The sequence below is a fragment of the Catharus ustulatus genome, chromosome 3 (assembly GCF_009819885.2).
Source record: "Catharus ustulatus isolate bCatUst1 chromosome 3, bCatUst1.pri.v2, whole genome shotgun sequence".
Taxonomy (NCBI): Eukaryota; Metazoa; Chordata; class Aves; order Passeriformes; family Turdidae; genus Catharus; species Catharus ustulatus.
In genome coordinates this window covers 57,696,687-58,637,151 of record NC_046223.1, presented here as the reverse complement: position 1 = coordinate 58,637,151, position 940,465 = coordinate 57,696,687, and the positions used below count along the sequence as shown (strand labels likewise).

The 940,465-nt window shown below is 38.9% G+C and overlaps 12 protein-coding genes and 1 long non-coding RNA gene across 40 annotated transcripts; 7 read left to right on the top strand and 6 right to left on the bottom strand.

Moving 5' to 3' along the window:
- Nucleotides 1–34,190: 34,190 nt before the first annotated feature.
- AKAP12 (A-kinase anchoring protein 12) lies at nt 34,191–63,962 on the top strand. 3 transcript variants are annotated; one of them, XM_033054934.2, is made up of 5 exons: nt 34,191–34,328; nt 43,528–43,714; nt 54,460–58,187; nt 58,957–60,848; nt 61,348–63,962. In XM_033054934.2, the coding sequence occupies exons 1-4, from the start codon at nt 34,191–34,193 to the stop codon at nt 60,844–60,846; spliced, it is 5,943 nt and encodes a 1,980-aa protein (XP_032910825.1). In that variant the 3' UTR covers nt 60,847–60,848; nt 61,348–63,962. The 3 variants fall into 3 exon arrangements, with proteins under 3 accessions (XP_032910825.1, XP_032910826.1, XP_032910827.1); XM_033054935.2 differs by lacking the exons at nt 34,191–34,328; nt 43,528–43,714 and adding an exon at nt 46,399–46,516; XM_033054936.2 differs by lacking the exons at nt 34,191–34,328; nt 43,528–43,714 and adding an exon at nt 50,912–51,001.
- Nucleotides 63,963–77,780: 13,818 nt separating this feature from the next.
- ZBTB2 (zinc finger and BTB domain containing 2) lies at nt 77,781–88,326 on the bottom strand. Of its 3 annotated transcripts, none has more exons than XM_033056234.2 (3): nt 87,881–88,326; nt 84,041–84,224; nt 77,781–82,053 (listed from the first exon to the last, which is right to left on the bottom strand). In XM_033056234.2, exons 2-3 carry the CDS (start codon nt 84,211–84,213, stop codon nt 80,691–80,693), a joined length of 1,536 nt encoding a protein of 511 aa, XP_032912125.1. In that variant the 5' UTR covers nt 84,214–84,224; nt 87,881–88,326; the 3' UTR covers nt 77,781–80,690. The 3 variants fall into 3 exon arrangements, with proteins under 3 accessions (XP_032912125.1, XP_032912126.1, XP_042635078.1); XM_033056235.2 differs by lacking the exon at nt 87,881–88,326 and adding an exon at nt 86,586–86,817; XM_042779144.1 differs by lacking the exon at nt 87,881–88,326 and having other exon boundaries at nt 84,041–85,134.
- Nucleotides 88,327–95,039: 6,713 nt separating this feature from the next.
- Nucleotides 95,040–115,817, bottom strand: RMND1 (required for meiotic nuclear division 1 homolog). 2 transcript variants are annotated; one of them, XM_033053822.2, is made up of 12 exons: nt 115,713–115,817; nt 112,294–112,802; nt 108,083–108,191; nt 105,299–105,374; nt 104,930–104,969; nt 101,819–101,919; nt 100,460–100,566; nt 98,435–98,499; nt 97,472–97,548; nt 96,238–96,358; nt 95,440–95,556; nt 95,040–95,211 (listed from the first exon to the last, which is right to left on the bottom strand). In XM_033053822.2, the coding sequence occupies exons 1-12, from the start codon at nt 115,792–115,794 to the stop codon at nt 95,179–95,181; spliced, it is 1,437 nt and encodes a 478-aa protein (XP_032909713.1). In that variant the 5' UTR covers nt 115,795–115,817; the 3' UTR covers nt 95,040–95,178. The 2 variants fall into 2 exon arrangements, with proteins under 2 accessions (XP_032909713.1, XP_032909714.1); XM_033053823.2 differs by lacking the exon at nt 115,713–115,817 and adding an exon at nt 115,417–115,467.
- Nucleotides 115,615–124,905, top strand: ARMT1 (acidic residue methyltransferase 1). The gene is made up of 5 exons (XM_033053824.1): nt 115,615–115,684; nt 117,023–117,128; nt 117,644–117,885; nt 119,339–119,504; nt 120,486–124,905. Exons 1-5 carry the CDS (start codon nt 115,635–115,637, stop codon nt 121,251–121,253), a joined length of 1,332 nt encoding a protein of 443 aa, XP_032909715.1. The 5' UTR covers nt 115,615–115,634; the 3' UTR covers nt 121,254–124,905.
- Nucleotides 124,906–129,350: 4,445 nt separating this feature from the next.
- Nucleotides 129,351–164,277, top strand: CCDC170 (coiled-coil domain containing 170). The gene is given in 13 exon segments (XM_033056284.1): nt 129,351–129,403; nt 132,752–132,800; nt 136,123–136,254; nt 139,178–139,434; nt 143,713–143,857; nt 145,590–145,775; nt 152,689–153,006; nt 155,730–155,930; nt 157,230–157,403; nt 158,994–159,236; nt 160,085–160,321; nt 162,858–163,009; nt 163,011–164,277. Coding segments are annotated over 12 exon segments (2,241 nt in total). The 5' UTR covers nt 129,351–129,403; nt 132,752–132,764; the 3' UTR covers nt 163,171–164,277.
- A 34,389-nt stretch (nt 164,278–198,666) lies between these two features.
- On the top strand, nt 198,667–363,189 carry ESR1 (estrogen receptor 1). The gene is given in 10 exon segments (XM_033056279.1): nt 198,667–198,706; nt 251,884–252,388; nt 285,593–285,783; nt 298,478–298,594; nt 310,544–310,879; nt 337,046–337,184; nt 350,512–350,645; nt 356,926–357,109; nt 358,942–359,153; nt 359,156–363,189. Coding segments are annotated over 10 exon segments (1,965 nt in total). The 5' UTR covers nt 198,667–198,681; the 3' UTR covers nt 359,278–363,189.
- Nucleotides 363,190–371,195: 8,006 nt separating this feature from the next.
- SYNE1 (spectrin repeat containing nuclear envelope protein 1) lies at nt 371,196–661,076 on the bottom strand. Of its 21 annotated transcripts, none has more exons than XM_033056260.2 (145): nt 660,813–661,076; nt 617,731–617,792; nt 606,266–606,361; nt 604,383–604,466; nt 601,544–601,564; nt 601,161–601,253; nt 598,488–598,666; nt 596,310–596,506; nt 596,057–596,166; nt 587,294–587,401; nt 586,417–586,554; nt 585,069–585,233; nt 581,990–582,102; nt 581,285–581,453; nt 577,727–577,823; nt 576,248–576,450; nt 572,518–572,682; nt 570,869–571,021; nt 570,303–570,446; nt 569,773–569,946; nt 568,585–568,743; nt 566,564–566,728; nt 565,875–566,009; nt 564,891–565,049; nt 564,443–564,651; nt 564,093–564,201; nt 562,644–562,808; nt 560,517–560,684; nt 558,866–559,042; nt 557,475–557,615; nt 556,302–556,462; nt 553,414–553,564; nt 549,871–550,098; nt 549,231–549,329; nt 546,922–547,109; nt 546,693–546,816; nt 545,527–545,693; nt 544,142–544,295; nt 543,224–543,852; nt 542,400–542,579; nt 540,795–540,945; nt 539,205–539,363; nt 538,412–538,594; nt 536,592–536,693; nt 535,047–535,250; nt 533,903–534,110; nt 533,088–533,200; nt 532,091–532,296; nt 530,896–531,051; nt 529,431–529,722; nt 528,558–528,730; nt 526,854–527,163; nt 522,391–522,555; nt 520,533–520,889; nt 517,181–517,317; nt 516,047–516,224; nt 513,914–514,096; nt 512,269–512,412; nt 511,784–511,939; nt 509,962–510,126; nt 507,695–507,867; nt 506,737–506,890; nt 506,455–506,598; nt 504,268–504,432; nt 503,239–503,556; nt 502,353–502,508; nt 501,509–501,679; nt 500,451–500,777; nt 499,103–499,255; nt 497,656–497,823; nt 496,389–496,565; nt 495,421–495,564; nt 494,263–494,388; nt 492,592–492,768; nt 490,650–490,915; nt 487,721–489,881; nt 487,207–487,544; nt 486,404–486,548; nt 485,230–485,448; nt 484,084–484,346; nt 482,399–482,564; nt 482,010–482,165; nt 481,658–481,810; nt 479,132–479,314; nt 477,764–477,901; nt 476,293–476,478; nt 475,466–475,588; nt 473,179–473,361; nt 471,818–471,961; nt 468,268–468,462; nt 467,103–467,243; nt 462,479–462,646; nt 461,554–461,715; nt 460,141–460,335; nt 457,568–457,741; nt 455,624–455,815; nt 450,180–450,314; nt 449,451–449,557; nt 448,282–448,432; nt 447,318–447,452; nt 447,001–447,156; nt 445,999–446,208; nt 444,624–444,725; nt 442,776–442,895; nt 441,095–441,295; nt 440,155–440,328; nt 439,588–439,719; nt 436,736–436,932; nt 435,979–436,111; nt 435,436–435,618; nt 434,885–435,034; nt 433,281–433,457; nt 432,533–432,688; nt 429,613–429,768; nt 428,704–428,874; nt 426,691–426,824; nt 425,092–425,296; nt 423,701–423,883; nt 422,550–422,696; nt 421,358–421,512; nt 420,908–421,055; nt 417,142–417,236; nt 415,919–416,153; nt 415,021–415,215; nt 413,126–413,251; nt 412,237–412,392; nt 410,186–410,344; nt 409,568–409,734; nt 402,510–402,672; nt 398,690–398,877; nt 397,309–397,459; nt 393,981–394,163; nt 393,432–393,569; nt 392,501–392,692; nt 391,281–391,611; nt 390,370–390,438; nt 388,337–388,479; nt 387,390–387,516; nt 386,022–386,233; nt 384,371–384,571; nt 383,898–384,026; nt 383,311–383,523; nt 381,305–381,394; nt 379,409–379,467; nt 371,196–373,432 (listed from the first exon to the last, which is right to left on the bottom strand). In XM_033056260.2, exons 1-145 carry the CDS (start codon nt 660,874–660,876, stop codon nt 373,192–373,194), a joined length of 26,430 nt encoding a protein of 8,809 aa, XP_032912151.1. In that variant the 5' UTR covers nt 660,877–661,076; the 3' UTR covers nt 371,196–373,191. The 21 variants fall into 21 exon arrangements, with proteins under 21 accessions (XP_032912151.1, XP_032912159.1, XP_032912148.1 ...); XM_033056268.2 differs by lacking the exon at nt 660,813–661,076 and adding an exon at nt 620,326–620,678 and having other exon boundaries at nt 391,281–391,464; XM_033056257.2 differs by lacking the exon at nt 660,813–661,076 and adding an exon at nt 620,326–620,677.
- Nucleotides 661,077–669,720: 8,644 nt separating this feature from the next.
- LOC116994508 lies at nt 669,721–676,605 on the top strand. The gene is made up of 3 exons (XR_004417504.2): nt 669,721–669,811; nt 671,684–671,793; nt 673,123–676,605. It is a non-coding gene; the product is annotated as an uncharacterized LOC116994508 (long non-coding RNA).
- Nucleotides 676,606–685,735: 9,130 nt separating this feature from the next.
- On the top strand, nt 685,736–709,614 carry MYCT1 (MYC target 1). Its single transcript, XM_033056777.2, has 2 exons — nt 685,736–686,005; nt 706,562–709,614. The coding sequence occupies exons 1-2, from the start codon at nt 685,756–685,758 to the stop codon at nt 707,092–707,094; spliced, it is 783 nt and encodes a 260-aa protein (XP_032912668.1). The 5' UTR covers nt 685,736–685,755; the 3' UTR covers nt 707,095–709,614.
- Nucleotides 709,615–723,166: 13,552 nt separating this feature from the next.
- LOC116994417 (vasoactive intestinal peptide) lies at nt 723,167–730,142 on the top strand. The gene is made up of 6 exons (XM_033056097.2): nt 723,167–723,377; nt 723,804–723,925; nt 725,324–725,464; nt 727,445–727,564; nt 728,214–728,322; nt 729,854–730,142. Exons 2-6 carry the CDS (start codon nt 723,813–723,815, stop codon nt 729,860–729,862), a joined length of 492 nt encoding a protein of 163 aa, XP_032911988.1. The 5' UTR covers nt 723,167–723,377; nt 723,804–723,812; the 3' UTR covers nt 729,863–730,142.
- A 113,434-nt stretch (nt 730,143–843,576) lies between these two features.
- On the bottom strand, nt 843,577–847,645 carry FBXO5 (F-box protein 5). Its single transcript, XM_033056451.1, has 4 exons — nt 846,912–847,645; nt 846,537–846,627; nt 845,210–845,371; nt 843,577–844,136 (listed from the first exon to the last, which is right to left on the bottom strand). Exons 1-4 carry the CDS (start codon nt 847,631–847,633, stop codon nt 843,885–843,887), a joined length of 1,227 nt encoding a protein of 408 aa, XP_032912342.1. The 5' UTR covers nt 847,634–847,645; the 3' UTR covers nt 843,577–843,884.
- Nucleotides 847,646–851,379: 3,734 nt separating this feature from the next.
- Nucleotides 851,380–862,514, bottom strand: MTRF1L (mitochondrial translation release factor 1 like). Its single transcript, XM_033056452.1, has 7 exons — nt 862,407–862,514; nt 861,265–861,344; nt 859,916–860,099; nt 855,592–855,755; nt 854,576–854,693; nt 852,662–852,798; nt 851,380–852,057 (listed from the first exon to the last, which is right to left on the bottom strand). Exons 3-7 carry the CDS (start codon nt 860,046–860,048, stop codon nt 851,842–851,844), a joined length of 768 nt encoding a protein of 255 aa, XP_032912343.1. The 5' UTR covers nt 860,049–860,099; nt 861,265–861,344; nt 862,407–862,514; the 3' UTR covers nt 851,380–851,841.
- Nucleotides 862,515–866,193: 3,679 nt separating this feature from the next.
- On the bottom strand, nt 866,194–937,537 carry RGS17 (regulator of G protein signaling 17). 3 transcript variants are annotated; one of them, XM_033055113.1, is made up of 6 exons: nt 937,353–937,435; nt 898,914–899,002; nt 897,051–897,194; nt 874,819–874,908; nt 872,811–873,045; nt 866,194–869,722 (listed from the first exon to the last, which is right to left on the bottom strand). In XM_033055113.1, the coding sequence occupies exons 2-6, from the start codon at nt 898,946–898,948 to the stop codon at nt 869,534–869,536; spliced, it is 693 nt and encodes a 230-aa protein (XP_032911004.1). In that variant the 5' UTR covers nt 898,949–899,002; nt 937,353–937,435; the 3' UTR covers nt 866,194–869,533. The 3 variants fall into 3 exon arrangements, with proteins under 3 accessions (XP_032911004.1, XP_032911005.1, XP_032911007.1); XM_033055114.1 differs by having other exon boundaries at nt 874,819–874,896; XM_033055116.1 differs by lacking the exon at nt 898,914–899,002 and having other exon boundaries at nt 937,353–937,537.
- Between the last annotated feature and the right edge of the window lie 2,928 nt (nt 937,538–940,465).

The window sequence follows — 940,465 nt, the reverse complement described above, 5'->3', positions numbered from 1 at the left end:
GCACAAAGGGCCATGCAATAGAGAGTTGTCCATGAGCTCTTCTCCCATCAGCACAGTCCTTTTGAAGCTGGTTTGTGCCTGGGGAAGGACACACTAGGCTAACATCCTGTCCTGGTCCCAACACATCCTGCTGTTGCCTTTGGTTCTTGACATGAAGTGCTGGGTCAGATGCAAGGGTCAGCTGGACACTTCCCACTTCTCAGTTATCAGCTGGATTTGTGTGAAGCAGTGACACTTAAAGGAATATTATTTATAGGCTTCTCAAGGTGGCATTCAAACACAAGCAATGCAAAAGCTTCAGGAATTATTTGTGCTAAATCATCACGCCATAACAGAGCAGAAAGCATCCCGGGAGCACGAATTAATAAAATGGGGAAGGTGGGGGAAGAAGCCAAGCATTGCAGGCACATAGTGGACAGTGCTCCTGTTTTCTAAATAGCTAATTGAAGTCCCAGCCATGTGGTTTGCATTAGTACTGGGTTTTTAACATACTTCTCATGGCTGGATTTCCAAACAGCTTCTCAGCTTCTCTGCAATGTTTCAGCCAGGACCTTACCCATATGGAACAGGTCTCAAGCACTAGTTTGTTCTTGGTAGCCCCTGGGTTTGCCCTGCTGACAGCCACCCAATCAGCCAGGAGTGAGTGTGGGAGGCATATGCAAACTCCCCCCTCCACTGAATCACTAGGGTGGTGAGGGAGGGTGTTACCCCTTTAAACATGCAGGTTTTGATAAAATTTTCCTTGGAGAAAATATTTTAGAGAAAAATGTTAAGGCCAAGGTATGACCCCCTGAGAGTGTTGGAATGGAAACACTGAAAGCCCCTTCAAGCATTTGTCCTTAAGGCCAGAGTGTTTACGTAAAGTAAGCTAGATTCAAATATTTTCACAAGTGTGGTCATAATAATAGTTCCCTACTCCATGCGGTTGAGTGTAATGTATTACATACACACAAGCAGGAGCAAGAAACAATTTGTGCAAGCAGCTTTTATGCAAAATTTTCAAAATTTGCTCCCCCAGTAAAATTTTTAACTTAAACCTTTTGAGAAATGATTGGGAGGAGCTAAACTGCTACATACCAACATAGGCTCAGCTGGGCAAGACCCTGGCAAACCTTTTTAAGTCAACCCTGCACTGGGTGATCTCCAGGTCCTTTCCAAGGTAAACTGTTCTATGCTCCTAGGACGTGGGATGTTAACAGAAAAGTTAGCACGAGGAAGCCCAGAGCTGGAATACACCCCCCCACACATGCCACAGGCACCTTAAGAACTTCACTTTGCAGAGTACTAATAAAAAAGAGGATGTATCAAATACAGGTCATGCCCACTTCTATGCAATACACTAAATCAAGGTGTAAGTTATGACATTTTAAAAGTTAAATTGTTTCCCACTGGGCAATTTCCATCATGCTCTTTCAACTCAATTACCATCAACATCTGGTCAAAGTTACATTCTTAATGCCAAGTAAGAGGTTCAGCTTTTCAGGATACAGCCTGTTAGTTAGTGGCCTGTATAATGCAGCCCCTGCATGTTCTTATCACACACAGAGCTTATATTTATTCTACAGAAAAATACAATTATGGCTGTATTTGTACAAAATGTGTATTATGTACATGACAGCTACACCACTATATGAACTCCAGGAAATTTCCTTCCCTTTTATTTTTTGAGGAAAGGCTGAAGGGGAAAACAGAGAGGAGCATGTCTAATTTGGGACAGCAGACCAGGCCCTACACAGCTTTCAGACAGACAGAATCTCTGCAAGGACACAAAGTCCCTTTATTTGCTGGTTCTGTGCTTGGGGACTACACCTATTTCCACATGGCTCCAGCTCATCTCGATCAGCTCGGTGTCTCCTTTGCAGTTTAAAAAAGTTATATTTGCCAACCTGTTGGTTTTTTTCAAGTGTTTGAGATAAGTGAACTCTCCCTGAGAGAGGTCACTGGGGAGAGCAACAAAACCAACATCTAAATCCAGTCTGGTCTTTATGGCATTAGCTTGAGGTGGCAGTTTAATGAACTGAGCCCTTCACATCAGCACCAAACAGAGGTTGATTTCCCCCTGTGTTTAGAATGTTCAACCATTGTCATTCAGTATCAGACATCAATACCTGGCAAAAGCTTGTTCTGTATCAACAGATAAAAACCTGTATCTATCTCTGCATCTTGAACTACTGAAAAGTTAGGAAGACTTTAAATCTCGGTCAGCAATAACCAAGTATCAAAGCAATTTAATTCTCAATAGTATGGGGAAAATGAAAAATAAAAAAAAAAGAAGAAAAACTATGAAGGAACAAAGCATAGGAATCAAGTTCACTCTTTTGGGACAGATTTGTATGAAAGCAGTTGTAAATCAAGGTGAGTCTGAGAAGTAATTTCACTAAATCTCACATTAAAAAATTCCTTTAAGTGGAGCAGTATATAACTTAGCACCAACAGTTCTGAAGAAGGCTATATATAAAACCAAAGTACACTTAACTGTAAATTGCTGCTGAAAAGGGAACTTTTAATACTAATTTGATATTAAAGAGATACACTAAATCAGCACAATGTATTGAAGTGTAACTAAGAAACAGTAGATAAAGAGATCACCAGCAAGTGAAAAATATCACCAGTTAAAAAAAAAAAAAAGCTTCTGAGATAATAATACTCTTGGAAAGTTAACACTGCTGGAGATGACCAAGAGCCGATTCATAGCAAGGTGCTGTAAGCTGTTCCCCACAAATTCTTCCTCACAGTATGGATTACCAGATCTCCAGAGACAGGAAGATCTTGCATTGAGCTTGTGCCTGGCATCACCTATAGCAACTGCAGGTGATCAGAAGGGTGGCAGCAATTGCTGTAGAGCCCAGAGAGGGGGGAAGCTCCAGGCTCAGATTCCTGTATTTACTGAGTCCTCCTCATACGTGCCTCCTCTGTGGCAGGTCAGTGCAACAGATAACTTCACCTTGGCTAAATTTGAACATCTTTACCCCACAACTGCAGCAACAAACAAACCACACACCAGCCTGGAAGCAGAAATGGAAGAGTTATACCCAGTATGATTTAAACACGTCTGGGAGCTGTGCAGACAACCTGCAATTATCAAACCAAGAGTTTCATGAACTGTTTAAAAGACAGATGGTTTATTTTTCTAACCCTTCAGAAAGGACCAACAGCATCCTCATCCAACACCGTGCCTGGGGAAGGAGCACTTGAGTGCAAAAATCACTCCTTAAAATGTTGCTTTTCTGCTGGAATTCCAGTTTTGTCCCTTAAGCTCTGACAAAAGAAAAAAGTCCAAAAACCTCACTTTCTCCCAGTGTGTATCTGCAAATGGATTCTTACCCCAAACATCTCTAATGCTCAGGTTTTTCCACTGTTTGAAGACAAGTGGTAGGAACAAACTGACAGGAAAATACGCTGTTTAATCCTGTATAAGGGATGATGAAGTGAACCTACAGAGCCAAATCCAAACATTTAGAGAGACAAGCCTGGATGCACAGGAGCAATTTAGGCTTACACACTTAGGGAAACATGTTTGGGGAGGACGTTTTTCATAACTCCTGTGAAGTTGCTGTGATACCCAGCTGTGGCAGGGCAACATGCTGGGAGAGCCATACCTTACTTAGTGCAACTGAAATGGAAACACTCCAAGTAACCATTTACTCATCTACATAAACTTGAACCTTAAATTTAGCAGCATTTCACCTTTTGACCTAGAATTTCACATTACCTCAACCAGCTTGACTTGAGCATGAACAGCTACAGAAATGTTTACAGCCATCTGTTGCAGCAGGATAGAAGAAAACCTTGCCTGGATCTTGAAATCAATGTCTGGGGACTGTTCAGACAGACAATCAGCACTGGATCCAGTTGGACTCACTGCAGACATTTGCCATCATGCCACCAAGCCCAAGGGCTGGCCAGAACACCCCACTCTGCAAAGAGGAAAAATCCTGCTTCCTGCAGCCCACTACCAGGTAAAGATGTAGGTGTTTACTATGTGGAAAGATGTGCATGACAGATGTAAAAAAAAAAAAAACCTCTCCCACTCTCCCAACATTCAATATTTATAAACTTAAATGCTGGATTCAAAAAATTTAAGCACATGCTTAAAATTCTACATGATTTATTTAAATGCCAGTGCCCAGCAGGCAAATAGATGATTTTTTTTTTTTTTTTTTATATTTTCAGTAGAGGTGTGGACTCCAGTACAGAGTCAGTAGGTTATAAGTCTACATTTTTCTAATAAAAATATTTTAGAATTTAAATATTCACTTAAACCATCCAGTCAGGTCACACACTGTAAGATTGCTCAGGAGCTGTAAAGTGAAGGGCTTGCTCCCTCAAGCAAGGTGCTGAAAAGCCAAAGGCTTGCTGCAAAGGTAGGATGGCCAGAATCAGGCATTCCCCTGGACTGTGGAAGCACAGCACAGCTATTCCCCTATGACCCCACAAAGGGGCCATGTTAAGGCCACTAACCTGCTGATTCTTTGGGATGAGTTGTTGTAGTCCAAGTCACATCCTGCAGACTTTCTGAGCACTGGCCTAATCTTCTATTTCCAAGGGGAAAAACAAGAAGAAAAAACCTGAACACCCAAAGGAAACAACTCTCACTCTGCCCCTCCCAACCCTCAGGTGTTTCAAGTTTCTCTGTAACAACGAGGTCTGGCAGGTGCAGGTGCTCCTGAGGAGGTGGATAGTACCTGGGACTCTGGATGGCATTCAGGAATGGGTGTCAGACCTTAGAAATCAGCACCCAACCACAAAATACCATGACCTGGCACATAGGTGTTTGTGACTCCCCAGCAGCAGAACTCACACACCACCTGCCTGGTTTGCAAGCACAGCCAGTGCTGCTATTTCTGTCCTGTTTGCTGGATAAGCCAGTAGTGCTGTCACCAGTCCATGATAAGCTTTCCTCAGGGCTCTCAAACTAAGGAAAAGGAGCAAGGAAAGGGGAAGAAAACTGCAATTTACTGACAGTAGTGTGCTTTTCCTCTGGAATTGTTATCCTGCTGGAAAATCCCTTGGCATTCAGAAAGTATCTGTGTTTAATCCGTAATCTTGTTCAAAATGCGAAGTACCTTGCTTTGAGACTGATAATTTAATCTCCTTTGGATAATTGCTACCAACTAGACTAAGAGCTGACAAAGGTCAAGTCATTGGTTATTCAAAGCAGGATTTCCCCCATTTTACAAAAAAACTTCTACTTGATCTTTGACTTGTCAGCTGCAGCATGTGATTGCTTTCAGCACTGGTAATCACTGCCAGGGCTATGTGCACATCTGTGCATCTGTGTGCACACACACATTTCACACACAAATGCAAACTGGAAATGGTCTGCTCACTCAAACCTCTGTGTGCTACCATAGATCACTTCCAATTAATGTCCAATAAAATTTATATTCTCCATGGCACTTTGTATGCATTTGCATATATTAAATTGTCCCAAGGCTTACTAAGTAGTGAAGGGAGATTCTTAGCCTTGTTTTTATTGTTTCTCAAGAAGATTGATTTTATGTGATGGCGATATTTTTGCATGTTTGTCCATCCCCTAATACTGCATCAGTCTCTAAGCAGTAAATTGACAGACAAGTAAATGACTATAGATTTCATGAAAGCAGGGAGCCAGTGGGAGATAAAGAAGTGAAATAGATACAGGAGAGATATATTATCTTTTCCTTGGTGATATAGAAATTTATGAGGAACAGACTTTCCAATTTCACTTCTTGCCAGGCTATGCTTTTATTACATGTAATACTGTAACTAACTCAATTCTGGTTGCAATTCAGTGGCCGTGTTTTAGAATCAGGAGTAATTTTGCAGTTTGTAAATCTGTTGCAAGGCAATATAATGTTCATAAAATCCTAAATTGCTACAATCTCACATGTGAGAGCCCTACTCTGCCCTGAAAATGGGTCTATGAACAGGAGATACACCCAGTGCTCTTCATTGCATCTTATCAATAGGAAATCCTCAAAACAGGGCAAACTGACTTTACTTATTGTTTTCCAAACTGGACAGATTGAGAGTCAGTAAAAATTGAGTTTAGGCGAGAAAATAAGCTCAGGACCTCAATGCTGCTCTGATACTCAAATCCCATCAACTTTATTTAAGCAAGGAAAGTTCTCCATCTAAGTTTCAACAGCGTATGGCAAAAGTCTCCATTTCCAGCTATTCACTGCCCATACTGACAGGAGAAATTCAGAACGTCTCTTGAAAGTCCTTGGAGAGACATTAAAAAACTACGGTTTCCTGGAACAATAAGAAAAATTAATCTTGGCATAATTCTTCAAACAGCTATTTTCCCCACCACTGTTGGGAGCCTGCCAAAGCCCAGCCACGGAGATGTGACTCTCACCTTCCCAGACCTGCAGCCCTGTGCTGTACCCAGGGCTGGTCCCTCTCGCGTGCCCCAGCAAGGGGACCTCGCTGTGTCCCTATGGTTTCTTCTTCCCCCAGGACCACGGGCTTCTGGGCCATGCTTTACTCAACAGGAGCTGGTCATCACATCTAGACTTTCACTCCTGGTCACTGCCTTCTCTTTGTGGCCAGGATGAGACTTCTACAGTATTTCGGTGGTGCAAGGCAGCTGCAACGGGAAAGGCATAAAATCAAAGGGATAATTCACACACTGAATGTGTTATAGAAGTAAAATACCAAATAAATCACCCCTTGTCCTCTCTGAGGAAATGAGGTTAATAATTACATTACTTTTCTTGGCACGTAAGAGAAGATCCATCCTTGTTTATCTGCTCTGTGGTGCAGGAAAGCAAAGCCGGTGTTATTGCTTGCTGGCCTCTGCAGTGTCCCAGCCATGCCCTGTGTGTTCCCTGTGCACCTGGAGGAACTGGGCAGCTCCAGGGACACATACCCCTGCAGGACCCATGGATCCTGCTTTCTGGGGAGGGAGTAACAGGAAAGAGCTTCATGGGAATGTGTGTAATTAGCGATCTTTAACCCTTGATCAACACATTAGGACAGTATTAGGGCATAACACAGTAGTTTCTTAGAGCTCTGGGTAAATGCTGCCCAGCAGTTCGAGAGCTGCAGGGTGAGAAACACCTCGGCTGCCTCTGGTGAAAGGCTCTGAAGGTGTTTTTTAAGGAGGCCAGATTGCCTCTGCACCTGTGGGTGTGCAAACATTGGCAGCTCTCCAGTGCATACTTGTGTCTTTCACTCAAACCATCCGATATCTTCATTACTGCTACTGCTGCTGCTACTACAGAAAAATGTTGCTGTATACAAAGAAAGGCAGGAAAATACAGATCCATCACAGAATTTCGAGCTTGGAAAATCCTGTTTGTATGGTTGGCTCAGGTGTGCTGTGTAGCTCTACACTGACCTACAGCATTGTTATTAGTTTACTGAGGACACAGAGGAGGGAAAATATTTTCATCTTAATCACGATCCTGATGTTTATTGCAGAACCATTTAGTGACTGTAAAAGCCAGCTTGACAAACACTTACTGTTCACAGGATTGAGGGACTGAGGAGACAAAAGAGCTAAAAATTAGGCCCAGGGGAATTGCTAGAGGAGAAAAAATGCAGCAGCTACTTCTATGTGATGGGAAGATGAGAGGCACAGTAGGGACAGGTTGATGTCTCTGTGAGTACCAAGCCATGCCAGCAGAGGAATGGCTCATTTCAGTTACCTGTTGAAATTGCTGAGTGTAAGGGAAATTTGAAAATCACTTTCCCGTAGTTCTGTGTCTTTGTTGGAGCACAGTTTGAGAGATGAGAGAAAAATTAAAATAATGACATTAAATTTGAAAAATTCTTCAGAGGTGAAGCAGGATAGCAGTGTGGAAAGAGACAGCAGGCTAAATGAGATGTGCACCATCATCAGCAGTGGAAATAGATACATTCAGATTACAGAAGTTTACACATCTGATTTTTCAGTTAAAAAAAAATTAGGCAATACTTCTAATTGGTTCAATGCTGTTTAAAATAGTTTGAACTACATAAAATACTCTGGTGAATTTAAAAAATGTATGTGCAAAGTAAATATTTGAAATGAAACCTTTTAAAAATATTTTAAATTTTAAAAGTACACTTCAAAACCATGCACTGTAGGATAAAACACAGCTGTATCTCAAATACTGAAATACAGAGGTAAAAGGGAGTTTTGGCTAACATTTTCAGACAGAAATTAAAATACAAAAGGGTAAATTATGTGTATCTTTATCCTATTTGCCCAGTCTTGGAAGAAAGCTAGCTCAAACACACCCTAGATGTTACCTAAAATCTTTTAGTACAGCCCTGTAATCACCTATAGCCTAATCCAAAGTCTATTGATCCATTTGGAGCCCTTCCCTTGACACCCACCCAGCCCTGCTGGGATCAGAGGAAGAAAGGAAAGTGGGACTACAGACAAGGTGCGTAAAGATATTATCAATGGCAAGGTTACCAGGAATGAGGTCTTTTGTTTGAATATAGAGTTTGTTGGCAGGGGTAGACATGTCACAACTCATGGTGTTTCATCCTTCTGCTTAGATTTTGACCCAAATCCCTTTTCAGTTCTTGATCAGCGCTTTGATAAAATGTATAGGCTTGATAAAAGACTTATGTCGATTTTATACTATTGATCCAAGACTCTAAGATAAGATAAAAAATATATTGTTCTTGAAAGATGGGAATGATTCCTTTCCAAGAGATTCCTCAGTCACTGTTGGTAGGTAAGAGGTCTTTATTATCAAAGGCATGTAAGAAGCACTGCTGCATACACAGGATGTGTCAAATGTTTGAGGGGGTTTTATTTAGACAAAATGTGTGACTCAAGCAAAAGCATCTGGCAGGCAGGACAAACATTTCAGAAATTTATTTTTCAAGATGAAAAATGGAAATAAATAGATCTTCAAATGTTCATTTCAGAACAGGGAAGGATTTATTTTCTCAGCTTTTCATGTTTTCCACAGGGAAATGATAGGAAATGGTTGGATTTCTATCACTTTTTGAATACTCTTAAAAACATTCTCCTGCCAGGCATTAATGGACAAATAATTGAACAAGATAAAAAAACCCTAAAATTCACAATGAAGCGGAATTTTCTGTCAGGAATAAAGCACTTAGATTTTAATTTTTACATCAAAATCGGGAAGGATTAAAATATTCATGGTGTAGCAAGAGCCAAACCTTTTCCTCAGAAAAGGCATGACAAGAGTTCCTATCAACAGCAGTGGGTGGCAGGACATGGGGGTGAGGGCAGCTCTGTGGAGGAGCACAGCTCAAGCCAGAGACTAAATCCCACATGCTAAATCCTAAATCCTGCTGCATTGCCACATCCAGACACCCAGTGAGCCCACAACACGGGAAACATGATAAAGGCAAAGCAATTTTCACTGAGCTCAGCAGTCCTGGAAAGGGCCTTGGTGCAGATCTGTTCTGCTCTCTTTACATCCTCAAAGTTTGTAAAAAGAGAGGTCAAGAAGATCCTCCCTCCCCTGCCATGCTTGGTGAGACCTTATCCCCTGCCAAATCAATAGCGAAGGTCCTGTCACTCTCAGCAGAGGCAGATTTTCACTCAGAAATATTATTGAACTTCAATTTGAGAGCAAGCCCCAGTGACTCCCAAAGCACTGCTGTTCACTGATCACAAGTACGGAAATTTTTAGAAGAAAACCATCCCTTGGGATGTTCAATGAATGTGATCCACCTACTTCATCCTTCAGCCCTGAAGGCCACAGAAGGGTTCTTTCTGCCTTATTATGGCAATGGCTGCAATGCTTCTGCTTTCCATCACTAAAAACTCCACTCTTTGAATTTACAGGTTCCTGCTATTTATAGTCCCTAAAAGTCCTTGACCAACTGCTCCTTTCGTAAGTAATGCCGTCATATGAAGCTTAATTGGCTGAATATGATGTTTCCTTTCCTCTGTCATATTGAATTACCAGCAATTATGGCTTTAGTCTAACGTAATATGAAACTAAGGCCACATAATAATTTACCCAATGAGCTGCACCAACACTGTATGAGCTGTATCTGCAGTACCACATCCAAAGCTTAAGTCAGTCTGAGGCTTCCTAAAAACATAAGTAACAAGAAGGTACTATATGTGATGGAAAAGCAGATTTAAAGGTCACAATTTGAATAAGCAACTAAAAACAGGGATTATGAAAAATTTAACTAATGGGAGTTTGAAAAATGTAAGACAATGGGAATATAAATAAGCAAGCCAAACTTTAGTTAATTGTGAGTGCTACCTTTTAGTTCCAGCCTAATATTATAGAGATATTCCTAAGGAGATTCTCAAAAATACTGAATAAAAACCTTGAAATCTTCCTGAACAAGCGACTCCAAACATCTGGTATCACATTTGAAATACCACTTGTTTTTCCAATCACTGAGTGAGCAGGAAAAAAAGATAAATGGATTATTATTCTTGCTCACAATAAATACCCCAAGTGAAGAGTCACTCAGCATTATTCTCTCTCTGGTATTTTCCCCCACCCATTTCTTTGCTACCACTAAAAATTGTTCAGAACAGTGTAAGGGAAGAGGCAGATCCACAGGACCTGTGGCTGCAGCATCCTCCAGAGCTGGCCTGGGACCCGTGTTGGTACACAGCCTCCACAAGACCCAAAGAGCCTGGCAAGCTGCTAATGGAACCACTGCTCCAGTTGCTACATCCTGGGGGTGAATTATTATTTCTATCTTGAAAATAGCTTGCACTTTGGCTTAATGTTCTCTGACAGAGTGACAGCACACATTCCAGTTCTGGCAAGCTTCTAAACGCCCAGGAGGTTGACTGAGGACATGAAATTTTAAATACCTATACAAACTTCTTCCAAAAGCAGAGGGCTCTAAGCACATTCCAGTTTTTTCCTATGTCAAAAATATCCCATGAGCAACCTCTCACACCGAGTTCCCTTAAATTTGGGCCAAATTTCCAAAGTGCCAAGACCCACAAATAAATGATGGCAGCTAAACATTATAGTTTTGAGCCTTTTTGCAAGTTTGGGTAAAGATTTAGAATTTCTTGCCCATTCATTCTGCCCCACTCAGGTAACAGAGAGCACATTGCTGCAGGGAAAGAAATAGGCAAATAAAAATGATGTATCAGTTGTCTCTAGACAGAAGGGAATTAATATCACAAATGCTTGTTCCCTTTTTGCACAGATACTGATTTGATACTTGAGTGAACATTGTGAACTTGAGCTTTTCAGGGCTGAAGCAAGTCAGTTTCTCAGCAAGATGTGCCAAGAAGCCCAATTACAAAAGGACAAATGATTCATTTACCAGGAGTTTTCATCAAGTAGCCACACCGCCTGACCTCCAAACGTGCCAAGATGCTACAGTATCATTTAAACTGAGAAAGAATGCTTCTGTATTATTATGCATGAGATTCACGAGGGTCCCATTATAGCTGTAATGTTAAAAACCCCCAACCAATACATAAAATAACAGTCTAACTTGACGAGCCATTATGGTCAATCAAATAAACACAGCATTTAAAGACAAAACAAAGTACACGCCCATATGAAAAATTATTACAGTTCATAAGGAAAAAAAATGGGTTCAGAAATCAAGAGTAAAGCCTAGTTGTGTAAATGCAAGAGTGATGGGATGCAGAAGGGAGAATGATATCACCCATTCTAGGTCCACATCACCACAGCCCTCCAAACTGAAGTAGTTATTTGCTGTGTTAAATTTAACCTAAATCATGTTCTCCCCTCAGTGCAGGATCACTCCTGCTGGAAAGGGTGGCCCTGCCCACTCCTTCTCCACAGCATCTCTCATTTTCCCTCAACTGCACCTCTTGCTGCCGTCTGTCTGGTGCTCTTGTCCATAAACCATTGCTTCTCAGAAGCAGTAAACTGTCAACCAGAAGAAAGAAGTATTTACTGTTTTATTTTTTTCCCAAGGTTAGCTTTCCTTGGGAGGGTGAAATAAATCTCAGTGAGGCAGTGAACTCCAGCTCCATCCTTTACCATTTAACTGCTGCTCTTGGGTGACTGGCTTTGTTTCTCAGCTGCTGTGTCACTGGATGAGATTTGTGCACTAAAACCATTTGTTGTGGCCTGCCTTTCATTTCTTTTCCCATTTAAATTAAATATTAACTAATCCCAGGGGTGCTACCATTTTTAAACAAAGCCTAAAGAATAAGAAAAGCCAGACCCACAGCAAAGATATTTTTTACCTGATCAGCTCAGCTACAACATCTGAAAATGAAAGGATTCTCAGCTCAGTAATTCAGCCTCATCCTCATCTGCATCAGTGGGGGAACAAACCTTCAAACCTTGCTCCTGTCTAAAGAGCTGTGCACTGAGTCACCTCAGCTATGCACTGTCCAGTGCAAAAGCTATGGCTCGGTTTTACAGTCTGCAGAGTATCTAACAATTCCCACAGGGCAGGCTGGCAGGATCGGGATGCTTCTTATCTCACGAGAAACAAAGGGAGGAAGGACCTTTTCTTCTGAAGACAGTTAATCAGTATTGATCACAGGGACTTTATGCAAAGATGCTCGGGCAGGGAGCAAGAACAAAGCGTAGGCAGCACTCTCACATCCTGCCTTAAAACAGGCAGAAATGGGTAAAGTTCCCCCCCCCCCCCCCCCATTTCTCTCCAGGCCAACTGGAGTTTGATACCTGACTGTTCCACTTCGGCCCTTGAGGAGGAATGGCAGGAGAGGGTCTGCCAGCAGGCAGCAGCTCTGTCTCCTGCTCTGTTTGGGCTTTCAGCACCAGCCTCACCGTGATTTAATCCTTCACAAGTCCACAGAACCAAGCTCACCGTTCAAGCTGAGGGGGTAAACCCCAAATGCTGGGATGGTATCTAATTTCCACTGAAGCCTTCACAATGAAGTTTTAAATCCTCCCAGCCAGGAAGACCTCGTCCTTAGACAATCCTTTAACAACACTGGCAGTCCTGAAGCACTTTATATGTTATCCTCTCAGAGCATCTCACATGCAGTTTTGTTTAACAGTGCATCTAAGACCAGAAAAATTCCCATATTCCCTTTTTGCTGTGGCAACAAGCAAGAACAAAAGGGTAAATGCTTTGCTTAAGGCTGTACAGCAAATCCTTACCAGCTGAGAATCAATCACCACCTCTCACTTAGCTTTATGACCAAATCTCCTGTCTCAGCACAGCAAAGGTAGGCAACCATCTCACCTCAGTGAGAAAAAGTCACCACCGTGTAATCTCTTTTCCTTTTCAAGCCAGCATTGCTTGCTTGCTTGCTTCCTGCATCATGTGATCAGCTTGCCATACATCATCCCAGGACATGAAAAAGATGATTAGTTTACTGCTCAGTTACCTAATGGTTGCTATGCTGGCCATACAGACTGACAGCATCCCCATCTCCAGCTGCTAGTGGCACAGATCTCTGCACCACAGCCTCTATAAAATACACACAATAGCCTAATAAAACACAGGCGTAGCTGTAAGTAGACACAAAGGACCATATCTGCAAAATGGAGTAATCTTGGTTTGTACCAATAAAAGCCACAGGATGCTGCATTTACAGGGAAAGGTACATGTGTACTTCACAGCACGGCATGGGAAGGGATGCCTGCAGATGGATGTATGTACCTGTCTGCATGTGACCCCACTAATATGCTGGAGTAATCACTTGTCTGTAAGGCATATGCATCTTTAGATACGAGATTAAAAACTACTGTGTGTCTACCTACATTCTGTTTTTTCTGTCTGCTCTTACCATAATGCCTTATAAGAAGTCTTAATAAATCTCCACCTTTCTGCTGCCTTCTTTCTTTCCACTGCTCTTTTTATAACCAGACTCACAGGTCTTTATTATTCTTTGTGGCATTTCTAACACCAGTTTCTGCAGAGTGACCTCAGACTTTGCTATTTTTAAATAAGTGTAGATGTGATTATCACTTAACCTGCTGATCCTGAGCCATATTTTGGCCACCTTCTGCTATGCCACTGGGACAAACCACCCCCACACTTGGTGCCTACAGCTCCTACAGAGCCTTTCTAGTCTCAGACACCTTGGGTTTCAGTAACACAGTAACAGTGTCCTTAGGTCTGCAGGAGTAGTAGTGTCACTTTTGTGATGCCTTCTCTCTATTCATCTCCGGTCACAGACAGAGATACATTATTTCATACATCCTTTAACATTAATTTCTGCTTGCTTTCAAATGCAAAAAGTAAAAATATAAACATGTTTTTTAATCTCATTATTGAAAAAAAAAAAATTGATTAGTGTAATGATCTATATTTCCATAGAAATGTAGCCAACTACAGAATAGGAATCTGTTTAGCACTTTCTCAGCTTGGCTCTGTATTTCATTTAGCAGGACATTTTCAAACCTCAAGTAGTTATAAACAACATGAGCAGGCTGATAAAAGTGCTGCAGACCCATAATACCCCAGGCAGTAAGTGGGAGTGGGTGTGTCAGTCACTGCTCCAGAGCGTTCCCAAGGGGTGAAGGACTCAGTATGATGGCTATCATCCCTTTAATCTGCATATTGCAGACTCAGGGTAAGTATTGCCAGGGAGGCTGTGGATGCAATCCTGTTTTGCCAAGAGCTGAGTGAAGGAAGGCATCGACCACCACTCCCCTGCTCCCAGACTTCTATGGGGTCCCTGACCAGTGACATCTGTGGCCCGTGTTTGTGAAGCAGGTCAGAACATGGGTCCACTGTGGTCCAGTCATTACCTCCCTGCACCGAGGGCACACCTGGATGTACAGACTTTATTGGCATTGTATTTCTGTCGCATTAGTCAGAGCACATTGTGTTTATGCTGGGTTTGGCTCTCCGTCAGCTGCTGGAGGCAATGCACCATCCAGCAAAAAGCCTGCCCACCACCCCCTGGAGAAAGCTTTTGAAGAAGGCTGAGCTGGCAGCACCAACACGATACTGACCCAGTACCAGCTGTTCTACAATCAAAGGAGCCACCTGATGAAGCTGTGGCAGGAGGCCTCTGCCACAGCCCCTTTGGAGAGAAGCAGGCAGAGGGGTGTCCGGAGCTGGCCAGCCTTGGCAAACCTCCCATCAGGGGAGGGCACTGGGGGATGCATCCTCCTACTTCAGATTTTAGTCTCCGCTCTTAGTGCACGTGTGTTCATGTGGATAAAGGCAGAGAAGGAACAGCAACAGCAGGGAAGAAGGCAGAATGGTGTTCAATCCTTGCGTGTATCCTTATGCAGCAGTATTTGGAACTGACTCCGCTGGACAAAGAGTTTAAAGGAAGTTTTTGCACAGCATACTGCATCTGCAGTGGTGGGTGGCTGAGATACAGGCTGAGGGAAACAAGGAAATCCTCTGGTCTCTAGTACAGATGCTGAGGAATGTGTACTTAAACTAAATCCAGATGGGCTGAATGATGAGTAAATGCTATCTTTACCTCTTATCTCTCTGTTGTGTTTCACCATCATGCTAAATGGCCCCTACCCTTGCAAGTAGCCTAATGATTACTTTCTCCAAAGGGTTAGGTGTGATTCAGAAACAGAAAGGTGACTCCTTACATCAGATTGAGTTACTGGTCTGAGTCTCTCTCTCTCACACACACACAGACACACACACACTCAGAGTTGCCCAGCTGCCAGCACTGCTAGCACAGGGTGACCCCCTGGACCTGTCTAGGGATGGGTGCACTCCAGAGGCATTGCGGCCACTGACACCCCACCACAACCTGTGTGTGCCCACTGACCCTGCAGATAAAAAGATGTCACTGACAAGCATGGTAATGACTTGAAATTGTTTTCCTCTCAGAACTACAGTTTTGTGGATTTTATTTTTTTAATATATAAAAGTATGTGTCACTTTGAAATGCCATAAAAGTGTAATGCTTTCATGTAGAAATGTTAGACATCTCCACTACATGCATTAAAAAGCAGTTTCATGTCAAAGCCAAGCAGGTTGTGCAGAGAGCCATTAAGTGCCACCATTTCATGTGTGGATGACTTAGCCAAGAGCAAGAAATTGGAGCTGTCAGTAGGGATGCTGGCACCCAGCAGAACCACAGCCACAGCTGTGGCATGGTGTGGGGAGGAGAGGAATGTTTGCCACCCATTTATCTCTGCTAATTTAATCCCCATGATGAATGCAGAATGAGAAGAAAAAAAATAACATATTTTTGAATCAGGACAATACCTTGGCTTCCAGAGCATAGGGTAGAAAAGCTTCAGCATAGCTCATATCTGTGAAATCTTTCAAAGCTGTGAACAAGATGCTAAATAGATTTAATAGCACTACCCCCTCAGGATGCAATAACTTATCTGCTCACAGGTTTTATCACTCACATACACACTGCTGAGAGGCCAATCCCTTCCATGGCAGCACTGTTGCCCTGCCAAGGGCCCAACATGCCCCCAGGAAAAAGGGAGGTACATGCTCACAGTACCTGGGTGGACCCTCCCTCTGCTAGCAGACCTTGATTCTGCCCAGACAAGCCCACTAAGCCTCAGAGGGTGCTTCTGCTGGTGTCTGGATTCAGGGCTTTGTCACTGGAAGTCCCCAATGGCCATGATACATGTGGATGTGGCCCTCCTGTCCTGTGAGCAGAGGAATCTGTAATCTTCCCATCAGCAACAGCTCCATGACAGCTGAGGCATCTACATATGGATGCCATGGAGCTGCCAGAAATTCATGCCTCTGTGGCATGAGGTCATGCAGCCACAACTCTTCTTGGGGATACTGCATATGGTGGGACAAGCCAAATACATGGTTAATTATTAGGAACATTTTCCAGCTACTTTATTTGAAAAATGTTAACTTACCTCTCTCATGTATGCACACACACACATGTGCATTTACACTCCCATGTTCTTTCCAGAAGAGGGAAGAAAATAGGCCAGGCAACATGAATAATGAAAATGATGGCACTCCCTGAGGCCATATTCTCATACAGCTGTGATCCTTGCAGCTCCATTGTGAAAGTATCACCTTCTGAAATCAGACACGTTGAAACTCTTTGTAATTGAACTGCAGATTTATGTTTAAATCAAATGCCACTGCTCTTTCAATTGTGAAAATAGTGTTGTGTCATTAGGTTGGACTTTCATTTCCCATTTTGGGGGATCCCCGTGTCATCTGTAAGGCAGACTGCTGATTCTGCAGCACTCTCCTGACACTTTCTCCTCTTGCTATGCTCTAGCCCAGGATCCTGTTCTGCTGCCAAAATGAGACCAAAGAGACCAAGAGGCAGGCACGCCACATGGCCCCTACTCTAGATGAAGAAAAATTCAGCTGAAGAAATATTTTATAAAGCTTCTCCTTTTTCTCATTTCCAGTGGGGAGTACTGGCTGGCGTGGCAGCAGGGTTGCTCTGAGGTCAAGATGGAGAGATCAAAGGCAGGCACTCTGGTCTGCAGCGCCTGGGTCTTTGGGATGCTGCCAGGAACAGGGCAGGCCCTTGGGAAAGCTCCCGTGGGAGAACAAGGGTGTGCTTGCCTTCCCCCCTCCTCTTAGATGCTGTACCAAATGGGCTGTCCCTTTCCACCACTTGGTTGCAATGAGAAGGGAGGAGGGAAATGGATGTCACACGGGAATTTCACGTTTTTCCCGTGGTAGGGAATTAACCTTGCTTATTTGCATGACAAAGAGTGAGATTTCGTTTCTTTAATGTGGTAGGCAGTACTTGCAGCTGCTGGGAGGGACACTGCTCCTCTGAGCTGGGCCACCTTCGTCCTGGGCATTGCTGCAGGGAACACTGATTGCTGCAAAGGCTGCGTACAAAGAGCAGGAGTAGCAATGCATGGCAGCACAAGCTAACAAACGTGTATGTCTCACTTTGGGAACGAACTGCATCCAGCCTGGAGAGACCAGACTCCTCCTCACTAAGAGTTCATGCTGCCAGTGATGCTCTTAAGAGGAGAGTGATTATGGCTCTGATGTCTCAGCCGTGGCACAGCTATGAGTGAGCTAAAATCACATGCTAAATCAATTTAAGTAGATCAATGTTAACTTGTGTGAGCACATGCACAGGACTCCTCCATATACTGATATGTTTCCAATTGGAGTGCTTTTCCAGCACAGGAATGTTTTAAATCCTTGGCAGCTTCACAACCAAGCTGCTTTAGCTTTGAACATTTTCTTAAATCATGCATGACACTGTGGGTAAATCTACCAGTCCTTCCCCAAGATGAAGAAAGTACCCCAGTAAATACGATGATCTGGCAGCGTGGTCTGTGTGAGATGCTTCTGCTGACACAGGGATGTTGATGTGGGTTCACAGCTCCTCACACCCCTTGGCTGCCACAGCCATCATCCCCCATGTCTGCAGGGCAGATGCAGCTTTCATAGGGCCAGACACGACTGAAAGTGAATGCTGGGGATGAGGCTGCTCCTTCACCAGTTTCAGTCTCAAAGGCAGCTGCTGGTAAGAAGACTGAGGGTAGTGGCACCTCCCCTTCACCTCCTCCTGAGTCAGTAAATCCCAGTCTGGCCACTGCATCTGCACAGAGCAGGTCAGTGCCAGGGACAGAACTGGCAGGTGTAGAGGAGTGCTGGGTTAGCACAGCCACCATCACGAGCACATCACACTAAACATGCTTACTTCTGCAAGAAAGCTTGTATGAAAACGGGTATCTTAGCAAAAGGGAGATCAAACTCCAAGACTCACTGACCAAAGCAGTTACATTGTTAGGAAGCCCATGTGAAATCAAATGAGAGTGACTTACTTCACTTCAGCAGCTTAAACCAACATCTACCTGAACCTGTCCAAATCAAGTAAGTCCATTTCAAAAGAGGAATCACTACAATTTTGCACTGGCTTAATTAAGTAGTTTCAGGTCAAACTGACAATTGAATCAGTGCAAGATGTAAAATAGGCATGAGACTATTATAACCATAAACATGTAAGAAACAGAAGCAAATATTTTATCTTGTCAACATGGGTCATATAAAAATTACTAGAGCTGAAGAGAAACATTTAACTGCAAATAGTGTTTTAATTTAAAAAATAATGTAGCTCTGAAGAGAAGCTTATATGATGAAAGACCTGCTTAGTCTAATGAAATTGTACTTCAACCCATAGTTTGCTTAAACTCTTAAATTAACATGGCTATAACATAAAAACCACTACACAGCATACAAGAATATAACAATGTATGTGGAGTAATAGCACAAGAATTAATATTTATCTGGGCGAGCTAATAAAAGTAAACTGACCCATAAGACAGATACTTATGGAAAGACAGGGCTGAAGGATATCTGCAAAATCATACAATAATCCTCCTCATACATCTCAAAGTGCTTTCTGAAACTAGCTGTAGAAACACCCATGCCCCCTTCTGTCCCTATAGCTGTCCCTCTGTTCATCTTCTCAGAAGATTTTTTTCCTAGTTCATTTTTTGTGAACCACAAGTGATTTTATTTAAGTTTGTTAAAAGGTAGCTCTCTCAGACCAAGATGTAAGACCTAAAATTTCCAGCTTCACAAGATCATCATGCTTTGCCTGGAATGCCAGATTGATCTAATGTAATTAATATTTCAGATATCTTCAAATATCTTCCCTGATTTGGTTAAACTATTGACACATGTAATGCTTTTTTCTGTTTCTGGAATGTAGCAGTATATTCCTGAATAGAGAAGGTGCCAGATTAAAGACTCTGTTAAAAAACTTTATATTATTGGACTATTAAAAGTGAATTAATCTGACAGTTTAATTGCTATTTCATAATACTCTGTGCTTACTTTTTGTATTTTGCCTAGATTCTGTAAACAGACATCAGGTTAATTTTTATTTGCAGCTGAACTTTTTTGCAGTCCCTGCCAATTCTGTCTCCCTTGGCCCAACAGAGTATTTCAGTGCAAGCATTTGCAAGCACAACAAAGCTTGTCGAAACCTAAACAAATCGAACTAAATTAAACAAACAAAAAAAAACAACCAACAAAACAAACAAAAAGAAAGCCCTTTTATTTTTATTAATCATACTGACATTAAATTTTATGTGGCACTCCCTTACCGTGTTTGTTTATACAAGACAGAAAAATTAGTAAGAAAATCTCCAGAAATTAATGGTCACTCAAGAAAAGTTACACAGAACAATATTTATTCTGTGCATTCAGAGTTTAATTTTCCACTTTGGTTTCTGTAACAATTGGGTCAGAGCTTATGAAAGGTTTTTTGTCTGAAAAATAGACAACATTATAAAATCAGAGCTCTTAGAGGCACTAATCAAATTCTTACACTGAAAACTAACAGCATCTGTAGTAACCCCACATTATCTCATGTCTCTACCGTCTCCACAGATCCTACCCCACAACACTGGAAATACTCAAAAAAGAAAAATTATGAAGTTTATAATGACCAGGATGAATAGGTATCAAGAGCCCAAAAATGTAAGAGGATTAAGATTGCTATTGCAGAGACCCTCCTGAACAATGCCTTTCATTCATATTACATATCTGCAGCACAGCATTACCATTTGCTGGAAGTCTTCTTGACTGCATATTTTTATCTAATGAAATGCTCCAAAGTATTTCCTCCCTGGATAGATACCACAGAACGTTACACTGGGACATCACACTGTATCTGAGGATGCCCCATGAAAAACACGGTAATCAGCTGTTTGTTTTCTCACCTTTTTACTCACATCTTGCATCAGGTTTCAATAGCCAACAACTAAATTATTCATCTGCTTCATATGCTCAAGCACAGAGCCATGGATACTCCTATCCATGACATACATTCCTAGACACACCAGAAAAAATGGTGGAAACTGAGAAAACATTTGCTGGATTCACCCTGATTTCCACTTATATAACCCAATGGCTGAAGGGATATAAAAAGAAACATTTGTATTAACCCATCCATTAGCTTCTCTCACCTGTGCAACTCCTCTAGCTATGCTGCAGTTTTTAATCAGAAGAGCAGGGACACGCCTAATGCATGTGAAGCATCTTGGAATATTTCCATTTGAGCAGAAAAATTGTATGGTATTAAAAAAAATCTTTATTGTTTTGATAATCTCTGACTAAACCCATTTGTTTCTGGTCAGGGATAGCCAAATGTCTCCCATCCAGGATACCTGGAAAACTAGCAAGACAGACATTGTAGAACATTGCTCAGACCTGGAACATGTTGGCATTGAAAGTAAAACCAGCAAAGGAAAAATAAGTTTTACTTCACAATTTGAGGTGACCTTGTGTACTGCATTAGCAACATGATGTTCCCTCAGTTTGGATAAGAAAATTATGTGTGATTCACAAAGAAACATTTTGAGCACAGTTGTGCTTGTTAGTCTCTGTATTTATGGATCTGGCAGCTCTTCCCCTGTAAACATCAATGCTGAGGATCAGATCTCTGCTGTGAAATGCTCCTACAGAACAAAACATCACCAGAAAGCACCACAGGCAGGGTTTGAGGGCTGTACTTTTTCTAAATTTCCTAAAACTAAGTTAGTTCTGCTTTTTGCAAAGTTCAATAGAAAGAGAAAAAATAGCAAGTTTGAGTACTCAGAAATACCTCAATGATTTTGAGTTGCTAGGATCAAAGTTATTTTAAGGTATTTTTAAAATGGGTTGCTTTATGACACAGACTAACATCCTTTGTAAAAGGGATCTGAAGGGATCCCCTTTTTAAAAGGAATCAAGGCTGAGGCTCAGGCTGATCCTTGTATACATGAATGGAGAAGGAGTCCATGAAGTACAAGTGTAGGGGCTTCTTTGAAGACTGGATGAAGAGTAACAATATCTCTGGAATTTTCCAATTTACACCAGTGCTCTTAGTCACCTAGTGAGAAATGTTAAGAGTCCCTTCCATGACCATTTGCCCTGGCTGCAAACACAGTGAAACTACTCCAAACATCCTTCTCCGGACACCATTCCCTTCCCTTGCCACTGGCCAGGGCAATTGTGGGTGTTTTCCTTATGCAGCTGATCCCAGGGATTCAATTCACATCACAGTCATGGCAGGAAGCTGAGGGGGAGCTATACCTCATCTTGTGGGGGTCTGGCAGAAGAGATCAGGAGAAAGATGAGAGTGAAAGCTATGAACAAGAGTGGTGGTGCTGTCTTGTAGCACAGTCCAAGAGCAGAAAACCTTTTTACTCTCTTTCTCTAAAGCTGCCCACAGAGTCTGAGGTGAATCCCTGGCTTCCCACAAAAGTGCAAGGAGTGCTGTGCAAGTTCCAGGCTCCACTGCTGAGTGTGGAGAGATTATTTAAGGAAACTCAAATGTTTCCATCTCTTTGAGAACTAGATGGATGAGCAGCAGTCAAGAATAGCTCAGTTACAGCTGATCCTCCCTTGGGCCAGAGAGGCAAACTTGGTGATTTTCTGAGTTTTTCCACTCCTATGATTCCATGGTTAAAGCAGGGCCATGATTCAACAGGGCACCATAGTTAACTAACATCTCAGAACCATCACTACAGGCAGTTACCATATGCATCTCTGAGTTGGTGGCTTGCATTTGCTCTTTCATGCAGCATTACCCTACATCTACAAGTTATCAAATAACCAAGCTTCTCTTTCATAGTCAAAAAACAGTTCTTACAAAAGCTAGGGGCATTGCTTCCCCCACAGAGAAACTTCCAGAACTAAAAAAATATGCTTCCAAGCCTTACAAGGACAATGCAAGAGAATTAACACATTTATATGAGAATATATACTGAAAGTGTCACTGATGCTGTAGGTACTTACTTCTGTCATGGAGAGTGGAAACATGAGAGAAGGGAATCCTTCTGCCAGCACTATCCTACTTGCAGGGAATTTCTGCCTGTGCACCACCATCCATCCCTGGAAAACATATTCCTATTGCTGATGGATGGGAAGCCTGCAGCATCCATATAAAGTCAATTAACTCCTGCAGCATTTCTGGTCCTCAGAGGGGAAAATCATTCTTGCCTGTGCCTTTTAGAGAATCTGCAGAAATATGGCTCTGGTCAGCTTTACATTGCCTTTGGGACTGATGCACACACCCAGTTTGATTGAAAGGAACCAGATAATCATGGGGAAAACCCCTTGGGACAGAGGAGTAATCTGAGTATCTGTCTGATACTGCAGTATGGATGTTCAGACAGAAAAAAATATTGCTTATACCCCTGTTTCACATTACTTTTGGGGTATCACAGGCAGTGCTTTGGGGTAATGATCAATTGACTTGAAATTAAAATAATGTTCAGAATAGTTTAATCAGACATAGCAGTCACTGAAATAGGGATTAAATGGAAAAAAAAAAAACCAACATAGTGTTAGGTGGAGGGTGGTTAAAACCTTAGAAAATATTATCATTTTTTCCACTGCCAGGTTTATTTCCAGACACCACAAAGACACAATCTGGGGTAGTTTCCCAACATATTTATTGTTTCTGGAAATCAGATTTAAAATACACAGTAAGAGAGATAAAAAATAAAAGCAGTGATTCTGTCAGCCGCTACATAACAGCACTTAGGAAAACCATACCCTATGAAATAGAAAGCGATTTCATAAACATTCTTTAAGAGATCTTTTCCCCTGTAATAATCTGGTATTGAACAGTATCGGTGTCACACTGTGGACCTCAAGAGACTTTAGTCTGATCCAAGCAGGTCTACTCTCATCACTCCTGACCTCACAGTCACAAGTTGACAGAGGGGCTGGATTTAACCTGTAATTTTCATCACACTATTTGATCCCTGTCCATAGCTCCATGGGCAACACACAGCAACACTGAGGCTCACAGGCATAATTTAAATGCAAGGCTCAGCTCCTGTGGCATGGTGTGAGAACCCAGCTTGGTACTGAAAAGATGAACAAAAATAAAAAACCCAGGTGAAGCACAACTTATCTCTGATTTTCTGGTGTGTCCAGCACTTTCAGACCTGAAAGAAAAATAATTGTAAGTTTTAATAATATCTTATTTCAATATCGGTTGGGTAACTTTAGCACTGAGAAGGGAGGGAATGAAGAAAGGAGGCTCTAAATTCCCAGCCTCCAGCCAGAAGGACAACTTGGACCTGTGCTGGTGCGGGTGGAGATGGGACCTTCCCAGGTGACAGGGACAGCTCTGCCCACGCAGGGAATGGACTTGAGGAGACCCACTGCCCCATTGACGGGCTTCCATGTCATGTGTGCACCCATTTGTGAAGAGCTTGTGCTAAGAAACATCTGCCAGGCACAGACCATGTCTCTAATGCAGCTGAGAATCCTCTGGGAATGCTCCAGTCCCACACTTTTCTGGGAAGGAATTCAGTTCAGGACTGGATGCTTTTGAGAGTAAACTCTGGTAAAATCCATTGGAGTTTTGTTTTCATGTAGAGTCCATGTTAACTGCTCATACTGAAAGTAGCAGTTTGCAGGTTGTTGGATAGAGTGGCCAAAGGGATTTACTGAGCTTCTACATGATGCCACTTAAATCTGAGGACAGGTCTGAAAACAAGGAGGAGAATCATACAAAAGGACTGCTTTTAAGTTTTGAAAGAGGGTTCATATTTTGCTGGCAAGAATTTTTTTCTTTTTTTAATGCTACCATCACAGGATGAGACTCAAACTAGAACTGATAATTAAAGCAGTGATTTTACAATTTCTAATTCAATGAGAAACAAGCTACAGGCAAGCACCCATGCTGGTGCCTAGTCTGGCATTTCCCAGAGGCTGCTGCCACACTTGGAACACGCAGCACTTCTATGCAAAAGTATTTATCTGAGACATCTCTGGTCCTCAGGTCATGGCCTCTGCAGCATCAGATGGAAGTTATGAAACACCAGAAGGACAAAGCCCCCTTCTACCTCTGAGTCTTGGCTTTTACCAGCACCCAGTCCCCCATGGCACCAGAGGAACAGAGCTGATGCTCCTCCCCACAGTCTGACAGATGTGCCTGCTTTTGAGCTCTATGTGTTTTGAGAGACTGACTCCTTATAGGATAAACCAACCCTCATGCTCTGAATTGTCATGCTGGCTCCTGGAAGGGCATCTTGAAGTTGTTAATTGTGTTTTGTGAAGACCTATCACCTTTAAGGAGTATTTTCAGCTTGTTTAGTCTTGCAGCCAGAGCCAGGCCAGATAAAGAGAGACTCATTTCCGTCAGCATTATCTCCATCCCTCCCCACCACCACACATGGGCAGGCACAGAGAGAGCAGTCAGCCCACCGACCCAGCAAAGGGTTATGGCCACACTGATGAGGCAATAATAACTCCTGATTTTGTGCAAAAAGTGGTTATTGATATGATATCATCTTAGGTTACAACTCCTGGGACTATTCTGCATTCAGTTTTCAACCAAACACTATATTTTTGAAAACATTTGTTTCCTTTGCCCTCATTCCTTTATCCTCCCTGCTCTGTCCGGGTCTCACTGATTTTCATTGCTTCCCCCTATCTTCCCTGTCCATAACCATCATCTTTGTGTCTCTTTTGATTTCTACCACTCCTGACTTCTTTGCTTCTCCTTCCTCCTTGCTTTCTCTTTACCTTCTCTTTCTTAATTTCCCCTTCCTTCCTGGTTGTGAGATGTACAAAAATTGATTTCCAGTCAACTGAGGCATCTCACACAGGGAAAGTAAACCAGGAAAATATTTATTTGAATTATTCTGAGCATCTCCTCTCACTGCTGTAAACTATCATTGAGGCAGAGAAAAAAAGGGGTGCAAGCTCAGTCTGTGACATGTAAAATGACATAGGGGAAGCCAAGTGGCCAAATAGAAAACTCTGGTTAACACTGATCTTCAGTGATTTGTGGTCACCTGCTGACTACTACAGCCTCCTTCCTTTTCTGCTACTGAAATCTTCTCCAGACATTTTCCTCAGCAACCCTCTTACTTTGCCAGTCTTCTCTAAAGACTTTATAAAACTGTCACACTTTTGTTTTCACATTGTGTTTTCTCAGCACTGTGTTCTTTAGTTCTTTACTGGAAAAAAAAACAAAAAAACAAAAAAACTTTAGCATTCTGGCATCCAATTACTAATTCTGGTGGAGCTAGACATTTTTGTAAACATGGCTGAATGATGCATGTTGTTCTTTGTTCAGGCTCCTTTATGACCTCTGGCAAGCTGCTCATCCAGTGTGCCTTGGTGTCATCACATAAGGACTTTGAGATTTTCTTACTCTTTATTTGGGGGAACTGAAGTTTTAAAAGACAAGGGGGTAATACAGTATTATTTTTATCCTTTGCCTGCCCCTGTGTTTTTCCTGCTGCTTAGCTTCCATGCAGCTGTTGAACATTTAAGAAAAACATGTCTCCCACTGAGCAAGTTCCCCAAAAATGTGAATTGAGCTTTAGGCAAGAGGAAATGTCAGTCCTGAGGTCACTCCTGAAATCAAACTCTTGCCTGGCTGCACATAATTCTGCTGTTGTGTTTTAAGGGTGATGTAGAAAAAAGTAGTATATATTTCCCACAAAGAGCATAAAAAGAAACAAATATTGGTGATCATGAGATGATCATATGATCATATGATCCTTCAAATCTCACTGTTTTTCTGGTATTTTCAGTTGTTCTTTTTGAGTCTGCAGCTCAGATCCAAGCAGAGAGGGGGAGAATGTGGGATTACAGAGGGAAGATGACCCACTGGTGCTGACCAGAGTTAATATTGGGAGGCCCCTGTGCACTCCACGCTGATGACGGGAGAAGATGGAACTTTTCTTTCCACTTAAAGATGCTGGAGCTACACCCCCCTTGTTCACCGGGGAGTAGTATTTCTGTCAGATATGAAAGCAGCTTCTAATCTGCTCTGACCTTGGCAAGAAATTCAAGTCCAAATGTAGTAACATAGAAGCTGACAGGTCAGCCTGAAGAATTTGTAGTGGGGGAGGCTTCCTTGCTTTCTTTCTTTCTGTCTTTCCCTTCTTTCACTTGAAATCTTATCAAGGATCACTTCAAGTGCAGTGGCAGCCTGACCAGCCCTATAAATGACACCAGCTGGGTCATTGTCCCTCCTGTTACAGCAGAGGTGCAGAGATCATTTACTGGCTGGGCTGAATCTGTGTTACTATTGTTATAAATTCATAAAGGTGAAGATCCATCGAGAAAAGCATTTTACCTTTTTATGTGTATAAATTGGAAAAGTTGATCTACATTTTACATCTGTACATGATGCCTTACTGAAAGACTCCTATCTTCATGCCAGAGGCTCTCTACTTCTTCTTTTCCAAGACACAGACCCACACAGAGGTTGAAGATGGTTCTCACTTGTTCTCACTGCTGCTGAAGATTACTGCCTGTCAGGTGTGCTAGTGTTTTCTTCTACAAACTAAGACAAAACCAGGTCTATAGAAATGACCTATGCTTGCTTTACTTCTTGCATTCTTTCTGTATCTGTAAGATTTTTCTATGTGCCTCAACTACAAAGGGGCTAAAAATGGTTTGAGCTCAAATACCAGTTTGGGTATTATTTAGAAATCTGAATGACGATGTTTATCTTTCTGGTTATCTTTCTTCTGGTTATTTTTCTGGGATTGATCTTATTTTTGATCATGTTGGCAGACAGTTTAAAACTTCTGCTAAAAGTTTAGGTGCCGCTTTGTACTTTGTCAGTCAAGTGATCAGACTAGAATTTCTATGGATTGCTCACAACAAAAATTATAGATTATGAATCACCAAGGCATATTTACTGTTTGTATTACTTCAGAAACAGGTTTTTTGAGCCTCACCAGACCCACCCCCCCTTATATTTGGCATTATATTGGCCAGAACAAAAGCACTTTCCTCGTATCTGAAAATTTACAGTCCCATTACAAAGTAGTGTAAACAACACATCTTGTGGCTTCCCTCAATTCAGTGGCCGTGTGTACTAGTCCAGGAAAGGGAGGAGGCATTGCTCAGCAGGGGACCACCCGATGGCTCTGCCCCCCTGGACATGGGGAGCTCACCAGTGAAACCTCTCCACTGACAGGGACACTGGACCTCTCTGTGCCTGGACACCCCCTGACAGCCTGGGCTAACAGACACCATGGAGGTGAGGGGTTAAGGGAAAAGGGCTGACTCTCAGAGGTGAAACCTAATGTATCTGCAATAGATAGGGATGGGCCCATGAAGGGATATGGGAAAATAAGAAAATAATATTGCTGAGTAATCACTAGTCATAGATCAGCCACACTGCTACCTATCTGCTGTCCCATTTTCTGCAGATGACCTGTCAAAGGCATGATTTAATGAAGATTCTGAAGGACGTTGCCTCCAGGCATCAGGAGCAACATAGAGCATAGCACAGATGCTTCTGCTTGAAAATCTCAAAAGCAAATGAAGGAAGTGGGTAGTCATGACCACTGCCAGTACTGAAAGATAATTTACAAATATGATGGGCTTAGATGGGAAAGCCAAAGATAAGTAAATCATGCTTAGTGGAGATCCAGAGGCAAGCTGCAAAGAGACAAGTCAAGAGGTAACAAGCTACTGAAATTATTCTGGGTGGGTAGAGCAGGACAGTGCTTGCTCAGGCCAGAGGAAGAATGTGACCGTACTAAGACACAACCTCAGTGGTCTGTGTTTCTTTTCAAACATTTTGCCATTTCCTACCTGCAGCTATAAGGGTCCCCAGGCGGATTGACCCTGCTTAGGGTAGGAGGGAGGAAGAATTTCATGGCTTATGCAGTTTCACACTGTAAATGTCTCCTGGCTCAGCTAGGAGCTACAAAACATGATGAGAAACTGCCAGAGGGGCAGGTAGTCTGGAGAGCGCACAGAGCACCTTCACATCCTGGTTCCTATTTATGGGACAGGGCTCCTGAGGGAAATGTGTCTGTCCAAGTGGGTAGAGCTGGGTGCCTTTTGGATGTGGCTGTGGGTGTCTCCCCTTGGGGAGATACAGCCTGCTTGTGTCACCAAGCCTTTGGGAGAGCAGATGGGGATACGAAAGCTTGGCAGAGACTGCAGGCAAAGGGTGGGCATCTCAGGGTGGCAGCCAAACTTGTGAGGGATGGGGATCCCTCAGCAGCAGTGACTGGAAGCATATTGCTGCTGGTGACAGAGAGAAGGTGAATTCTTTACCTACTGATGTGCATATGTGGGGCAGGTGCTGGGCAGTAGGGGAGCAGGAACAAGAACTCACTTGAACAAAGTCCTAAGCAACCTCATCTAAGTCTGAAGCTCAACCTGTTTTGAGCAAAAGATTGGACTAGATGACCTGTGGAGGATCCCCTCCAATCTAAATTACTCTCTAAGTCCACTCAAGATTCCAGTCTAATTTTCAGGGTGGTGTTTTAGGACCTGCTGATGCTGAACCCTGCCATTCTTGATAACATCAGTAGTGCCAAGGCATTTCTAAACAGTCACTGGGCTTAGTCCCAAGCCACAGGGGTTTCCTCCTGAAGACAAAAGAGCCTCACTCACCTGCTGCTGGGACAATGGGCTAATGGCATTAGGAGGACCTTCTATGCCTCTTTATCTCTCTCCTCTGGGCATTCCTCCCTTGATGAGTTATTTCCTCAGAGCCTGAGGAGGCTGAAAGTCTTCTTGGGTGAGATGCATTTATCTGTGCAGCAGATAAAACACTGTAGTGGAGGTCACATTCTTCCATCTTTGCCACTGTGACTAAGCTTGCCTGTAAGCTGGTGTTCCCTTGCATATTTGTATAACATTATTTATTCTCCTATTACACTGCATGACTATTATACTGATAGCATGAAACTAAACTACAGCCTGACTGCATTTTTACCCTCCTCAGCTGGAAAGTGGACCACTTGGCATTAGAGGGAAATGATGAAACACAGTCCTTTGAGCTTATTCCTTCTTTTCTTATGGAAAGTGAACTCATATAGAGTACTTTTTCCCCTTTCTTTATAAAGCCAAATTTTAGTTTTTTTCCTCATTTAAGAAAAAATTTTCATCCACTGTCACCTTCAAGCTTGAACATCCAAACACTGCCTCCTGGAAACACCAATATATTTATAAGGACAGATCAGAGCCTGTCCAAAAACCAGAACTCTTACAGGTTTGAGATGAGACCATTTGGGCTGTGCCCAGGACATGTGCTGTGCTGTGAATCTCTTCAGCCAAACTCCCAATGGGATGAACTTTTGCAGTCTCTTGCCCTGTCCCATGCCCCTGTGAAGAACTGTGATGGACACATGACAAACAGACTCCTGAAACATATCTGTCCAACACCTCCTGGGAAGAACAGGACAAGTGAAGAACGGGTGAGGAGACAAACCACAGGGAAACTACAGAGAAACCACAGGTTGCATAGTAGAGAGAGTAGCAAAGAGGTAGAGAGAAAGACTGATACTAGAGAAAACTACAGGCTGGGTCTCTCTTTCCTGAAACAGCTCTGGAATGTCCAACAAGGGTCTCTGGGTGCTGCAGTAATGTGCAGCTACTCACTGAATTACACACTACACAAATATATGGCCTTTACTGAAATAACCATCAAATTCAGCACTGAAGTCCATTTCTGATACTAACATTATTTCTAAATTGCACAGTGTGAGGAGCGAATTTAGTTTTGTTATGTGCAACACACAGATGTGTATCTTTATCCATTAATAGGTCTTTTCTGACACAGACCACCTCTGTGATGTGAACCTATTAGATGTAAAGACTCTGCTTATCTCTCACTGTGAATTTTCTGGGATATGTGAGCTCCTGGGAAGTAAAGAAAGTCTTCTACCAGCAAAATTTATTCCTTTTTCATTATTTCTTACATTATCAATGCTGCTTGCAAGACAACTATTTTTACACAATTATTTTTAACATTTTCTTCTTTTAACACTCATCAGTATTTCATTTGGCTGATACATATCCATGTATTTCTAACAGCATCCTAGAATTTCCTATCATAACTGGACAAGAGAGGGGGAAAAAGCTGAACATTACAGTAAATACAGCTGAGGTGAAGTCAGAGCACTATTCTCCATCCAGATCTAAGGTATGTTTTTGAGAGCTTCCCATTTTGAGAACATTTACACGATATGCTTCCACTTAGCTTTTATGCCAAAAATATCCCAATGCAGCTCTGCCACTGATAAAAGAAGCAAAAGCCTTCATGTAAACAGGGCTCCAAGCAGCTGCTCCCAGCCACTGTTTCACACAAATCTGCGAACATCTCAGCCAGCCTGGATGGGATATGGAGGAGCCCCTGGCATGCTGGTTGGGCAAGCAGCCCTGTTCCCCATCATGGATGCTGGGGACTAGCCCTCCCATCTCCACCTTGTTGCTGACTTCCCATTCACCCTGCCACTCCTCAGGATCAGCCAGAGCAGCCAACAGCCTCAAAGCTTGTGGCCAGTTGCAGGGGCCACCACAGTCAAGGCTGGAAGGAGTGCATGGGGAAAATCATGGATGAGGCAGAAGACTGCAGGAAAATATTTCATCAGCACAGGCTCACAGACTGAGACACGTTCATCTCTTCAGTACAAAAGCATCAGCAGCGGTTACATCCATCATAAATGCTTCAGGAAAGGAAGCAATTTTAAAAGTAAGTACATTAAGCACAGACTCTGCATTATAAATATCATTATGAAAGTCATTCAGGTTTTAGGGGAATTTTAAAACAGTCATGTGCTAGTTGCAATGCTGAAAGATTGTCCTGCCATTTGGAAGGTCTGTGCTTGCACCTCTTAGTAGGAGTTTCCTCAAAGATGTTTCACTGGAAATAGTTCTAGATAACATGCCAGTAGAGTTTTAATCACTCTCTTTCTTGATTCCTTGGATTCTTCCTAAAAAGTGTGCATGCATATTTCTATCAACAGTTCGAATATTCTTACCTCAGCGCCTACACTTGGTGACTTTGGAAGAGGACTAGTGGAAGCTTATGTAACTGCACTTCACTGGAATGGCTGTCAAGAGAAACAGACATAGCTCTGAACAACACTTCGATACAGCAAGAGGCATTTGCAGCATTAAGGGTAAAGGTCTGGGGAAAACCCCACCCCAGCACATGGGCAGAAGACAGGGAAACAGTCTGGCAAATGCCAGAGTCAGACTGTCATTCATCGTGATTCCATCTATCCAGGCAAGGTACAAGGCCACCAAGAATGGCAAATTGGGAACTCTGGACAAGATTGGAGATGTTGGATATCTCTCTTAGAAGTTGCTATGCTAGTTGTACTCCAGGAAAGAAAAAAATCCTCAAATATAAATGCAAGAGGAAAGGAGACAGAACTGTGCCCATATCAAGGATTATACAGGGATAGACAACAGGTTGTCTGCATCACAGGTTTGAAAAAATGTGGTGGTTCAGAGTGGGGAGAAGTTACAAGTGTGCACACAAGCCATCCTGTGCTGCTCGATCTTATCACCAGAAAGCCATCCCCAACACATTTTATTTCACTGAATACATGCAGCCAAAGACTTCCAACCAAAAGAAAGTAATCTGTGTTCAGAAAATGGCCAGTGAATGGGCATTGAGGGGTGTCTCTCTCAGCTGCAGTGCTTGCAGCATCTTTGCTCTGAGACTGCTGGGCACAGAGCTGGTGCTGTTGGGCACAAGCAAAAGGACTAATGAACAAGTTTAGATGAGAGAAAGGAGGCAGTGCTCCAGCTGCTTGCAGAGAAAGCATTTTGTGGTCAACGAGCAGTGAAAAGAGAAATGATGTGGCACGGACCTTGAATTATGTCACATCTCACTTCTTGAGAAACTCCCTGGCAAAATCCTGACCTCCCTGTGGCACACGCCGTTCCCAACTTCTGTGTGCCACTGAGCCCCGCGGCTGGCCCTCCCCTCTCCAAAGCCCAGGAACCCTGTGTGTCTATGCCCAGGGTCCACGGCTGAAGGGAAACCCAAGACAGGCCTGCAGCAGTTGGGCTGGCCTCTGTTCTCAGCTGCGCCTGCAGAGGAGTAGCTGAAGGCAGGGAGAAAATTTGGCGGGGAATGGAGGTGGTGCTGGCTCTTTCTCCACCAGAGACACGGACATCAAAGGATGACAGCCAGGAAAGGCTGGGAACAGGCTCCTTACTCTCTGTTGTGGGTAGCTATGGGTAAGTTCTACTACAGGGACTCAGGCAATACTTAAAGCTCGTACCTGCATCTCCTTGCTCTTCTGAAAATGAGTAAGACTAATCAGAAACGGGGAGATGTTGATCCCTGTGATCCCACAACCAGTTTTGCTCTGCTGAACACAAACAATTCCAGTAGGTTCTAGTGTTAGCTAAGGGGAGACAATGACAGTGCTTTTTCAGTCATTGACTTGATGTGTGTTGATTTTTTTAGGGAAAAAGAACTGACCAGTATGTAAAGATTAGGCCATTTGTAGAATGGAATTTTAACAGAACTTTTACTGAATGAAACAGTGCTTTGGTGGGTGGGGACCGGTTTAAACGTTCTAAAGGAAATTGTGTATGTACTGTGAATTCTTCAGACCATTCCTGATTTTAACCATGAAATCTGCAGAGGACAGGTACGTATGCATATGTTCAGACAAAAATTTATACTTATGGTGAAGAACATTAATGGATCTGTTTGCCATCTGTTTGGCACACTGTGTTTAGTTTCTAATTTATTGTGTGCTATTTCACTGCTGATACCTTTGACAGTACCAGGTAAGAGTGTGCCTACATACACACTGGTCCTGCTTCTGTGGTACGGGAAAGATGCTTTGTGTGTTCTGGGCTAGGAGAGAAACTACACTGTTCTTGGCTTTGCTTGCTTATGCCACGATCTGGCATGAATTAATAATAGGGAACCCATCCTGCATGACAATACAAAAAAAAAAAAAAAAGAACCAACAGACAAACCAAAAAACAAACAGGCGGCTTGATTCTTTTGTTTCTTCAAAGTTGCCTAAGACATGGGACCTTACATTTCTGCATCAGCTGAAACCTGGACGTCCTTCCCTGAGGCAGTCAGGCCCAGCATGGCTGAGGTCCGGAGCGCGGGCCTGAGGGCTGGAGCAGGAGGCGGCAGGAGCCCCGCGGGGGGCGAGGGGCAGCACGGCCGGGCGGGGGGCGCGGCCCCTGGGCCGGAGTCCCGAGGGTGCGGGCGGGCGGCTGCTGGTCCCGGTCCCGGTCCCGGGAGAGCGGCGAGGGGCCCGAAGCGCTGAGTCAGCGCCGCGGTGCCACCGCGGAGGGCCGGGGGCCGCGCGTCCCCCCCGCGCCGGCGGTGCCCGGGAGGGGCGGGGAGAGGCGGCGGCGGCGGGCAGGGCGCTGCCCCCCTTGGCCGCTCCTTATCAGCCCGGTTTGATGCTGCAAGGCGTGTCCGGGGATTTGCTCATGTGATGGAGCAAGAGGCAGGCGGGCGGGGGGACCAGGGGAGGAGGTGATTTTCCTTGCTGCTCTCGCTCGCGTTTTTTTTTTCCCTTTCCCCATTTTTTGTTTTTTTAATTTCCCCCTTCTCGCGCCCTAAAGGAGTTTGAGGAGAGCCGGGATCCTTCATTCCCGGCTTTGCAGCCACCGCCGCCCACCGCCAGCCCCCGCCCGCGGCTCCGCACGGCCGGGGCAGCGCCATGGGCGCCGGCAGCTCCACCGAGCCGGCCGCCCCGCAGGACGGGGCCGGGGCCACCGCCGAGACCCCCAGCACCCCCCCGGAGCCGCTGCCGGCAGAAGACGCGGCGGAGCCCCAGCCGCCGGCGGAGCCCGCCAAGGTAAGGCAGGGGCGGCGGGGAGGCGGGGGGGAACGCGGGGCGGCGGCTCCCGCCGCGCCCCCGGGCCGGGGAAACTTTCCCGCCGCGGCTGCGGCCACCTGCCGCAGCGCTGGGCACCCGCCGGGCCGGGCGCGGAGCCGGGGCGCGGCGGGGCCGGGACTGCGCCACGGCCGGCGCCGCAGTCATAAAACTCCCGCCGGCGGCAGCAGCGTTGGGGCGGGGGGCGAGGGCGGCCGCGGGGGCGCCGCCGCTTTTGTGTGCGGCCGGGGCGAGAGGAGCCGCACCCACCCGCGGCGAGGTTTGCGCCAAGCAGCCTCCTGACTGCGGTCCTGCGGCCGGATCGCCGCGGCTCTGCGCAGCCCCCCCGCTCCATCCTCTCCCCTCCCGAGGGAGCAGGTGGGAGGCGCGTCGGGGCGCGGCCGGGCGGGCGGCTCGGCGGTGCCTTGGGCTGGGCGCCAGCCGCGCTGTGCCCCCTTTCCCGCCCCGTGCCGCACCCCCGGGCCCGGGCTCACCTGAGCCGCCGCCGCGGGGAAGGGGCGGCGGGGGCTGGAGCCGGGGTTTTGGTGCGGCCCGCTGCCGTACCGCATAGGGGGCAAGGGGGAGGGACTCCCGAACTCCCAGCCCGTGGGGAGCGAAGGAGCTCTAGGTATGTGTGATTTAAAATAAAGACGTTGAAGAATTGAAAGAAATTCTTTTAAAGCATGTCTGGCGTTTAAAAATAGATTATGAATGAACCCATTTATCCCCCTGGAATAGGCGCGTTTAGGGGATTTTGGGACTGAAAGGGAGGTTATGTGCATCTGTGTGTTTACATAGCGTGGCTTTGGGGAGTTTGTGAGGGGTGAAATAATACCACGTTCTACCGAGATCCCCTTCTTCGAGCTCTTCAGAGTTTGGGTGCTAGGAGCAGGGATACTCCGAAGTTTCTGTGACTGATGCGTGGGTGTATTAGAGCTTGAGAACCGGTTATGACTTTGTTTCTTTGACCTTGTGGTTCAGATTTAACTTTCAAGTTGAATTTCCCATAGTTCCTGGCTGCCACTAGACCTCCTTGTGCGTGTTTTGACAGATTTGAAAACCACATTGAGAATGAACTTTAAATTAACTAAGATTTATTTTATTTTCTTTTTAACCAAATAAGCTTTAGGGATTGGTGTTGGTTAACAAAATATTTAGCAGTTGTGTTGGGCAATTTTAGAATTCAGATGCTGATGGTCAGAAAAGAGGGAATTTATAACGGGCAAGCATTTGGCTATTGCAGTTGTTTAAAATTTAAGATAATGCGACTTTGAAGAAGGGATGTAATATTCATGACTGTGTTTATCCAGTCATGGGAACTAAGACCCTCTTAAAAAAGAGAATCACATTAATACAGTTCTCAAGTACAGAGTATTAATATTGTGTTTTATGTCTTCTAAGCTTTAGGGAAAATGTTTACTAGTAGATTTTTGCCTGATTATTCAAGTAGAATTGTTTAAAATTGGGGAAGTTCTATTGCCATTTTGCTGCTGTAAGAAGTTGTATTACTGCTGTTCTCCTAAAACAGCTGGTTTTGCCTTCCATTACATTACATAAAAAGAAAAATAAGTTTTAATGAACTTTAGTTGTACTTTTTTTGGTGTTTCATTTAGTCTGTCTTACTAAAGTAACTTCATGCAGATTTGTGACACAGTTTTTCATCATTATTCCTTCCAGCTCTTTGAATTTGAAAATTACCAGGTCTTGCAATGCCCCTGGAGAAATCTGGCAGCTAATTTGTTTGTGAAAGATACAATGGGAATCTTTTGTAGGGTGGTCTTCTTTCTTGTTTTCCGAATTAAAATACGTATTACAACCCTTTTAGAAGAAAAACTTTGGAAACTGACCTCAGTGGAATCCAGCTTGAGTGAGCCTTGGCAAGGCAATTACAAATAAACTGTCTAAGCAACTAGTCTTATACAGGCTATAAAATCTCAGAGAAATTGTGCTTTCTTTTGTGATGTGAAATCCTTGGGAAGATTTAATTAAATTTCTTTCATGACGTAGTTGCATTTTTTACAAGCTGAAAACCTCTTTGCCTTCTAGAAAGGAACGAATTTATAGTCATTAAGCTGTTTTGTTATTCACACGTGACTCTTTGGCCAGATACCAGCTTTTGGGTGTCCTGGTTACTGAAAGGGAGAGTATGGTTTTTGGTGTTGCTCACTTCTACAGCCCAGGGACACTGGGAAGCACTTGGTCTACAGAGCAAGGGGTATTTAGTGGCCTTTGGGTACTGGCTTTTACAGGTTAAATGTGGGCTCATGAGAGTGTCTCAGCTGTTGGCCCCATCTTCTCAGTTGTTCCTGGTTCCATAGAAAGCAGCTCCAGAGTTTCCAGCCTACTTCAGTACTAGGACTCAAACGGGTGGATTTCTTTACTGTAGCAGACAAAACTTGAACTCTGGCTGTGTAGGAGCTGCTCCTTATCTTGCATAGACACCTCTGCAGAGAAGTGTGAGAGATCCTGGTGGTACTAATCCATTCAGCTGCCTGAACTGAATTAGTCAGATCTGTGAATTGACACCCAAGGTCCTGTTGAAACCGAGGCACAGGGTATGGTTCTTACAGACTACAACAACAGGAGACTGATTTTTGTGGTGGAGTTACCTCCTTGCTGTTTGAGCAGCAGTGCTCTTTTCCCCCTCCTTTGCTTCCTTGTTTTGCCTCAGTTGGCACAGTCTCACTTGGGTGTGTTGTGTCCTAACCTTGCGTTTCTGTAAGCGGGTTAAATTCACTAACCCTTCAGGAGACTGAAATTTATTCTTGCTGGACCATTTTCCTGATCTGCTTGTGATTTCATTTGACTCCTACATTGTGGAGGTGAGACCAAGAGCCGGGAAAACGGAAGCATTTCCAGCAGGACAGGAGGGGAAATGAAAAAAAAACCACACCTGTTCATAGCAGTGAGCTGGTGAAAACTTACTGAAACCTCATGGGCAGACTGTCCTGAGCAGCACGGAGGCCTGAAACTTGGCCTGAGAAGGATTTACCAGATTTCAGTAGTGCTTCTAGAAGTAGGAGCAAGGTATTTTTGGTGTTGAAGAAGTCCAGACAATTCTTTGCTGTCATGAACTGACAAAAGCCATTGAGATGTCTGGTGAGGTGGTTCATGTGCTCCTGCCTCCTCCCCAGAGCACCTGCAGCTTGTCCTTTATTGCATCTGGCACTGTGTGAGCTTGTTCAAGGTGCTAAGCCCCTGGAAAACTCTTCCAGTTCTTTGGCAAGGTCATTCTCCACTGATGGAGCGAGATGTCTTGGCTTCTGGGACTCAGCAGAAGCTGCAGGTACAGGGGAGCAGGCAGGATCTTGTGTCCAAAGCTGGACAAGAAGCTGTGTGACACTTCTGTTGGTGGCAGCATGTGACTGGATTGGTTTGGGCATCTCCATTTTTGTGAGCACCCTCTCTTTCATAGCAGTGATGTGGATCTCACCCAACTTCCAATTTTGATGCTAAGCATTGGAGATAGAGAAAAAATTCCAGCATGGTGGCCTCCCATGGGGCAGAATGTAGCTTCAAGCCATGTGGGCAACGCCAGGATAGCTGTGTCATCCTACAGCATTGCAGAGAGCCATGACAATCGCACATGCGCCACTTTTATCTAGAAGTTCGAGGTGCCAGCTTTAATACAGGTTTCTTTTTGTGGCCCTGTGGAAGGAGCCAAGCTTTGTTGGAACAGCTACCTGAAACAGTGTAGGGAAACTTCCAGAGAGAGAATTTGGAAAAATACGGGTATGCTAATAAGGTATTCTTGTACCAAAATCTAGGTTTGTCAGATAGTATTTTAATGGGGATTGATGGCTTGAAAATGTGGTGTGGTGGATTCCTGGCTTGCTGGCATGCAAGGGCCCCCACTTGAGCAGCTAGTCATTCAAACAGTGTTTTCGGGATGGTTCCCATTTCTGAGTAGTAACTTGATTACGTTACCTGTGTTGTAATGAGAGCAAGTGTGTGCTAGACAGTAAATATTTGGACCTGTCTCTTCTAAAGAGGTTACCAGCTGAGATGTCAGTGTCTTATTGTCCGAGTGCCTGACAAATAACAGCTGGGGCAGACTTACATCTGCTGTTTAAACAACTGCGTTCTGGTGAGGGAGCTGAGTCAGCCTGAAAACACTACGTTGGCAGTGGTGAAACTAAGCTTATTCAAGGGAAGTCCCTAGACTGTGTCTTTGGGAGCCCCAGTTGGAGACGTTTGGTCTGAGGCTGCAGGGTTCCCCTGGTTCAGCGGATCCTGATTCCCATTAGATACTCATCTTCCAAGGAGGAAGAGACTGGTGCAATTCAGTGGTAAGTGGTAACTTTCAGTGGTAAGGTTTGGAGGGCTGGCCATGTCTGTGGAGTGGATGGGGTGGAAGCATAAAAATGTGTAATTGAAAAAATGCGCAATTGAAATTGGTGTCATAGCGGCACCAAAAGCGTGAAATAACCCCTAATCATATAGGAGATAAGAGGGAGGTGGTAAAGGGAGTGGCCGGGCACTTAGAAAGCCGAGGCAATTAGCTTGTGTTTGATGTGGTAGAGGCTAAAGAGATGCAAAGAGAAGCGTCGGGACTTTGAAAGTCCTCCAGGTGGGAAATGCAAACCTGGGTGTGGTTGCTGAGAGGAGGGGAACGTGCTTTGTGCTCAGCCCGTGTTCTGACTGGTCCTTAGAGCCTGGGTGAGCTGTACCTGCGAAATGCTTCCATAAGGTGGTGTCTGAAAGAAAGGTGTGAGATCTGGGAAGGAGCTCAGTTTGGACCAGGCTTCAGACTGGGCGTAGTGCTTCTTTCACAGGTTGCAAAAAGATCGCAGAGATGAACTGGGTGTAGAAACTTTTTGGTGTTTCGATGTTTTGTCCATTTGGATTTCGAGGGTAGTCATCCATAAGGAGGTGTCACAGCCAAGTCAGGCTGAAAACTGGGAGAGAAGAGGGTGGATGAAATGAAAGGTGAGGAGAAAGTTCTTGTCTTTGTCTGCAGGAGACAGAAATAAGGTGATGAAATTAAGTGTGCTGTTATGTGCCTTACAGAGGAAGGGCCTTGTGTTTTCTTCACCTGGGACCTGCAGTGTCCCACAGATCTCTAATGTTTAGCTAATGCAAAACAAGACGAACTGCTGTGAACAAAGAGTTGGAATGATCCTATTTCTTTTATTTTCCCAAGTGTTGGTATTTGAAGTTCTTTTTAATGAAGCAGCATGTGCTAAGAGCAGACTCCCTGAACACACCAACAGTTTTTCCCAGAGTTTCAAAATCAAACTTTAGGAAAAATATTAGAGACCATTATGTTAGTTTGCTCAGTTGTTCAGACAGCTGGATCTGGCTATTTTAGTAATCTAGTGTAGAATCAGTGTAGCAGGATTAACAGAACGAGGCAAAATTAACTCTGGTACGTTTGGGCCTGGTGTGAGGAATCCCCGGAATGATTTGGGTCTGGAACAAGGAATGTTGGGAATGATGGTGAGCACTGGTGGGGGAAGAGGCTGGGTGCTTCAAACCCCTCAGGAACGGTGCCTGAAGGAAGTGTCCATTACGTACAGTGAGATCAGGACCTGCAGTTCATCCACATCTCATGCAACTTGTCATGTTAATTTATCCATTTTCAACTTTGTGTGCTTTTAATGGGGTCTAACAGTTGGACCCACTGCTGGATGCAAGATGGAGCAGAAGCTGCTCTTGTTTAGAGTGATGTGGGCAACAAGCTCTGTGCATTTCAGTCTCATCAGCTGGGTGTCTGCCCTATGCTTCCATCTTCGTGGTGAATCTGAAGCAAATATTAAAAAAATACATCCAAGATGTATAGTAAAGGAGTGACACAAACTGGAGTGTTGCTTTGCTAATAGCCCTTTGTTTTGGGAATGGAGAAGCTGAAAGATCAGTGAACTGGATAACCAGTTCTCCTTGGTTTCTCCCATGTTTGAGACGACACATTCATAAATTAATAATCAAAGGAGTGTAATGAATGTGTGCCACAAAAAACTGAGAAATGTTGGTAAATCTGTCTAATGTAATGTCTCATTACTTGCAGATAAATGAAAAAAGATGAACAGAGAGATTTCTAATGCCGTTAATTTTTGTCTTTTAAAATTTTTTCACCCATCTCTCTGAACTCTGATGTATTTGTCTGAGCTTTACAACTATTCTCAATGGAACTAAGAACAGTGCTCACCAAATTAGATGTAATTGGACTAAAGTGCAGTTTAGATCCCTTCAGAGAAATGAAGCAGTTAATGTGAAGGAAAACTGAAATTAGTTTCTTTTGAGGACTAATGCAGTGGGACAGACTGCACTGACCCTCATAAAAAGAGCCTGAGCAACTTTTTTTAGAACACAAAACTTTTTTTCTTTTTTTAAACTAGTGATGCTGTTATGTCTCCTTTGACTTTACAAACTGCCCAAAGGTTTCTTCTCCTTTGCACACATTTTAATTTGGAAGAAGTGCTATTGTTTTATTAGTTTTGATTATTCAGTTATTTAAAGCAGAACACTTGATGTGAAAATCTAAGTTTGCCTTTGCAAGGCCAAGAATCACATCAAACTTCTTCGCAAGAGACTGGGGTAGGAAGGTAGGATTATACTGCAGGTCTGGTCAGATTTGAAAATACTGAGGTTTTCCACGTATTTACATTTTTTACTCAGATGTGACTGATGGATCCTGCTTCCAAAACTGAATTTATGTACAGAGTGAACAGGGATTATAATTATACTGGCAGGTTGTAAAAACTGCTTATAGTCTTTCATTTAGTGATGTTTTATATTTAATTCTGTTTTTCATACTGGAAGGTATTGCAGATTTAACAGATCCAAAGAGTTGTCTGCTAGACACAGTGACTTCTGAATCTTGGTCTGATCTTTAGGATTATATAAAGCCACTGTTTTCCTGAATGCACTGCAGAATAAATTCAGAGCTGGGGTAATAGTAAGTACTACCATTGTTAATATTTTATCATAACAGTCTGTGCTCAGTTTAGAAAGGAGACAAGGTGTGCTGCGTTGAGGTACCAAGTACCTTTGTACTCTGGTTCTTTGCAGAGTCCGCTGGTGCATGTTAGGCAAATGGTTGACTGTGTCTATACATTGAACTAGCTTTAAAATGGTATGTTGTCCAGGGGGAGGTTTGGAGAGAAAGGCAGAGAAGTCTTTGAATAACTAAGGAATGCTGAAATATTCAGTGCTGTTGCCTTTCTTGTGGCTTGAAAGAATTGTTGGTGCTAATTCTGAAAGTGTCATCTTGCAATAGTCATCCTTGGCTTTTTCTTCAGATAGCCAAGTTCCCCGAGAGCTAGTTGAGTTAAGGTTGTTCTTCTGTTTGCAGGATTCACAGTTTCTTTCAAGAATGAATCAGTAAAACTTAATATTAAAAAAATAGTAATTGTCCTTGACTAAATTTGTACTGAAGAATCTTAAAGCCCTTTCAGAATTAGGTTGTTGTTTTCTACATTTGATTTTTCTTGTTTGTCTTTAATCAGTTACTGCCATTCACCTAATACTGTGTGCAACTGCAGAGGAGCTTCCCAGGCTTTACGTGCCTTTGTTCAGTAGTGTGGTGACTTTATCCCTCCTGAGTTCCCGTGTTTTAGATTTATGGGAAGGATGATGTGAGAAGCAGGAATGTAATCTGAGTGTTGAGCCATTCCATATTTCTTCCATTTAATATCTGGTCTCAGCATGTGAAAACTGTGAAGCCAAATTATTCCATCTGTGGTATTGGCAGTGAAGCAGAATAGGATCCTTTTTTGTGAGGTGGATTATGTGGCTGTGAAAGGCAGCTTTGAGGAGCACAGCAACTCCGGGTGGAAACAATTTGGCTTAATTAAGGGCTTCTGAACTGAAAATTTGGAGGCTGAATGCACACACTTGGTTGCTTGTGGAAGTGGGGTAGGGCGCTTCTCCCATTTCTCACCCAGTGTGTGAAAAGAGTCTGATGATTAAGAGGAAAGCCCTTTTCCTGGCACTCTTGATTTGTCTCTTGACTTGAAATTCTGTTGCAGCAGGCTAATTACTAATAAAAATAAATAAATAGATTTCCCCATTCTGAAGATTTATGTGGGGGAGGTTTGGAAGAGAATTGTCAGGAATGTGGTGTCTTCCTGATCCCAGTTTGGTGCTTCAGGTGTGTGTTTGTTAGATCCCATCTTTCAGTGTAATGTATCTGTGATACCTTTGAGTAATTAACAGGGCTTCAGTGGCAGTATTTTGGGAGTACAGACAAGTGGTAAGACAATATTTAATTAAGGTTTGCTGTTCCACCAGAGGAGCTTCAAACCTTCGCTTCAGGAATAATGGTTAATTAGTTGAAATGGCTTCTGTTGGAAGGTAATAGAATCGGTTGGAGAGCTAGTTCATTAAATAAAAGGTAATCAATAAATTAAAGGGTAATTAAGTATCTTATAATGACCAGAATACATTCCATACTTTAAAAAAATGCTTGTGAAAGTATATTTCTTCTTATAGAGCAAGCCAATACAATTTCTCAAAATAATTAAAATGTATCTAAAGTGTGGAAGCTAAAAAACAGATTCTTCTTTTTGCACATATTAGCAAATCTAGAAAAAATATTTCAAATGCTGAAGGGCAGAGTCCCAAAGAATTGCAGAGCTCTTTTGTGCTGTAAGAATAGCTTCTGCCTAATAAGAGGTCCAAAAATTCTAGTTTTAATCCATTTCACTGCATTTCCTCATGGGATATCCATATGTATTCTTCTTTCTGTCCTGAATAGTTACATTTCTTTGTAGTTGTATTGTTGATGATGCTAATATAAGCACATCAGTAGAGGAGCAATACCAAAGGCTGTATTGTAGAGAGTATTCATTCATACATCAGAGCAGTTGTGCCAAACACTTTGAATGGAGAATTTCTTTCCATCAGCTAGATTCACCTTATCCTGGAGTTTTCCTTCATGGAAGAAACCAATTTCAAGGTTATAGGCCATTGTCTGTAAGACCTGCTTCTTCTGTGTATTTCATGTGGGAGAGCAGAAAGGTAAATAGTCCTAGTTATATATTTTGGTTTTTCTTCCTCACAGAAGTACTTTTATTTAGTAAAGTTAAAATTGCTTGCATGTATATATTCAAAATGAGAATGAAAGACTGTTCTGTGTGGGCTGGGGGGTAATCCAGCCTAATACTGATGTTTTCTTTTTCTTTCCTTCTCTCTTTGTCTTTCCCTGCTGCCATCCTTCAATCAATACTTGACCACGCAGGCTTTAAATGCAAGTTTACCAGTACCTGATGTTAGTGAAGACAATGTGAAGCACGATGCTTCACCACAGGAACAGCTACAGCTGGGAGCTGCTACAGCATCTAAAGAACTGGATGGGCAGCAGTCAGAGGCGGCTTCACCACTCCAAGAACCATCCGGAGAGCAAACGGAGTCTGCTGGAACAGAAGGTGAGTGAAAACATGTGTTCAGTGGATGTATCATAAAGGCCTGTGTGCTAAATGGGATGAGAAGTAGAAATGGGGCTCAACTCACTGTCTGCTACTGAACAGGTATTACTCAAGTGATCTGTTGTTGCTCAAGAACTTCTAGAGCACTGTTTGGGGGAGATGTTTTCTCTGTAGAAGAGAGTTCAGATCACCAGTGGCTTCTGGACTGAAGGTGTTGGTGTCAGTGGTGGAGGTGCCCATCTGTTCCCCCTTAGAGTTCACTCTCAGCTCTGAGTGCCTCTGCTTGTCTGCTGCCCATCTCCTGACCATCCTGTTAGGAGCAGCTCAGTTTCCACTCAATGTTAATTCCTGCTGCATATGCCTGTCCCTTCCTTCATAAAGCAGAAATCCTTTTATGTTAATTCATTAGTGATAATAATAAATTATTTTGAACTCCTAGGAAGGGGCAGTCTGTTAATCCATTGGTTTTACCTTGATTAACGTTCCCTTTCCTACAGCTTTTAATCAGATTTGCATTTGGACCACAAAACCTTTCTCATCATAGGCATCCCAGTATGTTCTGTTTTGGGAACATCTCCCTTGCCTTGCTGCACAGTCAGGAATGTGCTGTTCTTTCTCCTGTGTGATCTGGCAGCCCACCTTTCCTGCTCTCACCAGCCTCTTGTAGCTTCCCTCTGTTCCTGTTGACAGGCATGCATTGAGAGATCTGCTTCAGCAGTCCTGCTGCCTGCTGGCTTCTTTGGCAGGATGGCAAGAGAGAGGGCTGGTTTTCAGCCAGGACAGGCATCTAATGCTGGTGGTGGAGAGCAGGGAAGGGATGGGGAAGGGAGAAGGGTAGATGATGCAGTATCTTCAGCATCACGCTGTAGAGTAGCTAAGGCGTTTGTGTAACCTTTGGTGTACTCTAGGGTTTGAATCCTGGTAAAAGCAATTTTTCATCACATCTTTAGATTAATTGCCATAATGCTTTTATCTCAATAGAAGGCTACCATATTTTTATCCTGAGCTTTTGCACCTTTTTTTTATGAAACTCGGCTTCTCTAAAATTTTACTCTTAAATTGACAGGGATGGGGGGAGGATACTTGCTAAACAAAGTCATAAAGAAAGAGAAAATACCTTAAGCAGTGTCAGAAGAACTCATGTTGGTATTCAGCTTCTGGATCAGGCTGTTAAAAGGGCATGAATTTCAAGTTAATAGTCAAAGATTATAATTATTTTTGAATAATCTTGGGTTGTAGTTTCAGTTGTACAGAAATCACATTCCTAGGATATGTAATGAAGAGGTGAGAAGCTCCCTCTGAGTGCAGGTAATTATGTGTAACCACTTGCACAGCATGACATGAACATACACAGCATTAGGAATTCGGATTTGAGTAGACTTCCTGAAAAACCTTGAGAATCATCTCTGCTGTGGTTGTCTGATATTCCTATTGTAATCCTGTCTTGTAAGACAAAAACTTGTCATTTTGTCACTGTTGTCAGTGGAGCCAAGTCTACATGGTAGCATTATTTATGTGAAAGGGGAAACAGTTCTGTGTTTGCTCTTGAAGTGAGATGCAGCATGTATTTGCTGGTAATAATAGCTGAAAATGGCATCATCTGTAGAGACAAATAAAACTTGCCCAGTTGAGCACTGGAAAGAGTTCTTCAAGTAAAAGTTTTCTGTTTGTTTGTGTCCTCTCCTCTGGACCTTAGAGTCTGGTCTACCCCATCTGTCCTTAGGCAGTTGAATAAAGAGAAGAGGTATCTCTTAGTTGCTTCTTGCAGAGAAATCTTTCCACATAGAAAAATGTTCCATTTTAGTGCTCCACTTCATGTTCTCCCTTTATTGTTTATTTCACCTTGCTTGCGAGTCTAAACTCAGAAGTGTTGTGGCACCAAGCACTGAAACAATACAAGTTTGCCTACAGTGAAGGAGTGTTTATGATTAAAGATTTTTTTGGGTTGGTTGGTTCTCATCATCATAATTTGACGTCTGTATTAGATACTGAGCCTTTACATTTTATTTTATAATACTACATCCCTTTTTCACTATCAGAAGGAGCATTAAATTATTATACTACAAGTATCTGGAGTAACTTGTTTATAAAACTCTTGAAAGAGAATTTGAGGCAATTTATAAGTAATAGGTTGCAAAGAATTCTAATTAAAAAAACCCTCCAGACAAATGAAGACAGAACAAAAAAACCCAAACCAACTCCACAGTAACAGGCAAAGGAGCAAATATTTCAGTGTGGAAAACTGAAATAAACACAGAAGCGTTTTGTATAGTTTTGTTTAGGAGGGACAAAATCCGTGAGGTTTTTAAGCAGCATCTCTTGAGATTGCGTGTGGATGCTTTGTGGGAAGCTGCGTGGGGAAGGTATTACGGCAGCGGGAACTGAAGCAGGCACCTGGTTCGAGGGCGGCAGCCGGGGCAGAGGAGATGAGGGCTGGAAGCGGCAGCTCCGAGACGGGGACCCTGTGAGGCACCACGCTTGTGCCGGCCTGCGGTGGGAAGAGCCGGGCGGGCGGGGGGCGGTCCCGGGCGGGGCGCGGGGCTGTCCGGGACGGGGGGAGCGGCCGTGGGGCTCGGGGGAGAGCGCAGCCCTCCGACAGGCGGACTTCCATCAGGCAGCCTCTCCGGCAGCCGTGCCTCCGTGCCGCCAGCGGGTGCCGAGGGTGGAAGCGCCGCTGCCGCCCGGCCGCCTCCCTCTCGCTGCCGTCGGCTGGGGCTGCCCCGCGGCCCTGGGAGGAACCTCGGAGCGGGTTTCGTGGTGCCGCTGTGGCTTCAGCCATGCTGGGGACAGTGACCATGGCGGGTAAGGCAGTGTGGCACTGCCGGGTGCCGGCACGCGCGGTTTGCTGCCCGGGCTCGGCGGTCCCGGGGCTGCGGCGCTGCCGGAGAGCCTCGGAGCGCCGAGCCCCCGGGATTAGCCACTCTGCGTTCCTGGCAGGGCGACAGGAGTTAAAAGGTCTGCCTGCCTTAAGTGCTTTTATCTCGGTGAGAACCGCTTCCAAGCCAAGCTTGCTGGAGCTTCAGGAAGTGTCGTATCGCCTCAATCGGTGTGGTGCCCGTGATACGAGGCTTTATGAATGTGGAGGTGCTAACTGGGTGTTCTGCGGGACGGGGCTATGACCTGGTATCTGAAATTGGGGAATAGAAAGAAAAGGTAGTGACCGCGCTGATGGTGCTATTTCGCATCAATCAAACAATAAGGCAGTAAAATGCCTTCAGAGCTCACCTTGGTGAAATTGGAGGAAATACGGAAATTGGCATCGTTTGTATGTTGAAAAATATTTGCACGAGAGAAATGAAGCTGTTACTCTATTGCTGTTTTATCTTAACGAAGCAAAATTCGGAGGACATTAGCACCGTGGCAAGGATGTGTGTGTGTATGGGAGGCAGCGGGATCCCAGCCTGCAGTACCAAAAACCCGGTGCTGTGCGCGCTGAACTCCGCACATCTCACGGGAGGAATTAGCACACAAGCCGCTGAAGCAGAGAGGTAACACCGTAAACTAGTTGGGCTTTCTGAAAAGATGAGTTTTGGGAGAGTAAAGAATTAAAAGAAAAAACTAAGAAAAAAAAATTATCACACTACTGGGTTTGTGTCTTTCTCTGAGAGACAAAGTGCTATTATGAAGTTTAAATAAACAAACCCCGGGGTTTTTTGTGGTGGTTTTTTTTTTCTTTTTCCTTAAAGATAGCTAATTTGCATCGGAATTTCTCTCAGATTGATGATGTATGGCTCTAGCTATCTAGGAAATCTTTATTTCATTGTATTAATTATTACTCTCTTTTAATGTTGTTTGCTAGAGCCAGTGAATGAATTCAACAAATAGGGGGGGTTTATTCATGCAAAATACTTTAACTTTACAATACATATGGACAACAAAGCCTGTGGAAGTGCGGCTCCATTTGGAGCGGGCCCTGGGGAGGACTGTACGTGATTTGAATCAGTGAGTAGTGGAGGAGATATCCTACTGCTGTTTACAATAGGGTTTTCATTAAACTCGATGTTTAATGAGCTTATCACATGCTGAGTCTTTTTCCTCAAGGGTTCTCTATTTTTTTTATTTCCTTTTATTGTTAGCAATTAAAGGTTAAACTGTTTTTCAAAAGCAATGTCTTTATAGGTTTGCACAGTTTTGATCATTTGAGGTTTTCCTTATTTAATAATTCCTGTGGAAGAACCTTGGATTTTCACTGCAGCACAGCTGCTTCTGTAGTACATTTTGCAAGAACTGCATTTAGCTTGAAGTATGTGTTACCATTTCTTGGAAGGGACAGAGGACCTCTGCTTATTGGTATGAAGGAGTGTATTAAGCTGTCATGTGTCTAATTAATGCAGATGCAGCTTCATCTCCTTTGTGGTGAGTTTTTGATGTTTACATTAGTCTTTATGTGGTCGTTTTGATAAAGAAAAATTTTTCAATCTGCTCTTCATTGTTCATTAATCATTAGGGGTTCTCAAAAATGTCCTAGCATTTACTGGCCTGTGTTGCTTATCCCATCTTTGTTGCTAATGGAGTCATTAATTTTTTTTCCCCTCAAATACCCAAGTGCTAGAGTTGCTTCTATCTTACGCTTGGTGAATAGATTTTATTTTAAGAAGCAGAACCATGTCACTGAATGTGAGATGTGGACAGCATGTCTAACCATGAAATTTCATAAATATTTGTAGCATGCTGGTTTGGTTCCCAAACAGAACAGCTGTGCTGGTCTAAGAGCAGTTTATTATTGTGAGTGTATTTAATGATGAATTTTTAACTACAGCAACTATATCCAAGTCCTAGATAACAACCCTTCTGGCTTTAAAAGTAATCTATTCATTTTTAAAGAAGAACTGTACTGTTTTCTGATGTTTTGGGCTGTTTCTTGAAACACTGAAATGAAAAAAGAAATATCTTAATCTTGAATAAATGAAATACATAACTTTTCCCGCTGGAATTTGAGAAGCTGGGCTCAGAATTGGAATTTGAGAAGTGCTGGGTTGGAGCAGACGAGTACAGCTAAATCAAAATCTTCTAAAAATAAAGATTTTTTAGGAATGTTAGGCTGTTACAGCATCACAGCGGAAATGATTGTGTGTTTAGGGAGGTTTTTTTTGCTTGTTTTTTCAGTTACTTTTCTATGATAGCATTTTCTGGGGAAGTTGCTTTTGCTTTCTAAAGCCATGAAAAATAATAGTTATTTTGCAGCTTGTTTCTTTTTTCTGTTTTTGAAACGATCACAAAGTATATGAGATTTTTTTTTTAAACCTTCAGTTGCCACCCAAGTACTAGAGAACTGAAGACTAAATAGTACTTGTTTCAAAAGCTTTGAAATAACAACATGGTTGAAAAGCTAATGAATTGCATGGATGCATGGTGTGATTTAGCATGCAAAAATCTTTTTAAATCCTCCCTCATTATTTAATTAATCTGAAAGAACTTGCTCCCTGCAATGAACATGGCAAGTCAGTTGTTAGAAAATTGAGTGAATAGAAGGGAGAAGGACGTAGTGTGTGCTTTCTATGGAAGAATTGTTTGTATATTGAAGTGGAAATAAATATGGTGTGTAGTAGGCAAAGGAAGGAAGAATATTTTAAAAATACATTGTCAAGAAGCAGCAATGTCGCAGGTGTAGTTAAAATTTAAATTTTTAGAAGGATAACACATAATCGTATTTCCGTGTTACTGAAAAGTAAGTAGTGTGTTTGATTTATTAAACATAACCTTCTAAAACTCATGATTAAAAGAATCAGAATTTGTGGTGTAATGCCGAGTTTGTACACTCTGCAGTGGAAACTTAAGAGCACAGATTGGGGTGGGTTTTTTGTTTTGTTTGTTTGTTTGTTTTAAATGCTGAAGTGCTCAATTTCACAAATAATTCCAAACAGCTACTTTATTAATAAATCTGTTCAGGATAGGTTTTTCATAGATACTGTAATTTCAAGCTGTCTTTTGGTTTTTAATTACTCTTTTCAATTTTTATGCTTACTTTATATTGGCATTAATGTTTCTAATGATAATTAGAAGAATTGTGCAGTTGAGAGAACTGCATTTGACAAATACAAGCTTGGTTCAGATTTTTTTTAACTGCCTTCTGTTTGTGTCCTATGAGTTTTAGAGCAGTAGCTGGTGGTTTGTTGTTTGTTTGTGGGGGGTCTTTTTGTTTGTTTGTTTCACAAGTTGTATTTGTAGCAAATCTAGACACAATGGAGGCAAATGATTGTAAAATACATCTCATGACTGCAGCATTTGTTCTTGCTCATGCGAACCTAGCGAGAGAGTTGTATATGTGACCAAAAGCACGACTTGGCCCTAAACACTGAGTAAATGGAAACAGCACAAAGTCCTCTGGAGCCTTGCAGTGTCCGGAGGAGTTTGCGAGGTGGGCGCTGGGTGTGTGTCACATCCATCTGAGAGATTGAGAATGTAGGGAATTCATGGAAAAAATCCAGCGCCGTGCTGCAAATCCTTAGGGGGAAAAGTCAACCAACTCCAGATGTTGACATGGTTGACTTGGAGCATATGAAGTGCTGTGGATTTAACTCTTGCAGTCAGAGTGCTTTTTTTTAACTCTTTGGCAGCTACCAGGGGAGAAACACATTTTCACTTCTGGAGAGAGATGAGAGCTGGGAGCAGTTACGTTGCACTGCCAACAGTGTCTGTCAGTCTGCAGAAAGAAGAGTTTAATTATTCATTTTATTTTTAATGGGATAAGACAGGAATTCAGTCATTCTGAAAATACTGATTCTCCAACAACTGATCAGCTTGCTCCTGATAAAATAGAAATAAATTCTTACAATGGACTAAGTATGAAATTGTGAGTCAAGTGCCTCTGAGTCCTGAAGACTGTCAATTTTTACAGTTTCTTTCAGAATAAAACTTGCAGTTATTAAAACATGAGCAGCACCTTGATTAAATTAAAAATAGTTGAAAGGTTAACTACTATGTAAGCAGTTAAACTAGAATTTCAGTGTTGGTCCTTTGCCACAGTAGATGTAAACAGCAAAGTGTATCAATTTTGTGATATCACCCTTGATCTTTTTCACCTCCTCTTGCTGTATTCTATTCATTGGCTTGCACATAGCTGGTAAAGTACAGCCCTACTGAGGAGAGACCTAGGGAAATGTTATTCATTTCAGTATTTTACTGTATTTGTTTTGTTTTGTTTTCTGGTAGCTGTTTGGATGAGCCTGTCTGGTGTTTCTTAAAGGTGCTTTCAAAACCACTGAATTAATTCAGAAAGTGCTGGTTGTCTTGCCAGAAAGCCTGTGATAGTGACATGCTACAGAACTCTGACCAGCAATGCCTTGTGTAAGTAACTTCCAAACCTTTCTGCATTCAGAATTGCACTAACAGTGTTTGGGCACTGAAGTGTCATTAATAAAAACATCACTGTAGAATCCAACTGCTAATATAAAGTTCTGGGTGTATACATTGTGAAAGTACAGCTTGGATATTCCCGGCGCTGGAGCTTTGTCACACAACAGTGGCAGCCTCCTGGCAACATGCAGACAAATTTCCTGAATGGCACCTCTTTCCTCAAACGCTGAGGAAAGGCATCAGAAATTCAGTTTTAAAGACTTTTCCAGGATTTTTAAAGTGTTAAAGGAGGAGACAAAGTAGAGACTGGGTGCAACAGCAGCAGGTCACTTACCAGCTGACACTGGAATGTTGTCTTGGGGATGAAATACCTTCCTTTGGTGAAATGGAAGGGGTAGTGCTTGGGCTAGGTCTGTAAGTGTATCATCTCTGCACCATGAAGGAGAGATGGAAGTGTGATTTGTTGTACCACAGCTGTGACTTTTCAGACTGGTATTAGTATGTGTGTATTCAGTCAGTCAATGTTTCTGTTAGTTTTTCTTTTATCACTGTGTTTAGTGAAGTATTGTGAGGTGATGTGTCTGCTGGACGGACTCACAAGGAAGACCTAATGACTGTCAGCTTGATTTAACAGTTTTGAGAGCTTATCACTGCCTCTAAACTCCGTGTTCTCTATTTTTATGATTGCTTTTGCTATCTTAATGCATATCCATACCTGCAGATTTTGTGATAGTCACAGCTCTTTTCACTTGCAAAACATTTTACAGAGACGTGGTCTTTATCTTAAGGTGTTATAGACACATCATTTTATGAACAGAATAAGCAAAAACCCTCTGAATGTGTATCTTAAATATGAAGAGATGCCTTTACATACTGGTTTTGCATTTTATCTCTCTTTAAGAAATGCAATGCCTCATTTATTCATGTTCTTTTATCATTCCGCTCTTACAGTAACCCCATTTATCTGTAATACCTGAAACTCATCGTACACTGAATTTACACTAACACCTGTGCTAGTATGGGACAAAATTGAAAGGGGACTTCCAAAGGGATGTTTCCTTAAGGGAATTAAGAAAAATTTAGGAATAAATAAAAAAGAAATGTCACCTTTTTTTGAAAGTTATTTTGAAAGCTGAGTATTTTCAGTGATGATGGGCATGCATTCCCAGGGAGTGTTTGCAGGAGGAAAGGTGAGCCTATAGAGCTCCATGGCTGTGCAATCCAAAGTGCCTTCAGACTTCTCCACTCCTTTCTGCCTTCCTTCACTCCTGGTCATTCCCACTTAGACACAGCATTTCCCACTGGCTCTCAACCCTGTATTTCAGTCTACCTTCAACTCATGTCAGATGGACGTTTCCATGTGCCTAAGAGTAAGCAGATTGGCATTACTGCAGGGCTGGGACAAACAGAAAGACTCTATAGACCTTGTTTTCAGCAGAGCCATTTCTGTTGAGCCTTTGACAATTTTCTGCAAAATTGCATAATTTTATGGAAATGACAAGGACTTTATTTCCAGACTTAGGAATAAATGAACACAGACACAAAAATGGTTCCTTGACTTTACCCTTGTATAATCTCAACATACAACTAAATAAACAAAATGTAATGTTTGATTGATATGAGTTATTTTGCCTGTGGATTGTTCTGGTGTTTGCAAGAGGTACATTACAATGGGCTAAAAATTCTGGCTGCTTCTTCATAATGTCTCTTGTTTTACCCTTCTCCTTCACAAATGGCTCAGTTAAAACATCTCTGGTCTAAAATGTTCAAGGAGCTGGCATGTTAGCAGAGGTCAGGCTTTTAATTGAATTAGGAGTTAACAATTGAGGTAAATAAAATTTAACTGTTAGATAAAGGAAAAACGAAATGCTTTGCTTATTTTGACTTAGAAACAACAACCAGTAGTAGGCTGCTGATAGTGAAACCTAATTTGCCTACTACATAGCAGTAAGAAGGCAGTATCCTTGTAGATTTTGGTTTTTGCTTATTGTGTAGTTAGTTTCAGCCTTACCTGGACTGTGTTGTCTGTGAGTTTCTGAAGAAGCAGCCCTTAATAAAGGGGGAACCAGCAAAAGGCTGTGAGGGACCTCTGGAGATCAGGTGTTCCAGTAATGCAGGGCCAGCTGCAAAGTCAGACAACTTTGACGTGGTTAAAATAAAAACCGCATCACTTCAAGTAAGTTGATGATTACATGCTTTGTAAAGCTGTCTCATCCTGCCTCTGGACATTGAAGTAAAGTAGCACATATACAGCTTAAAAGAAAAGGACCATGCCTTCTTCTAGGGTGTTGCTGTTCAACATCGAATATTTAAAAATAATTTTATTTTTTCATCTTGGCACTCTAATAGGTTTGGTCAGAGAGAAGAGTATGTTCCTTCATGGCCTGGCACTTTCACCTGTTGAACAAAACCTAGGGTCAAGAACAATGTTAAACTGAAATCCTGGCAGCATCCAAGCACAAGAATCTTTTGATATCTTGAATATGCCATAGATTTAATTTACATGCCAGTCTCTGAACTTGAGTTGACCAGAGGAGCAATAATACTTAAATTATCCCCGCAAGTCTGAGAGGGGGGTTACCAGTGATCTGAAGGAAAAACACAAACTGTCCTCAAAGAAAAGATAGTGCAAATAGACATGTGAGCAGTGGAGGATTTTACCTGCTTGCATAGTAACAACCTCATTCATTTTAAGCAGCATGGAATTGCTGTAGATGGTGATGCTATGTATGTATTGCATACATACAGATATTTTATGGGACAGTTCCAAAGATCTGTGATCTTCAAAGCAATATATTATTAAATAGCTGTTTTGTAGGGCTTACAAGTTTTCAGAAAAACAGGTTTCCCATGGGTGTTTTCACATCTTACTATTCTTTTGGGACAGAGCTGTAAAATAAGCTTTCTTTTTTGTCATAATTTTAGGTCAACAGGCTTTTTAAAAATTTTGCTTTGTTTTGTTTATTTGCAGAGGTGGTTTTTTTTGTTGTTGTTGTTGGGTTTCCTCAGATATCTGTCTGCATGGAGATATTTATTGAACTTTGTTTCAGGGATAATTGCATATATTATTCTGTATAGTTTGTGATAGAATTACTTTTTTCTTAAGTTTAAGTTAAAGTAAAAAAAAAAACAAACCACAAACCAAACAAACCACACAAAAATAACTGCAAAATCAGGGTGTAGAATAAGAGAATATGAGCTTGAAAGGTGCATTTGCAAATAAACTGTGGAAAGAATTGTACAATTATGCAAAGAAGGAAAATAATTACAGTAATGATAGAACAGACTAATTCTTAAAAATGTACTAGTAGCATATATAAAAGGTACACAGATAATAATAGAACAAGTATGTTTATGAAAATTGGTAATAATAAAAATATACATAAAGGTATAATATAAGGTTAAATTTTGAAGGAGATTAACTGGGGTTTTTTTTGTTGTTTAAACAGTTGGACAAACAGAACATTCCAGTGTAACCTTGAAGGAAGACACTGAAACTATGGAGACAAATCCATCTGACTCGGGCACCAAAGACAGTGTAGATGCTGAGAAGGAGGATTCAATTAAGCAGTTGCCAGCTTTGGAAGAAGTTGCAGAAGATCAGGTGGCAGAGCCACAGTCTTATGATCTGGGTTTTAAAAAGGTTTTTAAATTTGTTGGGTTCAGATTCACAGTGAAGAAGGAAAAGACAGGAAAATCAGAACCGGTTCAGCTGCTTACTGTAAAAAAGGAAACACAGGTCCCTGAAGGAGCTGATGATCAAAAAGAAGTCAACTCAGAAGAAGCAGCAGTGCCTGAGGATGTACTCTCTGCAGAAGACAATACCAAAGAGACATTGAAAAATGAAAAAACAGAAGATGAACCTCCTAAAATACCAGAAGCAAATGAGACTTGTTCTCAGGCAACTGCTTTGGCCACTGAAACTGCATCACCATTAAGAAAACTTTTTACTCAAGGATGGACTGGATTTAGAAAAAAGAAGAGTTTCAGGAAACCTAAGGAAGATGAGCAACAGTCTCCTGTGAAAGAAGAGGAGAAAGAAAAAGAGGGGACAACATTAACAACAGAAATCAGTGAAAAGGAGGAGCAACCTGAGTCTGAGAAGCAAGATGAAGAGAGGAATGTGACAGCAGTAACTGTTGAAGCGCATGAAAAGGAGCACGCTGAAGGTGAAACACAGGAGTCAGAAAAGACTTCAGCAGCCATAGGAGTAGAAGCAAGTGAAAAGAAAGAGGTAGTCAAGCATGATGAGCAGGGACAAAAAGAGGACCTGGCAGCAGCAGCTGTAAAAGAAAGTGCAGAGGGGAAAAAAGATGAAGATGATCAAGAAAGGAAACTAGTGGAAGTCTCGGAAAGTCTTGGTAGAGAGGAAGAAGAAACTGAAGAAGGAGAGAAAGAAAGTGAGGTGACAGAGAAACCACTAAAACCAAAGTCAGTGGTACCTCTTGTCACTGAGAGTGTGAATGGAGAATTGAAAACATCCTCAGAAGTCCTACCTGTAGGAGAAAAACTGGAGTCAATAGAGAAGTGTGAAATAGATCACAGAACTGAAATAGCCTCTGAAGAGACATTTGAAATAGGATCTGTGGCAGAGGAAGTTTCTAGTGATCAACTTAAACCTGAAGGAAGTGAAGAAAGCAAATCCGTTCTACTTGGGAAAGAGACGTCAGATGAAAAAACAGAGGAAGCAGAATTGAAAACATCACCCACAGCAGGTGATGTTGCACAGGGAGAAGCTCTGGATAGAACCACAGAGAAGAAAGAAAGTGAAGAACATGAAACAAAGTCACCTCTGAGTGCTCCTGAATCAAAGTCCTTTTCCACTTCTGAACATTCAGTCGACACAGAGGATAATCAACAGTCAATCAAACCCACTGATGAAGGACTACAGGGAAAACCTGACACAGATACAACTGATACTGTCAAATCAGATGAAGCAACCGTGGAAATAACTTCTGAAGAGGCAGCTGGAAAGAGGCCTCCAGAAAGTATCACAAATGAAGCAGAACTCCTGTCTTCTCAAGAAAAGGCTAAACTACAAGGCAGCCCTTTAAAGAAACTCTTTACAGGTACTGGATTGAAAAAACTGTCTGGAAAGAAGCAAAAAGGTAAAAGAGAAGAATCTAAGTTAGGGGAACAGGGTGAACCAATTCAACACTTATCAGATTCCCCAGATAGCCCGGAGGAACAAAAGGGGGAGAGTTCTGCTTCTTCTCCTGAGGAGGTGAATGAAGTTCCCTCTTTGGAAAAATCTGCAGAAGGAATGCAGGTCACTGAAAGTGAAGATGCCACAATTCCAGATGTGGAGCGAAAAAGAGAAACTGTTACACCTTGGGCATCATTTAAAAAGATGGTGACTCCCAAGAAACGCGTCAGAAGGCCTTCTGAAAGCGATAAAGAAGAAGAAATTGATAAGACAAAGAGTGTAGCAGTATCTGCAACTGAAAATGTTGTTGATGAAAACCAGGGAGAAATAAAGGAAAACGGGATTGACCAGAAACCAGAGAAAATTACAGAAGAGCCCAAAAGAAAAGTTGACACCTCTGTGTCTTGGGAAACTTTTATATGTGTAGGCTCTTCAAAGAAAAGAGCCAGAAAGTCATCATCATCTGATGAAGAAAGCCAAAAAGTAGAAGAGTCTGGACAGAGCAAAGAAACAGCAACAGATGGAGTTCTTACTAGCTCTCAGGAGAGTGATCAAGGACAAGGGAATTCTTCCCCAGAACAAGCTGGAAGCCCATCTGAAAGTGAAGGCATTTCAACATGGGAATCATTTAAAAGGTTAGTTACTCCAAGAAGGAGATCCAAAACCAGAATGGAAGAAAAAAGTGAAGACTCTGTTGTGGGATCTAGCCTGGAGCATTCAACATCGGATGGTGAGCCTGGAAAAGATGAATCTTGGGTTCCTTTTAGAAAACTGATGCCTGGGCGTAGGAAGAAAAAGTCAGATGGAAAACCAGAACCAGCTCATCTTAAACAAGCAAGAGAAGACATGGCAGAAACAGCTGAAGAAGATTCTGATATTCCAGCTGTTGTTCCTTTATCTGAGTATGAAGCAGCAGAACAGGAAAAGATGGAAGCCCAACGAGTGAAGGATGCTGAAGCAATGAGAGAACAAACCTCAGAGGAAAACAGAGCAGAAAAGTTAGAGGAGACTCTGAGGATGGAGCAAGGATCTGAAGGGCTGGTACATGCAGTTGCTGTTACTGTTGTGGAAGAAGAAAGGGTGGTGAGCAGCATTGAGGAGAGATCACCATCATGGATATCTGCTGCTCTGACAGAGTGCATTGAGCAGGCAAGAGAAGAGGAAGAGAAAGAAATTCAGAAAGCAGCTGAACTGGGTGTTACTGTGGAGGATGCAGTGGTAGCTGCTAAGACAGTGCCAGAGACCAGAAAGGATGTAAGTGATGATGCCACAGCAAGTGAACTGGAGCTAACCTCTGAAGCAGTGACTGCTCTGGAGACAGCAGAAGCTTCCTGTGCTGAAGAAACAATGGAAGCATCCCTTGCTGAAGAGACAACTGAGATGGTTTCTGCTGTTTCACAGTTGTTAGAAACCCCAGATACTACAGAGGAAGCTACACCAGTTCAAGAAGTAGAGGCCACTGAACAAAATTTGAAAGAATTGGACAAACAGACACAAAAAGTTCTTCATGAAGTTGCTGAAAGAGTCAAGTCAGATGTAACACAGCTGGTTAGTGAAAGAGCTGTAGCAGAAACTGTAATTACAACAGCACAGGGACTTGAGTCAGAAGTGAAAGGTGGTGCTAAAGATGGGAGCATTGTAGACCAGGAAACTGTTCTGCTTGAACAGTCCTTGGAAAATGAACACAAAGAAGATGGCCCCCAGCAAAGTGCAGAGAGCATTCAGGGCCAAAACAGAGTTGAAGATACTGTTTTACCTACAGGATCAGAGAAAAGTGAAATACCTTCTGTGATGGAAAAAAGCACGGAAAGACATCAAGAATATGTTGAAGATCATAAAGAAGTAAATGAAGTGCAGAGGAGAGGAGAGGAAACTTTATCACATGCCGAAGAGTTTAACAGCATCGAAGCCATCATTCCCAAGGAAGAGCTGTCTGCAAAGCGGAAGCCTTCAGAACAAGAGAAACTGCCTGTAACAGAGTTGACACTGAATGGGACAAGAGATGAATGTGCTCTAGAAGGAAAACCTACAGTAAGTATTGCATATAACACAAAGGTTGATTTGTCAAAGAAAAAATCAGCAAGTGTTAGATACTATACCTTGTTTAGAACCAGGTTGTGGGTATATTATTGTTAAGGACCTTCCTTGTGAAGCATGAGACAACTGAAGTTCATTTCCAGTGAGAGACGCACAGATGTCTAGAAGAAGCAGGCACTGAAGCTTGTGTGCAGGGTGGGGTGCATGCAGTGCCTACAGAAATTGAGTGGGAGATGCTGTGCATAGATGCAGAGGTACTGAAATGATTGCCATTAGGGTTCCTGCATTGCACAAAGTAAGTTAAGATTATCTATGAACACCTGAGATACAGATGTGATCCATTGAGACCATACGCAGTGTATGGTGTCTTCAGTTGTAGGCAGAAATACGAGTGAAGCTGAGGTACCTCTGCAAAGGGAGGACATAAAACAACACCACTATCCAGTTTTAAATGCTGTAGTTACTGTGGCTGGCACATTCTTGTCTTCTTCCTTACCTCCTCATCTTCTGGCTTACTCTTTGTTTCAAATGCTGCCAGCTGTCCCTTCCTTTAATTAATTTTAAGGCTGCACTTTGTTTAATGAGCTACACATCCTCAGAAACCACACAAGCTGAGATTTTGGTGAGCTGCTAATCCCCGTGTTATCACCTTGTGCTCTTCCCATAACTCTTGTCCTTTTGGTGTTGTGGTTTTTCACCTAGAACATTGCTGGTCATTCTCTGCTTGTACCCATTCTCACAGAGCTGTTGCAATTCTCCACAGGTTCAGGACAAGACAGAGGATGAAACCTCATCCTTGGGGCTAACAGCTGAAAAGCCTGTGCAGCTTGGAGGAGAGGGCAGAACGCTTACTGTGGGACCAGAGTATACTGTGGTCCCTGTTAAAACTGAAAAACAAGATGGAATTCCTGACTCAGAAGAGCAGGTTTGTACTAAAGGAGGGCCTAGCAGGACACCTGTCCTGAGAGAGGAAGATGATGCTGTGCTCAACGGAATAAAAAGCACAGAAGTCACTGTGCCTGAGGTTCTACTGCAGAGCAAGGAAAAAACTTCTGCCATTCCTTCAAAAACAGATGACTCAGAAGCAGATGCTGAGCAGAGTGTGAGCAATGGGTCTGACAGAGACTTTGCAGCAAAACATTCTGTGGCCATCACAGAGCCACAATGCAGGGACAAAACAACTGAAACTCCCTCCAAGAGTGACGAAGCAAAAGGTGGCAAAGCGGAAAGTGCTGTGCTCAAATCTGAAACACAGCTGGAGAGCACTTCTGTTGTTACTGAGGCTCCTATGCAGATTGAAGCACATGGGGCATCTAATTTAGCATCAACATGCCCAGAGATTGTTGAAAATGGAAGTGCTGTTATCACTGATATAAGTCCTAAGAAATGCGAAACACCCAGCAGCTTGGCTGGAGAAGAGACTGTGGGAAAAGGACAAGAACTCGTAGAAACCTTGAACTGTCAAGGCTTTCAGAAAGAAGATAAGAAAAATGAGCAATTGCTGGAAGGAGCCAAAGAAGCATTTGCATGTGGAAAACAGGAAGCTGTGAGGCATGATGAATGTTCAACTGCTGTCCAGCAAGAGGAAGGCTCTGACTCAGCCTTTGCACAGGCTGAAAGCTTAGGGGCTCTGAAAACACCTGTGGCTGTAGCAGCTGCAGCAGGTGGAGAGCATGTCGTGGCAGAAACTGCGACACACACAGACGTGACAGCCAAAACTGCACAGCCCTTGGCAACCACACCAGAGCAAATGGTTTCTCAAGAGGTCCCAGTTTCTAATATTGACTGTTCAGGCTGTGGGACTGCAGAGCTTGGTGGTGTGGAGGCAACCAAGCCTGGAGTAACTTGTGCTTCTATGAATGGAGTATCAGAAGAGCAAGAGCAGCCCCAGAGCACAGAGCAAGCCGAACACAATGGTATTCCTTCCAGTCACAGTCTGTCTCCCAGCCACCCAGAATTTCAGAAGCATGTCGTTCAGTCTGTGATCATAGAGTCCCAGAGCACAGAAATTGTATTGAATGCCATCCAGTCAGCTGTTCACAAACTTGCAGAAACAGAAGAATTGGCTGCCCTTGAGTCAGAGCAGAGCATTAAGTCCATAGGGAAAAGCCCATCAGATACAATTGTACCTGAACTTCTGGGAAGTACGCAGGTAGATCAACAGCTTCCAGTAAAAGGGGAAGAGATGCAAAGTAAAGAACAAGAGCTCAAGCAACCAGGAATAGTGAAAACTACTACCTTAACTGAGTCTGCAGAAATTCATGCAACTGTGGAAAAAACAAAGGACATGCCTTTAACTTCTATGATCTTGAAAGATAGACAGAGTCAGAATTCTTTAACAGTCATAGCAAGCCCTGAAGACATTTCAAGGGGAAGTGTGACACTTCAGAAATCAATCCTAGAACAAAGTACTTCAGAAGATTCAACCAAAGACACCCTAGACATACACACACCACAATTAAGGGAGAAAGAGGTTGGGTACATTATGGAAATCTCAGACCAACATACAGGACAGCAAACATGCAGAGAAAGTGAACAACCATATCATCCACCAGTGGAGGACGGGAAAATGCAAATGTGGGAAGATGACAGTTGTCAAGAAGGAACATCTTGCGATAGACAAAGTCAGAACTCAGTGGCTCTGACGCCTTGAATGTAAGTAGCATTTTTAGCCAGTAATTTATTTATTTTTCTAAGATAGTTGTGAGGATCTCTGAACTGTTCTCTCCAATGTGGTGGTTTTGTTTTGTTTTTAATTATTTTACTGAAGGGCTGCCCTCACTTCAGTGGCCTTGGTCTGTATGTTTTGGTGTGTATTTCTGGAAGGTAGTAAACAGTTTTCCTTGGTAGGAACTCACATCACATTTAATGTATGTAATTTAATATTCAAACACAGTCTCTAACAAAACTCTTTTTAAAATCCTAAATGATGTGAGAACATGGTAAACCTGGAGTGCCCCATGTACAAAGCTCTCTGCACTTCAGAGGAATTTGAATCAGAAATTACAAGTATAATCTCTCCATAGGATATATACTGCACTTACTTCACTAAGTCATAAGACCTTTATCTCTGGGAACTGCTTGGGAAAATAACATATTCTTGAGAAAGTAAGTTGCCATTACTAAAGCTTTTTTACTGTCACCTTTCTTTCAGATATGCTAAGCATCCATGTGGCATTTGGAGAGATGCCAGTCCTAGAGAACAACTGACAATCCTGCCACAGAACCGGGAGCTTTATTCACTACCCTTTATTCTTGGATGTTAACATCTGTTCTTTTGAAGACCTCACCTTGCCATTTTTGTTTAAAAAACAAAACCTTTAATATTGGCTGTATCCATACCTGTGTTCCATTTGAAGGTTATTTGTCTCTGCCCAAAATAATCCATTAAGACTGGAGATGCATCACTGAGTGACTGGGCAGACCACTAGAATTTTTGCCATGGTTATTGCTGTCCCCTCATTTAATGTGTGTCCTGTATGTCCAATCTCCTTGAATCCCTTCACTTGTCCCTGAGTCTCCCTCCCTTCTTTAGCAGTCTCCCTTCCCCCTCACATCTTTCCTAGCTGCCTTGATCTGACCTGTGAGTGGCCATAGGTGCTGCTCAGCTTGTGTGTGAGGGGGAGGAGGAGGGCTGACTGATGAGAACACATGAGACTTCTGGATACGTCTGTCAAACAGCAGGAACTGGATCACGCACAAATCATTGAGCAAGGTGCTCAAGTTTGCTGCCTTTCAGTCCCATTCAGGTATCTCTGTCCATCTTTCAGTTGCAGGCCTGATTTAGTCAGAAATTATTTCTACAGTGTAGCTTGAAAGGAGATGGAAAATACCCTTCCTCTCTTGCTCCAGACTTCAGGTCTCAGGACTGGACTGTAATGTATTGAATATTTATATGTATGTCTTAAACCCAGTTCTGATTTTAATGTAGAACAATGATACTTCTGTACTGTTTAGGCATTCCCTTAAATGAATATTGTAGCGTAGCCTGGAGAGGAAATTGATACTATTGGAGCAGAAATTGATAACATATAGTTGCCTATTTATTGTTCCAGGTTTTTCCCCCGTAAAATCTCTCAAAAAATTTGGCTGTCTTGCTTTGAATATTTATATGTATATCCTGTACCCAGTTCTGATTTTAATGTAGAACTATGATATTTCTAATGACAAAAGGAGAGCCCTGACCTGACCCACTGCTCACTTCTACTTGCAGCCCACCCTGGTTTCTGAGGACCCTCCAGACACCATCATTTTCGCTGTCAACTTGTTCTTGTTTTACTACCTTTATATCTCGCTCCTCTCGTTCTGCTAATTTCTGGTCGCTGCCCCATCCAACCCAAAGCCTTTCCCTGCTTTATAATGTCGAACATCTTTCCTGCATACACACTTCCTCCTTTTCCAACCCCTGCCTGAACTGTTCTCCCACCACACCATTTTCTGAAATTCTCCCCACTCCTGGCAATTCTGTCTTTTCTGAGGCAGGAGTAGGAAAGAGGAAGGAAATTACTTGGTAATGAGTTCTGCCTAAAATTGCAAAGAGCTGATGAGATCTTTGGGGTACTGAGGACATTAAAAGCTTTATGAAAGGTGGATTGGATTGACAACAGCTGAGACTAGAATGGGCAGGGTGATATAAAGATACTTAGAAGCCCCAAGACTGAAAGTCCTGGGATGTCTGTCCCCTACAGGAATTGGTCCTCTCCTTTGTCGTTTACATTAAAATCGAACGAGGGGTACAAGTCAGTACTTTCAGCTCTGATTTCCAAAGTGAAGGTTACAGATCACACATTGTGAAACCAATGCCCATCAAGTTGAACAATAGCTCACTCTCATACCTGTATAGTAATTTATTTTAAAATCAACTTTAGTGTACAAATGCTCTTGTTAGGGCAGGTGCTGGCCTCTCCTTGAGGCTGCTCGTCCAGCAAGCGATGTGACTGATTGCACTGGTGTCATTGCACCATCTGGTGCTGCCCTGTGTGGAAGCATCAAAAGATTTTTCTTTACCTCAGAGCGAATTATATAAATATTTAAAGCCAAACAATGTGGTTTCAAACAATCCAGTCTATCTCTGTCAATTGTTAGCGGCAGCTTCCCCCTTAGCTTTGGGCAATTCCAAAAACCTCGGTTGATTTCCACACGTTTAGGTTGGCTTGCAAGGTAATGATGCTCTTAATAACACCTCACAAGTGCAAACTTGGCTGAATTTGTACAAATTGTATACCTATGTACCTTAAGCCATATTGCAATAACTGCAGCAGGTAAAATAACAAAAGCATGACCTGTGTAATCCTGATTCTTACATTTGTAGCTCCAAAGCTGTTAATAATATGTAAAGTTACTTCTTGTCTGAACCTCATTTAAATAAAGCTAGCTTTACCACAATGTAAATTGTCTGTTGGTAGTAATTGAGCAGGCAAGGGCTTTTAACTTGCCTGTTTTCTCCATTAATCCAGGGCCTAGGTAAGCAATGCAACAAACCTATCTATAAAAGAAATACAAAAGCTTCTTTTTATAACTGACAGCTAAAACACTTGCTGCACCCAAAACCACGCTAATGGTGCAGGGTCCGTGTATCCACAAAAAGTTCCTACTTTGTTCCAGTGTATTGCTTTGGCCTCTGAAACTCCTTGAGACTGTGACTTCTGGCTTGTGCTTAAAAGCTTGAAGCTTTCTGTAATCCAATGTATTGGGTTACCAAATTTGATTTTGTGTTTTTAAGGTAGATTTTCATTGATTAAATAAAATGCAACTACAAATTTGTTCTAACCTGTGTATGTGGTGGGTTTTTTTTTTCACCTTGCTTTAGTGTAAGTCATTTTCTGATGGTTGCTTCATCTTCAGGGAGTTAGATTTGCTCCTGGGAATTCACATTCAGCTTTTGATGTGAATTAAATAAGCTATTTACAGAATTAAACTATGATTTGGCTCTAAGTTTCAATAAAATACACATATTTCAGAAGAAGTAAGAATAGGGTATTCCAGAAGACTGAAATGCTTTTATCGAATTCAAGATAAAAAACAGTATTCAGTGATCCAGAATGAAAAATTAGTGTATCATATGCCTTGCTGGTGTGACTAAAGTATAGAAAACTCCAACAAAGCAACAGCATAAATGTCTGCAAAATTTTTCTTCTAGATTAGCAGATTGAGGGTCTTAGGCCCATAACTAGTATCTTCTAGGCTTCCCCACTTTTGCTGAGTGAGGGTATACTCACGGCAGCAAAAACCTGGGTGTGCTGATTATTTATGTTAGCAGACCTTGTACTTCAGACATGAAGTTTTTCCAGCTGTTCATATTCTGTGGCTGAGGCTCATGAACAGTGTTTGTATCTCAAGACAGATTGACAGCTGAACTAGTTTTGTAATAATTGGTGCCTTCCCATCCTCAGGTGAAATGCTAAATCTAGTAGGTGCAAATACTTTGCAGCACATGCAAGGACATGGGAACACTGCACACAGCCTGTCCCTTGTCTTGCTTTGGCAGGGTGTCAGTGGGCTCACACTGCAGGGGACTGATCTCACTGTCCACCTTTGGCACCTGGAGGTACAAACTGAACCAGCATCTCCTGCCAGACATTGTGCTCCAGGTGTACACAGCCTCTGCTGCCCTGTTTGTGCATTTATACTGGTTAGTGAAATCCCTGAACAAGCATCTAGCTAGGAATTGTAGTCCAAGCCTCTTGCATCCCAAGGAAGTTTTTCTGCTGTTTCCTCTTGTAGGGCTGTTTTATTGGCAATACCTCAAGTATCCTGCTTGTTAGCTCAGGCTATGGAAGTGGGCCTGGCTTTCCCATGCAATCCAGAGCATATGGGAGGCAGCTGTGCTCATTGACGAACCTGCACAGCTTGGATACAGCAAGTGCTTGGGGATGGGCAGGAGGCTTGCCAAAAGCATAGAGGATTCCTGAGATGTTCGTGTTTGGATGCTGAACGCTGGATGTTTGTCATTCGCAGCTGCCACATGGGAAGGGAGCAGGCCTGAGGAGGCTGATGGCCTCGCAAAAAAGGATGTGGCTTGGAAAGAGGAGCAAGGTGGAGGGGAAGGCCAGTGGAATTGACAGCACAGGGTTTGGAGTTCTAATTTGGCAGGGGGATGAATGCTGTGAGAAAGGAGGGTGACTTAGTTCTGTGAGCATTTTGAGATACTCCCAACAGGGTGGAAACAGCCACCACAGTGCCAACACCTGGTGTAGGGCTGGTGTCTTTACAAAAGTAAGAATTCAAGATAGAGGTCTAGTAAAGGCATGTGTCTCTCCTGCTTCAACATCCTCTTGAAAAAATACTGTCAAAACAGAACAGTTTTAAGAGAGCATCTCCAATTCCCCCTTGAAAATGACATCCACTGCCTGAGGATATTGCAAAGGCTGTGTATAATCACAGAATGATTTGGGATGGATGGGACCTTGAAGACCGTGTGGTTCCAAACCCCCTGCAATGGGCAGGGCAAGGAGTGATGATAGGATGAAATGAGAGCAGAAGTCTGATATGCCACAGGAGCTGTGCCCTGGGGATGGTCTCTGTGTCAGCTTGACCCTGTCCTCATCATCTGTTCTGCAGATAGGCCTCTGTCCCTCCTACAAGGGCACCAGACTGGGAAGGATAACCAGCATGACACCTTTTCTCTAAGCAGCAAGGCAAGAGGGAATTGTGGATCCCTGCGAGGCATTTGCATGCCAGTTGCTGTCCTGGAAGGCAGACATCCCAGGAAGCCCTCAAGGCAGCAGCCTGGGAGCAATCCCTGCCTTGTCCCCGGTGCAACTGTTCCCTGGGGGGGTTCTCCTAGATCCCCTCAGCCTTGCAGTACTGTGGTCTCACCTCCCCTGCTTGAGCTAGCTGTCTGCCTTGTAAGCAGGTTCCTTGTGAATTTTCAAGTACATTTCTGGGATATTGTCATTAGACAGTCCCAGAGGCAGCGTGACAGTCAGTGGTGCCTGCAATTTCCCATAAAAGCAGCTGTATGAAGCAGAAATCCTGACACACAACCGCCTGTACTAACATGTCTCCCCTTTCAGCATTCCAGGAGAGCCATGAGAGTAACAAAAGGACAGAGAGAGGTGATGCTCAGCCAATGTTTGAGGGTAGTGCATGCCCAGGGCCAAAAAGGAGTAAAGTTTTCAAGACTGGCTCACTAATGTAGGGGAGGCTGGGAGATTACAGCTCCAAGGAAAGTTTGCTAGGGGAGGATGGAGCAAGAGGGAAACATTATTTATTCAGAGGAAGTTTTCTTAGCCCAATTACATTTATTTCTCAATCTCCCAGATAATGTCTTCATTGTAATTTCATGACCATGATTAAGAATTACAAGGACAAATATGACCTGACTATTATTCTGGAGCTGACATGAACTCTTCTAAACTAGAACATTTGCTGAATAATCTTGAAAATAGCATTATTTTCTTTGGCATAAGTCTCCCTGCTGGGGAAACGCTTTTATTGGATTTTTGCATAATCTGTCTTGATCCTGCAATTGGATTCCAGCTTATACATCCTCTCTCCTCCCCACAGTAGAGCCAGTTAATGCCTCACAGATGCAAAGGGGGAACCTGCATCAGAGAGAATGATGTGGCAAAGGCTGGGCATATTGCTTACAATTCCTCATAGAAAAGCATATTTCATTTTAAAAATTCAAGCAGACAAACCCCTTGAGCCATTATTGGCACCAGTCAGTAGAAGCAGGCTCATATTCATTATGGGCTCATATTAATCATGACAGTATATTGACTATGTTGAAATTACTATTTTGGTTTTTTTCACTCATAGGCAATAGTTGCTCATGAAGAGAATATGCTCATAAAGATACAATACTTCTTTCTGTAAATATTCTGTAATGTGTCTCAAGGCTCTGGATATTCTTGTTATTAGTTATTTATTTTTCCAACAGAAGAGGCATCACATTTTGTTCTCTTTCCAATTGAGAGCTTGGATCACTTGGGCAGTATCAAAGCTTTCAATCTAAGTAGATGAGATGATTTTGCTTAAAATTTCTCAAAATCCTACATTTAGTTTTGACTAATGTACGGGCACACAGTGATGATGTGCTATGACAGAGCAACCTGCTGCATTTCTATATTATACCACAGAAACCAGGAACTTTGGCATATCACTGAAAAGATAATACTTGAATTTTGGATTTTTAAACTAGGAAAGGTAACAATTTTTCTCAATTTTTCCCGTTGAGAGACAAAGTAAAAGTAGCAAGAAAGTAGCAATGGGTGGCACTTACAACAAGCAAGGAAGCAGAGGAGCACAGCTGGAGACTGCAGGAGCAGAGACCAACATGCATCAAATGATGTAAGATTGCTGCTACTGGGAACAGAATGTTTATTATGACAAACTTGGCATTTGGGAAAAAAAAAATCAGAGAGGCTCCACAATCTGCAAATCCAGAAAAAGATTGAAATGAGTTGAAAAACAATGAGTGCTTTTATGGAACATGAATTTGTGACCTGTTAGCAGGAATGCAGATAATAGGGCTACTGTGGCTTCTTGAGGATGGGATACTTTTTAAAGAATATCTTCATACATATAAATGAACATTTGAAGCAAAATTATGTTAACTTTAAAGATAAGCTCATAGCTTTAAAATAACACTAATGAACCAAAGATAGTGTGAAGCTAGTGCTTTCCTTACTGCAAGAGGAAAGACAAGTAAGAGGGCATTAAAAAATTTGCTAGAAACAACATGAAAGTGAATGGTTAACTAATAATGATCTTTCAAGTGTAAAGCTCAATTTTCCTGTTAATTACCTATTTTCTTAAGGGAGACACCAAAACCCTCTACCTGGCCCCAACTCTAAGTATAGCACACAGACCAAAGTTTAGAAGGTTATGTTTGAATTTTAAATGGGCTAGACTGAAATATTAATGATTCTTCAGCTTAGAAGAGCCTAAAATAGACCGTCAAGTGAGCAGGGCTGAGGTTAGACTGTTTTAGTGTTCCAGGGAAAAATCTGCATTCTAATTCTGTTGTGGTCTCAAAATGTAACCAAACGATGAGAACAGAATGTCCCTAAAGTGCTAAGGTTTTTAAGCAGAGAGGAGGAAGACCAAACAGAGGGAGCATTACTGGTGATGCCGGGAGAATTAATATTTTTCAGCCCTTCCTAAGTCAGCGCTCTGTGCTGGAGGACAGGTGGACATTTGTGTACTTCGTGTATTCCCTCCGGCACGGACGTGCTCGGGCTCTGTCCCCTCTCTGGACCTGGGGACAGGGAACCTCAGCAGCTGCCCTGAAGCTCAAACAATCGCTTCCCCTTGGCCTCGCACTTCCCTGGCGCAGCTGGAACATGCTGTGCAGGGACGTGCCGCTGTTTCCGCCGCGCTGGGATTTCTCTGCCAGCTGCTGATCAGCTCACGGCTCTCTCCTGGCAGCGCTGCAGCTGGGTGGGACACGCACTAAGTCTCCTCTCGGGGCATGTTTTCCCCGCTGTACCTGCCCCCGCCAGCCTGGGGACTTGGTGCTCGGGGTGCTCTGCAGCGCAGGGCGCGAAGGGCTCGGCGCTCCGGGACAATCCCGCAGCGGGACAGCGCTACCGGGGCCGCTGCTGCCGCTTCCTTGGCTCTGCGGTGCCGCTGGGTGCGGGGATGCTGCCGGCGATGATGCTCTTTGGGCTGTCCCTGCCCAACCCGGGTGGTTTGCGCTGGAGTCACGGCACCATCTAGTGAGTGCTGTCCCTGCACACACACCGCCAGGGCTGGGGCTTCTCCCGAAAACTCGCCAAAAGGAAAAATCAACCCAGGCTGCACCTTCGGTACCGTATCTCCTGCTTCATAACCCTCCCAAAGGTGGAGAAATTGATGTGGCAGTGGCAGAGATTTCTAGCTGTTGTCCTCCCAGCTAGCTGAAATTCCATCCAGCTCGGGCAGCTGTCAAAGAGTAAAATGCAGGACGAAGTGTCAGCTTGCATTAGTGATGTATGTGCACAAAACACACGAGTGAAATGATGGGCTGCTTTAGTGGGCTCTGAAGGGAAAACGCAAGTTCAGTTCTAGATTGCTGCTGTATTTGGAGCCTAAAAGCCTTCACAGTGAGCTGCAAGCCATGGCAAAGGTGTAGACCAGGCTTCTGAGCCGGGTGGCAGGGTTATATCAGCTTACCCCAAAAACCTTTGGCAGCAGATCCAGCAGAAACTGGGCTGCTGAGGCTCTCCTGGTTCCTGGGGTGATGGAGGGGACACCTGCAGGGTGATGCCAAGGAAGCTGAACAAGCACTGGAGTCATTAACCAAGGTTACATAAGTGGCAGTGCCTTCCAAGAGGTTCTTCAGCCTGTTTTCAGATGCATCCAGTACATGCCACAAATGGTAAAAACCAGAGGAGAACCTCAATGGAAATAAAGGTAATGGGAAAGAAATAGAGCCAGCCCATCTCTATGTGAAAAGGAGAAAGCAAAATGGGGAAATAGAGAAGAACCACCTGAGTGTTAGTGGCTGTGAAAAATGCACTTACACAAAGAGCAAACTCTGTCAGTTAAATGTACAGACAACACCTGTTTTGCATCAATTAGCTGAGTTTCTCCCTTCAAAATAATCCTCTGGGATCCATACCCAGGGATGGTGGTGGCAAAGTACAACTTCGAAAAAAGTAAGCAAGGCAGAGGGTTTTAGGGATGTGGTCTCTTAGGCACCCACATGGCAAGTAGCAACTAACAACAGATTATGGAGGCCTGACAGCTGCTACCAACCACTCACTGCATCTGTTCCCAGTATAGCTGATACAGTCAGTCCTCTTAATGATGCATGGCAGCTACCAACGTGAAAGAAATGTTTTTCACGACCCCAGCACAAGGGGCAGATCAGATGAGGTTTGCTTTCATCTGTCAGGGACTTCACTATACATTTACTGTCTATTCCAAAGCTTAAACCGTAGTCCTTAGCATATGTGTAGCTCATGCTACTTTGCCTGAAGAGCTGGAAATGTTAAAATTTCCACAAGAGGTCACTGTGAGGCAGTGCATCAGTGATAGAGGAGGCTGCTTCGCAAATCCTGTAAAGGCTATGGACACTTGCAACAACACAGCCACAGTCATCTTAGGTAGAGATACCAGCAGAACAGGAACAAGGGCCCTCCCTCTTTTGGGGAGTCAGATGGACAGGTGGGAGAAAAACGGGTGCTACAAGAAAACTGAAGCTTATCTCTGTCCCAGAATAAGAAATTAGTTATGTGCTGTGCCAGAGACATGTATCTCTGTTGTTGTCATGAATCTTGGAGGGGCATATTCCAGGATTAAGTATAATAATCTGACTACTCCCTAATTTACTAAAGAAAAATGCAATCTGGGAGTGGAGCCCACAACATAAGAAGGCCCTAGAGCAGTTAAAGAACACCATAAATGTGTTTCAGTCACTGGGACTCATCTGCCCTACATGGCCCCTCTCACTATACATCCAGGTGGGAGAGAAGGGATTTGGCTGGGGGCTAGAGCAAGAGTGAGTGCCTGGACCCATACAACATCAAGTCACTTTGGGTTCCAAATAGAATGTAAGAATGAAGTAATGTGTAACAACAAGATTGCTATAAAACAATTATGAAAAGAAAAATTATTTTTAATAAGAAGCCAGAGATTATGACTTTAGAGGAAGGTCATGAAGATGGGCAGTGGGGTCAGCATGAAGGCAAGTGCACTTCCCCTCTAACAAAGCTTTTTGAAAAGCAAAGAGCCTAAGTGTTTATTTCTGTGGTAAGCATGGACTGCCTCACTCCCAAAGCTTTTCACACTCCAGTGAGGTCTGCATCAGAAAAAATGGTAATCGAAGCCTCTCCCTAGACCATTTTCTACATTTGCTTAACCGAGACCTTTTTATCTCCATCTCAAAGAACTCTTGGGAAAACAAGATAATCTTGAGAGAGTAAGTTGTCATTAATAAAACTTTCATAATTCTCTTTTTTCTGTCAGATACACTGGGCATCCCTGGGCCATTTGAAGAGATGCTAGTCTTAGAGAGCAACTGGGAAGGCTGTGGCAGAGTCAGGAGCTTTATCCATGAGGCCTAATTCAGGGATGCTGACAGTTACTCTTTGAAGACCTCACCTTTTTGTCACAGTCATAAAAAGTAATGCCTCTAATGTTCAGTGTAGCTACATGTGTGCTCCATGCCAAGGTCTGCACAATAGAGCCAAGATCATGGAACCCTCAACCCACTCGCCTTGTGGAGGACATCAAGAATTCCTCTGCCTCCTTGTCCCTTTTCCTGTCATGAGACAGGGAGAGAAACTGGGATGTGTCCTGCACATGCTCTCAAGTGAAAGGGAAAACTGAAGGTGAAATTAGGGAAGACTGAGTGAGAAGGGGAAAAATTCACATTCTGCTCAGTGGCTGCAGTGGTTGAAATACTTGTTTGGTGTTATTCCATCTGAACAGGCAGTATTCCCTGCCCTGGCCTCTCCACCAGTTTTTACACTGACTTTCTACAGCCTCCTTCTTCCTTCTGCAGCTCTTTTGCAGCCCCATTCTGGCAAGAGGTTGCCACTCTGTTTTTCTCCCAATCCTAACCCTAATCCTTGAATCCAAGTTCTGGCTGGGATGGAGTTAATTGCCTCCCTAGCAGCTGGTCCAGTGCCATGTGCTGATTCTCAGTGTGAGAATAATGTTGGTAACACAGTGATGATGCAGTTGTTGCTGCATAGCTTTAGCCCAAGCCAAGGACACTCCAGTTTCCCTTGCTTTGCTGGTGAGGAGGAGCACGAGGAGCTGAGGGAGAGCATGGTCAGGACATGACCTGGTCTGTGAGTGCTGGGGCTGTGGCTTGCTGACAGCCCCAGCACGGCTCTTGCAGTGAGTGACTTTGCCACCAAAGTCCTGTCAGAGGCAGTGCCATTCCTGGACCTACACAGTGCTTCAGCAGGTGCTTGAATTCCCTGGGATCTTCTTTGTGTTTCACCTGAGTACTCTTAACACATTTCTTGCTGCAGGATGATACCAAGAAATGCATCTTATTGGTCCCATCTGACACTGAAGAAGAATTGTGCCACCCAGCTGTTAGGTTTTAAAAATGGACTGAGGAACTGCCCTTGTCTGTAGCACTTTCCAAGCTGGCAGTTCTGCAAAAATGCCTGCTTCACTTCAGGCAGAGCAGCTCAGCTCAGTCCAGGAGGCCTCTTGAAGCCTGGAGTGTTACTGCTTTGGAAACCTTGGTTGTGCTCAGTGGCAGAGACATCAGTGGTAAGTGCCACTGTCATTGTATCTCTATTTCCCAGCTCTCAGAGCCATGTTTAATCAAGTTCCTTGACAGCAATAGGAAATAGATGTGCTCATTCCTCATGTAAGAATCACCACAGAGGTGTGGCTCTGCAAGGGAGTACTGCTACTGGCAGCTGCACGACAGAGCAAATAAATCCTCTTGGCAGCAGCCAGCTGCGCTTTTTTCCTCTCACCATGCAAAACCTCAGCTCCTGTAAGCACTTTGAGGAAGCCCACCAGCATGGCCAGATGTAGAGTAAACCATCGGCTCACACTCCCTTGCAGTAGTATCAGAAGCAGGAAAATGTTTTCTATGACATTGCAACAGTGGATGACTTTCTCATGAGTCTACCAAGGATACAGGAATTGATGACTTTTAATTTCTTACGTCAGCTTCTCTTTAGAGCACAGAAGGTCTCCTTTAGGAGAAAGAGGATCTATCTATGGTGTGGGAAAGGCAGGAAAAAACATTAATACAGCCATAGTTTCCAAATTCCTAGTATGCTCTTCTCTTTTAAGACACAGATGCAAATTCCAAACTAAGAGATTTCTGACCCTTGAGCTAATGAGAACTGAAGGTAGTGCTCCCATTCCCTAGGACAAGTGTACCACTCTTCTAAGACGAAATAGTTAATATAATGTAAAACATCCCAAAGCAAAACAAAAAAAAAATCCCAAACCCCACCCCAAAACAGGAAAGGTGGTGTCCTTACAGGCATGATCACAGATTCACAGCTTAAGTAGCTGCTTCCTGAGTGTCTGCTCAATTCTTTCAGACTCTCCCCATTTAGCTTGAGCTGCTATTTCACCACGTTAGCTTTCCACACTGTGTGGCACAACTCTGCACACAGATGAAAGCTGATCCATACTTAGCTGAATCTTCTGCTGAATTTTTGCTTTTGCATCACTTGCAGTAGACAGAAAAAACTGGTGACATTGTGGCCCTTTGCTCTGAGATATTTTCTATATGACAGGAGAGTGGTGCATAGCAACACTCCTACATCCTTGAAGTCTTGCCTCTAGTATGGTTTTAAAAAAATTAATATCATACTACAGTTTTATTAAAAAGGGCAATAAAATTTTGAACATTAATAAACTTAGTGAAAAAGGATAAAGTTCCTACAGATTTCTTTTTCAGTTCTTGTGCACAAATCATGACTTGTTCTGGGTCCCATTCTGTTATTAGTATTGCAAAGGTGCCTCAAAATGAGATGAAAAAAATTTAATTCTGTGTAAGAATGCAATAATATAAAAGAATAAGATTATTATTACTGAACAATTATTACTCTGTATTCTGTGTATATGTCTGTCTGCAGACAACTGTGTACCAGCAGCTGGAGTGGTGCTGGTTTGGCAATAGGCCATCACTCTCCTTTTCTCATCAGCTGCCAACCATATGCTTTGAGTGACTATTTCCATTCTAATGAGCCTGAAAGTCATCAGAGTGAGCCACAGGAAAGGTGTAGGTTGGGTTTCCGAGCTGGGTGGCAGGGTTACACCAGCTCACCCCAAAAGCCTTTGGCAGCAGATCCAGCAGAAACTGGGCTGTTGAGGCACTCCTGCTTCCTGGGGTGATGGAGGGGACACCTGCAGGGTGATACAAAAGAAGGACGAGCACCCTCAGCCAGGCAACTCTCCTGCTCATAAGCATGTGCTTTAGTCAACTCCTGAGTTAATGAAGGTGTGAATTGTTGAAAGATCAGATTAATTCGTCAAAAGTGGATTGAACCCTGGTTTGATTTTTATCCAATAGGCTCATGAAATAAAGCTTGATTGACAGAGTACATTGCGCTGTGAATTTGAAACAAACAATGGCAATATATAAAATAATTCACTGCTGAAACTGGAATTGCACAATACAGTAGTAACAAGATAGAAAATGCTTCAACCACATGGTTGAGAGATTAAGGACAGAAAAAACAATAGATTGGTCAGGGAGCTCCCTTAGAAAGTGTATAAACTGCTTCAAAATGAGTCCTGACACAGTCAGCAGATTGGATACAGGCTGTGGGTCTGTGCTGAGGCATGCTGGAGTGCTGGATACCTCCTCCACACTCCACAGAGCAGTACAGTAAGTGAACATTTGTGTACTTTCATTTTGTTGTTCTGCTTCTCTCCTCCCTGAGCAGATTTCCTAAGGTTCCAGGAAGGCTTCAGTTTTTGCCAAGGCAATAGGCATGGACTGACTATGAGGAAGTCCTGTTGGCAGCTCCTTTGGCACAAGGGCTAAAACACTGGCACCTCAAGGAATGACAGCAGTCACTGACAGCTGCTCCAAGGCCATGCTGAGCTCTTGCATCTTAGCACACGTGACCTATTCAAAACCATGGATGCACCAACATCACAGCACCAGGGCTGTACTACAGAGGAAATGTGTTAATGTGGTTTTGGTTAAATTTCTAAATATGTCCTTCTTAACGGCAGGTTTGATAGAAGCCCATATTTAAGGACAATGAACTTCTCTTATTTCTAGAGCTGATCACAGATAATTGACAAATACACAATAATGAAAGGTGCTGCAAAATATTTCTTGCTTCTCTGTTTTGTTCTACCTTTGGTATGAGTAGGATTTCATTATCCAGTGACAACGGGCATTTTTACAAACAAAAACAAGTGAACAAAACAAGAGCTGTAGATTAACAGCCGGGCTGTTTGAACAGTCAGCCTCCATCAGCACTGGCAGTCTGTCACCTAGATTTCATTAACCAAAGTATGCTGCTGGAATTAACAGTGTAACTGCAGTGTTGAAGTAGAAATCTATTTGGTAATACATTTTATTTGTTTTTTAAGTAATCCAATTACAGTAATTTCATGACTATAAGGCACACCCTTTTGACTAAAATTTTCCCCTGAAACCGAAGTGCGCCTTATAGTCCGGTGCGCCTTATCTGATGGACAAAGTTAAAAAAATTTTTCTACCCGGAAGTGAGAGCTGCGAGCTGCGGGGGGAGCCGGCAGGGCCATGGCTGCCAGGTGGAGGCAGGGCAGAGTGGCGGCGGGCACACCCTGGCCCCGTGGAGGTGGAGCCACCCCTCCAGAGGCACCCCTCAGCCCCGTGGAGGCGGCACGGCCCCTACACAGGCACCCCCCGGCCCCGTGGAGGGGGCACGGAGGGGCAGCGGGCATGCCCCGGCCCCGCCGGATACAGGTGGGCCTGGGGGCCAGCGGCGCCCCTCCTGCCGGGTACAGGGGGGCCTGGGGGCCAATGGCTGTCGGGTTGAGGCGGGACCTTGGCCAGCAATCGCGTGGAGGGAGCTGGGGGCGGAGCCTCGCTGCAAAAAAAAACGTGCACCTTATAGTCCGGTGCGCCTTATATGATCTACAAAGTTGCGAATTTTGCCGCCTCCCGGGGGGTGCGCCTTATAGTCCGGTGCACCTTATGGTTGTGAAATTACTGTACTCCTAATCATTCATAACTATGAAGTATCTTTAAACATTTGTTGACTTTAGGAAGCAATAAATAAGAGAATCAGTGACAGAACTCTAAAATTAACTTCCCTTATATGTGTTTACATTTTAAGATTAAAAGATGTGGAAATACAATCAAGGAAAATTACTTTAACTTTGTTAAGAATTACAGTAATTTCACAATTATAAGACGCACCATTTTGACTAAAATTTTAATCCCACCCCGGAAATGTGGCTTACACTCAGGAGAGGCTACTATGTGAAAAATTTTCTGAAATTTCCAACCCCAGAAGTGCAGCCGAGGTGCCGAGCCGAGCACCCGCCAGTAAAACCCAGGATTTCGCGATTGTTACAAATTGGTTACTCTGTTGCGCGGCGGGTGGGGCCGGCTCCATGCTGGCAGTGCGGGGTGGGGAGGGAGGTGGGGGCTTCCTCCTTCAGGCAGTGCAGGCTGAGGGAGAGGTGGGAGGCTCCGTGCTGACATCCCCACAGCCCGGGGGGAGGCGGGGGCTCCCACCCCCGCCTGCCGCCACAGGAGCAGTCAGGCTCCTTCCCCTCCTGTTGCCGCCGCCACGGGTGCCGGCGGGCTCCGTCCCCACCTGCCACTGCGGGGCAGCGCCAGGCCGGGGCAAGCGAGCCTGGCGGCAGCAGCGGCCAGCCCCAAGTGGCCCTGCCGAGCTGGGCCACCCGGCCCCGTTGGCAGCCCTGAGCAGGCTGAGCCTGCACAGCCCGAGCCGAGCCAGTAAACCCTGCCATGCCACGATTCTGTTACTATTTGGCAACTTTGTTGCACGCAGGTCCTCGCTGCGAACGACAGAGCGGCTTATATTCAGGTGCGACTTATGTGTGGACAAAGAATGAAACGTTGCCAACACCCAGAGATGCAGCTTATAGTCAGTGTGGCTTGTAATCATGAAATTACTGTAATCAGTTTGATCTTTAAGTGCTTGGGATAATGCTATCTAAAGAACTGTATTACCCTCCAAAAAGGCAAAATATACCCAAACAAGGTAATCCTCCTGTTAAGCAGATTGGGAAAGAAACACTCTGATGCCACCAGGTACCAGGTATCATAGCACCTGCTCGAGTCTAACTGGGCCTCCTTCAACTAATGCAAAATATGTTGCAGTGCCAAAGAAATTATTTAAAGTAAACAGAATGAAATCCATTCAGTTCATTCAGTTCTTTTTTTTTTTTTCTCTTGCAACTGACAGCTTTTTGTGACTGAGGCTGTTATTTTATGGGATTTGGAGCTGAAAAGCCAGCCAGATTTTCCAAACATCAGGACAGCAACTGAAGGCTCTGCAGTGTAAACAGGAGCACAATTTCAAGTATTCAATGTTTGTAACACAAACATCTTCTGATAAATTCTCTCCCTGTTGAAGCAGAATGATTATCAGATCAGTGATGGTCTGATAGAAAAATAATGACTGCCATGGACTGCAAACCATTTTCAGAAGTGATGATCCTCTGTTGGAGCAGAGAGATTTATAGGTGTTTGGTACTTTTGAAGCCAAGGCAGAGATAACAAGTCATATGCCTAGCAAATTAACTTCGAAGATACTCCTTTGGAAAAACATGGGGCTGAAGTTCCGGCCCACAGCCTTGAATGATGGCAGATTTCACCGACTTCTCAGCAGTTCCTGCCAAGATGTCTGCTTTCATTTGGTAGGAAATTCACAACTTCAGCAGGTGAGCAGACTGAATGAGCAATGAGCAACTCAGTCACAAATCTCCAAGTCAAATATTGAAAACTAAATCCCGGAGTTATGTCTAACTAATAATAATTGAGAAGGTTTAAACAAAGAAGCTTGAACAAAACTGCATTTGTGCTGCCATTTCCCAAATTCTCGATGCAGGTGTTAATAGCCAGAATACACTGTTTCTAATTTGTTTTAAAGGAACAAAACTGCTCATGAAGTTGAAAGACAATGATTTAAACATCCCTATGGAGCATCAAACAAAGGGTGTTTAAAAGAAACCAGTATCATAGCTCAACACATATTAAAAGTCTCTTTATTGTGTTTTTTTTCTCTTTACTCGACAGTGTTATTTCTTAAGAATAAATATTAACAGGTGAAAGGATCCCTGCTGAGCCTGCAATTTCACGTTCCTTGTAGCAGTAGGACCGTCATAACCAACTCCTTTCACGGTTGCTTGTTCCCTGCCCTACCCTGCTGCTTCTTGCTGGGCAGCACATCAGCCTGCAAGGCCACACTGCCCTCCAGCGGAGCTACCTGCCCGAGTGGGAATCACCACTTCCCATCTTCTACATCCTGGATGTTGCCAGCAGCAACATTGGCTTCAGTGAGGCTCTTCCTGGCTCATCTCCATCTCTGCACAATCTGTGAGCTGTTCAAAACTCTCTGCAGAGCTAAAATAAGGAACAGTTTGACAGAAAAATAGCATTTTTTAGGACTGGTTGGTTTTCACTTGAGTCCATTCAACATGTAACTTAGCAAACATCATGATGTCCAAATAGTGGAGGAGAGGTGAGAGCAGGAATAATGTCTCACAATAAATGGTGTGTCCATGTGCACCCTGACACAACCAGCCACCTGGGGAGCTGAGCTGAACTGTTGTACTCTGTCTCGGAGCAGAACTGAAGCTCTGGAATTTAAAAAAAAAAAAAAAAAAGTAGAAAAAAAAGAGCATCAAAGCAGTAACTAACATCTGAGGTGGTAGCACCTTTAGCAGCTTCAGTCATTTTGGAAATGAACTAGTGACTATACCCTAAACCACAGATACCTCAAAAACAGACATTACCCTGAACTAGGAAAGGTTTGCTCTTTTGTTTTTCTCTACTCTGAGAACATTCTGGACTAAGGAAGATTAAATAAAACCCACATTTAAGGAAATTATACTGGTAGATGAAGATCCTAAAGAAGCTTTAAAATGGGCATCACTAAATTCTGTAAGATTTTTTTTTACCTCAAAAGACTTCTATACTTTGAAGTAAATTGATTTTAAATCTATTACTCTTATACAAGAGAATAACAAAATCAATATCACTTACAATAAGCTTTACAATAATAGTCACATTATAATAAACTGGGAAAAAAATCCAGTACGTAGAGACTTTTTGTGCTAAATCCACCTTAAGTTTTATTAAGCTCATTGTTCACCTGTGTGATGGATGTTTTAGTCTGATAAACGGAATACATTGCTTGGTTTTTAAACTGATTCGGCAAGAGCTCATCCAGGAAGACCAAACACCAACAACCTTTCACCTTCAACTCAATAAATCATATCCCATTTAATTCAGTTTTTATTCAATGAAATGATGTATAAAAACTTACAAATCTGAGAACTTAACTATACACAAAAAGATGATATTCAGTTTAAACGTATACACAGAGAAGAGCTGTGATTTGTGACTTGCCCTCTCCCACCCCTCCCCCCAAACACACACCGTCTCCATTTATGATGGGGTACTTTTTCTGTCCACTTACACCTTCTGTTGGCCCAGTAATTGCTCAGTGGGCTTCACTGCTGCTGTCAGTTTAGGTTTTTAGGCTACCAGCAAAAAATCTGGGCATCTATATAAAATAATAAAAATCAACAACTTGATTTTTAACACAAAGATGCAGTACTACCATCAGCAGTAACTAAAACTACAGAATTCACCCTTTCAGTTTTTGCAGGCTTTGTTTTGGCTTTCAAAATAACAGGACTCTCATAGAGCAGAATTTCCCAGCCAGCACTACAGATTCATTTTAAAACAACCATGATCCCCTGTTGCTAGAACAGCACTTTTCTTCCCTCTTAACTCATGCCATTAGACGAAGTGAAATCACAGACATTCCTTGCCTGAGTAAGGGAATAAAGCTTTTCTCTCTCCTTTCATCCAGAATGACTCAAACCTCTGTATAGCTAACAACACACACGTGTGCTGCACTAATGATGGTGCAGTGCTCACCAGTACGCCACTTCTCTAGTTTCCTTGGTAGCTTGGGTGACAACACTTACCTATTGGCTTCTCTTCAACAGGTCAATAAAAATGCACACAGCTCAGGACTTTTCAAATTTGGTTAAAAGCAACCTGTGCAATGACCAGATTTGTCAAACAACTAGAAGACATTCCAGGCTGAATCTGAGAGTAGACGGCCAGTTACTTAAAAAGGATGTGTGCATTTATTTACCTGTACCAAATATACACAGACACTTTATATATATATAAATCTTTATACATATACAGTATTTATATATATATATATAAAGATTGCCATCACATTACTATTACAGCTACTTAAGTCAAAATTTGACTAAGTAACGACTTTGCTTGACTCTGAAACAGATACCCAAAGGCATACTTGAAGGAAAACATACGGCTAAAAGAAAACCAACACCCTCAGTTCTTTATAACTCAATGAGCAGAGTTTTCTGCATTACTTGAGAAAAGTTCTGAGGGCTTAGGTTATAACCTTAACTTGCATGCAGACTTGTAAAGAGCACGGTGTTTAATCTGCCAGATCTCAAAATGCCTTCTACCAGGGAAACTAAAACACATATATCCTTTGCTTACCAAACTGATACTCTGTTTCTCATTACACTCATCATTGTATCTAAATACACTTTAAAGCAATCTAAATTTTGTTTAAAATCTATTAAATTTGGAATAACTAATACTATCAACATAGTTAGCTGGATTGTTTTTTCACATGTTCCTTTGTATTAAAATCAATTTTGTTGTGGTTTGATGCAAGAGCTTTTTGTTTGTTTTGGTGGGAGAGGCAAAGTCCAATTTCCTAATGTGCCAGTACAGTTCTGGTTGCTGAAGACAAAGGGTGGGAAGGAGGTTGCTGGAAAAGATGGTAGGGGTAAGTGAGGTAAGAGGTAGGGGGAGGAAAAAATTGATTTAATAAAAAATGAGTAAAGAAACTTAAAAAATTGATATAGGTTTCACATTCAGTCTAACAACACTGCTTCCTGCTCCTTTTTGATGGAGGCTAACACTGCATTATCAGTCTCTGTGGCTTCTGTGTCCCCACCACCTAACAGAATGGAGCGATCTTCTTCTAGTGTAAAGACAGAGTTCTGATTTTGGCACGAATGTTTGACTACTTCATTGGGAGTTGAAAAAGTTTTGTCACACAAGTTACATTTGTAGGGCTTGTTGGTCTGTACTAACATGTTGTCCATTTGACTGCCTTCCTCAAAAGTACAGAGCTCCAGAGTCTGTTTATCCACCATCGTGTATGTGTCCATGCTCTGGTTTAGGCACACGTGTCTGGCAGCCTGGTTAGCCCTACAAAAGCTTTTGTCACAAGTGCTGCACTTGAAGGGCTTGCCCGTGTGAATGTACATGTGCTCCCTCCAGTGGCTTTTCTGAATAAATTTGCGACCACAGATGGAACATTCGTATTTCCGTCTCTTTACCTCCCTCTCTTGATCTGCCTGCTCCAGGTTGTCAATGTCTGCGATGTCGGAGGGGGGAGGTGTCTCTGACTGCTGCTGCCCATCAATTATTGGGGAGTCTGAGATCTGCTGCAGCTCGCTGTCACTAATCATCCCCGCTTCAGGCACTTCCATGGCATCTTTATCAGCTGTGTTGTTACAGAGAGACAAAGAGATATTACTTTCTCCCTGCTGGCTAGATGCAAAGGGAACTCCCGTGTGGATCTGCAGGTGCTCCCGCAAACTGCTGCGCAGGTTGAACCGGCGACCACAGAGGTGACAGGCATAGTATTTTGGGAAGCTTCCATTCCTTTTCATGATGCTTGGCTTGACATGTGCTATTGTGAGAGAGGCAGGCTGCTCATCTGAAGAAGATGCTTCCATATTGGCCTCTTCTCCCGAAGGTGAATTATTACCAGCAGCAGATACCAATTCTGGAGATAGAGAAGATGGCAATGGGTCAGAAGTAGACATATTTGTCCGGGTCACTTGTGGCAGATTTGAACCCAACTGCGAGAGCTGTGAGCCTTCAGAAGCCTGCTCTTGGCTCATCCGTGATGTCTGAGGCCGTGGTTCTCGCCCAAGTTTGTCAGTTGCTGACGTAACCTTAGTGGGATGTCTTATCTGGTGATCTGCAATCTGAATGCCATACAATGAAGATGCTAATGGAAAGACTTGATCCGGGTGAGAAAAAGTTCCCTGACTTGCAAGGCTGGCCTCTTGAATTAGTGGATATGCATGCAGAAACTTTATTCCCTGTTCTAGTCGAACTGGGTCAATGAGTTGTGGTGCCATCTTCCCAGTGTACATCAAATGCAAAAGATAACTGAAGATATCTGGCTGTATGTCGGTCGCTTTCAAACGGACACATTCACTGAAAGGTGAAACAAAATTATATATGTAAGACATAAGGAAAATATTTTTTCCAGTTCTAGGTTATTCAAGCCTTGATAAAAATAGGTGGTTTCTACTTAAATTCAAAAGACAGAACCTGCAATAAATATTAAGGGAAACACTTTAAAAGAGTTAATCTTAGGACCTACTTGAAAGATGACTTCTTTTCTCGGTGAAGTACGTTGCTTGAAAGAAAAGCTGTCCCATTGCAATCTATACTATTTTAAACTGCTGTTATGTTGCAAATATGTTGTCACATATTAGCATATTTTGTAAACTGCAAAGACATTTTCCCCCTTTTCTTGGCTGGATTAAAACACATCTGTAGCTAAATTAAAGCCTGCTAGCACAGGACTCTAAATTCACAGTCCAATAAATTCCTCTCAGTATTTAGCCCTGAAAACACCTAAAATTTATTCTTGCCTGCTGGGCTTCTATGTCCTACTAGGGTTTAGAGCTACAGTTCTGCAAATGTGTGATATTGCGTTGTCCCAAATGCATTATGATCCAGAAACCATGCAGGACAGGGTGTGAATCCCCCCAGGGATCTGATGCAACAGGTGTAACCAGGTGGAGTCCAGGTTCCCTACACAGCAGAACAGCAGCTTTTTTCCTTGAACAGGGAGGGAGAAACAGCAGCACCAGTGGACTGTGTGGTCAGCCTAGCAGTCCCTGGATTACAGCACTCAAAGGGAGATGCTTTAGCTGTGATGCCCTCTTCAGCCCAACAGGACTGAAACCAACATCACCCTCCAGCTCACAGTGTGCCCTATGCATCAAATCTTTATGATGCTCTGGACTGAGACAGCTATCACTGCACTAGCTAAAGCTGTATCTCTGTGCAGAAAGTAAGGCAAGGTTCATAGCAGAAAGAATACCGGGAACATTTTTGCGAGGTCAGCTAACTAACAGGACAGGAACTGAGATTCTAATTATTTTTCATAATTATTTGTAGCTCCTCTGTTAAAAACAAACACAAATAAACCACAGAAATTCAGAAATGGACATGATTGTGTGCTGTGGTCTGAATGCTCTAACTAAGTATGCTACCAAGCTGAGGAGGAAATGATAACCAACTCTTCCATTTCTTGAGGTGCACCCTTCTTGAGCTCTCTCTGTGACTGCTTCTGAATTCAGACATATGACTCAAAAGTAAACTTTGCAATGCTGTCTTCCGAAGATGACTGTGTGCTCTTGATGGAGCATTAAGGATGATAACATCTGCCTGCAGTCCTGTTTCAGAAGTGCAAATGCACTTCTGTCCTAGCAGTTCACTTCTGGCTAAGAACTCTTGGCCAAAGAGTTAAGTGTGCATTACTTAACATAAACCTTTTGAGTTAGTTCAAGTATTTTGGAAAAATACCAAAAAATCTTTAAAGTGATCTTACATTTTGGTGATCTTTTCAATCCCCTCAATGTAAGTCTGTGGTACAAAAATTAAAAAAAAACAACAATAACAACAAAAAAAAAACGACTGAAAGAAAAGTACCACGAAACCCCTTATTTTCCACCATTACGTAGTACTCTATTATTTAACTGACAATAAACTGCAAAGAAATGAAATACATGCACCTTTTTTGTAAGTTTATTTCTCAAAACCTCCCAGCAAGTACTTACTGGACTGTATATAACATTACACAAATGTCAAGAACAGTGTCAAGACAGAGTAGAGGATAGTGAGTGGGGGAAGAAAAGTGCAGGAGAGAAGACAGGATCCTTGAAGTATTCAACTGTAGAAATTAAATTTTCTATGCCTTTTTAAGGATAAAGAATTTGTGCTAAAATATAAAATTAGCATTAATGAATCACAGTTCAACTTCAACATGTTTTAAAGTAAGGTTCAAGTTTGTAGTTAAGACTGGATTCCACTTTATGTTGTAACAAGAGGCAAAAAGAACTTCTGTTGCTAGACTTCCTTAGCTTAGTCAACTGAAAAACATTTAAATGGTGAACCTTTTTAGCGTTACCTGGTTTGATGAACAAACAACATCTTGAAGTAGTTGGAGAAAGAAGCGAGGACAGATTTGTGTGCCTTGAAGTAGACATCCCCAATGGCAACTGTGCAGTCACACAGGAAACCGAACTCTCTCTGAGCATTTAGCTGCTGCAGCAGTATAAGTCCATGGTTGGCCAAATCCATTTTTTTACACTCTGAAAAGCAAATGACTTGCATGTAAAATTTAACAGTAGATGCACAGATGCAACAGTAGCTGTCTCTTAACAGATATTTTCTACAATATCCAGATGCCATACTTTAGCAACAGGTCTTAATCCCAAGTTACTGTATAAAAGATACCTTACACATAGGCAAGGATTTCTCTTTCATGATGGCCGATGTGATTCACAAAGGGGTGAGTGATTTGCCAAGGCTTAAAGAGCAAAGGAGAATCAGGACCTTAGTGTTCTGAAAAGGCATGGTGTGGGTACTTGGATACAGAAATACAAATAGCTAAGGAAGAGAAAGATATATTAACAAGTAGTAGAATCACCTATACAGAGTAGGAAAAAGAAAGCGTTTCGGTTGCCACTTGTCTGCTCAAAATAGGAAAATGGTATTTCCTTTCTGATGTCAGTCCCTCTCACCTACACTGGTGGGAGTGACACAACCCTTTTACCCTGGGTTTTCAGTGTGTCTGTTTACCTTTTACCTAAAAGTTATGGGTCCATCCAGCTGAATCCAAGCCCTGCATTTAATAACTGAACATTTGTGATGGTTATGCCCCCTCCTAGGAAACACCAGTTGCATACCAGATACTTAAACAGTGAATTCATTCTAGGTATTGGCAAGCCCCCTGGACTATCAACACAGGAGCGGCCAATCTTTTCATCTAATAACTATTCATCTATTTATTGAGATCTGCAACAACAGCATTTTTAAGAATGCCTCATGCCTGCCTAGCCAATCAAGAAACTCAAAGGGTGAGAGGCGCAGCTCTGTCCATGGCTGGCCATCAGCACCAGGTAGGATAAGAACAGTGAAATGTGGCACTGACCCTAGGCCAGGATTTCCACAGCCCCTCACCCTCCTGGGCACCTCCCTGTATCAGCTGCTGGAGGTTGCCCACAAAGAGCTAAGAGCTATAAACTTTTCCTCAAGGACTCAAGGGCAGTCTTGGAAGCAAAAATTTGTAACTTTGGGGGAAAAAATAGACATGAAAACACATTAGGACAGTTACCCATGGTTGGATGGATGGATGGATGGATGGATGGATGGATGGATGGATGGACGGAAAAACACAGGGCTTAACAAACTTAATCAAAGCAAATAGAGCTTTGGGCAAAAAAAAAATGGTAAGTATGAAGCAATATAAATCTGTACATAAACATATAATACAGCAAGAGAAGCCAACAAAATTCCTGGCCATGTAATGCCTAGAACAGAAACAGAAGAGAACAGAAAGAGAAGGTGAAACTAGAAGTGGACCAAAAGGTTTATAAAAAGTCTTGGGTGTTTTCCCCTCTAAACTTATCGAAATTTTAAGTCAGGTTCAAGCAGCTAGTTTCTTTTATACAGTAAGAGCATGGCTTTTTGGGAAAGAGAACAGATGTGTATTCCACATATGCCAGTATTTAGTCACTGGAGAAGCAAGTATTTCTACTTGCTGGACAGGGAAGAATTCCCTTGTATTTAAAGCAATAACGAGGCTGACCAAATGCATTCCTTTGCATTCACACGAGATCAGAACTCACTGCAGACAAGGGTGTAAAGACAAAGAAAGAAATACAGAGTAAGATACAGCTGATTATTTTCTTATAGTTAATAAGAGAAAAAGAAGTTAGGTTTCAGCTCTCTTTAGATACATATTCTCCTCCCTAAGCTAATGTTTGGATAACTAAATTCGTACAGACAATATGCTAAGATTCTATCCCTCCCTCCACAAGAGGGAATACTTGCTGTCAGCAGGAACAAAATGCATGCTTGGTGTTATTTAATCCTGCAAGATGCTTCATGCAGGTGATGTTACAGAAAACATACTTGATTCTTTCCCCCTTTAATTTGGATTATTAATGTGCTTTACATTTTTTAAATTCAGTCTGGTTTGTACTTGGACAACAAAACTTGCCAAGCAGAGCAAACCACCGATGTGAGGGCACTCCAAGCCAGACAAGCATTCTTTCTAGTTATTACCGTCCTAAGAGTGTTTAGTTTGGAGCGTCACTCTTACCCCAAACAGCAAGCCCTTCCTTAGAGACCTGAACTGATCTTTTAAAGAAAAGATACATGTGCACAACATTATGTTTTGCATGTATCTGGATGATATTTAAATGTTCCAGCTAAAAGCACTACACTAATTACACTCTGAGGAAATGACAGGGCGGGGAAATGAAAAGAGCGAGGATCAGGTATGCGTGTGCTCAGGAATTTTACCCTTAGCTAAGTAAAATGGTGATTAACGCCGGCAAGGCCGTATTTCAGTGCTGACCGATTCAACAAGTGTGTGAAACACTTGCTGTGCGCTGAAACCCCGTGGGGGCAGTCCTCCCCCGGCCCAGCCCGGCTTTGGAAATTACCTAATCTGTTCGGCGCTGGGTGAGAAGCCACGCGGGGGCGAGCCCGTTCGGGAAGGGCGCTCGCCTCGGAGACCCGGCAGGGAAAAGGGGGCGGCACAAGCCCAGGACGGCACCGGGGAAGCGCCGGTACCCCAGGAGTGCGTGGGGCACGAGCGGCCAACCGGGCTGCCAGGGAACAGCTGGGGCACGGCGCTTCCCGATCTGCTCTGGCACGCCGGGCACCGAGCCCGCGGCGCTGCTCCCGCTCCGACAGCAGAGGGCACCGGCCAGGCCCCGGCCGCTCACAGCCGCGCCGCACCTCCCGCAGCGGCGGCAGCCGCCCGCTCGGCCTTCGCCCTCAGCCCGGGCGGCGGGCGGGGACCCGCCACGGGCCCGGCCGGCGCCGCGCGCCGCTTCCCGGCCTCCCACCCCCGGGGCGCTCCCGCCTCGCCCGGGCCGGGGGCGTGTCCGGCCGCGCGCCCGCTCCATGCCCGGAGCACGCTCGGCCCCAGTGCGGGAGCGGACGGCGCGCTCCCATTGGCCGCCGGGGCGGAAGGCCGGGCCGCCGCGCGCCGTTCTCACTGGCTGCGCCCCGCCCCTCCCTCCTCCCGCTGGCACCGCCCACCTCCCCCCCGCGCACGCCACGCGCGCACGGACGGGACGGAGACGGCGCGCGAGACGCAGCGCGAGCGGAGCCGCCAGGGCGCGCGAGACGGGAAGAGCCGCCGCCGCCGCCGCCAGGGCCGGCCCATCCCAACCCGCCGGGGGGGGGGGGGACGGGGGACAGGCGGGGCGGCCCCGCCCCGCGCCGGATCCCGCTGCTGCTGCCGCCGCCGCCACCGCCGCCGAAGGGGGCGGGAGGGAGGAGGGAGCGCGGGCCTCAACCGGCCGAGCCGAGCCCCGCGCCGGGCGGCACCGGCCCCCCCGGCCCCCTCCCTCTCTCCCTCCCTCTCCGCTACCCACCCACTCCCCTCCGACTCGGCCCGGCCCTCCCCTCGGTGCGCACCCATCCCCCCCCCCGTACCGTGTCCCGGATGGAGCCACCCGGCCCGGTCCGGCCCGACCCGGCCCGGCGGGGATTCACCGGGCAGTTCCACCTCCCGCCCCGCGCCCCCTCGGCCCGCTCGGACCCGGCGGGGCCCGGGGCGCCGCTCGCACACAATGCGGAGGTAGGGCCGAGCAGGCCCCGCCGCGCCCCCGCCGCCGCCGCCGCCTCAGCCCGGGCCGCGGCCGGCGCGACGGGGCCGGGCGCACGTGCGGGCGGCGGGGCCGGGCTGCCCCGCGGGGCGGGCTCGGCGCGGCCGGTGCTCGCTCACCTGGGGGGCGTGGGGGCCGCCGGGTGGCGCCGCGCGGGGGCCGCCGCCGTCTCCGCGCCCGGCAGCAGCAACAACGGAGTCAGCGCGGCGGCGGCGGCGGCGGCTTTTCCTGTCCGGTTACGTTCGGGTCACATGACCGGGAGCGGAGCACAGAGGCTGCGGCGAGGAGCCCCCGCCGTGGGGGAGGGGAGGCGGCGAGCGCTGTGGCGGCAGCGGGAGACACCCAGCCCCCGCCCCTCCCTCCGCGCCCGCCCCACCACCGGGAACGGGAGCGGCCCTCCCGCCCTCCGGGCACCCCCGGAGCAAAGCCGCTGCTCCCGTCCCAGCGAGACGCGCTGTCCCTTTAAAACTCCCGGGCGGCGGAGGCCGGTGTGGCCCCCCTACACCCCTGTCCGCCTCCAGCGCTGCGGGATAACGGGGATCGTGACAGCGTGCGGGGCTGGGATGGGATGAGATGGGATGCGATGGGGCGGTGCTGTGCCGCGCCCGCCGCCGCCTTCCCGGCGCCCGTCCGGCCTCGCCGTGGCGGCAGAGGCTGCTCGGTGCCGCCGCCGGGGGGCCCGAGCGGCTCCCGCCGGGCGGCGCTTGGCGGTGGGTGTGGGATGGAGGGATGGATGTCGCCGGGTGCTGCCCCCGCGCTCGCTGCCGGGCAGGAGTGGCGGGCGCAGGTGCGTCCCTGCGCTTCCCGCGGAGTCGCCGGGGATGTGGGACGGGCGGGTCGCGGTGTCCCGGGCCTATCGGGCGGGAGCTCTGAGAGCCGGTGCCGTCCTCCGTGTCACCCCGGCTGCTCTCCAGGTGTCGTTTATAGCAAGTCTCGGTCCGGTGCGCCGGGAAGGGGCGGCGTGGGACTAGTCTCTGTGGAACTGCCCTGGGCACGCTGTAGCTGAGCTGTCAGATGGGAGGTTACAAGTTCAGTTGTCAAAAAGAGTGATTCAGAGTACAGAAGTGGAAAGGTTGGGTCTGCTTGTGGTCTGTTCAGCTGGACGCATGTTATTTGAAGCAGGTATTCTTAACTTGCCTTTTTTAGGGATTATATGTAAAAATCAATATATAAAAATCACATCTTCAGCTTCCCACAGCAGCAGGCTTGTGGTGGAGTGCAGAGAAGGTTGCTGTAGCAAGGCCTCGTTTTATCCAAATCCAGGGCATGCTGTAGAGTAATCCATGGATGCTTATAAAGCTGCATAAGGAAATGCACCAACAGATACACCTGGAAATATATATATGTCCACGATACATGGAAAATATTGTCGGTCTTGAAGAAGTTAAGTCAGCTGTTAGCGTGGAGCAGGGATGCTGTCTTCTACGAGAGACTGGGAGGACCTTGGATGTGATTTCCTCAGGCAGGCAATCAGTCCAGGGGGAGAGCCCAGATACATCTGCTAAGTGGAGCAGTGGTGTGGACAGAACCATTTTCAGAGAGAAACTTTGTCCTTGTTGAAGACCTTGTGGGAAGATGTTTGGCCAGTAGTAGTTCAGTAGTTAAAGGGGGTTCCTCTGCATCCCCTGTCCTGCAGCCCTGCTCCTGCTGTCCTCCAGTGTGTCCCCCAGTTGTTCATGGGGAAGAGCATGTGCCACAATGCCAATTGTCTGAATTAGTTCCAGATGATTATTACCTTTTTTAAGGTACTTATTTAAGCAAGCATTTAGGGGCCTAGCTATACCTGGGATGTTGTTTCCATGGTAATTAAATAGATATGCTATGGAAAAAAGGCCCAGACTTTGAACTTTGCATCTTGATAGCAGGTGTGCTGATGGGGAGGAGGAGTGTTGTATCATGTCTGGTTTGTAGGTCCCCAGATGATTGCAGCCATCCTAGGCTATTGTTAATTTTACAGGATCTAAATTGATAAAGAATTAGACCAGTTTTATGTGAGTCTGACTAAGCCATCTCCCACGGAAATTAATGGATATCCTGATAGGCACAGCTTGAGTCTTTGCATCAAATAGCTCATGAATATTAATTTATTTACCCAAGTTAAACTGCATCTGAAAAGTGCAGGTTTTTAAGACTAGTGAAGTCTTTAAAAAAACCAACAAACTAACCCCAAAACCCAACAGCTTTTAATTTTTATGGAGCTGAAGGCTGTCTGCTGCTGTTTCGGTACTTAGAATAAAGCAGTTGAACAGAACTTGAAGACCCTTGAATAGCTGAGATCTTAAAAACATGTCCGTTGTAGTTCAGCACAACTCTCTGGGTTCTGCTATGTGAGCATGTGGCAGAAAGTTTATAGAGTGTATTTAACCAGTCTACTTGGCAATTTTTTCCCCTGAATGGTTCCCCTTGCATTTCAGTTTTGCAAACTGAATACAAAGTAAAGAGACTAGATGGGTATTTGAACTCAATCACTTAGCCTTTCATTATCCGTCTTTTTCTCCTGAAGATACTGAAAAAGTGATATAGTTTTTAATTTAATTGAGTGGGCTACTTAGGAAAACCAGTGTGTTTCTGGCAGGTATCTGGCAGGCTTTTTGGCCTCTTTTTCTCTTTTATGCTGCACTTGCTTACTTGTGTGTTGGCATTCATGTGGGATTCTCCTCTGTGCTGTCTTTGAAACTGGAGAAAAAGGAGCTGTGGTTTATTATTAACAGCTCATAATTCAGCTTTAAATCACCTTTATTTGGACTGCTGTACTTGAATCCAGCAATAATGCAGTTTCTAATCTTGTCAGATTCAAGGCCTGTTGGAATCAGTAGAAAGATGGCTGTATTGAGTGTAATGTTGCTAAAACTTCAGACCTTCAATACTGTCTGACACCTGAGACATGTCACCTGTGTCACAGGGAGTGATAAACATTTACCTGATGCATTTGGGACACCCAGTTTATCATGTGAATCTAAAATATCACTTCTATCTCTTCTTTGGAGTTTTGGGTTTGTTTTTTTAGGTGCATTTTTATCCATGCATCTAAAACTGTAATAAAAATTTATCCATGTCTCATTAAGTGGCATTAATGTGCTTTTAGTTTTTCTGTGCTGGTTTTTCCTCCTGAGTTTCTAGAGATACCTGATTAGGATTTCTTTCCCACTTTTATGACTTTTTGAAAAGACTGTTCAGACTGTTTGAGATAGTACTACACACATCTGAGCACATTCTTAGTTAGGTATGATGCTGTTGATGACAGGATCAGTCCCTAGGTTTTGGTTTTACTTCGGTCTGCATGTACTTGGATTAGAGGCAGCATTTTGTCTGGTAAGATCATATTTTACATTGTAAATGAGCATACTGCTGATGATATAAGTGTTAATAGGATGATGGAAGCATCTGCTAATCCAAGTAAAAAGTCACTTGAGCAGTGGGAGGAACTTGATCCAGTCTCAAGTCCTGTAAGTGTGACTTCTTGGATGAGTTCAGTTGAAATCTGGAGTGGAATAGTGGATTTTTTTTATTGCTATAGTCAAAACCTCAACAGCTCTAGTGAAGATAATTAGGCTCACAGAGCTAAGATTTTTTGTGAGTTTTCAAATTTCTCAGCATTTTTGAAAAGTAAGAGAGCAGAGTCACTGTTCTGAAGAGCTCTTTGCTCTCTGCTCCCTGCAACACTGCTGATGCATTCCCAGAGGAGTGGAAGCCATGGGGATCTGGAAGTTGCATGTCCTAGGCAATGCATGGGAATTTTTCCCAGAAGGTGTGGGACCCTTCTTCACATGGGTACAACTGTAGTAAAACATGAATTTATGTCAATGCTGTAAATCTGTTTTATTAGCACAATTGCCATTTCTAACACTTCCACTTTTGATTTATGCTGGTAAGAAGGCTTGGTGACAAGTGTGACAGCTGCAGTAGCTTCTTGCTAGAACATTGTACCTCTGAGAGTCACCAAGCTTTTAATCCAGGGCTCTGCCCTCCCTCTGTTAGAATTGTGCACATAGTTTGCCCAAGTCTCACCTGTCTTTCAGACAGCATTGTAGGAATGTAAAAGTGATCCTTGGGAAAACTGATGTAAGGGCCCAGCAGCAATAGTGGAATAGCTCTGCTCTTTCTTGCCTTGGCTTCCGTGCTCTTGCTTGCCTTGCTGTTGGAGTACATTCGTGATAGGTGAGTGGCCATCCCCAAGGAGATCTGAGCTTTCAAGTTTTTGTTGCCAGTAGGTCTGGTGGTCTGAGAGGTGAAGGAGATCCCTGGTGTGTGAGCCACCTTTTGTGTAGGTTGTATGAGGTGAAAAGATGAAGAAATGGATCTTTGTTGTTCTGTACGCTAAGGTGGTTTTCTGGTATAGGGATATTAGGAATTGTTTTTACACCTAGTGTACAAAACTAGTTGAGTAGCTGCAGTTTAGACCGGGGAAATAACTTTAACCATCCTTTTCTCAGTACAATATAGGTCATTTGAGGAAATGGTTTAACTGTATGTATAGTTTTTCTTGTTAGGAGACTCATCTCTGTCAGGAATTTTCAGTGTAACCCAACTAACACAGTTCTTGCAGTGCCGATTGGCACTGTTTTCTGCCTTTGGCTTAGTCCAAAATTAGCCTTTTACATGGGCCCTGCCCACTTTTAACAGGTAAAGTTCAAATGTGACAATGTCCTCTTGGCTGAAGCGACGTTTTTAGTGGAGCTTGACTATGAAGTTACAGCAATATATGTACTTGCATGTGTTGTTTTCCTTAGGAAAAAAGGATTCAAACTGCAGTGGTTCCCAAGTGCATTTGTAATACCCATGCTGGTGAGGAATTCCAGAGGAAGCAGCTCTCAGTGCCAGAGCTCCAGGGAGGTGTGTATATGCATCCAGCAGGCAGAGCTGATGTGAACAGTGCAGCAGAGAGAGGGGATTGACTCTGTACTCATGAGTGCTGCCACCCCAGAAAAACAAACAGGTCTGGAATTGAGTCACAGCTCTCAGCATTCCTTGCTGTTTTACAAATAGCTACTCTTGTGACAACTTCCCAGCAAATCTGCCAAAGAAAATCATGTGTAAGTTATCCTTTACCTTATCTGACATAAAAAGCACATTTAGAAGCAGTTTGCACAGTTGGGATCCTTATAAAGAATGGTCTATCAAGGCTCCATATGAAGATTTTTACTGTTCAGTCTTGATTTTGTTAAAAATTCAGAGTTCTGGGTATTTTAGGATTCCTCTCTGATTTTCCTTGCATATTCTGTATTTATTGCTATTGCATCTTTCTTTTCTTTTCCCTCAAGTAACCCTTACTGGTTAGAGCAGACCCATTTTGATGAAGACTCAAACTCTGCAAACTGTAGTAATGTGTTGTTTTCAGTTACACTGGGAGAGCATGTGGTGGGTGAGGCAGGCAAAAGATGGGTGTGTTCTTACAAATAAGGCAGTTTTGTGTTGCTTCTAGAGCTTGAGTCTCATCCTGGCTCTGCCATAAAGCTTCCTCCTGCTCAGGCCATGTGTACATGTGCGCAGGCTCCCCAAGGGATCTCTGGCTTGAAGCAGAAACAGGGACTGCAGGCAGGGAAAGTTTCCCACGTGCTGTGTGGTCACAGAGGGCTCTACTCCCTGCTATATTATGCTGTGAAAGCTCAAGTTACATTCTTGGTGCACTCAATTCCCAGCTTGGTTCTCTGCAGGGAATATAGCAAAGGGATTCTCTATGGAGTTAGCTGCTGAAACAAAACCCCCTCATGCGTGGATACAGCTGCCAGTGTGTACACCATGAGAAACATGGATACATAGTTGTAAAGGTCTGTTAAGACTTAACTGAAGCTTTTGGGTTTTTGCAAACTGTGACTAGCCACTCAATAGAGTAAGCAGGGCTGGGGGCTTGGCAAGAAGCACAGTATGACTTTATGCCTGTGATTTTATCTGCCAAGAGAAACCGATTGACAGTTTCAAAAGTAACTGTGCTACTTTTGTTTTGAGGTGTTGGTAACTCTTACAGTCCTGAGACAGAATACTTAAGATAATCAAGAGACACTTTATGCTTTTAAAGAGCATTTACGAGTCCTCCAATGACTTTGTTAAAACCGCTTTTCTTAGTGGTGCAGTTGGTCTGCATATTTACATTTTAGCAATTTAGTTGAAATACTGAAACATTAAATGTGAGATGAATGGCAACTAATGCTCTTGAGTGTAAGTATTTCCTCAAAGTGGGGGAGGGAGAGCCTGAAAAATATTTGCTGGAAAAATTAGAATTAAAATGTAACCTAATGCTCTGTTATTGGAATTATGTGGTAAGTGGAATTGTAAGTTTTCCTGCTGTATAAAAGATGTAATGTTCTGTTTCTTTAAAACGTTGTGTAAGTGTGCAGTCAGATGTTTTTGCTAGCTGTGCCTTTTATTTTTTTCTCCATTATGTCTGTTTCATGTATTCAACAGGAGTCCAGTATTGCACTCAGAAATAACGCTCTCAGGTGAAGAGAACAGTAAGCTACTGCAACCATACTTGCATTTTTAGCCAGAATTTAGTTATCATGGCTTGTTTAATGACGTTCCAGGAACTTTTAACAGACTCTTTAGGTTCTGTTCCTTATCTGATATACTGGACTAAAGTGAATTTGAAACAGGTGGTAAAACAGCAGTTGTCTACCAGTTTCTGAAAATACATTTAAAAAAAGAAGTTGCTAGGAAAAAATCTGTTCATCTTCTCAGGAGTAAGTAACACTCTGTGGACTAGGAATAGATTAAGAATAAAAAAGAAGAAACTTTTACTTAAGACATCTTACCCTATGCTCACTCCTTGCAACTTATACTGATGAAAATCAAATAGCATGATAAGGTGGACAGAAAAATTCTGTGAATCTTTTTTTAGTTTACTGCGTTGCTACAGGTCCCTGTGACCTCTGTGATCAACTAATTCCTCTTCTATATGAATACTAAATGTAAAAAAATATTGTAAATAGTACTACATCTCAATAAATGTGTTCCCATACAAGTATATAAACACCACTTTCTGATGGGATGGAACATAACAAGAAATATATCTGCCACGTGTAACAAAATCATGCCAGGAGAACAAACAGTCATGCCATCTCCAAGCTTGGGACAATGTTGCAGCTCTCCAAGAGTGAGCTGGTAAACATGAAGGAATACATCATCAATCAAAAATACACAAAGTAGTAAAGTATTCAGCATCATTTTAACTGTTAGGGGAGAAAGCAGTAGAGTCCTTCACCAAATAGAGTCAGCGGATGAGACTCATCCATAGGTTAAGCCCTCTCTAACAGTACAGTGATTGGGAATAATGTTCACAGATGGATTTAAAATTTTTATTTGAGTAGAAGATTTAGAGACAATTTCATGATTCTCCAGAAGCATATTTTCCAAGGAATTTTTCAAGCCTTGTGTTCTCTATTGTTTTGTCTGTTTTCTTCTTCCTGGGTTTGTTCTGTCCTCAGAAAACTACCCTTGCAAGTTCAAACAGAACCTGTGGAACAGCAAACACACTGACATGAATTTTTATTTTATTTAAAAGTCTTTAAACCTATTTATACTATAAATCAGATAATCTGAAAAAGTACCTGTACCTGCAATTTTAAAGTTGCAAAGAACAAATACTAATCCCTGTGTACATCACATTAATACAGTAATCTTAATTCTCAAATTATGAAGTATAGAAATTGCACTTGTTATTATGTTCTTAAGCCTCACCAACCTCTATGGTGATTAGTATTACTATCATCCATTCAAGGCGCAGCGCGTGCTTTTCATTCAGGTGATTTCGCATTAGGTCTGTCAGCTCCATGCAGTGCTGCAGCTTTTCATTCATTACCTGCAAGCAACTACAAACATCACAAATCTGGACTCCAGAAAAGGGATCAGACCACTAAATAAGGAAAGACACTCCACAGAACTAGAAAGAGATTAACACCTCTGCAAAATAGAACAGAAAATTAATAGAACTAAAAGTTCTGTAAGACAAGCAACAGAAGCAGCAGTATAGATGAACCTATTATTTCAATAGGTTCCCCAAAAGAATATAAATTTAGGATATGCATCTACAGGTATTGAAGGGTTTCTGGGTGATACCTGCTCATGAAAACAGTCACAAACAAGATGTAACTTTCTGGAATGCCTCAAAATTAAGTATGTATGATTACTGTACCACCAGGAGAGGTAGTTTTCGTGCTTCTTATTCTGGTTTAGCATTAAACATTATGTCACCCTTCAAGAACTGATGTGAATGATCATGCCAGTAAAAAGAATCCACTTCTCAGTTCTAACTATTTAAAACCTAAGGAAGTAAACAAGTCATTCATGTGAGGCAGGTTAACCTAAAATAGGTAAAGGTGTGAGTGGGCTAATAACAGCTGGAAGAGGGGAGAGTGTGTAGTATCTTATTATTTATTCCCTTTCTGCAATTAAAGCACATTAATGGAGCAATTTGTGACCCTGCTGAGCCAAAGACAACTGATCTGAGCATGGAAGATTCTAACAACTGTAAGGCACTCACCTTAACTCTGCGATTAATGTTGAGAAACTGGCAAGTTTTGTCATAAAGCTCTTCTAGTTTTTCTCTATCCCAGTAGAAGTCTGGTGTTATTAGCAGGTCTGAGCTCAGATTTATACGGTGTCTAAAAAGAATGGGTACTACTGTAGTTCAGGCTTCCTCTTGGTGAATATAGGAGCAAATATTTACATGCAGTTAAATGAAATAAGAAAATTTTCCTGTAATTCTACATAGAATATGAAAAGAATCTTCTTTCATAGTAAAAATACAATTGGAGTGATTATTTAAAATTGTTCACATCTCTGGAAACTTTTCTGGGAATACTCTGTTGTGGAACTGTTTTGAACATAAATGACTTTTGCCTTATGCCAACACTGCCTCCTCAATCTGTCACCTTCCTTAATTTTTGATACCTGCAGGAGGTCCTTGAGTATGCTGGCTGCTCACTGAAGTACACAAAATAACAATACAGAACTCCTAAATATAACTGGGACTGTGTGCTGAATGTGTGAGTACAGCACACTCCTCAGCATCACGCTATGGTCTAAGCATCATAAAGTCTAAAAGCTAAAATCTCCTACTCTCAGGATATTGATAACATAAACCTTTGGACACTTGGAACATCATTATTGATTACTGATCAGTCGTTCCAGCATTTGAAATGGGAATTGTTTTTTAATTTTACCTTGGAGATTTTGGTGGGATTTTTTTCCCTTTTTTTTTTATTTTCTTCTTTTTTTTTTTGAGTGTAAGGGTCTGTATTGTCAAAGGCCAGATTTCACTTGAGGGAGGAAAGAACATTAAATGCAATAACTTAGCAGTGGTTTCTGAGTAAGTCAAGGGAAGAACAGAACTCGCAGAAGATTTTTATCAACTCTAGACTGTAGTTAGCAGTTCTACCTACCCTTGTTTTTCCTGGTATCCTTTACATGCTGTAGTATTTATTGTAATTACTAGTTAGGAGACATGTTGCTGGACTCAGGAAAGGAAAAGGGTGTGGTATTTGGTCATTTATGATAGACTGCCTGCTTAATGACTGCAGCTGAAATGCCAGTGTGAGTGGTGAGCCAGTGGGTCCCCTTACTAATGTAAATAGCACACAGACTCCAGTCAAAAAAAAAGAATTCTCTCACCCCATCTCATCCTGCTCTATTTATTGTGTATTCTGCTCTGTGTATCATGCACAATGCAATTTTTACATTCTGTGTAATGTCTTGGGTGTAACCAAAAAAATTACCTTAGTGCAAAGAGTTCTCCAATTTTCTGCATCACATCTGCATGAGAGAGTTTTACCTTCCTTCGTGACTTTAGAATCTGAAAAGTAGGAAGTTCTTCACTGCTTGATCAAGTACCATGTACTAGTAGTTAAGAAGTCCAGAGTTTTACAGCCTAAAGCACGTTAGAATCTTAGAACACATACTGTACTTACTAACATTTTAGTTTTGTTTGCTTAGTGCCTTGCTTCTCTAGCTTTCTAAGAATATCACCGTGCAACTGGTTCCTCCAGGCTTCTCAATAAATCACTGAGTACGTCATCAGTAGCTACAGAAATACTGGGGCATTTTCTATAAATTATTTCCTAAACAAGAGATCATTTGTATTTCCTTCCTGTTGTTTTTATTTTAAAGTCATGACAGTTCTTTTAACTTGCCACTCCTTAGCCTTTTTACAGACTTTCTTCTTACAATAATCAATGTATTACCATTTATTTCCTTCATATTAAAGTAATAAACCCAACGTTTTCTCTTGAACACTGCAAATCTCATTTTTAAATACAACATCATATGGGCTTTGTACTGTAATTAAGTTTCATGAAAAACTTCCAAGTAATTCACTCAAACTCTTCATTATATTCGAGTCAAAGCACATTATTTTCAGCCCAAGTTAGTACACACTGTATTTGGCCAGGTTTTTAAATGCTGCTTGTCCTGTTACACATAGGTTTCACCAGTAGCAAGTGACAGTGGGACAACATGGGAAACATTATTACAATGCAGAACCCCACTCCCAGTCCTTTAAAGGCTAATGATTTCTTGTCCGACCACTGTGCAGGTGTTCTGAGCTTCTCTGCACTGATGCATTTACCATCAAATGTGTTGAACATTCAAATTGCTTTTTTCCAATCCTCAGCTACAGACCTGGACTGATCTTTTACAAAACACAGGTGAAAAGGAGGGGAGAGTTACAATCAAGACCTCACCTCAGGAATTGACTGGATAGATTCCACAAAGTTATCCAGTAATGATTCCCAAATAGCCAGCTTTACTGCAACAGAGAGATGACAAAGCAGAAAACTGTGAGAGGTACATATGCTTTCAAGTAATTGTAACTTTAAATCTGCTGACAGGGCTGCTTCAGGACATGTTGATGCTTACAGATATTATTTGCAGCAAGTTACAGTTTGTACTATACAATCACTGTTCATGTACCAGTGGACAGATGTGGCACTGACACAGCTCTGCACATAGAATCAGCTTCACCATGAGTGCAGCTTTCTTCTCCAAGTGACCAGCTCAGATCCTGGAGAGTTTTTGCTTCAGCTCAGAAGTTGTGTGTCCAAGTGCTCTACTGCATGTGTGAGCCCTCTGCAAATTACATTCCAAGGAGGCTGGAGATAATGAGCTATGCTGGCATCAGGCTGACTTCATGTGGTACCTCAAGAGCCTTCAGTGCATTTCCAGTGTCCTGCACAGCTCTCACTCTCCATTTGTGCAGTATTGATGCACTGTGCTCCAACCACAGAGAGGTAGCTTGTATGGACACATCACCTGCTCCCATTGAAGCGCAATTCAAACTTGAGCAATCTCCTCTTTTGATTTTGGTGAGTGTACTCTTACTGAAGATACTAACTTCTGTTCTATGGAGGCTTTGAGTTCAGCACTGACAACACAAATTCTGCTATGTCTCAGCTTGAACCTAGAAAAATGTTTCTACAAGATCATAATATAACTTGAGCCTTGTTCTTTAGTCCACAGATTCCCAGACAAGAATGAAGTAGTAACAGATCAAAAATTAACCCCATTAAATCAGAAAAAATTAATTGGGGAAGATTTAATTGTGAAAATGAACTCTTCTGTGGTAGTAATCACTAGTATCATCTCGTTAGGACACTGCCAGTAAACCCAATGCTGAGCATTTTGCACACTCATCTTTTGAATACAGAGGCACTGACTTAAATGACTTTAAATTTAGCCCCTGAAAAAAAAAACTAGACAGTAAGCATTTCATCTGTCACCCATTATTTGACAGAGGTTGGTTTCTGCTGTTCATAAATTTGACTAGGGGCTATACTTGCATCCTTTATTTTTACTGAACATTATCTCCTGGGAATACAGTGGCTCTATAAATAAGAAAAAGAACAATATTATTTTTTCTTAACAGCTCTTCCTTCAACAGTCAGAAACCATTTAGTTACAGCGCACTCGTTGATTAAATGGTGTAGCACTTCAAAAATGTGCATTCTGTTTCTCTCCTGTGTAAAGGAGAAAAAACTGCCTCAAAGTACTACTGGAATCCTGACATTTACCCTAAAGGCAGAGGAGGTGGACAGACCAGACTTCCCTTAAAGGCCTTTTCGAGGACAGCCTCTCTGCTACTAGTTCCCAACTCCTACTTCCTACATCATTCAAGGTCTGAAGCAGCAGACAGGTGTTATTTACTCAAGCAGCAGCACAACTGGCGAGCATGACTTCTTCACAGTACCTCCCACTGTCTGCTACCATGGCTAATAAGCCTGCAAAACATCATCTGTGCCTCTGGTCCACATATGTGACACTGATACATCTCCCCAGCTGGGAATAGCTACCCTGCATCACTTCTTTGGCTTTCTCTGTCAGAGGAAATGATGTCAGTATGAACTAATTACCCAAGATTACTGAGAGGTTTCTAATACTGAGCTCTACACTCATTGTTTTCCTAGGATAGTTCTCAAGGGTAGGGAACAGGATGCTCAGTAGAATGCGTATCTTTTGCAAAGCATGTTTGTTAATGCGCTTTGTTCAGCTTTAAAATGGTTTACATTGAATAAGGCAATTCCATTTTACAGAAAACACAGTAAAAGCATTGAAAACAAATCCTCTCAATCTGAAGCACAATCACTCTTTACACAGTTTGTCTAAACCAGATCCCAAGTCTTTTCCAGCCCATCACTGTACAACTCCCATTTACAGTGACATTTCACAAAATTTGTAGCACAGACTACGTAGTACAAACAATATTAACTTACCAGAAAGACAAAGAGCATTTGAAAAGGCAAACTTCTGCAGAATAACTTCATCACTATCCAGCTCAGAATTTAACAAGATTTGTCCTTTATGGAGCTTTGACTGACCTCTGTTAAAACAAGATTGAAGCATCTTCATTGACTGAGCCACCAGCATAGGAACACCAAAGAATAATCGACAAGGCAAGAAAGGCTGGTAGTTTATTTAGATAAGCCATGTCATATCTGTATGGATATTCATCCCCATCCTTGCATTTCACTCATGTTCAGCTTGATGATATTCACAACAAATCACTGAAAATTAGTTCCTCAGTCTAAGACAAATATTATGGCCAAATTTTCCAGGTGCAAATGCAAGTGCAACAAGCTGTTATGGTAATGATAGCATTGCTGCATACACACAGATAATTCAGGGTAAGAAACCTGCTGGCCTCTCTCCTGCTCATTAGCTCCTCTGTTATCTTTCTGTTTTCATTTTCTAATGTCACTCTTATCAACCTTACTTCCTTTCCACTATGATATTACTTTCCCTAAAACCTCTATTGCATGGGGGGCAAGGAGCAAAGAAAAGGGGACAAAAGACTTGTTCAATTTTTCATGTCAATCTCACTATGAAACATGCACAAGCAAAGTGGAGCATGTCAAGAATCACAAATTACACAACTAAATAGTACATGCAGTTTTTGAAATGGTCAGGAAAAACCAAACACCTGTCTCCTTAAGTAAGGTAACCTCATTCATTCAGTTCCTAGTATTAACAGTGTCCTGTCTAGGGGTTGCTTTTTGGTGCTGTTGGAAAATTACAGGTAATTTATATAATAATTTTCATTGTGAAATATTTCTGTAGAGATAATTTTCTTTACATGATAAAAAAACGTTATTTAACAAGGAAAGACAATCTGCCAGGTTTATCACTACACAAAAGTCAAGCTGTAGCTTTTCTAGGAAATGAAGTATATGTAGAAATTACATCTTTGTATATGAACCTCAAGGATACATAGAGAAAGCTTATAGAGAGCATCCTCTTTAAAATCAGATTGTCTCAATAATGCTCATTAGGTTTTTTTTGCTGTGACGTACATAGTTTGTGTTTGGAATTGCTGAAGAGTTGTGTGAGAAGGGAGCTTCTTATTTACAAGATCTATTGTATAAGCAAATCACAAAGGCCACTACCTGCAAGTTTACCAAGACAGAAACATTTGTCAACTCTGATTTACTGTTTTCTTTCTTTGTTTTATTCATTTGGAAAAAAAAAGTAAGGACAACTATATTTCTACTAGCTGAATTATGTTTGCTTGAATTTGGTTCAGGTGCTTGAATTTTGGTTTAACTTTTATATACAGAACGCCTGAAGATACTTACTCTCCTATTCTATAGTTCAGCTCTTCATTCTCCCAATGGACCAGTGCAACTTCATATGGCTGAATTTCATGCTGCTCTAGCACTCGCATGATATTCTTCATCTAAGGAGACAATTGCAGCAATGATTACCATGCAGTAAATTATCACTCTCCAAAGAACTTGCATAGGGCAGGCTGATGAATGCAGCCTACATGCTGAAGTTATTTATCTAACAATGAAGAGGTGTGCTAAATAATGAAGTTATTATTAACATAGTTTACTTCTGAAACTAGTTGTGGTTTGAGAAGAATTTGTAGCTATGAACAACTTCAATGAATCTGGGAAAAGTGAAATGTCATTTTATATGTACACACATGGAATAGGGTAAGGATTAACCACAGCAGCAGTAAGGACAACATGGATGTATTCAGTATTATAACAATGAGCTGTACTAGATTTTGGCAGTGTCTGAGTGTGGGGATGAATTTTTAGGAGAAGTACGTTAGGTGGTTGTTTCTGATAAAATTACTAGCTTGCTGCTAAATCAGCAGTTTTGTTTTTGATTGCTGCTGAAATCAGTAGTCTTGTTTCAGCTACCAGAGGTCAGTTATATTACAGAAACCCTTTACCACTATAAAATTCTGGAAAAATTGTTTCAGCTGCCACATTCATCCCTGTAAATAGTTAAATATGCAATTTTACTTGGACAAGTAATCTCACTGCTCCTTTATTCTCCAGCACACTAAAACCTGATGCAGGAAGAAAGAGCCCTTTTCTCTCACAAAACTTTGTCCTTTGACACTTGACTTAGGATCTCTCATTCTTGTTCCTTTTTTATATGCTACAAGGCCCCCTCAAAAAAATAATCTGTAATTAGAACAAATTCTGAACTAAAAAAAGCACTCACCTACAAGTTTTCAAAAGGCATTTAACTACACAACAGCCAATAAAAAACCAAACCACAAAACCACAATACACTTTTGATACCTAAATTCTTTAGAGTTCAATCTTCTAAGTCATACTTTAAAAGCACTCTCTTTTTAAAATAAAAGATCTTAGTTAATATTTTATCACAAAACTGTACTCTATAAATTTTTCATAAAGCATATTCTCCGGGTTAAGTACTCTAAAAAGATCTGCTGGATCACCTGCAAGAGGGATTTTCTTTGCACTGCAGGGTTCTTCATTGCTTTCAAAAATTGTGGTGATACTATCTATGTAACACAGTAACATTTTTCAATTAAAAAACCCCCTCAACCCTACAGCTGAAATTGCTCTTTTCATAATCCTGAATTCAATATTGGCATGACTAAGACTTGCCATATAATTCAAGTCTTGTGATAAAAAAGGGTATGAAAACATAGGAAGTGTCTGCTCTGAGGCCAGTCACCTCAGCCACACAGCAGTGTCCAGGGGCTGTTCAGCAGGCAAACCTTGCATTGCTTCTAGGCCCAGCCTAATTTTAGAGAAGGAACTAGCTGTGACACAGTAAAATTAATTAGAAGAGATGTTCTGGAGTCGCTAGCTGCAAACTCTTGCTATTACGGGCACTTACGTCACACAACTTTTTAAAAAAACCTCAAAGCTGGTTTTTCTTTTTGCCCTTGCTATTTTGGGAGGGAAGCTCCTGTACAACCTTCCTACTCAGGTATTTGAAACTGGTACTTTGTATTTTAAATTTCTTTTTGTGATCAGTCTGTATTTGTTACTTCTCCTGTTAAGTGTCTGGTAATTTAAAATAGTTTTTTTTTTTCTCTTCCTAGTCATTCTGAGATACTTTTGTTCATTTGCACTGATACTCTATATTCTGTTTTACTGAATTACTTTCAGTTTCTGTTCTACAGACCAGTTTGGGGTTTTTCTCCTTTCATTTCAGTTCATTAAAGTATGTCCATAAAAATACTTCCTCTATTTGAGCAAGTAGTTTGGCAGGTACAGCTTTGACTATGATTTCAATATGCAGAAAGAGGCATTTTTCCTCCTCTTTCATAAATAAAGCTACCAAGGGACCAACTACTGATATGAGTATTGACCAGGAAAACAAGTTATCAAATTTTCAAAGGTATTTAAGCATGTAAAACAAAAGGAGAATTTTCAGAGTACTCTGGTGGGCTGAGGTGTCCAACTCAAAGATCATAAGGAGTTAAGTCAGCTGATCTTCAGTTATACTTGTGAATCAGTAGTGTAGTTACAGCCGTAGCACTCTAAGTGTGCTACAGGCAAGGTTTGAAGGGAAAACTGGTATCTTTTTGTAGGACACCTGACATCCCCCAAAACAGGCAGGAAATCAGAAACATTCTAATTTGGAAACAAAAAGAGTGAACTTGAATCTAGAAATTGATCACAACTGCTCTGTGTTTTCATTTACCCTAATGAAAATCCTCCTGTGAACTTCTATGCATCTCGGTATCATCTATTTAGTACACCATTTAATTTCACATACTCTGTCTACAGATAAGGTCAATACTTTTTGTATCTAGAATCCAGTTTAACCACAGTAGTAAAAATACTTTCAAAATATTAAGTAGCTATAAATACATTCATTAAAATAGATATGCCTCTAACATACCCTTCTAGGTCAGCAAATATCACCAAAATATAGTATGTCAGCAACATATTAAATAATTATAAACTTCCTTCAGGAAAATTGCTGGCTGGTAAAAACACAGAACAGTATTAAAAAGTTGCTTATAATTATTTTTTCCTCTTTTAAAGTTATACAAATGTAAGTCTTTAATAGTTCTAACTTATAAAGGAATAGAATGGAATGATCCTTTTCTTCTAACACATTTTCTGTTATACTAATGCTTTTCAAACAATCATTCACAGGTAGATTTCTCTGATGTACTTTTTCAGGATGTAGAACTGCAAGAATTTTCTTTTTGTCAGTCTCACTAGATTAAGGTCTCAGATTTTTGTTTTAAGTAGATGAGTTTCAAAGGTGATGTATCAGCAGCCCACACACTTGAGGGCAGTAGCAGGCAAGAACCTGCACTCTTTGGAGAAGAATCAATCAGGTTGTTTTCCTTCATAGAAAGATCAATCTCCCAAACAAACTTTTGGCATGCTGAGCTTCGTGAGACTGACAAAACACCTGCTTAAGCAGTTTTAGCCAAGTTTCACTTTACTTACACTTTTCTCTTCCACATTCCAAAATACAACAGCCCCTTCCCTGTGAATTCAAGGAAAAACTGAGTGTAATCATACTGTTTTAAATGTATTTTAATGGAATACTCAAATTGTACAGTGGCAATTTTTGTCATTGTGAATCAAGAAACTTAAAACTATTTTCACAGAAATTATATACTAGTTGCTTTTTAACCACACTTCACTGAAAAATCATGAGAAGGTGTTTTTTAACTATTTAAATGATTCTGATTTTTTTTTAATCATTCTGACTGGACAGTTATTCCTTGAGTTTCATGAGGTAATACGATAGAATGAACTAACAAGCTACAATACTTCCTTCACACTATTACTGACATTATGTTTTGAGCTTACCTGAAGAAAAAAATCATGCCAGGATCATCTTCTTTTGCAGATTTCTCAGTACTGACCACTAAAACATTTGCAGCATCTGGTTTGAAATAAGTGAAAAAATTGCGTAATTAGTCAAACTTCTAAACATGACGGCTGACAGCTGTAAGCATGTAATTCAACAGTTGCATACTAACACATCGGCCAGTCCCACATTTTACTTTTCTGATCAAAATGCTTGCCAGGGACCAACTACAATATCAAACTACACTGATTGTCTGAACTGTCACACTCTAGACCAACTGGGCCTCTATTGGGAACTTCATCAGAATTTTCACTTAATGAAAGGTAGCAACCTTGAAGAAAAAAAGACTTAGGAGAAAACCGATGCAGACATTGTAAAGAACCAGAAACAGAATATAGAAGTCGACATGCAATGTGAGAGAACTGTGGAAGTTGTGCACAGTTGCAGAGAAATTACCATTCAAATCTGCTTTCCCGGAAACTCTTCTTTTCTATACACTAAGGGATTAATCTGCACTGAAATTGTGCTGACTTTGCTTTGCCAGTCAGAAACTTAAAAGACAGCAGAACCTACACTTGCATTTCCCTGCACATTGGAAGTGTGCTTTTGAAACAAATCTGAAACCAGAGCTAGTTTAAGTAGAATACCCTCAAACTTACAAAATGTGGTTGCTGGGTTCTCAAAACAGGGCTTTGATTTTTCTTTTATGATGAATCTCCACTGTGCCACTCACAAATACAGATAAAGTTTTGGAAGTCCTAAGGTGGTTTCAAACCAGTGTGACTTGTTTTGTTGCAGCACTAATGGAAGCTAGACCAAAAAAGCCCCCTACTTCTTTTTACAATGAGACTTCATAAAGATTTTGCAGGGTCTAACAGCTAAGCCTTAAAAATTTAAACGCCTTTGCAGGAAAACCACAAATCAAGTGACAGAGTATCAAATGTTGTTACTTCTGCCTGTGTACAAATTCTACCTTCTGCATTACTGCTCAGGCCTTAGACTAGGCAGCAGGGAGAGATGACCAAGTATCAGATACACTTCTGCTAGTATCTGTATTGGGACCAGACAGTAGGTCTGAATAAGCCCTTAAAGACTTTTCTTCCACTTGCTATTCCAGTTCGGAAACATACAATTGGATAAATAACTAGAGCAGTTTTAGGTGTGAAGTTTGAGTTCTTCATGTAATATTTGTCTACATTTTCTCATTTGCCTTTTCAAATACCAGCCATATCTTTATTTATCCACTTCAGCCAAAACACACACAATTGAAGAGAATTTGGTCTACTTTAAGTGGAGGTGCAGGATCTGCTTCTAAAATGTTTTTAAAGAGGTCAAAACCAAGAATAATGCTTTGGAAAACACTACAAAACAACATTCAAACAGCACCTGCTGTTTTAGATTTCTATGTGGTAATATTTTTAAAAATTATTTTCCCAGATTCAGTGTTTGGCTTGGTAACCAACCACTGCTACATGCACATGCCAACCGTCACAACACTTCAGATCTGCTGGCACAATCCAATATCCTTTCATCATTACTTCCCTCAATATCCTTTCATCATTACTTCCTCAAAACCTTTGATAAACAGTGCTTATAATTATGAGTTAAAAACACCATGAAGAAATAAAAGGAACTGGCAAAACCGACACTCCCAGGGTAAAATAACATCAACAGTAACATTTAATTCAAGGTCATTCTGGGGTTGTACAAAGTTTCTATCCCAAAGCTGTGATACCAGGGTTAGTTTTAATACAAAGAAACTACAAAGAAACATGAAGCCTATATTCCACTGAGTATTGTCTTTCATGTTCATCTCTCTTAACAAGACAATCATTAGTAAATCTTGTGCTTGAAAGAGACCCACTGGAGTATTACTGCACTTAGATTATTATTTGAGAGGCAGCCAGGCTTTTGATAAGCCCTACTAAAATGCCCATGAACTAACTGCCTGTCCTCCTAGTTTCATATAATCTGTTCTTTCAAAGGAAGAAGAAAAGCCATTCTACTACTGACATATGAAAATCACAGCTGTTCAGGGCATAAGGTTCCTTAAGCTATAATAAGATCTATTTGTTTTTCTTTTGTAGTATACTGAAACTATTTCCAAGCCATACTTTCCCAAGTCTTCACACATACTTTATATGGAAACCAGAATCAATTATTTTGCTGAAGCCTACCTAAGTGAAACATTCAACAATTGCTAGGATATACTTGGCCCAATAAAGAAGAAGTATCAACAGCCTTTTCTTTACTAGAACTAAACATTTATGCATGTATATTTTCCATTTCACTTAGTCAACAAAATTCTCTCTTGCATACCTTGCTCTCCAGCTCTGTGATTTACATTAATAGAAATCTGGGTACAGAAAGAAGATGCAACACTTCAAATTACAAAACTGTTTTGACAGCTGATGTACTGCACTACCTCACTATTGAAAGATTAATTAAAATAAAACATTCAAAAACTAACACTTAGTGAATGTCTATAGAAATTCTCTGTATCGGTCAATTTCCAAAGTTATTTCTCATGTACACATGTAATTTTTCTATACTTCTAGTGTAATTGTAATGTTGGGAAAAATTATCAGAGGGTAAGAGCAAGAGCTGGTCATATTGCTATTCTGAAAGGTTTTGTTGTGGGGATTTTTAGGCAAATAGAACCTTTAGGCAAAGTAATAAGGATATTATCAGAACAAGAAAACAAAGTTATAAAAATTATATCCCTCACCCATATTTTATTTCCCACAATATAACATTGCATTTAATATATTTCAAAAATCTACCTCTAGGCAAACTTGTTATTTCAACATATCCATGTGAAGTCAGGTCATGACACAGATTACCAAGATGATATTCATCTGCTGTTGCAAAGGCTGTGCACTGCATCAGATTCTGTGCCAAAGGAATAGAGATTTGAGTTAGGGCAAGGCTGAAGCAAGATGGTAATAAGACAACTGTTTACTTCAAAATTATTAATAGAGTGACAATTTTATTTTATGCACTGTTCTGTGGTATCATTGCATGATGTCAACCTGGTGTACATATACTAACAAGAGTACTTGTTCCTTGTTAAGAGGGAAAGCAAATCACACACTGAGAAAAAGTCAGGTGGCATGAGTGAGATCACAACAAAAAACTCTGTGACAGAGCCACAAAGACAACCCTTCTTTCCCTGAATACCAATCAAATACTTGAACAGTAGACCTGCACTTGCTGCTTCTCTCCTGTCCCACAGCTTATGACATTCTTGGCTGACCACTGAAACCAGAGGCAAGACACCCCTGATAGCAGTTTTAACATCCATGTTTTAGAGATAAATGGAGGTTGACTACCCCAGTCTGTTTATCAAGCAGAAGCTCCAACCACAAACATCATGCTCTGTCATGCAGCAAGCTACTGCCAGGGCTGAGGCACTGCAGCACAGAAAGTCACCGACCTTCCTTCCGGGCCAGCTGCAGGTGCTGCACATCGACAGCGTCCCTGCCCCGCCCTGAGCTGCATCCTGCACTAGCAGCGTGGTCTCCAATGAGACCACAATCGAACAGTACACCATGGCCAGCTTGTCCCAACATCCCACAATTCAACAACTAAAATGACATATTCGAAGAAATAACTGGAAAAATGATTGACTTGCAAGGAGTTGTGAGATTTTCTTGATTAATCAAACAAGTCACAATAAACTGATTTGCAAATTCTGCTACTCATTTGAAGTGTATTTCTTTGTTCTGATACCACGCATGACCTACAAAATTGTTTTTCAGTACAATGTAGTGGAAACTATCCAGAAAGCAGTGTTTCACTGTGGATCAGTCACTTCCCAGCTTTTTGTAACTAATACAAATGGGGATGTAACTAACAATAAATGAACAAAAGAACTGTACTCATCTGTAGGCATTTAGGCCCACAATACACTTCAACCTAAAATCTAAGTTACATCATTTCAGCACTCATGCACTGCCAAATAGCAAGTCTTCAAGAGTGGTTCTGATCCCTGTGGGGGGCCTGTCACCAATCATTAGAATCACCACCTCACATTTGAACTTTTATTTTTTAATGTCAACATTCTACTATCACATCCAAAGCTTTGCTTACCCATCCTCTTAATTCAGCAACCACTAGCAGAAAATAAGCTTTCAAAGTAATTGTAATATTCAGAGAGTAATTTTGTAGGCATATTTCCACAACTGTGCTAGAAGGCTAAATTAACAGTGGAACAGAACTGTGTTTTCAGTTCCCTTGAAGTATCAAGTTTCATTATCACGATTTCAACTGTAGAAATCCATTCTCAATCGCTAAATCATCAGTGCCAATTATACTGAATCTGAAGATTCTTCCAAAAATTCTTGGTTATTGTAAGTACACTTGCTCTACCATGAAACTCTTCTGTCAAGAGTTAAGGGAGCAAATTCTCATCTTGTAGTCAGTACAATCCGGAAATCTCTATCCTGCTCTGTGGTTCCCACACTTTATTACTTGGGCTATTCTTCATTTCAAGGCAAATGCACTACAGGATTGACTTTGTCTTACAGCTGCAACTTTAGTTTTAATGGCTACATTTCTCATTTAATTACTACCAGAGGTTTTCCATTAAGCTACACACCTGAAATAGCATTTTGAGTATGAACTACTTTCTGGTTTGGAGGTTTTTTTGGTTACAATGTACTGTTTCACTTACATATTTACACAAATCTTGTCTGCTAGAGAACATTCGGCTTAGGCATAATTTGTAATTAAGACAGCTAAAATATGCCCATGGGTGCTGGTAGAGATACAGCCAAAAAAACCTACTCAAATTAGTGACTCAGCTAATCCTAAAATAGATGTGTTAAATGGCTGATCAATCTTAATGTTTTCTGCTACATCACTTTCACTTGCAATCTTCAAAAACCCCAGTAGCACCTGTACTGGTGCTGGAAAGAAACTCGAGCTACTCACCCCCTCCTCCTTTCTGCCTACAGCATTACTGAGATTCTATTCAGAGCAGCATACAGGATGGCTGCTCCAGAGGACAGCTAAGTACATTGACAACTCATTTTCTGTATTATCATGCCCCCACAACTGTACAGGCTCATGGAATCCTAACTCCCCTTAGTCCATCCCTTCCACTTCTAGCATACAAAAAATTTTAAGAAAGAAAACCAGTAGGATGAATTTTAGACCTCTTATCACCACAGGAATCAGTCTATATCTGAAGTGCAGTAAATACTGTATCTTTGCCTGAATTTCAAGCTATTTCTATGCTAGATGGCTGTAGCATTAATAATTAGCTCAGAGGCTTTTCCCTCCATCAGATCGTACCTGGTTATCCATGTAGTGGTACCACTCACTGATGGACTGACTGAACCACTTAACTGCTTTCAAGGAACTCCTCTATCCATCCTGAAAAACTGGCTGCACAACCACTTATCACTGCTGGTGCCCACCACTCTGCCTGTAAAAATACATGAAGACCAGAGCTGGGGAGGATGGGAACGACCTGATTCACCAAGTGCTCTACAGAAGAAAGCTATCAGCTGTCAGACCCCTCCAGACAGGAAACATCACAGATCCTCAGGGTTCTCTAACTGAAAACTCAGGAGTGGGCCTGCAACTGCTGTCTCCAGAAGCAGAAGATGGGAAGATGTCCCAAAGGCAACTTGTGTTAGGGCCTGCAATACTAGAGGTAATTTCTGGCCCAGTATTTTGCCATTCAAAAGCTTCCTCAGGAAGTATATTATTATTTCAGTGTATCAGGCAGTATTTTCTCCTGTTCTTCACAATGGAAAAAATTAAAAATAGCACTGCATGTTACTTGCACTTATATATTAAAATGTCAAACAAAGAAACTGCATTCTATGCCGTCATTTAAAAGCCTCAAAAATGTTGTCACTTCACCCAAAACCAAGAAGAATCAAACTCTGAATGTAACGTCATAGCATGACTAAAAAGCTGGAAACATTACATAGTGTTTCAGGTCTAGTATTTTTCACTTTCCTCTTCCAAAGCAACATGAAAGTACAAGTGGGAAGTAAATTGTCTATAACTACCTCTTTATGTTATACTAAGGCATACACCTGCTTATCACACAAAATACTACTCAGAAGCTTAGCTATGAGAAGGCAAGCACTGAAACTTTTCTCTGCTCACATTCAGTAGAACACGAGACAGATATATTTCACAACATGGAAGCCATTTCTGAAGGCACAGTGCTTGTTTAATCTCACCTATCACATTATTTTACTAAGAACACCCTGGAACTTGGTTGTTTTAGACAACAGGAGGAGGAGAACAATAACGCATCTGACACCTGGATTCACCATATAAGAAATACTATATTCAAGTGTACTTAAGGCCTGGCTTGGCTAAGAGCCATCTTAAGGAGATATGGCTACAAACATGCACTGTTCTTCCTCATCACACCTCACTGTATCTAAAACAATGTGTGTTGCATTTCCTCTGTAGACCTCAGAGTTTGATAATCAAGATGCTATTTCTAAACATGGAATGATCTTTCTCCGGTAACCCAGGCTACATTTGCACATTCATTTCCCATCTGAAACTTAATCTGAATATAAACTTTATACTGCTTACTTTCACTTTTATGTCTGAGTGAAACCTTAAAACTGGGTAGATCTGGATAAGCAAGGAAATGTAGAGAGTTACATTATTCTGAAGGCTAGATATTGTTTCTCAATAGAAAATGTGATTCAAAAGCACTGGTCAAAACTATTTTTAATGCACTTCACCTTTCCACTTTATAATTACCACTCATCTTTCCTCCACTTTTGTTAACACACTGCAAGTAAACTTCCATTTTATCTTCAAAATACTAGACATGCCAATTTATATCAAGCTTGCTTCTATTTGCAAAGCTCCAACACTAGTGTAAATAATGAAGCCCTTCTCACCAAATAATATAAATTTCATTAAAATGTTAATCTAAACTCAAATCTGAATGTAAATTAAATTGATGCACGCCCTTAGTGTCATATAGACTGTAAATGTTCTACTTCACCTCCATGGCTGAGAGTGGCAGGTTCGTTCTGGATGGCTGCTTGGTCCTCGGTGCCTTTGGTGGCCTCTTAACTGGCTGGTTATTGGGTTTGGGGACAATTTTGCCAGCTGATACAACTGCATAAAATCTTGATGATGTGCTCCTAAGCTTTTTGATCCACTCTGTATTGAGCCTGTAGTTATCCATCATTGTCACATGCAAACGTTTCCAGGATGAGAAAAAACCCTCCCCACTCTGATAATAAACATTTCTTCCTAAAGAGGACAGAAATCCTTGGAGAAATTGCCAATTCCTGACTTGCACACATTGACTTGTCAACCAAGGGAATGCAGGCTTCAGTGCATACAAATTCCAAGACTTTGCTGTTCTGTGCGCTGTTCTTTCAACTTCGTTATCCAGCTTTAATAGTAGACATCCAGTTTTGTTAAAGCTTTGGCATACTGTTGTTAAAGCGTGGAAAGATCTCGTCTGAAGGTGCAGAAGTTTCAGTCTCATTTCTTCCCTCCGAACTGTATTTAAAACAAACAAACAAAATCATCCATCAACATTCTGGAAAAAAAATTATTATTTCTCTCTTATCTAAAAGGTGGTCCATACTACTCTTGCATGTGTTAGTACTCCTCAGTACGACATTGGTGGGAATAAAAAGATTTTTTTGATCCTATGAAAACACTCTAAGATCAAAACACATCTGTGTGCCTGCAACAAGTGGTGAAAAAATAGAACTGGTTGCTGTGTCAATATGCAAGTGGGCATCTTCTCATTTGGCTGCTCATTCTGTGCAGCAGCCTGCACTTTCAGTAACACCCCTGCTTTTGAGCAAGCAAGCATACACGTTAAAGAGGACATCAGATGCTGTGAATCATTGTGATATGTAATAAAACCAACAATTAGATTACTATGTGGTTGTATGGGAACATGGTTGTATGTACAGAATACACACACTGCTCAGCATCAGCTCCAGCTGCTGTGCCACGAACAGCCAAGCACAGATCCAGCCCGAGGCATGTGTCCTACCACCACAGCTAGAATAGAGCCGACTCACAGCCTTGCTCCTGCCAGTACATCCTGGTGCTATATGGACCACTAGGCCTGCCTGCAGAGCCACCATGCAGCCTGAAACACAACAGTGTCCTTATGCTGGCAGCTCAGACTAAGCAACCCTACTATATTTACACTACATTGTGTGAGCTAATAAAATAAAAATATTCACAGACTCAATACCTCAGTGTGTGTATTTGCTGAAAAAATTCAGTGACAAGTCCCTGCCCTCATCTAGTTTTCTTAATCAAGAACATTTCCCTTATTACACTAAATTCATCATCAGCAAATTATTAACAAAAAGTCATTAAGCTGCCTAGTTCAAAAACCTCCCCATTTCAGAAAACATTTCAAAAACTAAAGGAAGCTCTTCAATACTAAAAACATATTTAACATAATAGTTCAAATAAACATTTTAAGAACAAATAATGCTGTGTGCTGAGGAACAAGCCCTCCATTCTGACAAAGACACCTAGAAAAAATGAGATTGGGTTTGACTTTATATCTTTACATGCTCTGCACTTGTACATTTTTGCCCAATTTACAAGCCTGTTATTAGCATACTTACTGGGATAAACTATTATTTTCATCTTAAACTTGTTTTGCATTTAAAAAGCGACCCTGTACAGGACAAGGCATATTAACCTTTTTAAAGGCCTCCTGGATAAAAAAAGAGCTGCAGAACTAAAAAAAGAACTGCAGCTCAGGTGGTGGAGAGCTGGGGCAAGGGGTAAAGTCTCCAGGAGTGTGTGGTAAGTGGCAGAAAGAGACTCAAAATTGTTTTGTTTTCCTGGCCAACTAAACCTCATCCCGGATCGGTAATGCCAGGAATGATTTTTCAACTGTACAGGCTTACAATAAGTTGCAAGGAGAGAGCGATCACACAGACAGAATTCCACCGAGGGGCCTGAGCGTCAGACCTGCGGCACCAGAGGCACCGAGCCAGAGCGAGCGGAACTCAGCAATCCAAGAAGAAAGCGGGACGAAGGGCGACCACAACAGGGCAGGAGGCGCCACCTCCGAGCAGCAGGCACGGAAGTGCGATTTATTTTCCAACGTCCCTTCAGCATGCAGCACACTTTAGCCACGCCCGCTGCCTCCCTGGCTGGGAGGCCCGGCTAGCTGCGGCACAGCCACCGACCGGCATGTACAGTTAGGGCGGACCGGACCGGCACAGACCAGCCTGCAAGCTCCGCCCGGCCCACGCAGGCCGGACACCTCCGGATTGCCGGCGGGGCGCGCCAGCCCCGGGTGCCAGGGCACTCCGCCCCTTCCCTGCCCCCGCATTGCCGTCCTTTGCTCCAAGGAAAACAGCGGCAGCGCCGCTGCGGCAAGAGCGGGGGGCAGGGGAGCGAGGGCTCCGCTCCTATTGGCTGCGTGCCGGGAGGGCGGGCACAGCGGGCCGCCAGCCGACCAATCGGAAGGCGGGAATGCCCCGCCCGCGCAGGCAGAGCGACACCGCCCTCTTCCTGCGCGACTCAGGGGCGCCCCTGGCGGGCGCGGACGGCAGCGCCGCCAGCGCGCGGGGAGCCGAGCCCCCCCAGCCCCGGCCTGCGGCCTGCGCCGCTGCTGCGTCACCCCCGGGCAGCGACACCTGAACACCGGGGGTGGCGGGGGAGCCGCCGGCAGCTGCCCCGCTCCGGCCGCCACAGGGGCATCCTGGGGTGGGGGCAGGCACGGGGCTGGGAATCACCCCTCACACCCACAGGCAGGGCTCCTGCTCGCCCCGAAACTGCGCCCTCCTCGCGAGGAACATCGCGGGGCCCTGTCGCTCGCGGCACGATAGGAGCTGGCGGCAATGGCGGGCGAGGCCGCCTCGGCTCGCCCACACCCCTCCCGCGGGCGCTGCGGCAGGCCATGGCGCCCCGGGATTGTCCCAGGAGGGGCTGCGCACCCCTCCCCTGCTGCAGCGCGGGCTCCGCCGCAGCTCCGGCCGGCGCGCGGCGCCGCCAAGGGCACCCGCTGCGCCGCCGGCCCGGCCCTCCTTCCCCTCCCTTCCCCCGCCCCGCGCGCGCGCCCGCCGTCGCCGCCGCGGCGGGAGGGGCGAGGCGGTTCCCGCCGCCGCCGCGCGCCAGCACTGACCTGGGGGAGGGGGCGCGCCGCTCTCCGCCGCGCGAGCCGCGGCCCCGCCCACCGCCCGCCGGGCCCCGCCAGGGCGCGCGGGCCGACACGCCCCGCCCGTCCGTCGCCGCGCGGCGGGGCGCGGCCCGCGCGCCAATAACGTCCGGCTGCCGCTCGGGCCCGCTTCCGGGAGGGGGCGGGGGGAGGGCGGCGCGCCGGCTCTGGGGGGGCGGAGCAAGATGGCGGCGGTACCGGCGTTCCCGGTGTCCCTCTCGGGCAGGTTTAAGGGGTCCGTCACGGCCTGGCGCGCTCCTTACCGGCAGCGAGGCGGTGTGCGGGAGGGAGCTGAGGGGCTGTCGGGCGCCCCGCCACCGAGGAGCGGAGGTTTTTGGGCGCCATGCGGGGCCGGGGGGCGGCTCTTGGCCCGGGGCGGCGGGCGAGGACAGCAGCGCCGGCGGCGCGCGGGGCCCGTAGGCGGCGCTGTGGGCGCGGCGCTGCCGCCACCGCTGGCACCGGCCCGGCCTGGCGGTGGCGCGGTGCCGGCGCCGGTGCCGGGCTCCTGGTGCATCTGCTCGGCTCCGGGGCTCCAACCCACAGGGTAGAAATCTCACAGGAAGAATCGTTCTCCAGGACGGGTGTGCGCTCTCTGTGGAGCGTTCTGCTCGTTTGGAGAAAATGCAAATCAAGTATCAAGTATATATTGGAGAGCTTGTTTCATGTTGATATGAGATACGTGATGAATTTCGAGGATATATCTGTGCTTTTAGTTTTACATTTCCCAAGTTTTGCATCTGGGTATCTTAGCAATAGAGCTCTCGTTTTAGCCTAGAATTAGCTGCAGTTTTTCACTGTTTTGCCAGGGCTAGTCATTTAGCTTTTTCTTTCTTGAAAAGGCCACTGTTTTTAATCCTCTGCAAGAGTAGGCACGAGAACCTGACCAGTTTGAATGTTTTTTCCTTTGGTTTTGGTTTTTATTGCTGTCCACTGCTTCAAGGGCTACTTTTAATACTGTTGTGTTAAAACCCCAGCTGGCAGCAAAGCACCACACAGCTCAGTGTGGTGGGGAGAAGCGAATGAGAAAGGTAAAAATGAGAAAACATGTGGACTGAGATAAGAGCAGTTTAATAATTGGAATGATGATAAATCGTAGTGAAAAGAGCAAAGAGAAACAGAACGCAAGGAAATCAAGTAAAGCAAATGAAAGCGATTGCTCACCACGAACTGACTGATGCCCAGGCAGTGGCTCCCTGCCAACTTTTCCTCCTGGTTTGCACCCTTGAGCATGACACCATATGGTCTGGAATAGCCTCTGGGTCACTTAGGGTCAGCTGTCCTGGCTCTGTCCCTTCCCAACACCCTGTGCACCCTCAGCCTCCTCACTGGTGGGGTGAGGCAGAAAAGGCCTTGACTCTGTGCAAGCCTTGCTAAGCAGTAAGGAAAACATCCCTGTGTTGTCAGACTGTCTCCAGCACAGATCTAAAACACAACCACTTTTCTTCACAGCTACTGTGAAGAAAATTAACTGTACCCCAGCCCAAACCAACACAAAGACCTTGCATTTGTTGTTAGAAATTGAAAACATTTCCTAATTTGCTAACAATAATAAAATATTGATCCTTTCTTTTAGATCCTTTGCGTATTTTACAATTAAAGACAGACTTCCCCAGATCCTCACGAGAGTTATTGATACTTTGCATCGACATAAAAATGAATTTTTTGAAGAACATGGTGAGGTAAGAGTAAGGGCCCTATTTCCCCTGATGTTTATTCCCCTCTAGCCCTTGAGACCCTTTCTCTGCCTTGTTTTTACTTGTTTGTCTCAATCCTTTTGTCTGATTTAAAAAAAAAAAAATTCTTTTTAGTAGCTATTTTTGAGTAGTTCTGTAACAGACCTTTCTGTCTAACCATTTCCTTCTGATCTGTCACTTCTGCAAGACTGCTTAGGCTTTTGTGTTGATGCAGTGTTTGATAGACAGTAACACTTTCTGAACATGACTGTTACAACACTCTCATCACCTCTAATAAGCAAAAAGTCCAGTCCAAAAATAAGTTCCATATGGAATTCATTTTAGGATCTTGGATCTGAAGTGAGCTTTATTCACCAAAATATATTTTGTCAAATCAAGCTGTGATTTGTCAGGGACACCTATAGGGCAATTAAAACATCACACATTCCATGAACAGTTGATCTGTGTCTCTACAGGAATAAACACACAGAATAGGAGCTTTTGTTCTCCACTTTTTTCAGAAGGGTGTTGAAGCAGAGAAGAGAGCTATATCTTTCCTCTCCAAACTGCGGAATGAGCTGCAAACAGACAAGCCGGTGACCCCTTTGGAAGATGAGTTGCCTGATGCTGCGCTGTGGAACCAATACCTGGACTACCAACGAAATTTACCCAATGGAAATGGAGAACCAAGTTGGTTTCAGTCCCCTTGGCTGTATGTAGAGTGTTATATGTATCGAAGAATCCATGCAGCATTAGCACAGAAGTAAGTATTTACTGGCTTGATATATTACTTCACAAAACATCGCTCTTTCCCATTTTTATTTTGGGAAAAAGAAAGACAGCGAGGAGTAAGATAAAAGAAGATCTTAGGCTTTGACCATGTTCCTTTTTCCTCATCTTGTACCTCAGATTTAAAATGAATACCTTTACTTCTTATATTCAGCAGAATTTGAATCTTATTAATTTTTTTGTGCTTCAGTTTTGGTGAGTTGATTTACATTAAAATTCTTGAGCTTGACTGTATAGCTTGACCTTGCAGACAAATGTGAATTGAGATATGGAAATCATGTAGCATTTCTACAAGGTTTGTTGGTCTAGAATTGTCTCTTAAGCCTTAAACACAAAATATGTGCCCTATAAATCTGTTGGGAATTGTTTTGCTGCTTGCAGTCTGAAGTTACCATTTGAGAACTGTTTCTTACAGCAGTAGACCCATCTTAAGCAGCCCCTGTTGTTCATTCTACACCAACTTCTTAGTTACAGCAGTGCTTGCAGACCACGTGTTGCATCAAACTTTGGGAGCTGATACCGGTTAAAAATAACTGGGCATGAAAAACTTTTTGTGCTGGTACCATGGAGGTGTGCCAATACAACGTCATGGGGTAGGAATGAACAGTTTAAGATCCCCTTGCTGCCAAAAAAATTTGAAAGCTCCACAAGTACTGGATTTAACCTTAGTGTTGTGGGGATGCAAACACAGCAATGGGACTCAGTTTCTACTGGTATGCTGTGTAATTTGAGCTCTTGTACCAAAAGCTTCAAATATGAGGCTGATCCATTGGATTGTGCTTTAAAAGCTGAGCAGATACTTTCCATTATTAGCTTTTAAGTTTCTTCATTGCCATTAGTTAGTTGCTCTTAAGCATATGCTTGGATGGAAGTTCAGTCATTTGTTGAAAGGTCATCGTGCAAACTTGTTTCATAATAGATTGGTCTATAATTTTTATATGTTACAGCATTTTTATTTGCCATGGTAATTTTCCAAAATCCTAGTAAAGACTTTCATAGCAATAACTTCCTATAACTGGAAGAGAATTTGGTATGGGAAGTACACTCCAGAACACGCAAACACATTTAAAATCAGGCCAACTTTTCTTGACTTTAGTTCACTTGTATGTTACAGTTTTAATTCTCATGTCTGAAGATTGGAGTTCAAAATGCTTCAATGTGCAGATCCCAGAGTTGCTGTGATTGAATACTTTTCCCTTTCAGAATATATTGCTATATAAAGATGCCTTGCATAGTGTCTGTTTTAGCAAGGTGCAATATTAAGCTGTTACGGAGATGTGTGAAAATCTAGTGTGACAAATTAGAAGTGGAGAATCTAACTAGGGCCTGTAGTACAGTCTAAAAAAGCTGAGCTTTGAGCTTCCTTTACGTATGCTGTAATGAACAATGTGGGAGGTTTGTCAACATATTTGTTCTTCTCTTTTTAGCCCACCTATTGACAACTTTGACGTATTTAAGGAAGGAAAGGCTCAAAATTTCTTTGAATCCCAAGAAGCTATTATTGCCTTATGCACTTACTTTCAGGAACTTCTTAAGAACATCAAGGATCTAGATGAAAAGCAACTTCAGGAGGAATTTTTTAAGCTATTGCAGGTAAACTGGTAGTGCTTAACACAAGAATTTAAAATATCTCTCCTATGAAACAAGCAGGAACTTGAGGTTATAAAGAATCTGAACTTCATATGGAAATTAAAATATAGATCTATGGTTTCTAAAAGTGTGAAGTTCTGATTGGCCTACTGTATTGCTGCTATTATGGAAATATTTATGTTTTGGGTATTTGTATTGAATGTGACACTTTTTTATTAACTGCTGGTCTTCATTATGTATATGAAAACCCAGCAATTCTTCATTCAAAGCCAGTGTCTCAAACATTTTAAGTCAAATTCCACATGAACTTTTTGATATTTATCTATAATTTCTTAAAACAATTAATTTTAGTTGGCACTTTAAATGTTTTTAGACTTTTTGGAGAAAAAATTAGAAGACAGTCTGAGTCAGAAGTGGTTTAAAAGCTTTATAACAGTCTTATTCTTGGAATATAGGAGGGTAGAAACACCAAAGTATCATAGGATTACAAGTAAGTCCATTAGCTGGCAACAGTGTACACCAAGTATTTGATGAATCTTTACAAAGGGCTCATTAGCGAGTACTTAAAATACATATAACTAAAGTACTTACTTGGCTGCACGTAATAAAAAAAATAAATCTGTTTTTCTTATTTCTTTTTCTATGTTACCACTGCTATTTTTTGGAATTGCAGTGTGAAGAATATTTCTATTTTGAGCTTTGTAATCAGTGTGTTTATGTTGATCTAAATCTTCCATCTTTGTGACTTCTGACGCCTGTGTAAAAAAAAACTTTGTTTGATTTCTTCCACAAAATTTTATCTATGTTGAGATACCTGCAAAAGAAGTTGAGTTTTATTAAAGCTTGGAAGAATATGTGGAGTTAGAACCTCTATTACCTAAAACAAAAACAAGGGAGCAAAATCTTCAGTGTACGTGAAGTTGAGAATGTAACTACAGTAAGACTCAGAAAACCTTTTGGTTTTTTTTTTCTTTTTCCTTCTAGGTGTCATTGTGGGGCAATAAGTGTGACCTTTCTTTTTCAGCTGGTGAAGACAGCTCTCAGAAATCTAGTCCCTTGCAATCCCTGGAAAACATGATACCTTACATCTTAGTGAATGATATGGAAAAAGCTTGGTCACTACTTGTAAATGCCAAAAAAAATAGAAAAGAAGGAAGTAATGTTAGAGTTGACATAATCCTGGATAATGCTGGATTTGAACTTGTAAGTGATCTTGTGTTGGCTGATTTCTTGTTATCGTCAAAGCTAGCTGATGAAGTCCATTTTCATGGAAAAAGTATTCCATGGTATGTATCAGATACCACAAAGCATGATTTTAACTGGACTATTAAACAACTGGGGTCAGCTAATCATATGTGGATGTCTAGATGTGGGATAAACTGGGAGGGGAATTTGAAAAAGGGAGTTTGGGTTTTCCGTGACCACATGTTTTGGACTTTACCACATGATTTTTCCAGTATGAGTGAAGTTGCTCCTGACTTGTATGCTGAGCTACAAAAGTCAAACTTGCTTCTTTTCAAAGGTGATCTAAACTATAGAAAATTGACAGGAGATAGAAAATGGGAATGCAGTGTCCCGTTTCATCAAGCCTTGAATAAGTTTCATCCTGCGCCTCTCTGTAGTTTGAGAACCCTTAAATCTGACACTCAGGTTGGCCTGAAACCTGGACAAGGTGAGCAAATTCAGGCTTCTGAACCTGAGTGGATGGTAAGTGGAAAATATGGGGTAGTTCAGTTTGATGCTGGTCTCTAGTTAAGAGAGAAAGTGAAAGAGAGATTAAGTTTGACTTTAATTTCTCTGTTCCATGCTTGGCTTCAGTAAAGATTCTTTTTTGTTTGTGCTTTTTCCTCTCAAGTTTTGTTGTTTTTGTCCCATGAAAGACTTAAATGTTGTGCAAAAATTTGTAAACTGTCTTCATATATGTAAATCAATCTGCATTTCAATGCATTTTGTTTTCATAATGTCCAATGTCAGCAGCCCATTAAGATGAATATTTAGTTGTCCATAATATTTTTTCCTCATCAGTGGGTATGAGTTTAATGATTGAAAGCTTAACAAGTGAAAAATTTGCTTCAGAAACAATTTCCCCAATGGCACATTAGCATTAATTTACTTATTTCAGAATAATTTGTGCTCCACGTCATTTCATGCATTGCATGAAAGTTAGTATTTTAAAGAACTCAGAAATTAATTGCAGACAGATTCTTTTGACGTTTTGAGTATAGTATAGTGTTACATTAAGTGATAAATTATGGGGTGACAGCTTGTAAATACTCATGTAGAGTTAAAAATTGAATTTCAGTTTTAAAGCACAAGTGAATGTTGCTAGCCAGTTTGCTTGTGGGAGAGTTGTCCCATCTGGTTGGAAAATTGGTGGGAGAAAAGACAATCTCATGTTAAAACTGTTGAAGATATTTTCAAAGCTCTTCCAAAAAAGAAGCACACAGAAAACCCTCTCTAAACAAAAGAAATTAATGAAACCCAAGCAGTTACATTAACTGGATTTTAGATTTAATGCAGACTTGATCTTCAGGTAACCTGTCAGCAGTGTATGTATGAGGTTCAAGCACTGCTGTTTCCTTCTTTTGTGGTAATTCTCTTTATTTTTCAAATGTATTTATTTGGGGGATTTTGGTTGGTTGGTTTCTTTTTAAGAAGGATGCCTTAATTTTCAAGGAGGATACACAACCCCGTTTGCACTGAGAAGTACAGGGTAAAGAAGCATATACCATACAGGTTCCTGTTAACTGGAGTTGTTAGATGTCCATTTCTACTTTTCTTCCCAGTCTCAAAAGTTGCTGCATGTTATGTTCATGCAACAAAGATCTATACAATGGATAAATGCTCCAAAATGCTGATGACTTTGATTATTTGTGTTTAGTTTCTTCTTCTTAAATTTGAAAGGGTATTTTGAGGTTCCAAGGTCAAGTACACAAAAACAAAGATGCGAGGAATTTAATGAGGCTGCTGTAGGGAGGGTTACAGTTTTGAGATCTGGGTTTACTGCTCTCATCCCCTTTATATCTTTGGCTTAGTACTCCTATAGGGTGAATTCATCCTCATCTTTAGGCACCTGATTGAACTGCAGAAATTAGAAATCCGGTCAAGAAAGCTGAAAGTTTCTGTCTGGAGAGAGCTCAGCAGCACTCCAACTTTAGAGCTATGATCAAATATGTTAATGACACGATGAATCTGTGTACTGGAACCTCAGTGTCTCATCTTTGAAAATGCTAACTTGTTTTAAGTGCATTTTGAAGCAGCAACTTTGGGTCAAGAACAGAGAAATGGAAGTTGTGGAATATGTGAAATGAGAACATCATACCTTGCTGAGAGAGACAAAATGAATTGGGGACGAAATCTGCTTTACCTGTGCTCAGATTGTTTGTAAGGTGCTGACTTAATTTGCTGGAGAGGTTTAAAAGTGTATAATGGACAAGAAGAGGAAGTCACTGTTGAGGCTACTTTTGACAAATAGATTTGCCTCTTACACAATCCTTACACATGCTGAGAAACTTGATTTAGTTTTTGACTGGTTGTTAATGTGTCCCGTGCCGAGGTTGCTTTCAGGCTGTTATTTCTGGGAACTCACAATGCAGATTGGGGAAAATTAGTAGTATGAAGTTATGATAAATAAAGTCCTACAAAATCCAAAATCAATTAGGAGATGCAGCAGCATTTGCTAAGTATTACTGAATTACGAAGATTACTACAAGATATGTAATTCTTAGCTTAGCACGTGAATGCTAATGTATGACAAGATGTCATGCTGAAAAAAAATAGTTCTATTCTCCAGTTGATTAAAAGTGCACTTTCCATCTTTTGCCCCTCACAAAGAGACGTTTATGTGGTAATACACAGTGTGACTGTGTGGCTGTGTAAGGAATGCACAACAATAACTTGCAAATGCTTGACTTCTATAGCTGTAATTGCAAAGTACTATCTCTAGGCAGAACTGAATAAGCAGCATACTTTTATGTTTGTTGACTGGCTATATTTTTGTAACATTTTGATTGATTGTATGAAAAAAAGAAAAAATAACATCAGTGTTACAGTCTCCCATGACACAACAAAGTTGTGAAGACATATTCCAATGAGGTATGGTGCTCTGCTGATGGGTTTGATGCAGTTCCCTTAAAAATAGGAAATGCTTTTGTAGCTATTCTGTGTTAATTACTTTTTGTAATATAACGTAATGAAATGGCAGCATGAACCTATTGCTTTTAGGTGGAATTAAAAAACATAACCTGAAGCATGTGTTAGACCAATAGCATGTGCTGCAATACAACATTTTTTTACTTGAGTATTTAAGAAAGTTCCTTCAATACATCTATTACAACTGTATTACAACTGATTGCCCAAAATGCTTCTACAGTATAACTCAGGAACTACTGATTTGTACATCCAAAATTTGAGATTTTAATTTCATGTGCCATTTGAATATTTATTGCAAAAGCCAAAGGCATTTTCAGTAATTCTGAGGACGGACCACAACAAAAAACCAGTTTTTAGTTTTGTTTTTTACCTTTTAAAGAACTGTATTTGTAAGTCAGTTTTTGATGATGGCTTTCATTGTTGATGAAATAGGGGGAAATTTATGTCAGGCACAATGAAAAGCAGTACACACCTGTCTGAATACTTGATAAGTTATGTAAGATACCTACAGTAATTTCTTATGTATATAAGGTTTCTTAAAATAAATTGTTTGATGTGGAAAATAAGTTGATTGTATGACTAGAAGCTTGTAAGAATATTGAAATAAATTATATAATTTTGTGCAAGTCAGACATTATTATACTATTTCAGTGTCTGGGGAAACCAACTTAAAATAATTCAGGTCTTAGTTCCTGATTTTTTTTTCTTTGAAACAGTTTTTATGCATAAACCTGTAAAGCATATTTATTCAATGAGTTCTTGAAAGATACATCATAAAATGTTCTTCTGTAACAAGACAGGGCAAAAGTAAGGAATTTTCTAATTTTTACTCTACTTATACTCCTTAAAAATAATTGAAAATCTCTTAAATGTATCTGGTAATTACTTACTAAGGTTGGTGTAGCTGATGGTGTCATTTCCAGAATCACTTCTAAAACTGATAGGTTGTCCATGTGTTCTCAGCAAAAATGGAAATATTTTGGTGTTACTCTTACTGTAACTAAAATATTTCAAAAATAGTTTGGTTTGCACACCTTGCTGATGTCCCATAATCCCTAACTGTTGTTTTTGAAATAGTTTCTTTAAAGTTCATAGTATTATTTGCATTTACGGTTAACGACTTTTTCTGTGCTGTCAGACAGCATGGGAAAAAAGTTTACTTTGTTGCATGAAAATTACTCTATGAAATGGTTTTAATCTAAAAAGAAACCCTTAATTGTGTCTAAAATAAAAATTCCAAAGTGGAATCTTATACAGAACTGTTGGGTTTTTTTTCACTAAAGTTTGTTTGCTTACCAGCTTTCTGTTTACCCAAAATTACAGAACAAAAGCTTGTAATTATTTTTATTTAAAGCAAAATGTAAGTTGAAATTCACCTAACACTTATCTAAGTTTTTTTAAACAAAAATGTGCTGGTTGAAGTTGTCCTTTTCTTTCTTTTCCATATACTAGTGGCAGAACATGTGAGGAAAAACATCCTATAACATGGACTGTTTATGTTTATTGTTTGCTTCTATTTTGGTGGTTTTTTTTCCTAAAAAAGGTTTTGAAAATTTCTATACATTTTTATTCTTGCTGATATACTTCTATTTCTAACAGCCTGCAAATAAGAAGTGCACTTACATGTATTTTTACAATTAGTTTATGGATTAATCTACATTCTGCCTCAGCTTTGCAGTTGTGAATTCTGCAGACATGCTGTGAGAAGGGCTTTTATTTACAGTGCTTTTTTGAGATTTGGCTCATCTGGCTTTGTTTCCACTGTGAAAAAAAGATAAAATATCCTCTTATGATAACTCAGAGTGAATAAACATATTCAGTACTTGTGTGCTGCTTCTGTTGTATCACTTTTCAGTGAGTGACATAATCATAATCTTTCAAACTCCCAGTGAAGAAAAATTTTCATCCTTGTAGAAATTTATTTTTCCTGGGATTCAACTTACTTCTTCCAGGTCTAGTGAAGTAAAAGATTAAAAAGTAAGGTAAAATACACCAAGATATGTACTATTGGCTTTTAAAATTTGGTTTTTTAATGTTAACTAATTGATTAGTCTCACACTACCATGGTAAGGCTGATGCTTTCCAAGTGACTCTGATTGCTGAGAGGCCTGATGATGCATTTCATGTAGTTGCATTTGGAATAGATTTCATCTCTTATCTCCCACTTCCCAAAAAAAAAACTATTACAGTAATTTCACGATTATAAGCTGCACCATTTTGACTAAAATTTTGGTCCAAACCTGAAGTGCGGCTTATAATCAGGTGCGGCATATATATGGACAGATAATGAAAAGTTGCTGTTTTAGTTTGGAGGACAGGTGTCTGCTGAGAAAAGCAGGAGCTTCTCTTTGAAATGGAGAATGTAAACCCCCTCCCTCCAAATTATTAGAATTTTGAAATCAAGGGACTTTCAGGCAAAGATATGGGAATTAGGAATAACATTTCTTTTCTAGGGAAATTAAAATAGAAATACAGTACTACAAAGAGACAAACTCCAAACCCTGACAAAGTCAGAGTACAACCTGACACCCTGTCAGGCAGGGTGTTGGTAGCAGTCCCATTAAATGGTGGCTGCATCCTCCTGCAGAAGATTCAGTTGGAGCAGTGCTCCTGCAGAAGGTGCAGTTTCCCTCTAAAGGTCCAGTGGTGATGTGGAGAAATCCAGTTTTCCTCCAGAGTCCAGTGGAGAAAGGGGCTCCCTTAGTGTCCCAAAACCTCTGTTTTATCTTGGTAAGAAATGTTGGGCTCTTCCCCCTGGCTGGAGCAACTTCCAATGGGATGCAGTAATTTTATCAGTTACACACTGGGACTCAATGGGCCATTAGCAGAAAATGACTGGCTGGAGGAAGGATGGATTGTGAAAAGATAAAGAACACTGCCCCACCTGGTTTCAATGGATGGCCCATTAGCAGAATATCTCCCACGGAGATAAGGATCACTGCCCCCACCCTCAACAGACGGTGGTAGAATAGATACCTTTTATCACACTCTGTATTGTAACGTGCGGCTTATAATGAGGTGCGGCTTATGTATGGACAAAGAATGAAAAGTTGCTGGCACCCGGAAGTGCAGCTTATACTCAGTGCGGCTTGTAATTGTGAAATTGTAATAGGTCAGGAAGTGCACTGAGTTCTGGACCTAGATGGTTTATATACGATCATAATTGTTACTTTTAGTCTGGGATCTGTGTAAAAGGCAGAACTGTTCAGGAAAAAATGGTTAGGGTCCAGGAATGCTCCCTCAAGCTAGTTGAAGGGTCTTTCTACCTACTTTTCCTTCTGTCCAATGACTCTTGTGCATAGTGGTCCTATTTCCACTCAATGAGTATGTGTGTCCCTGTTAGGGAATTAGGAGACAGGTCAGTTCCTCCAGACAGGAGGGCCTATAACCTGCAGTGAGGGCTTGAGTATCTTTATGCAAACAAAGAGCATTCCCGTTTTTCCACAGTTGGTTGTATTCTTGTTTTCAGGTAATCCTGAATTAGTGCTACACTTGAGTGCCTTTGTCATGTATCGGGTACACAGCTTTGACTGCATCTGTGGTGTTAGATTGGCCCTTGGAAGTTTTGCTGCTATTTTGCTGGATTGTGATGGAAGCATTAGGAACTAGTTGCTTGGGGAAAATCAGGGAGTTTTCACACATGTGGAAACCTAAGATCCACATACAGAGGATTTGTGAAATAGCTGCATGGGTTGAGTTTAGACTTTCAAGGACTCTGTGTCTCATTTAAGTTCCTCAAACTGAAAACGACCTAATAGGTCAGCATCAGCAGATTTCACTTACACAGATTACACTGCTTTCACAAGCCTGATTATGTAGTTCCCCCATGTGCATATTGCATTTTCACCACCCCCTTTGTCCAGGGGAGATCTCCAGGGTTGTAAAACCAGGTTATTTCCTTCAGGAAATTGCTGACCTCTCCTTATCATAGGGACATCATCGCATGACTTTTGGCTTTGAAATTATTTTTACACATTCATTCTCATTTAGACACCTACAGAATATTGCTGGTATGTTTTTGAGTGTACCGGGTACTGGAATTGGGGTTTCATAACGCAAATCAATTTTAGCATCTTTTCTCAACACCGAGCATTTTAATAGAAGAGAAAGTTTGTAGTAATTTATAAATTATTTTTTATTTTAAAAATTAGTGTGGCTTTGTTAGGTGCCTACATTCAGGAGATTTGCATCATTCTTTGCTCAGGCTGAGAACACTCTTTTCATGTATTTTATGAAGTAAGCATGAAGAATTTGAGTAATGAAAATGACTCCTTGAAATTATTTAGAATTAAAAATCCCAAGTTATCCCTTTCTAAATTATTTCCTGTCAAGGAAAAAGAAACATGAAATTCTTTTGAGAACTCTACTTTTAAATACTAACAAGGGTAAAGCATTTTAAAGCGTGTGCATTGTGTAATAACGTAGTTTTTTCTCAGTCAAATGGCTTGAAGAGTCGTATTGCATTTGTTCTTTTTACATGACATTTCTGCTTTTCTTCATACTTCTTTTTTTTTTTTCGTTTTTGTTGTAACTCTTGTTACAGTTCATCAGAATAAAGTGCATTTTTTTAGGGGCAAATAACTCCATAGAGCTGCGGTGAGATAGAGCTGTATAAGCACTCTCTCCCCATCACCAAGGGTGCAGAGGCAGCTGCAGTGTAACTCCCGAACCAGCTGTGGCACTGCAGGACTAGCGATGGGGAAGCGTGCTCGAGCACATGTTCAGGGAAGTTAGGACAGATTTTCACAATCGTTTAATCCTGCATCTGCACGCCGCTCCAATAATAGGACGGATTAGGCTGTAGTCGAATGCTGGACAAATCCACGATGATGTTTTTGTTCAAATTTGCGTTGGGTAGTAAAACATGTGCCACGTTTCCTCCGGGTTTATTTGCCGGTACAAATTGAACCCATCAAAAACACTTCACAGATTGGGACTGTAGAATGAGGTTACCCTGGAGCAGCGTGAGCCACGCCGGCAAAACCCTCTGCTTGGGGGCTTCTGTGTCCTCGGCAGCAGCAGTGAAACGGTACCAGGCACACAGGGACATGGACAAAAAAAAATAGAACTATCCCTAGCTTCTTCATTTTCTCCTGTGGAAAACGTGATTAAGTCAGCCTGCCTGAGAAAGATTAAGTACTTGTTGACTTTTGACTACAGAAACGGTGCGCGATGGCACTGTGCCCAGAGGCTGATAAAAGCTCACAGGGTCGTCAGAGAAAATGATGTGCAGCCCCCATACACCTGCAGGTCTGACTTGCTTTTACTGCAGCTTTCAGTTCCTCTGTTCCCATGTTTATCCCCATTATTTGGATGAAAGGTGAGGTGGAAGAGGAGGGGCAGCTCAGCAGCCATCAAGGAAGGCTGCTTTTGGGGGGATGATCCTGTGGCAGGTTCTAGGGGGAGAAGGAAAGCCTGTCTGGCTGACAGGAGCCGCCGCTCAAGTGCCCTCTGCTCCGCCCGCCTCTTCTGACTTTTTTTTTTTTTTGAGGGAAAACATGAGCCATTTTTCCCAGGTAAATGTTTATTTGAAGTGAAAACAAACAAGCAAACCCAACAAACCCGGCGTCTCTATGAGCTTTCCCTGGTGGTGACTGTCCGCTCGTAGCTGCCGGGCGATGTCCCCGTCCCTGCCCGGGCCCCGCTCCGTCCCTGCCCGGGCCCCGCTCCGTCCCTGCCTGGACGCGTTGCCAGGGGCGCGGCTGTGCCAGGAGCGGCTCCAGGGCTGGCGGGGCAGCGCCGGAACTGCGGTAACCAAGGGACGGGGCAGAAAGGGCTAGGGGGCTGCTTCGGGTAGGGATTGGGGTGTTCTGGCAGTTCCCCTGTTAGGGAACAAGCCCCGATTTTGGAAATATGCCCCCTTTCCCTCCCCCTTCTCTGTCGGTGTTGCTGTAGAGGCTGACACAGGATGGCTGTAACCCCCTCTTTGCAAATCATTTTTGCAATATCCAATTTAATCTCGCCTTTAAACACTCCCCCAAAAAACCCAAAATCCCCAAAAAACCAACCAACCAAAATAAAAACCAACCAACCAAGCCCCAAAACAAACAAAAACCCAAGCCCAAAGCAGAGCTCCTGCAGGTGCAGAGCTGTACCCGGAGGTCCGTGCCTGGTGCACTTGAAGCCCCATGAAGTTCAGCTGATCATTATAGCTTATCTTTGCAAGTTCAAGGCCAGAAAGATTTTCTTTACTAAGTGCTGCAGAAGGGAGTAGCTTTCACAGAGCAGGAATTTATAGTTATCTAAGAATTTCTTCTTAGCATCTTTTCCTCCTTTGAAACTAGTTTGCTGGCTTTGATGTGAATTTAAGGGAGACACTAGAGGATATTGCTTAGCAGGACCAAACCCTTGTACTAAAGATATAATAGGAACCTTGTAACAGTTTTGTGTTCCAAAGGATAAAAAAATTAATTTGTATGAGCAGTTCATTGTCTCCTGAATAGTTGAACATCAATTTTGTAATGCAGCTGTACTGGTCTGAGACAAAGAAATACAGAATTTTGGTAGTTTGTGGCAGCAAAACCAATTGCTATTATATTACATACAATTGCTTTGACTCAATTACAAACTTTTTTTCTAGCGCTGCTTAGTTGACAGCAACCTGCTCCACATTTTAACCAACCTGAAGTTAAATAGTTTGCGAATGTTGATTTTGGGACTTGAAAACACGCTAGAAATTACATGCTTCTAAAATGAAAGTTGCAACTGGTAAATCAGACTACAGCACTAATGAGTTTTTAGCTGTGTATAGACACCAATATACTCAAGTATTTCTAAAATATTTGCATTTTGTTGGCTGCAGTAAAGTATAGTAGGCATAGGAAAATTGCAGCTGTTGGCATTGCATGATGGTCTGTTTTTTAAATCTATCATTTAAGTGGTTCTGTTACAGAAGTTGTTTAACTCTATTTAGCACTGATGAAGTAAAAACAGTAGAAAAGATTGCACAAATCCCTGCATGAGCACTTAATTTTTCTTTATCAATTACCCTTTTTATTGTTTAGGGAATAAACAGCAGCTCCTTGTTTATTATTTTGGAAAAACTGTGAGAGAAAGTTTCAGGGGAGCTCCAAATTTCTTAATTTGTCCATACAGACAAAGGATGAACTCAACCAGAAAGCATGTTAAGTAATGTTTAGAGTAGGTGATTTGTCTCTCTAATTGCCTTCTGATGACTGCTGTCTTTCATCACATTAAATGCATTTATAATATTTAGATGCAAAGTCACCTCATACTAAGAGAAAAACAAAAGAGGAAAATGCTTTAACTGCTTATTGTAGTAGTAGCAGTGGGTAAGATTAAAATTTTGCTTGTAATGAAGCTTTTATTTGGGTCCATTAATCAAGCTTGAAATTGGCCTCTTCAGCAGATAAACAGCAGGAGTGATTTTTGTCTTTTCAGTAATACCTTTCAGTGATTACTGCAAAGGGAGGAGGGTAGAGCTGAGCAGTACCCTTCTGAAAGGAATTTAGAAAATCTCTTTGGTAATTTATTTGAGCTGCTGAGAACACTTAAGTTAGTTTTACATGTTTCTGAAACATCACACTAATGCAGAAAAACTCCATAGATATATAATAATAACCAAAAAAAGCACTGCAAGCAGTGAGTTGGGCCTAGTTACAAGAAGGAATCAGCAAGGGGAAAGAGGACTTTACTGAGTGGATAGGGATCAAAAGTATTTGGGTGTTTCTGGCACTTTATAATGTGCAAGAGCAAGTGACAGAACTTAAATAGTTGTGAAATATTACTTGCAAATTTTGATTTATGTTAATATGTAGTTATCAATACATTTTGAGATCCTTGACAGGCAAACTGGGGAAAGTATTATCTGTAAATAAGACCCAAAATATGCATATAAGATGGTTAATTTGTGAACCCTTTTTTTCCCCACCCACTGAAGTGACTCCAATCGGGGAGTCAGCCTATTCCAACTAACCAGTGACAGGACAAGAGGACACAGTCTTAAACTCTGCCAGGGAAGGTTTTAGGTTGGGCATCAGGAGGAATTTCTTTACAGAAAGGTTGATTAGACATTGGAATGGACTGCCCAGGGAGGTGGTGAAGTCACCATCCGTGGAAGTATTTAAGGAAAGACTGGATGTGACACTCAGTGCTGTGATCTGTTTGACATGGTGGTGTTTGGTCATAGGTTGGACTTGATGTTCTCAGGAGTTCTTTCCAACCTTATCGATTGCGTGATTCATTTTAGTCTGTTTTCGTATGTGTTAACAAAATCTGAGTCACTGTGGAACAGTGTCTGAACCTTCTCGTGCTCATTGTTGTGTTTTCTGAGGTGATGTGAGTGCTGGCTGGCTGGCTGGCTGCTGCTACCAAGAAAAATCTCCAGATTTTTCAATTACCCATTCTTTCTGGTTGAAGCAAATAATAGTGATCATGATAATGATAATAATAATAATAATATATGCTGCAGCATTGTATTTTCAGAAGTTAGAACAATTTTATGCACGCATGAATATTTATTTGTCTGAAGAAAAAAATTGCAGATTTGGGATATCTCATTTTGTTTGATTTCAGAATATGCACACTTATGACACTGGGATTTATAGAAATCATTGAACTGAGTCCAACAACTGTACCAAGTCCTGTGCAAATATGTAGGTAAAAAGGGCCCACTGATTACCTTAACATCTGAGGGGGAAAGAAAAGATGTATTTCAGTTAAGATAGATCCTGTGTTATCACTCAGATCCTTTTAAAATAGATCAGTATAGAAGAAATGCAGGACAAAAGGAGAGGTGAAATAAAAACTTGGAGCACCTGAAAAGCAGTGGCAAAGGAAGCAATCACTGCATGAAGGCTGACTGTGTAGCTGAACTGGTGAATGTATCCCGGACAAGTCAATGGGAAGGTGCCTGTTTTGGTTAGATGTGTGTTTGAATACTGTGGGGACAATCAGAGCTCATAGGCTGCTAGAGAAACTTTCCCATGGTGTTCTGCTTTCATGCCCAACTTTGCTGATGGTAACCTATGATACAGTTTAGTAAAGCATATCTGTGAAAAAACAATGTCATGTGCCATCATATTACAAATCTATTTAATTTTCAACCTTTTTCCCTCTTTCCCCCATTTGTTCCATAGAAGCAAAGGAAGAATGAAGTCAACAAAGATTCGTGAGTCATCATTTTTGGTATGTCAAACCCAATTGTTTAGGTGCTTTGGGAATGGGAAGAGGAAATCCCTGCCCTGAGTACAGTCTACGGCAGTGCATTGACAAGTCGCTCAGGGTGATGATGGGTGCTTAAATGTCTATTGGGGGCTTTCTGTTTAAAAAAAAGATTTTTTTAAAATTATGTGTTTTTGGAAAGGGTCTGGGCTGTGTGCAGGCAATGGCAGTGGTATTTGGAAGCACTGAAATAAGAAACACAGCAGGAAATAAAAGAGAAGCTGCCAAAAGCAGAATGGGAGTGAGTGACTCTAACAGTTGGCTGATTTCAAAGTACATGGATAGGTATAAAACTACTGAATGTTGTTGTAGTTCTGTTGTTTCTGTATCAAATGAAGTTTTCCAACTAAAGGCTGGATTCCAGGGAGATAAAGGCAATTATTTGGTAAAAAAAGTCAAAACAAAAATGGTCAACAATAACAAAAACACTATGTATTGTTGATCTTCTGAAGAACACCTATTGCTAATAAAACTGAAGGTCCAAGTAAATATTTCTCTTAAGTATTGTAAATATAGGCTTAGCTTATATTTAGCATATGAAGTTAGAGGAAGCTTCTTTTTCTTGCAGGTAAGTGGAAAGAGATCAAAAAAGTTAGTAATGTGAGAGAAACACCCAAAACCTAGGTTATTTAGAGCTGATTGAGTGTTAATATATTAAGATTTCTTCTATCTACTCTCTCTAATTCTTTTAACACTTCATTAATTCTATTTTCCTTACAAAAAATCAGTATAGATTACATAGTACTCACAAAACATTAAAAATCTGAGTTTTTCCACAGATAGAGAAGTGCCATGTCTGCATTACAAATCTTTCCCCTATAGTAAAGTCATGCCAATTTAATTGGGTTGTCTGAAAGGTCTGATTAAAGATCAGACTTGTGACTGGCTGATGGCAACTCACAGAAATATAGAAAACTACGAATTTTAGAGCATGCATGTTTCCTGCTATAAGTATGACAATAATACCAACTTTCCTAGTGTTGTGCCACTAGGATTAGTTTTATATTTGCTAAGGCACTGGAGGATCCAGAGATCTGCCTCTGTAAGTCTCATTAAGACTATAGATGAGTTGAACAGTAATTCCCATTGACACTTGACTTCATTTAAACGTCTTTTAAATCCTTCTGGATGTGTAGCTGCATCTTTAACGTGCTCATAATTTAAAAATCTGATTTGTATGAAAAACACAGATTTTGGAAGTTTTAGGTCTAAAGCTGTTACATTGATTATTGCTGCTGAATAGGGACTTCCTTTCTTCAGCTATACTCTGAAATGTATTTAATTCGCCTGTTCTGAGGCATACTCCTTCTTTCTGTGGAGTCATAAGTTGTGGTTCTTTAGGAAAGAAAAGGAAAAAACAGTACTATAGATGTAATAACATATATAACCAGCGTACCCAGTGTTACTGTTTGCAATCTCCATCCATGGTTTTGTAGCCCTGGTGTACTACAGAATTAGAAAAGTACCCTCTACATTAAAGAATTTCATGTGGTTGTACATGTGAAACAAGCGGAGTGAAGCATAAGTAAGACAAAAGCAGTGAGGAGATTGCTTTCCCTCACTCCCTCAGAACTGTGATAAAGTTTTGAGAAAATTAGCAGCCCTTTTATCTCCAAGATTATGTGTTGTGTTTTATGTGGCCCTGAGTTCTCTGCATGTGTCGGTCTGGCTTGATGAGAGTGGCAACTCCTTTGTGGAAGAGCACAGCTGAGTGTCTTTGAAGGAGATGAATGCAATTAAACTTGATGGGTCTAATCCAGTGTCAACTAGCATAGGGAAAAAAGATTAGAGTTGGTGATATTATAGCAACTAATCCAAGGTGATTTATCTTCTGCTGCAGTCTAAACCAGTAGTTTTTCCTTATTCCTCAGGGATTTCTTTATGTGTTGCATGATAAATACTTATTTTACTTGTTGTTCATGTATCTGGAAAGCTCTTCAGTTTTTTTTTCCCCTATTTGGAATTGGTGGGGGCTGAACTTCTAATATTTCTTGGCCTGGAAATTGATGCTGATGTAGAAAAGCATGAAGAGAAGATATCTCTGTCTCCACTGCAATACCTTTTTCCAACACCAATCATTATCTCGGGGTGGCATGCATTTTGTAATTCATACCCAAATGTACCAGGATTGCAGTTTTGTTTCAGTCCTGTATGAGAGCTGATGGAGAACAAATCTCATGTTCCGTTCTCTGCCAAGTGTGCTCCCAACATAACCTAAACTTAGTTCTGTTTTGAAGAGGTTACATTTAATCATTCTTAGTTACTATCGATTGAAAAAAGAAAAAAATGAGTTCTGTCTAATGAAACTTTACCAGGACTTCGGGTTTGACTTTTCATCTTGAAAGACTTTGGTAATAAAGGCCAAGAAATCCAGCACATTCCTGCTCTACTGCAGAAGAGCAGAACACCACAAAAAGGAGAAAGCCTACTATCTAAATCCAAAGGGCACAGCTAAAAGGGTTGTACAAATGGTGTGAAGGAGACTGTACTAGAAAGACAGAGGCAGTGCTTGCCATGGAATCAGGACTTGAAAAAGAATGAAAAGAAGTCATTATGGTTATGGCTGAGGATGAGAAAGCATCAGTCAGGAAGCTGAAGTTGTGTCCAAGTGATCAAGTTCAAAAGGACCTCTAACCTTGAAAGGTTAGAAGTAAAAAAGCAAATGGCAAGCCAAAAAGTGACTGGAGGAGCAGATACAAATGTCTGAGTAGGCATGGACTCTTCAACCTGGTAGAGAGTCTGTGGAGGTGAGATATGATAGAAATCTGAAAAATCATGAGTGGCACAGAGAAGATGGATAGCCATTGCTTTTGTTCAACATTTCTTCTGAACGAAAAATGAGAGGATGTGCAGTATAACTGCAGTCTAAAAACCAAAGTGATTCTTTGCATAAGAGACCCCTGAGGACTCCCTTTGGGTTAAAGTTTATACAGGTTGAAAGAGTGACTGGATAAATTTGTAGAAAAGGGACATTTGAATGTTACTAAATATGTAGAAACTGCTGAAATAGCCAGAGCTGAAAACAATGGGAGGTCATGGGATTGTTGAGGGGGACTATCTTACTTTAGCACTGGTGTTGGTGGCTGAATTTGGAGATGGAAGTGGTGACTTGTAGAAAAGTGACTGTTTAACCTATTTTTCAGTATGTGTGTGTTACTCTGGGAATAATACTCTGGAATATTTGGAGTAATGCCCCTGAGCAGCTAAATCAAACAAAAAAGCACTGAAGCAAAAATGTTCAAAAAATGTGATGTCTAATGGTTTTGCCGTCATTCTGTCTTCACAGGAATCTCATGAACACCTTCTTTTGGATATTCCTGTCACTAGAGAGCAGATGAATCATTATCGAGCTGCAGCTGAAACTGCTCAAAGTGAACTTGCAGCACTTTCAGTGAAGTATGACTGTGCCCAGTCAGAGGTACATCTAAAAATAATTTCAAATCCTTCTCCAAACATGAGGATATTTTGTAGTAACCTTATGTAGAGAATAGAAAGCTTGCAGAAAGTCCAAAATTTGCTCTTGCTTTAGAACTTTTGGGTTTTTCTTTTTAGAATGTCTGTGTGATTTTTACTTTTCTTCCTTCTGTAATAAAAAACTGATTATAAGTTTGTGTTTGGACGATTTGAAGGAGTGCAGCTTTCTGTCATCATCAAAGTGCAGTATTTTTATGTTAAACCTGAAATTAATTTAATTGTGGCTGTATAAACGTTCAGATATATATCCTCCTCTTCTTCCTGGCAAGTTAAGATCTAGCTGCTCATCTTTACTAATTTCTCTCTTTTATTCAAGCTTTTTATTCAAGACATTGTGTTTGTGCTAAGGTTGAGGTTCCTTGTAGCTAGAGAGGCTGCAGAACATATACGCATACTTTTTCTACTCTTCCTGCTGTGTAGGTGGTGTTTCTCAGGAGAGGATTTATTATAGCATAATTTTTAGAGCTGCCTTATTTCCACAAGTATTTTTTTTTAACATATAACTGGTTAAAGTTGATTTGATTGAAGTCAGCAATGTGGGCAGTGGTCAGTTTTAAAGTGGAGTAAAATTTGCCTTTGGAAGACATGAAATGCTTACATTTGTTCACATATGGAGCTACAGGCATAAATGTGCATTGGCTGAAGTTTAATTTGATCAGTTGATCCTGAAGTTACTGCAGGGTTCCCCTACACTTAAAATTTATCCAGAACTGGTACTTAAAATTTAAATTTTAAGAAGCCATACAGAATCTAATGTTCTCATACAAAGAATTTATTACTGGAAATGTTGAATGACTTTATTGCCAGAACATCTGACTGATTTATAGTTTTTTCAAGGCAGTGCTTGCAAAAGCATAGTCAAAAAAGCAGCTGTTCATGCTCTTGTTAATAAAGACCTTCATGACCTAGCTGAGGTCAGAGCCTTGTTCTGCTGAGTGCTCTGTAAAACGCATGATACGGGATTATTCTTGCTTTTTCTGCTGTTGGAACTGACCACAAAGACAATGGACAAACAAAAAAATATCACATGGGGAGTTGAACCACAGGGAAATGTTAAGGTTATGAACATTCTAAGATACCATAGTTTGGTCCAGCTGCCAAGCAAAGCAATGCTATTGTTCCTTCAGCTACTCATTTCCTTCCCCACGCTGCCCCACCCCTTGTGCCGGCACAGGCGCATGTGTAGTTTTTACCTGTTGTGTCAATGCAATTGAAAAATTATTCCTTTCCAAGTTGCTCTTTAACCAGATCAGTTTCCCAATCTTATTTCACCTTGTAGCCATATAAATATTTCTTCTAGCGTGAAGAGGAGGGTGAAGTATGGAAATGCAGCCCATGAACCCAAACAAAAGCCAAGCTGCTTTTTTTGAACTCAGTGCTGCTCCAGAGTCTCTGATAAACCAGTGCTTGCATGTGAAGCACAAGCTTGTTGAAGGCTATGCTGCTGCTGCTGCTGCTGCAAGGGTGATCCTCCTTCCTGATTTCTCAGCATTAGCTTTTGCTCTGTGATTCTCCCTCTTCTCTGTGAGAGAAGAAGTGAACCATTTTCTATCAGTTGTTATTTGTTTGTGGAGGAGACAGACAAACACAGAGCTGGTGTGAGGGAGAGGACAGGCGTACGTGGCTGGAAAGAGGACAAGCAGGACCTCCCTTTTCCAAGGCAGTTGCTGCTCTGTTGGCTCACTGGCCTCTCAAATTTTTCTGAGTATCTTGGGTTTGGTCATACTGAAAGACTCCAATAGAGACGTGATTTTCCCATTGTCCTGGATTAGTTTAATGTCTTCAATTTTTTTGCCTTAAAATGTTTGCCACAATTTAGAAGTTCTGTCACTGACCATAAAGAGCAGTTAACTTGGCTAAATTATTTGCCTCTAAATTTTATGTTATAGGACAGAAGTGCTTCAGATTCCATTTTGCTGCTTTTATTTGGAATTAACTGGAATGCTGAAATATGCCTTAATATATTTTGAGACAAAAAAGTCCACTTTAAATTACTTGTTCTTAATAACAAAAAAACACATTAAAATTTTGTTTGCCTGGTGAGTCTCCCTCAAGTGCAATCTCCTAGAGAAGCTAGGAGAAGTAATTCAGAAGAATTACTAGCAGCAGTAATTCAATGGAAAATAGTATTTTTAATAAAAAGAGGAAAATCTGCTGAACTCCATGAACTCTTGGAAAGCTCTAACATCATCCCTGTAAGAGTTCTTTAACATTCGAGGGAGATTTTCCCTCCTCCTACCCTTCCTTAAAAGGCTCTGTTGCTGTTTCTGTGTAAATACAGCTATATTTAATTGGATTATCATACCCAAAAATAACTATTTGCACTAGATGAGAAGAGGATGCCTACCACACAATGCTCCAAAAATTTACTTGCTTCTGAACATGCCTCAAACCATCAGAAGGCTCCACACTCATACAGCAGGATACTTTCTGTTACAACTCCCTGCAGCTCTAGATTATCTGTGGAATTGAGCACCAGATTTGGAAGCAGGCAGACAGCAGGCAAAAAAGAGGGAATAGTGATGTTAATAACTTTGCTGTAATGTAGATACATAGGAGACATGAGCTAAGGTTGTGCAGCAGAACTTAAGTTAGACTTTTCCTAAATTCTGAATTAGTAAATAAACTTATCTTCCTGTAAGATGTTATCTTGAATAGTTGTTAAATTGAAAAGTTACCCAACAGTAGCTTTTTGTTTTCACAAACTTCTTCCATTGCTTTTTCCTAGTTGAAAGAAAGTAAAGTTGTGTCCCTCTACTCAGTCTTGTAGTGATGGAAACGTGTTTCTTGTCATTTCTAGGATTGTAATACAGTCATGTTTTCAGGCTGGGAAAACTATTCTTTATTCATTTTCTCCTTTTCTATAGCTTCTTAAACTCAGGTCGAGCATGATCTCTAAAGAAGCTGCTTTTCAAGAGCTGAAGGCTGAAGCTGAAAGCTATAAGGAAAACAATGCTAGACTGATGTCTCGCCTCCTGTCTTTGCAAACACGAATCCAGGAGATGGAAGAAGAGCTGTGTGTGCTTACTGCTTCTAAAAACCAGGCTGAGCTGACAGCTCAGGTGGCATATAAGGAAAATTCAGAGCTGAAGGAAGAGCTTCATGAGAAAAGTGCCAAACTTAAGTAAGAGTCCCGAGATAAGAAACAGCTATTTTGGTGGTGATGACAGAATGGTACAGTTGTCAATATAGAAAAATAAGTTGGTGGATAGACTTTATTGCAGTTCTGAATTGTTACAGTGCCTGAGTCGGTGGAAAGTGTTGAAATTTGAGTTTTGTTTTGAGTTGTTAGTCCAAACATGGAGGTTTGAATGTTTTGTGCTTTGAAGGTGAAATGCATTAAACTTATAAAAGATAGTATCCTTTAACTGTACTGTTTTTAGCATAGGGTATCAGAGCACTGATCTGCCAGTTCTACATAATTGCTCAGTTTCAGGTCTGTAGGATGGAGAAATTGATTGGTATGAAAATATTCTTAAATTCCAAAATCAGTGTCAGACGTATTAATAGATACCAAGACTTTTATAATGGGTTTTTCTGCCCATTATCAGGCTGATATTTGTGACTCTATCAATACTGTCTACTCAAGAGCAAGGTGAGTGTTTACCAGATATCTGTATTTCCCAAATCAGTATTTTACACAGCTCTGCCAGGTTTTATGCATTAAAAGTGAATAATTAAGTAACTTTATAACTTAGAGAAAAAACACTGCAGTCCACTTGTTTATTACCAGCTGATTTGCCAAAAGCCCTGCCTGGAGAGTGCAGTCTTGTATAATGGCTGTTAAGATTCTTTAAAATGCTATTTCTGGTAGGAAAAAAAAAGGGGAAGAGGAAAGAAAAACCTCCTATCCTGTTTGCTTGCCTAACTCACTGGGAAAAAACTTCTGGAGTAATGTGTTTCATACTCACCTGCCATTATAGTGATACAATCAATTTTATCTCTGCTGTCACTCCCAGAGGAGTCCTGGCTGCTCTCTTTGGTGTACAACACCTGTGTAATCAGTTCTGTTTGTGTGGATGTGTGGTGATCAGGACCAGAGGACTGCTCCAAGAGGGAAGTGAGCAAAATAAAAAGCTCCCTTTCCACTTCTACAAATCCCAACTCTGGTTCACTGCGCACCTGGCACGTGCCACTGGACTTCCAGCAAAAGGGAAGTGATACTGGGATAGTGAAACTGCTCATTTGCAAGGAGCAAACATGTTGGATTGCCCATGAATGTTCAGTGTCTGCTTGCAAAGCTTTTTGCTGTCCTCAACCAATGGTTACATGTGTCACTTCATACTAACCAATGTGTTGACTCAGTGAACTTCAGTCACTTATTCTAGCCACCCCGGTAGCACTTGGCCCATGACTAGTCCTAATTAGGTGTTCAAAAAGATTTTCACTGAAAACCACTAATGAAAGGGGAGAGCAAGCCAGCACTCATGAAGTGGGTATTTACATTCTGTACCTTGGGGATGTAGTAAGAAATGTTTGGTGAATTCTATGATTGGCTTCCAGGATGTGCACCTCTCCTATTGAAAATGGTGCTTTTCTACTCGACATGTCTATTGCCATGGTATTTTTAGAGTGTGAACTGTCAAAAGCTTTTTTCTTCTTCTTTTTCCTTTCCTTCTTTTGGCTCATTAGTTCTGAAGAGCTAGCAAAACTGTGAAAAAGCTATGTTCTACTTTCTTGTACCTGACTGTCTATTTTCTAGGTGCTCACACCCTACTGCTGGTAATTAGATTATTTGTGAAGTTATCAAGTGAGTGCTTTGTACTTCAGATTTCTTGATTTCTTTCAGGCATGGTTTTGTGAGTGGATACCTCAATTTTTAGAGCCACAGAACAGTTGTGGGGTGGTCAATCTTATATAATATTCTGACATATAGCATGCACATATGGCATGTCTGAGCCTAATACCTTTTCACTTCTGTCATATCCCTCCTCACAACAACAGTTTAGCAATCATCTCATGGTTTAGTTTTGTTGGGGCTACAGAGGAAAGGAAGGTGCCCAGAGGTGAGGAAGCTGTGAGGGTGCTTTTGTTCTGAGGGACAGTGTCTGCTTCAAAAGGCAGAGCTCTTTTGGCTCATGGTGTGTGCTGTGCAGTTGTACGTGGAACTGCCCTCACAGTGCCCAGAGCAGTAATGAATGTTCTCCATTCCTCTCTGTTATTATGCCACTCTCTTTCACTTTGCAGCATTTTCAGCAGCTGTGCTGATCTCTCTCCTACGGTTATGTATTAAATCTTTTCATGGACTGTTTTGCTTACTGATTTATAAGTATTCAGTGTGCTGTGTTTGCACTCACTGTGCACCTCCTGCTGGAGTCTCAGGCGGCTCTGTGGCTATGGAATTATGCCCTGTTTGATTGCCAGCCTAGAGAGAAAAAATCAGATATGGAAAAGAATGAGTCCAGCAATAACTACCGTGCCCACCTTGAAAACAGAATAGTGCTATGCTCTGATAGGCAAATGAGTTTCAATAAAATATTTGCTCTAGACACGCATTTGGTTACACCTCAGGTCTTGATTTATTATAGAGTGAAGAACTTGCTTTAGAAAGAACTTTGTTTTTCAAATGGAAGCACAATAGCTTGTCTTGCAAATTTACCACTACCAAATCTACCATGTCTTGCACTCTGCCACTGAGTACCTCACCCATGGGTGTTACTAAGAGGTGTTGGAGTTGACATTTGGATTACACTAGTGTAGTTTTGAGCTCTGGTTGGTTGGCCGGTTTTGCTAACCTGTTTCTTTGTAGTTTTTCATAAGTTATGTGTGTTTCACCATTAAAAACAAGATTTTTTTCTGTTTCCTGCCGAATCACACTTGTTTTCTGGACCCATCCTTGCCCCTGGCAAGAGAAGGAATGTACAGTAAATTCACGAATACAAGCTGCACTGAGTATAAGCCGCATGGCCGGGTGTTGGCAAATATTCTGTTTTTTGTCCATAAATAAGCCGCACCCGAGTATAAGCCGCTCTGTCGTTCGCAGTGAGGACCTGCGTGCAACAAAGTTGCCAAATAGTAACAGAACGGCGGCAGGGCGGGGTTTACTGGCTGGGCTTGGGCTGTGAGGACTCGGGGCTGCCGACAGGGCTGGGTGGCCCAGCCCGGCGCTGCCACTCGGTGGCAGGGGGGGCACAGAGCCCGCCGGCACCTGCGGCGGCGATGGGAGCCGGGGATGTAGCCTGCCTGCTCCTGCGGCGGTGGCACGCGGGGACGGGAGCACCCCGAGCCACGGGGCCAAGCAGGAGAGAGCCCCTGCTTCCCCCAAGCTGCAAGGCTAAGCAGGAGAGAGCTGCCCCGCCTTCCCCCCCGAGCTGCAGGGCTAAGCAGGAGAGAGCTGCCCCGCCTTGCCCACCCCGTGTGCTGCCTGCACAGAGCAGCTCCACCCGCCGCGAAACAAAGTAACCAGTTTGTAACAACCATGTAAATACCGGGTTTTACTGGCAGGAGCTCGACTTTGCAGTTTGCACTGACTTGGTTTGCACTCCCAGGGTTGAAAATGTCAGAAAATTATTCACATATTGGCCGCACCTGAATATTAGCCGCTTTCACGGTATGAGAGCAAAATTTTGGTCAAAACAGTGCGGCTTGTATTCATGAAATTACTGTAACCACATTTTACTAATGAGTTAACTCACTGTTAGTTTATTTGGTTGGTTGTTCTTGTACATTACAAACTGACACCTGCTCTTAAAGCTGGAAACACATTTCATTTGGGATATGCATCTGCAAGATGGGCACCTGTTGAGTGGTGAAATTGCTGACAGAAAGCTCCCTTTTCTTCATATCTTTGATAGCCCCTAGATGCTGTCTTTTTAAATGCATCCCTTTCATGAGTAGTGCTTCAGAATACTGTACAACAAAGTGTGTCTCCCATCTCTGCTTTTGCTGATAAACTTCCCGTCACAGGTACTCTGGGTGTCTTACACTTCCATTGGTCCAGAAAGGCTTCTCTTTACTTAAAATTTGTTAATCATCTCTGTCAGCTTCTTCAGAGAGGGGATGTGAAGTGCTTTTCACATATTTTTGCTAAGAGTTGATCACTCTTTCCCCTTCACTTTTTCTAAACTTTTGCTTGCACTTTCCACTTGTAGTATCTTGAGGGCACTATTTATTCATGTCACTTAGTTCTTGTGTTTTGTTCAAATTTTGTACTGAGAATAAGATTGGGATAATAGATTTTTTAAAGTGTTAATCAAAAGCAAAGATTAAGAAATGCTTACACATAAGGCAACAGCAAAAGTTATATGTATTAAATAACAGATATGGAGAATTAAATGCAACTTTTAAAATTAATTTGGTGGTATGCAGAAACTAGCAATAGTCTCGGGACAATGTGTTTTACCTAGAATTATTTTTCAGGGAACTTTCATCCTGATGTGTATATTTTTTTCTGTCTGATTAGTAAACATTTGAATGAATGTGAAGAAAACGTGACTCAGGCTTCTAAAATCAGCCAAAACTATGAAGAGCTCCTTACACATCTTTCTGGATTCTTGGACATAGACATCAGAGAAAAAGAGAAACCACAGGAACATTTAGCATCAAAGGTGATTGTGTAGGCAAATGTTTCTCTACAGCAATTTACTAGAAAAATATTTAGGTGTCACAGTAGTAAAGCAAATTATAGAGATCTTCATATTTAATTATGATTTGCAGACAATGCTGTCATTTAACGACAGTTTTTTTTTCATACTGGGCTAATTTTCAAATGTGCTGAACACCAATAGGCCTCAGTGAACTTGGTCTGCTCTTATCTGCATAAGTAATTTATCAGCATGTAGTTCCCACATACAGCCCTGATAGGATACTTGGTTAAAAGCTTTCCTTAAAACATTAACATGGGGGTCAACAGGTGATGTATAAACTGTAGCATTAGATCTTAACTCTTATCTTGAGCTGACATACCATTAAATACAAACATCTGAAATGGCATTTCCTATAACAACCCTTACTGAGTCCTGCAGTAAAATGCTGTAAATAACTTTGTGTTGTTTCTGAGACTTAATAATAAAAATTTACTATTTCTCTGCGGAATACTTCTGAGGTTCCAAAAACTAAGCTTCAATTTAGGAAAATTGTTTTTATATTCTTTGAACATCTATCAATGCTGCTGAAAGACATTTTATTCTAATTTTATGCTTTTTAACTTATCTTCTGGCTACTCTTTGATCTCTATTTTTGTTCACTTTGGAGCACAATAGGTATTTGGGGAGATTCTATTTCATTATGTTCATGTCATTATAAGATTACAGTCTTAATAAATCAATATTATCTAGGTATGTATCACAGTGAGTGTATGCCCTCATAATATTTTACAATATTGCAAGCACATTGAAATTTTAAGAGATGCTCTAAAAAAATTGTCACACAAGATGCACTCTTGCATGCTTTAATAATTAATAAGGTAATAATTAGAGCTTTAAAAAACATATCTTCATGTCTTTTAACAAGGTAGTAATAAATCTAGTTGAGAAATCTAATTTGTGCTGAAAGCTGTGCCTTAGGAAACTGTAGCAACTATTTTTCCTGGGGTCTTGGCACATCTGTTTAGCTTCTTTTCCACATTATGGTTTTATTTATGACAGAATTGATCTGTTTTAGTCTTAACAAATGTCTTGCCAGTAGAAATCAGGGTGCATTTTTTGCTCAGTCTTTGAATTGCCCACATTCCACTGATGAGGAATAGCACAGCGTACCAAAACAGCCCTAGAATCCTCCTGGAAGGGACTCCTTTTTCCAAGGTGTTGGCTGCTCATAATGGCAGCGCACCAGGTATTTGGCCCTGCCCTTGAATGTTCTTATGAAATATCTGTTACTAACTCAAACCTCTCGTGCTTAAAAAACTTTGAGCATGAATTGCAGCTCTCTTGTTCCAAATGAAAGGCACACATCTTAAAAAGCCAGGCTGGAATGGTTTGCTTTTCTCATGAAGTAGCTGCATGATCTGTTTTCTGACCTGCTTCATGTCAAGCATGGATATGCAGCAGAAATAGCTCTCCACCTGTGTAATACATCGTAAAGTCTGTGTGGGAGTAAATCTGAATCACATTATGCTAGGGTGGGGGTTTATAGATAGAATACGATTCTGTGACTTTAACTGTCTTTCTACTCCTTTCCTAAAGGAACAGTAGAGTGCAGTTATAAGTGTGGCCTTGGGGTGACCAGGAACTCTGAGTCTTTATTGGCATGATTAGGAGCAGGTATACATGTAACTGGGATGGATATTTTTAATTATTAAGAGCTTCTAAGAAGCTACTAACGTTTGATTTATTTCTCAAGGTCTCTGAAATATGTAAAGAAAACATGACACTAAAAGACCAGGTTGCTGCTCTTCAAGAAGATGTGAATGTCCATGAGATTGAGTCTAAAGCTAACAGAGAAACTATCATGAGACTGGTTTCAGAAGTGGCCAAGGAGCAGGAAAAGGCAGCAGGATACTACCAAGACATGGAAAAAATTAGTAAGGTACATAATTGCATGGCTTGTGTGCTTGTCTGGTTTTCAAATGTTTTCTTGAAATTTCAAATTGATTTTCAAAAGGAATTACATGAGAAAAAATGCTTCTGAAAAAATTATGTTGATTAGGATCTTTCCTAAAGAGGAAATGTCCTGAAAAGGACATTTTCCTAAGGTTATTTGCAACTTCTTGAAAGTGAAATATGAAGATTAAACAATAAAATTTTGTAAAATAGATCTGAAGGAGATGTAATGTCTTTCAATGCTATTTACAGATTTCTATTTTTGCTTTCTTAGTATTGTAGCCTTTGTCCTTGCACAATCATGTAAATAAATGAATGTGTATATTGTTAATATCTCAGGCACAAGCAGGCAGTGATGAAAAAATGCTCTTTCAAATAACGTTTTTTTGGTACTGCAAGCTTCCTGAGAATTTTTCTACTCAGTTTTTCAAAAATTCTAATGAGAAATTGAAAGGAATTGATAGGACACTGTTCTTTCTCTTAAGGCACTGGACAGTAAAGTGTCTTGGCTTGCATACACCCTTAGATTATCTTTTCACTGCATTATAAATTTATATTTCACGACCATTGGCTCATACCCAAAAAGTTGTAGGCAGAAGGATGGCTTTTGCAGGAAAGCACTGTTTCACTGTTGGGAAGCCTTGGAGAAAATCTGTGCAGCAGGAAGGATGGTCAGATGAGAAATGTAAGTTAAGTTTTAAGTCAAGTATTCACCAAATTCACCTAGCTATGATTTGTGAAGGAAAAGGATTTAAGGATTGAATCATGCTTAAAGATGATTTAAGGATTGAATTGCTCCAGGAGAACTCCCCATTAAGAGTTCACACATTTCAAAGGACGGATGAACAAAGTGCATTTCTGTAGCAATTTTTCTTACTGCTTTGCACTTTGAGTGATGTCTGTGGAAGGGAAGCAGTTTAATGAAGCCAGAATGAAGATTTCCTGCAGGGAAACTGTGTGGTTAAAGCTGATAGCTGGAACGTGAGAAAATAAGAGAAGAAACTTAGACTGCCAAATATGTGTCTGAGTTGTGTGTGGTTGAGTTTGTAGGAATTTTTAACATAAAGGCAACCTGTGCAAGTGAGTTTTCCGAAGTAATACTGCATTTTCCCCACCCCTGGCATTCCTCTTTTCCTGAAGAAGAGCCACCCACCATACACTTTAAAGGATAGAGTGTTCTGATTCAATTGTAAGCAAAATAGTTAGGAGATGAGAAATAGCTGGCAGCATGCTCTGGAGAAGAAAGAATTTGTTGGGAAGATAAATGTAAGTACCACAAGGGTAATAAATTTTACTTACTGCTGAAAATAGTTCTTACCAAGCTGCATACAATTTTCTGTCTCAATGAAACTGAGAGAGAATCTGCACCAAAAACGTACAGAGAGCCTTTTTGAGAACATTTTGTTTTCATGCTTCACTTCAAACACAGGTGTGTGAGGAAGAGCAGAGTGTAGTTTACTCAGTAAACCAGAATCAGGAGATGTTTTAAACCAAGATCAGGGCTCCATTTGTTACTTGTTTTTCAAGTTTGCTCTAACTGCCAAAACATGTAACAAGTTGAGCTAGTTTTCTGAAAAATATTTTCCTATCATTATTTTCCATGTGCCAAATACATAATTTATTTAAACAATTTTACAGAAATGTCTTTCTAAATTATTAGCATTACCTTTCAAAAGGATTGCCTCTGAAGAGCCCCATCTGCATAGAGGCTGCAGATTCCTCCAGTGCAATTTCAGTTTAGTGACTTACATTTGCAGACACTGAGTAAATCTGTTGAGAAGGTTTCGTGTTCACAAAAGTGTATGAGGAAGTTCAGTACTGAAAAAGAAAGAAAAAAAACAAAAAATGCTTTAAGTCCACACATGCAAAGTGTGAAGTGTGGGATCCCCTGTTCCCTTGATGGGTCTGACTTGGTTACCGGAGGGGTCCCAGTTGCATAAAGTCAGTCTGGCTTTGCCAGGTACTGCATGTTGCACAGTTTAAGCACATGAACAGAGCTGCATGTGTTGTGACACGTTCCTCTGTCAAGGTGAGAAGCAGAAATCCATACTGTTCCTGTGTCAGAAGACTCATACTTGGCTGTGTGTTTCTGGGCTGTTTTCTGGACTTAAGTAATGAAATTGCCTGTAGCTGAATTTACCCAGCAAAAGCTGAGTACAAGTAACTCCTGCCTGTGTGTGCCTACAGCTCTCAGGGCCAAACATTTTGGCCATCTTCAGGGTTACAGATTGAGATGGCAGCCCATTCCCACCATTTTTCTCTTAAAATTCTTCCTAAGTGTGTAGAGACCATCGCACAGTTCTGTCAGTCATCTCCGCAAAGATCTGGCCACCACACTGTTCCCTGCCACTCCTCTGAATAATTGCCTGTTTTAATTGCCAGGTAGTTCTCCACTCCCATTCCTTAGGACTTCTGTGAATTCCTTCTCTTGATTGGGGTGCTTTTTTCTTATGTCCAGGGAGGAGGTAGCTGCCTGTATTCAAAAATTCTTACTGACTAAAATGAAAGCTAGTCAATCACATTTTAAGGCTAATATACAGTAATTTCGTGATTATAAACCACACTGGATTATAAGCCGCGCTTCCGGGTGTCGGCAACTTTTTGTTCTTTGTCCATATATAAGCAGCACCGGATTATAAACCGCACTTTCGTTCACAGTGAGGATCCACGTGCAACTTTCACAAAGTTGCCAATTAGTAACAGAATCGCGGGATCACGGGGTTTACTGGCTCGGCTTGGGGCCAGGCGGGCTCCGGCTCAGCGCAGGGCTGCTACAGCTCGCACTTCTGTGTTGGCAAATTTCCGAACTTTGTTCATATATAAACCGCTCCGGAGTATAAGCCACTCTCCCGGGTTCGGACCAAAATTTAAGTCAAAATGGTGCAGCTTATAATCGTGAAATTACTGTATTTAAGATATTCTTTAGCATGTTTAATACTTCAGCATTTGTTGCAGTCAGCTGGGCTTCATTTCAGGAAGTGAACAATAATTTTATCTCTTCCCCTCTCAGTTTTGCTGCATGACAATATCAACCAGCAAAGAATAAAAATGAATAATTCTTGAAACTAATAAAAGTTTAAAAAGCAATTCAAGAAGTTGGGTTTTTTCTAATCTATTATTTTTATTTATTTCTGAATTTCTCATATTTCTGATAGAATATTGCAAGATTTTGCTTCTGGAAATCTGTAAATATTGTGCATATTTTTATTATGACTGCATTTGATATCAAATTTGCATTTGATGAAAAAAACCTTTTAAATCCAGATTTCTAGACTGAGAATCAGAATACTCTAACTTTCTTTCTGTATTTCCAGAGAGTGATTACTGATTATGATAATCATAATTCTCTAATTATAACATTCTTTGAGAGCATCTGTAGGTCCTCTAAAATGTCCTACTTACTCTAACCGGGATTCTTTTTAATATTTAATAAATTCCTTTATGGTATTTAGGATAAGAGGATGCATATATTCCTCCAGATCAATTTAAATACAGCATTGCCACAGATGAACCACAAGAACTAGTAAACTGTCTTACTCTGTTTCACATATCTGCTGATGATTCAACCTGGAAATATTTGTGATTTCCCTCTGAAGTGTTATTTTAAGCATCTGTTCTGCACAGATGTGCACTGTACAAAATCTTTAAAGAACATTCTTGAAGTGTAAGCAAGCAATTTTAATTAATACAAATATATCTGAAAATACTACTGATGCATACAAAATTAACCAAGAAAATACTCTTCAGTATTCAATATTGGCTTATATTATTATGTTAGTGAACAAAATAGATCTAAGTAGTTTCTAATCAATATAAATTTATTAAAATAAATCAATTGTGTGAAAAGAGTTAATTAAAATATGAAAACATTATTAAAGGAATTTGATTGAACTAGAAAACGTGGCTACATTTTGAATATTCCCAAATACTTAGATTGTAGGAAAGAGAGCCAAATGATTTTAGGTTTTTCCTGTTCCAACAGATAAGTACAGGAATGAGTTTCTCAGAACCTGGATTGGGTGGGGGTTTTTTTTGTTTTTGTTTATAAGATGTCATTAAGAAAATACATATTAGAGACAGGTTTCAACAGGAATCACAGGCATTTCCAGATTGAGTCATTAGAGAAGAGAGGAGATAAGAGCAAGCTAGTTTACAATCTTATGGTACAACAATAGTAACTGGAAGTGCAGCTGGTTTAAGCTGGAAAATACCTGTATTCTTTTCAATACCTTCTTATTACTGTTAATGTAATGTGGACTCTTTTTTGTATATGTGTGTGTAGTTGACTTTAGTCTATTGAGACCATGCTGCTGATTGGGGTTTCAGTATTAATAGACTTATGGATTTTTTTAGGTTGGGAGAGACCTGTAAGTTCATGGAGTCCAACAGTTAATCCAGCACTGCCAAGTCCACCATTGAACTATGTCCCTAAATACCCAATCTACAAGTCTTTCAGATCCTTCTAGGGATGGTCACTTCACCAATTCTCTGGGCAGCCTGTTCCAGTGCTTCATAGCCCTTTTGATGAACAATTTTTTCCCAATATAAAATCTAAACCTCCCCTGCCACAATTCAAGGCCATTTCCTATTGTTTGTTAATTGGGAGAAGAAGCTGACTCCCACCTGGCTATAACCTCCTTTCAGGCAGCTGTAGAGAGTGGTAAGGTTTCCCTTGAATCTCTTCTACAGGTCAAACACCCCCAGCTCCTTCAGATGCTCCTCATCAGACTTGGGCTCCAGACTCTTCAGCACCAGAGCACCTCAGTGTCCTTCCTGAACTGAGGGGCCCAAAACTGGACACAGGACTTGAGGTGCAGCCTCACCAGTGCTGAGTACAGAGTGACAATCACTGCCCTGCTCCTGCTGGCCACTCTATTGCTGATCCAGGCCAGGATGCCACTGGCCTTCTTGGCTACCTGGGCACAGCTGGCTCATGTTCAGCTGCTGTTGACCAGCACCCACAGGTCCTTTGCTGTCAGGCAGTTTCCCAGCCACTGTTTGATGGCTTGGACTTCCTTATTTTATACCTTGACATTTTGAATAAACAGTGTTTGTTTTCAGATGTTCACAATTTAACAAGGTGGTGATTAGGTAAGCTCCCTGGTACTGGCAAACCATTTTAGCACTGCTTTGCTGAAAGGAAAAGTAGGCACTGTTGAAAATTGTAATTGAAATAAATGACTCTATTCTTTGCTGTAATTACCATAATATAGTTCTGAGAACAGGTGGGAATTTTCTAGTTTCTATTAATAGGACTTGTCTAGAATAAAAAAGAGAAATTGGCAAGGAATCATAGAAACAACATTTGATTCTAAAACAATTCTGAAATTACTTCGGAAGGGTGTAATAACAAATAATTTCCTAAATGACGGGTTGTTTTTATTTGTGTTTTTGCATGTTTGCCTTTTCACAGATATTAAAAATTTTAGTAATTTTAGTATCCTATTTTTGTATTTTATTTTCTAAACATGCCCTGCAAACTCCTTTCTTTTGGCCACCCTCCCTTCTGATCTACAGAAATGCTCCCAGATTTAACTGCTTGATTGGCAGGTATTCCATTAATACAAATGACATACTGTGCTCCACAGCAAGCACACACAGACCCTGAGAGACCCTTGAGTAATCTCCATATTCATAACTGCTCCAGGAACAGTTCTTTAACTCCACTGTGCACAATCTTAACTCATATTCAGTCCACTTACTGAGCATCTAATTACCACTGAGACCTTCAGAAGAATCCAATCCCTCTCTGTAAATATTCCATCTTCAGTGGTAATTTTGTCTTTCCTTTTGTGTCATGTATGGAGTAATATTCTTTCCCATTTGTTCTTACCAATCAAGAAATGCCCTGGGAAATGACGACTTAGTCTTTGCTGTACTTTTAGTTGGCCTTGCTGCAAATATTTTTCTTGTATATGTATGTGTTAGCACTCAATATTGGTATTGTGGGGAAAGGAGAGACTCACAGTACTTTATTTCTTTCTGTTTAGATGTTGTTTTTATTTCTTCTGTCATCATTTGTTTTGCTGTCATGGGTCAGAATGCACAATTCCTTCTGGCTGTTCTGACCTGTTGGATCAATATTTATATACAACTGAGATAGATACATATGTATTGGCTGTATTTTATTCCTTCCCAGCCAAGCCCTTGCTTTGTCTCTTCCCTCACTTCTCATTTCTGTGAGTAAATATTCCCAGGAATTTTTGTCACAGTCAGGTAAACTGAGCTCAGAGATCACCTCTTAACACTATATTCAGGGAGATTGTGTCTATTGTTATAGTCAGTTCTGAATTGTCAGGCAGTTGGAGTTGATCATCACTGCAGGTCCCTTCCAGTTGAAATTATCCTATCCTATCCTATCCTATCCTATCCTATCCTATCCTATCCTATCCTATCCTATCCTATCCTATCCTATCCTATCCTATCCTATCCTATCCTATCCTATCCTATCCTATCCTGTCCTGTCCTGTCCTGTCCTGTCCTGTCCTGTCCTGTCCTGTCCTGTCCTGTCCTGTCCCGTCCTTTCCCCTCTCAGTTGCAGTACTTTGGCTTTATTTATGATACATGTTTTTCACTGCTTGTTTTTCAGGTCATATTATCTAGATGGAAAGGTAAGATTTCAATAGTGTTACAATAAAAATTTTGGTTTCATTCACCTGAAAATTTTATTTATGTATTCCTTTTTGCAAACCAATATAAGAGGTTAGTCCTTAGTTCACTTCAAGTTTTCATCAATTTCAGTGGCAGTTCCCCTATGAGACCCTGATGTTGAGCAAATATGAGGAATATGGCTTTCTCTGTCTGCAGTACCTGCTCCTGCGTCATTCCTTCATTTGTGTGGGGGTGGGGAGGGTTTATAACTGATTTTAAAAATCTTGTTTAATTTTTCTACACTTTAGGATCTTCACAGTACTATAATAAAGAGACAGAGTTTAGAGATTGAGATCAGAAACCTCCAAAAGAAACTGACTGTTAACCAGAAGGCTTTGGACACCTCAAAGCAGGAACTGCACAATCTGAAGAAATCTTCCAGGGAGTTAGATGCAAGCTTGAAGAATAGCAGAGAAGAGTCCAGGACTGCTCAGAGCTCTTTAGAGGCTTTTAAAGAAGAAATTGCTACCCTGCTCAGCTGTGGATCTGCAGTAGTTAAACCTTCTGAGAAGGCCATTTTGGAGAGGATCCAAGAAATAAAGCACAAAGAGGAGAATAAAGAAAAAGTAAGTCAGCAACTACTGCACTTGTCCAATGTGTGCGTTTATTCTCTTTGGGTTCTGCTTCATTTTATTCATTTGGTATTGAGTGTTGATTCTTTCTGCTTAGTTTTTGGAATTACAGAAACCTTTAATTTTGTTATCTATTGATTTATTGATCTATGTTTTACTAAGAAGTAGGAGCTCAGAAATTAAATTAGAAATAGATGCTGTTAAGAAGAAAAGACTTGGAGTGTTCTTTCAGTTACACCATTGAAATTTGGTTTCTGTGCCAGCAGACATCAAAGGTGGCTGTTGGTTGCTATGATTTAGTGAAACCCGTGAACAAGTATGGATTTGCTGCTACAATGGTGACTTCAAGAACTGACTTCTTTCTCAAAGCAGATATAATTGATGATTTGCCACAGGCAACTTCTTTCCCTCCAATCCTCAAAACCTGCGCCTAAAAAGATGTGTTTTTACACTTACAGCTAAACATTATTCAGCATCCAAAGAAGGTAAAAGGAAGGCTCTGGCTTGAGGCATTTGGGCTGGTACTGTTTGCAAAGGTGTCTTTGAATGCATAGATAAAGAAGGAACAGCTCAGGAGGAAGGTGAATCAGAATGTAGCCTGACCAATGTCAGTATCCTGACACTGCACTGAAATTTCTTGCTTGCATACGATTTATTAATTTTGTCAGTGAAGACTATTTATATAACTTAAAATTACACACTAAATCAAAAGCTGCCTTCAGTGAACCACTGAAAACCAGTTTTAATATTCTTGCCGGATTTTGAAATTTTAGCATCTCCTGCTGATGTGATAGATGGTTTTGTATCAAGCCTGGAAATAATTGTTGAGAATATCCTGTGCATTTTGGTGAAGTATTTTAAAAAAACCAAACTAAACCCCATGCCATTGTCCTTCTTGACTACCTGGGCGCACTGTTGGCTCAGTTTCAGGCATCTGTTGGCCAGCACCCCCCCATCCTTTTTCACCACACAGTTTCCCAGCCACTCTGCTCAGCCTGTAGCAATGTTGTTACCCAAGGGCAGGACCTGACACTTGGGCCTGGCACTTTGTCTTGGTGAACTTCATACATTGACATCAACCCATTGATCCAACCTGCCCAGATCCCTCTGCAAGCTTTCCTACCCTCCTGCAGACCTACACTCCAACCCTACTTTGTGTCATGTGTACAGTGGTTGTAGTTTGAAATTATCCAGTAGCCACATCAAAACAAAAAGCAGGAAGGGGCTTTTTGTTTTGCAGGCTGGCTGATTAAGCTGGATGAGTCACAGAAATGAGAAGTTGTGGAGGTCAGAACTACAGGACCAAAAACGTAGCCTCTGTAAGATGATGGATCAAGCATGGGTGGGTAACAAGGGTGCAACCTTGTTTTAGGAAATGCCTAACTTGTGGGTTGTCCCTAAGCCAAGGATGAAAGTTACACCAGGATGCCCCAGGTTGATAAAATGGCATCTTCTGCTCTGCTTCTGTGGTATAGCCCTTCACTTCCTCATATTTATGGATCTTTGAAGCCTCTAAAACCCCCTTGCAGCCACTCTGCAGCCTGATAAAGGGGCTCTAGTTCTCTGGCAGCAGCGTGTCTCTGGGGGAGCAAGTTGCTGCAACTCTTGTTATTGCTGGGTGATGTGAGATGCAAAAAGCATAAAATATGTTTGTGGGTTCTTGCAGATTTATTATTGTTTAGTGTTGTCTACTGTATGAGCAGCAGTAATTTCTCAATGGTTTTAGGCAAGTTGGGGGGCAAACTGTTTGTGTTTAATTGCAGTTTGAGTTGGAAACCTTTCAGTGCCATTAGAATTAATGAGAGCACCATGTACTTACTGTTCATTTTATTAACTGGAACCAACAAGATGCTTAAAATGAAGAGGCTGCTTGGAGATGAGTGTCTGAACACTGAGTTACAAATGCAATGTAATGAATTATGTAAACAAATAATTACGTGACAGTAAGAAGAAGACAGAGGGAAACAAGCAACTTTGTGTATTGAACTGCCTTGCAGCATCTGGCAGTAGTGTAACCAGATACTTTCAAAGCATTTAATTTATAAATAGTTTACAACTTAAAATCCATTACATTATATGCTGGTGTTGTAAAGTTAACAGTGAAGAATTAGAATTTTTTTCAAAGTTGTTCTAGTCATTTGTTTTGAGATTTTATCCATTTATCCTTGGGCCTTGGTTAGATTACAGAAATTATTCTTAGTATTTATTTTTTAAACACAACCTTTTAAACACTGCTTCATAGTTGCCAATTTGGAAACATTCCTCTGAGACTTAATTATCCACATCGACATTCTCCCCTACATGCTGAATGTATTTTCTCAATAACTTACATGCTTTTTCTAATCAACTCCTCAATAGAATAGCGACTTCTTTGCCTTATATTAAGGAATGATAGCTGACTGCCAGGTATTGCTTCTGTGTCCACATCTTTGGAAATTTTGTGTCTGAATTAATTTGTATTGATTTTTGAATATATAGCAGTACCTTTTAGTCATTTGACTTGTCTTATTTATAATATCTGCTGTTCACTTTTGGGTGTCTTGACTTCTGCAATTTTTTGCTGGTGTTTGCAGATTTTTCTTTTTGACTTTTTAAATGCACATATTTTACAGATAGATATTTTGCCCTATTTTTAGTAATTTGTTGATTTATCTTTCCTGTCTTTCTGGCATTTCCCACCTAATCCCATATGCTTTGTTGGTTTGCTTGCTCCCTAGATGGTATCTCAGCTTGAAACACAAATAGCTAAATTGAGTAAAACTTTGGAAAATCAGACCAGATTGTACCGTGAAGCACTGGAGAGGAGCAGGAAAGCTGAAAAATGTTCTGAGAATTTCCACGATCAACTGAAGCACTTGGAAGAGGAATTATTAACTGGAGACCTGATGCAAGATGGTTTGAAGCTTGAGAAACAAAAAGTAGTTGCACACATTATTTACTTTTGAATAGAAGTCACTAAAGGCAGAGACACAACTCATTGTATTGATTTGGTCACCTAGAGCACTTCAAGTAATGAGAATTAGCGAAGTCAGACATCATGTAGGGAGTAATAATTTAATACCTTTTCTTTGACCAACAATTGCAGCTGGAAGATGTAGCTAAGATTTTGAGTTCCAAGTCCATTACTGTGAATCAAAACAAACAAAAAACCACCAACCCCCCCCACAAAAACTACCAAGCAAAAACTCCCCAAAACCAAACTATATCCCAAAACCAGCGTAAAAGAAGTCCCTGTCAATACCCCATCAGAAGTCCTTCAATTATCTCTGATCTCAAAATTTATCTCATCTTTATGTCGTTCTCTAAAATATCATCTGGTCTGAAATCTCTCAAGATCTTGTAGTCTTTGATTCTTTTATATTATTAGACAATCATGGTTACTAGGATTTTTGTCTAATTTTATGAATGAATACACTGTTAGCCTAACTCAATCATGTACCAAAGAGTTTGAAAATGACATAGTACCTGGAAAGCAAAACACTACAGCTAACAAAAGCAAAGTTGTAGCATTTTGCCATGGCAGGATTAATGCTTAGAGGAATCAACAATGTTATGCTATTTGTTTTGCCTTAGACAATGATAAAGTAACTTTTTTTGCATGAAGCATCCATCACATTGGGAGAAAAGCAGAAAAAGGAGCTGTTTCTTCTGCTCTGCTTCCTCTGTGAATATCATGTGGCCCTATATTCTTAAATTATTCTCTAGATTTTGAAGAGATATTTTTTTGCGATTTTTTTTTCTGTCAGTGAATAACCCCAGTGCTTACTTCTTCTGGTACCAGTTCCATCTGTTTGAGACTTCACAGTATGGGGCAATCACAGCACTTTCAGTCCTAGTTAGGACACAGCTCATCATTCTGACTTCTCCCTGCCAGTGCATAGCCGTGCAAAACAGCAGAGCTCCAGAAAGGAACTGGAGTCAGAAGCAGGGGCATACCTATTGCTGCAGAGAGGCAAACCCGAATTTTTTTTTGCTAAGATAAATGCAGTAGATCTAGGGATATATAGACAAAGTAAGTGTTGTCTTAAAAAAGGGCATATGGAGAATTTGCAGTTGAGTCAGGAGAGTGCCTAATTACTCCCTTTTAGTACATTATTTCTTGTAGTGTACTTGGCTAGATGTTATTGGCTGCAGCTATAGTGGGGATTGCTTTTAAATTGTACTTCATGACTTTTAATAAAGTTTTTTATTCTTCTGCCCACTTTTCCACATCTTAGTATCTGAAATTTCTGGAGCAACTTAATGAGAAGATGAAGCTGGATAGTCTAGCAGCAGAGGTTGGATTTGATATGACTATGGATGCGATTCTGGCCCGGGTAGAGCAGTTGGTGAAACTGGAAGGTGATGCGGTGGTTGAGAGCAAGACTGTGGCATACAGTCTCAGAAGGAAGGTATGCAAAAAAGACAAACATAGGGCTGAGTTTCTGCAGTGGCTTGCTAGAGGCAGCAGACTGTATATGTGCAAGGAATTTCAAAGATGTCCATGACATAAAAAGAAGATAGTGAGTGTTTGCAAACTGTGCAAAAAGACTGCATATTGAAATACAGTAATTTCACGATTATAAGCCACACCTGAGTATAAACCGCACTTCTGGGTGTCAGAAACTTCTTCTTTCTCCATACATAAGCCACACCTGATTATAAGCCGCACGTTACAATACAGGGTGTGATAAAAGGTATCTATTTTATCACCATCTGTTGAGGGTGGGGGCAGTGATCCTTATCTCAACGGCAGATATTCTGCTAATGGGCCATCCATTGAAACCAGGTGGGGCATTGTTCTTTATCTTTTCACAACCCATCCTTCCTCCAGTGAGTCATTTTCTGCTAATGGCCCATTGAGTCCCACTGTGTGACTGATAAAATTACTGCATCCCATTGGAAGTTGCTCCAGCCAGGGGGAAGAGCCCAACATTTCTTACCAAGATAAAAACAGAGGTTTTGGGACACTAAGGGAGCCCCTTTCTCCACTGGACTCCAGAGGAAAACCGGATTTCTCCACATCACCACTGGACCTTTAGAGGGAAACTGCACCTTCTACAGGAGCACTGCTCCAACTGAATCACATCTGTCACTGCAGGAGGATGCAGCCACCATTTAATGGGACTGCTACCAACAGCCTGCCTGACGGGGTGTCAGGTTGTACTCTGACTTTGTCAGGGTTTGGAGTTTGTTTCTTTGTAGTACTGTATTTCTATTTTAATTTCCCTAGAAAAGAACTGTTATTCCTAATTCCCTTATCTTTGCCTGAAAGCCCCTTGATTTCAAAATTCTAATAATTTGGAGGGTGTTTACATTCTCCATTTCAAAGAGAAGTTCCTGCCTTTCTCAGCAGACATCTGTCCTCCAAACTAAAACAGCAACTTTTCGTTCTTTGTTTGTATATAAGCTGCACCTGATTATAAGCCACACTTTGGGTTCCGACCAAAATTTTAGTCAAAATGGTGTGGCTTATAATTGTGAAATTACTGTAACCAAACTCACCAGCTGGTTGAACACGATACTGCTTTTCACAGCTTTTTAAAAAAAACCAATGAAATTATGGATGTTTATATCTGTATATTTTTCTATGTTTAAATACACATTTATAGTTCAGTAAACAACTGCCATTAATATTTAAATCTAAAGGGATCTGCCAAGGAGGCAGGCATGTTACACAAACTTCTCTCGAAACTACCTGTTCAAATTTGGTCAAACAGCCCTCTGTCATCCTCTTATGACATAGGGAAATCTTTTGGCTTTAGACTGGTATAGAGCTGGGAATTAGGTCTGTTTAAGGTTTGAAACAATAGCGAAGCACAATGAATTGGCAATATGAGGAGTATCAAGTTAGGGTATATGTGTTGATACTTCTTCGCAAAGTTTTCAAGAGAGAAAAGGAGTTCAGGTTATAGATGCAACCTGAGAATTAAATTTGCAATTATGTAATACCACAGTCTTTCACATTTATTTTTTCAAATGTCCTGTGTTTGGAAATCAAGTTGAAGGCTCAGAAAGAAAAACTTGAAAGCACGGAGCTGCACATGAACCTTCTGCGGCAGAAAATAACCCAGCTGGAAGAAGAGAAGCAAGTAAGGGCTGCCTTAGCTGTGGAAAGGGATGAGGCCAATCTCACTGTCAAAAAGTTACATAAGATGATAGAGAGGCTACAGAAGCAGCTTGATCTGGCAAGGGAAACAAATACTGATCTCAAAGCCAAGCTATCTGAAACCAGTGAACTTAAGGTGAGTTAAAAGATTACATTTATACTTCTATCCATTTTTCTATTCCATTTGAATGGAGCTGGACTTCATTTAAAATAAATCTGTTCATGGAGAACTGCTCAAATCTTGGTGACAAAAGCAAATATAATATTAAAATGTTTTGGATACTTTACAATTTGTCTTGATATGCTAAGTAGCATTTGCAAAGCACAATTTAAATTTTCAGGCTAGTGTAAGAAAAATGCAATATATGCATCCCTTTCTCTCCTGTTGGTATGAATGTCATGTATTTTCTCATGTATGGGGGAATATAACAGGCAAGATTCTAAATTTTAATTGTTTCTATGTTTCATTCCATTGCAATAGTAATACATTATTTTCTTTTACTTAGGTGAATACAAGTGGTTTGCAGCCATTGGTAGCTTGCTACCACTAAGAGAAAGGAAGACTGATTTTATGTGACTTTGTGTCTTGTGGCTGATGGAGTGAAACAGACAACTCTGCACATGTTCCCACTGAACCATTTTTACCAGCAAAACCTTTAGCAACTATTTTTCCTACTATTTTTCCAGGGGTTGGAAGAGAGTGAACCCTCACTGGGGATTTTCTTTTCTGTCCAGATACCTCTTTTCACAAAACCTGTAGAGAATTAACTGTCCTTGAAGGAAAAACATTTTTGTTCATTGGGTTGAAATAGGCCAGTCTCCTTTAATAACTTTTCAGTTCACATGTACATGTGTTGATTTAATGAAGAACCCAAAAGAAACCACACTAAAGTGCTTATTAATGATCAGTCCTGATGCTTTTATTATTTGCTCAAGTTAGATAAAAAAGTATGAAAAATTTAACACTTCCTCATCTTATTGCAGATCAAAACTTTGGAGCAGAACAGAACAATAGAGGAACTCAGTAAGTCTCAAGGCAAATTGGAAAGAATGAAAGAAAAAGCTGAGAAACAACTTAGATCTGCCAAATCCGAACTTCTTTTAAAGGAGCACAAAGCTAGTGAAGACAAAGAAAAAACCAAAAATATGTTAGAAGCAGTTACCAGTGAGATGAAAGTGCTTAAAACAACCCTTGCAGAACTAGCAAAAAGAGAGAGACAGGTAGGTGTATAGGTATTCTACAAGTGCTAGATGTCCCTGAGAGTGTAGGAAAAAGGTATGGGTGGAGCAGCTATCCAGCTGTGCTTAAAATTGCTCCAAACATTATCAAACAAGGAAATTTTAGCTGACACTTGTGAGCCACAGTGACAGTTGTGATTGCAAAGCTATTCTGTAAGTTAAGTTTTGCAAGAGAATAATAAATACAGGCATTATTTTCTGTGCTCATCACAAAATATTGCATCACCTTTTAGAGAAGTGTTAAAGTGCTGCAAAATCCTAGTATCTCTCTTAAGGTATATCTTTTTTCCAAATATCTTAGGTACAAAACTTACCAACTTCTCATCTGCTTCCTTTTGTTTCCATATTGTGTTTTTTTTAGCAATGATATAGATGGCACAATTATTGAAAGCAAATGGATGTTTCTTTAAAGTAAAAAATTTGTAATTTTAAATTTATTTCAGCTGCCTAGAACTTTATTAGATTTCCCAGCTAAGAGTCTTATGGTATGTGTTGACCTTAACAATGACTCTGGATGAAATTTAAGAATGCTATTTTGGAAAATTAGTCTAGAAAAATTATTTTTTATTTACATAGAGCGAAGACTAACAATTTTTTTTTTCCCCTGGAAATCTTTAGTGCTGTTTTCTTTTATAACAAAGGTTAAAAATTTGGCAGGAAGATTTAATTTCTTTATTCATCTCATGAGGAAACAAAGCAACCAGCATAGAGAAGAAGTTATTAATTATATGCAGGAAATTATTCCATGGAGTCATACATTCAGTATTTTGCTAAAGCACAAACACAAATGTTGACTTTTTACCATCTCTGAATCCAAGGGATTTCCAACCACTTGAATATTGTCACAATGTTCTTTGGACTTTTCTTTTTGTTTTCTTTCTGTTGGAATAAGACCCCAGATTGTTCAAAACCCCATTAACCAGGCCTTTTTCCAGGGATGGGACAGCACAAGCTCCCTGGGCAAACCTGTTCCAGTGTCTCACCACCATCCCAGTAAAGAATTTCTTCCTAATATCTAATCCAAATCTCTCCTCTTTTAGTTTAAAACCCTTCTCCCATTTCCTATCATTATATGCCTGTGTAAAGTGTTGCTCTCCCTTTTTTTTCCTTAATTTTGTAAGCCCCCTTTAAGTACTGGAAGGTGATATAAGATCTTCCTGGAGCTTTCTCTTCTCCAGGCTGAACAACCCCAGCTGTCTCAGCCTGACTTCATAGAAGTTCTTCAGCCTTCTGATCATCTCTGTAGCTCTCCTTGGGAACTGTTCTAACTGGTCCATGTTCTGTCTCATGCTGAGGACTCCAGACCTCAGCTCTGCTCTGTATTGGTTTCCATGTTTGTGTTTCGGAATTGATGGCAGCTCCTCAGGGTTTGAAACAAACGGCCTTTGACAAAGTCTTGGAAACGGAGACCTTGTTTTCTGGAAAGTTGCAAACCCCTTTCCCCACAGACTTAACCACTTTAGAATTCTGCACACTGTTCTTGGGGTTGGAGACATTTCAGGACTGTCAATCTCCTCCTTATCCTTAGCTCTTGGCATGATTGGTGGAGTGAGGATACTGCCACATCACATCATGAGTTCAGTTTCTTGATGGTTTTGATGATTTTGTGGCATTTTGAGTCTCTTTCATGCTTGGGATGGGGATCTTGGCATTCAAATAGAGAGCAAGAAAAGCATATGTCCTCAAATAGGAACATTTTCCTGCTTTATTGTGTTGATGATAAGGGGTATTAAGTAAGGCATTTGCCATTTTCGCTGTGTAATTTATTGTCTGTTCAAGAGGCCTTGAAGTTTGACTGACAGTAATACATATTGTGAGTTGAGAAGAGTAAATCAGCAGTGATGACAACTACTTGTGGATGTCTGTCCATGTGGAACTGCAGAGAGAAAGCTGATGTCTTTAATTAATTACTTTACCAAATACTATTTCTATGACGTTTTCAGCAGCTATGCACAGAAGAAAAACAAGCATTTTCTTAAGCTGCATCTTGAATTTGGGCTGTATCCTGATTCAAATCAAAGTCAGACTGCAGGATGTGCCAAAAATGTCCACCTTTCTTCTAACTTCCTCCTTTGTTTTTTCTCAAGAAAGTGCAGGGTGGAGGGAAGAGGGGGCAGATAGTGGTCAAGGATGAGCACCTTAGCCTGTGCTCTGGGATGTGCCCACTAGAGTTTCCAGTTTGTATAGTTTGTGGTCATCTGGATCAAGTAAAAGTGTGTTTTCCTCTGTTTTTGGAGTTGAGTCAGCAGGGAAGATATGCCTATAAAAGATGCTAAAGAAACACTTGAAAACTGTTTTGTGTTTGAGACACTTAACTCAGCTGTTTGTGATTTGATGTATGCCCCAAAGGGCTGTTTCTGTCCTCTTCTGCTCTCTGTATTGAGCAACAGCTGATATGCCTATATTTAGCACTGATAATACAAGTGCTTGTGTTTGTATGCATGCCTATATGCACATGTTTTCCCTGACCTCTCCTTTGGTTCCTATTTAATTTATTCCCTTCTGTTTGCTCCCACAGCTGGCAGATTTCCGAGAGGTGGTCTCGCGGATGCTGGGCCTCGACATTGCCAGCCTGGCTCTTCCTGACTATGAAATCATTGCACGCCTTGAGGGGCTGATTCACTCCCATCAGCACCACTTCTTCCCCTGTGTCTGCCTCAAAGATGTGGCTCCCAGAGGAGCAGCAAACAAACATCCAGCCTCTTCGCTGGACGGATATGGAATCAAGTAAAATTCTCTGTTTGCTTCCTCACCTGCTGGACCTCCGCAGAAAACAGATCCTTTTTTTTCTGTTCCCTACTTTAGAGACATCAACTAGGGTTGATTTTTAGAACTTCAACAGACAGACTTATTGGAATGGGTAAAGCCAGCAGCCTGGAGATGACAAACAGAAAATCTCTGGATTAATACTTCAGTCATGAAAGTGATAGAAACACATTACAATGCTCTCAAGTTTCAGTGCAGAGGCATTGAGGTCATGGGTCACCCAAGTTTTGATAAGTTACTGGATGTCTGCTTCAGTGGCACTCCTTGTGTTTTACCTCTAGGTGACAAGGAGGAAATCAAGTAGGAGTTGTCCTGCTACTGTTCTTCCTGTCCCCTGGGACATCTCTGCAGTTTTTACACATAAGAACTTTAGCTTCAAGAAAATTGTCTGCAAGTTAGAGGGTGATCTCAGTTTTGAGATATTTTTGTTTTCTTCTGTTGGTTTCTTTTTTCTGCTTGTATGGCAAAACAAAAAAATTCATTTTTGCAACAAAGGCTTTCTCCCAGGGGCCCGTCAGATGCCTCATATAGATATGTTTGGTAAAATTGAATGTGCGCCTTGGTCACAATGTCTTGAAAACATTGCTTCCAACTTGTATTCCTTGGGTAATTAATCCACCGTGGCAATTCTTCTGAATTAATGAAAAATTATTTTAGAATTCCTGCTCACTACAGAAAATAGTTGAACTACTAAAGTGTTTATTTTCAGAGAAGTGATGATGAGTTGTAAAAAACTATCTCTTAAAATCATAAAAACTGCTTTCTGAGTGTTGTTCAAATTAATGTTTTTTTAAAAAGAAGTATGGACAATAAATCTTTTTTAATAGCACATTCAAACTTGATTCAGTGGTTTTAGTTTTCCCATTATATGTTTTGTATGGTTGTGTAGAATAGTAAAGATGACTTACCTAATTATGTCTGACCATTTGTGGGCTTTTTACAGTATCTCAGCAAATGATGACCCACTCAGTAAAAATGAACACACCATTTTAAGAAAAATTACACTTTTCCAAGTAAGAGTGGTAATTTCAGTATCTGGCTGGGGACTCAAAATATGTTTTTATTTCATTTTCTTCTGAAGAACTGCTTCTCGGTGACTTGCTGTAAAATATAAAAATAAACACTTGAGCTTTTGTAAAATCAGTCATTTGAGAAGATAGAAATAAATCTTGTGTAAATTCTTATACTCCTGTGGCTAACTGGATTAAAATCCATTTAATTTTTTGTTTTATAATGTAACATTGTTTTGGGGAGGAATGACTTAAAACTGAAAGAGAGCAGGTTTAGATTAGATATTAGTAAAAAATTCTTTTTTGTGGGGGTAGTAAGGCACAGGTTGCACAGAGAAGTTGTGGGTGCTCCATCACTGCAGGTGTTCAAGGCTGGATGACATGTAATTTAGGCATGATATGTTGATTGAAGATTTAGAGGATGAAAGGATGCAATAATTTTCTAATTCTCTGCGAGATAATACAAGTAGTTTTACTTTGTGTTCTGTTGGTTTTATAGGCACTTACTTTTATTTATTACTAAAGAACAAAACCCATTTTCTTCATCCACAATAATAAATATCATACAAAACATGATTTACCATATTTTAAAAGCTAAGTAAATTGCATTACAAATTACAAATCCACTCACCCCTGTTAATACATTCATAACATTAAGAAATAGTCTCTGAGAGAGACTAAAGTAAGTAAAGTTGCATTGTGAAATGATTTTCTGATGTCTGCCAGGAGACTTGAAGCCTCCTGTCAGGCTCATTAGCCCTGTCCCCTGCCACCCAGTGACCAGCCCTGGCATCAGCAGTGAACTTCTAGCCCACAGAAGCCACCTGCATGGGTCTCTAAATTATTTCAAAGGAGGCAGATTTTCACATGAAGTTCACAGCAATGCTTGATTAGTGGCTTGCATGTTAAGCCAGAAGAAAGACTAAAGGTTTTCTAATTTATTTATTTATTTATTTATTTTTTTAGCATAGCAGATCGGTATTTTCTGAAGTATTAAAGCTCACCATGTTCACAAATGAATATGACCTATTATCTGAATACTAATATTCCCTGTATTTGCTTTGCTTTTGGAAGAGTACTGACATATTTCTCCATTTACCAAAGCAAGCAAGCAAGCAAGCAAACAAACAAACAAACATATCAGAATCAATTTGTTTCAAACGAAGTTTGGGTGATTTTTGACCTATTTAATTTAAGTAAGCCCTGAAAAAACTGGCTCTCAATTGTTTCATACAGCATTGAAGTAAGTCTTTCTTTTGGGAGAAAAATTAGAAGAGGCTTATGAATGTTTTCAAAGTTTGTTTCCAATCTTTTCTTCTTTTTTAAACCAAGATGCATTCAACACAAGACAGGCATTGCAAGTGTGTGCTGTTTTTGTCAGCAGACACCCCTCTTCCCATAGGTTATTTTTACTAGATTTGTCTGTATTTAAAAAGGCATGCAATTAAGAGTTTGCTATCTGTTCATAATTACTCTTTCATTGTGGTAAAGGATTCTTGATTTATCAGTAGAATGCATACTAAAATAATGTGAAGAAGTAATGATGTGTTAACTCACAGAACAGTACAGCTACATATATACATTTTTTCTCCAAATAACAGCTGAACCAACTCCAGTAAATACAACTTTACAAAGTGTAAAGCAAAACTCAACAAATTAAAATGTTGCAATTGTAGATACTAACAAGAAATTATTTACATGCTATAAACACTGTAATAATAAAATCACAAAGTAGATAGAAAAATGAGTGTTATAGTGTTATAAGTGCATAAAAGTACATGGAACTGAATTTTTGCCTATGCATCATATTATTGATAATACACTATTTGCAACACAGCAGAACCATGCACGAGAATAGTAATGTAGTAGAACCATGATTCCTCAAAGAAAATAAGTGCAAAAGTATTCAAGTACTTTGCTAAATAAGAATTAAGATGCATTAAGACCGATCACATTACTCTTTGACTTCTGTTGCTCTATAGATTATTATTATTATTGCATAAAGCAGTTTGCTTGCTTTTTCAGATTTTCTGTGGATGCCTATCATCTGCAATTTCCTACATCTGTTCTGTTACTGGATTATTTTGCACATTATGATGGTGCAGGAGAGGGAAAATATAAATGACAGAAGTTCATAATAGATTTTAATTTAAAAAATAACAGGTGAGGAATCAGGTACATCTAGAGAGAAAAAGTAATGTATTCTCCCAAATTTTTCTTGTGAAATAGAATTATTTGGTAAGACTACAGATTCTGACCTTTTATCTTGACCATCTAAAAGAAAAAGAGTGAGGAATGAAACAAAATGAAGTGAAACTGTCTAGGAAGTTAGAGAAAAGGGATTTCTGATATCACTGAAGCATACAAAATGAAATTAGTTAACTGTGTGTAAAATAAAAAAAAAAAATGATAGCTTGCCAGAATAGAAACTTGAAAGAATGTTCAAAGATAATCCTTTTCAAGTGAAAGACTTCAAATATTTTTTTTGGTCAAAATAAGTAAAACTCCTCTATGGCAATACTTCTTCTTTTTCTAGAAGGAGGATGAATTTATTAGGTTGCACTCATAAATAGTGAGGAATAGCTGAGTCAGAAAAGAAAAATCTACAAAACATAACAATGTGTTTGAACAAAATAGTTTACTTTTCTGTCAGTTTTAAAGTCAGCTAAAGAGGTCTGAGACAACAAAGAACACTTATTTTCACAGGAGAACAAATAAAAGAGTTGAGATGTATTATTTCATTTTTCCCCTGTGACTACTTACTCTTTGGATAAGTAGGAGAAACAATACAAAGAAGATTACAAAGTATGAGCCAATGGGCTCCAAACAGGTGCCAGGCAGAGAAATCAAGTGTCAGATGGCTTCTGGTAATGCTGGGATGGGACTGGAGAGCAGGAAGTCTCACCAAACTGGGAGCTGGATAGGTTTTGGCCCCAGGTTATGCATGTCTTTTATAAATTTTGTTATAAATGAAAATGATGTTATGAAATCATTTGTGCTTTTAAAATTTTTTTTGGGAATGTTAATATGTTGGGTGGGGAGGTTGAGTGCGCTTGGTTTAAACAAAACATTCAATTTTGCTATTAATAGTTTTTAAATAGGCCAATGGATGCAATTTAATCTGACAAAAAAAAAAAAAAAAAAAAAAGAAAAAAGAAAAAAGAAAGAAAAAAAAAGAACCTTGCCCACAAAACACTGGAAGCTCTGATTACAAAATGAACACGATGGTACCCGTGGCATGCTGGAAGACCTTCCCCAGAGCTGGCAGCAACACGCCAGCAGAGCTGACTCAGCCCTTTCCCCTCCTGTCGTGTTTTTCTACTGGGAGGAAGAGCACGGCCACAGCAGCCCTGGGGGCTGTGGCAGGGCATTCGGGGGAGCCTTGCCAATGGGGATGGAAATCCGGGCACCAAGAGGCACCTCTGGTCCCTACAGGGAGTGTCTGCAGCCTGAACACGTTGCTTTGACCGATGCCCTGGGCTTAAGCTGGCATGAAGTAAGGAACAGTAAGAGTATTTCTAGTGCTATTTCACTGAGTATTTTGAAGTATTTCCCCTGTGCACCCTTCATACTGCAGGATGATGTAAAAATATGCGGTATGAATTACAAAGGAATGTTATGAATTGATATGGTCAGCCACTCTGGCTGACTACTTGCCCTTAGAGGAGGTCAGAGACTTGTGATTAAACCAACAGGAGTCCCAAAGGACTAGCAGAACAACACAACTAGCAACAACTCTCAGACCTTTATCAGAAGACATTTTTTTTCTTAGTCTGTACATGCTGCGTTGGATTTGCTGTCGTTTGCAGCAAATATCTTTCTGATCTTTCCACAGATCACTCGCCTGCAGCAAAGTCTCTGTGGTCACCCTGCTCTTCATCCAGCAAGGTTTCACATCTGTGCCTTGCAAGGAGCCCCAGCATCAGCTGGATTGTGTGGGCTTGCTGGAGGAATCTGTCCAGACTTTTGCTCTGCTGCCACTTTCCATCCCTCAGACCTGGAAGCCTCCTCCCGCACTTTATCTCCAGCAGGGTGTGGTCAGATCTTTGCAAGTTTTGTGGCACCAGCAGTTGTCGAGACACAGTCGAATTTATCGTGTAAGATGCAGTGCCTTTTAGATGCTTCCCACCCCTTTGAAGCAGTTTTCTGGAGCTGCTGGGGCAGGGACAGTCAGTCCACACTTGTGTGGGTGGGAGAAAGAGCTGAAAGGTTTTGGTCAGCCTAAAGGATCCTACGAAGCAGCAAGGCTGTGTCAGGCATACGGCCACAAGGGGACAGATATGTACTGTGGGTTCTGCAGGGGAGGTGGAGCTGCGAGAAGGAGAAATAACACGAGGGTAAAGTGATGGCAGGAGACAAGCAGGGACAGGTGCAGATTCTTGTGGAGCAGACTGCAATGATTTTTATAGCAGAAGTACTATGGCCATCAGTGTGGATGGAATTCTGCAGATTATGGAGCAAAAGTCCCTAAGAGCTTTCCTTAGAGATCAGTCCAAACCAGGCTGTGCAGAAAAGTGCTAGGTTAGTGCTGAGATTATCATAGTGATATCGATATTTAATATTTTTGGTATTGTTTGGTATTAGAGACATTTAGAATAATACTTCCATGGTATTACTCCAGCATACAACACCACTATGTGGTCCTGGCTGCCTTTGAAAACATGGATTGGGAACAGTGGAACAGAGGACAGACAACAGCACTGGGGTGTGTCCAGCAGGAGTGGAGAAGTAACGTGGCTCATTTAACACATAGGGATCCAGATGGATCTCAGTGTGTATTGTGACTGCCTGAGGGTTTGTGGAACGAGGTGGGAGCAGAGGGTATCTGAGACACATCTCACAAAGTCATGGAGCTAAATTGCATTGATTCAAGTGGCTAAAAATATGCCTGAAGACATTTTTCTGCATTTACTATTAGGAGCTATTCATTTCAATAGTTTGAGACAGGAGGCTGTAGAGAGCGTAGGAATCAAAAAGAATAAATATTTGAAAAAGCAACCAGTAAACAGACAGGGATTTAGACTAATGACCTAAACAGAAAATAATGTCATGGGTTCAGAGCTGCACAGACTAATCCTCTGGTGATAAATCTTAACTGCAAGGCTTTATAAACTTCTCCTGGCTTGTGGGTGAACTTCAGGATAGAAACAAGAGGATCTAGTTGCCCTTGGAAGTCTGCCTGTGATGTAGAGGGAAAAAAAAGAAGGTGGAATGGGAGGAAAGGCTGGCTAAGTGCCTGAAGACTGCTGCCCAGCTGGTTTTTGAATCAAGATAGGTAAGCTTCCTTTCAGTCTCATGAAGCTCTACAAACGACAATGTCTGCACCAGTAAGTGACAGAGATCCAAAAGCCCCCCGATTAGGATAAGTTTTTCACAACCGCTCTTTTATTCTTAAGTAATGTGTGTTCAAATAGTTCATAGTTCTTTATAGTGACCTCCCAGCCTAGTCAAAGAAGAGGTTGTATTTCTCAAAAAAATGTTCTCTCTGTAGTTTTCCTAAGAAATTCTTGACTGGGCTGGTTTAGGAGTTCAGTTTTTACATGTATCTGTAGCAGCAGTATCATTGCCTGTAATGCAATGTGATGCTTTGCTTTCATTTACAGGAGGAGGGAAGTCTTCCTTGCCAAATGGCAGAATTTATTTATTTGAAAATTCAAGCCAAAATGATTCAGTCTTTCCTAAGAATAAGACTATTGAAAAACCTATGATTTTTCTATATCTATAAACAAAAATGTGGCAATTTGGATAACTCAAACCAGAGTCAAAACTAAGTTTCTTTGTAACAAGTGTTCCTGGCTCGCTCTGGACCAGAGCAAATGTTGACACACCTTGATTCTCCCCGTGTTTTTTTCATTAGAAGTAAACAGGAGTGGAAGAAGGGATCCATCTCCAGGCCACAAGGAAAAGGGGCAGACTCAGGAAGGAGCTGGTTATGGCAGGTTTCACAGGGAAGGGAAGAGAAAGGAAGCTCAGTGGAAGAGATACAGTAAAGGTGACCCATAAGATAAAAAAGGGAGAGACGTGAGTAGCTGAGTAGGAATTTGGAAACAAGTGTTTGGGAGACCTGATTATTGGGAAGCAAGCAGCAGGTAATGGTGAGAATGGGAGCATTTCAGAGCTTCCTAGTCAGACCAGGATGAAGGACAGGGGAGAAGCCAAGCGCAAGAGACTGAGGTTGAGGCTGTTGGGTGCAGTATGGGAAACCCAGGAGCAGCATGAGAAATCAGCACTTGGATCTCCAAATGAAGTAGGAAGAGTGGGAGGAAGCAAGGTAACGCAGGATGGAATCAATTGTACAGAATGTTCCCAGCATTTCATGCCAGCAGGAGATGGGACATCTCAGCAGTCCCACAATGAAGTAACTTGCTGAAAAATGCAACAAAGTGCAAGGTAGAGGGATCACTGTATCCTCTCATTCTGCCCCGGTGCCGAGCTGCACATCTGTGTTGCAGCTGGACCTGATACTTCCCTGCTTTCTCTGGGATCATTTCTCAGCTGCATTTCCTGACAAAATATGGATCTTCCTGTAGCATACTAAACCCTCCAATTTAACAGTTGCTAAAGGAAAAAGCATTTCAGCTCACCTGCAGCTTGAATGCCCTCACTTAAACTCCAGGCTGTTTGATAGACCGTATAGAAAGTGGGTTGGAATCATGCAGGAATCACATTTAGTGGTTTTAAGATTGCTTTCATACTCTCTCATAAAATGTCTGAATATCATTGCCATAAATATTTCTAAATTGTCAAAAATATAGGGTGCTTTTCAGCATTAAACAGGAAGTGACAGCAAAGAGAAAACTCCTCTGTGTGGAGTGATCCTTTCTGGAGCAACCTGTTATAACTTACACCAGGGGACTTTGAAGTTATAATTAGGAGTAGTCAAAATATCAGAATCCCAGATCTTCTAATTACCACTGAATAAATCTGGGTTTGCCTCTCCTGGAAGCTCACTGCAATTTTTCAGATGGGCATGTTTGTTTTAGTTCCCCATGATAAACAGCAGGAGATCTAAAAAAAAGTTGCAAAACTTTCAGCTTCAATTTAAAGAAGAGGATACTTCTTTCACATCAAAATATGCCTATAGACAAAAGGAAGAGTTGCAAAAACCCCAAAGTATCAGCCAGCAGGAGCCAAGTGCTGTGAGGGGGTGGGAATGACTGATCTCAAGGGTCAGGATGCTGGTGGCACAGAGGTGTGCAATGAGGGAATGGAACCAGATTGCAAACTGGTAAAGAGCTTCTGGTGTAGAAGAATCACCCAAATTACTGAAGTCTCCATGTAGGTATAACGTATATTCCTGATATACATCCAGACACATGATGTTTTCTACTATGTAGCAACTCCCAGTCAGGAGTCTGTGGAGTACATTCATCAAATAAAATAAAGTAATGTTTACTATTTGCATTGCCTCAGTTATAGGTAGTTCTCAGGTAGTTACATGGTGTTTGATTATTCTTGAAATCCAGCTAAAATGCCTGCTTGAAACAAATGACATTTTTTCAATGTATTCTGGTGTCTTGTATTGCTTCATCCTTCCACTGAAGGCAATTCATTTAATAAGTGTCAATTCCTGTTTCTCTAGTAATGGAGCAGTGGTAATAGTTTGTAAAACAGATTGGTAAAGAGCCTAAATGGGTAGGTCAGCAACACACAGGCAGAAAAGGAGGGGCTTATTTGCTGAAATAAGGTAAATATGTGTGGGAAAATCTGACAAACTCATGGCAGTACCTGTGATCAAGGTTTGACAGAACTATCAGTGGGACAATCACATGTGCACAAGTCTGGAGACAGTCTGATCACTCCTGCAACAAGAAAGGGACTGGAATAGATGGATTTCAGGGGTTTTTTTCCCATTCAGAAATACACAATTACATATCAGAGATCTGTCTAAGGTTGGTAATACTTTTTAACAGCATAAATAGCTATAGCAGTATTTTGCCATCCTGTTTCTATCCTCAGCTTTGCAATTAGATGCCATAGTTAAGTGCTTATTTATATTTGTTTTTAAACCCTTATTCATAACAGAGTAACACTGTAGCTTTTTAAAGAGTAACAGAGAAGACTGACAATTTAAAATTTAAGGAAATCGTATTCTATGAAAAAGTTAAATACTTTGGCTACTGTGGATTTTCATATTTAATTGTTTCTAAGCGTCCTTTCCTATGCTCAGAAACCTAGGTAGTCCAAATTAGGTGGTACTTTAAGTTTTCAGGAACAGTTTTTTAAACATATTGCATTATATGTGACCTTGTATGTTTTAGTCTGTTACTAAATACCAGCAGGAAACTAAAATGGGTACTTACTGCAGATGTTGTATTTTACTGGCTAGGCTAGTGAAATGTTATGGTGAAGTAGGGAAACATATTGCAAAGGTAAGAAATAATGAAGAAAGGTGAATGCCAGTGCATAATATAATTTAGGATTTGGCTTTGTAGGAAAATGCCTGAGAATCCTTACTCGCTATGTTTTCAGAGACATTTGTGACAATTTGCAACTAAAAAAATCAGCATAATGCTTTTATTTGTGAGTCAGGCAGAAATTGCCAGCAATAGAATGCAAATTCAGAAAAAATGATGGAAAAATATTGACTGTGTAAACACATAATAGTCAAAAGAATTGGGAGACAAAATGCCACCAGTGCTGTTGCTGTCAGTCAGCGAGACTTGGAGCCTGCTGCCGAACAGTCTTGTGTCAGTACTCACGAGGATGCTTTGTCAGGGCTTCAAAAGGTTGACAAACTAATTCAATCAGTTGGTCACTATCACAGAACTAAAGAATCAACATATTTCACATGTATCAAGTAGTTGCCTTTTCTGATGTGATTTGGTTATGTCATCTGTCAGATGCAAAGAAATGAGTCCAGCATCACTAGCCAGCAGCTGCTGCCCGCTCAGTGCAAGAGCCTCTGGAAAGCAATATCCTGAAGAGCTGAACACATCCAAACCCAAGAGGATTAGAATTTGCCCTGTTAAGGCCAGGTGGATTTAACCTATTAAAAATATTATACTATGTTAGGTATCAATGTAGGCATCAAAAAGAGTCCTGTTGTAGAATCTTGTTCCTTATGCTAAGAAAATATGGCTGTTTATAAGAACAACCAGTTATTAATGGAGTAGAAATTTTCTTTGTATACCCTGCAAGCTTTAGTCCCTATTGGAAGCAGCTCGGTCTATTTATAGCTTTAGTACAAATTTTCTGAACACAGTTATTGATTCAAATTTTCTTTCATTTTATTGCTAGTGATTTAGCTAAATAGCAAGATAAAGATACTTGAACCAAACAACAACACAACAACAAAAGAATACAGAACTGAAATAGGGCTTGATATTCTCTTAATCAATTAACATTTTTATTCTGGGGCCAAAAAATACACATTTGCCTTTAACAGAATGACCGACCAAATTGCTGTCAGTCAGCCAATCTGATAAAGGTCAACTACTGAAAACCCAGTCTGTCAGTACACAAACTAAGTGACCTGGGCAGTCAGAAGTTCATTTGTTGTTTTGAAAGAAAAGTACACTATTTTCATAGATGCATCTGCTCTGCATCAATTGCAAATCCTTTAATGAAATTTTATGGTGGAAAAAATACTATCAGCTTTCCTAATTATACTCCTTGTTCACTGGGGCCTCTTTGTGTATGTTGACAACACAAGCTTGGTTTAAATAAAACTGCTTATTTTAAGTCCTTTAAAATGTTGTTTACTTTTATTTTAGTCAGACAACTCTTCCCAACAGTTAAACTGGCTGAATAAAAGTGGCAGGGGTGGAAAAGAGGAATACGACCACTATTCCTAAGCTGGACAATTATTTTGTGTTGATATTCACATTTTAGATTGTAGAATAAAACTTTAATTGTTATTTACCTATTGCCAAGTTACCTAACTATGAAAAGATTTTAGCAGGTTTTACTCTCTGTAGGGTGCTAGGCTGGCAAACCTGGCAGTGGAGCTGACTGATGCTCACCGAAGGAAAGGGCCAGGACTGGGCACCACAGAAACTTGTAGAGTAATCTTCTTACCCAAAGAAGTTTGCACAGGAATAGTTTATCATTACTACCACGAAATTCCCTTATGTTTCTCGGTTAGGAGTTGATTTATTTATTGCAGTCTTGTTTATATCCCTTCTAAGAAAAGAATTTTAAAAAAGATGTCATCTTCTAAATGTGGTTGCCTGCAAGACCATTGGCTGTACATGTTTAACTTTGGAGTTGCATCACCATACTGATCTAAATCTCTCCCTGCTGTGTCTGCCCAGAGGGACTATTTTGAATGTTGCAGCATTCCTCATGCCACGAACAAATAGCGTTTCAAGGTGTAGGTACCTTTTGCTTTTGTAGAAATTTGAGGACCTCACATCTGCCAGTCAAACTATCATGCAAATTAGATGTTCTGTCTTAATAGGTAAATTATATACTTATTCTTTTAACATCCCCTTTTCTTTTAGAAAGTGGCAGCCATGTACATTTTTTATTTGAAAGAGGGAAGCTGCTCCCCCTGCTATGATGCAGGTGTCTTAGCCACTTAGCTCTTTTGTCCTCTCACTTGCCTCCGTTCTGGTGTCTGTTATCTGCAGTCACTTCTTTCATAAGGGTGATGTTTTTTACATCTGTGTTCTACCTTTCAATAAAAATGAAGCTTAAAGAATTTAAGATTTACTCTGACTTGAATGTAGGGTATAATAATTTCTTAATAGAGATGGGAATAGCTTGCTACAGAATAAATTACATAAATGCTATGTGAAAACACTGCACAGAAATCCTCAATCTTGATGCTGAATATATCTGCTTACATGATTCCAGTAAATAAGTGATTACTGAGAATGGCTGCTAATTCTTCTGTTGCTCAGATGGTGCCAGTTTCAGAAGCTAGAAAATGCAAATTTATTGTTGTTTGTTAAATCCTGATTTTATCCTTGTATTATTGTGTACTTCTGTTCCCTTATTAGGCTGGAGACAAGCAGAATGATTTCTGGTTTATGTGTCTCTTTGAGCAGAATCATCACTAGTATCAGCATTACTGTGGAGAAGAAGTTGATACCCATAGGCTGTCACACAAGCAATGGGGTATTTTCCCCCAGTTTATACAATGCTACTGTGCTGTGAGTGCAGAATTATGAGTGCAATATGCTTCAGTTCTTTCTTTCAATGTGCCTGGAGAATGTTTGTCTGGCAGCTTGCCCTCTCCCAGCTTTCCACTGTCTAGCAGACCTCTGGGGTTTTTTTGCCATCATTCTTTTTTCCCCATCTTTGTCCTTGGTGTCCCCAGAAGGATATGGGGAGAGAAGTTAAATGTTGCACCCTGATTCCTTCCCAAGAGGACTCACCCCAAGTGGCTGTGGAGGAAGGGCTCATTCACCTTGATCCCTCTAGAAGTTGCTTCCTCCGGCTAATACATCTTTCCAATTGCAAGTTATCTCCCTCCACAAACCCGGAGGTTCAGGAGCACACAGCCTTTCCAAAAAATTCTGAAGTGAGAAAGGAAAACCAGCAACCATACAGAAGCTCCTGATGATGCAATTTTTTAGCCTGATTTCTGATTTCCTTCAGAGTAAGAATGCTTAAGAGTGATGATGGTTGTTGCACTAAACTATAGATTTTCAATCATAATCTTGGAGTGCTGGGCCTAGTCTAAATAGTTTTCAAGAAAGAGTTAAGAAAAGAGGACACTTTAGCTTTTCTTCCTCACCCCCTTCTGAACTTACCTTGCACTAAGCAGACATCAGATACCATTCTGATGAGGTGGAATAGCTATTTCTTGCTCTTTGTTTTTCACAGAACTGAATCTATTTTTTTTTTTCAAAAAGGAGGAACAAACCACAGTAAGGAATTAAACATATCACTTTAAGAACTTTGTGTAAGGGACAAATATTAGGTCATTTGGCCCAACAGTAATGTCCTGATAACAGAAAAGTTTATCAACATGGAAGTGCAATAGAAATGTTTCTATTAAATCTATAAAAAATAGTAATTGTAGAGCTATTTTTCTTGCACAGTAAAGAATTTCTTCTCCACAGAGTTTTTCGTTGAAACTGTGGAGAGTGTAATACATCCATTTTTATTAATTGATTTGATCATTGCCATTTGTACCATCTGCATCTGTTGCTCAAGAGGAGTAAAATGAAACTAGCAGACAGCAGAGAAGCCAAAAGAAAATTAGATTTTAAAAGTCTATCTGAATCTCATTTACACTTAGCAATGCAGGTGTTGACATCTATTTCTTAACCAGTATATTCTTAAATCAAACTTCACTCCTTTGAATTGTTTAAATAAGATTCGTGCTACTTTTCTGCTTCACAGACCTCCTCTTTCTTAGAAGCAAACTTAAATTGCTTCAGGAAACAGGAGGCTTCAGAAATGGAGATACCATGTGACAGTGGGGAAGGGCCAGGCTGGCCGAGGAGAGCTCATCTTTTCCAGGGTCACTTTGCAGAAACTTCATATTTCTTAGTGTTGGGATGAAAAGGGGAAACAATAAAATATGCGTTTTCAAGGGGGAAAGAAATTGTGCTAAACTGTCTCAATCTCTGCCAGCCACTTTATGTTCCCTTTCAATAGGGTTAGCTCTCAATTATATTTTTGTTTCACTCAAATTGCTAAAATAACCCCTTGTTTGAAACTGTTTCCACATATAAAGATTTATAGTGCTGGGAATAAAAATCATCATCTGGATTTCATTAAGATTTTCTTGGCAAGTAATTAATGCTGAAAGCATTCTTTTATCAAGCATCTCCAATAGCAGCAATGGTAAATGAGTTAAAAGCAGCTTGCATTATAGAAATAGGTCTACATGGGCTCTGAAAGTTTTTGCTAGTTTTCCCAGCCCTCAGCAAACGGTGGTGCTAGTACCTTATTTTTCATTCTCTGTGTTTCCTCATTTCATGGTCATATCAGCCTCTTGGTGACTGCCAATGAGCGGATCTCATCATAGCTGAAAATTCAGGAACATGTGCAAAGAAGCCACCCAAATGGACAAGAAATTTGAATATTCTCTCTCCTGGCTTTTTGCTTTAGAATGAGAAGACTGCAGGTATGAATCTGTCAAAGTAGGTAATTTATATTTTTTTTTTTGTTTATTTCTGTTTTGATTTATATCTGTTGTGACTTAATTGCATGTCTCTATTTACATGTACAATAAGTCAATGTAGGTTTTTCTGTGTTATACCTGTTGTACATTTTGTGCTCTAGACTACGAGAGCAGGACTCTGTCTCAGCCTGCTTTTGGGAGAATTGGCTTTTGGAGCTATAATCAGTAAGATGTGGGATGCCCTTTTCTCAAATCAGAAATGACAGTTTATCTCCTGTACTCCAAGTAAAATTCATTGTGTACAGCTCCCTGTGAAGTTCCATGTTGCAGAAATGCAGAAATACCCATTGGCACCAAAACAGTGTTTTGCATTGTGCACTGGGCTGGGGAGGCACATGCGAGATAACCTTACCCTTAGTAATATGTAATAACTCCTGTCTATATTCGGTGGGGTTATTGATTATATTGGAAACTATCAGCTACAGGTGTACATTGGGAGAAATTTCCAGAAAGTACTGATAACTTAGAACATATTGTGTAGCAGCAAGTGTACAACTCCTGCTAATTGCACCCATTGAAAATTACAAGCTGGAAAAGCCGTTATGAGTTGTTTTGAGAAGTCCATGTTTTATCATCAGCTTGAAATTGTGCTTCTGGCTGTTAGTCATTGGGCTGCCAAAATTCAAGTGGCTTGAAGTGTGAGAGCTACTGGACCTGTAGGGCAATAACGGGAAGGAGGTTATTGTACGGCTGATCTCCCTGCATGTGTCGTGTGTTTCCCTGTGATAAGGTGGCTGTATCAGCCCCACCTATTAAAGTTGTCTGACACTTCCCATGACAGACTTTGTTTTCAGATGATTATAATGTAGCTGAACTATAACTGTCTGAGTTGAAATCTGACTTCTTGTACTGGTGTGCTGAAGTGCTTCATGTGAAAATTAATAAAAAAAAGTTCCCCAGGTTTGAGGTTTCTTATAATAAGGCTAGAGAATTTTTTTTTCACAGTGAAGATAATCTCCTCTTTGAGGAACTCTAAATATAGTTGTATGATCTTTGATCTTCAGGTCATGATTTTGTGATCTCATTAGTGTGAGGAGTCAGTGTAGGCTCTGTATTAATGTAGAAAATGTGGAAAATGGACTTTTTCACATACACTGTGTGGGCTGCCAAAGGTATTTTCAAGTCCTTTTTGGCTCTCATTTCTTGCCTGAGTGCATCTGTGTTTTCTGAGTGGAGACTTGACACTTGGAAGAGAAGTGGCTATTGGCTAAAGGACAGCTTTTATCTCTGTGAAATCAGACCAAATCTGGCAAAGCTGTAAGCTGCTTAAAGAACACGTAATTCCAATATCATTATGCTTGCTGGATGTTTTCAGCCTTATTCCCTATAGTTTATCTCTGTGTGCCCAGGCTGGGACAGTTCAGGCTGAGCAGATGTCTCCTGTAACCGAAGTTCTCAAACTGTTGCTGGCTACACTGGCCCTGGACATCATTACAAGGATCAGGGGCTCTTTCTCTTCATTGTCAATGCTTTATAAAATTATAGTATAAAATTATAAAATTTAAAAGAATAATAGAGGTCCAGGGACCTTAATAATTTGGTCCAGGGACCAAAACAAGTGACTAGGAAAGGAATCTGGCTGTAGAAGACCGTAGAATACAGGGACTGGGGCTTATGGGGCAGTGAAAACAATGTTTGGATTACTCTGCTGGGTAAAAATAACCAGGATTTAGAGGTTTGGATGAGACGGACAAAAAGATTAGGGCAACAAATGAAGAAGGGAGTTAAGGCATAGCCAGAGGTTGTTTTACCAGCCTTGAACAGAAGAAATGGGGTTGGTGGGCCATATAGCCAAAGTAGGTATTTCCTGCAGGAGGGATTGGAATGCAAAAAAATAAAGTTCCACTGTAGTGTCTATGATAAGACGAACTTCAATCAGAAGGCTAAGGTGTAAACACTAAAATCGGCTCTGAAAGACAAAATGGGAAGATTTATGTATGAGGAAGCACCAGCCTAAGAAAGGAGAAAATAAGAGAATGGACAGAAGATGGTTTTGTGCATTTAGTGGTTCTAGTTATTCACATGAATCGAGGGATCAGAGCAATGTACATAACTGAAAGAATGTTACTCTGTTTTTCAGACCAAAACAACTGTGCACAACACCTATTCTAAGCGCGTTTGCAATTCTGCAGTGCCAAAAACTCAGAAAGAGTGGATTCTGGAGATAAAATATCCTATGCAACCTTAATTTTGTCCTTGCTTATTTACATCCAGAAAATGTTTCCCTTTGCCTAACACATGCACAAAATGGGGGGATTGAACAGTCTGTGAAAGTTCATGCCACAGTTATTTTAACAGCAAAGGATTTTAATAAATATATTACATTAGCTGGCACAAAGACCTCTCTCAGCTAAGCAGTATGTGATATTTTAGAACAAATTATGGAAGAAATAATTTTTAAACCTGAGCTATTCTGTTGTAACCAAGAGGAAAATGAACCCTGTGTTAAAGTGTATGCAGCAAAGTGGCAATGGAAATCTCCAAACAAAAACAATAATGATAACTAGGCTAAGTTTGATGTTCCTTTACTTTGAATGCCCAAGTTTGCAACTTTGCTCTTCTAACGTTCTTCTAATTCTTGTCTTGGAGGAAATTACTTGGTTTTCTCCACAAGACAATCCAACATTGTTACTATATTTATGCAGATCAGATGAAACTGGATCAGGACCCAAGAATGAAAAGAGGAGTCACTAAACTGCCCCTGTAGGCACTACCTCAAGTTGTGAAAAGGCTGTGCATAGCTTCCATGTGAATTTGAATTACTGCCATGAAGTTTGATGAGTACTTTTTCATCACATGATCAGTGTTTAATTAAAATTATGTGCATTAAAATATTATGCTTTTCCTCTCCATCACAATATTGGTCATGATATTTATTTTACTTTGAATATGCTTGGAAGAATGAAGTGTTTTGTGTCTCTAACCTTTCACAGATTTGTTTCGGTTTGGAGATTTTGGCTGTTTAATGAGCAGTAAATGAGCTTCCTGACAGAACAAATCCCCCACATATTCCAATATTCTTTATTTAGCAGATGCTGTCAGCTTGCACCCAGAGAAAGGTGAGCACCTAAATCAGGCGCCTGTTAGGAATGGTCTCTGGTGATCTGCTCAATGGAAGGGTTTAATTTGTGATTTAGGACCCACCTCTTTTCACTAGTTACATGTAAAGTTAAACTGAGATGTGCATATCGGGAATAAAGTCACATTGTCAAATTAAAGTTCAGCAGTGTGATGTCTTTCGGTTGTCATCTGTTACTGCCTAGAGTGGTTCTTGTTCACACTCACTAGGGCAGAGCTGCCACAAGAAGCTTTTAATGATGAACCCTCCCTTCATCAGATGCAACGGAGGGCCCACATGCTTCTTCTTGCAAAATCAGAGCAAATTCTACCACAAGTGGGTGGAAAGTGTGTGATTTCATAATTTACAAAGTGGATGGCTGTGATTTAGGAGAATAAGCTCAAGCTTGACTTCCCATTAGATCATGACAATTGGTAATGGGGAGAGGGGAGAGATAGCAGTGGAAAAATATCCTTTAATTGGAACAAAGTTGTGATTATGCCTGTTCCCAAGAACAAATTCTGTTTTCCCTGTGCTGATAGCACCTAGAAATTTGGAAATTTTGAATTTAGAATAAGAGCTTTGCAAGAATCAGCAAGAAGTGAATAGGCAAGATTTAACCTTCTTCAGCCAAGTAACATACAAATGAAACCATATGACTACAAACAATAGCTCTTAGTGTCCTATTCCTGCTATTTGTAGGTCCATATATTGCTCCCTTGGCTAGCTACCAGAACTTATAAAATGCTTTTAAGCAGCTGTGTCCCATTAAAGCCACATGTTACATTACATCAATAAAGAACCATAGAAGTGCAGAGCTGACAGGGATTTTAGAAGACTGCTTTTTAGACTGGGAAAGGATCAAGCATGCCACCCTGGAAGATATTAAAAGCCCTCAGAGGAGCAGATTCCAGAACTCTTCAGACTATTTTGGCATTTCTCTTCTCTGACTGTTAGATAACTCTTTGTAATATCAAGCCTCACTATTTTGCATTTTTTTTTTCTCCTGCTGGACACTGTAAGCTGTTGATTACTGTCCTTTTATAAAGCTCTATTACTTATTGTAAGATCACTGATGTACCTGCTCCCAGCCTCCACTTCAGAGAAAAGAAACCCAATTAGTACAGTCTTTTTTTATCTTTTCATCACCTTTTCTGTTTAAATCCTCTAATACTGTCACAGTTCTCTGGATACTGACTTGTTTAATTTTTTCTTGGGAATGGATGAAATTAATTCTTCATCTGAAGACCCATCAGTGAACAATGTAGCAATTAATGGCTTCTGTGGGTACATGTGATGTATTTGCTGCCTAGTCAAAATTCTTTCTCTTGTGCTTGTGCATTTAATTATATTCTATAATATTTCTATAATGTGAAATTAATATAAAACATAGAAATTAATATCTGCCCCTTGGCTATGGCCTAAACAGAAAAACACATGAGTCTGAGTATTAAAAGAATAATCTTTTTTTTACAGTATTTTTTGTAAAAACAAATTACGCAATTGCAAGGAGGACTTTTGTTAGCAGTGTCTCTTAAGTCACCCATTTCTGAGTTTTGTTCATATACTGAGATTAAATGGGGAACAGTTTAAAAGGTTAAGCCTCATCACACTAAAAAGAGATGAATTAGAGGGTATTTGATAGAAATATTCAAAGTTATGTGTGGTGTTAACAGTTAATAATTTCTTTCAGTACATGAAAGATAACAGAAGCCAGGTTCAAAACAACCAGAAGATGGGTTTATGTTTAATGCAACAGTCATGCAGCAAGAGCAAGTAAATATTAAAGCATGTTATGGCTAATTTACATGTGTGATAGTTTACATGTGTTCAAGGACGTGTGGATAAGTTTGCCGAAAAGATTATATACATGGTTAGTAAATGGATATATCAGGATCAGTAAATGGACAAACCAGATCCATTTCACAGACTACTCAGAGGGAGAATAGCTGGAGTAAAGTACTCAGTAAAGCACTCAGAAATATCATATGTACTTGTTCCCTGAGCAACTGCTTCTCTTCAGCTATGAAGATGCGACACTAGAAGAATTGCCTAGTCTGTGCACCTGTCTGCACCAATGGACCAGTTCCAACACTGTCATGCTACCAGAAACCAAGGCAGTTTCCTAAGAGTGTTTCCTTTTCACCACAGTTTGAAAGTTAGTAGGTTTTTTCCCTTGAGAGGAGAAATACTATCTCCCTACCTCTGAACATTATTTCTTTAAGGAGGTGTTCATAGCGGAATGTGTTTGGGCAATATATGAGTGGCATAGAATGAAAGAAAATATATAAAATACCATTATGATTTAGCAGAAAGGGAAAGAAAACAGACTCTCCTTCATTAATCATGATTTAAGAAGTTAAAGAAAGTATACATTAAAAATTAAGATAAACTGAAGAGGACAAAACCTAACCCTTCCATTCTGTGCAAGCTTTATTCTAACAAAGGACAGCACCTCAGAATTAGGTATAGCTGTGATATACATATCATACAGGTAGGTTCTAATATGTTTTTCCAAATTTTCTTTGCAAAATATAGATACAATGGCAAAGGAAGGGAAGGGGAGAAGAAGGGAAGGAAAATGAAGATGCTTCTTGAGTCAAAAAATTTTGAAAGATTGAAAACTGAAAAGAGATTCTAATTTTGTATTTCCTTCTTCACTAGTTAAGCTCCTTCACAATCCAACAAGTGGCTATACTTTTGTGTCTAAATTACTTGTTGAAAACTAAAACAACATTTAGGTAAACTCTAAATGAAGGCTGGAAGGAAACAAGCTTCTAAAAAACACCCTCACAAAATCCAGCCCCTTTACCTAACAAATCATGTCTGGCTGGTGCACCAATGGAAGACATCAAATCTGCAGTAAGGTCAATGGCATGCAGCATTACCAAAAAGAGACATCTGTGTTTCAGACCTTGGAAAACAGATAGCATTTTAAAGCATTTGTCTGCACTCCTTAAGCTTGTTCACGGGCATGGAGGAGTTGCACACAAACATTCTTTGAAAAAATACAGACAAAGTAATTTTTGTGTCAGTGCAGACTCAGAGAGGGCAGTAAATCATTCAGAGGAGCAGCCTTTTTTTCTGTCTAGCATAAAGGACTAACAGATTGGGCTTGCCATATTGCACAAGGTAGAATGCTTGGACAGAATTTGTGGAAAAGAGTTTATTTTTAAATTCAGGACAAAAGGCAGAGCTCAGGATGGTTATTCTTTGGCAATCAGATAAGAGGAAGATTGATCATCATTATATGGAGGTTGTGGAAGCTTGCTAATTTAGAAATCAAGATACTAGAAATAGCAATGTTGCTCTTCAGATTTAAGTACAAGTTGTGTTTTAATCCTCCCTGTGTTTTAATACTCCCAGAATTCTTTAGTTAAGGAGTAATGTAGTATTTTTGTGAACAAAACAAAAAGTAAACAGATGAAAAACTACTTCAGACGGTATATTTTCCATAAGTTTGATTTAAAGTTTCTTTTTCTCTCTTTTTTTTTCTTCCTTGTAAATATCTTCATGACAAAGAATGGTTCCCCCAAATTCATATAATGCCTCCATGTCCCAAAGCCCTTAAGAGAATATTGCCCCATTGTAGAAGTCCATGCAGCATTTTTTCAATTTGTTGCTACACATTTCGAAAATCCAATCATCCCCCCACAAAGCTCACAGCTCCTCAGCAGAGCAGTGCTGGAACTGTAGAAAAGCCAGCTCAGACCATGCAGTGAAAACATCTCTTTACCATCCACCTCTTCATTGGTGATTCTTGGGCTAACAAATTTCTGAAAGCGGTCACAATAGCATGGATTTTCAGCTGTTCCAAAAGATACACTCTCCACATGGTGTTCCCTTTATACCTCAGTGGCTGGCCCCTCCCTCCTCCCGTCCCTCCATGTGCCAGGGTGCCCTATGCAGGGTGCAGCCAGTGCTGTCAGGAACATGCTGTCCCCTCTAGACATAGTATGGGATCCTGTCCTGCTTTTTGCTTCTTTTCCTTCTTTCTTTTCTCCCCTATTGTTTACTACAGGGAACATTGACAGAGTTCGTGGTGAGTCAGTGGTAACCATGGACAAGCTGGCCTGAATTATCTATAAACTAAAGACAAATGGAAGGTTACTGGAGAATTAAATAGACTTTTTCCAGCAAGAGGTTGGAATGTCAAAAGGTTAGTGCACAGCTCATGGGGTCCAAGGAGGGAGCATCATTATGCAGTGGGAGAACTGCAGTGTTCAATTTACTTATGTCCATTGACACAGGGCTTAAAGAATTTTTTTTAATAGTGTTGGAGGGCATTAATGCAATAACTAAACAAGCATGCTGTATCTTCTCTCTTATGGATATTAAGTAAGACATGTCTAAAAACTTACCTTATTATATTTTTATTGAACTCTCTGTTCTTTGCGAATGTTAAATGGTCATAGCAGTGTAACTATAGATAACTTCACTGAATTTGGCAATGTTGCTATCCAGGTCAGCTGGAATTAATTTTTAAGTTATGATTTTTATAAGAAATCTAGTGCTGTTCTTACTGTCACATGGTAATTCACTTCTTTCACTAATTTGATAATTTTTTTTTTTTTTGGAAAGGGCTGTAGATTTCTGGTGAGCTTTTTCTTCTATAATTTAATATTCTTTGATTCACATAAACCTATTGCTAGCCAGTAAATAATTTTTTAGCATTTGTTCCATTTGTTGTTTAACAATGAAGATAAATTTACAGGAACATCACCAGGAATGCCCTCTTGCCTTTTTTCTTTTCTTTTTTTTTTTTTGAAAAAAGCGATTTACTTCTCTTTATCCAGTATATCCCTAAATACTAATAATTTTTTAAAAGATTGGTAGCTCTTCTCTACAAGATGATGCTCAGAATTTGCTATGGGATTCACTGTCTGCACTTATGTACAGATGCACAATTCCACTTCCCTCCTACTCTCCTGCAGGCTTTATGAGAACGAAAGCATCTGTAACCTTGTGGAAAAAACAATGACCCTGGCTCTTGGGGAAGCTGAGATCCAGTGTGAGCTTTAGGATGGGTTGATGCACCCAAGTTCTGCAGTTTCAGCTGCCTTGCTGGTAGCAGTCATTATCCCAGGGTCAGTAGCTAAAAGGCCAGAAGCATGCATAGGAAATCCATGCTGCTCAGATGGGTGAGTTGGAGAGCAAGCTTGACTGTGAAACCGGACTCTGTAACACCAGGTGCTCAAGCACAGCTGGTGACAGAAATCACACAGGGTGGCTTGAACATTTTCGTCACAACTGGATGGGATAAAGTCCTGTCTTCAACCACAGTTGACCTACATTCCTAGATACTTTGCCCTGGTCTTCAGTAATAACATCTGAGAAGTGCTCCAAATATGTTTAATGACCAACCTTTAAATGCTCTGCAAATGTTATCCTCTGAGATTTTACTTCTCCACCTCTGACTGATAGTGTGATCAGATCAGTGCAAAGTGCCCGGATCACTGTGGAAATTTTATGAGAAGTGCCAAGAAGTGCCAAGTGTCTTTTGGAACCGCTCTGCTGCTAGATTAGCAAGCCAAAGATTGCTTTAGCTGCCTGAAATAGTCCCCTAGGGTACAATCTATAAAGTCTTTATCTCTAATAGGTGTTGTTTAATGTTATCCTCAATGAATAATAGATTTGGAAATTATTTGTTGTTTTCAGTTATGCAAGCATTGCACTTTGCTTTTTCTCTAGGCTGTTCTTTTCTTCATAATTATAAATTTTATCATCTCCAATTACATTTGGAAAGTAAGCAAAAGTAAATGTTCTTAAATCTGGCAATAATCCGTTAGATTTCCCCTGAGATTTTAATGTTTTTGCACTTCTCTGCATTCCCCTCCTTGTGCAATTAATTTTTTCCTCTTTGTTACTATTTTCTAGTGCTCCTGGGAAGAGTGGAAGGAAAGGGAGGAGCGCAGAACAAGCACCAAGTTTTTTTCTATTTCAGCTCATTCCCCTTTCTGCTTAGTCTAAAATCCTGTTGCATCTCTCACAGATGTTTGGCCATTAGCTTAAAGTAAACAGAATTCTTTTCATCGCTTTCATTCCTCTTCCTTTTCCTCTTCCTTGTCCCTGTGTCACCCTTACTACTTTTTTTTGACACAGTGGAGAAAACACTAATCCTTCCTGTTGCTCAGGCCTGGTTTTCAGCTTTGCTTTGGACATCTTTGCTGTATGAAGTTCAATGCTGAATCACTAATTAAAAATAAGCCCTTTAAGTAAAATTGAAATTAATAAAAAATAATTAAGTAAATTTAAATTAATCTCCAAGTTAATTCAGGCTCTTTTATTAGATGGTACTGCACACATAGTAAATTTTCAAGCAGCTCATATTTTGTGTTTTCTCCCCACTGAGGGCTTCACTCCCATGCAGGAATAATTCCTTGTTCCCAGTGAAGTCCAGAAAAGCTCTCAACTACAGTGCTTTGGGATCTGTCTTGAAATGTCCAGCCTCTGGGATGTTAGCCCAAATGTGACAGCAAGCAAGGGCAGAATCACTGTCTGCACAGTCCAGGAATTAGAAGGCAGAACTTCTGGGTTTGGGCATCAGAGGTTCAAGAGGTCTGGACTATCTGCCTTGCCAAGTGGGTATGATCATAAAATCATTTAAGTTGGAACAGACCTTTGAGTCCAAACATTAACCCAACACTTTCCAGTCCACCACTAACCACATCCCTAAGGGCCAGATCTATGTGTTTTCAAAATATCTCAGGGATAGTGACTTCCCTGGGCTGCCTGTTGCAAAGCTTTTTTAATTAAGAAATTTTTCCTGATATCCATTTCAAACCTCCCCTGATGCAACTTGAGGCCATTTCCTCTTGTCCTATCACTCATTACTTGGGAGAAGAGACTCACCATGTACCTGGCTACAATCTCCTTTCAGGTACTGTAGAGCCCTCAACCTCAGGCTCCTTTTCTCCATGTTAAACAACCCCAGTTCCTGCAGCTGCTTCTCATGAGACTTGGGTTCCACATCTTTTGCCAGCTCCAGTACCCTTCTCAGGACTTGCTCCAGCACTTCAATGTCATTCTGGAAGTGAGGGGCTCAGAAATGAACATGAACTTGAGGTGTGGATGAGAACAGATGTGGAGGAACTGAAAGGAAGACAGGACTTCTGGGAAGTGTCAGATTTGGAGCGTACGCCTTGTAGTCAGCTACCTCAGGCTTTTATTGTGGTTTACACAGTAGGGGAACTTTGTTAATTTAAAAAAAGGGGAAGTCATATAAATACATTATGTTTCTCTTCACTTAAAGATGAGCGTCTATTCTTCACAAATGCACTGATCAGTTATAAAATTTTGTCTAAAAGGTAAAAAAAGAAGAGATGCCCTTCCTCTAAAAAAATCCCCAAAACTAAACCCACCAGAAACCCTAAGTCACAACTTCCCTGAAACAAGAAAGGACTTTTGGATATATAGGATTGGCAGCCATGTGGAATCACAATTCTGGGGGACAAACAAACACCCAAAGATTGGGAACATGGAAGGCTAAGGATTTTGTTTTAAGGTAAGAAATATGCTTGAAGGAAATGAAAACAGGGCACAAGGACAGAATTACATCACCAAACACTGCTTGCTGAGGTGCACATCTTGCTCTTCATTTAGCTCTTTGGCCCCACTGACATAGAAATATGGTAGTATTGGAGAAAGAGTTTATTGCTACTACATTAATTAAGATTGCAAAGACAGTATTTCTGAATTCTGTGTGAGTTAGATCATAAAACTAGGAGGCTTACTGATACATGAAGTAACAGTTTGTCTAGATAAATAAGTCATAACCTCTGAGATTATGTCCCTGCAGCCTGTCTGAACTCTGACTTTAATAGGTAAGGTCACACAAGGGCTAGATTAACAGTTCCATTTTCTCTTTTTTTTTGTTTTTCCCCCTCAGATTTCCTGTAAGTGTGAGTTTTAGGCCTTTCCTACCTTTAAATTAGAATTTAGCCATAGATTTCTGTGTTGTTTTGCCAGCACCAGAGCCCTTCAAAGGCTGCTACAGCTGCCACAGCCACCGGCAGGGGAGGGAATACCTTACTGGGCCAAGGCTGCTGGAGGAAGATCTTGCAGCTGGTGCTGATCAGGCTCACCTGGCTCTTTTGGCAGCCAAGGAGCAGCAAGGCTGGCTAATTAGGGCTCTCCATCAGCCCATCTTCTTGCTTTATCCTTTCTTTTCCTCTCTTTTGCTGAGCTTCTGGCTGCACACTTATCCACCTTGCAGAGCTCTCTTGCCTGTGTTTCTGAGAAGCCTTCAGGCAATTTTGTACAAGGTTAGTGGTGAAAAACAGGTAACTGGATCTCAGGGAGATTGATGTGAAAGGGCAGTTTTATGGTTGAAGTGCCAATAAAGTGTACACTCTCTCTGACAGAGTCCTGCAAAAAAAAGTTTGTCAGTGGTGCTATAGATTAAGTTTGCCTGAGCTGGACTTCCTTGAATCTGTTTATCCCTCAGCAACCTGGTGGGATGGCTGCATGGATAGAAACACATAACAAACTCTGAGCAAGGGTGGATATTACGTTCATGCAGTGTGAATTAACTTATTGGTATTTAATAAGCTTAATACATTGTTTTCTCCTCTCCAATTCACCTTTATTCCAGAGAATTACAAATAAAGAAAAAGGTTTTTAAAATTTTCCATCAGCAGCGACTTAGTAGGGTACAAGATTCAAGGAATGTTCTTGGTTTGTGTGCTAAAGAAGCATTCATTTCTTCATGCTGGTTAAAGAACACCAGTCCCACAAATTTAGAAATCAGTTTGCATGTCCTTGTAAATTTGTCAGTATGTTTCTTTTTATTTGTTTGAAGTCTCAAAATAATTATTCTTTGATATTTTTAAGGAATCCGAAAACAAGAAGGTGGTAATATTTTTGGTCCTTTAAAAAAAAAGTTATGTTAAAAACTAAAAGCGGTAATTTTCTTATATCCTGTTTTATAAACAGAGGTGTGCAAGATTTTTTCTTCATTTTTGATTAAAAATAAGTTTTAAATATGCATTTAAATATAGAGTGCTTTAAAGGATGAATTTGCTGATAGTTTCTGCCAAAGTGTTCTGCAAAGGGGGATTGAGAACAGGACAGAAGGTCCTGGTTTTATTTATCTTCCTGGTTTTTCTGTTAAGTTTAGGCTTTTTGTAGACTTTTTTCAAGAGTGTGTTTACTGAAAACATAGCATCTTAAGCTGGAGGTAAAAGGGGAGTATTTGGGTTCCTCTGACTTGAATAATTTCCCAAAAACATGCATGGATTCTGGTTTCTGGAAGCTGCATCTGGCTCAGGAAGCCACCTCCACAGATGGAAATAGCTGGGGATGGCTAAGTGTGGGGGGAATTGCCATGGACCCCTCCCTGCTCCTCCAAGACACCTGCTTGTATCTGGTGTTGGGCACTTGCTGCTGGGCAGCTGCCTGACCCAGCCCCATCCACAGCCTGGATTGCCCTGAATGAGGAGGTCAGGCTTTGCTCTCCAGCACTGCTCCCTCAGGGGACTCGTGGGCAAGGGCTGCTGCAATGGCACATCCCTGGAAAGCCACTTCCTTGAGACCCATCCACTAAGGTGGGGGTGTTTAAGGCCCAGTTGTTGGTAATTAATTTGCCCAATCTTCAAAGGGGAAAATGAATTGAGTCACTTATGTAGCTTCAGTCTATCAAGAGAAAAGATGTGACAGAAGCATCTCATGGCACATTCCACTGCCAGTATACTCTGCAAATCTGATCATTACAAATAGGGTTTGACTCAAGCACTGAGAGAATATTTTTACGAGCTTGGCCTGCAACCTTGAAATGTCAACAGAGAAGCTTGAACTCTTGTGCTTTTAGTTTTTCTCATCTGTGTCTTGAAGGTTTCAGACTGTTTCATACTTAAGGCATGGAGTGCTGGGCCTGTGGAGGATACAGGCTGAGACTGAGATGTCTTTTTGGTTACCTGTGCTGGCAAACAGATGTGGTGCAGATCAAACTGCCAGTGCTGAGCTGCCTGAAGATTCACAAATGTGAATGTTTGCAGGCTCCCGGCTACCTGTGTGCGTTTGTTTCCTCATCCTACTTATGAGTGGACTCAGCTGTGTTTCTGGCTGATAGAATATGTTTCCTATTTTTCCTCACAGAAGTCACTGTGTTCAGTGGTGGGGTGGTGGCTGTTTTGCTTGGCAAGTTACAGATTAACCTGTGTACTGCACACATGGATGCAAGTGTGCGTCACAGCTCATCCCCTCCTTTTGAAGAGAACAGAAGTGAGTAGCGAGAGGTAACATAAATTTGTTGGCTGGTAAAATTCCGATTCAGTGAATATGACCAAAGTTTTTGAAGCAGAACAGTGAGCTTTCCTTTTTCACAGTTTTCTCTGTTCCTCTGTTGAAAACTCAGGCACAACATCTTTTTTCCATGAATCCTCTTACTATTCCCTATCTGCAGACCCTCTCTTCTCCTTTAACACCTGACTCTGTAGCATAAAAGTAGTAGGTCTGGAAAAGGATGTGGATCAGAAGTGGAAGAGGCAGTACATGCCTCATGACAATGGAAGGAGGCACAGGTTTCTGTAGAACTCAGCCTGCCCAGGAAGAGAGAAAGTGTCCAGGCAGGTGAGGTGTCCATCCTGCTGATTTTCCTGGCTGCTGCACCCAACCTGTCCTGGTCTAAGGACAGAAGAACAGGCAGCACTACCAGTAATGCTGGGAAAGAAATAGGAGTTTGGGAGCTCCAGTACAACTCATAAGCAGGTAAATAAATGCTCCAAAGTGCTTGTAGTTCCATTACAATCAAAATAATTAGATTTTTTTTTTTTCTGCTATGTGCTGGTGGTTATGCTATGTGCTTGAAGTTGTACCATTTATTGTTGTATTTATCTTCATCATATTATTTTCCAATCTCAACCTATTCTTAATTTTAAACAGATTCTTCCCTCTAAATATTGATCCTATGAAGGCTAAGTTAAGTAATGACAACAGTATTAGAAATTTCTTTTGACCTGACTCTTGACATTAATGACTGATGACAGTTTCCTTTTCCTATATGTGCCATTTTGGTCAAATGAGCCTTCCTATTAATGTGCAGCTGCATTTCTGGAGTAATTTGAATTTATTTTCTAAATCTGCAACATGGGGAGCTTCTGCAAGGATCATCTTGCTGCACATTGTTCCAGGTTAACGTTGTTCTTGGAATAGTGTGCATGCAGTACTAAATGCTTTAATTCTGTGCCTGATTTACATTCATATTGTCCCCAGAGTTAGCTGGCTGGTACATTTACAGAGGGATGAAATTCATGCTAAAAACCCACTGTCAATCTGAAGATGTATTTGTAAAATTCATTCCAGTCCCATTATTTTTTTCCAGTTAAAACTTTATTATGAAAAAAGCATTATGAAACATCATTAACTTCCTGGATCTCTACATTAATGATTAAAACATTTTATATTTTGTTAGAAAATCAGCTTTCATTTTGAAATTTCTTGAATGATATTTGATATTAAATACTTTTCCTTTTCCAATATTTTTTGTAACCACTTCCCTTCTGTCAAAATATTTTTGAAAATCAATCAATAGCCTCTTCTTGTACTCTAACATTTCAACATTTCCATGTGATGTTCATATTTAAGTAAAAAGTTGGAAGAGTGAGGGCAGAAGAGAAAAGAGATGCTGCTTTTACTTTTCCTTAAATTCCTCTTACTAAATCTATAGTCCATACCTTTTGCATTTTCTCGATCTTTCTTTTTACACCTCCATCCCACACCAAATAATAAAACATGTAATTGTACAGGTCTGTTTTCCCTTGACTTCAGTAAGCCTTTTTTCAAGAAGTAGCTACAAAATTGGAGCAAATCTGTGGTTAAAACTTGCTACTAATGTAAAAAGGCAGGTAATTAAATGTGATCATTAAATTTCAGCTGAAAAACTTGGGTTTTTGTTTTCACTTGTGTGAGGTACTATTCTTATAGTTTAATTGTGAATTTCAATGCCTAATGTAGTTAAGATATTTTTATTATATATTTTATAATCTCCTTTTATGATTTTCTTATCCCTTTAGGCTATAATTTCTTCTGTTTTATAGTTAAGAAGAGATGACTTTATTTTCTTTCTTCTCCTTTCTTGTTCAAAAATTAGAGGAAAAGCATAGTTGTTAATAATATTTTGTTATATTAACAAAAAACCCCTATACTTAGTACCTTAGTCATAATAAATAGTCCCATATTAACTTGGAGGTGTTGAATAAGCTGAGACCTCACTATATAACCAGTCTGTCACTCATAACAACATCTGTTTTTGGCAGGAGTTCAACAGTGCAGGTTTGAGTTTCACGACTTCAGACAGTTCCTAATATTAGAAAGACAGACGTACACAAAGATAGAAGAGAAGTCAGTGAAGGTGGATCATCTTTATCTACAATTTTACAGTTTTCCTGCAATGGTATGCAGGTTTTTAATTAACACATTCTCTATTATTTTTAATGCTTTTTGGAAATGGAGGAATTCCCTGTTAAATCCTATATTCTGTAAATGTTAATGAAACCCTAATTTTATTCTGTAATATATGTTTCCAGAGTAAGATTTTGCCTGCTCAGCTTTGCAGACTTTCTTTCCTGTGTCCATTCATGGATTGTATGCTCATAACTGTATGAAAACGAGATCTATTTAATCCATACCTGAATCTAGTACACACTCAGATTCTGAAGTACTAAAAAAAATCACTAAGTGCCTAGTGACTAATTAGGTAAGCCTTGGGGATTTGTCCATTAGTGGCAAGGTGATTTCTAGATTTCATAAATCAAATAGGGCTTCCTTTCCTGGGACATCAGTTTAGTGTTAGGAAAAGTTTTGAATTAAAACTGGTTTGAATTAAAGTTTTGGCACTTTAGGGGAAAAGGAATACTGTCTTACTGGACACTTAAGAAGTAAAACCCAGGTGATATAAATCATGTGGATTCACCTTCTTAGATTCTCTGCTCAAACCAATACATATTTCTGATTTTCTATTAGGCACTAAGGATCTTGGTGTTGGGCGACAGAAAAAGTGCATAGAGATCTTTTGGGTACTCTTGGGGCTGTTGAAGAGGGTTGGGAGGAAAAGGAAAGCTGGCTTTGTCTCCCCTAATGCCCAACAGCCATAGCAAGGAAAGTAATTTGTTCAACCTTTTGAAACTGATTTCTTTTAAACCATTTATAATATTATGTTTCTAAGACTTAATATGTTCATTTAAATCCTGACCTTTCTTGAACAGATGGTGATAATGATGGCAATGAGAACACTATTGAATGGCATATGGGAAATATGAGGCCTAAGTAATATGTCTGATTACTGATGATCAAGCAGCAATTGAGTTTATCACAAGGGTACCTTTTTTGAATAAATCTGTTCCAAGTTTTCCATAAAAGTTTTGATGCTTTTACCCTGATCAGGTGCTTGACATGTAGTTGTTTGGTGCATACACTTTTGATAATATTTTTTTAAATTAAATTTTTGTCCTGCATTAAAGGCTAAATTCCAATTGTATTACTCCAAATTATTTGCTGATTTTAAGTGACAGAAATGAAGTAAGGACCTTTCTTATTAAATAGATTGAATTTACAGAAGTTACTATGGTAAAATAGTTGCTCAAATTGCATTACATCAAAATAACCTGAAGTTAATTACATTTCAAACATTGCATATAAATATTTTTACTTTGTTTAAACTGAAAAAGAACCTGATAGACTTCTTTAAAAAAAAGTAAAAAAGAAATGTATATCTCTGGTCTTTGCAACAATTTGGTAGAATAGGTTGTAGTTGTGACATACTGATGGCTGACACAGCAGGCAGTGGATAATGCTGTGTACCCTGACATTTCTCCATTTTGTTTTATTTCTCTCAGCAGAAATAGGGGCTGTATAAAACTGGCTACTGTCTTCTATGTGTGAAGTCTCATTATATATGTAAGCATATTAAGAAATATCTGTTATTTACAGTCTCCCCTTAAAGCAGAAAATTAGTCTTTAATTGTTTACATTTCTCTTAAGGATTGTTTTATCTGCTAGGGAGAAAAAAGTCTTCAGCAGAAACAGTAATAATGGGGGTAGGAGGGTTATGTTTTATTATTACATTAGAACATACTGGAAATTTTTTCCCCTGGTTATAGGGGATATGATATTTTAGGTTTAAATCACCACTTGGAATCTTCAATCATAGAAGGTCACTAAAGGAGTTTAAATATCTTGCATGAGGATGGAGTTTTCCAGGAGAATAGTTCATGAGCAACATATATATGTTAGCGTATAGATCAGGTGTGTCACCACACAGTTGTAAATTTGCAAAGATGTGTGTTGTGAATTTCAGTAAATTGGGGCCCTAAAGGGTCAACTGTAGCATTGAGATTACTACACTGTCCAAATGACTATGGGTTATACACAAGAGGAATTACGGAAGCAATATTATTTATTCCATGTTTGCATGTTAAGACTGAAACATACATTTTTGCTCTAAACAGAGGGCATAAGGAAGGGTGAACATATTATTAGTCTATTTCTGTTTATTTATACTAAGAATTCCCAGTAACTTTATGCAAACTGTTCTTTTAGAACATACGGAAACTCAGTGATAGCAGTCCCAATTAAATTCTTGGGGAGAGGTGAAGAAAACTATTTTGAGGGTGCATTAGTATTGTGAATAAAAAGGGGTCCAAATACTGAGTTATTCCATGGATGTGGAATAACTTGCAGGCCCTGCTATTTCTCTTGTTAAGTATTCTATTAATATGTAAAGAGACTATCTCAGAAAATTGGTTTAATCTAGTCCTACTCTGAGATATATGTGAGCCCACAGCTTGAAAAGATTGACTTGGTTTCTTCTGGATCAAGAATTAAGCTACCTACTAAGAAGGTAAAATACATGTTTCTAGCAATTAAAATTGATTAAACTGTTCTGCACACTACTTTAAATAGTGTTCTTTAACAATCAATGAATTGACTTTTTTAGGAAATCATAATGCACTACCAGGGCAGGTCAACTTATTAGTGGTTGTCCTAAATATGCTTTCAATAGAAAGTTCATAAACGAATATATATTGGACAGTATCTAAAAGAATGGGTAGAATGTTGAAATGCAGTATTTGTCAAACTACTCATTTGATAAATGCCCATTTAAGCAGTTCACTACCAAGTACCAGGTCCTGCCCTTGGGTCACAACAACCCCCTGCAGTGCTACAGGATGGGGACAGAGTGGCTGAGAAACTGCCCGGCAGAAAAGGACCTGGGGGTGCTGGTCAACAGCAGCTGGACATGAGCCAGCTGTGCCCAGGTGCCAGGAAGACCAATGGCATCCTGGCCAGCAGAACCAGGGCAGTGGCTGTCCCCCTGTGCTTGGCACTGGAGAGGCTGCCAAGTTTTGGACCCCTCACTACAAGAAGGACATTGAGGTGCTGGAACGAGTCCAGAGAAGGGCGATGGAGCTGGGGAAGGGTCTGGAGCACAAGTCTTATGACTGAGGGTGTTGGGGGTGTTTCATCTGGAGAAAGAGACACTGAACTACCACAACTACCTGAAAGGCAGTCAGTCTGTTCTCCCATGTAAAAAAAAAAACAGGGTGAGAGGAAATGGCCTCCAGTTGTACCAGGGGAGGTTCAGGTTGAATATTAGAATACACTTCTTCACCAAAAGAATTTCCAAATATTGAGACAGGCTATTCAGGGAAGTGGTTGAGTCCCCATGCCGGGGGTACTTAAAAGTGTGTACCTGTAACACTTAGGGACTTGGTTTAGTGGTGAACTTGGCAGTGCTCAGTTAACAGCTGGACTTGATGATTGTAAAGATATTCTCTTGGCAGTGCTCAGTTAACAGCTGGACTTGATGATTGTAAAGATATTCTCCAATGTAAATGATTTTATGATTCTGTGTATATTAGTGTTAAGAAAACTGGGGAAAGCAGGCATGTAGAATAACACCAATACCCTGATTCCAACTGTGTAAAGAGATGTTCTACTCTGTTTCAAGTCTTCCTCGCTCTGCATTAAGCTCCAGGACACATAGATGCTCTTTCTGTTTCTATCCAAGGCTTTGTACTCTGTCTTTTAGATGGTGTACAACCTCCTTGCTGTGCTTTTATCCCACATGGGTGCATTTCTTTCCCTAAATTGGCATTCCTCTAGCGATTTATTTCACTGTTTTTGCCTTTAGGTTTTTCCCTTGTATGTTTACATTTCCAGCCCACTGACTTGTCTATGATGGAATACTGTAGCATAGCCCCCACCCTCCCTGTGTGTTTTGCAGCTTTCATAGGTCCCAATTGATGAATGAAACAGAGGAGAGTATAACAGAAAGCAAATAAAATAAATGATGTGTTTGACCACAGAGGGGTTCCTGAGATGATTTGCACTGTTTGGGATGTACAGTGAAAATACCCTGAGAGAAATGTTACCACTTAGCTAGGCTTTGTCTGAAATATGGTAAAGCATGCCACTGTTGCATTTAAAATTGATGCAGGGGATGATTTTTCATACACATTTCTGAAATCAATAAACAAGAGGTAGCTGAAGCCAATTTTCTGTAGTAATTTTAAGAGCTATGTCAGAATCTACTGTTTTGTGTATTTTGTGTACTTATATCAGTGCCCTGGTTTGTCTCTCACCATGATGGCAGGCTCCTGTCCACTTCAGTTCTGCCATATTTACCTGCAAAAGGGCAAATTTCAGTAACGCAAAGCTTCTCCTAAAACCACAGTGACAGAAGTTATGTACCTGGTAGAATACTTGGAAGCATGTATGTAGTAATATGCTGTTCAAAGTGTACTTTTTTTTTTTTTTATCCCAGAACTCCTCTGCCAAATAGTTCAGAATTTGTAGTTTTAGAAAGGTTTCCTTTATATTTAAATAACCAATGGCAACACCTCTGGCATGTCTTCTGTACTACTACTGCTTTGAATCAATGCTCAAGTTTTCTTTCACACTTGTTAATAAGAACAGGGAAGATACAAGGAGCCTTTTTATGCTACTATGTTTATGTGGACTTGTACCTTATTTTATGAAAAATTGTTTTAGTGTTGGCATATCCTGCAGAATAAAACAGGTCTTTTTTTAAAATACCAAGTTATCTGTCTTGATTGAAAATATTCTCTAATGTTGCATATATTTTGATACAAGTGTACATTTCCTTCTGGGAAATTTCATCTGAGATTTTATTAAGAAATTTTTGTGTGTGGAGGGGTTTTTCCTTAATTTATTTATATATTTATTTATTTTTCTTAATGAAAGGAGAACAATTTGGTTTCTTAACTCATGTTCATATAATTTTCAATTTTTTTCTAACAGAGTTGGGAGTCTGCTTTGTAAGATTTTGAATTGCATTCTCTTCTCCTGTGTTTATCCAGAAGGTCTTGTAAGCCAGTTGCATTGAAAGGGTGGGATTTTCAATAGTTTTGCCTTATGGCTGTAAGGTGAGAGGGATTGCATTTAAAGGTTAGAACACTGAATTCTTTCCTGTCCTTGTCCTGTTAAGATATGCAGCATATTTCCCTTTCCTTGATCACAGATTCTCTGCTGCTGTTTGCATTTTTCAGCAAAGCCTTTTTCTGCAATAACTGTACTGACATTCACTGGAAACAAGGAAATCTTGACATTTTATAGAATGAAAAATTGTAACAATTTAATTTTGAATGACTCGGAAATGATGAAAACGTTAGCTGTTACAGAAACTAACTTGTATTTCCTGTAATCCCAAGAATAGTATTTTGCTGGAATTTTTTTTTTACAAGATTTACAAAATTGAAGAGTTAATCTTCTGACAGGGATAACTAAACAGCAGCCTTAAAATCAGAGGATATTTTATCATTGCATGTGTCACTAACTCATCTTTTCAGCTTTTGACTCAGATTCTTTGCATTTTTGTTTATATCTTTATGGTTAAAATATTAGATTTATAGATTTACAGTGATATTTTACAAACATGTAGGTCTGCAACCATATTTTTCACTCGTGAAAGAATTGAAAACAATCTTCCAAATGTGTTTACAGTTCACCCAATTATCTTAATAGCATATCCTTTTAAAAAAATTGCTTCCTCCCTACAAAGTAGTAGAAACCCTAGCCTTAAGATGAAAATGTTTCCGACGGTGGGAGGCTATTTTTAAACGTCAATAGATTTAAAATTTGATAGATCTTATTTTCTTTTAAGGTTTGGTGATTTACTACAGCAGTTAGCAGGTTTAGTTACATACAGACACACACTGAGATTTATGAACATTTCCCTTGTATTGGACTGCCGGGTTGCAAAGCTCAAGGCTTTACCCATTTTTCAACACAGTCTAGGTTCCTGTCTAAATTTACCACCTTCTGCTCCTAAGGGTGTGTTATCATGCCCACGATACGTCTTTTCTTGAAAATGTGTTTCTGGTACAGCTTCCTTGCCCCGAGACTTTTCTATTTTGGTTCCCAGTGTCATGTGATCCCCCTGGCCAGTGAGAGCCCCGCGCAGGGAATGGCAACAGCCTGCTGGGAGCAATGTAAGTCAGAAAAAAACTCTTGGTTTTTGCAGTTTCTCTCCCTCACACTCAATTTTTAACGCTGCTTTTATCCTGAACCTTTGCTGGGCACGCCCAGTTATACCTATGGAAATGCTTAGAAGTTGGGTGTTTTGGTTTGGAGTTAGTTTTTACTCTTTCCAATGTTACTTTTCTTACTATGTTCCTTTTTTCCTGTATTCTGCAGTGTTGCTGAGAAGCCTAAAAAAGCAACAGAAAACAAGCCAAAGGCATTGCAAAAGTTGCCTAAAGAATGTTTTAAGGTGAATATTTCAGGTGTAGTAATACTTTGTTTAATGTGTGCTGTCGACGGTGCCATAAATCCTGTGCTGCAGTAGAAAGAACGATGTGACCCCCCTGTCCCGTCCTCCAACGCTCAGTCAAAATCCTTCATGTAGGTAGAAAGACTATTGTAAATAAAATAATCTGAAATCTCATGCTGGTGCCTTTGCCAATTGGCTGAGACATAATGGGGAAAGGACTTACTTGAATTAGAGGGAAGTCACACCAAGGCAGAGTATCGTTTTTCTGGTGTGAATGAAGTGAAATACTGTATTTTGATTTCGGCTGATACTGAGCAATACTTACTGCACATGGTATCGAAACCATGCATTTAGTGAGATTTGTCATCTGGATGCTTCCTGGTACAAAGTAAGAGTCTGATCTTTCTATTTTTTAACACAGACTCTAAACTCAGTTGGTAAAATTGACTTGACCAATTACTGAGTAATGATTTTCTCTAACTGCATTTTTTTTTCCTTGGATAAACATGAGTTTCCAAAAATCATTCTCCCCCATAGCTGAATATATAAATTTTACTTATTTTCTGGTTTTGGGGTTTTGGCTTTGATTTAATTTGGTTTTCTTTTATTTTTCTTTCTTCCAAATTACTTGTGCTTTCTTTGGAGTTTTGATGTTAGTGTTTAAGTATTGCTAAGCTTATTTTAAACTTGGATCCCTAAGTGATATGCCTTGATATCATACAAAAGTTGGAGAATGTGTTTGGAAAAAGGTGCAATGAAATAAGCTGGAATCTTACCCTTCATGGCCTGTAACCTGGACCTCCTATCTCATCACTTGGAGGTGCAGAGGCCATTACTGAACATTGCTTTATTTTCTTTGTGTTTCTGATCTATACCCTAACAACCAGATAATAAATGAAGGATTGTTGGAAGACTTTCTTCTCTTTCCCCTTTCCCCAAATTAATTCTGATCAGAGAAATTTCATGCAATGATTACACTGAGGTAGAAAGAACACATTAGATTTTCAGTTCAGTTCTCATTATCATAGGCACTGGGGAAAAAAAGTCCCAAATTCTGGGTTAGTTGAATTATTTCGCTGTCAGAAGAGCAACAGCATCTCTGTGTAAATATCTGACTCAGAAACTGAAAGCAATTAGAAAAAGTCACACTCATTGTGCAAACTAGATGAAATTTAGCAGCCAGTCTCATAGAACTTTTGTTTAAGGGTTTGTGTTGCTGGTTTTCATGATAAAATGAAGCATGTGCGGGACTGAAGATTGTTTACAATTATTTTAAGAAAAATGTTTGTCCATTAGATTATAAACCAAGTTTTAACCCAGTGTTGCTTATTTGACTTCACTTGAGTTTGCATGGTACTTAATTGAGTTTGCAATGTGCAAATAATGGGAATTTTGAGATTACAACTCAGAGTTGGATTTCCTGTTGCTCCCTGCAACATAATGCTTGGGCTTGTGAACACAAGCCTAAGAATTGTGCCAATCTTGTGGTAGCCAGAGAAATTGCAATAGGTAAAATATAATGAGTTAAATTAGAAGATCTGTGTTAGCACTTATTTTCTTTTTCTTCTTTTTCTTTTTCTCCCCTACTGATTTATTTACTTAATTTGTGCTCATCAGTTGCCTTTGTTTCTGTAAAGGAACATAAGAACATACCAAAAAAAAAAAGAAAAAAAAAAGGGGAGGGGGTGTGGACAGTAAAAAGCTTGGCTACGAGGATAGTCAGATAGTTGCACATGATTCCCAGAGAGGTTGTGGAGTCTCCGTCCTTGGAGATATTCCCAAGCAAACCCCACCCTGACCCCAAGTAAGCTACTGTGGGTGACCCTGCTTGAGCAGGGGGTTGTGCTGCATGACAGGGACTCTGAGGTTCTTCCAAGCCACAGTGATCCCATTAGTCTCAGAATTCCCCTTTGCCACTCTGAGCCGTAGACAGCCCTGCTACTCCGGGGAGAGATCAGAAGTCATGTGTAGACTTTAATCTTCGACTGTCACTCTCATAGTTTAGAGCTCGTCGTTTTGCTGCCTCAGTTTTGTCATTAATCATTCATTTGGTGTGATGGCCATGTTTGTCTTGCTGGCATTGCCCAACACACCCTGCCTGAAATGTCACTGCCCAGCAAGGGATGGCACGCTGTGAGCAGCTGCTCCAAGGCACCTCAAGCAGCATCTCTAATCCCACGTCTTTTGTCTGCCATCTCCTCAGGCACTGAGGAGATGAAAAGTGAATGAGAAAAGAGTAAAATTAATGGGAATGCTGTGGGAAAAGGGTAGGTAGAAAGTAAAGGGACTGAGCCGGCACGGACTGAGTTCTTACACCATCTTGCTGCTCTACTTGAATCTTGCTGTGGCATCTCCAGAAGCACAGGAGGGGATTGCACAGGCTGTGCCAGGGTTTGTGGAAGGAGGGGAGGAAGAAGCGGATCTCACAGGAGCCCTTGGAGGCTAATGAAAAACATCAAGCTGCAGTCCCATGTACTGTATCAGAGTTGTACTCTAGAGACCTGATGAGTGGTAGGTACAAGGGAACATGAGATCATTGGGTAGGAAATGGAAGTACAAGAGCAGAAAAAAGAGAAAAAAACTGTTAATTTTTTATATATAGAAAAAACAACATAAAATGAACATGAAAGTTCAAGTAATACCTGTCCATTAATATATGGATATAATTTAAATAAAAATGGCAAAAACTAGTAGCTTGACTTACGTTTTGGAAAGATTACTTTAAATCTCTTTCTGCTGTAATGCTGTAGGTGGTGATTTTACTTAAGCACTATTTATCTTGATGAGATTTGGAACACTTGTCCTGAAAGCAATTGCCAACATAAATCCAAACAGGTGACTGTGAATAAATTCAGACTGGAGCTGAAAAAGTAGATGGGTTCAGCCTCCTGTCAGAGGGATAGGCTAGGACATGTCACTGTTTACGACAGGCTCAGGGAGCTGACTACAGGAGGTGAAGATTTGGTAGCAAGGATTACACTCAGTGACTCAGATGTCTATTTCCATTTCTGGCTAAATAGTGTAATTGGAATTTAGATAGTATTTTTTTTCCTTTTCAAAATGTGACAATTAATTTTCTTAATATATTATTCACTTTTATTTTTCTTCCTTTTTGGAGAATAATGCTACAGATAAATGGTAAATAAATTTGTGCAATGCCTTCTTGCAGATGGATATGAGCAAGGATGAAATACTCCTTTTTATGAATTCTAAGCAAAAATACCTCACATTTGAAGGAGCCAGAAGCAGTGCAGTCTGGAAGCATTAATTTGATGCTTGCAAACTACTCTAAGAAAGAAGACAAATCTGGAGGAAAATATTTTGAAATAATTACTTGATATTGAAAAATTTGCTAGATCTACAAACTGTATTTTTTTGTAGCTAGAATTGGTATATTTGCATATTTCTGTAGTCTGTAAAAAGACCTTTTCTATATTGCGTGCTAAAAGTAATTTTATTTATAACGTCACTAACCTACAATTTGGGTTGTCAATATTTGCTTTTACTTTTTAAATTTTTGTTGTTACAATTGCTTACTGCAGACGAAGGAACAGAATCTTTTTGCTTAAGTATGTTCTAAAATCTAAATGGTAAAACTTGGTTCATTTTTTAAAGTGGCAAAAGTATTTGATTTTGAAAAAAATATTTTTGGTGAGATTTTTCTATATTTTTATTAATGCTCAAATAAAAATAATAATTTTATTTAAAAGTCCTTCAAGTACTAAAAATACCATTTGTCTTGTGTTTGGCTATATTGAAAAATTGAATAGTTAAAGGAGAATAATCTGCAACGAAACAAGGCTGGAGTTATGTGTTTATGTTTCAGATATTTTGTTTTTTAAAGAGTCCAATTGCAGTTCCATATAGAGATACTAATTTTGTATCTGTTCAGTTCTAAATAACTTTCATTGATGATTTTTATGGCTTTCGATAGCACAGTAATTATGGGTTAGATCTGCCAAGATGCCTTGTGAATTATCATAACTGTTGATTCAATCTCTGTATCATCTCTGGTAGCTAAACATAAACGCCATAAAGCCAGAATTGGTCAGATATTAATTTTGGCAATTTTGTCAAATCACTTGATTTGAAATCCAAACCAACACAAAACTAAAATCTTTATTTTTTGTTCTTTGAAACTTCTTGGGTAACTTCAGTGTAACTGACTATAGTTTTGCCTTCTGTGATCTTCAAGTGGAGGTAAAGTGATTGGGTCTTCACAAATTAAGATCATTGAGATTTTATTTTGCAATTATACTGCTCATTTTATTGGCTTCTCAAATTTTGAGGTAGTGGACTTGAATGGCATTTCCAAAATGATATTAATCTCAGACTGTGCTGAGGCAAGTCTGTCAGCAGCTCTTGTCTGGTTGAAGGATTTCTTGGGATGGTGGGAACACAATTGCTGCTGGTATTGTCTTCCTCTGGCTTTTTCTGAAAGGCACTTTCTATATAGGCATTGATACCTTACTCAGACACATTTGGGTGTAAAAGCAACCCCGAATTCTTAATTCCATGTGCTCATTAGCAAACTGGGAGCATTTCATAATATTTTTGTCCCAGCTAGTGTGATTGCTCTCCCTTGTCAACCTGATCTCTCTAATTTAAACTGGACATATTTAATGTGGAATTGTTCCTTGCACTGTCACGTTTCTATCCAGCTAACTGCTGCTTTGCACCAAACAGGAGAGCATTCCAATGGTGTTTCTGTATTTGCTGGTGTACCAGTGCAAATGACCACTGGTGGGGTCGCGATGCTTATTGTAACTTCTTGTCAGGCTGAGCAAGACTCTGGGCCCTGTGTCAGGCTTTTCTGTAGTCCCCTAAACTCTGGCAAGCAGCCCACTGTTTACACTCAGAAGGTGTTGGCTAAAAAGCTCTTAAATTCTAACAGTACGCTTTCTCAAAACTTAGATTTTGTTTAAAGTTCTCATCTCCCACAGAAAACTTCTCAAAGATGCTGGCTAACAAGCCTCAACACATAACCAAAAGTGCTGGTTAGCAAGTCACAACAGCACTGCTCAGAGGTGTTGGCTAAAAAGCCACAACACCCTTCCACAGGCTTCCCCCTCCCACAGCAAACTTTAGTACTGAGTAGAATATAACAGCCATGCTTTGCCCATGGCAAAGCAGGGGAGGAGAGAGATAAAGACAGAAAAAGGAGAGAACAAAGAGTGTCAGCAGTCCTTAGATCCTGTGCTGTTCTGCCACATGGATAGTCTGGAGCTGGGAAAAACAATGCAAGTTAAGGAGAGAGGAAAAGGAGAGTGAGGGGGCCTGATCCCCTTATGTTTATTGTTAAACTGGTGCACACCTCTTAGCTTAAAATAGAGTTTTCAGCCCTTTAAGCCCTCCTACAGGAGGTGAGTTGAGAGGACTGAGCTCCAGTGTCAAGGTGAGCAGGAAGCTGGCTCAGCCCAGTGATGCTCCACCTCTGCAGGACCCTCTCCTGATCACATATTTCCTCTCTCTCGACAGTGTCACGTTTGAGACAAAACAAGCCAGTGCCTGGTCCTGTACTCCTAGACTCACTCTTGCTTGTGCATGCATGGACTGTAAAGCAAGAGGGCTTTAATGGCACCATCTGAATGAAATTTTGTCATTACACGCATCATGGAAGTTCATAATTATTTCCTTAACACCTTATTTTTTGTGAGGTGGTCTTTTTCTTACTAAAGTGCTTGCCCTTGGTCCCTGGCACAGTTTGTGTGCAAAGTGTCCATTGCAAACAATGAGAAAGCAAATTTAGGTAAAAAGGGAGGTTGATATAATTAACAGAAGATGACTTTCATAATTCCTTTTGGACTTTTGACAAAAGAAAGTCCTAAATATTGATTTGTTTTCTTCTTTTATTTATTTTCTCTTGAAACCTAGCAACGTAAAGGATGCACTTGTAGAAATACCTTTAAAAATAAAAGAGAGAAAGTCGAGTCAAGAGAGACTCGTGAAACTTCATGAACTAGATGTCAAGTCAATTATGGTATTTTTTGTTTCTAAATAAGAACTAGACATAAGCGACTAATCTTTTTCCCTTCAGGGATTAAACTGAGGCAAGTAAGACAAACTGTTCAGCAAATTTGATCTTTGGTAACTTAAAGGATTGAAAACTAGACAAAACATTGTACAACTCATTATGTTCAAGGTAAAATTTTCTTGTTGGGAAATGTATACTTTTTGTCTCAAACCCACATCAGCTGCTCTGGTGTTGCCAGTCCTTCAACCCAACCCGTTACCACTGTAAAACAAACAGTTCTAGTAAGTATTCAGGCAGTTTAGGTCCTCCCACTTGGATATCTGGCCTGGGGTAGGACCATGCCTGTTTTGTGCTGCTCTCCTGGCATGGCCTTCCTGATGGGTTTCCAGACATTGGTGCCCATCCATGTGTATGTGTGGCAAAGTTGTGATGTGACAGTGAGGACCTGCTGTCCTGGTTAGCTTTCAGTGCCAGCCATACGCCACGAGTCACCCTAAAGAACCAGTCTTGTGTCTCTGTGAGGAGTCAGTCTGTGTTTGGTACACTTTTGGAACAGAATTTTCTGTTTAGTTCACCCCAAATGGAATTTTTTCTTTTGCACATTCCAGCTGCTCTGTAATCCAAGCCAATTAGGAAATCACTTTAAAACCCCACTACTGCTGTGAACAAAACCAGTAGAATAGACACCGATTATATTTATTAACCAATTTCCTTCCCTATTCTGGCTAACTAACCTGTCACTAATTTGTCTCAGCCCTGGATCTGCTCTGACAAGACAAATAACTTCTTATTAAAGGCTGGACCTTCATGCTTTAAAGTTACCTCTGCTCTTATCAAAACATAATCCAAGGCAAACCCAGATATTTTAGATAGAAGTGGAACATTATTTCTCTTAAGAACACTCTTTGAAACTCAATCTCTCTTTTGAAGTCTAGTGCATTTGACTCCAAGGCTTTTTGCATACAAAGCAATTCATCTCTCTTGCTCTAAAGAGGAACAGAAACATTCTGCATTTAAGCAGAAACTTATTTCTGCATAGGTGAGGCACTATGACTTGCTTCTGCATAAGCAAAAATCATAGTGCATCTGATTCATGCTGGTACATTTTTGCTTTAGTACCATTTGTTGAATCCAGCCTAAGTTAGATGGCTAACCCAGTACTGAGCTGTCATAGCAACCAGATCATGTAATTTGTTCATGGTGCTTATCCACATTTATCTTAAAGCCCAGTTAGGCTGTTTTTCCTCTCATGGACAGCCTCATCTGGAGCTTCACTGTTCTGTCAGCTGAGAGGCTTGTAATTTCCATAGTAAATTTACTTGCAGTGCCAGCTTTCTTTCTCCTAAATATCTTATAGGTATTGATGTTTATGCCTACTGTATTTATAGGGAGTAATCAGTCTGATCTTTGGTGTTTTTAGTCTAAGTAAGTTGAGTTTTTAGTCATTGTTCATTTAGTATTCTCTTTAGCCCTCAGATCTTTATTGGATTCTAGATGCCCATTCATCCCATATTTTATATTGTGAAATCCTTTTCCAACTCATTGCAGTTGGCCCTCACTCTTAACTACCCTAACATAAAAAAAGCCCTTGCAAGTTATTTGTCAAGCTGGTTTTGGCTTGGCTTATTGGATTTTTACATTCAGTGTGCCAGAATTTTATTTGGCCTTTTATTGTCCTCATTAAGACAACTTCAGAGGTTTTTTTGAAGGGCTGCTTCAAATATATCAATGTCTTGCATTGGTAGTTAGCTGTTTTGGTTTTCTTTATGTTTCCTCTGCATCACTCAATATGTTCCATGTGCTACCTACAAATATTTTGCCTTTCTGTTTGTCTGCGTGGAAGTTCCTTTATTGCAACTTCTTTATTTCCTATTTTTTCCAATCAAGCAGTATTTTAGGAGATTTGTTGGCTTTGCTTTCTCCTGCATGAATGCTTAATTTAAGGGCTTTATGACTGCTGTTAAAAACTGGCTCTTTGCTAGGAAAATTCCAAATTATGAGGCCCTGTCAAATTAGTATTTGCATATCTTGTGGGTTATGTGTTCATCTGCTCTCTGAAGAATTTAATAGTGGCTAAAGGTTTTATTTTGCAATCATGTACAACTTTGATATTTACTTGATTGTATGGGACAATTTTCTTTCTGCTGACATAGTTTGTCTCATCTTTAGCAAATACATATTTACCAAATAGATATTCTGTATCACCAGTCACCAGGTACAGCATAGTTAGAGAAAACAGGAATAGTAAAACTGTAGTCGGTGTTCCCTTCCATGTTCTGCTCAGGGTAGATACCTTTGAATTTTCTAGTTTTTTAAGAGTACCATTAGTAAGTCTCTCTTCTTTCCCCCACTCTCTTCTGCTGAAAACACTCTCATGCAGCTGAATATCTTCTGCTGATAAGGATATTTTCGGATGGCTACATTTTGTTTCCTGCTATTCATTCTAAATGTCTGAAGTTGTATTGTATCATGCATCTCCTGTGCTATTTTCTTTTTGGTATGTTATATTCTGAAATATGCCAGCTAAATATGCCCTAGTGTGTTTATCAATTGCTGGCAAGTTCCTAGACTAGCTTAGATATTTTACTTTCTGACCCTCCAATCTGACAGTATCTTTCTCATTGGTGCGGTGACCAAGTGACTGAATTTCATATGTTGGGATGGAGATTCTGCACATGTAGTTAAAATAGCGCCACCACCTTCTTGCACTTACGTGAAGGAAGAAGGCAGTGCTGGAAAAGCTTCAGCAGAGGTAGGAAGTCCTGAGTGGCAGTGCTGCTTAGGCTTCTCACATCGCTGTTTCTTGCAGTCCAGCATGCTGTTCTCCTCTTGTCCCTGCTCTTGGCACCTGGTTGCTGTGAGGCTTTTGAGACAGACCTTGGGAAACATCTCTGCTGCAGAGTTTGCCTCGCAGATAATTCCCACAGAATGAGCACAGTCCTGTTTTCAGAGCTGGTGTGACTGAAAACACCTGCTTTGACCATCCGTGCTGACTTGTTTTGTAGCACAGCCCATAGGACGTCTCCAAATGTTTTTGAAATACAGCTGGTTGAGAAAAACAGCTCTATTACAGTACTTGATATCAGCCTGATACCAGCAGGTTTCTGATGGGTACAGTAATTTCACGACCATAAGGCGCACCGGACTATAAGGCACATCCCCCGGGAGTCGGCAAATTTCGCAACTTTGTAGATCATATAAGGCGCACCGGACTATAAGGCGCACTTTTTTTTGCAGCGAGGCTCCGCCCCCAGCTCCCCCCGTGTGGTTGCTGGACGAGGCCCCGCCTCAACCCGGCAGCCATCAGCCCCTGGGCCCGCCTGTACCTGGTAGGGGCGGTGCCGCGGGCCTCCAGGCCCACCTGTATCCGGCGGGGCTGGGGCATGGCCGCCGCCCCTCCGTGCCGCCTGCACGGGGCCGGGGGGTGCCTGTGTAGGGGCCGTGCCGCCTCCATGGGGCTGGGCTCCACCTCCACGGGGCAGGGACGTGCCCGCCCCTGCTCCGCCCCGCCTCCACCTGGCAGCTGCGGCCCTGCCGGCTTCCCCCGTGGCTCGCAGCTCTCACTTCCAGGTAGGAAATCTTTTGAACTTTGTTCATCAGATAAGGCGCACTGGACTATAAGGTGCACTTCCGGGTTCCGGGGAAAATTTTAGTAAAAAGGGTGCGCTTTATAGTCGTGAAATTACTATAATTATCTATGCAGTTAAAAAGTGCTGCTCATTTCTAGTCTTTATGCGTGTATTCCCAATGGAGGTGTGTCAGTGACAAGCACAGGCAAATGTGAGTCTATCTGCTATTCTGTATCTCCCTCCTGAGCTGTATTAAACCGGGATTATCAAACTCTGTGTGCATAGGGTAACATTGACAGCTCCTGTTTGGCTGTCTGCTAGTGCTGAAAATCTTTGTGAGTCGCTTCTCCTCAGGACAGAGTAGTGTATCTATCACATGACTTGTTTCACAGGCCTTCCTGTTCCCGTACACGCTTTTATGTTTAGTTGTAATGGAAATTAATTGCTTTCCTGTAGGAAGGTTATAAAGCATTCCATGTTGTGTCTCTTGATTAAAGGCAGTATTTATGTATTTATTATTCCAAGTACTGTATTTTTCTGCACATCTGGTTAGTAATGCTGTCATTCTTGCATTCATGATCCTGAGTAAAATATGAAAAATCCTGTGAATTGCACTAGAGAATGCTTGGTTGTTGATTCTTCTTCGTACACTGTTGCATTTTTAAAGTATAGTAAACAGATTTCTTTCATTTTATAATGTGGCAATTTGTTTTGTTTCACACTTTTACAATTGTTGGAATGTTGTATCACATACCTTATAGCAGGCAAAACATATTACACAATGCTGTTTTTCTTATCAGCCAAGAATCTTAAATTAAGATTTATTTGGTGAATTTAGGAAGAATCACTTTATACTTATACATAATGGACTTACATAATGCTATTGGTTGATGTTATTTTATTAGTCTCTAATTCTAAATTAAAACCTTGATTTTCTGAAGCAGAACAGACTTACTGAATGCTACTGTGGGTTTTTTGCATTACTATTATTGAGAATATAATTTTAATTTTAAAATTTGTCTGATGCCAATATTAGGATTTCTTTTGTAGTTTCCTAAATATTTTAGCCTTCCTTGCCTGAATGGCTGCCTTATTTTTGTGTCCCTGTGTTTTAGTTATTAATTATTATTTAGAATTATTATAATTTTTTAGAATTCCTGAAATACTACCTTTATATATGTTTTCACTCTATGGATATATGTTCAATCTTACCATTATTGTCTAAATTTTATTATCCCAAAACTATTACTAAATTTATAATTTTTCATTTTTTCATCTTTTAAACCAAAGGTGAACCAAGTTTCAATTTTACTTTTGTATTTTTCTGAACTCTGATATTTTTACGAATTATAGCTTTTCCCAAGAGCCAATAAAATATGCTCAAAAATTTTTCAAATACCACTTGTTTTCTGTAGGCAAATGTTTGCTTTCAATTGATTTTAATCCTAGTCACTTTCATGCCTGTGAAATCATTCCATTAAAATGAGAAAAGTTTTGTGTGTGTTCATGTGTCTGTGTATAGATATGGAGATATAAATATGATTTGATGATAGATATTGCAACTTCATGCAGTTTAGTTGCTACCAATTGCATCCCTGTGATTGTAAACTTTTTTTGTCCAATTATTATGTCTTCTTTTGTCAAATGATATGTGATTTCCCCAAGCTGGATCCAGCAATTTTTGATTTGAGAAATTACTGTTTTACCAAGATTTTTAGGGTATCCAAAGGTTCTTTAACACTGAAAATTCAGAAGAAAGTGCCATGTGACAAGGATGGCTCACAATCTATATTTAGTTTTGCTCTAGACTTCTGTTGAACTATTTTATTCTTTCTTTGGCTATTATTGTTTGATCTGTTTCTTTTCTTTCCTTGATTGTAAATTCCCATCTTTCAACATATATCACCAACTTTATTTCTAGTGTGCTTCAAATATTTAATAATATACTTAACATTAAGAACATAAGAGCTTTTCTGGATCTACGCCCTAGTTTCTGCTGCCTTCCTTTTTTTATGACCACTTTTATCTTGTGTTTCGCTTTCATATCATTCATTCTTCTTTTTATGCTGTTTCCTTGCCTTGTCTACACATCCCACAACTCTCATGCAATTTTCTTTCTTGGCTTCTCTTTTTTTCCAGTCCTCCTTTTTCAGTCTTTTGCATCTTTACTCATAGTTAATAGCGCTAAAGAATGATTTACATTATCAAGGTTACTGTTCTTGACTCTGTGTTCATTTAGTGTCATAGTAGTATCAAAACAGCCTACCTTGATAAAGTATCTGTTCTGTTGAGCATATGTGTACCACTGGAATCATCAGGAATACAGTCAGTAACACTCTTTCTCCACACTTTGTTTTTATTCCAACTTCTGGATTACAGTGTTGGAATTAAGTAAACTGTGACTACGGTGACTGGTCACATTTTCCAGCCTGTCCCCTTTGCCTTCAGGGAAGTGCTGATACTGTTGTCTTAGAAAAAGCAGTCAGTGGTGACATGAAGAAATACTACAAATTAAATTAAGCACTAATACAAAATACTTCCATTGTTCTCCACTGTCTGTGTTCATAGATACTTGCAAAACCATTGACACTTGTGAACTTGAAAGCGTGAACCTCGCCCTGTCTAGTAAATGAAAACACTGGCATTACTTCCTACTTGATGAAAACTTGCTTTGCTTCTATTCCTTCTCTCCTTCCTCCCATCCTCATAATAGAGCTGTTCTGTTCATACTGAAATGACTGTTGAAATTGCGGAATAACTTATCTCTAAGTTGCTTTCTAACTCTGAAGCATATTGGCCTGTTCTGAGTGCACATGAGAGATGGTTTCAGCAATTTGCTTCATTATTGCTTGGTAACCAGAACAGGCAAGTTGATTTTCCATTCTGTTGATGGTATGTCTTTGAAGGAACAACTCTCTTAGTTGACCCAGATGTGTCAGCCTGTGAGGTAAAGTAACCTCCCCTGTATGTGTGATGTTTTATGTTTGATCTGTGGGTCAGTTTATAAGGCAACGTGAAAACTAAAGATGACACACTCCACCTAGGTGAAGGATTTCTTGGTTAAGTGGCAAGCCCACAGAATGTTAACATAGCAAATGCTTATGAAGAATTCTTGAAGCAATGTTGCTTGTCTTTGGAACCTTCTTTGTCCTGGAAGCAGGGGAAATGAAGGAAGAGTTCAACAGTGGCTGAGTTGAACTGCTCCCAGCGCTGCTGTAAGGATGCTCTGGTGGTACGTGCCATGGTTTGGCTCAGGCTGGAAGGCACATTCAGCTGTGCTGCTGCAAGATGTAATCCACAGGCTCCATAGGTTGAGACATTGCTAGTTGTGTGTTTCCACACCATTTCCCTTCATGAAGACATCACTTGGTTACCAGGAAGTTGCAGATACCACTTGATGCTTGGTTCACAAGGAAACTCTTTAGTCCCTTTGCTGGTGGACTTACTACTGGCTGACAGTCACCACATTTTTTCCCTTGCTTATTTCCATCTCATTGTTGTTATTTGTTTTACTTTTTGCTCTCTCTTCTTTCTTTCAGGCCTTACCTTCTTCACTGTCCCTCCATGTTTCATGTACCATCTCAGGTGGTGACAGTCCTGACCAACCTGCACTGTCCGTCCTGTGTGGCAGCTCCTTGAATGTGTGCTGCTCCCTGATTCCTTCATGGATAACCCTCATCCCTCTTGCCGACAGGGTCCGCTGAAGGCAGAGACTGTTGGGAGGTCTCCTCAGATCCTGCAGATACCAGCTCTATCACACCCACAACTCTTGTGAGTGGCAGGAAGGTTTGCCCATGCTGTCTTGAGAAGGGAGGAGAAGCATAACCAGAACAGTGACATCTTCAGATGTTGCAGAAGTCTCTGACTACTTTCTCTGTGTTGGATGGTTTAGGAAACTTTGATTAATTTCATGAGTCCAATAATTGTTTTTGTTCCAAAAGTGCTTTCAGAGAGTACAAAAGTCAAAAGCATAATTCAGATAAATTTGACAGCTTTCAATTTCTGCAGCTTATTCTCACTTCAAAGTAAGTCAAACTGCCATGAAAACTGTGAGGAAGAGGTGAATCACAAAGCTGCAGTTTTTGTAATTACCTTTGAAGTATCTTGGGTTTTTTTTCCCTTTAGAGAGAACTGTTGATTTCTTTGAGTCTGAAAAAATACCATGAAAAATTTAGGCTTCATTCTTTCACAAATATATTAATACGTGTGTGTGTGTGTGTATATATATGTACCCACACACATGTGCATACCTATAAACATGCATATATGCCTGTGTGTGTGCATACATACAGACACACACATGCATATTTAAATGTTCTTGTCCGTAATGATGATGCCATTAGCATAAACTGATACCATATATATCAAGAAGTTAATTTTGGAGCGGTGCTACTTGTTTCTGTCATAGTTTGGGGATGGTACTCCCCAGTTTAATGCTCCCACTGAGACTCTCCAAAACCATGTGCTGCTTGTTCTCTTCCCTCTCCCCTTTCCCTGTGGCCGGCTGGAGATGAGAATTGGGGATACAAAAGGTAAAGATCACAGGCTGAGATAGGAAAAATTTACTGGAAACAGCAATGAGATGAGACAGCAAACAGTAACAGCAACAATACTAATGACAGAGGGTACAAGAAATGAATGATTCACACGAACCCCTTAGAATAGTACCTCACTGCTCCTTCTGCTGTGCTGTGTTAATCCCAGAAGGGAGCCCTTCCCTATCTCTGGAAAATGATGAGAGGTCATATAGAATACCCCTGTGTCTTAGTCATGTCACCTCCTGGCTACTGCAGGAATTTACCCAGTCCTGGTTGGGACCAGGAAAGGCTCTTTCTCTCTTGCTCTCCTCTCAGCATCTTTCCTTTCAGACCTGAAACTCTGTTTTGGTTTTCCTCTGAAAAGTATTGCTATACTCAAATTAAGGTGTTTCTCAAATTGGCATTTAGTATCTATTTTTTTTTTAAGGTTATTAAAGGGCTTCCCTGCCACCTTTTAATAGAATTTTTCCCTCGTGTGAGTTACAAAAACAATAAAGACACTCATGCACACATAGGCTTTTTCAGATTATTCTCACATGGGTAGAGAAGATGGTGTCATCTTATACCTGAATGGCTTTTTAAAAATTCCGTAATAGCTTGTTTCTTGTAAAGGTAGCTGAGGGCTGAATGTTGTTGGATATGAAGACCTGAAGTATTTAGAAAATCTGTCAAAAGAGACACACGTTTTCTTTATATTTCTTACTTCTAAGTGAGCCTGCCACAAGTGAAAAAGTAGAAATAACAAGAAATAAACCAACCCTTAAGTTACAGGAGAGCTCCAGGAGAACATCTGGCTTAGCCTAAACCAAAGAAAATCAGCCTTATAAATGCTGGTGATTTATTAATTTCTATATATGAATAATAGTTTCATAATAGGAATGTCCTTGAGATAGCAGGTGAGAACATATTAAGGTCAGAAGCTTGCAAAAAAGATGCAAGTATTTAAGAAGGGGATATTTAAAAATTGGAAAAGATGTAATTCTCTAGGTAACTTTCAAGGAAGAGATTTCCTGTTTAGGGTATAGTTTATGAAAGGGAGCAGTGTTTAGGAAGAAGATAAATTGTCTGACTAAAGTACAGGACTAGGAAATGAATTTTCCTGGAAAATTTTCACATGCACAGGTGAAAAAGCTTTGCATAGCTCTTGTTCTCTTCTACTTGTTCTCTGCTGCTTTTGACCCATTGTTTGCTCACTCTAATTCTGACTGCTGATAATTGTGGGATTCCTAGGAGCTTTTCTCATTGTGATTTCTTACGTAGATGGGGTTGTGTCACATGTCTGTGCTTTGAAATTTATTAATGAATATTGACATATTTTTTTAAATTTTCAAGCTGCTATTACTATTGTAATGTGAAGCCTTCTTTTAGGAGTATTACGGGCACATCTCTTCTATTAATAGATGCATCCTTTAGTCTTTTAACATTGTTTTCAGTTTATTGTTAGCTTTTAAAGTCTGTCTACTTTTAAAAAGATTTCTAGTTCTTTGCAAAACAGCTTCTGCATCAATCTTATCAGATTAAAGCAACTTGTAGACACTTTTGATTTTTTTTTATTTCCAGATGTTCTTGCTTGGGGGTTTTTTTGTCTTCTCCTCTCTTGCCTGTTTGTTTGTCTGGGTACCCTTAGCAACATCTTTTACTAAAGGAAAAAAGCACATTGCTTTCTGTAGTGTCACTGTGATTGAATCAGAAACAGAATTTTCTTGCAAAGGATTTTAGGTTTTTAGTTTCACTGTTCCTATTATTATCCTGAATTTATTATCTGCTATTTAAGAGTGTGTATCAGACGGATCTACAGATTTCTAATCTGTTTTTTCCAATGCTGGTATTGCAACCTAACCTGGAATTAGGAAGTGGGATTTTCAGCTGTGTGTAGTAGGATCTCTGGGTCTGGATTGGATGAAGAAAATACTCCTATTTATATTTTGTATAATTGCATATTATGGACTTCAATCTTCAGAGAAGATTTTCAGAATTCCTGTGAAAATTAATTGTGTTCTCAATACGCTACTTAGGAATTCTAAGAATTACAGGTTTAATTTTGGAATCAACTCCCTTAATTCTGGAGGCCAGGGGGTGCTATAGCTGTATGCATTATAATCTGTGTAGGTTTACTAGTCAATATGATGCCTGTTGGGTTTTTACAATTCTGTTGCAGTTCTGAATTCTGAGTGTGATATTTCTTAAAGAATTATTCTAGTGGCATGTGTACGTGTGCCTGCACTGATTTCTAGTATAACTTGGGTGTATATGAATCTTACCTGAATGAGGCAATGCAAAAGTGAGGCTCAGGCCTGGAAGTTTGGCTCTGGGAGATGATGGACCTTATACTATAATAATATGATTTCTTTTCTTAGGAGAAAGAACTTTCAGCATGGAATGAAATGGAGGAGGCCACCACCCCCTTGCTGATCTTACTCAATGGTGTTGACAACAAAGGCAAAGAATGCAGATAAACCCCACATTTAAAGATATGTGTAAATAAAATATATGTATACCCTTATGTACACTTTGATGTTCTTTTCACAGTTTTGAACGAATTTTGAAAGATTTTCAAGATTTTGAAAGAATAATTTTCTTAATCAAATCTTTACTATTTGAAAAGAAATTTTATTACATTTAAATATTAGGCAAGGTGAAATTATTTGAACTATGTCTTCTCAGAATCAGTTAGTTAGTAAAACACCTGTGACCCCTTTCCTCCTGCTCTAACCATTCACATGTGTAGGCAGCTAGGAAGTGTGTGAGCCTAATCAGTTTTTCATGAAGTAATAACATAGCATACACAAATGTTCACATAGCTTGAGTGCAGAGGAGACATCAGTAAGCTCACATAGAGCATGTCATATCTGTTTTTATTTGTGTGTTAGAATCTTTGATGAACTAATAATTAATTAATAGATGATTTGTAGGTGGCAAGACCTGGGCCAAGTTTGTTGTTTTTTTTTTTTTTTTCAAAACCCCATTTCCCCAGAAGTGGTTGTTTGAGATTACAAAAATTAAATCCTGGTCCTCTGGGTTTTAAGCAACTTTTCATCATGATTTCCAATTTCCTTTTCTAGTATGCCACATTATTTTACTGACTATTGAAATGGAATACAATTGATTTTAAAAGGAGGTCATTAAAATAATAATTTCTTTATTTCCCACTGCTAACAGTGATGGACTAAATCTATATATCATTATTGTCTTTAAGGCAGCTTATGAACATGTTCTGCAGACATGTAATGCCTGCTAGCTTTGTGTGTATACAATTGTGCATGTAGGTATTTACCCAGAGACTTTCACAATTGTTTTTCTTCCTAAGGGGACTTTGTTAGACTTGTATGTCTTTTTTCGTGCATTTGAAAATCATTTCGAGTGTGAAAGAGTTTGGAGCTGACTTGCTCCAATAAAAAGAAAAATTAATGGCTAATACCTGTTTAAAAATGAGTGTACTACAGCCACAAAAGACTGTGGGCATGGTTTGTGATTGTCAACATTGCATGAAAATAAGTGAGGCACTTATTTCACATTATGAATAGTCTATTAGCAATGTTGACTTGAGACATTCTTGCTGATTCTCACAGAATTACTGTCACCCCTTCTGTAGAGCAGACCCTCTTGCTCTTGATCTGTACTGCAATCTAGATCAGGGAACAGATCTAAAAAACCTTAATAACTGTGAGAGCTGAGCTGTGTGTATGTGTGCATTTTAATCTTGGATCAGAAAAGAGTGCAACCTGCCGGCAGTACTTCTGATCCATTGAAGTAGTGGCTTAGGTTTAGGAAGGAGCTACTGGAAAATGGATGGCAAAAAACCCTGTAAGTCAGAGAAGAAGCATTGTGGAAAGGAAATATATTATCAAAATTCCTCTTTTTTTTTTGCTCCCATTGAAAACCATGTGCCCGAGAGTCACATGGTGTCCAAACACCTCCTGAACTCTGTCACACTGGTGCTGTCACCATGTCCCTGGGGAGCCTGTCAGTGCTGAACCACCCTCTGGGTGACGAATCTTTTTCTAATATCCAACTTAAACCTCTCCTGACACAACTTCAGGCCATTCCCTCGGGTCTGGTCACTAAAGAGCAGAGCTCCATGCCTGCCCCTTCTCCTCCCCTCACAAGGAAGCAGTGACTGCAGTGAGGTCTCCTCTGGGTCTCCTCAGGCTGAACAGACCAAGTGACCTGGGCTGGCTTCTCAAGGCCCTTCACCAGCTGGAGCCAGTTCCAGGGTTGACAGGGAGTTGATAAATCTCACAGAAATGGTCCTGCAGCTCAGGGCACTGAGACTCTCCTTGGTGGTTTCAGTCATTTGTGTTGACAACAGAGGCAAAGAATGCCTTTAACATTTCTGCCTTGTCCCTGTTTGTGAGGTGACCATGCTCATCCTGTAATGGACCAATGCTATTTTTACACCACCTGTTGGCATTAATACATTTGAAAACAGTCTTTCTATTGTCCTCCACAGTTCTGTTCAGATGAACTTTGGTGGCATGAATTTCCTCATTACAGCATCAAGCACCATCTTTGTATTCTTCCAATGTCACCTGACCTTGCTTCCGCTGGGCATACACCTTTTTTGTTCTTATTTTCAAGAGAAGATTCCTGGTCAGCCAAGCTGGGCTTCTGCCCTCACCTGCTTGAATTCTCACATTTGGGAATTGGCTGCTCCTCCATAGGAGGTGATGTTTAAAATGTGATGAACTGATGGATCACAGCACTTGCAAAAAACGTTTTCCAGGGGCTCTTCCCACCAGGTTTCACTTATACTACTGATGTCAAATCTTTGGGACTGAGCCAAAGCCTAGCTGCTCTTGTTTGTTCCTCATGCTGCCTGCATCAGTGTAGAAACATTTCAGGTGTGGTACATGGTAGCTGACGCCTCCTGAAGCAGATTGAGCATTAGTGCTCATTTCCTCAAGTTTGGCACACCATAAAGGCATCATACTTCTGTAAGTACAGTCCTAGAGAGATGACTTTAGTAGTGATGGCAAAAATGGTTATGGAAGTATTTTGACTTGGACCCGTTACCTAAGATTAAGGAGATTTTCTCTGATGATCTATCTAGAAATTGTATGCGTCTGACTTCATTGGTCATATTGGTGTAAAAGGGGTTCCCAGTGGCCAGACTCTGACCTGTGATGTTTGTGCATGTCCTTTTCCCCAGAAGGCAATCAGTATTAATGTAACTGTCTTTAGTCTGACTTATATCCAAAATGATTTTTTTTCTTTTGAGGGTCAACTTCAAGTCATCATCAATTTATATAAAATCTGTTGTCTACTATTGTTTGCTGCCATATGTATTTGAACACAGCACATTATAAATGCAGTCCTTTCCTGGAGAACTGACCTTCATCATCTGTCTATGTCAGCATTTTGAAGGCTTATTTTTTTTTCCCCATCGTATTTTGATTCAGGAAGAGTAGTGGGAAACCAGACAGAGCAGTTTAAATAAATACTTGGTGAGCATAGGCTTTTTCACCTCAAGTCAAGAGGAAGTTCTGAAAACATTTTAAGAAGGCAGCTGTGTTTGTTGTGGTTTTCCTAAAAGTTTTGCTTGCCTTCCTTTTCCCTCTTGATATTTATTTTTGGAATGCTGTTTTTATGAGACTAAGGAAGAGGGTTTTTTTGTCAGGAAATTTGATACTTTATGGCAGATATCACAACATTCCTTGTTGTGTTAGACAATGTCTATGGCACGTGTTCAGCATGCTGCCTGAGAAACAATGGGTTTTCTTAATTGACATTAAAGTATTATTCCAGCAGTGAGACTGTATGTTAGTAAAACAAAGTATGTATAGATACTTGATTCCTTAATGCTAATGAGAAAAATGCTTTTAGTTACTTTTTCAGTATTGTGTTCATCAGATAAATACTGAACATCAAAACAGAAATATGAATATTGCAAAATTACAAGAACTGCTAATGCAGTTAGTTCAGCCTTATTGTTTATGGAGAGTATAGCATGAAATTTAATGACATGAGTGCATGATATTTCTTGTAAAATTTATTTTTCTGGCACAAAATACAAGAAGCATAACTGATAAACATCTATTCCGAGTTTCATCATCATTGTGTAATACATGGTTAAGTCCTTATTTTAAATATTGTTGTTAAAACATTATGGAGATTAATAATTTTATTAATTTCCTTTAAGTATTTTTGTGGTTTAATGGAAGAAATAATATAATATTTCAAAATCACTGGGGACAAGAGAGCAGTATTATTTCTATTTTAAAGATTATGGATGGGATAAAAATTAGAGTAGTAGAATTTAGTCTTTTGAGACCTTATTTTTCTCAGGACTTAGCATTATAGAACACTGTAAATATTAATATTTAACTCTGAGGCTTAAGTGTCAATCTTAAATTCACCTGTGATTTACATAGGAAGTTAAAACTTACAGTTGAGTGTATATAAAGTAAGATGATGAAATAATTTGAGCCATATTACTCTTGAGATTCCAAGGCTGATGTTTTTATCATCTCTCAAGTTGTAAATATTTTGATTTTATACTGACAAAGACTGTATCTGTTATTTGCAAAAAAAAAAAAAAAAAAAAGAGGGAAAGGAGGCATTATAAACCAGATGATAAAGAAAAAATGAGTTAAAATAGAACCAAAAGTTTATTGTGTTCAGTCATTTGATTATTTCTTTGCTAATGTACTTTCCAGACTAAGAAAACTCAACTGGTTTGATCAACATTAGTTGAACCATTTGGGGAAAAAAATCACAGGAAAAAGTATTGACTAGACCGGTGAAGATAAAAATCTCTAAAGCATAAGGTCTGAAATAACTGAACTGTACAGTTTACTGAGTAGTAAAACAGAATTGTAACGCTATAAAATGAAAGGCAATTTATTCTATCAATTGTCCCTATAAAATGAGATCTCCCTGCCTGAAGACAGCTAAAGAATACTTCAAGTAGATATACCTAGGTATGTTTAGGTATTCGTAGGCATACATCAGTGTACTAGTGTTAATTGAGTGTTTATGATTGGATACCATTGTGCAGCAGTAATCAAGTAAATATGCTCAGGTGTTTCAGTGGATATTTCAGAGTACAAAAAATATGGATATACTGGAGTTGGTCCAGAAAAGGGCTACAGAGGTGATTCAGAGACTGGGGCACCTAAGGGGCAGAAGAAACTTTGTTCAGCCTGGAGTGAAGTGTGAGGAGTTCTCCTCAATGTGTGAGTACGTGGTGGGAGGCAGTTCTCTATACACATATTATACAGACAGAAAAAGGTGGAGCCAGATTCTTCTCAGTGGTGCCCAAGGACAGGAGGTGATGGGCACAAACTGAAACATGAGAAATTCTGCATAAATATAGGAAAAAAAAATTTTCTTACAGTAAGGGGGGAGTCAAGCATTTCAATGGGATGCCCAGAGAGGTGGTGGAGTCTCCACCTGTGTAGATATTAAAAATCTGGCTCTGCATAGCATAAACAACATGCTCTGGCTGCCCCTGCTTGAGAGGAGGGTTGAACTAATGAATCTCTCAAGGTCTCTTCCCCTTAGTGACTCTCATATCCTTGGATGTAGAAAAATATCTGTTCAACTGTATAACGTTCTGTATTATATTTTATATAATTTTTGGTCAGGTCACACATGTGCTAGAAAATTGATTTGAGCTAGAAGATGAGCAAAAAAATGTATAAACTGTAATTTGAAAGGAAGAAATCTGGAGGAGGCATGAGAGTTATGACAGAATGCTCTGAATCAAGGACTGCAATCTTCAGGTAATGGATAGTGCTATTTAATCTAAAAGGCAGTGCAATATGTGGAATGAGATTCAAGAATAATTTTCCTCTTAGACTGAGAGATTTTAGCTGGTAAGAACTATCTAATTTGATCAAAATGAAGTAAAACTTCACAGAAAAGCTGAAGATCCTTCTAACTTACAACTCAAACTCCACTATTTTGAGCTCTGCTTGAGAATACAGAAGCATTTGAAATGGTCAGTAAAAGGAAAATGAATGTACTTTTCTCAGTGTTGTCCTTGGGAACATCACAGATTATCCATGGAAAAGTTTATCCTGTGTACAGCACAGCAAATCACTGCAATAAATTTTATCCCCCAGTGTTGTAAGAAGCTGAAATATGAAAAGAGCTGTTGCACAACCTTAATTACTGGCAGTGTCACTAGGCTTTCTATAATGCAGTTCTATAATGCTTCTTAAATCAAACAATAATATTTTATTAGAGCCAGATGCATAACTGTACGAAATGGTAAGAATTGCAGTATGCAGCAGGATAGAACTATTTTATCTGTATCACTACTGTTCAGGACACTTGAGGAAAATAATTAGGTTTATTAGAAGGACTTTTGGTTAGCTAAACATTTGTGCTTGACGGGATTTGCATAAACAGATATGAACTTAGAATGATTCTCTGCACGTGATGATATTTGCCTGTTAACATTCCAAGACAATGTACTGAATCTAGGGTCAGCTCTGATGCACTCCAACCAAGTGCTGTTGAAAAGAAAAAGTCCCTTTTAGGCTTTTTCCCCTTTCTTGATTTGTACTGAGACTGTGCAGCCTCTGGACAGACGTTGGCTGTTTGCACATTATGAGCAGCACTAGTTGGAGACACAGCAGTAGTTGGAAGCCTCTGGGATAAGACACACTGACTGAATAGGTTGGCTGTATTGTGACTTCTTTCTACACATGTGCTGGAGCCTCTGCTACTGAAAAAACTCAAAGATAATCATTCACTCTCCCTTCCCTTAAGCACAGCTCTTCCTATCCGGGAGAAGGGTAAGAAACATGAGAGAAGGAAAAGCAAATGCATGTGCTCTCTCTAATATTCTCCCTGCCTTCAGTTAATCTAGGGATCTAAGGAGGTAGATTGGGCTTTTGAGTATTTAGTGAACTTTAGTGGATTGATCTTCTCAGCTTTCTCTGTGTCCCTCAGAATCCAAGAAAATTTAGAAGATCTGGAAAATAATTTAACAGTGAACTCTCTGTTATATGAAAAAGTAATCACTGGTTGTTTTGTGGTTCTTATACTGGTAAAGAGTTAGAATTCACCCATTTTCTCCATGTCATTCATGATGTGTCTAATCTCTGTCATACTTCCTCTAATGTACCTCTTTTAATTTAAGAGTGCAATCCCAGTTTACTTTATCCTTCATCCCTCATACAAAGGAGACATTCTGCATGTTCTCCAGACCTTTTGCCATCCTTGGTTATCTTAAACCTTTTGTCCTTTCATATAGGACATATATGCTTAGGAGGAAGGGACAAAACCTGCAACCGGTATTCCAGGTACAGAAAAACCATAGATTTATGGCAGAATTCTTTGTTGGACATTTGCCAATCATAATGTATGACGTTAGATTTGAGAGTGTACCACTCATTATTAAAACTTAATTACTTCATTCCGAAGTTTTTTAGCTGTCCTGAGTGGAGATAATCTGACTCTGGCAATTTTTTTTTTTGTATTTGCTGTTTCATATCTTTCTATAGTCTGTTCTGGAGTCAGCAGCACTTCAGACAGATCTTTTCCTGAGTTTGTGCTTCCTTTAAAAGCTGTCTAGTTATTCCATCTACTTCTACAAAGGACTACTCTTCTTGCTCTACTTGCTGTTTTTTGTGCCCTGATCTTCAGATAGCCCTTGGCAGGGGTCTGCTCTGGTTGTGTCTCAAGAACAATGTAGTGCTAGATTTGCTTTAGTTGTTTCTCAATCACTTTTTTGGCCTGCCTTACAGTGTGCTTGCACCTAATCTTCCACACCTCTTCAGACTTTCTGTTTTCTTCCTTTAGACACGACTTCAACCTTTGGAAGTTTGTTTTCTTGCATATAATCTACTCCCTTTCATTCCTAGCTTCTCTCTGCCCTTTTTCAAGCCTTTCCTTAAGTGGCTTGGTTCCTGTGATGGTATCCTCAAGTAGCCACTTCTAAGGATTTAGTTATTTCAACTCTCCCTGTGTGTTTATTAACTCTATTTTTATGTCCTATGTCCTCTTGGATCTGAGGGCACTGTGGTGGGTATTTAGAATTTCATGCCTCTGCAGAGATGCTATCTGTAGGCATGTAATGGTTGCTGCTCTGCATGGGCTTTTTAAGCGTGCGAGATTTTTGAACCAAGTCAGGCACTGCATCTTTTATTGAGGGCCATGAAAAAATAATTAAAGGTGTCCTTTAATTGAGAATTGTATTATAGCCTATATTATAGATTTTCTGTAGCTACATAGAGATAGATATTTTATAGATACATTATTGTCGTATTTTCTGCATGCACTGCCTCACACCCCCAAACACATCAGAGACTGTCACCACTCCAGCAGCAGACTCCCAGGCTCCCATTCATCCTTTGTGCGTAGGCTTGATTTTTCAAGCCCTAGTGTCTGTGCAACTTTTTGAGGTACTTAGAACATCTATTTCTTTTCATTAGGTTTTCTTTAACCTACAGAAGTACCCTCTCTGCTTCTGATAAGGCTTTACTTTTCCCTGTGTATTCTGTTTGCTAGCATTAGGAGTTATTCACTAGTTTCCAATATGCCCAGGATGTCTGTGCCTTAATTTTGGGCTGGATATAGCAGTGCTATTGTCATATTTCCTATGCCTTCCAGTATTCACATGGAGGCATGTGTACCAACTGTTTTGTTCTTTTGACATGCTGTTTAAAGTGCCATTTTGTTTTCTTTTTGCCTGTTTGACAACTCCGGTCCTCTGATACTGATTGTGCTGAATTTTCTCTTCATCATCTGTAACAGAGATGTTACCTTATATGGTGTGGTGTCTTTTCCCACACTGGTATTTTCTTACTTTTTTTTGTTTAAAGGCTTTCTCATAATCTTTTTTTTAGTTATAAGCACCAGTTGGTTGGTTCTTGCTTTATTCAGCTGGAGGTTCCTTTATTTTGATTAAGCAACCTCAATTTTAATGATTCTGAACCTTGGTTCTTTGTTTCTGCCATATTCTGAAATGACTGTAAATCTTGGTCCGCTTCTCATTCTGATTCTGAGCAGAATACTATGAGCATTCAGAGAACGCAACTTCTGAAATCCTGGTCCTCTACTGGTTTCATAGCAACCTATATTTTTGTCTCTCTCAATTCAGCTATTCCTTAGGATAATGCATTTTATGGCCTGGATCAGGACCCGTGTGGCCAGCAGGAGCAGGGAGGTCATTCTTCCACCTGTACTCAGCACTGGTGAGGCCACACCTTGAGTGCCGTGTCCAGTTCTGGCCCCTCAGTTTGGGAAGGACCTTGAGATGCTTGAGCATGTCCAGAGGAGGGAAACAAGGCTGGTAAGGGGCTTGGAACACAAGCCCTGTGAGGAGCGGCTGAGGGAGCTGGGGTTGTTTAGCCTGGAGAAAAGGAGACTCAGGGGTGACCTCACCACTCTCTAGAACTTCCTGAAAGGTGTTTGTAGCCAGGTGGGGTTGGTCTCTTTCTCCAAGCAGCAACTGACAGAACAAGAGGACACAGTCTTAAGCTGTGCCAAGGAAAATGTAGGCTGGATGTTGGGAGAAAGTTTTTTATGGAAAGAATAATAAAGTACTGGAATGGTCTGCCTGGGGAGGTGGTTGAGTCACCATCTCTGGATGTGTTTAAAAAAAGATTGGAAGTGGCACTTGGTGCCATGGTTTTGTTCGAGGTGTTAGGCATGGGTTGGGCTCGATGGTCTTGGAGGTCTCTTCCAACCTAGTGATTCTGTGATTCTGTGTGTGATCTGCATAACAATATACATGAGTGTTTTCTAATCACCTTCTATCTCAGAAATACTCCTCTGAATTTCCATGGATCCCTGACTTAGGAGAGATGTTTAAAAAAGAACAGAACAAAACAATCTTTGTTCTTCCCCATGATTCTCTCATATGCACAGACAGGAAATGTGCACTCACCTTTCAGCGTCTTGCAGGAGAGTGACAGCATGCTTTTCAGCATGGGTGTTCCCATTCTGAGTGCTCTCTTTTCCTACAAGCTTACTGCCAGAATCCTGTTGGTAGTAAAATTATCTTATCGCTGCATGAATATCTCAGATTTTACCACAGTTTACAGAGGATTATGCTAATTTAGGAAATAAGAAGCTGGCAAAGGGCCTGAAGAATAAAATGAAAGTTTTGTACTTAGGCGGACAAGGTCAGAAGAAAACCTACAGAGAGAAAATGGAATTATATCACCAAAAGCTAACTTGATTAATATTTAACTATTCCTAGGGATCTAATTAATCTTGATCCATTTAAAAGCTAGAAGTAAAAATACAACCATCTCTTTCTTTTAACCTTTAGTAGCCAAATAGAAAACAGTAACCAGGTTTCTTTCCAGTATTATCAATATCTCGTTTTTTCAGTACTGCCTGATATATAGCAACTGTCATCTTTTTTCATGACTCTTCAGTGAAAATAGTTTGCCAAAGATTCTTTCTGAATTCTAGGTAATTATACAACTAGATATTCAGCACTGACAAATGAAAAAATATAGTAGGTATAGTAGGTATATTTTTAATTTAATTTCCACCACTCTTACTCATGCAAATAACTTGCATTCCTGATGTAGTGACGAATAGGAAGAAATCTACGTGGATCCCTCTTGTAAGAACCTGTGGGATAATGGGAAGTTTGCTGCGTGCTGCTGAGTGTCCTGAAGAGTTATCTGTGGGAAGAGTATCTCTGGTCTGACATTTTTCTCAATCCATTTTGTCTTGTTCATTTTCATTTATACAATGCAGTAACTTCCTATTTTCCAGGGAGAAGGTATAACTCTTGTAGTAACTCTCCTGTCTTACTCTCTTCCCCCTTGTTATTAAGGGTGAGGAATATACTGCTTGGGAAAAACTAAACAGAGTTATCAGACTCTAGAAGAGAAATTTAGCGCAGAAAGTATGTGAGAGAGAAGTAAAATATGGTTAGAACAGCATACATGTCCAGAAATCATGGTAATGAATATAATATAAAAACTTATTTAGATAACTGCAGCACGAGAAGTAGGTGTGGACTTGGTAAGAGCTTTTTCCCGGTTAGATTAGTCCTTTCAGTTGTAAAGTGCTTGTGCTCCTGTCCCATGGCTGAGCAGACCCCAGTTTGGATCTGTCTCTGTCCCATTACGCTGTACAAAGGGAACTCTTGTGACAGGTTGCCATTTTGCTTTTCTTGCTCGAGGGCTCAGATAACTGAGTATTGTTATGCCCCTGCTTTCATTTCTCTTAACACTTGCCCTTGTTTAATTTTAATCATAGTGTTCAACACTGTTTGCAAACATGAAGCCGTTATGTCTTCTGTCCTCTTGAATGTGAGAATGTCATTATGACCGTGGGTCATGTTGGGCTACCTGTCACCTGTGGCTGTGGAAATGAGTTACTGTAATCCCAGCCAGGTTCAACTGTGCCCTCAGAAGCTGTGTCTGTACTGAGCCATGCTCTGGCTTTTGTGGCATTGTTTCTGCCCTTTATGTTTGCCCACAAGTCTTGAGAGACTTTTTAGGTTCTGTTATCGATCACTTGAAACTAGTTTTTAGGTTTTGAGGTTTCCAGAAGAATTAATTTACACTTCATTTAGAGAGGATTCCTTTTAGGAAATGGCTCAGGATCTCATGTGAACATGTTTCTACAATATGAGAAGCTAGAGGACAACTCCCCCTGTGCTCCGAGGAGAGCAGTGTTCACAAGGTATATCGGCAAGGGTGGATTCTGTGGATGATACAGAGCCATTATGGCATGATCCCCTCCAGTCTGAGATTTCTTTAGTTTTGAGAAACTAGTAAAAATACATCACATAGGCTTGCTAATTCTTGCCCATGTATCCAGCTTTTTTTTAAAAAAAGCTTTTTTCCTATGTGTTTTCATCAATGGGTGTGGAACAAGTCTAAAAAGCTTTTCTCACATAGATGAGATGCAATCTGCTTATAACCTGCTGCTCTCTTATCTATGAGATCAGAGTGATTTTATTTAATCTCCAAAAAAAGAGAGAAATAGTCTATAAAGCTTAGCAGTTTCGTTAGAATGAACTCCAGGAACAAAAGAAAGGCCATGCTGGGTCAGATTACTTATTTATGTAGCACAGAGTCCTGTCTCCAGCAATGGTAAAAGGGGATGCATATTTAAATATATAAGAATGTAGTTAATTTATTGTTATATTTTCAAAGAATGTGTCTTCTCTACCCAGCAGTTTGCAACTTAGAGGCTTCCTGAGTTAACATCAGTATCTTTCTTTTCCAATGTATTATCAGCAGTGTGAATAAGGGGTGGCCTGAAAGACCAATAAGGAATGAGAAGCTGAATGCCAAGTTCAGTGATTGGTAATCAAGAAAAATGGCAGAACTCTCCAATTTTGAAATGAAGGAAAAGATTCAGTGCATGATGCTGGCCAAATTACAGTACCAGGAGAAACAAGGTGCACTGTCAGACTAGGCTTCTTTCTATGTAGGCTTCTGAGAACTGTTCTTTAAATAATCTGAAATGCTGGAGCTTTGCAAAGAAGAGTAGTGGTATTGTGCAAAGGGTGCTGTATGCAGACATCTGTGAGTGGAGTTCATATTTTGTATTTTTTCTTCTGTGTGAATGACTCCACTCATGAACTGTGAGAATGAAGGTGACATCTTTCAGAGAAGGGAAGTTCTGGGGGTCTCCTATGGCAATTTGTCCTTGAGAGACTTTGTTTGTAGGAAGCCAGTTAGACTAATGCACTTGTGCCAGTTATCTTAGGAACTATGGATATGTAGGAACTACCTTACATTCCTCCAGCCCATAAGGCCAACATTTCCCCTAACAACTGCCAGCACTACTGTGCTCCAGAATTCTGAGGTTTATTTCCATTAAATGGGCAATTTTGAAATTGTGTTCACTGGTAAAAGACAGTCTATAGCTGATATTATACATGAGGATGATTCAACATTGTCATTGGGCAGAAGTATCTTCCAAAACCCACTGGGAGTGCTGAATGAGAAAAAAGCATAGGCGTCAGCCATTTGCAGAACAATGATCATCTAGAACAGAAAATGTGACGCTTTCTAATTTCATTGCTCACTCAGCAGTTCTAAATCTGTAAAACTTCATGCTCTTTATCCCTTTTTCATTCCAGATTCTTGGCACATATCTAGATATGTTGATTTACTACCCACCTCTAGGAAGTTTGTGTTTCTATGTTTGCTCTGTATTCTTCTGTAAGCTCTGGAAAAAGGATATGTAGTATAATGTATTCATGAAAGTTTCTTACTTCAAATTTGATGTCACTTCAGACCAATATTTTTAAGTGGTCAAAATTTATTTATTCTCTGTGTAGGAGGTTCCTTTTGCATATCAGACTTGTGGTTAATAAGTGATTATCTATCACTTAGCCCCTCCCTGCCCTGTCCAGAAGAATGCTGACATCCATTGTTGCTTGAATACACAGCTGGTAGAGCCACAGCACCTAGAGTTTGATATCTAAGTCCTGAAATGATTTTTCAAATTTTATAACATTTTTTTGAGTTTATAATAATTTTAAAATACATCTTTATGACATTCAAGTTTACTGCAATACTCTGTGGTAAGAATATTCTAAAAGTAAATACTTTAAGACAGCTTTTCCAGTGGTGAAATCAAAGGTAAGTGCAAGTAATTCACATTTACTTATTCCTGATTTGGACAGTTGCCCATTTTCCTATACGACATAGCTCAGCATATTGCCTTTTAAAAATTTATAACCTTGCTGCTCCAGGGCATACCACTTTCTGCTTCATTGCTTTCCACAGTAGATCCCAAAGAGAACATTCTACTATGTTGTATTTTCTACAAATTTGGATAGACTAGGAAATCTAACTGAAAGAGTTGTCTTCAGTAATTTCATTAAAACTTTTAAATTAGTGATATTCCCCACTTAATTTCTCTTCACCCTAGAAAATGTACCTTATTCTGATGTGGCTGAAATAACATGGGATTTTATCATAGAACAACTGTTACAATGTTATTGTGAGTAGTTAATTAAATGTGTCTGAGGTTTTTTTTAATAGTTTGGTTTTTTTCTGGTTTGATTTTTTTTTTACCCACAGAATTTGTGTTTCAAATGGTAGTGATTATGATTTATATTCAGTCAGTGCCAGTTTTTATCTGCTTCATACAAATGCCTCCCTTTTGCAATTTTTCTAGAGACTGTTCCTTTTCTAATTCAAATGGATTTCTTTTATAACCAACATTACTCGCTCCAGACTTGTTTCCCAGTTTTCATTTTTAAGGTCTTAAAATGTCTTAATTTAAGTTTGAAACCAAATTACCAATGTCTTCAACCAAATTAGAATGAATCATCTTAAACCAATGCACCGTTTCACATATTCTTTCCATCATCAACAGCGAATCTTCTTGCTAGTCATAATGCTTTGTCATAAATGCTGGTTGTATGGGCATTGTAGCAGTGATGAACTACTTTGTCTCCTGGAAGTATTAATTCTGGGCAAATTTGTGCATATTTCAGTTAATTCTCTCTAGTCATTGAGGTGTCATTGTGACATGAATTCTTTAGTATTTTCTTTATAAAAATACTTATAGTGTTTTTATTTAATATTTTCTTTAAAGCAAACTCTTCAGAGATGTAGTGAGTTAAGCTAGGAAAGTATGAGAATGAATGTGCCTAGCTACAGTGGCAAGTAGAGGCAAACTTATTTCTAGAGAGCTTTTTTCAGTCCTATGACAAATACTGTTTTTATCACCTTTTCCAATAGAACTTAGTTTGCCTGCAAGAAAATTTTCGTTCATCTGGATGTTTTGGAGCAGTATCACTCCATCTAAATATATTCTGGACTTTACATGATATCACTGCTTCAAAATAAATAAATCCTTATGTTGTTCTTACCTTATCTTTGTGGGCCACACCCATGAACTACTCCAGAGTCCTCACTACGGTGAATGTTTGCATCCATACCACAGTGCTGGGACTCATCACCCATGCAGCACCAAGACACAATTCTTAACACATTTCATGTTATCCTGGATAGTGAAAGGGTTGTACATGTGTACCTGGGTGATAAGATGTACATTTTTGTGCCTGGCTGCAAACAAAGAAGGTGAAAGGTTCAGGGGAATACGAATACCCTGTAAGGGCAAAACTAAACTGAGAATGTATGCACTGTCTGTCTGAAGAGAACCCAACAGCAAATGGGACTGAGAGCTGTGCTTGTGTCAAATTTTCAGTCCTTGCTCTGAGCTAGTTGAATCACTCCAGCAGTGATCCCAGGATTGACATTAGAAGTTTAGCAATACAGTGAGTCAGGAAAGCAGGACTTGAACTGAATCATAAAATGAACTGAGCAACTGTTATATTTGCACATTTGTTATTATCTTATTCCATGTTTCAGAGAACAATGGTTCTGGAAAGATTATTGAGGGAACCAAGCAATCGTGGTCTGCCTGTGCAATATTGTGACAAGAAGACCTAATGTAATCCTCAGATATTGAAACAGGGAAACACCATGCAGGACTGAGAGGAGCGCTTGATGAATACCAGAACAGAAAATACTAATTCATCTATCATTTTAGAAAAATGTTGAAAAATTGAAAAACAGAAAAAAAATTGCCTGCAATTCAGGAAGTCTAACAGAGCATGATCTCTGTTTAATCAAAGTTTCGAACTGTGATAACAACTTTAAGGAATTTATGAACTCTGTTCATAGTTGTTGCACAATAACAATGCAACTTTGTTTTTCTGCATCTTCTATTGTATTAATCAGATACCCATCTTTACAGGACATGATTTACTCTTGTGGCTATGAATATTCCAACCAATCTCCCAACAGGGTAAGGGAGGAAGAGAGAACAGATGGGATTGAAATAGTACATCCAAATTTTAATTAGCACCTGAGTAACCACAATGCCACTAAATTATAATAAACTGGCAATAGATTTGGTCTTGCAATAGGTATATTCTGATGATGAAACAGTATGATCAGGTTAACCTTTGTGTAGGTTAAGACTTTTAAACATTTAATTTAGTTCTCAAAATAGTATTCCTGCTGGAATCTAGACACACTGGGGAAGGCAAGCATTCAGCATTTTTGACGTTGAGTCTCCTAATGGAACTAGCATCATAGAAAATATTATCTGAAATGGTTTCATCAGCATCATTGAACTGCATGATGGCTCCCATTGTAGCTGAAAACTGTGGCAATAGACTTATGTCAGTGATTTGCATACCTTTAGATATTCTTTTATATACTGAGAAAAGACAATTATAGTTAAAAATCGAAATTTTTTCCTGGAATATAGGAAAAATATATTTTTTAACAATTTTCAAACAATAAAGTGTTATTTTGAACTAAGAGATTTTTTTTCTTTTTTTCTTTTTTTTTTTTTCCCCTTGTGCATTCAGAATAATGAATATTGATTTGGTAGCTATCCTGGGACTCTTCTAGTATACTGGGAGGATTCCTACATGGAAAATGATTGCTCTTGCTACATACCTAGAAGAAGAATGTAATACAATTGTAAAAGATGTCTGAGGCTAAAATATTTTTTAAATTAATTAAACCACTTAGAGTGGCTCTATTTTTCCGAACCCTACCCTCTCTCCACGCAGTTTCATATGGTTCAGCTACAGATGCTCCTGTGAAATGCTGAGACAGATGCCTGGAGCTGCAGTGTGCACTAGTACTTTCTCCCATGCCTTCATCTCTGTTTAACAGGAAACTTTTCCCTTTATACTGACTGCCTCTGAACACCAAACACATGATTGCACAGTTGGCTGCAAGGATTATCAGTGTAATAATTTCTAGTTTTCAAAGGTGGCCTTATTTAGGTTTCAGATTTCTTAGAATTTTGGACCTTGCAAAATTATATTATGTGTAGTAGTAACCTTTGAGTCATACACTGTTGATGGATGATATTCAATGAGAAAACACGTGTAGATCAAGAAAGTGGAAAACATCTGTTTTCTGGGTTTCCTCCTGCTCTATTGCTAAAGTGTAACCCTGCCACATACCTGTGTTGTCTAAGGAAAAATATTAATGACGTTTAATGTTTATAACTGTTCCGAGAACACTGCCTGGTGCTAGCATATAAATCATACTGTGAGACTGTGTTATGAGGTGGTATGAAATTACAGGATATATATGAAATTAAAACATAGGGAAGTGAAATATTTTGGATGTGTCAGACAGTGAAGGGTCATGGATAAATGTTTTTTTACTAATTTCTGCAGCCTTCTTTAGTGAGGATAACTAAATAAACTAGGAGCAATCAAACCATTGCTTTTCATGGCTTACAGCACCAGAGTACTTCTGCAATCACAGGTATGTATGTAAACCTAAGCTAGGGCTGAGTGATGTGCAGATTCACTTGAAAATTTGTTTCCATCACTCACCAAACGATTAAAACTATCTTGGTAGTTCTAGGCATAAAAATAACTTATAGTTTAAAATTTGGCAGGAAGCTAATCCTTAGAGGATAAATACTCTGGTGAGAAGTAGTTTCTGTTTTCTGGTTGGAAAACAAACCCTTATGAAAAAGTTATACCTTGATTTCACTAACCAGAAAATAAGGCAACACTTTGTAATTGTCTTTCTATGTTTTGCATGTGTTATTATCATTGTCCTCTAGGACCATAATGAGAATATGGGAACTTGGTTTCTTTGACCTCATACTTAACTATATGTCCAATGAAGGATCAGTTCAGAGAGAGGATTATCAGAATAGAAATAAATCTTTTTTTTGAGTTTAACAAATTCTGACTAGTGATCTACTGAGCATTTTTTCCAGACTCTGTCTCTTTCACAGGCAGAAACTTTGCCTTAATGCTGGCAAGGGATGGCTATATATCTTGCCCTAGTAGTTTCTGAGCCTGCTGTTCTCTCAGTGCTGTGGACCATCCTAGCACATGTACTTTGCACAAAATTTTTTTTGTTAGGGCTTTAATAGACCCCCCAGAGAAATCATTAGTCTTCCTGTATTGTTTAGCTTGGTGAAACCAGGGTAGTTGTGCATTCAGTCTTCATCTAAAGCTTATTTTGTGAGTTTGATAAGAAAGCTTTGAATAAGTCTCAAATAGTTCTGGGAGCAGGACCAAAATGCAAGTTTTCATTTTCCCCAGTGAAATTTCTAACCATCAGGCTGCAGTCTTGCTTCTCTTCATACTTTCATCACCTAAAATAAAATAAAACAAAACAAGTAACTAACTTGTGCTAAGCTTTCTTTTTGTGTATTGTTGTGTTAGATGTATTAAGAGCACTCCTTTCAAATCGTCCAGAGAGAATTTTAATGCTATTTTTCCTCTTCTATGTATCCCACCTTGCCCGAGTCAGGAAACTGGGAACTCAACTGCTAAGAGAGAATTACTTCAGTGCTGTACCAAAGGAGAAAAAGCAGTAATTTTTCAGATAAACCAGGTAGATTTTTAGTGACTTCAGGTTCCTCTGAGGGTCTTCAGAATTGGTTTGATGTGTATTTTTGGGTTCCAGTTTTGAAGAGAATGGATAGGGACCAAGTGTTAAGATGTAATTCTGAAAGGAGAATGATGCCTAGACCACTCAGTGAAACTTCAAGAAACCTTGTTCAGAACAAGCAAAAGGAAGTAATTTCCTACATAGCAGGCATTTGTAAGATTCTCTGATGAAGGTTGTTATGGATAGAAACAGTTTGTGCAAGTTGAAGGGAAAATGAAAACAACTTGGAAGATAGTTCCATTGAGGATTGTTGAATAGATAACTGGATTAGGCTCAGCATTTCTTGAGAGCAGAAAATAGAAGCTAGGAGAATATATAGGAGAAATATCACATACACTGTTCTTTCCATTCCCTGAACATCCATTTGTAGCTGCCGTTGCTGAAGAAAATATTACATGGCTGCAGGGAGTCTGCATCTGCACCGCTATATCTTCACTTCTCATCCAGTTAACTTTCAGTCTGTTCTGCTTCTATCTATCTCTGTTTCTAACACCAATTTAAACAACTTTATTGAGTAAAGATTTCAAATATACGCATCTGTTTTCAACCAACCAATGATTTAATTTCCCACAAAGTACAGTAATTTCATGACTATAAGGTGCACCCTTTTGACTAAAATTTTCCCTTGAACACGGAAGTGCGCCTTATAGTCCAGTGCGCCTTATCTGATGTACAAAGTTGCAAAATTTGTCAAACCGAAAGTGTGAGCTGTGAGCGTGGGGGGAGCCGGCAGTGCCACGGCAGCCGGCTGGAGGTGGGCCCAGGGGCCCACGGCACCGCCCCTGCTGAGTGGAGGCGGGCCCAGGGGCCCATGACTGCCGGGTTGAGGCGGGGCCTCGGCCAGCAACCGTGCGGGGGGAGCTGGGGGCGGAGCCTCGCTGCAAAGAAAAATGTGCCTTATAGTCCAGTGCACCTTATCTGATCTACAAAGTTGCGAATTTTACCGACTCCAGGGGAGTGCGCCTTATAGTCCGGTGCGCCTTATGGTCATGAAATTACTGTACTAGCTTTGTCTGTCATCTTTTTTCATGCCTTCATATAGTGCATTTGAGTTATGCAAGGTCAGCAGATCTGAGCCTCCTTGGTGTCCCCAAAACAGTGCTTTTTTTTCATTTTGGAAAACTGGTAGAGTGATTAAATTTTCTTGTAGTTTGTTTTGGATAAGTTTTTCAGTCAGCTGTAGATGATCAGTAAGTCTCCAAATAAAACATGACTTGGTGAATAATAGAATGCAAAACACTGACAGTAGATTTGAAAAGGAAAATTAATGATTTTATTTGCTTTTGATTTATTAATATGCAATGCCATAGAAAAGGACTCCATGTCAAATTTCAATTTTAATATTATTAGAATTTGCTTTTTTAAAAATAAGTTGTGTTGATAATGCAAGAAGAAAACAATTTCTGTTTGGAAAGCTAATAACAGATACATCTATTCCAGAAACCATAGCATTTTTAAAAATACTTGTGTTACTATAGATATATTTTTTAAAAAATGCAGATAGATGTTATGATGACTTCATCTTTACTAAATCTGATTTTAATTCATATGAGGTAGAAGTTATATAGAAGTGATGGATTTGAATTTTTTTGTTTTGTTTTGGTTTGGTTTTTTGTGTGCATCTGAAGGAATTTCTGTAGTCCCAAAAACAAGGACTGCTGACCTGACCTGCATAATATTTGGAAATTTTTTCAAGAATATGTGGAAGTGAATAAAATAAAATTTTTACAGATTGGCTTAACTGTTGCTCTAACACATGCTGATTAAGACATTTGTGCAGTCTGGCTCTCCTCACTTATTCCTTCACATTTCTTGTCAGTATAAGACACTGATGTAGCAAAGCCAAAAGATTCAGAAGTTTCTCTTTGATAATTTAAACTGATTCAGAATTGAAGAAAATATAAATTTTGTTTGCATATATTTAGATGTGGAAAATTTAATTCTATCGAACAATATTTTCATATGTTCAAAGTGCTCTAGATATCTTAAACATACAAAAATGGTGTGTTGTTTTGTGACTCTTTGTTCACATCTAATAATTCTGACCTCTGGTGTTCCTTAAAATGAAAGTTATACAATTGATTAATTTTTCTGTAGGCGTAATATGTAAGTAAGTAGGGCCAGTCTGTAAATAGAGCAAGATCTGAGTACATAGGTAGAATTAGGAAAGGAATTCATGTGGAATTCAAAGATTCTGGAAAGTAAATGAGATGATGCAGTCACAAGCATTGCCAACCACTTAGCTGCAGATATGCATCTTGCTGTTTATTTGAAGAGATGATGACCTTGGCAGGATTTTCAAGCCTTCAGCTTCTGGGAGGCCTCAATTTTTATGAACATTCTTGTTACATTTTTGCCTGGAAGGAATTTACCTCTTCTTCTAGAGGGTGGCTTCAGTGATGTTACAGGCACTTCCATTTCTTTGAGATAAGATTATAGTATCTGAATTTTCATACTTGGATTGTTCACGGTGATCTCTTTTGATTGCTTCTTTAGAACTTACATTTTTAAGCAACATGAGCTTATGAAACTTTACTTAAGAATATTCTTCAAGTCTGTGGTGTTGTAGTTTCAGTCAGGAAGGATGTTTTAATGGAGCTACTTTGGATTAGGAGAAAGGAAGCTGGTGATGTGAAGCTATTAAGTAACATATCTAAAATATGAAGTAGATAGCTCCACTGCTTGTGTCCCATATCTTGTGTAGGTCAGATATTTTCTTTTGAAAATGCTACTGCAAGATCAGTATATCTGGGATGTTTTAGAAAAATATTATTATGTTTGAAGGCTTTGCCCAAAATCAGTATTTTTACAGAGTGCTAACTGTGTTTCAGATCCTGGTTTATTTATTACAGTGTTTGCAGCTGTAATTTTTTTAAGGCAAACTCCATGTTAATGCTTTTTAACATATTTAGATAGAAATAAATAAAATTATATAGGATGAGGTACTTCTTGCCTCTAAATATTTTCTTGAAATTGGATGGTTTTTGATAGAAAGCCTGGTTATTGCTAAATATGGTTGTGAAGTTGCTGTATCTATTAAAGGAAGAGAGCATGAAGTGCAGGTGAATACATTTTGTTGCTGCTCTGTAAAATGAGCAAAAATACCAAGAATGTGTTTTAAATGGTTAAGATTATTCTTAATGGACTTCCATCTATGAGAGTGAAAGGTATCAGATAGAAGTGTTATGGCATCAGTGGTTACTGACAATGTCTGGGAGTTTAAAATAAATGACAGTTTAACCCTTCAAAGCAGAAACTGTGCACCTGACAAAATAAAAACTGTTCAACTTTGCTGGAGTTCAAACATTGCTGCTACAGTGTCTTTTATGGTGTTTTTTTCCCTTGAATTCAGAATGCAAGTAATCAGTGAGTTAAAAATCAACTGCTAATTCTGTCAGTGAGGCTGTGTAAGAGCATTTACTCCTGTATTTCCTCAGAATCAACATTTCAAAGCAGATACAGGGCGAAGTAATACAACCTTGCACTGGATTCCCTAACCCCTCCACACCTTTTTTAATGAGAATATTATGTTTATATAGCATTGTTGAAAATAATTTTGTATGGATTATTTATTCACTGATTTAAGTGAGGATGCAGTCATGCTCATCATGCAGGTTTGTGAGTTACTTTTCAAGTATTGACAAATTTCACTCAGTTTTATCAAGGGAGGTTTTATGCAGTCTGGACACCTCAGCCAAAATAAGCAGCCATCTGCATTCAACATATATTTGTTTTGCCACAGAGAAGGTCTAGATTTTTAATAGGGCTTTTATTTTTTACATAAGAGTATTTTTTATGTTATTTGATAATGAACAATGAACAGCAAGTTAAGAATACTTTATAGGGAAAGTGGGCTGAAATGCCTGGGAAAATAAGCTGTGTCTGAAATCATTAAACAAGAATTCCCACTGGTAAAATTGGATGCTGGAAATGAAGTTGGAGATATATTTACAAGTCATCAGTGCTCAACGTACATTGTGGACTGATAAACAACCATTTTTATACATTTCCCAAAATACTTCCTGACAAGCCAGTGCAGTCTTTAAACACACATGACATCTACACTTGACTTGAAACTGCAGCAGTGTTGTTAAGTATAGTCAAATTACACAATAGGAATGAATTTAACTACTGTTTCGATTCTAAAACTGATTTACGGTATGAGAGAAATACCTATCCAATATTTGCCCTCAGTTGCTTTTTTCAGTAAATATATTTCACAACCATACACAGATATTCAGTGGAGATCAGTCTTTCAAAATTGACTCTCTGAAATATTTGTAAGACACAAATTTTTATCTCAACTAGAACTATGAATATTGAAAGATAAAATTTTGAATGGAAATAGTAACTTCTGCCTCCAAATATTTTGCTGAGGTATACTAGGAGTCAGCATACAGATTACATAAGTGGATACATCCCAGTGCTTTTTAATATCTGAAGATTGAAATGTGGAGGGATTTGTGATTAGTCATGGGTACTAAGTATGTGCTTTCTGTACAGTGCAGATTTTGCAGGCTGAAGTTCATATTACAGCTATAGAACTCTTCTGGTTAATGAGCAGTAACCACATGAGGGTGGAAAGCAAGGACAAGCATTTTTATTCTTCAGTAGCAGATGTAGGCTTTCAATGATAGTATGAATAATAGTAGGTATTCTTGTAATTTGATCTACTCATATCCAACTTCCTCTGACAAAAGGAAACATAGGCATCCAGGGATTGCTGCCATAGTGAAGCAAAGTGCTGAACTACTAACCCTAGTATTTTGTCTCCAGCAATCTGTTAAAACCTACATGAAATCACCTTTAAGAAAAATTCTTAATATTAATATTATGGATAAACAGTTTTTGATCTGTCACAGGTATTGAAATTAACTTAAAATAATTATATAATAAATATTTCTCTTCTATTAAAAGAAATCAGGACTCAGTGTTATTGTGAAATAGAGCCGTAATTTTAGTAGTACTTATTTATATTATTTTTCGACATTGGCTAATCACTAATATGCAGAAGTTCCTCATAAGTAGCTCATTTTTACATTTTTTTTTGCATAAAAATGTGTAAAAAAGTGAACTGAACCTTCTCGCAAAAACTTTTGAAAAGCAAAATACTGCTTCATATTAAGCCTTTTGCAAACAATTAATCTTTAGATAAAACAAAATTATCAATTAAGGACAGACAGCGTAGTATAATATTGGTAATAGAATATAAATAAATTGTGTAAAAGGTATATGTCGCCCATGGTGTATTTGATTCAGTTTGTGTGAATGTGGGGTGTACACATCCCTTTGAGAGTTTAAAATCTTTCTGCTTTGGCTCATCGAGTGCACTGTTAAATTAATCTAAGGGCTTCCTGCTACTGAACAAGGTGGTCTCCCTCTTCATTTTCCATGTGCTCCTGCAGTTTCTCCTAATTCAGCTCAAGAGCTGCACCAGTGTGATACCTTTCAAAAACAACAGGAACATTTTGCTAACGTCAGTCTCCAGACTGGAAGCATGAAAGATGCAGGAATGAAAAGGCAGGAGGAATGATATGACCACTTTTGACAAACAGTTCACTGCTAAATCACTTGAGCTGTATGGCAAAATTATTTTTTTAAAACCCTAGAAGCATGAAAGACTGACTGTCTTTCAGGAAGGTGAATTCCCTGAACACTGAAGCAGGCATGTGTTTCCTATGTGCCTTCCAAATGCTCCCCTGATCATTTCAGGTCAGAAGTGCCCAACAACTCCCTGTGTATAATCAAGTCATGCTGAAGCTGCTGGGAGTGAGGCATGCCCAGGCTCCAGCAGTCTGCATTGCTCTTGAACTTTGTCATCTAACAAGCAGATTGCAAACCAGTCTTTTGGATCAAACCTAAACCCCAGGACCTTTAGCTATAAACATAAATCATATGCACCCAAGATGATTCCTAGGGAGCTGGACCAATTGTCCTGGAGTAGCTTGCATCTGTGCTAATACTTTCCACAAAGCAGTGGATAGATGCAAACTAAATAGTAGTAATGGTTCTGTAATTTTTTAATGTCTCCAGCTCAGGAATATTTTGGGGTAGTGCTGTTTGACACATGCCAAACTTATCTCATGAAATATTACAACAGTTTATAGTACAATTGCAGAGAATCTGCAGGTCCTTCCTATTTTCACTAGGTTAAAAACAACCTTGAGCTTTACTGACCCGTTGCTCATTAAAGGCAGTACTTCACTGAGGAAGATGCTTTCAACATCTTCATTGTCACCTCTTCATTTCTCAGCCACCCCTGATGAAGGTGGGTGGTGCTGGCGTCTGCATGCTAACTTCCTGGGGTAACGATGTCCCCACATCGATTCTGTAGTGTGTCACCAGTCCCTGCAGCTCTAATGATGCCAGGACTATTTGTACTCAAAGGAGATGAATCAATAGAGTCTACCCTACAGAGTATTTCTAATTTTTATCAAGAGGGCTTTCTAAGCATACCCATGCTATTTGAAGGAGTGTGGTAGAAAGAATTGTGCAACATCACTACCTGAATTAGTTGTTGGCAATTACAGTAATTTCACGAATACAAGCCGCACCAATTTGACTAAGATTTTGCTCCTAAACCGGAAATGTGGCTAATACTCAGGAGTGGCTAATATGTGAATAATTTTCTGACATTTACAACCTCAGAAGTGCCAGCCAGAGTGCCGAGGCGAGCTGCTGCAAAGTCGGCATTTTGCGATTGTTACAAATTGCTACTCTGTTGCACCGCGGGTGGAACCTGGCTCCCTGCAGGCAGCACGGGGGGCGGGGAGAGAGGTGGGAGAGCTCTTTCCTTCCCTCCTCTGCCGCAGCCCGGGGAAGAGATGGGGGGGCCCCGCGCCACCATTGCCGCGGCTCTGGGAGGCGGCGGGGTGCTCCGTCCCTGCCTGCCACCACAGGGCAGCGCCGGGCCGTGGTGACCGAGCCCAGTGGCAGCGGTGGCTCGCCCCCAGTGGCCCCGCTGAGCGGCAGCGCCGGGCTGGGCTACCTGGCCCCATCAGCAACCCCTAGCGGGCCGAGCCTGCACAGCCTTAGCTGAGCCAGTAAACCCTGCCCTGCCACCATTCTGTTACTATTTGGCAACTTTGTTGCACGCGGGTCCTCGCTGCGAACGACAGAGCGGCTTATATTCAGGTGCGGCTTATTTATGGACAAAAAACTAAATATTTGCCAACACCCAGAGATACGGCTTATACTCAGTGCGGCTTGTATTCATGAATTTACTGTAGTAACGTGGTGTAGAAGGCAGTGTAACTGTACTAGCAATATGCTGTCTTGTGAGACAGGGGTTAATAATCCAGAGCATGGCACCTTCCTAGCAGCAGTGTTTCTTCACATTTCAGTGCTGAGTCAGGTAAAGATGGCATGGAAGTCTCTGTATCAGTTGTCTCTCCACAGTACAGATCTGCCCTTTCTCTCTATCATGTTGCACAAGTGATGCATTGCTGAGGTTCTGACTGTGGAAGATCTATTTTAGAATTACTAGGAATGACTCTTTCTCCTAGTTGCCCAGTAAGAATTAGATTTATTAGTATTTCTCCAGGGACAAAAAAGTTGCTGAAAAACTCAATTTACCACAGGTGTAGGAGGTCCCTGGACAGCAGTGTTTGCTGCTCTTAAGGCTTTTGCAACTGTAACCCCAATTCCCTGGAAAAATGACTACTAGTTAATATTAACTCTGGTTTTCCTATAATTTGACATCAAATCAAATATCCATATTCCTAAATTTGGTATTTCTAATGCCAATGATTTTTGTTCCTTCTTTTTGGCTTTGTAATTAATAAATAATAATTTCTGTGGCTTGTAGACCATTGTGCTAAATGAGTATGTGGAACTGACTATTTCCCTCACCCCTTATGGATAGGAAATCTGTTGATCTGATGGACTTCTGAACTTATAGAAGAGCCTGTATTGCAAAAGAACCATTTCATTAAATTACTGATGGCTGTGTTTCAGAAAGACCTCCATCTTGTTACACAAAACAATGAAAATGGTGGAAGAACAAATAAAGATAGGGGAATGCTGAAATAATAAATAACTTTGACCTTTTTTTCCCCGTCTGTTGGCATCTAGTTACTTTCTTTGATCTTCCCTGCCTTAAACAAGCTAATATCTGCCAAGAGAGTGCAACTGTTACTGAATCACTAAGGTCCTATTTGTTCCGCTTGACAGATGACAATGCATTTTTGTCTTTCTACAGAAGCATAGATTTAGAAAGTTTTCTCCAACAAGAGACCTAGTTTTCTCCAATACTAGATTTATTTTTATTTTAATTTTTATTTATTTATTTATTTATTTATTTATTTATTTATTTATTTATTTATTTATTTATTTTTTATTTATTTATTTATTGGTGAAGTTTGCTGTTGCTCATGATTGTTCTGGCAAGAACAGGACACTTAAACAGCTGTAGCTGTGTTGAGGCTTCAGTTGCATTATGCTTACTTTGTGAGTGTCATTTGTGATTGCTCTCTTTGTTGCTCCCTGATTATTTTTTTAACAATTGTTGCTAGTGCTAATTCATCAGTTCTGTACAGGTTTCTTGTATTTTCAAACGTTGAATTGTTTGATAGCTTGATCAAATGATTTTATATTCGGAGTTTAGAAAACAGACCTGTGTTATTAAACAATGTGACTTCAAAACAGAAGCAGGTCCATTTGATTTTATGGAGAAATGGAGACATTTGTTCTTTAAGTGTGCTGCATTTAGTCACAGATATATTTAAATCTGGGCTATTGAGTAAACATTCTTTGTTCTAAGCATACCTTGTACTTAGCACAATGAGAACCTAATTTCTGATGGTGATCTTAGGTGCTCCTGAGTACAACTAACAATCACAATAGAACTGAATGTTTTGCGTTGGTTTTTTGTTCAGATTCCATTGACCGTTCTTTTAGGCTTGTTAGGCTGTTTCAAAATTTCTTCTCTGGAGTAAGGAGAATATGTTATATCACAGAACCGGAATTATATAAAGCTTGCAAGACATTCCCAAAAAATGAGATATATCCTCTGCTGATTTTGAATTTCTCTGATAGCTGAAGATGATGTCTATGTGAGGATCAGACTTAGGCCTTGATCCAGGAAAGCACTTAAACTCATAATTTAGCTCATCATGATCAGTTTCCCTGGAGTCAACAACTGATTCAAATGACAATGGATGATACATAGCACAGACTTACTTAGGACTATATATTTAATACAGTCCCTATCAGTTAAAAAAAAAAAAGTAAACGTATCAGAAAATACTTTATAAGGATTCATTTCAAGATCTTTCTGGTCGTGCCATGTCTTTGCTATGTCTGTTGTGGAAGAAGCCACAAATTAGCTTCAAAATACATCTTCTAATATAGATGATACATTTCTGCTATTTAAATGGAATTGTGTCTTCTGAGGGAACCTCTTATTGAGACTTCTTTTGTACAAGGTCTGAATTTTTGTTAGAATTGAGAAATATTTTCTTAACTGGTGATAGAAAATGTTGAGAAGTAGACCAGAGCAGACAACACATGTTCAGGCTACAGAGGCTTGTTGAATTAACTCATTCCATTTTCCCCTACAACATCTACCATACTTTTATCTCTATAATATTGGATTTGCTGCTTTGCTTGTGGTCTTCACAGGACCATTGCAGCCAGTACCTTCCCTGCTAGACATGGCAATTTTTAATGAGCACTTGCTGTCTGACTGTGTTTTTCTACAGTATGGTCCAGAGAGATGACTAATGGCAGCAATGAACCACTCAGGTGTGGCAGTAGCTGTGTCTGGTCTGGTAGGGGCAATAACAAGTCTGTTTTTGACATCAAGGAGAGAATACAGAAACATGTATAGCAGCATGGATTAGTTCAACAACTGATACTCCTTGTGGACTTTTCCTCTTGGACTTTAGATCTGTGAGAACAGGCCCAAAGGTAAACTGAGATACCTTCCTTGTGTGGCATTGGCAACCATCCAGGGCCTCTGTGATAATCTCTAAGTAGACAGGGAGAACTTGAGACATACAAGAGGACTTGATGTGCTGTCTGCAGATTATTTCCAGGTACATGTAGGCATGCTGCAATAGCAGAGATTGATTGACAGTGATTAGGGGAGTAAATAAAGTAAATCCATTTACCAGGAGATGCCCAGAAAGTGAGGAACTTTTGCTACCAATGTCTGGTAGATAAAAATGGGATGCTGAAAACAACAAACTTTTCCAAGTAATTTGGGTGAAGAGTATTCTTGGCCTCAGGGTCACAATAAGTGAAACTGCTTGAGGTGACAAGGTTAGCCTCATCACAAGGAACCTCATCACCTTTCGACTGGAAGTGCTGCTTCTAGGGAGGAAATGTGACTGTGTAAATGTTAAAGTCAGATTTAGTGTATTTGAATACCATTACTGAAGAGAAAAGAGTGAAGAAACTAATGACACTTCAGAACAAGTCTTTTGGTGGAGATAGTTATCTGCATCAAAAAAGGCAGCTGGTTTTGTTTTGTGGAAACCACAAAAGACGGCTGATTATTTATCTCCAATGTTCTTAGTGAGTGTTCAAACATAAGTCTGCTATTGACTACTGAGAACAGGGCCTGTTGTTAAGGCAGTGGGCAGCTAAGATGTTTTGGATAGTGACTGGAGTAGGTTACAGAAATGCTGAGAAGATACAGTGAGACCAGTAGAATTTTTTTCCTTTATAACTCATGAATCATGCAAGACCTAGAAATGAGGTGTATGTGGAAAATGGGGAAATAGACCATCATCACCAAGGTAATTAATCTCTTGTGAGTATTTTGGTGCAGATCTGTGTATTAGACACATAGAATCATGGAACTAATTTTGAAGGGATATCAGAGTACCGTCTAGTCCAAACCCCTGCTCAAAGAAGGCCTAAATCAGGCTACTCAGGGACTTGTCCATTTGAGCCTTGAACTCAAAGTTGAGTCTCATCCTCAGAGGAGTTCCAGCATCTCTGGATAGTACATTCCAGTATTATATAATTTCTAATGGGAAAAGTCATAGTTAATATTGAATCAGAATTTCCCATAGTCCACATTGTGTCCTGTTGCCCCTTGGACTGTCGCGCCTCCAAGACATGTTTGTCTCTCTATTTTCTCTGTATCCTCTACTCAGATGGTTGTAGATAGCAGTAAAGTATTACTGTGTCTTTGTTGCTTACAAGACAAGAAGGCCCTGCTGCCTGAGCCCATCCTTATATATCCTGACCATATTGGGATCTCTGGAGCTTAGGAGGACTACGCGGATGTCATGAGGGTATACAGGGAGGAAATTGGAAGGGTCGAAGCCCAAGCAGAGTTTTGTCTACTGACATAAATGAGAGTTAAAGATATTTCTATAAATACAGCCACACCCAGCTGCTACAGCTCACAAGTGCTGCTCCTCAACATTCAGTATTGGTGCTGGTCCTGTTCAACATCCTTATTGTTGATCTGGACAAACTTATTGCCCTCTCAGTCAGTTTGCAGATGACACCAGTCTGGGTGGGAATGTTGATATGCTTAAGGAGACGAAGGCTCAACAGGGGAATCTGGACCCGCTTTCATTTCTTTAATCTCATAAACAAAACTTGTGAGTTTTGTTTATGAGGTTCACCACATAAATGAATTTAAGCAGGTATCTTATTTCTGACTGTGTTTAGGAGCTCAGGCATGGGGATATTTGATCATTTTGAAGATGCCTCTCCCTTAAGCCAATTGCAAGACATCCAAAAAATAGTTTTCTTGCTAGACTAACGCTAGTGATCATGGTGGTCAGTCAGTCCGTTCCATTTTTCTCTAAACGTGGGATACTAAGCTAACACTTTGCTTTTCCCAGCTCATTCTGGTTTTTACATAAAGCTAGATCTATGAGAAATATACTTTTAGGATGTTGTGTTTGTTATTAAGCATAGAATTTTACTTAATCTTAAATCAAGGTATCATTGCTTTTCTACCAATGAACATCCTTGTTCACAAGTAGTTAACATTTTGTGTAGGAAAGCAGAGAAATGTTCTTTTTTGCTTCTGTCTTTCTGCACCCATGAAAACATCTACTAAATCTTTGAAATATCAGTATTTGCTAGTATCTTTTGAGTTTGTCCAGAGTACTCAGGTATTTTGGCCCATTTTACAGATGTAGTAAGCCATTTATTTGGTATGAGTCAAGCAGAATTATTTAATTTTGTACTCTCCCATCTTTGAGGTACAAAAAACAAAAAAAATGCATAAGCTAGTTATAGTACAGGATGTCTTCTACTCATTTAGAAAAGGGTATGTTTTAAGATGTTGTTTTCTAGTGCTGAATTGAAAAGGGTTATGGTGCTTCATTTTGGTTTCAGGAAATTCAGTCTGTACATCTGGGGACTGAAATTCCGTCTTGAAACTGACACAATAATCTGCACCTAATCCCAGACTATTACTCTGCCCCAGAAGAGTAATGACAGGGGAAAACATTCTGTGTTTATACTAGTTTGGACTCTAGCATGTCATTCATTCTTTTGGTGAATTTCATGCCCAGTAGAGTCAGGACTAAGATCTGAAAGAGGGGAGAGCAGACTCAGCCAGGAAGGAGCTTTTAGAAATCATCACTCTTAAAAACTTGCAATTTTTTCCAAGGGTAGAAAAATTGGCCAAAGGTGGAAGGAGTTTCAGAGGAATAGCAAAAGGCAACTCTGTAATACACAGTTTCAGCTCCCTGCCAGATTCGGAGATCCTGCTCCAGACTCCTTATTTGCTGCAGCAAAAGGGTTTCTTGTTTTAAAAAAGGGTTTCTAGAAATCTCTAAGGAGGGAAAAGCAAATAATTTCCTTCCAATTGACTCAGATATTTCCAAATTAGTATCACTGAGCTCATCACTGACACACAAAATTTCCAGTTGAATGGCGAAAATCTTACAGTGTCATAAATAGATGTAAACAAAATCTTAACATTTGAAATGTCAGAATACTTAACCAAAAAGATATGCTGATATCCTACCCTAATATTTCTTGTCTTTGCACAGATAATTTCTGAGTATGTAATAAGTCATTCATACAAATTACAGGTAAAATTGAAGGCATATTTAAATGCTGTAAACTAATAAACAGATGTGTGGAAAAATTGCATTCCCCATTTGCAATAAGAACTATTTGGACCAATTTTTTTTCAAAGCCTTTACCTACATTTGACATGTGAAAGCAGAAACTCCCCTTTTGTCAGGAAGACCAACCTAAATCAAAAATTTAAGGTTAGGAATCTTAGGTGTAGCACTTTGGTGCCATGGCTAGTTATAGTGAGTTTTTTGGAGTAGGGGAAAAAAGAAGTATACATCTTTGTATCAACTTATAAAACTTTAAATGTTTGAAGCCTCCTCTAACAGCATGAAGCACTTATCTCTCCTTAGACCATAAGGAGTTTTTAAGCATGCCTCATTTGCCTAGTGGTATCAAGAGCTTTAATTTTTTTATATTTCTTTTTCCCCAGAGAAGATTTATAAGGCAGTGGGATAGATGGTGCTGTTCTCCAGCTGTCTGTCTTGAGGAGTTTCCTCACTGGACTAAACACAACATAATTTCTCTGTAATGTTACTGTGGAATCTTGGAAAAACATAATGTTCCTCCTGTTGTGTACAATAGATTCTTCTTTAATTGCAGCAGCTAAAAAAAGCTTCTATCTTTATAGCTGTGGAACCAAAGCGACAAACTTTATGGTCTTTCACTGTCAGCAGGTTTACAGAAAATTTATAGTATATGCTCTGAGTTTGCCATTTTTTGTTGCAATACTTACTAAAACCAGCACTGAAAAATGTCTGTTATAGAATGGAGTTTTGCTTTGTCTTTCAATTTTTCTGTAATTTTAATAGCCTTTGTGTATATTTATATATTTAATTTATACATATATATGCATGTATATACTTTGAGTATATGTTTTTGCACACTATACTTTATATAGTATTTTTTAGTTTATCTCCTTTTCCCTCAAACTTCTGTTTTATCTTGTCCAAAATGCAAAATATGTCCAGACTGTTCCTTTTTCCTTTATTTTTTTTTCTTTTTAATCATATAAAATGAACTTATTTTGCTACCATTCTCTGACTGCCTTTCAGGACTTGTAGTCAATAGAAAATTATTGATGTTAATGGCATTGAAATCCCCAAACTTCCTTCCAGTTATTTAGAGAAGTTAAAATAGTATCCTCTATATTTTTAAATTATCTGTTTTCTTTTTTTCTGTTTCTGAGATCACTGGTTCCACAATATTTGGCATCAGGGGCAGAAGGCTACTTTTATGTTTCTTTTTAAGCTGTGTTCCTGTTTTGAAGTGTTGGACCCATGATCCAGTTGAGCCAAACAGTATGCATAGTCTGCTAACTTCATCTGATCATGGTTGCCATTTGTCAACAAATTAAAAAAAAAAATTAGATGCAAACTATTCATCAGTCAATCAAAGTAAGTAGAATTTGCATTTAGAAACATACCTAAATATTTTTCAGTTGTAAATGATGACAGTTTAACCACAGAGCAACAGAAATGTGATTTAATGTTGCTGCATTTGATATTTTGTTAGTGTAATCAGAGTAAATTCCCCACTCTGGAAAATCCAGACCACTGGAACTCTGGTCTGTCTAGAAAAGAAAAACAGAAAGCTTGAAATTTTTAAAAGGGGAACACAGGATTTAATCAGTCACTTTCATTTATCTAAACTATTAATTTCTCATTTCCATGAGAAGAGTAGTGCCTGAGTCCTCACTGTTTCATCCCAACTAATCTCATTAAAAATCCCTATGTGTGAAGATGCAGTTTCTGCTTTGATCTTCTTTGCTAATATGTCTGTAGTGCTCAGTGTGAGCTGAGTGCTCCCTCACAGGAGGGACTGGTCCCTTCTACTTCTTCAGTATTCATTAAATGCTGTTTTCTTTCCTTCCTGTGCAGGCATAAATCTGGATGGATCAAAGCCAAATTTTATTTGTATACTCCCAAACTTCAGAAATACAGCAAAACCCCCAATCTATACCCCATCTCAAGTTAGCAAATCTTCAGATTTTGTAGTACCAGTTCCTCTCCATTTTTATGTATCTATGCATATCCTGTAGTATGTGCTCAGCAACTCCAAAACAGTATTAGATCTTCATGAAGGTGAGAGAAATACATAGAGCAGCTTGGCTGCAGCTGAATACACGATAGTTGAGAAATAACTAGATCTGAGAATGCACATTTCCCCATTTTGAGCACATCTGTCTAGAAAGGAAGGTGCTGCAGCCAATTAATGTTTTTATTTACTCTCTCTTGTTACTACATGTAGCAAAAAACCCAAAAACCAGAGTGAATGAGGCAAGCCCTTCTGTATGAGGTCTGCACAGTTTTAAAGGCATACATGAAGTGGGATTTAGAAAAACCAAGTCTTTGCATAAACTTCTTGCTAAATAGCACTAAATATCATTGCTCTATCCTGTAGCCATTCCCATACTGTAATATTTCCATATTGTAGAGCACGTAAAATCTGACATGTAATAGATCAAAGCGAGTGGTGAAGTAAGTCCTGACCTTTAAGCAGGCTTTAGAAATCTAGATCTCATTTTTCTGAGAAGTGAGTCCACAGATGGGTGCACCTAATGCCATCTCTAAAGCAGTGAAGTGGCAGTGTTTGTTATCTTGGAGCAAGTAGCACAGTCTTTACCATGCAGGACAAGAAAGAAAACAACCCTCTGATAATTTGTTGCATTTCATAGTTTCTTTATATCTAAAAATTCCATATATAGTAAACAGAATCAAAGCCTGATTTTTTTTCAGTATACAAAAATCAAAAATTCAACTTCAATTCAATGGGAATTGTCTTGACATACCCCCCACCACCTCACCCTTGCCCTTTCTTGCTCTCTTGCTTTTCTTCCACAGGAAAAGTAAGTCAGACATTACAGGATGCTGTCAGAGAGGTTCTCAGCCAATCCCCAAGATCTTGTTTGTGGCACTCACTTTTTTTTTCTCAAGATGTGTACAAGGCTGTGTGCTGCATGGATACTGCAGTTGCCTATTGCTGAGCCCTTTCAGTGGCAGGACTGCGGCTTGTGGAGACCTGCTCTTAGGGCCCCTAGTTTAAATGGTACACAGCAGAAGTGATAGTGGTTCAAGTTAGCCCTACAGTATGTTTAATGCTATTTGCATCTGATAAAAAATTTTTATGTTTGACTCCCTGGAAACATACCACCTCCCAAAAATAATTAATGAGGTTCTTAAAAATTGCATGTAAGAAGCACAGGGCACACTCAGAAATCAACTCTGTTTGCTTACTTCTGTTTTCCATCTTCTGCATAGCTATTACACTGGAGCATTTTATTTCATGTCAATATATTAGTTTTAGCAGAGCATACATGCTGGAGAATGCTTTAGATAAAAATTCAAAGTCCATTCTGTAGCACACTATAGAAGTGGATACTTTTTGTGGCAGGTAGATTCACATTAATTCTCAGATTATGCAGTTTTCTAAGAGATAATGCCTTTTTTATGCATTTCAAAGCACAAAATGAAATGTGTAAGGGCGACTGGCTTAAACTTGTGACTGCCATTCATTTCAGCCCGTGCAGCCCTGCAGCCTGGCTGCTGAGAGCTGTGCTTACTTGCTGTTTTGTGAGTCTCTGCACATGCACGGTCGCCCACTCTAAAAGAACATGCACACACTCTCTTTATTTTCTCTCACACTGTCTGGCATACTTTCAGCATAACTCTTCGAAGACTTTCTGAACTGCTGGGTATGGTTGTCTGATTATTATTTTTTTAACTGGGAACATGTTTAGTCCAGTGTTATTTAAACAAGCTTATCTCTTTGATCAAAGTCTACAATCTGAAATTTGAACAGGGTAGGGAGGGTGGCTGGGTGGGTGAGGAAATATATCAAGTGCATAGTTATGCGTGTGTTGATGTCTCAGCTTTGTGCCTGCGAAGGTAAAAACATATATTGCTTCACAATATTCTTGCAAATATAAAAAACTTTGGTTATTTTAGTCGAAGTTCTGAAAGCAGAGTATTATTTCTAAAATAAAACTGGTTTTAGAAAACTTTTCTTTACACTTCTAGTGACCTGCGTATTCCGTTTTTAATTTTCTTGGGTTTTTTGAAGGTTGAGCCAAATAACTGTGGAGTTGTTTAAGTATAGCATAGGCTTTGCTAGTATTCAAAGCACACTAACTGGAGCCCATATATTAATGCATTTAGGGTTGACATTAGCCTATTTCATTGACTGAACCACAGACCACAGCAATGAAGCTGAAGAGCTTGAAACAGCTTCTGGAGGTTTTAGTTTAGCTCGTTCAGGAGAACTGGTTTGTGCAAAGTTAAAATTATATGGAATGAGATTGCAAGAAGAAGCATGCATGCCACACCTTTTCATTATGTTATTTCTTTTCCTTTTTTTTTTTTTTTTTCCTAAATATAACTTTGAGAAGCATGTCAGGTTTTTTTGAAGCCGGTTCCATTTGATTATTTTAGACTACTTGATTTCATAGTCTCATTTCAAAATTCAAGTTTGCTAAACTTTTGTTCACAAGACTAGGAAAAAGAATTTCCTGTATTCAATTTATGTATCATGCAATCAAATAACCATCTCCTAACTGTGGCAAAATGTGAATGATATTTAGCTCATCATTTTACAGAATAAAAAGAAGCAGGCATAATTTTCTAGGTTAGTCTAAAGCTTTTCCTTGTTTTTTAATGTTATTATAGTACTCTAGTAACCGCAAGTTGCTGTTGCTGATGAAAGTATATTATAAACCTTCTCTTCTGAATGTGTATCATTCACACTTAAATTTTGTGAGCTGGCTTTATGGACTGGGGCTTGCTCCCCACACACCCAGACACACAACACACAGACACATACAGACACACAGACAGGCACTTGTGCACATACACACACACACACGCGTGCACACACATACCCACACACACACATTTTGCTTTGCCCTATCTCTGTTACAGCACAGTCCTGCCCAGGGTCAGTACAATGTACACATTACATATTTCTAGCAAACATGAAAATGAATCAAACAGGAGAGATAAGCACAGATAGATTGGAGTCTGCTGAGGAAATAAAAGGCAGTAATCTGACTGACCACTGGACTAGTCTTCCTGGTTGGATTTAAGTGTTCTTTCCCGTTAGTTGCTGCAAAGCACTGTACCCTGAAGTGAAAAATTAAACTATTAGTAAGAATGAAGTAACATTTAGATGGACAATTCTTTGGTATAACTCCAAAACTAATTGTTTCTGAAGTGATGTTTAAACCAGCGGCGGCACAAGGCAAAGGCTGCTGGCTTGCAGCCAGCACCTTGTAATGCATATTAGTGCAGATGAGGAGTTCCTAAAAGTTAGAGAGAGGGAGAGGGAGGGAAGAAGAGAGAGAGAGAATGTGCGTTTTCAGTGCTCACTCTGCGTTTGTTTGTATCCTCCTCCTTGATGAGATTAGAGGAATACCTGTGTAGTGCTGCTTTATTATGATTTCTGCTGAGCCTCAGAATAGACTCTGGTATTTTTTTTAGGTGGACTGCCAGCTGCCGATCTCGCTGTTGACAGTAAAAGCAGATATGCTCCTTGCTCACTGCCATTAGTACTGACCATGACCCTTCACACCAAAACCTCTGGAGTTACCCTGCTGCACCAGATTCAAGGCACTGAACTGGAGACACTGAGCAGACCTCAGCTGAAGATTCCCCTGGAAAGATCGCTCAGCGACATGTATGTGGAGACCAACAAGACAGGAGTTTTCAACTACCCAGAAGGAGCCGCCTATGATTTTGGTACTACGGCTCCTGTCTACAGTTCTACTACACTCAGCTATGCTCCTACTTCTGAATCTTTTGGGTCCAGCAGTCTGGCAGGATTTCACTCACTGAACAGTGTCCCACCAAGCCCAGTGGTGTTCTTGCAAACGGCACCCCAGCTCTCGCCGTTCATCCATCATCACAGCCAACAGGTACCCTATTACCTTGAAAATGATCAGGGCAGCTTTGGGATGAGGGAAGCTGCTCCTCCAGCCTTTTACAGGTAAATGCTACAGACATTTTTCTTTCTTATTTAAGCAGATGATCTGACAAAATTAGAATGCAGAAATCCATTATGCCCTAAGATTTGCTTTTTGTGTAAAGGAGGATGTGATTTAACTGAATCATCAGTGATATCTAGACCATAAGAAATAGCGTAGAATAAAACAAACTGTAATTCACAGCCCACCGTGACTGCAAGATGTAAATTTTGAAAACCTGTGAAAAAAACTAATCAGATAATAGCTATAAACATTTCCTGGGAAAACATAAAACTGTACTTGATTAAAGAATGGCAAATGAACTCGGTGTTATAATGCATTATAATACTGTCCGAAGTATACTAAAATGACTTCCACCATCACACATTTTTCAGTGAGTGGTTGTTTGTTCAGCTCTTAGCTGGTAGTGAGGGTATTTTTCCTCCTCTATCTTTCTTTGCACTGTGAGAAGTGGCTTGCATAGGAAGTTGTTCAGAAACACTATATCCTTCTAAATCAAAGTGTTAGAGCTGACTCAGTGACAGTATTTCGGCCAGTAACCTCCTTCCTGAGCTATCCAAAGAGCTCTGTGAATATTAACATGCATTTTTCATTGGAGAGTGATATATATTAACTGTAAACCTGGCATGCTGCTTTTCAAAAGAGGCTCGTTCCGTGGAAATTTTAATATTTTTGTCCCTCAATAGGAGGTTGGTTCTTGTTTTCTCTTTTTGTTTTGGAATAGAAAGATAAAAGTATCATTGAAAAGGGGAAATAAATTTCCTTGGTTTAAATATTTATTGTCAATTGTGAAAAAAATTGCATCTCTTCTTGAAGTAAGTGGCAGAAACGGATAGAATTATGGCTTAAAAAAAAATAAATCGTCATATGTACCTATACCCATGCTTTTAATATTTTTTGCAGTGGTTATAGCATGGTTTTGTGTCAGCTTGTTATACTAGGCTTCAGTGAATCAAAGTGGACAGTTAGATCTACTTTTTTCCTGAACTCTGTCATTCTCTGTTGATTTGAGAGATATAGGTGAGTTTGTTAGAAGTGTAACAACTGAAAAAATAAAAGCAAATAATATTTCCCATGTTGAGGGCCAAACTCTGCTAGACTTATTTGCACAATATAGCATATTACCATAAACAGCAACATATGTTCTTAACTCTAACTCAGCCTGACTAAGAGTCTGGTAGCAAAATCCAGTCCCAGAAAACAAAATGATTGCACTATTTTGCATTGGGTTAGGCAGTTTAGGGGAGCAGACAGAATAAAGATTGGTGAAATGATAGCTAATGGTTATGTTAAATTGTCCAATACAGTGATCTGTAAACTGAATTGATTCAAACAGCATTCATTTTAGTGCAACCAAGTACGATACTTCCTGGAAGAATGAGTACATGTCAGAGCATAGTGATCTTGACTGATTACCAGTGACTTGAAAGTTAAACTGCACTTTGTGCTTGATTGAAAGCCTTTTGGTCTTTTAATTGTGAGTGTCCTGTGCAAACCTATGATGAAAACTGTGTAAGCAACTTTATGTATGCAAACAGTGGAATAGTGAGTTTATGAAATTGAAATACAGAGTCAGAAAATGTTCTATAGTCAGGCATTGTACTGCAGGAGGATTCAAACCTAAAAACCACCTGGACATAGAAGTTGCTATGGAAATAGTGTTCTTTTAATTTTTAAGCAGTGAATGGAGGTGAGCCCCTTCAAAATAAAATTAAGGTACTTTTTTAAATTAACAACTCAAGCAAACGTGTAAGACCAGCGCTGTATTCCCCTTTTCCTGACATTTCTGATCAAGGTTGTGTGTCACCCTTGGAGATGTGTATTAGCCATTTGAAATTGCTGAGGCTTAATGCAGCAGTAATTAGATGAATTTATGATCTTGGATATGCCAGAAGGTTTATCTGCATACAGTGTTATACAAATGATTTAATGGCCCCTTCCAGCCATAACTCTGTGGAACGCATCTTATGTGGTAATAAGAAATGTGTTTCAAAGTGCTTGTTATGGTTTTCTTTTGTTAACAGGCAGGATCTTGTTGAAACTAAATTATTTAAAAACTTTGCTTTTTCTACTTTTCATTTTTGTGAGGTTGTATTTACTAAGTTTTCACCCTCACAGTATTACACATTAGGTCTTTATTCTTGTGTTTTGACATGAGCCCAATCACCAGTAGTCTGTCAAAAAAAATTTGAATAGGTGTTCACTGCTGGGGAAATATTTAAATGCCTACCCGTTGAGTTTAAGAAAATTTCTTAAAAAAAATCCAATTTGCTTTATTGATTTGGCTAGTCTCATTGGTTTCAGTTGGATTATGGTAGAAAAGAGAGCATAGGGCAGTGAAATCTGGCAATAAATAAATTGATGCTGGAGATTGAAAGGTGTCTAACTACCAAATAGTGAGTTTCTAGAACAAGGAGTGGTAAAGGCAAAAAATCTTAAAACAGGAGCCCTAAAAAAAGTTATAATGATTCATGATTAGTTTATGATATGGCTGCCTGCTTCTATAAAAAGTTATGTAACCTAAGACTCAGGGAGAGTCCTCTGCAATTCTCATTTACTTTTCATTGTACTGTTTGGCTTAGGGCTGAAATATTTGCATTGTATCACCCTATTCTACTCTGAATTTGACATGCAAGTGCTGCATTTAGTGATACAAGTATCTACGACAATAAATAAACATTATAGGTTGGAGCTGAGATGATATTCTGTTCATACTTGGACAAAATGTTAAAAATCTTCAGTTGTAAAAGTAAAAAAATACTGCGTGTGGGAAGGAAAACTTTTAAAATCTTTTGGTTTTGTTAATAAGTGTTAAAAATCATACTGCCTATAGACAGATACGTGTTTATAGCTTTATAACTATATGTCTGCTAGTTCTGAAGATATACTTTATCTTTCAAATAGTTACTCTTTTTCCAAAAGAGTTAGTCTCTTGTGAGATAATGATAGGCTTCTATATCTGGCTGAAGATCATAATGATACATGAGAAGAATGATTTTTAAAGAATGCAATACATATATTAATGTCTCTTCTGGAATCTCTAAATCATGAGGCACCAGAATTTGAGAAGCAGAAAAAAAAGGGCTTCATTAACTCAAATTGTGCTGTCTATGCCTAGATCCCTTTATGTCTGATCTTGTGGCTGTTTTTATAGGTAGCCAAAATAAAATACCTTTTTCTTATCTGACAATATCAAATTTTATTTTAAAAATTTTATAGATAATTTTTAGTAGTGGGTTTTGTATTATTAACAGTTGACTAGTGGTTGATAATTATTACAGGAAATCTTGTATTCAAGACTATTACAGTAAATTAACGGAAATATTTATTTTGTTCCTAACTATTGAATTTGAGTTCAGGTAATTTCTACTTACTTCCTCTCACTTTTCGGCAAGTTTTGATCCTCAGGGAAAAACCAAATCTTTCAGTAGCTGATTTACCTCAGTGGATTCCTACAAGCAACAGCAGAACATCCTTTTTACTCTGCCAGCGTGTGATATTCTTGTGTCATCCCACTGAGTCTGCACTCCTCAGATCTCAAGTAAAATCATGCATATACTTAGGGCCCTTTGTAAAAAAAAAATTAAAAAAGACTGCACCTTCCAGCTCTCTGATCAGAAAGCTGTCTGTCAGTCTGTAGTGAGGGACAGAGGCTGGGCAAATTCATGTACAAACAGAGTAACAGATGAATTGGTCCCTCACTTTTAGTGGCTAGTTTGTATGTTCTAATACTTCAGGCAATATGTTTAGATTAATGTAATAAAGTATTTGTTTAGCATTAGCCACAATTATCAAACTGCAATTGAGTCTGCTGTTCTAATCAATATGACCACAGCTTTAATTTTAATGCTTGCTAAAATTGAGAAAGATTACAAATGTGATTGATCCCTCTTCTGTTGTAATTCATAAATCCATCTGTTCTCAAAAATAGTTATGTAATCAAATACATAAACTTCGCTAACCTTGTCTGATAAAATTATGAATTTCTCTAGCTGGTCATGTTGAATTCTAAACACAGAAGATTTTTTCCAAATTTTAAAATTAAAAGTGTTAAAATGAATGCAAAGTTCAAAGATTATTTTTCTTTTCTTATTTTTTTAAATATAGCATGAAGTATTTCATAACATGGAGTGTGATGTAACGTAGTGTTTTGCTTTCCTTTTTTGTTTATTCTCTAAAACGTCAATCTGCTCAGAGGTTCTCTGTTGAACAGTTCAAGTGTTCAGGCATTTTCTTGAACACTTGGAGTGTTCCTGTTTTCAGGCCTTGTGCTGGTATCTCTGACAATTTTGCAGCAATAGATGACTGTAATAAAAGAGGCAGGGAAACATGGAGTCGTCTCATGGATAGTTTTTTATCTCATGGAAATGTCATGAAGATAAACCCATTAAATGTTCTGAGATGCTCACACATGACAGTTATGAGGGACTTGTACAAACCAACTTTGGTGTTTCTGCAGCCCTTCTTGGAGCACATGCTGTTCTGGATCCTGCTGCAAGTGTGCTTGCGCCATAAAATCACCAGTCTGCATTACTGAGGAGCACATGTGATCTGTGCCTCCTTGTGTACCTGAATAAGTGCACACAGTGGTCAAAAGGGGTAAAAGAACTATTATGCTTCCTCATTACCTTCCTTTCTGCCAAGGCAGATAGATGGATCTCACTTGCTCTCTTCTCATTGAAGAAAACTTTCTTCATTTCTGCAGCAGTTATGTTGTTTGCATAAACCACAGACACAGGAAGTGCTCCATATACCAAGTCCTTCCCAACAGGACTTGAAATTTGTGTCTAAACTCATGGTTGTTCAGACAGACCATGTGAATGGGGTTCATCTGATCAAATGTAGACACCTAGGTCTGTGTTCATTTTCCTGTTACTTAGGCTTCTGCTGCTGTTTGGGGGGCCAGAAGGTCAGATGGGTCTAGCAGAGATGCACAGGACCTGCTGGGTAACTATACTTTTTGGAGTAGGAGCAGGGTGTCAGTGAGGGTCACCACCTAGAACACCTCAGATGGCATTGACAGCAGCATCAAACCTGCACATGGACCCCCTTCTTACTCTGAGACACAGAAAGAGACACTGACAATGCACATTGTCTTTTTCTAGGGTACCTGATTAAAGTAGACCAAGTGCATTAGGCTCAAAAAAGGCAAGTTCATCTTCCTGTATTATATAAGATGGCTACATTTTATTTTATTCTAGATAGCTTCTGGATGAAGATGGATATCCAGTGATATCCAAAGTGACTTGAAATTAATCCCACCCACACATCTCCTGTAAAGAACCAAAAAAAAAAAAAAAAAAGGCTCTGTAATATTCCTTGATATAGACACGGCATTATGTCCCTGGAGAGGGAGACGGGGAGTTGACTCTGTGTCACTGGCCTTGATCACTCTTGCTCTGAGGCTATTGAAACAACAAACACTGCTGGCCATATCTGCTCTGATATGGAAAGCATTAGTTGCTGGCATCAGTTCCTTCAGCAATTGCAAAGCGAACATCAGATGCCAGCATTTTTTATTAAACCAACAAGATAGGCTGACCAGATCTAAGGCATTGCTCCAAAAAACCACAAGAGAAGAGTCCTACAACAGAAGTGCATCCACATTTCCTAACAAATTGAGATTTTGAAAATTTTTGTAATTTGATATTGTTGACAATGAAACACTGAAATTAATCATGAGCTCCCTGGTCTGTCTGCAGGCAGTTTTCTATTATCTATTCAGGCATCAGAACAGGGATTAAAGCAGAGATGCTGTCCTTCAACATTCTCATTTGAAGTGCTGCTTTCATTGCATTCATTGCAGGGACTGTTTGTAAAATTTGCTGTACAGGGAGAAGTCACATCTGAGGCTGAGTGGCCTTTCCCAGTGACTTGCAAATGTTATAATTTACCACAGCTCATTAGGAACCTTCTGCTTTTCTGCCAAGCTCAGATTCCAGTTGCTGGGAAGCATCTTACTTCATGTCACTCAAGATATTCTTGTACAAGACTATGAATGCATGAGTGATACCTGTTAGACACAATAAATCCATGAATCTGCAGGATAACATTTTTCCTTGGTAAGATATTGATTACAAGATTGGATTCAGGAGTGACTTAGTAAGTGTTTTATTTTAACCCTTTACTAGAAAATGGGAATATGGTCCTCAGAAGATAGAGAGCTTAAATATGATTATCCTAAATGTAAATCCTATTTGATACATGTACATAACAATTGCAGTGGTCTTCCAACCATTGCAGTCTTAACTAATGACAACAGCCAGCACCTATATAAATAAGAAAAGGTGGCTCACTGCATGGAAACCAATGGTAAAAGTGAAAAATACCAGTAAAGGCTGAAAGCTGCAAGTAACCCAGAGGACTTCATAAAAAAAAGCAGTTGATGACTAACAATGAACAGCTGTGCATGCAACCACCTCACATCCAGTGACTTTTCTACCACTCTTCAAGGGTGCAGTTCCCCTTGTGTTAGATGACATGGGTGAAATGTGTCACATTCTGGTCCCATGTGCTCTGTCCCACAATGATGTCAGCTGCCAGAACCAACCTCTCCAGGAGCCAGGCAGCAGAATAAGTGCAAGGTGACTGTTGGGTGCTACAGGGGAGAACCTTCACTCCCTCTGAGGATGACAGAGCAGTGAGCATCAAGGCAGCACCAGGCTGCATTTTCACCTTGCATTCGTAAGCTATGTGAGTAAGCAGTGTGGTTTTTCTTTTTTCACCTTGATCATACTATTTAAGGAAATTATTTTTAATTGATTATATAGGGAAAAGCTGTATTCTTCCATTGAGGATTTTCTCCAGCTTCTCAGCAATCTGCAGTGCAAATTTCATTGCTACTTCCAGTCTTTTCTCCTCCTTTTAGTACTTGCTGTCATGAAGTGCTTTGATCTCTCAGTATACTTCAGTACTGATTTGTGCTGCTAAAAGATGGTTATATAAAACTTTCTAGGATACTACAAAGGGGACATCAAAGCTGGAAGAAGAGGGAAGGGAAATTTACTGCAATACAGGAAAAGGCTCAACTCATGACAAATAAAAATCATTAGGAAGATGCTGTGCAGAAGGCAGCAGCTGTAGAAGAAAATGCAGCATAAGATTTAGGCCCCAAATCTTAAATCACAAGGATGGGAAACTCATAAAAGCTTTCCAAATAGCCTTCACTGTGGTTTTTGCATGTATTTCTGCTAGAATTGGAATATGTAAAACCTACTTCTTTCTTTTTATTACCCTTCTATTTTTCCTTTCTTTTTTTCATTTTAAATGTAATTCAGGCTTGTCAGATAAAATCTATTAATTCAAAAATCAGTGAAAGATCATACAATTGTGAAAGCTTGGGTTGAAAGGGAAGACTAGTTCTAAGTCACCTGGCATGGGCAGGGACACCTTTCACTAAACCAGGTTGCTCAGAGCTCCATCCAAACTTGACTTGAACACTTCCAGGGATGCAGCATTCACAACTTGTCTGGGCAACCTGTTCCAGTGCCTCATCAGTGTCATAGCAAAGAATTTCTTCCTAATACCCTGTCTAAACTGATGCTCTTTCAGTTTAAGATCATTCCCCCTTGTCCTGTCACTACATGCCCTTGTAAAAAGTTCCTCTCTGACTTTCTTGTAGGCCCCCTCTAGGTACTGTAATGTTACTATAAGAGCTCTTCTCCAGGCTGCACAGCCTGAGCTCTCTCAGCCTGTTTTCAAAGGAGGGGTGCTCCATTCCTCTGTTTGTCCTTATGGTCCTCCTCTGGGCCTTCTTGATAAGGTGGCCTGTAGCAGACCTCCACTATAATGTCACCTGTCCCTGTCCTCCCTTTAATCCTGACCTGTAAGCTCTCAATTGGCTCCACATCCATCCCCAGGCAGAGCTTCGTGCATTCCAGCTCTTCATTGACATATTCTGGTTTCTGGTTTAAAATTTACTCTTTTTCCTTATTCAAGTTGATCTGTAAACAGATGGAAGTTTGGAAGGTGCTAACTCTAAAAAAAAATATAATTTAATTTTACTGTTGAAGACAAGTAGTATAAAACCTGATCTTTGGCAAAAATAAAATGTTGCATAATACCCTGCCATCTCTGTTTTCAGTTTATAAAGCCACTAAACATTCTTAAATAATTTTGTTTGCTAAGCCAACTTGATTAAGCAGTATCTAGTTATTACTGAATAACTTGTATCAGTTGGTGTCTAAAAGAAATTAATTCAAAAAAGTGTTCCCTGCTTTCATTATTAGTTACAGCTTGGACTTGACAGTGAGGTCCCTGTTTCAAATTACATACAATTACATACAGAATCCTTGTCTTCAGGAAACTTAGCTGTGGCAAAGAATACTCTGAGAGTGCACAGCAAATCCAGTTGCCTTTGGGGAGCTAATATGTCAGAGGACAGCTTTGTCTGTTTGCTTCCATTCTGCAGTAAGATGATACTTCTCCTTCAGCCATATTGATAACCACAAGCAAGGAAAAATAAGTATGTTGCCAACATATGAGCCACTGTAGCAGATTTATTACCTTGAAATACCTTTTTGTGGTTTGGATTATTTAGAATTTATGGCTTGAAAAGTATTTTAGTTTATTCTTGCCATGATATGAGAAATATAATCCTAATTTTAATCTACAGAAATATCAATTAGAGATAAAGCATGCAAACCCTGGAAGTGATGAGAGTATTCTAGTTATGTTCATGGAGAAAGGTGGTGAGATAGAAACCCATATAAAATAATGAAGCTGAGTGTTTAATGAACCAGTTAAGATATTAGAATATCTGCCAGATGTATGCCATTTTAAAGAGGCAAATATTTTAAAGCAGGTTGAGTATCAATAAGTTGTTACTGATTTTCCTTGATTCAAGCCATAAAAAATGCCAAACAAAGTGGAAGTAAATCTGATTTTACAGAGAAATTTTCAAACATCCCAGAATAAAACTCAACTGTATTTACTGGCAGTTCAAGTAATGCTGTTTATTGTCAAGTCTGACTAGGTTCCTCTCTTTTTTGATTACTTGTATTCTTTAGCTTTGACTTATATTTTCCATGTTAGATAATTGTCTCAGGTAAATTTTTTAAAACGCATTTTGACAAAAATGGCTCAAATTTCTAAGTATCATGAAGGGAAAAGAAAATTTTGCTTTATTCATGGCAAAGATTCTGTAACCTTTTTACTGAACATCCTAGACATTATTGTATTATAAGCATACATTCACCTAATACTTGGTAGTGGGGGAATGCTGTCAAATCAGGATTATTTTTCTTTAATTTTTCCCCAGAAATTTTGCTCAAAAAACTCTTGAGACACCTCACTATTCACAGTGGGAATTTGTTTGCATTTGATAGCTAAATTATATGACAATTTATCGACCATACATGCTCCATCCTTTGTCAGTGATTGCATATTGGCCTGATTGCAAGAGCATCCTTCTCTGACAAAATGTGTGGTTGCTTCATTGCACAGCTGCATGACATTTCAAAAGGATTTTCTCTCAAATATTACTGTGGGCAGGGGCAGTTTACTGAGAGATGAGAATCACAGAGAAATGTAAGTTCAAATGGGTGAGTAAGTTCAAAGATTATCTGACCAACATCTTGCTCAAAGCCAGGCTTACTTCAAAGTTAGATGAGGTTTCTCAGGCCCTTATCCAGTTGAGCTTTGTAGAAACCCAGGAATGGAGACTCCACATCCACTCAGGGCAATCTGTTACAGTGCTGAAATACTCTCATTGTGAAAAAGTTTTTCCTAATATATATTTAGAATATTCTTCACCCAAAGATGTGTCGGATGTCTCTCATCCTTTCATGGTATGCTCCAAGAAGAGCTTGGCTCTGTTCCCTTTGGAGTGTCCCATTATACTGCTGAAGACAGCAATAAATCCTGCCTTAGCCTTCTCTTTGGAAAACTGAACAAATCCAGTTCCCTCAGCATCTCCTCATCTGCCATTGTTCCAGGCCCCTCCTCATTTTAGTGGCTGTCCCTGGACTTGCTCCAGTTTGTCAAAGGCTGGCTTCAGCTTGGAAGCCCCAAATTGGAAGCAGTTTTGCAACTGCGAAGGACAGGGGAAACAGCTCTGTTCTCAGCCTCTTGTAGATGTTCATATGAGTACAGCCCAGCCCCTGCTATTCCAGGTGCATTACTGTTTTCCAGTGCTGAAATTAATGAGATTTCTCCAGCCATTGAGGTCAGGACCATTTCTCCAGACTGTTGAGGTCTACCTCACTGGGAGCATTGTTCTGCAGTAAATCCTCCACTCTGCATGTTCCCTGTCTCCCAGCTCGATATCTGTCATTACCTTCCTAGGGCTGCAGTTTCTCCCTTCATCTCTATTGTTATTAAAATATTCACCTCAATATTGATTCCCCATGAATACTATTGCAAGCTTGCCAAAGTTCAACTGCTGATAAAAGTCTGTTTAGACTAGCAGTCATTTTCCATCCACCTTACAGTTCATCTGTGCAGCCCATGTCACAGTTCACTGGGATTGAGAAAATTGGCTGTCTTGTGCTTTTAGTGCCTTTTTTCTGTGTGTGGCAGAAGTCACATCAGCAAAATGCAGTAAAAAACTGAGCTTTCAGTATGGAAAGATGGGCTGAGAAGGAAATAAAGGTGGTCTCAATGAAGAATAGGATGGGTCCAGCGCAGAAATATGATGGGTCTGGTGAGGTAGAAACTTTGAATCTCTGGTGAGGTGCTGTAGCAGGCTGTATAAAGCTGTGAGACAGAACATGGAGGAGGAGAGGATGCTCTAGTAGTAGAAAATAGATGATGTATAAGTTCCTGGAAGAGTTTGAGATGAACTGCAAAAGTAAGATGAAAGAGAACCTCCAGAATTGAAAAAGCTGAAGAAGAAACTCCAGAAGTCTGAACTGGACATAAATAGTGGAATTTAAATATTCTTGGGCAATGTGACTTGGACTGGGAGTGGGCTGTAAACACTGAAACAGGGCAAGTGTGTGTTTGCAAAGCATGGAGAAATAAAAAAGCCCACAGGGAGAAACAGGCAGTATGGAGCTGGCCCGTGTAGAACAATCTTCCTCCCAAAAAATACGTGTCACTCTTGCATTTTGTTGCTGTCTGTTACAGATTTAACCACAAGGAAATGGATTAACCCAGCTGTTGGTTTGATCAAAGACCCAATGTGGCTGATGTTGGTACACATGAGCTTCCATCACTCCTGAAACAACTTCCACTCACAAAGACTGATTGGGTTTTGATTATTTTAATTGCGAAAAGCTTTGGTATTTCTCATATGCATAGAGAAAATAAAGTTATGAGTGAGATCATAACAACAGCCTTCCTAAAGCTGAAACATGCCGGACTCCCGTGAACATTTACAGTAATTTCACGACCATAAGGTGCACTGGACTATAGGGCGCACTTTTTTTTTGCAGCGAGGATCCACCCCCAGCTCCCCCCGCGCAGTTGCTGGCCGAGGTCCCGCCTCAACCCGGCGGCCATGGGCCACCAGGCCCGCCTGTACCCAGCAGGGCCGGGCTATGCCCGCCGCCGCTGCATGCAGCATCCCTGGGGCCCTGCTGCTCCGGGAGTCCCCTGGCTCTCTGGGTGTCACGTGCCCCCCGCCCTCTGGGAACCCCATGCTGCCCATGTGCTCTGGGAGTCCTTGGCGCTCCGGGTGCCCCAATGCCGGCGGGCTTGCCCCGTGCCGCCACTGCCCCGATTCCGGCGGCTTTCCCCACCCTGCGCAGCCACCACCTCGATGTCGGCGGGCCGGCCCCGCACGGTGACCGTCCCGATGCCGGTGGGCTCACCCTGCGCCGCCGCTGCCCTGATGCCGGTGGCTTTCCCCATCCCGCGCAGCGGCCGCCCCGATGCCAGCAGGCTGGCCCCATGGGGCCACCTCCCCGATGCCAGCGGGCCCGCGCTGGGCCGCTGCTGCCCCGATGTGGGTGGCTTTGCCCCCGACCCGGGCTGTGCCGCTGCGCTTTCCACCCTCCATGCGGCTGCCACCCCGATGCCGCCGGGCTCACCCCAGCCCAGCCCCGGCCTGATGCCGCAGCCAGGCAGGCTCTGCTCGGCTGTGGACTGTTGCGGGCTTGCACTTCTGGGGTGACAAATGTCGCAACTTTGTCCATCATATAAGGTGCACTAGACTATAAGGCACACTTCTGGGTTCGGGGGAAAGTTTTAGTCAAAAGGGTGTGCCTTATAGTCGTGAAATTACTGTACTGTACTGGTGTCTGTAAAGTGTCCATCTGTAATAATGAACTGAAAATCACGTGCAAAAAATCAACAGCACTGTTTTCATAGCAGGCTTATAAGAAAGAAGACATGAGGCTGCATATGAGTAAGGGTGAAAAGAACTAAAATATTGAGTAGGTTCTCAGTCAGTGAGTATGGCTTTGGAAACTAGCAATGGTCTTGCTAAATACAGTATCTGAAATGGAACAAAAATTGTTTACAAGCTTGCTAAACACACATACCCAGCATATTTCTCAGAAAGAATGGAGCATCAATATATTTCCACTTCAGTCCTTATAAGGAATTGTATGTTCAGCTACCTTGCATTTATTTATTCTATAGGTAGATAAGGGATGACTGCACAGAATCAAGGAGTTAATTTTCTTTTGGCATGAACTCTCGGATATGACCTCCAGTTCATTGTATTCTTTATTCAAGATGAAGGATTTTGCTGGTTTTATTTCAGCAGAGCACTGGAGATCTTACTCTTCAGAGAGAGGGTGTGCATTTTGATACAAAAATCAGTACATAAGCAAATAAAAAATGCTATCTGTAAAACCTGACCCCCCCCCCCTTTTTTTTTTTCCCTGAAAGCATATAAGAGTATCACTTAGGATGAAGACTGCCTTTTCATTGTATGGATAGCACCAGCTTTTTGATAGTTTTTAAAATGGCAACTTTAGGTATTAACAGCTTCAAGCTGTTTTCATGTATGATCCATTTTCTGACTCATAAATGCTTTGTTTCCTCTCTCTCTAATTCACTTTATTGTCAACAAATGTGGATCTGTCTGGAAATGATAAGCAACCTGAAAGCTGCATTGCCTAAGAGACGGACCCCACTTCTGCACAGTCCTTCTAGGTTGTTCCAGAACCAAAAACCAGAGGAGAAGAGCAAAATGATTTGTCTTGTTTATTACAGGGAAGACAGGGTAAGAGATAAATGAGAACAGGTCCCCAAGACCACCATTTCATGAATTCAGATGTGAGCCATGTTTGTGTCATGTAGAGCCTAAAATGGATGAAGTCTGGAGGTACTCTTTGTTACAGTCAATTTGCTTCCAGATTACTTGGGGAAGTTCTCCTTGTCCCAGAGAAATTCCTCAGGTATGTGCTTGCCAACTACATGATCCTTTTCTGATGACATCAGAGGACAAATTTTAAAAAATAAGGACAAGACTTCTGTCCTGTGGCCAATCCTGTAGCCCAGATTCAAAATCAGAGTTTTCATTGCAACATTCCCTCTCCAAGTGTAAGAGATATTAAAGACTGTTTTTGTGAGAACTGAGACTCCTTGAAAAGTGTAATGTCAGATGTTAGTCCCACGAAAATAGGCTAAGTAGAAATAAAAAAAAAGAAATACGCATCTAATGGAAATGTAGTAAAGTATTTCAGTGCTCAATAAATCTGAAATCACTATCTTTATTGTAAACCTCAGTTGTCCCAGCATAGTCAAGGAATGGAATGGAAGTTTCATTTACTGCATACTATGAATCATTACTTTAGAATCCCTGCAGAAAGGTTTAGAAATGGTATTTCTGCAACTGGGAAGTGGTTGCTGCATGCTGTCCAATTGCATGGTTGTTTTTTGGCCTTTTTTTTGTTTGGTGTTTTTTTGTTTGTTTGTTTGTTTGTTTTGTCTGTGTTAGGCTTTGCACTAAAATTGTCATGGGGAAAAACTAATTGAAGAGCTACTTTTATTCTTTAGAATTCTATTTTGTGACTCTCAGCACTTTTAAGCTATTTTCTTTGTCTATTTAATCCTTGGATGTTCTGAAGATGTGAGGTGCTGCTTCTACCGTTAGACATATGCACAGATGCTCTCTAGAAGGAGTAGGCTGTAAAAGATGTAGTAAAAATTACTTTGTCCTTTCAATCAGAGGTCCTGAGATAGGCTTGAATTCAGTACAAATGCAGATACTCAGATGATATTAATCCTCATGCTGTTAGCTGAAGTCTAATACTGAATGGAATTATCACTGCACTAGAGTAATTACTATTAAATATTATTTTTCATAGATCTAATCTATAGGCCCATTTCAACTGTATTTTTGACCAAATGAATTTGTGATGGTGAGAGCATCCGTAACAGAAGGCTGAACTATTGCGATTCATCAATTTAGCAAGGCTACCTTGTAGTTACAGAGTTTTTTTGAGGAGAATTGATGAATTTTAAAACAGAAGTAGATACTGCATTAGAAATCTTGCTGCTGAACTTGAAATTGCCATTTAAATTTTTTTTTTATTTTTTATTTCAAAATAAAGGTCAAGGTCTTAGAAAAAAAGTTTGTGCCAGTTCAGTTTCTTTTCTGAGAATATGATTGTTTGCTTTTTGCGTTTGAACACATATATCAAAGAGTTTAAGTGAACTTTATCTGACATGTTCAGAAAAATATCTCCTGTCTCTTTAGGCAAAAAAGAATCCAAATAATTTTTAGAAAGTGCTTTGAATATTAATCAAATTAAATAAACCAAAACCTACTTGCAATCATACATTAAAAGTTCAGCTAAAAATTGGTGTTGGCTGTTTTAGGGGATTTTTCTGCATTTGTAGAGCTACCCCTTATCAACAAGGCATACTCTTTCTCTCTCCTTCCGTACACCTTTCTCATCTTTGACTCACTAGCATGTGTAGTAGCAAGCCTTCTCTTTGCCCCAATGCATAATTATGTGTTCTTACCTTTCCGAGCCTTCTTCTTTGTGTACACTTGCACCACTGTTCAGTTCTTGAGGAATGTGTGATCCAGAGACTGCAGCTGGAAGGGAGCTGAGCTCTTATGTAGGAATGCAGAGGGTTCTCCAGCAAGGTTACCAGGGTTATCAGCGAGTAAAAACAGGAATCAAGAATGTCTTATATGGCAGTTCCCATTGTGGTTTGTGGAGCTGTGCTGAGGCTGCAGAATGAAGAAACAGTTAAGATGTATTCATTGAGAATCTCTGCACTGTTGGCTTATCTTTCCATTTTATGTGTTATACTTTTCAAAATGATTGAAATTACCTGATTGAATGATCTGGTTTTGGATTCTGGATTGGCAATAGACAAGAATTATTTAACTTTGTGATCTGTAAATTCACATAAATATGTATGCGAAATGAAGTGACTATGGTGCTAGATGGAACTAATGAAGAAAGACAGTACAATTTTAGATCTTACTGATATTTCAAAATATTTTTATTAATTAGAACTAAATTAAAAGCAAACCAGAATAAATCAAAGAACAGAAGCTTATGGGCAATAATTGAAATCTCTTCCTTTTTGTCTTATAGAACACTTTTGATATCACAGATTCACAGAATGATCAAGGTTGGAAGAGATCTTCAAGATCATCTAGTCCAACCATCTAACCAGTACTACCATGATCATCTCAACACCCTATCCCCAAGTGTCGCATCCAGACACCTCTTGAACACTTGAGACAGTGACTCCACCACTTCTTTGGGCAACTTATTCCAATGCCTAACCACTTTTTCAGTGATTTATTTTTTAAAATCTTTTTGGAACCTCACCTTAGGGTCACTTCCTCTTGTCCTTTCACTTGAGACAGGGCAGGAGAGACTGACCCCTGCTTAACTTCAGCCTTCTCCAGGCAACTGTAGAGTCTTCTTAGAATAAATAACCCTATTTCCCTCAGCTGCTCCTCATGAGATTTACGCCCTTTCTTGGATTTGCTCCAGCACACTCCTTTTTGAAATGAGTGGCTCATAACTGGACACAGCATTAGAGGTGTGGCCTCACTGGTGTTGAGTACAAGGGCAGAATCATTGCCCTGGTCGTGCTGGCCACACTATTGCTGATCCAGGCCAAGATACCATTGGTCTTCTTGGCCATCTGAGCTCACGTTCAGCTGCTGTCAACCAGCACTCCCAAGTTCCTCACCACTGAGCAGCTCTTGAGCCACTCTGTCCCAAGCCTGTAGTGATGCATGGGATTATTGTGACCCAAGTGCAGCCCTCAGTACTTCACCATATGCAGATATATTTTTGAATACATGGAATAATTGAAAATCAAGCATTAATTTTGGTCGTATTTGTACCACAGTAAGCTTAGATGACAGCCTGGTGTTTTCTCCTAACTTGCTGCTTGTTCAGGTAATTTTCTGAAAGACTAATGTCTGAAACAGAGTGTTGGAAGCTCTGAGACCATTTAGGTGTGAGGAAATGCAAAATGTTTTAGGTGAAAGTTGTCATAGCTGCTGGCTCTTGCAGGCCTAGTTACATGAGAGGCTGTGGGGCTGTGATGGGATCCTGCTGATCTTCCCAGAACAGATTTGATGAGGGATGTGCTGCTGTCAGCTGCCAGCTTCAGCTCCAGTGAGCTGCTGCTTTCCTGTGGAGGAGCGGACTGGACCATGGTGGGTTAATAGGTTTACTGTTATAAGTGTAGTGCAACATCCACTTCCAACATTCAGCTGTATGCAACTAAGATAGAAATGAGTAAATAGATGAGTTTTCTGCAGTAGTTAGCCATTAAAGAGTATTATGCAACAAACAGAAATTCAAACCTGGACAGATTATTTTCTCCTTCATTTACAAGAGGTATGAATATCTGGAAAATCAATATTCAGCAGGAGGTCCTGGTGTCTAGTAGTCTGGTATTAGGTGTCTCCCATGTGAATGGGTAATATATTTTTAAACGTCATGACGGAAGTGTGGCTCTTGTGTCCATAATACTGTACATTTAATTCTACATTAATTTGTCTAATAGACCTTTTCCTTCCTTTGTAATTTGAAGGGCAGGGAGCAATTACTGTCTAGCAACAATAAAAAGTGTGAAGATTAACGAGGTGTTATATTGTGGCACCTGTGAAGAACTTGAACTTATTCTGTGTTGCTGTGAGGAATAAGAAATGCCAGGAGTAGATGATACGGATTTGCCAAAGTGGATTTACCAACTCTCTAATGTATTGAAACAAAGTTATCACCAGCACCAGGCAAGTTTATGTATTTCTCATGGACCTAATTTCTCACACACCGTTGCACAAGTTACCCAAAAAATACATCAACAAGCTGTGTTGCAACCATATATTATGTGCAGGTGGCTACATGACTGTATTTCCTACCTTCCATTAGCCATGTTCTCTTTGCTCTTTCTTGATTGCATTGTCATCATATGCAAATTAATCTATGAAAATTATCTGAATAAATAATTTAACTACTTTGGGATAATTTAGAGAATTTGGATACGTAAAACTTACTATTTACTGCTCAGTTAGTACTGATGACTGAGACACCTGCACATGAAGAAAGATCTGCAGAAAAGAGATCTAGAGGAATGAGGAAATGAACATGGTCCAGTTTTCAATCTGCTCTTTATTCTGTTGTAATGTAACCATTAGTCTGATCAACTAAAAGCTGCCAGTGAAGGAGTATTTTTTCTCCTGTCACATTACTGGTCACAATTCCTGTGGCTGGATTAGCAAACCAGTGTGACCACACAGTTGAGATCCTTCCTTCCTCACTCTGCATTTTCTGGCCTCCTCCCATCTCAAGTTTTGTGACTATGTTGAACAGCATTAATTTTCTACTCTGGGCCTCAACATCTATATATTCAGAAATGAAAGGAGAGCTAGACTGCCTGTCTGGCAGCAGTTTACAGTTTCTATGCTTTGGGCATAAAGAAAAATTACAACCTTTGTAGCCTTTAACACTAAATTTTCAGAGGTGATGTTCAAGAGCTACTTAGAGAGATGCTGAATGTTTATGACTGTCCTTGTTTGAAAGAAGAGCTGTAGAATCTGAGAAATCAAATAATTTTGAGAATCACTTTCGTGGGGCTGTCCCAAATTGTGGCCTTTACATAACAATCTGTTCAGGTTCTGTTTCTTACTATTTCTTACATGAACTCCCCATCCCTGGAGGTGTTCAAGACCAGGCTGGAAAGGGGTCTGAGTAACCTGGTTAATGAAAGGTGTCCCTGTCCATGGATGGAGGGTTGGAAACAGATGATCTTTAAGTTTCCTTCCAACCCAAATTCTGTGATTCTGTGATATTTCTAGCATATGTAATTTTCTGGAGAACCTCTATGACATACATAATCGTTAATTATATTTTATGTCATTGTGTGTTAATAGGGTCTGGCCTTAAAAAGCTAGGACACACCTTAGAACTAGAGTACATGGTTTTGACAGACTCTACTGCTTGTGTCAAACTCCAGCATGTTTATCTCATGGTTTTCTTCTCATTATTATTCACAGAATGACTTGGCATGCAAAATTGAATTCAGCTATTTCCAGAGGACAAGTTTAAGTCAAATACCTCAGCTGGATCAAGGTTTCCTCACAAACTACCATGATTTTGTGAGGCATCTTATTTCTGTGCATCCATCTTGCCTCCACTTCGACTGAAAAGACAGATTAATTCATGCTTCTGGAAGGTGTGCATTTCCCCTACTAGGGTCCAGGCTGTCCAAGGCTGAAACTTGACATAATTTGTTAGTAACTTTTATTAATGGAGGAATAGAAGTGTATGTATATATCTATGTATGTATATAATAAGCAATCGAGCACAGGCATTCTGTTAGCCTGACAGTCCTTGAGTACTGTGACTATTTTTGCAGCTCATCTCTGCAGGTGAAATGCAGTCCTTGTATGCAGTGACTGGACAGTAGGATGTACTTTCAGACTGGTTGTTTGTTTTCCTTCTTTCAGGCTTTTTTCGCCTGTCCTTCTATTGGTTACACTTGGCCATGGGATTTTTTCCCATTGTTAACCTTTGTTACACTTTCAAGCATATGACTTTCAAGTCATATTTACATGTCTGGGAGGAATATTCCTTATATCTGCACCAGTAGAATCATAGAACAATAGATTATCCTGGGTTGGAAGGGGCCCACAAGGATCATCAAACTCCCAGCCCTGCACAGGATACCCCAAGAGTCACACCATGTGCCTAAGGGCATTGTCCAAACACTTCTTGACCTCTGTCTGGCTTAATGCTGAAGCGACCACTTCTCTGGGAAGTCTGTTCCAGTGCCCAGCCACCCTCTGGGTCAAGAGCCTTTTCCTAAAATCTAATCTAAATCACCCCTGAAACAACTTCAGGCCATTCCCTCGGGTCCTGTCATTGGTCACCCCAGAGAAGAGATCAGTGCCTGCTCCTTCTCTTCCCCTCATGAGGAAATTGTAACTGCAGTGAGGTCTCCCCTCAGTCTCCTCTTCTTCAGGCTGAACAGACCAAGTGACCTCAGCTGCTCCTCATTGAGCTTCCCCTCGAGGCTCTTCACCATCTTGGTCATCCTTCTTTGGATGCTAATAGCTTTATATCCTTTTTCTATTGTGGCACCCAAAATCGCCCCCAGCACTGGAGGTGAGGCTGCCCCAGCTCAGAGCAGAGCAGGACAATCCCCTCCCTTGCCCAGCTGTGATGCTGTGCCTGATGCCCCCAGAACAGGGTTGGCCCTCCTGGCTGCCAGGGCACTGATGACTCGTGTTCAACTTGCCAGGGACCAGGACCCCCAGGTCCCTTTCCATGGCACTGCTCTCCAGCCTCTCATTCCTCAGTCTGTCTGTACAGACAGAGTTGTCCCATGTTGATTGCCCAGCCCTGTGGAACCCCACCAGTGACAGGTCACCAGTCTGATGTCACCCCACTCACTAAAACCATCTGTGCCTGACGCATGAGCCAGCTGCTCACCCATCGCATGATGAGTTTATCCAACCATGAGCTGGCCATTGCGTCCAGAAGGACACCATGAGAAACAGTATCTAAAGCTTTATTAAAATCTGAAAAGATTATGTCAACTGGCTTCTCTTGATCTAGGTGCGTTACCTTGTCACAAGAGTAGATTAAGTTTGAAAGGCAGGATTTTCCTCTCATGAAGTTGTGCTGTCTGTGACTGGTGACTCTGTTGTCCTTCAGGGGTTTTACAATAACTCCCAAAATAATCTTCCCAACAATTTTACCCTAAATGTGTGTGTTTATTAGTTTGGTTTGATGAAATTGGCTTAAACACAAATGGGTCTGTATGTTCAGGGGCTCTTTTTTTTCTTTTACTGGGCCCTCAACTGTGCACAGTTAGTCCAAAGGACTGCAGAGGCTCTGTCCCTAGGGATTTCTGTTTTGGTACAAAAATAAGGAGCTTCAGATAAACCTTATTTGCTGGGATAAGTACTCAAGAATTTTTACAAGCAGGTGTCAGATTTCCCCAAGTGTCTCCTTCCTTCTCTACTGCCCATCGTGTTTTTGGGTTTGGCACCCTTGCCTAGCCTTTTTTTTTCTGTATTCTTACAAGCAGCTGGCACGGAGTTTCTTGGAGATAGCCTGGTAGTAATCTGGGAAAATGTTTTTGTCTCTTCACTTGCTGGTTCAAGAGGTCTGCATGCACTTTGATGAACTTAAAAGCACTACTTTAAATAGTCTTTTATTTCACCAGGATTTATTTTCCTGTGGCCTAGAGCCCTCAGATTTCTTTGTTGTCACCACACGTGACTGTATCAATGTTTTGTTTCAAAAGTTTATTTTGAAATGCAGTATTAAAAAGTAAAAAGTAACATTAAAGTAACATTTTAAGATTTCATTCTAAAGAAATGTAATTTGAAACGATTGGTTTTGGTTGGAATTTTTGAAGCAATGGCATCTAAATTATAACATTGCATTTTGTAATTGGCATTCCTAGTTAATAATTTTTTGAGTGTGATGTAAATGAGGAAATTGAAATATTTCAAGCATTTTTCTTAAAAATGTCTTGTTTAATGTTGGTCATTGAAAGTTTTTGCAAGGAATTTAATAAACCTTTAGATAATTGGTTAAAAAATGTGTGCATCCTAAATATTTGGAAAGAGGGCTTGCCCAAGAATAAAGGGTTCACATGAGCACTTAGAAGTCCTATAAAGGCAGAATAAAGAAAGATTTATGAGCAATTCCTGTGTTTTTGTTGGCACTTACCTTTGAAATAGTTTGCAAGTAAGTGTAAGAATCTGACAGCACTTCCTGAAATACCTTTTTCCAATCTATTGAGTGCACTTAACCTTTTCCTTTCAGATGGTTGGATTGTGCTAGTTTATCTGAGCATTTAAAAAAGAAAAAAAAATATGCAGTCTAGTGTCTGGGTAATTTTGGAAAAGGTTTACTAGAGTGAAACCTGGAGAAAATACTGCTGGATGTGTAATGAAATGATTAACTTCAGCCTTTTCACAAAAGCCATATTATAGTTCTAAGACTCTTATAGGAAATGCAGGAGTACAATTTCTAGCCAAGTCTTTGAGGGATAGAATAACTTCAATAGAGACAAGGATGACTGGGAATTTCTGAAAGAATGAAAGCTGCACGGGATGTACATGAGATTGTTAGCTGTAGCTGGCCTTCAATGCTTTCAGCTTTTCAAACCTTTTATTCTTCAGATTGTTTACACTCAAGTGAGATATGCTTAAGTGCATGCTTCCAGAGTTTGCTTGCTGAGCACTCCACTTTGGCACACTTGTGGGCACAGCTGATTGCCATGCTCAGAGCCCTGCTGCTGCTGTCTCCAGAGCCACAGAGCCACCCAGCAACTGGGCTCTGCTGCCAGAAAATCATATCTTATGCAGCGCCCAGGGACACTTTGTCAGCAGCTTTTTCATCCAATTCGGCATGCTATAAGACAGCAGAATGAGGTTCCTCAGATTACGTGACTCTTCACGCAGGAGTGTCTGGGACTGAGAGATGGTGTCAGGGACAGATCGTGCCCAGGCAAAACTGCTCTTGGCAGGAGGTAGAAATGGGCAGAAAAACCCTAAGCAATTTGACCAGTCATTATTTTATATCCTAGGGAATTGGATCAAATTTTTTTTCCACTGGTGCTGTTCCTTAAAGAGTAGAGGAGTCATCCGATGAAGGATTCAAAAGACACACAAAAACAATGTTTTGCAGAGATTTTACTCCACAGATGTCCACACACTACCATTAATTTTTAAATAACCAGAAGTTATCTTCCAGTTGTTATAGGTAGCAGAGGTCTGTAAATGGGTCACTTGAAATTTAAATATGCAAGAAAACATTTTTCTAGGGTTGCTTACCACAACAGAATCTGAAGCATTAAATATTTCTCAAATTCTACAGATCAGTGCAGTATCTGGACTTCAGGAAGGAGAAAACTAATGAATAAGTACAATAACTGGAGAATTACTAAGTAGGGAAAAGGACATCAGAATAAGAAATAGTCTAAGTGAAAGAGAAGATCATGATTGAAATACAAGTCAACAGAGTAGTCTTTTGCAGAAAAGGCAGATTTTATTCTGCAAAAAGAAAAACACATGAACAGGTCAATATACTGTTTTAAGAGGGACTGGCAAGGCATCTTTCAGATTTTTATGCTCACTAAGGGGCAAGCAAAGTTCTTATGAGAGCAGGAGAATTAGAAAGGAGACTCTGAAAGAAAGGATGGAGGCGGAGTGGGTGATGTGACAGGAAAGGGAAGGGAAAATGTACAACAAAAGAGATGCATCTGAATTGTTCTCCAGGCTAACTGGAAACAGCTGAGGGAAAATTAGCTTTATTTCCAGCAGAGGACTTGGGCTAGCCACGAGGTAGTGAAGCAGCAAACAGTTCACAGAGAGAGGCTTAATAATTGGAAATATAGTAAGGGCAAGTTGAAACAAGTTCCTGTGGGGCAGGTCTAGATATAAAGTCTTTTAAGTGATGTTCTGCTTGTGCTTTACTGGATGCTACTATACAGTGAGTGCAGACTACAAAAATTCTGTGGGTTTGCTGATGTTTCTTATGTCACATCAAGAGGGCAGTTTGGCTGCTGGTAGAGATCTCAGCAATTTCTCCTCCTGCTTAACAAGGCAGAATAGTACCTATGGATGTATCTTTTATTCTTTGTGCTAATTATATCCTTTTTTTTTTTCTCTTTGTAAATATACATTGCATGAAAAGAAAAGTTTTGGTGTTTGAATATATTTCTTTCAAATCTTTTAAAAATCAATATTTATGCAATATGGAAATCCTACTAAATACTTTTTCCTTGAAAATTGAAGGAGAGACATTTTCTTGTCTGAACTTTTTCTTTGGAGAAACTAGATTTCTATGGTGATTTAAATAGTCTTCAAAATATTAATAGGAGAATAATGTTTTCTCATATTTCAGTTAAATTCTGGTATAAAATAGTATGGCCTTTATCACACGTTATGGTTTGCATGGTGCCTCTTAATTGGTTCTTCATTTAATCCCATGGGCAAATGGGATTACCATTTTGAGGAAAACCTCAGGCTATGGGGAGTGGTTACTCTGAAGACTTGTCTTCTAAGAGAAGCAGTCCCACTCCAGAGGAGAAAAGACAAATTACAAATCACATAAGGTGAGTCCCTATATATAAATGACATTTCATAGCTTTACAGGTATTACCAAAAAATATTTGTGGGTTTTTTTAAATCTGTATTTTTTAATTCTAGTACAGCAGACTTGAAAAACTCCATAGTTTGTCTTGTTGACAGTTGATAGCACTTGTAAAGAGCTGCCACAAGATTGCAAAAATTTTAAATTCAGCCTTGGTAAAAAACATAGAGTTATGTCCTGTTATGATTAACAAGTTATATGTGGTGAAGAGATGGCAATGCTGAGGTCCCTCAACTCTTCTTTAGATACAAATCTCAGTATGTGCTTGTGCAACTAGTGGGTCAGGTCACAGGGAAAAGAAGGGGTATGTGTAAATATTACAGAAGCTAAATAATCATGGCAGACTGGCTTGCTGGGGTACAGAGGGAGGCAGAAGAGTGGAGCCATCCTGCCCAGTGCATAAGGAAAATGAGTAGTGAGAGAGAGGAGAGCTTTGGATGAAATGCCTGCAGGGAGTCTGGGCATGAGGGAAGCCAGGAACCAGAGGAGGGAAGTTTGTCCTTTCTGGACAGGGAGATGAGGCTGAAAAGGAGAGCCCAAAGATGAAGGTGGGTGTAAGAATGTGACAAGTCGGGCTGGATGGGCCAAATGAGATCAGTAGACACAGATCTGCAGGAAGACAGAGCAGGAGTTCCCACTGGCAGCAGAGTCAAAGAGCTTTTACTTCTACTAAAACAGAGTAGAAGAAAGGACTTGTAGTGACTTGTAGTGTCACTCCATACAAGTTAGTGGGTGTCACTGGTACCCCTCCTCTGCTGCTGAATAGTGATCTGTCATCCCATGCTGCATCAACACAAGTGAGGGCTCCACCAACATGGCCGTGCTCTTCTGTCTGTGACTCTGTGAGGCAGAAAGGTAACATTTTTTTTCCCTAGATGTCCTCTTTAGAAGGTGAGATGTTACATGCCAAAAAGCTATTATTTGCAAGCTTGTAATTTTATTAAGCCCGAGATAAGGTGACCTGTGCAAATCTTATTTGGTCCCTTTATGATTATTATTATAATTATTTCCATATTTGTAAGGTAATTATTAGTGGGCTGCTGTTCCAATATATGAAAAAGATCATCTGTGAAATGTGTCATACTTCTATAGTGGAATAAGTCGTTGTAAATTCTCTACTCATTTTTCCCAAAGGCTGGTAACTAAAAAAGGAAAGAGGCAAAAATTATTATGTGGAAGCAACTGATTTTCTGACCTGAAGAACTGAATTTCGGACTAATTCTGCCACAAATGCTTCTGTAAAGTTCAGAAATCATTTAAATCAAACTTTTCACAAGCATTCTGGTGTTGTGTTGTAATTTTCTTTGTCAGAATGGAAGTCCTACAGTCTGATTCATGTAAGTGTTGAACATTTGCTCCTGCAATTGCAGACAAGAAAAGTAGCACTCAGAGCATTCAAAACCTATTTAATGGTGAGTACTTAAGAACTCAGGTTGCCCATAACTCACTGTATACTTTTGACCTTAATCTCTCTCAGTCTCATTTTTTATCCTTTCAACTCAGAAGAGTATTGGAAAAATACATTCATTAGGACCTGCCAGCTGCTAAATTGCTATAGTGGCATGGAAATACTGGAAGGAAATTAATTCTGAATTTGGACAATGTGCTGATAGTAAGGCACCAGACACTGAACAGTCATGGAAAAAAACCCTCACAGACAGAGTAGCTTCTCATTTATTAAATTCTTTTTTATTTGGTGCACTGATGAGCTGTTGCCCTATCAAGAGTATAGTCACATAATTAAAGATAACATACATATAGACAGGATAGATAAATGAAGGTTTGAGTAGCATTTGCAAGATGCAGTTCAACCACTCTGTGTTTAAAATTTTAATCTTTTTTAAAGGTATAGTAATATAAAGAATATGTGTGGGTGTTTCTGCATTCACCTTATGTACAGAAAGAAATTATTAAACTTCTCTGCATAAGGAAAAAAAACCAGAAAATTGCTATTGCTTCAAAGCTATTTCAATTTTGGGCTATTCCATAAAGTGCAGCTACATCACCATTCTTTACTTAAGAATAAGGAAAATGACCTTTTAAATGAGCTGTAGTTTAGATTCCAAAAGTACTGAGAAAAAGAATGAAAGAGAAACAATTTCTCAGTATTTATTTGAAAGAATTTTTGGTATAAATTTAAATTTCAGACCCCCAGAACTGACAAATAGATCGAGACTTTTTTTATATTTAGAGCCCATCTCTCATTTCCCTGCTATTCCCAAGAAAAACTTCCACATTTTTCAGAAAACTGGTCAAACGTCTATGTTGTTAAGGGAATCTGCTGAAAAATTATTAGCTGACATGTACAGTAATTTCACAATTATAAGCCACACTGAGTATAAACCGCACTTCCGGGTGCCAGCAACTTTTCATTCTTTGTCCATATATAAGCTGCACCTGATTATAAGCCGCATGTTACAATACAGAGTGTGATAAAAGGTATCTGTTCTATCACCATCTGTTGAGGGTGGGGGCAGTGATCCTTATCTCCGTGGGAGATATTCTCCTAATGGGCCATCCACTGAAACCAGGCAGGGCATTGTTCTTTATCTTTTCACAACCCATCCTTCCTCCAGCCAGTCATTTTCTGCTAATGGCCCATTGAGTCCCACTGTGGGAATGATAAAATTACTTCATCCCATTGGAAGATGCTCCAGCCAGGGGGAAGAGCTCAACATTTCTTACCAAAATAAAAACAGAGGTTTTGGGACACTAAGGTCGCCCCTTTCTCCACTGGACTCCAGAGGGAAACAGAATTTCTCCACATCACCACTGGACCTCCGGAGTGCAGGAGCACTGCTTCAACTGAATCCCATCTGTCATTGCAAGAGGACTGCAGCCATCATTTAATGGGACTGCTACCAACACCCTGCCTGACGGGGTGTCAGGTTGTACTCTGACTTTGTCAGGGTTTGGGGTTTGTTTCTTTGTAGTACTGTATTTCTATTTTAATTTCCCTAGTAAAGAACTGTTATTCCTAATTCCCATATCTTTGCCTGAAAACCCCTTGATTTCAAAATTATAATAATTTGGAGGGAGGGGGTTTACATTCTCCATTTCAAAGAGAAGCTCCTGCCTTTCTCAGCAGACACCTGTCCTCCAAACTAAAACAGCAAGTTTTTGTTCTTTGTCCATATATAAGCCGCTCCTGATTATAAGCCACACTTTGGGTTCGGACCAAAATTTTAGTCAAAATGGTGCGGCTTATAATTGTGCAATTACTGTATATGCCATGGAAAACAAATCCAAGTAAGGGACAGGAAGGTATTGAAAACATCCGAGTTAAGGTATTAGACACATGAATAAGTAATCTGGGTTCCTTTACCTTCCCACCAGTAGAACCTTCAGGAAATGTGGCTGGAGATGTTGTGGACCATTCAGTGGCAGTGCATAGGCACATCTCTCTAGACTTTAAAGCAGTCTGCTAATGTTAGTGAGAGATCTGAGAATAAAATTAAATTTTTCAAGAATGCTTTAAGGGACTGAAAGAATGTGAAAATTTATACTGACTTTACTAAAGAGTTTTAGAGGACATTTTGTTGCACACATGTACTGGTTTAGTTTTTGCATATCCAAATGTAGCATTTCAATCACTCATTTTAAAATTAACCAGAGTTAAGATTGAAGGAAGACAATAAAACTAATGCCAAGGGAAATGCTTAATTTCATGTCAAATAAGGAGTTTTAATGACCTAAGAAGATAAACTGTTGTTTTCATGTTGCCAGAGCTTGTCCTCAACACTACTGTTTCTTGGTTAATATCAAGATATTTTACATAAGTTTTTAAATTCAAGTTTAAATCAATTTGTATTTTATTTTGGTTCTAAAGAAAACATTTCAATGTCTTCTGACTACAAAATGTATTTTCTGATACACAGTGAAATACTGTCAGCATTTAAAGATTATTTTATTATTCAACTTTCATATAACTTTATTTTCATTTATTTTTCTTGCATTGCTTTTTTTTGGTTATATTTTTTCTTTTTTTTTTTTTTTCTGCAATGAGGCTGGGCAGTTTTCATTTGGTTTCCTTGCCATTTTTTTGTTTGGCCTTCATATATATCTTCTGTTGTTTTAAAAGTAGTTCTTCATATTTTCTCACCTCATTCTTTTACGTCAATATTACTTCACCTCATCCATTCATTACATCAGCTTGGGGTTTTCTATGGAAGTAGTCCTGCACTTACTCCAAAAGAGAAGAAAAGATATGAGCAAAAACCATGAAATTAATGAGAATAAGTGACCAGAGGAGTACTTCTCTGTCAGGATGGTCATCTCCTGTCTTGTCTAGGTGTCAAAGGAGCTGCTGTGCAGCTCTGCTCTGGTGGTCTTCCTGGTCACAGTTTGTATTTCCCTTGACAGAAAGCCTTGTCAGAGGTCACAGGTCAGGGCTGTGGGAAAGGGAAGAGAAGGAACTAGTCATATGTTCCATTTACAGGTATGATTTAAAGGCAGCTCTTTCTCATCCTACAGCTTCTTTTCGCCCAGGGGTGTCAAACCTGCACAGCTATGTTTATCCCATACAGAGACTGTTGGTGAACTTGAATGTCAAGTTTAGTGAGGCACTAAGCTGGAAGGAATATCATCATTGTCTAAAGGAAATGCTTATTACTCCTGGTTTTGATCCTACACACAGGGACATTGCTGATCATCGGGGAATAAACTGAGGACAGTGGGGCAAGAAAGCCCTGCATATATTTTAGTTACCTAAACAAGGCCAGGGCATTGTGCCAAAATCAGCATGGTGGCTCTCACTGCTGAATAGCTTCACACTCCCAGGCAGTGTTGGGCTCTCCCAGCGCCAGGATCAGGAGCTATGCAAGAGTTCGCCTATGGTGTCATAGACAAAACCATCCTGTTTTGGGGAGAAAGAGAATTTAGTTGTGTGTTTCACATGTGCTCAGAGCCATGGATCAAGAATCACTGACAATCAGGTCTCAGGGTGAGCCCTAGCTGATCTTCACCACCAGTCGAGTATCAGCCAAGGGTGATGCCAGTTTCTGCTCCCATTGCTGGAGCCCACCTTCATGGCTGTAGCCTGTCTCATGCCGACCCTGGCTTGGCATGTGGTCATGTCCCAAAGTTCTATCTGGCCTAAAATATCCTGTGATTTCGTCCATTTGAGATACAACTTCATATAAAGTTTTCTCTCTCCATTGTCAGGTTGTACTTAGCTTAATCACAGCCCTAGATATTTTTGGATATATTTTTAAGCCATTACTTTTATTTGGATGGCATATGATTTTTTTTCAGATTTGTTGGAGTTTCTTTTTGGGAGTACAGTTCTGAGTTCCTTAAGGTATATGACAGTTTTCTCTTTATTTATATACTTTATATACTTTATTTATAAAGTATATAAATATATACTTTATTTATATACCTTTATATATATATAGGTCAATCCTATTGCAGTACTTCTCCTTGAGATGTTTTGTGAGTGTTCAAAAAGTTTTCTGTTCAAATAGTATTCATAAATATTTTGCCCCATACAGAAATTCACATTATAACAGCAGATTAATTTCATATGGAATGGCAGGATGGTGCTATTATACCTCCAATGTTTGGAAAAGCATTTGTACTAGACCTTGACTGCTTTTGAAACGACCACTAGTTTTGAGACACCTTACCCTGGGAAATTTCATCCCTTCTGATTAGAAAGACACAGCAGCTGCAGATTAAAGTTTCATATTTGAAAATAAATTCAGAAAACAAGAATTTCTCAAGATGTCTTTTTTTTTACTATCTATATAGTTTTACCCTAAGCCCACCTACTACAAAACCTCTCTATTTCCAATAAAGCTGGGGCTGTGAATAAATTAGGCCTTACTTCACTGTTGCGTGGATTGTGTATTTTGGGCTATCCTAAATTCATTCTGCCTGCCAGTCAGATTCTCTTGATATAAGAAACTTGAGTTTACGTTATAATACAGTAATTGTCTCATGCACAGTTCCTTTTTACTTTGCATTTAATATAAGGTTAATAATCTCTTTCTGATTCAGACCTGCAGATGAGTGAGTGTATAAAGCGGAGGTGTCTTGTTTCCTTACACATTCACTGAAGTGTGAAACATGAAAGGCAGTGTGGAAGACAAGTTTGTTCTGCTCTGTAGGTTCCAAACACTTTCTGTTTTGTTTCTGCTGTGTTATTACATTTGGAAGTGTGCAGTAAATTCTGGGGTTTTGTTGATTTTTTAATCTGTTCTGGTTTTGTGCAGGCCTTGGAGAGAGGGCTTTTTCTGGGGTTTTCTTTCTTTGCAATTTGTGGGTTTTTTGGTAAACATAGTTGGCAAGATCTTTTGGCCTTTTATTTTTTTGTTATGGTTTGCATAGGTTACTAAGGGAATTGCAGAAAAGGTTCTGCTCTTGTATTTTGGGAATGATGGTCTTGCCAAAGTCATTAAACTGCATTAGGTTGTTGTACTATGTTCTCCAGAGCACCAACCCTGGAAACCTAACTGAAAACTGGATGAAGAGTGGACTGTTATGGTTTTATTTTGGGACACATCATCAGTAGTCTGTGATGTGCACTAACTAGCAGCTGGTTTCTGTATGAAATCTGATAAATTATTTTGATTTAGCAATCTCTATTATTAGTATCCTCTTTTCACAAAAAGTTTTTCTCCTCACTTCCTCCAATAATTACTTGACTTAATTTATTACCAGCTTTTATTTCCACTGGAAAATGGAAAGAATGTTATTTTGGGGGAATATGGGACTAGGGGTATTTTAGTGTGCTTCCCACTGTGGTTCACCAATGAATGTGATGACTCTGCAGGGCCAGTTTGTAAAACCTTGCTCAAGTGCTGCTGGAGTGGAACTGATCCTCAGGGTGGGAAGTAGCAAGGTCATATTTTGATTCCTTTTGCTTTGTGAAAGCCTGTGTTAACAGGTTTATAGTGCTGTCTCCATGCTGCAAGTTTGTGTGCAGGAAGGCAGTGAAGGGCCAAGTCAGGTTTGGCGTGTGGGCACTGCAGGCAGGTGTGAGCAGCAGCACTGCTTCCTTGTGATCCCTGGGACCACGGACCCTGGGAGTCCACATATTTAATGAACTTTTTTATTTGTTCTACATTCGAAAAACCTTTGGTTTTTTGTTTGTTTCAGGTAGTTTTTGAGTATTTTTTTCTCTTTCTTAAGTATAAATTCAATAAAAATGTGTGTGTAAACCTAGGCTTGATCTGAAAAAGGATGAATATTCTGAAAAGATGAAAATTTAATTTATCTGGACTGATAGATGAGTGATGGCTATTATTTTTTGGTATTTCTTAATTTTGCTTTTACCTATAAAACGGTTTTCTTTTGTATTCAACTGGGAAACTAGGATTGCTTTAGTAAATGTGTAACGTTGGAAAACTGCTGCACACCTGCAAAAATATGTAATTATTTTGAAACTTGATTTTTTTTCTCATACTGTTTTTCAAAGTGCAAAGTTTTCATTTCTTTGTGCTTCTTATTGATATGAAAATAGTTGTGGGAACCTTATCTTCTACAACATGCATATTTGTATCAGTTTTTTAAAAATTCATCAAAATTATGAATATCTATCTAGTCATCATGTATACCAAATAGATTAGTCTATTGCTAATTATAAAATTTTATTGACAACTATAGAATTTCTTGCTGGATTACTTCAAATTGTTGTGTTTACGTGCACCTAAGAGTATGCATTTTAAAGAGGTCACAAGATGGTTTATTAAAACTTATACTGGCAGAGATGATAAAGGTTCAGACAGAGAAGAATGGGGTGGGGAAGATAAGAAACAACAGCTTTGATCAGTACTCAATAGTGAAAAAAAAGAAGTCAATTAAATGAGGCACTGGGATGAAATAAATTCAAAGGAAGATTCAGGACCTTGAGAAGAATAAAAAATATTAGCCAGGTTTGTGGGGCTAGAAAAGGTGTACAACGTATATGTTGTATCCATAATGAGAGATTAATAATACTATATTAATTTTGGTAAATTTGGAATTTTTGATTTTATACATGTTAAAATCTAAAATATTCAGTGACTTTTTCCCTGCTTAACTTCATAGAATCACGCTGTCAATTGCGACATTCTCCAATTTTCCCATCTTACTAAAAAACCAGAGATGTGTCATGTCAACACTTCACCCTTTACAATTCTTCACTTCTTCACAAGTTCTAAGCAAAAGAAGAAGGTTATTTAGGTAAATGTTAAAAATTAGCTGATGTATAAGTCTTGGCAAAGAACATTGGGTTTAAAACTGCAGTTTTCCTGAATGATGCCAGTAGCAGTTTCTAAAGCAGTTGGTAAAGCCTCGTGTTCCTCTAATAACTGCTGTATTTTCATTGAAAAGCATTGAATTAATATCATATTTGGGGACAGAAATTATATATATATATGTAAAGTCTTGAGGGAATGGCTGAGAGTGCTGCCCAGATGCCTTTGGCTGGTAGAAGGGAGGTACTCAGCAGATGTCAGGGAACCTAGGCTGGATGAGTTATTAGAGCATACCTAAAGAAATCAGAAAGCTGCTGGGGAGTAAAGTTTTGAAGCAGGAAGGTGTGGTTGGTGCCACATGTCACAGACATCAAAGCACAGAAAGTTTTGCTATGCTCAAGAAGGGAATAAGGCAAAATTAGGTATGTAGGAAGAAACCTGAAAGAGTTTCCAAAACCAGGATATGTTTGAGAAAATGTTGAGACTCTGGGGAGATAAAAGCCACCTGTTTACTAATCAGCAATTAAAGCATGCATTTAAGTGGCTAATGTCTATAAACAGTAGGATTCTTCATGCTTCAGCTTGTCTGGTGCTGTTACACCCAATGGTATTTGTCTCCTGGACAATTTTTAGCACAGACTCTTACTGGAAAGCATGTTTTGCAAGAGCTATTTGCCTTCCAGGGGCAGTCCCAGAGTTCACTGGTGGTTCCCTTGGCAATTTCACATCCTCTCTGCTTTGTGTACCACACCTGCAGCAACTACCCATAATAACCTCCTACCAGGTTCAGTGATGTGAATTCATTGCTATTTACAGATAGATCTGTTTGGTTTTCACCTGCACACCATCCTGCACATACTGGTCATGTGCCTGTGCAGTAGCATCTGTGTGACTGGAACAAAAATTCTTCAGCAACAATTTTTAATACAAGTTTTTTTTGTCGTGCTGAAACAGCTTCTTAGTGTTTATGAAAGTGGTATTGTAATGAGAAAAGGCACTTTTTAATTCAGTATTAGATCTTGACAATTGAAGGAAAGCTTGCACCTCTTATTGGACAATAGCACTTGAAAACTGTTTGGTTAATAATTTAGATATATACCATATAGTAATTTAAGTTAATAATTAAACTATTTCAGGTGCAATCATAAGTGATTTTTGACTCAGATTTTCAACCTAGCTGCTGATATTGCAGTTATGTTGAAACCTTTGGATGGGAACAGGTACACAAAATAGTGCTGTTTCTTTGGTATTCCTTTGAACTGTTGAAAAATTTGTTAATTTATCAAATATCTTTTTTATTTTTCAAGGTACAATGCCCCATAACTTCAGGCTATAATAAATTGCCCTGTATCTTACTAATTCTGCAACTTTCCAACTAGGAGAGAGGGCAGTAGATATTTTTTTTTGTCTATCAGTTGTTTTCAAACAAACAGGACTTCTTTCTTACAACCTGAAGCAGTGGATGAAGCTTGACCTCCCTGAAAGAACTCTGCTTGTTTTTTGTTTTTGTTTTTGTTTTCGTTATCAACAGACCGAGCTCAGATAACAGGCGGCACAGCATCCGGGAGAGGATGTCCAGTACCAACGAGAAAGGGAGCCTGTCCATGGAATCCACCAAGGAAACGCGGTACTGCGCCGTCTGCAATGACTACGCCTCAGGGTACCACTATGGGGTCTGGTCCTGCGAGGGCTGCAAAGCCTTTTTCAAAAGGAGCATTCAAGGTAATAAACTGTTCAAGTGAGTCACCTTTACTCTTGAGGAAACTGAGGTTATTGAGATCCCAGCCTGAGTCTGGGACAACGACATTTACTGGGTTTTCATTAGCAGTTGTTGTGCTCTCCCACGTAGTTTTAGTGCCATACTTGGTGAATGCTTTTGGCAGGTATAAAATATGTTATTTAGTCCAACATTAATGAAGAAAAGCAAAGCTTTTCCATATCATCCTTGCTTTAGGTATATCTGACCACAGTGGTAGTGAAAAATTTGATTTAAAAATCCATATTGGATCAAGACGATCACTATTTCAGGCTATGCATATCTCTGTTCTTATCTGAGGCATTTGTTTGAGAATTCCGTGTCAGATGATTAATTCCTGCTGATTGATTTATTAATCTTAATTTAGTGCTCCATTGGCCAGATGATTTAGTCCAAATCTCAATTTCTTAAAGGTGCTAGATGTCTTTTGAGAGCCAGTATTGAAAAGGAAGATTTCCTTGCTAGATGTCTTTTGAGATCCAATATTGAAAAGGAATGTTTCCTTGATGAAATATTATTTGTATCTGTCAACAAAGCAGGGCTTTGAACTGTACACAGAATGGTTTAGTTGAGAGTCTTATCATGGTTAAAAAGAGCATCTAACAAAAACACTGTTAATTACTGTGACAGAGATAATTCTTTATTTAAATGCCTGCCACTTTGTGGAATGGGCACTTTTTTTGTTTTTGCTTTGTTCAACATCTCTTAAAATGAGTAAGAAGTAATTATAATTCTACTGAAAATGCAGGCACTCTTCAGTATCTAAGTTTTAGAGAAGAAAATAAAACAGATTTATTCCTTTTAAACGGAAAACTGGTGAAGTACTGTGCTTTATTTAGGTTTCTCTAGTTTTTAAATCTCCAGGTGATATATAGGCACAAAAATTTCTGTTGCCTCTTTTACTGAAGTAAACATAGTCTGGAACAGTTTTACATCTATCACAAGGTGTGATTATTGCCTGTTTTGTTGCATGACTAGCACTGAGGTGAGTTAAATAGGACTTCCAGCATTCAGCTCAGAATTTTCCCCCCTTGAAGAAAAAAAGTGAAAGAATGACTGAGGAGTAGACATTGATGGAATTATTTGTATGTCAATGATTAGTTAATAGTTACTCATATTTTTGTTTGTCCAAACACACTGAAATGATTTTTAAAAGAGCAAGTGGTTAGAGCCAGACATCAGCAATAAGCAACACTGAAGGGAGAAAGGGTGAAATGCTTTTTTTTCTTCCCATCAGAGTCAATGTCAGGAGAACAACTCCCTTATTTTGTATTTGTTATTTTTCCTTTTCAGTTCCTCTGACCAAGTCAGAATTATTTGTAGGCTTTTGAAATTATGTCCTTGTGCTTGAACTGAACTAAGTCACAACAAAGTGGAAATTGAAATAGCTTTGAGCAAAAGTCAGAGTTATCAAGTAATTGTGCAGCAAATAGCTTCAGCCTTTGGCCATTGTGGAAGAAAAAGTGAATCTATTTAATTGAGCTTCTGCTGCCAGCACTTGGTGGTTTTGCCCTGGTCTCCACATGGACAAATGTTGTGGTCCACCACACTGTATCTGTTTTCTATTTATGCTACGCTAAAGACTAGTTAGTAAATTTGCTTCTTACTATGTATATATATTTAAGGTAATTTTTAAGTAGATTAGCTTTTAAATCTTACAATTTAAGTTTCCAGGATCCCATAAATTGTCTTTTGTGATCTATAAGTCATGTTTGCTCTAATTTAAGCTCCTTGCTTCTTGCCCTATCCCCTGTGGGCATGAAACACGCTTATTGCAACAACCTTTTACACAGTTGAAGACTTATCATATTTTTTTCTCAGTCTTCTTTTTTTTAGACTAAACAACCAAGTTCTTTCAGTAGAACATGCTTTCTAGACTTCTGATCCCATTTGTTAAGCTCCTCTGTACTTTCTCCAGTTGATCTACTCTTTTGTGATTAACTTATCATAGAAAATGACATCCACAAGTATAAAGAAAATATTTCAAGAATATGAGTACTTATGAGAGAATTGTGATCATTTGATCACAGAGGGTAAGAAAAGTCTTCTGAAATTGTAAAGTCATAGCTACCCAGTCTTGATGAACTAAGGTAATTTTTAAATTTTCTACTGGATTTGAAAGAGATCTCTATTTCAGCAATTGCATGTTCTCATTGAACATGTGTCCATTCATTTATGAAGATGAAAGTAATTTTTAGATTGAAAATGGATGCAAAACCATGCATTTACCTTGCCAATGATAATAATTTTAAATATGTTCTGATCAAATAGCTAGGAATGAATGTTACTTACCTGCAGACATATTTATAGAAGAATATGTGGAATATTGTATGTATTTTTAATTTATTTTATATACTGCATTGTATATATGTTCTGCATTCCTAAAAGAAATGGGAAAAAAATTCTGTGAATCATATGATCAAACAGTGTTGAGGTTCACAGAACTTTTTTGTATGGACAAAACTACAACCAAAATGCTTTTAGCAAAGATTTTTGTTGTTTCAGGAAAGATAACTGTGCTACTTTGTTCTTTGCTAACCTGTATTTCTCATTACATATATAGATGCAGAGATGATATTTTCTCTACTTCTCATCAGAGATTTCATGGGAGAATTGCTGTAATGAACCTTGATGTTCCATGTAGACTGCATACAAACATTCTTAACATTGTTCTTAATAGAACCACAGGAAAAAGTAAGGACAGACCTGAATAAACTGTATGTGGTAATGAGTTACCTCTGTTATTCTCAGTGATATCTGAGGTGTCTATATTTACCTGCATAAGTACATACTGAAATTTTATGAAACCTCACATCTGCATTGGAACATACCTGAGGTTACAATATATAGGTTCACTTTTATCCAGGGGATCTGGAATGTTCCTGGTAATGTTTTGTGAGTTTTAAATGCTAAGGTGTTTTTCTTTGTTGTCATGTAGTCAAAGCTTAAGAGGTAACCTGAATTAGAAATTGTCTCAATATGCACAAGTTTTCAGTTTTGTTTAAACAACAGATGGTTTGTGGAAAACCCGAACTGCCTCCTGAAACTGTCTATGTCTGTCTGTTTTGCTAGTTTATGCCCCAAAAGTGATTTGGGACCTTGTTTTGAGAAACCTCAATGCAGAGTGATATTAATGTACAATTAATTCATGGGAGAGGAAAGTAACAGCACACCAAGGATACCATGTTGCTTGGTGGTAGAAGAGTGCTTTACTCTTCACCCAGCCTATGTAGCCTACAGAAATGTGCTTGGTTGAGGGACTTTATTCCAGAAGCATAACAAGGACCCACACCCCAGCACACTGTACTTCTCTCCTAAAATATTTATGAATTTTAAGACCAAGAAGGGCTGTTAGATCAATAATTCTGTTCTTCTCTCAATATAAACTTTATATGCTACTCATCTACAAAGCCCAGTACCTTGATGGAGGTAAATATTTCAGAAGATGCCCAGACTCAAGATGCCCATGGGCTCAAGCCTTTTCTTACAATGATGACTTATGCCAATGATTTGTCCTCTTATATGCTGAAAAATTACCAAATTAATGTATTACTCAAAGTTATGTGTCTTACTCTGCTTTTCCATCACTTCCATGAACCAGACTTAGTAACTGCTATCTTTCCCCTGTGGAAAGTTCTTAAAAATTAGGTCATCAAGTCTTCAAATCACCTTGATATCTTAAGTGAACTAAAATGTTTCAGTCTCCTGCTGTATATTTTTCTATCTTTTGAGTCTATTATCTTTGCACCTTTACTCATTCCCCCACACCCATAACAGCCTCTCTAAAATTTGGATGTCAGAATTGGATGATGTACACGAGCCTTACAAATGCCATTTACAAATTAAAAAAATCCCCTTGTGACTCACACATTCTTTCCCTCTTCTAATTCCCCTGTTTTTTGGATAGCCACCAAGCCCTATGAGACAGGAAGGAATTACTCATACCACCTCTGACAAGCATCCAGCAAATGCCTACATATGGGTGTCTGCAAACCCCCAGAGGGAACACAAGGGACTCAGAACAAACCAGAACAAATCCTTGCATTAGAGTGTATCTTGATCCTAGAATTGCTCAAGTGTTTTAGAAATTTCAAATTCTATTTCCTCTTCATATGCCCTTCTGATATTTTTCAGGTGTATCTTCTCTGCTTTTGTCACAGCTTTTGTTCTTATCTGGGATATTTCACATACAGTCAGTTAAAAATTACTGCATGATGGGAGGCATTACCAGAACAGATTGGCTTCTGAGAATGGATGAATAGCTGAGGAATTCCAGAGACCTGCCTTTAATGTCTTGATCAGAGATATAATGGTCTCCAAAGTGCAGGAATTCTTGAAACTGAGAAGGAAGTATTTTGCTTGTGTGCCTTGAACCTGGATTTTAATTAGCAGTTATGCCTTCTGACCATCAAGTAGGAGAGTTCTGGCAGTAGACTTTGAATGTTATCAATTGTTTTTATTTGACAGAGATAGAGCTGTACTTTGTTCAAAGTATGTAATGTTGAGAGGGGTGGTAATGTATACATATTTTCATCTTTGAGAGAATTTTACTGGTAAAACATGCTATTAAGTGAGTGTTAGGTAACAGTGAAGTGCAGCAATTCAATAGTGTCAATTTGGGAGGTTTCTGACACCTTCTCTTTAATTTTCCATTCTTGTCTTCTGTTTTGCTGGTATTTTTGTAATCTGTTTTATAACAGCTCAGATCCTGCAGCCAAGAAGGCAGAAACTCCCTAGTAAGACTGCTTGCACACTGGTGCTATGAGCTGTCAGCCAAACTACAGAACATGAACCTCAGTGAGATTGGCAGAGTTTAATCACAGCTGATCAACAGGGAACTGCAGATGGGCATCTGGCCCCAGGGTGGAAAACACATGTTCCAGTTGGAGATGGCTGTTGGAAGTTTGAAGGCTGGAAAAGGTGGATTTGGAAAGTCTGCCTTGGTTTAGTTGTCATTGAGACTGCTCTAACTGCTGGTTAGCCATGCTCTTCTGAAACTTCTTTGGATTTATTTTTGTGCATTTAGTAGTTTTTCTCCTGTGTCCCTTGAGGTAAACACATGCTCTGATTGCATTTTTTTTTTTTTTCTCTGATTGCATTCTCTAATTTCAGCTATGTAATTTATGGTGATCTTGTTTCAGAAATTTGAGTGCTATTGAAAGGCAAGAGTCAATACCTCTTTTTTCCTAGTAAGACCATTTTGAATGTGGTGCTCTAGCAAATTTTAAGTGCTGCATTTAGCATGGATGTGATAGTGGCTTAAGATGTTGGAATCCAGGACACTTCCTTATTTTTCAAGGGCTAAGCGAGTCATAGGACTGCAGTGGATGTTGAGCTCTAGTTCAACTTTATGTCCTGTGATATGACCAACTTCTACCAATTCCTTAGACATGTTTATGTTCTTAAAACCTGTCACTTCATCCAGTGTTTTACTCTCCTTATCTCTGAAGGCTACTGGGAAATTTGAATCTTCTTGCCTGCAGTTTAAGGTCACCATTTCTTTTCCTGTGAACCATACCACAAAAAACAATGTTCTCTTTCTTTTTGCAACAACTTTCAAAGCATGGAAGTTTGCTATCCCACTTGAAAAAAAAAATTATTCTGTTTTACCTAACCAGAAAAAACAAGGTTTATTTGACATTTTCTCATAGGTCTTGTTTTCTTGACTCAAATCTTCTAGTTGCTCTGCTTTGGAGGTTCTCCACTTTTTACTGTTTTCTTTTTTTCTTGAAGCATGATTTCCTTCAATATGGTGTTTCACAAGCACTGAACAGAGCAATAGGATAACATTACAGGTCCGTCCATCACACTGCATTTGTCTATATCCATCGCATTGTAATGTTTGCCTTATTTAAAAAAACATTATACTCTTCATTCAAAACCAATGTGTGATGCAGAATAAACTCAGGCATACTTTTCTGGAGAAGAAAACATTTCTTTTACTTATTGTTTTGAGCATATGATTGCTCCTTTTTAATGCAAGCATTTCTACTAGTCCTTTGTGCTTTTGTGCTCTTGTTTTCCCATGTGCTACCCCCACTTTGCCAAGGTAATTTTAAATTCTTATTCTGTAGTCTCCTGCCATTTATTTCAGTCTGGCTAGTAGAGTAGTCTGCCCTTTCTTCTGTTCTTCTTACACATATAAATGTCATCTAAAAACGAATAACAATTAATAAAAGAAATACGCCAGATCACTACCTATTTTTGAGGAAAATATTGCACATAACTGGATTCAGGACAGACACTATGGAGCCTTATTCAATATCAGCTTCCATTGTAACGGTGAACTCTGGTAATTGTTCCCTGAGACTGATTTTCTGAAATCATCTGAACTATATTTTTCTAGCTGACATACGATATATCAATCTAGCCAATACTGAAAACATTTCTGAAGTTGGGCAACACAGATTGCCAGAGAATGGAGAACTGACTCTTACCTGCTTTTTATAAATGGTCATTTGTTTTTCCTTTGCCAAATCCAAAGCTCTTCCCACTTCCTAGATAGAATTGCTGTGTTTTAGAAGCTGTTTTTAATGTATCCTGTATTGTCACCTTCAATGTTGCTTGACTTCCTCTGGAATATGAATGTTGTGCAATATCAAGCAACAACAACAAATGAAACATTATTACATCTTGCAAGTGTTTAGTGAATATTTAATCTGAAAAGTCACGTTATTTCGAGGTCAGGACTGAGCCTGTCAGCAATTCAAAATATTCAGATGAGAAACAAAAGTACTTTACATTTAAAAACTGCAAGAGAGGATGCAATTTTTGTCCTGCAGGAAAGTGCTAAACTGTTCCACTTGCTTTTAGAGAGTGTGACAGATAACACGGCCACTCCCACTCTAAAATGTGCCTAGAGATATGAAGGACAAGAGACTAAGATTCCTTGGTTGACCCTTATGATTATAAAATGGATGACTCTTCATACTACAGAGCATGGATGATGTTAGGATATGAGGTAGCAAACCAAGGATCACAGATATGTATCTGTTAGCTAAAGAACAATAAAACTAGGTTGTACTTTTGCAGGAGAAAGTGGTACACAGGCAGAAAACAGTCTTTTTTTTTTTTTTTGGTCAAAATACTAGTGTCAAAGAGTAGTATAATAATTTAACTGTACTAGTAGTAGTATAGCAGTATATAAGTATATACTTATATATATATAAGTATATAAGTAGCATGTAATTAGTAGTGTAATAAGCCAGCTGTTGCCTTTACTGAGATTTCGGTTTTACAGACTTCAGTTCAGGAAACTGTGCTTAGAAATGCCCATGCCCACTGCATTCTCTGTGTGCTGAAAATCCTTTAGTGCTCTCCTCTTTCTGCCATTAAAGTAAAAATATTGTAAATATTTAATATAATTTAAATAATAAATTAATATAAAAATAAATATTTAATAATATTTAAATATTAAGTAAAACCTAACAATTCCCTTCCAAACCCAACAATTCTCTTCCAAGGGTACTGCAAGGATGACTATATTACAGGTACTTAAAAATGTATGATAGCAGGAACCATTCAGGTACTGAAGTTCCAAACCTGATGGTATACCTGGAATAAAAATAGAGTTACATTAATTTTTTTGTCTATAACATTTGATAGTATTTTGAGTGCACAAGAGTAATTTGCAATATTTTCAGCTTCTTAGGCTCTTTATAATAGTTGTGGGAGTTTTCTTTAGTAGAATTCTACCCTTTCCCATTCTGGCTCAAATAAACTGGGAAGCTAAAAATACAAGAGTTTCATTCAAAGTCTATGGGAATAAGATGGCCATGACATGCCTATAACTCTCTCTGAAAAAGCTTTTTGTCTCTGGAGAGATCATATTGAGATGGTTGTGAGTAATACATTGTGGGAGTTTTTCCCTTTAACACAGCTGTTGTTTTAATCATGTGCCAAGGACTTAAAACAATTGTGATTTATCAGCTAGGGAAACAGAAACTTGATGTCATACTCCTTGCCAGATTTTGTGGGATTGGATTATTATTTTTGTCTATTTTTATTTGTTATGAGGAAAAAATATACTTTCTATTTTGTTATCTTGTCTAAAATTAGAAAAATTGAATTGGGGTAGAAGTAGACTTTTCACATGGTATCATAATCATAATCAAAATTATTTGCTTGAGTAGAAAATACAATTTTGTATTTATAAATTATAAAGTTAAATAGTGGCTTTTAAAATATATATATATATATATCACCCTTTCTCAATATATAAGTTCACGCATCGTTATACTGGTGAGATGGCAGCAGGCTTGGTACCCTCATGTAGTGACCATTTAATTTTTCCTGTTAGTACATGTAAAGGTTTGAGAAAAGCTCGGTATCATAATCATTTGGCTGGAATTACCTGCTCATGAGAGCAGCTACAGTTATAAGTAAGTGAAGTCAAGAAGATTCCACTAGAAGGCAAACTGTCTGTGAGCTCCAGAACACAGCTGAAGGACCTAGCACAGAGTATATAAATTTTAACCTCTACTTTCTTCCTCATTCTTCAGTGGTTCTGTGATTGATGTGTGCCAGTGCTCTCAGGCACATGGTGTGATTGTTGGGACTGTCCTGTGAAGGGTCAGGAGCTGGATTTGATGATCCTTGCAGGTCCCTTCTAATTCAGGATATTTCATAATCTTTCCTTCTGAGGTATTCAGAAAAAGAGGCATTCCTCACTGGATGCAATAGAAGGATTTTTTTGCAGCCTTCTGTACCCTTTTTCTTACTGTCTTGTTACTAATGTTTTGCTTGTTAAAAACCAGAAAGAAGATTAATCTTCTCAGCAGGGCCGAGTAGTTGCTAAGAGAATCCAAATTCCAAATCCAAAGACCTTGTCTGAGAGTAACTAAGCTGTGAATTTGAGTATCTGTGCCTATAATGGATTTAGACATAACCTTCTGTTCTTCTGTGAAGCTGTTAGGAAAAAGTGTGATTTAAAAACCAATCAGTGCAGTTTTATTGGGGCACCTTAACTTGAAATTGGTGTTACTTTTTATTTTACATTCAACATTTGTCTTTACTTTTGTCTTTACTGGAATAGCCTATGTAATTTCCAAGTCCTTCCCTTCCCTTCCCTTCCCTTCCCCTCCCTTCCCTTCCCTTCCCTTCCCTTCCCTTCCCTTCCCTTCCCTTCCCTTCCCTTCCCTTCCCTTCCCTTCCCTTCCCTTCCCTTCCCTTCCCTTCCCTTCCCTTCCCTTCCCTTCCCTTCCCTTCCCTTCCCTTCCCTTCCCTTCCCTTCCCTTCCCTTCCCTTCCCTTCCCTTCCCTTCCCTTCCCTTCCCTTCCCTTCCCTTCCCTTCCCTTCCCCTCCCCTCCCCTCCCCTTCCCAGAACTTCCCTTCCCTTCCCAGAACTTCCCTTTCCTTTCCTGTTCATGTAATTCTTTCCAAGATTTTATTTCTCATCTCCAGTCTTGTTTGGATAATGTCTACAGTTTAGTTTTCCTTTTCTTCCTTCTTTTGTCCTAGCTGACATGTATGAAAATTTTGAAGTGCTATAATATACTTAATTTCATATACTTACCTTTATTTTTACTGTTTTAAAACATACAATTAATGAATTTTCATAAGAAAAAGAGACAATCCCTCCCTAAACTTTTCCAATAGATTCCTTAAACTCTTCCGTGGTAGCTCATGACAATGCAAGTTATACATTTGGGGGATTAAAACTAGGGAATCCGCCCTATCAAATTCACTGCCTTTAATTTTGTGCAGGTTATCTTTTAAGAGCCTCAATAAGATACAGACTCCAAGTGACATATGCTTCCCTCTACAAGTATCAGTGATCACTGAAGGCATTTCTTCCTCTTGGTATTCCTGTGAAACCAACTTTCAAGTTACTCTTTCTTCTAGCATGTAGTGTGCTTTGGATACCATGGAAACAACGGGCAGGGCAGCTGGGAACCTGTTGATGTGTCCCATTTTCATGTTGGTGATTCCTACCAGTGAGAAATTCCTTCTAGTAGGTCAGATTGGTTGGACTCAACTTTGCCCAGAGATGAGCTTTAAGCACTACATAAAAGAGAATAGTTAAACAACAATTCAGCTACATCAAGGTTATTTAGTTCTGTACTACTTCACTTTAAAGTAAAACTTCTTTTTGTGTATAACCTATTCCTTAATTGTGTTTTCCTGCCTTTTTCTCTTCCATGCTACCCCAAGCTAGACTGCCCTGGTCTATCTGTGCCTTGCAAAGAAAACTTCTTTTTTCACTTCCAGCAACTAAATACTTGAAATCAGATAGTATTGTGCAGAAGCAGGAAGGGTTCCTGCCTTTCTTCCCTTTGTTTCTTTCTTCTTTCCTGATTAAATTGATAATATTTTTTACTGTATGCTCAAATTATCAAACATTTTCTTCTGGTTCCTTACATGTTTTCCCATCTCTTGAAGGAATGTTGGTTAAAATAAATAAAAAATTATGATAAATATTAAATGCATTATCTTTTCCCTAGATTTGCAGGAAATGTGAAAGGCTAAGCAATGATACTTGCAATCTAAGGAAGTATGCCCATCACACACAGATCCTTCTGTATTTAGCAGCCAGATTCCGTGAAGTCAATAAAGCACTTTGGGTGAACAGTGCATTGTCAAAGGTGCAGATCATGTGCTTGAAAATAAACTATTTATACTAGCATTTAAATGGTAAATTCATAATAAAACTCTTCAAAAGGAAAAATATTGTGATATGAACATAGGAACTGCAGCTCTATTAAAAATAGGATTATTTTATGTACAAGCCAAATGTTTCTTTTCAAACACTTGCAGTTTGCACAAGTAAATACAGATTCATAGCCAATGAGAAGGTTATCACCCACAGAAGCATAGCAAAAGTAGGGTGGCTGCCCTGATGATATTGATCACACTTGATTTGTGGTTTTTGTATGCAGTCACTTCTGTAATTTTTTTTCTTTTAACCTTTGAACACTATGAACATCAGCCAATCCAACAATGATGATAAGTATGATTTCAGCTCCAACCTAAGTGGGATTTATCTGATTATTTCAGAAAGACCTAAATGATGTTCTGAATTATTTGCTGATTTCAAAGCCTGCACTCATTCGCCATGTGAATTTACCTTTTAACTTCACCAGGAAGAAGATTAGCTATTCTTCTTTCAAAGTGTTTCTTTGTTTTTAAGAAGAGTAATTAAAATTTTCCATCTTTATCTCGTGGTATTTCCAAAGTTGGTTAATGAAACAAGGCAGGTGGTTGGGGTCAGGTGCTACACTCACTGTTGCTTAGTGTGACTCAATGTAAGTGCATTTTCTTGAAAATATAACTTTCTTTTTCTGCTCTTTTCCCCTGTAGATACTGCATATGTGGTTGAGGGTGTTTTCTATCTGACTTGATTTTTTTGTTTCCTTAAATGTGAAAGGTTTTGAATCACATATAGAACAGTCTCTATCCCACTGGGGGGAACTGAAAATTAAAGCCTTCTCTCATGCTGGGTTGAGGTGATGCTTCAGTTGTACTTGTTTACCACAGTGCTAGAGCAAAGCATGTGGATACAGACTTTTCCAGTATTTTTTGTTCTGTCCAGTAGACCTAAAAACATAGTAGTTCTGTCTGCTTGAGACAGGGCATAATCAGCTATGCCCTATTAACAAGTTTGGAGGTTGGTTACTTATTTTGATGAGATCCCAGTTATGCAGCATTAGAGAGCAGATGTTCCTGGTGTAATATGATAGTAATTTTTACTCCGTTTTCTAATTTGTAGTCAAGGATAGATGATTTGATGAGACCAAGGCCTCTGTGAAACCTCTACCCTACTTTACCTCAAGCTGATCCCTTGACCTCAAAGAAAGAACAAACAATTCTGCAGTAACCTTTTTTTATTTTTGCTTCTGTGTGGTGTACCTTAGTTGTGTTCAGACGATTACAGAGCACCAGTGAGATAATTTAGAGGAGGCTTTTTCATCCTTGCTAACCTTTTTTCAGTGTTTGGCAAATAATTTATAGCAGATTTAAGCACACATTTTTTAAGAGCAAATTGGAATAGATGTTTTTGTCAGTAACAAATAATGGTATGCTAAAGATACTTGTTAAGAGAATTGAGAAGTAGAGAGTAATAAATGAGGAAGAGGAGCTCTGAAGGAGAATGTACCAGTAACAAGCTTGGTTTCAGCATGTGGTAATTTTAGATTTGTCATGTCAAAAAGTTTTTGCACAAATCAGTAGACAGGCAGCTGGAATTAGTGACAGATTAATCCTTGAGGTACAATTAATCATTTGAGGATTGTTGCTTCTGTTTCATGTTGTTGTTTTTTTTCCTAACTAGCCCTGTCATAGATAAAATCTTTTGTGCGTAGACCTTTTTAATTTTGTAAACCTCATTTTGTGCAGTCTATTGGTTAAACATGAGCACAGGCACACAAAACCAGATGTCATTGTATTTCTCAGCCTGAGAGCAAGGAAGTCAAGGCACTTGTTCATATTAATATATACTCTTTTGAGGTTGCTTTAATTGTTCACTATTTTAATTAGTCTACAGAAGTCTTAATTTAAAGAACTTGCAATAAATGTGTGGCATAGAGATGTCAGTTTCAAAATCTGTACCAAAATTTTTACGAGAGATTATGATGGTAAACCTGCTTTTTTCCCCAAGATGTTATAGTAATTTTTGTTATGTCTGTGTATAGCTGTGTCCTTACTTTCCTTCTGGTTTTACAGGGCACAATGACTACATGTGTCCTGCTACTAACCAGTGCACCATTGACAAGAACAGAAGGAAGAGCTGCCAGGCCTGCCGACTGAGAAAATGCTACGAAGTGGGAATGATGAAAGGTGGTATGTACAGAGTCATCATCACATCTTTAGCATTGCTGTCTGCCTTCCTGCCTTTTAACTTCATTGGGCAGATGATACAGCTTGTAACTAAAGGAGGATGCTATTGATTTTATTGAGTTGAAGTCTGTTAAGTCAAAATTATTTTATTAAATAAAAAATGAAAAGTTCCCATGTGTCGTGTTATCTTGTCCAAATTTGCATGGAAAAGGAGAGGATCATTGATTTCAATAGAATTAGGATTCCTCTGTTATTATTTCTAACTCAGTATTTTTTTAGTGTCTCATGGTAGGTTTCAGATCCTGATGAACAAAATTTAACCCAAGATTTTGCAGCATTTTGCAGTTCCGTGTGAAGAGCATTGGTAGTCTAAAATCAGTCCATATTTGTTAAATAAACTTCTGGATATGTAATCCTTATTCTGTGAACCCTGGAAGGGAAAGTTAATTTCTCTGTTCTGGTAGTGTACACGAGTTTTAGATGTGAATTAATTTAACCCAACAATATTAAAGGGTTGCTCATTTTATAAGAACTGAGATAAATGCCACTTTCCTGGAACATATGTAATAATAATGGCTTATTGTAGCCTGCTAAAAATTTCAGATTGCTTTTATCAATGAAGAATAATCAGTAGCAGTATCTATAGGAAAAACTTAGTAAACTACTAAATGCTCAGGGAAGAAGGGATTAGGTCCTATGTACTTTGTGTGTAAAGAGCTAGTTAGATTACAGATTGGTTCTTCCTTTCTTTGGCATACCTAATGCTTACTTATGCCACAGAAAGTCTGGTGCAAGAGACAAGAGTAGCTCATCATGTTTGTCCTTTCCTCAACAAATCATTTCTAAGTCCAGCAAAGGTAGGCCGAGTCTGGGAATCTTAGGAGAAAAAGGAAAACAATATCAGTTGTTGCTGCACTTGAGATTGGATCTGCATTTTTCTCAACTGAAGAATTAGGAAGGAGCTAAGACTGATTTGTTAGTCTCAATTTTGGGATGCAAGCGGGAGGAAGATGTAAAATCTGCTTTTGCTTCTAGAAGTTAAAACACTGGTTGATTTTTTTAGTGAGATCTTGTGTATTAATATGAACATCCTGTTTTATATGGCTAGAACTCTTCAAAGGGTTGGTAGTTAATATCCCAGCTATGATCCAGAAAAGATAGAGGTTCAAGAAACTAAAACCAGAGAATCCATACATGAATATGCCATGCAGATTTAGCTTTGTACATATGGCAGGTCATAACTAGGATTTATAATTATGCTTTATGTTGATGCATTACATTTTTCATTTGACATATTTACATCCAGTTGCACTTAGGTGTATTTAATTAATGATACAATGTACCACTTTTATGTTTTTCATGCCTCTTTTCTAAGATTCAGGTTCTAGTAGGTTCTAATTTTTGACTATTGTATATGTAATGTTTTACTCTCATAAAAATTGTAAAGATTTCTCAACTAGCAATTTTTAGGTTAAAGTAGTCCGAAAGAAATACTGCAATTCTGTTCAAATTTTCTCTCAAATATAAATGTTCTGGAATCTTTATTTCATATAGTAGTTCTCACCTGAGAAAAGTCATCTGGATTTCATCCTTTCCTTTCCTTTTACAATGTTGTAAGATTTCTATAGTCACTACAGGAACTGACAGTTCAAAAATAGTATTGTAGTATTTTTATTGTTTAGTTGTTGTTTTCTTCTTTTAAAAAACTAATTTTACAGTTTATAAGCAAGGAGATCAGGATCAGCATAAATTGTATCTGCTCCTATAGTACGACTAATTGTGCATGAAATCCATCTCGGGTTCACAGGTAAGAGTTTAAAAACAGTTATTTTATGAAGTCTTGGAAAAAAATTGTGAGATCCCTCAGTTACAAGTAATAAATCTGTCATACCTGCAGCAGGGAAAGTAAAGTTAAGGTACATGAAGTAAAACATTCAAAGTGTTTCTGGAGTCATCATTGATCCCCTGTTATCCACATGGATGTGTGGGGAAGAAAAACCTTTCTTCTAAATCTAGATCTTTATGATTGTCCCATTTCTCTTAGATGAAGATTAAGGTTTAGTAAATATTCTTGTTATGCCACCTGGCTTAACCTTTAAGAGACAATGTTTAAATGTTTTTATTTTTTAATTTTTATTTTCTGAGGAGAACTATGAAGATTTTATATTTTAATAGATATAATAGAACTTTTCTTCAACATACTAAAATCCTGTAGCTCTGTGGTTACCTCAAGCTTCACACTGTTCTCCAGTAATTCCTAGTTCTTGTGATTGGATCTTTTAGTTTAAATAATCACGTCATATTCATGTTGAAGGATTTGCCTTTTTTTAAGGCATTAATTCTGTCATACACTTGAATATTTGTTTGTGTCTTATCTCACTTTTATCTCTGTCTCCACAATTTACTTATGATGATACAACTTTTACATATAGTGGAAAACATATGTAATCTTTCTTTTCCCTAAATGTAATCCCACCTTTTCTTCTTCACTAAATTAGCTGACATTTCTCAATAAATTGTAAAAGTTGCCAACTTATGACTTTTATCTGCATTTAAGTGATATGAGTAATAACTGATATTAAAAATGGACTTTCATTAAATATTGGGGAAAGTAGAAAAAATCTTGATAAAATGTCTCTGGTTAATTCTAAACATACAATATAGAATATAGTTGCTGAGTTTTCCTCACAGAAGGTCACTTAATGCAGAATGAAAAAGTTCATATATATTATTTTTAAAAGAATGGACAGAACTGAAATATGTTTTAGAGGTTTCATGTAGAAAAAATGCAGGCTTCAAGTGGCCCTTGAGCTGTGTGGTAGGAACATTTACTTGAGTTCCTCTTATGAGTTCCTGTGGAAATTTTATTGATTTTTTTTTTTCTTCCCTGTTCTTGGGTCTCTTAAAAACTTCTTTCAGTACTGAAGAGTTATTTTTTTTTTCTCTCCTCTTGTGTTTGAAAGTGTTTCCTTCTGCATCTCTTACTGTGCTGCTTCAAGAGACAATTAGACTGCAAGAATCTCTGCTGATGCAGTCAGCATCTGGGGCATAATTTAAAGCTGTGATATTTTGTTCAAATGCTTCATTCTCTCTGAGTAAACCCAAAGGACCTTAAAATTATGTGTTATTACTTAGTCTGTGCTCCTCTGCTTTTATGTGAGGATAAAGTGGATACATCAAATAAGATCCTTGCTGTGTCCCTTTTACTTTTTTTCCATAGCAGGGGAAAGTAGCCTTGTTTTTGTTTATAATCTACTGATGCCTTCTTGAAGTTTGTTTCTGCTCTGGTTTGGAGAAGTGTGGTCCAGTTTTCACATGATGCAGGGTCCCTGCTTTCAAATGGAGTTGTTACAGCAGTTGCAACCCTGACACTCCAACCACATGTAAGGTGCAGGTGACCTCTGCTCCAATAGAGACCTAGTTTTCTGTTTCTCCATTGTTTTAAAAACTCTCTAGTGACTTGGGCCCAAAGACTGTAATTTTATGAAACCAAAAGCACTTTATTTTATTGCTTTTTTATTGATTATTTTTATAATGCGTAAAGAGAATGAGGGTTTCTAGTGATAAGCATGCTGCATTCTTCCACTCCTTTCAGTGTGCGACAAAGCAGTTTTTTCATTAAGTGCTGTGTGGAATCAGAGCAGCAGGGTGGTGGTGGAATTTGTGGCTATGGCAAAAAGCTACCATAATGCTAAGTGACAGATACCTAAAGGAAAATCCATTATGTGCCTGGTAGTCTGTGTTTAACCACCCTGACATGTACATAATTTTTCCAATTGTCAAAAGCTGATGGCTTCCTAACATCAAATCACAGGGAATCATCAAGGATTTGAGTGCTCATATGCTAGATTCAGTGATGATTGTGTATATGACAGGGGGTATTTTCTGTCTTGGAACAGCCTGAAATCTCAGGTTGTAGAGGGAGATTCTGTGTGCTGTATGTTGTGATAATGAAGTTTCAGAGTTACAGCACATTTGAAGCCTACCTCATTCAGTGTTACCCTCAAATTGTCTGACAATGCTTCAGGAATTACTGCAACACAGCCCAGGCAGTGAAACACTACTGGCCAGAACAGAGTGCTGAAACCACATGCCATTTGACTGTAGAAACTTTCATTAACTCCTAGAGATTGCAGTCTTCAGGCTTCAGTTTTATCTCTTATATTCTTTTGAAATAGTTACCCACCTCTAAGCTAGTCTGGTTCAGCGCATCAGTCTTGCTAAAGTTTAGGATAAATTAGGATAAATAAAGGTTTCTTTCAGAGAAGGACCTTGATGATTTTCATCTTTAAATAGATAGAGCTACACTTCCTTGCTGAATTCTATATTTATTAATGAAAAAAGACTAGAGAGTTATTAAAATCATTCTCAAAAGTAGAAGTAAATTGATGTCTGATGCAACCACTGGACAGGCTCAAGGTCTTCTACATTTTCATGTAATTATCTTTTAATGAACTATTATATTAAAAAGAGAAATTAGTGAATGAAGGAAAATGGATAGTGGATGTGAAATGATTCTGGCTTGTTCGAGGAGAATCTCAATGATACTTATTAGACATACTTTTCTGTACTCAGCCAAATAACAGTGTAGGTGGGGCCTGATAAATGTACAAGGAAATGTCTTTAAAATTGTAATTGTTGGGCTGAAATAATGTACTCACGCACATTTGAAGCAAAGTTTTGTGAGTTTATAGTTTTCTGGGAAAATAAGGTGGAAATGAAATTGGATTTTTTAGTGTAATATTTTTTTCTCGTCTTTGCACTCATGCAAAGGGAATGACAGCCATTAAATTGTCACAAAATGCAATATTCCTGTGTTCTGTCCCCAAAATTAGAGATACCGTTATTGTGAGCACCTTTGCCAAAATTATTTTATCTTCCTATTCCATTTCATAAAATGATCTGTGTTTGAAGGAAATCTAGGAGGTCTTTTGTTGAGCCATCTGCTCAAAGCAGATTCAGCAATGAATTTATACATGGTTAAGACCTTTTGCAATCACATAGAAATGGGCTAAAATGGGACAAATTGTCTTATGCTTACTTATATGCTATAACTGGATATGTGAAAAAATTAATACTACCGAATATTTAACATTTAACTCTTGAACACTTGTTTGAGATTGTAAAGCTGGTTATAGCTGTATATTTGTTTAAATTTTCATACTTTTTTCATTACTTGAATAATTCCTAGAGTCTAGAGCTTTAAGAGAACTCAAGAGAGACTTTTTACAAGATAATTTAGTGGCAGGACAAGGGCTAATGGTTTCAAACTGGAAGGGAGTAGGTTTGGATGAGATATTAGAAGAAATTTTTTTCTCCAGATGTGGTGGAGAGACACTGGAACAGGTTGCTCAGAGACATTGTCCCATCCCTGGAAGTGTTCAAGGCCAGCTTGGATGGGGCTCTGAGCAAGCTGGTCTAATGAAAGGTGTCTTTGTGCATGGCAAGGAGGTTGGAACTAGATGATCTTTGAGATCCTCTCCAACTCAATTCAGTCTGTGATTCTGTGATTGTATGATTCTGATTCTTCTCTTGGTTAGGCATTTACAGTTCAGTTCTAGCATTCAGTCCTGGTATCAGGCCACACACCTCCAATACTCAATTAAGTTAATTAATTTCTAAAATGTAGCAATTTCTTGTTATAAATTTCTTGTTGTCTTTGAGATTTATAACAACAGACTCATTGTCCTAAAATGACTGGCTTTCCCAAATTATGGCTGATGTAAAGGTAGAGAATGCTCCTCTAAAGGCTTTATTGTGATCCCTGAAATTCTAAAGGCTCATTACAAATATTGTCTAGAAATGGAGCAGTTGCTGTATTTACTGTAACCAAAACTTGGTATGAGTTTATCAGCACCGAAAGGGATTAATTTGAATGATGAACTAATTGAACTTCTCTTGTTTCACTTTACATGTCCTAAGATGCTCTTTAAAACATGTGCTATGACTGCCAAAGATTGAATACAAAAATACAGATTAGGATGAGTCATGCCTTGCACCTTCATCTTTAATTTAATAGATCATTGGTTCTCAAACTGTGCAGTATGAATAGTCATTACAGACCCCAAATGACATTTGCCTGCTTGTTAACAGCTATTTTTTGTTAACAGGTCTTTAAGACTTTACATACAAGACCAGTTTTATGTTCTGCATTTTAGTTAGTAGGAGTTCTGGGGCACTGAGATATGTAGTGGGACTTGGTCAATGAGTAAACTAGTAGCAGAGCCAGGGGTTGAACCAGAATATCTGAATCTAAACCCCCACTTTGACTTTTCTTTCCATTTCCAATAGAAGAGGGTCCTGATTATGGAGGAGAAATAAACCCCAGTTTGGAAAAGGATGAGATATTTTTTGAAAAAACTCACATAAATAGACATACAGCATTCAGGAGTCATAAAGACTATAACATCCAGGTGCACAGAATAAACACAAATCTGTTACTTATTTATAGTGCTGAGTGCTAGATGTCACTGTCAGAAACCAGGCTGTTAAGCACTGTCACTTGGGACAGGTCTGTTTGAGATTAGACAATAAATTCTGATTAATCTTTTCAGAAGATTTCAGACAATGTTTCTCATTTAAACTAATTGTCAACCCACCTGGGTTTTCAGCACAATTTACATTGCTGTTTCATTTTCTGAAAGAGAAACAGGAATGAAATAAGCAGCTGATTGTCTGAATCATATTCAAAAGAAGTATTTATTAAGCTATAAAATTTGAATTTGGAAAGTGGTGTTACTTTTCTGTGACCAAATAATATATTTATGTAGAGAGATTCAAGCTTGAAAGTTCCCAAAAATCTCAAATGTCTTTAAAATCACCTTGGAAGGACCATCATGCTGGGATACATTACAATACTAAAGCCAGTTGTGCTTAGACACTCAGGTTTGTGTCTGTAAGGGAATTGTTGTCTTGTTTACACTGTTTTACTTTTGCAGTCCCTTACTTTGGCTAATGGCAGTAATGACACCAAAGTGAGCCTGGATTCAACCCCAGAAGTCTTCTCCCAACAGTTTAGTAAATCCTTCCCATACCTGACATTTGAAGAGAGGCTTTTGAATTTCTGGCCTCTTCAAACCCAACTTCAGTTTCAGAAAGGTAGGTTGATATCATAGGAAAATCTGGTTACTTCCTTTGCAAACACTGGTGTAAAGGATTTGTATGGCATCTCTGCCATGCCCTGCTCTGTGCATTCTCCCTTAGCACTCTGATCATCAGCGGGGCAATTGACTCTGCCTCTCTGACAGACACTTTCTTTTTCATAACATTTTTTACTTACCATATACATTTTATCTTTCATTGTCAAATAGGGTTTGTTTTTTAAAAACCACTACAGATTCTTTCTCTTTAAAACAGAGATTCTTTCTCTCTGGAGATTTTCAACAGCATGACAGTGAGGTAGGTTGGTCTTGAAGAGCAACAACACTGTTTTAGAAGAGAAGGTGTTTCCAAGCACATTTGAAACACTCTTTTGACAAACTGTCAAAATTATAGGCTGTTAATGCTACAAGGCTGTGTGTGTATATAGAAGTGTCAAATGTCTCTCCTCTGGGGTCTACTGACAAGGAGCAGAAGCATGGATGAGGAGCCTCAGGTTCAAAGGTTGTTCCAGGATGGGAAGTTAGGTGGCAAACCATTTACTCATCACTGATTTCAAACCCTATGTTAGTTCCATCTTTTTGGTGTTTTCTTAAAAAGAAAAAAAAAAAAGAAAGAAAAAAAATATAAAAAAATTAAAAAAACCAAACCAAATAAAACCAAAACAAACCCCTAAACCACCCCAAAACACCAAGAAAAAAAAAAAAAGAAAAAAGTTGTTACAAACTGTTGTTGATTGACCAAATTTCTAACAAGAAAGAAATTATATTTAACCTGAATAAAATTTGAGATTGCACCTATATCTTCAAATCTAAAATGCATTATTCTGTATTTCACACACAGCCAAGAAAATTGATTCTAGTTGGTCTTCTCCTTTTCTTCCTCTAAATATTCTTGAATATTTTATGTAATACTGATAGTATAAAAGTGGGGCTTTGTTATTAGCAATAGGCAGGAAAAAAAGACTGTTGTATGGCTGAGATTCAATGTTTATTCAGTGCATTTTTAATTTTGGATTTTTTGTTTTAACAATCTGAAATTTATTTTTTGTCTTGTTTTAATGACGTGGGAAAACACTAAGTAAGTATTCATAAGGTTAACATTTCTTTCACAAGCATACTCTTAAAGATTCTTGAGTTGGAAAGGACGTTAAAGATCATGTAGTTCCAACTTCCCTGCCATGGGAGAGTCATATGCAATTTTATTGTCCATATGCAATTTTATTGAGGATCAGTTTCTAGCGATTTGATTATATGGTTACTTAGCAATTTTGAAACCTGTCTCCATGCCCAAAAGTCTGACTGAATTTACATGTGGCGCTCTATAAAACTGCCTGTGGAATCTTGGCTCTTGAAGCTTTAAAACTCAAGTGGAAATTGTTTTAGAGCTTTTGCAAGACGCATAGTACTTCAATTTTTGCTAGAATATTGTTTTTCATAACACTTGACAATTAAGGTCCCTTTATTGGCCGAACTGTTGAATTGAAATCGATGCATTCATATATTTAAAAATCCATTACAGAATCATTGTGTTTTTGGCAAGGAAATTAAAGTTTGATAGAGTTGCCTTTTTTGGAATTAATGACTGTGCATCACTATTATTTCTTTTTAATAGAGAAAAAATTTGATTAAGTTGAAGGGGATTTGGGAGCACTTGCATTTTTCAGAGAGCTACTCACTCCTATTTAGTCCAAGAAAATTAATAAGTTTGTTGCTTGTCTATCCAGGGCTTAGGTAAAGAATTAGTAGTAAGTCCTATAAATCTCTGATTACTATGATACTTATACAGATTCAGACTCCTTTCTGTCTGTGATCATAAAAACTGGTAATGTGATAGAGAAGGAATGCATACTCTTACTGACTTTTTTTTCAGACTTAGTCTCTACAAAATCCAGTAGTAAAATTACTACAATTGGTTGGTAGATTTTTTTAAAATCCAAAAAAAAAAAGCAAAAAATAAATTAGTATGGAGCATCTCCTCCAAACTGGTTATGTTCAGCTTTGCTTAATGCAGCACTTTTTTCATTCTAAGATGAAGAAAAGTGAGTGGTAGGCTCTCAGACAAATTAAAAATAAAATGAATATTCTTATTCAGCATCTGGTTTATTTGTAAATGGCTAAATATGCTTACATTTGCCACCTTTCCTCTGTTAATGTAAAATCTTCATCACATCCTTGTTTTACCTAACAAGGTAGGCCTGGACTAAGTAAAAAGCAAACCCAAGAAATCCCTGACCTTCCAGTAATCTGTGTGTTGGAGGCATAACATGGTGAAAGTTGCCCTGCTTATATTTATTAGCATTTAATGGATTCTGTTGTCTATCTCATTTGGCCTACAACTTTCTAATTATACCACCTTCTAATTTATTCACATTGTCAGTTTTCTTTCTCCATGGTGTGAAAGAGAACCTCTTCTTGTCTTCCTGAACCTTGCATGGGGTATTTCCGTTTGAAACCTTCCTCTATTAGAAGAGAAGCTTCAGTGTTTTGTTCCTTGCTCGTCTTTTTGAAATTCCTGATTTTATAGTCTTGGATCTGGCTTGCAAGCCAAGCAGATAAAGTCAATTTAGATGTTTCTTACACCAAAGTTGTTTCACATTTTGAATAATCTTATTTGTTTTCCTCTTATCCCTTTTCCATTTATTTTTATATCTCTTTTTAATTTGGGAAGAACAGAACTGCGTGCAGTGTTCACCGTAGTGTGCCTCACGATAATAAACTCTGTGATTTATGAAGTTGTTCTGTCCTCCCTTCCTTTCCTAGTAATTTCTAGCCTTCTATTTACTTTCTAAACTTATCTGATGTTTTTATAGTATTTTTCTAACCCCGACTTCTTGTTTATGAATTATGTCAGCCTATTTGTTTATGGGTATGTTGAACACCCCAGACCCCAAGGATGCTTTCTCTTTGAAAGAAAATTTCTAGATGAGCAGCCATAAAATTTGGAATGTAAGAAAGTTAACAAATATCTTAGTTTCTGTGAGCCACGTGGGCTTGTTCCTACATGTTTCACTAGGCAATTTTAATTCAAAAACTTTAAATTGATACAAAACATACAACAAAAAATATCTGTTACAGATAGGGCATGCCTGCTGCTGAGTACTGTAAGAAGTTACCAGGGAGAATATCTCTCTAGGATGACAATTCGCCAGAACAACTCTTTTCTTTTTCTGAATAGCAAGAATCTCCCCCCAAACAGAAACTGTTTAGTGGTAGGAAAGATTGGTATTGCTGAATGAAAAATGGGAACAGCAGCATACTTAAAAGTTTTGGCTTAGAAATAGTTTAGTGAATAGGAAAACATAGATAGGTTAAGTAATAGGAGTGATGAAAGATTTACTGAATCCCCTTTATCTGAATAGATTAATGGAATAGAATCACAAAGCCCACTAGATTTTGAATGAATTAAACATAAAATGCCTAATCTCCAAATACTGATTCAGTGAAAATCTCACCGTAGTTGAAGAAAGAGAAAAGGAGATTTAAAGATTCTTCCTGTTTCTTTGAGGCTGGAAAGGGCACCTGCTGATGTGGTCCAGCATTTAAATGAAAGCATGTTGTATGTGAGATGAAAATGCCACTGACAAGACTGGGTTTCTAAAGGTTTAAAATTTTGTGGTGTGAAGAGAGCCGAGCAAATGTTGGGTTTCCCTTTCCCCCACCATTAGAAAGACCTGTACTGAGTGCTTGCATTTTTGTTGTTTTAAATATTTTCTCTTCCTCATTTCTTGAATGACTTGCATCTTTGTTCTCTGTAGATACTTTTGCATTTCAAGGTGGGACTAGTGTTGGTTTTTTCTATTGACATGAGAATAAGCTGCATCATAAGCTGCCTTCTCATATTAATTCCTTGTGTGCTTTCCTTATTACTTGGTTGTACTCCCTTGCCTCCATTTGATGATGGATTTAAGTTTTTGACTCAGTCTCAAAATGCCTGTTACTCCTCCACTTAGAGCCAGACTTAACCTTCCCTTTATAGTTGGAGTCCATATGATCTTTATCATTATATTTTTCTTGTAACCTTTCCACAAAGGGAGATTTTGTTCCACTGCAAAGGTCTTGTGTTGTTTGAGTTGGTATGGCTGACTTGATAATATCCCAAGGTTCAGGGTCACACAGGGCAAAGCACATTGCAGAAATGTGTAGTAATGACAGTAGTGGTTTCTATTGTGGTTATTTCAGCCTTTTGACAGTAGGTCTCCCACATTAGAGTCTGAGGTCACAATTATCTCTCCTTTTCATATTTATGTTTATCTACTTAAATGGCATTCTTTATTGCTGTATAAACTCACCTTATAATGGGAACTTTCCTGAGTGTTTTTTTATATAATTATGAAGATCACAGGCTCAGTAATAGGATGATGTTTAATTAGAATAATTGGTGACCTTCAGCAAAACATTATTTTAGAGTTTTTGAGAGCTATTTCTGTGATCCTTCTGACCCACCAATATAATTAATTTATGATTGGTAATTTATAAAATAATTGTCTGCTAGAAATTGGGACATACTTTGAAGTTTTGGGCTGTAAAGAAATATTTAATTATTCCCAATAACTGACTTCCTTTTGTGGGGCTAAGGCAGCTATACAGTATCACTAGTCTAGAGTTCTGTGTGAGCCCAACTAAATCTTAGGAAAGAGTCCACTGACACTGACTCCAGTTCCTGACACTGTACTATATAAAATAGTTTTTCTGTCCAACTGCTGGTGTAAGATTTCTGAAGAGGTCTACAGAAAATAAATCAAGAGTCTCTGCTGCCTGGGTCTATCAAAAGCATCTGCTGTTGACTGAAGCCAAGTGTATGCAATACTTAAGTTCAAGGAAAGGAGTTCATTATATTGTTCTGTGTCTCTAGGAATCCGGAAAGACCGCAGAGGTGGGCGAGTGATGAAACAAAAACGCCAAAGAGAGGAGCAGGATTCCAGGAATGGGGAGGCTTCTTCAACAGAGCTGCGAGCTCCCACCCTTTGGACAAGTCCACTGGTGGTTAAGCATAACAAGAAGAACAGCCCAGCCCTGTCCCTGACGGCAGAACAGATGGTCAGTGCCTTGCTGGAAGCTGAGCCACCCATAGTTTATTCTGAATATGACCCAAACAGACCATTCAATGAAGCGTCTATGATGACCCTGTTGACCAACCTTGCAGACAGAGAGTTAGTGCACATGATCAACTGGGCAAAGAGAGTTCCAGGTAAGGAAAAAAAGCCCTAGACAACTATAAAACCTGTAGATCATAAACCAAAAAACTGACATACTGATTTGCTGACTACCTATTCTTATTTAATTCAAATTGTTGAACAATTTGAACAATTGAACAATTGAACAATTACTTGTTCATTTAAGTATAAAGACATTTACAAAATTTACAGCATTAAATAAAGTTAATGTTATATTGGTCAATAAAATGCTGAAGTGCAATGTAAGTGACTTTTGAGGAAATATTTATTTGAGGAAAGAAAAGGTATTTTCTCCACTTTATGGAATGTTGGGCAGTTTTTTATTTACAAAATTTTCTTTTTCTATACAAAACTTAGCAAAATTAAAGGTTGAAAGAGATTATTGCTCAAATCTAGTGAATTTGATCTAATCAAATTATGCTAAGTATTTTGATCCCCTTAGAAATGGGTTACTCTCATATATGCAATGTAAGCCATAAATTCAGTATCACTACTAAGCTCATAAGTATCACTATGATTTATTTAATTTCTGGGTTATAGTTTTCACTGTGAATTACAGATCTTCCATGAATTTTGGGTTTGAAAAACAAATCCAGAATAACAGCTTTAGTGTCTTTTTTTTTTTTTTTGGCGCACCATGATTCCCTCTTTTTCCAAAAGGAATTACAAAATCTGTGGGAAATATGCAACTTTTTTATTTGACTGTATGTTATATATTCATTCATGTAGTTCAATTAATCAATATAAATTAAATGAGAGAGTAGTTTTATAGTTAAAGTTCATAACCTTTCAAAGTTTCAGTCTACACAAATGCTCTTTGTAAGGTAAGCCTTAAAAATTTATAAGATATTTATTGCACATCATGGTTTTATCTTGGTAAAAATACTGGCATACATGGCAATTTATGCTTCATAATTCATTGGAATTCTGATCTTTTAAGTTTTTATTGTAGCCATTTATTTAATTAAAATTATGTAGATGCCTTAGGAAGGGGATGCTAGAGACAACTAACGCAGTTCTCACTCACACAGTGCATTACCTCAAAAGAATTACACCATGTTATGCCATTTTTCTGTTCTCCTTCATTTAAACTTGGAAATACTGTTCCTGGTTAATCAATAACCATGTCTTTTCCAGTCCTTAAGGGTTTCCTTTCAGCCACTTTTCACATGTCAGTTTGTGGGCTCCAGCTATGATCAATGAGAACCTCTGTGTGTTTCATTTCTCATCGTATCTTATAAGAAATCACTTGAGAATTTTATTCTTGACAGTCACGGTGGTTGAAGCCTGTTCTACAGTCTGTTCAAGTCAAGGGCAGTTCTGATGTTAATTTAGGTGTGTTTTGCATCACGCTGTTACAAAAATGCTTTTGAAAAATGAACGTATGTACATAGCATTAAAGCTATTCACTGTCAAAACAGGTACATTCAAATTACCTTTCTAAAGATATAATTAGAGATATAATTTAGAGATATAATTAGTCTGAGTCTGTTAAAATGAATTAATTTAATTTCAAGATGTATATACCACAATCTAAATTCATGTGTTGTCCAACTGGAAACATTTAGTTTCCATGACTTTTGATTTTGAGAGTGTAATTAATGGAAATGTGTTTAGAAATAAAGTAACACTGTCAGAGAACCAAGAACTGGTTTTTATTCAGAAATCTTTCTAGAACTGCCTGTCACAAGATAATTGAAACTGGCAATGATCAAAAACTATCTGGTTTACCAAATATAAACTTCAAATTTTAAGAAAGCATCTGATACCAGAAAATCAAATGTATAAGATTATCAACTGTTTGTGTATATCCAAAGTATTTTACATTTAAATTTACATTAATTCTCAAAACAGCTCCTAAGGAGAAACCAAGCCCAGTGACTTGACCATGGATATCCATTATTAAGTACTCCAGCAGGTGAGGTTTTATATAGAACTGTAGAACTTCGGCCAGAATACAAAAACAAAAATCTTGTCCCAGTCATAGTTTGATCTTTTAGGCACTGTATAAACAATTACACCAAACGAAAACAACAATTATGCCTAAAGCAGGACAGAGAAAAAAAAAGAGTTTAGGGGTTCTGAAAGTGCTGGACACCTAGCTGGGTCTTGATGTTGCGGCCTGGACAACAGTATGTATGAACAAAAGCAGAAATCAAACAGTTTTAAAAAGTTGATTTAAAATAATTCAGGCTCAATTGTTTATACACCTCTACAACTGGGGCCTCTGAAAATAAGAAATTTGTATCTAGGTGCTTAAATATATACAGTAATTTCACGATTATAAGCTGCACCTGATTACAGGCCACACGTTCGGGTGTTGGCAACTTTTCGTTCTTTGTCCATAAATAAGCCGCACCGGATTATAAACTTCACTTTCGTTTGCAGTGAGGATCCACGTGCAACTTTCACAAAGTTGCCAATTAGTAACAGAATCGTGGATCACGGGGTTTACTGGCTCAGCTCGAGGCCGTGCGGGCTTGGCTGAACGCTGTCCCGCCACTGGGGCCAGGCGGGCTCTGGCTCAGCTCGGGGCTGCTGCAGGCTTGCACTTCCGGGCTGGCAAATTTCTGAATTTCATCCATATATTGGCTGCATCTGATTATAAGCCTCACTTCCGGGTTCGGACCAAAATTTTAGTCAAAATGGTGTGGCTTATAATCATGAAATTACTGTATATATTTTTAATCTCTTATTTTGTCCCTAGGAAAATTTGGAGGTACCTCGTTGCTAATATTAAATTTTAGAAATGTTGATCACCTTTCAAAGACTGAGTCCTTGCTTGGCAAAGTTTTCTGCTGCTGGAATATATTGGGAATATATATACATTAACGGAAATGTGTATGAAAATATAAATCATATTTTTACCCCTACAGTACATTGCCATTGACTACTCCATTATTCCTAGGAATGATAATCAGAGAGGATTTTTGCAAATGCTATGCATGAACAGAGGAACTGAATAACTTTTCTCTGTTAAGTATTTGGTGTAACAGCATTGTGGAAATCCACTCAGTTATTTTTTAAGCTAATTTACTAGGGCTTCAAGCTTCAGGATCAAGGGTAAGGATATATTATTTTTTCCTAAAAAGTGAGTGTCCTTTTTAGAAGTAGAAAAAAAGCAGTTGTAAGAAACAGCTTCCTCTACACACACTTTTCAAGCCTTGGGAATATTGTGCAGTTACTTTAACTGCATGTAGGTAAAGCAAGGAATAAAGTCTTCATGAGTGGTTGAGCTCAAATCACATTTCATAATGATCACAGAATCACAGGATATGCAGTGTTGGAAAGGACCACAAGGACCATTGACTCCAAGTTTTGCCCCTGCACAGCACCCCATGTGCCTGAGAGCACTGTCCAAATGCTTGTTCAGCTCTGTCAACGCTGGTGCTGTCACCTTTTCCCTGGGAAGGCTGTTCCAGTGCCCAATCACCCTCTGGGTGAATAACCTTTTTCTAACACCAACCTCAACCTTCCCTTGACATAATTTCAGGCCATTCCCTTGGGTCCCGTCACCACAGAGAGAGATCAGTGCCTGTCCGTCCTCTTTCCCTCACAAGGAAGTTGTAACTGCAGTGAGGTCTCCCCTCTGTCTCCTTCAGGCTGAACAGACCGTGAGCTCAGCTGCTCCTCACAGGGCTTCTCCTCCACACCCTTCACCATATGCACAGCCCTTTTTTGGATGCCCTCTAATAATTAAATATTGTTATATTGTGGCACCCAAAGCTGCCCCCAGCACTGGAGGTGAGGCTGCCCCAGCTCAGAGCAGAGCAGGACAGTCCCCTCCCTTGCCCAGCTGTGATGCTGTGCCTGATGCCCCCAGGACAGGGTTGGCCCTCCTGGCTGCCAGGGCGCTGCTGGCTCATGTTCAACTTGCCATGGACCAGGACCCTCAGGTCCCTTTCCATGGTGCTGCTCTCCAGCCTCTCATTCTCCAGTCTGTCTGTACAGCCAAGGTTGTCCCATCCCAGTGTAGAATGTGACATTTTCCTCTTGTTGAACTTCATAGGATTGGTGGCTGCCCAGCCCTCTAATTTGTTTAGATCTCTTTGCAGGGCCTCCCTGGGAGTCAGCAGCTCCTCCCAGCTCTGCATCAGCTGCGAACTTGCTCAGTGTCCCTTCCAGTCCTGTGTCCAAGTAATTTATGAGGATGTTGAAGAGCACAGGGCCCTGTGGAACCCCACTAGTGACAGGTCACGAGCCCTATGTCACCCCATTCACTGTGACCCTTTGTGCCACACTCATAAACCAGGTGCTCACCCACTGCATGATGTTACAAAGTAATTTAAACAATTCCTTTGTATAACCCCCAAATGCACACACACACACACTTCAGCCTATGCCCCATCCCCAAAACTAAATTATCGAAGCCTGAATACTTTTTTAGAAGAACATCTTCATATTTTAATTTTTGAATGTTGATCAATGAAATGAACTTTTAGTGATAAAAGTAATTACTCATCTTTGAACTAAAGTATGAAAACAGCTTTGTGCTGAATATTTTGTCCAGAAGCGTACTGTGAGTATTGAAAATACTGTGTGTTTTGAAAACTTTACAGAAATCTAAAAATATTACATTTTTTGAGGAAGGAAAAAAATCATATTAACACAGAAGAAAAACAATGAAGATACAGCTTACAACAAGGTGTGAAGAATTTCAGGGACATTTTTGGACTTCATTTTGCTGTGTAGGCTTTAAAGAATAGGTTCTAGGCAGTTTTTCTGATGATATAAATGGGTGGGCATGGAAAAAGAAACAGTTAATTATGTACGTTGGATAAAAGTGAAACTATTTTACAAAATGGAGTAATAAAATGTAATTTGTGATAGACTGTGTAAAATAATGTAGGCAGAGATCTGTTATAAAGAAATGATGAGGAAAGTCTTCAAAATGAGATGAGTACTTTTGCAGACGTGCCCTGATTGGGAAGGTCGGAACTGGTCTCAATCTTTATTGCAACTAATTTAGCATCAGTTCAAACTTGCTTAAACTGGCTCTGAAAACTTTGTGGTGTTAACCAGTTTTTGGGGAAAAGAGAACTTGTGGCAGCTTCTTATGCACAACCTCAAACCATATCTTCAATACCTAGAATATAACATGACTTTTATGTAAGGTCAGAACCAAGTTCCTGTATGACAATGCAGGTCATAGTATGCCAAGCACTTAGAAGCTTGTTTTATTTTTTTTCCAAAACTCTGGCCACTAATACAAGTGGGTTTGCCAGATTAAATGAACAAAAAACCTTGTACAGTGTCCTATGATATAAACAAAAAATGCAGGATGCCTTACTCTTTGGATGGCCTAGTGGGGATTTAGGCTGTAGTCCTTCCCTCTGTAAAATACCAAAGGTGTCTTTCCATAGCCCCAGCCAGCTGGAATAGCTGGCAGCTGCACATGACTTGGGTGCAAACAGATTGTGGTAGGCTTGACCTTACATGTAAATTGAGCCTCTTACAATTTAATTGTGAGAAATCATTAAAAATCACATGTAGGCAAGGTATCAGTGTAGATGATTTCTGAATCACATATTCCTGAAAGATATGCCTTCTTACGTTCTTGACTTACATAACATTTTGGAGATATAGTACCACACTCAGAATAGTCTTTAATAAAATGAGCAAAATCATTACTCTGCTTTTCTACAAAAATGCTGTTATGTCAAAGTAATGAATTTATTGTATTTCATTATTCCCTTACTGTGTATTTAGTTTAATATCTTATGTGGAGTACTGTATTTTCTAAATGAAGCTGGCATTTTCAGTGTGATCAACCAAACATTTTTGGTGCAGAATCTCTTGAGATGGAAAGAGACCTCACGAGTTTATGCAGTGAGCTCATGGCAAAGAGTGTAGCTTTAAGGAAATTTTGTTGCAAGGGTGAAATCTTTGGCAGTGCTGCTACAATCTTGTATAACTATTTACTACAAGTACAGTAGCTGTACAACTTAATAGCCCTAAAATGGTACACTGGGCACACAGGCTTTGAAGTTTTGAGATGATTCACGGTGCTGTACTTATTTTATGGCTTCATGAACCGAGGAGATAAACATTTTGGCACTGGGTTTGGATATTTTTTTTCTTTATTTCAAAGCCACAGAGGTTACTATTTTCTTAAGATATTGTTTTCCTATTTGACCTTCTAAATTGCTCTGTTAAATTGGGAACAATGTGTAAAAAGGCCAATAGCCACAATTTTACACTGCACTTTAGTGGCACCAAACCTTGGAAAAAAATTAGTCAGCTTGCAGTGGAAGGAATGATGTCTCAGATGAGAGTGGTATTTGTTTATAATCCTTTAGGTGTAGGAATGTTTATAGAATTTCTGTGTAGCAATTGTCCTGCCAATAATTTACACTTGTTTAAAAAAAGGAATGGCTTGCAATTCCTGTGTTAATTTTTAATAACCCTTTCAAAATATCTATTTTACGGTCCCTTCTCCTTTGCCTAACAGGTTTGCTGTGGAGATTTCTAAAATGTTATTAAAAAACCCACCTCTTTGCTTATCTCTTTAATCTGTCGAAGTGATACTCTCTGCTTCCCTGCTTCTTAGATGAAAAACAGAGGAAGCAAATCTGTAAGAAAAAGAGAAATGAAAATAGGCATCTGGATCTAACCTTACAACTGCTTTTTTGCTAATTTAATTTCCGTGTTTCGATTAATTACCGTGAATGTAAGAGATAAGTATCAAATATTATAGTGGAATAAAGTAAACACCATTTGAATTTGAACATCAGATTGAGATGTATCATTCAATAGAATGATTATGGAGGGCAGCAGAATTAAAATAATTGAATATGAAATTAAAGCTTTCCAGTCCTATGTTGTCTTAGTGTGGGAAGCATCTTCAGTTTTTCTTGTCTGTACTTGTAAAACCAAAAAAACCCATTACAAGTTTCTTGTTTAGTTAGGAACTTGTAGTGCTTTTTTTTAAAAAAAAAAAATATGTGTATTTCCTACTGTACAGAACTTCTAATAAGAGAAAAGGATGACTCAAAGTGACGCGATGGTCTGCTGTTGAGAGATGGGGTGGAGGTGCTGATTCTAAAGGACAGGGAGATTTTATATGCACCAGGACCTTGTGTCAGACAGGAAAAAGCCAAAGCTGAGAAGGAACAATTCAGCAGAAAGAACATAAGGAAGGAACATAAATAATACAAAACGAAACAAAAATACAGGCAGTGGTTTCACTAGCTGAAGACTGGAAAAAAAATTATAGCAGAAGAAAAAAGGTATCAAGGTCTGAATTACAACTCTGATATTGGAAATTTAAGAGGTATCCTAATGCAATGGTTTTCAAACTCTGTGGAGGCCCTAGAGATAGGGATATAGAAGGGGAGAGAAATACATCAGGACAAGCAACAGGGAGACTCCGGCAGTGAGAAAAAGTAAAGAATACAGGCAAGAGTACCAGAGGAAAAAGATGCTGTGAATTAGTCAGATGAGCCAACAGTAAATTCAATACTGGGCTTCTTACTTATTGCTAGGGATCCTGCTGAAGGCAGTAATTTGTTCAGGGGCTCTTCCAGGTGGAAGGATCTGGTTGTTGGCCGCTCCTATTGCCACAAGAAGAGCCTTGGAATGTGATTTACACACAATTCTTTCCCATTTCGTCTTCCAAGCCACAGTGTTCCAGCTTTCTGTCCCACTCTTTCCCCAGGAGCTTCCTGGCAATAAGCATTAAAAGAATGTGTTCAAACTGCATCATTGTATTTCCATAAAATTTCAATTAAGGAAAACAGAGTTAGGACAGGAAAAGTAGTTAGAAAACCACTAAGAGTATTTCTTTAGAGAGCAATTTAGAATATTTCTTCAGAGAACCTTCAAGTGAGCTCAGAAATATATCCTTGAGAGTTTTCTAAACTTATCTTGCAGCATTTTGTATTTTTTTGTTTATTCTTACCAGCTTCTTTGCAAATTCCTGAAGCTAATTATGTGCTTTCCAGATTTTATTTCATTGTCCAGAAGAAGATAGAGATTAGGAAGAGTACATCAGCTGATGCCATGATACAAGTGAATAGGCAAAATTTTTTTTAAGATTGCTATTCCATAAATTATAGTTGTAGTTCCACCTGTACACAGCGGTTTTAAAATCAAAATTCTCAGTGCTGAACAAGGCTGATCCCATTCATGCCTTTTCAGAGTAAGAAATATTTGGATTTCAAAGATTTGAATTTTGGGACTTCCCAACAAGCTGGCTCCAAAAACTGGATTTAGTAACCAAAATTTATCTACTACGAGTAATCTTGCTTACCTGTTTGACATATATTGATAGAAGAAAATTGACACCAAACAGGTAAGAAAGAGTAACATTCTTTTAACAATAACTGCTGATATGTTGGAGTTCGCTGGACATTCAATAGTGTACAAATTTAATTGACAGTAAGTGTTTGAAGATGAAATTCTATTGGTCTTGGCAAATGTAAAGGCAAAAATGAGCATTCACAGTAATAATCTTTGCATTTTTTAGCCAAAACATTAGGAAATTAAATACTTAAACTGTAATATTTTCTTTATTTAAAAGATATGATCCGTCTATAAAAACATTTCCTGCTATTTTTCTTTAGCTGATAAATAATTTTCACTCTTGGATGAACATATCTGTCTTAGAGTCCTCAGCTATGCTGAACCCTGGAGCTTTCCAAGAAACGCTCGTTAATTTCTACTCTAAGTAAACAGTAAGTAATGATCCCTCCTGATTTATTTCTTTCTTAAAATAATTTACAAAAAGAATATGCGATTGTTGGAAAGCACTGATGCGATATGCATGTGCATGTGCACATATCCATTGTTTCTTGTTCACATAATTCACACAAATTGGCCCTTTTAACTTGATGTTTAATGACTTCAACCTAATTCTTTTAGGTTCTCTCTAGTACTACATTTCTGAGCACAGTCAGCTGTAATTCCAGTTAGAGGTTATTTTAATATCATTTGTATTAGTTTTCTGTTCAAGTGAGTCACTCACTAAAATCTCGTGTTAGATATATAGGAGTTTTTAAGTTACATAGAACTAATTAGGAAAGATTTATTGCAGATGACTTGTGGATGGGCTCTTACCCTGTCTGTATTGCTGCAGTGGTGCATTATATGACACATCTGTTACCAACTCGTTTGTTTTCTTTGATTATCTCTCTGGGAAATGAACTATGTGTAGAAAGAGTATGTTGTTTTGTCTGCATGCTAGTTATGGACTGCTGTGAATTTAAACTAATGTAAGCAAGATAAAGAATATCCCACAGTGGAATGGGAGATGAGAAATCTGCAATTGCCTTGTTCCTCCAGGAGTTTGTGCTCAGCTTAGAGTGTCCATAAGGAACTATTGCCTTCTGTTCCTTATGAAAAGTTCTGTTGCTTGTAAGAAATGTCTGCCACAGTCGGGAGCAGGGAGATAGAGGTGAAATACTTATCACTGTACTTAGACTCTGGGTATACACTTAAAGCTTCTTAAGCCGCTTGAGGAGTCCTGGATACAGAAGGGAGGAATCAAGACCTTGACTTGGATTCAGTGTCAGTCCCTTTGCCCACCAGAGAGAGGCAGTGCTCAGGCTGTCAGAGGTACCCAGTGATTCTTGCAGGTATCTGGTATTCCTTGAGAGCAGACTGATCTCATGAAAAGAAAATTCATGTCAGAATTTTTCTTTTCAGCTTGAGATTTTTGGTTTGGAACCAAGTTCAGTAGGAAGTCTTAAGACCCAGAACCAAGTTTCATATACAGGTGAGGAGAAAAGTACCATTCCAAATCTTGCTTATAGGCTAAATGTGTTGTGCTCTCTATAGAATTATTTTCTGGGGTGTTTAAGTTGATTTGGAAAACCAAAATTCAAGAAATCTAATTTTACTTAGGTTCACAAAGATAGGGAAAGTGGTAGAGGCTGGCTAATTAAAATGTTCCTAGAGAATATTAACTCTTATCAATAGTCTAATGAAGCATCTTCTCTATTTGTTTACTAAGGAACAGCAGCTGTTGCAGAAGTGGCTATACAGGCTGCTGGCATGAGAGCCAGGTGTGTACTAAAACCCTGAACAGTCTCTGACTGGGTGTGATCATTGTATTAAAAAACCAAGCTGACTGGAGTAGAGTTAAAATTACAATATTGCCATATAATATAAACTATTATATTAATACTGTGTGTACTCTGCAAGATTGTAATTTCACAAGTATTTATTCCAGTTGCTCCCTGTCTTGGGATGGCTGTTCAAGTACACGGATTTATCTGGGTCAAAAATTAATCTTTTGGGTGTGTGTTTTGAGTTTCCAATAACTTGATCCCCAGTCCAACTCATAAAATAGTCAAGGCCATTGAAATGGTGGGGGGAAGGTCTGACAGTATATCAGGAATGAATAGTCAAGTATTAATGTGACAGTGCTAGAAAGAAATGTTAATGTATCTACACTGCCAATAGTAACATACAACTGTAGAGCAAGCCTTCTTTTAATTTAATTTCTCTTTATTTTTATGCAGAGAGATCTTTTCCAGTCTCTCCTGTACAAAGGGCAAGAATCTTTTAATTCCTGGCACTATTTACAGTCTTTACCCTGTTTGTGTGCAGCAAAAATTGTAATGCTATGCCAGAGCTGTGAGGGGTTAGAGAATCATGGATAAGGGGTAGCACCCCCCAACTCAAGATGCATCCTTTTTCATAGAGGGTCTTTGTTTGGCCTCCATCCCTGGGGTAAAAGTTGCTTTACTTCCCAGAAGGCAAAGACTGTCTGATTGGTTGCCAGTTCTAGTGCATATTTTTTTAAATTTTGTTGTTCTGCTTTCTCTTCCAGGAAGGCAGTAAATTCTTCTGGAAGTTCTTTGGGCCAAGTTTGCACTGTACAGCTAGTAAATAGTGACCTGAAGTGATAGAAGCATGTGGCAGCCTTTTGCAGAATCAGCAGTTGACTCTTAGTCTTCTGCAGAGTGGGATTTTGCAATGTCTGTGGAAAAGGAAAGCTCTAGTATACTTTATTTGGTGATGATGGGACTAAACACTGGCATTAATTGGTTAACATCTTACATACTGTGAAACCAGTGCACAGTTCTCAGCCTGACACAGAAGAGCTGCCCATGAAAAGCCAACACAATTATCAACTTGTTACTTCACTTTTTCCCCCACTTGGTATTCATATAAGCACAGTTGTGGAGGATCACTGGCTCCAATATGAATACCAAATGTACCTTCCTCCCCCACCCCCAGGTAAACATTTACGGTTATGTTCCTTTATACTGAACCTTTTGGGAAGAATTTTGCTTCACCACAGGGAAGTGCTGACTGTGCCAATGCCTCCCTGTGTCACTTATGTAGAACTCTCTTACAATGTGCCACAGTGAATCCATTCCTAAACTGGTGTCTCAGGATTTTATCTGCTGCTTGGGAAATCTATGAAGCACACTAAATATCCCTGGTGTGAATCAACCCCCCACCCCCAACTCCCAATGTGAAAATTCTTAGCCTAGAGGCAGAAATATGAATTTAAACTGCTATTTCTTTTATACTGCTGATTATGCTCCTGTTTTATGCCTTACCAGTATGCTTTTCTTCTCAAAAAAGTGACTTACATTTTTCAGAATTTTTTACATGCTACTTCATGTATTTAAGGTTTTTTTTTCTGCTTTTTGTTTGTTTTTTTCCTTGTCCTCTTGGTTTGGTTGTATTTTGGGCTTTTTAAGTTGTTGATTTTGTTGTTGATTTTTTTGTTGCTTTTTTCAAGAGGACACTTCTAATAAGGTGTTTAAATGGACACATATTTGAATATTTGAATGAGATAGTGCCAGGCAACACAAAAAAATTTCCTTTACTGCCTAATTTCAGCAGACAGTGCAGTCAGAGTGCTCTTTTTTTTTTTTTTTAGATTCCAGATGAGCTTTTTTTGTACCTTATTTATCAGTAATAGGGCTTCTGAGAGGTTTTGGTAAAAATCCATCACTGCAGACTGATGAATCCAGGTCTGCTTTTCTTCAGCTGACAGTGAATAACTATAACCAGCTTTCCATGAGTTATTTTATTTACAAATAATGTGGTGGTTGTAAGCAATTTCACATTGGTGGATTTCATGTTGGTGCATGACTGAAATTATTTACTAACGGGATGTTAGAAGTAGTTCAGCATAAGGTTGATGAGCTGTTTCCCCCCTTCTTAACAAGCTCCCAGCCTCTTGGACCCTCAGAGTCTCTTGGCTTCTGAGTCTCTGAGCAGCTTCCTAATAATTCATGTTTAATCAGAGTAGGACTATATTTAAATGTGTTTGAAGATGCTGTATTTTACACTCAGAATTACCCTTTTTTTGTGTATGTATAAGACAATAATATCAAGATTTTTTTCTATTTTTTTTAATTTCCGAGTTCATCCCTCTTCCTCAGTTCATATTTTGATTGTCTCTGCAAAAATGCAGCCTGAAAATGCTTAAAAAATTAGGTTGATTCCAGACTTAGCACAGTTAGGAGGTAACCCACTTCTCTGAGTATCTCTGAAATTCCTGTTTTATTTGTTCTCATTAAGTTATAATATTTCCTCCATCTTCATATTTTGCTGCCTCATTGCTTTCTTGGCCTGTCAGGTCATTAATACACACATTTAGGGTAATGAAAGTTAGAATGCTGTGTTGTCTTGACAAGTTTTCACCACATTGTTGCTTCATATTTTCTATCTATTGATCAGTTGTTCAGAAGTTTGCCTTTTACCATTGCAGTGCAACATAAATTCTGTGTGACCTATTTTGGTCGTGTCAATACTGTGGTTACTGCATGACTTCTTCTCATCCTGGTAGCTCTTCTCATGGCACCCATGGGAGAATGTAAACATTTATGAGCTGTAGAAGTGTGAGTAACAGGAACCCATAACCTCCTGGATATCATGAAAAGTGGGCAACAAAATTTTTGTAATAATCAGGTGGTATTTGATGCCTGGGGACTCCTACACCAAGCACAGTCCTTCTGCCTCTGAGGATAGGAGACTTCAACCTGAAACAGTCTTCTTTATGTGATGCAAACTGTGTTCAAGGATCAGTATGGTGATGCGGTTCCTAGACTATGCCTGAACCATGTGAAGTGGTTCTATTTCCTGATCCAAGCCAAAGTTTTATTTCCATCCATAAGGAGTCTGTCAGATTTGCATTTCACATGCATGTGAAAGAAAAATGGAAAAACAAAATAATTCAAAATGTCTCTGAAATAAGAAAGATGAAAATTTCCACTTTTTTTTACAAGTCAGAAAAAATATCAAATTATAATTCCAGGGAAAACTTTTCAAATTTTAAGTTACATATTTTTCTTCTAATCTTTAATTTCTGATATTGTACTTGTTATAAGGTATTACAGTGATATTTTTTAATGTAGTGGGATTCCATGCAATTTTCCAGTTCTGTCAAAGGATGCCAAATGAGTTTATAGATCTGGTCATTTTGGATGAGTTTGTACACTGTTCCAAAGCTTTTCCTGATGTCAGCATCAGAGCTGTGTAAATAATTAATTTCTTTGTTTCATGGCAGATACAAACAGTAAAAAATAAACTTTCTCACTTAGTACAAAATGAATTTTTTGAAACTTTCTGCTAGATGATAACCATTTTGGGTAAAATGAATTTTTTTAATGTAAAAAAATAGACTTCAATAAAATTTCAAATATTTCAGGCACTGTTTAAAATAAAAAGACTATTTTAGGGAAAAGGGTTCTATATTTCTTTTTCAATGTTAAGTAAGAATAGGTATCTGGTAGAGTGCTGAAAAGTAAGATGAGGTGCTGGCTAGGAGGCTGTGTTTCCAGATAGGAACCAACCTCTTTTTATTTGTTTGCTTTCATTTTATAAAATCTAACATATAATCCAGAGTGTTTTAAACTTGCCAGCTGTCACTTTTCAAAGTGAAATGCTCTGTCAGAGCGCTTCCAACCAGCTCCAGCCTCAGCACATGTCTCAGCAGGCAGTATGGGAGCGTGAGTCAAGGTCCCTGTTCTCCAGGTGCAACACCTGTGTTTTGTGTGCTCCCCTGAGCCTGCTGCATGGAATGTGTCAAAGTTTCCTGAGGATGCCTTGGATTTGTTACCCATTGAGGGAGAGTGCAAGAAAAGCGGCTTAAGACAATGATGAGTTTTGTGGAAACATGCTGCTTGATAACTTATTAGGTCTCCCTGGGCTAGAAGATTAATACAAATTGCCAGCTGCATTCCAGTGTCTTGCTTTCCCTGTAAAGTATTCCTGTGCTCTGTCTTACAATGGCACTCCCACACAGCTGCTGAAATAGCCTTCTTGTAGTGGTTAAAGGAAATTGCTGCAATTAATTTTGCTGTCTTTCCTCTCTTTGATGTATCCTCACAATTTCCTGGACAATTTTTTAGAGATTGGGTTCTGTTCAAAACCAGTTATCTAGGGGCGAAAGGAATAGGAGGAAAAAGAAACATTTGATGTTTCAGTTATATGTGCTTGTGTTTCTGTTTTGATCTAGGTACCAGGCAATGTAATGGATGCTGAAGTACACATATAAATATATACAGCTTCTGTTACTCATATGTAAGTGCAATAGACAGAAAAAATGCTTTAAAAGTGAACAATCTGAAGGAAAAAAAATTGATGCAGGTGCATTAGTCGAGCTAGTTTTATATCCTGGTGACTAATAAAGAATGACCAGATTGTGAACTCTGAAGGTATGCCTCATTTCTTGAGTACAGCACACTATATTCTGAGAAATTTCTATTTGTAGTCTTGAAGCAGTTTTAATCTTCTAGTTCACTATAAATTTGATGGTTTCCCCCTCTTTTCCTTAGCTTGCAAAATAATCCTCTTTTCTGCTAATTCTAGATGCTGCTACAATGAATGCTAATGAGTTCAGTGGTGAGCACAGTAGCGGGAGACACTGTGGAGAAAAAAGCTTAGTGCCTTGTTCACTGGATTTTATGAATGAAGAAGGGGAGAGCTTAGCCCTCCCAGTTTCATCATGTGAAAGTTTTTGCAGTCAAAATAGTGTTAAATTAAAATGTGACACTTCAAAAGCTTCCAGACATAGGTGGAGATATAAAGTGAAACAGTGGAACTTCAATTCTTAAAGAATTAAACAGAATTAATGGAAATAAAAGTATAAACCCAGTATTTTAGACATGGTCAGAAAGGATGGGGTTAATTCTTAATTTCAATTTAAATAACTAATGTTAATTTAGAAGAATGGCTGAAGCTGGCCACTGGTTGTGTTATCTTGCAAATCTAATTTTATATATTTTTTTAAATGTTCTTGATTGTGTTACAGTGACCTTTAAGTCTTTCATATACCTCCTATAATTAAAGGAACAAAAAAAAATTTAAAAATGGGACAATGAATATATTTTTGCACCCTAACATTCGGGGAAGAAATGAGGTGCAGAGCAGTAGAAATGAGCTGTCTGTGGTACAATAGCTCTTCAGGTTCACTTTAACCTAGTTTTGTTCACTCACCATCCCTGTCCTGTCCCCCCATGACCATTTGACCATGTGACATATCTGCATTGCCTTTACCCACCCTGAGCTTCTCCAGAGCCTCTTCCTCTAGCAAGATCTGTCTCGTGGTGCTGCAGTGAGGGCCAGACGTGTGGTGCTGCCCAAGCCAGCTCCAGCAGGGCTCCATGTGAACCACTCCTGGCCTGCTGCTCTCACTGACACCACCAGGGCACTGCCCCATCCAAAGTGCCTTTCCCAACCACAGTGCTGACAAAAGCAGTAAGAGATGTAGTAAAAGCATGCAGGCACACTCTGCAGAACAGGAAAACAACTGGGAAGTCTTTGATCTTTGGTTTTAAAGTTCTCTCCTCATAATTGTGGATAGAATCAACTGTTTGAAACCTTACAGGGGCATGCTGGGGTCACTTAAAAAGCTCTGAAAGATTCTACCTCAGTCTGCCGCCTTTTCTCCCCTCGAGATTATATGTTTACTTGAAAACTGTGGTTGCTTAAAGAGATTGCTCAAAGAGTGATTGCTTAAAAAGACCTTTTGCCTCGAATGATTTTTTTTGACAGCCACAAAACCATCACTTCCATTTGGTTTAGATTGTGATTGGAGCATAGCCTGGTACTTTAGAGAGAAGGCCAAATGCTGAAAACCTCATACTGTCTTGGATGCAACTGAGCAGAAAAAAGAAAAATCCAAGTCATGCTGGATATGACCTCAAGTCTTAGGGCAAATTTACACAAAGTGTAAACTCTCTGAGGTAGTTGGTGCTCCCTAACTGCTCACCAGCTGCTTTCACTTCTCCTTTTTCACAGGTTATTTCACCAATGGTCTCAACAATTAAACCAGCAGAAGGGCCCAGCAGTGCAGCAGCCCTATTTGAGTGGGGAAGCGGGGGAAGGGAAAGAATGAAGTAGAGGACAGCTTGTATTTATGAGTCTGTCTTCTGAGTTCGTAAAAGTCAGTTAAGAATGCATAACCAGCCCCAAAATTATTTTAGCTGCATCTGCTTTTGATGGAAAACATTTTGCATAGCTGTGACCTCTTACAAAAATGACAAATCCCCAAAAAACCCTCCAAACTACTTACAACTGGCCTGAGTACTAGTATAAGTTTATAATATAATGTAACTAACTGTTGCAGAGACAATAAATAAAAGATGTATTACCTCATACCATCTATTTTAGTCAGCAGCTAATAAATTTTGTGTAGTGTCTTTCTTCACCTGTCCGGGGAAAAATTCAGAGGACAACCTTCAAAGAAAAGCCTTCACATGCAGCTGATGGGCTGTTCCTACACTCAAAATAAGAAGGAACAGCTGCTGTTCCTTTCTCAATAAGCAGACAGTGTCCTGTGGCTTTTATTTGCAATCCTGAACTTCCTGAGAAATGGCACAGCTCTCAGTGCTAAAAGAACCATAAAGTAACATCATACTGTTGTCAGAGTGTACCCTGAATCTCAGACATCTGGATTACAGTCAAGGAAGGAATTATCATTAACATGCCTTAAATAACAATTTAGTGCTGCAAGAATTTTCCATGTGGTAACAAACATCACTTTTTATTGATTAGTTGAAGAGCTTGTTTTCTATACAGAAAATATATGTACATCTCCTTTCTTGCTTTACAATACAAGTAGGATAAGCTTTCACTTGCATACTGCCAGGCAGCCTTCACTTACAGTAATCTTATACAGTAGTTGTTGTTATAACTATTATTAGCAAGATTTATTCTTATTTTAATAACTTTTTAAACTGCTTTTTAAGAGGATGAGGAAAATTTAAGCCTAATATGTTTTGTACAGATTGTTACCTTGCCTAGATTAGTGAGACTGATTAAAGTTAATACTCGTGTACTTCCCTGCATCCCGCTTTTCTGCCCACATTCTAAACAATTTTTACCCCAAATCTAACTTCATAAAGCTTTTTTTCCCTTTTTCTATGAGAAAAGTTTGGTTGCTTCTGTTTTTTTGGTTTTTTTTTACCTTTACTGATTTGCAAGAAATGGAGTTTTCACTCGGGCTCAAGGAGTCTTCAGCTCAAAAGATTTCTGTGGTTGAAAGGATGACAGAGTGTGCTGAGACACCTCTGTCCTAATCCTGCCTTCTCCTGGATGAGGCACTTAACCTCCCTGTGTTCTATCTATAAAATACATTTAATGATACTTAATGGTTTCACTGCCCTTTGGAAATGTAAAGTGCTATGTGAGTGCCAATTACTTTTATTATGTTCCCTGATGGAAGGCCTCAAAGTATTTGTGTTAAATGGTTACTGCTAATGCACTTTCTGGAATAATCTTTGGTTAACAAAGTGCAACTGTTGCAGCAAACCCCGAGTGTTAAAGTCAAGGCTGACAGTGACAGGTGTGAGAAAGTCAGGACTTGGCTCAGCTTCACCGGGTGTGTTTGTGTCCTGACTCAGGGATGGGCTTGAGCCACAGTATTGCCCAGCTTGACTTCTCTTCATGGAGGAAGTCTTGAGCTTTGGACACACAGCCTGACCATCCGCCAGCACAGGACAGATCTTCAGGTATCAGATAAATCCTATAGAATAATTTGTTTGTGCTGTTGTTCAGAGAGAACTTGCTGTCCCGAAAACTCACAGCAGCACTTCACAGCTAAGGGCTGGTTCTCATGCTGAGTGTTCCTGCAGACCCCCAGGCAGAACATGGTCCATCTCCTTAGGAGCATTGCCAGCCAAGCTGGTTTTGTGCTGGAGAATTCTCATATTTGTCTCAGGCAAGACATCAGCATCTCATGAAGATGAGGCAAGGCTTTGTCAGGAGAAGAGAATGTATCTCTGACCAGTGGCAATTGTCTATCACTACCTCTGAAGTGTTGCCATGGCCCTAAATTCTAATTGTGCTTGGTGCAAAGTATTGCTTTGAATGTGTGAAGTTCTATTTGGCCAAATTATTTACAAACTTAGTCTGGCACAGGAAACTTGAAATAGGACAGTATTTAATATTATCAATATAAGCAGAGTGCACTTGGTCATAGTTTAGACTGGTGTGTACCTGAGGAGGGAAAGAGAGGTTCCTGTACTGTACAAGGAATTGGCTACTTGGACCAGGAATGGCCTCAGAAACTTTTTAGTCTCCTCATTCTGAAATGATATGGAGTGGACAGGTCTGAAAAAGCATGTACTTTTTTCCACAAGCAGAAAGCATTGAGTGCAGTTGTGATAACTTTACATATTCCTGGAAAGGCACAGAAATGGTTCTCCTTTACCTGAGAAGCACATTTTGGAATCATCACAGTGCAACTTTTAAGTGGAGGCAGAAGAGACCCGTTCCTAGAAATGGGATCTGAAGTAAAAGTGACTAATATGACGTCCCTGAAGCATCCTGCTCTAGAGATAGTGTCAGGTAGGGAGTTTGGCTGGATGGTCAACCTGCCAAGCGGTTACCTAGGGCCAGCTCAGGAAGGATGGAAGCTTCCACTAGAGGTGAAGAGGAAAAGCTTGCTTGATCTTGACTTTCAGTATGAATACAGACTGTGAAAGTGGGACCTCACCTTCCTTCTGGTTTTTAGGGTTTTTGCCCAAACCCCCAAACATTCCTAAACAATATTAAGTTTACACATGTAAATTGTAATTTTTATTTTACAGAAAGAAGTTTAAAACCATTAGAGCTGAAAATGGAAAAATGAGAAGCACAATTTTCAAAAGGAATTAACAATAGTTAAGAGCAGATGCTGTTCTCTTTGATCTCAAGAAATTTGATTTCTGACAGACTGTTTACAGTCAGACAAGACAGCGTGTAAGTTTGGATTGGTGTGCTGCTATACTATAATTATACAGGCAGAAAAAAAGAGAATTGTGAAAGAGCAGAGACTCTTACAACTATGCCACTTGCTTTGTGTTTGCCTTTCAGATTTCCTGCCAGGAGCTCAGTAAATTGTAGTTATTTTTTTTCTGACCACACTTACAGAAACAAAAGCAATATCCTTAAAAAAAAAAAATGAAATAACAAGACTACTCTTCTAGCAAAATATTTGGATTAAAAATGTTGAGGTTTAGAGATCTTTGATCTTTGGTCTTCAAAATAAGCCTTGATTTAAAACACTGGTGTTGTGTAAACAATTAAACCAATATGTCCATGTCATACTGTAAGTGCCCTTAGGAGGGAGAACTTAATAAAAGTGTCGGATAATTTTGGTCCAAAGATCTGTGGAAAGAATTAGAGATGAGTAACATTATAGAAATAGCTGTGTGAATACTAAGGCTCAAAAAACCCAACATTTGTGGTACTCTGATTCACTTGGCCTCAGAATTTGTTTTGCTCTGCTGTTGTGTACAGACAAGGCTATAGTCAAGGTGTGGGTTTTAGCCATCTCTTAACTAAGAGGTTTCAGGACTCAGCCTTAAAGGTTGAAGAGGCCGAGTGATCTGTGCAATTTCAGAACAGAATGTCATCTTATGTGCTAGATATATGCATAGATGCAGTCTCACCCCTCTGGTTAAAGTGGAGAGGTTGGGTACTAAGTTCATGTCATTAAAACAGGCACAGGTTTCACCACTTGATCAAACAGTGGTGACTGAGGTATTGGTCCTTCAATGTGCTTTAGGTTAGGAAAAACTGATGTTTTTCCTCTCTATGGTTGGTCTTTTGAGAACATAACTTGCCGTAAGAATTATTTTGCTGTTTGCCTTTCATCTTCTTAGGTATTTTCCTCTATAAAAGCCTCTCTTTATTTTGTTGCTTTATTGGATGGTTGCTAGCAATTAGATTGCAGCACCCACCGCTACTTTCCTTCTGTCTTTGCCAACCTAATTAGCATTCTGTTCCAAATGTGGTCTATTACATGACTGTAGCATGACTGAGGTACTGTATTGAATTGTAAACAACAGCTTTGTTCGGTGGTGGTTGCCACTTTTCAAAACACTGCATTAAGACGGAAATAAGAGTGATCTGTCTGGACAGATTTGAGACAGGAAATTCAAGTGTTCTGATTTCCCACAACTTTTTTTGTGGAGTTTAGCATCCTGTTGCCTGCCATAGAAGGTATTATAAACATTTCTGTTGCTATTAAGTTAAAGACAGACTAGACAAGCTGGCAGGATGTTTAAGACTTTAGTGTTTGACATATTCATAAATTTGCTGGAGAAGAAAAAAAAGGTGTGGATAATAGTAGTAAAAATTACAGGTGTAATTAAGTTGAATAATATGATGAAGATAAGGGCAGACTGAAACAGTCTGCAGTCCTGGTCTCACTGTCTCTGAAAGGATATAGCTGAACCAGAAAATGCTCCAAGAAGGACAACATTGTTTCAAAGGTGAACAGAATAACTTTCATCTAAGGAGTGACTGAATATATTTAAAGTGTTTGAAAAAGAGAAGTGAGATGACGACCTAGGGAATGATGGAATCTTCAAATCCAGTAATGAAATGTATCAAGTGATAGTCAGAGAGAGATGTTTATTTCAGAACAACAGGAGATTGTGATTTACCTAGTGTTAACTGAGAGTATGAAAGTTATTGCTGGAGACTACTGCTTCAGAGTATTCAAAACATATCTGAAGCGTATTACATGCCAAGTCAGTTCAGAAAACACTGGAGAAACTTGGAGGGAAAAATGCTAAGAGGTATCAGTCACAAAAAGACCATTTCCAGCTCTGCAAGTCCGAGCTGCACACCTCTGGAGCATGAGGAAACTTCCTATAGAAGGCTATTTTTCCTGCTGTACTTTTTGCCATAAACATCTGGTATCAATTTCTGTTACAAGTGGCATGCTTTGAGAGACAGAGGTTTGCTATTGCTTTTAAAACTGTTTATTGCTTTTACTTTATATTCTTTCAAAGCATCTGGAGACATACTCATTCTTTATGACATGATAATGTTTATTTTCTTGCAAAAATTGGCTGATATTAATCTTTTAGGTACACATCATGGATATTAGGAGATACAGTATAAACATATAGGTTGAATAGAGTTGGATCACATGTAAAAAGAAGCGTTTCTTTATAAATTGTTTTCACATTTACTTAACTAATTTTGAGCAGTCTGGACACCCTATAGTTGTGTCTTGTTAGTAGAAACTGCAAAGTTGTGGTAATGATCCTCAAATGTTAGTAAGTGCACAGTGGAACACTTCCTGTTGAGGGATTGAATCTGCAATGACACTGGATATTGGGTCTCAGAGAGTGGTAATTGCTATGGAAATTGTTCCTCATACAACAGGTAGTAGATACTTGCTTGGTCAAAAGTCACAAAGGCAAGTGGTGAATGTATTAGTTTCAAAATGATTGGTTAAATTTGACACACATACATGCATATACATATGTTGGTAGTGGTTATTTCAGAGAACTGAAGGGTTTGGAATGTATGTTACCTTAGCAATTAATGAAAATCATCTGACTTTTATGTTGTTCCTTACTGCAATCAAACAACTTAGTGCATAAGCCACTTTTCTCAAGGGTATATGCTTTACCAAAATATTTCCAGTAGTCCCTGCGTTGCCCAGACTCTCAAGTTACAAAGATATTTGCTTATTTGTTTTGCAAATAGTTACAACCTCCCTTTTCTTTAGGATGGTGGGTTCATGCATTTTGGATTCCCAAATCTAATCTCATGCTTGCCAAAGTAGGGCTTTTAATAGCTTTTGCCCCATGGACCCACTCCTGCTTTGGAGTGTCTCATTGTCTGAAAGAGAGAAATTTGTGTCATATTGTCACTCATTCAGCACATATTGCTGCTTTATACTAGAAAGGAAAATCAGTTCAGTTTGAACGTTAGTTTTGTGTTCTACACACAAGTTTATTTGCCCCTTACTCCTAGCTGAATATGCTGAAATCATTCTGGCATTTCAGAAGTTCAGACTTCCATATTCCTACAAGAATTTATATTCGTTTTGTTTGTTGTTGGCAATCACTTGGAAATGCTGTTAATTTATCTGTATTTAAAAACAGAGGAATAGTCTAGGCATGGATTTTATTCTCTAAACATCTTTCTGCTGCCAAACATATGATATAAGTTGGACAGGATGGACTAGTTGCAATCTATGTTATTGATATTGATTGATATAAGATCATGAAATTAGTCATTCTGGTATATATGGAGTGAGACGTAGGTTACATCCAAACTGCAATTGATTTATCAACAATGAAGTGAATGTCTATCTTCTTCCTTAAAACATAGTTATCAAAAATTTAGAATTAAAAAATACTGTCTGAATAATTTTCAAAATTTTCCAGTATTACAAGAGTATGGAAATTTGAGAATTATGTGCACATCTACACATAATTTCAGCAACACTAAAGTGCAGCATGCTCTACAAGATTAGCTGACTAATGATATACAGTAATTACATGATTACAAGCCGCACTGTTTTGACTAAAATTTTGTTCCCAACCCGGAAATGCAGCTTACACTCAGAAGCAGCTAATATGTGAATAATTTTCTGAAATTTCCAACCCTGGAAGTGCAGCTGAGATGCAGAGCCCAGCACCTGCCAGTAAAACCCGGCTTTACGCGATTGTTACACATTGGTTACTCTGTTGTGCCATGGGTGGAGCTGGGCTCCATGCCGGCAGCACGGCGGTTGGGGGGAAGGCGGGGGAGCTCCCTCCTTCAGGCAGTGCAGCCCAGGGGAGGCTGGGGCCTCCCTCCTGCTGGCCCCGCAGCCCGGGGGGAGGCGGGGAGCTCCCGTCCCCTCCTGCCGCCGCCGCCGTGGGTGCCTGCAGGCTCCATCCCCACCTCCCACCACCACTGCGGGTGCCGGTGGGCTCTGTGCCCCCCCTGCCACTGCGGCACAGCGCCGGGCAGAGGCGAGCAAGCCCAGCAGCAGCAGCGGCCGGCCCCGAGCGGCTCCGCTGAGTGGCAGCGCTGAGCTGGGCTACCTGGCCCCGTCGGCAGCCTGGAGCCCTCACAGCCCGAGCCAAGCCAGTAAACCCCGCCATCCCGTGATTCTGTTACTAATTGGCAACTTTGTTGCATGTGGGTCCTCCCTGCAAACGACAGAGCGGCTTATAATTGGGTGCGGCTTGTGTACAGAAAAAGAACGAAATGTTTGCCAACACCCAGAGATGTGGTTTATAGTCAGTGCGGCTTGTAATCGGGAAATTACAGTATTTGTAATTTGATTTAATCTTCTATTAAATTATTCTGAATTAACTTTCTTGAAACAAGATTATGTCTTAAAAAATCATGAGATCTTGATTAATGTTTCAAATGAGAGCAAATTCAAGGAAATTTGATGTGTTGCTTATGTAATAACTATTTTTGTTGTTAAGAGTGTGCCTCCTAATTTGCAGTCTGATTTTCAGTCTAACTTGAAGCGCTCTAGCCGTCAGCATGGGCTTCTCTCCTTTATGCCATTACATTTTGTAATGATATTCTGTTTTTCTTTGAATATTTATCCATTGCAGTTCCTCAACCCCTCTAGACTATTTAGCTTCACAAACAGTAGCTAAATTCCTCTCACTCCTCACCAGAGGGCATATATTTCAATGCTTTATTCATTTTGTTCTTTCTATACCATTCTGTTTAACTTACACTTTCCGAGTTTCCCTGGCTTTTTGTGAAGTTCCTTGTCTTCATTAGATGTTTCTCACATACCAACAGCACATCTGTACTGTGACTTCTGTTTTTTCCATGTCATCATTAAAAATTGTCTGTGGTAAAGAAGTAAACTGTATGCCTTTCCTTTAGAAATACATCAGTTCATTACCCTTTTGCCATATTGAAATGTGAAATTTAAAATATTTTCATTCAGTTAATGTGTTTCATGGTTTTACAGTATCAGTTATCCTAGAGAACTTTGTTTCATCAAGTCCATTATTTTATAGAATCATCAAATGGTTTGGGTTGGAAGGGACCTTAGAGATCACCTAGTTCCATCCAACCCCCTTGCCATGGGCAGGGACACTTCCATTAGATCAGGTTGTTTAAAATCCCTTCCATCCTGGCATTGAACACTTCCAGGGATGGGGATTCACAGCTTCTCTGGGCAGGACATTTAGTTTTACCAACTAAACTAACTAGCTAGTTTTATCAACAGCAAGACAATAAATTTACAACGTCACCTAAAAAACCATCAAGGCAATTATTACGTATTGTTATTTTAAGGCAATAGTTAATAGGAAACCTGCTGTTTATTATTTGTTCTCCATATGCAGACATTTCCTTACTGCCAGTTTTGTGCTTGAGTGCTGTAACCAGTGCTTTGTAGTTAAAATGTTGCTCCTTTAAGTTTCAGGTCTATTGTTCAAGCTGCTTGGTGACTCTGGCAAGTGCCATTTCACCAGTCTTTGAAGTCTGGAAATAAATTTTTGTACTTGGTAATAAAGGAAAAGTACAGGAAAAAGCATTTATTTCTTTCCTCTATCATTACCACATCCATAAAAACAGCAGGTACTGCAACTGCCTAAATTCACTTCTAATGATTGATAGGTGGGTTTTATTTCAAATATGTCAAAGCTGTTTCCTTTTTTTGGATGATTTCTTTCCAACAGATTGATTAGCTCTCTCAGATATTTTCATTAAATATTTTTTGTATCAACAACCATTTTACCAAACCTAACAGTAATTTCTAAGTCATTGTGAACTGTATTTTGTTTATTCTCTGCCTCTTTCTTATTTGAAAAAAATTGTTTCTTGGCATGTCGTTTAACTTTAAAAATACCTGCTTTTTTTCTTCCTTTTTCTGAAGATAATGCTCAAGTGTATGTCAGGTATATTCCTCAAAACTGTCTCAGTATATACCTTAGAGAGTACACAGCACAGAAGGAAAATCCCTGCCATTTTAGGGCTGGTAAGGTAGTTCACCATATATTCTTTATTTTGAAGATTAGTATAAATCATTACAATTACCTCCCAAAATTATGGCAAGGTTCAATAATGTGTTTCACTTGTAACACCGAGTAAAAGATAAATAAGATCTATTTTAAGGCAAGTTCTGCATATTTTAGGAAGTTCTTTCTAATTTCAAGGAATAACTTACGCAAGATCTAATAAATCGTATTATGCAATCTCCTCTTTGGTAACATTTTTGGGTTGAAAATAACATTCATGAAAAGTGAGAATTCAAACCAGACAATAATTCAATCTCTTGCAGGAAATGAACACAGGGAGGACCATTGTGATTATGGTTTCATGTCTACCTTCACCATTATTCTTATTCATTTTTTGTAGTATTGTTATCTCTTATTTTGCATTCATTGTTTCTAGACAATGTTGAAATACAAAGTACTTACTTCATCCATGTTCTACAATTCAGTAGGAATATAAAGTGTTTCATTGGTGAATTCTGATTGTGCAAAGATCAGCATTTGCTCTGTAGTTAATTTGAAATGCTCTGTTGGTCCCTCTTCTACACTTTCAGTATGGTGAATTGTCCGTAAGTCTGCAAAACAGCATTCTACCAAGAGAATTGATCTGGAGTTAGCTGATTAGAACTGTCACTTCATTTTATAGCAGGCATTTTTCCATTTTGCTCTAGGCAGAGTGGTGCTGGGACAGACAGATGTTGCTTTCTGCAGTGTGCACCTGGATTCCCAGGCCCCTGGCAACAGGTGTGGGGATGGAAATGCTGTCCAGGCTCTTGCCCTGATTTTTAGGAAGAGTGCAGCCAGCACAAAAACAGTAGGATAGAAAGTTGTGACTGTTCTGACTGACACCGGGAACCCCAGTGGACAAAACTCAGCCCAAAATATAAAGAGAACAAATGTCTGTTTTATTGTTCTTTTTGGTAATCCAGCTCTAAAGCATTTTTTAACCTTGTTCTCTGAATAATGTCATTCCACTTACAAAACTGGAGTGTTTTTACTCTCTCCTGTTTATTCTTTCAGGATTTGTGGATTTAACACTCCATGATCAGGTCCATCTACTGGAATGTGCCTGGTTAGAGATCCTGATGATCGGCTTAGTCTGGCGCTCCATGGAACACCCAGGAAAGCTTTTGTTTGCACCTAACCTGTTACTGGACAGGTCAGTCTGCATGTTGCTGTGAATTGTTTAAATTAATTTATTTCTACTGCAATCAGATTAATTTTTAGCATGATATAATCTCAATTCTACAATTTGACAGCACTTCATATGTCAAGCAGGCTTATAGGAGGTGAGACTGGAAAATGAACTCTAAAAAAACCTAGAAATGCTCAGGAATGGTCATTTTTTAGACAAGTAATATGTCTGAGATTCATCCACTGCTTGAAGTACTTTCTTTCAAAGGCAGCAGTAAATTTCTCTTATAATTTGTGCTCTGTTGCAGAAGTAATTTCAATTAAAACCTGAACACTCTTCATTTAATTCAGACAGTTGTTTTTCTTTATTTAAAACCCTCCTAGTTTTTCATAGTTAGAATGAATTTATCCAAGCAGCCAGCCAAAATTTTGGAAGAAAATCCTCATAGAATCTCAAGTATGGTCTTATTTATTTATAGAGAATACATTAAGTTTTTTCCTCACGAAAACTGGAGACAAATATGGCAAACACATACTTGCTTCCTTTACTAAGCCTTTTTTTCTTAGCCAGTCTTGCTAATATGCTAAGTATTTCTGAGAAAAATTATGCATCTCTGCCATATGACAATATCCTGGATTTAGCTGGTGGTCTTCACGTTAAAAGCAGGAAGACTGATAATTTAAAACACGCTTTTTACTAACTTAATGTAAACTCAAGCTCTCTTTTTTCCAGGCATGGGAAAAAATTCATGAAAAATTTCAATTAAATTTCAGGAAAAAAATGCTTGGGATGGAGTCAGCTGTTGGTGGTCTTAGTTGAAGACTGCTACCCACATAGCAGAGTTGGCAGGGGAGAGCTGCTGTGTGCACAACAGTCACTTCAGGGCAGAGTTTGGCATCTTGGTCTAAACTGGAAGTGGCAGAAGAGCCAAGCTGAGATGGAGTACAAAGAGAGGCAGCTAAGAGCTGGGCAAGCTCCTGACCTCATCATGTAGCTACAGGGGCAGAGGGGTGGCAACAGAAAATCAAGGGTGATGCCTTCAGCTACTGCAGCCACCAGCTGTGTAAATTAATCAAAATTCTCATTAGCAGAAAAACTTCTTATTATCAACTTGTTCTGTTGGCTGTGGGGTACTGAGTTTCTGTGGCTGTGTTCACGCAGTGTTAATCCTCGGGTTCCCTGCCCTCTATTTGCAAACAATTCCCAGGATTTACTTTTTGCATTTTAGTAAAATACAAATGATAATACCTAACACTATAAAACATAATATTTCACAGTGATAGAGAAATATTTACTGCCTTAGGAAAATAATCTAGTCCACTTGTGTAAGCACAATGACCTGTGAGCTATGGAGCTAAATAAATATAAAATACATTCTCATTTTAGGTACAGAAAATATCTGCTTGTCTAAAGATAAGTACAGTCTTCACAAAAAGCCACAACAGTTTTAAAATAATTTTGAAATTTTGGTCTTTCTCAACTTTAAATCCCCATGATCTCAGTAAAATAGAGTTTGAGCACTTTTAAGTCAACTGTTGGATAATGAAAAAAATTGCAAGCAATTAGAACCACATATTACTTCAGGGGTCTTTGTTTTCTGATTTTCAATTAAGACTGTAAAAATGTAGATCTATTACATCTTCTAATTTTCAAATAATAAGAAACATGTTTTTAAGTCATCATATACTTGCCTCACTCCATTTGATATGGATATTTGCTGAAAGTAAAATAATAAATTACTTGAATCTGGGAAGTATTGATATGCTAATAAGTTAAATAACTCTTAATTTACTAGTTAATTAGTGCTAAGAATGTTTTGATGTGTTAATTTGATTTAGGCAAATTGGCTTTTGAGAATGTTATAGAGCAAAAATGCATTGTTTGTCAGGTTTGAGAGGGCAGGACAGACACTGATTCAAAGCCTGTTTCACTCAGTGAAGTCCTTCCTCTGCATCAAGTATTCATAGCACCATAAAATGGCTTGGGTTGGAAGGAGCCTTAAAGATCACTAGTTCCAGCCCCCTTCTGTGGTCAGGGACACCCTTCGCTAGACCACATTGCTCAGAGTTCTGTCCAACACTTCTACAGTTAGTGAAAATTGTGTATTTTTAATACTGTACTTTACCACACTTTGTGTATGCCTCTAGATCTCTGTGATCATTCTGTTGTAGGCTACCTTTCTGGTTTGAACACCCCTTTCATTTTGGCATTCAGGTTTATCATGTTTCTAACAGATTCTTTCTGTCAAGGATCTTTTATATATGTAGTTGCTTGTATACATCTGTTCCTAAAGCTTAGGTCACACCAAATTTAATTATACAACTTTTTTGCCTTTTGGCTAAATAAATGTGGTCTTGTCTTGTTAACAACTATCTGAAATGTCATAAAAATAACCTTTCAGCTTTGCTGCTTTTTGAAAAAATATGTTCTTCTCCCAGCTCACTCCTCCTACTTGGGTCATATTATACATATGCTTGTCTTGTCTCTGAAGATCTTTCAGAAACTGTCTTTTCTACCTCTATTTGAGTCAACCAGTTACATTTTCAAATGAATACTTTTCCAACTTTCCTTTGCAACAATTCACACTTGGAAGACTCCTTGAAAATATCTGTCAAGCAGACCTTAGTTATTAATTCTATGTTCCTTTGAAAAATTTTTCTTTGCTTATAAGAAAATAATTAAACAACAATTAAGTTGACAGTATATGTAGACTGCTGTCTTCTGTATGGATGAATATAATCACATTATCGCTTTTTGTTCCCAGTCTGCATTGTAATTAGACAGTGTAATTCGTGAGGAATGTACCCTTTCTTATTCTGTTAATGCATTACCCAAACACTTGTGTCTTGGTTCAAAATCAGCAATTTTAACAGTCTGCTAGCTGCATAGGACTGGTACATAGAACAACTGCTATTAAAATGCTCAAATGACAATAATTATAGATTAGAAAAACTGGCTTAAACAGGAAATGCAAGGCACACTAACTGCTTGCAATTAATGTACAGTACCTAATAAAATCAAATAATAAATTCAAATCTTTTATATTCTGTTTTTGAAAATTTGTATATTGTATAAAGCAAGTTTAGAAGTAAAGGCTTAGGTTTCTAGTAGGACAAACCAGATGTTTCCTGTCTGGAGGGTTCCCAAGAAACTAGGCTTTAAATATGTCATTAGACCAGGGTTGAAATTTGTCAGGCCTGACAGTAGATTGTTTATAATTTTGGAGAAATGTAATGTTTCTTCAGGAATAAGAGTAATATTTTACTATATTTTTAAAGGATTTGTTGCATTCAGGTATCATGCAGATTCCAGGTTACTCAAAGGCTTGAAACATAATTATAAATAAACTCATGGTAGAAATAGCTGGATTGCCGAACCTCACTTGAAACATTCTCAGTATCAGCAAAATGGGAAATGCAGTGCAGCATTTTAAAAAGGAAGTCTGGTGACCACAGTAAAGAAACTGATGGGATGCCATCTAAAGAAGAGAATTAGCTGGAGTTGAATGGATATGACCTGGTGATAAAAAGTCACTGTGCATTTTGTAAGAAGAAGCCATGAACACATTGAAGTCTTTTAGGAAATTAAAAAGCAAGCAGATGACGGACATCTTGTCAAATTTCCAAAAAGTATTAAACAAGTTCCAAATTTTATGCAGACAAATGTGATGGAATGTATATAGAAGAATAATAATTCTGATTTTTCTAAATAGCATTCTGAGTTTGTCTTTCCACCTTACTGTTACCCGCAATTAGTTCTATAGAATCAGTTCTTTGCTTGCCAGCAGTCAGAGACTGCAGGTTTCCTTCCCCCCGATAATCTTTACAACAGGAAATAGAAATAATACAAATCATTGCCATTCCTCTGTTTAATTCTGTGCTTTATCTCTTCTTGGAAATCTGTGGCTTTCTGATTTCCTTTGTCTTGACTGTAGTATTAAAAGAATAGGAGAGGTACCCAGAGGTGTTGAATAGGCAATTAAATAGAGATGCAAGCTTTGCTACAAAGACTAACTAAATGGACTGACTTCTCCGCCTGTGATACTCATTAGAAAAATGGGAGCAAAGTAAAGATGATAGGAGCTATAGAAAGTCATGAGTGTGGTAATCCACAAGTGGTTATCTCTTCTAGCCCAGCGCTAGAGGTAGTCACTTCAAACCAGCAGATCCAAATGCCTTTGTGCTTAGCCCACAGCTAAATATACCTTTGATATCAGACAGTTTGGCTGTCTTCACATTATTTTCTACTGTTATTTTCTTATCATGGTTGTAAAAAAGTCTCTTGTAACAAAAAAATATGTCTAGGGACTTAATACATTTTGGTTCAATGTAGTCAGTATTTCTGTGTTTCCATCTGTTTTTTTCCTTCTTTTTATGGAGATGGCTAGTCTGTTTTTCGGGGTCCATTATAATTTGGAAACTTACTCACTTCCACTTCCAGTGCTTGATGAAGATTTTTCATCCTCTCTGAATAGAAGAATTTTCCGAATTTTCCTTTTACTGACTTTTGTTTTAAGCAATGGCAGGAGACTGTGGATCTCTTTAAACAGCAACTAACACAAATAGCAAAAAAATTTACAGCATTCATCGTGTGACGGGGTAGCTGAATAATTTACTTCTTTCATGGCTCCTTTTCTGAACTTTTCACACTATATCTGAAAAGAATATCTTAAGTTCTTTATTATACAGATATTTTGATAGACATAAAATTAGATACAATAGAAGAGCACAAAGATGAAATCAGAGTACGTTTTTCTAGTCCCTCAACTTGTAAAATGTTCCAAATATCTGAGGACACCACACTTGCCTGTCACTTGAGTAAATGCACAATATTTCATGAAATTATGGATGCATTAATTACCATTGATTTATTAGAAAAATTGAAGCAAAATGATCCCAAGTGCTTTATTCAGCATGTTTCCTTAGTGATCTTCTGCTTGTATTTGTTTCAAAAAGGAGAAGTCCATGAGCAACAAGTATATCCTAATTTACCCTTCAAAATGGGTCTGAAAAGCAATTGTACATTTACTTTTCATCACATCTTTAATAGCAATAGATTCCATCCAGAAAACCTAGCTCAAAAAATCATCTTGTCATTAAGCTACTTACTCGATAGAGCTGAATGGATTAACTTGTAGAGAGTTAAGGAATCTCCTGAAATAACTAAATTTCTCTTTCATCATTCAGTGTATGGTTGAATTTTGAGATGTATTATTATGTTGCAGACCCTGTAGAATGAAAAACGCAAACTATTACAAGAGACAGAATCAAAAAACTTAAAAGAATGAAAAATAACTGTCTCTTTATTGTGAATAAGTATTGTCTCTGACCAAAATTCAAAGACTGCCCAGTTCTGTAATTCAAACAACTTAAATGTAAAATCAGGAAGTTCTTTCCAGAGTCTGGGGAAGTGCTGGGTAGTGCTCAGAGTGATGAATTCTTAAGAAAAGATAAAAAAATTAGCCCCTCTTCATTATGATCTTCACATTTTCACAGCTCTCAGCTGATAGGTTCCCTGAGTGATTTGTAGGCACAGAAAAGAAGTTTTCAAAGAAAATGAAATAATTCTGAATTCAAGATAGTTCCTACACAAATTATGAGATTGCTTGTTCATCTAGTAACCCTGACCTTGGAAGCTCGGGCCCCAGTTCTAGGTCGCATTGTACTGTGATGCTGTTAATTCCAAAATCAAACTTTCTTTGCGTTTCTGATATGGAGAGAATTTTGAAATGTTTTTCTGGCTTTACGGTGACTCAGACTGAATTTTGAAATGTTTTTTTGGCTTTATGGTGAATCAGACTGAATATAAATTAAACTGAAAGAGGCTTTCCTGTAAATCAGAATAACTTTACTTCAGCCAATTTTTTTGGCTTTATTATTCCAAAATGGAGAGCCTTCATAGGAATTTTATAATCTGAATGTCTTAAATATGACCAAAGAATAATCGGTTTTCTTAGAACTATCATAGCAGCATTTTAGGGATTTTTTTCCTACGTGGCATATTTGTGGACCCATTTCACATTCTATTTTACAAAGAGAAAAATCTTTTAAAGGCACTTAGAACCTAATTGTCTCTGTGTTTCAGACCTGACTGATCTCTGCTCAAATGTATAGAGTACTGCTCTCACCCTGTTTGCCTAGGTGGATGATCTTCTGGCCGTCCAGGAAAGACACTTTGTTGGCTACCTGGCTCTGAGGGCAAGTGTCAAGCAGGTGGGAGCCAAGGTGGTCCAGCCCATGGGGGCTGCTGGGGAGAAAAGGCTTGAGGCAGAATGGACAGATCCTGCAGGGCAATAACTGACTACATAGCTGCTGTCAGTGGCAGGGATTCAATTTTTTTTATCATGGAACCTGCTGTGAGGATCAAGGATGTCTAGGAAGAGATGAAATCCGTACTGTAAAGTGGGGCAAAATCATAATTTCCAAAGCCTGACCAACCTAGTGAAGGAGCTTTAAACCAGGGTGATGTGGACAGGGAAGAAATAGTAACAAAACCTATTAGTGGGAAACCTCCCTAAGTATGTGCATGCACATAAATATGGAATTGCCTCCAAGACACCATAGTGGGGGGATCTCCATAAACTTTCTGAGAATTCAACACAACTGGGTGCCCTCTGAACCAGCAGCTCTACCCTCCCAGACTGCCTTAGGAAAAGCTTTAGCAGCATCTAGAGGTAGGTGATGCTCTCTCACTGCTCAGACATGCTGTGGCAAATCTGGAGTGCTGTGTCCTGTTCTGAGCCATCCTTTACAAGACAGACATGTACATACTAGACTGAGGCCAGTGATGGGCTGCAAAGAATGGACTCAACAACTCTCACACAGGCAGAATCTGAGAAGACTCAGATCTGATAAATATCTGATGGAGGGAGGAAGTAAAAAGGCAGTGGAAGATTCTTCTCACTGACAGGACAAGAGGTTTTGGAGTCTCAGTCCTTGGAGCTACTGAAAACCCAACAATATATAGGACTGTGCAGGGCCACTGTGCTAAATGATTTCTAGACAACTCATGCAATATCAGCAGCTGTGGTAATCTGTGACTAACTATAGGTGAAAATAACTTTAAAATAGATATTTGTTTTTTTTTTTTTTAATCTATAAATTTGCTACTTCATATTTCTTGCAAATATTTTTCAATTATTAATTTTAAATCTTAGACTAATTTGATAACTTTTGAATATGTTTTAGCCAGCAACTGACCCAAGATTTGTTCTTAAGCTTATATTGACTAAGAAACAATGGGCTCTTCACAGCACACTCAGGAAAAGCAGATTCTAATGCCAGTCATTGACTGGTCTATGAAGTTCTCAAGGGTGTGTTAATTGAAAGCCAGTATTCAGGGAGAAATGGCATAAGCAAAAGATATTACTACCTCTGAAAGCTTTTGAGCAAGTCAATTAAAAAATCCCCTAATCCCCAAACCAAAAACCACATGGAAAACAACAAAACAGAACTGTCAAACAAGCCCTTTATAATTAATAGAATTGTATAATTAATTTGTCTGTTTCTGTAACTCACACCTACATGACCACCTATCACTTATTGAATGATTTGTGTGAAGGTACAAGCTGGATTGCTGTGATCAAAACACAATTTTTTCCAAAGCAAAATGATATTTAACCTCCTGGATGCTGACAGAACAATAAGCGTTTCTCTTTATCAGCAGAATTTGCATCTGACACTGTGATTTACAGTAATTTCACGATTATAAGCCCCACCATTTTGACTAAAGTTTTGCTCTGTACCCGGAAGTGCGGCTTGTATTCTGGAGTGGCTAATATATGAAAAAAAAGTTCAGAAATTTGACAACTGGAAATGCAAACATGCAGCAGCCCCAAGCCGAGCTGAGCCTGTGTGGCCTCGAACAGGGCCAGGGCCGCCCCCGGCAGCCGTGGGGGAGTGAGGCTGGGGCTGGTGGGGGAGGGGGGAGCCATGCTGGACTGGGGCAGCTCTCCTGGGGGGAGGGGGAGCCGAACCAGGGCGGGACAGCTCCACGGCAGGGGAGGCGGGAGCCGAGCCGGGCCGGGGCCATTCCTCAGTGGGGAAGGGGGAACCAAGCTGGGCCAGGGCAGCTCTGTGGTGGGGGAGGCGGGAGCCAAGCCGGGCTGGGGTCGTTACCTGGCGGGGGAGGGGGGAGCCAAACCAGGCTGGGGCAACTCTGCGGCGGCGGGGGGTCCGGACTGAGCCCACAACGCCCCAAGCCAGTAAATCCCGTGATCCCACGATTCTGTTACTATTTGGCAGCTTTGCAAAAGTTGCACACGGATCCTCGCTGCGAACGAAAGTGCGGCTTACAATCCGGTGTGGCTTATATATGGAGGAAAAACGAAACATTGTCAACACACCGGAAGTGCGGCTTATAATCAGTGCGGCTTGTAATCGTGAAATTACTGTGCTTTACACTTGGTATTTTAATTTTTTCCACAATCCCTTGGTATTACTGGTTAAATGCAGGATGGTCTGAAGTAAAATTTCTCTGCTGATAACAATGTTCTCATCTTTTAATGACTGATGAAGCACAGCATTGAGAAAAGGTGAAATCCTCTGTTAGTTAAGTATCCCCGTAATGCCTGTCTGGCAGTATTTAAGGTATCCAAGAAGATGATCTTGATTTGATCTTAAATCCTTGCAGATGGAGCTTTCCTGACATCCCACTTTCTTAAACTGTTTTAGTTCATTGCTTTACATAGGAGTAGAAAGCTTCTACCAATGTCTATTAATAGAACTAGTTTATATAGAATACATAAATGTATATAAACTTCATCTGTTGTTTGGAAATCTGTTGTTTGAAAATCCATATACAGACTTACTGTGCTCTTCCTGGGGCAGAGCACAGGCATTTGAGTTAAGTCTGTGAATGCCTTCCTTTCTAACTGGGGATGTGAATGTTACTCTTCCAGCTTTTTTCACCCCCATTTCCTAACTTACATTTACAGTAATTTCACAATTATAAGCCGCACCATTTTGACTAAAATTTTGGTTTGAACCCAAAGTGCAGCTTGTAATCAGGTGCGGCTTATATATGGACAAAGAACAAAAACTTGCTGTTTTAGTTTGGAGGACAGGTGTCCGCTGAGAAAGACAGGAACTTGTCTTTGAAATGGAGAATGTAAACCCCCTCCTTCCAATTTATTAGAATTTTGAAATCAAGGGGCTTTCAGGCAAAAATATGGGAATCAGGAATAACAGTTCTTTTCTAGGGAAATTAAAATAGAAATACAGTGCTACAAAGAAACAAACCCCAAACCCTGACAAAGTCAGAGTACAACCGTCAGGCAGGGTGTTGGTAGCAGTCCCATTAAATGCTGGTTGCAGTCCCCTTGCAGTGACAGATGGAATTCAGTTGGAGCAGTGCTCCTGCAGAAGGTGCAGTTTCCCTCTGGAGGTCCAGTGGTGGTGTGGAGAAATCCGGTTTTCATCTGGAGTCCAGTGGAGAAAGGGGCTTCCTTAGCGTCCCAAAACCTCTGTTTTATCTTGGTAAGAAATGTTGGGCTCTTTCCCCTGGCTGGAGCAACTTCCAATGGGATGAAGTAATTTTATCAGTCCCACAGTGGGACTCAGTGGGCCATTAGCAGAAAATGACTCTGGAGGAAGGATGGGTTGTGAAAAGATAAAGAACAATGCCCTGCCTGGTTTCAATGGATGACCCATTAGCAGAATATCTGCCGTTGAGATAAGGATCACTGCCCCCACCCTCGACAGATGGTGATAGAATAGATACCTTTTATCACACTCTATTTTAACGTGCGGCTTATAATCAGGTGCGGCTTATATGTGGACAAAGAATGAAAAGTTGCTGACACCCAGAAGTGCGGCTTATACTCAGTGCGGCTTATAATCGTGAAATTATAAGGAACACATCCTTTGCCAAGCCTTGTTTAGAGGCTTTATCACCAAGTTACTGAGTCCACTTTTGAAGCTGATATTCCCTCTCCTAACCTTGTACATCCCATCTGTTCTTGGCAGTCCCTTTTCATCAAATGAAGTACCATGGTATAAGAAGGCAGGCAGATTACACACACAGTCAGACGGGGGTGCATCTGTCTTACTTTAGTATTTCCCTTTGAATGAAAATTTTGGTGAGAACATCCACTGAGTCCTTGAGTCCCTGTTCCCTTCACCCAAGCACCCTTCAATATTAATTTTTGATCCTGAGCTTCTGTTAAAGGTATTCCTGTTGTCTAGATTTTTCCCAAGACTTACATAAAATCTATATTCTTATTCCCACATACAATGGAATGACCCTGGTACTGCTACCACTATAAGTGGGAGGGAAGCCATTATCTTGCTTTTATTTGACACTCATTACTTGGAATACCATATCCAGTTATTACAGGAAATATATTAATAAAATCCAGTAAACATACTGGAGAGCCACCAAGGCCAGACCCTATACCTTGTGGCTGGAACAAGTGGATTTGTTCTGCCTGGAGGAGAGCTTTTAAGTCTGCATAACCTACAGCCTACAAGGAGGTTATCCAGGCTCTTTATTAAAATGCCTGATGGGAGACTGAGAAATGAGAATAATAAATTGAAGCAGAGGAGGTTATGACTGGATGTAGGGGAGGAAAAAAGCATGATGATGAAAATAATTAAGCTGAGAGAGGTTGTGCAGTCTCCATCCTTGGACATTTTCAAGACCAGCATTGCATAAAGCCTTGAGTGAGCTGACCCTGTTTGAGTGGGAGGCTGGACTAAAGTCATTCTGAATTGTTCGCCAGCCTGGACAGTGCTGTGATTCTATAGACCTACTAAAATTAATGCACATAGTACTTTTATGGGTGCACTTAAGACCTTTAATTCAAATTATTTAATTTTCCTAAACATTTTCCAACAGCCAAATTTAAAGAATTCTTCTGAGAATACACTGTGATGCTTTGCAGTAAACAAGCTTCTTGTGTCTTGTCTTCAGTAAGATGAGAGAACACAAAAAACAACCGCAAGATGCTAGGATAAAGATAATTGTCAAATCTATTGCTAATTTGTCCTTCGGAAAAGTTCTCCAGTCTTTCCCAGACAGGCCTCCCTATCAACTGAACACATAACTGTGAGGTTGTGATGGTATTATCAACTTACGTTAGAGAGTTAGAAGGCAATTAAGGAGAACTGGAGATTTCAGTTTCAGATAGTTTCTTGTTGGTTGAAAAAGAAAGTAATTGTTGTAGCCTAAGTAAGAAAAAAAAAAAAAAATAGAATCCTTGCAAAGATACTTAGGCCCTGCAGTTCCTGTTGATGTCAATGGAGCTTCCTACCTCTGAAAAGAAAGCAGAAATTTCTAGGTCATTCCTTGCACGCATGAGTACCTAAAGCTGGGTATATAACTTTGCCTAAAGTACATTACTTAAAGGGATACTCCTTTTTAGTTTGGTTTTTTTTGTGGTTTTTTTTTTTTTTTTTTTTTTTGTTCCATTATGGAGTAACCTGGTCTTTCACACACACAGCAGATAGCAAAGGAAAAGAGATGAGGAACTATTTAGAATCTCTTAAATTTACATAGTTTTATTAATCCTCTATCATATGAGTTCACTTAATGGCACACATGTTGATTTAAGCACATGGAATATGTGTTGCTGGATTAGGGATTTTTATCCAGAGATTGTATTTGTCAGCAAGAGAATCATGATTAGAATATTGGTTTTGTAAACTAAAGTCTATTGAACTGTTTTTGTAGGAGTTTTGGGAATAATTCTTACTTGCTATCAAAATGTCTGTCTTAGGAGGCACCACGAAGCATCTTAAATAGTTTTATTTTACAAATAATTTCCTGTTTATTTTTTCCTCTGGTCTTAGACATTTTAGACAATTTTTGCAATTTGTTCAGACTGTGTAATATTCTGAAATGTTCTGAAAACTGACTGCAGTAGTTTTGTGGGTTCTAGGAACCAAAAAAATATTGCAGTCAGACATGAAGATGTGGGGTATTTTTAATATGGGTCATCTGTCTTTTGATCTGCGGAAACTTTTCATTTCTGCAAAATCCTGAAATCCTGAATTCTTAAACAAAATTGTATTGGGGCATTGTTTAAGTTTATGCAAAACTAGTCCCCTGTGCTAAATTAATCTTTCTATAGTTGTGGGCAAATATATTTATGAGAAACATTGCAACTTGTCTGATGCCTTGGAGAGTGCAAAGAAGTTTCTCAGTCTGCAATCAGAAGGGAAGATGTCTGCTTTGTCTGAGGGTCTGGTGTGAGTTCAGATATCAGGTACAGGTTCTTGACAGCACATCTGTGTTAAGACTTGAGGCAGGTGTCTCTGTGCTGGTAGGTTTCTTTTCAAAATGAAATTAGGATAGGTTCAGTCTTTTTCATGCTATAAATCATAGTTTTTCTTCTGCAAAAATTTCTTTGCATTTTCCTGTAGCAATGATCTTTCTAATTTTGTCTATGAAAGCCATATCTATAAAGTATTATATTTCTAAACAGCATAACAGATCACTGATAAAGTCTTACATATTAAAATTTCACTCAGGAAGGTCTAATAAAAGGAAAAGTATATAGTTCTTGGTAAAAAGCAAAGGTAGCAAAGGAAATTACTAAAAGATTTGCAGACTAAATTTTCACCAAAAACATACAATCTGCATTAATTCTTCAGCTTCAGGTTGAGTAGGTAAGATGAATATTAGTGAGTGGGAATGCCTAGTACTGTGAGGAGAGGGAGATGGTTAATTGCCATTACTATTAAACACTTTGAGATGTTCCTAACTTCAGCTTTGTTTAATGTTGCAATGTAAAAAGTTACTTGATATGTGGAGTGAACTGTTAGTTGTAATCAGTCGTAGAGATGTGATTTTGGCCTCCTAGGTCCTTCTTGAGCTCATGAATAAGCTTATTCTTTAAGGAGGGCTGCTGTAGACATTGAACATCTAGAGAAGTGTGTTGGAACATTAAAGGTTGCTCAGCCAGCTAGAAACAAGTGCAAATGGTTCGGGAGGGAGAAATGTAAAGAATTAGGACCATTTCAGTTAAAGAGGAAAAAAAGAAAAGAAAGAGGAATCGAAGTACAACAAAAGGAGAACACATACACACAAATCAAAAAGTTTTAAACAGATCTTTTCCTCAATATAAAGATTTGGTTGAGTCATGTGTTTCACCACAGTAATGCCTTTGTGATGAGCTCCTGAAACTGATTTTTTTTTAAAATGCATTAATTAATAATTTGTTTTACTTGGAACACTGAGAACAGTACTTTTGTAATCACACATATATCAAATGTGCTCAGAGTAGGAAGTCACATACTTGCTCTTGAGCTGATGAAATCAAATTGGAGGGTATCGGTCCAAGGGGATGAAAAACTCATGGTCCCACCGGGATAAAACTGTGAATGTCTCCCCATTGATGGTATTCACACAGGAATCAAGGGAAATGTGTAGAGGGCATGGTGGAAATCTTTGACATGCTGCTGGCTACTGCTGCTCGGTTCCGCATGATGAACCTTCAAGGGGAGGAATTTGTGTGCCTTAAGTCCATCATCCTGCTCAATTCTGGTAAGTCGTGTTCTTTGCTGTCACTTGGGTAATTGTGGCTGCTTCTGCATGTGGTTGAACACTGCTTGCTGTCCTTAATGGTATTTCATTTTGAGACAGCAATGGGAATGGGTTTTCAACACAGATGCAGGCAGGACCCAGCAGGGGTGGAAGCAATCAAACCTGTCTGGTGATGTAGGTGGGACCCAGAAAATTGATGCAGTCAGTAGATGACACACTGTGTGCAGCTGATGTGGAGAATGGTAGGAGAAGTGCTTTGAATCAGATGCTGGCAGGTCTTAAAACTCTACTTACAAGACACTGAAGTAGTAGTAGAAGCAGTGCACCCAAAGGCAATGCTTAACTGCAGTGCTTAGGTGATGGCAAAATAAAAGGAAATAAGGGCAAAAATGTGGTTGAGTTTATCATGGTTTAGTTTATAATAAATTATAGGCACTTAACACTGATGTAATCGCCTTCCACTTCCTTTATAGTTTTTGGCTGTAAAACTCATCCTGAAGTACAGTTCAAAAATAGATGACTAGATAACAAGTGTTAGTATAGATACATAAATAAGTATGTACGGTTAGATGATTTGAATTTTGCATGAGATGATTGAAAAAAGAAAATTTAACTTCAGGCATGTGTCAGAAAACTTGCACACCAGAGGACTCTTTTCTGTTTGAAATGAGAAAAAACCCTCCAATTTGCTTTTTATATGCAGAAATGAGACCCATGGTGTTCTCATGGAAATGATAGACATTAATAATGTAGGCACCCAAGTAAAAATTTTAGATGCAATCTGTTGTTAGCTCTGCTAACCTGGTGACTAAAGACACCAGTTTTCCAATCTGAGGATTTACCCACTTGTAAATATTTTCTTGTTGCATTTAAACCTGTAAATGGTACCACCCTCTAGTAAAAACAGATGGGGAGGACTCTATGTTCTTTGTATCCAGTTGTGTAACAGATCACTTGCCCAAATTGCAGGAAAAACAAATTTAGAGTATTCACATCAAAGGCTAACTGTAAATGCAGCAGACATTGCTTTATTGGTGAGGGACTTTTCTTTATGGAAGGTTGCCTGTGGTCTTCTCAAAGTTCAAGCAAAATTATGTTTGTACAATCTAATGTAAAATGCTTTATGTATGTTCTGTGAGATATGAATGTGGTTCAGGTTTTGTTGTGGTTGTAACCAATTGCCAAAAAGTAACATTTGAGGCAAGCAAGTGGCATATTAGTAATGAAGGGCTATTATTCTTGCCTTAGTTCCCAGGGTGTGACAATTGTAAGTGCTGTTTGACATTTTATTTTCCTTTTAGTTCCCTGATAACTATAACAGAATATTTCCTAGAGTTAATATTCTTCCTAAAAAGTGATGGTCCTCCAGAATTTAGTCAATATATTCAAAGGTAATTAATGTCTTAAATAAATCTAGAATATGTAATTGATTTATAAAATTTTAAAATTTCAATTAGAAAAAAATAGAACTGGAATTTTGAATAAATTAGATGTTCATGTCATGAACATGAAGAATTTAAGTCATGCTCTAGAGAAATTTTGTGCCTATGTTGTATTTAATATTTATCCATAAAACAAAATTTTTTATTCAGACAAAACCCTGCCAGGCATCACTAGCTATCCTTCATAAGCACATCACATTGTGTTAATGGGATTTTTTTGTTACAAGATTCCCCTAAAGAAAAATTATAAATCAATAAAGAAATAAAAATACATATAGCAAGTGAAGTTTGTGATAACCAGAGGCAAATTTCCTTCTGCACATGAGAGATGTGACTGCTTTAAACTACGTATACATGGCCACAGAATGTGTGTCTGTATCGCATGTCATTACCTTCATGCATAAAGATACATTTCTGTATTTGTATTCCTACAAAAAAATAATTTTATAATTAGACAATGGGAATGTGGATACAAATTTCTGACTGTCAGACTCTTTAGATGCTCAAATTGAGAGGCATTAGACTGCAATGCAGAGCATAATTTGGGGTATGTGTAAGAGTTGTGTAAGTGTTTGGCATAGATCCTCTAAAATGTCTTCCGGAGATGCTTTACTTCACGGAATGTGGCCAACCTCCTTACATAAAGTGTTGGACAGATATGAAACATTATGTGCTCTGAAGCACGTGGCTGAGAGAGCTGAGCTGGTTCATCCAGGGAAAGAGAAGGTAAAGGAGGATCTCACTGCAGCCCTCAGATAGCTGATGAACAGCTTATGGAGAAGCCAGGGCCAGACCCTTCTCAGAGGTGCAAAAGGAAAGGACAGCCTGCAATGGAGACTAACCACAGCAAGGGAGATCCTGACCAGATAAACAACAAAAACTCTACTGTGTGAGAGGTTTAGCACTGGAACAGGTTGGCCAGAAAGATGGTAGGATCTCAATCCTTGCAAATACTCAGAATTCAGCTGGACAAAGCTCCAGGCAACTTGATAAAACCCTGAAGTTATGACTGTTAGAGCAAGAGGATGAACTAGACGACTTCCAAACCTACCCTGATTTCTTTCTGTGGGTGCATGTGTAAATATTCACAAATCTTGCACTGAAGAAGCAGCAGATAAATGCACAAGGAATTTTTGGTTTATTATGCTACCTGTATTATATATGCAAGTGATTAAACCAGCAGATCTCAAAAAGATTTAAACAAGTGGGTTAATTAAACAAATAGGACTAATTATACTACATCTCATGTTTAAAAGCAGTCTGCATTTGCATTCAAATCTTTGTGTGGATCTAATTTACTGAGTGTACACAAACATTTCTTTATTAAACCCTTGGACATCTCTTCACATGAAGTAGTGTTGTTTATTGCCTTTGTTGGACATTTCTGTCTTTGCAACAACTTTCAAGGCAGTTTAATATATTTACACTCCTCTTCCATATGGTTTTGGAAAAAATGCAGGTTTTTTTTTTTTCAGTTTTGCTCAGTGCATGTGGAAAGGATAGAAGGTTTTGTTTGTTAACCAAGGTAGATGTTTACACTACTTCCACAGTTTTCCTGAGATACCAGGGTGACATGTCTGTAACAAGGACATTGTGTCCAGCTCAATAACAAACCTGAAGGTGCCCCTCTAAAGCTGCAGCAATAAACCTTTTGACTACAAAAGCAAAATAGTATTTTTGAAAACCACATTTAGCTCAATATTAAAGGGGTGTTAGTTAATATTGGAAAATAAGTATTAGAATCATGAAAGGACAACATGATTGTTGCTAAATGTTTTACTTTTAAGTGTATCGGAGGAGTGGTGCTATGTGGCAAAGCAACAGGGTTTCATTTTGGACGTGAAGATGTACATCACATCTGCCTTGGGAGCTGATTTACCTAATTAATTATCTGGTTAGTCCACAGAGATGGAAAGATTTGGCTGATTTGATGCATACTAGAGACCTGATATATCATTCCACATGACTGCTTGTTATTCTTTTCTCCTGATGTTTTTCAGTTCCTGTTTAATTGTGCTTCTTATTTCTTTATTTCGTGATGGCTCCAGGAGTGCATGGTACAGAGATGAATTTCCTCATGCCTCAGCCTGTCTTGCTACAGCTTTGGAGCATTGGGTGTAGAGGAAGAAGTAGAGCCTTGGGTTCTGTGAGCCTGAACTTCGAATGAATGAATATTTTAATCTGGGGTTTATTGTGAGAGAAAAGATGCTGAGGGCATTCTCTTCTACAGTAACATGCAACAAATATATAATTATATATGGTGAGAAATATAAAAGTCTATCAATGTATGCCAAGGGCTGGCATGGTAGCAGTGCAGGCCCCAAGGGATCCTGTTCTGGTATGGGCATGGACCAACAAGCCTTGCTTGGATGTAGGGTGGTGTTTCCTCTGTTCTTGCACCTGTTCAGTTTTACAACACTGACCTACAGAAAGAGCTGGAAATCAGCCTGGTAGCTATTCAATTTAGGCTTGGAAAGGCCTTGGAGACTGTTAAATTTCACTTTGCTAAGGCAATTTTCTGCACCCTCATTTGGAAACTCTGCTTGGATGTGTATGAGTATGTGATAGCCAGTATTTTTTTGGGGAGAAATCTCTGGTCAGTGGCCTGGGGCAGGAGCAATCACAGTGAGGATGTAGAAAGGAAAACTAAATGTAATTTTCCTTGACGGTTATTGACTGGCAGTTGCTTGAATTCTCTGCAGTTGTTGAGGAGTGCTTTTTTGATTTACGGTTTTTAATAGCTTGTAGACTAGGTGAGAAAAAATTCCTCCTAAAATATTATTTTCTTTTACTAGTTTCAGTAGTATGAAGCTATGGGGTATTGCTTCAAGAGCACAATAGAATACTGTGGCTGAAGTAAACATCTCTGGAGGCACTGTGCATTTATGAGATTAATATTTCCTTCTGGTGGATTGTGTTTTGCCAGTAATATTTAAGAATCTTGCCCCTACAGGTACGAGTTAAGCTATCAAGCCTTGTATTGTCAATAGACATATGTGAGGGAAGTTCAGAGTCAGCTGAGAAAGATTCAGCTGAGAAAAGCCCCAGGACCAGTTTCTGTTTCTGAATTAATTTCAGTAAAAATAATAACAGCAATGAAAAGGTCTGTGAGAAAAGAGGCCACTGTACTATCTATTTATATCAAATTTGAAGCAATATCCATTACCAAAATTAAGAACTCTGATGATTTCTTGATGATGACTGATGATATGTTTGAATTATCCCTTCGGTTTTTGAAAGCAGTTTCTTGCTTTCTCTTTTCCAGAGACACTCAGATTCACAAACACAGTTACATTTCTTTTTAGTGCAGAAGACCCCAAATCATAAAAGCTATTTGCAGGTTACAGTAGTTCTAGATGTCAGGTCCTTGAAGTAACCAGATGATGTGAAGAGATGAAGTAGGCCAAGATGTTAAAAAAATCTCAACTCCCTGACTGCTCAGATGCACAGCAAAATACCTTCACATCCAGTGGTAGCCTCAAGGCTGCAAACAATGAAAACAAGATATAGCATATATGTCTGACAAGCTATAGCATATATGTCTGTCTGTGTGTGCATGCTAGTGTCTTTTATTCTTAATAGCACTAGCTATATTCCATATTCTGCTATATATGATGCTTTAAAGAAAAGCAAAACAAAACATTACTCCAGAAACCATTTTTTTTTTCCTGAGGACAAAATCCAGGTCTCTTCTTGGCTCTGTGAGCTGATGCAGAAGGACCAAAGCACAAGATTTTTCAAGTCTGTTATAGACAGAGGACAATGAACACTCTATGATGAAGCCAATTTGATTGTATTACCATATGTACATCTTAAAACTCTGGTGCCTCAGGACTGGATTATGGTAGTATGACCTGTTTAGTGTTGTTGGTTCAGTCCAAAAGATTTAAAAAACTGATGCTGAATGCAATAGCTCTCTTTTAGTGTTGTTGTGACCTGATTCACATTGGCTGTGTGCTGTTGTCCAGAAAAAAAAATCAAGATAAAACAGCCCCAAATAGTTTAGACTTTCCTATTTTGTAAGCTGATGTGCTTCGTGCTCCCAAGATTTACTATTAGCGAAAGCTCTTATGACTGGATTAGAGACTCTCACAGGTGATGTAGAGGGGCTGTTGGAGGGGGAGTTTTTAGGTGTTTTGTCCTCTGGAAAAAGTATTTATCTGGCCCAAACCTTCAGGTTGCTCATTTTCCACAGTAAGCATTTCAAGACAGCTAAATTTGCACAAGTTGATTTGGACACTGTTGTTAAAGAAGAGTCAGCACTGCAAGTGAAGGAGCACACCTTTCAATGCTTTTGCTTGGTTGGGAGGATTTTTTCTAGGCAAAAGTCCATAAAGAAACCCTGGTTTTGTTTACATGTTTTGTTGTAACATTACTCCGTTCTAGATTGACTAGAAAATCACTAAAAATTAAATATTAAGCAGCAGGGAAAATAGCAAAGCTGCTGAAAGCTTGGGTTGGTTGGTAAGTACTGCAGAACTGTCAAGCAGAACAGCATCTCCTCAAGGTTTCAGAGCCAAGTGACCAAAAGAAGAGCACCGCTCACAGGTAGGTCTGGCTGCAGGTGTCACCCAGCTTCTGCTACAGACCTTGGTGGGACCCAGGCAGGGAAGTGGCACTGTCTTCTTTCTCCTGCTTTTCACATAGTGTCCAAATCCATGCTCCAGGGTCATTCAGAGCAGCAACCTGGCTGCCAAGAAAGAGAGCTGGCACACAGTCAGATCCTGTGGCTTAACATAGCTTAAGAGGTGCCACAGGGCATACCTTGGGCAACTCTGAGTCCACCAAAGTAATTTTTGTCTGTGGTTTGTTTGTTTTCTTTCTCCCCGCTACTTTAGGTGTGTACACTTTTCTTTCCAGCACCTTGAAATCTCTGGAAGAGAAAGATTATATTCACCGTGTCCTGGACAAAATCACAGACACTCTTATACACTTGATGGCTAAGTCAGGTCTTTCTCTGCAGCAGCAGCACAGACGACTGGCTCAGCTCCTCCTCATCCTCTCTCACATCAGACACATGAGGTGAGTGCTGGGCCCATGCAAGAGAGGTGTCACAAACGCACATGCGCACTTTTCCTTCGCAGGTGGGAGTGCAAACTATGTGAAGGGCTGTTACGAAAAAAAACCCCAAACATTCCACATTCAAATATTTAGCCCATTTGTTCTTTTTAGTTGTCCTTTCCTCTGCCTTTTGTTTTGATAATGCTGGTAGCTGGATGGAAAATAATACCTGTTTTTAATCTTATGCGTGTCATAGAATCATAGAATGGCCTGGTTTGGAAGAGAACTTTAAAGATCATCTAGTTCCAAGCCTCCAGATATGGATAGGGATGCCTTCCACTTAGACCAGGTTGCTCAGGGCCTCGTCCAAGCTGGTCTTGAACACTTCTAGGGATGGGAGATCCACAGTTTCTCTGGACAACCTGTTCTAGTGCCTCACAACCCTCAGTACAGAATTTCTTACTACTACCTAATCTAAACCTAACCTATTTCAGTTTGAAGCCACCCTCCCTTGTCCCGTCACTACGTGCCCTTGTAAAAAGTCCCTCTCCAGCTCTAGGACTCCTTTAGATACTGGAAGGCTTCTGTAAAGGAGCCTCTTCTTCTCCAGGCTGAACAACTCCAGTTTTCTCAGCCTTTCCTCACAGAAGAGGTGCTCCAGCCCTTGGATCACCTTCATGGCCCTGCTCTGAACCTATTGTAACAGGTGTAAGTTTTTCTCAGGGTGTGGACCCCAGACCTGGACACAGGTGTTTGAAAAGTACTGAGAAGAATATTAATGTAGGAGTAGCCTAGCTCTGCAAACTTTAGTCTCCTCTAAGATTAAACAAAATTATCACTTTTATGCAGCCACTTTTCACAAGTATCATGATTGCAAATCACTTTAGAAAAGAGATTTAGAAACATTATTGTGGATAAATTGTGGATATCTTCATTATGGATGAGGATAAATGCAGAACTACTAAATTCCAGTCTAGAGGACCATGCCTTTTGCTAGTTAGAGGTGAGCTGCCTGTTATTACACTCTTAGTAATTGCAGCAAATGATTCTCCCAAATTACCTCTTAAGGTAGCTGCTCAGTGGATGAGGTGTTAACAGGATACATTTCTACAAAGATATGCTATAGATTTTATTATTATTATGAAACCATAGGAGGTATTGCTACACAGATTTTAATTTTCTTTATTTCAGCTAATGAAGTTTAAATTAAACACCACATCATATCTACTAAAGCTGAAACATGCAGATTTTACCGCCTGAACTGATACACAGGTGTTTGAGAAAAAAGTCAAGGGATGTGTGCATGTGATTTTTAAAATTTGTGCCATTTTATAGAGTTTCTTTGTGTTAATGAACCTTCCACAGCCCCCAATCCCCCTCCCCCCCAAAAAAAATTACAATTAAGGAAATTCTGGATGTACAGTAAAGTTAATTATTTTTCATAGTTTTGTGAACAGATACTATTATAAGTGAGCTTCTGCTAAGAAACTGGTTGAGCTTTCTTCCAGGAAAGAAAACTGATTTTTTTTATTATGGGAAAGACAAAATCCATCCCATCCGCTTAGTCACAGTGGCCAAGTTAAGAGTCTATGTGCTCTAGGCTACTTTTTAGGAAAAGAAGGGCAAAAGAGATACCTGTGGAAGGCAACTTGACTACAACAGTCTGCAATGTTCTTGGAAGGTGATGCCTTCTGCTTAACTGTAGCAGATGTGTACAGCAAATGCACTGCTAAGTTAGTTGTTTTGTACAAGACAGGATTTATATGAACCCAGCAAATATTATTAGCTGGTAGCTTTTCTTTCCCTCTCATAGTATATTTGGAAAGTAACTGCTGTTTCATCACAACCCACAGCAACAAAGGAATGGAGCACCTGTACAACATGAAGTGTAAGAACGTAGTTCCCCTCTATGATCTCTTGCTGGAGATGCTGGACGCTCACCGACTGCACGCCCCAGCAGCCAGGAGTGCTGCACCCATGGAAGAGGAGAACCGAAGCCAGCTGACAACTGCATCAGCTTCGTCTCATTCCTTGCAGTCTTTTTATGTAAACAGCAAAGAAGAAGAGAATATGCAGAATACAGTATAAGCAGATGTCAGCATATACAGTGGTATGAAAAACCCAGCAGTGTTCTACCTAGCTCATGCTTCATTTCATCTATAGTGCCACCTTTGAAAACACTCCAGTGACAACAGACACCAGCATTTTCCATATGAGTGCTTGTCAAGCGCTTGCCTAAATTGATTGCTTATCCTAAATGGAAGACATTTCATTACCATGGATAGCCAGCAAGGAATGTCTGGCTAACTTGATTTAAAATTTGTAGTGTTTTTATTTAATTTTGCATGTTATTTGGATAACTAAGTCCTAATCTAAACCATACATTCATTTTGCTAAAATTGATAGGCCATACCACCCATGCATATTGGTATCTTCATGAGTGGTAATCTTTGTTAATACGCACCCAAAATCCTGAGCTCACTTTCAAAACTTGCTTGAAATTTTGAAGCAGTTTGGTAAAGATTCTGGATGACTTTTTGGGCAGTGTAAACAGAAAACTGATTGGCATCTTAGTGTGCCATAGGAAAGCTGCCCTGCAAGGGACTGCCTTGGTAGTTTAGTTCCAGCCTCTTTTCTTCCCTACAGTATAAAGGAACTGCTGTCTGAGAATTATACTATTTTACCTCGCTGGCTTACTTCACCAAAATCTCCCTCTCAAGCTCATTCTGACCGAACTTTTAGGTACCCTTACCATACCCTCTAGATGAATTGCTTTGCATGCATGCTATCTTGTCTGATCCTAGAAAACTGTTTTGTTGCCCAAGAGTGTAAATCCAGGGCAGCATTGAAAACAGTGATAACATAGAGAATTACTCTTGAATCCGACCAGATGATTACAAAAATCATCAGGTCTTAAAGAAAGGTCTTTACACACATATAGGATCCAGCAGTATCTACAAAAAATCCCTCCCCCTATCCTGTGTTTTGTTGCGTTACAAAGCAAGGGGTGAGGATGCCAGTGAGAGACTGGCACAGAAGAGTGGGATGGTCCCACCCCACTCAGCAGAGTGTGGTGTAGCTGTGTGTGGGAGGGCTAGTATCACAGTCAGAGCAGCAGGTTTTTCCTTGCCTTGGCTTTCTTTGGCTCTTGTGGCATGTTTCAAAATCACTGTTAAGAGCCAGCTCACCTGCGACACCAAAACTGGGCAATGAGCCTCAGACATGGTGTAGACTCTGGGACTGTATGTCCAGAAAGATAAATCTGTCTTTCTCCATGCATGTCTGTAAGCTCCTAAGGATATTCATAAGGATCAGTTTGATTCTTCAGACAAACCGTAAATATACAAAAGGTCCACTGACATCAAGAGTTTCAACGAGAGGTGAAAGAGACTGAAGAACTCCACATGATATGCTATCCGAAGTAGGACTTGGTGCTGCTATTTGACTGCCTCTATGCTAGAAAATTAAATGTCAGGGAACTTTGCTGGGTACTGGAATGAGATTATTACATATGACAGGGATATTTTATTAATCGAATGATAAACTTTGCCTGTGCTATCTGCATGTCTGGTTGACAGGTGCAGAGTGGGAGTTAGCACAGACCAGGGACTATTCCAAAAGCTGGTTGGAAGCAACCGCCCTGCCAGTAAGGATGTTTCCTAGCACATGTGCAGGCTGCTCCACAGCAGCTGGCCACAGTGCTAATGAAATGGTTTGGGGATGTTTTTACTAGAGTTGAAACCTTTATGTTGATTGGAATACTCCACAGAAACTAAATATAGGAAACAGTGCAAGTAATGCCAAACAGGTGTGCCTATGTCAAATTACACTCCCTGTCACACAGGCATAGTCTGTGTGCAGTGAGATCAAGTTTCACAGCAGTTATGAAGGCAGCAAGGCATAGGACAGGTTAGTACTTCAAGTCAAGAATTCAGTTATTTAGTGAATGTACATACTGGTGTCTATAATAGTTTCATGTACATATCTGAGGATATGAGCAGTTTGAAAGCCTAAAGCTACATGCTACCAATGGTTGAGAAGATTCCTCAAAAACTGTGCAAGCCTAAACATGTGAAGCCGTCACCGTAAGTTCATAGGCTTTTTCTTGATGCATATTATGGTGTCATTTTTTTCTGAATGTGCTGAAGATTTTGTCTTTTTGTGTATTCAGTAAAAGCATGTGTGTGTGTATGTGTATGTGTGTGTGTGCAAGCACTGATTTGGTACCTAAGGGCTTTTTGAGGGCTCCCAAGTGTCATGAAAGAAAATGGACATTTTGGGTTTTTTTAGTAGCTGGTTTTCAGATGTGTTAGAAAACCCATGAGTCCACTCAAATGAGTGCAGGCTAAGATCTGAATGGAGCACAGGAACCCCTGTAGTTAAATTTACATGCTTACACCATCATCATTCACTTGTAGCCCATTGTGCATTAGAGCTGCTCTTTTAAATGCTGTCCATGCAACTTGGTGTTCTCTAAGATGGAACACACAGATCAAGTTCATGAGCTTGAAGGCAAATTGGTTTAAATAAATGCCTCCCTTCCTACATCCCAGAATAGGTCATTACGTTGATTCAAGTGTAAATTTGACCTGGAGAATAAAAGGTAGTTCACGGGGAGCAATTCACAACAGAGGGTCAGATTTGGATGGTACCTATATAGGGCAAGTACCTTTACACTCAAGAGATTTTGCTAGTGAAAATGGAAAAAGCATGATTTGAAGTGGTATGCAGCAGCCAGAAGGGTATCATAATGTGTCATGGAACATATAAAATAATATCAGTCAGCTCACAATAATTAAGAATCCTTTCCTGGGCTCAGCCCTTGCAAGGAAGCAATTTAGCCTTCAACCAGTCCTCCCACGTTTGTGGTGACAACAGTGAAGGGCAACCCAGAAAGAGGAAGAGTGATTCCCAGGAGAACATTAATTTACCTTGGGGCAGATTTAGGATCCATGTCATTAACTTTTTAATAAGATTTTAATAGAAGCAGCACATTAATGAATATAGTAACATTCCCAGAGTTATCTATAGAGATGGCCCCCATATCAGACAGCTGAATGTAGCTATTAAAGTGATTTAAAAAAGTCTATGATAGAAACATGGCAACTTTTTAAATATGTATTCTGAATGTATGCAAACAATTGTGCCTGATATTTGGTAATTGTTACTTCACAAGATGCTATTTTATGTGTGTATATATATATATACATATATACTTTATATTTGCAGCTGACAAACCAGTACTACCTGAATACCTGGTGCTGGATATTACATAAAATATATGCTGTAATAAAAAGTGGAATGAAAACTTTTCAAGGCAGCTAATTATGCTTTTACCAAAACATTCATAGTGATGCCTCTGGACAGCTAACAAAATAATTATTTTGTAATGTTTATACATGGATTTTTTTAAAAAAACAAAAACATCAAAAAACAAAAAAACCCTCTAGAAACATAGGCAATGTAATACCAGCACAAGGCAAACATAAATAGACCAGATGAATTTGTTTTGCTTGAGTATATGGTTGTTACTGAAGTATTGCAAAAAGCTTGGGAGGTAGAAGAGAAGATAGGGAGATGTGTAGCACTTAGTGGTGTCATAATATGTGGTGTTTGAATATGTGAAAGCTACTCTGGTTTATAGCAGTTTCAGCCACGTCTCAATGTTGCAGACTCTGTCTCAGGTAAAACTCCCAGCTGGGGTAGTAAGATTTGTACTCTGGTAAAATAGTTTAATGAAAGTTTCTTGGTGTGTGTTGTGATGAATTTACTATTATGTTTCAGTGACATCACTTGATGATTTTTCTCCTTCTCTCTACACTGAGGGGTTTAAAAATGTAATTAAGGAAATAATCTGAACTGAGCTCCCAAGGATGTTGCAAGGACTCTCAGCAGATCACTGTACCTTGAGTTGTTAAAAAAGCAAACAAAAAACCCCAAAACATCCCCTTCATACGAGCCAGGATTTGTACTGGAGCCTCCATCCATTTCAGTTGATGCCAACTGATTCCTTAAGAGCTGTGCCAAATGTTTAAAAATAAGCAAACTACCAAAAAAGTAAAAATTCTGCCTCAGTAGGTCTTTAGTCTTATTACAGACTTAAGTAAGAACATGGCAAGCCCCTCTTGAATCTATAATTTCCTGCTTTAAAATTAGAGTGCAACTCAGCCTTCAGATAATGGGATTTTGTATATAAGGCATTCTCAGCTAAACTTGTGTGAAGTGCATTTCTTATTTTGAATAGAGATTGATGTTTTCAATGCTATCTACAACCGTGATATGGCTTTACAGATAGAAAGTCAACAAGTGATAGAAGGGTGATGTTAACAATGGTATTGTAATACAAACCAACCTTTGCTGTGACCTGCAAGTGTAGCATAATCTCAAATTGATCTGAGAGTTTAAAATTAACGTTTTCCCAATATTAATGTCCTACCCTTTCTACTCACAGTTCCCTTACATCCTTCAAATGTAGGTAGCCTTATGTCCTGAAAGTTGTTTTCAGAGTGATCGTTGCCCATAAAGGGTATTTGGTTTTGCACTGTGTTAAAAGGATATTAAATTTTTTTGCATTCAAATGTGCCTAAAGAAATAAATAAAAATTAAAAAAATATATGCTGCCATCTTGCAAATTAGTAAATTCTGTAATCCTGTGTGCCTATGATTAGAAGTCTGTTTCTTCAGAAAGTGCCCAATGAAAATGGAAGGGATAGACTGCTGGTCACGAGACTTGCGTTATCAAGCCACTTTATGTATTACCTTATTGTATGTACTATGAAATAAATGCTTTTGTGTGCACTATGTAGTCTGTAAATGCAAAGTCCTTTCTTTGGTATAGGCTCAGCTGTCATAATGTATTGGTCGAAGTATTCTGTTCTTTCACTAATGCATATGAAATTATTGACGTCTTTGGTTTTGGTGAGCTATTTTTTTCTTTGTTTTGCACCTGAAAAAGTTCTAAAAAGTCTGAATAAAATATCTGGTATGCTACCTGATTGGTGCAAGATTTTTATCAATGTATTTGATGTTGAAAATAAAGAATTAATCAGAACACATTGTTTCATTTTGTTATATTTTGCATGTTTTGAAAATATTCTTCTCTGCTTGTTGTTTTCCAGTGGACAGCAAAATGGTGCACTGGTTTTGAAACAAACAGAATGTGTCAGTTTCTGTGCATCTAAATGAAAGTGAAAACTGTTTCTTGGTTTCTTCACTTTCCCTGAAAAGAATCAGAGACTCCATATCTAGAGTCATCAACAGGATAGGTACAGTATCTAGTAATCCTAACAACACCAGGGAAGTTAGCTAAGTACCTAGTAGTTTATATTCTTTAATGTTAGTATTTTGGTTTACATTCCTTATTTTGGCTTGTGAAATAGATTATGGCAGAAGAGACAAATTGTCTGAATTTAGCCTTCTATTGTTGGCTGCCACTTCCCATGAGCTAGCTTATATCAAATAAAATAGTACTCCTTTCCCAAGTGAAACTAGTCCTCAGGGAAAAAAAATTGTCTTAACTAAGCCATAAGGAAGGGATGAAGAGAAATGAAAGATACTATTCTGTAAAATAATCTCAAAGCAATATTTGGTGTTTGCAAAGAATCAAGCCAGTAATCTATATAATTTGCATACATACTGTAGTATATACATTTATCAGTAACATAGAGAAAATATGGTCCATATTTGATTATCTTTTAATCTATTTTCTGTGCCATGCTGGTTCAGCATGGTACTGTTGGTTCATAGGTTCTTGTCTTATACAAATATATATGTAAAAGCTCTTTGTTTTAATGAGATGTTCCATTGTACTTCAAAGGAAAAAAATATTAATATGGTTACTTCAATTCCATGTATCATCTCAATGATGAAGACAAGACAGGTGATATACTTTGTTCTTGTGAAGCCTCACCTTATAGCCTGTTAAATATGAAAGCAAATAATCTATTCAGACTCTAAAAGAATGCTTGGAATTTTTAAGCGCTGAGTAGAACTGAACAATGGTTCCAAATCATCTGATTGCTTTGCAATACACTTCCATAACAAAGAACTTGAATGCAAGTTGCTTCTTTGGCCACAAAGGGTGGGTCAGAGTAATAGGAATTAATTGCACATGCACATGTGCTCAAAATAATAAATTATTTTTCAATGCTGATTCAACACATGGCACCATTTCATGGCTTTATGTAATTTTTTAACCACAGGACCAAGTGAGCACTTACAGTTCATGGAGAAATGGCTTAAGAAGACAGTTGCTATATAATACTGAACTTACAGACTTTACCTTAAAGAGCCGCTAGATAGGAGAATATTCCTGCAAAATCAAAAACATGATAGTCCTAAATGAAAAACTGCACAGATAAAGTTTGAAGATACTTACCTCTGCAAAAATGGTAACGATTTGAATGAGCAAAGGATTGCACACTGCCTGGGATTGCACACTACCTGAGATTAGGCATTCTTTTTCCCATCTCTTTCTGCAGCATGACACAGCACCACAGTGCAGTGAGCTGGGAATGTCACTGGAGACTGTTCAGTCCAATTCCTGGCTCAGAGCTGGATCACCTAAAGAAGATCGTTCAGGGCCAAGCCCAGCTGAAAGTTGAATAGCTACAAAAGAAGAACCTTCTACCCCCTGGGCACCCTTTTCCAGTGTTTGATGATCTTCCTGTTATAAAATATTTTGCCTGTGCTCCGATGGAATTTCATGTGATTTAATTTGCACCCATTGCCTTTTGCCCTGTCAATGGGAACAACTGAAAAGAGTCTGTCTCCCTCATCTTGATTCTCTCCCATGATGTGTTTTCTGTGATGGGAGAAGGTGGATGAGATGTCACCTTGCTCAGACACCCAGAAGCCACCAGAAGAATGCCTCTGCAGCCAGGCACTGGACACATCCCAATAGTCAGGAGCCATCTGAGACTCCAGCTTCATTCCCAATTTCTTACGTCTGTTGAGTGAAGGAGTTTGAGAAATGATACAGGAAGGACATGCCTTTCTATTTCACTGTAGGGCTTTTGCAGCTAGAACTTTTGAGCCCGTCACCCTCACTTCCCTCACTGCACACACACCTTACAGAGCAGCTCCCTCAGGGGATCCTATATAGATGCACACAGCCAGAGGCACTGGCATCCCCCACACCCCTTCTTTCTCTCTTTGCTGACATGTGACTCCTCCTGTTCCAGCATATTTATTCTATTAAACTTATTAAAAAGATATGACATAGTTAAGGCATAACCAAAAACCATATTTGACTGGTTTTCTTTCCTTTTATTTCATGCAATCCTCATAACGCAATGACAACAGCTTTTTCATGGGCTAAAGCCTTGGTATTTTCAGTCAGTGGGGTGCCCTCCCTCATTAAAAGCCTTTTGGCCATGCTTATTCCTCAAAATTAAATGATGGATTTTAAATTTTTTGCCTATCCAGATACTGCAACATTAAAATTCCCATGAAACAGCAGCTTCTTGGGCTCAAAAAGTTTTACATCTCCTTCCTCTGCATTACATTGCTTGTCTTCACCACCCACACAGTGAAGAGGACAGGAAAATCCAAACATATAAAACTGCACTCATCAGAGTGCTCACATACAAAGAATGTCCATGGAAGGGCACTGCGTACGTGTTTTTTCTTATGCCCAGCCAGGCTCCAATTACTACCATTCACCATGGCATCCTGCAGACACAGAGGCTCAAGTGTAAAAATGGTCATGAAGTCTTCAGGAAAATCGACCATCAAAATAATAACATTTGGCACTTATCTCAGCAGGAACAAGGCTAACCAGCTCTCATGTCCCTTTAAGAACTTTGTGCTGCAGCATTTAGGTGTCATTCTGCTAATGTCTTCATTTCTGCAGGCATACAGGTGATATGAAATTTATCTCCTGCTGTCTTCCATTCCTACACATTTGTGCATAACTTCAGAATGTTACCGTTTTAAGCAATGAAAAATGTGCAGAGAGGGCATTTTTTAGCCAGATTTTGCAACACTTTTGGGACCAAGGTCTTGGCTTTTCTTAGCTTCTGTTTATCTTAGCTTCTCTACTGATAAAGACTGAATGCTACCATCTAGATAAAAAAAATCTGACAAGAAGCAATTTTTTTTTTTTTTTAAATTTCACTCACCTCTTCAGAACTTGTATCTTGTATGGAAAGATGAACAAATACGTTATACTCTAGAGAGGAGAAAAACGTGCTGTCCATTCTGTGGTAAGAGTCAGGGCACATAAAAACTTGAAAGTTCAGGCATTTGTATGAATGCCTAAAGCAGGAAAGATTGAATTCCAGTCTGCCCTTACAGGATTAATTTTTGCTTACATTAAATCTGAAAATAGGAAAAGAGACTACAACTCAAAAATGTCTTCTTTGTTTCTATTTATCATCCATCTAATCTATCTATCATCTATCTATTATCTATATCTATCTATCTATCTATCTATCTATCTATCTATCTATCTATCTATCTATCTATCTACTATCCATCTATCTATCTATCTCAACCAAAATGCTACAGCATCATGCTTTCTTCCACTACTTTTTTCTCCCCTTGCCCCCCATAGTCTGCATACCTGCCTACACCATGCTTCAAGTTTAGCAAAGGAGTCAAAATCACAACCATATGTTTTAACCTGCAGCTTTATGGCCAGGAGAACTTCCCAGACAATTTCTGAATTGTTTATAAAGAAAATACTTCAGCCATGAATGTCCCACTTCTTGGATAGCCTTGTGAGCACTTACATAAAAAATGTGGACTCGGGTAGATTTAATTCCATCTGTTTTTAAAAACATCTTTTCTAAAAACAAAGGAATGGAAAAACCCACAATTACAACATCCACAATAGCAGTCTCTTAGGAATTACAATATGAGTAACCTGTGGGCAAACTGCATCCACATCTGCATGATCCCTGACCAGAAGAGCTCTCTAGTGCACCTCTGCCCCCTCACCAAGGACACCTTCAATACAAGAAATGGGTAATACTTTCCTAAAGCATCTTGTCTTTTCAAAAAATTACATGTGCCTGTGTTATTCAGACCTTACTGTGGTCAAATCCATTTGCTGTGTCTTAGGTTTTTAAATAGATTCTTACTTGAAAAAAGTAGTTCTGGCCAGTTCATTTCTGGAATGATATATTAGGTGGCACCAAAAAATAGATGTTATATCTTTCAGTTCCTATCTGCTTTTACAGCAAACATTTAATAAAATTCAGATTTCTGTTACTTAACCAGGCCTTGGTCTATGACAAATCTTCAGTGCTTCAGCTAGCAGTTATTCATTTCCTTTTATCTTCTTTCACAGATTTTTATCTACCCCTTTCTGGGAAGACAAATTAATTCTATAAATAATTCCTATTTATTTACTTATTGGGGATTATTATTAGAACAAAATAATGTTCTTAATTTTATTACCACAGCACAACTTCTGCCAAATACAGGTTTCACGCCTATGTCCCTCTGGGTCTACTTGTGGTCAAACAGGACAAAAACAATAGAATTCAGCTGGCTATAGTGCTTTTCACAACATGCTGCCAAGGTTAAAACAGTTCAGTCAGTACTCAGACAAGTTCCCTTATGTGGGGAGCCCTGTGCCTATAAATACACACAAATCAAAAGACCCCTCCCTGCACTCTTCTTTCCCCCCCTCAGTTTAGACAAATACTGCTTTAGATGGATTCTGCATTTGACTGCTGCCAAACCACCCAGCTTAGATCAAAACTCACTATTCTGGTTTTTTCCTTTCCATAATCCATTGCTTCAAACACCAAATAAAATATAAGTGCCAGAAAGAGAGCAGAGCGATGGTTTCTATTGCTTTAGAATGTACATTTCTTCTCCTTGACTTGTTCTGATTTCTCAGAATCCTCCTACAGTTGCTAAGTCTTGATAGCATCTGTAGTTTGAAGGTTGTGAGCCAGCATCTGTTATGGCTTTGAACACACAGACACACATCCACTCAGATGCACATGATGATGATGATGAGCATGTTGAGAGATGCTATCAGTTGTAAACAGATCTCTCAGCCACAAATAACACAAGACTGAGGGCAAGGGATGACTGCTCATAAGCAAGCCCAGTATCTTTGTTCTCGTTCAACAGCCAGATGCAGAAAAACATTTTTGGAAGGAGAGAGCAATACTGCAGGTGTTCACAAAGCTGGAAGGGTGGCAAACCAGTTGTGAGGAACTATTGATCTGCTGCAGAAAGAAGCTGTTATTGCTACTGGAGAAGGGTGGGGAATAGGTAACATGTATCATCATGCTCACAGCTATGAGGAATAAGGGCACACCACATTTGTCAAGTTGAGATCATTTGTACTCCTAACATTGTCAGATGTCTCTAAATATCACTTTTCAGGATGCCTTCAGATTTTGCAAAGCAGGGTCCACAAATGAAGCTCCTCAAAGAGATGCAGGGAGTCCAGGGTAAATTGTGCTCATTATTTTTCACTATTATCAATACAAGATAATGACCAGTGCCTTGATACTACAGTCTGGAGTCACCAAGCAACCAGTTACCTTCAAACACTCACTAGATCTGTGCTGATTACAAGACAATAAGCAAGATTAAAAGTTGTAAGGTATGTCAATCTGGGGGAATGATTACATCTCTACAAAAGCTATTGCATTTATCTACAGTAGAAAATGGGAAAAAATACATCATAGTTGTAACCTGAGCTCCCCAAGAGACATAGTCTAGTTTCTCTATGCCTGAACACACAATTTCAATGCAGATCCACAGTTTGGCAGCTCCTCTGCTGCCTTTCCAGCCAAGGCTCAAGGTGCATCACCAGAAATCAGCCCTTGTGTTTGCAGACCCCAAGTAAGTGATGTTTCAGAAAGAGGAGAGGTGGTTGCAGGTTTATCACAGAGACAGAGCATCTCAGACTCTACCTTGTGCATTTCTTAGAGAGTTTTAGCATCCCATTATCAGGATGAGAAAGATGCCCAGGCTGCCAAGCTGGCTAGTGCCAGGGGCTGTAATGCTTGACAGCCTTCTTGGTGTGCTTTTTCCTCCCCTACAGTTGCCTCCTTTAACCTGGTTCCTGCTGTGGTGATAAATGCATATGTTGGTATCTCATGGAGATTTGCAACTCAAGCTAGACCTCTGAGTCACGGGTACTCTTGGGATGGAACTTGAGAAAAGCCTGCCCACTTATTTACATTTTGCCTTCTTTGTGCCAGGATCAAGATTCAGTTCTGCAAAATCACACATGAAGTAATAATGTAATTGGTTCATGGCTAGAATTCCTTTTCTAGGAGCATATTGCTCAAACCACTTTAACTGTTCTGATGCTGATTTTGAGTTGAGGCTTAAAGTATCAAAAGCAGTAACTCCTAAGGGGCACTGAAAGGACCCTCTAACCTGGTGATGCAAATTGCCTGAGATTCCCTTGACACATCAACTTACAGACTGACATTCCTGTCCCTGAAGGAATACGAAATTTAATATTTACAAACAGGCATTTTTCCTGTCTGTGATCTTTTTCTAATGGTCTGTATCACCATCTGTGACTGCTTTATTCACAGGCATTGTAGAGAGTTTGCTGTTCACTGGGAGGACTGCTTTGTGTGAGTAGATCCCTTGGGGTCAAAAAAAAGTTCTCTACACCAACAGTTAGTACACTGATAGTCAGATCTATGGCCACAGATCAGAGCTTGAAGGTATGGACACAAGAAACTTTGAAACAGCTGGAGGGAAGCAAAGCACAGCAGGGACACTATCCACCAGTTCATCAGCAAGGCAGGGGAGAGTGCATGGGTGTCCTGCAGGTAATTATCAGCCAAAAATGCACTGAATTTGAAAGGGCTAGTGACACTTGATGATGTGATCTTCCACATTCTTTACTTCCTGGAAAACAGAAGACAGAGAGGTTCATTTATGTCTCTCTAAATGAGTCTTTTTTTTTTTTTTTCCTTTACAGTGTTTTTTAAAAAAGAAAACAAAAATAACTTTCAACAAAAAATTACCCAGCAGACTCAGTGACTGGCTGATGAAAGGATGTCTAAAGCATGCACAGACCTAGACTAATAGATGCAGCAAATTACTGAATTATTCATGTAGGTGCACTGATTACCATTAACTAAAGACTGTTTTGTCACCAAAGAGAACAATATCAGAAAAGAGAGAAGGTGTCAATTTTAATGTAATATGTCAGGACTTATACATATAACAGCTCTTCCTTGTAGCCCAAGTGTGTGTTCCTTATCTTTGTCTACTAAGAATAAGTGATTATGAATACTAATCTAGCCTAGCATAACTTCTGAATAGCAATGAAGGAAACTCAGCCTTGAAAAGAACACATACTTGTGTCAGTCCAGACTTGTGTCTCAGACATTGAAAACATTTTGTGAATATAAATTCACAAAAAATGTTAATACTACACTTATCTGAAAAGGAAGCTTTATTTTGGCTCTTCCAAATGCTGGAGTTCATCTTGTGATTCCCTACCTCTGACTACCCTCTCCTCACAACAGCTCAAAAGACAACATGCCAAAAAGTAATTCTACATAACACCAACTAATGTGTTTGTAGTTTTTTCTGGTCTTTTTATTTCTGTCATGCAAGCCAATATATTCTAAGCAAAAACACTTAACTCAAAAAAAAATTCTCATTGTTTGTGTCATGGCTTCAAATTCCCCAAATGTATTAAAGAGCAGTAACTTAGAGCCACGGTCTGTATTTGTTTCATAATTGAGAAGAATCCTGTTCTTTCAAAGCTGAGTTCTGATTGATAAGCTGGGCAGAGTCCCTCTGAGTAGACTGCAAGTCTTTTACAACAGTTCTGGAAAATTAATGAGTTTTCAATTTGTTCTCTTTTTCTGCTGTTTATGCTTATGTTTTGGGCCTATTCCACTAAAATAATGATGGTTAAAACATAAATTTCTATCTTGGTGTTGAGCTGCTATGGAGAATATTAGGAAGTTTCCAGCATACCCACAGGAAAAAAATGTGCTTTAGTGTGAATTGGTATGACCTCAATTGTCAAAGGTATGCATACACATGAATGCATACACAGAAAGATGGAAAGAAAAACCTCACACAGGTGAGAGAGAACTTCAAGAAGCAGCTTGAAAAAAAGAAAAACCTGAAGTGATGAATCATTAATCCAAAACATGTACTGCTTTCAAAATTAGCACAACTTCTAATGTGATACTTTCCCACATACTCTGCCAGTTGTCACTTTCCAGATCTTGTCATTCAAACATATACCTAATGCCATTAATTCGTTACAGAATTTTTTAATTCTTTTTTGAAGTGCAGCATATGGATGTCTTCTATTTTTTTATACCATACATATCTCGATCTAAACTTAGAGATTTCCATAGTTGTCATTAAAAAGCACGTAGACAAAATATTTTATGGTATCTATAATAAATGCAAAGAAATCAATACAAACAAAACTTGGCTTAGCAAACTGTACATACATAAATATGTTCTTTGTTTTTCAACTTGACATTCAACATTTTTTCCTCATAAAAACCTCTGCAATCTTATTTATTACATCCATTTTTTTTTTTAAACCTTAAAAAAGTGCTTCTCAGATTTACACCTTGTGCATCCAAAGCAAAAGATAGAACACCATGCCTAAAACAGAAACCACAGGAAATAATACATTGCCATACAAGGTTCTTTAAAATTGTATGTTACAAATGCTCTAAAATTCCTTAAGCATTGGTTATTTTGTATACTGTAGATACTGAGAGGGTATTAACAAAGACTGGCTAATGGGTCATTTAGAGCAGCACACAGGAAAGGATCTACAGTATCAAGTCCTTGGCTATGCATAGTACAGGGCAATGACCTGGATATAAAGTGGCTAAAAGATCCCAAAAGCTGTACAGAAGAGGTTTCCCTCACATACACCGCATCCTCCTTAGTACCCAGGATGCGAGTATTGAAATGATGCTACTCAGGAATACGTTGTGCAGTTTGATACTGATACACTGATGCGTTTCCAGCGGAGTGCCAGCAGAGAAAGACATGGGCACAGTGGTGGCAACAGCAAGCAGGTACACCCTGTCGGCCACGCTGAACCCTGTCACCCTTTAAAATCATCTTGCTCCCAGCCAGCACTCCAGCAAGGTCTCCCGCTGTCTCCCAGGTCTCCTTCACAATGGAGGAGGACCATTCATGTATTTTAGCATGGGGTGGAAAGAGCGGGCAAAGTTGTTTGCCATAGCACAGCTGTAATCCTCCTCGGTCATTGGCACCAGGCATGCCAGCCCGATCAGCAGCAGCAGGAGGAGCTGAAGTGGCAGAGCAGCTCTGAGGACTCTGAGGAAGAAGGACGGGCATTGCCACGCTGGCCCAGCCTCAGAAGGGGAGGAACCTGAGCCACCTCTTGTGGACCTGAGAAAAGAAGATGGGCAGTTGAATACACTACAACATTACTGCAGCAGAGGTTGCCCTTGGGCACTCGACCTTCCCTGATTTACAACTTGCACAGACTTTGACTGATAACATGCTGTTCCCTAACACTTTTAAGTTACTTTTAAGAGACTCTGGATTTCTAGACTAGGTAGGAAAACACCAAATGATCACAATGGAAGGGTCTTTGTGACCCCATGGCCCCTTTATCATTTATGGGAAAGACTCTCCACTTTAAGCACTATGCTATAGAGAAGGGGAAAATAAAAGGTGGGCCATACCTGTCATATTTGTTCAACACATGCTGTCTAAAAAGGTGGGTCTTCTTGTTTAAAACGGCCAGTTGCATTGGATTTTCAGGCATTTCTACATTTGTTTATGTATAGGTATCCATGAGGGTATAATGCACTGAGATTCACATTATTTTCTGTCAATCAATACACCAATATACAGGTAATGGGGTCTTATTTTCTCCAAAGCACATTGTGTTTTGAATCTTGCACAGAATCAGCAGTTAACTTCTATCTGCCCAACTTCACACCATCACCTTCCAAGTGACTTTCTTCCTTATTTGATGGATCTGACTTGAAATGACACATACCTACCACACGTCTATGAGACGGGAGAGATCTAACACAAACAGTTCCAATGGGACACTTCAAAAATTCATTCTATTTCTTTAATGAAGGATAAAGACATTACATTTCACATTTTTCTTTTTGACTGAAACTGTCAAGAGCTGAAAAGAGTTACTAGGAAAGATTAGATCTGATGGTCTAGAGTGTGCTAATTAAATGGCATGGGAAAATACAGTATTTCAGCACAAGCCAAAAATGAAAGAACTCAGAGCCTTCAAGTAACTTGTTTCAAGAACTCTGTTATTAGGATATTAGGTCATGAATTTTGTCTCAGATGGGTTGCTATAATACATTTGCCTGGCTGCTATGATCATGAGGCCTCAGAAAATCTATGCTTTCCTAGAGTTTAAGAGATAATAATTCTCATAAAGAGATGAGGGTACTCAGGCCTATTGGCTGTGGTCAAATGCTCCCCATTAAAGTAAGTATGGGGTGATGGTTCCTTAGTGTTCCTTTGACTTCCCCTTGTTCTTTTTATCCTGTCTCCCTGACAAATCTGAATCTGTGTGTTGAAGCATCCAAAGGCGAGAATCTTCAAAATATCTTCAAAACAATGCCAAGCATAGGAAGGGTTCTCTTCCCACATATACAGAAAAAAATTATTTCTGTGCTTGAGATTATTTTATTTTCTTGTTCACATATGTACAGCACACCACTATGAGGACTTCAACAAAGCCAGGTAAATTTGGTAAAGTTCAGATGACCAACAGATACATAAACACTAATTTAGCAGATAAGTTAACTATTAGCTTGGAACTAAATATTCCAGGAAGCAGTGATGGTCAAAACATCAGATCTTATGTTGTCTGAATGCACACTATTGTAGCCCAGATGGAAAGTTGCTTATCACATAATGTAGGATCATGTAATATAAAGAAGATATTGAAAGGAGATTAAGGCACATTAAACAGCATCAGAGCATTCCATATTAAAGCTCAATTAGATCAGGACTTCTACTGTCTGAGAATACCAAGACAGAAAGTTAATGGAGTGAGGCAGGAACAAAGGGAACAAGGAGTGCTTAATTACCTCCCAAGCATTTGATTGCACAGCTTACCTATTTACAAGGCTCCCATTGTATAAATGTTGTTAATCTAAATAAAAAAGACCACATTTCTGCAGTTGCTAACTGGTGTTTGATAATGAGCAAAGTGTTACTCTGGGGCAACACTGGGTGTCAGAAGGCGAATTTCCAAAAAGGTGAATTAAAAGGGAGCAAAGTTAATACCTGTTTTTTCTTTTCCTATGCTTTTAGTAGCACAATCTGGGACTTCTTGCTTTGTGTTTCACAAAAAGAAATTGTAATGTAAGCTTGCATGGCTGATCTCAAAAGAAACATAAACTTTCAAAAATTAAAACAGTTCACAGCAAACCATTTTCTCTGCAGTGAAGTAGGGTACTGAAGAATAATACTGCATGGAGACAATTAACAAGTAAATAATGAAATGTTACAAAAACATCTTCAGAGGGGGAGGTATAAATAGTTTGCTGCACTGCCTGTGTTTATGGCAGGTACACCTCTGCAATCTACATAATTGGCTGAAAAATGCAATGAGTCAGTTTAGAGTGTTTAATAGATTTGGTAAGGAGAGATGGTTAAAAATATATATTAATAAAAAAAGCTCACTATTTTTAAGGACAGAGTACCTATTTGCTCTGACAGGAGAAGAGAAAGCTGACGCACTGTGTGCTACTTTGAAGAAAAATGTAATTTCTGTCCTTGAGCTTGCTCTAGCTGAAGAGCTCTAGCTCTGACTGCTCCATCATTGGTCACACTGTGAGCAGGGAAACAGGTAGGGCCATCTGCTACTCACCTCAGTACACAATTCTTACTTAACAGACGAAAGAGGGAAGCACAGCTGCAGTCCTGGCCAATAGTAAACTTCTTCATGTCAAGAAATCTTACATATTAATCTAAGTGCAAGCAACAGCTACCCTTACTTCGAGAATTTGGAATGTCAGTGATATTGGAACTCTTCTCTAAGCATTTCAAGAGAGGAGAAGCTAATTTACCAGGCTACAGATAGGATGGTCAAAGTGAACTTTAATTTCAGCTCAGAGGAGAACCTCTTTGTAAAGATGATTGCTTATTTTTTTCCCAAGGAAAATACGGTTGATGTAACCAATCTGTCTTGCAGTAAGCATCTGAAAGCTTTCAAAAAGGAATTTATCATTAATCTGAAGCTGATAGAAATAAATAAAGTGAATTTAATGCTAAGTGACTAATGGAATGCGGAAAACAGGCTTACATTGAAAGAGGCACTGCTGGCCTAGTAGGATGTTATTCACTGCAGTTAATCAAGAATGGGCCTTAATTTAATATCTTTATTAAAAGACTGTTACATAAAATATAAGAATAGTAAATTTCATCTGTATGATGACAGATGCTGAAGGTCCTTGCAAATACCAGATAGGATTCGCTTCTTGCATAGAAAAAAAGTGGGTGAATCCAATCAGTTTAAGATGCAGCAGTTGTATATGATATTTAAGTACAAAGCACTAAGTAAGAGCAAGGGAGATAACTGGGAAAAGAATCATGGCAAGCCAAACCCAAGCCTTAGTGTTTGAGCTATGGTGTAGCCATGAATACAATTTTGTGGGCAAAGGCACAAAGAGTGATGTGGCTTGGTCTGCTCCAGGAGCAGTAAGTGACCTTTAAAGATCCACTGTCATTTGGGGAAGCTTGGGGAGAGCAGGAAATGGAGGTTGGCACTACGGAACCAAGACTTGAATAGAGCTGCTCAAGAGAGACAATGTAAACACCCCTAAGCAAACTGAACCACTGTTTTAATCTTTTAACATTTTAATCACTTCAAAAAAATTCACAGGCAGAGATCCAGGTGTGCACTTATGACAGCTCTATTAAACTGATGAAAAAAGAGGAATTGCTTCTTGGATTTGCTTTTCCACCCAGCACATGACTGCTAGTCCTGCTTGGGTGAGAGTCTAGTTAAATCCACCATGCAATGTCTAGTTTAATCCTGCACCTTGCTTAGCATCACACTATATATTCCTGTCTTTTTGTGATGATAATGGAGAAGGCAAAGTGATATGATAACTTTTATACAAAAAGTATGGCCCCTCTAATTTTTTAGATGAACTTTCCTTCACAACTTCTTGTGTGATAAACCTTTTAGGATTGACTTTATTTCTCCTTTATACTAAACTCTAATAGGGTTTGCTGATCCAGTGCAAGATCAAACACAAAGTACTCTGATCAGAGGCATGTCAAAATATTAAAGAACACAGTGACAGCTTGTACCACATTATCAGTTAAAACCACATTATACATCAACCACAACCTGTCTGGCTTGCGCATTTGATTAAGTTTCCTATTCAGCAGTGACTCATTCGTATTCCATGCTTGTCTGAATGACAAATTGAACATTGTGTGGTGCTGCTACAAGATGTGTTAATAAACAGTGCTGGAAAGCCTTGATCTGAAAGGTGCCTCAGCAATGCCACTGCTACAACAGGGATTGATCTCAAAGCTGCAAAGCACTGCTAGCTGCTCTTAGAGCCAGGGGCTCACACCTACAACCAGAAACCTCAGAAGGCTGGCAGAAGTGGTTTGACTGCACAGGAGAGTGGAAAAGCGCACACAATGTGTTCCTTGAGTACAATGGTGCTAGTGCAAGCATGCTGATCTGTCAAAGACATCGTCCCCTCCTCCTTGCTGTTAGTGGCTGCAGAGTAAAGCCCCTGTCCTCCCTTTTTTCCCTCCCTATGAGAAACAAAATGCCAAGCTTCATAGCAGGCTGAGCTGAATAATTCCATCAGACAGAAAAATGGAGTTTACACATATCCCCTATTTTCAATGTGGCATCCTTTTGTTTCAAAAGAAAAAATCCTTAAAAATAGGTAGCTTCTTAGTGTGTGTGGAAGCAATAAAAGATACTTGTTCTAGTTGTTACATGGTTTTACAACTATGCCACTTTACTTACAGTCCCTAACTACAGATGTAAACAATTTTTAAAAAACAAGTGCTTATACAAATATCTACATGGTAAGTAGTTTTGTTTTTTAGTTCATTTATAATGAGAATAAAATCTTGATTTTGCTCATTAAAAAAAAATACTCTTAAGGTTTTTTTTTTGTCTGCTTGTTTGTGGCTCACTATTAAATTTAGCGTTCACTTCTTTCTTTGACTCTAACAGGAGTCATTTCTTTAAAAAAAATTACTTAATCTTGTGTTTTCTTCTGTCCAACTTAAAATCTTTGACTCTAACAGGACCCAGTTTATAAACAAATCAGTTAATCAGAGAATAAATGAAATTTTGGTTAAATGAGATTTATTAGATTCCATATGAACAAATATACCTTAATCACACTCTGATTATTTTAGCAGTGTCCAAGACACTGAAATAGAAAAAGATGTCCTCTTTACACACGTTGGCTTGCTCATTCGCTTTTTTTTTTCAGCTTTGTAATTGTAGAGGCCATTAAACTGATCAGTGAAAGAGCGAAGGTACACACATCACACTGACAACAACAGGAATGCAGAAGCATTGTTAGCTGCAGGGATGACAGGTTGCTGGAGACACCGTGGAATGCAAGAAGCTGCAGCTGCAAGCCTGCTCTCTACTGGTCAGACAGAGATGGGGCAGTGCTGCTCCCGGAGCAGTGCAGGGATGCGAGCACTGGGCGAGCCATGGCAATGTTAGCATGTTAGACTGCAGTCGTCTGAGGAGGGGAGAGAAAGTGATCCCGACTCTTGATAATCTCAAATTCTGATTTTTAGTTTTGAGTCTAAAGTATTGAAAACCCACAAACTGAACAAAACGTTTCAGGGGAGAAAAAAAAAAAAGAGCAACAAATAAATAAATAAATAAACAAATAAATAAAAGGATGTTAGTATGTCTCATCCAGATCTGTGGGTTTTTTGAATTCTAGAATAAGATACTGGCCTATTACCTGCCTTAATTTAATATCTAGAGGTAAAGAGGATGATAGAAAGTGTTTGCCATGAACTTACCAGCATTCCTCTTTAATCACATCAAAATAAAATAATTATTAAATATCATGAGTGCAAACACACACTCACCCTGATCAGGCATATGAAAAATAAATGTTGATTACACGGGATGTCTGTGAAGCAAAAGCTGCAGATGTCCAAAGATTAACCTGTATCTCCATTTAACAAAGTGTTTGAAGTAATTGAAAGTCCTTTTTGCCAAACAGTTAACAATAGGGAAGTTACCACTTGTGTGTAAGTCCTGACCACCTGATGGAGTCAGTGGGACTGAGAGGAATCACGGCCAATTTCTATCATCCTCTTGGTGTTCTAGAACAGAGTGCGGAAACCAGGAGAATAAGGTACCTGCTATGTGGACTGCTGACAGAGGGTCCAGGCTGTGAGAGACTACATTTGCCCCGTGGCTGTTTGCAATGAACAGGGGGTAAAGAAAGAAGAATGTTCAGTCCAGGCAAATAAAGACAAGCTACTGATGAAATTAAATTAAAAGTGCAGCAAAGGAAACATAAAAAAAAAAAAAGGAAAAAAAAAAAAAGAAAAATCAAATGAAGTGACCAATATCCATGAACCAAGGAAACTGGCTTTTCTTTGCACTTAGCTGAGTATGAAAATTATTGGAACATACACAGTGAACTAAGAAATAACAGTTTTGACACTATGTTTATGAACAGTAGCTCTGGGTTTAAAAAAAAGTCTCTAGAACTTTAATTCAAGTAATTTTTAATATTAAATATATGTTATCTTATTAAGTGGAATATGGAAATATATGTATAGATTTAAAAATTTACATGCAGAAAAATTAACATTCTCAAGGAAAAAAGGTCCAACACCCTCCTTTAACAAGTCTTGCCTCTCCTCCACCCCACGATTTTGAAGGTCGAATAACTGTAGGGGCATTCTTGAACTTACAACTATTTGCTGTTAATGCAGTTAAATGTTTATAATTCTGATTGTATTTCTTTTGTTTTAGTATTTATTTAGCATATTTGGCACTGAAATTCTAAACAGTATAACCTTAGTCTTCAAAATTCTGTGGGTGCAGAACCCAGAAGTTTGGAAACTACACCCAAGGAACCATACAACTTAGCTATGAATTATGGAGCAGAAAAAAAAAAGGAAAAAAGTAGTCATGTACATGAACAGTAATAAATTAGAGACAGAAAAATCCTCATTAAAATATTAAGATGAAACCTATCATAATTCTGCATGCTTTCTAGACAGAGATTTATGGTAAAATACTTCTCCATCTCCTATAATAATCAGGCAACCTTCAGTTACATCTGCGATATCAGAGTTATTAGAAATTATTTAGGTTTAAATTTAAAAGATAAAAGCATTGACCACTGAAATAAAATGTTAAGGTTTACATTCTTTCTCTTTTGGAAAAGCCAGTATTCCTTTACATTCTCATACTAGCATCTAGAAGAAAACTAGCGAATGTAAACAAAAATTAAAAAAATAAATCAATTTCAAGAACCATAAATTTATCAAGACAGAACTCAGAGGCTATACAAAAAAGTGAAAATGGAAAAACAAAACAAAATCAGAACAAAATCAGTCTGACTGTCTTAAGAACTAAGGAAAAAAGCAAATTAATCAACCAATAGAATTGCAGAAAAAGACAAAATAATTGCAGTTCCAATTTGGGCTCAGAGTATGGAAGTGTTTAGTACTAGGCATGTATTGCTATATTTCTTGAATTTTGTGCCAGCGATGTAAATGGACAACTCCAGAGTTGCCACCACAGGCATTGATTAGGTCCTGCACAACTAACTGGTTTGAATAATGTTTTGTGCCCTTCAGCTCTACTTAGCCATTCATCCAAAGTCTCAATAAGACCATCTGCAACCTGCATCAGAAATGACAAAAGAACTTATTGAGATTCTTGATGAAGCAGCTCTGAAGAGAAGGCCAAACAGAAATGGAGGACTGATTATACCAGACAAGACCAGACTTTGGGGTGCTGCCATCACTAGAGCAAAATACAAGAGACACGACATGCCATACCATGGTAAACCAACCACACTGACAGCCCTGGTTTCAGATAGTATTTACCACTTCTGATTTCATGCAGGATGGGATATGCAGCAGGGTTGGGGAAAGCAGCTGTGTTTTGCTTTTGGTTTATGCCATTTCCTTTCCTAACAAGAGAGAAGGGTTGACTTCCAGCTGGCTAGAACTGCTGTAGATATCTATAGCTCCCACCAAAGAGGTGGAAGAAAATAAATGACATGAAATTACCGTTCTCTGTCTGCTTGGAGTGCTTCTTCCAGATACAGGACTCACTGAGCCTGATGTGTCTAATTCATCGGAAGACCATGAGGACAATTCCTAAAGTTCAGAAGGAACAGAGCTCAGAAATAAGCAACTAGCTCTACAGGTAAGCAAACTACAAAAATTACCCTGAGTGAAATTCCAGCAGAGTTATTTCCAAGGCAAATAAAATAAAGCAGCTAAATGTTGTTACCACATTTTAAAAGACTAAAGCATTACATGTTTTCTCTGTCAGCCCTAAAGGAAAAGAAAAGCAAACAGTAATTAAAACTTCATTCGTTTAGGTGACACATTTTCCACCAAAGTCAATACAGGGTAAAAACTAGTTGTTCTTTGCTGGCTCAGAATTATGAGAAGAATTTGGTACAGTAGTTTCACGAATACAAGCCGCACGGAGTATAAGCCGCACTTCCAGTGCCTCGACAATGTTGCTGTCTTTGTCAATAGATAAGCCGCACCCCGAATATTAGCCGCACTTTCGTTCGTAGCGAGAATCCGTGCGCAGTTTTCACAAATTGGCCAATTAGTAACAGGATCGCGGCATAGAGGGGTTTACTGGCTCAGGGCGGGGCCAGGAAGGCTCGGCCCGCTCATGGTTGCCAACGGGGCCGGCCGGGTGGTGCTGCAGCTGCCGCCGCGCTCACTGGCCCCCCTCTCCCGTCAGCACCGCCTCGCTGCCGCGTTTGGTCGTCCTGCCGGCAGGCCGGTTGCCGCCGCCGCTGCGAGGCACGCCGGCCGCCCCGCGCCATGTTTGCTCACCCGACCGGCAGGGTTGCCGCCGCTGCCAGGCTCTGCCGGCGGGGCGGCCGCCGCCAAGCTCGCCGGCCGCCCCCTCCCGTCTGCACCGCCGCCGCGTTTGCTCGCCCTGGCCGGCACTGCCGGCCCCCGCACCGCCGGGCTCCCCCACGCTGCTGGCCCCGATTCTGCTGGGCTTCCCCCGCTGCCAGGCAGCCCCACCCGCCGGCCTTCCTGCTTCTGCCATGCTCCCCTGCACTGCTAGCCCCAGTTCTGCCGGGCTCCCCCGCCCCGCTGGCCCGGGCTCTGCCGCCCCCCCTGCCCCGCCCTGCTGGCTCAGGCTCTGCCGCCCGCCCCCACACTGCAGGCCCCGCCTCTGCCAGGCTTTCCCACCTCAGCCAGGGCTGGCCGGGCTCCAGCTTGGCTTGGGGCTGCCGCGGGCTCTCACTTCTGTGTTGGCAGCTTTTAGAATATTGTTCATGTATTAGCCGCCCTCGAATATTAGCCGCACTTCCGGGTTTCCACCAAACTTTTGGTCAAATTGGTGCGGCTTGTATTCGTGAAATTACTGTACTCCCAAGATTTTAATTAAACAGGTAGAAATCCACTAGAAGGAGGGAAGAGTTCTTGTGCTTTAAGGACTCTGTTAATCCAAGTCCTTTTAAAAAAGTGAACTAAAGGAGAGCCTTGAAATCTTTTCTCTGTCACTGCTGGCAAAGACATACGTATAAATCCCTCTTAAACATGTGAGATACACAACAATTTTAAAAGATTTGGACTATAGCTTAAAGCTTAAGAGGCACATATGAAGGACTCCTTACCCAAGTACAGAATTCATTTTATGGTTTTTTCCCTCTCTTTGACAGAGTGCACATTAACTTCATTTCCAGTGACAACTCACATACTACAGTTTTCAGTACTGCTACTGGAATAATTATCTCATATACTTTGCCAGTTGACTAATTCAGTAATAGCAGAGTAGACAAGAAGTTCAGTAAATTATTGCTACACCAAATAGAAAAAAAATACTGAATTTAAACTCCCCCCCTCATATCGGAAGAGATATTTACATGATGAAGTTTAAGATTACTTCATGGTAATCAAGATTACATGTTCCATCTTGATAAGCACTGCAAATCACAGAAGTAGAACAGCCAATAGCAATGATCAGAGAAAGGCAGTCAAAACAGCAGGAAACACGCTCAGTGAACAGAAAGGAATAAAAAGACGTGACTTACCAGTTGACTACTTGAAATGTCTAGAATTTTCTCTAGGTCTTTAATATGATGTGTAACCTCTTTCAAGAGGAGCTTCAGTCTGTTTCCAATGACATGTACCTTTTCTTTGGCTTCAAGACAATCCTTGCCTTCAGCATTGACTAGCAATTGGCAAGACATATCTTGCAGAGATGCCACTTTCAACTGAGACTCCAGCAGTTCACGTCTGATTTGCTGTTGCCAAGGCAAGCACCAAATTTTTTTAATAGCAGTCAAAATAAAAAAAAGCAAAGAAGCAGAACTCACAAAACTCAACATTTTAAATTAAAGAAATGGAAAAAAAAAAGAGACACAGTACAAATTTCTAATCTGACAGGAAGATATACAGCATCCTAGTAGTCATCTAAGATTTAAAATCACATGATGTGTTATTAAGGAAAGTGAGTGGTGCTTCCTACCAAGGTAAAGTCAGTCACTGACACTGGCTGGTCCCACAGCTCTGTGTTAGCACACAACATACAGTGCTAACCCTCACAAGAAAGAGAAATCTGATTAGGTGTTTTTCTGGTGATGTGTTTTGGGAGACAAAGGAGTGATTATAGTCCTACCATCAGAAGTCTGTGCTGATCCTGCAGTATTTCTGAGTCCTGGTTTGGATTGATGGGCACAATCTCATTTTTTCTTCTGTCAATATTCTCCAACCAAAGCAGCAAACCATGGCTCAGTTCATGGAAATCCTGCAAATGATGAATCATGGTTGTAACAGGGTAGCAAAACATTCCAGTCAAATTCAGGTTTTTAATTTATCCTCTGATACGTTCTACTAGCTAAACAAAATAACTTCCAGGAAGTATACAACAGAACATTAGAATACTATTCCAGAGATGACAAATTTTGTCGATTTTGGGCTGTAAATATTTGTTTTAGGTTGTGCAGGTGTACCCTTGAGAAAAACATGCCAAAGCTGCATCTTGGCTTTCATGGGCAAGTTTCAGACGGACTTTGAGCACACCACGTGACTAAATAGTTTATATTTTCAATATGTGGGCTGCTGGCAATTTGAAATAGGCACCGTACAGACCTGGCACTGTATTAATGCATCCTGCAAGGAGCTGCGCCAGTCTTCGATCATGCTGCACACGTGCTCCCAGCGCACGTTCATCTGAGACAGGCGCTCCTGGAGCTTCTTGCTCTCCTCGCTGTCAGACTGAGTGAACTCTGAGCTGCACAGATTGATGGACAAGATGATTGCTTTGCGGTTATCAATTGCTTTCTGCAGCTCCTTGGTGATAAGACAAAGGGGAAGAAAGAATGGAAATTGGTAAATTGTGACTTTCAGAAACATAAAGTAGAGAAGGCACTTCAAGACTGAAATGATTTGCCATCAGCAGTTGCAGCAAGGTACCATATTGTAACAGTCCCTTTACACTGGATATGACATTTCTGGGCTAACTCTGTGACTCTGCAAATATTCACTCTTTAACATGTACTAACATTTTGCTGTGAATATAAACAAGAGCCAACCAATTAAACTTGTAAAGTCTTAAAAGCCTGAAGTCAGAGTCAGATTTTAAAGATCTGGCTCATGTTTCAGATATTTTAAAGACAAGAGTAGGTCCAACAAAATTTAAAGATGTAGCACAACTGTATTTTAGCTTACAATAAAACTTTTGCCCTCACTTCTCAGTTTTGCTGATAAACATGAAAATCAACATATTTTCAAGTGGAAACTGCTGTCATCAGTATTTTAAAATAAAAACTTTTACTGAGAGAAACAAAAATATACACTGAATATAAAGACCTTCAATTTATAGAAGTACAACTTGTATAAAAACTCTGATTTGTTTACATTGGAAACCACAAAAGAAACCCCACCTCTTTTGGTGTGGAGCGTACTAATGGGCTTTCCAAGAGAGGGTGAGATAAGAACAGAATTCTTATAAAATGCCCCGTTTTCCACCTACTTTACAGCATTTACTTAAAAACACAATGTCACAGTAACCTTTGCAGTACTTATGGCAGCTATATTTGGATTACAGTGAAGATGAGCATTGACATGCTTCACATGGATCACTGCTGCAAACAGCCTTTACTATCTGTTCACCTCAGCCCTGGCATGAAGCACAAAGCTTTTTGACATTGGGTCCAATATTTTCGTGCCCATGCTTGTAAGGCACTAGTAACTGAATGTGAAGTTGTGGGCCACCATATCTGCAGATCTTTATAGATATGAAATATAAAAGAGAAATGAAAAAGTAACATTCAGATCTTGATGTATCTAAGAAGAAAAGGAATATTGCAAAGGGGCACCAAATTTTTTTTATGTTGCACTGAATAGGTTTTGATTCCTTTGGACTCCTTCTGGTTCCTCCACACAAAGTAGTAATGTCTTAATGAGGCATTTCTTTTGAAGCAGCTATTTTGTTACCAATTTGAGTAGAAGATAATTGTTCTAACTGGGCACTGGTTTGTGACATTTATGTCACATCAGGAGTTATCTGTACATTCTGGAATTACAGAATTGCCACAGAATCCCTATTTCAAAATTTCGTTTGGATAGCCAGCGGCACATTTTCCTTCCAAAAGGTGATTCAGAAAATCACTTTCCCAGTTACTTTATCAGCAGCAGCCTGCTATGTGGAGAACCAGTTGCAATTACTGGCAACCTCTTCAACATACCTGTTCCACTCAGCTTTAGAAGGTAACTCATGGAAAAGAGAAATAAAACTCACTTTCAGTTTTTTAATTCTGAGCTCAATAGTTTGTATATCAGTGCTGAGATCAAGGTGGTGGAGCTTCTCCAGTTCTTCTTCAGTTTCTCCCAACCAAGCCCAGATGCTATTAAGGTCAGAGTTGAACTGCTGCCATTGCTGAAGGTTCTGCTTCATCCTCAGCTCCTTGCTTAGAGCTTGAGCCTGGATTAATTCCCATCTTTCAATTACACCTGGAATTGCAAACACCAAATTCAACAAAAGCTGAAAAAAAACCTACTAGCTACACACATACACAATTACATAAATTTAATTCTGTTCAGGACAAAAAGATGCTCCCTAAAAAGCATAAGTCACAAACACTAACCACTTTAAAAACTAAGTCAGATTAAAGAAAGTGATGTTGGAGAGAAAGATTGAAGAACATGGATGATTCCAGTCAACAAGAAATTTTTTTGCATTGTGTCAGACTTCTATGAGTAGAATTAAGCTGATACATGCAGGTCTCTAAAACAGGTTATGCTGGCAAAAAAGACAAATTACCAGACAAGTGCAAACCAGACAAGAAATATGAATATATCTAACTAACTACATAGTTATTATTTTCATTGGTAGTTGTGCCTATCACAGTTTAATGGTCACGCCTCACTGCATTTGCTTTAGGTACCACTGATGCATTGGATAAACACCTGCACTAGAAAGAAATAAATGAGGGGTTATTTCTTTTTGCTAGCTCTCTTGAAATGTTAAGGAAGAAGGACAAGCTGTATTATTACATCAACTTAAAATTTACAAATAAAACCCCACAAAAAATAAAAGAGACTATATGGGTAGCATATCTTGTGAAGCTAAGAATGGAATGATGCCTTTATAGTCTCTAGAAATCCATGTTTTCACATTCCATGTTTCACAATAGAACCTCTTGTTCTACAGCTGAAGTTTAAAATTAGTGAGGTGAATACCTCTATGAGGTGAAAAAAAATTTTTTTACTGTAGGCAAATAATCTTAGAGGTGGAAGCTAATATTAGAAGAAACAAATGATGACCTAGGTGTTTTGTACAGCAACACAAGCAACCTTTTTCATGAGAAATCTTGCAAAAACACCCCATTGCATCCACAGGGACCTCCTGAAAGGCTTAGGGTTATGCCTCATGATATGAAGGGGTTCTTAAAATGGACTTGTATGTCTAAACTCTTCACATGGCCTACACAGGGAATACTTACTGTTCCTTACTATTCCTATTACAAGGTCTTAAACAGAACATGGTAACAGACAGTCATGTAAATATATATGCCAGCAAATAATACCAAGTGTTTATTCAGAAAAGCTTTGCATCTTTGCTGCTTTCCATAATTGTTGCTCATCAAATGAACTATGTGTTACTTACCAGCTGTTTGTGTTTCAGTACTGTTCATGTTAATGAGTCCTGAAAATTTTTCTTCTTCCTCCTTCAGTTTATATCCAAGCCTCCTTACTGAGTCTATGCTTCCACTGCATTCACCTAGTAGTTTCATCTGCATTAACAAAAAAAATATTCCTTTTCAATATGCACTAATTGTATGGACAGCGAGAATTACAATGCAACTTCCAGAAATTTCCGTAAGAGTGTGAAGAAAAAGATCTACTATTTTAACAACTTGTGCTGATACCACAAAAAAAAGTATATACAGATGATAAAGGTCTAAAGCATAAGTTATACAGAAGTAATTTAGCACCATTATGCCAAATCATTCTAGATGTCTTAGGTGCCATCTTTTCTAAATTTTAAGACACTATGGCAAAGACACTAGAAGATTGATATAGAAAATGAACCTAAATGTGGAAATATTGCTATGCATCCAAGCAGCTAATTTTTAAATTCTGTCTTTAATAAAATTATTTGAATGGCTTAGAGAGAGATTTATCTTCCAGAAAACCTCTCTGTGAAAAAAATCTTTTTAATCAGAGATTTCATACATGCAACCTTGCTTATATGATGCATGTTTATAATTCATTAGCAAGATGAATACTGTGCCTGAAGTAATAAAACCTGCTTTTAAAAGCAGAGGAATTTCAAACAAGGATATCATCATTATATGGATAACAGCATGTGTGAGAAAATAGTTCTAGACATCTGCAAAATAGGAAAATAAATTCCTTAGAGTCATGTTCCTCTAATCTTATGCTATTGTAAACACACAAATAACATAAAAACAATAGCATTAAGGTAGTAACCACACGAGTGAGTCTGAGAAGCAGTTACAGCTAATTGCTCTGCTGAAGTAGCTGCATTTCCTTCTATGGCTAAGCTAAGCTCAGAGTGCATATTGGACTGGGGCTCCAGAACACACGCACATATCCTTTGTAAGTGGAATCCAGCTCTGGTCCTGTGGGTGTCTTGCTGCGGATGATGTTTTCCGTTTGCTGTATCTGGAAGCGACTGGTGTCCAAGGCCTTGTCCAGCTGTCGGATATGTGCTTCCAGGGCACCCGGTTCACCTGTACCAAAACCAAAATACAGGGACTGTCACGTCACCTTTCCCAAAGTTTCATTTCCTTGCCCAGGCAGAATAGATATTAGGAGCACTATTTAGATTAGACAGTGAAGGAGAAATGTGGCGGCAGCAGTATGAGTGGTACAATGTCAGCCTAAGTGATAACTGGTTATGTTAGAGAGTGTTAGCAACCTTCAAAAGATGATACCAATTCAAGTTCAAGCTTGCCATAAGAATACTATAGAAGAGTCCACAATTTAAAGTAGGCTTGAAAATTATCCTGAAATGACTTTTCCCCCATATTGAATGCCTTGTCTTTTTTAAAGGGAAAGCTCTCAGTAAAGCATACTCTAACCTCACTGATTTTGGGAAACACCTTGATCATTTCATAAACACTGTCAAATAAAACCCTGTAACCCAAATCTCCATTTGTACGATCTAAATCCATGTGAAATTTTGGTAGCTTCATTTCTCTTTGTATTACTTCTCCCCAGTAAAAAGCAGTATAATTTGTATCTTCATGAAAAGACCATATTTGTATACAATTTTAGACACTAAAAGTGGCATACAAATACTGCTATATTGTCAGAATCCATAGATGACTGGATATCTTGGAAGCCTACAGCAAGTAGTCCATGACTGCTCTGGGCAACCACACTAAGAAGAAAAATTTATAGCATTTTTCCAATTATGTACTTGACAAAAATCATCCTTAACATATCTGCAAGATGGTATCATTCATTCAAGCTCTTGGAAACCAATATTAATGCTTTTGAAGCAGGACTAACTTGTAGTCTCCTTATAGGGGTTAGCTGAATTCTATGATATAAATTAGCCACAGACAATTCTAATGTGAGGCCGGTTGCAGCCTAGAGGACCACATGAGATCCTTCTTATCTATATTCTATCACTATGCCTGATTTCCATCTGTTTACAAAGACAGTTTTAATTTATTCATAAAGACACAATTAAAAACATGAATAGAGAAGGAGAGCCTTCTGTCCACCTAATTAGAAAAAATAGAGCCTCTTGGATGATTAATTTTTTTCATATATAACACCACCTCATCCCAAATGGACAGGATAAAGTGCTAAAGACTGTTTTTTACTTTAAAAGAAAAATTAATGGGTCAGAAAACTAAACACACTTTTCCCATAAGTACTGCTATTTCTTATATCCTTAATCAATAATATTATTTCATTAATTTGGGAAGTAAATAAAAATGGATGGTGAAGCTGACGCTTGTGTCACAGACACTAATATTTTAATTGTTTGCTTTTTACAATGAAATCATTATTTAAAAAGAAGAAAACTGTGAAATCATGAGAAAAGGTATTTGCAAATGCATATATTTCCTCCAAGAGAGTCATTGAACAAATGAGACAGAAGGTTTAATTTTGTGCAATGAGAAAAGAATAATTTTTCAAAATATGCGACTAAGATAAAGACAACTCAACTTGACATTTTGACCACATGAAACAACAACTAACCTAAAAGTTTATATCTGCATGATAATCCAAGATGCAGCTGTGTTAAAAAAAAAAGCAGACCTGAAAAATTAGGTATTGCTCCATACCCTTTCCTTCAGCCTTAAGATGTGATGTATTAAGTTGATGGACACCAGAGAAAAAAGACCAATCAGATCAGTTCATTTTAGTTAGCCAAGGTGGGAGTGCTAATACTTCAGACATCACTGATTCATCCATGCCCACAATGGTCCCTTTAAGCATAGCAGTAAAGCAGGAGGATACTTCTAAGTTAATATGCCAATGCTGCCATGTAAGAAATTCTTAATTTTGAAGTTGTGAAAAGATAGCAGGTGCTAGGAGAAGAGAAAGAAGTTACGCTTGTGCACCATGGTATTTGCATCTGGCTAGACTTTTATGATGCCTACCAGAGATATTTTTGAGGGCGTTTTCTGTGAGTGTTACATAGGCCTCAAGAGTTTCAGGGATCTCTACATCTGAAAAAATAAAAGCACAACTCAATTGATGGCTTGGCAATGGCCGTCTCCTTACAGCAGGAGTCCTTTTCATGGGATGGATTAAATAAATTGTTCCAATAGCAAACATTCTCTCTGGAGAAGGAAAAAGATGAAGACTGAAACACAGGAAGGCTGCTACAAAGTCTCTTAAGATCCAGGCAAGTCTGACTCTTTCCAGAGCAATGACCTGGAAAGCAAAAGACAGCCAGAAGATCAGAGTAAAATACACTGGTATGTCTTATCCCACAACAAGCTGAATTTGGGCACGCTCACTTTTATTAATTACACAAAGAATACTTAGAAAGGATTTCCAACTTCACTGGAGAGCAAGACCCGAGATCCCACCTCTGACTAAGCACTCATTTGCTGGAGTCTTGCCTGCATCAGGGCAGAGTTAGGATTTACTTAAACACTTGATGATTTTCTCTGTGGGTCTCTCCCACAGCATTTCTTCATTAGTTTGTTCTGTACTTTTTGCCATATCCAGTATAGTTTCTCTTAGTCAGAATAACTTGGCACACAGGGCTGTTGCAGATGACATATCCCATCTGGCAGGCCTCACACATAGATACACAGCCAATTCTCTGCCATATCATGTACGCCAGCATTTTCCAAGGCTGTCATCATCCAGGAATCTCCATCACCGTCTCTAAGGCCAGAGGGCCATTGAGATCAGTTAGGAAACACTATTTAAAGTAATCAGGGACTATTTAAAGTACATTTCCATGAGAATCTTGGCCACACAATCGCATATATAACATTTGCCTTTTTTTCCCCTCGGGGAAAACAGAGCACTCATTTTGCCACCTCTGCCACCCTACCTGCTATGCCGGCTGCTCCTCTCAGGTAGAAGTCTTTTTCTTGTCCTCCATCTTCTTCTGAGTGCAGTGCCCTTGAGACAGCTGTCTCCAGATCCCTGCTAAGGTCGTAGTCATGATCCCACTCCAGGGGGATGGAGTCCACGCTCGCAGGGGTATCTCGCCCTGATCGCTCGCTCCTCAGTGGCTGGGAAAGAGGCAGCGAAAGGTTGGAAGAGGGGTGCGGGGACAGAATGCTGTCCGCAGATTTGTCATGCCAGCGTATGTCAGAGAGATCTGCTGATTCATCCAGATCCACCTCTCTGTCAGAGAGGTCGTGCTCGTCATCTGTTAGCTAGAAGCATAATGCAAACAGAAGCATCAATGAAACGTGCAGAGGCACTGCATGGTCAGCCTGGGTCAGTGAAATAAAGCAGCATTAGGTGACAGGCACAATGGTGAGGTTTTCATTTTCCACGTTTCCTTTTGCACTTTCTCTTCATTATTTTTAAGGTGCACTAAAAAGCCAAAACAACAAAGCAGATCAAAGTGCTGGCTAATTTTAATTGCTTGAGGCACATAAAGTCTCACAAAAGGCAAATATCTCCAGACTTTTACTTATGCTACTTCAATGTAAATATTATTAGAAAAACATTTCGAATCAATTAATGGAAAGCATAAGTGATCCTCATCATGAGTATTGCTTCCACTATGTTATTTCATATTTTGAAACCCCTAGATTTTGTTCTTTTCATTAAATAGGACATAAGCTACCAAAAATTGTTTTCCTTTCACTTTCTCCTTTTGTTTTCCTTTTCCACTTTTAAGCTCATGTTCAATTCTGGAGACAAATTTCTGTCTCTTCTGAAAAGAAAAATCATTTTATCATTGTGGTTTTTTTTAAAAAAACAAGTCCCTAAGCTACCAGTCAAACTATCTGACAGTGTAGGGAGATGGTCTTATGACCAGTACCACAGTACTACTCCCATGAATAAAGCTTTATAAATCTCCAATTTGCAGGCATTTTCATTATGATTTACAGAAATTCCAGATCCTGTCTGTTTGCTCTCTGAACAGGACACAAATAGCATGTTACGGAAGGGAGGCAGATGGTCAGGGCTGCAACAAAATTTAACCACAGGACTTTTGAGTTACTTAGGTTTCATTTCAACATCTTTCTTGATTCTCACATTTGTAAAATGGTAACAAACCAAACAAGTAAAAACATATGTAAAAATACACACAGGAAGGCGGATAAGTTTCTTGTGATAGCGCTCCACACGCCCGAAGACCTCTTGGCAGTAATGACGCAGCTCATCCAGTTCTTCTTCAATCACAGCTGCATCCAGGGGCTCACTTTTCTCAATGAGCTGCTCACCTTGCACAATTATCTGCTCAATTTTGTTGTTGTTCAGGGAAATTTCTTGCTGGAAAGCCTGTGTAAAAACAAAGCCCTTGCTTTATCAACAAAATCAACACGACAACAACCTGGACAATTAAAGATGCAACTCTTAAAGAGTTTTACAGAAAGAATGGTGTGGATAACAAACAGGGATTGTGCCAAATACTCTTGTCATGAGCAACAACGAGCAATTAAATTAAATTTAGCATTCCGCAGCCTTTTATGCCAAAACCAGTGATACTTCATGGTTTACCATCTCATTCCTTGCTTGTTGAATTTGGAAAGAAAGCTCTTCTCTAAACAAGCCATGCCAATGATCAAATGTCTAGAATGAACTAAGATACTAAAGCTAGTACAGTGGAATTTTGGATAATGTGATATTTGGCATTGTTCGCTCCAGGCAAGGAGTTTTCTGATGCAGAAATGGTTGAGAAGCACAGTAATTATTAGATATTACCAATAATGGAGACCTTACATAAATATTTTTATTAATATTTCCTATTTTGATGAGGGAAAGTACACTATCACCCCTGGTTTTTCTTTTTACATTTTTCACAGATCAAGGACCTTCTATTTTGACAAGCAGTACATATTGGAATCTGACATAACTCATAACTTTTGAGGTTGAAGTCTCGGCCTGCAAGTAAAGGAACCGCATCAGGCTGCATTTCTGCATAATGTTTCTTAAAATTCTTTTCCCACCATGCATGGCTTTTTTTTTTTTTTATCCCTTCTTTCATCCCTCCTTCTGTAACTGCATAATCATTCTTTACCTTAAGTTGCTTTATTTTTGCTTGGACATCACACTCTGAGAAATGTTCGATGTTGGTCAGTTGCAGGTCCATCTCTGTTAGCCATACCAGGATGCTGTCACGTGCTGTTTCAAACTCCTCACGCTGGCCAATAAAATGCTGGAGAGTGAAAAAATTGAGTGGCATAAAATGACTGGAAACATGAAAACCCCCAGCAATAGCAGGAAAATTACTTTCATCCCCATTGAATACAATTTAAACTCAGTACACCTTCTTCTTTCATTTCCTACATGCTTTCTAAGGTTCCTTTTTAAGTAACACCATCCAGAGCTGCAATTAGTTGAAAAAATTAGCTATGAAAGTTATCTTCTGTGAGGAAGGTGGTGTTTGATGTCACCAAGCCTATACTTTGTTTACTTTTGACTAAGCGAACTGATGAGATTCCTTCCTCTTCCAAAGGTAGAAATCCCCTCAAAAACACTGTGCAAATGCATTAAACTGAAAGCTACTGAAGTACCCTTGATTCACAACTAGAGTAGTGATATTGAAGTCTTAAAAATGGAAAAATACTTTTAGCCTGCGCAGGATGGAGGTAACTCTCTTTTGTAAATTGTCCCATCTCTGGTTCCCCTCATGAACCATCTGCTTCAGGCTGCCAGCGGAGTCAGTGCGGTTCTCCCGTGCCAGGCGCCGGTATTGCTTATTGATCAGCTCCAGTTGAGTCAGGCTTTCATGCACTTGTCTCTGGAAAGCCTAAAGCAGTATGAACAAAAGACACCTTCAGAATTTTAATTACTGAGATCAGGATACATATATAGATCTCTTGCCTTACTTAGACCCTTCTGCACCTTCAGCCAATAATTCCACTAGTTGGAGACATCTCCTGGAGGGCTACCCTATAGATTTGCTGCCTTCTGATTATAAAAAGCAAAACCAAAAAAACTCCTCCAAAAAACCCAAAAACATTTCTAAAACTGACCCAGTTCACTGAATGAGAAGTTGCAACATAAATATCTATTACAAGGCAAAATCAATACCAAAAAAACCCGTCTCTTCTTTCCGCAAAATTATATGCTTTTGTATTTGAGAACAGAAGTAGAAACAATGAACATGAAGCTCTTCTTAAAAAAAACCCAAAAAAAACCCCCAAAAAACAACAGAAATCCAAGATTCCTGTGGCTTCACTGGATTTCTTTTCACATACTGAATTTGCTGAAATGCAAACACTGAAGACATTTGAGCAATCGTTTATTCTGAAAAACGATACTAAATGAGACATCTCTTTATATTTAGTATACTGCTGTGCAAGTAAGTTTTGTCTTAAAATATTCACAGAAAAGAAAATGTCACCAGTATCCATGCCAGCTTATGTCAGGACAAATGTTTGTACCATGTACTTTTGGTGCTTGCTCTGCTGTCACAAGAGCCACAGTGATGCAGCTGAGGTGCATGCTTTTATGTTGTGACTAGCAATCATGAAGCTTGGAGGAAGAACTTTGTAAAGGAATGACTGAATTGATATTAGTACTACTACTACCAGCAGCACGACCTGACTATTTTTTCAAAAATCTACTTGTTTTTATCTTGTCCCATCACCAAAATAGAAAAGCAATTAAAGGAAGACCTAAAAACCTAGATTGCACCAGCTGTCTTTTAGATACAAGTAGGGTTTGGATTCCACTATAGTTCCACAAACTTGCTGTCTGATATTCCTCACAATGCAATAAAACAGTCAATCTTCCAAAACTAGACACACCCCCTTAATAAGGGCTGTAGAACTGGGAATGGTAATATACGTCTCTAGAGAAATTTTAATTAAACACATGAGTTTTCTACATAAAAAAATAAACACTTCATACTGCACCATTCAAAGTTAAAAATGAAATAAGCACATTTCTGCTGTAATAGCAGAGAAGAAAGTAAAGGAACTAGTTGGAAAAAAGATCAGATTCTGTAGAATTCTCTCAACATAATTATTCTCTTCATTGAACGGCCATCAGATTGGAGGAAATGCGCTTGGAGCTAGGGTGAAATGATCAGTAGAACCTAATTAATCTAAAATTGTATTCCTATATTGGAGGTACAATTCTGACTGTATTTACGAGGATCACGAAATCTAAAAGCGTGCAGTTGCTGTTTCACCTGTTACCAAGCCTTCTCCAGCAAAAGAACAGCTGTTTATTTGCCTTCCATTTTTTTTTTCCCAGCTACACAAGAACTCATCTGTTGCGTTCCTTCCTGTTACTGCTTTTCATTTCTTCATAAATTACTGGAGAGGAAGGAGTTTAGTTTTGTACAGTGAAGTCAGTGGGAGCCATCCTTGACCTCTGTGCTAAAGAACTGAAAGGTTCCTATATGGTCTGATGAGCTCTTTTTGTTATGTGTTGTTGTTTTTTTAAATTAAAATGTAAATATGGAGAAGAAAATAAGAAAAAATGCCTAGTTAAAGCAGAAACCTGCTTCTGTTAGTATTTGTAAGTGACTGACTTCATACCGAACTCACAGTAAAGCTGCTGAATGCCACTGGATTTGAATACCACATTGCCTTCCTGCTATTTGGTAGGCAGAGAAATCAGGTGTTCAGGAGAATTAAACAAAAAAAAAGAAGGAAAAAAGAGAAAGAACCAAACTAACAGGGGAAGGAGGCTTTTGAAAAGGCTACACTGTTCTCTTTGCATCTTGGTCCTGCTGACACACTATAGACAGTAAAAAATCCACAAGTCTGCTGCAGAGGAAAAGTCACCATAACAGCTGAGGTTCAATGAAACAGACTTTGGGCAAAGTCAATTCAGCTGTAAAAATCAAGGAGTCAATATACTTGTGGTACGGCTTCTCAGACTTACTAAGAGATTTAAACCCTGAACACCACATAAAGCGACCATGGGAAAGAGGTGTGAGGTAGAGTGTGTCCAGGAAGCAAATGTTTCTCTACCATGGCAATCTACCTGGCCATAATGAAGTCTGGCATAATGAAGTCTGTTTAAAACCAAAACCTGGCCAGTACATTCAAAAATGTGAATATCAATTATAGAACACAGCACTTAGCAGTTCATGTTTTTGATTTAACTGTTAAACCAAAACCTATCGATGCACTTAGACATTGTTTAAAATTTGCATTTCTTCTTCATATCAAATACTTTACAGAGCCTGACGGTTTACAGAATTGCTGAAATAATTTGTTCTCTTTCTTCTCTCCCACTTTGACATACTCTTTGCAAATATGAATCCAAGCAAAAAAATTTCCTCTGTGGCTCACCAGTGATATGCTTGTGTGCTTTACACACAGGTTTATAATCCATTGTAACTATCAGACAAGCCCTCACACCACAGTGGACACAATAGAATCATATAACAATCTCCTAAGCACTGATCAAAGGGACAGCTTTCCAGTTTTGAAGCATGCTCAACTTTTTTAAGTCACAAGGGACACCATGTGGACAAATAACAATACTTGCATGAACATGAATTTCATGTATAAGGATCCAAAGTGGGTATTCTGCACCATATGAGAGCCTTCAGAGAGCTAGTTTCAGAAAGTTATGGAAAGAGGAGGGATAAAATCAAAGCAAAAGCTAGAACATGCAGCATACATTTGAAGAGGCATTTGGTGAAGGGAGATTTAGCAAGGCTCTGGAACACTGACTGGACATGTTTAAAAGCTGCAGAAATAAAAAAAGGTGAGGAATCTAGCTTTGGTGAACTAACAGTGGAGGGAACTTCCAGTTGCCACCTTCCACTGTCATTTTATCTTAGGAACCTGCCACTGAAGACAGCTACAAAATCATCAACTCCACTTTAATACAGCATCTCTTCTGTAACTTGGTTATGGGAAAGAAGAACAGCAGCTGGGTGCTGCAATGTGATCAGTAGGTATTGAATTTCAACCCCTATAAATCACCTCAAATTTCTTCAGTTCTTCCTTAGCAACAGTGTAAAGCACACCAGAGGAGCTTGGGAAAGCAGCTGTCCTCTCAGAGGCTTTTAGCCACTCTTCAAATCTAGAGTAGTCATCCAAAAATTTTTGCCATAGCCGCCAGGTCTCTTCAATTCTGCAACAAATAAAGGAAAATCAGAGAATGCTCGGACTGACAGCCAGCTGACCTACAGAACTTTAACCTGTCATCTGCAACAGCCAACTAGCACTGCACCAGACAGTAACTGACTAATAGTCTAACTCAGCCAGCCAGACTGATAAACAGACCACAGGGAAGGCTGGCTCATTCCAGACTGAGCTAGAATAAGATGAAGGCATTTTTTTAAATGTATCTAACTTTGGAATCACTATTAAAAAAAAGTTTTAAGTTTGTAATAGGAACTCTAAAAGCTGAGCACACACTAAATAACTTCTGAAATGCAGTACCAGTGACATCAGTAAAGCTGCTCTTTATACAAATTACTGTTTCTAGTACAATAAAGACTCTAAATACAGATAGCTCATTTAACTTCCCAGTAAAAACCAAAACCAATCATTTTTTCATAAAATAAACAAAAAACTTTAAAAAGTTAAAGAAAATATCCTAAATAAAGGAATTTAAATCTGTAAACATGTCTCATTACTAAGTCAGCACATCGTAATAGCATTGCCCCACATCATTAACCTACATCATTACTGCTGTTGAAATTACCCAAACTATCCTGTGTGGGAATAGAAAACAATTAATCTTCTGGATATGATGGTCTAAGGATGTGCAGTCACCCAGATGATACACAAGAATCTTGGGTGCTGTGGCCCTCATTTGCTCAGCATAGCTAAGATGATGAAATTCCATGTAAGTGCTCAGTCCTACAATTCTTCCAAAGAACAAAATCAGACATAAGAGAAACTGCTGAGGAACACTGGCTACATATAAACCCTAATACCTGGAATAACATTTCACCCATTCAATAACTAGTCTCCAATCAATCTCAGTAATTTTTGTGTAAATTTAAGTGTCACAACCTCCCTTTTAGGTCATGTTTTCTAAATCTCTTTGAGTCATTGCTATCATCTAAAATTTCTCTAGTTTCTGTCTCATCATATCCATGAAACATGGGAAATAATAGATCATTCTGTTGAAGAACCTGTGAGTGAAATTTGATGATTGCTATCCGTATAAAGGCATGTGCAACCAAAAATTTCATTTTTTAATAGAGGCGTAGCAGCTATTGGCTTCTACTCAGTGTATGATTTTTTCTGAACCTTACATTCTTTTATTCAGTACTACAACCATACAACATCCATCCATCCTGTATGTCTGTCTGTGGAAGGAAATACTAATCTGTAGGTGTTTTAGACTTACTTAAGTCGTCTTTCCATTGACATTGCACAAATATTTCTCCACCTCCTGTCCAGATTGCGTGTAGCCTGCTGGATAGAGTCACACTCTGCTTCTGTGGCACAAGCATCACAGTCATGAAGAAGTACTTCACACAGATTGAGAACAGATGCCACGCCAGTGCTGTGTTTCTCTATGTCCCTCTGGAGTTCCTGCAGGTGAAGAGATTAGTTCTTAAGAGAAATTGCAAAACATGCATCCATGCAAATGTGTTTATTTTCCACTTATTTAAAAAAGAAAGAAGCTTGCAAACAGAAGAAAACATCCAGTAATACCAATTAAGAGAGTGCATCTACGCAAGTGGTGATGCAATGTTATCAGTGAGGCCAGAAGAACCTGGCAGCATGCACAGCTCTCCCAGGGACTACGAACACCAAATCATTAACTGGGAAAAACTGCCAGAGCTCTGCATGCTCAGCTGAGCATCTTTCACACACATTTAATCAACATCACCAATAAATGGCAGAATTATTCTCAGTCCTTTCCCATTATCACAGAGAATGTGAAGCGGAAGTTAGTAAGAGAAGTGTGACAAGGAAATACATTCTTATGTACTGCAAGGGTTTGGCAGAGGGACCCTTCATGAACATGCTGCTCCCCAGGAGAGGCAGCTCCAAAGTGGCACATTTGACATGGAGATTAGTAGCAGCACATGTTGAACAGAGCACATGTAAGACATTTTTCTTCCTTCATGTTTCAGTTCTTTAGCATTTTCATTGGAAATGGAAAAGAAGAACTCCAGACATCTAAAGAAAAAGCACTCACACCATCTTAGCACTTATTATATGTGCTCAGTATTATTTTCCTGACGTTTTCTTGGTTTCAATGGTTTGTTCTACACTGATGAAAATGTTTCCTCTAGAATTGCTATTTCACCTTAGTTTTGATTTCAAGTTAAGACAAACCACAAAAATAATTGGCTGCTGCTGTTGGATCAGTGCAATGAGAAGAAACTCTGCTCGACTTTTGTTCACATTTGTAATAAATCATCAGAATATTAGATGGAAAAATCAGTATGGACAATAACTAAGTCAAAACAACCTAATTCCAATTTTGACAAAAAATACTAATGTAACTACATCAAAAAGGGCTATATTATATTTAGAATACTAGGTTCAATTCTCATTCAGATGAAGAAAGGAACCAATAGGATGATTAGAGATGTGGAAGTTTACACAGGAGAATGTGGCAGATTGAGGATAAGTAGAGATAAACTACTCTGTAATTTTGCTATTGAAGTCAACTATGGCATGCAAAAGGAAATACAGTGTCAATTTACAGTGTCTACACATATTTAAGGTTTAACTAGAGGAACTTTTCTTACATGACATGAAAACATCTTCCAGCAGGAAATGAGATCTAAATGTCGAATTTAGAAACTCAGGACATTTGAATTAGAGCAAGGTGGACCTGTATCAACCTTTTTTTTCTTGGTTGTTTGTAATACCTGGGGTTTCACTTAATGAAGAAATTTAGTTAATCTTCTCAACTAGAAAGTTATTTTGTAAACATCTACTTGAGAATATTGAGTGGAAAATCACAATATTTTCTTCCTCAACAGCGGCCCTCTCACTTCACTTGCCTGAAAAATACTTTCATTGTGATGTCAAAATACATATTTTTCTTTCTATCTGCCCTGAAATATTATAGGAGGGTGGATACTATAATCAGATGTCATACTTTATGAAACACACACTCCAGAAAGCTATGAGACTAGGTAACACTATAACCTTTCTAAAGTTTTGGATTAAAGCAGTGGTGAGAACCATGGCTCCTGAGCATTCCTAAGAATTACACTTTTTCTATTCACCTACAGAACATTTCCACAAGCACTGTCTAGACTATTTCTTCTCCATAGTCTAATATTTATTTCCCAGATTTTAAAATTTATTATGTTTATTAGAGAACATTAAGCCTTTGGGTTAGTTCACAAAAGAGTGTCACTTTTATGCACTGCTGTTACCCATATGCAACCTCTTTTTAAAACTTTATTTGCCCAGAAGCAAGCATCATTTTTTCACATTTCAACAGGTAGGAGACTGAGAAAATAAACAAACAAGCAGCCCTTTAAATGAAGTTCATTATCCCAGGAAAATACTGCATTGAAGTTAGCCTACCTTTCCCCAGGACATCCAGATTCATCTGCAATTTTAATTTCACTAGAGACCAGCAATCTGCAAAGCTGATGCTTGGCTGAAGCAGATGCTGAGAACTAGATAATGGAGTTTCATAAACGGAATTTGTCCCTCCTCTTTCACAACGTAACATCTTTAACCTAATTTCGCATATGAACAACTGGGAAGATAACATGACCTCAGTGGAAGATCAAACCCAGAAGAGAACACAAAGTCACTAACAGAAGAGACATGGAACAAAGTATTTGAGAAGGTAGCCTTCTGAGGTGCGGTGGACAGTGACATAGCCTCCAACTAATAAAAATACAGGTTGCCATGCATTGAAAGTGGGTGGGTTTTAAAAGCTATTATTATTTTAACCATGTCTTGTATCACTACCATATTAAATCATCACCATGTTTCCAAATACGGCATCCTCTCATGGTAAGATTCATCTCCATTTCTCCCCTTTAGAGTTAAATTAAACCACTCTCACTTCTACAGAATATCACTGCATGCTGTCACCACAATGAAACAGTGGAAGGCAGAGATATACCAGTCTCATGCCCAAAATAAATCCCCTAAGATAGTTGCAACAAACTACAGCATGTCTGCATAGGGATTCTAGTAAATAATCTCAATTGTCTACATTGACAGCAATGTTTAGCCTTCCCAGCACTTTATTGTCTCAGAAACACACTCGTTAGTGACACTTCTGGGTTATAAGTTATTATCCCTATGTAAATTAAGTATAAAACATTAATAATTAATTCTGAATAGAGAAGTAGCAAATCAGTTGACAGGTTGGCAAAATCTCTGAGGGAGTTCTTGGCTCTCAGTTCTACCCTCAGCTTTAAGGAGAAAAATGCCCATTTGTACTTTTCATAAATTATCCACAAAATACCTTCTTCCCACACATTTCTTTCTCCTCTGGAGAAAGGACCCAGGAAAACATGTAACTCATCTCCAGTGGGCAACAGCAAGGTATTTTTGCCAATAAATCACCAACAGGAACACAAAGGACAACAGTTCTCTCCAGCAATGTGCTTCTAGGTAAAACTGCAGTGGGCAGTGAAGTGTAACAGGAAGGAGAAAGTATAGTAAATCATCTTAGAAGTAACATTAGTTTCAATGCCAAAAACTGTTTGACTTCACATTTTTCTACATATTTTAATCTAGCACTGCATAAAGGCTTTGTGTAGTATAAACCAACCAATTTAAACTTCACATGTATAGCTCATGCATCTTTGCGTGCAAAGTGACTCTCAAACAAGCTGCAAAATAAAACTGCATTAGAAAGGTTGCTAAAAATAGTAATTTTCAAGCATTTGCAAAATTTGCAAGGTCTAATACGTGTCAGTTTTGCCTCTGGGAACAGACAATTCAAACAAACAAAAACCACAAGCCCCAAAGGAAAACAATTGCAATAACTCGTTCAGGTTACATCTCTTGGTGCCTTACCTTTCTTGGAAATGTCAATCAGCTCCTGGAGGATTCGATGTCAAGGCCAGCAGAAGGCTCTATAAGTGACACAGTAAGTACCACTTGCCTTGATATTTAAGCATTTTGCCTCATGCCCTCTCAATTGAACTGGGCATGGGCAGCCCAAGGACACTGTACTTTGGCTCTCCCCATGTCACTGTTCACCTGGTAAGTGTGTTGTATTTTACCTGCTGTTCATTTAGCTTCCTTTGTATCTCCTCAGAGTCACAAGTTTCATAGACGATAGGTTTGGACAGCTCTGACTCAATGTGGGCAAGCCAAGATCTCATACTACTCATGTTTTTATCCAGCTGCTGAACTGCAACAAGGGTTTCCTTCAACTTCTTTACCCTGAAAAGAAAAAGAAACGGCAGTATTAAGTACACCCTGAAAATAAATTTTCTCAGCACGCATTTCAGGAAGTTTTCAGAGAAACTTAGATGGTGAGTTCTGTTGTAAAGTCTTCCTTTATTATATAACAGAAGTATATTATATATTCATAGAGTCCTGCATTCATAGCTGCTGGTTAAGAAAAATTGAGTTCTTATTAATGCTACACAACATTTTCAAAGTTTCTGGGATTTTTTTTTTTTTTTTTTAATCAGCTCAGGCACATCAACCCCCCAAAACAATCTAAGTAATTTAGTTGTGTATTTGACTAATAGATGACAACTGTTCTCCTTAGAGTACAAGAACGACTTCTGTTCATCTTAGACTACAAGTACCACCTGTATTGATATATGGGTAAGAGAGTGCACTGAATGAACAGGCCCTTTTCACACCCATGGGAACACTGAAATAAGTAACATAGAAGATTTGGGTTGGAAGGGATGCTTAAAAGTCATCTAGTCCACCTGCTCTGCAATGAGCAAGGACATCTTCAACTAGATCAGGTTGTTCAGAGCCCCATCCAGCCTGACCTTGGACATTTCTAGAGATGGGACACCATTTGGGCAACCTCTCTGGGCAACCTGTTCCAGGGTGAAGACTTGTCCTTGAATAAATCAGTTTCAGAGCAAGACATCCACCTCAGAACCTGGGGAGAATTCTTGAATCCCGAGGGCTGCTTTAATTTGGTATTATTGGACTATTTCAGATTTAAACAAATGAAATTGGAATTGAACTGCATAATGATTCCTAACTAGTATTTTTCTTGGAATCCTGACCCTGGAAGACCAATCAACAGGAAAAATTAAATAGATTTCTGTTTGTGATTTTTTTTCTTGTGTTTATTTTTTTGTTTGTTTTGTTCTGTTTTTATCAAGAGAACATTAAGCTTAGAGAGTGAATAAATTCAAGTAAAATTCCATCCTATCTCACTGATTTTTCCTTCAAACTCTTTGAACTGCAAAATTGTCCTTCAGTAATTCTGTCCTTCCTATCCCCATGTTTCATAACATACATTGTTAGTAGATTCTCAATTTTTTTCTAAGGTCTCTCCTTTTCTCTGTTTGTGTGATACCAAAACCAATCTTGAGTAATGTACCCTCTTATGCTCCTATTGCTCTTCTACTTCAGTGTCTCAATACCAGAAAGATTTAAAAGATGATTGCAGTTGGGAACAGATTGACTAAATTGGGTTGAAAAAGACAAAATTGCCAGATTTGTTAAATAAACGAAATGCCACCTGGCTGTCCTATAATTCAAATTAAGCAATTCACATTTTTTCACACAGTACAAATGAGCAAATTTATCAAGAGTTTCTACATTGAAAGCAGTAGTTGCAGCTAACCATTAAGAGAATCACAGAGATGGTAATGCTATCTTAAAAAAAAAAAAAAAAAATATTTACAATTTTCTTTTCTTTATAGCTCTCTTTAGCTCACAGATGGTTAAACCATGGTTCTTTATTGCTACAAACCCTCAAGAATAGTTCAAATACAGCTTCCTTGCCAGAGTCTCATGAGCAACAGCTACAGGTTTTGAACTGTAAAAAAACTCCACCTGGTAACTGGAAACAAATCTGGGCTACCTGAAAATCCGTCTAAATGGGACTGAAGTAAATACAATTATGCTGAATTATGAAAATATATATATAAGAACACAATTACACCTCAGTCCTCATCATGAGGCTATCTCATAATACAGCTGTGTTTTTAGGCTTGGGGAGATGGTAGCAGAACACCCACTGAAGGCATCATCTCCTTGTCACCTATGGTTCTACATAGAATGTTTTGTGGGTTTGAACCAACTGAAACTTGTTCATTAGGTGACCAAGAAGGCTGGTTATCACCCTTCTGCAAGTGACATACAGCTTTTCAATCTCTGACATCATTTAAAAGGAGTGAAATCCTGCCCATTCTCTGTTTGTATTTTCAAGGCTCTATGCTACTGATCTTTTGCAGGCCTGCTGGAGTGGGAAAGGGAACACTGAGTCATGTCAGCCCTGCAGAGAAGCAATGTCACTTGATCATCTGCAAGACCAAACTGTGGATTGGGATTTTTTTGTTTGCAAATGTGTGGTACTCTAATCTCTGTACTGGATTTCATCTACATTTTGCCTGGAACAACAATAATGGGTCCATCATTTAGAAAGTGCCCTCTGCCTCAAGCAAACTGTGCAGGAGTACATCCCTGCCAAGGTATAAAAAATAGTCTGGACCAACTACCACTATTTTCAGTCACATGATCTGAGTTACTTCAGAGAGAGAAAGAAAAACAGCATAACATACTAAAAGAACACTCCAAACAAACCCAAACCCTACAGCTTCCTTCCTGTCCCTCCAGTACATCTATGCTTAACACTGTTCTTTTTTTACTGAGTTTAACATAACAGGTTCCTTGCCCATGGTACAAACAGAAACAAATAAACAAGTGCTTATTGAGTCTGCTGAGATTATTTTTTTGACTGAACTGCAGTACAGTGTTGTGCCTCCAGCTACACTGAAAACATATCCACAATCAAATAATAGATGCAATCCAATTTGTCTGAAAGCTTTCCTTCTGAATTTCAGCAAGTAAAGTTCCCTATATTCTAAAATCTCGGCTTAAGAAACAAAAGTCAAATTCTGAATCAGGTATGTGGGATCCCTGGCCAAGTGTAATTTTGAGGTTTTTAGATTTCATTTAAAATATTAATAATTTCAATAATAATTTCATGCTTTTGTTGCAGCACTAGGCAGCACAGTAACTGCACATGTTACTGTGAAAGACTTGAGATAACTTTTCTCATTGATAATAAAAATTCTGCACTGAAATCAAAGGGTTCCTGGAACCATGACACAGTTGGTTTGAAGGTTGCTTTTCATAAACACACACACTCCAGCCTTGTTACATTTTACAAATTGTTAAACTCTCAGAAAGGAAAATACAGCAGAATTCAATTGTTTTTCATGGTTTACTGATGAAAAATCATCTAACAGTTTGAACGGGTTTATGATATTTATATTTTCATGTTCTAATTAATGTGCCTCAATTTCCCCAAGAAAGCAATAATTTTAGATTGTCTATTAATAATGTCTATTATTCTAAATTGGGCAAAGACTGTGGGAAAACAACTAGGAAATAAAATTAAGCACAGATATATTTAAATCAACTAGTCCTAAAGAAGAAAGTCTTAGATTCCACTTAAATCTGAATGGGAAAAATCCTGTAAGTACAGAAAAATGCATCATATAGAAGTCATAACTACCGCATTAGTCATTTAAACAGCTGCTTACTAATATTAAACTTTAAAAGCAACATGAAAAAACTCATTGAGAGCATGTTGGCTAAGTCTGTACAGCAGACATCAGAAAGCAGAAAAGGTGTTTTTAAAAAAGTATTTGCTTGCAACAGTAGACAAAGTTTAAAATAATATTCTGAAACAGTGAAAAATGTTGCACTCTTAACATGAGCTTTGAAAAGATAGGCTGAAAAGTAATCTTTTTATGATTAAAAAGTATTTATTTTCAAAGTACAGTATTACTGTATAGTAAGATACCAGTAAAGCCTGTTATATTTACTACTCCAATCACTTTGCTCTTTCAAAGACTGAATTTCTAGAATTCTGAAGAATGGCTAAATTTCTAGAAAAGATAATGAGAAAAGGGAGAAAGATAAGTTGAATCAGAAAATCCAAGATGATTTAGGCTGAGTTCAAGTATTACATGCAGTTACAAGACAGCCATTAATATGAACAGGACAGACATGCTATGATAAGTTAAGTTTGAAATACTTTCTTTGCAGCTTCTTTCCTTCTCTGCCTTTTGCTTGTAGCCATGCCCCCTTGATGACACAAACATCAAGCAGACAGATAGTCTGTTTATTCTCACGTATGTACATGCTCTTGTATTTGAAAACAGCAGTAAAATTAGCCCACAGTTTCTCTCAAACAGTTAAGAGATTTTGCTAGTTCTAAGTCTCCATCACTATGAAAAAGTTATTCCAGGATCCAAAAGTGCTGGCTATAAAACAAAGTATGCTGTTACCACTGTCAACTGTTTTTCAACTGAGCAGAAAACAGTAATTTCTAGCTATAGTACTGATTTCTACATATCAATGTTTCAGTTAGTTTCCCAGCAAGCCAAGACTTCAGAAAGAATAGTATCAATCAAAAGCAAACAAAAATAGCTGCCTGCCTTGTGATATCACAGTTACAGTCTGGGAGGTCTGAATCCACATTGTTGTCCTCCGCCATCCTCACAGCATGCAAGTCTTCCACCACAACCATGAAATTTTCCAGTATTAAAAAGAAGAACTTCCACTCCCAAAGCCTGCAAACACTGTTCTTTTGGTGGGGGGAGGAAAAGGGACACACTCTTCTGGTGAGTACTGTACAGAAAATGTTTCACGCCAAGCAAATGTTACCAGCCGTTGCTTGATAACATGACACTGGATGGTGACAAGTGGTCATGTTTCTAAATAAAACTTGCATTCATCAACATGTGCCAGATTTGATCTCCAGGAATGTGCACTGGGAGTGGTAGGGGAAAGGATGAAAACACTTACAAAACCTTCTTTGCAAAGCCTGAGCAGTTGCAACAATAGCACTGTTTCCTGGCTGTAAACAATGCCAACTTTTTCATGAAGCTGACATATCAGACAAATTCATCTGAAAGGATTACAAGGTTCTAGAAGGGGAAAAAAAATGGAAGTCTGATGCAGAGACAATTCTGCAGCTGTCACTTCTGTAGTTACAGATCTCCTCTGAATGGAGGGGCAATTAAGAATAAGGGGTAAGGGAACAGAATCTGACAAAGAAAAATGCTTTTCCAGGTGACTGGAGAAGTTTCATCACACAGCATAAAATTGACAGGTAAAGATTCAGACTGGACATGTATTACCATAATATAGTACTAAAACATTTTCATAAAGCACTTTCTATCAGTTCACAGCTGTAGGAAACAAACACTAAGAAAAATGCTCCAGGCAAGGGACTACTGTTGCATTGCAGAAAAGTCTGCAGGCTCTAATAATTTATTAATACTGTCAGGCATCTGGAACATGAAAAGATGTATTTTATTCTCAGTACCAGGACAACTAATCTGCCTTTACCAGCTGAATGAAGCCAAAATTATGTTATATGACACACTCCAAATTCCAAAATATCATAACAGACACACATGACATTTTATAAGAACATATTCTAAAGGGCCTCTGGAGCCTACTAAAAAATTACCTTGGGGGATGTCAACCTTTTTGTGCACTGGTAATTAGACATCAATAAAAGCATTTTGTGCATACATTAATTAACAGCTTGGGTTTTGATGATTTCTGGCCAAAGATACAGCTGAACTACCAAAGTTTGCATAGGCTAATATCAAAATTTTCCTCAATTTTTTTTCCAAATTTCAGCAAATTTGCAGTGTTTCTTTTTCCCTTCATTGGGCATTGGAATGTAAAGAGTTATATGCTTAACTGCATACAATAATGTTGAGCATGCCAGTTGAGAAGACTAAGTTGAAATTATCTGGAAATAAAGTAAATAATATTTTACCTTCATTGGTTTAGAACTAGGACTTGACACTTCATGATAACAGAATGAGAGGGTCTAAGTGTATAATATTGCATCTTATGGCTCCCCACCTGAGAATGATACAGAATGCTAAACCCTCACTTCTCCCTATAGTGGGGACTAATCTGTAATACTGAATAGACAAGACAGATAATTCTAAGAGGTGTTCTCTAGTTTCTGAATGCAATCCCTTTTTTGCTAGAAACTTCCTGAAGGTATTATTAGAACATTTCTCTGAGTGAACATTTCAAAATAATAGCATAAAAAATATATCAGATATACTTTAAGTTCAACAATTGGCAATGTAAACCAAGCAGGCTCCTTGGTGGTAATGCAATGTTCCCTGACTTAATCATTCTGTAAGAAATATATGGTGTTCATTACTTTAAAACAAACTACCATTAAAGGAGCTGGAGCCACTGGAATGCTTCTGCTTACATAAAATTTACTGCTCCCATGCTAACAGATTTCAGAGCAAGAATGCACTAAAACTATATGAAAATAGAAAAGACAAAAAAAGACTATGAAAGTAAACAACCATTTTTGCTGTTCACAGGACTAAACTATTGCTAATGCATATGTCTGTACATCAAAGAAATAGGAATTCTAAAGTATATGAGCTATTTATGCAATTAATGAAGTGCAAAATCATGAGAAAATTATTGTTGGTAATGGAAGGGAGGCTGTAGCATAGTTAAAGAGAAGGTGTTGAAACAAATAATTTTCTCAAACATGTCAAACAATAATCCTGTATTTTTTTTAAGCTCTGAAAATTGCTGTTATAGTTTCGACCTTGAATAAAAAGAGTCTTTAAGCCCAGTGTGCATACATCTACCTGCAGTTAATCTTCTCCATGCATGAAAAAATGATCTGGCAGAAAACTTTTAGACTTAGTTTCACTGTTTTGATTCTGCTGTCAAGAAATTTTTAGAAAAACTACATTTGCATCCAGTTCTAAGTGCCATGTAAAGTAAGATGGTACTAGAGCAAGGCTCACTAAATCTGCAACTGATCCTATGCTGTAGAACCATAGAATTGTTAAGGTTGGAAAAGAGCTTTAAGATCAAGTCCAACTACCACCACCACCATATTATTATAATGAAGCTTTTAAATGACTCTTCTTGAAGAAATGTTATCCTGTACTAAAATGTAAAACAGGAAAGTGAATTTCACAGAAATGTGTTGATGCTTAAGAATAAATTTATTTCAGAATTTATTAAGTAAAGGCAGACAATAAAGGATTATAAATGCATGATATCCAGCATATTAATCCGTCCCACTTAAAACTTAGAAGCAAAACAACTGTCTTACCTGGCTGCAATAAGATCTAGAAGATGCTGCCACCTGTCATTGATCTTGCCAAGTTTGTACTCAATCTCTGATGCCTTACTCTCATGGCTGGCTTTAGCAAGTCTCTCTCCCATTTGCTGAAGTTGGATTTTGTTCTTCTGGGCTACAGCAATTTCCTCTTGATAATCCTAGAGAGTTAAGAGCAATCAGAAGACGGGATACTTATTCTAAATATACTCTGCTCTACACTACAAAAAGAATAGCGCAAAAATACAAGTTAATGTTGTTTTTTTAGTTGATTGGTACAGTGGACTGACAACCTCATATATTTAATGGATATACAAAAACAACTACCAGAAGAATGGAAAAAACCTACCCAACACACAATGCCTTCTATAAATATGTTATAGTTTAACTCATTACAGGCAATTCTGGTTGGACACTTAGTAAAGCATTCAGATGCCTGACTTCGCATTCACTTAAGTTTCTGGTATTCGGGGAGGCCCCATCTCAAGAAAGACCAGAAAATGCTGCATAGTGAGACAACACAAACATCAGAACACATCAGGGTAAGGTAAAACCTTAATTTCAGCTAATTCCCAAACGAGTAAAGTTAGAGTATGTAAGTGTACACTGTACCTTTTTAAGTTTCTCAATCATTTCTTCTATGAGGATGTCACCATTTTGAGACACCTTACTTTCCATTTGCGTCAGCCATTCACAGAGCTCCTTGTTCTTCTCACTGAAGACAGCCCACTCATTCAGTCTCTCACTGACTTGTTGTCGACGCAAGGAGACCTTAAATCATTTGCAAACAATAAACAAAACTAAAATAACAAAAACATTTAAGACATGCTTAAAACACTTGTTCCTCAATGTGAATTCCTCTAGACTTGAAAAAGCATTGCAGCCACTTGCCCTTGAAACAAATTGGAATTGTACAGCAAAAATTTTTGTGACTGTCTCCAAGTTCAGGGGTAAGCGCTGATCTCAGATTTCCTGTTAGCTACATCCTATGCACAGAGACAAGCACCCAAGCGTTAAGCTCAGTAGTCTGTCAATATCTTGTTTCATAATGTCTCTCACCTGAAATTTTCATTAGAAGATAAAAATTTTATTTTCTTACAATTCTTGCTTACTTATAAAATATATTAGGGTTTTTTTAGTCAAAGATATTAAATTAAAAAAGAAAAAGCTTCACCAAAGTATAACAAAAAGATACATAGTACATGCCAAAGTCCAAAAGTCTGTGCCATTTGTGCATGAGCACATGAATACAAAGCTAAATCCAAGATATACTGTATTTTGCAAAAGTAATTTTTCACTTCTGTCTCAATACACTAATTTAATAGATGACTATTTCCTGTGTATAGGCATGACACCTTGAGAGTTTCCAAACACTGAGGTGTGCCCTTACACAAAAGATTAGGCATGACAAGTGAAACAAGCAAATGCTGCAGTTAACACAGAAGGCAGGAAAACACTGCTGCATTTAAGAAATATCTGTAACTGTGGTACCATCTCAGATTGCAGTGGCAGATCAAAATGGACACTGAAATCAAACCAGCAAAGTTATCTCTCCAGTTTCAGACATTGGTACAACTACTTACTTCCTCGCCCTGTGATCTGGGTTATTTCTGACTTTGTATCATAATTTCAGCTGAAAAGATGAAGCTCTTTCACAAATGAAAGTGATGTGCTTTTTAACTACTGCATTAGCTCGAACACGTGATCTTGCATTTCCTTTTTTGTGGTTCTAAAGTTGATGACAGTTTTCCGGAAAGAAGCAGCAGATGAACAAAGGGTTGCACTAGGTTACATCCTGAAACACTCAGCATGCTCAAAACGAAGATAAAGCTTCGTTACTTGGCTCCTTCTTTTACCATAAACATACAATCAATGACTGAATCATAATTTAGATGTATCTACATTTGCTCATTCAAATGCAACTAACTCATAACAATTTCTGTGCTGGCAACTGTAAAGTATTTATCCTACTTTGGGGGTGTTTATGAAGCCTCACAGGTACTTAACATGAGGTAACCACTTCAAGTTAGCCCCAGCATATCTGAACTGCAATCTCTACTGAACCACAGAAACGACATCAGAGTAATCTGAAAAGATGGGTAAGGAACACCCCACTGCCTGGAGTGCAAATCGGAGGTCAGAAGCACACTAACAGTGTGATGTGCCTGAAAAAATTAAACAATAATCCTCAGCTCATTTTGCAGGCAAGCAAGTCACCCTCACACTAAAAGAAATGCAGACACTGAGATCTGAAGAAGGAGAAGACATCCACAGAACTGAAGGTACAATAGGGCAATGCTGACTGGGGAGGGGACATCCTTTCTGAGTACAGGTCTTCCACCAAAGCAAAGGGTAAAGGTATTATTTCTGTGTTTTTTTCCCATGCCATGTCCCACAGCTCACGGCGTGATTAATTCATTGATTTTTCAAGGCAGTTTAAATACGACGTCACAGACATTACAAAGTTCAAGAGATCTAGAAGCACTAACAGTAACTAAAGGAATATTTCAATGGATGTTTCTCCTGACTCAGAAAGAATTCACTTTTGAATATAGGTGTGTCTACATTAATCTTTTCTAAAAGCTGACACTTTTATTCAATTTTTCTCCCAACACTTTTGTAGTCTGCATACTGCTCCCATCAGTGCTCAGGGCTGCACTTGCCTGGTGGCACAGCTCCTCCCACTGCCTGTGCAGGAGCTCTATTCGCTCACTCAGGATTGAGATATCGTCTGCACTGATATATACAGACAGGGTCTCCTTCAGCAGGGAGAGGTGTGCAAGGTCATCTGTCCAGCCTTCAACAGCATTCTCTAACTCCTTGAAAGAAGAGCGCAAGGAAAAAGGATCAGTTTGGTAACAAATAAGAATCTGAGTATGTTGATGAACAGACAAGCAGTGTTACCCACTGATTTAAGTCACATCTGCGCAGACCCACTGTGTCAAGAAGACTGTTTCAGCCCCACCTCAAAGAAAAAGAAAAGCATCAACCCCAAATGTACCAGTATTTTCAGAGTTATGATGGTTATGGTGGTATTGAGTCCCCAGCAGAGAATGAAACATCAGCCTTTTAACAAGAAGTTGTAAACTAAGATACTACTCAACTCTCTGAAGTTTAAAGGTATCTAGGAAGTTCAAGTACCGGTTTGGACCTCCAAAATGCAAACATATAGCCTAAAAGTGCTGTCTAAAATGCCCCATAGTCACTTCACCTCAAACAAAAAGCACAAAACCAGATGTTTAGATACTCTGAGTTTAAATTTGAGTTTAGAACTTCTGTAATAAAAACACACCAATATAAAGCCCCTCTAGTATTTTTCAGACCCTGTTCTGGTATCACTTTGATCAGATCTATAATTACTCTGAAGGATTTGCATTATGGTGAGATCACTCTGGTATTATGGTGTCTATATATTACACAGATATTTTCTTGTCATGGGGATGGCTGACTGGTTTACATCGTCAGTAATATGAACCCAGTTAACAACAGAGAGGTCACTGCACAAAGGCAGGCAAAGACAAGACAACAACCAACAGAGAAGGAGTTCTTTACCTTGCAACGGATCTGCTCTGCATGCAACTCATCATGGTGATCTGGCAATGGCTGAGAAAGCTTTTTTTTGAATGATCTTAGCTTCTCCAGGGAGTCTCCTATGCCCTTTTCACATTTTTCCCAGTCCTGAAAGCAGAATGTTTATTAGACTTCAGTTCTGATCTGTGCTACAGTTAATGTCAGTTGATTTGCCTAAAAATAACATGCCCTGAAAACTCCCTCTAAATAATACTAAAAGTCTCTCTGCTTGAGTCATGTGTAGAAATGTGTAGAATTTTTTGTGTGTAGGTCTCTGTTAGTAGAAGTACACAAGGTCTTCTCTTATTAAAATTCTATCTAGATCCAACTCCATCCTTTCAGCAAAGTCTCTCCCTGGCAAAATTAATTTTCCACTTCCTTTCTTGAATGCCTGTATTAAACACACCATTATTCTTTGAGGAGAGCTTCATTCAGATGCATTAATCTCTGTGGGGAAAAAAAAGTGGTTGGGGAAACTGGTAGCTTCTTTAAATCGGGATTCTAGCAGCTATACCCTGATTTAGTGTTTGTATACCTTCCAAAATTTTTAATGTGTTCAATGCAAACAAACCATATCAAATAACAATAGGGTTTTACTTTCCTCACCTGCTTGTCAAAGTCTTATACTAAAACAAAAAGACCTCTAATAAGCCAGTCAGCCCCCAAAGAATGCCAGTTGTGTGACACCAGAAAACACAGAACCTGTATTGAAACTTGCACTGTATTGAAACTAAGTCTTCTGTTTCAAGATATTCTCCACTGCCTTTGTATTTCTCTCCTTCCTTTTTCTGCAGTCTATGTCAGTATTTCACGATCATCTTGATGAAGAATCAGCCATATCAAATAGCAGGACCTTGCGTGACAATAGCCTATGATGTTCTTATCACACTTCTAGTGCATGGGTCTTCCCATGGGAGAGAATCCTCCATGAACTTTCCCATGAGCTCTTCCTATAGGCTGCAGCTCTTCACAAACTACTCTGGATAGAGTCCCTTCCATGGATTCGTTCCAGACTCCTGGGAACAGACTCCAACAAGGGTTTGGTATGGAGTCAGAGGTCCTGCCAGCAAAACGGCCCTAGCCTGGACTTTCCATGGGGTCACAGATTCCTCTGGGCATCCACCTGCTCTGGTGTGGGTCCTCCATGGGCTGTGGGTGGATCTCAGCTTCCCTATGGACCTCCATGGGCTGTGGGTGGATTTCTGTTCCCCTGTAGAGCTCCGCGACTCTACCATGAGCTGCAGGGTAATCTTTGTTCTGGCTCCTCGAGCGCCTCCTCCCCCTCCTTCACTGCCCTTGTCTGCAAAGTTACTGCTGACACACTGCTGTCTCACTCCTCTCTCTGGATGTAATTGCTCCTGCACAGTAATTTTTTTTTTTTTCATCTTCTTAACTGTGTTATCCCAGAGGCACTACCACTATCACTGTTGAACTCAGCCTTGGCCAGAAGTGTGTCCATCATGGACCCACCTGGCACTGGCTCCATCAGACACAGGGGAAGCTTCTGGCAGCTTCTCACAGAAATCATCCTTGCAGATTCCACCTTGAAAAACTTTGCCACTCAAACCGAATTACAAATACACATAAAAATTTAAAAAGAATTGTGCAAAATAAATTTTTGCTCTGTTTTGAAAACAGGAGTGGTATGGATATACTTTATTGGCAGTATTCTGGAAATATCAGTTACAATACAACAACTGACATGCAAGCCTATTATGAAGGATTACACTCCCAGTTTCAGAGGTGGTGAAGGGAAATAGTTCATGTACTGTAAATGCAGTTCCTGTATTGTCTATTGAGAATGCTTTCCTCTGCCAGGGCTCACAGAGAGAAACCACAGACTTGCTGAAGAAACACAGAAGAAATTGCACACTTACTTTTAGCAGCAAAGCAAGCTGCTTCTTTTGTTGCTCCATTTGAGTGCTAACTACCTTCCAGCGCTCCTGGATTTCAGTAAGCTCTGTCTGCAGGACTGCCTCAGCTCCACTGTCAGCAGAGAGCAGCAGCTGCTTCCCAGCCTCCACAGTGAGGATGTAACTCCCTTGCTGTCTTAAGAGAACTTTCTCTTTAAGCTGAAAATATTAATAGTTTTCTGTCAGCTTAGTCCTTTTAATTACAATTAGCACTTAATTACAATTCAATCATTCACTCTAAGCGCATATTTTAATTATGCATGAGTTACGGCCCAAATACTCTACCCTAACATCTTCACAATCATTTACTGCAGCAGACCTTTAGAAAATTTCTCCAAGAAGATAAAGACATGAAAGACTTCTTTCTCCCCATTAATGTCAGTATCTCAATTGCTCTTAAAGAGGAGTTCCTGTAGAGCCTGTTATCCTTATAAGGGTTATTATTATTATTATTATTATAATTATAATATCCATCTTCCAGTAAAAAACTTGAAGACACCAAGCTGCTTACTAAATACTGTTAACCTCTCATGAAGATGGACACTCAAGGAATCCTTGTTAAATAGTATAAATCCTTAAGCAGGTCATCATTATCTTTTCAAGACTGTTTCAGTGTGACACTGGCTGAAAGCAAAAACAGAAACAAACATGGCTTGAGAGCGAAGGCCCAATAAGTTCTCTCTTTCAAGTTCTTTATGAAATTCACCTTTGTTTCCATCACACTTCTGATGCTATGCCAGTTCCAAAAGAGAACTGGCAGAGCAGACAGGCTTAATCTAAGACATTTAAAAAAGTATTTTAATGGTGAAGACTGTAAGAAAAGCAGGGATTCTTTCATTTTCTTCAAACACGCTGGACATACCTGCACTTCATCCAGCAGCACTCTTGCTTGCTGCAGTGGGATAGGAGCACTGCCCAGCTCAGTTACTGGCTGACAGGACATCTCCAGCAACCACTTGCGCAGTTTCTCTGCCAGCTCCCTGTAGCGCTGCCACTGGAGAATGCGGCTGTCAATGATCCCCCGCATCTGCTGCGCCCGGCGAATCACCCCTTGCCACTGGTTACTCAGAAGAGTCAGATTCAGATTAAATTCATCCCTATCACAAATGGATAAATAATAAAAATAACATAGCAACTTTCACACTTTGATATATTTGCTTAATGAAACAAACAAGTGAAAAGGAAGGTGTCTATCAGCAAAATTACAAAACACTAAGAGAAAAGCACTGAAGTCTCATGAACACTGACTGAGGATAAGAACTTTACACTTTACATACTACGAGAATTAAAGGGATCCAATTATTGAGACCTTAAAACCCCCAAACCACTAATGCACAAAACTCTTCTACCTTCTTCCCAGAAACACACACAGAAAACCCACAGGTTTTGCCAGTTTGGATTAGTCAAAATTCATAGTAAATCACGGAGATTTCATAATTCAGCCCCAGATTTACTACTAAGTTCTAAGCAGGCATTAAGATACACACAGCATTAATACAATTCTCACATTCCAATAAAATAGTTCATCTTTGTACTATGATAACCTTAGCAAAGTCAATACATATGCACAAGCGTGAAGCCACTGGTGTTCCACCAACTTTCATTCATTTGATCACCAGTGTTTAAAATAAAATCTCAGGCAACAATGAATTCCTATTCCATCACATTAAGGCTGCAGGTGCTTTTATATGGCAGTAGGGAATCCTCCTGGTAGAGATAAATCCCCAGGTGGCATAAATCAAATATAGTGACCCTAAATGAGTCCTTCGGTGAAAGCAACATTTTGAAAATACATCAGAATAGATATGTATGCAACACGCGTGCTATTCCAAGACAAACCTTTGTCAGAGAAGCAGCCTCAGAAGGCTGTTGTACTCCCCAATGCCTTCACATGCCCCATAGCATTCTAAAGGACAATGTCTTAAGGTCTGGCTATTAACAGCTTAACCAGAGTAACGGTAACTTGCACTTCAGAAGAGCATGATCTGAACACTGTCATCTGCTACCTTTTCTGTTTGGAAGTCTCTCACTAGTCTAAGTATAACTTCACATAACCAGTAGCAGCAACAATACAGCAATGTCTACCTGTCGTCCACCTGTCCTTGTTCTAGGAGGTGCTGCCCATCGGAGATAATTGAATGCAAAATCTGCTGGCGGCTGAACATCTCTGCCTGGAATAGCTGTTGTACAGGAGACAAGGATGTTAAAACAAGATCTTGCATTTTAATTGTCTGTATGCACTGACAAAAATGAATTTTCATGTATTTAATCTTATTACAGATAAATTCAATGGGAGTTTTGTCATGATCATAATAGAAACATATTGCAAACTCTCGTTTTAGAGGTAATTACTGCTTCTAGTAATTATTACTAGTTTCTCAAGACCAATATTATAAAGCTAAATTATATCAGCAGGAGATAGGTTTTATGTTTCTGAGTACAGTTGTGTGATTGACATTATAATTTACAACAAAATCCAGACAGGGTGTTTTTGGCTTGGACAGAAAGAGCACTTTTTATTTTTTGACTTGTTTAAGAATTTCATAATCTTTTGCTCTATTATACAGACCATGTGTGATAGTGTTATATAAACTTTTAATACACTTTTATATTGCCAACAGAGATTTAAATGAAATAGCTATGCATTGGAGCTAGAAAAAAAATTTTCTACTTCTTCCAAGTTTTCATATTTATTTTACAATTTCCCCCACAAATAACAATGGCATAGTAAACTTCCACAATACTTTTAAAACCCTCTTATTACTTGATGTTACTTAACACAAAAAATTGCCTAATTACTACTTAAGCAAACATAACTCAAGTGTAAATACTACTTAGAATTATTTTTAAAAACAGTTTTCTTTTAGTAACGGACCATGTCTCTGCATAAGGCTCTTCAGGAATATTTTTATGTTAATGAATGTAAATTCAGGCATTACTGGACCCACTTTATGTTCAAAAGGTTTACAGAGAGATTCAAAGAAAAAGTATACTGGTATCAAGCTTGAGATTTTTTTCCTTTTGTTAGTGATTTACAGTTGATAGAAGTTCACCCTTGCCTGAACTAAGAGCCACTATTCTCCACGCCTGTTATATGGCATCCCACCAGCTCAAATTGTGATTGCACCAATCCCTGCATCTTCACCTGCCAATAGAACATCCACTGTCACCTGCACATTTAAATCCCTCAAGCACACTGCATGCAGTTCAGGTCTTCTGGATGATGCAGTAACTTTTAAAAATGAGATTTTGCCTCTCTGAATCACTGAGTTAACTCTGAAGTGATACTTGGATGATACATTTTCTCATAGAAAGAAATAGTGTTGTCTGATTTTGTCACAGTAATATTTGATACTGTTCTTTGAATACCTTGGCACTTATCATTGACCGAGCCTGAATCAGAGGGAAACTGAATGGCATTATTATCTCATGAATGAAGTCACAATAGTGTGACACTGAGAATTTCAGAAAGCTGGGAAAAAAGGCAAAAATTTACTTTCTGTCACATCTATTTTTGTCAAGTTAGGGGACCTGAAGCACAGGAGGTAACAGCATCTACAAGCATTGTTGACAGATCAAGACTAAACAAAACACAACTGGCTGCAACTGGTTAAACAAGACCCTCACACAAAAACCCCAACCTTTCCTGCCCTCCCCCCACTCCACACCCTCAAAAATCTGAAAACAAAACAAAACAAAACTAAAAACCAGAAAAAACAATTCATTCAAAAGAGAAAATTTTATTAATATTTTAGGAGGACAGGTGAAATAAAAGCTTATCAAGCATGAGAAACCCTGCTTAGAGTGGAAGTATTCCAGTCCTATACAAAAGTAGAAATATTTTGGCCACCACCCACTTCCTTTCCATATTTACACCCTGTACCTAAGAGGGATACTTCATAACCTGGGACCACTTGTCACCCGAATTTATTCTCATATGTAGATCACCATGAATTGCAGAAACAGGACTTCAGAGGGCGGGGAGAGGAGGGAAAGTGTTGAAACACACAACACCAGCACACTGGGAAAAAATTCAGTAATTGAGTTGGCAAGGAACTTCCTTCCCCTTCCCCTGGCAGCACTTTCTCAAGTGCTTGTCTCAGTGCATTCCCAGTGCACGGGAGCCCCAAGCACTGTCCCATGTACTGGAGAGCCCTGCAAGAGTGATTATGAGATTGTCCTGGCAGACTGATGCAGATGTCAGTGTTAGTACATGATGTCTGAAAAAGCTATCACCTCCACCTTGGAAACTCCACCAGGAAGATATTTCTAAATAAGGCCACTGGAGTGATTGGAGCATTCTTCAGGTAAAGATCAGTAAAAGTTATGAGTCACTGGAAAGGCAGTAATAGAGCTGAAAGCATCTCAATATCTATTCTAGGAATTCAGGTGGAAACTGAGTATTTTCTCATTATTTTCAAAAATACAAAGCAAAACATTGTGAAAATGCATCTCAAGAAGTTGAGATTTGATGCTTTCAGCCACAAGGAGTAGAAAGAAAATTCTTAGCGACTTTCAGGAAGCACTGTAATTAATACATTTTCATTATAAAAATTGCCAAAAATAAGGTTAAAAAAATGAAAGCAGGTTACTTTTTTAAGGATGAACTGTGGTATTTAGAAAAACAGATATTAACCATCTGACTGCTGAGATTACTTTACAGTTTCAAAAAAAACGGCTTAAATAGAGTGCCCAAGTAATGCTCATCTGTGCAGATCAAAGTTTCAGGAAAGAATTAAACTGAGATCTCAAGACAAATAAATGCAAAAAGATTGCCCTAACTCCCTTCAAATAATTATAGCTATGACTAGACAAAACAACAGTAGGAAATTATTCACTTAGCAATGATTTCTGATCTCAAAGACCTGAGAAGTTTAAACTTACATAGACTGTCCAGTTAATGCTGGCAACAATGAAAGGAAATTAAATGGGTGCCATTTGTGAAAGCAAAAGCAGTTAGATGCTAAGGCAATTGTATGCTAAAAATGGTTGTGAATTACTTTTTGCTATTAGACACTCATTCAAACACTATGCTGTGAGATATAAGGCAGGAGAGGGGGAAGGACGTAATTCTTCCTGTAATCCGGCCTGAGTCTAGGGGAAGGTCAACTGAAAAAGTTGTGGGAACTGAAACTACTGGGGCCACATGGGAGCTCTGGTATGAAAATTGACTTCTTTTACTTGATCTTTACCAGGATTCTTGGCAGTAACAATATGGGTGGAAAAAAATGTGTCCCACTTGACTTCAGAGGAATCATAAACTCTGAATCTAGTACTAGTAAAAACTCTGAATCAGTTTTTCCCTGAAGCAAAAGCTGTGCTAGCTCTTGATTTTTTACAAACAAATGACTCTAGCATGCAGCAAAGACCAAATGAGTTTGTTCTCCAAGGAAATGTTATCAAATGGAGGCCCTATGGTGAATTATAACTCAGTACTTGACAGAAAACTCTTTCTTTAAAATGCTTTTCAAAAGCTATATGCATTGATAATTTAGTAAACAATAAACATAATCAGAATGGAGATTTCTACCGTTATGAGTGAAGGCAAAGAGACAAACAACATGAGAATTGTTAGGTTTTTAAATGAGCTTTGGTTCCCTTGGTACAAACGAATCTGAAGTAGACTAAATGTAGGGGACACGCACTCATAGGCATAGTGATACATTATGAGACACTCAAGTCTTCCTTCACACTGGTTATTATTGACATATTTGCATGTTTCTAAGTTTTCCTCATATGGCATACGCAAATACAATTCAAGGCATGGTATTGTATAATTCAAAAAAGAATGTGCATTCCTTCTATGTACAAATAGTATGTGTTTTAGCGATGTATATACATGATTACTTGCCTCATGTTCCCTCTGTTGCTCTAAAAGCCTTTGGTAGTTTCCTGAAACCTCTACTGCCAACTTCTGCTCAGTCTGAACTAATAAATCCATCCAAGTCCCACATTTCTCCAAGAAGGTCTGCTGCTGCAGCAAGAAAGACTGCAACTTACTGAAAGAAAGAAAGAGATGGATTCAGGTAATTCGAAATCAGATGGTAACACCTTACCCACTTAGTTGTCTCATTAAATTTATTTATTCAATACTTAGAAAAGTAGTAGTCCTACTCATTTCAAATCCTATTGATTTGTGGCAAAACGAGCATCTCAGCTCAATAGCTTTGCTCTTTTCTTATAAATACACCAAAAAAAAAGGAACCTTGGTCAATAAAATACCTGAAATATTTCTGTATTCTGCAAAAGGTACACTTTTTGACTTGTAGAAAACTGTAGAAAAATCTTGATTTATTCCCACCTGAATCTCTCCGTAGTCTGAGATGAGATCAGAGACCAATGTCTGTTCAGGTTCTGCATCCTTTTGATTTCCTTGTCATTCAGAGGCAGCCTGTAACCCAGCTCATTAAGACGGTCCAACTCAGGGGCCATGCTGCTGAACTTCAGCATTTGACTCTGCAACAGACATTAAAAGTGATAACCTGGAAGTTCAGGGATTACATTATTATTGACTTGAAAACTATGATCTAGCACTTAGTTAAATTTAGAATGGCCTTGGTTGCCACCAAGTGGTAAGCAATCTCTATGCCAGGGAAAAAAAATGCATTTCCAGTTTTCATCTTCTGGTCCCAGACCAGGAGAAGACCTGTGTTCATGTTTAAAAGTGTGCAGAGAAGTATACTCAAATTGCACTGAAGTATTTTGCTGAATTCATGATTTACAGCTCAGAGTTGAAGAAGCCATTACACTGCCAAAATAAGTGAGCCTTTTTCCTTGTTTCTCAGCCAGATTTGTAGGTTGGTAAATTCCCATTGAAATTATTCAACTTTCTATTTTTTGGTTTTTGTTTTGCAGTACAGAAATACTCAATTCACTCCATAAGCAAAATGCTCTGCTCTTTAGCATGTAAAAAGTGGAATTCTGCCTGTAGTTAATTTTGATAGAAAAATAATGGAAGATTACAATGACAAATATAGTCAAGATGGCAAAGTTCAGCAGCTTCCTGTCATGGTCCCTGAAAAAAGGAGAGGGAGAAAAGAAGATCCACAAAAAGACAAGAGTACAAGACCTCAAATGGAGATCACAACATTTACACACTAAATGTTTCTTCAGTATATCAAGTTACCCAAATGTATAAATTACTTCATACCCAAATGAGATACCACTGAGACAGGAATTGAATAAATTCAAAAAACATTGGGAGAAAACAAGATGAAGGAAATCTCCAAAACCTGCTACAGTATCCATGCCCATTTTGTTCTGTTATTGATTTTATTCTGAACAGTTTGACTGCCCTTTTCATCTTTACTCAGGGACAATGTGACAATTATTCCTTGACTGCCATCAAATTTTACATTCTCAGTCTTACACTTTTCATGAGGGATAGTCCTTCACCACCTATAGAATGCATGTATGATATCTATGCATACCCTGCACTACAAACAACCAGGTCAAGAAGAAAAACCCCAGCACTTCCTTCGTTTATTTGTCACCTTGAGCTGCTCCATTCTACTCTGTATTGCCAAGACATCAGATGAGTGACTGGGATCCTGTTCTTTCAATGTTTCTTCTGCTTCTTTTATCCAAGTCTCAAGGACTTCCAGGTTCTTGGCAAAGGTTTGATAGTCCAGGACTCCAGCCTTGAATACAAAAGGATCCACAGTTTAATAACTTCAGCTTCACAGCCTCCTTATTGACATTACAATCTCGTTTATTCGTTTATTCTCATATAGATTTGCAAACAGTTGAATTGGCTAGGAGCAATTGTAACTCCTGCTTTGCTTGCGGACTGTTGAATTCGATTTTTTTTTTTAGGTTAGACAAGAATTTTTGATCATAGCATAGGCAACATTTCAACAAAGGGCATAACTCTCTCCTTACCTTGAAACAGAGAATCTTTTCTAACTTTCTTCTATGAAAGAAACTTCTTTGTTTAATTTACTGCCAGCAGAGAGAACTAGTAATTCTTACTGCAATTTTAAATTAAAAACTTTCTTGTATTTTTTCTCCTCACAGTACAGTGATACTATAAGCACATCTCACACACTGCTGGATTTCTTGAGTAAATCCTCTTTTTTCTTACAGAAGCTGATACCTTGGCTTTTTCAGTCCAAATAGTTTTCTATGGAATACATTCTTCCACTTCTTTTTTGCTCTTTAGTCCCTGGTGACACAAGCAATTTGGCAACATCTACTAAACAGGGTTTGACACAAATGGTAGGTGTCAGTCTGGTCACTGACATTAATACGAATGGCAAAAAATCAATTCTACGTGACATTCAGAATCACTCATTTCTTTTATTGTTGAAGAAATAGGTCGGAAGAGCGGCTGTCAGCAGGAAAGCAGTAGCTGTGGATCCAGCTGTTAGCACTATCGTTGTGTGCTGAAAATATGGCCACCTTGGCATTCCAGACAGATGCTTTCCTGCATGAGGTTTGCTATCCTTTTCCTAGAATTTGGACCTTATTACAAGCTCTCTTTGCTGGACTTGAGTATATTTTCTACTGTCAGCTTTGGCTTCCAGGGAAGTCTAGGAAAAGCTGTCTAACAGGTAACACTTTTCCCAGGCAGATTTAGCTAATTTATGTGTTTCAGGGACCACAGGATGCTCACATTTGAGGACTGTAAGCACTGTCTGCATACCTGAAGCGCAGCCTGCTGCTTGCGGAGAGCCTGCTCTAGGGTTGACAGATTCTGGTTCAGAGAGAGATGATCAGACTGTATGGCTGCTGCTGCTGAAGCCTCCACCTGGCTCTTTAGCTCCTCACCCAGTTCTTGAAGAACAACCAGAGACTCCTGTGCTGTTTTCAAATCCGTGAGTACATCCTGTGGCAACACAATGAATAAGGACATGAATATTTAACCTCACACTCTGGTGGTGTCATCATCCCCTGATTTAAAGCAAGAATGAAACGACTGAACTCAAACACTGTAAGGAAAACTTGTATTTACTACTGCATTTCAATATCAAGCTTTCCAGTTACATTCTGTATGACTAGAAGAAATAAAAAAGATATCTCGGAGAACCCGTACTGAAAGGAACAGAAAAAACACAGTGCTCTACTACCTTTGAGCAAGCCTGAGCTGCTGATGAGGCAATAACTGTTGAAAAAAACCTTTTGAATTTACTGACATGATGGTCCTGAGCAGTGGCAGCCCTCACTGTGAATTGATTAAGGTGTAGGCCTCCCTTTTATTCCTGCTATGATTTACCAGGAAGGCTGAAAAAATATCTTTTGTAAATGGCCTAACATGATTGTTAAAGAATGGGACATCAGGAAATAAATTATTTGAATCAAACCATTTGAATTACCAGTCCATGGTGCCTGACCATGGCAGCAAATTCTCCAAAAGATCATGAACATGTTTATTTTTTAAACACTAATATGCTTTGTTTTTTTTTTTCTCATTGCAATTGTTTTGCTAACATTTTATCTTTTTGGTCAATGACACTTAACATTAACTTAAGCTCAAAAGAACCAAAATATAAGTACAGAGTAGAGATAAACTATTCTGCTGCCTTGAGATACAATCTTGAAAAAGGAAGAAGCTCAAGATATCAGAATGAATAGTGCCCTTCCATAAGAAAGGATAAAGACATCTCCATCATTCTGAAAATGTGAACAGTCTTGATTGGTGGGAATATAATCAAAGGATTTTGAGTTTCTTTCTATTATAAGGAACTCAAAAGACTTGGTAGAGATAGTTTCCCAAGCATGAATACCTTCATTAAGCAGGAACTTAAGACTGAATCAAATGATGTAATTTATCCACCTTTTCCAGACAGAAGACTTTAAATACAAGCTTCTGAAACAAATTCACAAAAACTAATGCAGTGATCAAAATTTAGACACTCATAAGATTTGTGTAGCAGACAAAGCTGTCTCTCCTATGCCTAAGTTGCACAGTAAAATGAAATATGTTAGTACACAAGATTCCAAAGCACCAACTACAGTGTTTAGCAATGGAGAGCCTCTTGAGATTTGTTTCAGGCCACAGAGCTGAGAAAAGCTGCGAAGCTTAACTGAACATACATTGCAGTCCTGAATCCAAGCAGTAACTTCCTCATCAGCGATGTCTTTGCTGGTTGCAGTCCTCAGGAGCTCGTTGGTCTGCTCTTCTCGCTGCCGGAGCGTGGCAGAGCACTGCTGGTGGCAGTCCTTGTACCTGTGCCACAGCTGGAGCAGGGCCCTGCTGGCACGCAGCCGCTCCGCGATCTCCTGCAGGAGGTTGTTCCACCTGGGGAAGAGACTGCATGAGCGATCGAAGCCTGGGAGTCCACGATAGCTATCTGTGTCCCTCTTTCTCCCTGCTGTGTCCCATGGTCTCTTGACTTTGAAAAAATTTGGTAATAATCAAGATCCGGACATTTGGTGAAAATAATACCAGAGCAAGAAATTTCTGTTTCAATGCCAAACCAGGCTGTTCTGAGCTGTCACAATTTGTTTGATCTGAGCTACATCTTGGATGCTGTTTATTAATGCTGGTGGTCAGAGCTGCTCACTTTTTGTAGTGAACCTCCTGCTATTTCCACGTAGTACCCTCAGCACCCCAAAGCATCCATGACTAACCATGCAGTGCCAATAGCAGATTCCTGTGAGGGTCTAAGAGGCCCAGAATAGCTGTAAACAAGACACCAATTCTTCTCCTGCCACTTCCTCCCAAACTCTGAGACAGTATTTAAAGTCATAAAGCTCTGTGTAACTCACTTGTAAAATACTCCCAGACATATTAAAAAATCTTTATATTTCTATTATCCAATTAAAAATCTAATCGCCCTTTGAATACCCTCCTATAATAATTCCCCACTGAAATTTTTGTTCTAATAGCAACCAGGAACACATGCTTTCTCAAATGTGCTTGTAGTTACCAAACTGCCTAATTGTTTCCTTACCAAAGAAAATAACAATATTTTTCAATTATTATTATATGATGAAAAGCAAAGGTTTTGGAGCAAAAATCCTGCTAGCCATCACTGAAACTGATAAATTCAATGGTATCTTGGGTTAAATAATCTCTCCTCCCACTTCCAGTTTCTGGACGTGTTTTGTGTTCTGGACTGAACACAGATTAAAATAAACTTGGAGTAATTCTGTTTATGAAAATTCCCAGTTTTCCATCAAACTATCTTTTCTCTTCTGGATCTTCCCTTCAAGTATCTGAGTAAACCATTTACCAGCTCTTGCCTGAATTCAAAGCTGGGGAAGCTGTTTGCCAAGGTACTGGTGAGGGACTTAGATCTTTCTGTCTATGATGCCCTTCCTACAACTAGAAATAGCAACCTAAAATTTGGGGAAGCTGATGAAAACCACTGAAACACTGCAAACAAAATTTTCAGATGCAGTTCTCAAATTTCAAGTGCAGTATGATATTTATGAATCTTGCTTGGTAGTGAAGCACAAAGTAAAACTACTGACATTAATGACCAAATGCTCAGCGGAGAAGGTATTCCATTTATTATGAGCAGTAAATGAGAGTTTTACTCCAGTCCTTGGCAAAAGGAATAATCCTGCCTGTTCCAACAAACTCCTCATGACCCCAGGAACTTAAAATAATAAAATATAAGAGAATGGAAAACTGGATAATGAGAAATACAGATTTGCTACTGAAATTAAAACAAAGGCATTTTCTACCTCATATTCACTTCTTTCAGAGTGCTGGTAAGTGTTTCAGTCACTGGTGGGTGACATTCTTTCAACAACGCATTGGTCACAGAACCAAATTTCTGTAAGTTATTCTCTTGTTTTTCCAATTCATCTTGTAGGCTCTAAAGTAGAATAATAATGAAACAAAACAAAACCATGAGTTAATAAAATTTCATGACGTAGAAACATTTCAAAATAGCGTGCATCAATTGCATTAGATTATGAATGAAAACTTTATTTCATGTGTTTTGTATAAATAGGTTGTTTAATATAAAGATTTTTCTTGGATTAATTTGATTTTATATAAAATACAGTAAAAAGTAAATTTTATTTTTTGCAAAATATAAAAATCTTGCAAAAGAAATTATTCTAAACGAGTACTTTTGTACAGAATGTGTAAGTACATGGACTGATTCAGATTTAAAAACTTAACAGATGGATGAAAACTAACTAAATAACATTTTCCTGTTTAGAACAAGATGAAAACAATATAGAGAAAGCCACATTCAGAAAATAAGGGTCTCACTCTTTCAGTTACCACCCTGATGTATGTCTGTCAGGGAAGTGTCTTTTGTCCAGCAGAGGGAAATGAGGCTGATGAGGGAACTGGAGCATCTCTCTTACAAGGAAAGGCTGCGGGAGCTGGGCCTGTTCAGACTCAGGAAGAGACAACTGAGAGGGGACCTCATTATTGTACATAAATATCTAAAGGGGATGTGCCAAGAGGATATTTGCAGGCTCTTCTTGGTGGTGTCCGGCAACAGGAGAAGAGACAATGAGCATAAACTGATGCACAGGAAGCTGCAGCCGAATATGAGGAAGAACTTTTTTACTGTGTGAGTGACCATGGACTGGAACTCACTCTCTGGATAGTCCAGAGAGGCTGTGGAGTCTCCCTCACTGGAGATACTCAAGATCCATCTGAACACAATCCTGCACCATGTGCTGTGGAATGACCCTACTTGAGCAGGGAGGTTGGACCAGAAGACCCACTGTGGCCATTCCAACCTTACCCACTCTGTGACTCTCTAAAAATGTTCTTTTTTCTTTTTTTTAAAAAATATTTTTATGTACATTATTACAGTTTGAATTCCCAGAAAATCTCACCCATAGTTTATACTCAAAATCTTAATCAGCAAAAAAGTAATTTTCTCTACCTATTGTTTTACCTACTCCTTCTCTCTAACATGTAAAATCTAGAAGCATGGCTGCAAAGTTTATTCTTGAATTTTCTTTAAATCCTGGTTTTGAAAGTGCTGTCCATGCTTAGCTAATTTGGCTCTATATATGTCTGCAATTTAAATCACACAAACATTTAAGTGATTAGGTAAATTTAAATTTGCTGTTAAATACTAACAGAACAGAATAAGAACAGAAGTTCCTCTACTTTGGGCATCTGGAAATGTTTGCATATTTATTTTTGATTTCAAAGACAAAACCTTTTGTTGAAATAAAAGGGGTTTTATGTAATAACAATAATTTGAATATTTTTATTTAATTAAATTAATTTGGTTCCACTATTATTGATTTATAAATCTATAAAGGGAATCTCCTTCTATTTTATGCTTTTTTTACAATGGTAAATTACTTGAATATGTGAGTGTCTCAGCTCCAGGAACATTATTTTTTTTGATCATCAATCTACTGCAAGGTTGGTGGGGGACTAAAAATGTGATCTCAACATGCACCTGTAGCTCCAAAGCCTGATGAAGTACCATGAGAGACTTCAGTTTTAATGGCCATTAGCATGATTTAAAAACTTGTAACAATTTCATGGTATGGCTCAAAATTATAAAGAATGGCATCAAAAATCTAAAAAGAAAACAACTATCCCAAATTAATTTTTCTGCAAAATGCAGTGGCTGGTTTATATATTCTCCCAATGTCATATGATTTTAATGTGCCAATATGTCTTCACTTCTACTTCTTATGGGCCAAAATCAGCCAAAACATACAGTTATCTGCATCCATGCAATTTCAGACAAAATTAACTCTCTTCACCTGAAGTTTATCTACTTGCACTTTCACAGCTTCCAGAGACCCAGTAAGAAGATAAAAACGGGACAAAGAATATCTGGCTTCTGTCAGGTAATTGTTCAGCTCTTCATAAGCCACTTTGTAAATGCTCCACTGATCAAGAACAGATTGCAACAATATCTTCAGTTGGCTAACCTGGGAGGAGGGAGGAATAAACACAGAAGTAAATTAAAAGCATTCAAGCTGTTGGGATTTGTTTAAATTATTTTCTTCCTTTGGATCTCACATGTCCTTCTTGTCCTACATGCCTGATGTTAAACCTCTTGGATAGTGAAGATTTTATACAACCATCAGCTGGGCTTACACTGGGAACAGCATAAAGTTCTACTTCTTTTTATAAAGGTTGGATGGAAGGGACTGTAAAGATGTCAAAATTCATTTTCTTTGTCCAAAGCAGGATCGAGAGAAATTTCTTGAGACTACACATATCCCTAAGGCAGGGAAATCAGCCTAGGGAATCAGCAGAGAGGCTAGCACTAACACACTGCATTCCTGAGAAAGTAGACTGATGCCAATCAAACTTTGAATGCTGAAAATTAATGCTGATCTCTTCCTTATTCTGTGAGACCTGTGGGTTTGAAAAGTTAATTCCTGACAGATAATTTGATACCTTTACACTAAATATCAGGAAGCATGTAAAAAGCTTCAATTACAAAGACTAAAAGCATTGTTGAAACAAGAAATATTTTATCCATTTTATGTGGAGTGTACACACAAACTTGTGGATTGATGGCTAGAGAGATGGAAAGAGGGACAATTCAGAATATCTTCCCCTACAACACAGAAGAAATCCACTAGCTACAACTTTTAATTCTCCCTCTCCTCCATGTCTTATTCCTAGAGCTGTGATTTTCCCATTATAAATTCTTTTACCATGTGATCCAAATTGGCCCAGGAATGGTTAATTTCTTGCAGTGTATTCATAACAGCAGAAGAGACTTCTTCTTTCTTGTTTTGTACCAAAGAAAGACCACTCTGTTCCACGTTCTCTACTTCTTTTTCCTTTGCTCTTATTGATTCTTCTAATTCCTAAAAAAAAAAACCAAAAAACAAAACAAAACAAAAAAACCACCCTGAGTATTTTTGCTTGTTTAATTGGATAAATAATACCTTGATATAGAAAAGATGCCCATAAGTTCGTTAGTTTTTAAAAAAGGAGGCATGCTGGCATATTTTGACTTTTTATTCTCAAGGCATTTACAACCCATCAGCAATTTGAATATTTTATGTTCCCTTTAAATCTAGCAGTTTGTTGTTGATTTAAATAGCAGCATGTCCTCTACATAAAACTTCTGTATAATTTTCTGCTCTCTTGTAAGAGTAAAAAACTCATTAAAAACAGCCATTTCTACCTGGGAAACTACCTATATAATTTCATAGCACAGTGCAGGGAGATCCAAGAAAGTCCTGCAGTGCTCTGACTCTAATGGAAGCTCTGGGGCTTCAGGCAGCACAAACACGGAGTCTGAGCAGAGTGGGGCAGTAAGGCTTGCAGGCTTCAGGCCAGCACAGATTTGTGTTTACCAGTATGATAGAGAAGGCAGACTGTGAGATGACAGCAACCTTGTGTTACCCCTACACATAATCATGTGATCTCAGGTTATTTTGTAATTTTCTGCAAGCCTCTCCTTACTGAGAGAAACAGATCAACGGAGAAAGAAAAGAATACAACAGAACTCTGGTCAACCTGAAACCCCACATCTTTCAATAAATGTCACCTCTTGTGAATCCCAAAACACAAGTGAATCATTGCCATAAGAGACTTTACATTGTAGATAGTTGGGCAAGTATTTGAAGCAAAATTCTCCCCAGTCTTGCAAACATTTGTTATAAACAGAATTTATCCCTGCACAAATACAACACACTTTTGTCTATATACATATTCCTGAGAGAATTTTCATGGCATTATTTATTCCCAGCCTTTTATTTTCTGTATTATTTCACATTTCTTCAAACATCTAGCCATGTCCTTGTTCCAGAGCACAGTCAGAGTAATACATCCTTTTTTTACCAACTGACAACAACACAAACTCTTCTAAATTGAACATAATAAAATTGACTTTTCAAAAGTGGACTTTTGCACTGAAAAAAGTAATTTAGCTTTATACAAGGTTGCCCCAAAATTCAGAATGTAAGATAGGCAAAAGTTGCAAACCTCAAGACTGCAAATATTTCTGGTTCTCTTGAAAAAGGGATTTTTTATCAATAATTTAAAACTCATAACTGAATTAAAGACGCATTATTTCTTCTAACCTATGACAGGAAAAAATGGTTGACTTCACTTACTACTATGACACTACAACAGCAGCTACTAGCATTGGTTAATAAATAAACTCCAGCTTTTGTACTAGTTGAACCGGATATCTGGGAGTGTCTGACACAGTTATTTCTAAAACAATTTGTTTCTCTGCTGATCAAAGTCTTGCCATTCATAACTAACTCCCCAAGTGTATTTGCTAACTTCCCTGACCAAAAGGAACCAAAAAGGTGATAAATCAGATTCAGCTTTGAACTTTAGCCAAGCAGAGACTGCTGATTATGTCAGGCTATGTTAAATTACCCTTGCCTCAGTTGTATGAGTTAATTGTGCTGAAACCATAAAGATACCCGAATTAAAACTAAGCACTTCAAACAGACTGAAAACTTAGGCCAACAATTTCAGAAAAAAAAATTGACTTCTAACATATCTGGCTGAACCACTCTATGTGCCTTTATAGTCACAAGATGTGTTTAATATACTGATGAATATAGAGCAAAATTTTATACATTTCATTTGAATTTACAGCTGTTCTCTTTGTGAAGAGTTGAATGCCAGATTGTATTTGTTCCATTAATTAAATTCATGCAGGAAAGACATAAATATAAAACCCTTTCTCACTCCCTTTTATGGGGATAAGAACACCAAGATTTTGTACATTCAGTTGGACAGAGTTTTAATTTCATCTGGTATGAAATTTATTGGATGGTATCTGGCAGGACAAAATTCTTTTGAACAAAAATTATGTGATGCCTGATACTTTGTGGAGGCCTTGTCTATAAATTCAACAGTATCTGTTCTGCCTATACACCTGTAAGCTTTAACTCTGGCCTGACAGCCCTAGAGGTAAGCTTCTTACTATTTAAATATGTGCTACCCTGAGTAAGATGTTCAGAGACAACTGTGATACTCAGTTCACTGCTACGTCATCCATGTATGAATTCCATGTGAAAAACTGTGGTGGTTTTGAAATTACATGCATTATGTACAGCTGCACTTTGCCTCATCTCATCTTTGAACATCATGATCATGACTCTCTTCCCTTTTCTGCATAGTTAAATATTTGAAAAAAAAAAAACCAACAAAAAACAATTCCCAACTTTCTGAATGAAAACATAAAACTTCCTTAGACTCTAGCATTTTTCTCTGAATAGTCAGATAGAACATATGAAATGGAAAAAGAGTGGAAAAAACTGGAGAAAAGATGGTAAAAAGACAGAAAAAAACCATAAGACTGGTGAAAGAGGTATGACAATATATTCCTTTGACAGTCTTCTGGTTCATTATGCCTGGCATGCTTTGAAATTTCCAGTGTAAAAATAATGATGACTTTATCTGGTCTTAAGCAACTTTGAGACATTATGGCTCCTTCCTCTTTTATTGCCTGCACCTTAGGATTGAAATTCTCCTTTACTGAAGTCAAGAAGAGTTGAGTCACTGACTTCACCAATATGAAGATTTCACATGGATTTATCAAGTGTTGTTTCAAACTCCTGGAAAGAGAACACTATTCTTTCCACATAGAATAGGCATTACCTGACAGTCTTTCAAAGCATTCTGCACTGAAGCCTGGTCTCCAATTTTTTGTTGCTGTTTCAGTTTCTTCTCTTGGGTTTCAAACCAAGTTTTTAGGCATTGCACATTGTTTTCATATTCTGTCCAGGATTCCTGCAAACTTTCTAAGAGCTGGATCTGCAAAGAAAAATGAGTATATGCTTTCTCATACAATTATCTTCATTGTTGAGTCAATTAGATAAATCATTGAAGACCAATGCAAAGTAGTGCCTTCTTGGAATTCAGTGCCTTCAGAGTTTAAAAAGAGCATTTTAAATATATCTAGTATTTTTAATATAATTAATAAACACCCCAGCTTCATTCAGCTTGGGGAAAAGAGGGCAAAGGAATCATCTCAATCTGGTGTCCACTTCTTACAGGGAGGCATGGGGAAAGTGAAGACAGACTATTCTGGGAGGTACTCAATAGAAGAAGAAGATATAACAGTCACAAGTTGCAACATGGGAAATACTGATTGGGAACATGACAAAAAATTGTCCCCCACCATAGTGGTTAAGCATGGATCAGTTACCCAGAAAAGTATGCAGAATTTCTCCTTGGAAATTTTCAAGATTCAGATAACCAGATCCCCCCTGATCTAATTATAAAATTAGTTCTGCTTGAGCAGGAGATTGACCAAGAGGACCTGCAGAGGCTTCCAACCATTATAATCTTATTGTTCTATGCATTTTGAAAGTTCACTCCAGAACAGTTAGGTTTTTTCCTTTACCTTTTCTGTTATCAGGCCTTGAAGGATCTGCCAACGTCTGTTCATTGCTCCGAGCTGTTCTGCAAAATCAGTTTTGTCACTGCGTTTACTTTCAACATCCTGGCTGCTGATTTGCAGCACTGATTGGTTCACAAAGTCAACAGTCAACTGTTTGCAATTTAAATCTATCTTGAAACCCTAGAAAAAAAAATGGAATAAAAATGCAGCACGTAAGTACCATGTTTTCTCACCTTCCTGCAAAACAGTGGAAAAATGTTGAATGGCTACACCTTTATCACGATTCAACTAGAAGGGCTTTTTAACAATTGACCAGGAATCAGAAAACAAGTCCTTCCCGCTGTAAGCAAAGAACAGCACCACTTGATGAAGCTCAATAGGCACAAGTTTATGGGACCTGATGAGATGCATCCCAGGGTCCTGAGGAAGATGACTGAAGTTGTTGCCAAGCCATATTCCATCATATTTGAAAACTCAGGGTAGTCAAACAAATACCCAGTGACTAGAAAAGGGGAAACATCACTCCTATCTTTACAAAGGGAAGAAATTAACATCCAGGGAACTACAGACAGGTTAGCCTCACTTCTGTATCTGGGAAGATCACGGAACAGAGCCTCATGGAAGCAATGTTAAGGCACATGCGAGCCTAGGATGTGATTCAAGACAGCCAGAACAGTTTTACTAAGGGTAGATTGTGCCTGACCAATCCGGGGGCTTTCTATGGAATGACCACATCAGTCAACAAGAGAAGACTGACTGATGTCATCTACCTAGAATTCTGCAAGGCTTTTGACACAGTCCCAAATGACATCTCCAAATTAGAGAGACATGGGTTTGAAGGGTGGACTATTCCGTGGATAGGGATTTGGTTGGATAAATGCAGTGCAGCCAGAGGGCTTTGGTCAATACCTTTATCAATGACACAGTGAGATCAAACATGTCCTCAGCAAGTCTGCAGAGGACATGAAGCTGAACAGTGCCATTGATACAACTAAAGAATGGGATGTTATCCAGGGGACCAGGACAAACTTGAGAACTAGGCCCCTGAGAACCTCATGAAGTGCAACAAGTCAAAGTGCAAGGTACTGCACCTGGGCTGGGGAGATGAACTTATTGAGTGCAGCCGTGCAGAGAAGGATTTGGGAGTTCTCATGGGTAAAAAGCTGGACATAAGCCAACAGGCTTAGGAAGGCCAGCTGCATTGTGGGCTGCTTCAAAAGAAGGGTAGTCAGCAGTGCGAGGGAAGTGATTCTTCCCCTTTGCTCTGCTCTTGCAAGACCCTGCCTGGAGTACTGCATCCACTCTGGCAGATCTAAAAAGGTTTAATAATGTTCATATTGCTTTCGATTTTTCTAGAAATTAAGGTAAGCATATTAAAAGTTATGTTCCTGCCATAAGTAAACAGAAGAGTAAAAATAATTTTGGCTCCTTTTCCACAATATCAAATATTTTGCAGTTCTAATTTGTGTACAATTCCAATCACTCCACAAAGTTGGTTAATGTTTTTTTTTTCTAAATCACTTATATTTTACATATTCCTATATATTTAATTGTGCTACTAATTGGGATAATTCAAAAGGAAAATTAATAATATTGCAACTCAGTACCTTGTACTTCTGGACATAATCCTGAATTGCTTTCTGTCCTACTACATTTTTTATATTTTCTTCATCCTGTTGAATTACATTTTCCATCAGCGAAATCCAGCTCATAACTTCAGTGATGGCATGACGAGAAGGAATTTTGTCCATCTGGAGCTGTTGAGATAACAGACTTAGAACTTGTGTTGTGAAGAATATAGATAAGAATTTCTTGCTTTGCATTAACACAGTTTCAGTAGAGCACTGCTTGCCTGCAATTAATTACTCAAGAATATGTTCTATGACATTTTTAAGTGGACATACGTATTTTCCCTATAAGAAAATTCAGAGAACTACAGAATGACATTGCTTTGTTTACTATCGCAGATTCAGTTAATATTTGTGGCCCTTCCTCTCTCCCTCTAAATCACAAAGTTATTACTGACTCTGAGAGCATTCTAAAGCAACAGCTTACACTGATAACCTCCTAGTAACTATATTTTAAGGCAACTTTTCAACCAGTATAATTCTCTAAGTTCAGTATTATAACATTAAAAGGCCATAGCTGGTTTTCTTACCTGATGTAACTTCTCTTGTACTGCTGGGATTTGTGTGAGAAGCTCTGTCCACTGGGTTTCGATGTGGGACAATCCTGCTCTCAGTGCAGCTGTATCTACTTTCTTAAGCCTGAGGAGCTGGTTCCCAGTACTCAGAACAGAAGATTTCTGTGATGATTTAGCATCCACTTCTTTTGAAAACTCCTGTTAGTAGGAGTGGAAATAATTAAGTTCTTTTTCTTTTACTTAGAGTTTTAGAACCTCAGAAAGCTAAGGTTTCCTCCTTTCCCTTTAAAATATGTACTTTCTATTAGTATTCACCAGCTACATTTCAGAAAAAGTTAGAACAAAATTTGTGTTCAGTCATAAAAATGGCTATTTTCTGTTTTCAGAATCCTCAAGATTTACAATCCTTGCATACGGCAAATAAGTGCTTAATGTACATACACACCAGCATTTTGAAGAACAGCTTACCTACATACTCATCAATGAGAAGTATAACCATTTGATTAATCAACTGTTTAACTGTAATTGGAGATAAATAGGTACCCATGAACAACTTACCAAAAAGGAGTTCAGGTGGTCTCGGACTGTTTCTAGTTCCTGAGGAACAGTCAAAGACTGCTGGCTCCAAAACTCAAGTCGTTCCTTTGCAGATTGCAACCACTGTGTCAATTCATTTGATTCACTCTGATACCTGGGAAAATGTTTTAAGAAGACTGAAACAGTCATTGCCACTTCTTGTCTCCAACTGAGCAGTCCTTCTTCCATGTGTTTGAGGAAGACACTGAATGCCAAATTTGAAATTTTATTTTTATCAAATTTCAGAAAAATGTAATTTAATTTTACAGACAGGCATGGTATCAGAAAGCTCCTATTTTAGCCACAATGCTCACAATTTCTAACAGTGCCTTAGTTTTACCTTTAGAAAAAAGTTTAGCGAAGGACAGTAAATAGGTCCCAAGCCTCTTTGGAAAAGCTGCAATCCCACCCAATGCACATAAAAAGACTTTTCACTTCCATTAGAAGGCTCAGTCTTCCTGTAGCTTTACCAAAAAGTATCTCAGAGCAGAAATTTAATTTTTTTTTTTCAGAAACCATCTCCATATCATTTCACATGCCAACCAACTAATGAGATAACATCTTCTATTACAAATGAAAGACACCAGCACTTCTGTGGAACTGAAGAGCAGTCAAAGTACAACACACATCTCAAAGTATTTTCTTTCAAATGCTGAATCAAACATGTCTGGGTCCCGAATGGCTTTGACCTGAAAAGCATAGGTGAAGAACATCACATTTACCATCACATCAGCATTACCTTGTCCAGTGCTTCAGTATTGTTTCCAGCCTGTGAAGCTCCTTGGTGACTTTGCTGGTGTTACTTAACCAGCATTCGCCTAGTTGGTTCAGTTGACCTTCAAGTTCTGAGCAGCTAACAGAAAAAAGAAGCCTCTTCCCATCATCTAGCACTTGGTATAATTTAGGCTGGTATTCAGTCAGGTTAGATCTCAGATGCTGTAATGACAGAGGAATTGGTTAGAAAACTGCAAGTCTCTGATACACACTTTCTCAACATATAGTTTTCTTTTACTGCAATTTTTGCAGATCCAGTGTCATCACAGAGTACCAAATTTTTCCTCTGCTCCAGCGCTAGAACACCCTGAGAACCATCATCCAGGTAATCTGCTCAAAAGCTGAACATGTTGCCACAAACCAAATCATGTCAACATGTCTGTTGGTTCCTACTTATGATAAACTCCTCCTTCATGTAGATATCCTATACTTGAAAAGAACTTTGTGAGGCAACACAATTTCTGATAGAAATTGATTAAACACCAGAATTTACCATCTGCTGAAAACCTACCATCTACTGCAATGAACATTATTAAAGATGTCCAATATAAAATTATTAGCAGTGGGTCCCTCTTCAGCCCTTCCAATGCCTATCTTCAGCACTCTGGACATCTCACTCTTTTACTGATCTACCCTTCTGCTCTTCATGGCTACAAAACAGAAGATGATCCTTTCCATCCAAACCCCTAAACACAGAGACCAATTTTTATTGCACAAGAAAGCAAAAAAGGTAATGAAAAAGGAGAGGCTGTTAATACTATTACCCAGAATGAACCGGAACTGAGACAGATTTAATTAAAATGGTGACTTGTGGATGGGTAAAGAATTTGTACATGTGGGCAAATATACCTGTTAAATTCCACAATTATTAGTATGGATTTTAAAAACATCTGTGTATTAATATAAATTTGAGCATAAAACATGCATGCATTCCCATTTTTCATTTCTGATGAAAGTAATCTGAATATAAAAGGTACAAAACTAACAAGCTTAACTTCCTATCGCTCTTATTTCCTCTTTCACAAAAACAGTTTTTTATAGATTAAAAAATTCTCTTTATGTATGTGGGAGTCTGTGTATTTGCACATAACATTTATACCAAAAAAAATTCCTAGACAGAGGCTTAAAAAAATTCCAAGATAATAATAAATTTATTATGATGGATTTTAAAGCTAAAGGTGGTCAATTTATAAAACCTATGACATAAAGGAATACAAGAATCTGGATTTGAACAACCTAGTTTATGTAACTGAAAAGAAAAACAAAAGAAGAAAACTAATTTAGGGTCAAGACCAACACAAACAATTCCTAGCATCAAACAAAACCCGAACAAGCCTCCCACACAATAGATTGATTAAGTTGCCCTCATACCATTGGAAAAGCAGAAAGCTGTCTGGTAAAATAACTAAAAAGATAACAGCACAAAGTCAACTTACAAAAAAAATTTGACAGACATTTTTCTTTAAAACAAAAAGGAGGATTAAAAAGCCCCAATTAATATTTCTAGTATAAGGCGACAAAAACAAAACACTAGACCAAAGAAACAGGTTGTGGTAGAAAACCTGTATTTAAACTACTTGTTGCATTTGGGGAGGAAGGCAGTCTGAGGAATCACAGGCTGTTCAGTCTCACCTTGCTCTCTGGAAAGATCATGGAGCACATCCTCCTGGTATTCCATTTTTAATGAAAAAAGGACCAAGAGGTGACCAGGAATATTCAGCCTAAATTCACTACCAGCCATTTATGACAAAACTACTGTCTCTCTGGATCTTACTGACTTCAGCATGGCCTTTGACACCATCTCCCACAGGTCTCTCCTCTAGGAGCAGAGAGAGTTCAGGCTGGACTGTTTGGTGGGTTGAAAATGAGGTGCCTTAGCAATCTCAGTGCTAGTGATCAAAGGCTTCATGCCTGGCTTGGAGGTTAAAATGGGCAGAGTTCTCCAGAGATTATTGACATTTTATCCCAAATATCTTCAACATCTTAATGGCATGAATCGTGGCAGACAGCATTCCCTCAGTAAATTTGTGGATGAACTAATGTAGGGAGAGTGGTTGGGACAAAAAGGGCAGACTGGTTCCAGAGACTCTTGACTAAACTCGAGATTGGAGTCAGTAGAAACCTTGGAAGGCTAAAGAAAGGCAACTGCTGCACTTTGGGCTGACTAACTCCATATCTCAGCACAGGTTAGGAAGGAAATTGATAGTGTATTTAACTTGGCAGTTTATAAGGCAGGCCACAGCACTGTGAACAATCAGATGAAGTTTTTTTATTTTCCTCATCTAGATGATACTAATGAGGCCAAAACTACTCCCTCTGATTGTGCTTTGAGCCATCTCTCATTGAGTTGAGGAAGAAGGAAGTAGTCAGGGTCTGGTGTAAAACTACTAAGTTATTTAGGGACCTAGAGCACATGTCCTTCACAAAGAGGCTGCAGGAAATGTGCTTGCTTTAGACTGACAAACAGGAGGATAAAGGCCAGTCTAACAAAGACCTAAAGCTGTTTGTGGTAGAATTAAAAAGATGATAGAGCTGAATGCTCCTCAGTAGTGCCACACAATATAAAAATGACAATGGTGAAGAGCTGAAAACTGGTACTACTGGCTGAGTATTACAGAAAACCTTTTAGTAGGTGGTGGTGCAGGACTGCAACTGGTTCCCTGGTCAGCTGTGGTATCTCCTAGTTTTGAGGTTTCCAATGCTGTTTCTGATCCAACCCATGAAAACTGTAATGCTTCAAGTGGGAGGCAGGAGCAGATGACTGTCAGAAATCCCTTTAAACCCCCTTTCTGCAGAGAATGTCTATGAAGCACCAACCTGAAAAAGTGTAATCCGGTCTGTAAGCCTGTCCTCCGTCTCTTCTACCAAACCAACAGTGGGGATGTTTCCTTCAACAGACTCCAGCTGTCTGGTGAGTTCCTGGTAATCTTCATCCAGGTGCATCCAGGTCTACAAGCACAAATTATCCTGTATATGGTGAATCTGGGTACCTAAAAATTTTATTACTTTTTTTTTTTTTTTTTTAATCTGAAATCCTACAGCTAGGTATATGGTTGTGAAAGTATGGAAATAACAGTACAAATATCCAGTGAACCTATAAAGTGCTGAGCTCAACTTTTGGTAAGAACATGTGGATAAGACTGTCATGCTCTCTTTACCAGCTAAAGCTAAGCAGCTCTTTAGACTTAGAGAAACACAATTTGTGCTACCTGAAGGTCACAACAGTTAAACAGAAAAGACTGCATGTAGTCTCTCAGTGCTTTTTGTGTATGACAAATTGGACTGATGCTCATCAATTCTGTCCAAGCACAGGAAATCAGCTTTATAGAATATTGTGATGGTTGATCACAATGAAAGTACAGAAAAGGCCACAGAAATTCTCACCTCTAGAATGTATTCCAGCTCCACACCACGTTTATGAGCCAGCTTTAATACAGTTGAAGCTCGAGTCACTATCTCTGAATGGGACTGAGTTTCCTTCAAGAGGGCAAGGCTACTCATCTTTCTAAAAAGTGTTTCTGTCAGGATCATGTGAGACTCCAAACCTTGAAAATATTCCTGAAAAATTTGAACGTGAGGGAGAGGGAGAACAGAAAAAGAAAGCACAATTGTTAGTCAATTCATTACCACTAAAAGAATATTTTAAGATCTTAGCAGTACAATCAAGTACAGAAGGTCAGCAATTTGCTCGTCATAAGTGTCCTGGTTTTGGCTGAGATAGAGCTCATTTTCTTCTAGGTCGCTGGTACGGCGCCGTGTTTTGTTTTTACTACGGGAATAATGTTGATTGATTTTTTTTTTGTTGCTGAGTAGTGTTTACCCAAGTCAACGACTTTTCAGTTTCCCTTGTTCTGACAGTGAGGAGTGTGTGATGAGCCTTGAGGGACCATGGTCAGGACAGCTGACCTGAACAGGCCAAAAGGATATTCCATACAATAGAGCATCATGTTCAGTATATAAACTAGGGGGAGCTGTCTGGAAGCTGCTGATTTCTTCTTGGGTGAACAAGAAGATGTACTGTACATCATTTAGAGTACTGATGTACTGTACATCATTTATTTATTTCTCTTGTGTTTATTTCTCTCTCTCTCCTTTCCATTACAATTATATTTACTATTTCAAATATTTTTATTACTAGTGCTATTAGTATCAGCATTCATCTCTCAACACACAAGGCTTACCTTTTCTTTCCAATTCTCCTGCTTCCCAAGAAAGGAACACATAAGGAAGAGCAGCTGTGTGGTTCTTAGTTTCCCACTGGGGCTTAACCATGACAACAAGCTTACAGTCATTACTAGTCCTGAAATATGTCCCCTTTTCTTACCTTATGTTTTTCAAGCAGTGATTGAACTTCTTCCTTGGAAGAAACAATCATTTTCTGGTCACCAGCCATTTTTTCTTGGCCTGTTTCTACCAGGTCAGCCAGGTCCTGCAAAGCCCGCTCATACTGCCTCTTAAGAGCCATATTCTGATTCAGATCACTCCGCCTGGATCCAATGATCATCAGCAGCTCATCATACTTATCCTGGGGGGCAAAGGGCAGCAATGGTGATCCTTATTTCACACCTTACATGTCTTCCTAGAAGCAACCTTACTGTTCCTGTACTCTCTGTGAATACTAGCAGAGTAACATTTATTTCCAGCTCAAAAAGAGTTTGCAGATATACTGACTTCATTGATGAATTAACTCACCATTTAAAGACAGAAGAAATAAGCAAGACCTGCAACTCTTTAAAATATGTGCATTTGGGGAAAAAAAACCAGAATCCCAAAGACTTGATGTAGATAGCAAAGATTTCCCTAAATGCATCAAAAAACAGTGACTACCATGCAATGCAGATGCTGTTTACATTTTACTTTTCATAATGCAGAGGATTGCATGGATTCCCTCATGGATACACACCATAGGCATCTCATAGTCAGGTTTGTTTCCTTCTCCTTCCTCAGAATGTTACTGGTAGCAAGCAAGATAGATACAACTTACTGTAAAAACCAAAACAAGCCCATAGTTTTGATTGATACATGACATTCCAACAAGTAAAATATCTCTATGATCATCCAGTGCCACAACTAAGTGCCCACTCTCCGACTGTAATTGGTTGTCCTAGCCTTAAACAGAAAATTGTGAGAAGCAAAACTGTTAGAAAAAGCCAAAGGAAGGCTTTTCTAAAAACTGAAATGAAGGGGACGGGGCACATAATGGCACAGAAACTGAGAGCAAAAAAAAGCAAAGTCAAAACCCACAAACGAACGAGGAGGAGATGCTAAGACCAAAGGAATAAAGAACTGGGCAGAAGAAAAATTTCTTAGTGATTAATTTCTTAGTCATTTATTTTTAATTGATATCCCTGTCCCTTTGGCTTAATAAGTTTATGGTCCAGTTTCTATTGTTTTATTTGCTTCCAATTTATCATTATGTCATTGTAAATGGTAAAATTCAGCCATAAACCTTCTCCTTGATATTTCCTCAAGCATTCCCCTGCATCAGCCAAACTGCTCCAAAAGGACTTCCAAGAGGTTTACAGAAGTTGTGGATCAACATGTATTGACATGAGAGGTGTTCTAGCAAAAGCAGAACATTTCCAGTTTCAGGTCTCACTTCACTCTCTATCCTCTTTCACCCCCTTCCTTCTTTAAATGACAGCTGTGAGACAGTACTAAACTGCAGATCATGAGACTCTGCTGAGAACACGGATTAACCTGCGGCAGACAAATCTATGTTTACATGCCTAAAGTCAACTGTGTGAAATGGGAGTGGACAAGAGCTGACAGAAAACATGTTTTTGTAGATTTTTACAATTAATACAGTTAACATCAGAGATGTTAGGAAATCTGAAGAGGCAACAGTAAAAAACTAGGTGAATCAGAGAGTACATAATCTTTTATACATACTGAAATGCCTTTAAATCCCTTTTCCTAAACAATAAAAAGAAGTATTCTTTTGATATCACAGTTGAGAAAGGTGATAGGATGGACAGGTCTAGGATGGAACTAATGAACCATACCTGGATCTTAGACAGCTCTTGTACAGAAGGTTGGTCAATTTGTAGCTTGTCTATACGTTTCTTTAATTCACTGATTCCGGCATCTAGTTCCTTTAAACCTTCCTCTGCCTGCAGTAGGACCTGCATATGAAAATTACATTGCTTAGTTTTAAGTTTCAGTAACAGTAGTGTAGCTGGTCTATGATCATATCTTTTCTGCTTGCTGCACTAATCACACCTTTGATGTGCTGAAATTTTAAAAGATGCTATGAAGGAAATGTAGTAATCAAAAGTTTGGAAAGCCTAGTTTTTTCTTAAACAAGTTAACTTAAAAGTTTCTTAAAGTTAAATAAGCATGTAATCATTACTTTTTAATAACAAGTTTTTTAGTATCATATAAACTACTATGTTTAGTATTTTTATACTAAACATCACTATGAATTTTCATGTTTATATCTATTTAGTAGAGGGCCAATGAATTTTTTTAATGCAACAATGTCATTTAGAGAATATTTTCATTAACAGTCATTCCTGTCATCTCTGAGCACCAAGCAAACAACCATCACAGCAGAACCCATGGATCAAAGCAAAGAGCTGTGCATAGTTCCCTTTCAGGACTGGGATAGGACCAAAATTACTGTAAAGGAAAAAGACTTGTACCTCCCCTTTTGCACTTGGTAGACTACAACTTAAGAACACAGATTGGTATTTGCAAGTGTCTGAAGGTGATGAGTTTTTCCAGTGGAAGCTACAAGCTTCCCTAGGTCTATGCTGAAGTAACACATGCAGATTATTAAAAAATTAAAAGTGTGAGGTAGGTTCCTGTACTTAAAAGCCTTTGCTGAGGCCCTTTCCTGGAAGCTTCCTATCCAAATATTTTTAAACTATGTATGTGAAGCAGAACTCCTGCCTTTCAGCAGCATGGAGTTTGCACAATACAGTCACTAAACTTCAACTCCAGTCTGATTAAGGCCCTTATTCTACTTCCCTAATCATGTATTGAACAAGCAGCAATGCTTTTAAATTTTAATTTTTATCATCCAAGGAAGATTTTCTGACACAAATAATTTCACTTGCTTTTGTTGCCACATTGTTTTCCTTGCTGGTAGTGAAATTAATGATACTGGAAATAAATTTTTGCCAATGGTTGGAATCACAAAAAGATAGAAAAGACACAGTGTGACCTCTCTTTTTCATACAGGAGACATAAACGCCTTCCAAATTTGAGTGTTAGGTACATAAAATCCAGTATTTCTGTTTAGTTGAAGGGTAAGTTTTTTCCATTCAGTCACATGGTGGCACCAGAAATCACTATAGAAATATCTATAAAAAGCAGCCCTTAGCATACTTCATTCATTTTTCTCACTGGCAAAACAGAAACAAGAAAACAGGATATACTTTTTCATATAAATAATTACTTATTCACCAGGTCATTCCTGATAAAGAAATAATAATTACTGCCTTAAAATGAGTAGCATTAAAGACAACACTATAAATCAGTGAGCAGGAAAGTGTCTTTGGTTCTTAATAAAATTTAATAGTCGAAAAATTTAGGAAAAGTCTGGACATTTTTGTTTATTGAAGTTTTCTTTTTTCAAATACTGCCCAGTATAAACATAACTAGGTACTAAGGTACAAAGCTGGGGAGATGAGAGAGACAATTTTGCTTGGATTTTTTTTTGTTGTGCCTTTTTGTTTTATTTACTTATAAATAGGTGTAGTACACTCTCGGACATGCTCATTTTCCCACACTTCATGTGAACATATATGCTCTCCCATTTAAAGTAACTGTTCTCCAGAATCCATTTACACTTTGGATAAAAGCTTTACCTCTTCCCCTCTCCCCAAGTGACAGATGCGTGGTAGTACCTGCATTTGTTCCGTTTCTGGTTTGTCAGCTGCCTCTGCTAATTTCTGTAGAACTAAGTATTTGTTATCAGCCACCGAAGTAAACATGAGCTTCAGATCATTCTACAGGAAACAAAACCAACAAATTATAATCAATCACAGCACAGCACAACTGAAAAATATTTCATGTTTTTAAAAGTTTAAAGCATTAAATATAATAATACAAGGTAGCACTACAGCATAAAAACAATTCATAACATAATTAGCCAATGCAAAACATTTAACATTGCTGAAAATCCAGCTATGGAAACTAAGAGTTAAAGTGACTCATATTTAAAATGTATCATTAATTACCAAGAGTGATTACCTCCATGTAACAAAAAAATCCTTGTGCAGTTGATTCAACCCCATATGATTGCAAATAAACTTGTTTTTACTTTTTAAGGCAAGTTGTTTTAATTTCAAACCTGAGCAAATATAATACATAAGTAAGCAAGGCCTCCACACATTACAGGGCTAACCACAAGCTAAGACTTGTAGAATATTTTATCAGTAATGACATATAAATATTACTTAACAATTTTGCTGAAATATAATCAATTACCTTTTTCTTGCACACATCTCAAGAGAAAATTATCAGCACATTGACATGTCGTGAGACTTTCAGCATTACATAACAGGTGCATTAATGGTTTAGTATTTATTTTTTACATTCAGCAATTATTTTAAATACTGAAAATCTCTAAGAATAATGCAATGAATTCTAATCAACCTTGCTGTCATCAGCAAAGGGAAGTCTTTTATTTAAAAATGGGAGACTGCAGAGGAAAGTTTATGGCGTTTGAAAGGAAACCTAGCAGTAACAATCTATGAAAAGATGGCCCTAATATATAAAGACACAGGAATCCTTTTTTTTTTAATTTATGGATTTTTTAAATTTAAAATAACCATACTGAAGAGCTTCATATATTATTATTATTATCATTATTAATAATATTAATAATTATTATTATTAATAATAATAGGAGATAAGGTAGATACAAAATAAGATCTGAAGGCATTTCTGAACTGTGTTTGAAAAGTTTTCTGAAAGTGCACATTTCTCTACTTATCAGCATTTTTTCATACTTGCACAACACAGACTTCCTTGTATGTAATGCCAGCAGGGTGAGAGATCACAGAAAGATTATCAATTTATAGTAACTGCATGAGTTGTAGATCCCTTCTATCAGAGAACTTAAATTTTGAGTAATTATTAGGGTATCAAATTTTGCACAGTCTGAGAAGTTGGATTTTTCAATAAAAAACCTGTGATAACCTTGTTCTTTTGATTTGGTACCAAAAATTCACAGCCTTTATATCCCATTTCACATACACCTCTGTCAATTTATTATACCTTGAATGTGATGATTTGCTGGAGCCGTCCTTTCATCTGGTGGCATCTCTGATTTATCACTGACTCCAGTAAGGTCAGTCTTCTCAGGAGAAAGTCCAAAGTGTCTTCTATAACAGTTCTCTTGTCACTGCTGTCAGGAAGTATCTGAGCAAACAAATTCTTGTTCTTATCCACTTCTTCTGTTATGTCTTTGATTTCTTTGGCAAGAGACTAATTTTGTAGAAAAAGAGAAGTGACAATCAGACATTCTAGAAAGCAAGCAAACATTGCCATAACCATTGTCAATTTTGCAATGATGTAGTGAATTTTCTACATTGCTGGTATACACACACACATGAAAAAGATGGTAGCTACACTAATCTCTGACAGTAAAAAGATTCCAAGGAAAACAAGTGCTGGAACAAAATGATGTAAAGTCACAGAAACATCTGGGTTGGATTAAAAGTCATCTAGTCCAATCCTCTTGAAGTAAATATGGACACCTTTAACTACATCAGGATCCTCAGAGCCCTCTCAAGCCTGAATTTGAGGATGGGACAACCACCACCTCTCTTGGAAACCTGCTACAGCATTTCCACACTCTCATTTTGAGAAATTTCTTCCTTATTTCTTGTCTGAATCTATTCTCTTCAGTTGAAAACAGTTATTCCTTTGTCCTATTGCCTCTCTCTCCTTCCACCACTCAATTCTTTCTGCAGCCCTCTTCCCTAATTAATGTTGATAAACTTATGTTGTTTCTATATCCCAGAGCACCTCCCCTCTTTCTCACTTTGTTTCAATTTTGACAATGTGTTGCTTGTTAATACTTAGAAAAGATGTTAAACAGAAGTCTATGCTTTCTGCAACATTCTCTACACGGTCAACTACAGAAGGTTGCAGTTACATGGAGATAATGTCAGCGACATGTCACTTATCCAGGATTCTAACACTTTTGTTCTAAATACTACATAAAATGCACACTTACTGGCAATTAAAAGGAAGTCTTACTCATGGATTCCTTACCTCTTGCTTGCAGAGGTAGGTTTCTGTTTCTTCCTCAGGCAACAGAGCTGTAGCAACAAAGACTTGCTCCTCCACACCATCCAGCCACACCGATGTGGCAGTGACACCATCATACAGCTTCTGCTCAAGATGCAGGGTCTCCTCCACCTGTCCAGCCTGGACAAAAGGAACCAGAGAAGTCCAGTACAGAAGTACAAAACAGTCTTCCTAACTTGTCATATTTGGGAAAGGCCTGGATTTCCAGGTCACAGCTGGAGGAGTTTTCACTGCTAATGTGGCGTTGCTGTAGGACACATGTAAAGACAATTGAAAATTACCTCAGATGAGACATCTTCAAAGGCCTGATTCAATTCAACCAGTACTGGTGACACTAAGGATTTCTCTTCATCCTGTGTCTCCTCCTTATACAAAGGCATTCCAGGTATTAGTCTGTTTGGTCTGCTATAAAGCTGCTGAGAGAGAAGCACTAATTAGGATGCATCTATCATATGTAGGGCACAAAATTCAGCTGTACAGATTCCCTACTCACTGAGTCTATCACCTGCTAACGCTCATGGTCCTCCCACAAAGGCTCCATGTCATCAATATTTTGCATAAATATTGTTCAACAGGAGGTTCACTAGAAATGCAGGATAAATGCTTATAGCCAGAATTAAAAATTACTAAAAAATTACTAATTAAAAATTAGCTTTTACCAAAAATATAATCAATTATTGTTTAATTAATTAATACAAGGTATTTAGAATTTTGGAAGCTGACTAATGGAGTGTTATACAAAAAAAGAGTGCATTTGGGTGTATTAATAATAAAATAGAAGATACATGTTAATATAGACTCTGGTTTGTCCCCAGTTTAAATGATTAATCCCTATTTCTTTCAGTAGAATACTGTGCCTGAAACTCTTCACCCACAAAGACCAAGAATTGAATGTAATCAATGAATTCAAACAACAGTTTTCCTCTAAGATATTGCCAGAGCACTGATCAATTCCAGAAGGATGATTTGTTACGGAATTATCCTGAGTTAGATAAGTAGACAAACATTTTGTCTGAGCTCTTTCTTCCTTTCTGGTTCATTAACCTGATGGTACTGAAATTCAAATCACTTTGAACATGAGCAGTGCTGGTGTCAATATTTAGCAGTTTTTAAAGGTGTCACAAAAATAAATTGCTCCCTATCTCATGCTTTAACTACAGCACCTTAATGGATCTACATATTGTACCTCTTGTTGCAACAACTACTTTCAAAGAGAAAGTGGAAAGAGAAATTTTAAAAAGCTACCGGCTGTTCTTTTTCCAAAGCTTTCTGCAGCAGTCTCTGCTTGGTACTGAATTCCTGGTTTAGGCTTTCCCATTTCCTCTTCATCTGTTCTTCAGATGATGGTTTCTCACCTTCTAAGACTAATTCCTCAGAGAGTACATCAGGCTTCTCACTGAATCAGAAGATGCATAAAGGTTTAAAAAATGCAAAATCTGTACCATTTAAAGTTTTAATTTTCCACTTGGAAATTCTACATTTAAATTAAGTGCTATTTTTTAAAGCTTTGACTTGTTGGTTTTCCTTTTGTTTTTCCAATAATAAGACAAAGGCTGGTTTGAACAGCAAGAAGTTCTTGCCTAATAAAATAAAAAAGTACTTTCTAAAACTGTTTAGAGTTGCAAGTAACCCAAAATAATAAAAAATCCTCAAACCAGACTCAATACATACCACATTGAAATGTAATCTGTAAAGAGGTGTTAGTTCAAAGGATGAATTAAAATATTTTATTTGATTTCTTCCTTACCTCTTCTCTCAAAATGGCAGACATAGTTTCATGCAGGAAAGCATATGAGTTTAGATTTGGTAAAGAGTTAATCACATTCAGAACTTTCTGTTTGGTGGTTTGTGTTTTTTAATTTTTTTTTATTTCTTTAGATTTTAAATTTTTTAAAAAAATTTCTATAGTACACCATCATTTGACAGAAGGAAGCCTCAAACAGAAGTACACTGGTTAATACTTTCCGGCATTAGAATTCAAGATGAAAAATACTTGCTAATTGCAGGAAAAATAAAATTAAGAAATTACTATCTCATTTGGGAAGATCTGGTTAAAATACCAGATGCCAATGATTGAGATAGATGTGATTCACACACCAGTGCTGGTCCATAAAGTTACAGTAACTGATCCACTGCTTGTCTAAAGAGTCTCACTAGTCTTTAATTTTGGTGTGATTCTGGCTAATAAGAATAAAGTGCATTTCTAAACACTGCAGGTGATCCATAATCACAAAACAGTTTGTGCAACTGTATTATCAGACCTCTGAATCATAAATCAGGATTCCAGTAGCCTAGGCACTATATAAAAATGATAAAACAAAAATTAGAGGACCATGAGCAGAAGAGGGATGTAAGCATAGGGATGACATAGCACAAAAAGAAATTTACTTTTTGGAACAACACATAAAGCACACCTTATAGAGGCGCCTTCAGTGGAGCCTTGCTGTGTTAGGATCTCTCCTCCACGGCACGCTACTGAACGAAGCAGATTCTTCTGCTCTTCTAGCTCTTGCTCCAGCTCCTAGCAAAGCAAGTTACAAATTCGAGAATAATTCTCACAGACAGGTTTTGCCTTGGAAGGGTATGTCTACCTTGTTTAACTCTCATGCAAATTTAGCTGATCTACTTCTGAAATGGTTTATCTGAACACCAAAAGTGGTCCAAGCCAGGGACACAGAAAATTGAGTACATAACTTGGGTTACTGAACTAATTAACTAATACAATGCAGTTTCTGGAACCTACTCTAGTGAGAATATCTTCAAATCATTCAACACAATATATAATGTAATATGTGTATCTTTGCTTATATTAAGACAAAGTTGTTAATAATTATATCATTATCATCATCATCATCATCATCTCTCCTTAGAGTAACTTAAAGGGTTGATTCAATTTTATTCAACTGATGGACAAATTTTATTCCACTGAATACGTGAATTGACCATTCTAGGTCTTGACTAGGATGTCTAGCCTGCCTGACTGTTACAGATATAAGACATGGAACTCAGATGCATCATTACAAAAGCAGTGAGTAAGAAACGGTGTAAAAGTTGATATTTCAGTGGAAATATTAGCAGAGTGGTTCAGCTATAGCATGAAGTACAATCTAAAGATGGCAGTAAAAGAAATGCAAAACACCAACTTTCTGTTGCTGCAAGGTACTCTGCTGCTGCTGTGAGCGAGTAGTTCTTGCTTGTGCCAGCCATTCTTGAACACTCGGGCTTTGTGAAGAAACGAAGTCCAGATCAGTCTCCTCCTTTTCTTGTAAAGATCCCTGCTTTAAGAAAGAGATATTAAGATTTAAAAAAATATCTTACATTGTTAGAGAGCAGGCAGGTTCAGCTCATCTGTGAAAAATCTCTCAAGTTGTTGGTTCATTTAAATTCTGAAGTGAGCAATGATTTTAGATTTCTGACTTTTACTGGTTTTTGGTTACTAGCAAGAAAAGCATCCCTAAAAATGAAAAACTAAACAAGCATCATTGCACTTAGCAGAATCAGAGACCACAGGTCAGAGACCTTGGACTGATGTGTTTCTAAAGACTGTTCTGCTTTTATAAACCAGCCTTGATCTGTAAAGGAGGGTGCAGTTTTACCTGCAATGCAGGGATTCAGTGGTTTGTTTCTGCCAGGTTTTTTTATCTAATTAAAGCAAATTTTTTTGTCTTCTTGAAAAGGAGAAAATTGGGGTTGTCATTCTGGTCAATATTTATTTATCAGTAAGTACATAACTCTATGTACAGCAGAAACACTCTGGATAAAAAGCAGATGACATAATATGTATAGCAGAGAAAGTGAGAGAGATCAAACCACAGAATGTTAGAACAGCACAGCAAAAGCAACAGTTCCTTCCACTCATATTTCTATCATGTTTTTCCAACATGAGTGATTAGACAGGATTTCTGTGCAAGCAATGCAAAGAACAAGCGCCTTAATAGCTCAAAAAAAATGTTTTATCAACTTCTTGTCTTCCAAAGTCTATGTTGGCTGTAAGTTTAACTACAGTAATTTCACGAATACAAGCCGCACCAATTTGACCAAAATTTTGGTGGAAACCCGGAAGTGCGGCTAATATTCCGGGGCGGCTAATCTATTAACAAAATTCTAAAAGCTGCCAACACGGAAGTGAGAGCCCGCGGCAGCCCCAAGCCAAGCTGGAGCCCGGCCGGCCCCGGCAGAGGTGGGAAAGCCTGGCAGAGGCGGGGCCAGCAGTGTGGGGGCGGGCGGCAGAGCCTGAGCCAGCAGGGCGGGGCAGGGAGGGCGGCAGAGCCTGAGCCAGCATGGCGGGGGAGCCCGGGAGAACTGGGGCTAGCAGTGCAGGGGAGCATGGCAGAAGCAGGAAGGCCGGCGGGTGGGGCTGCCTGGCAGCGGGGGAAGCCCAGCAGAATCGGGGCCAGCAGCATGGGGGAGCCCGGCGGTGCGGGGGCCTGCAGTGCCGGCCAGGGCGAGGAAACGCGGCGGCGGTGCAGACGGGAGGGGGCGGCCGGCGAGCCTGGTGGCGGCGGCGGCAGCCCTGCCGGCGGGGCGAGCGAAAGCGGCGCTCGCGAAAGCGGCGCTCGCGAAAGCGCCGCTGCGAGCCGCCGCTCGCGAAAGCGCCGCCGCTCGCCGCCGCCGCGAGCCGCCGCCGCTCGCGAAAGCGCCGCCGCTCGCCGCCGCCGCGAGCCGCCGCCGCTCGCGAAAGCGCCGCGGGGCGGGCGCGGCGCTCGCGAGGCGCGGCGCAGGGCGAGCGAAAGCGGCAGCGGGGCGGGCGGCGAGCCCGGCGGCGGCAGCCCTGCCAGCCGGGCGAGCGAACGCGGCAGCGGGGCGGTGCTGACGGGAGAGGGGGGCCAGCGAGCCCGGCGGCGGCGGCGGCAGCACCACCCGGCCAGCCCCGCCGAGCCGTGGCGCTGAGCTGGGCCACCCGGCCCCGTCGGCAACCATGAGCGGGCCGAGCCTTCCTGGCCCCGCCCCGAGCCAGTAAAGCCCGCTATGCCGCGATCCTGTTACTAATTGGCCAATTTGTGAAAGCTGCGCACGGATTCTCGCGACGAACGAAAGTGCGGCTAAATATTCGGGGTGCAGCTTATCTATTGACAAAGACAGCAACATTGTCGAGGCACCGGGGGTGCGGCTTATAATCCGTGCGGCTTGTATTCGTGAAACTACTGTAATTTTAGCAGCCAATGTATTCAAATGTAGGTATTTTGCCAGGCTTGGCCTTATGTTAAAGACAGACTTGTAGGTCTGGCTACTTGGATGTACACATCTCTCTGGATTTATTTAATATTACTTGCAGTCATATGATGACTGTAGAGCTTGCACCTTTTTGGCTTTTTTTGAAAGCTTCAAAATCTAAAACTAGGGCTTAATACCTCTCCATTTTCTCTATATATTTCCTTCTTCTAGGATTATTATAATGCCCATGATTCAGCTATTATTCTAAATAGATTAAGACTTCCAAATGTTTCAACAACAGGCTCTCCAAAACACAAACACTCTGCCTTCCAGATTTTGTTTCTCAAATCAGACAGGGACCAGCAGGGCAGAAGGTGGGTGTGGAAATCCTACTTGCCTCACCTGGTGCTGCTTATGCTAAGAACTGAGATGGACCTCTGCCACCAGTGACCCTGGCACCAGCCACTGAAGCAGCAGTTTTGTTAAGTAGTAGAAGGTGACGTGCAAGATTTTAATTTTGGGGATGATGAATGCACTGAAGGTGAAAGGACTGATTAGTGTTAGAGGATATAAACTGTTAAGAGAAGCAAAACAAATAAGAAGTACCTGGTACTAGAAAGAATCACTAGCCCTTGCTTTAGGAAATAACTTTGTTTTACTAAGGTTTCAGTTTGCAGGTAAACTCTGACAGTTTACTTTGTAGGAACAAGTTTCGAGAAAAGCTGACGTAGTTGGAGTGTGAACAATGTTATTACAGAAGGTCAGATTGGGCAAAGAAAGTATGTGAGAAGTAAAGGTCTGGGATTATAGCTTTTCTATTACAAGTTAGGAAAGAGACAATCTTTCTGTAAATTGTGGCGGGGGTGGAAATCTGCTGTTCAACTTGACAATTTCTTTAGAGAACAATATCTAGTTCTTCATTGCATTTGAGGGGGCTGATTGATTTCAGTTACATTTTGGGTCTCTTTTTCTCTGGGAAGAGGATGGAGAAAATACAATTTTGGAATTATACTGAGACATATCATTATTAGTCTCATAGTTCCTGCAACAGCAAGGAGTGTAAAAGGGATTGTGGCAATTGTTGATGCAATGAGGTTTTGCAAATATGCTACTGTATATACTTTTTAGATCAAAAGTTATTTATGAACCAGATTTTATCACTGTCAAATTACAGAATGTAAGTTTGAAAAAAACTTACATTTGCATTTACAGTTGCACTTTCATTTGAAGTCTGTCTGTAGGAACTGTATTACATTCCCTTAAACAGCCAGGGAAATACAGGTTTGAACCTGTAATTCCCAGCTGCTGTCCAGTCTAGCATAGAAATAAATGGAAAATCCCTGGAGAAGATTGTGATGAAATCGGTTTTTCAAAGGATTTCAGAATTATACAAACTTATATGAAGCATACTTTTTTCTTGTGAAACTGGAATCATTCCTCCCACACATCCTTTGAAATAAAAGGTAAATAAATCTGTTTTGTTGAGGTTTTTTTCCTGCAGAATCTATATTACTTCTTTGTTTTTAAAGGAGTCTGTTCAGTTTCATTGCCCCTAAACCAGAAAATAAACAGTAACACACACAATATTTTGTGCATTTCAAAGGGCTACCTTTGGAGACAGTAATCTGGAACACTCCTGTTGCAGCATGCTTCTGATTAAAGTTTCACTACTTTATTTTATGAATAAAGAAGTTGGTCTCCAAGTCACCTTTTCTGTATCACTAGTGATGTTTGTTAACAAAAATGAGAAGAAACCTGAAATTGTTCCAAGAAAGTCAGAGAATCTCACACTGACTCCTAAAAAGCCTTGTGCACAGGGATAACAGACAAGCTGAAATATACTTTAAGGAAAGTACAGCTCAGTCTTTATAATAGTCTTCCAGTGCGACTTGGGAGGCTCCTACTTTCGGGAGGAGGTTGTTCTATGCCTCTGGGCATTACAAGCTTATCAGAACATCTGGAGACATTTAAAAGTCTGAGTCTTTTACATGCATCAACATCACTGCTGTTAGCTTGTAATGTTTCTCAAGGTTCATACTGGCACTGATGCTCTTGGCCTCCATCCTCAGTGTTTGGAAAATGACATTATAGAACTTCTCACTTGAAAAAAATTGCTCAGTGAAGACTAAAAGATGTTATACTGCCTATGTCTATTTTCTTACATGATCTGTAAATGTAGTCAAATAAAGGCTTGGAATTCATAAAGAAACTTGAGTCTTGCAGTCATGCACTATCTTAAATTATTCATATTCTACATCTGGAAACTATTTTGTTGTTATTTTAGATATTAGAAGATCATCCAAAAATCTGTTTTAAGAGTTTAAGTAAACTAAATCACACCACTGCATTTTAAAAATATTTTAAAATTTAGCAAAAAACTCTGTGATGCCTTTTCACTTCACAGGTAATACATGAGAACAAAGTATCAAGTGCCTACATGGTGTTGATAACTTTTCATTTGCCTAGTCATGAGGTTTAGGAAGCAAGAACAACATTAAAGTTACTTCCTCTTAGAGGCAATTGGAACAAATACCTGGGGGTTTAATTTCTTTTTTATTTCTCTATTTTTCTGGAATTACGTGAAGTTTTAAAGCTATGCACTTGCTTTGTACTAAAAATAGTTCTTAGAACATCAAGTGACTTTTCAAGCTAACCTCTCAGTAGACTTTAATCTGCATTACAAGCCAGAAATCTTTGAAGCTTATCATGTTTAATTTGCACAGCAAAGCCAAGAAAAGAAGTAAAAGAAAAGGAGGGGGGAGCGAGTCACAGGAGGGCAAGCAAATTCAAAACCAGTCAGTCACATTACATGGTTGGGTTTCTTGTATGTATTCGGTTCTCCACATGCTAGTTTGACCTAAAGAATGACCAAAAACAACTGATGAATTTGTGGCAATGAGCAGACCAAAGTTGCTAGGAATAGAAACCAAGGACAAGACCGTGGTCAAATGAATTTTTGCTTACATAATATTTTATTTGGTACAATGATGCCACTAAGTATTAGCCATAATAAAAATGTTCCCTTATGTTATCTGCTCGCTGTGTTGTGCACACTTTAAAAAAAGCACATATTTAGGATCATTTTTTTGTTGCGGAGAGTAAACCTGCCCCAGACCATACACAATCTAAATGGACTGGAAACAGGAATAGATTATATCCAGACCAAGCTAACATCTATCTATTTTATTATTGTCCTTTCAGTGAAGATAGTGAGGTTAGGATAGTTGTACCAAAAAGCGATGTTAACTCAAAAATTATCAACTAAAGCTTTCCTGACTTTTACTTTGGAGTTGTAACTCCATTTACTGACTAAAGATGAATAACCCAAACTGAATTAGTGCAACACTTCCACTCTTTTTCCCAGCTGCATAAAGTTGCTATGAAATCCCCAAACTCCAGCCCACCATGAAATCAGCTGGAAGGAGCCACTCACCCGAATGTTGACCTGCTTGTCGTGGAGCACTCTCTGCAGCTCTAGAAGGCTGCCCTTCAGCGTCCTGAGCTTCACAGCCAGCTGCTCTGCCTCGTCCTTGGTGTGAGCCTTCCCTTCCATAAGCAAGTTCTCGTTGTGCACAGACAACTCTGACAAGGCTACCACCTTCTGTTCTATTTCAACCAGCATGTTCTGCAGCAGCAAAAACAAAGACCCAAATTCATACATTTTCCAGTACTTGTCACGTTTTCAGGCAAGATGACCTGTAGCCTATCTCACCCGTAGCCAAACTAAGAGAAAGTCACATTATCATTGCTTTGCCTTCCAGTCCCATTCAGAGTTCTTTAGAATATGCTTGCAAATGTTTGTATTTGCCATTTCAGTTTGTAAACTTTTCCAAAATAAGAAATTAAAAAGTTATTTGAAACAAATAATTTGTTGTAGAGAAGATGGTCTTTATTTGCATATTAAAGGTAAGGATGGCTGAGAAGCTAGACTGACATCCATTAATGACAAGAAATGAAGCACGCAGCCGGAGTTACTTCTTTCCTCTTCTTTCATTTACATGCAGTCAAGTGCTTCCTATCTCCTCCTATGTGTTGCTCTGACTGTGTTGATAAGCTTCTCTTCTCACTATTTGCTCTTTCTGATTGGTGCATGACGGACTTAAGGATTTCTGTATAATCCTCTTTAGTCTAAAGAGAGACTTAAAGTGACAAATCTCTGGCATGTTTATTCTCAAAAGCTACTTCCTTGACATTCCATTAACCATTCACATATTAGAGACATGGTGCATATTTTGATCTTCCAGATTCAATGCTCAAACAAGTCTTGCTCAAAAACCTAGCCTGACATCAAATGCTTTTGTTTCCTTAGCAACTGTCAAGTATGAATTTAGAAATATTTCTCCAGAAGGAAAATGTGCAGAATAAGATCATCAGAGTCTCTGAAGAATGGAAAAATACATAAAACTTACTGCATTAAGATTTCAAGAAGCAGGAAAAGAACAGCAGTATTAAATATTCCACAAAGTTAACTTCCAAGTTTCCTACAGACTATATTAAAAAAATGCTGCTTGCTTAAATTTCATAGGGTTTATCTACATACAACAAAGGGCTGTCAAGGACATTCCAATGGTGAAGTGCTGTCAGTTAAACTTGCATGAAACTTAGCTCTCATTTATCCTAAAATAATTGAGATCCTCATTCTTTAATAAGAAAAGGGATCTTTTGTCCATCTGTCTCTTGTCTCTTTTGTAATTTTAATCATAATGATAATATAATTCTAAACTATCATTTAAAAATTGAAAACTCCCATTAATTTGAGAACCTGCATGTTATGAATTATCTAAGTCTTGTTAATGAAAGTATTGGCAAAAACTCTTATTGCAGCAACATGTCTGTCCTCGGTTGTTTGGGTATTCTGAGTAGATTAATCTTCAAGCCATAAAACCAGTAAATACTGATGATTATCCTTTATTTTTGCATGTATGTAAGGATTATTCCTGAAGAAAACACAGCACTATCCCAGTCATCAGTGCTAATGCCAGTATGTTCTTCAGCTGGAAAAGGATGTATAGGAATGTATACTGCAGGTGTTCTCATACCTATCAGCTGAGCTGTTCAACAATTTCAGCTTGAGAGAAGAAAAAACAATAAGTGAAGCAAATACAATGCCTTTAAAGCTAAACAAAACTACATCTGAAGATGTGAAACTTAAATCTTTCTGCAGTCAGGACTGCTTTTTTGTATTCCTGCTGCTATGTTCATGTGGGCTTTCTAAAGCATTGTTTGCAATCTCTAATGAGAAATTAAGAACAGGCTATATTTTGTTTCGCAAATCTTTGAGGCAGCTTATTGAGCATATAGAGGATGCTGAAAAGCTCAGAAACTTCTCCACAAATATCCTGGTTCATTTGACTCAATAATTGCCTTACTATTTTACCTGACAGTCTACCAGCTGTGCTTCCATGTCCATAGGTTCTTCGGCAGGAAGCAGAGCAGTGTCCAGCGTTGCTCGGGTACTGAGGAGCCAGTGGTCAAGCTCATCAGCTTCACAACGGTACCTCTGGAGAGCCTGCTCTTGCCGCTGTTCTTCAAGCTGCTCATTCAGCCTTTCCTGGAGATACAAATTATATTTCACTTTTTAGGAGATATAAACCATAACAGTCACTTTTAAAAAGTTGTTCCTCTCTATTTGGCACAAATCCTATGGGGGATATCTAAGCCATAGTAAGACCTATCCTTTACAAAATAGTATTCCTTTCAATTGATGACTGTGTTTTTCTGATGACTGAAATTCTGTTTCAGTGCAGTCACTTTATTTCTACTTTCTCTAGTAGAACTCTGCTACTCCAGCTTTCTAAAGGTGGGGCTTTTCCACCTCCTGTGGTTGCTCTCCTGTGGGTCTCCCTCCACTTTGATTCAGCTTAGTCAATTAGCACAGGACTGTTTGCTTAGGGAGAAAGATGCACATGAAGAAAAGGAATGCAGAGCTGAGACTGGGTTGCAGGGGAAGGAGAGCAACTTTGCCTTTTTTGGTAGCAAGCTGTTAGTCAGCTTTACTGCCTCTCAAGAGCGGCACAAGAGGGCCAAACAAAGTACGGGTACAGTCACAAAAGTAAAGAGAAGCCTGAAGGAAGAGCTGTCTACCTTCTCTGGCCTCTCAGAAGATCCCTGAGCCATGGGGTGTAGAAAGAGATTAAGGTTCAACAGCTGTGGCACCAGCATCACAGCAACACAGATGTCCTGGGTCCATCCTTCAGCTCATCCATCCATTGGAAAGACAGGGAGTGACCAACAAGTCTTGCTCACCCTTTAATGGTCCCATATTACAGTAATTTCATGGCTATAAGGCGCACCGGACTGTAAGGTGCACTTTTTTTTGCAGCGAGGATCCGCCGCCGGCTCCCCCCGAGCGGTTGCTGGCTGAGGCCCCGCCTGCACCTGGCAGCTGCGGCACCGTGGGCCCCCCTGCACTCAGCAGCCGTGGCACTGCAGACCCGCCTCCACCCACCAGCCACGGCCCTGCCAGCTCCCCCTGCGGCTCGCAGCTCACACTTACGGGTTGGCAAATTTCCACACTTTGTCCATATATAACGCGCACCAGACTATAAGGTGCACTTCTGGGTTCAGGCCAAAATTTTAGTCAAAAGGGTGCGCCTTATAGTCATGAAGTTACTGTAATTTAAAAACTGGCTGAAACAGTATGTGGCCAGGGGTTGGTGATTAATGACACAAAGTGTAGTGAGTGGCCAGTAATGAACCACAACAAGTTTTCTGATGACACGAAATGGAAGGAATAGTTGACAAGCAGAGGGTTATTCTGCCATCTAGATGGACCCTGAAAGGCTGTAAAAACGAGCTGAAAAAAGGAAAGTGTGAAGTCCTGCACCTGCAAGGGAGCAACCCCATGCACCAGTACAGGCTGAGGCCAAGCAGATGAGAAGCATCTTGGCAGAAAAGAACCAGGGGGGTGCTGGTGGACACCAGGTTGAGCATGACCCAACAATGTGGAAAAGAAGGCCAGAGGTGTCTAGGGCTGCTTTAGGAGTCTTCTCCCCAGGATGAGTGAAGTGATCCTGGTCCTCTACTTAACACTAGTGAGTCCACATCTGGAGTACTGTGTCTAGTTCTGTGCTCCCCAATACAAGTGACATACTGAGTTCTTGAGAGAATAGAGGAGTTTTGTGAATAAGAAAACAAATAGGATGGTCAGAGGATACTTAGTTCTATCAGATAATGTGAAACCAAAGCATGGTGCAAATATTATGGAACAAAGGGAAAAGATTACATTGGATCTGGATGGATTGGAGTTAACTTCATTGCAGTCTGTACAGTGCTTTGCAGCTGTGGTTAAATCTGTGCTGATAACACAGCAAAGTTATGGTTACTGCTGAGCACAGCATAAATGCTTTCTATCTGCCCTTCACAAGGGCCAATAGGCTGGGGTTGGACAAAAGGTTGGGAGAGGAGATAGCCAGAACAGCAAATCTAAACTAACCAAAGGGATACTTCACACTAGATGAGATCATGTTCATCAATAAAAGCCCAGGGAGGGGCATTTCTGGTTATGGTGTTTGTCTTCCCAAGAAACACACACTGAGCTTTCCAGGAAAGCAGCTAAACATCTCCCTGCTTGCATGCACAGCTTTTTCTTACCCTATTTAAGCTGTCATTATCTTGATCCATGAGTCTTTTTGTCTGCCTTCTATTTTTAACCCATCTCAGGAGAGAGGAGTGAGGATGGGTATTTTAATATCTACACTTAATTTATACACACACACATATATATGTATACTTATGGCTATATATAGCCAGAAAAAACTTGGAACATATAGAAATATGTGTGTTCCAAATTCTTTCTGGCCGCTTATCACTTAGCATTAAGATGAGGGGCTCACTAAAGAAAGAATGGTAATTTACTACTGAAAGCAATTGTGAGAAAAAAAGCAGAACTGAAAATTACTTTTTTTTTTTTATGGTGACTAAAAATATTGATGACGTTTTTTCTTGTACCTCTAATAGCTGTCGCTTTCCTGATGCCTTCATTCGAATTGTGGCCATTCGTTCTGCCAAGACTGTGAGGGTGGACTGCAATGCCATTTGATCAGCACCTTCTGCATCCAGTGGCTCTGAAACAAGCTCCTGGGCTAGTGATGTCTGAAGCTCACTGATTTCTTCTTGCAACATTAAAATCTCATCCATCAAAGCCTATTTAGAAATGAGAGCAGAGAATGCATTTGTTTCATTTACCAGTGAGAAGAAAGTATTTCAGGAGATAGAATAAATATAAAATTCAAGACAAATATCCCAGGGGAGCACCAGGAACACAGAGTAGAGCAGAGTATCAATACCAGTATGGCAGAGACAATATTCCATAAGGATTGAGTCCTGTTTTTAGAGGCTTGAGTTAGGATCATGTATCTAGTTATTTAAATATGGATTTAATTACATATCTTGAATTTCAAACATATCACAAGGAATTATTTTGGAAACTGAAAATTTATTCTTCCAATAAATTATCTGTAGGGTATTCTAGTATTCACAGTAAAGATAATGAACAAGTGAGTGAGTGTGTGTTTGTAATAGAAAAATATTTGTGATTAAAAAAAATTTTAGCTTCCAACCTAAAACTTTCTAAGTGGACAAGGAACACTCAGTAATAGACATAAATAGTCAGAGATTTATTCCATCGTGCAAAATAAGTTACTACTCTTACCCTATGAACCAGTTTTATACCTATAAAAGGATGATACCATATTTACATCTATTGCTGGACGTTCTTTGTCAGTTACAAAGTTTTAGGCTGGAAGCTAAAACATACCCTATTTTTCCCTCACAAACACACACACCCATTGAGCACATCAGATAGATTCAAGTTATCAGATAGAAGGCTTCGGTGATTACAACTCAGACATGTGTCAGATGTGTTACTTAACATCATCATATTATTCAGATCATTATTTCTTGAGACTTCCCTTGCGAGGGAGTTTTTGTGTGCTTTTGATTTGTTTTGTTTAACAAGGTGAAAAATTTACTTTGATCAATATACAATGCTTCAGTATTGGTCATGATCTTAGAAAATTTTGGCAACATTATAAATATTCTTCAGCAAAGATGCTGAAGAACAGTATGTACAGCTGTCAGAGGAACAAAAGCCTTTGCTGAAAATTTCGATTGGACAAACTCTTACGATCTATTCTACTTCTTTCAAAAAGGCTCCTTGTTAAAAGAATTTTCCATCACACCACCTTTAGAACAGCAGGAAGCCCAGAAAGGCAAGACATACAGTTAACAGAGAAGGTTCATGCAACAAATGCATATGTTTGAGGTATCCAGCCATGAAGATGTTATTGTCTAAAAAACAGAACAAAAGATACACAGACAATGTGCACTCTGTCTCTCTCCTCCTTGTATATAAGATTGTACCTGATGTTCAGCCATCTGGCTCTCTGGGCTTTTGGCTGGTTCCAAACTCTCATTTAGTTTCATTTCAGTGGTCTCCATTTTCGTGGATATAGACTGGAGTGTGTCCTGATACTTCTGTTGACGCTCAAGAGCTTCATAGAGTGTGCGCTGCTTTTCACTGATCTGAAGAAGAGTTGAAGGTATAAATTCTGACCTTTAGCACAGGATTTGCTATTTAGTCTGCTTCATATGTCCCTAGGCTTAAGAGACTAAAGCAAAAAAACTTGTAACAAGCTTTCAAGAGTATAAATTACAAAGCAAAACATCCACATTAAAAATATTTACTTACTTAAATTTCATCAGTAAAATTCTAGGTTCTGCTGCTTAAAAGAAAAGCCAAAAAGCATGGAAAACTATGCACATTCTCATGCATTATTTTAGATTTCATGCACTCAAACACAGATGTGCGCTATTTGCTAGACACATAGCTCTTAATACCCCATAACAGCTACTGTGTCTCTGAAAGGAATTAAAATTCATAGCATGTGATCAAGACTCTGACCATTTTCATACATCACTGAATGATTATGTTGCAAAACTATACAAAAATGTGTTGATTCAGCATTTGGAGAAACTGGATTCTTGGGCCTTCTTTGCCTACTCTTTCAGCATGATTGGATATCCCTACTAGATTACAGAATACAGTCTGTCAATAGCCAATATTTCTGAAGCAACTATCAGCTTTAATGACTCTTATTTTTATTAATGGAGGTCCATCTTGCACAGGCTTTCAAATAAAGAACAAAAATAATATATCACAACAAAAAATTCAAGTTACCATCTGAAAACCAAAAACTGCAGAGAAAAATATTAGTTGAACCAGTTATTTGAATTTTATTCCTTACAAGCTAGCCAACTATTTTGAAGTCTCCAGATGCAAACTTACCACATTTTTCAGTGTTTCCCAAGAACGCTGCAAATCATCCAATTTGGCACTAGCAGATGATTCTAAGCCTGGTTCAAAAAACTCCTGGGTGGCTGAGGTTCTGGATTGAATTTTAGCAGCTTCTGTCTGCAACTGTTCAGCAGATAAGGCTTGGTAATAAGCAATGTCCTACAAGCATGAAGTACATTATTGCACTTTCAAAAAGAAAGATACTGCATACTATCCCCCCATACTGTCCCTCTGCATACGTCCATTAAAATAAAGCCCACAAAGCCAAAACCACTGGGAAATCTCTTAATAACACAGTAAACCAATATTTAATAGTAGCAGACTGAGAATGTTTGGGATCTTCACTATGATGAGGCTTTTGGATGCATGTTTTTCATGTTCATATTAGCTAGGAGGTGCAGAAGACAACTGTGGACAATCACAGAAAGGCTAGGAAGGGAAGTACTATAAATGGGAGTGTTGTTCCAGCATCATTACAACTACACCTGGGGGAAAACCCATCACAAGAGACAGTGGGTTATGGTACTGTAGGTGGTATATTCCAGTCTAATGAATACTATCACAGAGAGAGCAGCAGAAGAACCTAAAAAGAATATGCTGAAGGACTGGTAAATGAGGCAAGAAAGAGTATGAAGCATCAGCTTATTGTAAGCTTTCAAACAAACATGGAGCCTCAGCTAATTATAAAAGATATTGAGAAAAGGAACCAAACCACCAATGAAAATTCAAAGTGGAATTACTTCTCACCAGAATTTCTATACTTAGTGTATGGAGAGTACTTCAACTGTTGCAGTTGACAACTGAAAACATCTACAGAAAATGTAGAATTAAGGAAACAAGTACAGCGTCTATACTTAGGTCAGGAAAGCAGACTTGATGACAAGGATAATTTAAAACTGAAACGATGTATGACAGTTAGCACCACATTATTTGGGAGGTGAAAAATGCTGCCTCAAGGGAGGGTGATAAGCAGAGAGAACTATGCTCTTCTTAGTGTTGCCCACTGACAGGAACAGAGGCGATGGGCAAAATGGAAGCACGGGAGATTCTCTCTCAATACCAGGAGACACTTTTACTGTTAGGGTGACTGAGCACTGACTGGCACAGGGAAGTTGCAGGGACTTCCATCCTTAGAGATGCTCAAAATCAACCTCAGTACAGTCCTGGACAATATGCTGTACATGATCCAGTTTGACGAAGGGTGTTGGGCCAGATGATCTCTGGAGGTCCCTTCAACCTCAACCAGTCTGTGATTCTGTATAGATGTGTAAGAGTTAGGTACTAAACAAGACTAATTCTGAGGTACTGGAGCTCAACGTATAAGAAGGATCCTAATTTGGAACAGAGTGCAAATAAGTTATTTAATACCATGTAAACAAAACCAATCAGGCCCTGGAAGAGCACAGAAACCAGATTATTCCCATAAAACTGTCCAAAAGTGTCCAATGAGGTACTTCTTCAAAGACAGTAATTGGGAAACTTGAAAAATTTAATGATTAAATTGTTACAATGTCCAGGAGCCAGCATGGAATAGGTAACAGTTTAGCACAGCATTCAGGACTGCAATTTCAGAATTTTTCACTTTGACCACAAGTGATATTTCCAAGTAATGGTGAAAAATTGCACCAGTGGAAGCAACTTCTCATTTTGCCTTGCCTGCAGCTACTCTCCAGCCCTTTGCTAGTCCCCTCTCAAGAACAATGCTTCTGTGACCTCTTAATATGGTTTTCAGAATAAAGGGCTTGTTTTCACAGTGAGGGAAAACCAATCCCTTTCCTGCTTTCTGGAGTATACAACATGGCAGCTTCTTTTTGGCAGAGCTTTCACATGATGATAGCAGGAATCCAGATGCTCACGCAAGTAAAAAATTTTGTTGCCCTTGTAAAGGCCCTAATATTCCATGGTTGTTCTTATGAAACGTAGCCAATGAGCAGTAGTCAAACTTTGTTCTTAGATGTAGGGGTAAAAGTGTGTATTTAAATTTCATAAGAGGTGTAGCAAGGGCTGGTGCACCCTAGGTGACCACTCACATAGGAAAGAAAGAATCCTTAAGTAGGCTGTGTACAAGGAGATAGAAAAGCATTTAACAGTGACCCAGTGCATAAGACTAGAATCACAGGATCAGCTGTGGCCTACAGGGCATCGTGCCAACACTTCAGCTTTTCCCATTCAACTACTCTGCACTGTGTATCAGGAAACCAAGTTTCAAAAAGTGTGTAAAATTTTAATCAATTGCATCTTTGGGTAAGTGCAAGGAGAATTAGCCTCAAAGGATTCTCACTCAGTACAGCAGCACAGATGAAGTGTCTGATTTTGCCAAACATCAGAATTAATTGCATTTCAGAACTGTTAACATAGTATTTTATATATTATGAAATTCCTCAGTGTTTCCAACATTAACACCTTTATAACACCTTTCCCCTCCACTCTGTTTTCATAGGAGTTTCAGAAAAAAACCCCATTTTTAAACTTATGATAGTGCTAGAATTGTCACTTTCTTGTATTTCTGGTCTTTTTAAAATCTATTTCAATACATAACCCCATTATTTCACTAATAAGTAGCTGACACTTGTTTTATATTTTCATTACTTGTTAAAAATGTAAATAAAGTGGGAATGATGTAAAGTAGATGTCTGAATTCTGACTGGCTATGTTTCACCATTAAGGGATGCTAGGAAACTGATGAAACACTATAGAGAGTTATTCAGGATGAATTAAAAAGCAGTCTTAACATATAACCCTTCCTTCCCCAGTTGCCTCTTCAGAAGAATCTTACATTTTTTTTCCCAAGACTAAACTCATGTTATTCTCCACTTTCTATAGTTCCTGTCCACATTTTTTTTTCTGGTAGTTTGCAGGTGATCTTCCAGTGAGAAATTAGTTCTTAACTCTGGTTACTTTTTAAAACAAAATATCTCCAAATTATTTCGCTGATTGGCTGCAAAAACACAAATTACTGATAACTTACATTTGAGCTCCTTGTTTACTAATGTTGAGGATATTTTTTTTAACCAACCTTCTTTCCTGAACTCTCCCTGGCATTCTTTATGACTAGCACTAGCAGTTTCATTAGTCTTAATCTTATGTGAGTGTGAACCTAAGAATTTTGTAAGTAAGCCACTGCATTTCGGAATGTTCTTCCGCATGTTGTTTAATACATGCAGTACATTTCAACATTAACCACATTGAAGAAAACTTCAGCTCTAAGTTTTTTAAGATTGATGTAACAGCATCAACCTAATCTCTCAAAAAATTTCTGCTAAATGAAAGACATAATATTTTTGTTCAATTTTGCCCTAGTAAATCACTTACTCTAAAACTTGTATTTTGGTGTCACCTCATGGTGCAACAGCATGTTCACTGTGTTCTCCTTGTTGTCTGAGTGACTGGAGGTGTTTGACTTCTTTTACACTTTCAAAGAAAAGTAATGAACTGACACTGGATTGTTGATGAGGAAGCTTTTGGTCCTTTAATTCCTTCATTAATTAATGGTGTCATAAGACTTCTATGTTCAAATATATAGATGCCTTTCTACTGTAAGTAAACTTCACAGGGAACTTTCTGATTATCTAAAATGACAGAAAACTAGAAAAATCCTTCTTATGCATAATACAACTTCTTTTAGTACGCCATTGATGATTTTGTCACCACTCTTACTATCTAACATTAGTATTCTTATGTCTTATATTTAGTCACTTCTATACACATACGCATTTCTGAAAGAAGAAGAAGGAATCAATGAGGATCTTGCTCAAAATTGTCTAATTCTTAGCAGTGCAACACAACACATTCTAACTTCCAAATCTGCAGTGGTCAATTTTGGAAGCAGTCACAAATGCAAAACCAACCAATCAACCACAAAATCCAGACTATGATGGATTCAGTGAGGTGTTTACTGTTTCTAAGGCTCATTTCTAGACTTACAAAGCATAACATTTTATGTGTGACTTTATGTGCATGATGCTCAATGTGCTGCTTCAATATTTACATTTTAATCAATACTGATACTCGCTCCTATTAGAAGTGCAAGAACCCTCAGCTTTAAAATCTAATGTCTGTTATTTCACTGATCTGCCTCACTGGCACTTAAAATAGACTGCCATGGAAATGAACAACGTTGGAATGAACAATACATGAAAAAACCCACATGAAAGTTAATAACTGAAGTGATATTAAGTAGAAGAAATCAGGTTATGATTTCAGTGCCACAAAGGCAATGGTACAGTAAGATAGATGGATATGGAACATAATGCAATGTTTCATTATGGGGAATAAAAAGCATTTTTTCTCAGGATGCAAGATTCCATTGAGTACTACTGAGAAAATAAAAACCATGTTATAAGTAGAAAACACTGGTGACATTGCAATTGTCACTTAAAATATATTTTTAAAAAGAATGAATAGCTGTAACACTGGATTTATACAATTTCAACTCGGAAGTCAATACCTGTATCCATTTTGAACCAGAACCTGAAGGTTCACTTTGGTAAGAGGTTAAGCCTCAGTTCCTTGGAGTTATAGCTAAACACAACTTCAGAGGATTAAATAAACCACCTGTGGAATGGAACCATGTATGTCTGAGATAAAAGCTGAATGAATGCCAAGAGAGAGGTACCTGGTTAACAGAAGCATCTGTATTAGCCACAGGTGAGGGAGAGCGACAGGCAGGTGGAGAAGAAATCTCACTGTTGGTTCCCTCCTCCCCAGACTCCTCAGTGACAGGGGAGAGCAGCGTGTGACAGCGACCAGCAGTCATCTGCCACAGGAAAAGCAACCCCAGAGCACAGGAAGAAAATCAGTTACCTCAGCTGAGGCTTGACTTAGACTGAGATCAAAACAACACATGGCCAGAATTACCACAACATTAATTAGTCATGCTTCATGCTCCTACATTTACCAGTTTAGAAATCTGTTGAATAAACAGTCTAATTTACTTGTCAAACTTCAGTATGAAACTGCTCTCCTGTACCCTAATGGATTTGAAAAGACAATGTAGAGCAAGCAACTCAATCATAACAAATTCAGGTTTGCCTAAACATCTCCTAATACAATCTCTGCTGCATACAGAAATACTGTGGAGAGCTACAGAATACTGGACTATTCGTCTCCATATCCTGGTCTGATTAGAACAAGGAACAGACTTGAAATGTAAAATACAACCCAGTATTCAAAGGTAACCCTTCTTCCTTCCCCAATGCTGCTATAGAGGCATAAATCCTGAAGTCTGAAACTCAGACAAAAATCCCAATAGCATCAGCAGAATGTTTGTAATGAGACCCAGTTAGAAACAAACGAAAGCAAAGTAAGTCAAACATCAGGCCTATGGCAGCACTTAGCTTTCATTTCCAGTACACTCAGCTGAGAATGCAGCAGCATACTGTCAATTATCACATCACCATTTTAATGTATGAAAAGCCTACACACTGCAACACTTAATGAAATAATATTTATTCTGGTTGTATTTTATTCCTGCAACTCATCAATTTCTTAGCATTTGTTCTTGCATGCTGACAGCTACAAAATAAAAAGCACAATATTTGCATATTACTGCTCACAAATTTCATGTATTTGTCTGCTAAATAACTTCAGCCTTTATCAACAAGTCTTGATAACCCATATATAGCATAATACAGTAAAGTGAAGCTGCAAAATGTTTTGTTTGTCACACTACAGTCATTTCAAAAGCTAGATATGAGCTGTGGCAATTTGCTACATGGTGTTGTAATGATGCAAGAGGAAGCAGCTCAGCTAATGAGCAGAGTGACCAAAGCATTGCTTACCATAACCACCGAGGGATGAGTGGGGTGTGCTGGGAGCAGGTCTGAATCCAGCTCCTCCATTCCCTCGGACAGCCCCTCCACTTCTGTCACTGTCAGCAGCATGGTGGCATGTTTTGCTTTCATTGTCAGCATCTTGCACTTGGAATTCAAAGAAGCAATTTGCTCCTGGTATCCTTTGATCTTCTGAGCAAGCTCCTGAGGAAACATTTTTATTCCCCTACTGCTGATGCAGCCGGCAAAGGCCACAGGACCGGCAGCATTTCAGCTTCCGCGGCGAAGTGAAGCTGTCCCCTCCCATGGCAGCCAATGGCACGGCAGCGCTGCCGCTCTGCTGACGCGCAGGATGTCGCCAGCGCAGGGACCGCGGAGCGGCGGCTGGAGCGGCGGCGGCCGCGCGGGGACAGAGGGATGCACGGACGGACAGAGGGATGCACGGACGGAGGGATGCACGGACGGAGGGATGCACGCCTCACGCTCCCATCCTGCCCGAACGTGAGCCCACCTCTGCACGCTGCAGCGTCTCTCCCTCTTCCTGCCCTATTTCCCCCCGCCCCCGATCTGCTTCCATTTATCTGAGGAAGATGAAGCTCCCGCCGCAACAGTGCATGCCAGGGAAATGAGGTCATGTAGTGGCCACAACTGCAAAAATGCCCCATTCAGCTCTCACCAGAAAGAATGAATTGTCCAAACAATAACTCACAGGGTCTAACAGGCTCAAATGTGATAGGAACAATCAGTCACATAATAAGATTAAAGGCAGACTTTTTGTCACTGTTTGGATAAGCTGTATTTTAATCCCGTTTTGGTTTTGTGTAAGTCTACTGAGTTAAAAGTTGAGCTGCACAGGACCAACCTTTCTTTAAAAAGAGATGGGGAAACTAGCATAAAGCAGACTGCATTTTAAACTGTTGGGGTTTTTATGCTTAGGAAATGGTCTATTTATGTGGCCAAACAACATCATAAGCTTAAGATTTTTAGACAAGAAAGATTAAAATGAATAGCCTTATGACTATTCATAAGTGTCTCGTCTTCTCTCCTACCCTATACTGTTGCCCCATTCAGTGTCCAGTTTCAAAGCTTTCATTATTATACTTCAAATAAAAAATGGTGGAAGTGTTTAATATTTTTGCTGACGCTATTGTTCCTGTCTCCTTAGACACTCAGTTACAAGTTAGAGTTTTGGTCAAAGGAGTGAAAACATTTGTATAAGCTTGCCTGCTAAATTGGTGATTATTTGTTCAAGTATATATTTCTGCTTCATTTTTATATCTGCTTTAACTTTTTCAAAACTCACAAGTTTTCAAGAAAAATAGCAATAGAAGTTTGCAAGACCTAGTAGGCATATTATTACAATATCTTTTCAAAAGTAAATACAATTACTGCTTCAGGCTGATAAATTAAAAGATGTTTTTGTTTGTATGACATTTTCAGTAAGAAAATTCCTCAAAATTACAGTGCAGAACACTCATTGCAAGAAATAGGAATTGAAACAGCTCAGAGACTGAGGATGACACTTCACTACTTGAGTTTCAATGGCACCTTGTCACCATCTGTCATGTTAGCTACAAAAGGTGCTCTTTTGGTGCTCCAAGGCTTTTCTTGGAGACTAAGAAAGGTCTTGATTATAAAACATCAAGCAGAACAGTCAGAAACCAACCTGCAATCAAATCAAGCCACACATTTAATGTCTAGCAGCTCGAACAGTTATCTGCTCTTTGCCAAATTCCAGTCATTCATACATGCTCAATGAATGACATATCTGAGCCTCACTAGAAAATTATTGTCATTCAGTACACTCTATTCCATCATATTAGTAAGGGCAATGACATTTGTGGTACTAATGTCCAATGCACCAATTATCTAAAATGCCTCCTTCAACTGAAAACCAAGAGTAAGCAAAAACATGATTGCAAAATAAAATTAAAAATATTAAAGCATCTTAAAAAAAGCAATGAACCATGAGGTATTGTACTTTCCATTGAAATAATTCTCAAGTATGAAGATACTCACCCACATTCTTATCTGAAATTCTAAACAACACGGGTCACTAGACATGGTATCTACTTACATACATGCATACTAATACAAGCTTCCCAAAAATCAAGATGCAATTTCCTTCTACTTTCTTCCTTCCTCTTATTTTAATTCTAAACTTAGCTACTAAAAGCATTCCCTATAAGTTCTTTTACTTGCAGCCTTTAACAGGGGATGTGGCAACTGATATTTTCTTAAATTAATGACACGCCTAACAAAAATCTTGACAGACTTGACTTTTGAAGTATATGGTTCAGAATATTCACTTCATGTTATGCATTTTTACAGGTGTTTAGCACAGCAAGCATGATAATGAAATATGCTTATCTCTGTCTTTCAAATTCCCTTACCTCTAAATGTGGAAAGCTTGCACGTATGAAGTCTGTCTGCTCTGGCTGATCCTGACACATGTGTTATCATACAGCTGCTCTCTTCCTGCAGATGTTTAGGACCACTCCTAGCTACCAAATGTACATGAAACTTCAAGCTGCCTCATTTTTAATTCCTTCCTGCCTGCAGCATTATTCCTTCCTCCAGCAATATTACCCTGAATCGCTGGTCATTCTCCTGCATTTGCTTTTCCACAATATTTGAATAGAGAATATAGAATTATCAATACAGTACTAATAAAACCAAAAGTGTTTGTACATGGAAACTGCTCTTGAATTTATACTAAATAACAGCTGTAACAACTGGAGAGAAGATGAGCAACACATGTAACATGCCAGGAGGGAGAGCTTTAATTCAAAGGTAAATGGTGCCATCTGGTGCCAAAAGTGACACACAGAGATCATGCTGGATTTTCTATCCCAGGAATTACACAGCAGACAAGTGGAGGTGAAAGGGGCTCAGGAGGATCTCTCAAGCCACCAAAACAATAAGGCTGGACAGAGACTATCATGATTTATTCAAGGGCTGATAATCCACGAGTTTGTGGGCAGGACCCACAACTCCAGAGCACAAAAATCTTCACAACAAAGACTTTAAAGAAACCTTTGGAGTGAATGGTGCAGAGTTTCTCTCCAAATCTATTGCAGGTTTCCTTTGATTTAAGTCTCTTTGATTCAAGTCTCACATTTACAGAATGTGACTGGGATGAAAATGAGCAAGTATGTTAGGATATACATGCGTATATGTACAAGTTCTTTAGGATACACATATGTACATATGGATGACTGAACTAATTGTGATTAAGTAACCAGCTGCTGAACTTCTGGGACACTCCTCAGTCAAGTTCTAATGTTATCTGCCCCTTAATTATGCAATGCTTTTGTTTATCATAAAATTGTCAGAAGGTTAGGATATATCTAACTGAATAAACAAATGAATTGTCCACATTGTACCAATAGCAGGAGTTTCCTCTCTGGAATGAAGTCTATCTGCTCAACTAGCCTTGAGGAAATCTGAAAAGCAATTCAGCTATCTTACGACTATTACTTATGAAAAGTTGTCTGGGTCAGTGAGCTCAGTGAGCTGCCATTGAGCCCAATGTTTTGATACATTTTGGGTCCCATACCTCGTTACGTGAAATCTGGACCTGGAGTTCCTGGATGTTGCTGGTTGCTATTGGCTTGTCTTGGATCTCACGATGGGCACTCTCTATCATCTGCTGCAAATGTTTCATTTCTTGCTCATATTGCTCATACTGAACCACTGCTTCCTAGAGAAGGGAAAAAAAGATTGAGTGTCTACACGAAAGTTAATTTTCACTTAGCCTAAGAACGACAGATCTCCCTCCTGAAGTATCTGGCACTCACATCTTGATAAGCAAAGCAGGAGTATAGTCAGGAAATTGTCTATTCATAAATATTGTGAATTGCAATGAATTGAACAGCTTCATTTATTTAAATATTTCCCAAACCCACAGTCCACTTAACATGATATTTTAGATTTCTGATGTAAGGTGCTGTAACTTTTGATTCCAACTAGCACCTGAACCAAACATACCCATGAGATGATAGCCTTCCTTAGTCTCATGGTTTTATTATAAAGCATTTTCATCTGCTTTTTCACTTCAGGTGTTCATTTGTGACTTTAAGAAAAGCTTAGATATTACAGAAAATACAGATGAGAGAGGATTACGAAGATTAATTCAGATAATTATCCTAACAATACAGTATCAGTTCTTTCTATTATAGATCCATGAGCAGTTTGTCTAGCCCATTTTTAAAATTTTCAGTATGACGTTGTAACCTTTCTTGTATTTAACCATCATTAATTATCCTCAATCATCACAAGTCTCTTCTATTATCCAACTTGAAACTTTGTAGTTGCACTCTAGCCTATGGAATATGATATCTACATTCCTATCACAAACAGCAGAGAAGAAAAGCTTATTCTCTTCTTTGGAAATACCTTTTACATGTTTAATTATAAATCCAAACAATCAAACAAAATCTAGTTTACTTGTATTTAGCAAAATTGGAAAATACAAATTTAATAGACATTGAATGATTCCAAAATCGGGAAAAAAATATATGTAAACTATAAATAGAGAGATTAAAAATAATTATTTTTATACCTCAAAGTTAATTAACTCAATAGTTTTTATGTAATCTTCAGAAGCAGTTGATGTTACAATGTTATATTAATTTTACTAATTGATTACATATCTTAAAAAATTAACCTGCATTCCGTTGTATATTAGCTGTTTAGTTTATCCTAACAGCGTTACAAAAATCGTATCAGGGAGAGAACGGAGGTGAGAGTCTGAGGAGTAAATTAAAGTCAGGAATTACTGAGACTTAGTGGGGAAATTGCCAATGGTAGTACAGAGCAGAGGAGTGCACAGAGGTATGAAATTCAGTGTCTCCATCACAATCTGTGTGTTGCTGTTCAAGTTCCCCTGAGTGACTCGTGGGATGGAGCTGCACTTGCCTGCATGATGTTGCACTGCTGAATGGCCGTGTGCTGCAGGCGGCTGGCCTCCTCCTGGAGCCGCAGGGCGCTGTGGCACATGGGCAGGCTGGTGACCACCTCCTCAGGAATCCGCAGGGCACTCTGGCAGTCTTGTACTGCCTGAACTTTTGGCTTCAGTGACTCCATTTCAGACAACAGATGCTAGAAACAAAGTCAGTGCCATAATAAACCAATTTTTCAGGACTCCCAGAGCACTTCACGCAGCCAAAGAAAAATAATGATACATTCAAACAATAAAAGAAAAAAATTTTTACCTACTTCCTAAATTGAATATAATTAGAAACACTTTCTCTGGAGTTGCTCATTGTGAAATGAGAATTCTTCTAAAGATTACTTAAGCAAAAAGCTCATATATTTGATATAAAAATAATTAATGAAAAAGTCTAGTAGTACCTATTTCTAAGTGTCCAAGTAAAAAATAAATTTCTATTACCAGAAACTCCACAAATCGAAGCAGCACAAGAGTAAGTTATATATACACATACAGTCTTAAAGTCTGAAGGAACTCCCTGCTGGGACATAGAAGCACATTTTCAAAACAGCACATGCATCCCATTGTATTCACAACCTTCCCTTGAAAATACAAACTGAAAATGGCTGAAAATGTTGCTTAAAATTCACAAGGCAATCAAACAGAAAGGAACAGAGCTACACAGAAACCTTTTTCTTTGAATAATCACAAGCTGTGTGCCTTTGTTAATAGTGCCTATTCCATACAAGATGTCCATTCAAGCTGTCTGCTCATATGCATGAGAAGGATTTAAGTGCAATGGCTGGAGAATAGATTTGATCACCATTCTTTTAATCTACATTGAGGAGTTTAATGAATGTATGTACAGATATTAAAAAAAAAGAAAAAAGGCAAAGTTGGTAAAAAGGGCCTTAATACATTAGAAAAATATTTTAGATTCAATGGATATAAATCAGCTGGACAATGAGACAAACACGGATAGAGAATTTTGTTATCTCCCCTTCCCTCCACCACACACAGAACGATAGCTAAGTAGGTCTGAAGTGCATACTGATGAGAGGATTGTGAGTTTTTTGGGGGTTTTTTGATTTGTTTTGCTTTTTTTATTTCTGCAGTTTCATGACATATGGTGGATAATCTAACCAGAGTTTCAGTATAATGACCTATTCCTCAGGCAGCACAGGTGGGGCCTCTCCTCTGTCAGACCCCAGACTGCTGGCAAAGGGTGTTTTTATTGTTCAGTCAGCACCCAGAGGCACCCTGGGGGCTGTGTGCCAGCCAGGGGCTTTCCAACATCCCCTCTCTGGTCTGGTGAAATAGGTGGACAGGGGCTACAGCCCCTTTCTGTACAAAAGAAAGATCTGCTAGAGCCAGGACAAAGAATGCACAGAAAATCCAGTGTAAATTCCATGTTCCTTCATCCTTATGGCGGGTGATGTGTTCACTTGCACTCTTCAAGGCCACATTCTGAAATCTGTTCCCAAGTCCCCATAATAAAGACTGTGTATTTTAATGAAAAGGAAGCTGTGCAAATTTACATATGTTCTGTACATATTTCTTACATACGTTTTTCTGCAGATTTTAATGCTACAGTGAACCTGCTGGCATCCAGTTTTCACTGGCAGACTGAGACAGTTAAATCTCCAGATTAGCTTGCAGAAAGAAACATGTCTTGCAGAACTCAGAAAGCTGTAACTTGCCTTATTATTCCTGCTAAGAGACTGAGACCAAAACTCACAAACTGAGAAATCTCCACAGCAGAATAAATGCAATAGAGAAAGCCACAATATCTAAGGGGGGTAATTCAACTAAGCATAGAAAAATGTAACTGGGCTTAGAGAAACCTGAATCCTCTCCTAGTGCTCCGGATTACTGTTGGAGAAGCTAGCAACAAGCTATATCATTGTGTCTCTATCTGTAAAATAATGGTAACAATCTAGACTTCCTTTTTAATATTTTAAGAACCCCTTGACCATAAGTGCTAGATAAGAATTGGGTTTTATTGCTTATTAATATGGATTAAATAGATTGGATGCACACTTCCCAGAACTGCATCACCCTAAGAACGGGCTCATAAAGAATTATACTTCAACTATTCCCTCTGAGGGACTGATTCTTCTTGCTCCATCCCTTATTTCCTTGGCAGTAATTTGGGGCTACACTCTGAAACACTGACCCACCTAAGAAACACAGAAATCAATCTCATCAACACTCATTATCCTTTGTGTAAGATCACACTAGTCAAATGTTAACTGTGAGGTCCTGGTCTTTTACCTGTCTGTGAGAAAGCTGCTCTTTCAAGCTCAAATGCCCAAGCTCTGGAGATGTCAGTGTGGCTTGGGCTTGCTCCAAAGCAGCTTGTAGGGCTCTCAGTTCAATTTCAAATTTCTTCATATCCTGTAACACATTTAATTCAGGGATGAATAAGTGGAAAAATAGAAATCACTATAAATATATCTGTCTGGATTTTTCAGGTACATCCCCCTTACATACAGTGCAAGAAACAATTTACAGTTTTGACACTTAATTTTAAATGTTTAAAATATTAGATAAAAATACCAGTTATATGAAAGTCTAGAAAAAGGGATTGCAAAGGCAGAGTTATTATTTTAAGCACTTCAATCTCAAATACAGCATATACTTTATAAAACTGAAAAAGCATGTCCATTCTTTTCACTGCAGTCCTTTGTAGAGGTAGGCCTTGTACTATGGAATTCAGGTTTGGTCCAGAGCTGATCTAAATTAATAAATAACAGCATTTAGAGATCATTTAAGAGAAGAATAAAGGAAATAGCAAAATGTGTCAACAAATACACTTTTCAAGTATCTAAACATAGATGCTCAGTGCTATTTGAGACAAACCATTATCCCAAATCTATCCATCCAGAAACGGCACTTGTAACAGGACCTGCAGAAATCTTGTGCCCATCTGAGTCAGCACCTGAAGGCAACATCTCGAACAGTGCAAGATACCTGACTTTAGACAACAAAGTCATACCCTGTTTAGACCACAAATTTTCTTCACTGCTAATAATCTCAGTAGTATGATGCCTACCTCACCCTAGATGCTAGCCAGCACTAGAAAAACTGCTTTCATTTACCTTGGCAGCATCTTGGAGGTTTGGTAGCTGCACTTTGATAACTTGCTGCAATTCCTCTGTCCGCCGCCCCAGTTCCAGCACTTGCTGTGACATTCCTTCAGTACAGTACACACTTGCCAGGTAATCAATCCTCTCGCTCATGGCCTCAAGATCCCCATGAATCTCTCCAGACTCATCAAGAATGCTCTAGGTGGAGATACAAGCAAATTGAATGTCAGGTTTGAGACTCAAGGACACATATCTTTAAAGTATATTGTTCTGCAAACTGTTCAATCTGTATATATTTATGAGCCTATTTATTATGTTCCACTGATCTCCTGTAAAGCTTAGGCAATATGCTTAGCTCTGAAGGTCTGCTGAAGTGCTTCAGCATATAGAGACTGAGAAGCAAAAGATTAAGTCATGAAGCTTCAGCAACTGTACTTACCAACACATTAATTTCAGTGTTTTGCTAAACATACTTGTGTGTAAAAATATAATATATGCAATCTATGGAGAATATTGGTCCTGGAAGCCTCATATACCTAACAGAAAGTAGCAGAAAGCACTTGGGTGTAGCGTTATAGCATGGTAGGAGTCATTAATACTGCCTAAAAAAATCACTGCCAAAGTATTGTGTGGGATGGCATTGGTTAAGCCTGTATTGTCAGATTCTGAAGCGCAGAAAAAGCCATAGCAAAACCAAAACAGAAATTCTGTCTCCAGCTTTCCTCAGGATAAATTGCCTGGAAGCTCCTATTCAGAATAGAAAGTCTGACATACTACACTGCACTAATGTACAAGAATGTACTTGACAATTAAGTAATGTACACATAAAAACCGTAATTTATGGTTTTTTGGTATTAGTGATACATTATTATCTTATGGTGCCTTGATTTCTTTCACATGGTCACATAACACCAGGCAAGCTTGAACCTCATCAAAATATCCCACTGATCTCACACACACATTCCACACACAGACACACACACAGAACAAATTGCACAATTACAGTGACAGAAAATTACTCTGATGTGAAATGTTCAGGAAGAGACTGGAATAAACTCTTCCATTAGGTATCAGTTTGAGAATATTTGGTATAGAACTCATTAGATGAGAACACAGGCTATTCCAGTTTAACATAATGGAGAAAGAAAAGATCCCCAAACTGAAAATCATGTTTAACTGAAGTTTAGAGTATGAGCTGCAGTAAGGTGCTTGATGTGGTAGAATCACAGTGTGCACAGTATTCAGCCAAAAGCCCCTATGAAACCAAACTCCTTGGGGAACATGGAGATCAACTTTGAATCACATGTTTTTATTCTACAAAGTATCTTTATTTCAGTTTTCAAAACAATTGTCCAAAACCATTTTTAAGGCTTGGGTGAACAGTCAAAGAAATCTAGCACTTTAAGAGGAAGTAGTACTCCATTGCTTTGAAAATACCTTTTTAAATACACTGCCTTTTAAATTTCATAGCTCACATAATCACCTGGTAGGCTTTAAGCTGATCACGAAGCTGAGAGGAAGAATTCCATATTATACTACCATGCACTAGGATATTTGCTTTCTCAATCCATTTCAATATGAACTCCAGCATCTCATTGTATTCTTCCAAGTGTGAAGCAGCCTAGATAAAAGAAAAATTTGCTTAAGCCTAAGATGTAATTTTGTACAATTCTTGGAGGATGAAAAACTAATTTTATTTCCTTCATTGTTTTAAACTCATGATAATTTTAACAACTTTTCCTTCCTGTATTATGTAAGTTAATTTCTTATGTATTTATGGAATTAAAATAGGTCTGTTTCCAGTAGTAAGATTATCTGTTTTGGGGAAAAGAAGGCACTATGAGAATGTAAGTCCCACTGGGAGAGTCCATTGATGCTCAATTATATCCTTAGAGGGAACACTCCCTGTGCATATTTCAGCCTCACATGTAAATTCCAAAATACCTCATCTTTCGATTTATGGCTCAATTTCTTAATTTTAACTCTCTTTCCATTACCTTTCCACTACTCTTTCAAAACCTATCATTTTTTATGATAAGTGGTTTTTTTGATGCTGAACAAAAATATCCTAATGTTAAGTCTCTTTACCAAGCACCTTTGATTGAACTCTTACTTTGATAATAATTTTCTATCTCTTCTTAAAAACAATTTTTCAGAGGAAATTGAAAAGGATATTTTGAAGTTTTCTTACAGAAGCAACTTCATGCATGCAGAAAGGATAACTCATAATTTATCAGGGTATTGATGGCAGAACCATAGAAATTCCATTTATTTGCTTTTAGCTAGAGGTTTTTGGGGATTGGAACAGTTAAGGGGAAAAAAGGAGAAATAATTTCAGAGACTTTGAACCACAGGGAATGCATAATTATGAATGACAAAATAGTGCATAAATGTTATGCATTATCAGGGCCATTGTATATAGGCTTTTCTATGGAATATACAAGTTATATTCACCCTCCATGTATTGGGACTGGAGCAAAATATTTATTTTTTTAAACTTTTGTTTTTAATGCTGCAAATGTAGGTAACAGTGACAAAACAGAGACCCTGAGAAGCACAATGAGGTACCATTTCCAGACATGCTACTGTTTGTGAGATCTACAATCTTTTTAGGGCCAAAGGAACCAAGCAGTAGGTGATTAATGCAGGATGGTGTTAAACAACATCTGAGAATTATTTCACCCTCTGATTTGACCTGTGTCTCTTTGGAATGTGATGGAAGTCCTGACTAATAACAGGCAGATGTGCCAAGGAATACCCTGTCTGGCCTAACTCCAGGAAAATAAGTGAGGTTGTTTGTATGCTCCTTCTGGTTCTGAGAGGAAAGAGCAGAAAGGATTTAAGACCATACCTGACTGAGCTTGGCTGCTCTGTACTCAGCCTGCCGTATGGTCTGTTGGTGCAATGCAGTGAGTTTCCCTATCCTGTTAGCCAGCTGCTTAGCCAGGGGTACGTTCTGCTCTGCAAAGTCCTGGACTGATGCATCTAATTCCAACAGCTTTATATTGCAGCTGTCCAACTCGTCACCAAGGATCTAGACAGAAAAACAATAAAATCAGTGATCCAGGAAGTGTTAGGTTTTTGGTTGATTATATCTAGTCCAGCTTGCAACTTTTATATCCTGTCCAAAGTTTCCATAGTTTTTTTTTTTTTTTTTTCCCATTTTTAAGCAGGAAAGCAGAACAGCAGGATGTTTGGTCATCTCTTAAGTATGTGCCATTACTCTTTCTCCTGTGACTTCCTGGCTGAAATGGATAACCGTTTTCCCTGCCGTAGCCAAAGACTGCGTCACTTCAGTGTGACATTAACCGTTCTCAGGCATCTTTCTAAGTTTGTTTCTGAAATGAATTGTCAGCACAGACTGCCATGACAAGGATTTTTATTTATTGGAAAAGGGGTTTGTTTTATTGCTGTTACTCATTAATGGATTATGAAAACTTGAATTTTATTTTGAAACTTGCATTTTCATAGCATGATCTTGATGCAGGAGCAGTCTGATTGTGCTAGACTGGTATAATAGAAACACAGTTCAAAATCAGTTTTTTCTACCATAGTCACAAATATTTTGAAAAGGAAGCCTAAAACATTTTTCAGGTTTCTCATAGATTTATAGCATGCTCTGGGCTACAGTTTCTTGAAAAGAAACTACTGATTGTTTTTGTATTTGTTTTTTGCATCCAAGGTGTTAAAAATTCATTGTTTTTGTAATGTAAATAAAATAAGTCACAGAATCACAGAGTAAGTTGGGTTGGAAGGGACCACGGTGGTCCAATCTCCCTGCTGAAGTAGGGTCACCCCAGGGCACATGGCACAGGATTGTATCCAGATAGCTCTTGAGTATCTCCAGTGAGGGAGGATCCACACCCTCTCTGGGCTACCTGTTCCAATGCACAGTCACTGCTCAGTGAAGAAGTTCTTCCTCACACTCAGGTAGAACTTCCTGTGCATCAGTTTCTGCCCATTGCCTCTTGTCCCACTGCTTGGACAAAGACTCTAGCCTCTCTCCAATTATTTCTACAAATTTAAACTGCTATCATTCAGAACTCTGCTACAAATGCTTCAAGAAGTTACTTCAAGGTCCTCAGGTTAGGGCTGTCCTGGCAGACACTCCTCAGAGTGCAAGCTACCATCAATCATTATGATAAATCAATATTATTCCACGAACTTGGAGACATAACTGTCTACATGTAGACACAAAGACAGATGTTAAACTGCTCATCTAAATACAAAGACACACATATTACAGCAAGCATAAACAAACGTATTTACTAAAGATATTATGCAGAATTTATATGCTTTTTGTGTAGGAAGGATCCATTTGACTTGAGTCACATGGATTAAAAACAGATTTTTATTTCTTCACAATCTGTTTCAATGTTAATATAAAAATATAATCTGCTGTAACCAAAGCCAACCCAGTCTCAGTGTCAGCTAAATACTGACATAAAAGCACTTGGAACACTATGATATCTCCAGTGACAGAGAGCTTTCATTTGTGCAACATAAGAAAGCAGATTTCACTTGCTTTCTGCTTTCTTACTGAAATCAAGGAGAAACACTGGGGATACAGTTCAGTGACACTACCTGCAAAGCAAACATTAGTTCCAAAAAAGTATTTTGGAACATCTTGAGCATCTCATGAAAATAAACAGGCAATTTATGACATACCAGTCATGATAAATCATCTCCTATTTTGTATGCTTGGCTTAATTTCAGATAATAATTTGGTAAAGTTTATCTTTGCCTAGTTTAAATAATAAACAAACAGAAGAAAACCCCAAACCCTCAGCCAACCCCTTTTCCATCTCTCCCCAAAATCCTTTACTCATATATGATAATCCTAATTTGGTCATTACACTTCAGTACAGATGATTTTTTCTGAGCGTGGCACATACGTAAGATTAAGATAACCTTCAAAAAGAACCAAGAGTCCTTTGTACTACTCTTAATTGCATGAGTAGTACTTTGCCTCATTGTTGAACCAAATGGGCTACAAGTAAAATTCTATAGATCTATTTAACGTAAATAAAGAATGATCTTTACAGTACAGACAAGTACAAGGAGCAGTTTGAAGGTTCCTTAGGCTTTTCCAGATTGGAGTCATGCTCATTATTTAAAAGGAACCGTGAAACTTTGTCCATCTGACTTTAACACTCAGTTGCTTCCTCCAAATTCTGTTACCTGTGTGGACCTGTTTACAAAGAATATAGTTTTAAAAATCTCATCATTCAACCCTTATTTCTGTATAATTCTTTTGTTGAACTATATTAAAAAACTGTGTCCTGCAAGTCTTCACAAACAACACTTTGGTATGAAGTGAGTGTCCCAGTTCAGAAAAAATTTATGGCATAACCAGGTAAGGAGAGCCTTGTCTTACCTTTTGTTCAAGTTTAGCTTGTGCTATATCATTTGTCTTCTTTTTCAGTTTGGAAAGAATGGTATTTAGTTCATTTGCTATCCCCTGGATTTTCTGATCAAACTCTTGATTCAATGTTTTGATTTGCTGAGTTTCTCTTTCTTTGGTTTGAATCTGTTAACAATAAGAATTAAAATCAATAAACAGAAATCACTCCTCGTTAAAGGAAATTAACTTTTATTTAACTGTAATTCAATGGATGAGGGTAATAAAACTACTCTGTGTTGCCATAGTTTGGCCACAGCAGGATACCAAGTTACAAAGCCTGAAGAAGGGTTGTAGATCTGTTAAGCACTTATCTACTGCACTTTACCTGATCCTGTACCCTTACGAGGGCCAGTCCAACTTCTGCTAAATGAAGAGAGAGTTCAGAAGGCAAAATGGTATAAAGCCCCAAGTATTTATTCTGCTGCTGTTCAGCCAGTTTTTCAACAGCCTGGCGATGAGTAGTAACTTCACCACAGAGAGACTATTGACAGAAAAAAAACAGTATTGTTAAGAACAATGAGAATACATCTTAAATATCTTTTAAATAAAATATTGGAGTCCATCATGTACCTTATGCTTTGTGAACTTGTCTAGTGTGTTACTAAAAAACCCATTAATATTTTCTAATTTGAATTTGTGGTGGTTTTGAAACTATTAACGTTCACTAGCAGATAAAAATGAAGATAAAAATTGTGATTTAGAAATGTGGTATACCTGCAGCTCCTGAAGTTGAATGTCCACTTCTGCATCAGGGCTTAATAAATATTCTTTTGTTTCCTGGATCCAGGACTTCACAATATTAATCTCTGCTTCCACCTCCTCACGCTCCTTCAGCTCCTGTTTCACCATCTTCATGCCTTTTTTAACTTTCTGTTGCATACTTCAGAAAGAAAGAAACAATAACTATTTGTGAAGAATTAGTAGTGTCTAAAAACCCTACTTTGTCAAAAATTATTGAACTATAAAGACAATGATTGAGAGTATCACATCCAGAGAAATAAATTCAAATAAAGTAAAATTTTCATGTCCATACCTTAGTTTTGTTTGGACATAAAGCATGAAGTTATTTTGAAAAAATTAAAATGTATACAATAGAGATCCCTGTATCTGAGCCCATCACCACAGATTGCTCTGATTGTCAGTAGAGGAAATAGGCAATTGCAGGGCATGAATTAGGATTATTCATTGTCATTACAAAAGAAACTTCTAAAATAGGTCAGAAAAACTGTATCTTACACTTGTTTATTTCTGTACACTAATTAAAAAGCAAGACTTCACCTGCTCTGATATTGATATCTAGAATGTAAAATAACATGAGATAAATTCCTGACCGATTGATGGGATTTGCATTGGCAGAATACTTAGGATAAGTTGTGGGTCAAGCATCTGAACATGGCCTATTTCCACACTTCTACTAAGACAGAATTTCTGCACTTTGGTCAAGAAATTGGATCTCCTGTAAAAAATGACACCTCTGTGAAAGTTCTATTGGACTACTTGCAGCTCTTATACATGTGACATGGATCTTTGATATTCCCATATTTCATTTATATTTGCATAACCTTGCATAGATGAATCATGCCTTATTTACATGAGCAGGAGATCACCACAGACCCTATATCTTAGAAACCAACTTAAAGTAAGTGAAAAATTGAATTCTAAATGTACTTACATCTACACATTTTCTGCAGGGATTGCTATTTTCCTGTAATTATTTATACACACACAAACTTTGCACAGGCTTGGTGCAGGGTTTACAGTTTACATTTTTCATTTCTCTTTGTCTCCCCAGAGTGGAGATCCACTTAATGGTATCTTAGCATAGTTATGAGCTATGTGTCTTAAAACTTAACATAAAACTTCCCGTTTTCACCATGGAAGGGAGATGTTATAGATTTAGATAAACATTTGCATAGCCTCAAGGTAAAAAGTTATGTTTTGTTTGCATAGCTCTACATTCCCCTGTAAATGTCATCAGGACCTACTTTTGGTACCTAGGTGCTTCAGACAAGGGAAATAAAGTGATAAACTAATCAAAAGAGGATATTTATAGATAAACAATCACTGTTAATGTGAGAAGTAATGGAAGTGTTTAAAATCAGTCTTTGTAACTTTAATGTAGATAATGCAGCTTTTATGTAAGTAAGTGTTATTAGGCAAGGCAAGACATACATATTCTAAAAGTCAAGCTCTTTCTGATGGAAATAAAAATAATGGCAAAAAAGGTATTTATAATTATTTTTTAGTAATTTTAAATTAAAATTAATGCTTATTTAAAATAATAGCTAATATTTATTTAGGCATGTTAATTGTTAATGATATTAAAATGATACATAAGCTCTTAATAATGAATTGCAAGGTACCATTTTTCTGGAGAATCTTTTAAATTATTTCCTTACTTGTGGCATCGATCTTGCATTGCTTTGATTTCTTGCATAACTGGTAGCTCCTTCTGAGACGAAGGCTTTACTTCCACATCCTGAAGCATGCTAACAGCATGCTGTTTGAGCAGGCCTAAGGATGACAGCTGGTGGTCCACCTCCAGCAGGAAACTGCTGTGGTAATCCAGGAGTTCCAGGAGCTCTGTCTTGGATGCCTTTTCCACTGAGCTTTCTGGTAAGCGATCCTGTAGCTGATCTATAGCTATGGTGGCTTTCTGAATCTATGGAAAGAGATGCAGTCTTGTCAATAATAAAATTACCAAAGAAGCTAGTACAACTGACACCAAAAGGTGCTACACCCAGTGCTGCACATTTAGATTCTATAAAACAGTTGTGGTAAAGGGCTTGTGCTCTACAGTGCCAGATCCCTTGCTCTTCACAGGGGATTAGGACTTGCTAAGGGATTTTTTTTGTCCAGTTATGGGTGTCTTCTTGTAGTCTTTAGTATTTATTATGCTTATTGCCATAGGAACTAGAGCTCTACCCTGGGGCACACCCCTGTTTGGCACAAGTCAGGCATCTAACAAAATCATTATCTTCATTCCTAGAGAAGCTGTTATCTGGGCATAAATAATGGACAATGACAGGTAAAAAAAGTCAAGTAGGGGAAAAAAGAGACATATGATCAATGAGCAATGACAGGAACTATCATCACTGCTTACACTCAAAAGGAGCAACTTCATGTTCTCCAGGGGAAAAAGAGAAGAAATAAGAAAGAGAAGAGAGAGAAAAGAGAGAAAAGAGAGAAGAAAGAGAGAAAAAAAAAAGAGAAGAAAGAGAAGAAGAGAGAAGATAAAGAAAGAAAAAAAATAGGTTAACATAATCTAGAACAGAACATTTGAGGAGAGGAAACAAGGGAGGAGAATCTAAAGAACTACTATAAACCAGAACAACTCCGTATGTACTATACATGTATGCATAGAGAAGAACAGTTCAAACTTTGGAGGCAATGATTCTAAACCTGGATCTTTCATAGCTGTGTTCTTCTGACATGAGGAAAAGAATCAGTTATTACTGCTATCAGTCTTCTCTACTGCAAGATAAGGCAGCATAATGAGTGACAGCCTATGTACAAGGCGAGGGTTTATCAAGACTAAAATCTACCTTGTCATTAAAACCCTTCCATTCCTGCACTGCATCTTCCAAAATTTTCTCTTGCTCCTGGGCTACATTCCGGAGCCGTGTCCAGCGTTGCCAAACTGTTGTCATGGATCTACTTATAGATGCCTTACTGGCATCATTGCTGATTTTTTCCAGCTGCAAAGCCTTTTCTTCTAGGGCTGTGATCTTCTCATGGAAAGAACTCACTATGGACACGAGAGTCTGAAAAAGCAAAAATAAGCACTGTTTTCGTTTTCCAGAAGACAACTCATTAGTATTCAAGATGCAGGTAGGTGAACCACCTCCATCCACTGCAGATGAGAAGGAGGTATTGTATTTTAAGTGAGGTGGCTAGGTTTTACTTTAGTTCTCATATGCAATATATTAGCTACAGCTGCATGGTCCAAAATGCAAGCTTCTGGAAGCAGCAGCAATCTGGTGCAATCAGCTTTTCTCTTCCTTGATAGCCCCTCAAAAAGGATGAATCAGGGTCCTTTCATAGCAAAGACTGATTTCTAAACAGTCTAAAAATGAAAAAAGCAGTTCAAGTGTTTAAGTATACATTTATGGCCTGTTTATCTTTAACAACCTTTTAAATGCCCAAGGATTTGAGGATACTCTCATAAACCTGGCAGACATGACATTACTCCTAGGGAAGATTCTTGATTTCACAAGACACAGCTGGCAGCATGTCTGAAGTGTCATTGACTGTCTATATTAAGGCAATTGAATAGTATCCCAAACGTGAGAAAGTAAGGGTTTTTTTAAAGCTATATTTCTTGCTTTTAGACCAAAGAGTTAATATTAAACTCCAAGTCGTCCTGTCCTAGTAAAACTGTTCCACAATGTTTCTATTGATCTGAGTTGGTTAAAGGGTATGCAATTCTGGGGCTTACAGACCCATGGCTTTTAGGAACCTCCTGACTCTGCACTTCTCTACAGTCATAGGCACATAGACAAACAAGAAGCTGACAAGTGATTAAAGATATCTCTCTCAGTCACCCCTCAAATAAAATGTGTGTTTTCCACAGTACTAAACATGTCTTGGTGTGTCATGACAGGTACAGGTAAAGATCTAAAAATTCAAATTCATGTTACCACAGGTAGGGACCCACATATTATACATTAATTTTCACTTGAAGAGAAGGATTTCAAGCAATTATAAGTAGTACCTTACCTTATGTGTTAGCAATTTCTCTTCTGCTTCATGAGAAGAAGCAGCTTTAGCTACTGAGAATTCAGATAATTTTTTCTCAGCGTCATTCATCACTTCAATCACCTTCTGCCTTGATGTCTGGTACTCCTGCCACTCAGAAGCACACCTTAAGCAAATACAATTCCAGAAGAAACAACTTAATTCTATATAAAAATATCTGAAAATGAGAAATATTACTGCACTAGTTTTCAATGCAACTGCTTAGTTTTGCTGTTACACAGTAATTTCCAAGAAAAAGAATGGTTATTGGGAAACAGCATACATAGAAGCATATGCTCCTGATTTTCAGCTACACCTCACAGAAAACCCAGCTAGGCACTTAATAGCCCTTTTTTGACTTTTCCTGTGGTTTAAACCTATCCAAACATTTGGAATTCAGAACCTTCAGGAATAATAGGAAACATAGTTATGGTTGTTAAAAAGGTATTTCCTTTTAGCTCAAAATGTCTGCTCCAATTTCATTTGTTTATGCATATGTTTTGAGTCAGGTGAAATACAGTACATTTATTCCCTACTCTTCTTCTCCATGCTGTTTCAAGCTTAATATAATTCTACCAGAGCTTCCTTAAGATCACACAACTAGTCAGTCAAGGGCAGAAAAGAAAGCAGAATGCAAGAGCTCTGAATCCCCAAATTCCTCTTCTCTTAAAAGTAGAACAAATACTTAAAAACTTCAGTTAATGTTCTGATTCTTTCTTTCATTACCAACAAGGTGATCTTAAAACGAAGGAAGAGAAGAAAAAAGAAAAAAAGAAAGAATATACCTTTGTAACTGCTCTTGCTGGGTTTTGGCTTCCTGCTCTGTCCCTTTGGCCTTTTCCTCCAATGCAGCTACATTCTGCACCAGCTGTTCGCTTGCTGTGGCTTGTAGAAAGGGTTTTATCTCAGACACAAGGCCTTGTAACACTTTCAAATGATCATTAAACTGACTTTCTGTGCTGAAAAATTCAACATGGTTCCTTAGATTCTCCTCAGAGTTCTCAACATCTAGACCATTTCTTGCTAACTGTAGAAATTCCTGAGCATCTTCTAGCCAGTCATTTGCAATCTGCATCACTTGGTAGTACCTTTGGCAGAGGCTATATGCTTTATTCAAGGTAGCCTGAAATAAAAGGAAGAGTCACATACATAAAATCACAGTAGCCTGTGTAATTTTAAAACCACAGACAGTAGGATTACTAAAATGAGTCTTTTTAGGATGATTGTAAAGATCAAGCCACAGAGCCATCTTTTCCAGCTTTGTGACCAAGAAATTAATGATGATTTGGGTGAACTAACCTGTCTCACATGTATAGCTTCTTGAACTTCACCATCCAGTTCTGCCAGCTCAGCAAGAGTGTTTTCCAGATCAGCAGGTATCAGCTCCTTGGCTTTCATATAGCGCTCTTTCTCTTTATTGCTCAGTGCATTCATTATTCTGAGGCTTGATTGCACTTCTTCCTGATGTATCTGGACCTTTCGGATTTCTTCTTGGATGCTTTGCAGTTTGAGGTCCAAACTTAATGTTCCATTAAGTTCTGTTTTCACCCACCTCAACCAGTCAAGTGAGCGGCAAATTTCTGTCTTGAAGTCAATGCTCTGTACAAGTCTGTTCTCACACTCCATCACCGTGTCAACAATGGCAGAATGCATAGACTTCAGCTTCTCTTGCCAAGCCTGAACTTGGTGATTTGCTGTTTCATATGCAGATGAGTCAACCTGAGGAGAAAGGGCTTCTAGATGTTCAGTTATTCGCTTCAGAAGGCTTCCTGAGTCTTGCAAGCTGCCCACCAGAGAATGGTATATTTTCAATTTTTCTTCTATTGGGAGAGTTTCTTCATTCACCTTAACCTGCTCCGTTTTCACTGTCTCTAGCTGTGCCTCAAACTGCACACACATCTTCTCATGCTCCTGGCATGCTTCTATTGTGTCATCCAACAGGTTGATTTTCTGTTCTATTTGCCTCTTCAACTTGTGATATAGTGTGGCAAGTTTTAACATCTCATCTGGCTGCCAGGGCTGGCCAGTGCTTCGAAAAGCCTCCTTCTTCTGGTTCAGTTCATCCACTGCTGCAGCAAGGCTCATGGCTTCACCTAAGAGATCTCTGTAGGTTTGCTGGAGTGATGCAGCTTCTTTGGCTGAAACAGCAGCTGGAGCTTTGTCCATGTTAATAAATTGGTCTTCTAGCTCGGTCAGAGCTTTACTTGTCAACTCAATCAAAGAGGCATACTCTTTTCTGGCATAAATAGCTTCCTGAACCTTATATAACTTTTCTTTTGCCAGAGCAGTGACAATATTGAATTGCTGAGGGAGGCTGTTAAGTTTTTCGTCTAGATAAGAATGATCCACTTCATTAAGTGATGGTAGGACTTCTTGGCCATCTCTTTGCAGTGCAAGTAGCAGATTTTCATATTCTGGAGATTGGTCAAGAATCTGTTGATATTTTGCCAACTGACTGTATAATTCAGTGTCAGAATTCATTACATTGACTTCTGGGAATGTGACAATATCAGCTTGTTTTAGCCAATGGCAAGCTTTATCCAAATCTTCTTTAAAATATTTCCTGGAAACAATATTTTTCTCCAGTTCCAACAACCTCTGGTTACACTTTTGTAAAACAGTGTCATACACATTCTGTAGTTCTTGCAGTTTACCTAACACCTCACTCTTCTCTTGATTTGTTGCTTCTTTCATTAAATCCCTTCCTTGAGCCCACAACCCTGTGACCTCATGTTGATAGGCCTTTAGATTAGCCTGGGTATTCTTACAAGTCCTGATCTGTTTATTCACATCTTCTGGCAAAAGACAAATATGTTCTGGAAACATCACCTTCTTCTCATGCTGGTGAATTTGGTTTGTAGCCTGAAAGATTGCCATGAGAAACTGGGTCTTTTCAGACAGTGCTTTATTCAGGTGCTTTCTCCTCTGGCCAACCAGATCGCTGAGACAAGCCACATGGTGCTGTGCATCAGACACTGTTTTCTGCAGTTCTTGCCTTTCATTGAGCCCTAGGTTGGTCATCACCCTGTCAGCATCCTTCACAAGCATCTTCAGAACAAGCTGCTTGGCTTCAAGCTCACTGCAAATGGTAAGATGATCCATGAGAAGACTCTGAGCCATATCTGGAGGAGGACTCTGTTTAAGAGCCTCTGAGACACTAGGTTGCTGTTCCTCTGCCCATTCCATTAGTTCCTGAAATTTGGAATGCACCAAGCTGAGTTCCTCTAAGGTTGAAACGGAAACCTGAATTTTCCGTTTGACAAGGTCCTCCAGCTGAGTCCAGCGTTGTTCAAAATGACTGAATTGCTCTTTGACTAATTCCTTGTCATCAAGATTCAAATGTTCTATCATCTTCTGCTTCTGATCTTTCAAATCTTCCAGAGCAAATCTCTTTTCCTGTAGTGCAATTGCCAGTTTTTGCAAAGCTTCAAGGTGCACATTTGTACTTTCGGCATCAGATCTGTTATCAAAAGGGACAGGACGAAATGAATTATTAGATCCTGTTTTGGCACAGGCTTAAGGGAGGTGAGGATTAATTATAAGCCCACTACATACTGAAATCAATGTGAAATAAACATCTACAGTTTTCAGATTCACTTGAAGGTAGCTGCCTTGAACACGAATTCAAAAATTTTACAAATGTATTAGTTTCCCTTTCATCTACTCTATGGTCATCAGGCTGACCATATACATTTATATGAATACAAATCATCCTGATTATATTGCACATATGAACAACAGTAAATATTGAGGTTGAAGTGAATCTTGTTCCATGACAGTGACAGGAGCAGCAATACACTCACAATTTTATTCACAGTTGGTGTGTATATCCTATGCAAAGCAGCTGTAAATATTTAGGAGTAGTTACTAAACTTTAATATAATAGTCTAATAGATATAACACAATATCATAATGAAATTGAACCAGTGAATGAACCATGAATTTATGAAAAGAGTTGAAACGAAATAGTCAAGATTCTTGAAATATCAGGGAATATACCTTGAGATTGGATCAATCAGTACTTGCCTTAAAGAGAAACACTGAAGATCTGGCCTGTCAAACTCTCTTTATCTCAACAGAAATTATTAATTGCTAATAATTAATAAGGAAGGTGTACTTTTTTAAATATGCAAAAACTGCATTTTAGTGGCTCCCACTTAGAGACACTGTAAACAGCTCTTTCAGCATACATGCACAGTTTGCTTTGTGGATGTGACTCCTTTTTTACCTAGCCAGGTTGTCCCACTCTTTTGTGAGTTTTTCCAGGAAAACTTCAACAACATTCATGCGATCATGGTAATCCCTTGTCCTCTGCAGATCCTCCTCCCTCTGCATGAGCAAATTATGTGCCTGAAGGCAGAGGTCCAGCCACTGGTTGCTCAGTTCTCCTATTTCCTTGTGTTCAGGTGATTCCTGTCCCTGGGTTAGTTTGTTCATCTTCTCAGTCACAGAGGTGAGAGCTGACTGCTTCGACTGCAACTTTTGACTGAATTCCTAAAAAAGATACAAGTAAAACCCAATATAATAACATGCATTCAAAATTATAAAATGGAATTTAAATAAAAATTATGAAATAAATAAATTGTACATGGACTAATTATCTGCCCAGGCAAATGCTCTGCAGATGTGAATTGGAAGAAGTGTTTTCACTCCTCTCCAAAGCCTCTTCCCCATCTTCTCATGTGAAGTCAAGTTGGTAATAGATGCTAAAGCAAACCAGAGGAGTTTCCAAGAGCCAGTGATAAATAGAATTCGTGATCAAGTCACATCCTGCTGTCCAGGCTTTTGGACTAGCACAGCTCCACCATACACTAAAACATGCAAGGTAGTCTTGAATCTCGCAAGAATAATTCATTTTACCAGTATTACTACTAGCTTATTTTTTCCTTTTTCATTAGGGACTAAAAATAGGAAGCAGAGTCCATGAGTCAGTGAGCCTCCATATCCATATTCTGTATTGTTCCTACTTCTGTAACAGCAGTCGTTACCACTGTCATTATTGAAACAAAACCATAGATTACCTAGGCATGATTGCTGTCTGAGCTAATAGCTAGTAACTAAAAGAGTTCCTCTGCATACACATCCTACCAAATAAGTCAGAGAGATCCCAAAAAGAAAAATACACAATATACTGACAAAAAACTAACCAAATATTTTTCAGCCCTAACCCACTAAGGTAGATATAATCTTTTCCTAAATTCTAGTTCCAGTAACTATAACTAAACAAGCACACCCATGTCCAGCTCTGCCTCATTCCTCTTCATGACAGCCTCAAATGGAGCTAGGCATCTTCCTGTACCAGGGCAAATCATTAGAAAAAACACACCTTGTGCCACATCTAACAGTACAGAGGGTGTCTCCCTTTCATTATAATCCAAAGTTACTGACTGAAGGAGTGATGAGACTCCTTCCTGGACTCTAATGATAGCTGGTATAACAGCTTTTAGCCCAGATTGTGCTGAGGCATCTTCAAAGGTTTTGACTTTGTTCCAAACTGTGAGTAGAACAGACATGGAGAGGAAGTGCTGTTTACTTTTCACCTAACTCTTGGCACATCAGAAAAAGAATACAAGTAAAGCCTAGATCAAAAATGCAAAACCCACGTATTTAAGAATTTATTAAAAAACTATCTTTTTGTTAAATTACTGGTTATGATGTGTACAGAATGGTCATAAAATGTCTCCCTTCTGGAATGAATGAGAGAAGATATGAAGGCATTTGTCTCATTAATTAAATTCTGTTTCTGTCATACTCCTTCTTAGAGATCAGCAACATCAAACAGTTGCGTTGACTAATTTTGAAATACTTCTAAACCATTTAGAAGTATAGAAATCTAAGAATTAAGCAAGCACAGTTTGCAAATCTTATCTTCAGGTCCACTGTGATCAGCATTTAGTCTACTCTAAAGCAAAGGCAAATCAGATCAGGAGGCTGAAAGCTGTCTTTTACTAAAAAACAAAGCCAGAAAAATACTAAAATACAGTTTTCTGCTCTCTGAATCACCCTGCAGCATCAACAAGGAAAAATTCTTTCCTCTATCTTCTCTGCTCTTGCTTAGAGCATATTAGCCATTGTATGCAATATGTGCATATAATGTAAATCATAAAATATTATCAGCCACAGCATGAACTTCTTCCTTACCTTCTATTCTTAATCCAAAATCTCCTTACCTTAACCTGGAGTACCATATTCTGGGCAATATTTAGCTCCAACTCTGCCCGTCTCCTTTTTAAATTCTGTAGTTGTTGATCCGCATCCTGGAAATATATCCAGAGCTCAGCTTTCAACTGTTTGATCTCTTCCCAGCCTTGAGACAAATACTGTGAGTGCATTATCTGTTGCTCAATCTAGAAGAAATGAAAAGGAGTAGGAATGCTTTAATGCATCTATTTTTGGAGAATGGAAGATGAATACCATTCTTCCTCTGAGCACGATACTGTACTAAAGCAATTTCTGAACCAGATTCTAAAGGGGCTAATATTATCCACAAAAATAGTCTTAATTTATAAAAGTCACAAAAATTGTACCTATCAAAGGTACAATTTTTTCTGTGTGAAAACAACAACAACAACAACAAAATTAATTATTCACCCTTGAGAGAAGCAAGTAAGTTCATGAGTGTTCGTATTTCAAAGTTCTCTGTCTTCTGTTAAAGCTTAAATTAATTGTACAATTTAGTCTACTGCATGCCAAGACAATTGTTAGAGTGTACCCCACACAAAAGTTTCAACTAAACCCTTCCATTTAATTTGCTTAGCCCAGTTATTTTGCCTACATGCATCTTCTAAAATGCCAATAAGGAGAATGCTTACCAGATCTGAGCCCATCAATCCTCTTAGACCAATAGTGACACAGCTGCTTTTGCTCTAAATACAGCAGTCGGGTGCCTTTAAGATTTAGACACTCAACCGGCTTAGTATATCTCAGCACTATACCATCTGTGATTTTTTTAAAACATTTCACTGCTTTGTGTGTCAAAGGAGAATCTTATTCTGATGTTTGGGATGTTCTTCAGCTATTCAGTTCTTGGACTGCCATATTTTTATGGCTTATTTGGATTTGTACAGTTCCCTTCTCTGGTATGGAATATTGTTACTGTATGTATTAGATTTTTACTCTTGTTAGAAGTAGTTTCAAAACTGGTTGTGTTTGTCTGTGTAAGAGAGACTAAATTTTTCATGTTTTTAACAAGAGGAATGCTCATAATTCTTCTTTTCCAATAACTTAAGTTTATAGTTCTATTTTAAACCTAAGCATTAAGTGACTTTAAAACTTAAAATTGAGGAATACTTCTATAAATTAATATGTTGAAATAGATGCACTTTGATTCATGAACTGAACCATCAAATTTTTTATCATTATTATTATATTAATCTATTAATATGGGTCAATATGAACATCAGCCTATTGTTGAATAAATAATAACATTAAATATGTCTCAGATTTAATAAAATACAGAGAAGATTAGACTGAATTATGTTTTTTGAAAACATAACTTGAATCAAGTTTTCTTGTGTTCTTCCACCGAATGTTATTTCTGTGGTTTTAGACCAACATCTTGTAACATTGCCTAAGTACCTTTAGCAACCTTAGTTGTGTGTCTTTTTATTAGTACCATGATGGAAATGCATGGATTTAATAATTAAAAAAAAAAAAAAAGAAGAAGAAAAATCAGAAAAAAAAAAGAAGCAGACTAACTATATCTAAACAAATACTTAAGATGAAAGTAAGATGACATTTCTTTAAACCATTACCCAATATGACCTTTTTAAAAGGGAACAGATCAAGGCAGTTAAAGCTCTAAATAGGATTAAAAGTGAGTTGTTGTGGTTATCTTGTACCATTTGTTTTGTTTGTTGAATATCTGCTGCTGTTCTCTTCACTGTGGCATCTGACAGATCACACATGGAGCACAGAAGATCCAAGTATGTATTGGCCTGCTCCTGCAGAGCCCGGAAATGTTTAACCTGAGGAGAGACAACTCAAAAATAAACTCGGAGACTCTGAATATCTTGTTTTATTACAATCATACATTTTAGTATTTTTACTTTGCCTGCTTATTTTTTCTGTGAAATTCAATGTAGAAATATATTCTTTTATTAGGTAAGGTTGCTATGTTATAATTATGGAAAGGAATAATTTGTAAAAACTTGATTATTATCCAATTAGCAAAGCACTTAAAGACATATGAATTAGCTAGATTATTTCTTGGATACAAACATGCAGTCTCAACAAGGTGACAAACTTTCCCAATGTCAAGGGGGAACCAGAGCTTTATGGGGTTATCAACATGTCCTGTTCCTACAGCTATAAAATTTTCCAGTATCTGACAGATCATGAGAAATTCAGCTTAGTGGCACTTAGGAGCTGGTCTCACTGTGTCACACCCTGCTTCTCCTGCCCTTGTAGGTCTGCCATCAAGTATTTCAAGGTCTCTATTAAAGTGAGACAGCTCTGAATTCCAGCATTTTTAGCACCATACCACCAGTTTAATTTAAAACCAAGTTACAAATCCAGTGTAAAAGAATACTCAAGAAGCAATGAAAGAATTTTTAATGGTCAATGAGGGCTACCGGCAGTTATATGCTTTTAGACTGAAAAATTGTTTTAATTGTCTGATAATTGACTCTGTGTTCACAGTAGTGTGAAACAGGTCTCATAAGGAACATAGTAGACAGATGGGTAATTGGACAAGCAGAAGGACACAACCCCTCTGCTAAACACATCTATGGAGTATCTGAGCAGATTTATCTAACTAGCCAACATTTTTCAGGTAACATGCTTCTGTTCTCTAAGCAGAGCTAGTAAAAGCCCTCTTTGATTTTTCACCTACAGTTATTTTTGCATTCCAGGTATTCCTTTTGGGGTTGGGAATGAGCATTGAGGCTACATAGCTTTCTTAAAAGGCTAGAAAATATCTAATTTCTAGAAATTTAAATCTCTTACCTGAACTCACCTTGCTAAGAATGACTGAGCTTTTTTAAGGGCTAAACTTTTACCTTTTTAACTGCATCTGCCAGGCTGAAAGCTGTCCAAGTTGGCTTCAGCTCTGACTGCACTGTAGACAGCCAAGTCTGGCACTGTTGAAGAGTATCCTGATGATTAACATGCTTCTGGAGCTCATGTTCCAAAGTCTGGTATACCTAAACAAAACATTTTGTAAGTTTATCACATTTGCAAATACCACCACTGGCTCTCTTCTCCTATCTTGAAACTGCCAATAAAACAGAATTATTAAGACTTGTGCATAAAAGTACCAAGGGCTGAAAGTTCCTTAAACTATCACTGCACCCTGCTAACATGTGAAGAAAATGGACAATTTTGATGTACAGCTTCTGAAAAGAAAAAATAGAGATGCCAATGAAGAGCATGCTCTCTTTTTTCTGTATCCAACATTTTTGCATTGACTTTGTATAAAATTATTTTTAGTTTGTTTTTGGGTTGTTTTGTTTAAGGTTTTTTTGGGTTTTGTTTGGGGGTTTTTTTGACTGCTGACTTGATCTCCTAATTGGTTTAGCAGAATGACCCAGCTGGCCCTTCTTAACTGCATATTCTGGTTTTAATGAGAGACACAGTATTTCCTAACACATACTTGAAGTACATTCATGTATCTATGCAAACTATCAACACAAAGAGTGAAATTTCCTCTCTAGTTTTTGAAGTTGAAAAGATCTAATTTGTTCTTCTGCAGCTGCTCTGAAGCTAGTGTAACATGAAGGTAATGAGCATGTGGTAAGATAAAGGTAAGAAGAGCTAGGCCACTACTTTTGCTGGCTGCCAGACAACATTTGGATCACAAGGAATTCAACTGCAGCCCAGTAATGATGAAGTGCTCAGTAACTTGTAGGTTCAATTGAAATGAAAACAGTAGGAAGAGATTTCCACCATTTAAAGAAATAACTCATAGAAACAATAACGCACTTTATTTTTAAATGGCATTTTAAAAAATCTTTGAAACAAGACTTACTCTTTGGGCTGTGCTACATATGGCAGAATAGCTGTCCCTTGTCCCCTGAAGACGGCTTTGTATATTTTGCTTAAATTTTGCTTGAAGATGTTCTGAGCATTGACTGATAAGGTAATCACCTTTACTCTTAAGGTTGTTCAAACGATCTTCAAATCCTGCAATTTCTTCCATGATAGCCTAAGAAACAGATAAAATACTTTTGAAGAAATAGGCTGTGGCACAAACATTTTTTCTCTCTCCTTTAAACACTTTTCACCTTTAGATTTGAAAAAAAAAAATTCAGACAACATGTGTTGTCATAGTCAAGCTATTGGATTGCATGTTCATTGTAACGTCATTGCCAAAAGTCTACAGAAGAGACAGTAGTAAACACTCTCTGCTCAGACCCTGACTAGGCTTAATCTTCATTTGTCACATGCTCTTGAGGGCTTCTCCAGCTCCTCGTGTGTCTAGTAAAGCAAATTAATTCTCATGCTGAATCATATCTCATATCCACTCTTTCACAGTGGACAGTTCTTTGCGTTGACTTTGGGGGAAGCCAATTTTTTATCTAACACGTTTACTTAAAGAATAACGCACCAATCATAAATAATTTAAAGACTTCCATATTTGCCAATGGAATCTCAGTTTCAGGTATTGGTAGGTTGGATTTTGTTCTCTTTTATCATCTAGAAAGTATTGGCTATCAAGGTATTAAACGATTCTCACTAACAACAACCATAACACCTTGAATAAAAGCAATGAAGAAAATGCTACAACCTAATGGAAGAACCTAGAATTAGAACAATATAGTTCTACCTCTACCTCTACCTCTAGTTTCTGCACTTTCTTCTCCATTGCTGCTTTATCAACATTCAATTTAGTGATCACATTTCTAAAGTTCTTGCTAGCGGATCTATACCAAGAAAATTTTAATTTAAAATGTTTTTTTCAACCTTAAAATTGCTAGAACAAAAAAATACCTCAAGAGTAAAATTACCAAAATCCAGTTTTTGTGGTTCATTTCCTGGGAAGCCTCAGGGAAAATCTGACACAATTCAGATCAGAGTACAACAAAGCTCTTTGTGTAAATGCAATTTCATCCAAGAAATGTTGCTAACAAGAAGCCAGATTTTTTACCTGCATTAATGACACTGATGCTTATTTACACAGTAGTAAGAGAAATAAAATAGGGGAATGACAGATAGTTAGAACTCTGGAGTAGAGGCAGAGAAGCAAAGAAGAAAAATTCCATTTTACAAAGGAAGATCACTAATAGCAAACCCACCTTGTGGTTAGCTAGTTGCTGAGTGATTATTTCAGGATTGGTGCTTTCCATGAGGTCAGGGCTGGCCAATCTGCTGGACATATGTAATAACCATTTCTCCCCTTCTTGCAAATCACTATTGTAATCCTCATGTTCTTTTACTCTCACCTCTAAGGTTTCAACGTATGCCTGCAGGTCCGCAATAACCAAAATTAAATTTTCTGGTAATTACAAGAGTTCAAAAAACCCCCCAAACAAGCCAAAGCCAACCAAGAACATGAAAACATAGTAATAATTATCATCCAAATTTATATTCCTGTGAGGAATATCTCATATGAATAGACTGTAAAGGAAGACATCAAATGACATATTTATTCTGTGAATAAATTTCTGCGAATTATTATTTCTGTGGTACTGAGCAGTATTTTCACTCCAGATGAAATACCATACTTTGAAGACTGAGAAAACTCTTGCGAAAATGAACACTGTCAACTTGACATTAAGTTCACTAACAGTTACTACACACTTTTTGAGAGACTGCACTTGACCTACCAAGTGCTATGGCTGCTGCTCACAGCCTTTGCATGTACACACTGCCTGTGTCTGTGGTAGGTAAATTAAGAATGTACACACTGAGTTTAAAAGTATTTATTCTTTTCAGGAAGATTCTCTAAATTTCAGCCACCGACATTATACCTAATGCAATGGACATCACTTTTTTTGGTACAGATCAGAGGTGTGTCTTTAAACTAAAAATCAACCTTGAAAAAATAAAATAATCTCCTATTGGTGGATGGATTGGCAATTAAATGTGCCTAGGTCAAACATAAGTACTAACATGGTTTGCAGAGCTTATCCTTGTTAAGAGTATAACCTATTAAAAGCTTTAGGAATAATCATACTTTAGGATGTATTTAGAAGCATTAGACCTTTCAAAGTAGTACATACATATGGACTAATTAATTAATGTTAATTAATAATGATCTTGCTGAATTAAATTATATCTGTCCTGTAGTTTATTTTATCCAGTGCCTTTTATTCAACAACTAAACTAAACAGTGTTTGTGGAGATCAAACAGAAACAAGAGAGTATAATCCAAGGGCATCTATCCCTTCCCTTCAAGAAATAATGTATTTAGAATTCTATGAAATGCTTTTAAAAGTAATAACAATAACACAGACTAGTCACCAATACATATCCGCTTAGTGTTACAAAGACTTCACCTACCACACTTAAAATTCATTTCAGCTACTCTGGTTAGATTTATTTTTGTAGTTTTTTCCATATTCAAAATTTGCCTTTCACTTCTGCCCTGTCTCCACAAGAAAACAAAAAAAACCCCAAGAAAACACCAAAAGTAATTAAAGGAAGCTGGTTCTTTGCAAAGACATGACAGCATGAAATAAATAGTTAATTTCTTAAAGAGCAGTAAAAAAAATAACAAGTTGGAAGAACCTTCCTTTTTACCTTTGTTTTGGTGCAGAGTTCCTGGTAACTGCTCTGAAGGTCTTGAATGTTGTTCTTTAGAGTCACATCATTCACCAGATCACTAAGTGCCTCTCCCTTTTCAATGACTGACTTTATTGAGGGCTCATGAGACAGAACAGTCTGTTGTATAGACTACAATGCAAGCAAGAATTAAAATATATCTACTGATCACTGGAGATGTATTTTACTAACTTTCCTTTGATCTGATGCACAGGCTTATACCATCCTTTCTAGATAGGAGGAACTTTTCTTACTAATGTAGGATTCTGTTTCTCAGCCCTGCCCGAGACAACAATTTTACACACATCTAAAACCAACTGTTCCTTTTGAGTGGCTAGTAGCATGTCTGACAGTCTGGGGCTGGTGAAGCAATGAAGTGGCCAGTGCAAGGGATAAAATTTGTTCAGAGGAACAAATTATGAAAATAGGTGTGAAAGTATCACCAAAGCCATCCCCTTAATGAGATGGTGTGCGATGAGTGCCTAGCAATGTACTCTAGAGAGTACAACTCCCCAAATGTGTGGAAAGCAAGCGCACAGCTGTGACATCCAGCTTTGAGTGGAGAAGCTGGCAAGGGGTACTGGGCAGCTTTAGCAAGAAAGCCTTGAAGCAAAGTAGGTACTGCTCAGCACTGATCAAAACATTGGCTTGTTGGCAACATTTTAGCCACAAATATGAAGCACAGCACTACATTGGCTGCTGTGAGGAGAGTTAACTCCACCTCAGCTGGGTGCAGTACACATTTCATGAAACATCTGTAATCCTGGAGTATTTTACAAATATATCATTTGAAGAAGAAACGGGGTTTGTTGGTAAATTTTCTACTCATTTTTGTGACTGGAAAATAAACACAAATACTTCATTAAAATCCTGACAAAAACTTTGGAGGTCACAGCAGCTGATTGTCTGGGATATCAGTTGAGCTGGGATATCCAGCTTTAACCAGAAAGCTGATTAAGACAATGTAAACAGTGACAATGTCTGAAGTCAAGAAAGACCAACTGATTTCTACATTCTCTTCAACTGCAATCACCTCTGTTGAGATCAATGCAATTACTCATATGTGTACTCATAAAATAATTTTGCTCCATTACAGGAAATTTTCAGATATGGAAGCCTTTTGATGATGTTCACATATCAAATCCAGGGGCTTAGTCAAGTTTGTAGAGGTAGGAATCATGCATATTTTCATTTACGCTGATTGAGACATCCAGATCAGAAACACCTCATGTACCTATTGAAGAGACCTGGATACCTGACCAGAGGATTTATTGAGACTCATTAGATTAAAATCAATTCAGTAGTACTATGAGATAACCCTTTTTACCTTGTATTTGGACAACTGTGCCTTCTTCTCATAGAGTTCACTCTTTGGCTCTACAGGAGCATGTAAGATGGCTTGGTACTCCATGACCCACTGAGTTTGGGCCTTATACTTGTCTGAGAACTCCTTCACCAGCTGAAGACACTTCTCTGAAGTCATGTGCTCTTTTCTGATGGAGCCAGCCAGCTCTTCAAGCTGTTCCACATGATCTCCAATTTCCTTTCTTAACTGGTCAGCTTCGTTTTCTTCCATGTATTTTATAGCTCGCTCCCCTTTCTCTCGGGCTGATTTCAGTAAACTGTGGCCTATGTCCATATCACTCAACAGCACCTGTGAAGGAAACCTTGGTTAATAGACAATGTACAAAAACTTGCCTCTTTTTAACTTTGCTACAGACACAGAAAGAATTGCTCAGGAAAATAAGTAGACTTATCAGTACAAAATTGCCTGGAGCTAAGATGTGTCAAGCAAAAAGGAAGCAGATAAAGCAAGTACTTCTGCCCTGCACTGGGCTTGTGAATTGAAACAAAGAAACTCAGGGCTCCCAGGAGAAGATCTGTACTCCAAATTATGAAACAGATGAAAGCTTTTCCTTACCATATCACGTTTATGCTGCTTAAGCTGCAGGACATATGAGAAGCTCTACAATTTTGTGATGAAACATGAGTGTTTCAATGAAGAGAAATAGGAATCACTTCTTGCCACAGAGCATAGAAAACACACAGTGCACAAACAAGTATACTTGTGGGGAATTGGGGATATGGGAATTTATTTTAAGTTTTAACCTAATGTAAAATAGATACAAGCATGTCTTATGAAAGGATAGGACTATTATTTAGGACTATTTGCTATATTATTTAGGATTACTTCTAACTTCAATAGCTGAACTATGATCTAATGAGATGTGATAACAGAAAGTTTTTTGCTGTGTGGTCTTTCTTATCCCATTATCTTCTCTAGGCAAGGTAAAGCCACAATTTTGAGCAGCTGTTAAGATGTATGTTAAAGTACAATCTCCTGTTAGTGAACAGAAACAAAAATTGCATTTAAGAAAGCTGTACCTCTAGTTTCTGCACTTTTTTCTCCATTGCTGTTTTATCAATCATGTCAAATTTGGTGATCACATTTTTGAAGTTTTTGTTAGTAGCTCCATACCAATTTGTGTAAGCACTAAATGACAATTCTGACTCCTCCATACAGCGTATTTCTTCTTCCAGAAACTTTACTTGCTCCTTCAAACAAATACGGAGGGTAGGGGAAAGAAACAAGGATCACCCAGATGTTTATCATTGCTATTGGTTTAATATAGCAATAAATTCCTATATATTAATATAATCTATTATACAAAGATAAAACATATAGGCTTTGAGTAATTTCATAAATAGTGGATAATTCTTACAGGGTTCTTGTCAGGGTGTACATATGGTAATCACCAATGTTATAATTGAACTAATACTAAATACTAAAATGTACTCACATTTTGAACCGCGAATTGGGACTTGTCATTACAGTACTATGAGGTAATTAACTACTTAAAGTAACCTGAAGACTGCACCTTACCAAATCAAATTTTCCCCATACTAACGTGTATCAGTAGCAGCCTGAAAACATTTCTCTAGAGGTCAATTAGCATTCAAGCATACTTTATTCTAAATGTCTCTCCTGAAATTATAAAAAAAGATAGTGACAAGGCATTCTACTTCATTATTCTGATTATGTTTCTGTAATACATTTGATCCATGAAATCTATATTTATATATATATGAATATATGCATATGAATGTTATGCTATTGAGCCTACAGTAATGAATAGACTATGAAAAAGTCTAATTACAAAAGCCTGCTTGTATTTGCTTCTTAACTGGCAATTCATGATGTCACAATGAATTAGTATTCATAACTTACCAAGACATGAAGAAGAAGAGTTTGGTAGCGAGATGTAAGCTGCGTAGCCTGACTTCCCATTCTACTTGCAGTGAGATTTTCCTCTAGTATTTGCTGAGCCAATATCCCAACTTCCTCTACATCATCTTTGTAGACTGTAATGTCTTCATGCCACTTCTATGAGAAAGAAATTATCAAACTTGTATGACTGATTCAAATACCTTAAACTATCAGGAATTTAATTGTAACTAAGTCAGGAAATCATTGAAAAGGAAAACAAATACATGGTTGGAAACATTCATCTATAACTGGAAAATAAACCAGAATCTGCTGAAAGTTATTGTAACAAATATGCTGGAAAGATTTTTATCCCATATGGACTGCATTTCATTACAACAGATTCAATACTTTCTGTAATTTTTCCCCCCTCAAATAATAATAGTAGAAATGCAATCTGGCCTCCTATAGATTTCACCTGAAGTTTTGAAGATGACTGTAAAGTGTAACCTGGCTTCAAATCTGCTTCCTGTGTTTATTCAGAACTATGTCTGCTTTTTCCAGTGACTAAAGGAGAATTATTATATCGACATAGTGGAGACTTCATAATACAGTTGGTCACATTTTACTCTTTTTACAATATTAATTATTTTCCATTGCACTGCCTATCTTTGTACCCAGTTACATCTCCACACACTAGAGAGCATATGAATTACAGATCTCCCTGCAAGATTTCCATATTGGGAGGAACCTGCATCTAGAAGTCACAAAGCTGTCTTGGATCCACCATTTTAGTCACCAACTCAGAATAAATTGAAAACTTGCTCTCATTTTCACAGTGCAACCAGGAATTAACACGGAAACCACACATATTATTTTGTTTAAGGAATGCCTTAACTATATTCTTTACCTTCATTTTTTGAAGTTGCATTTCCTTTGTTGCTCTACCAGACCTCCTCCCAGTCCTGATAGCAACTTTCTCCTCCAGGTTTGTTAACCAGTCATTAACCTTCTGAAATTTTTTCTCCATTAACCTGAGTTTGCTCACAGTGGCATTTAATTGGCTTCTTGCTTCAGAAAGCCTGTGCTGATAAACTTGCCAATCCTGCCGTAAGGATTCCAGGGCTCTGTCTTCTATTTGGGGAATACCCCAGGGAATGACCTCCTCTCTGGCATGGACAGCAGCATTCAATAATGCTTGTCCCTCTGCACAGTGGACCTGCAGCTCCTGTAAAGACAGAGATGGTTACATACCCTCCACTGAACAGCTTTCATTCATGCATGGCAAAAACCCACTTTGTTTCCTCTGAAGACAGCTGGGCATTCCCTTTAGTTATCTATGGTTAAGCATATATATATTATATAATAACACCAGTGACAGCAGGCTCACTTACAAGCACACCAAGTATCACTATTACTGACAGTTGAGCTGCAGAAAATTATTGACAAAGCATGCATTAAATTCTTTTCTCTCCTGCCAAGTTTATCAGTTCTGAAACATTGGCTGTCTGATCTAGCATGGGATAGATGGAATCCATTCACCACAGCATAAATTCAAAACTTTCCAGATGTGGCAAGCCGACTGTAAGACTGATTCTAAAATTGAATCTCTTTAAAAACAGAGGCTTCAATCTTCCAAAATAAACAAACCCATTTGTTTTTCCATATGTTTGAGACAACACTCCAGAATAATTTTTGATACCCACTTCTGGACATATATGGCATTTTCATGCTTATAGCACTTAATCAGAAAGTACAGTGCGATTCCATCTGATTAGAAAATGTAACAAAAAATTACCGTAACAAAACACAGTTGGGTTTCATGTCAGATTTCACTTGACATATATATCCTTATACCATTATATTCCGTTACTATACCATCACAGGACTGATTTTTCTTTTCTACTTTTTTCCTCTTAGAGTGTCACATATCACGTACCTGTAAATCCCGGAGTGTTGCCTCCTGTTCCTGAGCATCACCACCAAGATGAGATAAACAGTCAAGTTTTTCCTGCTCTTTCTCCAACCATACTTCAAAGGCTTTCAGGTTTCTTTGGTACTCTTGGTGTAAGGTAAGCAGTCCTTCAGTTTTTGTTACAGCTTCCTGCATGTGAACAGATTTACAAATATCTTAGTGTATTGTCAAACCAAGACAACATAAACCCCAGCCATTCACCAAGGGAAAAGGTTTGTATCTGGTGCTGAAATTTCCAAGAATTCAAGAGTACTTGAACTCTGACTTAATCGACCACAGGGAAAGAGGGAGGACCATGTAGGGGAAAAAATACTTATCCCAAAGATAAGTTTGTAGTTTCTGATATTTAGAGTTTTGATCTGGGATTACTTTTAAATAACACCTTGGTGTTTAATAACAAAAGACTTTCCTGATTTTTACTGCAATTTAACTTAACTTTACTGAAATGATTAATAAGCATATGATCTTAGAAATGGCACTTTTTTCTTTTGCATGACATTTTTTTTTAGCGAACGGAATTGGTATCTTCCACCAGGAGTACCTACTATCTTAGATATGAAGATATTTGCAGATAGTCCCTACAGAGCACAGTAAGAAACAGTCTAAAAGCCTTCTGTGTATGTGGGTGAGCAAGTTACAATAATTTCAGCACTAATTTAGAAAAACATTTTAATAAACTCATGAACTTACTGTCTGCTTTACCTCTTATTTCTAACAGGCCTGTCTAGTGGAAGAAAAGAGGAAAACAGGAGTCTTATCACATCTTTTACAAGGCCTGTCCATGACCGGAAGTGGGAAGGGGAAAAGAGTGACCAGTTTTCTTGCCTCTCAACAGGGGCTTAGGAAATTATATGTCTTGGTCTGCTCAGACATGGGCCATAAACCCTTGGGAATCTTCTCAGGTTTCCTACCTGGCCAGAGGATTAGTAAAATATTTGAACATTCCTTACTTTCCAGCTATTTGCTTTGAATTTTGAATTTCTTTCTATAGAGGTAGAAGGGTTGATTGCACTCTTTATACTTAACACTGTCACCACAGCTGGGAACCAGGGAAGACCAGTTATCTGGGCTATCTGGTGGAAGAGAAAAAAGGAATGGTTCTTGCTACATGGTGTAAGATGTACAGAACTCTTGCCTCTGTGAGACACCATCCACTTCTTACTGTTCCCATGCTGTTGCTCAAGCTGAGCAAATATAGGCAGTTTGTACACTTTGTGCAGAAGAGGGTGAAGACTAGGGCATCCCTATTCTAACAGGAATAGTAGGTATTTACCAGCACTTCCCAGGACTTATGTGTCTTCTGAAGAATCAGAGAAATTTTATTCACTCAAGATCAAAAGAAAGACAGACCATGACATTTTTTGCCTTTGTGGAAGAGAGGTTCACAAGACACTGAATCACTTATGTGTTTGAAAAACTGAATTTAAGCTGAATTTTGAATTTTGCTGTTCTACACGACAAAGGTATCTCTGAGACAACAAAATTCAATTTTACTACATTGTTGTCCTGAAGCAAAGTTGGCTGTCTGAGCATGCATTAATCATTAATTATCACAGAAGAACCTGGGTTAACTGGAGATAATTGCCTAGCTTTAAATCTATCATCAGGTCTTTAATTATTTCTTTTTTACTTTATACCACACCCTAAACCCCACTGATGTTAATCTATGTCCTAATCTTTTCCAGATATACAATATCAATATTTATCAGTAAATGTAGTACTTATCACACTTTTGTCAGTTTACTTGCTAATAAGATTTGTGTTCATTAATAAAATCTCTGTGGCTGTCAACCATTTGTGAATCACACAACTGACTGGTAAAATTTATTGCAAACATACACTTATGCAAATCACAGGTTTGAAGATTTTTTCAACATTTCAGTCACAACGGGTAAAATTAAATCTGTGCTGAAGTCAATGAACCTTTTGTCATGGATTTCCTCAGACTATTCTCCTGATTTTTAGAATGCTTCTGAAGATCTGAAGCTCAATATAGGAAGACATCTATTTATCACCTTAGTAGGTTCCTGTTACATTAAGTTACAGCTGTCCCCAGACTCTTAATCATTTAACTGTAAAATAAATGATCATATGAAAGGATTTTTTTCTTGTTGTCAGCTAAATAAGAAGTGCTATGAATAAAAACTATACCTTTGTTCTTTCTTTGAGGAACTTATACCTCTCCTGTAGGTCTTGTAGCTCAAGCTGAGCAATGTAATGCTCAGCCATCCCCTTTCCTTTCACTTCAATAGTCTCCAACAGGCTGTTATGACTCAACACCTCTTCATTGAGTAGCTGCAAAATAGAAAGAGAAGAACACATTAAGGGCATCATTAAAACAAGACCACTGATTAATCTTGCAGTTAGATAGCTTGTTGTATTGCCTCTAAGGTGTCATGGACTTGTTGATGGCTTTTTGTAAATCAAACACACCTTTGCTTTGCTGAGGGCAGCACTTTTTTCCCTCAGTTCAGCATATTGCCTTTCAGAAGCATTCATACTTGCTTCTACTTTTTCCATCCATCTGGAAAACTGATTAACATCTTCCTGGTAACTTGTCCATTTGGAGAGAGCTCCTTCCAGTTGACTGTAATTAAAAAATACATACATTTTGTGATAGTGGCAGTTCCCATGTTGTTTGAGTAGTGAGATATAGTCATATACAAATATTCTAGACTGTACTTATGAGAGAGATACGTTACAAGATAAGCAATCTGTTTGATTAATAAAGAGAAATTAAGTTTTCCAAATCTGGAATATAGACCTGTAGTTTATGTGGCTAGCTGACACATTCTAGGTATAGTAAATAAATTGCAACTGAAAGTGTAATGAAACATTCTACCCCTTAACCTACATTCAAAAGTTGCTGCATTCTAATGTTTAATTACCTTTGTTTCTTTAACTTGAAATATTTGCAACTACTGATGCTCCACCAAAGAAATTTCCATTTTTTTTTCCTTTATATTTCTTTATTCTATTACTAGGAGCAGCACTGACGGACACTGTAATTTATAGTGTGCTCTTCGGAATGCTAGCAAGTGGAAAAGCAGGCAGGTTCTTGACAGAGCAACCATTAATGTCCATGAAAAAATCTCCTCATTTCTGAGAAGGTTTCAAAGCATCAAGTACAACACAAAGTAAAATATTCAAGATTATGAACATAGAATCAAGTTTTAAGAGTAAACAGACACTAAGTGTTAATAAAGCTTAGCTCCCTTACAGTTTCCTCCTCCTGCTGCTTCAAATGAATATATCACAACTTCTAGACCCAAAGTGTTTGGCATATGCAATCATTTTACATGAATTTGACTCTTATAGTAATAAAATCACTTTTCAAAAGTTTTGACAGTGCTTTGTACTGAGCATCATTCTGTACATCTCTACTTTTTACCTCTTGCACTGGATACAAGCAGACAGAAGAGAAGCCCAGCTGTCCTTCAGATTTTGCAATTGGCCTTCAATCACTGGCACTCCCTCCAGAGAAGTATTTTGTAGAACAGATTCTCCTCTCGTCAGAATAATTTTCATTTGGACTTCTTTTTCTTGTTTCACTGCTAGCAGGCCCTAAGAAGTGAGTGGATATATTTTATTTTTGTCATTAGTTGGACGTGAATATTCTAACTAGCTTTAATGGAACATGACCTGATCATATTTAGCCACTTGTATATAGGGAATTGGAAGATAGACAGTGGGGTTCACAGCTGGGCTTCACAAACAAAAGTGACTTTCAATGGGTAGGTACAGGCTGTTATAAAAACCCTTAGCTGACAGGGAAATTTGTGTGGAATCTGTTCAGGTAATTAGAATGTATCAGAGAAGGTACTGTGCAGTGAAAACGATGACATTCCAAAGGAAACGTCACTTAGATGTAAACAGGAGGATTCATTCATAGAGACAACAAGATGTAATGAAAAAGCTCTTCTCCAGGGTTGAAATACAGTTCCATCACTACAAGATATATTTGCAAAATGAAGATATCAACAAATAAAATCTGTCATCAATGTCAGCCTAGGGACTTCAGCTCACAGCTTCTAACACTATATAGTCATGAAAAGCCTGAACCCAAAAGATTCAATGGACAAAAGCCAAAACATACAGTAATTTCACGAATACAAGCCGCACCAATTTGACCAAAATTTTGGTGGAAACCCGGAAGTGCGGCCAATATTCCGGGGCGGCTAATACATTAACAAAATTCTAAAAGCTGCCAACACGGAAGTGACAGCCCGCGGCAGCCCCAAGCCAAGCTGGAGCCCGGCCGGCCCCGGCAGAGGTGGGAAAGCCTGGCAGAGGCGGGGCCAGCAGTGTGGGGGGCGGGCGGCAGAGCCTGAGCCAGCAGGGCGGGGCAGGGGGGCGGCAGAGCCCGGGCCAGCAGGGCGGGGGAGCCCGGGAGAACTGGGGCTAGCAGTGCAGGGGAGCATGGCAGAAGCAGGAAGGCCGGCAGGTGGGGCTGCCTGGCAGCGGGGGAAGCCCAGCAGAATCGGGGCCAGCAGCGTGGGGGAGCCCGGCGGTGCGGGGGCCTGCAGTGCCGGTCAGGGCGAGGAAACGCGGCGGCGGTGCAGATGGGAGGGGGCGGCCGGCGAGCCTGGCAGCGGCGGCAGCCCTGCCGGCAGGGCGAGCGAGGCGCGGCGCGAGCAAAAGCGGCGCGGGCGAAAGCGGCGGGGGCGAAAGCGGCGCGGGGCGAACGCGGCGCGGGGCGAGCGGCGAGCCCGGCGGCGGCGGCGGTGGCAGCCCGCCGGCCAGGCGAGCGAACGCGGCAGCGGGGCGGTGCTGACGGGAGAGGGGGGCCAGCGAGCCCGGCGGCGGCAGCAGCACCACCCGGCCAGCCCTGCCGAGCCGTGGCGCTGAGCTGGGCCACCCGGCCCCGTCGGCAACCATGAGCGGGCCGAGCCTGCCTGGCCCCGCCCCGAGCCAGTAAAGCCCGCTATGCCGCGATCCTGTTACTAATTGGCCAATTTGTGAAAGCTGCGCACGGATTCTCGCGACGAACTAAAGTGCGGCTAATATTCGGGGTGCGGCTTATCTATTGACAAAGACAGCAACATTGTCGAGGCACCGGGGGTGCGGCTTATAATCCGTGCGGCTTGTATTCGTGAAACTACTGTAATTTTAGTATAATGCTACAATCTTTCACTTTTTGACCTATCCTTATAATTTTGAAGATTTTTGGCTGAGAATCCAAGACATCAATAAAATGAAAAGTCTTGTAAATAGTGTTCTTTAACATTATTGTGTTCTGCTATCAACAGATGTTATTTTCTTAACCGCAGTCATCATTTTAAATGCAAACAATTATACGAAAACATATGCTGAATCAACTGTATCACCTGTAAGATCCAGGAATATATATTGAGATATACTAAACTACCGGAAGTGACTATCCTACTTCTTCCATTTAACCTTCATCAGCCATACAACATTTTTCAAGTACTTCAAGAATTTTCATATATGCAGTTCTCCATGTCATTAAGGTCCTTATCTACTTCTTAAAATTCTAATAACAAGTTCTCTCTGCTGCAAAATGAGTTACTTTTGAGTATACTAAAAATCAGCATCTGAACAACAGTTATTAGACTAATATGCAACAACTAAGTGTCCTATATTTGTATTCCTCATATTGATCTAAAAAGAGCAGGTTTTGGACTCTCATTTCCATACCTCTAGTTTTAACATCCGGCTGTCCAGAACACTCTTGTCTGCAGTAGGATGACAGTAGGAATCCAGCATGTGAACTGCATCAGCAACCCAGTCCTGGAGGTCCTTGACACTCTGTGAGAACTGCTGGTGCTCTGCTACAATCCTATCCATTCTGGAAACTTTCTCCTGCAATTCATACCAACAATGCAATTAGTACCAATATCTATTTAAAGGATTGCCTATTACCCATACCAACTCAAGGACTTTAGAATGAGTCTTGTGAATTACACACAGAAGTTTGCTTCATACACTGATAATTACAAATACACTTAAGCATGGAATGAATTTTGTATACGCACACAAATAAATTGTCCAAACATAAAATACAAATGAAAGTTTTAGAAATGTATTTTTTTATTTTCTAAATCTAAATCTGCAGTTTACTGGTTTCACTTTTTCTTACCCATCTGGTAAATCACATCTAAGCTCTATGTCAATCTTGCAGTGGAAGCTAACTAGTGAAATTGGCCAGTGCAATGACAGATTCAAGCCTGAGAAGTTACACCACTACAGCTATATTACTTTATTGATACTTGGAAAAGACCTGTTTTCCTCAACGATTCTCACTGGTAAAACCATTCTGAAAAATCACTGACACTCATACAGATTAAAAACAAAGGCTGAAGTTACATTGCTAAAAGCCTTGAAGTGAACAAGAATACAAGGCAGAGTGTGTTTTTTCCACTGTGACAGAGAACTAAAGTCAAGTCAATGGACCAGTCTTTGGAAGTTACTGAGAGTTATCTTCCTCAAGATCCATGGCTATCCAAAAAGTTTCAGGATTTCTCTAATAGGTTGGATCATATGTATCCTGTACCTTAGATGACTCCGGCTCATCCTGACATCTCCTACAAGTTCTGCTCACATAATCTTATGTTAGTAACTCATGCATCTTTCACTTTCTCATTTTGGAGACATTAAAATTTATTATGGTCATTCATGCAATCATTTCCCATAAGTCAAAGATATGCTTTATAATTGTTACTTCCACAGAAAATGTAGGAATTTCTAAAGCAGCAATCCTTTAAACACAAATACCTGTGTAATTGAATAGTCATTCCAAAACATATATCCTGTATCCTTAATCATTCCAGTTACTGTAGCAATGGTAAACCTATATCAAGCATTTTTCATTACATGAACTTTGAGAAAAACAACAGTTCTAATATGGAGGCTTTCTTATCTGTCTACACTAGACAAATGGGAGAACTATTAAGTGGTGAAGTGTGTGAAGCACCACTCAAAAAAAGAGAGTTATGTTAAACTCTCAGTTCTTGGTCTGATGGTTTAGAATGTGGCTCATGGCTCCCCTTCAAAAGCAGCATAAGAGGTAATATTTTTTTAGAAGACCAATTTATTACTTTTAGGTGAAAATAGTAACAATGTCAATAAGCATCATTATAGGATGAGATGAAACAACAACTCGTCTGCATCCTTCTTTTCTAAAAAACCCCATCTCTGCTAATTTTTGAAAAATACGTCTTTCAGATGTCACTTATTACAAAACTATAATGTCTTCAGTGCTTGAAAGAATCAAAATCAGGTGGCGTTTACTTCTTAATCGGTGCACTTTTAAATTAAAAAAAAACAAAAAACAATCACAGTAACATTCTGTTGACAGTCCTTACTCTCCACTCCTAAAAAGTCAATGTGAAAGACAGAACAGCTCAGACATATCACAAAGCAGGCAAGCAAGACAACTGCAGTGTTTCATATTCAGTCTTTATTTTTCCCTACATACATCAAAGGAGTTGCTTAAGAGCACATACATTGGATGCATTACCTTTGTCAGATTGCTTAGAGTAAGATACTGAGAAGACAACTGAGACACTCTGCGCATAAAGCTTTTGCTGACAGCTTGTTCTTCCCACAGCTGCTGAGCTTTCTCTTTTAGCCTGTTGAGCTGATGCTCGTGGCAGCTTATTTCCTCAAGGACAGACTGTAAAGCACAAGCACAGTAATAATAAGGGTGGGTGCAAGAAAGCAGGAAATAGAGAAGCATGAAGGTGCCATGAAAAATAGAAGTGACATATGGCAAGCTTGCTGAGAAAGGCACACCATACGGTTACAGCAATGGAGCAGCATGCGATAAGAAATGTGGAGATGCAAAACTTGATGGAACAGGATCATCAACAGCAAACCTCAAAAACAGATGCCATCTTATTTAGAGGTCAGGATGCTAGAATGATTAAGCTTTTGTAAGTAACCAATGAGGTCAGGAGGATGGGACAGGATGGTCTGCCTATGTTAAGAATGCCTAAAAGTCACCTGCAGCTTTTGCTGCTCTCTCCGCTTGGAAGGAAGATCATGGAGTCGACTGTTACTTCCTTGCACTACCTTCTCAGTTGAGGTCAGCCACTCCTGCAGAGGCTCAGCAGTTGCTTCAAAGTCCTTCATCTGGACCTTTAAGTTCTAGGAAGGCATGCAAATTTCTATGAATAGTCCCAGTGCACTAGACATAACTAATTCACAATACACAGATCAAGCACACAAAAAAGAATATATAACTTTAGGCAAATTATACACAACTCTTCAAATAAATTACATCAGCTCTGCCTATTCCTATCCCACAGACACCAAAATAAAAGTTTGATAGGGCACACTTTTAAAAAGCAAAATAGAAGCAACAATGTAGAACAACTACATAGCTAAGGGGAGGCTGAAGCAAGTTTCTTTTGATTAGAAAGCTTTACAGATATTATGAGATTTGACTTAATCTAATCCTAATTCACATAACTAAGGCAGTTTCAATAATTTGGGATATAAGTTATCTAATAACTGACTTCAGTCATTGAGATTGACCCCTCCTTAAATGGGTTGCCACTGTTTCTAGGTGGTGTCTAAATTCAACCCAGTCCTGGGGAACATTTCTGGTTATATCCTCTTTTAGAGTAAAATTCTGGTCATAAATAAGTGCATTAAAGGCATATGAAGGCATTCCTTCAAGGCCTGTGTACTTTTCTTGTAGGCTTATTCTGCATTATTTAATAAAAGACCACCTGAAATAATTAATGTGGAATACAAACCTGAACAGCATAGCTCCTGTGTCCTTGTTATTTTAATGTTTTTTTTCCCCCAGACACATCTAGTTCTCTCTTCATCTACACCCATATAATTTAAACATTCAAATGGAAAACTAAGCCTATGAGACTAAAAATGCTTGACTGAAAAAGCCTAACCTCTGAGAACATCCTCTTTCCATGGTAAACTTGAGATGAAGAAAGGTACATCCTTGCTACCTGAAAATTTTCATTGAAATGCTTTCTCTCATAATGTATGAAGTGTATTTAAACTTTTTCTCACCTGTCTAGGCAGCATTGGTTTGAAACATGAATGTCTAGGAACTTTAATTCTCCTATGTTATGCAGGGAATTTCAGATGAGACCTTTTGACCTTAAAACCTATGACCTTAAAAAGTTTCTGATTTTAAGATATTCACCACTTATTGGTTGAATTTTGAGTTCTGAACAGAAAAAGGCACTGCAATTTACTTTAAAAATTGCCCAATTAAGTAAGTACATGTCACCTATCTGCAGTAAGAGACAACATTTACACACTCTACTGAGATTATTCAATTAGCAATTGTGTCAGAAATCATTGTTCAAAAAGAAAATGTGTTTTAGTAAGGGATTTGATGAGACTACTGAATTTCAGCAACTGTTATCTTTGATTCTGAACAACACCCTTCTGCACAAAACACTCCACTTAAAGTGAAATCAGGTCATAAAGATAGGAGAAGTAAACAAAAGTAAAATGCAAGCAGAAGAATAAGACTTCTTGAAAACATCTGTTTCTTAGTTCTGTCACATAGTAAACACTCACTGCTATATACGAAATCTAAACTGTGCTGTTTGAAACAGAAACAAAGAAGTAATTAAGATCCAGTCTTTCCTCATTGTGACTGGTTCAATACCTCCAATGCAGATTTCTTCTGGTGGAGTGTGGTGATAAAATTTTTCCAGTCTTCTTTAGCAGCAGCAGATTTGTCCTCGATAACTTTAGCCTTTTCCTTTGGTAAAACAGAGCACAGTAGTTCTCCTTTGGATGCCACCAGGTTTAGCTTTTGTTGCCCATTCTCACTTTCCGATAAGAATTCCTAAAAATAATAATAAAAAAAGCTAATTGGTGAACTTTGGGTCTGAACAAAGTCAAGCTGCTAGAAAATTTATCATTGATGAGAGTTTACAATTTCTGCATGTTAACATGTTAATGTATCTTTCAGTAAATTCATTTCAGTATTGTTTGTATTGATGATACAGGCAACAGCCACTTGATCCAGAAATGAAAGTGTCTGAAAATGTATATATTAAGACTCTAGGATTACCTGAATTTTCTATATTTGATGAGACAATTACTAGTGATTTAGTTGGGTATTATATTCCCTTAAAGATCCCTAGTACAGAAAGTGATGAAAGTATCATTTCAGGGAGCTGTTATCCTGACAGAGATAACACAGGGGCCCCCTCAGAGGCACACACTGGACCAAACCCCTGCCCACGGCCAGCTCCAGCCACACTGGATTTGCCATGAACATGCGGTGTGGGCTGATGCTCAGAACCTGACCAATGTCCAGTCTGTGTGATTTACGCCTCTGTACCCTTAATTTACCTTCCCTGTTTAGAAGTATTTTTCTTCACAGAAATCTTGCACAGTGCTAGTGTGCAAGGAGCGTGTGGAAAAATACAGGTACAAGAATTATACAGAAATGTAAGGAAACACACAGATTTTTAAATTCTAATTTATTGGGATAATCTCTTTGTAACTTATAATTGTTAAAAAATATCTTTGTTAGCACCTGGGGCTTAAAGAAATTTAGTAGTCTTATATAGAAATATTTTAAACTGTTACTATTATGATTATGTAATACACATAATCATTAGGTTACACCCCTGCTCAGAAGTAACAGGCTTGGTACCAAAATTATTAGGTCAGGTTCTGATTCTATGTTACATTAGAGGTCTTAGTGGAGAATGCAAAAGGTCTATTAACTTTGAGAATCTTGAACTATAAATTCTGGCTATATTGAAATGAAATATATTGGTGACTTGATGCAAAAAGTGCTGACAGACAGAACATAAACTTTGAAGAAAAATAAAATTTTAGGTTTATACAGGTTACCAAGACACCTTTAGAAGTCCTAAAGCAGTCATAAAAAGTTTATTTCACCTAAGGCAGCCTTCACAGAGGAGAACAAGGTATGGGCTTACATTATGAGGAGGTTGTAGTGATTAAAAAAAATCCGCTGTTGAAAAAACCCCAGTCTTGCTAAAATATTTATATTTAACATAAAAAATTACCAGGACATTTCCCCCAAAGATATTCTTAACATGAAGCAGTCAAACATTTGATATATCAAGACCATTTAAGCAGGGGAAAGTGAATATACCAAAATAAGGAAGAAGTGATTTGGCTTTTGGTGTTTTCTGAGAAACATATGAATTTCTTCAGTTATGCTATCTAACTAAAGGTATAATAGCCTCATTAAATAATTATTATTTTGTTATTTTCAGTTAAAATTATAGTTATATTCTTTTAATAAAAATATTTCTTTCAACTGATTTATTAAATATACTTTCAACTGTCATTCCTTTCCACAGAACTCTTTGAGCTTATTTTAGTTTTATTTGAAAAATATTCTTTTTAAATGCCTGCTCACACTGATATAATTTAACTCTGTTCTTGTACCATAAGGGCTCCTCTTTCATACATGATGAAAAATATTCACATAATTGTGTCATAACTCCAGGTACCAAGACTTGATACTGGTATCATTCTGATTTTACAGTACTCTCCCACCTACAACACATTTTTTCCCATTGTTAAAAAGAAGCAGACAAGGAAAAGTATTATGAGACATAACTACTTACAAACTGTACCCCAACAAAATACAAAAACAAGAATTGTTTATTTCTTTGCAATGAGTCACCCTTAGTGTTAACAATTACAACATTAACAAAAGCAGTAATTAATCAAATAAATAAATCAGAGCTGTACATGAAATTAATTTGGTCTCCCTCAGACTAGTATTTGACTGCTATAAAGTTACCTGTATTTTCTGCAGACTTGCTGAAGCTTCACTGATGTTTTGAGGCACGTCAAAGCATTTGGCAGTGGTGACCCTTGCATTGACCAGCCACTGTTGAAAATCCCTGAAAGCTGTCCGAAATCTTTGCTGCAAGATCTGCTCTTTGCTCTGACATCCTTTTGAAGCTTGCAGGCAGAGGCTGGTTTTATCACATCAGGGAAGAAGAAGAAAGCGAGGGAGGGAGGGAGAAAAGGCAGGACTCTGTTAGGTGACAATGCTATTATTTTCTTCTCTGAAACACAATGGTAAGGGTAGGTTAACCTGGATTCCTCCTACCAAATTTATGCAGTTAACTGAGGCACCAGGAAATCCATTAGAAGCTTTCAGTTCTCAAAAATGAAGCATGTAAATTGGGACATAGCTGTCACAGATATGACAGGTACAAGTGCTTCCAGAGACTGACTCAGTGCACCTAAGCATCAATGTATTCTGCCAGCCTCTTTCTCTCTCTAGGGAGAGGGTGCAGGACTAAAGCGAATAAAATTCTAACTTCACTGGCTCTGTTAAGTCTACGAGGTTATAAAGGATCAATCTGAGCTATCACATCCTTCTGCAGCTACAGAAATCAGAAGCTGTAATCTCCTGCAAGAAACAATAGAACCTTCTGTCTGAAATGCAGGTGTCACACTCCAAAGTCAATCAGAGTGACTTGAGAGAAGGCAAGAAAGCAGGCAAATGCTACCTTCCCTAGTTAGTTCCTGTTTCAAGAAACCAACTAAACAAAGAAGAATAATCTGAAGGACAAAATTAAGAAAAATATCTGAATTAGCTGGTATAGCTCCTTCTCCTTCAGAAAAACAAGACATACGGCTACCTCACTTTTTTACAAGGGCTCCTGTAATACATCAATACAGATATACATCTAGTTTCAGCTGAGTTTAGTGGCATAGCCCAGCTTTAAGGAAAAAAAAAACAAAAAAATCAAATTACTACTTTGTATAACTTTTGTTGACATCAAAATCAAAATAATGATTCTAACTACTGCATATGTCTGTCTCTAGTTCTAAAATTCTAATGAATGGTTCCCTAAAAGACATCTCATCCCTCACTCCCCATACACACATGAGATGAACTCTAAACAAGATGAATGCTTACCTGTTATACTCCTTAATCAACCCTGAAACTTTTGAAGAATGAGTACTTAAATCCCTGGAAAATCTACAAAGATCATTTAACTGAGTTTTGATCTCATCTGTCATTTGTTCAGACTTTACTAGAGCATCCAATGTTTCCTGTTAAAGCAAAATAAATGAAAAATATTGGTGAGTAAATATAAAAGAAAACCCACAACTTTTTAATCAAAATTTATCAGAATTTAAATTAATTAATTTATGATCTATATGTTTACTTTCAAGAGCATTTTAGTAGTCAAGTCTACAGTACCTCATTTAAAATTACGAGCTTCTAGAGACCAAATTTCTGGATGCTTCAACTTCATTAGCTCAAAATGTTCTTGAAGCCCATTTTAAGACATAAATTTCATTCTAATACATGAGCAACAGTATTGTCAATTTGCTGTACACATATAAAAGTATATACATTCAGAGAACACCAGATTATATGTGTTTATATAAATATAATTATCCTTTTGACTTGAGTTTAACAGGTTAAATGAAAATTGTTTTGAGCTGTATACAGAAAGTTAATTTATGCACAAAGCTTTTTAACAGTTTCAACTCTTTTCACAGATGAATTCATAATTTAAAAGTACAGTTGTTCACAATCCTGTGAGAGTAACTGGGTTACTGCCTGTCATTGATGCACTGGAACATTTCTCGCCTTAGAGACAGCTAAGCCAACAACAACAAGAAAAGAGATTTTATTGGCTTGGCTTGCATCACAAGGAGAGGTGTGATAAGTACTCCAACAAAAACAGTGCTTGATGATGTCCACAGCAACTCCACTGCAGAATTCTGCCAGCAACTCCAGCATAATGAGCAGTGCAGACTTGGCTCCTCGCCTCACTAGGAATTGAATTCTTCAGACATTCCTCTCAGACTAACAGCAAAAGTTCTGCAGTGCAGGCAGACCAGAGCATTTGGCATGTATAGAATAGTTTGGCTAAAGTGCCAGTCTGGAAGAAACTTACAATATAAACTTGAGAAACAGATCACATGAAGGTGAAGACAGATTTGAACAGAGACCTGGAAGTGGGAGATAAGGATGCCCTCAAAACACATTTCTGAAGATATATATATGTGTGTGTGTATGTATATGCACATATATATATGTATGTACACATACATATTCAGAAAAAAAGAGAATGATTGAAAATACACATAGTGAACAGTTCAGCACAAAATTGAATGATCAGTAAAAGTACAAATTATATTTTGCTGCAGCAGATTTTGAGGACTCCCCTGATTTACATTGCTCCTTATCATATTATGGACTATCTTCTTTGAGCCACTCATGCAACAGAAATCTCTTCAGTCATGATTAACAGATACTTGAAATAGTCACTTACTTCAATGCCATATAAAGTAGCATTTGAACTAAGTAATTATGTAAGAGCAATAGTGCTTAGGAAAAAAATCTTAAACTACTTTTTGCTTTTTATGTTAGACTACTGAAACCATTCGTTTGGAAAGCATTAGAAACAACACCACAATGGACATTACCTAAACACAACATGTCACAAATTGCCAAGGGCAGGCATCACCATAATGAATTGCTAACAGTCTCTTTTTTATCTAAAGAAAGCATCTCTTAAGACTACTGCCAGGCTAGAACTACTTGTTTTCAAAACAATTTTTCAGTTTCAAATAACCTACCTCAAAAACTACTGAGACATTATTCTGACTACATACAACCTTAGGCACAGAGTACTTACAAACAGGAGCAATAACTTCCGAAACAGGGTAAATTTAACTACAGCATTTTTCCATAAAGTGATATCACTGTTGTAGCCAGTTGGATTTAATATCGAATCTGACAATTACAAAAATAATTTGCTGAATTCCAAGCACAAAATCTGTTGCTCTAATGCTTCACATACCTAAGGGAACAGAGTTTCAGTATAACAGAGTAGCAGAATGATCTTGCTAATTCTGAGAATTAGGAAATGCATTTTTAATTTGTGGCCTTGGCTAACATGGCAACAGAATCACTGCGAGACAATAGAAATAGAAACTGCAGTGCTATTTTACATTCACAATAGGGCCTTTCCCTGGGGTCCAAAAATGGGAAGATTATTGCCACATTTCCTCTAACTATAAATAAAATTACATAGTGGGGCTGTGCATAGTTACCTCATGAAATGCTTCTGCATCTTCCTCATTAGCCAAAGTTTACAACTGTCTAAACTAAATAAAGTGTTCTTACATAGAGCTACAGTACATACCTAATTATATATACTACTAATAAAAGCAATACCCTTTGAATTTAGTACTTCTCCATTTATGAAATAAAAAAACCTGTGTATTGATAACAATCCCATGTCTTCCTTTCCTTTTTGAAAACACACATACATGGAACATTTTGCATATTTCTGCAATTATTTGCTTCATCTTAATGCCCTCTTTGTTACTCCAACAGACACATAACGGCACTCAAGCAAGCAGGTTTCATAAATCCATGCAAGGAATTCTGTGAAAGAGGAAACCACAGAAATAACTTGGCACAGACCCAGCAGAAGGAGAGTAATAATCTCAGTTAAAAGAAACTGGTGTTCTGGGGTTTTTTTGAACATGACTTCAGTCAAGGGGTCAGAAAGCAGGCAGTACACACCTCTCTCCCCCTACTGAAACTGCTTTATTACAAGGTTACATGAAAGAAATACTCTGTATCAACATCTGTGATTCATTGTGTTTGAGATACTTGCAAACATGTATCTTGATTGTTACAAATATGTATATATATTTACACGAAGGCGTTGTGATGGGGAATTATTTACTAGGAGACAATCAGGAAGAGAAACAACCTCTATTTCTCTAAATTCTACTGCACCCCAAAGCAAAGCAATTAGCAATCGGAGCCGTTTCCAGATTAACTTCTTTAAATATTGGACAAGATCTCAAAGTGCAAAACGTAGAGAATCTCTCAAGAAAATGAAAACATAAGTCAAATACATTCCTTACAAATTTTAATGGCTCCAGCTTCTTACTTGGCTTTCAGGAAAAGGTTCACATTTCCTCCCTCAAATGCTACTCTGGCTCGAACCACTGAGCTACTTGGAAGCGCAGCCCAGAGTTCCTGGGCTTAACACCGAAAATCCAGGCAGGGTTTGCTAAGCCTGGTACGGCAGAGGCCAAGGGGAGGGACATCTCTGCCAGCTCCGCTGGCTGCGATCGCAGTAACACAAAGAGTTTGGAAAGTCGGGGTTCCGCACAAACATATTTTGTGATTTTACGATGTACTCGATAGCCCCGCTCGGCGGAAGTTTCCTGCCCGCGGTGACCACACATCGACAGCGGAAACGCCGCTAGGAAAAGAGACATGCCCTTACTTTCTCCTTGCGCCAGCTCTCCGCCACCTCGGCGTCCGTGCTGCGGCTGTCGGCGGGGGCCAGCCCCTGCGCCCAGGCGGCCAGCTGTCCTCCGAGCCGCTGCACAGCCTCCTCCAGCCGCCCGGCCTGCGCCGCGAACTCCCGCTCCGACAGGGCCATCTGGCTGAGCAGGTCGCGCAGGCCGCCCTGGCTGCGGCGGGCGCTCTCCTCCCACTGCCGCCAGTCCGCCTGCAGCGCCTGCATCTCGGCCGCCAGCAGCTGGCACCCCTCCGCCGTCGTGCCGCGCCGGGCGGCCGGAGCCAGCGCCTCCACCCGGCCCAGCCGGTCCGCGCCGCTCTGCCGGGACTCCACCAGCTCCTGCGGGGCGACATTGCCATGGTAACCCGTGGGCTGCCACATCGCCAGCGCCGCCGACGGCAGGGTCCGCCGGGGGGCGCGTCCCGTCCGTCCCGTCCCGTCCCATCCATCCCGTCCCGTCCCGTCCGTCCCGTCCCATCCCGTCCCATCCATCCGGTCCCGTCCCGTCCGTCCCGTCTGTCCTATCCCGTCCGTCCTGTCCCGTCCCATCCCGTCCCGTCCGTGATGGCAACCGGGAACCGGGGAGAGTAAAACCCAGTCAACAGCTTGCGGGGACTAAACAGAGTTCTGAAACTGTCTTCAGCTTTGGAGAGAAAGACAGAAAGAGTGGATGTGTTTTAGATATTAAAAATACTATTTAGGTTGAGATGCAGAACATAAAGACTTTGTTGTGATCTTTTGTGTGTGAGAAATGCTGGTGTGTAGCTGTTCACAGCAGTCTCAGAAGCACAACCGCAGTTTTCAGCTTGCTTGTGACCTGTTACATTCTAGAATTGATTGAACTTTTTTTTTTCTGAGTATATGCTTTTGGTTTTGTTTTCAGAGCTAAATTCTTTCTACAGTGTCCTTATTTCAATCTCACACATCTCGTACAAGGGAGTCTTGGGAGCTTTCAGTTTAGGAAACTGGAGAATGTATAAATACCATCAATACCATCCCAGACACTGCATGCTACAGCCATGTCATTCCTTCTCTCTTTCATCTTACGAACTAGACACTGCTAGTTCCTCCCTTTCCCGTTTTACAGATCAGGAGTTTGAGCACAAAGGAGACTGAAAATGACCTAAGAATGTACAAAAAAAAATCTGTAATTTGATTTTGGGGATCCTGAATCTTCATTAGCATTCAAGTTCACTGTGCCACTCTCTCACGTTTAGGAGCAGAGTAAAATGCTGCTAGCGTGAATATCTGAATGTAAACACCAGGCATGGGCAAAACATGTAGCCTGCTTTAGTGTTGCATTTAGGAATATGCAAATTTCTTAAGAATTCAGATGGTTAAGAATAGGTTCCAGGCCAAGGAGAGTACACAGGGAGGCAAGTCACATATTTCTACCATGTTTGAGGAGAACAATCCTTGTGCTGCTTTACACATCTCCATTTCATGCAAAGCAGGAAAGGTTGTCTCTGATTTAGACAATTCTGCTCATGGAGAAAGCATATTTGGGGATGAGGAAAGAGAAGTATTCATTAATCAGCTAAGCCACATTCTTCTGTGATGCCACTGGGCTTCCGCTCTTGCAAATTGTTTCCATGTGTGCCATGGTTAACTTAGGTCTGATTATACTTTTACTCCATCTGTTAATATGAGAAGGGAGTTGAAAACAAAGCACAGCTTGGAAAGCTTGCTTTCAGCTCACTGAAATAAAGTCACCATTTCAAACAGAAAAAGAGCAAGACCCCACAACTATTTGACTGGGTTTTTTTTGGGTTTTTTTGTTTTTTTTTTTTTTTAGAGCATGGGGTCTGAATTGCAGAAGAAATCCTGAATGCTCACTTACATTGATTTTGGCCAGCTTCTTCTGTATAGTTGGTGTGTCTCCAGATGCATCTGACCAGCGATGAAGCTCTTCCTTTGCAGAATGAAGCCAGTCTGTGAATTCATGCACAGCATCCAGATAAAGCAAATGATCTTTCACGATATCTTCCACTTTCCTCATTTTCTCCTATCAATCAGATAGAAAAAAAAACAAACATTAAAGTACTTAAATACTATGATGGCTTTAAGCATGCAGTGCTAGTTTGACTCCATGGCATGCATTTGAGTAGTGAATAGGGTACAGCTTCTGGCATCAGAACAGAGTGCTACACTATTAAAGGTTTGGCTCGGGTTGGTCTGGATAAGGATTTTCTGCTGGAGCAGAAGCCTTCTGAAAATGTATGTAAAAATATACTTTAACACAGTCTAATGTATGGTTTAGTAGATATCAGTGCTGCAGCTGTGTCACCCTGGCATGCTTTTCCCAATACACCCCAGAGAGGGTCTTGGAGATCACCCATGGGAACACTCAGGATGCAGCATTGCTGTCAGAAACACAGCTCTTACCTAGAAGCACCAAGTCCCTACTTGTTAAGCAGAGTCATGGAGACGTCCCATAGGAAGACCACAAACAAAAACTTCAGCTGTCCCAAAGTCCAAAATGATCTTATGGTTCTGAGACCCATCACATCAGAAGGGGTGGCTGTCCCCACCCAGCTACCCTGCAGTCCAGGAGGATGCTTTCCCTGTCACAGACATGCAGCTGCTTCCTGGCTCCATCTTAGCTTTTCAATGTAAGCTTAGAGTGGGGTCAGTGTATCTTACTGTGACGCAGTCAAAGAGTACAGTGGTTGAGATTTGCCTTTGGTCTAACTGAATAAACTTGTTGCTATATTCTTCTGAGATAACACTAATGAATGTTTATCACAACTAACAAAAAGTGAAATGAGTTAATCAAATAGATTTTTACCCCTGTGTAGATACTCTAAACTAGAATGAAGCGTCTTGAAGCCAGCTTCAAACTAAACCACCTACAAATTAGACTCAGTTATTTTAAAGTTTGAGGAACTCAACATTCAACAGATGCTATTAAAAATACAGTAGTTTCACGAATACAAGCCGCACGGATTATAAGCCGCACTTCCGGTGCCTCGACAATGTTGCTGTCTTTGTCAATAGATAAGCCGCACCCCGAATATTAGCCGCACTTTTGTTCGTCGCGAGAATCCGGGCGCAGCTTTCACAAATTGGCCAATTAGTAACAGGATCGCGGCATAGCGGGCTTTACTGGCTCGGGGCGGGGCCAGGCAGGCTCGGCCCGCTCATGGTTGCCGACGGGGCCGGGTAGCCCAGCTCAGCGCCACGGCTCGGCGGGGCTGGCCGGGTGGTGCTGCCGCCGGGCTCGCTGGCCCCCCTCTCCCGTCAGCACCGCCCCGCTGCCGCGTTCCCTAGCCCTGCCGGCGGCCTGCCGCCGCCCGGCTCGCTGGCCGCCGCCGCGTTCCCTAGCCCTGTCGGCGGCCTGCCGCCGCCCGGCTCGCTGGCCGCCGCCGCGTTCCCTAGCCCTGTCGGCGGCCTGCCGCCGCCCGGCTCGCTGGCCGCCGCCGCGTTCCCTAGCCCTGTCGGCGGCCTGCCGCCGCCCGGCTCGCTGGCCGCCGCCGCGTTCCCTAGCCCTGTCGGCGGCCGGTCGCCGCCGCGTTCCCTAGCCCTGTCGGCGGCCTGCCGCCGCCCGGCTCGCTGGCCGCCGCCGCGTTCCCTAGCCCTGTCGGCGGCCGGCCGCCGCCGCGTTCCCTAGCCTGTCGGCGGCCTGCCGCCGCCCGGCTCGCTGGCCGCCGCCGCGTTCCCTAGCCCTGCCGGCGGCCTGCCGCCGCCCGGCTCGCTGGCCGCCGCCGCCTTCCCTAGCCCTGTCGGCGGCCGGCCGCCGCCGCGTTCCCTAGCCCTGTCGGCGGCCGGCCGCCGCCGCGTTCCCTAGCCCTGTCGGCGGCCTGCCGCCGCCCGGCTCGCTGGCCGCCGCCGCGTTCCCTAGCCCTGTCGGCGGCCGGCCGCCGCCGCGTTCCCTAGCCCTGTCGGCGGCCGGCCGCCGCCGCGTTCCCTAGCCCTGTCGGCGGCCGGCCGCCGCCCGGCTCGCTGGCCGCCGCCGCGTTCCCTAGCCCTGTCGGCGGCCTGCCGCCGCCCGGCTCGCTGGCCGCCGCCGCGTTCCCTAGCCCTGTCGGCGGCCGGCCGCCGCCGCGTTCCCTAGCCTGTCGGCGGCCTGCCGCCGCCCGGCTCGCTGGCCGCCGCCGCGTTCCCTAGCCCTGCCGGCGGCCTGCCGCCGCCCGGCTCGCTGGCCGCCGCCGCCTTCCCTAGCCCTGTCGGCGGCCGGCCGCCGCCGCGTTCCCTAGCCCTGTCGGCGGCCGGCCGCCGCCGCGTTCCCTAGCCCTGTCGGCGGCCGGCCGCCGCCGCGTTCCCTAGCCCTGTCGGCGGCCTGCCGCCGCCCGGCTCGCTGGCCGCCGCCGCGTTCCCTAGCCCTGTCGGCGGCCGGCCGCCGCCGCGTTCCCTAGCCCTGTCGGCGGCCGGCCGCCGCCGCGTTCCCTAGCCCTGTCGGCGGCCGGCCGCCGCCGCGTTCCCTAGCCCTGTCGGCGGCCGGCCGCCCCCCGGCTCGCTGGCCGCCGCCGCGTTCCCTAGCCCTGTCGGCGGCCTGCCGCCGCCCGGCTCGCTGGCCGCCGCCGCGTTCCCTAGCCCTGTCGGCGGCCGGCCGCCGCCGCGTTCCCTAGCCCTGTCGGCGGCCGGCCGCCGCCCGGCTCGCTGGCCGCCGCCGCGTTCCCTAGCCCTGTCGGCGGCCGGCCGCCGCCGCGTTCCCTAGCCCTGTCGGCGGCCGGCCGCCGCCGCGTTCCCTAGCCCTGCCGGCGGCCTGCCGCCGCCCGGCTCGCTGGCCGCCGCCGCGTTCCCTAGCCCTGTCGGCGGCCTGCCGCCGCCCGGCTCGCTGGCCGCCGCCGCGTTCCCTAGCCCTGTCGGCGGCCTGCCGCCGCCCGGCTCGCTGGCCGCGCCGCGTTCCCTAGCCCTGCCGGCGGGCTGCCGCCGCCGCCGCTGGCAGGCATGCCGGCCGCCTCGCTGCTGCGTTCACGTACTCGCCGTGCCGGCGGGCTAGCCGCTGCCGCCCCTGCCAGGCTCGCTGGCCGCCCCCTCCCGTCTGCACCGCCGCCGCGTTTCCTCGCCCTGGCCGGCACTGCAGGCCCCCGCACCGCCGGGCTCCCCCACGCTGCTGGCCCCGATTCTGCTGGGCTTCCCCCGCTGCCAGGCAGCCCCACCCGCCGGCCTTCCTGCTTCTGCCATGCTCCCCTGCACTGCTAGCCCCAGTTCTCCCGGGCTCCCCCGCCCTGCTGGCCCGGGCTCTGCCGCCCCCCCCTGCCCCGCCCTGCTGGCTCAGGCTCTGCCGCCCGCCCCCCACACTGCTGGCCCCGCCTCTGCCAGGCTTTCCCACCTCTGCCGGGGCCGGCCGGGCTCCAGCTTGGCTTGGGGCTGCCGCGGGCTGTCACTTCCGTGTTGGCAGCTTTTAGAATTTTGTTAATAGATTAGCCGCCCCGGAATATTAGCCGCACTTCCGGGTTTCCACCAAAATTTTGGTCAAATTGGTGCGGCTTGTATTCGTGAAATTACTGTAAGTTAGATTAACAGGACCTGCCATTCCCTCTGAATATAATCATCATAATCTTTCAGAATATGTCATTGTCAACTAGACAATGGATAGTTACTAGCTAAACAAAGAAGACCTAAAGTAAATCCCCAAAGTTTTTATACGTTAATGCACTTTACGCAGCAACAGGGTGAGGAAATGTTCACATGCATCTGACTCTGACCAAAACAGCCTCCTAGGGTAGCAAAAGGCTCCTATGAAAGGAAACCATGCATCCCTGTGTATGTTGCTCACACCAGAATGTAGCACCAGTACAAGGGGAGCGTGGAGGCAAGGTGTTTTCACTCTCCTGATCTGGTTGGCAGAAGGTCTCAGTGAGCTCACATGTCTTTCCTTAGAAACCAAACAGAATACCTGTATAGCACGTGCAGTGCTTAGTGGCTTGAAACACCACAAAATACAGACATATATCTTTTAGACAATAGGATTTCCCTTTCTGACAATATGTTTCCTGCTCACGTAGGCATTTTATTCTTCCCTTTCTAGGTAAAGAAAAAAAAAAGCTAGGAATGAATGAAAAGAATTAGATGATAATAAATGCATCAGAATATCAGAAATACTATTGTGTATATAAGAACCTAGGAACAAAATATATGGCCTTCATAATCCTACCAATTTCAACTCTCAATACCATTTTTGCATTCCATTACATTTCTAGTAAACTGTATTCAATGTTTTTATTAGACTTAACTATACCAGAGGCAAGATTGTTTACAGTTAATCCTTTACTTACTAAAAATACAAAACAAAATTTTTAGCTATATATACAAACGTCTAAACATTTTACTTACTTGAAATGGAGATATTTATCTTACCTTGGCTACAGTTGTGATGTCATTAAACTGTGTTTTTAGTTCTTCTTGAGCTGCATCTCCAAAGGAATCATCCCTTGTTTTTTCATATAGTTCCACAGCTTTTTCAATGAGTTGCTGTAAATCCCCCGAGTGATCCTCTATCTCAGAAACAATAGCCTGGAAATGGTCCAGCTGAGCAAACTTCTCCTTCAGACCAGTCTGTGGTTCTAAAGGCTGCTCCACTTTGTGATCCAAATTCTCTAACCACTGCTCCAGCTGGTTTTTCCTTTCCAGATAGTCATTCCACTGGCTAATGACAGAATCTAGGCAGCTTACATTAAAAGAAACAAAGTAAAGATGAGAACTTAAGAACTTTTAAACAGTTTGGGGAAAAAAACCAACTCCTGCTTATACCTTAATTGTTACACTGTCTGTAGCCATGCACAATAGGTTTAGAACATACTTTTTTCTCCATCTTGCTTTTGTCTCCTATATCAACTTGCATCCAAGTTATTTTAGAATTCCCGTGGATTTTGGGCTCTTTTGTACAACCAACATAGCTGCTTCCCTATTACAGGTTACATGAGCAATCTGTCTGCCTCAGACTAATGAAAAACACATTTCAGTGTCTGTTCAGCAAAGTAAACCATGGTAAATTACTGGAGTACTTTATGATCAGAGTAATAAAATATGCAGAAGCCTATTAAATTACTGTCAATTAAGAGATATTCTGGTAAGTTTTGAAAGAACAAACCCATTATCTATAGTTTCATTTACAATTTATAAGAAATAGTCCCTTCTGTTATATACTGCTTTTACTAGTTGATCACCATACTTCCCTGGGATTCATGTTGAGGAATGTAATTCTCATTTCACTGGACTTTAAGACAGAGAAAGGTTGGTAAGAATTTTGCTCAAAATGCCATGGTCTAACCTAATCTAAATAATAATTTATGATAAAAATTGTGTGAAATTTGAGAGCCATCATAAAAAAAAGCCCACTATAATTTTCTATATACAATTCTATTATAATTTTGGGGCAACTAAGAGAGTGGCATCACTTTCAGTCATTGTATTTTAAGAAAGATGTAGACAAGTGAGTCTTCAATCTCTTGAATAAGAAACAGGTATGATAGAAGTCCAGAAAGTCCACAGAGAAATTGAGAAACATCAGTCTGTCTATAACAGAAATAACGGAGGCCTTCAAATATACAAAATTATCTCACACAGGCAATAAAAAAAAGTCTTTCCATTTCCACAGGTCCAGATGAAATCAGCTTAATGTGCAAGAAAGATCGTTTTGAGTTGATATTAGGATTTTTTTTAATTAAAAAAAAATTAGTAACAGAATTGAGAAATCTTCACTGGGTTATGTATGGAAAAGGTAGATAAATACGTGTCAAATGTTCTTGGTCTTGCCCAAAAACAGGCTAAAAAATTCAGAAAGTGCTTCCTATATTTTTCTCTGTATGAGTTTGTATGATTTTTATTAATTTTTAAACTAATGTGAAGTACCATCTCATATGAAATTTGATTCATCTGATAGGATCAACTCATCTTTTTTTTATGGAAGCATGTATTTTTTCCAGGCAATTTGATCCTCTCTGATAACGCAAATTTCCCCTCATATACCAGTAATGAATGAATGTACTCCTACATGCTGTAATGTACCACTCTGTAAGCAAAGATGGCAAGGTCTGACCTGTGTTTTCCAGGGATTCTTACCTCTGCCAGGTCACTGAGGTACTGGTGATGTCATTCCATACATCCTTCAGTGTCTGGAGCTCGGTTTGTATCACTTTTTGTCCTTCCTCATTGCTGCTTTTAAGTGCTTGTTCTCCTTTGCCAATGGCCATGTTCAGCTTAACCTCACCGTCCCCTTTGAGTAAGAGGATCTCCTGTGAGGCCAAACAGGTCAAAATATCAAATGAGAAAATATCTGATGAGCAATTAGAACTGTTATTTGTTCAACAGTGAGCACCATCTTCTCTGAGCTCATCCACCCTTAGCAGTCACATCCAGTAGGAATTCCTAGGCACCATTTCTTCTAAGGGCCTGTACAAGGCTATGTGCAAGTGATCCAGCAGTTTTTCCCACAGCTATACAGGCTTTTCAACCTAAAATCCTGCTCACATTGCAGCAGATACTGAGTAGGACAAGCACTGCACAGTAAGACAGCGCCTCATACCTAGAAGGAACCTCAGGAAAGCCCATGGCAGATCTCTTGAAGACCTTCCTATTAGATGTTTATCTAAGCTCTTCCTGAAGACCTCCCATGAAAGACACACCACAGCCATGACAGACAGACTCTGTCAATTATTCCAAGGCTTCCCCTCTTTTAGAAAACTTTCTGGGACCTGAATAAATATCTTCATAGTTCATTATTTCTTATGAAATGCAATACCTCACACCTGTCTCTATTAAACTTCATCCTCTTTTTTCTACTTCCTATCCCAATTTTCTGAGATAACCTTAAATTCTGATCCTCTTCTTTATAACCATTGAAAGAATAAATTACAAAAATATACCTTTCCCACTGGAACGGCCCACACCCAATGTTAATCATGATGTGCAATTTCTCGTTGTATCCTTATTTACCTGAATTTGTGTCAATCGTCTTTCCAGGGTGGCTTTGCTTCCAAGAGTGCTCTGTGATGATGCCAGTTTATCTTGAACCTCTTTCACCCATGACCACATGCTCTGCAATGCCTCCTCAAAAGTGAGATGCTCTTGGAGTGCAAGCTGACATGTCCTCAGCTTCTCCTTGACGTTTTTGACCATGTTTTGATAATTGGTGAGATGTTGAGAAGCCAGACGTACTTCCCTCCCAGCACCATGGCCCTCTTCATTTAAAGTCTGTGCCATTTGAGAGAGTTGATCAAAAGAGTCCCTGAAAGAAAATAATGAGACTAAAAGTTTCAGAAAGCATGAAGTATTGTAGCCACTGCCAGAGGTTATGAAGGCTGCTGTCATAACACCTACTCCAACAGTGATAAGAGTTCACGGTTAACTGAAAAAATTAGTTAGCAGAGACTGAAAGAATATAAAAGTGCATACTGAATTACATATTTTATTGTGTGCCATGCCATTTCTTGCAGAATTTTGGTGCTCAGAATGATCACACTGAAATCTTTGTGTCAAACATTTAAATTAAAAGCTACCTTAGTTTTCTTTTCCGCAGTCAAATTTTCCATTTCTGTATGAACTGCTACCCTTTTGTACTTGCCAAAGCTTCTAAGAAGTTCGTAATCTTGGGCATGTAGGAGGGCATGATGGAAAGATCATTTGTCCAGGACTGGACAATGACTCAAATTCAGTACAAGGGTCAGTAAAAGGGAATAAAACTGTGTTTATACAGCCTCAGTTAATCTCAATCTGCTTGATCACCTTTCCTGATACATGATGACTACAGGGAATTTACATCAGGCCAAAATGTCTTGCATCAGTCTCAAGGCCATAGGGAGTGACTGGGTGTTTCTTTTTAAGATGCTGTGAGACTTGGACAACTGACTAGTATTTTTGTTCTACCTTTATCAACCCAATAAAAAAGAGAGAATTTGACAAAAACTCTGTGTACTCAAAATGGCAATTACTTCATAATCTACTGGCTAAGTCTGAATTTTAGCAAGATTTCACAGCTAATGTGGATGCTTTTTGAGCTCTTTCATAAGGCAAGCTGTAGGAGGAAGGAGATTCTACTAACCTGGTTAGACCTGAATGTTACAGGACAGAAAGAAAATTTTAATGGACATAATGAGCAATTAAATTTTCACTACTGTCTTTAAAAGTAATATTTTTAACTTTTATTTATAAATATCTACTTTTCAGTTTCCATTTATTAATGAAGTATGATAAGCTTTTATTAATTTATCAGGACCAATTACTGGATTTGGTTGAAATTAATTAGAAATAGAAGTTTCTGGATTCAGCCTCTTTATGCAGAGTATTTTCCAACACATTCCTCTAGCTTTCAAAAACACATTTTACCCCAATAGTTTAATTTTACTTCTGCCCTAATAGAGGAAAAAGTGAGAGTATTTTAGAAAATGCATTTTCAATATACCTTGAATCCAGCAACTCTTCCAGGAACTTTTCCACTTTTTGCACCTCCTTTTTCTTCTCAGAAACCAGCTGTTTGTTCTCTCCTAATGCTTCTGTGCTTATTCTTTCTTCCATGTCATGCATCCACAGGGCAAGCTTCTTGTACTGATCTTCAAAGCTATGGAGAAGAAAAATATTCCCTTAAAAAGTACTTCTCTAGTGGAGCAAAGTTGGAAGCAGTTAATATTCACAAGAAGTTACTATCCACAATTTCATGCTACGAGAATAATAGTTGCACATAAAACATAATTCCATGGTGACTACTAGTCTAAAAATATTCAGCAACTCTCTAAAAATGTTCAGGAAAATCATGGGAACTACAGGGAGACCAGAAGCCTCCAAAATTTAAAGTGACAGTACTTTTATTTATTGCTAGATTCAATAAAAGCAGATCAAAAAAAGCTTTTTTCAAATTCTTACCCAATTTAAACTGAGAACAAACAATGGGTAAAAGTGAGCTTTTTTTTCAGCATTTATGTGTAGAACACCTGAAGTGTTGTGTTTTCAATTTCTCCTACAGAGAAGAGAACTGGAATCTTGCGGGCTGGGAACTCAGCAAGAGAAGTTCTGGCCCCAAGATTGTAAACTTTTTTCTTACATGCAGGCACACCATCTCATCCTGCTGTTTTACCCATTACTGCCACACTAAAATTGCTTTCAGTTAGCAACAGTTTTGAATCTAGTTAGATCTGAAAATATTTTAACTCTGAAAATTCAAGCCCTAAGCAGTAATTTAAGGGTGTTTTCTTCTTGCCTCCTTTGAAAATATGTCCATTTGGAATGGAATAGAACAGAGACATGCTGTGTAAAACTGTACTATCTACAAACCTCAGGGCAGAAATGAACTTCATCACACATTTTCTGTCCAGAAAAATAGCATTTAAATTACTGGAATCCCAACTGCTGATTTGCAGTTTCATAAGCTGCTCAGAACTTCCGCATATATGACCCTGAATTATCATCCTTTAACCAAATCAATGCCCTTGGAGCAAGACCTGTTGATTTGTTTTTATGAGAGAACTTCAATTTCTCTTAAATATTTCCAAAGCATAAAGTAAACAGGACTAGTGAAACTGGAAACAATTTTGTATTTTGCCCTGCATTTTGGAAGCCAGACCATTTCATGCAGTCTATTTGTGACTACTGGTATTACTCACTTTCCCAGGTGTGAGGCACAAGCTTCCAGGGCCTTCTTGTCATTCAGACACTGGTTGAGAAACTCCTGGAAGTTCTGGTTAGACTTTGCTATTTGCTCCTGAATATGGCTCACAACTGGTTTGGATAAACAACCATATAAACTTTCTCCTTCCTTGCAGGCAGCATCTAATTTTTTTTGTCCTTCACTAATAGAATCTAGCACACCCTGTGAATTAAAGAACATTTAAAAACATGAGATTTGATAACTAAAGATAAGCAATATTTCTATGAGAAGTGGTATCCTTTCTCCAAAAAGATTAGAGTCATGCTTAGCTATGGAAAAAATTTCTAAGCAGATAGTTCCAATAAAATTTTATTAAGTGATGCTGCAATTCACAGCACTCAGTTTTCTTATTTGATCCCAAGGTAGTCCTGGTTTTCTCTGAAGTTTAATAATCTTTTGAAGGTATTACACATTTCAGGAATTAGGACTGCTTAAAATAGGTATCTGCTACTTATGTTATGTCTCATCAAAAGTATATACAAACTATCTTGGACAAAACAGTATTAATCTGAAATGCTGAATAATTAAAAGTGTTATAAAAATAGGAAAAGGAAAATAAGAGAAAGAAAGAAAGAAAGAAAGAAAGAAAGAAAGAAAGAAAGAAAGAAAGAAAGAAAGAAAGAAAGAAAGAAAGAAAGAAAGAAAGAAAGAAAGAGAGAAAGAAAGAAAGAAAGAAAGAAAGAAAGAAAGAAAAGAAAGAAAGAAAGAAATAGAAACAATCAGAAGCAAGGATAGTATAGTTACACATAAACTTTCCAGAAATTAAATTCTGATCTCTCAGAACAGGGACCACAGTTTTCACTGTATTCCCTCTTCAGTGCATACTGTTGCCTCAAACTTATACTACCTTTTTTACACCAAAAATAACAAATGTGTAAGTATCTACAAATTATTTTGGAGATACAGTTGGTTCCTATACTAAATTTCTAATTGTATTAATTTGTTCACTATACCTGCAAGTCATGTAGCTTTGCCTCTATGGCTTTGCTGTCCCCAGACCTGTCAGATGATTCTTTTACTGCAGCCTTCACACCAGAAAACCATTCCTGGAATTCTTGCATAGAGTCTTATTTAATAAAAAAAGTATAGAAAAGAGATTTTTATTTTTAGATACAGCATCATCCATCATATTATACAGTTGTTTTAAACAATTCTTTATCCTTCCATAACAGCATGTAAAAGCTAACAGAATAAGTCTAATTATCTTCAATAATCTTGAGAGTAAGATTAATTTCACAAGAAACTAGATGTTACCACTGTAAACATCCAAGTTTGAACAGTCTTACTAGGCTGCCCTTGACAATCAATTTCAGTTTATGATACCCCCCAATTTCATGCTAGATAAAATCTAAATCAGTATCTTAGTAAATAAGATTAAAAGTTGTTTACTTTTCTCCACTGACTATCCAGGGAGCCCCGGAAAGACTTGAGATGGGTACTTTTACATTATAAACACCTCCATTTGGTTATATACCTCTCTTTATTGCAAATAAACTAAGTGTATTTATGCAATAGAGGTGAATACTAATAAAGAGGAAAGGTGCATTTTCACGCATATTACAGGATTAGAGTTGAATTCTGTTTATGTAACATGCTTTGTTTCATAGCAGCTATCCAATGAACATTTGGCAACAGGGCTTGTTGAGAGGCTCCACACAAAAACAAAGTAGTAATTGCAAGTGACGTCACTGGAAACTCTGGCAGGCTGCAGAATGACTCACGGCCGCGGGCTAAGGGCTCACTCCTATTAACCAGCCTGAGGACTCACAGAGGAAATGTTTTTCCAAGGACTCCTGCATCCTGGCCTGTGTTCTGGAACACAGCAGATTCACAGCTTCATACTTCTTTATTAACAAAGTGACAGTGCCACCAAGAGTTTCCAGCTCTACCGAATGGTATTTGCGACAGAGGCTGTTGAGGGCCTCCTGTGTTGAGTCAATGCTGCTTTGCTGAAGTTGAAGGTCCTTTTGTGTTTCCTGAAAAGGAAGTTACAACATAAATACAATATGTATAAAGAAACAAAATAACTGTCTTTTTCTCAAGCATTCCTACTCCTGCCATTTTTTCCTCCTGTGCTCTATAAGTCATCCCAGACACAATGAAGGGAAGAGGCACTGGATCATGTTTCCTGAATTTTCCAAGTGAGATGAAACCTTGACACTAAAGAGCTATTGTAGAAATGTGAAAAGTGTTCTTTCTCATGATTTATTACTCTGTTAGAAATAAATAGATTTCAAGGCATATTGAATAGAAATAGATCTTTTCAGCAGAGTCTGAAGGTACATGTGGGATGCAGTATGACACTAGTATTTGTCAGGACTGCTAAATGAGAGGGACTTTACATACAAATTATGTGATACATTTTCTGAAAATTAAATGGGAATTGGCTAGTATATCAATATCAACTGTGTTCACAATTAAATGTGGTATGTCATGTCATGATGTGCATAATTGCATCCAGTCAGGAGAGCATTTGGATGTAGAAAAAAGAACTGCTATATAGGATGACTGAGGAGAACCTCTTAAGTAGAAGTTTGTGTTAAAATGGAATTTGGACCAGTGTATTTTACTGTAATGTGCTATGAGTTCATTGCAAGGGATTCAATGCACCTGCAAACATGCTGGAGTAATGACCAAGGAGTTCAGTGTAACAAAACCAGTTCTTGCCACAACAAAGACCATACTATTCATTAAAATTTTCTAAAAGGTTTGTATGAAGTTAATCAATCAGACGTTTTGTTTATTGGTGCAACTCCCTAAAAATTATCACTCTATTATTTGCTAATACTCTAGCAGATCTGCAGGAGACATGCTTTTTTTATCAAACGAAAATTAAGTATAAAGCTCAGAAAAGAAAAATCCCCAAAGATAAATGCACAAGGAAAAGTATATTAATTTTCTTCAGCACTGACCTTTAGTTTATTTAGAGCTTCAGGATCCAGGTTACGTGCACAGCTTAACAGTGTCTCTTCCACTTCAGTTAGCCAGTCTGTCATCTGACCAACCAGTTTCTGCAAGTGCATCTTCTGAGTACTGAAATCTTTCAGCATCTCTTTTGCTGTCTCTGATAATTCTTTGGCATGTTCCAGCTTCTGTTTCACATCTGATTCTATAAACTAAAGCCAAAGTGTTATGTATTAAGGCATTTAATAACAAAAATGTTTATTAAGGTAAATGCTGATTGGCAAAATGGAAGGCAGGAACATGGCAGACAATGATAATTTTGCTGTCTTTACAGCGTTAACTGGAGATACATACCTACAAAATGACAACCATTCAGGATTCAGTCTTAGATGTACAACAATCCAAAGAAGGCATACTAACTTAAAAAAAGCCAGACTGCAAACTATTGCAGTTATTATTGATTTCTGAAAAATTAAACAGTTGATATTTTCCCTTTACTAATTTGCCATGTAAACTGAGCATGACCTGCACTTAAATAGTTCGATAAAAAGAAATATCAATTTGGGAGTGAGCCTTAAGAGTACTGAGGCTTAAAGTATCTCAATGTAAGGCAGGTGAAAATTGAAGACATTAAAAAAATAAGTTAGAATCTTGCTCCCTAAGCTGTTCAAAGACAGGAATATGCACAATTATGGTAATTGCTAGCTGAGCACATATCACTAATAGAAGTAAATAGAATCTCTTAACATGGTACTATATATAAATCAGATTCACAGAATCCTTTGGGTTAGAAGGCACCTCTGTAGTTTGCTCAGTCCAAGCTCCCTGCCAAGGCAGGGTCACCTACAGCAGATGGCATAGAAACGCATCCAGGTGGGTTCTTTTGTTCTCCAGAGAGGAAGACTCCACTACCTCCCAGGGCTTGAGTATTATATTAACTACCACTAAAACCTGACCTATACCAAGATATATCCCTGCCCGTGGAAATTGCAGAAGACAGATTACTTTTTTTAAATTTCTGACACTAGTCAGAAATTCAACAAAAAGTTGAATTCCAAAAGTTCAACAGCTCACCTTTGTGCTCATTGTTTTATATTTTTCTTGTAAGACCTAGTTCAAGGCCCTTATTCTAGTCCACTAAAGAATACTTTTTGGTTAACAATGCAAATGAACATATTTTACTGCCTTATAATCCTTTCCAGCAAACAAACTGTGCATGTGTTCACATGTGATGTGGCTTAATGTTGTGCAGCAGTAGAGAATATCTGCAGTCTCATTTCTCATCACCTACATTATAACTATTCTATTTTGATTTATTAAAAAATACTTCTACAACCCTAATGTTCATTTACTTTATGACATACCATTTATACAAAAAAACCCCAGGGTTACTAGAGAAGGATATACAAAGAATAGCTACACTACAAATAAATAAAAATGCTGCATCTGTCATCTTGAAAGAAAAAGACTGTGTAGGAAAGACAAAAATTGCAGAAGAAATATTTTCTTAGTTATTTGAGAACAATCTGTGGTTACAAATGTCCTTATTTTACCTGGAGATCTGCAGGAGGCTCCTGACTATGGGTCAGTTCTTTGAGTTCTGAAATTTTGGAACTAAGTTGCTCCAACTTCAGTTCTTTATTCTTGACTTCAGACTGTAAAAGAGATGTGGTCAAAGTTTCAGGAAGTTAGAAGAAGAATTTCAAAAGGATGCTCTATCAGTTTAAAAATTAAAAGAAAATGTAAATGCAGTTTAGCAATCAGAGGAAAAAGACTGTTGTACTAATTTTATGCTGTAAAAATCTCCATCTCTTTTTCCTTATTAGGGTCAGTTCAGAGAAATTTTCCCCTCCTTTAAAATAATCATACAAATTCTTAGCATTTAAAATAATCTAAAAGCTTTTTTTGTTGTTGAAACTGAGCAAATAAAGATGAAAATGTCATTGTTTATTTGACTGGAAGTATCTACTGGGGGTGTTCGATTCCACTTAAAGACATACAGAGTTTATTACATGTGGTTTCTGATTTTTATTATAAGCAAGTGAGGTCTTGATAAAAAGTTAGAGAAATAGATTTTAACCTTAAGAGGGACTAAAAAATGCTGATATAGATACATGAATATATCTGGACTTGTATTTATAGATTCAAGTTATTAAAAAATTACTTATTAAAAATGTTGTTTCAAACTGAAAGCAAAAAAATTCATAATTTGGAATTCTGAAGTATCAGTATCCTATTGCCCTAATTTTCTTTTCTAAAAATTTCAAACAGGTCATTCCAATTAAAAGATTTGACAGTGGATTGAAGGATTAAATTGCCAAATTTAACATCTGCCTTGAATGCCCAGAAGAATAGTTAAGGGTTATTTTGTGATAGGGAGGGTATAATATTAGGTGGTCAGTCAAGAAAGTGACTACTGATTTGGGCCACAGAAGAGATAAACTCATTGTTGCTGTCCATGCTCATCTATTGCTGAAAGGGCAGGACCCTGCTGAACCTGAACTGTTTTTCCTCTTGCCTTTCCAAAACAAAGCGGAAAAAAAAAAAAAAGGTATTATGCATTCTGTGAATGTAAATGTGCACACAGTGATCCCATCTGCTGTTCTGGCCCTCCTGCATATCAAGTACACCTGTGGTTTGGGTAGTCTGACTCCAAATTTGTTTTAACAGCAATGAATTCAGGTGGTCAGACTGCTACATAAGGCATTTGATAAAGCTTAACCTTGAGCAAAATACTGATTTACCAGCGTTTATATTCTACCATAATACTTGAATATGTTCACTGTGCATCTTCTTAAGGATATAATTTATTTCAAATGAAGTAGAATATGGCTCAATCTATGATTGATCTGATGTGTATTTTAAGCCAATAGAGACAGAATGCATCCTGAACACTGGTTAGATTTCTAAAAGAATTTAACATTATCCAGAAAAAAAAAAAAAAAAGTCATAAGCTAACTGAAATTGTCAGAACGAGACATTAAAACTTGCTTTCTAGTAAATCTCTTTGATTGTCTGGAGAACCTGCTTTCTTGGATGAGTTTTAGAAACTACTCATTTTTTTGCTAAACTTAGCTGAAGTTGTCTAAAATTTCCATTGGTTTTTACTCTTACAGAATTTAGTCTAGAACCAAAAATCGCAGGAGCCAAAATAACTATGGAGCTTATATTTAGTAAGACGGGCCATTCTTGTTTCTATCAGAAGTTAACACCTTCAAATAAAGGACATGAATGCTTTCAGCTAGCTATTGGCTTAGGGTGCCACAACTTGAACAGAAGACAAATAAGTCTGCAACAGCACAGCCTTCTCTCTGTGCTGGACATCACTTGACATTTTGATCCACATTTTTATTGCTGATTTGAGGGTAAGAACCTGGAAATCTTTCAGGAGGACCTCCATTCTCTGACTGTTACTGAAGTTGTTGATGCCTTCATTCAGTTGAGAAATGCACTTATTACACCATCCATCTAATTCATCTCCAGTTTTCAGGATGTCATCCCATAGAGACACGCTTACACTCAGTCGGTCAATGTTATCATCAATTCTCTCAGACACCTTTTAGGAAAGAAGAACATATCAATATCATACACAAATTAAATTTAGACTTCTCTATTTTGCAGACAGTTACGAGACAAATGCATCAAAATAATTAGTAAGCCTTGGTAAAATAATTTTCTTAGATTTAGTTCTAATTTCTGAATTCTAATTTCAATTTAATTACCCAGATCATAAAACGAACACAAATTTTATGTGTCTCTTTGCAAATATTTGTATATTTTTTACTGGGAAAGACTTTTATGGTCAAGTAAACTTTATTTAAAAAAAAAATACCTTCATTTAACCTTCTTATATTAATGTAGGAATTGTAAGTATTGTTGGGATGCATTAGGTGTGAATCCAACCCAAATTCATGCTTGGAACTGCACAGTAAACAAATTTACAGTAGCAGCATTCATACTCTGCTGTAAGACATCATTTAAAATCTCTCAAACTGATGTCACAACTTTGTGGATACAGTGGACACCAAATCCCTTTAAGACTTGGAGTTATACTTCAAAGTAAATTTTACTAAACAATTGCACTCTTAGATCCTAAGAAAATAGAAATATTGTAAGCATAGCCAAGCTTAAAAATGGTTTTTGGCAAATAAACACCAGATTCTTACATCTAGCCATTTGTCCACCGTGGAGTTCATATCTGTTTTCAGCGCAGAGGAGTCACAGTTATGCACTCTTTTCAGTTCTGCTAACAAATGTTTTCCTTTATTAGTGAAAGTATCCAGGTCTTTTTGTTTATCACTCAGATCATTCTTGGTAGATTCATGCTGTGGACATAAACATTTGCTTTTTTAGGGAAGCCTTAAAGAAAGAAAGAAAAATCCAGTTCTCCAGGTACCCATCCCTAGCCCTGTGTTATGAATTTGTTAATTCTCACATCTAACATTTAACTACTCCACAAAATACAAAGCAAGTGACATGGTTTTCTGATTTGTATAATCATATAGGATGATTGTTCTCATAAATAAAGCATACAACTGGCAGTAACAAATTTTGAATTTCTGCCCCTTGGTAACCAGATATTTTCTGGACTTAAGTAAATTAAGGAAATTTCTTTTTTTAAATTAAAAAAAAAGCCTTTCCTGTCTTCATCATTGAATAATTACTTCAGGAGCTAGAGCAAAGTAAACAGAGGGTGTTGCAAATAAAATTTAGGATTAAAAACCCCATCACTACTAGACATTTTGGAAAACACAAGAACAGATGTGTTCTGAAAGGAGCTAGACAAAATCTTCAGGGCTACTAAGTTTGCAAACATGGGCATAGGGAAATCTTTACAACATTGTCAATGAAAAGGTAAGATGCTGAGAACGGATCACAGTAAGAATCTGCTTTTTTCTACAGTAAGTACTAGAGAGCAGTACTAACAATAAGCCACTAATCTGTATGCAGGATGGCCAAAACATTTATTGCACTCAAACTTCTCCTTCCTCTTAGGCTGGTGAGCTCTGTTCTGGCTTTTTTTTTTTTTCTTTTAAGATATCTATTAGAAAGAGGCCATAAATACGCACAGTTTAGAATAACATTTATATAGGTCTGACTGAAAGATTTTTGAATCCAGGGCTCAATTACCCTCCAAAGAAACAGAAAGAATTTAATTCGGAACTGTTTGTCCTGGCAGGCTGATGGACAGCAGAATTCGGTATTTTTGAAATACAATCCAGTGAAATTACTACAATATAGGGATCCAAATACCTTATCTCTGCTTCATGGCTAGTATCAACATTATACACTGTGGCAGAAGACCTCTTAGGTAGAGACAGACATAAAAATTACACACATCTGTAAAATGTGCAATTCATATTCTTTTGTGGTCTTTTATCTATTCCAAAATTTACCCAATATAGAGAAATATTGAAATATGTTGACTAAAACTATCCTTTCATACAATGATAGGAACATATTCTATATTTATATTTTATATAAAGAGCTTTCCAATATTTTCCACTTATGCTTTCCATACATTAAGAATCTGTGTTTACAATAACAACAGATTAATAGATCTCACCAAAATGCAAAAAAGGGCTATATTCTTCCCTCTTCATAATCAGTACAATTAAAACTGAACATCAGCATGAGAAAATTTGACAGTAAATTCAAGGAGCTTTAAAAACAGCTCAAGGGCATCTTTAAAACAAAAAAAGTCCATTTAATCAAAAATATTAAAATTCATCAAAGGAAATTTCAAATGTCATTACCTTTGATAATGTTCGCCTGACATCTTCAAGATCCTTCCATATGGATTTGGTCACAGAAGCACTGTTAGCACTGTCTATGACTTTCATTACTGTTGACTTCATGCTCTGGTATTCCTTCATCAGATCAATCAGAATACAAGACTGCTCCTTTCTGTAACATGGAAAAGCTGTGTTAGTACTACTTGCTGTCATGTTTCTGAAGGATAAAGAACATGACATAGCAATTCACCTGGGAAAACTGGGATACCGTGCTAAACACGAATTGGGCAGCCAAGGAAATATGAATATTTTGGGTTTAGAAATCACTGTTAATCCATCACAAAACACCTTACTAAAGAGACATGAATGTGAATTGCCATCTCATATATATCAGATACTAAAGCAACTGATTTCAGCAAAAGAAAGACTGAAACTGGAATTCAAGCTTCTCAGTTCCTAACTTTAGCATCTTTTTGACTGAAAACCACATTACAATAGTTGTGCCACTCACAGTTCATTTAAAAAAAAAACCAACTTGTTTCCTTAGCATGGATTGTTTTTTGGGCAAAAAGAAGCAGAAATAAAGACTAAAGAAATGCATACTAAGCTCAGTCTATTTTGTTCTCCAATTGTCAGATGCATGCTTTTGGGACTAAAATGTGATATTCAACTTATCTCCCTTCTACTGAAAATAAATTAGCCTTCCGCTAAAAACAAGTCTAATTTTTTTCCCACCCTCCTTCTAGGAAAGCTCATTTATGGTCAGGCAATGGACAGAGAAAAAAGACCTATTCCATCCATTCCTGGTGTTTATATTGAAGAGAGAGAAGTAGAACTGATACTTTAGATATATGCAATGTTTATTTATAAAACAATGTTTTTCAATGAAAGGAGTTTGGGAAACACAACATTGTCAAAAAAAGAGGAGCAAGTGTTTTAGGAGCTGATTCTTCTCTGAATGCTCCAAAGAGCTCTCCAAAATAAACAGGTTCAGGAGGGACTAAAATTGTGTCTGTATGAGGGAGAAAGCACTGCTAGTTTTCTTTGAAGATGACCGTGAGGCAGTTAAGACAAAGAAAACACTATGATAGAATTTTCCCTAATTTCTTTAGCTTCTTTTGTTATCAACTTTCATTGATAAAACTGATTATCTGATCACATGTCATATATTAACACTAACTGATTACACACCAATGATTATTATAAACCTGCTTCCTTGGGGAGACAGAAATACTTAAATTTAAAAATTATTTAGGACCACTGAACGTAGAACTGTCAGAAACACATAACCAATGAAAATCCGTGCTAGAAAGACCACAAGAAGAACAATAGTGAAAATCTAGTGGAGAATTCTTATTTTTCAGAAAACAATAACACGCAATATAGCATGTATGTAATAAAATGTATACCTGTCATATTGCACATACTGTACTGAGGACCTATCTGTGGCTTTATTAAAAGTACAACTGCTACAAATATTCTTGTTAATATGTTTTCATCTTCTAGTAACTACTTAACCTAAAAGCTCTGTTTTTCACTGTAACTAATACAGCAAAATATTACATGAAATAATTCTGTCTCCCTCCTGATCTTCTCCTTTCTTATCTTAAGCTAGGAACTACTTACTTTTCAAGTACAGCTTTCTTGGTATCCTTCCACAGAGATTCTAAACGATTGATCTCTTTGTCAGTCTCAGGAGCAAGTGTGATATCTTTTTGGGCTATTTGTTTTGCCTTGTCCATGAGCCACTGGAGTTCATGCTGGTGAGAATTCAATTCTTCATCTAACTGGTTAAAGATCCTCAATCTGCAAGTTAAAAGACTGGTTTCAAATTTACTCATTCTTTTATTTTTTTTTGTAAGAGAGAGGAGAAAGAAAGAAAGAATGAAACAGTTGTTCTTAGAGTTACTGTGCATAAAACTCCCTTTTTCCAATATTTCTACAATATAAGAATTTGAGCATTTTTTCCTGCTATAACTGTGCTCAGAATGTGGTTTTCCCGATATATTATACTGCTATAAAATTATATATATATATATATATATGTACCTCCCCCTCAAACAGTTACCTGGAAATATACTCAGATATTTAGATTAATACTTGAATACAAAAAGTGTCTTTAATTCCATCATCCCATGTACAATCTTCAGTTCTCCAAGGTAGTTATGTTATATGGGATTTCTAATTGCTGTTTGGATCTTAGATTCATTTGGACAAAATATAATTTTAAGAAGTAGACTTTCATGACTGTTCTTTCAATATAAAAGATTAGCAGGACTTCCTTAATGTTTTGTGCATTTAAATAGCTCACTTACTTACAAAATTTCATTAAGTGGATATGTATGTTTGGCAAGAAATGAAATACCCATGTCGAAAACACACACGTGCCACCAGTGAATCATAAAATGTCTAGAGATTGCAATCAAGCGTGAAAGTGTCAATGTTTTTACCTTTGCTGGAGGGCTTGTAGGGTTGTCTCCTTCAGACCCTCCTTGTCAGTCCTTTCCTCAGTATCCTCAATGCTCTTCAGTAACTGCTCTTTACGCTCCATGAAAGATCTTTGCAAGGCTCCAAGAGCTTCTGCCTCGCTTTGTTTGGTTCCCAGTAGGTTTTGAACTGCCTCCAGTTCCACACCCAGGTTATCCACCATAGCCCTGCAGGAGGTCCTCTGCCCAGAAATGCTGTGCTTCAGATGATATTGAGCCTTAGCAAGGGAACCATCCAAACTCACAGCATCAGATTCCAACTTGTTGAGATCCTTAATAGCACCATTTAATTCCCTCTCCAGTAACTCTGATTTAGCCTTATCCATATTTCCTGTTTTCTCCACTGTCTGCCTCAGTTGGTGGAGCACTCCTGACGCAGCACTATGGAGCTCCAGGAATACTTGCAACTGATCCAGGGCATTCCGTCTTTGGTTAGTTATTTGACTTGCCTCCTGGAAGATCTGAAAGCAATCTTCAGTCTTTCCCTGCAATGTCTGCTGGTCCTCTGGGCTGCTGAAAGAACCCAATTTCTCTACGTGCTCTTTTAGACTTTGTAACTCCTGTTTCCTACTTTCAACTTCCATTGAGTGGTTCTATGGGAAAGAAAAAATAGGACTGAGTTTCTTCTTCAAATCAAGAGCTCAGGAAATATTTTAGCACTAAACTTACAAATGAAACAAGACCTACTGAGAGGTTTTCAGTAGGAATAGTTCAGTGTTACAATTTTGCTTTAAAATTGTCAAATAACAGAAGTCTGTATGTGACTGCAACAGCATATTGGATTTCAAGCAAATAAATTACTTTCCAGTTTTAGATGAGTATTTAGCCAAATACACTGTACAATTTCTCCATCTTTAATATTTAAATCCAAAAGTTTTTTACCTTATTGTGAGATGCAGCTACTTGTTGATCAGCTGTGTTTATCTCTGAAGTGGTTTGTAGTTCAGCAAGAAATTGCTTAATCCAGTCTGAAAACCTGAGCAGGAGTTCATCAAACTGCCCATGCTCAGCAACAAGTGATTGAAGGAAGATGATCCTATAGAAGGTCAGACATAAATATGAAAGCACCTGATGCAATTTAATCACTTCCCATAATCAAACACACAGCTGACTGGTCAGCATTAAAATCTATGCCAGATTCTAGGAAAATAGGAAATATTACTTTCATTTGCCATATTGATTTTTTAATTCTGGGGAATAACATAACATTTCAAAACACCTTTGAATCTTTCCTGTTTCCACTCTTTAATTTAAATCAACCGTTAGAGGTGCCCCAAAAAACAAGGTAGGTTCCTCAAATTTTCTTTATGGGTGTTTTCCCAGCAAAGACAATGTTATTGATGGAAGCTAAACTTTGATTTTCAGTCATAGAAATTCTTGCCTATCATCTGAAACACTGAATTAAGGTAAGAGTCTCATGAATTTAGGCGGGAGGTGAGGAATTGGATGTTCAACTTCCACTGAAACAAGAAAGGGTAAAGTCTGATGTGATGAACACAATTCAAAGGAAAAATGTGTCCAGAGGAGTACTCAGCAGAATTAATTACCCAAGTACTAAGTCTAAACTTTGACCTTAAGAAAGACCTTGTAATTTACCTTCCATTTCCATTAGAAATTTCTCTATCTAATTTTAAACATATAGAAGATGGTTATATTGTAAAACAATCATACTGACAAAGCACCTAGAAAATTATGGCATTGACCAGGACCTATTATTTAAGCTACATTACAATAGTAAAATATATGTGCTCATCATGGAAAGAACTGAAATCTAAATGTATGGTAACACACAGTTTGAAATAAAGGAGACAGTTTTTCTGAGCTTAACGTGAGCCAGCAGCCTAACAACTGAGCATTTATAGTATTTATGGCAAATTAGAAATTCAAAGTGAGTTTAAAAATACAGTAGTGTGGCTTTGCACAAGATAAAGCATATAACTGAAACAATCAAGAAGAGATTATTAGAGATTTCAGAATTTACTTGGGAAACTGTAACTGAGGAAATGCAACATTTCTTTCCTGCCCCACACTCCTTCAAACAGATTCTTCTACCAAAAAAATAGGGGAATGTATGTCAAAAAGATGGCATCATAAACATAAACATGGGATTCTCCACACCCCATTCCTGGGAGTTCAGGGATTGATATTCGTCTAAAACCTTTAGTTTCTTCCTAATGGTAATACTGTAAAAAATATGGTTTGGGATTGGGCTTCCTCATCTGCATGTTGGTTTCTCTAACATGTAAAAAACACTCTGAAGCACAAACCTTTTATCAACAACTTGTGGTAAAGCTTTCCACCTTTCATCCAGCTCTTCAAATTTTTCTTTTATTGTTTTCACACACTGTTTTGAAGCTGTTGGAAATAGCGACTCATTTAACTGCAAAAGACTCTCATAGACTGAAGTATGGGACTCAATATCTGCTCGTAAATCCTGGGATAACAGCGGAATGAAAAACTTTTAGGTTAAGCATGGCACCACATTATGCAAAATAACAAAAACAAGCAGGTACTCAACACCTCTCAGACAGCTAAATTCAGTAGGGATTCATCAAAGTTGGTATTTTTCTCTCCTTTAGGACAAAGCGTGACATTTCCATAAAGCTCTATTGTATGATGGCAGCGGCTAAAATTTGCAACAGATTTTGTGTTCAGCAAGAGAATTGTGAGGAAATGTTGCAAACTGGCCCAAACAACGCATAATATTAAAAACATCCAAACCCAAAACCAAAGTAAAATAAAAAAAAACAAACAAAACCCACAAACCAAAAAACAAACAAAAATCCAAATAACAAGCAACCAAATAGCAAACTAATCTCCAAACAAAATCACACTCAACAACAACAACAAGAAGAACAAAAAAGCCCCAACCCTTTAATTAATTTTCCCTTTCTTCAGTAATATTTGAAACTGAAACTTGGACTACTTGGCTTCAAGGAAGGTATAAAAGATGTTACGTTTGGCCAACTGCTCCATGACAATCTAAAACAAATGGCAAAAATTCAAAGGGAAGGCATACTTTAGAATAGGATGAAAGTTTTGTGTTTAAAAAAAAATAACTCAGAAAGGAGACTTCCACTGTGATTTCAAAATCTTCGAGCATTTTTTCATCTGAGAACCTCTTCTCACATGCGGAAAAAAAGAAAAGAAGTATTGCCTAATAAAGGAATTTCTCTAGAAAGAATCTTCTAGGAAACAGAACAATGTCCTTCCTAGACAGATAATAGGATATACCAAGGCATCTTTCTCTTTAGCATTAAAAGTAATAGCAAAGTCATTGAGAAATAGCAAGCAATAATGTAGTACCTCCTAGGAGATTTGCAAAGCCCAGAATCAATTGACTTGTCAGACTACAATTGAGCAATCCCTTTCTTTAGAAGACACAGAAATACACCAGGAAATGCAGGAGGACGAGATTTCAGTTTAAACATACCTGCAGTGCTTGCAGTTCACCTTCCAGCTTAATTCTGTCAGCAGAAACATACTGCTCTGAAGGCCTGCCTGCAGCTTCACACCCCTCCAACCAGGCCAGGAAGGCAGACAGCTCTTTCTCCTGCCTAGCAAAACCACAACCCAGAGTTACCAAGCCACCCTCTCAGTCTCACACACCGAGCCCAGGAAGGTCTCTGTGTCCATCACAACAGATGTGGGAGTTTACTCACTTCTGCCACTGAGCCAGAAGATTCTCTAATAAGCTCTGTTTCTCCTTTGCACTTTCCAGCACTTGTTCATATTTCTGCTGTAATGCTGTGACCTCTTGAGCAGCTTTTTCCTTGTTGGCCACCTTTCGGACACTGGCCGAGAGAGAGGCCAGAGGGCTGCTCAGTTTTTCCACAGCATGACAAAGATCCTAGTGAGCATGTAAAAGAAACAGAAGTCACATACATAAACAACAGACTTGATAATGGTCCAACAGGTGAGGACTTCCAGATTGGCAGCCAACGTCAGGACATGGGAGGAGAAGGGAAGAGTTACTCAGAACTTCTGTTAGCATTAGCTAAAGGTCATTTTCATAGAAATTACTCTAATATTAACTATATTTTCCAGTGTTGCTGTTTGTAGAAAAACTTGTCCATATGAAAATGATTGAAGTGTGGTACAGTGAGTCAGAAAAGCAAAAAATTAAACAGATTTAAGATCATGAAAATTCCAACTCACAGGTGTGCAATAATAACAATAAGTACAGTAATTTCACGATTACAAGCCACACTGTTTCGACCAAAATTTTGCTCCCACACTGGAAATGCGGCTTACACTCAGGAGCGGCTTATATGTGAATAATTCTCTGACATTTTCAACCCCGGAAGTGCAAACTGAGTCAGTGCAAACTGCCAAGTCGAGCACCTACCAGTAAAACCCGGTATTTACGCGATTGTTACAAATTGGTTATTGTGTTGCACGGAGGGTGGAGCCGGGCTCCATGCCGGCAGCACAGCGTGGGGAGAGGCAGGGGAGTTCCCTCCTGCTGGCCCCGCAGCCCGGGAGAGGCGGGGGTGCTCCCTCCTGCTGGCCCTGCGACCCAGGGGGAGGCAGGGGGCTTCCGTCCCCGCCTGCTACCGCCACAGGGCCAGTGGGCTCCATCCCCGCCTCCCACCACCGCCGCAGGTGCCGGCGGGCTCTGTGCCCCCCTGCCACCGCGGTGTAGCGCCAGGCCGGGGCGAGCGAGCCCAGCGGTGACGGCAGCCGGCCCCGAGCTGCTCTGCCGAGCGGCAGCACCGAGCTGGGCCACCTGGCCCCGTCAGCAGCCTGGAGCCCTCATGGCCCGAGCCGAGCCAGTAAACCCCGCCATCCCGTGATTCTGTTACTATTTGGCAACTTTGTTGCACACGGGTCCTCGCTGTGAATGACAGAGTGGTTTATAATTGGGTGCGGTCTGTGTACGGACAAAGAATGAAATGTTTGCCAACACCCAGAGATGTGGCTTATAGTCCGTGCAGCTTGTAATCGTGAAATTACTGTAATTGTTATAATTACAAGAAATCATATCTAGGAGGAAATCTGAATTATACAGGAACAAGCTGCTGATAATTTCACAACAAGATATTTAATCATCATGATGCCCTGAAGAGAAAAAGACCTTATAACAGCATATTCAAACATACTCATTATGTTTAAAAGTCAATAAAAATTGTGATAACAAGTGCTGTCTGCATAAATTCCCCACATGCAAAATATTTTTCCTCAACTATTATCAAGTTTTGTTGAAGGAGGCCAGGTCCCCTTTGAAAACAGCCTTTGAAAGCAGTTATCAATCACTAAGTTCAGAAGACATTATATGCATTTTAATGCAAGAGCAATATGACTAAAATGTTTCAAAATACTTCTTAGAAAGAAAGGCTATGATTATTGTTGAAAAAACATATCAGAACTTAGAAAAAAAAAATATGACACCAAATTTTATTGTTGAAAAAACATATCAGAACTTAGAAAAGAAAAATATGACACCGAAATCCCTGATAAGGGATTATTTGTAGTTTGAATACCAATCCAATATTTTTGTAATGGACTGAACCAAATATCTAAACACCCATGGATTCCTAGCAACACAGTTTCTAAGTTGAAACTCTGTCCAGTCTTTCATTGCCCAAGAAAAACTACTTCCAAGGATATATTTTCTTTAATCACAGGGCCACCTATACTAAAGTCCAAGTTTCATGAAAACCTTAGAGGAAAAATGTCTAAAAGATTGTTGTTTGCATTGTTTTAGATGCATAAAGTTAACCTGAAGGATTAAGTGGTACTTTGAGGCTTATTTCCCCCTAGACTGGGGAAGAAACTTTTCAATCCTGTCAGAAATGGTGACAAGAAATAGTTCAGGAAGTACTTAAGCCTTCCCTGAGCTGCCTACCCAGACAGGTAGCTGTGTGGCATCAGGCAGCACCTGCTCTGGGGGTTATGGGCTGTTCTGTAAGGAGGTCAGTGTGACACCGTCACAGGGACACATGCCAGGAACAGCTGGCCACACGCTTACCGTGCAATCCTGAAGGGCTGCAAATGTTGCTGCTGCTGAAGAGCACAATGTGAGAGGCTCAGCTAGCTTAGCTTCAAATTCAGATACTGACTGCTGCACCTATTAAAGAAAAAAAAAAAAAGGCAATCCAGAAGCTAAAACCAGCAGGAATTACATAAATGATTCTTTAAATAACATCTTTTAAATGTTTGCTGCTAAGAGAATTTTATATCCTAACCCTTCATAATGCTGAGTACCTTTTGAAGTGAAAAGACATCAACAGCACTTAGTTCCTCCAAGCTGGGGAAATAACAATATTTACATCATTTTTTTACAACCTTCTATCAACCAAAAATGACATTAAAAGTGTTTATAAGAAGTATGGATGTGGTTCAACAGTATAATATCCAGGAGAATCAAATAGGTTTTCTAGACGACAATGTAATTTTTTGAGTGTGTATATTTTACTGCCTTTCTGAACCTGCCTTTTAGGTAATTTAAAGCACAAATTTATGTATCTAGGCCTTGCAATTACCTTATAAATCCACTTATTTATTTTAGTCCATCCTGCTATAATCTGCATTTTACAGTCAATTTTAGAAAAATACAGAGTAATTCCATAAATTGCTGCAAACAATCCATTAAATTTTTCATAGTCTACCTGTTTAAGACTTTCTTCATATTTCTGCTGGGCTGATGCATTCCCTGTGATTGTTCCTTCCAGTCTCTGTGCATGATCTCTTAGTTCTTCCCAGTACCTTTTGACCTGAGTCAGTTTGGCTTTAATATGTGCACGTTCTCCAGAGGTAACAAACTGGGAAAAAGACTTGGCTTCCTCTTCTAGATTTGAGATTCCAGTTATTTTACCATCTATCTCTTTATTAATAACCTAAAATGTAAAGCAATAGTAAGAAGATTCAAAAGAAGTTTTAAATTATTAGAACAATATTTTCCCATTCCTTTTTTTCTCTGTGCTACAAACATCCTTCATAAAAAATTATGTAAGAGAAGAGTTCATTGACCACTTAAAGTAACTAGCCACCAAAGTCCTTAATATGACCTGTAAATACCCTTTCTCTTTTTGAAACTATCAGTGGCAAAGGTTTAAAATACAGACTGGTCTAGAACCAGTGTGCGTGAAGCACAATTAGAATTGGCCGAGGTGCATATTTTCAAGCAGATATGATGGTTCATATTTTAGCATCTCTTATGTCACAGTAAAGTAGTACACAGTTCTCTTTAAGATTAAAAATAAACAGAGGATGGAAAAACATGACAGTGACACTGAAAAAGTATTGTCAAGGAGCTGAAACCTAACAGTTGGTTAGTTATGTTTAATGAGTTTTGAAGCACTTAACAAATGAAACATGCCATGATTAGAAAACAGTAGAGACAGTTTTCATTTTCTAATTTAAAATACTATGGTATAATAAAGGATTAATTTAATTAGATCATACACTAAAGTGAGTGTGCCCTTATGCAGAAGATTGAATAAAGAACCATGTTACAGTATAAATAAGTAACCATGAAACAAGGGTGATAATTGGTTTTGACAATTTTTTATCTGTCCTGTAACTCATTTAGTAAATGCATAAAGACAAACTTGTACTGGCTTTACATTTCAGCAGCTGCATGACAACAACCGTCTCCTATTATTTTGCACTTGTCTTACTACATATTAGAGGCAATCTTGGCTACTACATCATCCAAAAAAGAAATTTATAGTGTTTCTCATTCAGTAGCTATTTATACAGTTGGCACCAATGAATTTGGAAGTAAGTTTTTTTATCACAACAGTTTTATTTTTTTAATTGCTGCATGATACATTTAATTGATGTATCATGTCCATGAAAAGGAATGGAAAACATTCATTGGCAGAGATTTGAAAGATCCAAGTGAGTTCTTGGAAATTGAAACAGGCAATAGCATTCTCAGATTAAAAAAACATTAAGACACATATGTACATGAAAGCAACCAAAAAATTTCTTGAAAATGCACTCAAAGCATAGGTAGTGCCCAACTTCTAATATAATTGTGATAAAAATACGATCTCTTTCTTATAAAGCCATTATAAAGCTCAGGAGGGGCTTACTGCAACATTCAGTCAAAAATTAGCAGGGTGACTGTCAGAAAAAAAAAGTGGTGCTATAAGAATTTATAGTTTCTCTTTATGCAATATATTCTGAATTAATTTGGATTATAAAATATCTTTTTTTGCATGAGAACATGTTGCTGAGGAAAAATACTGGATTTGCAGCCCTGAAGCTGAAATTATCTAACAATGCAGCAGATACAAATGAGGCAGTGCTTTCTCACTCCTACGCTATTCTGTTAAATTCACTCAGTTACATAAAAGAAGGTGGATAATTGAGGCTTTCAAACTTGCACTGAGTCTGCCACCAATGGTAACTACTTGTGATAACTGTCACTTTGTTCCACCAGGAATTTCAGAGAAATGTGTAGGTGAAAATCTGGCTCTGCTGAAGTCACTGGGGCTTTGCAATCAGCATCACCAAAAACAGAATATTACCTCTACCATGTAGGATAATTACATTCAGCTGACCCCAGGCTTTTTACCTGGTCTGACAAAGGTGTCAAGGAGCACACTATTTTTTTGTCATTTGCCCTATATTGAAATGTTCCTTACTAATGTAGTGTAGTAGAAATTATGTACTATGTATGCTGATTTAATGTTGTGACACAGAGTAGCTCATCAGGAAGCTTATGACAGAGCAACAAATTCTTCAAAATCAGGCACAAAGCAACTCTGCAGAAGCAGATCTCTGGCTATGTCCATGCACTGGAGGGGAGATGATGCATTTCACACATCATGGCTCATACAGCTCATTAGTTCACCTGAGATACAATGAAATACCCTGTGCCTTACGTGAAGGATTTTCTGGTTCATGTCTGTTCACTCAGGTGCTCATAAACATCATCTGCTGACCATGGTGTTTAAATGTGTAAGAATTATGATGGAATTTTCAGAAAATTTCAATGCAATGAAAAAATTACTGCTTATCTGCATCTACAGCAAGGAACAACCTTTCTGGGAACTTGGTTGGAATAGGCTAGTAGAGTTTAAGAAGGCTCCATTTAGATAGACAAGAACTGACACACTGTAATGCAATATTAGCATCATTTGATGCACTTTTTTCTACTTATTTTCTGTCTTAAACACTAGAATCCTGTCCACTAATTATTGAAAAGCAAGACAACACTATAATATATGCCAGTGGAATAAGTGCATACATATAATTTCATAAGGAAACTGTTTATGAATTGCTGTGGTGATGAAGCAAGAATTCAAGCATAGTTTTGTTCTTCAATAATGAAGTCAAGAGATTTTATTTATTTAGTCTTTGTAAAGTTGTGAACAAATTAAGAACAGAAAAATCTGTTGATAAACTGTTTCTGTCACATGAAATAGGTGCCTAATAAGATCCTTTGGAAACAACGTCAAGCTGGTCTGCAAGCAGCTGCACACCTGAGCACCTCCTGAAGAACAAGCAGGTCACAGAAAAAAGAAAATGGCAATGTGCACTGCCTATTGAAAAACTCTATACCCTTAGAAACATGCCATTCCATAGAAGGTACATTTTCATTTGTGGAAGTATACAAAGTCAGCCCTTGAAATGCAATGCTTGGAGACAATATGCACCTCAGTCAGCAATTTTAAACTAAACCACTGTGTAACTGCAGGAACGTACACAGAACTGAAGTCAGTGCAAATACAGTCATAGTAAATGTTATGGAGGTTTTCAAGCTACCAAGAGCAATCATTTCTTTATTAATTCAGCATAAAAGATACATAAATCAAGTTGTAACTTTAGCTTGCAAGATTAAAATCAAATTCTATAGTCACTAGCTATTGTATGTTAAAAAAAAAAAAAAAGACAAACCTGTATTTATGTAGCTATTTTGTTGAGATTACTCAAAAAATAAAAAGGGTATAAATTATGATTTCAACCACACACACAAAGACTTCATATATGGAAACAAAACACTAAAAAAGAAGGTAGCCTGTAAGAATTTTCCATTAGTTTATATAAGACCTTACTGCTTGGTATATTAATGTATAAAATGTGCCGTCACTTCATTGTGATACTTTTGAAAAAAGTAAAACGTCTCTTTTCTCATTTGGCCTCTAGCAAAATAACAGTTAAATTGGTTTTTAATACTAAATGTAACAAGAACTAATCACCTTGATTTGGCTGATCTGTATGTCCAAAGGAGAAGATGATATTTCCAAAGTTTCCAGTTCTTTTTCTTGTTCAGCTATCCAGATGGACAGAGCTTCAAAATTATTGCCAAAATGATGCCATTTGTTTTTCACCATTTCCATGCTTTTAATACTAAAATTAACCAAATCAATTAGAGAGAATAAACAGTTTAATATAATGAAGCTGTCCATATTCTTGCTAAAATAAAAATGGAATTTATTCTATCTACAGGAGGGTCATTTTTAAAAGTTCTTGTTTTAGAAGATGAAGTTTTGCATCTAAACTCAAATATGGTTCTCTCTTAGACCATGCGCCAAAAGTCAAACAAATGCATTAGTGATAGAGGGGACATTGAGGGGTGAAAGAAAGTACAGCTTTATTCATCAGCTGTACAAAAATCTCATCACAGCAGGAAGAGAAAGGAAAAGGAACATCAACAGGATGAGATTTCTAGGAAATAATATGGTATGCTAACAGAAATCTAAATATTCAGATAACTGAGTTCATAGAGGTTCACAATTAAAAACCAGTGAAATGTGTGGACATACACACAGTCACCATAGCTTCCCTGCTTTACTGATCTTGCTTTTTTGTAACAGCAATCTCCCTCGCTTACAGGAAGTTCGTGTTTGCTGTGGCAATGATTTCATATCGAGCCAAAGAATCAACAACAAATGTGACTCAATGCCCTCAGAGTTAGTAGTTTTACATTACAGGTATGTTAAACAGAGACAAATTATGACTGATTTTATATGTCTAGGACTGCAAACAAAGCACCTTTTTTTTGAGTCACAAATAAGAAGACCATTATACAAGGCCTAACAGCATTAACTTCCTATACAAGTTTCTACTCCTTTCAAGTACTTGAAACCAGTACCCTGCACACAGCTTGCAAAACACACATTTTCTATTTCACTGAAAATATTGAAGTTTCATCATAGAAGTTTGAATATTACAAAATTTCAAAATACATTTTCCCTTCTAAATATAGCCTAAAAATAATTCCATGGTAAAAAGTTTTAAACTTTTTTCCCCCTCATTAAAGCTGGAGAAAGCTTTAAGAAAAGATGTAGCCTAAAAATGTAAAAGTCGGCATTTTTATTTTTTTCATATTTATTTTCAAAGTTAAAAAAAACAGGTATGTCAACAGCGATTTACTGATAAGAGTGTATGCAAATTCAAGCTATTTGTAGAAAACAATGTGCAAAAATACTTCACTCAAGTCCAGCTCAGGAAAATACAGCTGGAATCAGAATCCAGAGACCAAATCAGTGGCACAACTGCTCTTGCATGCCTTCATTGGAGTTTCTTTAAGAAAGCCACAGACCGTAAAGAACATAATCCCAACACACTGCACAACTCCGCATGATCTCCTTGGAAAACAGATGGGCTAAGCTCTTACTGTAGCTGACTGTGGAGAGCTGCTCTCTTTTTCTTGTTCACTGGCACACTATGTAACTTATGAATCTGGAATAACTTCACTTTAAACTAATTGGCCAAGATTTTTATTGGTGATGCAAGTCAAAATATAACCCTTATACACTTACTATGAGTTCTGTAGATACCCTATAGATAGTTGTATGTATTTGCATCTTTTACAGAAGATATTTAGCTTTTTATTATCTGTCACACTACCAGACATTCTGTATAATCCATACATTCAACTAAAACCTATTTCATATCTACATTGAAAGGGTATATCAATGATGACTTTCATTTAAAAACACATTACTTTATTTAAAAAATCAAATATTCATTGCTGGAAGAGTGAATTTCTTAGATTGAAAATTCACACTAGTTTTCTCTCTAATAGTGGAGAAAATTACATATAAAGTATTTAATTAGAGATGGTAGAATTTGACTGCAAATCACTCTAGCACTTCATGTTGGAGAAAGCATCACATAAATGGTCAGACCACCATTTGCTGCACAGGCTAGTTATTCTGGTTATGGTTTCACATCAGGGAGAAAATGGCACTAAACTAAAATCAGATTAAGATGACAGTGGTCATTATGAGGAAAAAAAACCCAATTATTTGGGCATCGTCCTTCACTCATATTCTGTTTGAGGTGATGGTACCTGCTTAATCTTATGCAACAATTTATTCTAGAGAGTAATTCCAGTAAGACAAAAATATAAATGGTACAAGTATCTATGACTTGTGTATCAGATCTAGTGTATGCAAAAATACTGAATTCATACATACATACAAATGTATCTGTATAGGGTTAAAATGAGAATAGAAACATTCTGAATTTGAGTAACAAGTACAATAACTGAATTACTCACTTGAGAGGGGAAGAATTTTTTACAAATACAAAAAGCTACAAATATTCACCAAGCTTTCCTTGGAGTTTGAAGTTTGAACCTTTCATTTTTGAACAAAATCTGGAAAATTATGCCTTTGTTTTTTTTGGCAGCAGAAGCAGCTTTTGATATAGCCCATGAAATACAATCTGGGCATTCAGCAAAGATGAAGGCACTTCTTGACACTCCTACAGAGAAAATGGAATACTGAAAACTCAGGCAAATGTGGTAAATGTGCTCTCTCTTGAGATTTTTCTTTCCAAAAGAGTCCAGTGCCTCAAGAATGAGCTCAATTATCCCTTCTTCAAAAAACTGGGGCTTAAGGATTAGTGACAGGTTAAATGTAACTAACTTTTATGAACTACATATAATTAAAGGAAAATAATTTGTTTGTTTGCACACACTCTTTTGACATATTTGGTACCATAACTTGGTTACTATGCCAGACCAAGCTGTAAATGACAGAGCTGATGAGACAATACAAAATGCTGACAAGGTAGTCTAGAAATCTGATACAATCTTATAGTGCAGAATAAATATTAGGACTTGTTAAGAACATACTCTTCTTCAAGAGTAACTTCCACTTTTTTCACTTGTTCTTGGATTGATTTTGCCTGATGCTGAAGGGACTGCTTGTTCTTTGAACCAAGCTGTATCTCAGAGGAATTCTTCACCAAATTCTCAGCCTGTACCGCCATTGCTTCAGTTTGTTTAGAAAGTTCCTGTAAGAATGCAAGATGTATTAATACAACTATAGAGTATCATATATTTACACAAAAAGTAATTTTATTCAATGTTTATGGTTGGAAAATATATATATGGTCCTACATATGTATTCTGAATGTGTAAATACATTAAAAAAATCTCTGAAGAAAGTTCATTTCATGTTGCATTTAAGAAGAATCCATTTGAGCAAACTAGACTGAATTAAATTTATCAAGGGATTCTGTGTGCGCAAAAGTTTTTAACTTAAAAAGTCAGTTTCTTCTATAGCTCTTCAAGAAATTTATTTTTGCATTGCAAAAACTAATATCCATCTTTACCTAATTTTTAGATCTCACCATTTACCAAGTAGATTTTGCAGTACCTCATATTTTGTATTTTCAATTTGTTTAACAATTATTTTCTGTCACAAACATTAAAGGCACACACCAGAGCAATCGATGCTGAGCAAATCAAGGTAGGTATAATTTATTATTGGCTTCACGAAAGGTTAGCAGCAGCGTGCAAATCATTGCACTTAGGGAAAAAAGCTATTACTGCTTCTGTAGTAGTAAATAAAATGGGCTGGGATAATTCTGTGTTACTAAGGGCAAATGGTACGTCATGGCTTTTGTCTTTGGTGTAGATGTCTCTCCTTTTTCTTCTCAGGGCCAAGAGTGCTGTTTGTCACATTCCACACAACTTTGCCAAAGTGCACCCTAATAATGTTAACAAGCAATGCTTGACACTGGATTACCAGCATAAATGATTATTAAGCATAAAATGAGAAGTCCTCAAAATAATATTAACTTTCATATGTATGCTTCAGATGCAGACTTTGACAAATCCTCCAATTTTTTTTCACAAAATGACTTTTTACCTCTAAAAAGTTTTTGCAATCTCTCATGTGTACATGCAATTTGCACTGGCATTAATGGGAAGCCATGCAAAGATTGAAGGCAATTCACTCAGCCTGTGCCAACAGGCAAGGCATAAAGACACCTCAGTTCCTGCATTTCACACAGTCAGTACCTTTGTCTGATCCAGTTCTGAGGAGAGGCTCTCTAAACTGCTAAAGTTTAAGATACGTTCAAGTACAGAGCTTGCTTGATTGAGATATTTTACTACTGTTTCTTTGTCTCTTTCAAACTGCTCCCATTTATTTATTGTGACCTAAAAGACAGACAAACAAAACCAAAAAAGGAACACAAGGAGATCAAAGGGAAGAATACGAGATTTTCCTTGTACATTACTGAAAAAGGAAAAAAGAGAAAGTCTTGACATAAAATAACTTTTCCTGAGAAGCCATCAACAGCGAGTAGATGAAACTCTTCTAAACCAAATAAAACTTTATCCTTGAATGTTTGCTGGTAGATATTATGTTGTGCTAAAAAAGCAGTGTTCTCTAAGTCAGCAATATTTAAATCTTATATTTGAATGTCCTGTAAGAAATCTGAAGTAATACATGCAGAGACTTAGGGTGACAAGTAGTCAAAAATATCAAAAGGATTTGCAAGTTCTTTAATGAAATGAATTACAGTAAAATGATAGAAGAAAATCCCTACTCATAAGAAAACCACACATAAGAACCTATTTGCTCTTTTCTGATAATGTAGAATTTTGATTAACCTACAGCATTTAATTACCAGTTACAAGAACTATGACAGCTTAAAAAATTTTCTTGATTCTGAAGCACAGATTAAGACTTTACATATGGGATTTTTTGGAGAAAAAAGTATTTCAATAACAAGTGCTTATATTAAGAAGTTGAGTTTTATTGCTTGTGTTTCTCATACTGTGTTTTCTCATGGGAAATAATTTTGGTGACTAAACTTTTTGCATTGAATAATGCATTTGGATTAACATTCTGCTCAGAAACATGTAAAGAGCAAATCACATACAGGTGCAAGAAGCTATAAATTCTAATCCAAATTCAGTCTACGATTAGTTATACAAGCTGAAGCAATTCATTTAATTCCCCTGTGACTTTTTCCTTCCTTCTTTAAATTTAGGATCACAGCCTGTACTTCACAGAGTTGTGAGGATTATATTTGCACACCAGGTGTTCTTAACCTAATATCCAGCCTAAGGACACTCAGCTGAAGAGCAACATCATCTTTACTAACCAGAAAAGATACATCTAAGAATAAATTCACAGGTAAATTATTTAAAACTCTTAACTATTATGACTTAATAGTTGAGACTTTAAAACTCTTCCAGACAGAATGCTATTTATTATTTAAGACATATACAGCTTCAAAAAGTTTTAATAGAGGTATTGATCATGAAAACCCCAAGGACCAAGAGTCAGAAGGTGAGAAAATGAGCTCAGTTCTTTGATATTTTAAAAAATCAGCTTTTACTAAAAAGAAAATGAGGAAAAAGTAAGTATGAGGTCTTATTTCCATGAGCAAAAGACTCACCTGCAGTTGCTCTTCCCGTTTCTCCATAGTCTGCTGCATGTTCTCCAATGTTCCCTCTAATTTTTGTAAATCTTCTCGTACTGTGCTGGGCAGTCCACCCTCAATCTGCAACCGCTTGGCTTGGGAAATCTGCTTTTGCACATCTTGTCTTTTTGCACGGAGTCTCCTTGTCCTTTGCTGAAAGGATTCATCCAACAGCAGTGATTAGACTTTTTAGCCCCTTTGGCAAACTGGCACAATGCAGCCCCTTTCTGTTTTTGCAGGGGTATGCAATAAGAGTAACAGACAAAGGGATAAACTGGGGCAAGTATTCTGGAGAGTCTCATACTCATCAAGTGCATGCCCTAGCTTCCAAAATGTCAAATGCTGTCTTTTGTGGCATATGGATGTGATAAAAAGAGTGAAAATGTGGCCATTTATCCAAAGCATATTTGAGAAAGCAGAAGCCGCAGCAGTTGAGCAAGCACAGCAGGAATCACAGGTGCATGTATTCCTCATGACTGAATGCAGGTCTGCTCTGCACTCCAGCTCAGATTGAGCAAAGCAATATATCAGCCTTGTTAAAGAGCAGCAGGGTATGGCTAAATTGTGTAACTTTGTCCTGGAGGTGGACAAAGTGCTAGATTTGTACCACTATCAGAAACTCCTATGAATACATCCTCTCTCCTTTATTATGTGCCTGACCCAGCCAACCTTGCTAGGTAAACTCACAACTAGCTCATTTCTACTCTGGGTACCTTCAGGTCTGTGTCAGTATCTATTTTTGCCTTGGTAGACTCCATACCACAACAAAAAGAGCTCAAGGAGAAGTTAAGTATTTCTACTACCTGTCCTAAAATGGATAAGGAATGTAGAGTATTTAAAGAATTGAATACAAACCTTATCTAAACTCTTTGGTGTTTATAAGCACTGATGTATGTGTTAAGATGCAGGTAAGACTTAGTAGTGATTGGTCAGACACTAAGCTGTCTGACTCCACAGAAATATATGCTAATATTAAAAACTTAAACAATGCCCAAACATGGGCAGTAAATTATTCCTATTCTCATTAGCTTTGAGCATCTCAAAAAGTTATTTTCCCATATTTGGCCTTAAAATCCATGATTCTTGCTGTATGCAAGCTATGCCATTGATTATTACCATAGCTTGTAGATGTTTTGATCCATTATCAGTGCATAAAAGACCTCCTATTCTATTCCTACAGAATGGAGACACATCTGTCACAAAAATAGCTACCCAGAGAAACACCTTCCCTCCAACATTTAGAGTTGGGGACACATCAAAATGCTGAAATAGAGGAATTTCCAAAGCCAGTATTGTAGCCAATTTACCATTATTGAATCTGAAACTCAAACTACAGAAAGATAAAAAGGGAGAGTTTACACACTTGCAGAGTACACTCACCCAAAATCTAAAGTGAACGAAGCTTGTTTTTTAGTGTTTTGTGTCCCAAAACCCCATATGAAATAAAAGTTGACAACCAGCATTTTAAAGGAAACTGAAAACATTTTTCTTTAAAAGAAACCGATTCCTTTATAACTCCTTCAGGTTTAAATATAAAGACTTATATTAATGGACATAAAAATATTTTATAATTACATAAATTAGCCTTTAAAAAAAAACTGGATATGGACATGGGTAATTGCCCTACCTGATGATGAAGCAGTAGCTGCTGAGCTTGTAATAAACTTTCTGTATCGAGGATCTTTTCAGCCTCTGCTTGGACTTCTTTAGAGTTGCTGATTAACTCTTCAATTGCACTTTTGACTTCTTCTTTGTACTGGACACAGTCTCCTACAGCACCTAAGGTATTTTCAATCTAACATCACAGATAACTTTAAGTATTTCATGTTGAAAGACACATCTATATTTTAAGGGTACATTTATATTTGGAATACCTTTTCAAAAATATAGTAAATTTTTGATATTTAAACTATTTTTATCTCCAGCAATTTTGACACCTTTACATTGGAAAAGCATCTTTAGACTTAAAATGTGACTGGGGAGAGATCTTTGCCTTGTTCAAACATGCTCCCTGGTACACTGCCATATGACAAATAGCCATGTGTGACAGCTCCTTAGAAAACACTTTGATCACTTAGAAAAAACACACTTATCCTCATCCCTGCAGGCTGACCCAGATTCCAGAACACCTGCACTACTCAACACACAAAAACGTTTTGCTGACATTTGGAGTGTTGTGAGCAAAGTGATTTGGTGAATCATGAACACATTAAAGTGCTGAATTACCCTGGTTTTATGGACCACAATGTGCATGTGGTGCAGTATCCAGTATCAATTTGTAAAATTTTCTAAGAGAGGCATATCCATTAAACATATCAGAAAGTTCTGCTCTATTTGTGTGATTCAGCTAAATACATGTAGCTGACCTTTAGGTTCTGTTCCTCATGTAGCTCCTGGGTTTTAAGGTTTTAATAATAAACTATTCTAGATCCTTTTCTTTTTCCAGTTCCTTTCCTTTCATTTATGTTTTGTAAAGTAATTTACTTTCCTGTTATATAAACATTTAGTTTTTAGTTTCCAAAACTATTGCTGAACTCTGGCAATACCCAGTATCAGCCCTTGCCTAAACAGTCTCATCCATCTGATTAAAAAGGTATTTATAAAGATATTTATAAATAGTATTCAGACTTCTAAGAATCAGTAGTTGTTTATTTATATATATATATGTTTCTATATATGTTTATATTATAGAGTGACATTTATATTATACTTTTAGATTCAAACCAAGTATAGATCTGACCTCTTATTTTCTTATATTCCCCTCATTAAGTTACTCTCATTAACTTACTTTTAGTTCTGATTTTTAGAGGAAACAAAAAAAAGTGATTTAATTCCAAAAATCACCCTCCAAAAAACTAAAAAAAAATTTAAAAGACAGTATCTTAAGCTTTTTAGTCAGGTGGAAATTACTTTTCTTGCCCTAACTTTCCAAGCAGTTTTCACACCACAAAAGCTTAGAGAACTTTTAGTAAATACACAGAAATTTTATACATTTGAAGCCCCTTTAAGGCCACCGCAAGAACTGACACTAACAATGAAATTTCAAGTCTGAAGTCTGAACTCTTTCTGTCTCCTGAACTCTTTCTTCACTTTTAAGTGGGTCTATTCCACCTTTTAAGGGGAAGATGCTCTGTGTTTCACCTGATTTTTTGTTTAACTGTATAAACTGTGAAGCAGTAAGTTCCCTGAGAAGTCGCAGAACTCAAGGGTTCAGTGCTTCTAAGAGGTTTTGCTTGTTACGAGTTAGAAATTTCCCATTTTTTCTGCAATTATAGTATCTCATTTTCAGTCCAGCCTCAGAAAACTGCAGCCTTTTCCTGCGAGTTCAGGATGTGAGACACATCCTTAATGACTAGAAACAACCTCAAAGTAGAGCTTTATTTCAGCATCAAATAAATAAATCATGATATAAGTGAAATTCTGTATCCACTACCTGATGTACATCATGGTTTTGACAATGTTTACTATAAACTGATTTTAAAAAACTAAAAAAAATGCACATTTTGATTGCAGAAACATTTACTGTGATACTTTCCAATTCAGCAAAGGGAAAAGATTCACTATGATGTCTTTTTTTTTTTGCCTGCTACTCCCAGTACTTCGCTACCCATGGAGCACAAATTAATTTTTCCTTGCTGAAGGCTTGCAGCTTAATTTAAAAAACACAGCAGGGAACTTGTGCTTGTGAAGCCATGATCGATGTCATTTCATGTGACACTGTCAGTGGGGGGTTCTTGTGTCGCTCATACTGTACCTCAGCCAGCAAATCTAGAAGTCTCTTGAAGTCACTGGAAAGTTTACAAAGCTCATCTTCTGTCTCTTTGGCCTCCAAATCAGGACATAGTGTGGACAAAACAGCAAATCTAGATTTCAGCCAGCTGTGATTTTCTCCGTGCTTGTGAATATGCTTCCTAATTTCCTACAGAAAAAATTCAAAATATATTTTTTTCAAATAAACAAAATACATCAATAAATGATTGTATATATATACATCAATAAAGGCCAATTCAAGGCATCAGTTCAAAGATCAGTAGTGTAAACATACTACTTTTCTTTAGCTTGAAACACTAGAAATGCAGTATTTTTCTATTTGCATACCCTATCAGATTCTGTTTTAGTCAATGGCTAGAATTTTCTACTTCTTCCACAGACTTTACTCCACTACTAATTAGACTGTTCTTAAGTTAGTAGTGGAGTACTTTTCCCTCACAAACATTTTTACTTACAGATAGATAGACAGACAGACAGACAGACAGAGGGCAGGTATCACATATATATTTTCCATATATTTACCATATTTCTTAGTAGCAATTTAAAACTGAGTTGCTGACTTTCGCAAATATATTATTCCACGCAATAGAAAGTTTTGTGTAATTTTTTCCCTATGCAAATTGCCTTTTATCCACACCTCTTTTCAACTTGAAATTGAAATTTGTATCTTTGAGGCAGTGCTCCTGAGATGTTGGCAGCAGTGAAACTACATAAGCAAGTCAGATTTTTTGAAGCAGAAGTACCCATTAAACTAAGGATATAACAGTTTTTTTTCAAGGTCATCCTAATAATGTTTCTCCCTATAGTTAAACTTATAACCTGCTCAGGAATTTCAATGAACATCTAATGTAGGTACTCCTAGCATGTGAAATTAAAAAAACAGAAAGGGTCAAGTTGCAAGTGACATAATAAATTATTGCTCAAAACTAATTTAACCAACCAACTCAATCTTCAGCTATTCTATCACTCTGTTACCAGTCACCAGAACAAAACTGAATGGTAGAATATTTTTTCCTCCCCTGTTATAATACTGTAGAGGATAATTTTTATAATAGAAGATTTCCTTACTTGTAAGTAATTGAATATAAGACCATTCAAAAACGTGCAATCCAGAAATTTTTTCTTTTCTTTGAGCAGCACTCTTAACTCTGCATGCAATATGATGAGGGGCAAATATTTTTTCTATCTGCCTGGACACTTCCAATGTTCTAAATATAGAGGGGAAAGGACTGTCACTCTCTAAATTATTAAAAGAACTTCTGCCACATTTTGCTGCAATATGCAACTTTCTCCTGGTAAAGTTTTTAAGAATATTAGCAATCAACAGAGCTACTATGGTCTCTGTAGTAAAACAGAATTTTGGAGCAAAATTTTATCCAAAATTCCAATAGCAATGACCACAGTTTTGTTAGAATATAAGTTAAGGGCTCACCCCCACAGATGCTTTACACTGCTTGTACTTGGCAGTATCGTTAACATTTTCCTTTATCTTCTTTAGCTCTCTTTCTGTTGATGAAATCCAATTTGCTAATTCAGAAAATCTGAAAAAAGACATCACAGAAAATAAAGGAAAAAAAAAAGTTAGACAAAAATTGCCACCATGAAATAATAATCTCTTAAGTGTAGACAAAAAATGATAAATATCCACTTGAAGCTCCACCATAATCTGTGGCATTTATACGCAAAGTATAGTTTTCTACTTGAAATGACACAGTGACATTTTTCCCATGGCACTGATCTATGATGACAAACAGATGATCCAGGTAGGAATGAAGGTGACACCTGCTCTTATAGCCCTTCCAGGAGTCTGAGTGCTCTGTTAGCTTCATGTATGTGCTGTCTATCTGTGATTTCAGATCCTTCAGGATTCGCTGGCTGCTTTCCAGAGTACCCCTCACTGGATCAGAAACTGGCAGCTTTTGGCACAGGTCTTCCATTCGTTGTAGCCTTTTCTCACACAGGTGGTAAGATCCCTTGTCACCAAAGAACAACTGATGGGAGACAAAGCAGAAAATTCAACAGAAATCCAAACTGGAAGGAATCACCCAGTATATCTATATATTTTTCATAAACTACTAAGTTAAAATAAATTCTTTTGTTAAAGATCTCAAGAATTGATCTGGCATAAGCTGGACACAAAGAGTTTGGTGGCTGAAGTCAGAACTTCTGTTTATTACTGACATTGAAATGTGTTTCAGTAAGTGCCCCCATGGAGGTCTGGAACTCATACCATATGTTCCTTGATCATTCTTTCATTGCCTTCTCTTGATAACACCTTGTTCTGTCGAGCTAGTTCAGCTTTGCACTCCTCCACAGTCACCAGGAACTTGCTTTTCTGTACTTCAATTTTCAAGTGGATCAAATGATATGGGGCTTCTGTTTGAAGATCCTACATAACCACAGGGGCAATAAAGAAGCACAGACATAAAACACTATTCCCATTACTTCAGTGTAAATTTGCTAAAAATAAATAGCCAAAAACCCAGTAATATAGAAAATAAAACATATATCTGTTCATGAACAGATAGAAGTTTGTCCATTGTTACCAAGTTTTTGGATTTATCAAAAGGTTGTAAGGTTTGACCAAAATGTATGTGTATAAGGCATGTTAAAGATACACCTTCATTCCTGGCAAGACATAGCAAATACTTCCTGTATAAAATAGTATTCACAATTGCTTCCAGAGGTTTCTGCCTGCCTTCTAGTGAGACCCCTCATCACTCCAACTTTGACCAGCAACATGTTGTGGGCAAGCAAAAAATTCCATACCTGGTGAGCAAAGTTAATTCAAGTGTTAGAGTCTTTGGCAGAAGACACAATTTAGGTTGCTGATCTGATGTCTTACAAATTTGTTTGTTTGGTCAGGAAAGTAACTGTAATTATTCAGCATCAGCATAAAGAAAAAAATGCTAGCACCTGTTCTCAAGATAGGTATCATTATGGTTATATGTAGCAGGGGAGAAATAAGGTTTTATAATTAATTTCTCACTTTTCTTGAAGTTATCGAACAGGGTTTTTTCAATAGACTATTTGCAGGTGTAAAGGTATCTGATATTGTAAAATACTTCCCCCCACCCTTTTTTTCCAATTGTATGAGAAGTGAAATAATACAAATTATTTTGTTTTCTTTCATTTTAATTTTTTTCAATATATAGGTCATTCAGAAACTCTCAAAAATTAAGATTGACAATATAGAGAGGTGTCATTCACTAACCTTCCACTGCCTATGGAGTTTCCTCACAGCTTCTTGCAGGCTGTGTTGCTCTTGTTCTGGGAGGATATCAGTAAGCTCATCACACGCTTTCAGAAAGGCATTTAGGACTCTCTGATCCAGCTGGTTAAAAAATTCCTGAAGTGGAGGCAGAAAGTGAGAAGGTGAGAAGATGAAGCTGGATATTGACAGGCCAGCATGAAGTTCCCTAAACACTCTAAGTTTCAGTGTTACTTCTGTTCTACTGAAGAATTGATGTTTGAATAAAGGAAATAACTATTTCTAGCCACCTAAATTCCAGCAAAATTAACTTATTCTCAGCCAGTACACTGAGGTGGTATTTTAATAAGAATACATTTCAAAGCTACATGCATAAGTTATTATTATAATACAGAAACAGATATTAATCTAAAAAGAAAGCAGTGGATGTGTGAGATTGTTGAAATACAGTGTTCTAACTCTCAATGGTTCTACTGAAAACCCCAGCCTAGGTTTTTTCACCTTCTGGTTGCTTACATCCAATCTTACATCAGTAAGTGAGCTGATCACTTCCCTTTTTGTTTTTCAATATTGACATTAATTTGATTTGATCTGTATAACGTGCAAGAAATCCACATCAATTTTAGAATTAATTATGCTTTTATGTCATGCACTCAAAGATTTCCATGAGGAAGGTCAGAGAATCTACTCACGCTATGTTTCCTGAGAAGTTCTTCAGGATTTCCTTTTTCTTTTAAGCAACAATTGGCAATCTGTATTACTTTCTCCAGTTCTGCTCTAGACTCCTCAAATTTCTTCATCAAACGGCTATTTGCTTCTATGTTTTTTCTCCACTCACCAGCTTTCCTGACCATATTCTGAGTCACAAGCAAAGAAAATGAGCTGGCACTTTCACACTGAGTTTTATTTGCTGTCTTTTACCATGACCTTACAAAACATGCATTTAATTTGCATCACTCTTTTAAATATATGCTTTTCACCATGCTTCTCCCTCTCATGATCCCATTTTCCCAATTTTTAATACTGAGGTTTGTGCTGATGTCATCACTCAAACAAAAATTAGTAGATTAGATGTCTGTGATATTTTCAGAATGCCTCTGCCATTTGATTAGCGAGTTTCTTTCCTAAAGCCTGCTTTCAAATGTAAAGCACCTAGTACAATCAGAAGCCATTTCACTTTTCCTAGCATCAAACTACCTCCCCTCTAATATGACTCAAAGTGAGGGTGGTTTGACCCATGGATCCAACCAATTTCATGCTACAGTTCTTCTGACCTGGAAGAGATTTGTATGATTATCATACCAGTACGTCAGATAAGTAACCAGGCACAAACCTGCCTAGAAGATAACAAATTTTGTGGTTTAGTCGCTGAAATCCTTGTTTTGCAAACCTAGTCACAGCTCTTCCATTAGTCTGCTTTTTAGTCCATTCCCATGCACTGCAATTTCCAGGGGTTTCAATTTCAAGAGTAAGTAAGAAAACTTACCAGGACAAATGAGCAGTTCAGCACTTTAACAGCTGCAAGTATCACTGCTTACTGCACATCCACTTCACCATCCTCACTGATTACAAACCTCAGCATAAGGAATTTTAGTGAGCTTACCCAGCAGCTAACCAAACCTGTAGTTCTCAATTTAAATATCTTGCTAAATATTTTTAAACTTTTCTGATAAAAATATCTGCATAATAACAGAATCATATAGGGATGTATTCTTTACATGAAAAACTGCCAGTTTCCAGTATTTTAACTCCAGGAAGGTCACACTTTGTATGATTATACCTTATCTTACAGGTTTACTTTCTAACACAAAATGAGAGAAACCAGAGTCCAGCTTTATAGAAACACAACATGGTCAATTTACCAAGTTGCAGTGCATCTGCTTTTGCTACAATAAGCTAAACTCTGCAGTTTAAAATTTAGTCTGGATAGCTTTTTACTGAAAAAAAAAACAAGCCAGAAAATAAATGTAATAGAAACCATTGTGTAAAAATCTGACTTTAAGGCAGTCACACAATCACTGAATATCCTCAGTTGGAGTGGACACATAAAGGTAATCTCTGGCTCTGCACAAGACAACCCCAAAAAGTCCCACCACGTGTAATGGCTAATTCCATGTTAGAGTGGGGTAGACTGGGGCTGAACAGCCCTGAAAATAGCAGTAATAATTCATAATAGCAGTAATAATTTATAACAGCAGGTAAGGGGGAATATAGTAAGAAGGCCATATCTTTGCATTATCAAATGCAATGTATTTGCAGCTTTCTATATTCACTCCACTACATTTTTTGAGGAAATACAAAGCCCAGCAACAGTAGCATGTGAAAAAGTTTCCATTTTCCATGCTTTTCGTGAAAGGGGAAATAAGGGACTATAGAAGTAAATAATTAGCCAAGATAATAAAGTCAGGAGAAACAACGAACAGTGCAGCCCTTACAGTAGGATTTCCAATTCTTCCATCCAAAGGACACTCTTAAATCTCTGGTTGCTCTGTGGCAGGCTCACCTCTGGGTAAGTGCATGGAAAACATGACTGTCAACCCCCTTACCCCTTATTACCCGATAAAGACAAATCTTATTAATTAATAGCTTGACATCAGAGAGGAGAGTTACCCAGGACAGTAGCCACAGAGTGATGAAATGTTGGTACAATAGGATGGATCAGCTGCATATGAACAACTTTTCAGAAACATGTACCAAGGTATGGCATTTTTACCTGAAAAGTAATCTGAACTTGCGTAACTTTCTTCTGAAATGTTGACTGATGGAAATGCTGTAACACTTCAGTGGAAGCCACACACTGAAGGATACTCTGACTATTTCTCTCAATTAGGGACACATCTTTCTTACAGTTTTCTTGATAAGCTACCAAATCCTGAAAGAAAAAAAAAAACATATATCCACCCTGGTCAAGAACAAAGAGGAAAAAGATTTGGCAAAATAACAGGGAGATGCTTTTTGACAGTAAGGATAAAAGGGATGAAGTCAAAGGACCATGGCAAACAGACTACACAAAAAATTATATGCAATGAAACAGATAACACAACTTTCTTTTTGAATGTGAAGTATTGTACCTAAATGCATCTCTTGCTATTCATAACACAATATACAGACATATACCCAAGCCCTTTGGGTAGCTGTAGAGAATGTAGATCAATACATTGTTCTGTGATTTAATTTTATGATATTTCTATATTTATTGTATAACTGTACATAACCAACAGTGACATAGGAATGACAGCTCTCAGTAGCAGGTTGAGATCTTAACCTTCCTTGTCTTTCAACAAATTGATCCTTCACGCCAGCTTTTGGAATTCAGATTTCATTACAAATCACATTAAGTCATAAGAAATATACTTTAAAAAAGAGAGAGAGGAAAACATGCATGCAATAGTACAGGCTGAAAAAATGTTTTAAAAATCCTATTTTCATTTAACTTTCCAAGAGAGCTCTGATTAGCTCTGAATTCCCCCAGAGAGAAATGCTTATTAGCCATGAAGAAAAGTTAATGTTATACTGCAATTCATTTCAAAGAAAGCACTTTTCCAAGCCTCTAAGAAACTTCCATTTTTTTTTTGTTCAAGGAAACCTAGAGAAGCTTCTGACCATGATTTTTCATCCGCTTAATAAAAAAATCCAATATATTACTTCAGTCCAATTTCCACTAGATTAAAAAAAAATCTTATGTTTACTTCTTGGATTTAAACCAAGGACACTAGATAAGAACAAAAGTTTCAATTTTTTTTTGTATTTATGCTTAGTTGACTTTAGAATAATGCTACATCTGTTGCCTGAATATGAAGAAATATCTGCTCAGCTTACAGAGTTGCAATCCAAACTCCTAGAAAGATAATTCTAAATATTCAGAGGCAGTAGACCTTCCTAAGATGTTTTTGAAACTTACTTGAGCTTTTTGCTTAAGAACAGTAGTTGGTTGTGCTTCAGGATCCATGATAGAGATTATTTCATTTACTTTTTCAAGAGATTCATAAAAATGTGTGATTTGTTTTTCCAGTTCTTCCAGTGGAGAAAGCAGACGTTGGCATTCATACAGGAGGGCACTGGAATACTCTTTAACCTTTTAGTAAAGAAAAACAGTTGTTGAAACAGTTAAAAAATTCAATAAATAGCAATTTTTCCTGCTTGTAGGTTTATATATGAAAAAAGCAACCTACTCTTTTTAAAGAGTTACCTACTCTTTTTTAAAACAGAGCAGTCCTGATCTTGTATTACTTCTTAATGAAAAGAGTATTAAACTTAAGGATGGTAGTCTTAGCATTTAAGAGAAGTAACATCTTCTCCACCTTGAATCATTATGCTGTAACATGTACTACGTAATTGTTCAAATGCATATATGTGAGAATTTATGTACAGGTCCCTACTATTTATTAATTCAACAGTCTAAAATATGTAATAAAAAAGGTATTCTGCAACCTTGCCCAGCTGCTCTTTGAGCCGTGTCGAAGTTCCCAGCATTTCATTCGCTTCCTCTTGGGAAACTTCTTTTGTAACCAGTTGCACCGTCCTTGTAACTGCTTTGTACTGAGCTTCCATTGCAGGCAATTTCTGCTTAATATTCTGAAACAAATGTTTCAAAAAATATTTCAACAACAGTATTTATGCATTCATGGGAGACAAATATATTTTCTAAGTATAAATTATTTTCATCTCTGATTTCAGTGAACTCTGGATCACATTTCAAATGCATGGAAACTGAGCCAGAGTATCAGTCGACTCACCTGAATGTGATTTGAAACTACAAAGAAAGAAATATCTACTGAGACAGTGTTTAGGAAATTTGCTCAAAAAATGTCACTAATAGAATACAATCATATATATTTTAGATATAGCTGAAATCATGCACAAAAAAGTATGACTGATAAAAAACCCCAATTAATAATGGGAATGTATACTAAAATAATTTTATGTTATCAGAATTAAAGAGGTGCAAATTTCTTTCTTTTGCAGGAGGAAGAAAGAAACAAAAGGAAGACACTTACTTCTAAATCTTGCACAAACATTTTGATATCATGAAAGGACACTTCTACAGGGGTTGAAAATTTTGTATTGCTTCCATCAATAAAAGCTGTTAAATGGGCCACACCATCCACATACTCCTTCCTAATTTTGTCCAGTTCGTCTGCTCGAGCATACTAAAAAAGAGAAAGTAAAGGGGGAAAAAAAAACACCCATAAAAAACAAAAACAACAAAAAACTAAACCAAACAAAATCAAAAAACCCACCCCAAATCAGATACCTAGAAATTAAGTAATGATTTAAGAGAATTAGCATGTTTTCAGTGCAATTGTTTGCCAGAAAAATTACATTCAATGAAATACAAAATAATGGAAAGTAATCTAAATTCATCACCTGTATTTGTTTCAAGAGTAATGATGCTAAGATGAACAGCATGCATACAGGAGGTCAGCCTCTTTTAAAGTCTGGGGAATGTCAGACATATTTGTTTCTACCCTAGAATCAACAGTTCAATTCATTTCTAGCTAGCTACAAAAACAATTTTGAAAATTCAGCAAAGAGAATAGAGCATGAAAAGCCTAGAAACACTAAAGGAAATCTTAATAAAGGAATGCTGGCCAGGGGAAGGGGAAACACACGCCTTAGAAAGTAGAAAGAAATGTGTGACAGAAACGGTGAAAAAGCCTGTGAGGAAAAAACCCACATAGCCAGCATATGAAAGAAGCTGCATAAGTAGAGGAAGAGACATTTACATCAGTGAATCACCCTAAATAGCATCAGCAAGTGAAGTTTGAGAACATTCTTGTCAACAGTCTGGAAAAATTACAATAAAAGAGAGACAATCATTTTTTGCTTTCCCTTTTAACTTGACTGCATAGGAGATGATAATGCCAGTAAGGAAAATAGATTCAGTACCTTCCAACAGGCAACTGATATTTAAAATCACTGAAAGGGGGCAATATTGATGGATGTATATTGACAAGAACAAAGATATTTTCTAATGTGTTTATGAGGTGTGAAATAGCTCAGTGTAATTAAGAGCACATCTTCTCTTAGATTTTTAAAGAGCAAATCTAGAAACAACAATTCTTTTTGTATCAGCTGAATCTCTAACAGGTAAAGGGTAGGTTTAGTTGTTTACTATCAGAGCCTACTTGTAGGCAAGATAGAAGTAAAGTCTGACCAAAATGGGAAAATAATTTAGTTAATTTAATTTAATTATTGTCCCGCTTATGGTTGCAGTACAATAATTGGAAGGAGGTTTCATCAAAGAGTAGTGAAAATAATAATTTTCACCATTTTCACTCTTCAGCTTTACAGAGCTTTTACAGTAGCAATAGGTATTGAAAACCAGTAATTTTCTTCATAGAATAGTAGAAGTTATGTATCAATAACATTCACTGTATCAAGACAGGTGGCTAATGATGAAAAACTACAGCTTATGCTAGTGGAAAATGTCCCCTCACCTACCCCATATAACTGTATAACCAAAAAGGTAAATAAAGGAAGAGGCCCAATACAATAAATTACTGTCAGGGAGTAATTGCTAATTTAAATACTGATGAAAAGTTAGGCACTTTAGAAGGTTGTCCTATATTCCTGCTAACAAGGTAATCTGTCTTGCTTGCACGGAAATGACAATGTAAATATTTGAAAGGGCAAAATCACTTACCTGCTTAACTTGCATAAACAGTTCTCTCCATCTTCCATTTAGCAACAGAAGCTGCTGTTTAAGATCTCTGGAAATGGTCTCATCACATGTTTCAATTAGAAAATTACCAGCATCATTCATGGCTGTGTGCTGCTGGATCCAATGAGGTAAGTGCCGGAAGAAATCCTGAAGAAGAAAATAAAAACACAGTTCCAAAACCTTTTCAATTAGTCTTTATCTTAAATCACAAAATTATAATTTATTCACCCGCTCATGATTTGATAAAAACTCATTGAATAATTATCCTCTGAAGCTCTTCACATCAAATATGTCATAATAAGATTTTAATGTCTGTGAATATAACCTGTGGAATTAAAAAATATTGAGAGTTTACTTACAGCTCATTTTACTCTAGTGAGGGGCTTCAGTGAAACTAATGAAACTCCTCCTTAAGAGAGAGCTCCATAACTGAAAATGCTGCTAGAGCTCCTGTATTTTCTGTGTTATCCTAAAACAGTGTAGGCTGATAGTAACCTGGGCCATATACAGGCTGTGGAGAGCTCCTCCCCTTGCTGTGAACCAAATGCAGCTTTCCAAGGTCTAGCCTCTCAGAAGACCTATGAAGACTGATTTTTTTATCAGAGCAAGTGAGCACAGAAGGGAAAGAGATATTTGTCAGTGACCTTGCTCCCCTCACTGAGACAGCCTAATAGACCATATGCATCTTGTAGGCACGTACACACACATTAACTGGTAGAGAAGACAAAGAACAATTCCCTCCACTTTTTCTCTCTTCAGACAATGGGCAATTGCTCTTAAGGCAGTATCCCTGGGCTCTATGACTCCACCCAGACCAGTAAACAAAACGGGCTCCATCACTGTCTCATGATTGTCCACATTATCTCTGGCATGGTTTTGTCATGTCCCTGCTACCCTTCTACCAAACAGTGCACAACTCCATGAATGGCATAGTCTGTTCCAAACAGACTGGATCATGAGAGTGCCTTCTTTCAGGGCAGAAATGTAGTCAGAAGGATTCAAGCTGAACCATGCTACCTAATCCTCAGGATTTAGGAGGGGGCAGTGGTTCATTTTGTTTATGACTATCAATCTACCCTGTAATTCCAAAACCATTCACCTTCCATGTGACAGTCCCATACAATGCTTTGCTCGAAGGTAGATGAGAAAAATTCCTATCCAACCACCCTGGCAGTCATCCCAGGTTTCAGAGATACAATTCTGAAACTATATTTGTCAGAACTCATCAATCTATTTAAAAAAGTTCAGATGCAAGTGTAAAAAAAGGTCACATGGTTGTATACTGGTCAAATATCTTGAAGAGATAATTGAACAACACACAGTGCTTCATTTCCTTAAAGCTGAGATCAATAGTATTCAGGTGCTCTGTACTGATGTGTCACTGAATACATTTAATCAGCTGAGTAAAGTGCATCTGCAGTTTGAATCTTTTTCCACTTACAGTGGAGCAACCCCCTTGCTTTGTACAAAGGCTAACCCTTACGAGCACATCCAAAAGAAATTTAGTCTACTGAATCTGGCACTGGTCAGCTTTCCAATGGTCAGGGTCACTAGAGGTCAAGAAGAAAAAAGCACGTGGATTAAACTACTCACATCCTTGTTTCTGCGCACTTATTTATTCCCACAAACCATTACCTCCTGCAGACCTGGCTGGGGAGTCTCTTCATTTCAGAAACCAACCTAAGACGTGTTAAATTTAAACGAGTTTGGAAGGTACTGGGAAGCACACCTCATTCTCAAATCAATGCAGCTCTTTTTAAGGAAGTCACCACAAGACATCTAGAAGATCTCTAAAATCTTTTGGATACAGCTGTGTGAGAAAAGTGTGGGAGGGTGCAGTCAGAATGAAATTATTATGGAAAGTGCTTAAGAGGTACTGGAAGTAAACAAAGGAGATGTAGAAGGAACAGTTTGAAAAATCCAAGCACACACTGGTAATTGTTTGTTTTTTTGCAAGATCTTCAGTGCTACAGGTTCAAATAAGGTTTCTGAAAACTGAAGCTAATGAGAAAGCCAACAGGCCTCTTTCTTTTCCAAATCAAACAGTGGTACATGCTGGTCTGGAAATAATACAGAGATAACGGAAAGAAAAAGAAAGCAAGACAGCATGACGAAGGGCTACTGTGGTCTTTGCCTAGGATGGAACATAGAGGCTTTAAGTAATACAGTAAGATTTGTAAATGAGCAACTTTGTATCATATTACTGATACCTTTGTGGGTTTACAGAAAAAATATTTTGAAATGCTTAAAAACGTTTTATGTCATATTACAAACAGTAGCTATCATCTTTCACCTGGTATTCCAGATGGTTTTTCTTCATGTCTGTAAAACTATTAATTTTACAACCATTGTAAGAATTTATTTTGGTTTTATTAATCAAATCTTAAAACTACTAAATCAGACCTATCCTTGGAACTATTTAAATGAAAACTATTACTGTGGAGAGTTAAATTCAACATTAAAAGTAGAAGTAACTTTTAAAATATGTATCTCACTCTATGCTCAGATTATGCTACCACTCAGTAACCTTTAACAGGTTTGAGCCAATGTATTTTTAAGAAAAAATTAGCATTTTGGGAATAATAAAGCTTCATGTCTAAGGTTTTCAGCAAGAAAAATTTCAAAAATTTTTGAAATCATATATCAGAATGAATATAATTACTTGTTGGATTTATGTTAGAAATCAAAAGCAAGTATATACTGTATGGGTATGTTCAAATTTCTGCTTTGAAAATCTTTGAAGATAAAGTTACACATCTAAACAGAAAAGTAAATGTTTTGACTTTATTCATATACATGGATTTAAGCATATTTAATTTTAACCATTGTCCAGTTACTTACATGAAACATATACCAATATCTAAGATCACCTGATCAGCAGAAGTCATCATTCCTGCTCAGTAATAATTGTTTGACTCTACACTATTCCAGGCTGTTTTTATCACTGGGTTTATTTTTATTTAAAAAGTGTATTCCATTAATTTACATCAGTTTGAACTAACAAACTTTTTAAAAAAATACTGTTTTTTCATGTAAGATGAAATTCTCATTTCTGACCAGATGTCAGTTTGCCATCTTACAACCAGAGAACCCTCCTTTAGTGTTAAGAGCTATACAGCTGCTCCAAAGGGATCAGGTGCAAATTCAGCACCTATTAAATGCAGGACTATTCAAGTCAATCCAGGTTATTATTGAAGAGTTACAAACTTAAATCTTAGTGCTTCAGTATGCTAACATTACAACAGGAAAAAAAATACAGAACTATCTTTATAACTGCAGGTCCCCATAATCAATTATCTAAAGGATAATTCTGGAATGCCAGAGAAATGGATTATTAATCAACCATCAAATATAAGAACGCATATTAATAATACTGCTCTTTGAAGGTAATGAGTACTGAAATCTGTCATGTAGAAAAATCAGTGGAAGTGTCTTTATAGGTAGTCCATGATTACTCACTTTGATGCTAAGAGCTGTATTTGCCTTTGAGTGAATCATGTAACATCCCTATCTCTGAGCAATACTGCTGCCCTATATTCATGTCAAAGATGCCTCTAGCCATGGTCCCACAGATGAGGCTTTCTCCATGTGTGTATTTGCCTCTAGATGCTATACAAGCAAACACTGAAACTAAGCAAAACCTAAGCAAATGAAAAAAAAAAAAAAATCGAACGTTTCACAATTTACATATGCATATACTACTAGTGCATACCTTTTTGGATTGTTCAGGCTGATTCAGCATTTTTTCAGCATCTTCAAGCCAAGCTTGTAGACCTGCCACAGTGCTGCTGTATCTGTCCCAATTAGCAATTACTTCTTCCAGCATGCTTCTAACACTTCTCACCTCTACTGAGAGGTTCCTCCACTGAGCTGTGGTATCACTCATGAATTTCATCACATTCTCAACTTCTTCCACTGAGATACAGGAAAGACATTGATTATTTCATTTCATTACTATTTCTGTAAAGGTTAACTTTATCTCATTCTTATTCACCCTCAACAAGGAATTATATTTTACTGTAGCTTCTATTTCAGTAGGCTTTTATATACGAATGTTTAGTTCACAGCCCAATTTTAGCACAAGATCATGACTGAGAAATTAAATGTGCGAATTAAAGACTTAGGAAATAAATGCTAAATTAAAACAGTCACACTGCACATTGTGTGTGGTGCTCATTCCAAATCTGCAATAAAAGAAATCAAGAGACAGGTTTACCTTAAAAAAAGCAGAAAATAAGAATTGTATAATATAAAAACACATATCTACATTGAAAACTATGGAATAAAATTCTGATATTTCTGCCATTGACTTTGAAACCAAACTGCTGCTAATTTTTGCCATTTGTCCTCATTCCAGAGGAAAAAAAAACAGAGAAGAAAAAATGGCCAAGCAAATGCTGAGACTTCATAAAATACGCAGAATGAACTTGTAAAGAGTTTTAGCTAATTTGAACTGCTATTGCTGAATTCATATATGTTAGTACTTGTTCTTTAGAAAAGAATTTGTTACCGGATTTTATTAATAGCATTGAATAGATTTGTGACTTTTGTTCTTTGTAAGAATACCTTGAAAAAATGTTTACTTTTGCAAAATTTGGGTGTTACTAACAATTTAGATTTCACAACAAACAAAGGTATCCATTTTCTCCCCACCCTTAGCAGCAGCTGCAACAATCCTCCACAGACATTACTGTGCCACAGATTAAAGTGATCTCATGTCTGCAATTATCTAGGTCAAATATTGCCCTCGAATCCTCACTGAACTCGGCAATATTCAAGAGTGACAGGAGGCAGCTGTTGAATCAGCTACACATTTTTTTCTCACGTATATCCATACTGCAACTATCATTTGAGTTCTTCTTGCAGGTTTTCAAAGTTAATGAAGAACCTCCAATAAACTAATCACAATACTGGGACCAACTCCCAGTTGCCTTTGTCTTTTAAATTAAGCCAAGCCAGGCAGCATTTCCAGGCACTAGAACATGATTTTCACTAATCCTAATATGGTTTCTGTCATAATTTTTTATCCCAGATTGAACAACACTGAAATAATCCAAGAGTTAGCAAGGACAATGGGCTTTTCCCAAGAGGACAGCTGAATATGAACACCTTCCTCTGGAGACACAGAACCAGCAGGCTGCTCTGGACCCTGTGCCTATCTGCTAGTGACAAGAGAAATATATACACTTACCTGAGCCATTTGCTTTGGCATACATTTCAGCTGCTCGTTTTAAGATCTGGTAGGTAACTTCATACTGCTCGAAGAACTTACTATTTTCAATAACAGACTGAAAAGAAAAAGAATTGTAACAGATAAAATAAAGATGGGTGTTAGGATTAGCAATAATTTCTATGAAATTACATCAGGATACTGACGACAACATTTAACTTCATTATGCCTCCATTCATATTTTCATCATTATAAAATAATATTTTAATATAATAATTATAAAATAGCATTAAAAATTCACCTTTTAAATTTAAGGGTACAGCAGAGTCTATCATTACGAATACAGATTTATTAACTTTCCACATGGAAAGGTTATTTGAAGTTTTCTTATTTATTGTCTTGCTGGAAATCACTAGCATATGATATTTAGAATGTGCAGAAACTGAGTAACTAAGAAGTTATTTAATGAAAACTTTTATACTCAAATCTATGCAGAAAAATTTTAATAAAAGAGAATATTTCCTTCATATATGTCACCACAAAAATCAAATCCAATTGCTCCTGTATTAAGCCTTTGCAGAAAGACAGATGATGATGAAAAACATTTGCTTTATTCTTCAATTTTTCTTTAGCTCCTCTGCAACTGGCAAAAAAGAAGGATCATGGAAACCCTGCACAGAGAGATGCTGTTTTTCTAAAGTGTGACACAGTGCTGTTCCTTTGTGAGTGATAGTTTAACTCTGTGATGTGTTATAGTGTGATGAATAAATTATCTGGAAATATTTTGGTAAAAAAGTTATGCCTCTGACATTTATGCCTCTTTATCCCTTATGGAAAATGGAACTGACCTTTTTTTACATGTCTTTCAGAAATGTTATTTCCTTTCAGTGCAATACAGAATTATACATCTACATTATATCTTACATTACCAGTGTTAAAACAGGAAGAGAAATGTAGAGCTTGGAATGGTTCTGTAATTTATCCTACATCTCATCCCTCCTCAGCTACAGATTACAAAATTAAGGAATGCACACCCCACATATGTCTACAAAAGCTTTGGAATGCCAGAATAGACAAAATCAGTGTGATTTTGTTTAAAGCAGGTTTCAAATGGAGTCCATATTCAATGTATTTCAAACAAGAATCAGATCTTGTGTGTTCATTGGCTCATATTATATAATATGAAAAAAGCACTGAAAATAATTCTGCCAGTATATATCTAAGCCTATCCTATTTAAAACCTTAGACAGTTGCTATGTCAGGTTACAACAGTTATCTAGCATGCAATTTAAAACTGTTTATAACCAAGGAAACTAGAAGTCAAGAGCAACCAGAATTTTTCTTTGCTTTCCTGTTAAAACAAAATCTGCCATGTATGAAGACCTATAGGTTTTATCATTAATTATCTGACAGATATGACTTTCAGTTTCACCAAACCTGTGCAGACATTTTCACCTCAAACAGAACCTCCAAGACTTCACATGAAAGAGCAAAAAAGATTTACATAACACTGGCATCAAGAGCTATCTGAAATATTTTCAAAAATTAAATAAAGGCATGTATTGATTAATATTGTCTATCATCTGACAAGACTCCTTGAAGAAAATAAGCAGCTTTCCCAAACCAGTACAGCATATGATGCTAAAAATGTGCTGACACAGCAGTGTTAAAACACAGTTCCATGGATTAAAGTCCATGGATAACTGTACCTAGTATCTCCATTAAAGTGGAATTTGGTACAGTATATTATTATAGGTTGATGATGTACAATTTGTGCTGACCTTTACTTCTGGTGTATGACAGAGAAGTGAAAAGATGATAAGATTAAGTAAAAACCGCCACTTTTATTTTAAGCTACAGAACATAAATATTTTCCAGGCATATGTTCTATCCAGATCCTAATTACGCATGTTCCTAGAATGTTGACATTCCCCAGTCTGTTTTGGCAGACAAAGAGACTTACATTTTTATCTCCTGCTAATATAGTCACTCTGACTATAAGGTACTGACTACAGCTTTCCTACGTAAGACTCCTGATAAACTGGGAGAGTAACACTTGTCACTCAGTCCTAGAAAACTGGTCCCAGGTAAGCCAAAGCAAATAAATTCCCTTTCCATCACACCTTGAAGGAGCCAGAAGTCAAGGTCATCAAGAATGAAAATGAGATCTATTTATCTTCCTCTCCTGATTTCCTCATTTTGATGTTATACAGTTTTAAAAATAATGCAAGGAAGCATCTTCCTTCCCTAAAGACCACCTCAGCATCAGTGGTCTGAATTACAAGAACAATTCAGGCACATGTAAATTAATATACAAGTTAACACCTTCATGGAAAGTCACCAAAAAAACCCTGAAAATTCAAGCCAACCACTTTTTAATTATTTCCCTTGTCACCTTTTAGTAGGTTTTTTTACAGTCCTAGAGAGTAAAAAAATGGACTATACACTTAGTTATTGAACATCACTCCAGCAAACTAAGTTAATTCAAGTAATTATCTAAATTTTGTAAAACTTGTCTAAAAAAGAGGTTAACTGATTCCTGAATTTTTGTGAGTAACTAACTGCTGAAGTTTAAAGACAGAAATTTTCACTTTGAAGAGTGAGAATTTCACCCAAATTTCACTGAGTTTGAAATTTTCTTTTCAAATAAGTGAAGACACCAATAATTTTCTCTGCTCATTGACCTGGTTCTGAATGGTTCTGTAAGTGTATTAGTTCTTTTCAGACTTAGTTTTTGCATGCAATTTTCCCCATATGGATTAGATGGGAAAAAATATTTAGATCAGCCGTACTTTTGAAAGAATCCTTCATGCCCTAACGTAGAAGCGCAGCAGTACTATCATTCTACCTACACTTGGCACTGCACGTGTGAATTTAAAAAGATACAGCAGCATAACACTGAAAAAGAATTTATCAATGAACACTTGTAAGTCAATAGTTTCTGTTCCTAACATGGTATATGGCTGATGCAGAGCTGGAGCAAACTCTTTCCAGAATAGAAATAAAGAAAAGGGCTCAATATATTAATACTGAGTAGGAAAAGGAAAATAATTTTTTATATAAGAAAATTACTGCCCCATAGGTAGGTATAGCATATTAAACAAGTATATGGAGGTAAAATAACATTCTTTTTTATTAATCTTTTGGAAGACTGTAAAAAATACTGTATAGAAATGCATGCCAAAAATCTCTTCTGTCTTTAACTCTTAAACTGCATGTTGTCACTATAAAGTGCTTTTATTCATGTGTAAAAGAAGATGAAATTAATTTACTTGGAATTGCCATATCAAGTAAGCAAAAATCTAGGATTTGGAACCTCCAGAGATGCTTGCTGAACAGCAGTTGGAATATTATTTCTCTTTTTCAAAAAATGATTCAAAGAAAATAATTTTTACTTTCAGCCTTTTGACTAAAGTTCCTCCATGGGAAAGACAGATTCACCTCTGTATTCCATGGGAATGCAGTCATAAAGTTAATGACTGACAAATCTGATATTGGTTTCGGTTCTTTTACAATTCTAGCAAACTTAAATATGATTATTACAAAAATAGTTATAAAAAGAAGACAACCCCAACTTACAATATAATTTTGAAGAAGCAGTTCCACAGACTCTCGCCTTCCGTATTTGATGATCCATGATTTTAACTTTGATTCTGCAAAGACTAAGAGTGACAGTAGACGGTACTTCAGTTCCAGAAACTCCATCTTCAACAGATGGAGCTCAGATGAAGAGACAACAAAATTAAACCTATAAAATGAATCACAGTATAGTAAAACACAGCAATATTCATTTTTGCAGGAGAGACTGAAAGCTTTAGTTATACTTCAGATATTTTTCTAATCTTTCACCTCTGAGTCTACAAACATTTAAATATGCGTGATGATACTCTGATAACTACTCTTGAACAACAAATTGATTAAATTTCTTTTTAATCATAGGAAATATCAGTTCATTTCTGTTACTAAGTGTTGCAAAGTAATTTTTCTTTTTTTTCACATGCATCCTGGCAGTTATATAACATTCCTTCTAGGCACAAGTAACAACAGGATCAATATAAAAAAAGTATTCCCATTCAAAATCTATTGCTTATCTTGATTCTTGTCAATCTTAAAAGCATCAGGTTTTTCAGTATATTTTAATGCATATTCTAGGAGATTATTCCATCCATCTCAGTTTGCCACTGAGAAATGTAACTAGGCAGTGATCTCTGCATGAACAGATAAAAAAGCAAACAGGCTCCCCTTCATGCACAGAAGCTTTTTATTTCAGATTGAAAGCCTTACCTGTCTGCCATATCCTCTAACTGGTCATGTGGAACAGGCACGCCATTAACAGACCTGGTCCTGTGGATCTCATGGAACGCCTTTTTGTGACCATCTATGTTTTTCAGCAGATCCTGATTGGATTTTAAGAAAGAAAGAGATATTGAGAGTGTGGGGGGAGGGAGGGGGGTGGGGGGGAGAAAAGGCTCACAGTAGGCTATCTAGCTAATAAGCACAATTTAAAGCCGGCTCTGATGACTCAATGTAGTTAACTATTTGATCATGCCCTCACATTTCCATGCAATGCAGTGCATACCACATAAGAATTTACGTCAACTTAAAACATTTACACAGGGAACCCCCTTATGTGAAGCTCTGTTACAGCTATGTCTAACAATTATGAAAGCTTTTAAAACAGGATACACTGCAAAAGGTTTAACAAAAGCCTTTAACTGTATTAAATAATCTCTGAAATGCAGTCTGCCAATATGCTAACATCCCAAAAGCATAATCCTCCTAAATTTACCCTCTTTACAACAGACACTAACCTTTGCTAAGTATAGACTGAAATTTTAAGCAACTAATCTACACTACTATATATAGGCAGAAGATCTATAGCTCCTTCTCTAAGTACATATTCCATATTTAGTAAACTTTTCACTCTCTCACCATCAAAAGACTTCAGGATCGCTGTCTCAGTACTGCACGAACGACTGCGGAATGTGGTACCCGACCTGTATTCCTGCGATCTGAACTGTACCAGCGAAACCCCTACAGCAGAGCACACTTCAACTGTAACTAAGCAACACTGCTTCAAACGGCTTCCTGGAGATTACATATTGAAATGAATGACTGGCAGCAGTCTTTGAAGAGATACTGTTAGCAGCAGCACGTCAAGTCCCCAGAGAGCAGCTGAGAGGGTGCACAATGACGGGGTTTTTTATTGCAGGCAGACAGCTGCTAGCACAAGGTGCTCAGAAGCCTGCTAGCAAAGAAGGTTCCCCATCTCTCACCTCAGGGAACAAAAGGCAGGTTTCTGTACAGATCCTACATATGTATTTATTCCTACGTGCCAAGGAAGGGCTTCTCCCCAATCAAAACCCAGTGTTAGCACAGGAAGAATCAGTGCTAATTCTCTGGCTCAGCTCACCAAATGGCCCCACTATCCCCATCAACCTGCCTGGGTTTTCATTATTTTCTGCTTCAGCCAACACCTTGCTGTGAAGTGAAATGAGCTAGGCTTTTTCAGATGCAGGTGATGTGCTGATCATACCATGGTGAAAACTGACATAGTCTCACATAAAGGAAAGATTTGGAACAAACATCTTAGAGACCTTGCCATACAAGGTATGCAAAAGATGCCCCTAACATGCACTGGTGAGTCAAAACAAATCACAGTAGTTTCATCCAACATCAACAGGAAGCTCATGAAAACTTATGTACAGCATCCTCATAAAATGAAATCCTGCTCTTGGAAATTACCCTCAACAAGCACAGACATTGCCTTTAATTCCTGGATCTTGGTAGCAATATCAACTAAAATAAACACAGACGCTTGCCTGATTGCACGAGGTTTGTCCAAATAAGCTGGTACATTTTGTACTAAATTCCAAATGGCCCTAAGCTATAAAGTTTACTAAAATAACCCATTGTCAGATGGGACAAAGATAAAAAGGAAGCAATGATGTCATCTGAACAAAGCCATAACAAACAAACAAACAAACCAGAAGGAAACAAGGAAACAAGGACTGAAAAAAACCATGCTATTGCATTTCTGGTACTATCCAGTAGCACATTAGGATTCATCAAAAAACAAACAAACTCCAGGAACAGATATAATTATTCATGTTTCTCTTGAAGCTTTTTCCATCCCACATCCATGGGAAAACTCCCCTGGCACAGATTAACCCAAATCAAAGTTTATTTGTTGGCATGGAAATCCCTCACCACAGCATTTCTGATGCAAACAAAAAACAGTTTAGGGCACACTCTTTTGTACTTCTTATGAATGTATCAAAAGGAGGTCTACAGAGTTCAGATTCTAAGAACAAAAGAGTGTTTGACTGTTAATTTTTTTTTAAAACAAATGTCAAATCCTATGAATACTGAAACATTTGATGCTAGCAAGAAAGCTAATTAAATTCGTCATTACAAGAGACAAGACCCTGAAAAAATCAGTATCTTCCTTACAGATTTTAACATTGTTTTTAAAATTAGTTACTACTAAAGTTAGAAGAGCTACAATTGTTCTAGTAAAAAGTAATCTAATGACCATGAAGCTTCTCAGCTTTTCATTATACAACACTGCTTTTTGATGAAAAAACCCTACTCATATCCTAAACACCAAAAATAACAAATTTACAAGAATTTTTTTAAATAGTAATGATAGATGAGAAAAAAAAAGCAATATAAAACAATATAGCCTCAAGTACTGCCTTTCTCTACATCATTTTTATCCTTTCATTTACTGATTCAGTTCATCATCTCACCTGCATTTTTTTTTCACCAATACATTTTTCTCACACATGTTATGCAAATCCACAGAAAAACCTCACTGTCCTAATTTTAAATGACAACTTGGTCTCTGCAAGGAATAATGGTAGAATTATTTAAATTCATCTGGAAAAGTTTCCTGTTTACCACAGCATGCTATCTGCCACAACAGATGGCTATCACGCTATCTGTCATCCAACAGATAAAAAAATCAAAATTCAATTCCTCCTTATTGTATCACCCCCATGAATGTCACCTGCACTATCAGCACTGTCAGTGCATTTATTCCCTTTTTCCTGTTTCTCCCAATTAGCTCACATTGGTTGAACAATGCACCCAATATTATGAGCTCCCTACAGAATTTTACCATAGACATTAAAATATTAATACTTGATATACTTCAGATAGAAGAAGCAAAAGCATCCAAAAGTAATTCAGAATATTAGTTGTAAGACACACAGATATCACAGTTCAAGTCACCATGACAAGCTTTAGCCATCAACAGAACTCCCAGAAAGTAGAAATAATTATCTTTGTAGAGTATGGATCATTTAAAGCTGTGAAAACAATGGAGGATGATGCACAGGATGAATTCATCTCCATCTACCTTATGTTGCTCCAGCTTCCTGTGTATTGTGTTTGCTGTTTCCTCATGAGCTTGCTGAACAGCTACTTCTTCCCTCAGAGCAGCCTCTGCCCTGTAGAGCCAAGCACCTATGGTACCCAAAGGTGCAGGAAGGGATTTATCAAGGTGTATGTGCCAATCAAGCATCTAGGAAATAAAAGTAAAAGGACTGAAATTCCTCCCCTGCTAAATAATACAAACAAATACACTGATAAAAATCAGACTTTACACTGTAAAATCAAACCCCCATGTAACAGAGTATAATTGAGACAAACTAGGTATATTATTCCACATGAGTTTGGAAATTACAGCATTCTCACAGGCAAGAAAAGATCTATAAGAATTTGTTGATTTATGTATTTCCCTTTCTGAATGGCAATTGAGTTACAGAATGATCACAAATAAACTGGAACAACTGAGAAGCAAATTATCTGGAATTTCATAAGTTAATAGGCATTAGTAAGGGATACAAGACCTTCTTCTGCCAATGTTATTTAATTCATGTTTCTGCATAAAATCTTTATATCTCTATTTTGAAAATACTTGTTATATGTTAGGTTCACACGAGTCTCAAAAGACTGCGGAGCGAGGAATACAGCAGTAAAACACTGTGCCTTATTGGCAATACCAATTATGGGAGTGAAAACATCATTAAAATTATGTAAAAACTCCAGAATTATTTTAAACAGATCTTCTGTTAAATACATGACACATATACATATATATAGATATTCATATATGTATATATATATATGTAGCATGGATATACACTAGTAAAAATGTTTTAATAATTTTTAATTTGAGTCAAACAATATAATTTGCTTGGAATTTTTCATTCAGTTGTTCAAAATTCCAATCATAAATATTAATGTTCATTTATTGCTATGGTAAATAGGTAAAAAATAGAATTAAAACTTCATTTATTTATTTTTAGTTATGCTAAGAAACATTATATTAGAATTTCTCAAATAACTAGCAATTTAGATAGGAACTCTGGGTTTGGAAGTGGCATTAAGTATGCTTTCCTTTCTATCAACAACATCTTGAACTTAGGTGAGCACTGTTACTACTCTTTCAAGTAAAGGGAAATCTCAAAGTATAGCCCTTTTTTTAAAGTTCATATTCTATCTCTGAGCAATATTAAAGATGACAGTGCAGTAAATATTCCCAAAATAAATGCAAAATAATTCAGCAGTGCCAGAAACTTGGTCCACTTTTAGGTTCCTAATGCCTAATAAAATCAACAGCAAACAGGTGTTTCAATTATTTTAAATTCCAACCTTCATGTAATAAAAAAAATAAATACACAGCACAATAATCTTCAACTTACCCTGGAAGTAACTCTCTCCCATGCTTGCTTCACCACAGCTTGATCAAGTGATAATTTACCATCTTTCCTTACTGACTGGGTTGCAAGTTCAAATTGTTTCCTTTTTACCTCATATTGTACTCTGAAATGCTTAAATGACTGCACAAAGATAAAACCAGATCAATTGCTGTAGAAAATGAAGGAGTTAAATTCTTTAACATTTATGGAGTACCATAACCCATGGAAATTTTGTACCTGTAGGAGTCCTAATCTTTCCCAAATACGAATAGCACTTAACTTCTATATTTACTTGTATATTTTTATTAATATACAGACAGGACTTTTGTACTTCTCTTCACCTACCAGATGCCTGAATCACATATGAAATGAGATAATAGTTAATCAGATAAAACTGCAACTGGATTTAATGCTACTTGGGACAGTGGCTGCATTTAGAGACCAGTAACGCTTCAAGAGAAAGTTTAGGCCAAGTTTTGTATTTCTGATTTAGACATTAACATTTGAGAGAGCAGATGAAAATAAAACTCTAAGTCCTCTCCACCTGTCACCTCATCCAGCCTGCAGTCACACCTCCTATCTGAGCTAATCAGGATCTGGAAGGGTGGCACAGACACATGCTCTCTTCTAACTAGGACAGTCCTTCTTCACACTGCTGGGGCAAGCTCTGTGTCAGGCAAACCATCTGTGCACTGTCCTATGTAGCAAAGTTGGAGCTGACATTGCAATTCCTCCACCAGTAACAGGCAAGACACTTTGTGCCCTTATTTCTTTAAACAACACTATAGTGACTCTCATATATACAGATGGCATAAAATACTGCAGTAACACATAATGATGACAAAAATTTGTTAGCATACATAGTTTCCCTGCTGCTTACCTGATATTTCTCTTGTAAGCTTGTTTCTGCTGTCTGTGCTCGGGTTATGTCTCTTTCAAATTGTTCTGCCCACACTTTTAGGTCTCTTAGCACCAGTCTGTCTTCCTTCTATGATGTAGTACAACCACACATTAAAAAAACCAAAAAAACAAAAACAACAACTCATTGCAGCTTTTAGTAGAGCTGTCAGATGTAGTCCAGAAATCAACATCTCTATAGCAAGTCAAGGTCATTAGTTGTACTAACTAATTTTCTTATCATTTACCTTCTTACAGACTAACTGAAAAGCACCTTCCCAGTACGAGAGAAGTCAGCAACTAGGCACGAGTCTTAGAGGAGTAAAATCATGGCAAACGGGGGCATTGCAGTGTCAGAGTCATCAGCAGTTTTCATCTGATGTTAAATTAACAAGAAGTTCTTTAAAGATGTATTAACAACCAATTTTAGTCTTCAACAGATTATTGAAGTCAATTTTCAGTAAAAGTTAATTGAGCTGAGACAAGAGCGGACTTTTTAATCACTTACCAGCATTTTATAAGCTGGTCTGCTATTGCTGAAAAGAAAAGTTATTGTCTAATTCACTTCCGGGTAATCCTTGACATCAAGCTCCAAGTTCAGAAGTTAGCAAAATATTTAGAATATTTTAACATGGAAAATGAAAAGAAAGAAAACCCAAGTATACTAAGCTTCCTATTCTTCTATGCAGTTTTATGGTTTTGAAGAAAAGCATGTTTGTTTTACAGTTTACCACTTCAGTTTGTAATGGCACTGCAGCTTTGTAAGGCTGCAAAGTTCTCTGCAGAATTCAGTGAGAGAGAAAAACACTAACAGGAAGTCTCAGGTCTCTGAGCATGGCACAAGCAAAGGTTATCAGGAAATAGAAAGTATTCTGGGCACTGTGTAAGGAGGCTGGTCAAGTAGGATACAAGTGTCTCTCTCAGATTTCCAAACAATGTACCAGATGTGTTGGCTGTTAATCTGAAGACACTTTTTGAAACCAAAGAAGTCTTATTACTGTAAAATTTGTCAGAAACAGACATACAACAAATCTGTCTATCACACTGAACAAATGTAACATTTCATGATATAAGCTAAACACCTAAAATGAGTCACACTTCAAGCATTACATGAGAGAAGAAATATTGGACTACGGGATAAAAAAAAGAGTAGCCACTGCCTGCATTTAAGAAACAAAGTACTGTCTTTTAAGAAACGAATCTGATAGGGAAAGATGCCACTTCATGGTTCCTTCCTTTCTTCGAAAGCTGCCTGAAATATTCAAAATACAACTTCCCTTTAATAATTTTTAAAAGATAAAGCTATTGCTTCATTTCAGCCAAGGAAAGGACAGGTTCCTCAGATAAAAAAGAAATCTTTGATGTATTTCTACCATTCTTTTACTGAGCCTCTACTCAGAATAGTGGTAGTTGGTTGGACATGATTTGCACGATAGATTCGCAATTATCACACTTGTCCTGATTGCCAGGTAGCAGTGAGGTCAGCATGCTCTCAGAGCAGCCATGCTGGAACAAAGTTCTCTGTAGCTCATGCTCCTGTCTTCTGACACACACAGGCTGATACCTAAGAAACAGCATAGGACAGATATAACACTTTCCTGTCCAGCTACCTGTAACACTGGGCTTTCCTTGAACACACATGATGTCCCAAGAAGCCAAAACTCCAAGCACTTCCAAATTCTCAAATAATTTAAATATAGAGAAGGAGAATAAAATTTCTATTCTTCTAGTCTGTGTGTGTGAATATAACATCAAGATTCTTTGAGAAAACCAGAAAATTCACTACTATCCCCCTATGAGGGTAATCATAGAATCATTTAGGTTGGAAAAGACCTCTATGGTCATTGAATCCAATCAATTTGAATATAAAAAGAAAGCATTCTAACTCATTCAGCCATGTAAAAAGAACTTTGGTATTAAATTTGCTCTATTCTTAAGAAGCTATAACATTGGTGAGACTATTGAGATCTCTATTAGTACTTAGCTGCCAGCTCCACAAAACCAATGCTAAACTATGCATCTTAATGGATTGAAAATCCTATAGCAATGTTACCAACTTATTTTTCAGTAAGATATTCTTGAGGCCATGAGGGGAACAAGTGTGCCCCAATGCTCTGTTTATTTCTTCTAATTCACACTATAAAATTCAGTTTCATGAAATGCTGCTTTATATTCCTCACATTCCTTAAGGTAAGACTTTTACAGAGCATCTATATGCCTGCAACTCTTCATACAGTAATCTGAGCAAAGCAGGTATTTTTCAAGATTACTTAATCACTTTAAAAATGTAATAATTACTAAAATCTGTTCTGACCAAATATTTTTGAAATAGAGTATCTCTGGGGTTAAGAATACCTCTATGGTACCTGAAGATAACACAGGAACAGCTTCATCTCTCTTAGATCACATATGATTCCTCTGTTACTGTTAATAGATAGCATTTAGTCTTCTGCATTTTAAGAAACTATTTATTTACGCAAGTTTTGATCACTTTATTTAATTGCAAGAGATGTAGGTGCTTCAGCAACCACCTAACTGGATGCTATAAATTTCAGTGTGCAACAATGCACAATGAATCCTTTATTTATGTATTCACATGTTTTCACAGGTTTCAAGTTCAGTACACCACTTATCACCTGCAAATTAGTCTGTGGTCCTTGGTTGATACTAAAGCACTTTAAAGTCTCAGTTTAAGTAATCAACAGAAGAGATTAACTTCTTAGACACCAAGGCACTTGACATCAACACCCACCAGATTTAATGAAATATCATTCTTAAAAAAAGACTTTAATTAGTGCATAGTATTCTCACTCTCAATAAAAAAAAATCAAAAGGACATTCTCTCAGCTATGTAAACTATTTCCTAATATAGATCACAAGGTAAACCACGAAACAGAAGTTATCTAGAATAACATAACTATTTGTGCTTTCTCCAGCATAAGGACCATTGATCTCTGATCCATTTGTTTGAATTTATCTAAAATCCTGTGGTTCAGTCAGTATGCTACTTCCAAGCAGCATTTTGAAGTACTAATTTATCCTTACACAATTGCACAAATATTCACAGTTTTGTAGAGATGAACAGAACTGGAGCACTCAGCTGACAAGGAACATCAAAGAAGGTATTTAGAGAGAAGTGTTTATGAGTTCTGATATAGTAATGGAGTACATTTAAAATTTGCAAAGACAGTTTTCAGCCCAGACTCAAAATCAAAGCATTATTTTATTAACCGATATGCCAGAGTTAATTTGAAAATGATGTAATAAACAATATGGTAGGGTTTGAAGAGCTTAAAACATGAGAATCTTAATTATGAACTGTGAAAGGAATATCTTGTTTAGTTCTCTAACATGTAATTATAAACAAGGTGAACTGTTCAAATTCTCAGGCACAGACACAGTAGAAAATCCAAAAAAAGTTTACATCTGTGTCTCAGGGACATTGAACCATTGTATTGCATAAGTACCGAGAAAATGAAGTCCCTTCAAAAATGTTTATGCACAAATTCAACTGATTATGCTGTTAATTTTGAAAACTCTGGCTTATACATATATATGTGCTACTGGATATATATACATATATTTATATGTTACTGAAACTGACTCCCTGACAGCAGTATCACAGGCACAGGGTGAATGCTGAGCCAGGCATCACCTTCAGGGATGAGCTATTAATGATTATCAGCAGAAGCAGACTAAATCCCTGGAAAAGCTCAGAAAGCTTTTTTTGCAGCTGCTGCTCAGGAAATTCCTCTTACGCTGGGGAACTCTGCTGGCATAAAAATGTCAGAGATGACAGGATTATCTTCTGAATTACTTGCTCGTCAGAGCACAAGAAGAGGAAGACTTTACATCAGAAATACTTTGAGGGGGTGAGTTTTAAGTACAGCTAAATTTATACCATGATAAGGAAATTGGCAGAGCTTTTACCACTTCAAATCTCCTCTGGCTTAAGAAGCAATGTACTGGGGCTGTGTAAGGCTAAGGATGGATAAAGTCTCGTTAAAGGGGCCCAAATTTACTCGAATGGATTAAAATATCAGAGTAATTCTGCTATCAGTATAAATATTTGCTTCAGTGGATCACTAGCTAGACATACACAATGTGAGATGAAGATGAACCCTTGATCCTAGTCATAACTATTATTTTATATATATATATATGTATGTATAATCATTTTATATATTTATTTAGCAAAAGAATGTGGAAACTAGGCAATTGTTTGGAACAGGTCAAGCTATAAAGCCTACTGACCAACTGCAGTAACACCTGCCATTTATTTCACAATACAGTAATTTCACAACTATAAGGCGCACCCTTTTGACTAAATTTTTTCCCCGAACCCGGAAGTGCACCTTATAGTCCGGTACACCTTATATAATGGACAAAGTTGCGAAATTTGCCAAACCGGAAGTGTGAGCCGCAATGGGGGGGCGGTGCCGCAGGAGCGCTGAGTCGCAAGGTGGGGGCAGCAGCGGGCGGCCGCCGCCGGCAGGAGCCGCGAGGGGAGGGAGGGAGCTGCCGCTGGCCCCAGGCCGGGCGTCGGCGGAACAAGAAGCTGGGCAGCGCCACCATGGGCACGGGGGCGGGGGGAATGAGAAGCCAGGCAGTGCCGGCCCGGGCGCGGGGGGAACGAGAAGTGCGAGCCCGCAACAGCCCCGAGCAGAGCCCGCCCGGCGGCGGCATCGGGGTAGTGGTCGTGTGGCCCGGGCAGCTGGGGGAAAGCGCCGCGGCAGCGGCAGCCTGGCCCATGCGGCCACGGCAAAGTGGCGACAAGCGGCGCAGCCGCAGAGAAGCGGGGAGAAGCGGCACGGCTGCCGCCACCACAGGAAAGCGGGGAGAAGCAGCGCAGCCCCTGTGGCCGCAGCAAAGCAGCGGCGGCGCAGCCCCTGCGATCGTGGCAAAGCGGCAACAAGCGGCACAGCCGCGGGGAAGCGGGGAGAAGCAGCACGGCTGCCGCTGCTGGCCGGGAGGAAGTCAGGACACAGCGCAGCTGCGCGGTGGGAGCCAGGAGCCGTGAGCTGTGCCAGCCGGCACCGGGGGATGGTGGGTTTGCTGGGTCCTGCTGCACGGGGAGGGTGTCTGGGGCTGCGTTTAAAGGCTACACCGATCTTTGAAAAATGTCTGCAAATTGAGCACCTGCCAGTAATTCGTTACTTTGTTGTGCGCCACACGGTTCCTCGCTGCAAAAAGAAAGTGTGCCCTATAGTCCGGTGTACCTTATACAATCTACAAAGTTGCAAAATTTGCTGACTCCCGGCAGGTGTGCCTTATAGTCCGGTGCGCCTTATGGTCGGGAAATTACTGTATATTCACTTCTGCAGTCTTCCAGTTTCACCTCTGAATGCTCATTTCATATATTCTGTGTTAGATTTCTGAACTTCTCTCAGTTAATACTACAAAATTAGAAGTATCTGAAAGTCTTGGATGGTTTAAAAAAGTATATTTCAAAAAATATCATAGTTTAGATGAAAAAGGAGCAGTATGTCACAAAATTACAGATGAATCCACTCTCTTTCCTACCTGCAAACCACACACATCACTTACACTATCATACACTCTACTATCTACTCTATAAACCTAAAGACATACAAAAATATCCATCTAAAATGAGATTAGATGTGTAGAAACAGCGAACTATAATCTACTTATTTCATGTTTATATCTATACTTAAGAAAACCAAAAGCATAATCTGAGATTTATAATGTTGACTTGTTTTTCTACAATATTTCTGTTATTTGCAAAATTAAGTGTTAGGCTCTTAGGGTCAGCTCATGTAAGAGAGCAGACCTAGATTTATAATGTTAATCTATTGCTTTTCTGGAAAGATAAACTTAACTTTAGCAAACCAATGTACATTAACTCCTCCACCACCTCATCCCCACCAAAATCTAAAGTCAAGTAAGTGCGGGATGAAAAAAGATATCCACCATGAAAGGTCCAATTCAAGCAATCATTCTGAGCATACACCCTTACCTTAAATTTCATAAAAGAAATGACAAAAGCTGGGATTTCTTGCAGTTCCTAGCAATATGAAACAAATGGGAAAACGAGAAGCAAGGAGGAAAAAAAAAAAAAAAAAGCAAAATAAAATAAAGTGAAGCAGGCAGAAAGTTCAGAGAGAACAGTAAGAGCCACACACATAGGAATAAAAGATGTACTTAGAAATATTATCAAGCTCACGTTTCTGTATTGTATCTAGTGAAGTAATTTTCATATTAGATCTGATTTCCAGATTGCTAGTCACAGCATGATCTATTTTACCTGGAAAAATAATTACTTACCTGAGAGTAACTATGTTTCTTTGAGATGTGTTGACCACATGAGTACATACATGTTCACAGCTGGTCCATGCATGAGATATTAGACCCCTTTTAGTTCTGGAAATGCACATGCAAATAGCTGTTCCCTCTAACCACAAATAAGAGATGATTTCAATCATTACTCCACTTTTTCCAATGCAAATTCTTTATAAACTGAGCATTGAATCAGGAGAGAAGATGAACAGGAATTTGTGTGGACAACACATCTTGAGGAAACACAGTGACAGCTGAGTTGGGTGGATAGTGGGGGAACAGGGTTAAAAATCTCCTCTTGCCCCCTCTCTCTACCAAAATTCACCCAGACACAGTCCAGTCTGAAGTAGGATTCTTCTAACTAAATGTAGGCATCTGCAACTGAGATAGTCCCTTTTCAGTTCTTTAGACAGTTGTATCTGGCATCTACTGTCCAACTTATTCTACAGTAGAAATTAAACACGTCAGATAAAAAATATCCTTAAACAAGAAATTAAGAAATTAGGATTACTCCAAGAGTGAAGGGGACAAGAGTCTTATAAGGTTATCTCTCCCAGGTACCTGGATTGTGTGATAAATATTTCTTTAGATTTTATTTCAGCAGGAAGACAGAGAGGCTAAAAATCGGGGGCTATTCTGGTCATGAAAACAAAAACTTTTTAATCAACTGCCAGCAACATATTATCTATCATTACCTAAGGGATGGATTAATCTGACTCTGTTTTATCTCTGGTAAAATGCTCTGCAACACAGGCTTCAAGAAGATTGTTTGCTTAGGACACTGTCTTAAGGAAGATGCCATCTGGGAAAGTGCTCATCTCTTAGTGACAACTGGTGGAGTATTGTAAGCTTTTCGATTTTAAAGGTAAATCCTGTCCTAAGTAACTAAACTAGCCAAATAATGTAAAGATGGACATGGATACTCCAGGACGGTAAAAAGAAATATAGTTATTCCTCCAGGAAACAAAGAATGATGACATTAGAAATGTAGGGCAATGTCAAACTCTTACTTTCTTCTCAAGTTCTGGAAGTCACTGGTTCCTGCAGTGTGACATGCAAGGGGCCAGCAGTTCTACCTAAATTTCTGTGGATTGCTAGTGGAATATCTTAGTGATATCTAAGAAGTGGAAGTGGTTCTGAGATCAGCACATTAGCATGTCAAATTGAATTGTGCTGTTCTGTTTCATAGTCATTCACACAGAATTCTTGATTCAACTCATTCTTTGGCCTTTCATTACTCGTGTTCTAGCATCTCTGTGGGCACAGCCAGAGACAGGCAAAGCATGGAATGGCTGAATCCTGCATTCTCCTGCATCATCTCTGCATAAAGCTCAGGGGAAGATGGTGAGGTTGTTTCTCAAAACCCAATCCCAGCACAGCAGAAGGACTGTCCAAGGCTGTTGGCAGCAGAAGCTGCCCTGTGTGCCATGGTATGAGGATGGCAGGACTGCCTCAGCCTAAACAGGCCACAGCACAAGGCTTCAGTGCTCACTCAGTTGTCTTCAGCAGCCCCAATGCTCAGTAGAATGCTGAGACATGGCACAAGTATGGCACAATATTAATGTTGCAGGAAGCAAAATTATTAGTTCCAGGGCTCAGGCACTGGAATCAAACAGTGAAGCTACAGCTGCCTTAGCCTCACACAGGTATAAGGAAGGAGACTCACTCCTTTCAAAGCTCTTTTCTACCTCTGTAGGGAATGCAGAGAAACACAGATAAAAAAACTGCTTCTTCTTTCTCTCTTGCTGGGGCTGAGCAGATTGTCTCAGCAGTGCTTCCCATGTTTGCCATGAAGAAAGCAAATCAGCAGTAGGAAGTGACTCATGATAACTTGGCACTGCTGAGCATAGCCATTCCAGTGCAAAGCCAATGCACTAGAGCATACACAAAGCAAATTCCAGTGAAAAAACATGATGGAATACAATTCCTTACAGCAAAGAGTTAAACTTCAGTATGAAATAGAAAGGAACCTCTGTCAAAATTGTAAATGCCTCTCAAGCATAAAAGCCCAAACACTGTACCTAAGCAATATCTTGGACCATTCATTTTCTTATCCAGAAACTCAGTGTGATAGAAATATAAATTAAAAATTGCTTCAGGTAACAAACTATTACAATACCATTGGTGTTATGTTTAAAAACTTGTTAAAGAACTTCAGGATCCATTGGTTTGCTACTATCTACAATAACTGTTAGTGCTATTTTTTGCCCCTGCTACTCCTGAAAAGAGGAAAATATCTGCAGGATCATTTTATCCACCTACTAAACATCTGCAAAACTTGTTCTTTTATTCTCAACTAATCTTTCCCAGTTTTCTTTGTGTGCTTGGTTGTCACTTGAACTGTTCATCAAAAGGAAACTTAACAAACAAAAAAAAGTTAGAAAATGTATTTATAAAGCCCCCCCCTTCATGATAAACTGTTTCTTATCATTATGCAAGAGAAACTTACATCATTCTCTGGCACATCAGTCACTGTATGATGAGGATCGGGATAGTACTTCAAAAACTGGGCTACATAGGTCATGACAGACTTTTCATCTGGCTTTTCAACATCCACATCTGGACAAGTATAAAACATGGAAAATTAAATTTTTAGTTGAATGGCATAAAATGCTGCTTAAATATCTAAACACTATGAATTAGCATATCTGGCTTAAGACATGCCAAGTAGTTCAAGCTCTTTTCAACTATGCATTGGGTACCTTCTGGGTCAAGGAGCCTTGGGATTCCTAGTTCTGCTTCTGCAATTGTGAAGGCTTCTTCCAGGTTTTCTCTATTTGACCTTCCCCTCACTTTCTCCATGTCCACTAAATCTGGACGGATAGCATGAATAACAGAATGAAATGCAACACCACTCCTCCAACTTTGTCCAAAATCTTTGATTTCAATTCCAACTTGCCTAAAGAATATAAAAGGGAAAGAAGTTGCTCATAACATCAGGACTACATGAAACAGAGGGGAGACATGAATGCTCCACACAGTGATTACCCATGATTAAACCTAAACCACTTGTTCCTGTAATGCCCAGTCAGGTCAAGTACAGCTCCATTTATCCATTGCATGAATTCATTTCTGCCTATGAAGATCCAAGTGTTTTCTATCACCTACATGGTTTATTTGTCTCCAGTGGGCTTGTTAGTGCCAATTAGTCATGAAGCAATGAGCAGTGATGTGCCCAAAGTTCCCAAAGTTGTTACATGACACACACAGAGTCTGTAGATGTACACTCCTCCATTCACTATTATCTTCCTCCTTATAAATCTCACTCCATTGAAACCGCTGCAGTTCAATTAGGTACATCGATATCACACAAAAAAAATCCAAAAAAACCTGTGCTAAGCTGTTATTTTTTTAAAAATAATTTATTTTTTAAATGATAGCATGAACAGTTACCTGACTGCTATTTAGGGAAAATTATAACTCATGAATTTCTCTATGTTCTTATCAAAAGCATGAATAATACTATAATTTCATATACCCAGGACATTTAATATGTCCACTAAAAAATAAACACAAATGATGCAGAAATAGCAATATACAATAAGAAAGTAAACAGAACTGAATCACACCTCCAAATTACTGCTTCTTTTGTCAGTAATTTTGAAAGGTTTGCTGATCAACAATAAGACTATTTTTAACTTTGAGCAAGTAAGCATAATTTCAGGACACTAAGACACTAAAATAGTCTTGCCATTGGGAGGTTCAAGCAACAGTAACTGAATAAGGTTGTTTAAATCTCACTGTGATCAGTGAAACACTTTCACTGGCTTTAAGGAAGCAGCCCTTGCAAACTACACTGTGAAGTAGGCCCACGTGAAGTGTACTTCTAGGTAACACTTGGCTTCTTCCAACATATTTTATTAACTCTTCCCAATAAAACTGCAGTTTAATATATGTATCTATTTTTATTTTGTTTGTTTGCATGTCTGGAACGAGAAGCTGATCACTTTCCATTGCCAATGTCTTACCAACAACAGTGAAAAGGAAGAAACTCAAATTTAGACTGCACTGCACTATAAATTACAGTATTCCATCTCTGCATAACTCTGAATCGTTGCAATTATATTTTTTTTCTCTGAGGCACCATTCAATAACTGACTGTTGCCCCTCTATATTTTGCACAATCGATGTCTTCAAACAGCAGTGATTCTTTAATTTGAGCAAATAAATCCACGTAATTTTACTGATTTTCTTATTGTGGAAGACCTCAAACTACTATAGTATCTTGGATATAATTTATGAGGGGTTTAATGTCTTTTTGAAAGTTTGAACAGTATAGGGTAATCTTATAGAATAAAGGAAAAAAAAATCTTAAATTAACTAGAAACAGCATGAAATAACTCCGAAATAACTTGGATTAACAATGAAGATTCAGGGCAATTAGTGTAATAATATTTCCATTCTATCAAAAAACTGTGGAAGGATATAAAGAACTTTTCATCACTTGCCTTTCCACAGCAAGTGCCAGAATTTAGTATTCCTACAAGTTTTCACTGAGGAATGCTTAATCAGTGTGCTACTGGCAGTGTCACATCGAGCGTTTTGGCAGCAGGACTAATGCACTGTCATTCAGACATCTAATTCCCCTTTCAGCTCCTCATTCTGTCAGAGATAATCCCATTCATTAGTCAGAAACTTTGAAATACGATTGCATGCAAAATTAATGTAAATCATTGCTATTACTTGATTTGTCATATGGTGCTAACATTTAGCAGACTCAATTGTCAAAAAGAATATGGTGAGGGGCTCTATAATTATATATAGAGGAAGGTACTATAAAAATAGAGAGCAAAAGGATGATCCCTGTCTGAGAGAGTTTAGAATCTGAGCAAAAAGCTTACACTTAAAATATACAAGCAGTTCATCTGTAGTTCACTTACTTGGCTGCTGTGTACTGTAACCATTTTAACAAAGCCTTCCTGGCACTTCCTTGGACCTTGGTTACCACCTTCCGTTTGCTTGGGGGACTTGCAGTTTCTGAACTGACAACACTTTCCACAGAAGAAGCACTGCTAGACAAGGGCTGCAGCTGTGGGAGGTTGCTTGTAAGTTCTTCAATCTGCAGCAAAAAAAAATATTAATGAACTCTCTGTAGATAATCTTCTTGACTCACACTAGTTTCTTTAATAATTTCCCAATACAACGATCAAAATAAAGTTATGCAGAAGGTATAATTTTCTGTGTCTTATTTAAACAACATTACAGGAGTTTTAGAAATGCTAATGTATGCACCCAGGTCCTAAATTCAGGAGCACTAGGCATCTAACAATTATTGACTTCACACCCTACAGCTAGAACAACATGCACACATGTCATGTTATCTATTACAGCAAATTATCACCAAAATAAAAGACAATTTCTTACATGTACTTTGAGTTCAGATTATAAAAAAGTCCACTCATTTCAGAGGAGTTTCATTCAATTACAGAATGGCAGTGACCTCAATGATCTCATCTGGATAGTTTTGTACTTCCTGTTGTACTGTTCTGGCATAAATTCAGTTTTGTTTTTACTTAGAGGTATCTTGTGAAGAAATGGTGAATGTACTGCAGGCAAAGCACATTAGAAGTGCTTGTTGAGGGTGTAGGATGGTAATTATGTCTTTCATCAAATGAAAATCATTAACTTGATTCTTTCAAGAACATTAATTTAATTAACAATTTGGTTTTTTAACACAACAAAGCTATATCCAGAGAATGTTGCAGGATTTTCTTCTGCTGTCCTCTTAAAATCCGAAGTAGCCATATTGCAAAATGAGTCTGCCAGAATGAGAATCACAGCTCTTATGGATTCCTGCTTTCATGTTAAAATTATGTACCTGCCTGTGACAACTAAAGGAAAGGTCAAAAAACTACAAAAAAGATGCAGAGAACCAGTTTTAGTAAGACTGAGAAAAATAATCTTCTGTGTTCATTTCAGTGAGCTATAAATGAAAATGTCAATATCATTCTGACTAACTTTTATTCTGATGAACTCTGAACTACTGAGACATCAGAGTGGTTGATGCTGAGGAGAACAGCATCCCTGAAACATCATGAGGGAGCCAAAGAACTTCATAAAGAAGAGCAATAAAATTAGTTGTTATTTTAAGTGTTGAACAGTGACTCACTTTGTTAACCCATATGGACAGGATTTAGAAGCCAGTTTTACCTCCCACCTAACTTCAACAGAAGGCAAGTGATTTCTCCTCTAGAAGTTGAAACTTTTCTCAATCTACATCACTCACAGGTAATTTCATCCTTGCAAAAACCTGGCAGATTTCATCTGCCACTGAAATCACCATGTTTACATGTATGGTTTAAGAATAATTACTGACTCCTAGTGCACCAGAATTAGACGTTCAGCACAGTCACCACTGAGGTTGCTAAAGATACTTGTAACAAGAATCCACAACTATTACAGTAATTTCACGAATACAAGCTGCAGCAATTTGACAAAAATTTTGGTGGAAACCCGGAAGTGCGGCTAATAGTCGGGTGCAGCTAATATATTAATAATTTTCTGACATTTACAACCCCAGACGTGCCAACCAGGGCGCCGAGCCAAGCACCTGCCAGTAAAAGCCGGCATTTCGCAATTGTTACAGTGTTACCGTGTCGCCCTCGCTCCCTGCAGGCAGCACGGGGGGCGGGGAGAGAGACGGGAGAGCTCTCTTTCCTCCTCTGCTGCAGGCCAGGGGAGGGGGGGGGGGGGGCGCCGCCATTGCCGCGGCTCCGGGAGCCGACGGGAGCCCTGCGCAGCCATTGCCGCGGCCCGGGGAGGGGCGGGGGAAGTGCGTGCCGCCATTGCCGCATCTCGGGGAGCCGGCGGGAGCCCCGCGCCGCCATTGCCGCGGCCCGGGGGGGAGGCGGGGTGCTTTGTCCGCGCCCGCCGCCGGCGCCACGGGCGCAGGAAAGCTCCGTCCCCGCCCGCCGCCGCTGCCGTAGGAGCGGGGGAAGGTCCGTCCCTGCCTGCCACCGCGGGGCAGCGCCGACCCGGGGTGACCGAGCCCAGTGGCAGCGGCGGCCGGCCCCGAGCGGCAGCACCGGGCTGGGCCACCTGGCCCCGTCAGCGGCCCCTAGCGGGCCGAGCCTGCACAGCCTTCGCTCAGCCAGTAAACCCCGCCCTCCCGCGGTTCTGTTACTAATTGCACGCGGGTCCTCGCTGCGAACGACAGAGCGGCTTATATTTGGGTGCGGCTTATCTATGGACAAAAACCGAAATATTTGCCAACACCCAGAGATGCGGCTTATACTCAGTGCGGCTTGTATTCGTGAATTTACTGTACTTTCTTCTTTTACTATGTTGTATTCTTCAGAGACAGGAGAAGAGTAAGTTCTGGTGATGAAGGGACTCTGTTCTAGTCAAAGAACAACCCATTCCAGGGACAAGTATCTAATTTTACTCAATGTGAAGAACCCCCACCATCAAGTGTTGCTTTATTCAGGATCAGATCCTCAGCAAATTACAAAGTGACTCAGTACAGTGAAAGACCTGAACTACACCAGTTCATGTAAAGTAATGATTTGAACTATTGTTTGATCAAGAGACTGTGAAATACAAAAAAATAGTACCTGAAAGTATAAAATTATGGTCCACACCAAGCCAAGCACAATAGAAGGCCTGCCATCAGCAATATCAGTTGAGTTTATGTTGACAAGCTTAATCTGTATAGAAAAGAAATCGTGTTACTATCACACACAAAGAACAGCAACTCTGAAATGCATTTCAAAGAGGGTCTGTATTTGAAATGCATTTCTGCAATCAAACAAGATTCTCAATTTAAAAACCCAAATACTGAATAGTGCAATTTCACATTTAGACAAGTATAATTGCACATTTAGACAGGTTTTGCAAGTAATGGAAAACTTTTAAGACCAATCCATGCTATTATTTGTAGAAAAAATAATTTCAAGCAGAAAGAAAAATAAAAATTAGATAGAAACACTGTACAAACCGGAGATCCTCTGTATACGGACTAGCGTGAAAAGCAAAAGGAAAAATATGACACAATAATAAATTTTTAATGATTAATTATTAGGTAAATGCATTAATCTATTTTTTTAATGCAAAGAAAGTACATTTTTGGCATATCATACAATAAAATTTAATCAGGAGAGGAAATTAAATACTCTGCAACACATTTTAAATTATGCAGGGATTTCTTGCTATAGTTCTAATGCATATGTAATGAAAAGAGAAAAGTGTGTTAAAAAATAAAAATATAAATAGGAAAGGGGTGAAAAAAAAAATAAAAGAAAGAAAATGGAAAAAAGAATGCTAGGGGTTCTCCTGCAAAGAGCATTTTTAGAAAAGAATAACACAACCACTGATTAAGGCCTCTTTCCAAGACAAGCCTAACAATAGCTCTTTTAAAAATAGAATGGGAAAAAATTAGTTGTCCAAGGTCAAATCGAGTTTTTCAACAGAAATGGGAACAGATTGCATTACTATTGACTCTCAACTTCTAATCTACAGTCTGAATAAAATATCACCCTAAAATAAGTTTGTAAGACAGAAGGAAATAAAGACGGGAATATATGATAAAGAAACTAACATGTAGATAATGCTCAAGGAAATTAAATAATACAAGCAGTATTGGAAAGTTAGCAACTATGTTAATACATATTTCCTCAGCATAACTAGGAGTCAGACACCAATCATGATAAAAATATGAATAGCTGACAAAGTGCCCATCTACTACAAGCCTGTTAAAGGAAAAAGTTGTGGAAAAACCTTGACGAACAGTCTGAATAAAAAATGGAGAATGACTTCAAGTGACCTCATCTGTCTCTCCAAAACAGAGAAAATACTGCATTTCTCTGAATCAGCAGTTGGAAATCCACTAGATAATGTCGAGTGCAAACAAAACACCATCCAGATCTCTAAGTATTTTTCCAAATTAAATCTGCACAGGCTGCTTTGGAAGAGGCAGAGCAGAAGTTCCCATAGTTTACATTGTCAACCCTCTCCACCAAGAAATCGACAAAACTCTTGGAAAATTGACATTACCAGTCCCTCTACCATTCTTCCCTATCTTAAAAAAAATATACGTCATTCTCCCAGTTGGACCAATTCCAAGAAAAGCTTTTCATTTTTTTAGAAAGTGAGGTTATTTTAGTATTCATTACAAATCAAAAGATTTGCAGGGACTCAGCTAAAGCTTTTGATTAGGCTATTGTTCACTGAAGCACAGCTTATCCAGTCCAGTTATTGAGTTACCTTTATCTTATACACCATTAAGACAAATCTAGAACTAAAAATAAACATTTTAGAACTATAAGAACACCAATTTTGTCCAGAATAATATCTGTTAATTGCAAACTGAAGATTGTAGTGTAACAGGAGTATGAGCAGCAGTGTCTGCTATAATAAGGTTTATTTATGGGAGAGCCCACAGAGGAAGGAGATCCTGTCTGTGTTCGCTGCCCTTTGAGTACAGTCCAGGGATGGCATTCATCTGCTGAAGGGGAATGTATTGCCTCGACAGTATTCCCACCTCCTCTGGGAGGAGAAGGGTGACAGCAGGCAGGATAGATGCATCCTTTAGGTTGGATTCAGCTTACAGAACACTGCTATGGACCACCCTGATACACCTGACGCCCTGCATACTTCCAACTCCCTCCAGAAGAAAATCTGGGCCATCAATACAACTACTAAGACAAGTCCTGACAAAAATACTGAGATATCAGAAGGAAAAACACAGTGCTCTGGCAAACTCTCTTGATCCTTGGCAGGTCAGTTCCCCAGCTGCACTGCTATAGTATTTCTGGGATCTAGGTTGGGTCACCCACCATGCTGAGACATGGAAACTGAGGCAAAGTGGGTGCTCTGCTCTTCAGCCCAGCCTTGCCTTATGCTTCATAATAACAAACTATTCTTCCTCAAGTCGATAGTGAGTTAAAGCGGACTTCTGCTTCAGAAATACATTTGTCTTTGCTTGGTTATACATTCTCAATTTAAAAAGTTCTCCTTTTGATTTATTTTTACAGGCATCTTCTAAGATTTTTCCCCATATAACACAATTCTTATTAGGTCTAGATGTCAGAGAGTCAAAGAGAGGGAAAGATTGCCAAAATCCAACAATTCCCAGTGAACAGCACTGTGTAGATGTAAAATCCATCAGGTATAAAATCTGCATTGACAAAAATTGAAGCAAAATGCAGAAACCAGGGGACAAAATATCTATAATCTAATTTTAAAAATCCAGATCTGAGTCATTATAGTACAGAGTGAAGTCAGGGAAAAGGGGAGAAATACATTGGTTTCATATGATATTCACAGTTAGATCAAAATCAGTTTTTAAGTTTTCTTCTTTTGTTTAATTTAACAAAAGAATTGTTAAATTCTGCCACAGCACTGACTATACCAGAAAAAAATCAGAAATTAGTCTGAAGTCCTGGCAAGCTAATAAAGGGTCATATTGTCCTAAATTTTCATATCTGTAATTTCAGGGAGTGGATTTTTGCATGTAAAAGCTAGTGAAGACCAGATTTTTTTTTTTTTAAAGTATAAATGAGTATCTCTCCTGAAATAAAGTTCATTTTTTGTAAGCACATTAAAAAAAAAAAGGACAAGTTTCACCCTATGCATTGCCACCTATTATAGTGCTGGACCTTACAATTTTTACTTTACAGTAGCTTCTTTTAGGTACTGTGTAGAAACGGAGGTCTGCACACATAGCTCAAACTTTGAAGAATAAAAACAGATGGGTGGATACACATTGTATCCTTATGAAGACAAAGGCAAAAAAAAAAAAAAAAAGTAAAACCAGGGCTAAGTGCTGCCATACCTACCCGTCTACCTTCTAGAAACTTAAGAGCCGTGCCAATGTTGGCAACCCAGTGAATTCTCTTCAGCCGACGTCCCTGCTCACAAGGCTTAAAGAGAAACAACAGATCAAACTTCAATTAGATTTATGCTTCAAAAACAGAACTTCCAGATTTATTGTCAATGCCTATGTAAAAATGCTCCTTGGAATAGTGAAATCATTGAATTGTATCTTTGTATATACATCACAGGGAGGACTGACAGATACAGGGGACACAAATGTGGTAATTCCATTATAAAGAAGTTACATATGTTTTAATGTCAGCATGCAAACTGTTGGCTTCAGTCCATAAACATCATTAAATCAGAAAACTGTTTTTCCAATGTAACATTCAAAAACACATATATTTATATGTGTGTGTATATATATATAAAAAAATGCATTTGAGAGAAGACAACATTCTCTCTGTCAAATATTTTTGCCTGTGATGTATAATTCAAAGTGGTTGTTATTTTTAAAAATCAGTCTGCAGTGAAGACATTTTACCTAAGAATCTCCATCCCATCTCTCTAGTACCTTATTGGCAATTAAAACCTCAGCTAAATTCCCACTGAACAATTATTTTTTCTGAACTTAAGACATGTAGGCTAAAAAAAGACAGAATTTTTTAAATTCGATCAAGAACATTTGCTTGGTTTCTAAAACTCACAGTGGAATCAAATCCCCCATGGAATTTGATACTGTAATGCAAATGTGCAACTATTGTAATTTAAAATTCCCGTTCAGGATGTTACAAATGGCTTTAACAAAGGCCTACTATAAACTCTGAATTCCTCTTGCAGTTACTACAGGATATCATATGCTGGTACACATAACCTTTAAGTTTACCAGATACTATTCTTGTTTTGGAATATGTCTTTCCTTAATTAATACAGGCACAATACAATCCAGTGAATTTCTCTGTAACAGGTGCCATCACTAAAATTTTTTGCTGTTTCACTACTTCTGGTTTGCCACAAGAGGGAGGCTTTCTGTCTCAGACCAACAGAAACTGAAAGGGATATATTTCAACGGAGCAGAAACACACGGAAAGTACAGCTTTATCCCATTTCACAGTAAAATTGCCTTTGCAGTTTGATTTACTGCCTAATTTTGGGGTTCACCTGCAATCAAAACAGAGGTGATACATGAAAAGGAGAGCAAACTGCCTGCATGTGAGGGAGCCTGTAGTACCTGAGCCCTGGAGCCAGCTGAAATACAGGCTGCACTGCTCCTTTGGATGCTGCCACCTGATCTGCGAGCTGCTTTAGGGAAAGTCAGAGCCCTTGACTTAAAGTCCTTTCATTTTTCTCCTCCATGCACAAAACTAGCCTGCTTCCCAAGAGGCAGCCTGTTTGCTGCATGCACACTCCCCTCTGTACATAACTTGGCTGTGAAAATGCCATTTGGCATCATTTCAGGCTCTTTACAGTAGCAGAGCAACTGTCAAGGTAAATGGATATAAGCCCCCATGAAATTTGAGGAGCTTGTATGAGGTTTTTTTGAGCCCAAGCCATAAATTTAACAAGGAAAGTCTCTTTTTTTTTTTCCAAAATGCATAGAATTAACCTGCAGTTTAGACCTTGATTGTGTCAGAGCAGCAAAACCCAGATGAACTGCAAAAACTAATACAAATAAGAAATTTTTATGAGCTACGTGGCAAAACTAATAAAAATTCGTATAATCAAGCATGCTTGTAATAATTTGTGATAATGCTTTGTAAGCAGATAATCCACTTGTTGAAAAACTTATTCTCCTATGAAGGAGTAAGTTTTTTCACAGTATAGAAATATAGAAACTTTTCAGAAAATTGTATCCCACAGAAGTTATGCAACTGTCTTGTATATTTAGAAGGAAGAAAGTTCTTACCAGTTTCTGCCCTGAAAGAACTTCCAAAAGGGCAATTAGCATTACCCCATCTTTGATATCTTCAAACAGGTCATTCACCAGCATGGGAGGATTGCGCTGAAAAGGGAGAAGGTTTCAGATATTATAAAGGGTCACCAGCATTGCATCCTAACTCCATTCCTCTTGAATAGAAACCCTGAGAGAGTGGCTGGTCCCTCCTCCTTGTGTTCTGTAATGTTTAATGTCAACATATCCTTTAACCACTGCTTTACCCTTAACATTTCTGGCACAGGACTGTAACATTTCATGGATTTCTGCAACTGATGATACAAAGGAAAAACCTCCTGCAACAAGCAGAGAAACACACGAACAGCTGCCTGTGGTTCTACAAAGCACACACAACTTACAGATGTACTATTAGAGTCACATTTCAATTCACTATCAGCCCTAGCAATAGGAGCAACAGGATCTTCCCTTAAATGTATGAAGGGAAGATCCCTAGAGTGGTGTAGCAGGTTGAGTGATGCTGCCACTTTCACACAGCTGACAGCTGTTACACTGAGTTGATGTATTTTCTCTCCTCTCCTCCAGCCTTGCAGGTTTCGGGTGCTGTCAGCACTGTCTCAGCTACTACTTAAGACAAATTGCTTATCAGATGTCTTTACCTTCACAAGAACAACAATAACAATACTCAAAAATATGTAAACTGATAATATTTTTAAAATTTTAAAATACAAGGTCACATGATAAAACTCTGTATCCTTAAATACACCCCAGTTTGTGGAATTACGGCTCTCAGCTGTTCAGTACTGTAACGATGACAAAATTATCTCTCAGAAACAAAAAGTTTAAATTTGGTCCAGCTGACAAATAGAATAGGCATCCTTCAGCTACCATCAGCTTGTGAGAATTCATATACCTTATGCTGATGATCACAATGATAATAAGGATTATGATAATAATAAAAATAATTATAGTAATACTAATACCTGCTCATTCACTACAATTACAATGAGACTACAAAATTCTTGAAACTACTTTAGGTTTAATAATTTACTTTTGGGGTACTCGTTAAAAGAAGTGCTTGCACAGCAAATTATCTATTACTTTTTCGTGCAGAAATAGAGATTTGAAAAGATGAATCTTACAAATGAAACACTGCTCTTGAAAAGATAAAAATGTAGTAACAAATCAGGAGAAAGGAAAAGATTCTGGCTCACCAAATAAAAAAAAAAGTCCATCTTGTATAAAGTAGCATATCAATGAAATAATTTTGGCATAAAGTGAAAAAAGAACTCCTCTGCTGGAAGCAGACTTCATCTGAGATTTGACATGCTCTAATACTCACACTAATAGAAGTGCCTATTTTCTCATGTACATAAGATAAAGCAGCACTACAACTCATTATGAGGGTATATTTAGTCATAGTTCTTTTTTATTTCCTAGCAATGCAATAGATAATGTTCTTCCTTGGATCATGCTCTTCCTTAATATAACACCAAAGAAATCAATGGAGCAAGCAGGTCACTGAAGATTAATTTGTCCCAGTCTTGCATCACAGGCAGTTGACACAAATGCAATTAATTTTCCTCACCTTCTATGTTATCATTTCCTGTTTGAAGCTTGGAGCGGCTTTGGTGTTATCAGTATTACCACATGACAAAACACTGAAGAATTATGTGCTAAAATAATTCAGCCATAAAGATGAGATGATTACAGCAGCTGCCATCCTAATTCAACAGGAGGTGAAGGCCTGAAAAACCCACCTAACCAAATACCCCAGTAGTGAGGTTTGTCTCTTGACTCTACAGCAATGAAGAGGTGAGTTTCTTACAGTGGGCAATTTAGGATACATTTAAATTGAAGGGTGAGATTTCCAGTAGCCAGTGATTCTGGTGTCCATAATGTGCTTGCCAGACATTTGAGCACAACACAGCTCCTTTCTAACTTGCATGCTTTGGTGTCTTTTCTCACAAATCCAGGTAGAGGTCAGAATTTGTCTCACCCCAACACGAAGCCAGAAGTTATCTGGAGTTCATCTGCTAAGCAATTCTGGGAAGTACTTCTGGTTTCCCCAGAGTAGAACTTCACTCTATAGTTAAAACTCTGATAATCCAAGCCAAATTCTTACTCTGAACCACCCTTCAGTGGTCTTGACAGAAGCTACAAGAACTAGATTTACACCCCAACTGAGGCTTGGTACTATGGTAAGGAAGTAAACACATCCCAAGCAAATTAACACCTACACTATTTTCTACTTGAATCAAACATTGGTCTGGCTAAAAAAAAAAAAATTGTAGAGAAAGCACTGAGTAAGACAAAAAGCAGAAAAGAAACCGTCAAGCACCAAAGCTGATAAGAGCTGCTGCTCTGAAGTGTGAGAATCACAATTGTCCTTAACTCAGCAAGCTGAAAAGTACTTTTGGCTGCTGCAAGGTGGCATAATTACAAACACTGCCAGCATTTAGCAGCACACACCATGGATCTTACATCAATAAAACTGGAACAGAAGGCAGATACCATACCTCTGTTACAAGATCTCCAGTATAAGAGAGACATATATTTCCATACCCCTCTAGTATGGAAATTTAGTTAATTATATAGGCTGCCAGAAATGTTCTCAGTAATATAGAATAGAATAGACTAGACTAGACTAGACTAGACTAGACTAGAATAGAATAGAATAGAATGCTTTAGACTACTCTGAAGATGTTAACACTTAATTACAAAGGGGCTACACTCTCATCAGGTTTCATAAATCACCTTTTTTTTCTTAACTACTTTGGGCACATAAGCATGGAATTTATTACTATTATTATTATTATTATCACTCTCAGAAGTATGGAATGAGTTATATTTCTAGTGGCATATACAGAAAAATAGACTCCTCTTTCACACAAGCATAGATATCAGTCTTATTCCCTGCGCTCATACATGCACTAGCTGATACTGAGAAGTTCATATGTGCTTATTTACTATATATTGACCATTGCACAGGATGACTTAAGCTACTTAAATGTTTCCTAGCAGATCCTCCACTGATATTTACACATCTTCTGCTGGAATTGGTAAACACCTACTTCTTGGTTGCATATATAATGTCAAATGTAGAGAAAGATGAAAGTGAACTCTGATTTCCTATTAGCCTCCAGGGAAGAAAGGTTTGGGGTTTTTTTTATACTATATTCATTTAGAATATATTGAAAAAATTTTAGTGATTCAGACTGAACAACTGTTCACTTAGTTCCTTAATGCACTACCAAAATACTAACTGTAAATCAGTAAAAGTGAGGGAAATTTTTTTTGCAATTTTAAAATGTTGAATATACTTCAGATTTTGGTTTTTTGCACATAAGTGTAAAGCCCTAGCAATGCAATCAACTGCAATGATCCTAATATACTATATTCTGAATGTTGGAAAACCTGTGCAAAGGATTATCCTCTAATACTAAAGAAAAGTAAAATTTTTGAACAAAGTTTCTTGGCAGCACTCAGAATATACTTCAATGAATAATGAGACATTAAATCTACAACTTTTCAAGTGGTCCACATTATAATTTCAGGTGCCTCAGTATTTGATTAAGGTTTTTTGCAAGCTTCTTCAAGAAAGAAAAACAGCAAATTAAGATTAATGATCTGCTACATACTTCATTGCATGAATTGTGTTAAAGACTCCTTTATTGCAGTTTATCCAATCACTGTAATGCAGTTTATAGTGATAATGATACTTAGGAACAATCATGTCCCAAGGAGAGAGTCATACTCAGAACGAGGAAATTCATGTGATCTGTAGGAGGAATATGAAATAAATGAGAACAAATCTTCAAGGCTAATAAACTAGATTTTGGTCTCATTACATATTTATTTAAATAACTGTCTTTAGAACTGATCATAAGCGGGAACTGTAGAAGAAATCCTTTGCATAAACTTGCTGTTCTTAAAACTTGTCTGATTTGCTGTAATCACCAGGAAATATTCTGAATTACCTAAAGAACTGAACATTGGTACATATAAAAAGTATTTGACTGAAAAGCCTCAAAAAATATTTTTAATAGACCTGCAATCTCTAGAAATTCTTCCTCATACTCTTTGTAAAATCCAAACTTCAAATATAGAACAAACATATATTTGCTAAGCTTTACTCTTTCACTGCAAAACTTTTTCTTGCATTTAATTTCTCATTTGCATGAGAAATTACAGGAATCTAATTTCCACAGGAATCTTTTCCTCATACCCTGTAATAATTTCTCTAATGAATAAATCATACAAATAACAGCATCTGCATCGTAATGAATGCCAATGCAGACATTGAAAACTATTTTTGCCACATTAATTTTCAAATAATCTTTCAAAAACTGTTGGAAAAATGTATGAAAATCTATCCACATGCACAAATAGGAACAAACCTATGTAACTACTGAATTTGTCTCTGCAGGGAAATATATGTGAGAACAGCAAGGAAAATATGGAATTTCCATTACTCTGTAATAGCTGGACCTCTCCTCTGCCACAATTTAATTCCTAAATCCGTATGAATGTTTTCATATTCCTTGCTCTTAATGACTTTTTTAATTATGAAAGCTGAGGGACTCAGTCCTAAGTTTTGCATGATTAACGCCATCACACAAATTAATTTAGCACTCACGGTTTAACGTTAGAGGTCATATGCAATACTAGCTGAAAACATATAGTAACTGTAGAAGCAGAAAACTAGCAGTCAGATTTTCCTTATTATGAAGTCAAGGTGGACAGCAGCTTATTTTTTTTCTGTATCAGTGACTAAAATACTTGGAGCCTCTGTTTTCCCACTTGAAAAAGACCAAAAGGATCAGACTCAGTTAAATGATGAAAACTGATGAAGTTCTTGAAAGACCAAGTTACATTTACATTTTAAGACCAAGCTAACATCATGGACAGCACTGTCTGTGAGAGCTCTGTGTCTTGATATACCTGTTTCTTTTTCCTCCTTTCTTTGCTATGAAAGACACAATTTTGCAGTTTCAAAAGCTTTAATATGAGGCTTAATTCCCAGGTTTAATTTAGGATTATACAAATACTACATTAAAAAAATTAAAAATTTTCATCCATTCTTAGTTTTATTTTCAACTGATATCCATCCTCTGCTTTTGTTTTTTATGTGTGCATCCTCTTAATGGAAACACAAAATTAATAGTACAGTAAATTCACGAATACAAGCCGCACTGACTATAAGCCGCATCTCTGGGTGTTGGCAAATATTTCGGTTTTTGTCCATAGATAAGCCGCACCTGAATATAAGCCGCTTTGTCGTTCGCAGTGAGGACCCGCGTGCAATTAGTAACAGAACCGCGGGAGGGCGGGGTTTACTGGCTGAGCTAAGGCTGTGCAGGCTCGGCCCGCTAGGGGCCGCTGACGGGGCCAGGTGGTCCAGCACGGTGCTGCAGCTCGGGGCTGGCCGCTGCTGCCACTGGGCTCGGTCACCCCGGGTCGGCGCTGCCCCGCGGTGGCAGGCAGGGACGGAGCTTCCCCTGCTCCTACGGCAGCGGCGGCGGGCGGGGACGGAGCTTTCCCGCGCCCGTGGCGCCGGCGGCGGGCAGGGACGGAGTTTCCCCGCTCCTGCCGCGGCGGCGGCGGGCAGGGACAAAGCACCCCGTCGGCTCCCCGAGCCGCGGCAATGGCTGCGTGGGGCTCCCGTCGGCTCCCCGAGCCGCAGCAATGGCGGCGCCGGCTTCCCCCCCCCCTCCCCGAGCCGCAGCAATGGCGGCGCCGGCTTCCCCCCCCCTCCCCGGGCCGCAGCAATGGCGGCGCGGGCTTCCCCCCCCTCCCCGGGCCGCGGTAGGGGCGGCCCGGGTCCCCCCTCTCCTCCCCGGGCTGCGGCAATGGCGGCGCCGGGCCCCCCCGTCTCTCCCCTGGACTGTGGCAGAGGAGGAAAGAGAGCTCTCCCGCCTCTCTCCCCGCCCCCCGTGCTGCCTACACGGAGCCAGGCTCCACCCGCAGTGCAACAAAGTAGCGATTTGTAACAATCGCAAAATGCCGACTTTGCAGCTGCTCGGCTCAGCACTCTGGCAGGCACTTCTGAGGTTGTATTAGCCGCTCCTGATTATTAGCCGCATTTCCGGTTTAGGAGCAAAATCTTAGTCAAATTGGTGCGGCTTGTATTCGTGAAATTACTGTAATTTCTTTTCATATTCGTTGTTACTCTACCGGTGAGTTTACAGCAATACTCTGGTGAGTACAAATACTAAAACCATCCCTACACCGTGGAAGAACAATGTTATTTGATTGGGTGAAACCAATTTACAGTTTGTGTTTCAAACTTTGAAACGACAATTCCCCCAAACTTTCACATGAAAGGTGAAAAACGCAATGAAAAGCACATGCCTCTGCTGTTAAAGAAAGGGATATATATCTTTTTGATCCTCTTTACTTATCTAATCCCCTACCTCAAAAATTGGCCTTGGTAATAAAATGAAAAAGTATTTTAGTAATAGCTGTTCTGAAGGCAAGTAATGGCTCCTTTTTGAAATATTTGGTGTAAACTCATTCCATATCTTAAATTTAGATTTTGAAAAGACACTTCAAAAGATAATTGGAAGCATACTCAAATGATGTCTATACTTTGAAGCTGAGATTGAGATGAGGAAGGACAGTTCTACAGCCTTAGAAAAATACGAATAAATTATATGGAATCAGAAAACTTTTTGTCCTGTTACTCATGCTTATCTCATTTATCATTAGTAGAACTGCACAGATGCACAAAAATTCAAAAGGATCACCAGAAGATAGAGCACATTCATTTCACAGATTATGACCCAATTTCTGCAAGTGGCTGGCAGAGAAAACATGATTTCCAATTGGTGAGTCTCACCAGATTACTGCTCAGAATCACAAAATGGAGACATTTGGGGTTAGCGAGACAGCAGAGGGACAGATGCAGCCTTGTGCTAACAGCTCACCCAAAATGAAGCTGCCTTACCCTACCTGCTAGTTAGGATACTTGCAGATCTTTCCTCTCTCTTCATCCCCTCTGGGTGAGGGCACAGCTTGCACCAAGGCTGTTTTACCTCCACTTTTTGTGTGTCCCTTAATTAGCTGATGCCAAGTCCTTTACTTGTCCTCTGCTTGTGAAAGAACACCTTTCAAATATGATGCATAATTTGAAAAAGGTAACATTTTATCTTAAGAGTGAGAGAGAATAAAAAATTCACACCTTTCTCCTATTGCCTTTCATAAAATTCAATGCGTAGAACCAGAAAACCATTTAGTCTGGAAAATTGCTTTAAAATCAAGTTCAATCATTAACCTAACACTGACATGTCCATCACTAAGCCATGGCCCTAAATGTCACATCTGCACCTCTTTTAAATACCTCTAGGGATGACAACAACCACTTTCACAGCAGCCAATTCCAGTGCCTGGCAGCCCTTTCAGTGTAGAAATTTCAGCAATAGTCTCATTTCATTTATCTGTTTGGTCATTTGTATTTAATTTTCAAACCCATTCTTAACATTAAATAGCCAAAAATAAATTCTTAAATGTACTTTATAGCCTTAGTTATTGAATTAGTTTCTGTTTCAATTAGAGCATGAGTTTTTGGATGAAACACATGCACTAAGATCTTATAGATTTGCAGGGAAGAATCTTTTACTCTCAGCAAACCCTGAGAAACAATCACATCCTTCTTTATGCTCCCAAGCTATGAATTGGTCTTGGTTCTACCTAAAATAATCAAATTGCATCTGTATTTCCGTTTTTTTCAAGTCACCACTCCTGACAATATGATAAACTGCTCCTTTTTAGATCCTCCTTTGCTCTATTCAACCAATAGAGTATAAGGATGACAACTCCACCTTTCCTTTGCTACTTCTAAACCCATCTTTCAAATTGCTACAGTAAAACCTCATCAATCTTGGCATAGAAACCATTCATTTCTCCTGCTTTTGAGGTTTCATGCAGTACTTATTTTCAAAATCCCTCAAGCTCATTTATGATGAAACATTTCTTTAGATACCTCTGGTGTTGAGAGTTACAGATATCCTAATTATAGTTTTCAGTTTTCTCTTATTTCCTCCTCTTAATTTTTCCATTAATAATTTTATGAGATTATCAAAAATAGCAAGGAAAGCCAAGAAATCCAGAGTCTTCCAGGAGTAGCTAAGAGACAGAGAGACAATTTAACATGAAGCTACCGTGAATTTTGAATGCATATACTGAGTCAAATTCAGTATATGTTTTTCATATAACAGTGTTTCTGGATCAATGGTGAGACGGAAAGGCAAAATTCAAATCACCTTCCCCCTATCTACCCCTTTTTCCCTGTCTCAGCTTCACTCCTTCACTCCCAGCTCCTTTACCCCCCCAGCATGTATTGCTGTTTCTCTGCTGTAAGATTTAGTCCAGCACTTCACAGTGTTCCTTAGTAGGTACCAGACTAGTAGATGCTCCACTTTTTATTGGGTCAAAGATGACAGCAGAATGCAGACAAGGCTGCCTAAAAGTGGGTCTCCTTCCAGGATTTTTCCATATCACATTTCAAAGGCTTCCAGACAATGGAGATCTTACAAATCTCCAGTTTCTTTTGAAACAACCAAAATGACAACAACCTTTTACAAAATTCAAATAGCCTAAATACTGAAATTTTGAGTTAAAAATAAGAACATGAGTGCAAGGGGATTCCTGGGCACTTCAGAGACACCCCTGTGTTTCCTACAGCTGTGATTAACTCAGAAACATATTTCCACTTATGTATTTCCAAAAATGTAACTAACAAAGTTTTAAAAAATTAACCTTTAAACGCATACGAATTTGAATGCCACGGGTCACTTCTGTTGAGTCTAATTTCTATAAACAGTGCTTCTCCTTCAGCAGCGTAACAGTGGAAATGGGGAGCAGAGCCAGATGGTCTTAAGCAGTGAAGCAAACGTGCTGACAGCCATCAGTAAAAGTATCACAGACACAACTTTCCTGCTGAAGTGTGAATTAACACAAATCAGTTACTACAAGTAACTAAAATGCACCTCAGGTTGCTAAAAGTCAGGGCTGTGGCCGCGTAACTGCCTGGTTTGAGTGTGTTTGATCAGCCTTTGCAGTATCAGACCCATTAAGGAACTAGAACACACCTGGACCATGCAAATCAAAAGGTTCACCTGAGCCCTCATGGTCCAAAGGGACTAGCACAGCAGGAAAGATTCACAAATCCCAATCCAGGCCAAAATCTCTTAACTGAGCTGCCACCATGACTTTGTCTCTTTCCAAGGATTAGTCTGTAGACCAGGGAGTTATCATGACATGCACACACACACACTTGTAATATCTAACAATGTGATACAGATAACCTACCTAATAGTTCTACTTTTTCATAATTATCAGATTAATATTAATGACAAAACACAATTAAGAAATAGATGAACATGAAATAAGAGTTATTTTTCTCCTCTGACACTTGTTGACCGCCCCCTTAGCTGATACTTTAGCAAACACTGAATACCTTTCAATTTCTGTTGAAGTAAACAGAACAGAGTGCTTAAGTTCTCCCCTACCTGGGGGGCTTTTCCAAATTATTTTAACTATGGGGACAGACCTTGTTTCCAGTGAGAACCCACTGCAAGAAATCCTGAAGATAACTTTGTTCTCATAGTTGAATTTTACCATAATTAATTTCACAGTAAGGTCTTCCATTAAGTTCTTCAGCAATGTAAATAAATGTTGCTGCTCTACCATACTGTCTTGTTAGATCAAATCACACAATACAGCATTACAGGGGCTTCCTGCTTTGCTCAGCTCATTTTTGAGGGTATTATTTGCCAGTTCCTTACACAAAAGTTAAAACAGTGCTGCTACAGCTATTCTTGACTCAGTTTTAATGATCATTAATCTTCAGGTTTAAAAATACATAATGCAAAAAGCTGCTCTTGGAGTTTAAAACTAATTTATCGGACTACAGTAAATTCACGAATACAAGCCGCATCTCTGGGTGTTGGCAAATATTTCGGTTTTTGTCCATAAATAAGCCGCATCCGAATATAAGCCGCTCTGTCGTTCGCAGCGAGGACCCGCGTGCAATTAGTAACAGAACCGCGGGAGGGCGGGGTTTACTGGCTGAACTAAGGCTGTGCAGGCTCGGCCCACTAGGGGCTGCCGACGGGGCCAGGTGGCCCAGCCCGGTGCTGCCGCTCGGGGCCGGCCGCCGCTGCCACTGGGCTCGGTCACCCCGGGTCGGCGCTGCCCCACGGTGGCAGGCAGGGACAGAGCTTCCCCCGCTCCTACGGCAGCGGCGGTGGGCGGGGACGGAGCTTTCCCGCACCCGTGGCGCCGGCGGCGGGCAGGGACGGAGCTTTCCCGCGCCCGTGGCGCCGGCGGCGGGTGCGGACAAAGCACCCCGCCTCCTCCCCGAGCCGCGGCAATGGCTGCGTGGGGCTCCCGTCGGCTCCCCGAGACGCGGCAATGGCGGCGCGCACTTCCACCCGCCTCCCCGGGCCACAGCAATGGCTGCGCAGGGCTCCTGTCGGCTCCCCGGGCCGCGGCAATGGCGGCGCAGGGCCCCCGTCGGCTCCCGGAGCGGCGGCAATGGCGGCGCACCCCCCCACCCGTCCTCCCCTCGGCTGCGGCAGAGGAGGGAAGAAGAGAGCTCTCCCGCCTCTCTCCCCGCCCCCCGTACTGCCTGCAGGGAGCCAGGGCAACACAGTAACACTGTAACAATCGCCGAATGCCGGCTTTTACTGGCAGGTGCTCGGCTCGGCGCCCTGGCTGGCACGTCTGGGGTTGTAAATGTCAGAAAATTATTCACATATTAGCCGCCCCCGACTATTAGCCGCACTTCCGGGTTTCCACCAAAATTTTTGTCAAATTGCTGCGGCTTGTATTCGTGAAATTACTGTAATTTATAACTATGGTTAGAGCTGTGTTGTGTGAAAGCTCCAGGAATGCCAAACTGAATCTCACTGCTTATGTTTTCAAATAAGGTTGGTACCAGTTGTAGCTTAATACTTCTAAACCATGTGTAAATCAGTCTTTACTCTTCTAAAGGCAAAAACAGGAGTTTTAAGTTGTGTTAAGAAGAAGCAAAAAAAGTTTAATGACAAATGCCACAACACATCAGATAATTAATTCAGCATCGGATTCCTTAAGCACTCACTGCTTATGTCTGTAACCAGATCAAACTACACAAGACATGTTTTACTCAAACATATTCTGTTTAGTAAGTCTAATATTTCCATTTAATGGAAAACAGTTACAGATGTTTCCTCTGGTTGAAATACCAGGTACTGTGCTACCTTTCATTTCTGGCCACAGATGCTGGGTGGTTGCCTCTGGCACCACTGCACTTGTGTGGCTGACCACTACCATGCTGAGATTCATCCTCAGTGGTGTGCAGATGAGGAGGAGTTCCATTTTAACTTTAGGAAATACTGCTCAGAGAAATCTGACATATTCTATACTCCTGGGCTGTATAGGCATAGATTAAAAGGCTTGAATATTTTAAAAAAAGTTTCAAAGCAGTGTGTTACCTTAGCCAGATGAGTATTGATCCATTTTGTGAAAGTCCGTTTCTGCACTGACTCTTGCTCATCTGAGAATAAAAAGAAATCAGTTTGATTAGACATCACTGGATACTTTCAGATTTACATGTGGAAGAGTAAAACTTGCTACTGACAGCAAATGTATTCTGCACTTGTCAGAAATAGATCTATATTTTATTGAGACAGTCAATTTTACCTCTAAATACTCATAACAAATACTTCGTATTATTACAATAATGTTCTATTTAAAGAGTTTCACAGCAAAGTTCAAGTATTAATAAGCTAATGACCAGAAAAACACCATTTAAAATCTAAATGTCAAGATAAATTTCAGTTCCAAACCCATACTATACTTACCCAAGGTCTAAGCACCTAGAACTTCTCTATACTTTTTAACTAGAATCCGCATCTCCCACAGTCAAGCTGCTTTTATGCAGAAAGTCAGCTAAGGACATGGGAAAAAAATACTTCTTAGCATATGTATTTGAAAATGTTTAGAATGTTGAATTAAAGATTTGGAATTGCACTATCAAACTTATCTGTCCCCTGGGAGATCCTGCCAGGAAGGAGCCATTAGCTAGTTCAGGCAGTTTCTACACCACTACTTACTACATCCCTTAGTCCTGTCTCAAAGCACTTGTCTGGTTTAGAGTGAATTTCCCTGACTGTCAGATCATCCCTGAGGGACAGCTGCCAGATGCACAGCTAAAAATAGCTCCCAAATTCAGCTCCTCCAGCTTCAGCAAAAAGGGTCACAGCAGTGGAGGGAAGAGCATCACAGCATTGTAACCAATCCACAAAGTCCTGCCCCGCTCTTGTGGGTAAGCAGTTTTGAAATATGGAATAATTTCACAGCAGATGTATTCAAGTATTTATGACAGAGATTTTGTTCTTTCAAAGATAGGAGGGAATATCTATTTCCTAATATCTATTATGGAAAAACAAATCGTGTTATTACCATCATCAGTTCTGAATGAATACCTTCATTTCCCAACAGAAAATTAAAATAAATACAATTGCTGTTTGATGATATTTACTTTTCATAAGAATATGTGCATATCCCAAAATCTACAGATGGAATATCTAATTTTAGCTCCTGCAGTTGCTAGTGACTTGTGTAGCACTGAACAGTGTTTTTCCTATTCCACATCTGTAAAATTAAAAATAAAAATTTCTTAACACCCATTTAAGTTCTGAAATAAATAACTACTAAGCTTGTTGCATTCCTAACAATAAACTCATTGATTTACGCTTGTGCAATGCTGCTTCACAATTAGGGTACATGGGGATAGAAATCACCACACAAAATTCACAGGTCAAAATGTTATCTTCAGTAGGTCAGTGGTTGATATATACACATATACAAGCCGCTCCAAAAGTGTCTGCGCATTGCAATTCAGGAATATTTTCTTTATATATAAATAGCATCTCACATATAAGAAATACCAGGGGGAAAAAAAGATACCTAAATCACCAGCATATATTACTAGATTATCACACTTTATGCCTAAGAAAATAATTTTTCATTCTTTAATTTCCCTTGACGCCATTGGACAGGCAGGATTACATAAGATTTTCAAATTTATTACATTCTCAGAACGTACTTGTTGCAGTCATGGGCAAGTTGTGAAAAACATCACTAAGATATTGCATCATGCTTCATTCCACACTGACTGTTTTTGGCAGGGAGGTGTATTGACTTTGTACGTGACAATTGTTTCTACATTCTGAAAAACAGACTTCTCACTGCACATTCCTAACCATGAACAAGCTTTCCTTTTGACACACAGTAAATGTCAGCTGTGCTGTGCAATTACATGTGTAGGTAGCAAAACTGATTTCCATGGAAGTACTTGCACACTTCTATTGGGTTGTATGCAAGCAGGTGTAGGGATAGAGATCAAGCACACACAGAATTAATCTAGTTCTGCCTTGATTCATGCCTCTGTAACTCAAAAAAACTCCCCAGCAACCCTGATACTAAAAAGGCAAGGCATGCCAAAAGAAATAAACCAGAAGTGAAACTTCTCATCAATGAAATGTTCGAAAGTTATTCCCTAATTCGTAGTTTCACTGTATCTTTAAGAAACAGCCTTCTTGACAAAACTGAAAATCAGAGAACCAGTTTCCAGCTTCTAACGAGACACTTCACAAGCAGAAGATACACAGAGTTTCAGCCATACCAACAAACAGCAGAAACAGCCCTTCTAAATAACCTGTTTCAGGGCATTTATGTGAGCAAAATATTCTTTATGAGCCCAACTGGGACTACCAAAATAAAATTTCCTTGGTTCTAGCATTTATTTTGCATAGGCTTAAAAGGAACAGATTTTACCACTGTGAAAATGTCTGAACGTAACAGAAAGAGTGCATTGATTTTTCAAATTCCATTGTAAATTTGCTTTTCACAATTTTACCTGGAATCAATTGTGTTATTTTCATTGATTAAATTCTCTAAATACTCTAGAGAGTAGATATACTCTACCCATATAGATAAACAGAAAAACATAACCTGTGTGTCATGCAGTTCCTTATGCTCTCCCCACTCACAAGGACAGTCAGCTCTGCGTTTGCATGACTTACCCTGCTGGTACTGAAAGAATTCAGGGAACACATTCAGTGACAGGACATTTCTGCCACCAGCACCTTTACAGTGAGCCATAAGCACTGCTGCTGCTGCTGCTGCTGCGGATGCTGCTGCGGCTTCTACCGTCTCTCATCTGCAGTTTCTTTAGAATACAGCCAGAAGTAATTTTTCAACAATGATCCGATTTCTTTCCCTCACTGGAACGGCAGGCCTCTTACAAAACTCCCTCCACCATCTCTTATCAGAGAATCCCCATGAAGCCAAACCTTAAAATCATCCTTATATGTCCTTGCAGAGACGCAGCAGCCAGACAAAGCCAGCTGTATTGGAAGCAGCAGATCTGCTGGTCTCACTGCCATCATCCTTCTCCACTGTTTTTCTGTGGAAAGATTTTATTATCCCAGCACCAGCCAATCCGCTAGCAGAAATCTCTGATGTCAAGAGCTTGAATAATTCATCCAGGGACCGTGACAACCCAACTACACTGCTGATATCCTAAAGCAAAAAGATGTGTGCAAAAATTGAGGCAGCTTTCCCACCAGTGCTTTTCTAATAACACAGTGCTCAGTAAGTAAAAATGGTTGAATGGCACAGACCTTCTTCTCTAGGTCGTCACATATATAAAGGAAAACAGTTTTTAAAAAGAACCACTTGGATTCACTGCATACTCCTGAGAGACAGGGATGTCCTTCAGCTTTGCAACTAAAAGTGGAAGAAATAGCAAGCAATGAATCTGAACAGAAATGTAGGCCACTTAGCTTTAAATAATGTATTTGATTTGTTGTACAAGGGGCATGATACATACGTAAGGATGCTGAGAATTTTTGGAGTGAGCCAAATTTCTGATAATATGCAGTACTTTCAATTAAATCAGAGCACCAGAGCACTTGAACAGATTTTTTTTTTTTTTTCTGGTAAAATGAAGGCAGATACAAAACATTCTTTGTAGAGATTCATATGTTATTCCCCTACAGGGGCCAACAGAGTAATATTCACTATTGAAATGAGAATAAAAAGGCTCACTGTTATAATGTCATTATTGTAAATGTATCATTAAAGAGGTCAAATTCAAATTTCTGTTTCTGTAAAATACAAGGTCTCTCACAATATGATCCTGATCTGAAAGAAATGTTGCAAGAAAGATACCTTTAATCAAATATCTTTTTTTAATTGCCTGAAAATGTCTTCATAGTTTTACATGCCCTTTCTCTACTAAACCATCACCAACAGACTGCTTTTCTACAAGAATTTTTTGATTAGGCAAAAAAAGACAAACATAATTGGATATATTTACTTTAAAACATTTAGAACAAATTATTTGGACCAATGAACACAACCAGCTGTGAAGATGCTGATGGAATGTTCTTTATGCATACATTTTCTAATGTCTGCTATCATGCTTACAGGTGTGTACTGTGCAGCAGCAGATGGCACATCAAACACCTGGTGCCTGGGGATGGGACAGTGCAGGGTGGTAAATACTGGGCTCTGTTTCAAGGTAACACAAGAAGGAGGCTCATGCACAGAGTCACAACAGAGTTAAATTCACACATGTCTAATAAAAACATCTTGATTGATTCTCACAGACTGAAAAATGTGAAGATTGTTTCTTGCTTTAGTGAAATTCAATTTCTTCACAGTTCCTCATTTTAAGTATCCTTTTTTTTGTATTATTTGGTTTTGATAGTTCTGCACTAAAAACACCAGAGAGCTTCCAGGTTTATGTCATACTGCTGAATCAACCTGGAAGTATAGAAAAGGGTCCCAGAACAGTTGCAATGTTTCAGCACAGAAAGCAGTGGACAGCACCTCAGTAGGAAATTTTGTTTGATGAGCAGTATGGCATACATTCTCTGAAGCTTTCAATAAGTTATGCTACATAACAATTCCTATCTTCATTAACAGCAATTTTAACTTAAAGCAGCTGTAGAATTGCTTGGAGAGTGAAAGACATAATGTGAAAGCACTGCTTATGAAAATGGGCAATATTTTAAGCTACATCATTTAATTAACACTTCCATAACAGGTGGATTATCTCAATTAGGGGTACTGCACAGGGATTATGCAAATTCATTTCTTGTCCTTTAAATCACCAATTGATATTTTTATGGGACAATGCCAGGAAAGTTGAGGTTTTTAAAAAAAAAACCCAACAAACAAACTAAACTTGGTGGTAGCTCTAATGTTTCAAAAAAATTCTAAAAAAATTTTTTTCCAAGTTTCTATATTTAATAGTAGCTATATAGACTTTAGGATAAAATAAAGGATGAAAGCAAAGAGGGAAAAATTGTTTTCGGCAGCCATTTCTGACAATAAGATTTAGCAGTATTAGTACAAAGAATGGGAATATATTTTTAAATTCCTCACGCATTTATCAATTTTTCATATTTTAAGGTGGAAGCATTTGTCAAAGTGCAGCAGATACATGCTTCTCCTGAATGTGCTTTATCAGAGACAGGAAGAAGGTCACAGTAACAGATCATTTAACCAAATTTTCAAGATTTGGGATCTAGGTCTACACAGCACTCAGAGCCTGCTCCACCACTGAGCACCAGTCTGCTCCCCATCAGTTTCTGCAGAAAGAAAATCCATGCACAAGGGCCAGAAGGGAACCAATCATCCTTGGCCAAACCCCTACGAGAGAAAATGATGGGGATCAGCTCTCTGGGGCTTACACAATGTACAGGTAACCTTAGCACAGTCCTTTGAGAGCCAAAGGTTTTAGCCCATTTAGAAGAGTGGAAATAGAGAAAAATCACACACATAATGGTAGAATAACTACAGGAAACTGAAGTGTGGAGAAGCAGCATCTGCAGCAGCACTGCCTGCTGTGTCACATGCTGCTGCACAGCAACTGGCACACAGCTGAGGACTTTCTGCTCTTACTGTCTGAAATGTATTTACAAAATATGTATTTTAAATTTAAGCAATTCTTATTAATTTCCTGCACTTCTGAGAGTGTCTATCTAGCCACTATTTAGAAAGATACAAAGAATTATTCCATTTATCATCCAAAGAAGGTCTCATTTTAAAAAAATATCAGGTTAGAATAAAGTACAGCTAAAATCAATGTATCTTGTTCTCAGTCAATTAACTGCAAGCACAATCAGCAAACAGGAAGCCCATGTTGTGGACTGTGCAAGTAGATTAAATTTTTGAAATCTGTGAAACAAAAAATTTAGCCAGCAACAGAGAATATGTGCTTTAACTTATGCTGTTGGCTGCACCTCACAGCAGCACTGAGACTGTCACAGCATATGTTTATACTATGTGACTTGGGAGACTTCCAGTCCTTAAATCCAAGGTAAGGCCCTGTTGTGGCCATATTCTCTTGAGCACACCGGATGTTCCTGAACCATCCAGACTCACATCATCCTCCACTTTTCAGTGCTCTGGTTCTCACAGGAAGAAACAGAGCATAGTGCAGTGATTTAATCTTGATTCTTAGAAGCCAGGATATTCTGGGGATAACTGCACTGCCCCTAACTACTGCTCTTTGTTTTGATCAGAAAAACTTGCCTTGGTGTTTGGAGAAATGAATGAGAACATTTCTGCAGTGGATAGGAAGATATGTCCAAAATATGGTGTGGGGTTTTTTTAATTTTACCCTGTGCACCTTTCCCATTTCCAGTCCTTGCAGTATACTTGCTCCTATTTTGTGTTTTGAGTGACTAAAAAGAAAACAACCTGAAATTACATTGTTATGCACCATATTTAGCCTGGATGGGCTGCATTTTGTTCTTCTGCACATGTAGAAGCAAAATGCATTCATAAGTAAACAATGAATGCATTTTCATTTCATGTTTACTGTGTATTTGCCTGTGCTGCTGCACTACTATTTTCATCTCACTGGCTTCTGTCTTAATCTCCATGTGAGGCAAACATATTACTCACATACGACTCACTTTCATAGTATCCACACTCTAATGTAGTCAGAAATTTAAACACCACCATTTAGAAAAACATTATAGGCACACTTATTTCATTTTTAAAAGCAGCACCCTGAAGAAGAGATTAGCTAAAATCAGGATACCCAACATTTGAGTTAATCATGTGTAATGGTTTTACCTCTGTCTGAAAGATTCAGGATTTGCTGCTCTGCAGGTGTCTGTTTATTCACCCTTTTGGCAGAGGGGACAGTGAAATTAAGTGTTCACACACACATCTCTTTTCCTGCACCAGTAGGTAAGGTGAAAACAGCCGGATATAAACTGATCAGACTCAACTTGCCATTTTTTCCTATGATTATGTATTTTCCTTAATTATATACTTACAAGGATGTTTTGGATGGTGCCAAATCAGGTAGAAATCTAGAAAATCCAGTGAATTTCATTAATAGGAAGAACTACCCTACGTAGCATTCTTATTTCAATCTATTCATGCTAATAAGCAGGCACACCAGTTTAAAAATCCTGAATTTTTCCTGAAGACTTTAGTATTTAAAGACACTGATGAGAAATCATCCTCTTGTCTATAAACTACCTACTACAGTAGCATCTTCAATGACCATATCTGATTAAAAAAAGGTCCTAAACAAATATTTGGGGGGTTTTGTTACAGCCCACTGCAGTTCTGCAACTGGTATCATGCTGCCATTTACAGTAATTTCACGATTACAAGCCGCACTGAGTATAAGCCGCATCGCCGGGTGTTGGCAAATATTTCGTTCTTTGTCCATACACAAGCCACACCCAATTATAAGCCGCTCTGTCGTTCGCAGCGAGGACCCATGTGCAACAAAGTTGCCAAATAGTAACAGAATTGCGGGATGGCGGGGTTTACTGGCTCGGCCCTGCTCAGGTCGGCCACCAGGGAGTGGCTCCAGCCCCGCTCGCAGAGCTGCGTGCCTGGCCGCCACTGCTGCCGTGCTTGTCGGGGCTGGGCAGCACCGCTGCGCTTACGGGGGGTGAGCGGCGCTGCTGCGCTTGTCAGGGCTGGGCAGCGCCGCTGCGCTTGTCGGGGGCGGGCAGTGCCGGCGCGCTTGCAGGCTCTCACTTCCGGGTTTGGAAATTTCCTAAATTTGTTAATATATTAGCCGTTCCGGAGTGTATGCCACGCTTCCAGGTTGGGAGCTAAATTTAAGTCAAAATGGTACGGCTTGTAATCATGAAATTACTGTACATGTTCTGCAGCCATCTTTTCTATTGAGATGAAAACTTTTTGTGTAATAACCTTTGTGAAGTGTTGGTCCACTTCCTTAGAGCTTTTAACAAAGTCAAATTAGAAAAAAACAACATGCCACATTGAAAATAAGTCTCATTTTTAACAAAAGTCTTAAAGACAAGCAGTACTCACATCCAATCATTTAAAGAAAATAATTTAAGGAATATCTTTTAAAATCTTGATTATAGATTTGTGGATAATCTAGATCAGTACCAGTATGTGTACAAGTATCTTTATTAGTTAAGGCTGTAAGCAATCATTCTGCAGTCAAGAAAGGTACTCTAAAAGCAGTGATACAAAAATAACTATGAGATCAGATTGAAGGTAGCAGATCGAAGGTAGCAGATCTCTGAAAATGGAAAGTACGGGCTCTAATCCCATCTTTTTCACACTCTATGGCACTTTCATGAACTCCTAAAACAAAGGAGAGTCTTGCTTTCCTGAAGCCATCCTTGTCAGGCAGGCAAATTACTGTAGCAGTCATTACTGATTTGCAGTAGATTTGCTAATATTGCTTGACATTAGTAGGACTGCTCATAAAATCATGCACTACAACCTTTGAGAGTGACTTAGTGCAAATATGTCAGAACTGAATTGGAATTTGAATTTTTAATGTTTCTCTGTCACAAGACACAGAAACGTAAATGCGCTGCAGCAAATGTGCTGCTTGGAGCAAATTTCTACTACCACTAGTAAAATTACTATTTTTCTATGCTTAACTGAATTCATTAGCCTAAAAACAGTGGGGAAAAAACAACTTGATTTGGGTAAGGAAAAGCTCAGAATCGACTGAAATAAATCAAAAATAATGGAGATACACTGGACACACTGTCCAATGGATTAAGTCAGGCTATAAAGGTCTTTTACTATAGTGGTATTTTTAGTATGTTTCTTGTGAATTCAGAATATTCACCAATAATTATATTAAAAATTTTTATTTGTTTATAGTAACAAATCTTGTAAGAACTCTAATATGAATAAAAGAGACTAGAGCAACTGAACAGCTCAAAATCGGTAAAAACATAGACATGGTAGTAAGAACTAAAGCAATACTAAATTTTGTAGCCCCAAACAATACATCCTGCTATGTTGTAAGATGAAAAACAGCATACCACACAGAAAGGAAGAAAGCTGTCCAAGAAACACCAGGCAGCATTTTGACATGCTAACTATCCAAAAGTGAGGGATTTTCAAGGAAATCAAACTGGGTAATGTCTTGAACAGAAACAGATTTCCCTGAAAATGATAGTTACTTTTGAGCTCCACATTCTTGTAGTGTCTGTGCTGTCTGTCCTATATGGCACATGAACATCTTGGAAAAATGCATGACTTTGACCACCATTTCTGATAAGAGTCCATTCACAACCAGTGAAACTTTTTTAATGAAAGCTTCACAGGATAAACGATTTTGAAGTTCAATCACTTTTATTCTCAAGTTAAATAACCAAATAGCCCACTGAGGACATCAAATGGCCTAAACATTCAATGAGGCCTCAAAGTGCTAAGAATCATAAATCTGTCTGTGGTGTTCAGTTCAGCCAGCCAAGGGTAAAAGAGACTGCTGAAACTTCAAGGCAGACTGGTGAGCTACGATGTGCAGATCTATTAGGATTTGTTTCAGTAAAAACTTCATTCCTACAGACAACTCTGTTGTGGTAACTAAGTGCTATCTAGGCCTGGAAGATTGTGTTATTGCTCAAGCATGGAAAGATAAACAAAGCTAGTAAAGAAACTACCTGATAAAGTGCTACAGACAGTGAAGAACTACAAACAAGCTTACAATTTACAGCAAAAAATGTTTTAAAAAGTCAGTGCAAGTAAAATTACTTTTTGTCAATCCATCTACAAGCTATTTGTGATGCAAAGAGTCCTAATTTTAGATTGGCTGCTCTTTTGATTTTTCTTAATACATGAATGAATGAGCAGGACCTTCGGAGCTATACATTTGGCAAGAGGCAGAGTTCTGAATATCCCTGAAAAAATTTATCCTAATTTGTCCAAATTACAAGCCTTTTCAAATTCTCACGTACACTTGAATTGTAGCACTTAGATTCTCCAACTACCCACTTTCATCGCCTTGATGAAACACTAAACAGACTGCACACAAACTGCTCTCACAAAGAGTAGCTGAACATGTATCAGCTTGGAGAATACAGGGAAAAAATCAAATTTTTACTGCCCATAACTGCTTCAACTTCAAATAATCCTACAGAGAAGCTGCAAGCTCAACATCCATCCTCACATTCCCTTTCATCCCCATGATGGAAGCTGGATGTAGCTGTTACAGGCACAGAAGCAACAAAAGCTGGGTTAAAGGGAGGAATCTAAGGCGGAAAGAAGAAACATGTGAATTATCTTGACAGCATGTACCCAGGAGGTGGGAAAAACCTCCGACTGGCATCTGGAACAGTGAAAGAAACAGGCAGAATCTGCTGGTGCTATCCTGGAGTGCATGACACTATTGATATTGCCAAGACAACTCAAAAGTTACATAATCCAGTTGCAACCATGTCCATACAAACCTTATTTTCTCCTCTTCCACACATGTGATAAGACCAGTCTTTATTACATAGCCAAACAGGTTTTAACTACGTGCTCCCTAAAATTTTTTGTGCATGAAAGGAAAATTGTCAATTAATAAATTTTAGGGGTTTATTTTTTATTGTTTGCAATAATGTTGCTCTCCCTGTCAGACCTAATGATTAAGCATGAGACTTTGCAACTCTTGCACTATTTCTGAAACTACTACTCCTTTTTGTTAAGAAAATACAATGAAAAATAACGGGAGAGGCATAATAAAGTTCACCAAAAAAAACCCAAAACAAAACAACAAAAAAACCCCTTAAAATCCTTGAAGCCCAATGTTTTGAACAGAAAAATGTTAAAAAAAATAAATGTCTACAATGCGAATAAAGACAATTCAATCTCTGAAACCAAGCCTTAGGAATGATGGACTTCATCACACATGAAAATCAGAGTCTGTTCTCTGAGCATCATTCCACCCCAAAGTGCCAAGATACAACTCATAACCAACAACCCAGCATGTTCACTTACAAGTTTCAGTCATTCACATACTAAACCAATTTGCTCAAAGGTATTGTATTGATCTGAATTGTCAGAATGACTCTGGCAAAAAAAATGGACATTATTCAGAATGAAATGTACATGTCTAGGCATTGATTAGTATTTTTAAATGTGACTTGACATTCTTCTGTGGAACACCAAATAGGCAAGTAAGAGTAGAACAAAACAGTATTGTCCCAGATGTGTTTGCCTTCAACAATCCCTCCCACACTAGCAAATCACAGACACCCCTGTGCAAGTAACAGAATTTTTGTAGTGATTACATTACTTAAAAGGACAAAAATCAGAACTGTGCCATTGTGTTAGAATAATGAACTTGTTGAGGGGTAGCTAGAGTTGAGTCCACGCTCTGGGAGAGGGAAACACCTTCTGCCAACCTATGTCCTTGCCCACTCAACAGAAATTGAGTTTCAAAATCCAGTGGAAGAGTTGGACAGAAGGGGGCTGCCATGAAGGGAAAGGCAGTTGTGGTCTGTCAGCAAATAATTATTCTCATCCCTAATAGCCAGAGGCAAGTGAGGCTTAACTTTAAGCCTTTATGGTACTTTGTGCTTGCCCTTTAGACAGAAGTGAGATGCCAAATTTGCTTTAGGACAACTATTTTTGAAAGGTCTGCTAAGCTCTTATACTCTTATATCTGTTCCTTTTCATTTTTTTCTTGGTAGTAAAAATTATTTTCTTTATAATCTATTAAAACATAACCATGATTTTATTCATCATTCCTGCCCTAATAATGCAACATGGAAACTAATGAGAATATGCCAGTGAAAGAAACAAGCATTTGTCATTGAGATTATCCTTCAGATGGCCATTATTTCTCATCTGAACTACAGAGGTACACTTTTTCCATTTTTTTATAGCATATGTATTTGTAAGGAGGAAATATTTCCTTGGCACACAAAACATTTTACTCTTACTAGGTCCTGCTGAATAAACACCCGCACTTAGTACCACCTAGCAAACTTTTTTCCCAGAAGCAATGCTTTTGCAAGAAGCCTGAAAATCATAGTAAGTACTGGGTACAGTGTACAACTGATCACTGGAAGAATTTATTTATGTTGCCCTGTGGGAACACCATTCTAATTATACTGACTGGATCCTGATTTTGACAGATATATCCTTGTCTAAAAGAAAAAGCAGAAAAGGATATTTCCTCACTGGAAATTTTACATGTACTGGACATCCAAAAATATATTAACATGGTATAAGAAAGAATAGATGACAAGCATATTCAGAGCAGGCTGTTCAGTAAAACAGAACTAAAACATCAAAAACCATTAAAACAATAAAAAACATTTGAAAAAATTCATAAAGACAGTGATATCTCAAATTTGCTGAGGAACCATGCTGTGACTAAACACTGTTCACATTTGATATATTTCTTGTCAAACTCAGAAGTTCTTATTTCTATTTTTAATCAAAAATGTCTTCAAGGCTTCATCACAGCTTTTATAATGGTGGATGACTGCAGACTATCTCCAAGCACATCTGGAAGACAGTGAAGGGAAACCCCTCTCCAACGAAAGAACAGGTTAATGACAGTGCCAGAACTCACTCTGGAGTCTTTATTAAAAGTTCCAATACTATATCAATAGCACACAGGTAGGTAGCAACGAGCAATGTGAATATTTCACATAGAGGACCTTATGTGAACAGAATCCATGCCATGCATCACTTGCCCTGTAAAGAGAAGCTAAGGTATAGGGTCTGGCTCAGTCTGGGGTAGAAATGGCTTCAGGGGGACCTATGTGATGCCCCCTGGCAGCTACAGGAAGGTCAGTAAGAAGACGGAGGTGGATTCTTCAGCAACGTGGTTGGAGGATGAGAAACAATGGGCAGAAGCTGAAACAAGAAATGTCTGAGGAATGAGAATGCCTTCTTGCTCAGAGGACTGTAGGGCAGTGGGTCAGGTCACCTGTAATCTCTGAATATGGAGATAAAGATCCTGAAAACCTGGTCTCAGCTGTTTCCTGCTGGCCAATCTGGAAGTTGAAAAAGAGACCTCTTCCCACCTGAATTTTCCTATCAGCCTATGAGACATATCCTCCTGACAAAGAGGTAATGGAAATCACGCTTTGTAAATAACTAAAATTGAGTAAAACCCAGAGTAAAACCCAGAGAAGTTAATTCAGTAGATCAGATAGCTACATAATAACTGGAAAAACACATATAGCCCTGCTGCTTTTTAGGAGACTTACTCATCCCATACTGGCATAAGCAGTTAGGAGATTGTTCACTCATCCATACTGAAAAGCAGAGCGCTCACAACTGTACAATTTAGAAAGTTTCTGTTGAGAGAGATATTTATTGAATCTCAGAAGCTTGAAATTTCTCATGTCCATCTAATTTTCCCATAGCACAAAGCTCCAAAATAATTCTAATTAATACTTCCCACTGCCAAGAATTTCAGTGCTTGATCTCCAGCCACTGTACAGATAACCCTGACAGAATACATTCCAAAGTCCACAAAATTTCACTGCTAGTAGTTAAGGAAGTAATAAGAATATTGGTCTCAAACAGCACTTGTAAGATGAACATATTTGGATTTTCCACAAAGTTAGAAAAAAAAAACCACCTTTGTCTTAATCCAATTCATAATCACTGAGAAAAATACAAAATTAATACATTTTCAAATACCAAAAATTTCACTTCCTTCAGCTCATTCACACCTTACACTAGAGAGTGAGCTTCAGGAGAAGCTCTGCAAGCTGAACATGCATTTTACAAGATTTTGTCTGTATTTATTCCAGTTGCCCTGACACAACTCCTCTGCAGAATGGGAAGGCATGGAATATACGGTACTAAATAGAAAGAAATTCCCTAACACAACTTCTAAATTCATCTTATTCTTCTAGAACAGCATGAAAGTAGGTTCCCTTAAAACAAGGGTCTAATCCAAAAATGAAGTCAAATCAATGCTGACATAGTTCGTGCTTTATTGGGTTTTTTTTCAAACATCTTTCTAATATTTAATAAGTATGTGCTGATTGCTTTCAATGGCAGTGACGAGGCAGCTATTTACAAGCGCAGCAGACATTAGTAATCAGTATGGTACCATATTCCAATAGGCACAACATGCTCTTTGTATCCCCAGTCACAGAAACAGAGACCTCATGTACTCAGAGAATACTGTAGGCAGGAAGACTTCATGTTGTAGGATTTCCATATAAATGTGGGGCAAGAAAACAGTGGAGCTCATGAATGTTTATTGTGGATTAAATTTCTTCCCTAATTCCCTGTGGGCCTCTTAAATGTGAGATGAATTACAAACTCATTAGTTTTCCATTTTTATCTAAATAGCTCTCCTTCACAGGAAAAGTGTCACAGAATTTTATTTGTTTAACCTAGTGGACCTGGTAGTCCTCAAATACAACAGATGTGAGCACATATCCCAGCTCCTAAGGATATGACACTAGGTTGCAGTAATTCCCTGCTTTCCCAAGCTTGCATTCATTAGAAAAGGAAGGTACAAGGATCCAAGAAGATACAAGATATCACTCAGCTGACTTCTCTTCTAGGTGATCAAGTCCCCAGGAGTCTGGGACACAAATCGCAGACTTACAGAACCAAAGAACGGTTTGGGTTGCAAGGGATCTCAAAGACCACTTTGTTCCAACTGCCCTGGCATGGGCAGGGACACCTGCCACTAGACCACATTTCTCAGAGCTCCATCCAACCTGGCCTTGAACACTTGCAGGGATGGGGCATCCACAACTTCTCTGGACAACCTAATCCAGTGCCTCATCACTCTTACATTAAAGAATTTCTTCTAAATATCTAATCTAAATCTACTCTCCTTCAGTTTTAAGCCATTCCCGTCACTACCTGCCCTTGTAAAAAGTTCCTCTCTAGCTCTCTTGTATCCCCTCTTTAGGTACTGGAAGGGCTATAAAGTCTCCCTGGAAACTTCTCCTCTCCAAGCGGAACAGCTCAAACACTCTTGGCCCATCTTCACTGCAGAGCTGCTCCAGCCCTCCGACCAATGTGGTGGCCTCCCCTGGATTCTCTCCAACAGCTCCACATTTTTCTTGTGTTGGGGACTAGAGCTGGATGCAGCATTCCAGGCAGGGTCTCACAAGGGCACATCTCTTTTGTTGCACTTCAGGGTACGGTTTCAGGATACCTTCAACTTAGTTAACAATTCTACTGCTGACTCCCAGCTTTCTTGTTCTCTTTACTTCACTCTCAGTAGAAGCAACAGAAGGTATTTATTACTGTGTAATATCATACTGAACTGCCCTCACTTTGCACAAAATATATTACTGAATCACAAAAAATTCAATGTTACGTGGGAAACATGTATCGTCTATGAAATAACCAGCACCATTCAATAAAGAAAAAGTGGTGAAAAATATGCTGAAACTAACTTCCATATTTACTTTAATAAAAAGTCACCATTTACTTTTAAATGAAAAGATTAAATACTAGTATTCCACTAGTAGCATAAAATTCCCCCTAAATTTTATACATATTAAGAAACATAGGGTAAAAACAACTAAGTAAAACTTGGTAAAAGCAATTCTTGAGAAAACATCTTGGTTTGTTGTTAGTAGACTCTTCTTCATTGTATCTAGGTATATGTTTCTTCCTTTTGTTTTGTTTTCAATTACCATAGTATGAAAAAGAAAAAAAGGAAAAAAAAGTTGCAAATCTAACCCATATATTGTGCTTGTTTGGTACAACTATTGCTTTATTCAGTACATTTAGCATCTATGTCTTCCTTTTCTGTGTCATGGTTCTATGACATACCTGAGACTACCTTCTAGAAAGCTTAAAAGCTCATGGCCTGATTGTCATTTCACACTGAGTCATTCCACTGACATCAGGGCTGCACGAGAATAAATCAGAGCATGATGAAAACCACTATGAGAAGAGTGTATTGGGGTCTACGTTCAGCTGTAAAGTCAGTCTAGATGAAAGGAAAAATCGACCACACAGATTTATGCTTCACCATTCTTAATGAGGCTTTTTCATTTTGATCCTCTCTAGGAGGCTTCTATTGTATTCACCAAATAGCAAAAAAAAAAAAAAAATTAACATGAGGACCTATACAGTATCTACACTTCAGAGTCAGTAAATAAAATCCCTGAGGACTCCTAAGACTTGTCAGTTTTCTCTAAAGGTAAACAAATACCAAACTGCAGAACGTGAGGACTGTGTTGTAGATCAGACTATGACAATAATGATGATGAACCTCTACTGAAAGGTTTTAACTGCAGTTTATTCAAAAATCACCACCCTAAAATCTTTCCTTATTGGAAGTTTCAAATTCCCTTTTCAAAAGATCTGGGGTTTAGGCAAAGTATCTTAACAGGTAAGGTACATTACAATAAAGCTGCCTGCCCAACCTGAGGTACAGACCCTGTACAAAGTCAAAGTAGCAGCCGTGTCTTCCAAAGATTCCTGTCCCTTCTGCTCCTACTATCCTGACTCCACAGGGGAAGTAGCAGCTCCAGCTTGGGTTTTCAGGGCTCTGGCACAGGCAAAGGCAGCAGCACAGTGGTGACCTTGTTCCTGTACAGCAACGTGCTGCCTTTATTTTATGTATGCCAACTGCACTCCTACTAAATGCACAATATTCTCAAGAGGTGTTAAAAAAGCACTGTTTGTATCTGCTAGTGGAGAAGGATGCAATGGAACGAGAAAGGGCAACACAAGAGCTGAAAATTCATATCCTGTTAGAAATAGAGCTGCATGACCATATGCTGTAACCGAGAAGCAACTGTGGTGTTGGCTCATGAACACAAGCGACCCTAATTACAACACCAATGAGTATTTCCTACCAGGCTGCAGCAACTGATAAAACTCATTCGAAACTGAACCTCACAATACAGCAACAGCATTTGCCTCTTTCTCTTCTTGTGAAAAGAAAGGGAGAAATAGCTGGCACTTCTCTGTTAATATTTATTCAAACAAAAGAAAAAGTAATTTTTCCAGCTCCTCTGCTGGTTTGGGTAAGAATGTGTACCTGGCCTACCTGTCAACTTCAGGGGAGATAGCAAATTGGTTTCTTTCAGGCAAAAAAGCAAAGTATGTGACCTAAGAGGTCAGATGCCCATTCTTCTTTGTGTATGTACACCAAAGAAGAAGAGGCCTCAGTCACTTAGAATTAATAAATAAATATCTAAATACCTACATAAGGTCAGAAAAATAAAATAGTTGCTCGTGCTAATTTATACTATGTAGCATTATCAGTAGTTCTGGTACTAAATTTTGCTAACATCTCTCTAGCTATTGTTTTGGCCAAGAAAAACAAGATGAACTATTATTGTAGCACCTAGATATTACTGACCAGCATGAAACCAAGTCCCAGGAAAAAATCCCATTAACAAAGAAATGTGTTGCTGAGTGAATTTCTACCACCTCTAAACTTTGCTACTTGATTTTTATTATCGCTGTCGTTTCTAGCTGGTGAAACAGATCCTTCACTCTTGAAGGGAAACCATACCCCAGGGAAAGCACACATGAGAAGAAATTACTTTGAGTGACCTCTATTAAATCCTTCTAGAAGCAACAAATTTGCAGCACAGGGACTGACCATTTGGTCTGGGGTCCAGGTATAGCATCATAGAGTGCAACAAATGGTGACAGTGGCTGGACTTGGCAGCAGAGCTGGAAAAAGGAGCAGACCTCGGGGGAAGGCGGGAGCTGGCTCCGAGACGGATTTAACACTGTCAGCCTCCTCCAGGGACATCCTAGCAGCAACACCTGGATTCCTTCCCACCAGTTCAATGCTCGGTTTCACACCATGTTTATACAAACTCTTTTTGTATTGATCTGGGTACCATTTTCTCATTATGACCATGTTCGCATTTAAAGACTGCATGGCTTAATTTTTAATTACTCCCCTAGTCTGGGAAAGCAACACTGTACCTGTGACAGAGCAGAAAAATTAAATGCAGTCTGGTCAACAAACAAGCTCAAACAAGTCTGCCACAGCAGAGCTGAAATACTTCACTCAGCTGCTTAATGGGACACAATGTTCACTGCCTTAAAACAAACTGTTTAATGTTTTTCAGCTCACTTTGCTTTTATATCCTTAGCAATGATGTTTGACAATGATATTCTTTCATACCAGGAAAGTAGAAAAGCTGTAACGGAAATGATTACATGCTACAACCCAGTGTCTTGATCTATGCCTCAAAAACAGATAGCTGCATACCACAGTGTTTTCTAGTGGCTTTGACAAAGGAGTTATGCTTCCTGAAAGACACTGAAGGTTTGAAGTCCTTGATCAAAGTCCAAGAAGCCTTTATAAACTCCAGTGGGTACAGTTTGTATCCCATCTGGAGAGAACAGCAGTGAAATGCAGTGAAAAACTCGGTTTCCCATTGCTATTCTAGAGTAGTCTAAACTTGCTGGTCAACTTTTCGTACTAAGGAGAAGAGATTCAAGAGTGATTCTGAAAGCAAATGTCTGCAGATACCCTGAAGACCACTTGTTATTATGGTTAAGAAAAAAAGTAGGCCCTTTAGGCTCCCAGCAGATGGAGGACAACTGTCACCTTCACAGTGTAAAATAAAATTACTACACCAGTACTTTTGTGGGTAACTGGTATTTAAGTATTAGTACAATTAGTACAAAAATAATTAATATAATCATTCAAGAAGTTTGACTAAAAGCATCACCTGAGTGACCCATTTCAGAGAACATATAACCAAAACCCGTAGTTTTCAGATCACTCCCATTTACTCCTTGTGAGGCCAGATGAGTAAAACCACAAGCAGTCCCAAGTCAAAGGTGTGAAGGAACTTCTCTCTCTGATAATCAGCTCAAATGATAATTTCTACAGAAAAGTTCACATTTGAGGTAAAGTGAATGAGAGAAGTTTCTTAAATTCTCCCCTGCAGGATCCATGCCACAGCCTGTTATAATCTCATTATAAACTGAGTTATTAGGATATGCTATAAAAACCAATTCCCCACAATGGTGATTTTTATTTTTCAAAAATTATATTAGCATCTAATTTTTAAATCTTCCTCTTCAGCCATGAAAGCTGGAAGATGATTTAGTATTTTATTTTAGCATTTTGCTAATAATTTAATCCCAGAAGCATCAAATATTATAATCTGGCCATTCTGTAATCAAAAGCTGACAATGGCCTTTTAAGTACATGATAATAGTAGATATTCTAGAGAAAAAAAAAAATGCCATAAATATGAAGACCCTTAGCTGAACACTTTCCAAACTGCACTAGCTCTTGCCTCAATGGTAATTGCACTTTTCATTGTAATTTGTCTTCCAGTGCTTTGAAGTATTTTCAACATCTTCATAAGTGACTTGGATGCTTGACTCAAAGAAATACTAAGCAAGTTTGCCACTGATACTAAACTGGGAGGAGCTATTGAGAGGTCCCTTGGAGAGAACTCAACAAATTAAAGGGCTGGGAAATCATCAACTATATGGAATTTAACAAGGGAAAATGACAGATTCTGCATCTGGGACAGTGCAACCCTGAGTGTAAGTACAGACTGGGGAATGAGAAACTGGAGAGCAGTGCCATGGAAAGGGACCTGAGGGTCCTGGTCCCTGGCAAGTTGAAAATGAGACAGCAGTGCCCTGGCAGTCAGGAGGGCCAGCCCTGTCCTGGGGGCATCAGGCACAGCATCACAGCTGGGCAAGGGAGGGGATTGTCCTGCTCTGCTCTGAGCTGGGAGAGCCTCACCTCCAGTGCTGGAGGCAATTTTGGGTGCCAGAATAGGAAAAAAGACATTAAGCAGTTAGAGAGCAACCAAAGGAGGGAAACAAAGGTGGTGAGGGGCCTTGAGGGGAAGCTGAATGAAAAGTGGCTGAGGGCACTTGGTCTGTTCCGCCTGGAGGAGACTGAGGGGAGACCTCGCTGCAGGTATAACTTCCTCAAGGGGAAGAGGCAGGCACTGATCTCTACTCTGTGGTGACAGTGACAGGACCTGAGGGAATGGTCTGAAGTGGTGTAAGGGGTGATTTAGTTCAGATTTTAGGAAAAGACTCTCGACCCAGAGGATGGTTGGGCACTGGAACAGACTTCCCAGAGAAACAGTCACAGCACCAAGCCCATCTGAGTTCAAGAAATGTTTGAACAATGCCCTCAGGAACATGGTGTGACTCTTGGGGCTGTCCTGTGCCAGGCCAGAAGGTGGATTTCAGTGATCCTCATGGGTCCCTTCCAACTCAAGATATTCTATGAGCCTATCAGTGACATTAGTGAAAATAAATGTGATATTGGACCCCTATCTCAAGCTATTTTGATACAACTGAACTACCTGGTAGGTTCTAAAGGCATAAACTGAATTATTAATGAAAAGTCTTCTTCATGCAACTACTCTCAAGACATTTTTCATTATCACTCATATATGTCCCAGATAATGAACACCAGAGAGCAAGAATAAGCATTCTGCACAGTACAGGGCTCTTCAAAATCTCCTCTTAAGCTGTATCATTTGTTGTTATATTCCTACTATACCCATACACATTCCATTGTACACACAATTGGAAATGTTTAAAGTTCATTATACGGTTTCATGTCAATCTATTTCTGAATTTTTGACAACTGGTCTCCCTTTGGTTTAGGAAATATAAGCAATCAAGCCATAGAGAAATAGCCAAATTTGGGACTTTGGACCATATCCACATCTCAGAAAAAGTGGCACCTACCAAAAATACATTCCATAGATATCAGGATGAGGCCATGGGATTTATGCTTCAGGGAATAAAAACTTTTCAGAATCATTAAGTTAGGCTTTCTGTACCAACAGATCTGCAAAGAAGTGCTCGGCATGGAATGTAAAATCAGAAGTTAATCAGGTAATATCACTTTATACTTTCCCTATATGCAGCACCATAAAGCAAGGGATATGAAAAGGGCTAGGGTAAGGGTAGGGACAGGGAGAGCAGCATGGATAAGGAGATCAGGGAGGAAATGTTTAATTCTGTAACCTCCCCCGAGTGCTTTGCTGAGACTTTCCAGAGTGCAGTCCCAGCCAGGCATCATTACTGTCTGATTCAAGCTGCAAGATAATCCTGTGTGCAAAAGCCCCAGTCATTTCTAGGACACCAACCTACTGTAACATGCTTTTTAGTGGCCTTAATACAGTATGTTCAGCTTAGTGGAGTGCCTAGAGAAAACCTGCATTTCCAATTTGTATTTATCATTTTAGGATGCTTGTTAGCATTACGTCCTAGCAACACAGAAATTTGGTTGATGCCACACGGACACAGACAAAACACAGAGTTCCTGCTCAGAGCGTTCGCCTCTAACTCTGACACTGGAGCTGAAATCCTTAACTGCACGTGCATAAACGATACAGGGCAGCTCCTCAGTGCTCTACTCAAGTGAAATGGAGCAATGCCGACTTACCCTGACTGAGGTTATTTCCATCCTTATGTAAGTCCTTGCATTAGGTAAAGCATAATGCAATCAAACGTTGGAAAAACAGGTAGAAAATGAGGAGGGTAGAGAGCAAACACAGAAACAGATTAACACGTGTTTACCAGGATTGCACAAATTACAGCTTATTTTTTTTTAATTTCACCAAAGCCCAAGCAATAAATACACAACATAGCATTTTAAAGAACCCAAAATGTCTACATCATTATAAATACAGCCTTCAAAGTAAATTTTAACAAGAGGTTTTGCTAATGTTTGAAAACACAGAGAGTTCTTCCTAGATTAAATAAACTTGGGCAAGGGAAAAGTTACTACGTTTGCCTTTATGTATTTTTTAAAAATCCAATTCAAAATTTCCGGATATCTCTTATCCCCCAGGCCAGAAAATAGCAGAGCTTGACAACTTAAAAATGTGTTAAAAAATTAACTCTGAACAGATTTACTGAGTAACACTAACTGAATATGAAAAATTATCTATCTGGCACTAAGACTCAGCCAAGTTGGATCATATCCACAGGTTTTGGGTGTGTGCTCTTACAAAAACCAGCAAAAGAATACACAAACAGCCAATTCCTGTAGCAATTAAAAGTACTTAAGCTTTCACACAGAAACAGGGAATGCAAAATGATGGGTTTTAGTACAGATCTGGAAGTAAAACCAAGCAGAATCCTAATGTGCTGTCACATCCAATCAAGGTCAAAACCAGTCTGCCTTCCTGATGAATCAATATAATACTGCATGAAGACAATGACAGGCACAGGATATTAAAAAAACTTCAGTATTTTAATGCTAGTATGGAGTGTACGATGGGACACGGTGTGTACCTTCATTTTTTACTATTAAAGAAGCAAAAGAATCTCAATCATGTCAAATGGGGCTGAAGGTGCTTCTCATTTTTGAAAATGAAGCCCCTTCTATTTAGGTACAAAAATATGGGTATTTCTCTAGTGATTCCAGTTATAAACGTAACCTTTAAAAAATAAATATTGAGGCATATACAAGTCAAAAGTGTTGCAATGGGCTAAATAACCCTGAAACTACCCCCATCTACATATCTGATTACCAGAGTGGCATGTGCACCTAGAAAATGAACTGTTTGATTACAGCTCCTCTTCATCCCCAACAGCAAATAGCATTTTCGAGAAGAATAATAAAATATGACAGTGTCTCTGCCAGTGCTCTTGGATAATACCCTCCGGCTCACACGCACATGTCCATGCACGTCTAGATGAATGCACAACCAATGTAAGTGTGCACATCACACACACACATTAATTTGTGGGGTATATAACCATTTTAGTAACCATTTCAGAGATAATAATACTTATTAGTCCACATTTCACTACTGGGAAAAAATACATATATACATATATTAAAAGATAGATCTCCATTTGAAAACGTAGTTTCCTGCACAAAGAATAAAACGAGAACAGATAAATGTGTGTCAGCATTTGTCAGACTCTACCCTAGCAGTCAGGTTCTACCACCAAATGAGAACTGAGAGCCTGGATAAGCCTTGTAAGTCAGTGCCTGGCTGTGAGCCTGAACACAGGGTTTCCCCAAACGCCATCTGAGTCATCCCACCAGCTGTTCCTAGATGTTCAATTTGCCACTTGGCTGAAATGATCCTCCTTTTCCTCACTGATTGCTTTTACCAACTGAGATCTGCACAAACTTATTCTGCCTGAGGTTCCTCCAGCTTGACCTGAATTTCCCTTAGGGCCATGTCCTGTTGGGCATACTTCTCTCTGATTCCCTGCATGGCTCAGAAATTCACCATCATCTCCTTAGTGACAGGGTATCCCCACATGTCCTGATTCCTTACCACAAATCTGGGGTCACACATTTGTGTGTATCCTTCTCATTGGAACCAAGTGCATGCACCTTCACTGCGTTTCTCAGCTATCTGCTCTGTCACTCTTTTTCATACAGCAGAGATTTCTCCACCAATCTCATTACAGGGCTTCCCTGAGACAGAGTTTCAATTACCGTTATTTTAATACAGTTATGTTTGTATATGGTTTGCTTGGTGGACCTTGTGCCACTGAATCTACAAGTTATAAACACCTTTCATCTATAATTTAATGTAGATATAGATCAATAATATTTTCAGCTGAAACACCCTTTTTTGTTCTGATACAAATCATACTTTGAATTCACTTCTTGACTAATACAAATACTGCCTGGCATTGGTTTCTGGATGTTGATGTAGGAGGATGCGCCCCCAACAGCGCTGAAGAAACATACAAGGAAATTGCAAACTTAAATATTGCTTTGTATGAAAGAATCTTTCTCTTCAAAATCTACTGACAAGAATTTTAAAAATTTAAATTATAATTTATAAATGAAAATTGATTTGATAATTTCAATTAAAGGTTTGGATTCATTAATAACAGTTTGCTTCCTAGAGGAAGTAACCCAGTTTTCAAATTCCCCTGAACAAACCACATACTGTGTTGATAGTATTATAAAGAAAATCTGGCTAAACGCAAATGACTTGGTAATGAGTCCAGAAAAACAGAATATTAGAAAAGTGTTACCAAAAAGCAGCACTGTACAAGTAGCAATCTACAGACTTGGAACCATAAATCTTACCTTTTCCTGATGTTTTGTATGAAACAGGTTGATAGATAGAATTCCTTGAAACGTACACATGCAGAAACACTACCACTCACAGCTAATTCACTGTAAAGAATGCTGCTTACCAGACTGAGTCCCATCTCTTACTATCATGTTATCACTTAAAATGAATCCCCTTTGGATATCATGTAGGATCAGACTAATTTCTGAGTTTAAATGACTGTTAAATAATCATCTGTGACTTGATCTGGGTGGTAGGACCCTTGTGTAGCAGTTGTCAAACCACTCCTCCATCCCATCCTTCAGAAAAATTTTAAGAGACCTCAGAAGTGCTGTCCAAGACCATCCCCTAAATTCTCACCTGGATCAGGATTTCAAAGACTTTTAGAACAGCCTCAATAGTTTTCCCTATGAGTTCTCCCTGCATCTACCAGGGCGTCCATACACATGGATGTGTGGCCAAGAGTGTCAGTGAAAGTGCCACCAGATCCCAGGCATTATTCTCTACTAATGTATATCATACAAAAAAAAAAAAAAAAAAAAAAGCAAAAAGAAGCAAACAACCAAACAATAAGAAGCAGTGATGTTCGTATTTCCACTTTTCTGGGTAAACAGTGGGCTGGATTTTGGAGGACAAACAGTGTGCATTGTTCTTGCCAGCTGTATGATGGACACATGAACTCTGCAAGTAAAGGGAGCATCCTAAAGACTAAGCCCATGTTTCTATTTCAAGGCAGATCAGAACCATGGCAGGCTGATTTGGCAGGGTTATGCAGGTCAAGCAGGCACCCTTATAAATAACTGCTGATTAAGCAGTTATTAAGCAGACTGCTACAAGCAGTCTGATGAACTACAGCAAGGAAACTATTGCACTAAAATAAGCTAAACTGAAGCACAAATGAGGTCAGAGGTGGAAAATGTGACTATCATTCAAAATTGTTAAATGTATATTCTGCACTTTCATTATTTCCAAAGCTTTAAAGCGCAAAGAAGAAAAGTTCTTTGAAGGAAGTTCTACAATGTTCTAGTTGCAGTAAAATGAAGAGAGCATATTAGCTCCTCATGGTTAAAGCTAAGCTTCTCAGAAGAGACATTTAACTCATTTGGTTGTAGTATGGAATTATTTTTTTATAGTTTGTTCAGCATTGTCATCCTTATCTTATCATCCTAAAATACCAGATATTCTTTCTTCCCCTGCAGACAATCCATGCCTGGTCTATCTATTCACCTACACAAATCCACCTTCCCTTTTGCATTTTCTTCCTGGAGTTCATTGTGTTCTCTAACAGATGTAATAAAATAGAAATAAAGAAATAAAATCATTTTCTTCAGTAATCTCCTCAACAATATGATCTTAACTGATACTTTTTTGTTATTTTGGCATTTTTGAATAAAAATATTTTAAAAACCCAAACAAACAAGGCTCTCGGTAAATATTTTGAATTGTCAATGGTTTCTATACTGTCTTTTTCATGACAATCTCTTCTGTCATATAGTTTATTTCACTTGCTTTGCTCTGAGACTGCTCTCCTTATCTCAAATGCTGACTTACCACACAGTATCAAGTAGTTGAGACGCTCAGCTTCAAAAACCCTTTTGCATTTACAGTAATTTCACGAATACAAGCCGCAGCAATTTGACAAAAATTTTGGTGGAAACCCGGAAGTGTGGCTAATACTCGGGGGTGGCTAATATGTGAATAATTTTCTGACATTTACAACCCCAGACGTGCCAAGCACCTGCCAGTAAAAGCCGGCATTTCGCAATTGTTACAGTGTTACTGTGTTGCCCTGGCTCCCTGCAGGCATCACGGGGGGCGGGGAGAGAGGCAGGAGAGCTCTCTTCTTCCCTCCTCTGCCGCAGCCCCGGGGAGAGACGGGGGCACCCCGCGCCGCCATTGCCATGGCTCAGGGAGGAGGGGGGGAGCCCGCACTGCCATTGCAGCGGCTCGAGGAGGATGGGGGGGGCTCTGCCCCCGCCCTCCGCCGCCGTGGCGGGAGCAGGGGGTGCTCCGTACCCGGCCAGCGCCGCGGCGTGAGCGGGGCCGGGGCGAGTGAACCCAGAGGCAGCGGCCAGCCCCGAGTGGCAGCGCCGGGCTGGGCTACCTGGCCCCGTCAGCAGCCCCTAGCGGGCCGAGCCTGCACAGCCTTAGTTGAGCCAGTAAACCCCCCCGCCATGCCGCGGTTCTGTTAGTATCTGGCAACTTTGTTGCACATGGGTCCTCGCTGCGAATGACAGAGCGGCTTATATTCAGGTGCAGCTTATTTATGGACAAAGAACGAAATATTTGCCAACACCCAGAGACGTGGTTTATACTCAGTGCGGCTTGTATTCGTGAATTTACTGTACCTTTCCCCAGAGCTCACAAATATGGGGGAATCTATGCCATCCATTGGTTCAATAAATTCTTGAAAGACAGTGTCTTCTATATCTTCAAAGTTATCTGATGGCTTTACATACAGTTTGCAAATTCAGATTATATTCTTAGAGTGAAAACTTACATCTGGCTTCTAAATACCCAACTGATAGCACAAATAATTTGAAGAAGATGTTTGCAGATCACCTTTGTTCAAGGTCACAAAAATACAAGCATATATATGTAGACTTTGCAGTTTACTTAAAACTCTAACTATCCTTTAAAGATAAATATTGTCCACAGAAATTTTCCCAGTCACTGAACCCAGCAGGAAACTGATGTTGGAGCAGTAGCTGCTACACAGTTAATTCCTCTGTGTTGGAATTTATCCTTTTTTTTTTCTTTGCCAGTTTCCACTCATCTGAAGAGTCTAACATCACCACTAGAGGTGGTAGAATTTTTGTAATGCCCTAATAGTATTTTCTGCATTCTACAGGTTTCAGAGAAAAGTTTCATACTAAGAATTTTACAGCAGCTATGGAGCCTAAATTATATCAGGAAAGTGCAAAAAAAATTCAAATGTATAGCATGCCATAAAATATTTTTAAAAATACTATAAGAACTCAGTAGTGCTATTAAATTATCTTGAGGTTTAATTTTTTCAACGCATATAGAAAATGGGGTTCTCTAAGAGGACAGGATTTGATATTTTTAAATAGAGGGAAAGGGGCCCAGTTACACCTGCCTTAGGTCACAGAAAACTAATCTATGATCTGCTGTAGAAAGACCACACACCCACACCACAATATCCCAACAATAAGGCATTTTCATTTTAGAAGAAGCCAATATCCAGAAAGGGTGGTGCTTAGGACAAAGGCAACTAAGTTATTCTGTTCTGCAAGTTTTCACCAATACTATATTTGCTCACAGCTTTCCTGGCTCCATCCAGCATCTGCTGTCTTTCAGTTTCATAGGTACTAAAAATAACTATCATCTGAAGAACAACCTCCTTCCAAGAAAACAAACAACAATCCAAACATAAATTCACCACAAATGTTATTTCCTTCTGATGTTTTTTTGACATGATTTCAAGTTATTCATGAAAACAACGTATGGGTGGAGTACCACAGGGGCTGGAAAAGCCAGCTATGACCTCATTTGCAACTCTGGTTAAAGCAGGAGAAGGGTCAGTGCCTTTTCCACAGCCAAGTGTTTATGATCTATGAGGCTCTTAGGTTCTTTATGGTATGTAACTTCCCAGTATTTTTGTTTGATTGGGTTTTTTTTAATGATATGCCACTGTACATTACAATATGAGAGACACAGGGTGAATATAGAAATATAGGTTCATCCTGTTTCTTTATCAGTCATAATTATTGCATTGTAATCACAGAAAACCACAGAAATCTGCAGTAACAGGTACTTAGCCTCTGCCTGCATCTCTTGTATTTGATATGCTTATAAGCAGGTCTAGAGCATCTTTACTCCACAAATGTAAGAAAAGGTGGTTTGCCTTCCAAGCAAAGATGTTGTAAAGATAAATACCTTAAACATTTGGAGAAACTTAAATAATGTGGTAATGGGGATCATACAATTGCAATAAACTGCTATGAATCTGGTACAAATATGCTTCGGTTTCTTGTCAGCAGAGCTCTACTTCCTAAAAAGGAATAAAAGGATGTTTTCAATTGGTTTTAATACTTTAATCATATCACAGCACTTCTACATTTGCTGTGTTCAGGCCTTGCCAATTAGATGACAACGACCTATGTACTCCCTTAAGGATTATTCTTTTATGTTTGGAATGTAGCAAACATTTTGGTTTAGATAGTAATTTGATCAACTGGACCTGAAATATCTTTTACTATGTTTATATTTGTGCTTATACACATATACTGATACATTACCTCCAACTTTGAACTGCTAAAGAGATTAAATCCAGACTGAAGATCTGAAAGTGGCCACCAGGAGCCCAAGACTTGTTGAAGCAAGTGTCCAAGGGCACAGTATTAATATTGATAAAAGTCATATCATATGCAAATTTCAATATTCAAGGTGCTCTGGACCCAGACTAGCAGGCAAGCAAAGAGATCTCTTCCTGATTCCCATCCATACAAACTCCTTCCAACAAGCAGGAATGCATGCAGCCCCTGAAACACTGAGCTCCAAAACACAAAGCCATACTTTCAAATCCTTTCTCCTCCAGTATGGTTTCATTATATGTGGAGTCCAGTAAGTCTCATGTTCAGAGGCCTGCCTTTGAACAGTGAAGCTACAGTTATTTCTGTAAATTTACTATCTTAGGCAATCTTGACTTGCAAAATGCAAACTGCTTATCTGAGAGGTAAGAGGAACTTATTCATTTGGACAACTTCCTTTTCTATGTCCTTATGTGTTCCCTTTTTCACATACACGTTCACACACAGTTCAATGCAAAATTAATCAATGTGGTAATATTTGCAAATGGAGAAGAGATTCCCTGTGCCCATTTTTGCTCCAGTTCTCACTTTTATGGGATCACAGGAGAGACAGCACCATTCAGGACTGGATTTTGAAATTGTGTAGGTGATCAGGACAGAATCTCCTGGTTTCACAGACATGGTTTCTTTCAGTTTAGCTCAGAGTCTTATCTGGTGCATCTTGTGCTAGGTTCTTCAAAAGTGTCTGTCTCAGTCTGCCTAGGTCTTACTCCAGAGCAACACACTGGCTTCAAGGTCTGAGTGTTTTCTTTAAAGCAAGAAAAAGTCTTATGCTAGCCTAAAGTTTGTATTTTCAATCTGTATTTGAGTCTCAGCTACAGAAAGAAGTTCAGATGTATACCTTCTCCTAATTTGGATGGTAAAATAGGTGAAGAAAAGGGAAACTAGAGAGATTAGATTATTAGATTATACATTATATCACTACCCAACAACTTAATCTGATTTTGTCTTTACTGGTTACAGTCAGTCCTCACTGTGAGTACAGAAACCCAGTGAACTTAAAAACATTAAGCTTAGGATTTCTTTTCCATAGTGACTTTTTAGCACTAGATTTATCTCAATCTTTTTCTGAAGGGTTCTTTTTCCATTGGTTTTGCTTTTTCCTGTATGTGGGAAAGGAGACAATTTTCCCTGCAAATAAAGCACAGTTTTAAAAGGGTAAATCTGCCAAAGCAGCTTATGTCCAGCATTGCTGGCAATCAGCCACGAATTCTGTCCAGTCACAGGCAAAAAAAATAAAAATCTTTCTGGTGAACAGATGATCAGCATCCTGTAGCACTGATCTGAGACAGAGTGAAAAAGGTCATGTAAATGCAGCATATGGTTTCAGCGACAAGTTATTGAGTTGTATCTTCATTTCTCAGCATCTCAAGTTAAATATTTCTATGCCAGAATATAAATCTAGATGGAAATGCCTACAAATCTAGAGGATAATGTCTATCAATAAATCTGAACAGTAGCACTGCACATTCTTAACTATATGCAAATCAGCTATTAACAAGTTTTTAATTCTTTCTGGTTCTGCTACAAAAAAACATGAAAAATGTTGAAATACAGATAATGTGAAATAAATTGCTCTCATCTAAGAAAATTATTAGAAAAATATGTAATTAAATTGGAAGCTTTTGGAGTGTAAAGAAATTCAAGCAACAGATTTTAGTAAAAGAGGCCAGAGAAAATCAGAAGGTAGCAATTGACTGGTAAGAAACTGCTCTAATTACAAGTACTCAGGGCTTTAAATTATTTGGAAACCAAAGTAATCACCTATAAAATGAGATCCATTTATCAGGAAGAGAGAAGAAACCAAGGTAATTCTTTGTAATAGACTAATGACAGCTCTTGCTTGCCAGGGCAAGTGCAAGAGAATGTTGCAGGATCAGGGAAGCACAGCTCAGCATCCACCTGTCATCTAGTAATTAGTAAAATCCTGATAGGGAGCAAGCAAGTGATGGTGGTAGAGCCACTTGGATTGTATCCTGAACTAAAATTACTTATTCAGATGAAAGACATCTCTTTTTTGCATGTAAGGATTTTGAAACATGCTCTTAGATGTTAATTGAGACTGAGAAAGTCCACAAACAATAACACAGTTGAAACTCCTGCCATAGTAGTTTTTATGCTCAGAGATGTAGAGCAGCTTCTCTCTTTCTTGTTTCTCAAGGCAATGTTGTTGCTCCTCTCAACATCCAATCTTCTTTCCTTGCTATTTTTTTTTACATTTCTACCTATCAGAAGCCTATATGTATTCCTTTCACTTTCATTTCCTTTTCTTTCAATTCTATGTGCATTCCTATGCGTTAGCTTGTTGTTTCCTTGAAAATTAATTATTAAAAGCCTTTTATCTAACCTTTAATTACAAATCTATCTTTCTCATAGATGCATTACATCTATGTAATTACATCTAAGCATTACAAGATGTGTGTGTGTGCACATGTATGTGTGTGTGTAAAACGGGCTTTTTCTTTTTAAGACTGTTTAATGTTCCACTCAGCTCTGATTTCCATGCTTTACAATCTGCTTTAGCAGAAACAAGTAGCCAAGAGTTGAGAATTTGATCTACCACTTTTCCTTCCCTACAGAGAAAACTTAGTGCACATTTTCACGTGTCTGTTTATATATATATATATATATATATATATATATATATATATATATATATATATATATAGGGTGTTTTGCAGTTCCTGTGACATTACTATAATTCAGCTTGACAGTTTTAAACTTAATCATAAGCCTGGGAGAATAACCTGAACCCCTTAACCATTCTCACTAATGTTGTGTTAATTAATGATATCATTGAACATAGATTCCAGATTTGGCCTCATTCAAAATATGCATCTGCTGGCAATCAGCATTCCAACTGGACAATACTTGTTGTATTGTCACACCTTAAACAGCTGCATATTTGCACCCTAAATGTTTGGCATTTTAACTATGGTAAACATTTTAACTATTTCTTTTAAAGTATTGCAGCCTGTAAAACTTTCAGGTTTGGTTATTAGCATAAAATAGTGTAGAAAATGTGAAGAAAATACACCAGTGAAACTTAGAGTGTGACTTTTCAAATACACTGCTGAAGATGTTAAGCCAAATTTTAAGGTACTTCCTATTCCTCATAACACTATTTCAGCCCTTCAATAGGAACAACCAGCTATCAATAATAAACAGAAATAACTACTTGTAACTACTTGTAACATGTGGAGCTAATTTCTGTCAGTACTTTCATGTACTGAGATATGTGTGCACCTGATTTGTAGAAACATTTGGGTACTGAGCTAGCTCAGTAGCTTTAGGAATTGATTTATTCTTCCTGATGGCAGTAAAGGACATGTTGTATCCTACACTTTGGTGAGAATGAGACTTCTCTGTTTCATTCCAACCCAGAGAGTGATACTATCTTTACCTCCCTCACAGGTCAAAATGTGCTACTTCACTACATACTTGGTAGCCAACCAAAAACCAAACCAAACAGCCCACCTCCACCCTACCAAAAAAAAAAAAAAAAAAAAAAGAGAAAAAAAAGGCAAGACAAAACCACCTTGACTAGTTAAGAATTAGCACAATGGCATGTCATTATTTAATCTCGTTCATAAATGGATGTAATTTCCTGTTCAAAACTGATGAGGTCTTACTGATAAATACAAAGTGTAACTTCTTTTGTGCAAACACAAGCGTGCCCAGGGAACACAGGGTTTAAATGTGCTCAAGATCTCAAATACAAACACACAGAAACAGTAAACCTAAACTGTTAGTCTCTTAGAAACCAGATATAAACACAACATTTAACTGTTCATGATTCCTCTCATTTATTCAAATTACTTCTGGCCGTTGATCACACCTCCAGCTCTCTTACTAACCACACAAATGAAAAGACAGGCTCAGGATTATGAAAGGAAGAATTATGCAATGAGGGTTTGTACAAGCTCACCAAAGTGACCAAACAAAAGGCCATTCTGGAAAGCAAGACCAGGAAAGCAGATTATACAACAAAACTCCTTCCACAATACCTTGCAATGCAGAAGCAGCAGATTTTCTGCTCCTGAGAGAGTCAGACAAGAAAAAAAAATAAAAAATCAGCTCCTCTCTCTTTTGGAACCAGAAAGCAAAATCTTCACAGCAATTTAAGGCTTTCTATTTATGAAAGATTTCATTAATTTGAATGAAAAAGCAGCAATCAATACAAAGCTTTCAATAAAGCTGTAGTTTCTTAGTAGGATGAATATGTATTTTAGAAATGTAAACAAGGTGGTCACATGGCTTCTCTTTTACTTAATGGACATAACTCTAAAGAACAAAATCAGTAGTTCCAGGATAGCACACTGACTTAATCTCACAACTGCTGACAGACAAGAATTTAAATTTAGAAATATTAACTATGTTTAGGGTATTAAATAAAATTGCAAATAATAAACTTGTAATTTCTTAATACTAATTAGAATCTCAATACAATCTTATTGAAAATTTTTAATTCTATTTTTTTGTTTGTGGATAGGATTATAAAATACTCAGGTCTTTGAAACTGAAAAGGCATCTAAAGAGTTAATAAAAAATGCACATCATGCCTTTTTATGGCAGTTGTCTATCTCCAGGTGGCCAAATGCCTTTTCAAATCTTATTCTTCCTGCAATGCACAACTTCAGTAAAGCAAAATGGCCAGAAATCCAGGCTAATTAGACTTATGTCCTGTCTAATAAGTCTCAAACCAGAGTGTTTTATTACTGCTAACAAATGTTTATGCCTGGAGACCTCTGATAACACAGTGGCTTGATCACTTTTTTTTTCACTGATTTGTGATTGATCATTGCATAGTCCCACCTCTGTCTCTCCCATCCACAAACTTGAGTTTTGGTTGATTTAAGAAACATCTCACCATCACAGTCTGAGCTCTGTGACAATCCACTCCAAAAAATGCCAGGTGGGCTATAAATTTCAGTGAAGGGTCCATTCCCAACACTCCTCTCCTCATCTGAATGGGAGCTCAAGCTTTGTGACTTCCATTGAAAGGTACTTCTTGTCCTCCCTCTAATAAGGCACATCAGGTTCACCTATGAGTGAATGGAATAGGAATGCCCAGGCTGCAAAACAGCACTCGGCTCCCAGCAGAGAATGACCAGGGTGCTACAACTGGCTCATAACTGCTGTAACTGGTGATGCTGACTCTTGATTCTCTCCTGAATAACCACATGATGTTTCTGCATTACCCAGTGGATGCTTCTAGAGTCAAGTAAAAGAGAAAATTTGTCTGCATTATTTGTCTTGTAGAAACCAGGAGCAGTCTGCAGCCTCAGAACTGGGAATGGCTGCACCACATGGACTTAGAAAAGCTTAGTGATGTCTTGGCAGATGAGACAATAAAATAGAAACCCTGGCCTAAACAAACAGAAAAAAGATATAGCTCTTTACACAGGTTCTACTGTAATAGTTTACTTGAATTTCCTGGGGAGGATGAATGCACTGTCCAAAAGTGAATTTACTAAAAATTACCGTAATTTCTCATAAACAAACAAGCCTCAGAACTACAAGCTCCATTCCTAAGTAGGATTTCTTTCTTTTTTCTTTTAATGTATAAGTCACTTTAAGCAAGTAAATATTCTGCTTTGCTACACTGGCTTGGTCACAAATCATCTTGAACACCGTGCTCTTGCACGCAGAGCTGGGGGGTTTTCACCCTCCGAGACCAGAAAGCTAACAGTAATACTCTTAATGTACAATTGCTGTTGTAGTTCATTCCCTTCACCTTATGGAAAGAAGATTTTTTTTCCCTCTGTTTTAATGAGCTTAAGATAAAGTCTTTACACAACAGCTGCTACATTGACAAGGTCTGTGGCTTTCTCGCAATAGCACCTTAGGCAAAGACTTACAGGAAGTCTGCACGGTACAGCGAGCAACCTGTGCCCACCCAGGCACGCTGATGGTGACTCCCCAGCAAGCTGGTGGAGGTAGCGCAGGCTATGCAGTTATGGCAAGGTACATGAGCTGGCCTCTAAGAGTGAGGTGCAGAAAGCAAGCAAACATTCTACCACATTTGTACAAGCCTTTGGCACCTTTGTAAGGGGATGATGAATTGTCCTGGAATTACACTGGCATAGCTAAAGAAGCTCAGTGATTTGGATAAACTAAATCTCAACTCTTGTTCTGCAGTAATGGCTACGTGGGTACAAGGTGTTATTAAATGTTCTAGATATATCTTTTCTCTACATGAATACCAGAGTTTTCAGTTTAGAGATTTACAGGTTTGGCAGGGCTGTGTCACAAGCCTAACAGTGTTACAACAAGATTACATACATTCTCCATAGTCACTTAAACCAATGTACATCAGCGAGGGCATAATCCTCTTAAAAGTATAAAAGACTATGTAACAAATACTGAAAAGTAATTACATAAAATCTAGTGAAATTACAATAAAATGACATCTCTTAATATGTTAATGTTTATGTTGGGTGCAATGAAGTCCAAAAGATATTTCATGGTGATCTCTGCTACCAATGACTCCTCAGCAGGGAAAGCATGTAAGGCAGATAAACCAGAGAGAGAGGGGAGCGCAGATTAAGCTATAAGCTCTTGGACCCCAGGCCCAGCCATGCAGGGGCTGAGCTGGAGTCCAAGAACTGTCTTTGCCGCGCAGTAACTCAGCATTTCTCCTCTTTACCTGGAGGCTGCTTATCATGAAACATCAAGCTGATCTTCTGCTACTTCCCTAACAGATTTGATATTAATTAAAATGCCATTGAGATCACTGAGAAATAATCAGGAACTCCTTCAAAGTATAGGATGGAGCATAGTTTTTTAATGTCAGTCCCAGTTTCTTTACACCCTTCTGCGAAGAACATTGTACATGGAGAGGCCCCAAATTAAAATCTACTAACACGTGAGAAAAAAACCTTACATCACCAAATACTAGTAATCAGAATTTGAATTTTAAAAATAGCTGTGCAATTAGGCAATCAGCTATAACTTCTTGCAAAATGCAATAATATCTTTCAAACATCTCTTTTTAGTTTACCATGGAGACATAAATTCCAAAGAGCTAGAGAGGGGGATTTTGGTGGGTTTTCTTTCTTTCTAGACTACTGGATTCTTAATAAGTCATTGACACTTCCCTCATAAAGCTCTTTCTCATCTTGGATGAAAGAAAGAACAAGTAGCCTGTTTTCTTGCACCCAGTAATAGACAATTCACTTGGATACATGCAACTGCCAACCAAAAAACCTCAGTGTGAGTCTATAATTAGAACTCAGTGATATGAGTCACAAGGAGAAGCTTTGTGATAGAAACAAGGATATTTTTAAGCAAATGAAGTCTAAAGTGCAAAATAAAAATGGTATTCTATAAAAAAGTCTGGAATAAATTACTAATACTTGTTACGTGTTATTTTTCATCCATGTGTTTTTTCTACCTGCAAATATATTCTCATCCTGATAAATGAAGATAGTGAAGCCTTTAATTTCTACAAATGGGCAAAACATTATTACAGCAAAATTGCAAAAAAAGTGAACTTCCTCACTGAAATATTTTGCCTTTATAGTACAAAAGTCTCTACATCAGTATAGAAGCATGATCAGCAGTAACTCATCCAAAAAACTATTTTAATCCCTATTAATTACATGTCCTCCTGCATTTTTCAGTTCCTCTAGGATTAAAAAAACAACAAATGTGGCACTCCAAAAGGGAGCAATATCTATGGTGATTACAATAAGCTATGTTCAAATTAAATAATGCACCAAACTATATTGTAGGAAGGTATTACAGCACAGTTCTGAGGAAATAAATTTTAATTGTCCAAGCCTGCAGTGTATATAATAGAAATAGGCAATCACAAAACAGACAACTGATAAATTGTCTAACCTGCATACAAAAACATGTCATCAAAATATTTTGAAGATATTCTGCTCCTTGATACCCCCAACTAAAATAACTGTCTAGCAGCCTGTCAGAATAGAGGGGGCATGCTCAAAACTACACACTGCAATATTTTCCTTCTCAAAATCTCTATCTTCACTAAACCATCAAAATTGACACATAATTGTCCCTATTTAGGCTTCCTGAAATATCTCCTTTCACACCAGTAACAAATATGGCAGATGTTATTTTGAGACAAAATCTTAACTGAAAACAGTTTTTGAGCCTCAGATAACACTTTATCAAACCAAAAGTAAACAGCTGCAGTGTGGATGCCCACATACAAATGTGTCAAATCATAGTGAGCAGCACAGAGCTGCTGAAGACAAGTTCATGTAAAACACAACTTGCCTGACATGTTTCAGATATCCACTATATTTAAGACACAGCATTTTAACCACCATCCATAAAATAGTCCAAGGAAGATTTTCCTCCTGCATTTTGCCTCCTACATTTTGTGTAACGAATCCTGTCAGTGTTTTAATAGTAGCATAGGAGAAGAATTTCAGTTTTTGAACTGTGTTTCTTCACATCCAAACCAAAGCAATCCCTCTCAGTGCGAGACACCGCTGTGTCAGCCATTTTCTGCCCTAAATATATACTTTATCCCAGATTAAAATTGGAAAAATGTGTGTTTTTTTCTTCAAAAGCAACTCAAATGCAAATATATATATGTAGCTATGTGTGATTTTTAGTGCTTTGTATCCTGGTTGACTAACCAAGTGGAAAGAGGAGCACAGATTATTTTAACAACCTGTGGAAACTGTACTGTCATAATCAAAAGTGAAAGCATGGGAAAAAAGTAAGTAGGAATATGTTGATTTATATTGTTAGTTTTGTGGTCAAAAGCAGTAGAAAAAGTGTAAGCAAAGAGATGGCAACATTAACTTAAAAAAATTCTAAAAATATACTTTAAATCACTTTGTTAATGATAAAAAAAATCTAAAGATAAAAATACAGGACCATGCCTCACTAAAATACATTCTGCATTTCACATATTGCCCCAGGACTGTGTTCTCACTGAAGAAAATGCAAAGTGAAAGCTAACTGCAGTTAAAAAAATAAAAAGGTAGCATATGTTTTTTTCCACCGAGATACTTACTGTACCATATGTCAAAACAGTCTAACTATATGACAAAATATTCTAATATAACATGATACCTAAATTCAGTTCATACTTCATCATTTGTACTACTAGTGAAATGTTTTGATCATATCCTTTCCCCCAAGTTTTTGCAATACCTAAAGGTAGTTCAGAACTTCTCTTTACCAGCAATACATCAGATTATTACCACCACATACCTGGGTCAGAAAAAAAAAGAAGTGGATTCTCAGTGAACTTGCTTGAATATGCATAAACCAAAATTAATACTTCTAAAAATGATGATTTTACAGCATGCCTTAGTAACTTCCCTTATCAAGTATTGACTAATATTTAACTTGAATATCCCCAGGTCCAGACTATCTTTCACACATTTTTGTTGTAGTAGATTAAAACATTGTTGTTACTCTTTAATACTTTTCTTTCCAGCTATGATGTGGGGTTTTCTTTTGGCTGTCTTAACCTTTACACATGAACTTTGTATTTCAGCATTTTGTTCTAAAATAGCATTAATTTAAATCTTTTCACACTGAAAAATAATAAAAAAAGAGACTGAAATCCTGTTTTACCTCCTCTTGTTAAGTAACATGTAATGTGTAATGTTATTCAGATTCCCAATTTATCATTTAGATTTACTTGACCTTGAGATAAAGGAGTTCATACCAGTCAATAGAGTCAAAAGTGTTTATTTTCTCTTAACATACTGCCAAGGGAATAATGAATTGCCTTAGATACTAGATTTTCTTACCCAATAGACTAAAAATTTACTCTGTCATTTTCTGTAATTCAAGAAAAATCCAAGAAAGATACAGGGATCAAACTGGGACGTTTTAGATAGTGAAAGACTGCAAGAAAAAGGCACCAGCATGACTACATGGAACCAGTATACACAAGCAAACTGGACAGAAGGAAATCTTGACCAGAGAAATGTTTGTAATATGGGGGTAAAACTCAGTTGGGCAAAGATGTGCAGAATGCCCTTCCTGATCAAACCCACCTTTTCAATTTTGCTGATGTTTACAAACGTGATCTTCCACTTTGGTTTGCCAACAATAAAATGGTACATGGCACTGAAGGAAAGACACTGTCTTTTTCCCAGGAGCCCTCTACACACCAATTCTCAGATGGTTCAGGTCTGAGATAAGAAGAAAATTACAGTAATTTCACGATTACAAGCTGCACCTGATTATAAGCTGCAGGTCCAGGTGTCGGCAACATTTCGTTCTTTGTCCATAAATAAGCCGCACCGGATTGTAAGCCGCACTTTCATTCGCAGCGAGGATCCACGTGTAACTTTCACAAAGTTGCCAATTAGTAACAGAAACACGGGGTTTACTGGCTTGGCCCTGCTCGGGGCAGCCGCCAGGGAGCGGCCCCAGCCCCACTCACCACTGCCGCCAGGAGACAGGGGAGCAGCGTGCCCGGCCAGTGCCGCCACCGCGCTCCCCGGGGCCAGGCAGTGCTGCCGCTGCGCCACCACTGCCCCGCCACCCAGGGCCGGGTGGGCTCCGGCTCGGTTCGGGGCTGCTGCTGTCTCAGACTTCCGAGTTGGGAAATTTCCAAAATTTGTTCATACATAAGCTGCTCCTGAATGTAAGCCGCACTTCCGGTTTGGGAGCAAAATTTTAGTCAAAATGGTGCGGCTTATAATTGTGAAATTACTGTACTGGTAAAAACGAAGTTTGGAATGTGTGTGCAGTGAAGCAAGGTATTTTCAGCAGCAGGTATCTGTTGAATCATCCTAGCTTAATGTTAAACTGTGGCTCTTGGCACGGTTGACTCAAGAGAGAAAAACAGGAAAACACCAGCAAAGGTACACATTAACAAAGGGACTATCAGCTAAACAGAAAAAGAAAAGTATTGTTTAGTTAATGGCTGCTGGTATGGAAAAGAAATGCTAGGGTGTAAAAGGAAAGAAAAGAAGAGCCAAAACTTAAGGGGAAGAGGATGGGGGGGAAAGGAAGAAAGGACAATCCAGACGAAAACCAAACCCACAACATTCTGTGAATAGTGCTGATGTAAGGAAAGCATAAAACTACAGAAGATGACAGTCAGTTGTAGGTAATTTTTCATAAAATAAGGACTAGGCTTGAAGCTAATTTGACCTTTTTGAAGCTTTTCTGGAGTGTATGAGTGTTACTAGAACAATGTCTCCTTTCCAGCGTGGTTAGTCTTCATGCATGACCATATTGCTTGCTTTCCCACCTTAGATTTTTCTACATCATGAAGTGTCTCTACAGTGAGTTTACAAAACCCCAAAATACCCACAATCTAAAGTAAGTTTAACCGCCTAATAAGAACAGTGGTGCAATCCGGAAGAAATGAAAGATTGAAAATAATTTTTTCACGCTTCTAGAGTAGAGGGTTTTTTAAGGGTTTTTTAAGACAACAAAGTTATTGCTTGTAAAAAATTTTAAATTGTACTTTGTACACTTGAGAATTGGTTTTACTGCATGGAGTTAAAACGATAACAGTCTCAAAATACCGGTTATACAACAGCAACCTAATTTGGGTGGAATATATGTTTAGATGGTAGTGGAGACTGAATTTCTGATCTTCCATTACAAAAAAGAAAAAAAGTATCCTGTTTGACTAAATGGACCACCCAATAATAAATATAATGGCACTCAAAAAAGTCTTCATACAGCACAGACTACTAAATGAGAAACTGAAGAGGAAAAAAAACACAGAGGGATGGAAAAGTAAGAATTAGAAAAGCCTGTTACAGTGACTGTTCAACATCACCTTGCAAACCAGTAAGAACAAGTCAGCATAATGGAACAACAAGGTTCTGAGAATTGGGACAAAAAAGACTCTTTTTTTTTTCCAGTTTTTTTCTTTCTTCAGAACAGCATGAGCATGAATGCAGTTTGCCTGTAACAGTGCATGCTAACAGAAAAGATTGCATTTTGTGATGGCAGAGATTACAAACTCATAAGAGATTTACTATCTTGTCCTCCAGCACTCCTTGCTTTGATTTTTGTAGCTATCAAAGATGCTTTAAGAATCTTTAGTGTACAATTACAATGCCAATGAACTTGTACTTCCTGTAGGCTAAGGAGCAGTACTTTTGTGCCAACTGGCTTTAATTCCCAGAATAATTCAAAAATCAGTCTCAGGAATGTAACTCATATTGATAGTGTACACTGGTTCTGCTCAGGTTCTATGGGTGTTTTTATAATACGAGAAAGTAGGAAGCATAAGGTACTGTACAAAACCTAGAATTAGCAAGTTTGTCTTGGCTGTTTGTTCTAGGGGAATTTCTGAGCCAGTGATACACAGCGTTATTTAAAAACTCTGTATATGTACAGAGTGTATTGCAAATGTCATAATTACCAAAGGCAAGTGACTGGAAATATTTGTATTTAAAAAAAAACAAACAAACAAAAAACAACCAACACAGAATCAACTTGTTGCTCTGATTTTATGGGAGCATATATAGTTGTGTTCACTAAAAGTGTGTACAGCAGATATTTCAAAACTGGTGTTGAGAATCCCAGTGAAGAGTGGCATTTTTCTGGTATTTGCTAACTCTCCCACCACAAACACTCACTGGAAACCCATGAGGCAAATATGAGAACAATGTGGAGGTGGGAGCACAGCTTGCTTTACCTCTCAACGCTGATGAATTTCCAGCACTGACATCTTGCAGCACTGTCTAAACAGTATCACACAAGAAGAACTCTCTTGCCTCAGCTTACAGGCAGGTACAAAAACAGATGTTGTAAAGCACAGCTGCAGCTCTGCACTGACTGAGGATCCCCCAAACCAGTGCCATTCCTGTTACATCTTGAATGCTGTCAGTTCCACTCTCACCTTGAGCTGTGCACCCGGCTCTGCACTGATTCTGCGCTGCCACACAAACACGCCAAGAAATATCTCTGTGCTCCTATGCCCATCTACTCCTATTTCAGCTGACTGTAATTTCTGAAAGGTAGAGCAACCTCAATACACAAGGGCTTAGGTAGACGCAGTGCAGACTGCCTGCTCATCCATAATGCAGAACCACAGACTAAAAAAAGATTTAGGCTCCAAGCACTCTAGCTTTGGCACAGGTGATTTATTGAAATAGTGCATCTGCAGCAAAATCAGATCCCATCAACACCAAGCTGAGCTGATTTCATCTGAGAAGCAAATAATGCAGTTACAGGTTTGACTTGAAATTAACATGCAATGCCAAATTTCCATTTAGTTCTTTTAAAATGTCTTCAATTCAGAATTCATGTAACTATTTTTGCCTAATTTCCAAAAAATAAAATAATGTCAAAAGCATTATAGTAGACCAAACTGTGTATCAGATTTCAGCAGAGCCAAATACATAAAAGTGAAGAAAAAGTGCAAAAAAACCCCCAAAATACAAATAAATAGAAGAGCTATTTTGGCAGCAACAGCTTTACAGATGTTTAGAAATTAGCACACACCAGTCTGATAATTAATGGTCCCCACACTCTGTAAGTATGTTCTGTAGCATCCTCCTTATACATTGCTTCAGAGTAGCACCCTGGATAATCCTCTCTGGACATAGTTCAGCTCCATGATGCTTTCCTTTGCAATATGCCTCCATAACCTTTGAATACCCCTGCCATTTCTCTCATGCATTTCCTCATATTCCTCAGAAGGTCTCACAGTTTCGCAATCATTTCATTTCTTGCTTCAAGTCTCTCAGTATATTTTCTGGAATACCTACTACTAACATCAATTCATGCAAATGTATAGTATCCTGTGATATACACACTGTGTCTTAGTCTAATGTTTAAACCATAAATCCTCTGAGCATGAAATATTTCCTCACTCTATGTTTGTTGGCACTTTGCACAGTCATTTTCCAACATTGTGTCCTAAGAATTAGTAGACATAAAAAAAGAATGGGAACATATAGTAAATGCACAAAAGGCTGAAGAAAATCAAGGAGAACCATACTGGAATTGATGAAGTGTTGTAGGAGGTCTAAACAGGACAAATTTATCTATTCTATCTATCTTTTCAATTTATCTACTGAGGCTACATGGAAATCATTCACACTAGTAGTAGCTGGTGGCTGGGAAGCTAAGTTCAGATCTCCCGAACTGAAAAAAATAAATGGAAAGAAAACCCACAAGCAGATTAAGCTTCCAGATTTAGAGGATGCAGAAGGGGGTATCAAAGGTCCTGTGCTTATAAGCTTTTGTTGAAGTCAGTGGAAACTAGGAGAGGAAGGAAGGCCAGGGATTTATGATCAAGTTCTAAAGTTAATAGATGAAATCTACAGCAGCACTGAGAATTTGTTTCTAGTCAATATCATTATTTGAATTTAAAAAAAACCAAAAAAACAAAAAATGCAAGCTTTTAGCAGCAGCAGTTAGGTGTATAACTTCTAAGAAAACACAATAAATTTATTTAGCGATGCTATAGTATAGGAATATTAAACCATAATGAATACTCAACGAATATTGCAAAGACATCCTGTGATATGTTATCTGAAAGGTCATCAACTTGAGGACTAATAATAAGCTAACTGAGCTATGAATTCTTCAACGTTTAACAATATAATACAGCACTGTAATCATTGCTATCAGTATAAAATATCTACCAGCTGACTTTGTAGTTGAGGAAAAGATGAATATAATTTCTATTCTCTTTTCTATGAGAAAACTGACACACACATCAGGTAACCTGGAAGAAACAGAACTAAAACCAAAATCTCAGAACCTTCAATTCAGTGTACTGTCCCATGGAGCCACATTCATGTCAACTGCTTTGAAGCATCACTGTTAATGCTATGTCAAAGGACTCATACAAACCCTTCAGATATACTAGAAGTACTTTCCAGTAGATAAGATTAGAAAAGTTACTTAAATACAGAAATATTGCTCTGACTGTTCAGTATAGTAGAAAACAGGAACTTCTAATTTATGATTATAAATTCTAATTTATAAGGGTGTGGCAGAGAGCACCAGCCCAGGTCAGTCACTTACCTTGAAGCCGTTGCATGACATTGGCAATGTCTCTAGATCTTGCCACTAGTCGGGATGAAGCCATGGTCTCTTTGCAGCGAGTCCACTCCCACTAAGAATTCTCCCTCCAAGCTGTGGAGCTCCGTGAGACGAGGATCTTGGATGAGTTCCTTTTAGCGTTCCACCCTCAGCCGTGGCAGAGCATCCCTGGGGCAGTCAGACACCTCCAGTCCAATGCTGGCCCCCATAGGGCCGGGGCAAAGCAATGGTAAACAAACTCAACACCTGAGAAAAAAGTACCAACGTTTAGAGGAAACTTTTACCAGCTCTGGAAAACTAAGGAGTCTGAGTCTTAATAGCTATCTTAACAGGTAATGGGTTTATGTTTTGCCTGTAGTGTACACCCAGCCAGAGACATGATTAATGCTGAAAGCTTGCTTGGCAACCATCAAGCAGAATGAAGCTGCAAAAACAAATCATTAAACACAACTGGCAATGCACCAGACATCAATGCTTTCCTGAGGATGCTTGTGGATGTTGTTTTAGAAAAAATAATGAAGTTATACTTATTAAAAGTAATACTGTAATACTTTTTAACATAGAGACTATTAAGCTTACAAGAAAAACAAAACAAAACTTGTAAAAATCCAAAAACTGTACAAACTCTCACTCTATTTCTAGTTGGAAGGAGCATGTAACAGAAACTCATCGGTAAGAATAACTCCTAACTCCAATTGACAATGTGGTCTACTCTGAAATATTGGGATTAATTAATTCATTATTAAATAAGGTTGTATTTATATTCTATTTTTAGTGTATACTGATGGTATATTTTGTGTAATTTAACATCAAAAGCCGTGAACTAGAACTGCTATATGAACACTGATACAGTTATGTATCTATAATAAAAATCTATTGTGACTATAAATCTGGTCTAAAAATAATCTAATTAGATTCTTCAGATAACACTATCAATAATATCTTCTGAGGAACAAGTACATGTTGTGTACGTATGCGGTGATTTCCCTGATAAGAAATAACTGACTGTATAGACCCAGAATAATTGGACTCACACCATACACTCTGGGTGCACCCCAAAGATAATATGCAACTGATGAATATAACAAATGTGAGTGAGTTTATTGGTGTTGTGTGCCTTCCTCTTTTCCTGGCCCCAAGGTCTGTCAGAGACTAGAGTTCTCCATTATCAGGCAGACAAGCCTTTAGGCTGCACAGCTTCAGGCATGATGAACTGTCCCAAAGGAGCTGTGTCAACATGTAAGGGCGGCCAGAGGAAATGATATTTCAACATTTCCTTTTCTAGCCTTTCAAACCTTGCATGACCCAAGATACATCCTGCTCTCCCTCTTACTGATGTTTTTTATTGTATGTTTTCCTCGTATTTTGGATACATAAATGCTGCTCAGGTCAGCAGCCCCAAGCTGGCTCTAAATCAGTGGAGCTGAGGGATGCACGCTTCTGATGAGCCACAGTGCAGATTGCAAAGTTCACCCGCATGTTTGGGCCGTTCTATTGCATGCCATGGCCATCATAGTACTAATACCTGCTCCAGACAAACTGCTGCTATTTTTACATATCTCTACACTTCACATGATACCTGGATGCTCTATCCCCACTCTCTTTCCATGTGTCTGCCCTCTCCTTTAAGGGCCTCCTGCCCTCCACAGCCCTTCCCACCTTCCAAGCTTTGCCCCACACACTTCTTGGGGTGCACAGGGACTCTGCCTATTCATCACCACTCCCCATGCATGGAGAGGCATCCTGGCAGGAACCTCCTGCTTGTGTCAACCAGGCATGAGAAGGTGCCACCACCACAACTCTCAGTCACAACACTGGCTGGGGCTGGGGTCCCTTGGTGTTGCCAAAGCCCTTCAGAGAGCATCAGCAACAGCACACCAAATAGCACCTGACTGGGTGGATGGGGAGCTTGCACTCACATATAAATGACATGACAGCCTGGTGAACTTTGCTTCCTCTGCAATATTTAAATGAAACATCAGCTTTCCTAACCTCATCCAAACCAGAAATATTTGTAACACAGTGGGTTAAATGTAGCCTTGTTTCTGCAGCAGTGGCAATGCTAACATTTTGAGCAGCACTGTAAGCTGGGTACAGCTACTTTTAGTAGCAAGCTGCTAGAGTAATTTACCGGCAGGGATAAGGGGTATTAAAAATGCTTCATCTGATTGGGTTTTTGGCTAACAGCAGTAACAATATCAGAACACCAGCTCACTCACACTGTGACAGAGCTGGCATAAATCAGCTGTACATGAGAAGATTTAGAGGAGCATGTGTGGAACATGCTGATCCAAGTCCAAGTTAAGAGTCTGGGAAAGTGTTATGAAGATGTATGTTCAATATACTCATACAGCAGGCTGAGTCACAGTGCAGCAATAAATGGCAGACTTGCAATTAATAATTTATTTAGCTGATATTAAATTATATGCTGCACAAGAAGAATGTGTGTTTCTAAATATGGCTCTTCATTCAAAAGCTCCTTTGCAAGCAGTGGGAACTAACTCATTTAAAGGTGACACTAAGTTAGTACAGGTAGGAAGGATTCTCATGTGCGCAGTCACCTCCACAGGCAGAAAACCACAGCTCAGAGCACAGCAAAGCACCAGCACAATAGATGAAACAAAGCTTCATACACCCTTCTCAACTCTCTTCTGGCAACACCTAAAGTTTCACAGAACAAAAAATCCTATGTGGACAGCCAGGTATTAAATGTAATACAGGACACGAATTTTTCATGGCTTTTACAGATACTTAAAGTCATCAACAAAATACTTTTTTTCTGCTGAAAGATTACATTTTTCAGATTCATAAGTACTAAAATTGTAATTAAGTATTTGCATAGTCGCTGCACCAAAAAAAAAATTAATAAATGGAATGATTTTTAAATTTGTGTGTCAGACACAAAGACATGTATTCAGATGGATGTGTTTACAAAACACATGGGTTTTAAAATAAGTGTGTGCCTTAAATCCCATAAGTCATAGCCTGAAATAAACCTGAAGCTAACCCTGAATATGAGCTATTCCCTGTTTTAGCATTCAACAAGTGACTGGTCAGTATTATAATTTTTTTTGTCTGAACATACGTGGAATCAACACACAAGAGTGAATCAGGGTTTACATATAAATTAGGCAAATCTTTTATTACATTTGCCACTTAGCTGGATTTAATGGATAAAAGTTACACTGACATCATTTTCTTATGTTAATATCCCAGTACTCTGTGTTTTGATGAAAAGAAGAAACATGAACTTCTTTCATACAAAAGCCATTAGGCTTTAGTAAATTGCAGTTTACAATTCTCTGGATTATTTTGTGCCTCACATGAAATGCCAGAAAAGTGAAACGTCTGTTCTATGGAGGAAATAAAGTGAAACGTCTGTTCTATGGAGGAAATAAGAAAAGCACTGCATCTATTGTGGGTTGACTTTTCTGAGTGCCCTGTTTAATCTTCTTTTTCTCTCTGTGCTCAGGAACACTTTGAATTAAAAAAGTTATTTTCATTTTATTGGTAAAACTAGAATACCATTGGCAAGACCAGATCGTAATTTATCTTTTAGTTCTCAAAGTTTACAAAACAAATTCAAGGAAAACAGACGTGCCTGTCAGCAGTGTGGTTCCAGAAAAACAGAGACATCCGCTAGGTGCAGATGACATACACAATGTGCAACAAGGGCTGGAGATAAACCTGACCATGGAGAGGTAAACAATTCTCTGACTGCACTTCATGCTGCCACCAATTGCAGATTACAGATGACCCCACCAGTGGTTGCCTTCCGATCTTAACCATTCTGTCATTCTGTGATTCCCAGTACACCAGGCTGATGCCACACATAGCAGCCAGGAGAAGCTACTGATGTGAATGTATGGTTGTACCTGAAAATACAGTTTTAGACTTTCTATAAACTCCCAATACAGCACAAGAATAGATAAAGAGACTCTAGATAAACAAAGACAAACACAAATAATAAACAAAGTTATTGAGGAGAGCAAGAAATAGATGGGGTGGGCAGTGTTTTTAATCTGGGACATTTCAAAAAGAGATATTTAAGAGGACAATAAACAGAGTAATAAATTCAAGGAAGTCCTGCAGCTAAAAGACATTTACAAATCAAATGTTACACAGATACAAGAAATACAGTACAGTAACTAAAGCAACTGTAGCACATGAACTGAACAGAATCTCAGGAGCAACTGAAATAGGGTCAAGTGCTGGGGTGCCATTATATATTAACAAAGAAGCAGACTTCCCTGGTAAGCAAGAGTTGCACAGAACTGATCAAGGGCAAAAAAAAACCCAAGAAAATAATTTCCAAGCATAGTTTACTGCTGTAGGGCTAAAAGTCCACTTTGATCCACAGATTCTGCTTCCAAAACACAAGAGGTCTTGGAAATGCTGCCAGGTTGATAGACACTACTGGAACAGATGCAATTCTATGAGACAGCAGTGTGCCTCCTGCCAGTCAGGAATAAGTGACTCACACAAAGTGAGGAACCAGAATTTTCTGGAGGTTAGAACTGTGTTTTTAAACAGCAATAGTCAGACAAACAGCTGTTTTGGGTTAGGTGTTAGTGGGAAGAAAATCCTAATTAATAGAAAATAGCTCCAAATAAGGAAGTGATTGACATTGTTCAAAATATTACAAGAATAATCCAAAGCATGTAAGCATTTCAGGGGATGATCTAAAAACACAGTGCTTAAAAATAAATAAAAGGGAAATCAGAAGAGAATTTAATTAGACTGAAAAGCACAGTGCCTCCCCTGTGAAGCAGGCTGGGGTTTTCTTTAAATCCAAAGTCTAGTAGTTTTACACTTGTTCAGAACAATAAAACTGCTCCAGTAACTCAGAAATAAGTGGGCAGAAACAGAGTATGAGAATGAAGAGCGCTGCCATAGTGTGTGCTGAATACAGGGATGAAGCTAAATGAGCAGAAAGACTATCTGAGAAATAAAGAAAGCAAGCAAATAGATTTTAGTCAGATAATAAAAAGAAAATAGAAAATAAGATCAAGGAGAGATTAATTTGCCTCAATTAGTATTACACTGATTTTTCCACTGAGGACATTTCTGATACACAAAGGCATGACAAAAAAAATGGAAGCAGCACCCTCTTAAATGAACTCAAAGTTAAAAGTAGAAAAACTAAAAATTCCTTCCATGATATTGATAACTGGTATATTAAAAATTGAGAATCCATTTGTAAATTTTTTTGAATAAATCTCTCAAGTTGCACTTGATGCCTACTGGGTATACAAAATTCTGAATTAGGATGAAGAAGTAGGGTAGAGTAATCCAACATGGTTCTTTCATTTTCCTCAGAGAAAATGCATATCTCCTCACCAACCTTCCAAAATTCAGGCCAACAGAAGAGTCCCTTTGGTAATTTTTTCTGACAGTTGAACTGCAAGTCTGCAGTTGTTCGCTTAAACCCAATGCAGCAGAAGTCAGTGGATACTGGAACTTACCCAAAGGCAATGGGACATAACTGTACACCACATAAGATCACGGAAAATGCAATTTTGGCTCTGAAAGGTGTTTTTGATGGTTGACTATCAACGTTGTCACTCCGTGTTTCCTTTTCTCTACTGACAAAAAATGCACTGAAACAGGAACACTGAAACACAATGTTCTTTCTCACTGACCATCCAACCTCACAGTGACTTAATGTGCAGTAACTACCTGGAGGTATTGAAATTTGTTTTTCTTGGGAAGTGTGGGGCAGCAGAGAGATAGATTTAGATCCTTTCTGGAACTCCAGACTATTTTGGTTCATCTAGGTATCCTTAAGCATATTTTGGATTTGAAGATAAGTTTTTCATTCTGCAGAAGCTTGAAAGTCTTGCAACAGCAATTAATAATTTGAAAGTTCAAGGTAATTTGCACATCTGACATTTAAATCTGTGGCATACATGGCATACAATCTTCTATGTTTTACCTACCATTGTACTCCATTATTTAAAAATTATTTGAAGGATCCTAGCCATGCACATACCTACGTATGTATTTGCATTTCAGCAAGTGATTTTTTTATTAGTTTTTTGGTAAGATGAACAAAAATCCAGTGGTGTGATTCTTGTCCTGAAAGCTGTAATTCCATTTGAACAGAAAATTCAAACTGTTCTAGGAGAAAATAAAAGGCAGAGACTTGGTTTCTTTTAGGAAAATTGCCAGAACATACATTTTTAGGTAGATGCAAAGAAAGGTCATTCAGATTTACTAATACAAAAAGTTAAAGACAGAGTAAACTACAGTTTAGTAATCCTGTTATTGAAATTGTGCAGGAATATATTACAGTTATATAGCTGTTGGAAATAGCAGGAGACTGGGATCAGTAGCTCATTACCTTCTACAAACACAGGATATAATCCATGCCTAAAAGAGCTTACTATCTGCGCAGACAGGGAGAGATTAAGATCAGAGGTCACAATACACAAGCAAATAGGACAGAGTGAAGTTCACATCTGAAGTGTAAGCCAGTTAATGGTAGGGAATTGTTCTGATTTTTCTTGCTTAATACTGATGGCACCTAGGAGTTCTGTGGCACAGTATGACCTCTAGCACAAGACCATTGCAGAGGTACATCTGTGGGAGAAAAAGGAAAGACCACTAAAACAGAAAACATTGAAGCATCTCAGGAAAGGGTGGGTCAAATCTAGTTTGAGATAAGAAAGTAAGCGTCAGTTCTTTGGTATTCCTGCACATCTCCCAGGCAAGAAACTTTGCTTGAGTATAACTTGTAAGCAAGTGGCAGCCAGTTGCCATACCAATGTAAAAGTAGAAACCTCTCTGTTTTTCCCTTTAAATTGTGCCTTTGGGTGAAACAAAGCCAGAAGTCCATTCCCTTCAGATGTACACCACTGCTGCTAGTTTTGTGACCTCTAAGGACACACAGGAACTCTAAAGTTTTGTCACTAGCTGTGGTAATGAGTAAGTATAAAAACAATTGCTTATGTTTGTTGTATGCAATTTCTCAGTAACTACTGCCACTAGTAGATAAGAAAAAAATTGAGTCACAACTGACTTCCTTTAACAAAGCATAACCAAGGTGGGTTAATGTGGTGTCTTGTCTGAAGGGTGAATGTATGTATATATATATATATATACACTCTCTCCCCAAATTTAAATACTAACAGAGTGATGTTCTTCTTTCCCTATGTGCCTCTGCTCTCCCTAATTCAGTATCAGTTTCTTTGAGCAGTGTGCTCTCTGACATGCTGCCTAACTCTGCATTAACTCTCCAGTGAAGTTCTTAAACTCTTAGGATCCAAAAAACATCATTGAGCACTCTCATGTTTAATAAAGAGAAAGTAAATGGTGCATGAAGGCATATGGTCTTTACAAGTTTCTTGTGTCTGTATTACTGCTGTGTATTACAGCAGTCCACTACTGAAACTCATTGCAACAGCTTAAAGAAAAAATAGAATAAAATTTTTAAAAATCCCAAAAGTATTTGGATTCACCTATAAAATACATAAGTACTGGTATTTTATACTCAGCAACATGAAATTTCTATTTACATATATTATTTCTGAAGGTAATATTAAACAAACAAACCAATGCAGAAACTATGAACAGGAATTAAAAGAACAGGTGGGAAGCATAAGGATTATTCCTTCTACATTCACATTTAACAGGGTTTGCAAAGATGAGGATTCAATCATCCCAACACGCAGCACCATGCTCATTTTGGAGAGCTCCTTTCTCAGAGCAAATTGTCAGCACTTTGAGGAATGTGTGAAACATTCCAAATGACAATGCTTGACTCTCACCGGGAAAGAAGCAACTCCAAAATTTTAACACTGTACCTCAGAAATCAGTTTTTTTCATGTCATTCAGCAAATATTTAGCATAACAAACAAAAAGCCTTTCTGTTTACCACTTAAAATAACATAGTACCCTGTTTTTTTCTGTCCGGTGGCAACATGTTAACATAGCCCATCAGTATTTTCAGCTCGGAATCTGTTAAATGTTGAAGTGCACACAAGAATCACAAAAATAATTATCAGAGATCACGGAGAGCAGACAGTCCATCACCAGCACTACTATAGGAAAGTGCATGCCTGTTAGGAGTCGTTCAACAGGCTCCACACTACAAGAGTTCTGGCAGGCAGCCAGAAACACCACACACTATTTCCCTACAAGCCACATAAGTACAAATCTCTCACAGCCAGTCGCAGCGGAGTTTCCCTCTCCATCATACATACGATTAACATAAGTATATCCTCATCAAATTCCAGTATCTGGTGTTTCGTAGCAGGTTACTAATATTCCTCACAAGCACTTTTCCTCAGCATGAATATGGTTGTCAAAATCCTAGTAACAACCTTGTGGGTGAGTACTTCAGCAGGTCTTACCTCCGGGGAGTTACCATACAAGCCAGGGAACATATGGGCGCTATGCATCTCTGTCGTGGTGCACTTGTCCTTTCTGCACCATCACTGCGTGCAACCCAGGCTAAAACTGGCTTCCCGGGAGCGCCCATCAATAGTCACATTTCCTTTGGTTAACTACGTTTTGGCCTGCAGCGTGTGACTGAGCATAAACCCGGCTATCTCTGCAACACACACGTACGAGCACTTCAGGAGGAGAACCACCACAGCCCCCCGCCGGGTTTGTCCGCTCCGAAAGGGCAAAACCTCAAACCCAGTGCGGAACACGGCCAAACTCCGCAACCACGGCGCCGAGTTTCGGATTCACCTCCAGACAGCTCTGCGCAGAGGGCAGGAGACGGCTGGGGCAGCCGGCAGAGGCTGCCCCGTGGGACTTTCCCCCCACCTTCGCCCGGCCCCGCTGCAGCCACTGGCGGGCTCAGCGAAGCGGCGGCCCCGCCGAACACCCGCAGCCCCGGGGACCCCCGCGCCAGCCCCGCGGCACCGCGCCCTACCTCCGCCCGCCGCACCGCGCTGCTCCGCGCAGCTGCCTGGTTACCGAGCACAACACGCCGCGCCGCCCCGCCCCGCCGGCCCGCGGCGAGGAAGCAGGTGCGGGGGTGGGGAGAGGGCGGGAGCGCGGGTGCGTGTGCCGGGGATGCGTGTGCGGGGGGTGTGTGCAGGGTGCGTGTGTGGAGATGTGTGTGCAGGGAATGCGTGTGCCGGTGCGTGTGCGTGTGTGGAGATGTGTGTGCAGGGAATGCGTGTGCCCGTGCGTGTGCGTGTGCGTGTGCCGGGAATGTGTGTGCGGGGTACGTGTGCGGAGATGTGTGTGCGGGGATGCGTGTGCGGGGATGCGGGATGCGTGTGCCGGGGATGCGTGTGCCGGGGATGCGTGTGCCGGGATGCGGGGTGCGTGTGCCGGGATGCGTGTGCCGGGATGCGTGTGCCGGGAATGCGTGTGCCGGGATGCGTGTGCCGGGATGTGTGTGCCGGGATGTGTGTGCGGGGATGTGTGTGGCGGATGCGTGTGCCGTACCCTTGCGGCGCTCCCCGGTCGGTGCGCGGCCGCCTGCGGGCTGCAGCCCGCGCCCGGTGCCCGCTGTCCTTGCGCGCATCGCGGGGGGGCCGCGCCCCGCCCCGCCGCGGCTGCAGCAGCAGCAGCAGAGCCGGGGCGGCTTGTCCGGGGGCTGCTGCGCTGACCGCTGTGCCGGGGAGTCGGAGCGTGAGACACCGGCCTCAGCCCCAAAGTGCGTTCTGGCCAGTAGCCAAAATACTTCGAGAACGATTGCATCGAGCTGTCGCTGCTAATTACTATTACTAGTTCTATTACTAGTTCTACTACTATTACTATTATTATTATTTTTATTATTATTGCTGCAATATAGAGCGTGCTACAGGGCATTACCTTTGGCGTAGGCTCCAGAGCATCATCATGCGTAAGGCAGAGAGCTGCACAAGCAAACTGGGACAGCAGCTCTTACATAACAGCAGCAGGACAGAAATATTCAAAGGAGCTGGCAAGACGGTCTGCCACTTTTGAGCTCTAACCACGCTAACCATGCAACAGTGCTTGTGCCCCCAGTATAAAACGTGATTCTGCCTCTTCCAAAGACATTGCACAATCCCTATGATTTATTTTCGCTTTTTCCCTCCTTAATTTTAGTGATACCATTAAGGCTAGCTTCATGCAGGAGACAGAAGGATATTTTTCTGCCTGAGAGATGGATCATCTCTGGTCTGTGTCATTGGGAAAAAAAACCCACTCATTTGGAGCTGAAATGGAGAAGCTGGGAGAAGCAGTGCCAATGAACCTCTTAGTTTTCATCATTTCTGGCAGTGCTGCAGTGATTCTACAACATTAGCATGCAGGGTGTTTAGTGAGTGGATGGATAAAATCAGAGTTAGACAGCAGAGATTACTCAGCATCACCCCGTCCTTTAGCACCAGTCATATTAACATTGGTGCTACCCTCGTGATATGAACACGTACACACATGGCACCTATCCCGACATTATGCAGTTATGGATTGCACACTTGGAGCCAGGGTCCTATGTGGAAGAAGCAGACATACCAGGAGCTACAGCAAGAATTCATGTGAAACTGGGATATACATATCTAGGTCACCTCCAGCCATCCACAAAAATTACCTCTTTCTGACAATGAGTGTAACCAGGCATATGGGGCCTGAAATTTTCCTCCTTTTGAAAGGTTGTGGGATTTTTTGTTCGGTTGGTTTTGGGGTATTTAGAGGGGTGGAGTGGGGGGAGGGTGTGCAGGAGGAGAACTGAAAAGCTTTACTCATCCAATTTTTCTTATCTCCTTGTTCTTCTCTGTCTTACCCCATGCCAGTTGCAGCACCAAAAATGGCAAAGGAAGAGGATGCTCACATGTTTCTGAGTCCCCCTTTCTATATATATCTTTTTGCTGAAAAAAATCCTCACTTTGCTGCCTCTTTCAGAAAATATTTTCTTATTTTTCTAGGTTAAGAGCATGAGTATTCACCTCAATGAGAGCATCTTCACAGCAAAAGCTCAGACTTCATACAGTAATACTACTATTGTTTGAAGCCGTTCAGCAAAGTACTTGCTAGTGTAAGCTTCAATTTCTGCGCTAAATGCTGTGCTGTATGTTTTAAAAGCTCAGCAAGAAAAAAAATTGTCTGTGCTATCCTAAGGACAATGTATTTGTCATTATTACTTTCTATATTTTGCTTTTAATTGTTGAAAAGTCATTATCTGAAACTGTTGCCTCTTGGGTATGTGTATATATCTTTTCTGCAAGGACAGGTGATTAGATTTGATAATATATAGCATCCTCAAGGGCTGCTGCTTTTAGCTGAGACATGAAGAGGTCTTTTGCACCGAAGAATATGGGGCACACTTCCTCAAAAGAGAAATACTGCCTATAAAAGAGGTACAGTAATGTAATGTTTCGGTATGCCTCAGTATTGTATCACTCTCTACTTGGTCCAGGTTTGGTTGCCAGACTTCAACAAATATGTAGATATTATCAGGCAGAGAAAATCCAGAGAATGAGAATGAGAATGGTGGAAAATTTAGAACACTTAATCCAAAAGAAAAGTATGAAATTGTTATTCAATCTAGAGATTAAAAACTGGCATGAGATATAAAAGCATTCTAAAGGAGTACTAAAAGGAAGGGAATAATCACTTCTTGGTGTCCACAGTACATAGGACAAGAAGTAATCTGCTTATCTTGTACAGACACCTTATTGTCATATCAGAACCAAAAATTTTAGGAGGAAATAAAGCTTTGCACCACATACCATAAGAAAGAAGTGAAACTGGAGTCATGGAAGATATTTAAGCTCAGACTAGACAAGCATCTTCCTGGAAGGCATTTTTAATTTTTTGATACTTTGTCAGGGTACAGAACAGGCTATCTCTGTGAGTGTCTTGATCTCTTTTGAGTCCATTTGCTGTAACTGTGAATGCTGAACCTGGTTTGAGTAAAAGAGCATACCCTTCTTCCTGCAGGTTTTGCAGCAAGCAGTAGTTGCCACTTCCTTCCTGTCCTAAACTGCCACACAGTATCTATGCAAAACCTGGAAGCATTGCCACACACCTCCTGAGAGTTGTGTGCACTTCTACATCTGTTTTTCATGTACTGTATCAAGCACAAAAGTATAAACATTTAATCAAAGAATCATATAGTTTGAACAAGGACTTGTAAAATCATCAAGTCCAACTGTTGACCCAGTCCAAGTCCACTGCTTCACCTTGTCCCTATGCATCACATCTACATGTCTTTTAAATACCTCCAGGGACAGGGAATCAATGACTTGGCTGGGCAGCCTGTTCCAGTGCATGACAACCCTTTCCACAAAGAAATATTCCTAATATCCAATCTCAACCTCTCCTGATGCAACTTGTTTGTTCTTGTACTATCACTTATTAATAGGAAGAAGAGACTGACACACTCATCTTGTTACAACCTCCTGGCTCAGATTCAGTGGTTCTTAACCAGCATCTTCAGGTCCTTTTCTGCCAGGCCACTTTCCAGCTACTCTTCCCCAAGACTGTAGCACTGCCTGGGGTTGTTGTGCCCCAGAGGCAGGACTTGGCACTTGGCCTTATTGATTTGCCTCAGCCCAGCCTGTCCAGATCCCTCTGCAGAGTCCTCCAGCAGATCCTCACTCCCTCCCAGCCTGGTGTCTCAACTGCAAACTGACTGAGGTTGCACTTGATCCCCTCACCTCAAATAATTGATAAAGATATGAAATGAAGGAGAGGAACTGACGCCAGTACTGAGACCTGGGGAACGCCACATTTATCTCTGAACCAAAGCTCTCTGTTCAGCCAGGGCGGTCTTTCCTGCTGGCTCATCTTTCAGCACATTGGGACAGCCTGCTCCTGCACATTCAAGATTTCCTTCCTGAAGAATGACTAGCCTTCCTGGACTCCTTTGCCTTTCAGGACTGCCTCCCTAGGGACTGTCAGCAAGTCTCCTAAACAGGCCAAAGTCCCTCCAGAAGTCCAAGGAAGCTGAAATCTCTCCTTACTTCTCCAAGAATCTATACACTGTAAAACTGCATGATTTTTTTCTGTATAGTTTTGTATGCTGTACTTAAGTGTTTATGTTTTATATTTGAATGTAACAAAACCTGGGTGAAGTAACTTCGAAAATAAAATAAAGATACAACTAGAAGCCAGATAATATATTCCCTTTAGCATGAATTGTACTGAATTACATGAAATACAGCAACACACCATTTGTCTTCCCTTCCATTGTGCTGAAATAAATAAATAGAGTGGGATGACATTACACAAAATTAGGTGGGAGTGGAAAAAAATCAGGAAAAAATCATCTACTAAACTAGTATATTATACTGTGATATGTGATCCATTCTTGTAAGTGAAGTTATCAAAATTTTAACAGCTTAGAGATAATTAGGATTTATATGTACTGAATGAGCTCAGTCTAGCATATGGCAAGAGTCGAGCTAAAACAAATGGCATTTATTTCCAGTGTTAGTCACCCCATTTTTGTCAAGAAAGTCATTATATCTTTTTAAAATGTATTGTTTTGACAATTTTCTCTTGTTTATGCTTCACAAGTTGCACTAAATTGGAAAAGAAAATACTAAAATCTCAAACTACTATACAAGATTGAAAAGTGTCAATATTGTCTAAAATAGGACTCAAAGGTTATTACTTGAAGGTCTTAATCAAGCAGAAGAGCTGCCAGCCTAAGAATTGCACTAGAAGTTGTCCAATCCAGCAGCTGAATAGCAGTAAGGCTGCCACAGGTTCCCAACCCTACATCCAGCCAGCAGCAAAGTTGAGAGTGCTCAGCTCCCAGTAGGTGCTCATCCTAACAATGTGCATGCACGGGAATGTGTGGCTGCATGCACAGTTCAGCAGGGACCAAAACCACAGCCCTCATACTGGCACTTGTCATGGGACCAGCCTGATTCTGCCTTATCAAGGTGAAAGCCTGAGAGCAGAATATACATGCAAGTACATATAGAGGCATAAAGGGTGAACCCCTGCTGTAGTTGATGTTAAACACTCCATTGTGCCAGCATTTGGCCCCTGGATCCCAGTCGGCCCAGCCCCTGAGGTCTGAGTCCTGCTCCACTGGCAGGTAAAGACCCATTGACCCATCAACAAACACTACTGCTTTTTACAGGACACATTTTGTCCCCTTAGCCTTTCACCTTTGTGCCTCCAGCCCCTTGTGTGTTGTGGAGATTAATCTTTAAACACATAACCTAACAGTTTCTAACAATGCTTTGGCATAGAAAAATAATAAAATTTAAATAAAATCAGTTTAAAAATTCAGATGAACATGGTAAGAGTAAATTCCTTGTAATGAACCAGTAGTACAAAGCAGTCATGATCAGATTGTGCCACCCTGTGGACTGTGTCAAAGAGCTGTTTCCTTTAGTGCTGGGCTAAAAACATGCTGTAGGAACAGGCCGAGAAATTCTCAGCCACCAAAGCAAAAATAATTTTGAGTTTCCTTACATTCTAATAGAGACAAGATGTCTTCTTGAACTGTGCCTTTGAATAGCACTGGGCAGATTTTGAGCTGGCACCAATCTCAAACAAACGTGGACAAATATCTTATCAGGAAAAGTCATAATACCTTCGTGAATTATCTTCCTGTTATGTAACACTAGGCAGAATAATTCAGTTTCTTTACTTGCTTGGAGATACATGTATGAGCAGAAAAACAATCTCTCTTAAATTATAAAGAAATCAAAATAATTGCCTGTCTGAATATTACAGTATTACAGTCAAACAACAAATCCTTGCGGTAAAAACAATAAACAAGATGGAAACCACAGCGTATGACAGTGGCCACAGTAAAACGATGATTTGGAGCTAAAATAAAAGACTAATCTGGTAGGAAGAGAGGGCTCATGGGTAAGTTTGGGTTTTTAGACAATGTGGAGCTGTCTTTTAAGTTCTAATCTGAAAAGAGGTCTAAACAGAAATTGAGAACAGGGCATTTAATAAGGGGTGAGAAGCTTGGTGTGCCACATGAGGCAGCTACAGCATCTTAAAAGCACAAACTAATGTTGTCAAAACATGAGAAGGCAGGTGGTATCAGTCAGAGATTGGAGAAAGCATTATTTTTCTAAGAAGAAATGGAAATTGAACCTCTTTACTTAGTTCTTATAAGCAGCATATGGGTCTAGTGGGAGGCTAATCTCCCTGATAATACAAAAATCTACGTGGAGGAAACCCTGGCCCTATGATTTTTCATAATCTGTAATTAATATACTGAAGATTCTTGTGATCACTATCATTACTTAGCTATTGGCTGACTGACAGTGGCTATTCTCGGTCACTGTCATTATACTTGGAGTTTTAAAGCTATATTACCTGACTTCTATAGTGGTCTGAATACAAAACACATGAAAAAAAAAATTAAATATCTAAAATATGTCTAATATGATAAATATTTTAAATGACAAGGCATGTATTTGAGCTACTAAACATTGTTATGTGAGTAAAGGAATTTATTCAAAATCTTTCCTGACATAATTTTGTATGTGCCTCAAACTCATGAGGTAAGAGAACCATCTTGGTATTCATGAGAACTTCCAAGGGCAGAAGTCTGCCATCTCTGTGAAATTAATGATATCAGGTATTATTTTCTATCATTTGATGTTTACAGGTAGCACCAGAATTTCTTCTCAAATGTTAGGATTCTTTTATGAGACATCAATGTTTTTTATCATGTTCGTTTTCATTCAGGAACTTGAAGCTCTATGTCTTGTCTAATAGCATTTAATGAGTAGGAAGCATGTTGTTTTCTATGAAAGCAGATGGTGTTGTTTAAAACAGTATTGCAATTTCTGTAAAAAAAATACTTATTTAGAATAAGAGTTTTAAGAATAATATTACGTAATAAAGAGACAATGAAAAATAATGGTACACAAATCTATTTTATACAGAGACAGGCAGGAATTTTATTAACATTTTCTGAATTGGTAGACTAAACCTAAGAATGAAATTATAAGATTTCTAAATGGCCAGTAGAAAGGCCAAGCAATGTTGAAAGAATAAGTTATCATGCCTACAAAAGTGTCTTTTTTTTGTCCCCTCCAAAATTATGTGCTACCCATCTCTTGGCTTTAACTGTATCCACTGTTTCAGTGCTATGCTTTATCCTGAAGGTGGCTGCAATTTCATGTGAGTCATTCATTCCTATAGTCTGAATATTTTTTCACTGGATGTTTTTAATATTTAGCTGTAACCACAAGGAAATTGGGTAGTTTCAAGACTACACTGCAACATTTATTTTAGGAAAATACTGTGGCACAATGCAAAAATACAGAGTGTACTTTAAATTAATCACAATAATTTTTCAGTAAATATCTTTTTCCACTAGGCAAAAAGTCCCCAAAGGAATTCTTTCTTTCTACCTTAATGCTTTGGGTGAATATCTTTTCCTGTATAGACCAAATCATTGCTGAATGTTGTTCTTGGGAGAAAAATCTTCTGGAAGAGTTTTTCTGTTGTAAAAAAAATCTCTCATAACTGTGTCTTTTTGACCTCCAAAAATTAAGTTTTATAGCTGGAAGAGAAACTCAGACAGCCCACTGTTGATTTATATCCTTACAGGGTTTTACTTCAAATTGCCGGTATCACCTTTTGTAAAACTGCTCCTCTGTGTTATGGGGACCATTACACAGCACTGTTTGCAGATATCTGTCAGAGTCAAAGTTATGGTGTTAAGGCCCAGATGCTTCTAGTTCCTGCATGCTTATTTCTTGAGATTTCATAAATGTTTTTTGTTCTCCAGAGACAGATTTTTTTGTTGTTGTTTACACAGATTTTATAAAATACTGTCAGAGCAAAGGACCTGGGTTTGTATTCATGTTGCATTGGCAGGGATGACTATACCAGCCACTGTTCTGATTATCACCTCTAACTTTGAAGTGCAGCACCCTAGAACTAAAAGTGCAACCTGCCACAGAATTACCTGGACCACCAATGCTCTGCATCTCAGACTTGCTACAGACTCATGTCCTCTGGACACAGAAGAGAGAAATATGGTCAGTAGTGGACCCAGCATTGATAGCCTCTAGATCCTTTGAATTTCTTTTGTTTTCTGTTGTCCTCTGAGGCAAACCTTATTGGATGCTTTGCATTCTGCTTCCCTTTTCTCATCTTGAAATTCCCATTGCAGCTCCAGTCAGCTCAATCCATCCCAGGAAAATCCAAACACATTTCATTCTGAGGTTAGCTTGCTCATTTTATTGACTGTGCTTCAAAATAAGGAAACAACAAGCAATTAATCACCCGGTCAGAGGGTATATTCTATGATTTTATCTGAAGATCAGATTTAGGTTGTCATCACCGTACAAGAATCTTTCATAATATATTCCTGAGAATTGGCAACATCCACTGTTTCAAAAGACATGTGACTTATCTTTGTTTTCAAAACTGGAAAGTGGAAGCATTCTTGCTGACACAAATTCCCCTACTCCTGCTTCCCCTTACAATTTCTGATGGTTGTCTAGTTAATGGAGTCTCCACTTGTTTCTTGTTTATTTTTTAAATCTCATTCCATGCCTGTCCTGACAGTCTTAGGACTGTTCCCTGATCAGTCCAGGTATCTTTGGTTAAGATCAAGTGATCTTAATTCAGAAGGTTAACAGTCATTCCTGATCTATGTCCTTTAATTCTAAATTTCGGTCTTATTGTGATTTCTTTCTTACTGTGCTTTCTTCCATAAATTTTTAAAGTTTGACTGACCCATGTCAAGTAGTCTTGTTGTTGAATGTTTTGCCTTTGTCTTAACAGTTTCATTTCCATAACATTTTCCTCATCTCTCATATTTTTATTTCTGATATTTTCAATCATTCAGAACATGATTGTGAGTACATGTGATTCAATTTACTGATGCAGTTTCTGTTTGCTAAATATCTGTTTCAGAATACCTACATCTTAGATGTGCTTGTCTCCCAAGACCTTTACAGAATACATCAGGAGTTGTTCTACTGAAAGTTTCATCATTGTAAAATTGAAAGCATGCATGAAAGTGCACATGCATTCTTTCAAGGAATACCAAGCTCCTTGTACTTACTGGTAAATTATTTTCTACATCTGGAGTTTCTGTAGTCACTCCATGCTTGGATGACTGTGTCCACAACCTCTCCCCCTTACAGAACAAGATTTATTCAGTTTACTCTCCTTAATAGCAAGCTATCTGAGAGCAGTAAAAATTAATGACCTGCAGTAAAAAATGGTTAAATTAATTATTCACCAGTTTCCAAAGGACCATGATTGCATTTCCATTCTCTGTGGAGCCCTCCAATTAGTTTGCTGAGGGACCGAGGTGCTCAGTGGTGTGGAGGTTAAAAGTACAGAAGTTTGTGTGGGTTCCCAGGAGAGAGGGAGTAGGGGCATTGTCAGAGGTGGCTAGGATGGCTAGATGGGAGAGGGTGAGGGCAAAGATTTGGAGGTTTTATGACTCTAGGAAGTTCTGGGATGACTAGAAGGAAAGTATATGTGTGAGGAATGACTACTGCAGTCTTTCATCAGAGCAAAATTCTGTAATTAGTCAGGGACATAACTTCTCTGGGATTCATAGATATGCTGAGGGAAGAATAGTTTTCATGACATGGCTTCTATCTTTTTCCCACTTAAACATGATCAAGCACCTGCTTTTGCTTTTGGCTACTTCTCTACTTAAGACGAGGTCAGACAAACAGGTTGCTGCCACTCATGTTACAGCAGTAAGTAATGGTCCTGCTCTAATAAACTGCAGCTTAGCAAGCGAGGCAATCAAGACAAATCTGGCAAACAAGCTCCCATGAAATTTCTTTAACCCTTACATGCTGCTTTCAGGGGAAGGGCAAAGAAAATGGACAAAAATAAAAAAAAAAAATCAATGAATGGAAGCAGTCTTGCTTTTCATTGTGATATTCTCCTGCAGAGTAAGGGAAAAAATAATTTGCACAAAGAAGAAGGAATCATCTAGGCTCTCTGTAATTTTTATTTACTAGAACTTAAGTAAAACAGAGTTGGAATTGATGAATGTGAAACTTTGGGGAAATCTTAATAAGAATAATTAATTACAAACCCAAGTAAGCTAAGTTGGCATACAAAACATTGCCCGTGGACTTTATAGTCCTCAAAACCTCTACTTTCACTGTTATGAGGGATTGTTCCACTCTTCTGAATGGTTGATCTTGGTTTTGCATACTTAGAACGTTTTGATGTCATGTAAATTTGAATTGTCTGTCAGTAAATCCAAAGTACTGTAACAGACAAATACAAGTCCAGCTACATTCATGAGTGGCATTTCAAGCTTGTTGGATTTATAGGAATACACCATGGATACAGCATGACTATGGTGTGATCCTGTCAATCAGAGGATGGGAAGATTAAACATTCATGACTACTGAAAGGCAATTTCCTTCAATTGTTCATCATACCTCCATTCTTAACCTTTCCCATAGGATTTCCTCTTGCTCTAAACTTCAGAAAAAATTTTACTAGACTTTTTATGGTAGTAGTAAATTGATGAAGGGGGCTATAATTGTCAAGCATTTGTTGTTGTTTTGCTTCATGATATGACTCAGAAAGCAGATTTTGACTGTAACAAGCCATTTGACTAGAAAAATGAAAGAAGAGTTTTCAATCTGTTCATCTATCAAACAAATGGAGTCATGGAAATTAGGCAGTACACCCACAGCAAACCTAACTGAATCAAACCAAAATGGTATCTGCGGTGGTGTGTGGTAACTGAAACACTATTTTTCGTGACTAGCCTGGTAGACCAGATATAGGTCTGGAAAGAAAAAATTAAGCAATCCAGATAAAATACCTAAGACTGGAAAAAAATCTTATTATAAAATGACCTTTTTTTTAACATTAGAATCTATAGAATTAACTTTGGAAACAGCCCTAACATAAACAGATGAACAGTAAAGATTTTGTTCTTACCATCATTCTATTCTCATTTTTGGAAAATATTTCAGATATTCAGGAATTATAAAAACCCTCTAGAGGTTTATTTTCCCATTTCACACCTAATATGATATCTCATTATGTTTAGGGATACTTTCATTAGCAATGATGTGTTTGGATTAGGGTCTTACCTAACACTTGTAATGAAATAACTGCAGGGAACCCTTTCCTCTAAAATGACTATAAAAATGGTCATGAGAAACATACCTTGAATCCAGTGTGCTGTTTCTTGGTTTGACTGACTTCGTGCTAAAATGAGGACTGTGTCAATCCTAAATCCTAGTTTACATCTCAGCAGAAGGACTGCAGATAAATCTCTGCCCACCCGCAGGCAGCAGCACTGCAGAGGTACTGAACATGCACACAGATTCAGTGGTGCACAACTCCACACACAAATGGTAGAACAGGATTTTTTTTTTTCTTGTAGTAAGGGAATGCTGCATGATAAATCCATTACATTCCATGTGGCCACTTGGAAAAAAAATACAATTCTGCTTCTAAACAGTGTGTGAATTCTAAAGGTAAGTGAGACTTGCTGTTCACACCAGAGGACTTGCTTCCCTTCTTAGGGGGCAGAAGAAAGAATAAAAGAGCAATCTGAATTAAGATAGTGACTTTACTAAATGTCATGCTTTAGCACTGCATGTCTCAGGATTTTCAGGGGAGCAGAAGTGAATAGAAAGACTCCGAGGTTTATTGCTCTGTCCTTTGCCCTAGGACATCTAGCATCATAACTGATGACAAGGAAATATTGTATTCTAAGAACATAATGTCAAATCTCCTAGATTCTAAGTTTATGGAAAACTGATAAATTTGTTCACTAGATAAACATTTTCCACTTTTTGGAAAGCATATTGGTGGATTTCATTTTCATCTGCTGTGTGGGAAGTGGGTTCACAGGATGCATTTGTAGGAGAACTAACAATGAAGAAGGATTTTTTTGCTTGCTGGCTCCAGTTTTCTGCCCCTATTAGCAATCATGTCAAATAATCCTCTTTAGGTATTCGTGAAAATTCAACTTGAAGGTTGAAACTAGATGAGTTTATGCCTCCATTTTAATTCCCTGTGAGGAAAGAAATCTTAGATAATGACAGTACCTCTTCTTCTCTCATGGAATGGTTACTTCCAGTTTAGTCTCCTGATAAAAGTTTGACTTTGGGTCTTTCAGCTTTCCAAATTGCTAGTGTCATGTAGGCCACCACAAAATATCAAGCAATCTGCTAGATAGGAAACAGTGAGAGAGGAAGTCCCTGACTTTTTTTCAGCCTCAAATAGCTCATCCTTGCCCCCTCCCTTTTTCCCCTCTTGTGTCCCCGAGGATGACACCCATTACTGAGGTGTGCAGATGGACTCCCACCAGTCCAATGATGCCAACTCTCAGCACCATACTCCCTGGCTATCACTTGCCTGTGGGAATTGAGTGCCAAGATGCTGAAACTGTCTCTTGCCCACATGAACTACCACTATTGCTTCCAGTAGGACCCACTGCCCTGGGGTGATTTTGAGATACATTTTATTTGAAATATTTAAACCTCAATCCAAAATACTTTTTTTTTCCTTTTTTTTTTCTTTTTTTTTACTCTGACCTTAAATTTAACTGAAACTCAGTTAAACTCAAATTCAGTGCTGAAATGCAGTAACACAAAATATATTTTGCTGTGTATCCTCTTTTAATCCTCTCCTCCTTCCTTTTCCACCCACACACAAATACACACAGTCTTCAACATCACAAATACAATGAAGAAAAACAGGAATCAGAAAGTGTCCAGTTGGCAGAAGGGGAGTGCTCTCCTCAGCCTCTTTTTATGTCTCTCAGTCATCTTTTGCTGAATAATATGACTTCCACATTAGGGGAAAAAAATGGTTTCAGAGTTTTGAGTTGAATATTGTATCTGAAAATGTTACACATGTTCTAGTAAACAAAAAGAGTATTAATGTACTGCACAGTGACACTGTCTTCTCAATCACATAATGGTGCACAACTATCAATGAGGGACCCTCTTTTTATATTATGTCCTTAGGATTTCACAGCTCCCAAAAAATACTGAATGCCTGAAATACTCATGAAATTCCTACCCACGATTCTTTCTCTGAAAAATATGGAGGAAATTTAGGAGCAACTAACACACTCCCAGAAGCCAATGTGTTTTCTAAGATGGGGGTGTTACTGCAGCCACTCATTTCATTCATGGCAGCCACATCATACTGAAAGGTGTATTCTGATAGAACCACCGTGTGGCAGCCGGGCATTTTACCTGTCGCTGGTAAACTGAAGAACTTTGCTGTCTGAACTTGAAGCAATTCAATAAAGCCAGTAAATTCAAGAAGCAGTTTTTCAGCCCTTTTTCACATTATGAGCAGCATTTTACATTGATTGTTTGATGGTAGACAGGAACATTTTTCATCACTGGTCAAATAAAAAAAAAAAATTCCTGAGTTTTTTCTTTGTGCATCCGGAGAGCTGTAAAACTAACCAAGGACAAATATGAGGCTGCTGAAATATGAAACAATCAAAGGAAATCCCAGTTTAAATCATAATCTCCAGATGGAAAGTGTAAAAAAAAAAAAGAAAAAGAAAAAGAAAAATTTCACTGGATGCTCTTTTTTTTTTTTTCAGTGAACTCTGCTTTCATTTGAAATAAGAATGTTTTGTGGGTTCCTGCAGGAGAATTCATTACATATGTCTGTGTGTCCTCAGGATTAGGGCTAGTGCTGCATTAAATTCAAAGCACCTCCCCTAATTTAACCAGTGCATTCAAAACCCTTATGGACAGAATTAAATTAGTCTTTTCAAAGAGTAAAAGACTGCTCATTTAGTTGGAATTGAACTCACATCAGTAATATATTTGACATCTCATCATCTACATGCCCCCATATCCCATCAGTCAGATGTGACAGTGGGTTATACTTGACAGCATAATGAAAGATGATGAGCATTTTTATCCATCAGGGTACCTTGAGCTATGATGATTTTATTTTCAGGAAAAGATACTTCTCAATAAAGAAAAATGAAAGAGTCTGTGGGGGTTACCACTAAAATATATTTCTGCAATACTCAGAAAAAAAGATAACAGAAATAAAATTAGTCTAACACTCAAAATAATAAATTAAGAGTCTATGATTTATCAATCTGCTTTAGCTTTTTGGTGAAGATTTTACAGGTTTCCCAGAGAAGTTGTGGGTACCCCATCCCTGGAAGTGTTCCAGGCCAGGCTGGATGTGGCTTTGAGCAACACAGTCTAGCAGAAGGTTCCAACCGTGGCAAGGCAGAGGGATAGGAACTCAAAGATCTTTAAGGTTTCTTCCAGTCCGGACATTCTATGAGTTTGTCCCAGGATATGTTATGCTGTACCTCTTTCAGATAAATTCTGTTACCCAAACCAGCAAGTCTTCCTTTTTCTTGTAAGAGAAAATAGTGGAAAGACAATTTGAAACTGGCCTGAGGGAGTCTCCTGCTCAGCAAGTCAGTTTAAACCCACATCACCTTTATTCATTTGAAACTTTATTTTCTGCAAGTTGCATTATGGGTCTGTGGCACAGGTAACACTTTTGGTTGTGCAGCTTCTCTGATCTGCTGCTGGTAATTGCCCATATCAGCTGTTTGTTTCTGAGGAAAGTAGGAAAACTCCCATCTTGGAACACTGTCAAAGCAGAAACTGTCCTATTTCTCAGTGCTCTCACCTTTTTCACAAAAAATTATGGTTTGTATTTCATACACTTGATTATGTGGAACATGCAATTATTTGTACACATGTTCATGCCTGTACTCAGATGGTTTTCAACTAGATTGAGTTCAATTCTTTTTTACAATGATCATCTCAACACATGCAGTTAGTAAACAAAAATAGTTTGATTTCCTCATTTTAGAGTTTACAATAATTCAGTTTTGGTTTATTCCATATGCTCTTAGAGCACAAATCTAACCCTAGTTAATAACTATTTTGTGTATTTTTAGCATCTCTTCTGGTATCAGTGTCCCAATTGAAACTAAATAATCCCAGAATTTCTTATGAAGCTGTATCTTGTTCACAGTCATCTGAAAATCAGATTTTTTCATATAAGTTCTTAACTCAGTATTTGGATATGCCATTCTAAGCACAAGCTTTGAAAACAATCAGTTTCCATTAACTGTAAGGGTGCCTTTACTCATCATTTTAAAAAATTCCATGAAAAACAAAACCAAACTGAAACATAACAGAAAAGCTTCAGCCTTAAAATTATGCCACATCCAAATCTTCAGACTGAAGATTGGAGTAGTCCTAAGATTAAGATTGGAGTAGTCCTAAATTTAGGGGATTCTAGATATTCATTATGAAAAATACATATAGCTAATTCAGGGTTTGGGTTTGTTTGGGGATTTTATGGTATAAGGGCAAGAAAACCCTGATACAAATCCTCAGAGAACAGAGGTTTACATTCACAGCAGAACATCCATTATCTGAAACATATTTAAGAAGAAAATAGTTGAAATTTGGTTCTACAGAAATTATCACACAAATCCAAAACCATATATTTCATCAATGTCCATTCATTCTCCACTAATTCTAGGTCTATGTAATTAAATATCTTGGCTATTTTCTCTTGTAACTTTGTTTTTATTGCAATATGTTATATATAGCAACAGTACCTACAATTCCATCATGGAATTGCATTAAACTGCATTGCATTAAACATGTCCAAGCAATTAGTTCAAAGCCTGTTTGTGTTCCAGGGGACTCATACTTCAGAATGGGGTGTGGAAAGGAAAAAATTTACAGTTACACTGTCAGGCCCAGCTAGTTCCTCAAACCAGCGAAGGAAAAATGATGAGTACTTAACCATCCTCATACCCTAAATTAATATCCTAAAGAATTGGTGTCAATTAAAAACCTCTTGATACTGAAAATTCCTACCATATACAAGTGGTTTTGGATGTTGAAGGAATGTCTTCAACATAGAAAATCCTTAAAGAAAAGAGAAAGGAATTTTCATCTCTCTAGCTCTGGACTTTTGGAGTTCAAAAGGTTTCAGAGAAGGAGGTGATTTGGTATTGTTCTGAGTCAATTTGCTCTGGCTGAGGAAATGACGAGAAGGAAACTACTTCCCTGTCTCGGGAACCATGTGGTGTTCCAAGATAAGGCAAGCACTTACTAATTTGAGTCCACAAGCAGGAAATGTGATACATCCATTTCCTTTCAGGCAAACAACACAGTTCTGTGGCAGCACAAAAGCTTTGCTTCTAGTGCAAAATCTCAAACCTACAGAAAACTATTGCTCCTCTGTGGACATACCATTCCGTATTTGCTATTTGGATGTTATGGATAAGAACAGTACTTCTCCTCCAATCACATGGCCACCAAAATTTTGGGGTAAGGATATTGATTTTTTTTCCCAGAATAATACTTATGTAGCTGCAGATATTTGTTGTTGATTGCCTTAAAAAATACCTCTATATACTTTCAAGCCTCATGTTGGATGGAAAGAGTAATGAATAGATTTTGTATTTCCTGCAGTGATAAGACTGTTTTCCAAATGTTTCTTTGACAAAGTTTTATCGTGTTTTTAAATGAATGAAGATAGCAGAACTGCCAGGGCAAAATTGATTGTTTCAAAAAGTTCATTACTGCAGTCAGTTGAAAAGGTGTCTATTGACTTCAGTCAATAGTCAGATCAAGCAGACATTCTCAACTGCTTAATGGATGTACCTACACAGCAGACATGATCTGTTTCATCTTTTGATGAAAATGGGATAGCAAAGGCTAAATGTGTTTCAACATTTGGAATAAACTCTTGGTTCCTCCAGAATGAAAAGTTATTTGTAATTTGTTGTGCTGCCTCATGGTGAGATTTTCCATATTTTTTCCTCAATGTATATTTCAATTATTATCTATTATGGCTGTTTTCTTTCCCCTAGATCTGGGAATAGTTCATAAACTGAAATGTATAGTGTGAGGTGAAAGTATATGCTATACTGAAACTCATTCAGGGTAATTAGATTAACTGATATAATCTTAAAGGATTCTGCGCAATTGCTGTGGAAAATCTTTCCCTCCAAAAAGCTTTATTGTTTTCTATGTTTAATATTAACATTTATGAGCAATTAGCTTAGAATTAATCACATATCTGGTTTTCTCTATTATATTATTGCTATTGAACAATGATCCCTCCAAGAATCTGAGCACTATTTAAAATTACAAAATAATATACATCAGCGAAATACAACTTCAGTTGCACAGAAGTGCCCCAGGAAAAGAGTGGGGAAAAAAAACATACAAGAGGATGGAAAGAAGTCACTTTTCTTTCTTGTCATAAGGAGCAATAATCTGCTGAATGCCATCTAGGCTTCCTGCAGTTGACACATATATTTTCCTACTGAGAGATCATGAGAGACTCATTTAATTTTTGTGTCTTGGGCTAAAGAGCAGAGTACTGATACATCTTTACATCTTTGGTAAATACTTACAGATTAACTGAGGGAAAACTGCAGTTATTTCTGTTGTCTGACACTGTACCCAGCCCTGACCACATCCCATTTGCTTAGGCTCTGACAGCAGATGAATCTTAGAAATTGGATTTTTGTGAGGAGCTTGCATGATCCTTGAAAGGGAAGATGTCTCTCAGATTTTTCTTAATTTTCTGACAGATTTTAGGGGAGTGAATATAATTTTCTCTTTGTTTCCTGTAGATCATGTATGGTAGACTAGGAAGGGTCACTGTATAGTATGTGTTAGAAGATGATGACTGACATAAGCTCACTGTGTGGAAAAGTCATTTAAAATTATAGAAGTGTGTTTCCTCACATCCTGGAGATACAGGACTAGAGGTAAAAATAAACCTACACATAAAAGATATAAATAAAATTTAGTTCTTTACAAAATAAGAATGCAGTACTTGCAACTGATTTTTAGGACACAGCTTACAGGCTGTTTTCTAAGCCACCCACATGTAGTACTGTGAATGTTACTACATTACCATGATACCTTCCTTCTCCCTGCATGTGTGACTTCTCAGCATCTTCCATGGACTCAGCCAAAGAGTAAACTTCAACACATGTGCAAAGGTTTGCTGAGAGGGACTAAGTTTGTGAGAAAAAAAATAAGTACTGTAAAAATAGTCAAAGCAACTGTTCATAAGGATATTTAATCTCTTACAGTTTTATAAACCATCTATTGTCTAATAACTGTTCCTTTTGCTGGAAAATATACAGGCATCCTGTTTTCTATAGTTGTTCAGTTTCCAATGATAACTTAACACAATAGCTTCTTAAAAGCGACTCTAAGAATTTTAGAACAATGAACAAACTAAGCTGTCCTCTGCTTACTTATGTGGCACATAAAAAATATAAATGCACATATAAATCTTTTTACAATTGCTCCAGGCCAGTGGAAGTGTGCCTTAAGCAAGCCATGTAGAGAAAAACAAGATATAAACACCTCAATATAAGTAATTCTGAGTTGTCTAAGTAGTCTGAACCCTTTCTTTCATGCAAAGATCTTAAAAAATTATAATATTTTAAAAGATCAGTACACATCTTTTTCCAAGCTCTGCTTAAAATCAGCGACAGACTGGAGAGTCAATAACTGTAATGCTTAGCTGTAGACCTTGCAGGAATTCTTATTTGAATTCAGATGCCACTAACATCAATCTGCAGTAATTTTGGAATGCTAAATTATGCAGTGAAGGAAAAAAAAAAGGAAGAAAAAAGTTGTTTTGCTGGCCTAAAACTTTTCTGCTAGGAAAAGAAAAATACTAAACTCTTCTTCTGTTTTCAATTAATGAGTTTATGATAGAACTTTCAGTCCTGTCAGCAATGTCCTCTGTGTAATGTGTCATAAGCAAAAAATTTAGATCCTGACTGCTGCTTGGCTAGAGCTTTTTCCCCACTACAGATGTTTCACAAAGTTTTTGCAGATAGCCATGTCTGTTTCAGATAAGTTGTCTGAGCTACTTTCAGGACGCAGGAGCTCATTTCTACCAGGCGCCAGCTTCTGTGAAGCTATGGAACTGCTGCCCATCCTCCTTTGCAGTGGGAATCCATAGAATGATAATTTGGAAGAGGTAAGAAGAGAAGCACTTAAAGGCAGTCCCTGTTGAACTTCAGCGCTGCAGATATTACATTGTAACTGTAGACAGAGAGTCTGGATTATATTTTTTATTACTAGTTTCAAAAGGAGGTTTAATAATAGCTGAGTGAGAAATTCAAGGTTTGATACCCATTCATCAACTAATAATCTCACGTTTTACTCTTTTAATATAGTCTTTATTGAGTTCATTTTGATTTATAAGATAACAGTGGGAGCAAAGATGTTTCCACTTAAACCAGGAGTGCATTTCTTGTAATTCCTAAAAGCATTTCCAGTTGCACACAAGTAAATACAATAAATGTCTTCAAGACAATCCTATTTCTTCAGCATAGATAGCAATACAATTTGAGATCATGAAATTTAATTTAAATAGTACATTTGATCAAGGTGACAGCAGTAGAGAGAAAAGTGTAAGCAGATTTTAATCAACATTAAATTAGATCCCTAGACTACCCTTCAGTCTAGTTTACTCAAGTATCTATTTAAAAATGCAACCCTAAAATTTAATATCTTAAAAACATTAAGGACAATTTTTATTTTCTTGAACCAGAATTCAGAGTGTTATTTGTTGGGTCTGTGGAAATAATGCCATATATCAGCTGACTTCCAGCATTTTGAGATTGCAAACTGCTTGGCACATACTACAGGCATTATTGCCTGGCTTCATAAGCTACAAATGCACCCATTTTTTTTAATATATCCAATTTTGCCTAGCCTCTCCCTCAACCCACCAGTCTTGCCTTCATTAAAATGTATTTGAAAGAAGTCGGACTATGTATTCTGCTGAAAAAAAATGGCATTAGGGATGAGCGTATTCAATGTCTGATGCTGTGTTTATCATGTCACTGGTGTAGCAATAGTCGTGGTTAAGGGCTGTGCATCATTCCCTTTATGCACTGGAGTAAAACTTGTGAAGGGCAGCACTGGCAGGATCAGGAACACAGCTGCTGGGCACTGCAAAGACCAGCCTAGATAGCCATGGGACATGATTCCTCTTCTGGCATCCTTCCCGAGTGGCACTCATGGCAGAGGAGAAGCAGAAGCAAGAGATCCAGCCCTGTTCCTTGCAAGTAGGAAAAGAAGCATTTGAGGTGGCCTGTGTGGTGGACCAGGTTAAGCCTCTTGGCTTACACTCAAATGCCTGTGTCAGCCCATTTCCAGCCTTCCCACTTGGTGGTCCCCCCTCACCCCCTTTGCTCCTGTTCATATGCTTTGTACACTCTCCATTCACACTTCAGCAGCAACAAAAAGGCTCTGGGACCTGCCTCAGCTGTCCTGCTGGAGATGTGGACACAAAAAGACTATTTGGAGCCAGCTGTGGAGCACTTGACAGCACATGTGGCAGTGGTATCTTCTTACAGACCACTACTGTTCCTAGTCTGACTGAAAAAGCCCAACATCTTTGAACCAGAGTCACCCAGAGGGCATTTATCCTGGGAGACCTGGCATTGCTAACAGGGCAGAGGATTTCGATAAGCTGATAACGCAACTCCTTTCCTGGCAAGAAAGGAGGAAGTAAAGTTTTGACATAGAAACACTTACAGATGATTTAGACTACTGAAGATTTTTTCTTAGAGAAAGCCTTCAGGGTTGAAGTGGAAAAAAGAGGGAGGAAAACACAACAAAATTAGAGCTTTGGATTCAGGTGATCTATCAACCTCAAGGCTGTATTTCCTGAAGTGTTATTACTCCTCTCTTCAATTCTCTTTTCGCCATTTTCAAAATCACCCCAGTGTGTGCATTCTTCCTGGTATTTTAATTTATGCAATGAGCCAAAATAGAGCAAGGTGATTGCAGACACTGCATCACCAAGAGTTTTTCCTTGAAGTTACAGTAGTTTCACGAATACAAGCCGCATCATTTTGACTAAAATTTTGTTCCCACACCGGAAATGCGGCTTGTACTCAGTGCGGCTTGTATTCGTGAATTTACTGTAGTTTCTTTTGGTTTTGATTTGGGAAAACACCCAGTAATTTTAAAAGTGCAATATTTGGCAGCATGTCACACATCATAAGGAATTCATAGCAGAAGGGATAATTTTTTTCACAGGAGATATAATCTCTTTCTTCAGAATTTTTGGGTTAGATCACTGATGCCTACAAAAGTTTGGAAATGGGATGTGAAAAAAAGCTTTGTCCTTTTGAAATTATTGTGCTGGATCAGGAGACTTCAGACTTTACAGGCTCCTGTTGTTGGGAGCAGTCCCAATGGGAGAAAAGAGACAGGGAGAGGCAAAATGCTTTCAACCTCATTGCGTGGTCCTGTTGTAGTGTTTTAGGGAATAATTCCTTACAGTGCTTACCCAAAATAATAGGACTCTCCAAAATAATAAGCACTCTTCAAAAAACCGAGACCTAAAGTAAGGGTAGAGCCTTACTACCAGGGACAATAAATGAAAGTTGCATTCCAGTGATAACTGATATTGCCAATTTTTCATTTCTTTAACCTCATTACCTCTTAGCATTTAATTAAAATGCTATACAAAAACCAGTTATGATTACCCAGTAAGAATAAAATAATTAAAAGCAAGTCAAATTCATCAATACATGGTGAATGGAGGGGAAGGAACAGAATGATCTAAGAAAATGTTGTCAGAGGAAGGAATGAACCATATTGATGTGGTAAAGTCAGACATACCTGAAAGAATATCTGAGTTCTTTGGTCAGGAGTCTGTACTAAAACCTTTCGTGTGTCACAGCCAGCCATATGTAAAATGCAGTCTGCACATGAATCTGCAGCTCCCCATCTGGCATACATTGAGAATATCTGCAAAAACCACTTTCCTGCTCAGATATCTATCTATCTATCTATCTATCTATCTATCTATCTATCTATCTATCTATCTATCTATCTATCTATCTACCTATCTATCTATCTACCTATCTATCTATCTACAAGGTATAGTGCAGAAAGAAGTAGAGAATGCACCTTTGTGTCAGTTGTGTGTGGACAGACCACATCCTTGGGGCTGCAGATTTCCAATTCTGTCAAATAACACACCTGCAAGCATACCTGGCTTCCTGGATGTGTAGCTGTGTTGAGTAAAGACAATGGTAACATAAAACCTTCTCACACTCCTCCTACAAGAAAATTTCATCAACTTCCGACTCCTGAGGCAGGGTTCTTAACATGGAGTAAAATACCTTTATTCTTCCCAATTTCAATGAGAAATTGAATTGTCTTATTTTCCTACGGGCAACAACTTGAACTCAGAACAAGATGGATTCCCTTAAAGATGATTTTGGAAACAGGCATCCTGGAAGACAGATTTTTCGTTGGGTTTCTGGCAGAGAAGATGGATGGTATCAGCTAGTTTCAGGTCCCTATTTGAAAATCAGAGATAATTTCCCTGTGCTTCTTCATAAGATTGTTCTCAAGAGAAAGATGATGAGGTAAAATATGACACATGATCAGATAGAAAGACAACTCTGGCTTTGCAAAGGTTTCCTGTAAACACACTGATTATTTCAAGTAGATTTATCTGAGAAGCAGAGGTACAACATAGATATAAAATATGATGCATTTAAACTATAAAAGACTGTGAGCATTTAAACAACACTGTAGAAGACTGTGAGAACTTTATTTTAATCTTTAATCCTTGAAATGTTTCCCTTCTTATTACCAGTTTTAAATCTAGAGTACCTACATGATCTCCTTCCTGCTCCTCAGTGAAACGCTAACATGATGCCACAGATTTAATAGTGAAGCCATATTTTCAGATTACTTCACCAAATATTTACCTTGAATAAATAACCTTGTTCATATGGATGAAGAACAATTGCAATGTCCCTGCACAGTGAATTTTCAGATATCAGGACTGTGAAAATCCCGTACATCTCAGCGGTTTTTAGGATAGGGGCCAGTTTTGCTTTTATAACAAATGCCACACACTGGGACATCAGACAGATGCTGAGAACACAAGCAAAACTAAATAATATGTACACCAGTAAAACTCAGTTTCATCTGTATAAGAACTGAGACAGACTATTTTTTCCCATCTTGGAGAGGGCTGTAGGATTGTGGATCCTCACAGGCCCAGCAGCATCAGAGTAACTTTTGCTGCATGGCTTCCAGAGCTGCAGGTATTTCAGTTGCTTTCTTTTCCACTTCAGATGAGATACTAATCTGCATGACAATCCTGTGATAGAGATATAGAAAATATCACATAACTAAATCACTTCTCAAGTGATCAAGTAGTCTGAAGCTGATTTAAGTATGCCACATAATTTGAACAGCATATATGGTACCCAGAAGACTTCTGGGGCAAGTGAGACCCACACACACCACCTTTCCTCTGCTTGAATCTGTTAAGATCTCTACAAGGAAGACTTTATTGTCCTATCCATCAGGTCAAGATCACCAGAAGATCTTCCCCTTTCCACTTCCCCTGGGCTGACTTGGGATGTGTCACAAGGCAGCAGCAGAGCAGCCTGAGCCAGTGACTCAAAGAGGACACAGCTGTCATGTAAATAGTGGAAATACTGAGAGCAATGGCAGCAAGGGTGTGGGTTTAACTGAAGGAAGATAAAAGATAGCGTGTGGGGGTGAGGCATTAGCAATGGCAGCAACTGCATTTGAACATCAGCTCTGCAGTGACAATATGACAGAAGTGAATCTCATTCTTTTGTAACACTCAAGGTCCCTGGCTCCTCGTCTGAAATATTCCTCTTCTGATATATTCTGGCTTCTCCAGAAATATTCTTGTATCAAAAAAGAGATAAATCCATGATGTGTTATGTAATTAAAAAGGAAGGCATTGCTCATCTTCCCCTTCTCAGCTTCAAGATATCCCATGTTTCTGTTCCTCCTCGGCTGTGTTTGGGTAGAGCTGATCTGTATGCAGATTTTCAGTTGGATTTCTTATGCACATGGCTGTACTGTTTGTTGGAGTGGCTGTGTCCTTTTGCTCATAAATCATATACTGTCTTCAGAAGGGGAAGAATTATCAAACTACCCCAAATTTAATATCATTATGCTTATTTTTCTATCAGCTAGGTAAAAGATTTGATGAATACATGAAAGTTTTTGCTTCCATTACTGAAGGGGACGATAACAATTGCCAGATATTGAGAAAGTCTAACTGAGAGAGGCTTTGACTGAAAAAGTTAATATGCAAATGCATTCCAAGATCTTATGTGCAAGCCTGTCAGAGAGATAAAAGTAGATACTAATGAGGAACTTTTTTTCTTTGCCCTTATTCTGGCAAGCCCAAAGAAAAGAGCATTATGACTGCAGTTGGATGAAAGCAACAAGCTATGTTAAAAAGAGAAGAGATCAGTCTTATTCTTGCATTCTGTCTATTTGGAGTACAATCTCTTTCTTGTATATAAATTATTCTTTTAAAGTGAGTCTGTCATCCTCAGGCTGTGTTTTGTGGCATCCTAATTACTGCTTTTCAGCTTTACCCACCTCACTACACAGCCATTGATTTATCAAATGATTTGCCATCTTTAGCAGGAAGGACACAAATCTGAGGTAGTATGAAGAAAAGGAAAAGTTTTTTGAGAGTATTATTTAAATAACAATCAAGCACACAGCATACACACATTTTAACAATTACACCTACATTATTGACTAATTATATGGTGCTGCTCATTGTTACATAAACTGCCAGAAGCATCATTCTTTATCCACCAAATGCAGAAATCTGATTCGTAGAAAATAAAGTATATTTCTTCTTTCAAGCACTACACCAGGGAATGTTTGGCATCTGAAAGGTCACATAACCAAAGCAGGTTAGGGCTCTGTGTTCTCCCCAAGACAAATGCTCTGAGGCTGCATGGCCACCTGCTAGAGCCTAACAGTGTTCATGCTCACATGAGCTGGTCTCAGCACGCTGTGGGTGCCATAGCTTGGCCTCAGTTCTTCTTGCAGAACTTATTTTACCATTGTAATTTATTTTAAGTAGGAGTTTAGTGAGTTTATAATATTTTTTTAAATCTTTGTAAGCCAAATATGTGGCTGTGTGGTATCACCTCCCTTTATAGAAGATTAATCTGAAGCATGAAGGGGAATGAAATATCAAAATCAAAAAACAGGAGCACAAGGAAAAAGCAAGGCTCAAGACTGGATCTTTTTTCTTAGTAAGATTATTTTAATTTCATAACCATATCCTTTTTTCTGGGAAAAAAAAATTAATAAATAATCAGAAAAGACTATCAACATTCATCAACAATTACCAAAAATGCCATTTTCCCTGCTTTTCAATGTAGAAGCTTCACTTCTTATACAAAAATGTATTTATTCAGATTTTGAAAATTTTTCTACTTATTATACTGAAGTTTGCACCAAGCAATCTTAAACTATTCTTCTAACATAATTTATTCTCTTCTACTTGAACAGGCAGGAAAGACATTAATTTGATTTTCACATATTGAAAATTAGAAAATTGTATTTTAAGATTTATCTGTTAAATTGCCTCAACTGAAACTCTATCAAAAATACAAATATATACAGCATTGTTATGAAATAACATCTGGGAAAGGTTCAGCAAAATAAATGGGGGAGAAAAAAATAGTTAGTTTAATATAATGTATAAACTTCTTTGGGCTCTGACAAATGCTTGCTGAAGGAAAGAGCCATGGCAGTTTCTGTTTCTCACAAGAGACCTCTGCCTTTCTTCTCTGGCATCTTATTTGCAGAAGAAAGTTAATTCCCTGTTTCAGACATTCACAATCCGGCATCCTAACACACACTTATGACGTGTTTGACCGTTTGAATGACATCTGTTAATTTTAACCCTTTTGCTTTAAAAAATTATGTGACATCAATTCCATCTGTCCATTGTCCAGGGTAATGGAAGATGAATAAACCAAGCAAACACTTGGCTTCTGTGGGAGGTGCATAAATTATGCAGACAAAATATAAATAAAGAAGGAAGCCATTGATGCCTCTTAATTGAAAAGTTTAGGAATCTCTGCGCAAACAGGACCTGGGCCAGCCTGGTGCAAGTACAGCCTCCCAGGAACTACTGGCTCATGTGAGACAAGAACCAACATCCCACTTCATACTGAGTTTCCAGCTTGGATCATTTGTTCTGGGTCAAGAAGAGTTGACTAATACTCCAGATCAGTGATCCATTCCTTTAGAAATTATGTCAGTATTTATTAGCTTGTGTTTTCACAGATTTTTTTTAATAACTCCTGCTTAATTGGATCTCCTAGGCCACACTGATATAGATATTCATGGATATATTTGGTGCAATCTCCCAGATTGATGTTCACCCAGAAACTACTGGGACAAAGAAAGATCAGTTTTTGAACCTCAGATAACTAACTGAAGAGTACAGTACTACCACATATGAACATACTTCTGTGTTCTCAAAATACTCGTTTTTACACCTGTTTCCAGAGGAAGACATGCAGCAGATTTTTTTTTTTTTTTTGCATTACTGGATGTAGGTCAGGTATTACTATAGTGAAAAAAAAGAATACAGATCACCATTCCTGCTTCTTTAATATTTGTTTATTGGATACTTTTGAAAAGTATTCAGCAAAGTTCCCAAACAGGTCTACTTTCCATTCTTCGTACATCTTTTTAAATTTTCACCTGAAGAAGGTCAATGTTTCAGCAATCTCAAAATATAATGAGATTGTAAATAGAGCAGTAAACAGTATTTTCAATGATGTCTAATTTTGAAGCAGTAATAAAGCAGTTAGACTGCCAGCAGAACACACTGTGGCAGTATTTCAAAGGCAGTGTTATGAGTGAGAAGGGACTCTTGAGAAACGTCATCGTTTTGAGCCTCAGTACATTTCTTTCAGCTTCTGCCAGGACACTATTCTGCACACATTTCATTAATTTCATCTGTTTGAATCATAGAATCATAGAATGGTTTGGATTGGAAGGGAATTTAAAGATCATCCAATTCCATCCTGTCTACCATAGGAAGGGTTACCTTCCAATACCTCATGAAACACATGATGTGCATTTAAAATGGGGAGTAAGAGTCATGGAACTGTAAAGGGGAGATTGCTCCTCTCCTGGGAAACAGGGAAACAGATGAGCAGGTTACACAGGGAGAGGGAGATTGCACTGCCAAAAGCAAGGAGCAGAAACAAGGTCTTGCCTCTTAGGTGATAGAAAGAGACTCTTGAGACTCAGAGGGACATGTGCAGAGCTTTCAGCACTTACTGCAAGCACTGTGTTGGGAGCTGCTGTGAATAGGATGTGCTGGGAAGGCTGAAATGCCACCTTTCTTTTCTAGTATAGCTAGTGTATCAAGGTACTCAGAGTGTGCTTTCTAACGCTGAATCTTTTAAAATATTCTTCTCTATAAGACTTAGGCTTCCAGTATACTTCCTGGCTTGTGTGGGTTCTTAAAGAGAGAACAAGCCCCACCTGAAGCTGCAGCACGATCAGGCACTGAAAACAGAATTAATATGGTGGGACTGAGGATGTTTTTTAAGTGTTCTTCACCCCACATTCTTCCCAAGAACCCCTTCAAATCCAGATATGTTCTACCTCTGGATGTCTTCTGTTTTCTTAAGTGTAGGCTATGTGTTTCAGTAAGGTGTGTTTATATAGGAGATTACTTATACTCAGGTGCAAATCATTTTTATCAATTAAGTAATAAGTATAATGCCGTATTGCACTATGTCCGATTGTGATTCAGTGTTTGATTTAGGTTTATGCAGAGGCCACATAGCTTGGCTCTGCTTTTGTGAGGTGGGTAAGAATGTCTGGCCAGAGGATTGCTTGCTGCATATGCGGAAATGATCAAATTCTATTACTGCTTTTGTTATGCATTAGGAATCACAATGAAACCACTCGTTAACAAAGTATGCCTGAAGGAATCTTTGCTTTGTTTTACATAGTTGTGCCAAAAGCATTAAATTAAACATGCTGACATCTCTATCTTAGATGTTTCCTTCTGATTTTTACAATTACTCTTTAGTTGTCATTCCAGTAAAAATCAACTGCCAGTAATACCAAGGAAACATCATTAACTCTGAGTCGATTTGTGGGAAATTAAGATGGCATATTCCACTCCTCTGGCTTTTTATGACAACGAATTCTGGTATTAGTAATCAAAGCAAATGTACTGTGGTCTATGAAGATCATTCTGGATATCACTGCAGATGTCAAGAAATACAAATTTTAAAATAGACTTAGCCTTATGCTCCTCCATGATCACAGATATTTGCTTCAAGGTACAAAACTGTGCAAATTTTACATCTTTAAACTTCTGAACACTTTTGGCATGCCTTGGTTTACTTCATTTGCAAAGCCTCTGCAAAATGCTAGTCTTAAGTGTTTATGGAGATGCAAGTCAGAATTTTTCAGGTTTTTGGGGTACTATGAATGTCTCTGTAATCTTCCATTGGAATATTTCTCTATAGCTTTCTCTAACTCTGCATTTTACTAGAATGAAGGTGGTTTCTGTATAGTTTTGATTTCCAACATCAGTTTCCAGCAGAGGGCAATCTTGTTCCTAGATAGATTCCGCATTTGCGAAGTTAACTCTAGGATGAACAACCAGACCCTCTGCAGTCCAAAAGCATGAAAGCACGGACTTCTTTTTTTTTTTTTTAACTTGCCATTTAATTAATTATTTTTTCTATGCTTCTGAAGCCCATTTGCTTACCTGACCGAAAAAAAAATCTTAGAAATTATACAAAATTACATCAGCATGGTCCTTGGGCTTTCATTTGTTGTACCTTCTTTTTTCAGAACAGGATTAACTACATTACAACTCTTGACTGATGTTGCTTTTTAAAATCTTTTCTGGGGATGGACACTATATGCCTGGATTATTATCTATTCTAGTTCTTACCTGTCCTCATAGACAGAAACAGATTTTAAATTTCTTTTGTTTCATTTTAAACCCAGCACTTCTTATTTTAGCTGCTATGGACATTAAAAAAAACCCCTGTTTTTAGGTGAAGTGGGAGTATTACTCTCTGCTGCTGTAGAAAAGAATCTTGCAGCAGCACAGGCTGAATAAAACATCCCCTTTAGCAAGTTAGTGTCTGAGTGCAGAGCTCTAATATTTTTGGCATCGACTCTATCTCACTTACTAGTTCTTATGTCCTGCACAGTCTGCTTTTCTTTCAGCTTATTTTCCCCTACAGATTCTGTTTTCTGGACATCACAACTACCTGAACCACCTTGTGCAGTAGTCTGTCACCCTCAGTCATCTTACAAGAGTCATGTGTGAAGTTTCTTGAAGTTTTGCCATGACTAAGATCACAGCTGGCTGATATTACGCAGCAACTGATTCATCCACCCAACTGAATCATGGACTGCCTACAAATGATTAGTGAGAGGCTGTTTTGCTAACACAATTAGTGGCAATTGGGAAGATAGTAATATAAACACTTGCCAGATATAAAGAAATTGCTTTTTTGAGCTCAGCATGGAGTTGGCTACTGATACCAGCCCAAACTTTGAAATGATTTCTTGGAGCTGGTAGAACCAGCATAAAATTTCAAGTATTGCTAAGCACTTCAAGCCTTCTGTGGTGGGAAGAAGTGGTGGCTCTTTGAGCCCCAGGTATACTTCATTTCCAAACTTGCTGCCTGGGATGCATAAGGATGAGTAGCTGTAGCCTGTCTAGCTCAGAGATGTAGCTTTGCTATCGCTAATGAATCCATTCAGTGCAGGGAGCTCAGGGTGCAGCTGCAGGGCCAGCTGCAGGTTGTGTTCTAGGAGGCAGGAGGCTGAGCCCAGGGCAAGACCCTGTGACCTGCTGACGCTTTGCATAAAAAAGGGCACAGGGACCTGTGGCCCTGCCAGGGAACCAGACATTTGGACTCTCAGAGACAGCAGGAGCCCAGCACCCCAGATTTTCCCACCTTCAGACTGTGAGGGGAAAAAACCCGAGAGGTTCCTTTGTTCTGGGTCCCTTCTTGGAGGCATCAGCTTGATCTGTCATTTTGTTATTTAGTTATTGCACCATGATTAAACTATTTTAATAGGATCTAGACATCTGAAACCCTGCTATGGCATGCCAGGGGTTGAGCTGGTAAGGAAACCTGGTCTGACTCTGTGGGTTGAGGGGTGTAGCTGCAAAAGGGCTTCTGTCCCAGCTCTGGTGGAGTAAGTGTGACTGCCAGAGTGGCTCCTGGATGGTCAGACAGGGAGGTGTCCTTGACACTGTAGCTGTTGGGAAGTTGCTACGAGTTTGTTTAAACTCTGATGGACACTGGCTGCTCCAGTCTGGTTTTGAATAGAAGAGACTGTGTTAAGATCATCTGCTAATGGCTTAGCTGAACCTCACTTCAAACCTGAGACAATGAGACTCCTCAAAAATAGTGTCTGAACCATTGTTACTATCAGGTTAATGGATTTCTAATATGTAGATTGCAATTCATGCTTTAGTACACTAGCTGGTGCTCTATACTAAGCTGTGCCATGGATGTGTAAGATAATAATTCCCATACTGGTTTGTGGGCATTTCATACCCACTTTTGTCCCCAAGCTTTCATTTTGGGAAAAGATGACCTCGGTAAAAAAAGGCTGTACTGTATTTTTCATGTTTGAGATCAAACTCTCTACTAGTTATAAAGGCTTTTCAGCTTTGAGTGAAGGCAAGCGAAGTTGTTTGTGCAAATGTGTGTGTGTGTAGGGAGAGGAATCCTTACCAACTTAAACAAGTTTTGAGTAACTGGCATATGACATCACATAGAGGAGAGAGAGCTAGCAAACATGTGAGAAGGGATGAAATAGAATGGCAATAAATTTAAAATTCTTAGATTTTGTTTTAAAGTGTAAAATAACTTCCACTATATGTCACAGTGCTATGAGCTGATGCTTCTTTTTGCTAATACAGTTGAAATCAATGAGCTTGTATGTTTTATCTCTGAGCTTGCTGGAGTTCCCATGGAATAAGAGTTGCATGTCAGATACACAATGCCTCATGCTAGTTTGGGGCAGGTGGAAAAAAAGGAATATAGGAAAATTACTCTCAGATGTGTAAGTAAATGAACAGTCTTGCTCTATTATAGCGTAAGTAAAATGTCTCTGTACAATTTTGAATTTAAATGTTGAAAAATACCATTCTTACGTGACAAGCTAACTTACCACTTCTAATAACTTCAAACTAAAACTTCTTTTGTGGTTTAGGAATGGCACTCCTCACTTTAGAGTGCCCCCCTGCTCCGACACCCCCAAGGTTCTCCCAGACCAAATTTCATTTGCTCAATCTCCAGCATCTTCCCCTTCCAATTTCCTCCCATGTGGAGGTAGAACTGAGAATTAGATGTACAAAATGGTGAAAATTATGAGTTGAGATAAGAACAATTTACTGGAAACAGCAATGAGATAAGAAAACAAACAGTAACGCCAGCAATAGTAGTAACAAAAGTATACAAAAAGTGGGTGATTTACATGTAAAAAAACACCCACCAAAATCTCCGTGTGATGTGGCATGAACCAACAAGTTCCCTACCCTACCACGCTTTTTGTTCCACCTGAAGCCACAATCTTCTTCCTGGAAGGGAGAGTTCCTTATTTCTGCCCTATGAGGTGGCATAGCATAACACCCTAGAGTGCCCACACAACTCCAGGCTCTGTCCCCTCATGGCTGTTGCAGAAAAATTAGCTCTGTGCTGGCCAAAACCAGACAACTGCTTAATTATTACTCTTTGGATAAAATAAGGACAATGCCATAACAATAACACACAAAAAAATTAACAGCTCTAAAGCATAAAGATTGCAATATTTGGAAGTCACTCATTAGAAACTTAATCAGGTGTGTAGGTATCATCTCAACCTGTGGGTGTTTTCTGGCTTCTTGTGCTTAGCAATAAAACAGGAACAGATGCTTGGAAAGCTGAGTGGTTCTTTATTAGCTTTATTATCTAATATTGGCAAAGATGCAGTTCAAATTCATCATGTGTCCATAGCTTGACTAAAAGATGCTTTTCCATTTATCTTTCCCTTGCATTTAGTATTTTCTCCTGTCTTCCTCCACCCCACCTTGGTTCATGCTCTGAGATGCTCTCATTGAGGGTGCTGCTTCCATGATTTTGAAAGCCCATCATGGGCAGCTGTAAAATTTCCAAATTATATATTTGTGAGCATGGAGGAAGGAAGATTATATGATCACCTTAATTTAAAACTTGGGAACTTACCATAAGGGTATAGGAAATGCACAAGTCCCAAGGATTTCCTGAGGTCAAGGAACAAAATCCTATTGCAGCTCATTGCAACCAGAGCTGAGGGCAAGAGAGTAATTCCTTGGGAAAATGAATTCCCAGCACAAATGTGTTTTGAATTCAAAGGGATGGCTGATGTGGTCCATAAAAAGGAAAGAAAATGAAACTCACAGAAGTAAGAGGTTGTCCTAGTCTGACTGCAAGCATCCTGCAAGCCTACATGATAGAAGCAGAATACTCTATCAGAAAAAGCAAATCTATGGTTAAGAAGATTTTGGGTATTTCAGTGACTGATGCATCTAGGTGGGGATTGTGCTGCTATTTTTCACTGAGGTATACCCCAAAGTGAGGAAGAAGAGAACATAGTACACTTCGGAAAAGACTTACCAATTGGTATGAGCCACCTTTGGTTGACCCTGCTTCAGATGTCCAGGCCAGATGGGAAAAAAGTTTTCAGGGCCAAATGGTAGGAAAATCATCTTATCAGCCAGTCTATGATCACATGCTAGTAATAACATGTCTGAATTTCTCCATGGAGATTCTGTCAAGCTGTAAGCACTTGCCAGAGGTTTTCAATTTGATAGGATATACGCTTTCACTTCATATATAGTGTTCATGGAAAGTTACGAAATTTTTAAAGAAAGCTTCAAGACCAAGAAAAAGTTTTGCACAGCAGATGCAATAATCAACTCTCGCACCACATCTCCCTGCATGCAGAAACTAGAGAGGAGGGAACAGAGAGACTTCAAGAGAATTTGCCTGATCTGGATAGATGTTGGGCCCACAAATGTGCTGACTTGATGTTCAGATCTGGGGGTAACATTTAGAAGTTATGGGTGTTACTGTGGGTTTTGAAATGCCAACCTTTTTTGCATGGTCATGTTGGAAATCCTGCAGGTAGAAGGTAAAGTGGCTAAGATTTCCAGTTGCTTTTTTTCCTCAGCCTTTCATTTCTGGCTTTGTATCTCAAAGTCTGCGCTGCATTGTTGATAAAAACCTTTGCTCTTCACCTCAGCTGGCATTAGAGGTGAGAGTGGAGAATTGACTGAGGTGGGGTACCAGATCTTTTCCATTATGGCATAATCAAATAAAGCAGGAAGTGTGAGCAGCCCAAGAAACATAGAGAACAAAACATGTTTAGGGGACTGAGCCCTGGATAGTTGTTGTTATTAGCAGCATCCCTAACTTATCCCCAGATCTTTTTTTTTACTATTTTCCTTAAAAGCAGAGGACAGAATGACAGGCACAGCTCTCAGGAAACCATAAGATATTACAACGGCCCCTTGGGAGACACTTTGTGTCAGTGTCTCTCTGACTCCCCGGAAGGCTCGTTCTGCTCTGGCACTGTCCAGATTAAGGAAGAGAAAAACAATTTGGTGAAGGACAGCTCAAAATCCCAGGTGCAGCAAGTCCCACTCTGCCTTTGATCTTTTTCTCTGTTTGATAAAATTTTCTCCAATATACCTCAGGGCTGTGATTGCTGGACATTCTAAAGAGGAAATCAATGGGCATAGATTAACAATTCTACAATATAAGGTTTTAGAATGGAGTAACATTTCTGTGAAATTCATCCTCTGCAGGGAGTAAGCAAAGAAAAAGTTTGGCCCATTAGTGTGACCCACAGTTCCAAGTGAAGCCAGTGAGATTTTGGGAGGAGAAAAAATGAAATGTCTGTAACCAATGGGTCTAGTGATATTTCTAAGAACCAGGGGGTGTTAAATGTAGGTCCAAATGGAAAAGAGAGCATATGGAGTCCTGGCAACCGAAATAGTCAGTGTAAACCCAGCTGAGATTCATCAGGGAATAATTTGACCCTCGATTTTTCCATCATATATGGAGATAGAGAAATAAAGGAACTAAACAAGTTAAAGAAAATGACGCCATTATCCAAAGGGATAATTGTCTGTACCGTACCTCCAGCACAGGGGAGCAGAACGTGGGAAGGACTGAAGAGCTGCACTCAATACTTTTGTCAATTCCCTTATCTGCTTTTAACAGTGTGAAACTCTGGTTAGATTGTGCAGGTGGTGAAAAATTATGGCTCGAGAGATGCAGGGACAAATCCTCACCATGGTGCATGGCAATCCCAGAGCCAGGTACACTTGTGCTGCTTGCTGTGCTTCTGCTTACACTCGAGGCTGCTGAGCCCTGTGGAGATCCCCTTTGCTGGCTGAGAGCCCAAAGAGTTGCAAGGATATCTGGTGGTGGAACAGAGTCCTGTACCTGGGGGATTCCTTGGCAGCCTCACATATAACCCAACTACCATTTGAGCTGAAGTGAAGAGAAATGAGCATAAGAAAGGATTAGTTCTTGCTCCACTTTCCCATAGCCAGGCAGGGACAGCAGTAGTGCGTGGGATGTACTGTCTTCAGGACTCCCCCTGGGATCTATTCAACTGGAGGTCACCAAGTCCTGGCTCTCCCTTCTCACCTTTGGGAGTATGAGTAGGAACTTGCGGTAACAGAATGTATTAAATCTATTAAAATGGCATAATGAGTTATTCCTGACCAAAAGGGGCACAGTAAGTCCTGCTGTGTCTCTAAACAAGTTTTATAAAGAGTAGAATCACACTGGGCTTGTGAGAAGAAGGCTGCTTATAAGTGACCTGATCTGAAGCCAAGAGTTGCAGTGCAGCATGCTGCCTGTGGGCTCTTGCAGAAAGCAGACTGGGCAGTCACCCTTTGTCTTTACTGTGCCCAGTCAAAAGTTCTTGAGTTGTAGAAATGAGAGCTTAAAGAAATTTGTCTTTTAGGGTCAAATCTGATCCATCTCAGATTGAAAGGACACCAAAGTGGTCCTGAGAGGGAGGAGTCCCCTGCAACCATATCTAATGCATTATCCTTGCCAGTCTTTATTTGAAAAGGATAATGCTATAAGCCTACCTGAAAGCAGAGGTCACAGGCCAGGAACAGTAGGATTGTGAGCCTTCCAAGCATGAATCACATCACTAGCAATTTTTCCCTGAAGGGAGAAAAGTAAGAAGATAGATAAGGAAGATAATAATGACTACATCTTAAAGTGCAATTAACCAATAAACATTTATATTTCTGCTACTGGAAGCAAAGCTAATGTTTCTTTCCCTTTTTCTGAAGTGACCTGTCCTAAGTTTAAGGCTGACTTTAAAAAATCCATTCCAGGGTGCCAGTACCGGAGTGCCTCTGTCTGCAAGTCAGTCCTGCTGGCCCTGCCTGGCACCTCTCCTCCATCTCCATGGTGTGCTGGCTGCTCTCCATAGCCATCACTCAGGCTGCACACTCTCCTGCGTCTTCAGCACCTGCTTTGGCCAAGTCCCACAACTCAGATTCACTTTCATTAGTTTGGGGTTTGGGAATGACTGTTTGTACAGCACCATAAATTCAGGGGAATTCAGCTAGTAGCTGCTAGAAAATTCTGAGTCTAGTCTCAGCTTGCCTTTTCTGGCCTCTAATGTCTGCATCCCAGTTCTGGAGTCAATACCTTCTGTCTGGCACAGTGATATCGGGCCTGCTCTTCAGCATGCTCTAGGAGTAACTCACCTTTCTTTATCTGATGAACACACTTCCCTTTTTCACAAAAATGCTTCAAAAATATTATAGAACTGTACAGACAGAAGAAACATCTTTCAAAGTGTCCCATGGATATTTTATGCTTATTCAATCTTTGCTCCACCAGTTGTCAACATAGTGTTCCTTCTTGTTTTAGATCCAAGCCCTTCTTGAATTTTGAGAGGATCTATAAAGATTCTGCATTCATTTCAGGCCTTATCCAGGATTACCAATACATCTCTGAACTTTTTACAACAGCAATAATTCTGATGCTTAGTTGCAAACCAAGTGACATTTTTTGAAGTAACTGACATCTGCTTAGAAATATACAAGGAAAAATCACATCTCTCCATCCTGTGAAACCATGTAGGAGAGAAAATAATCCTAGCCACGGGTTTTGTTTTTCTGTTTGTTTTTTCTTCAGATCTTGTAGTCCTTGAAAACATTTCTAGAAGAGCTAGAAATTTATTTTCCTTAATGGCTGAATAATCCATCTTTAAATTGGGCATTGGGGATAAGGAATATTCAAGAGACTTAGTATTACGAATGGTTATCTCTGGCCATAATAATTTAGGATGTAGTCATTTACATTAATTACTATGAGGATTTAAACTATCTGTTACTCAGCAGTAAAAGGCTGGGAGGTGTTCTAATGGTGTTGTAAATGCAGGACTTACTCCACTAAAAACACGGCAGAAGGCACATCACTGTTTTAGTAGGTGAGTTTGCAAACACGCACACACAAAATGTAAAGGTCTATAACCAGAAGGACAGGTCTGTACAAATCCATACCTCCTATTGCCCAGGCAGTTTTATAACACCTGGAGCTGGTAAGTGGCTGATTCTGGGAAAGGCTAAAGACTTTCCTTGCCTTGGTACAGAAACTGATATTAAATATAAGTAATTTCCTGGATGTTGTTGAATTATGCAAATTAAGCAAGCAAAAAAACAAACCAAATCTAAACAAAACAAAAAGACCCAAAAAACAAACCAACCACAAACAAAAAACTGCACAAACAAAACCCCACAAAACACCAAAATGTTGTATAGTAAGAGCACTGTCAACTGTTGTGTTTGTGTTGTGAAGTTTATGTGTTACAAAGACCTAAGGGCCGATTCATTGTTTAAGGAGGCTGGCATTTCAAATTAATTTTCTTGCAGGAATATCCTTCGGAGTTCCTTCATTAACTTTTACATTAATTTTTGCTGTATTTCAGAGCATATAACAATAGCCTTCACAGTGTCCATGGTGATTGGACTGGTGATTGGAGGCATCATCTGGGCATTTTTCATCTGCTTGTCCCGTCGCAGAGCTAGCGCCCACATTTCCCAGGGGAGTCCTTCATCCTTCAGCCGTCGCTCCAGACCTTCCTCCCATGGCCACGCTGCCAGCAGGACTGGATTTTACCGCAACAGCAGCTGCGAACGTCGGAGCAACCTCAGCCTGGCCAGCCTCACCTTCCAGCGGCAAGCCTCCTTGGAGCAGGCCAACTCTTTCCCCAGGAAGTCAAGCTTCCGTGCATCCACCTTCCACCCTTTCCTGCAGTGCCCTCCCCTGCCTGTGGAGACGAACAGTCAGCTGATCACCCTCACTCCTACAAATACCACCACAACCCTTGTGGGAAGCACCACCAACAGCTTGAGTCGACCTGAATTCCACTGGTCCAACAACAACCTCCGCATCTGCCACTCCACGCAAACGCCACCTCCCGCCTATGAAACCATCATAAAAGCTTTCCCAGAATCCTGAGCTTCGTCCTCGCTGCAAACACACGTGTGCATCTTAGGAGACCGCAGTTATCTCCACAATTTTCTGTGCATGATGAAGATCTCTGAGAAGTCTCCAGTTGCAGTTGCAGAGGGGACATACTTTTTGCTGAGAGGCGTGTAGCAGTGATTTCATGGAGCTCAGCATCCCACTGTCTGAGAGATCACTTGTTGTTTGCACTGCTGGCTTTTATTTACTGCTCTGCTGTATGCTTGAAAATCTACAGTGTTGTTTCTTTAATTGCAGCCATTGTCTCTTTATTTTTGAGGGAAAAATGCTGCCACATAAAAACAAAATAATTTCTTGAAGAAACAGATAATAGTAGAGATTATTGATATACACAGCACATCAATGCAAATTTCACTATTTTTTTTAGGAAGTTTTGATTTTACATGTTTTTGTTACATTTTCAAAGAGCACCTCACATTACTCACCTCCTTGCTATAACCCATAAGAACTTCAGTCTGAGGAACCTTAAATGCAGACCTCGTGGAGGATGCAGTCCTGGCTGCTACAGACATGCTGTTTTGTTGATTCCAAAGATCTGATCTGAAAAGACTCCATATCAGGGATGCTTTCTTAAAATTCCCCACAGTGTGGGAAAAAATTGGGAAGTACATATAGCTTCATGCAGAAATAAGTTTTCAATAACATACTAAATGCATGATGACAATTATAAAGAATTTTCTGTCTGCAGCCAGCAGAACAGGTAGTCACATTTTAATACCTAGTGAGGCTGTATGAGCAGAACTCCTCATGTTTCATTTTTCTAGTTCTGGTTATCCAGATAAGCAGTATGAATGACAACTATTTTTTAATTAAGTTTCCTGATTTCCAATTAGATTAGTCATTTCCTTATTTCAAATTGTTTTTCTCAAATTGTACCAACGTTTAATTCTTTCTTTTATTCACTGAAAATCTCATCTCTCACTAAAACAAGATTTCAGACATCTGTGGCTGAATACAGGGATTGTAAAATGAATTGGGATATGAAGATAAAGATGAAGTATTTAGTTGAGGCTTACATATATTCTTGACTTTTATATGTGTATCATGCCAAACTAACCCCTGGCTTAGTAGAGACTAATTGCTCTGATGTGACAAAATGTTCAGGATATGGAAATAACAGAGACAAATGGGACCCAAATTAGGTCTTATTGTATCAGTTTCCTGTTAAATATTTTATGGTCAAATTAAGGGTAAGACATTTCCACAAGTAGAGGAGTTGTCCACATTCCACAATTGCAAATATTCCTGTTGTTTCTAAAAGGGCAATATCAGCCTCAGAACTCTGGGTTCTGTAGGGAGAACAAGTTCTTATATCTCTTCTGGGAGGGCCAAAGATTCAGCATCTTCTGAGAATGGGCAAAATGCTTAACATCTCCCAGGTTTTCCAGGCTTTGGGAGACTGGCAGCGTGCATCCCTTTGCTGAGGTCAACATCCCTTGGGAAGCACTGGCATTGACCTCTGATCCTCAGTATTCTAGCCCAATGTCCACCCATTTGCAAATAATGCTACAAACATTGAGCTTACAAGCAATACTTACTATAAACAGCAAGTATTCCTTATTGTAAAGGCAAATTATTTTGCATATATTTACTGACTGGATTTAATTGTTTCAATTTTTAGTGTGCAACACATCTGGAGAGATGTATGTCATTGCTAGAAGAGCAACCATTTACAGAGTTTACAGAGCATTTCACTGCAGACACTCTGGGTTCTAGCACACTCAGAACCTGTTGATAAGACTGTAACACTGCATTTGGCTAATCACAGGCTACAGACTTAAAATAACAGTCCTCTGAAGAAAGAAAGAAAGAAAGAAAGGAAGAAAGAAAGAAAGAAAGAAAGAAAGAAAGAAAGAAAGAAAGAGAAAGAAAGAAAATTGTGCTTCATTCATTCATTATTTTTTTTTCATTTAGAGCTTTTCTGAGTCTGATGAATTTCATTGCATGCAAAAATATATTCAGAGTTTCCTTCCTATAGAATAGGTGATGCAGCCTATTCTAATCTGCCTACAAAAAGTAGAATGCAAGCCTGCTCCCTTTGTTTCATGGGTCTGATGGACTTTGGAAGAGACAACTTACCCTACCAGCTGCGTACCCAGTGTGCACCCAGCTGGCTAAAAGTGCTTGTTTCTTGAGAGTGAAATCATTTTAGATGACTGAATTTTTACTTCTGGAATGTAAGTGTACATTACATTACAGTAGAACTTTCCACAGCACAATTATTACACGATTATTACTTGTATAACTTTATATTTAGTAAACAATGTAAAGAGGGAAGCTTAAATGTACTGTATTTTTTCCTTCCGAAATCTGCACTGGATATCAAAACATTTCTTATGTGTCCTGGATTAGGGAGACTAAAACCACACATTTGGTGCATAGCCAATATGACTGTCAGGTGCCTAAAACTTGTTTTCACATCTGAAAGAAATGTTTTGCAAGCATTCAGGAAGCTTCAGAATGTGGAATAAAGTTAGATGCTATAATCTCAAACTCATGTTTTTTCTTAATGATGAATATGGTGACTTGCATAAAAGATCCTTTAAAGGGAAGAGTATTATCTTTAATTCTGCAAGCTGACACAGTTGAAATGTGAATGAGAACTCCCTCCTTCCGTTGCTTCTGCAGGCAAACACCCCAAAACTGAAGATGTTATTTGAAGTCAGAGTCAGAATTTGCCCTATGAGAACAGCTTCAAAGGATTAGAAGTGAGAAGGTCTCTCACAAATAACAGTGCTTACAGGTATTAAATCCACTGGTTTATAAGTACTTAGGCTTCAATTCACATTGTGTTTGAGCAAATGCTTGCTTTAAGCTAAAGGGCAATCACTATAAGGTTCATGCTTGAACGGACCCATGCACATTTTATTGCATTAGAACCAAAGCACACTGCACAGGACCAACTCCCACATTAACACTAGGACTCAGGAATCATGTGTTCAATATGCAAAAAGATTATATTTGCTTAATGAAATCATCTTTTGTTTCAATTTAAAATACTAGAAAGAAGAGTTGAATTAAAACAGTGTGTTACTGCAGATTTCATGATTTCACAAGCATTAATTGAACTTGACAATTATTTTGCATGAAATACAATGAAAATGATGTTCCCAGAATCACATAGGGACTGATAGGCAGAACTTTGATCACCATCCAGATATCATGATACCTTGTTCTGAGTAAGCAGAACTCCTTCTCCTCTTCATGGAGAGAAATGCTGTCCTGTTACTGTCCATGTCCACAAAGAGTCACTCCAGCTATGGGTTCATACAGAAGGTGAAACTTGGCAGCTATTTGTCAGAGAATATTTATGTTCCATCTTATTTACAAAAGTAACTCATGCTATATTCCTTGACCTTTCCCCACTGAAAAGCTGCTGATCGCCTCTTCAGACAGCTACTGATTACCATGCTGTAGCACACTGAACATGCAGTACTTTTGCCAAATCACATTTTTAAAGTTCACTTGTAATTTATCATGAAGCTTTTGAATCATCTCAACGTTCATTCTTAAGTATAAACTGAAAACTATGCTCACTGGAAATATCCTCTCAGAGGTGAAATGACACATGCCAGATCCCTGACCTATAAGCACTTGATAAAATTATGTGATGTCAATGATGCAGTACAGCTTCTGGAACAAGAAAAAAAAGAAAGAAAATACTATTTGGAAATTCACCTCTGCCAAGTCCAGAGTGGACTAAAGAAAAAGGTATTGATATAGGTTCAAAATACTGAGAACAGTATTTTAGAAACTTAATTTACAAAGTCTTAAAACTCAAGGAAAATACCTGTATCTTCATTTGGGTGTCTTAAAGGGATTGAGTGTTTGGAGTTCCTGTATGAATTCATTTGGATATTTACCTTTCTGAATGCCAAAAAGGACGACAAGATCCTAATCTTTTTTTCAATCTAATATCAATATTGGCTAAAATTGGCTCAGTATTTTTCAACCAGCTGGATTAGAGAGTTCTGAGAAAACTACTGCAGCACTCAATAGGTGAACTACTGTTGGCAGCAGCTCGTTTTGAAGCACAAAAAGCAACAAACTGCCTCACACTGTAGCAGCAGCAACAGCAGTGACTCCACTAGAGATCTCTGTCCTCACTATGCCAGGTACGGTCTGTGCATTGGTCCATACTTCTGCCCTCAAACTGTTTGCAGGTTAAGGAAACATCTTAGGGGAAGTCTGGTTTGTGAGTCTTGTTTCTGCTTTTGACTTCTGAGGAAGCTTTTGGTTTCCATCAGGTTTCTGATAACACTAGTGAACGACTGTGGCTGCGCCTGGATTGGACTGGCACGGACTGGACTGAGGAGCTATTTCAGTGAACATGTTTCCTGTCTGCATTCCCGGAGACATTCTGCATCAGAGACATGTTTTCATCTATTTAGCAGCAGAATCAAGTGATTGTGTGCTGAGGGCTGTGAAGGAGCAGTTGCCCTATTTTAGAGCAAGGAGTTCTTTTAAACAAGAGTAGCTTAATCATGAAAGAGATTACGCATAGTGATGGGACTGAGATAGCAGGAAATTGGATTTGCTGATTTAGGACATAACTGTCTGATGTGCTTATGAATAGGAACAGTATGGAAAGGTACTGGAATGCAAAATCATTCCTGTCTAGTTCATGCTGGACCTGCAGCCATATCAATCCCCTTTGTTTTATAGCAGCATGTTGATGTGTACAAAAGAAGGATGATGCTGCTCTCTCGTTCCAGCTTAAGAAGAGCACAAATCACAGCTGGGAGTGATATGCATTTCTTTGTCATGTATGGAGAAGTTGCTGATTATTAATTGCACATTGAAATGGGATGAATCCCCTGTACTGATAAGTCTAGGGCTTGAGCACATGGAGAGGCAAGCAGAAGTCCCAATTTTGTCCATGCTCGGTTACTGTACTGTATACCCTGGTGATCTTTTAAAGTTGGGGTTTTTTTTTTTAATAGCAGGGAAGAATTCCCTTTAAACCTTTTCTAGACAGATTGTAGATTTTCTTTTCTCCTTTAGTGCTTCTCCATTTAGTTCCACAGTAAGCTGTATCTGTGGATAAGTATAATGATAAAAATAAACAAATCTTCACTCTACCTCCTTCTTTTGTTGTTCTGCCAGAACTTTCTTATACAGAAAATCACTTTGAGGAATTGATTGGTTTGTATGTGATAAGCTGTCTAGCACTAGTTTGTCAGCATCAAAGCACTGATCTTTTTTTCTTTTTTTTTTTTTCCCTAATTCCTTGGGCAAATGTCATGGAAAGATACAGACACCTTTTTGTCAGAACTAACTGGCAGACAATATTTAGCAAAATTTTGAATTGCTTTGTAAAATTCTCATAACTCCACAATGAACTAATTCATGATGGAGATATTTTTGGATCATTTTGGACAATATAAAACTTACGTCTATAAAAATATCTGCACACACAAGAACACATTTTTTGGGTACTTGTATATACACTAAATTAAATCTTTCAAAGCTTCTAAATGCTTCTAGGCATTGAATTACTTCTGACAAGGAAACTGAACATTAAATATGTTTCCACATCATGTAATCATGTTTGAAATGTATTAGCTTAAAAAAAAAAAATTAACTAACTCTGAGACACTAAAACTAAGCATGTTCAAATTTTCATCTCTTTCACCAGTACATGGAACCTGCTCTAGGGCAGAGATATTCCCAATAAAACAAACAAACAAACCAAAAAATAGGAGAGAAATAAGAACACCTTGACAGCTCAGTGTAGATTGACAGGATTCAACTAATCCAAATGTGTTGGAGACTGACAGATTTACCATGACTTCGCAAAATAAGGGAAGAGTGAGTGTGTTTGATGTCCTGACAGTGTTCCTGAAAGATGCCTGAAATGATCTTTCCTGATCATTCCCTGATCCACAACAAAGCATATGCTTCTGTACGCCTTCTCACAGGTGTTTTATAGGCACTGAAGGCTAGATGTCATCACATACATTTGATTGCATTTTCTCAGTTCACAGAGGTATAAATAGACATTCCTGCTTCATTCAAAGTAAGACATTAAATGGCGAAGTAATTTTAAAGCTGCTTCCAATGCTGGACATTACAAAGATTTAAAAATAAACCAAGAAAGTTTCAGACAGTCTTGTTGTGCTTGTACTCAAAATCTGAGTTACTAGCAGTCAAAAAGTTTAAAGGCTAATTTTTTATTTAACAGTACAACAAAATAGTTGTGCTGGCTTTGGCTGGGGTTGGTTAATTGTCTTCACAGTGCTAGTATGGGAGCATGGGGATATTTTTTGGATTTGTGCTGAGCACAGGGTTGATAAAACAGAGATGTTTATGTTACTGCTGAGCAGGGCTCACACAGAGCCAAGCCTTTTCTGCTTTTCACACTGCCACATGGCAAGGAAAGTTGGGGAAGGTTGGGAAGAGAAACAGCCAGGACAGGTGACCCAGGCTGACCACAGGGATATTCCAGACATTACACCATGCTCAGAATGTATAAAGTGTGGGGAGAGAAGGAGGAAAGGAGGATATTTGGAGTGATGGTCTGTCTTCCCAAGTAACTCTTATCTATGATGGGGCCCTGCTCTCCTGGACACCTGCCTGCCCATGGGAAGCAGTGTTTTGTTTTCCTTGTGTGCACAGTTTCTGCTTTCCCTATTATATTGGCTTTTATTTCAACCCATGAGTCTTCTACCTTTTACCTTCCAGATTTTCTCCCTGATCCTGCTGCTGCAGGAGTGAGTGAGGGGCTGAGTGGGCCTTGGTTGCTGGCTGGGTCAAACCACAATAGTGAATCAAAAGAAAACAAAAAATACGTAATACAGTAGTATTATATATTGCTGTACTTAAGGGGTAGGTTTGTAAATGGGATATGCTAGACACACAACTGAGGGCCTTGCTGCACAAGCCCAATTCAGAAAACACTTGTTCACAATCTACCCTTAACCTTCCAAATGCTCTTGCTGACTGCTGGTAGTTTAATCTATATTGCTCTATTATTGACTGCAGTGATATTACTCATATATTTAATAACTCTGTTGAATCAGAATATAATTTCATAAAGCACATCATTCTAGTTCAAGAACTAGTTTGATGCTAATTTAGGAACAGTGTTTTTATCTGTCAGATGATTTCTGTTTCTTGAAAGTTTCTTCCCTGTGAAAACACATGACTACTCTGCTCATCTTGCCTGCCCAGCCCCTCTCTGAGCACATTAAAAGTTCTGCAGTGATATAAAGGTGATCCTTACATCCTTATGTAGTCACGTGAGAGGTTGACAACGAAGGACATGATGAATCAATGCTTGGCCATTCCTTTCTATTATTTGATGTGAGAGTAGGGTTAAGAACCTCTGAATTACAGATTTGTTTGAGTCTTGGTAGTTCTGTTCTTTAACAGGTTTTAGTATTATCTCATCTCTCTGGATGATGTCCTATGATTTTCATGATTTCCTATGAAATTGGATGACAGCAAGACTAAAGAGAAGTTTTTCTAGAGTCTCACTCTGGTAAAGATCACTTCTGGAGGGGCATTTTAGAGGTGGGTTTGGAAAGCAAAGAAGAGCAAAGACAGTTCCAGCATCAGATAGCCAGTCTCTCCTCTGACTGTTGAGGCAAGAACAACAAAGATCCTGCTTGTAATCAAGACTGTCTGAAGACAAACTGTCCCCAGCAGGGCAGTCTCTTAGAGGCTAGTGAAAAGATTGTTTCTAATCTTTACTGCCTCTAGACAGCATGAGGAATTGACAAAATGCATTATTCTGATAGATCCTGAGAGATGTCCCTTTGGCTTCAGCTTTGTCTGGAGCTTTCTGGAGGACAAGGCAAAAAGGGGTCTGGAATTATTTTAATGACTCCAGTTTCCATCTTATTTTCATGCTCTTAAATTTGTACATGACATGCATTTCTGAGTGACCCTGTAGTCTTTTATGTATTAGGACAGTTTTATTCAGTTGTTTTTTACTGTGTGCACAAATTCTGCATGAAGAATTGTATGCAACCTTATTAGTAAGCATAGTTATTTACTGGGCAGTGTACACAGTAGGTAGCTAAAATATGACTACACTGCACATTACTATGCTTTTCAGCTTCCAAGCTGACAATCATTAAGTTTTTCCTAGCCAGCCAGTGGTAGTCAAGTTGGAAGATGCAGCCCTTGTTTTTGCTTGGGAGAACCTGATCATTGATCTTGTGCAGTTACAAACACCTGAATCACAAGTTGTGCTAAGGATGAGCTTTTTGAGCCATAAAATTCTGGATGGAGCAATGTGCATAAGGCAATAGAGGCCAAGACAGGACTGTGGGTTCAGCTTCAGTTTAAATTACCTTTCGTCTTAAAAAGCAAGCTCTACTATTCAACATATTTGTTTCCAGATCTGAGAAAAGGGTAAAGCTCCTTGAGTCAATGGTTCTGCTACTGTTTCACTCCTAAGGTCTTTGAACCCAGTGTTCAAAATTAAAACAGTTATTGAGTAATGTCAATAGACAAAGAAGCCCTGTCTGCATAATCTTCTAACCATTCTGAAAGATCCTGCCATCTCTTTCCAAGCTAAAGCTACTAGAAGCAACCTGAGAGCATGTCTGAAAATAAACCAGGAAGAATACCTGCAACAGATAACCTTTCTTTCCTTTTCACACCTAGAGTGGTGTCTGTGTGTGTGGGATATAATTTTCTACTGTGACATTGTGCGATTTCACATCTATGGAAAATTTTTCAATTAAACCAGATAATAAGTCAGGCCAAACAAAAATATCACCTGTGACTTGGAGTGCTAGAAGCATACAGAATAATTATCTACTACATGAAATAATACTTGAAAATCCTGTAGTTACATGCTGGAAAATAGTTACGCAGTTATTTTTACTGTGCAGCTATCGATGTAACCACATGATTGACACAGAGCCACCAGGAGCAAGATTCAAGTCTATATTAATAATTTATGAATTCATCTTTTAGTACAATTTGAGCAGAAAGTTTAGCAAATTTCAAGGTGCTAGGGCTCATGGCTTAAGTTCAACAATTAGCAACATTTTAATATTGATATTCAATAGTGCTGATTCTGGTACTGAATATTTCACTTATTTCTGCAGAAATCACTGTAATTCATTTGTCACATTCAAAAATGCAAGCAAACTGCAGAATAGAATTGTACACATACACGATGACAGCACACAGGATGGCTATCCTGTTGCTGTGCTTATTTATGTCTTTTATCCTTGTGATAATTGTAATTTCTCAAAATCTCTTAGAAACTTACTAGTATTGGATCTACTCACGTGTTCTTATTAAAGGGGAATATATTGACTGTGGTGCAATGTTTACTGGAACAGTCTTAATGCTTCATGTAAGATGGAAAGAGCAATTAGCCATTGATGTATTGGCCAAGAAGCCAATTAAACAAGATGTAGGAGTTATCATTTGTTCTGGTGACCTGTGGAGTTGAACTAAATGACAAACTAAGTTGGAACTGTATCTCTCCTGTCCATGAAGACTACAGAAATTCTTTCAAAAAGTCAGGTTCAAATTATATCATTTATTAAGGATGATAAACCAACAGGTTGATACTTTCTTCTGGCTTGTTTGTGGAAACTAGAAACTGTGAATATAGATTTCCACAGCCATAATAATGTACATTAGGCTTAGAGTAGTGCTAAGAGACAGCACGTTACACTCTGCCCTTTATACACATGGACAGTTTTAGAAAACCTCTCTCAGCTCTTTTTCCATGAAGACAATAGTGGTAATTGCTTGAGACTGAAGCATTTTTAGCTTGTTTCTGCTCTAGCTTTTAGATGGTTTCTTTTTTCAGCTTGGTAAATAAAGAACTTGTGATGATTAGGTCAGTTCAAGGGATAAAGTTATCCTGGCATAATTAGCATCTTAAGATGAGCCTTCCAGCCCGACTGACGTGGTTTTTTTTATATCCTGAGCTGGTATGTCTGCTCTCACAAGCTTCCAGACAGTGCAATAGTAGCGGCATTCACTGGGGAAGACAAAAAGAATTTGGCCCCACACCCTAGAACCAGCATTTTGTATTATGCACAGGAAAAAGGATCTATGCAAAACTGGGGAAGTATACCAGATGTTACAATTACAACCTATGAAATATTATATGGTCACAGACATGTAAATGGACTAAATTCTCTCATACTTTTGCAGTATAGAAATTAGGTAAGGAGGCAGAGACTTCGAACAGCTTGCCTGCATCTGCAGATGTGCTCCTAGTCATTAGTATCATTAGTTTCCCAAGGAAGCTTGGATTCCCCAAGATCCCGATAAACTTGCAGACTACATAAGGTGAGTGTCAATAGTGAATCACAGTGAGATAAGGCACCCTAGGCAGGTTTGGTCTCAGACTTCTAAATTTTGAACTCCACTATGGGACTGTTTATGGGTTTTACTTTTAACAGATAATCCAAATGGATTTTGGAGTTTATTTCTATTCCTTTTGTGCAAGTAGAGACAAAAGGACTTCCATAAGGTCCCCTCCTATAGCACAGGTGACAGGCCTCAGAGCATGGGGAAAATGTAAGGACATGGGTTTGAAGGATTGTTTTTAGTTTAGATATCTTGTATTTGTTTAGATAATTAGATATTCGCTTGAAGATATTTACACATGTAAGAACATCATAAAATATAAAGTAATTTTTCAAAGGTTCACCATAGAAAATCCAGTTTTGTATATCCCAAACCATGAAGAAAATAGCTGGGTGAAAACGAATGGGAAATTCAGACTGAATGTTATGACATCTAAAATACACATTCTTCTCATATATAGAGGTTATTTTAGATTTCCAGAGGAGAGGATTGGGAGGGGGAGGAGCTGCAGGAGGAGGGAAACATATCTGGTGATGAAAGAATCATCTGATCCTTTTTTGAAGTTTGAAGATTATAACTGTGCTGGTAGAAATAGGACATATTTCAGAGATCTTGTTCAAAACAAAGAACACAACACAACCAAATCAGAAACTACTTCACTTCCTGACAAACTTTGGATTACAATGTGGTTTTCTGGGCTTTAAGGTAAATTGAATCCTTGAAATAAGTCAGGTGAAACATTAGAAGGAAATTGCTTTGAAAGAAAACCAGATATATTAAAGCTCCTGTTAAAGCTTGTGTAGCCACAGTTCCTCCTGAGGTATGAGTGCAGAATATGTGTCTGATAGTGAGAGGGGGATGGCAAAACCACCACATCCATGCTAAAGAATGAGAAGGAATTTGGACTGATACTTCTAGGACAGCTGTATATCATGAACCAGATGGACATGAAGCAGTAGTCCACACACATACCAGACAACACAAGCATATGGAGAACAAAATATCTATCCCAAACAACTTTGGAGTTTTTGAGAGAAACAGAGATTGCTTTTTGGGGTGAAGGAGAAGGGACATGAAAACACAGAACTATACTAGAAGCATTAGGAGTTTTCCCAGATAACATCTCAGGCAAGGGGATCACAGGAGTCGGTAGGTCTCTTGCATGCCTTTTGCTCATCATTGCAGCTACTCAGAAGTTTTAATCAAGCAGGACTGTGATATGGATGCTGATGACATACCCAGAAATATGAATGCAGGCAGTGGAAGTCTGTTTGGTAGTCATGAGCATAACCCAAATGTTCCAATGGTTTTGAAAACTGTTAATTCATACAGATTAATAATGCAAAGGTACCACCTTGGATGGGAGGAACTTGTTCAAGTGGTGTAGACAGTATCATGTTTATTAATAAAATTTACACGTTTGTTTCAGTTGATAACTTTGCTCTGAGGATACACACTTCTGACCTGAAAACAGGACTCAAACCTGGGATCTGAGGAGACAGGCATTATTCTCCTGAATGTTTCTGTTGCAGAAGGCAACTCATGAGTTTTTAATTTAAAAATATTTGTGTTTTTGTTCAGCTTGCCATCACATTTCTGAGTCTGCAGAACTCACTCGGACTAAAGGTATGACAAAATGTGGTTTGTACTTCTGTAATAAAACTTACCTAAAAGAACAAACTGATGGTTTTCTCCTTATTTCTTCTGAGAAGCATTCAGACACAGCTGAAAATAAAGAGAAGGTGGAGAAAGTTTCAGCATTTTCATTTCAGCATTTCATCTATTTTTTTCAAACCAGGTGATATTGAGGAATAGGAATATTTATGGGAGAGTGGGATCCAGCAGTGCAACAGGATGCTGGAAGCAGATATTGGAGAATATGCTAATCATGCCTTCAAAGGATTAGAGAAGGGCAGGTCAGTTTATCAATTTTTAGTTGTATTTTTTATTCTTCAATACAGTTTCTTGAATTTTCATCCGTTACCTCTTTTGTGAAAGTAGAAAAAGATGGTTTTTTAGCTGCTGAATAGTTGTGTACCATCAATCTGCTCTATAAGCTCTAAAAACTCTTGGATCAATGTGCTATGACTGTGGGATCAAAGGCAGAGTTTCTGAACTCATCCACAGCAACATGAGTTGTAATGCACAAGGGACATTCTGCCAACCCGATGATTCGTACGAGACAGCTCATGAGTCAGTAGAAGTTTCCTTTTCTGATAGAATATTAAAGTCCTAAAACAAGTCTCTTAGTATTTTTATTTTTTTTTTTGCCATACAAAATGTTAATTCTATTTCTGATGTAATTGTCTTTTTAAAATACAATTACATGATAAATATGGTAAATGCTAAGCAGGTCCTTCATGGAACTAAGCAGATTTCTCTTATCTAAGAATTTGGCTTTAAGAGATTTTTAGCACATCAATTTCAGAACAATATTACATGCTAAAAATAGTAATCAAATCTAACTAACAAACCTTAGAATTCCCAAATTTCTTACTCCAGATAATTTAGCTATTTTAGGCAATACTTGATTTATATGCATTGCACAAGTTTGCATACAAATGGTAAGACAAACTTTCAGAAAACTTCTGCTCTTTGGTCCATCTTGTCTAATTGGTTTTCCATCATTCCTAAATATTGCAATTTTATAATTGTAAATTTTTTATTGTTGTTTTATTAAGTAGAACATTAAAGAAGAAATTGAAACAAAAGTGGAGAATACTTGATAACACATAAAATTAAGATAAAAGGTTCAATAAATGTGAGAATGCATCAGGATTCCTGCAAAAGCCACTGAAAAATACTTGATTTTTCAGGAGATGCCTGCGTTTAATTATTATCCTGGAGAAGTTCCCAAGCACTGTTTATTCCCGATTGACAATTTCCTGAAAGGGCACAGGTTTTGCCAGTACAAATCAGTGGGAACTACCATCCCAAAAGGATTCATCTGCCTAGATTTTAGAGGATCATCAATGGATGTCAAGGGAAAAGTGTCCTAGGATGTCAATGGAAAAGCTTCTTTTCTCCATCTATCTGTTTATAAAGAATTATTTTTCTTTTAATATCTTACTCTTATCAAAACTTATTCCACTGTGGAAATAGTAGTGTGTGTGTAAGCCTCAGGGGGGAAAAAATTGAAAAGACAGAATTTGGGTTGCCATCCCAAACCCTTGTCAGTCATCCCAAATCAACCTCCCTCAAAGAAAATCCTCTTGAGAAATGTGAAGAAGGACTAAGGAGAAAGAGGGAGGCGGCACCTCTTCTTCAGTTTGTCTTCAAGAGGAGGAAATAGTGGCTTGTAACAGGGTGCTAAAGCGAAATGCAGAAAGTTGTTAGTGCAACTGAAGAGTGCTTGGGGAATTTCGGGTCAATTCGAAGCTCCACTGGAGACTTTACTCCACTGAGTAAACAAGAGGAACCACTTGATCTCCCTGTGACTCAGTTTCCTGTGTACAGAATAGGGAAAATAGATGGTATTGTAAGACTAGATGCACTACAGATTTCCCAGATGGTTAAGGGAGTTCTGGAGAGGTTTCTTTATCAATACTGTCATCCCCAGAGAGGTTCTGAGGCCACTTTAGCCAGCCTGACAGCAAGTGTTGTCCAATCTAGTGTACCACCTGCAAAGAGGGGGAACAAAGTTACAGCAAACCAGATTCACCAGGTACGGCATGGAAGGGTGCAGTGCGGTACATCATACCCCAAATGGTACAGGATGGTGAGAAAGCCCTGATTCGTCAGTGATTCTCCAATTTTTAGTCTCTATACATCTCCCCAGAGCACGCAGTCACCTATACTGCACATACATAGCAATTGACTTGTTTTCCACATATCCCTTAGATTGAATTGGCTGCTCCCCCGCTCCCTCGCAGGGAGCGCAGTGCGCAGGACTCCTGCGAGAACCCCTCTACAGGCTGCGCTAACTCAAGCTCGCTGGCGCTAGAAGGAAACTTCTTCCTTCTCCGCTTCCTGCTGCCAGCAGCGTTTGGCTTTTCCCGCAGCGGCGCCATCGGCGGGAGCGGAACTGGGGAGGGAGGAGGAGGAGGAGGAGGTGAGGGCTGGCAGCTGGGGCTGAGGAGCGGGAGCACGGGGAGCCGCGGCCCCTCGAACCCGCGCGGGCCGCGGGGTCCCGGGGTCGCCTCCCCTCGCCGCTCCAGGCTAGGAGATGGGGCAACCACAGACCTCGCAGTGCCCAGCCACGCGTCCTTATGCTAGCCAGGAGATGGCTTTCTCATTCCCCTCTCCTCCTGCAAGTAGTTGAGCGAAGTCCAGTGCACTTCCCCAGGTCGTGCACTCGGCACAACGCCTATGCGCCCTAGCCGGGATATTTCTGAGGTGAGGGGAATACGGTGCCATTGATGCCCATCCCGCCATTCCGGAGCAGAATAGCTCCTTCGACCCCTAGTTATGTAGTAACAAGGGGAAAATTTCCTGAAATTAGACTACTGCAGGAACTCTGGTTTTAGTCACAGCTGTCATCCGAGAAACAAATTTCCAGGCATTTTTAATCTAATTCACTTATTCTTTATGTAACTGAATTAGAAAATGTGATTAAGCATCACAGAATCTTCGGCATTGAGCCTGCCTAACCTTTAGTGAAACATGAAACAGAAAAACTTATTAGAAGTAAGAAGAAATGGTGAAATCGTCTATATGGATTTGGTACAATCGTTACTGACTGAGTAGGAGGATCAGAGGTACAAAAGCTCAAGAAAAGAAAAAAAAAAAGAAAAAGAAAAATAGGATAATGACCTTTACAACTGAAATTCTTTCGGGATTGCTTGGCAAATACTCCAGGGCTGGCACCGAAAAGACACAGTGCGACAGTGAAGAGGTGCTTGCCGGAGCAGCCGGCCCGCCCGTGGGTCCCACGCCCCCTTCCCCGTGTTTCTTTCCCTGGTCGCCACAGACCTCTCTGAGGCAGGGGAAATTCGAAGGAGAAAAATGAAAGGCTTGAAACCGATTCTCCCTTGCTGTGGCATCCCCGAGGTTTGGGTTTAAGTCACCTTGGGAGGAAGAGCTGAACCCTCTCCTGCTCGGGGGGGTTTAACACCCGCTCCGGCCGCGCTCCTTGCGCGCCCGTGCCGGCGCTGGGATCCGCGGAGCCGTCACAAGCGCCCGCCGCGCTCGGCTGCGCCAAGCGGATGTAGGGGTTAATCCGTGCTCCACGAACACGCACGTAGTTTAAACAAAATAGCGAAGAGTAGAGAACACTCCGACACCTGCTAAAACCGAACTGAAACCCCTAGGAAAATTTTGTTTTTCACACCAGCTCCCTGCGCACCTCGGGCGGGAGCGCCCGCCAGGGACTTGCATGTGCCAGGGACGGAGCGGGACCAGCTTAGCGCGGAAACACTGCCGAGGAGCAGGGAAAGGAGCAATCCCGCGGCGCGGAAGGGGCTCCTCAGGGCAGCACGGGGAGTGTGGGGGAGCGCAGGGCCCCGGAGAGCGCAGCCACATTCGCTATGCTCTCCCGGGTGCGGGCAGGGATGCGCGGTGTGGCGTGCCCCCGCAGACCCCGACGGCCGCCTGCTCTCCCGCCTGGAGAGCCGGAATCACCCCTCCGACGGGGCTCCGCTCCTCCAAAACTATGTCATTAACATAAATCAAATAATGGCCGGGGGGAGCGGGGGGTGCTGAGAGGAAGGGGGAAGAGGTACGCGACTGCTCATGTGTTAAATATAAGTCTCTGACTGTCCTGAGCAAAGCGACCGTCCCCTTGGGAAGGGTGACGTCTCTCCAGTAACGTGATTGCTTCTTTGGAAGCAGAAACGTGTAAACGCTATAAAACGCGGTGGCGCGGCGGGCAGCTCAGAGCGTGCGGCGAGACGGAGCCCTCCTCTTCATCCTCCTCCTCCTCCTCACCCTCTGCCGCCACCCCGGCAGCCGCGCAGCGGAGCAGGGCACACTGCCCCAGCACCGCTCCGCTCCGCGCCCGCCCAGCCAGACCCACCGACGGACTCGTGAGTAACTTTCTCCCCGCCACAGCGGCAACTTCCCAGCGCATGAGGAACGATGTCCCCGTCCCGTACCCTCGTTCCTCTTCTCCCCTCCCGGACCAGCAGGGAAGGCATCCCGGTCATCGGGGAGCGGGGAGAGCTCTGAAAGCCCAGAGCAGCCGGGGCGGAACCGTCCCTTGCTACCGCTTGAGCCGCTGAGCCCCGGGCACCGCTGCCCCTCTGCCCGGGCCGGGGTCGCCTTCGGGGATGCCAGCGCTCGCTGACCGCCGGCAGCTCCCCGCCATCGCCGCTCTGCCGGCCGGCGCGTCTTTCGGGACAGGGACCAGGTTGGGAGCGGGGCCGGGGCAGTCCCTCGGGGCCCCGAGGCGAAGCCGGCGGGTGCGGGCGGGCCGGGTTCGGAGGGTGACGGCTGCGCTCTTCCCTCCGCAGGTGCCGGCCATGGAGCACCGCGGCGCCTCCCCGCTCCTCCTCGCCCTCGCCCTCCTCAGCGCCCTCTGCTGGCGGGCGCGGGCGCTGCCCCCGCGGGGCGCCGCCTTCCCTCCCGTCCCGCGGTAAGGCCGCGCTCCGCTCCGCGCTCCGCTCCGCGCCCCTCTGCCCGCACGAACCTGCCCAGCCCCGGCGCTGGCCGAAGGGGCTGTGAGAAGCGCCAGCCCTCCGCTGCGCCCCACAAGGAGCGCGCTGAGCGGCGCTTCCCGTCGGGTATTGTCCCGGTACCGGGCGGGGTCCCCGCGGCGAGGCTGCGGTCAGGCGTTCCCGCAGAAGCCCCGGGACACGCACGAACCTCCCGGAGCGGCTGCAGCCGCGGTGCCCCGCGGGCTGGGTGCCCCGCGGGCTGGGTGCCCCGCGGTGTGTGCCGGGGGCGGACGGGATGTGGCGCACAGTGAGCCCTGGGACGTGAACGGGTCCATGGGCACAGAGCAGAGGAAAGATTTTGTACCTCTGCATGCTTCGGCTGGTTGAAGTTGCTATTAGTGGTCCAGCTAAATTAAATCAGATGGCAGAGAGGTACGGTTTGCATTTAGGTAAGAGGAACATAAAGTGTAGATGGACCTAAAGGTATGACTTGAGCTGGTTCATTTTACACAGCAGCTTTGCACCTCTTTATTACCAGACAGAAGACTTACATGAATCAGATATATAAACAATCCTAATGGTGACTTTAAAATTGCACGGGCATAAGTCTATCTTTGTTTTACTATGTGATTTTTGCATGTCATCTCACACAAGGGTTTCCTACAATGATGGGAGCCTCTTGTCTGCCACAGACTAGCAGAGCAACCAGAAGGAATAATGCCAACTACTGCTATGCAGTCAGACTGCCCTTGATAAAATACGACACTTCATAAGAAACGGCAGCTGACGAAAATGTGAAGTAACTGTACGTCAGTTCACACAGAGCAACTACCATGATACATTTTAAAAGATCAAATGTGAAGAATTTTTAGCTTCTAACATGTAGAGATACATGACTGCACTTTTTATTTATTTTGAAGTTCTTGGTATATTTGCTTTCTTTGGAGAAGGCCTAAGAACTGTTTCATTCTGCATTTCAATGCACATCTTATATCTTAGCTGGGAGGTAAGTACATCTCAGGAACAGTTTTCACTTGGGTAGAGGCTGTTAATTTCATCCATCATTTATACAAAATACAGTTGTTAGGAAAAGCTTCATGGCTGTCACTTGGGCTGTGATTGTCATACATTATGCACTGGAATAAATTGCATTCAGTGACATTTATCTAGAAAATACGAATTTGAGAGAAGGATCTGTTATGTCAATTAATCTACAATTAAACATGGATTCTACCTGAAAGTGATTTTTGAATTATCCAGATTTCTTTGAAGTGCCTTACCTATTAAAGTAGGTAGATGTGCATTTTGACACAAACCAGAATGTTAACTCTAGTGTTGCAGCTAGCTGTACTTTACACGGTTTCTTTCTCCAACAGATTGGGAAACAGAATGCCATTTGATGGAGCCAGTGAACCTGACCATGCCCGTGGGTCATTAAAGTCAGAATCAGATATTTTGCAGAACACACTACCTGAAAATGAGAAATTCTATTTTGATCTGTCCAGAATTATTGATAGGTGAGTTTCTTTATTATCATAAATTCAGAAGATGATGGACTACTTGATTTCTGCCAAAAAATCATTCATGTTTTCAAACTGAGAAGTAGGAAAGGAAGACTCAATTACAGAAGAAAATCCCACAGCCTCTGCTTGAATAGTGGTAGGAGTAGGGATGTCGGCAGAAATGTTGATTGTATTGCCATTCTGGCATGATGAATGCATTCACTTTCCAGAAAAAAGTTAAAAGTATATTGTGAAAATCTGGAAGTTATTTTATGAAATTAGTTCCCTTTAAGATGTACAATAGTTAAATTAAGGAAAGCAGTGTGTTTACAAAATGAAAATTATCAAAATTATATGAACCCAGACTGTTTTGTAGAGTTTATTTATTGTCCATTTCAGAAATGCAAGGCATGCTGATGGAATTTTCACCAGTGTCTACAGCCATCTTTTGGCTAAATTTGCTGTGAAGAGATATCTGCATTCGCTTATTAGAAAACGAGTTAGGTGAGGTGACACTTACTATAGGTAGATTTTTTTTCCTAGCTGGCTTTATTGGCAATTTTTTTTACCCTTCTGTATCCAAGGTCTCCTTTTTGTGATTTAGAGATACCGAAACAGAAGCTTATATAATTATGGGGGAGCTGAAAATCCTATATAAGTATTTAGTGACATTATTAAATGAGTATATTACTATTTATTCCTGACACATCTGTGAGAGGTAGAGAAACAGACACTACACAAAGCATGGATAATGCATGGAAATATTATAATGATTATCATGCCAAATTCTTGTTCTTTTTTTCAGTAGTGTTTTTACTAGCTTGGTGGATGAGTGGCAAAAGTAAATACAAAGTGATTGATTTCTCAGTACTTAACAGCAGGGAAATAGACAATGAAATCAAGAAATGATTGGTTTGTAGTGAAAATGTAAAGGTATAGTTTTTTCCCACTGTAGAGCACATTGACAGATGTTTGTGAGATCTGTATTGCAGCAGAATTCAAAAAAAGAATGAGGCAGTTTAATAGACTAGGAGTCTGAATGCAACTTCCAGACCAATATTTTATTAAACAAGTGGGCACAGGGTTCTGGGTAAGATCGCTGCATACTTTCCTTGTTTTCAAATCCATAAGCAGCAACTGTGGAGCCACTGTGACAATACCACTGAGTGCCTACTTCATATGCTCAAAAGCTGAGTAAAAATTAGGTCCTTCGTTTATGTCAGTGCTGCTTTTGTACCAGAACATAGAGTTCCAGTTTCTCATATGCTGTAAACTAACATAGACCATTTAAAAGAGAACACCCTGACATTTCCCAAGACTGCGCACAAAGAAAAGGCCTCCAGGTTTGGCTTTCACAAGGTGTGTTTTTTCTTCTGAAACCTTAGAACAAGCATTTATAGCTACTTATGTGATGATGCACTCTAACTTTCCTCAGTGGCTGTTTCCACCTCCACTGAGTTCGATGTGAACAGTGATGAGGTCCTTTCAGAACTTACTGCAACTTAAACCAGGTTGTACCTTGGAATTGTACTGAAATATATTCCCACAAATCACAGAAATTAGAATAAAATCTGTTTATTAAAAGGTGCAAACTGGGGTGTAAGAACAGGAAGGAGAGAGTAATGAAATCCACGCTTAACTACTTGATCTTGCAGAACTCCTGGGACAAGGAGTCTAGGAACTGTTGACTATGTATCCTGGACCATGGCAAAACTGAGACGAGAAAACAGTCAGTGGAAGGTGTGCCCCAAAAGGCTGAATAACAATCTTTGGAGTTTGATCTTTGTTATTAAAATACATTATAAGCAGAAGAAGCAGTGGCTTCTTTTCAACAGACAAAAGATCCAAAGTCATAGATGGGAATGAAAGCTGAAATGAAAATTTGATTTTATTGGGCTAATCAATATAATTAAGTTTATTTCACTCATTTAACAGTATTTTCTTTTGAACAGATATAGTCTCTTAATTTTTCCTTTGTGATTGTTGTATTGCCAGCTCCCAGGACAGTCCTGTCAAACGCCACTCTGATGCTGTCTTCACTGACAACTACAGCCGCTTTCGAAAGCAGATGGCTGTGAAGAAATACTTAAACTCAGTTTTAACTGGAAAAAGAAGGTACTACCTACAGGAAAGCACATATATGTTCTTTCCATACTTCTATGGCATTAAGACAGAAAAGGGTTGCATCCATGTATGTATACAGAGAGGACAAGCAAGAAGCACTGAACATTAATGACTTGATAGCCTAGTTTATAGCATGTTTTTCAAATATTTTTTTCCCTGACTGGAATAGACACCATGATCAGATTAGAATAGAAGAATAAAGAGGAGATGGCATCTGGCAAGTTTAAAAATCTTCCAACAGATCCTTAAATTGCTTTATTTAGGAAAAAAATCTTCTTAAAGAAAAAAACCACGGAGCTATGGAACATTAGCAACAATTTTATCAAGAAATATGTTGAAAATTTGCTTCTCTGTAAACACATTAAATGAAAATTTGAAAATTCCTGAAGGACTTATGTCCTAATCAGTATAGGTGAGATGTACCAGCATGTGTAGACCTTTTTATTCTGTTTGTGTATTCACTCATTTAGACAACTGCTTTTAAATATCATGTCTTATTATTCATGAAGCATGCTATTTCATATGTTCTATAGCACTTTGGTTTAAGTGTACGAAAAGGTGCAGAAGCTACAGTTAGGAGGCTTTGCTTGCTTTGCTTTTTCCTCTGAGACCAATAAAACTTGTATCTGATCCAAAACAGCCAGGAAGAGCTAAATCCTGCTAAACTTCGAGATGAAGCAGAACTTCTTGAACCATCCTTTTCAGAAAACTACGATTCTGTAGATGAGCTGCTGAGCCACCTCCCACTGGTATGCCAATATTGTCTTTTCTCTTGCTATCTATTACTTGACTTGACCCATAAAATGAGACTAATAGTACATGAAGTGTGACCTATCAGAAAATCAGAATAATCAAGGAAAGGGAGTTATGTTCCATGAAAAGCTTTATGTTTCTACAGAGATTGTGTCAGAATAAAATAATGATTTTAATAATAAGCTTTAAGTTATCCCGTGATTGCTGCTGTTGAAAATTCCTAATTAAATGGCACTGTTCATAATGCACCTAACTCACTTGGGTGTTTCAACCAGTGTGCACTGCAGCATAAAAGCAGAAGTGACTCATTTTTAATTACAAAGATCATTATTTCTTCAGAGAACAAACTTGAGGATATTTCTTTTAATTAAAAAAATTCTGCAACTTTTATTTAACATCTTTTTCATTAGAAAGGAGTTGCCCATAGAACTAAGAGCATCAGCAAGATGAACTTTATGCATTAAGAAAGTATTTGACATTCAAATCTTGCAGTTACTGTTTTCCATTCAGCTACTACTATTTTTTCTGAAGTCATTCACAATTTTTTTTTGGTTTACTGAAACGTAAACCCTTCTACATCAACATTTGCAAGAACATAACATTGAAAGGGTAAAGTAGAAGCGAATTTGGCTTGGTATTGTTGAAAGTGTATTATGAAATTGATGATAGGATAGTTATTTGCATTCAGCTGTGTCTCAGAAAGTAAGAAAAAAGATTAAAAGGCTATTCTTGAAGATAAAATTTAGAGAAATGCCTTTTCTTGTTATCATCCCCAATCACCCATCCCCCTGCCCCAAAAAAGATGTTGTTTCTTTTCAAGACTGAAGCAAAATGAGAACATGTTCTTTTCCTTTCCACAAATGCGGCACTTCCTCTAAATTTCTCGAAGGTTAGAAAGGACATAAACTGCTTATGCATTGAGGAATTAAATAATTTGTAAGCAACATGATTCTGGAAAGAAATATTCTTTCCGAACAAGAGTAATACAAAAACTATCTGCTCTCGGATTTTGCACAAAGTTCTGGCATTAACTAAGGGAGAAAGTGTAATGGTGCAGCAGGTCACAGATGTCTTCCTGAAAACATTTTCAGTCCTTTCCATTTTTATGGACTTTACTGATGAGGCAGATCTGTCTGTAGGTGAATCAGTCCCGACTGTTATTTGTCATTTTATTGCAGTGCTCAGTTGCTAGTATAGTGTGGACTGAGCAACCTGAATTTGTGTATCCGTTTCAAGGATACAGGTTTTTGGTTTTTTTTTTCAAAGTGAGCAATTCTGTGCTGTAGGCTAATTTGCAGTAATATTTTTCTCTAGCCCATCAAGCTTTCTTTTCTCATCCCACGGTCTTGTCTGACTGTAATGCCCACCAGACTCCTGTGAGCAGCCACATCTCAGCTTGTCTGTCCCAAGTGCAGCAATTGTTTTATATCAAGTGTTACTCATTGCCTGCTGTCTGCCCTCATACACCTCATAATGCAACTACTTGCAAAAGTGACTTCTAAAGCACATCTCTCCTTTGCTTTTCAGGACCTCTGAAGGACACCTGGTAAAGTCTATGACAAGAACAAGCTATTTTTGAGTTCCACATAGTATTTCAAAGAGATGACTTTAGTCATCAAACCAGAACAAATATGTTGTGAAGTGAAAGTTGTGATATATTTGTTTCTTACGTAATAAAAGTTGATATTTACATTGTAAATATTACTCTAGAGTTCTCTACTGAAAGCTGTACATATGGATGCCAGTTTAACTCATGAGAAGTCTGTGAGTCCATATGCTGTAAATCCTTTACTTCAATAAATTCATTTGAAAATGAGTGTGCAGCTGAAAAGAGCCCATCATGACTAATTAATTGGCTTATTTTAGGTGTTTTGCAACTTCAGACAAACATGTGTAATACTAAGGAAACTTTTCTAGATAACCTTATAAAGAACATGTAACAACAAGAGGAGAATGTTCAAAGTGTGTAAAACTGCTTTTACCACTTTTAAGATCTGTGAAGGTTATTGCCAAGCAAAAGGGAATGCTATTCCAGCAGTTTACCAAGCAACTAGAAAAAATTAATAAGAATTAAAAAATTTTTGACCTCCAGCATTATCTTTACTTCTGGTTCATATTTTTAATATTTCACAACATATAAATTATATTAAGACCAGAAATGTCTCCTTTACTTTCATTTGTGTTTCAGATGATCTGGAGCTGACAAAGCACTAAAAGAATGCTGTCTTTTGACTTGTTTGATGCCTAAAGTCATCAGTTATTCTACATTTAATTGTCTGTAGCTTTGATGATGAAACTATTGCTTATATATAAAATAGACCTGAAGACAGTTTACTATTTTTTCAGAATGAATGTAATTTACAAAATATGCGGCCAATAAATCATTTTATTATCATGGCAAGCTACTACTGGTTTGAATCAGTGCTACAGTTACCTGGAACAGCAGAGGTCCCTGCTGTCTCTACAGCAGGAATATTTTTAACTGATTTATGCTATATGATTTTAGAAAGACAAGTAAATGAATCTCCAGTCCCCTTTTCTGTAGCTTTCTATTGTTGTAGATGACAATGGAAGTGAAAATTTGCAGATGTTTGATTCACAGCACTGATGTAGAAAGTAGAAAAACTTATCAGACCTACTTACAAGCTCAATTTGGAATTTCAAGATATTTATAAATCATACATATGCACATATAGTGATAAAACTGATTTGCAAGTTTCACTTACAAGTTTACTGTTCTCATTTAGAAAGAAACTTCTAACATGATAAAATCTGAGATTTATGGAGACTAGTTCTCATAAATATGTAGCCCTCAGATTTGCAATTTTTTTTGAATATTGGCAACTGCATGTCAAAAGAAAACCAGCTTTCACAGATCAGGTGCTAATATTGCTATTTCTGTCTAGCCTTGGCAGAATCTATTTTAGCCTAAGCCAATGAGTGGTTCACAAAAGTTATATTTGCACAAAAGACATAATTTGAAATCTTCTCTTGAAAAGTTGTTTTCCGTCCCCAATTCCTATCATATGAACATCTGAAAGCAAAATTCTTTGTAAATACTTGAAGGATACTAACAGACTGAGGCTATAATACCTTCTTAAAAATACTCAGTGTAGTTTGATCTATGTTAGTATTTCTGTGAGATTCTGTAATCATTGGAAAAAAAAGGGAAAAAAGCCAACCAGAAGCAAAGCTGCAGCTTTATACACAGAATTCTTTCTAAATGTACGCCATTCAATCAATTAAAAGTAACAAAATTTGGAATAATCAAAATTTTGAGTACACAATTCCAGAAATAATTTTTTCCTAAATTTTTCTTCTAATTATCTTTTATTTCCAGCTTGCCAATAAGGCATGTGATGGAAGAGCTTGTCTTCCATATCTAACGTATTGTCTTCCCAATATTCCTGATATTTTTTTCTCCATAGAAAATTACATAATTTGGAACCTGTATAATTCTCTGTTACATGACCGTGGAGAAGACAACAGAGACACTTACTAGGAAATCATATATATAGATACATACACACACACATTGTAATAACTCAATAATACCATGGTAGCATCCTCTGAGGGTTAGCAAATAGTGACACTCTAAAAAGCATGCTGAATTTTGTGTACATTGCAGCAAAACCTAGCACTGACAAGAGAGGCACTAATGTACACAATAATATCTTTGGCTTGGTATTTCTGTTAAAGGATGGCTTTTAACTTGTAGCAACCCTTGACTTTCTGTAGGAGATTTAAAGCCCACTTAATATAGTGAGAGGAGTTAATTGAGGAAGAGATAACATTGTACACCTCATGCCCATGGGCAAGTGGTCATGGTAAGGTTAAATGATAAAATTGATGAGAAATCGTAACATTTCACTGAATGATAAAGTATTCATCCTGTCAATTATTTGATACATCCCACCAATCTTACAGCCCATCTGCAAAATATCTGAAAGAGTGAAATCAAAACATTTCATTATTAGGAGAATGAACAAGTCAGCTCAAAGGGAGTGTCAGGAGAACTGCTAAGAGGGGAAAAAAAATACCCAGGAAATTTAGAGCAGCACCACTGACAGGGAGAATATAACTGCTGGGGAGGAAGGAATAAAACTATGATGGGTTATTGGGATATGCATTAAAGGAAAATCTCACCATGTTTCTTCAGAATTTCACTTCTAACACACAGTAGCAATACCTGTGGTCTCACAGGATAGAATTACTTAGTTTTTGTTTTCTCAAATGGGATTTGCTTTTTAAAGCTTCCCTTTGGAGCTCTTAAAGAAAGGCACAGAATCAGCTTTAAATGCATTTTCACCAGCACTACAAGAGGATCTTTTTTGGTCCTGAATCCATAGAGAGGATTTGCATGCTTGTGTGCATCTGTGTATTCATCATCCATTCAAGAACAGTCAGAATTGTGTATAACACCATGAGAATTACAAAAGTTGACAAAACAATTTAAGGTTGCAGCCAGTAAAGCACATTAAAAACTAATAAAACCCTAACAGCTCCTCTGATATTTCAAATGGATTTGAGGGGCTGTGAGTGTTTGTTCCACCTTGAAAGTCTGAGAAAAAAAAATCTGTTTACAACTACAGAAATGGGTAGCTTTGATCCAAAGCATAGTTGTAATTTTGTGTATAGGCATATTGAATTCTCCCCAGATATGGACCTTTTGGAAAGAGATATATGCATAGAGGAATAATTTATTTGCTTGCAAGACATTTAGGGCAGGGAGATGGAAAAGGCTACCAACTGCTTTTAGTGATATTACTTATGCTTTCCACTACCTCTTTTATATTTCTTAATTTTCTCTCTCCCTCCTTCCACTTACCAAAGGCTTTCCCACACTTTAATAATCTCACTGTTGCCTTGCAACGTTGGTGTATGAATATATACCTTTGCTTTTGAGAAGAGCAATTGGAGCAGAATTTAAGTTTAGGTGCAGCAATCTAAGAACTGCCAGCCTTGCTGATGGAGAGGAGTATTGCAGAGAACCTGGCACAACCAGATTTGCAGGAGCAGTCTCTCCTGCTCCCAAACAGTCCCTGACCTACCGCTGGAGATTTCCCATTTGTTATGTGACTGGCAGAGAAGACTGACCTCTCCTAGGATACATCAAAGAGAACGCATGTCGTCTCGGGGCTTCTGCTGGCTCAGGCAACTGCAATATTTCCAGCTTTTCTCTTTTCTGATCTGCAGCTGTTGCAGACAAATTGCTTGCCAGCTTGCCAAATTGGTTTAGACCTGGAAGTAGCAAACTAGGCACGTATCTTTTGCACCAATCTTTCAAAAGTCCAAAGAATGATTTGATGCATATTCTTCTTCTGATGTAAACAAATAGGAAAGGTTTCATTTGAGTTTTGCACACACATATATGCAGGCCACTTAGGGAGGGGGAAAAAACAGTTTTTACTTGTGAGGATAAATATTTTCAAAAACTTAATTATTCAATATTTGTAAATAAAAATGTGACTCACTATTCAAAATTAAACTGAAAGTCCCATAAATCATGATGATACAGTAAAAAGAGATAAATATCTAAATATCAACATTATCATGGTAAGAACAATATTTTCAGTAGAGCAGATTCTCGGGAAAGAATGGGGGCTGTTTCCATAATGAGATGAAAAAAAAGAGTAAAATTATCTTGTTCTTCGTCACTGATCAGATTATTTAGTATTAGATCTACTTTTGCATAGGATAATATACTTAGAAGCATGTACATGAGAAGGGTGAATAAGATAATTTTCTAGAGTGGCTCCGAATGTTTCAATGAGACCACAGCTTCTAATAACCTAAATAATTTCTAAAAATGAGATATAAATGCTTTTAGCATGTAGATGCAGTTATTTAATAGTTTTCTAGTCAGAATTTATCCAACACATATCCTATTTGTGAAATGGTGGGAAAGCAGAAGAAAATCCAAAACCAGTCACTATCTTCTGTTAGATGAGATACATCTGTGAAGACCTTTCTACTTAAGAAATGTACTCAGAGCAGCAACTTTTGTCAGCAGCTTTTGAGATAGCAAAGCTGTTGACTGGGAGGTGTCAAGTCATTACATATCAGCTTTTGGATAGAGAATTCATTTATACGAGGCCTGGGAGGCTCCTAGCTGTTTGCTTGTTTTATACACTATTGAATTGCTTTTCACAGAAAGTGGCCACAAATATGTTTGACAGATGTCTTATCACCATTTGTTTCTATTCTAACACAGTTCTTAATCTTTGTTTTTCAGACAGTCCCTCTTCCCATAATCACAGCCAGAACATCTGCACACTGGTTTAAGCAAGCAATTTTCTCTTATTAGGGAGTATAGAAAGCAAACTACTGCATTCTAGGAAGATTCTTCATGAAAAAGATAAGGATTTATAATTTATGCAGAAAGACCCAGTATTGGTTAAAAAGAAAGAAGAATTTGAAAGTTCAAGATTTGGTGTCAACAGTTTCAGTCCCATCTGGTGATCCCTTCTACAGCAGTGCATTGCACTTGGAGTTCCAAAGCTACTGACAGAGCTCTGATCTTGAGCTTGTAGTAAGAAAGAAGAAACTGGTAAATGTTGAGGTCGAGCAGGTGAAGACTATTGTCTTCAAAAAGGTACCTGATGTAAAACTTAGTTTATATAGGGCTTTTGTTTCCTGTTTCCTGCTTTGAGAAGAAATAGCCATCTCTTGGCTGTCAGAGGACCTCATATCATGCAAGTTCATTCATTAACTTAGCAAACTCCCTCAGGAGCACACTTGGATTGTTTTTCCCCTAATTCTGCTGCTGTACAGATCTAGCAGCTGTACTTATTGGGAACCTTCTTTTTTCTGGTAGCCTAAACTGACCTATATCTTTTTGAACATTTCTTACCATCCTGTTCTGCCTATTTTAGGAGTACCATTACTCTTCTCAGGGACCTGTTTTCTTAGATGTATTTATAGATTGCTTTTCCCTCCCAGCCCTGCTTTGTTAGGCTGAAGAAACAGTTTGTCTTGTCTAATCTTGTAAACAAACCTGTATTTCCAATACTGTGCTGGAGCCCCATGCTCCATGGGCTCATGTTCCTTAATGAGTTTAACACTCCTAAGTGACTGTTTGCTAACTTAATCTGAAAGTCCTTTCTTTATAGCAGACATTTAGGAAAAGTGACTAGTGATTTTGAAAGCCTCTGTCTTGAAGGTCTTGGAAGAGCTAATTTTTCAGTCTGCCTACTTTTTTTCTTCTTGCTTCTCAAACATTTGTGAAACATTTCTAAAGCTGAGAAAACAGAATCACCGAACTCTTGATATAGGGTGCCTTTTTTGGAGTGAGTGGAGGGGAGACAATTCAATCTGAAATGCATGTAAAGCAAAACTCCATTCTTAAAAAGGCAACTGCCCAGATTAATGGGTAGCTTCACCTAGATCCCTGCATCCTTTTTACACATTTTTATACTTTTAACTCAACTTCCTTAACATACAGCCAAGGGAAATGACAAATGCAGCCCTCGTGCTGCCTTTCCATCCTCTGTGGTACTGTGGACAGACAGGTGGCAGCAAGAGCAGCCCTGGTTCTTTGCTGACTTCTGGCAGCATAAGGAAGGGATAATGGAGATCAGTTCACAGCAAAGCCCTAGCACACTATCGAGGAAATTAGGGTAAAACCAGCAAGTTCTCTGACTTGCCCTGTGAGTAGTGAGTAGTATAGTTCATACACTGGCCTATCATCCACATTAATTCTTTAAAATGAAGATGGAAGAGAGCAAGACAAGCACTCATTTTTGTATTTATGTCATGCATATTAAAATATCATGCTAAAGTGTAGTGCCAGTGATGCTAAGGGGCTGAGGGTCTCCTTTCATCCATAGCTAAAGGATTACAACAGGGATTACCTTCTGGATCATTAGTCTACTGCTGTGCAGGAATAAAGAAATCCAGCTGAATGGACTACTTGGGTCATTGCTCTTTGATTTGTGATTCATACTCTGTTCAGTACAGGTGAGAATACAAGTGCTCAATGTACCCTACTTTCATGGAGAAGGGGTTTGATTCTGTAAAGATCAAATTTAATTGGGTATTGCACATTCTGTAACTTTCAGGCTCCATTTAAATGTATTTTCCCAAAGAATGGCTAATTCAAAATTTCATTTCCCTAGCCTCAGCACTGCTGAATAGCTTTTTCGCATTTACAATGTTCAGAAGGGTTCTGGAATCATATATGAGGTAATTAGATTGCTTTTCAGTGTTGGAACAAACAGAACTTCACCTGGCAAAGTCAGAATGACATTTCAATGGGACTTTTACTTGGCTACGCTTTATAAATAGGTTTGCAGGATCTGATTAGTAAGAAAGTCCACGACCACTGGACAACTTATCTCTGTAAAAAGAACTAATCCATACAAATGTTCTATGTTATATTTCTAATTACATTACCTCTTAACAATTCCCTGAGAGAAATCTATGAGAAATTCTGCTTCAAAGACATATTAGGTTTTATACTAATTCTTGATTATTGAATGATGCTACTCAGTGTAAAAACAGCATACTACATAATTATAATGCATATGGACTGTTAAATTGTTTTCTGTTAAAAAGTGAAGAAATCAATGAAGGAGAACCTTTCCTGCTCCAGCTTTACTCTGTAGCTGCAAAGGTAGACAACAGCAGAAAATATTATGGTTTCAAGGACTTTTACACACGTTTTTGGTACAATTTAAAGATTTTAAGCTGTTATAACCTGCATTTGTGTGATTACATTTTGCAAGAGCTGTGTATCAATAGAGGAGTTTTTGCAGGCTCAGGAACCACAGTGTTCCAAAATCAGCCCACAACATAGATACACAGTAAAGAGTATTCTTTTTGGCTACATCTGACTGGTCAAGAATTTTTTTTTCTAATGTGCATTTCCCCGAGTACCTACTATTATTTTAGGCTTCTTTTTATTACTGGAAATAAACTAATTTGAAAGAGCATCTCATTGTAACTTATTTACATCACAAGATGCATCATATAGTGACACTACAAGAAAGAGACAACTTTGTGGAGTATTATCTGTTGCGGGAGGATCTGCTACTGAAAAAAATAACAGCAATCTGAGACTTTACTAATTTTTAAGCAAAATCTCATACTTAATTGAAGAATTACTAAATATTTTCATATTTTTTTCTGGTGTCTACATTGTCATCTTCATAAATAGAGTCTTGATTAGGTCTAATTTTCTGAGATTTTCATCTCAAATGTTGGAAAAATCTTCTGGTTTTTGCTGCTTAGATGTACAAGACACACCCTATAACTGCTAGAGTAATTACCCATATCCAAAATAACTAATAGAAAAATTTAGTTCATAATTTTATTTTTTTGTTTTTTGATCTGTTTCTTCTATGACGGCATTTCAGATATGTGTTGATTGAAGACTTTCATTTAGACAATAATTTAAAGTTACCAATGGCATCTGGTCTAGCTGTCTTTTCTTTTTTTTGCATTCTGCAGCTTAGATACAAGCTTAAATGGGTACTATTGCTAATGTTTTGCACAAGGAAACAGAATAAAACCACATAAGAGTATATTGAAAAAGGACTTATATTCTACACACCAAAATTTATTTAGACTACTTGGTTGCATTGTAACCCAGACAAATGCATGTTTTCAATCTTGTTTTCCTTTTACTAATATTCACTGACAAAAAACAAGAATTCCAAGAAACTGGATTTTGAAGAGTGTCTCAAATAACTTGATTTAATTAGGAGAAAATTTGTTTAATTAATGAACCGCTCATCTCTGGATAAAATGTTTGGAGAACTTTTAAAGCAAAGTACTCTTCAGATACACCGTTATCTATTTTGATGAAGGAGCCAGCATGTCTATACTCTGAATTATTATGGCTTACAGAAGTGTGAGCCTTTCTCCAGATGCACAACTGCTGCAGACACATCTTGGTTGGAACTCACTGTTATTACTTATGTCAAAAGTAATTGTGTAAAGTAAGATTTAATTACTGTGAAAATTGTGATTGCATACATGTGTTTCCTGATACTTCATATTCCTGGCTAAATTTCTTTTAGTTATGAAGATCTTAAAACTATTTCCTTAATCACATGGACATAAAGACCTGCTACTATAACTGTAGAATGTAGTCAAAACCACCACTTTTGTATTTGTTCATTGAGTCTTATATTAAGTATATAATGTATAGGTACTAAACAAATTAGCTTGGTGAATTGGATTTTTATTTTTATTTTAAATATAACTTCAAAATAAAAAGTTGATACAATTTCCTGTCATAATTTTCATAATTTCCTTTTTATTCCATCAAGAATAAATATATTGAAAAAAAGGATAAACAAAAAGGATACTGTTTGTGAAAGACAAGTTTGTGTAAGTTAGTAGAGAATAAATTCAGGTGAGAAATGACATGAAGTTTCTAGCTATCATAGTGCTGAAATTATGGAAGCATGTTCCAATTTTAATTTTAAGCTGCTAGTTCATAAATTTAGTGCATTTTTGAAACTGGTAATTTGATATGGTTCTTCTGTAATAGCAAGGACGAGATCTTGAATATCCAAGGGATCTGAGTGCTCTGTTCCAAATCAACACACACGAAAATCACATACCAGCAAATAGCAAAGCTTTTCACTATGGATGTCTGTTATTTGTCAAAATAACTGAGTTTCACACTGGCTTTTTTGTTGTATAGATTTACAGGATGAGAGAAACTATTGCAGATGTACTGATTTTACTTTCTAAAATATATCAGTAAATGCTTAAATGTAGAGAATAATTAATATATTAGGTCACAAAAGACTTCCAGAGATGGTGAAATCTCATACATGTAAAAATATGACTCTGAACTAAGGAAGTCCACATTTTTAGGTAGAAAAATGTAGCACATGTCACCATTTTTAATGTTTCATGATAAATAAAATGCAATTGGGAAAAAAAGCTTTGCTGCATGTTTTTTAATTCACTCAATGTACATAAAAATAAATGCAGATATATACCAACATACCTTTGCATCCATAACTGCCTTTCTAATTCTTGGTAGGGTTGGACCTTCCAGGGAAAATGACAATTTGAAGGAAACATGCAGCATAAAGCATAAACATAGTTAATCAAAGCTTTGTTTCCCATTACCTTCAGGTTCATTACAGCATCAAAGTGAATCATTGGAATCCAGCTTTCACAGCTCTTCAGAAAATTTCTTACTGAAAAAATTTGCTTTTGAAATTTGGTTTTGTGTTCCACAGGAAGGAATGGAGCACTTGAGGCCTGGATTCTCTGTGGACTTTGTAAGTGCTTGCAAAGTCATAGTTACTTGACTGGCTCTATAGATCTACAAAAATGAAAGATACATCCAGATCACATATAATATTTTTTTTGTGCACCCAAAAACCCTCTGACTCTTAGCAATTGGGGACAGATATGAAGATGGACTGTATCACTGTTTTTATGGGTAAGCCAAAGAAAGACCCATATAAGGAGAAAAACTGAATTGAATCCCATTCCCAAGACAATGCAAAATATTGTGGATTAGGATAGAAATGCAACATTTTGATTATTTAGAGATCCTTCTATATAGTGCTCCTTAGAAATAATTTGCTAAACTATTGTATTGAATTAGTTTATTAGAGAAAACAGATACCCATTTTAGGTATTGTTCTGCTTCTCATTGCTTTTCTATTTGCATATCATAACTCCATTGCAATCACATAAATAATGCATTGTGCCAACATTTTTAAACTTGAAACTTATGTCATAATGCCATATGGTATGAGGAAATTGTCCATATCCATTTAATCCTAGCAGTCAGGGTGTTAGGTTAATTGAAGTCCATTTGGTAGAGTGCTGAGAGAGTTTAAATGCATTTAATAGGAAAGAAAAGAATGATCAGGTGAGTCAGTCATCTCAAATTATTTTTCATTTATAGTACTCTAAGATTTAGGACATGTTAATTAGTTTAGAATGAAAATTCCTGCCTAAGAGCCAGTTGTTAACACAGCCTCTGGATGAACTGAAGTTCACAATAAGTCCCTAGCACAAGATGAGAAATTATTCTGTATCTAAAATAGCCTCTTGACCTAGAGAAAGATCCCAACCACGTGTTTCTGGGATGATTCACATACATAATTCAGAAGTGATTAGTTGTACTGGTTTCCATACTCCTCAAGGAATAGGAAAGAAATTGAGAAATTAAGAGAGGAAATGTAATTAATGAGCAACGAGCACTGTTAAAAAGGTAGGTGTGATTGCAGAAAGCAACTGGGAAATCTATTAAGACCACAATTAAGTTGTTATTCCATCCAATCTGGAAGAGTTCAACTTGTTATAATGGCACTCCTGGACAAGACATGACTTTGAAGATGATGTTATTACTTTAAATGTCAAGGTAAGCCCCCAAACTAACGGAGAAAAAAATGTCAAATGGCCTTTCCTCAGGTGTTTTTTCTCAAATTCATTTCCTACTGAATCTGAATCTTTTCAGGCCCTTGAATATCTGCTAGCATAAAAATGTCACTCCACCACACATACAGATGCTTCCTCTCCTGCTTGGCAGGGATTTTCGTAGTAGGCGAGCAAGGATAAATATCACCATGGCATTCCCTTAGGAACACTGCATTAATGTGCATTGCAGGACTTTAATGGAGGCTGACTTGGAACAGAAGGGCTGCTTGCCTCCTCTGAGATCATAAAGTACAAGAATTTTACGCTTTCAAGGTACAGGAGAAATTACTACAGCATGCATAACATCACCTGTTCCATGATGATTCTTTGCAGAAGTAGCTTTTCTTGGACAAAATCATGCACTAAAATTGCAGTTAAAGAAGGCAATCCCTTAAAAGGAATCTGAAGTATGGAATTTGAAAAAATAAAATAACAGGGCATCATGCAGTAGATTCCATTTTTGCATTTTGCAGCATGATCTATATTTCTTGTATGCAAGATTGTGTTCAGAAAAAAAATGGAAGATGGACTTCCATTACCTCTATTTAAGCCCTTAGCTCCATCTGAGCTCTTCCCATTAAACTCAAAGTGCAGGTCAATGATTTCTGCGTGTTGCAAAGAGACATTAAGGAACACATTTCAGTCCTATGGAAAATATATCCACCTTTTCTTCAGCCAGCCTAATAACAAGGAAATTGATGAAATTAAAAAGAAGATACACTGATTTTCCCTTTCAGTTCATGACATATTATTTTGAAGGCACATTACAGCATTTTCAATGAAACTTTGTTTAAAGGGTAAAAATATTCGATGATACTAAAATACACTGATGATACTTCCTGTGCTAATTGAATGCATCAATCCTTCCTTCTAACTGTAGGCACTTATTCAGATTTCACTGGTATTTTTTATGTATTACAAATGTATTCTTACCCACACCAGCACACTGGAAAGACAGAAAAAGTTTCAATCGAACAACTGAAAAAAATCACTCCAAGCCTTCCACTTGACATCTGGCTCAGTACTGCAAGGGAGAAAAACATGTATTATAGGCATTTGGCTAAATAAAGCCTCACTACAGCTGTTATAAAAACTCTGTGGAATGATGTCTTTGAAAATTGTCAAATCTCTGTGGCCAGAATCCAGGAATTCTGTATTTTTACAAAATGAGATTACAAGATCCCAAAAGTTTCTTAGTTATTTCTGGTTCTTACTTTAAGAAAAGCTTGAGTCTGAATGCTTTTCCATGGAAAGTGTAACAATTGATCTATTAAAGGGTGTTGTTACTCCTCACAGACCTGATTTTATTTACTTTCTCAGTCCGTTTTGGTTGCAACAGCCCTAATACCAAAATTCTGCAGATGAATTAACCAATGTAGCATAAGTTGAGATTTAAGTTAAATATTTTGAAAAATGCCTGTGGGCAAAACTCAAGATATTTTCTTGGTTGAACATCTGTAAAGTAGGACCAAGAACATACAGAGTGAAATGCAATGTTTAATGTTTGCTAAACTGGACAGCTATGGTAAATCTACAGATTAACATTTTCCTTTCAAGTATCAAAAAGCTGTAATTCAAAATGTATTTTATAATATTGATTTCACTTAGTCATGTTCCTAGAAGGAGTATGACACTTCTGAATACTGTTCTACTATCTGAATACGTTTTTAGCTCAGCAGCTGCTACAAATGCAGGTTGTTGATGCACAGTGTTAATTGGTAAGTACTGGTGAAGAATACAGATTAAAAAATAAGTTTGTATGAGCTAATAAAGCTGTGTTTGCTTCTTGATGTGAGGGGCATTAAATAAGTAATTGCAGTAATGAAGGTGTCAGATGACTTGGAGAGAAATCATGACTTTCACTGTTTACAGTCTATCAAAGCCAACTGTTTCCAACTGTGTCTGATTAGTTTTCTTTCCAACATTTGCTTTGCCGCAGGAGGCTTTCTAGCACTCATTCTACCTTTATTCCCCCCTTGTCTCAATACATCATTGCTATTAAAACTTTAGTTTAAAACTGCAGTTTTAGGCTTGTTTAACACCAATGGTTTTACAGAAATTATACCTGTGTGGAACTGATTGTGCTCCATTGAGCTAAGCATCCCATAGACCAACTTCAAATTTGTTCTTTGTGCACATCCTGGCTAGCAGTAATGGGTTAGATCCTTGGAATATTTTTCACAGCTTCAGGAATTTTGATTTATTCCATCCCTTCTACAGCTTTAAATAAGTTTTTACTATTTACTTTAATTTAAAAAATTAGAGATATCAAGGAGCTGATCGAAAATTTCGGTCTTGGAGTGTTTGTTTGTAGGTTTGTTTTTTGCTATTTTGGGGTTTGGCTTTGTTTTCTGCTTTTTATTTTTCCAGTGCAAAACAACATACTACTGTGAGAAGAGTGCAATTAGAAAGGATACAAGTCAAATATATATCTGAAATAATGATCATGATTTATGTCTTTCTGGTATCACAAATAAAAAATGGGTTTGTATACATAAAATGGCATTCAGCTTTTTAATACATAATCAGCTGGGGAAGGAACCATGATTCATTTTACCTTTTCCATGTCTGTGCCACAATTTGGAATAATCATTATAAAAACCATGATTATTAAATTCATAACTAATTGTTTTTGTACATTCAGCATGTTGGTGGTGTTTACACTGTAAATGGAAGGTATATTAAAAAGTCAAAGAACAAATAGGAGTAGCACTATTGATAGCTGAACTCTGATATTTAGCTTGATATGGGAAATCTGTGTCAGTTTCGACTGGGAAAAGGAAATGTATTTTTTTCCCTCACTTTCATTAGAACTGAGATAAAGTTAGGTGTGTATATCACTTCCAGAATTAATATCTGATACAGGTTTTTTGTGTATTGTTTTGTGTATTATTTGGGTGGGTGGAGTATTTGTGTTTTAAAATAAAGATGTTTATTACCTTCATACAAAAATAACCTTCCATTCACAGAATCACAGGATTATAGAATGGTTTGTGTTTAAAGAGACCTTTAAAGATCATCTTATTCAACTCCCCTGCCTATTTTATCCTAGAAGAAAAGGTATCACATGGTGATACTTTTGGATATTTGTGAACTGATGGATTATTTGAACATGCTTGCTTCTATACCCGAATCAGAACCCTGACAAGGTGTTACTGTGCCATCTTACATTAATTGTAAGATATGCAAAAATATTTGGTCTGTGTCATGGTGAATTTTAACAAAAAAAAACCCAAAACCCCTCAGCCCACTGAAATCCTGTTTAACACCATTAGACCTCCATTTTGCAGCTGTACATCCTTTAGTATATTCTCTGTCATGAGCTGTAATCCCACAGAAAAGCTAGAAAAATTATTTGCATGGAAATAAGATTTCCTTCTAAACAAGTGTTACCTGCCAGTCACTAACAATATGGAAGTGAATCTTAATATTAAACTTTATGCAAGATATATTGTTAATTCCAGTTGCCAGAAAATAATAGAAGGAGATGTGACCTCAAAGCATGAGAGATTTTTCTTGAAAGAAATCTATTTATCACAATGTTGGCTGAGCACATCATACATATATAGGCATACAAACAAGGAAACAAATGATGATATATATTATATCTTAATCACAAACCAGTGAGCCTTATTTCCTGGGAGATAAAACTGCAATTTGATTCCTTCAGAAGAGAAGAAATCTCAATCAAACCCTATTGTTTGTGGTGACTGGTGACACTACAAAAGATTAGGGAGCTTGATGTAAACTGGTTCTTGAACTGATCACACACTTCAAGGAGATGTGCTCATTGTCAAGGCAGTGGCAGTGATGGGGACGAGGCAGTTTTCATGGACCCTGCCAGGGCAGAATGTCTGCAGCATTTCTAATGCTCTATTCCCAGCACAGGATGTCAACAACCTACAAATCCTGGTGAGTGTGCTTGGCAAGGTGTACCTTTATTATTTTCTGCAGATACATGCATATGTTCCAGAAAACAGAGAAGTGTGGTCGAGTGACAAAAACACAAAGGCAGCCTGGGTTAGCCATGCAATAAATCCTTGTTCCTTCTTACACATTCATGATAGACATACCTCATGGTTAACATGGTTAGCCTGAGAAAATGACAGGTGATAATGGTAATAATAATCACTGAGTTGAGTTTATAGGATGTTCAGTTATACATAAGAAAACAATGATAGATAATAATATCGCTTGATTATCTATAAAAATAATTTCCTATTTAAAAGACTGACGTCTGTTTCAGGAGAGGCCAAAGTATATCTCATATCTCATATCTCATCTGCAGGTCCTGAACAATGAGTGTCTGAGTCCTGCACTCTGGTTTATCACAGGGATGAAGCAGTGGTGCAGCAATGCTGCAGTCCCCACAAGCACGTTGGACCTACTTTCTTTTTAGCTCCCTGAGGTCAGTGTCATAAACCCTGTGACTCTTAAGTGGTTTTCAGGGTTAGGAGAGGTGATTATCATGCTCCATTTTCCCAGCAAAGCACTCCTTTTGCTTAACAAGACCAACTGTTACCTGCCATTTTATTGTGACACATAAAGTGCCAATTGGATTTTTTCTGCCAGAGGTTTAACATTTACTTTGAATGTTGTAAGCTGAGTGGCATATAATATTAATTAAAAACAAGCAATGAAATTATCAATAGGCATTGAAAGTCTGGTGTGAAATGAATGCTCTAGTTGTAAAAAGATAAAATAAAGGATGTCTTATATTTTTCATTGTAAGAGGGAAAAAGAAGTGAAAGGTATTGTGAGAGTAAAATATTGTATGTTTAGAATGGTCAACAGTAGGAATTATTACATACATATCTAATTTATAATAATTATATAATAATTATGTATTGCATACAATTATTTATACAATATAGAAAGCAAAACTAAAATTAACAGAGTACATCAAATCTAATTTAAATATTCAAAAGACACTTTGTAAGGCAGTTAAGACTGGAGGAAACTGAAACAATGCTGGCAAATAGGGAGCTCACTGTATTATTCAGTAGTTTTTAAATTTAGACTTAAGTCTCAACATTTCATTGGTATTTGAGCAAAAAGGTGTACATAAGGAAGTAGTCATTAAAAAGAAAAAAAAGGAGAGAGGCAGAGAAAAGAGCCATATTCCCTTGCCTGACCCTGAAGAAAGCCAATGACACCCAAAGTAATTCAAACTATTACAGTAATTTCACGAATACAAGCCGCAGCAATTTGACAAAAATTTTGGTGGAAACCCGGAAGTGCGGCTAATAGTCGGGTGCGGCTAGTATATTAATAATTTTCTGACATTTACAACCCCAGACGTGCCAGCCAGAGTGCCGAGCCAAGCACCGGCCAGTAAAAGCCGGCATTTCGCAATTGTTACAGTGTTACCGTGTTGCCCTGGCTCCCTGCAGGCAGCACGGGGGGCGGGGAGAGAGGCGGGAGAGCTCTCTTTCCTCCTCTGCCGCAACCCAGGGGAGGAGGTGGGGGGGGCGCCGCCATTGCCGCGGCCCGAGGAGCCGACGGGGGGGGTGCCGCCATTGCCGCGGCTCGGGGAGGACGCGGGGGGGCCACGCCGCCATTGCCGCGGCCCCGGGAGCCGACGGGGGGCCGCGCCGCCATTGCCACGGCCCGGGGAGCCGACGGGGGGGGGGCGCTGCCATTGCCGCGGCCCGGGGAGGGGGGGGGAAGTGTGCGCCGCCATTGCCGCATCTCGGGGAGCCGGCGGGAGCCCCGCGCCGCCATTGCCGCGGCCCGGGGGGGGCGGGAAGTGCGCGCTGCCATTGCCGCGGCTCGGGGAGGAGGCGGGGTGCTTTGTCCGCGCCCGCCGCTGCTGCCGTAGGAGCGGGGGAAGCTCCGTCCCTGCCTGCCACCACGGGGCAGCGCCGACCCGGGGTGACCGAGCCCAGGGGCAGCGGCGGCCGGCCCCGAGCGGCAGCACCGGGCTGGGCCACCTGGCCCCGTCAGCGGCCCCTAGCGGGCCGAGCCTGCACAGCCTTAGCTCAGCCAGTAAACCCCGCCCTCCCGCGGTTCTGTTACTAATTGCACGCGGGTGCTCGCTGCGAACGACAGAGCAGCTTATATTCGTGTGCGGCTTATCTATGGACAAAAACCGAAATATTTGCCAACACCCAGAGATGCGGCTTATAGTCAGTGCGGCTTGTATTCGTGAATTTACTGTACATTTCCTCATGTCCAAAATTCTGACACTGGAAGAAGCCCCTCCAGCTGCAACAGATTTGATGCTCTCATCTCATAAATATCCACAGAGTGGAGGTGCTGCTGCCTGTTGCACCCATGTGTGTAGGACGGGCTGTTCTCTGAACTCACCTACACATCAGTATCCCATTATTTATCCTACATCCCCAAGGAATGGCAACATTCCCCCTTTGACAACACTCTACAAATGTCAGCTACTGCCAGAGCAGATTCAAGCTCAGCTTTCTAGTAAATTGTGTTAACCAAAGGGATGAATTCAGGAAATGGCAAGAAATGAATGTTCTCAAGCTCTTCTGTTGAAAATATCTCATTATAAATGGGAAAAAAACCCCTTCATGATGCCAGAAAAACAGCAAAAATGAAGGAGACTGAGAGAAGCATGGATTCTCAGTACTCTTACAAAAATTTTGTATTTCTTTCATGGGTATTGAATAAAGGTAAACGTTTTTTTAAGAAAGGGGATTGTATTGGCGTTTATATCCTGGAATATAAAGAATATTTAAAAATATATAATAAGAAGAAGCTCAATCCTGATAGTGTTCAGAGACCTGGCCCTTGGGACATCCTGCTGAATCAGGATGGCCTAGATTAGGAACTGCCTTGGTCAGCACATGCAAGGTTTGCAGATGCTCTGTTGAGAGTCCTGCTGTGTACAGGAGGCACTGGCACTCACGGCCAGCAACTTTTGGACATCGAGTTCCATGTAATGTTACTAAAGCCTTGTTTTTTCAGTCAAAGAGCAGAAAGACTTTTCTGCAGTGGAAGCAGAAGGACTTTCAGTATCCATCCAACGGTGTGCTTCTTTATTCAAAACATGACAAGATTGGTTTTCTTTCTGTGACTGCTTGTAACATTGAGAGAGTACTGAGAGGGAGGATTTAGCACAAGTGTGACCAGCAGTCCTCTGAAACCAGAAATCCAAGACCATGGCAGTCAAACCATCTTCAGCACTGCCCTGGATGGCTGTCAGATGACCAAGGTTTTTGGCCAAAATGGATGTGAATTAATCTCAAACTGAGAATTTGAGGGAAACCGCACAATTCTGTTTTAAATCTGTAAACTACGAGAACTGTGCTGAGTAAACTTGCCTGAGTAAGTAGGAAGAGCGCCTTAATTGACCTGAGGTTTTGTGAGAAGCATGAAATTCACTTTTCCTATGTGGGTGCAGGATTTTTTTTTGGTCACTACCTCAGTGACGTTACTTACAAAATCTCTGATGACTACTGCAATCTCTGAAAGCAACAGAGACTTTTTTACCAGAACTGCTTTAGATATGATATGTAAAAATAGAGAGGAAAAAAGTCTTCAGTCAAAACTCTTTTCCTCTAGGCAGGTGCAAGTATAACCCATAATATCTGACATATAAGCTTCTAACAGATGACATAAAATTCAACACACTACTAATCTTGTTATTATTAACCTTTGGGTTAGTCATTGTTTCTGAAATCTAATCATATTTCATAATGATATTACAGTGCATAGGTAAGCAGCTCAGAACACTTTAAAGATATTAATTAAAGCTCAAGAACACTCCTGGGAAGCAGAGCTAGAATCATTAAAATCATCTGACAGAGGAGAAATTATGCTGTAGAAAATATAGGCAACATATCTGATATCTCCACAAAGCCAGAAATTAAATCTCATACCTTCAGTTGCCAATTCAGCAAGGTACCAGTCTTTTGCATATAAAATATATTAAGAGATGGAAAATTTCCCCCCAGAAATCCTCACTGCTTAAACTAGAGTTACAGGTGGACAAGTCCTGCAGGGCAGTGCCTGGTGTCAGCACAATGGAGACACGTCCTGAGACCCAGCTCCACTCCTCTAGCTGTAAGAAAAGATAAAATAATCTATAAAATCCCTGTTCCTCAGCCAATGACTGCAGCAGGAGTTGAGATGCAAGGCACTGCACTTACTGAAATACTAAATTTCTTACTGAAACACTTAATTTAGCAACTACTCCATAAGGATACTTCACTTCGTGCTCATGTGCCCAGTATAGACTCAGGGAACATGGGTCACTTTCCATGTCTAAAGATGATTTGCAGCTGCTGCAGAAAAACCCTGAAAATGTTAAACTTTCTGAGTGGAAAGGGCTGTAAATTCATCTAATAAAAGCCCAATGGATTAATACAGGAATTGTATTTGATATTCAGAATTAAAAATTAAATTCTTCCACACTAGGTTGAATGTATTTCAATTTTCTTGTAAGGCCTTGTATTCATTCCTTGTGTTTATTTTTGTTATGTTTTCTGTTCAAAGTCACACTTTACATAAACTGAGTTCAAATGCCTGCAACTAGAAGTGATTAAAAGTCTAGCAAAAATGTCTTTTGAAAAATATGAGGCACATTTACACAACTTCAGAGTGGTATTTTGGATAAAATCTATTTTTTGTTTGTTTGAAAGTCACATTTTAAATGAGAATGTTTTTGTAGTTAACCACACACAAAGAGCCATACAACACTTCAGTATTTTAAAGTTCATTTTAACATGCATTTTTCATAATCAAATGTATCATATTTATATAAAGTTTTTTTAAATACTTTTTTCAACATTAAATATACTTGATATTTTATCTCCTAAAAGAGAATATTTAAAAAGTGATTTTTTCTCATTTATGAATTTTTACTAGCATTTCTGAGAACACAAGAGATGACTGAATCCTATCAGTTCTAACCAGAACTATCTTTACACGTGCAAGGATTGTCAGAAGCAATTTGTGACAGAGGGATTAAAGTTTTCATTGGCTTTTTTATTTCCTTTTGCCATTTTCACTGGAAACTGCTTTTTGGTGTACTGTAACAGTTTTGAGGAAAAGGGATCTCCTGTGCAGATTTTTTCAGCTTGCTGTCTACTACTTTTGTTGCTAAACTTAAACTTATGCATTACAGGGCAGATTTTGACTGAGATGCCTATGTTCTTTTGCTTTTGGTGTTTTGGGTTTTTTTAATACATATTTAGAAGACCAGTTAGTTAATGATTATATTTGTGCTAATATTTTGTGGTTAAATATATAACTGGATCTAAACATCTGATGAACCTTGGCTTTTTACTGATCAAAGAAACCCACTTTGCAGCTTTCTTCTGCAAAATTGTTTCCAGCAGATTATAGGGTGTCATAGAGGAGGATGCAGAAAGACAAAAATAATTATGAATAATACTGAAAATATGAAACACATTTGTGAGCTATACAGGAAGCCCCTCACTTAAAGAGAAGTGCCTAAGTGTCTATGCATGTAAACATAAAGACATCAGTAGATGCTATAGGTCTCCCACAGTTTCTTTCTCTAAATCAGAACAGTTCCCCTCTACTGAATGCATTGGGCATGAGTATGCTAGCTCAGGTTATCTGGGAGACCACACATTTCTTTTTAACTCCTTTCTCTTAACTGTTCTCCCTGGTTTTGGTTTATTGAGAACACAGAAATATTCAGTATAGGGTGGTCCAACCGAGCAAAGCTAAAATAGGCTGAAGAAGACAGCTAATTTTATTTAACTCATTCACTCAAGACAGCTAAAATAGCATGAAGAAATTACATTTGAGATCATCATAAGAGAATATCAGTGAGTTATCTTCTGCCATATTTCTTCATAAAATGAGTCAGAAATGTTTGATTGCAGTATGAGATATTAAGAAAAAAACTTCAATAGCAGCAAACACCTGCTGCAAAGTGAGACTGCAAAGTGCAAATTACTTTGAAAACACCACAGTGATGATTTCAGATCAATGCTTACTGTTATCTCATTCCTTTGTCCAACTCTCTTCACTGAGTCTCATTATAAAGCTGTTCCCTTGTGTTTCTCTGAGCCAATAAATAAATAAAAATATAAATCATCAAATAAATAAGCCTCAGTGTCATGGCTGCCCCAATTTGACTCTTGAATCTCTGTTCTCTTGAATCCTGTCTATGTATTATACTTTCTTAAAGCTTATAAGCTGGAAACCTCTACATCCCTCTACAACTTGCTAGGTTAAAAAAAAATCTGGGATGCAATTTATCTCTATCTGCTTCTATGTGAACTTTTATCAGCTCTAATTGCCTCTCTGCTTTGATGTACTCATAAAGTCTTTCAATGCTTCCATTCCCTTCCCTCCCACTTGGGAAAATATCCCAATCCTCAGAATCTGACCTTTGGCTTATTTCACGAAGACGAAAGCAGAGAATTTATTCAGGCTCAGAGCAATATTAACGTCATTAACTTACTTCCCACTTTCTGTATATCCCTCAGTGGCTTCACAGAATACTTGATTGGCTTTTTGCTTGTGTATTTAAATGACATAAGACCGTATTTTTGCTACAGAAGTGTCTATTTCCTTTGATTATTTTATTGCATTTGTAGCCTTACCTTTTAATGACATATTTTAAATTGCACATTTTTAAGTGAACTTTTTGATTATATGGCACTCTGGTTTCCAGATCATTTCCAACCCTTCTTCCACTCCTTCTCCCACTCCAGTCCTCCCCCACTTTCAGCAGCCGTAGCAAAACTGTGCTCCTCTGAATTTAGTTATGGATTGGACAAATGACTTTATTCCAAAATTCCAGGCAGTTGCCACACCATAGGATGGTAGACAAAGGGTCCTGAGACATCAGCCATGATTCTGACTAAACAAGGAGTCAATTAAATCAGTATGTCCCTGACTGATATCTGACAAAACTATGTCTTAAAAATTCCAGTGATGCGAGATTCAAAACTTTTCAGCAGAACATCTGCTGTTACTCTACTATCCTTATGGTTTGCTTCCCTAATAGTCAACCTCACCATTATTTGCTGCTATTGAGGTATTTCTTGTACCGTCCCCAGAAGATGTGGGGAACATCTTATAGCATTTGAATTTTTCAAAATCAGCATTTAAACCTTATGTTTAATCCATAGTTAGTGTATCACCCTTCTGTTTTCTCCATAAAGGTCTCCTTCTTTTTCTCCGTCAATTGTATTTTCAACATTTCTGACCACACTTATTGGGGTTTTTTGTTTGTTTGATGCTTTGTTGTTTGTGGGTTTCGTTTCTTTGGAATTTTTTGTTTTGTGTTTTTTTTAGGGTTTTTTTTTTTTAGAGATTACACATCTGATAAATTTTTCTTGAAGAAAAAATAACCCAAGTGCATTTTGGTGGATTTAAAAGACTACTTCATGTATTTTTCATATTGGATATTTTTACAGCTAGAATTTACTCCCTTACACATCTCAATATCATGTGCTTTTTAAATTAAATCATTACAATATCCAGAGCCACTTAAATGATGTACTATTGATTTCAAACCTTTCCTCCAATCTGCCAAGTTCATTTTTCATTACTTTTTTTCCTTCCAACCGCATGCAGCCCCTTTGCCTCTAATCCTATTTTCAATTAATAAGATTTTCTATTCTCTTCTTCCATTCATTAAGGGAAATACTCCACACAATGTAGCTTTGCAATTAATGGGGGCATAATGGTGATTCTACATCATATACTATCTTCCTCATGTGCATGGATCTTTCCTGATCCAAATGGTTTTGTCCAAATTCATATTTTCATAGTTTGTTTACAAGGTTGTTGTGGGGGACAGCATCAAAATTTTAACAAAACCAACAGGTAGTGCTTTCCAGAAATTTCTTCCAGCCCAGTCTGACATTGAGAACTTTCTCTACCTCACAGCAGATGAATGCATTTGTAAGTAATAGTTCTTCTCTCAATGTCCCCCTTCATAGTTCCTTCACCTTCAAGTTATCTATGTAACAAAGGATTGTAAGAAAAGTATGCAGTATTTAACCACAATGTCCTCTGTTACATCATTTAATGCCTTTCTCTTTCTATTTCACACTCCGTTTTTTCTCTCCAGTCTTGCTTTGATCCTAGCATGAATAACTATGTCCCCTTCTCAGTTTTAGCACATCTTTCTTTATGTCCATATTGCTTATACCCATCCTAGTGTTTCTGTTTTGAATAAAGAGATTTCAAAACCTGAAATTCAGGTCCCTATACCACTTTCAGAATTCAAGAATATCTTCTCAAAAGGGTTCCATAATCCTGCTGCCATGTGCATGTCATGTCCAACATGAAAATTCTCTGTATGGCTTGAAAATGTAGAAAGTAGGCAAAGGAAATTTTTGAGACAATATATTCTGGAGACAAGGCATAATCATCTGACATCTGTGTTCTCTGCTCACATTTTAGGGTATCTAGTGAACACAGAAGAAGATTTCATTTCCCACGGTGGTGTTTTTTCTACATTAACTTTTAATGACTTTGTAATGATTGTATGAAATTACTGTCCTGCAGGTGGTTAAAGGCAATTTCTTTATATCATTTTAATGGTTTAGAACAGATGTGCTTGCTAATCTTCTTGCCAGCTAGGTGCTGCTGTGATGTCAGTACACTACAGTACTTTTGACCATGGTATAGTCTCCTTTTCCAATTAACTCTGTGGGAACTTTTTTACCAAATACAAGCAGGACCAGGCTTTTTGCTGTTGAAGAGGCTCTGGAGAGGCATGAATATATTTTCACTGACAAAAATCAAGAGAGGAGTGAATAAATGTCCATCCCATCCATGGAATCACAAGGAGAGTTCCTTATTTTGGCAAGAGATTAGCTTCTAGCTTTAAGTGAGGGGCAATGTTGCTGTTGCAAGGCAGAGATAATGTATGGTTACTCCTTTAATAGTCTTAAACTGTGGAAGGAAAAACCAACAGTGCCAGAAATGTGGCATAATCAGAGCAGTTACATGTCAGTGACTTACATGGTTTGCATGTTGCTTGGCTCTAACCGCGAAAGGGATTTTCAATGAACTTCAGTTCTACCCAGGTTTTCCCACATGCTGGGGTTCAGCAACTCCTTAATAATACCCAAAGGCAACTGTGACACTCTCCAGAGCATTACAACTTGGTAAGGTACATGGAGATGGAGATTCAGCTATTACAGTGAAAAAAAACAGTAAGCTGAACACCACATCTGATTTTCTGAGGGATAGAAAACAGAAAAATCAGTTTAAAAGAGTAGAATTTAAAAATGTATTGGTTACAATTTTAATTATTTGGCATTACTGTTAAAGGTCTCATTTTTTTCTGGAAAAGCAGAGTTTTGAGATTGGAGTTTTTGTGGAAGATTGTGGATACAGTGATGTACAGCAGATCAGAGGGCTGAAGTCTGCTCTTTACAGCAGCAGTTCAGTCCACCCCAGGTCACCCTCAGAGTCCTGTTTTGAGACAGAAGAATTCTGCAGGTGGTTGCTCTCCTTCTATATTATGCTACTGGCCAAATTGTGGTGTTCAAATATTTGACCTTCACGAAAACAGACAAAAATGCAACCATGCTTTATAGGATTTACATAAATATTTAAATTTGGAAATTCAAATAAAATTTTTAAATATTTTCAGAACTTGGATTAATTAATTAATTTATTAATTTAATGAATTTGAATTAATGGTAATGCTTGTGCTAGGCTCCTAGATAAAGGATACATCATTAATTCACGTCTAAATGCAACAGTGTTTTAGGTTACAATGTTGATTCAAGTACTGAAGACAATACTGGAAATACATCAGCCATCCTCCTGTACTTTTTAATAAACAGTCATTTCCAAACAATTAAATAAATGACAAACACTCTCTTATTTAATTTCTGTGATTCTATTCAAAAGGAAGTGAGCAGACAGCTATGGTCAAGTCTTCATCACTTCCTAATACCATTATAACAGTGCTTTTAACTCAAGCCAGCCTCAGATATTCCAGAATACACAAAGCAGAAGATGAATGATACTTGAAAGACGGAAAAATTTATATGAATGTGATGTTACTTCATCACTTCCTAGTACCATAATAACAGTGTTTTTAACTCAAGCCAGCCACATATATTCCAGAAGACTCAAAGCAGAAGATAAATTAGATTTGAAAGACTGAGAAATTCATGTGAATGTGATGTTAAAATCAAGTTTCTGGTCTGTAGACAGATTACAATGAATTACTGCTACTGTTACTACTGCTACTGAGAAGGTTCTTAATCCACTTTCTTAATCCACTATAGCTCATCTATTAAAACAGTGGTCTCCAAAGTGTGGTGATGTGCATAAAACCCAGGGGGTGTGCAAGGTAATACTTTGGGGTACAAGAAGAAAATATTTTTGTGCCTTTAATAAGAAAGATAAAATATTTTAAAATTGAAAATAGTGCTTATTATATCATCCTTGTTAAAATTTCGGTTCTTTGGTACAATTTAGTGTGTGAATTGTATATAGTACAATGTACATGCACATAATTTATAAATAAATAAATAGAGAATGTGTGCTCAAAAGTTTTTACCTTGACCAAACAGTTTTGAAATCACTGTACTGTAGAGATTACTGATTTCCAGCCACAAGCATACAAAGAATATTCAGTTCAATATTCATTCAACAAAAGAGTTACAGTAAATCCATGCCAGGCTTGACCCCTGCCGCAGGAACTTTGCTTTTATTTTATTTTGAACAGTTACTCTACTTCAAACCCATGACTTAGATGTATAAAGCCTGGCCCAGACCCTTACTTTCAATGTGGGAGACTTCAAAACTGGAAATGCAGTTTGCCAATAAATATTAAGTCTTGAAGAGCTGTTTCAGTGTAATATAATAACTCATGAGTCCTTTTCCTTCTCTCAGCTGCTCTGGGCCTTCCTGGGAGCTGGCTCAGTCACAGAGAGCCCTTGCTCAGAGTGAAGGGTAGAGCTCTCTAGAAGACATTTGCATGAACCTGGGCTATCAGAAAGCAATCCTCACTGTGCCAAACAGGCATTGCTAACAAAGATAATAATTGAATTGTAACTGCCCCTCATTGTGCTGTGTAGTTTGTAATAAAACTCTGTATAGTAAAAGTGAGTAAGATAAGAGAAAATCCTTGTCTAACATAAGTACGTATAAAACAGTGTAGGGCAATGCATTAAGAAACCTTGATGAAGGAAAAAAAAGCTTTCATTTGTTACTCAGTACTTGGATGAAGTTTCAGCTGTTTTCCACATGCAAAATACATAGAATATCTGAAGATTTGTGTTCCCTTGTCTGTAAGACTCAAATTTCTCTCCCCATTGCCCAGCCTGCACTGCCCATCCATTTGCGACTTCCTTCACCATCGAATTAGGAGCAAGCACAGTAGCTGCAGGTTCTGACCTTGACAGCTACACCAAGATATGCAGGAAAAGAATTGTTAAGATTAGGAGCCTTGCTTGATCTCAGCCTTCGATGATTTAAAGATGACAGCTAATCTCACTCCTGTCAGATGAGGACTTTGAGGGTTTCTGAAAGGACACAGTCACCCAGATTTGTCATTCACATGAGCTTAGGCTGTATTATGCAGCTTTTTTGACCACCATCTATTTGCTAAGTCCCTTAGAGATCCCACTAAAACTACAGAAATGCAATGTCCTCTTTAAATCATTGATATCAGAAAACTGAAGACCAGTATTAAACTTGACATCTACCTGACTATTACTAGTGTTTTGCTTTTTTTCAAGGGAAAGGAAAATGCATTTGTTGGAGAATTATTATTTTAGCTATTTCTTTTGGTAAAAGGCCTTTAAAAAAAAGCTTTAAACAACTTTAATGAACTCTAAGTTTCTGATTTGTTTAATTCTGACTGAGAGATTGTGCAACTACCATATGATATAAAAACAATCTTTCTTCAATTAGCCAAAAAAAAATACTCTATTATTCACAAACTAAACAACTCTTCAGGAGTAGGAAAAAAAAAATCCAAAAAAGCAGTAGTTCTTGACTCAGGACTGTGAAGTTCAGGGACAGAAATATTGTGGTGACCTTATAGCAAAGGAAAGGTGTTTAATGAAGTAGGATGTATGAGTGGGAGTGGATTAATTGTAAATTCAGCATTTGCCTTTAACTAAAGAAGTTGGATTTGAAGACTGGGCTTCTACAGGTTTTCATACAAAAGACATTCTATCCTAGATTTATATTCATAGTAGATGAATTAGTTTTATTTAAATTCTAAGCCTGGAAATGTCACTGAAAAATAGATTAATGCAACACTACGATGTAGTGCTAACAATCAGATCAAGAAGAAAGACACAAGAAATTACTAATCATAGAATCATTTAGGTTGAGAAAGAACATTAAGATCATCGAGTCCAACCATTAACCCAGCACTGTCAAGTCTAAACTGTGTCCCTAGTCACTATACAATGTCCCTAAGCACCACATCTACACTTTTTTTAAAAACCTCTGGGAATATGGACTCAAATACTTCACTGGGAAGCCTGTTCCAATGGCATACAGCTCTTTCAGTGAAGAAATTTTCCCCTAATATCCAATCTGTAGCTCCTCATATGCAACTTGAGGCTATTTCTTCTTGTGATATCACTTTTTATCTGGGAGCAGAGAGTTATAAGGTCACTCTTGAGCCTCCTTTTCTCGAGAAATGAGAGAAAATAAAGGAAGCAGGAAAGAGAAGGGAGCAAAGAGAATTGTGAGAATGCAGGCATAGAAACAGGAAAAGATGAGAATAGAAATATAGAAAAGGATGATGGGAATTGCAAACATAAACAAAAAATTAGAAGAGAAAAAATCAGATTTAATATCAGGGAGAAAGAGAAAGACCAAAGGAAATTGTCTGTGATACAAAAGGATACAGTCTGATAGCAAGAAATACATGAAATAATATGAGCAACCAAATGAAGTGGAAACCCCATTTATTTAACCAAATATATATATGAGACTGTCAGTAGAGATACTCTGATATAGGAAAGATGATGTTGCTGGCAGATAGACCAGGTACTGGTAGTCTACACAGCCTGGCACAGTGGGAAATATCCCTGAAGCTTGCCTTGCTGAAGGGAGGAGCTGCCTGGCATGGTCCTGGTCAGCAGAACCTCCTGGGACATCTGCTCAGTCCCCAGGGCTTGCAGCAACCACCTGGTACAAGTCATTGTGATAGCGATTTTTTAAAATTTCAGAGTGAAGACTGTAACTCTCCTTAGTTAGCAATGAAACTTGTGACTACACCATCTCCAGGTTTGATTATCACAGTTTCCTATGGAGGCACACCTTAGCCATCTCCTGCAGAGCGCAGCTGCCCACAGCAGAGCTATGTTTCCAGATTGGCAAAAAATATTTTGTGGATTATCAAACAGGCTACACTGGGTCCTTTGACTCCCCTGACAGTAAAAATCACACAAGGAGACTGAAAATAATGTTCCTTTACATTGTAACCACAACTTTGAAAGACAAGGGTTTCTGAGGATAAAATTGACATTTTATGCAACAAATAAGTCATTGTCAAATCTTTTCATGCCATCTGTGCAGTCTACATGCATCCTGTGCCACAGACTAGAGAGCAAAATGCAGCTTGTTTTGAGTTAGAACAGCCGAGTTTAGTGCAGCCCACCTGAAGTTGTGATTGACTTACTTTTTGCATGGGACTGAAAAAGGTAAAGCACAGTGGGTTTTGTGTGGTCCTAAACTGGAAAAGACACCCTGAAATGTTTGCATTAGGCTTACCTTACTGTTGCACTGACATATAATGGGCAAACAGAAATAGAGCTGGTGCTACAACTCCTGCAGCTCTATCCAGAATGTCACACATAATGTAACAAATTAGATAACAGCCATGTCTCCTTTCAGCAGTGAATTAAACTGACCCATTGCATCCCCTTATTTCCTTAGGAGCTCTTCTAGAACTTAACCTCTATCTCAGTGCTCAATTACTGGTACATTTATATAGTCTGCACTTCTAACTTCTGTTTTAGCATCATATTAAAAATATTTTATACAACTCAAAGTCTGCTTTCTGCTTTATGATAACATCAATCATTCTGGGAAAAACTGATTTTATGATTATAAAGGATTGAAGGGTAAACAAGAATTTTCTTCAGGGAATATTTTTTGGGATAAATTTTTACCCCAAAACTACTTCTGTTTCTACCTTATAGTTTGCTTCATGAAACACAAGGTAAACTGGTTAGAAAATGCAACACATTTTCCAAAGATGTTGATGAAAATAGATACCATATTAATAAAAAGTCAACCGAAAACAGGAAGGTCTTTAAAATCACAACCACACTTGACTGAACAGTTCCAAGCGTCCTTTTAGTCACCCTAAAGCTTCTTATTTCACAGCTACAAAATAGATGTATTGACAGTTGCACAGGAATGAACTTTAAAGATACATAAAGGTGGCAGAGATCAACCAAACTCTGAATAAATGTCAAGATGCCAGAGGCTCATGAGGAAGTGGAAGAAATTCAGGCGCTGCTGCTGTCCCTGAGACCAGGATAAAGAATTAACAGTACTTCTCATGCTGTGCCCTGGAGTCAGTGCTAAGGGATTCCAAGAATTTTCTTGTCCCAGGAAAGGAAGAAAAGAGGTCAGCACTGCCCAACTTCACCAATACTGCCCCCAGGGCAGCCGCTGCCAAATCTTAGCTAGAAAGGGAAAGTCTACAAAACTTTTTCATCTTCTACCACAGTCTTTTTCCAACAAAAGAGTGAAGGACTATTTTCACCCTTGCTCCCTCATCTGCCTTGGCAATTATTTGTACATTTGTACAAATGTAGTAAGTGCGTGTATATGCAAACAAAGATATATGTATGAACCTGTAACACTGCTTTTGCCTTTCAAGCTTTCTAAAAGATGAGAATCGAGCTGAGTTTCATCCTGCACTTCTGCTGCCATCCCTTACAGACATCTCAGAAACAGAGCTCAGAACTGCAGCAATTGTTTGCCTATTACTGAAAGACAACTATTCACACAGAGTTTAATAACAGATAGGCTTCAGGTAATAAGTCTGGATAACATTTTTGCATCAGTTCAGAATAATTTACAAGGAAGATGGATTTTGCTAGTAGTGAACAGTTTTCCCTAACCTGTTACTCTCTCCAAAGCAGACAGTCCTGCATTTCACAGTGGCATCTCCGCACAGAGAAGCTGCTCCAGCAGCTGACCCAGGAGCAGCTGCACTGGACACCCTCACACACATTTTGTGACTTACACAGATAACTCCGTGCCTGGCACCTTGGGCTGCATGGAACACCGTTTGACTTGACAGCTGCACTGCTGAATGACACTTACTTGTGGGAGGGATCTGCCAAGTAAGAGTGGCAGATTGTTTCCACAGCCTCTTGCACATGTTTTATTTCCATTTGTTCTGAAGATACCCATATGTTTCTCAGACAAAGCCAGATGGTACAAAAAAAAAAAAAAAAAAAACCCACATTAGTGAGACTGTCTGCCCTTGTGAGAAGAGATCCTATCCCACCATTAGGAATTGCTAATTGTAAGTCCACACATGGAACTGCAGAAAGAGAGGTGGATACTTGGAGGAATCAAGTTCAGTGCAACTCAGAAACCTCAATTCAGAAACTCACTGAGGTAGCGAGTTTCTGCCCAGCCTCTTGGCATGTCAGTCAGTCCCACTGGAAGTGCTGAATGGCAGCATTAAGGTATGTCTGTTATGAAATCGTGAGGTTCAAGGTTTATCATAAGAGTATATCTTCAGCTGTGGGCATGGCTGACACCAGAAGAGAACTGCCACATTAAACTGTACAGGTAAGCACAGTGCAAAAGCAATGAAGCTACTTTCAGGATGGGTTTGGACAACTTACATCTGCATACTTCCAGCTGTCTTGCACTACATCTGTGACCCATGGCATGGCTGTATTTCACACACGTACTAACCAGACTGAAGATGGCTGATGTGCCTTCCTATGCTGCACTCACACACCCCAGCTGCACAAAGCATATATTTAATGTATCCACTAATTAGCCTTGGTTGCATGTATTTCCCACGGTTTTCACTGTTCACTACAACACTTACTTCTGATAAAGTATTAGCTCTGCACACTTCTGATCAAGTATTAGCCCTGCACTTTTCAGTTTTTGTCTAATATGATTTAAAAGCTGTTAACTCTTCTGTTGCTTTCAAAATCACTACTTACAAAGCTCAGCTTAGTAAAGAGTGGTTTGATTGGGCAAGGAGAACCTAGGAGAATAATGACCAGTCAGCCTCACCTTGATCCCCGAAAAGGTGATGGAATGGGTCATTCTGGAGGTCATCAGCAAGCATGCAGAAGAACAGGACCTCAGGCATAGTCAGCATAGATACAAGTCATGCTTGACCAATCTGAGCCTTCTGTGGTAGCATGGCAGGATGGGTCAACAAGTGGAGGCAGTGGATGTTGTCTACCTCGATCTCAGCAGGGCTTTTGACACTGTCCGTCACACTATCCTTGTAGGTAAGCTCAGGAAATATAGGTTACGTGAAAGGACAGTGAGGTAGATCTACAACTGGCTGAAAGGCAGAGCTCAGAGGGTTGTGATTAGGAAAGTAGAATCCAGATGGAGGCCTGTAGTCAGTGGTGTTCCCCAGGGAACAATGTTGAGTCCAGTCTTATTCAATTTTTTTATCAATCCTCTGAATGAAGGGATAAATTGGACCCTTGGCATGTTTGTTTGCTGATGATACAAACTAGGGGAGTGGCTGATACTCCTGAAGGTTGTGTTGCCATTCAGTGGGGCCTTGACAGGCTGCAGAGTTGTGCAGAGAGAAACATAATGAGGTTCAACAAGGCTAAATTCAGTCCTGCACCTGGGGAGGAATAACCCCAAGTACCAGCACAGGCTGGGAACTGACCTACTAGAGAGAAGCTCTGTGGAAAAGGACCTGAGAGCTTTGGTGGATTATGCCACTATAAGTGGCAGTAGTATCCTGGAGTGTATTTGGAAGAGCGTGGCAACCTCTGGCAACCCCTCCACTTTGGAATGTGCAGACTGCAACAATTTAGGTTATATCACAGGGATTTCTCCCTGAAAATTGTGAGAGTGTTCATTTAGATATGAAAAAAAAACAAAATTTCTCAGCCAGAACCTTTTTAAGATGAAACAATTTTTCCTTTCTCTAATAAGAATAAGTTAGCTGGCCATGATTTGATTTCAGATGTGTTGCAATTACCAACAACTGGACAAGAGTAGGTAAATACTTCTTCGGGTGTTGACAGTGCAAACACAGTGGATGACATGTGACTCGAATGCAGATTGAAAACCATTCTCTTCTTTTGACTCAATTTTTTGTTATATAGGTATGCTTGTTCTTCACCCTTCAATATCACTAAAAATACTCCTCAACTGACTGACCTCTGGGGATTAGCTGTTCTGTGGGCATTTGAAAGAATGCTAACAGTTTGATACAGAAACAAATTTAGGAAATTTCTTAAGTTAAGCATTCTCTGAATAGTTGTTACATCATAGTGATGTGAAGAGCCTACTCTGAGCTAAACAAGTGTCCTTGCTTTCAGAAAAAACGTGTTACACATGATTTTTATACTGTGTATTATAAAAAAGAAAGAGACTCCTACAACCACTGGAATGGGCTCAGTCATGGTAGGAATGATGTCTTGGGTCATCACCTCCCTGATCATTCAGGCTATGTCACAAGGATGTGAATCCTTTAGTATACAGGAAGGTCCACTTCTGTAATGCAAAACCGAACAGATTTATTTAAATTATTTTTGTAAATGAGATAAGACCAGTGAGCAGAAAAATCCAGAATGGTTTTTCAGACCAAGAAGTTAGGGAGAGTTGCACAAATGTCAGCAGTTGCAAGAGAATTGAAGTCAAACCATTGGCGACTAACTAGATGTTAGGAGTGATGGAAAGACCTTTCCTGCTAAGAAGGCTGTGTTTGGGAATTATTGCATATTCAAATAAAAATGAAGAATTCATTTGGAACGATATCAATGCTGCTTGCATTTCTTGCATTTTTCCCTTCTAATGTCACATCTTTCACAAATCATAGAATCCAGCTCATGAACCATGAGATGTTACAGGCCAGTGTTAGGACTTGCTAACACAGACTGAGTAACTAACTGAGATGAGTTACACATTCAGGGTTTCTTTCCTTGTTTTGAGGGGGTTTTTACTGCTCCTTTAGTAGGGCAGATACTAAGTTTAGCAACATTTCTGGTTTTGGCCAACACTTGAGGAATATTTCCCAAGCGTTCACCTCTTATTTATGCAGACTGATGAAGTGAAAGTAGATTGTGAAAGATTCACACTGAAAAAGTATGGACCATTGTCTTAACCAAAGTATTTTTATTAAGATGCAAGAATCTCAGTTATAATTGTTTCCTAGTGAATAAAAATATAAAAGATGATTTTATTTATACATTAATTTAAACCAGTAACAAGCAGAAATGTTTCTCAGCTATCTAGAGCCTAAGAAAACACTCTTTTAAGCATTTCAGTGTATCACAAGAGACATATTCTCATGCAGCTAGTGCTCTGTTGACACATTAAATGAAAATGTTCTAAACTTATACAGAGTGCTCACAGAAAAAATAGGTGAATTTGAAGATACATGGAAACACAAAAGCTGCAAAACTGAGCTTTGCTTGGAATATTAAGACATTTTTTCACAGTTAATATAAGGTAGTAAATATTTCTTGATCTCTCTGACAAGTTGAATGAATTTGGTACATTTGTAAATAGATGAAATTTGAGACCACCAGGCTATTTCATTATCTTGAGGGGAAAGGTCATCAGCATGCACCAGGAAACGTGTTAGAAAGATCACCAAGGACTGGCAGTTCAATATGAACATTTATAAAGATTTTTAAACATAGGGAAACCTCAGAATGTAATGAGCAATTCCATAGGGCTATAGCTGGTACCAGTGCTGTGGTAGGCTAAATTCTGTTAAAGCCTTTGAGTGAGTTTATGAGTTAGTGTAAACTTTTATCCTCTGCAATACCTGGTATTGGAAGAATAACTTGTAGCGCTATGTACCTAAAATTAATCTATTTAATGTAAAACACATTTGAAATTATTTCCCCTTTGCACAGTCTTTAAAGTTACAAAGACCCTAAAAATGGAAAATAGCATCAGATATTAAGCTATAAATCATCATATTATAGTTCTCCTGAAATGTATTTTTCCAGCATACATTTTAGGCTTTAAATAAGGCCAAGTAACCAGGAAATCAGCCTTACTCAGAGTAAACTGGACAATCTCAACAGTCAAATGAAAACAGATTCACATTCAAGAGCACCAGAAAGAAGTGTGGTTGTGCTGTCAGTGTGCAGAACAAAGCTCAATCGTATTTCAATTATTTTTTTCCATCCTATGCTTGAAAAGCTCTTACTTGATTCCATGAAATTGTGATTGTAATAATATATTATTGTGATTACCATGTCAACAACATTGGTTTAATCAAAATTCATTTTTCATTAATCTAGGTGATTTTTACTGTCATATCCTTGACAGAGTGATTGAAAGGGTGTTGGGTTGAGATTCTCAAATCCAAACTGGCAGAGACAGGCCCCATCACTTGACAGGCTTGTGGGATTGTGATAGAATCAACCTTCCAGACCTCCCCATATTTATATTTCAGCCATTTTCCTTCATACCGCGTGGGCTGCAACTGATGGCCTTGACAATGCAGCATGTTTCACATTCACATCAACTCCACCCCTCAATCATGAGCTTATCTATACATTGCATCTCCGCCTTGAGGTCAGTATATAGATAAAGTATTGGCCATTTTCCTCCTTCAGCAATGTCTAGAGTCAGGTGATAGCTTTTACCTCTGCAAACTGACTTGACTTTCCCTTCTCCAGCAGTTTCCAGACTTGTCATAGAGGACTTCATACAGATGGCTTCCATTTCCAAGGCTTTCCTAGAACATGGCAGTAGGGAGTAAACAAGTAAACAATGCATATTGCTTCTCACTTTTTGGTAATTAATTATAAACAGAGGCCTCTTCAGCAGTTTCACCTGGGTTGAACTATCTCCTGTCTGGTTTGTTCAAAGGCTTGTCATTGCTCAGGGCCCTATTTGAAATCATTCTTCTTCCAGGTCACTTGATAGAGAGGGCTGGAAATATGACTGTCATTTGGAACCTGCATTCTCTAAAAACCCATGATGCTTAAGAAAGCTCCTGTTAGTTGGTGGAGATGTAGTTGTTTTGTTGATCACATCCATTGGGATTTGATGATGTCCATCTTGAAATTTTATTCCTAAAAACTAGATTTCCAGTTTGCCTTTTTTAAAAAACTGTATTCTCCACTTACTTTTAAAAATGACTTAAAACTAAAATCTCTCTCTATAAGAGATTTCTGCTAGAAATCCAAACCAGATAATCATCTTTCACATTTTCTCATAAAGCGTTTAATAAATTTATAATGAAATTTAATGTGAAAACTCCAGAAGTTTTGCTAGGACTAAAACATAATTTTTATGGCCATATGGTAAAGGATAGAGAGTAAAACTGAAAGAATCACAAATATTCCATAGAGAAATAAATAGAAGGTGTTTTTGTCAATATGTTTGCTGCCTCTAAAAGTTCGGAAATTTGCTTACTTAGGAATTCTATCTAAGTATAGTCGTTAAAGAGAAAGCACTAGATTAGTCCATTCAAGCCTTTTAACACTTCTATTTTCCCCTGCCATTTCAATATTATTACATACTAAAAGATAACATGGATATAAAATTAAAGTAATAGTGAAAAAATGCTAAATTTTAAAACAAGTACTGAAATTCAAGGCCAGTCCAGTTAGGGCAAGGAATGTTTTCCAGAAGAAATTATATGTTCTATCTCACCAAACCCCATACAAATCTGATCCATACTCTAATACTCTTCTTGGTCATATCTGTGTGTGATAAATTAGGCCAGCTGGGCTATATAGAAAGGGTCTACCCACACAGATCTGACTGTGACATCAGGTAACAGAGATCATAAACAAACACAGCTCATAGAATTTGCGCTAGTTGTCTGCTCAACCAAAATCTCTAGATACAGACAGTGTATTTCAAGGGAGAAGGGAATAAATCTGGAGCCAAAAAATTAACTTTGAGGAATTACTGAGTGCATTAGATGTCAGATTAGAGATTAAGGGCCACTCGTCTTCAGATAACTTCACTCTAACTTTTCAGGCAGAGGTATTAATTTCTTCCTAGTCCACTGTGGGTAAAATCAATTTAATTTGGCTTTTGTAGACATCCATACAATTCTATTACATCATGCTGTCATGATTACATCATATCACATCTTTCCACAGTTATAGTTTAGTTACAGGCCATTCAAGTAAGAGCTGAATCAATGATCCTTGTGTGTCCCTTTCAACTCAGAATATTCTGTGAACTACTCTCCACTGCCTTTTTACAAAGCTATCCTGGGGTCTTTCATTAGCAAACTGTATAAAGACATCATAAATCCATGGATAGAGAGTGAAAACAGTAGGAATTCTGACAATATATTTCTTATAAATGGCAAGTAAATTCATTTTTAAGGATCAAATTAAATAAAAGAATCAGTATAAATGTTCTTTATATTTGTGAAAAGAGTATGAGAAGTAAGAGTTAAGGAAAAAGAGCAAACACAAGTGATGAGATTTTCCCTTCCACCCTTTCAACATCAATGAATATTTTATTGAATTCTGGAAGGCATAAGGGAACATTTTTTTAATTCTAAGGAAGGGAATTTTCAATGGGATTTTATATATTTATTCTAGGAGTAGCATTTATTACAACTGCTTTATTTTCTAGTAAAACTTTTTAGAAGCTACAAAACCAGGTCCTTCTTACATTATAAAGTGAAGGTGACTGTTCAGAGACTATTCTGTTCAGTGTCTTGCTGTAGAGGTACCTGTTCTTTGCCAGTGCAATCATCTTCTGCTAGTGTCAGTTCCAGTGAAATCAAAAGAAGGCAGAGTGTAACTCTAGCTGATGATTAGATGAAGGGTTGTGTAGATTTTTCAAAATCGCATAGCTCATGGAGTCACAGCAGAGTCCAGGCCCTCACATTATCATCTTCTAAATTCTTATGTTATGATTTTAAAGAATAAAAAAAATAATAAAAGTACAGTAATTTCACGATTACAAGCCGCACCGTTTTGACTAAAATTTTGCTCCCACACTGGAAATGCGGCTTACACTCAGGAGTGGCTAATATGTGAATAGTTTTCTGACATTTTCAACCCCGGAAGTGCCAGCCAGGGTGCCAAGCGGAGCACCTGCCAGTAAAACCCGGCTTTACCCGATTGTTACACATTGGTTACTGTGTTGCACTGCGGGTGGAGCCAGGATCCCTGCAGGTAGCACGGCGGAGGGGGTGGGGGGAGAGGCAGGAGAGCTCCCTCCTTCAGGCAGAGCAGCCTGGGGGAGAGACAGGGGGCCCCCTCCTGCTGGCCCCCCAGCCCCGGGGGGAGGCAGGGGGGCTCCCGTCCCCTCCTGTCGCCACTGCCGTGGGTGCCTGCGGGCTCCATCCCCGCCTCTCACCACTGCCGCGGGTGCCGGCGGGCTCCGTGCCCCCCTGCCACCGCGGCACAGCGCCGGGCAGGGGCGAGCGAGCCCGGCGGCAGCAGCGGTTGGCCCCGAGCGGCCCCACTGAGCTGGGCCACCTGGCCCTGTCGGCAGCCTGGAGCCCTCATGGCCAGAGCCGAGCCAGTAAACCCCACCATCCCGTGATTCTGTTACTAATTGGCAACTTTGTTGCATGCGGGTCCTCGCTGCGAACGACAGAGCGGCTTATAATTGGGTGCGGCTTATTTATGGACAAAGAACGAAATGTTTGCCAACACCCAGAGATGCGGCTTATAGTCCGTGCGACTTGTAATTGTGAAATTACTGTAATACTGAGAGCAAGCTTTTTTTTTTTTTTTTTTCTTTTTGATGATTTAAATCTTTCAGTTGTGCTGTTTATTTCCTTGAAACAGCTGTTTGTTCTTGCATTAAATTCAACAAGGCTCAGGAGTCACTAAGTTTGAAATTGATTTGGCTTTCTGGAGCAAGCCCCCTAAGTATTTCTCCATTTGCTGAAAGGACACGGACTCACAAAGTTTTCATTGCTTCTGGTAGCCCAGGGGAGAGCTCTTTAATTGGTGAGTGTACAAAAAAAAATAATGATTCCCTTGTAAGAAACTTCTCCCTTACATATGCTATGCTTTACTCTTTTATCTGGGTTGAGCCTGTAAGCAGCTGAGTACCTTTAATTCCCTATTGAAATCTGTGGGAGATGGTGGAAATTCTTTACCATCAGCTCATTTCAAAAGGAATTTGTGTAGCTTGGATCTTCAGAAGGCTGAGCCCTTGTTGAACTGGTCAGCTATGGTCTGGAACAGAAAGTCCTCACCAGGGGAAAAATGTCACAGCTGACCCTACTCAGAGAATATTGAACTACAAGGACTCCTGAGATCCCTTCCATATATAGAATTTTCCTGTGGTCCTAAAACTCCTCTTGGTTTTATACAGTGACATCAGAGCTCACCAGCTGCTAGCTAGAATTCACTCCATATCTAAAATACTGGATGGGTGGAACAAAAAGTGTTTAATAGCCTTAGCTAAATATTAGAACCTTAAGTCATATTATTCTTTTCGTTTTTGGTTTAAATTTGTCCTCAGAATAATTTTTATCTCAGGCAGGAAAAGAAGAAAGACCACACTAATGACCTTTATGTTTTGAAAGAGGTGAGTAAAAATTTATTAAACTGCTGTCAGGTAAAGCTCTTTGCACAGCCTGGCAGGGAAATATTTGCAGAGACTTCAAGGTGGGCTTTGGGCAGGAAATGGTTTGGATTCATAAAAGTGGAAAAGTCTAGCTAAATGTTTACCTTGTATGTAGCTTGAAGTGGTCAAGTAAAACAGAAGGTCATATATGACATTTGGAGATATCTCCAGATAATACTAAATATAGGCAGGAGTTTTTCTTTGGGGAAAGGGGCTTTTAGAATTTGCTACAGTCTCCCACAACATACAAGTGCTTTACATTAAGAGAATATAATTATGAGGTTCAGGTATGCAAACATTGTAATCTATATTTTGAAATAGTACAGAGACAGTAAATGAGAATTTCTGAAATTACTAGGATATATATTAACTCTTGAACTGATGGATGACACTAAAATGAGCAAAAAACAGTTTTGCTGCATTAATAATATTAGATTAGTGGAATACTACTAGGGTTCCTTTCTTTTTTTTTTCCCCCATTTGAGCACTATGAAGATTGAAAGTGTACTCTGATAATACGAATTTCTCAAGGAAATGCATTTGCATTCAATCAATAATTATGATAATTATATAACTTCACAATCTTTTATGTATTTATCCACAAAGAACATACTGTAATGGAAAAATGTGTAGTTATGTCACATAAGTTGAAGACTTCATTTTGAATGGTATATGGTAAAATTTTAAAGCATTTTTTCTGGGATTAAAATTAAACAAAATCTGCTAAAATATTTTAGGCCACTAAGTACCTTTACAAAATTTGCCAAACACTGAATACCCACGGCAATGCATAGGTAGTGTTGACCTGTTTCAGTCAACCTTTTGACTTAGCATTACAACCTAAGCTTCTAATTCCTACTGGAATTTACATTCCAGCACAGGAACTGCTCCAACTGCTCAAAATTTAGAATGAATTGTATGTCCTCCCAAAGTCCCAGACAGGCTGAGTTGGCAAGAGCTGCCTATTGCTGACTGGACAATAGCTCAGGGCAGCCTCACACAGGAGGGAACAAAATGCCAAAAGTTTTTATGTAATCACAGCCTTTCTGCAATTCATGGCTGAGATCACTGCTCAGCCAGGGAAGCACCTTGTCTGTGGGGCCCCAACCCACAGATTCTCATGAGCTTTGGACCTTCTCCCAGACTCAGCCCTGCCTACATGTGTGTCTCCTGCTGCCTGCTCATCCTTAGGCTGGGGCACTCACTCCATGACTCAGCTGATCACGCAGATGTGTCTAGACCCATGTGCCACCCGAGACTCCCACCTGGGCTGGCAGTTCCAGGGCAGGAGCTGCAGGCTTCTTCAGAACTGGGGTCCTCCTCAAAGTGAGAAGTAATGCTGATGCTCTGAAGTGAAATTTTCATGAACCCTTTTCACAAATTCATTTTCTAGCTGACTTTAGGAGGAACAGGGTTACTTCATACAGGTTCTAACAGAGGGATTCAGTTCAAAGCAGGTGATCTGACTACACCTGTATGTGAAAAGGCCAGATAATGTCCAGCTCAGCTGTCCAAGTATATAGCTGCTTGCTATCATTTGAAATGTCTATGGCATTCTATACAGCTTTATACAACTGCACAGAACTGACAAATAAATGCAGCAGAACCAAGGTGAGATACACACTTTTTGGAGCAGCTGATGGAGGCCAGGACTTACACCTCAGAGTGCCTGTCACGGCACAAGGAGCTGGCATATTGGCAGCTAAGCCAAGCCCAGTGGCTGGAAAGGGAGCAAGGGCATCTGACACTCACCTAGAATTCTGACTCTAGATACAAAATTTTAGTCCCACCTTAACTTCAGACTGGATAACCTTAACTTCAGACTGGATATTCTTAGAGGCATGAAATCATACAAGGTTTGATTCAGTTGACTAAAAAAAGGATTTGGTGCCATTTTAGGCATCAGAGTTTTCATATATAGTTTCTACCTCTACTGATGATCCAATTCAAATGGCATCAAGACATCTAAAATGGCACCAAGATCCCTATGTCCATTGAATTCTATCTGTCATCCAAGTTCTATACCTGGTAAGCATTCAATGTTTCAAAAGCAGTAGTGGTAGAACCAGGATGTTGTTGGCTTTGTTCTCAAAGCTGAGAGGAATGAGGGTGAAGAAGCGAAAGTGATGAAAGGAAGGAATTAAAATTTTCCACTTTGACATTCACAATGACTGTTAACTACTGTATAGTTCTAATCGTGTCAAAAGAGTACAATACTGAAGTTTTCAGTGGTAATGGTCTGCTGCTCAGCAAGACTGCCAATCCTCCACGTTTTAGAAAAGACAATAATTTTTTACTTACTTATATACTGATTGTTATTGATAAAAATATAGCAATGCTGATAGCAGTCAAAAGAGAGAGGAATAAAATAAATATTTTCTAGAATAAATTTTTTTAACAAATTATACTTTCAGATCAGTCTTTTCTACTCCTCTTCCTGATATTCCTTTGTGGATGTGCTGCATCTGCAGCAGTTCATTAATTGTTAGTAAATCTAATTATGCTATATTTACGATGTCTAATTTACCTTTACTTTCAGCTAATTGGCCTATTAGCTTAATTTGGGGGATAATCAGTTTGAAGTGCTGAGCACACAAATGGAATGGAAGGACAAAAGAACTGAGTAAATCATATCATACAGATTTATTCCTAACCATTTTTTTAAATAAGTGTAGTGGCACCCTCCCCCCACTTCTCCTATCCTTTCACTACTTACACAATGAAAAACTGCTATAGGTCAAGTTAAATCTAGAAAGTATTCCAAGCCTATGTCATGTTTTCATCCTTAGAACACTCTGAAGTAATGCAGAGCTTGCCTACTATTTTTATACTACAAACCAAACACGTGGAATATCTGAAAGCTTCTGAATCTTCAGTCACTACAAGACCATTAAGAGAAAGTGATTATCCAATTTATTTGATTGCATGCTATACATACTCAGAGTTCCTACAAAGTGGTGCTATTAGTCAAGTCCTTATTAAGATCATCAGCAAGAACTCAATATCTTGCCTTTTGAAAAATTTTAGCTCGGTATAAATCCAGAACAACAGAATATTTTTCCTCTCTCTGTGATGCAGTTTTCCTCTCCCACACTCCTTGCAGAATGAGGAACTGTAATTGGTTCAGGGAAACACTATTGCAGGTTGCTGAAAACATCCCACACTATGAAAAATTTTGATCAATGAATCGTTTCATGAGTTATTATACTGGCTAGTTATTACATCGATTATTATTATAATTAATAATTTATTAAATAAGTAATTTCACCACTGACTTTGCTGTTTTTGCACAAACGTGTTTTTCATGATCCAGCTGCTAGGCAATAACCTAATAGAACTGAAATTCAGTGTATAAGAGAAATATTTTAAGCTATCCTGGTATTAATGCTCAGGAAACTTCAAGCAAGTTTCTGGTTCTATTTTAAGTTGATGACTGTTGTCAGGATACAGATCAGATAACTCCTTTTTCTTGTCTAAAAAGGAATTCATGCCATCCACAAGTATTTGTGCAATTTGGACCAGAAGCACCACCAAGCAGTGGAAGAAGCATGTCTTCCCCAGTTAATATATATATGTCATCATTAGTGGCTGCATAGATAAACTGCTCTACTTGGGCAGGTCCAGAGTTCCTACAGCCTGGCTGGCTAAAGGTAAGCAGTCTGTGTTATGTTAGAAGTCCATAGTATTTTAGAGACAGTGTTTAGACAGAGAAGTGGCAGAAGGATATAGTTACTGTCCTGTTTCAACCATATCAGTAATATGAGATAATTATATGATGGGCTGTGTTTCATCAATTGTGTTATCTGCTACAGTAAAATGTGATTTTAAAAATTGCCCTCAGATTGCCAGCATTTGCTGCAGTTTTTCTGCTGTTTACTAAACTGCTGGAGCTTTTTTTGTTAGTTGATTTGTTTGGGGTTTTGTTTGTTTGTTTTTTTATTTAGGAATGGTTTTTAAATTTCATTCTAATAACAAACACTTGAACTTCAAAAGCCTGCCTCCCTAATAGCTTGAGTGAATATTTTCTAAGTAAGTGGTAGTCTTTCTAATCCTTTTAGTTGGAATTTGACTGGTTCATACAGAGGTATATATATTGGTTCATATTAGGGTATATGTTTTATTGCCCTCATGTTTACATGATAATATTCTTTTAAGAATTGTATATGTTTCTTATTAACTTGTCTGAATTCATCAGTGAAATGCAATTTTTGTACAAGTCATTCCATGTAGAATAAAAGGCAATCTTCTCCTTAACTTTTCTTGAAAAGCAACTACTGTTCTCCTGTGAAGGACCTTTTCCCTTGCCAGTAGTAATGGCATGCTTTTCATTCCATAAAAGATGAAAAAGAAGCTGTTTTCTTCATCAGCCCTTTCATACCAAATGTGATTACTATCACCCTTTTTATTTATACAGATAATCAAGACATAACTGTAGGTATTATTTGTGCCTAATCGAAACTTCTATATTTTTGTTACTGGTGATCACAACAGTGCTTTTCTTTAGATGTATAGATAGTATATGTTTATTATATATATATTTATGTAAAATTATATATTTTATATTTATAATAATATAATATAATATAATATAATATAATATAATATAATATAATATAATATAATATAATATAATATAATATAATATAATATAATATAATATAATATAATATAATATAATATAATATAATATAATATAATATAATCTTTTATAGGACTTTTCTGCTAGGTACATTGGTGTCCTAAGTCTTGTTCAGAATTATGTAAAATAAAAAAGGTGCTCCTCAATCCCAGACACCATAGACAATTTTAAAAGCTGCTCAGCAAGACTGCTAGTGATATTAGTGCACCTAATTTTTGGCTGCTGAGCATTTGGGGTACTTTAGGATCGATTATCCTAAAAACTTAATATTAAAAAAAAAAATTAAGTAGTAAAAAAAAAATAAGAGGTAGGAAAAGTATTTACAAAAAGTCAATAGAAACCAGAATAGCCAAAAATAAGTTGAGAATTCACCGCTGAAATGGGTTTGTATTCTAAACAAACTCTTCTGCTTCTTCATCTCCTTATTTAGTAAAATATCAAGAATGGCATTTCTAAAGAATAAGTGGGATTCTCAAAAATGAGATGAATGAAATGAAAACTCTTTATCACTTGACTGAATTAGTCTCATGCAAGATATAGAAAAGCATTTCAACTTTCCTGTCTTCAGCATGGCTGCACATTCATGCATAGTTTTTTGTTGTTGTTTGTTTTTTGTTTTGGTTTGGTTTATGTACAGTAAGAATTAGACAATCCTGCTACAAAGCTCCTGACGGAAAAGGCATTCTGCATTCTTCACTCATTTGTCAGCAGTGCAGCACATCTGAAGTATGGCCAACATCCAAAGAGACAAGAAAAATGGATTAAAGAGTCTGGGTTTTATACAACTGTACTGTGTCATCAGTACATCATCACTGTAATAAATACTGGACAGAGCAATGTTGCAATTATTAGAGCCATATTTTTAGTGAACATATACAGATGTTACAGTTTGAAACCTGCTACCACAGCTTTGACTCATGGCTATTATTACTGTTTTCCTTTCCTATTCTGTGTGAGACAAACCCACAAAAATTCAGCCATTCTATGCCTTAAACTGCAAAGTTAGTTTTTTCCTGTATTAAAAGATGTGTCAATTAAACTCATATTACTTGAAAAATAGCTTTGGTATGCATATGAAAACCCTATATGGATACATGTGTGTTTACTAAATAAAGACATTCATATCTGTCATGTTGAGACTAGATTAAGAATCCACCTAAGGACATTATCTTTTTTAAAGTCATGGCACAAACTTATGTAGATGGTCTCAATTCTGACTAGAGATGAGGTATTAATTTATACTTCAATAGCTTTTCTATATCTCTGGCCTATTTTCCCACTTATTGCATACCTAACATTAACGACCTATAGTGATGAACTACCAGATTTTGTTTAGCAGTGTTAAATGGAAATAATTTTTTATGATGAAAAATAAAGGATCAGGTTGTTAAGACTGAATGGAAACACGATGTCTAGCTCCTTCCAGAAAACAGACTGCACCCAGCATCTAAAGAGAGCAAAGAAAGAGGTGGGCCATGCTTTGAAGGCGACTAAGCAAATTTCTCACTTCCTTGCACATGGTCATATTCTTTTCATGTGGTTCCAGGCTTGTGTTCATTGAGCTGACCAGACCAGAATTTCTTTCCCCTAAAATTGTCTTGTTCTACAGTTGTTCTTTTCCCTACATCAAATGCTAAAGCTGGTCTCCTGTCTGGTTTTCTTTCTAGGAGTTCCTCTGTGAAGGCTGGATATTGACAGAAAGGAATATTCAGAGTCTGCCTATTTCAAAGAAGGAGAGACATGCATATTTTCCATTTCTTCAGAAGTATTTGGGGAAAATTCAATAAGAACTGTTTGTTTTCTGTGTTTCAGAGCTATTGCTTGTAGAAGATAATGATCCAATTTATTTTAGGTATTTATCCAGAAGATTGAGAGTTTGAGAAATCCACCTTTGAGTTGAAAACTCCAGTCACTGATTAGCTAATTTGCTGTAAGCCACTTGGTTGCAGTCAAAATAAGTTTTCCATTACTTTGTCATCCAATACCATTTCCAGAACTACTTGCTAATCTAATTGACAGCAGTATAATGACTACAATCATCACCACATTTCAACAGTTCAGTTTTTAGCTCGTGTTTCCCTTTCCTTCTTCCCCTTGGGCTTATCTAATTTTTTGACATGCGAAGCTCTGCGGTCTTCAATTTTTCTTTAAGAGACAATCTTCAATATTCATCAAAGTAAAACAATATGTCATATCTTTCAATCCTGCAAAATCTTTCCTTTTGCTGTCTGCTGAAAATAAACTCTTCAATGATTCAGTTCTTACTGGCTCATAATATGTAGTCAGTCACTTCAGCAGAGCAATGATCTTTTCACCAAGCTTTAAGTAGCTTGGCACACACACCCTTTAGTGCTTTCACTCTAAGATGCCATGAAAAAAATAATCATGTAAACTTCACAGCTGGATTCATTAGCTGTCTAAAACATAATAGGTAAGTTAAAAATGTATTAGGAATAGTTTTTAATGGAGTTCAACATCTTAAAGCATCAGGCTATATGTTGGCTTTTTTTGTTATTTAATATTTTCATCGGGTAAAAGCATGAAAATAAAAGTGGAGGTAACATTGAAAGAAGCAGTAACAAGGTCTAGATTGTGTCTGTTATGGATCAGTTAGCTTTTCTGTTTTCATTCCAGCCAGGAAGCCCAATAAAGAAAGAAAATGTTGCTGGTTTTTTTTGTAACTGTAATCAACAGGCACAGTTAATAAGCTACAAGTGTAAAGGCAAAATTCCTGTTTAAAATCAAATTTCTTCTCCTGAATTTCTATGAGTTTTTGGAGCAAAGTCTCCTAAGCCTGGAGCAGTAGCATTATATTTTTAGCTTATCTTTCTTTTTTTCATGTAAAAACATTGGACTATAAGGAAAATAAAAGATCACTGCAATTTTTTCAGACAAGGATGTCAGTTGTGTGCATTGCTTCCATCTTCATCACTATCTGGTACTGAAAATGAGTCTGTCATATCAGGTTTCATTTCAGATAATAAGGGAAGTTAAAAATTAACTGGTGCTCCTGCATTCACAGAATCCAACCTTTGTCAAGCAGCAGTTTCCTGTATATTAATAGATTTGAAATTATTCAGGAAATTGGTTGAAAATGACAGAGTCACTGAACATTATTTTAATGTCAAATGACTCGAACAATTCTGTTGGAGTCATCCAGAACACAGAGGTCAATGCTGCACTGCAGCATGGCAGCTGGTGTGCCTCAGGAGTTACAGTCAGTCAACTCCAGTTTGAAATAACTTATAACTGGCAAAGATAAAATAGACCACAGGAAGAAAATCTTCAAAAAAGCTATAGTAATATCATTCTAGCATATCCTACATGTTTTTTCAAATTCAAAGTGTGGCAGAGCAGTGATCTGACTGCTGGGTTTTAGTCTATATTTAAATGTGCTAGTGAAAAGGATTCCTCTCTTTCATACACAGACAGGCTTTCTGTTTGAGTATTCAGGAGTCTTCATATCCTACAAGACAGTAAAAAAAAGGGGAGACAGAGAGAGAAATAAAAGATCATTCGCCATCAAAATAAATTATTGAGTGATACTAGTATCATAAAAAGTTCTCAAGACAATGCCTCCTCCCACAGACATATAAAATGCACCTTATATTTCAAATTTACCGATAGTAGCTGAGGCACAAGTTTGCCAGCTTCATTATTAGTTTTAATTCTGCCATTCAAATTGACCAGTCTCATTTAACAATATATGACTTCATCTTGTGAAAAACTTAATCCACTCTGATGGTTTTGCAATGAAAAATAACATAAATAGGAACTCAAATAATGAAGTCATAGATGGACCCAAGATTGTATAAGTAGTATCACCCATATTTCAAATCACTTTTCCTAAACTAGAAGAGAACTAAGAGGCTTGTGTGAAATAAGAACCATATCCTTGCTGAGTTATATTTCATGAGGTAAAAGCTATTGTATTTTCATTCTGACACCAATATATGTGTCTTTAATATTGTTTTACTTTGCATAGAGAAATCTTCTCTTTATATAGTTTATGTTTTCTGAGTTACCTGGCCATATAATTTGTGTGCAGAGCTCAGCCTGTATAATTTAAATGTCATGATCAAATTGTTGACATCTTGAAATTTTTTATCAGTTCAGCAGTTCACTTTCAATAATACAGTTGCTGCTAGATGATCCCTACAAAGACATAACTGTCAGGCTGAAACATGAATGTATATAATCCCATAGGTTTCTGAGAAAAGTAGTAATTTACTTGTGGAACTGGGCAGTCTTCCTAAAACTGAGAGATCCTAAATCCTAGAAATGCAGACAAAATGTTGTGATTTTTGTCCAGACTCATTGCTTTGTTCACCAGTGGAAAAATTTCGTTACTCTAATGTCATTTATTACCCTTAAATTTGCCTCCACAACAGGAAAGGAGGATGCAGTTGTCCCCTTTATGAAACATTAAAGGATTATTTAGCTTTGTCTAAAATTCTTCCTGGTTTTGGAGATCCATTTTCCATAGTCTGTAAGTAAATAAAAAGTTTTTGTGACAATGTATTCTAACTACACTATGGTACATTTACATACCATTGTTTTACATATTATTTATAACGTACTCTGGTAATCACTTTGAATTCTTCGTTTTCCTCTTCTCTCCACCCAGTAGTTTTTGCATGTTTAAAAATAAGCAGTGTGTATACATTTCAAGACAGCTGCTGGACTTAGGAACACTAGGGCTACTGCAATTGTCACATCTTATTTATTCCAAGCAGATACTATATGCAGAGTGAAACGAAAACAGAGTAGATTATTGGAAGACATAAATGCCTGTTATACCCAGCATCTCTACCAGTATAAAAAATACCCTCACTTAGATTTGCAGTAGGTAGAAACTGGCAAAACTGATGAGAATTCCTCCCTGTTGAACAATTTCTTTATAGCATGATCTTAGATATTCCAGTTGCTTGATTTTAAAGCAACTGTTTAAAACATCACTTATTTGGGTTTTCTTAATACCACTTGTAGCCCACAAACCTGGGTGATCCCAACAGGGCTGAGGCAAGATTCCTAAAAGCCAAAGGGATCCTGGACAGGGAGACCTGTACCAGTGACTCAACATAGAATACCTCTGTTAAGCTTCTTGTCTTCAAGTTTACCCAGGTGGAAGACTGAGCAGAACAAGAAAAAGGAAGAGGACTTCCACTAACTTCTGTGTTGGAATTGAGCATTCAGCCTACATACTGTAAATACTTGACTTTTTTAAAATTTATTTTGACTCCAAGTAGAACCAAATACATTCTATTTTAGTTGTTTCATTTGTGAATGGACTTTATTTTAAATTTGCTGTAACTTCTTCCTCCACCTCCCCGCATCACCTTTATTTCAGTCAGAAGAGTTTGGAAGAAAACTGCATATATGTGGCAATAATAAGCAAAATACTACTGCTTCAATTTCTTGGAAGCTGAGATGTTCCTTTAAGTCACTGAAGCATTCACAAGGCAAAATTTACATGACAAACAGGATCTGATCTTTCAAAGTCAAGATAAAAATATACATTATATAAAAACAGTATCCTAAAATAGGTCTTGTATAAAAGGCTGCAATTACCGGCCTAGGACAATCTACTTGAGGATGAAATGCAGGCTAGACTAAGACTCTTATAAAAATTTGATATTGGCGATTCATGCTCAGAGTTCACATGTCCATGCCACATCTCAGATATGTAAACTGTGGTTTTTGTACCAGCGGGAAATATCCATCAAACAGTAAGCTATTAAACCCCACACAGATATGATGATCCATCTTCATATACTATATTCTTATATCTTAAGTAGTATTTGAGAAAGGTGTTATTTCTGTATAATTTCTATTTAGCATTTATGCTCTAACATTGCCTAGAAGGCGTAATCCAGACTAGAGAGTGATGTAAAACACTGATAACTGTGTTAAAAAAATAAAATAAAAGAGTGGAAAATCCCAAAGTTAAATACTTTTTAAGGCAAATGAAATGCAAAGAAAACCCCCAAAAGGCCCACTTAAGTGTGCAGTCTGCTCCAAAATGCTCGATGTTCACTACATTTTAGTGTATCAGATCAAGATTTTCTTCTGATTATTCCCAAGAAAAACACCATCGCTGCTGTTCACTGCTCACATTTTCACAAAATGACGTCTCTTTGCATGTCTAGTAAACTGCACTTAGACTGCTTGTAAAGAAACAACGTGCTCCAGAATAATTTTGCACAGAGTTCATTCACTAGGAGATCGAGGATCTGAGAGCTACTGCTTTTTCTTCCCTTTCTCAGTTATAACATTTAGTTATATTTCTAGTATTTTCCCCACAACATGGCCTCTAAATTTTTTTCTACTGATGTCTTGCACTAACATTTAGAAGTCAAATTAAGTAGAATTAACATATAAAAATTCTGTGACACAAATCTGTCCTAGAACTTTATTTCACTCAAGGTTTTCTTTCATTTTAAATTCCCTTGACATCTAAAAGGAAGCTCAAAGGGATGCCCCGATACTGCAGAAGCAAGGGTTGTACAGAAACATTGAAACTGCCACAGTTGCAGTTCAGAGGATGTGATTTCTGCTTACTTTGTTGCAGATAAAGTCAAACATGTTTTATATGAAAGAAAATCTATGCTCTCAGTTTGCAGCACATCAATAACTCAAACCTTACACAGCTGAAGGCCATGTAATAATGTGGCTGTGCTCAGCTTGCTGTTCAAACATTTTTTTAAAACATCTGCTTTTCTGTGCAGGAGTTAAAAATTATTATAAGCTTACAGAAAACAGGTATAATATGTTAGGTGTAATCAGCCAAGATACACAGTTTGAGATCAATAGACCTTAGAGACAACCACAACAAAGATAAAAAACCCCAACTTTTCTCCTTTGGAAGCAATTGACTGTATTATTTACATCTTCAAATGCTTACAGATATCCTTACTGAGTGGTGCCACGGATAAAAGTTGATAGAGACAAAGGCCTGAATAGCAAGTGACAACTTGGATTACACAGTTTGCTCTACCTTTTTCTTTTTCCATCAAAATTTCTATTTTCTATAATAAAAGAACCAATTTGCAACACTGGACAACCAAATTCCTACAACTGTCATTATTTCTGCAACCAAAATCTCATTTTTGGTCCTTTTACATACATGAAAGATGAAAGATTATTTTTTGATACAAAAAAAAGGAAAAAAATCAGAATTATAAACTCTAGAGAATGCACTCAGTGTCTCTTTCCACAAGTTATCTGAAATTGTTTTCTGTGCTAAAACAAAGTGACTCTTGAAGCCATCTATCAGGTCCTCCAGGAGGTACAGGTTGTGTCTGTATATTGCCAAATAAAATAGTCAGAGGAAGAATTTAAGCATCAGATCTCTATTTGTCCCTATGTCCGGCTTCTTTATATTACTCCTGCAGAGTGTTTGTCTCTGTGCTTATGCGCTAAAGGATTCAAAGACTATGAATGTGCATGGTAAGGAAGGGCTGAGCAAACTTTAAAAACCATACTCTTGGTCTGAAAATATTGTCTAAACTTTTCACAGAGTCCCAGATGCTCAACCCAGGAAAAACCTGGACAAAATAGATAAATAAATAAATAAATAAATAAAAAGGAGCGTTTGAAGTCCTTTGTATTTTAATATTTCAAACATTTCCTACCAGTATTACTTTCTCGTGATGCTTCTCTGCAATGTAACTTTCCTGCATGAGAATGAGAATCTAAGAGAATTTTGTGGCTTTCTACTCCAGTCCCAAATATTTTCTGAATACTTTACAGGTTGGAGAAAAAGTAGAAACCATCTCAACTTTGAGACTTGTATCTTGGCTTTCCTCCATTGTAATAGCAAATATTTTGAGTTTTGGGTATTGGAATGAGCATCAAATTGAGACAAAATTCAGAGACAGTCTGGCAGCAGTCCTTGTGGAAGCAAATTTCATCATGGATCATGTATCTGGCTGCTCTGTCTGCTGCAGATGTGTGTCTTGGGATATCCCCAAAGCAGGATCCAGGCTGTTGCTGGAATGTTACAGATGGGATACTCAGTGTTAGAGCTTCAGTTTAGGAATTCCCAAAGGGCAGTCACCAGACTCATGTTTTAAAATGCTTTGTTGTAGACAAGACTGAGAAGTATTCGTGAGTTAGAAGACAAAGTGATTGCCTTGACAGGTTGTAGTTAACAAGAACAAAAGAATTTTCACCCCTGCTCCTCCCAGGATCTTAGAGAGCAAAATTCAAGACTTCTGGACTTTCAGATCTCAGACTGAGAAAGGGAAGATGAAAAGCTTTTCACATGACTGCTCAAGCTGAGATCTCTTTACCAGTATGTGCAGTCACAGAGGGAATGTGTGGGCCTTTTACTTGTTCTTTTGTACAAAGCTTTTCATGATACAATCCCATCTTTGAAGAAGGTGATAAGAAAATGTATGGATATAATAAAACCAATTAAAAAGAAAATGCATATATGGTTTTAATATATATTATTGTTCTCAACTCAGCAACTTTTCATGCAGAAAATATTATCAGAAAAGAAAAAGATTGAGTGGAAAGGATCACAAATTGATTTTAAACGGTTGCAAGAACAAAAGCTACTGGGTGGCTGGCTTTTTTATTTTTTTAAGCATACTGTGAATCAGGCAAGATCTAAAAATAAGAAAGATCTAGCTAAATGCAAAACACATACTGTGTTCATGAGACGAATCTCAGAATGAAATACAATAAAATTATCAGCCAGTAATAAAATAAAGAAAAGAAATACAGATCTGTGCCTGCTGTTCAGAATGTGAGAAATTGAATCATGACTGGGCTAAGTGAAAAAATATATCGAATTCCTCCAGAGGACACTGTGTATAAAGAGTTAAAGGAATGACATGTGCAGTGTTCTACTATACATTTTTCCACATAAAAGTAGCATAGCATATATTGACTGTGATGCTGTGAGTGCAATTTGTGAACTAGCTCAGTTTTTCTCATGTTGGATATGACTAGAATACAGTTTTGGCTTGCAAGTGAAAGATTAGTATAATTAAAGACCTTCAAGTGGTCCAAAATCCACTTGAACAGTCCTATTAACAGTGGGAGTTCACCTTTGATAGCAATTTTTTTTTTTAAAGCACCTTTTAGGAACCAAGATCCACCTGGGTTTTGTTGAACTCTTACTATTTTTTTTCATCACAGGCCTGTTCAGGGGCCAAACATCCATAACTGGGACCAAGAGAGGGTTTTGTCACCTGAGAAAATCTGGAATTCTACCACTCTTCTCTGAAGGAAGTGTCATAGTTGCAGTTATTTGGGGGGTTTTTGTCTTCTCTTTATATCAAGAGCACAACCAGATAGGCAGCTTCAGATAAAACTGCCAGATGAGAGCAGGAAAGGAATTGCATGCAGCCTGTTCTGTTTCCTGCAACAAATACCTGGGGCAATGACGAATAAATTCAATAAACCATATAAAATTTTACTTCAGAGTCTCAAAACCATTTTCTGTAAAGTAAAAAGGTTGTTTTTATGTCTGTCTCTGTCTGCAAGGCATAAAACAAAATGATTAAAACAGCGATGGGTTTCATACTCAGCCTGCACCCCACTATTTCCTGGCCAGTATCTCTAAGCTTTGTCCACCCAGTTCCTTGCTTCCCTGCCTTTCTCATTCTGGCTGCAAACTGCTGCAGCCTTTCCCTTGCTCCCAGGGTATGTCAGTGTGTTTTAAACCCGCTCTCTCGCACTTTTGCCAACCTCAGCATCTGTAAGATTTTAGAATTTATTTTATTTCTAAATTTAGGGATGATGAGGCTGCAGGCCACTAGCTTATTTGGACACAGGTTATTTTGCTTCTGTCTCATCCATTCTCCAGTGCCACTTGAGGATAAATAGCAGCTCCTCTTTGTTCTTTGAAGGACCTGATACTTGCAGTAGTTTTGTTTCCCATTGTTTCTCACTAACAGCTTCCTCTGATTTAGCTCTGTGCATTCAGGTTGGATAATAGCAAGGCAGTCTGAAGTCTGCGTATTTGTAGTAAATAAAGCAGATATCGTCTTTATTCTGCGGAAAACTAATAAATGTCTAATTGCTTCTTGTATTTCTAACCTTTGACATGGCTTACTCAGATTTTTAACCAAACAGGAAGAATAACACTAAGTGGAGTTTCATTTTGAAAAAAGCCTTCATTTAGTTTGTATAGATCTTTGTTTTTCTGGTGCATTCATGTTCTTTAAAAAGTACATTTTCTGTATCATTCACCAAGCAAATAAAATAAAGAATGTTGACCCCACAATGTCCTGCAGATGCAAGAAGGAAATGAAATCACACCTCCTCCGTTTTTTGTAATACAGTTTTTCCCCTGAGAAAGCTGACCTAGGTACTCAGCTATTAATGTTACACATAAATGAAAGAAAGTTTTCATTAACATCTACACCAGCATCCATAGAATTGGGTATATTGTTTTTCTTTTAGAAATTTTGTTGGGTTTTTTCTTTTAGTGATTGAATATCACATTTTCTCAACAATCCACACAGGGAAACTAAGGAATCTGAGGAGGAATTAGAAAATAAAAAAAATAAAAAATAAATAAAAAATAAATAAAAAATAGAATAAAATAATTTACTAGTTTCTCCTGACTAGCAAAGACACCATGGCCCTGATTACTGTAACTATTCTTCTGGATAAGTAAATAATAGAATTATCAATAAAAAGATCAGATGAAAATGTGCTAAGAACTCTGCTGAGAAAGATCATCCATGTCAGTAAGAGCCTTGACATTAATTGCAACAGAAACAAGTCCAAAGTTGGTAAATTCCTATAATGCCTTTCTTACAGGCTTCTTCTGCAACTACCTTCAGGACTGATCTAACTCAACACAATGATGAAATGGCAGGCACCTTAAAGTGAAGACCAAACCTTAGAATACTGTCATGGTTTTCTGTTCTAGGTGTCAAATCTAGGTGCTGAGAGACACTGTAGAAAAATTACATGTATGGATAAATGTCTACATGCTACTTTTGTCTGTAAGAATATGAAACAAGATATTGGAGGATGAGTTTTCTTGGGTTGTAGGGTTTGTAATTAGATTGCATAGAAATAATGTAACAAATTGTAACAACTAAATAATCATCAAGAAGGCAGATGGACAAGGGAAGCATCCAAAGTGTGGTAAGATTGTAAGGAATCTACCACAACTAAGATTTTTGAAGTTGACTGAATTGCAGCAACAAGGCACCTTGTGATGTCTGATCACCCAAATATGGTTTGGACAGCCAACCAGGAAAGTGCTGGTCAGGAGTTTTCCATGTTTGCATTCCTCATCTGGATCCCAGTCCTGTTGTTTTACTTTAAATTTGCCTTGGCAGATGGATTCTGTTCTTTTTTCAGGTTAACAGTATTATACCTGAACTCCTAGTAGATAATGAAGAAGTCAGTTGCCACAGGAATGGGAAAAAAATGCTAAAGACCAGTCTTGATACCCCTAACCATTCATTACTGCAACTTGAAAGACTTTGGAGTGTTCCTTTTCATTTCTTTGAGACAAAATATGGATTCAAAGTTGGTGAAGGCATATGTCAGATGAATATCTGACTTATTTTCTATCTATAGAAAACCATAGACACTTCTGTCCCCATATCAGATCCTTTCTTTCCCACCGTGGCAAGGCCCAGCTGGTAAAATGACAAGGAAGGTAGCAAGAAAGACAAAACCTGCCATAAAAGTTTTCAGGAAGGCCTTATGAAATTCAGGACTAGTTGTGAAAGGAAGTAGTAAATTTTGGGTAGATAGATTTACGTTTGCTCTTGTGATGCTTTCGTGACTAGGTGAGGGGTGTCTTCTGTGCCAGAGTGGAAATTTGGCCTTCCATCTTTTAGAAATAAAAAGAAACAAAAACAAAAGGCAGCTTATATGGGAAGTCCTTCTTAAAGAAAACAATAAAGAAAACTAAAAAGAGACAGAAGTAATTTTTAAAGCATTGCTATTTTTTATTCCGGAAAACAAAACATTAAATCCCCAAAACTGACCTCTAGTTTTTTAAGGTTCTTGGTGTCTTATTACATTATTCTGTTCACTATATTTATTAATTTGTCATCTCTGATGAGCACAGAGGACATGAACTCAGAAAAGATGATGGCAAGTAATTGCTTGCAAATATATTGCCTGTATTGAAGAGAACAGATGTAACAGCTGCTTCCCTCACTCTCAGTTTGTGCAGCCTCACAGTGAGCTGACTACAGGACGTGAGGTAAATGTAGGATATAAACTGCAATTCCTTTTAGTGAAATACAGGGGACTACAATCTGGTATGAAATATCAGCTGGTAAGGGAGATCAGCTGCTGCTGGAGAATGATCACCCAAGATCCAACTTCCATTGACCTCACTTTGTGACTCAACAGCTACAAATATTAAATATTAGTCAACCTACTACTTTAACAACAGTGGGATTTATATCTAAATATAAAGCATAAGTTTCTCAGTTTTTATGAAGTATGTTTTACTATCCATCCAATTTTACACTGGAGGAATTAAGCTTGCAATAAGACCAATATCTTCAAATACATATTCTGAAACTCTGTTAGGATCCATCCAGCTGAAAACAGCCACTAATAGGGACTGTCCCCATTTCCTACTGTCTACAGTTAGATGGAAAGGGTCTGTTCCGAGACAGAAAAGCTGGAAGACTGAGACACAAGTTTAACAAGATCCACAGATGCACTGAGCTGCACTTTTATTTGTCATGATACTATAAATTAACACTTTCCAGGAACACTTTGCCCTTGTGACTTAGAACAGGGACTGTAGCAGCCCCTCTGAGCTCTGTGATCAGCTGGGCTGGAGGAGATGCAGCTCCTGGCAGATCTCCTCACAGGATTTACTTCGATTAGCTCTCTAGGATTCCTCTTGAATCCTCCGGATGTATTATTGTCTCCACTTACTAGCGTTTCCAGCTTAATATACTTTAATTTCCCATGACACTTAGTAGTCAGTTTTTGCTTTTTGCAAACAATTAACAATGTTTTATCACCAGCATAAATCAATACAATAAGTGACTGTAACTGGATTTCCAGATGAAGATGGATGTAAACATGACTTTAAACCTTTTAGGGACTCTGTGGTATCATGTCTATGAATATGAATGTATTTTTAAAAATTGAAATAAATATATATAGATAATTCAATGTCTGGGAACTGTGACTACAACAGTGGTTATTTTATTGCCAGAGGTCATCTAAACAGACAATTAAAAGATTGTCTCCCAAACCTTGGTGAAGTTCTCAGCATTCAGTTTTCATTTCTTAAATATATATGGATTTTGAGGAAGAATTTTTCCTGAAAGATATAAAAAATATATTTTCACTGTAAAGGCATGCTTACCTATTCAACTTATCTCTAGAGAAAATTTAAGATCTTCATGGTGAATTCTTCATTAAAACAACAGAGAGTTTTTGCATTAATTTCCCCTTACCAGTTTTCCCTGCTCTCTTACTGCCTTAACACTATTAAGTCTTAATAATAAAAAAATATATATTTTAAGTTTCCAAAACTAAAAGTGATAAAGGTATCAAGCTCAATCATATAAATGTGATTTGTTTAATTACTTTTTACCTTACATTAATATTAGTTGCATGCAGTAACTATACAGTATTATTACTGCGACGGTTTTCAAATTCATTCTCCAATAGAGGATGTCAGGGAAGAGAGCAACACCAGTTTGACACAGGGGGAGAATTATAAGAACCATTTGGTTTAAGACCAAGTTTGGAAAGAGATTATCTTTTCAAGGGTTTGTTTTCATTTTCTTTTGATGCTAGTATGTTGAAATTGGCAAGCAGAGCACATATTGGTCAGAAAATCTTTGCCAACCAGTCTTCCTGCTGATCTTAAAATGTGCACATAACCTTTCTGCCATGTGTCAGCAGCAACAAAGGCCACAGTTAATTAGTGAGAGTTCACTCCTAAAGACTGAGGAATGCTGTCAGCTTTCTTGCATGATTCAATAAAAACTTCTTCTCACCTGCCAATATGGAGATGCTGTACCACAATTTTTTAGCAGTCACGTGAACAAACACAAACAGTCAGACACAAACAGTATATTTGATGAGAAATTTAGACCTCAGGAGAACGTCTGCTCCAGACCTGTGACTGAAACAGCATCACCTCTCCACAGAGATTGTAACTAACACTTCTTTGGGGGAACTTTCTTTGGCAGAAGTCGTTAATTCAGTCTGCATGGCCAGTAAATGGCCACACATGCCTTGCTGCCCACAGCAGAACTTCCATCAAATCCTTAGAAGATATGAGCTGGAAGGACCTTTTTTGTCTCACGAGAGACTTGCCTCTTTTAGCCCACAGGGCTTTTAGGTTTCCAGTTAAATTTATTCAGCTTTGCCACCATGCAATAAGTGGCTGTTTGAGGAACTGCCTGACAAGCCAGTACTGCAGGAAATGGGGTCAGCCATCAGCAAGGCCCTTGGGCAGAAACTCAGAGTTGGAAAAATTTCAAAAATGTTTATTTTTTGCATGCGCAAAAAAAAAAAAAAAAAAATTATCCACTTTTTTCTTCTGTCATCATCCCTCTGCTTTCCAGTTTGCAGCCAGTTTCCAAGAATGTAGTCATTATTTTGCACAATGGATGCAATGGTATAACACTGAACTATGTGAAGTGGTACTGCTCTGAAACACTAGAGACAAAAATGTCAATGAAAGGTACATATTCAGTAGATATATTTAGAAATTAAATTAATACCATTACCGACTGAAAGAAATAATCAAAATCAATATTACAGCAAATTTTTCTTTTGTCAAAGGTTTAAGCTTTCCTTATCAAATTGAAATTTTGTAACATACAAAAGTCACAGATTTCTAACTATTTCAAATACTTGTAGGCTTTAAATTAGCAGTGTTTCAGCAAGCATGCCTCCCCAAATATTTCAAGAAACAACAGTAAAGAAGAAGAGGGGGAAAATGAAATGACTTTAATTTAAAAAATGAAAAAAAATTTTGTGACTCCAGTGAGTTCAAGAATGCAGTGAGGAAAAAGGATACAGTCAGCACAATATACAAGTGTGTTTGTGCAGCACGTGTCCCCCATGACTCCCCACAAAGCACGGAGAATTTGTAGACATTGATGTTATTAGGGAGGGGAACTATTTCTACACTTGATCCAGCTGTTATACAAGCTCTGCAACTGCCCACCACCTCCTACTGTGACCTGCACACTGCCTCCAGGAGCCAGCTTTCCTCTGTGCAGCTCTGCCATATCAGTTCCAGTACCCCACTGGGGAATTAAAGTATACATTTTGATGTCTGTGACAGTTCAAATTAGGGCGGATATGTAACCCTGACTGAAAAGCACATACAGCAATGAAGGCAAAAGAAGAGAAAAAGCAAAATAGCTTCTTACTTTCAAGAAAAATGCAACTCTGCCCAGTTTTGACAAGCATCCTATTTATATTGCAATATGTGTTTCAACTTGCTGCTCCAAATAAAAAACACTATATGTTGAAAATTGTCATACACTTGATCCACAAAAAGTTCTCTTTTCCAACTTCATTGCAGTATTTTTCCTCACACATCTCTTTCAGCAGAGATATTCCCTTCTCTAAATATCTGAGTTCACTGGCTGTAATTTAAATATCTCCAATCCTCATTAATTTGCAGATAGGAAATTAGGCCAGATCTGTATTCCTACTAATGTAAAAAAATTGCCTTCAGGAAAATCAAAAGAATTTTAATGACATGTCTTTACGTAAATAAAACAGTCATACAGTTCTTTTTTCCTGTTCTATTTTCATTGTGCTGGTGAAGGAGTGGGAATATACCCTTATAATCAAGCATGATTTATATAATATGCTAATTCATAAGTGGTGGCTCATCATCCGCAATGTGAACTTTGAGAACTCTACAAAGAGTGCAATGAGGACAGGTTTTTCTCATGGGCTTTCTCCAGCACACTCCACAAAGAAGAGGGTTTCACAAGTGTTTGCAGAGGCTGCGTGCTGCCTCAGACACACGGGGCTGGCTTTCTTGCCTGTGCAGGCAGGAATAGGTCTAATAACCTTATGAAATTCTTTTAGAGTTCACATTTATAGTTCCAAGAGCTATGGATACTTGGTCATAATGTTTCCATAATACTTCTTTTTCTGGTACATACGGACAATAAAAACCAAATTTTCATTTTTTGTGGAAAAAGAATACTTTAAACCCAAACTGCATACAGCAGGTAAGGATAGTTTTGTGTTGAGGACTCAACAATTTAAGCTCAGTACTCAGCAGGCTACAGAATTACTGAGTAGCCTGATGCCACAGCTCATCATTTGTCAAAAGTGCAGAGGTGTCATTATCAGAGAGTATAAAATGGCAAACAGCATTTAGGAAAATTTGCCCTGGTCATGCAAATGAAAAGAACATGTGGATTGATGAATCCTGCACTAAGCTGTACACCTGGTAGCAGCTGGATGGCTTTCCATGCTCCACCAGTCATAGACTGGTTATGCACTGGTGGGATCTTGGACCCACACAGCAACTTGGACTGATGGGACATGATTCTGAGATTTTGCAAGTCTTGTTAAAGTGAGGTAGCCTGGCTCCCTCTGCCTCATTTTCCTTACCTGTGAATGAAGACATCATGGGCTGTGGTAAAGCAGTGTTGTAGTCTAGCTCAATTAATGCTTGAACTTATTTCCATGGTAAATAATTTGGGTAAAACTCATGTTCTCCTCTGCAAAGCTATTCTTCACTGGAGAAATTCCCTCGGTCTCCTATCCTGTAATTTAATGTCTCAGTTGATGAGGTGAAGATGAGTTTCTGAGGATAAAGCATTCTGCCTTCCCCATGCTGTATAGTGCTCTTTACATACAGATTTTAAACTTAGACAAAAACTTTTTTCTATAAAGCTTTTGAATATCTTCACTACTGTAATAATATTGTTTCTGTGATGAAATACAGTAATACTTCCCATTTCAACTTCCATTCTTATTTTAAAAGAATTTTGAATTTTTTCCTGCTTAACTACAGCTATAATAATTAGAATATTTTCATCTCCACATTAGCCTTCATCTTCACAATATCAGTAGAAAGAAAATTTTTGTGGTTGTATACAATACCCTGGAAAGAAATTTGACGGAAGAGTTATGATCAAGACAGAAAAACGTGTTGCCTGTGTTGGTGTCTTGCCAGAAAATTAATATACCATGGTTGAAGTTATTACAGAATCTGTGTGTGACCTATCAAGACTTAGTGATTACAAAGAGCTGCTGACTGGAAAATTTCCATTTCCATTTCTTATTGCTCCTTCAATTTAATTCCTGGTAGAAAGTTAAATAATTTACACAAAATTACAGGGTTTTTTAACCTTCTTTTCAATAAGTACCATGTCAAGCAAGTTGATTGCTACTCATCCTTACATATTAATCAAATTTCAGTGATCTTCAGGATGCTATGGTTTTATTTTCTTTAACTGGTGGATTCCAACTATCAAGAGATTCATCACTGCAAATTATGCACATGCAAGCAAAACAAAACTGTATGAAAACTATTAATGATTGAAGATATCTGCTCCCAAACATATAATTGAAAACCCATCAGATTAATTCCTTGTCCCTTGTAATGCTGTCCGCAGCTTTTACAGCCAATGTCAGACATATTGTCTTCCTGTATTATGCTTGTGTAGCATATACTTCTGGACAAAGCACAAGAGTTGGGCTCTGCTAAGACAAAATAAACAGGTAACCAAACAAAATGTGTTACCAAACTCTAAAAATTTTTACTGTCCACGCAAATCTGTCTTGTTTTGCTGAAAACAGGCCATTGCATCAGACTTCAGTATCACAGTGTTAAAATGACGGGCTAATCTCTGCATTTTACAAGTATTACCAAGTGTGTCTAAACGTGGTTGGAAACCTAGAATTCAAACTTTGAGAGCATGTTTTTTCACTTTTCTTGCTTCTGTTTACTCTCTGTTCCGAAGTGAGGATCTTACAAGTTAAAATGTTTCCCAGAGCAGCCAATGCTTGCAGTCACTTTAAAATGAACAGAAAACCCCTTAAAATTCTCTTGTGTCAGTGAGTGCTATACTCTCATTCCCAAGTGTGATGAGAAAAATCCTGTTATATATGCATATACTTTTTAATATTCCATCAGCTTAACTTTTGTCCCTCATGCTCAACTTTAGATTCCAAGCTGATACTGCAAAGATACTAGCTTGTCAAAATTCATTTCAGATGTTGCCTTACAGTTTGGGAAATTATGATAAATGGACAAATCCTCTTCCTTCATGTGGCTCATGCACATAAATATATATAGGTAAGTGTGTGAGATTAAAAGCCTATTTCCCACCTAAATTAAAATAAAATGGGGAAAATTTCCGCCCCTAAGGAATGTGGCACAGTTACAAGCAAACGGGAGGAAAACCGTTGCATTGCAGCAGCAGGAATAGGCATCTCAACTTTAACCTGCAACACTCCTTTTGTTTGCCACTTCAGAGATGTCAGACAGAGTAAAGCAACAGGCAATTATATCTTAATTTAGGAACTGTAAACGTGTAAGGACTATAAAGTTCTGCTTATCATATTATGAAAAGCATCCCTTCCCCTCTAGGTCCATACTGCATTCAGTGTTCTTGGGGAGTGTCAGGCAATTTGTAATTCCCAAATGTGTTAGGCATGAAGTAGGTGCTGCAGTGCTCAATTTCAGCAAGATGGCAACGCTTCTAGGCAGAAAGAACAGCAGAATTTTCAGCATTTACGCATATTGATAAATTAAAACTTAGGCAACACAGCATGCCCAAGTGTGTTGAGCAGAAGATGGAATTTCCATTAATTCTGTTAGCATGGATTATTGTTTTTAGCCCTATGTATCTTAATATTTGCTAAAACCACTATCATTTTTATCTTTAAAACTGAAATATTATGTAATATATTCATGTTTCAGGAAGAGTTTTGTAACACAAAATTGTATTTGGTGCTTAAGGTAAAAATCTGACAAATACAGAAGGGTAGAAAATTCCCCCTACACCCTCCATCTCTTTAACAGAACTAAGACATTGAAGTCCATTATCCACAAAGAAGCTGCATACTGAGCCTCCATACAGCTTTTCAGAATATGTGTCTGACCTGATGAGGAGGCAGTGGTCAGAGAGCATCAAACACAAAGCAGTGTGTGCAAAAGGCACCACAGATAAAGCAGGCTTGATGGGATGGTCTCTGCACATTCTAAATAATACAAGGCTGCTTGTGCTTCACACATGTGTATGTTGAGAAGCATTGTCAGGCAGACTTTTTTCAACAGTTGAAGAACTTGCCCACTGCAATTGATGATGTATGTGCTTTTATTTCCAGCTTAGACTGGTCAGATTAGAAGCCTACTCTTACCCAAGAAAGGGGATTTCAAATAAAACCAAAACCCATCAGGCTACTAAAGAATTTTGTGAAATGCAGGTAGACTGATGATGTTACAAGCTACATGATCTATCTTAGAGGTCCAGAAGAGTTTTCTACCCTGATTACACCCTACAATCATAGAATCAAAAAGTTTGGAAAGTACATTTAAGATTATCAAGTCCAATTGTCAACCATGTTCCCCATCAAATTATTTTCACTTTCATACAAGACCTGCAAGACTAAAACCAGAGGAAAAAGGCTCAGAGAAAAAAAAAATTATTTCCTGTCTCTAAATGCATAATTCAAGACAAAATAAATTTAAAAATCAGATTCAATGATTGCACATCAAAGTCAAACTCCATATATGGAAAAATGTAGAATTTGTCTGAGACAAGTCAAGGTGCCATTAGGAACAACTGCCTTTATGCCATCTCACTGGAAAGTATCATGCCAGCAAATATTTTTTTATTAAACTGTAAATCATAAGTGCACTCATTGTTACTCTTCATCGTGGAAAATTCTGTGTATTCTCACCAAACAACTTTCTCAATCCAACTGATAACCTCTGAAATGCTTATTCTGCAAGTGTTGGCCAGATGCCTCCTTTATCAATAAATATGTAATTAAGGAGTGTATTTCTTAGAGACAAGTTTTGTAGATATTTGAGGACAGAGTATGGAAACTACAATTTGGATGAGGCGCAAATCCAAATATTTTATGTTAAATCTTGATGTGAATGAAAAGAAATAACCACAGGATGGCAGCAGAATACACAACAAAAGGAAGAGACTGGGGCCCCTTTTCATGACCAAATAAGAGAATCTGAGAGAGAGGCAGGATGTTACCTTCAACTTGTTCATAAGGAGTGTTCTTTGGTTGCCTAGTTTGAAGCAGGAGCTGCACTGAGAGGAAAACTGTAGCCATAAATTTAAGAAAATACATTGTTTGATGTAGTACACCAAAGATGCAGTTGTAGTTCACCAAGGACAAATATGAAAACTGAAGTGTTTGCAAGCAAGGAGTAGCATCCCCTGAACACTTTGCTACACATCTGATTGCAAAGGAGTATTCTAGTCAACAAAATGTTGTGAAAAATTGTGTAGTCCAGTAGTGAAAAACATCAAGAACTTTGCCTCAATGTTCCTAAATCCTTATTGGTATATCAAACAACAATTTCACATTATCTGCTTTTGCGTAAACAGGGTTACATGGGTTACTATTGCATACACACTGCTGAAAAACTGACACTGAAAAAGATGGATTTATGAATTAAGGGACAGAAGAGACCCTCAGATTTGCGGTCTCTTCTAGATAGACGTGTGGGAGGAAATATTTGGAATACTATCATAAATGGATACACCTTATTCCATCTTTATTGTATCTTTTCTTCTTTTCTTTTTCTTCTTTTTACTTTCTGTGTTCAGCCTATGGTCTCTTTATGCCTTTACTTTATTTCGCGTCCAGCTCTTATGATCTTGTTACCTCTGGACCTTTAGTCAATATGCTTAATTGCTTCAGTCTTTCACTTCTGCAGGCCTGTCCTCCTAAGTTATAAGAAACTTCAGCTGCATCATTCATTTATTTTGTCCTCATAACAAGAAGTATCAATTTATCAATAAATGTTTGTGCATTAATGATGGTTTGTGATAGCTTTGATGACATATGAGGTACCTGAAGTGCTTTTGCTCTCTCTCCTTGTCAGTTCTCTCACCCTGTGCCCTCTGCAACCCCCTCACCACAAGCTCATCTGATCTTTCTGGTCAGTCAGATTTCCCCCAGTAAATTTAGTCATTGCAGGATGCTCCCACACAAAGTGGCACGGGGGCTCTTCTCCTCCCTCCTCATATTGCTAAGATCTGAGAAACTTTCCCATTAAAACACCTTATCTGGTATCACCCATCACAGGAAATCACAGCACCACTTCATGTTAATCATCAGTCTTGTTTGCAGTTGCCCTCAGCTTCTGCACAAGTTACATTTTCCATTATCATGAATTTGCCAGACAGCCTTGGGAATGACAATTCCAAACAGTCAGAAGGAGAGAATTTTCTACACACTCTGCAAGCAGCATCTCAGTCTTTCCCATGGGATACTTTGAGGATAAAATCTTACATGGATTAAATATTCAAGTGTCCAAATTCATGGAATAAATCTATCAGGACTATGAAATGCAAAAGCATCACCTGAAACACAAGCCTCTGGGGAAAAAGAGACGGTCTGGAGAATGATCACTGCAGGTGAACCTGGTCTTAAAATTTACAAAGTTCTTAATATCCAGTGTCAGAGAAAGGTGAACCCTTGAACTAACTCAGCATAGGCATACTTATCTATTTTCTTACATTAATATGAAATGTGTGGGTTTTTTTCCTTGGAAACCCAACTTTTAAAAGTTCTGTGTTTGGTTGGTTGGGTGTTTTTTAGTGCAAATTGTGGTGACTGAAGGAAAAAAATACTGTAAAAGTACTCTGAGACCTAGAGGCCACAAAAATATGAGTTTAATAGGTTTTTGTCTCCCCATTTTATTGTTAATGGTCATAATTGACTCTGATGTTTTGGTATGATAATCAGTGGTGGTGGACAATGGCTTAGTGAGCAAGCAGGAAGAATTAAAAGGGGTCTATTTAACTAAAAATAATTTTCTATGTTTAAAAACATGTTAATCAATCCACCAACTTAAATCTCTCTTCTTTGCAAAAATAATATGCACCCCCAATTTTCTCTCATACACATATTGCTTGCTCATGCAGGCCCACATGATTTAAAGGTATCACCTTTACAGTTACCTCCTATTTCAACAGCTTTACACCTCTTCTTCCATATCAAAATATATTTTAAGGATTATTGCTGAAGAAGGGCTTTCAGACAAAGACAGTTGTCTGTTTTTAGGGAGCAGGGACCTGTATTTAAAGAACCAGAAATGACAATCTAAAAAGCAATTATTGACAGAATATTTTCTGTACTGAATGTATATTACAGTAAGTCTGTGCTGTTCCCAAGAGTGCTGTGTTGAGCCAGTTCAGTCCCACCCAGCTTCACAGTGGGACCTGGGAGAGAGCTGGAAGGGTAAAAGTGAGGAAACTTTTGAGCTGAGATAAAGGCAGTTTAGTAGGTAAAGCAAAAGCCCCACACAGAAGCAAATCAAACAAGGAGTTTATTCCCTGTTTCCCATTGGCAGGTTGGTGTTCAGCCACATCCAGGAAAGCAGGGTCCCGTAGGTAATGGTGACTTGGGAAGACAGGTGGCATGACTTCAAAATTCCACCCACCCTTCTGCCTCCTTCCCCCAGCTTCTGTCCTGAGCACAGTGTCATGTAATATGGGTCAGCTGGGGTCAGCTCTCCCAGCTGTGTTCCCTCTTAAATCTTATGCACCGCAGCCTGCTTGCAGATGGAACAGAGTGAGAAACAGAAAAGACCTTGGCACCATGCAAGAACTGCTCAGCAACAGCTAAAACAGCCCTATTTTCAACAAAGGTTTGGTGACAAATCCAAAACATAGCACCTCATGAGCTACTGTGAAGAAATTTAACCCCAATTTAACAGCCAAATCCAGTATAGAGGGAAACTACTCCTCTTCTGAAGAGTGGTAGGGTTTTTTTTCATTTTTGTTCTTTAGAGACAATTTTTCAGCAGAATGATTTTCTTTTCCTGAGCTGGAGCCCTAGTAGAGAAGGGTTCCTCTATTTCCATCTCTCCTCTCCCTCTAGTAAGTACATGGGCATTTCGGAAGCTTTATTGATGATCTTCAGCAATTTTAATGAAGTGAAAGCATCATGCATTCAAATGCTTACTGGGCCTGTTAAATTGCATTGCAAAGCTCACAAAATATTTTATAAAGTCTGCATGTTGTAGAGATGACTTATTGATGTAGCATATCTAATCCAATGCCTAAAAACCCACCTAAGATAAAAAACCCCCAGGTTGAGATCTATTTTGCTATATATATAAAATGTTATAGATATGATAGACATTTTACTGCTTATTAGAGCAGTCAATTAATTTCTTCATGAAAGAAAAGTTGGCAACATCAATATATGCAAGCAACATACACATAGATTTCCATTAGAAAAATAAGTCAGTTATTAAGTTCAACTACAGGCTTATGAATACAGCGGATATTGTCTCAGTACCTAAATATTTTCCTATAATGAAGGACATTTTAGTTAAGAGGAAAATTTTGAGTATATCCAGTACAAAAGAGTTCAGCTTGCTAATGCTTATAGTTTTCAAATGGTCTCTTCATATGTCTAAGTAGATAATTAATAAAAGATGAATAGCACAATATCAAAAGACATCTGTTTTAGCTGCAGAAAAATAATGAAAGCAATTTAGTAAGTTTCAGAACAAACCCCACAAATATTTTTTCAGTTCAAAAGACCCAACTGAATCTTCAATAAGAATCTCCTTAACTCACTGCAGTGGTTTGCACACATGGTACTTTCTACCCACAAACTTCTTAAAATGCTCCTTAGGGACATGGATTGTACTACAGGTGTATTTCTAAATGTCGTCATAAAAATAGGATAAACAACTCATCAGTCAGCCAGAACAGTGAACAAAAGGGTCTTTAGTTCATAAAATTATCTAATCTCTAAGTGTGCTCTTTGGCAAGGGCATGTAGGATTCTATATTTGGCTGTGAAAAAAAAGTCAAGAAAAAGTGAGTAGTAGCAGGGGTTGCCTACCATCATGCTGCTGCAAATTAGTAATGGGAAATTTTGTCAAGGGGCCCATTCTGGTTTCTTTGAAACTTAGTTAAATAAAAATACTTTGTTTACGCTTATAATGGTCTTGCTCAAATCTAGTGTTTAACCAGAGATCCATTGGTTTGGGATTTTTTGTTATGTCTTTGATTTTTATCTTTCCAGCACTAGAAAATCTTGCGAAAACATGTCTGCACAAAATAACATACCCGTTATTTTGTAACTTGTGACTCCAAGTCGGTTCAGTAAACTGAAAAGGAGAGGGAAAGGTTCAAACAAATTTAATTTAAGTAGTACTTGAGGACAGTATTAATTAGCTTAAAATATTTGTGTAAAACTATAAGATACAGTATGCTGTAAAGAGTTTCTCTTGGGAATTACTGTTCATCCTGAACTGTAACAAAAAACACCCCTAGAGAATTATACCCAGAAATTAACAGGTAGGGTATTCAAAACCAATAAAAGTGAATACATTCTCAAGATACCAGTAATTGGTCTGCATGACTTATTGCCCAAGGAAGAACTGAAGGGAAAAAAAATAACAGTGAGAGGTAAAAAGAAATTGCACATTTAAACAGAGAGAAAAAAATCCAGAGTTATAAATGTTATTGCTAAAAATACTTTCTGGAAGAAATATTAAAACATGCTTTGGGGCCCAAACTAATATCTCACTAATAATAAATAACGTGATGAAATTTAATATATGGGGGCTGATTATTCTTCTTAAATATCCAGAATATCCCTCTGTTAAAAAATGTTGATTAAAAGGGTTACAAGTTTTACTTAGCATGACAGTTGTCAAATAACCAAATGTAGGAACTCTTTGGAAAAGCAGCTCATGGTTTCATAGTGACAGTTTTCCATATTTTGATACAGACTTTGCCTAGCTACAAAGAAAGGAAAGATGAGGCAAAAATAACAATCTGTGGGAAACAGTCCAAGGTTAATCCAACTCTAGTTTTACTTATTTGTACCACCAGGGGTGTAGGTCTTAGGGCTGGGTGGATGCCCTTTAGAGAAACTGATTCACATTGTTGTTATGAGTCACAACAACACTGGCAAGGATTACTAATTAGTTGACTATATGATTTCATACAAAAGCAATAAAAACATTATAAAATACATTTATGAAAATAGCATAAGCATACAAATAGCATTTTAATGCAAATGTATTACCCTATGCAATCAAATTGCACAAGCTGATTTTAAAAAAATTGGCTCAGGCTGTTAACAGTGAATGCAATCTGCTCATTGAATCCTGATTTGGAGCTATTTAAGTTGGCAAATTTCCTTCTGGATGAGAGATGTCACTTTCTGAAAATGCTTTTTAAACAAAAATGGCTTATTTTGGATGTTTTGGATATTTTAAAGTACCTTCTTTTGTTGTTTTGTTGTTTGGGTTTGGTTTTTTTTAATTTAAAAATTAATCTCAAAATGTTAGGATTTTCCCTTATTTTTTAATTAACTCATAGAACTAGATACAGCAGGGAGTCCAGTGTAAGTTTTAATAAGATGTAACACAATGAATGTATTTTTGTTAGCTTAAGGTGAATTTTAAAATTCCTTTAAAAATATAGGTTACTAAAGAGAAAGAAAAAGTATCTGCCGTACCAGCAAATCATTCCAGCATAATCAGAGAAAGTTGAAATCTTTCTCAGCCCACCTTCTCTCAGTCTCTGGGACTGCTAAAATGGCACCAAAATCCCCAGCTCCCTAAGCTTATAATTTACTTTCTTGCAAGTTTTTAGCTCAGTAGTCTTTAAAACTGTGGCTGGAACCTGATATTTAAACAAGGTTTATTATATGAATACAAATATATGTTACGGAAAGACTGCTGGAACAATCTTAGATTCAGATTTACATTTTACTGACTATTACAGAGCAAATAACACTAATTTAATCTTATTTCATGTTAACTCTTTGTCAGCTTCATGGAAACACTATTATAATCAGATTTGGATTCTAGTAGTACGTAAAATATCTAAATGATCACCAAAAAAGATCAATATTAATTGTTCAGCTAGTGCTTGAAAAGTGATTGGAGATAGGCTTAGAATAGTGATTGAGGCACTTCTGAAGCAAATGAGAAAATAGCAAAGGTAATAAATTTAATTTATTTTCCAATCTAACTATGAAAGAAACAATTGTCAAACAGAATTTCTTAATTAGACTCATATTTTGGCCTCCAGGGCCAAAATACTTGAAACTGAAGGTAGCTGAAAAGACATCTGACTAGATGGCCTTTGTGACCTTGAGTCAAAATGTTCGGCTTTAAATTAGCTATTTATTTGAAACAAAAAGTTAACCTTTACTAACATGAGAAGAATCAGGAAAAAAAAAAAGTAACATAATAAAAATATTTAAAGCATTTATTTTTTTTTCAAAATGCAAACTCCTCTGACATCATCTAGGCAATTAAATTCTCAAAATTTCTTTCTTCACTCCATTTCTGCAGTTTTGAGTCTTTTGAGATTCCCCATATGGGATATGGTTCCAGGGACATCAAATAATTGACATAATTGACAAAAGAGGTCTTTTCTGGTTAAAAACTTCATGTTAGTTCTTTGGGTGATCCCAGTAGGTAGCTCTCATGGCTGTTCCACTCTTTAGACTTTGTTAGAACTTGTCACAAAACTGCATGTTATGCACACAGCACAAGGATCCACTAGCAGATAGACAAAATAACCTACCTTGAGAAAGGCAAGGGAAGGCAATGGAAATCAACTGAAACTGGTTTATTTGAGACACAAGCATAAAAAATTTTAAATGGTTGCAGAATATGGTTTGAACCACTTAATAAGCTTGCAGTATGATAGTGTGGTTATTGGAATTAGAAATGTGCAAACTCAGAACTCTGTCATGAGTACATCATTTGTACCATGACTGTTTTATGAATATCACTGTTATCACTTGATTTCCAGAAGCTCAGACAGAGAGTTTCCTGCACAAAACTGTGCTCTAACATGTTCATGTTAGTACTCATGCAAGTAAAGTGCTCCTTCTTCAGCTTTCTTTTTTCCCTTGAAACTATTTTCAGTCATGAGAAGAGGAAGCAGAAATCATATCATATCATATCATATCATATCACGAGATTAATCAAACAGGGAAGAAGAAACTACAAATGAAATAAAATTAATATTTGTAGAGGTAGTGAACTATGTATGAAAAGACAGTCATAACATTATATTTTCTGCATATTTAGACAACAAAGAGAAGTAAGTGAATGTTCATAACTGGTTCTTGGAGACAATTTTCAAGGCAATAACCTCAGCAAACCTGACAATATCTGGAAGCTGATGATCTGAAAAACCTGGAGAAGGCAACCTTGATATTGTTTGTACAGTATATTTATTGTAAAATACAGCCATTTCCTGTAAGGCAGGTGACTGGTGCAAAGGAAAAACACCACTGTGTTTCAAGAAAAATAAGTTTACAGTAGAGGTAACACAAGACAAGTGTTTGCTTAGCCAAAGCCTTGATCCAGCTCCTAGTGAAATGCTGGTCAGACCAAATGAATAATTCAGCTGTTTTGCAATGCTGCAGCAGTTTCTGTCATAAAGAGATTGCCCTCTGCACTGGCAGGGCTGTGTCGGAGGTGCCATGGAAAGCTGCTCACTGTGACTTTACCCAGGCCTCGCCCACTAAGTGCCTCTATCCACACTGCTGAGATGTGGGCTGGAGACTTGGACTACAAAGTGGGTGGGAAGTTAGCTGGTCTCCAGGGTGGTGATCAGCAGCACAAAACCAGCTGGCAGCTGGTTACTGACAGTATGCCCCAGGGGACAAACACCCACCAAAGTTTTTAATTAATGGCCTTGCTGATGAGACAAACTCATCAGCAAATTGCCAGATTTCAGCCCAGCTGAAAACTGTCGGGTCTCCAACCCTGCCTGCTGCATGGGCCTTAGGCTCGCACCCCAGGAGAGGGGTCTCAGGGAGGTGTGACGCTCCCTTGCACAAGTGTGACCTGCCCTTGACTCCTGCCCTTTCTCTGGCGCCATCCCCAGGGCTGGGGACTCTGCCTGGCACAGACTCCATTTCACCTCCTTGCTGGTCGCCTCCTGGGGGCTGTCCAAGGATGCATCTTCCAAACTTTTCTCCTCATGTTTGGGATATTCAGGGTAGTGCCCATGGTGAGATCACTGCCTGCCCAGCTTCTGGCTCACCTGCTCACAGAGAGCAGCTATGCCTCGAGCACTGACATGGACAAAGGGAACCACTAGAAAGAAAATTCAGGAAGGTAGCAAAAACTTACACAAAGACCCACCTCCATTAAGACTGAGCCTAAAGAATAAACTATATGGGGGTTTTTAAATCCCTTTTCTCTTTCTGGATTCCAAGAATGATGGCTCTTTGCACAGTCCTGGAAGAGGAGCAGGGAAGATTTTGGATTTCCTGCTCTTCTACTTTCTACTGCTGGATTCAAATTGATTACCCACAGTACAGAAAGCTTTCTTATACAGGTAATCTGAATAACATTATGTCGCAAAATTGCACCCATTGGTAGCAAGCAGGAAAATGGGACACAACTTACAGCAACTTGGAAATTAAACTTCTGAAAAGTGATTGCTTTTAATCTCTCCTTATAAGTCATGAACTTTGCAGCATGCGTGACAATATCCTAAAGTGATACATTTATGTTGTTCCACTTATAAGAGGACAAAGGATAGACTAATATTATCTCTGAATTTAATGATGTTTGAGAGAGGAAATTAAAATAGATGTTAGTTAAAAAATTATGATGATTTTTTCTTAATGTAGTCTATCAAAAGATATACCTCTGGAAAAATAAAAATTATTTGAAAATCCTGTGTTGAAATTAGGGAAGAGTTTGTATTAAGGAAGAAATAATGGTTTTGCATAAATATTGATAAATACAGTAAATAAACCCACTAAAATTCATTTAGTATATTTTCTTTTTGAAGACAACAAGTTTAATAAAAAATTCAAGATCAAAAAACTCCACATAACAGGTAATATTTCATTTTAAAAAGAATGACGTCTTTACTGTGTGCTGTTTGGGAAAGGGGTTACTGAGGAAAATCCCGAACTAATGGACGTTGTTTCAATTTTTAAAAATTGATATATTATTATGATGATTTCACTGGTCAAAATTCAACGAATGTTTTATTTTCAGTCTGAAAGGTAAATATGCCAACAGAAGTGAAGGAAAGCAATATGAGTGCAGATTAATTTAGGAATGATATGTTCAGATAGCTCTAGGAGATAAATTTGTTATTTTTTCTGACAGAACACAGAAAACAATTCAACCTTCACTTCTGGATGATTCAAGAGCAAAAGAAAGTGCATTTGATTTTTCAGCTTAGGAAACATTCTGATTTATAAAAGGTGACACAAATTTCCATGGCTGAAGATAAAAATCACTTGCACTGGATTTTGCAAAGTACCTTCTTGGAGTTGTTTCAAATCTTTTACACTGCAGCTTACAAAAGCAAGTATTCATACTTTTGTAAGCTACAGGACCAATAAAGCAATTTACCTAGGGATGTAGGTGCCTCCTCTGGTCTATGTTTTCTTCCTCCAATATACTAATGTGTTGTATGTCCTCCACTGGAGTAAGTGTATTAGCCGTAAGTCTTTACAGTGTTCCTGGAGTTTCTCTACCTGCTCAAGCTCTAGCCTTGTTTTTTCACAAGCACATTCAAATTTCTCTGCGTCCAAAAATTTTTCAGCTGCAGTCTTCACTGAAACTTTTCCTCTTCTAGCCACAACTCTCTCAAACCACCAACAGCCTCCTGAATTTTCTGTCCATACATGATCTGCCATCATGTATGAGTAAAATTTGCTGTGGTGGGGATTGTCTTGTATGAGTTACTGTCTGGCTTTAGGGCCTCTCCTTCTTTGCAGCTAGGAAATCAGACAGAAGGGATAAAATTGAGTTACACCATCTACTTTCACAAAAGTCAAAGGAATTAAATAGCTTTGAGTTATCTAGGCATTGTGAAGCATAGCTGAAAATGCCCAAAAATTTATTTAGAAGTTACTAGGGAAAGAGGACAGCTGAATGCCAATGAAACAATATTTTCATGCATACCTGCCTTCCTTAAGAATGCAGACTAAAAGCACTGAAAAAATGAGTATCTGGCCATCTGAAGTTAGTATGTTCAACCACTGCCTGATTTCAGAGCTGTGGAAAGAGTATTAGAGTGTTAGTGCTCCCAGAGGTACAGATTTGCTGCATTTAGCCAGGCAATTAGAACAACTACCAGGAAGAATAAAACCTGCATGCTCAGACATGAAACAGAGATTTACTGGAAATTGATTAATGTCATATCCTTCTAGTATTAAAGATAGATGGCAAGCTTCTGGCTGCACTGCTTAAAATCTTTGCAAAGAAAATTCTTGCTGTCTACAGAGCCACTGTGCTGCGTGCAGAATAAAACAAAGAAAAAGCCACTTCACATCTGACCCACAAGCTAATAGGAGAGAGGCCTGCAAAATCATTTGTATCATCTGTCCATGGCTACTAGAAAATGCATGTTGTTTCTTCTCTGTCTTGGGGTACAGCAGAACTGTGATGCAGAGCTTCTTTTGCTCCTCTCATGTGGAGGCGGGAGCACCATTCCCTGCGAGATCTCTGGCCAGCATCTCAGTGAGCACCAATGTGCTGCCTGACGTAACTCACAGCACACAGAGACAAGAGTGCAAGGGCTGCTAAGTGAATGAGGTAGGGAAAAAAAACAGGACAAAGACAAAGAGAAAATGACAAGTGGAGAGAAAACGGAGTTTATTATTTCCTGTAGCAATGTTTAATCCAATGCAAAGTGTTGATATATGTCAGACCTCTTCATTTTGTAATCCACTGTGAGCAAAGAAAGCCTGACACGGAAATGTGACTATTCAGTAAGATGGATTTTTACAGTGAAATAGCTAGTCTTTGTCTAAATGACTACACCTTTATATTGAAAAATGTGTCCATGTTACAACTGAACTCAGATAGAGACATTTCTTAAAAAGTATGTCAAGGAGTGAGCAGCTCAGGGATGGAGGATGGCAGTTCCTCATTCCCAGCTCACAAAGGTGGGCAAGTTTGTCAGTGCATACCAGAATAAACCACACATTGCTATGTAAAAATAATGTACTGAGAAATCAGAAAACTAGAAGTTCAAATAAGCGCTTAGTATGCTAAACTATCGCTTATAATAGCAGCTGATTTTATGTAATATCAGTGTAAAATCATTACCAGTCAGTTGTCAACAGCCACAAGTGTCAAGAAAGGGAACAATTTTAGGAAAAAAAAATATAGCATGCTTTCTATAAACTAAGATATATTAGGACATATAAAATATATAATAAAACATTAGCTTTCATCTTGTTCCTTGCAAAAGATGCAAATATATCTCAATATTTCTTTTTTCCAATGTGAAAAATATCTTTCCACTATATGCTTTTATACTGGGATTGAAAGTATAAAAAAAATCTATCAACCATCATACTGGCAACATGAACACTGTAAATACAGTATGGTCTTGCAGTCTAACAGTGGTATATATTTAGGGTCATTCTGAAAGCTCTGGTGATAAAAAAATTAGGCTATTTCTTATTGTAATAGTTTAACAATTAATAGTTAACAGGTAATAGTTAATTAGATTAACAAAGATAAGAGGTCCATATTTTATCTACAGCTTTTGACTCGAGAGGAAGGCAGTGAAGGTTTTATCATACTTTATGAAAGTCTGTGTCATGGAAGAACCCTTTCAGGTCTCTAAGAAGGAGGGTGGTTTTGATCCATCAATTAAACAGCATCCGTTAAGGCTCCTAACTTTGGGATAAATATTTGTTCCTTTATGAAAGAGAAATATATTAGGATCCTTAAAAAGCATATTTTGATGTTGAGGATGATTTTCTGGAGTGTGTGTTTAAGTACTGGACACTTAAAATTTTCTCATTTTGCTACTTATCCAAATTCTAACAAAAGTGAGATTTTTGTGTACCCTAATCAGCAAGACACTTGCTCTCACCAAGAAGCAGACCTAATTTTAACTTGGCCTTTGGTTTTCAAGTTCATATTCTCATTTAAATAAGGTTCTTTCCACAGAAAAGCTTACTTCATGTATATGCCTGTTTCATGGTAGGAAATACACTGTGTATTCAGCTAACAAAATTAAGTATTATGCAAATTAACATCAAGGAAGTCCTCAAGTGAATTAGAGGGTGGACTGCATAATGAGGATCTGAGATCAAGGGCCTGAGCTGCAATGGTTCTCTTCTGAGGGCATATTTATGCTGCATCTGTGCAAAACAGTAGAGAATGTTATGCTAGAATAAATGGTTGTGATGCAGGACAGGATCTTCACTGAGGAACCAGAGTACTTTTTACTTATAATACTGAGACCTAAGGTTGCAGGAAATAATGCTCCACAGAGAGATCAAGAAATAAGGCTGGAGATGCATGAGTGTCCTGGTTTAGGACAAATCTGGGAGGAAACCTCCAACCAGGGTCCCTCTAGAAAGCAAATTCAAGAGGCCCTCCCCCCACATTCAGGTGATGTAAACCTCCTTTGAGAGAAGTGGAAAAAACCTGTTTATTTAACAAGAAAAGTACTCACAAACATGTGAAAATGAGTAATATTAAACAATGGAACCTTTTGATTGGGGATATAAGCATGATAAATGCTAGGACAACAAAAAAATATGGGTTGCACATAGAAATTTGGCAGTTAGACTTCTCAAGATGTCATTAGGTAAGTCAGATACAGAGGAAGTTTTGAAATATGTTTATTTGTGCAAAGAACAGCTACAAAAGAACTCTACAGACAGTGTTCTTCATACACGTATGCAAATACTTCCAAAGAGGAAAGTACATAGCAAAGCAGACTATTGCTGGTTTTATATACTTTCAGCCTGTCAGGATATAACCTGGGCATATTAAGAGCTTGCTTATGTCCCATTCTGAGTTTCTTCCATAACCATGAAAATTTCCATGGTCTAGACAAGTTTCCTTACATAACAATACAGTAAATTAGCATTTTGAGGCAGAGACAGTGAAGATTTAGTCACATCTAGGGGTATTTCACACACTCTTTACTAGTGTTTTCTTTAGTTTTTGTGACCTCAAATTTGATAACCAAGTTAGCTGCCAAGGTGCTCATGCCAATCCACTTTTTGGCATTGAACTCCTTATGTAAAATACTTTCCCTTTTCCTTCTGGAAAGCAATTCTGATTTTTATTTGGGCTTGTGGGCATAAAGTCAAACTTAAAATAGAACAGCTTGATGCTATCAAAATAAAAAATTTTCTTTGAGTTGAAAAGACATCTGTCAAGATGTATTCCACTGGCAGTTTATATGCATATTTTCAAAGGGATTTTATAATTTACAAAGATCATTTGCCAAAACTCTTGAAGCAATCCTTACTGAGGTCAGCAAAATCCATGCTTCCATCACTTTATCATGGTCTAAAGCTTTAACAAACTGTTTCCAAGAAACTATGAAAGAGTGAGAGTTAGCAGGTGAAAATTCACTCTGGGGAAGAAAACAAGTCTATCAAGAAAAGTCTGAGCAGAAGGGCAATAGCAGTACATAGCCGTGGGCTGAGGGGGCAAAACAGGCATGAGAACTGCACTTCGAGAGTGCTGAAGCATCCAAGGTGACAGGGACCAGGTCCCAGGAGACGTTAGGACATGAAGGAGAAGGAGAACAAAAGGAAGAAACCAGTGTCACAGTGGCAGGCCAAGACCTTCATTGGCTGTGACAGGGCCCAAGGTGCTTGTCTTTCTGCTTGTTGCTGGTCACAGCACATCTCTGAGATGTATATTTATCCTCATCTGTGTCTATCGATTTATGGACAGCCTTGTGCTCTCTACTTCACAACAAAAGTGTCACAGAACACTTATGAAATAGTGACTCTCTTTGTTTACAGACCTTGAACACTGAGCTCCTTGCATGCATAAACCTATTTGTTCCTATCCCCTTCCTCAATAAGAAACACGCACTGAATCATTCTCATCCAAATGTCACTGAACTTCTCCTGGTTTAGGCTGCTGGCTGTTCAGCTCACAGAACCAGTGTCCAGGGACACACAACTCTAATAAATTTGATGGAAATAACACTGTCGCTTGATTGACGCAGACAGTGACAGCAGGTATCAGACTTGACTTATATGGTCCATATGACTGCTTAGTGCAAGCTCAAATCCTCTCAAGCTAAATTCTTACAGATTAAAGAAAGAAATCCTGTGATTTTTGTTGCTTTTACTGTTCATTTTGGTTAAGTCTGAATTTTCTTTTTTAAAGCAATTTATTGCTGGGACTAAATAGTATATGCAGTCTCCTGCTGACAGATTCTATCTGTCTAACTCCTCTGATATTGTGGAAAGAAACATGGAAGATGTGGGCACTTCAGTTATAGCTGTAACACATTCCCAATTTTATTCTGTATGAAAGAGTGGAGACTGAAACTTTTGTGAGAAACTGTCACTGGGACTTTTGGGTACTGCACAATGCTGTGAGTCCTAGGACTCAGTATAAAGATTTCTCTAAGTTAAAAAAAAATTCCTTTGACAATATGTTAAAAAAAATCTGTCTGTTGGGAGCCAGAAGTGGCTGTCACATTCTTCCTACAAAACTCTTCAGCAGAAAAAGACAAGCATTTCCTGTCAACTGAAATCAGCCTGGTTGCATATAATGGATAGCTGGAGACTCTCAGTGCTTTATCAGCTATTCCCACGTTCTCTACTTTTAGGTTTGTCAGTTTACAAATCCATGGTCCTTAAGCCAATGTAAGTGACCCCAAAATCCTAAGACTAGCCTGGAAGGTTGTCCATATCACACACAATATTTAGCACACAGCTATCACTAGCTCTTATTCTTTATGTCAACCCATAATGTCTTGGGGGAGGGCAATTGAAATAATTCTGTGGATCAGAACCAGAACTGAACACATTCTGAATAAAATCTGGGGTGCAGCTGTTCAAATAGCTGGGCTCTTGCTGATTATTGACAGTATTTGGAGAGGACTTTCAAGAAATTTTGTCAAAGCCAGTAGCCAGTATGGACGCTTGCATGACTCGAGGGACCTGAGCAATCACAGTGATTTCCAGCAGCCAGCAATAAGAGATGGAGAAGTATGAAGTGCTTTGGTGTATTGGGCCAGACTTCAGATGTGTGGCACCAACATTGCATTGTTTGACTTGTCATGTTGATTCATAATGATTTGAACATCTGCTCTTCAAATACTCTTTTCCTGAATAGTGAGATTTTATTGACATGATTTTGGTGGGGAGTAGTCAAAGAGGAGCTGGCTAATGAATTGTAGGTACCAGTGGTGCTCCCTCCTTATGTCTGGTAAATCTACATATCGGGCTTCCTGTTCTTTAACTGACATTGAATCCTTTATAATTGCTTCAAATAAAGAAGATTTTTCTCATTTGGTTTAAGAGCAAATTATCTGTCTCTAACACTTAATATGTTTCTGTCATCTACATCTGAGCTTCTGTCCTGGGCTTCTTTGATAGTTGTTGGAGACATATATACTTTTCTGAGGAATCTTAAACAGATTTTTAGAACAAGCAAGGTTCCATGAAAAGGTATTTCTTCCCAATGGCTAAAGGGATATTAAAATAAATACATCAGACATGGATGTCTGGAACCTTTTATATATCTAATGTTAAGGAAAAAGTCAACTCGGTCTGCCTCAGATTCTAATCTGCAAAATTACTGTTTCATGTATTATGACTTGAAATTTTTGATCATTTAAATTTAGTGTTCTGCATTTCTTGTTACTGAATTTCATCCAATTTATTTAAATTATTTTCCTAATTCGTCAAGATCTTTTAAAGTCTGTCCTCATATATGTTTACAGACCCTCACAGCTTGATGTCATTGGAAATTTAATAAGCACACTACACTATTTAATCATTGACTACCTACTCAATGACTCAAGTCACTAATGAGAACATTGATAAGAACCGGGCACAAGACTGATCTCTGCAGAACGCTGCTCAATACGTAATGCTAGAAAACAAAGAACCATTAATAAGTACTAAACATGGTTTCCTTAACATGTATCTGCCTCATAGCAATTTCATGAAGATTTTTTCATTTTATGAAGATGCCACACAAAACAAAAGACAGTGGTGAGGTCAAGATATACAATGTATACTATTCTGCATAGTCAGAACTTTGTATCAACAGAGAAGGAAATTCAGAGGCTATGATATGTTCTTGAGAAATTTATATTAGTTGGTACTCACTCTATTTTTGGCGCATTTACAAAAATGCATCCTTTCATATTGCTATTATTGCATAAACTGAAGTGAACTAGTCCGTAATTTCCAATCTCTCCCCTGCCTCTCAAAAAGATAAAATTTCTATTTGTCTTCTTTCCCTCAGGAACTTCTCTAGATTAAGCAACACTGTCTGTCTGAGTAGCATTTATATGTTTTTCTTTTGTGGAAAAAGAGACTGGGGAGAGAAATATAAAGTAAAATTTTGTCTCCATATCTTGCCTTGATTTGTAGGTATGCAGTATCCCTAATGATTGGAAGATAATGTTTTTATCTCCAAAAAATTTCAAAAATTGAATACGATTCAGCAGTTCCAACCCCGTTCTTTTCTTCCACTTTCCAAATTCTTGACCCTTTATGGAAGGCCTCAGTTTTGCTTCACAAAACCGTACATGGGTTAAGCAGAGAAAGGTTTTCCATTCTATAATGCCTAATAGGGTCCTGGTCATTGATCATTTTACAAAGTTATGTTTATGTATGCAATGGGAGTGTTTTTAATCGATCCTGGGAAGGCAGCATAAGCACATTGAAAATTCACTCCAAAGTAATTTGTATTGTGAGATATAAGGTTCATGATGACTCTCAACTAAAATATATTTAGTTCAGTCTATTATTTTCAAAAAGAAATTTTGTTGTTAAGGATTTTTATAACACAGTTGTCTCTTTACTATTCATGGAATGGTGGTATCCTAAGAATTGCAATGAAAAATATTTCTATTCTGATCTTAGAAAAATCCTCTATAGGACCATATATTGTTCACAATTATACTGTGTGTAATAAATGCTTCTCAAGTAATCTGAAAGAGCTGTCAATAGAATATTTTCAAAATGTTTTGAAGAGGCCTCAGACACCATGAGGCTTTGGGCATGGAGTCCTGGAAGAGATTGCCCAGCAAGGGTGTGGATTCTCTGTCCTTGGATAAGCTCAGCGTTGGTGTGAAGATATTCAGACCAAACTCAACTGAATAGAGCCCTGAACAACTTGCTTTCACTGGACCTGTTCTGAGATTATCAAAGTCAAAGCAGAAATAAAGAACGTATTTTAAACTGTGAGGTTTACCATTCAAAAACAGGGTTTTTTTTTTCATCTTTTGATGTCTAGATACTATTTCAAAGGTATGATTTTGTCAAAAAATGACTGATCTCAACAAAAACTTGGAATAATATTCTAGGGATTGTGTTGTACTTAACATCAATATGAGCTCTTGGTTTCTTTCACAGAAAATTATTTTTCGTTATTCACATTATTCTGTTGAAGTAATCATAGCACTGTATATGGAAGGACTTTTGATTTCACATTTTGTCTAATCAGCTGGAAGTATTTTCCATTTACATTTGTATTTACTTTTCCAAGTGAAATGCTATCAACAGGGATTAATATTGAACATTGTAATTTCTAAAAGTATAGTTATTTCCACTTACAAGAAACACTGCAGAAATGTTGAATCATATTTCCTGAACATAATGAAAAAACAAGCTATCATTTAACTAATATTACATTTGAAGGAGAGAGGAAATAATACATGAATAACAGGAAATTCTGCACTGCCGTTTTTAAGCCACGAAATAATTTCCCGTATCACTTGGAATCTACATTTTAATAAATGAAGTCACTTTTTATTGTTCATCGCTAAAAATTCTAGAGGACTATGTCTTTTGGGTTTGGGTTTTTTTTTTCTTTTTCCTTGGTATCATTGTTTGTACTCCTGGGAAAAATAATTTGACATTTTTTCAAAAGCTGAATATGAAACAATATGACAGATTTCTTTAGAAGGATCAGAGAACCTTCATTACATGAAGAAAACAGAGAAAAGACAAAAAGTGGAATTACTGAGTGAAGGAAAAGAAAATACAGGTGCAAATTACTCTGCAATTTCTTATACTATGTGTAATTTTGTTACAGAAAAGTAAAGCTAAATCAAGTGTTTTTTGAGGTCTGATTACTCTAATGAGTATGTAATTTCAATCAAAGCTCCATCTACCTAATAAAGGGCAAGAGGATGATTAATTATCTCCTGCATAGAGGAGGAATCATGTCAAGTGACAAAATTTCTGTGATTTCTCCTTTCATGTAGGAGACACATGTGAAGGTTGATTTGCCTGTTCAGGTCAGCTCATAGCATTCTCCTTAGCTAATTGCTGTTTCATTCTTGTTGGCTGGCTAATTTCTGCCCTTTTTTGTGTGCCTGTACAGAGCAAATTTTGAAAGCAACTATTGTCTTACCTTGTATAAGCAGTATCTTGATCACAGAATATTGTTTCAAAAAGTTTGGGGAAATCACTTATCCATAGTCAATCACAAAGCTGTATAGGGTTTTTGTAAATTTATTTACATTGTGGAGTTTATAGTGATTTATGGCATCCCATTCAGCCTAGGGGATTTAGTGAACACACTGATCTTAACACAGGGTATATGGAACCATGAAAAATAAGTTGTGCAATAGGTATTGTAAACATTCAGTACCTGGAAAACCTGGCTGAAATGAACTGTTTGAAAAGGCCATTTTTGTTCCAGGTTTTAAGAGGCAGGCAGATCCCATACAGGACAGTTTTCCAAGAGAACAGCCTAGAGGTACATGCATAGCAGATGTGACTCAACGTGTCTGTTGCCAGGGAGGTGCCATTTAGCTCTAATTATGAAATCAATTCCTTCTGTCAGCAGCCTTACCAGAAAGCTGGCTGCCCTCTCTTGCAGATAAATGCTCTCATCAGCTCAAGCAGTCCCTGTAAACAGCATGAAAAGACCATGTACACGGGGGTTTCAAAGAAAACATGAGCAACCTTGTACTGACCAGTTTCAGTGTGAGCAGTGCCAAATAAAATCAAGATAAGAGACAGATGTAGAGTACCTGCCTGTCTTGATGGAGATGGCTCCCAAAGGCAAGCAAATACTTATGGAACTTTTATCAGCTTTTTACAAAGCACTTCTAACCAAGATAGATCTCAGTAATGGGGAAAATATGGCTTTTCAATTCCTCCTCTTTCCCCCTCTCTACTTTTTTGCAACTTCTTTACCTTAGTGAAAAACAGAAAGGAAGAAAGACCTTTACCATCATTCCTAATATTCATGAAATCCCACTCTAAAGACTCTCTGAATGTTTATGAAAGAAATTAAAATGAAGAATTCATAATCAAAAACAAAACAAAAAACCAAACACAGTGAAAAAATATGTAAGGTGAATGACTTAACCACATATAGTTAAGAGTAGAAATATGTGACTGAAATAGGCCAGTGTTATTCACCACAGCATAATAAAATCAGTCAATCTCAAATTAAGCATTACTCATATGATACAGTATATGATAAATTTTACTATACATAATTACCTCATTATAACTAAATGCTCACTTTTAGCAACTAAAAAAATCAACAGATAACTTACTTTGTAACTTTAAATGTGAGCAAACATACCCTCTAGAACAAGTTCATTTGAAACAGGAGATGAAGTTATTCTACTGGACATTTTCTGGAGAAACATTTTAGAGCTTCCAATTTCAAAAATCAGGCAAACTTAGATTTTTAGAAATAAACTGTTATATGAGGTATTACCGGATTTCCTTAATGGCTAATACTAAAATCCTGCAGTGTTGTCCTTCAGCTGCATGAAAAATAGCAGAAAGATTAAGAAGATGGAGCAGGGAAGAGGAAAAGTGTCCCAGAAATGAGAGAGGGGGAAGAATTTAAATTGTAAAATAGTCAGGGATATCATCAGAAATCCCAGATGATGGTCTTAGAGTGGGCTTCTTATTCCTAATTTTAGCCACAGAAAAGTTAAGTACTAAAGAAGCCGTTCAGACTAATTCTATTGTCTATGAAGAGGTACATGCATATTGAAATAAAATATGTATCCTACTTGAATTTGATTCCATTATGGTATGAATTTGGTCCTTAAGCAATCTTTCTTTTTCCTTAAAGAGGGTTGGCTACATGTATAGCTTAGGTTTTAACTAAATTAATAGCTCAAATTAACTCTCTAAATTTTAAGTAAAGTCAATTGAAAGATGATCTACTTACAGGTGAAATAATAGAAGACAATAAAATAAGATGGTTTTCCTAAACAGATAATAGAAAATCAAAATAAGCAAATAATCAAAAAACCACTGTTGTTACCATCACTTTGTCCTGATCACTGACGTCTGTGTTAATGAGCAAATATCCCCTTCAAGGTATAAAAATAAAAAAGGAATGTGAATATCTTTGTCTGGTCTTTGTAAATTTAATACTATCTTTCAAAATTGGTCATTAACAAAGTATTAACTGAATAATCAAGATTACTAACATGTTTAGTATTCTTTTTCATATGGCTCCCTTTGTAGTAAAAAGATTTAAAATGTGATTTAAAATGTAATTTAAATAATACAACTGAATTAAATTTGCCCATTTTTCTGAAAGAATGAGTGCTGCAAAAATAGAACAGATATTTAGTACTTAGTTACTTCAGATAGATGATGTTTATATACACAGAAAGTATTTCTATCATATTACAGTGGATTTCACTGCTTACTGAATATTCAGTCTCCATTTAAGATTGACCCAGAGCAGACACTTGATACAGCTGGTTGATTTCTGTAGTTAAATTAAGTGTTGCACATTCATGACAGGGCCACTTGGGATCTATGCATGGAAATAAAAATCAATTCCACAAATATGCACAAGGGTGCAACTCTGTTTTGTTTCCTTTTGCAGCAGAAACCATTAGAGAGTCTTGTGTTGTTGAGAAATGGATATTTTATGTAGATTCATAGTCTGGACTTGGAATCATATAGTCATAGGATATGCTGAGTTGAAAGGTACCCTTCTAAGCCATTGAGTCCAGCTCCTGGATCAGCACAGTACACCACAAATGTCACACCAAACTTCCTGAACTCTGTCAGACTTGGTGCTGTGACCACTTTCCTGGGGAGGTTTGTAAAGACACACTAGCAGATTATTGACTATGGAAAACAGAGCAGGAATGACTGTTGAGAAGTTTCCTCCTTTATTTCTGTTTCCTCAATTTCAGAGACTAGTGCTGAACACGAATCTTAAATTCTTTCATGTTTAGTGTCTGCCTTCATATTTGATTTCTTTAACACTGAAAAGCCTGAAAGACTTTAGAACATAAACCAGAGTAGATCATGGTAACTGGGCATCACAACTAACCTTAACCAGAGGGAATTACAGTGAACATTCAGTGCATACCAGTTCTAAACACAACTCCATGAAAGCTTCTGGAATCTTCTCTCAATGTCAATATTGAATCTGTAAAAAGAGGGAAGGTAAAAGCACCAAATCTAGTAAATTAACTTTAAAAACATCCAACAAACCATAATAAGGCATAAAGAAACATTTCTGAGAAACACTTAGCTGAAGAAATAAAAATCAAGATTTAGGTTTGCTCAGGAGCATGAGAAGCAGTGTGCTAATCAGACAGCAATCAATAAGAGCTCAAGAGGGATAACAGCAGGAAAGCTACACAGATCTTTTCAAGGGTGCTCCTAATAGTGAGAAGAAATTATTTCTACATCATAGGGGTTCCATGCAGAATACAGCGGCTTTCAAAACAAAGTAATTAAAAAAAATGTTTCTATGAAATGGAAAAATTTTTTTCTGAGTTTGAAACATTTCCATAAAGATTATTTTGTAAGCATTTTGAGTGGAATCAGAAACAACTGTTTGTGCATTTCTTAGTTTTTTCTGATTTCAATAGAACAAAATATGAGGGATTTTTTATTTCTATATAATCACTCTCACATATATAAATAATTACAATTATACAAAGGAAAATAGCTGCAAGAACTAGCCATGGCTCACTTTTTATAACCATTGCCCTGATAGGAGGAAATGTATTTGTTTTAATGGTTAATGAAATAAGAATTCATCACTTGATAGAAAAATCAGAATATAGAGAAGTGACTCAAAGCCTAGTAAAAATTAGAAAATAAGTAATCTTAGAGCCCAGGGATTCTAATCTCCTAGTCTAATTCCCAGTCACTCTTCCATTGAGAGTCACTGTTCTCATTTCAGAGAGATTTAAGTAAATGTCTTTCTGTCCCCAGAACTGGGAAAAAAAAGTGTGAGTTTCAAGAATCTCATAAAAACAGAGGAAGTAAATTTGAAGAGGAAAAAGAAGATTGTTAGGGTTAAGTCAAGAACCAAAACCAAACTAAACCAGAAAGCATTAATGGTCTACTCAGAGTAAGGTCTGCTGTCCTTGAAAACATTGTGCAGAGAACTTAGAGGGAATTCAAAGGAAATGATTGGTCATGTGTACACACTGAGTGAACCCAATAGTTTTCACGCACAAGTCATAACTACCTCAATTCCTTTTTTCTCAGGTTACTATTGGCTTATACAGAAATTTACCAACCAGTCTCATATCTATGGCTAAAAAAAAAAAAGCATTCCCATCGTGCTTAGTTTCTAAACAACAGTTTTGTTACTCCAAAGCACCCTTAACCCTGAAGAAAGCATTCTCTGTTGCTTCAATGGAACAACTTGTGAACTGAAGCTTTCCTACTCCCCATGATGGTCCATTCCTTTGTTATCTACTACTCTCGAAAATTCCTTGCAAGCAATCTGTGAAGCCCAGAACACAACTGGGTTTTTAACTCCCTGGCAGATGTGATCACAGACTTATCTTGTTATTTTAGGGCATCATGGTACTTTGAATAGGTGTACTGGGAAAAGAGTACATCAAAATACACATATGTATCAGATCACATAGTTTTCAGAAGTAGCCAAAATTCAGTCTCTGATTTAATCCACTGTTAAATATATTCATAACATTTTTTTTTACTCAGTAATTAAGCTTCCCAAAAGCCTGAAAAAAGTGATACTATGGAAAGTACAGAATAAATCAGAACATTTGTAACTTCTGATTCTTTTTTCATTAGAGAACTTGCCCTTAAATCTGTTTACGTTGTATTTCTTCACCATTTGACCAGCTACTATAGTTAGAAAAAAATTAGTTTTCCAAGTAATATCATTGAAGATATTTGAACCCTGGCTGTACACAGGGCAATCTGGTGTGAGTGACCCTGCTTAAGCAAGAGCTTGTACTGGACAATCAATACAGGTGTCTTCCCATGTCAGCCATTCAATCATAGAATTCTGTGATTCTTTGTCAAAGAGATTTAATAAGCATAGCCCATTGGCCAGAAAATTATTATGGAGCGATTTCATTCAACTCCCATTGTCTTTCCAGTAACTACGCGGACATCTGGCTCAGACCCAGGGGCAGCATACTATTAGTGGCATATTCTACAGAAACTTAAAAGGCACAAGAAGCCTAGGTTTAATGCGTTCTGGTACCACAAAGTAAAAAAAATGCAGAGGATGGATAATAGTCAAAGCTGTAAGTGGAATATGCAGTTTGTATAGATGGTTCCAGTGTCTCAGCTCTCTGGAGCTGGAGCCCAAGAGCCAAGAGGAGACAAAGAGAATGGGACAAATACTAAGTGTGTTTGAATTGCTTTAACATATATGGAAGATCAAAAGAGAAGAAGAAATAAAATAGATGAGAAAAAACCCCATTATTTTAATATAACTAACTATTTCTATGAAATAGGAGATAAAATAGCATGTATTCATAGAGGCATGTTCATTAGCTTATATTTTAAAAATTACTAATGAATATGACTTTTACACACTTAAAATGTTTATTTAATGAAAATGAAGCATGTGATACATTAAGGGATGATTATTTAAAAATAGCATCACGTTATGATGCAGTAAAAAGGCGGAATCTTAATAGCTGCTTTCATTTATATTTTATGTACAGAAACCCAGCATAAAAACATTATAAGATTCTGACTGTAACTAAATCAAAGTTATTCAAAGTAATGATGTTTTCTCACCTTTTAAAAATTTACTCCCTTACGCTAAGAAAATAATATCTGCAGGTGAGATATTAGACTGCAAATTTAAACATAGCTGCTCTGTTGCTTTAGCACAGGTTCACTTTTTGGCAAAGGGAGAGATTTTATGGCAAATTCTCAGCTTCTGTTCACTACTAGCAGAATTCTGTGAGCTGATGTTCTCTGCAAACATGAGCTCCTGAGCTGGTATTTGTCTAAATGCAGAGCTTCTGCTCCCACCATGACTCTCTAACCACAGTTAGACACTGTCCCAAGGTTTACAGTCCAAACTTTCACAGTGCCTGACAGGGAGCTATGCAGAGAAATCTGGTGAGTCAAAGCACAGCCGTGTTTACAAGAGACTTATTTAAAAAAAAAAAACCATTAAAGAATTTAGGCTGTGAACACACCAGGTCTGGCAGCATTACTGAAACTCTCTCCACTCCTAGTACTCTATCTCAGAGAAGACTGCTCAGACCCATGAAAAAAATTCCCACTCTGATCCCAAATTAAATAACAATTACAAGAGAAGTTCAGTAAATGACTCCTCTCCCCTAGTTTTGCCCATGTCTAATACCATTAATTCTTCTACACATATTTTTTTTGTATAACGTGTATGTTGGTAATAAAGTGTCCATGAAACAGATGTGCAAGGTAAGGTCACTATACTGTGCCTACTCAGTATGCATTTAGACTGCAGTGCCCTGCTGATGCAGGGTTTATGTTTGTATGGCACGCTGTAAGTTACTGTGGATCCTTACAGGGTTTAGAACAGAATAATTAATGGCATTACTTTCATTATTAGGTGATGGTGCTTTTCTAAATCTACTAATACAACAATATTTTCTCCCTATTTTGTGTGAAGCATGTTTAAATTAAGAGATATAGCATGCAATCATGATCAGACACCTACCCTGCAAATAGAAAAGTGACAAGTGTCTCTCTCCCCATACTGTATGTAACACAAGAACAGACACAAGTTTTTCTATTTGTTGGTGCTTATGACAAAGAAGCAGAGCTGAACCTGTCTCCTGTGTGTTCACTGGGCTACATCATCTATGTATAATAATTTAAACTGTCATAATGGTGTGTGTGTCAAATCCAGTGACATGCACTCAGGGATGTGGTTTTCAAGAAGCATCAAAACCACCACAAGCACACTGTTCAAAAATAGCTGGTCTTGGACCTTTGATGGCTAAAAAACCTGATGTCACTGAGTGAAATAGGAACAAGGTAAGAAAGCAGCTACTTTTAGAACTAACATTTATGCTTGACTAGAGGCAGTGGGGACATAATCTAACTGGTTAGCTGATAAGAGACCCTACAGGAGTTTTCTACGAAAACAGGAAATGAGCATTAAACTGACATTTACTCAGCAAGCCACCAACCAGAAGTGCTTGGGGGACCCCCTACACTGAAGCAAAATGCCAGAGCTGTATAATGATTAGACTTTGATGGATCCCACTGACGTCCCAAAGGCTGTTCTGTTTCTATTTTTTATTTCTTTCATCTGATCTTCATCCATAATTTGACAAACTATTTTTAAGTGTCTATTTTCCTTGTGATTTATATATTCCAGGCTCACCAAATTAATTCAATACTTCGTCCGATCACTAACTACACTTTAGCTGTTAAAGTGACGCTGTATTCCCAAACGTGTCACATTTAGTCGTGACAAAATCTGGTCACTTTAATAGCAGTGACAGACATACCCCTGCAGCCAAGATCCCCCCAGTTTGTCCTGTAGTGACATTCTACTATTCTTGTCTTCTACTCTCCAGATTAAGCTCCAGTGACTGAAAAAGAAAGAAAGAATGGAGGAAAATAGTAACTTTGAAAGGTTTGTGTAGACTTCAAAATTATTTGCTTGTGTTTGGGCATGGAACAGCATGCAGTTGGCTGCTTTGAACAGTGTATGTCCCCTCAGCCAGGGAAGCTCTTTCCATTACTGTCTGACCCAGCCTCTGTCCTATGATGAGGCTATGGTACTTTTCTGAGACTGACCCATGCCAAAGTTTTTGTGCCTGCCGCCAGGGAAGCTCAAAGAGAAGAACTTTCTGCAGGATGTGATAAAATGCATTAGCATTTGACTTTCAAGCTCCCCTACTGCCAAGCATTTCCATAGGTGGTGCATTGGTTGTTCTTTATTTAATTGGAAAGGTATTTTTATTAAATTCCTAGTTTATTTTTCCAACAGCAGTATAGGCAAGTCAACAAGAGTATAGGCAAGTTTAGTTAACTTTTATGTAGGCTGAAAAGAGTCAGGTTAAACCTAGCAAATTATTGGTGACCTACTTAGCATTTAGAAAGGTTTTGTGCTTTCAGTCTACTGCTCCCTCAGTGCACTACAAGCTTAGAGCACCTTCACATCAACAGTTTTAAACAAAAAAAAACTTCCAGTCCTCATTAAATCACAGGCAAGGCATAAACTTGAAAGCATATATTGCATCATTATTACCTGAGGAAAAAGATGGCCTCTCAGACAAGCCAGGCACAACTCACTACAAATTACTGCTGCAAAAAGTTTGAAGGTCTCAGAATTTAATCTCAGTGCATGCTCCTCAAAAACAGAGACAGTATGTTCCTCAAATGTAGATGATCTCTGATCCAGTGTTCACCATTGCCATCATAAAGGTCTTTTTTTATTGGGATAGGCTAGCAGGGAAGAAAAGCTTTTCGTACAGTGTATGTTTTGCTTCACTGAAAGATGTTACCAGATAAAGAAATTAAAACATCTGGAAGATACCATTTATTGAGCAAGATTTTTGAATATTTGGACTATTTTTCAAAGAAGAAATGAAAAAATGTTCTGGGTTTTTTGTAGTTTTTAAAAATTTGCTCTGAACAGCATAAGTAATGTTTTAAATTGTAGCAGGAGAGATTTAGCCTTTTCACAAAATAGATATCCTATGGCATTTCTGTAATTTAAAGTTTTAGAACAAATTTCCACTAGGAGGAGTTTAGGTACTGGTGTGTCTGCTTAGAGGACATGGAAATAAACCAGGTAAAATTCTGTTGCTGTTCATTTTTTAATTCCGTGCTGCATAAAGTCGTTGTCAAATCCTCTGAATTCTCAGAATCAGAATTAGTTTATGGCAATCCTACGTTAAATAGAGCTATAATCAATGAGAATACGCAGTTTTTTCTCCATTAAAGAACAGTTTGAATTAATGAGAAGATCTTATTTGCCTGCACGTGCAGTTGAGGCAGGATACAGCTGTTCAGACATGGTAATTTAGTGCCTTTTCAGCTACTCTACAATGCTTCACTCTCTTCCTAACTGCTGCTACAGAGTGACACATATTTCCCATGGATCTGTCAGCTCCATGCACACCTGGCATATGGATGATGTCTTAGGAAGGAAATCTCCTGCAGGAAGTAGGCTGAGAGCCAGCACAGCACAGCAGTTACCCCTGGAGAGGCAGGTAGCACCATTGGGCATGGCCTTGTACATCCTCACAAGTGCTGCAGTAGAAGGACATGGGTCTCCTCAAGGCCCTGGGTGAGGTATCCTAGAACCTCATAAGTGGAACTAACACTCATGTCCACACAAATGAATTGAGCTCCTAGAGTTTAATGTAAGCCCAGAGCTATAAAATGCTGCCTGATTCCCCTTGCCATATGTGTAACGTGTCGAAGTCATGCTATTCTCACCTCCTCAGAAACCATGCAACAAGTTATGGTTCAAACAGTGACCAGCTTTGCTTTATAACAATTTGGATATGATTTTCCAAACTTCTATGGCACTGCCAGCATAAGCTTTACTGCTTTTAATTTCCTTTCTTACATATTTTTGGCACAATAGACCATTAGGAAATACCTGATTGTTAAACAAGTTTTAAAATTATAAAATCAATGCTAATTTTTTAAAGCTTAATAGGAATATACTAAAGAAACCATATAATATGTGAAAAAATTAAAAAAAAAAGTAGAAAATTTTTGTAGGAAAGCATTTACCTTATGAACTGCTATACCTATCAGTATTCAGAATCCTATTCTGTCTCCTAGGTGGGGGAGAGATGAGGAAATATGATATGGGCATACTCCAAGACAAATAAGTAAAAAATTTCTTTACTTTTTGTTATAATAACATTTGAACTTATAGGTCACTCCCTACTAAGGTTAGCACAGATTCAACCCACTAACATTAAATATTAATGTTTTCTCTTTCTCTTGCATTTTAAATCAAAATTTTAAAATCTGTTTGTTCCCAGAAGCTAGCCACAGAGACTAGAAACCTTTCTTTTCCTTTTTTTTTTTTTTTTCATAAAGCCATTTTTATTAACAGGAAAATCCTGATTATAATAGCTTTTGGATTTCTGTAACTTCCAGAATAAGAGCAGTAGTAGCACTCACTTAGATCCTTAGCTTTTGTAACTGTTACTGATAATAATGCTGATAAACAATAGGATAAAAAACTATGTCAGGGTGTTGGTTTTTTTCCAAAATCACCAGATCCTGGATGAAAAAAAACCCTCATGAAACAAATGAAAACTCAAATATTCCACAAACAAACAAATCTGAATGTTTGTATCCCTCTATACTCATGTTTTTTTATCAGTCAGAAGAAACAACTTTTAAATCCAAATGGTAGTTTGAAAACATTAAGTCAAAAAAGAAAGTGCAGTCCTAGGATAAATTTTTCATATCTTCCATTTCAAACCTTGGGCAGGTTTGTGTGTTTTTGCAGGTTCCAGCAGTATAATTATAATTACACTGCACAAAGGTGTGAGAACTGAAGTACTCATTGCTTGAGATGATGGGCAACAGGCAGCTAGCTTGTTTTAGCATTGTGTTTGAATATTGAGGCTTGGATAATAAGAAATAACTTGTTTTCTCCCTATCATACACTGGTGAAACACAATAAAACTTTGGTAATCAAATAAATGTTCAAACCATGGTGATGAGCATGGTACTAAGAGATTAATAAATGACAATGCAGTAAATTTCAACTTCTAAAACTCAGCAGAACTCTAGACATGAAGGGACAAAGAGGAATTTTCTGGGAGAAATTCATATTAACACAGCATACCTGCTAGTCTGAGAATAATTTCGAGGTGCTATTAAGGAAACAATGCATCCAACACAGACCTGAATTTACACCTCAAAAAAGCATTATAGGCTTGCATAACAATTTTGAGTCATAGAATAGTAGAATCACGGAATCATAGAATGATTGGTTCTGAGGGATCTTGAAGACCATCTAGTTCCATTGGCCCTGCCACGGGCTGGGACACCTTCCACTAGGCCAGGATGCTCAGAACCCCATCCAGCCTGGCCTTGACACATCCAGAGCTGGTGCATCCACAAATTCTCTGAGCAACCTGTTCCAGTGCCTTCCAATGCCTTACCACCTTCACAGTAAAGAATTCCTTCCTAACATCTAATCTAAACCTACCACTTTTCAGTTTTAAGCCATTCCCCCTTGTCCTATCTGTTCCATTCCTGATGAACTGCCCTTCTTCACCTTCCTTGCAGGCCCCCTTCAGATACTGGAAGGCTGCTGCAGGGTCTTCAGGCAGCATTCTCTGCTCCTTGAGAGTCAATGATGACACCTACAACAGAAGGAAAGATGCTTATCTGGGTTTTCTCCAGCTGGCTGCCGTGGCACTGCCGGTTCCCCCTATGGCTCACGGCTCACACTTCCGGGGTGGCAAATGTCACAACTTTGTCCATTATATAAGGCGCACCGGACTATAAGGCGCACTTCCGGGTTCGGGGGAAAATTTTAGTCAAAAGGGTGCGCCTTATAGTCGCGAAATTACTGTAATCTGTTACCTAGGAAGTATTAGCATAACATTTTTAAAAAATTTATCTCAATTGAGAACTGGACTGTGCAGGTCCCTTCCACTCGGCATATTATATGATTCTATGTTTCTAAGATTTTTTTTTCTTTTAATGTATTGACTGCCCCATAGATTTTGTTCTGAGAAAGAAAACTGAAAGAGAAAAATTTGCTCTGCTAATTGAAAGATACGTGCCCAGCTCAATGAAGATGTTCTTCTCTTTCTCTAAAAACTGCAATAGGTTTTTGTTCCTTATAGAATATTTCTACCCAGTCTCTGCAGTTAGGATGAAGATGCCTTTCTGAGTCATGCAGGTGTGCTTTATAAACACCCTGGTATTTAGCACAAACCAACTTACTGAGGCAACAGGTCAAGCACAAGGTCCTTCACCTGGGAAGGAAAAACTTCTTGCAGTTATGCCAGCTGGGCTTGACTGAGAAGAGTAGCACCGCTGGCAAGATGTAAGGTATGTTGGCAGACATAGGGTGAGCAGGAGCCAGCAGTGTGCCTTGGCAGCAAAGAGGAGCAACAATATTCTCCGCTGTGTGATAGAAAAGATGGAGCAAAGTAATCATCTCCCTTTACACAGCATTCCTTGTACTGCTTCTAACAGTATTGCAGTCAATTTTGTGCTTCCCAATTCATAAAGACATAAATAAACTAGGGTGGATTTAGTGGAGGGCCACCAAGATGGTCAAGGATTGAAGCACTCACCCTGTGAGGGCAAACTGAAAAAGCTGGGCTGGTTCAGCCGGCAGCAGAGGTGGTTTTTGGGGTTCCTTTCTGTAGCTCCCCTGCAGCTCTGGGAAAATAAGTGACAAGATGGAATAAGGCTCTTTGCATAAGGAGGGTAAGATATAATGGGCAGAGATAAGACTGAGCAACCTGGTGAGCACACAGCTGACTCTGCCTTGAACAGGAGGTTGAACTAAACACCCACATCTCAACGTCCCTTCCTGATGAATTTATGTTGTGATTCTACACATTCTCAGAAAAGAAGCTGAGGAGTAAAAAAGACAAAAGTTGACATGAGTTACCAATGTTTTGCTGTTACCAAACAAAAATCATCCTGGGATTGATAAAGTGGAGTAGACTTGTGAGACTCTTGCAAAAAGGTGGGGAACAGTCTGTCCTTTGCTTCAATCTTGAGAAGGAATAACGTGAAGTTGTAGCAATAGATTCCATTGCCATGTGTGCTGCCTTTCAAACAATATTTCTTAGCCATTCACTCTTCTAAAGTACATATGAAGCCTCATTTATAGCTTTCTGTCTCTATTTGTATTATCTTTCTAGTACTGTCTGTTCTGTTACTCCTTTATCCTTGAGATAAATAATCATAATAATCATAACAATAATAAAGCACCTGCTTTTTATTTTACTCTAAAACATTGGCGATATGATAAAGGGTAGGTAAAGAAAAAAAGAGAGTCTGAAAGACAGAATTCAAGCTTTGGTTTTAGTTGGCAAGAAAAATTGTGGTGCTATTGTGCCTTGAGAGAATATGCTTTAAATAAATTCAGAATTGCCTATAAAATTAGTTACATCAAGATAGACATTTTGGTTATATTTAACATAATAACAAAAAAAATGAGGAGGAAGAAAATTAGCTGTGGATCATCAGAAGAACTGTTTTTTCTTGCAAAATCAAGCACTGCAGCTTCTAGGTTCAGGATCACCGTCAGTGAATAAAATCATGCACTTCAAGAGGTTTAATCTCAGAAGTGTGGATTTTATCACTTATGTCTGACATGAAGTCAATCTATACTGGATTCTTCCGAGCCAGAGATATTTAATAGATGCTATTACTGTTCTAATCAACTTCTAAGGTCATTCTCAGGCCAGATTTGTATTTCTAGAAAACAGAAGAACTAGACATAATACCAGTAGAGAAAAACCTACTCTTGGTAAATGACCATTTTAGGGAAATGAGGAAGATTTGTACTTATAAATAATCTTACTTATTCCTTACTTTACATAAAAACATGATGAAAACCACTTTTAGACATACTTGTGCTTGACAAACTTCTTGAATGATTTAGCAAGTGCTTTGCAAAATTTAGTTAAAATTAGAAGGTGCACAAATTTCAAAATTATAATTGGCCAATGTCTTTTTTCAGTCATCTGAAAAAAAAAAAGTAAAGAGTTTTGTTCTTCCAGTCAAATAGTTTTCTTAAAGATATACCAGGAATTATTTCCATGGAGATCTCTACAAACTAATGAGAAATATTTCTTATAACCTCCCTCAACATCAATGAGGAGCAGCATAGATAATCTGAATTTCTGATTTATTTAAGGTTAGGCTCCAGAAGGGTTCAGATCTAAATTCAGCAAAAGCAGACATAGAACCTTAGGCATCTAATACAGTGTGCAGAACTAATGCGATCTGGAGTATGTATTGCCTTGCAGAAATAAAGAAAACAAAACCAAAAACAAAACCAAAACTCAAAAAATCCAATACTCCTCTCTCCCTCCAAAACAAAAAACCAAGAAAACCAAACCAAAACCAACAAAACCCCGCTCTGGAAATATTTGTACAGTTGCATATGAAACCACTCTTTCGAGTTTTTTCTTTCTCCATTCCCACCACACTGCCTGCACCAGGAAGGGGATATGACTGTTCAGGATTGAAGAAAACTGGTCTCAGTCTCTTCCTGACTTTCAAATTTCCTGGCATTTACTACTCAATTCCACACTCTATTACAACTATTTTCCTGAAAGCCAGACCACCTGCTCTCCTAAAGAAAATGTGAGGCTACATCTGGTGGGCAGAAGAAAGGTGTCCCTGAGGTCCCAGGTAGATGCACTATGGCTAAGTCAGAGCTAGAAAAATAAACCTCTGTTCCACCACAGACAACCTGGAGAAAAGGAGCTTTGTCCTGCAGAGAGGCAGATGCCATGTTGAAGTGGAAGTTCTCCCTCTTCATTGTTCTTCTGTATCTTTTACTAGATATTTAAGCAACAGACAATCGTCATCCAGCAAATGTTCACACAGATAGTCTAAATGCTTCATTTCTATGCATTTCTGACTTTTAGAACTTGTTTTGCAATCACTTCTGCATGTAAAATGCCATTGTATATTTGCTGCTGGCAGCATGAAGAAAGAAAAGATCATTGCCAGCTTTATGCATACTACTGTAGATCAGTCTGAAACTATAATAAAGGCTGGTTTTTGCTCCTTAACACTGGCCTTTTGTTGAGTTTCTGTTCAATATTCTACTAGACAAATAAAAGCATGATAATTTAAAAGGTCTAAAGAGGAATGTCACCTCACCTTATATACCACAAAATGTTATTTTTAAAATAAAAGTTATGGTGAAAATAAACAAAAAACCCACCATGGTGGTGCTTTATGACACAAGTGCTAAATTGCCATTCACTTCTTCATAAGGAATGAGGGAAAAACAAGATTTCTGCTTTTTCCTAATTGCTCTAAGTTGCTGTATATAAAAATTTCACAACTGCATCTGAATGTTTTCTTTAATTGTAATTTGTAATGAAACCCTTTATGCTTCCTACATTGTCCTCTGTCTCAACAACATTAACTTCCAATTTGTTGACATCTGGTCCAGTCCAAATCAAATCAAAGACATTTGACATTGCAGGGTTGTATTCAGCAAGCTTTCAGACAAACAGCAGAGGTTGAACAGAATTTTTTACACACCACAACAGATCTCCTTCATCCTCAGTGTACACTGAAAAACAGTGGGAGATCAAGTACCAGAAAAGAAAGAATGAAGAATTAAAATGGGATGTCTTTTTCCTTCCAATTTTAGGTAAACATAAAAACTAGAATAATTCCACTGAAGTCTGCAGAATTCTACTGTGAATAAAATAGAGGAATTACATTTTCTCACCTTGAACAAAAGCTGTTTGCTTTTAAATAATTGGATGACTATTCACTTATGTAACATTCTAGTTCTTTTGTAGTAAAGACATAAACAAGCATTCTCTAACCTTCATTTCCCTCCATAAAAACAATCTACTTGAAATTTCGGCTTCTGTAATGAATAAAACTTCTCTTAGGAAAACTGAAGCAGAGGTCATTAAAGCAAGTCAAAGAAATGTAGCAAGAAAGATAATTGTACATGCAAGGCCTAGATAGTGAAGGATCTGGGTGGCATTAATGATTTAATTCCTTCCAGTGCAGAACTCATCAGGTAAAATGTCTGTTGTGATTTCAGTAATGTAACTGTGTCCTCTTGACTCTACTGCCCCTCTTAGGCTATCCATGTCCACATCAACCAGAGCCCCATCTGGAACCATGCTGATCCATTCTGGTCCCTTGCTGCATCCCTTGGGTTAGGCCTTGGAAGGAAACCAAGCACCATAAGCTTTCCCAAGAAAATTAGAGAAGTTTAATAGTCAGCATCCAAGGGTTGAAGTGAGAAATATTTTCTCAGAATATCACTACACAATTCACATGTAGTTTGAGTTCATTTGTCATCATAGCCTAGCTAGTGGCTGCAGCACTTCCCTCTGAAACATCCTTTTTGGTACATGAGGTTACATTAGTCCACAATACAAAAAAAAAATAAGATTGCTTTGAGATTGTTTGAAGTTTTATTCATTGAAGATTTCTATGTTAAATAATCAGCTTAGTAAATGTAAAGACTTCCCTGAGATGAGATGACTGTAATTAAAAGTTCAGCCTAGTGCTAAATAGTGACAACAGAAAAACTTGGCCAAAAGGCCAAAGAACTTTTATCAACAGGTTATAACAAAATACGAGCACAACACCCTCAATCAGACATGGCTTTTGTGATTGACCCCAACCATCTCTCCTTTAAACAACGCACCAGTTTTACCATCAAAAAACAACTCAGAGGGGAATGCTAAAGTTCTCCCCCAGCTCCTGCAGCAGCAACAGCAGCAAAGAACAGAGTCAGACTGGTGAGGCAGGATGAAAACAGAAATGAGCTACTGGGCACATACAACAGTCACTTAGCAAAGTTAGGTATAATGCTGTGCTGGTTTATAATTATTTCTACAAAAATTAAATAGGAAGGATAGAAAATTTGCTAATCAAATGACCAAATCAAAAAGGTTTGGGGAGAAGAGTAGGAAAAAGCACTGCTCTAGAGACTCTGAGATACAGAGGTACCATGTGCCAAAGCTGTGCAACAGCCCTGTGTAGCCCAGACCTATTAAAGTGCAGCTGCTCTTCACTGGCCTCAATTCCTAAACCTGAAATAAGTTTAAAAAAAACATAACACAGACATACCTAACAAGAAGTGCTTCATGAGAGGCTCCTAATGGCAGCAAGTGATGTGAGATGGTTTCGTGGGCTCTGAACAACCACAGGCACCTGCTGGCTGAAGGCCTGTGTCAGGAGCAGAGCCTCTCCTCAGTCTATTTTTCACTACAAAAGAGTGCAGATATGATTCAGTGTCATGCACCTCCCCACTCCCTCTCTCTCGTTGAAGAAAGAAGCTCATCCTGTACTCCTCCACCTTCCTCTCCACCTCCAGCTGTTTTGAAAGAGCTGCCTGTCATATTTAAAGCAGACCCCACCTTACAGTGAATAACAGCATCTGATAAAATTCTGGAGCACCAAATCTTTTTGGTTTCCCTGAATCCCTGGGGCTACTTAGAGCTCCTCAGCTTCCCTGTGGTAGAAGGGTGAGTGACCCAGCCAAGCCACCAGTTGTTGAGTCACAAGCAAAGGAAGGGTGGCCACTTCTTACAGGTGCTCCAGGTGAGACCCATATACCAATGTAGACCTCCTGTAGACCTCAGCTGCCTTTGCCCCTCCAGTCACTGGAGGGAGTTACTGCCAAGAGTATAAAAGGGGAATACAAAAAGAAGGCTGTGAGAAAAAAACCAAAAGGAAGTTGTGAGAGCCTGCTAGCTTTTCCTCCCCAGCCTCCAGGCTTCTACCTTTGGCAGAGTGGGCAAAGCCACTGCTTCTCCACCAGCACAGCTCCCTATGGAACTGGGGAAGAGGATGACTGGAAGCACAGCAGATGCTGCAGCCTTCTGGAGTCAGCTCTGAGTCACTGCACCATCACATAGCATCATTATCACCACTTAGCATTCATGATGACCAACGCTTTCCACAAATGGCTAATAAATGTCTATCACTTCTATTTTAGCCTTCCTCTTATTTTATTGGGTCCAATTTCTCATGCCAGCACTTCACAAGCATCTTGGAAAGCAGCATTCAAAGTGCCTTCTTCCAGACTTTCAGCTATACATATTAGAGGTAATTACATTTTAGTCAGTAGCCTGAAATCCGTCAGCACTGGGGCCTTATTCCAGATGAGGGATGTGTCTCTGGGCTGTTTTGCTCCAGAAGCAAATCTAAACGTAGAGCACACAGAAGTGCAGGACAATGATTGCTCCCCTCTCCACCTGCTCTCCCACGGTGACAGAGACTTGCCCTCTTGCTGTGCTGGGAGGTTCTTGGATGTATCTCTAGGACTACTCACATTACTTAAATAAGCACTCCTTCAAGGAGAGGCTGAAGAGTCAGACAGAAACGTCCTGGAGTCTAAATCAATTTTATATGGATTTAGGTATAAATATTCAGCTGGACTGTGCCACTCTAGAAAATTTTTCTCCTTGTACAGACAGTAAAAGTAGCTGTTAGCAGTACAATGGTTGCAAAAGATACTCCACAGGGGAACACCAGTTCTTAACACTGTTATTAAGGAAACATCTCATAAAAATCTTTCACAGATCTGACAACTCCTTGCTGGATTGTTCAAAACTATAACCTCTCAGCACATTTTCAAGGGTTTTCTTGCTGTGCTTTTCTGCTTGGAAAAAGCTTTTTTCTTTCAATATTCTCGATATTTTTGCAGCATCAATTGAATTGAATAAGCAGTGATTTTTGTTCTCTAAAGAGAAAGAAGAGTACTAAAAAGAAGAGTACTAAAAAGAAAGAATCTACTAAATTTATTGTGATTTAGCCACAAATTTATAGTGTATTTAACATGATGATGTGCTCAATTTAACATGATTATCAATGGACTTAAATGTATGCCTGCTGGGGTTTAAACTTGACAATGACAGTAAGCAACACAACATGATCTGTCATTTATGTATTTGCAACACACATTTTAGAGCTAATTCACTTCTCATTCAATGAAGAAATACTTTTACTTTCTCTGCAGTCATTCCAAAATTATGCTCACAGAATTTGCAAGAAAAACAGGCCACATAATCCCTAAAGTATAACAGAAATTGTCTATCTACAATTTGGACTGGAGCTTCATATGCTGTGAATTATGTAGGTGTTTTGATTTACAACAGCTGAAAGATCTGTCTCACCAAACATAAATTATAGGCTTCATCTGAGAGGTAAAACCCTGGGAATCTTTGGCTGACATGGAATCTATGTGCTGTTTTCACATGCAGAGTCGGTGGATTATCAGCCAAAATCTTAACTTGCTGAATGTTGCAGGTTGTACTCAGGCATAGCTAGTGCAAGGTCAGGAAATTAAGCCATACTTTCAGCTCTTAGCCACCTCTTCTTCCTAACCTAAAGCAGGAATTTCAGAAAAAAAGGCTTTCTTTCCATTTCCTTGACATTGTTTAGGATTGGAAGTCTTTTTCCCTGCCCTCCTCTCATCGTACACAACCCTCTTTACCTCTCTTTTTACTCCTCCCAGGACAGGACAAAACCTTTCCTTTCCATGTGCCCAGGGTGAAATAGAACAGAATCCCTCCAATTCAGCTCAGTTGTCTGAGGATGTATATAATTCTTGCACTTTTCTTCCATGCCACTGTTAGAGATCTGCATCTTTCCTAAGAGGGGGTCAGATCTATACACTCATGGTAATTTATTCACTATAGCTAGTTTTTAAGTTCCTACAGTCCATCTGCATCTGTCTGTCTATCTATCTATCTATCTATCTATCTATCTATCTATCTATCTATCTATCTATCTATCTATCTATCTATCTATCTACCTACATATCTATCTAATAAAGGTACTATCCTTTGGGAAACAACAGAAACTGCACACATTTCTTACAACATCAGTGCATTTTTACTTGTCTCTTATGCAAGATTCAGTCTCAGGAAACATAAATAAGTTGAGGCAGTTTGACACAGACTACCAGGAGATGTCTTAACACCCCAACCTGGTATTTTGTCCATTGATCTGCTTAGGTTCCAGAGATTTCCCTAAACTTGACCTCTTTTGTTAAAGATCCGCATGTGAAACAATTGTTGCCCAACAAATTATCTCACTGCCATAAATGTAATTAAGACTGCAGGCCAAATTCCAATCACTTTTAAAATAACATAGTTTCAGTGAAGAACATTCTGTACTCTAAAACCTCAACTGATGATGTTACAGTCAACTAGTCCACTGTGGCTGTCTTTATGCAAGCAAATTATAAGTTACCTGAGGAGTTACCTGGGCATAGGAATACTCTGTCTTCTAGTGCTAGAGCCATGTTATTAGCATGTACCAACTAACTTTTTCCCAAACAATTGCTGTTCTGTTCAAAAGTTAACACTGAATGGACATTGCCACAAAGAGGTCACATGCATGCAAGTCAACCTCTTTTGGAGGCACTGGGGATTCATTAGCACAGGCATGGGCTGTTCTGTACTAGTTAGCCTCAGTTACTGTAAACATTCCTGGATGCTTTTATTTTGCCAACTTATAGCCCTGGGTATCCTCTAAAGCCACTCACATTGCAAAGCAGAAAAAAATTATTCTGAACACCACCGGATAGCCTTTAAACTAAATGGCATCTTGAAAACCAGGGCTAAGTTTGAGTCCTGGGACTGTTACCACACTCAGCAGATACCAAATATTTTCTTAAACGTCTGTAACATACTCATCATACATATGATGCCTAAAATACAGCTATGTTATAACTGTCTTGTAGTGTAGTATATATTGTTCTTACAGGGACTAGCATCCATGACAAATTAAGAACACACTCCAGTCAGAAAGCCTAAACTGGGATAATTAGATGCCAAGCATGGCTCTGTTGCATAAAGATTGAAAAGTATCTCTTCTTGAAGTAAGGGATGAGTATGCACATGTAGTCTGTGTCTGCAATTAATAATATAGCAGAGCTGTCATGGACAACAGGATCAATAGATTAAACCACCTCCAACCTCATTATAATTCAACAATGTAGGAGGAGAAGGTCATGGCTGTATTCAGGGGTTAAAATTAAGAGGAAGATTCATTAACTTTGAATCCACCTCATCATGCCTGCAAGTCTGTATACCGAGAGATGGCTTTACATTCTTAATAAGATAGGAACTGAAAGAATTAGAAATAACTTCAGTGAAGTACAATTTAAAGCTAAACAGCACTGACTATAACACAAGGTAGTAATTAAAGAAATATGTGTGTTCTAAACAATACTCATGAATGTATGAATAAACAGATAAATTCAATTATATTTTCTCATTTTGAACTCTGCTATTTTTCTGACATTACTTTTGGAAATTAATGATAGCAATGTAGGAACACTTTGCTTTAGTTCATGGTAAAATAGGACTCAAAAACCTCATGCATGACAAATGTCTAATGAAAGGAAAAAATCTTTGGTACACACTTTATTTTGTGACCTTTTCTTTGCTTTCCTCCTCTTTCATAGAGGACTCTTACTTTAGAGGAATGTATGGTTGTTGGCACCACAGAAAGATTAACATGATAGCAGACTTGAAATTGTGGCCAAGTTTAGTACCAGGGATATAGGGTGGCACTGATGGCATGAGCTCTTATGCCTTTCATAGCCAACCTCCCTGCAGGAAGGAAACATATCACTGGGTTAGTGTAATGATTTCTGTAGGTTTGGACCAGTTAGAGTTTCCCCAAGGAAATCACAGAGTACAAATTGCCCCAGCCAAAGATCAAGAGTTGTATGTGCATTTGCTTGCACCTGCTTGTTTCACATTCATCCAGAAAGCAGGTAAGAAGATGGTTCTGTCTTTGTTCTGATGTTAAACCACTGATTGGTTTTTTACCTTTTTGTTTGTTTTTGTTGTTTTTGTTTGTTTGTTTGTTTGTTTTAAATTCATTATCCATATCAAGTATTTTCAAATTAAAAGTGTAGTCTTGAGCTGCTTCAGAAGATGGGGTGGACACCATGGTTCCAATGGTGTGAAGGTGAGCGCTTGCACCTCCCATGCTGCTAGGGTAGAAGTGGCCCAAGCAGTTAAGCACTGCTGTGGGAATGTTTATACAGTGGAAAACAGCACCACTCCCTGCCAGCCTGTTCCCACCTGCCTCTGGCTGACCAGAAATGGGGGAGCACAAAAGGACTTTACATTTTCTTTAAAAACTCAGCCTTTGTTTGATCTGAACATGATTCTGTCCAAGAGAAGAACCAAGACTTCCATAACCCTGTTTTTGGTTAAAATAAAGTAGATGGTTTTCAGTGTTCCTGCTGTGAGCTTTGCATACTAGAGTGCTGTAAGCTGAAGGCAGGAGAGTTGTGTATGCAGTACCTGCATGTGTGAAAGATGGGACACGGGACAAATGGGGTGCACATGGTGCCCATTTCCATGTCATACCAGTGTAAAGAGCAAAGCAGAGGGCAATTCTGAGCTCATCAGCCTGCATTCAAGATGGTGCTAACTGAGTTGCACGCCTGGTTTCGGATAGAGCTCAATGACACCTGCTTGTTCAGAGAATAGGCAGAGAAATCACAGGTCTGGAAAAACAAGGGCAGAAGAGATCTACAAGCACACCCTCATTACATACTCATACTGAGAACAAAAGGGTAATCTGGGGACTAGTTTGATATGCAAAAATAATATCTTGGACAAGCACTTGCTAATTAAGGAGGAACTAGGCTTCAACTCAGGCCCCCTTCAAGCCATACCATGTTTTATGTCAGAAACATTCACATTGTGGACATTACACTGGCAGACTCCAAGTAACAAATGCCAAACTTCCAGATGGCAACTTTTGTTCCATTTCATAATTTCTGAATTCTCTGGGATGCAGAAAGGTTTACCAAAAGTTTTCTCTGCTGTTGGAAGTAAGTTTTGTTTCTTTTAGAGTTTTTTCCCCAGTGGTCATTGTGTAAGATGACCTTGTGAAAGAGTGAGTGTGCTGACTCAGAAAGTCATAGCTTGAAAGATAGTAAAATATATCTGAAAAGTATTAAAATTTGTCATCAGCATTGCAACACTAGGGTGATGAAAATCAAGAAATATTAAGAAGACAACTATTTAAAAATTGTACAACCTTTTAAATCAGCAAATTTAACAGCACATGTAAAGAAGAAAATAAAATCTCATTATGGACGTGGCCTGTACTCTCTGGACTAAATTCTGTGGTCTCTCAGATCTCCCAAATTATATATTCTAGGTGCTTTTCATGGTGTTTAAATTTTAGAATAAATAAAAAACCCAACACTCTACTACTACTCTGAATTTAAAATTACAGTAAATTCACGAATACAAGCCGCACTGATTATAAGCCGCATCTCTGGGTGTTGGCAAACATTTCGGTTTTTGTCCATAGATAAGCCGCACACGAATATAAGCCGCTTTGTCGTTCGCAGCGAGGACCCGCGTGCAATTAGTAACAGAACCGCGGGAGGGCGGGGTTTACTGGCTGAGCTAAGGCTGTGCAGGCTCGGCCCGCTAGGGGCCGCTGACGGGGCCAGGTGGCCCAGCCCGGTGCTGCCGCTCAGGGCCGGCCGCCGCTGCCCCTGGGCTCGGTCACCCCGGGTCGGCGCTGCCCCGCGGTGGCAGGCAGGGACGGAGCTTCCCCTGCTCCTACGGCAGCGGCGGCGGGCGGGGACGGAGCTTTCCCGCGCCCGTGGCGCCGGCGGCGGGCAGGGACGGAGTTTCCCCACTCCTGCCGCGGCGGCGGCGGGCGGGGACAAAGCACCCCGTGTGCTCCCCAAGCCACGGCAATGGCTGCGCGGGGCTCCTGTCGGCTCCCCGAGCCGCAGCAATGGCGGCGCGCGCTTCCCCCCCCCTCCTTGGGCCGCAGCAATGGCAGCGCGGGGCTCCCGTCGGCTCCCCGAGCCGCAGCAATGGCGGCGCGGGCTTCTCCCCCCCTCCCCGGGCCGCAGCAATGGCGGCGCGGGCTTCCCCCCCCCTCCCTGGGCCGCGGTAGGGGCGGCCCGGGTCCCCCCTCTCCTCCCCGGGCCGCGGTAGGGGCGGTCCCCCCCCCCCCCCCCCTTCCCGTCTCTCCCCTGGGCTGTGGCAGAGGAGGAAAGAGAGCTCTCCCGCCTCTCTCCCCGCCCCCCGTGCTGCCTGCAGGGAGCCAGGCTCCACCCGCGGTGCAACAGAGTAGCGATTTGTAACAATCGCAAAATGCCGACTTTGCAGCTGCTCGGCTCAGCACTCTGGCAGGCTCTTCTGAGGTTGTATTAGCCGCTCCTGATTATTAGCCGCATTTCCGGTTTAGGAGCAAAATCTTAGTCAAATTGGTGCGGCTTGTATTCGTGAAATTACTGTAAGTCATTCTAACTGAGGTTTAATACAAAAATTATCATGATGCTTTTTCATTGTCCTCAGAATTAACATTTGTTATGTACAAAACACATCAATACTAGAATGACATTGAAAATGCATATAGTAGAGGTTTTCGTGGCAATTTTGCAGCAGTTTCTGATAGAATGCAGCAGCATCTCTAAACCAAGCTCATACAGAGGATATATCGTGCCTATGAGTGTTCTGAGTTCACCAGCAGATGAAATCCATTTTTCAGTAACACAAATACTGGCTTAATTTATAAAGATTTATGGATCAATTTCTTGCCTGTAAGCTGTGTATCACAATCCTGTATTGAGCTCCTTTCATGCCCTTAAGGGCAAGCTTAAGGAGAAGCCTTTTGGATCACGTTTCTTGCCATGTTAATTTTTAAAATTAACAGCTTTCTTGCTGGCTTTGAACAAGTTTTGGAGATGGCAGCCAAAATATTTGCTGATTTCTTTCAATTTCTTATCCTTCAAACTTTTTCTACCAGGTGTGTGGCTCACTAGCAGCAAACTGTGATACTTGTGGTGGCCTGAAAAGGAATATTCTCACTTACTCTCTAGTTTAAAATCAGATTTTATAGCAAATACCTCTTAAGATACTGGATTAAACATTTCCCCAACTCTTCTAAGCTGTGTAATAAATAACCACCTTGTATTTCCCCTATAACCCTAGGAAGCTGGATCAAAAACTGAAAGCCAAATCACATAATTTCTAGTTTGTATGTTTTCCATTAGAAACAAAGATATGGCATATATTTTTTATTTTCATACTTTCACGATTTGCAGTTCACAAGTTTATGTAACTGATGCCATTTCAACATAGTTCCCATAGAAATTTCTGTTAAATGCTAATAAAAGAATGAACAAAGAGCTGGCACAATGTTTCTCTCTCCCTTTCTCTGAAAGGATCTGAGGTAATGGAAAAGCAAAAAAGAGCCTAAAACTCCATTCAAAAATGCAACTTATCAGATAAAAATATATACCTGCAATTATCCTTCATGTTCTTTATATATTTTAATTAGCTTAAAATGAGGAAAAAGTTAATAAAACACACTTTACATCTTGTAGAAGGGTCAAAAATATAAGTTTAAAATTCTGCAAATTAAAACAGAACTCTGCACTTTAAAAAAAAATATTGTATAATGTTCCTACTTATTATTAAGTCCTAGCACAACAGTTTACAGAGATATTCTAATTTCTATGTGTAATGTATTTTGTTTTGAAATTCTCTGTGAACAATTACTGGAATTAAGTTTACAGATAACTCTGGAATAGGAGAACCTTATTCCCTGAATAAAAATTTAGCTGATTTGTAACAAAGAATTTCTGTTCATATGGCGGTGAAAACATTCAGAAATATTTTTGAACTTTACAATTTTATTTAATGATTTCTCTGAAAAAATGATCTACTAATTTAAGATCAAAGGAACAGAAATAAATAGCAATATTGCTGATGGCTTTTCCATTTTAGCTTATAGTCCTTGTAAGCCCATATTAAATCATATACTTAATTTATTCAGTAAAGATAGCAAAAGAAAAGCAATATTTACCCTCTACCATCCTCTCCTTAATTATCATCTGTTAAACTTTGGAAGCCTAATCCACTGGTCAAGTCACAGGAATTTTCACTTGGAACGACAACTATTTCAGCTCAGTTAGCAGCAATAAATGTTTATCCTGCTTCTATAAAGGAGAATAAATTTCTGGTTTTATCAGCTGTGTAAGCAGTAGACTTATGTGATATAGACTTAGGAGGGCTGTACAAGTGTACATCACTTATCTGCAGTAAGAAGTTGCTTCAAAAGGTGAATTTCATATCAGAAAGAAAAACAAAGATATTTGTTATCTCTGATCTTCGCATGGTCTTAAAGGTGTTTGAGGCATGAGCTGAGCCTTTTATCATCTCACAACCTCTTTTGTATATCTGTATCTATATATATATATTATTTCATCAATAAAGTAACCCAATTTCAAACATCAATTAATTAAACCAGTAAACTTTCTTTTCTTGACAACCCCTCACATTCTCATAAGTTTCATTGCCTGTGAGCAGCAAGCAACACAAAATACAAATCTTACTAAGATGTGCACAACTGATTTTGGTCACCAAAATTTAAGAAATTTATATGTGGTAAAATAAATACAAAAAGGCATTTAATTTGCTTCAGTTTCAATGTGTATGAATACGAAATCTGAAAGAATTTTAATCATATTTGAGACTGGCATGTAACCATAATGCAGTATATTGAATTACCACCTACACAAGAACCTCTGTGAAAACCTTGCCATAGTGAGGATAAAGGGTTCTGTATGAGCTGTGAAAATCTTGCTCTTGATTGTAACTCCAAGGAAAGGATATGTCTTCTGATATGTTAAATGGTAAAAGAGTTGTCTTAAGCTTTTAAAGAAAGCCTTCAGGATATAAGCTATTTACAAGAGTGTTGAGAAAAGTGAAGATTATCAGTACTGATAAGAGAATATCTCTATGAGTATGAGCATGCTGAGAGTATATATAGAAATACTAAAAAGTGTACTTGTTACCTACTTACATGGTTAATTCAAGGCAGAATGGTGGGCTGTGGCAGTGGTGTAAGACATTGAGATGTCTTATTCTATATATTTTACTTTTGTATATCAAGTACAAATACTGAGAATATAACTGCTATTTAACAGAGGTGAGGAGGTCAGAACAAACATGAACTGCTTATTTTGCCAAAACCATTGGTAAAGGGTATAGAGTGAGATTGGAAGTCCTGTGATATTCCCACTGATTTACTTATATTAAACATATGAGAGCTTACATGTTTTTCTACCCTGCTTCAGAGGGCTCCTACTACTACAGTTTAGCATCACAATTTTTTACACAACCATGCTGTGCCACAGAGAAAGAAAGGGACATGAAGCTATTCATACTTTCTGGATTTCCTACTGGCACACAGACTTTTTATTGTTGAGTACATAAGTAAACATGCTGCAGAGAGGAATTGTTATGCTGTTGCAAGTATTTTTAAGGCAACACAGAGCTTTTTAATTTAAAAACATCATATGCATTTTTACAAGCAGCTGGTGTTTAAAGTATGTTTGTAAGCAAATTGCAGTTGATGTTTTCTCTGCTAATTTGGTACCAAGGGACAATCTTGAAAATTAGATCTACATATGACTAACAAAAATCTGTTGTACAATGTAATTAACCGAGCCAAGGTAGACCCTCAGAAAATGACACTAAACACAAGAGGTAAGTCTCAGAGCTCTTGTGTCATCATGTTTGCATTATGATTCATGCATCAGCCAGCTCCAGCGGAGCCTCTGGAAGCAGCCTCCATCCCTGCTGAGCAGGGGCACTGCGCTCTCTGGTGGGCACAGAGCTGGCATGGGCAGGAAGCAGAGGGAGCTTTGGGAGGTGGTGGCCACCACAGCTGTACCCATCCCAAGTCCCTCGTGAAGCTGTAGCTGCCATGTGTTAGCCCTGGAAGAGCCGTACCTCCTCCTGAAACACACAGGAGTGTCCCCTGGGCTCAGTCCCTCTGTACAGCAGCTGGGGGCTGCACCACCTTTACATGCCCACCGTAAATACTTTGAGACATCTCCAACCCTCTCAGAGTGAGTCTGACTTGAGAGCCTGATGAAGCCAGAGAGGCTTTTTAAGCACAAACCAGCATGAACCATTAGTGCCTTGGCCTGGCTACAAGTAAACGTTGAATGCCCAGAGGCCTTTGTTTTTCAGCCCTGGCCTGGCACAGTTACACAGCCCAAGGGCAACAGTATTACTGGCACATCCCAAAGGCTAGTCCAGCACTTGTGAGGTGGGAAATAGGGCAGTGGAGGGGCAGGGTTCCCTCCCTATTCCCAGGCACGTGCTCGTGTGACATCCTCAGGGCTGTTCTTCAGGCCATGGCCTGGCCCTGACACTGCAGCTGGCTGAGGGCTGCAGACAGCTTCTTTGAGTGCTGGACTGAGGTACTGTGAGGGCAGCTCTGAATGCAAAAAGCAGAACAATATAAAACCTTAAGGGACAAAACCTCAGCTGCAGCTGAACCATCTCAGTGGCCCCTATAACAATGTCTATTCCATCATCTGAGTCTTGCAACTATTTCTGCCTGTGCCAGCAGGCTCGCAGAGCCTAGCTGCTTTTATTTTGTGCTGGGAATATCAGCATTATGTTTTGACCTTTATCCTTAAGTTCCTATGGACTACTTCAGAGGAGAAACCATTCTGACAAGGTTACACTAAATTTGAGTGGACCTGAAAATTTGTACATCCTTAGGTAACGACTCACAATCCAGAAGGTGTCCACCTCTGTAACTCCTCACCCTCTATTCCATATTTTAAATGCATTAGAAGAAGAACTTTTCATCATGGCAGGTGTCTTAAAAAATCAAGCATCTACCACAGTAATGGCCTGGTCCACCCTTGCATTCAGGTAATGGCATTTCAGCTCAAGATGCCAGCCCTTCCTAAGCACAGTGGAGGCACTCTACAATAAGTGATGTATGCATACTGTGCCTGTTAGATATTTTGCAAGTCGGCAGCATTAGCTCCTTCCAGAAGAGATGTCAAGGTGGCACCACAGCTGTTGTGTTGTTGAGGTGTTCACCAAACCTCCATCAGCCGGAACATTATGTCCAATCCCAAGCAAAGCTCTGTTTGCTGCTTCCTCCAGACCTGCACTGATGGCTTCATAGGACCCACTGCTTAGGAGTGGTGACTTTGCCCACTTTGTGCCCTCATAGCGACAACTGCAGAGCAGAGTAAACATCATGTTTAGGGCAGTTAAACACTCCTTGAAAAAGGGTTTTGCAGCACAACAAAGCTTTTATGAAAGGCGCCTGTATATTTCTATGTTTGGCAAATGTGTACATATCCTGCAGAAATAGGTCTGAAACAAATGTTAAAATCAGTAATTGAATTCAAGGTTTGGGTTTTGTTCTTTTAGTTGTGGATTTAATCTGATTCCCCGTGACTGTAGTAACTATCTACAGCTGCAGTTATTTGAGGGGGACGGAATACACTCTCTGTGAACACAGCAAAAGGAGCTCAATGAATCCGGCTTCACGCAGTGAGTGAGTCAAGAGCACCATCTCGTGGTCTTCCCTTTCCAGAACAGATTTCATTTTTAAAAAATCTCTATACTACAGCATAATTTCTTGTAAAGGGCTGTCAGTCCTTGGCTTTGGGAGGTGGGAAAGGAATTCTTATTTAGAATCTTAATTTTTATTCCTTCTTTTAAAAGTTTCTAAGTCAGGGCAGACTTTATCTTTTAGGGCTAAATATGTAGAACTTTTTGAGAGTGGTCATTGGCAAAACTATAACTTTTATACTTTAAAAAAAACCTCCAAACATTCAACGTGTTAAAATTTTGCTTCCTTGCAGTGAAACCTTTGACTAGAGAGAGCGTATCTGGCACATGCTGCAGTTTTGCCACATGTTAGAAATCAGGCTCTGAGGTAACCAGCTGGGCTAAGGTGGCAGTAGTTGCAGACTTGAGGGTTGTCTTTTCTTGTTTTGTTTCTAACATGTCGCACAGTCCTCAGAGCATACAGGCTTCTGCTGGAGGATATATTGAACTGAGAAGTGCATCCAAACTTGTCTCTGTTTATACAACTGACCCTATCATCACTATCAGGCACTTTTCAGCTTCTCTCCTTGCTGTGATGAGAGCTGAAATTGCCTTTAATGACTTGCAGAAAGGTGCAAGCATGTCGAGCAGCTCCTTGGACTTTTCAGGACAGCATCATAAGTTCAAGAAAGAAGAGCTTTAAAATGCAGATACTCAATATTGATTTCAGAAAGTCCTAAATGCCTATCTTTGTCTGTCTCCTAGCTAGGGTTAGGATGAAGGAATAATCTGTCTTCACAGCTGTTTTAGCTGGGGAGAACAGATGCTAGACACAGCAATTTACAGAGCAATGTCCCACCCTTCCTCACCATGCAGAGCCATTGCTAGAGATAAGTAAGTAACTGGAAGAAATCTGTACTTGCACCAGGCAGGCAGGAGACTCTGGCAGCCTGCAGGTATTTATCACCCTCCGTGGATCTGAAAGGCGTATGCAGTGTGGGTAAGCAGCTTATCACATTCCTGCAAAGTCACTGGGGCTGCCAACTGCTGAGTTTGGAAGTGGCTTTTGACAACAGCTGCAGTACCTGAGGAGTACTTCGTAAGCCAAGTGCTGCTTGCTATGACTCACACCGATTGCATATCAAAGACATGGCCAAGATCGCTCAGCAGAGACATTAGCAACAATCTGCATCTACGACTTTCACAGCTTTGGCACACAAATCACTCTCCTCGGCTCTGGTTGGGGTACCTACTAGTAGTAGCTCCCATCATCCTCACTCTCTGAAAACCTGCTTTCTCCCTCAGTAGATGCTAGCATGCCTGGGTGGGGACTGATTGCCCACCTTTTCTGCAGCTCACCATTCACTGAAACTTATTTATGCTACCAAACATCCTACCACTTGCAGAAAAGTGCATGGTTTTGTTCAGACTCTGTGCTCAGTATTAATTGGGAAAGGTTTCAAACGCTGAGCAAGATTATGATAAAGAAATAGCTGTGCCACTCTAGCAGATCCTATGCATAAGAAAATTTTAAGTGTTGATAACAGATCAAGGTCCTTCAGAAGATGTCACCGGTTGAAAGTTGCAATCTTGAATGTCCGTTCAGATTAAAACTAAAGCTGGTAGGCAAGGATCTGAGGATCATATAAATAAAAAATGGTTGGAAACAGACACAATGGTTTGCAGCAGATCTATTACAACTTGGCCAAAGCTTCATTAAGTCAAATAATTTTACCTTTCCAACAAGGTTAAAGGTAGAAAGAAGGTAGTTGCTTTTTATCACTCAGAAGTTAGTAAAAAATGTCTATTTCTTCTCTCTTATCTGAAGGTAACAAGGAATTTTCCTCAAAATTCTACATGAACAAATAAATTTCTGCAGCTAAAAATGAAAAAAATAAGGAAAACAATGAAAAAACTGCTGTTCTTTACTCAGTGTTTACTCAAATTGTTAGGCCTACTAGAATGTGTGTTGTTCCTTTATTAAGCTCAAAAATATGAAAAGGTAAACATGATTTTCCACATTCAGCTTGAAAATGCACAATTTTAATTCAATATCTATTCTACAGTGCAACATCAGTCTAAGAGTAAAGTACCTGTGCCATATTTCTTTAAACTATTATAGGAAAGAGCAGTTCTGGTTCATATCATATTATCGGCACTCTTCAGGAATTTTAGTAGGCACAGATGAAAAATTAACACATTTTGTTTGTAACATTTCTTATCTCTGTCTGCTCAGCCTAACACTATCTGTGGTTTTATATATTTATCAAGATGGTACTTGTCTAAATACCAGAAAAGTATAATAGGATCACAGATTCATAGAATGGTGGGGGTTGGAAGGGACCTTAAAGATTTTTGTTCCGACTCCCCTGCTGTAGACAGGGACACCTTTCATCAGACCAGGTTGTTCAGAGCTCCACAAACTTTCCAGTTTCTCCAGGAAAACAGTTTCAGTGTCTCACCACCCTCACAGTAAAGAATTTTTCCTAATATCTAAGCTAAACCTACTTTTCCCTAACTTTGAAGCAATTCTCACGCTTTCTGTCACTACATGCACGATAGCTCAAGAAGCAGGACCTACAGTGTGGTCATCCCAGTCTTTTAGTTACCAAAGAGGAAACCATCCTCCCCCCCTCCCCAAATAATTCCAGAAAATTATTGGTCTGTTTCTTGAAAGCTTGCCTTTCTTTACTGTGGGATTAAGAATATTTTGCTGACAGTGAGCTAGTTTGCTAACAGCAGCCTAAATCCAGCCAAAAGAAAATTTTTAATTGAAATTAAAAGGAAGTGTTGGCACTTTTGACACTGTAGGAAACTACTGATAAGAGCCTTAAGGTAAGTTGCAGGAATACAGCATGACAATGCATTTCAGTAGGTTTTACTCAAACCCAGGAAGGACTTGCCCCTTGTTAAATTAACAATTTAAAGAAGCGCATACTAGAAAGCCTGCCAGAAGAGCATGAGAATATTTTACAATGATAAACAGGAAGGCCAGTTTTGTCAACCAAGTTGTTGAGAGTAATCATTTATTTTCACATTTACAAGACAAATATAAATATTTACAAATATATACAAATATTAAAATTAGCTAGCCATTTCAAAAAAGTATTTTTAGCAGTATAGCCAACATACAGTACTTTTTTTTCAACTTGGAAAAGGTTCAAGAAATGAAAGAAGAAATGAAGAGCAATTTAAGATTCATATAAGCCATCAGAGGAAATGGAGGTCCACATGTTAAAATCAAAGGCAAAGCATCAAAAAACCATAAAATCTAGTCTCCTTCATATTTTCACATTAAAAGGGACTTCACTCACCTCACTTGACAGCCCTAGAAATGCTTTTAAAACCTTTCTGAGCAGGATGATTAAATGGTACAGAGGAATAACAGAATTAACCATTTTTATGAATGCAGAATAGCAGAAAGCAATCTCTTCATGGATGACTAAAACTTTAATGGGACATTTGTCAATTTGTATTGGGGGAATGGGTCACAATCTCTTGAGATTCTGTTTGCTTTTCTTAGTCCCAGGAAGCGGCCCTGGTGCAGAGTTGTGTTTCACTGGTCTGCTGCTCACACAGTCACTGGAGCTGTGGTAGCTGCACAGGCACTTAGTGCAAAAGTCAAAGCCACAGCTTTCACGATTGCACATTGCTCTTTGGAGGTAGGGGTCATACTTGGCAGGGGAGCCACAGCGATGGCAGGCTTTAAGGCTTTCAGTGTTTTTCAAGTTCCTGGCAGCCTGTTGGAAAAAGCACACAGAGAATCATGAGTAGAGGGTAAATACACTCCCCAAATACTTCCTGATATTATCTTAGTGCCACAAAACAATTTCTCCTAATGTAGGGAGACAAGCTAAAAATGTAGCCTAATTCTTCTTGCATCACATTCTGATGGAGACTGAAAAGGAATAATCAGTGTATAATTGCAGGTATTTTGTACTGGAATAGAGGTACCAAATTTTAAATTCTTAAAATTTAAAAGTTAAAGGACAGGCTAAATTAAGAGCAGTAAGGAGAGCAGCCTTCCTGAATCTTCCAAATCTCATTCAAGAATGGTGATGCAATTGTATATAGACACCTGTATCAGGAATTAAATTTTATGACAGCTACAGAACAGTAGCACTTTTACATTCCTAATGCTACGTAATCCTTTGCAGTCATTACAACATCTTGATTATACTTTCCAATGACATTTCATCTTCTCTTATTGCATTAACTTGCAGAATAAGAATTGAGCATAAAACCTTTTTCTAGTTAAGAAAATTTCTTGCTTACTAACAAGCAATAACTTTCAATAAGCATTTTTAAAAGTCTTATAAGATACAGGTGCAGATCTACATTGCAAGTATGTGGCAAAAGAAAGCCACAAGATGAAAAACAAGGTGAAGGGGAAACAGGCTGTTAGCAGTTAGTGACAACTCCAAATCTGTGACACATCATAAATATCTAGTTAAAAAATCATTTAAGTGCCAGGTAATTAGTTGGCAAAAAAGCCCATAGAATGATTAAGAGAAAAAAGCATTGCTAATTTTTTTTTAAATTTAAACTAAAAGCTATTAAGCCTTTGGGGTTTTTTTTCTCCTAATTGTCCATCAATTTTGAAGCAAAGTTGACAGTTTGTGTGATATGGCTTATCTGGACAGCACTGGAAAACATGAGATTCATTATGAACCCATGGAAAATAACAGGAAATCATTAATTTTTTTATATCTGACAAGACAAAAACCTAAGAAAAAAATTCAAACTGAAATTCTTAAGAAGGTAAAAAAAGGATGTAGGACATCTCAGTATATCAATATTCTCCACTTCTTACCTCAGAAAACTCCGTGAGCCTGCTGTGATTCCTAGATGCTTTGGATCTGGTGCATTTTTTGTTCAAGTTTTTTGGTGGTGTTGCTTTCTGAATGGAAGCTAAGGACACTCTATAGAGAACATACTCTCTTGTTGCAGCATGCTCTGGTACCTTAGTGACATTCTAACAAAAAGGAAAACAAAGAGTTAAATTTGGGAAAAGAACTTACCTGATACAGGTTTTTTGGTTTAATAGAAGTCAATAAGTGATTTTAGATCCTTCCTCCTGGTTTCCAACAGTGAAGTATCACATCAAGGAGTGCTACTGATTTTACCATATCTTTCACTGTCACTTCTGTTATAAATGCATAGAACAGATCCCTTGTTCCTGGTTCAAAAACCAACCATCTTCTGCTATGTAATCCTACTTTCACATTAATAGTTATTTAGGCAAAGCATGTAACCTCTTCATCATAATTTTGAAAGTAAAAATTGGTATTTCCAATTCTTTATGATGAACAGAAATTCTTGAAGCTTTCTTTGTGAAAAATAAACTCCACACACTAATTTTCCAAGTTTCCAGATCTAAAATTGATTAAGCAAAAAAAGCATGGAAGAAATCAAACTTTATGGGATGAACATTCATTACAAATGTTTCACCCTGACAACACTATAAAATACTGCATAAAACTCAGACTGGTTAACAACATTATCCTGTGGCAGATCCTAAGTCTTTGTTCTGTCTCTCCATCTCTCAAGAAGGAAAAACACTGCTAGCATTTTAACAGTCCTAACTTGACAAAATGCTAGTCTAGTGTGGATGGATCTAGTATTTTTATTTCTAAAGACAGAGGCATTAGGAATAGTTGATAGTGCAAAAACCTTTTCAGTTTTCCATAACAGGCATGATGGACTTCAGAGACTACTGCTATAAACAGAGACCCTGCTTCACAGAGCTAGCTGAGTGGTTTATCTCAGCCTTCCTCCCTTCTGGCTCAGTGGGGATGCTGAAGCAAGCAAGCAAGCCTCTGCTGGGAGACTCTAGGGCTTGCCCAGCACATTGTGCTGGCAGTGACTGACTCTCTTCTTCCTGCCTTTCTCTGTAATACAGGACTTGTGGAAGCTCTTAAAAACATCTGCATCTTCTCCTTGGGTCACCTCTCAACCTTCCTTGGGGTCCCCCAAGTCACTGATGTAACTAGCAACCCTTGATATGAGGCATCCCAACAGGACAAACTCAGACACTCCAGTGACAATTTTCAATCTAAGAAACTTTTCTGTGATCTCTTAAGCATAGGAGGACACCCGGAATAGGAGAAAAACACTGGTGGTTCAATGCAGAAACTTACAGAAAGGTTTTCCACAGCTCTGTTATACATTTGGAAAATCCTTCTATCTTCTTGTAGAATCTTCTGCCATGTTGTGCTGACTTTGGCAAAACTGCAACAACAATACAAACATATCAGTTGCCTCCTAGGAAAGAGATTTATTAAATAGCAAGAATAACTGTAATCTTTTTCTTTTATGTAGAGATAGAATATGTTCACAGTTGTAGTTAGGGAGAAGACACATTCTCCATATGTATTGTGACTTACATTGTCAGTTCATCTTTTAATATATTAACACATAATACTAAACATCACAAGCCCCATATCTAAAACATTAAGGCATCTGGTTAGGTTTTTTCCTTTCCCAGTGGAACACAATGACATCAATATACTTACTTTACTAAATCCATCTCGCTGAGATGCCTTAAAATATTTCCTAATATATGCTTCAGGTTCTTTTGGAAGAGCTCAGCAAGAATGTCTATTCTATCCAGCCCCATTTTCTTTCCAATTAAGTTACAAAGTTCAAATCTTCCCCTAGAAACAATTCTGTCTACAGCAGCCCAAGACTTGAGATTTCTTTTACCAGTCTTTTTCAAAGTTGAGCAAATCACTTCTTCATAATGGATTACTGGCAACAGTGTCTTCTTTGAAAACTGTTCTTGGTTTTGGTTCTTCATGAGACAATGCTTTGGTGTACCACAGAGATTCCCAGCCAAAGGTAAACTATCCTCATGTTCTATTGCATCAGCATAGTGACTACTTAACATAGAGGAATAACCACTGTCCTCATTAAGTTTACTGCTTTCCATTGCCTCCATTTCACAGATACCTTCATCAAGTCTCTGGGTTACTTGGCTGTTTTCTTTGTTATGTATGGGTCTACCTCCATCTTCAAGATCTGGATTTCTGGTGGCTGCATGGTATGAGTCACTAAGGAGTATTTTCTGATGTTCTTCTGCACAGCTTTTACAAAAGCCTTCCTTGTAATTCAAGAGGCAGGATTTTTCCAGTCTTGCTTTCTCCACAGCACATTTCAATGGTGCAAACCCAGCACTAAGAGAAGCGCAATCAAAATCACGTTTCATTTTGAAAGTGCGGTTAATATTTGATTTCATTTTGTTGTTTGTATTCTGCAAGAAACAACAAGGGCAGTATGAAAACATAGCATAAACTAGATCAGAATTGCTTTTTCTTATAAAAACACTACCATGCTTCCCTTCTGCATTATGAATTTTATACTTTTGACACACCTCTTGTGTCTAAAATACAACTAGTGGAACTAAGGATTTGAACAGCCATTGATTAAATCTATGTATGATCTTCCCAAAAAGTAGTTTTGTGCTGCATATAACTAGAGCAAGAAAACTGTCTAGGTGATTTACTTGGTCACCATTTTACCAACACAGATGAGACATGCCAGTGCTTCTACTTCCTGCCATAAAGGTAGCAACATATTCAAGACACTCGAGGTCCCTGCAAGGGGCACCAGGGGCAGAGGGTCCATGAGTGACCGCAGGCCTGTGTAGGCCAGAGAAGCCTGAAGTTTGCATCCAAGACCAGAGGCAATGCTGCCCCTGCAGCCGGATATCTGGCATTTTTGAGAAGGGAGGAGGGTGGGTGGCACAGGAAAGGCTTGAGTGCTCACATGCGTGAGTAAAATACAAAGAAAAGTGGCCATCCTTAAACAATGGTCAGAGTGAAATACAGGTTCAAGCATGATTTAAAGAGGTTAGGAAGTAGATATATATCATAGGGGAATTGAGCTTTTCTTGCCCCGTTCCATTCCCCTCCCCCGCGAAATGTGGTGCTATCTATATTAACAATTGCGGGGGGATGGGCGAGGCCTGAAGGGGAGAAGGAGGTCATCTCTCCCCAGTTAAATCTAAAGGGAAAATAAATTTTAACATGCTTTGCAATCTGTAGGAAATATAAGATCCCCGATTTGAGTAAGCATTTTAAACGATTTAAGCATTTCCAGCAGTTTTGGAAAGAAGCACGAGAAAAATATGTTCCATTAACGACTTAGTGAAAAAGTTCCTTCTTTGTACCTACATTTGGTGGGAGAAAGGAGCAAATAGACTTATGGCTTTGTGTAGCCTGAGCTGGGGCAAGACATGCAAGCCCTTGCTAAACCTCTTCCTCCCCTTCCTCCCTTCCCTGCGAACGGCCAGAGAAGCTTTTGGGCTGAAATCCTGATGATTTGGAAAATGTCTCCACATCACGTTACGGTGCCCCAGGGCCTGCCCGACCCCCGGAGGAGCGGGCTCAGCCGCGGGGCCCCGCGGCGCTGTCAGGCTGCTCCCGCCCAGCGCTCAAGATGGCCCGGGTCGGTGCAGGTAGACCGGGTCCCGGCTCCGCCGTGCCCACGGCCCCGGGAACTCCATCCCGCGCCTTCGGGGCCCTCCTCTTTCCCCCGCCATGGAGGATTCCCCCCACATCGGCGGTGGCGGGGCAGGCAGGGGCGCGCTGGGGGGATGCCCCTCCGACGGCGTGGCCGGCGGGCGGGAGACAGCGCAGCGCGGCGCGTCCCCGCCCGCCGCTGCCCGCCGGCGGGAGCCGAGCTGCGACCCCATCCCGGCCCGGCTGCGGCCGCGCCAGCGCGGCGGGCAGGCGGGACCACCCCACTCGCGGCGCCTTGGCGGGATCGGGGCGCTCCCCAGCCGCCAATGCGCCACCGTCCCGTCCCATCCCGCCGGCGGGATAGCTGCGGGGCTAGGCGAGCAGTGGGACCGGGCGGCCGCCAGGAATCCACGTCCCCAGCCCATCTGGTCCTGCCGCAGCGCCGCTAGCATCCGCACAGTCCCGCCAGCACGTACGCCGGCAGCGCCCGCCACCCCAGCCAAAGAGCCTTAAACGCGGAGCCCTGGCCTCGGAGCCGCGCTGCATCCGAGCCGCCCCACAGCGGAGCCCCGGCCGCGGAGCCCTGCGGCCGCGGAGCCCTGCAGCCCCGGAGCGGCTCCCGGCGGAGCTCGCTGCCCACCCCGCGCTCACCTGCAGAGCCGCGCCAGCGCCGCCGCAGGCAGTGAGTATATCCCGCTCTCGCTGGGCGCTTTTTAAAAACTTTAAATTTGGTATCCAAAACCGCGCCAGCCAATGGTGAGGCGCCGGGGCGCCGGGTGCGGCCAATGGACAGCGGGCAGGCGGCAGGGGCCAATCCGGGGCCGGAGGGCGGGGCCGGGCTCGCCCTCGCTTTCCCTCCTCGGCCGCCAGGGAGGGACGCGAGTGGCGCGACCGCGGCTCCCGCGCGCCGGCCGCTCCCGCCCCTTTCTCCCGCCCTCCACTCCCGCTCCGCTCCCGGTCCCGAAAGAACCAGCAGCTGCCGCGTCCCGCACTGACACGCACCTCAGCACAGCAGCCTGGCGCCCAGCTACATCGGCTTGTTTAAATGGACGTGTCTGGGATCTTCCCACCACCCCGGCGCGTTCCGAATGTGCAAAGCTCTTCCACCGGGCAAGGATTCTCTCCCGCACTGGAGATATTCAAGAACAGCCCGGATGCAACCCTGTGCCATGTGCTCTAGGATGACCAGGCTTAAGCAGGGATGTTGGACCGGAACTGTGGTTCCTTTCAACCAGACCCATTCTGTAATTCAAGTCTGGTGGTGGATCTGGGCTCCTCCCCATAAAAGAACTGTATTTTATATGACCAATGCTACCAGTGGTTGCAGAGCAAGCAAGAGCACTACTGGGCTGACTGGACACTAGTGCAGGAATCCCTAGCCCTGCTGGAAAGGCTCACAGATCAAGGAGGCTGCATTTGTAGAGACAACATCCCTTGCATTAAAATTAATACGGAGCAAACAGGGGAATTCAAGTCTTTTACACAGTAAAGCTTGCCATGAGAGGCCAAGGTTCCCCTATGTACAGCACTGTCAGATGCCAGGTTTGGAAATCCTCTGTCAGCCTCCTGCCACAACATGATGTCTGTTTTTTCTCACATGATCAGTGCCTGGTCACTTGCAAGGCAACAACAGAGTGTTTGTTCAAGAGCCAGATGAGAACCGGGAGGCAAGATCTGGCCAGACAGGCTACAAGCTGGAAGATCAGGGAAGTTCTAGGGGGACAAACACCTAAACAATCACCTATGTTTCAGGCAGCAGTCCAGTGCATAGACTTGGTCAATGGCCCTTATTTATTTGGAGGAATACGAAGCTGAACAGCAAACTCCATCTATCACTTGGCTTGGCTTTAAGTCATGTCAGCAGCACTGTCACAAGTGCTCTCTACTGTTTCATTTACAACACTGATCTGGTAAGAATGAAGACTTCAGTCTGGAGTTATAAAACTGCTAGTAAATACACACCTAAGTCTCTTGCTTACCAATAGGAAATATGTATGCCTCATCTTATGCACACAGACATTCTCTATCTGAAGCTAATGTGTGCATCTTTAAATTAGAAGACTTAGAACTTAATCATAGTTACCATGCAGTGTTTACTAGGAAAAAAAAAAAAAAAAGAAGAAAAGCTGATAAAGGTATCAAATGTTTTAAAATGCTGTTAAATGAACAGACAAAACCAGTACGTGCCGGTCACAGCACATAACTTTAAGAGGATCAATAACTTGGACACTCAGTTAAAACTATGAAGGGGAAACTGAAGTGGATACTAAAATATCAGCTGAACAATATTGTAACAATTATTTTAATTTTTGACACAAGAACAGAAATATTTGTTCCAAAACCAATTCATATGATTCATCACTCAATTTCCATGGCTTTTTTTTCCTCAGATGAGGGATATTCCATTTGTGTTTATAAATATTGTTTTGTGTTTATAAATAAGGCCCAGGAGGCCTCGAAAACATGACAAAGATACACTTTGACTCCCTTTCCCATGACACATGTAAGTGATTAATAAATATGTGGATAGGTAGAGTGGGGTAATTTATTTATCACTTTTTTTTAATCACTCAAACAAAACAGGATTTTTTTTTGTTCATTCAAGTAAGCTATTTCACATTGTTGTATGATGGTTAAGCCACAGTTCAAATGAAAGCTGGAACTAGAGTAACTCCTTTTTTAATACAGGCATACCTTTTGAGAGTGGTGCATCAGTTCTCAGTAGAAAAAGTTTAAAACTGCTATTACTTCTGGCGCAGTCAAATAAACTTTTCAAAAGGACTACTGCAGCAAAAATGTCATATATTAAGATAATAAAGTCTTTTACTCAGCAAGTAAGAAAACTGTTAAATATTCATGAAGAAACAAGTTGTGATGTTTTTCATTATCTGAAAAGAAGTTCCATTTTCTGGGTAGTGCTCTGAGAAGATTCTTTGCAGACCAAGGTCTACATCTGTTGTAATGGCCTGAGAAAGAAGAATGTTCAGGAGGAATTATTTTTTTCATTTTCTGAAATAATTTCCATTAGAGATTCATAATCAGCATATTCTCTCAGAGTTTGTATCATTTCATCTAGCATTTCTTCCCCTAGCATGAAAGACTCAACATGATGCACTGATCTGCTTATTCTGTGATCTGTAATCCGATCCTGTGGAAAGTTGTACGTTCTGATCTTCTCTGATCTTCCTTTAGTCCCAACCTATTGAACAAGAAGAATCAGTTTATCACCATCATCATCTTACAAAAATGACGAAATATTGATTAGGCATATATAGCAAAAGGTTTCTCTGCCTCATATGACTAGACAAAATTTGTTTTAGTTACGTAGTACTCAGATCACTTCAACAGCTGCAGTGATTTTTCTCAAAGATGTAAAAGAACAATTTTATTGCATCTTTTTTTAATACTATTCTGGTTCTTCATGCTTCAAACCAGTTTGTTTCACTGGATCTTTAGGATTTACATACTACTGAAATTTTAAGTCTGGCTAATATATGACCTTTATTGCCTGAAGTAAAATGTAATGTTGTTCAGGGAGCCTGGGGACTCCACAAATTTTGTTCTCCAGACTGGAGAACTTAGTGGAAAGCATCCCTTCACATGGTAGGAGGGCTGGAGCTAGATTACTTTTAAGGTTCCTGCCAACCCAGACCATTCTATCATTTTATGACTTTTTTGCCTCATGTAAGTCCTCCTGGGCTCCTGTTGCTCTGTATTTCCATTTAATACTTGCTGTTCAACAAAGGTGTTACCCTAAAAACATACACTTGTACAGAATTATATCACAACTAAATGAAACTTACTTGAATCTTTCGAGCGCTGTTTCTCTTTTTGGTTTCTTCTTCTAGTTTGGCATTATATAGTTTAGCACATAGCATTTGCATAGCCTTCTCTTTGTTTCTAATTTGGGATCTTTCTTGCTGACATTCAGCCACAATCCCTGTCAAAAATATCGTGACATTTAGTACTTAAGATTAACACATACTAAAAGAGCTCTGCAATTTCTGGAAGATTTTTTTATATGTTATATTAGGCTGTTACATTTGGACTGGGAATTTAGAAGTCTAGGTTTATAAATGAGTAATAACACATTCTGGGAGAGAAGTATAGGCTGAGTTGTACAGGTGTTTTAAGCCATAAGACAAGAAATTTAATTCAGTGGAAATTTATTTCATCTGGACATCAGACAGATAATGAAATAAAAGATATGTGATGTGATCTGACTTATAAAAGACACCTTCATTACTTGCAAATTTTGGCCACAGTTCCAGGAAAAGTAGGATTTAAGGAACACTAAAATACACAAGATAGTGAGCGCTTAGAATATGATCAGAATATAAGAAATGGGCACTATTTTATTTTAAAAAATGAAAGGGTGTGCTTTGTCATCCCAAAACACACAATTAAAGGTAAGAAATGAAAAACCCAAAAAAGGAGCAGGGAGAAGAAATGCAGTACAAGCTAAGTTGTTATTTGGATTCATTAAGTAGCTCTGGTAATATTAGAAGATGATTTTATAAGATTACATAGTATTACTTTTTGAAAGACTTATTTATAAACAACATTTTGGATCACAGTGAAGGTTTATAAAAAGATTTAGGATGAGAGAAATAGAAGGAGTAACAGGACAATTTAAAAGAAAGAGCAATCAGAGAAATGAAGAAGGGAAAGGTGGAACAGGATAAAGGAACTAATGTGAGGTATGAACTCCTCTGTTAACTGTGTGTAACTGCAAAAAAATTGCAATACACTTTAAGATTTCTATAATATGCCTAATAACTGCCATCAGCAAAATCTAGTTTTAGTTTGCTGTGTTTTTATTCAAACATACAGGCAATCCAAAACATTTTTAAACCGGAGTATCATTTGTCACCATATAGTGAATTTTAACCTCTCCACTACTTGTCTTCTGCTTTACTATGGTGATGCAACAAGTGCAGAATGGATTGATCTTTTAAGCAGATACAAAGCAATGGGTGGCAAAAATCTGGATACATGAAGATAAAGAGTGCATGGGATTATCCTGAAACCTTGTAAAGCCTGACTAATGTTTGCGGTAGAGAAGAGGAAAAGTTAAAATGCAATGAAAGCCAAGAAGGCTGTTGTGAATTGCTCAAAGGGAAGTAAAAGGCTTAGGAATGGCAATAAAAAGCCCCCATACAACAGCTAAAATCAGGTAGTGTTTGAGAGTGTATCTTATCCCTGCAATGTTTCCTAACCTGAGCCAGAGGGATGGGCCTCCTAATTATGTGTGTCATCTACGGGAAAGAAGCCAGCAGACGAATGGGAGCTGGCATCCTGAGCAGACTCTGCAACTAAAAGTCATGTTTTAATACAAAAATAGTACAATCTCTCTTCTGGAGACTTGTCAAGAAAACTCAAATCAGATTTCAACCTACTCCATTTTTGGTGTAATTTTCATTATTTGAAAGCTTAAATACAATTTCTTGGTAGAATCTGATCTGAATGCTTTTAGAATGTCATGTTTAATAGCAAAATTAATAGCTTACCTACTGAAGCCAGTAGTCTTCACCGTTAAAAACTGGAGTGGGCACAAGATGACGCATTTAGAGTAGTATGAATAGATATAAGAACTACATAAAACCTCTGCGCCTACTGTTGCCCAGGCTTGAAAATAAAACCATTGTTTCAAAATAAATTCTGACAGCAGTTTTGGAATGTAGATCTTGTACTAAGGAAAGAATGAAGCAGCACACCTGTTGGAATGTGAACTATCCGAACAGCACTATCTGTGGTATTGACATGTTGGCCTCCAGCTCCACTAGCTCGCTTTGTTTCTATCCGTAGATCTTTTGGACTAATTTGCAGCCTCATCTGTCATGGGAGACAGAAAAAGAGAAAAAAAGCATTTTATGTTGTTTTTTTTCTCAACAGATCTCAAATATGCAGTCAGTTTATTTTAGAAGGCATGTTCATGCAAGATCAAACTTCTGAACATTTATGGATACTAGATCAAATCCCCTTATAAACATATTAAGAAATCTTGCTAATCAGATTGGAATGCATCACGATGGAACCCCAGAAATCAGCCAAATGCATAACCATCGCTTAGCACTAATTTTCCTCTCTTCTGAGAGCTCTGCATCCTCTTCCAGCAGAGTTAACCAATATTTGAGTTTGATTAGATGGTTTTCAAACGAAATTGCAGACATTCCCTTTTTTGGCTTTGGAGTGGAGCAATAGTCTCTGTGAGGAGGGAGTAAGACAATTTCAAGACATCTTTGACAATCTGATACGTCAACACGAAACTAAGATCAAAACAAAGCTTTCTTAACCCACTGTTTTAAGCAAGCAAATATAGCAAAACTGAATTATTGTACACTTTAGAACACACAAGTGATGACACTACAAAAATGGGAAAGAGGAAGTGCTAAAAGAAGTAATCTATGAGCCTGGTAAAATGATTCAGTCATGATTCAGTCTTTTGTTACTTCATAGAAAATGTAGTTTTCCGAAAAAGATGCAAGACAGTCACTGTGAATTTTCAAGTCATAGTCAAGTAAACTGTCAGTGACTTTATTGAGATTAGGATTATTAGAGAAGACAGAAATTCTTTATTTCATCCCTGTGATAAAAATAAAATAACAAATATGACCTAGGTTAAAATTAAGATTTAAAAAGTCATTGTGTGAGAATATCAAGAGAGGCAGAAAACACTTGGTATCAAATATTGCTCCTGGTAATGTCTGTTATACTAGAAGATAAACATTACCTCAGTGGGTTGGGGTAATATTGCAACAGTCATTGTGCTCGTGTGAATGCGACCTTGTTTTTCTGTCTTTGGTACCCGCTGAACACGATGCACTCCTCCTTCAAACTTCATGTATTTGTAAGCCTCAGCACCTGCTATACTGGCTACTGCATGCCTTAGGCCACCTTAAACAGAGAAGAAAAACAGTTGACAAACTTTAGGAACTGCTGGTACTATGCTGTTATATTTCAGTGTACTTACACACCACTGGCACTTGCTTCTTAAAATGAGAAATCTACCATTTAAACACTTGGGCAAAATTACACCAAAAATGCAAGAAAAATCTTAAAGCCACGCATATTTACTCACACACTGCCTCAAAAAGGAAAGAACTGTCAAATTCTCTTTTTTAGAATCCAATTTAATTTTTATATTCATTTTTTATACATTTTATATACACTTATATATATTTTTTCCTGGAGCAAACAGAACACAGGTTCCTGCATCTCTTACCAATACCTCCATCAAAACATTTCACAGCAACATCCTACAAGCATTGAACAGCTTGGAACTTGGAAGTCAAGCCCATAGCAATCACAGCTTTGGGACACAAGTTTGCTGCTCTACTATTTTATTATATTCTTGATCTTCCTTGTTTGCTGGTGTGCAGTATAAGTGAAGGATTAGAGAAGTGATGGTATTATAAATGAGCGTAACTTTTCACCCATTTTTATTTTTAATGCAGCTCAATTTCCAAATCCCATTCTCAGCACAGTGGATGGTGTGCTAAGGGAATGACTGAAGAAGACACAGGTGGCCTTGAAAGAGTATTGCTCTTCAAGCCTTGCAACATGAAACCACAGCTGAGGAAAAGAAGAGGCACATAATTCTCAGAAATACTGGTTTAGGCTATCTCTCAGACCAAGGAACTCAACCAGAGGGTCAAGACAGCAGCTTTTTGAAAAAGGAGAATGAAGACAACATGGAATCCAAAAATGCCCTGCATAGCAGGAAAAAATCATCTGCTAGAACACAGGCTTGGTTGTTCACCTCCATGGACACGTTCATTCACTCATAATTTATTAAAATATATATTGGTTTACAGTCATGTTTGTGAAAGATAGGAAGAGGCAGTTTGGCTTTCTCTTTCACATCATTTTTGTCCTTCCGCTTTTAAAATTTGTAGTGATATGCGTGCCTACAGTGCTTAGAATAAGATGACCAAAAAACTGGTTCACATGACAAGTACAGTAATTTCACGATTACAAGCTGCATTTCCAGGGTGTCGGCAACGTTTCGTTTTTCCTCCATAAATAAGCCGCACCGGATTGTAAGTCGCACTTTCGCAGAGAGGATCCACGTGCAACTTTCACAAAGTTAGTAACAGAATCACGGGATCACGGGGTTTACTGGCCTGGCCCTGCTTGGGGCGGCTGCCAGGGAGCAGCCCCAGCCCCGCTCACCACTGCTGCCAGGAGGCAGGGGAGCAGCATGCCCGCCGGTGTCACCAGGAAGCAGGAGAGGGGTGTGCCTGGCTGCTGCCGCCGGGAAGATGGAGAGGGGCATGCCCGGCTGCTGCCGCCGAGAAGAGGGAGAGGGACTTGCCCGGCCGGTGCCACCGGAGGAGGGAGAGGGGCGTGCCCGGTTGGTGCCACTGGAAGAGGGAGAGGGGCGTGCCTGGTCAGTGCCGCCGCCGCGCCCCCCAGGGCCGGGCAGCGCTGCCACTGTGCTGCCGCTGCCCTGCCCCCCAGGGCCGGGCGGGCTCCAGCTCGGCTCAGGGTTGCTGCTGGCTCGGACTTCCAGGTTGGGAAATTTCTAAAATTTGTTCATATATTGGCCGCTCCTGAATGTAAGCTGCACTTCTGGTTTGGGAGCAAAATTTTAGTCAAAATGGTGCGGCTTATAATTGTGAAATTACGATCATACTGCTTCAAATTGAGTATTATCAACACAGGTTTATTATGAACTGCAGCCAAATCTAATGAAATTTTGAGAGACCTTTTACCCTGGCAGACATATTGTATGCTTGTTAAATATAGTTAGCTCTTGACAACTGTGTGTTTGCCCATTTCATATAAAACGTCCCAATCTATCATTTTTTATGTGGCATTTTAGATTGGGGAAAATCCCACAAATGGGTCTCTGCCTGCCACTACAGGGTGAGAAGTGGATAAATACTGACATGTGAGTTTATGCTTCAACATGTGCACTGAATCTTCAACATGCACACTGAATCTTCAACATGCTCTTCTTGCACAGTGGCATCCCATGGGGTAGGTCAATAAAGTAATTTAAGAGTGGACTGTAACCTGTATTTTATTGCAGCTTTATTTAACATTCACCTTATTTACACATGCTCACCTTCAGATTTCAAATTCAGGAGTTCTCTGAAATAAGGGAGTCTTACATTTTAATATAGGACCTTGCTTTTGCTCATGTGATCAATAAAAATGGAATGTGGGTAGGCTGCAACAGCCCAGTGTCACAAGCATCCTTAGCTCCACTCTTACTCAGCACAGCACAGACACTTTGAACCTGAGGGTTCAAACATCAATTTCACTGGCTGTGCCATGTACAGCGCTCCTACCTCCCAATTAATTTACAGCATCTGTTTGGATAATAAGTGGTTATGAAAAATCAAAAAATAACCTGCATGAGGCTGACAAAAGCTAGGGCTGCCTTTATTTTTCCCAAGATTCACATCCTAAACATTAATTTCAGTGCATAGACAAATTCTCAGCAAAACAGACTAAAATAAACACACAGCCATTAAAAAAACCTAGCTCTTTCAAAGAGAAAATAGGGATAGATTATACCAGGTTAACATATTAGTTCCATTTCCCATTTAAGGCATTAATGAGAATATCTTTGAGTGTGTGGGCTCCTTGTCCAAGGACTAGGCTTTTACCAAAAGGCTTGCTGAGCCTAACTCTCTTTTTCTTCTAATCACAGGACTGTAAGCTGAGTCACACCTGACTCATATTCCATATTATTCCGTAACTATTCCATAACAGGGCTTTTAAGCCAAATCAGTGGACTGATCCAGTTAGCACAGTGGCCTCAAAACTGCTAGAGCTGAGAAAGAAAAAACACACAGCTGGCTGGAAGGTGAGACAGGCCTTGCTTAAGCTGACTGAAACAGTGCTCTGAAGGTGAAGTGTATGAGACTGCTGGGATTCACCCAATCCAAGTGTTGCATCAACAGAAAGGCAACTCTCCCCTTAGTACGTGAAAAAAAGAAGACCCAGACCCTTTCTCTTTTCTGTTTACACCCATCTAACCTGTACAATGTTTATTCCATTTACTTAAAAAAAAAAAAAAAAGAAAAAAAAAAAGAAAGTAAACAGATTTCTGTTGGCCTTGAAGGGTGAACTGGTTCAGCTTCTGGCAAAGCATTTGCCAGGTCATGAATGGGGATGAACATTACTTTGCTCCTTCAGCAACAAGACGCACTGTAATATGAAGCTTCTCATCCCTATCTCCACTTGAACTGTGAAAACAGCTTACTTGGCCCATGAGCTCTTAACCCTACAAGAAGTTTATTGATATAAAAAATATAGATAATAGAAAATAAGGAATGCAAGTGTCATAAAATTTTAAAAAAAGTATATTAATTGAATCATTAGCAGTGGAGTGAGCCACTCTAGAAGGGAGCCTAAGTTGATGTTCATCAACTTGAAATAAGATACTTGCTAAGAACTCTAAAAAGTTATTCGAACAGTTTCCAAATATACCACTTTTTAAGATCAAATTTTAATACAGATTTTAACAGCTGTTACAGATGAGTTATATCAAAATATCCCATTCCCTTTTATTATAGGTGAGATACGATCACAAATAAATTTAAGATGCTTTGGATTAAACTCCATGGATTGTTTTAAGCAAACTGATTCCTCTATGCCAACAGATACATAATAAAAACCAGATTTTTCAATCTTCCACCAACCAAGCCTATAAACAATAAATACAACATTAGGTAACTAAGTAGAACAGTGTAGCCAAATAAAGTTTACACAACCTGTATTTAAAAAAAAAAAGGTAAACATATCTGTACCACTTTCTAAATTTCTTCCTGCCAAGCTCTTGTCTTTAGAACTATTGTTTTAAAATGTAGAAGTTAATTTACTAAAAGACTGTAGCACTTCCGTATTTTAATAGCTTTTCTGAAATGGTGTTTCATGTCCAAATACAGAAGCTGAGGAGAACTGTACTCAGACATTCAAACAATATTCCACTTCTAAAATTAAGATAGTGCAAATAAGCTTCCTTTACTTAGGAAATTAAAATGTCATATGAACAAGTGTTTCAACTTGAGTTAAGAAGTTATAGTATTTTCATTACTGACCTATTTCACTGGGAAAGTATTCTAATATTTCAAATTTCCACTTTTTATAAGCAGCATATCGTTGATACATATCAAATATCTCCGAGGTGAACAGCATGGCTTCCTGCCCTCCAACTCCAGCAGTTACTTCCATGACAAGATCACTCTCATCTGTTTCTTCTGAAGGAATCAAAAGCAACACTATCTGTGAATACAAAAGCACCCAGCTAAGACTCCTCTCTGACACTGCTATCCACACCTGTAAAACACCAGACAAGTCTGTAACTGATCTAGGCTGTGTTCTCCTGCCCTGAGGGCAGGCTTCAGACAGGCAAAGGTGTGTAAGAGTGATGCTGCATTGCAGGAATGTTCATGGTCACAGGAGCTACAGAGGCTTCTCTTGAGAGCCACAAAACTTCACAAAAGTTTTTAAACCATCAGGAGCACTGTGAGGATAAGCCACAAGATACACACCTGTTCTTGCAAGAGAACTGAGTATCTCCCTTCTAACCAGATTCCTCTTTAATTCCATCTCAACTGTAGAACTAAGAATGTATGGATGTTCAGGAGCAGAGTCCTTCAACAACAGCACAAATGTATTATTTGTTTATTTATTTTAAAAAGAAGAGCCTGATTTGCAGAAGGAAGAATACCAAAACCAAAAAAACTTTGCATGCTAGGCCAAAATTCTGGATGATTTGCAAATGCTTTTAAATTCTCTTCCTGTACTAGCATTAGGTGATGTTTCTTTCCACAGATGATGACTTCTTTTGGCAGAATCATATTTACAAAAAATATTTACAAAGTGACTGTTGTATTGTTGTTGGAGGGATAAAGAATGTGACCATAGCAGTTTCTACAGTAATCTTAAGTTAGAACAGTCTGTTTACGGAAAGATTTTTGTTGTTGTTAAATGACATAGATACTCTGTAAAATTTATATAAAGTAGCAGCCTAAAGTAGTTACATAGTATTAATTATTTTTCAAAACCACTGGTGAGTGATACTATGTAGGTCTGACAGGTACACCCAGACAAGACAAACTATAGCAGCTACTTAAAAAGATATTTTGATTGAAACATTCAGGTAAAAACAGGCACTTGCATACAGGATGTCTTTATAGCACCTGATTTTTTAAATTTTCCTTAGCTAACAGACTATACTATTATTATTAACTATAGTTATTGAGGACTATAACTAGCACCGAGGAGAGAAGAAAAACTTATCATGTACATCTTGACAAGGATAACAGAAAGGTTCGGGTTGGATGGGGCTTTAAACATCACCTAGTTCTAACATCCCCAAGAAGACAATTTGGCTTTGTTAATTTAAGAATGACAAGGAAACAGGTGCTTTATTAGGGGATCTAACCTGTTGTTTCAGTTCAGCTATCTCTTCTTCACAGAAAGCAATTTCTGTTTCTGCAAGTTTCCGGAAATCTTCGTTCTCATCTGAAAGATTTGAGTATTGTTAATCCTCAGACTCATATCAGTGCCATTCTGTGAAAACCTTCTGAAAAAATGACCACATGAAGAACTTACTCTACCAAAAAAAAAAAAAACCCAAAAACCCCCAAACAAAAAGACAAACCAAAACCAAATTACCATACAACCCCTCCCTACCCCAAAACACTAAACCTGTCAGAAAATCAGATTACTAATATGGTCTGTAAAGATGATTCTAACTACATATTCAGTGTTTTCTAATCCTGGGCAGGTATAAGACATGAGAAAAATCTGAAATAAAAGAATTTCTGTTAAAACATCAAAAACTAAAATCCTAGACAACCATAAAAAGCAATGATTTCTGTGCCAGTGATTAAACAGTAGCACAGGTTTCACAGATTGGTTGTGAATTTCCATCCTTGGAGATACTCAAAACCCAACTGGGCCAAGCACTGAGCAGCGTGTGAGTGACCCTGCTTGAGCAGGAGGGTGGACTGGGTGATGTCCAGAGGTCCTTCCCACATCAGCCATTCTGTGGCTCTAAAAATCTATTTTTTGTATTTCAGTATGGCAAGAACATAAAGGATTTAAAGAGTACAGCAGCTCCTAAACTGGCACTCGTTGTTAAAAGGACTTGTACCCCTATCACTGTATTCAAAAATCTGAATACTACAGTTCTAGGGGATACTTAATAATCTAACAACTGTTTACTGATCCTAAAGTACTCCATTTCTACATTTTCGTTTTTTAACTGCTATCAAAACAAAGTTTGATTCTGGGTAAAAAAAAAAATATATTATTTGGCAGCAATAAGAGCGTGCAGCTACTGACACACAAGGTCTAATCAGAGTGTGGAGACAGCAAATTCAGGTGCTTACTTCTATGACTGCCAAAACGGAGACAGGTAGACGGACTGGGTTGTCTTGGCAACAAGGGAAAGATGGATTAAAAAAACCTGTCACCAAAACCTCAAAAATTGTCCATCCCTGATTAGTTATCTTTATTTTATACGAAATAGGTTCCAGCATCAGCACTTCCCACGCCGGCGGAAGCACTTTCCCCACTCACTCGCACCGCCGACCTCTGCTCGGGCTGCTCCTTGGCCTGCGGAGGGCCCGAGGAGGCCGTCCCGGGCTCCCGCAGGTGACACGTGTGTCGCCGTCACCCCTCCGCCCGCTGACACGCGCGCCGCTCTCCCGCCACCGGGGCGCGCCCCCCGCGCGCGCAGCCGCCACCCCGGCAGGTGCGCGGCGCCACGCGCCGGCCTCCGCCCCGCCCCCCGGGCCGCTCGCCCAATCGCGCCAGCGTATGCAAATGACCCTCTCTCCGCCCGCCCCCTCGCGGCCGCTTCCCGGTGGCGTCACGCACGCGGCGCGGCGCAGCGCGGCCGCGCGCCCGTCCCGCACCTTGGGCCAGCTCCCGCGTGTCGCGCAGCTCCCGCTCCTTGTCGCGCAGCCGCCGCACGCGCGCCGCCAGCTGCGGCGCCGCCCCGCCCTCGCCCCGCGCGCGCGCCTCCAGCAGGCGGCGCAGGGAGGGCGCGGCGAACAGCTCCTCCAGGCCGGGCCGCCCGCTCAGGCGTGCCACCGGCGCTGCGCGGAGGCTCCGAGGGGCCAGCGTGGCGGCTCGGTAGCCTTGCGCCGCGCGGAGGGCCCGCGAGAGCAGCCGCATATCTGGCTGGGGTCGGAGTGCGGCCTTCCTCCTGTCGCCCGGGCGTCACTGCCGCGCCGGAGACGCCCGAACGCGCTTGGCAGCCTCCCTTCCGGGTTTCCGGAAGCTGCCGAAGAGGCTCCGCGCTGGCTTCGGGCGCAGTCGGAAATCATCGGGCTCCGGTGACGGAAATGGCCGAAGATTTTCGGCTTTCCTCGGCTCGCGCTCTTCTGTGGTGGGGCAGGCGGCCTCTGATTGGCCAGCGCTGACGGGGCGGGGCTTCGCCTCATGGCCCCGGCCGGGCGCTCCGAGCGCCCTCTGCAGGCCCAGGGAGGGGCGGTTTAAAGTCATTAAGAACTAAAACAGAAAAATAAACCAAAAAAGCCTCAAACCCCAACGAATCCTCCGTGCCTCAAGCTTATAGCAGGACTTCTGAGCAAGGGCCTCTGGGGTACTGAGGTTTCTACTGGGGCTGTTTAAACTCTGCAGAGGTAAAAGGTTGGTGGGAAGTGTGAGCTGGGGCTTTGGATATCCGGGTTACTCTTACAGACCTTCTCCCTCCAGAAAAAATCTTCAGAATTAAAGTACGCTGAGAAGGAACATGCAAATATTATGACCCCACACTGAAAGCAGGTGTAAAATTAGGCATTTAGAGGAAAAGAAATGAATCGTCAGAAGAGCAAAAAGGGGCAATTTAGAGAGCCCTTGCATCAGAGATTAGCGGTGAGACCGAAAGACAGCCCATGTACAAAATACAGATCTGAGTACAGTGTTTTACATGTGCATTTCAAGTGGGAAGGCAGCGAGGATGCAGCCATTTAGGGACTGTGTGTTGAGGGATGATTTGGGCAAATCCTTCCTGAAATGCAGAGCATTTTACTTTGTTTTAGACAATATCATTAATGAGATGTTTGGCTAACCTCAAAACAGTTTCAAGAATATATTTTATTATAAAAATGTGCAACTCTCCATAAAATTTTATTAGACAGTTTTTTATATTATAATCACTGGAGGAGGCAGAGTTGTGTCCTTGCCTTCCTTCTGTCCTTGTTCATGTCTTATCAGAACTTGGCTGTCATATCTTACAACTAAATTACACCGTTGGAATAACAGTTACTTCCTTATGAAACATTCGTAATATCAAAAGCAAGAGTAATTCTTGAAAACCTAAGTAGTTTTGGTAGTCAGAAAAGAAAACTTGGAAGTTTTTGTTCCATGGTAGAAATCTAAAGGCCAGTCAGATTTGCTATTTAAAATATTAAACATTAAAATTAATGGTTAGATAAAAATGTTTTATTATGATTTTAAGTGCACAACTTTGGATACGGTGTATTGGCAAAATACAGTGTAGCAGTAATTTATAAGTAAAAGTCACACTGTAAGATCTTTGTGGAGAATGTACAGTCTATGTGAGTTGTCTGGCACTGATGAAAACTCCAGACCATCACTTAGGAAATCTCACCCACCAAAAGCTTCCTTTGCAGCCCCTACTGTCTGCTCATGAAGCTCCTTGAAGTCTTCTTCTAGAAGCATAAAGGAAAAAAGACCCAATTTATGCTTTAACAGGCAAAATATTTTGATGTTCTGTAACAAGGAAGGAGAGTCTAACTGTTGTGTGAGCCCAGCTTGTGAAGAGACCTATGGAAAACTCAGGAAACTTAGAGTAAGGAGTAATTTAAGATGAAGCTTTTGAGGGGGGGAAAAAAAAGTAATGGTCAGCCTTTGAATCATCTAAATCATATCCCTGTTTTAAATGAGAAGAGTAGATTTCCACAGGGTGAGTTCATGGATAAAGGAAGGTACAAAATCAGGCTCTTGGTATAAAGTTAAAATAATATGCAGACACTGTTTCTGTCAAGTCTTTGTCCAACTGATTTTAGCACTATTACTCCTTTGTTCTTTCATCCGTCCCACCAACATCACTTGTACTGTCAGGACATGTTCGAACAGGGCTGATCCTTTGTCACTGCAAATCGACTCAGTGTATTGCTGAACAGGCTGGGACTTTTGTCACTGTGTCCAAGTCCCAGGATGTGTTACAGTGCCACACTTGGGTCTCTTAAAAAATAACAGCATTATAGACTGAGAAAAACTCTATTCGAAGGTTGGTAGTTAGGCATCATTCAGATTAACTTGAAGGAGACATTGCAGCTCTCTGTCTATGTGCAACTTTTAATTTTTTGCTTTCTTGGATTTGATAAGGGCTCAGGCTCTGGTGGATGGGTCAGCAATGCCAGGAGCAGGCTCACAGACATTGTGGAAATATAGACTTTATTCCTGGTGGTGTAGACTTGCTGAAGTTAGAGACTTTCTTGTATCAGCTTTGATTGCTTTTGGATTGGTGTGGTGGAATACTTCTACTAAATGGCTTTTGCAACCACTTCCTGCATGTGGAAGTTGTGGGCTCCTGAGCGGGCTCACAGCATGGTCAGTCCAGCAAGCTGCTCTTACTGAAAAAGCCCCCTGCCTGATTTTAGATATTGGCTCCACAGACATATGCTCCTTGTAATTGAGTTTTCTGCCTAGGGAAACAAGTTTGGCATGAGATGACATCTTAAACCCTGGCTGTTGAAGCTAGAGTGTAGGTCTCCTTTATTTGCTCGGTTTAGACCACAGCCTTGCAGCACTTCAGCATGTGTTTAATTAAAAAGATCACTATTGCTAGCTGAAGTCTGGTTTGTGTCCACTTTCTGTTGCCCTGCAAATGGACTGTGTGGACTCCATAGGTACTCAAGTGAGTTATGGACCGGCTGTGGACCTGGATGTGCTATGACCACATTTCCACAGTACCGTTTAACCACATTACCACAGTAGCTGTTTAACCTACAGCCCAGACACCTTTGTCACCAACCTGTCGTTTCCCCATCAAACCTCTAGCCTCCTTCCTACCACATGTGCCTTCAGGCTAATCTGAATGCTCGTGATACTGTCTGTGTGTTCTGCTTCACCTGGGTATCCCAAACTACTTTAAGCTCAGTTAACGTGAAAGCTGGCTATAAACAGCTAAGGTGAACACGTGTAACACAATAGAGATTCCATTTCTTTGCAGTCTAAAGGACAGGAGGGTACAGAAGTGCTCTGCTTATTTTTGTCTCTTTTTGTCTCTATTTGAAAGGAATTTAAAACACCAGGCAAAAGTGACAAAAACATAACTCTCTTTCTGTAGTGCGCTTGCTGTATACATTGTCATGAAAAACTGAAATACAAGTTAAATACATACTTATTTTATTCCAAGCTATAGAATAAGTGCATTTAGGCAGTTTTTCAAAGTGTATTGTACACTGCATGCACAATAAATCAGTTTAATAGCTTGACTTTTTTACAATTTGTGTTCAAAGAACTGTATGATAGGCAATGAGATCATGTTACTTATTGTCCATTTGGACCACATCCATTTTTGTCATTAAAAGAATTTGGGAAACCCAAACCAGTAAACAAAATGTACATTAAATGTTTTAATATGAGCATTTGCTCCAAGAAAGAAACTTTACATGTTATGTTCAATTTTTCAATCCCTCCCAATAGAGGATTTTAGACAATAAATTTTGAACGTGATTTCATTGCAGTATTACACTGAAGATTGGTGTAATATTTTTCAAAATGATGTCACAGTTTCCAAGTACAGATTTTGGAATCTTATGCTAGAAATCAAGGTAATGTTTTAGGGCCTGCACATCTAGCTTTAAAACTGTCTTGAAAGGATGACTTGTCTGTGTTGACAAGAACGTCTACCTGTGTGAAATATCTTATAAAGATAGCTTATGACTAGCAGGTCACCATCAAATAGTAACATTAAGAATTCAAGTCTACATTTGTTAAGACTTATGCATGCAGTTTTGTCTCTTACACATTGCTTAGATGTGTGCACTAAATGTGTTGTGCCTCAAACACCAACAACTTGAAATTACACTATATAAATATATACATATATGATGCCGTATATGTTTAGTATCAAGTAAATATAACTAATCAAATGATACTAGACATATGTAGGACCATAGTTAAATTCCAATTAAGAAAAAAGCGAGAAAATTAATTTTTTTTTCCTAACAGCATTTCACAGTAGAAGGAGGCAGTCCTTTCTCACTGAATTTCCCCCCCCTCAGGATTTGTAAACATCATAGCTCGTATTTTATCAGTATAATAATTGAATCTATTTATTCATAATGGTAAGTAACTAACCAACATGAATAAAGTTGTCATAACACGGTAGCACTTTCAGACAAAACAGGTATTTATTAAAAGAAACATTTATAAATATTTTTGTCTTGCATTTTAAACTACATTTTCATAAATAACAATATTTAAAAGTGCTGAATATGGTAGGATAGTCAGCAATGCCACTGTAAACAGATTTGTTTTTCCACTTTGCAGATTTTTGTTTTAGATCCCATTTTGTCAAACACTACAACAGTTAAAATATTTGCATAGGGAATAGAGAATAGCCCTTTTCATCATCTCCTGAATTCTATATAAATTACAAAACCAAATGAGTTTAAGAAACAGTTTGTTAAATTGTTCATATATATATCCAAAAAAAGCACACAGGTTTCAAGTAAAAAGAATGACTAAAAAATTCCCCAAACCTGCTATTTGAAGCATGTTCAATAAATTAAGAAAATGAGAGGTAGTAAAACAAAGGGAAAAAAATAAGCCCCAGAAGATAAACTAAGACCTGCACCCTCCCAGTTATGGTGTCACAGCAGACCTGCATCGGCAGCAGCAGCTCCCGCCAAAGCTGGCACTGGAGGCTGCCCGCAGGAAGTAACTGAGGGGTTGGAGCCAACTGTGTTCAGGCCAGATTCCACTCAAGGACACAACTGCCAGATCTTCCAGGCCAATCGAAAGCCATGGGCTTGTGCCATGTGTAGTCCTATGTAAGTGAGAAGAACCTTGCCTCAAGTCTTAGTATGCTTGTCAATATTAAATATATATATAGTATTAAATATATATATATGTATATATACATACACATACACATATATATATATTTAACAAGTATTCAGAGCAATTTCTTGGTATATCTTTAGCAGTTTATGAGGGATGCTAACACTCATTTTGCTTGTATATGGTAGTTATGAAGATGGGGTTTTTTTAAGTTCCAAGTCACTGTCTCTTTAAACATCAAAATGTGTCCTGAAACTGGACATTCTTTGATAAAAAGGCCAAGCAAACACCTATTAAAAACACCATGGCAGCCTAGTGATGGGAGTACTGTGCTGCCTTAGCTCAGATTAAGGGCTCAGTACAGGAATCTTTACCCAGGAAAGATACCCATTGTGTTTCTGTAGGTATTTTGCTTGGGTAAGATCTGTGGGTTTAGAAGCCCTTAAAGTTTGGTTTAATATTACTCTCCAAACCCCTTGTTTTCAAGGAGTTCTTCAAAATCAATGAGGCTAGAAGCTAAGTCTTCTTTAACCCGCCACCTTGTAAAACATTACTTCATTTAAAAACATTTTTTACTGGATTTAACTTTCAAAAAAAATATCTTACAGAACAGATGCAGTTCATCAAAATGTTCTAAAATGCTCTAAAATGCTACATGTAGGCAATCTTTTATTAAATTTCTTTATTAAAAAAACTAAATTATCAAGCTTTTTGTGTTGTTTCTTGTTTCTTTCTTTTTTTTTCTTTTTTTTTTTTTTCTGAAGTACATAACATTATACAACAGTGTTAGAACTGGATAGCCAGTCTTTAATAAATCAATTACAGTATCTGACATCTGAAATGTACATTGAAAATCTTTGTTCTTTTAACAATTAAACAATATCAGCGCATAGATTGTGTCACCCAGAAATAGATCCCTTTAAGTGATTTGTGCTTTTTTTTTTCTTCTTTTATTTTTCTTTTTCTTTGACATTGCAAACTCTGTAATGAAAATGCCACAGTTTTGGCAGTGAACAACCAGAGGAGTCCTCTGCTTGATTTATTTTAAATAAACAGTGATAAATAGCTCTTTTTCTCTGTACAGAAATATTGGCTTCAAAAAGTCAGTGTATTGTACTCAGTAGAGCATGTAGAGTAATGCTACACCTTAAAAATTGGCTTTTTAGTTAGTGATGTTATAAAATGCAAGCCTCTTTCTGGTTTGCTGCAATTGTTTCTATGTACCATAGGACTGTATTGCACAAAAAAAAAGTTTTTAAATACAGATATAATTTATGTTATTGGATTAAATATTGCAACAACTAAGTGGTAAGTGAAGCAGTTTTACCTTGCACATGCAGTGTGAGGATACACAAGGAGACTGTTCATAAAACTACAAATACATCATTGCAATCTTGACTGCAGTAGGGTGAAAGGAGTGTGAAACAAATGTATTTTGGCAAATCCATTGATCCCCTCCCACGCCATCTTGAGCAAGGAGAACCTTGGTAAAAATGTAGACAGAGACCATAATATGTAATTTTTTTTTTCTTCACAGTAGCCTGAGTAGTGCTAAACTGTAGTTCTCCAGGAACCCAGCTCCAGATGTTATTAAACTACTTTTCTTCCACCCCACCCACCAAAAAAAAAAAATCAAGGTTGTTTTTTTTTGAAAATTATAACTAAGTTTCAGAAGTAGAGCCTGTAATACTTTCAACAAGAGACTTATAAATCTGAGAGTTCAAAAACCTTGGAAAAGAGTCTCTGTGCATCAAGGTGTATATCTGGAGCTGGGCATCTTCATACATGTGAGGGCTGGGATCCAACAAGTTTCTGTTGATCACTTCTCTCACACGGGAATCAAGACTAACCTGAAGAAGATGAGCACAGAATAATAAAACAATAACATTGGAAAAGCTGTAATATGTATCTTTATTTCTCAGGGCTCCATTGAACATGCTGAGTTTATCAGTTATTCAAGTAATGCTCTGGGCTTCTTTCAGAACCATCACACACTTACTGTGTAATTCACTGAGACCATCAACTCTATTTCAGTTTTGACTTGGTCTTTGCATCCGTCTTAAGATCTGTACAATGAAATGCAGCTGTATAGCAAATTAAATGCAGTGCAATTGAAGTTTTCCACAATATATTGTTTTACCTTAAAACATAATTTGTATGTATTTAAAATTATTTTCTGAAATGAATGTTGAATTACTTTCATTCAGAGAGCTACAAGTTTGGGTTTTTTTTCTGAGCATTTGTGATTAAACTTTTGGAAGATTTCTATTCATCATTCTTACCTGGCTGCCCTAGATTTTTCTGTTTTTCTTTTTAGGCACTACAAATTGTTCTTTACAAATTACCCAGGGATTTTAATCATTTTTATTGTGTTAATCTCCCCATAAATATTAATATTTCAGGTTTGTTCTTCTTGTCAGGACTCTTTAACATCTGATAATTCATACTTTCAGGAGATCATATATCCGTACTGAAGTTGTTAGCAAATTTCAGTTTTAGCTTCTCATTTACTTGTCATTTGTGATGAACTCCTGTGCTTAGGCAGAAAAAGACATATTACGCTTGGGATGAATGCCCAAATGATTTTAGAATATCCTTTAGAAATTTAAGTGAATGTACAGTTTACCCACAAAATGCTCTAAAACCTAGTAAGTTAATGTGTTCTGGATTAAATGAAATGGCAGTAGTGGCAAAGCCCACTGACACCAGCAAGGGTTTACTCAACTAAGAAGAAAAGGGCTAAAATCCTGAGTAGATAAATGCCAAGAAGAGATCGGTGAAGTTACTGTGATTTACACAAGTTGCAACCTGACCCTACTGTTCTGCAACCATATAAAGATAGAATACTGTCTAAAGGATTGACGTCAACTATGGAAAGCTCCATGAATTAAGATAACTTACTACATGAAGGATGCTAACCTTTCTGAGATGAAAACTCAGAATATGTTTGAATGTGTGAGCCTGTGATTTCATACCTGGTGACGCAAAGCCTTTGAAATACGGTGGTGTGGTGTAGTATAGTACAGTAAAAGAAGTACATATACATTTGAGAAGTAAATACACATTTTCATTCTATCTTCAGTACCAGCTGTAGAATCTAGGATTGTTGGCATTTTGGAGTATGTTACTGACAGAGCAGACAAGCTCTTTCTCCTCCAGTATTTGCTGTCACATGGTTATCTGTCACAAGGCACAACTATAAGAGACCAGTTGTGCTGCTCAGCCGGTGAGTGTGGGCAGGAGTACAGTGCTATGCTAGTTTTGAGTGGCAGTGTTGCAGCCACGTGTCTTCAGAATGTGTTTGAATAGACTTCAAGCCCAGACCATTGCATTTCTACAGCACAGAAAGAACACACTAAGATTTAAGCAATTCTCCCCCTGACATGCAGGCACACACATTTATGTCAACAAAACCAGTTTGTGCGGCTAATTGTTTCTTCAATATCAAACATAATAGCTGGGATAAGAAAAGTCTCAAATTTGGCAGGATAGTGGGGTTTTGAGCCACTGAGCATAATAAAAGTTAATTGCATTTAGAGAATTCAAAAACCAAAATTAATTATGGAACCGTTAATTTGCTTTGTATTTTTTCAGTGACACACTAAAGCCAGATGGCAAAAGTAGTTGGAATTGCTAAAGGTATTTTCTTGCTAAACAGATGAATACAAAGTATCTGTTTAGAACACTAAGACCTTCTGCCTCAATAACTTCTGTACTGAACGAGTCAGGCTAAATATTTCAGGTCTTATGCCAGAAAGTAACATCTGGAAAGAGATGCTCGGATGAACAAGAATTTTTCAGTTCCCATGCTGTTCTAATGCATTGCAAACAGTTCTTGTTTGTCTCCTAAGATTACCAGTATGGGCAGGAGCAACTGTATTGATGAGATCTGTATGCATCCAATGCACCAAGTTCGTGAGTAGCTTTCTTAAACTCTAAGCCAGACAATGCTTAGTTAGTGTTTGAATCCTAAATGCTGATTGGTCTTAGCTTAAAAATTCAATTGAGTATTCATCACATACCTATCTGCTAAAAACACAGTATTAGAAGAAAAAGTTATTATTAGCTTGCTGTATTGGCAATTGTATTTCACTCCAAAGCAAAAGCAGATACTATGGCACAATAGAAGATAATGGAGCTATAAATCACTTTTGACTTCATTCATATGAATGAAGTTGCAAATTATTACTGAATGCAGTGAAGAAGTAAAATGTAGGAAGCAAGGTCCACAGTGACCACAAATTAGCATAATGCCATTGAGTAGAAATTCAAATGCAATGCACAAAGACAAGGCAAAGATGATAAAGGTACATGATGTGGCCTAAGAAAAAGTCTTCTATAGTGCTTATATATTTATATATCTCTTTGCATGACAAAACATAGTTTGCTAGGGATATTTTTTCATTACTACAGGTGAAGATTATTTCAAAATTTGTCTATTTCAGTTAAAGTGTTGAATAAAATCTTATATAATTTCCTAGATCTTATGCATGACATTAGATAAAATATGTCAGCTTCATTCTTGGACTCTCACAAGGGAATTACCAGCAGAAATTCGGATTTTCTCCCAGACAATTGTAGCAGCAGATTAATCTATAAAGATTCTGATTTAAATCCCTTAATTTTGGTGCTTTTTCTCCAGAAATCCGTTTGCATTACTTACTTCCTCTCTCTGTCAGACATGTAGCATTACTAAAGAAGCAAACCAATTTCTCAGCCTTCTCTTACTGAGTTTCTTGAGCCTTACAGAGAACTTGGATGTGTTGTGGCTGGTAATGCTAAATGACCCAATGCCTACTGTTTCCATCCCTTCCTTTCCTGATTTAATGTTCATACTATGACACCTGACAGACTTTCAGACCCTCACCTGGCAGACCAGTGTATAACATTTCTGCTCTGGGATAACAGAAAATGCCAATGTAACATTTACAGCTTTACCTCTTTTGGTGATAGTATAGAAATGTAATCTTCATATATAAGTCTTGCTTTTTCTTCAATAACTTTCTTGTTCTGTTCCTTCTTCAGATCTTCACATGCAAGCCAGAAAAGCAGGTTCTCCTCACTATACTCCGTTCTGAGAAACTCTCTGAAAAGGTTCCTCCCAGCTGGTGTTTTCATCATCTTGTCAAAATTCTGAGCCCAAGACAAAATTTCATCTGCAGTAGGGTTTTGGCTGCAAAAGCAAATATCATTACAAATATGCTTCTATTTTTGTAACAGTGTTTTCATACATTCATCCACAAATTCTCCTTTCAACTGCACTTTAGTCCAAAGTGAAAACTGGAAGCAACAAGGCTTCAGCAGTAACAGGAAGTAGCAGCCCACTAAATGTCTTTAATGTTTTTAAATGCACTTCACTTTTTATGAGTTTTCTGCTGGTGTTCTTAGCCCTGTGGCTCAAAAGCACGGAATTCCTGCCTCTGCAGTTAAAGAAGATTCCAGGAAACTGGAAATAGACTCTCATTTGTGAGGAGTTTAGATGACACCTGATGTCCCTGCCTCCCTCTGATGGTGACTGGACATGATTTGGTTTAGGAAGAACAAGAAAAACAAAAACTTGGCAGTCATAAGCATACTAATGAGGCCAAACAAAGTAGTAATTCAGAGAGATTTTAAATTAGCATATTTCTCTGTGTTTGTGCTTAAGGGTTGCTAAGATTCCCTCTGTTTCATGCTATTGACCTGAATGATGATCTTTTGGCCTGAGATGTGATGGATTTTCCTGGCAAAACTGGAAAGAGAAGAAATGGGGAAAAGTCCTTATTTCCATTTTCCAAAGAAAACTATTTGTGGCTTTTACCAGTAGATGCACTGGGTAAGTGATCAGAAGACTTACTGGCGTCACTAATCCATTAATATACCAATGAATACCTTAAGAAAGTATTTCTCCAGATTACTTAACAATAATTAAATATATTTTCAAACTTAATTTTGAGCACTCTCCCTCTCCTTCCTGATCCAACACAAGAGCTTTACTAGCTCTTATCATTAGCTTCTGTGTTACCATGATGCACAAAGAGTGACATTTGTCTATATAATTTCTGTTCAAGTCAATTTATCAACTTCTACCCTGCGTGCAAGGCGGACTGGATGATGGGAAGCTATTTGTGATAAATCAACTACAAAGTAATTGTAAACTGAATGAAAAAGTTTAAACATAGATTTTAAGGTGAACAGTCCTCTCAGGACTTTGTACTCTCCACTGAGGAGAGTGCAAAGAACCTGCTGAGATGGATGGGACTGACAAACAGCCTGGATTCCCTTATTGTCTTTTGGGAAGCTCTCTTCACTATCATATTTTGTAGAAATTAGTGATACTGTCTTCTCATAAAAGATCATGATGATTTGTTTGCATTGTTTTTACCATCATATATATCCTTTAAATTTTTAATTTCCTTCTTATAGGATTAGAGAACTCAGGGCCCCTGACAAATTACCGTTTTCCCCACACAATAAACATGGGCCTAAGCTTTAGACAGAAGTAGAAGCTCAGACTTTCAATGTGTTTAACCTAGTTTGCAAGGTATGTGTTTTTTGGTTAATTCCAGTGAAAACATAGTTCAAACTGTTTTATGAAAGGTAGCCATGTTAAAAATTTGGTCATGAAGTACATTTGTGGGTATAATTTTTTTTCTTGTCTGCATAGACAGGAAAAAATGCTCTCACAGGTAGCAGAGGTTTCTTATAGAGGCCCACATATGGAACTGTCCATGTACCTTCCATTTCTCCCCATGGCTCTTCCCCACAAATGAGAAACTGTAAATGAGCCTGACTTGTGAATGCCTCTACTGTCATTTCATTGTCAGCACAGATTTTGCTTCCTTTTGTATAGAATTTTTTGGAGGAAAAGCTATTAAAAGGGCATTCCCAAAGAATTAAACCCAAGACAATTCTCGATATTAGTAAAAGACAAAACACTTATTAGATGACAGTCTGACCAACTTACCATTCTTCTATGACCTGGATACTCTCCAGTTTGGTCGTATGTGTTGGCCTTCCTGCATTGTCTCCTCTATCTTCATTCCTAACAGTGAGGCTGCAATGTAGTACAACACTTTATTTTGTCTAGAGAAAGTTAATTTAAAATAATGACTATAGTAATGCAAGATTTTAAAATATATAGACCTATATAGGGTATACATTTTTCACTCTTGTGTCTAAAATTTTGGAGAAAAAATTTATAATTACTTTTCCCCTGAACTATGATGAATATAATTTACAGTTGCTATTAGTACATACAGGGGTTTTTTTGAAGCTCACAGTTTATCCACTGAAAGATGGGCAAATACTTAGAGGTCACTTTTGGAGTGACTTCACTTAGTTAACTGAGAATACTAACAACAGTATGAGTAGGGGGATGTGAATATTTGAACTGGATATTGATGGGGCTTTGATGCCCCACCAGTTCTGGATAGTTTTTCAATCTTCATGAATGTTCCCTTTTCTCTCCAAGATACAGTCCAGTAGATGGCTCAGATACAGAACTTAGCATGTGGCAGCTCCTTATGATTTCCTCTTCTGACCTAAATTTATTTTCCATTTCAAGAGGTAAAACATACTAGCCTCAGAGTAGAAAGGCAACCATTACCCTCATATTACCCCAAGCAAGGACCAGAAAGAGTTCCTTTATGCAAGGATGTTTTTAATTTTTTTTTTTTGTTTTGTTTTGTTTTTTGCATCTTCTTTAAACTGCTAATTAGAATCACTTTTTTTTCCTTCTTTTTTCTGCAAATATCATTTTAATCAGATTTGCTGTGATGGTAAAGACTTCCTCTGTGTGTGTGTTCTCTGTGAATCTTCTGGAACATGGTATTGTCAGCAAACCCACAATTCCTGATATCTACTGAAATAAAGTATGTTTTGAGTGACATAGATGTTCATATGGAAAACCTGGTTCTGATAATTAAGCTTAAGAAGTGGAATGTAGTAAGGAGATGGAAATTTCTTTTCATCAAGTGTTCCCTATGTGTCCGGTTGAGAGAAAACAAGCAATCAAGTAAAAAATCCCCCTTCCAATATCAAGAGCTTATATTTTGAATATTAAGTATTCACAATAGAGGTATGCTCTCAGTCACTCTAAGTATTGCTACAAAATATGTTTATAACATAAAGCTTCTTCCTCCCCCACTAATCTAACTAACTCTTGCTCAGGTCTAAAAAGAAATACCAGCTCTGAGACATCTTTAGCACAAATAATCTTTCTTTATAGGTTCTCTGCATTTATGAGATTCTTCAACATTTTTTTTCAAGCATTTGGCAGAGCTAATAGATATTCTCAAATATTCTCCTCAAAACTGGAAGTTTAAGCTCCCAGATAAAGCAGAGCACATATTAAGACTTAAACATTACAAAGACGTACACTTGCAAACGAAGCTTTTTGATACTGGTTGCTCCTTCACTTACCTGCCAAGACCTTAGTTCAGGCCCTTGGTCCTGCTTCCCCTGTTACAGCGTAGGAATGCAGCTCCAGTGCTGCTAAGGTTGTTAGGGTGTCATCAACTGCTGCAGGAGAAACAACACATCCTGAACTCTGGGGTTGGCAGGTAAAAAGCCTTTCCGTCTCCTCTGACTTGTTGTTCGTCAGTCTACAGAGGGAGCACCCAGGAAAGACAGAAAGGAGTTCCATATACAGGAGGAGAGAAAAAAGGACCATCCACTTTCTTTCTGTCTTGTAATCTTTAAGTCTACACATGTAACTGCTTAGGGTCACCTTGCATCTGGCCAGACCACAAAGTTGGAGTGAGGGAGAAGCAGAGAAGGCACAAAGCTCTCTCTTTCTTTCTCCTTCCCTTCCTCCCTCCCTCCTTCCCTCCTTTGCAGTCAATAGGTAGAGCAGCATTTGTCTTCTCTACTGGGTGCAGAGAGCAGAGTTCCACGGAAGAATAACACCATGGAAGAAGGAAACAACTTGTGTAGGTTGCGAATGTAACAGGATGTCTATTTGAGTCTGCCTGAAAGAGAAGTCTGCCTGTTTTCCTTCCTCCACCACATGAGCAGCAACTAAGCTTTACTGAGATAATTTACTTGTCAGGCACTAGACATTCAAGGTTTGGATGCAGAGTCTTACTGGAAGTAGAAAGTGACTCATCTGAGAGCAGTCAGTATACACTGCTAATTTAATTTGGTGTCTGGGATCAAATACTGTTTGCTTTGCTCATGCAAAATCTCTGCTAAAAGATTGGGAAAGCCATCATGGGTTGATGAAGGGTAAAAACAATGGACAGTGGAGTAGTGAAGTAGTGAGTGGTGAATAAGAGAAATAGGAATAGGAGCAATAAGGCCATATTGACTTCATTTTTTTTTATTTTTAATCAAAGGAATAACTATGAGACAGTATGCACTTTTATATTCTTAAAAAAAACCCAAAGCAACAAAACAAACAATAAAAAGTTCAGATTGTGGGCCTGGAACATAGTATGCAGTTTTCTGCTATCTATGCCATAGTGACAATGCAAGGTACACAGCTGGCCATGATTCCTTCATCTCACCATTCATAACTGGAGTCTAGTGGCTGAAGTTAGTCAAGGTTGCAAAACAGAGAACACTCCAAAGATGGAACTGTCACACTGGGTTGGAACATGTTTGGGTATCGCATTTAAACTGTGATACTTCTGTAATGCATCTTGGTCTAAATTTTGCATTATGTTTCCTGTGACAAAACTAACACTACATTTCAATTTTTATTTATCTACATCTGTCAAGGCTAGAGCTCCATCAGATAAGTTACTTTTAAAATGTTTTTCCTGGGAATGAAACAATCATTTTCATACTGAAGTACATTTCACTCAAAGAACTGGTTCATGATCTCTTGGAAAAATAATTAAATATTTAAGCATTTTTGACTGCAAAACTAGCTTGAAAGCAGCCTTTAAGTAACTGATCACAATAACAGATTGCTACCTTTTAACTTGAAATTACAACACTGCACTGCTTTTTCCTATGTTACTACATTCAGCTGGAGACACCCTATCTGTTGACTGTTGGTCTGTGGGATTCAAGCAGTCCGCATCTGCAAAGGTGTTCTGCATACCTGGAGCTGATGTTATACATTAATCCATCATTGAAGCTAGCTGATTGTGTCAGAAGGATTATGTTGTATAGTGTAATACTAAACAGACTAAAAGTAACAGGCTAAAGATTAAAAAAATTGTTAGTTAAGGCTTTAAGAAAAGGAAATTGCTGATATACCTTATCAAAAAGTGGTTAAATGGAAGGGTGGTGCACTAGAGAGACATCTGATGCAAACTATCATCTTTCATGCTATTATTATTTATTAGTTGGAATTCACCCAGCAAGTATCTTTAAAATTTAGAGATGTAAATTACCCATGATAAAAGCATAACAAAACTATTAATGCCTTAAAAGGGGAGAGTTTGGGATGCCTAGAGGCAGAGTTTAAATGGAAAGCACTAGCATGAGTTCGTTCTCTGTTCATATGGAAGGTTTGTTCTGCCCACTTCTAGGCTAATTTTATTACTCTGGAGTGTACAGTAAAAAATACTTCAGTGGCCTGAGCTCAGTGTGCCTTTCAAATATATCCTGACTGCTACAAAACTAAAAAAGTTTCTTGAACTACTGCAACAGTATTATTATTATTATGAGTAATTTATGTTTGGAGACAAGGTATTTCTATTTTGCAACTTCACGCACTTTATAAGTAAAAAAGTTTATGATCAGGGACTACTTGAAGAAGCATACATATTGAACAAATGCCCACCAATAAAGCTAAGTGTGTCCAGGTGTCTTGCCGATGTGGTTTTGGGGGTACTGCTGGGATTTAGAAAACTGATATTTATTTATTTAGCTGTTATTATTTGGCTGTTAACATTCAAGTTAAGCAATTAAGTAATTATTCTGTTGAGTAATTACGTAGCTAAATCAGTATTGATGCACCCCTGTTGCATGAGAAAATAAAAAAGCCAAGCTAAGTCTACAGAATCAGAGTTGAACTAATTTAAGAGCAAATATCTCACAGACTCTTCCTCCAGATATTTCCAACTGATGGTTTTAGCCTTTTTGTAAGTTGCATCCCCACTGCTGCACTTACCTTCTACTGCCATTAAGAAACTGAAGGTAATTTAGAGTTTGAACTTCATCTTTCATTCTCTGTATATCCAGTAAACAAATGGTATTTAATTGGTTCCCAAGAGTCACATTCTCAGGTACCAGTAGCCTCAATCTGGTGAATCAGTGAAATTGCTGTTTTTACTAAGACAAGAAAACCATGCCATTGTGAGACATGACAAGATTACAGTAATTTCACGATTACAAGCCGCACTGACTATAAGCCGCATCTCTGGGCATCAGCAACATTTCGTTCTTTGTCCATACATAAGCCATACCTGAGTATAAGCCACTCTGTCGTTCGCAGCAAGGACCCACGTGCAACAAAGTTGCCAAATAGTAACGGAATAGCAGGATCACGGGGTTTACTGGCTCGGCTCGGGCCGTGCAGGCTCAGCGCGCTCGGGGCTGCTGACGGGGCCAGGTGGCCCAGCTCAGTGCTGCCGCTCAGCAGGGCTGCTTGGGGCTGGCTGCTGCTGCCGCCAGGCTCGCTCGCCCCGGCCCAGCGCTGCCCCGCGGCTGCAGGGGGGCACAGAGCCCCCCCGCCTGCTCCCGCGGCGCTGGTGGGAGGTGGGCATGGAGCTCCCTCGCCTGCTCCCGCTCCCGCGGCACTGGTGGGAGGCGGGCATGGAGTCCCTTGCTCCTCCGCGGGGCCGGCAGGAGGGAGCACCCCGCCTCTGCCCCGGGCTGCGCTACCTGAAGGAGGGAGCCCCCGCCTCCTCCTTGAGCCCCGAGGATGGCAGCACAGAGACCCCCCGCCTCCCCCCCCCGCACTGCCGGCATGGAGCCCGCCTGCACCTGCCGTGCAACACAGTAACCAATTTGTAACAATCACACAATCCTGGGTTTTACTGGCAGGTGCTCGGTTCGGCACCTCGGCTGCACTTCTGGGGTTCAAAATTTCAGAAAATTTTTCACGTATTAGCCGCTCCTGAGTGTAAGCCGCATTTCTGGGGTGGGAGCAAAATTTTAGTCAAAATGGGGCAGCTTATAGTCGTGAAATTACTGTAATATTCTGCCCATACATGGTTGACACCAGGTACTATTCATTCAGATATTTTCTCTGTTCTGTGCCTCATATGCAGTATATCATCACAGTATTTTGTGATTGTGTCTGGCACTGAAGATAAAGTGACTATTAAAACTTCTTGCCTTAATGGTGTTTTTTTGCACTGCCATGCAGATAAGGAGTAAAATCAAGCTGGGACACTGTGAACTAGTTTCATAGGCTATTGGGTTGGCCATTTAGGAGATCTGTGCTCAGTTTCTACTTTTTGGCTGAAATTTGTAGTCTGCTGGGTAGTTATTGCATTTTAGATTGTACCTGTTTATGTCATGCAGTTGGGCCATGAGCCCTCAAGCCACAAATGTAGTAGAAAAATCTTCCTTATTCTAGGCCAAAGGTCACATTAAGTCAATTGTTCATACATAATCTGAAGGCAGAATTTTGTTGTCACATGAAAATCAATATTCAGATAAGATTCTGTGGATAACAGATGTTCTGACAGGTTTCCTTCACTGATTGACCATTTGAAGGAATATATCCCACTGGCACTGTACTTCACCTTATCCTACTTCCAGAAATTTTTATTATCATCAGATCATGAGATCTAATATTTTTAGCTTTCTAAAAAAACCACCATGACTCTCTCCCCACAAAAGACCTCAAGACATCAAGATTTAATTATGATTTAAAATTTTGGTGGTAGGTGAATGACTATTCCCCAAAAGTCTTGGAAAACAATTTAGCAAATTTACCAAATACGTTCAGATAGGAAATATATTTTCTTTTCTGATTAGAAGAGGAAAAGCCTTTTAACAAACTAATGACTGCATGTGAAAACAAGAACATGTTTTTAGTCCATTTTCCTGAAATGAGGGGAAGATGATTTTCAGAACTCAGTGTCGGTGCCCATCTTTTCTCAATCTTTTGTCAGCTGGGTAAATACTTTTACTCTTCAGTTCAAAATGGGCATGCTCTCACTGACCTCCATGCTCTCTGATTCCTTTGTTTTTATTACAAGTGTTTGGCTTAAAAAATGCTATATGAACAAATATTTTTTTCTGGTTTTATTTCTGATGCAAACAAACCTGCATGTTAGTATCTTTTTCATTTTTGATTGTAGTTCAATCTGATCAAACTGTCTTCAATACTGTGGCTCAACACTCAGTCACTGAAAAATCTATTGTTCACACAATTCTATTCAGAAGCTCATCCCTAAATGCTGAGACATGCTCTGTTAGATGTCAGAGATAAATATGGTCCAAATATCCCATATGCTGTATGATAATGGAAAAGACAACTATATGGGATTCTTTAATTTCTTTTATGAAACCTGATTTAATTTATGACTCAAAATAATTTTGTCTTTTTTTTCTGACAGCTGGAATATTTAAGCTCGATGTCACTGAATACTAGTCAGGACTGTGTTTCTTTAGGCACAGAGGAGAATTGTGATTTTGCTACACTGTGCAAAGCAATAATAATGAAAAATAAATGCAATATTATTGTGATCCACTTATAAAGAACAATACAGCTATGTTAATCTCAAATCACTGAAAGGTTCTCTATCTCCCTTTTAATGTCACAAAAGTAGGCATCACTGAGAACGAAATGTTACATGAACAACATCCAAGGATATCTCTTTTATTGTATGCTGAGTAAAGGGTAAAAACTTGCTTCTACTGAAGTTAAGAAAATAATTCACTTTTTTGTTACAGTAATTGAATAATACCCAGAATGATTATTCTGAGAAAAACAAGACCTAGAATAATTTTTATGAAGAGATGATGCCTCTTCACTAGGTACTAGGCATTTTCATAGCCTCAGATAAACTTGCAGTACATCCTTCAAGTCTCTGGCTGTATTAGAGAGAAATGAGATCCATCTCTTATCTGACCCTGAGTTTATGTCAGACTGAAGTTCTACAACTCTTCCAATAACACCAGTGTATTCAAACCGTCAGCCAAATCTGTGGCAAAACAAAATGAATTCTGGAGTGGTGGCTTGCATGGATGCCTGGAGTTCTGCAAGGCCAACATAAGTGATGTGTAGTAAACTTGTTATTCCCATATGTCTGCCTTAGTAGTCTGTGAGAGACTTTGAAGGGAAAAGGTGGTCAAAAGCCTATGGAATCATTTGCTTAAACTGATCAGAATATGGTCTTAACTCAGTCAGCAGAGCATAATAATTTTTTTTTTACAAATAAGAAACAGATCAAAAATGTGGTTTATGTCATTAGTGTCGATCCTAGTTCTTTAACAAAATGATGATTTGCAGCTCTTCACTGAATTCAACAAAGAAATGTAGGATGTAAAATTTTATATTGAAAGCAAGTTAGAAATTTAATGAAAAATAGCTACATCCTACTCTGAGTAAAAAATCAATTGTCTTGTGCTTAAAATTAAATGATGAGATTGTGTTTAGCAGACTTGACATAGGAAAGCAGTCTGTTGGGGGAGAGCCAACAATTACCATAAGGCTGTAATCATCCCACTTGGCAGTGTACACTGAAACTATAAACTCCTTTCAAAAACTCCAGGTACCTGTGGTGCTGAGTTTTCTAAGTGCCAAACTTACGTTTGCCTAAGGTGATAAGATGGTGCAAGAGGCATGTATGATCCAAATTATTATTAAAAGAAAAAAACAAACAAGCATAGACTCCAACTTGGACTCAGCTGTTTTTGAGTAAAAAGAGGAAAAAAATGTGTTTGCAAGTTGAATTTATAAACTTGACATCTGATTCTGTGAGTCTTACCTCATGTAACTAAAAACACCAAACAGTTTTTTATTTTTTAATAATGCAAGTATTTGCAATCCTAGAGTTTTTGTATTACAGCTAAAACTCCTCCAGTATTTCAAAGCATCAGGTGAGGGATAGAATGTGGAGTCACAAACCTCCCAGCTCTTTGTTCAGCTTACAGTGTGGTCTCATTGTTTTAGCCTTTAACTACAAGAGCTGCAGTAATAACAGGCCTGTTTTTTTGGTTTTTTTTCCTCATAGGTCACAAAAAGTAAGGTAAAATGAAATAAGTGGTTTGTCTCTTCCAATGCTTCGTCTTTCCAATGGCTAGAAAACCTACAATTTTTTCCTTTCCAACTTTTCTTCCTTGTATTTCCGCCCTTGATTCAGTTTATGTTGTAGTATGTATAGTGTCATAGTTCATATTTTCCCCCTTTTTTCATCTCTGTTTGAAGATCACACGGCTGAGAAACAGTCTGTAACAGATGGTTGGGCATTCTATGTGCCATGAATGTGCTTTAAATGAAAAAGCTTAGGATCCTCTGCTCAGGATCCAGTACCATTAAAAGCAGGCAGACTTCTGGCTTCCACTTGCACATTTCTGCATACCATAAATCCTGTGGGCCAAATGGAAGCATAAGGTGTAAATTTTCTGGTCTGGTTTTTCATACAGGGTGGATGAAGAAGTTGTTTCACAGGCTCTTCCACCAGGGTTTTATAGAGAATGAAGCTGAATGGAATTGTGTTTTGCCTGGATATGACAATTAAAATTAATTTACTTCTGAATTGGGTTTCTAACAAAATAGTGTTTGTGGAAAAGTTTAATGACATTTTGTAACTACTTTTGATAGTTCTAAAAATAATTGTCATTACAATTTAAAATGAAATAATCAGTTGTCTTGGTTTTATTCATTGCTATTTACCATTATCCTTATGACTTTTTGTGTGAGTAATTCCAGTTAATGTAATAAAAGAATAGATTTAAATGAAATATTGTGCTTAACTTTAATAAGCTCTTAAAAAAATTATTTTCTGTCATAGCAGACTTCTTTTCCAGTAGGCTTTCTGATTACAAGAGAAGAGATTTTCCATTAAGAAAGCAGCTCATCAGGAAATCCAGCAGCTATATCTCTTAACTTCATGGTACGTGGAGTATATGTTAAAGCTTCATCTCTCAGAGTCCTGCAAACAGCATCTCCATTTTTCACTCAGAATTGTGTTTATACTAAGACTATGGAGAGAAGTGTGAAGAACAATGTCTTACAGCATTAAAATCCCAAAGCACAGCAAAACCTGCATTTGTCTTTTGTGTTTGAAGTATCCTTGCTTCCTAAAACAGTCTTGAGATTTCTAGAAGAGTAGTGTTGATGGTACAGCTGTGGAGTGTATGGACACAGGAATAGAGATGTAGTCAAAATGCCTTGTGCCTACAGATGGATACCTTGGCCTATCCAGTCCTATTTCTGACACCAATGCTGCAGCAGCAATCCAGTGTGACTGAAAGAATCACTGCCCATTCTCCTGTGTTTGTTCTTTAGTGCTGCTCTTGCAGTGCTATTTCAACTTCTCTGCGTGAAGGAGTAGCTTTTAGCCTTGTGAGATATTTAAGAGTTCAGAAGGAAATACACTTTAAAATACAACAGATGAATAGGGTCCTACCTTTCTTCCTTGTGCAAACCTGGAGTTTGTGAGTTCTTTGAGTTCTTTTGTTCAAAGGTTTATGACGAGGCCAGATCATCTATGTTCAGAGCTTTGAACTTTCCCATGAAAATTAAGAAGCTTCTCAGAAAATTTGAGATTGTATCTTTCTGCCATACTTTGAATGTAGGGGACAGTGGGTTTGATTTCTTACGGTTTTTAATTGCTGTGCTTTCTCAATACTGTGCAGCGTTCAGCCTAATTGGTCAAAAGTCAATATAGATACAACTATAAATCATAAAAGAAAAAGGAGATTGGTGCAAATTATAGTTTAAGATATCTGGAGCACCTCAGGCTATTAAGGTCTAGTCAGTTAAGACATTTAGCTCTGTCCTGATAGTATTATGTTGTGCTATTCCTCAGCTTGAGTAGAAGCAGAATTGAACCCAAATGATCTACTGCTTAAGAGTATAATCATCCCTTTGTTAATGGAAAGTCTTGGCCAAGATTTTGGAGTTTATGTAAGATCATTATATAAGGTTATTAAATTGCATCCCACATGGCACTGTGAAGGTAGATCATCCTTAATTAAATATGAGTGCTATACTAAAGTAAGTCATAGAGGGATGTGCTGCGTAAAGAGAGTATTTAAAAGGTTTAAGTAAATCTGCGGTGTTTCACCCTCTTCCCTTTCCTGTGTATTTAATATTTTAAAATGGAATAAAATCTGATAAACTTTTTTCTTCATAAAGGACAGTCAGATTAACAGTCTCTTTATAACACCAGGAGTTATACTGTCCTTATGTATTTTCCATCAGTTGAAAGTAGTGTATGTTTGGCAGACAAATTGTCAAATGCATTCAAATTTTGTTTTCCTTTTTCATGGGGTCCTTTTGGACCCCGTAAAAATTTTGAAAGCAAAGCCTTGTAGAATTAGAAATCAACATGTCAATACATCTTTCATCACAGATTGATATTTATAATCTTTGATTTTTATTTTATTTATTTTATTTATTTTATTTTTATTTATTTTTATTTTGTCTTTTAGAAAATGTTCAGAAGTGTATTGGTAATGGAAAAATGAATCTGCTGGAAAACCCTTGATAAAAGGGTTGTTCTCCTAAAATACTCACAAAAAGACCCAGAAATGTTTTGCAAACATTAAAGATCTGAGTTTCAGTCTTAAAACTGAGTTCAGGGTTTCTTGATGTTGAGAGGGGACCTCCTGTGTTGAAGCTTGTAGTTCTTGCCTCTGGTGTCCTGTTACTAGGCTCCACTGAAAACACCCTGGCTCCATCTTTTTTGCTCCCTCACTGCAGGTATTTATACACACTGGTAACATCCTTCTGAGTCTTCTCTTCTCCAGGTGGAACCATGTCAGGCCTCTCAGCCTTTCCTCACAGAAGAGTAGCCCCAGTGCTTTAACCATTTTGGAGGGACTTTGCTGGAATCTCCAGTATACACAGGGCTCTTGCAATGAAGAGCCCAGAACTGCCTATAGTGCTCCAGGCATGGCCAGTAATGCTACAAACAACATATTTAAAAAGGTATTGCAACTGAGGAATATTTTAGGGGACTACTTAAAAAATGCAATTGTATTTACATTTCAGATTACTTCAGAGTGAAGGAGAGAACTGCTCTCAAGGTCAATAAAGGTTAAATGTTACATGAAAGAAGACTGGCCCTTTTAATGGAAAGCCCTGCTGAATGTGTTGTTTTCTTCCTCTGCTCTTGTGTGACTTATTTCATCTTCCTACCTGCAGATATTGCAGCTCAGCAGGAGCTCAAAGGCAGATGGAAACTACCAGTGTGCACTGTACTTGAACTTGTGAAATAAAGGACAATATCTTCCTCAAACTTAGACTTGCACAGAACAAAATTTGTAACTTTGCAAGAGAGGAAAGAACTAGTGATTTACAGCAATCTGAATTTCCTATTCTTTTTTATTTTCATTATTTTGTTGTTCTGAAAATCTGTAAGAAAATATACTTTCTGCTGGATTTTACCTTCAAGAAATTATATTACTTTTAAATAATTATAGCCACAGCAGAAGTAGTTACAACTTTTGTAAACTGTTAGTCCTTTCTAGGATACTTTTTTGAGATTTTTGCTCTCATACGTGGAATGTAATTTCTCTACAGGTAAGAAACCCAAGGCTTGCCAAAGTTTGCTTACCAATGATTTCTAGTAGACTTATTCTAGCTTTCTTTCATCAGTTTTGAGATTGCTGCTTTAGGCAATATTTAACTCAGGGATGTATTTCTCTTGTTAGGTCACCCAACAGATCACTAGTCTGGCTGTCAGCTTCATTCCTTCCTTCAGAATATTATTACCATTCATATTCCATCTTATATGATGGATACATTTAATTACTAGACAATCTGCAGTGCCCTTACTCCTGGCTACAGCTATTTTGCAAGCAATTCCTTCATATATTTGAGACGATTAAAAGTGACAGTTCAGAACTGTTAAAAAAAAAGGAAATTGTATCCCTCTAAAGGGTAGCTACATGGATAAAAGCTCTCAAAATCACTAGCAAGCAAACCTAATGGTCTCAGCTAATTCTGATAAATGAGCCTAGTCTCAGTTTCTGTAGGGGCTTTTTCTTTATTATTCTTGGTTTTCAGTTATTAAAGTAGGAGAAACAGTAAAGAATTGAGCTTGAATAGGGTCACTACTTTGGTAATGTAGATAGATTTCATAGATTTAGATGAAGTTTCCAAATGGGAAAGGATGCCTGGAAACATTCATACTAAATTCACATTTTCTTTCCATAAGGTGTTGCAAAGTAATCCAGTTAAAGACAGCTTTAGGAAATTTCAAAAGATATTTCCTACTACGATATTTATGAACACCATATTTTGTGAAACTAGCTTACGCTTATCTGCTTCACAGTCAAGTAAAGGGGAACCTTGCACTTTACATTCTTCTACATAACGAACAGGATTGAGACCCTCCGTGCCAGTCTGTGTATATTACAGACATCTGCTTTGTTGGTGCTGGTTTCCAAATTTTGTTAGACAAGACCCTCAGCTGGGAAAGCACTTTCAGCATGGATGTCAACAAGAACTGAAATTACCCATTCCTTCATAATGGGTGCTCAGCATCTGTCCTTCAACCAGGTATTTCAGAAGAACCAGACCTGCCATCTAGATAAATATATGTGCTATGGAATTATTAAGGGTGACTAGACAAAACTCATATCTCCTTTGCCTTTCTAACTCACTTAATGAGTTTCTGACCCACTTTTCTAGTGAGAAGATCTCCATCTAATAAGTGCTTCCTACTAGGGGTCTGGACTCAATTCCATGAAATATTCTCATTTTTTCTCTTTAAAGGGCTAGACATTTATTCCTGTTTTAACTGGCATTTTAAACCAATTTGGAATTATGAAGTTAAAAAATAAACCTATGTAAGTTGGAAATTCTGCTGCTGACAGATTTTAGTAGCCTAATTTTTTTCCCCTTTGGTTTGGAACTACAGGCTGCATTTATTCTTACAGATAAAATGGTCTGGGAGAATCCTGAGGTTGACTGGCACACACAGCCCCAGTCCACTAAAGACCATACCTAAAACAGGGTTTCTGCACCTGCCACAGGCCATTGGCTGAGACTGGACTTTAGCACTGGCCAAAGCTTTGCTACGAAGTTAGCACTTGCTAACAATTTACTGTACAGGCTGACTGCAGCCCATTAGACCCCAGACCTGCTTAGTTTACTTAGTGGTATAGACACTGTGAGTGTGCTGAATTTGGATAAGGGTGTTTTGTTATTTTTTTTTGCATGTTGAATATTAAAGTTTTTATTATTCCACAATGAATAAAGTACAGAGGGTTTGCAAGGGGACTTTGGTACCTTTAAAATGTCACTATTTATTAACTTGCCTTACTTCAAGTGTTATTTTAATCTCAGACCCATTGCGACCTTTCATGTGCTTCTCTGTTTATGGGGTTTCCCATGGATTTCTGAGTTAATCTTTGTGTAAGTACCTAATTGCAAATTTGTCATAAGAAAACCAAAAGCAGCCCAAACCTTTTCAGGGGAGATTTCAAAGACTCAAAACTCTCAATATCTGTAAATCACAGCATAAGCTGGACTCAGGCATTCTCAGCACTCCTATTTTATTTCTTTTCTCCACAGCAAGAGTCAAGCTGTGCTCTGGTGACAGAAAATCTGTCATGACATTACGAATCTTACTCCAGCCAGTGTTCCACAGACATCAAACTGAACAACATTTTGGCAGAGGCAAGTGGGAAATGGGTATGAGGGGTGAGGGAGAGCCAAGATGCTGATGCTCTGAAGCAATCCATCTCTTAAACAGCCTCAGAGGAGGCATCAAGCTGCTTTTCACCAGTGGAAGTGATTCTGCCACTGCTTTCTCTCCCTCCAGTCTCCTCAAGAGCAGCTGTCCCTGAATAAACTCTTGTGTGCTGTGCCAGGACAGAATCAAGATAATTTTCTAAAGTTAACTAGATTTACTCTGCTCTCTCCTTCTAAGGAGCTACTGTTGGTATCTTTTGCACCACTGAATTAGAATAGAATGAACCGTGTGTAATCCCAAATCCCCTCTGAGCATGTATTTATTTTTCAATTTAGAAGAACTGCAGTTCTGATTTTTTTTCACTGTAATTTTCTTTACAGAAATGTTTGCTCGGAATAGGACTATTTCCTGCAGTAAGACTGATCGGGGGTTTGTATTTTAGTAGTACTACACACAAAGGAATTTGCATTTAATTTGTTAATCTTTAGAAACATTCATTTAAAATTTGCTAATCTATTATGTTTACAATCTACTCATTCTCTAACCTGCTTGTGTTATCACAGATGGAGAAAAATATCAGTAAACGCATAAGCCTCCATCTGTTCCTCAAAATTGAATGAACTTTCAAAGTTTAAATTATTAGGAATAAAATCTTGTTACTAGGAAATCTTGGCACAGAGAGCCCAGGTCTGGTTTTGATGTCAATGAGGATTCTACCACTGGAAAGCTAACAGACAAGCTGCAGAAGAAGCTGTTGCTCCACTCTTCATATTAGTCTTCTATTTTTATTATTTTGTTTTGTGGAGAAACATGTTTTCCTCATACCTTTGAAAAAAGAAACATTTATCAGTTTGCATGGACTTAGTTTACATTGTTAAAAGATTTTTCAAACCAGGGTTCTTGGTTGGAAATGAATTTAGAATTATTTATATATGCTGAACATCTGTGTTCTTTGTGCTTCCTCCATGATTTCATGGTAGACTGGAAGCGTCTTAGTGATTACCCCTTTGCACCACTTGCCAAAATAAATGCAGTGTGTAGTTTACAGCTTTCTCTCAGAGAAGGACATGATTTTAATTTACTTTACATGTCCCAGAAAGCAATGGCCTGCATCAAATCTACTGTGTGGCAAATTTCCTGTAGACATCCCTTTCTGCCATTGGAGCTGGTGGCTTATTGTACTTGCCCCTACTCCAAAGCGGTGCAAAAGCTTGTGCTCTGAAAGGAATTTTGAGATAGGTGGCAAGAGGCTGAGAAGAAAAAAGGAAAAAGACAAAAGGTATTTGCATTAAGGGATTTTTTAGCTGCTTTTTGATGAGAGGAGGTGAGATATATTGATTAATTCAGAAGAGGGCTCCATAGTGACTGAGGCAGGTTCTCATGAGATTCAACAACTTAACTATAAGATTCCTTTAGTTGTTTTTACATTAAATTTTTGTTTTCTGTAGATGTTATTTCTAAAGTCCTTCTGGTTTGCCAGTAACATCTTGTTTTCCTGCATTCACATCCTACTCTCTAGAAGAAGACGCAGGAACAATTATGGACTAGTAGTTAGGAGCAGTTAGCATATTTGTGAGCCCACCTACCTTTACACCTTGTGGCAAAGAAAAGGCAGCATTTCACATGTGCTTCATAGGGAGGTGCAAGAAGTTGTCAAAGCTGCCTTTACTTACCAGCTCTGGAGCTTTGGGATAAGCTGTGTATTGAACCACATATGAGGTAAATTTGTGGTCTGGCTCAAGGAGAGAGCAGACTTCCAGGAATTATTAGGCTAACACTGACAACCTGGCCCAGTGTCACAGAAGGGTACAAGCCCAGAGGTTGGCAAGTCAGGCTGTGTTGCCCTAGGAGAGTTGTGTAAACAAGCGTGCACAGAGCCACCTGTCTCCAGCCTGCCCTGAGGACCTAAAGTTCCATAAATTTCCAGCAAAATCACTTCCCCTGTCTTAATTGTAAAGGAGAAAGAGCTTCTTAAATTTCATACTTATTAGGAAGACATGCTTCCCTGCTCTAATTTTTTTTTTTTTAGTTTGGAGATCATCCTTTTCTTTTTCTTTAAAGGGAAAAGAAATGCTTATCTTGGGTAGTATTTAATAAGCACTGTTAACTTACAGAAGTATTAAAAAAATCCAACTCGACAAGCTATTTAGTTATTTTAGCTACTATTTATTTTAGTTATTTTAGCTATTTATTTTTGATTATTTTTCTAAATGCTGAGAATTTAATTCTTTTATTTTAATTCTTTTATTTTAATTCTTTTATTTTAACTATCTCAGGGAACCTTGAGAGGCCCATTTCTGAGGACTAGATATTTAAATTCTCAGTCCACGCTCATCCCATGGTGCATTCCATCAGCAACAGGAATGTCTGCCAGCTTTCTCTCATGGGCTCAGCATTGAGGATATGTGGATTTAAAGACAAGGTGATTTAAGACTGATTTTCATGTTCAGTAGCTTGTGTGACAAACCAGATAATGGATTTTATCCAGCTTTAAATACTACTCATCAAAGAACTGGTACTGCTTTCCTAAGAAAGCACCAGTGCTGCCCATTGCACTCTGATAATCAGATGATACTGTTGCATAGTTGCACAAAGCATGAGTTCCTAAGCTTTGTCTCCCTCAGAATAAATTATTTTCCAGGAAAGAGATGGAATGTATTCATCTTTGACCTCTGCAATAGCAAGTGGTAAAAATGTAAGGGTGTCCACCTCTAGTCTGGTCCTAGTACAAAAGTTCTGCTGCAGACAGGCATGGGAAGAAGGATATAGGCTTTGTTTTTGACATACTTATGAACATGTGGCTATAATTTATTGCATTAAATCGTTTTTTGTTTCCATGCTTTCATTGCTTCTGTCTTTCAAACTTTCTACCACAGTTAAATAAAACAAAGCAGCCATGACTGTAGCCCACAGAAGACCCCAGAAAATATCTTGTATAGACTCATACAAAGCCTTGGCACAATTTTTTGATAGCAAACTAACATTGAATATGCCAGAAAAATAATTTTTAAAAAGTGGATGTTTTTGTTGTTTTTTTTTTTCTTCATTTAGAGCACACTGTTTATTAGAAGAATAACACTGAGCCCCACAGAACAGAGAACAAATGTAAATGCAATTGAAAATTATCTTAGAACTGTGTCTGCCATTTCATATTCATGGCACAAGTGACAGAAATATTTTCATATTCATGGCCCAAGCAAACTGTGAAACTCTTGCAAGGAAAACGTTCTCTTTAATAAAGAAAAATATTTGTGAAGCAATCAGGAAGAAGTTTCAGAGTAACTCACAGCAGTCATAGACAAGTTAAAAGAACTGAGGAGAGAAGTTTCTTGCCAAGAGCAATTTTTGTTTACTGCCAACATGGCAAATACCCTATCTTCCCTGGAATCTCTTGTATGTGGGAAACTCTCTTCCACAAATCTTCAGCAGTTTTAATGCTTACATTTTTGGGTAAGTGACCTCACTCACTTCCATCGAGTTACAAGTGAAGCTAAATGGTCATCTTCACTTATACCCTGGAAGCCTTTTCATGTCTTCCAGATTGCCATACTGCCTTAGCGTCTGTCTTGCAGGCTAGATGTCAGATCCCTTCTGAGCCTTCTTGTACAATAAAAGGAGAGAGATTATTTGGCATCAAAGTGTCCTATGGTTTTCAAATTCACTGAATTCATTATGAAAGGAAGAGGGGATTAAATATATGACTCCTGCTCTTGGTACGACACAAAGGAGGAAGCAAAATAAAATTGTCAGAAAACCCAAGCTGCCTGTGCCTGAAGAGGTTTTTTGAAGAATGTAATTGACAAGTGTTTGCAAGAAAACAACTAGTTGCATGTCTGCTCAGGAAGCTGGAGTAATGGGCTGCTAAATAAGATTGGGGAGGTGAAATAGCAGGCTTACTCTTCTAACCTTGCCAAACTGAGCTCAAAACTATAAAGTCACAGCTTTAAGTACTAAATGGGCAACTCTCTGGAGAAAGTGTAATTGAGGAAATTATGGACGGTCATGTTAGAAGACTTACTGCAAATTTTGCAAGTCTCAGGCTACCCAAGTCATTGAAATTGTGCCTTGTAAGGAAGCACATTCTTCTCTCCTCTATTGACATGGAGCTTTGTAGAAGTTTAAGACATGGAGTGATTCAGTGCAGGACCAAAGGTACATGACTGGTACTTTTCTGTTAGCTGCTTTAATTAGGCAGTCTTCCTGAAAGGATTGCCTAAGGTCCATATCTGGTCAGTGTAGAGAGGAAGCTCTGTAGAAGGTCTTCACAGGCATGTATCATCTGCTTCTGCTGTAAGGGGACAAGTGTTTCCTGTTGTGAACTTCAGAAGTATTTTTTTCCACTGAGGAGGACTAGTGTTTCCTTCACTACTTGTACTCGGAAACAAGTTCAGAGCTTAAACTAGTTGGGCAATGTCATGAGCATACATATTAAAATTAAATAGCCATCTTAACAGTCCTTAACAGTTAATCTCCATTCTTTTTTCAATCTGAGCAAAACTTATTAATAAGTCTTGCACTGTCCCTGTAAACTGAGCAATTTACTAGCCTGATGATTATCAATGCCAACAGATGTACTAAGTCTGACTTGGATGGAATTAATTTTCTTCATAGGAATCCTTATGGCGCTATGTTTTGGATTTTTGACCAAAACAATGTTGATAACACATGAATGTTATAGCTGCTGCTAAGCAATCACTGCACAGCATCAAGGATTTCTCTGTTTCTCACATTGCCTTGTCAGTGGCCTGGATGGGGGAGCATAAGAAGCTGTGAGGGGACACAGCTGGGACAACTGATCACAACTGACCAAAGGGATGTTTCATGCCATATGTCATTGTGATCAGCAATAAAAGCTACAGAAGAAAAAGGAAAGATGGAGGTTGAGAGTTGTAGCATCTGTTTTCCCAAGTCACTGTAACATGTGATGGACCATGGCTTTCCAGAACATGGCTGAACTGATGGGAAGCTGTGAATGAATTTTTTGTTTTGCTTTACTTGTGCACACATAGCTTTGCTTTATCAATCAAACTCTTTATCTCAATGAAAGAGTTTTGTCACTTTCATTTCTCTGATTCTCGTCTCCATTCTGCTGGTGAGAAGTGAGTAAACATGTGCTTGGGGTTGAGCTGCCTACAAGGATTATTCCATAGCAATACAGAAGTCCTCCAAATAGTTGTTATCTTTAAGAAAGAGATATTAGAGAAAAAAAAAAGTTTTAAATAAGATGTACCAAATAATTTCTCTAATTTTTTTCCCTTATCAAGTTTCTATTAGGCAAGATACTATTTCCCCAAACAAAGGTGTGAATATTTGCCTGTGATGTTGTGCAACTGGAAGACTTAATGCCTATTCTGATTTTAACATGGGGTAGAACAGAAGAAAAGAAGCATCACATGATTCACAAAAGATATTTTCAGAATTCTAATGATTTGTTTGGATATAGGAACTATTGAACTAACTCTTTGAACAGTAAAAAAGGGAAATTTTTAAACTAAAATCTACACATACTTGTCCCATTTCTGTGAATGGTGAAGAAGTTGAGGCAATAAACAGTTAGTGATGTAAGAGCTATCATCAGTCATACACAGGTGGAAAAACTGAAGAAAATTCTAATATTGATAGAACATTGCCTTCCCTGTTAATGAATCCAGCAACATTTCCAAACAGGTATCTCTTGAGAAATTCATGTTACTCAAATACAAAGACCTGTGGAACTAGGGAAAACATATAATTACATTAGGTCCAGAGAACCCATTACAGTTGTTGACTAGGATTTTCTATTAGAGAACTACCCTAAAGAATTAATTACCTAGAATCCCGTATATATGAGACAATAATAAAGTTAGTAACTTTAAAAAAATATTATTATTTTTGTAATTTTTTAGTGTAGACAAATGAGGCAAGAACAGTTCCTGGACAGTTCTGATTATGAAACAAATTTGGCATCACAGTCAGTTACTTCATTTTAACTAAGATTCTGAACATTTCATACTGCATTTTTCAAAGTTTTGTCCCATCTTTACTCTACTGGAGTTTCCACTACAGAATCATAGATGTTTAAGCTGGAAAATACTTACTACATCACCTTTTCTGTCTCTTTGACTTTAGCAAACATGAGTGATGTAACTATTCCTTTGATCACTTATTTGAATCTTGAAAACTAGCTAACAGGATTTCTCTATGCGCTGTCTAATCTACTTTGCAAAAAAAAATCCCAACCTCAAGCCCTGAAAATCCCTGAAAGACAGTAAAAACAATTCTAGAGCAGCTGGAGGCACATGCTATATTTTAAATCAATAATTACTCTAATTTATGTTTAAAATGCATAAGCTGTTTACATATGTAATGGTATTGCTTTCTAAGTACTGGAGGCACTCCAAGGGTCATGAGAGCATCAGAATAGACTATCATTGTCAAATTTAATGTTTCTTGAGTTGCAGTATGCTTAAAAAATGAAATCAGTTGTCATTAAGTTTTAGAAACTAGACTAATATTGAATACCATTGATATGATATGAATACTATTGCTAGTCTATGACTATTATTAATATTCTAGTATGCAAGGCAAAAGCCAACCCTAGCTGTACATGCACAGTGATGGCCTTTATTTTCATTCAGGAAAGAGATGTTGCATTCAGGGTGGATAATTCCATGAAAACATCATCTCTGTGGTTGTTAAAAAATAAGCAGAGTGCTAAGAATTAGTAACAAAACTCAAGAGCAAACACAAAATATGGTGCACTCATGTCTCAACCACAAAAGCATCTCTAGTTACACATCTCAGACAGGAAATAGTAAAATAGGAAAGGTACATAGAGACACCAAGGTAGGTGAGCAAATAGGACAGATAAGGATAAATCATGGACTGGGTCAGTTTCTGTATCATAGAGATTAAAATAGAGAAGACTGTGGAAGAAAAAACAGCTGAAGGGAGATATGAGAGAGCTCTGTAAAATCTTGACCATCCTGGGAACAATTAGTCACTGTTCTTCACATAAGAACAAGGAAGTATCAAATGAAATTATTTTCTAGCAGGTTCACACAAATAACAGGGAATAAATAATACTTCATGGAGTGCACAGGCCCATTGTAGAATTTATTGCTAGAGGAAACCCTGGATGCCAAAATTTAGATGCGTTCAGGAAGTTGCTTCAGAAAATGGTTTGACAATTTAAAGAAAGTAAATTCCACCAAGGTCTATAAGCCACACAGAAAGGAACTCTGGGCCAGGAAATTTCTAAGTTGCAGATGGACAGTAATTGTGAGGTGTTTTGCTGTGGGTAGTTTGAGGAGGTGCATATCTACTTGTTTTATCCTTACCTTGTGGTATCTGATAAAGGTCACTTCCCAAAACAGGATACTGAGGTAAATGAATCTCTGGCCTGCAACACTACAGCTGATATTGTGCCCTTGTCCCAGAGCAGAGACAAAAGTGACAAAACACTCTCTCTTTACTTCCTGTTGAAGTACACTTCCACCTATTTCTCAGTATGGATTGAACGTATTGCAAAGTAACTTAGTAAAACATGAGTTCTGGCTCATCCTTGCTCCAAATATACTCTGCCTTCAGGTGAAACTGGAAGTTACAGCCAAGGCAGATCCACCCTGTTACTGCCTCCAGGATGTGGCAGTATCTTGGGAAAAAACCTGTCCCACTTGGTACCTAGTGCATACATGCTGGTATGTATTTTTAAATATACTGAAGCAAATAGCCTCAGATTTTAGACTGGGGCCAGATGGATGATTGAAGTGAAAATAACACAGATACACAGAGGAATGGTCACTCCAAAAAAGCTGAACTGTCTGGTTAATATGGGGCACGGGCTCTGAACATTGCTGCATGTCATTTACCTTATATTTCAATACTGTGTTTATGGGAAAAAAAAAAAAAAGATCTCATGCATCTCAAGACACTGAGAATTTAAAGCTATTTCTGAAACTGACTTTAAATCACTGACTTTACAAGGGAACTCTTTGTTGAGGAAGGGACAAGCAGCCCTAAAATTATGCCACTCCATTTAAAAGATAAAGTGGAATTTAAGGCTCACATTTTCAGATTCACAGAGTTTATATTAGTAATATAACAGGACACCACATATTCACGTTTATGACTATCTCCCTTTTATTCTCCTGAATGTAGAAAACTACAGTATCAAAAGTACAAGCAGAAAAAAAATATTTTGAATGCAAACTATAAAATATTCATTACTGAATCTCTCACATATACAAGTTTTACAGCTGAAATTTCATCATTTAGTTATGGTTTAAGTAGGATAAATATAGCTTGAATTTGCTATTCTTTCATCTTCCCCATCTCAACATGTCCAACCAAATCAGGGAATATTTAAATCAAATTTTTAAGTGAAAAGTTAAATTGTGTCTCCTCTCCCACAAGTTAACACGTATTCCCAGTGCTTTCCATTCTCATCATTTACCTGTGGTTGATATGGAAGTAAATATACTACAGGACATACCATGAACAGCTGCAGCAACAGCACCAACAAAAGCAACATGTGTTGTTGGGCCTTTGGTTTCCAGGTGCTTGAGACACAGCTGATGTTCCTTCATTTTGTGACTGCTGCCTCTTTCTCATTTCAGCTACTTCAGTGCCCAAGTGGCTATAAGAACACAGACATAAGAGATGTACAGAATTACTACAGACCGTCATAAATTACATTCACATTTCTACAGCAATGTCTGATGAAACTGGTTCTCACATCTCATGGCAACAGAAGCATATGACCATCAACTGAGCCAGCCAAGAAATAGTTCCATTGTGTCAAAAGCAGTTTCCAGAAGACCAAATCTGTGACACGCCTGCTCCTGTGCCACTGAATCATGCCCATTCTTACTGCTTTGGCTGGACTCAAAGAGCTGTTTATTACCAGTGTTTTAAACAGCAAGCCATACAGCTTTTGTAGCACTTGGGAGAGGCTGCCTTGTTCCTTACCATGGGACTATCACAGCTGTTTCCGTTGTACTAAGTATACAGCCAAAAATACAGCAGGATGGTTATTCACCTTAATATTCACTCACATCTTTGTACAACAACAACTATAAGTTTCCTGAGTAATGGCTAGTACACACATGTAAGTTAGAGTGAAATTTAGTACTTTTGCCTTTGAAAAAATACTAACAGATTACTGTGGGGAGGAGCTTAAAACAGAAGTGGATAGAGATGGCCTCTGGTGTGAGCAGCATGCACTGTGTTCCACACTCCCAGGGCATCCTGCTACAACCAGGAGTGCTGGGGAAAGGAAAAATCTGAGTGATTTGCCACCTGGGTACACCATGCACAGACAAAGAAGACACATGCCACTTCTTCTACATGCACTCAAACAGCAACTGTGAGAATTTTCACTTCCATGGTTGCTAAAACTCCCGAGGTTTTTATTCTGCAAGAGTGTCCTTCTAGACAGCTTACACACAAACACACACAGCAAGGATACTAAGCTTCAGAACATAAGCTCATGCTCTAAAACTCAAGGTTGGTGGTTATTTTGGCTTCTTGCATAACAACCTTTTCCATGTATACTGTCACTGAGTAAAAGCAAGTAATTTCTGAAGTGTTTGGTCAAATCAAACAATGAAGAACCATTTAACTATCACTGGTAGGTGCACCTGCTTATGCTATTAATATTACTTATGGTTTATAGCCGCTCTTAAAATTACATGCAAACAAAACCCACACCCTTTTTTATGTCAAATGCAAATCTCTGGTGTTAACAAGGGATGCTCTGGTATAATCGGATAACTGCCCATATTTTTTCAATATATGGGAAGGAAGGAAAACTGTTGAAGTATAATATGTAGCTCAGAGATTAAGTGACAGTATGTAGTTTCTTTTTTCCAAATTACAGGGCAGAACTTCTGCTGACTGTGCATGATGCAGTTAAATTGTTTCATAGGTAGATGTGTCATGTCAATTGTGGTCTTTTCAGCAAGTGCAATGACTATGGTTAAAGGAATTAAAGCCAGGTATTTTCAAATGGAATGCTTGTTTCTTTTAAGTAAGATAAAATTAGTTTCAGAAACCAGTAAGTTACCCACATTTAGGCATTTGTTGGGCTGCAATCACATTTGTTCCACGTATGTACCTGAAGTCAAGCATTTTTTTCACTGTTTTAGCTATATATAAAAATTTATTATGGCTAGAATATATAGCACTATAAATAAAGGGACAGGATGAAGGTTATCTGTTCAGACATGATGATGACAATTGGTAACTTTGCTGTAGTTTCACGAAAAGTTTACTACACCATAAGATGCTGCTGCCGCTAAAATAAAAATCCCTCTCCCTTTTCTCCTGCACATCTCACAGTCACTCATTCCCTCACCTGAGCTGACCTCTTCTCTGTGTTGGCAGCAGCATTTGTACAGGTAGCTGGTGAATTTGATAAAAGAGTAGGCATGATTGAAATTTAATCTAGAGAGAAAAGAAAAAAAATAGATTTAACTTGCTTCAAGATACTTTCTCATTTACCTTGGGAAGAGAATGAGATGCGAGCACTTGGACAGAACAGGGGAGAAAACCAAACATCAAGCAGGCAAGGAGAATGTGGGGACCGTTTTCTTCCATTCCTGCTCACAGTCAGCAAGTGATGGTGAAATGTGTGGGAATTATGCAGTTGCAGAAAGGTAAAATCTGCAACTGTATTTCCCAACACACAGAATATGCAGAGAGGGACAGTCAGAAGTGGGGTTTCACAGGGATGGGTCACACTTTCAATCCTGCCCAACAGCCTCAACCACTGAAAAGTCTCCAGCATTCATCTTTTAATATGAACTAGCATGGCAACAGTGGTTTGCAAGTCTGACAGGACACAGAATGGTGAGGAAATATGGCTTTCCATTGTAGAGTGTTTCAGGAGAAATGGCTTCCTCCAAGATTGCTTGGAGCCAGTCTAGCCAGTCTTTAGAGCAGAGCTGCTTGCTTTGCTAGTTCTAGCAGCTTTGGAGTATGGGGAGGCACATAGCCCATCCCTTTTCTGGCCATGCATTATTCATTATTTGGTGAAGGAAGAGGGCAGTTCTTGATTGCAGGTAAAGTTACATTTATCTATTTAGGTTGTATTTGAAAAAAAAAAAAAGAAACTGGAAAAAGAAAAAAAGAAAAAAAGAAGCACAGAGTCAGAATCATAGAATGGCCTGGGTTGGAAGGGACATGAAAGATCATCTTCCAATCTCCCTGCCATGAGCAGGGACACCTTCCATTAGACCAGGTTGCTCAATGCCTCATCTAACATGGCTTTGAACACTGCCAGGGATTGGGCACCCATAACTTCTCTTGGCAACCTTTTCCAGTGACTCACCACTCTCACAGTAAAGACTTTTTTTCCTAAGTAAGGAAGAAAGGAAAAAGAGCGAGCAACATCCCCAAATCCTGTATGTACATGCAGGGAGATTCTGGCTCTAGCAAAATAAAGCATTAATTGCAATGTCAGCAAAGTGCTACAATGGAATATATTTTTAAATGGGTTGTAAATATGGATATTATATAGCTGGACTATCCTTAGCTTCCAAATATAATGGGGAAAGATCTTACTGGCACAGTGGGAAAAGTTGCATTTGATCCATTTCTGATTCTCTCTTTCCCACAACTGACGTTATTCACGCTGAACCTTGCTGTGTCTCCTGGTACAAAGAAAATTATTTTGCTTGGCATGTCTGGGGCTCTGCTCAATAAAAGCATGAGGCTGAAACTTCATGCAATGGAACAGTGTTCTCATTGAATACATGAAGCATTCACCGGCTTACACTGTGGCTGAAGTAAGTCATCAACCCTGTTCTTCTGTTTGTCTTACTTTCTCTCAAAGAACTTTAGGCTGAAGTCTATAAGAAGTATGAAAAACCCAGCCTGTGATGCAAAACTATTGCATTTACTGAGGATGTCGTTGGATGGGTGGAAACTTTAGTTTCATGCTTATTTTGCTTGGATTTCATGTTTCATGTTTTATTTGCAAATACCAGATGTCATCTACGCAAAACAGTAATTGATTCCATTAGATTATTTAGGATGCAGAGGCAGGAATATCTTAATTCTTGGCTATATTTAGAGACTGAGTAGACAGAGGGTTTATATTTGGTGTCTTGGTCCAAGGCATAAAAATGAAATTTAGAATCTTTGATTCAGCAAGTCACTCTGATGAGATGAACAATTTTTCTCAAGTGTGAAAGTTAGTACATAATTGTGAAGGACTAGAATGTTGTGAACTGATTCTGAGTAGACCTTCTAGAATAATAGTACAAATAGTACACACTGTCTCCAAGATCTCAGTTTTCCTTTCAGGTTTTTCACCATTTTTATTCTTCCTGAGACCCTCTAGCTTGGCGAAAGTACCAGGTGGTGAAGGTGGGCCTTTTGTCCAACTGAATGGTTTTTCTCCTTGGAACACTACATATCATCTCTCAGACCATCATGTCACAGCTATGAATTTCTTCTGCTAGTTTTGCATCTGGTTCTTTGCCTCCATTTCGTGGCATGGTTTACTAACTGTGTTATGATTTCCATTTGTACTGATAGGAAATAGGAAAAGTATTTGAGTTTGCTTGACTGACTCATTCTCTTGGGGGTGTGTTGGTATTATGGCCCTTTGAGCAATTCCATAATCATGGAAGATTTCATTTTGCAGGACATCTGCTGGCCCTACTCTGTAGCTGAGGAAAGGAATCCAAGGGTACAGCAACTGTTTATTATACCAGTTATGAGACAGGTGGCTCTTAAAAGCTGCAGAGCAAGAAAATCTGTGCAACCCTGTGTGTATCTTTAATCTTGCCATGCTGGAAGATTATGAATACTAAAAAACCCTTAGAAATTTGGAGTAAGGTTTCCTATTAGTTCTGGAACCAATGGCTCAAAGATCTATTTCTGTGTTTAGATAGTGTAATTACCTATTACCTATTAAGGAAGGCAATTCCACTGGGTTCCCAGGAGTAATTATTACAGAAATCCCCTTGTGTGCAGAGCACTGTCTTGGTAAGACTGCTGAAAAAGAAATAACTGATGGAAGAATTATTTGGTTTATTACATTTATAACTGCCAAGGCCTATTGAATACAGACTACAGTCCTTTCTAATTCCACTGAGTACCTCGAGAAAATGAAAAGAAGGCAATTTCTGAATTGTTGCACTTCCCTGACTCTCCACCTCCTGTAGGGTTAGTGCTAAGTTTTAGTTAGGTTTTAAAGCACTTTCCCCAGAGATTTCCAAGGTATTGGACATGGCAAAAAATACAGCCAGTATAATTTAAATAATTTAATTTGATGTCTCTCTTCTGATGAAGAGATTTTTTTTTTCTTCCCCTGGCCTCAAAAGGCTGTCATTACAGTACTGCAATTTTCCAAATCTTTGGCGCTGTCCCATCTGGCCCTCTTTGCTTGCTTTGGAGCCTCACCTTCCACATGATCTCCCTGTAATAATTTCTGCCCCTCTCTTAGCATTGAGAAGGCATTCCTTGGAGAAGCTCCTTCACTATGAAACCAGAAAAAATCTTGAAACTCCACAGGGGATTGAAAAGAGTTTCTATCCTATCTTCTGGAACCATTATCTAATGGCTGTTTTGAAAGAGAGAGATCATGTAAGGGTGAGGATAAACATTCACCATTTTATACAGCAAGGAAGTGGCATTTTGTCTTTTGTTGCAGGCAGGACACATAATGGCTAAGATTTTGCGACAGAATTGGTGCAGAATCAGCTAGAGCAATCTGTCCTTTTTCAAACTTTGCAATAGGCAAGAAAGATCACTTTGCAAAAGTCAATGACTTAAAGATATATAGGGTGATTTACACTGAAGGCAAGAAACTTGGCCCTTAAAATACCTTTTTTGTGATCTATCACATCAGTTCTCCCACATTGCTTTACTTCTTTTGACTTGGAAAATAAAGGGCCAAAACCTCAACCATGTAGTTATACAAATTCATATCTTATACCAGTTTATTTCAGACCCTGATGTGACTCTATCAATCTCTTAACCATACTTGTTTCCACTGTCTTTACTAGGATTCACTTGATTCCTAACAAGGATTGTTTTTCAGTTTAGGGATTTTGAAAGCCTTTAAAACCTAAATATTAGGGTATGCAATATCCATTTAAGAGCCATCCACGCTTCACCATAAGAACCAAAATATACACTGAAGAAAGCTTTGTATCCTATGGATTTAAGACTTCAAACTACCATTTTAGAATACATTCCATATATTTGGAAAATCTCAAAGTTTATTAGAACAGAGCTACATTAACACTTCCTTGAATTTCTTTAATGAGTTGTTTGAGGATAAGTGGATGGCCTTTACAAGATTTTGATTGGTTGCTTGGGTTGTAGTTTCCTAAAACAATCAGCAGGAGAGTGACAAAGGTAATCCTGAAATACTGTTGCTTTTTTTTTTTTTTTCCCAAATAGTCAGTTTTCATTTTTAATGTATAGACCACTTTTTAACTTGAAACACTAAGCAAAAACCCTCAGAGAATACTGCAATGTGACACATCTAATGATCTGCGATGTGCTCTTTGTTTTAAATCCACAGGTTTTTTAAGAACAGACATTCTAGAGTAACAGAAGCATGCAACACAGTCTGGATATAGTTGCCAGTTAAATAATACCACTGATGCATGTTCTGCACTTGCAATGCAAAGACAGCCCTAACACAACATCGATTTTTTATTTGTGCTGTCTTCATTCATCTGGAGGAGTGTTTTAAAGGTACCACAAGCTAAATGAAGACAGACCACAAGATTTTACCAGATGTCTCTGAGCTACAAAGATTTCCATACACTCCTTGCTATGCTGAGTGAGCAGCAAAATCAAGACAGCAGAACCATAGGCACCCTTCTGAGTGCTGCTGATCACTTGCAGCAATGGTATTCATACTACTCACTCTGCACAAGGGAGACCTCGACATGGGTACATTCTCTTTTTGTTACTAAATCCTGAAAGTCATTCATTACCTCACAAATAAATTCATACGAAGTAATGGAGATGAAGAAATCTACCAGAAGTGCAGTTGAGTTATCTTGAACTTTTGACATCATAGGTTTTGAATACCTGTTGGCTCAGAGAACATGTTATTGCACCGACTGACTTTTGCTTTTGGAGAACTGAGGACTTGAGTATCTACAGCAAAATATCTTGCTCTTCTGTTAGTTACTGAAACTCAGCAAAAAAAAATTATTTAAATGATCTACTACTGCTGTACAGATATCTTCCTCCTGTCAGGTCTTTTGGCCTAGAGATGTAGGACTCTTTCTAAAGCCTTTTATAGCAAGCCCAGAGAAAGACATAAAGTGGACATTCTATCCATTATAGGGATAGGATAAAAAGAAAATAAAATCTAGTGGAAAACTGGCAGAACGGTTTCAGACATTAAATGTTTTATTTAGTGTAGAATACTCTCATGCAAAATATTCATTCAAATTGAAACTGTGCAATTTGGCTGAACACTATGAAATCCTTGTCTTTTGTACAGTAATATTCTTTTTTTTATGACTTTACCAGACAGATTCTGTACTCATAAAGGATGTCTGAGATTTCTTTTTATTATGTTATTATGTGAACTTGGCATCCTGAAGAAGCCTTGCTTAAATCTTTGCATCATCAAGTAGATATGCATTTGTGCTTTTGTGCTTCTGAATCAGACATTACTATTCAGTAAGAAAACATTAAACCTGACATTAATGCATTATTGAAATGTTTGAGATGGCTGCATGTGGTTTTTAAGAAGCTGCACTAAAATTATGATTAAGAGCACTTTACAATCTTCAGGAACATTTTATAAAAAGGAAAATGTAAAACTCATCAGGAAACCTTTTATTTATTTGTAAGTGTATTGCTTTTATCCATAAGTGTTTGAAAAACATCTAAGAATCCTGTTTACATGACATCTATATACCTATTCATTATAGCTAGCATGGCTTCCACTGACTTACACACGTGAAGCCAGTATACTTTAGCTGAGAAGATAATTTCCTTACAGTGGGGAAATACAGACCTTGACATATTGCTGAAAAGAAGTGTTTTGTTAAAGTCTCTGACATTCCTCGCGAAGAGGATACTAAGAAGACACTTGAGAGCCCAGAGAACTTCCTTTTATGCATTAGCATTTTGTAATTTCTAAATAGGTTTTCCTGTGCTCAAAGCCTTTTCTCTGTATAAAAAGCCAGCTGTCATTTGGGGGTTATGTTAGAACTGCAAAGATTCTGTACAAATTTCAGCACAAATTTAAGAAAAAAGTCATAATCATAGCACAAGAATTTGTAGCCAGCATAGGCTAAACAGATTTGCAGGTGTGATCCAAGTGTCAAACAAGCTTTATTGTTGATGAACTACTTTTTCTGCAGATAAGACCATTCTGGAAAATTTTCATCTGCAGAAATGGCAGCTTTTAATCAAATAAGTGAACATAAATTTAGTTTATGGTGCACATGCTACTAAGGCCTGAAAGACAAAGGAAAGGATTAGGAAATCTTTTTTAATGTAAGAAGAGCTTTTCTGAAACTACATTGGACATGGTTCTAGTCTCTGAAATGACAGAATCCACATTTTCACTGAAAGGTGAAGACTTGCATCCTCTACTTCAAAGGCCTTTTATTTTTTCAATTTCCTTTTCAAAATGAAAGTCTGAAATTTGAACAGAAGGATCTTCAAAAAGGCTTCCTGACTGTAGGCTTTTTAAAATAACTCAATACTTGGAAGTCATGCTAATTTTAGTTACACTGACTGACTTCTGAGATATCTTCTGCCATGATCTCTGTGTGTTCCAGTCCTCCTTTCCTCAGCCACCCTCAAAAGAAAAAAATTAAAATACAATAATAAGTATTAAAAAAATAAGATATTAGTTTGGTGTAGAGAAGGTATTTGGTTAATATGGTGTAACAGAGGGAGAGGAGCAGAAGGTGGCATGAAATAGAAACAGACTTAAAGTCTTTCTGATGGCTTGGAACAGTGGGAGAAGGTGAATGCAAGCACTACATTCAGATAAGCTGCTTCCAGAATGAAAGCCAGGGGTAGGGCTTGTCCAGCTACCATGTTCTGCTCACATTACAGTTTCTATGAACTTCATGACCATAGAACTAACGAAATATTTGCCCTTGGCAGAGAGTGGCCAGGCTGGTGCATACTCAGCTGTAAGGAATCTCCACTTCTCTCCCACAAGCTGTGCTACTTTTGTTAAACTCACAGAAAACTCCTGCTACTTGTGCTTTTATAGACAGTCCTGATGCTTGCTGGTCTGAGGAATGAGAAACCAGTTCTACTCTGTGCAAGGGATGTGTTCTTTTCCCCCATGCTGGCATATGCTGTTAGAACAACCTGTGGCTACTATGCTTGGAGAAGGTTTATTTTTGGCTGAAATCCTGTATTTCTACTGTCTGAATCTTTCACTGTATTTGCTTGTTCAGTGTTAAATGCTATTTTGTTTACCTGCATATTGCATATAGCAACACTCATTTTTCCATCTGCTGATACTAAGCATCACGTCCTTCCTTCATGGTCTATCACTCATGAGGGTTTCCCCCTTACAAAAAGAATGTGGCCCTTTGCCTTTACTCTCAGAAGGATTCATGGATATATGGATGTGCTGGAGTGAGTGCTGTGGACACATACTTCCTCAAGGCTTTGCTACATGCTGTAATTGGTGCTCTCCCTTCCCCAGGCTCTGTGTCCCTTACAGCTGGTTTTGAGACATGGCTGAGGCTTCACCAGTGCAGAGAGAGCTGGGAGACTGATCACAGCCATCAGCACAGGACAGTCACTGGGAGAAGCTATCAATGGCTCTTTTATCTCTTTCTGCTGTTCTGCAAGTTACAAGGGAAAACTGGCATGAAATAAAAAGGGCAGTTGACTAGAGTGGGAAAACAGAAAGACAGTGAAAAACTAGGGATGGAAGATATGAATTTACCTGAATAAAACCTGGGTCAGGACCATTTTGGAACAAGAAATTGGAGTGGATGTCAGAGACAACAAAAACTATATGGCTTGAGAAGCCAAACTTCTAATGGGAGGCGCTTTTTGATGCATAGAAGAACAGGCACACAGCTTTCAGCCACTGTTTGTCTTGAACTATATTGATATGTTATCAAAGTGAACATTTCAGCAACAACATTTATGCGGTCAAATATATAAAAAGTCAACCTAGATCTCATGGAAAAGACAAGCCTCACCCCAAGCCCTACACACATCTGTGTGGTGGAAGCTACTGGTCTAGGCCCTGAAGCTGTTTGCGTCTAAGGTTCTCTGACAGCAGAAAAAAACACCACAGGTTTTTAAAAATTATGACACTGTGCTCTGCAAGCTTTGATTTCTACTCACCTGCAACAACCCAGTGGTACAGGATGCACTCAGCCAATAGCAGAGTGACAGGCTTCCATGGGACCGTCTGCCTCCTCCTGATTTGTACCAGTGTCCTAGCTCAGTTCCTTTCCCATGGCCTCCTTCCCTCTTCTGAGGTCACATTATTTGCCTGGCTAAGGTGTCTGCCCTCTCTGCTGTGAAACCAAAAACCTGCAGAGCAATATAGCTGGCAGATGTGTGCCTAATGCTGCTGCAGCAAGACTCACTACAACTCACTAGGCAGCACAGAAAATAAAAACAGATTTGTGGAGAAAAAAGCAAAATCAGACTTCCAGGTTAAATCCCCTTGCCATTATAAGAGCATTCGAGAGCTTCCTGTCTTTTCAGTGAGGGAAAGCAAGTTTCCTTTCTCTTGTCCTCATTTTATCCCTTCTCTTGCTGGAAGGATTCCCATGCAGAAAGCTGCAGCCTCCTTTGTGTACCTCATCACTTGAGTATCTGCCTCAGCTGCCTGAATCCTCGCTGGTGTCTTGTTTGTTAGCTTGCCTGGAAGAATAGGTTTCTTCGCAGCTACTCACTGGTGAACGTTTGTAGCACAGTCTCCCTCTCCTAAACACAGAAGTATGGTGCAAGTGTGAAGTAAAAAGATGTAAGTCTAAATTATACACGTAATGATTAAAAGTCTAAGTGCTATCTCTCAGTTCACAGAAATTTCCAAAGTACCACATGAGGCAGACAGCTTAAGATGTTCTGAAACCACTGTGGAAAACTAGCATGTTGTGTGTTGGAGGGAATATATGGAGGTTCAGAAAAAGAAAACAAAACCCAATTATTTCTTCTCCTTTCTTTTCTTTTCCTGTGGTCATTTTTAATGTGTCAGTTTGAAAATAAAAAATACCAATCATCCCAGTAAACAAATTTTTTATAGCAAGCTGTGCATATATTTTCATATTTTCCAACAGTAAAGAAAAACTATGTCTTCCTGCAGAACCTGACAGTAATTGCTGTATGGAAAATTTAATATTAAAAAACAATATAGAAGTTTTTATTCCTTTTTTTCCCCCTCATTTTTCACCCTACCAAGCATATGAGTTATTTTATCTATAATTTCTACAAATGCTAAATAAAAAATTTGATAGAAAGAATCCATCATTTTTCCTTCTTAGAAAGGATATTTTATTTGAAGGACGAACAACAATCGTAAGTGATATTCCAGAATTTAATTTGTTCACCCTTTTCTTTCTATGAAAAGCAATTGAAGCAATATGTGCCTAGGGAAGGCTGTGGTGCTACTGCACTTTTTCAAAGCTTAAGAAGAGAAAAAGAATTGCAAATTATTTGATGACCAGAAAAGAGCAAAATACATCCAAACACAGAAAACTTTTTGAATATCACTTATAACTGAATTACAAAAGAGTCTTACATAAAAGGTCAACTTTTAAAACTTTGTTTTTATAAAGTTTAGAGGATGGAACTTACAAGTATTCTCCTCTAATATGAAGTTCATGATTTTTCTTTATCTTTTTATTATACCAATGTAAAAAAAAAAATATGCTAAACCACAAGAGACTGAAAACATGCTGTGAAAACTTAAAACCTTTGAAATCTCTGGAAACATGTAAATTTTGTATGAAAGTTTCATTTCTACAGTCATATCCATACATTTACAGGCTCTCTGCTCTTATGCTGAGCATTAGCACAGACTCCCATCACTTGCTGTGTTACTGCACAGCAAGGTCTTATAGTAGCTCTTCCACCAGAGCATGCAATGAGATAAGGCGAATTGACTTAAAAAAAATAAATTTTTGAGGATCAGCAGACAAGACCTCTTAAAACACTGCTGTCACATGACTGAGTGGAGATTAATGTGAATGTCTGGTCTAGCATCCCTCCTCCCATAAAAGCTCTGCTCACTGGCAGTACAGCCTGATGTCCTTGTTTACTGCTACACACGACAGATTCCACGAGGGAAGTTCAGAGGAATCTTTCACCCAGCATTTCATAACGTAAGGAACAAACAAACAAAAAAAATACGGAACTTTTTAGAAAGAGGTATCTTTATATATCCCTTACCCAGTGAAATATACTTAGGTAGGGGGATTTTGCTGTATTTAATAAAAATATGTCTACAATAATAAGATGACAAGGTAATGTTTTAATTTAAAAGAACTGTGCAGGAGGAGCTCTGGGAAGTCTGTTCACTGTATGTTTAAGCACAGCATTACGTGGGTTAAAAAGAACTATGGGCATGGCAGATCTGACCCATCCAGCTATCTGCAACTCTGCCTTCCCCACAATTTGTCCTCTCCCAGCTACTCAGCTGTGATTCTCTGCACAAAAGCTTTAGTAGGACCTCTTTCCTTTACTTGGCAGTTCGATTTTTTCCAGGAACCTGGCTTAATTTTCTGCCTTTGAGATTGTCTTTGAAAGTGTGACCTGTCTTTTGGTTGAAATTGAATGACATACAAGAAATTAGTGGAGAGAGAAAGGCAGACACAGCAAAGATCATCTGTTGGGAAATCAACATGAGAAGTCAGAAATGAGATGAATGGTGAAGAGCTTTGAGCTCTTGATAACCCATCACAGAATAACATATTTCTGGTTTTTCCAGCCACAAATGTGATCCAGGAACTACCTTCAGTCATCCAGGCAAAGAAGAAAGATTGTTGCTGGAAAAGGGTGTGGAGGGAGAATAGCCCAACTACATTGAGTTTAGCAGAGCTGTGGCTTTATTTCCCTATGTCAGGAGTATTTAGCCTAGATTCAGTCCTGTCAATTGTGCAATTTCATCATGTACTTCAGGGAAGAGAAACAAAAAAAACCTAGAAAATATGGTTGAAACTACCAAGCTTTGCAGCAGGCTAAGGTGGAAGCTTAATATTAGAAACAACTACCTAAGCCTCTTCTTAAAAAAGGCAAAAACTAGAAAAAATGTTTCATTTTCTTTTTTTAGTCACATAAGACATAATAATTTAAAGTTTTCCATCTGTAGGGCCGTATCAAGCACTCATTTCAGGTCAAAATTCTTATGTTCTGTTTTAACTTGCCTCAGCTGATTCTTTTGAGTCAAAAAGTAGAGTATGTTCTATATTTATATGCAATATGGAATCAGCTACTTTAAATATCTATCATAGCAATTTCTAGTATATTTTCTTCTAAACGCCTTTACAATAAAAGAATAATGCTTTAGTTGAGAATAAGCTTTAGTTGAGTGAACGAATTGGAAATTAGGGCACTGTAGCAAGCAGAGCTTGTTATGGACCAAGACCTATCTTTCCTCTTATGAAAAATACAACATGTTCTGTATTATAGGACTTTTAAAAAATCCATATTATTGTAGTACTTTCTGTACTGAATCTTAAAAAATTATCTAATTTGAAGCAAAGTGACGATGAGGCTCTCAGTCTGAAGAAGATGACATCTCTGAAGATACTCTAAAAACCTTAGGTATAAAAGATTTTAGAAAAATAACCTAAAATACATTAATCATAGAAAGCTGAATGAAATTAATTTTTTTTACTGCAAAGCTATCTGTGTTTTAAGCACTAAACATAAGGTTGTTTCATAGTAGTGGTTTCTAAGGTTTCACGATGTGGAGCAGAGGATCCACTGACACTGTAGTTTTTCACAAAGTAAAAACCATTACATTTGCTACAGCTAAATAAATCCTCATCCTTTGAGAAAAAAAAGAGGAATATTTAACACAACTGTGCAGCCTCAGAGTTCTACTTTTATGCCTTTCCTTGTTGATATCTGAATGGTGTGCAACTAAGTGCAATGACAAGTAAGAACAGAGGCTTCAGAGAGGAACATTAAACACAATATATCTCAATAAAGAGACTACTGCTTTGTTTCAAGAGCTCTCAAACGAAATTGTTCTTCCCTGTTATGTTTTATATTTGACTCATGCCTCTTGCAAAGTTTTAGTACATTCAGTGAATGCACAACTGAAACAGCAAAACAGCATTTCTTCCCAGCACACTTGACACAAGTCAGAATGCCTAATGCCACTCTGACAGTCCTTGCTGGTTCTAATACACATCTCTTGGAGTGGCTTCATTCCACATTACAGACAACGAGAACAAAAAAGTGGAACTATTTGGTTATGCTTGGAGACAACCTCTGGAGAAGAACTGCCCTGTGCTGTTGGAGAGGAGCTCACAGATGTGGAACAGATGAGGCTGAAGGGGCAGGCACACGTGACACACAGAGCATGGCGGGGCAGAGGTCCCTGGGCTACCATTCCACTGGAGGCCACCTGAAGCTGCTTCTCAAGGGAGAACAGCTCACAGACAAAAAGAAAAGATATAACAGATATAAGCCCTAACAGGAATACTTCCCCCAGTTGTGCTGCAGGTTTTAGTTACCTCTTCTGTTTGTTATCTAGCTGTCCTCTTGTGGGGTAAAAGTCACCTGGACAACTCTGTTTCTAGTTACTTGTTACCATCTACTGCTTTTCTCTCTCTAAAATACTGTCAGCACTAACTGTGCATCAGCATTCAACATTGGAGCACTCCATATATCTGCAGTTAATAATCCATTCATCTTTTATTTCAGGGCTGTCTTGGACTACGACGAAGCATTCTTCTGCTCATTGCATTTCCTAAAATTTGCAGAGTCATCCTAAGGGCAAAATCCAACAATAGTTCCTCTGGTTTTTCTACACTGGCCAGGCATACTCATGCTGTTTGTGGGGTGCTGCTCTTGGTAGACTTTGACATTGTGGAAAAGAGGACATAAATAAAATGCATTTGGAAATAGACCTGAAGTAGAAAGTAAAAGTCCTGTTTATCATTCAAAATTTCAGGCAGAGGCCCTTCCTTTGCCTCTTAAACATATTGATAAGAATCAATCAGGCATCTTTCAGTAAACCAAGGGATTTGTCTCAAACTACAGTCCTAGGGGGTTTTGTATCTCAATTCACCTTCCCCAAATTACCTTTGAAATCTAGACCAGTCCATAACTCCATTTGTACCTGCATGTAACATCATATTAAAAATTTTTTTGTTTCTAGGGCTCATTTTTGTGTACTGCTCCTAGTTTGAGCATACCATAGGTCATTAGCCACCTCTACTTGAGTTGTTAAAAATAACAAAAACCAACAGATTCTTTAGTACCACCTACTTCTGGAAACATAATGCTTCTCCCTACCTTCCTTTTCAAATAGCAAATTTGACTCCTGTCAAAATATCTAAAGAATATCTGAAACTTCTTTATTAGCCTTTCCCATTTCCAGGCTTCCAGCTCTCAGTGGACGATGACCTGCTCCTTTCTTCACCTAAGGCTGGGGTGACAGTTTCAACTACTGCTTTGTCGTCTCTGGACCGGTGCCTGTCTGAGGTCAACATCCCTTGTGAGATCCCTCCACGTCCTCTCTCCTTCAAACCCAACAGGCTCCATCCCTGCTTCCAGCCCACAGAAGGATGCTGTTCCACATAGGGAACTGCAGGAATAAGGTCCCCCAGAATGGGCTGAGACAACTCCACAAGCAATTCTTATTGCAGGAGGCAGGAATCTATAACATGAGGGAGATTTTCTTTCTATTTTTATGTAAATACATCTTCCAGCCCTTCCCTCCCATGTCAAGACAGTGCTTTCAATCACAAGCAGGAAGTGCTTAAAGGCATGTTGCAGGCAGTTCTTTTCAAGTTGATTAATCATTACAGATAATCTGAATCTAGTTAATGAAAATGAGGAAAACCTAGAAGTTGTGTGCTCCACTAGTAACATGTGTTCTGACAGGAAAGCTAATTCAGCTGAAACAAAAAATGGCTTATGAAAAATTGTTCAGATGATGTTGCTGGACACTCTTGCTCAGGTTCTGGTGAGCACACCAGGTATCTTACATGTGAATTATTTATCCATAAACAAAACTTCAAAATAATCTGCTCTATCCTGAAACACTTGTACATTACTCAATAATACTCCCAACTATGACTGTACATTCTTCCCGGAAAAGAAAGACTCAAATTAAGTATTGCTGCTCACAGCAGATAGTTAAAAAATACAAAAGAATACGCACAAGTAAACAGTTGTGTCTTGCTGCAAATTACTGAACAACATGTAATGTTCTGCCAAATCAAAGTTTCCCTGTGACTACTGGAAAACAGAATTTTTGCAACACCAAAGGTTTCTGATGTTGTGGTAGTGGTGGACAGAGTTTGCTAGTTATGTTCTAAGTTTGTGGTTGGAGGAATTCTCCCCTCTCCTCTCAGATTTGTTCAGTTCAACATTAGATTGCTTCTGCTACTGATGCCATGATTCATCATTTCCCAAATGCTGGGAGCATTTGCAAGATTTGTCTCCTCTGATGTACTGCTTTTCCCTCACTCTCTAAACCCTGCAATGTATCACTGAAGTCCTGTTACTGGAAGTGCCTCATAGGAAACAGCAGGTAGAAAAGATCTTGGTGCAATGAAAAGGTGCTATTCTGCAAGTAATGCCCAAAATACTTCGACTGGAGTTGTTATAATTAAAGGTCAGAAGTTTTGCAGAGTTATTTCAATCATCTGAAATGAACACAGATATTTAAGTAAGGCAGATTACCATTGAATTGAAATTGTAATTTTTGTGCAAGTTAATTTATGTTACAGAACCAGAAAAGATGCTCAAGAAGTCCATTGTCACTTCTATCAGCTTTGTGTTCTTTTCAAATTCAAATTAATGCAGAAGAATAATTTTACTGGAGTGAGTACTTTCCTATTCTTATCACTCATTGTTTTAATTGCCTGCATTGAAACTATTATTTGTATTAATGAATTGAAATTTTAGTGCTGAAAGGCCAAATTCTGATGTTCTTATTTAGTGGTAAATGCAAATACTCTGTTGACTCTATTGTAGGTGTTCTTCCTTTGCAGAGGTGTGGTGAGCCTGGGTGTTCTTGCACTAATCAGGAACGCCAGCCACTTTGGCACTTCTAATTATTCTGTCTCTGTCTCCACCTACTTCTCATTCAGCAGTTCAAGACTGCAGACTGTTTCATGACCTATTGAGGCTGAGAAGGTGATCTGTTATACTCTTGGTTCATCCAGGGCTTTAATGTCAGCAAGGCCTATGCAAATGAGACTACTTTTGCTGTTATGGTTGAAAGAACAACCTCTGCCATTACACTAAAAACCTGAGTATCTTCTGTCTTTTTGTTTTATTATTGCCTAAAATTCACACTGAAGAGTAGCTGCTGTAGTGAACCAGGTATCCAGGCATCTCTGTCATTTTTTCAGTTCTCCTCTGGAATTACACATGATGCATACCTTCTCAAGGACAGTTTGTTTCCTTTTAGGAGAAGAATTATTCACCAGAGATCCCCAACATAATTTATTCAAACTCTCCTGATATGTATTGATTAGGATGTTCAAAGTGAGTGATTTGTGGCAGTGAATAAATTCCCCCTGGGGAACAAAGGTATCTGCTGAACATGAGAGTTGGAGAATATCCCAAGGCATTCCCAAGTGCACAAGAGAAAGATTAATTATATCTTCCTCCCAAAATGTCTGTGGCTAGAAAGATGGAATTGCACAGGGAGACTGTAATCACTATTCCTCTGCCGTACTCTAGAAGAACAAAGAATCAAAAAAAAAGAGGATTTTATTTGGAGGAATAAAAAGGTTTGAAATCTCTCCAGCATCTCATTTCCTCATCCTAGGAATGCAGGAATTCCAACTCATCCTACACATACCCAACTCTTTTGACACTGTTCTTATGATGGCACTTTTCCCACCTCCACAGGTACAGCTCCTGCTGCAAGCACCTCTGCTCTGTGACAGTGCACCTTGCCAGTGCATCTGCTCAGGCAGCAGTAATAAATCCGGTGGGAGGTGCAACAGCAGCAAGGACCAACCCCTTTTTTTCCTTGAAAATTCGGACTAAAAATGGGGGGATTCTTTTTAAGCAGGGCTAATTTGTAATAATTGGCAAAGTAATTATTCTATTAAGGTATTTCAAGAGGAACAGGAAGCTCTGCAACTCTGTTCATGTACAGAGTTTTCTGTAGCCCTGCAATTAGCAGAACATAAACTTTTTGTTGGGCATCACTGTCACAAAGGCTATTCCATGGAATAAAGGAAAATCAAGATTTTAATCTTTTTTCATCAAAAAGAGATATTTATGGCACAGTCTCCCGTGAAATTTCAACTACTGGCACTGTGCATGCTGATATACTATGTCCTGCAGAGGTGTGCAGATGCTTTCCAGGGCATGGAAATAGCCAGGACATTAAGCAATCCCAGTTTGGCCATGCTACTTCCTCTTGCAGTCACAGCAAACAAAGCCAGTAATGCTTTCTGCTCACTATGAGATTTTCCTGGGAAAGAAGTTGCCTGAGATAACATCACCCTAATTTTTAAGCCCTCACTCCCCAGCTTTCTTTTCTTCCTTGGATTACACAAATATCATATTTCTTTTGCATAGTGTCAACTTCTAGACAACTCCCATCTCAATCTTGTAGAGGTATGGTCAGGAAGTTTTCAACTAAATATTTATTAGAAAAGAGTACAATTGTTAGAATCAAAACTGGCGCTGAAACAATTGTTTTTTAAAGATGTCTTAAAAAATGATCTTTTATAGCAAATTTGGAAGTTGCCAAAATATCTTAGTGAAATTATTTAGTTAGTTTTGTTTTGTATCAATGAGGAGCATTTTTTATTTTAAAGTAATCTTTAGTTCAAAATTAATAAATTTATATTATGAATTGAAATAAAGGAATAACAAAAGCTTCTTTCATTAAGACCAACCAAATACCCACATTTTCCCATGTATGAAGAGTGGTTATGTTTAAGACTTTTTTTCACTATTCAAGGCAGAAACAGTTTTGAAAATAGTAATATGCTTATGGAACAGCCAAATCTTTCTGGCTTTAGAATGGAATTGTTCAGGACTCTGTGTCAACACATTCCTAGAGATGCCAGCAAGTGAAAAGTAGAATACAAAATGTTTATGATAATATCCATTTCCTACTTGCCTATAAACCAATAATTTTCTAGATTTAAAAGTTTCATTCTCCTCTGGAATCCAATTTATTGTGTTTTCAAGCAGTTATGCTGAAAACACCCTCAGTGTTTCCACATGAATAGTGAAAATGGCTGCAGTACAGCTAAAAATGGGTGAACAATTCAGAGGAGAAAGCAGAGCTCGAGCTATAGAATTCATAAATTCTTGGTTAAGAAAAAAAGCCAAACCAATAATTAGTGAATACATTGAGAATTCTTCTTGTACCCAGACCGTATTTGCTTGCTTTTTATGATGTAAATAAATGCCTTAATTTTGTCTGTAATCAACTGATTGCTACTGATTCAGTTGGGTATACCTGGTTATTTTATAGGAAAGAAGTATTCCCCCATAGCAAGCTTAGTATTTAGTTTAGAATGAATACTAATGAAGGTTTTTAGTTACCAAAGCTTTTCCACTTAATAAAACAATTATACTTGAATGCCAATAGCATGTAAAAAAGGCAAATAAAGACAGTTAGAAGTAAATTGGTTATTCTGAGTATCTCACAATAAGAAAAAAAAAAAAAAAGACAATATTTAGAACTTCTTGACAATGTAATCTCTTCTGTTACAGACATCTAGGCTACCTCTGCTAATTAGACCAATTCCTTTTGAGTGCACCAATAGACAACTAGATGATTGAACTGAAGGAATGGCACACTTTGGGCATAATGTATAGGAAAAGCTAGAGTTTCACACAGTCAGGTAGTTTCAAAGAGTCAATAAGTAAGTGGAAAAATATAATATTATAATAATATAATACCTGATATATTATAATAATTATAATATATGATGTTCATGGTAAACCTGTGCAAAAAGAAATCTTATATGTGATAACAAAAATTACTCCTCTTCATCCATAAAGCAATAGGGTGCACATTTACTGAATGTTATGACAAGATATTTCATCCTGATTGCACCTCAGCACTTGAACTGGGTAAAAGGTTTCTTCTCTGGCCAACTGAATGGATCAGGGATGCAAAACTGAGTGATACAAAGTGACTGGTGTCTGAAAAGTTCTGGTTCAAAGATTATTAAATTACCCTGGTATTTATTTCACAAGGCAAGTATCTGTTATTTGCATAGATGTTTTCTAGTGTTGCTGAATCATAAATACATCTAGAAATTATTCGGCACCATTTACTATCCCTTTACTTATAAACTAGAAAAGCTATATAAACTGGTATTTTAAAATGAGAAAGTGAACAGTGAGGAAAAGCTTATATGAGCTGTTGGAGAAGAAGCATAATTTAAAGAGCAGTTGTAGTGTAGATCAAAGAATAATCCTTTCAACCAGTGACCCAATAAAGCTGCCCAGATGTATTTCTGGTTTAACTCCATCTTAGCCATTGCAAAGACACATTTTGGTAAGAAAACAGCTTTATGCATTTGCATAGAATCAGATTCCAAACACATGAGATAAGCATCAATAAGCCTATATAATAACCAAAAAACCCTAGAAGGAAGTGGAGTTTTGGGTTCCTGTAAGTGTCCATCTAAACATGTTTTTGTAGGTTATTTTGCAGACTTATACAGGGAATCACCAAGTATTCAGAACACAAGGTTTTCTTGACTGCCCCAAAAGTCCTCAGATAGAATTGAATATACTTCATATTGGATACAATTAAAATTTTGATGGTTTTTTCCCTCTTTCCTTCTCTTTTTTTTTTTTTTTTTTTTTGGTCAGGGGAATGAGGGACAAAGTTCTTAAAACAGAATGGATATTTTACTTGAATTTTTCACTCCTACAAAGAATGAGAGAATGGCATAGGTATCAGATTTTTTACTTATTTTCTTGACAGTCAAGAAGGTTGAGAACAAGATATCAAATTGCCATACAACAAGCAGAAGCAAAGTGATTACTTCTACCAAAAGCCAAGAAACAGCTTGGGAACACCATGTATCCTAAATGAGTCAGGATTACTCCTGCCCTGTTACCCAGTGAGTGCTTATGCTTCAGTCACAGAGATATCTACTGTGGGGCTCTGGTGAGCAGCTCACAGCCATTTGACCAAAACAAAGATGGTTTATGCTTTACCATGTCAGGAAACTGATTTGAGTCAGTGAGGTTCAGCAACCATGTAGCTACAACAGACTGACCTCAGATTTCAGGAATAAGACCACTCGATCTGGAGTCCTGCTGAAGCTATGCCTTTCCGGTAGTTTAGCCATCAAAGTCCATTAGTTCAAGTGAGTTTATGAAGGATCAGCTGCAGAGAGCAATACACAAGTCAAAAGAACAATACTTTGTTCTCCAGCACCATGTCATATTTGGTTCCAAAGTGATGTGAAAGAGATTCAGTGTTCTGTCCCACGCTAAATGGTCTATACCATTGCACACGAACATTTTCTTCAATCACAGCTGGCATTAGTTACCTTGTGGGCACACTTGCAGTTTACATGGGTTACTTCAATATGCTGCCTTTGGGAAAGGTTGAAGGATGATGTTTAAAAGAAACCCTAACACCATAACCTCAACCCCAAGTCCAACAATATACTTCATATACCACAGTTTCTTGAAAAGATTAATTTCTTTAAATTTGGAGTCGCTGATCCATAATCTCCCAACTATCTTATATCAACCTAGATGCAAGTTGAACACTAGTTTCCTTCAGATACAGAGGGTATTTTTTATCAAATGTGGGCAACAAATTACCTTTTGGATGTGATGCTCAAGACATAAATGAAAGGAAATCAGACACTGCAATAGATGGAGAAAATGAAGTAATATATAAACAGTTAATCATTCATTCTTTAGACATGCTTGGCAATTTTTCCTGGTAAGAATGCTATCACTTTGGAAGATAATTTAATAGGCAGAGAAGACAGGAAAACCAGTTTTCTTCTAATGGCATTGCTATGGTGTAATGGGGCTAAGATGGCTATATTCAAGACAGATGCTATTATTTCTTCTAGTTTTACCATAAGTGATACTAAGATAATTCCAAAATCAAGCCTGAGAGCCCATTAAAAACATTTTGCTGGCTTGACTCACAACAAAATGTAGGAGCTGCTTTTTTGAGTCCTGATGAATGGAGAAGCTTTCAGAACACTCAGACTGATGATCCCTAGCTTTTACAACAAAGTGCAAGCCAAACTTAGTGGTCTAGTGATAGGCTTTTATCACTCTTTCTCTTTTAATGGTGTATCCTTTTCCATCTAAGTTATTGTAGCAATGGATAGAAATATTGCTTCCTCATTTATTCCCATTTCTGTCCATTTGTGTCACTTTCATGAGAACCTTCACAAAATTGGTCAGTCTGTTTCTTAGACTCACATAAAAATGCTTGCATGCATTTTAACTGAAGAATTAAGTTCTGAGCTCCTGGTGCAATCCTTATAATTAAAGTTTAATTTAGCATAAAAAACCCTCTCACTTGTAGCACTTTGGTTTCAGCAGGGTTCTCTGCTGTTCTATTCCCCTAACAGACCACACAGTTCTTTATTTGATTTGTCTTTCAGTGTTCATCTTCACTGCTGTATCATATCCCAAATTTATCAGTGTATAAGCAAGACATTACTTCAAGGAGAAAAAAATATATCCAACAGCATAGAGTTAATGTTTATATCAACTAAATAGAAAATCTGGTTATGGAGATGTGAACACTTTCTCAGATTTTGCAACCCTTCACATCTGGCAGTGTCTCAGTAGATAAGCCAGAGGCATTTCAAGATCAAGTGCTGAGATTCCACTAAAGAACATAAGCATCAAACTTTCTAGAACAGATGACCCAGCAGCTGACTATCCTAGAACTTAAGAAACCCGACTAAATCGTTGCTTGTTGTCTTTTAGTAAGCTACTTCTTTCAATAGGATTTGGACACCAGAGGCTGTGAAATCATGTATTTCAGATATTCTCATAAAACATAATTTTTCCATTTAATGAAATGTATATATGATTTAAAAATTTTTCAGGTTTGAGGTGAGTGGCTCCCTTGAGTGTAGGTTGCATCAAAGGGGATGTAGCTGTAAGCAGGTACAAAGCTAATAGGGGATGCAAGAGATGTAGGTGTAAATACCTTTTCTGCTCATCAAGAACCTTGCTTTCGAAAACCAGGTGGAAGAATCAGTGACTGATGGTGAGGAGAAATAAGCTTCTTCTTTTTGATTAGATAGTCAAAATGTTGAGCTTGGACTTGAGCAGAACTTTAAGATTCTGAGGCCCTTGGACAAGATGATCATGACAGATACAAAAGAAACATAAATGGCAAGAGAAAAACTTTACCTTGTAAAAATTTACTGGCAGCATTTCTCTAAGTTGCTGTGTGGGCAGTATCTGTCTGTATTAAGGAATCCCTGTCTGGAATTACCAAACCTGATGTACATTATTTTTTTCAATCCTACAATCGCTTTTAAACTACAGCTTTTATCTCTCACGTATGACACCTGTGATAATTTCACGGACTAGGGGTACATTTTCTTTTCCATGGGTCTTTGGAACCAGGGACTGACAGATAATTCAGAAATGTTAAGTGGAGTCTTCTAAATCCATCCACACTCTGCGTCCATCAGCATGGGTCCTGATACCAGGAAGTGATTTCCTTACGGTTTTTTTATGTTCTCATGGCACTTGAAAGATTTTAAAAGAAAAGCTATTTTTTTTTTTTACAGAAAGCAACAATTTCAAAATTGTCTGACACAACTCTCAGAAGAGTTCATCTTTGCCATGAACAAAAGCTGTGTTAGATGAAATGCTTAGAAAAGGTCTGCCTTCAGTTCACCCAGCATCCAGGTTTGGTGAGTATTTTCACCCAGGTGAAGTTTAAGGAGACTTTATTTTAGTATAACTAGTAAACACAAAAGAGAAAGAAGCTGTGAGATAATAGGTTTAGGATAAACATAGGGCTGCCAAACTTCTATGCAAGGATAAACTCCTTTAAGGATGTCCAGTTCTGTGAAGAGAACTTGGTAGGCTGTCTGTTCTAAGCAACATTTACTGTAGGTTTGGTCTTTGTCTCATGTAGGCACATAGACTGTGCTGGTTTTAATGTGCACCCTAATTACACTTTCCTACTTATTTGAATAATATTTGGTAACTTGACCACTTTTTTAAAGCTTTTGATTCAGTTATTTATAATAAGTTAGTCCTATTGCCTATGACCATATTTTTTGTAATATAAAAAATATTAAACACAAGCATAATCATGGAAGTTATAACTGGACCCCAATAAACAGAACACCAGAAGGAAAAAAAAAAAATCAGTTTACATGTGCACTTTTACCAAAATGAGGAAATAATAAAGCCAGTGTGATGCTCCTTCTGCTTCTAGTGTGCACTGTGAGGAGTTCTGGGTTCCCCAAAGCTGTTCCCACTCAGACCAGACAGCTCTGGGTGCAGAGAGGCTACGAGTCATTTGCTTTCAGAGTGGTTTTTGTGGATTTTGGAGGTGTGTGCATGTGTGTATGTGTGTATTTTTGTAAGTCTTTTGTTGGATTTGTATTATTTTCGCCCTGTAGAAGAGAACAGCCTCGTGTAAAGTACCTGGGAATCTACAATACTTTGACAACATGAGACACCTCAGAATGAATTCCGAGAAGCAGCATCCCAAGCATGAGGCTCCTTGTCAACTTTGATCAAATAAAGTTCAAGCCATCAGTCCTTCAACTCCTGCTTTCTGGTTGATGTGTTTCTACCATGTGGTAACACAAATAAAGCAGGTTTTGTGGCAGAAAACTAACTCTGTAGAAGCAATGATTAGCTGTTAGGAGGATTAACTCTCCAAATTGATTAACTGGAATCACTTATATGTGCCAGGGAGAGACAGACAACAGTTCCGGCTTAGACTTGCATAAAATGCTGCACCTGACTCTCCTCCTTTATTTTATGAAAGAAAAATTGAGAAAATGGCAAGAGTTTTGGTGAGGGCAGGACGTATGGAACAAACCCAAACCTTAGATCTGACCAGCCCCCTTCTCTGGCTGTGTTTTGGAATGACAGTTCATTTGGGTCTAGTGTTTTGTGATGAGTTCAGCTCTTTTAGAAAATGAGAAGCATACACTCAGCGTGTCTTCTGGACCAACTCCTCTGAGATCTCTGGCAGACAACACGCCCTGCTGAGAGCTGGTTGGGACCTAGTTAGCAGGATGTAGTTTCAAGCATGAGTAATAGGCACTCAATGCACTTGACTGGGGAAATTTGGGTACCTAAGGGTGAGGGGAATGGGATATTGTGTGTTCTGAAAAACTCAGTCCTCTTAGCGGACTAAAAGCAACTAAGTCCTAGTTTGGATGCCTAGTATATGTAGCAGTTTGGGGTGGAGGTGCATACAGCAGCTACTGTCATCCCAGTAAAGAAAAAATTCCTCCTTGTCCATCTCTATGCTGGGCCAGTTCTACCTGTGCACAAATACCTCACCCTGGAAAGCTGCACAGAGGAAGGAGCTACAGAAAATGTTTAAATTAAGAGAAATATTTTAATAGCATTTTTAAAGTCTCATCTAAGCCCAGTGCTTTCCTCAAGAAGATGGCTATTAAAAATGCCTGTATCCTCTGAATTATAGAGTTCTTAGATGTGATCCTTGGATGTATATTTATGGCATTACTGAAATGGCCACTTTCTGTTTACCAGAGGACACTAGTGGTACCAATAAGTATGCTACTCTAATATTTATTCATCTTCCATAAACAGAATTGCTGAAAAGAATTTTAGGGAAATTTTATATAGTAGAAAATTGCCTCTTTTTAAAAAAAGACAAAAACTATTAAACAAAATTAGTTTTTAAATACTAAGGGTACTGATCAGGATACGATGAAATTTCAAATTAACTGTAACAGTAATAAAATCTTTTGGAGACTTGCAGTTGACTCAACAGTACCTTCCTCATTAGGACCATAGTTTTGTATTAGTAAGTGTGCTGCAGGTAAGAAAGGCCCCCAGTAGATTTGCCACATGCAGCAAATAGTGTGACCTTCCATTGCCATCAAAAGTTGTCTGCCTTCTTTTCTCTTCACATGCAGATCTCCAGATCCAATGAACACAGCATTGGGAAAGCTGATCTCCTTTCTTTTCAAGATCATCTGTTCTTGCTTAGCCAGAGGCCCTTTCACTGATTTTGACCATGGTGTAGGATCAGAAAGGAGAAGCAGGAAAAGAGGCATCACCCAATTGTTGGCTCTTATCTCCTGTTGTCTCTAGATCAAGGAGATTTAGTTGAACCACACATAATTTTGAGTGTTTCAGAAGCAAATTCTAGTTGCAGATAGGAAAAGAAAACAACCTGGGTTTAGTGTGGGTTTTTCGTTGTTGTTGCCCCTATGCCATTATTTATTGCACATAATGGAATGATTTTAAATGCTAACACTTTTTTTAAGGTAGGACTTCTGTAATATCTTTTTTAATCATCAGGCTGAAAAACTTTTCCTTGTAAGACTGAATTCTTCAAATGCTGCAAATATCTAATAATCAAAAGCTATTAGAAATCCGCTTTTATTTTTTAAAAAGTGACTCTAATACATTTATTTTTCAGTGTCTGTCTCTGCTATTCCATACTTCCAGAATTTATCACTGTAGCCTTTTAATTCACCTGTTCTTTACTAATTTCTTTCTTTCTTCACTAAGTAGGATCCAGATCCATGTTACACTCAGTACTCTTCACTGCTATCTACTGAGATTTCAGTCTCACTGTCTATCATACATGTTTCTTGCCCCTACAGACTTTAAAGGTCCTTTTCAACTTCTCTGTGTTCTCTCAGTCTGTGCTGGTTGTTACTTCTGCTCTTGAGATTTGTCCCTTACCTGGAACATCTGGATAGCCAATTCTGTGGTGTACACACTCTAAAATTGTCTGTCCCTGTCAATAATTCCATTTTCCTGCTCCCCAAGTTCAGCAGTTCTTGCCTCAGGATGTAAGCAAGGAAACAGCTGGAGAGCCAGGGGCAAAAATCTCACAATGAATATAAATGTGGCATAAAAAGTTCTTTAGATCTTATGGAAAGGCTGTATGGAAAGCAATGAAACAACACTTAGCATCTCAATAGAAGATTCATCCCAGTTAGTGAATAGGATAAACTTCTGTTCTCTGTGGAGCTGACTCAAGCACTTCTTCCTTCGGGGAATTTTTTTTAGCTTTGTGGAAAGAACTGTTGAGAATTAAATTGAACCACCTGCATGTCTGGTCAAAAAGTAAGATTTTGCAGATTTTTCTGCTAGGGTGAATGCCTGTGTTCATGTTCATTGTTTCACTGGAGGAAATGTAGGAAGGAGTTTTGCCTTGCAATTACTGATTTGGACTAACATCTGTCCTCACTGGGGCAGACCTGCAGGCAAATGTCGGGATACACTCATGGAGAATGTTTTTAAATGCTTCTCAAAGACAACCTAAATGCCTCAAAACTCCTGGAAGTTTCATTGTCTGCCTCACTTTAACTTATTGCTATAACTGTGCTATGACCCATGACTACTGAAAAAAGATTGACAGGTTAGAATCCTTGCTAACAGTATTCTGTTTAAATACACACCTGAAATTTTCTTTTTGGGGAGTTGCAGATTAGAGTCCTAGCAAGAATAAGCATGTGCTGAGGAACCCTTTGCTCTCTGGGGAGCAAGATGACAAGATTAGTTGTCTGTGTGGGGCATCACAACAGCAGCAGGGCCAGGGAGGCTCAGGCACTTCGGTGGGACATGCAGCCCCTGATGGAGGACCATCCACTGGACACTCAAAAGATAAGTGCTAATCCTGGGCAGCCAGGCCATCTCAGTGTTGTCCCTACATGCTTTTTGGGAGTCTCTGAGCTCCATACTGCCTGTAATAAATAGTGTGTGCATACCTACAACCTCAGAGTGGCTGCTCCTTCTGATCAGGGAACAGCTTTCTGACACACATAGATAATACATGTGACATACATTGTCTGCTGGTACTTCATCCATGCAACATCTTAGGAAGGAGATGTGGATGGAAATGTTTTTAATGTGCTGATAGCACTGACCTTTCAATTTCCATTATACATCACTCAGAAGCAGTGACCAGGCATTCAAAATCTGAGTCTGAAAGCCAAATTTAGACATTTTCTGAATGGTTTTATTTTTGTTTGAACAATACAATTATTTTTAAATAGAAAAAGTAAACTGAACGTTGCAATTGCAGGAGAGCATGGGAGGCAGACCTGCTTGCTGATTAAATGTTTGATCCTTATTCAGCCACCAAAGGCTTGGGTGCAGCCAATTTTCTTTTTCTAGTGAAGTGCCTGAAGTGCCTGTCCTGAGATAGCGCAATTTTTTACAGTGCATAGTAACAGGTAGAACGTTAACAAGTAGAATAAAGGATACAGCATGGTTATTGTCAGTTCAAACCTCTCCTTTTTAGATGTGATTCTGAAACCCTCACAGAGAAGAGTGATCAGTTTCCATTCAAGTCTGCAAGTGGGTCAGCATAACAGAACTGAAGTCTGAGAACAACCATAAACAATTACCAACTCATTTTAGTGGTGCAGATTCTTCATTTCCTTGACAAATGTTTAATTTTCTCTTGTGGTCTGACTTTTCTTTAGAAGGTGAGTCATAGACAACAAATCAAAATGATGACATTTTTGTTTGTCCTGTGCAATCTCATTTAGGTGAACCAATGATTTGCAACACAGTTGCTATTGCTGGAAACCTCTTCTGGACTGGTACAAGTCTGCACTAGAATTTTACATCTTTATCTAGTTCCACAGAATGCCAAGATTGAGAAGAACTTTTAAGTAAGATACAGAAGAGTTTCCTGACAGAGCCATCTCCTGAAAGAGTCTGAGAAGAGAAATTATACTAATGCTGATGCTATTTTGTATCCAAATCAACATGGAAATGTATTTTGATGATGGACCAAAAAAAAAACCAAACCCTTTAGGTTGCCCCAAAGTTTATGTAGATGTAGGTAGGTAAATCACCTCTGTTATGCACACGACCTTATGTGTTTTGCTGCCACTATTCACAGTGATGATCACACTGGGTCACACAGCATTGAAATTCAAGCAGCACACTTCAAAGATTTCTTCAGGTATAAGCTGCACCTTGAATACTCCTTATCAAGGGATAAACAGGAGAGAAAGCTCATTGAGAAGTCACACAGGCTTTACCGTCTTTCTACTCCAGGGAGCCCCACAGATGAGTTATGAAGGGAAAAGGCTGGAGGAGGGGTTTTGTGACTGGGAGGAGAACTGCTGCCAGGATATTTGAGCCCCCTTGCTTCACAAGATATAGATTCTGCATTCTGAGTCTTCTCTTCATTTTTTCATGTCCATTTGATCTAAAGAGAGTTTCTGGGACAAATGTTTAAAGGGAAGGGATATGAATGTGTCAGGTGAACAAATGGAAGGGAGGAAGAACAATTTAATATGGATCATTGCACAACAGCAAATGGAGAGTAAGCAGTCTTTGAGTGAATGTGGCTGGAAATGAGAAAAAGGTTTTCAACAGATCTGGAGCAGCCTCTGGGTAAGAATATATGTAAAAAAAGAAAAACAAACAAAACAAAACAAAACAAACCCCGCCAAACCAAATGAAATAACCTAAGCAAGCTCCTTCACTCTCATCCCCCCAAAATACCCCATAAACCCAAAACAACAACAAAACAAAACAAAAAAGACTTCCTGCTCTTAATATCAGCTTGATCAAGAGAAGAAGAGGAAAAGTAAGAACTGGTTGATGAAAACAGATAGAGTTTGGGTTGAAATTAGCCAGGGTTTTCCCCTCAGCATATGTTCCTATTTTCCAGTGTTCCTAAAGTTGTTACTGTGGCACCTGCTGGAATCAGCCACGCTATTGAACAGCAGCCTAACCCAGAGTGCTGCTGAGCACACACTGTCAGCCTGGCTCAATAGCAGCTGATTTCCTTCCTACCCTGCTGGATACACTCTCTGCCTCAGAGAACAGGACTGTAGCACAATTTAAAACAGTATCTCACCTAAACAGCTCAAGGTTTAATGTAGAAACACAATAAAAAAAGTCAGTCTGCAGTATGTGTAGCACACAACTTAGTTTTAAAACATTAAATACTGTCTTTAGATTATTCCAGATAGTAACTCACTGAATATTAAGCGGTCAAAATCAAGGTGTCTCTGGCATTCAGTTCCCTTGCGTATGATCTCACTGTCCATCAGAACAATTTCTACTTAACAGAGCCTAAACGGAGCCTTAAAATCCTATGCTTGAAATGTAAATGATGAATAGCATTGCATATAAGAATAGTTTCTGCCATAGAAGTCCATTCAATTTAATGGAAAAATGTCTTGAACATGAATAGCAATTCAATTATTTGGAGTCTTAAAACCCCTGTGAAGTGTCTCCTATCTGTAGCTGGATCTGCAATAAATTATGCTTTTTGACAAATTTAGTCTTCTTACATGAAAGCTCCCTTAGACCATATTTTCTTGAATACACGGAGATCTCTCCCTCATCTTCCAAGGGACATACAGTAACTTACTACTTTTCTTTACAAAATAAACTAAATTGAATTTACTTGGGCCATCAGCATACTTCATGGGAAATTTGCTGGAGAAGCTGATTGGTGGTAACTCATGCCACAGCCCATGTGTGTGTCCTCTCACAGGGATAACCAGAAGGCAATAGATTCAACGTATCTGAGGCTAAATTACAAAGAAATATATATAAGTATATAAAAAGTATATGCTGATATGGACTGAGTAAAGCATTTCCCCTAGTCTTGATTGCATACAAGATTGAAATGTTAAAATTCAGAGTAATTGGGGATTAGAAATTGTATGCTGCCTTCATTGTTAGAATTAGGTATGCACTGACTAGTTAGTCCACCCCCTTTTGTTACCTGTAAAAAAAATTTATTGTATTATAACTGTGATATTACAGAAACTTAAGTCAAAAAACAATCAAGCTAAAACAAATGAGCATAGATTTTTTTAATGCATAATTTGGTAAAGCTAGGACAGGTGTTACTCAGTTATGAACAGGACTGAGTTGTCTATACTGGAATTAAGTCATTTTATGAAGATGACAGATCTAGAGGCAGCAGTCTAATGGCTCTCCAAAATCCCATGTATTTTTAAAGAACTGATGAGCTGAGAGTTATGGGATACATCTACGCAGAAGCATCCCATGCTACTTGCCATATGCTTCCGTTCTCTCTTTTTCATTTTTAAATGCAGGTCTACATTGCTTAATCACCCAAAGTCTTCATGTTTTTGCAGTGTTTTGCTTATTGAGCAATTTTTTTTCTCACATGGCCATAATTTATATTTTCCATATTGATATTCAGATTATATGTTCAAAGGAGCATATTGGAGAGGTTTTACCCTGGTCATCTTCAAATGAGTAAGAATGCTTGATCAGAAAGACTAACTTCTCATTCAGTTGCAAATTCCCAATTTTGTCCTGGAAATTGTCTGGCTCTGGAGATTTTCTGGATCTTAAACTCTCTCTGATGATTATATATGAGCATTACTTTGGTAATAAGGAAGCTGGAGTAGGAGACAAAATTCTTAATGTTAGATTTTTAACCCTTGAAATCAACAAGAAATTTTGCCCTGTATGTTTATTTTCTGCATTTGCCACTATTTTACTGTGTTTACTCCTCTAATCCCTTAATTGATATGTATCTGCACTTCTGTTCTGTGAAAAGTAGTGCTATTGTCTTAGCATGCAAAGATATTTTTTTGAAAAGTGAGCTTGTAGAAAAGACAGCAGGATGGAACAATTAAAAAGCACTTATTAGGTCTAAATTCCAAAAATCTGGAAGGACAGGAATAGTCTTTTCATAATGTGTTCTTTATTTATTCTTGCTAAATTGCTAGATTCTCAGAATAATAATAATATGATTAGTAGTCACCTCTTCTTTTACTATTTTCATCTTTCTGGATTCTTTATTGTCTTAAAAGTTCTTGAAAGGTCACATTGTATGAATCCAGGGCACTGTATTTGCCACAGCATTATATGCCTGACCAAGAAAAATTCTCAGCAGAAGTAAGGTCATACAAGATGTATAATTTTCCTATTACCTCATGCACACACAGATATAAGCCACTCATCTTTTCTAAACTTTACGCTTTCTTTAAAAATATGTTCAAACAATTCTCTCAAAAAATTAATATTGAACATAAATCATAACCTCCTCATCCCACAGGTTTGATAGAATATTAATAGTAATAAACACATGAAGGACTTGAGTGAGCTCAGTATAGTTAAAACCATTCAATATGAGTTATGTCAAATGTAATTTTTAAAACCATATATATGTGAGATGGGTACAAGATGGTTACATTGGTATTTTATATCAGATTGCCAAATTGATGGTATTGTCAATATAAATATGTTGACTTCTGTTAGCGACCACAACATTGTGATTCTAGAATAAACATGGCAAAAGTCAATGTGACAAACATTAAATGTATTATAGCTGAATCTTGGTCTGAAATTAAACATGGGGAATAAGTATTAAGCAGGTGTGCTACTAACTGGATCCTTCAAGCATATGTTCATTTATACAACCTGACAACTCACCCCTCTGTTATGAAGAAAATAAAAGGAACCATAAAAATCTGCAGTGTTCTTGCTTGTGGTAGGCAAATACCAAGGGAATAACATAAGCTAACAAAAATAAGTCACTGACTCGAGATGATCTGGATCCATTGTTAAGTAAATCTCAGCAAACACAGTTTCCTTTGGTTAATAGCATATTCCTGAGAGGAAAGAATGCAGGCCAAAGGCAGAGGCCTTCCTGAAGAGAAGTGATGTGCCTCTACTGGAAAGAAACTCTTCTCCTGAGGCTAAATGGGCAATTTAGTTTCATTCATACAATTAGAGTGACCTGCTCTGCATAACAGGACAGTCTCATAGAGTTTTATTGGGAATGATCCCTGGAATGTGGTAACTTTCCAGTCAGGTTTGGGACCATTCTAAGAACTCAGTACATAGACAATCAAGTTCTGGTGCAAAAGCTCAGGCTTCTGTTAGTTTGCAGAGGAAAAAGTCCAGGACTCTTAACAAAAACTGAGAGTCTTGGCACTTAAAAGAAGTTCTGAGGGCAGTCCTGCACCCACAAGAGGTGTGCTACCTTGGCTACATAAAGCCAAATTCTTAGACAGCCACATGGACACCATGTTACCTCTGTATTTTAGCACTGACTGCTGTTGAAGCAACAGTTGTGATTTCCTTAGCTGGCTACTGATCAACTGAAGCAGGTTAAGAAGAGCTAAGAACACAGTTGAAGGAGTATGGAACATACTTGGTAGTAAATGTCTTCAGGAGCCATTTAGGTTAAAAATAGAAATATTTCAGGAGTGTATGTCTCAGTTTCTGAGTAGTCTGTACTGCAGGATGCAAGATGACATACAGGTAGTAGAGGTAGAATAAGGCAACTTTCTTATAAGTGCTGCTTTAACTAGATTTTTCAAGTGTCTGAACTTTGTTAGCTATCTCTACCCAAGACTGCAATTAGCACTGTAGGCATAGGCTTTGCGACAGATGCTGGTTATGGGATGGTCCTTCTGCAGAGAGAGCTGAGGACAAATCCAATAAACAGTCAGATTCCTGTATTCAGAACCACTGACCAGTGGCCTGTCCTACATGAGCTATCAGCTCAAAGCTGCTGCCTTCCTAACTTCATAGTTTATGAAGTAGTTGCATTCACTGGGTATAGGTATTCCCTCCATCCTTTCAAGATTCTCACCACACAAGTATTTATTTCTTTTGTGGTTGCTCTGTGTCTTAATTTTGGCTATCAAATAACCAAAAATTTGAAAACAGTCTTGTCTATTCTGGTCAGCACAATGCTTACCATATAGCTGAGATTCTATTAATTAACATCATCTGGGGTTTTTACATTGTGAGGGTCAGTAAGTGTTTATAAAAATATTTGGACAAATATAATACATATAATTCTACACATTAGATTCCAGTTACCAAGTTATCAGATAAATCAAACTGTATCAGTTAAATTATCAGACATTATAAGACAACTGCATTACAACACAGTAGATATATTTTTAAGCCATTCTACATGAATGATAAAAAAATGACTTTTACATCTCACTCTTCCCAAACCCATCTTGAAAGCTATGGAGCATCTGATTAATATTTTAGGATTTGTAATTTCTGAAGATAATAAGGCTTGGAAATAAAAGAACCTTTTGGACACTGAGTAATTAGGATGACACTTCCCACCTACATTCATTAAATCAAGGCTACTTGTGAAGCTCTTGTACAGGAAGTTATTATTCACTGTTCTTAATTTTCATATGATGCAAATCATTGAGAGAGCAGAATCTACACTACCCAAAGGTCTGGTGCAATGTGAATATCAGAGAGCATGTGCTGTCTGCAGTACTGTCAAATTAAGGCAGATTGGATAAGAAATTCCTTACTTCAGAAGGTTGTTCCCATTAAGCAAACCATAAATAGTAACAATGGTATTAAAAATTTAGTATACATTTCTTCAGTATGAAGCTGGTGAGACGCCGGAACAGGTTGCCCTGAGAAGCTGGGGATGTCCCATCCTTGGAAGTGTTCAAGGTCAGGTTGAATGGGCCTTTGAGCAGTTCAAAGTGTCCCGGTCCATGGCAAGGGGAATTGCAACTAAAATACCTGTAGGGGTTCTTCCAGACCAGACTTTCTATGATTTCCCTCTAATTTAAGCTTCTATGAGACCAGCATATATATGGTGATACGAATCAGGCAGTGGTGCTGTGAGAAATGTCAGGACTTCCTGCAGCTCCTTGCCACAGCTGCAATGTGCCTAGGACAAGCTGCCTCTAAGGGTGCTCATTGTTCTGAGATCTCTCACTTGAAAGCTGTCTGAACTACCAGAGAATCACAGAATCACAGAGTGGTTTGGGTTGGAACAGACCTTAAATATCACCTAGTTCCAACCTCCCTGCCAGGTTGCTCAAAGCCATGTCCAACCTGGTCTTGGAAGCAGGTATAAAAGTGCTGTGCTAAGGACACCATGACTGCCCTCATCCATGCTTCCTGGGCTTTGGTTGCTTTCTGTCACAGGATTATTTGCCTTTAACTGACATAAGCTGTTGTTAAATGAAGACCTTGTTACAGCATACCACAGCATAGCAAAATATAATACAGCAAAAACATAATTCGGCAAAACTACCCAAACCATATTCAGCCTTCCTAAAACAAACAAACAAACAAAAAAAGATCTCAAGTCTTTGTTGGACTTGAACTTAGCAAGGAGGCATAAGCACTTAATCAGGGATCTGAGACAGAGTGGCTGTGTCCTTCAAAGACAGCACTACAGATTACTTCTCTCTGCTAGTCTGTATATACAGAGATAGGCAGCATACAGTGGTTCAGCTTGTGATCTCTCATATTTCAGCAAGCACAGAGCTGGCATCACTGGATAGAGCAGCCAAACTGCTTTAAATGAAGCTGCTTTGGTAGCAGAGGCTACAGTGTTAATGCATCACAGTCTAATTTATCCCTTTCTCACTGTAGAACCTAGGCTGGATATATACTGGTTTTGAATGGAGAAAGATTATGCAGCACAGATAGAGTGTTTAAGGTGTGTGCATGTTTTTAATGCTTGGCTGCTGGATTTAAGATTTTATTAAAATTTCTTTCTATCTCCCTACCTGTAATTTTCAACATACATTCTATTTAGATATTTACTGATTTCTAAGAACTTGCTGCTATTTGCTTGCAAGTAAATAATGTATGAAAATTCTCTATTGTATTGAAGTTAAGATGCATTTCATTTATATTTTATAAGCAAAGAACTTAAAGGTATGAGTCTAAATTTCTATGACGGTATGATAGACTCATCCTTAAATTGATTAAAACACCTTTATTTAAGTACAGATTCATTAAATTTACTGGAACAACACAAATTTTTCAAAGCTCACAAGTCACTTAAATTGAGTTTACATCTATTTTACACCACCAGAGCAGTGCAAATCAGAGAAGCACACAAGGGAATTAAACCTCTTATGTCGGTTTGGTGGAGGTGCAGGTTACAAGGTTACATGGTGGCTGGGCAGGAGGAGCAGAGCAGATCCCGAGTTCATCTCTTTGTGTGCTTTAAGCATTCCTCAAGGTCCCTGCCACAGTCACACTGCTTGGCTGCTTCCTCTGTGCACACTAGACACAGCAGCAGTGCCAAGGAAAGCCTTTTGAGAGCAAATACCCAACTTCAAGTAGAGACACAAAATCTCTGTAGAAAAGACCTCTCTGAAACGGTTAACTTTCCAGAGAATCAAAGTGAGACATGCATGCAGCTCACTTCCTCAGAGCCTCTGTAGCCAAGACCTGCAGAGGTGCCAAGCTGAAGGGCTGGGCTTTTTTGGAGGGTTCAGTGGACCCCCAGGAGTCATCAGCAAAGCTATTCACACAACTCTACATCTAACCTGTGGAGCCATAGCATTAGCTATAACCACAAATGGGTAAACTTAATTACAACTTAATCTATTCATTTGTTTTTATACTCTATGCACAAGCTTTTAATTAATTTATGGTATGGAAAGTTTAATTGCATTATTTTGTTATAAAAACTAACTAGAATAAAGGGTATGTCAACAGAAATGCTAAATTTTGTGAAGGATTTAGTTTTTAATGAATTTTAGCTCAAGCCAATTAGCACATGAATTTTATGTTCTTAGAAAACTCATCCTGTATTCACAGAATAAGCACTACTAGTATGGTAGGGATATATTTTTCACTGAATAAACTGACATCTTGGTATGAGTGCAAAATAAATCCCTGACATCACGAAGACATGATCAGGAGGGAGCTAATGGAACTGTAATGAACATCTCTGTAAGGGCTAATACTGTTTCACTTAGTACACTCCTGACGTACTCATAAGAATCTCCATGTGTTCATACTTACAGGCGTGCATGTGAAGGATACAAGTAAGAAAGAGCTATTTAAAAGTACTAGGATTGTAAGATTTATTTAAGATAATATATTTTTAGCTAACAAAAATTTATATGCCACATATATATATATATATATATATCTACATATATATATGTTTTGCTACATATACACCACTTGTAAATGGAAAATCATGTCTTAAATCTGAGACGGCCTGACATTCCTCCTATCCTGTCCCCTTAACAATACCATTCAGCCTCTCTGTCTTTTAGTCTTTTTGGAGATTGGGATTGGCACATTTGAGGTCTCCAGCATTTTATTTTTTGTGAAGAATTTCACTACTCACAGGTTTCTGCACTTCTCTGCTTCATCACGTTATACTGTGGATTGTGTTGCCCCAAGTTGTGTCTGCTGCTGAACTAAAACTCTGAGAATTTCGGTGGTTTTGGGTCTGGGTTGTGCTTTTGTAGTTCTCTGGCCTCTTATTCCTTTATTATTCTTATGACAAAATCAAAGAGGGGCTACCACTGAGATCAGGGAAGTATTCTGCAATGTTGGTCTCATCAATACTCCTCAAGCAGGACTGAACTCAGGAGTGCTCTTCTGAAGAAGAATTTGTGTTATACCTTAAAAATCAGCTACATTTTATGGGACATTTAAACTTTCCTTTTGAAACTGTGCATGTTGTTCAATATACACATCTTATAATGAACATTACACAGCACAATTAGAAAATGATGCTACTTCAAATGTACGGAGTTCATATATATATGTATATGTATATTTGTATGTATATCCCTTGACATACAGCTTGCATTTTGTATTTAATATAGTAGCTAAGAATACAATATTTCATCTTTTTTTCAGGATAGGTAGAAAATTGCATTGGGGTAGGGAATTTTTCACCAAGTTATCAGTCAGATTCCAATTCAAATCAATAGTGCAGGGAGTATTTTTCAACAGACAGGTTTTCAGTAGCCTTCTGGAAAGAAGTTCATGGGTTCAGGGCAATTCTTTGTGCATGTGTGTCCATGTTGCATAACAAGGAGAAGAACAACTATTCTTATATGTAGATTTCAAGATAAAAACCAAGGGCTGAGTACAGCTTCACACTCCTAGGCAGGCCTCTGGTGACAGGCAAAATAAAAGGACCTGACATGCCAGTGCTGTACCTGCTCTGGTTTGAGAGGACACTCCTGGCACCTCTATGTGTATGTGCTCCTTGTCACATACGAAAGCTAAGGAGCACTGAGTGAAATTACCAGGCAGCAGGCTCATAGTAAACAAAAGGAAGTACTTTTTCACACAAATCATAATTAAATTGTGGTGCTCATTGCCACAGAACAGGGTTGAGACCAATGCATAAACAAATTTTTAAAAAGGGAGTAGGGAAACTCAGAGTCTATTAAATATGATGGTCTGAGACCAAACCCCAGTTTAAGAAATCCATGTTCTCTGTGTTGCTGCAACTGGAAAGGATATGCCAGGAAAAGATCCCTGTGTGCCAGTCTTACGTTTTTCTCCCTCCAGCATCTGCTAATGACTGTAGTCAGAGCCAGGATATTGGACTAGATGTTCAACTCACTATAGCAATTTATTTGATCGTATTCTTTTAATTAAATTATGTTCTTATTTTGGCTACTTAAAAGGATCTAAGGCCCTGATGGAGAAAGGCATTTAAATGCTTCAATGCTCACGTTATTTCAAGGATACTCGTGTGTATCATAGCATTTGCGTCTTAGGGCATAAACTTACTGGGGTGGGGCTCATTCATCTTTTATTAGGACTTTGCTTTTTCTGAGTATGAGCTAGAATAAAAATAGGTATTTGTAACAGTGATAACAGTGGGCAACACTGTTTCTCTATAAAGGTTAAATAGTTTGTTTGCCTAAATGGCTGGTGCCACAGGTAAATTTCCCAGTGATTTATGTAAGGATGATGACACTAGCGTCCACTGATGAGAAAAAGAATCAACTTCTTTTATAGAAGTCCCCACATTTCTGATACAGGAATATGACATTTGTAGGAAGCTATTTTTCACCTGTTACCCATAATAGTATTGCCAGTCAACATGTAACTTACTTATATTTACCTAGAAGGGTATTTCAGATTTCATCCATTTTGCAAAAGCATCTGGTTGCAAACCTATGACACACGTTGGTGAAAATCCAGATACAGAAATGAAGAAACCGAATACCAAAAACCATAAATTTCACCCCTGCTGTTCCTAAGCCTGACAGCACCAGTAAGGTTTCCTTCTAAATCAACAAGAGGAGATAGAGACGAATATTAGGCTGGCAGCCGAGCGAGCGAGGCAACCTCGGCGTTCTGGATTGCGGGCGGCTCCATCCCGAGGAGAGCGCAGCCCCGCAGGAGCAGCACACGCGGCTCCGGGGCGCTGGGCAGCGGCACCGCATCCCCGCCGCACCGAGGGCCGCGGGTGTTTCCCGGCGGCAGGGAAGCCCCGCTCCGCCCGGGGCCGCGCCGCTGTCCCGCGCTGCTCGGAGCCGGGCACGGCGCACCGGGAGCATCCCTATCCCTATCCCTATCCCTATCCCTATCCCTATCCCTATCCCTATCCCTATCCCTATCCCTATCCCTATCCCTATCCCTATCCCTATCCCTATCCCTATCCCTATCCCTATCCCTATCCCTATCCCTTATCCCTATCCCTATAACCGTCCCCATCCCTATCCCCATCCCTGCCCCGCCGGCCGCGCCCGGCCACCTGCTCCTGCCGCGGCCCCCCCGCCTCGCCGACATTTCCAGGGGAGGGGCGGGAAGGAGGCCGGGGCACAGGGATGGCGGTGCCGCAGGCTACGGCGGGCGGGGGAGGCTGGGTGCCGCCCGGGGCTCCGCCGCCGCTGCCCGGGGGGTTCCCCGGCCCCGGTCCGGCCCGGCCCGGTGGGGCAGCCGAGAAAGGGGACAGAGGGAGGGAGGGAGGGATGGGAAAGCAACTCCTGATCTCAGAGCAACGACTCGCTTGTTCACCCGCACCTTCCGTCGGCTCCTCGGATTGAAATAACAACAACAACAATAATATTATTGATAAAAATCACACCACCTCTCCTCGCGCGAAGCAGACCCACGTTACAGGCAGGGGAAGGTCAAGAGGAAAGACAGGAGGAGCGCTGCCTCGCCTCCGATCTGGCGGCTGTCACACCGCCAGCCCGAGCCCCCGGCTTCCCCGGGGGCGGCCCAATCCCTCCCCGCCCGGGCTGGCAGCATCGCCCGGCGCGGCGGATGCCCCGCGGCATCCCCGGCACCAACCGGGGGGCGGCAGGGATGGGGGCGCGGGTAGAGCCAGGCGACACCTCTCCCCACCCCTTTGTGCATCGCGGGCAGGACACACACGTACACACGTACACACACACACACACATACACACACACACACACACAGCTCCACCTTGCAACCTCGGCGCCGAAGCCGCCCCTTGTCACACCATACACACAGAGGCACGCTTACACACAGCCTGTCCACCCGGTGAATACATTTTCTATTGCACTCTACCGCCATCCATCCATCCATCCATCCATCCATCCATCCATCCATCCATCCATCCATCCATCCATCCATCCTCTGGACTCCCACCTTCCTTTTCCTCTTCCCCCCACATCCCTCCCTGTGGTCGGTGTGGTTTTCGCCCCACACACGCCCTTTGCATCGCTATAAAGCAGACATTTTGGTGCTATTTATCACGGTTCGGGCTGAAATAAGCGCGGAGCGCCTTACCCACCCCCGCCCGGCTGCGTGCAGTTGGCGCTGAGCGATCCCGGGAAGGGCTGGTGCGGCTCGTTCCCTAGCGCAGCTGGTTCGCTGCCATCCGCCCAACTTCAGCACCCAGCCGGCGGGGAGAGGGAGGGAGGCGGGCGGGCAGCAGGCAGGGAGGGAGGAAGGGAGGGAGGGGGACAGAGAGAGAGAGGGAGCAGAGGGAGGGAGGGCGGCGGAGAGGAAGGGAGGGCGGGAGGGTGCGAGGAGCGGCGCGGAGCAGGGAGCCCCCGCACATGCGCTCTGCCAGCGGCGGCGGGGCCGGCGGCTGCGGGACTTCCCCCGCTCGGCCCCCGGGTGAGTCACGGCCCGCCCGGCCCCGCCGCTCCCGCCCCGGCTGCCGCGGGCACGCCGCAGCTCCAGGGACGTCGCATCCCTGCAGCCGGCACCGGGGGGCTCCGCGGACGGCGGGGCCGGAGCGGCCGCATCCCCGCTGGTGCCAGCGGAGCGACACACCGCCGTGCTGGGCAGGGGAGCGCTGGGCTGCGCTTTTGTTTCTGCTTTGGTCCCCACATCGGTATGTCCAAATAGATTCAAAAAATAAAATGTCCCTAAACCACTGTCCAACACGTCATTCTCCTCTGGAGCCGAGGGAGAGGCAGGGATTTAATAGTGGCCAAGTAACTTTTTGGTGTTGGGCACCCGAAGCACCATTTCTGAATAAAGAACCAGAGTGGATCCACATGGATCTGTCAACCATAAGAATCAGGACCAGGATGCTCTGAAAGTCTGGCTGTGAATCCTGAATCCCGCCAGGTCTTGCCAGTTAGTTTGTCCCATCTTTCCAAACTGCAGTTTCCAAATTTTGGCTGAATAGAGAACGTTGTTTAGCTTTCCTCCTGCGCCTTAAAAATCCGGAGTATGATGCGCCTCCAGGTAAGAGCACTGGAAAAATACATATTTGGCATCTGGATCCTGTCAAATCATGCCATGAATCCAGAAATGTTAGTATTTCAGGAGAGGGTGCATCACTACATTTACCACTTCACTAAAACAGTTTGGCAAGATGGCACAAAACACACAAGGCTGCATTAAAGTGGTTCTGTGGCTTGCCATCAATGTGTATCAATTCTCCTTGCAAAAGTGGTCAACACACCTTTGTATCCCATCTAGAGCCCAGAGTGGAGTGCTGCTAAAACTGAAGCCATGTTAGTGGGGCTGAAATTAAAAGGGTTGAAAGCAGTCCATAAGGGCTGGCTTGCATAAGAGCTGTAAGAGCATAGGCACATCAAAACCAGCTCGGATCTTGGGAATCTGTATTTTAAAACATGACAGTAGCAGCCATGCTTGTCTGCTTACTTTTTGTCTTCTGGGATAGAAGCTTTAAATTCTGAATCTCACAAGGACTAAAGTCAGTGTTAATCTCCCTGAAAGTCTCTTCCCATAAAACCATGACTTCTCTTTTCTTCTGATCTTGATCCTTGTGGAGGAAAAGTCCTTGAATTGGAAGCCACAACTCTGCCTGATTGCCAAAGGTTATTGGCGTGGCAATTTGTTAGTCTTTATGGAAATCTAAGTTATATTCCCTATCTCTAGAAACAGTGCTCAAAAGAGTATTGTAAAGGATAAAATGTATCTCTAAAGCATTAACAGTGTTTTTATTAGTTAATTACAATGCTTAAAATATTTCTTCAGTATTTTTCTCCAGCTTTAAAGAGAACCAGTGTTATTCTGAGGCCTCAATTGGGAAAAATCTCCATATGTAGGAAATACTGTCAAGACTTGTTTAACTTTAAACTCATATATTGAAGCTTCATGACTTCACAGTAGACTGTGAGCCTTCATACCTGCTTAATATTCAAAAGATTGCTCCATTCTGACAAAAACTGAAACCTCACAAAGCAAGCATCTTCTCCTACAGATTTAGTATCTACATAGAGATGTTCAACTTAAAAGAAAACCAGCAATGAAAGATTGAGTAATGGGTAGGATTGAAGGAAAATAATTTTACCCATATATCAGAAAAATATCAAATTCTACAAGTTTGAAAATGCTATGCTTAAAATGTTTAAATTAATAAAAGACTTCTCCTTTTTATTACTCTCTTAATGTTTCCCACAGCTCTGAACAGGCTCAGCCATTCATATTTACCATAGTTTCCTGCACTGAAGCCATTCCTTGTTGTTGCTTGAACTCCTGTAAATGAACCCACTTCCTTTCAATAGCTGTTCAGCTGCTCTGTTCTGGCCACTCTCTAATCCTTGTGCCTATTTTAGAGCCCTGCAATTGCTCTCAATGACTTTTTCTTCCAGGCCTTGCTGTCCTCTCTCCCTGTTTTATAGGTTTTGTTCTGTGCTTCTTTGCATTTCTTAATCCAAATGGTTTCCTTATTACAATTTTTTTTTTTAATTAATTAAAACCTGTTTGCAGGTTTGTTTTTGCAGGTTTGTTTTCCCAAAGAATTGTCACTGTCTTTTGAAAAAACGGAAATGGATAGAGAAATTTATTATAAAAGAGCTTGTGAAAATCTATAACGTGTACTTGAGAAGGTCTTCTGGCACAAAGAGTCCAAATAAATCTAATAAAATTATTTTACTTCAACATTGTGAGGTTAAATATCTGTAGAATTCCTACTGAATTTAATGGTTGTGAAGCTAGCTCCCTTATTTTCAAGTATTAAGTCTACGCTATTGTTAGTTGACTATGTAATTTCAGTCAACTTCAAATTCTACCTATAGAAATCCATGCATTTAAAACTTGTCACGGTCATAAACTCTTCAAGATTACAGTCAGTTAATAATATTCCCTGCATATCTTCAATGTAAAAGAAATAAAGGGCTAACATTAAAACAACTCAATAGTTGAAGACCTAAAATTCATCATAAAGTCATGGTCTTCTTTTGTGGCCTCAGCATGACTTCAATGTGATTCAAAATTAAAAATATTTAAAATGTGTTTGAAACACAGATTGTATACATATGTTTTCTCTGTAAGCAGCAGTACTGTAACAGCTTAAAGACACTTATGTTTGTAGTATCAGCTGGGAAATGGGTCAGAAAAAATGTCCTGCAGTTACAGAGATGTATTTATGTGTATTTATGGTCTACTTAATGCAAAAGAAGTGAATCTTGAGTCCTTCTT

Coding starts and splice junctions, on each gene's coding strand:
- AKAP12 (XM_033054934.2), top strand. CDS start 34,191: ATGGGCGCCGGCAGCTCCACCGAGCCGGCCGCCCCGCAGGACGGGGCC. Junction 34,329..43,527: donor CGCCGGCGGAGCCCGCCAAG/GTAAGGCAGGGG, acceptor TTGACCACGCAG/GCTTTAAATGCAAGTTTACC. Junction 58,188..58,956: donor CTCTAGAAGGAAAACCTACA/GTAAGTATTGCA, acceptor AATTCTCCACAG/GTTCAGGACAAGACAGAGGA.
- ZBTB2 (XM_042779144.1), bottom strand. CDS start 84,324: ATGGCATCTGGATATTGTAGAAAATATCTGTTAAGAGACAGCTACTGT. Junction 82,054..84,040: donor TTGTTTGTTCATCAAACCAG/GTAACGCTAAAA, acceptor TTCACCTTTCAG/TGAATGTGTCCGTTTGAAAG.
- ARMT1 (XM_033053824.1), top strand. CDS start 115,635: ATGGCGGCGGTACCGGCGTTCCCGGTGTCCCTCTCGGGCAGGTTTAAG. Junction 117,129..117,643: donor TTTTTGAAGAACATGGTGAG/GTAAGAGTAAGG, acceptor CACTTTTTTCAG/AAGGGTGTTGAAGCAGAGAA. Junction 119,505..120,485: donor AATTTTTTAAGCTATTGCAG/GTAAACTGGTAG, acceptor TTTTCCTTCTAG/GTGTCATTGTGGGGCAATAA.
- RMND1 (XM_033053822.2), bottom strand. CDS start 115,794: ATGGCGCCCAAAAACCTCCGCTCCTCGGTGGCGGGGCGCCCGACAGCC. Junction 105,375..108,082: donor AATAACAAGTTTGCCTAGAG/GTAGATTTTTGA, acceptor ATTTCAAACCAG/ATGCTGCAAATGTTTTAGTG. Junction 96,359..97,471: donor GGAGAACTCTTTGCACTAAG/GTAATTTTTTTG, acceptor CATTCTTTTTAG/ACACCGTATAAATCTGAGCT.
- SYNE1 (XM_033056257.2), bottom strand. CDS start 620,404: ATGGCTCACTGTAAAGGTGCTGGTGGCAGAAATGTCCTGTCACTGAAT. Junction 553,565..556,301: donor GAAGTTACTCTTGAAGAAGA/GTATGTTCTTAA, acceptor GGTTAATTTTAG/TATTAAAAGCATGGAAATGG. Junction 538,595..539,204: donor CGGTGGACAAATGGCTAGAT/GTAAGAATCTGG, acceptor CTTTCCTAAAAG/GTGTCTGAGAGAATTGATGA.
- MYCT1 (XM_033056777.2), top strand. CDS start 685,756: ATGTGGTGTTCCAAGATAAGGCAAGCACTTACTAATTTGAGTCCACAA. Junction 686,006..706,561: donor ATGGCCACCAAAATTTTGGG/GTAAGGATATTG, acceptor GCTGTATTTCAG/AGCATATAACAATAGCCTTC.
- LOC116994417 (XM_033056097.2), top strand. CDS start 723,813: ATGGAGCACCGCGGCGCCTCCCCGCTCCTCCTCGCCCTCGCCCTCCTC. Junction 725,465..727,444: donor CTGTCCAGAATTATTGATAG/GTGAGTTTCTTT, acceptor TTGTATTGCCAG/CTCCCAGGACAGTCCTGTCA. Junction 727,565..728,213: donor GTTTTAACTGGAAAAAGAAG/GTACTACCTACA, acceptor GATCCAAAACAG/CCAGGAAGAGCTAAATCCTG.
- FBXO5 (XM_033056451.1), bottom strand. CDS start 847,633: ATGAAATCAAATATTAACCGCACTTTCAAAATGAAACGTGATTTTGAT. Junction 846,628..846,911: donor AGCGAGATGGATTTAGTAAA/GTAAGTATATTG, acceptor TTGTTGTTGCAG/TTTTGCCAAAGTCAGCACAA. Junction 844,137..845,209: donor GGCTCACGGAGTTTTCTGAG/GTAAGAAGTGGA, acceptor TTTTTCCAACAG/GCTGCCAGGAACTTGAAAAA.
- MTRF1L (XM_033056452.1), bottom strand. CDS start 860,048: ATGGAAGTAACTGCTGGAGTTGGAGGGCAGGAAGCCATGCTGTTCACC. Junction 854,694..855,591: donor TATTACCCCAACCCACTGAG/GTAATGTTTATC, acceptor CTCCCATGACAG/ATGAGGCTGCAAATTAGTCC. Junction 852,058..852,661: donor ACAGCGCTCGAAAGATTCAA/GTAAGTTTCATT, acceptor CTTGTTCAATAG/GTTGGGACTAAAGGAAGATC.
- RGS17 (XM_033055113.1), bottom strand. CDS start 898,948: ATGCTGCTGCCAACACAGAGAAGAGGTCAGCTCAG. Junction 874,909..897,050: donor TGTTGCTGCAGCTGTTCATG/GTATGTCCTGTA, acceptor ACTACATTGCAG/CCTCACTGTTAGGAATGAAG. Junction 873,046..874,818: donor ATCCAGGTCATAGAAGAATG/GTAAGTTGGTCA, acceptor TTGCTTTTGCAG/CCAAAACCCTACTGCAGATG.